Source organism: Bubalus bubalis, chromosome 8 (genome assembly GCF_019923935.1).
Source record: "Bubalus bubalis isolate 160015118507 breed Murrah chromosome 8, NDDB_SH_1, whole genome shotgun sequence".
Lineage (NCBI taxonomy): Eukaryota > Metazoa > Chordata > Mammalia > Artiodactyla > Bovidae > Bubalus > Bubalus bubalis.
This window is the reverse complement of record NC_059164.1, coordinates 27,452,658-28,606,090: the sequence shown is the minus strand read 5'-3', so window position 1 is coordinate 28,606,090 and position 1,153,433 is coordinate 27,452,658. Positions and strand designations below refer to the sequence as shown.

General features: G+C 37.9%; 5 protein-coding genes, 3 long non-coding RNA genes and 1 pseudogene across 23 annotated transcripts; 7 read left to right on the top strand and 2 right to left on the bottom strand.

The window, feature by feature from the left end:
* The first annotated feature begins 8,827 nt into the window (after positions 1-8,827).
* Positions 8,828-10,099, top strand: LOC102413865 (annotated as a pseudogene).
* Positions 10,100-70,289: 60,190 nt separating this feature from the next.
* On the top strand, positions 70,290-157,319 carry MACC1 (MET transcriptional regulator MACC1). Of its 7 annotated transcripts, none has more exons than XM_044946522.2 (7): positions 70,303-70,437; positions 91,398-91,556; positions 114,653-114,804; positions 131,626-131,748; positions 133,230-135,265; positions 139,000-139,188; positions 147,783-147,893. In XM_044946522.2, exons 2-7 carry the CDS (start codon positions 91,495-91,497, stop codon positions 147,795-147,797), a joined length of 2,577 nt encoding a protein of 858 aa, XP_044802457.2. In that variant the 5' UTR covers positions 70,303-70,437; positions 91,398-91,494; the 3' UTR covers positions 147,798-147,893. The 7 variants fall into 7 exon arrangements, with proteins under 7 accessions (XP_025146727.2, XP_025146731.2, XP_044802454.2 ...); XM_044946520.2 differs by lacking the exon at positions 147,783-147,893 and adding an exon at positions 143,986-144,041; XM_044946518.2 differs by lacking the exon at positions 147,783-147,893 and adding an exon at positions 156,867-157,319 and having other exon boundaries at positions 70,304-70,437.
* A 45,860-nt stretch (positions 157,320-203,179) lies between these two features.
* On the top strand, positions 203,180-514,241 carry TMEM196 (transmembrane protein 196). Of its 7 annotated transcripts, XM_044946514.2 has the most exons (9): positions 203,259-203,308; positions 217,858-218,329; positions 261,011-261,173; positions 272,039-272,152; positions 385,001-385,094; positions 503,543-503,599; positions 507,493-507,747; positions 509,167-509,240; positions 511,886-514,241. In XM_044946514.2, the coding sequence occupies exons 4-9, from the start codon at positions 272,133-272,135 to the stop codon at positions 511,890-511,892; spliced, it is 507 nt and encodes a 168-aa protein (XP_044802449.2). In that variant the 5' UTR covers positions 203,259-203,308; positions 217,858-218,329; positions 261,011-261,173; positions 272,039-272,132; the 3' UTR covers positions 511,893-514,241. The 7 variants fall into 7 exon arrangements, with proteins under 7 accessions (XP_044802448.2, XP_044802450.2, XP_044802449.2 ...); XM_044946513.2 differs by lacking the exon at positions 217,858-218,329 and having other exon boundaries at positions 203,180-203,308; XM_044946515.2 differs by lacking the exons at positions 217,858-218,329; positions 261,011-261,173 and having other exon boundaries at positions 203,187-203,308.
* On the bottom strand, positions 507,741-1,076,014 carry LOC123334672. 4 transcript variants are annotated; one of them, XR_006641308.1, is made up of 10 exons: positions 1,075,871-1,076,014; positions 1,065,898-1,066,049; positions 1,063,614-1,063,709; positions 1,042,448-1,042,595; positions 987,175-987,332; positions 980,336-980,441; positions 681,505-681,613; positions 626,528-626,659; positions 618,810-618,869; positions 507,741-507,868 (listed from the first exon to the last, which is right to left on the bottom strand). It is a non-coding gene; the product is annotated as an uncharacterized LOC123334672 (long non-coding RNA). The 4 variants fall into 4 exon arrangements; XR_006641306.1 differs by lacking the exon at positions 507,741-507,868 and adding an exon at positions 612,689-613,513; XR_006641309.1 differs by lacking the exons at positions 507,741-507,868; positions 1,065,898-1,066,049 and adding an exon at positions 612,689-613,513.
* LOC102413654 lies at positions 514,856-520,588 on the top strand. Its single transcript, XR_006552701.2, has 4 exons — positions 514,856-515,763; positions 516,569-516,770; positions 517,370-517,501; positions 517,779-520,588. It is a non-coding gene; the product is annotated as an uncharacterized LOC102413654 (long non-coding RNA).
* POLR1F (RNA polymerase I subunit F) lies at positions 526,602-539,293 on the top strand. Its single transcript, XM_006071619.4, is given in 5 exon segments — positions 526,602-526,890; positions 532,801-532,942; positions 535,212-535,420; positions 536,875-537,262; positions 537,264-539,293. Coding segments are annotated over 5 exon segments (1,122 nt in total). The 5' UTR covers positions 526,602-526,648; the 3' UTR covers positions 537,405-539,293.
* Positions 1,076,015-1,095,425: 19,411 nt separating the features above from the next.
* FERD3L (Fer3 like bHLH transcription factor) lies at positions 1,095,426-1,098,090 on the top strand. The gene has a single exon (XM_044947206.2). The coding sequence runs from the start codon at positions 1,095,769-1,095,771 to the stop codon at positions 1,096,261-1,096,263; it is 495 nt and encodes a 164-aa protein (XP_044803141.1). The 5' UTR covers positions 1,095,426-1,095,768; the 3' UTR covers positions 1,096,264-1,098,090.
* Positions 1,098,091-1,122,974: 24,884 nt separating this feature from the next.
* Positions 1,122,975-1,128,434, bottom strand: LOC123334671. Its single transcript, XR_006552699.1, has 2 exons — positions 1,128,308-1,128,434; positions 1,122,975-1,123,876 (listed from the first exon to the last, which is right to left on the bottom strand). It is a non-coding gene; the product is annotated as an uncharacterized LOC123334671 (long non-coding RNA).
* A 1,017-nt stretch (positions 1,128,435-1,129,451) lies between these two features.
* Positions 1,129,452-1,131,439, top strand: TWIST1 (twist family bHLH transcription factor 1). Its single transcript, XM_006066171.3, has 2 exons — positions 1,129,452-1,130,232; positions 1,130,760-1,131,439. Exon 1 carries the CDS (start codon positions 1,129,585-1,129,587, stop codon positions 1,130,188-1,130,190), a length of 606 nt encoding a protein of 201 aa, XP_006066233.2. The 5' UTR covers positions 1,129,452-1,129,584; the 3' UTR covers positions 1,130,191-1,130,232; positions 1,130,760-1,131,439.
* The last annotated feature ends 21,994 nt before the right edge of the window (positions 1,131,440-1,153,433 follow it).

Genomic DNA, 1,153,433 nt, shown 5'->3' with positions numbered 1-1,153,433 from the left:
ACAGTATGCTCCTATGTTTATTTGTTTCTATGTCTGTCAAGAGTAGTAGTTGTCTAATGGGGGCAATTTTGCCCCTCTGATATAATCAGCGATATCTGGAGACTATTTTCATTATTATATCTGAGAGGGTATTACTGGCAGAGTTCAAGGGTATTGTGATTGTCCTAAAATACACAGACTAGCTCCCCACCCTGATACACACACAGCAAAGAATTTCCTGACCCAATATGTTAATAGTGACAAGACTGAGAAAACTTCAACTGGAGAGATAAATATTTGAAGAGAAATGTAAAGGTTTATATGTGTATTTTTACATAATTATGTTTATTTAGAGGACTCTTTGAGTTGTTAGAAGACAATGGCCTTTAAAATGTTTTAGAATTCTCTGAACAGGTTATTTTGACCCATAACACACATAATTTTATTTCTAATTCAGAGAACAATATTGCCTTGTTATCCCTGATACTGAACTGTGTTATATGTCCCAAATATCTTGACTTAGTGTTGTCGACTATGCTCATTAAAAACAAAAAGAAAGCCAAAAAACTTCAAGCATGTACAAGAAACCTGTCATGAATTGGTCTTTACCTTAGTCTATATGGTATTATTTGACCTATATTGTGTTGAGAATGAGGCAAAATAGCCAGCAGTAAATAAACAAGTCTTTTCTACACAGTCATTTACTGCTTTTAAACGGTTTGAGGCTATCTCCATTCCCTTAGTTGGCTACAGCAGACCACATTTCACAATTCAAAAGACCAAGTCATCATCAAACTGCAGTGCCCTCTGGCCTGTTAAATTTCTAGTAATGTAAATTTCCTTAAATCAGGTTTAGTTCTCAATTTGCAGTGTGAGTCATCAACAACCATAAACAACTCTGGAGGAAGAGTTATTGAGAATGAAAAAAAGAACTAAGAAGTATGGAAAAGGTATATATGAGTATAAATTGATGCATATGCAGTAGTCAAAATTTTATATTTTCCTCTATAAATATGGCAATTTCACATAGTTAGACCTAAATTAGTTTTGGTACTTGAACATATAAGGCACAGTGGCTCTGCAATTAACTTGTTAGTTGTTCAGATTGTGGTTCTACATCTTATTGCTTCTGAACTTGAGACTATTGTATAAGCTGTTTAAATATCAGTGCCCAGAGCCTTCAGTTTGCACATTTATTGAATAAGAATATTTTATTTGTCTTTACAGCAGCAGGGAACTTACCTATTTTTTCATAGTTCCATTCCCATTCATTAGACAATGTTGACCAGAGTGGTTGTGGTCAATATATTTTGAACATTTGTTGAATGAATGAATGCATGAAAAATAATAGCATTTATCTCATGGAATTGTTATGAAGCTTCAATGAGATTATGTATGTTAAAGTCCTCAGTATATTTAGTAAATGTTAAATGTTAGCTGTGATTATTATTAATTCAAACAAACAAACAAAAAGACTCCAGATACATTTCAGAAGTTTATTTATTATTTTTCATGTATTTTCATCTTCACTTTGAAAATACATTTTTTGATTCATTTTCATTAGTTTAAACTTCTCTCTGATCTTGGTGAATTTGTGTGTCAGAATCTCATACCACACTTTGAGAAATGTGGCCCTAATTCTATTGTGCATATCAGTTCAGTTCAGTTCAGTCGCTCAGTCGTGTCCGACTCTTTGTGACTCCATGACTCGCAGCACGCCAGGCCTCCCTGTCCATCACCAACTCCCAGAGTTTACTCAAACTCATGTCCATCGAGTCGGTGATGCCATACAGCCATCTTATCCTCTGTTGTCCCCTTCTCCTCCTGCCCCCAATCCCTCCCAGCATCAGAGTCTTTTCTAATGAGTCAGCTCTTTGCATGAGGTGGCCAAAGCATATAGCACTGTGTAAATTGTTTAGTAAATGAATAAATAAATAAATTCACTTCCCCTTTTCTCTTTAGTATTTCTACTCTAGACTGTGGGAGATTAAATTTTCTTCAAAAATATCTGTAACTAGGCAGGTTTCCATTGCAAATAGACACAGTTCCAAGAAACCATCTAGTATCTTAAGGTTTTAGCCACATTCTCTCTTACATAGAGTCCCATGGTTCCTTGGCCACAATGGCCACATCAATCTTCTTGAACCATGTTTATCTTGGGCAGTATCACATCTCTCTGTGCATAATGTAAGGGTGATGATGGCATTGCAGTATTCACTGATTCATAACTTGTTTAAAACTGGTATTCCCTGTGGTAGACTAGGGAGTATTTTTCAAGCTTTTGAGAAAACAAAGCAGTTGGGGCTTCCCCAGTGGCTCAGATGGTAAAGAATTGGCCTGCAATGCAGGAGACCTGGGTTCAATCCCTGGGTTGGGAAGATCCTCTGGAAGAGGGTATGGCAACCCACTCAAGTATTCTTGCCTGAATAATCCCCATGGACAAAGAAGCCTGGTGGGCTACAGTCCATGGGGATGCAAAGAGTAGGACATGACTGAGCAACTAAGCACAGCACATTAATGAATCAACTCTCAAAATTTTAACTCACCTTTATGATTGCTTTATCTTGTTTCACTGAAGTTGTTTTTAATACAAAATTCCATATCCTGCAGCCCCCCCTGGACCATTTAAAAGAGTGGTTAGTATTCAGAGTTGTCTAGTTTCATAATTATTTGTAGAATTTAAAATAATTCACTTGCTAAGCTCAACCCAATGGAAATTGTAGGTATAGGAATCAGTAGGTATAGGAAGGGGGTCCAAGTATCTATATATAGACGGCATGTTGCTGTTGTTCAGTTGCCAAGTTGTGTCTGACTCTTTGCGACCCCATGGACTTCAGCACGCATCAGGCTTCTCTGTCTTTCATTATCTCCTGGAGTTTGCTCAAATTCATGTCCATTGAGTCAATTGTCTCATCCTCTGTCGCCCACTTCTCCTGCCCTCAATCTGGATGGTATAACATCTTTGTTTTAATCTTTTCCTAGAACAGGTCTTCATTAAACTTAAGCTGAATACTAATTACCTGTGGAACTTATTAACGACATTGATACCCAGGCCCTATCCTCACTGAGCCTAATGAAGTATTTCCAAGATAAAGCAGCCAAATCTGCATTTTAAGTAAGTGTCCTGGTCAACTTGTGTTCCACATTCTCTTAGCACATTTTAAGAAATGTGGTCCTAAATTTTTGCACATGTAGCACTTTGCAGATTGTTGGATGAATGAGTGGATACATGCACTTGTTAAAACTGTTGTGAGACTTAAAAGGGGTATTGTAGATAGTGTGCTAATTAAATACACTAAATGTTCATTGTTAGCTCTCATTATGATTTATATGTAAAAGCATAGATCCAGATGCTTGGAACCTTTTTTCTTTCTCCATGTTTATCATTATTATTCTCATCAGTTTTACCCTTCAAGTCTAGTAAGTCAAAATCAACCAAATAATTACATAAATTATTATTTGACTCATTATGACAATGCAATAAGTTAAACATTTAAGATACTATAGTAATGAATAAAGGAGCAGGGCTAAATGAATCTCTAAGGATTTGTGGAGGTTTTCTAGAGAAAAAAAAGTATTTTTTGAACTGGAACTTGATATGATAAATAGGAATAAGCAAGGTGAAAAAGTAAAGGAAGAGTCTGAAGTGGCAGGAACACTACAGGCAAAATCCATTTCTTAGTAGAATTGCTTGGAGATGGACAAGAGAGGATGAAGACCACAAGGAGACTGTTGCATTAATCCATGTAAGGGATGATGGGGACCTGGGCTAGGAGGCAGCAGTATTGTGGGTATAATGTGGAGAGATTAATAAACCATATGGTTTTCAGTGATGTATTAGCTGAGGGCAGTGGATGAGGAAATAAAGGTGTTGGGTTTATTTCTACATTTCTGGCATAAACCGATGAGTACTGGTTCTTAACAGCATATAATCACCTGGAAGCTTTAAAAAAAAAAAAAAGCCCATACCTGGATCCCACTTCTAGATATTCTGTATTTGGGTGGGGCTCAGGCATAGATGGTCACTAATAGGAGCTACTTGTTTTCTGATAGTGCAGTATTTGCTAGATTAAAAACTGGAACACACTGAGGAAAGTACAAAAGTTGTCCTTTACTGAATCAGATAACATTTTCTTTACTTAGTTCTCAAGAAAATTATATTTTTCCATATGTTGAATATGGGTGGCCATTCCCTTCTCCAGGGATATATATATATGTATATACACACACCATAAATATATTAATATATTTGAAAAATATCCTTTAGAAAAGAAAAATTTTTATTTAGTTAATAGGCACATAGGCCAGTTATGTTTATTGCCCCTCAGCTCCAAATTCGCCCTTTTTTTTCCTTCTACTCTGTGATAAAGGTGGGCCTGGTTGAACACTGCAGTACAGAGTGTTGAGGGGACAACAGAGGAGAGAGTGGCCTTCTTCCAGGTTCAGTTCAGTTCAGTTCAGTCGCTCAGTCGTGTCCGACTCTTTGAGACACCATGAATCGCAGCACACCAGGCCTCCCTGTCCATCACCAACTCCCAGAGTTCACTCAGACTCATGTCCATTGAGTCAGTGATGCCATCCAGCCATCTCATCCTCTGTCGTCCCCTTCTCCTCCTGCCCCCCCATCCCTCCCAGCATCAGAGTCTTTTCCAATGAGTCAACTCTTCGCATGAGGTGGCCAAAGTACTGGAGTTTCAGCTTTAGCATCATTCCTTCCGAAGAAATCCCAGGGCTGATCTCCTTCAGAATGGACTGGTTGGATCTCCTTGCAGTCCAAGGGACTCTCAAGAGTCTTCTCCAACACCACAGCTCAAAAGCATCAATTCTTCCATGCTCAGCTTTCTTCATGGTCCAACTCTCACATCCATACATGATCACTGGAAAAACCATAGCCTTGACTAGATGGATCTTTGTTGGCAAAGTAACGTCTCTGCTTTTCAATATGCTATCTAGGTTGGTCATAACTTTTCTTCCAAGGATACGCGTCTTTTAATTTCATGGCTGCAGTCACCATCTGCAGTGATTTTGGAGCCCAGAAAAATAAAGTCTGACACTGTTTCCACTGTTTCCCCATCTATTTCCCATGAAGCGATGGGACAAGATGCCATGATCTTAGTTTTCTGAATGTTGAGTTTTAAGCCAACTTTTCCACTCTCCTCTTTTACCTTCATCAAGAGGCTTTTGAGTTCCTCTTGACTTTCTGCCATAAGGGTGGTGTCATCTGCATATCTGAGGTTATTGATATTTCTCCTGGCAATCTTGATTTCAGCTTGTGTTTCTTCCAGTCCAGTGTTTCTCATGATGTACTCTGCATATAAGTTAAATAAGCAGGGTGACGATATACAGCCTTGACGTACTCCTTTTCCTATTTGGAACCAGGTGTACTCATTTAGTCGAACTCCTGAAGAGTGAATTGGCTTTTTTCAGTGGTGTTCTAGCATCAAACAGCAAGTGGCACCTCTTCAACCTCCCTCCACACCAACCCCATCTTGGGTGGTTTCCAGCAGTAAGTTCGATAGCACTCCTAGGGGCAGCTAGCAAGTGCTATGGATTCGCCAGCTTGTTTCCCAATGAATCATCAGTAACCCTTTCTCACAGCCCTGCTACTTCCAGGTGACTTTCTATGAGTCCAGATAGAACCCAAACTGGCTTTCCAGTGAGTCAGTAATAACCTAAACTTGTAGCTTCTCAGCTACCCTCTTTGGGTTGGAATAACCCAGCCAACTTTTCCAACAGCCAGTGGTATTCAACAGTACCCTCTGTAGTGAGATCTGAGTCCTGGCTTTGGGGAAGGATTCTTTCCCTCCAAGTTTGTACTTTCCTTGAGTACTCTCCCTCGGTAGCACTTGAGTATCCCTTAGAGTCCACATACCCACCCCCTGACCTTTAATCAATTCCCTATTACTTCAGTCTTCTGTTGCTATTTCTTTATACTAAATTTTCCATCTTTCAAATACTGTGTAGTTTCTGTCTTCTGATTGGGAAGTAACTAATACTCTAGAGAACTAAGAAAAAACATTTTATCTGGTAGGCAAATTCAGTTTTTGCAAGTACAAAGAGTCCAGGAATTGAATAGACTTTTGGAAAAGACTTAAAATGAAATTACTGAATCATTTTCTACTTCTGAGTATGATCCCTTTGGTACATGAGAGTACTTCTGGGAATTATTGTGAATAATAACAGTGGGGCAGAGAAAGCGTTCATAATTCTCTCAGTACCTAGAAATAGCAAGGACACACATGGAAGTTTTCTAGCTTTGGTCTTTTGTGTTGAAAATCTTGTTTGAGTTCTGCTTTATCTCTTAGTTCTTCACATATTGGCCAGAGTTCTTTGTATCATTCCATGAGAATATTATGACATCTTTCCTTCTCTCCTGGTCCATCTCTGTGTAGGAAAGAGACTAATCTGTAGTTGGGAGAGACTGTTTTCCAAAACTCCATCTCCATGCACTCCCGCCCAAAAGCAAAGTCAGTGGTGAGGAGCCTTGTTAGATGAAGACTAAGGTTTTCTTTATTCCCCTTCTCTTCTTTTCTATTGTGAGCTGCCTTCTTTCAAGTCCTTCACTTTATTCCCTATAGTCTGTCTAGTTAGGTACATCTTTCAAAACCTGTTATTCAAAGGATATCTGTCAAACTTTCTCCTGTTTATTTGTCAAACTGTCAGGTATTTCTTTTATCTGTAGTATCTACTCTAGATTATCTGCATTTAAATCTTCAGGTTAAGATTTCTTTGAATGTGGTCAGTATACAGTGTATTGGATTGGCAAAAAATTCCTTTGGGTTTTTCCGTAACGTTGTACAGAAAAAAAACCTGAATGAACTTTTTGGCCAACCCAATATAAAAAAGTAGATTCCTGGATCCTATTCTAGAATTACTGAATCAGAATCCTGAGAGAGCCAGGACTCAGAATAATGGATTTCTAATAATGTTTCTTCCAACCTAAAATGCTAGCCTCATTAATAATAGTTTACAGTGTTGCCCCCAATAGATATTTGCATATCAGTGTGGTGCTTCTAGCTGTGAAAGCCATTTTCCATTGATTCTAGTACAGATTAGAACAGAGTACAAACCTGGACATTATGTTATTAGGGACCTCGGAGCCTTTGCATGAAGGTTGACTACAGACTCCTTTAGTGCTGGAGGCTAAAGTCCCTAGGCTCAAAGGGTTGTGAAGGGTGGGGTTCACACTGAGCTGCTGAAAGCAATTTTGGGGTTGTTTATTTCCATTCCAGGCAGCACAAATGTCTATAGAGCAGTGGAAAAATGATGGAAGTTGTTGCTACTGAGGAGATCCAGAAGCCATAAGGCCACAATGTTGATGGGCTTTCTATGGAAACAGAGAGTGTCCAGGATAGATAGGATGTGGAAATGAATAGAGAATTCAGACACAGGGGTAAATGCATTTAGTTATGTCTGCGTGGGGAAGTGGGTGTGGGACACAAGATGGACAGATACTTAGTGTTCCTCTAACTCCCACAACTCCCAGAAATGTCACAGTAATTGAATAATGCTTTATCAAAAACAAATTATTTGGAAATGTCCAGTAACTTCTGTACAAGTATTGTCCTGTGGAGTCAAGTGGTTGCCAAATATAGCAGCGCATCACAATCATCTCAAGTGCTAACTTAAAAATGTGGATTATTGGATCTCGCTCCACTTTTTTCTTAATTTATTTATTTTTAATTGAAGGATAGTTACAATATTGTGTTGGTTTCTGCCAAAAATCAACTTGGATCAGCCATAGATATACATATGTCTCCTCCCTCTTGTGCCTCCCTCCCACCTCCCACCCCATCCCAGCCCTCTAGGTTGTCATAGCACCCGGGGCTTCTCATTATGGTGGCTTCTTCTGTTGCAAAGCCTGGGCTCTGGGGCACATGTGCTTCAATAGTTGCAGCCAATGAACTCAGTAGTTGCGACTCCCAGGCTCTAGAGCACAGGCTCGATAGTTGTGGCCCACAGGCTTAGTTGCTCCTTGGCATGTGGGATCTTCCCGATGGCAAGATTGACATTGACAGGTGAATTCTTTACCACTGAGCCACCAGGGAAGCCTGGAATATTTATTTTTATAAGCTCTCCGAATGATGATTATTCAGTTAGCTAGAAATGTAATGAATAAATGAATGAGTTCAAGGAAATGGGTTAACTTGGCTATTTGCAATCCTGGACTATTTAGCAACCTAAAATTATCCTTTATCTACCCATACATTGGACAATTCATTTGCTGCTCTGATTAAAGGAATAATTCCCAATAAATCATTGAAATTCTTTAATTATTAGTCATTTCCTCTTTCTTTAGAGGTTTTTAATCCCTCATTCATTGAACCAATCCATATTGAAGACTTTTTCTTCAAGTTTCTCTGTCACCTCATACCAATACTTTGCAGAGGAATGAAAGTGAGAGATGTTGGAAAAGTGCATTTGTTTTGACTAGTACTGTACAAGTAGCTGCTGAAATCTTTTTATCTTTCTTTTGAAATGGATTCTGTCTCTAGAAAGTTTGTCTCATTCTGCCTTGCTTTTCATTCCCCCTGTGCTACAACTATTTCATAAAAGTGGCACTAAATTAAAAGGATTCCCCCTTGTGGCAAGTCATTCAACTATTACTCAGTTCTTATCATCTCAGTGTAATTTTAACTGTTAGTAAGTATTGGTGAGAGTCTTAGTCTGCCATTTACTGGTTATTTGACCTTGGCCAACAAACTTAACCTGTCTGATTTAACATTATCATCATAAGAACAAAATGTTTTCCAACTTCCCTGTTAATGTACAGGCTTATTTTGTGCAATCCAAAAACACTTTGTAAACTGTGAAATAAAGTAAATATTAGTTGATGAGATTGAGAATAATGGTTAGCAATTTTCAGCAGAAATCTCTGCTTTTGGCGGAAGTGAGTTCTATTGCTGTTTTTCCTTCTTTCTGCCCCATGTATCTTTTTTTTTTTTTTTCCAAACTCAAACTAGAAGTTCTTTGATGGCTTCCCTGGTGACTCAGACAGTAAAGAATCTGACTGTAAGGCAGGAGACATGGGTCTATCCCTGGGTTGGGGAGATCCCCTGGAAAAGGGCATGGCGACCCACTCCAGTATTCTTGCCTGGAGAATCTCCGGGGATGAAGGAGCCTGGTGGGCTGCAGTCTATGGGGTCAAAAAGAGTTGGACATGACTGAGCAACTAAGCACAGCACATTAATGAATCAACTCTCAAAACTTTACACTCACCTTTACTATTGACTTACCTTGTTTCACTGAAGTTGTTTTTAATAGAAAATTTCATATCCTGCAGCCACCCCTGGACCATCTAAAAGAGTGGTTAGTATTCAGAGGTGTCTAGTTTCACAGGATTCAACTGAGTGACTAAGCACAGCACAGCACAGAAGTTCTTCAAAGTTTTATGCCATACAATGTCATGATAGAGTTAGGCATGTTATTTAGATTATGTAAATTCTCACTCTCTTTCCTAAGTTATATATAAAAGTCATAGGCACTCTTTCCAGTTGGTAATGACAAGAATGATGGAACTTGAGTAATTAAACTTCACAAAACACCTAAATATTATCCTCCTGAAGATGTTCCTGGAAAGCTATTGGGCCACAGCTAACAAAAATCTCTTCAGTCACCATGTTAGAATTCTGAGTTAGCATCACTCTTAGGACCATTTTGACCATCCTTACAGCAATGAGAGTGATTTTCCTGAAGAAACTGGATAGTGACCTGCTGCTTGTGACTGGACCTCTGATCTTAAATCTAGTTTCTCTGCAAAGAACACACCAGAACTTTGTCATCAGCACCTCCATCAGTGGTGTGAAAAGCCCAAAGCATCTCACTCATGCTTACTTCAAAGAAGAAGAAACTTCTTAAGCTCAGGCACCAGGAAGACAAGATCCTCACAGAGAAGGAGAAGTAAGAGTTTACCGAGCAGCTCCAGGCTAATCAGAAGGCCATGGACTCAAAAATTCTGCCAAAAACCAAAGGTGTTTCTCAGCTGCAGGGCTATCTCTGCTCTGCATTTTGTCTCCCAAATGGAGTTTATTCTCACAAATTGGTGTTCTAAATTTCTTACATAAACCTAATAAAATAACTGATACATAAAAAAAAACAAAACCACTGGAATATAGTATCCAGCAGATTCATTCATTTTTTTTCTTTAATGGAATAAGAAAGAAGTCTCAGAAAAGGAAGTTAGGTGGAATGCCTTTGTGACTCAAGAGCTTAATAGTTTAAGGGAACATGTGAGAAATCTTTCAATCAACAGGACTTTCCATGGTTGCCACTCGTGGAAAAGATGCTTCATCCTGTTTCTCTAAACAGATGCCCTGCTGCCCCCTCTGTATCATCAGTCCCAGGCACTTTGAGTTCATAGAAGCTTTCCTTATAGATGTTCTCATCATTCCATGGAAATAGGCATGACTGTGTGGGAGAAGATCATAAGTGATGTAAAATGTGAATAAGCAGCAGCATCTTTATTGTTGGGTGTATCTTCTGTGTTTAGCAATTCTTCATTTTGCATGAAAACTCAGAAAATATTCATGTAGAAGTTCACTGTGCTGACACACTTCTTCAGTCGAAATAAACAAGGGAAGAAAAGCAAGAGGACCTTATAATATAAAATCAGTTTTTGGTTTTATTTTAATCCAAAATAAACCTGAAGGAATGCTAATGAATACCCATCCTTGGATTCCTTCATTCAGTAAATATTAAATGAATTGTTTCCTGTATATTCTTCCATTTATCCATCTACCTGTCTTCTGAAGTAATTCATAACTTATTTTGTAGTCTGTTACTTTAGGTATTATTCTTACTTATATGTACAATAAATTTGTACAATAAGTTTCCTCCAAATATAGCAGCTTATAAAAATAGGCATTTTTTATCTTCATTTCAGGGTTCTAGATGCAGCTTAGTAGGGGATCTCTGGTTCAGAGTCTCTCACAAGATTATAATCCAATGTTGCCTGGGGCTGCAGTCATCCCAAGGTTCTCTAGGAGTAGGATTGGCAGCTCCCAAGCTCACTCATGGTTCATATAGCTGTTGGCTGTTTGGCTGGAGCTAACACTTTCTTGTCACATGGGCCTCTCCATAAGTCAGTCCACAACATGGCAGATGACTTTGCTCAAAATGAGCAAGTATGTTAGTCGCTCAGTCATGTCCGACTCTCTGCTACTCTGTGGACTGTAGCCCCTCAGGTCTCCTCTGTTCATGGAATTCTCCAGGGAAGACTACTGGAGTGGGTTGCCATTTCCTACTCCAGGAAAAGCAAGCAAGGGAGAGAGCAAGAGAAAAAGAGAAAGACAGAAGCCACAGTCTTCTGTAACTTGTTTTTGGAAAAAAAAAAAAAAAACCGTGTCATTTTTACTTTATTCTATTTGTATGAAGTGATACTAGGTCCAGCCCAGGTTCGAGAGAAGAGGATTATACACGGGAATGAATAGCAGAGGTAGGGATCACTGGGAACCACCACAGTGCTGTCCCAAGGATACACAATGTGGTTCCTTGCTTTTGAGGCATTTGCCAGCTGTAGACAGTAAACATATTTACAAAAGAGTAACTTACAAGGCAGTAAGTAGATCACAGAGTTAGTGGATAGTAGAGATGTTCATAGGAGGAAATCTGTTTGAGGGAACAGTCAGGGAAGTTATGGTATAACAGGCTTCATGTTTTTGGCCTGGTTGTATGGATAGACATTGGCTGTGTCCACAGAGAAAAGATCCTTGAAGTTTCAGAATAAGCAGTTGCAAAAGTTGGAAGAATCTTTTGGATTTAAAGTGACTTAAAATGGCTAAAAGTGATATGCAATCAATAACTGTATTCTCTTTAGGATAAAGTTTAAACACCTTACTGGTTTGTGTGTGTGTGTGTGTGTGTGTGTGTATATATATATATATATATATATATATATATATATATATTCGTGTGTGTGTGTGTGTGTGCATGAATAGATAGATAATCTCCATGGCTCTTCGGCTGCTGCTAAGTCGCTTCAGTCGTGTCCGACTCTGTGCGACCCCATAGACGGCAGCCCACCAGGCTCCTCTGTCCCTGGGATTCTCCAGGCAAGAACACTGGAGTGGGTTGCCATTTCCTTCTCCAAAGCATGAAAGTGAAAAGTGAAAGTGAAGTCGCTCAGTTGTGCCTGACTCTTAGCGACCCCATGGACTGGAGCCCACCAGGCTCCTCCATCCATGGGATTTTCCAGGCAAAAGTACTGGAGTGGGGTGCCAGGCTCTTCCACTAGTACCCCTGAATATGTGTCTTAGGATCTGATCACACACTGTGTCAAGTGAACCCTGGTTTCTTCACTTATATGCAGTTCTAGAGAGTATTCTCTTTAGGCTGTCTTATTCTCTATAATTTGCTTTGCTAACATCTACTTATCACCCATATCAATAAGCACTATTTTCTAAAATCTTTTCAGCTGAAGAATAAGAGGAAGCCATGTCCTAACTCTCTCAGCAAGACTTGCCTTTCTTCCCTCTGGGGGATATTCCACCTCCATCTCACCTTATCAAGACATGTTGTTTTGTACTTGCTCATCTCCCTTTTTACAAGGTAGCTCTTCCAGGATAAGAACTATGCTTTAATTTCTATTTGTGACTTATGTAGTGCCTACTGTTTAATAGGAACTCTTTTTGTCACCAAAAGAAGGATCATAATCCAATAATGATATAAACCAATTGGAATAGAGGGGCTGGCTAGGGAGACATGATATTGTTGAAAATAACCATTGACAGAAATAGTAAAGTCAGGTAAGAGACTCTCCCTCTCTCTCTCCCTGTATCCTTCTTTTTTCCCTCTCTTCCTTCCCCTCCCTCCCTCACTTTCTCTCTCTTTTCTTGGTGGTAACTTAGATGTGCCCTTGACTGAGACAAGTGGTTTTTTGCTCATATACTATAAGGTAAAAGAGAGATGGTACGGTTTAATGGAGCATTTGCCAAAATGTATTTTATCAATATAAACTAATACTTACTAAACTAACAAACAAAAGATGCTACAGGAAATGATGTTGAGTTAAATAAACAAAATTTTTGTTACTGTTTTTAATTACAGGATTTTGCAAAACCTGTAATGTATTCATTGTTTATCTCTGGAGGCACATTTGGTATGGGAGATTGCTCAAATTTATACACTAAGAAACTGTTTTCACAAAAGTATCTCTTGGAGCCCACTAAGGAACCGTTTTGTAGAAAGTAAATCTTCGAAAATTCTGGTTTATTGTATTTTACCCTGAACAGAGACCTAAATCCTACAGTCCTGTGTGTTTTACTTGCTTCTGGTATGACATGCAGCAGCTAACCAAGCTTTACTCTACCTCCAGCCTGTAAATGAAAATAAAACCTGACCTTCACCAGCCTCTGAGGGAATATTGTAAAATTGAATAAAATATATACAGCAAAATTTGAAAAGCAGATGTTATCCTTGCTCTCTATTGGATCTTCAATAGTAACATGCCACAGAGCAACGTTTCCTAGTGCTAGTTTTTAAATCACTTGAAAAAATTTAAAAAATCAGATTCTAAATTTTACTAAAACTCCTGAAGTGCATTTAAAAGGAACTTTAGAGAAGTAAGAGACAGAGGTGTATACTTGCACGTAGCTACGAGAGGAAAGGACCAGGGGAGAGAAGTACCACCTTTTTTTGTCGTTGTTGTTAGTTCTTGCTGTTTCTTTCAAAGACTGTGTGAGGACTGAAGAGAGGGGTCACCTTGAGTAAATTTATTCTACTGAAAGGAGAGTGCTTCTCTTCAGAACCTATTCAAGTCCTGCTGAGATACTTTCTCTAAAGAGACTACTTTTTAAATATAAGTTGTCTATTCACTGATGAACTGACTGAAGTATCCATGGGCTTGAATAGGAGTCAACCAGTGCTAAATCTCAGATAACAAGAACCAAAAACTGAATTTAAAGTATAAGCTTAGAGGTGAAAGTGTAATTTGTATTGGTACTATGTTTGGCAGTGTTGGAACTTGTTTCTAATTCCTCAGCCCCCACAGGAAGACTGTGGAGCAATTTCATGAACTTGCTTTAGTCCTACTTTGAGGGATTTGTCGACTGCCAGAATTGAGTCCAGTTACCTCTGCTGCTGATTGTGGTCCCCATTTCTTAATCTCTAAATATGAAATTTTACTCCCTTTGCAGAGTTGTTGTGAGAACTAAATGAGAAAATATAGATTCAACCAAAGGCACTTAGCATCCATTCAATACATGATAGCCTTGAGTTTTCCTTTATTCACAGTGTTCATCAGATAACACGTTTCAGGCCTAATCTTGGGGCAGCTCTGAAATCTATTATAACTGCCCTTTGACAATAGAAAAATGGAATTCTTACAGGTTTTCCCAGTGATTTATGTATCAACTCTTTGTTGATTAGTTCTTTTATATTTTATATAAAGACTTAAGATTATTACTTCATATACTTATTATTCAAGCATGAGTTTTATTTTCATTTTATTCTACTATGTGTAACAGGAAAACTCTTCTGTGTTTAATACATATGTGCTATATGTTAATTAGTTGTTATGATTATTGTCCAGTTAAGGTATTAGTAAACTGTGCCCTTGTAATAGACAAGGTCATATACTTTAGATGAGATAGTGTCTCTGATAGGAGTTTCTATAACTTCAGCGAATTATTCACTGAGAGGGAGCATCTGTGGATGTTGGAGTTTGATTCTTTATCCTTGCCTTGAAGGCCAAGTGTGTCCAGCAATTATGTTTATATGGTGGTAAATATATAGCATAGAGAGGTAAATGGGGAGATGGAAGTATTATAGAGATACTAATTTTGAGGTGTCAAATCAGTGTGCTTTAATTTTCAGTCATTTCCAGTTCCTAGGAATCCAGTTCTCCAAATCACTGAGTCAATAGCATGTCTGGCTTTATGGGGGAAAGCATAGCCCTGTTAAAACCAGGGATATATTGGCATAGAATTTTTAAATGGGAATTTTTTTATAGTCTGAAAGTAAGGACTATTGATTGTTGAGAATGGCTGATTCGCTTGAGAAGGAAATGATTTTTTCAGAACCTTCCAAAGCAGACATTCAGCTTGGAAAGGATCAGGCAATTTATATGATGGAACTACAGACTAGGAGAAAAAAGTTGCAATGCAAGGAAATGTTTTTGACACATAGGAAGAGGAAAACTCATGTGGACATTGAGAGATGGAGCCTGGGAATGAGATGAAGAGAAGAATCAAAGATCGGGCCCTAGTATTCTGATTCTCCCCTTTTAAGGGTGAATCCTTAAGGAGAAGGTGTTAGCAACAACCAAGTGAGTTTGAGGATGCCAGAGACCAGAGGACCTGATGTCCTGCTTTTCTGGGCATAGCCTAGGACAATGGAAAATTTTGCAAAGAAGTCCCATGCATGTGAAATGCCAGGAGTGTTTACATAGCAATAATTGAGGAAGTATCAGATAGGGTGGGCCTGAGTGAAGGTTCGCTTTGAAGTGGTGTGGAGAAAGCAAATAAAAAGCCCTAGGTCCCCAAGACCATCTATAAGTGCTATATTTTCTAGCAATCAGCAGGAAGATGACTGTAGCCATAATAAACCAGAGACTATAGGATTTCTTTGTAACGGGAGGCTATGGCCAAGTCCATGTACATTTGCAGTGGTAACAGAATGCACTCTAAAGACCAAGCTGGACAGCACAACTCAGAAGTATACTCGGTGGCCACATGGTTACAATATTATAGAAGCAGCGACAACCAGAGGGCAACTCAGAGACCAAGCAGGATGTGATATATCACCTGGAGGTTTGGATGTTCCACCTCCATTTGTGCAGACATGTCAGCTTCATTCTGCAACCAGATAATATATTTGGAAGGAGAATGGAAAGAATTTAAACCATGAGAGAATCTTAAATACAAGATAAAAATATATATTCTGACTTCTGTGGTGAGGGATGTCTAGAATAGATAGAACGCATAATGCTTACAAAACTAATATGCATTTTTGATATTTGAATGTACATTTATTAAATTCATATCTGTCCAGTATACAACAGAGCTGTGAAGCTGGATAAGATCTTTTAGGATAGAATTCATTTATCTGGGAATAAAAATCTTAAAATATGGAAAGTTAACTAAAAATGATTAGGATAGTTTGTAACTGATTTATTTTGTTTCCTCTTTGAAAGTTTAAAATTATCCTCTGTGTGTCAGGGTAGCTGAGGCCTGAGTTTTTCAAAGGAGATTAGTGTCTTTGTATAGGCTGCATATGAGCTTGTGGGAATCTTAGTGAGAAAATTCTGATGCCAACATGATAGTCTGTGGAAACACTTTAAGAACTTCATTTGTAGAATCTCCTATAGCTCATATCTGCTCAGTCTTGAAGGAATTTTCATATTGCTTATTCATGGAGGCCTTTTCCTTATCATCTTCATGGCAATGGTGAACTCTTCTCTAATCAACCTTCTCTAGCCATAGTCTGCTGAGTGGTTATAGAGGAAAAGCCAAGGGTGATTGTAAGTGTAATGCGTGGATGGTCACAGGACTGAATTTAGGAGGAGCCAGTAATTGAGTTCTAGTTAGACACGGAGGGTCTGGAACATAACATGCTTAGGTAGGTAGGAAAGGTGAAGTCCAGAAAGCTGTTATTAGACTTGAAGAAGTAGCCAAGCGTGAGGGAAGCCTATTCTTTAGTATGTCCAACTCCAGGTACGAGGTTTTGGTTTTGACTTAATTTAAGCAAAAGCCTGGGGGAGGCAGTAAACCCCAATTTGCTTCTTTCTCAGCTCTAGAAATAGAGTGAGTAAGGATGGGCCTGCAAGAAAAAAAAAAAAAAAAAACCAGAAATACGGCATAAATAAGGGTGTACCAAGATCATGACATCCAGTCCCATCACTTCATGGCAAATAGATGGGGAAACAATGGAAACAGTGACAGACTTTATTTTCTTGGGCTCCAAAATCACTGCAGATGGTGACTGCAGCCATGAAATTAAAAGACACTTGCTCCTTGTAAGAAAAGCTCTGACAAACCTAGACAGCATATTAAAAAGCAGCGACTTTACTTTGCCCACAAAGGTCTGTGTAGTCAAAGCTATGGTTTTTCCAGTAGTCATGTATGGATTTGAAAGTTGGACCACAAAGAAGGCTGAGTCCTGAAAAATTGATGCTTTTGAACTGTGGTGTTGGAGAAGACTCTTGAGAGTCCCTTAGACTTCAAGAAGATCAAATCAGTCAGTCCTAAAGGAAATCATCCCTGAATATTCGTTGGCACAACTGATGGTGAAGCTCCAGTAGTTTGGCCACCTGATGGGAAGAGCTGACTCATTAGGAAAAACCCTGATGCTGGGAAAGATTGAAGGCAGGAGAAGGGGATGACAGAGGACGAGATAGTTGGATGGCATCACTGACTCAATGGAAATGAGTTTGAGCAAGCTCTGGGAGATGGTGAAGGACAGGGAAGCTTGGGATGCTGCATGCAGTCCATGGGGTCACAAAGAGTTGGAAACGACTGAGTGCAACTGAACAAATGGACCCTGTGGCATGGTGAATGGTTTCTGGTTTTTTTCTCAAACAGCGCATGTCATGAATGGTAAGATAGACCTCTTTACCTTTCAGGACCAATGTAATCCACTGGGGAGATAAATCTGTATGATACCCTTAGATACCCTGGTTGTTGACTGGTTCTTGCCTTATATTTATTCCCAATACTGATTAATAGGGTTCCACTTGTTTGCTGTGCCTGAAGACTCTCATTGATAACTATCCATGCCAGCTGTCTTGTGCCAGGCTTTTATTTCGTTCTTACTGTAACTCTCCCCAGTACCTTTAGCCTAGCCCTCAAAGTGGTTTGTTCTGGGTATTGATAGTGGTGATGGTGTGCTTTCAAAGTCGTAGTGGTTACAACATTCACACACGATTTTTACATTAGAGAAATGGAAAACAAAACCACTATATAAATTTGTTAGTTGCATATGTAATGTTAACATACATCAATAATAGTAAGCTTTTTAAATAGTATTCTGTAATAGTTGATAAAAAGCTAAGTATTCAAGAGGTATATATAGTAGGGTCACTGAGTAAGTCAATGATTGAATAGTGATTAGTTCAAACTCTTAACTTTTCAGAGTTTTAAGGCATCTCTTTATATTTCTCTGAATGACACTTTTCTTAAAAAATAAGTCTCTCTTGGCTACGTCTAATCCTCTTCCCTAATTGTGAAAGAAAACCAAACAGGAAGTTACTACTTCTCTTTGTGCCAACTCTCTCAGACCACACAGAAGCAAAAGCTAGATGATTTGGCAGCGCTATCAGACCTGAGCAAAGTTTGGCAATAGTATGAGTGAAAGGGAAGTTGATTGTGGTGTCACCAGGCCACAGTGGAGTGGTTGCAGGCAGGGCTAGCAGACTGCCTACACCCTGGGTGGGAGCAGCTCGGCCGGGAATTTGACCCATCAAGGGAAGAGAGAACATGTTGGTCCACTCGATGTCAGGATAAAATGGAAGTTGGCACTGTAGGGAGTTATTGAAACCACAAAGATTGCTTGTGGATGAGGAAGAAGCAGTGTAGGCAGAATGCTTGTGATCTAGTCTAGGTTGCTTTAAATACTTAATACTACTACTTTCTAGGATTAAGGCCATGTAAGGTAATGCTATCTGAATATTTTGTTGGGATCAAGTCCTAACTTAGAAAAAACACCAAAACAGTAAAAAAAAAAAAAACAGAATTAGATGCAAAGATACTTTCTTGAGTAAGTTTGTTTATATTATGGTTAACTTTGGAGAAATTAGATTTATCTATTAAAAATTACTTTAAAGCACTTTCATATGCTGGGTGAGATAGATTCTATAATGGCATAGCATTATTGTTATGGTCATTAGAAGTAAGCTCAATATAAAGTAAAAAATGTATAACGCTACATATTCTGTGAAATAGGAATAATAATAATAGTTAACTTTCATTGAACACTCACTCTGATCCAGGCACAGTGTGTGGTGCTTTAAGTTTATATTCTTTTTAAAGTTCAAAACAAAGTCTGAGCAAGGTGCTGTTTGTATTGTGACTTGCAAAGGAGAAACTTGAGGCATAGGGAAGCTATGGGTGTTCTTTGGAAGGAATGATGCTAAAGCTGAAACTCCAGTACTATGGCCACCTCATGTGAAGAGTTGACTCATTGGAAAAGACCCTGATGCTGGGAGGGATTGGGGGCAGGAGGAGAAGGGGACGCCAGAGGATGCGATGGCTGGATGGCATCACTGGCTCGATGGACATGAGTCTTGAGTGAACTCCGGGAGTTGGTGATGGACAGGGAGGCCTGGCATGCTCGATTCATGGGGTCTCAAAGAGTCAGACACGACTGAGCGACTGAACTGAACTGAACTGAATATTTCATTGTATATATGTACAACAACTTCTTTATCCATTCATCTGTCAATGGGCATCTAAGTCTCTTCCATGTCTGAGCAACTGTAAATAGTGCTGCAGTGAACATTATGGTACATGTGTCTTTTTCAATTCTAGTTTCTTTGGGGTATATGATCATTAGTGGGATTGTTGGATCATATGGTAGTTTTATTCCTAGTTTTTTTAAGAAATCTCTATACTGTTCTCCATAGTGGCTGTATCAATTTACATTCCCACCAATAATGCAAGAGGGTTCCCTTTTCTTCACCCCTCTCCAACATTTATTGTTCATAGATTTTTTGATAATGGCCATTCATTGTGGTTTTGATTTGCGTTTCCCTAATAATAAGCACTGTTGAGTATCTTTTCATGTTTCTTAGCCATCTGTATATCTTTGGAGAAATGTCTGTTTAGGTCTTCTGCCTGCTTTTTGACTGGGTTGTTTGCTTTTCTGATATTGAGCTGCATGAGCTGCTTGTATTTTTGGAGATTCTATTGTCAATCATTTTAAGATTCTATTGTCAATCATTTTAACTAGGATTCTCAGTTGCTAGTCTAGTCCTCTTCAAAACTGTTGCCCGAATGCAAATTAGAACAACAATGTAAATCACTGCATACTTGCTGAAATGACTAAAATTTAAAAAGACTGACATATGATGCAACTGAAACTCTTATATGCCACTGGTATAGTATAGAAGGGTACAAACTATTTGGAGAACAGTTTGAGTGTTGCATACACTTATGTAACCCTATAATTCCTTTCTTAGGTATTTACCAAGAGAAATGAAAATGTACCTATATACAATGTTAATATCAACTTTATTTATAGTATTCAAAAACTGAAAATAATCCAAATGTCTATTAACTTGTGAATGGATAGACCATTTGTGATAATACATACAATGGAATATTAATCAGCAATAAAAAGGAATAGACTATTGATATTTGCAACTATATGAGTAAGTCTTAAAAATGTTATAATGAGAAAAGACAGACAAAAAATTGCACATAGTGTATGATTTCACATATGTGAAGTTCTAGAATAGGCAGAACTAATCCAAAGTGATATAAAGTGGTTAACTAGGACTAAGAAAGTAGGATTAACTTAATAGGGATACCAGCAAAATTTTGAATAATAAAAATGTTCTTTATCTTCATTGTGGTGGTGGTTACACAGATTTATAGATTTGCCAAAACGCATTGGACAGTACACTTAAATTGAGTGTATCATATTTTATATAAGTTATCTCAGAATAAAACTGATTTTAAAATATCTTAAGTCTCTATTGCCTAGGGATTGTGAGACTTTATTTCTTTGAACTTCCTGCCCATTCCATCATGTTTATGTGAGTATGTACATATGTATAGTATTAATTTATTTATGAGATTGTGTACCAACTTGCTTATAGACTAGATCACAAAATTGAATTTTATGTGTTTTTCTGTTTTTTTCTTGTATTTGTCTGTTTAGTCTTCTTTTGCTGACTGAATCAATTATAACACTTTTTATTAATTTGATTATGTAAAAATCTATATACACCCTGCCATAATTTTCAAAATACAGTGCATAGTGCCAAATATTCAGGCCTAAGTAAAATGAAAATTTCAATTAACTAATAATATTTATTAATTTTCTATTAACCGAAAAAGCCTCTTAAATTAGCACCTCACATATGTGAAACAATGGAAAAGAAGTCTTTAATGGTGACTTTAAAGTGATAACTCCTAAATTATCATCTAATCATCTCACACAGATTGATTTGTAGTTTTCTCAAGTTTTCCTTACAATTGAAAGTCAGCATGCTATCTTAGGGAGAATTTAAATGTTGAGGTCAGGTGCATGGCTTGAATTTGAATCCGAGTTTCACTCCTTACCTGCTGGGTGACAATGGGCAACTAACTGCATAGGTTTTTTGATCATCAATCTACATATCTGGAAAAATAGAAATAATCTTATGGGATCATGACAGATAGGAAAACTGTATGGCATGTAATGGATGCTAATATCTAATATGCCTGATTGCTATTACTTATAGTATTAAATGTAGTATAATAAAAAGAATACTAGTTTAAAAGTTGGAATTTGAGGTTTAATTCCCTGTACTTAATTCACCAGCTTGGTGATTGAGACAATCTTCTAGACAATGCTCCAGAAGATTGACCATTTTGTAAAATGGTTATAATAGCAACTACATTGGTTTATTATGATGTTCAAATGAAACTTTATAAATTGAAGTATACCTGGTACAGAATAAGACCCGATAAATGTTATTTGTTTTGAAATCCAACTTTTATTGAAATTCTCCCATAAAATGAGTAATAACTCTACTAAATAAATATTAATGGTAGTATTCCATTCACGAGGTGTATCTAAAGATAGGTATTGCATAACCTTAGCTTAAGAGAAAAGAAAGACTGAGATCATTGACAAAACCTTTTTCATTTTATCCAGATCTTTGACATTTTAAAGATACAGCTAAACAAATGGCCAGGTAATGCAGAAGGTACTTTATGATCCTGTTTTTCAATTGCTTGTTTCTGTTTTTTATTAGATTTCTATGAAAGTCTAGAAGGTGGGAAACAGAAGGCAATGCAACCAAGAATAATACAATACTGATTTTTTTTTGATAGTGCAACAGTTTCATCATGCCTTGTTATTAAGCAGAGGAATTAAGCAGATGTCCAAATAGACTTGAAGCTCCAGGGAGTCCAGCTCTGTAAAATTATTCATGATACAAATTAAAATGAGATTTTTTATGATGAAAATAATGTTATGAATTATTCTTCTACTGAGAGTGTCTATTTCCAATTGGATATTCAAAATAAGAGATAATAAATAACATATAAACACATATCCTACTTAAATCTTTTTTGAAAACAAGAAAGTAAACCTCTTAAGAAAATAAAGCATAATAATTAAGCCATATATTCTTTAAAATATGAGCATAGAAATACTCACACATCGTCTTGTGAAAGTGTTGATAACAGCATATCTTCCAAATTTTGAATTAGAAAATCATGTATAGATGTGTCATGGCACCAAAAAGATCCAACAAGCGATCTACTTTTCTACATAAACTCTACCTGTCTACCTGTAGGTATAAATACTCCGATATTAGAATCAGTATATTGTTGGATGTCAAGATGTGTTGCCACTGTCATTATTTTTAGTTAAATAGATATGTTCATGTGAGACCTTTTAATTCCCAAGACCTTGTTTTTCATGTTTAATTATGGAATTATTTTGCATAATTTTAAAATCTTGCCTGAAAAATTGAATTTATTTCATATAAAATGATAGAAATATAACTACTGGTATTTAAAATAATATAGTTTGACTCATTCAAATGTAGCTTAAATAAGAAATTAAACCTCACATATAGTTATTTTCTAAATAAGTTACAAAAATAATAGCTTCTCTCTTCATGCTTGTTACTATCATCTCTCATTCTTTTTGCACTGTCAAAAAGAACAAACCTGAGCATTATATAGAGGGCATTTTCTACTTTGTTTATGTACAAGTTCCATAATAAAACAGTTGTAATGAGCTTGTAAGACATAAACAGAAATAAATTCATCAGAATAAAGTAACTGAATAATGACAAAAGAACACTAGCTAAATAAGAATTATCTATGAGGAGCAGATTTATAAATGCCTTATGGAGAAAACCCTTTGTTTTATAAATCTATGTTGATTTCTGCAGGTTTTAGAACTACTTCTCACATAAATATCCTTTGGGCTATAATGCAACTTTTGAAAGAAGTTACTTGCCTGGGATTGCATGGTTTTAATACGCTAAAGATTTTTATTGAAACAAAAACATTCTGACTTTGTATTTACTGATCTTTTTTCTGTGCTGTATAAAATCAAAAGCACACAGAACTGAGATTACTTAACCAAAGGATTATTCAGCTTTTGAAATAATTTTGAAAATTCATGTTTTTCAAGTAATTTGGGTGGGGGATTGGGTTCAGATTTGCTGTCTAGCCAGCAGTTTATTGCTTATACTCATAAATATTCATATTTAACAAATCTACAATTTCATATATTTATGCCTTAAATGAGAATGCTTCATCTTTGAGTCACTGTTAATAACTGAAAAATGGAGCTATATCAATAATACCATTTCATTTTAATGGTAAATTTTTATGAACTAAAATCACCCAATTATTTTCTAGGTTAAAAAAAGGAACTTTTAATAGTATTTGAAAAAAAAAAAACCCTCAATGAATTGTCTGTGAATAATTCAAATACAATTTAATTTCCCTGATTACTGATTAATTCCACAAAAATTTAGAATATAGGCATAGCAGACAGTCATTACATTTCTGCCTACCTGGTATACATATCCCTTTCTTTTGGCATAACAACATTTTGACTTTATTTTGGGGAGTCACATGTCCCTACTTTTAGTCTAAGCTCTAGGTGTTATTAGGAATGAAGAGCTGTTTCTCATTTGGGGCTTGCTAAGGATGAATGAAGCACAAGCTGGAATCAAGATTGCCAGGAGAAATATCAATAACCTCAAATATTCAGATGACACCACCCTTATGGCAAAAAGCAAAGAGGAAGCTTCTTGGTGCAGGTGAAAGAGGAGAATGAAAAAGCTGGCTTAAAACTCAGATTCAAAAAACTAAGATCATGGCATCTGGTCCTATCACTTCATGACAAATAGATGGGGAAACAATGGAAACAGTGACAGATTATTTTCTTGGGCTCCAAAATCACTGATGATGGTGACTGCTGCCATGAAATTAAAAGACGCTTGCTGCTTGGAAGAAAACTCTGACAAACCTAGACAGCATATTAAAAAGCAAAGACATTACTTTGCCCACAAATGTCCATATAGTCAAAGATATGGTTTTTCCAGTAGTCACGTATGGATATGAGAGTTGGACCATAAAGAAAGCTGAACGCCAAAGAATTGATGCTTTTGAACTGTAGTGTTGGAGAAGACTCTTGAGAGTCCCTTAGACTGCAAGAAGATCAAACCAGTCAATCCTAAAGGAAATCAGCTCCAAATATTCATTGGAACAACTGATGCTGAAGCTCCAGTAGTTTGACCGCCTGATACTAAGAGCTGACTCATTAAGACAGACCTTGATGCTGGGAAAGATTGAAGGCAGGAGGGGAAGGGGATGACAAAGAACAAGATGGTTGGATGGCATCACCAACTCAATGGACATGAGTTTGAGCAAGCTCTGGGAAATGATGAAGGACAGGGAAGCCTGGTATGCTGCTTCATGAGGTCACAAAGAGTCGAACACAACTAAGTGACTGAGAAACAACAAAGTGGAGGAAACCTAGCCTGTAGCAAGTGGGTCCATCTTGCTACCAGATGGAGAGAGCTTGATGAAATCAACACAGAGAAAAGGGAAGCTAAGAAATGGAGTGATGTAGGTTCTTAACAGCATTTCTTTACACCGATTGTAGCCAGCTTTACTTCTGCACTTTAGTGAAGTGAGCCAATTTTTTGATTGACTGATTGCATAAGCCTCTCTGATTTGAGTTTCTGTTACTTGTAACTGAAAATGCACTAATCAATACACTATATAGATAGATGATCATAACTTCAGTCCTTCAACATGAGTGTACAAAGTTAACAACCCTGAAAAATTCATGAAAGTATATGTTGAACCTTGAGCATAAAAGGCCTTAAATATTTATCTTTTCTATGTAAATAGAACCATGCATGGGATTCTTCATGCAAGAATACTGGAGTGTGTTGCCATATCCTTCTATGTGATGCAAGTGACTCATTCATTCAACTATGCCCTGTGCTGTGCCTAGTCACCTGGTCATGTCTGACTTTTTGCAACCCCATGGACTGTAGCCCACCAGGCTCCTCTGTCCATGGGGATTCTTCAGGCAAGAAAACTGGAGTTGGTTGTCATGCCCTTCTCCAGGGGATCTTCCCAACCCAGGGATCAAACTGAGGTCTCCCACATTGCAGGCGGATTCGTTACCATCTGAGCCACCATGGAAGCCCATTCAACTATACCTTCTGGTAAACCAGAAATATGGATAACTATCCTAGTATGCCAGTTCAGTGTTACACAAAGAAAAATAGGATTTCCTTTGAGAATAGCAGGTAAACATTGTTCAGTCACTAAGTCGTGTCTGAGACTGCAACCTCATGGACTGTGGCATACCAGGCATGCAGGTAAAATGTAGAATGTTCAATTTATATGAATTAAGGATCAATCAAGCCAAATGAATGTTGTTTACATTTAAAAGTATATGCCATTTTTTTTTCTGAAAGTAGGTGGCTTACTATTTGTATCAAATAGCACAAAAGCATTATGTTCCCCTAAAGAGAACAAAACATTTTTTAGAACATTTTAAAATATCTGCTTTAAGATATGCTGTATTCTCGCCTGGAGAATCCATGAACAGAGGAGCCTGGCGGGCTGCAGTCCATAGGGTCGCAAAGAGTCGGACACGACTGAAGCGATTTAGCACAGCACAGCACATACCTATAGAAAATTGCTGCTCCTTTAAAAGTAGTAGCCTACATGTTCTATTTCTAAGCATCTCCTCCCTTGCCTTCCACTCTCTCAATCACAAATATTTGATAGTTCACTCTATGCCAGACACTATGCCAAGTATAGGGGATGCAGGAGTAAAGACTGACATGAGTCTTCTTCTTATAGATACTTCTAAATTTTATTATAAAGTTAATATAAAAAAGTAGAAAGGTGTTTTAAAGTCTACCAAAATTATAGATGCTTCTATTTTCTAGGCAAGATCACATTGTATTTATACTCCAGACAATCAGGTAGAAACTGCACCATTTATGTGCTTAGTCACTCAGTCGTGTCCAACTCTTTGCGACTCCATAGACTGAAGTCTGCCAGGTTCCTCTGTCCATGGGGATTCTCCATGCAAGAATACTGAAGTGGGTTTCCATGACCTCCTCAAGAAATTATCCTTAGGAAGCGTCTTTTTAAAAAATAAGATAGGGGTTTCATTTATGCTTTACCCCCATCAGTCAGTACCAGGTAGCACCTCTGTCACAGGCACTGCTCCTGCCCTTGGCCTGAGAAGTTCCTCTCCAAATGTCTGAAAAGCCCTGGACCCTGAGAGCTGGAATGGCTCACCTGGACATGAGGATTGATGGCAGGGTTCCCCATGGTGCCCTGAAAGCATTAGCAGGCAAGCTTACTAAGAAAGGAAAGGCAACCTGACCTCTTTTATTACTTTTCTTGGGGAAGACATGGTCTGGTGACCAAAAAAATGTCACAGCCTACTTCATGAATTTTGGACACTGATAAACAAGTCTTTCCCTATCTATTAAAGTAACATAAAGGACAAACAAGCCAGAATGACTGCCAGGCAGAACAAAACTAGCTTTCATAAAGAATTTGTGGTATGCTATGTTCTCCTTCCTCATTGGCAATGTAGGCTATTTCTAGGAAAGTTCATGGTTTTGACATTAGGAACACTATGTAGCAGTCATGGTGGTCAATCTCATTAGTTTTCTTTGATAGAAAAAGTACTTTTTATGTGGTGTTGTCAGGTGGTTAGGTCCTTTTAAATGATTTTCTCAAGGATTTCCTTAACAACTTCATGCTTGCTGACCCATGACCCGTAAATTGTGACTCTAATCTCTTGAGTGAATCTATGCTAATTAACCCTCATCTAATCCTCATCTAAGGTTTGCTTATTGATTGGTCTGTTTACTTTGGGACTTCTCAGAGTATTAAATATGATAATAAAAATAATGAGTATTCAACAGGAATAGTATGTAGCATCTCCAAAATTATTTGATCACTGACTGATTTTTCCTTCTCATAGAATTTCTTAATATTAGTGTTCTAGAGAATAATTTGGAGAAGCCAATGGCACCCGACTCCAGTACTCTTGCCTGGAAAATCCCATGGACGGAGGAGTCTGGTAGGCTGCCGTCCATGGGGCCACTAGGAGTCGGACACGACTGAGCGACTTTCCTTTCACTTTTCACTTTCATGCATTGGAGAAGAAAATGGCAACCCACTCCAATACTCTTGCCTGGAGAATCCCAGGGACGGGGGAGCCTGGTGGGCTTCCATCTATGGGGTCGCATAGAGTCGGACACGACTGAAACGACTTAGCAGTAGCAGCTTAGCAGAGAATAATTATCAAAAAGTTAGTTGCTCGTTTAGAAATAAGCATTTTCTTTGTTAATATCAGCTAATTGTTTCTACTTCAAATAATGTCAGGAGTATTGCCATCAGATCAGATCAGTCGCTCAGTTGTGTCCGACTCTTTGCGACCCCATGAATCGCAGCACACCAGGCCTCCTTGTCCATAGTTAATGTGAAAATTGACAGACTTTGTATGAAGGCAATGACTGTATGTCATTTTTCTTTTTGTTCCCAGCTTTGCTGAAATATACTATATATCATGTTGACATATAACATTGCATAAATGTGATGATTTAGTGTGTGTGTATATTACAAAATGATCACTGCAGTGAGTTTTGTTAACATCTTCATTGTCTCACATAATTACCATTTTGTGTGTGTGTTGTGAAAACATTTAAGATGTACTCTCTTAGCATCTTTCAAGTGTATAATACATTATTAACTATAGTTAACTTCTAAAGGAAATCAGTCCTGGATGTTCTTTGGAAGGACCGATGCTAAAGCTGAAACTCCAATACTTTGGCCTCCTCATGTGAAAAGTTAACTCATTGGAAAAGACTCTGACGCTGGGAGGGATTGGGGGCAGATGGAGAAGGGGACAACAGAGGATGAGATGGCTGGATGGCATCACTGACTCGATGGACATGAGTTTAGGTGAATTCCGGGAGTTGGTGATGGACAGGGAGGCCTGGCGTGCTGCAATTCATGGGGTCACAAAAAGTTGGACACGACTGATTGACTGAATTGAACTGAACTAAAGGTCCTTAAAACTTACATCTTGTAACTGGAAGTTTGTATACTTTGGTCAACAACTCCCTTCCTCCAACTTCTAGCCCCAGCAACCACCATACTTTCTGTTCCTGTGAGTCTAACTTTATTTTAGACTCCACATATAAGTGAGATTCTTCAGTATTTGTATTTGTATCTTAATTCTTTCATGTAGCATAATGCCCTCATGGGCATCCATGTTGTCCCAAAAGGCAGAAATTTCTTCTGAATACTATTTCTTCCTCATTGAATATTATTCCATGTGTGTATAATAATACATACATTATTCTATATATTTATCACATTTTTCTTTGCATGTATATACCAAATAATATTCCATTGTATCTATATACCACACGAACATGAACAATGCTGCCAAGAACATGAGGCTGCAAATACTTTCTCAGGAAAGTGATTTTATTTTTTACATATATATATGTGTGTATATATATATTCAGAAGAGGGATAGCTGGATAATATGATAGTTCTAATTTTTAATTTTTTGAGGAATCTCCATACTGTTTTATTTAGGAGCTGTATTATTTTACATTTCTACCAATAGTGCACAAGGCTTCCCTTCTCTTCACATCCTCATCAACACTTGCATACTTGTCATTTTCTTAATCGCCATTCTAATAGATGTGAAATGATATCTCATTATGGTATTGCTTTGCATTCTGTTGATGATTAGTGATGTTGAAAACTTTTCATGTACTTATAAGTCATTTATTGTCAAGATTATTTAGGCCCTTTGATCATTTTTTTAAGTCATATTATTTGGAGTTTGTTGCTATTGAATTGTATGAATTTATTATCTATTTTGTATATTAACCGCCTATCAGATATAGGATTTACAAATATTGTCTCCCATTCCATAGATGGTCTTTTCATTGTATCTCACTTTGTTGATTGGTTCTTTGGCTATGCAGAAGCGTTTTAAGATGATGTCCTCTCACTTACTCATTTTCACTTTTGTTGGTTGCAGTTTTGATGTCATATCCAAAAAAATTCATTAGAAGGTCCAAAGTCAAGGCTTTCTTCTCCCGCGTTTTTTTTCCCCTGGGAATTTTAAGGTTTTAGGTCTTATATTCGGAGAAGGCATTGGCACCCCACTCTAGTACTCTTGCCTGTTAAATCCCATGGATAGAGGAGCCTGGTGGGCTGCAGTCCGTGGGGTCGCTCAGAGTCAGACAAGACTGAACGACTTCACTTTCACTTTTCACTTTCCTGCATTGGAGAAGGAAATGGCAACCCACTCCAGTGTTCTTGCCTGGAGAATCCCAGGGAAGGGGGAGCCTGGTGCGCTGTCTATGGGGTTGCACAGAGTCGGACACGACTGAAGTGACTTAGCAGCAGCAGCAGCAGCAGGTCTTATATTTAATACTTTAATCAATTTTGAGTTAATTTTTGTGAGTCTTGTAAGATAGGGGTCCAGTCCATTATTTTCTATGTGGATATCCAGTTTCCCCAGCATCATTTTTTGAAGAGATTGTCTTTTCCACATTGAACATTTCTGGCAACTTTGTAAAATATTAGTTTACCATATATATATGGATTCATTTTTGGGCTCTCAGTTGTGCTCCATTGGCCTATGGATGAAACAGATGAAAAAATTTCATCTTTTTCTAGTACTATATGTTTTATTACTTTAACTTTGTAGTATAGTTTGAAATCAAGAAGTTGGATGCCTCTAGCTTTGTTATTCTTTCTCAAGATTGTTTTGGCTCTTAGGATCTTTTGTGATTCCATATAAACATAAGACTTTTTTTTTTTTTCTATTTCTGTAAAAAAAAATGCCTTTGGCATTTTGATGGAAATTGCATTGAATGAATAGATTGCTTTGGGTAGTGGTGGTGGTGGTGGTTTAGTTGCTAAATCATGTCCAACTCTTGCGATCCCATGGATTGTAATCTGGCAGGCTTCTCTGTCTATGGGATTCTCTAGGGAAGAATACTGGAGTGGGCTGCCATTTCCTTCTCCAGGGGATCTTCCCGACCCAGGAATCGAGCCCGGATCTCCTGCATTGCAGGCACATGATTCACCAACTGAGCTATGAGGGCAGCCTTTGGGTAGTATGGATATTTTAACAATATTAATTTCTTCCAATCCATGAACATGGATCTTTTCCATTTATTTATGTCTTCTTCAGTTCTATCATCTATGTGTTATAGTTTTCAATGTACAGATCTTTCATCTCCTTGGTTAATTTTATTCCTAAGTATTTTGTTGTTTCTGATGCTATTGTAAATAAGATTGTTTTCTTTATCTCTTTTTAAGATAGTTCATTGTTAATGTATAGACACATAACTATTTTTTTATGTTGATTTTCTATCCTATAACATTATTAAATTCATTTGAGTTGAGAATTTTGACACATATTTCTTTGGGCATATTGGTCTGCAGGTTTCTTTTATCTTATCTGGATTTCTTATCTTATCTTTCTTATCTGACTTTGGTATTAAGGTAAGGCTGGCTTCAAAATGAATTGGGAAGTGTTCCCTCCTCTTCAGTATTTTAGAAGAGTTTGAGAAAGTTGGAGTTAACTACACTTTAAATCGGAGAAGGCAATGGCATCCCACTCCAGTACTCTTGCCTGGAAAGTCCCATGGATGGAGGAGCCTGGTGGGCTGCAGGCCATGGGGTCGCTGGGAGTTGGACACGACTGAGTGACTTCACTTTCACTTTTCACTTTCATGCATTGGAGAGGGAAATGGCAACCCACTCCAGTATTCTTGCCTGGAGAATCCCAGGGACGGCGGAGCCTGGTGGGCTGCCATCTATGGGGTCGCACAAGAGTCGGACACGACTGAAGTGACGCAGCAGCAGCAGCAGCAGCAGCAGCAGCAGCAGCCTTTAAATATTTGACAAAATTCATCATGGAAACCATTTGTTTTTATTAATGGTATCCTATAATTCTCTCTTTCTTTTTTTTTTTTCCTTTTTACTCTTCTGACTAGATGATTTTAAATGACTCATCTTCCTGCTCACTAATTCTTTTTCTATTTGGTTGACTCTCTTGTTGAAACTCGCTATTGAATTCTTCAGGGCAGTCATTGTATTCCTCAATTCTAGTGTGTGTGTGTGTGTGTGTGTGTGTGTTTAATGATTTCTGTTTTGTTGTTGGCTCATTTGGTTAATGCAATATTTTCCTAATTTCATTTAGTTGTCTGTGCTTCCTTATAGTTCTTTGAAATTTTGAATTCTTTGTCAGATTGTTCATAGATCTCCATTTATCTAAGATCAGTCATTAGAATTTTATTTATATCCTATGATATTTATGTTTCCTTGATTATTTAATCCTATGACCTTGTGTTGGTATCTGGGCATTGAGGAAGTAGGCACCTCTTCTAGTTTTTATGTATTGGTTTAGAGAGAGAAGTCCTTTAATGAGTCAACCCATCCAGAGGTTCTAGTGCTTTCTGTGAGCAGACTTGCTTCTGGAGTCTTTGGGCAGGTAGGTGTGAGCCTGGTTTAGCAGCTGGGCAGATCTGGTGCTCAGGTCTGTGGCTCCTGTCCTAGGTCCTGGGTCCATAGGGGCAGGCCTGGATCCTATGTCTTCAGAGGCTGATTAGGTTTAGGGGCTGACTAGAGGTGGTCCTAGGCCGGTGACTGCAGGGCCTGCCCCAGTCTGGAGCCTGGGCCCATGGGAGTTGACCTATAGCTTGAGGTCTCAGGGGCTATCATGAAGGCTTGGGCTATGGAAACCTCTCTGGTGCTTGGGTGGCCGGAGATCCTAGGACTGTAGGAGTTGCCCTGGCACTGGAGTGGGTTGAGGACCTGAGTCTTTGGAGCCAATCTGGTGCTATGAGAGCATGCTTGGCACTGGGTGGGTTAGGAGTCAAGGACTATTGTATCATAGCTGGCCTAGCATTGGGGTTGGCAAGGAATCTGGACTTGAGGGAACCTTCCTGGGGTTGGAGAAGTCATCCTGGCACTGGTGCAGCTGAGTGTTGTGGTCTGTGCTCATTTCATTCTTTCTCCCCTACAGAAGAATATCTCTCTCTGCACTGGGCCTAAGAGAGGGATAATAGGGAAAAGGTGAAACTGTCTTTCCTACTTGCTTCAATTCATCTTACATCTGTGCTTTGTCCAAGTATTGTAATTCCTTCACTGAAATCCTTATCTCTTCTGGAGATATTTTCAACCTTGGATAGTTTGTTCACATTGATGTTTCTGTGAGGTGACCAGCACTGGAAAGTCCTGTATCACCATCTTACTGACATCATTCCATTCATGAACTTTCTAAAATACTCTACTCTAAGATGGCTTCCAACTTTGACCAATAGAACCTGAGCAGAAAGAGTTTGGAAGTGTGTATTATCAAAATCAGAAGTGGTGGAAGAGGGCAGGAGTTCCTTAGAGGGCATCCAGAGAGTCTTTAAGTTTGTTTGTTAAGGAACACTTTTCCTTGGGCTGTTTCTGAATATCAAATTCACTTTTAAAGATAAAGATTTAGTTATCACTTCTAGCCAAGATTGAATAAGAGAATCCAGATTATCATCTCACCTACCTGAAGTTTATTCCTTCAGATACTATTGCACCTGCATTCTCCCTCTTCACCCCCTTTTCCTAGGTGGTTTCTTTTTTTGTGGTTAAATACTACTTTTTCTTGAAGCACAAGAACAGCCTTAGCAACCTCCACCCTGAGGAATTTCACATAATTGCTCTTTCTCGTTCTGCCTGACTACCTCACTGGAATGGTAGTAGGTAAGAAGAGGTCAAGAGGCTTCCCAGGTGGCTCTAGTAGTAAAGAACCTGCCTGCAAATACAGAAGACTTATCCGGGTTTGATCTCTGTGTTGGGAAGCTCCCCTGGAGGAGGGCATGGCAACCCACTCTAGTATTTTTGCCTGTAGGATCCCATGGATAGTGAAGCCTGACAAGCTACAACCATTGGGATCAAAAAGAGCTGGACACAACTGAAGCAACTTAGCACACACATGCAAGAAGAGGTCAAAGCTGGGGTGACCTAGAGTTTCTTAAATATAATAGATTTAAATAACCATTTACAAAGAGGAGAAATAAATGAATGAGTAGTACTGAGGTAATATTTTTACTCTTGCTTCCAACTCTTTTTGGCTCTTACGTAGAGGATTGTCCAGCTGATATTCCATGTGTTCACTTGTTCAACTGTAAGCAGGTCCTCAGGAGTTCTAGGCAGTCTTTCAATTTCTGGCTTTGCATATATTATTTCTTCCTTACCAAATATTCCTTACCTCACTTTTCACTGACCTATCTCCTGTCTTCCCTCCAGATATAAGCTCAGATATCATTTCATCCAGGAAATCTTAACAGTTTAAGTTTGGGGAAGATGCTACTTCTATGTGCTTCCCCTAATACATTCTGCTTACATTTAGTGTAGCCCTTAAGATTCTCTGTTGCAGATGCCTCCTTTTCCTGATTCTCCTATTAAACTTTAAGCTGTTTTAGGTGTGTTATAACTTGTTTTCTCTTTTATAACCAGAGCATAGCATAGTGCCTGGAAGCTTCTCAGTGGAGCTCGGGTGATTAGTCCAAAGTTATGTAGCTAATGAGTAGCAGATTTAGGATTCAAATCCAGCTCTCTATCTGCCTATGGGGCATTTGTTTTGTGCTGTTCTGAAAACCACTACTTCTCCCTCCCACCTAAACACACATCTATTAAAAGACTAGAGTCTTTAAAGTATTGCGTGATACAGACTGACAATCTTTGTTAGGGAAAAATCCACAGCTAAAGTAAATTATTCTAAAACCCTCCACTGAAGTGTGACAAAAATTGGCACCACATGTGATGTTTCTACTGCAGGGTGCTTTAGCCAAAGAATGGGCCCTGATGTGTTTCCATGTGGTGGAACAATAATGATACCTATGATCCAGCCATGTGGAATGAATATGTCATGGGTAAATTGCACAAAAATGTCCTCCCCCAATCAAACAATGTTATTCCATAAAATATATTTAAAATATAGTGACTTGTTCATTTATGTTAACAGGAGTGAACTGTACTTCTGGTGTTTTTAATAATGAAAAGAATTACGTTTTTAATCTTTTCACTTAAGTGTATTTCACTAAATTGTCATTACCTGTTATAGTTTGTAATATATTTGTGCTACAAGACAGTTTGTCTTTCAGTATCAACTGCTATGAATTATGCAAAAGTCTCTAAGTATTTTTGTCTTAATCATTTTGATGTTAGCCTTTCAGATTGTGATAGCATTAAAGACTGCTGAAGCTGAAAGAAGAAAAACAATTTTGACAATAATTTCTACAGCTGTACAGTGTATTTTATACCCTCATTAGAGACATAGTTTTTTTTGTAATTCAGATGGCACAGGCTAAACACATAATCTGTTCATTGTAATTGTTCAGCCCTTATAATGGATTTGATGTCTAAAGACCGTAATTGCCAAGTATCTACGTAGAGTGGAGTCAGTCACATGATATTATAAAAAGCAATTGAGTTAAAATTTTTTAATTAGGAGATAGCCTCAAAAATACATATTTTTGAGATCTCCTGAAAGATCAGGTGATCTGGGACCAGATGTTTATGCAGCATCACACCTTGGAGTGATGTCACTGCTGCCTGTCCCCTTTTAGGCACTTGTGTCTCTACTCCCTTACACACACATTTCCCCTCTTCTATATTATCTCCTTGGCCCTCTTGGCATTGATTTCTTGATATCTGGATGAAGAATTCCTGTCTATATAAATAATGATAGTTTTGTCAACCAATCAAGTAGATCCAAATAAATTTTACTTTCAAGATTAATAGTTATTGAGTTATTTAATTTTTTTTTAAGTGTTGGGGAGTTAAAAAAAATAGGATGACATCATGATAGGATTAAGTGAATTTTTGGCCAATATTATTTTGTATATGACAATTTAGTTCAGTAAGAATTTATTGAGCATCTATGTAGTCCTGAGGATATAGCCATCTTCCTTTAAGAAACTTATATACCTTTTCTGCCCATATCAATCACCTCTTAACAAACCAGTAATAGGACTGTGACTTTGGAGTAGGATATACTGTCACCTTTTACATAAAACAGAAGTAGAAGAATTCAATAATTTAAAAGCTTTATATTTAGAACTGTGTTTAGTTTATGAATAGCGTTGACTTCATCAAAATTAAAAGAAATCTAAATAATTAAATGATATTCTTCATTAAAAAACTCTGTTTTATAAGTAAGCATATTTTTTTTTCTTGGAAAAAAAGAGCCCTTGAAAAGTAGGATTCACTTGTTCTCTTACTGAGCATGGTTATAGAAAGTAGGCCATTGCTTTTCTCACCAAATTAACTAAATATGTTAGCCCTTGAACTTTACAAAAGGTTTGTTAATGCTAGAATGGACATGGTGTTCTTCATCTACTTCATAGTTGAGAAAGAGCTGTTTACATGTTCTTTGGCCTGCTTTATTGCCTTCAGAATGCTTCAGTGTTTCTTTTGCTTTCAAGACAGAGGAGCACAGAGATTTCCCTATTCTTGGCACTGACTCTTGCTTATGGTCATTATGTGGCATTTGACTTTGGAAAATCTTATTACTTTTATCTAACTTTTTACAATAATGACAACATAGTAAAATAAATCCAGAATAAATAGGCAAAATTATAAATCATTTATCAAAGATGAAGTCTTATCAAATTTTTTTTTACTCCAGAATTTCTTCTTAATCTGCTTTGAATATCAGTTCTTACAACCAATACCTATTCTCTATAAGATAGTGCTGGTCTCATAAGTAGCAATTTTACACTTACTGTTATTTCTCTACAGCCATGTTGACTTTCTTGATGCCTCTAACAAACTCTGCACACAGAAATTAGATTTTTACTCATGAAGTAATTAACCCTAGCATGGAACCCAGTACTTTCTTTCTGTTCAGTGAATTCTTAACTTTCTTAACAGTAGCACAACTTCTGCTCTCACCATACCACCAGTAGATCTGCTTTAGTTTTTAAGGAGATGCACATTGACAAATGCAGTAGATTCTCCTCAGACCTTTGGTTTTTGTTTTTGTTTTTTTTTTTCTGCTTGATCTTGATCTTGCTTGTTGACCCTCTCTTTGAAACTTCTGTTACCTTCATTGACACTATAATCTCCTAGTTTCTCCTTCCCTTCTTAGTTTGTTTCACAGAATTTTGTTTCTCTATCTATCCCTATATAAAATAAATCACATTTTATTTTTGGACCTTTCATGTATTCACCTCTTCCCTGAGTGATTTACTATGTGCTTATAGCAAAAGACATATTTCTATGCCACTATTTCTCAAAGCTATGTCTTCAGTGTGGATTTTTGTTTCTTGCCCCACACTTTTCTGCCCAACCCTTGAATATACATATTTATTTATGTAGACTACATAAATTTAACTTGCAGTTTTGCACTTATGCCTGATCATCCTCTTTTATTTCTTATCCTGGTAGAAAATACCATTATATATACACAATCCCAAACTAAAACTTGAGACTAATCCTGATCTGCTTCTTCTCAATCTTGAGTTCAGTCTTTACTCTAGGGAGATGAAAAATAGTTTTAGAGACCACTAACTTTCTGTTCCAGGGTCCTGCTTTCTGTCACACCTGCTGCCATCTTGGAATAGGCTTTCCAGATCTTTTACTTTGGCAATGTAATTATTCTTAGGATCTGACCCCATACTTCTTTCACTTCCACTGTCATTGACCCTGTCATTGACCTTCTTAAAATGCAACACTGTCTCATTGCTCTCAAAACAAAAACAGGAAATACCTTTCACAGACTCATTGCCTGTAACAGAGGTTTTGAGACTTTTTTTTTACATAAATGAAACTCAACTGGAAGACTAAACAGACAAATAAGCTGGGAAGCTTTTATTTCCCTTTAAAAATTCTGTAATTTGAAAACCACTGGCCTACAATATAAAATCAAAATTCTTCCATATGGCAAACAAGGCCCTCCTTATTTTACTTCCTTATTTTCTTACCTCCTTATTTTACTTTACTTTTACTCCTTATTTTACTTCCCTACTCCACCATCTATCTCATCCCATTTCAACCTGCTCTCCACCACATTAATCTCCCTGCCTTTCCCTAAACTGGCCACTTTTGTTTAGGGCCTTTCTACTGTTCCACATCATCTACTGATTGCCTGAATGTTCTTCCTTACACTGTATGACTTAAAACATCTGGCTCATCTTTGAGACCCAATTAAACTGTCCTCTCAGAGGACTATCTCAATGCTCCCCTTTCCTGACTACACAGTGTTCCCCAAACAACATTTCTTATTCCTGCTTTTGAACACCATAGTATTTTTATATGCATATATTTGTGTATGTTATAAATATACTTTTACTTTATACATACTTTTATTCAGTTTGTTTATGAGTTAATTTCTTCTATTATGTTGTGAACTTCTTAAAAGTCATTGCCATACTCATCTTTGTATTCCCAGTCTCTAGGAGAATGCTTTGATAAAGTTTAACATCTGGTACCTTTGACAATAATTTTAGGTAGTATTCCTTTATCTAGATATATTATTTATAATATCTACTTTTCTTCCTCAAAAAAACAAATGCAGCTATCTACTTTTGCATAGTTCTTCCGTATTCTACTATAGTTTCTTTAGTTATTCTATCAATAAGTACAAATCCACCTTCATAGATTCTTATTTTAAAATTTGGAAGTGTTCTTTTTTTTTTTGATCATCTATTCATTTGTTAATTTATCCAACAAACATTTATTGAGAACCTATACTGCACTGGGCTTGGAGAAGTAGAAGCGAGGAGAGAGAGAGAAGCAGGGATGTTCATCAGTGTTATGGCTTTGCTGTCCATGGTTATAACTTTCAAACTTATCACATTATGGGTCCTTTAGAAAAAAATTAAATTTGGTGTTTAATGCATTAATCCTTAGGCTGGACTGGATCATGAGATTCAAGAAAGGGAGAATAAAGTTCTGACAATTCTTCTTTTATTTCATTTAAATTGAAGTATAGTTTATTTATAATAGTATATTATTTTCAGGAGTACAGCATAGTGATTTAGTATTTTTACAGATTATACATTATTATAAGATAATGGCTATAATTCCCTGTAGTGTACAATATATCTTTGTTGCTTATCTATTTTATGCATAATAATTTGTATCGCTTAATACTAAGCCTGGAATTTGTCCCTCCCTCCCTTCCCTCTCCCCATTGGCAACATCTAGTTTATTTTCTATGTCTATAAATCTGTTTCTGTTTTGCATATTACATTCATTTGTATTTATTTTTAGATTCATCATATAACTGATATCATAGTATTTGTCTTTCTCTATTTGACTTACCTCACTAAGCATGATATTCTCTAGGTCTATCCACATGTTTTATTTATTTTTCCTGTCTGATTGCTATGGCTAAAACTTCTAATACTATGTTAAATAGAAGTGGTGAGAGTGGGCATCCTTTTCTTTGTTCTAGAATTTAGAACGGTGTCAGCTTTTTACTCTCGAGAATGATGCTAGCTGTAGGTTTGTCATTTGTTCCTTCTACACCTAATTTGATCAGAATTTTTATCATGAATGGAAATTGAATTTTGTCAGTTGCTTTTTCTATAGCTATTGAGGTGATCATGTCATTTTTATCCTTCTTTTTGTTAATATGGTGTATCATATTGATTGATTTGTGAATATTGAACCAATCTTGTGTTTCTGGAATAAGTCCAACTTGATCATGGTCTATGATTCTTTTTATATACTGTTGAGTTTGATTTGCTAATATTTTTGTTGAAGATTTTTGCATCTATTATTCATCATAGATATTGATGTATAATTTTCTTTCTTCGTAGTGTCTTTGCTTGGTTTTGTTTATTAGGGTAATGATGGCCTTATAGAATGAATCTGGGAGTGTTCCATCCTCTTCAGTTTTTTTTGGAATAGTTTGAGAAAGATACATTTTAGTTCTTCCTTAATTGTTTGGTAGAATTCCCCTGGAAAGTCTTAAAGTCCTGGACTTGTTTGATGGGAGTTGTTTTTTTTTAATTACAAATTCAATTTCACTACTAGTGATTGTTCTGTTCAAATTTTTTTTGTTTCTTCTTGATTCAGTTTTAGTAAGTTATATTTTTCTGGAAACTTCTCTATTTCTTCTAGGTTGTCCAATTCATTTTCATATAGCTATTCATAGTATTCTCTTAGAATTTTTTGTATTTTTTTGGTACTGATTGTTTTTTTCCTCTTTCATTTCTTATTTTGTTTATTTGAGTCTTCTCTCTTTTTTCTTCATGAGCCTGGCTAAGGTTTATTAATATTTTTGTCTTTTCAAAAAAACAGCTCTTGGTATCATTGATTTTTTTTGTTGTTGATTTTTCTTTGTGTCTGTATTTTATTTATTTCCCCTCTGATTTTTACTATTTCCTCTCTGATTTTTACTATTTCCTTTCTTCTGCCAACTTTGTGCTTTTTTTGTTCTTTAAATCCTTTAGGTGGTAGGTTAGGTTGCTTATTAGGTTGCTTGAAATTTTTCTTGTTTCTTGAGGAAGGCCCATATTTCTATAAACTTCCCTTTTAAAACTGCTTTTGGTACATTCTGTAGATTTTGGAGTATTCCCATTTTTACTTGTCTCAAGATGTTTGCTGATTTCCTCTTAGATTTCATTGACCATTGGTTTTTCAGTAGCATGTTTAGTACCTATGTATTTTTCTTTCTATAGTTGATTTCCTATACATATCAATTAAGCTTAAGTGGCCTGTTGTGTCATTTAAGCCCACATTGGCTTATTGATTTTCTGTCTTTCTTAACTGAATTTCTGGGTTCAAACTTGTGTCAAGGTAGTTGTAGGGGACCCAACAGCTTCTAGGACAGACCACTCTCCATCCCTCTGCATGCATTCTGCAGGACCAGAATCCAGGCTTTTTCCCCTTTCTACCTTACTCAGCAGTCCTCCAGCCACACAAAGGGAATTCCTTCTATCGATTCCAGGACTGGGACATCCAGTTTGTGGCTTAACCCCTTCCCTCCTCAAGGTGGGTGTTCAATCATATAATCTCGATCTCCTCTGAGTCCCCTCCCAGGGCGCAAGTCCTGACCCTACTGCTTTCCTTCCCTTCCTACTCAACTATGTGTGTATCTTTCTTACCACCTCACTTTAGTTGTATAGGAGTCCTTCTGCCAGCTTCCAGTTAATTTTCAGTGAGAATTGTTCCACATGTAGATGCATTTTTGATGTGTTGGTGGAGAGAGATGAGCTCTGCATCCTCTTACTCTGCCATACTGATTTTTGTCCTGCTTTTACCTTTTAATGTGTCTACGCTGTTGAAGTCCATACCACTTCAGAAGACTATACTCACATGATGCAAAACTAAAGCCAGAGTTCACCTTATGTTTAAAAATTCTATTATGTCTTCCTTATATTAAGGTAACTGTGAGGGTTCCTTGAGATTTAAGTATTTTGTATATGTTAGTTATGTATATAAACAAAATCATTATTTTTTGGTGGGGTCATTGATGTGGCTGAATGTCATTAAACTAGGAATTAAAAAGTGATCATTGTTGTTATCTCCATAAAAATTGCTGAGTTGATTATTTTTTAAACCCTCTGATTAAAATCATTCATGGGTGCCAAACTCAAGCTATTTATTGCTTGTAAAGTTCAACTTTTTATTCAATAATCATGGAAAACACTTGACTTCCCTTGGACCGCTCTTTATTTTCAGAAAAGGAAAAAGGGAAACTAATATTTATTGAATGTCAATTATGTACTAGGATGGTGCCAGATATTTTGCCTTTAATCCTCCCAGCAAACCTTGGAGCAAGAGGTATTACTTCTACTTTTGCTAATGTGTAAAATGGATCTCAAGGGAAGTGAGATACTCTGTCCCAGATTCCTCACTAGAAATTGGCAGAGTCTAATTTAGGATTCAACACTCCAGTGTTCATCCATATTCTTGTTTTTTGGAATGCTGCCTCAGACTCAACTACTCAAGGCCAGCAATGAATATATATTAACCAAGAAAATGGGCTGAAATATATCATTTCAAGATGATATCACTTCAGGCCTGACCTTCGTGTTGTGATTTGTCTCATTGGCACACTCTATCTGTATATAACTGTGATTCACTTTCCACTATCTCTAGTTCTTTTTGAATTCTTTCCTAAGGCTGTAAAGCTTGTTAGAATTGTTTTCATAAGGTAAAGTATAAGAACTATAGGTCTAAAAATTAGAAGTCACAATTTAAAAATTACTTAGCCATAAAGAGGAACATTTGAGTCAGTTCTAGTGAGGTGGAGCCAGTCTGTTGTTCCATGTCCATATCTAACTGTTGCTTCCTGACCTGCAAACAGATTTCTCAGGAGGCAGGTCAGGTGGTCTGGTATTCGCTTCTCTTTCAGAATTTTCCACAGTTTGTTGTGATCCACACAGTCAAAGGCTTTGGCATAGTCAATAAAGCAGAAGTAGATGTTTTTCTGGAACTCTCTTGCTTTTTCAATCATCCAACGGATGTTGGCAATTTGATCTCTGGCTCCTCAGCCTTTTCTAAATCCAGCTTGGACATCTGAAAGTTCACAGTTCACATATTGCTAAAGCCTGGCTTGGAGAATTTTGAGCATTACTTTGCTAGTGTGTGAGATGAGTACAATTGTATGGTAGTTTGAGCTTTCTTTGGCATTGCCTTTCTTTGGGATTGAAGTGAAAACCGACCTTTTCCAGTCCTGTGGCCACTGCTGAGTTTTCCAGATTTGCTGGCATATTTAGTGCAGCACTTTCACAGCATCATCTTTTAGGATTTGAAATAGCTCAACTGGAATTCTATCGCCTCCACTAGCTTTGTTCATAGTGATACTTCCTAAGGCCTACTTGACTTCACATTCCAGGATGTCTGCCTCTAGGTGAGTGATCATACCATCTTGGTTATCTGGGTCATGAAGATTTTTTTGTATAGTTCTGCATATTCTTGCCACCTCTTCTTAATATCTTCTGCTTCTGTTAGGTCCATACCATTTCTGTCCTTTATTGTGCCCATCTTTGCATAAAATGTTCCCTTGGTATCTCTAATTTTCTTGAGGAGATCTCTAGTCCTTCCCATTCTATTATTTTCCTTTATTTCTTTGCACTGATCACTGAGGAAGGCTTTCTTATCTCTCCTTGCTCTTCTTTGGAACTCTGCATTCAAATGGGTATATCTTCCCTTTTCTCCTTTGCCTTTTGCTTCTCTTCTTTTCACAGCTATTTGTAAGGCCCCCTCAGACAACAGTTTTGTCTTTTTGCATTTCTTTTTCTTGCAGATCGTCTTGATCCTTGCCTCTTGTACAATGTCGTGAATCTCTGTCCATAGTTATTCAGGCACTCTGTCTATCACATCTAATCCCTGAATCTATTTTTCACTTCCACTGTATAATCATAAGGTATTTTATTTAGATCATACCTGAATGGTCTAGTGGTTTTCCTTACTTTCTTCAATTTAAGCAATTTGGCAATAAGGAGTTCATGATAGAGCTTCTCCATCTTTGGCTGCAAAGAATATAATCAATCTGATTTTGGTATTGACTGTCTGCTCTTGTCCATGTGTAGAGTCTTCTCTTGTGTTGTAGAAGAGGGTGTTTGCTATGACCAGCTGCTATCAAGATTTCTGGGAAAAATATCAGTAACTTCAGATATGCATATGACACCACCCTTATGGCAGAAAGTGAAGAAGAACTAAAGAGCCTCTTGATGAAAGTGAAAGAAGAGAGTGAAAAAGTTGACTTAACACTCAACATTCAGAAAACAAAGATCATGGCATCCAGTCCCATCACTTCATGGCAAACAGATGGGGAAGCAATAGAAACAGTGACAGACTTTATTTTGGGGGGCTCCCAAATAACTGCAGATGGTGACTGCAGCCAAGAATTTTAAAGATGCTAGCTCCTTGGAAGAAAAGTTATGACCAACCTAGACAGGATATTAAAAAGCAGAGACATTACTTTACTGACAAAGGTCCATCTAGTCAAAGCTATGGTTTTTCCAGTAGTCATGTATGGATATGATAGTTGGACTATAAAGAAAGCTGAGCACCAAAGAATTTATGCTTTTGACCTGTGGTGTTGGAGAAGACCCTTGAGTCCCTTGAACTGCAAGGAGATCCAACCTGTCCATCCTAAAGGAAAGTCAGTCCTGAATATTCATTGGAAAGACTGATGCTGAAACTGAAACTCCAATACTTTGGCCACCTGATGCGAAGAACTGACTCATTGGAAAAGACCCTGATCCTGGGAAAGATTGAAGACAGGAGGAGAAGGGGACGACAGAGGATGAGATGGTTTTATGGCATCACTGACTCAATGGACATGAGTTTGAGTAAACTCTGGGAGTTGGCGATGGATGGGGATGCCCGTCCTGCTGCAGTCCTTGGGGTCGCAAAGAGTCAGACATGACTGAGCAACTGAATTGAATTGAACTCATTGAGGTGGATGAACCTAGAGCCTATTATACAGAGTGAAGTAAGTCAAAAGAGGAAGATAAATATTGTATACTAACATATATATGGTATCTAGAAAGATGGTACTGATGAATTTATTTGCAAGGCAGCAATGGAGAAACAGACATAGAGAACAGATTTATGGACCTGAGGAGAGGGGAGGAGAGGGTAAGATATATGGAGAGAGTAACATGGGACCTTACATTACCATATTTAAAATAGATAGCCAATGGGAATTTGCTGTATGTCTCAGGGAACTCATACAGGGGCTCTGTATCAACCTAGAGGGGTGGGATGGGGAGAAAGATGGGAGGTAGGTTCAAGAGGGAGGGGACATACTGTACATCTGTGTCTGATTCATGTTGATGTTTGACAGAAAACAACAAAATTCTGTAAAGCAATTATCCTTCAATTAAAAAATAAATCAGATTAGATCAGATCAGTCGCTCAGTCGTGTTCGACTCTTTTCGACCCCATGAATTGCAGCACGCCAGGGCTCCCTGTCCATCACCAACTCCCGGAGTTCACTCAGACTCACATCCATCGAGTCAGTGACGCCATCCAGCCATCTCATCCTCTGTCGTCCCCTTCTCCTCCTGCCCCCAATCCCTCCCAGCATCAGGGTCTTTTCCAATGAGTCAACTCTTCGCATGAGGTGGCCAAAGTACTGGAGTTTCAGCTTTAGCATCATTCCTTCCAAAGAAATCCCAGGGCTGATCTCCTTCAGAATGGACTGGTTGGATCTCCTTGCGGTCCAAGGGATTCTCAAGAGTCTCCTCCAACACCAAAGTTCAAAAGCATCAATTCTTCGGCGCTCAGCCTTCTTCACAGTCCAACTCTCACATCCATACATGACCACAGGAAAAACCATAGTCTTGACTAGACGAAACTTTGTTGGCAAAGTAATGTCTTTGCTTTTGAATATGCTATCTAGGTTGGTCATAACTTTCCTTCCAAGGAGTAAGCGTCTCTTAATTTCATGGCTGCAGTCACCATCTGTGATTTTGGAGCCCAGAAAAAGAAAGTCTGACACTGTTTCCACTGTTTCCCCATCTATTTCCCATGAAGTGGTGGGACCGGATGCCATGATCTTCGTTTTCTGAATGTTGAGCTTTAAGTCAACTTTTTCACTCTCCACTTTCACTTTCATCAAGAGGCTTTTGAGTTCCTCTTCACTTTCTGCCATAAGGGTGGTGTCATCTGCATATCTGAGGTTATTGATATTTCTCCAGGCAATCTTGATTCCAGCTTGTGTTTCTTCCAGTCCAGCGTTTCTCATGATGTACTCTGCATATAAGTTAAATAAACAGGGTGACAATATACAGCCTTGACGAACAAACTTGTGTTCTTGTTATTGTATAGAAGGGAGTATAGAATAAATAATCCCTTTTTCTGCCTTAATTGACCCTGATGTAAATTTATTCTCCTGATTTTTTGTTCTTTTAAATTATTTTATGTTTTGTGGTTACTACAGCTTTCAGAAGTCTCAAATTCTTTGGTGCTGAAAAAATACACTGTAATTCAGTTTATATATATTGGAAAGAGATTTACTGTCTAAATGAGAGATTGCTATAAGGGAAGTCAGTTCTAGAGCAGAATATAGAATATGTTAAGGTTTGGAAATAATATCAGTTCTAGTATTTTTTAATTGAATTGGGAACTTTATATTATAATTTTATTTTAAAGACTAAAATACATTGTATTTGGCATTTCAACAGTGGAATACTGAATAAAAATTGTAAAAACTGTGTTTCTTACTCTGACTTCCTTTATATCTCCCTGGATCATATAAAATTACCTCAGTACTCCTCCTGTTCTCTCTCCTAGTCACCAGTAACTTCCTTAATGTAAAGACTTGTCTAAAACACTGACTGTCTCCCCTACTATCCATTGCCTTCCCATGCTGCCATAATCCAACTCCTCAATATAAACTATTTGAGTCTGTTAATAGGCATTAACAAGATATACTTGTTGGTGAATTGAACCAAGCACAGCAGAGAAGAGGTTTCCCTTATCATCTATGTCATTTGGCAAATATGAAAGCCTGAATTCTCACATTTGGTGGCAGAAACAAGTCTAAAAATCTAGATTTCCAGGCTAATATTTATACCACACACCACTGTTGCTTATACTGAGTTCAACCAGTGATTTGTCTAGAGTCTGTGGTATATATATAAACATACTGCTTCAATATTTTACAGATTTTAAGAGATATTAATTCTGTCCACAAATATTAATTGAGCAATTACTATGTGCTGGAGATATAGCTATGAATGAAATAGACAAATCCCATGCCTTCTCAGGACTGAAATTCTAGTGAGGGAGATAGGCAATAAATAAACTGATAGATCTATTACACAATAATAGATATTCAAATCAGGGTACAAAGATGGAGTATTTTGGATATAACTTCATGAATGCATTGTGAGGCTGCATTATTTTTTCAAGTGAAGATGGAACCGAGACATTTGCAGGGGGGATATTAACAGAAAGTATGCTTTTATCCATCTTGGCTTTGGACTTCATTATATCACACATTCATGAAAATATACACATACGCCCAAACTGTGCATTAGTAAGATTCCTACAACAATGACTTTTCTGACAAATTGTTTAAATGCTACTTTATATTCAGATTTATTTCTTTGTATTGTGTTGTCATTGTCTATTACTCCACTTTATTTCAATGAAATTGTCATCTAACAGTGTTAACACATTTATAAATGAGATGTAAAATTTGGAAGAACAAAAGAGAGAGTAAAAATACAATAGAATGACTCACAAAACAGAAAACACACTGGGTTGTCCTCAGTACTTCTATGAAAAAGTTTTTCCCGTTCCTGGAAAATTCCAGTGTATTGTTGCAAAGAAAGACCTTAGACTCTATGTTATCCTATTTTATAAGGGAAGAGTAATGATGGTATTTATAGCTCTTGAATGGTCATGAGGCAAGTGGCAAATTTGTTTCCCCTCTCTACTTTTTGCAAATTTATCTGAGAGGTTTCCTCTATAGTTGAAAAACAGGTATCAGGTTGATAAAGATAATAGCTAATATCCAGCTCAAATCTTACCCTTACTATATTCCAGGCACTAGAAAGTATTAGTCACTAATAACTTCCTGGTACAGTATATATACAAAGCTCCTCCATCCATGGAATTTTCTAGGCAAGAGTACTGGAGTGGGTTGTCATTTCCTTCTCCAGGGGATCTTCCTGACCTGGGGATCAAGCCCGGGTCTCCTGCATAGCGGACAGACACTTTACCGTCTGAGCCACCAGGGAATCCCTATATATACAAAGCACTTTACATGAATTATTTCATTATTGAAAAGAAACACCCAATTAATTAAACATTATTAAGTTCATGTTATGGGTAGGAGTCCACAGAGGTTGAACATCTTCCTCAAGGTCACACATGTTGTTAGAGTCAGACAGGGACCCCAGCAATTTGACTTACATCCTCAACTCTTAAACACAAGGCTTCTCTGTGAGTCTTTTTCTCTGATAAATAAACACATGGATCAGGTTCTAAGTGAAAAGTGGAAAAAAGATGAACTACATGGCCTGAGGCACAATATGTCTGAGGTAGCCATTGGTCACAATCAGAAGGAAAGTAATCCAGTGTGGTGAAAGATCATGGTTTTTCTAAGTATCTGTCTACTCTTCCTGAGGGTGATCCCCATAAGCACAACAGGGAAGTTGTTGAACATAATAGTGCATGTTGATACAAACAGAAACCTTGGAGAAAATTAGATAATTTTTTCACTGTAGGAGTTTTTTAGCCAAGTACTCTTGGTGAGGCATTTGTAAGGTGTGTTTGGAAAGACCAGGGAAAAGCCTTGCAAATATCAACCAAAATCAAAAGGGTACTTGTGGTTGGTGGCTACACAGGCTGAATAGCATGACTTTCTGGTCCCTGCTTCTTCTTCTGTCTCCTATGGTTGCTAAGAGTGAAATTATTCACATTTGCAGACACTTCTCTGAGCACCAGTGTTCACTTAACTAGTATTTGTGGAGCACGTATTCTATGTCAAGTATGGAGCTATGAAGTTGAGATTTGTGGAAACTAAAGAGAGACTCCCTGCTTTAAAAGATCATATGGATTGTTCCTTCTTTTTTCCTATAATCATTTAATCATATTATGAGAATAAACTGTATGCAGTATAATGCTTGGTTCTGACTTAAAACCCAAAACAAGGAAGAATTTATACCTGAGCTTAAGCATTAGGCATTCTAAAAAAAGAGACAGAAGATAATCAAGTAAACAAATACAGACAAATTATGTTTACTGCTATGAAGGGATTAAACAGGGTGTTGTGAGAAAGAATGAACGAATGTCCCACTTTGTGGAAGGGAGATTAAGAAAACCTCTGCAAAGAGGTGACATAAATTGGAAGGGAAATTTGAGGTGGAGACAATCATGGAAAAAGTCAGTCAGAAAGAAGTCCAGACAAAGGAAATGAAAGACTTAATATGGGAAGTGGGAGAAATTGGAGGAGGGGGATTTAGTGACTTAATATAGATTTTTTAAAAAAACTTGTTCCTTGCAGAGCCAAGCAAACCATTTTTTCAGAGACTGATTCTTCTGATTTCTGTTATACTTTCCTGTTTCCAAGACAGTGAGATGAGCATTAAATGGACTAAAGAGCCATGAGGAGGCCAGAGGAAAAATTCTACTCAAATTTTAGCAGGTCTTCAAGATACTAAGGGACAAATTATATTTCCAGAGAATTAATAACTCTCCATGGAATGATATTTCAAGGTAAAACCTTAGGATATAAATTCTATACTTGTGAAAATATGTTCTTTTTTTTTTTCCGACAGTAAATTGAGACAATGACGATGATAGATTTATTATAAAAAAGCATTTTAAAACATGAATTAAAAGGCTTTATTGAAACTATTTGTCATGACAGTACCCCACTTGATGTTTAGTCATTGCTGAGGTCAGTATCTATGGAAAAAATGACAATATTTGTTTAAGGTCAAAAGCTGAAGAAATACAATTTCACTAATGATTACTTCCTTATTTTAATGAGGTACTTTTTAGTATTGTCACCCCAAGGTACTGACACCTCATTACTTGGCAAATTTATATGTTTCTCAGATCTCTGAATTATAGAAAGAATACATTATGAAGCCCTAATTCACTCAGTTTCATTATGTATATGACTGATTAAAAATGAAGTCAGGAAGGAACCACTAACAATGTGACTGAAACTCTGTGGTCAGCGGCTAGTTTGTCAAAAGAATCCAACACGTACACACAGCGAACACACACATGCCCACATGCGCATGCAGACGCTCTCACACACAAAAGCCATGTTTCTATAGAACACAGGCATAGGAAGAGCAAGAAGGTAGCAGACTCGACCTTCCTGCTTCATTCTTACACTAGATGAGCTTCTGCTCAGAATGTTCTTCAAGTATTCTTCAAAGATCATTGGATTGTCCCAGGTTACTGCACAATAACCTGCTGAGCCTTTCTGCTGAGAAATGGCCTAATATAGGGGGCCAAAGAGGAGCACTTCCTGGGACTCTCTAGTTTTCATCTTTACTTTTTTCCCACACCTTTGACTTCATTCTTTTCCTGACACCTAATTCTCTGTATTTTTGCTTCTCAAGGTGAAGTCCACAAACCTGCAGCATCACCTGGGAGCTTGTTTGAAATGCAGAATTTCAAACCTTACCCCCAGACCTGTTGAATCAGAACCTGCATTTTTAACAGCAAGCCTTATATATACATTTAAAGTTTGAAGCTCTCTTCTGCATTCAAACATGCACAGGTTTTCCCTGTCTGGAAAAGCTATCAGCAGATCTTTGTTATATTTTTCATTTCTGTCATGGCCAGACTTCTATGTGCTGCTTCATGTATTGCGATTCCTTCTTGCTTTCCACTCCATAACTCCCTAGAACCTGGCTTCATGTTGATCTGTAGTATACATGTAAGAATCATTGCTCCTCACCATCCTTTCACCTTATCTCATGGAGCATCCTCCACTTCTCCCTCCTCAGACTGTAGGGTTCACCACCCCTCCTGCAGGGTGCAGCATGTAACCAGATTAAGTTAAATAGTCAACCACATTCCTCCTGGCTACGGTGATTTTTGTCCACAATGAGTGGATGGGGAGGAAGGCTTCTTAATTTTATTTCTGTAGGGTTCCAAGCTGACAAGATACAAATTCTGGAGTTCCTCCTGCAACCCATCCTGCCTTTAGACTCAGGTAGAAATGTCCTCTGCTCTCAACACCTTGTTCTGGTCCTCTTCCATCCAGGCTTCATCCTACTGGCCATAGAATCTCCAAGGCCATAGGGATGGACCAGGTAAAACCCATGACACTCCCTTATCCAGGAACCAAGGACTCTGGAATTCAATGTCCAGTTGACTCCTGATCCTGCTTCTAAGTCTTATGCAAAAAGGAAAGTTTCATGCATTCTTGAGCTGTCTCATGAATTGCATTTTGCTGCTGCTGGTATTTGTACTTGGTGTGAAGGATGAACAAGAGAATATTTATTTGAAGGGTGTGGACAAAGCTTGCTCCTATAGGCTGTGTGTTCATACAAGTGGGTGAGAATCCCCTGGTGGTGCTCTGTGGAGCTGGGGATGAAAAGAGAAGCAGCCACTAACAGTCTGTTACCTGCCTCCTGTGTTGAGGCTGCTTTGACTGCTATCTCCTTGCCAAGCAGATGGAGGTGCTCTCTCCTCATACTCTCCTTTCCTTACTTGAATTTCTACTATAATAATGCTGTTATGGTATTGAGATTCACTTAACAGCAGAGACATGTTTTATCACCTTTTTCTTGCATCTCTTACACACTAAATGAATATCTAAATGGATGAAGGAAACTTTCTTTTGAAAATCTCTCATCTCTTCAAATCCCCATGCCACTCATTTCTAATTCTTTTCAAAAACTCTGAGTTCCTTTTTTTTTTTTTTTCTTAGTGGGCTTTTCTTTCTCTTTTTACTTCCCATCAAATCTTTAGGATTTTCTAGGGATGAAGACTCACAGCCTTCTAGTTCAGAGATCCCTTGAATTTTCTGAAATTCAACAACCATTTCTCTGTTGATTTAAAATTTTTTTATTTTCAATAAGATGCTAATGTTTTCTTAAAAATTATTTATTCAGATTCATATTCATTTAGTTGACATTCAGTTCCATGTCATTAAGATTTTGAATATTATTGAGAGAGGAAAAATACTGAGATAGCATACATAAAAATCAAAGTATATTTTCAAGGAATCCTTGATATTTACATGTATGACAAATTGTCAGATAGCTTTGAGTCAGACATGCTAAGCGCCTTACAGTTAGTCATTTAACCTTCACAAAGGTCTTATAAAGTAGGGAATTTTATTACCTCCATTTTACAGATGGGTCAGACAAGGCTTAGAGAGATTGTGCATTTGCTCTCAGCTACCATCAGAGATGAAGTCTGGATTCCAAATCACACATATCTGATTCAACATTCAACCAGTAGGCTGGAAGGACATATAGGACACATAAACCACACATGTGGCTTAAACATTAAGAATTTTATGAAAATTCTGTGCCTCCTCAATAGATCATTCTGTGGCTGTCTTTCAAGGAAAGCCAGGAATGCAATAGGTTTTTAATTTATGCAGTCATTTAGTGACTGGGATTTGTTTCTAGCCTTTTACTATCTTGTTCTGTCTCACAAACAAGCAACTCTCTCTCTCTCTCTCTCTCTCTATATATATATATATATATATATATATATATATTTTTTTTTTCCCCTGACTATATCCACAACACTTTGTGCTTCTTACATACACCAAAACATTTATACTATTGGAAAGGGCAAGACTAGGACTCAGTCACGTGGCATATTTTTTACTATATAATTTAAGGGGTAGAAATTGGAATTAACTTAGTCTCCTCAGAGAGGTACATTGTATAAATCAAACAAAGCTATCATCAGGTTTCAGATACACCACATGGCTTCTTCTCGACAGTGTTTTTGAGATTAAAGATGCTACCCCTAAAATGTGACAGCCAGCAGATTCCTTGGCTGAGTAAATACTTAGAGAGAAGCATAATATGTTCCTCCCCTGAAGATAGGTTAGGGGCTTAGATGAGGCCATCACAGAGGCTTCCCTGTGAGGAGAAAGGCAGTCAGGCAATACTTGATCACTACAGAAATTGTGAGACAAACCAATCCACGAGTACAGTACATTCCACCCTCCATCTCAGGAAGAGGTAAACAGCCAATTTTGACTTCAACAGCAAGTCAGCCCACAGATATTGCAACAGTTTTGATTTCTGAAGTAGTTTTCATCAGTTGTTTGTCCCCTCTTAAGCTGAGAGTGGAGAATAGTTGAACCCTGTAGTGGTGAGCTCTTGTGACTGCAAATGCCACAACACATAGGCACCGCCTTGGATCTGAGGGTGACTGTGAAGCCCTGCATTGTTGCAGGTATTACGAAGGAGGTTGCTGGGGGGTAATTGTGCATTTTTGAAATAAACAATGATGCAAGCTATGCTCATCTTCCACTTTAGTTCAGCCTTTCTTATTCAGAACAGACTTGCACACTGATTAGCGGATATTTGGGGAAGCCATGTAGCACATTTAGGAAAGCTCAGACTCTGGAGTTAGGCTACCTAGGACAGAATCTTGAGTCTATAACTTACGAGTCGTGTGACCTTGGGTGAGAAATTCACTGGCTCAGTTTCTTCACCTATAAAATGAATGTAAGAAATACCTGTCTTATAGGATATTGGGAGGATCAAAATAGTAGATTTGTATGAAGAAGGTGAAGGGCTTCCTGTTGTACTTAGCACTTAGTGGTATTCAATACATGTAACTGCCTTGCAGTTGTACTCCCAAGTGAGATGTAAGAAAGCTGGCTTTGCCTCAGGTTACATTTGATAACGATGAAGATGATGGCCAAGCTATGCCCCATATACGAAACACATTACACATTAACCATGCTATGCACCAGGGAGAATTACACTGGACCCAGTTTTTGTGTCCCCACCACTTAACTTTGCTTGGCATCATCTGTCTTTTTATGGCTTACATCTTTACTAGAGTCATCAAAGCCATTATAGGCATCACCTCATTTCTGACCAACATGAGTTATTGCTGCCCTCTTGAGATGACACAAGACCTGGACTGAAGGGAACTATTATAGCTCATCTCCAGTACCTACATCCAGGGTTACTGGTCCTACAGAGGCACAGCCTTGTCTGGTGGCTGCCCAAAGGACTGGATAACACATTTTGGAGCTATGGGAGTTAATTCCCTGTGGGGTGACACTTGACTAGTCAAAGAGGGAAAGGAAGAATAAATGGATAAGCTACTTACCTTTCTTTTCTAGATAGCCTGATCTGAGATACTGTGATTCCAAGTGGTCAGTTCAGCAGCAATCATCTAACATTTGCTTCACTCTTTTCTTATGTCACTTCACTTTCTTTTCCACTCTTGCTTTCCTGGGATTATATTCTCCAATAAAATGTTAGTAGGTAAGCATTGCCTTAGGTACTGTTTTATAGGGATCTAGGGACTAAAAGCAAGAAAACCATTTTTCCATTGTAAGCTGATAAATTAGCTTAATAAACATAAATATTTTAACAGCAACTTTAAACCAATGTAGTAATGCTTTTTATTGCCATGGAAACACAGAAGATCCAGGAGCATATTCCTTAAAAAAAGGAAGGAAATGTCAGGCAGGCTTTCCTGAGGAGATTTTTTTTGAAGGACAAATAGAGTTTTTGAAGGATATTTAAAGATGGCTAAGAAGGGGATATATGTATAGCTATGGCTGATTCATGTTGAACTTTGACAGAAAACAACAAAATTCTGTAAAGCAATTATCCTTCAATTAAAAAATAAATAAAAAAATAAAGATGGGTAAGGAAGGCAGAAAGAACAAATTAAGAGAAAGCAAAGTTATATGGACAAATGCAAACTTGTGTGCAAAGAATAAAGGGTCCCATGTGACTGGAGTGGAGAGTGCATGGAGGGGGTAGTATAGATGAGACGGAAGTATGTGCTGATTCAGATTGTGAAGGGCCCTGGATGCTATGCTAAGAAGGAACTTTGGCATTATACCAAGGATGAAGGGAGCTTCCAAAGGTTTTGAGTAGGGAAGTGGTATAATCAGATCGTAGGATGTTGGAGGCAGGTAGCTGGCTAGGCGAGTAATTGCAGCAGTCCACATGTGGCCATAAGAACCTAATCTGAGAAAGAGAGGGACTGGAAAACAAAGGCTTCCCTGGTGGCTCAGACAGTAAAGAATCCATCTGCAATGTGGGAGACCAGGGTTTGATCCCTAGGTTGGGAAGATCCCCTAGAGGAGGGCATGGCAACTTTCTCCAGTATTTTGCTTGGATAATTCCATGGATAGAGGAGCCTGGCAGGCTATATAGTCCATGAGGTTGCAAAGAGTTGGACACAACTGAGCAACTAAGCACTGGAAAATGAAGGACAAATGCTAGATTTATTTTTGGGGAAGAAATCAAGGGGATTTGAAAAACTTTGCGTGTAGAGTGAGAAAAAAAGGTGTTATTGTTGATGCTTGGGTGGTAGCCACACAGCAGAATGAGTAATAATAGCATTTACCAAAACAGAAGACAGAAAGGAGGGCACATTTTTGAGGAAAAAGTTAATCTTTAAATAATGTTTCTACATTTCCCAATAAACATCTAGGCAAAGTCCCTAGGAGTAGTTGGGAATACAAATCTAGACCTAAAATATATTTTTACTCTACAGATAAAGTTGACTGCTGACATTCTCAGAGATATTGTAAAAGTCGGTCAGGAGTGAGACCAATAGGTAAATCAATATTAGGAGCATGAATATAAAAGGAAGTTGTATGGTGTCACCACAAATTATTCTCCTAAAGCTATTAAACTGGCCAAAAACATTCTTTTGAGTTATGTGGTTTACCTTTTGGAAATACAGGCAAATGTACCCAAATGAGTCCCAGAGCTTTTCTCATATTTTCAAACTTTTACTTTCAGCTACTCATCGGTGAATATGAAAGGGACTTTTCTCTGTTTAATTTCTTCTTTGGAATCCTAAAGCATTTCCCTAAAATGTTTCAATCCTCAAATACTTTTTTCCCTTTTATGAAATAGTTACTTTCAACCACTTACACAAAACATTATTTTAAAATATGCAATATTATGGTTTCCAGAGTGTTGAAACATTGGTGATTCCAGAAAAAAGATTTTCTGAAATGTCATCTTGGTAAAGTGAAAATAACACTGAATAAACAGCTCAGAGACCCAGGGTCCATTCTGGTTCATCCACTAAGATTTATTTAAATCCTTTGATTCTCACTTTGTTGCAGTGCCTGATACATTGTTGTGTGTTGTATGAATAATGTTGTATGAATTTTCAAAATAAAACTAGTCTTGAACTTGAAAATTTCTAAATAACTCTTCAATGGTAAGAATGTCTTTTTAGACTTTACCCTCATGTCTTTCTAATAACTTTCATTAAAATCTTGTTCAGCAGGCCTTTCCTAAATAATTAGTGAACTGTTATTCTCTGCAAAGATAAATAGACTAGGAACAAATCTATCTTATAAATTTAGATAGCATCTGTTTTATAGGTATAGAAAATAGAAGCAGATAATTTTCTTACACTAGCACCAAAATTCACTATTAGGTATCTCTACGAAAGTAATGCTCTACATGTTAATGGACGTTCCGAATACTTTCAATGTGCCCAGTAACTAATGTAAATAATAGCCCTCTGATCTTGGTCTCAAACATATTTGGTATTTGTCTTTCTTACATATACTGATTGATATTCTTTAAATCATGCCCATGTTAAATGTCTCTTGATTACACATGGACTTTAAATACAGATTTCATCTTTAAAAATGTAAAATTTCTGGTGCCTAGTCCATTATTGAGAAATTCATTACTGTATTTCAAATGCAAAGTATGACCTTTAGGTGAGAAGAAACCTATTTATTGAACAGCATTTAAAATTGCACCAGAGGAACCTAAGTAACTAAAGAGCAATAGTATTTGTCCAAATTGAGACAAAGGTTTTGCTGCTTATTGACAGCATTAGTACTTAGGATCAGTTCAGTTCAGTTCAGTCGCTCAGTCGTGTCCGACCCTTTGCGACCCCATGAATCGCAGCACGCCAGGCCTCCCTGTCCATCACCAACTCCTGGAGTACACTCAAACTCACGTCCATCGACTCAGTGATGCCATCCAGCCATCTCATCCTCGGTTGTCCACTTCTCGTCCTACCCCCAATCCCTCCCAGCATCAGAGTCTTTTCCAATGAGTCAACTCTTCGCATGAGGTGGCCAAAGTACTGGAGTTTCAGCTTTAGCATCATTCCTTCCAAAGAAATCCCAGGGCTGATCTCCTTCAGAATGGACTGGTTGGATCTCCTTGCAGTGCAAGGGACTCTCAAGAGTCTTCTGCAACACCACCTTGTAAAAGCATCGATTCTTCAGCACTCAGCTTTCTTCACAGTCCAAGTCTCACATCCATATCACCACTGGAAAAACCATAGCCTTGACTAGATGGACCTTTGTTGGCAAAGTAATGTCTCTGCTTTTGAATATGCTATCTAGGTTGGTCATAACTTTCCTTCCAAGGAGTAAGCGTCTTTTAATTTCATTGCTGCAGTCACCATCTGTAGTGATTTTGAAGCCCCCCAAAATAAAATCTGGCACTGTTTCCACTGTTTCCCCATCTATTTGCCATGAAGTGATGGGACCAGATGCCATGATCTTAGTTTTCTGAATGTTGAGCTTTAAGCCAACTTTTTCACTCTCCTCTTTCACTCTCATCAAGAGGCTTTTTAGCTCCTCTTCACTTTCTGCCATAAGAGTGGTGTCATCTGCATATCTGAGGTTATGGATATTTCTCCTGGCAATCCTGATTCCAGCTTGTGCTTCTTCCAGCCCACCGTTTCTCATGATGTGCTCTGCATATAAGTTAAATAAGCAGGGTGACAATATACAGCCTTGACGTACTCCTTTTCCTATTTGGAACCAGTCTGTTGTTCCATGTCTAGTTCTAACTGTTGCTTCCTGACCTGCATATAGGTTTCTCAGGAGGCAGGTCAGGTGGTCTGGTATTCCCATCTCTTGAAGAATTTTCCACAGTTTATTGTGATCCACACAGCCAAAGTCTTTGGCATAGTCAATAAAGCAGAAATAGATGTTTTTCTGGAACTCTCTTGCTTTTTCCATGATCCAGCGGATGTTGGCAATTTGATCTCTGGTTCCTCTGCCTTTTCTAAAACCAGCTTGAACATCTGGAAGTTCACGGTTCACGTATTGTTGAAGCCTGGCTTGGAGAATTTTGAGCATTACTTTACTAGCATGTGAGATGACTGCAATTGTGTGGTAGTTTAAGCATTCTCTGGCATTGCCTTTCTTTGGGATTGGAATGAAAACTGACTTTTTCCAGTCCTGTGGCCACTGCTGAGTTTTCTAAATTTGCTGGCATATTGAGTGCAGCACTTTCACAGCATCATCTTTCAGGATTTGGAATAGCTCAACTGGAATTCCATCATCTCCACTAGCTTAGTTTGTAGTGATGCTTTCTAAGGCCCACTTGACTTCACATTCCAGGATGTCTGGCTCTAGGTCAGTGATCACACCATCATGATTATCTGGGTCATGAAGATCTTTTTTATACAGTTCTCTGTGTATTCCTGCCACCTCTTCTTAATATCTTCTGCTTCTGTTAGGTCCATACCATTTCTGTCCTTTATTGTGCCCATCTTTGCATGAAATGTTCCCTTGGTATCTCTAATTTTCTTGAAGAGATCTCTAGTCTTTCCCATTCTGTTGTTTTCCTCGATTTCTTTGCATTGATTGCTGAGGAAGGCTTTCTTCTCCTTGCTATTCTTTGGAACTCTGCATTCAGATGCTTATATCTTTCCTTTTCTCCTTTGCTTTTCACTTCTCTTCTCCTCACAGCTATTTGTAAGGCCTCCCCAGACAGCCATTTTTCTTTTTTGCATTTCTTTTCCATGGGGATGGTCTTGATCCCTGTCTCCTGTACAATGTCACGAAACTCCGTCCATAGTTCATCAGGCACTCTGTCTATCAGATCTAGTCCCTTAAATCTATTTCTCACTTCCACTGTATAATCATAAGGGATTTGATTTAGGTCATACCTGAATGGTCTAATGGTTTTCCCTACTTTCTTCAATTTCAGTCTGAATTTGGCAATAAGGAGTTCATGATCTGAGCCACAGTCAGCTCCTGGTCTTGTTTTTGTTGACTGTATATAACTTCTCCATCTTTGGCTGCAAAGAATATAATCAATCTCATTTCGGTGTTGACCATCTGGTGATGTCCATGAATAGAGTCTTCTTTTGTGTTGTTGGAAGAGAGATAGCTTCTTCTTAAGATCTTACTTAGGATAGCTATCTAAAATTGTCGGTGTGGAGTCTAAGGTGACACATTGCCTTAATCACTTGATGGGGCCAATTTAATTTCCCAGAATTTAATGAAGTCTGTAGACCTGTACTTATTTAATATGGCATCCAGAACTTTAAACTCTAGCTTTGGAAATTTATGAATTTCTTCTGAAATGAAAATAGGGGAAATCACTGTAACAATGTTCCAGTTAATTGTTCTTTTTTATCAATGCCATCTGGACATGTAGGTAGTCTCTACCCTAAGTATCATGTTAGGAGAATGTCCATAAGATTTAACTGGGAAAAGATGAGCAACTGTGCTTCTTTTGTAATGAGGTTATCACTAATAATCTCATAAACAAGTACATTATGGCAAAATCCTCATCACACTTAAAAAAATATTTCTTTGTAAGTTTCCCTAGTGATAAAGACCTAACTCACTCTTTCTTTTTTGGAGCAACTTTAAACAAACATGCAAATTTTGTTTCCCCTAAAATCAAAAAGGAATATGAAATTCATACATTCAAACTATGTTTAGCAAGCCTCTTCTATAACCCAGACAACATGCTAGCAGCTGGGAAATAAAAGTGAAGAAACAAAAACATAGGCCTTGGCCTCATGGAGCTTATCTGAACAATGAACAGGAATTATTTACAAAAATTATCATGGAATATAAAATTTTCTATAGATTCTCAAATGAAGGCTTTCCTTTGAGTAGGCCAGATCTAAAACAGAAAGAGAGAGGAGAGTATTCCAGTTGGAAGAAATGTGGAAGACTCTGATGGAAGAAATCTTGGAAAATCTAGAAATTAGAAGAAATCTCCTCCAGAACAGGACTAATCATTAAGAGTAATATATTATTAAAGTGGGCAGATAAGAAGGGACACAAGAGAGCATGGAGGGCCTTCCTGGCCAAATGGGGATTTCAGCTTTACGCTGAGAGGAAGGGAAAGCTATTTAATTTGAAGGCTGGAGCATTGTATTTACATTCTGGAAAAACCATTCTGTTTTCTTTCATTTTTAATAAAAAAGAATTGGCTGAAGAACATCAAACATGGATTTAAAAAAAAAAGAGGCCACTTAAGCTGCTGTTGTATTTGAGGCAAGGGAAGTGGGTTGTTCGGAGGAGAGTCATGACAGTGAACTGGGAAAGAGGGATATGGGATGAATTATATTTAGAAGATATGCCTGGCAAGGGCTAGTGATGAATTAGATATGGAATGGATGAAGTAGGTGATTTGGGGAGGTTGGCCTTCAAAATTGGACTGCTCATGGTGCCACTTCCTGAGGTGGGAAATACAGGCAAGGAAACCATTTAGGGACAAGTTCATGATTTTTTTTTTTTTTAATTGAATTGCATGGGTAGAAGGACTTCTCTTGTGGATCAGGTGTCAAGAATCTGCCAGCAATGCAGGTGACTCGGCTTTGATCCCTGGTTGGGGAAGATACTCTGGAGGAGGGCAGAAAACCACTCCAGTTTTCTTGCTTGGAGAATCCCATGGACAGAGGAGCCTGGCAGGGTGTAGTCCATAGGGTCATACAGGGTCAGACATGACTGAAGCGACAAAGCAGTAGCAGCAGCAGCAGCAGCATGAGTAGAAATGAAGAAGAGGGAAGAGCTTGAGAGCTAGTTATCTGGGTTCAGCACTCAGAGAGTCCTGATATAAATTTAATACCATTAATGTATAGCAGATAGTGTAAAGAGTGGCAAAGATGAGATTGCCTGGGGAAAGAGATGAACTGCTAGGACAAACAGTAGAGGGGAATGAGTCAGCAAAGACTCATTTGCTTTGAAAAAGAGCAGCTAGAGACAGGAAAAGCATCAAAAGAGTCTCACAGATGCCAAGGGAGAGTAAGTACCAAGAAGGGATCAGGAATCTCACAGTAGGAATTGTGTCCAACTCATCAGAATTTTCCAGCTCTCTGTCTACAGGCACATCGTAGATGGCTCTCCTTCCTGGCTTGTGGTGGGTGGGTGTAGCCATGCGTTAGTTCTGGCTAAAGAGTTATAAGCAAACAGAATGTGTGTTGATTCTGGGCATAGTCTATAATTGCCTGTATGAAGTTCACCAGAGGTCTCCCTCTACCAGGATAACAAGCAGTGTCCAAATTAGAGGCTGCTCTGGAGGTCCAAGTTCCTGAGTGATTGAGTTGAACAAAGGCCTCCAGCTAACCCTCAATGGACCTACAGAGTGAGCAAGAAAGAGACCTTTGTTATGGTGAACCTAAGGGATTGGAGTTGTTTTTTACTTTAGTATCATATAGACCCTTCTGAATGACATGAGTGTTAAAATCTTCTGAAAGATCAAGAAAATTAAAGAGTTGAAAAAATTCCATTGGATTTAGGAAAGTGATCATAAGGGGAGTTTAATGGAAGTAGAAGTCAGAAAGAGTTGAGGCCTGAGAAGATAAGCAAACTGAAAGCAAGCTTATATAGAGAGATGGTTGACAACATCAGTGATGAGGAGGAAAGGTTATCATGGGTGCTTGAGAGAGGTGTAAAAGTTTGTTGTTTTTATAAAATGAGAAACATGTGGATAGAAAGAATTCTGACGGGAAATGAGGTAGAATATGAAAGAAAATATAAATGAAAATAAGAGATGATTGATACTGAGTTTCTTGAAAAGGTAGGAGGGAAATGTCTTAACTGCTAACAGAGGCAAATTTTGAGTAAGTAATTCTTGGTTCTTTACAAAAAGAATCACTTATTGGAACAAAATTGAATGAATGAATGACTAGATAAATAAATATTCTGTAATGAGTAAAGAATAAACAAAGATGAAACCTTTATATTTTCCTCTTTTTTTTTTTTTTTTTTGGTCCGGATGTTATATATCAGAAGAGACAGTTCTTACCTCACCACTTTAGAATGAGACCTGTGTATGTTTAGAACCAGTCCTGAGCAAAACTGTAAGTAATTAACTTTTAATTTAGGCCACTCTTTGATGTTGCAAGAAATACAATGAAGAGGGTGTGTTGAAAGGAGAGAGAATAAAATTAAGAAGCACAGGAAGTCACTATGACACTTAAACAATCAGGAGGAACTCAAATATTGTTTAAGATGTAACTTAGTACACATCCACTAGAATGTAGGGTTTGTGAAAGCATGGATTTATTTTTATTTTCTTCTCTCAGTAGACCTTATCAGTATCACCAGGTCTTAGACTAGTCCATGGTGCATAGTAAGCACTCAGGAAGTATTTGTTGAATGTGAGAATGACTAACAGCTTGCCTTGCCCTTATAAATGTCTAATACTTCCGAACTCTGATTCTGCCACTCCTGCCTTTATCTTACTCTGCTTCTTTCTCTGTTTCTACTGTCACTGCCAATCACCAACACTCCACCCTGCTCCTCTCTTACTCCCACGGTTTCTATATATTACTCAAGCTTTTGACTAGTTTGTGGTTTCTATTTTCCGTCTTGTCAAGGTATTTATCTTAGTTTTGCAATACTCCAGAGACTAACTCTATTTGAAGTTTTTCATTTTCATGCCATAAGAGAGATGGTATGATTGTTTAGTTAGTTATTTACTGCTCTCTCTCTCTCTCATATATATATAGATAGATAGATAGATAGGGCATAGCTCTCATTTCAGAAGACCTCATAAGACCACTATATAAGTCTGTAGCTTTCAAATTTGTCCACATCAAGGAAAGTATTTTCCATTTGACCCAACACTCTCACAAACACATTGTTAACATAGTTAACACACACACACATACACACAGAAATATACTTCATGAAACAGAACTGATCCTTTTTCGTTCAATATACTCTGTTACATTGTCGTTTAGTCTAGTATATTTTATTTTATTCATTCCATTCCATTCATTCTGTTCTGTTCCATCTCCATTTATTCTATTTCACTTAAAAATGTTATGAATTGATTCATGGCCCACAAACAGGTCAAACATACAGTATGAAAAATCTTAGTCTAAGTTGCATATGGCCAACTTTGGTTTAGATATCAGTTTTTAACCTGGTCATCTGGGATCAACCATTTGTGGTTAGCCAGGGCAGCCAGTGGAGTCATATGTTGCAAGCAATGAAAGATTATATCTTTGGCTAGGTTCTTTCATGAGAAGGAAGAGGTTCAGTTCAGTTCAATCGCTCAGTCATGTCAGACTCTTTGCAACCCCATGAACCGTAACATGCCAGGACTCCCTGTCCGTCACCACCTCCCAGAGTTCACCCAAACTCATGTCCATTGAGTTGGTGATGCCATCCAACCATCTCATCCTCCGTGGTCCCCTTCTCCTCCTGCCCTCAATCTTTCCCAGTATCAGGGTCTTTTCAAATGAGTCAGTTCTTCTCATCAGGTGGCCAAAGTACTGGAGTTTCAGCTTCAATCTAAGTCCTTCCAGTGAACACCCAGGACTGATCTACTTTAGGATGGACTGGTTGGACCTCCTTGCAGTCCAAGGGACTCTCGAGAGTCTTCTCCAACACCACAGTTCAAAAGCATCAATCTTTGGTGCTCAGCTTTCTTCACAGTCCAACTCTCACATCCATACATCACCAATGGAAAAACCATAGCCTTGACTAGACGGACCTTTGTTGAAAAAGTAATGTCGGAGTAAGTGTCTTTTAATTTCATAGCTGCAAGTCACCATCTGCAGTGATTTTGCAGTGATTTTGGAGCCCCCCAAAATAAAGCCAGCTGCTGTTTCCACTGTTTTCCCATCTATTTGCCATGAAGTGATGGGACCGGATGCCATGATCTTCGTTTTCTGAATGTTGAGCTTTTAGCCAACTTTTTCACTCTCCTCTTTCACTTTCATCAAGAAGCTCTTTAGTTCTTCTTCACTTTCTGCCATAAGGGTGGTATCATCTGCATATCTGAGATTATTGATATTCCCCCCAGCAATCTTGATTCCAGCTTGTGCTTCTTCCAGCCCAGTTTTTCTCATGATGTACTTTGCAGAAGAGGTAGTCCCCTTTTTTTTTTTTTAATGTGGATGTGAGAAGTACTTAATATGGTCTCTATGATAGAGGCCATCTCCCATTCTAGTGCAGCCCTATCCTTTCCTCACTCTGCCCATTTCTTAAACTAACCCCTACTAAAATGTTGGTTGATAGAGTCTTGCAATGAGAACCCCTCTTAAGATGCATTGTAATTTTAGTATGGTCGTATTTAGTTAATGTAATTTAATCACTCTTGAGAGCACACCATTTTTAAAACAGAATCCTGGGTCACTCGTTATGAAATAAAGGGTGACAGTGCAGAAGCAGGTGATATTTGGGGGAACCAGGGCTTTTTATCAATGCTACGGAATTTTCTGAGATGTTAACATGATGCAACATGCAGAATAATGGCCTCTTCAAGATGTTCACACCCTAATCCCTGGAATCTGTGAATATGTTACCTGACATGGTAAAGAGGGCTTTGCAAATGTGGTTAAGGGCCTTTTCACTGAGATATGGGTAGGTTAACCTGTGGGTTGTGGAGGGAGGGAGTTAGGGGCAAGATGTGATGACAGGATCAGAAAGATGTGACTTCAGAGGATTCCATCTATTATTGCTGACCTTCAAGATAAGGAAGGGATCTGAACTAAGGAAGGGGATGGCCTCTAAAGTTGAAAAATGCAAGAAAATGGACTCTCCCCAGAGCATCCCAAAAGGCATATGCTTCTGCTAACACCTTGATTTTAGCCCAATGCGACCCATGTCAGCCTCCTGACTTTCAGAACTGTATAATAATAATTTTTTGTTGTTTAAACCACTATATTTGTGGGTACATTGTTACAGCAGCAATGAAAAACAAATGCATTCAGAATGAATTTGCCAGCACCAGGAGAATGTGTAGAAATAAAAGCAGAACCTCATCTAGATTCTGACATCCCAAACATGTTGTTTAAGGGTAGTGGATAGGTGACATAAGGCACTCCTTTTCTTCTATGCAAGAGAACATCGAGCTTTCAGACTTTGTAAGAAACCTGTCTCTATGAAGTTTATTCTCTTAATCCCCAAGGTAGAGAATAGAACTTGCTGTGCTTGAAAATTTGTCAAGAATATGCAAACTAAGAGACAGGATAAGAAATATACTGCTACTTTCTTTAGAGATTCAAATTGACAGAAAAATTACTTCTGAAAAATCCCAGTAATGGTGCCCACAGCACATAGCAGTATGTGAATGGAAGAGAAAGAAGAAAGAAAGTGAAATTGCTCAGTCGTGTCCGACTCTTTGAGATGCCATGGACTGTAGCCTATCAGGGTTCTCCATCCACGGGATTTTCCAGGCAAGAATACTGGAGTGGGTTGCCATTTCCTTCTCCAGTGTTAACATTAAAAAATGTTTTGTGTCTTCTTGTGCAAAAGTGTTTAAATATTCAAGAAACACACACACACATACAGACATGTGTGCACGCTCAGTTGCATCAACTCTTTGTCACCCCATGGACCATAGCCCACCAGGCTCCTCTGTCCATGGAATTCTCCAGGCAAGAATACTGGAGAGGGTTGCTATTCCCTTCTCCAGGGAATCTTCCTGACCCAGGGATCGAACTCATGTCTCCTGCATTGGCAGATGAATTCTTTACCACTGTGCCACCTGGGAACCCCATATATAGATATAGGTATATAGATAGATATAGATAGAAAAACATGTTATGTAAACTATATTAGCAGATGAATTAGGAATATTTGCCATTCCCTTTTTTCTTGACTTACAGATTGTGAACTTTATGGAGTACAATTAAAAGTTGATATTTTTTTCTCAAATAACTTGCAATATGGTATATCAGGGACTCAGAATAAACTCTTATTTCCCCTGAAAGTGAGTGAGGTAATCTGTATGCTTGTACACACACACACACACACACACACACACATACACATAAAGACATCTGTTAATAGAGTGCAAAAAAATCACTATTTTAATCAAGGGACACAAAATTCAACACTTTTCTAGGACTTAATGACAAATATATACTTTGGAAAATTTCTGGAAAATCAAAAGTTCCAGGGAAATTGATGTAAAGACAGCTAAAGGTTTTTCCAGAGTGATCTTGGTATGACGATGGCAGTTATACCAATAAAAATACAGAGGAGTCAACAAATGGACTATTATTTAGGTTACTGTTACGAGGCAAGTAATCCATAGACGTTCCAGCAAAAACTTCACAGGGGATTCTCTGTTGTTGATTAGTAGCAAAAGGGCAGCATGGAAACATCTTTTGATCATGTGAAGAGTTGGCATATAGTCCATTATGTGCTATCCTGAAAGCAACAAGTGAAAGAAAACAGCAGTGAGTTTCTAAACTACAGCTTGGCAGGGGTCAATTTATGAATGATTCATCTTATGCTTGAGTAAAGAGCCAGAAAGATGTAATGAAGGAAACTATGAAATTGTAAGAACAACTTGGCTCACTTTCTTAATCTAGAGAAATTAGGATTGATGTGACCTAAATTAACTTTGGCCCTAACATTTAAGGGCTTCCCTGGTGGCTCAATCGGTAGAGTCTGCCTGCAATGCGGGAGAACTGTGTTTGATCCCTGAGTTGGGAAGATCCCCTGGAGAAGGAAATGGCAACCCACTCCAGTATTCTTGCCTGGAGAATTCCAGGACAGAGGAGTCTGGTGGGCTACAGTCAATGGGGTCACAAAGAGTCAGACATGACTGGCTGACTGACCTACTTAACATTTTTCTATGATTTGAGATACTCACTGAAATTAACTGGTAAATGGCACAGTATTAACTGTTTTGGGAAAGTTGTAGTATGATCATGACTCAGGGACAAAGTGATCCAGAAAACAGATGTCATAGGCAGCCCACTGGTGTAAGAGTCAATGGCATCCCGCAACAGGACAGATAAAAAACTCCAGGGGGATCTTTCTTATAAGCTTGCAAAAGTGGCCTTTCCCTTTCCAAGACAGCCTCACATGGGGAAGAATCTGATCATGGGGGGGGGGGGGGGGGATGGGGAGGGATATGGCTTTTGCCTATCGCTCTTTCTAGTATATTTGTTCCAAACATAGGGATGAAACATGAGTGATATTTAATATAGGTCATTAAGGGATACCAAGAAAATCCCCTTTTAATTATTAAGTAACACCGTGGACATATTCAAACCACTTTTTGTGTTTGATTTCCCCCTATGGGTGCCAGGCGTCCCTAGCTCTGCTTCCTACCAGATACAGAGAGGCAGTAAGGTCTAAATTCTCTATCAGATGTGGTATTAGGAGAAAAAAGCTACCTCTGCATTAATGAGCAATCGACAGCTTCCATGTGGTCAGAAAATTTTTAAGTTTAAAAAACTTTAAGCAAGCCTTCCTCATTTTACAGATCAGTTCAGTTAGGTCAACGAATATCTACCATTTCCAGATACTGTGGAGCTTTTGGATATTTAGGGATTGAATAAGACCCAGTCATGATCAGATAGAGTCTTAATAAAGTTGGGTAGGCAGAGGTAATATCTGTTATGGTGAGGTAAGAACTACATTAAATGTATGTATCAGTCAATGTTCTTAGTTCCAAACAATAGAAATTTAATTTGGCTGATGGAAATTGAAGAAGGATGCATCAAATTCTAGTCCCACAATTGCTGAAGGCTAGAGAATCAGGCACATGGCTTGTGAAGACAAAGCAACAGCCACGGTTACGTTACTGAATAAGTTAGGTTTTTTCTGCTAAGCCCTAGAGACCAGTTTGCAGAATCATTACTGAGAGTTCTAGGTTCTACACTCCATGGCTCTGACAGACGCATCCAAGACAGAACATTGTTTGCACAGCTGCCTCTGTTCACCTCAAGAGTGGATTCTCCTCTGTCTCTGCTTCTTTGTGTCTCCAGTTCCTAATTCCAGGTGCCAGATAACTGTGTCTGATTAGCCACTCTAAGTGCTTTCCCTAATCTACCAGGCTAGCTGGGACAGTGAGCCCCTGGCATTTTGGCTTCCATGTTGTTGTCACCATTAAAGTATGGATGGAGTGTAGCAGATTTTAAACTCACAGTTTAATACATCACTGTCTCTTTTAGCTTAAATAATATTTTGGATAACTCCTTTTTTGCTCTCAGCCTGTCAGTTTCTCCTCCTCTGTCTTCAGTTTTCTTTAAGATGGTCCCTAAGTGTGTATAGGAAGACAGACATAACATTATGTTATGGGGAAAGAAGGGGATCTGAAGCCATGTCATATTGTCCGGGTCCTGGCTAGTCACCTGCTATAGAGGAGTTTGCTTTGACTCTAGTGCTTGACCAACAGGTCTTTCTGAAGTGTTGTGCAAGCATGACATCCATTATATGATCCTTACCATTTTTATTTGGTCACAAAGCATAATATATCCTCTTTGTCCTAACCCCCTAGTATCTGCATGTCCACTTGCCCACTTGGCACCTTCATGTTCCCACAATGAAGAATATGGTGTTAGTCCCTGAACAGCTCTCCTAGCTGGGCAAAGAATACAATGGTGTCAGCTGTGTGATTGAACATGGAGGCCCTGCACCTGATACATTTCACTTTTCAGTACCTAGGGTGCATGTGTGTGCATGCCCAGTCTCTTCAGTTGTGTCCAACTCTCTGGAACCCCATAGGCTGTGGCATGCCCAGGCTGCTGTGTCCATGGGATTCTCCAGGCAAGAATATCGGAGTGGGTTGCCATGCCCTTCTCTGGGGGATCATCCCAACCCAGGGGTTGAAACTGTGTCTCCTGCATCTCCTGCATTGCAGGCAATTCTTTATCTACTGAGCCACTGTTTCAACTGAAGCCCTCTTAGAGTTCCACTCACCCTCTGGCTTTCTTCTTTCCACACACTGGGCTAGAAAGGCCTGGCTTTCTATACTTTTATACTATCTGTCAGGAAATAACAGATATCCATATTCTACTTAATTTGTAGGTGCAACAAATCTTGTGGCTGCAAGTGATCACGATTTCAGGGTAGAAATGAAAACAACTTGGTTTAACATTAACAAAATATCAACTCAGCCAGACATTTGTGTAAATCAGTACAAGAAATATATAAGGGGTTAAGAATGGGGTAAAGGGGTCAGAAAAGACATTCTTAAGGAAGCAACTCTGAACTGTGTTGGGGATGAACTCCCTGCCCACTTTTAGATAGCTTGTATGCACACAGGCAGGATGAGGGGCTAGAAGTCCTTAAGATATATTAGAGGACAGTTGGGAAGACTCTCCTGACCAGCAGTCACCTTCACTAGCCTGCCTTTGTGTCTGATGATGCACAGATATCTCACTGTGTGTCAGCAGAATCTAGAAGGTTCACTTCCTCCACAGTGGCTGACAGCTAGACTACATAGCAGACTGTGTGAAGACTGGGAGAATTCTATAGAAGTAGACATGTAAGGAACTAACAACTACTGGAACAATTCCCTTCTTGGGTGGGAGAGATCAGTGATTAAGAATTATTTAAAGAAGTCTGAAGGGCAGAGTTTTCACTTCAGAACCATGAGATTAGATTGTAGGGGAAGGGAACCACAAACACTGGAGCTGATCAAAAATTGTAGATGGTGGCAGGGCCATGTCTCCAATCAAGATGCAGTTATGGGAATGAGGGCCAGTCTTTGGGAAGCTGTTAGCAAGCCAAGTGCACAGCATGGAGCAGAACTGGTGAAACAATTAGTTCTGATCCAGTAAAGTGTTCATTTCAGGTACTGACAGGGGTTAAATTGATAGACTTAGTACCGTACCATACCATTCTGCAAATAGAGGGCGTGGAAGCTGCACCAGACTAGAGCACAGGAGCATTCTGAGATCAGTATTCCTCCTGGGTATTTAAAGGGTTCTTTAAATGCAAATATTTCCTGGGAGAGATAAAGATAGTATTATCCAGATTGGAGTAAATATCTCAGTTATTTCATTCATTGGTTGTTTTTTCAGAAACATTTACATGTAAATCATTGAGTTAGTGAGTGGGAATAAAATCAGATCTTACCTTCACATTGGAAGATAAGACCACATATATATACACACCCCAATGAAATAAGGTATAAAGCCTGTTATGAGAGGGCTAGATAATATATGAAGTTTGTTAGGAGAGAGAAGATAATTTAGATTAGACAGACTGGCAAGGGCTTCTTAGAAAAGAATGTTTTGTTTCACTGAGCTTTGAAAGAAAGGAAGGATCTGAACATTTAAAGTTGGGAAAATAGTATTTCAGAGAGAAGAAACAGCATGGAGAACAAAATCTGTAGGGTTTAGGGAAACAGAAAACTGTTTGTTTTGGAAATAATATAAATGACATAAGGGCAAGTTAGGTTCTGGTCAGGAGATTGGGAGATCTGTGGCAAAGGAAATAGAATGACTCAGTTTAAATTGTGGAATGACCCAAGGGGAAACTTCAAAAGAGTTCTGGGTGGATCAAGTAGATTTGACCACATGAAACCCATTTCCTTAGTGGGGAGGCAGGGAGAGAGAAAGTGCAGAAAATGGAAAAAAAAATTATTTTGTCACCATTCTGCCATCTGCTTACTGTAGCTGAATCCTTCCATTAGGTTTTTGGGTTCAGACCAGGACTTGTCTATAACCATTTTATGGTTTGTTTCTAATGAGAAAGGAAAGGCTAGAGACAGATGTTGTATGAATAAAAGGAGAAAATACATTTTTTAGGTTTTGTTTGTTTCTAACACGTTCCCAGTGTTGCAAAAAGTGAAACAATTATTGCACCTTTACTTTTACCCAAGTTTTAAAATTTCTATTTTTCCTTCCAATTTTCTTATTTTTGTTTCGAGCAATCAGAGGTAATGTTGGAATGCACAGAAGGAAAACACAAAATCAGAGAATGGAAAGGAAAATGATAGAAAATATCAGCAAGTTTCATCTTGTTCACATTTTAAAATTACATTTAAAGTAATCCAGGGCATTCAGAAATTGAAGGGTAAAATGTTTCTATTATACCCTTTAGCACCTGTGAGTGACAATCACAATGCTGATGCAGGATTAACTAGAGGCTTTCAGGATTTATCTGGGAAGTTCTCATTCATCTGTTGCACAAGGTAATGAGGCATCTCTGCCCTGAATCACTGAAAGAGAATCTGGTGTGGCAGGTTGCACAGCTGAATGAGGATTTGTTTGCATAAAGTCTTTTTCGTTCGAACAGTGAGGGCACCTTCTTGTTGGCAAACATCAAACCTTTTTTTGTTTCCTTTTATAGATATAATTTCATATTTACAAATTGTTCTTAAATATACCCACCCAATACATACATGTTTACTTTTTGCTTTGCTTTTCCACCTTCCCAGAGCAAAGCTGCACCCTCTTCTCCCAGTTTCAGGTGAGAAATTTGAATTGTGGGTATTGTAGTTCTTCTCCCTGTTAGGGTTTCGGGTTGAGCAGCCTGGAGTCATACCACAAGGACTCCTAGTCCCAGGTGGCTCAGTAAGTGATAGTTCAGGCGCCACATACAGAGCAAGGCACGTTTGTAAGGAGTCCTTGGTTTTGGGTAGAAAGACTTCCATTCACTCTACCAAATAATGTTCCTGAACTGAAGAGACTGGGGTTCATTTCTGCAATTGTAAGTGCTGCTTTTAAAAATTAATTCTTTTCACTATTGATATATGGTGCTAATAGGAAATTGTGTCATTTCCAGAACAATTGAATAAAGTAAATATTTCTTCCTTCCCAAGGCCTCCTTGGGAAAGAAAAAGAGAAGGTAATTGACACTCTGTGGGTTTGTGGGACATGGTTTAGAATAAATTTTAACACATAAAATAAATACCTGAGACATGGCATAGGATGAAATAATTTATGAAAAGAACAATAAGACATGCTACATTCAAAGTCAGGTATAAACAACAACAACAACAATAGAATCCCACTTTGACTGACTTCAAACATGTGGATGGTTGAAATCCTTTGAAACTTTAAAATATTTCAAAAGGCAACAGCTGTGTTGAAAAGACTGTGGATGTTAAAGTCAGATAAAGTTAGATTCAGTGGCCCTACTTCTTATTAGATATGTAAACTTTGGCACAATATTTCACCTTGTGGAGCCCCCATTTCCACACTTGTAAGGTGGGTATAAAACCTACTTCACTGGATTAATAGTATAAATGAATGTTGTGCATTATGCTGAATAGATGCCTAGACAATAGCTACTGGAGGGTGGACTTTCTTCATAATGAAGTTTCAATTCAGCTTCAAAAACAGATTAAAGGGATAATTTATTGTAGGATTCCACTTATATGAGGTATTAAGTGTAGTCAAATTCATGGAAACAGAAAGTAGAATTGTGGTTGCCAGGGGTTAGGGAAATAGGAAATATTTAGTAGGTAACGAGTTTCAGTTTTGCAATTTGAAAATGTTCTAAAGATTGATTGCACAATAATGTAAATATACTTAACAGTACCGTGCTCTACACTTACAAATGGTTAGGATGGTAAGTTTTACATCATGTGTTTTTACCACAATTAAAAAAAACCAGATCAAGGAGTGCGTAGTTAGAATTCTGGTGCCTCTTATTTATGAAAGTATCTCTGACTCCTTAAAACATGTCTAAATCCATTTTCAGTGGGTCTAATTTTAGGGTTGATATTGGATCACCTGTGTTAAAATAATAATTAGCAGAGAGGATAATGCAATTTTGCTGTATTCTTAAAGTCATCACTATTTTTGTGGAGATCCTTTTATATCCTCCATAACTTAATTATGTGATTAATTCGTAATAGTGAGATTTCATCATTACTGTACAGAATATAAGAATTGTGAAGTCATAGTTTGGTTACAACTTGCTTAAAAACTTTAGAAACAGCTTAAATGTTTTATTTATTTTGGTGTTCTCACCTTCCCTGAAGCTAATTTATAAACAGATAATTTTATGTGTCTGTCTTAGAGATAATAAAGACTATTAAGACAGGATGGTGTTTAGCTAATACATTTTAAGACAGGATGGTGTTTAACAGATCCTGTCTTAAAATGTATTAGCTAATTTGGAGGACAGAAGGCAATTTGAAATTAAATTGATTTTAAATTTAATAACATACGATGAAAGTATGTCATTGTTGAATTTTTGGAAAATCTCTTGAAAGACTACACCAATGCCTAGCTGTCTATTAAAGCTATGTGTCTTCTATGGTATTTGGTGATAACTGAGAAGGCAATGGCAACCCACTCCAGTACTCTTGCCTGGAAAATCCCATGGGTGGAGGAGCCTGGTAGGCTGCAGTCCATGGGGTTGCTACCAGTCGGACAGGACTGAGCGACTTCACTTTCACCTTTCACTTTCCTGCATTGGAGAAGGAAATGGCAACCCACTCCAGTGTTCTTGCCTGGAGAATCCCAGGGATGGGGGAGCCTGGTGGGCTGCCGTCTATGGGGTCGCACAGAGTCAGACACGACTGAAGCGACTTAGCAGCAGCAGAAGGTGATAGTAACTGGTATTTGTGACAAGTGTGTAAAGTTTTGCATGGGATATATCATTTAAATGTAAACTCTCTCAGGAACTATGTCAGGAAGTCCAGGGTAGGATTAAAGTGAAAACAGAGGAGAAGGAAAGCTGCAGAATCAGTTGATAAATATAGTATACTATCTAAAAGGGCATTACTTTTGCTGTTGAATGTCATCTATAGTCTACTCTCTCTAGGACATGCCATTTATTCACTTAACAATTACTTCTAACAGTCCTACAATGTCCTCCCACTGGGCTGGGCTTTGGGGTTAGAGTGACTGAGGCATAGCCCTTGAGGGGATCATATTCTACTACAGGAGGTATGTACTTATAAATAGCTAAAGGCAGAAAGTGCTAATTCATGTCACTCAAGTCATTCCTGGCCTCACTGTTGGTTCATTCCTACTGCTTAGAGTATATAGTGCTCAGGATCATGAGATTAAAGAAGTTTCCATAAGTCTTTGCTTGAACTGTAATAATTAGAGGACAAAAAAAAAATAAATTTGAAAACTTGAATGTGAGTTGTTCAAAAACAAAGTGGAATGACTTCCCTGAACATGGAAGAAATACGTACTCAGAATCTCAGAGGAAGGGGAGTTCATAGTGTCTGGAATAAATAACAGGTGCTGGGAATGAAAATGGAAGAGGGGGATGGGAATTCAATAGCAAAACAACAATAATAATAATTTATAATAATAATAAATGATAACAGTCAAAATGCTTTTGAGTTTTTAAGCTTGGGCCTGAGAGAATAACAGTAATACTGAAGCAAAAGAGAGGGGAGCTAGTTCTTTTGGGGGAAATGTGCTTAAGGAAATTTGAAATCGGAGCTAAGCTGACCTTTCAGTGGAAAGGGAAACTGCGTTGTTAATCATGTGGAATTGGAATTCTGGAGAGCCATCAGAACTGGCCAGAGAAATAGAGACAGCAAGCAAGCACCTCTTTCAGTAAGATGAAGCAGTTCTGTTCTTCCTCATGCCTCACTCATAGAGGCTTGCTGAAGAAAAAGAATCTCCAGGTATCTAGGGATGGAGAGGGGAAAGAAGACTAGACTGACTGCTTCCACAACTTTATTTTGTCTTAGGGTTTCTCTCTTGATTACTATAGTCACTACCTTGCTCAGTGATGACACTTCTTTGTAGGAGCCTTCCTGGGAAAAAACAGAAACATCATCTCTAGCCAGGAGACTGACCACTAGGTTTACTTTCCAGGAATGGTAGAGGGGAGTTTTTGTGTCTTCTGTTTCCATTGGAAAGAGCACTTAATTTGAAAGTTTTCCTAAAAAATACAGTACATAGTAGATTTCCATTTAAAGATAGACAGATATCATAAAGTCTTGCACACTCACCTTCCAGTCTAGCAAAAAAAAAAAAATTTAGAAATTAAAAAAAATCAAGTGCTCTACCTGGTTCTGTTTCTCCCTTTGCTCCCTCAGCAGTCACTGCTTTTCGGTCTTTGTAGATTTTCTTTCTGTTGTATGCTTTTATTCTTTTGTCTACCTTTATTTTTATATTTTACTATTTCTACTGCCATTGAACATATCCATAAATATTATATAAGCTTGTTTTAAAGTTGAAAGATTTTATATAAACCCTAGAGTATACAGTGTTCAACTGCAACTTGCTCTGTTCTTTTAACCTCGTACTTTTGAGGATAATCCGTATTGATTTTTGTACTACAACTTATTAGTTTTCATAGCAGCATGGTATTTTGCTGTCATAAGTAGAATTATAAATAATCTTATACATGCCAGTTGTATACAAATGTAAGATTTATTTTAGTGAATATTTCATAGATTTGCTGAACCATAGTCATGCATATCTTCAAATTTATGAGATACTGATGAATTGCCTTCTAAAATATTTATCCCATATTTTGTTCATACACAGTGAAGGAGAATTCCTGTTTCTCCCTAATCTCAAGACATTTATTTATCTTAAATGCTCTAAATAAATAATCTCTCCAGATGTAACTGAAAACCAGATACTTTTGGCATCTTGGAGACTCAGATATGTTTGTAGCATTGTAATCTCTAAAATATAGTGCAAAATTTGATCTTAAATCAACTCCCTTGTTTCTCAACCTATGGTGTGAGAGAGCAACTGAATTTTCTATTTAGTAGACATTGTTATTGCTCAGTCACTAAATCGTGCCCCACTCTCTGTTATTCCATGCACAGCGGGCTTCCCTGGCCTTCACTATCTCCCACAATTTGCTCAAATTCATGTCCATTGAATCAGTGATGCTATCTAACCATCTTTTCCTCTGCCACCCGCTTCTCCTTGTGCCTTCAATCTTTACCAGCATCAGGGTCTTTTCCAGTGAGTCAGTTCTTTGAAACAGGTTGGCAAAGTATTGAAGTTTCAGCTTCAGCATCAGTCCTTCCAATGAATATTCAGGGTTGAGTTCCTTTAGGATTGACTGGTTTGATCTCCTTGCTGTCCAAGGGACTCTCAAGAGTCTTCTCCAGCACCACAATTTGAAAGCATCAATTCTTTGGTGCTCAGCCTTTTTATGGTCCAACTCTCACATCTGTATATGACTATTGGACCTTTGTTGGTCAAGTGATATATCTGCTTTTTAACACTCTGTCTAGGTTTGTCATAACTTTCCTTCCAAGGAGTAAGTCTTAATTTCATGGCTGCAGTCATTGTTCACAGTGATTTTCGAGCCCAAGAAAATTAAATCTGCCACTGTTTCCACTTTTCCCCCAACTATTTGCAATGAAGATGGGACCAGATGCCATCATCTTCATTTTTTGAATGTTGAGTTTTAAGCCAGCCTTTTCACTTTTGTATTAATAATAATAATGATACCATGTACCAAATACTGTCTTAAGTCCTTTAAGTGAAATATATGACTTAATTAATTTGAGGGTTAAGATAATGATGTTCTGCCATTTTAGAGATAAAGAAACTGATTCACAGAAATACCATGTCAATAGTAAGAGGTGGTGAAATTTGTATCTACTCAGACTATTCCAGCTAAGACAAGTGATAAAAGGTATATGGGAGCAGACTGGAAAAAGAGACATCAAAGTAGCATAGTCCTAAACTTCCAAAAGTTTAAAATCTAGCCACTATTTAATAAGATAAAAAGAGCATAATGAAGTGATGAGAAGTGTCAAATAAGTCTATATTTTTATGGAGAGAATTTAATTTTGCCTAGGAAACCTGGAAATGATTCTCATAAATGATCAAACTTTACTGAGCCTTGGAAATTAGAGAAAGGAAGTTAAAGAGGCAAAAACAAAGGGAGTAGCTACTTATAAAATATAAGGAAATAGAAAGTACAAAATATATTTGGTAAAGTTAATTTATCCAGCCATTGACTCAACAAATAATTTCTGAACATCTGTTGTGTGTGAGGCACTGACCTAAACTGTGGGACATAGCAGTGAACAAAAAAGACCCCGTCTCTCTCCATAGGTAAGTGTGGTTGGTGATGTAGTATTTGGGGAATTGGGGGCAAAAGATGAAGGAAATAAGATTGGAAAGATAGATTGCTTATAATTATGAAGCATTTTCAAATATCAGCCTAAGAATTGTGCACTTTATTCTGAAGGCAGTGAGGAATCAGTGTGAGTCACTGTGGGGTGAGTGACATTATTCAATTATTTATTCAGTAAACATGAATTCAGCGGGCTTCCCAGGTGGCTCTAGTGGTAAAGCCCCGCCTGCCAATGCAGGAGACATAAGGGACAGGGTTCAATCCCTGGGTCAGGAAGATCCCCTGGAGGAGGGCATGGCAACCACTCCAGTATTTTTGCCTGAAGAATCCCATGGACAGAGGAGCCTGGCAGGTGACATAGCATCATGTATGTCTGTAGCATCATACAGAGTTGGACATGACTGAAGCGACTGAGCGCACAAACATTAATTCAACCTGAGCTTTACTTAGTCCTGGAGATGCGAAGATTGAGGGAGTCATAAGCATGTGTATACAGTTGATAATGCTATGTAAGAAATAAGATGGGAGTTGCAAAGCATAGGAAAGCCTAACAGAGGCTGGAATGTGTGGTGAGAAGAGGGGGACCATGGTAGGAGATCCTAGAAAGTAGCCAGTTTTGACCTAATGAAAATTTATCAGAGTAAAACTTTCGGTGTGTTTCCCTTCCAATTTTTCAATGTTCAAAAGAAAATAAATTTTATTAACTGACATATCATTTCATATATCAAACTTTTTAATTTTCTGAAACTTTCTCCTCAATACCTATACAGAAATATAATTCTCAATCCTCAAACTAGAGTGCTAGGAGAAGCCTCTTTATCCTTTGCTACTTGAAAAATAGCAAGTCTCAAGCAAAGTAAACAATCTCTGCTTACTAAACCATTCTCTTTTTGGATGGTTTTAATAAACTGAAAATTCAATAAAAACATTACTTGTTTTTGAATATCAATAATTGAACATTGTTTTCTAGTTATAAAGGTTAATTCCTCAGTATTTACATGTAAATTGCAAACATACAGTATGGAAGTATTTTTATGTTCTGCCTGTAATCCAGCCTATTTTTCTGTATTATCATGTGCAAAAAAAAAAAAAGTATGTTATAGCTCACCTATTTATGGAAAAATATAGACTCATTTATTCAGTCCATGGTGTTTCATTCAAGTTTCTAAATCTTATTTATAAATGACTTGGTCAGTTATTTGGAAAGGGCATTTCACTTGGGTATAGACACAACTGTGTCAGAATGTCAGGGCTGAAAAAAGATGTTGGAGACTTTGTGCCAAATAGAAAAACTTAAAAAAATTAAGCAATGAATAGAGGCCTTACTGTGTATGTAAATATATTTACAAAGATATTAAAGAAAAAATGTAAAGTAATTCTTGCCACAATAAGAAAATGCAAATAATATGTTAGCATATAGAACGTGAAATAAGCTGAAACTCTAGGTTTCAGATTTCTCGTCTGCGAATTCTCTCCTCATAAGTACGACATGGCAGCTTTCGGTTTTTTCCAACTCTTTCCAGTAAGAAATATTGTAAACATATGGAATGTCTAGTGCCTTTCCTTTTTTTACTTAATATATCTCAGTGATTGACCCATATCATTGCATATGAGAAAACCACATTATTTTTTTACCACAATGGCTATGGATATGCCAAAGATTTTTATTGGTCTCATATTGTTGATTTTTATGTAATTTCTAGATTTTGGCTACAATTAACAGAGCAAGAGTGGTCAAGGAGGTTAAATTGGAAAATTTGGCCAAGATTCTAAGATAACTGTTTTCTGACTAAAATCCCAAGTTGGGAATATTTTCACAAGTATTGACTCCTCACCCACTTCCAGGTTATAAGGAAAAATAAAGGGAGAATAAAACACTGAGAGGATTTTATAAGAATGATTTTTGAAGAGCTAACCCAGTGTGGAGAGGTAGAAGTGAGGGATGGTCTTTTTTATCTCGAACTTAGAGGAAGTGGCTTTGCTATATACTCCTGGAAAGCTTAATGTGTTTTCCTCTAGGAAAGCAGAGCTGAGGGGGACATCACTAACAGAAGAATTAGATGCATTGCTCAGTTCACAGGTGATACAGTCATAAGCTTCTGAGGATTCCCCAAAGCTCACTCTTGTACATGTGCACACACTCACCCCCATACAGTGTCAGTAATAAACACTGCAGAGCCAAAGCCAACTTTCAATCACACTAATAGAGTAAAAATGTTCTGTTTATTTCTCCTTTTTCTTCCTTATTCTCCAGTTTTGGAGGCTTCAGTAACAGGAGCTTGCAAGTTGGGTGACAGAGGAATTGAGGTAGAAAAAGAGAAGGTGTGCACAGCATTCCTTTTCCAGAAGCCTGTAGACTTGTAGGGCACGAGAGCAGGGAGATCGGTCTTACACCAAAATGTTGGTATGCTGATGGAAATATTGGATGGGGCATTCTAATTCATGAATCAAAACTGTATTTTGCAACTTTAAATAACCACAGAATTTTCTTTAAATCTCAGAGTAACCAAAAGATACATGGGGCCAACTGGGGAATTTTCATCAGTGGTATTGGGAAAAACTTCCCCCAGTGAATACATTTTTAAAAGGCAAGTGGTGGGCAAAAATACAATTGCATTCTGATTCATCTCACAAATTGTTTCAAATGGTTACATGTGTATCTTTGCCTATATGTAAGGGAAACTCTCATTCTTAAACAAAGACAATATATCTATGAATTTCCAGAACAGAGTAATTACCTTGCAGTGAGAATAACTGAAATTAAAACTACTGTAGACAGAGTATAGAGAGTATTTCTAGAAGACTCTTGAGAGTCCCTTGGGCTGCAAGGAGATACAACCAGTCCATCCTAAAGGAGATCAGTCCTGGGTGTTCATTGGAAGGACTGATGTTGAAGCTGAAACTCCAGTACTTTGATCACCTCATGAGAAGAGTTGACTCATTGGAAAAGACTCTGATGCTGGGAGGGATTGGGGGCAGGAGGAGAAGGGGACGACAGAGGATGAGATGGCTGGATGGCATCACTGACCCGATGGACATGGGTTTGGGTGAACTCGGGGAGTTGGTGATGGACAGGGAGGCCTGGTGTGCTGTGGTTTGTGGGGTCACGGAGAGTCGGACACGACTGAGCGACTGAAATGAACTGAACTGAATTCACTATGGTAATGTCTTTTAAAATTTAAATTAATTAAACTAATTAAAATTTAGGTTAATTAAAATTAGTAAAAATGAAAAATTCAGTTTCTCATTTGCATTAGCCTTATTTCAAATGTTCAGTAGCTACAAGTAACTATTGATTATGTGATTTGACAAAGCAGATATAGAATATTCCCCAAATCACAGAATTTTTGTTCCCTATCACAGACATTAAACCGTTTAATTCTCACGAAACATAGGGGGAAAATTATAGTTATTGTTCCCACTTAATAAATATGAAAATCTAGAATCAAAGAGGTTTAGAATCTTGAATTTCTTTTGATTCCAGGTGCCCTGATCTTTCCTCTAAACCACACTGGTTGACCCTCAAGGCAAGAAGATAAAAAAAAAAAATCAGTTTCACTCTACTTTCAGAATGCTATGGGGGATGTCCTAAAATCTAGAAATCCCTAAGGGAAGGAAGATATGCTCATCTCAGTGTTACTGGATTGGTGGGGAACAAGTCTTATTTCTAGTTTCTCAGTCAGTTAAGTTCAGTTCAGTCGCTCAATCGTGCCAGACTCTTTGCAAACCCATGGACTGCAGCACATCAGGCTTCCCCTGTCCATCACCAGCTCCTGGAGTTTACTCAAACTTGTGTCCATTGAGTCAGTGATGTCATCCAACCACCTCATCCTCTGTTATCCCTTTCTCCTCCTGCCTCAATCTTTCCCAGCATCAGGATCTTTTCCAATGAGTCAGTTCTTTGCATCAGGTGGCCAAAGTATTGGAGTTTCAGCTTTAGCATCAGTCCTTCCAATGAATATTCAGGACTGATTTCCTTTAGGATGGACTGGTTGGATCTCCTTGCAGTCCAAGGGACTCTCAAGAGTCTTCTCCAACACCACAGTTCAAAAGCATCAAGTCTTCTGTGCTCAGTTTTCTTCACAGTCCAACTCTCACATCCATACATGACTACTGGAAAAACCATAGCCTTGACTAGATGGACCATTGTTGGTACAGTAATGTCTCTGCTTTTTTAATATGCTGTCTAGGTTGGTCATAGCTTTCCTTCCAAGGAGCAAGTGTCCTTTAATTTCATGACTTCGGTCACCATCTGCAGTGATTTTGGAGGCCCATAAAATAAAGTCGCTTACTGTTTCCATTGTTTTCCCCATCTCTTTGCCATGAAGTGAAGGGGCCAGATGCCATGATCTTTGTTTTCTAAATGTTGAGTTTTAAGCCAACTTTTTCACTCTCCTCTTTCACTTTCATCAAGAGGCTTTTTAGTTCTTTACTTTTTCCCATAAGGGTGGTATCATCTGCATATCTGAGGTTATTGATATTTCTCCTGGAAATCTTGATTCCAGCTTGTGCTTCCTCCAGTTCAGCATTTCTCATGATGTACTCTGCATATAAGTTAAATAAGCAGGGTAACAATATACAGCCTTGACATACGCCCTTCTTGATTTAGAATCAGTCTGTTCTATGTTCAGTTGTAACTGTTGCTTCCTGACCTGCAAACAGATTTCTCAGGAGCCACGTCAGGCAGTCTGGTATCCTGATTACTTTAAGAATTTTCCAGTTTATTGTGATCCACACAGTCAAAGGCTTTGGCATAGTCAATAAAGCAGAAGTAGATGTTTTTATGGACCTCTCTTGCTTTTTCAATGATCCAACAGATGTTGGGAATTTGATCTCTGGTTCCTCTGCCTTTTCTAAATCCAGATTGAACATCTTGAAGTTCACAGTTCATGTACTGTTGTAGACTGGCTTGGAGAATTTTGAGCATTACTTTGCTAGTGTGTGAGATGAGTACAATTGTGTGGTAGTTTTAGGATTCTTTGGCATTGCCTTTCTTAGGGATTGGAATGAAAACTGGCCTTTTCCAGTCCTGTGGCCACTGCTGAGTTTTCCAAATTCGCTGGCATTTCTAGTTTCTAATACAGCCTGTTTTACAATCTATAAAATTTATTCCTATAGATGTAGATTCAACTAAAAGAGTGTTTTAATGAATGGGGGACATTTTAGTAGCAATGTTGTTGGGTTAGCCATTCAGTCGTGTTCTACTCCTTGTGACCCCATGGACTGTAGTCCACCAGGCTCTTCTGTCCATGGGATTCTCCAGGCAAGAATACTGGAGTGGGCTGCCATTTCCTTCTCCATTAGCAGCAATAGTGAAATACTAAATAACCACACTTAACTAAAATTTCGCCTTCACTTTTGTATGGTTCTCTGAGAAACTACTCAGTGACTTGGTTATGCATAGATTGTTTTAAGACCAGGTTTACTTTCCATTGTTTTTACAAAATAAATATACAAAATTCATAATAAAACTGTTGCTTCACACTAAACATCTAATGGTGTGAACATGTAATTGTTTTATTGGAGAAAATATGAACCCAGATGGCTCAGCCTTGAGTCCATTTCATAAACACTTCATGATACAATGGGGCTCACTCTTGTATCTCCTGATCCCAGCTATTCCTTTCATCCCTCTCTGTTGTTACTGCTACAGACTGTGTACCCCTTCCTCTGGGTCTCACCTGTTGTGTCCAGCTCTTTGCAGTCCCATGGACTATACAGTCCATGGAATTTTTCAGGCCAGAATACTGGAGTGGGTAGTCTTTCCCTTCTCCAGGGAATCTTCCCAACCCAGGGATTGAACCCAGGTCTCCTGTATTGCAGGCAGATTCTTTACCAGCTGAGTCACAAGGGAAGCCCTACCAGCACCAGTTAAGGTCATCTTTATATTTGACTCTTAAATTCAGATGATATAGTGTCACTTCTTTCCTTTAAAATATATGCCTTTAAATAAAGAAACATAAAAACAGAAATTTATCCTGCCAAATAATACCCAGTTATTTGAAGACTTTAAAAAAGAAAGATGTACAACTATCTGGGTTGGTTTAGGGTGACACTTTCCTGGGTACTGAGTAATATGAAAAACACTCAGCATGGCTATGGCACAGACGCTGACTTATCAGAACGGATGCTGGTCAGCATATAGTACCCGGTGTTCTCACTGAGTATCCACTCTGCCTAGAAGCATGGATAGTCATGAAAATATTGCCTGGCTTTTATAAGCTTCTAATATTAGATAACACTCATGTTTCCAGTCTTGGGTGGCATGGGATATCTTGGGAGCCTAACTATGAGGATATTTCTCTTGATTCAAGCAAAGAGTAAATGAGGTTCTGACGGTTGAGAGCATTGCTTGGCTCCCCTTTTATCTAATTACATTGCTTGATCTCTCATGCCTTGAGTTGAGTTTGGCTGTTTACTGAAGTTGAAATTCCCTGTTCTTAAACTATGCTCTCTTGCTTGTTGAGGTTTTACAGCAATTTACTTTCTCTCTTAGGATTTGTTGTTATGATCAGTAAGTTGGTTGAGAATGTTGATACCAGAAGTCGCTCAGAGACCTGTTTTCTTTCGTGGGTGTCATGATTTTCTTCCATTTTTATTCTTATCATTTTGAAATATAACTTAGTAATGGTTGTTTCTGAGACATTTTTATGTTTAATTGTAGCTCTCTGTTTCTAGTAATCTTTTAATGAGCATGTGTATGTGTGAGTATGCATATAGAATGATATAGCCACTTGTTTTTCTTTATTCTCTATCTTGCTAATAATTGTAGAATAATATGGGTTTCCAAGGTGGTGCAAGTGGTAAAGAATCTCCCTGCCAATGCAGGAGGTGCAAGAGATGCAGGTTTGATTGCTGGTGAAGGAAGGTCCTCTGGAGTAGGAAGTGGCAACCCACTCCAGTATTATGGCCTGGAAAATTCCATGAAGCGATGAGCCTGGTGGGCTACAGTTCCTGGGATCCCAAAGAATCAGACATGACTGAGCACACATGCATATGGTTTGCTCGGGCTTCCCTAGTGGCGTCCCCAGTGGTAAAGAATTCACATGTGATGCTGGAGATATGGTTTCAATCCCTGAGTCAGCAAGATCCCCTAAAGAAGAAAATGGCAACCCACTCCAGTTTTCTTGCCTGGGAAATTCCATGGACAGAGGAACTTGGCAGGAGTTGCAAAGGAGTTGGACATGACTTAGGGACTAAACCACACCAGCAATAGTTAAATCACAGTTGCTTTAAAACTGTTCAGAAGACCTTTTTCTTTTATGAAAATACGTTTAATTCACAAATTTCGTATTGATTAATTTTATAGAACATTAATTTTATTCATTTTAAAGTCTAAGCATTTCAATATAAACAAAATTATTTTGAAATAAAATCTATTTTTTATTAAAACCAGGTGATAAGAATTGCAAGTGGATTCCTATCCCCTCATTCTAATTCTTATTTTAGAGCATGGTTCTATGTGGTTATTTCTTCATGTTTATGCAATGATCTTCACGTTGCTGGAGGGTGTTGTGGGGAGGATAGTGCTAGAGCACAGGTCAAGAGGGTGCCAGAGTGTCCATTGTGCTGGGCAAGGCAGGCCAAGCCCTTTACCTGTAACTTCAGTGGTATGTCCTGGGTTGAGCTGCTGCCACATTCTCTGCCATATACTCTCAAGTCCCTTATATGTGTAAATCCCCTTTGCCCTGTAGCTTTGCCTGGGATGGTGCTTTTTTTTTTTTTTTCCTAATGTGCCTAAGCAGGAGAAAGTCAAATCTACCAACTCTTTATCTGTGGACCACATTTCCACCTTTGTAACTAACGCTTTTCTCTTCTAATTCCAGCTTCTTTGTGCGTGTATTGTATAAATCACATAATCTGTCTGTGTCTCAATTTCTTATCTGCAAAAGGAGCTCGTACTCTGGCTACTTTTTCTGCTAAGATAGTCCTGAGGATTAATGAACTGACTTTCAAAAGCACAAGTGTCTGAGATGATAGGCCCTCCATAAATTCAAATTACAATTATTACTATCCTCCCTTTTACTGCCAGGAGAACAGTAACTCAAATGGGATCTAGTTATTTATAAAGGGCTTTGCATTTTAAAAAGTATTTTGTAATCTTTAATAACTTAGAACAGCCTCTCCCTGCACAGTCTCAGCATCATGCTTCTATTGAAAAAAGGATTCATATAAATCTTTTTCATGAACTCGTTCATTGTTTTGCTGATTCAGATTATTATTTTTAAATCCTATTTTGTCTTATCCTTGAAGGATTTGTTCTATGTCAAGGCTTCTTGGGGGGTATGGGATTTATTCTTCTAATTGAATTATTTGGATAATATAAATATAATTTTACTTATAAATTGGTAACCTTTATAAAAATATTGCTTCATTAGAATGGAAATGAAGAGATTAAAATTGAGGCTGAGATCTGTATTGAGAACTCCAGAATGGAGGCTTGGACCAGGGTCAGACTTCAGGAGCTTATCAAATCATGATTGAATTATCAAAGGGTGGAGCCTGGACAGAATGTTCACTTGTCCAAATAAGCCTTCAATGTTTACCTTGGGCAGTTGATTTCCTTTCATCCCCTCCACCCACTAGGAGACAAGCATCCATTAAATTGATTCCTTGGCTATACAGCTTTCTTCATTGTTTACACTCTGAAACTGTCTGGATACACTTGGCTCTTTATCCCTCTCGATCTCCCATGTTGCCTTTGGATCCAATGCTTGATTCTGGTTCAGAAAAGTCCCTGGGGCTTTACCCAAGCACTGGTTTAATTAGTGCCAGGTTTTTTCCATCACTCATGAAAGGGGATCAGGCATTGCTTTGATCTAATATCTTTTTGGCAACAGTTTGCTTCTCTTCCCACCACTTTTCTTCATGCCCCAGGTATCCTGTGTTCTCCAGGACATCCAGAGGTATGTAGTCTTCATGAGGTTTCTTTGCTAATACCCAGACTTCAGAACTTCCTCTTCTTTCTTTCTCTACCTGGATGAGTCAGTCTAGTAACTGGAAGGCAGTCTGCCTCATGACTTTGGTGTTTCAGGGTTTCATCACTAGAGAGTGCTATTTTCTTCTTATGATCCTTGAAATCGTTTATGTTGAAATGGTTTTTATTAAATATTTCTATAAATGAAATCACATATATATTCTAGTGGACAAAAGAAGCCTATATATTTTAAGGATGAAAACAAAGAATAAATGGTAGCTTTGGAAGCATTTCTCCTAGAAACCAAAATGTTAAGTCTACTATTAGCTGATCAAAATTTGTTTTAAACTTTTCTGTTTCATCTGAAGTTGAGTGTGAAGAATAATGATTTAAACTTCATTTTTCAAATATGGCTTTTTAAAACTTTACAAGATAAAGTTTGTCTGAAATCTTTGTACATCATACAATTACATTCTACTTTCTTAATTTTTGTCTGGAGGCATTTGTGAAATAAACCATGCTCTCAAGTTTTTTCAGTCCTCAGTTTATTGATAGTGGGAACACAAGGACATGTACAGATTTACTGGCAGACAAAAGAATTTGATATATATTATGTGAAAAATCAGAGTCAGCTCAACATTTTGAAATGTCCAAGAAAGAAAAATAAGTTGTCATTAAGATTCCACAGAATCTTTATCTTAGCTCTGTTTATTTAATACACAAAAAAATGCAGAGCCACATGATTTTTACTCAAGAAGGTCAAAAAATTTGCATCTGTTAGTTTCACTTAGGAAATAGGCAAGGCGCAGAACCAATTGAAAGCAAACCTGAAAAGAAGAGATTGCCTGTCTTCCCCCGGAAAGGCCTAGGAGGAGCAAAAAAGAAAATAACGATTGCTGTCTTGTTAAGAAAACCTTAGACTCTCTTTAATTTTTAACAAAATTAAAAAGTATTCAATCCTTTTCAAATACCACAATTTTAATGCAAAGCTCATATTGGGTTTAAACTTTCTGTTGTGATAAACATAAACATCTGGCATTCACAGAACCTGAGAACTGATGTGGACCTTATCACCACCTCTGTAAGTGTTTTTAAATAAACAACAACAGTTTCCATATTTATAAGAAACGACACCTGAATTTGATTGGTACTTTTAAGATAGATATCATGGGAACTAGAAGTTCTGTGGAGTGATTTCAGAGCTCCCACTGCAGTGAAAGTGGTGGCTAGCAAGGTGAGGGTTGTGGGCTATTATCCCCTTACCTGTCAACCACATGAGTTTTTCTTTTATTACTTTCCAAAACTTATTTCTTTAAGTTTTGCACAATATTCCATTTTCAGGAATTGTTCCTCTATGCATGAGAGAATTATGTTTGAAAACATTCAGTTATTGCTAAGGTACTTTCATTTCTCAAGACATGTTTTCTATATATGTATACCAACATACATTGTTATATATTTATACACTACCTTTCCCCAATGTGACTTAAAGTACCAAATCACAAAATATACATACATAATAAAATTGAAAACCATGAACAATGAAAGTTAAGCTTCATAAAATAATGGCAAGGTATAGTAGGTTGGGTGAAGAATTATATTAAACAAAAATATCAGGGCTATGAGAATCTATTTTAATGTACAAAATCTCAGTCTAATCTTCCCTAGCTAAGGTAAAACCCAAAGCATGAGGCAATACTAATCTGTTTTTTTTTAAAAAAAACTTTATTTTTAATTGGAAGATAATTGTTTTATAATGTTGTGTTGGTTTCTGCCATATATCAACATAAATCAGCCATAGGTATACATATGTCCCCTCCCTCCCACTTCCACCCCATCTCACCCCTCTAGGTGTCACAGAGCACCAGGCTGAGCTTTCTGTGTTACACAGAACTTCCCATTAGCTATCTGTTTTACATATGGTAATGTATATATTTCACTGCAGCTCTCTCGATTCATCCCACCCTCTCTTTCCCCTACTGGGTCCATAAGTCTGTTCTTTATGTCTAAATCTCTATTTCTGCCCTGCAAATAGGTTGATCAGTACCACTTTTCTAGATTCCATATATATGCATTAATATACAATATTTGTTTTTCTCTTTCTGATTTCACTCTGTATAACAGGCCCTAGATTCATGAGGTAGATGAAACTAGTCTTTTAATAAGAGAAAAGATTAAAATTCAGAGGAAGAAATTTTTTCTATCCCCCACATTGGAGAATAATTTGTCATACATGACTTTATATGAAACATAATGGGCAAGTTTCCTAATTACAGTTTTACAGAAATATAGGGAAATTACATGTATGGTCGTATCTTATCTTTACCAGGAGTAAAAACCAAGGAAGTAGTGCTAAGCTGTCACTCTGTAAAGACCATTTTGATAACAGGCTAGAATAATATGCTTTACTTTTAAAGCTGCCCACTTATTGGAATTGATTTAGGGGTAAGACTAGAATTGGGGTGCTGTGAATGGTTCATATACCCTCTTCTAAGATTGGCATGGCTTTTAATAGAATCTATGGGATGGACAATTTTAATTTCACATTGTGAGAACATGTCTAAAAGGCAGATTTCTTTTGTTGTTTGTGAATACAGCAAAATGATGTTTTGTGTGGAAATAAAATTCCTGACATGGTCTTGTTTTCTTAAGTTTTCTGTTGGACCTCAGCCAGCAGAACCCAGAGGTTGAGCTGGCTTTCAGCCAGCACCTGAGTGACTTAGGTGTGAGCTTTTAAGGGTACAGTAAAAGGAATGAGGCCTACTAACAGGCTCTTTATTCCTCTGCGATGGGACCAGATTAAAATGCTTCCCCTTGTGTTTATCTCTGCTGCTGCTGCTGCTAAGTCGCTTCAGTCGTGTCCAACTCTGTGCGACCCCATAGACAGCAGCCCACCAGGCTCCCCCGTCCCTGGGATTCTCCAGGCAAGAACGCTGCAGTGGGTTGCCATTTCCTTCTCCAATGCATGAAAATGAAAAGTGAAAGTGAAGTTGCTCAGTCGTGTCCGACTCTTGGCGACCCCATGGACTGCAGCCCACCAGGCTCCTCCATCCATGGGATTTTCCAGGCAAGAGTACTGGAGTGGATCTCTAAGGAAAACTAAAAAGAAAGAACATAGAAGGGGGCATCACTTGATTGTACTATTTTCTAAGTTTGGAGAAGAGAAAAAAAGTTGGGTTCCTTGCCTCTGCCACCATTGTCAGAACCTGGCTTCCTTTTCAGTTCTATCACTAAAAATTTTATCATCTAAAATTCTATGATCTAAGGTTATGATATAAAAGAAAAATAAAACCCCTCAGAGCACCATGACTTCCTAATTTCCCTGGTTTTAAAATGGATTCCATGTCATTTGTGAACAGTCAGATGATGGTGACAGGAGATGAGATCTTGATGGTCACATCATGAAGATCCTCTCATTTTACAGATGGAGACATGAGACTCTCAGCAAGCAATGAGTCACTGCAGGTCACATAACCAGCTGGTCACAAACCCAGAACTAGCCTCCAGGTCTCACTCTTTCTATTCTACCACTCCACAGTGTCCAAAGAAATGATTATGTTACAATAGTCAATGTTTTATTTAAATATATCTACTTGAAACTGTGTGTGTGAGTATGTATTTGTTTGTGCAGACACATCCCTATTGTGTAAAGATGGTAGATACAGGGATGGAGAACAGTGTTGGCCTTTTGATTTCTGGCGCCTGATGGTTTTACTTTGCTGTTCATGAGACAAAAAGGGAATAGAAAGAAGTCAAACTTCCCCAAGAGTCTGAGTTTACCTTCTTAATGACACGTTTATTTTTCCACGTCACATTTTGCAAAGAAGTGAGAAGTGGGCCTCCGCAACCTGGCCTGCTTTCCCTAGTTTTTGACATTACAGTAACTTCCTTAGTTTAGCTGCATCTTTTACAAGATAGCTCATAAAACCTCAGAAGCTGGTTTCTTAGAGCACTTGCATCAGTGACTGTAATGGGATGCGACTTAGAAGAGAAATGGCAATAAAAAAAATTGAAGACAAAGTTGCACCTTATAGCCATCACCTTGATGTAACTGTTTTTTTCACTTCTCCAAATTTCTTCTCAGTTTTTATCTGTAATATGTACATTTTTATACTTTCAATCATAGTTTATATAAACTTTCAAGATTAGCCTTTTCACTTAGATATACTATGTCTCATGTTAGAGGTTCTGCAACTATTTTGCTAAAAGAGGACATTATGCTCTAAGTTCATAGCTTATAATATATTTAATTATTCATCTATTGAAGAACATTTGGCTCATTTTCAGTTTATTTTTTTATTACATATAATGCTATGATAGAGAATTTTATAATCATAGCTATCCCTCTTACTTTTAAATTACTTTCTTAGGGAAAATAAAAATTATTTAGAAGGATTAAAATAATTATTTTAATTCCCCAAGGTGGGCTTCCTAGGTGGTGCTAGTGGTAAAGAATCCTCCTGCCAATGCAGGAGACACAAGAGATGCGGGTTCAAATCCCTGGGTTGGGATGATCCCCTGGAGGAGGGCATGGCAACCCACTCCAGTATTCTTGCCTGGAGGATTCCATGGACAGAGAAGCCTGGTGGACTACAGTCCACAAGGTTGCAAAGAGTAGGATATGACTGAAGCAACTCACCATGCACACACAGGTACATTCCCCAAGGACAGACTTTTGTGAGGCATGAAATTTATATAACTTGGGGGAAAGGGGATCTTTGAGAAAAAGAGTATAAAACTACAAATATAAATTGTTAGGATTCCTCTCAGTGCCATGAAGGCTCATCACAGTGAGGAGCCATAAGCTCAACTTGTAACAGCCTCAAATTGTCAAAGTGGGAAATGCTCAAATACTGTAATAATTGCAATTTCATCAGTAAGATATGAAATACTTCATCTCTGAAACCTCATGAGTACTGTGACTTAATTACTTTAGTACTATAATAACCTGGCTACATTTAACATGGATAATTTGCTTTAGTGTACTTGTTTTACTTACTAGAAAGATCTTGTTTCATTGCCTCTTGCTACATAGCAAACTAGCCCAAACCTTGGCCTTCATAATATGGATTATGGCTCTAAGGTTGCAGGTGGACTGGTCTAGAGGGCTCATGATGGCTTCATATTCTCACCTGGTATTTTGCAAATGTGACCAGAAGATGGGACTCAACTGGGCTTGTTGACCAGAGTACCTGTATGTAGCTATCCAGCATGATGGCCTCGGAGCAGTCAGACTTATGACGTGGCAGCTGACTTCACTCAGAGCAAGTTTTCAAAGAGAATTGGACAGAGCCTCCAAGACTTCTATGATGGAGATTTGGAAATCTCAAAACATTGCTTTTTCCACACTCTAAGTCAAGCAAATCTCTAAGGCCCATTTGGATTCAAGTGGAATTTCAGTGAGACGATTATACAGTTGAACTGGAAATCATTTTTAATCTACCACAGGGTAACACATTTTTATTCCTTGTGTACTTCTTATATAAATTACCTGTTAAATAACATCTTATATTGTCAACATAATTATGAAGGTTTAAATAGAATGTTAAATGACTTTATGATAGTAAGGAAAGAGAAATTTTGTAACCTGCATAAATCTATTAAATGTGCCTTTAATAGAGTTGAAAAGTCAGAATTACTTCAATAGCCAACTTAAATAAGGTCACTAGTTTATGGTTATATGTTACATATTGTATATATTATATCCTTGTCTTCCATTTCTTTCTTTCATATTTATTTATTTTATTCCTTTAGTAAGATGATAAAGATGGCAACTTTAGGTATAGTCATGTCAAATAAATGGGGCTTCCTAAGTGGCTCAGTGCTAAAGAATCCGCCTGCTAAGCAGGAGACATGGGTTCGATCCCTGGGTCAGGAAGATCCTTTAGAGAAAGAAATGGAAACCCACTCCAGTATTCTTGCCCGGGAAGTTCTATGGACAGCGAGCCTGGCAGACTAAAGTCCATGGGGTCACAAAGAGACAGATACAGTTTGCAAGTACACAGCAGCAGCAGCATGTTAAATAAATACTATAGGAAAATTAGCATAGAAGAAAGGACATGTGAGCCCTTTGCCTGTTTGCCCTTAGCCTCCATTTCTGTTCTTCTCTGCTCCTCTGTGTATTGTAGGTTTGTGATACCCCACAGATTGCCTTTCGGTTTTTATTGCCAGCAAGATTCTAGTTAGGTCTTGCCAATGGGAGGTCCTGCCAAGAGACTGAGAAATGAAGGAGGGGGAAAGTGACTCACTTCCTGATTTCAGCTTCTGGGCCTCCATCTGCAGCAGCAAAAAGTTATGAACTCTAAGCATCCTCTGACCATTTCAATAACATGGTACAGAATTCTTCCCTAATTCACACACCTGCCTTTTGGTGTACTCCTTGGCTATACCAGCACCAGAACCTGCAGTAGAGATCTTCAGTAACCTTGGCTCCAGTTGAGTACTATCTCCTCAGCAGTTGAGCACCAGTTATACAAGGCCCAGTTATATTTCCAGCCACCCAGCTCTCTCCAGCACCTTATTCGTGGTCCAAGTATTGACACGGGACCCCTACTTGGTGTTTCTAGGGTCTCTTGAAGGACCACAAAAATGCACTAACAAGTGGGCAACTGGATTCTACAATCTCATCCTCCCTTTTGTTTCCTTGGTCTGGGAATAATAGCTCCTTCCTTCAGGTGTCAATATCTAGGTTAGTTCACATTCTGAATTTTTACTCTTTCAGACTTCTATGCTTGGAAGATCTCATATGATTTATTATTATTTTTTTACTGGACCCTGAGTGATACAGTAGGAGCTGTATTACTGCTAGTCATTGGCAGATGTGGATAAAGTATCTACTAAGGGAGAATATTCAGATCAGAGCAGCTGGAGCAAGAGAAAGGTGAGCAAGCCATCCATAAAATATTGGTGCTTTGTTACCTGAGTTTTTAATGCCACCCTTGTTTATGGGCTTTGTGTCACAGTACCAGTTGTGTTTTGCCGGAAAATACTGTCTTTTCACAAAACAGAAAGCAAACATTATTGGGGGTAGTACTCATTTTTCTTGTCATTGTCAGATTGAATTTTGTAACAGCATAAGTCACAGGAATAGGTGCAGTGATTATTCTGTCATTGACAGTTCGTAGGAAGCCTCTCAAAAATGAAAGAGTGGGTTATTATAGGGAAAAAAAAAAAAGCTTGCATTGAAAACCTTTCAGTTTTTATTGGTTTGACAAAAACTAACAGATTTTGGCTTTGTTGCTGTTTTGAAGCCATGAACTGTTCCAGATTTTTCATGTTTAGAATTATCTGTGCAGGCTGTGGGAATGGAAAAAGGCACTGCCAATTCCTTTTTGAAAAAAAGAGGGATGTTTATTTATTATGCCTTGACTCTTAAATTCATTTGTCAGTTCTGAAAATTTTGTATTGAGAAAAAATTTTCTTTAATATCAAGATGCAGTAACAATTTATTAGTTAATGTATGGCCTTAATTATTATACAAATATTAAATAATAAAGTAGTAGAATCAAAATGTTTCAAATAAAGAAAGCCAAGCAGAAAACTGCTCACAATTAAGCATTTAATTTAGCACGAATATAAGTATCTTTTATATTCAGAAGACAAAAATGATACTGTATACTGGACAAACATATAAAATAGTCCTGATTTATTTATTAACATCTTCAGTTCAGTTCAGTTGCTCAGTCATGTCCGACTCTTTGCAGTGCCATGAATCACAGCATGCCAGGCCTCCCTGTCCATCACCAACTCCCAGAGTTCACTCAAACTCAGGTCCATCGAGTCAGTGATGCCATCCAGCCATCTCATCCTCTGTTGTCCCCTTTTCCTCCAGTCCCTCCCAGCATCAGAGTCTTTTCCAGTGAGTCAACTCTTCGCATGAGGTGGCCAAAGTACTGGAGTTTCAGCTTTAGCATCATTCCTTCCAAAGAAATCCCAGGCCTGATCTCCTTCAGAATGGACTGGTTGGATCTCCTTGCAGTCCAAGGGACTCTCAAGAGTCTTCTCCAACACCACAGTTCAAAAGCATCGATTCTTTGGCGCTCAGCTTTCTTCACAGTCCAACTCTCACTTCCATACATGACTACTGGAATAACCATAGCCTTGACTAGATGGACCTTTGTTGGCAAAGTAATGTCTCTGCTTTTCAATATACCTTAAGCCTGGTATTATGGTTGTTATACAGTGGAAGTGACAAATAGATTCAAAGGATTAGATCTGATAGAGTGCCTGAAGAACTATGGATGGAGATTCATGATGTTATACAGGAGGCAGTGATCAAGACAATTCCCAAGAAAAAGACATGCAGAAAGCAAAATGGTTGTCTGACGAGGCCTTACAAATAGCTGTGGAAAGAAGGGAAGCTAAAGGCAAAGGAGAAAATGAAAGATGCACCCATTTGAATGCCAAGTTCCAAAGAATAGCAAGGAGAGATAAGAAAGCCTTCTTCAGTGATCAGAGCAAAGAGATAGAGGAAAACAATAGAATGGGAAAGACTAGAGATCTCTTCAAGAAAATTAGAGATACCAAGGGAACATTTCATGCAAAGATGAGCACAATAAATGACAGAAATGGTAAGGACCTAACAGAAGCAGAAGATATTAAGATGAAGTGTCAAGAATACACAGAAGAACTATACAAAAAAAGATCTTCATGACCCAGATAACTACAATGGTGTGATCACTCACTTTGAGCCAGACATCCTGGAATGTGAAGTCAAGTGGGCCTTAGGAAGCATCACTACAAACAAAGTTAGTGGAGGTGATGGAATTCCAGTTGAGCTATTTCAAATCCTAAAAGATGATGCTGTTAAAGTGCTGCACTCACTATGCCAGCAAATCTGGAATACTCAGCAGTGGCCACAGTACTGGAAAAGATCAGTTTTCATTCCAATCCCTAAGAAAGGCAATGCCAAAGAATGCTCTAACTACTGCACAATTGTACTCATCTCTAGCAAACTGTACTCTAGCAAACTAATGCTCAAAATTCTCTAACCAGGCTTCAACAGTATGTGAACCATGAACTTCCAGGTGTTCAAACTGGATTTGTAAAAGGCAGAGGAACCAGAGATCAAATTGCCAACTTCTGCTGGATCATCAAAAAAGCAAGAGGATTCCATAAAAACATCTACTTTTGCTTTATTGACTATGCCAAAGCCTTTGACTGTGTGGATCACACAAACTGGAAAATTCTTAAAGAGATGGGAATACCAAACCATCTAACCTGCCTCTTGAGAAATCTGTATGCAGGTAAAGAAGCAACAGTTAGAACTGGACATGGAACAACAGACTGGTTCTAAATCAGGAAAGGAGTACATCAAGGCTATATATTGTCACTCTGCTTATTTAACTTCTGTGCAAAGTACATCATGAGAAACACTGGGCTGGAGGAAGCACAAGCTGGAATCAAGAATGCCAGGAGAAATATCAATAACCTCGGACATGCAGATGACACCACTGTTATGGCAGAAAGTGAAGAAGAACTAAAGAGCCTCTTGATGAAAGTTGGCTTAAAACTCAACATTTAGAAAATGAAGATCATGGCATCCAGTCCCTTCACTATATGGCAAAGAGATGGGGAAACAATGGAAACAGTGAGCAACTTTATTTTTGGGGGCTCCAAAATCAGGGCAGTTGGGCTCTAAAATCACTGCAGATGCAGATGATCATCACTGCAGATGGCGACCAAAGTTATGAAATTAAAGGACGCTTGCTCCTTGGAAGAAAAGCTATGACCAACCTAGATAGCATATTAAAAAGCAGAGACATTACTTTACCAACAAATGTCCATCTAGTCAAAGCTATGGTTTTTCCAGTAGTTATGTATGGATGTGAGAGTCGGACTGTAAAGAAAGCTGAGCGCCAAAGAATTTATGCTTTTGACCTGTGGTGTTGGAGAAGACTCTTGAAAGTCCCTTGGACTGCAAGGAGATCCAACCTGTCCATCCTAAAGGAAATCAGTCCTGAATAGTTATTGGAAGGACTGATGCTAAAGCTGAGACTCCAGTACTTTGGCCACCTGATGTGAAGATCCAACTCATAGGAAAAAACCCTGATGCTGGGAAAGATTGAAGGCAGGAGGAGAATGGGACAACAGAGGATGAGATGGTTGGATGGCATCACTGACGCAATGGACATGAGTTTAAGTAAGCTCTGGGAGTTGGTAATGGACAGGGAGGCCTGGTGTGCTGCAGCCCATGGGGTTGTAAAGAGTCGGACACAACTGACTGAACTGAACTGATGGTTATCAAATGCCAAAATGGATAATTATCTTTCTATCTTTACAGCATGATGCATTTATAGTTATTTTGTATCATAGATATCCTTCTTTTAGGATTAAGTTACTTTGGAATACAAAAGTCAAGCTAAGTTTATTTATTATAGCCAGTGGGGCTTATTTAGAATATCATTTCATGTGACTATCTTTGTGCGCATGGAGAACAAATACTTCAAATTGATAAACAGTCTAGACCAAGATTACCTATTCATATCTTCACAGAAGGAGGACTTTTAGGATAGCTGTAAAGGCTAAAGAGAATACAGATGTTTACTAGTTACCAACTATATAAATATGTAGATAATCCCATGGATGGAGGAGCCTGGTAGGCTGCAGTCCATGGGGTTGCTAAGAGTTGGACACGACTAAGCGACTTCCCTTTCACTTTTCACTTTCATGCATTGGAGAAGGAAATGGCAACCCACTCTAGTGTTCTTGCCCGGAGAGTCCCAGGGACAGGGGAGCCTGGTGGGCTGCCATCTCTGGGGTTGCACAGAGTTGGACACAACTGAAGTGACTTACAGTAGCAGTAGCAATTAGGAGAGTGAAGATATTTGTGATTGTCTGGTCTACTCATTTACAATGAGACATGTTAATTCTCACATGTAGCATAGATAATAATAGATTATAAGGTAGGTTAGAAAATGGAGTCTCATATACTTTCCTGAATCTTTCTCTCATTCTCCCTTTTTTGTTCATCTTTCTGTTTGTTTGCGTCTGACTCTTTGTCTCTGTCTCTGTCTCTCTCACCTTGTCATATTAGTTGGCAGCCTTTCTCACTTTGGTCTAGAACCAGTAGATAGTGGAACTTATGCCATTTCTTGGTTAGTCTTCCCAGAGCTTTCGCACTATGGTGGGCATTTCTTTCAAGAAAACCATTCATGTAAACTACCTATATGCCACATTTGCAAACCACCTAGACAACCTTCACAAAATTCCATCAATTTGTTACATGTAATTTTTGGTCTGTTAATCCAGCTCTTTTTAGAAAAAAGCTGGTTTTAGAAAAGGCAGAGGAACCAGAAACCAAATTGCCAACATCCACTGGATCATTGAAAAAGCAAGAGAGTTCCAGAAAAACATCTATTTCTGCTTTATTGACTATGACAAAGCCTTTGACTATGTGGATCACAATAAACTGTGGAAAAATTCTGAAAGAGATGGGAATACCAGACCACCTGACTTGCCTCTTGAGAAACCTATATGCAGGTCAGGAAGCAAGTTAGAACTGGACATGGAACAACAGACTGGTTCCAAATAGGAAAAGGAGTACGTCAAGGCTGTATATTGTCACCCTGTTTATTTAACTTCTATGCAGAGTACATCATGAGAAACGCTGGGCTGGAAGAAGCACAAGCTGGAATCAAGAATGCCAGGAGAAATATCCATAACCTCAGATATGCAGATGACACCACCTTTATGGCAGAAGGTGAAGAGGAACTAAAAAGCCTCTTGTTGAAGGTGAAAGAGGAGAGTGAAAATGTTGGCTTAAAACTCAACATTCAGAAAATGAAGATCATGGCATCTGGTCCCATTACTTCATGGGAAATAGATGGGGAAACAGTGGAAACAGTGTCAGACTTTATTTTTCTGGGCTCCAAAATCACTGCAGATGGTGGCTGCAGCCATGAAATTAAAAGACGCTTACTCCTCGGAAGGAAAGTTATGACCAACCTAGATAGCATATTGAAAAGCAGAGATATTACTTTGCCAACAAAGGTCCATCTAGTCAAGGCTATGGTTTTTCCAGTGGTCATATGGATGTGAGAGTTGGACTGTGAAGAAAGCTGAGCGCCAAAGAATTGATGCTTTTGAACTTTGGTGTTGGAGAAGACTCTTGAGAGTCCCTTGGACTACAAGGAGATCCAACCAGTCCATTCTGAAGGAGATCAGCCCTGGGATTTCTTTGGAGGGAATGATGCTAAAGCTGAAACTCCAGTACTTTGGCCACCTCATGCGAAGAGTTGACTCATTGGAAAAGACTCTGATGCTGGGAGGGATTGGGGGCAGGAGGAGAAGGAGACGACAGAGGATGAGATAGCTGGATGGCATCACTGACTCGATGGACGTGAGTCTGAGTGAACTCCGGGAGTTGGTGACGGACAGGGAGGCCTGGTGTGCTGCGATTCATGGGGTCGCAAATAGTCGGACACGACTGAGTGACTGAACTGAGCTGAACTGAATCCAGCTCTTTACTTTCTCAGCTCTCAATTAGAAGTTCATTCTTTCATTTTGCTGCATATTTTACTGAGTACCTCCTATACACTAGAAACTTATCTAGATCCTAGGGATACAACAGTGAACAAAATAGACAAATAAATAAGTCTTTAGTCTGTGGTGCTTATATTCTAGTGTAGGGAATATAGGACATAAAATAAAGTAGTCTTATGTATTGCATGTTAGAGGTTATAGGTGGCATGGAGAAAAAGAAGATAGACAAATGCAATGAAGGATGTGTTTTGAATTAATAATTTTAGTCAAGGGGCCAAAGAAAGTGTCATTTATGAGGTGATATTTTGGTAAGTATATAAAGATGCTGATGAAGTCACCACAGATATCTGGGGAAGGAGATTTTTAGGCAGAGAAATCAACAAACACAAAGGCCATGAGGCAGGAATGTGCCTATTGTGTTTGAAGCACAGTAAGGCCAGTGTGAATGGAGTCACTTGATGAAGGAGAGGGTATAGAAGATGACCTCAGACTGGGTGTAGGGTCAGGTGTTTTGGACTAAGTTCCTACAGATCATATGATGTTGTCTTTTACTTGGTTGAGAAAGGAAGCCATTGCAAGGTTTTGAATAAATGAATGATATGATCTGCGTGACCTGACTGTTCAAGGAGGAGAGAGTAATAAGCTACATTGCATGATGTTGATGGATTAAAGACATTGAATGAGAATTTACCATGGAAATTGGCAACAGGAACTCATAGGTGACCTTGACAAGAGCATTTCTGATGGAGTGGACAGTAGGTAAAAATGATGGAAGGGCACTGAGAATAAGAAAAAAATAATTATGGATGAACAGAGAAGGTATTTTTGTGTGTCTGTTTTTGCTATAAAGGGAAGATGGGAAATGGGTGGAACCTAGAGGGAAAGTAAGGTCAAGATGGTTTGGTTGACTTTTTAAAAAGATGTCCAAAGTATCAGCATGTTTTTATGCATATAGGAAAGATGCAACAGAAGGGAATACACTTGTGATGCTGGAAAGAGAAAGAGAGTTTTTGATGCATTTCTTTGAATAGATTACTAGGTATGGAACCTGCATATCTGTAGAGCTAGGGATACTTGGCTGGCAGTACCAACAGTTCATCCTCAGTAATGGCAAAGAAACCCAAGCACATGATCCAAATATAGGTAGTTCAAAAGATGTGTTGGTAAGAACAGGTGGAAGTTCTCTCTAAACGCTTTTTTTTTATCCTCAGTAAAATACGAAGGAAAATTATCAGTTAAAAATGAAAACCAAGGAGGGTGTTAGAGATTCAACAAGAAAGGAGAGGGGCATGTATGTGCCCGGGATTTTAAGTAAGATTGCCTGGCAACTTTAGGAACTACCCACCTGGCGTTAGTCTGTGTGCTTTTCTTCATCTACGAGCACTTTCTGGATTATGGTTAATAGGTTCAGTGTTGGGTTTAACCAAGGTATGGTTCCAATAGTTAGTATTGATAGAACTTGTAGAAACATTTGGAGAGTTAAGGAGGAAGGCAGGAAGGTGGTTGTAGTGACCATTCTTGTCATTTAAACTGTGAATAGAGGAAGAACTATTTGAAGAGGAAACAGGTGAGAGGCAGTGAAACAGTGATACAATCAGTAGGTTGCTGGTTCAATAGGGTAAAGAAATCAAGGAATTGCCACAAAATATTAATTCATATTAGAGTTCATATCAATTTTAAGAATTTTTCTTTGTTCCCATGTGGTTTATCCTTCATCTTGTTTTTCCTTTAAACATATCCATCTTTAGACATTCAGTTCAGTTCAGTCACTCAGTCGTGTCCGACTCTGCGACCCCATGAATTGCAGCATGCCAGGCCTCCCTGTCCATCACCAACCCCCAGAGTTCACTCAAACTCAAGTCCATCGAGTCAATGATGCCATCCAGCCATCTCATCCTCTGTCATCCCCTTCTCCTCCTGCCCCCAATCCTTCCCAGCATCAGAGTCTTTTCCAATGAGTCAACTCTTCACATCAGGTGACCAAAGTATTGGAGTTTCAGCTTTAGCATCAGTCCTTACAATGAACACCCAGGACTGATCTCCTTTAGAATGAACTGGTTGGATCTCCTTGCAATCCAAGAGACTCTCAAGAGTCTTCTCCAACAACACCATTCAAAAGCATCAATTCTTCGGCACTCAGCCTTCTTCACAGTCCAACTCTCACATCCATACATGACCGCTGGAAAAACCATAGCCTTGATTAGATGGACCTTTGTTGGCAAAGTAATATCTCTGCTTTTGAATATGCTATCTAGGTTGGTCATAACTTTCCTTCCAAGGAGTAAGCACCTTTTAATTTCATGGCTGCAGTCACCATCTGCAGTGATTTTGTAGACATTAGGTATGATTTAATTACTACTGTCCTCTCTATGTGAAATAATATTTTCATAATAAAATAATATACACTCATTGAAATTTAAAAAATATAGAAAAGGAAAATGAAAATCACTGAAAGAGTCTTACCACTTAAACAAATGTACTGGTAGTATTATTGTGTATGTCAGGTTTTCAATATCTCTGTCCTGTTTCTCTTCATGACGTTTCATGATTTTCTACCATGTTTAAGTTTTTTCATTTCAACATAGTCTTATAAAAATACTTACTGCTAATCCTAAAGGAGATAAGTCCTGAGTGTTCATTGGTAGGACTGATGTTGAAGGTGAAACTCCAATACTTTGGCCACCTGATGCGAAGAGCTGACTCATTTGAAAAGACCCTGATGCTGGGAAGGATTGAGGGGAAGAGGAGAAGGGGACAACAGAGGATGAGATGGTCGGATGGCATTACCGACTCAATGGACATGGATTTGGGTAGACTGGGAGTTGGTGATGGACAGGGAAGCCTGGCGTGCTGTGGTTCATGGGGTCACAAAGAGCCAGACACAACTGAGTGGCTGAACTGAACTGAACTGATTCCTATATAAACAATGAAAAATAGGAAAGAGAAATTAAGGAATCAATCCCATTCACCATTGCAACAAAAAGAATAAAATATCCAGGAATAAATCTACATAAGCAGACAAAAAAAACTGGACACAGAAAATTATAAGACACTGATGAAAGAAATCAAAGATAACATAAACAGATGGAGAGATATTCCATGATCCTGGTAGAAAGAATCAATATTGTGAAAAGGATTATGCTACCAGATGCAATCTACAGATTCAGTGCCATCTCTAGCAAATTACCAATGGCATTTTTCACATAACTAGAACAAAATGTTTCACAGTTCATATGGAAACACAAAAGACCCTGAATAGCTAAAGCAGTCTTGAGAAAGAATGGGGCTGGAGGAATCAACCTTCCTGACTTGAGAGTATACTACAAAGCTATAGTCATCAAGGCAGTATGGCACTGACACAAAAACAGAAATATAGACCAATGGAATAAGATAGAGAGCCCAGAGGTAACGCATGCAACTATGAGTACCTTATTTTTTGACAAAGGAGGCAAGAATATACAATGGGACAAAGACAGCCTCTTCAATAAATGGTACTGGAAAAACTGGACAGCTGCATGGAAAAGAATGGAATTAGAACTCTTCCTAATGCCACACACAAAGAAATGAAGAGATATTCCAAGTCAAAATGGATTAAAGACCTAAATGTAAGACCAGAAACTATAAAACTCTTAGAGGAAAACATAGGCAGAACACTCGATGATGTAAATCAAAGTGAGGTCTTCTATGACCCACCTCCTAGAGTAAAGGAAATATGGGGAGGAAGGAGGGAGGAGGGTTCAGGATGGGGAACACATGTATACCTGTGGCAGATTCATTTCGCTATATGGCAAAACCAATACAGTATTGTAAAGTTAAAAAATAAAATTAAATTAAAAAAAATAAACAGTTGGGGCCTATTTAAATTTAAAATCTTTTGCACAGCAAAGAAAACTACAAACAAGGTGAAAGAACAACCCTCAGAATGGGAGAAAATAATAGCAAAAGAAACAACTAACAAAGAATTAGTTTCCAAAATATGCAAGCAGCTCATACAACTCAATTCCAGAAAAACAAACAACCCAATCAAAAAGTGGGAAAAAAGACCTAAAAAGTCATTTCTCCAAAGAAGACATACAGATGGTTAAGAAACACATGAAAAGATGCTCAACACCTCTCATTGTTAGAGAAATCTAAACCAAAACTACAATGAGATACCACCTCACACCAGTCAGAATAGCCATCATGAAAAAGTCTACAAACAATAAATGCTGGAGAGGGTGTGGAAAAAAGGGAGCCCTCTTGCATTGCTGGTGGGAATGTACATTGATGCGGCTACTATGGAAGACAGAATGGAGATTCTTTGAAAAGCTAGGAATAAAACCACCATATGACCTCCAAGGCATATACTCAGAGGAAATCAAAATTGAAAAAGACACATTTATCCCAATATTCATTGCAGCGCTATTTACGATAGCTAGAACGTGGAAGCAACCTAGATGTCTATAGACAGCTGTGATACATAAATACAATGGAATACTATTCAGCTATAAAAAGGAACACGTTTGAGTCAGTTCTATTGAGGTAGATGAACCTAGAGCCCATTATACAGATTGAAGTAAGACAGAAAGAGAAATGTAAATAGTGTATACTGATGCATATATATTAAATCTAAAAGATGGTACTGATGAAATAATTTTCAGGGCAGCAATGGAGAACAGACATAGAGAACTGACTTATGGACATGGTGGGAGGGGAAGAAGGAGATGGTGAGATGTATGAGGAGAGTAACATGGAAATTTACAATACCATATGTAAAATAGAAAGCCAACAGGAATTTGCTGTATGAATCAGGGAACTCAGGGGCTCTGTGACAATCTAGAAGAGTGGGATGTGGAGGGATATGGAAGGGAGGTTCAGGAGGGAGGGGACATGGGGGTATCTATGGCTGATTCTTGTTGATTTATGACAGAAAACAACAAAATTCTGTAAAGCAATTATTCTTAAAAAAATTAAAAAGTACATCTCTGACCTTTCATTTCAGCTCCCTCCAGTGCAGGCCTACCTGTCTGCCCCCAACTCCTCTCCATTTCAGTGCGTCCAAGCATAACTTATTAAGCAGAAAAAAAAACAAACAAAACCTTCATGCTGTTACATACTTCCACCAAGATTACCTTTAATGACTGTATAATGTTTTAATGAATCCATTGTAATCCATTTTTTTCTACATTATGGGATATTTATTATAATTTACTTTGGCATTAAAATTGTGTGGTGATGAATGTTTTTATGAATGATTTTAAAATTATTGTTTAGATCTCCTAAGGAATTTTATATGTTCATTCTTCCTTTTTTTAAATGAAATTATTCAAATGCCTCAAACCAGTCCTTAGACATTTTTATTTTCTTCAAGTGAATCCTCTCAAAATTTCCAGATAGTATTTTAAAACCTTTTCCAGTGAATTTAAATAGAACAGATCATTCTTTCATTTTCAGTATTTTAGGTTCCTTTTATTTATTTTATTATCTTACCCACTTTTCAATATGATACTACATTTTTATGGTGCTCCATCCTGACTACAGCTGTAAATTCACATGTCCTGTTGTTTTTCTGATTAAGATAATGATTTATTCTAACTTCTAGTTACTTAGTTTGGCATTAAATATTTTATACTTATGGACCAGTTTTTATGTTGAAAGTTTCCAGATCCATTTAGAATGTTGATAAATGCTTCTTCTCATTTATATGGTAAAACTCAAAAACATCCCAGTTAGTAGGTCCCTTTGAGTTTATAAGAATCAAAGATGCCTTTAGATTACAAGGGGTCCTGGAGAGGCAACATGAGGATGTTAGGAAGAAAAACAACATGAGAAACCAACGAGCAGGGCATTACTGACCTGGAATACGATTACGGATGTAACCAGTGCTCTGGCCATGCAGTGGCAGTTGTAGTTGGTCCTTCAGGGGAGCTACTAAAGGCCTTCTACTTTAGGATTTTCAGGGACATTACCTACAGATTACTCTGGTTTTACTCTATGACAGTGTGGACCCCAGAGCAATATTTTTGCACTTTGGCTCTTGACTCTTTTACTTCTTTGCTATATGACATTAGGTAAGTAAACTAATCTCTACATACCTCAGTTTCCCTCACTGCAAAATGGAGATAATAATACTTACGATAATGCATACTTACGATGCAGATTCGGAGAAGGCAATGGCACCCCACTCCGATACTCTTGCCTGGAACATCCCATGGACAGAGGAGCCTGGTGGGCTGCAGTCCATGGGGTCACTAAGAGTTGGACAGGACTGAGTGACTTCACTTTCACTTCACTATGCAGGTTAGAGGAGATAACAGATGTAAAGTCCTTAGAACACTACCTAGCACAGAGTATACCTAGTAATCTTTAGCTGTTATTAGTTTCTGCAAGTTTAAGTTAACCTATATTAGACAAACTCTTCCTTCTGTCAGATTTCCCTTATTTCCAGTCTCTCTATTTTCTATTATTTTATTCACAAGTATTTTTAAATATTAATAGTAATATTTACTGTATTCTCTGTTTTTACCCTTTTCCTTTTGTAACTAAGCAGATTAGGTATTCTTTAAAAATTTTCTTCATAGATTATAATCTACTTAAAAGAATGTTTCTATTTTCTTCCATATATATTCTAAGTGCCATCTCATTTTTAGCTTGGACATCCAACCTTATCCAAATAAACTTCCTTATATTCTTGTCTTTCTTCCATGATTACATGTCATTTTCAGTCAATTTGTCTCTTTGGTTAAGTTGGAATGTTCATTTTGGTTATTGTTTGAATATCAGAATATATATTTTAGAATAATACATGTTTTTATATAGTCTTATGAAAGCTTGCAATAGATATTGTAAGATATATATTGTAATAATGATAATATAATAATGTAAAATAGATATTACAGTCTTATAAGAACTTACAATAGATATTATAGATAGATAGTGGTGGAATTTTAAAGAGCAATTTGTCAGTCTCTTATTAATTCTTAAAAGAGCAAATTTTAAACCTCTGTACAAATAACAATTTGTTAGTAACTCAAGTTCAGCTTTTTACTTCTTCAGACTGAGACTCCTCCTCCATAGTCTCACCAGGAGGCTAAAGAGACTCATGATATATGTTTAGAAACTTGGAATAGGGAATAAAAGGAATATTGAAAATTTTATCAAACCAATAAAAGAAAGAAAAATAAGTAAAAATACAATATGAAGTGGTAGAAATAAGTAAAAATCATGACACTTGATGACTTTTAAATGATTATAAAATGATAGAATTCAACTATTTAAAGACAGATTAATAATCAATGTGAGTTCTTAAAAATCCAGCTGTTAGCTGTTTATGGTAGCATACCTAATAACCAATCAAAAGTGTTGAAATAAAGAGAAAACGATGTCACACAAATACTGAATTTCCTTGAGTTTCATGCACCATTCCATTTTAAAACACACCCAAATAAAAATTTAGGTAAAAAACATTCATAGTGATAAAGAGAAATGCTAGAGAAAAATAAAGAGAAAATCCATTAAAGAAACATAACTACTGCTTCCCTGGTGACATAGCGGTAAACAATCTGCCTGTGATAAAAGAGTCATGGGTTCATTTCCTGGGTGTTGGGAAGATCCCTGGAGAAGGAAATGGCAACCCACTCCAGTACTCTTGCCTGGAGAATCCCATGGAGGGAGGAGCCTGTAGGCTACAGTCCATGGGGTCACAAAGAGTTGGACACGACTGAGCGACTTCACTTTCACTTTCCAGCAGAAATTTATAAATCAAACAGGTATAAAATAACTGTAAGGATAGAGTAAGCTTGAACAATGTAGCTTAATAATTTCATCTAATAAGTAAAACTGGATAGAACAATTTCATGCATAATGTTAGTAATTTGTCCTTTAATTTCAAATATTGTTTGTGTATTTCCAAATTTTAAAATGAAAAAAAATTGAAATGTATTATATATCACACAAAACCCTGAACTTCTTTCCTACAAATCTAACAGAAAACTATTAAAACATATGTGCATGAAATACTATGTAGTTAATATAGATGTATAAAAAAATATTGCTTAGTTCCAGTAGCTTAAAAATTCATAACCCCTTTATTTATACTATCTTTATTTTGCAGTGACTGCTTATGATTCTGATGTTCTACTGGTTGAATTTGAAATGAAACTTTGCTGTTGTTGTTCAGTCACTAACTCATGTCCAATTCTTTCCAACCCCGTGGACTGCAGCATGCCAATCTTTCCTGTCCTTCATTATGTCCTGAAATTTGCTCAAATTCGTGTCCATTGAAACAGTGATTCTATCTAATGATCTCATGCTCTGCTTCTCCCTTCCCCTCTTGCCCTCAATCTTTCCCAGCGTCAGGGTCTTTTCCAATGAGTCAGCTCTTCACATCAGGTGGCCAAAGTATTGGAGCTTCAGCATCAACATGAGTCCTTCCAATGAATATTCAGGGTTGATTTCCTTCAGGATTGATCAGTTTGATCTCCATGCTATCCAGGAGACTCTCAAGAGTGTTCTCCAGCTCCACAGTTTGAAAGCATCAATTCTTCAGCACTCAGCCTTCTTTATGGTCCAACTCTCACATCTGTACATGACTACTTGAAAAACCATAGCTTTGACTATGGGTTTTTGTTGGCAGAGTGATGTCTCTGCTTTTTAATATGCTGTCTAGGTTGGTCATAACTTTCCTTCCAAGGAGCAAGATTTTTAATTTCATGGCTGCAGTCACTGTCTGCAGTGATTTTGGAGCCTGAGAAAATAAAGTCCGTCACTGCTTCCACTTTTTCTCCTTCTATTTGCCATCCAGTGATGGGACCAGATTCCATGATTTTAGTTTCTTTAATGTTGAGTTTTAAGCCAAATTTTTTACTCTCCTCTTTCATCTTCATCAAGAGACTCTATAATTCCTCTTCACTTTCTGCCATTAGAGTGGTATCATCTGCATATCTGAGGTTAATGATATTTCTCCCGGCAATCTTGATTCCAGTTGTGATTCATCCAGCCCACATTTCACATGATGTACTCTGCATAGAAGTTAAATAAACAGGATGGCAATAGCCTTGTTGTACTCCTTTTCCCATTTTGAACCTGTCTGTTGTTCCATGTCTGGTTCTAACTATTGCTTCTTGACCCATATACAGGTTTCTCAGGATACAGGGAAGGTGGTCTGGTACTCCTATCTCTTTAAGAATTTTCCACAGTTTGATGTGATCCACACAGTCAAAGGCTTGCTTAGGCAATGAAGCAGAAATAGATGCTTTTCTGGAATTCTCTTGATTTTTCTATGATCTGACGAATGTTGGCAATTAGATCTCTGGTTCCTCTTGCTTTTCTAAATCCAACTTGTACATCTGGAAGTTCTAGTTTATGTGCTGCCAAAGCCTAGCTTGAAGAATTTTGAGCATATACTTAATAGCATGTAAAATAAGCACAATTGTATGGTAGTTTGAGCATTCTTTGTCATTGCCCTTCTTTGAAATTGGAATGAAAATCGACCTTTTCCAGTCCTGTGGCCACTTCTTAATTTTCCAAATTTGCTGGCATATTCAGTGCAGCACTTTAACAGCATCATCTTTTAGGATTTTAAATAGCTCACCTGGAATTCCATCACCTCCACTAGATTTGTTTGTAATTATGCTTCCTAAGGCCCACTTGAATTTGCACTCTAGGATGTATGAATCTAGGTGAGTGGTCACACATTCATAGTTATCTGGGTAATTAAGAACTTTTTCGTATAGTGGAAAATTCTGAAAGAGATGGGAATACCAGACCACCTGATCTGCCTCTTGAGAAATTTGTATGCAGGTCAGGAAGCAACAGTTAGAACTGGACATGAAACAACAGACTGGTTCCAAATAGGAAAAGGAGTACGTCAAGGCTGTATATTGTCACCCTGTTTATTTAACTTATATGCAGAGTACATCATGAGAAACGCTGGACTGGAAGAAACACAAGCTGGAATCAAGATTGCCAGGAGAAATTATCAATAACCTCAGATATGCAGATGACACCACCCTTATGGCAGAAAGTGAAGAGGAACTCAAAAGCCTCTTGATGAAAGTGAAAGAGGAGAGTGAAAAAGTTGGCTTAAAGCTCAACATTCAGAAAACGAAGATCATGGCATCTGGTCCCATCACTTCATGGCAAATAGATGGGGAAACAGTGTCAGACTTTATTTTTCTGGGCTCCAAAATCATTGCAGATGGTGACTGCAGCCATGAAATTAAAAGACGCTTACTCCTTGGAAGGAAAGTTATGACCAACCTAGATAGCATATTCAAAAGCAGAGACATTACTTTGCCAACAAAGGTCCGTCTAGTCAAGGCTATGGTTTTTCCTGTGGTCATGTATGGATGTGAGAGTTGGACTGTGAAGAAGGCTGAGTGCCGAAGAATTGATGCTTTTGAACTTTGGTGTTGGAGAAGACTCTTGCGAGTCCCTTGGACTGCAAGGAGATCCAACCAGTCCATTCTGAAGGAGATCAGGCCTGGGATTTCTTTGGAAGGAATGATGCTAAAGCTGAAACTCCAGTACTTTGGCCACCTCATGCGAAGAGTTGACTCATTGGAAAAGACTCTGATGCTGGGAGGGATTGGGGTCAGGAGGAGAAGGGGATGACAGAGGATGAGATAGCTGGATGGCATCACTGACTCGATGGACGTGAGTCTGAGTGAACTCCGGGAGTTGGTAATGGACAGGGAGGCCTGGTGTGCTGTGATTCATGGTGTCGCAAAGAGTCGGACATGACTGAGCGACTGATCTGATCTGATCTGATCTATGTATTCTGGCCACCTTTTCTTAATCTTTTCTGCTTCTGTTAGATCCTTTCCATTTCTGTCCTTTATCAAGCCCATCCTTATAGTAAATATTCCCTTGATCTCTCTGGTTTTCTTGAAGAGATCTCTAGTGTTTCCCATGCAATTGTTTTCACTATTTCTTTGCATTGTTCATTTAAGAAGGGCTTCTTATCTATCTCGCCTTCCCGTTCTCTGGAACTCTGTGTTCAGTTGGGTATATCTTACCCTTTCTCCCTTGCCTTTCACTTCTCTTTTTTCCTCAGCTATTTGTAAAGACTCCTCAGGTAACTATATTGCCTTCTTGCATTTCTTTTTCTTGGGGATGATTTTGGTCACTGCCTCCTGTAAGCACAAATTTGACTTAGGTCATACCTTAATGGCCTAGTGGTTTTCCCTAGTTTCTTCAATTTGGCCGTAAGCAATTTGACTTAGGTCATACCTTAATGGCCTAGTGGTTTTCCCTAGTTTCTTCAATTTGAGCATGAATTTGGAATAAAGAACTGATGATCTGAGCCACAATTGGCTCCAGGTCTTGTTTTTGCTGACTGTATAGAGCTTCTCCATCTTTGGCTGCAAAGAATACAATCAGTCTTATTTTGGTATTGACTTTGGTGATATCCCAACAACAAGAGTTGTCTCTTGTGTTGTTGCAAATGGGTGTTTGCTGTGACCAATGCATTCTCTTGACAAACTTTGTTAGCCTTTGCTCTGCTTCATTTTGTACTCCAAAGGCAAACTTGCCTATTACTCCAGGTGTCTCTTGACTTCTTACTTTTCTATTCCATTTCCCTGTGATGAAAAGTAGACTTTTTTTCGGTTTTAGTTCTCGAAGGTCTTGTCATAGAACTGGTCAACTTCAGCTTCTTCAGCATTAGTGGTTGGGCCATAGACTTGGATTACTGTGATGCTGAGTGGTTTGCCTTGGAAGCAAACCAAAATCATTCTGTCATTTTTGAGATTGCACCCAAGTACTGCATTTTAGACTCTTTTATTGACTTGGAGGCCAGCTCCATTTCTTCTAAGGAATTATTGCCCACAGCTGTAGATATGATGATCATCTAATTATATTCACTCTTTTCTGTCCATTTTAGTTTACTGATTCCTAAGATGTCAATGTTCACGCTTGCCATCTCCTTGACCACATCCAATTTACTTTGATTCATAGACCTAACATTCCAGATTCCTATTCAATATTGTTCTTTCCAGCGTCAAACTTTACTTTCACTATCAGACACATCCACAACTGGCCGTCATTTTCACTTTGGCCCAGCTTCTTCATTCTTTCTGGAGCTGTTTCTCCAGTCTTCCCTTGTAGCATATTAGGCACCTTCTAACCAGTGGGGGCTCATCTTCTGGTGTCATATCTTTTTGCCTTTTCATATTTTTATGGGGTTCTTGTGGCACAAATACTGGAGTGGTTTACCATTCTCTCCTCTAGTAGACCACGTTTTTGAGAACTCTTCATGATGACCTGTCCATCTTGGTTTGCCCCGCATGGCATGGCTCATAGCTTTATTGAGTTATGCAAACCCCTTTGCCACAACAAGTCTGTGGTCCATGAAGGGTACCATGTTTTGTCAGAGCTCTTCACTATGTCCCATCCATCTTGAATAGCTCTGCAAGGCATGTCTTACAGCTTCATTGAGTCATGAAAGCCCCTTTGCCACAACATGGCTTTGATCCATGAAACCTTAGGTTTTTAGCTAAAAATATTCCTTTGAATTTAGGGGAAATAAATATTTTTTTTTTTTTTTCCTAGAGAGACTGCCAATAGGTCCTAATGAGAGGTTCACATGTTATGTAAAATTTGTGTATTAAAAGCTGGAAAGCTTTTACTGGGAAATGTTAACTAGGGAGATGCTCTTTGGGGACATATCTATATGTATGTTTGTATGTATGTGGTAAGCTAGAAAATGCTACCCTGAATATAAGAAAACTCTTTTGGCCTAAACATAATCAAGGTTTATGCTAAAAACAGGCTTTTATATTACTTTAGTATCCAAAAGTGTCTCCATATAGATCTTATAGTACTAAGAGAAAGAAAAGAGGAATACATAAACCCCAACAAAGCATGATAAGGGAGAGAGTATTTGTCCTTAAAGCCTAAAGTAGCACTGGTCTTAGAAATGATCCCTGGGCTATACCAGCAAGAGCCATGCCACTTACAGGGAAGAGAGAATCCTACATGTTTCCTTTATCACCTTGAAATCCCATGTCTCTTATAATGTCCCAATAAGTGTTTTGCCCCAGGTTTGACTTGTAGAAATGGGCATCTTGAGCTGCCTATATTTTATGATGTATATTTTATACTTGTCCAAAACAAAATGAAACAAATATATTCAACATATGTAGTCTCATATATATGAGAATATTCTAATATTCAACAATATATTCTCATCACCTTTAATTATGATTCAGTGGCTCTCAATGTTTGTTGTGCATCAGAATCTTCTGGGACATTTTTATAAAAAATAGTGATACCTGGGTTCTACTCCAGGCTCTTGTAACAGCTTCTGAGACATCAGTGTTTTTTTTTTTTGTTTATTTGTTTTTAAGTTCCATGGTTGATGATGCAGAAGAATGGCTGCAAATCTCGATTTTACATTAAACTAGTTAGGGCAGTCAGTCAGGGGGCTGGAAGCAAGACCGTCACAAAGCTCCCAAGCAGCAGTCCAGGAAGACTCCGACCTGGCACCAGGTGGCGCTGTGGGCACAAATCGGAGCCTCCTTCCGGTTTCCTCAGCTGAACACATGGAATCCACCAACTCTCAGAGCAGTGAGGGTCTCAGTAGAGGGAAATGCAGCCCTCTACCTTGAGAATTCCACCTGCTTTGAAAGAAAGGGGAGAGGCGGAGGAAGGGAAAGGAAGAGTTCCTTCTGGAAATGTTCAAATTTCTTTTGGGGGAAGTGAGAGAGTTCAATTTTTCAGTCTGATTTAATGAAGTAAAAAGGACAGTGATGGATAAGTCTATTCATCCCATTCTGGATGGTTTCCTTTGTATTTAATTTGCTATTTCTATTAGAATTTAACACATGAAAATAGAACCAACAAAGTCTAATTTATACATTAAAATTTGCCATTCCTGATGGCTCAGTTATGGGTATGTTTACTTTTTTCCTCATGATGATTTTAAATATTTAAAAATATTTACAGATAGAAAGAATGTATATTGACTATTTCACAGCCTCTATGTGGGACCATGTGTTTGTCTAATATAGTGTAATTACTCTAATATAGTATAATTACTGGAGAAGGAAATGGCAACTCACTCTAATATTCTTGCCTGGAGAATCCCATGAACAGAGGAGCCTGGCAGGCTACGGTCCATGGGGTCACAAAAGTTAGACATGTGGCACCCCACTCTAGTACTCTTGCCTGGAAAATCCCATGAATGGAGGAACCTGGTAGGCTGCAGTCCGTGGGGTTGCTAAGAGTTGGACACGACTGAGCGACTTCACTTTCACTTTTTCACTTTCATGCATTGGAGAAGGAAATAGCAACCCACTCCAGTGGTCTTGCCTGGAGAATCCCAGGGGCAGGAGAGCCTGGTGGGCTGACGTCTATGGGGTCACACAGAGTCGGACACGACTAAAGTGACTTAGCAGCAGCAGCAGCAGCAACTAAACAGCATATTGTAATTACAGTGACAACCATCCTGGTTTCCCTGGACTGAGGGGTTTTAGTTTCAAAACACGACAGTCCTGGGCAAACCCTCATAAATAGTTTGTCTCCCTACTTGTAACCCATATCTTCATTTGGGCAGCTGTGTTTTCCTGTTATTCATGCCTTTGAGTAGGACTCACCATCTCTTATTAGTGATCCACTATAAGCCTTTTTTACATCAGTGTTCATGCTGTTATCATTTAATAGCAGCTGAACATTTGTACTGTCTTTCTGTCAAGAAGGTAGACTTTAGATATGTAAATTATTTACACCAGCATTTTAAGTTCAAACCTAGGAAGACTGAGTATACACAAAATATTTGTCAGAGGGTGTTTTCTTTCCTGGCAAAGAATTTGGGGAATCTTATAATTAATTCAATTCAGTAACAATGGGGCAAGTATTGGCTAAAAAGCATTAGATTTTGTTGCAAAAGGACTGAGAAAAACTAGTTAGAAAAAAATACAGTAATTTTTCAGTTACCCTTCTTAGAGAGGTAAAAAGATCATAGTTGAATAATCAATCATGTTAAAAGAGCAATTAAACTTCCAAAGTACTTTTTCTGGTTCCTCTTTTCCAATATTTCTTAAGTATCTTTGTCAGTAGCTACTCATTACTTATGCTAAGACCAACAGAATTGATGTGATTTTTTCACAGATATGAGAAAAATAAAACAAATAAGAGCTATCATTTTCAGCAGTGATTGGTATTAATTCAGGATTTATGGTATTCAGTTTAATCTTTACAATAACTTTTCTACCAAAAAATCTGCAGCCTTATTGATATATAATTCACATACCACTAAAACAACTTTAAAAATATTTTTATACTTTGTTGTCAAGAAAGTGATGCTCAGTGAATTCATTTGTAAGCTTTGTTTTTTTTTTAATTTTATTTTATTTTTTAACTTTACAATATAGTATTGGTTTTGCCATATATCAAAATGAATCTGCCACAGGTATACATGTGTTCCCCATCCTGAACCCTCCTCCCTCCTCCCTCCCCATACCCTCCCTCTGGGTCGTCCCAGTGCACCAGCCCCAAGCATCCAGTATCGTGCATTGAACCTGGACTGGCGACTTGTTTCATATATGATATTATACATGTTTCAATGCCATTCTCCCAAATCATCCCACCCTCTCCCTCTCCCACCAAGTCCAAAAGACTGTTCTGTACATCAGTGTTTCTTTTGCAGTCTCGTATACTAGGGTTATTGTTACCATCTTTCTAAATTCCATATATATACGTTAGTATACTGTATTGGTGTTTTTCTTTCTGGCTTACTTCACTTTATATAATAGGCTCCAGTTTCATCCACCTCATTAGAACTGATTCAAATGTATTCTTTTTAATGGCTGAGTAATACTCCATTTTGTGTACATTTGTAAGCTTTGTTTTGAAGTTGTATCTGTCTAATTTCAAGGTCTGCATTCTTTCTCTTGCACCCCAGTTCCTCTGTCGTCATGAGCCTGCCACTGTTTTTGACAGGAGTGATGCAAATACCTGTTAAAATGTTCTACAAAGAATGATGGATAGGAGATAGGGTCCCAAAAGACAACTGACCAGCAATTATTTATTTTCCCTTAGGGGCTGAGGTCAGGGTCTCAAACCATCTGAATAATAGGAGAAGCTTCTGGAATAGGGCTAGTTGAAGAAATTATTTCTATATGCACAGGAATAATAGGAAGGAGGGATCAGAGGAAAAGAAAGAGAATCAACTGGTCCTGCCACTTTTTATACAGTACTTTGACTATTAAAGCAGCACTTCAATGTGGGCTCATTAATAACAATAACAACAACAATACTTATTATTAGTCTTCATTTTTTACAGATGATAAACAGAGTCACAGGATGTTTAGTAACTTTCCTTAGTTTATACCCAGGGGTCCAAAACAAGAGAATTCTAACTTCAAAGCCTCAATTCTTTGTATTTTGCAGAAATGCATTTACACATAAAAACAGAAACAAACACTGCTGATAGGGGAAAACTCCTGAGATCTCATAATGTCAGGTACTCTATAAAGTGGTAGAGTTTTACAGGGTGTAAAACTTAAAAGAAAACTAATACAGTGTTAGTCTCAGGGTCCTGAAAAGGCCTGTGCAAGTCAAAGACCTACAGGTTCAGCTCCCTTAATCACAATAAATTCTACTCTAGCTCCACCCTTTCAGAATCAGTACTTGACCTCTGTACCTTTTGAAAAATACAAGCTGAGAGACTTCTCTTGCACTGAACAATGCAAAAAAGTATTGCTTAAGGTCACTATTTAGACAGTCAAAATCATATCCAGGAGCTCATGCTACAGTTAAACTTGTTCAGTGACCTACCAGCTCTCTGAAAGTGTCACCTTAATTTATTCACTTGTTTTGTTTTCTTTTTTTTTTTTAACTGAAGAACGATATATACTTACTTAAGTGCATTGTATTGTTTGAGTATTTGTAAGCAGTCTTCAATTTTTTTGAAATCAAGAAAAATTGTGTGTGTGCATAAGGAAGATGTATTTCTTAAAGTTAAACTTGAGAGACATATTACTAGAAATATTATATGGCATAATATAATTAATAATTATATTAAATATTATATTAACAGACTTTTGATAACAGCTTCATTAACTGTTTTCCACAGTAAAAGTACTAACTTTGTTCTATGACTCAGAAGGTTAGTATCCGTGTTTCTATGTGGGAGCATTAACACAGCTATGATCTCAGGAAGATTTCAGCCCATGTCCTAACTGTAATATGCAGAGGTAGAGTGATCTGTTCAGGTCTGCGATTTAGCCACTCCTCTAAATTGCACAAGTGGGAGTGAATCCCATCTTTAGCTTAGCCGATTGTTTGGATCAAGAGATAATGCTTCTCTGGATCCTCATCAAGAACTGGAGCATATAAATCTGTGTGGGTTGAAATGTGTAAACAGAAACTCAGTTGAGAGAAACTAAGTAGAGTGGGCTTTACTGGACCTGATGATCTGTGCTGCCCTTTTGTAACCTAACATTCTTCTATTAGGATGGGGAAATAAATAGCTGCTTAGCGGGAACCCCTGCTCTCTATCCAATTTGACAGAATTGCCCTGGGAGAGATGCCATCAGCACATGTTAAGAGAGAATTCCATGACGGAGACTCACACTGTTCAACATACACTGAAGGGTGGGCCAAAGATGTCCTTCCTAGCAGTTACAAGCTCCCCAACACTCCCAGTGGTGTTGATGCTTCTGGTAAGTGGTTTGTTTGTATCAAATGCTCACTGTGTAGCTGTAACTAGGAATGTTTTCCTTATTGTGGTCTCTTTGAGAAAGTGGAGAGACAAATTTTTGGTCTATTGCTAATAATATACTGGAACTTACAGCATGATGTTGGTAAAATTATTTATTTTTATTTTCCTACCAACTCTCTGCAAGTATCATCCTAATTTATTTGCTTATATGTTTTATTTTTTACTAAAGAACAACACACACTTCCTTGTTGGGTAACTGCATTGTGCTATTTGAGTGTTTGTAAGCATTTTCAAATTCTTTTTTAAACCAAAGTGTGTGTATGCATACACACACCAAGAAAAACATACAACACTCTTAAAATGAACATACTGAAAGGACTTCAAATTAATAAAACAAATGTTTACTGATTATCAATTATGTGCTTAGGTCAATATTAAATACTGATGATTTATAATGAATATTTATAAGAAGTATATAATACTCTGAAACACTTCCCTCTCCATGGATTAGCCTCTGAACTTTTGAAAGGTTTCTTACCATTTTTAAAGTGTTGATTACATAGTTCTGCTCTCTGAAGTGAAAGACAGGACGTTGCAAGAATGAGATAAAGTCAGGATGAGTAGAACTAACTTTGCCAAGGAAGTGATCTTCTCTTGCTTTAGCCAAATGTCCTACCTAAAAAGTCCTTGTTTGGTAGGAGGTACAGTGTGTGAGGCTGGAGACCACTTTATTTTATTCTCATTGAATTAAACTTTTTATTACTTTTGGTTGAAAGTATTAAAATCTAAGCCATTGTTACTTTTGACATCATATAGCATCAGAATTTTAAAAGATCTCATGTGTTGTTCTTATAGAACTCATGGAAATGGCTAGAACTATTCTCATACTCTCCTTCTCACAGAGTTCAGATCAGGAGGTGAGAGTTTGATTCTTACACCTACCAGTGATGATCCTGGTATCCTAGGCAACTCATTTAACCTCTCTTCAGCTAAGTTTTACCATCTGCAAAATGAACATTCTTTGTCTAAAATAATGCTTTTCTCTTTTCTTCATGGTCACTTGTAACTGCAGTCACTTGAATTAGTTCTGAAGGCTAAAAATTGCCAACTGCATGAGCCAAGACCACTCCATAATTTGCAATGCCCAGTGCAAAATGAAAATATGGAACCCCTTGTTTAAACATAGTACTTCAAGATGGCAACAGCAGAGTATTAGACCAAGCATGAGACCCTGCTGAGAATGGGACCCTGGTTCGTACATTCTTCTTGTGGGTCCTGCTAACTTGTGACAATCTTTTGGGATCAAGATTGTGACTTGATGATACTCTCCAGCAACAAGCCTGGGCATAGCCTCTCATCTTACTTCCTTGTTCTGACCAATGGATAGGAAGCATAGTGTAGGGTTCAAAAGCTTGTTCTCTGGAATCATTTATCCCTAAGTTCAAACAATGGCTTTGCTGTTTAGTACCTACGTAATTTTGGGCTAATAAACTCTCAAAGCTCAATTTCCTTATCTTTAGAACCAACTTTCTAGAGTTGTAGCAAGTTATAAATGAGAAAATTCATGCATGGCACTGAGGACGATAATAATAATAGCTCTTATTATGAATTGTTGTTGTTTGGTCTCTAAGTCATGTCTGACTCTTGTGATGCCATGGACTATATATAACCCACCAGGCTCCTCTATCCGTGATACTTTCCAGGCAAGGATATTGGAATGGGTTACTATTTCCTTTTCCACTTATTATGGATACATTTTATTATTTTTCAGGTCTGAAGTATTCCTTTTGTGTATTTGTTTAGAGTCCTTTACACTTTCCGTTTCAGACCACACTTCCTAGGAAGGTTTCTTGGCTACATCATGAAGCTGAACATAAAACAATTTCCATTCTACTGTTTATCTGTCTCTGATTTATACTTGCTAATATGATGTTATCCTGAATAATTATTGTGATTTACCAAAACTTCAGCTCTGCCAGTGATGGAAGGGTGGTAAGATAAAAAGGACATGATGGAAATCTTGACATGGTTATATTAACAATATGATGTATTGATAGAATGTTTTGAGTCACAACAATTGGAGGCATCATAGAAATGATTGTCTGTTACTAATACTGCCTAATGCACCAGGGTTCCTGCTGCCCTCCCTGGAGAAGAGCGTAAAGCTATTTTTCTTAGGAAAAGTGACTGCTGATATTTTCCCTGTCAGGTCTTTTAAATCTTTGATCATGATTACCAGAAAGAAAATGCAGTGCAGTTGCTCAGTCGTGTCCGACTCTTTGCAACCCTATGGACTATAGCCTACCAGGCTCCTCTGTCCATGGAATTTTCCAGGCAAGAGTACTGGAGCGGGTTGCCATTTCCTTCTCTAGGGGATCTTCCCTACCCAGGGATCGAACCCGGGTCTCCCGCATTGTAGGCAGACGCTTTACCATCTGAGCCACCAGAGGTAACATTCAAAACCATTAGTCCAAAAACAGTAAACTATTAGTCATGGTTTAATGACTAATGGTAAGGATATATGCAATACCAATCAAAAGATTGCCAGTATACAATCAGAAGGTGCCCTGGGGTTAATATCCAGTAAGGCCATACACATGATGAAAACATCCAGTGAAATCACAGCAGGTAAGCATCATCACAGTTATTTCTTTTGCTTATAGTTCTTTTGTGTTCCCTTGAGACTTTTTATACCAGTTGCATTTTCAGGAAAATGCAAAGTTATTTAGGTAGGTTTGGGCTTTTGGGAATGAAGTCCACTAATCCAATAATTGCTCTTCTGACATTTTAGCATGTACTGTCACCTATAAGAGTCATAGCCTAGATGGAAGTATTTTTAATATCACATAGGTCAAGAATTAAATGCAGTACAGATCATAGAAATATAAAGGAGATCTGAGATATTCAAGGGCAAGTTGGAAAATACTTTGAACCTACTTGGTGGCTAAAAATAGCAATCTTCTCTGTATAATGACTAGCATAAACATAATGACTTCAAATGAATGCATTTTAAAGGAGTAATTCTTTTAAATGGTACTGCTTCCCAGGTTACTCTTGGAAACACTGCCCCCTTCTGAAAAAAATCTGCAATCTTTTACTAAGTTATACAGTTGGTAAATTTTCTCAGTCACTTAAGGCCTAATTGAAGCAGTAAAATAAATGAAGATCAAAACTTTACTCATTGGTTCTTTAAGAAAAAAATAAAAGTAGATCATGTAGAGTCAGAATAGTTGTATTGTAAAAGCATACTGGCAAGAGCATGTCCCCAGTTAAGTTAGTAAGGTACTAGATTGCTCTTTTCCTACTTACTCATTCCAAAAAAGATTGACTCATGCTTCTTTAGATGAAGTTTAAGATTTCCCGTTTCCAACAGCAATTACAACTGAGTATAAAGTTTAACTAGAAGAAAACACAAGGAAATAAATGATAAATGTGCCTAGTGCTGTTTGCACCTGTGTAAACACGCACTGCCCTCTGCATGCCGGCACCATGTTCCTTCCAGTCAAGAGCTTTTCCCTTATACTGCCTGTCCCTACATTTATAGGAAAAGAATTCCAGATTTAGGAGAAAGTCCAGTGAGGTGTGTGTGCATGTGTGTGTGTGTGTGTGTGTGTGTGTGTGTGTGTTTATACAGAAAAAAAATTACAAAAAGAAAGATCTGTTGAGGGGTAGTGGGAACAGCCAGAAGATAGGAGAAATCTATTGGGAAAGAAATCAGCAGGGTGGTTTTTAGATTCTTAAAATGTGTCCTCCGCTACCCCAGAACCACTGCATCCTATCACTTGGCCACTTCCTTAGAAAAGCAAATTCTCAAGTGCAACCCCAGCCCTTGTGTTAATAGATTAGAAGGGTTGATGGGGTGGCTCCAGCAAACTGTTTTGTTTGGTGTTTGTTCAAGCCTTCCATGTCATTCTAGTAGGGTTGCATTTTACAACTACTGGCTTAAATGACAGTGAAGATCTTCTTAGGTGACTGGAGAAGAGGACTACTCCACAAAGAATTCCAGGACAACCACCTGGTCCCTTTGTGAGGAGTTATGATCCTACAGGAGCATAATGTCATAGGCATCGTTCCTGGTTCTTACATGGTTGAGATATTCTCACTGTATTACATTGGGTTATAATTATGTTTTACATCAAGGGTTATATGCTGCTAAATAATCCTTGGTATAAATTATTCCTTTTTTTTTTCTGTAAGAAATTAAAGAGTTTAGGTAGATTTCTGTCTAAACTGGTTTTCCATTTAAAATGTACTTTATCTTTTTGAAAAATACTTTTTATATTTAAGTATTTTCCCCCATTTTAATTTGCTTAATTTTACTGAAGGATGTGAACTTAGTTTTCCTGTTTTAAAGTTTTGGCTACACTATTTCAAAGTGTTCTAAGGATTTTAGTATTGGGCATTACATTTGGCAAAATCAACCAGAGAATTTTGAGAATCTGCCAGGAAACGAGGTTCAGTATAAAATGCACATATAATTTGCTTTTCACCGAAACTTTCTATGTGGCTTCACCTGTTAGAGAAAAAAAACTGCTATTGCACCATATTTTAATGAGATTATTTTTGCATTTGCTTATACACCACTTTTGGAAAATATGACTGCTTTTTCCTTTTCTTTCTCCACCTTCCTTTTCTTTGGCCGTGCCACACAGTATGTGGGGTCTTAGCTGCCCAGTCAGGGATTGGACCTGCTTCCCCTCCATTGGGAGCATGGAGAGAGTCTTAACCAGTGGATTGGCAGGGAAGGTCCTCCTTTTTCTTTTCTTTTCCTTCCTCCCCTATTCTTTCTCCCCTTTAATTTTTTTTCTTTTATATCAGAAAAGGCTTTTTATTTCTTAAAAAAAGTTTTTGAAATGAAATGTCAAGAACTTGAAAGTAATGTATGGCAAAAAAGACAAGTGAGAGGTGAAGGAGGTGTGGTTAACAGATGGACAACAGGAAGCAAGGTTAAGCAACAGTGGAAACTGGAACTGGAAGGTAGGATAGTCTCAGAATAGAATGTTGGGAACCTTGAGTCTGAGAAGGGGTATGGCAGCTTGCATTATGGAGTGTATGGGATAGCTGCAATGTGCATGAGTAATTATGACTGGTCAGCCACTCACCAGCTATTCGATCTTGTAGGTTACTTATGTCCCATGGCTAAGATTCGTTTTTGGACTCTATGAAATCTGATTTAATATACCTATTTTTCAATATTGTCATAAGTTTCAGAGAAAACATATGTAAAGATAGCTGAAGCTCAGCAATGCCAGTCTACAGTTAGTACATACGGATACCTTTACTTGTAATTTGTCTGTTTTCATAGTTGCATGGTACTCCATTGTATTATAACACCACAGTTTATTAATTTATATAGCAAAGGATATTTTGATTGATTCTAGTTTTTTGATAAATATATAAAGAACATTCTTATATATTTCTTCTAATGCACATATGCAAGGTTTACTAGAAACAAATAACTGGAATTAAAATTGCTGGGTACCACCATCCCAGGTGGCGCTAGTGGTAAAGAATGCACCTGCAATCCATGAGGCCCGGGTGGGAAAGATCCCTGAAGTAGAAAATGGCACCCCATTTTTGTCTGGGAAATCCCATGGGCAGAGGAGCCTGGCAGGTTACAGTCTATAGGGCCACAGAGAGTCAGACACGATTGAGCGTGCATACACACACACACACACACACACACACACACACACACATATACCGTAAGCATCTTTCCTAGATAATACTAGATTGCTTTCTAAGTGGTTGTGCTTATTGACACGTCTACTAGGAGTGTATAAAAATTCGCTGTGCTCCTCATCTTTTCCAATAATTAGTGTGGCCAGATTTTAAAATTTTTCCAAATTTCATGGTTGATAATTGTATCTCATGTGGCATCATTTAGCATTTCCCTGATTACTGATAAATTGAGCATATTTTAATATATTTGTTTGATATTAACAAGAGGTGGCAAGAATACACAGAAGAACTATACAAAAAAGATCATAATGACCCAGATAACCATGATGGTGTGATCATTCACTTAGAGCCAGACATCCTGGAGTGTGAAGTCAAGTGGGCCTTAGGAACAATCACCATGAATAAAGCTAGACAAGGTGATGGAATTCCATCCGAGCTGTTTCAAGTCCTAAAAGATGATGCTGTTAAATCGCTGCACTGAATATGCCAGAAAGTTTGGAAAACTCACAAGTGGCCACAGGACTGGAAAAGGTCAGTTCTTATTTCAATCCCAAAGAAAGACAATGCCAAAGAATGTTCAAACTACAGCACGATTGCACTTATCTCACACACTAGCAAAATAATGCTCAAAATTCTACAAGCTAGGCTTCACCAGTACTTGAACTGAGAATTTCCAGATATTCAACCTAGATTTAGAAAAGGTAGAAGAACCAGAGATCAAATTGCCAACATCCATTGGGTCATAGAAAAAGCAATAAAATTCCAGAAAAAAACATCTGCTTCATTGACTGTGTTAAAGCCTTTGACTCTGTGGATCACAACAAACTGTGGAAATTTCTTCAAGAGATGGGAATACCAGACCACCTTATCTGCCTCCTGAGAAACCTGCATGCAGGTCAAGAAGCAACAATTAGAGAACAAGGTGGTAGAGGAATAGGTGGATGTGGAATATATCTCTCTCCACAGATACAAATAGGAATACACCTTCAGACATAGAAGTGCATGGAGAACACCAGGTGAGAGGGGACAGGAGTACCTGACCAGTGGAAAAGAATATATAGAATCACGCAAAACTTGGTAGGATGAAGGAACTAGGGGGAAAACAGGAGTGTTCGTAGGACTGGACCTGCCCTCGGTGGGCGGGGGAACTGAAGCAGGAGTCCGATCCCCATGTCGGGGCAATTGTCTGAGTCAGAGGAGAAATTTAAGGCTGAGAGTGAAACAGCTGATCTGTGGCAGCCTAAATGGAATGAGAATCAGACAGTCCTTGCTGCAGCCATATGTACCCTGGACAGGAATGCTGGTCGAAGGCACAGTGGCTGGGAGCTGGAGTTTAGGGATTGTGGGGCAATCCCAGGGTGAGGGCTGCTGTTAACTCCAGAGAGATGGATTGAGGGGATAAGAGGGAGGAGATCATGGTGGGAAATGCCTGTGGAGGAAATCCAGGCAGCCATGGAAGCAAGGCGATGCTGCTGAGTCACGTGTAGCAGGTAGAAACATCACCATAGCCTTTCTCTCTCCACATGCCAGCACTGGCAGCTGAACAATAGAGAGGCTGGCCCATCAAACACCTGACGCACTGAACTACAGAGTAGGACCCCACCCAGAGTGCTCCTTAAAGTGACTGATGCGCCAATCTACAGAGTAGACCCCAGTCAGGGGGGCCCCTCTATGTGCCTGAATGGGCGGAGCTATGGAGAAAGACTGACCAAAGAGGCCTTCTGATTGCCAGCTACAAGAGGCTCAAAAAGACCCTGATGGGGCCATAACTCCTGCGGTGGAGGCAGTCCATGTCCCTGCACACTTGGCTCCACCAGGGTCCCTGCAAGCCAAGCAGCTGCTCCACCTTCACACTCAGCTCTCACTGGGGCAGAGCTGCCCCAGGCAAAAAAATTCTTGAGTCTATGCACTCAGGGTCACTTCGGTTGTGTCCGACTCTTTGCGACCCTGTGGATTGTGGCCTGCCAGGCTTCTGTTTCAGAAAGGGGGTTCTCCAGGCATGAATACTAAAGGGTATTGACCAATACTGGTTGCCATACTCTTCTAGAGCATTATTTTTCCTGCTGCCCTCGCTGCCAGCCCCTTTGAGTACCTGGTGCTGACAGAACCCCTGGGAACCAAGCAGCTGCACCACCTCCGCACCTGTCCCTCACAGAGCCAAACCCAGGTCCTTCAGGGGACCCTCAGGAGCTAAACCCCAGTGGACGACCCACATGCAGAGGTGGAAATAAAACCACAATTGAAACCCAGGGGCAGTGTGGCTAAGGAAGAATACCCCAAACCTTCAAAACAGCTGTACAAGCTGCGGATTAAATCCACATGATCAACTAGGCAGACTTTGTGTCTATGGAATATATAAAAGGCCATTGAGAGCTCCCACAAAAGAAAATGCAATAGCTCTGATAGCTGTGGACATTGAAGGCAAGACAGACAGGAACAGGACCGGATTAGAATCTGAGCTGCCCCCACAGCAGGTCCAGAGCTCAGCACAGTGTTGGAAGGCATCCTAGGAAGGTGAGGTGGACTGTGACTCCCAGCGAGGGAAGGGACTCTGACAGCAGAGACTCAAGAAAAACATTTACTATTCTTATTTTTTGAGTTGTTCTGTAGATTCTTCTCGATATTTTTTCTTTTCTGTTCTTTTTTTTTTTTCCTTTTTCCCCCCTCTCTGTTGTAGTTGTCGATTTTATTGGCACTAAGAAATCCAATTAAGCTTTTGAGTTGTTTTTTTTTTTAAGTCACATTTTTATTGTTATAAACCTTTGCCTGTACATTGGGCTTTTGCAGCTGCGGAGGTTTCCTTTTTTATTTTCTCTTTTTTAAATTTTAATTTTTAAACCTATTTTTTTTTTCTGCATTCCTTTGTTTGCTTTTCCTACTGTTCTTTTCCTCTTGCAGTTAATCTTTAACATATATAAATCTTCTTTATCTACCTCCTTTTAACTTTGCATATTTACTCTTTCCTTTCCTTCTCTCCTTTCCTCTCAACAGATTGGTTAGTTTTATTTTGATTGCTTTATTCCACAATTGGCACTTTGCTTTAGTTTTGTCTTCCAGTTTGTGCTTTAGTTTCGTTCTGGTAGATATAATTCTTGGTTTCCTTTGTTCACTGGGTCAATCTATTTGTACTTTATTCTTGTTGGACTGTTTTGAGTTTGCTTATGGGTGTATATTTATATGTGTATATTCAGTTACATTTTTTATTGTTGTTATAAACCTCTGCCTCTTCATTGGGTTTTTGCAGGTCTGTGGAGTTTTACTTTTTTCTTTATTCTTCTGATTTTTCTTTTTTTCTCTTTTTCATAATTTTAATTTTTAATTTTTTTAAACCTATTATATTTTTCTACAATTTATTCCTTTATTTTCCTTTCCTACTGTTCTTTTCCCCTTGCAGTTAATCTTTAATGTATACAAATCTACCTCTATTTAATTTTGCATATCTATTCTTTCTTTTCTTTCTTTCCTTTTCTCTCAACATATTTTTTAGCTTTGTTTTCATTTCTTTATTTCCCACTAAGCACCTTGCTTTAGTTTTGTTTTCCAATCTGTGCTTTAGTTAGTTTTGTTCTTAACTGGTAAATATAATTTCTTATTTCCTTTGTTCTCTGCATCAATCTACTGTATTTTATTTTTATTGGTCTCTTTTGACTTTGCTCATGGGTGTATATGTATATCCCATTATTTTAATTATTATTTGCCTGATTTTGTAACTGCCATTTATCTGGAGTTCATCATTGGTTTCTTGTTTTTGGATATTTGTTTTAATCTCACTTAATGCCATAACAAACCACTTGTGGAATCTTTGTTCCTGAGCAAATATCAAGCCCTGAGCCTTTGGAGTGGGAGCACTGACTCCAAGACCCTAGACTACCAGAGAATTAACCCTGGGGAGTATCAAATAGTGAGAACTCACACAAAGGAAATCACTTGAATACAAGACCTGGCATCACCCAACCACCAGTAGCAGCCTGTGTAGGACACCTCATCTGAACAACACACAAAACAAAAATACAAACCCAATCATCAACAGACAGGAGTACCACCTCACTCAGGCTTGCCCATCAGAGGAAAAACAAACAAACAATCAGACAAAATCTCAGCACAAATTTCACCCTTTACAAAGCTTACACAAACCACTGGAGCAACCATAGGAGGGCAGAAACCAAAAGGAAGAAAGAATTCAACCTTCTTCAAGGAAAGAATTCAATTTTCTTTGAAGCCTAGGAAAAGGAGACCTCAAACACAATAACTTAAAAAAAATAAATAATGAAAGTTAAAAAATAAAATAAAATTAAAAAAAAAGAAAAGGCGGACAAATACTGCACAAATGAAGGAACAAACTAGAAACACAGACGTCTAAATAAATGAAGAGGAAATAGGGAAACTATCTGAAAAACAATTCAGAATAATGATAGTAAAGATGATCAAACACCTTGAAAACAAAATGGAGAAAATGCAAGAATCAATTAAGAAAGAATTAGAAGAATTAAAGAATAAACACACAGAGACAAATGGCACAATTACTGAAATGAAAAATACTCTAGCAGGAATCAATAACAGACTGTCTGAAGCAGAAGAACAAATCAGTGAGGTGGAAGATAAAATGGTGGAAATAACTTCTGAAGAGCTGAATAAAGTAAAAAGAATGAAAAGAACTGAGGAACATCTCAGAGACCTCTGGGACAATATCAAACACACCAACATTCAAATTATAGGTGTCCCAAAAGAAGAAGAGAAAAAGGGTATGAGAAAAATTTTAAGAGATTATAGTTAAAATGTCCACAACATGGAAAAAAAAAAAAAGTCCATCAAGTCCAAGAGGCACAAAGAGTCCCATACAGGATAAACCCAAGGAGAAACATACCAAGACAAATACTAATTAAGCTAACAAAGACTAAACACAAAGAAAGAATATGAAAGCAGCAAGGGAAAAGCAACAAGTAACGCATAAAGGAAACCCCATATGCTTAACAGCTGATCTTTCAGCAGAAACTCCGCAGGCCAGAAGGAAATGGCAGGATATATTTAAAGTATTGAAAGGGAAAAATCTACCTGGCAAGGAAAAATGTACTTGGCAAGAATCTCATTCAAATTTGATGGAGAAATAAAAAGTTTTTCAGACAAGCAAAAGTTAAGAGAATTCAGTACCACCAAACCAATGGTGTACCAATACATTCTATCTTCAGGACATTCTATCCAAGTACAGAAGAATACACCTTCTTTTCAAGTGCACGTGGAACATTCTCCAGGATAGACCACTTCTTGGGTCACAAATCAAACCTCAGGAAATTTAAGAAAATTGAAATCGTATCAAGCATCTTCTCAGACCATAATGCTATGGGACTAGATATCAATTACAAGAAAAAAACTGTAAGAAACACAAACACCTGGAGATTAAACAACACATTTCTAAATAATCCAACAGGTTACTGAAGAAATCAAAAGAGAAATCAAAAAAATTCTAGAAACAAATGACAATGAAAAAACAACAACTCAAAACCTATGGGATGTAGCAAAAGCACATCTAAGAGGGAAGTTTATAACAATACAATACTGCCTCAAGGATAAAGAAAAACATCAAATAGACAACCTACCTTTAAACCTGAAACAACTGGAAAAAGAAGAACAGAAAGAAAAAAAATTAATAGAAGGAAAGAAATCATAAAGATCCAAGGAGAAATAAATGAAAAAGAAATGAAAGAAACAAAAGTAAAGATTAATAAAACTAAAAGCTGGTTATTTGAGAAGATAAACAAAATTGCCAAAACTTTAGCCAGACTCATCAAGAAAAAAAGAGAGAAGAATCAAATCAACAACAATAGAAATGAAAAAGCAGAGGTTACAAAAAACAATGCAAAAATACAAAGGCTTATAAGAGACCATTATGAACAACTACATGGCAATAAAATAGACAAAGTGTAAGAAATGGACAGATTCTTAGAGAAGTTCAATCTTCCAAGACTGAACCAGGAAGAAATAGAAATTATGAACAACCCTATTACAAGCACTGAAATTGAAGCTATGATCAAAAATCTCCCCAAAACAAAAGCCCAGGATCAGATGGCTTCACAGGAGAGTTCTGCCAAACATTTAGAGAAGAGCTAATGCCTATCCTTCTAAAACTCTTTCAAAAAATTGCAGAGGAAGGAACACTTCCAAGCCATCACCTTGATACCAAAACCAGACAAAAACAACACACAAAAAAGAAAACTACAGGCCAATATCATTGATGAACATAGATGCAAAAATCCTCAACAAAATTTTAGCAAACAGAATTCAGCAACACATCAAAAAGCTTGTACACCATGATCAAGTTGGGTTTATTCCAGGAATGCAAGGATTCTTCAATATATGCAAATCAATCAATGTGACACACCATATTAACAAGTTGGCAGATAAAAACATATGATAATCTCAATAGATGCAGAAAGTCTTTGATAAAATTCAGCACCCATTTATGATTAAAACTCTTCAAAAAGTGGGCATAGAAGGAACCTACCTCAACATAGTGAAGACCATATATGATAGTTCAGTTCAGTCGCTCAGTCGTGTTTGACTCTTTGCGACCCCATGAATTGTAGCACTGCAGGCCTCCCTGTCCATCACCAACTCCCAGAGTTCACTCAAACTCACGTCCATCAAGTCAGTGATGCCATCCAGCCATCTCATCCTCTGTCGTTCCCGTCTCCTCCTGCCCCCAGTCCCTCCCAGCATAGTCAACTCTTCACATGAGGTGGCCAAAGTACTGGAGTTTCAGCAAACATTATTCTCAATGGTGAAAAACTGAAAGCATTCCCCTTAAGATCAGGAATAAGACAAGGGTGTCCACTTTTGCCACTATTATTCAACATAGTTTCTGGAATTCCTAGCTACAGCAAACAGTGATGACAAATAAATAAAAGGAATCCATATCAGAAAAGAAGAAATAAAGCTCTTACTGTTTGCAAATGACATGATACTGTGCATAGAAAACCCTAAAGATAGTATCAGAGAATTACTAGAGCTAACCAGTGAATTTGGCAAAGTTGCAGGATACAAAATCAATACATAGAAATCACTTGCAATTCTGTATGCTAACAATGAATAATCAGAAAGAGAAATCAATGAATTAATCCCATTCACCATTGCAACAAAAATAATTAAATATCTAGGAATAAACCTACCTGAGGAGACAAAAGAACTGGATGCAGAAAAGTATAAGTCACTATTGAAAGAAATCAAAGACGACATAAACAGATGGAGAGATATTCCATGTCCCTGGGTAGAAAGAATCAATATTGTGAAAATGACTATACTACCAAACACAATCTACAGATTCAATGCGATCCTTATCAAGTTGCCATTGGCCTTTTTCACAGAACTAGAACAAAAAATTTCACAATTCATATGGAAATACAAAAGACCCTGAATCACCAAAGCAATCTTGAGAAAGAATGGACCTGGAGGAATCAACCTTCCTGACTTCAGATTATACTACAAAGCTACAGTCATCAAAACAGTATGGCACTGGCCAAAAACAGAAATATACACCAATGGACAAGATAGAAAGCCCAAAAATAAACCCATGCACCTATGGGTACCTTATTTTTGACAAAGGAGGCAAGAATATACAATGGGGCAAAGACAGCCTCTTCAATAAATGGTGCTGGGAAAACTGAACAGCTACCTGTAAAAGAATGAAATTAGAACACTTCCTAACACCATACACAAAGATAAACTCAGAATGGATTAAAGACTTAAATGTAAAACCAAAAACTATAAAACTCTTAGAGGAAAACATAGGCAGAACATTGGTGACATAAATCAAAGCAAGATCCTCTATGACCCACTTCCTAGAGTAATGGAAATAAAAACAAAAGTAAACAAGTGGGACGTGATTTAACTTAAAACCTTTTGGACAGAAAATAAACTCTAAGCAAGGAGAAAAGACAGGCCTGAGAATGGGAGAAAATAATAGAAAATGAAACAACTGACAAAGGATTAATATCTAAAATATACAAGCAGCTCATACAACTCATACCAGAAAAACAAACAACCCAATCAAAAAGTGGGATAAAGACCCAAACAGGCATTTCTCCAAAGAAGACATCCAAATGGCTAACAAACACATGAAAAGATGCTCAACATCGCTCGTTGTTAGAGAAATGCAAATCAAAATTACAGTGAGATATCACTTCACTCCAGTCAGAATGTCCGTGATCAAAAAGTCTACAAACAATAAATCTGGAGAAGGTATGGAGAAATGGGAACACTCTTGCACTGTTTGTGGAAATGTTAATTGATATAGCCGCTATGGAGGACGGTATAGAGATTCCTTAAAAAACTATCAATAAAACCACCATATGACCCAGCAATCCCACTCCTAGGCATTTACCCTGAGGAAAGAAAAATTGAAAAAGACACATGTATCCTATTGTTCATTGCAGCATTATTTACAATAGCTAGAATATGGACGCAACCTAGATGTCCATCGACAGATGAATGGCTAAAGAAGTTGTGGTCATACATACAATGGAATATTACTCAGCCATAAAATGGAATGCATTTGAATCAGTTTTAATGAGGTGGATGAACCTAGAACCTATTATACAGAGTGAAGTAAGTCAGAAAGAGAAATACCATATTCTAACGCATATATATGGAATCTAGAAAAATGGTACTGAAGAATTTATTTACAGGACAACAGTGGAGAAACATACATAGAGAATAGACTTATGGACATGGGAAGTGGGGAGGAGAGGATGAGATGTATGGAAAGAGTAACTTGGAAACTTACATTACCATATGTAAAATAGATAGCCAACTGGAATTTGCTATATGGCTCAGGAAACTCAAACAGGGACTCTGTGTCGACAAAGAGTGGTGGGATGGGGAGGGAGATGGGAGGGAGGTTCAAAAGGAAGAGGATATATGTATACCTATGGCTGATTCATGTTGAGGTTTCACAGAAAACAGCAAAATTCTGTAAAGAAATTATCCTTCAATGAAAAATAAATAAATAAAAAAGTAGTGACAGTTAGAACTGGACATGAAACAACAGACTGGTTCCAAAATGGGGAAGAAGTATGTCAAGGCTGTATACTGTCACTCTGCTCATTTAACTTATATGCAGAGTACATCATGCAAAATGCTGGACTGGATGAATTGCAAGCTGGAATCAAGATTTTTGGGAAAAATATCAGTAACCTCATATATGCAAATGACACCATCCTTAAGTCAGAAAGCGAAGAGGAACTAAAGAGCCTCTTGATGATGGTGAAAGGAGACAGTAAAAAAGCTGGCTTAAAACTCAGTATTTAATAAACTAAGATCATGGCATCTTGTCCCATCACTTCATGGCAAATTAGATGGGAAACATGGAAACACTGACAAACTTTATTTTATTGGGCTCCAAAATCACTGCAGGTGGTAACTGCAGCCATGAAATTAAAAGACGCTTGGTCCTTGGAAGAAAAGCTGTGACCAACCTAGACAGCATATTAAAAAGCAGAGACATTACTTTGCCAGCAAAGGCCCATCTAGTCAAAGCTATGGTTTTTCCAGTAGTCATGTATGGATGTGAGAGTTGGACCATAAAGAAAGCTGAGTGCCGAAGAATTGATGCTTTTGAACTGTGGTGTTGGAGAAGACTCCTGAGAGTCCCTTGGGCAGCAAGGAGATCAAACCAGTCAATCCTGAAGGAAATCAATTCAGAATATTCTTCGGAAGGACTGATGCTGAAGCTGAAGCTCCAGTACTTTGGCTACCTGATGTGAAGAACTGACTCATTAGAAAAGACCCTGATGCTGGAAAAGATTGAAGGCATGAAGAAAAGGAAACGACAGAGGATGAGATGGTTGGATGGCAGCACTGACTCAGTGAACATAAGTTTGAGCAAGCTGCGGGAGATGGTGATGAACAAGGAAGCCAGATGTGCTAAACTCCATGGGGTTGCAAAGAGTCAGACATAACTTAGCAACTGAACAACATTCTCCTCTTGCCTTCAATCTTAATATATTTAGGGATTGATTATTTATGCTTTTTGTGAGAAATCCTTATTCAGATATTGTTTCAATTTTTTTTTTGTAATGTCTTATTTTGCTGATTGATTTGTAGAAGTCTTCAATATATGTTGGAATCCAATCCTTTTTTCGTCTTCAGTCATATATAATGAAAATATCATCTCCCAGTTTTTGGCTTGTTTGTACTTTTTGTGAACAATGTCCTTTGATATATAGGATAGCTCATTCTTTTTTTTTATGGTTTGCTTTGTGTTTGTGCTTTGCTTAAAAATTGTTTCTAAACGGCATCAAGATAAATCCTTAGACTCTACTTTTAAAATTTTGCTTTTCAGTCTTTAAATCTCTTAGAATAAATTTTTGCATATGATCAATGTAATTTTTTTTCAGCATGAACCATCAATTGTACCATCACTGTTTATTGAATTATCTATTTCCACACTGCTCTGTCTGCCTATCTCTATCATATATAAATATTAAGTTCTTGTTTAAGGGTGATACTACTTCTGGGGATATTGTGTATCCTTAGTATATTTCTGTTCCAATCCACATTGTCTTACTTAGCACTTATGTCTAATAAATTATGATATCTGGTATCACACATCACTTCTATCATGTCCTTCTTGAATAGTCCTTTGCTTTTCTTCATAATTTTCAAAACAGCCTAAGTTACAAACATGTATGTAATATGTGATTTTTCTTGAACTGCATTGAATTTATAGGAAGATTTGGAGAGACCATCTAGTTTAATGATTTTTTTAGTTTTTCAGTCATCAAACAAGAAATGCTTATTTAGTGGAGTTTCAACTTACTATTCTTTTTGTTATCCTTGGGTTTTTCATTATTACATTTTTTTATAGTATAGTATCCCTAATGCATTTCTAGGTTTGTTTGTTGCTATTAATCCAGGATCTGAGTGTTTTTCAATGGAGTATTAATATCTGTATCAGGATATCTAGTCAAGCATCCTACCAGAAGCATAGGATCTATGCAGAGTATTTTTATATGTAGTTTTCTATTTAAATCTGTGGATTTCTTTGAGTTTGGTTTCTATGCCAACCTGTTTATATTATCTTATAAGAAATATACATACATATATATATATAACAAATATATATGCCTATATATTGTTTACTTTGTAGGTGGAATAATGTTAACCAATGAAAAAGCCCATTTTTGGTCAGGAGGAATTTCACGAAGTATGTCTGAAGGAAATCTGTTTGACATGGAAGCCCAAAAATCCTCAAAAAATTGTGATATTACAGGTACAGGAATTTATAATTATTGAAAATTTTTTTATCCATCACAACTAATTATTGGGGGACTACTGCTGAAAAGTGTTACAATTAAGAGAATTGTAAAATCACAACTTTATCATTGAGATACTTACACTATCATTAAAAAGATGAGAAAAATAAAATAGTCAAAATAAAACAGGTAATGATAAGTATTATAAGGAGACAAAGTTCTTTATTAAATGAGCAGTATATGCAGTAAATACAGTGAATTTTGAGGTTAAAGAGACATCTGTAGGTTGCAGTGGGCCAACAAATCCAGTATGAAAGAATTGAATAGATTCTCAGAGGAAATGTATTTTTTAAGAGAGTTTGAAGGTCCTGGATTTGAAGAAAAGTGTAAAAATAAAAGAAATGCAGCAATTGTTTTTCAAAATGTATCTTAGCATTTTTAATATATGACACTTAAAACTAATTTCAATCAATACATAGTTCTATATATAACAAACAAAAATGTCTGAAAGCTTACTTGAACTCATTTTTTCTATTTTAGCTTTCATTTTATCTAAAGCAGCCACAATTTTACAAAGTCCACAGAATCATTATCAATATTTATTGAAAAAGTGATCAAATATAATTTGCTCTAAACATAAATATTCAGTATTTTTGAGACATATAGAAATTCATTATAGTTGATATATAAGTATTTGAATGTGTTGCTGATTCTTAAAATACGCACTTTCCAAAGTAACAGTGTATTTCCCTTTTGTGGTGGTAATAAGCCTGTTCTTTGCCATTTTAAACTTTAAAAAGCTCAATGAATTCCTTCAAGTAGTAAATCTAATGGTGGCCTAGTTTTTCAGTGCTTATTTTCATGAAATGTTCACTTTTAATGAAAAAAAATTCAACCTGTTAAAATTTATCAATATGAAATTTTCAGAAAATATTCTAAGGAATCCATGCTTGTCTAGTTTGTTATTTTTTTTTAACATTTTAGCTGTTTATAGATATATTTGTTATTTTTCACATATTGAATATTATCAGGAAAGAAAATGTTAAATAAATAATCTAGATGTAATGAGACCAACCACTGTATATTTAGAAAAATCTGGATAATAGAATAAATTATTCTGTTTATTAGAGGTATTCATTTATGAAAATGACATATTAAACAAGGCATAAATGTATGTAGTCTGGGTCATTTTCATGAATATGTGTTAAATGATTATTATTGAAATTTCTAAATATTTTTGTTTATAAATCATAGTGTCATAAAATAAAATAATGTTACATATAGTCAAAATAACCTGGTCGAACTATTTCTCTTTCCTCTCAACATAAAAATTTGACCGAAATTAACATTGATTTTGTAGTACTTAGACTGGAGATCAAAGACAAATAAAAATTCTTTCAATTTTTAAGCTTTAGTAAAAATTAATCTTGGTTGTATCTCAGAATGCCATTTCATCTTTGTTTTGCTTTATTTTGGTTTAAATAACATGAATGTCCAGATCCAGGTTTGCCTCTTGATTGGCCAGAGGATTTCACACTTCATGGCAATAATGCTTCCAGTGCTACAAATCCATTCTGGAATGAACTGTCTGCATCAAACCCATTTTTGGATGATATAACTCAGCTAAGAAATAACCAGAAGAGAGAGAATATTTCTATCTTGAAGGAAGATCCTCTTCTTTTTTTTAGAGAAATAGAAACTGGAAACTCTTTTGATTCCTCTGGTGATGAACTCGATGTGCATCGGTTGCTTAGGCAGTCTTCCTCAAGGAAATCTGGAAGATCTAAAAGTGTTTCAGAACTTTTGGACATTTTGGATGACACAGCACATGCCCATCAGAATGTACATAACTTTGACCAGATCTTAGAACAAGACTTAGAATGGCTTCAAAATGATCGAGAGGCTTATAAAATGGCTTGGTTAAGTCACCGCCACCTTGCCCGTTCCTGCCTGGATTTGAGTACAATTAATCAGAGTCCTGGATGGGCCCAAACACAAGTTGCAGAGACTACAGTACTTTGCAAATTAAACCACCAAGGAGGGTCAGTACAATTACCTGAATCAGATATCACTGTTCATGTGCCCCAGGGCCATGTAGCTGTGGGAGAATTCCAAGAAGTATCTCTAAGGGCTTTTCTAGATCCTCCACAAAAGCTTAACCATGATCTTTCATGCACCATAAGCCCACTGTTGGAAATCATGTTAGGTAACCTTAACACAATGGAAGCCATTTTGCTGGAGATGAAAATTGGGGCTGAAGTGAAAAGGGATCCTTTCAGCCAAGTCATGGCAGAAATAGTGTGTTTACACAGTCTGGATAAAGAAGGCCCTTTCAAAGTATTAAACAACTGCTACATTTATAAAGACACCATCCAGGTCAAGCTAGTAGACTTAAGTCAAGTGATGTATCTAGTGGTTGCCGCACAAACTAAAGGTACTCAATCACCAGCTGCCACCATTTGGGATTATATCCACAAAACAATTTCAGTTGGAATTTATGGACCCAAATATATCCACCCCAGTTTCACTGCTGTTTTCACAGTTTGTGGACATAGTTATATGCCAGGAAAGCTTACTATCTCTGATATTAAAAAAGGTGGGAAACCCAACACATCTCCAGTTGTGTTTCAGCTCTGGGGGAAGCATTCCTTCTTACTTGAAAAGCCACAAGATTTAAATATATCTGTCTTATCATGTGATCCTGATTTTGAAGTAAAAGCAGAAAGAAAAAGGAAAGAAGTTAAGCAAAAGCACTTGCAATCAGGTGAAGTAGTTCATCAACAATTTTTCTTCTCTTTAGTTGACTCCAGAGAAATGCACTTGTTTGTTTTCTGTGTTAAGGTGGAGCCTCGCAGTGGTAGGCCAATTACACAGTTCTTTATAACTTCACCTGATCCAGCTCCGAACCTAAAAAGTCTGTCAAATCTGCCAAGTGATTTGCAGAAGAAGAAGGAAATCAAATCTTCTCCTCTATTACCAACTGTGCATGTTAAATATCCTACATTTCAAGACAAAAAATTGAACTTTACCAGCTATGGAATAACCCAGAAGACAGTGATAAGACAAAATAAGATTGAATACTTACTTGAATATTTCAAAGGGGACACAGTAGCTCTTCTTGGAGAAGGTAAAGTAAAAGCCATTGGACAGTCCAAAGTGAAAGAATGGTATGTGGGAGTCCTGAGAGGTAAGATTGGACTTTTACATTGCAAAAACATCAGGGTGATTGCAAAGGAACAAGTAATGTCTATGTCAGATAATGTCTTCACAACCCAGAATCTTCTTGAACAAATTACCCTGCCTCTTAAAAAACTGACTTACATCTACTCAGTTGTCTTGACCTTGGTGTCAGAAAAAGTGTATGATTGGAAAATTTTAGCTTATGTCCTAGGCTATTCACATCTGGCACTAGAAGACTTTGATCAACTACAAGCAGACAAAGAATCAGAAAAAGTTGCTTATGTTGTAAAGAAGTTAAAGGAAGATTGCCATGCAGATAGAAATGCCAGGAAGTTTCTTTATGAACTTACTGTGGTGAGTATTGCTTGATCACAGGAATTTACTTACCGTAGAGAAATTTATTAACTTGGCAATATTTATAAGTAAACATATGAGAGTAGTTTCTCAAGTTAATTGAAGTCACTTCAGAGCTTTGCATACAAGATCAGATAACTAGTTTCTTAGATTTGACATTCAATTGTGATTTTCCCAGAAACTAGGCCCCCAAGGATCATCCTTTAATGGAAGATTAAAGATTCTGTTTGTGCTAAAACATAACAATTAAGAGATCGCTTTTTTTCTCTCTCAAATATTTAGATAGCTCTTAAAATATCAGAGGAGTTCCAATTACATGAAAGTAAATAAGACAAAACTGAAACAAAACTACTTAACTTGGGCATTGTTGTAGACTCACTTTTTAGTGTTTTAAGACATATCACCGATATCCTTAACTTTAGCAATTTAACATTTGTCTTATGTATGTGGTGCATCACAATCCAAAAGTGATATTGCTAATTCTCTTCTTAATCTTTATGTTTTAATAGTACTCTAAGAATCATGTTTTTTTCAACATAGCATTCACCCCAATGTAAGGCTCAGCAGAGAACTATAAAAAACATGAAGAACTGTTTTGCCTTGCATTTGGATATTCAGTAATTTATTAAAAAAAATCAAGAGCATATTTCTAAAAATGGCTAAAATGTGACTGTATAAATAATAATAATGATATATACCACTTTCCTAAGGATCTCTATATATTTGGCACTGTGCCCAGCACTGTATACATACTCTTTCATTTGGCCATTTTAACCACTATACAGGATAAGTCTAGTTAGTATCTCCATCTTCAAATAGAGGAAACAGTCTTGGGAGGTTGGGCAACTTGCCCAAGATCTGCCATTTGGTTAGTATCAGAGATGGGATTTGAAATCTTTTTGGTTCCAAAGCCACACATAAAACCACTATATTTCCCTGAAATAAAGTTTTTAACAATGTACATATATATATATATATATATATAAAGATATTTAAGTATGTGTATTGGTGTGTAGTAAGTATCATTATAACTGCAAAACTGGTGGCCTATAAGAGATGAATGGTTCATGTAAGGTGAGGCAGATTCATGTAGAGGAGTCAAGTTTTAATCAAAGTGCAAAATGGGAGAAAAAATTTTTGGCAAGGGGTTTATTCTGTGATGTTAACAATAGCTAACATGATATAGTGTGTATATATATATATATATATACACACTATATATGTATATAGTGTATATATATATATATGTATATAGTGTATATATATATATAGTATATATATATACTATATACATATGTATATAGTATATATATATGTGGGCTTATGGGCTTCCTGGGTAGTTCAAATGGTAAAGAATCTGCCCGCAGTGTGGGAGCTCTGGGTTCAATCCCGGGGTCAGGAAGATCCCCTGGACAAGGGAATGGCAACCCACTCCAGTATTCTTGCCTGGAAAATTCCATGGACAGAGGAGTCTGGTGGGCTATAGTTCATGGGGTTGCAAAAAGTCAGGTAATGATTGAGCGACTAACTAACACACACACAGATACTCTTCAATTGTTTTTATGATTCTACAGTGATACTGAGAACGGTGAATTTTTAAAACCTAATATCCAATTAAATAGGTGGTTTTATGATGGTGTGATGCATTCTCACTTAATCCGGGGTATTTACAGTCATTGGCTGATCTACCTGGTTGAAGCTGCACATGCATTTTGCAATAGCTCATGACCTCGCATAGCTTGTGTTCAGCATGGACCCATGAAAATTTGAACTGAAAATTGCTTTCTTGTTTCTCTTTGTGGCAGAAAAGTTTATATTGACCAAATGGTCTTAAAGTTTAAGCTGGGTTACACTTACTCTATGTTAGTGTATGATAGTTGAGTCACTTTGGTGACTAACTAGGCAGTGCTGGTGGAGAGCTCATTTAAGGGAGTAGTTCCTACAATTTCATGTTGTGCCTCAGTGGAGGCTTCAAAATTTCTGAAAGGAAAGAGCTAAGGCCTAGTTATCTAACCAGAAGATGATGAAGCGTATGGTATAGATGCTACTTCTTGAAAATTTATTTGTATAGTGAAAAGTGAAAGTGAAAGTCATTCAGTTGCTTCCGACTCTGCAACCCCATGGACTATACAGTCAATGGAATTAGGAGTACCTTTTTCTTGGATTGTATACTTGAGATTCCAGCTTGGAGTAGCTGGAAATGAACTTATAAAGATTGTGGGTTACAATTTCCTTAATCATATCTAGACATTAAGACTGTCTTTATATATTTTGGAATTTGACACTCTAAGAACTTCAGCATCTAATTCAACTTTCATAATGATTTTAGGGGGTTACATGGGGTAGTATTACTATCGTATCCATTTTAAAAGTCATTAAATAGAGACATTTTGTGATTTATCTAAATTCCTATTCTTTGTGGAGTTGGATTTTAAACTTAGGTTTTATAACTTTTAAGTGCAAATTTATTTTCCTTAAAACAAGGAACTGGGATAAGCTAAACCCACTCCACAGTTTACTAAAAGCACCCTCAGGGGCCTGCTGTCTCAGCACTGCTTCTCCCTGAGGTCACAACTCCTCTCCATAAATTTATGGATAAATATAGTCCACGTATAGAGATCATGGGTAGGTCTCCTAATGCATCCATAAGAATGAACATTCCTTGGACTTGAATAGTTGCTTCACTCAGTCATTCATTTGTACTTTTTGTTTCATAATGAAACAATAAGTAAAAAGCTTTTAAGTGCCATTAAATGATGAGGGACTACTGAACATTTTTATTTGAACAGAAAAGAAAGATAGATAAATCTCATCTTGTACTTTAGAAATATATTCAAGACAAAAGAGAAACTCGTAGACTTGTTTGAAACGTGGCGACTGACAAAGCTCAATGCTTAATTAAGGAAGAAAAAAAGAGTCTGAAGGTTTTCTCTTTTGTATTGTTGAAACCTAAGTGTTTTATATTTGATACCTTGTGATTTAAATTTAGCATTAACTACATTGATGGTACGGAGAAGGCAATGGCAACCCACTCCAGTACTCTTGCCTGGAAAATCCCAGGGATGGGGGAGCCTGGTGGGCTGCCGTCTATGGGGTTGCACAGAGTCGGACACGACTGAAGCAACTTAGCAGCAGCAGCACATTGATGGTAAAGGAAGAGAGTTAAATTTTTAAATTATTAATAGCAATAGCTTTGTTGAAGGTTGTCTAAGTTTCTCATTTTTATGCAATACATATAATTCTGGGGAGTTTTAAATCATATTTTGATTAAAAAATTAAATAGTATTTACCAACAGCTGTGTGCTCACTCTAGAAATCCTATAGCCAGTCCTCTGGAAGGAAAGTAATTACTGTTTGTATAGTGAATAATCATGGGTTAATAAATTATTAACTGCTAAAACCTCAGGGTATCTTTGGAAGTGGCTAATTCAACTTCCTCCTTTGGTAATTAAGGATATTAAGAGACATACTAGTTGAGTGGTTTACTTAAGGCCCTAAATTAGTTACCAAATTAGCCCTGAAACTCCCCTTAATTCTGATCTAGTTTGTATCCTCTGTACTTTGCTTGTTGGATTTGCTTAAAAGTAAATCAACTCTTTGAATTTTAGAAAACTCAAATATATGTGTGGTGAAAAAAAGGATGCCAGTTTCCACAATATGTAATAACAAACTTAATTTCTAGATAAAAGTTCAAATTATTTGCTTTAAATTATGACATGTAGTTGTTGCTGCAGGCTCTGCTGAAGATTGATTGCCAAGGATTAGTAGTGCATCTTGTTCAAGAGGCTGCAATTCTGACTTCAGCTGTCAAGCTTGGGAAAGACTGGAGGGAACTAGCTGAAAAGTTAGTGCGACTCACAAAGCAACAAATGGAGGCATATGAAATTCCACACCAAGGAAAATCTGGAAATGTGGCTGTAGAGGTAAGATTTCTGTTCATCTAAGTAGTAAAAAACTGCAGACAAAGTAAATCAAATGCAGTCAAGAATCCACTGCATATACTAACTAATTGAGGGAGTGTCCTAAAGGATCCACTCACTGAAATCACTGAATCTATAACCATTGATGTTATCTGAAATATACTCATGTCACTCTTTAATGGTATTAAGAACCTTTAAGATATATTGATGTTTCTCCTACTGGATTGCATATGGCCTTTTATCAAATAAATTGACCAAATGAGATAGGCAGTTGTTATGAAGGGCTATAAGAACTTGAGGCAGAGAAAAGATAAACTTTGAAGGAAAGAGTTGGGACCCAGTCAGGACAAGAAAAAGAGACACAATAGTAAGTGTTTATCAGCTTCAAAAATAGAATCAGTCATTGGTGGTAAATAATGTTTGGTGACAAAAAAACATTTAAGAGAGTAAATGGTGTGAGGTCATTGGTAACAATAGCTAGAGATATCTGTGTGCGTTATCTATCTCCTTCACAATTTTGCATACAGTAACTACAGACATCAAATATAGAATGACAGATGTCAACTTAAAATATAGTCACAAACTAAAAGTTGAGAGTTATGTTTTATTTGGAAATTTTGCGAAGTTAAGCCTAGGAGGCAGCATCTTGAGCAGCCCTGAAAGAACTGCTCTGAGGAAGTGGGGGGAAGAGTCAGGTCATATAGAAGTTTGCAACAATGGGCAGGTAGTCTGAACATCAAAAGTATTTGGTAAATTACAGAAAACCAGATATCTCAAGTTAAGGAATGTAGCACTTTTCTGTGTATGGGAAAATACAAGAGTCTGGGCTTACTGAAATCATTCCTTTAATATGCATCTCAGCCATCTGGGCCCAGCATCCTGCATTTTTCACACCCTGAATTCCTCCATGCTCACTGTAGGGAGTGACTGTGGCCCAATGGGCCAGAGAGCTCAGGTACTCTTCCTGGGTACCCTTAGGACTCAGAAATTCACATTTGAAGGACTGGAATCCCTGATGACTGTGATCCTTGTTTGCTGGTATGGCAGGAAATATTCCATTTCTCACAGCATGTAAAACAAAGCAAATACGTAAAATTCAAAATTTTTATTAATATTAAAACAAAGTATACTATTCAGTGTAAGTTATATAAATATTTTCTCTATTTACCATAAAGACATATGAGTCATTTTTTTATTGACTAAATCAAATCCCTTACGATTATACAGTAGAAGTGACAGATTAAAGGGATTAGAGCTGATAGAAAGAGTGCCTGAAGAACTATGGAAGAAGTTCGTAACACTGTACAGGAGGCTGAGATCAAAACCATCCCCAAGAAAAAGAAATGCAAAAAGGCAAAATGGTTGTCTAAGGAGCTGAGAAAAAAAAGAGAAGCAAAAGGCAAGGAGCAAAGTAAATATCCATCTGAATGCACAGTTTCAAAGAACAGCAAGGAGAGACAAGAGAGCCTTCCTAAGTGATCGATACGAAGAAATAGAGGACAACAACAGAATGGGAAAGACTAGAAATTTGAAATACCAAGGGAACAAAACATTTAGAAATACAAAAAAAATTAGAAATACCAAGGGAACATTTCATGCAAAGATGGGCACAATAAAAGACAGAAACAGTATGAAACTAACAGAAGCAGAAAATATTAAGAGGTGGCAAGAATACACAGAAGAACTATACAGAAAAGATCTTAATGACCCAGATAACCATGATGGTATAATAACTGACCTAGTGCCAGACCACCTGGAGTGTGAGGTCAAGTGGATCATAGGAAGCATCACTATGAACAAAGCTAGTGGAGGTGATGGAATTCCAGCTGAGCTATTTCAAATCCTAGAAAATAATGCTGTTAAATTGCTGCAGTCAATATGCCAGCAAATTTAGAAAACTCACAAGTGGCCACAGGACTGGAAAAGGTCAGCTTTCATTGCAATCCCAAAGAAAGGCAATGCCAAAGAATGCTCAAACTACTGTACAATTCTACTCATCTCATATGCTGGCAAAGTAATGCTCAAAATTCTCCTATCTAGTCTTCAACAGTACATGAACCTAGAACTTTCAGATGTTCAAACTGGATTTAGAAAAGGCAGAGGAGCCAGAGATCACATCCTTTGGGTCACAGAAAAAGCAAGACAATTCCAGAAAAACATCAACTTCTGCTTCATTGACTCCATTAAAGCCTTTGTGTGGGTCACAACAGACTGTGGAAAATTCTTAAAGAGATGGGAATACCAGACCACCTGACCTGCCTCCTGGGAAATCTGTATGCAAGTCAAGAAGCAACAATTAGAACTGGACATGGAACAATGGACTGGTTCCAAATTGGGAAAGAAGTACATCAAGGCTATATATTATCACCCTACTTATTTAACAGGGTGCAGAGTGCATCATGTAAAATGCCAGGCTGGATGAAGCACAAGCTGGAATCAAGATTGCTGGGAGAAATACCAAAAAAGCTCAGATATGCACATGAAGCCACCCTTATGTCAGAAAGCCAAGAAGAACTAAAGAGCCTCTTGATGAAGGTTAAAGAGGAGAGTGAAAAAGCTACCTGAAAACTCAATATTCAAAAAATGAAGGTCATGGCATCCAATCCCATCACTTCATGGCAAATATATGGGGAAACAATGGAAATACTGACAGACTTTATTTTCTTGGGTTCCAAAGTCACTTCAGATGGTGACTGCAGCCATGAAATTAAAGACACTTGCTCCTTGGAGAAAGGCTATGAGAAACCTAGACAGTGTATCAAAAAGCAGAGACATTACTTTGCCAATAAAGGTCCATCTAGTCAAAGCTATGGTTTCTCCAGTAATCATGTATGGATGTGAGGTTTGGACCATAGAGAAAGCTGAGCACTGAAGAATTGATGCTTTTGAACTGTGGTATTGGAGAAGACTCTTGAGAGTCCCCTGGACACAAGAAGATCAAACCAGTCAATCCTAAAGGAAATTAGTCCTGAATATTCATTGGAAGGACTGATGCTGAAGATAAAGCTCCAATACTTTGGCCACCTGATGCGAACTGACTTATTGGAAAAGACCTTGATGCTGGGCAAGATTGAAGGCAGGAAGAGAAGGGGACGATGGATGATGAATGCTTGGATGGCATTACCGCCTCAAAGGACATGAGTTTGAGAAGCTCCGGGAGTTGGTGATGGACTAGGAAGCCTGACATGCTCCAGTTCGTGGGGTCGCAAATGAGTGACTGAACTGAACTGAAATAAAAATATTCCAGTGATGAGTACATATAAAATGGCCTGTATCTCTGTTTCACATGAGTGCAAACATTTTCAAGATATTTCAGTTAAGGAAAAATTATCTCTCTAGTTAGATAATGACTTGATAGGAAGCAAAATCTATATTTTCTGCTTCCTTTTTGAGCATAGAACTGGGTGTTAATTTCTTGAGAAAATTTTCTTACTGTAAGTAACTGTGTCAACTGTGTGTGCAGTGTGTGTCTGCAGACTGGAGCCCGGCAGCCTACAGTCCATGGGGTCTCAAAGAGTCGGATACAACTGAGCACAAACACACACTCACACACCTATTGGAGTAGCCAAAATCCAGAACACTGACCGCACCAGATGCTACTGAGAATATGAGTAACAGGAACCCTCATTCATTGCTCGTGGAAATACACAGTCACTTTGGAGTATCTTGGCTGTTTCCGGCAAATGAAATGTACTCTTGGTATATGATCCATCAGTCCTGCTCCTTGGTATTTACTCAAAGGCATTGAAAACTTTCGTCCACACAAAAACCTGTACATGAATGTTTACAGCTTCTGTATTCATAATTAGTAAAACCTGGAAGTAACCAAGATGTCCTTCAGTAGGTGAATGTGAATGGATAAGTACACTGTGGTATAATAGAATATTACATGACAATGAAGTTTTATTCAGCACATAAAAAATGACTTATCAAACCATGAAAAGACATGGAAGATCCTTCAAATAACATTACTAAAGAAAAGAACCCAATCTGAAAAGGCTATATACTGTACGATTCCAAATATATGATGTTCTGGAAAAGTCAAAACTATGGAGACAAATCAATGGTTGCCAGAGTTTGGAAGAGAGGAATAAATAGGCAGAATACAAAGGATTTTTACGACAGTGAAAAAACTCAATATGATACCATAGTGATGAATACATATCATTTTATATTTGTCCAGACCAATTGAATGTACAAAGCTAGGTGTTAACCCTACACTATGGACTTTGAGTGATTATGATGTATCAGTGTAGATTCATCAGTTGTATCCAATATACCACTATGGTGAAGGATGTTGATAGTGGGGAAGGCTATGCCTGTGTGGAGGCAGGAGATAAATGGGAAATCTTTGTATCTTCCTCTCAATTTTGCTGTGAACCTAAAACAGTTGTTAAAAAAAATTTTTTTTTCCAAAAAAAATTGTCCAGTTGAAATCAGGGCTTGTTTTTTTTTCTCATTAAGCTCTCTTTTTAAAAAGATTTTACTTAAGAGTTGTTTATCAAAAAATTTTGTTAAATATCCAACTTCTCTCAAATTGTGGTTGTTTTCAGTTTGTCTTCCCCGCAAATCTTCATAGAGGCCAGCTAACAGCCTACTTTTCCTTTATTTACTTTAGCACAGCCCAAATCACGAATGACTAAGTCTGTGCCTGAGGCTGATAAATACTCAGAAGCAGAAAGGAAAACCTCTGTGTGTCTTTCTAGGCCCTATTGTTTAATTTATTGCGATAAGCACTAACAATCTTCACTTTGGTGCTTGCCGTGCTAAGTCGCTTCAGTCCTGTCTGACTTTTTGCAGCTCTATGGATTGTAGCCCGCCAGGCTCCTCTATTCATGGGATTCTCCAGGCAAGAATACTGGAGTGGGTTGCCACGCCCTCCTCCAAGGGATCTTCCCGACCCAGCGATCTAACCCACGTCTCCTGCGGCTCCTGCATTGCATATGTCTTCTTTACCGCTGAGCTTTACCCGGGAAGCCCCCATCACTTTGGTGCATATGGTTAAATGTTTAGAAACTAATTCATAGTATATTGGCTTGAAGTTATTCCAAATAATCTATAAAAATCTTTACCTTTTAGACTACGTACTGTAAAGGGTAAATGTATGCTGGTTTCCAGGTCTCTGAAAAAAAGAAAAAAACCTGTACAATATTTTTTTCTTAAGGAGAAGATGATTCTTCAATAAGATTAATTTACAGGTTAAGCAGTTGATTTCAAAACATACTTTTATTCTGGATAGGGTGTGCAGAGGGAGGGAATTGAAATTGGGGCAAGGAGATAACAAGTTCTTGTGGTTCCCATGCTTTTTATTTCCTTTATCTCACTTCCTCAGTGGACACACATTTAGAAAATTTCCTCCTATGTGTGCCAGTGCCTACAATCAGCTTCTTTTCACTCACTTTCCTTGCTGTTCAACTTCTCCCTTTTTCCTTTGTTCTATTTTTATTTTATCTAACAGTTATCTGGCACTTACTCTGTGCCAGTCGCTATTCCAGTAACAGTTCAAAAATTAACTTACTTAATCCTTTCAACAAAAAACTTGTGGGGTGGATACTAATGTTATCTAAGCTGTAGGGAGGCTAAGTAACTTTCTCAAATGTGCATAGCTAGAAACTCACAGGACCAAGTTTGGAGCACAGACCTTTGACTTTGGAGTCCTGATACTTTAACCCCTACACATTGACCACCAATTCAAATACAGTATAGTGGCTGAGTGGCAGAGCTGGGAGTTACGGTTGGGATGGGGAATTTAAAAAGCTCATTTCATTTTTTTTCAAGCCATGTCATGATTCTATCAAAATTTGCCTCAACGCCTCAGCCAATTTAAGAATGGATTATCAAAAGAGTGTCACATTTTTCTTTTGGCCACTTTTTATTCTTTTATAAGATGAAAAAAGCTTCTCTCTGGAGATTTCTAAGAATGACAATTTTAAATTAACCATCTCCCCAAGTAAAATTTTAAGGAAACTTATTCAATTTTTCTAATGATGTCACAATTCCTACATAAAAAGCAAAATTACACAACCTAGAATATGATTATAAGCAAAACGTGTTTTTCAGAGTATTTATTTTGAGAAAAATGTATATGTACACTATACAAAGAAAAATTTCCTGTGAATGTTAGTAAAATTTTTTTCTGAGCCTATTTTTTTTAAAAAATAGGTAGCAATAAAATATTTAAAAAATAAGTCTATATTAAAAAGCAGTTGTATGTTACAAGTAGAATGCTGGGGATTTCGGGATCAAGATATTCACCAGCCTAAACTAGGTATTCTTTATTTAACCTTCTGGAGATTATTACCATTTATGACAGAAGTGATTTCCTTAGCAACTGTCTCACATTGGTCCCCTGCCTAACAATAAAGGCTGTGCTCTTTCCATCCTATTCAGTGTGAACATTTATTCACCAAGGACACTAAAGTTTCACTTCCCCTTTTAAACTACCTTCTGGCCGTGCCCACTGGGCTCCACCTCCACCTCAACAGGCACCAGTAAACCTGCTGAGGCTGATCTCTCATCTGATTTACCAAAACGGGCCATCCTCCCATAGAAAAGTCCAGTGGAGTCAACATTCCTAATGGTAATATTTTTTCATCTCAGAAACCATCCACCTATAGAGAGTTGTAACAGGCAATATTTATATGTTCTGCCATCTGCACTTAATCAGTGAGAAGATAATTCTGTCTTATCTTCTAGTTACAATCTTTTCCCTCCTCATTCTCCAACTAGCTGCTGTAGTGTTCAGAGCACTTTATTCTAAGTCTAGCTTTAATATGGTAAAGTAGGAATCCTTAAACAGGTAATTTTATTATTATTTTTATAGCTGAATGAAACTTCTATATGGAGTTATTCTTACTTTTTTAGACTCTCACCTCTGTATCCTTATTCAGTATTTAAATCATCCATACAATTAACATGTTTTCTGTGATTATCAGTTTTCAACATTGGAACATAGGACCTACAGCAAACACAGAATGAAAGATATGATTTTTTTCTCTCTGAAGTCACATTTCATTTGGCATGGGAATTGGGATAGACTGTTAATATTTGCATTGTTATATTTCAAAGACATATATGATTAGATGCTAAAATAAGCAAATATAAATAATAATGAGAATAATAGTTGTTGCATGTTTACTGCATGTCATCTAAACATTATGAGCATTTTCTTTACAATGTCTCCTTTACTTCAACAAACTTTTCAAGGCAGACATTAAACCGTTTTCTTTTTGCAGATATGAAAACTGAGTGAATACATTTGTGTCAGCTCTCCAGAATTACGTGGCAGATCAGTGACAGGACTAGGATTTAAATCTAGCTTTGTTTTACACACAGTTCTATTCACTGTGCTCTACTGATGATAACTTTTTTCAGAGTTAACTAAATAAAGGAAAATCAAACAATCAGGAGCTTTCAGAGGGCATATCTTAGTCCTGAAGGATAGGTAACATGTTAATAACTGGTGAGGACTAGAAGGAGATTTCAGGGCTCTGGATACAGTGACTTCTAGAGACCACTGAGGAGAATATGAGTGTTTGAGGAGAGAGGTCATTTTCATAATTATGAGGAGATATGGCTGGACATATATATTTTGGAGAGTCTTGAATGACTGCCCAAGCATTGGTTAAAGTTCCTTGTCTGGATTTCTGTTCCAGCTCTACCAGCTATTAGGCTAAGACCTTGGACACATTACTTGACTGTATTTAGGAATCATTTTTTCTTGTAAAATGAAGCAAATAATACTCTCCTATTCTTCAGATGTTTGAAGGATTGAAATATGTGAAATATTTGTGACAATGCTTTGCACATTGTAATAGCTAAATACATGTTATTTATTATTTTGTCTAAGAGGAATAGGTGAATTTGACAACTGTGTGACAATGTGTGATTTTTAAAAAGGGAATGAAGTATACTAATTTTTAAGTAATATAGCCAAGAGTAACCATAGAAAGAATGTAGATAAGGGAAAAATCCACAGTGATTGTAAACCTTCTTTTCAGAGAGACTGGCAAATGGTAATGCCTGGAAAAAATGAGGGAAAAAAAAAAACCTGGCTGATCAGATTTTTCTTACTGGCTTAACAGCATTTAATTTTCTTTGGAAAATATCTCTTTTAAAAAGTAAAAGGAACATCCTTGTACTCTTCTGGTTTTCTGGTTCATACTGCAACGTATGGACTCTGCTTATAGGATGTGGTATTGCCTGGTTTTGTATCTGGGCCTGGCTCAGGTCTAGCCTTGGTGCTTATGTCTATGGTTTGCTGCTGTTTTACAGTAAGAAATATATTAATAGTTTCTTTAAAAAGAGAAAATATTATATGAAATTTATCTACCAGTGGTAAAGTGAATAGAATAATTTCTCAGATCTTCATTGTTTGTACTAGAGATCTGGCACAGTGACATAACATTTAGACTATCATGGTTTATTTTGTAGAGTACTATAATGCTTGGTGCTATAATCTGTAATTCTAAAAATATACACTCCTTCTTTTTTGAGATGATAGAATAAAGAAAAAAGACACCACAATGTAATGTATTCCTGTGTATTCCTATGATATTTGGTTTAATTCTGCATTATATATCTAATTGGGTTCCCAGGTGGCTCAGTGGTAAAGAACCCACCTGCCAATGCAGGAGACGCAGATTTGACCCATGGGACAAGAAGATCCCTTGGTATAAGAGATGGAAACTCACTCCAGTATTCCTGCCTGGGAAATTCCACAGACAGATGAGCCTGGAGGGCTATAGTCCCTGGGGTCACAAAGAGTTGGATACAACTGAGTGACTAAACAACAACAATGATGTATCTGATTACCACACTAAAAATCAAATAGAAGTCATAGTCATATTAGGTTAAATATTACAAAGATGTTTTTAAATGTATTTATAAACACTAATATTTGTATTAGAATTTAGATTTTTCTCTATCAAGTTTTATTATTAACGATCACAAAAAAATTCAGAAAACCAAAGCCTAGCTGATTATAAGAGTTAATTTAGTATTTATTAAAAATCTAATACTGAAATAAATTTGTGGTAATACTTTAGTGAAATGGCCTCATATTTATAGCCAGGTGACCTGGACTCGTTTCCTACCTAGGTTTTCCTACCTCGGTTTTCCTAAGACTATTTTGATGTAGTAGCAAGGAATGGGTCTTCTGTCTTCTTCTGGCTCATGCATAATCCCTGAAGTTTGAAGAGGTTATTTCTAGAGCAATCACAGCTGTCTCTGCCCAAAGAGACTTTTCCAAGAGAATCTTAGGTCAAATTTTAACCAAGTCCAAGTGCTGTCTCCTTTCTAAGGAAATAGGGACCCCTGATATGTTAGTCTCCCTTCCTTTCTGAAGATAATGGCAACCTCCTCTTTAGTAATATTTATGTACTTACCAACTACAGGTAATGGAAGGACCACCTGGATATTGTAAATGATGCACTGAAGATAGAATGCATATAATAATCACTAATGAGGCAAATTTGCCTTGATATGTCAGATAATTGTGCTTAAAATGAAACATTGCTTCTATAGTTTCATGAGGAAAGTAGGTGGATGATTAATTCTTTAATGTGGCAAAATGTAATTATCTCAAGGTAGTTAAAACCACTTGCATTCTTTATACTATTCATATTTTATGAGCTAAAATAAGATGAAGAATGCTTTGCTCCATTTGAATTGCTTTTGTTCATGTTGCATTTCATTATCTAGTGCATTATCCAATTCGTCTGATTAGCTTTTAGGAACAAGCACTCTAAATTTGGAAAACTATCCTGTTTCATTTCTTTTCTCATCACACACCACTTTTTCACTGCTCCTTTACCTTTTTATTTGTCTTCTAGTATCTGAAAGATAAATCAAAGACATATTCCTACTATAAAAATTCTGAGGATTTGGAAACTGCTCAGACTTCATAGGTTAAACGTTTTACTGATGCTGCTGCCCTTTATACAAAGAGATCATAGCACAGAGATGAGAAATTAACAACTCTCAGCTTTCATCAGCCTCATGCTTCCTATTCAAAGATGAACCCATAAACACCATGAAGTTAACATGAAAAGTCTAAGAGTAAAGAGATGAGAATGATGTCAAATATTTATGATATTCTGTGTCAAATATTTATGATAAAGATGAGAAGGCTGATGGAAATTGTTTTGTCGTTAGGAAAAAATTCAACAAAAACAAACCTTCAAGAGCATGTTGTCCTTTTGATTAGTCAGAGCATTAGTGCAGAGTTCCTGAATATCTTTCCTTAAATCATAGCATTGAGCAAGAGAGGAAGAACTATTTTTAATCCACTGAATAGATATAAGATAACATAAACCTGGAAGAGTTCTTGGCAGTCCACAACTCATTTACAATTTTTTTTTTTAGATTTAACTTAGATCATCCTAGAAAGAAAATTGTTTATTCTACTCATTTTATTCATTCAAACTTTTCCAGAGAAAATAATTTTGTTTTCTCTTTAATTTATTATAAAGTTTAGAATCCTTTGTTGTCTTACTGTATATGTATATTTGGATATAATTTCATAAAGTCCATCATTTCAGTTCAGTTCAGTCGCTCAGTTGTGTCTGACTCTTTGCAACCCCATGGACTACAGCACGCCAGGCTTTCCTGTCCATCACCAACTCCCGGAGCTTGCTCAAACTCATGTCCATCGAGTTGGTGATGGACATAAAGGCCATAGTTAATTAATGTATGCAAGTTATGTTTTTTGTCTTTGCCTGTGATAACATATATTCACTTGCTAAGAAAACTAGAATGATTTTAGACAATCAAAAGTGCTGAAAAAAGAAAAATGTAAGTATTTAAGAATTTGAGCCCTATTGTCATATATCTATACCATATAGGACAACAAACAACTGATTAGACTATTGCATTGATGAAAGCTGGACTTCTATCATGCTTTGTTAAGGCAAATCTTAATATAGGAAAAGTTATATTTACTGTGCTTGGCAGAGGTTTGCTTTTTGAGGGAAAATATAGATCCCCAAATTTAATATTTCTCATCAGTGTATCAAGTACATAACTACAACATATGCTTTTGATCTAATCCCTTCTCAATTATTCTTGATACTTGCCCCCTTAATTACCTGCCCCAACTCCATAATTATTTTAATGTTTGTCTGTGTTTATGTCTTTTCTGCCTAAAGAAAGTTGACTTTTGTCCTTGAGTTTGTTACATTTGCTGCCTCTTTAATCCTCAGCAGCCCTAAATTCTCCATCTGCCTAAGTTAGGATTCAAACCAAATTCTCCTTTCAGTTATATAATATCACTTTTTACAGATTATTTTCCTTTGAAACATAGTTTTATCTTCCACTACTTCTACTTCTAGTGTTGTCTCTCTTTCTTTAACTTCCAAATTCCAGATGCGACCCATTTGTTCTTTGGCTTCCAGTTCCTTGGCACCTACTTATACCTGCAGTCTGCCTTTCACTGCTCTCCTGAAACTGCCTCCTCCAAGGTTACCAAAGTCCTATTAATTGCCAAAATCCTGAATTTCCTCCATTTTCTTTCATGTTTCCACATCACTTGATGTTCCAAGTAGCAGAAGTAACAGAAAAGAGACATCTTCAGTGAGAGAGTGCCATGCTGGTAGAAGTTTTACAAGTTTGTCCAGGGAGGAAAAGCCCTAATTTATAGCTTTTACCACTTTCCTTGGTGTAAATTCTTCCAACATGGATGACTTTATAACCTTCCAATGTGTCACTGAACATGGAATTGGGAGACTGCATGAACATAAATTTGTGTGAGCAAACCACTGAATGTCCTTTGGGGGATACTATCAGTCCTTAACTTTTGCAGCATGAAGCAATCTGTTTCATTTTTCTATTACTCTAACACCAGCTTTTCTACACCCTTTTATTGCTTCTGTTTCTTAATTGTGGTACCTAATTGTAGACTTCATTATGGGTTAAACTTTTTACACTTTTATTTTCCACCTTGGCGTTTTCCTCTACTCTCACGCTCTTCACCATCACTTTAGCATGAGTTATGCTAAACCCTTGCCTGCTCCCTAGAGGTCATCTCTCTATTTCAGTTTCTTATTGGGGATAACAGATAGCCCCTGCTTTACTTCAAACTCAGTAAGGCTAAAACCCTACTGCTTATCTTTTCGTCACCAAAGAGTACAATCATATCCTATTGAAAAGTATTAAATGAATCCTATATGCCAGACACTTCATGAGGTGTTTTGGACACAGACATAGAGAGTATTATCAGTTTTATAGAATAAAAATTCAAAGCTCTGATAATTTGATAAGTTTACTGTAACTATCCCATGTCTGCCATACGGTGCTAAGTTGCTTTAGTCATGTCCTACTCTTTGAGACCCTATGGACTGTAGCCCATCACGCTCCTCTCTGCATGGGATTCTCCAGGCAAGAATACTCCAAAAGAAAAAGGAAATTGGATATGAACCCAGGATTCTGAAATCAATGCTCATCTTTTTATTACAGCATAGTGCTTCTCAGTTGATGGAACTGCCACTTTTTTGTCTTACACTGAATTACAATATGCAAGTAGTTTTGAATTTTTCTTAATTATTATTTACTACCAAATCTTGTCTATTTATACATTGGGCCAGTGTTTCCACAAGAATCGATCTCCCTTCCATGCTATAAAGCTTCTAAAAACAAGAGCTCTGCTATATTCATTTTATTCCTTCTTGTAATAAAATTCCTTATAGCAGTTGCTCAATAATTTTGATTTAAAAAGTGAAATAAGTAACAACAATGTATTTCAAACATGTTCATTGAATGTGTACCACAGTGGTATTTCTGTGTCATCTGTACTGAGAACCACCAATGATATTATATATAGCAGAACAAATTTTCCACTGAAGGAATACCCAGGTTTAGTTTGCAGCAAATAGGATCAAAAATGGGATGCAAAATGTGCTCATGTTTTAATACAAATCATGGTTTACCATGTGTTTATAGTCCAAAACCACTATACCTATTTCTAGGTAGCTTATAGTTTAGACTCCAGGGGATTTCTAATGAGTGTAGGGGCAATATGCCTCCTTGTATTTCTGACAAATACAGGAGACTCCTGGGAAGTCATTTCCCACTTCAGAGGTCCTAATTAGGGTCTGGGACTCAGCAATCTATCCACATTCCGCTGAATTGCAAAAACTGGCATACTGTTATGCTACCAGTACAAATTACCAAACTTGAAGGGATTATATGGCCCTCTGCCTTTGGCACCCCACTCCAGTACTCTTGCCTGGAAAATCCCATGGATGGAGGAGTCTGGTGGGCTGCAGTCCATGGGGTCGTGAAGAGTCGGACAGGACTGAGCGACTTCACTTTCACTTTTCACTTTCATGCATTGGAGAAGGAAATGGCAACCCACTCCAGTGTTCTTGCCTGGAGAATCCCAGGGACAGGGGAGCCTGTTGGGCTGCCGTCTATGGGGTCACACAGAGTTGGACACGACTGAAGCAACTTAGCAGCAGCAGCAGCCTTAGTAAGTGGGTAGATATACCATTGGACTTCTGAATCTGTAGTTTCTAATTCCCATATCACCTTGGTGTATTACCTGCTTCTGACAGCACCAAGGGGCTGCTTTGTGACTGAGTATGCCTCAGGCCTTTTCTATACATAGCAATCTGCTGTACTGTGACAAGATACTTGACACAGAGCTTTTCTACCCAAGAAAGTTAGTGCAGGTATATACTTTGAATCTGCATCGTAGTGCACAACCTGAAAATTACCCATTTGCTGTCCTTAACAGGCATCTGTTCTCTGTGATACTGTGTCATTATCTTGGTACCAAAGTGCTCTCAGTTGCTGTTTATCATATCATCAAATACATCTTTTTATCAGACTCAGTCACTGGGGGGGCTTAAAATAAAGTCTTAGATGTCTTTAGCTATAAACATTAGCATTTTAAACAGTATATTAAAAGTTGAAAAATAATGTGCCAGTTAGTTGAACATCAGGGAATTTTAAATGAATTCAACATAGATTACAAATTTAAAGCTTTTACAGAGGTTTAGGATATAGATTTAGATATGGATTTAGAAAAGGCAGAGGAACCAGAGATCAAATTGCCAACAAGTGCTGGATCATTGAAAAAGCAAGAGTTCCAGAAAAACATCTATTTCTGCTTTATTGACTGCCGAAGCCTTTGACTGTGTGCATCACAACAAACTGTGGAAAATTATTAAAGAGATGGGAATTCCAGACCACCTGACCTGCCTCTTGAGAAATTAGTATGTAGGTCAGGAAGCAACAGTTAGAACTGGACATGGAACAGCAGACTGGCTCCAAATAGGAAAAGGAGTACGTCAAGGCTGTATATTGTCATCCTGCTTATTTAACTTATATGCAGAGTACATCATGAGAAACGCTGGGCTGGAAGAAGCACAAGCTGGAATCAAGATTGCCAGGAGAAGTACCAATACCTCAGATATACAGATGAACCACCCTTATGGCAGAAAGTGAAGAGGAACTAAAGAGCCTCTTGTTGGAAGTGAAAGAGGAGAGTGAAAAAGTTGGCTTAAAATTCAACATTCAGAAAACTAAGATCATGGCATCTGGTCCCATCACTTCATGGCAAATAGATGGGGAAACAATGGAAACAGAGACTTTAATGGAGGCTCCAAAATCACTGCAGATGGTGACTGCAGCCATGAAATTAAAAGATGCTTGCTCCTTGGAAGAAAAGCTATGATCAACCTAGACAGCATATTAAAAAGCAGAGACATTACTTGACCAACAAAGGTCTATCTAGTCAAAGCTATAGTTTTTCCAATAGTCATGTATGGATGTGAGAGTTGGACTGTAAAGAAAGTTGAGTGCTGAAGAATTGATGCTTTTGACCTGTGGTGTTGGAGAAGACTCCTGAGAGTCCCTTGGGCAGCAAGGAGATCCAACCTGTCCATCCTAAAGGAAATCAGTCCTGAATATTCATTGGAAGGACTGATACTAAAGCTGAAATTCCAATACTTTGGTCACCTGTTACAAAGAACTGACTCATTTGAAAAGACCCTGATGCTGGGAAAGATTGAAGGCAGGAGGAGAAGGGGACAACAGAGGATGAGATGGCTGGATGACATCACCAATGTGACGGACATGAGTTTGAATAAGCTCCGGGAGTTGGTGATGGACAGGGAGGCCTGGCGTGCTGCAGTCCATGGGGTCACGAAGAGTCGGACACAACTGAGCGACTGAACAGAACTGAACTGAGATATACCCTCTACATAATAAACTCTTCAGTTAGTGTTTCTGTGCATCTTAGCAGTGATAGGTAAGACTGAATCTGACAGTAAGGCTCTGTTACTGTGCCTCAACTCATCTTGCATGGCAGAGTATTAGTGGAACCTACACTTTGGGAAGTTTGGTTTCAGAGTGAGTGTTCAGGAAAGTAGATGAGAGAACACCTCATTCACAGTTTACCAGTGATGGAAGATACAGTTCTTTATAAATCAGCTTGGTGAGGATAAATCTTATATACAGAAATATGGTGTGATTTCTGTTGCTGCATCAAGACCACATCAGTATGGTTTAACTGATAATTATCTTCCATTCAGTATCCTGAAGAATCAAGCTTTGCCTGGAGAGGTGAAAATACAGGTGTTCATGGCTTCCCAGGAATGCCAGTTGAATAAATAACATCAAATTATACTTTGGTCTTGTTGCCTACTCTCTTTATTAATATATAGATTGAAATGAAACATAGCAGAACTCCTTATTTAGGTCTTTCATTCTGTTAGCTTCAGTGTAGAGTATATGGGGATATCAGTGGAGGGTGATAATTAGATCTCAAGGCCCTGCTTCACGTGATATTACTATTAATGGAGGCTCTATTTTAAAGGGGCAGCTCTGCATAATATGTCACTCACAGTCTGTGTTCCTGCACTTTGCAAGTGATAAAATCACAAATGAATTAGTTTAGCGAACCCAAGAAAGTAGCAAGTAACAAAGTTTATATTCCAAATATTCCGATTACAAGTACAGGGTTCATTTTGTTATTATCCTAGAAAAAATGCATTTTAACCTTGGCTATGTGTCTGTGTGTGTGTTTTCTGCAGTTTGTCTTATTTGGTCAGCCTTTGTCTCTATTCTCTCTGAGGCTTGTTGCCTTGGTTACCATTACATACACCCTCTTTTGTGAGGTTCCTCTTTGACGTACGTTTATTTCTATGGAAACAATGAAGTCATTGGTATGGGTAGGTGCTTTAGAGAAAGCACAATGAAGTATTGAACATCTATCCTTCTTTTGGTTATTAAAATGTATCATTAAATTATTTTTTAATTAGAGAAGTATATTTCTGTGTTCCTTTTGACTTGATCATGAAGCTACATTTTTACTTATTTATAGACTTGCTCATGACAAATAGATGGGAAAACAATGGAAACAGTGAGAGAATTTATTTTGGGGGGGCTCCAAAATCACTGAAGATGGTGATTGCAGCCATGAAATTAAAAGATGCTTGCTCCTTGGAAGAAAAGCTATGATCAACCTAGACAGCCTATTAAAAAGCAGAGACATTATTTTGCCAACAAAGGTACGTCTACTCAAAACTATGGTTTCTCCAGTAGTCATGTATGGATGTAAGAGTTGGACTATAAAGAAAACTGAGTGCTGAAGAATTGATGCTTTTGAACTGTGGTGTTGGAGAATACTCTTGAGAGTCCATTGGACTGCAAGGAGATCCAACCAGTCTATCCTAAAGGAAATCAGTCCTGAATATTCATTGGAAGAACTGAGGCTGAAGCTGAAGCACCAATACTTTGGCCACCTGATGTGAAGAACTGACTCATTGGAAAAGACCCTGATGCTGGGAGAGTTTGAGGGCAGGAGGAGAAGGGGATGACAGAGGATGAGATGGTTGGATGGTGTTGCCGACTCTATGGACATGAGTTTGAATAAGCTCTGGGAGTTGGTGATGGACAGGGAGGCCTGACGTGCTGCAGTCCATGGGGTCACTACGAGTTGGACATGACTGAGTGACTGAACTGAACTGAGACTTGCTCAAATACAATGACTTAAAGCATTAGATATACTGTTTAACTCCTCTTATTATATGTGGTGTAAAGATCACCACAGATACATATAACAATAAAAGAGTTATGACTTACACCTTAGAAATGTGTCAGAGAGTGAAAAGTTTATCTCAGTAACATCTGTTATAATAAAAAAATTGCACAAGGAATTCACATGAAGAAAATGATCAGTATTTAGATGAATTTAGAAAAAAAAGGCCCTATTTATGGTCACTGTTTTTTAAAATCTATAGTTTTAGAAACAAAGGGATATAACAGAGGAGTGATAGTTAAAACATATTTTCTGTGATATTGGGCTTGCCAGGTGGTACTAGTGGTAAGGAACCCATCTGCCAGTGCAGGAGACACAGTAGACAGGGGTTTGATCTATGGGTTGGGAAAATCCCCTGGATGAAGAAATGGCAGCCCACTCCAATATTCTTGCCTGGAAAATTCCAGGGACAGAGTAGCCTTGCAGGCTATAGTCCATGGGGTCACAAAGAGTTGGACCTGACTGTGCGACTGAGCATCATCTATGACATTAAATAAGTGTGTGTAAATATGCATATATATATATACACATATAATTAGTATTCTGTTTTCAAATTTTAAGAGCCTTTTTAACCTTTTTTAAAGCATCTATTTTCCTCTCTGACTTATTTACAAACTAGTCTAATTTTTTTTCTTTATAGATGATGTGGAAACCTGCCTATGATTTTCTTTATACTTGGAGTGCTCACTATGGAAACAGCTACAGAGATGTGTTACAAGACCTACAATCAGCTTTGGACAGAATGAAAAACCCTGTGACCAAACAGTGGCGAGACTTAACTGGAACTTTAATACTAGTGAATTCTTTAGAGGTTTTGAGAGCAACTGCATTCTCCACTTCTGAGGAAGTATAGAAATAAAGGATACGTTTTTGAGAGGAAGGAGTAGAGGGAGAAAGGGGTGTATGTGTGAGAGAGAGAGAGAGAGAGGAAAAGAATCTCAGAAAAGTATTGCTTTTAAGAAAAAAAAAAGTTTTTCCTGGTGAAAACATAGCCTAGCACAAAATCCAAGGATGGGTTTTATAATCAAATATGTATTTTTGTGTCTCCCTTTCACATGCAAACAGTAAGCTGCTTTATTGTTGAGAATGGAAAGAAAAAACTCTTTCTCCCTTTCAAAGTTACTTTTAATTTCTTTTAGTTAAAACAAATGACTGCCAGCATAATTACATCACACAGAAACCCAGATAATCCAGAGTCACTCAATATAAATGCTGGAATTTTGCCAGCAGACAGGTAGAGGGAGAGGAGAAGGAAGCAATGCTCTGTGGCCAGGCACCAGACTACATATTTTCTCTACCTGATCTCTTTTATTTCCAGTGGCATTTGCTAGGATTATTCCCATTTTTCTTGTGACGAAACTAAGGACTAGAGAGGACAGTCAGGGCTATACAGCCAGTGTGAAGCAGGTTTTCTGTTTGCAAAATCTGGCTCTGTTTTTTTTAAGAAAACATAGCACATGGGAGTATAGTTTAAAAAAAAACAAAATGCATATTAAAACTTATAGGTAATTATTTCCTTTTAATTAAGCTCTCTGCTCTATTCTACCATCTCATGAAGGTGCCAGAAGGAAGATACGGCTGGAAATCTGTTGTCTGCATCCACCAACTGGAATTTTTACCACCTTCCTCCATCTTGAGGTCTAGCTAATCCTTCAACTTTTTCTTCAGGATCATAATGCAGAGTAATTTTTTTAACTCTCAAAGATTTTTTAAAAACAAGGACTATTTTTTAAAAGCCTGATTTATCGCTGCTGAATGCAGCCATCTTATCAACCAGAAACACTGATACCTGTGTGTGTGTGTGCATGCTCAGGTGTTTATGTAATCATGTGTATGTGTGTGTATTTCAGAATGTTTTATAAATCTTTTGGAATACAAAGATTGTATAGAAATTTAGGCAAGTATAAATGCTAACTGTTAGAGAGTTGATAAGGGATGGTCTGTGCTTACTCCTGTGTCCAGTCCTTTGGCTGCCTGCCTCTGTTTATGCGCTCTAGACAGTCACTCATTTATTGTCATTCAGTTGACAGAGTGTGTGTACCCACTTTGTGGCAGATGCGTAGATGTTTGAGGTTAATAATGGGAGAAAAACAGCATGATCCCCCTGACTTCAGTACTGCTGAAGTGATAGAGGCAATAATAAAGAATTATACAATTAAATTTAAAATGGCATCTACAATACCAGCTGCAGAGGGAAGGCTGGAATGCCAAGAGATATAGATTTGGGTGGGGGAATCATGCGGATCAGGGAGATCACATAAGTTTTCCCTGGTAAAGAAATGATGAGCCTCTTCTTGTCTGGAGAGGGTGGAGGGGGCAGTTCCTCAATGCACTGAAACCCTGAAGCAGGAAGAGAGCTCAGGAGATGCAGGTATCAAAGGTGAAGGGCTGGGAAGGGTGAAGGAAAGAAAGAGAAGTCTTCAAAGGTAATGTGGATGAGCTGAATAAGGATTTTATTTAGGGATCCTGAATAAAACATGTCCATTTGGCTAAAAAGTAAAAGCAGAATCATTTTAGAGCTTTTAATACACCTACCCTGAGGTATTTGGTATGCTGGCAAAGGTAATTTGAATTAGGATTTAAGATCTTTAAGGCTTTTAATATTTGTATTTGATGATAAGTGAATACAGCCTGCCCAAGGAGTTATGTACACACATTCAAGGACAGAATTTATTTCAGTTGAAAATGAATTCAGGGAGAAGGGAGAAAAAAGAAACAATCTGTAAGTTCGGAACACAATCATTTTTAGTGGTGATTTTGCTTTTGCTTTCTTTAGAACATTCTTGGAATCTTATTAGCATGTCAGCAAACCAGAGAATTTCGGGAAAGGATAATAAGGAATTAATAACTGGGTTTTTCCAGGCTCTAAGATCTGAGACAACAGAGATCTTGTGAGTTGATTAGGGCAGTAAGATTAAATAAATCACTCAGGTTTATCACATCAGAGTGTTGTGATTGTGGTTTGGAAGTTTAAGAAGAGTTTTAAAAATGAACAGCACTATCTCTGTAATTTAAGGATGAAACAACAGTTTAAATATTAATATACACAAAGATATCTTCCAATCTCATAACAAATCCTTTCAGAGGAATTTTAAACCCATGTCCAAACATTCTGTTCTTTTAAATATATTCTAACATTTTTATAAATCATTTCCACTTTTCTGAATTTTATATTTTTCTTCCTATAATGGATTTTCATAATCAGAAAAGATTAGCTCAGTACTCACAAATTGCCTTTAACATTTGGCAGCAAATCAAGAGAATTAATAAGGCAGTTAAATCCCATCCTTGACATCATTAAGAGCATCAAAAGCCATTAATGTAAAACTTCTTCAAGCATTTGGAAACTGGAAAAAGCATAGCTGATTCTTTCAGTTCCTCAGGCTTTTCGCCTAATGATGAATTAGGATGAGATTCTTGTTCAGTGCTCAGCTTACAATGTAGTAATTTTTCTATGTAAGCCACAGATCCTCTACTTCCTTCTGTTAAAGCCTTAGTATGAAAGTCAATTAAGGAGGCGCAAGTAATGGTGTGTCATTAACTCTTCATGCCAGTCATGAGTACAGCGCACTTTCATGTTCTGTAACGTAGAAAATACCACATGAAGTTTTGAAACTGGGGATAACTAGGTCTCTGGAAGGAGCAGAATGCACTACGTTAATGGATGGTGTTTGTCTAAGAAATGTTGCTACTGCTAAATAACTGAATATGTTATATGTAAATACAAGGAAGAAAATGCATTCAAAATCATACAATACTATACATAATTGGAAGTTTCAAAATGAATTTTCATACTGTGCTTTTGTAAATTTTATTTCCTATAATTTTTTCATGTCTAAGGAATATTTTAGGCACTATAAAGTAAAAGGAGATAATAAAAATTATTTCTCTAAAGGCTTTTCTAGTTAAAATAGATTTTTTTCTTTTTATATTTACAAACTTCTTCCCCTTACTTCTGTATGAAGTTTCCTTCACGTGCTGCTGTATAATTTAGTGAATTTCAGAGTTATAAAGAGCTGGGGTTAACCCAAAGACTTTCTTCAGAATAACATAATTGTTGAAAGTTGGTTTCTTGCATGCTTATTTTCTAGACCACAACATGAAATAAAAAGTGACTATGGATACACTACAGTATTTCAGTATTTCACTAACTGTTGTAGAAATCTGTGGCTTTTGCGTACATATTTTACCTTTTCTTTTTAGCAGACCACCTGACCAGCCTCTTGAGAAACCTGTATGCAGGTCAGAAAGCAACATTTAGAACTGGACATGGAACAACAGACTGGTTCCAAATAGGAAAAGGAGTATGTCAAGCTGTATATTGTCACCCTGCTTATTTAACTTATATGCAGAGTACATCATGAGAAACGCTGGACTGGAAGAAGCACAAGCTGGAATCAAGATTGCTAGGAGAAATATCAGTAACCTCAGATATGCAGATGACACCACCCTTATGGCAGAAAGTGAAGAGGAACTCAAAAGCCTCTTGATGAAAGTGAAAGAGGAGAGTGAAAAAGTTGGCTTCAAGCTCAACATTCAGAAAACTAAGATCATTGCATCTGGTCCCATCAGTTCCTGGCAAATAGATGGGGAAACCGTGTCAGACTTTATTTTTCTGGACTCCACAACGACTGCAGATGGTGATTGGAGCCATGAAATCAAAGATGCTTACTCCTTGGAAGGAAAGTTATGACCAACCTAGATAGCATATTCAAAAGCAGAAACATTACTTTGCCAACAAAGGTCCGTCTAGTCAAGGGTATGGTTTTTCCAGTGGTCATGTATGGATATGAGAGTTGGACTGTGAAGAAAGCTGAGTGCCGAAGAATTGATGCTTTTGAACTGTGGTGCTGGAGAAGACTCAAGAGTCCCTTGGACTGCAAGGAGATCCAACCAGTCCATTCTAAAGGAGATCAGTCCTGGGTGTTCTTTGGAAGGAATGATGCTAAAGCTGAAACTCCAGTATTTTGGCCACCTCATGCTAAGAGTTGACTCATTGGATAAGACTCTGCTGCTGGGAGGGATTGGGGGCAGGAGGAGAACAGGACGACAGAGGATGAGATGGCTGGATGGCATCACTGACTCGATGGATGTGAGTTTGAGTGAACTCCGGGAGTTGGTGATGAACAGGGAGGCCTGGCGTGCTGTAATTCATGGGGTCGCAAAGAGTTGGGCACGACTGAGTGACTGAACAGAACTGAATTGAACTGAGGCCTATGTAGGCCAGAAAGCTTTAAATCTAATAGCTTTGCAATTCTGAATAATAGTGTCAGTTCACACATGAAGGGGAGCTTCCCTATTGGCTCAGATGCTAAAGAACCTGCCTGCAATGCAGAAGACTCAGGTTCTATCCCTGGGTTGGGAGTTGTCCTGGAGACGGGTATGGCAACCCACTCCAGAATTCTTGCCTGGAGAATTCCATGGACAGAGGAGCCTGGCAGGCCACAGTCCATAGGGTCATAAAGAGTCAGACATGACTGAGCAACTAACACACACACAGACACACATACATGAGGGAGTGATGGAGAGATTAGTACTGGGTGATAATTAGCAATGGCAAAGGAGAAAATTCCAGTGCTGTTGTAGTGGTGAGTACAACATGAAAGGCTTCTTCTATAAGATACTAGTCCAGGGATTGCAGCTGTGGCTTCTAATTTTTTTCCTGTCACTTCCTAAGAGACTTTTCACCTGTCATTCAGCCTCCCCAGGCTTCGGTTTTCTCATCTGTAAAATGAGGGGCTCGAACTGGGTAGTCTCTAAACTCCTCTTAGGCTTAAATATTTATGAATGTATAATGAATGGGATATTTTATGGGTTTTATAGATTTATTTGCTATGAGGGAAAAATATAAATTAAAACTTATAGTCTGATTATCAATTATCTACATTAACATAAAGTCCTGCATATGTGAGGCATAGCACACATAAGCTCACTAAGCTTTGTACAGATACTATCACACTTATTACTCACATAGCCTATGGTTTCAGGTTACACAATATGCACTATTTTGAATAGTTGAAAACCATAAACTATTCAGAACAAACTAGACTAGAGGTATAAAGAAGGTCACCAATGGTTTTGCTTGGAGCTACTGAAAGCACACTGTCAAACGTGCTCCCTTCCCATTGTAAAGGCCTTAGATCAAGCAACCTCTATGCAGAGGTTCTTCAGCTTTAGCAACTGCAGAATCACCTGGAGGGCTTGTTGGAACATAGACTTCCGGGCTCCACCCCACAATTCTGATTCAGCGGGTCTAGGGTGCTGCCTGAAAATCTGCATTTCTGGTAAGTTCTCAGGTGATAGAGATGCTGCTGCTCCAAGGACTCTCCTTTGAGAACCACAGTGTTACCCATCCTTAATCTATAAGAATAAAGGAGTCTTTATAAAACCAGAAAACCTTACTTCTGGGTAACAAATTTTTATGTCACTCGATCAAAAAATAGTTTTTGAATTAAAAAAACCAAATCAGATTATATAACGGCTCCATTTATATATATATAAAGCGAACTGTTTAATGAACTCATAAAAGCTTCAAAATGAATTTTATTAGAAAACTAATTAAAGATCTCTGCATCTCATCTAAAATGTAATCACATTTGAATAAAAAGATTAATAATTTGAGAAATTGATTGTGTGTTAAGGTGATTTTGCAAAATATATGCACTTGTTTCTATAAAACATCTTGGGAGAAAGACTTGTTTTTACTGGCCCATCACTTGTTAAATGTCTTGCTGAATTAATTTTTCCCCATTTGGGAAAAAATAAACGTTTCCAACTGATGTGATCAATACACCCATTTCCATGCCCCACTTTCTTTGTAGAATTACAAAGTGATCACAAACATTGTTGATAAGGTAGATAGATATTCTCTTTCCAAAGAGGAGTTTCACATTTAAAGGGATGGTGACTCTGACAATAGGTGATGAGCCGAGCAACCTCACTTTGACATTAATATATCATATTTCATCCTTTGCTAAAAGTTTCTTTTTAATTACTTTTTTTTTTATTTGTTCTTAGCTTACTCCTTGGAAGGAAAGTAATATCCAACCTAGATAGCATATTCAACAGCAGAGACATAAGTTTGCCAACAAAGGTCCGTTTAGTCAAGGCTATGGTTTTTCCTGTGGTCATGTATGGATGTGAGAGTTGGACTGTGAAGAAGGCTGAGTGCCGAAGAATTGATGCTTTTGAACTGTGGTGTTGGAGAAGACTCTTGAGAGCCCCTTGGACTGAAAGGAGATCCAACCAGTCCATTCTGAAGGAGATCGGCCCTGGGATTTCTTTGGAAGGAATGATGCTAAAGCTGAAACTCCAGTACTTTGGCCACCTCACGCGAAGAGTTGACTCATTGGAAAAGACCCTGATGCTGGGAGGGATTGGGGGCAAGAGGAAAAGGGGACGACAGAGGATGAGATAGCTGGATGGCATCACCGACTCCATGGATGTGAGTTTGAGTGAACTCCTGGAGTTGGTGATAGACAGGGAGGCCTGGCGTGCTGCGATTCATGGGATTGTAAAGAGTCGGACACGACTGAGCTACTGAACTGAACTGAACTGAACTGAGTGACATTTGAGACTCTCTTTTGGGGCTTGGAAGCAGATTTTAAGAGTTCCTCATATGTAAGTTGACATTTACACCCTTGGAATATGCTGAGATATTTAACATATTTATATAAATATGATTATATTTAAGATGAAAGTCAAACTTAGCCATGATGATATTACTGGTTTTACTTCAGCTGATTCTGCAAAAGTCAGTCATTTAAACAGAATTTGTGATTGACAAGTTTGGTATGATATTGACCTTACACTTATTAGGTTAAATGGCACAATAAAATTATAAACTCTTTTTTTTTTTTTTGTATATTAGAAAAATTCATTCAACAGGAGGAAAATATACTCTTTTATTCCAGAAAATGTGTATTCAGTGCTCACTCAGTCCCCTTTATATCATGGTGGAAAGCAAGGAAATTGTGAAGGGGAGATAGGAAACAGTTTGATTATGGTCTCATAAAGGAGACTATTCAGGAGCAATGGAAACTTCTTTCTGCTGGTCTTTTTAAAAATGGAAAATACATTTCATTGATTCTCTTTATCTGATCAGTAATAAGGTACAAATTAACTATTGCTTGGTTTCCTCTGAATGGATTTAATGCTACTTAAAACTGTTCCTTGAAACTATTAAGAAACTTCACTAGAGCAAATACAGTGCCTCTATGTTAAGATTGTCATTTAGCAGTCTTTCAGGAGCTGGTGTCAGGAAACCTATTGAACAGGTTTAAGCACAAAGGATTTATTGTCTCTCACAATTGAAAACCCCAGGGGTAGTTTCAGGCATTCCAGGATTCTGGGCTCGAAGGGTGTGATCAAATTGACTGTTTTTCTCCCTTCTCTGACTTTGATTATCTTAGTTTCATCCTTGGTCTCCCAGCAGCCCAGCACCTCTGGGCTGTCCCTTCCTGGGACCTGATGACTGCGGCAGCCCCAGTCTCACATTTCTCCACGTTCTAGCTTCAGGCTGTGGTGACTTTGTAATGTGTCATCTGGGCTAAACTAAATGATGCTTCCCCGAGTTCTGCTGACTGACTGTTTCCCGTTAGGGTTAGTAACAAGAGTCATCTGTGGACGATTTGGAAGGTCACTGTGGAGCAGTAGCCACTGTGATTCTTGGAAGGTGAATGTATGTAAATCTCCATGGCAGCTCCTGACTCAGCTTATTGGTGAGGGGCAAGTGATTGGCTTGCCATTCTGCAGCCAGAGCCCCACTTGTCCTGCAGATTATCCACAGCAGCAAGATTGCAGGCTTGGAGTCAGAGAGGGACCAACAACCGTGCCAGTAACAGACAAACGAGATTCTAGCTGTCCCTCAGTCAAGTATTTATCTTTTCTTTCCCTCAGCCTGACCTTAAACTTCCAGCTCAGTGCCATAGGCAGAAGAAAGAGCCAGGCCAAGACTCTAACCAGCTCTCACATATGCGGCAAATCAAATCACTGCAATAAATCCTTATTGTATATCAATGCTGATAGTTCTGCTTTCCTTAGTGAACTTTGATAGGTAGGGCAATATTAAGTATTTCCTGATAACCCCAGTAGAATAGTCCTGATGAGATCAGTTTTTTGGTTTTGTGCTCATCGTTCAGCCAATCACTAAGGGCTGTAACCAGGGAACCTTTGGTCAGACCTGGGTCTTTTGCTCCTTCCTTCACTCCCACCACCACCCTATTCAAACCACTGGATTTGGGAGTTTTGGGTCAACAGATAGAATTGAGTTTAGTTCCTGGAATGGGGAGGAGGTGGATGCTGGGGATGTCAACAGCTATTTTCCATTAAAAATGTGATGTTATATAACCTCAGCACTATTTCCTATACCAGGAAAAACTTTCCCTTGAGTGTAATTCAAGACTCTAGTCATCTGAGTCCTTCTCACGAGACTGGGCAATGGGCCCGCTTCTATAAACTTCTGCACTAAATCAAATGCTAAGTAAGTGAAACCTCACAGCAATCGGCCCTTCACATACCACTTTATAAAATACGGATGACATGGCCGAGCCATCTAAAACCCCATCAAGATTCTGAGTTCACCTGACCCAGGAGGTCCAGGGGCAGTTCTCCTATTACTCCTAATTGTTCTCTTTTAAGCAGTATCTGTAACTTAGTCAATGCACCTCAACTGCTGCCAGAAAGAAGCTGACTGGGAGAGAGAGATAGAGGAGGAATTCCCAGAATGACTGACTGAGAAAATTGTAGTTCAGATTGAGTGGCAGGCATCACTTGCCTGTGGGAAAAAAAAAAAAAAAAAGATGGCAAAATCCTTTGGACAGTCTCTAAAAATTATGAAAGCAAGTCCAAGGTCAGGAGTATTTCTATCTTTCTCAGCCATCTGACTTTTCATTGGAGACCTTTATCTCTACTTCTGAATCAGTAATAACCTCTAAATGCTGCCCAAGGGAAATGTAGAACAGCAGTGTGAACAAAGTAAATCAGATGATTCTAAGACAGCAGTGAAAAATCCAAAATGATACAAAAGGGATACATGGGCAAGGGTGGTGTATTTCTTTGCTTGTTTTGTATACAGAGCAACGTTATAAAGCTACAACTCACAATTCATCTGGTCCATTTTTAAGAGCCTATAAACATTTTCTGTCTTAATACAAGTTTCTGTTTCATATGTGTTTAATATATGTTCACTAATAGTCATCAATTACCCTGAGCGGAGAAATGCTCTTCAGGAGGGAATATCATATTGTTATGTTTTTTAGGGTGAAGTTAAATGCTGTGGATTGTGGAGAAATAAGACATTAGTGATCAAGGTTATTCAGGAGAAGATGAGAGAGCTCTTGATGTTACATTCCTAAAGCTATTTTCAAGAGGCTTCACTGATAGGTTGGAAGAAAAAGAATCTAAAGTCCTACTTTCATATTCTTAGAGAATGTTTCTATTTATTTCCGTTTGGACTGCTGAGAAGTTTCCTATATGCCTAGGGATAACAGTCCAAGTTCTAATGTGAGAGCTGCAAACCCCTGTAAGTAATTAATCCAATGCCCTGGGTTCTTGCCTTGAGCAAGGTCCTAAATCTTTTTTTAATGAGAGCTCATTTTGACCACTTAGTATGTTCTGTATTTATCTACTAGAAAATTTTATTAGTTTGCTAGTACTCCCATAACAAAGTACCATAAAATGGGTGGCTTAAATGACAAAAATTTATTTTCTCCCAGTTCTAGAGGCTAGAAATCCAAGATCAACTCTTTGGCAGGATTGGTTCCTGTGCGGGCTGTGAGGGAAGGATGTATTCGAGCCTGTCTCCTGTCTTGTGTAGATGGTTGTCTTCTCTGTGTCTTTACATGGTTTTGTCTTGGTGCGTGTGTCTGTGTCCTAATAGCTTCCAGTTTTGGAGTAAGGCTGATCCTAGTAACTTCATTTTATCTTAGTTACTCTTTAAAGTACCCTGTCACCTAATCCAATCACATTCTTAAGCCCTGGGGGGTTAGGAGTTCAACATATGAATTTGGAGGGGACACTATTCAGCCTATAACAAAAATGATTTTTTTTAATTTAGTGAAATCAGCTACTTTGTTTGAATGCATTTTATATAATCCTGCAATGAGTCTTATAAAAATTTTGCATCCTTGCTTCTCTATCATAGGCAAATCAAAGATGCCTGAGAAATGATGGATGATCCAGAGCCACAGAATGAACAGATTGTAGTGAGGTGGCACTCCTAGACAGCTGGACCTTTTCACTACATTGTCCTTTTATTTCAAGCAAGAGGTAGCATCAAATTCTGCTTGTTAGAGCTAAAGAAAAATATCGGTGTAGATAAACATACTCATAGATGATTTCCCTTGGCTCTTCTTTCTTGTTATTTTAGGATCTGAGTGCTGCAAATAAATCACCTTTCTACAGGTGGGGAACATGAAGACAGTCTAAGAACAGTGTTGTGGGTAAGGATTATGACATGATTCTGGACTTTTTGGTGTGAACACAGATATGCCTGGGAAAGCAAATATATTTTATTGAGCAAAATAAAATAATTGGAGGCTTAGATCACCCAGAAAGCAAAATGAGCAAATCTGGGAAATTTGTCCTGACAAGTGTGGTGGGTGGGGAGGGAAGAAGAGGTATGCTGGACTCCCAAGGGAGTTGAGTACATCGTCCTGGGCAGAGATTTGAGAGAAATGGCAGAAAAATCTCTAGCTGGGAACAGCATTTGAGAGTGAAGGGTGAAAAATCTTCCCCACCATTGTTTCTCACAGGCCTTTCAGGGACTTTAGGGTAAACAAGCCTGGAACTGAGGGGTTTCCTGAGACTTGGAATTTTCTTTGCTGAAACCAGGAAAGTCCCAGGCATACTGAAAGAGTTGGTCACTCTAGGTATAAAACGCTGAAAGATACTGCTGAAAATAAGAGTGGCAACTGGGAAGGATAACACTTTCAATCATTATCAGGCATTTTGTACCGTAGGTCAAATAATCACAATACTTAAAGCTGTGTTAGAAAAAGACATGGGATATTTTTATAGATTAAGGGAGACATGGAAAGTACCAAGAATGTGTCACTGACTGGGAGACAGATTGTCTTGAGAAATGGGCAAAACTGAAAGTAAGTTCAAGGTGCAGAAGTTGACAGGGAGAGAGAATGAATGCAAACTTTGCTAACTACAGTTGTGGCTGAGGACCAGAACTGAGAAAACTCTTGCCACTCGGATGTGGATAATCTTGGAATGATACCTGTAAGTGTGTTACTTAATTATCAGTTTCTCTGACCACAAAGCACTGAATAATTAACTCAGTTCAGTCAAAAAATAAATACAGTGGAAAAAAAAAGTGCAAATTTACTGAGCAGTATATGGGAAGGATATTTTTCAAAGTGGTTATTTTTGTTTATAAAACCAGTATTAAGCATAACCAATTGCACATTCAATTAATTCATTGAACTATAGTCACTAAGTCATCTTTGACTCTTTTGCAACCCCATGGACTGTAGCCAGCCAGGCTCCTCTGTGCATGGGATTTCCCAGGCGAGAATACTGGAGTGGATTGACATTTCCTTCTCCAGGGGATCTTCCCAACCTAGGGATCAAAGTCTTGTCTCCTATATTGGCAGGAGAATTCTTTACCACTGAGCCACCTGGGAAGCCACATAGTTGATTTACAATATTATGTTGGTTTCAGGTGTGTTGCATAGTGATTCCATATTTCTAAATATTATAATCCATTTAAAGTTATTACAAAACAATGGCTATAATCCATGGGGAATTGTGGCTATAAGCAACAATATATCCTTGTTGCTTACCTATTTCATACATAGTAGCTTGTATCTCTTAATCCCATACCCCTGTCTTGCCTGTCCCAGTTTCTCTCTCCCCGTTGGTATCCACTCTTTTGTTCTTTGTATCTGTGAGTCTGTTTCTGTTTTGGTATATGCATTCATCTGTTTTATTTCTTAGATTCCACATTAAGGGATGACATACAGTATTGCCTTTCTCTGTCTGACATATCTCACTAATCATAATACTCTAAAGGTCCATCCATGCAGAATTTCATCCTTTTAGGGCTGAGTAATATTCCATAATATACAAATACCCCATCTTCTTTATCCGTTTGTCTGTTGACATACACTTGGATTGTTTCCATATCATGGCTATTGTTAATTAATGCTGCTGTGAACATTGGAGTGCATGTGTCTTTCTGAATTAGTGTTTTCGTTTTCGGCCGTGTGCACAACAGTGGAATTACTGGATTATAAGGTAGCACTATTTTTAATCTTTTGAGGAACCTTCATACTGTTTTCCATACTGTCTGTGCCAATGAACATTTCCATCAACAGTATACAAGGGTTCCCTTTCTTTACTCTCATGAACTTTTTATATTTGTAGACACTTTGATGATAGCCATTCTGAAAGGTGTGAGTTGATATGGTTATTTTGATTTACATTTCTCTAATAATTAGTGATGTTGAGCTTATTTTCATGGATGTTGGATTTACAACACTTTATTGCATGTTTTCTGGTTGTTTTTGTAGTTCTCTGTAAGTTTTCTTCATTCCTTCCCTTGTGGTTTGATGATTTTCTTTAGTAGTATGCTTGTGTTCATTTCTTTTTAGTTTTTGTGCATCTATTGTAGCTTTTTGAGTAGTGGTTACCATGAAATTCACCTATGTTGCCCTCTAATTATATCTACTTGTTTTATACTGGTAGTCATTTAAGTTCAAACATATTCTAAAAGATCTACATTGTTTACTCTGCTTCCCAATGTTTTGTCTTTGACTTCATATTGTACATCTTCATGTTTATCCCTTAACTGTTTGTTATAATCACAGTTACTTTTACAACTTTTTGTGTTTTCATTTTCATACTAGCTTATATAAGTGGTTGATGCTCAGTGGTTACTCTATACTCGCCATTCCTAGTGGGATTTTCCCTTTCTTATAGATTCTTACTTCTTTTCTACTTAGAAAAGATTTTTTAACATTTCTTTTAGGGTAGGTTTAGTTTGATGAACTCTTAGTTTTGGCTTGCCTGAGAAATTCTTTCCTTCTATTCTAAATATTAGTCTTGCTGTGCAGATTATTCTAGGTAGCAGGTTTTTCCCTCTCAGCACTTTGACTATATCATATCACTCCCTTCTGGTTCACAAATCTTCTACAGAAAAATCAGCTGATATACTTATGGGGGTTCCCTTTTTTATGAAACTTTGTTTTTCTCTTAATGCCTTTAGAATTTACTGTTGAACTTTTGCTATTTTAATTATGATATATATTGGTAAGGGTCTGTGTAGTTCATTTTATTTGCGACCCTCTATGCTTCCTAACCTAAATACCTGTTCCCTTCTTCAGGTTTGGGAACTTTGAACTCATAATTTCACCAAATACATTTTCGATCACCAAGTTTCTGTCTTCTTCTGGGATCCCTATAATGCAAATATTGCTTTGCTTGATATTATTCCCAAAATCTCTTAAACAGTTTTCATTTTTATTTCCTCTTTGTGCTGTTCTGATTGGTGGTTTCCATTATTCTAACTTTCAGATCACTTGTGCAGGTCCTCTGTATCATTTACTCTGTTGTTCATTCCTGCTGGTGTGTTTTACATTTTAGTTACTGAATGCTCCATTTCTGATTGGGTCTTCTTTTGTATTTTCTAATTCCTTATTAAATTCTTATTTTGTTCATTTATTCTTTTCCCTAATTCAGTTAGCATTCTTATTATTAGATGTGGTTTGAATTATTTATCTGTTAAATTTTTATTACTGTTTTATTATTTCTTTTTGTTTCAGTGCTTTTCTGTTTCAATTGAGACAGTCCCTCTGCCTTTTCATTACTTGACTTTCTCTGTCTCTATGAATTTAGGTAAAACAGTTACTCATTTGTAGACGTAAAGGGGTGTCCTTATCTCAGAATGTCCTTATAGAGACTGCTTGTGCCAAGTACCTTTGGCTGAAGAGCTATATATGATGTGAATGCATGTCAGTCTTCCCTCAGGTTATGCCTGTACCATCACTTTGATAGGCAGTGGGGTTGGAGCTGGTGTGGCTAGATCCAGAGCTGAGTTTGAGGCAGGGTTTCTCCTCTGCTCAGTGTCTGTTTAACCATATTTTGTGGAACTCTTTCCACAGAGGAGAGCAGTGCTGAAGCCTGAGGGGCCAATGCAGGCACTCTCGTGGGCTACGGTGTATCAGTCAGAGGGCTCCAAGCTGCCTGCACTGTGCCATCTCTGTAGGCACCAGCAGTTGTTGCCCTCACCTGCTTTACATTCAGCCTTATGTCTGAGTCTTCTTTATCCTCACAGCTGGTCACGCCCTCCAGTCTCCACTGTCCCCGCCCTGTTGTGGCGCCTTGCCACATTGCAGGCGGGGCCCACAGGGTCTCTTGGTATTTATGAGGGGGCAGATTGTGGTGGACCGGCCACAAGCAGTATTCCAGATTGCTTCTGAAGCACTGCCTAAGTCTGTGCCAATGATTACAACCCCCATTCCACCTAGATGCCGCTCAAGGTCCAAGTTGCCTCTGTATCCCACAGCCGGGCTCTTTCTCTTGTGTTGGCACCCCAGGTACAGTGTAGAGCTGCTCCATTAGTAAATGGGGATGGAGCTTTCATTCTGCTCAGGCTCAGGCATGTGGCGGGGCACTCACTGGAAACCAAGTAGCCACTGGAGCTGTCTTCAGTCTGCCCTCTCCAACCTGCCTCAGGCACAAGCCGGCATGCACACGTGCTCCTCACCAGCAGAGTCCAGGCTTCTGATAGCCCTCCTGTTAGTCCCAGCCAACCAACAAAGGTGGCTCATCCTCCCTGGTTTGGACCCAGGACTGGAGGACCCGATAAGTGGCTCAAAACACTCCCTCCTGAGGGAGCACCTCTGCCCATGTAATCCTTTTCTCCTGAGTCCCCTCCTAGTCCCAGCCTGATCAATGTGCTTCGCTTCCTACCTCCTGATTCTATGTGTATCTTTCTTACAGTCTTGGTTGTACAGAAGTCTTTCTACTCTCTTTAGTTAGTTTCCAGTGATGATTATCTCTCATGTAGATGCATTTTTGATGTGTTCATAGGGACAGTTGATTTCCACGTCTTCCTACTCTGCCATCTTGACTGATCTCTTTTGTACATTAAATTTAAAACATGAAGAGGGTTTGGAAAGCTTTGGTGTCTAATTTTGTGATATTTGTGAAAGGTTTCTAGGAAATGCTTTTAAAATTAATTAGAACATGACTGACTTCATGTGGGTGCAGTTATCAACCAAACTATCAATTAGCAGTCAAGGAGCACTAATTTGCATTAAGTCATGCACCCTATGTATGAGAAATGATCCAAATAAATTTAAATGGGGATTTACTGTTTTGATTGTGACAGTCTTGTCAGTGTGGTCTCCTCTGCTTATTTTTCTTTCTCTTCCTCTTCATCTTTATCTTTCTCCTCCTCCTTCTCCTCCTCCTCCTCTTTTCCCTCCTATTTGTTTTCTCTCATTGTCAAAAAGAATAGAAGCTGACCTATTATTCTTACAACAATACATGAAGTATCTACTTCTATGAAAACAATGTCCCTCGCGTGTCTATCATGTCTAAAGCACTATGCAGGGCATGGGATACAAATAAGGAAAATCTTTCCATCCTGACATTTTCTATCTAGTGGAGCACTAGACATGCAAATAGATAATTATAGATATTATAACAGAAAAGAATTGGTCATCAGTTGAATGTTTACTACCATCATGCATTTACACAACATACTAACGTGAAAAGTAGTGAGGCCAGTTGCCCTCCTTACTTCTCCTGTGGTTTGTGGCATAACAACAGACATACTTGTGTTAACCATAAGTTGTTCTATTTATCTAGATTCAAAGCTCATTTGGCAGCTAATTTCAACTGTTGTACATAGTGAGAGCAGTTGAACTCGAAGACTTTTCTTCTCTCCAGACTACCGACCACTTAAATACCATTTTTCTATGTGCTAGGAATCAGAATAAGTACAATCGACCAGCTTTCCTGCCTTCTCAGTCCCATTTGTATATTGATAGTGTCTGTATTATTTAGAAGCAAAAAACACCTTCAAATGGAAAGTTTCTAAAATCTTACAAAAGGTTCCTTATTAAATATTACAGTGACAACACATTAATGCACTCCTTGATTCCTTGAGGGCAAAGGGCACTTGGAACACAACATTTAAAGCTCTGAGTAAATTCAGGAATCTATCAGTAAGTCCTGACTCAACAGAATTAACTCAAGTTTACGGGCAGGGCTCTTATATTAATAAGGGAGATTGTATTTCCAAAACATTCCAGTGTTTAAAAATGTCTTAGAAAAACTACAACCCTGACTAAACAGTGCTCAAGTAGAAATAATTCTGCAACTGAGTACTTCATACAGGAAAAGACCTTGAGAGAGGCCCAGTTATAATTAACTGTGAAGGTGTAACTTTGACAATTTTATCTCTCTTTAGAAGAAAAATAAACATTTCAATGATTGGGATATAAAAAAAACAATGGTTTCCAGGACATTAGATAAAGTATTTGGAAAGAATCTCTGGAGCAAGGAGGGTCAATGTAATGTGTCTCCCCAAAACTCTCTAACAAATAAAATTGTAGACTATAAAAGCACATTTTTGAACTGATTATCTAAAATTGTACATTATATAGGATTATAGTATAGGACAGCCCATTCAAATTATCTATATACTATAGCAGTTTTCAATGATACTCTGTAGTGTAATAAATTTTTTATGTTTTTAATAGGCTACTTATATAAACAATGGCAACCCACTTCAGTATTCTTGCCTGGAAAATCCCATGGACGGAGGAGCCTGATAGGCTACAGTCCATGGGGTCGCAGAGTCGGACACGACTGAGCAACTTCACTTTCACTGTTTCTTGACTATATAAACAATTTTATTTTCCATATAAACACATACTTTTATTGTCTGTAGCACTTTATGAAAAAAGTCTAATCAAGTACCTACTTCGAAGTCTTCTTATTGTCATTGTGTTTTCCTTTGGGTAATAATAATAGATTGAAATTTCTCTCTTTATGCTTCTTGTCTAGTGCTGGATCAATGCCATGATTTCCAAGATGGTTGGATAAGTTCACTGGTAAAGCAATTTGTGTTTATATCAGTTACATTCATGTTGTGCAGAATTATTAGACTCCCTTGACCCAGAAAATATATCATAACTCACTGGAAATGCAAATCAGAAAACTTAAAATTGATTATCAGATTTTATTTCAATAATGTAAGTATTGTTTCCATACTCAATAGCTCATTATCCAGAAAGACAGGTCATTCCTGAAGAATAACGTGTTTTGAGGAGTTTTCTCAGACTAAAAACATGAATAATGCAATAAACAAGTGCAAAGTAATTCATCATCAAAGGGAGGATGTTTGCAAGAGAGCTCTTGAGGCAAGTGGGAGACTTGTTAGGAGGTTTTGTTGACTGGCAAGGTTTCAAGGGAAAGGAAGAGAAAGGGGTTCTACTGGCATCTTCTGCCAGGGCTAAAACTTAGAACTGTGCCAAGGGAAGGTAAAGAGCCTTTGTAAGCACAGGAGATGAAGGCAGGTGGGGACAGGCGTAGTATGGAGAGGCACAGGCAATGAATGAGCCCAAAGCCTATGGGCTGAGCAACACTGGGATCTGAGAGCACTCTGAATTTTCTACACTTCTTGGTGGTTCTCCCTTATCCTAGAGTTCTTATGATGTTTTACAGCTTGATTCTCTGCATATTGTTACATCTCCACTCCCGTTTTATGATGTTAATTTCTCATCTTTATTTTAGAAGCATACCACCTGCATTAAAGATTACAAAATACATAATTTAAGATATACAATAGCTCTTTCCTTATGAGGATCTGATATTTAAATATGTTTTTTATCAATTTGTAATCATATCTTATGCTTGCCCTTCTCATAGTCCTGAACACCTAAGGATGTAATTTATATACCTAAAGAAAATGCTTTCTTTGGTTAGATAGCATCACCGACTCAATGGACTTAAAATTTGAGCAAACTCCTGGAGACAGTGGAGGACTGTCTGACAGAGGACCTCTGACAGAGGAGCCTGATATTCTGCAGTGCTTGGTGTCGCAAAGAGTCGGACACAACTTAGTGACTAAACAACAACCATGCTTTCTAACTAAAAGCTAAAATAAAAATGTAATGTTGAATGAGAAAAGAAAGCAAAAAAGGATTCATAAAGTATGTAGGCCTTCATATATAATGCATTCTAAATATGTAAAATTATTATACATTATTTATGATTACATGCATACATATATAATAAAAGTATAAAGGACATGCATGGGGAAATGCGTGGCTATTTTAGAGGACTGATCACATTTAGAGAGGAAGAAACAGATGAATAGTGGGGCACTGGCTGTTTCTATCACATTTTAATTTTTTCTAAATGGAGCTTTGAACCATATGTAGCAACATATTACAATGTGCTTAATCTAGTTATTTTTGCATATGGATGCTTGCCTGAGCAGTATATTCTGTACTTTATGTTAGAAATACTTGATAAGTAAAAATACATTTAAAATTAAAACAAAGAAAAGCTTAAACCCCTATTTTTCTGTTAGGAAAAATCCTAACAGAATTCCTCATCAAGCAGATCTTGATTAAAATGCTTCATTAAGCAGAATCTCAAATCACTTACCACTCTCAGTTACCCTCTCTACTTTGAAAAATGTGCTTTCATTTTACATAAAATGATAAGGATGCTACCTTTAAAACAATTGGTTTTTGTGTCTTACTGTTTTATAAAGGATAACTCATAAGGCATGAACTGAGTATACCAGGAACTGAGAAACTTTGAGAACATTATAGATCTCCTGGAAAACATTAAAATTGCATACAAAAGTACATAGCATATGATTTTCTTTCCATACAGGGAAGTATGTTGTAGTGAAAGAAGTCTGAGCTTAGGATCAGAATACAGGTTCTACCTCAGTCCTACTATTTAATAATAGTTTAACCATAAGCAAGACAGTTACCTTCTCCAGGTCTTTGTCTCTTCATCTGAAAAACTGAAGACTTGAAATTCTTTCTAGCTCTGGGTCCTGTCGACAGGAGGCGGAGTTGGGGAATGTTAAGAAAGTAGGTTCTGAGGTCAAACGAGGGCAGACTCTTATCCCTTCCTTATAGGCTATTGTGAGGACTGGATAAAATAATACAAGCATGGCCCTTCAAACAGTGCTTTGCCAGAGTGAGAAGCCTCAGCTTTTCTTTTTTATTACGGTGATAAAATGCTGTGATGCAATTTGCCCAGAACCACAGTAGCCTTGTGAAATCTTAGGATAATAAATGCTTTATTTTATTTATTTATTTTTTAAATTTTATTTTATTTTTAAACTTTACATAATTGTATTAGTTTAGTTTAAAACAAATAAAGTACTTTCACTCTATTTCATTGCATTCCAGGTTTGAAAAGACCTTGGCTTTTTGTCCTGGCCCTTGAGGAGTTAAGAATGCACCTGAGATATTAAAACAAAGTACATGAGATAATAACTAATTCATATAAGGCTCTGTTTGATGAAGAGCTAGGTGGTGAGGTTCATAACCAATCCAGTAGATGGGGGATGAGACACAGCAGCCTTGGAGCCTGAGCTGGAACCAAATGATTCAATGAACAACATGGGAATTTAGCTAGGTCTCAGTGTTCACTGTTATCTCTCCCAGCCATTGTCAGTGCTAGTTAACAGATTGGAATAGCAAAGTCCTGAGTGCTTTCATCACCGACAAGGAACGCTCTGGGTTCTGGGAAGAATCTGGCTTAATTTATTTACAACTTGGGGCGTGGATGGATAACTTCTTTCCTAAGCAAGAAGTCTATGTGCCAAAATTTACATTCTTGCACTCAAAAGTATGAATTCCATTCTGTTCTAAAGCTCAAATACTCTTTCCAAACATGCTATTTACTTTTTAATCCTCTCTGCCAGGAATCTTTCTGCCTGCTCATGATTGATCTCCCACTCAGTTTCTTAGGTTGAACCAGAAGAACCATTTAGCCCTCATGAAAGGAGGAAGTAAGCCTGGCACAGAGGCTTACTGCCCACCATTGTTGTCTAGAATGGTCAATGGCGTGCCCTCTAGGAGGAAGGCGACATCTCTTGGAGAGCTAAGCCATTAGGTCCTTATAGGAAGGGGACCTTGGAGGACTTTATCCAGGGTCCTTCCAGCTGGCTGTGTGATGTGGTGAACTGCAGTAAGAAAGGTTCACAGACAGGTAAATGAGTCAGCCTCTGCCTCCTACAAATTGCTGAGTTTATTTTGGCAAATTACTTAAAATTCCCTGAGACTATTTTCTTATATGTAAAATAGTGGGGAAAAAAGATCTACCTTAGTGAATTATTGTAAGCAATAAGATAATTTATGCAAAGTACTTAGCCAAATAGTCAAATAAGTGTCATCTCTGTGTGTGGCACAAAGAATTATAAATATACATATTCCCATCACCTTGGCCTTTCTTCTCTTTTGATAAAGGAAACAACATCATTTCAAAATAGTGATATTTAATATTTTACTATTATTCTCTAGAAAATATAAACAGGAAATTCATATCTCAGATAATTGAAATAAAAATTCAAGATTTTAGCTGGTTGAGAGGCCTGCTCTGAGCAGAACAAAGTCACACACAGTTCTTTGATGCAACCCAGCCAATTTAAAGACATATGGTGTTGGTTTCTTTAGCCCACACGTATTAACATTTTGCTTGTATGAGCAAACTCCCCTTTGCTAACGCTTTTGAACATATCCTTCCAACATCTAAGTTTTTGTTTTGTTTTATAGTTACTCATATTTGTCATGTTTTTTGGTATAAAAGGATTTTGAATGAGGAGGGTTTTCATTGAGTCAAGTCAGGTAATTTCTGAAATCTGATTTAGAATCCAAACTGAGTGTTTCCTTTTTAGTCCCATGTCAATAATTTTATTCACTTCAGCTGGCTCACTAATATACAAAACTAATCAAATCTTTGAGACTCTTCCATCCTCTCTTTTGTACAGCCTTTTACAAGGAAGAACAAATGAATAGCACTCTTCTTGACTGAAAGGAACTACACAGAACTGATAACTGACTTCTGTATTAACATCATGGTTCACTCTGTGTTCTTAGTGTGGCATTGGTCTTAGAAGAGTAATGGCTAGAGAGTGGCCCAGGCATCTCCTAGCCTTCCATTAGTGACAGCATTTCTGGAACTCAAATATTTTCTTTGTTATCTTTGGCCTAAAAAATGCAAAAGATATCCAGACCCCTTCCTGAAATCACTCTGATGAAACCATATATGGCTAAGGAGAGAAAGGATATAATTGTGTACTCTCTAAGGTTATCAGATGGGCTTCCCTGGTAGCTCAGCTGGTAAAGAATCCACCTGCAATGCAGGAGACCCTAGTTTGATTCGTGGGTCAGGAAGGTCCCCTGGAAAAGGGATAGTCTACCCACTCCAGTATTCTTGGGCTTGCCTGGTGGCTCAGACAGTGAAGAATCTTCCTGCAATGTGGGAAACCTGGGTTTGAACCCTGGGTTGGGAAGATCCCCTGGAGGAGGGCATGGCAACCCACTCCAGTATTCTTGCCTAGAGAATCCACATGGACAGAGGAGCCTGGCAGGCTACAGTCCATAGGGTCACAGAGATGTAGACACAACTGAGTGACTAAGCACACACACTCAAGGTTATCAGCTAACAGTAATGAAATGGATTCCACAAAGTATTTTCAACTTTATCAATGCCTTCTTTTTTTTTTTTTATCTTAGTGATAGAAGTAAGGAAAGTTTATCAAGCAGTAACTGTCTGCCAGGCATTTCTACTAAGTGAAGTGCCTTAATGTGCATAGTACCTACCAATAAGGTGTAGGTGATATTAATGTCCTTTACTAAAGAGGACACTGAAACAGAGAAGTGAATACCTTGTGGTCACACAGCTTGTAAAGTTAAATGGTAGGCCTTGGAATCGTACTCAAGTCTTTGGATTCTTATTCAAGCAGAGGCACATCTGGAGAGCATTCTTTAAAAAGGCTGAAATTTGTTTAAGCATGTTGTTGCTTCCAGATGTCATTTGGATTGTGTGAACATGATAGTTTTGAAAAGGCGACTCCCCACCCAGATTCAGGCTCCATTTTGAAAGCCTTGCCTCAACTACAGCTACTTCAGTGTTTCTCATATACAATGAGGTTCCCAGCTCTCTTTCAACATAAGATTGTTGTAGGGATTAGTAGGAAAGACACAGATGATATTACATTATTGATTGAAGACCTATTTTAAGATTATTTTCTGGGCTTACTATAAATTCTCTAGTCATGTACTTGATATGTTTACTATGGTAATGCTCAATTAATTGTTTTAATATTCATTATTTTAGGAATAGAAATAGTAAGTTTCCACAAAGAATATGTATTTCACTCTCTTCCAATGTATATATTTCATCATATAGATAAGTGAAAGTGAAAGTCACTCAGTCGTCCGGCTCTTTGCGACCCCATGGGCTATACAGTCCATGGAATTCTCCAGGCCAGGATACTGGAGTGGGTAGCCTTTTTCTTCACCAGGGGATCTTCCCAACCCAGGTCTCCTGCATTGCAGGCAGCTTCTTTAGCAACTGAACTTGAGGGAAGCCCCCTCATATAGATAAAAGGTAGACAAATGGTGTTATGAGGGGAAATGCTAAAAAAAGAACTAAAGAAGCTTACACCATAGCAATGTGTTATATGTAAGCAGGTCACAATGGAGAGATCAAAAAGTATGAATCAGAAATATTTAGAAGAAACTTACTTTTTCCACCTAGTAGGTAATAAGCAGTGAAATAAAAGAGGCTTTCCAGTAATAGGTAGGAAGGAAATGAGTAGTGATATCATATTAATGCTAAAAGAGAAAGTGATCCTTCATTACTGAGAACATTTTCTTCTCGTGACATAATGCAAGATATTCTGTGGATCCTTTTTCAACTGAAATGTGCATTAATGAAAACAAATGTCCTTTTACTCAAATCTCATATGGGAAGTATGACAGGGCATGGACTATTCTTCTGAACCACCAGTTTAATTATCATTCAATCAGTTTAATTATCATTCATTCTTACAAATGCATTGATTCCGATTTACAAGAGCACCTAGAAAGTCACTATTTTCCTGATTTTCTTGACTTTATAGCCTTAAAGGCATTTAAAGATTTTAGAATATATTAATAGCTTAAGTAAACCAGAACTGCTATCATATACAGATACCAACCCCTATTTTTTGTTGTCAATCACAAAGTCATGTCCAACTCTTTGCAACCAACCCCTATGCCACTCTTTAAATACAAAAATCATGAATAGGTATAGCTGAGGATAGAACTTAATTTAATGTCATATAGATACTTATTTTTCATTTGAAAAGATATTGTTAAAATTCAATACAATTAAGAAAGAAACATATGGTCATTGATTTGGAATCATCTACTAAGATCTTTCACCACAGAAACAACTTAATTTTTTATGTCAGGACTTCCAAATATAGTAATATCATACTTATCTAGAATTGTAATTCTACAATTCCAAGTTTAATCTGATTAGACAGTAAAATCTTATTCTTTATAAACCATTCCATTCATGGTTTTTAAATATCTTATCACATTCCTTCTAAAATATTTTATAACATTTCCTGCCAGTGTGTACTAAGTAAACTCTAAACATAATTTAACTACTCTGAATGATGTAGGTTGTTCTGTATTCTAACTTTTTGTAAAAGTTTTAAAATTCTTCTGTTCTCTTCCTTTTCTGTTGCCCAGCTTTTCATACTTCAGCTCTTGCTGATAACCAGGGCTTATCTGTCAGCTTACTTCTTTTTTCAAAGTTGCTATTTCTAATCTGTTATAACCATAGAAACCAGATAATAGTTCTTGTCTGAACTTAGAGTTAACAGGCTCTAAGTTCAGTCTCTCTTTGGTCTTGTTAACATTGATTTTAGCTTATTTGGGGACCTATTATATTTCATCCCATAGTCTAGTCAGTATTCTGGATGGTTGACATTTCCAGACCTGAAACCTCTGATTCAGTTAGGAAAGTGAAGAGGTGGAGGGTGGGGCATCCAGGCAGCCCAAACAACATGGTTAGAGGCAAGAATGGATGTTGGAAGTATAGTGTGTTGTGAAAACTGAATTTAGGAAGGCTGCAGCCTCTACTGTAAGACAAAGAGAATGGATGTGGGATGTGGCAATAAGGAACAAGGAATGGAGCAATAAGGAGAGGTAAAATGCCAAAGGTTCATATATTTCACACTAAGGAGCTGTAACTTGAACACTGAAGTGTAAGATGCCCTTTAAGTGTTTTAGAGAAGGCAGCATCATGATCAGATTTGTATTTTAGAAAGATTACTTTCATGTCACTATGAAAATATTGGTATAAATGGCTAGGGAAATCACATTTTTATTAGGTGTTAAATTAGCTTGCAGCATTTGAGTCAGTAGCTGGAATAATGGAAGAGGGTTGTGTTGAACCCTTCTTTATGACTTCTCATATTCATACCTAAAATATAATAAAAACTGTGAAAACCTGAGTTAAAACTCAAATGTGGCAATGATGGTTTACCTCCTTTAAGGAATACAAAGAAAAGAATCACTCCCAGTGTATACGGCTTCTTTGGAAAGTTCCAGAGTACTCTGGTGTTTTTTGGCAAGTGGCATATAACAGTAAAACCTGGAGAAAGGTCTAGAATGCCCTCTGTTATATAAAGCATTCTAATTGAAAAAGAATCCCCAAGATGCAGAAAAGTTAAGCTGAAATATCATGAAATGCCAATTATAAATTATTAAATTTTTTCATCATCCTTATCATTATTAGTATACATATGTAGCAAGCATTATCTTACATTTTAAGTGATAAAAGAGGCATTAAGAAAGTGGCTTGCTTAAGCAGTGGATGGCAAAGATAAATATACAAAAAGAGTCTTCATTTGAAGCTATGTAAGGATTTGGTCATAAGAGTGAGTTTTATCCTTTGTGCTGGTCAAAGATGGTAACCCCTATGTATACCAAATTGCCTGCACTAAGAAGCTGAGAATGGAACTCAGAGAAATTTTCTACTGTGTTGTCATGAGCATGGTAACAATAACAATAACCATATGGTAATGGGTGGTGGAAAAAAGAATGATGATTATCTGTTTTCACTCCGTGGTAGCTGTGTCCCTTCATTCTCAGATATGGAAAATTCCTTTAAAAACTGTAGGAGGACCTAAATATATGAAATTGTTTCCAATCCACTTTTTATTTAAGGAGCTAGGAGAAATAACTGAATTTCATCCCTTAATTTTGCTGATTAGGAAACTGAAGCTTAAAAGATATAAAAGGCCACTTAGTTGAGCAGTTGCGAAGCATCCTTCTTTTACATACTTCAGAATTCAGTACATGTATCTCATGTGTTTAATGTCCCTAAAATAACTCATCCTTTGGGGCTCAGTCCTTAAATCAATAGGAATAGTGAGGGGCAATAAGATAGAAATGATTTAACACCACTGAAATCTGCTCCTACATTGATTGTTTCCTTGAATCTACTTGGCAGCTATATGGACATCCTGAGGTAAGTCTATATCACTTCTCTGCAGAAGGGCAGGGAATGTGGAAATCTGCTAATCAGCAGAGGAATGAAAGGCATAGATAAAATACCCAGGACCTACGGGTCTGCGTGTCATATCTTTTTGCTTATGTGTTTCTTTAGCTGACTTCAGAATTTTGCTAGGCAAATGCTGTATGTTTGATCACTCAATGGCAAGAGTGTCTTGTGGCAATGTTCTAGGCTTAGATTTTTGTGAGCTTGGATTATACTTTGACACAGAAATACTTACTTTTGCTATTTGGATAGGTTTTTATTAGTCTGCTCATTTACAATCTAATATGAGAGTCTTGATTTATTATTAAGCTATTAAACTTTTAGTTTATTATTAAACTATTCTAGTATAATAGAATCAGCTTGCTTTATTTCAAAAGCTTATAGTGGTCTCTTTGCCTACCTAGGAAAAATCCTGAGAAAATACTCAGATAATCAAAAAGTATGACTAAAAATTATATGAATCTAAAAATTGTGTGAGTAATTGTGTCTAGAATTCTGCTGGAAATGACTCATAGAGATAATGTGTGGTCATCTATTGTATGCATCTGAGAGCAGTTTTGATAGAAAATGTCCTCTTATTCAGGATGTAGTGTGCTTCATATTATAAGCTGTAAAATACAAATGTTATACATATTGTGAGTATGAAAGCTTGATAGATATTCTTAGGAGCATAGTTTCATAAAATGCATGAATGGTGTGTATTGAATCAGCCTGTCTAGATGAGACATGAAAAGCTGAATCAGCTTCATTCTAAACCATTAACATCTGTGACCTTGGAACAAATCAATAGAATCTTTTCAGCTTGTCTTTGGGAGATGGTGTTAATTCAACTTCTAATTCAAGACAATTAATATCTATGGATCTCTCACGATGTTCCAGGCCCAAGAGATACAAAAAAATAAATAAATAAAAATAGTAAACTTTCTTGTCCTCCCAGAGCCCACCATCTAGTTTGGAGACAGGTTTGTACACATTGAACCAAAATACTGATGTGGGTTATGATCATCATATAAGAAAAGCATTAAAAGACAGTAGATGATGCCTGAGGGTTGAAAAAAAAAAAAAAAACAAACTGAGGAAGGGGGAAGATTCGCAGAGGACTTGATGTTTAAGACAGATATTTAAGGAAAAGTGCCTTTTCCCTTAATTTTTACAAAATGCTAAAAAATCCTGTGGAGTCACACAGCTTTTCTTCCTGGCTCATCAGGAATTTCCAGTTTTCTAGTATGTGAACTACTTCTACTGCTATAGAATTGATGAACTAAATTGACTTTTAAAAATATAATCATCCTGTCTTGTATTTATTTGTAAAGACTAGAGTTAGGAGGAAATAGGAAATATGGATCAGAAAAGACTCTTATTATCATTCACTGGGAAACTAGAAGAGAATTGGCACTTTGGTCTCTACAAAGAAAACACTGTTTTCCCTGGATATTTTCATTATCAAACCAAAACAATCACAACAGAGAGCAAGTATCTCATTTAGGTTTCTTAACGATTATATATTTGTATATAATTCATGTGTAGAAGGGATATTTAACTAATTGTTTGGTTTCAGATGTCAGATTAGGACCAATGATTTGTTTCCTGGTTTTGGCTTCATAAAGGCAAAATTCTAACAGTAAGAGTGGCTCCAAATTCAAATGGAGTGCCTTGTAAAATAAAGAGCTATCAGTTTTCATATGGAAGGAAGATGACCACCCTTCCAAATAAACTTAGGCTCAGAGGTTATGGGCAGACATAAACATTTCCTCAAGAAAAAATATTCAGTTCAGTTCAGTTGCTCAGTCGTGTCTGACTCTTTGTGACCCCATGAAATGCAGCATGCCAGGCCTCCCTGTCCATCACCAACTCCCAGAATTCACTCAAACTCAGGTCCATTGAGTTGGTGAGTCAACCCAAAACCAGTAAGTCAAGGCTGTATATTGATACCGCCCTTATGGCAGAAAGTGAAGAGGAACTAAAAAGCCTTTTGATGAAAATGAGAGGAGAGTGAAAAAGTTGGCTTAAAGCTCAATGTTCAGAAAACTAAGATCATGGCATCTGGTCCCATCAGTTCATGGGAAATAGATGGGAAACAGTGGAAACAGTGTCAGACTTTATTTTTGGGGGGTCCAAAATCACTGCATGGTGATTGCAGCCATGAAATTAAAAGACACTTACTCCTTGAAAGGAAAGTTATGACCAACCTAGATAGCATATTCAAAAGCGGAGACATTACTTTGCCAACAAAGGTCCGTCTAGTCAAGGCTATGGTTTTTCCAGTGGTCATGTATGGATGTGAGAGTTGGATTGTGAAGAAAAGCTGAGTGCCGAAGAATTGATGCTTTTGAACTGTGGTGTTGGAGAAGACTCTTGAGAGTCCCTTGGACTGCAAGGAGATCCAACAAGTCCATTCTAAAGGAGATCAGTCCTGGGTGTTCTTTGGAAGGACTGATGCTAAAGCTGAAACTCCAATACTTTGGCCACCTCATGTGAAGAGTTGACTCATTGGAAAAGACTCTGATGTTGGGAGGGACTGGGGGCAAGAGGAGAAGGGGACAACAGAGGATGAGGTGGCTGGATGGCATCACCGACTCGATGGATCTGAGTTTGGTTCCATTTCACTGAGTAAGATGAAGATGACTGGCTCAAACATTAAAATGATTGGCTAAGAGAGGAAAATGAGCTAAAAATACCATTTTTCTTTTGTCTGAACCATTTAGAAATATTTTGTATCCACAGAATATAAAATTAAATATATATATATTTATATATAAATAAATAATATAAAAAGAAAGGTTGAAAAAATGTGACAAAATTGTTTCCCCTTGAGGAGGGAGGAGGGTTCAGGATGGGGAACACATGTATACCTGTGGCGGATTGATTTTGATATTTGGCAAAACTAATACAATTATGTAAAGTTTAAAAATAAAATAAAGTTAAAAAAAAAAGAATCATCTGAACAAATACAAACTATTCTATCATGCAGTGGATAAAATGAGATGTGTAGATGTATATGCAGATGTTTTTGACAAATATTTACAAGATGTATTTAAAATGTGCATTAAAAACTTCAGTGGTAGGTGTAGATTAACCTTTTTAGTGCTTTATTTATAATTTTGCCTGACACCACAAGACTAACAGTTGTTCAACTTAGAGACAGCAAAGAAGCAGAACTCAAATTTTAACCAGATTGTTCTGGACATCATTTTTTCAAGCCAATGAAACTTCAGTGCTGAGTTGGATTTTTCTATTAATAGGGATTGATTTGATATTAACTGAGATTGAGTGACTTCAACGTTTGTTCCTATCAGCCAGAAGGAAAAGAGGACTTGTATTACTTCTAAAACATTCTTTCCTGGTCAAGGGTTGACAAAAGGGCTTGTCACATTTGGAATATTATCTCCTGCTGTGTCTGTTGCCCCTGGAGATCTGACTGCTTGTACGTCCACACAGGGCACTGACAGCTGTTGCCTCTTAATTTCTCCGAGCTCCAGTGATAACAGGTTCCTGCTGAGGGCCGCCAGCACCGCTGTCCTAAGCTTTCACTCTTTCCACTTGCCGTCTCTCTTCATAGGGAAATATGTCTTCATCTTGACATGACTTTAGGCAGTAGTCATTTTCATCTTTTTATCTTCCCTACTGAAGATTGGAATTGACTTTAGCGTGGAGTTGTTTTCTATTTCTTGTTTAGTGTTGTTCCCTACACATAGCTGTCACCTAATGAATAGGTGTGTTCTCAAAAGGCATGAGGCAAAGTTTGGTAGGAAATTGATGAGAACATTGTTTTTTTCAAGCTCACCTCATTTCTTTTTTTTTTTTTTTTTTTTTTTGTGGATTACTGTACAGGTCAGAGGATGTCATAGAGATAATACATCTTGTTTTAATGAATTGTCATGTCATATCCTTAAGTATAATAAAAGAAACATGAGCTCAGTGATGGTATAGTTAGGTAGATTTGTAGCTCACTGAACCATTAGATTCTCAGGCTCTTGATCACTGGCTCAGTGGAAGACTATTTTGTGAGAGCTCATGCTGGAACACCATTCTGGAACCTCTCTATCGAAGTTACACAAATCAAAACAGCATTCTAGATGCTTGTTTGTATCATCATTTAAAAGCATACAGTATATACTATTAAAATAGAAAATTCTTTTATATCTTTTTGAGAAATAAAATAGATAATTTTATGAGATATTGTTTTTCTAAGTCAGTGTGATATCTCTTTTCTTTCCTGGGTCACATGATGGTCAACCTATTTCACAGACACTAGTGGGAAAATAATTGAAGATATGAGGATAAGAGTGAAACTATTGATTCAATGTTTATTAATTTGGGACATCACAATAGCTAAATGTCAACCCAGGTTCAACTTAGGGTTCTTGGTATATAGAGGAGTGGCTAGTGAAAGAGGAAACCAGTAAGAAAGAACAAATATATGCTTCCCTTTCCATGTGACCCTTCTCGTTCATTGTCTCATTTTGTAAGATAATTAAGTCAAAGTGTAATATACGAAACTGGTGGAGGTGGAGGTTGAGTTGCTAAGTCGTGTCCAATTTCTACAACTGCATGGACTGTAGCCTGCCAGACTCCTCTGTCTATGGAATTTCCAGGCAAGAATACTCGCATGAGTTGCTATTTCCTTCTCCAAGGGATCTTCCTTACCCAAGGACCGAAACCACATCTGCATTTCAGGTGGTCTCCTGCATTGCAAGCAAATTCTTTACCACTGAGCCACCAGGAAAGCCCATATAGGAAACTTACTTATGGTAATACACATTAGAAAATAATTATCTCTGAGGATGGTGATAACTGGAAAAGCAGATGACATAGTCTTATGGGGTGTTGAAAATATACTGTACCTTGGAATGGGTGGTGAGTACATGCATTTACATATATTAATAATAGATAAAAATTGAGTAGTTTGTGTACTGAACTGTATTTAGTTAATTCCTCATTTTTAAAAAACAGAAGAATACAATGATTAAAGGCCTTAGGCAGTGATAAGCAAATAAGCAGTCATTAAACTAGTTTGAGTAGATTGGATAGAATTATATAGTAGGTAAGTAGAAGGAAGAGTTGAGAATATTCTTTCATGCTGCAGTCTTAGAATCCTAAATGCCATGATGAGGAAACCAAACTTTATTCCTTATAGCTGAGGTAATTTTGATGGATTTAATTCTTGAATACTTAATCTTAACCTCATTTGGATAAACTGATGACTATGTATTTGGCTGGGATCCTCTGGAAAGCAGACTGTTATTACTACAGAAGGACACCCCCCAGTGGGCATGATTCCTGAGTAGAGGGTCAGAATCACTGACTTCTATCTCACCTGAGGCAAGAATGGGTCAAGAGTTTCCTCCAAGAGATTTCTTGATCTTCTGTGGCTGGTTTAATAATGAGCAAGTCTGGAGAATTAAAGGCCTAGAGGAGAAAATAAAAGGGAATGGAAAGAGGTGCCTCCTGGGCAAATTCCTTGGCAGACGAACATGGCAGAGGCAGTCCAGGGCTCTCTGGGAGTAATGGCCATTCTGCATAAGACGGCTTTTTCTCCTCATCTTCTCAGAACATAGGGACTTGTTTTTCTGAGATTGGTCAGCACCTAGTAGGCCTTTACTAAAGTTGTTTGAATGAATGAAGATTAAATAATCCCCTCGAAAATGATACAATTTTTGCAAAACAATTACTTGTTGTTTTCTTTACTGGCAAGATTCTTTTAAAAAATTGTGATGATCTAAGTTAATATATTGTATTTCCTCGCAAAAATATGTTTTCAGTGCCAGATGTAGCAAGAATTTAATAACAGATTTTATTGGTGGGGGATTATGCGTGTAATAAATACTGCACTAAGTAGTCATAAACTGCTTCCCAATTTCAGAAGTATTGAAAATAAAAATAAGACAATGAACATGTGTAAGTTCCCATCCTCCACCCTTTTTTGAAGACCTGTATCACACATTCAAGACACACTCATCTTTTTTTCTTTAAAAAAGAAAAAATCTTCCACGACTTTCAAGGTCAGCTGTAGATGTCTGTATTACTGCAGACTCCATGGGACTATCCAGTAGATCAATATCTGAGGGGGGAAAGGTCACCACACACTTGCTTCCCACAATTTACAGGAAATTGAATGTTCCAGATCTTACACCTTAAGAAAAAAACCAAAAAAACAAACAAACAAAAAAAACTACAATTGGGAAAGAAAGAAAAACTTGGGTTGGAAGTCCCCTCCTCTAAGATTTTATTCTTGGCAAGAAAATTCTATGATTATTTTTTGCATGAAAATTGAGTATTTCTGCACATGCACTTCCAGTAAAACCGTCCAAAACAAAAACAATCAGTCTTGACTTTTCCTTACTTATCCTTATGTAGTTTTCCCACTGGGTAAGGGTAAGTTTACCCTTCTGTGTTTATTACTGGAGTCACTATTCATTCCCTTAATTTCTTCAGGGCCTTGGCTCAAAAAACTGGGAGTTAATAATTATATTTAGTAGTAATGATAAGCATAAATTTATGTTATGTATAGCTGTGTGCTTAGTTGCTCAGTCCTGTCTGACTTTTTGTGACCCCATGGACTGTAGCCTGCCAGGCTCCTCTGTCCAAGGGGATTCTCCAGGCAAGAAAACTGGAGTGGGTTACCATGCCCTCCTCCAGGAAATCTTCCCAACCCAGGGATCAAACCCAGGTCTTCCACAGTGCAGGTGGATTCTATACCAGCTAAGCCCCCAGGGAAGACCTACGTATAGTTACAATATATAAATGTAAACCTGCTTTGAAATTTTTAAAATACCTTCATACACTTATTTAATGTGGGTAGGGTTCCAAATAGGAAAAGGAGTACGTCAAGGCTGTATATTGTCACCCTGCTTATTTAACTTCTATGCAGAGTACATCATGAGAAATGCTGGGCTGGAAGAAGCACAAGCTGGAATCAAGATTGCCGGGAGAAATATCAATAACCTCAGATATGCAGATGACACCACCCTTATGGCAGAAAGTGAAGAGGAACTCAAAAGCCTCTTGATGAAAGTGAAAGAGGAGAGTGAAAAAGTTGGCTTCAAGCTCAACATTCAGAAAACGAAGATCATGGCATCCGGTCCCATCACTTCATGGGAAATAGATGGGGAAACGGTGGAAACAGTGTCAGACTTTATTTTTCTGGGCTCCAAAATCACTACAGATGGTGACTGCAGCCATGAAATTAAAAGACGCTTACTCCTTGGAAGGAAAGTTATGACCAACCTAGATAGCATATTCAAAAGCAGAGACATCACTTTGCCAACAAAGGTTCGTCTAGTCAAGGCTATGGTTTTCCCTGTGGTCATGTATGGATGTGAGAGTTGGACTGTGAAGAAGGCTGAGTGCCGAAGAATTGATGCTTTTGAACTGTGGTGTTGGACAAGACTCTTGAGAGTCCCTTGGACTGCAAGGAGATCCAACCAGTCCATTCTAAAGGAGATCAGCCCTGGGATTTCTTTGGAAGCAATGATGCTGAAGCTGAAACTCCAGTACTTTGGCCACCTTATGCGAAGAGTTGACTCATTGGAAAAGACTCTGATGCTGGGAGGGATTGGGGGCAGGAGGAAAAGGGGACGACAGAGGATGAGATGGCTGGATGGCATCACCGACTCGATGGACGTGAGTCTGAGTGAACTCTGGGAGTTGGTGATGGACAGGGAGGCCTGGCATGCTGCAATTCATGGGGTCGCAAAGAGTCAGACACGACTGAGTGACTGAACTGAACTGAACTGAAGGCAGTTATTGGGCTTCCCTGGTGGCTCAGATGATAAAGAATCCTCCTGCAATGCAGGGGACCTGGGTTTGATCCCTGGGTCAGGAAGATCCTCTGGAGAAGGAAATGGCAACCCACTCCAGTATTCTTGTTTGGAGAATTCCATGGACAGGGGAGCCTAGAGGGCTATAGTCTATGAAGTCGCAAAGAATCAGACACAACTCAGTAACTAACACACACACAGGGCAGCTATTATTAATTCTCTAAAGGTGAATAAATGGCAATAAATAAGCAACTTGCCCCAAATCACACAGCTATTAGATGGCAGCTAAGGAACTAGAACTGACGGTATGGAAAAGCTTTGTTCAGTGAACATGGGAAAACGTTCCTACTCTTTCTTATTTCCTCAGCTAGTACTTTCTTTGTGGTTGATTATTTAAAGGAACTATCTAATTAAAACAAGTGAATTTTACTACCCCTGTTAATGTTAAAGGAGATCACCATGTCTAATAGATCACCTGTTCAGTACTTTTCCTCCTAATCATCTCTTGAATTAAACCACTTTTCTTTATTTACAGGACACAGTCCTAACACATGCTGTCACCTCTCTGCTAAGATGTCTCCAGTAGTTATCTAACAACCCCCTATTTCCACACTCCCCTCACCTCTGATGCTCCTATCTTCTTTTCTATGTGCACCCCCATAGAAACTACTGCATTATGTCTCTGCTTTTTAAAATAAAGATCCCTTATCTCTCTCACCCTGTCCATGGTTTTACCCATTCAGATCTTTCTGGAATAATTTTCCCCCTATTTTCTCTCCTGCTTCTCAAGTCCAGTCTCACAGGCCTCTTTCAGACAAACCAGCTCCTTCCCAACCCACATGCTATTACCTCTGCCTGGAGATTTCTCTCTCTCCCTCTGTCACCTAGTTAACCCTTACTCTCCCTTCAATTTTTAGTTCAAACACCACTTCATAAAAACCCCTCACTTCCCTGACATGTCATTTTCCTCTTTATAACAGTATTCACTTTCCCCCTGGGGTGCTACCAGAGGGTACTACCAAAGTAAACCTACCACTGTGGTGGGTTTACTTTGATTGTTTGATCAGGTGCTGCAAAGGAAAAGGTTAACAATGGGTCTGTGACACATTCTACCTTGGAAACACCTAAGATAATTTTTTTCTTTAACCCCAACCACAGTTTCTTACAAATATTAACTGATGCAATTTACTGGCTCCTGAATACTAAGCTGCGGCTGCTGCTAAGTTGCTTCAGTTGAGTCTGACTCTGTGCGACCCCACAGATGGCAGCCCACAAGGCTCCTCTGTTCCTGGGATTCTCCAGGCAAGAATACTGGAATGGATTGCCATTTCCTTCTCCCAATACTAAGCTAGGAAAGCTTATAACAAAACGTACCTGATCTGTCTGGCCTAAGTGTGTCTGTAATGTATGGGTTTATGAACAGCAGCTGTGCTGATGAATGCAAGTTAATCACATGGCTAGAACTGGACTGTGAGATGATGAGATGTATAAACTGTGAGACTACAAACACTAAGAAGCTTCCCTTTGGTTAATTCAAGCCAAGCAAAGTAAACACCCTTTACTCCAAAACTCATCATAGTGTACAAAACAGGAGGCTACATCTGATGGGTTTAGGCCTGCTAGATATGCTGTACCATATTTTGTTGATATTCCTTTCTAATAATTTGTGAAGTTTGTTGACTAACAACTCTGCCTTTTATTCCTACATAAGGGAAATATTTGTATTTCCTCCTTGTTGTCTCATGAGCTCCATGAAAGCAGAAAGATAGTTGTGTGTGTATTTTTGGAAGATATTGTTTTATCTGACAGCTAATTCCTATTTTCTGGCCCAGTAGTTAGCACATAGTATGTGCATGATAAACATTTCTGTTGCACAGATCATTAGAGATCATCATATCCAATTCTTTACTGCCTGCACTCATGAGAAAACATCCAGCTTCCCACACAGTGAGGTCCAGATCACATGGTTAATACTGGCCAGTAGATGTTGAGAGGAAGTAACATACATAACTTCAGGTAGAGGCAGGTAGTTCAGATATAAATTGCCCACACTATTTCCCCTCTAGCAAATTTGCTGAAAACTTGTGTTGAGATGGTTTTATGAAAAGATGGCAGAGCTTCTGTCATTCCTGGGTTCCTAACTAGCGTGTAGAGAATAGCCATTCCTCCTGCCTGTGTTGGATATATACCATAAGCCAGCAGTACTAACTGATTTTGTGAAGCTCCTGAGATTTTGAGGTTAATTTGTTACCTGTATGTAATGTAGCCTATGCTGTCTAAGGCATGAATGAGCAGTTGGCAGGCAAGACCAGGTCTAAAACCACTCTAGAGTACATTGCCTTCTTATTCTTTTCCCTTGAGTCTTCCATTGTCTCCCTTTCTTCTGAAAATACAAACTAGTAAATGAGAAACAAGAGAAGGGACCTGCGGAAATAATAGATTCGTCTTAAACTAGTCTTTCAGGTTAACTATTTAGTAACAATATGTTACTTCTCTATGCCATGTCAGTTAAGTATTAGAGTATTACAGAATACAAGTGTTAACTTGTACCTCCTGTATTCTTGGTCTGTATCCTCACAGGGAATTCAACCACAAATTTTATTACGGGTCTCAAAAATTTGGGTATGCCTAAGATTTATCTTAATAATTCAGTAAAAGTACCAAATTGAAGCTGTCTATCCAAGAATCCATTGGATTTATGTGAGTCCAAGGGATTTGCATTTTAAATAGCCCACCCCAGCTGTTCTGATTTATACAGTTCTCAAGCCTCACTGGTAAAAACTACTATAAATAGTAGTTGTAAAGGTCTAATAACATGGGAACTTTTTCATTTATGTCAGTGGTTCTCAAACCTGGCTATATATCAGAACCACATGGGAACTTTGAAAACGGTATCAAGGCACAGGCCATACCACAGACTAATCAAGTCTGATGGTGTATATAAATGAATCTATATCCTGCAAACTATGGCTAATTATTGCTTAGCAGGTCTCCTTCTTACTGTGGCAGAACACAATCAAAGTACAAGAGCATCAACAAGACTGCAACCCTGGTTGCACTTTAGAATCGCTGGAAGGCTTTAGAAAGAAGCTGGAGAGTCCTGACTCCAGGCTCTATCCCAGATGAATTAAATCAGAATATCTGAGTGTGGAGCAAGGAATTGGTATTTTTTTTTAGCTCCCCAGATGTTTCTAATAAATACCTAGTATTGCCATCTAATCTATAGACTACTGGGGGGAAAAAGGAATGAAATCTAAAAACCCTATGCCCAGTCAGTTCTGTTTCCTTTTTACAGAACTATTTACAGATATACATGTTTTTTTACCTAATCTCAGGTAAAGACAAACTATCTACCCAAAGAATAGATAAATGAGTACAGTCAAGATGGAGAAAGACAAAAGAGGACAGGAAGAGTGGTAAGCAAGGAGTCATGCAATATCTGGTTACATCTGAATGGGTGTTGTTCGATACAGTCATTGAAAGTCTGCTAGTTTACAACAGGAGACCTTTATAAAGTTTCTTGAAATAGAAGAGACAAATTGGGTGGAGAGATTCTAATGACAATGACGCTCAGTCGCTCAATCTTGTCCTACTCTTTGCGGCCCCACGGACTGTAGCCCAAGGCTCCCCTGTCCATGACATTTCCCAGGCAAGAATACTGGAGTGGGTTGCTATTTCCTTCTCCAGGGGATCTTCCCAACCTAGGGATCACCCACATCTGTTCCATCTCCTGCATTGGCCGGTGGGTTCTTTACCATTAGCACCACCTGGGATAATAATCATTTGAAATTGAAAGTCTCAGGTTTCTTCAGTAGAATTTAAAAGTTGGGTTAGAGTCATGATGAGGAAAGACAAGTAAAAGAATTCCAAAAGTTTCCCTATGGATCAAAGCAAAAAAAAAAGGGGGGGGGGGGGAAGGGGAGGAAGGGCAGGAAAAGAAAAAGAATATTCTAAAATTTTCATCCTTTATGGATGGAATATCACATGGGAATAGAGACTTTTGATGAAGGAAATAGTTGTTATATTGGTTTCATATATACTGATCAGATCAGATAAGATCAGTCGCTCAGTCATGTCCGACTCTTTGCGACCCCATGAATCGCAGAACGCCAGGCCTCCCTGTCCATCACCAACTCCAGAAGTTCACTCAGACTCATGTCCATCGAGTCAGTGATGCCATCCAGCCATCTCATCCTCTGTCGTCCCCTTCTCGTCTTGCCCCCAATCCCTCCCAGCATCAGAGTCTTTTCCAATGAGTCAACTCTTCGCATAAGGTGGCCAAAGTACTGGAGTTTCAGCTTTAGCATCATTCCTTCCAAAGAAATCCCAGGGCTGATCTCCTTTAGAATGGACTGGTTGGATCTCCTTGCAGTCCAAGGGACTCTCAAGAGTCTTCTCCAACACCACAGTTCAAAAGCATCAATTCTTCGGTACTCAGCCTTCTTCACAGTTCAACTCTCACATCCATACATGACCACAGGAAAAACCATAGCCTTGACTAGACGAACCTTTGTTGGCAAAGTAATGTCTCTGCTTTTGAATATGCTATCTAGGTTGGTCATAACTTTCCTTCCAAGGAGTAAGCGTCTTTTAATTTCATGGCTGCAGTCACCATCTGTAGTGATTTTGGAGCCCAGAAAAATAAAGTCTGACCCTGTTTCCACCGTTTCCCCATCTATTTCCCATGAAGTGATGGGACCGGATGCCATGATCTTCGTTTTCTGAATGTTGAGCTTGAAGCCAACTTTTTCACTCTCCTCTTTCACTTTCATTAAGAGGCTTTTTAGTTCCTCTTCACTTTCTGCCATAAGGGTGGTGTCATCTGCATATCTGAGGTTTTTGATATTTCTCCTGGCAATCTTGATTCCAGCTTGTGTTTCTTCCAGCCCAGCGTTTCTCATGTAGTCTGCATAGAAGTTAAATAAGCAGGAGGGTGACAATATACAGCCTTCATGTACTCCTTCTCCTATTTGGAACCAGTCTGTTGTTCCATGTCCAGTTCTAACTGTTGCTTCCTGACCTGCATACAAATTTCTCAAGAGGCAGATCAGTGGTCTGGTATTCCCATCTCTTTCAGAATTTTCCACAGTTTATTGTGATCCACACAGTCAAAGGCTTTGGCATAGTCAATAAAGCAGAAATAGATGCTTTTCTGGAACTCTCTAGCTTTTTCCATGATCCAGTGGATGTTGGCAATTTGATCTCTGGTTCCTCTGCCTTTTCTAAAACCAGCTTGAACATCAGGAAGTTCACGGTTCACATATTGCTGAAGCCTGGCTCAGAGAATTTTGAGCATTACTTTACTAGTGTATGAGATGAGTGCAGTTGTGTGGTAGTTTAAGCATTCTTTAGCATTGCCTTTCTTTGGGATTGGAATAAAAACTGACCTTTTCCAGTCCTGTGGCCACTGCTGAGTTTTCCAAATTTGCTGGCATATTGAGGGCAGCACTTTCACAGCATCATCTTTCAGGATTTGGAATAGCTCAACTGGAATTCCATCACCTCCACTAGCTTTGTTCGTAGTGATGCTTTCTAAGGCCCACTTGACTTCACATTCCAGGATGTCTGGCTCTAGGTCAGTGATCACACCATCGTAATTATCTGGGTTGTGAAGATCTTTTTTGTACAGTTCTTCTGTGTATTCTTGCCATTTCTTCTCAATATCTTCTGCTTCTGTTAGGTCCATACCATTTCTGCCCTTTATCGAGCCCATCTTTGCATGAAATGTTCCTTTGGTATCTCTAATTTTCTTGAAGAGATCTTTAGTCTTTCCCATTCTGTTGTTTTCCTCTATTTCTTTGCATTGATCGCTGAGGAAGGCTTTCTTATCTCTTTTGCTATTCTTTGGAACTCTGCATTCAGATGTTTATATCTTTCCTTTTCTCCTTTGCTTTTCGCTTCTCTTCTTTTCACAGCTATTTGTAAGGCCTCCCCAGACAGGCATTTTGCTTTTTTGCATTTCTTTTCCATGGGGATGGTCTTGATCCCTGTCTCCTGTACAATGTCACGAACCTCATTCCATAGTTCATCAGGCACTCTATCAGATCTAGGCCCTTAAATCTATTTCTCACTTCCACTGTATAATCATAAGGGATTTGATTTAGGTCATACCTGAATGGTCTAGTGGTGTTCCCTACTTTCTTCAATTTAAGTCTGAATTTGGCAATAAGGAGTTCATGATCCGAGCCACAGTCAGCTCCCGGTCTTGTTTTTGCTGACTGTATAGAGCTTCTCCATCTTTGGCTGCAAAGAATATAATCAATCTGATTTCGGTGTTGACCATCTGGTGATGTCCATGTGTAGAGTCTTCTCTTGTGTTGTTGGAAGAGGGTGTTTGCTATGACCAGTGCATTTTCTTGGCAAAACTCTATTAGTCTTTGCCCTGCTTCATTCCGTATTCCAAGGCCAAATTTGCCTGTTACTCCAGGTGTATCTTGACTTCCTACTTTTGCATTCCAGTCCCCTATAATGAAAAGGACATCTTTTTTGGGTGTTAGTTCTAAAAGGTCTTGTAGGTCTTCATAGAACCGTTCAACTTCAGCTTCTTCAGCATTACTGGCTGGGGCATAGACTTGGATTACTGTGATATTGAATGGTTTGCCTTGGAAACGAACAGAGATTATTCTGTCGTTTTTGAGATTGCATCCAAGTACTGCATTTCGGACTCTTTTGTTGACCATGATGGCCACTCCATTTCTTCTGAGGGATCCTGCCCACAGTAGTAGATATAATGGTCATCTGAGTTAAATTCACCCATTCCAGTCCATTTCAGTTCGCTGATTCCTAGAATGTCGACACTGACTCTTGCCATCTGATAGGATATCTTAAAATAAGTATCCACAATGCAAAGGTAATCATGAATGGCATGGAAAAATAATATATGACCTGTAACATTGGAAATGAATAGCACTTCATCCAGAAGAGCAAAACCTAAGTACCAGGTTTTAATAAAGTGTACCAGCAGTCCCATTATTTCCTTTCCTGCCTCTTACTGTAGATGATGCCTCTAAGTGTGCACTCTCGTCTTATGTAGTGGGACACATCCCCTGTCTCTTTAGTGATATATCTCCAGAAATTTCCCTTAATCTCCCATATTATCACTGTTTCACTGTCTACTGGATCATTGACATCAGCAACCAAACACACTATCATTTTTTTCTTGTATTTAAAAATCTTCGTTTCACTTCTCCTGTGAGTTGCAGTCCTGTTTATATACTCTGAAATTCTTTCTCTTCTAAACTGTCTTTAACAATCAAATTTTCTGCACCCCACCAGAGCACCAGGATTTTTGGTCAGATTTCTATATCTAAAGTCAACGTTCAATTCTTGGTCCACATTTTACTCAGTCTTTCAGCCACAATTAACACAGGTAATCCCCCTCTTCACTGATAATATTTCCTCACTTGTCTTCTAGAATACGATGTAGTTTTCCTCCTCTCTTACTTTCCTCCTCTTTCCCTACTCTTTAACAGTCTCATTGCTGGTTTCTTATCTTTTCCTCAACAACTTTATCCTGAATTACCCCAGGTTCAATTCTTCCACCTCTTCTCCAGCTACATGCAAAGTCTTGGTAATCTCATCCTACTCATCAGTACTGATTCCCACATTTCTACCTCTGGCCAACTCTAGACTTGATGTCCAATTGCCCACTTAATATTTCCATTTGGATGTGTAATACACATCACAAATCAGTATGTACAAAACTAGTGATATTCTTGACTGAGCGACTGAATTGAACTGACTGAGTGATATTCTTGCCTCTATGTCTAGCCTTCCCCATCAGATTTCATATCAATTCATTCTTTCAGTTGCTCTTTACAAACAACCCATTCGACCTTATTTCTTTTTTTCTCTTCCCCTTGTTCAGTTTTCTCAATGACATTGCCTCCTTACAGATCCCCAAATTTGTCATTCATGTTTTCTTAGGGTCTTCTGCCTGGCCAGTTCCTCTACCAGGACCCCTCTTCCCTCAGATATCTACAAGGCTATCTCCATTTTTTAGCTTTGAGACTTTGCTCAAATTACCGACTTTTAATTGAGGCTATGCCAAAGCTTTTGACTGTGTGGATCACAATAAACTGTGGAAAATTCTGAAAAAGATGGAAATACCAGACCACTGACCTGCCTCTTGAGAAACCTATATGCAGGTCAGGAAGCAACAGTTAGAACTGGACATGGAACAACAGACTGGTTCCAAATAGGATAAGGAGTACATCAAGGCTGTATATGGTCACCCTGCTTATTTAACTTCTATGCAGAGTACATCATGAGAAACGCTGGGCTGGAAGAAGCACAAGCTGGAATCAAGACTGCCGGGAGAAATATCAAAAACCTCAGATATGCAGATGACACCACCCTTATGGCAGAAAGTGAAGAGGAACTCAAAAGCCTCTTGATGAAAGTGAAAGAGGAGAGTGAAAAAGTTGGCTTCAAGCTCAACATTCAGAAAACGAAGATCATGGCATCCGGTCCCATCACTTCATGGGAAATAGATGGGGAAACAGTGGAAACAATGTCAGACTTTATTTTTCTGGGCTCCAAAATCACTGCAGATGGTGATTGCAGCCAAGAAATTAAAAGACACTCCTTGGAAGGAAAGTTATGACCAGCCTAGATAGTATATTGAAAAACAGAGAGATTACTTTGCCAACAAAGGTTCATCTAGTCAAGGCTATGGTTTTTCCAGTGGTCATGTATGGATGTGAGAGTTGGACTGTGAAGAAGGCTGAGTGCCGAAGAATTGATGCTTTTGAACTGTGGTGTTGGAGAAGACTCTTGAGAGTCCCTTGGACTGCAAGGAGATCCAACCAGTCCATCCTAAAGGAGATCAGTCCTGGGTGTTCATTGGAAGGACTGATGCTAAAGCTGAAACTCCAGTACTTTAGCCACCTCGTGCAAAGAGTTGACTCATTGGAAAAGACCCTGATGCTGGGAGGGATTGGGGGCAGGAGGAGAAGGGGACGACAGAGGATGAGATGGCTGGATGGCATCACCAACTCAATGGACATGAGTTTGAGTGAACTCCAGGAGTCAGTGATGGACAGGGAGGCCTGGTGTCCTATGATTGATGGGGTCACAAAGTGTCGGACACAGCTGAGCAATGGAACTGAACTGAACTGACCCTGAAGACCCTATTTAAAAATGATTTCCACCCTCACATTACAACTTTCCGAATCTCCCTTACCCTAAACTATTTTCACAGTAACTTATCACCATGTAAAATACCACTATTGTTGTCGTTCAGTTGCTAAGTCGTGCCCAATTCTTCATGACCTCATGGGCTGTAGCACCCCAGGCTTCCCTGTCCTCCACTATCGCATGGAATTTGCTCAAACTCATGTCCATTGAGTCAGTGATGCCATCTAACCATCTCATCCTCTATCGCCCCCTTCTCTTCCTGCCCTCAGTCTTTCCCAGCATCAGGGTCTTTTCCAATGAGTTGGCTCTTCTCATTAGGTGGCCAAAGTATCGGAGCTTCAGCTTCAGCATCAGTCCTTCCAATGAATATTCAGGGTTGACTTCCTTTTGGATTGACTGGATTGATCTCCTTGTAGTCCAAGGGAGTCTCAAGAGTCTTCTCCAGCACCACAATTCAAAAGCATCAATTCTTTCGTGCTCAGCCTTATTTATGGTCCAACTTTCACATGCATACATGACTACTGGAAAAACCATAGCTTTGACTATATGGCCTTTGTATATAAAATATTATGTAACTTATAATTATTTTGTTGTTACTATGTTCCCCCTCTTATCAGAATTTGCATGTCTTTAGGCCATGGATCTTTATTTGGTTTCACCAATCTGTTTATCTTAATAGCTTAGAGCAATGCCTAGTACTAATAAAAGTCAATGAATATTCATTAAATAAATTAAATATATTTGTATCTAAGTACCATGAAGAAATATGATTCATAGGATATAATCAGAATTCATTTTTATTTTAATCTAAATATTTTCTTAAAATTAAATCAAGGAAGTCCATCCTCTTTCCCTGTGTGAAAACTCATACCTATCCATAAGATCACTTTAAGGCAGACATTTATAGGAAAGTCTTGATAATGACTATCTAATCCATATTGGAATGTGTTCTTTTGGGATCTAATTAGTAATTTTCTAATATAAATTCTGCTCATGCTTTTGGTACCAGGATGTCATTTTTTAATGAATGCACCTGAAATCCAGAAAGAGAAACCCATGGACCATCCCACTGACTACCTCAGACCTAAGGCTTTGTTGGATCAATGTGCACATGCTCGTCACTTCAGTCATGCCTGACTCCCTGTGACCCATGGACTGTACCCTGCCAGGCTCCTCTGTCCATGGGATTCTCCAGGCAAGAATACTGGAGTGGGTTGCCATGCCCTCCTCCAGGGGAGCTTCCCAACCTGGGGATCAAACCTGTGTCTCTTATGTCTCCTGCACTGGCAGGCGGGGCTTTTTACCCAATGAGCCACCTAGGAAGCCCCAGGAGACCCCTCCAAGTAAGCTTGGTGCTCAGGAAGAAAAAATTGAAGATAAAAGAACATATTTAATGATTGTGTGAAATAATAACCATTGTGCTATGCGTAGTTGCTCAGTCGTGTGCAACTCTTTGTGACCCCATGGACTGTAGGCCGCCAGGTTCCTCTATCCATGCAGATTCTTCAGGCAAGAATACTGGATTGGGTTGCCATGCCCTCCTCCAGGGAATTGTCCCAACCCAGGAATCGAACTAGGGTCTTCTGCATTGCAGGTGGATTGTTTACTAGCTGAGCTACCAGGGAAGCCAATAATTACCATTATTTCTCTCTAAATTCACACCTTGGATTTGTGTCAGGAACAATTCAACAATAAATATTTAAGCCTAGAAATAAAAGACTCTTTTGTGGAAAGCAAAACCTGCTTTGTAAGAGTGAATGGTCATTGGCTTGTCTGCTGAGATATGAGGTGTCAGCCAGACAGACAAGTGACAGAGGGTGAATATTCTGTGCCTTCTCCCCATCTTCACCACCCCTTCTCACCACCCCTCCGGCTCTCCAGACACCCAGCTTTGCAATTTAACTTCAAAAGATACTCTGTAGTGGAGCTAGGTGGCTAGGGTCGGGGCTTAGGCTGCCCACTGACCTGTTCTCCAGGAGCCGGTACTTCTGGGCAATAGCCGAAGAGAGAGCCAATCCTGGGCTCACAGCAGCTCAAAGGAAGTTCAATTTGTTATAAACACTTCCCTCAGCAGGAGTGAACTGTAGGACAGAGCTTGCATTTGTTTCTGGGTGCTTCTTGCTTGCTAGCTTCCTTTATTTCCCACTAGCTTGCTGTTCTGCCTGATTTGTCCAGGGTTGCAACACCAAAGGAGATGGTGAAGAGGAGGAGAGAAGAAAGTTCTTACTTGACAGATGCTGTCAAATCATAGCTGTATGCTTTCTCAGCTTATGGATGTGTGAATCTGGTTCTTTCTAGGGCACTCTCATGGGTTCTTCAGGGGTTCCTCTATGGGTTCCTCAGACCACAACTTATTTTTCAAGGGAGAGGCAGTCTTTCTAGCCTCCAGTTTTATATTGGTTTTCTAGATTCCAGGAAAACTGCCATTTTAAGCTGTACTCTCTGACAGAAGCTGAAATATCTCCAAGTCTACCGTCTCCTTGGTAAGTCTCACATGTACCCCGTGCCCTATTTAGCGCTGGAGGGAATTCCATGTCTTCTCGGAAGCAGGCATATTTGCTGCCCCAGGCTACTTTTAGTTTTCTTTGAGGTGAATCACACACCAGTTCCTGCATTGCCTAACTTCAGAGAACACGTTGTGCTCCCCAAAGGACACTGTTTTAGCCTCTCTTGAAAGACCCAAGGTTATGAAATGGTCTTCTGTCATCTCATCCTTTCTTTTGGGGAAAGATATTTCTTCAGAAACCTTCTACCAATTTTCACACACCTCATTTTTTTTTTAAAATAATCTCTTTGAGATGAATTTTTAGGGTCATATTACTAGTTCTTATCATTTTGAAATTTCCTCAGATCTGTCCTGAATCTTAAAAGTTTATATCCGTTGTATTACGGTATCCCCCAGGAAACTTTAACATCTTTTAATATATATATATATATATATATATATATATAGAGAGAGAGAGAGAGAGAGAGACACATATATATATATGTATAATTTCCTTTTTATATACATGTATTTGTAAACAGTTGATGAAATCTGATATAAACTTGCTAGGTAGTTTACACGGGTTACTATGAATCCGGTGAGGGTAGGGGAATGATGTAGGGAAAGGAATGAGAAAAGTCAGAGATGGAAGGACATTCAAGAAAATGTTGAATGAATAACATATTTTCCTAAAATCTCCCAGCATCTTATATTATTGCCTTTTAAAAATACTTTTGTGTGTATTAGTATATGTGCATTTTTATGATCAGGTCACCCAAGGTGGCCATTCTCTTGCTCTCTGTACATTTCCTGTCCGGCCCAGTGCCTACTTCACTTACACTCTAATCACCTGACTGACTTTCCCACATACTTGCCTCAGCCCCAGCTAATGATTGTTCTAACCTTTAGACAGAACATCTCCAGATCAGATCAGATCAGTCATCTCCACCTGGTAGCAAATTAAAGAGGCAGTGAGGGGCGGGCCCCTCCGCTAGTTTCCCTGGTAACCAAGGAGCCAACCAGATACCAATTTCCCCTATAACTGGTAACCTCCCCCCTCCTCTGGGGAGTGAAATCTGCCGCTATTTCCTTGCTTTCCTCTGCACACGTTCGGATGTAGCTCCAGAACCTTGCTTCAGACAAGTAAATTTCCCCATCCATATAACACTGATGTCTCTGTTCCTCACTCCAGTCTCTCTTCAGTCTTGCGGCTAGGCGAGTATGGGGCTTACTGGATTGCGGGATGCAGCCCGACAGTACTCATGTATTTTTGAGAGAAAGAGGTCTTAAGTGAAAATTAGGTTCAGAGGGCTAATTGTGATTCTGTCTAGTTAAAAGAAAAATAAATCTCCAAATGTATAATACACAGTAATGTTTTGGTAAGAAGATGTGGAAGAAGTCATAGAAGTTGGACAGATACTAATATTGATTTCAGGAAAATGGAATAGGAAATATTTCAGAGGGAGATTTTATCTTTTGTGATATCTTTATATTTTTTCTTTTTCTATAAGTAACATGTAACCACATGAATAGCCTTAAAGGAAATCAGTGTAGTACCGCTAAAAGTTCTGGGAGAGTAGTAATGGAAATCTCCTCTTACCTATCTTCTCCTTACAAGTAGCTAGAAAGGTATCTGCTAAGTAGGAAGACAGAAAAGGATGGATTGATCTCTGGATGTGAGAAAGTGGGGTAATCTGAAAGAACAACAGTGAGATACAAAATTGATTATGAAAGGGGAGAAGACTAAGGTCAAAGTGAACAGAATGAACCTTAAAAAGTTCTCAACTTACTAATGTCTTTTGTTCATTAGTATCCAATAACTTTGGACTAAGAATTTTGAACATAATGAAAAGCAAAACATTGTAGATTACCTCAAAATGGGGGATTTATGGGGGTAGGTACAGGAGGTATAAGGTCATAAAGTGTTGAAAGTTTGGCTGATTTAGTTGGTCATCAGGTTGCAGGCTGAATAAGGAAACATGAAAAGCATTAAAGATAATCTAGGAAAATAGGCAAGGAGCATGCGTGCATGCTCAGTTGTGTCTGACTCTGCAACCCTATGAGCAGTAGCCCCCCAGGCTCTTCTGTCCCTGGAATTTTCCAGGTGAAGAATACTGGAGTAGGAGGCCATTTCCTACTCTAGGGGATCTTTCTGGCCAGGAACGGAACTGGTGTCTCCTGTGTCTCCTGCATTGATAGATTATATCTGCTTTCAATTGAGAATTTAGCAATTGCCAGAGTAAAACCATGGTAAATCTTTGGTCACGTGTCCAGTTTTGCAACTTCTTTATTTTGAAATAAGCCCCTTATTTTGAGGCTTTGTTATGTGGGAATCCATACTGGTCAGTCAAGGCATTCTGGAAGCTTCCCATATTGATGTTGTTATAGCCACTAGAAGCCAGGAAGGAAAAATTATATCCAGAACAGGTGTCAGCTTCAATATGGACAGATTGCTGCCCCTTCTGGGGCTAGCATGTTTTGGTAATACTTTATTCCTAGTGTCAACATAAGAATTTTTCACAGACTTCAGGATTCCCTTTATTATTTTAATACACAGTAACTAAGTAATCAAAGGAACTTCCATGCCTCATCAGTTCCAGGGTTGGTCTCACGTTAGAGACCGACCAGTGTGTCACTGAATGCGTTCATCATAGAGGAACTTGACAGTTGCCAAATTTTATTCCGTAAAAGCTAGTTCATGTTTATTTTTGTGACTACATTGCCATGACCTCACCAGAGACATCAAGTGAGGGAAAACATAATTGCTTAATTAACTGCAGCTGCTAAAGTTGAGTCACCTGCAATTTCTGTATAAGATAAAAATATACCCCTTTACTATATGATAAAAGTTTATGGAAATTCATTCAATGTTTATTCAGTAAAATTTTAGTCAGTGTTCATTGTATGCCAGTAAATACAAGCTTGTATGTGGGGACACAACAGGGAATCAGATATGACCCCTGCTCCCTGGGAGTAGATAATCCACTTACGAAGGAAGAGAGTTCATATTTATGTCTAGGTGATGGTTTGCAGTATGGATGGTTTTGTTTCTTTAGTGGATATAGTGTATGTATAATCTAGGGTGCAGGTGAAGACTACCATTGGGCTTAATGAATAACTCATTAGGCTGATGGTCTTCCAAACTTTGATTTTTGTATTCAAAATAGCCTATGTCTCTCAAAGAGTCTTCAAAAGATTAATATGTCATTTCATGTCAGCAGTAAAAGAGATATAAAAATCAGAAAGAGGATGTGAAAAGTCTGTTGGATGTCAGACTGCCTGGTCTGATCTGATTTTCTTTTTTGTTTGTTTGGTTTTTTTGCTGCACTTTCTGGGAAGGTTTCCTATTTTATCTTCCAACTATTTACCTTCTACTGAACTTTTCATTTTTACAATTTTTTTTAATTCCTAGAAATCAAGTGTTATCTTGCCATCAGTTCAGTTCAGTCGCTCAGTCGTGTCCGACTCTTTGCAACCCCATGAATTGCAGCACACCAGGCCTCGCTGTCCATCACCAACTCCCAGAGTTGACTCAGACTCAGGTCCATGGAGTTGGTGATGCCATCCAGCCATCTCATCCTCTGTCGTCCCCTTCTCCTCCTGCCCCCAATCCCTCCCAGCATCAGAATCTTTTCCAATGAGTCAACTCTTGAGGTGGCCAAAGTACTGGAGTTTCAGCTTTAGCATATCTCTGCATAAATGAATGACACCAGTATTTTCTTGTCCCAGCATTCTCTGTTTCTTCCAGTTTTTGTCCCATTTTTGATTGTTTATATCACCATACTCGACTTTAAAGACATCTTTTCTCTTAAAGGTCAGTCAGGACTTGGCGTTGTGAACATAGATAAGAGTAGAAGACAAAAAATTGGAATTCCTGTGTTACGTGAGTTAATCTCTAAGTTTATGAGTTGATTGTTTCTGAGGAACATCTTGGACCAACATCTTGGGACAGTGTGATAGTTCAGGGGATATGTCTGTCTCCAGTGTTTGGAATGCTATTGGTCACTTAATCCTGCTGTTTTGGAAATGTATTCTCCAAGATCCATCTGGGCCTCCCAGTACAGAGACTCTTTTTCCCTTGGGTGAGAGACTAAACCTCTAGGCTTCTGCTGGAGATGGTGATCAATTCCCCTGAGGTGTGGTATGAGAGAGGGACCCAACTTCTCAGTGTTTACCATAGTCCCTTAAGTCATTACCCACTTTCATACTTAGTGCTTCTGTCATTGTGCTTCTTGAAATACAAATTGTGTTGGTTCTTCATTTTTCACTACTGCCAAATTGAATTTTGGCCTTCTTGGATGTACTGAGCCAGTTATTCCTGTGAATTAGGGGGAAGTGTTTCCTCCATAAGGACACAGATCCTCTGGGTGAACATAGAGTGAAGAGGTGGGTTTTTATATCCCACTGGCCCTCATCTCTTCAGAAATCTGTATGCAGGTTAGGAAGCAACAATTAGAACTGGACATGGAACAACAGACTTGTTCCAAATACGAAAAGGAGTACGTCAAGGCTATGTATTGTCTGCCCATTTAACTTATATACAGAGTGTATCATGAGAAAGGCTGGGCTGGATGAAGCACAAGCTGGAATCAGGATGCCAGGAGAAATATCAATAACCTCAGATATGCAGAAGACACCATGCTTATGGCAGAAAGTGAAGAACTAAAGTGCCTCTTGATGAAATTGAAAGAGGAGAGTGAAAAAGTTGGCTTAAAGCTCGACATTCAGAAATCGAAGATCATGGCATCCGGTCCCAACACTTCATGGCAAATACATGGGGAAACATTAGCAGACTTTATTTTTGGGGGGCTCCAAAATCAGTGCAGATGGTGACTGCAGCCATGAAATTAAAAGACGCTTACTCCTTGGAAGGAAAGCTATGACCAACCTAAACAGCATATTAAAATGCAGAGACATAACTTTGCCGACAAAGGTCTGTCTAGTCAAGGCTATGGTTTTTCCAGTGGTCATGTATGGATGTGAGAGTTGGACTGTGAAGAAGGCTGAGTGCCAAAGAATTGATGCTTTTGAACTGTGGTGTTGGAGAAGATTCCTTTTTTTTTTTTTTTTTTTAAACTTTACATAATTGTATGGAGAAGATTCTTGAGCGTTCCTTGGACTGCAAGGAGATCAGTCCTTAGTGCTCAATGGAAGGACTGATGTTGAAGCTGAAACTCCAATCCTTTGGCCACCTGATGTGAAGAGCTGACTCATTTGAGAAGACCCTGATGCTGGGAAAGATTGAAGGCAGGAGGAGAAGGGGATGACAGAGGATGAGATGGTTGGATGGCATCACTGACTTGATGGACATGAGTTTGAATAAACTCCAGGAGTTGGTGATGGACAGGGAGGCCCGGCATGCTGCAGTCCATGGAGTCACAAAGAGTCGGACACTACTGAGCGACTGAACTAAACTGGCCCTCATCTCGGTGACTCAGATGGTTAAGAATCTGCTTGCAATGCAGGAGACCCAGGTTCAATCCCTGGGTCAGGAAGATCCCCTGGAGAAGGGAATGGCAACCCACTCCAGTACTCTTGCCTGGAAAATCCTATGGACAGAAGAGGCTGGCAGGCTACAGTCCATAGGATTTCTAAATCAGACAGGACTGAGCAACTACCACTTTCTGGCCCTCGTTTCAGCCTCCGTCATACACAGTGGCCATTGTCAGCACAGACCCATTTGCTGTTCTTACCTCATCCTTGTGAATTTTTATTTTTAACACTTTGCTTTGCAAAAACTTAAATGAGTGGTTGTTTCCTGGAGGAAGATAAATTACATGTATCTATTTGATCTATCATCATAACCCAGAAACAGTATTTAGAAATTTTAAGTCAGATAAATATTCTGGAGTCATTGTCTCAATAGATCTGTTCAGAGATGTGTATTCCACCTCTGTGGCTAAATAGAATTTTCTGGTCAGAACTCTTGAGACAGATCATGTAGCTACTGCGCTCAGAATATTTCTGCATAAGCAATCCTGAAGAACATGCTATTTGCAAAGCAAATCCAAAACCACATACTTTGCTTGAATTGGATAATATTAAAGCTTAGATGTCAGCTAGGATAAGCTTGATATTTAAAACTAATTAAGAAGTTGTGCAAATTGCACATAAATATATTACTCAGCATATCCTGCATGGCTCAGTAATTGCAGAGCTTTTTTCATCTCACTCAGTGACCTCCCATTCAAGGGTGAAAACAGAGATTTCTTTCTTTTCAATGATGGAAGCCAGGAGCTATTTACTCTTAAGCTAAGAGTTTCCACCCTCCAGCTCTTCTAATGGGCTAGAAATTAGTACAGTTACAAGGGACTCTGAACTTTCTTTTTCTTTGCCACAGATGTAGGTAGGAATGCATAACATGGGTCATCTTTATCAGAATTGAGGAATGTATTTTTAGACAAAGACTTGTATAAGACACAGTTCTCTCAAATTCTCTCTCTCATTCTCGGTCTCTCCCTCCCTCCTTCTCTATTTTTTATTTCTTTTTATCAGGTTAGAGAATGCTTCAGTGGCCACTTTCTCTGCCCACAACCGATAATGGACCCTGTTCTTAGCAGAGAAATATCTTCAGCCAAATAAAATTTGCTCAAATATTATTTAGATTTTTTATTTTATTTTTTAACTCTACAATATTGTATTGGTTTTGCCATATATCAACATGAATCTGCCACAGGTATACACGTGTTCCTCCTTAAAGCCTTTTGCAGTTTCTTATCACCTGTTCATTAAGGTTGGTATTCAGTAGCTTCACTTACAAAGCTTTCAGAATTTGCCTTCACTATAGCTTTACCACTTAGCATATATTTCCACCAAGGTGGATGACTTGGTATTTCTCTAAAAAATGTACACTTCCTTGATTTCATAGATTAATACTTACCAACCTCTCCATCTGGATTTTCTTTCTTCTCCTTCCCCATAGGCACCTGTTAAATTTTATCCATTGATTAAGTCCCAGATCAAAAGTCATTTCTTCAGCTAAACTGGTCTTTTGACTTTGCAAACTTTACAACATTAAATTTGATTTTATGTGAAATATTTTTATACAGTTTTTCTTACTCAATTTCAGTCACTTTAGGCAAATTCTTTTTTAAAAATAATTCTCTCCAAACAAATAGTAGCTACTTAGCTACTGAGTAATTCTTTCCTAAGTGAGTGACATACTGAGTCTTTGAGATTTTGTTTTGGCAGTTACATTTGTACTAGATTCTGTCTGGACAGAGAGAAGACATTTGTTTTATAAGGGATGTTTTGTTGCTTTTGTAACTTGGTGGTTTAAGTGGACTTGTACTTTACTTCTTCATGATGAGTATGATATATATTATTGTGAGTTGATTGGATTTCCTTTGTGCCTCAGTGTCAGGCAAATTTTTGTGAATGTTCCACAAGTTTTTGAAACAATGTGTATTATTTCTCTTTGCTGGAAATAAGAATTTATATAAGAAATAATTTTTTGGAGAATTATATGCCAGGTACTGTTTGGGGCACTGGGAAGTATAATGTCATACACTCGTGGACTTTGTTCTAGTTTAGGGATTGGCAAACCAACAAATAAACATATGATACTATGTCACATCATGTTAAATGCTAAAAGCAATTATAAAGAAGTGTTATGAAAAGTGGTTAAGTCTTTTATAAAGAGATTATTGAGAATAAATCCAAATACAATGAGAGAGCAGGCCATGCTATGATGTGGGTGAATATCATTCCAGGCAGAGAGAACCACCATAGTGATGGCCCTGAGGATGAGATTAAGCTTGGACTACATGGCTAAAGTGATTAATCAAGAGGGAAATTAGGAGGAGGAGACAGAGATAAAGGTGCAAGGTCATGTAGCACCTTGTATGCTGTGGAAAAGAATCTGAACTTTACTTTGAATGAGATGGAAGGCTATCAGATAGTTTGAGCAGGTATGCAGTATTATTAATAGGGGTGAGGCACTGGGAAATCAGTTGGAAGGTGATTTCAATCCTTTAGATGAATTCCTGGGTTAGGTGGAGGGCCCTGCATGTGGTCAGAAGTGTTCAGATTCAGGAGACATTTAGAAGTTACAGATAAGCAGACTTATTCTGATGATTGAAATATGGATATGTTGTAAATAGAGGACTGAAGCATGACTCAGGGGTTTGGGGCATAAACATCTTAGGAAATTATGCTACTATTTAATAAGCTAGAGAAAACTGGGGAAAGAGCCAGTTGCTGATGAAAATCCTGCTGTCAAATCTTTCTTTTTAATGACTGGTTTTAATTTTTTTAAATTTGTCTTTGATACACTAAGCTTAACAGTGATGGGCATAGATATAGATAGCTTTTATTTACCCTGTTCAAATTATCCTGTCTATTCTAGGAAAACTTTTTTTTCCAATTCTGGAACATTCTTTTGAAAGACAGCTATTCTTGCTATTTTCTCTTCTTAAAATTTCTGCTGCATATATAGATTTTTCTCTTCCTATTCTCCATGCTCTTAAACAACTTGGATCTTTGAATCAATTTTTTGATTTTCAACTACTTTATTGTTCAATTTATATATTTAACAGTTAGTACTTAAGCTGCAGTACTAATACCTTGGCCTTATGAAGTATCTAAAACAAGAGAAATTCAAAACACATATAAAATCTGACTAGAAACTCTTAAGTCATTGCTAGAGGGGAAAAAAAATGGATGAACCTAGAAACAGAATTTAAACATCTTAACTAAAACATGCTTCATTTTTTACTTCTAATAAATAGTAGTACCTTTTGAAAATACTTTTGATTTCTATGAACTGCTTCAGAAGTATCAAATCCATAAAATATTTTATAGGCATTCTAGTCCTAAGATCCAGGTAGATACTGTTTTTCTTATACATGTCCTTCTTTTCATATTTCAAAGCAAGAGTTTTATAGGGCAAATCTTGGGTGACAGTTTTAGCTACATATATATTTTAATTGGTTTAATATTTGACTTAATATCCTGAGATACAATAGTAATCAAATATTACCTTCCAATATCATAATTACTGTTTACCTTGCAAAATCATAAACAGTGCATTTTCTAGGCACTGACACAGATTCTCTCAACACACCAGTGATTTATTGGAGAATCCTCACTTTTCAGTCAAAGTTCTGCAGTTAGATAATTTTCCAAAGCTACCCAGCTGATCAGCAAAGACTGGAATAACCTGATTTATCTGACTCCAAAACCTAAGTTACTGCTGCTATAGTACATCTTACAAAAGACTCTTGGTGAGAGTACTTTTATTTCAGTATGGCTTAGTCTCTGAATTCAGATTATTCTGCTTCTATAAGTTTTTTCAACCTGAATAAAATATAGATGAAATCCTGATTAATATTTAATACAAATGCACAGGGAAGAGTGGGTGCTTACTGCCTTCTACCTGTGTGTTGCCAGGGTAATCTAACTCTGCCTTTTGTCTTGTGCTGCCTTCATGGAGGAGAAAGTTTCTCTGTCCCTGGAGGCCATTACTGGAGTGTACATTATGTATTGTATAAAACAATAGTAAATCCACTCTTTAAAAAATTGCATTTTACTTTGTTTTTTGTTATATAAGTTTGAGGTGTTCAGCATTATGGTTTGATTTCTGTATATACTTCAGAGGGATTATCATAAGTTTAGTTCCCGTCTGTTTCCATAAGTCTAGTTCCCATCTATTACTATATGGATGGCCTCTTCCTCCCATTTTGCCCACCCCCCTGAATACCTTCCCTGTGCTAATCACTAATCTAGTGTCTGTATTTTGAGTTTTTTTTTTTAAGATTCCATATATGAGAAAAATGGTACAGAATTTATCTTTCTGAGTCTGACTTATTTCACTTAGCATAATACCCCAAAGGGTATTTACCCTAAAGGGTAAAGCCATCCCTTTAAGGAGCAACATTTGACAGTACTTGATGAATGTTATTCATTTTTCCAATACATTGTTTCATTGAGTTAATATTTACCATTCAGCATCTCAGAGCTATACACAGAGACTCTGAAAGCTGTACATTCAAGCAAGTTTGGCAAAACAAAAAAAAATTTTTCAGCTGTTCTAACTTACCCTGCTCTTAAATTTTGTTTTGTACCTTTCCCTCTCACCCTCTTAAAGGTGTTCAGTTCAGTTCAGTCACATCCGACTCTTTGTGACCCCATGAATTTCAGCATGCCAGTCCTCCCTGTCCATTAGCAACTCCAGTAGCCTACTCAAACTCATGTCCATCGTGTCATATTAGATTAAAATAATTGGATCACAAATTTCTATGTATCTCTCTCTAATTGTATATTTAATTTGCAATGTCTGAAACCAAAATATTCCTTACAGTTTTATTTCTTTATAACCCTTTAAGTGAAGTCGCTCAGTCGTGTTCGACTCTTTGAGACCCTGTGGACTGTAGCCCACCAGGCTCCTCCGTCCGTGGGATTCTCCAGGCAAGAATACTGGAGTGGGTTGCCGTTTCCGTCTCCAGGGGATCTTCCCGACTCAGGGATTGAACCCAGGTCTCCTGCATTGCAGGCAGACGCTTTAACCTCTGAGCCACCATAACCCTTTAACCAACATTTTAAATTTATTTTCATTAGCTACTACTAGATTATATATTCAGGGGTATAATCTGGACAAAGTTGAACTTAGTGGGTTTTTTTTCCTAAATATGGAAGTCACATATTTGAAACCTAATAAAAGTATTACTTTACTTAAAGGAGGAGAGAGAGACAGCCATTTTTCTATAGTTAAAAATAATATAAGTAATTAAGCCAGTACAAAATATTTTTTTTGTTTGTGGCACTAAAACAATAAAATTTAAAAACTTTAAAAACATGTGTTTCTCTAAAAACATGTGTTTCTCTTCTCTCCAGGACTATGGAGATTTTCTTTCCCATTAATATATTATTTTCCTTCCTTTTAGTGATACCTTTAATCGTCTCTATACTCTAAGCCCTACCTGACACTGCTTTCTAATCCTGCTTTTTTTGTACATGATCTTTGGACTCGGTTAGCATTTTAAGTGCATGGGTTTGTGCGAGATAGTCTAGGTTGGCTACTGGCAATAGTTCACAAACTTTGGATATGTAAACACTACTGGTCTTTCTGGACAAAGTTAGTTGAAATATACTACCATGTCCAAGGAACTCCTGTGTTTATGTTTTCTCCTTGGTGACCGAGGCCTATACATCTCTCAGTAAGTTTTGAGAACTATTTTATTGAAAAAATATTTTATTCTGCAGGCAGTAAGTACTCAAAAAATACTCAGCCTAGTAACTAAAAAAGTCTCAGAAATACCTCACTAGTTTTTCAGGAAAGCAAAACCATGTCTTGATTTAAATTGCTATGGAAGCAATCAATAGAATTTTGCTCCCCAGCAAGAAATTAGATGTGTTAAAATTCAAGCAATACTGTAACTGACTAACCTGTTCATTGGAGAAAAAGTTTACATGAATGTGTCTCTATTATTACCCACAAATTTACTTACTTTTATGCTGCTTCCAAAGCACAAAGGAATTAGGGTTTGTTTTTGTTATATATTTTATGAGTTTCTAGACTTATTTAAGAAAACAGGTTTATTTGACAAAGTAAGTTTTTTTTTTTTTTTAATTATTCAGAACCATTCTTGATCCAGATTTATTTTGAAGAGTAGGAAATGAGGCATTTTGATTCCATGGTATCATTTCTAAGAGTCTGAGATTTTATAGAAGGGCATATCCTTTCCCATTATTATTATTTTAAAGTAAGATAGTCTAAGGATTTTTGAAGATTCCATTCTGTAAAATCAGTGCTTATCTGATTATATTAGTTAGCAAGGAACAGAAATCATTTAAGAATCAGTCCATCTAAGGAAGAAGACAAGGGAGATTTTTGATCAGTATTTTGGTTTCTAAAAGATAATGCTACCAGAAAAATGGTACTTTGTAGAGCAAATTTGAATATTGTGGTGATAGAATTTAAAAGTTTCTTCAGAATCAATAATTTGCTATCCTATTTAATACAAGTTTTCTTAAGAGTTTCATTAGAGCTGGTCCATCTTCGAGAAACTGATAATCTCAAGATATATGGTCAAATTCCTATTTCTTACACTGCAGAGCAGGAGTTATAACTTGGTTATTCCATCAAGAAAACACAGCCTGTGAAGATGACCTGTGTGAGATGACAAGCCTGCTGCTGCAAATGACATCTGTTTTCTCTCTCCAGCTATGCAAACAGCAGATAACAAGTGAATTAAATCATCCCAAATAATTTCCCCACACTGCATGTGAGGAAAAGTGATTACAAATGGAAGATAATCAGTCCATTAGTTATTCAGAACTATTTTTATTCTTTTCATTGGCAGGTCTCAACTGTTTGTTGTAGTTCTGTTAAGAATTAGAAAAAAGCATTAATATGAGACCCATGTCTTGATTACAGTAGCTACAATGTAACATTTTCAGGAGAATCTAGATCCTTGAGGGGAGATTAAGGTTTAAAAAAAGAACCCACAAATCTTGTGTTTTTAAAAATGTTAAGTATTCAAATCTGTAATAAGTTATGGTTCAGGCAAGAAAATAATTAAACTTGATAGCAAAATGCATGTAGGACTTAATTTATAACTTCAGTGTGGGTCAGTGACATCTAACAATTTTACCCAAACAGATTGGTGGACCTCATCTCCAGAACTTCAGAAAGTTGGGTTGGGGCCTGAGCATTTGCATTTCTAGAGGATCCTGGAACCACACTTTAAGAGTTGCTATATGAAACAGTGTGATATTATTAGTGTTTTTCTTTTAAGATTATTTATTATGCTATTGAAAGAGGGATTTACTTTGGCATCTCTATAATAAACACTTCTGAATAGCATCCAAGGGGAAATTCCTTTTATGAGTTTTTTCCCTTTTGTAGTGAACAGCATTATATTTTTAAAAATCTTAACCTAAGATGGTTCTTTAGTTATAACATATGTTACATATTATAACTAACAGCAAATTTATGGGGAGATGAGATTTTTGGCAAAATCAGTTATTTGGAATAAATCAAGAGGTGCACAACAAATGATTAATCAGCCTCTGAGGAATGTGGAAAATTGGCAAAACATAATAATTCCCATTGTCTGATTTACAAGTCTAACCTGAAGGGAAGGAGCAGTGCTGAGTTCCATTGTAACAAGTGGCAAGGCATGTTAAGAGAGTGAAGTAAAAGTTCAGAGAACTACAGAGAAATTTGGAATCCGGGAGGTTAAAAATGGTGAGAGAACCAGTGATTGTAAGAAGAAATCTGGTTAAAGAAGGAGATTAAAAAAAACATAGCATTGGGCTACAGAACTGAATAAGCAGTTCAATACATCTCGCCAGTCCTTGAAAGAAGCCCTGAGTCAACACCAAAAGCCCAGAGAAAATGAATGCCGCTGTGTCCTGTCGGTTATTTAATGAAAAGGCATGCTAATATTCCCTAAAATAATTGATTATAGTGCACATCATGATGGTTGACTGTGACAGGTACAGAGAATTTGAAATATCTGGCATACTGTTCACAATATAGGGAAATATGCAGCATACTTTAGATGTTTCCATTCTATTTCAATAAAAACTAGTTTAGAACTCCCAGGTGTTGTATTAAATTGCATGTGTATAAGTAAATAAATGTTGACATATATATTAGACAAATATCTTCTAACCCAGAAACATGGAGAAGGTTTATATAATTTCCCAAAATCATGGAGCTAGGAGTAGTAATTAAAGTGAAGTTAGAATAATACGTTTGTTCACAACTTGGTACCAGTCATTTGAAGTATTTCACAGATATATTTTATGAATATTCATTATGTATTTTTCAGTTAATAATTATAATTAATATATGGAGTAGATAATGTTATTCCTATGTTATAGATGAGAACTCTGGGATACATCGAGGCTAAGTAATTGCCCGAGGTCACACAGCTACTCAGTGGCAGAACTATGCTCAAAGATCAGTGTCTTCTGCTCCAGGGATTAAGATCTCAAAAACTATGCTTTACTGTCTCAGTAGTTAGTTTATCCCCTTTCTGGGATTTTAATTTATGTGGATCACAGAGATCAATCAAGACACATATCATACAAAAATAATGGTAGATAGAGGTCAATCTGTGACAATTCAGCTTGGCAGGCAAAAACTTTCTCAATGTTGTGAAAAACCATGAGGCCAAGTCTGGACTAATAGAAACTAGCCCATGGTCAATTAGTGACATCTGCCAGAGATATGAGAGAGAAAAAGGATTGGAGTGTCGTGAATTGCTGTTCCTATAGTAGAAAAGAAGGAAAGTTGCAAACTGTATAGATCATGGTGAATTAAATGAGTAGCATTTTTTTCTAATTGAAAAGTTTTCCCAAATTAAAATTGTTTTGAGTTCCATGGCAGCAAGGCAGGGGTGGTGGAAGGTTTATTTTATTACATGATACGTAATCTACTTTATTGAATAGAAGAGTAGCCTGTGCAAATTTGTACTTTGGTCAGTAAAATGTTAATTTAAACATGCTTCTGAGAAGTGGCCACATAGAAGTAGCTTTCTAATCTTCCAACCTGAGATTCTAGGTCATATTGTTAAACTGAGCAGAGCCTTTATGGTCTGTGCACATAAGCTAGTGTGCATGTATGGTAAGTCACTTCAGTTGTGTCCAACTGCTTGTGACCCTATGGACTGTACCCTGCCAGCCTCCTCTGTCCATGGGGTTCTCCAGGCAAGAATACTGGAGTGGGTTTGTCATGCCCTCCTCCGGGGGGATCTTCCTGACTCAGACTTTCTAACTTTGATTTGCCTATGCTAATTACTTGCATTATAGGTGGGCATATGTCAGGCCTTTGATTAAGGCCCAGTACTCCTCCTTGGTAATGATTCTTTGACTCTCTTAGCTATGCTTTCAGGGCTGCATCCTTTGAGTTCTTCCTTTTCTGTAAGCAATGGTGCATGTTTGTGCTTAACTAGGGTAGCTCACTCTTACTTAACAAGATTGGGTTCTCCAAGACGTGTTTTAATTTCGAACTCTGACCCTTTTAGTTGCGCCCACAGTACTTCTAGTGATGTCATTTTTTGTAGACATTGTGAGTTTCTTATGAATCTCATTGAGGATAAATCCATAAGAAAAAATGTTCTCTGAGATAAGCCTCTCTACCTTACGTGAGAAACAAGGTATCGTGGGACAGCATCCTTAGGGTTTTTAGAAGTTGTTCTGAGTCGTTGAGAAGGTCTGTAAGGCACCCTAGTTATTCCTGAAGTCTCCACAGGGAGTCTTACAGTCACACATTAGGTAAGAGCTTCCCCCTGAAGCCAGGTTTTACTGGCAGTACTCTTGCTTTATTCCTTGCTCTGAGGCCATTTCTTTGAGTCTTTTGCTGTCTGGAGAGAAAGTTATTTATTTATGAACACAGCACGTATTGAATACTTTATATTTTTCTCTAAATTATGATAGAAAGTTAGATGATTGTGATTGATTTCCCTAAAACTGGATCCAGATTCAAAGGTGAAGTAACTTATGGTTAAGGCTGATCAGGTGCGGGCACCACTGGGCCATAGGAAAGTAGAAGAAAGAAACCTGGTACCTGCCGTGTCAAACAATGGTACATAAATAAAAACAGAAGGTTTGCTTACTCCAGCTCTTGAAAAATGAAATTTGTGAAGTCTTTGCACTTAGTAGAACATCTAGAGTTTAGAAATGTAAAACTGAAGAGATAGCATTAAAATTACATGGAAAAATATTTTTTACTTACTTCCCAGGAACATCGGGACTAAAACTAATGATTATGAAGTGCTTTGAAAACATAACTGCATTGTATACCATCAGCCTTGGGGCTAACCTCTAGTAGGGTTCACAGCAAATCAATTAGTCCTGGATCGTCCTGGCAGCACTGACAAGTATCATTAGTGCTGGAAGCCATAGACAGCCACCGAGGACCTGCCCGTGATTACTTCCTGAAAGTCTTAGTTTTCAGTCTGTGGAGTGGAGCTGCCCTGACTGCACATTATAACACAAGTAATTATTCATCAAAACTTGTCTTGCGGCAAGCAATTTATTCCTCTCACCACAGATGTCCCCAGTTCTGACCCAGAGCAGCATGACTGTGGGCTAAAAATAGCAGCTACACAGTGCAGCAGGCAGCCATGGTTAGGCTGCGTTTAAATGGTTCTTATGCCCTTGGATTCAGAGCACTTTCCTTGCATGGATTTACCCTAGGAGAAATCCTGAAAGGTAAAGATTATCTTATCTCCTCTTGTGCTTTAGTCCTTGTAGTTATAAAGCACGTTTCTTTTGGCAGATAAACTCTGCTTTGCCTGGCAATTCATCCTTTCTCTCTGTTTTACACACTTACCATTTTTTGTTTGCTTCTTTTGATGTAGTTGGAATTGGGAAATGGGAATATCAGTTCCGCACCTGTCACTCTACTCTCTGATCACACCACATGCTCAAAAAACATATTCATTAACAGCTATTATGTGTAAGTATGTGCTAGGCACTGTGGAGGATAAGCATACAACTCTTATTCTCCTACCCATCAGCTTTAGGAAAATCAAATCATTAAAGTAACAAGCAGAGAAGCATTTAATTCTCATCCAAGGATTTGCTGATAAAACTTTTAATGTTCCTGAGCTCCTCACCCTGTTTGATTTAACTATTTTCTAATGTGTCAGTTGGGCTTCCCTATGGCTCAATGGTAAAGAATCTGCCTGCCAATGTAGGAGATGCGGGTTTGACCCCTGGGTCAGGAAGTTCCCCTAGAGAAGGAAATGGCAACCCACTCCAGTATTCTTGCCTGGAAAATCCCATTGATATAGGATCCTGGTGGACTAAAGTACATGGGGTTGCAAAAGAGTACGACTTGGCGAGTAACCAACAAGAAGGAATGTGAAGATCTATGAAAGAATCCTCATTTATGGATGCCATCAACACCCAAGTGAAATCCTGTTAAAAACATCTTGTACCATCTTCTGCTGTCGTATCTTTGTCCTGTTGATACAGAGAGCTGACTCAAAATCCCCCACACAATTCCTCTGAAATGCCTGGATTTCCTCATTCTAAAAGGACTGCTGGCATTGCAGAGTTTCTAAGATGCTTAGACTAATTAAGCTCAACTCTAATCCTCAAAAAGGAGAATGATGGACAAATGTGGTCTCTAACCCCAAGGAATTCGTAATCTTGTCATGTATATTGGATATGGTTATAAATAATAGCATTTCATGTAATTATTTTGATTTTTAGAGGTTTAAGACTAGACACTTAAGTCATTCAGTCTCCTTAATGAGTGTATGTGATAGTAATTGTTCTTTTTCCCCCTAGCTTTATTGTGATATAATTGACACGTTTAGTTCAGTTCAGTTGCTCAGTCGTGTCTGACCCTTTGTGACCCCATGGACTGCAGCACGCCAGGCCTCCCTGTCCATCACCAACTCCCGGAGTTTACTTAAACTCATGTCCGTTGAGTCGGTGATGCCATCCAACCATCCCATCCTCTGTTGTCTCCTTCTCCTCTCACCTTCAATCTTTCCCAGCATCAGCATATTTTCAAATGAGTCAGTTCTTCGCTTCAGGTGGCCAAAGTATTGGAGTTTCAGCTTCAACACCAGTCCTTCCAGTGATATTCAGGACTGATTTCCTTTAGGATGGACATGTAAAATCATGCAAGTTTAAGGCATACAATGTAATTTGATACATATATTGAGAAATGATTGCCACAGTAAGATTAATTAAGACAGTCTTCGCGTATTATTCATTTAATTGTTTTTATTTTTATGGCAAGAACATTTACATCTCATATAATTCTATTGCCAAATTTTTGGTGGGTTGATGAAAAATGAAATGGACCCTATGTTCCAGTCAAGACTTATAATGGAACATGACCTGTACCTCTGGTCCTGGCTTAGGCCACTTTTCTTAATATTAATCATTAACACTCTTGAACATTTTCTACGTAGCAGGCACTGTTTTACATATGTTTAGTCATTTTTTAAACCCACAACAACCATATTTTTATCATCTCCTTTTGAAAGACACCCTTGGTGAGCGTGGGTAGTCCCTGAAATCAGGAGAAGCTTCTCAATTTCCAGTAATGCTGTGTTTTGAAATGGATGTTAGTGGCACACATGTGTTCACTTTCTTAAATTAGTTTAGCTGACAGAAATGATGTGTATACTTTCAGCATTCAGGTTCACACAGAAAAAGCAGCCGAGGCAGAATTCAAACCCAGATGTTCTAATTTGACAACACACATTTTAGCTATAGTAGTAAACAACCACAGTTGGTTTTTCATTTCTAGAACTGCAGTGTATATTCATTGAAATACTAGTGTTTTAGAATACTGTCTGAAAAAGGAAGCTCTGTGAATATCTAAGTTTGAGAAATACTGCATATTCCTGTATGGAATTCACGGCACATTTTAACGTGGTAAAAGTTTATATATAAATATTGCATGGAAGAAAAGTTTACCTTTGTATAGCACAACTTTCCTAATCATTTTTTGCCTATGAAACACCTTTCATCACATAGTGCTTTGTTTGTTTTTTAATATAAATGTATTTATTTTAATTGGAGGCTAGTTACTTTTCAATATTGTATTGGTTTTGCCATACATCTATACACACAGTGCTTTAATATACTGCTGAAAAAGACTTTTGAAAAACAAAGCTGTAATTAATTCACTTTGAGAATTAATATCTTGAGATAAGGAATTAAAAATATGATGTCTGTGAAAAAGACTCAGTGATAAAATGAGAAAGATTTTTATACTTCACGAATTTGAGAGATGGTTTATTGGAAGGACTGATGCTGAGGCTGAAACTCCAATACTTTGGCCACCTGATGCGAAGAGCTGACTCATTGGAAAAGACCCTGATGCTGGGAAAGATCGAAGGCGAGAGGAGAAGGGGACAACAGAGGATGAGATAGTTGGATGGTCACCGACTCAATGGACATGAGTTTGGGTGAACTCCGGAAGTTGGTGATGGACAGGGAAGCCTGGCATGCTGCAGTCCATGGGGTTGCAAAGAGGCAGACATGACTGAGCAACTGAACTGAATTTGAGAGAAGTTTCTGTGTTACGTTTCAGTAAAGCATGATTTAAATATTAGCTGACTGGGCTCTTTAGTTCTCCCTCTGTTCCCATCTGTAATTCATCTTGCATTTTTTCGAGTTTGCTTGGTTTGTTTCAGGTTTATCCTGTCTACATGGAGAAGGCAGAACTTTATATATTTACTTTATTGTAAAATGCTTAAGGAAGAAAAACATACATTTAGGAAAGTGTACATATCATGTGTGTCAGCTAAATGAATTTCAGAAAGTGAACACGTGAGTGCCATCAGCATCCAGATCAAAACACAAGAGCATCACTGGGAGCCCAGAAGTCTCTCCGACTCCCGGTGACTGCCCACACTCACGAAGGGTAACTGCTACCCCGTCTTCTGTCTACACAGGTTGGGTTTTTGTTTACAGCTTTATTAAGGTAAAATTGACATTATTAAAGTGTACATATTTAAATGATTTTTATGAATGCTAGCATATGTATCACACACAAGATAGTGAATGTATGCACCATCCTCTTAGTTTTCCTTCTGACCTTTGTAATTCCCCATCCTCCAGCCACCACAGGTCTGCTTTCTGTCACTTTGGATGAGTTTGCATCTTCTAGAATTTTATATAAATGGAATGATGCATGTGTATCCTATTTATCCCAAGACAAAGGGGATCTTGTTTATTTCTCTCAGAATAACTATTTTCAGATTCTCTCATTTTGTGCATTAGTAGTTCCTTTTTATTGTCCAGTATTTTGTTGAAAGGATATATGGCAATTTGCTGATCTAGTCACCTGTTGGTGGCCATTTAGATTATTTCTGGGGCATTACAAATAAGGTTTCTCTGTATGTTTGTGTACAAGTATTTATGCTTAGGTTTTCATATCCTCTCGTGAATACCTAAGAGGGATATGGCCAGGTCAAATGGTGAGCATATGTTTACATTGTTCAGAAACTGCCAAACTGTTTTCAAAAGTGAACATACTAGTATGTATTCCCACCAGTAGTATATAGAGTTCCAGTGTTCCATATCCTAACTGACACTTGATATGGATAATTTGTAGTTTCAGCCGTTCTAGTGAGTGTGTAGTGATAGTGCATTGAGGTTTCAATTTGTGTTTTCTTAACAGCCTCCTTTCATGTACTTATATGCCATCTGTACATCTTCTTTAGTGAAACGTTCATTCCAATGTTCTTTCCTTTTTTTAATTGGGTTGTTCATAGTCTTATTGTTGATACTGGAAAATTCTCAATTTTGCATACAAGCTCTTAGTTGGAGATCAGCTTTGGTAATGTTTTCTTCCAATGTGTGACTTGCCCTTTCATTCCTGTAACAATATCTTTTGAAGAGCAAATGCTTTTACTTTCTCTTAGTTACTGTTAGGGTCTATGATAAAATTGATAATTCTTTGTTTATTGTAAGTCAGAGTCAGGTTTTTCTGTTTTGTTTTTTTTTGGTATGAAGCTATCCAATTGCACCACCATTATTTGTTGAAAAGACTTTGCCCCCATTAAATTGCCTTGGTCTCTTTGTCAAAGCCTAATGGGGAAACAGTGGAAACAGTGTCAGACTTTATTTTTGGGGGCTCCAAAATCACTGCAGATGGTGATTTCAGCCATGAAATTAAAAGACGCTTACTCCTTGGAAGGAAAGTTATGACCAACTGAGATAGCATATTCAAAAGCAGAGACATTACTTTGCCAACAAAGGTCCATCTAGTCAAGGCTATGGTTTTTCCAGTGGTCATGTACAGATGTGAGAGTTAGACTGTGAAGACGGCTGAGCACCGAAGAATTGATGCTTTTGAACTGTGGTGTTGGAGAAGACTCTTAAGAGTCCCCTGGACTGCAAGGAGATCAGTCCTGGGTGTTATCTGGAAGGACTGATGCTGAGGCTGAAACTCTAATACTTTGGCCACCTCATGTGAAGAGTTGACTAATTGGAAAAGACTCTGATGCTGGGAGGGATTGGGGGCAGGAGGAGAAGGGGACAACAGAGGATGAGATGGCTGGATGGCATCACCGACTCGATGGATGTGAGTTTGAGTGAACTCCATGAGATGGTGATGGACAGGGAGGCCTGGAGTGCTGCGATTCATGGGGTTGCAAAGAGTCGGACACGACTGAGCGACTGAACTGAACTGTAGTTTAATTTTCATTTTTTTGAGAAACTTTCCACAGAGGTTGCACTGTTTTACATTTTCACCGACAGTATATAAGGGTTCCATTTTCTCCATGTCCTTGCCAACATTTGGTATTTATGTCCTTTTCAGTGATAGCTGCTCTGACAGATGTGAGGTGAAATAAAATTGTAGTTTTAATTTGTATTTCTCTGATAAACAATATTAAGCATCTTTTCATGTACCTGCTGGCCTTCTATATGTTTTTTTTGGGAGGAAAATATCTACTCAGGTCTTCTGCCCATTTTCAATCAGATTTTTTTTTTTTTGATATTGAGGTCTTTGAGCTGTTTATATATTTTGGATATTAACTTGTTATCAGTTGTATCACTTGCAAATATTTTCTCCCCATTTAGTAGGTTGTCTTTTCATTTTGTTGATGGTTTCCTTTGCTCTGTTTTTAAGTTTAACTAGGCCCCATTTGTTTATTTTTGCTTTTGTTTTCTTTGCTTTAGTAGACAGATCCAGAAAACCATTGCTATGGTCTATGTCAAGGGGTATTTTGCCTGTGATTTTTGGTCTTACATTTAGGTCTTTAATTCATTTTGAGTTTATTTTTGTATATGGTATTAGAGAATGTTCTAATTTCCTTCTTTTAAATGTTTTTGTTCAGTTTTGTCAGCAGCACTTATTAAAAAGACTCTTTCTCCATTGTATATTCTTGCTTTCTTTGAATAGATTAATTTACCACATAAGTGTGGCTTCCTTTTGGGTTTTTTTATTCCATTTCATTGATCTATATATCTGCTCTTATGCCATACTATTTTGATTACTGTGACTTTGTACTATAGCATGAAATATAGAAGCTTGATACCACCTATTTTCTCATTCTTTCCTAAGATGGTTTTGGGTATTCAGGGTCTTTTGTGTTTCAGTACAAGTCTTAGTTTTATTTATTCTAGATCTGTGAAAAAGTAGGCCTCATAGGATGACTTCAGAAAGGTTCCCTCCTTTGCAATTTTTTGGAGTAGTTTGGGAAGATAGGTATTGACTCTTCTGTAAATGTTTGTTGTTAGTAGAAATCCATGTGATGTCTGCCATTGGTATTTTTATGGGATTGCACTGGATCTATAGATTGCCTCAGGCAGTATGGGTGTTGCTGCATTCTGTGGACATGGTATATCTTTCATCTGTTCATGTCATTTTAAATTCAGTTCTTCAGTGTCTTACAGTTTTTGCAGTTGTTTTCCTGCTTCGATTGATTCTCAAGTATTTTATTCTCTTTTGATGAGATTGTGAATAAGATTGCTTCCTTAATTTCTTTCTCATAGTTTGTTATTGTATAGAAACAAGAGATTTCTGTATGAAAGTTTTGTATCTCAAAATTTTACTGAATTCACTGAGTTCCAATAGTTTTAGTGGCATTTAAAATTTTCTATGTATCGCACCATGTCATCTGCAAACAGCCACAGATTTAGGTCTTCCAATTGGATTACAAAGTTGGATTCTTGTAACTTCTTTTCCTTGTCTGATTGCTCTGAGTAGAATTTCCAGTGTTGTTGAGAGGCTCAGTTGTGTCCAACTCTTTGACACCCCATGGACTGCAGCATGCCAAACTTCTCTGTCCTTCACCTTCTTCCAGGGTTTGCTCAAACTCATGTCCATGAAGTCAGTGATGTCATCCAACTATATCATCCTCTGTTGCCCCCTTCTCCTCCTGCCCTCAATCTTTCCTGGCATCAGGGTCTTGGCCAATGAGTCAGTTCTTTGCTTCAGGTGGCGAAGTACTGAAACTTCAGCTTGTCCTGCTAATGAATATTCAGGATAGATTTCCTTTAGAATCGACTGGTTTGACATCCTTGCAGTCTGAGGTCTCTCAAGAGTCTTCTCCAACACAACAGTTTGAAAGCATCAGATCTTTGGCACTCAGCCTTGTTTATGGCCCAACTGTCACATCCATACATGATTACTGGAAAAACCATAACTTTGACTATATAGTCCTTTGTCAGCAAAATTATGTCTCTGCTTTTTAATATGCTGTCTAGTTTTCTCAAAGCTTTTCTTCCAAGGAGAAAGCATCTTTTAATTTCATGACTGCATTCACCATCCACAGTGATTTTGGAGCCCAAGAAAATAAAGTCTCTCAGTGTTTCCATTTTTTCCCAGTTTATTTGCCATGAAGTAATGGGACTGGATGCCATGATCTTCATTTTTTGAATGTTGAGTTTTAAGCCAGCTTTTCATTCTCTTCTTTCACCTTCATCAAGAGGCTTTTTAGTTCCTCTTTGCTTTCTGCTGTAAGGGTGATGTCATCAGCATATCTGAGGTTATTGATATTTCTTCCGGCAATTTTGATTCCAGCTTGAGTTTCATCCAGCCCATCATTTCACATGATGTACTCAACGTATCAATTAAATAAGCAGGGTGACAATATACATCCTTGATATACTCCTTTCCCAATTTGAAAGTTCATTGTTCCATGTCCAGTTCTAACTGTTGCTTTCTGACCTGCATATAGGTTTCTCAGGAGGCAGGTAAGGTGGTCTCTTATTCCCATCTCTTGAAGAATTTTCCACAGTTTGTTGCAATCCACACAGTCAAAGTCTTCAGCGTAGTCAATGAAGCAGAGTAGATATTTTTCTGGAATTATCCTGCTTTTTCTATGATCCAGTGAATGTTGGCAATTTGATCTCTGGTACCTCTACCTTTTCTTAATCCAGCTTGAACATCTGGAAGTTCTGGGTTCATGCACTGTTGAAGCCTAGCTTGAAGTATTTTGAGCATTACCTTGCTAGCGTGTAAAATGCATGCAACTCTGCAATAGTTTGAACATTCTTTGGCATTGCCTTTCTTTGGGATTGGAATGAAAATTGACCTTTTCCAGTCCTGTGGCCACTGTTGACTTTTCCAAATTTTCTGGCATGTTGAGTGTGGCACTTTAACAGCAGCATCTTTTAGGATTTGAAATAGCTCAGCAGGCATCCCATTACCTCCACCAACTTTGTTTGTAGTAATGCTTCCTTAGGCCCACTTGGCTTTCACATTCCAGGATGTCTGGCTCTAGGTCAGTGAGCACACCATTATGGTTATCTGGGTCATTAAGACCTTTTTTGTACTGTTCTTCTGTGTATTCTTGTCACCTCTTCTTAATATCTTCTGCTTCTGTTAGGTCCATACCGTTTCTGTCCTTTATTGTGCCCATCTTTGCATGAAATGTTTCCTTGGTTATCTCTAATTTTCTTGAAGAGACCTCTAGTCTTTCCCATCCTATTGTTTTCCTCTGTTTCTTTGTGTTATTCACTTAAGATTAATTTCTTATCTCTCCTTGCTATTCTTTAGAACTCTGCATTCAGTTGGGTATATCTTTCCTTTTTGCCTTTGCCGTTCACTTTTCTTCTTTTCTCAGCTATTTGTAAGGCCTCCTCAGATAATCATGTTGCCTTTTTGCATTTCTTTTTCTTGGGGATGGTCTTGATCACCACCTCCTATACAATGTTAGGAACCTCTGTCCATAGTTCTTCAGGCACTCTATCAGCTCTAATCCCTTGAATCTATTTTTCACTCTATCAGACTAAATCTGATAGAGTGCCTGCAGAACAAATAGATTGAAGAGATAAGAATTTCCAATACTATGTTTAATAAAAAGTGGCAAAGAGTGGACATCCTTGTCTTTTTCTTTGTATTTCAGCTTTTCATTGTTGAGTATGAAACTGTGGGGACTATCATATAAGGCCTTTATTATGTTGATATATGTTCCCTCTATACCCACTTCCTTGACATGTTTATCATAAGTGGATACTGAATTCTTTGAAAAGCTTTTTCTGCATCTATTGAGATGATCATATGATTTTATTCTTTAATTTGTTAATGTGATGTTTCACATTGATTTGTGGATATTGAAAAATCTTTGCATCCTTGGGATAAATGCCACTTGATTGTGATGTGTGAGCCTTTAAATATATTGTTGTTTTGATTGGCTACTATTTTGTTGAGGATTTTTGCATCTATCTGCATCAGTAATACTGACCTGTAGTTTTCTGTTTTTGTGATATCTTTGGTTTTAGTATCAGGGTGATGCTGGCCTCGTAGGATGATTTCAGAAGCCTTCCCTCCTCTGTAGCTTTTGAGAAGCTACAGTTTTGAGAAGATAGATGTTAACTCTTATGTAAATGTTTGCTAAAATTCATGTGCTATCTGGTCCTGGATTTCTGCTTGCTGAAAATTTTTAAATTACTGATTCTGTTTTGTTACTGATAATTGATCTGTTCATATTTACTAATTCTGTCTGGTTCAGTCTTCAGTTCAGTTGAGTTGCTCAATTGTGTCTGACTCTTTGTGACCACATGAACTGCAGCATGCCAGTCTGTCCATCTCCAACTCCCGGAGTTTACTCAAACTCATGTCCATTGAGTTGGTGATGCCATCCAATCATCTTATCCTCTATCATCCCCTTCTCCTCCTGCCTTCAGTCTTTCTCAGCATCAGGGTCTTTTCCAATGAGTCAGTTCTTCCCATCAGGTGGCCAAAGGATTGGAGTTTCAGCTTCAGCAGCAGTCTTTCCAATGAATATCCAAGACTGATTTCCTTTAGGATGGACTGGTTGGATCTCCTTGCTGTCGAAGGGACTCCCAAGAGTTTTCTCCAACACCACAATTCAAAAGCCTCAGTTCTTAGGCACTCAGCTTTCTTTATAGTCCAACTCTCACATCAATACATGACTACTGGAAAAACCAAAGCTTTGACTGGACAGACCTTTGTTGGCAAAGTAATGTCTCTGCGTTTTAATATGCTATCTAGGTTGGTCAAAACTTTTCTTCCAAGGAGCAAGCATCTTTTAATTTCATGGCTGTAGTCACCATCTGCAGTGACTTTGAAGCCCAAAATTAATCTGTCACTGTTTCCATTGTTTCCCCATGTATTTGCCATGAAGTGATGGGACCGGATGCCATGAGTTTTCTGAATGTTGAGTTTTAAGCCAGCTTTTTCACTCTCCTCTTTCACTTTTATCAAGAGGCTCTTTAGTTCCTTTTTGCTTTCTGCCATAAGGGTGCTGTCATCTGCATATCTGAGGTTATTGATATTTTTCCCGGCAATCTTGATTCCAGCTTGTGCTTCCTCCAGCCCAGCGTTTCTCATGATGTACTCTGCATAGAAGTTAAATAAGCGGGGTGACAATGTATAGCCTTGACGTACTCCTTTTGCTATTTGGAACCAATCTGTTGCCCAGTTCTAACTGTTGCTTCCTGACCTACATACTGATTTCTCAAGAGGCAGGTCAAGTGGTCTGGTATTCCCATCTCTTTAAAAATTTTCCACAGTTGGTTGTGGTCTACACAGTAAAAGGCTTTGGCATACTCAATAAGGTAGAAGTAGATGTTTTTCTGGGACTCTTGCTTTCTCGATGATCCAACAGATGTTGGCAATTTGATCTCTGGTCCCTCTGCCTTTTCTAAATCATGCTTGGAACATCTGGAAGTTCATGGTTCACTTACTGTTGTAGCCTTGGGAAACTGCAAATTTTTAGGAATGTGTTTATTTCTTAAAGGCTGTCCTTTTATTGTTGTACAACTAGTAATTTCTTATTATCCTTTGAATTTTTGTGATGTCAGTTTTAACTTCTTTTTCATTCCTGATTTTACTGATTTAGGACCTCTCTTTTTTGACAGTCCTGGTGAAACGTGTATGAATTTGGTATCTTTTCAAAGAATGAGCTCTTAATTTCAGTACTTTTTTTCTTTTTTTCCATTTTTTTTCAGTCTGTATTTCACTCATTTCTGCTCTGATCTTTATGGTTTCTTTCCAAGTGCTGTTTTCTTCTTTTTCTAGTTCATTTAGGTATAAGTTTAGGTTGTTTATTTGAGGTTTTTCTTGTTTTCTGAGTTAAGCTTTTGTCACTATAAACTTTCCTCTTAAAACTGCTTGTATTGCATCCTACAGATTTTGGATTGCTATGTTTTCATGTCATTTTTCTCCAAATATTTTATTTCCGCTTTGACTTCTTCAGTTATCTACTGGTTGTATGATAGCATATTGCTTCGCCTCCTTTCGTTTGTGTCTTTACAGTTTTGTCTTTATTTCTAGTCTCATATCTTTGTGGTTGAAAAAGATGCTTGATGGGATGTAATTCTTAAGATAACTTAGACTTGTTTTGTAACATAATATGATCTGTTCTGGAGAATGTTACATATACAGTTGAAAAAAATGTATATTCTGCTGTTTGTAGGTGGAATGTTTTTTAGGTATTAAGTTCATTTGGTTTAATGTGTCCTTTAAGGCCAAGACACATTCTTATTTAATGTGTCCTTTAAGGCCAGGACACATTTCTTATTGATTTTCTGCCTGGATATTCTCTCCATGGATATATATATAGGGTGTTAAAGTCCCCTAATATTACTATGTTTTTGTCCATTTCTCCCTTTATTTCTCTTCATATTTTCTTCCTTAATTTAGGTGCTCCTAAGTTGGGTGCATATATATTTATAATTATTGTATCTTGTTAATTGTTCCCTTTATCATTATGTAATGCTCTTGTTTGTCTATTGTTACAGTCTTTGTTTTAAAGTCTGTTTTATCTAGTATAAGTATTGCTACCCGAGCTTTCTTTTCCTTACCATTTACATCAAATACATTTTTCCATCCTCTCACTTTCCATCTTTGTGTGTCTTTAGGTCTGACATGAGTCTTTTATAGGCAGCATATGTATGGGTGTTTTTTTTTGTTTTAATTCATTCACCTACTCTGTGTCTTCTGACTGGAGCATTTGGTCCATTTACATTTAACATAATTATTAATAGATGTATACTTACTAACATTTGGTTGCTTTGGGGTTGTTTTTGTTGTTCTTTATGTTCCTCTCTTCTTTTGATCCCTTTCCTTGATTTGATAACTATTGTCAATGTTATGCTTGAATTTCTTTCTCTTGTGTGTGTGTGCTCCTACTAAAGATTTTTGATTTGTGGTTACCATAGGTTTATATGTAGACTTTAAGGTAATGATCATAAAGAATCTCAAAGAACTTGGAAGAATGAATGGGAAGTTAGTTATTATTATATTTGGGGGGGGTGTGTGTTGTGTGTTGCTGCATGAGCTGTCTCTAGTTGTGGAGAGCAGGGCCTACCCTCTAGTTGTGTGCACAGGCTTCTCATTGCTGTGGCTTCTCTTTTTGCAGAACACAGGCTTCAGGGCACACAGCCTTCAGCAGTTGTCATGCACAGGCTTAGTTGTTCCACAACATGTGGGATCTTACTGGACAAAGGATCGAACCCGTGTCTCCTGCATCAGCAGGCAGATTTTTCACCAGTGAGCCACCAGGATAGCCTGAGAAGTTAGTTTTTAACAAACTGTTAAAGTCTCTATTGGTAGATTGATTCACTTGGTTCTTTGGGTTTTAACTTGTTGCTTCATATGGAACCTGCTTCTCTGTTGCTTCATTTTGCCTCAGTCACTGTATTTATTTCTGTGTATTTGGTAGATTGGTTATATTTCCTGATCTTGCAGAAGTGACCTTATGTTGGAAATGTCCTATGGGGTCCTGCAAGTGCACTCTTGTCAGGTAACCAGAGCTAAATGCTTTAGAACAGATGCCCTCTCTGTGGATTGTGTGGGTCCTTCTGTTGTGGCAGGCTGACTACTGTAAGTGTGCTTTTAGGCTTGGCTAGCTCCCAGCCCAGTTGGTTGCCAGGCCTTCCTTATGTGGAGCCTACTGATGGGTGGGACTCTGCCCTGGCACAGCTGGCTTTAAGGTTACAGAAGTTCCAGTCCTGGTACTGGCCTACAGGTGGGTGGGGCTGGGTCATGAGGCAACTGCCTCCAGATCTGTGGTTGGGTCCAAGTGCTAGTGTTAGCCCAGAGGCTGATGGTACCAAGTGAGTGGGTAGCACTAGGGCCCAGGGGATCACAAGGATAATGCCTACCGCCTGGAGGTAAAGCCAGGTCCCAGGACTAGTACCATTCCAACAGTGGGCAGGTCATGTCTGATAGCTAGCTAGCTGATGGGCCCCCAGAAGTCCTGGGGCTAGGCCTACTCACTGGTAGGTGGGGCTTAGTCCTAAGCCCTCTGATAGGTGGAGCTTGGTCAGGTGGCTGGGTGCTTAGGGGTTCCTATGGCAGCTGGCCTGCTGGTGGGTGGGACCTTGTCCTGCCCAGCTAACTGCCTAGCCTGGGGCATCCCAGGACAGGAGCCAACCAACTAGGGCCTGAGGCTGTGTCCTGACAACAGTGAACTAGAAGGAGGATTCTGAAATAGCGCTTCCCAGCACCATGCCCTGCTGCCAGCATCTGTGTCCCAGGGTGGGTTTCATTTGTCTCTTACCTCTCTGAGAAGCTCTCCAGGTCCATCAACTGAGTCTGACTTTGCTGTTGTTGTTCAATCACCAAGTCTGTGTGTGATTTTGCGACCCTGTGGACTGAAGCACATCAGGATTCTCTATCCTCTACTATCTCCTAAATTTGAGTGTGCTCATATTCATGTTCATTGAGTTGGTGACACTATCCAACAAATCTTACCCTCTGCCCCCCGCTTCTCTTCTTGCCTTCATTCTTTCCGAGCATCAGGGTCTTTTCCAGTGAGTCGGTTCTTTGCATCAGGTGGCCAAAGTATTGGAGCTTCAGCAACGGTCCTTCCAATGAATATTCAGGGTTGATTTATTTTACCTTATGCTTCTCATTATATTAAAAAAAAAAGCCTTTGAGAAGACCAAACCTCTTTTTAAAAAAACTTAATAATATTTTAAATAGTTCTTTGGGTAAAAACAACTTTTTCTGTAGAATCCAACACTCTTCTTATCCCGCCTGTACTTACTGACACTGTGCCAAATTAGATTGCAGCTACATGAAAATAAACATCCAGATAAAAAATGAAATATTTAGGTAATTGTGACATTTTCTCCAAATCTCCAGATGTTTGGTTTTCTGTAAGGAAACTGTCACATCACTGACTTTTCCTCATTACATCTGGATGTTCAGCTATCACAGACATAGTCTTTTGTTCATTTATGTGAAATATTCATTTCTTGTCATGATTCTTTAAAATAGGGTTGATGTCAAAATGATAGCAATGAAACAAATTATATATCTTCTATGTATCACTGAAGCCACATATGAAATAGTCTGACAATAAACATTTAAAGAGATTTACTCTAAGTATATACTTAGTATGCTTTTGTCCTTTTATAGCTGTGTAAGATATGAACATCATTAACTTATGCATTAATTTATGCTTCATTGGCAATTAAAAGCCATGATGCAACTGTTAAAATATTTTAGCATTTATTCCCTTGGTAGCTCCTATGGACAGTATTCTTTGACTTGAAAAAGAATATACAATACCATGAATTCTAGCTTAGATGTCCAAAGATAAAATGTTCCCCAAGGATCAGGGTAAAAAATAGTGAAGGGTTTAGTGGTCTGGATGAAGGGCAATAGTAACTCTTGGGGGCAGTCTGAAAGTGAGCTAAATTCTCAAAGTCTATACCAAAAAAAGATATTTTTGGAAAGATAGTAAGAAACTAAGAGAATATGCCTGAGAACTGAATTTTGTTCAAGTACTATTCAGTTTTAATGATATAATTTTTGTCTAACTTCTCTCTGTTGTGGATAGGAGACTGAGGTCTAGTTTATAATAGTATGGAGCAGCCTACATGGCATGGCTTTTAGTTTTCATAGATTGGTTAGTTTTCTGACTGAAAACCACAATCACAGAAAACTAACCAATCTGATCACACAGATCACAGCCTTGTCTAACTCAATGAAACTATGAGCCATGCTGTGTAGGGCCACCCAAGACAGACAGGTCATGATGGAGAGTTCTGACAAAATGTGGTCCCCTGGAGAAGGGAATGGCAAACCACTTCAGTATTCCTGCCTTGAGAACCCCATGAAAAGTATGAAAAGGCAAAAAGATAGGACACTGAAAGATGAACTCCTCAGGTAGGTAGGTGCCCAATGTGCTACTGGAGATCAGTGAGAAATAAGTCCAGAAAGAATGAAGAGACAGAGCTGAAGCAAAACTAACACCCAGTTTTGTGACTGGTGATAGAAGCAAGGTCAGATGCTGTAAAGAGCAATATTACATAGGAACCTGGAATGTTAGGTCCGTGAATTAAGGCAAATTGGAAGTGATCAAACAGGAGATGGCAAGAGTGAACATCAACATTTTAGAAATCAGTGAACTAAGATGGACTGGAATGGGTGAATTTAACTAAGATGACCATTATATTTACTACTATGGGCAAGAATCCCTTAGAAGAAATGGAGTAGCCATCATAGTCAACAAGAGAGTCTGAAATGCAGTACTTGGATGCAGTCTCAAAAACCACAGAATGATCTTTGTTCGTTTCCAAGGCAAACCATTCAATATCATGGTAATCCAAGTCTGTGCCCTGACAAGTAATGCTGAAGAAGCTGAAGTTGAACAGTTCTATGAAGACATAGAAGATCTTCTAGAACTAACACCCTAAAAAGATGTCCTTTTCATTATAGGGGACTGGAATGCCAAAGTAGGAAGTCAAGAAACACCTGGAGTAACAGGCAAAATTGGCCTTGGAGTACAGAATGAAGCAGGGCAAAGGCTAATAGAGTTCTGCCAAGAGAATCCACTGGTCATAGCAAACACCCTCTTCCAACAACACAAGAGAAGACTCTACACATAGACATCACCAGATGGTCAACACCGAAATCAGATTAATTATATTCTTTGCAGCCTAAGATGGAGAAGCTTTATACAGTCAGCAAAAATAAGACCAAGAGCTAACTGTGGCTAAGATCATGAACTCCTTATTGCAAAATTCAGACTTAAATTGAAGAAAGTAGAGAAAACCACTTGGAGAAGGCAATGGCACCCCACTCCAGTACTCTTGCCTGGAAACTCCCATGGACGGAGGAGCCTGGTAGGCTGCAGTCTATGGGGTCACTAAGGGTTGAACATGACTGAGCGACTTCACTTTTCATTTTCATGCATTGGAGAAGGAAATGGCAACCCACTTCAGTGTTCTTGCCTGGAAACTCACATGGACAGAGGAGCCTGGTAGGCTGCAGTCCATGGGGTCACTAAGGGTTGGACACGACTGAGCAACTTCACTTTTCACTTTCATGAATTGGAGAAGGAAATGGCAACCCATTTCAGTGTTGTTGCCTGGAAACTCACATGGACGGAGGAGCCTGGTAGGCTACAGTCCATTGGGTCTCACAGAGTTGGACACGTCTGAAGTGACATAGCAGCAGCAGCAGCAGCAGCAGAGAAAACCACTAGACCATTCAGGTATGATCTAAATCAAATCCCTAATGATTATACAGTAGAAGTGTGAAATAGATTTAAGGGACTAGATCTGATAGTGCCTGAAGATCTATGGTCGGAGGTTTGTGACATCGTACAGGAGACAGGGATCAAGACCATATCCAAGCAAAAGAAATGCAAAAAAGCAAAATGGCTGCCTGAGGAGGCCTTACAAATAGCTGCAAAAAGAAGAGAAGCAAAAAGCAAGGAGAAAAGGAAAGATATACCCATGTGAATCCAAAGTTCCAAAAAAGAGTAAGGAGAGATAAGAAAGCCTTCCTCAGTGATCAATGCAAAGAAATAGAGGAATACAATAGAATGGGAAAGACTAGAGATCTCTTCAAGAAAATTAGAGATACCAAGGGAGCATTCCATGCAAATATGGGCTCAATAAAGGACAGAAATGGTATGGATCTAACAGAAGCAGAGGATGTTAAGAAGAGGTGGCAAGAATACACAGAAGAACTGTACAAAACAGAGCTTCACAAACCAGATAATCATGATGGTGTGATCACTGACCTAGAGCCAGACATCCTGGAATGTGAAGTCAAGTGGGCCTTAGGGAGCGTCACTACGAACAAAGCTAGTGGAGGTGACGGAATTCCAGTGGAGCTATTTCAAATCCTGAAAGATGATGCTGTGAAAGTGCTGCACTCAATATGCCAGCAAATTTGGGAGGCTCAGCAGTGGCCACAGGACTGGAAAAGGTCAGTTTTCATTCCAATCCCAAAGAAAGGCAATGCCAAAGAATGCTCAAACTACTGCACAATTGCACTCATCTCACATGCTAGTTGGAAAATCCCATGGATGGAGGAGCCGGGTAGGCTGCAGTCCATGGGTTCGCTAAGAGTTGGACACAGCTGAGCGACTTCCCTTTCATTTTTCACTTTCATGCATTGGAGAAGAAAATGGCAACCCACTCCAGTGTTCTTGCCTGGAGAATCCCAGGGATGGGGAAGCCTGGTGGGCTGCTGTCTATGGGGTCGCACAGAGTCAGACACAACTGAAGTGACTTAGCAGCAGCAGCAGCACATGCTAGTAAAATAATGCTCAAAATTCTCCAAGCCAGGCTTCAACAATACATGAACTTTGAACTTCCAGATGTTCAAGCTGGTTTTAGAAAAGGCAGAGGAACCAGAGATCAAATTGCAAACATTAGTTGGATCATCGAAAAAGCAAGGGAATTCCAGAAAACATCTATTTCTGCTTTATTGACTATGCCAAGGCCTTTGATTGTGTAGATCACAATAAACTGTGGAAAATTCTGAAAGAGATGGGAATATCAGACCACCTGACCTGTCGCCTGAGAAATCTGTATTCGGGTCAGGAAGCAACAATTAAAACTGGACATGGAATAACAGACTGGTTCCAAAGAGGAAAAGGAGTACGTCAAGGCTGTATATTGTCACCCTGCTTATTTAACTTATATGTAGAATGCATCATGTGAAATGCCAGGCTTGATGAAGCACAAGCTGGAATCAAGATTGCCAGGAGAAGTACCAATACCTCTGATACACAGATGACGCCACCCTTATGGCAGAAAGAGAAGAAGAACTAAAGAGTCTCTTGATGAAAGTGAAAGAGGAGAATGAAAAAGTTGGCTTAAAACTCAACATTCAGAAAATGAAGATCATGGCATCTGGTCCCATCACTTCATGGGAAATAGATGGGGAAACAGTGGAAACAGTGGCAGACTATTTTGGGGGGCTCCAGAATCAAAGCAGATGATGACCTCAGCCATGAAAGACACTTGCTCCTTGGAAGAAAAGCTATAACCAACCTAGACAGCATATTAAAAAGCAGAGACATTACTTTACCAAGAGAAGTCCATCTAGTCAAAGCTTTGGTTTTTCCAGTAGTCATGTGTGGATGTGAGAGTTGGATTATAAAGAGTGCTGAGCGCTGAAGAATTTATACTTTTTAGCTGTGGTGTTGGAGAAATCACTTGAGAGTCCCTTGGACTGCAAAGAGATCCAACCAGTCCATCCTAAAGGAAATCAGTCCTGAATATTCATTAGAAGGCCTGCTGCTAAAGCTGAAACTCCAATACTTTGGCCATCTGGTGTGAAGAACTAACCCATTTGAAAACATCCTGAGGCTGGGAAAGATTGAAGGTGGGAGGAGAAGGGGACAACAGAGAAGGAGATGGTTGGATGGCATCACTGACGCGATGGACGTGAGTTTGAGTACGCTTCGGGAGTTGGAGATGGACAGGGAGGCCTGGTGTGCTGCAGTCCATGGGGTCGCAAAGAGTCAGACACGACTGACCAACTGAACTGACTGAAGACCTAGAAGGGGAAATGAAGAGTTCTGCCTTGGCCATGTTTGCTTGAATGCTTATTAGGTACCCCAGGGCAAACATGGAGTTAGCAGAGTTCAGGGGAGGAGTGAAGCTGGGATTTCTTTGGGAAGCATCAGCATTGAGGCCTGGATGAGGTCATAGAGGGAGTGAGTACAGGGACAGTACGTGTCCCTGGCATATTGCAGAACTATGAGGTTTAGAAGAGAAGCTTAAGGAAGGAGGTCTGTTTTGTTTTTCACTCTAGCAAAATGCACCAACATTGTGTATTGCTTAACTTTTTTGTCCCCTCCCCTCCCTTAACCAGTTATTTCATATGAATTAGAACTTCTTATTGCATACTTTGCTTGTTTTTTGAGTGATTATTTACTTCTGGCCCTGTAATTGTGAAATGGGATTCAGAGAAATAGATTTTAAGCCATTATGTTCTCCAGTACATAAAGAATTTACTGGTGAAAATGGACAGGACAATAGTCTTCCTGTGACCAGCCTGTTTTATTCCCTGCGGCTGAATGACATCAAGGTAATTACTTTACAATTAATGGGAAATTATATAATCAAAATCTACTTAGGGAGATAATATAAGTAAAGGACCTTACGTGACATCTTTTTATGAAATGAAGATTTCCCATGAGAAGGAAGAGTGAAGTAGCAGAGTGAAAATAAATGTTAATAGCTGGAACCAGTGGAAATATTTTCTGTTTAGGAAAATACCTGGATAAGTTACATGGAGTGGAATATAAGACTATAAGAAGGGAGTGAGGAGGAAGCCCAGGAAATAAGAGAGATTTAAGCCCCACTGCACAGACCCAAGGGACAGAAATGCAGAGACCCAGGGGATAGAAGGTTATGAAAAAAGAGTGTTGTGAATTTGCCCAAGAATTTTAGTAGCAGTCATGTCTAATGATTAGGGTTAAATTACTTTTGCTGTAGCAATTGAAACAGCTTTTAATTTAAACTCCATGCCTTCATCAATGTGTGCTATACACACAGTGCCTTCTGTCAGGGCTTTGGCATGTTATGTCTCAGTGAATGTGTTCATGAATTTTTTTTGAAGTACAAGACAAGGTAAAATGTTTGAGGTTTTTAACTTCTAGACATATGATACCAAATTCAAAACTTATCATGGAGAACAAGATTCAGTGAGGTTATAAGGCGAGCCAGAAATGGCTACAAGGTGTAAATCTCTCCCTCCACCTTGTTGTATTTGGAAATCAGCAGCATACTGGTGAGGATTTAACTAAGTATAAATTGTGAATTGAAGGTTTGAACCAATCCAAAATAATCCTAACAAGCAGAGTATATTATAGTAGTTATTTTGTATTTTCTAAATTGTGCTCTGTTGACTCAGTTTTGAGGCTCTGGCTGAGAGGCAGGTCAGTTCCGCTTTCTGGGCAGCCAGTTAAGCCCACACCTTAGCCACTTCCTCTATCTGCCTGTTAAACTCCAGGTTACTAAGCACACTTCCTAATGCTCCATGGCCAAGTTCCAGACAACCAGAGATGGTCACTATGCACCAAGGCCTGCAAAATTATTCATATTAGCCAGTCTACAGGGAGCCCTGGAAACCTAGGCATTCCAGCTCACCTGCTGCCTCTGTAAGCTGCCTCTGTAGCTCCCGTGTGCTGTTTCCTTTCCCTGCAGTCCTTTCTTTGGCCCTGTCTTTCTTCTGGAGCTGTATAAACAGTTCTGCCTTTTATCTACCCATGCGTCAGCGTGTTCAGTCTTACCACCAAGAATCTTTAAAGCTTAGGAAATTCAAAGGAACATCAACTTTATATCTGGAGTTTACTTCAACATTTAAAAAAAATATATATTCTCTACTAAATGGAAGACATCGATTTGGTGAACCTAAAACTGGCTATGAAAGAATCATGTCAAGGGATTCGTTAGACATCTAGACTGGTGTTCCATCCTCAACCAGCTGAACCAGAAATCTCCAGAAGGTCTAAAGTGGGAAACTATTTTTAGTTTTCTGGGTGATTGCAGTGCACATACTTACTTGTATAGGAATTATAGATGTGGAAGACACTTACCTTCAATGAGTTAAATTCTGAATTAAAATCCCAGACTTGCTTTCACTATCATGTTACATGTAGCAAGTTATTTAACCTTTTTTGAGATACAGAGTTCTTGTCTGTAAAATGAGAATAATAACTTGATGAATTACTGTGATGATTAAATGAGAAGTGGCCTAAAACTATCCAGCAGAATGCCCAGAACTTGAAATACAGTAGCTATTAGTAGCGTTATTTAGAGAGCACAAACACTAGAAAAACAATGTGTAACAAGGGCCAGGAAAAGCAGGTATTTATAAATTTTGCAAATAAAAGATAGACATGATCACAAAATCCGTCAACACTTAAAGATTAATAAGGTTCAGATATATTCAACAGCTTTTCCCTACAAAAAGGTAGGTATTAATTCAGTATGTCATCCTATAAGTTTTCTTCATGAATATGGTGCCTCTCTGATGTAAATATTTATCTGTAAGTGTTCATCATAGATCCGCCAGGATGATTTATTTCTGTTGCTTCATCGGCAGTTTTGACTGTCCTCTGTCTGCTGGAATGCTTTTCTTCGCCTGTCTTAACTAGATGGTTGTGATGTATCCACAGCAACCCTTTCTCTCACACGCTCTCACAAGTTTCCTCTTCTTTGAAGCATTTTCATCTTTTAAAAAGCACATCACATAATCAAGGTCTGCCAAACCTCAAAGATGAAGTAATTACTAAGCAAGTTTTAGATAAAACTTCTACACTTGGGGCCCATTGGAGCAATTGGTAATGAAGATGTTTCCAAATATGTGCATATTGGGATGATCTAGTATCTGTCTGGGCTAGTATGGATGACACTAAGTTTTCTATACTCTCTCATTTGACTATACATGGTCAAAGATGGATTCTGTTTTCCTTTAGATTTTTTTTTAATACTGACACCCAACCTGTCTTGATACCCTATTAAGCACGGTACCCTTTTAGCCTTGAAAACATACCAATGCTATAATATGTTGCTTAAAGTTGCCTACATTGCTCTTAAACCACAGTTACTGCCAGTACTCCCTTACTTGCCCTTCCCTATTGCAAAAAGAAATGGAAAGAAAAGGTACACATTTAAGACCTTTTTTAAGACTGTTGCTCTTGCTTCATTACTCAATGGCTAGACGTTCATGGGCAAGTTATGAGCTTCTCCAAGTCCATTTATTCATTTACAGGATGAGAGATGGTAATACTTGCCACATAGGAATGTTTTGACAATTACATCAAATAATAGATATACATAAAAACTAATTTGGGAACTTCCAGGCATAATACACGTTCATTACTTTTTTAGTTGAAGTGAGTGCAGTTAGTATGGGGCTTCCCAGGTGGCACTCGTGGTAAAGAACCCACCTGCCATTGCAGGACTCATAAGAAACTCACACTTGATCCCTGGGTGGGGAGGATCCCCTGGAGGATGACATAGCCACCCACTCCAGTACTCTTGCCTGGAGAATCCTCTGTACAGAGGAGCCTGGCAGGCTACAGTCCATAGGGTTGCAAAGAGTTGGACGTGACTGAGGCAACTTAGCACGCACGCATGCACACAGGTAGAATAAGACTCAGGGTACTTGGCTAGAATAGCCTTCCTGGTATCGTCCATCACTTCCATTCAGACACATACTCACCCCGTGTTCTCATCTTCTGCCGCACTAGGATCCTTACAGGTCATTGTCATTTATTCACTCTACAGAAATGGGAATTATCCTAGGATTATACTCGCATATCCTGCTAGTCTTCAGGGAAATCCGATGAAGGGCTGGGTTCTTTGCACACCCAGCCGTCAGAGGTGCTGTGAAGTTGGAAAGAGCTGTTTTCTGTCACTGTACTTGGATTCCTTTCAGCCCAGTGGGGGCAGTCCAACCTTAAATTGAGAGACCTCCATTCTAATTTCAGCCCCACCATGGGCAAAGCAATGTTAGTCATGTTATTTAAATTCCCCTGTTCTCAGTTCCAGCAGATTGCAAGTAATCTCATCCTACTGGCCTGCCTCACAGAGACTCTATGAGAAAATTTTCTCAGGGATATAGACTGCTGTGAAATTGAGAGACAGGCATGTTTCTGTCTTGTGAGCTCAGCTACTGCAGTTTAAGGCTCAAGACTGTTTGAACCTCAGAGCATAATGTCAGTATTTAGAAAACAATTGTCTGTTTCCTCACAAGGACACTATCCTGTGATCTTTTTATTATGCTAGTAAAAATGGAAATTAAAAAAAAATTTTTTAATAGAAATTAAATTTAAATTTATTTATTTTAATTGGAGGCTAATTACTTTACAATATTGTATTGGTTTTACCATACATCAAAAAAAAAAAAAAAAAAATAGAAATTAAGTATCCAGCATTTGTAAATGTTTTATTTTTCTACCTTTTTCTCGAGAAGGATCTGTTAATATTTTGAAAGTCTCATCTAAAGAAGCTTATCAGCTCATGGAACTTTTTCTTAAGACAGGTTTAGTGGCTCAAACCTAAGTAAAATGCTGACATGCCTACATTGCTGATGCAAATACCTTTCTCTTCAGGCAAGTTATCTCATGTGTTTGCCTCTATTACTAAGGTATAAAAACTTGGAGGGAGTAAGTAGAACAGCATCATTACTTCACCATCAATTGAAATGGCAAATGCATTTCTATTCAGTGAAAGAAGCAAAGACAGTCAGTTTAAATGTCCATTCAAACACAAACATTTATGGAACCCTTCTTTAGTGCCAGAAATGCAAAAATGATTAAGATATGGTTTCTGTCCTGTATCAGAAATATATATAAATATAAATCCTTAACAATCAAAATAATATCAGCAAAGTATTTTGTGTCCCTGGAATCTGAACTGATGTCCTTAACGAAGAAGTATCTTTTAAGAAATTAATTGGGTTCCTGTCTTTAGTGTTATTTGAATAAAAATTAGAAGGAGAAAAGGAAGACGGTGCAAATGGCCCATTTTTGTGAATCTCTGACATATCTCTGATCATAGAAACTAACTAAAGAGGCTTCAGTTTTTGCACCAGAAGCATAAGCAAACACTCTTAACAATTTTGTTAATGTGGTACAGGTTCCTATTTTATGGGCATTAATTCCCATTCAGTGTATAAATATCACACATAGACACAGTGAATCAATACATTTCTGAAAAACTGTTTCTCCAAAAACAGTAAAAGGAATAAGGTCACCAGATATGTAGGATCAAATATGCAAAAAGGAAAATGTATTTATCAAGATGAAGAACAAAGGCTTGTTTTTCAAGAAGATAGTACTGTCTCCTGCTTCGTTGTGAAGGGTTTCTAAAGTGGATATGATTTCAGTTAGGCATTTAAATGATGAATGGAGAACAGTAAACCAGTACTCTGGGTAAAGTGTGGCACCTTGGTATAATCACTTATTTTGGATTCTTCTCCGTCTTGTTTGAGATAGCAATAAAGAATTAAAGTATGAGGAAACTCACAAGGACAAACAGCAAAGGAAATGATAACATTTTGTGAAATGGAAAACTCAAAAACACAGAGCTGAAAGCTGCAGACAGAGGAGTCCATTGGAGGCAAGAAGATTCATTCTGTACAACTGCAGTAAGGCCTTGCAATTAGAGGCTTTAGATAGCTCAGAAATTAGGGACAAAAGATAGGCCTGAGAGCAGAAAGATCGATGGATATGGTGAGATTTGTTGAACATATTAAGATGCTCTTGAGGGTAAAAGAGCACCTTATTAACTATTAAACCATGATAAGTGACATACATTAGGACTATCCTGGGCAAAAACACATTAACTCTACATTGAGGTAACTGTTCAAGTCTGGCTGTCTCTTTTAAAATAGACTTATACTCCTTTTCAGATTGATTTGTAGGTGTTTTTACATACAGTGTTTTTGATACCAACCCTTGTTAGATGAGTATTGTGTATCTTCTCCCATTTTTTGACTTACCATCTAATTCTTAGGGTATTTTTTAAAGATTAGATTTTTTGGCTTTTTTTTTTTTTAAAGGAATAGAAATCTCAATTTCAATATTATATTTATTTTCCCTTTTATATTAACACTTTTTGTGCCCTCTAAATTGTCCTCTAAATAAGATCATGGAGATGCTAATTTTTATTCTCTCTGAAGCTATAAAGATTAACTTCCATATTTAAGTCTTTAATCTGCCTGGAATTGATTTTGGCATGATGTGAGTAAGGGGTCAAACTATAAATAATTTTTTAATATTCATATCTCAACATTATTTTTCAAAACACCTGTGTTTTCAGTTATTCTCATAAGTAAATTGCCCATGTATGAACAGTAACTTATACACTTGTTTATAGCCTTTTTAAATTAAACTTTATTTTAATAATTTAATTTTTTCCTAAGTCTTTATATGCAACAATAACATGAATTTATTTTTAAATAGTTTTTTAAAATTATTCAATTACTTTCTTCTCACTTAATTCTTCTATTAAAATACTTAAAGTTACACAAAAATCCCTGTTGGAATTTTGATAGGGGATGAATCTATAAACCAACTTAAGAGAGCTACCATTTTTACAATGTGTTTTTCAACCCATCAATCTATGAATTTTCTGTTTATTTAGATTTACTTTAGTTTCTTTTAATGTTTTATAAATTTTGCCATATAGATCTTACGTATTTTCTTAAAACATTTTTTGATACTATTGTAAATGTTCTATTTTCAAATTTTCACTTTATAAGTGTTTGTTGCTGGTGGATATTTGTATATTTGTTTTTATTTTTGAATCCAGCAATTTTGTAAAATTTTTCATTTTAATCATATAACTATAAATTCTTTTGGATTTTCTTGTTCATAGTAATGTAACCCACATATAATGGAAGTTTTATTTCATTTCCAGTTCTTACATTTTTCATTGCTTTTTTGATTTACTGCTTCCTCTGTGTAGCAGCTCCAGTCTAGTACTGCATAGGAGAGAGTGGGCATTCTTATCTTGATCCCTGTTTTGAAGGGAAGGCCTTCAGTGTTTCAACATCAAGTGTGAGTGTTGCTCTAATTTATATTGTAAATATCCTTTATCAGATAAAGGAAATCTTTATTTCCCTCTAGTTTCTCAGTGTAGTGAACATGAAAACAAATGTCATCAAAACTTTTTCAACATTTAGAAAGACAACTCTATGATTTTTTTCCCTGTAACTTATTTTTGTGGCCAAACACATTCAATTATTTTCTAATGCCAATCTAAAATTTTTAATGTTAAATTTACCTTTCCCTAGTGTAAACAGAATATCATCATGACATCCTTTCTACATTTACTACATTCTTGGTTTATGAATTTTATCAGCCATAAAAAAAAAAGAATGAAATATTGCCATTTGCAGCAACATCGATGGACCTAGAGGATATACTTACTGAAGTAAGTCAGATAGAGAAAGAAATATTGTATCACTTATATGTGGAATCTTAAACAGTACAAATGAATGTATACAGAACAGAAAGAATCTAACAGATGCAGAAAACAAATTTATGGTTACCAAAGAGGGAAAGGAAGTGGGGATGGACAAATTAGGAATGTGGGATTAACAGATAGAAACTACTATATATAAAATATATAAGCAACAAAGATCTACTTATAGCACAGGGAACTATATTCAATATCTTAAAACAACCTATCCTGAAAACTATACATATATAAACTGAATCACTTTGCTATACACCTGAAACTAACACAATATTGTAAATCAACTATATTTCAAAAAAAGGTGATGTTTGCCTCTAATTTTTCTCACTTTTTAAAATATCAGGGTTATGCTCACCTCATGAAATGAATTAGAATGTGCTATTTATTTATTTTTTCTTTTCTAGAAGGATTTAGTAGGACTGGAATTATTTCTTCTGTGAACTGTTTACTAGAACTTTTCCATGAAGCCACATCTGTTCCTGGAGGTTTCTTTGTGGGAAGATGCTAAACCACTAATACTTTTTCTTTTATGGTAGTGGAAATATTCAGATTTACTATTTCTCATTTTTTCCTAGAAATTTGAAAAATATAAATATTTTTACTAGTAACCTCTTTATCTAATATTTACCCCATCCTGATATTGGCTGTTTGTGGTTTTCTTTTTTCCTTGACTTACTCTTACTTCAGATTTGCCAGTTTTATTTGCCTTCTCACAAGACCAAATTCTGACTTTGTTGCTTCTCAATATTCCTGATTTTTTTTTTCCACTTATTTCATTAATTTCTGCTGTTACTGTGTTTCCCTGCCTTGTAGTTTCTGCTGCCATTTGGGCTTATTCTACTAACATCTTTTAATGAATGTTTAGTTTTTCAATGTCAGTCTTTATTATTTTTTAAAAAACATGCATTTAAAACTATGACTTTTTCTCTTAAGTATTACTTTAATCTTTAACAATTTTCTTACACTGTATGATATTTGCATTGGTATTCAAGTCATGATACTCTGTCTTCTAGTTTCCGTTACAGTATTTTTCTGTGTCCAATGGATTACTCAGAAGTGTAATTTTAAATATCCAATTTAATTTTCATATCTTCAAAATATACTTAGCTTAATTCTATATGGTAAGAGAATGTGTTCTGTATAATTTAAATACTTATAAAATTTGAGACTTAGCTATACATTGTTTTTGTTCAGTACCATGAATGTTTACTTCCTGTGCGCACAATGTAGACCACTTTTCTGCTCTTAATTGCTTCTTGCAGTTGAGAACTTTTATCTGGGATCAATTCCTTTCTACCTATAGTGTATCATTTAGAATTTTTATTAGTAAAGACTGCTGGTCAGTGCTGTGATGTTTTTAATCTAAAATGTCTGAATTTTGCCATATTCTTGAAAGATACTTTAGTTGGGTATAGAATTCAAGGCTGAGTGTTATTTTCTTTTAACCTATTGAAGAGTGGTGGTGTTCAGTCGCTAAGTTGTGTCCAACTCTTTGTGATCCCATGGACTGCAGCATACCAGGCTTCCCTGTTCTCCGCTATCTCCCAGAGTTTGCCCAAGTTCATGTCCATTGAGTCAGAGATGCTATCTAACCATTGAAGATATAATAATTTAATTAATTATGGCTTTCATTATGCTTATAAGAGATCAGGTACAGTGTTACTTTGAGGATAACATGTTCTGTTTCTAATCGTCTTTAATATTTTCTGTTTCCCTTGGTGTGCTGTTTCATGTGTAACATTTGTGTCTGTGGTTCTCCTCTGCATCTGTTACCCATTCTTATCCCTTTCCTCCTGCTCTTTTGATTCATTATGTGTCATTCTTCTTTTGTACCTATCAGTTCATAAGTCCCTTTTCTTTTGTGTTTAAACTGCTGCTAAATATGTCCATTACTCTTTTTACTTTGGGTATTGTATATTTATCCTAGAAAATCTGTGATTGTTCTTGGATTCTCCAAAGTCACTTTTTATAATCTTTTCTTCCCTGAAGATATTTTCAAGTCAACTATGTTCACATTTAGTGATATAAACACTTTCCTTTATATTATTAAATGTGGTAAATGTAGTTTTTAAATATATGCTTATAACTGTAAAATATGACATCATGTGGATCTGATTTTTTTTGCCTTTTTTTTTTTTTTTAGCTGGTGGACGTGTAAGAAGGTTAGGGTATATTAACAAGTGATGGAATAACTAGTCTTATATCAAAGTTCTACATAAGTAGATGATTTATGGGAACTTGACTATGCTCTGGTAAACAACCTTGAAACCTCAGTCAGTTAACACAACAATGTGTATTTCTCATTTACGTAGTCTTCTATTTAAGTGACTTTTCTGGGTAGTTGCCTTCCACCTCATCTGGGAACCAATGAGTTTTTTTTTTTTTTTTTTTAATACCAAAGAGAAGTTTTCAGATATGATTAGTTAAGAGGGTCTTGATACATGAAGATTTTTCTAGATTGTTTGGATGTCTCAATATGATCACAGATTCTTACAAGTGAAAGAGTGAAGCAGGAGAATCAGATCAGAAGGAGACTTGAAGATGCTATGCCTCTGGTTTTGAAATGAAAGGGGCCACCAGCCAAAGAATCTAGGAAGCTTCTAGAAGCTGAAGTAGGCAAGTAAAAGAATTGTTCCCTAGAGCCCTCAGAAGGAATATAGCCCTGTTGAAACTTGATTTTAGCCTTGGAAAATCATTTTGGACTTGTGAGCTAGAAAAATTATAAATTTGTGTTGTTTTATGCCACTAATTTGTAGTAATTGTTAAATTAGCATGAGAAAACAGTATTAGTATATTGACATACCATTAAAGTGTGTCTCTGGTAAATAGAATAGATTTAGATTTTGTTAAGCTGTGGTTTTAATCCAGTCTAATAATTTTTGTCTTTTAGTTGGATTCTTTATTCCATTTTTATTTATTATTATCCTTGATATAATTGGTTTTAAATAAACCACTTTTATATTTGTGCTTTAATCATCCAATCTATTACTTGCTCCCCTTATTTCTGCTTACCTGCCGCCGCCTTATTAATTAAGCATGATGTGTTATTTTATTGTATTTCCTTGATTACCTTTTTACTCATAAATATTGTCTTATCCTTTTACTGGTTATCCTAGATGTTATAATATGCATCTACAATTTACTGCATTGAACCTTTTTTTTTTTTAACTTAAGTTTGTTTGTTTTTAATTGAAGGAATTGGCCATAGGATGCATATGTACCCTCCTTCACAAAACCTCCTCCCGCCTCCCACCCTTCTAGGTTACCACAGAGCACTGGATTGAGCTCCCTGTGTCATACAGCAAACTAGTTAGTGCTTTTAGGGCACATTCGCAGATCCTAGAAGTTACCTAGAAGTAGGGATACTCTGTGTATCCCTGCTGCTGCTACTGCTGCTAAGTTGCTTCAGTCGTGTCCGACTCTGTATGACCCCATAGACGCCAGCCCACTAGGCTCCTCTGTCCCTGGGATTCTCCAGGCAAGAATACTGGAGTGGGTTGCCATTTCCTTCTCCAATGCATGAAAGTGAAAAGTGAAAGTGAAGTTGCTCAGTCGTGCCCGACTCTTAGCGACCCCATGGCCTGCAGCCCTACTTCGCCTTTTTTTTGCAATTTTTGTCCACATATTTTCTTTCTACATATCTTATAAATTCCACAGGTACTATTATTATTACTACTATTATCATTGGTATTTTAAACAGTCAGTTATTCCTATTTGCCTATATTTTATCCTTTCTGGCTCTCTTCATTCTTTCTTATGGTTCTCTACTTCTATGTAGGAGCATTTTCCTTCAGTGAAAAGACTTTTTTTTGGTGTTTCTCCATGGTATATATGTGCTGGGAAAGAATTCTCTAGCCTTTCGTTAGTCTGAAAATTCCTCTGTTTTCCTGTGGAAGGCAAAACAAAAGCAGTAGCTTATTTACTTCAGAAAAATAAAAAAAAAAAAAAAATGGAATCATTGTCCAGCATGTGACTCGCCTGTGAACATCATCTGCAGAGTTACAATAATATTACAACCGAGTGTTGAGTTTTTTCTAGTTTGCCTATTTGGTGAATACTGATAATGGAAGTGTATTTTCTGTAGTAGAGACAAAGATATTCCATTGTAGACAGTCAATAAATAGTACTTAAAACTGGAAAATTAAAGCATGGTACCCACTCCAGTACTCTTGCCTGGAAAATCCCATGGATGGAGGAGCCGGGAAGGCTGGAGTCCATGGGGTCGCTGAGGGTCAGACACGACTGAGCGACTTCCCTTTCACTTTTCACTTTCATGCATTGGAGAAGGAAATGGCAACCCTCTCCAGTGTTCTTGCCTGGAGAATCCCAGGGACAGCGGAGCCTGGTGGGCTGCCGTCTATGGGGTTGCACAGAGTCGGACACGACTGAAGCGACTTAGCAGCAGCAGCAGCATATGGGCATGAATTTCAAAATCATAAGATATCCCAAAAAAGCAGGTAACACATTTGAATATTGCTGCCTCTGCAGAGAAGGATTTCCTTCTCTGGTAAGGAAAGAAGAAGAAGTTGGGAGGCAGAACTGCTATTTTTCAATATAAACCCATTGGACTATTTAAATTTCTAAATTACATTCATGTGGTATTCGATAAAAATAAAGTAAAAGGTAAATTTTCTTAAGACTCACTTTTAGGTAAGATGTAAAACTTCTGAAAAAAGTATATTGAACAGATTTGTAATAGTACAAAAACTTTCAGAGTAAAATGAGACAGTGTATTCAAAAAAGGGAGCTATGGAAGTATCATTTCAGGCATTTTGGGAACAAGCTTTGTAGAAAGTAAGATCTTATTCACAGTACATGTTTTAATGGGAGATTATCCTCTGTGCTTATTGTCAGGGCTAACATGGTAAAGTGGTACGTGTGTAATCTCTGTTTCAAAAGTGCCACTAAAGTAGGAATGTCATAAAGGTGAATAATTAGGAGACAAGACGACTTGAAGGGACACTCACTGTAATGTATGAACCAAATGATGGAAAATGAGTAGATGTAGGATAGAGCATCAGGAGCTACTCTAATGCACAAAAGGAGTCAATTTGGATTTTTTTTTTAAGAAAAAGTAGTAGGGGCACATAAGTAGAGAAGGCACACTTCTATGTAGAATACACTTCTACCTGTGATGAAGTAGTAGGTTCATGGATGAAGAGGGGAAAAGGTTTGTCTTTTTCAGGTTTTTGGTATCAGTGCTGTATCTGATTAAATATACAAATGTCATATTTAATGTCAAATGACATTTTTAATTAAAAAAATGTCAAAATAAAACTAAGCCTCTTCATGTGGACACCTTTCTGGGCACAAATTGTGTCAGTCCCAACCGAATAAACTTTTGGATCCATTGTTAATTTATATTTATCCATAAGCCCTGTTGAAAATGAAATGACATCACACATGAAAATTCTTAAGGGATAGTTAAGAACAATACATAAAGAAGATATTAAAATAAGTTTGCAAGTGCACAAGACAGAGACAGTTTGTTAGCCAGGTTATTAACTATATATGCCCTCTAGATGTTATTTGAGCATTAAAAGATCTGTTCCTGTATGAAATTGGGGATAAAATAGTTGGTCACATATTTTGAGAAGCAATTTCTCTAAGCCTTGGTTTCTCATCTGTAGAAATAATGACAAATGATTTTAGGATTTTAAGAAGTTTTAAAAGCACTTTTATCTGTAACAAATGTATCACACTAGTGTAAGAGGTTAGTAATAGAAGGAACAGGCTATGGAATTTATGGAAAGTCTCTATACTACTCAATTTTTCTGAAATGTAAACTATTTTACAAGATACAATCTTTTTTAGGAAGCATATATATGGCATTGAAAAGAAATGTTTATCAAAAGAATGATTAAATAAGAACAAATGTAAAATCCCTAATAGAATGCCAGGCACATAGAATAAACTCAATAAATGTTACTTCCTTTTCTTTTGTCCTTAAGGTTTCAGGAAATTGATCTGCCATCTGCACATTAATCTCCATGCTTATTCATCCTTCCTTCTTATTCTTGTCTATTTTTTACCATTTGATTCACATTAATTCAGCCCAACACACATCTTTTTTGGGTTTCCTCATTTTGGACACCTTCAAATAGTGATTTCTCTAACATGGCAGCTAGATCCACTTTCAAGTCTCTATTTGCCAAAGTCTTTTAATAAAACACCCAGGGAAACCCAGTTTTTCATCGAGTCCCTTTAATATTTACCCTCATGTTTCACTAAGGTACTGAAAAACAATGAATTATTAAAAAATATTCTGAAGAGCCTATTCAACCCAGATTTTTACTCATTTACCTGAGTGTTTGTCATAATGCTAAAAGTTACACAAATAAAATTTCTGTTCAGAATAAAAAGGCAACGTTTTACAGTATCATGAATGATGATAATATGCATGTCCTAAGTAATGATATGCATGTCCTAAGCAATCATTTGTGCAGGAACAATTGTTGTACCGGAACTTGACAAGAGGGCCCTAAGTAGTTCAAAGATTGGGACTTGCTTTATTCCCGGGCCCCTTATCAGTCTTACAGTCTTCTGCTTGTAAGACGCCTTGCAGCAGCTCTGCCCTCTCCAGTTTAAGTTTTCTTGAATACTTAAAACGTCTCCTAATACTGTCTTCATCCGTGTCTGTTTGCAACATTCCTTTCCTTACTTAGGATTTACCAAACTGCTTTCTCTTGAACCACTGCATTCACCTCCCTTGCATGTATTGGTTTGATGCTTTAGAATCCTCCACTGCGGCTGGAGTTTACTTATTAGCGATTCCACTCTTGGGAGCGGCTAGGACCTCTCACCAGCTCTGTCTCCTCCAACTCCCATGGAAGTCGAAGCTCTTCAGGATTTTTCTTTATTACCTAAGTTTTTTTTTTTTTTTTTTTTTAATTCTCACAGTTAATGTAAGATTGATATTCAGTTCAGTTCAGTAGCTCAGTTGTGTCCGACTCTTTGATATTAGCCTTTTAGAAATTTGGGGCCACAAAAAGAACGTGTTGAACAGACATTAAATCACTTTCTCTCATAGTTGTTTTCCCCCTATATTGCTTTAGGAATCAAACTGCCTGAGCTTAGAGGTTAAGAGGCTTTTTAATCTTAGACAAATGGATATATGTAGTTTTGAATTATAAAGAGTAAAATAAATCACTCTTTCCTAAATTTTCTCACCTTATGAGCTATGGGGAAAATGTTTTTGAAAAGCTTAAAAGAAAAATGTTAAAACTGGAATGCATCTTATGCTCATTAGGGAAGCAGAATTAAGTCAAATCTAAGTAGAAGCCGTTGACTGCTTTTAAAAGTAGTTAGATTTAGGATGATATAGCACAAGCTCTTAACCTGCCTCAGGGAAGAAAAAAGATCTACATGAGGAAATGACATGAGTTGTCATATACTACTACTATGGTGTCCTTTATTCATCAACACTGCCAATATAGCACTCAAGACACTCCTCTACAATTTTAAAATTAGGAAGCTATTATTTACATAAAATTTTAAAAGATTTGATATATTTTAACATAGAACAAGAGTACCTGACATTGTATTCTAAAAACTTTATGTGCTTGAATAGCATGTGAGTAATATAAGTGTTTATGCATGGATAATATTTTAATATATACATGAATTAACATATGTACATATGGTGCATTGATATCATAACTCATAAAACATGACTATCAACCTTAATATTTCCCATGTAAGAAAATAGTAATTAAGGAAAAATAAGTGAAATTTCCAGTGTAGCCCTCCTAATAAAATATGGAGCATAAGATTAAACACAGCTCTTTGAGTTGGGTACTATCTGAGGATGTTTGCAGGTGTTCTTTCCACTCATCAGCCTCACTCCCCTCACCCCAAGTCTCAAAAATTGAGAAATTCCGAAATTTTCTCTTGATACCTTCTTCATTCCCATCTGTTTGCAACATTCCTTCCCTTACATAGCATTTACCAAACTACTTTCTCTTGAACCATTGCATTTATACCTCCCTTCCATGTATTTGATGCTTTAGAATCCTTCACTGGGGTTGGAACTTACTTATCAGTGATTCCACTCTTGGGATTTTTGCATCAATTATTGGCCACTGGTATTCTCTCCTCTCACATCTGGATATATAGCTCCTGTTGGTTCTGTTTCTCTGGAGAATCCTGATTCACATGCTTGTTAAGCTACAATAGATGTCTGATACAGGTTCACAGTTTAGGGATATGAAGTATGAGTGTTTCTCTAAGGTATCTGTTCCCTTCACTCTCCTGAGTGTAATTCATAGGGAGAATGAATTGCACACACTGTCCTCTATTATTTTGAATCTTGCTTTAGAACACAGCTGATCTGTTCTTTGTCATATGTATATATGTGTGTGTATATATATCATATATATATATATGTAAAATATATATCAGCTTCCAGAGTGTTGGGAAGAGGTCATAGGGAGCTATATTGACAGTCCCCTCTGAATAATAATGATAATTTTATGTTTTTCAAAATCTTTTGTATGCATTATCTTCACTTATTCTCTTTATATTATAGTGAAACATGTATAACTATTTCCATTGAGATATAGAAAGATTGTGTGACCTGCTAAAGGTAATCCAGGCAGATTGAATGGCAGATTGTGTGTTACAAGAGAACACAAAAAACATTTATATTTCAATTTAGGAGACTTGAGTTTCTAATCTTTTCATTATAATTCAGTGTTAGTTCTTAAACAAGTGATTTTCACATGGATCCTCAGTTTACTTACTTTCAGTTCAGTTCAGTTGCTCAGTCAAGTCTGACTCTTCACGACCCCATGAATCGCAGCACACCAGGCCTCCCTGTCCATCACCAACTCCTGGAGTTCACTCAAACTCACACCATCCAGTCGGTGATGCCATCCAGCCATGTCATCCTCTGTCGTCCCCTTCTCCTCCTGCCCCCAATCCCTCCCAGCATCAGAGTCTTTTCCAGTGAGTCAACTCTTCGCATGAGGTGGCCAAAGTACTGGAGTTTCAGCTTTAGCATCATTCCTTCCAAAAAAATCCCAGGGCTGATCTCCTTCATAATGGACTGGTTGGATCTCCTTGCAGTCCATGGGACTCTCAAGAATCTTCTCCAACACCACAGTTCAAAAGAATCAATTCTTCGGCGCTCAGCCTTCTTCACAGTTCAACTCTCACATCCATACATGACCACAGGAAAAACCATAGCCTTGACTAGACGGACCATTGTTGGCAAAGTAATGTCTGCTTTTGAATATGCTATCTAGGTTGGTCATAACTTTCCTTCCAAGGAGTAAGTGTCTTTTAAATTCATGGCTGCAGTCACCATCTGCAGTGATTTTGGATCCCCAAAAAATAAAGTCTGACACTGTTTCCACTGTTTCCCCATCTATTTCCCATGAAGTGATGGGACCGGATGCCATTATCTTCGTTTTCTGAATGTTGAGCTTTAAGCCAACTTTTTCACTCTCCACTTTCATTTTCATCAAGAGGCTTTTTAGTTCCTCTTCACTTTCTGCCATAAGGTGGTGTCATCTGCATATCTGAGGTTATTGATATTTCTCCTGGCAATCTTAATTCCAGCTTGTGCTTCTTCCAGTCCAGCGTTTCTCATGATGTACTCTGCATATAAGTTAAATAAGCAGGGTGACAATATACAGCCTTGACGTACTCCTTTTCCTATTTGGAACCAGTCTGTTGTCCCATGTCCAGTTCTAACTGTTGCTTCCTGACCTGCATACAGATTTCTCAAGAGGCATGTCAGGTGGTCTGGTATTCCCATCTCTTTTAGAATTTTCCACAGTTTATAGTGACCCACACAGTCAAAGGCTTTGGCATAGTCAGTAAAGCAGAAATAGATGTTTTTCTGGAACTCTCTTGCTTTTTCCATGATCCAGCAGATGGTGGCAATTTGATCTCTGGTTCCTCTGCCTTTTCTAAAACCAGCTTGGACATCTGGAAGTTCACGGTTCATGTATTGCTCAAGCCTGGCTTGGAGAATTTTGAGCATTACTTTACTAGAGTGTGAGATGAGTGCAATTGTGTGGTAGTTTGAGCATTCTTTGGCATTGCCTTTCTTTGGGATTGGAATGAAAACTGACCTTTTCCAGTCCTGTGGCCACTGCTGAGGTTTCCAAATTTGCTGGCATATTGATTGAAGCACTTTCACAGCATCATCTTTCAGGATTTGAAATAGCTCAACTGGAATTCCGTCACCTCCACTAGCTTTGTTCGTAGTGATGCTTTCTAAGGCCCACTTGACTTCACATTCCAGGATGTCTGGCTCTAGATGAGTGATCACACCATCGTGATTATCTGGGTTGTGAAGATCTGTTTTGTACAGTTCTTCTGTGTATTCTTGCCACCTCCTTTTAATATCTCTGCTTCTGTTAGGTCCATACCATTTCTGTCCTTTATTGAGCCCATCTTTGCATGAAATGTCCCCTTGGTATCTCTGATTTTCTTAAAGAAATCTCTAGTCTTTCTCATTCTGTTGTTTTCCTCTATTTCTTTGCATTGATCGCTGAGGAAGGCTTTCATATCTCTCCTTGCTATTCTTTGGAACTCTGCATTCAGATGCTTATATCTTTCCTTTTCTCCTTTGCTTTTTGTTTCTCTTCTTTTCACAGCTATTTGTAAGAAGCAAAAAAAGCCTGTGCACAACCTGTTACTATGAGAATCAAATGATAAAACAACTTTCTGTAGAAAGACTTATAGATTCTAAAACATTGCACACAATGAATTAGATGGGCTGCTCATTTTTTAGTCTAGCGTTTTAATGGTTAATTTAGAAATGAAAGCTTCTTGAAATCAAATGCACATTATTTCTCATGAGTTTCCCTTTACTTCAAACATTTGGTCAGAACTGTATCAAAATGTCAAAATAAGAATAATGGTCTAAGCATCCCGTTATTTCGACCCACCAGAGCCACACAATAGGAAAACCGAGAAGAAAACACTACAGACGAGCTATGCAGCACCATTAAAAATGATCAGTGAGTTCAGAAACCGTCTGTCCAGGAAGGAGCTCTTCTGAATATGAACCACAATTTCTCAACAAAGGAGGAAGAGATGAGTCCTAGTGTTTTTCAGTGCTTTATCATTGTCAGATACCCTGCAAATGTGTCACATGCTTTGCTTCATTTCATCTTTGCAGAAACCTCTTGAAGTGATATGTAATCCTCATTTTATCATAAAGACACTGAAACCCAAAAATGTTAAGCAAAGGATTCCTTAGAGTACATATCAGGCAGGCAGAATTTAATCTCTGGTTTGTGCCCTAACTCAAAAAGCAAAACAAATTACCAGGCTCCCTGATATTTTTCAACATATTCCTTTGTTTGCAAAAGAGTTATTTTTAATAACCATGGTTTTGCTGTCCTTTGCCTAATGAACATCCCTGCTATATTTTAAGGCAATCAGCTCTTAGATGATAGAAGGAATGGAAATTTTAGTACAGTTGGTAAGATAACCTCATGATGATTTGTAGCTTCGGCTCTACGATTCCAAAAATAGAGCTCAGTGAAGCAACAGTCTTTGGCTGACACAGCAGAGAGTAAAAGTCATTCCAGCTCACGGCATCTAGCTGGATCTCCCATTTGTTTAGAGCGGCTTGTGAATCTCCGTGTTCCCTTAACAAGAGGGGGACACTGTGGTCCGTTTAGCAGAGACATTGCCTTTTAGTTAAAATGCCTGTAGACTTCTAAAGCCAAGGAAGGTATTTGGGAAAGCATTTTCCTCTCTGGAAAAATAAAGTCTCTCCCAAGGCAAATATCCAGTAGAAGTGACATTTTCAACATCTGCACCTCAGTAGGATGATCTCTGTTGACTGCATTTTCTGTCTGAAAGAGTTTGATATAATGCAGGCAATGGATTTGTTTAGCTGTTTTCTCGAAAAGTGCTTATCTTTTGAGTTTGGGTTCTAAAGAAATAATTGAATAGGCAAGTGAATGCACCAGACTTCAGCAGCGTCAGATTGATTTGCAGAGGAAATAAACTGAAGTCATTAGCTGTTGAGACAGCACAGCTGAAGAGGGCAGGAAGGGTAGCATCTTGTGTCTCTATTTACCTCCCTTTCATGCTTTCTCCTTAAACATGGGCTCAAGTGTTGAATAGAAATAGCAAAAGATAATAATGTTTCATATTCAGTTACTTCACTGGTGTTTTATAGCTGAAAATAGCAATGAATCATGGTGGTTTCAAGGAAGTGAATATCTGTCCAGTGGGAGGAAGATTTGGTTTGAGTTCTACCCATTGAGTGGGTAGTGTTTTCCTTAACATCTGCAAAGGAACTTCCAGTCTCAATGTATTACACACAAATCTGATTAAAAGACTTCCACAAAATTTCTAGCCTCAGGAACTTTCAGTCTTTGGTAAAGGACAAGAGATAGGGTAATGTGACTCCTATATAAAGATCTATTTTTAAGTTTTCAAATGCTTCAAAAGATGCTCTGTCTCTGGGGGATAGGGATGTGCTACAGACTCTGCAACTGTTGGTGCCATTCTCATTACACAGTCTAACCAAATGGGATTTCAAGAGCAGCTTCCCAAAGTATCATTATAAGGACGTTTAGGTCTAACCAGATGCATCAAGATGTCAGATTCTCATGGCCTTTGCATTAATTCAAATAAAGTAAGCCCTTCTCTGAGGTTTTGAAATGTTCAGTTTCTTTTTTACTAAAATACTGACTCTTGGAGTGGAAAGCGATTGAAGTAACGTTATGTCTTATTTACATTATTGTGCAAAAGGAATAAGTAAAATGAAAAATTTCATTTGAAAGTATTTTGTGGTTTGATAAATAAAAGCAATGTATTGGTAAAAACAGCAAGAAAAAGAATATTGTGTCTTAGGAATTAAGAAATTTATCAAACTATTCAGCTACAAATACCTTTTGTATGTTTTGTTATATGTCAGACTCTGTGCTAGGCTCCAGGCAAGCCCAAGAAGTACATACCCTTTCTGTTGCTAAGGCACTTCTAGTTTAATGGTATTTCCCCTGAGAACTAGAAGAACTGCTGTACAATAGGGTCTTGGCCATTTCTCCTCATCCACAGTCAAGAATCCATACTTCAATGATGTCCTAAGTCTGGTAATACCAGGTACATGCATTAAGATGACTTTTTAGTGATCTCCTGTGAAAATGGCCTTATCTAAAATTATGATTTAGTAGAAGCAATCAAATACATAATCATACATTAAAATTTTAGCAAATACATATAACAAATGTCAGGTGATGAGACAGATTGAGTTGGAAATTTCAGTTAGAGAAGAAAGCAGGGAAAGGGCCACTGTCAACCTGATAGGCAGCCAGGCTGGATAGGGTAGACGTGTGCTTATCTGATTAAATTAGGACAATATCCTGAAATCTCTGGAATTTGCAGAATAGTTTTGAGTTTTGAAGGAGAAGAAACGTTGTGAGTTTGGAGTAGGAATCAAAGCCTTTATATACCCCCCATTATAATCTGAGTGAAAACTAGTAAATAGATCTTAGCGTAGGCAGAAAACTGTTGCTATTAAAGGTGTATTAGAAGTATCTATCTCTTTCCCACTAACAACCTGTTAGTTAGGGCATATAAACAGCAATTTTAGTTATGTTCGCAGAAAACACTGATAATCAGTCATGATACTCTTGCTTCTGAATCTTAGAGTCCTGGCAATGTGTATCTGGTACCATCTAGGAAGTCAGGGAAGGTCTCACTGTTGTGACAACTTTTAGCTGAGAAATGGGCGTGGTGAGAGTATATCCCAGGCATTTCAAGTGACTCTGCCCTGTTTCTGAGGTTCTCAGGTGCAAGGATGTTCCAATATGAAAGGGTCAGGAAATCGTCTTTGAATTTCAGTTTTCATTAATTGGAGTGTAGAGTTTCTTAGCACATGTTTCTCTACTGACATTTTGCTAATAAGATTTGTAAAAGAAAGGAAAGAGCTAAATTTCCTAGATATGTAGTAGCAATTAAATGTTAGTTGTGACACCTTCCCAAATTAATTGCTTCATAAAAATTCATTTTAAGAAATATATGTTCTCATGAGGATTCTCAGGGCTCTTTCCACAACTGAAGTTGGTAGTAGTGTCTATTTTTACTGGAGTTTTAAAAAGTCACAATTTAAACAGTGTGTGACCACCATTGTATCCTCAATTAAACTTGCTGAGAACTTTTAAAGACATATTTTCACTTGAAAATCTTAAGTTTAAAGCTAGGATGTTAGAGACAGAAACCATGTCAAGAAACCATTTAATGTATTTTGTACTTACTCACTTATGTTTCCTTCAGTAAAAAGGAAGGAAACATTTACCACTAAAGCCCACATTTGTTTGTAGCCATTGGATTGAAAGTCACCAGTTTAATGAACACTAAAAAATAATTTCACAGTGTATAAATTTTATAGTATTAAACATTGCAACTACATTTCCTTAAATGTAAATATTTAAGTATAATGTTTACTGTAAATTAGTAGGCTTATTTTTTAAAAAGGTCAACAGATAACAAGATGACAAGTTTGATTAAACGTTTAACTGACTTTGTAGGTGTATTTGCCAAGATTTTAATTTAACCTCTTATCTACCTATTTAACATGTGGCAGTTCATTTTCTTTCTGCAAAAATGAGATGGTAGCACTCATCTCAGGGTATTGTTGTAGAAGTTCTATTATTAACAAAATGCATAGTCCAAAGGTCACAATAAAAAGTCACGTGATTAAATAGTATTTGTTCATTATTGCCTCCAACTTTGGGAAGCAAATTATCACCTTAATAAGAAACTCACATAGAATCCTTTCCTACCCAAGTCTGCAATCTTTTTTTTTTTTTTTTTTGCATTTAAAAAACTTTTTTTTTTTTTTTATTTTACTGGAGGGTAGCTGCTTTTCAGTGTTGTGTTTCTGCTGTATAGCAAAGTGAACCTGGGGTGTGTGTGTGTGTGTGTGTGCACATGTGTGTGTGTGTGTATGTATACTGTTTTTTTAGTTTCTTTCCCATTTAGGTCACCACAGAGCACAGAGTAGAGTTCTCTGCCCTATGCTGTACAGAAGGCTCTATACATAGTAATGTATATATGTCAATCCCAATTTCCCAACTTATCCCATCCCACCCTCCCACTATGGTATCAAAAAGCTCATTCTCTACATCTGGGTCTCTATTTCTGCTTTTCAAAAAGTGCATCTGTACCATTATTCTAGATTTCCACATATGAGTGATATATGACATTAGTTTTTCTCTTTCTGACTTAATACAGGGTAATTCACCCTGTATGAGAGTCTCTATGTCTATCCACATCTCTGCAAATGGTGCTATGGCTGAGAAATAGTCCATTATATATATGTACCGCATTTCTTTATCCTTTCCTCCGTTGACAGACATTTAGGTTGCTTCCCTGTCCTGGCTATTGTAAGTAGCCTTACAATGAACATTGGGGGGTATGTATCTTTCTGAATTATGGTTTTCCCCAGGAGTGGCATTGCTGGGTCATCTGGTAGTTCTATTTTTAGTTTTTCATACAGTTCAACTAACCCACTCAACACTGCATGAACAAATATCATATATTAAGAAAATTTCCCTACAGCCTTTCTATTTTTTCCAAGCCATTTTTGCATTTTTCTCACCTCTTTGACAAAACTAGTTCTCCAGTTTTTCTTTTCTCTTCTTTTTTCTTATCTTTTCTTCTAATAACCAACAGAGCTCTTCTAATTCTCCTGACTCACAAGGAAAAGAAAAGTGCCCTCTTTGTTCCCTATAGCAATGTTTAGCTCTCCACCATTTCTTTACAGCATCCCCCTGTATGAAATTGACAAGATTTCTTCATCTGAACTTCCTTTATTTTATATTGTGAAAGTCAGAGGCCTTCCCTATACTCATTCATGTTTCTATCTTAATGTTTCCATTTACTGTCATTCTGCCTTCTGATTTCAGTAGCTATATGGTAATCAGTTAATACATGCATGCTGAGTCACTAAGTCATGTCTAACTCTTTGTGACCCCGCATGGACTAGCCCACCAGACTCCTCTGTGGGATTTTCCAGGCAAGAATACTAGAGTGGGTTGCCATGCCCTCCTCCTCCAGGGGATCTTCCCGACCCAGGGACTGAACCTGCCTCTTTTGCATTGGCAGGCAGGTTCTTAAGCACTGAGCCGCTTGAAAAGCCCTGGTTAATACATATGTGCCTTACAAATAACCAAATCTTCTTGTAGTTTGTTTACTTCTGAGCAATATTAGAAAATTTTCAGAACCATCCAGTAGCAGAGATGGACTGTCTTTTCACAGCCATTTCATATTCTTGAGCATGCAGGTGGATGATATTTTACAACTCCCCTTACCGTATGGCCACATCGCTGAGTTTTGGTCAATGCAAAGTGAATGATGTATCCCATGTAGAGGCCTAGATCTAGAAACCTCCTATGTTATCCTGCATACTTTTACCCATTCACCCAATTGAATGCTGATAAACGCACTGAAATTAGAAGCTAAGAAGGGAGAACTATGAAACAAAAGTTGCCTGGAATCCTGAATAACTACTGGGAGGGAAGGTACTTACTATATACACTAGTCCGGGATTTGGATTTTAATGTGAGTGAGCAAGAAACTTCTATTATGCTTGTGCTCTTGTACATTTGGGGGATTGTTGATTACAGTAGCTGGCACTACCTTAACTAGTACATGTGTAAGTTGTTTATATGCTGAATATATATTATTCAAAATTAAGTAAAAATGGACTGATGTTTAGGGGCATTTTATTCATTTTTTAATTGATTCCTCCTTTGTTGACTTTTGTAGCTTTGTTTTGGAAATCAGTGACTCACTCACTCCTTGGGAGGACGAGGTAGATGGAAAAATTCAAGAGGAAAGAACAGTATATGCAACAAATGGAGAATTGACTGTTCAAAAAAAAATCACAAAGTCTGCAGTGGAAGAAGCTTACAGGGGATAAAGTTGAAAGGTTAGTTTATGGCAAGATCATGAAGAGTCTTTTGTATTAGGCAAAAAATCAGTAATGTGACCATCAGACAGAGTCAAGGAAAACATCTCAATTGTGTCCCCAAGTACTTTGTGCCCACCTCGATTACTACATCGCTCATGTTATGCATCGTGATTTTGTATGTCAAAAGTTGTTTTCTGAGGCTTAGTTGTAAGATGTCAGTGGTTCTAAATGGACCACAGAATGAACTCAGAATCTTCATTTAAGTTGCTCTGGTTTCTGTTTCAGCCTGCTTCACAGCTGTTATCCTAGTACTGGGTTTCTTAACTTCCTTGGCACTGCTGACACTTTGAGCTGGAAGATTGATTGTTTCAGGGGCAGTCCTGTGCACTGTAGGAGGTTTAGCAGTATCTCTGGCCTCTATCCACTAGATGACATTAGCACCCTCCCCACTGCCCCACTCGTTACAGCAAATGATCTCCAGACATTGTCAGATATCCCCTGGGAGATAGAATCACCCTCAGATCATCTATCCTAGATGTCCCCATTATCATATTTGGGGTAATTCTTACCATTTTTGTTTTGTAGGGCATCTTTTTTATGGATCTTTTGTTCTTAGAAGGCCCCGTTTCCCTCTTTATTATTTCATCTCTCAACTTCCCTGATGGCTCTGACAGTAAAGCTTCTGCCTGCAACGCAGGAGACCTGGGTTCGATCCCTGGGTCAGGAAGATCCCCTGGAGAAGGAAATGGCAACCCACTCCAGTACTCTTGCCTGGAAAATCCCATGGACTGAGGAGCCTGGACAGTCCACGGGGTTGCAAAGAGTCGGACACTTCACTTTCATTTTTCTTAATTGATAATATCCTCTAGCATCTTTCTGAGATAAAATACATGGGTGGCTAGTAAAATTACTGCAAATTTGCATGTCTTTAACTTTGATTATGCTACTTCATTTAATAGGTTAACTAGATATTCAATTATTAGTTGAAAATTTTCTGAGAATTTTGAAGGCATTCCTCCACTGTGTCCTAGCTTCCAGCATTTCTATTGAGAAATCTAATGTCATTTTGATTCCTGAGTGTAGGTTCTTTTTACTTCTCTTGGGAAGGTTCTAGATGTTTCTCTCTGTCCCCATGGGTTCTGAAATTTCACAGTGATATGCTTTTGTGTAGGTCTTATGTAACCTTTGTGCTGAACACTTGACCCCTCTCAATGTGGAAATTTATATGCTTCAACTTGGAAAAAAGTTTAAACATCTTCTCTGATAATTTTCTCTTCATCTCATTTCATTTTTCTTTCTGGAATTCTAAATGTTCAGTATTTTAGGTCCTGGAATTATATTCTAGTCATTTCTATTCTTTTTTTTCCCCTGCTTTCTGAGAGATTTCTTCAAGTTTATCTCTAACCTTTCTATTGGACTTTCATTTTTTACTGTCCTAATTTTACTTTCCAACACTTCAGTGTTTTCTATGCATGACATTTTAAAAAATTACCTCATGCTCTCATTTTATGAGTACAATAACCCTAACCTATCTGAAGATCTAAGTGCAAGTTTAGAAAAGTCTTCTCCTCTTTGCTGAGATCCTTTTGCTACTTTTGTTTACTTCTGTCTTTATTTTTATATTAAAGCTTTCTTCAAATATCTGGTTTTACATGAATTTCCTTTCAGTTTAATAAATAGGTATTAATAATTGATTGAAGCTATGTATGGGTGGGTATGTGTGTCTTATTCCCTGGTAGAATTCACTGTGTGGTACTTAGTTAGGTTTTTTTGGAAAATGCACATTTGTCAGTATTGGCTGTTCTATTCTTATGTTTCTTCAGAGGATATTCATTCATCCTCCTACCTGGGATGTATCAGCCTGTGAATGAGCATTTTTAGGGCCAGTTGGGAAAAGGTGGCTGCGTTACAATGATAATTAGTGAATACCCTAATTTCCATGTAGTGTCATCTCTTTAGCAATGTTCTGTATCCCTGAGTCACCACATTAGAACAAGGGGGATGATCTGACTGCAAATGTTTGGGAAGTGATCTGAGGAATCTGATTTCTCCCATGGGTGCATGCTACATCGCTTCAGTTGCGTCCGACTCTTTGGGATCCTGTGGACTGTAGCCCACCAGGCTCCTCTGTCCATGGGATTCTCCAGGCAAGAACATTGGAGTGGGTCACTGTGCCCTCCTCCAAGAGATCTTCTAAACCCAGGGACTGAACCCTCATCTCTTGTCTCCTGCTTTGGCAGGCAGGTTCTTTACCACTAGCACCACCTAAGGAGCCAGTGATTTCTCCCATGGATCACCAATTCTCTTGATTTCCACCCTTCCAAATACCCCCCACCTCCATTGCCAAGGCACCTGGCTGATGATTCCAATTCCTGTTTCTTGCTGTGCTTTTGTAAAAAGATATCTTATTTCTATTGCTTTCCTAACTGACAATGCAGTTTTCATCTTTGACACTAACCTGTTTACCATGCACAGCAGGCTGGATAGTGACCCCATAAGATATCCAAGAACTAATAATCCATGAAACGTGGGAATATAACTTTAGGTGGCAAAAGGGGGCATTGCAGATGTGATTAAGTTAAAGATCTTGAAATGGGGGGATTATTCTGAATTATACAAGTGGCCCCTATCTGTAAATCACAGTGTTCTTGTGAGAGAGAAGCTGAGAGACTTGACCACAGAAGAAGAAAATGGTGATGTGACAATGGAAATGGAGAGAGATTTGAAGATACTTTGCTACTAGCTTTGAAGATACTTTGCTACTAGCTTTGAAGATGTGGAGATGGGCCATGAGCCAAAGAGTGCAAGGGATGTAGCTCTGGATCTGGAAAAGTACAGGGAGAAGAGATTCTACCATGGAGCCTCTCAAGGGGGTGTGGCCCTGCCAGCCCCTTGGTTTAGGCTAGTCAAACCATTTTGGATTTCTGATCTTCAGAATTTTAAGAGAAGGAGAAGGGGACGACAGAGGATGAGATGGCTGGATGGCATCACTGAGTCAATGGACATGAGTTTGGGTAAACTCTGGGAGTTGGTGATGGACAGGGAGGCCTGGCATGCTGTGGTTCATGGCATTGCAAAGAGTCAGACATGACTGAGCGACTGAACTGAACTGAGTGTGTGTTGTTTAGGATCACCAAGTTCCTTGTAGTTGTTCAAAGCAGTCATAGGAAACAAACAAACATACAAGCCGTCCACCTGCTTCCTAGTTTCCAAGCTGTGTTGTCGTCACTTCCTTCTCATTGTCTTTATCCTGTGCACTGTGTCCTTGAGTCTTTCTTATCCTCTTTGTGGAAGTTTGGGTGAGAGGCATGCTTAATACCTTTTTAATCCTCTGTGCATTTTTCTCTAAGTTTTCTTTGTTTTCTTTAGAGGTGTCCGATGAATACCTTGCATTTAATTGGAAATGATTGGATAATAAATGTATATTTTTGTTTGCCTTTGGTGGGTTTTGAGTTTTTGGTGAACTTTGGCTGTTTATGTACCAAGTTTGTTGGCATTCAGCATTTGTAATGAGGGAGGTAAATATAATTAAATAGAAAAACTACCAGAACTAAGACAGGGATACTGTAACATTCAATAACATTAATGTTGTTTTGGAACTATTTTAGGCAAGAAACATAAAATAACTGGTGTAAATATTAGAAAAAAATTATCTCTATACACTGATGTTTTGCCCATATACCTAGACTATTTAAGATTCCATTCTTGTAGATAATAACAAAATACTATAATTATAAAGAAAATATCTCTGTAAAATCAGACGGACCATAGACTGACAATGTTGAATGATCAGATATATAGACTATATAATAAATTAAGTATACTCAATGAAGTTGATGGAATCAAAGTGGGTATTTAAAAAGTAATAAGAGAAAAAGTATCAAAATGAACTAACTGATCTTAAAAAAAAAAAAATCAAGTCTACGAGAAAGGAATATAGGATTGAAACTAGAAACATATATAATATTATTCCTTAGGTATAAGTGAAGAAAAAATTAGTGAACTAATATCTGATACCTGTAATCACACAGTCAGATAAAACTGAAAATTTAAAAGAGAAGTTAATGACAGGTTTGATTAAAAACCTCTATCTCTAATAGTATTCTAAATGGAAAGAATAAGGAGAAAAAAAGAGAAGCCATTGGAGAAGAGAAAAATGCTGAGGCTTTATAGAATTTATGAAAGACAAAAGCGCTCATATTTAGACTGTCCAGTGAATCCCTAAGAATGAAAAGACAAGCCAGAGAAAAACAAATCAGGGAGATGTAAACCTCAGTTAAGATAAGATACTATTACACCTACCAAATTGTTTAAAAAAAAAATGTAAAAGCCGGAACATACCAAGTGTCGGTAAGACAGGAGTAATGAGAGCACTCATAAGCCGCTGGCCGACTCTAAGTTGGAATGACTATTCCAGAAAGCAGTTGGGCAGTAGCAGTAAAAACTAAAACCATATGGGCACTTAAATCCTACTTTTGGAATTTAACCTACAGAAATGAAAGCACCAATATGCAATGGTCATATACAATGTCACTTCACCTTTTCTTATAGAGGTAAAGTTGTAGGAAGAAAAGAAGGGAGGGAAGAAGGAAATGTTGTGATGACAAAAACATCATTTATAATATTGTCCCATTTATGTTGATTCATATGAATGCATGAAGGGATTCATGAAAAGACAATCACAGTGTATTAATGGCCATTATCTCAGGGGATTAGACTTCATGTATGTTTTACTTTATTCTTTTATGTATTATTGAAAGTTTGTCAACATGCATTGCCAAACATATAATAAGAATAAAAAAGCTATTTTTCCTTGTGGAAAAAATAAGGGAAAAACCAAAAATGGTGAATATTTTATCAGGCCTAATGTTATTACATTTTTGCTGTGTCGATGTGAAGCAAGTTTAATCTTTCAACTCTTTAAGCAATCTTTGATTAATATACAGTCATCAATTACCTTTCAAGGTCAGAAAAGAACAGAGACAAAAAGTAGTTGAACATACCTAGTGAGGACTTTACTTATTTGGCAAAGAGAAAGCTACTTCACAACAAAGGTTACACATTCCTTGGCGTCCACAAAGCCATTCATTCATCATTTCAAATTTAAATTCTATTACAGTGTTATTCCCATAAGGGCAGGTTTTTCATTTGTCTTGTTCTCAGACTTTTGCCTGGTATCCAACACAGTGGCTGCCTCACCTCAGAAATACAATCAATATTTACTAAAGGAGTGAATATATTTACACACCCATATATGGCATAATTTTGTGCTTTTGTTATTATTCTGTTATTTAATATTCATTCTAAATTCCTCCCACAAGTTCAGTTCAGTTCAGTCGCTCAGTCATGTCCGACTGTTTGCAACCCCATGAATAGCAGCACGCGAGGCTTCCCTGTCCATCACCAGCTCCCGGAGTTCACTCAGACTCACGTCCATCGAGTCAGTGATGCCATCCAGCCATCTCATCCTCTGGTGTCACCTTCTCCTCCTGCCCCCAATCCCTCCCAGCATCAGAGTCTTTTCCAATGAGTCAGCTCGTCGCATGAGGCGGCCAAAGTACTGGAGTTTCAGCCTTAGCATCAGTCCTTCCAAAGAACACCCAGGGCTGATCTCCTTCAGAATGGACTGCTTGGATCTCCTTGCAGTCCAAGGGACTCTCAAGAGTCTTCTCCAACACCACAGTTCAAAAGCATCAATTCTTTGGCGCTCAGCTTTCTTCACAGTCCAACTCTCACATCCGTACATGACCACAGGAAAAACCATAGCCTTGACTAGACGGACCTTTGTTGGCAAAGTAACTTCTCTGCTTTTGAATATGCTATCTAGGTTGGTCATAACTTTCCTTCCAAGGAGTAAGCATCTTTTAATTTCATGGCTGCAGTCACCCTCTGCAGTGATTTTGGAGCCCCCCAAAATAGTCTGACACTGTTTCCACTGTTTCCCCATCTATTTCCCATGAAGTGATAGGACCAGATGCCATGATCTTCGTTTTCTGAATGTTGAGCTTTAAGCCAACTTTTTCACTCTCCTCTTTCACTTTCATCAAGAGGCTTTTGAGTTCCTCTTCACTTTCTGCCATAAGGGTGGTGTCATCTGCATATCTGACATTATAAAAAATACCTCCCACAAGTATTTTTTAGTAATTATTGGTATAATGTTCAGAGAATCTAAAAATATTAGTAATAAGAACAAATACTAATTTAACATTTGTGTCAGTTCTGTTCTAAAGGCTTTATGTATATTCACTCATTTAATCCTGGAAGCCAATATTATCCCCATTTTACTGATGGTAATGCTGAAGCACATAATTTGCCTAAGGATCTGTAACTACCGAGTTGCAGGTTCAGAGTTTGAGTCCAGGTCTAAATCCAGAGTCAAGCTTTTCCTACAGGCGTGTACCTTACCTCTGACAATATAGAAATGCCAGCAGTTGTAGATCAGCTCATTCATAACTGATGCACCTTGATTTATTTTCTCTGCTAAGATTTGTTTCATTTCTCCTTAGGTAGCAACAGAGCTGTGCAGTGCATGGGAGTGGTTGATTTGGCAGGGTATAGAACTGATGTGAACAATATGCCATGCAAACCAGATGAGTAAAGATATTTAACAAGAAAAACACCAAATGATGCCATGAATCTAGGGAAAATAGGGGCAAAGGCCAGAACGGATGACCAGAGGCACATGTGAAAGTGATTGTGAGGACAAGGCTTGGCCATGGTCAGGAGGAGCAGGCAAACTTGTAGGCCCATGTACACGTAAATGCAAACCAGAATAGCAAGCAAAATACAGGCAATAGGTGTATGGTACCAGCAGCAGCAAAGAGACTGAGGCAGAACAAAGGTTTTCTGAGGTACAACCTACTGTACCCATTTAGCCCAAGGTAAGAATTGGCTTTGGAGGGCAAGCAGTTCTGAGAGAAGATGTTATTGTCAACAACACTTGGATGGACTGCAGAATTGAGGAAACAAGCAAAGCATGTTTTTCTGTAGACTTAATTTTTGTTGTTTTATTTTTAAAATTTTTACTGAGTAACGTGTTCACTGAGGGCGTCTCTTGTGGCTCAGCTGGTAAAGAATCCGCCTGTAATGCGGGAGACCTAGGTTAGATCCCTGGGTTGGGAAGATCCCCTGGAGAAGGGAACAGGTACCCACGCCAGTATTCTAGCCTTGAGAATTCCATGGACTGTATTGTCCATGGGGTTGCAAAGAGTCAGACACGGCTGAGTGACTTCCACTTTCACTTGTATGTGTTCACTAATAAGCAAAAAAGAGAGAAGAGATATCACAAAACCACCAAAGATATTACAGTTAAAAAGCAGCATGAAATCTTGTGCTGTGAAGACTTTTCAGACACACAAAAGCAGAAAGATGAGTGTGATGCAGTGTCATAAACCCATCCTTCACCTTCAGCATGCCACTGTTCTTGTTCTTCTGACCCCTCCCACATTTTACAGACGTGCATGTGTGCGCACGCGCGCGCGAACACACACACACACACACACACACACACACGGAAACAGAAAAGAACATCGCACCACTCAGAAACATCATAGATATCCTCCTCTTAATACTATAATCATCAATAAATTGCCTTCTTAATAAAAAAAATGAATGATTATTTCTTTCCGGCTTGATAGCACTGTAGTCTTGATAGATCATCCATAGTATGTGGTGTTCAGTTGCGTCTGACTCTTTGTGGCCCCATGGACTGTAGCCTTTCACACACCTCTGTCCATGTAATTTTCCAGGCAATCTTCCTGACCTGAGGATTGAATCCCAGTCTCCTGCTTTGCAGGCAGATTCTTTACTGTCTGAGCCACCAGGGAAACCAACCACATTTATTTATGCTTGGTTCACTCCCAGTTTTAAAAATAAAAATGCTGCCCTGATATATACATAAATATATATACACAGGAGGCTTCCCTGGTGACTCAGTGGTGAAGAATCTGCCTGCCAAGCAGGAGATAGGTTCAGACCTTGGGTCAGGAAGATCCCCTGAAAGGAAATGGCAGCCCACTCCAGTATTCTTGCCTGGGAAATCCCATGGACAGAGGAGCCTGGTGGGCTACAGTTTACGGGGTGGCAAAGAGTTGGACACAATGTAGTGACAAATATAGTGTGTATGTATATATATATATATATATATCTTCTCCATATATATATATATATATGATATACATGCACATAATATAGCACTTACCTTTTCTGCTTATATATATATATATATATATATATATGTTTATATATATGGGATATTTGTATACTATTCCAATTTGGTCCTTAGAATAAACTGTTAGACGTGAAATTTCTGGGAAAAAGAGTAAGTCTATTTTAAATGTTTTTATATTTATTTTATATTTATTATCAAATAACACTCCAGAAATTTTCTGCTCTTTCAGAGTAGCCTTACTAAGACTGTATGCATATGCCTATATTTCATTTGCCTCAGTAATACTGAGTAGTAGAAATTCTTTGTAGTTTTTTCAAGTTGATCACTTTGAGATATCATTGTGAAGATGTATAATTATTTGAATATTACAAATATTATATATTTTAGTGTTTATAGGACAAGTCACCAAAAGTAAAAGACTGATTTCATAAACTACACATTTCTTTTTTTCATATATTGATTTTAACCTTATATGTGTATTTTTCTAGATGTACTTCACAGAGGGAAAAAAATCTGCATTCCCAAAATATTTAATAGTTTGTTTAATTTTCTGAGAAGGCATAGATTGCTTTAAAGGAGATTGCTAGTAAATTAGATTAATCATCTTTAGCATTCAATTCCAAAATCATTGAGGTTTATATCCATTAAATATGAATTTGTCCTCAAATTCATTTTCTTGCTCTTTATTGTTATCACTGCATGATTGGTTATTTTCCATTTTGGAAGATTTAGTATTTGAGTAGGTCAGATGATGGTTTGATAGCTTACAAAACTTTAAAAGCCAGACACTGGAGCACTAAGTAAATTACATCTACATATAACCTCTTCCAAAAAATATAACTATATGATAGTAAAGTGAAGTATGTAAAATATCCTTTGGTCTAATGGCTATTTTTATTTTTCCAAAGATAATTTATCTATAACTATTAATATTTCAAAAAGCTTTGCTATCAATGTCAACTGGTTGAGGAGGATTCAGCAAGCTCAAATTTTTTTTTCTGAATAATAAAAATGCCCAGAATAGAACTAGCAACGAAAGTCAATAGAGAGGGAGTGACGGAAAGAGGGAAGCTAGGCAAATTGTTTTATATTTTGCATAACTGAAGAGCCAGATGGCTTAACTGGATTTTTATTTTCAGAACCACCCACTGCAGGATTTTAAGTAAGTTCTCAAGTCAAACACAGTACTGCGAAATAGAGTTTTAACAATGTCTAGACCAGAGCCCACAACCTTATCTAGGCATTACCAGATTCCTATCCTTGTGATGCAGCCAGACCTGTCTTTTACTGGTCTAGAAACAATTTTACACTAATTTTCTACCTCTTCTGGGCAGAGATGCAAAAAAGGAATAGGTATGGTACTGCTTAGGAAATGTTCAAGATTCTACTTTAGGGTTTTCTAATCTAATATCAACTTGACAGTAATATTTAATGTCTTACCCAGTTGTCACTTTTACTCCATTTTGAAGTATCTTGTAATGACCACCTTGCTATTCAAAGAAAAGCAAGAAAATTGATCCAGCATATCAAATACACACTGGTGATATATTTCACTATTTAATTTTAGGGAATATTTGCTCTAATGCTGTTTTTAATCATCAATAACCTGAATTAAAGCATATAAATTTAGTAAAACAGATTGTCTAAAAGTTTATTTTATTGCTGTTATCTTTTAAAATTCTTTACTAGACACTCCAAAGAATTCAATTATCTATTTTCTAGTTTTAAAAAATTGTGCTATTTCTCTTTTTCATTTTTTACATCCCATTTATCTCTATCTTTCGTGAAGTCGCTCAGTTGTGTCCAACTCTTTGTGACCCCGTGGACTGTAGCCCACCAGGCTCCTCCATCCATGGAATTTTCTAGGCAAGAGTACTGGAGTGGGTTGCCATTTCCTTCTCCAATCTCGATCTTTACCGTTTTTAAATTCTGGCAAATAACCAAAAGTTAAATATGCCAAATTCCTCAAGAAAAGCTGTACTTTGCTATTTCCTGACCAGTAAGAAACTTTTTGGACCATGAGTCTAGCCAGAAGAAACAAATGTCTGTTGAAAATGATCTGGTCCAATTTTGTAGGTCCAGTCTGGAGATGGATTCTGAGCTGCAGGTTAATATCCAAACTTTCTGTGTTAGAATGAAAGCAAATCTATTAGGGCTTGATCATCATCAGTTAAGGCCAAAGAGCTAACTGGTGAAATATACGCCTAGTTTCATTCCAGCTGGCTAACACTGAATGTTTTTTATTAAGGATGAGTCACTTTTCTAAAGAATTCTGCAGTAAACCAGTTTTATGTCAGAACATCGTGAAGGACTGACTTTGGCATCTGCTCTTTTGGGCTTTTATTTCTTCTCATATCTCCTTTAAGAAATCTAGCTTGGATTTATCCAACTAGCTTTCTCTGTTTCAATTTCCTTTTATAACTCATTGGCTGCTTGAGTCCCTCGCTCAGTTGGGAGTGTCAGACAGCACTACCCTGCTCTGGTCTCCCCATTTGGGTACCTTCCAGTGTAACCAAACTCCCCTGGAATACAACAACTACAAAAGCATTGAACATGTCAGGCTTGGAATACTTTTGCTGAGTCAGTTTAAAATTGGATTGAATGAAACACAGCTGCCCTTAACAAAGCATCCTCTGTTCTGTTACACTTAGGGATGAGAATAATGCACAAACACAGGGGCTCAGACTAACTATGTGTATCATTTTATGTACAGGAAGAAGAAACCCTGGAGCCTGAGATACTGTTGTGCCTAAATGATAAAAGGATTAGCTTTTGGCTTTTGAGTATCAGCCCCTGCACTGCATTGCATGATCCTGTTGAACAGAAGGTAAATGTGATGGTTTCATCTCTAGATAATTCAGCCCTGAATTACTTTAAGCAAGTTTTTTAGTTCTAAATATTCAGAAAAATATTACAAACATCAATTTGGCTATATCTATCTTTTAAGAGGAGCAATAGTGAAAAATCAAGCAGGATAACCATAGGTACAAACTTACTGGTTAAGAAATTAGACTGTATAGTAACAGAATTGAATTTTTGCACCATTTCCACCACGTACTAGCTATGTTACTTGGGCCAAATCGCTTAACGTCTCTTAATTTCAGTTTATTGACAAAGTGAGTATAACAATAAAACTTAATTGTGAGTATTAAAGTAATCCATATGAAGCTTCCATATGCGCATCTTATGTGCTATGTAAGGGATCACTATTTTAGTAGAGTTGGAATGAATCACAATGACCTTATCTTGCTCCTCCATCTTGGCCTCCACATGCCATCCCTGGTTTCATTAGATACACATGAATTGTCAAGAGTGTATTGTAGTTTTGTATGTTTGAATTGTAGTTTTGTATGTCTCTTAACTTTCATTCTAATTCAGTGTTGTTGAGAATAATTTAAACTTCTATGTAACATCGTGGAGTGCTATCAAATACTTCCTCACTTTTTTCTCCCCCCCTCCCTGCCACTTTGGAGCTTGCCAGTGTTTGGTGACCATGTTCTTTGAATCTTTTTCTTTTTTTCAGAATGTGTTTTCTCCTGTGGGATCAATCTCATACTCACTGTTTCATGCATTGCTTTCTCTTTTTCCTGTCATCATTGTCTATTCTTATTCTCTTGATGAAAATTTCCTTCCTCCTCCTCAGAATCATAAACATTAATCCTTTTCAATATAATTCTGTGCACTATATATATTTAAATTTTTTCATTTTCTGCAATAAATGTTAAACATTTCTTAATTCTCTTCATTTGCCCCTTGACTCTGGCTATTGGCTAGAAAAAAATTTCTTATTCTCAAAAGGAAAAAGACAGCATTATCTCACTAACTATAGACTAATGACTTTATCTCAGCAATATTCTAGAGTGCATTTTAAACAAATAGTTTCTGAGCATCTGAGGGAAAAAAAGATCATGAAAAATGAACATATATTCATTTAGAACAAGTCATAGTGGGTATAGTTTATTTCTTTGCTTGATAGAATCACTAAACAAATGGTCAGTAAATGTATTAAGCATGACATACCTAGGCTTCAACAAGAGATTTAGAACGATTTTTTAAAAGTGTTCTTTAAAAAACTTTATTTTTTAGAACAGTTTAGGTTTAAAATAAAATTGAGAGGAAAATACAGGATTTCTCATTTACTCCTTCCTATCTATAGACATGAATATCCTCCCCTTCATCAATATCACTCACCAGAATGGTACTTTTTTTTTTCACCAATGATGATCCTACATTGACAAATCGTGATCACGTAATGCATAGTTCACTTTTAAGTTCACTGTTGGTGTCCTATTCAATATATTCTATGGGTTTGGGCAAATGTCCAATAACATATATCCATAATCATGCAAAGTATTTTCACTGCCCTAAAAATTCTCTGTGTTCTGATTATTCATCTCCACTGTGTCCCTCCACCTCTCCCAATTCCCCACTTCCAAACACTAATCTTTTTAAAATTGCCACAATTTTGACTTTTCCAGAACCATATATATTTGGAAACATACAGTATGTAGCCCTTTAAGATTGGCCTCTTTCACTTAGGAATATGTGTTCATGTTTCTTTCATGTCATTTCATAGCTTGATAGGTCATTCCTTTTTAGTACTAAATAATATTGCAGTATTTAGATGTACCAGAGTTTATTCATCCATTCAGTTACTAAAGGATTTGGTTGCTTCTAAGTTTAAACATTTATCAGTAAAGCATTTATGAACATCTGTGTGCAGATTTTTGTGTGGACTGAAGTTTTCAGTTTTCAGTATGAGTAAATTGTACCAGAGTATGATTGTGGAATCATATGGTAAGAATATGCCTACTTTTGTAAGAAAGTTACAAGTGTCCTCTGAAATGGCTGTACCACTTTGCATTCCCACCAGCATTATATGAGAGAGTTTCCAAAACTCCTTATCAGCATTTGGTATTGTCAGGATGTGGATTTTGGCCATTCTAGTAGGAATATAGTGTTATCTCATTGTTTTAGTTTCCACTTCTCTGGTGACTCATGGAACACTTTTTTTATATGCTTATTTACCATTAGTGTATCTTTTTTGGTGAGGAATTTGTTAAGGTCATTGGTTCATTTTTTAAGTGGGTTATTCTCATATTGTTGAATTTTAAGATTTCTTTATATATCTTGGATAAGTCTTTTAAATAGGTATATCTTTTGCATATATATTCTCCTAATCTGTGGCTTATCTTCTCATTTTCTTGATATTCTTTCACAGAGCAAAAGTTTTAATGAAATTCAAATTATCAGTTATTTCTTTCATAGGTTGTATCTTTGATATTTTATCTATAAAGGCAACACCATAGCCAAGGTCATGTAGTTTTTCTACTGTGTTTTCTAGGAGTTTACTATTTTGCATTTTATAGTTAGGTCTATGATCCATTTGAGTTAATTTTTGTGAAGATTATAATGTCTGTGTCTAGATTTCTTTTTTTGCAAGTGAATTTCCAGTTATTCTGGTACTATTTGTTCAAGAGATTTTCTTTGCTCCATTGTGTTGCCTTAGTTATTTATGTCAGGGACCAGTTGATTATATTTATGTGGGTCTATTTTGGGGCACTGTATTCTGTTTCATTGATTTGTCTGTTTTTTCATCAATACCACACTGTTTTGGATACTGTAGTTTTTTTTTTTATTTTTTTAGTAAGTCTTGAAATCAGGTGGTATCAGTCCTCCAATTTTGTTCTTCTCCTTCAGTGCTGTTGGCTAATCTGACCTCTCCATCTAAACTTTAGAATCAGTTTGTAGATATTAAAAAGTAATTCAGATTATTTATAGATCATTGGAATATCCAACCAGAGGATTAAGTAAAGTTGACATCTGTAAAATAACTGGAAACAAGTTCATGAAATCCTTTCTGAACCTTCAGTGGATTTTGCAAGGTTACAAAATATACCATCAATACACAAAAGTCAACTGTTTCTATACATCAGAAATGGAAAAAAAAAAAAAAAAGAAATATAGTCAGAGGCCAATCAATAAACCTGTACATCTGTGCTCAACTAATTTTTGACAAGTGCTAAGATCATTAATAGTTAAAGAAGTTTCTTAAACATGTGATCCAGGGACAACAGTATATCCACATACAAAAAAATGAAGTTATCCTTAACCTCACACCAGGTGGCTCAGAGGGTAAAGCGTCTGCCTGCAGGAGACCTGGGTTAGATCCCTGGGTCAGGAAGATCCCCTGAAGAAGGAAATTGCAACCCACTAGAGTATTCTTGCCTGGAAAATCCCATGAACAGAGAAGCATGGTAGACTACAGTCCATGGAATCGCAAAGAGTTGGACACGACTGAGGGACTTCACTTTCATAAGCTAAATATAAGTGATTCAAGTATAAAACTCTTATACAAGAAAACATAGGGATAAATCTTCATGGCCTTGCATCTAGTAATGAATTTTTAGATATAACAACAAAAGCAACAAAAGTGAAAATATATACATATGTATCAATAAACAATAGAATATTATTCAGTTGTAAAAAAAAAAAATGAAGTACTGATACATTGTCTAATGTGGATATACCTAGAAAACATTTTGTTAAATGGAACAGTTAAGACACAAAGGCAACATATTGTTAAATTCCACTTACATGAAATGTCTAGAATAGATAAATCTGTATACACAGTGAGCAGATTGGTAGTTGGCAAGGTCTGGAATCAGCAAAAAGGGTCAAATGGGGAATAATTGCTTAATGTGTTTTATTTTGGAGTGATGAAAATATTTTGAAACTAGAAAGCAGTGATGATTGTATAACATTGTGGATGTATTAAATGGCCACTGAATTGTTTATTTTAAAACTTTTAATTTTATGTAACCTAAATTTCATCTCTATACAAAATTTTAAACTAACAAAATAGAGTTACAGTCATTCTTCAGTATCTTTGAGAGATTTGTTCCAGGAAACACCTTGGATACCAAAATCCAAGGATGTTTAAGTTCATGATATAAAAGAAGGTAGTACTTGAATGGAACCTATGTACATTCTGGGCTTCCCAGTGGCTCAGCAGTAAAGAATCCACCTGCGATGAAATGCTGTTTTCTTTTCTTGTATTTGGTGTTGGGATAATTCTGTCCTCGTAAAATGAGGTAGGAAGAATTTGCTGTGCTTCTACTTTCTAGAAGAGATTTTGTATATTTGGTGTCATTTTGTGTTAAATGTTTGGTAGAATTCATTAGTGAAACTATCTGGATCTTTGATTTCTTTTATCAGAAGAAGAATTATTAATTAATCTTTAAGATACATGCCTATTATTTTTCCTTGTGTGTTTCAGTAGTGTTTTTCAAGGAACTGGTCTATTTTGCCTAAATTTTCAAGTTTTGAACATAGATTAATTGATAGTACTACTTATTATTTGCATTTCCATTGGGTCAGTGATAATGGCTACCTCTTTAATGCATTATTATTCAATTGTATCATCGTTGTTTTTTCTTGGCTATTCTAGCTAAAGTTTTTCCAATGGTATTGGTATTTTCAAAAAACAGTTTTGTATTCATTGCTTTTCTTCATCATTTTCCTGTTTCCATTCTATTGGTTTCTGCTCTAATTTTTAATATTAATTTTCTTCTGCTTTCTTTATTTTTAATCTGCTTTTCTTCTCTAGTTTCTTTTTTTTTTTTTTTAGATTTTAATCCTGCTTTTATTGATTCTTTTTTTTTTTGTATTTTAAATTTTATTTTATTTTTAAACTTTACATAACTGTATTAGATTTGCCAAATATCAAAATGAATCCGCCACAGGTATACATGTGTTCCCCATCCTGAACCCTCTTCCCTCCTCCCTCCCCATTCCATCCCTCTGGGTCGTCCCAGTGCACCAGCCCCAAGCATCCAGTATCGTGCATCGAAGCTGGACTGGCAACTCATTTCATACATGATATTTTACATGTTTCAATGCCATTCTCCCAAATCTTCCCACCCTCTCCCTCTCCCACAGAGTCCATAAGACTGTTCTATACATCAGTGTCTCTTTTGCTGTCTCGTACACAGGGTTATTGTTACCATCTTTCTAAATTCCATATATATGCGTTAGTATACTGTATTGGTGTTTTTCTTTCTGGCTTACTTCACTCTGTATAATAGGCTCCAAAGAAATAAAAGGAATCCAAATTGGAAAAGAAGAAGTAAAGCTCTCACTGTTTGCAGATGACATGATCCTCTACATAGAAAACCCTAAAGAGTCCACCAGAAAATTACTAGAACTAATCATTGACTATAGTAAAGTTGCAGGATATAAAATCAACACACAGAAATCCCTTGCATTCCTATACACTAATAATGAGAAAACAGAAAGAGAAATTAAGGAAACAATTCCATTCACCATTGCAACGGAAAGAATAAAATACTTAGGAATATATCTATCTAGTTTCTTAAGGAAGAGCTTTTTAAAAAAAATTTACTGTGGTATAATTGATTTACAATGTTGTGTTAGTTTCATGTGTACAGAAAAGTGAATCTGTTATACAAATACATATATCTACTCTTTTTAAAGATAATTTTCCCATATAGACCATTCAGTAGAGTTCCCTGCACTTACATAGTAGGTCCTTATTAGTTATCTATTTTATGTATAGTAGTATGTATGTGTGAATCCCAATTTTCCAATTTGCCCAAACCCAGTAACCATAAGTTTATTTTCTACTTCTATAACTCTATTTCACTTTTGTAGATAAGTTCATTTGTAACATTTTTAAAGATTCCACATATAAGTGATGCTGTTAAGTTGCTAAGTTGTGTTCGACACTTTTGTGACCCCATGGACTGCAGCCCACCAGGCTCCTCTGTCCATGGGATTTCCCAGACAAGAATACTGGAGTGGGGTGCTGTTTCCTGCTCCAGGGGATCTTTCCAACCCAGGGATCCAACCCACATCTCCTGCACTGCAGGCAGATTCTTCACCACTGAGCCAATTGTATTTCTCTGTCTGACTTACTTCACTCAGTATGAGGATCTCTAGGTCCATCCGTGTTGCTGCAAATGACATTATTTTGTTCTTTTCTATGGCTAATATAATATTAAAATATTATAATAAAAAGAAATATATATAGTAAGAAAAGAATATAATAATAAGAAATCTGCATGCAGGTCAAGAAGCAACAGTTAGAACCAAACATGGAACAACAGACTGGTTTCAAAACGGGAAAGGAGTACATCAAGGCTGTATATTGTCACCCTTCTTATTTAACTTATGTGCAGAGTACATCATGAGAAATGCCAGGCTGGATGAAGCACAAGCTGGAATCAAGATTGCTAGGAGAAATATCAATAATCTCAGATATACAGATGACAGCACTCTTATGGCAAAAAGCAAAGAAGAACTAAAGAGCCTCTTAATGAAAGTGAAAGAGAAGAGTGAAAATGTTGACTTAAAACAACATTCAGATAACTAAGATCATGGCATCTGGTCCCATCACTTCATGGCAAATAGATGGGGAAACAGTGGAAACAGTGAAAGACTATCTTTTTGGGCTCCAAAATCACTGCAGATGGTGACTGCAGCCATGAAATTAAAAGACGCTTGCTCCTTGGAAGAAAGGCTATGACCAGCCTAGACAGCATATTAAAAAGCATTACTTTGCCAACAAAGGTCTGTCTAATCAAAGCTTTGGTTTTCCCAGTAGTCATGTATGGAAGTGAGAGTTGGACTGTAAAGAAAGTTGAGTGCCAAAGAATTGATGCTTTTGAACTGTGGTGTTGGAGAAGACTCTTGAGAGTCCCTTGGACTGCAAGGAGATCCAACCAGTCCATCCTAAAGTAAATCATTCCTGAATATTCATTGGAAGGACTGATGCTGAAGCTGAAACTCCAATACTTTGGCCACCTTACATGAAGAATTGACTCATTAGAAAAGACCCTGATGCTGAGAAAGATTGAAGGCAGGAGGAGAAGGAGACGACAGTGGATGAGATGGTTGGATAGCATCACTGACTTGATGGACACGAGTTTGAGTAAGCTCTAGGAGTTGGTGATGGACATGGAAGTCTGATGTGCTGCAGTCCATGGGGTCATAAAGAGTCAGACATGACTGAGTCACTGAACTGACTGATGGCTAATATTCCATTGTATATATATATGTACCACATCTTCTTTATGCATTTCTCTGTTGATAGACATTTAGGTTGCTTCCATGTCCTGGCTATTGTGAATAATGCTGCAATGAACATTAGGGTACCTGTATTTCTTTGAATTATGGTTTTCTCCAGATATGTGTGTAGGAGTGGATTCCTGTATCATGATCATATGGTAGCTCTATTTTCAGTTTTTCAATTTTCATTGCCACCAACAGTGTGGGAGGGTTCCCTTTCCTCCATGCCTCTTCAGCATTTATTGTTTGTAGATTTTTTGATGATGGCCACTGTCACACGTGTGAGGTGATACCTTGTTGTAGTTTTAATTTACATTTCTCTAATAATTAGCAATGTTGAGCGTCTTTTCATGGACTGGTTGGCCATCTGTATATCTTTTTTGGAGAAATGTCTATTTAGATTTTCTATCTTTTTTTCGTTGGGTTGTTTGTCTTTCTGATATTGAGCTGCATGAGCTATTTGTATATTTTAGAGATTAAGCCCTAATTGGTTGCCTCATTTGCAAATATTTCCTCCCATTCTGAGGGTTTTCCTTTGTTTTTATTTATGATTACCTTTGTTATTCAAACATTTTTAAGTTTAATTAGGTCCCATTTGTTTATTTCTGTTTTTATTTTGATTTTTTAAAATTTTAGATCTTTATTCTTTTCTTAATCTAAAATTATTAATTTAATTTTAAATTTGTTTAATCTAAATTCATTAATTTGTTAATCTAAAAGAATCTAAATCTATTATTAATCTAAAATTTAGATCTAAATTTTAGATCTTTATTGCTTTACAGTTATACTATTTATTTATTTTTGTTGCTTTGGGGCTTTTCTCTAGTTGTGGCGAGGCAGGGCTACTCTTGCTTGGCACGCGGGCTTCTCATTGCTGGGACTTCCCTTGTTTTAGAGCACGGCCTCTAGGTGTGTGAGCTTCAGTAGTTGAGGCACCTGAGCTCAGTGACTGCAGCTTCGGGCTCTAGAGCAGAGCCTCAGTAGTAGTGGCACACAGGCGGAGATGCTCTGCAGCCTGTGGGATTTTCCTGGACAGGGCATCAAACCCATGTCCCTGCATTGGCAGGCAGATTCTTTACCACTTAGCCACCTGGGAAGCCCTACAGTTACATTTTTAGTGTTATAAATGTCCTTCTAAGCACTACATTCGCTGCATCCTACCATTTTTGATAAGTTCTATTTTGTTTTCATTTAATTAAAAGTAATTTAAAAAGTTCTCCTAAGCCTTCTTCTTTAACTCAGGTGTTGTTTAAACTCCAACACATTTGGGGTTCTTCCAGCTATCTATTATCAATGTCCATTTTATTATTATCTGAGAACAAACTTTGTATTATATCTAGTTTTTCAAATTCGTTAAGATATGTTTTATGGTCCAAAATCTGGTCTGTTTTAGTGTATACTCCATGTTCACTTGAAACAAATGTATATTGTGTTCTTGTTTAATGGTGTATTCCATAAATGTCAATTATATAGAGTTGATTGATAGTGTTGTTCAGATCACCTATATCCTTACTGATTTTCTGCCTGCTTGATATATCAATTACTGACAGAAGGGCTTTGAAGTAACTTTAATCATGGACTTGTCCATTTCTGTTTTCAGATCTCTCAGTTATAGCCCCATGCATTTTCGCACTTACACTCTTAGATGAATACAAAGTTAGGGTTATTGAATCTACTTGAAAAATTGACACCTTTATTACCATCTTGTCTGAAATTAATATGGATACTTCAGCTAGCTTTTGATTAGTGTTTAAAAGTACAGTATTTCTTTATCCATTACTTTATTATTAGCCTATCTGAGTATTTACATTTGAACTGGAAATATTATAGATAATATATAACTGAGCCATGTTTTTGTATTAATCCACTCTGAGAATGTCTTTTCATTGATGTATTTAGATAATTCATATTTAAAGTGATTATTTACTATTTGTTACTTTGTTTCTCCCCCACTTCTTGCTATTTTTACACCTTCCCTTGTTTCAAGTTAAAATTTAATGTGATTCCATCTTTTGTCTTAGTGTATCAGTTATACTTAAAATAATAAGTTCTATCATATACAATATACATTTTTAACTAATCTGTTTTCAAATACTGTACCAGTTCACATGCTATGCATTACCTTATAACAGAGCAGTTCCAATTCCTTCTTCCCACCATTATGATATTGTGTCGTTCATTGAATTTATCTGTGTTCTATAATCACCCAATACTTATTTTTGCTTTTACCAATAGTTATCTTTTAGGTCAATTATGAATGAGATAAATATAACATTTATGTTACCTTTCTTTATTCTTTCTTGTCCTGCCTTTATTTGTGTAGCTCCAGTTTTCTAACCCCTGCTCTTTTTCTTCTGCCTGTACTACTTCTTTTTTTAAATTTATTTGTACTGATTTATTTTTGGCTGCACTAGGGTCATTGCTTTGGGTGAGCAGAGGCTGCTCTTCACCGCAGTGCGTGGGCTTTGCGTGGTGCCCTCACTTGTCGCGGAGCACAGGCTCTATGCGTGCTGAATTCAGTCATTGTGGCTCACAGGCTCGGTAGTGCGGTTCATGGGCCCTAGAGCACGCAGGTTCAAACAATTGTAGCATGGGCTTAGTTGCTCTACAGCATGTGTGATATTCCTGGAGCAGGGATCGAACACGTGTCCCCTGCATTAGCAGGCAGATTCTTATTCACTGCGCCATCAGGGAAGTTCTCTGCATTGCTTCTTTTAATATTTCTTGCAAGGTTGTCCTGTTTGTGATGAATTTCAATTTTGGAGGGGTGTACTTGTGAAGGGTAATTTTACTGATACAGAATTCCTCATCAATGTTTTTCTTGTTCTTCAACATTTAAAATATTTCACTTTACTTTCATTTTGTTTACATAGTCTCTTAGGATAAGTAACTGATATTCTTGTCCATGATCCTCTATAGGTCACAATGTGGCTTTTTTTTCTGTGTTCCCTTTCTCTTTGTTTTCTTAAAATTTGAATCTGATATGCATTTATGTGTTTATTTGGTATTTACCCTACTTGCTGCTTTTTGAGCTCTTAGTTATATAGTTGGACATCTGTGATTAATTTTGGAAAGTTATTGACAGTTATAACTTCAAAGATTTCTTCTCCATCTACAATTTCTTCTCATTCTAATTTTGTTTACTCAAATTACATGCTTGTTAAATCTTTGATATTGTCCTACAGTTCTTGGATTGTCTGTTATGTTTCTATTTTTCTTCATATTCCAATTTAGGAAGTTTTTATTGACTTACCTTCAATTTCACTGAATCTTTTCTCAGCCATGTCATATCTACTGAGAAGTCCATTGAAGGCATTGTTCATTTTTGTTACAGTTTTTTAAAAAAAGCTTAACTTTTCATTCTGATCATTTATTATTGTTTTTTTTTTTACTAAAATTATTAATCTATTCTTTCATGTTGTCTACTTTCTACGTTAAAGCTCTTAATATATTAATCACAGTTAGTTAAAATTCCTTGTCTAATAACTCCAAAGTCTGTGTCATATCTGAGTCTGGTTTTGATGATTGGTTTGTTTCATTGCCCTCTAACATAGCTTGTAATTTTGGATTGGAAGCACTACATTGAATAATAGAAACTGTTAAATCTGCCTAGGTGTTGAGCTGTTTAAATTCTTTCATACCTGTAGATTCCAAAAACTTCATATACCTTCATTGTCCTTGTTTTTTTTCCTCTTGATGTTCAGTTCAGTTCAGTTCAGTCACTCAGTCGTGTCCGACTCTTTGCAACCCCATGAGTCGCAGCATGCCAGGCCTCCCAGTCCATCATCAACTCCTGGAGTTCACTCAGACTCATGTCCAACGAGTCAGTGATGCCATCCAGCCGTTACATCCCTGCCATCCCCTTCTCCTCCTGCCCCTAATCCCTCCCAGCATCAGAGTCTTTTACAATGCGTCAACTCTTCACATGAGGTGGCCAAAGTATTGGAGTTTCAGCTTTAACATCATTCCTTCCAAAGAAATCCCAGGGCTGATCTCCTTCAGAATGGACTGGTTGGATCTCCTTGCAGTCCAAGGGACTCTCAAGAGTCTTCTCCAATAACACAGTTCGAAAGCATCAATTCTTTGGTGCGCAGCCTTCTTCACAGTCCAACTCTCACATCCATACATGACCACTGGAAAAACCATAGCCTTGACTAGATGGACCTTTGTTGGCAAAGTAATGTCTCTGCTTTTCAATATGCTATCTAGGTTGGTCATAACTTTTCTTCCAAGGAGTAAGCGTCTTTTAATTTAGGATTCCCCAAATAGAAAGAGTCTGTCTTGCAGCTCTTTCAGCTGAAATTCACTGTGATTACACTAGATCCATGTTATTTGGTGGTACAGTATGAGTGAAGGGGAGCATTTAATTCTTTCATGATTAAATCACAGTCTTTAGTAGTTGTGTGTCTCATGGATACAACCTTCATGAATGTTTCTCCAGTAGTATAGCTTTTCCTCCCGGCCTCCTATTCCTCTTTCAGCTGCAAAATTTCCAGTTCATTTTCTTGAAGTCCTGACCCCTGTTGATTATATTCTATTTTGTGTTGTGTTCCCAGTAGGTGAGACAAGAAGACTGGAAGGGCTGGAGTGGGGAACAAAAATTCCTTTTTCCAGCTGGAATCAGCTCTGACAAAGTGTTTTTATTTTTTTATGGAGAAGGCAATGGCACCCCACTCCAGTACTCTTGTCTGGAAAATCCCATGGATGGAGGAGCCTGGTGAGCTGCAGTCCATGGGGTCGCTAAGAGTTGGACACGACTGAGCGACTTCACTTTCACTTTTCACTTTCTTTTTTTTTTCTTTGTTACACATTTATTTTAAAACTTACTTCACTCGGTTATTGCTATGAAGGTCAGATTAACTGTAGTCAAGAAATGCATTCTAACAAGATAAAATGGAATTGCACACTGCTATTGCCATGTTTAATTTGTACTTTATACCTTAACATTCAATATGATGGAATGTCATTAAACTGTGAAACTGGCATTAATGAGGTCATGCATTGGAGAAGGAAATGGCAACCCACTCCAGTGTTCTTGCCTGGAGAATCCCAGGGACCGGGGAGCCTTGTGGGCTGCCTTCTATGAGGTTGCACAGAGTTGGACACGACTGAAGCAACTTAGCAGCAGCAGCAGGCATTTTTAATGTAGAAGTTTCTGGGTGAATTTTACAAAAATTAACTTTTTCCTAACCACCTTTCTGTACGAGACCCATGAGGGTATCTTTTCTGTATCATCACCATGACAATCTGGCGGGGTCCTGGAGTCAAATCCTACAAAAATATGTCACCCTTCTAAGACTCAGCCCTAGGAGCTTCTCACTCTCAAGCTAGTCCACACTCAGCTTCCCATGATATATCAAAATCATCATGTTAGAGTTCCTACCAGTTTTTACTACAGTGGTTTCTGCTCCAGGTCTTTATCTCTCCAGATATATTTCTCCTTATTGATTTCAAGGTGGCAGTTTGCCCTGTAAACCCTGTGTTCTGTTGAATCCAAGAAAAGTCATTGATTATTAGTTTGTCCAGCGTTTTCCAAGTATGGGAACATTTTTTATGTCAGACGTAAAACAAGAAGTCCTTAAAACTCATATTTTAAAAAGTTATTATATACAAGTGGTGAAAACATTTGAAAATATGCTAACTATTGAAATACAAGTGAAGACACAAAGACATACTTTTTTATAAAAAAAGAAAAGTCACAAAATATGAATAATGTCATTATAGTATTGAAAAAGATGTGTGTGTGTGTGTGTGTGTGTGTGAATGTGTGTGTGTGTGTGTGTGTGTGTGTGTGCGTGCATGTGTGCTCAGTCATTCAGTAGTGTCTGACTCTTTGCAACCCCATGGACTGTAGCCCACTCTCCTCTGTCTATGGGATTTCTCAGGCAAGATACTGGAGTGGGTTGCCATTTCCTCCTCCAGGGGATCTTCCCAACCCAGGGATTGATCCCATGTCTCTTTCATCTCCTGCATTGTTAGGCAGATTCTTTACCACTATGCTGCCTGGGAAGCCAATGTGTATGAACAAATATCTTTGTGCAAGAAAGTGCTACATTCTGTGTCTCTAAAAGAATAAAACATTGAACCTGAGCAGACTGGTGGGATCAGGTTCACCCTTCATGCCATGTAAGATGAGTAGTCAAGGGTTCACATTAGCTTCCAGAAATAATAACTATCAACTCGATGCTTGGCCAGGATCAGTCAGAAGAAAAAGATTTTCCCAACCATAGCATACCACAACTTTTTACTGTGGTATTTGTTGCAAATGATTATAAAAATACTTTATAGGTGCAAGAGTTCAAATAAAATGCAATTCAGTGATGAATTAGATCAGTCACAGCACAGTTTGTAAACAGTAGGGACCTAATCATCTTTGCTTGAAATCCAAAGAAATATGGGGGGCTTCTGGGAGTCTTCACAAAACAATAGCAGGTCTTTTGTTTGTTTTATATTGATTTGAGTGAATTATTTGTTAATGGCTATAAAAAAAGAGATTTTTGAATCTGAAAAGAGTCATACTTCATAGCCACAAGCATGGATTTTAGCCTCATTACATTGATGTCTTATTCTTGAAAATAGTACTAATTAATGGAGAATAATGCTTATCTCCAGGACTTGAAAATTTTAACTGCAGCATCCTTGAAATATTGGGGAATACCCTTGGAGTCATACTGAATTCAAGAACTAAAATAACACTTGAAGGATTTTTTTAATGTATTTTTAGATATTTGTTCAATGAAAAATCTTGCATACTGAAAGCAGTCCAGAGATCAGGACAAAGAGAAAGTATTGGTTAAGTAACAAGAATGTTTGCTGAGTCTCAGACTGGTCTTATTGGAGAAGGAAATGGCAACCCACTCCAGTGTTCTTGCCTGGAGAATCCCAGGGACGGAGGAGCCTGGTGGGCTGCCGTCTATGGGGTCGCACAGAGTCGGACACGACTGAAGCGACTTAGCAGTAGTAGTAGTAGTAGACTGGTCTTATTTTATTATTCTGATCTTCATGTTGCATAGCTTAACATAGTGAACTAGCTAACTAGTCCAAGTGGGAGACTTTGAGAGAATATTACACAAATCCAGTAAATTCAGTGAAAGCTGTATCACCAAGTAACTAGAATGTTCCCTTTTGTGGGAAAGTAGAGACCAGGTTGTCACCACTGGTTCCCTCTTGTAATTACCTGTATTTGTTTGTGTAACATTTGGCATAGATGACCTCTCCCTTCAGAACTTTTCTTCTTGTGGCTTCACATTCCCCTGAAGTGAAATGAAGTCGCGCAGTCATGTCCGACTCTTTGCGACCCCATGGGCTGTAGCCCACCAGGCTCCTCAGTCCATGGGATTTTCCAGGCATGAATACTGGAGTGGGTTGCCATTTCCTTCTCCAGATGATCTTCCCGACCCAGGGATCGAACCTGGGTCTCCCGCATTGTAGGCAGACGCTTTACCGTCTGAGCTACCAGGGAAGCAGAGCATTCCCCTAGTTCCCTCCAATATCATCAGTTGCTCAGTTTCAGTTTTCTTCCCAGGCTCTTTCCCTGTCCCCATACCATTTTCTGTTCTGGATCTATACACTCTTATCTTACCATGTCCCATACTTTACAGTTCTATATTTGTGCATGCCATCAAAACCTCTACATTCATCTCTGAATTAAAACACACACACACACACACACACACACACCCCAGACTTGTATTTTCGATATGAGCATTGAGTGATTTGTTTTTAAAAAAGTAATTTTTTGTTAATTCTTCCTTCAAGAACTCGATTTCTCAACCCTAACTCTGTTTTCCCTCAGCATTCTACATCTTAGTCTATTGCATCACTTGTGCTAACTTAAGTCTAAAATCTGAGTCATCTTTTATTCCTCTTCTCTTCATCTAATTCTTCAGTTTGTCCTTTTGACTCCATCTCTATATTATGTGAAAAAATCTTTAGTTCTTTCTGTTTACATTATATACTCCTGATATTGTACCAGTTATCATCCTTTCTATCTGGATTATAGCACTAACATTTTAATTGGTCTCCCTGCTTATGTTCTGTCTTTGCAGTAATATACTACCCATAGAACAACCAGAATGATATTTTAAAAATACAAATTGGATCTTGTCAATCCCTTGCTTAAAACTCTTCAATGGCTTATTATTGTACATATTTATTATTACACTTCTTCCTCTGGCTTACAGAGCCTTTTAAATTTGTATCTTCTGCTACTCTTTAAATTTTTATCCTTCCACTCTTCTCCTATAGGCGCACAGCCATTCTCTCTGCCTCTTGAGCTCACAGCCTTGCCTCTGTAGGATGATGAGCTTTATGTGACATCTTCCACATGATGACTCATGGTAGCCTCCCTTTTATCTTAAAATCTCAGTGTAAATGTTATCTCTTCAATGAGACCATCCCTTTCCACCCAAACCAAGGTAATCATTCTGTCTCATAGTATCATGTCACCTGTTACAGTTAGCTGCTTATCTTTTTCTTTATATGATACATAGTGTTAAGAGAGCAGAGAATATGTCTTTTGTTCACTGCTGAGTGTTTAGCATACAGTCTCTGGTTATAGAAGTTGTTCAGTAAATCCTTGCTTGAGAATTCCCTGGAGGTCCAATGGTTAGGACTCAGCACTTTCACTGCTATGGCCTGGGTTCAATACCTGGTCAAGGAACTGCAAGCCACTTGGCATGGCCAAAAGTAAAAAAAAAAAATCCTTAACAAGGCAGATAGGAGCAATATGAATTCATTGAACAATTTGTAAGGGCTGTCAAAATAAGGGAAGCGCACTTGAGAAAGATGGAGAGGTTAGGGTAGAAATTTGAAAATTTTGCTAACTTCTCAGTTTAGCCTAAACCTAGCACATTGTACTGTTAGCATTTCTTTATTATGTACAACGTTCTCTTCTCACTCTAAGCTCTTTCATCCACACCTTCCAATTTAACTCCCACCTCTATCCAAACAACTTACAGTATTATATTCCTAGCCAGCATCTTTCATCTGTTTTCCATGTCTCTATATGCAAATGCTTACTTGGTATTTCTTCTTAAATATCTCAAACTCATTTCAGATCCAACATGTCCCAGATATCCTCATGATCCTTTATTCTCAACTATGATTGTCTTTCTGTATTCCTGTGATTAATACTGCTCTCTATCCCATTATGCAAGACACAATCCAGAAATCTTTGTTGGAACTTTACCCTTTGCTAAAATCCAATCTGTCAAAAATCCTGTTTCTCATCCTAAATATATCCTGATTTTCCATTCCATCTTCACATCTACCTCATCAAAAGTAATAGCCCAGATTAATAGAGCACTTACTATGTACCAGTACTCTTCTAAGAGCTTTTTATTTATTAATCCAATTAATCATCTCAAACACTCTGTGAAGGAGATTCTGTCATTATTTCTATTTTACAGATAAGGATTCTTGGCACAAGGAATATATGTAAGTTGCTTGAAAGGCATAAAGTCAGGTACAAACCTGAGCAGTTTGAAGGTAGAATCCATGTGTTTAAACATGGCACTCTCTGAGTCCAAGAATCCAGTTACCTTCAGCCTTAACATGCAATAATCTTTTATAGGGCTTACCATCATTGGCTCCAGCTCCGATAGCATTGCATTTCCAATCCATAGCCTGATTAAGGTTTTTAAGATATATAGCTCTTCATTTCCCCCATTGTTTGAAACATCCTAATATTTTGCATTGCTTTTGATATAAAAATGAACGTTCTCATTGTTACCTTCAGTGTTTGGTGAAGCTTTCCTTGATCTTCCTGACTAGATCAAACTCCCTGCCATGTGTCGTATTAACTCATGACCCCAGCTGCCTCTGAGCTCCCCTGCACCTGCAGTGGACAGTTTCTGCGCGCACCGATCTTCTCCCACCTCCAGTGTTGCGTCTTTGTTTCTCTGCTCGAGGGCTTGCTTGGATGCCATTGGCAAAACCCTGAAGTTGCCTAGAATTTAATGTTCCTAGAGGCAAACTTCATCCAGTGAAGAACACTAGTTGGTTGATAAGTACCCCATCTACTCCATATATTAGTGGGACATTTCTTTTTTTATTTCTTTTTAATTGGAGAATAATTGCTTTACAATATAGTGTTGGTCTCTGCCCTACATCAACATGAATCAGACATAGGTATCCATATGTCCCCTCCCTCTGAAGCTTCCCTCCCACCGCCCACATCCCACCCCTCTAGGTTGCCACAGAGCCCTGGTTTGAGCTCCCTGCAAGTGGGACACTTCTGATTTGTATTCCACAGAGTCTTTTAACCGTTTAAAGAATTTTTAACAGAAATAAGTTTCAGTTCTCCACAGAGGTGGCTCATTCATGAAAGCCTTCTTCATTCACTCATTTTCCGCCCCTACATCATTTTCTCTACTACCTCACTTGTGCTCCTGGGATTAATTCCCAAATAAACCACCTGCACTGAGTTCTTATCTCAGGGTCAGCTTTTGGAAAAATGTAAAATAAGGCATTCCCTTAGTTTACGCTTTAATATTGTCATGTACCTCTCCTTCATAGCATATTTAGAGTTTGTGCAAATATATAAAAAGAGGCCTGAAATAGTGTTCAATGAATGGTCATGTTTTGGGAGGATGGAATTTTTACTTTCAATGTGGCCTTTTCTTTTATAAGCACTATAATTTTAATAAAATCAATGGCGTGAAAAATAAAATCAGAGCCATAAAAATTAATAAAATGATATATTTTGCTTTTAATATGACTGTAGAATACAAACTTGTAATTTAAATAACCTTATTTTGCATGACATATTTTCACTTTATTTTTCATATACTGATAGAAGGAAATAGCTTCATTTTTTTTTAGTAGTGAGAATATTTAATTACACTTAGTGAGGGTCCCCTCATTGTGAGGTTTTTCCAAAATAGAAATTGAAAAATGTAGGTGGCTAAAGAGATAGTATTTTGTCTTACTTGAATTTTTCTTAAAATAGATTTAATGTCATTTGGTCTCTGTTAAGTAGTCTAAATTTAAAAGCAACTTAATTATCTTGGTGACTATATTTCACAGTTAAGCCATTAGCCTTGCTGCTATAAACAAACATTTTAAAGAGGAAGGAGATAGCTATATTTAGACAAAATGGTATTGAAGTGTGGTCCTCAAACTAATATGAGATTAATGGCTTTTCCTCCTTCTTAACTGAAAGTAGAGTGAAAATAGAAATGGAAAGAGTTTAATCCAGTCAGTATGACCCAACAGAAATTCAGAATACCATTAAGGCTAAATTATTTACCTGAAAATAGGTTTTGTTTGCCACTGATAAGGCCATCACACATAAATCCCTGCTTTTTAAAATCAAATGTTTGAAAAGAATAGGGTCCATGAGAGCTTCAGAGAATATGTATTTATAGATCACAGATTTTTAAAATGACTTTCTAATCAATAGAAAGCAAAAGCTTTCTTTGATTAAGAAAAATGTTTCACTGAGGGCAAGGAAAAGCTTTTTTTAAATTTTGATTCTAAAAGATTAATTCAAAATAACTAACTTAAAGTATTATGGAAATACAGGCCCTAGAAGAGCCTTTGGAGCCAGAAGATATGGGTATAGTAATAAATCAAATGTATTTTTCTTTTATTCAATTTTTAAAGATTAAAAATATTAATGTTTTATGTTAGAAGAGGTTGGGGCAGTGAAGACACTCACAAATTGCCAGGGGCTGTATACAGTTGGAAAATCTTAACCTTCATCTCCTTCTACTTAAAGGTATTTTCCTATAGTGGGGAAATGGAAAAATGCTCAAAAACCTAGACATAAGAATGTCCTCATAGTATGGCTTATACAACCAGTATTTTTATTAAGAAAATCATTCAAGTGTACAATTATAAAGGCATTAACTAATGATACATCTACATACTGAAAGATTTGCTAGCCTTTAGAAATAATAATCATTTATAGAAAGAATGTTCATGATCTATTGATAAGTTAAAAAAGTACATTTGCAAAGTAAAATATAAAGTCATGTTTAACAAGGACACATATCTGCATATTTGAATGTGTATACAAAAGCTGAATGAAATGCAGTAGTTACCCCCTTATCCATGGGGGATGCATTCTAAGATCCCCAGCGGCTGCCTGAAACTGGAGACAGGACAGAACCCTAGCTCTACTGTTTTTTCCTGGACTGATGAGTAGCATATACCATGTAAACACAGGGGACAAAGGGATGATTCATGTTCCAGGCAGGAAGGAGTAGGGTGACGTGAGATTTCATCACATTATTCAGAATGGTGCAACATTTAGAACTTATGAATTTTTTATTTCTGGAATTTTCCATTTACTATTTCAGACTTGGTTGGTCATGTGTAACTAAAACCAAAGAAAGAAAAACAGCAGTTAAGGCGAGACAAATATATACAATATTATAAATCATGATTTAGTATAAGATTGCAGCATTGGTTTTTACTCTATTTTAACTATCTGTATTTTGTAATTTTCCTGCAATGACTATAGCTTCTAAAATAACAGGTAAATATTACAAAAATAAGTCAGAACTCCACTATTTATATTTGAGACATTGGGCAAGACACTTAATTCCCCCTTTTTGAGGGAATTATAGTGAAAACTAACTGAGAAAGCACTTGTGATGCCTTGGCAGAGATGGAGCATTTAATAAAGTTTGATAAATTTGACTTTCAGGGAATCTGACTTCTAGTAATGGCCTGTGTCTCAATTTAGGAATGTGACCTTGAGCAAAGTATTTAACTTCATCAAATTTTATTTAACTTAATGGATAGTATTAAGGAGCTATACTGATATTAAGTCTTCTCTTCCAATCATTTTACTTTGTGGAGAATCTAACGGATTGGATGTAGCAATATTATTTTCAATATATTAAAAGTATATATGTTTGAGATATGTTTATACATCAGGAGGGAAAAGGAAATAAAGGAGTAAGCTTTTGTCAATCTGTAGAAATGTTCATACTAGACTCAACAATACCTACTACTTAAAACTCACATGAATATAATTCAGAGTGTAAAGTATGAGAAAGTTGAGAGGAGCAAGGGAGATGAAGTAAGAAGTTTGTCAGGCTATCCTAGAAAAGAACTGAGTCAAGGCAACTCAAATATTGCAGCTACTTAAAATATGACTATGGTGCTGGCCACTTCTGTGGGTCCAAAGCAGTAACATTAAAGACAGATACTGGGAAATTTAACCTTTATGATCTTTAAAAATAGAAGTCAAGTACAGAATTCCAGGGAGGCCTGGCGTGCTATGTGATTCATGGGGTCGCAACGAGTCGAACACGACTGAGCGTCTGAACTGAACTGAACAGAGTTCCATGGTACTATCCCAAGGGAGAGCCCCAAGGCAGCCACCCCAATTAATCTTTCCAAGGGATGAACCAAGCAGGCTGACAATTAAAAATCTCCCAGTCTTGAGTAACTTAGATATGCCTTCTGTTCCTCGTTCCTGAATTGATTTTAAAAGGAAATAATGGGAAATATACTGGATCATTGGCTTCAAACATCCCCAGCTCTTTGGTAGGAGTTAGATGAATACTGCAAACTATTCAACATAAAGCTATTTAAATGAGACTAGATTGCTGGTGAAGAAGAATGGGTATGACAGGAATATTAATTCTAGGAGTTTCTATGGAAAAGGTCATGACTACTGGTGCTCAAACTATGAACTATGTTTGCATAAACTATGAAAAGGAAGTGATGTAATGAATAAAATGTTCCTAAATTGGCACTCCAGAAATTCGGTTTCTAGCCCTACTTTTTCTATTAACTATGCAATTTTATGTGACTAATATCACCTTCATGAACTTTGGTTTCTGTCTCTAGCTAAACGGACTTCACAATATATCTGTTTCCTATGGCTTCTGTGGCAAATACTACTGGCTTATAATTATAGAGCTTAATTTTCTCATAGTTCTGAAGGCCACAGGTCTGAGAGAAATTTTACCGGGTCACAATTAAGTTAGCAGAGCCACACTGTCTCTGAAGGCTGTAGGGGAGAATCTGTTTCTTGCCTCTTCGAGGTTATGGTGGCTTCTTGCCAGGTCCAGCACTGCTGAGAAAGACCTGAAATGGGGGTGAGCGTGTGATGAACAGACAGACACACATAATTTGGCAACTGGGGAGTCAGGGGGCCCTCCTGCTCTCCATGGCAGGAAGACAAAATGGCTCCTTTCAGCCTGTACTTTTATTGGCAAAAGTCACATGAGATCATTAGGGAATAGCTATACTGGGGAGTTTGATAAGTGCAGGCTCTGGTGTTGATCAGGAATATCTTGTTTTGTTTCCATGGAGACAGACGCAGGGGTAGGCAATGAAGCAAGTGGAGCAGACAGCATGTCCAGCCCCAAAAATGTCCATTCAGCATGCTTACTAGGACAATCACCAGGGTGTAGTTTGCCGCACCCCCGAGTCATGGGGGCAGGTTCTGGTCTCTGCTCCACCAGGCTGCAACAGCTTCTAGCATTCTTTGGATTATGGCTACATGACTCCAGTCTCTGCCTCCATCTTCACAATGACTTCGTGTGTGGGGGCGGGGTATGGATGTGTGTGTTTGTGTGTGTGTGTGTGTGTGTGGCTACATGACTCCAGTCTCTGCCTCCATCTTCACAATGACTTCGTGTGTGTGTGGGGGGGGGGTATGGATGTGTGTGTGTGTGTGTGCACACATGCATGCATGCACACACCTTGTGTGTGGTATGAAATCTTTCTCTGTGATATGAAATCTTACTCTGTCCCTGTTATAAAGACATGTATGAGGTTACAGGTACTTGGAATTAGGACGTGGATATTTTTTCAGGAGGCCATTTTTTGGCCTGCTGTTACCACTTGGTTGACAGGGTCTAATTTATAAGGCAATCACTCTTTAGGAGGAAGTACTTTGTTCTTTAAAAAGTCCATGGAGTCCTAGTGACAGAATGAGAAATTAAACAGAGTTTGTTAGCTCCATCCTACTTCTCTTTTGATCCCAAACTATCTATTTCTGAAAAAAAAAAAGGTACAAATGGTGGTGGTGGTAGGGGGGTAATAGTGGTAAAAATGTAACTTACTTCTTTAGCTATATCACAGAATAGTTTAAAATAGCATTCTAAAACCCAATCTTGCAGAGCTGTACAGAAAGCTCATCAAGTATCTAAGACAAAGTATTTAATTTTTTTTTGATTAGATTTTTTTGGCCGTATTTGCTAGCAGATCTGAAACTCATGAAAGTATAAGAATTAGGAAAGGACCAGAATATGTTTTGACAACAATAGAGAGCTGTCTAGTAGCTGCAAAAATAAAACACACTGCTGCTGCTGCTGCTGCTAAGTCGCTTCAATTGTGTCCGACTCTGCGCGACCCCATAGACGGCAGCCCACCAGGCTCCCCATCCCTGGGATTCTCCAGGCAAGAACACTGGAGTGGGTTGCCATTTCCTTCTCCAATGCATGAAAGTGAAAAGTGAAAGTGAAGTCGCTCAGTCATGTCCGACTCTTAGCGACCCCATGGACTGCAGCCCACCAGGGTCCTCAGTCCATGGGATTTTCCAGGCAAGAGTACTGGAGTGGGGTGCCATCAGTCAAAAATGTAGGTCTTTGTTTCAATTTCAATAAAAGGCAAATCCAACAGATCAATGAAAGTATTATCTTTTTAAAAATGATATATTTATAGGCTATTTTCTCAGAAACGATGACTAGTAAATGAAAACTTTGGTTGCACAGTATAATTTCAAGATTGGTCTCTCTTCAAGGTTAAATGGAGGGATCTAGAACTCCTGAAAGTGATTTCCTATGACGTTTCCAAACATGATTAATGGACAGTGTTGGATTCAATGCAGATTCAATAGAGCTTTCAGCAATGTAATTCAGGTGGAATAAGGATTCTGTGAATCATCCAATTGGGTTCTGAATTTCGGAGCAAAGAAAGTGAGGTCTGAGACTTATCAGCATTTAGTCTCAGACTTTGGAATTTTTAAAGTGACTACTATGAAATATGAAGTGTATTAGCTAAATAGCACACCACCACCACCATCACAAATTTCAAATAATGAACCATTCTTCTGATGATAATTCTGGAGTATGATGAGTGGAGAAAAAACACCTAACATTCCATTCCCTTTCACCCCTAACTACAGGCTCTTTCCAAAGCCTTAAACAATAAATATTCATTTATTCATTCAGTATTTGTAGAATGACAGCTCCACAGTTTGTTAAACACTGGGAATAGTTTGACTTCATCTTTGTCCTTAGAAGTTTTCCTTTTCCTTAGAAACTAATCAAGGTGGACAAAAAAAAAAAAAAAAAAATCTGAGGATTGTAAACAGTTAAGCACAGAGAGACAGGGTTGATTAGATCTGCTGGGAAAAAGTAGTTTATGTCCTAAATAAGATATGATAGGATGTGAATAAGTACGAAGTTTGTAGACGTGGGGTGGCAAGGCAAGAGTACACAACTTCCTTGAATATTGGAGTTAAGGAAGAGATGAAAAGGGAGGGGAGTTCAGTGTTGAGGAATTTTGAAAATTTCACATCAAATGACTGTAAACTACGATGTTGCCTACTGTTGAACATATTGAAAAAGGAAATCGATGTTTAGAGAAATATGGGAATGATTTAAACAGTGCACATGGACAATGGAAACATGAGCAATAAAATCCATGACATGTAAAAGAAAAAAAGGAATACTACACAGTGAGGAACCAACTTGAGAATTGTAATGACATAGTGGAAAATTATAGAATTATCAGAATAGAAAGCATAACAGGACAATAAGGATGGATGAAATAAGTATTATATATTTCTCAGTGCTAGTGGTTGGATCAGAAAAGGCGATGGCACCCCACTCCAGTACTCTTGCCTGGCAAATCCCATGGATGGAGGAGCCTGGTGGGCTGCAGTCCATGGGGTCGCGAAGAGTCGGACACAACTGAGCAACTTCCCTTTCACTTTTCACTTTTCATGAATTGGAGAAGGAAATGGCAGCCCACTCCAGTGTTCTTGCCTGGAGAATCCCAGGGATGGGGGAGCCTGGTGGGCTGCCGTCTATGGGGTCATACAGAGTCGGACACAACTGAAGTGACTTAGCAGCAGAAGCAGCAGTGGTTGGAAAGGTTAGAAACCTAAAGGTCTGCAGTCATTATCAAAATGATTTGGAACCCATTCTGTAAGAGATGGGGTTGAATGGAAAAGAAGTACAAGAAGTGGAGCAATGTCCTGGGAGACCACGTTGAGGTTAAGTAGCTAAGAATTATAATCAAGACAGTAACAAGCGCAGTTGGTCAGAAGGGTGAGGACAAGTGAGAATGCCACGGATTGTATTTGTAAAGGGGAATTGCAGACCTTGGGGTTTTAAGTATAGCTTTTCCATTAGTTTGAGAGACTGAAGATGATGGAACCTTTGTGGCTAAGATAAGCAGATGTTCTTGATGTTTAAATCGTCAGAGGTAACAGAAGCGAGAGTTGAGAGGAAAATGAAGAGCCTGGCACTAAAGTTATTGAAGATGGTGAATAGCTTTCATGGAGGTCTATAGCTGTTTGTGAACATTAGACTAGGGCAGGGAATTCATTCATTTATTAAACAAATATATATTGCCTTCTCTGTTCCTGGCACAATTCAGTAGTGAACAAAAATATACAAAGTCCCTGCTCTTGTATAATATACATTCTAATTGGAGAGACAGAAAATAAAAAAATGAGCAAACAAAATAATACCAGATGATGATAAGGTATGAACAAAATAAAGCAGAATTATTATACTGTGATATATAAGTTTAGGGAAGAACTCAAATAGAGGATAGTGTTTGACATTAGAGGTGAGACCTGATGGAAGAAAGCCAGATTGATATCTGTAGGAAGAGTAGTTCTGACAAGTATGACTAGTATACAGGGTGCTTAGGGGCATAGGCAGAGGCAGAAGTGAGGGAGAAAGCCAAAAGAAAAAAAGAAGTGTATTGGGCTTTATAAGTCAAAATAGTTCTGATTTTATCCTGGGTTAAATGGAAAGGTGTTGTTCAGTCACTCAGTCCTGTCTGACTCTTGGCGGTCCCATCAACTGCAGCATGCCAGGCTTCCTTGTCCTTTACTATCTCCTGGAGTTTGCTCAAATTAATATCCATTGAATCTGTGATACCACCCAACCATCTCATCCTTTGTCATCCCCTCCTCCTCCTGTGTTCAGTCTTTCCCAGCATCAGGGTCTTCACATCAGGTGGCCAAAGAATTGGAGTTTCAGCTTCAGCATCAATCCTTCCAATGAATACTCAGGATTGATTTCCTCTAGGATTCTCTGGTTTGATCTCCTTGCAGTGCATGGGATCCACAAGAGTCTTCTCCAACACCACAGTTCTGAAGCATCAGTTCTTTAGCACTCAGCCTTATGATCCAACTCTCACATCCATACACAACTACTGAAAAATAGCTTTGACTCTATGGCTCTTTGTTGGCAAAGTGATGTCTCTGCTTTTTCATACACTAGCTAAGTTTGTCATAGCTTTTTTTCCAAGGAGCAAATATGTTTTAATTTCATGGTTAGCATCACTGCCTGCAGTTATTTTGTAGCCCAAGAAAATAATGTCTGTCACTGTTTCCATTGTTTCCACATCTGTTTGCTATGAAGTGATGGGACTGGATGCCATGATCTTAATTTTTTGCATGTTTAACTTTAAGCCAGCATTTTCACTCTCCTCTTTCACTTTCACTTAGAGGCTCTTCAGTTCCTCCTTGCTTTCTGCCATTAGGGTGTGGGGTCATCTGCATATCTGAGGTTACTGTTATTTTTCCTGGCAATCTCGATTCCAACTTGAACTTCATCCCAACCCAGCATGTCATATGATATACTCTACATATAAGTTGAATAAGCAGTGTGACAATATACAGCCTTGACGTACTCCTTTCCCAATTTAGAACCAGTCTGTTGTTCCATGTCTGGTTCTAATTGTTGCTTCTTGACCTCATACAGGTTTCTCAGGAGGCAGGAAAGGTGGTCTGGTAGTCCCATCTCTTGAAGAATTTTCCACAGTTTGTTGTGATCCACACAGTCAAAGGCTTCATTGCATAGTCAATTAAGCAGAAGTATGCATTTTTCTGGAATTCTCTTGCTTTTTCTATGATCCAAAGGATGTTGGCAATTTGATCTCTGGTTCCTCTGCTTTTCCTAAAACCAGCTTGAACATCTGGAAGCTCTTGGTTCATATACTGTTGAAGCCTAATTGAGGGATTTTGAGTATTACCTTGCTACATGTGAAATGAGTGCAATTGTGTGGTCGTTTGAGCATTCTTTGGCATTGGAATGAAAACTGACCTTTTCCAGCCCTGTGGCCACTGCTGAGTTTTCTAAATCTGCTGGCATGTTGAGTGAAGCACTTTAACAGCATCATCTTTTAGGATTTGAAATAGCTCAACTGGAATTCTATCACCTCGACTAGCTTTGTTCTTAGTGGGGCTTCCAAAGGGCTGCTTGACTTCACACTCCAGGATGTCTGGCTCTAGGTGAGTGACCACACCATCTTGGTTATCCGGGTCATTAAACTTTTTTTGTATGGTTCTTCTGTGTTTTTTTGCCACCTCTTCTTAATCTCTTCTGCTTCCGTTAGTTCCATACCATTTCTGTCCTTTGTTGTACTCATCTTTGCATGGAATATTCTGTTGGTATCTCTAATTTTCTTGAAGAGATCTCTAGTCTTTCCCATTGTATTGTTTTCCTCTATTGGAAAATTGGCACTGTAATTAATACCCGGTAGTAATGGTAGAGTAAAGCTAGAGGAAATTATTAGGAAAGCAATTTAATACTCATTGGCCAATTTTGGTTGCTTGGGCTAGGGTGGCATGGTGAAGATGATGAGAAGTGGTTGGAAACTGGATATATATTGCTGAAGAATAGAAGGTAGGGGGTGGGGGAGTGTTTGATGCTGACTGTAAGGTTTTTAGCCCAAATAAATTGCTACTGAACTGGAGAATACTGGGCAATGGGCAGGTTAGAGGGTGAAGAAAAATCAGTGGTTCATTTTTGGTCATGTTAAGTATGAGATGTAACTAAGACAGCCTTAAAATTTCCCTCAGCTTGACAAAGCTTTAAAAAGATTTCTTCCCAACTGTAGGCCTCTGTCATCCTTTTTTAAAGAGCATTTATTTTAGAAATATGCAAGAGAAAACTTCCTCTGGCCCTCTGAGATGCAAATCTTTTATAATCCAGAAGTCTTTCTCTAGGATCTGGGAGAAATCTCTTTGAAAGGTAATCATAAAGAAAGCACTCTTATCTCAACTTCTGTGGAAGGGTTGGAGACTGACTACAATAAGCACCAGTTATCAAAACTGATGGCCTAGATGCATTGACCAACCTTGACTCAGTCCTTTCTACTTTCGTTTTTATTTCAATAGAATTGAGTTCAGTCTCTTTCCCCTGTTGTAATAGTCTTGAATGAAGTCTTCCTTATCTAACTGATCTTATCTAATTTTTCTTTTTTTCTTTTTTTTATAATTTTATTTTATTTTTTAACTTTACAATATTGTATTGGTTTTGCCATATATCAACATGATTTTATATATGTTTATTATATCTAAGGGCTTCCCTCATAGCTCAGTTGGTAAATCATCTGCCTGCAATGCAGGAGACCCTGGTTCAATTCCTGGGTCAGGAAGATCCCCTGGAGAAAAAAATGGCAAGCCACTCCAGTATTCTTTCCTGGAGAATCCCATAGACAGAGGAGCCTGGCAGGCTACAGTCCATGGGGTCGCAAGAGTCGGACACGACTTAGCGACTAAACCACCACCACCACCATTATATCTAAATCAAGATAATAATATATGAAGGCATATAAGTCTGGACTTCCATGGAGTAGTTCGGGCCAGAAATATAAATTTAGAAACTTTCAGGGTAGCAGTCATATTTAAATCTGTGAGACAAGGAGAGATCACTTCAGTTAGAGCATGGAGTCTTGCAGTATTCCAGTGTTTAGAGGTATGGGATATGGAAAAGATTCACCAAAGAAAGTGAGAAGGAGCAGCTACTTTGGTACTCCAAAGGTCAAGTACAGAAATTGTTCCAAGTAACAGTGATCAACTGTATCAAATAGTTCTGATTGATCCAATTGGATAACTGATAAATGACCCCTTGATTGTATAATACAGAGTTCTTTTGTGCATTTGGCAAGAGCAGCTTCAATGGAGTGGAAAGTATAAACTCTGAATGAAGTGGGAACAAGAGGGCATAGGAAGAGAGGAGGGAGAAACTGACCTCAGAAGCTCTTTTTGAGAAATGTTGCTTAGAACTAGCAGAGAAATGTGGCACAAACTTTTAAAGGATATAGAATCAATGGAAGATTTTTTTTAAGACTGTATATATTTGTGTACTAATAGAAGTGAACCATTATAGAGAAAAATGATGTGATGATGCAAGAGAGAAAACAGGCCATAGCAAAAGCAGTGACCTTGATTATACTTAAGTGGATGGGTTCCAGTACTGAAGTGAATAGGTTGACCTTACATAGGAAAAAAAAAGGGTAATTTGTTCCTTGACCTTCTGGCAGAGTGTATGAGTATTGATGTTGGTAGGTAGGTGATATGGGCACCTGGAAATCCTCTGATTGCTTCCACTTCCTCAGTGAAGTCAGAAGCACAATCATTAGTTGAAAGTGTGGTAGGGGAGAAGGTGGTGGAAATTTTAGCAGAGAAAATCATTGTTAATGATGAGATTTAGGTATGACCATAGCTGAGGTGGGATGGAAGCAGTATCACTGGATAGTGAGGCCAGGTATTCAGGGTAATAAGTTTGTGGATATTGAAGTTACTAAGACATAGGTGAGGAAGAGTCAAGGAGAGTAGATAGTTGGGAACTAAAACCTCTAGGGAATTATGGCCAGAAATTCAGAGATTTGTAGTCAAATAGAATTGAATTAAAGAGAATTACTGGGTGTTAAACTTGTTGGATAGCATTACATTCATAGCAATGGGGAGTTTTAAGAAGAAGGGAAGGGTCATCCAATGGAAAAACAATAAGTAGGAAATCAGTCCTGAATATTCATTGGAAGGACTGATGTTGAAGCTGAAACTCGAATACTTTGGCTATCTGATGGAAAGAACTGACTCATTTGAAAAGACCCTGGTTCTGGGAAAGATTAAAGGCAGGAGAAGGGGACAACAGAGGATGAGATGGTTGGATGGCATCACCGACTCAATGGACATGACTTTAAGTAAACTCTGGGAGTTGGTGATGGACAGGGAGGCCTGGTGTGGTTCAGTCCATGGAGTCACAAAGAGTCGACCATGACTGAACTGAACTGAACTGAGGAAGGAGACCCTATTGTCAGCAACAATGGTACAAGAAATATTAAAAGATATTGGCAGATATCTCTTCTGATGGGCAATAGATAACTTCAGCAGGGAATTGTTTTGCAGTTCATTATGTGGATTTATTCAGAGCTCTGTGTAATGTTAAAATTTAATCTAGATCTTTGAAAATTAGTGGATATGAGAAACATCTAAGAAGCTTGCTTTAAAATGCAGATAGATACTCAGGTGATCAACTTCGACATCATAAGTGATGCCTTGATCATGTGTACCATAGCTATGTATGATGTGATGAGAATGGCCCTTCTCTTCAGTGGTCTTCCTCCTCCAAATCCATAACCACACTATAATTATGAGAAAAATGTCACACTAACCCCAATTGAGGAACATATTACAAAATACCTAGTTAGTGCTCCTGAAAATCATCAGTTCAGTTCAGTCGCTCTATCGTGTCCGACTTTTTGTGACACCATGAATCGCAGCACGCCAGGCCTCCCTGTCCATCACCAACTCACGGAGTTCCCTCAAACTCACATCCATCAAGTCGGTGATGTCATCCAGCCATCTCATCCTCTGTCGTCCCCTTCTCCTCCTGCCCCCAATCCCTCCAAGCATCAGAGTCTTTTCCAATGAGTCAACTCTTCGCATGAGGTGGCCAAAGTATTGGAGTTTCAGCTTCAGCATCATTCCTTCCAAAGAACACCCAGGGCTGATTTCCTTCAGAATGGACTGGTTGGATCTCCTTGCAGTCCAAGAGACCCTCAAGAGTCTTCTCCAACACCACAGTTCAAAAGCATCAATTCTTCAGCGCTCAGCTTTCTTCACAGTCCAACTCTCACATCCATACGTGACCACTGGAAAACCGTAGCCTTGACTAGACGAACCTTTGTTGGCAAAGTAATGTCTCTGCTTTTGAATATGCTATCTAGGTTGGTCATAACTTTCCTTCCAAGGAGTAAGCGTCTTTTAATTTCATGGCTGCAGTCACCATCTACAGTGATTTTGGAGCCCAGAAAAATAAAGTCTGACACTGTTTCCACTGTTTCCACATCTATTTCCCATGAAGTGATGGGACCAGATGCCATGATCTTCATTTTCTGAATGTTGAGCTTTAAGCCAGCTTTTTCACTCTCCACTTTCACTTTCATCAAGAGGCTCTTTAGGTCTTCTTCACTTTCTGCCATAAGGGTGGTGTCATCTGCATATCTGAGGTCATTGATATTTCTCCCGGCAATCTTGATTCCAGCTTGTGCTTCTTCCAGCCCAGCGTTTCTCATGATGTATTCTGCATGTAAGTTAAATAAGCAGGGTGACAATATACAGCCTTGACGTACTCCTTTTCCTATTTGGAATCAGTCTGTTGTGTTGTTCAAAATCATCAAGGTCATCAAAAATAAGGAAAATTTGAAGAACTGTCACAGCCAAGAGGAGCCAAAAGAGACCTGATGATTAAATACAATATGGTCTCCTGGGTGAAATCCTGAAACTAAATAAATCTCAGTGAAGTATGAGGTTCAGTTAATAATAATAGGTCAATATCAGTTTACTAGTTATGACAAGTGCAGCATTGTAATGTAATATGTTGACAATGGAGAAGATTAGGTATGGGGTATACATCGACTCTGTATTATTCTAGAACTTTCTGTACATCTGTAAGAATTTTGAAATTAAAAGTTTATTTTGATAAAGGCAGATGCTTGGGTAGTGAGACACAATAACACTCATCAACCACAACTTTAGCTTTTCCTAGCCTAGAAATCCATATCAGTGTATCACATACTGTATACTTTTTGCCTCAGCTTCTTTCTCTCAGTACATTTGTGAAATTTATGTTAAGTGTAGCAGTTGATTCTTTTTATTGCCTAGTAGATTTCTATTGTGTGAATGTGCTACAATTTATTTAAAAATTATTCTCTTGATAAAGAATTATTTTTAACAACCACAGAAGTGATCCTAATGTAGGTGGTCCACAGATACCATTTTGAGAGACATTACTGTAAAAGTTGATGCTCTGTCTATTGTGTCTTAGTTAATAAACCTTTCCAAGCATGAAAAGATAACTGAGCATCTGAAAATGTTAATACACCTGTGAAATAAAGTGTCAAGCCTGTCTCACTAGCCAGATAAAGGTGAAAAATTAGCAGCAGTAGTCTCATAATGAAAAAGCAAGATATATTAGAATGTCTACATAGACAACAGAAGGAATTTGCAGTCTGAGAGGTCTCATTTGTCTTTAGTTAGTGGATAGTGTTGATTTCTTTATTGGCCTTCAGAGGCTGATGAGAGCAGAGGATGAATGCAGGCAATGTGTTTCTGATGAGGCAGTAAGATTTGGGTGGTTGGGCCAACACCAATGACAAGGTAACCTTTTGAGTTCTGTAGTACCATGTAATAGACAGAATATGCACTGTATTTACATGAATGATGTGAGAAAGGAAACATCCTGATAAACTTCAGGGAAGGGAAAAAAAGACAAACAGTTGGAAAGAATACACATCTGAATTTAAAAGACAGGAAGAAACAAGAAATTAAGGATGCAGACTTGTTCCTTATGGCTCTCTGAGGTGCAATAATTGAGACTAAGAACACAAATAATATTCTGAATAGGAAAAGAAGGCTGTTGCTGAAACTCTTGGTTAGAATGTATACTATTATGATGGTAAGCTTCTTTTGTTCCCAAAGAGACCCAGATTCAAAAATTAGAAGAAATCTCTTTGTCCTTTTTTTATATCCAGTGGTTGCAGTTTCTTCCTTATGTATATTTTCTCTTTTTCATTTTCATTATCTCTTTTTTTCTCCTCTTTTGTTTGCATGTTTTATCTTGTGTATATCCTTTTAATTTTACATTTTTACTTTGTCAAAAATATTTCTAAAGCTGAGTTTGTATTTAAATGAAAATTATATTTAGCATTTTAAAGTAGATTTAGAAGAATTAGGAAACACAAAAACCTAAGCCATCAAAGAAATAATCTGCATGACTTTAAAAGAACATCAGTCTCCTCCTGTAGAATAGCAGCATGAACATGAAATAAGGATGCTTAGTAATAGACCTCGGTCCCTAGGGACAAACCTAGGTGGCTTTCCCTAAATTTCACAAGGAAGTGAGTTTATGAGAACCAGCCAAGATTAGCCAGCCTTGCTTTCCAGAAGCAAGCATGATCTCATTTGATTAGCTGTTTAGATTGGCTGCAAAATGCCCCCAAGATTATGTGATGGCTTAATGCTTGGCTTGGTTACACAGTAATATTTTGGTTTCTTAATGATTTGTGGCTGTTGCACGTATGGCCTGACTTTGTCTGGCACACTAGATTCACGGATTATTCTTACATAGCTGGAAATAAAAAATCTCTAAATCCTGGAATTTATATAGATAACTGAGGTAATTTTAACTGTTGGGAGAATCAAGAATGATATGCTGAGAAAACCATGTCTAGAGTCAGACTTTTCAATGACTTCTCATTCAGCTCAATGAATTCTTACTTCTTGGGTGTAAAATAGTTTCTTTATGTCTGCAATGCACATCTTTGCTGTGGCGATGCATATCAGGCTTAGGATTTCTTAAATTCTCTGACCATACAATGACTGGAAAGTCGGCCACAAGACTGTGCCTTACTCTGGGATTTTCTATTTTCCTTAGCCTCTGTGCTGCAGTTAGGACATATTTCCTCCTTTCCTACAGCTATCTGGCAGGATTTAGTTAAGAGGCTCTATCTCCTGCTTAAAAATGAAGAGTCAGGAACCAGACTTGGGTTGAGTTCAAATCTCTCTCTGCTATTATCTCTATCTACAAGTACCCTGGGAAAATTATTTAAGTTCACTGTGTCTCATTTGCTCCCTCTTTAGCCAGGAAATTAAAATAATATATACAAATAATGTATAACATTGTTTTGATGATGGAATGAGTTATTACCTGCAAAACACTTGGAATAGTCATAGAGTGTAGGAAGGGCCTACCACATGCTAGTCAGTCATTAGTGTTTTTGATACTTTAATCTTTTTTTTTCTTTCTGTCACTTCAATCTTAGTTGGCAGGAAGCCTTTGGTGACTCTTGTCCTACTCAGAAGGCATCCCGTTAAATAAACGCATGTACACATCTCAAGATTTACATAGAGCTTATTGCAGCATTCGGATCTTGCTCATGATCATGTTTACAAGATTCCTTACTACCGCTCCGTGTGATGAATTGGTATTAGAGCCTCCGTTTCAGAGAATGAGAACTATAGCACCAGAGAGATAAGGCATATTGAGCAAGGTTGCCCAGTTGGTTACAAGAGCTTTTCTCATAGCTAACATTTTTAGACCCCTTGTGGAAAGATTGCAGACTAATTAATGAAGAACGTAATTTGTAAACAATACTCTGAAAGAAAAGAGATCATTTGTTTGAGTGGAGTTCTTATGACCATTTTTTGTAATTCTTTTCTGATACTGCAATGTCATTTGTACAATAAAAATTTTCAAGAAAGAATAGTGCTATTTTCCAATATGTATAATGACAGTAAAGGAGCTCAGTTAATTCTTTCTTTTCCTATGTGTTGTCTGTATGTTAGTCAGCTCAGAGTTGCCATAACAAAATACCATGGACCATGTGGCTTAAACAATATACATTTATTTCCTACGGGTCTGGAGGCTGGGAAGTCCAAGACCAAGTTACAGGCTGATTCGGTTCTTCAGTAAGGGCTCTATTCCTGGCTTGCAGATGGCCACCTTCTTGCTGTGTCCTTACATAGCAAAGTGAGGGAGAAACAGATCGTGCATGCAACAGAGAAGGCTCTGGTGTCTCTTATAAGGGCACTGCTCCCTTTATGAAATTCCCACCCTCATTACATCATGTAAACTTAATTACCTCCCATCCCCAAATACCATTGTATTAGGGGTATCAAATTCAACATATGAATTGGTTGAGGAGGAATATAATTCAATCTATAGGAGTTTGTTTATTGGTGAGAACCTGCAATAATTTGTGGCGGCTTTTTATAAAGCCAAAATATTGGATTTTTAAAGGATCCTATGTTTTTAAGTCCAAAAACACTGTATAAACATGAGCATCAATTCTACTGAGAGATGTTTAATAAAAGCTAAGTTATTGAGACATCTAAAAAGATTCATATTAAAGGGCAGGCACGTAAGATAGACACATTCCTCTTTTACAGTCGTAGTAAAAGTTGGCAGGAGCCTAGATGATATAACTCATGAGTTTCTTAAATTCCCTCTGTCTTTCTGAAAGCCAAATACTAGATTCTGAAATTACCAGCATGAAGATCAAGATTTCTTTGGGTTAATATTAGGCCTTCCTAAAGATGCTTCTATAGTGTGAATATGTTCCCTGGAGAGTAGGAGGTAGTGACTCCTCAGCACAGGAAATTTCTCCTTCATAAGAGAGAATCAGAGGAAGACTTCCCCGGGGGTCCAAAGTTAAGACTGCCCCTTCCAATGCAAGGGGCTGGGTTTGATTCCTGGTCAGGGAGCTGAGTTCCCACAAGCCTCACAGCCAAAAAACCAAAACATAAAACAGAAGCACTTTTGTAACAAAGTCAATAAAGACTTAAAAAATGGTCCACATTAAAAAAAAAAAAAATCTTGAAAGAGAGAGTCATAGAGAATGGAACTAGGCAATGTGATGTAGTATTTTTAAGTTTGGAAATGGAGAAGAGAGGGCTCAGGGCATGACCCTGGGTTGTCCCTTTAGAATCCTGGGGCAGGCCAGGAATAGGATGGACAGAATGAGATCCTTGAGGTGCAGGATGGTGCCTAAAAGATAAAAAGGGCCCCTTATTGGTATTGTTGGTTTATTAATGTTTCACTGGGTGACCACCAGGAAACTATTGTAATATCCAAACTCCACAACTGTTGCTGTTTTTTTTTCAAGTAAGCAAAAAATTGGAAATGTAGAGTTACAGTTCTCTTTGACAGGCAGTTAAGAATGTGACAATCAGATGAGAAAAGGCCTTAAAACTGAGAAGTATACACTTTTCTTGAAGGAAATCTTTGGGTTTATTTTCACTTTAAATGCTGAGAAGCTTAAATGACATTTTATAACAATGAGTGTCTCTCTATAAATCTTGAGTTTCCAATAAAAGATATGGCCTAATTAACTACAACTTAGTTAATTTCCAAATAATAATTCATATTTTAAAGTGGGCTTAACATATGGGAAAATACGAAAAGTGAAATGCTTTATATCTAATTTCATTATTGTAAAGTTGCCTCATAATTAGAATTTCACCAGAAGTTGTGTTGTGGCATTTGCAAACTGGGACCTGAAATAGTAAATAACAGCTGTAAGGATTCTGGTAACTTCCTAAACTCTTAGTAATTAGCCATTCATAAAATTATTTAGAATGTCATTTTTATTATGTCACCAAGTAGTTAATATTTCAACATGGTAGTATCCCAATTAAAAATTTGAGTTTTCCAGTGAGAATCAGAGCAGTAAAAATACCTTTTCGGTTAATAACAGGATTACTCAATATCACAGATTGCGACCAGCTGAAAGTTCCTGTGAAATGGGGTTTCTCAACAAGGGGATTATTGACATTTTGGAGTGGGTCAGTTTTTTGTTATGTGGGCTGTCCTAGGATGGTAAGATTTTTAGCCGCATCTCCAGGCTCTTCCCACTAGATGCCAGCAGCACCATCTTTTCAGCTGTGATAAGAAAAGTCTCCGGAGACTGCCAGCTGTCCCCCAGCCTGGGCCAGAGAGGAGGGAGATGGCCCCTTGTTAAGAAGCACTACTATAAGGGAATAAATACTCCTGGTTTTCACATGGGCGAATGGCTTAGCCTTTGGTGGTTGGCCCAAGAATACACTTAGGTTTTATGGCCCTGAGTCATACTTCAAGTAGTATTAACTCATCTGACTCATTCTGAACCTAGGCTAGAAGAGAACAGTGTGCCCAATTCTCCGGGTTACTGATTTTGATAACTGAGTGATTTGATGCTTCTGTCATTCAGACTGTCTCTGTTGTTTGCTGTATGGCACATTAAGGAAATTATAAATTTTAAATGGCATTTTTTCTAAGCCTCACAAAGAGCTACAGTGACTGTATGTTTCTAACAAATACACAAAGATGTAATTTTTAAAGTGTTTGTGTTCATAGATCTTCTTGGCATTTGGGGCTAGAATCTTTCTGGACCTCTTTAATTGTCAAGCTTTCTTTCTTGATTCATTTTCTCTGTGAAATCAAAAATACACAGACCTTTCTAATTTTACTGAAGATGCATTGCACTGAAGATGGTGTCTCATGGATCTGATGATGAATGTCTGTGTTCCTGTGTCTTTCTCTCTCACACGCACACACACACACATGCACACACACACACACACGCACACACACACAAACACACACACATACACATTTCCTGTGGTGATGGAAAGCAATGGTATATAAAATTTAAAAGAAAAGTCTAAAAAAAAAACAATCTTTAAAGGTTTTTTTTAAATGACAATGGAAAGACAGTATGGAATTTTTTCTATATTAACACTAGTCAGATGTGAGTATACACAAAATGGCCAAATCTAGGAATAAAGTGCTCCCCCAAATAAACTCTGCTAAAAGAACATTACTCTTTAGTATTCACCAGGGTTGTTGTTTTTTTTTTTTTTGGTTTTGTTTTTTTAAATTGCCCAATATAGTAGACTGGGCTTCCCTGGTGGCTCAAAGAGTGAAGCATCTGCCTGCAATGCAGGAGACCTGCATTCGATTCCTAGGTCAGGAAGATCCCCTGGAGAAGGAAATGGCAACCCACTCCAGTACTCTTGCCTGGAAAATCCCATGGACAGAGAAGCCTGGTAAACTACAGTCCATGGGATCACAAAGAGTCAGACACGACTGAGTGACTTTACTTTAATATAGTAGACTAAAACTTTTCACTGTAAAGTTTTAATATGTTGTGTTTTAATGTTAGTAGTAAATGAAGCCTGTACAGGTGGTGTTGATTTTCTTAAAGACAATTATTTTTAAAATATCATCTGTCACCAGTGAAAGAGCGTGTGCGATTCTTTAAGGTCTTTAGTGTAACTACTTGCAGGGCACCATTGGTGGAGGAGTAGAAGGCAAGGCTAGGGAAGGAAAGAGAAGTTGTTTCCCTTTTTAAAAAATTCTTTACTTTGTATTGGGGTACAGCTGATTAACAAACAATATCGTGACAGTTTCAGGTGAACAACACAGGGACTCAGCCATATATATACATGTATCCATTCTCCCTTAAACTCCCCTCCCATCCAGGCTACCACATAACACTGAACAGAGTTCCATGTGCTATACAGTAGGTGTTGGTTATCCACTTAAAATATAGCAATGTGTACATGTCCATCCCAGACTCCCTAACTATCCATTCTCCCCATTTCCCCCACTACTACTACTACTACTGAGTCGCTTCAGTCGTGTCCGACTCTGTGCAACCCCATAGACAGCAGCCCACCAGGCTCCTCTGTCCCTGGGATTCTCCAGGCAAGAACACTGGAGTGGGTTGCCATTTCCTTCTCCGATGCATGAAAGTGAGAAGTGAAAGTGAAGTCGCTCAGTCGTGTCCGACTCTTAGCGACCCCATGGACTGCAGCCTACCAGGGTCCTCCGTCCATGGGATTTTCCAGGCAAGAATACTGGAGTGGGGTGCTGTTGCCTTCTCCATTTCCCCCACTGGGAACCATAAATTCATTCTCTGTTTGTCTGTTTTTGTTTTGCCAGTAAGTTCACTTGTATAATTTATTTTTGGACTCCACATATAAGGAATGTCATAGGATATTTCTTCCCTGATTTACTTCACTCAGTATGGCAATCTCTAGGTCCATCCATGTTGCTGTAAATGACATTATTTAATTCCTTTTGACAGCTGAGTAATATTCCACTGTATGTATGTACCACATCTTCTGAATCCATTCCTCTGTCAGTGGACATTTAGTTTGCTTTCATGTCTTGAGTATTGTAAAGAATGCTGCAGTCAACACTGGGGTGCATGTATCCATTCATATTATTCTCTGGGTATAAACCCAGGAGTGGGATTGCAGAGTCATATGGTAGCTCTGTTTTTAGTTTAGAAACCTCCATACTGTTCTCCATAGTGGCTGTACCAACATATTCCCACCAACTGTGTAGGCAGGTTCCCTTCCCTCCAATCCCCCCCACCTTTTTTTTTTTTTTTTGATAATAGCCATTCTAGCTGGTGTTAGGTGATATCTCATTATAGTTCTGATTTGCATTTCTCTAATAATTAGTGATGTTGAACATCTTTTCCTGTGCCTATTGGCCATTTGTTTGTCTTTTTTGCAGAAATGTTCATTTAGGTCTTTTGCCATTTTTTTAGTGAGTTGTTTGATTTGATGCTTGTAAGTGTCATGAGCTGTTGTAAATTTTGTAAATTTACAACAAAATTTTTGGACACTAATCCCTCATCAGTCACATTGTTTGTGTATATTTTCTCCCAATCTGTGGGTTGTCTTTTTGTTTTGTTTACTGTTCCCCTTGCTGTGCAAAAACTTTTGAGTTTAAGTAGGTCTTATTTGTTTACTTTTGTTTTTATTTCCATTATTCTGGTAGAGAGAGAAAAAATATTTCTGTAATCTGTATCTGAGGGTGTTCTGCCTATGTTTCCCTCTTTGAGTTTTACAGTATCCGGTCTCCTATTTAGGTCTTTAATCCAGTTTGAGCTTATTTTTGTGTTTGGAGTTAAAGAATGATCTAATTTCATTTTTTTAACATGTTGTTCAGTGACTCAGTTATGTCCAATTCTTAGACCCATGGACCGCAGCACACCAAGCTTCCCTGTCCTACACTATCTGCCAGAGTTTGCTCAAATTAATGTCCATTGAATTAATAATGCCATCCAACCATTTCATCCTCTGTCACCCCCTTTTCCTCCTGCCCTCAATATTTCCCAGCATCAAGGTCTTTTCCAATGAGCTGGCTCTTTGCATCAGGTAGTCAAAGTATTTACATATAGCTGTCCAGTTTTCACAGCATCATTTCTTGAAGAGACTGTCTTTCCAACATTGTGTAGTCTTACCTTCTTTGTCACACATTAATTGACCATAGATACATGGGTTTATTTCTGGATTTTCTATCCTGTTGCATTGGTCTATATTTCTATTTTGTGCCAGTACCATACTGTTTTGATGACTATAGCTTTGTAGTATACTCAGAAGCTGCCATCTATGGGGTCACAAAGAGTTGGACACGATTGAAGTGACTTAGCAGCAGCAGCAGAAGTAAGGGAACTTGATTTTTCCATTTGTCTTTCTCAAGATTACTTTGGCTGTTTGGAGTCTTTTGGGCCTCCACACAAATTTTGAGACTTTTTTGTTGTTGTTGCAGTTCTTTGAAAAATGCCAGTGGTAATTTGATGGGGATTGCATTGAATCTATAGATTCCCTTGGGTAGTATAGTCATTTTGACAATATTCATTCTTCCAATCCACGAACATGGTATATCTTTCCATATGCTTATGTCTTCTTTGGTTTCTTTCATCAGCATCTTACAGTTTTCTGAGTACAGATCTTTTGTTTCCTTCAGTTCAGTTCAGTCACTCAGTCGTGTCCGACTCTTTGCAACCCCATGAATTGCAGCACATCAGGCCTCCCTATCCATCACCAGCTCCCGGAGTTCATTCAAACTCACGTCCATCGAGTCAGTGATGCCATCCAGCCATCTCATCCTCTGTCGTCCCCTTCTCCTCCTGCCCCTAATCCCTCCCAGCATCAGAGTCTTTTCCAATGAATCAACTCTTTGCATGAGGTGGCCAAAGTACTGGAGTTTCAGCTTTAGCATCATTCCTTCCAAAGAACACCCAGGACTGATCTCCTTTAGAATGGACTGGTTGGATCTCCTTGGAGTCCAAGGGACTCTTAAGAGTCTTCTCCAACACCACAGTTCAAAAGCATCAATTCTTCAGTGCTCAGCTTTCTTCACAGTCCAACTCTCACATCCATACATGACCACTGGAAAAACCATAGCCTTGACTAGACAGACCTTTGTTGGCAAAGTAATGTCTCTGCTTTTGAATATGCTATGTGGGTTGGACATAACTTTCCTTCCATGGAGTAAGCGTCTTTTAATTTCATGGCTGCAATTACCATCTGCAGTTTGTCTCCTTAAGTAGGTTTATTTCTGAGTATCTTATTCTTGATGCAATGGTAAATGGAATTGTTTCTTGAATTTCTTTTTTGGGTCTTTCATTGGTAGTATAGCAATCAACAGATTTCTGTGTATTAATTTTGTAAACTGCAACTTTACCAAATTCATTGAGTTCTAGTAGTTTTCTGGTAGCATCTTTAGAATCTTCTATGTATAGTGTCATGTCATCTGCAAACAATGACAGTTTAACTTCTTTTCTAATTTGGATTCTCTTTACTTCTTTTTCTTCTCTGATTGCTGTAACTCAGACTCCCAAAACTATGTTGAATAAAAGTGGTGAGAGTGGACATCCTTGTCTTGTTCCTGATCTTTAGAGGGAATGCTTTCAGCTTTTCACCACTGAGTATGATGCTGGTTATAGGTTTGTCATTTATGGCCTTTATTATGTTGAGGTATGATCACTCTGTGCCCAATTTCTGGAGAGTTTATATCATAAACGGGTGCTGAATTTTGTCAGAAGCTTTTTCTGCATCTATTGAGATTATCATATGGTTTTATGCTTCAATTTGTTGATGTGGTCTATCACATTGACTGATTTTCAGATATTGAAAAGTCCTTGCATCCCTAGGATGAATCCCACTTGATCATGATGTATGATCTTTTTAATGTATTGTTGAATTCAGATTGCTAATATTTGGTTGAGGATTTTTGCATCTATATTCATCAGTGATATTGGCCTGAAACAGAATTTTTTGAGAGCCTTCAATGGCATACCTTGTGATGAGGTATTCTTACTGTGCACTGTATCTTTCTAATTTATTTTGGTCATTGCTCATAAAACTGACTGTGCAGTGGTTTTCATGTTAAAATTACCTCCACACACTTCTGAACACTTGATTCTTACTATATCCCTTATTTGTGAGTATAAACTCCCATAGATTAAGTTTCTTATTATAGTTTATTAGTAATATGTAAAGATAGGAATTGAACACAAGTTATCTTGACCACAAATGCCCACTACCCTTGTGTTCTCTCATCATTTATTTTGAAGAACTGTCACCCATTTGGAGCCAGGAAAAGGAGATGTCTCATTTTTTTTCTCAGCATTCCAGTCAGACATCCATGTTTAGGAAGTTTTCTCTGAGGTTTGTCATAGCCAAACTTTTAGCCTTTGTTTAGGAAATAAGATTAATATTGTGCAGCTGAAATTCTAAATTTAATATATTAAAAAGGAAAATAAAAGGCATACAAAAAGAAAATTAATGAGAGGACTATATATTATATTTTAAAGTCCATTAATTAATGTATAGTAATTAGTTACACTAATTAGAACGGTTTATTATCTATGAGTGAAGATCAGTGGAAACAAATAGAAACTCCAGAAACAATTCTAAAGATATCAAAATTTAGTATATGTTAAAGGAAGTACTTCAAATCAAGGTGAAAAGATTAAATTTAATAAGTATTAGGAAAACTGGATATTCATCAAGGAAAAAGGAAAGTGAAGAGCAAGATGGGGAAGGATATTAAGAGGTATAAACTACTGGATTTGAAATAAGATAGAAGGATGTATTATACAACACAGGGAGTATACTTAATATTTTATAATAACTTTAAGTGGAATATAATCTATAAACATATTCAATCACTGTGTTGTACAGCTGAAACTAATATAATATTGTAAATCAATGATTCTTGACTAAAAAATAATAAATAAACCATAAAAATGTTTGAAGAAACCGTAAAAGAATTGCTTTATAATTTTCATTGAGAAAAACCTTCCTGGCATTATAACCCAGATGCCCTAAAAATATATATTTTGACAAATTACCTACCAAACACAAACACACACCATCGCACAAATCATTTATAGAAAAATACACTGTGAAAAAATAAAACCACAGGAAAAACTGGTAAAATATGTTTACAACTAATACTAGAAAAAAAGGCTAATTTCTTGATTAAAAGTAGGAGTTCTTATATTGATAAGAAAAAGACCAACAAACTTAATGGAGAAAAAGACATATTTTATAGAAAATAAAATGGATATAGCTAACACGCATGCAGAAACTTGCCCAACCTCACTTATAAGAGAATTGCAATTTTAAAAATATACTGGAAATACTATTTTACTCTTTGGAAAATATTTTAAAACATGTTTTATCATGAGTTGGTTTTCTTCCAGGATGTGGGAAAATGTGAACTCTCATGGAAATGTAACTTGTTACAACTTCAGTGGAAAGTCATTAGGCAATATCTAAGAAAATCACAAACACATGTGTCCTTTGACCCAGAATTGCACTTCTGAAAAATATAAAGCATATAAACTTTGTGTATGCAAAGTGACTTGGGTACATGGTTATTTATTGTAGTTTTATATGTCAAAGCCAAAATGGGAAATAATCCTATGTGCATCAGGATGGGAATGATTAAATATACTCGGTGTTATCTGCTGCCATAGGAAAGAATAAGAAAGTTTTTATGTACTGACATAAATTCATTTTCATGATTTAGTGATAAAAGTGTGTGTATACACATACATATACACTCGTCTATACATTTATTTGCATACTGTACACACAAAATTACTCTAGAACTATGCGTGGACAAATGATTCATAGTTGTTGCCTCTGTAAAACTGGGTGCTCAGGGACAGGTGTGGTGGGGTGATTTTTTAAAAATATAAACCCTTTAATACCTACGGGATTTTGTGCCATGTGAATGCACTGACTTTTAAAAAGTCAATTCTGAATTTTAAAAAAAATAATTTGAAACTGAGCCTAAGGAGACATGTAAGTTATTCAGAACCCACCATTGTTGAGGTGACTGCACAAGCTCAGTCTACTTGATTCAGTTCAGTTCAGTCACTCAATGGCATCCAACTCTTTGCGACCCCATGGACTGAAGCATGCCAGGCTTCCCTGTCCATCACCAACTCCCGGAGCTTGTTCAAACTCGTGTCCATTGAGTCAGTGACACCATCCAAACATCTCCTCCTCTGTCTACTTGGTGTAAGAGCTTTTTGCTAATCCGTCTAGCCATTATGAGCAATAAAAATCATGAAGTTACATTACTTGACTCTGTTTGATTTAGTGTTGTCTTGAGCTGCTTCTTTTACCACCAGTACCTCAAGTCCTTCTGAATCAATAGTTCTGATTCAAATCCTTCTTGAAAAACTGTAATATCGACTCAATTATTTGTTAGTACCACTATCTGGCTTTTTTGCCAGAGCATTATTGGCTATTGGTCAATCTATATTTTGCGTAACCTTACATCAGTGACTCATTCTCATGCAATCAGCTATGGCCAGGTTGTTAGTTAGTTAATTTCAGTCATATATGGTTGGAATCCTTTAGAGAGTGCTTGCTAAGAATTCCATTTCTCCTGCCAACCATCATCCCATGTGTTTGCTTCCTTTGCAGCAAACCTTCTCAAAAAGCAAAGAAATGAACGAACAAAACAATATCTTGCTCAGTTTCTTTCTCTTTCATTGTTATTAAATTTGTTCTAGTCTCACTGCTTATCACCCAGTCACCTCTGACCTTTGCCAATTGCTAAATTCAAAGAAAACAATCAGTCATTTTATTAGACTTCTCAACTGTCTTCATTGACTATTTGTCAGGCTAGGATTTGGAAATAGGGAAAGAAGAATGTCTATAGAGATTATACTTTATCTGTATTGCTTGAATATTTTAGAATATATGTATACATTACTTGTAAATTTTTTTAACTTTAAAAACAAAATACTTTTTTAAAGTCTTACAATATTAATTTAGAGCATGGCTGCATTCAGGGATTTAATAAAATCCTGATTACTAGTCCCTCATTCTCAGTTTTACTCATGTGTTTTAATTCATTTTTATACTGTCCCTGCTTTATTGCAGTGTAACTGCCATTTACCCCATAATTGTTATCTATTCTCAGAAGATCTGCTTTTCTCAAATAAGAGGTTCAAAAGAGTCCTGGAAATGCTGCTGCTGCTGCTGCTAAGTCGCTTCAGTCGTGTCCGACTCTGTGCGACCCCATAGACAGCCGCCCACCAGGCTCCCCCGTCCCTGGGATTCTCCAGGCAAGAACACTGGAGTGGGTTGCCATTTCCTTCTCCAATGCATGAAAGTGAAAAGTGAAAGTGAAGTTGCTTAGTCGTGTCCGACTCTTAGCGACCCCATGGACTGCAGCCCACCAGGCTCCTCCATCCATGGGATTCTCCAGGCAAAAGTACTGGAGTGGGGTACCATTGCCTTCTCCTCCTGGAAATGAGTCTCATTGAATTATCATTGGGTAGTAACCAAGCAGGAACTAATGACTTTAGTCAGGTGTGTTACTCTGATTGGTCAGGGCAGATCATATGCTTCAGTAATACTATATGAAGTAGGAGAAACAGAGGAACAGTTTTCACTACTGGTCAGTATGCAGGCACTAGAAGAGTGGTAGGATGTTTTAACTGCTACCAAACTTTAACTTATTTAACTTATTTTCCCTTAACTAATTTGAAGACTTACTAATGTGTGTGTTTTTCCAAACTTGTAAAATTCAGCTTAAATCAGTGTAAAAGGCATCCATCTACATTCCTACCAACTATTTGTAAATAAATGTTACACCCTAAAGCTGTCCTCCACCTGTAAGGAACCTATCTATTTTTTCTTATATGATTCTTAAGTGTCTTCTGACAATAAATTGGCAGTGAAATGTCTGATCCCTAAGGCATCATTGGGCCAATGGGAAGAAGTGGAACAACTTATCTACCAGCATTACTCTCTGGATAAAAATGTGAGATATTAATTTGACTGATCTTAAAGAAAAAGTGTTTTAATTTTTAGTTTCAAGTCAGATATGCCTAGATTTTAATCACCATGGATAAGAGAGTGACTTGGGTCATTCCTTGTAATTGGTGGGAGGTATATTGACTATAAATCCCCAGCCTGTCTCACCCCAATAAACTCTACATCTGTTTATCTTAATTGAAATTGGAATAAGTGCAAAGGGATAAATGTGATGAGGAAGATAAACTGCTAGAAGCTGTTAACATTTATTATGATCATCCCTACATATTGGCCAACAGATATTTTTAGAAAAACATAGATTAATGAATACAGGATCAGGCTGCCACAATTTAATGAAACCTATCATTTTTCTTTCCCTGTTGGTTTTATGTCAGTGTGGAGGGATTTGTTTGGCAGATGCATCTATTTATCTCATGGAGCCAGCCAAAGTAATCTCGTGTGCAGCTTTTAGGCAATTTCTGCCGTAAGTCAGGTAAATAAGGTTACCAAAAATTACACCAAAAACACAAATTTATGCTGAGCACCTCTTATGTTGTAGGCCTCTGGGATATAATAGTGGGACAAGAGAAAAACAGTCATGACCACAAGAAGTTGACAGTTTAGGGCTACTGAAGAAATAAAATTAGGGCAGAATGAAGCCAGCTCAGAGGACTCTTCAGTCTTACTTCAGGAAATCATGGAATAAATTCTTAGACAAATTGTCAATTTATATGATACACTTGCCTTTCCATCCTCAACAAGCACTGAGATGATTTTATATGAACAGAATTGCTGGTGATTTCCTAGTTCCAATAAGTGTGTAAGTCAAACTCCTAGGTGCTACAGGAGGTAGAAAAGGAGAAAGGATCCTTAGTCAGAGCCCAGTTAACCCTAGAGTCGGTCAGAAGGGATTCTTTTGCATCTGTACACTTATACACACACACACACACACACCCCGAGATAACTTATTTTAACCTCAGCCTTAGAAAGCCACCGGGTGCTAGTGAAAACAGAATAGAAAAATATTTGCTTCCTGTATAGGAATAAAATCCTTAAGTGACATTGGACTTCAGACTTCATATTGTACTATTGACATCCCCCACAACAAGCAAAGCCTAGATCTCCATTCTGTGGTTGGAAGTTGGAACATGAGGAATTTACAAATGGAATCACTATGTAGATGGAAGGGGTAAGACATACATTGGCAAGAAACAATCCTTCCTTTTATTAGCTCATCTAAAACCTTTTAAAACTGAGACTTAGTGACTGGTAGTCTCCCCAAACAAACCAAAATAAAATTAAATTAAAACTTTGTATAAGGTACTGGGTGATGCACAAACTCCCTGATACTTCTCCAAAAATCCAGTCTGAGAATCCTTGCTCTAGACCTGGGGTGCTCCTCCTTCCTGAAAAGCAGAAGAATAAGGACTGGGGAAAAGAGTAGGTGAGGAAAGTAAATGGGATCAATGTTTAAACTCATATTTGTTTCAAAAATAACATAAGAATGGTGAAAAAACTTTTTCACATTAAAATACTAATTTTTAAAAAATAATCAGTCTGTTGGAATGTAACCAGCATATCATAAAATTCACTCTTTTAATATATACCATTTAGTGTTGGATTTTTTTTAGTGTATTTAGTTGTACAAGCATCACTAGTATTTAAACTATTTCTCTCACCCTCAAAAGAAACTTTGTGCCCCTCAGCAGTCACTCCCTATTTCACCTACCCCTTAATCTCAAAAATAAATATACCTATCTACTTTCTGCCTCTTTATATTCATTCTTCTGTGTATTTTTTGACATTTCATATAATGGAATAAAAGAAGGCATGCTTTTTTGTGCCTGGCTTCTTTCACTTATTATTTTCCAGGTTCATGCATGTTATAGGATATAACAGTACTTCATTCCTTTTAAAGGCAAAATCATACTACAGTTTTTCAGCTGATGGGCATTTGGGTGCTTTGACTTTTGGGTGATTATGAATACTACTACTTTGAACATGCATATAGAAGTTTTTGTGTGAGTGCATGTTTCAGTCCCCGTAGGTGTGCAGTTAGGAGTACGATTACTGGATCATATCATATCTGTATATTTACATTTTGAGAATATCAACCTGGGTCACCTGTGAGTTAGTCTCTATTAATTGTGTCTTACCTTGAGAATGGATCACATTGTCCGCATTCTTTGTGTGCCAAGTACTTTTGAATTACAATCTAAGGTATTTGTCACCCTTGTAAGATAGATGTAGAATACGCACTGTGTGATTTCTATGCTGAAGGGCAACCACATACTGGCATATTGGGTTGAGGTCAAATTTTCATATACTTCTTTGAAGAGTATTATTTTTCAGTCAAGATTTGAATTCAGCAGGTTTTATTTGATTGGACTCAAAGAGCAAAATCTAGCTCTTAAATGGCAGCTCACATCTCATTTCAGATCCCATTCCTTTATCTGGATCCTGTTCTGCGTATGCACAGATCAGGAATTAGCAAGACATTTAGGGAGTGTTTACATTGATTTGAACTTTACCTTTGGCCTTCTTTTTAAAAATTTTTATTGGAGTATAGTTGATTTACAATGTGTTAGTTTCAGGTACAGCAAAGTAAATCAGTTATTTATGTAGTATATAAAACTTTTCTTTTCCCATATAGGTTATTACAGAATATTGAATAGAGAGTGAACATCCTGATCTTAGAGGAAATTCTTCAGTTTTTCCCCCACAGCCAGCTGTGGGTTTGCCATATATGGTCGACATTATGTTGATCTTTTTTTTTTTTTTAAACACAGTGTACTAAGAGTTCTCTCAGATGAAAAACTTTAAAGAGAAGTCATCTTGTCTGGAGTTTATCCTTGTGTCTGGTCTCTATCAAGTTTGTATCTCTCTGCTTAGGGATGTCTCTCTCATTTGTATTTATGTTACTTCTAATGTGTAGACAGAGAAGACTTTTGCAACTGCACTAGGGCTCTAGAGGTTTTCTCTCAAACACTAGAGCACTTGGAATGTCTAATTTTCAAACATGTAAAATTGGAATTAGCTCATTTAATGTAACTAACAAATTCTGAAGTGATTTTTGCATTGTGATTTGTTTTCTAATAGCTTTAGAGCTATAGCTTCTTTCCTTGAAACTTCTATGGTCAGTGTTCCTAGAGGGTCTGATTTGATCAAGCCACTACAAAGCAGATTTTCTCTTGAGTTTACCTTTCTCTAATATATCTAAATGATCTTATTCATTGTCTGTCTTTATTTTTAAGTTTGTTCTTTCTCAGCAATTTCCCACACTTGCAGTACTTCTAGGCATTGATATTATGATTAATCCTAAGAGTACAGCTGTTCTGGATTACTTGTGCCCTGGGGGCCACCACTGTCCTGCGCCCCAGGTTCAACGACTGTCCTTAGACCAACTGGCCTAAGGATGTGCTGACACACCCTGAATCTATACTTATTTGTTCCAATCAGGTTATATATCATTGCAGAGAGAGAAACAAATAAGTAGAAGGATCTGCCAGGGTTCCCTCAAATAAATCTAATCTGCAGTTGGGAGAGGACATCGGTGGTTGGGACTAGAGGTTGGGTGGTGTTATGCCAGGGAAAGGGTGAAGGTGTGCCTATGCAGTGATGGAAAAAGTGTTTATTCTCATTAGGTTGAGATTACAGAGGTGTATAAATTTGTTAATCCACTGAATGTACACTTACAGATGGGTGAATTTTATTGTATGTAAATTATACATTCAAAAAGTGGATTTAAGCAAAGATATCCAGAAATATTACAGGTCTTAAAGAGATTAAACTATGCCAATAAGTAGTTTGAGGATAAAAATCAATGAAGCAACTGTGTCTACCACACAGCTCTAGAACAGTAGAAATTGACTTCTGCTGTAGGGACAGAGGTGTTGCCCAGATACAACTGCAGAGCTGCTGAGACCTCTTAGGGCTGCCTGATGTTTGTTTGCTCTGAGTCTTGATCTCCAGTCCCTTCTGTTCCATGAAGCTCGCCAGACCACCACATCCTTCTAATACTTTCCATTTTAGAGTTTGCCTCTATTATTCTCAACAGAAGCACCCTGATTCTCATAACCGTTTACCTTAAAGAAAACATTATTTAGAACCAACGCTTCAGTAGTTAACAATGAATTGCCAAAGTCCCTCAACTTGCACATTCATGGATACTAGCATTAATTATTTTTTGTAAGAATTTCAGTTCTGTTTTGTGGTGTGGATAAAGAATTATTAAGTACCAATTCAGTTTTGATTTTAGTGTTTAGTGAAGTGTCTGGCAAATGGTAGGTGCTCAGACTCTATGAACAAGCCAAAAATATTCCTGATACAAGGGACATCAATAATCAATTAACAAGGAAGGGACAATTGAAAACATTGGGGAAGAATTCGGGTGAATAACTTAATTTTTGAAAAAAAATAAAAAAGGAAGAATTGTCAAATGAAGCCAAAAAGTAATAAAGCATTTGGACCTTGTGTTTATGACTTGATTTCTTTGTTTAAACTGGGAGAGGCAGTGGCAGTAGTCTTTGAATTCTTTTTCACCACCCCATTTTCTGCTTTCAAAAATTTAAGTGGCATTTCAAAATCTTCAGTCTGTCATCACCATCTTTTGTACCCTGTAGGTGTAAACAAAGCCAGTTTAGGAAGAAAACCATTATCCTCCTGAGGGTTTGCTTTTAACAAATGATAGATATAATTTTTTTTAATCAATGTCTCCTGCTCAGACTCTTGGCTCCAACCTCCACTGCAGCACTGCGGACTCTGCATTCAAACTGCTGAGAAATAAGCTTCTTTGACATTTAGAGGCCTAAGGCTTCTTTTCTCTTTTCAAAAATTATGTAAGTTAGCTACAAGCAGTTTTGTCTGCTCATATGGTTTCAAAGCAGATGGTGAATTCTCACCTCAGCTGGATGGAAAGGCCCTCAAAGCATTTAGCAGTGTTTACCAGTTAAAATTTAACTGTTTGTGCTTGGGAGCCTTTGGGAACATATCAACAATCATGGATATCAAAATCTACTGGACAGTATCAGCTTCAAAACTAAAGCAAACCACTAACTCAGTTCTGTTCCTGATTTAAAGTCACTCTACTTATCCTAGGCAGATGCAATGAAAGCTCATTTAACTGAAATTTATCAACCAGGAGACCCCTGGGACTCCCTTTCCTTGCAATTGTTTTGCACTACCTTTGCAGGCTGTGGTAGTATGATTTCACTCTGATTGTGTTCACCAAGATAATCTCACCTTTGGCTTTCTTATTGCTGATATTCGATTAGAAATTAATTTAGTGTAAGAGTGTAGCTGTATGGACTTGATATCCTTCCACTTACAAGATTTGTATTTTTATCCATGTCCTGACAGCACCATTTCATAACTCTTTGGAGATAGGGACAGATTTTCTGTGCTGCAATGCAATCTAGAGGGTGTGAATATCTCTATAATAAATATATACCTGATGTACACCATACTGTTTGCACAATCAGTGTTCTTAGTGAGCAAAAGAAAAATACATTGTAACTCCACCTCTTCCCTCATTCTTAATTATAACAGGCACTAATCGGGGTGTATTATCAATCTAATCAGTCACCAATAAAGTAAGCAGTGTAATTTCTATTTAAGGTTTTATTTTGGTGTTTTGGTACTTGAAGCGAATCAGGACCACATGGTACCTGCTTTGGTCTGTAATCACATTGGTGATCTGTTGCTTTAAAAAAAAAAAAAAAACAAACAATGAGGACATGAATTCTTCTTGAATGAGAGGATGTTTATGTCTAGAGTTGGCAAAGCCCCATAGTTTGTGTCTTTAGAATGTTTCTAAGAAGTTTATATTTAAAGATTGTCTTCTAAGGACAACAGCAGAGTGGATATGGAAGGATTATGCTGAAAAGTTCAGGAAATGCTATTAGAATGCTGTCTCTACCATGGTAGAACATCTGTGCTATAGGTCTTTCATACAAAGTTGTATAGATGACCTCTTATAAAATGATTTAAAAAAGAAAAGATTTAATACTAAAAATGTATCACTATCAAAAGCAAAGATTAATGAGGAAAATTGTATTCATTCCATAAATGGAAAATTTTCAGTTTTCCTCTCAATCAGCTTATCATTATTTGATACAGCTGCCCATTCTCCTTTCTAACGTGAATTCTTCCTTTGGCCTCTTAGACACCATTATGCTGATTGAACGGTTACTTGTTAGTCTTCTGCACTTGTTTTTCCTTTTCTTCTCAACTTCTACCAATTAAAATATCCAGGATTCAGCCCTCGGGTGTCTCTTTCCTGTCTATACTTACTCCCTTTGTGATCTCTATTAAATATTCAGTTGTGAATTACATATGTGTGTTGACAACATTCAGATTTCTTTTATGAACCTCTTTTATGACCTTCAGGCTTTTTTATTAAGTTACTTACTAAAAACTTCTTATTAGATGTTCAATAAGTATCTCATATTAAATCTTTCCCATAGTGAACTCGTGATCACCACACTTACCTTGAATCTGCTAATCTCTTAGACTCCCTGATCTCAATAAATGTCACATTGCCATTTACTTAGTTATTGAAACAAAGTCTTGAAATCACTCTTGACCTCTTTAATTTTAGAGCGTACGTTCAAATAATCAGTTAATCCTTGTTAGTTCTTTGGTTCCAGTTTTTCTTTGTATTGAATGACTTTCTCATTTCCTTCAGTGTTAACACTCTAACGGACACTACCATTATTTCCTACCCAGTTTACAATGGTCACAGTACTTGCATTCTTGCCCACCAATTCTCCAGACAGCAGCCAGAGGAAATTTTAAATAATGTAAATCTGATCCTGTCATTTCACTTCTCAAACACTAAAAAGTCTTCCAATATTTCTTAGAAAAAAACTCAAATTCACCATGCTTTTAATACACACACACACACACACACACACACACACACACACACACACTGGACATTACCCATAACCAACCTCATTTCTTACAAACCTTCTTCTTTCTTTATCTATGCTAGTCATGTTTCTCCTTGGACTTCAGAAAGTTTCCACCTGAAAGCCTTTGTTTTCTCTATTTCCTTTGTCTAGAATGTATTGCCTCATATATAATCATGGGTCATTCCTCCATTGCCTTGAAGTACTCAAGTATTCTTCTCCTCAGAAGAGTCTGCCTTGAAACTCTATTTGAAATAATCTACCATCCCATCACGTTATCCCTCTCATTCCCTTATATTTCTTAACAATAGTCATTTCCTAGTATATTTTTTGTATATGTACATAGGTACATATTGTAGGTATTATATCATTTATGTATGTATTATTGGATTTCCTTGCTAGAATTTAACATTTTTGAAGGCAAGGACATTATCACCAGTGTGGTTTTAGTTGCTAACTTGTGTCCGAGTCTTTGGGCTTCCCTCATAGCTCAGTTGGTAAAGAATCTGCCTGCAATGCAGGAGACCCTGGTTTGGTTCCTGGGTCAGGAAGATCTCCTGGAGAAGGGAAAGGCTACCCACTCCAGTATTCTTGGGCTTCCCTGGTGGCTCAGCTGGTAAAGAATCTGTCCGCAATATGGGAGACCTGGGTTCGATCCCTGGGTTGGGAAGATCCCCTGGAGAAGGGAAAGGCTACCCACTCCAGTATTCTGGCCTGGAGAATTTCATGGATTGTATAGTCCATGGGGTCTCAGAGTCAGACACGACTGAGTGACCATCTTCTTTTGTGACTCCATGGACTCCCTGCCAGGCTTCTCTGTCCATGGCATTTCCAAGGCAAAAATATAGGAGTGAGTTGCCATTTCTTTCTCTAGGGGATCTTCCTGACCCAGTAATCAAACCTGTTTCTCCTGCATTGGCAGACAGATTCTTTCCTACTGAGCCACCAGAAAAGTCCAAGGATATTATTGTTTCTGTTCATTTGTATCCCCAGTACCAAGAATTGTGCCTGACCTATAGCAGATACTGAATAAGTAATCATTGAATGAATGAAACGCAAAAACATGCAGTTGACACCACTACAGTTATTGTCTACTAGGCAGAGCCTTCAAGTGACCGTGCAGAGGCACTTTTCATGCTGAGGAAAGTGCCCTCTGGCCTTTAGCAGAGTTTTCACATTGTTACCAACTGTTGAATCCACCTACCTGGAAGAGCATTGTCTAATGAAACTTCCTGTGATAATGTAAATGTTTTATTCCACCAATTATAGTAACCACTAGGGACTTCCCTGGTGGCTCAGACTGTAAAGTGTCTGCCTACGATGCGGGAGACCCGGGTTCAATCCCTGGGTTGGGAAGATACCCTGGAGAAGGAAATGGCAACCCACTCCAGTACTCTTGCTTGGAAAATCCCGTGGACGGAGGATCCTGGTAGGCTATGGTCCATGGGGTCGCAAAGAGTCCGACACGACTGAGCCACTTCACTTTCACTTTCACTTTCAGGAGCTTTCCTAGTGGCTCAAGGGTTAAAGAACCCACCTGCCAATGCAGGAGACATGGGTTTGATCCCTGCATTGGGAAGATCCCCTGGAGAAGGAAATGGCAACCCACTCCAGAATTCTTGCCTGGGAAATCTCATGCACAGAGGAGCCTGGTGGCTTATAGTCCATGGACTATATAGCCTGGTAGGCTGTAGTCCATGGAGTCACCAGAGTGGGACACAAGCTAGTGACTAAACACCATCACCAGCAACAAAGCCACTGTTTTCACACTTGAAATATGGCTAGTACAGCTGAAGAAGTGAATTTTTAATTAATTTTAATTTTTCAAGTTTAAATAACCATATTTGACTACTAAATTGGATAGTGCAGGTCTAGATAATAGGAGGCAAGTGATTGCCTGCCTTAAACAACCTTAAGCTAGGTCTTTTTCAGTAGATGTTAAATGAACCCAAATTTTGTGGTTCCATTTTCTTATTCTTTGTGGCCTGTGTGTGTTTAGCTTATACTCTCAATACAAAAGGAGAAAATGGAAAATATCTCTTTTTAAATGTGCTCAGAGCAGAAGGCCAATTCCCCAGCATGAGAAAGATGCTGTTGGCAGAAGGCTTCCTTGCAAATGCGGATTAAGCAAGAAAACACAGGGCACAGTTGCTTTCAGTGGAGCCAGTCAGCAAAGGCATGGGTTTTTGTAGATTCCCACTTAATTATATATTGCTTTCTTCTTCTACAGCCAGTGCTGATTTGAATCTGTGGATATGCCTGCATTTACTGAGCAGCCAGAAAAGGATATACAAAACTGAATATTTATTTAACATCTCCCTTATAATAGTACACGGTTTCCAAAATTTGACACAATATAATTTAAAATATATGACCCTTACAGCTAGGGGCTAATAATTATATCACAAATAGTTCCACTCCATCCCCTGATAAAAAATAAATTAAAAAACAATCTTAAAAACATGTACAATGAATGGAAAAGGAGAAAACCATATCTATATAAATCATTTTCATGTAGAGTGAACACAGGGGAGAGAAAAGACACATGCTTCTCTTTAAGTCCTCTTTTTCCATCCAGCCTCCTACAGCCTGATCTGCCTTCTGAAGAAACAAATCAGAAGCTGTCCCAGAATAATAGAGTTAATTGTCAGATATCCTAACTTTCTCCTTTTAAATCAAGCTGATCTAGCATTTACCAGATGACTACCCTACATTAAGCAGTGTTTCTCAACCTCAGCACTATTGACAACTTGGAATGGATAATTTTTTGTGGTGAAGGGCTGTCCTGTGCATGGTAGGATGTCTAGCAATAGCACTAGACTCTCCCTAACAGATGTGAAGAGCAGCCACCCTCTAACTTCCAGTGTGATTACCAAAAGCATCTCCAGATACTGCCAGATATCCCCACAGGTCAAAATCACCCCCAATGGAGAACCAATGAGGAATAAAGTTAGGACATCAAAGCCTGCTCTTTTCCTGTCTTTACCTGGATCTTGACCTTTTAAGCTTCATCTGTTCTCACCCCATGTTATTCTCTTGGACCTGAAAACGTCTTTTCTTTAATCATTTGACCTTAGACTCAGTTTTGGACTTGCGTACTGATATTGCCTGCCTTAAACAACCTTAACTGATCACCTTTTCCTCAAGATTTAACCAACAGGTACATTTGCAGGACCTGTCCTTAGGGTGGCTTTCCCTGATTTGTGTCTCTAACAGATCTGCTGGAGATACCGAAGGCACACTATATAACCCTCTGGAAGGAAACTGATCTAATTGCTGCTGACCTCAGTTCTAGTTTCAGCTGGTTATTAGCTTGTTGTTTTGATATTACTTTATGTCAATTAATAAATTGAGGCCCACAGAATTTATCTTCAGAAAGGGATTTCCATCAGAATTTCCATTCTAATTGCCTCAAAGGTTTACAAATTCTAGATAAGATAGCCAATATTAAAGTGCTTTGGAAAGATTTTAAAAAAAGAAACTTTCTGCAAATACAACTCAGTGTAATGGTAGCAATGTTCCTTACTCCATGGAAGGTTACAGCAAGGTAAAGGCAGATGAACTGGTGGCTCTCAAACATTCTGCTATAGCAATATACATTTTAAAGTGGACATGAACTTGCTCCCATCTTTTCTCACGTTGTGATAGTTTGCTAAAATTTTATAGAATGGAAGTTGAGGAGTTTCTGTTTTCCTGCTATGGCAGTGCTAAGCTGATCTGGCAAAATTCAACTTACCAACCCAGGTACCAAGGTCAAACAGGATTTGTGGACCACATCAGGGAGAAAGCTCTTTTGGGTGCCCATATAGCTCTCCCAAAGAAGTGTGAGCTCCATACTCAGTGCTGGATTTTAAATGACTGCAAACCCCTCTCTCTTGTCTTCTTAACTCCCTCAGCCTCTAAACATGGAGGGATGCTCCTATTTCTTATCCTGATTATGGGATATAAAATGATAAATGCTTAGTAAAGCATTGTGGGGCTTATTCCAACACATGGTTGTGCGATGGCTTCCTAAGTGGACATAATGTATTTCCCTCTCGAGGGAGTCGCCACATCCTCACCCCCAGCCTTTATAGCTGTTCCACTAGACCCCTGTGCGTGATGTGTGTGTGTGTGTGTGTGTGCTTCCACATCTACTTATATATTGGCACACTCAGAACTGAGATTCGTTTAGGCATTTGGGAACTGCAGAAACCAGATCAAGCCTTCCTAGAACACATTGGTGATTTTATTTAAAAAAAGAAAGAGGAAAAGCTGACTTCTGTTTTCATGTGAATGATGTTTGAGAAGTGCCTCCTAGAACAACTGCGATATAAAGTGGAATTAGACTTCTCCACTCAAGAGACTGAAGCGACACCACGAGCAAAGCAGGAAAAGTAAACTCTACAAATCATGTCTGAGCTTGCCAAGAGGCTAAGCCTTTATTTTAGGATTGTCACCCACCTTCTTTTACCCAGTTTGGTAATGAAATATCTGCATAGTATTCAGATGAGTCATCTTTAGGAATGTGATCATTGAAGTCAAACAAGCAAGGGGAAATAGGTCAAAAGATAGTGCATATAGTTAAAAATAGCCACCGCAGAAAATGTGTTTGTATTTGGCATCATGCCTTTTCACATTCACTTTAATTGGCCATTTGGCTCACTCTACAAAGCAGACAGATTTTCACACCTCTGGGACATGGGGGTTATGGTCCTCTGCTGGCTGCTCCAAACCACACAAATTGGAGACTAAGGTAATTATTTCTGCAATTTATGCTGAAATTGTTTTCCTTTCATATCAATAGTCTATGTCCAATGTGAAAAAAAACAATCACCCCTTCTCTGACAATCACTATTTGCAGAGCAACTCTTCTCTGTTAAGATCCCACTCTCTAGATCCCTTCCCCATGGTGTCAGATGATGCTACATGTCTAACCTGCTATTATATGCTGGCTGAGCTAACACAGCTGGATTCTCAGTCAACTATGAAGTTTAAATTGGTAACTTCAAAATCTGTTCTGTAAATTCCAGCAATAGCTGATTGGCTAGAATTTCAATATTTTTTGAAAACTGAAGTATAGTTGATTTACCTTGCCCTGTTAATTACTGCTGTACATACAGCAACGTGTGTCAGTATATATATATATATGTGTGTGTGTGTGTGTGTGTGTGTGTGTATATATATATAGCATCCTTTTTAATATTTTCTCCATTATGGTTTACCGCAGGATACTGAAAAGAGTTCCCTGTGCTATACAGTAGGACCTTGTGGTTTAACTATTCCATATATAAAAGGTTACGTCTGCTAACCGCAACCTCCCACTCCATCCCTCTGCCAAACCCTCCCCCTTGGCAACCGCTAGTCTATTCTCTGTATCTGTGACTCTGATTCTGCTTTATAGATAGGCTCGTTTCTGTCATGTTTTAGATTCTACATGTAAGTGCTATCATATGGTATTTCTCTCTTTCTTTCTAAGTTATTTCACTTGGTGTTATAATCTCTAGTTGTGTCCATGTTTCTGCAAATGGCATTATTTTGTCCTTTTTTATGGCTGAGTAGTATCCCATTGTATATATGCACCACATCTTCTTTATCCATTCCTCTGTCCATGGATGTTTAGGTTGTTTCCATGTCTTGGCTATTGTGAATAGTACTGTTTTGAACTTAGGGGGTGCATGTGTCTTTTTGAATTATAGTTTTGTCTGGATATATGCCCAGAAGTTGGATTGCTGGTCCATATGGTAATTCTGTTTTTAGTTCAGAATTTCAGTATCAATGCCCAAGTTAAGTCTCAGTGATTTACCTTATAAAATGTAAAAGCCATAACATCAACTCTTTTTCTTTCAAAAGAATGTTCCTGTATATTTTTGGTCCCTCTTGTGTATTCCAAAATTTATTATAAGTATAGAGCCACAAACTTTGCCAATGGCTTGGGAAACTCTGTAACTGTGTACTTATGACTAGACAAGTTCATAATGTGACCATACTGTTTTTTAATTTTATATTAGAGTTTATATATAATTTTATAAAATAATTTTATATAAGAGTTTTGAACTCAGGAAATAAAGGATTTTATTTTGCTGTTGCAGAGTCATAAAGCAGCATATGCTTAAGTAATATGCAGAGAACAGAACTGTTTGAGGGAAATTATCTATGATAACCAGTGAATAGAGCTTATGGACTAGGAATTTGGGGGCTTTATAAAAATTATTTCAGAGAACATTCTGGCATCTGTCCAAAAGGACATGGCTGTTCTAAGGGTAGCTGTCGGGTGTCAGTTTTTTAAATTACTAAACTCTCCCTCGGCATTCCTTCTCTACTTCTCAGGAGATAACATTAGGCCATAGCCCTATATCTTTGAAAACACATTTCATAGCATCTCAATCTGTGAGTTGTGGTCATCTCCTAACTAGCTACTGAGTATTACTGGATCTCATGGAATGAGGTAGTGGGACCCAGTCACCAGTAATCACCAACGGGTTTTGAAAAGGAAAAACTCCAAACTTGGGAATGATCTGAGGAGGACCATTGTAAAACTAGGAGTGGAATAACAAAATAAAAAAAAAACAAGCCATCTGTTGGTCTGTTGGGCTTCTTATTTGGAAACAGGAACTACCTTGAGAATTTATACTCTAATAAAAATTAAAAAAAAAATAGAACTTGCATTTTTAAGGTACAAAGATAATGTATGAGTATAAATGATATTCTATTCCTCATACTTAAAATAGATAATTTGTTTACAAGGCATTTCTGAATTTCTGTGCCACTAGAGATCCTGAAAATGGGTGACTTTTCTGGTTATGTCCACTTTTCTTAGTTATTTCACACATTTTCTTATGCTTAAATTGATCTGGTTGTTCATGGTTGTCCTAAAACCAATTTTGACCTATTTTTCATTGTAGTGGCCTATTTTTCCAGCATTTAATAAAATTACAGTTGATTCATATGGTAAGAAAAACTTAAATAAATGAAGGAAATATGAAATATAGAGGATGCTACACTTTCAAGTAGAACGTGATATGGCTAATTTTTCAGAGAAGCATTTGCAGAGTTTGCATAAATAATTGCAACCTTTTATGAGTTTTGAGTCATAAACTAACTGTATAAAAGCACTTTTCTCAGGAGAATCCACTAACCATTAGTGGTTTGGGAGGGAATGCTTAGTCAGAAATGCTGCTTTAAGACTGACTATACCATATTGGCTTGGAGTATAACTAATAATGACTAAGAATATGACTTGTTTGGACACTGCTTAGGCTGCAGGATTGAGAGCAAGGATAGTGAATTGCACTTTGTGAGGAAAACCAAGATATTCAAGAGATAAAGCATAGGTTGGAATCAAATAAGCAACTAAAAATAATAGTATTGACATCATTAATAATACTAAATAGCTAATATTACTGGCTGGACTGCCCTGGTGGTTCAGTAGTAAAGAACCCATCTGCCAATGCAAGAAACATGGTTTCAATCTTTGAGCTGGAAAGATCCCCTGGAGGAGGAAATGGCTACCCGCTCCAGTATTCTTGCCTGAGAAATCCCATGGACAGAGAAGCCTGGTGGACTACAGTCCCCAGGGCTGCACATGAAGAGTCAAACACAACTTAGTGACTAAAACCCAAAAACAACATTATTGACTACATTGTTTGTGCTAGGCACTGTGCTAAGTTATCGAATTATCACCACACATTCTACAAATTAGTTCCTTTTTCACTATCCAAACTTTATACAGAAAAGAACTAAGCTGTAGCATGTACTTAGGTTTGAACTTCTAGGGTTTAAGTTCTTATGTGCTGTGCTGTGGTCAGTCACGTCTGACTCTTTGTGACCCCATGGACTGTAGCCTGCCAGTGTCCTCTGTCCATGAGATTCTCCAGGCAAGAATATTACAGTGGCTTGCCATGTCCTCCTCCAGGGGATTTTCCCAACCCAGGGAGCCCACGTCTCCTAATTGCAGATGAATTCTTAACTGCTGAGTCACGGAGAAACCCTGTAAGTTCCTATAAGGGATCCAAATGTGTGTGTGTGCGTGCTTAGTTGCTCGTTTGTGTTTGACTCTTTACAACCTCATAGACTGTAGCCCGCCAGGCTCCTCTGTCCATGGGATTCTCCAGGCAAGAATACTGGCACAGGTGGCCATGCCCTCCTCCAAGGGATCTTCTGGAGGCATCTAATAGGCAATCTGAAATAAGAGATAGAACCTCAGGAGAAAACATCAGGTTTGAAGATACAGTAACGGGAGTTATTAAATTATAAATTATCATTTAGGTCACAGAAGTATCTGATAGACAGTTTTATGCCACTGGATAATAAAAGAAAATAGGATGGGAAATTATCTTTGGATTTGATTATTGGTAATTATAATAAAAACTGTAAGAGTGGAAGGAACACAAGCCATATTGCACTGAACTAAAAATGAAGTATATACTCTTCAACTAAAAAAGGAGAGATGTGTACCAACTAAAAAAGGAGAGAAATAAAATGATTACTCTTTGTTTTTAATAAAATATGACTCTGGAAAAAGAGATTTCAAATAGATACTTTGATACTATTTTTCATGTGCCATCAAATCAATTTTTGTTAACCAAAGGCCTTCAATAACTTGTAAAAGTAGTAGAAATACAGAATTAAGGAATTATTATTTAAAATTGAGCTGATTCTTGCATCTGTCTCATGTTAGTTTAGGAAATTCTTATCACTGAACAACCCCATGATGAAATAAATTATTAGCAGACTCTGAATTCTTTATACCTAGATCCTAACCAAAACAGTTATGAATTCCCCTAATCAGATTATTACAAGGAGTAGTGACAGATGGAAATTTGAAGAACTATGTTTATTCGATAGAGATCATCACTTGAAAATCTCATTATTTATGAGAAGTTACCCCTTTATTTATTTGCCTTGTTGAGTTTTATGACAGTCTCAATTTTAGTCATTTTGATATTCAAGTACTAAACAATGCTGTAATCATATTAGAAAATGATAATTCTTTCTCTAAGGTCTAATAGACAATGGCAGAGAAAAAAACAAACAGCAATTCAAAACCCAGTAGGAAATTTTATATATCCTACAGAATAAAAGGATAGACTTATAAAATTATATTTTGCTCATCACTGGCAGTATAAAGATAAAAACTGCATGAACGTGTTCTGCGGCTCTCTTATTTGGTAATGGGCACTCTCGTGTGTTTAGTACAGTCAGTTCTTTCATGGTTCTCTGGTAAATGAAAGTAACACAAATTACCACTGAAAGTTTATAACAAGGAAGAGTAAGACCTAATGAATGGAGTAGCAAAATAATAATGAAACAATATTAGATTTAGGAACCCAAGATTATTCTTTGGATATTAAAATCTCTTGGTCCTAGAACTTTTCTTAAGAAAATTTTACAAAATTGATCAAAAACCCCATAAAAATAGTTCCCATCATCCAATCCATAAGTATGTTTTGCCCATCTAAATAATACTGAAATAGGCTTTTTTTCCCCCAGAATCTTTTGATCTTTGTATAGCCACTGCTTTCATAATCAAACCACTTGGAACTAACAAAGCTGAAAGTTGTTTCTACCATTAGCCTTCATCTTTTTAAAAAGCTTTTTCATTCTTATCTAGCAATGACAAATTATTTGATGCTCTGTGTACAGAGCCTATCAGAGATGTTAGCTGTTGCAGAATGTAATATGTCAGCCAGTTTGAGTTTGATAGACTCTCTAGAAATGAACAGGCCAGAGGTGAATGGCAGTTTTTACTTTCCCTTCAGTGTCAAGCCACACTTTCAATCAGTTTTGTTTTTCAATCACCACTGACAGATTTCTACTTCCCACCTTAGTTTTTAGTACTAATAAAAACCCCAGACCCAACTCTATCGAATGAAGTCTTCTTTCCTGATCACCTAAAGTCATAACTTTCCTCCTAGAAATGCCAAGGGCAATTAAAACTCTTTTTACCCTTCCTCAAAAGTTTATGATACATCATTCACTTAGTCAACACATATTTATCAGTTTTCTTCTCAATATGGAACCTGTAGTAGTGAATCAAGCAGAAAGCCCCCTGCTGTCACATTGCTTGTAGTCTAGTGGAGAAGGCAGTCAAAAAGCAACTTATTGAAGAAAAGGGTGATGGTAAAAGGAAAAGTGCAGGGTTCTGCTGATTGCCTCATCAGGAGGTTCCCAGGTGGTCTGTGGGATCAGAAACACCTCCCGGAAGAAATGAAGGTTTCAGGTAGAATCTGAAATGAAAGGAGTCAGCTAGGAGGAGGAAGGCAGAGGGCTAAGGAGAACAACCCAGGTAGAAGAAATAGCATGTAAAAATACCCAAGGTTGAACATCCCCCCCCCACAAATATATGGACCTCTCTTCTCAACTAAACTGAGGTTTTGTGGGCAAGAGGGCGAGAGCCATTTTATACTTTGAGTGTCCTACACATTTTGGAATAATACCTGACAATTAATAAACCTAATGGTTGTTTACTAACTGATGCAGAGTCAGACGGGACTTAGCTCCTGAATGACAGCAACAAACTGATGCAGAATAAGAGCATACAGAATTACAAAGGTGTGACAGCCACGACTCTATTTAAAACTACACTACAAAGCTACAGCAATCCAAGTAATATGTACTGGCCCAAAGTAGACACACAGATCAATGGAACAGAATAGAGAGGCCAGACAGGAATCTACCCTCATATGATCAATTAATCTGTAACAAAAGAGGCAAGAATAGACAACGGGGAAAAAATAACCTCTTCAATAAATGGTGCTGGAAAAACTGGACAGGTATAGCAAGAGAATCAAACCAGGCTGCTTTCTCATACCATTTACAAAAATAAACTCAAAATGGATTAAAGACTTAAATGTAACAGATGAAGCCATTGCACTTCTAGAAAAAAACATAAGTGGTACCCTCTTTGACATCTGTCTTAGCAATATTTTTTGAATATGTCTCCTCAGGCAAGGAAAAAAAAAAAAAAAAAACAGGACTACATCAAACTAAAAAGCTTTTCCACCGTGAAGGAAGCTATCCGTAAATGAAAAGGCCATGAACTGAATGGGAGAAGATATTTGCAAATAATATACAGAATAATACCTGTTAATATCCAAAATATACAAAGAACTCATACAACTGAACATCAACAAAACTGACAACCATATTTTAAAAAATGGGCAACCAGAAGACATGAATAGACATTTTCCCAAAGAAGACCTACAAATGGCCGACAGATACATAAAAGATACTCAACATCACCAATCATTGGAGAAACATAAATCAAACCCACAATGCAATTATCACCTCTCACTTAGCAGAATGGCTATTATCAAACAGAAAACAAGAAATGTTGTCAAGGATGTAGAGCAAAGGGAGCTCTTATTCACTGTTAGTACTGCCACTATAAACACAGTATGAAAATTCCCCAAAAAACTAAAAATAGAACTACCACATGATCCAACAATTCCACTCATGGATATTTATCTAAAGGAAATGAAAACACCAATTAAAAATTATATGAACCCTTAGGTTTACTGTAGCATTGATTACAATAGTCAATATATGGAAGCAACCTAAATGCTCATCATAGAAGAATGGATAAAGAAGCTAAGTACTCATCATGGATGAATGGATATATATACACACACGCACACACACTAATACTGATACATACTAATAGCATATATATGTATTCATTTCACACAGTTGAATATTACTCAGCCATAAAAAAGAATGAATTTGTGCCATTTGGGAAAACATGGATGGAATAGAGGATATCATGCTAAGTGAAATAATTCAGACAGGGAGCGATACATACTATATGATTTCACTTATAGGTAGAATTTTAAAAACAAATGAACAAATAGGATCATAAATATAGAGGAAAAGTGGGTAGTTGCCAGAGGGGAGGGGAATCAAGGGAGGAGAGAGATAGATGAGGGAGATTAAGAGGTACAAACTTCCAGTTACAAAGTAAGAGTCATTGGTATGAAATGTATAATGTGGGGAATATAGTCAATTATGTAATATTTTTGTATGGTGACATGGTAACTAGAATTATTGTGATCATTTCAAAATGTACAGAACTACTGAATCACAATGTGGTATAACAGAGACTAACATAGGATTGCAGGTTAGTTTACTTCAAAACCAACCATACAAACTCATAGAAAAAAAGATCAGATTGTTGTTAACAGAGGCTGGGGATGAAAGGAGAGGGAACTGGATGAAGGCTGTCAAGAGACACAAACTTTCAGTTCTAACCATAAATCAGCACTAGTGATACAATGTATAACATTATCAGATAACCAACACTGCTGTATGTTACATGTTAAAGTTAACCGAGTAAATCCTAAGTACTTAACTCTTCACAAAGGAAGTACGTTTTTCCTATTCTTTAATTTTATATTTATATAAGATGATGTGTGCTCACTAAACTTATTGTGATAATCATCTCAGGATTATGTAAGTCATATCACTACGCAGTACACCTTAATCAGTGCTGTATGTCAATTACATCTCAATAAAACTGGAAAGAAAAATCAGTTTTCAGATTGACTTAAATGTGTCAACATTAGAGTCAGTGCTTATTATGGGAGCAGAGAAAAGAGGATTATGAGAAGGAAGAATATTACTGTGTAAAAAAAAAATGTAAGATTTAAGGTTTGAACCTTTTGGCCCAACCAAACTCTTATCTCTGGAATTATTGACATCTATGCTCATGCTAGTTTGGGCAAAAGAATGGAGGGGAAGTGACAAAAGAGGTTCATATGACCTGGCAGTCAGGTACCCAGCTAGTAAAAACTAGGGGAGATTATATGTGTTTGTTTATATAAACATTTAACATAATATTTTAGCTGTTGTCACTAAGTAGATATACAAATCAAATTAACAGAAAAATAACAAACTGCCTTTATCTCTTCAAGTTCATGGTAGAATTACATTCATATTTCTAAAAGAGTCCATGGAATGCTGAAAAATAGTACCATAGAGAAAAATATCAATCAAACTGATAGTAAGCAAAAACCAGTATTTAACAGGGATAGTTGGACACACATGCTCACAAGTAGATCTATCTTGAGCTATAGTATATGTGCTTAGTTGCTTCAGTCGTTTCTGACTCTTTGCAACGTATGGACTGTAGCCTGCCAGGCTCCTCTGTCCATGGGATTCTCCAGGCAAGAATACTGGAGTGAGTTGCTGCACCCTCCTCCAAGGGATTTTCCTGACCCAGAAATTAAACCCATATCTCTGGCACCTCCTGCATTGCAAGCAGGTTATTTACCACTGAGCCACCTGCGGAGCCTGTAGGAGAGCATTTAATGTACTAAACATAGCTTCCACAAATTGTTTTTGGCATTTCAGTATAGACTCCATGACAGAAGCCTTTTGTGAATGTAGCTGCTCATAAGGGACCAACTTGTTGGCACTGCTTAGCAACAAGTCTCCTCAAATACCTTCTGCTGACAATACCATCTGGCCCAGGATATGTTGCCAGCAAGACCTGTTAATCAGTGTTCCTCAGTTCTCTCTCTCCTATTTATATATATATGGGATATATATATATCAGAAGTAGGTTTTTGTTAGATTATTTCATATTTTCAGTACTAAATAAACCTTGGGTTTTTCTATATTTGACTGTGTGTTATTGTTCAATGCCCTCTGCATTTTAAAAACAGATATGCCTCTGAAAAATATTTAGCTGTTGTTGTTCAGTCACTTAGTAGGTATCCAACTCTTTGCACCCCCATAGACTGCAGCACACCAAGATTCCCTGCCCTTCACTGTCTCCCTGAGTTTGCTCAAACTCATGTCCATTGAGGTAGTGATGCCATCCAGTCATCTCATGCTCTGTCACCCCCTTCTCTCCTGCCCTTAATCTTTCCCAGCATCAGGGTCTCTTCCAATGAGTCGGCTTCTCATATCAATTGGCCAAAATATTGGAGCCCCAGCTTTAATCAGTCCTTCCAATGAATATTTAGGACTGATTTCCTTTCGGATTGACTGGTTTGATTTCCTTGCTGTCCCAGGGACCCTCAGAAGTCTTCTCCAGCACCACAGTTCCAAAGCATCAATTCTTCGGCGCTCAGCCTTCTTTACGGTCCAACTCCCACATCCTTATACAACTACTCGAAAAACCTTAGCTTTGACTATATGGACCTTTCTTGCAAAGTGATGTCTATGCTTTTTAATATGCTGTGTAGGTTTGCCGTAGCTTTTCTTCCAAAGAGCAAGTGTCATTTAATTTCACGGCTGAATCACCATCCTCACTGATTCTAGAACCCAAGAAAATAAAGTCTGGCACTGTTTCCTTTTTTTCCCCATCTATTTGCCATGAAGTGATGGGACCAGAGGCCATGATCTTAGTTTTTTGAATGTTGAGTTTTAAGCCAGTTTTTTCACTCTCCTCTTCCACTTTCATCAAGAGTCTCTTTTTATTTCCTGTTTACTTTATGCCATTAGAGTGGTGTCATGTCATTAGGGTGGTATCATTTGCAAATCAGAGGCTATTGATATTTCTTCCAACAATCTTGATTCCAGCTTGTGATTCATCCAGCCCGGCCTTAACTCCATGAAAAACAGGGGTCACTGAATTAGCATAGTCATGGACATACTCTTAATAAAACTAGAAGTAAATATTAATAAAATGTTTAATACTTATCATCGATTTCCTTAGTTAATATATTCTCTTACTGAGCACTATCTGTAAGCTAGGAGCCAAATTTAATCTTTCTAAAACTCTATTATATACTCATTATTAAACATATTTTATGAATAATAAACAAGATCTAACAGAAATTGTGAAACTTAATTTCTCAAGGACAGTAAGATAAAAGATTAGGACTAAATCCATGGCCTTTTTGATTGCTTTTGGCTTATTTGGTAGTTTTTCTGACATTTTAAGATTAGAACAAATTCTTTTATTTGGCCTTTAAAAATTAAAATACATTTGAAGTAATATGTATTCCTTCAAAGAAAATTTTGGAATACCATTGGCTTTGGCAGAATATTGTATTAGTAAGGGCATGCTAATGGCTATAACAATCCCCCCAATCATAATGGTTTAAAAATAAAGTTTTATTTCTTGTTTATATTGCAGTTAATGTTTTTTAGTGGTAGATGCTTAGCTCCACATAGACATTCAGCTAACCAGGCTTTTTTCATCTAGAAGCTCCACTCATGTCTTCCTTGGGCCTGAAAGACTATTTGGAACACAGTAAACAATTATAAATTGAAGAATATACATACCTTTCAAAAATCTTTGTGTTCGAGACAGCAAAAGAGACACTGATGTATAGATCAGTCTTATGGACTCTGTGGGAGAGGGAGAGGGTGGGGAGATTTGGGAGAATGGCATTGAAACATGTATAATATAATGTATGAAATGAGTCGCCAGTCCAGGTTCAATGCACAATACTGGATGCTTGGGGCTGGTGCACTGGGACGACCCAGAGGGAGGGTATGGGGAGGGAGGAGGGAAGAGGGTTCAGGATGGGGAACACAGGTATACCTGTGGCAGACTCATTTCGATATTTAGCAAAACTAATACAATATTGTAAAGTTTAAAAATAAAATAAAATTTAAAAAAAATATATTTTTTATTGAACAGTTGGTATACAATGCTGTATTAGTCTCTGGTGTAATGCAAAATGATTCAGTTATATATATGTATATTATATAAGTACAATATAGATATTCCCTTGTGGCTTCTTTTGCATTATAGGTTATTAATTATAAGATATTGAATACAATTCTTTGTGCTATAGAAGGTCCTTGAGGTTTACCTGTTTTATATATAGTACTTTATTTCTGCTAATCCCAAAGTTCTAATTTATCTCTCCTCCACCTCTCACTGTTTCCCCTTTGGTAACCCCAAAATTTTCACACATACAACACAAATTCAGTCTATTCTAGGGGATAGAGAAAATGTCAACAGTAGTAAAGAACTGATATCAGATAAAGCATTTTCTCTATTATAATGATTTAAGCTAGATTTTGAAATCTCAGAGGGGTGGGAAACATATAGTTGGAAATTAATAAAGAAGTTATAAGTAACCTGTGGTCAAAAATTAAATAATATTGAAATTTTGTATTATTCTGAATTGAGAGTTAATGCAAATAACATATGCCAAAATTGTAAATACAAAAAATCATTTCTTCCATGAAATATATAATTGTAAATATTTTTAGTAAGAACATTTAATTATTCTTGAATGTTCAGTATCTAACTATCTATTTAAGGTAGCTCAGTATCTACCTTAAAGTTTTTTTTTTTAAATATAAACCTAAGAAAAATAGAAAAAACTAATAAGTTCAGTGAGTTATTACAGAAATTCAAGGTTTTCTTAACATTGAAATAATTAAGATAAAATATTAATAGACTAAAGAGAAAAAGTATATGATTGTCTTGATAATGATGAAAAAAATATTTGCTGTCATTCAACATTAGTAAATGCCTTTAAAAACTTTATAAAACTTATTTGCAAAAACTCTGCAATAAACATCAAAGTAAATTACAAGTAATTTTCTTTAAGGGACAATTTAAGATACTATTTATCATTATTTATTTCAACTTAATTATTTCAGAGTTGTTCACTTTGTTGTGAACAACAAACTAACCACATGCAGAGAAATACAATTGGATCCTTAACTCACAAAAACATTAATATAATTACTTTAAAGAACTAAATGTGAAGAGTAAAATTCTTAAAATTTTAGACAAAATATATGATGATCTCAAATGTAAAGACTATCTTAAGATGCAAAAATCTGGAAATTATGCTGAACTTTATTAAATTATAGATATTCAATATTTTTTGAATAAGGAACATGAAAACTGTGGTTCTTAAAAACAGAAAATGTAATTTGGAGTTTAAACTAATATAAACAAAAAAGATTGATAAATTTGACTACAATAAAATAAATTTTGTTTCTTAGTATCTACCATATAGAGAATTAAAAACAAACTATAAACTGGGAGCAAATATTTGTTACACATATACAAACAAAGTTGGCAAAAATCCAGAATGTATACAGAATTGCTACAAATCATTGACGTGCAATAGAAAATTGAGCAAAGACTTGAAAGTGATGGAAAGGGAAACCCAGTGGTCAGTATACGTATGAGATGTTGCTCAACCTCATTAATCATCACGAGATTGCATGTTTAAGCAAAATGAGTTGTTTACACACACTGCTGCTGCTGCTGCTAAGTCACTTCAGTAGTGTCCGACTCTGTGCGACCCCATAGATGGCAGCCCACCAGGCTCCCCCGTCCCTGGGATTCTCCAGGCAAGAACACTGGAGTGGGTTGCCATTTCCTTCTCCAGTGCATGAAAGTGAAAAGTGAAAGTGAAGTCGCTCAGTCGTGTCCAACCCTCAGCGACACCATGGACTGCAGCCTACCAGGCTCCTCCGTCCATGGGATTTTCCAGGCAAGAGTACTGGAGTGGGATGCCATTGCCTTCTCCGTACGCACACTACATTGATTTTAAAATTGTGTGTCTATATGGAGGGTTGGTCACAATATGATAGGAGTTCCCATATATTGGCTAGTAGAAGACTAAATCAATGTAACCACCCTAATTATCACTACTAGATAAATACTAGTATGTTGATACAACAAAATACTACGTAATGGTGAAATAAAGTTCATGCCTCAGAATGGACGAAACTAAAAAAACTAGTATTGTGCCAAAGAAGTATTAAGTCTCAGTGGAATGATAAAGTCCAATTCCATTTATAGAAAACTAATGAACAATCAAAATAAAACAATATATTGCTTAAGGAAAGCTACATCAATAGTGAAACTATGCATTGTTTTCAAAAAAGCAAGGGAAAGTTTAATAAAACTTGTGGAAAGTCACTGGTTGGTAGAGGGAAAAGAAGAGGCATATGATGAAGGAAGAACCCAAGAGGACTTCTCAGCTTATAGGAATGTTCTGTTTCTTCACTCAGCTGGTGGATACATAGATGTCTGTTTTTATTATTTTAGTTTTTACGTGATTTATATATTCTTCAGGCCATATTTAATTGAAAAAGCAAAAATTAACTTCAAAGACTTTGACATACTAGTAAAATGCCTATCATTTTGAAGATCCCAAGAAGGCCTAAGTAATCGCATCACTGACCCATAAACATTTCAGCATGCAAGGAGATGTGTGTCATAAGTTGCTTCGGTCGTGTCCAACTCTTTGCAACCCCATGGACTGTAGCCTGCCAGGCTCCTCTGCCTATGGGATTCTCCAGGCAAGACTACTGGAGTGGGTTGCCATGCTCTCCTTCAGGAGATCTTCCTGACCCAGGGATTGAACCTGCGTCTCTTATGTCTTGACATTGGCAAGTGTGTTCTTTTATCACTAGTGCCATCTGGGACACCCCATAAACATTTCATCATGCAAGGAGGTAATACACATTTAAAAGATCTTAACTCTGAAGCCTCTTGAAAATAAGAACTAAGAAGCAATACTATTACTGCATCAGAAATTATGAAGTATCTTAGACCCTGCACAGATTCACTGAATAGAAGATGCAGACACAATGTATAGTGTCCAGTCACTCAGTTCCTACTGATCTTAGGAGCCCCTGACTTTCTCCTCCATATGTTTTCTTCTTTATTTCCATTGGTTGATTCAAGTAGGGTCTTTGTTTTAGTGAACTAAGTGCGCAAGCTGATGGCTCTGGCTGTGGTTGCCATGGCAGTCATGTATTTTGAACTGAGGACTAGTGAAATGTCAGTACACCAAACTAACTATACACCCACTCTTCCTCCCATGGGACTATTGAGGTAGCCAACTCCGACTTCTCAGGATTCCCAGTCCTGAGAAGTCACCAGGAGCAAAGGAAAAACAGCAGAACCGAAAGTCAGTAGTCTTGGTCTTGGTTAAAGAATTGCTCATGACTTGCTTTAAGAAGCTATTCGTCTTCTCTGGGCTTCAGATTTCTTATCAGCATTTTTTTTTTTATTAAGTGTCCATTGGCTTAAATGATCTCTTTTCATGCCTCTAGGGATTCTGAAATAGTTTTTTTGAAGTCTTAGCCAATATTATATGGCCTATCGGGGCATATGGCAGGATTTAAAGTCATTTGGATTTCTTCGAAGTGATTCTAATCCAAAAATGTTCAGGCATCTTGCTTAGTATAAAGTGTTAAAGCCACAGCTGGATTTGGACCAAATCCCTCCTCATGTGTTTTATCCCATTTGAAAATTCAAAACCAGGTTTGTTTTGCTTTTTAATTGCTGTCCCCTTCTGGGAAAGGACAGACTTTGAGAGAGAATAAGACCGGCTGTTCTACTGCTGTGTGACTAATCCTAACACTATTTGCTGTTACTGAGTAAATCTTTCTGTTCCAGAGAAGAATATCTGAGGAAGGACAATAAAAATTGCTCATTGTAGCCTTACCTTTTATAGTTTACACATGCCCCCAAGATGTATTCAAATTCAAAGATTAAAATTATGCTCTCTTGGCAGAAGACACAGCAATGTCTGCATGATTTTTATTCTCTTGAGAGAAAAAGGTTTTTTGGAGCAAAATTAGAAGATAATTGTAACAAAAGACATTTTTAAAAGGTAAACAATTATATCCCCAGACTGGAATAGATCCCTTACTTTAAAATGAAACCAAAAGTTTTGTTAGTAGGTTTTTTCCCTGTTGAAGACCATATCATTGAGTCAGAAGTTTGTCAAATTTCCATCAAGCCATTGTTTTTTTTTTTGAGGGAGATTCAGAAAAACAAGGATTGGGGAAAACCAGCTGACAGTCATTAACTACAAGCCTGCATTTTTGTAAGCCTCTGCAACCCTAAATTACAGAACAAAGTAGAGGTCATATAATGTGTCAGTATCAATTTCCACTTTGTCCCTGACCTGCTTTCCCAAAACATAGTTGGCTTACATAAGCATTCTGTGATTTGCTATCAGACTCATGTAAGTTTGGAATAAAAGCCAAATCTAATTATTGAGAGTCTGAAAATAAATCATCTGTTACCCAAATTTTCCTCATGCCATTCATTATGGCAGAGGCTGCATTTCCTAGCCAATAACCAATGATCTGTACCTCTTGTCACCCTCAGATAATAATTGCCCAGTTTCTACAATACAATAATGTTCAGAGCAAAAGGGGATCAATACTCCTTGTATCTTTAAAATTGCTCCTTTTCTTTCAGAAAAGAAAATGACTAACTTTTTTTATACATGTAATATGCAAAGAAGTCAAAATATTAGGGGTATAATTAATTAAGTTAGAACAGGTTGCAGGATTTAGAAGAAAAGTCCAAAGACAGAAAATCTAATGGTGATAAGATCAGATCTTAAATTCAAATTAGTGGGATGTCTTAAGACAGTAGAAAAGACTTCACATTTTTCCCTGTTGTAGAAAATTTTACATAGAATTTATTTTACTAAACATGCTTAAAGCATGAAGAGTCATGTATTATATATGCCTTAATATAAAATACATTATATATATTATTTCAAAAATATGCCTCCTGGGTTAAACACGCTGCTGCTGCTAAATCACTTCAGTCATGTCCGACTCAGTGCAACCCCATAGACGGCAGCCCATGAGGCTCCCCAGTCCCTGGGATTCTCCAGGCAAGACCACTGGAGTGAGTTGCCATTTCCTTCTCCAATGAGTTAAACATACTTAACTCACTGTGAAGTCTTGCCCTTTCTCTGCATTTAGTTTGAACAGCAAAGTTCCCATTTGGACAGTTGGATTAATGCTAATTTTGTTGTCACAGAGTTCACTTAATAAGACTTGTTTTTTTAGTCTTAAAACCCTCTCCTCCATACCTTTTTTTTTTTTTTTTTCCAATATTGAATCCTTCTTCCTGAAGGATGACCTCACAACTGCATGTGTTCAATGTTCCTGTAAACTAACCTTTTAAAGATAATTTTCAGAAGCAGTAGAAGACATACCTTGATTATGAAAGCATAGACAATGTAGCTACAGACCCGGCTGACTTTTTACCTACGTGGACCACGAAAGATAAAGCAGTGGTCCAAATATGGAAAAAAGTCTGTGATTAATAAACAGCTATTGCTCAGAGTCCCAGTCCTGCCCTGTTTCCTCTCCTGGATCCCCATGGACCACCACATGACCCAGAAACAAAGCAAAAGACAGTGCCCAGCACAGGGTCCAGAACTCCACTGCAGCACTGTGGTCATTTCTGTCCTTAAGGAGCATGAAATCCCAGTTGGTAAATATTTTGAAATAGCTTTTAGCTATAGACAGTTAAATGACGATGATGATTGTGGTGTAGTCAGGCACTTGAAATATATACAGTGAAAGCATCAAGTATGTACTTAAAAGCCTCTGAATTTCAAACAACTTAGAATGACCCATGATCATCTCTTTAGAAAGGTTTTAGGTGAATTCAGAAATGAATTCACTGATTATGAACATTTCAAAAATGAAGATGCATTAGAGAGGCTTGAAAGTTGGTTTATGAATGCAAAGGGTAGATAATTGATATTTTAATTGATGAATTAATAAATTAATGTTTCTAATCCCTTATCCCAAATCTTTAATATGAGAAATATTTTGGAATTCGGACTTTAGAAAGTTTATATACTTTATGTGCCACCTGCATCAGGGTCTGGGGATACACTCTATAGTCTAATAATCAGTGTTTATGGAAATAAATTTATGGCTAGTCATAGCAAATGAGTTATAAAAATCTTAGTTCTCATGTCCTTATGAAATTTGGATATACAGAAGAGGAATTATAGTCATATGTTATTTTATATAATTAATATGGGGCTTCCCAGGTGGCATTAGTGGTAAGTGAAAGTCACTCAGTCATGTCTAACTCTTTGCAACCCCATGGATTATATAATCCATGGGATTCTCCAGGCCAGAATACTGGAGTGGGTAGCCTTTCCCTTCTCCAGGGGATCTTCCCAACCCAGGGTTCGAACCCAGGTCTCCCACATTGCAGGTGGATTCTTAATCAGCTGAGCTACCAGGGAAGCCCTGCTAGTGGTAAAGAACTTGCCTATATTTGCAGAAGACATAAAGAGACCTGGGCTCAATCCCTGGGTCAGGAAGATCCCCTGGAGAAGGGCATGGCAACCCACTCTAGTATTCTTTCCTAGAGAATCCCATGGACAGAGGAGCCTGGCGGGCTATAGTCCATGAGGTTGCAAAGAGTCAGACACGACTGAAGCAACTTAGTATAATATGAGTTTTAAAATATGTATATATCAGTGTATGAACTGATTACCTATTACAAATAAACATTTGAGTATTTGAATTTCTAATGATTCTTACATATATTGTGGCTGGTATTATTTTGCTAAGGTGTTTTTGTTAGGAAACTTTACGTTTTTGTATATACTTCTTGGATATATCATTGAAATAACTTTTATTTTGTATTTCCATGTGCAAACAGTGTTAGAAACTGAGGAAATTGACATGAATAAGAAACACTGATGTGTTTTAAACTACTGAACCATAGAGCCAGCATGATGCCATATGATAAGACGTTAAGAACAAATTCTTTGTCTATACTTGTGCATATATTTCATTCACATGGTAAGAACACAAATGTGTAATGATTTAAGTACAAGAAATATGAGCAGAGTACTGGGAGGACTTCAGAAATAGTAATTACTCTACTTTGGAGGAGGTAATACTTGAACTGTATGTTAGAAAATAGAGTAGAAAAAAAAAAAGAAAATTGAGTAGGAACTCTCTTAAGTAAGGAATGACATTCTAGGAAGGGAAATAGCATGTGTAAAAGCATGATCAGCTGTACTTCACTGAGAAAAAAACAAATAGGCTGCTAGATATTTCTACAGAAAAAAAAAAGTTCTTCTGCAGTCAGCAAAGAATTGCACTCCAGGGCTGCAACTAGAGCAAGTCATATACAAGTCTTCATAAACAAGGGAAGAAGTCTGTTACAGAGTGGGAAGAGGAAATGGGGGTGGGGTATGGATAGTAAACAGTCCTTGGCTTTTCATTGGCTGAGTTGTTGCCAGAAAAGGAGTCTTTCTTGTTCCTGTTGGACTCTGGTATCATCGCAGAGCATGAGAGCTCCCCCTTCTGGTTTCCCAATCCTATTTAATTAAGGTTTCTGTTTAATAATTTTTTACCTGTGACTGGAATACCTGGGAAATCAGGGCCAGAGGAGTTGAAAGGACAAAGGACAACATTTTTTTAGAACCTCAGACCTTATTCATCTTACAAATAAAAGTCTGTGAACTTTTACCAATCTCTTACTATTTCTCCTACCCTCCAGCACCTGGCAATTGCTTTTCTCCTCTGTTTGTATGAGTTTTATTGTCTTTGTTGTTTTGTTTTTTAGATTTAATGAGTAAGTGATACCATGTATTTGTCCTTCTCTGTCTGGTTTATGTCACTTAGCATAATGCCTTAAGTTTCATCTGGGTTGTTTCAAAGGGCAGAATTTCCTTCTTTGTAACTACTGAATAATACCCCAATGTGTGTGTATGTATGGCTATGGATATGGATATATATACGTGTGTATAAACATACATACGTGTATACATGCATACATAGGGTATCCCTGGTGGCTCAGCAGTAAACAATCTGCCTGCCATGCAGGGCATGCCGGTTAGATCCCTAGGTTGGGAAGATCCTACAGAGAAGGAAATGACAACCCACTCCTGTTTTCTTGACTAGGAAATCCCAGGGACAGAGGAACCTGGCAAGCTATAGTCCATGGGTTCGCAAACAGTTCAACATGACTTAACAACTAAATAACAAAAATAACAACATACACATACATATGCACATTTATCTGCTGATAGACACTAAGGTTGTTTCCACATCTTCAGTTCAGTCCCTCAGTCGTGTTTGACTCTTTGCGACCCCATGGACTTCAGCATGCCAGGCCTCCCTGTCCATCACCAATTCCCAGAGCTTGCTCAAGCTTGTGTCCATTGAGTCAGTGATGCCATCCAACCATTTCATCCTCTATCATCCCCTTCTTCTCCTGCCTTCAATCTTTCTCAGGGTCGTTCCCAATGACTCAGCCCTTCCCATCAGGTAGTCGAAGTATTGAGCTTCAGCTCAAAATCAGTCCTTCCAGTGAATGTTCAGGACTGATTTCCTTTAGGATGCACTGGTTGGATCTCCTTGCAGTCCAAGGGACTCTCAAGAGTCTTCTCCAACACCACAGTTAAAAGCATCAATTCTTTGGTGCTCAGCCTCCCTTATAGTCCAACTCTCACATCCATACATGACTACTGGAAAAACCATAGTTAACTAGATGGACCTTTGTTGGCAAGGTAACATCTCTGCTTTTTAATATGCTGTCTAGGTTGGTCATAGCTTTTCTTCCAAGAAGCAAGTGTCTTTTAATTTCATAGATGCAGTTAACATCTGCAGTGATTTTGGAGCCTGAAAAAATAGTCTGTCACTGTTTTCATTGTTTCCACATCTATTTGCCATGAAGTGATAGGCACCGATGTCATGATCTTAGTTTTTTGAATGTGAGTTTTAAGCCAACATTCTTTAAGCTCTCTTCTTTCACTCTCATCAAGAAGCTTTTTAGTTGCTCTTCACTTTTTGCCATGATGGTGTCATCTGCATATATGATGTTATTGATATTTTTCTTGGCAATCTTGATTCCAGCTTGTGCTTCATCCAGTCCATCATTTCTCATGATGTACTCTGCATATAAGTTAAATAAGTAGGGTGTCAATATACAGCCTTGATGTACTCCTTTCCCAATTTGGAACCAGTCTGTTGTTCCATGTCCAGTTCGTGATGTTAAATGCTTTTTAATATACCTGTTGATCATTTGTTCATCTTCTTTAGAAAAATGCTTACTCATTTCCTCTTCCTATTATTTAATCAGATAGTCTGGTTTTGTTTTTGTTTGTTTTATTTTTTACTTTTTGCTATTTAGTTGTATGAATTCTTTATGCATCTTGTATATTATCCCTTATCAGACATATAATTGGGAAATATTTTCTCCCATTCCATAGGTTGCTTTTTCATTTTCTGTTCTGAAGTAGCTTATTTTTGCTTTAGTTGCCTTTGCTTTTGGCATCATAACAAAAAAAAACAAAGAAAAATCATTACCAAGACCAATGTCAGGGAGCTTTTTCCCTATTTTTTTCTAGGAGTTGTAAGGTTTCAGGTCCTACATTCGAGTCTTTAATCCACTTTGAAGTAAATTTTCTGTATGTTGTAAGATAGGGGTCTAGTTTCTTTGCATGTGGCTGTCCAATTTCCCCAGAACCATTTATTGAAGAGACTGTCCTTTCCTTATTGTATATACTTGTCTTCTTTGTCACAAAGTGACATTTGAATCCCTTGGTTTTTACACTTTTCCCTTTAAGATCTCCACATACATAGGTTGAGGAAGTAGTGACTTAACTTTCAACATATGCTTTTGCCATGATGTATGTATTTCACAGAAATAATTAATAGTATAGCAAATAAAACCAGTACAGTTTTATTTTATTTTTATCAACTGAAAGTTTTATGAGCTATATATGAATGATTTCTCCAGATAACTCTCCCAGTGTTTTACACCCTATTTTAGTCTGCCATATGTATATATGTTTTTTAGTCCCTGTTTTATATATATATACACACACACACATATATATATGTATATATACATATATATGTATACACATATATATATAGTTCAGGTTTGTCAAGCAATTCCTAATTGCTTTTGTCACATATGTTAACTCAGTCAGTTCCTAATTGCCTAAAAGGTTTCAATGATGGAAAAACACATTTTTAAAGGCAAAACATTATGGGTAGTCAGACCATTTATAGTTCCTAGTTTATACTTGGCAAAAGCAAAAAGAAAAATCACACACACATGCAACCCAAACAACTTTTGCAGCGCATTTAAATGAAAATAACAAAATTGCAGTTTGGCTCACTTCTAGAAATTTAAATACATTATTATTTAAATGCATATATTCCATAAACTACCCCCAAATCACTTAGAACTATCTTCATAGATTTTTTCTGGGTTCTATATAATGTGAATACTAAACAAGAGGTTATTCCTAGAAATTCACCTAGACATGAAACACCATATAAGATTATTGTCAACAGCAATTATAGTTGTTGCTGTGTTCTCTGTACTGCCTAACTCTGGTATTGGTGTTAATTTCATTGTGGGTTATGAAGCCAGAATAGTTACTGAAGCTAAGTTTTAGGAAATCAGAACCCAAAAATTCTAGCAAAAATGACCAGTGCCATGAGCAAAAGGGAAACAGATATCCTGCGTTTCTCTTTTAAATGTTTATCTTCTTTTTTGACTGTTCTGGCTCTTCACTGCTGCTTGGGCTTTTCTCCAGTAGTGGCAAGTGGGCACTGCTCTCTAGCTGCTGTGCATGGGCTTCTGATTGTGGCTTCTCACGTTGCAGAGCAAGGGCTGTAGGGAAACACAGGCTTCAGTAGCTGTGGCTCCTAGACTCCAGAGCACAGTCTTAGTACTTGTGGTGCACAGGCTTAGTTGCTCCATGACATGTGGGATCTTCCCAGATCAGAGACCAAACCGGTGTCTCCTGCATTGGCAGATGGATTCTTTACCTCTGGGCAACCACGGAAACCTATACTGCTTTTCTTAATGTACCCTCAGTGGAGGAGATAATGTGTTAAAGAGCCTGATAGCTAAACACTTATTTATATTTGTGAAAAAAATAAATGCTTTCACAGTATTTACTTTTTCCTCTAGTTCAAAGATAATATTACAGAAAGAAACATGAGATTGATATCTGAAATATTGCAAGTCACAAAACTGTAGTCCTTTATGCTTTTTATAAAAATATATAATTGAAGACAGTTTTTCAGTAACCATGGACTTGTTAATAACTAGAAAAAGAGAATGAGGTTATTCAAGATTTTCATATAGCACAAAAATATCTAGTTTTTTTTTTTTTTAAAGAGCCAACTTCAGTAAAGAAATTATAAGGGAGAATATGGTGGGTGGATTAGTATAAATAATTATATTAACCAGATCCTTAAAGATGATAATAAGGAAGCCTTGACTAAAATATTAGTATCCAAGATTATGTATTCACATTACATAACATCTTTTTTAGAGTTCGTTGACATGAAAAATCTGTTCTTGTAACTTACATAGAACATTGAGTAAAATAGCCATTGGCCAGGAACCAGAAAATAGCTCTGTGGTGGTCATCTCCAATATTACATCTATAAAATATGTGTGTCTAAGGAAATCCTATTGTTAAGCAGATGTATAAAGCAAACACCTAGGCATATATGTGCTTTGTTTGTTTGTTTCATCAAATACAACACTTCTGCTTAACTTTAGCTTAATGGGACAAACTATTGCCCAATTCCCTATGAAACTTCTGCCAGACCACTTTCTAGAGCTCAGTTCCAAATTACCAAAATATAGAACCACTGAGAGTTTCCATGGTAAACTTTGTATATTCCCATTTGAATATGCCATGGCTCCAGACCCTTAATCATCTATCAGCTGATTCAGAAGACCCAGAGCTTCTAGAGAGTCCCATTGCCTTGGACCAGCGGTACTAGATAAAGATATGCAAAAGGCAGGTTTTTCAGCAGTAGTTGAAGACATGGCCTTGCTAAAATGGTATGTCAGTACACTCATAGGACCCCTATATATAATTGAAAATTTTCCCTATTTCCTTCTTATGGTTATTTTAAGTCCAAGAGTGTCGGTTTTAAGTTTGTTAGAATAGTCAGCAAACCCTACATTTGGTTTAACAGAATTATATGGATTCAGTGCAGAAGTAAAAAGAGTATGGCCCACTGGACACATTACTTTTCTTGTCCTAGAACAATAATGAAGGAGGAACCCTCTCTCTTTTCTTCCCACTTCTTGTGATTTTTTTTAGAGCCTTTATCCATTAACCTAAAAGGCCAAAGTCTTTAACAGTAGGTTCATTCTCCTTTTCGTAAAACCCATTTCCCCAAAACAATATGAATTTCTTATGCCAAGAAGTGCATATGCATGAGTGAAAATATTAGTTCTTCTTCCTAGATTTCAAGAATTTCTGTTTCATTGGTCTTTGAGGGCTTATGTCTCTGCATTTGGGGTGAAATTATAGGACCAGCCAAGAATGATGATGCCCTGTAGTTTTTAACATGCAGACATTCCACTGACAACCAGGACAGGTCAGAACTCAAGGGGCACTAAGACAGGAAGCAAAAAAGATGAAAATTTTGGACTGAGCCATCTATAAATATGTCCTTATTCTATCCAGCTAATTTCTTAACCAATACGTGGACAAGAAGAATGAAATATTTGCATCAGAGCACTTCTAAATGTCCACTGTATTGTTCTTGTACGTAAGTGTTATCTTTATAGCATGGTAAGCTATGCAGTTCTAAATCTACTGGACTTAAAGGAACAAGCGGAATAAATGAATCTTCTTGCTATTTTACAAAATTCCAAGTTGTGGAAACTTTCAGATATTATTATTGATAGTCTTACTTTGTTTTGCTTTCTGCTTTTGTCATTGTTTTCCAGTTGAGTGTGTCTCAGATTTACTAATGATACCAAAGTTCTAGTATCCAGAATGGGCAGCTAGGCAAACATTTACTTCTAAATAGCTCCTCATTATAGACACAGGAGCTGAAGGAACAAACTTTAATTTGGAGATTGCAGGGAGCAGTGAGGAAGCAAGGAGATACAAGAGTTTCCTAGGAGAACAATTCCCTCCTTTACCACAGAATAAAAATAATCAATTTGTATGTCCCAATTTTAATACTCTTAGCTAACTAAATAGAATACTTATTTCTCCTTATGAGAAACATAAAAAGTACATAAAAACAAATGAACAAATCCAACTTTAGACTTACAGAATATACTTTTAGTCAGGACTCTGGTTGCAGTTGGCAGAAAGTTAGCTCAAACTAAATAGAAATAGAAAAATATATTGCTTCTTGCAACCAAGCTTCAGGAATTGCTGGCTACAGCTAATCTCAAAGTCTGTCAGTACCAGGGCCTAGAGTCCAGAAGGATTCTCTCTGCAGCCTTTAATTTCTGATTCTCTTTGTGGGTTGCTTTTGTTTTCTTCAATTTTTCTCACATTGTTGAAATAGCCACCAACAACTCCAGATTCATTTATTCTCCACAGAGAATGACTACTCACTTTATTTCCAAGCTAAAAAATGCTTAGGAAAGAATCTGACTAGGCTAACTTCAAACAGGTACCCATACTTGGATCAATCAATGGTGACCATAGCAGCAGGGTCTGAAAATGGGACCACACACTCTTGAACCATCTTGTTAGCATAAACATTTCTCAGAAGAAGGAGGGTGGGAAAGTGATAATATCCACTACAGGTTATCATGTTCTGTATTGGATAATGTCCCATGCATATCAAAAATTTTTTTAAAGATGAGTTAGAACAAACCTAATAAACCAAGTATTAGAAACTTGGGGAAATTCTGTCTGTCCAGATGTAAATATCTGTGCACATATCAGTGATTGTGTGAGAGAGACAGATGAATGATAGGAATAAGGTGAAAGAGAAGAAAAGGGGAGGGTAGAGGAGAGATCAGGTAGATCAGGTTAACAATGGCATTGGAGAAAGCCCATATTTAGCACAGCCTAGTAATATAAATATTGAGGAATCGTATGTAAGCTGTGCTTACTGAGAGATAAATCATTAAGCAGAATGGAGTTCAAGCATATTCCTCTAGCATAAGGAGTATAGGTTTCAGTTCATCTCTTGCAGAAGTAAGGCATAGTCCAAAAATGAAAATATTTTAACACGAATCCATTCATATGTAGGTGTTTGTGTTTGACTTTTTCAGATAGAAGTGCAAAATGACAGATCATGGTTTACAGGGTACTGTAGCCTATACTTTTGGAATTATTTTGTAGTTTTATAAGAGAAATTGATTCTAAATCTTGCTATCTTGATTTTTAAAATAGTACTTTTCTAAACATAGTGTTGCTACTTCTTTATAGCCCTACTCAAACACAAAGAGTCAAAATACAGTTTCCTGCCAATTTAATCATTGACTAATTGGCCTCAGCATGTAAAACATTGTGGGTTTTTTCCTGTGTATAATTACTACACTGGAAGTTTATAAACTTCCTGGATAAAAAGAACAAACATGATATTCTGCTTTATTTTCGTTGCTATTGTCAAGTCTGGAATGAGAAATTTGAGACCTGTGAGCGTATTGATAGCAATTGAAATGATGGGAGTAGATGAAATATCAAGGGAGATTTTGTAGATTGAAAAGAAGGGAGCAAAAAAAAAAAACACCAGAAACATGGAAGGTTAACCCAATGAAGGTGCTTTCTTCAGAGACTAAGAAGGGGCAGCCAGAGAGGTGGAAGGGAATCCCTAAAAGAGATGTATCAGGGAAACACAGTGAAGGAATTTCTTGTAGTCAGATGTGGTGAATTGTAAACAATGCTGAAGAGAAAGCTAATGAGAGCTAAACTGTGTCTACTGCAATTAACAACTGAGAGTTACATGGTGTGATATCTTGGGAGAGAAGGACAGTGGCGGTAGATGAGTGAGGGGAGGTAGGATTGCAGCTCAATTTCAGAGGACTGAGCAAAGTGAAACAGTGAATATGAATTCTGTTGTCTTTAGTATCTTGGCATGAACAGAAGGGAAATAAGAGAGCAGACTCTGGAAGGGAGTATAAGCATGAGGGATGTTCATCTTATAACATGGGGGAGGATGGGAGAACAAAGAGGATGATAACAATCGTGAGGACGCTGAGGCAGTAGGGCGAAGGCATAGAGGACAGGAGGAGGACCTAAGCTGAAGTGGGGAATGGGGGTCTTCTTTCACAGAGGAGGAGGGAAAGAGAGCAAGAATGAGGGCAGATGCATAAATTTGTGAGAATTTGAAAAGAAGTTGCTGCTGCTGTTGCTGCTGCTAAGTTGCTTCAGTAATGTCTGACTCTGCGCGACCCCATAGACGGCAGCCCACCAGGCTCCGCTGTCCCTGGGATTCTCCAGGCAAGAATACTGGAGTGGGTTGCCATTTCCTTCTCCAATGCATGAAAGTGATAAGTGAAAGTGAAGTCGCTCAGTCGTGTCCGAATCTCAGCGACCTCTTGGACTGCAACCTACCAGGCTCCTCCATCCATGGGATTTTCCAGGCAAGAGTACTGGAGTGGGGTGCCATTGCCTTCTCCTTGAAAAGAAGTTAAGTAAGGTCAAACAAGCATTTCAAATTTGGGGAAAGAACAATAAGATCACCCGATTAATGAAAGCAGAAAGGAACTGATAACTAAATTGAAGTTACATATGTTTCGTACACGTTACAGACAATAAAAGAATCTGTTTATCTGCCTTCCTGTATGTCTGTCTGTTGATCTACTATTTGCCCCGAGTGCCCAACTGACATTGTTTGAGAATGGAAGATTGAAAATATTACTTATGATTGAAGTGTACCCATACCTCATAGACACTAACTTTGAAATGGAAATGAGTAACATTAACAAATGAAAGAAGAAAGAAGAAATTGAAGGCATAGTTAATGTTGAAAAGCTGTAAGACAGGTAGTAAATATTAGCCCCTAAGGTATAAAAGTTATGACCAACCTAGATAGCATATTGGAAAGCAGAGACATTACTTTGCCAGCAAAGGTCCGTCTAGTCAAGGCTATGGTTTTTCCAGTGGTCATGTATGGATGTGAGAGTTGGACTGTGAAGAAAGCTGAGCACCAGCAGATTGATGCCTTTGAACTGTGGTGTTGGAGAAGACTCTTGAGAGTCCCTTGGACTGCAAGGAAATCCAACCAGTCTATTCTGAAGGAGATCAGCCCTGGGATTTCTTTGGAGGGAATGATGCTGAAGCTGAAACTCCAGTACTTTGGCCACCTCATGCGAAGAGTTGACTCATTGGAAAAGACTCTGATGCTGGGAGGGATTGGGGGCAAGAGGAGAAGGGGACGACAGAGGATGAGATGGCTGGATGGCATCACTGACTCAATGGACGTGAGCCTGAGTGAACTCCGGGAGCTGGTGATGGACAGGGAGGCCTGGCATGCTGCGATTCATGGGGTTGCAGAGTTGGACACGACTGAGTGACTGAACTGAACTGAAGGTATAAAACGTTGGAAATTACTCAGTTCATAATGATATCAAGGTTGAAGATGTTGATGTTATGAGAGTGGATAAAATTCCATACAGGTAAAAATATTTGTAATCCAGGAGGTTAAGAAGCTTTGAGGCTAAGGTTTTAGGTGGGTCAAGTGCTTGAGCACTGAAATTGCCCAAAACCACCTACGGAAGAATGGAAAGGTAGAACATAAGGCAGATATCAAAGTCCGCAGGGATTAGAGAGCATGGGAAGTCCATAAATGGCAATGGTAAGAAAGAGTAGAGACAGAGGTATTGTTTAGGGGATCAGTCTCTCAAAGAGGAAGGGCTTTGCATGAGGGAGAAAGATTACTGAGCTGGAAGTGCTAACAAAAAGGGTGGGAGGCAGAAGACAATACATCTGGGCTCTGTAGGAAATGAGTTGGCTCTGATAGGGCTTTAGGGTAGAGGAAGAGCTAGGTTTGAACAAAGCAAGGAGATGGATGGAGTAAAAAGGCCATGAATAAAATTTTTATTTTTGTTTGTACATTGTTTTGCCAATATTTATAATGGTATGAGGATATCTGAGGAGTAGAGGTTGGAAGGGAAATCAGCAAACACATACGTTCTCACTAATTCTCTTTTGGTGGGAGTGGGGTTTTACCCATTGCCATTTTGTTTAAAATCTTTGTAATCTTTCCCTATTTGGTAGTATCTCAACATTTTGGGGGGGTCTTATTTTATTAATAAAATATTGTATTAGGATTCTTCAATCATGTATTTTATTATATAAAACTCTTAAATAGATGTTTGCTCCTTAATATCAAAACTAGCTTATTCACCTTTACATCCCGGACAGCACTTAACAGAGTTCCCTGAATTGCAATAGGTACTCAATAATTCCTTAATAATTTTAGTTGAAAGTACACATATACAAATAATTTTAGAATATATACAGAGTCAGTTATTAACAAGTATCTGTCCCTAGTTAAACTTGAAAGTTTTGCACAGCAAAGGAAACCATTAACAAAATGAAAAGACTAATTACTAGTGGGAGAAAATATTTGCAAATGATAAAATGGATAATACTCAACATACACAAAAAGCTCATACAACTCAATGTCAAAAAACAAACAACTTGATTAACTTGATTAACTTGATTAAGTTATTTGTTTTTTGACATTGAGTTGTATGAGCTTTTTGTGTATGTTGAGTATTAATTAAAAAATGAGCAGAAGGACTGAATGGACATTTTTCCAAAGTGGAAATGTGTGGGGGCAAGAAGCGTGTGAAAAGATGCTTAATGCCACTAATCATCAGGGAAATGCAAATCAACACCACAGTGATACTACCTCTTACTCATCAGAATATCTATCATTAAAAGAACACAAACAAAAAATGTTGACACTGATGTGGAGAAAACGGAATCTTTGTATACTGTTGGTGGGAATGTAAATCGATACAGCCATTGTGGAAAACAGTTTCTCAAAAAACTAAAAATAGAACTAACATATGACTCAGCAGTTCCAATTCTGGGTATATTTCTGAAAAAAGAGAAATACTAATTTGAAAAAATACACGCACCCCAGTATTCATAGCAGCATTGTTTACTATTGCCAAAGTACTGAAGCAACCTAAGTGTCCATGAACAGAAATGGATAAAGAAGATGTGACACACACACACACACACATATATATATATATAAAATGTATATCATATCTATATATATGTATGAAAATGAAAGTGAACTCGCTTAGTCATGGCCGAGTCTCTGCGACCCCATGGACTGTAGCCTACTAGGCTCCTTGGTCCATGGGATTTTCCAGGCAAGAGTACTGGAGTAGGTTGCCATTTCCTTCTCCAGGGGAGCTTCCCAACCCAGAGATTGAACCCAGGGCTCCTGCATCTTGGAAGGTATTATGCTAAGTGAAATGAGTCAAAGACAAATACTGTGTGATACACTTTTATGTGGAATCTAAAAAATACAACAAACTAGTGAACATAAGAAAAAAGAAGCAGAATCATAGATGCAGAGAACAAACTAGTGGTTACCAGTGGGGAGAGAGAAGGAGGGGGCAATTTAGGTATAGGGGCTTCAGAAGTACAGAATTTCATGTATAAAATAAGCTACAAGGATATATTGTACAACACAGGGACTATAGCCAATCCTGTGTATCAACTATGAACGAATATGCTCTTTTAAAACTGTGAATCACTGCATTCTATATCAACTATGATGGTTTAGTTGCTAAGTCATGTCCAACTCTTGCAACCCCATGGACTATATTCCTCCAGACTCTTCTGTCCATGGGATTTTCCAGGCAAGAATACTGGAGTGGGTTGCCTTTTCCTTCTTCAGTGGATCTTCCCAACACAGGGATTGAACAAACCTGCATCCCCTGCATTGGCAGGCAGATTCTTTACTGCTGAGCCACAGGGAAGCCCAATGCAGGATTCGGTTTGGTAGAATTTTGTTGAGGATTTTTACATCTATATTCACCAGTGATAGTGGCCTGCAGTTTTCTTTCTTTTTTGTGTGTGTGATATCTATCTGGTTTTGGTATCAGGGTGATGGTGGCCTTATAGAATGAGTTTTGGAGTGTTCCTGCTTCTGCAATTTTTTGGAAGAGTTTGAGCAGAACAGGTATTAACTCTTCTCTAAGCATTTGCTAGAATTTGCCTGTGAAGCTATCTGGCCCTGGTCTTTTGTTTGTTGGAGGATTTCTTTTTTAAAATATTTATTTATTTGGCTGCATTGGATCTTAGTTGTGGCATGTACATTTCGAGAGCCTTCATTGCAGAGCACGGAGTCTCCAGTTCTGATGCACAAGCTCAGTAGTTGAAGTATGCGGGCTTAGTTGCTCTCAAGCATATGCGATCTTGGTTACCTGACCAGGGATCGAACCTGTGTCCTCTGCATTGCAAGGTGCAGTGTCCTTTAGGATAAAGGACACCTTTATCTTAACCACTGGACCACCAGGGAAGTCCCTGTTGGAAGACTTTTGAACACAGTTTCAATTTCAATGCTTGTGATTGTTCTGTTCATATTTTCTGTTTCTTCCTGGTTCAGTCTTGGAAGGTTTTACTTTTCTAAGACTTTGTCCATTCCTTCCAGATTGTCCATTTTATTGGCATACAGTTGCTTGTTGTGGTCCCTTATGATCCTTTGTATTTCTGTAGTGTCAGTTGTAACTTTTCCTTTTTCATGTCTAATTTTATTAATTTGAGTCTTCTCCCTTTTTTTCTTAATGACTCTGACAAAGGGTATATCTATTTTTTTATTTTCTCAAAGAACTAGCTTTTAGTTTTATTGATCTTTGCTATTGTTTTCTTCATTTCTTTTTCAATTATTTCTGCTTTAATCTTTATTATTTCTTTCCTTATACTAACTCTGAGGGGTTTTGGTTCTTCTCTTTTTAATTTCTTTAGGTATAAGGTTAGGTTGTTTATTTGGGATGTTTATTGTTTCTTGAGGTAGGATTTTATCATCATAAATTTTCCTCTTAGAACTGCTTTTGCTGCATCCCATAGGTTTTGGGTTGTAATGTTTTTGTTATTTGTTTCTAGGTATTTTTAAAAATTTCTTCTTTGATTTTTTTCAGTGATCCCTTGATTATTTAGAAGTGTATTGTTTAGCCTTCTTGTGTTTGTGTTTTTTATAGGTTTTTTTTTCCTTCTGTAATTGATATCTAGTCTCATAGCATTGTGGTCAGAAAAGATGCTTGATAAGATTTCAATTTTCTTAAATTTACCAAGGCTTGAAAATTTAAAAAAAGAAGAAAACAATATGAAAATAGAATAGAAATAGTTATCCTTAAATAGTCTTCCTTAGAAATAGTCATCTCTATTTAGAATGGAAATCTGGCCATGCAGAACAGCCACTACTTTTCCCAAACTTTTATAACTTTTCCCTACTTTTATAACCATGTGATTAAGTTTTGGCCAAAACAAATCAAGCAAAAGTCTTCTTGTGAAAATTCTAGGAAGTGCCCTTAAAAGGAGAGGGTATGCCCTTCTCTGTCCCTTCCTCCTGCTTGGAAGGGATGAGTGTGATGACTACCACTCGAGCAGGCTTTAGGGATCACAAGGTAATGTATATAAACTGTGTGAGAACCCAGTAGAAAGAGTAACACTTTGTGGAACTGCCACTCTACTCCTTCTGTGTACCTCAGGAATTTTCTTATGTTCAGTTCAGTTCAGTTGGTCAGTCATGTCCGACTCTTCGCCACCCCATGGACCCCAGCATGCCAGGCCTCCCTGTCCATCATCACCAACTCCCAGAGTTTACTCAAACTCATCTCCATTGACTCGGTGATGCCATCCAACCATTTCATCCTCTGTCATCCCCTTCTTCTCCTGCCTTCAATCTTTCCCAGCATCAGGGTCTTTTCAAAGAGTCAGCTCTTCACATCAGGTGGCCAAAGTATTGGAGTTCCAGCTTCAACGTCATTCCTCCAATGTGTCAGCTTCAACATCAGTCCAACACTCAGAACTGATCTCCTTTAGGATGGACTGGTTGGATCTCCTTGCAGTCCAAGGGACTCTCAATAGTCTTCTCCAACACTACAGTTCAGAAGCATCAATTCTTTGGCACTCAACTTTCTTTATAGTCCAACTCTCACATCCATACATGACTACAGGAAAACCCATAGCCTTGACTAGACGGACCTTTGTTGGCAAAGTAATGTCTTTGCTTTTTAATATGCTGTCTAGGTTGGTCATAACTTTCCTTCCAAGGAGTATGCGTCTTTTAATTTCATGGCTGGAGTCACCATCTGCAGTGATTTTGGAGCCCCCCAAAATAAAGTCTGCCACTATTCCCACATCATGTTGCTGCTGCTGCTGCTAAGTCGCTTCAGTCGTGTCCGACTCTGTGCGACCCCATAGATGGCAGCCCGCCAGGCTCAGCCATCCCTGGGATTCTCCAGGCGAGAACACCGGAGTGGGTTGCCATTTCCTTCTCCAATGCATGAAAGTGAAAGGTGAAAGTGAAGTCGCTCAGTCGTGTCTGACTCTTAGCGACCCCATGGATTGCAGCCTACCAGGCTCCTCTGTCCATGGGATTTTCCAAGCAAGAGTACTGGAGTGGGGTGCCATTGCCTTATCCACCACATCATGTTACTTGTAGCCAAATATCATCCTGATTGACGTTATGGATATCTTTTGGTTTATCTAGCTTAAGTGTAGTTTTATATAAAAATCAATTTTCAGGCTAATCTGTATAAATTTTCATCAAGATTGAACACAGTGTATGACTTTGTTTCTTTTTGCAACATCTTTGAAGAGTTACTTCCCTGTTGCTGATGTGGAAAACTACTGCAATGTAACTTACTCCTTTTAGAGTTTTCATTCTTAATGTGTTGCTGTTCAGTCGCCCAGTCATGTCAGACTCTGTGTGACCTCATGGACTACTACACACCAGACCTCCTGTCTCTCACCTTCTCCTGGAGTTTGCCCAAGTTCATGTACATTGCATCATCACTGATGCCATCTAGCCATCTCATCCTCTGACACCCTCTTCTCCTGCTCTCAATCTTTCCCAGCACCAGGGACTTTTCCGATGAATTAGCTGTTCACATCAGGTGACCAAAGTACTGGAGCTTCAGCATCAGTTCTTCCAATGAGTATTCAGGGTTGATTTCCTTTAAGATTGACTGATTTGATCTTGTTTCTGTCCAAGAGACTCTCAAAAGTCTTCTCTAGCACCACAGTTTGAAGGCATAAATTCTTCAGGACTCTGCCCTCTTCACGGTCCAGCTTTCACAACTGTACACGACCATTCTTATGTTTGAGACAAAAGTTAAAATTATGGAATCCACTGCAGAGTCCTTTCAAATTTAAGCTCTGGGAAGCTAATTAGAAAAGGAAAAAACAATAGAAATGAAGGTTTTTTCTAAAAAAAAATAAATTTCTCTTGAGTATTCCACCTCTCATGTTCAAACTTACTCCTTAACATTGAATTTGCTCCCTTTTAGATATTTACCTTGATTTTACAAAACCTTCACATAGATCTGTTTAACATTTATACAACTTTTAATATTCTTAAACACAGTAGACAAGGGAATTCATCAATTCTCTTGATATACCTATGAAGTAGGCAAATACTTTCCTCTTCATTTCAAAAGGTCTGGAGAGGTCAGACAACTTCCTTAAAGGGACTGGGTAGAGTCAGGGCTGGTCCTTGGCTGTCATGATAATCTATTAAAACAGCAGTCTTTTTGGTATTTCTCGTGATTCAGAATCAGGAATCAAACAGGCACTACGGGCATGCTAAGTCTTTGTTCCACATGATGTCTACTGGGGCCCTAAAACCTAAAGTGACTTTTTAGCTCACATATCTGGTGCTTCTGCTAGAATGGTTCAAGTGCTTTAGAGCTGACTGGAGCATTTCAGCTGGGGTTATTTGCCTAGGGCCTCAGTTCTTGGTGTCAGCTAAGTGAACTTCTATGTAATCTCATCAGGGTGGCTGGAGTTCTTATATGATGGCTTGGCACCACAAACCACAAAAGCAGAAGCTGCAGGTACCGTCAAGGCTTGGGCCTGAAACTGGCAATTATCACTTCTACCATGCTCTTTTAGTTTGCAAGCTGCAGGTGCAGCCCAGATGAAAGGGACGAGGGCTCTACGAGTGTGTGGATTGGAGGAGATGTTTCGTCAGGAGCCATTGCTGTGTTTGCTGGGTAAAATACAAGATACTTAATTAACTTTGAATTTCAGATGACAGAAATTGTTTTAGTGTAAGTATGTCTCATGCAAAACACACAAAACACGTGTGTTTTGCCTATTCTGAAATATTATCCATTGTTCATCTGAAAGTAAAATTTAACTGTGTATGCTGAATTTTTGTTGGCTAAATCTCCTAATCCTAGAATCTACCAAAGTAATAACAGATCATCAGTGAATATAGATTGATATCTCTGTAAACTTTCTAGGGGCACATGTGTAATGTGTAGTTTAATGAGACCATTTGCCAGCCCTACCTGTATCTCCTAGTTCATGCAGTGTGTACAGGTACTTAGCTCCAATTCTGAATTTGATTAAAGTGATCATGGTAGTCAGATGAATTAATCAATGAAATGGGACTAAGCTACTGGGAAGAAAGGTGTTGCATTCATAAAAACATAAACTAGAAAGATAATATCAGTTTCATACTTCTGTTCTTCTGAAAATTGTTTTTAGGCCCACCAAGTATTTTTCTTGTGCTTTCTGTGTAGGTATTAGGTAGCATTGTAAGGCAATGATATTTTTTGTTGTTGCTCTTCCATTCAAAGTGAGAGAGATTATGCAAAAGCAGTAAGAAGATAACTGCAGGAGGCTTGCAGTTCTTATTAAAGAATCCCTTAAAATTTTTGTATTATAATTTAGTGCTTTATGGAGCTCCTCAGAAAGAGCTTCTAATCCAAAAAGTTTGTTTTTTATTATGCTTCTGATAAATCCTGAGTTAGAAATCTTGGTTTCAAAGATTTTCAGAAGAGACTAACTGATCTGCCAGTCATGTGATCTAACCAACACTGTTTAAATCCCCAGGAGTCATTAGAAATCTTCCCAGCTCTGTCAGGAGCCTCTTCTCCATGTAAAGTCACATGGGTAGATGCCTTGAAAATTATGCGGGAGACTGTATACAATTTTCTGGCACTTGTGTAAATTTCAGCAGTTATTTGGCATTTTTAAATTTAAAATATAATTGCCTCTCACTGGGTTAATATTTATTTATCTAATATTTACCAATCACCTACCACACTTGACTTAGTTTTATAATCACATTTTCAAAAGAAAGACACAGTATTACATAAAAAGAATAAAGAAGTAGCTTCAGCAAGTCTAAAATATTTTCTAGGACAAAACTGTCCTTTCTAAATCTCTGTTCTTACCACATCTCCCATCCTTCCTGTTGTAAGTTGATACGTCTAGCTAGGCTTGATATTTAAGAATACTTAAGACTGGTTATTGAGCCTATCCATGGGAATGACCCACTATGTGCTGTATAGCCTCCCTAATAAACATGGAACCTCTCCATCAGGATTTGGGAGTAAGAACATAGTGCTGTATAGTATTTGATTCTGAAGGAATTCTTTGTGAATCTTTCTCAGCTTGCTAAAGACATGCTCTCCCAAAGATATTAATGAAAACAATTTAAGTGCAATGATACAAGAGGTTATAGAACTTTTGATAGCAATAGGTTCTGAAAGATTTTTTCTAATGAGAAAAATGTCACTTGAAGAAATTCAGGGACTTGTGCAAAATCATGACAACACTGAGACCAGAAGGCAAGGCTTCTTCAACCAAATGTTCTTCGAATTAAAGCAAATTCCACTATTGCTACAACAGTGTCTCCTAACTGAAATCAGTACTCCTAAAAGTTCTTTTAATGTCTACACATTTTGTGCCTTTGTGGAAAATGTCTGAGAAACACTCTGAAACCCTTGTGTTCATAACTTTCCTTTCCTTGAAGGTACTCTGTCAAAAAGCTGAAGTTTCAAGTTTATGTGTTTAGTTGAAATTTATAACCAAGCATGAGCATTCATGGGATTTCATTGTAAATGTGTGTTAATTTTTATTTAAACAAGGTCCTATTGATGATCATTTAGACTTTTCTCTTGCTATTAAATAAATTGTTTAACATATGTAGAAATGTATCAGTAGATATTTCTGAGAAAGACAGCTTAGTCTAAATTAAGAATTAATTTAACCTGTCTTGTGTGATATTTTTACTATTTAAGCAATTAATAACAAGATATTATGATTATTATTAATATCAAGTTTTTCTACTTAAGATATGAGATAATCAGTTGTCTTCATTTCGTTCTCCATGGATAGATAACTAATATTTAAAAACATTTCTCATTTGAATTACCGTCTCCATTTGGTACTAATTATTCAACTGGTAAGCCAGCTTTGCATGGAGGTAGAACTGTGAATTTTCATAGCTCATGAAATATGGAAAATGGGCCACCAGTGACAGTACAAAGACACAGTTTCAGAACTTATTTTGGATAGAAACTCATTTAGTTCTCAGCTCAAATTAAGTGACTTTTATGTGACATAGCAGTTAAAATCAGTTTGAGAGCTTCCTGGAATACCATTTAGAGCAAGTATGCAGACATCTTCTAATTTAAAACCTGGAACACTGACAAGCTCCGGAAGATTGGGTCTCATAGGCATTGAAACTATGGAAACATGCACAGTAATGGTTGATCTGTTTCTCATTTTCTAGATTCTTAATGATTTATCCATGAATATGATCCAGCTATATGCTTATTGACTATTGCTAAGTTGACTCTGTTACTTAGTTGACTCTATTGCTTAGTTGAATCTATTGGTTAAAATAAAGCTTTGGATTAACTGGGGATTTCAGTTAGCTGTTCTATCCATAGGTAGTGCATTGGTAAGTAATCCACCTGCCAATGCAAGAGATGTGAGTTTGATCCCTGGATAAAGAAAATCCCCCGGAGGAGGAAATGGTGACCCACTCCAGTATTCTTGCCTGGGAAATCCCATGGACAGAGGAGCCTGTCTGCTCCTGTAGTTCTGGTGGGCTACAATCCATAGGGTTGCAAAGAGTCAGACATGTCTGAGTACATTGGCACATTCTATCCTTACTTCTTTAATTAAAAATCTAATTTGTCTTGATTATAGCCACATTTGCTAAGCATTTTACAAAATGAAGAAAATAGAGGACAAATCAGCATATGTTGGCACATTTTATAAACTTAGAGTTATTTAACCACAAGATAATTTTTTTGAAAAACTAGATTTCAGCAATAATTACTTCAAGGAATTAATTTATCCATTTAATATGAATGTATTTTTAAAAGTAGCAAAACTAATACAGTTATGTAAAGTTTAAAAATAAAATAAAATCTAAAAAAAAAGATATTGAATATAGTATATTGAATAAACTGTATAGCTATACATTAAAAAATAAATAAATAAATAAATAATAAAAGTAATGACCTTATTTCTTAATGTGGTTTTCAAATGTATGCCTTTTGTTTGACTAAAGGAAAGAAAATATCATTAGGTATAATTTTGACCTAATTCCCAGTTCAAATAGCATTCTCCAAAGCCCTGTTTTATTTATCAAGAGTATTTCATTGAACACAAACCTGAAGAGATGCTTATGTAAAAAGTTTCTGTGGTGAAATGCATTTGCGAACTGCCACCTAACGCACTAAAATCAAGGAAATTATCAGTATAAACTAGATTTGAACTCAACAATTTCCCAGGTAATGCTTATGCAGCTGGTACTTTGAGGACCATTGTTGGCAAGCTTCCCTCTCAGAAAGGTACTAGACTTCTAGAAGCTCCATACGAATGCATACCAGTTAAGTAGGGAAGTTGAGCAGTCCTGGTCAAGTGTGGAGGTGGTTGGTCAGAAACAGAGGCTGCTGGCCCCCTGTGCCGTACAGTTGCTCTCTACAGAATCAGGCCTCATTATTTCTAACATGCTGGAGGAAGATCTGGTCTTCATCCATAAATCCTGAGTGCCGAAATAGGACTGGAAGCAAGATTTCCATTATGCATGGCCATAGCTTCAAGGCTTCCATGCCAGTCTCTCATAAACCAGGGAGGGGGGCAAGTTGTTTTCCAATAATAAATTCTGAGGTGGAAAAATTGGGTTAGAGGCCAGATTTTCTTCATTCTGTCATCTGTTGGCTGCCAGATCCTACCATGTCTCATAGCCATAGGCTTTAGTCTCTTGCTTAATTCTACTAAATGACGCACTTCAAGATAGCTCAATACTTAGACATAGGAGTGTGCACACCACAAACATTAAAGGGATGAATGTGATCCAGTTATACATAAAATAGGAAGAATATTATGGGGCATATGATGAAAAGTTAAAGGCAAGTTCAAATCCACAGTTTTATTCCTTCACTATGAAATTAAAATTGCAAAGAAATTAATTTGATGGAGTTGCTCCCAGGGCAATCAGCAACCAGCTGACCCTGTAATCTGAGAAACATGTGATAATTCAGCTCATAAGTTAGATACTGTTTTTCCAAAGGCAGGTGTCTCCTCCATAGATCAAGCATTAAATACATGATTTCACTTATTGTTGGCATTTAAGATATTATTCAAATAGAATATAGAATTTTCTATGCAATTGAAATTGTTGATCATTCAAGCAGATGTGTTTCACATAACCAGTATGTCCTATAGAATATGAATTAACCAGAAAGATTGAACAATTGTCTTTCTGCACGTAGGCTATGTAATGTAATTTTCTGAGGCTTTTGGTGTCACTGTTGCCCTGTCTTGCCAATATTTTATGCTAATCACCCTTCAGTGTTCTTGACAGCAGTATTACCATTATAATCTCAGAGAGTATCTATTGAAATGGTATAAACTGGTCAAAGAGTAGAGCATAGTGCCCATCCCTTGGGTCAGGAGAGTGGTATCAGAGGTAAGGGTTGATTTGATTGATTCATTGTGAGTAGGACTCTCAGACAGTTGACTTTTGTATTAATATTTATAGAACTATTTACAAATACCCATTTTACCATTATGATTTTTTTCTTCCTGATTTTTATGTACTTTCTTTTTCTTGATTTACTAACAGTGTCTAAAACTTCAAATACAATATTGCATAGTTATTGCAGAAGTTGACATTACTGCCTTTTCCTTGATCCTAGTGTGGGAGAGGGTGAATAATTTAGTCCTTCCTGAGTAAGTTTAATATTAGCTTTGGCTTTTTGTTAGAGACATTTTTTTAGAATGAGAAATCTCTCTGCTATTCTTAATTTATGATGTGTTGCTTAACATTTTTATGCATCCATTAAATTTATAATATGGGATTTTTCCCTTTTCCTGTGAATTTTGTGAATTAAATTTTTGATTTTCAAATGGTAAGCCAACCTTGCAGTCCTGGAAAAAACACAACTTGGGTTTATCATCCCTTTCATGTATTGTTAAACTTGATATGGTAATATTTTGTCAAGTATATCAGATCAGATCACATCACATCAGTCGCTCAGTCGTGTCCGACTCTTTGAGACCCCAAGAATCGCAGCACACTAGGCCTTTCTGTCCATCACCAACTCCCGGAGTTCACTCAGGCTCACATCCATCGAGTCAGTGATGCCATCCAGCCATCTCATCCTCTGTCGTCCCCTTCTCCTCCTGCCCCCAATCCCTCCCAGCATCAGAGTCTTTTCCAATGAGTCAACTCTTCACATGAGGTGGCCAAAGTACTGGAGTTCCAGCTTTAGCATCATTCCTTCCAAAGAAATTCCAGGTATGATCTCCTTCAGAATGGACTGGTTGGATCTCCTTGCAGTCCAAGGGACTCTCAAGAGTCTTCTCCAACACCACAGTTCAAAGGCATCAATTCTTCGGTGCTCAGCCTTCTTCACAGTCCAACTCTCACATCCATACATGACCACAGGAAAAACCATAGCCTTGACTAGACGAAGCTTTGTTGGCAAAGTAATGTCTCTGCTTTTGAATATGCTATCTAGGTTGGTCATAACTTTCCTTCCAAGGAGTAAGCGTCTTTTAATTTCATGGCTGCAGTCACCATCTGTAGTGATTTTGGAGCCCAGAAAGATAAAGTCTGACACTGTTCCCACTGTTTCCCCATCTATTTCCCATGAAGTGGTGGGACAAGATGCCATGATCTTCGTTTTCTGAATGTTGAGCTTGAAGCCAACTTTTTCACTCTCTCCTTTCACTTTCATCAAGAGGCTTTTTAGTTCCTCTTCACTTTCTGCCATAAGGGTGGTGTCATCTGCATATCTGAGGTTATTGATATTTCTCCCAACAGTCTTGATTCCAGCTTGTGTTTCTTCCAGTCCAGCGTTTCTCATGATGTACTCTGCATATAAGTTAAATAAACAGGGTGACAATATACAGCCTTGACGGACTCCTTTTCCTATTTGGAACCAGTCTGTTGTTCCATGTCCAGTTCTAATTGTTGCTTCCTGACCTGCATACAAATTTCTCAAGAGGCAGATCAGGTGAGGTAAATATTGTATTTGTTTGTATTAATGAGGGGTATCTTTTCATATTTTTTAATGCTTTTTTGTGGTTTTATTGAAGTAAACTTTACATATGGTGATGTCCATAGATTTAGGCAAAATTAAATGAATTTTTATATATGATTATACCTGTGTAGCCCACACTCCAATAAAGAAATAGAACATTTCTATAACTCTATAAAATTTACTTATGCCTCCTATTACCCAATTCCTACTCCCTATAGATTACCCTGTTGTAATCAATTTCTGTTAAGCTAAAGGCATTCCACCTCTTGATCTCCTTATAGATAATACAGCATTCTTCTATGTCTGGCTTCTTTTGCCCAACACGTAGTTTTTGATATTTATCTATGTTGTTGCTTACATAAGTAGTTCATTCATTTTTATTACTGAGTAGTATTTTATTGAATGAATATTTTTAAGTCTTTTATCCTGATGGGCATTTGTATTGTTTCCAGTTAGGCACTATTATAAATAAAGGAGATAAACATTTTAATGTAACTCTTCCATGAATAAATTGTTTCCTTTATTGGAGTAAGTACCTAGGAGAGAATTTCTGAATCACAAAATTGGTATATGTTTAATTTCATAAAAAAATACCAAGTGGGACTAATATAAATGAAGGCCACAGAAATTAAAAGATTCTAATGAAAGTTATCCCATCACCTGATAAAGGTGTATTAAAGAGGAAGGGTTGGAAAATATAGCCCATGGACTAAACCTAGTATTCTACCTACTTTTCTGTGGCCTGTACCTACTTTTGTGTGGCCTATAAATGAAGAATTAAAATATAAAATGTAAAAGGACTATTAGCTCTTTGGCAATAATAGTTGTTTAGTTTTGCTTCTTAGGACCCCAAAACATAAACATTTAACATTTTGCTCTTAGAGAAAAAATTTTCTGACCAGTGGGCATAGCTGCAGTAGTAACACAAATGACTATTTTTTAAAAATTCTAAGAATGATACTTTAGATTGTCCAAAGTAAAGAATATAATTTTGAATCAAAGAAAAAAAATTGCATCTTAGATATATTGATCCAGAAATAATAAATGAAAAATTGTATCCAAAGATAAACTAGATGGTCTACCATCACTAACAATACCAGAATTATTAACCATTAAGAAAAATTAAACACAGAAAATGATAAAGACATAACAGTGATTAAAAAGAGGAGGGTGATACAGAAAGACCACACCCAACTAGAAATGCTGTCTCCAGAGCCACGCTGGCCAAAAGCTAAATCAATAAATGGGAATTTAGACCAATTATAAGGGTGATCAAGTGGAGGAGAAAGAAGATGAGCACTCCTCAGAATAATCAGGATTTTAAGATGAGAAACCACCCGAGTTATATGAATAGTCACCAAGTTAAAGTCATGACAGGGACAACTGCAGCCCTACTGTGCTGATCATTTGTATATAAACACACTAATCACCTTTTTAAAATTCCCAAATGTGTAGATTCAATAGATAAAAGATGTCCAGTAATCATAGGTGAATTTAGTCATTGGGAAGAACCTCATGAACCAAGCAGAGCAGGGTTGGAAGTATCTGTAATAAAAAGGAGCATATAATATCTTTACTAGATTGAACTGAGATTATCAATAACTCAGTAATAGTTCATAACTCATATTGATAAAATGTTAGTAATTTTAACAAGGTACTTACTGTAATATACTTTGTTATTCAGTCACTAAGTTGTGTCCAACTCTTAGTGACCCCATGGACTGCAGCACACCAGGCTTCCCTGTCTTTCACTATCTCCTAGAGTTTGCTCAGATTCATGTCCACTGAGTGATACTATCTAGCCTTCTCATTTTCTGCTGTTCTCTTCTCCTTTTGCCTTCAATCTACCAGCATCAGGGTTTTTTCCAATGAACTGATTCTTCCCATCAAGTGGCCAAAGTATTGGAGCTTCAAGCTTAGCATCTGCCCTTTCAGTGAATATTCAGGGTTGATTTCCTTTAGGATTGACTAGTTTGATCTCCTTGCAGTCCAAGGGACTCTCAAGAGTCTTCTCCAGGACCACAGTTCAAAAGCATCAATTTTTGGGTGCTCAACCTTCTTTATGGTCCAACTCTCACATCCATACATGATACCGGGAAAACCATAGCTTTGACTATATAGACTTTTGTTGGAAATGGATGTCTCTGTTTTTTAATATGCTATTTAAGTTTGATCATAGCTTTTCTTCCAAGGAGCAAGCCTCTTTTAATTTCATGGGTGAAGTCACCATCCATAGTGATTCTGGAGCCCAAGAAAATAAAATCTGTCATTGTTGCCACTCCTCCCCCCCATCTATTTGCTATGAAGTGTTGAGACCAGATGCCATTATCTTGGTTTTTTTAATGTTGAATTTTAAGGCACCTTTTTCACTCTCCTCTTTTATCCTCCTCAAGAGGCTCTTTAGTTTCCCTTCACTTTCTGCTATTAGAGTGGCATCATCTGCATATCTGAGGTTTTTGATACTTCTCCTGATGATCTAGATTCTAGCTTGTGATTCGTCCAGTCCAGCATTTTGCATGATGTACTCTGCATGGAGGTTAAATAAGCAGGGTGACAATATATAATCTTGACATATTCCTTTCCCAGTTTTGAACCAATCTGCTGTTCTACATTCAATTCTAATTTCTTGCTTCTTGACCTGCATACAGGTTTCTCAGGAGACAGGTAAGGTGATCTGGTATTCTTATCTCTTTAAGAATTTTCCAGTTTGTTGTGATCCACACAGTCAAAGGCTTTAAGCATAGTCAATGAAGCAGAAGTGGATGTTTTTCTGGAATTCCCTTGCTTTCTCTATGATTCAAGGCAATTTGATCTCTGGCTCCTCTGCCTTTTCTAAAATGTCTTAATGAACTGGATAACTATGGTGGTGTGCTCACTGAGCTAGAGCCAGACATCCTGAAGTGTGAAGTCTATGGGCTTTAGGAAGCATTACTATGAACAAAGCCAGCAGAGGTGATGGAATTCCAGCTGATCTATTTAAAATCCTAAAAGATAATGCTCTTAAAGTGCTGCACTTAATATGTGAGAAAATTTGGAAAACTCAGCAGTGACCACAGGGACTGGAAAGGGTCAGTTTGCATTCCAATTCCAAAAAAAGGATATTGCCAAAGAATTTTCAAACTCCTGTCCAGTTGTACTCATTTGACATGCTAGTAAGGTTATGTTCAAAATCCTTTAAGCTAGGCTTCAGCAGTATGTGAACTGCTGCTTCCATAGAACGTATTCCATGTAATTTTCCATAACTTCTGTATAATTTTCATGATCATGAGAAACATTGTGGGGAATGGTCATTAGCAGGGGAAAAAGTACAATAGGCAGAAATCTCAATACATTTCTTAAGAATAATATGATTGCTCAAGAAAGGAAAAATATCCTCATCTGTTAAGCAGAAAACAATGGAAATGACTTTTCTAAAAGGTTAAAGGAACTTGAAGTTGTGTCATCTGTTGTTATACAAATAACTTCTTACTTGGGGATCCTTATATAGGTTAATAAGAAAATCTCAACATTTTAAATGCATAAAAAAGGATGCACGAATATTACAGAGAGTCAAACATATGTTACAATTTCTCTGTACCTCTGATCCCTGCACTGAAGTATAATGACTTTAAATTAAAGAATGTAACCTTAAGTAAGAATGGATCCTGGTCTTCATAGCTGTGACTGTTAGGATTCAGGCTTGAACTATATTGTCCATTTGGTTTTTTGAAGCAAAAAAAATGGATGCACTTAATAGTCTGATACTCTCTATTAGGAAAAGTTGGCACACGCCATTTATAAATAGCCACTGAGTTCTTAACTGACTCTACCTCTTGTTAATTTTAGAACTCAAGTGCCAGCCATACAAATACCAATATAACAGGATCTAAGATATCTACTCAGGAGCTAAGAGAACTACTCAGGTTTTTCACCTTTTGCAGCTGTTGTTTTCCACTAGGCTTCTTGGAGTTTTCCTTGTGATTCAAAGGTCAAGCGAGGATTTGAGGAAAGTGTATATCCTGGGTTGGAAACTCATTCTCTCTGGTGCCTTCCTTCTTAGGATTTCCCCCTTCGATTTATAGCTCATGTGTTCTCTGACAACTCAACCTAATGAAATAGCAGGTTTCTGCTTGAATAATTCTTCCCCTGTGCCATATGAAGTGGGAAGTGCCTTTGGGGAAAAGGCAAATAAATATGAATCTGACCCAGTGGCCATTTATTCTTTAAAAAGTTGAAATATTCCATGATGCTCCCTGCCTTTGGACATTCTAAAGTGCCTTCAACTTGGTTTATATATTATTTTATAATAATTATTTGTAGGAGAGTTAGCCTTATATAAGCTATTTATCTTTATCACATTCCGAACTCATTTTTTCTCCAATGGCATCTCTCCATAGCCTTCCAGCATTGAAAGTTCCTTTGGATTTGAATCCAGATAAATTTTTGTTCACTATCATGGTTAGCTTCATCTTTTTGCTGTGATTTCAAAAAGATTTTCTCTTTATACTCAAGTAAACTGACTCGGTATCTCTTGGCACGTATTGCCACATACCAGTTCATTCATTCTGCCAATATTTATCACCTGTTAGTGCCAGCTCTTAAAAAGATTGTCAGGGATACAGCAGTGAAGAAAACAATAAATTTTTATTAATATTATAATAGGAGACCTATTTTATAGTTAGAAGAGAGAAAACGAAACAAAAAAGTTTAAATGATCTTAGAAATAATAAGGTTCAAGGGTTATAAGCGCTATGAGGGAAAACAAAGTGGAGAAGGATATTTTAGACTATGTTTTAGTGGTTTTTTTTTTTTACTTTCTTTCTTACTATCACTATCACTTTATAAATATACCATAACTGATAATAATTCAAAGTAGCATACCAGTTCCCTCCTTATGTTTATCTAGAAGAATCATAATTTATCAGTGGCATTAAATATATCACTCGCTTCTGTGGTGTTGGAGTTTTTCTGAAGGTTTTTTTTAAGTAATATAATATCCTTCCACAAAAATTATCCCATGACTTTTAGGAAAGTTGACATTTCATATTTTATATTCTTCAGTCTATGCATGAATATTCATCAGTTTTTCTTCAAGAAAATCCCCATGCTTGAATCTACATTTTTTTTACTGTGCTAAAAAAAAAGTCAGCCTTTTTAGAAAAACAAATAAGGTGGTTTTGTTCACTTACAGTGAAACAAAGTGGAATTTAAAACCAAGTAGAAACAACTCCTTCCAGAGTTACCAGGACCCACTGATGCATGAACTATATTGGTCAGATAGCACACTGAAAGAATGCCATGAAGAAATTTTCCTTGGCTTTGGAATAGACTAAATGTTTACACATGTGTATATATATGCATGCATGTGTGATATTAGCACATTTCCCAACAATTTGGCTTTCTTTTTGCTTTATGTTAAAAGTTAGTACTGATATATACATGAAACATCAGAGAATCAAAATTAATTATACATAGTGACAAGGAAGATTATCTTATTCTTAGTGATGAACAATATATTAATTGCTGTAGTTTTCATGTTTTAGTCTTAAATTAGCCTCTCCTTCTATCTGCCTCATATAATCTCTGTTCAACAATTCTTCATTTTAAAATTGAAATCAAGTATTGTATCTGGGACTCCTGTGTAAGGTGCTGATTGCTCCCTTGCTAATTCTTCATCTACCTATCCTTCTCTTGCATTTTCCCTGCCTCCTCCTCCTTTTGCCTTTTCTATCTCTGGACAAGGAAAAGTCAAAGTTCTGTCACCTTTTACTGACTCTCAGGCTGCGTCCACATTATACTAGAAACAGCTCAGTCAATTTAGCCAAACATCTGGTCAATTCAGTCACACCATGAGTTTAAAAGATGTCTGTTCTAAATCTATTGATTGGTTACATAAGATGAAGTAGTAAAAGTGATAACACGGAATAGATATAAACTGTCTGACTCAGTCTGAGCTTGAGCCATTTAGGAGCACAGACTGTTAGCCCAGGCTTAAGCCAGTTAGGAGCACAGATCTGTTAGACCAATGAGCCCAGTTCCAGGCTCTCGTTCATTGTCCTGTTTCAGCGTTTCCTGATTTTCCTCTACCACAATGCCCCGAAGCTGAGGGGGACTCTGCAACGCTATTCTTTTCTTTTATTTGTCTCTGTTTCAAAAAGTGATGGGTGAAGATAAGAATGCAGGGTCTTCTGAACTTCAGAATCACAGTATTATGGAACAATGAGGCAGGAGCAGAAGCTGGTGTTTAGCCTATCCATTTCCAAAGTTTGGTCAGTGAATTTCTAGCGTTTTCCTGGAGTTGTCTCAGAGGCTAATAGGTTTGTGTGTGTGTTCAAGGTGGGTGGGAGTAGGAGGTGGGAAGTGTGACTTAAAGGATGCTTAATAGTCTGTACTTTCTACCTCTCCTGGGGACACAAAGGCCCACTCCCATACACATAGAGAAACATAGACCCATTTCATGCACTGGTTCTGGTTTTATCAGTTTTATCTAGCATAGTTCCATAAGGGATTATTTTTTAGAACATTTCTTCTAAGAAAATATTTTAGTCCCAGTGATTTAGTTCAGATCTGTCATTTTACAGACAGAGATAGTCACAGGGCTGAGACTGTCCCAGGGTAATGCTACTATTTAAAGTTCATTCTATACCTTCCAACACTGAAGAAAAGCTTGCTCATTCAGTAATTGAACTGAATCATAAGAACTTTCTGGGGCACAGATCTCTATATAAATAGGAAAACTAAAGAAAAGACAAAATTGTTCATTTAAGTAATGTGCTCACTGGAGAGGCAGAAATTGCTCTTGTTACCTGTTCAGCTTCCATCACATACTCACTTCATTAGGTCTAAATACTCACTCATTCATTCCTTACACAAAGTTGATCATGTATATACCATGCATCTAATGTTGAAGTCATGAATATGAGAGAAAAAATAATATAATCTCTACCTTTATAAAGCTTACATTTTACTGATAAACTGATACCTAAAATTATCTGTATATGTACTTGAAGGCATACATGTTTTTAATTTGAGCAATAATAAAAAATAGCTACTATTTTTTGAAAGTTAGATTTTGTATCAAGCTATATTAGATGTATAAGATATACATACTTATTATTCTATAAGATAGTTAATATTTCCATTTTACAGGCGCTTAGAGGGTCGTGTGCATGTGTGTTCTTCTGCAGTTGTGTCCGACTCTCGCTGACCACATGGGCTATAGCCTGACGGGTTTCTCTGTCCATGGGATTTCCCAGTCAAGAATACTGGAGTGTTACAATGCCCTCCTCCAGGGGATTTACCTGACCTAAGGATCGAACCCGTGTCTCTTATGCCTGCTGCATTGGCAAGTGGGTTCTTTACCACTAGCACCACTTGGGAAACCCCACTAAATACCATATCTAAGACTTTACAACTAACTGAATGCTTAATCTTGGAGTGAAATTCAGATTGGTCCATTTCTAAACTCTTAGCTAGGTGTAAGGGACTTTCTGTCTGTAAGAATCACTAATAAAAGTTTTATAAGGAGAACATTTTGGTTTTGAATTGACACATTGGGGAAGGTAAGGGAAAAGCATAAATGGATGTAGTGTTATGTCTAGGTTTGAACATTTAAAAAGGCAATAGGATATGTAAATCTATAATGAACCAATGAGGCAACCCTGGAATTTCAGCTTCTGGAAATTAAACACTAATGGTACAACTTTGCTCCACAAATGTATTAAATCCTCTTGAAGTGCTCCACACATTTGCAAACTGTAGCTAAATCATGGCTCTTTGAACATATTAACCCTTTTATTTTCTTTTGCTGTCAGTTCTTGGGGTTCAGTATTAACAGGAAACAATTACAGATGATTAGTTAAGCCTCTATCTCCAGGCACCTAAAATAACTCCTATGTCTATAAAGGGAATGACTCTATAAGCAACTAGAAAGAAAAAAATAATTTCAAGGACTGATGAGAAGATTTTCTAGATTCCTTTTTTTTTTAAACCATGATTTGAAAACAGCTTAATCTAATATTAAGATGACATTAATCTAGCCTCTAAATTTTGCTTTTGTAAGTGTACGAGTCCATGTTTCATATAGCCTTAATATGTTTACTATGATAATTGGTACAATTTATGTCTTATACATTTTTGTTCATATGAAATAACATTTTTTATTATCGGCAGTATGATATTTAAATAGATCTCAATTATACAGTTGATAATGTTTATTTTATCAAATTAATATGTTATTGACTATAGACAAATTCTCATTTTATATATTCCTTTAAAACAGGCACTGCTGGTTCAGCTATAATTCTGTATCTCTTAGCATTTTATATTATCCTTAAAAATATTTTGAGTGTATTTAGACATGAATTTTTAATCATGTATCACTCTTATGCCCAAATGAAGAGAAAAATATAAGCAAAACAATTTGCTTCACTTTTCACTTTCATGCATTGGAGAAGGCAATGGCAACCCACTCCAGTGTTCTTGCCTGGAGAATCCCAGGGACGGGGGAGCCTGGTGGGCTGCCGTCTATGGGGTCACACAGAGTCGGGCACGACTGAAGTGACTTAGCAGCAGCAGCAGAGTCTTGTTTTTGGCTGTTACCTCCAAGCACACAAAACTGTGTGGAAGCATGAGTGCCATGCCTTCAGATCATGCCCGCAGGGCACATGGGAAGCACACAGAATAAAATAGGACCTTAGCATGAGTATCACAGTTCACAATGGAGACATGCAGAAAAAGCTTTTCCCCCCAACTCCCAAAGCAGGTACACTTGGCCCTTCATATTCACAGGTTACACATCCATAGATTCAACCAACCATGAAACCAGAAAGTTCCAAAAAGCAAAATTACAAATTTCTGTGTGCTGGCAACTATTTATGTAGCATTTTCGTTGCATTTTGTATCATAAGTAACCTAGAGATGATTTTTGCAGCTAGATGAAAAGTCATAAATGGTTTACTAGAGGCATTGGTTAATTCTATTATGCATCTAATAAAGTTCTAAATTGTGGGCCTTAGAGTATGTATCTCAAACCAAATATGTGCATTTGAAAAAATGAAGGATTTTGTTCAAACCAAATTCTGATTTGGTAGGTCTGGGATGAGGACTGAGAATCTGCATTTCTGATAAGTTCTCTGGTGTCCCCCAAACTGCTGGTCTGCAAGCTATACTATATATAAGGAGCAAGGCTTTAACTAGAACATCCTCTTCCCCTTACTGGATTTGAAACCTCTAGTCTTCTCTACATGTTTAACTCTTCTGGTCAAGTTTTCTGTTTTGTTATGAACTGAATTGTGTCCCCTCCAAAAGAGATGTTGCTGACCTAGCTGTCAGTAGCTGTGAGTGTGACAGTATAGGGAAATAGGGTCCTTACAGATGTAATCAAGTTAAGATGAGGTCATTAGGATGCACCTCAATCGACACAACTGGTGCCCTTATGAGAAGAGGGGAATTTGAACATAAAAACTCAAAGGGAGAACACCACGTGAAAACTGAGGTAGAGATTAGAGTCACGCATCTACAAAACATGGAGTGCCAAGGATCACTGGATGTCCCTAGAAGCTGAGAGAGAGGCATGGGGCAAAGTCTCAGGGCTCTAAGATGGAACCAACCCAACTGACACCATTGTTTTGGACTTCTAGCTTTCAGAACTGTGTGACAAATTTCTGTGGTTTTAAGCCTGAAATACTTTGTTGCAAAAGACCTAGGAAATGAATATACTTTTGTATGCTGTAATGTCATATTGCTATGATATTTAGCATAAAACTTACCCATGAGAGAATGGAAGAAGACAGATGAATATTTTTTTTCCTTTTCTTTGTAAATAGTAAAGGGATTTAAAATGATTCATATCTTATCACCCACACAATTTTTTTTTAAATCAGTGAATCATTGATTACCTAGAATGTCAAGAATGTTTCACTTCATCATGAAAGTTGAGCATGAGAAGTCTTTATGGGGATTTTTTTTCTGACATAACAATTTACTTTGTTTTCTACCCAACTACGCCCTTTGCACTGATAATAGCAGAATGACCTAAAACTGCCCCATGGGCTACAAAACTGCTGATATACTTATGCTTTTAAGAAATCAGGCCTTAATTTTTCTGATTCACAAATTATAAAGATATTGAGTATATTTTTTCCCCTTTTTGGTAGTGAATCAAACAGACATCAGTTCACTGAAACTCTCTATTCTTGTTCTATTCCTGCTGTTTCCTGGTGCTTTCACACAGGTATAGCTGTGTAGGCAAAGAAGGATGAAATAATTTTTCTTCTCTCAGTTGCATGGAAAACAACTATTGTCCTTTTCTCTATAGAAAGGGGGACATTTGGTGGAATTAAATAAGAAATCCAAGGTAATATAGCATTGAGAACATTTTTCCCTTTAATATCCAAATAACCATCCTGGAGGGAACATGATAACACATTTTCATAATTTAAATACAAGTGATTAATTGCAACAATGAAAGCGATATTTGTTCTTATTGTTTTGGAAAAATGCCTATCATTAAATACTTTCTCTAATTGAACACATAAGCACTGGTAAAAGACATCATTTTATTTCAAGCGGCACTTTGCAGCTAGGGAAAAAAAAAGAGGAAAAATAATAAACAGTGCCTGTGGGAATAGATTATGCCAAGGAAGAACAAGAAACTAAATTCAACTTAATTTATGGATGTTGGGTTCTTTATATTGATCTTTGGTGAATATATTTAACTCAAAGCATTTTGCCCTGGATTTTCCTATAATAATGAATGGTGGCATAAGCATGGCACCTGAATCGGTTTAGCTTGTGAGCTAGATGCTGCACAGCACCCGTTCAGGATGGAGGCTCTCTTCCTTTCAGGCCCTGGGAATCTTGGTTGCTTGGGGCTGTCAACCGAGTCCTTCTGTTGATGTTGATGCATCCAAGGCCACACCTGCGCTCGGGAGGGTTGGAGAGGCAGCCTCTAACCAGTGACTGGTCGATGTAGGGCATCAAGGCCCAAACTCTCTGCCTCAAAGTGAGACAACCCTGAATCCCTAGCTCCCTGTGGGGATGGTCCAAGACCTTGATTGTAATTGGATCACAGTTCACCATGCATCCTGTGTTCTTCACTCACTAAATGATGTTGATCCTAGGAATGCTTCCAGCAAAAATCTCAGAATCTCAGTGTGTTTTTCAGGTAACCAAGTTTCAACCGCTTATAAATTAAAGCAACATGATATAAATAGTCAAGGATACTGAGTAGTGATAGTGAGGACTGGTACTGGTAGTGATACTAAATACTGATAGTGAAGGACTCTGATACTTGATCTAATATGTATGTTAGATAAAATAATGATCTCCCCAAAGATGTCTATGTGCTGATCCCTGAAACATGTGAATATGCCGCCTTCCATGTCAAAGGGACTTTGGAGATGTGATTATCATTAGGATCTCCAAATAGGTAAATTATACTGGATTATCCACACAAGTCCGATATAATGTCAAGGGGCTTTAAAGTGGAGAAAGGAGGCAGAAAAAATCAGAGAAAGATATGTGACAAGGGAAACAAAGTCAGAATGATAAATAGAGAAGGTCTCAAACCACTGCTGCTGGCTTTTAAGACAGAGAAAGGGAGCCACAAGCCAAGGAATGCAGGGCAGCCTCTAGAAACTGAGAAGTCAGAGCCTCCAGCCTCCAGAAAGAAATGCACCTGACACTTTGGTTTTAGGTATTCTATCCCAAAGAACTGTAAAGTAATATCTTTGTGTTGTTTTAAGCCATGAAGTCTGTGGTCTTTTGTTAGAACAGCAATAGCAAATGCCACAGTATATTTCCTATGCATGTTCAGTTGTGTAAACTATAAAATTAGCATCATTATTTCATGGTCACTAACACTGGGTAAAACGGCCTGCCTGGGGAACTGAAATGCTCTGTGTCCATTCTTCCCTGTCTGCCCATTTGGTGATCACACTTTATTCTCAACCCTGAATGTTTACACTGTGATTTATAGCCAGCAGGATCATATATGGCTTTGTCTTGACAATGAACCACAAATTCAAAACACAGTGGTGTTCGAATGAGAGTGTTATAGTCTTTGCAGTTTTTTGGACCTGGGTTCAAATCCCAGCACCATAATTTACTGGCTTAGTGGCCATAGTCAGCTATCCAGCTTCTCTGAGCCACCTTTCCTCATTTAGAAAATTTTAGTTTTGTGTGTGTGTGTGTGTGTGTGTGTGTGTGTGTGTGTATTATGGAGTTGTTATGAGTATTTAATTACATGTTCTTACACATTGGTGCAGAACAGGAACTTAATAAGCATTAATTATTTATGGTATTACAACATGGTTCAATGATTCATTCATTCAAGAAATATTTCTTGAGTTCTTACTGTGTGCTAAGATTTGTTTTCCCAAATTGCTGAATGATCACATAAAGATAGAATTGAAATTTGTCTTCAGCATTTAAGAAGCTCAGGTAACAGGTACAATACCTGTTACTGTATCCACAACTAACATGTCTTTAACATTTAATAAATGAATTAATTCATTAAGAAATGGCTTGGACAATTTTTATTCAGTGTGAACTGACCGTGTTACCCAGTGGATTATGAAAATACCTTGGACCGGCCCCAAATATGTAAAACACACAGAGCAACTAAAGAATATAGCATTTTCCCAAGAGTGCTTGGGGAAAACATGTGATTGTAGTAGACTTCATTGAAAATGCAGGAGAAAACTCTAGAACATTTGAGGTTATGACCTAATATGTATTTTTACCCTTAGGTTATTTGACTAGAGCAGCATATGCACATTCAGTGTTTCATTAAAAGGCACATTCCTGCTCAGAGACATAACAGATATATTTGCAGTAAAAGAATTTTATTTATTTTCATATTACAAAGTCTGCCAGAACCACATGGAAAAAGACCAAAGGATTTATTACCTTTAAAAGCCATTCATCTAGTTTTGAAAGATTTTCTCAAAATACCAGTTGAAATGATGTTGTTACTTTCAGTTCTTACTGAAGTGCCTATAATTAAAGTCATCAAAGAAACAATTATCAAAATATAAGACAAAGAAGAGTATAATTATATAAGTTCAATAAATTATATGCAGAGCAATGCCTTTTATTAATGCAGATTATTAAAAAAAGGAATTTGGAGAAACTATTTTGTGAAATGTAAAAGGAGTCATTATAGGAGTGAATTTAGGTTTAGTGTTTGATTATAAGTAACCTTCAAACATTCTTTTTTTTTTTTTTAACAAAGAAAGGACCCAGCAAAATCAAACGTGTAAGGGTAAAGAAATAGTAGAAAATATTTTCCTTAGTTGGCTTGTGTTACGATAGTTAAACTCTCTGTTCTCAGTGGAGAATACTGCCATTAATAGATGCAAACAGAGTTAACATAATTCTTTAGGTATTTCAGCAGATTCCAAAACCAATTCCACAGTATTATACTGTGAAGGCCAATGTAAATTATTTATAAAATTACAAAGAGAAGTGACACAGCCTTCAAAATATGCTAGCGAGACTTCTCATTTTATAGAAAAGGAAGTTGAAGTCTGAAGTGATGTACTACAATCCAAATGATGAGTCATCCCAAATTAGAAGACCCAGTGTTTAGTTCCGGGCCCTTGTTTTTGATTGCTAACGTGTTGTCTAAATTCATCACCACCTTACTTAACAGGCTTTGTTCAAAATGCCTTCTGACTATTTTCCAATATCCAGTCCACATTCAAGTGAGATTTGCTTCTAAAGTTTCCTGGGAATGTGCCTCAAGATTTTGAAAGTAATTCTAAATAAAAGTAACAAAATGTTTCCAAGGCAAGTCAGCACTGTCTAGAGCAACACTATCCAATAAAAATATTTTCTAATAGATACATTGAAAAAGTAAAAAGAAACAGATGAATAAATTTTAGTAATCATGTGTGTAACTTAATATATCAAACATAATTATTTCAACATGTAATAAATGGTAAAAAATTAACAATATTTTATAGTCTTGTATTCATACTCAGTCTTTGAAATCAGTGTGGATTTTACATTTATAGCATGTATCCATTTAGACTAGACTTATTTCTAGTGCTCAGTAGATAATTGTGCCATGTGGCTCCCACATTGGACAACATGGATCTAGCGTGGTAACCATTTAAATTCTGCATTAAAATTAAACTGCTGCTGCTGCTGCTAAGTCGCTTCAGTCGCGTCGGACTCTGTGTGACCCCATATACGGTAGCCCACTAGGCTCTCCCATCCCTAGGATTCTCCAGACAAAAACACTGTACTTTAGTCTAATTATAAGCATGAATAACTTTGAATAAATAAAACAACTGGCAATTTTTATTCCCTAAATATTAGAAATCTCTCTATATTTATATTCTGGATTTCATATTGCATGTATATTGAATTTCTTGTGTTTCTTCTCTTCTGCTTTTGTCTCTTTCTTCTTTTCTGCCATGTCTGGGAGGATTCCTCTAATTTCCCTTTTAGTTCATTGGCTTAATTTTCCATAGTATCTAATAAATTCTTCAAGATATCTATTGCATATTTAAATTTGATAATTTTTTTTTTATTTTTTTTTTTACTGAGGCACTGTTTCTTAAGCTCAGATGATTCTCTGATAGATTTATAGGGTAAATTAACACTTCAATCTCCCTGATATTATAAAATGTTCATTATTAGTTTTCCCTTCTTTGGACTTATTTCATTTGATTACTTAGAATACATTTCCCTTCTTTAGTACTGTGTAATCTTGACTGCAGCCATGAAATTAAAAGACGCTTACTCCTTGGAAGGAAAGTTATGACCAACCTAGATAGCATATTCAAAAGCAGAGACATTACTTTGCCAACTAAGGTTCGTCTAGTCAAGGCTATGGTTTTTCCTGTGGTCATGTATGGATGTGAGAGTTGGACTGTGAAGAAGGCTGAGCGCCGAAGAATTGATGCTTTTGAACTGTGGTGTTGGAGAAGACTCTTGAGAGTCCCTTGGACTGCAAGGAGATCCAACCAGTCCATTCTGAAGGAGATCAGCCCTGGGATTTCTTTGGAAGGAATGATGCTAAAGCTGAAACTCCAGTACTTTGGCCACCTCATGCAAAGAGTTGACTCATTGGAAAAGACTCTGATGCTGGGAGGGATTGAGGGCAGGAGGAGAAGGGGACGATAGAGGATGAGATGGCTGGATGGCATCACTGACTTGATGGACATGAGTCTGAGTGAACTCCGGCAGTTGGTGATGGACAGGGAGGCCTGGCCTGCTGCGATTCATGGGGTCACAAAGAGTTGGACACGACTGAGCGACTGATCTGATCTGATCTGAATCTTTGTATAATAAATATTTAATTGGTAATTTGTTTCACAGTGCTGTAGCAAAAATATGGAGTACATGTGTGGAGGTCATCAGAGTGGCAACATATCTCTGGCATGAACAATATGTAAATATCCCATTTTCTCAAGTGCTGAACATCTTTAGAGTAAAACATCATATTAGAACTCTACATAGTGCAAGGTCTTTGTTATAAAGAAGACTGTAGTCAAACCCAATGAAAACTAGGCTGATTCTGCTGTCAGATGTGTACATTCTTGTCAGTGTGCCTAAGGACAGAAAATAACATCCCCAACTTTGAAAAAGTATGTTGTATGTTTTGTATCTTCATATTAATAAATGTGGTATATTTGGTTGAAATTTTTATTTTAACAGACCAGCTGGTAAACCAGATAACCAGATACTGTGCAGCAAACACTTAACTGTGATCTCTGAAAGTCACCGATTGATGAACAGCCAACTGGATCAGGTCAGTTTAAAATGATTGGTTTGGTCTTTTTGCCCACTGCTTTCTGAATCCTTATGAAGGAAAGTCTGCAATTTTGTTACCGTCATGTAAGTACCTATTAGATGTTATGTGGTTTTCTGTTAAGAATGCTGTTGCTGCTGCTAAGTCGCTTCAGTCGTGTCCGACCCTGTGCGACCCCATAGACGGCAGCCCACCAGGCTCCCCCGTCCCTGGGATTCTCCAGGCAAGAACACTGGAGTGGGTTGCCATTTCCTTCTCCAATGCATGAAAGTGGAAAGTGAAAGTGAAGTCACTCAGTCGTGTCCGACTTAGGGACCCCATGGACTGCAGCCTACCAGGCCCTCCATCCATGGGATTTTCCAGGCAAGAGTACTGGAGTGGGGTGCCATTGGGAAAAAATAAAGTTTCTCTTTTCTTTAGTTTTATTTGGTGGTTTATATTACTTGTGTGGTGTGGAGAGGAAGTATCTAGTTAGGACTAGATACTAACTAACTAGATGCAAAGTCTAAAGGGCAGGCTGAGGAGTCTCAGTCTCTGATTGGCTTGCCTGACTTTGCTGGAGGTGTGCCTGAGGCCGATGGCTATTCCTCTTCCAGGACTGGTTGAATCACCACAGCTTAGATATGGTCACAATTGTCTGTCTCCACCACATCCTGCAATAGATGCTCACCGTTTCTGCTTTAGCTGTTTTCTCCTACCTGTCGTGGGGTCCTCTCCATGTAGCAGTGACTACCGGGTGTTCCACAACATTATGAACCAGACACAGACAAGTAAACTCTAAGGGTTTTCATTGACCAAATGGTAAATTTCCATTCCATGAGGGAAGGGCAAGAAAAGATTTTTAAAGCCTTGATATTACAAAGTACTTCCCGGTGTCATTTCAGTGGTGATTCTTCCTATCATATTGTGATCCAACAAGATTCCATTAAATAAGGTCAAAGGTGTATAAATGTCCTATTATCTGGTTCCACTGCAGTCTCCATCCTTGGACCACAAGTACAACATAATATTTGAGATGACCTTGGATTACGTTGATCCTATAGATCCCAGGGGATGTGTTCCTGCAGAAAGTCATAAATGAAACGTCTGTAACTCCATTCCTGCTACCTTCAGAGATGTAACTGAGATGGCAGAAATACTCTAAAATGTTTACTAGCTTCCAATAAGCAAAAGTCATTAAACAAATGTTTACCCATTTACAGAAAATATTCATCTTAAAAACATGTTGGCAAATTAGATCAGTCCTTTGCAAAAAAAAAAAAAAAAAAAAAAGGCCCAAAGGATTTAAATTTTGTACTTGAATTTACATGTTTGCTAATTCATACCAATTATATTTTAAGTGTAAGCATCCTATAATCAATACTTTATCTTCATTATTTTAGCCTTCAAAGTTTTAACTAATAGTCTTCTACATTTTCAAATATAATAGTTATTCTTTTATTTTGTATTTATATAATAAATGTAAAGGAATTTAGAAAGGAGGAAAGTTTAGTGTTAAATGGAATTAAAATCCTAAGTTGAAAAACATGCTAAAGAGCACTCACAATTCTTGACTTTTTCATCAGCTCCAATTTCAAATATTGGTTGTATGATAACTTTACTCTTCCTTTTCTCTGCCTTGAGAGAAAGGCTGGAAATATTTTAATATAATGAAGTCTTGTATTCTCTCTTTCATTTGATTCTCAGAAAATGCACAGTCTCATTGTATGCCCAACACGCAGAATTCTTTCAAGGTGTTGGTGTTTTTCTTCAGGCATGCATTTAATAATATGAAAACTGCTTGATTACTAAAAGACTGAACTCAGAAAAGAAACTGATTTCATCTTCTCAGATCTGTGGTTTCATTTGTAAAATGCTGAAAATATATATTCCCTATGCATGAAAAATAGCCTGACACATAATCTTTTATTTCCTCAACACAGAGTTTCCTGTTTTGAATCTGTGGATTCTAATAGGATCAAATTGTTTCCCCTTGTGACGATCTTTTAAATGAGGATGCTGTGTAATTGGAGAAGTAATTGATTCAAAACAAATGGGAGTCTCCGAAAATATGTTAAAAAGAATTCCTGAAACGATTTACCTAAATGACTCCAAGATTATACTTTATATTCTAAATGAAGATAAAAACAAAACATGATGCTATTTTTTGCTCAGAAGATTTTAAAGCGTTGTATGTGAGGCCCAGTGAAAGAAGAGCTGGTTGAAAGCTGTTTGTGAGGATTGCAGCAACAGAAGCATAAGTGTAGAGTTCAGGTAGAATGAACAGGGATGTCAAAAAAAGGTTTCTGTCGGGAGGAAAATTCTCAACCCTGATAGTTCTCACTTTCAATTATAGTACAGATCAAGTATCAAGAAAAGGCTGCAATGAAATTCAAGTGCTATACTCAGCTGACAGCTATTCTTGTGCTGCTTTCTCTTGTAGCAAATTAGTCCTTCCAGGAGCTGCTGTTGTGTAGCAAGTCTTCCATTTATGCATGTTGATTTTCCCTCTTTGCAGTGTGTTATTATATGTGACCAACTAATTTTTTCCTTGAATCTGTTTTGTATGACAAAGTAGGATTCTGGACATTCAAAATTAAATGCCTCACTGTTTGTTATATTTCCTGTAACTTCAGAACAAGCTTGAAATATGAGAAATATAGGTAAGACTATCTGAAGGATGATGAATCTTAATAGATCATCATCTATTAAGATGCAGAAATAGCTCAGCAAATACCATTAATACTCCACTCTACTAAACCAAAGGAAAAGCCATTAAGATAAAGCTCAGCAGAAGGTGAATATTTTCCCTTCAAGTATGTAATTATTCTATAACCGTAGGTATTTAAACTATATGCTATTATTTCATTTACAGTTATATATGCCAGTGTACTAAAACTCAGTGATAAAAGAAATTAATTTTTTTAATTAAAAGATTTATTTTCTCTTTGGCCGCGTGGGGTCTTCATTGCTGCAGTCGGCTTTCTCTAGTTGCAGTGGGCTGGGGCTGCTCTTTGTTGCAGTATGCTGGCTTCTTATTGCAGTCGCTTCTCTTAATTGCAGAGCATGGGCTCTAGAGTGTGTGGGTTTCAGTAGTTGTGGTGCATGGGCTTAGTTGCTCTACAGCCTGTGAAATCTTCCCGGACCAGGAATTGAACCCATGCCCACTCCATTGGCAGGCAGATTCTTAAACCACTGGGTCACAAGGGAAGTCCCACGGTATTTTATTGAAATGTTTCTTATCTCTAATTTTCGGGCAAGGGGACAAAAGTAAAAGAAACAAATTAATCCAAGAATTCTTTTTTTAAATATAGGCATTTGTAAGTGTAGTGAAACTTTACATTTGCCCTTCAACAACACATGAGACTGACTACATAAAATTATAGCACGATGACACTAAGTCCTTGATTAGTTAATAAAAGTTAACTATGCTTAATATTTATTCTTTGTTACTATGACAATAAAGCAATAAAATAGCTGATAGATAGAGATCCAACCAGTCCATCCTAAAGGAGATCAGTCCTGGGTGTTCATTGGAAGGATTGATGTTAAAGCTGAAACTCCAGTACTTTGGCCACCTCATGCAAAGAGCTGACTCATTAGAAAAGACCCTGATGCTGGGAAAGATTGAGGACAGGAGGAGAAGAGGACGACAGAGGATGAGATGATTCAATGGCATCGCCGACTCAATGGACATGAGTTTGGGTAAACTCTGGGAGTTGGTGATGGACAGGGAGGCCTGGCGTGCTGCAGTTCATGGGGTCGCAAAGAGTCAGACACGACTGAGTGACTGAACTGAACTGAATTTTAGTCAGAAGGTTTGAAATCAAAGGGTAGCACAGAATTTATCAACAAAATTAAACTAAGCATGCTACTCAGTTGAGGTTTAAAATGGTACTGGACACTGAGACTTATTTTATTATCTTTTAAGGTTATTTTCATTGAGTTACATGAAGTTAACTATGTATTTCAGAATATGAATTTTTTTCAGCCAAAATTATGTAAAGGGTAAACACATGGGCTCATAACTGATGAGTATAATAAAATATTTTTCTCTTGACCTTTTCTATTTTATCTAGTTTCACCATCTATTTGAGGAAAAGCTCCTAAAAAGCCATTTAATAAATAATAGAGTATCCCTTTCCAAAATGCACAGTCCTAAGGATTTAGAATGTGGTACTGAGGATTAGAAAGAATCTACTTAGGAGGGAAATTATACAGCAATTAAAGCACTCAACCACTACAAATTCTATGTAGGGTTTTAAAAAGGGATTCTATTTAATTCCTTAAATACTGCAGTATTAAAACTTGGAGTATGATGTTACCAAAGAGATTATATTATTAAAAAGACTGGTAAAACCCAGTTACCAGTATGAGAGAATGACACTAACGTTTTAAAGGATAACCAGATTATTCAATATTATTAAAGTCAATAGTAAACAGAATAGAAAGTAAGCAAAGGAAATGCATTTATCTTGTACAACTGGAAAAATATCTTTATAGTTTGAATTCCCAAGTTATGGAATTTACACACATATAAACACATATCCTTTTTATTAACTCATTCACAGAGACCAGTTCAATATATTTGAAAATTAACACTAGTTATACTGTCAGTAACTCAGCTCTATAAATTTTAATCCTAGCATAATGAGGAATCATTACTAGGGAAAAATAATATTTTAAAATAAATTTCTTGCATTTTCAATGTTTAATAAGCCTTTAGATGGAATTTGGATTCTTCAGTTATTTAGCTTATTCAGATAAACCAAAACATCTTTAAAAGACTATAAATTATTTAAGTCTAAGAGCCAACCTAAACAAATTTTGACCTTTCATATCTGAAACTTACTGTTCTCGATGCTGTTCAGTTGCTAAGTCATCTCTGACTCTTTACAACCCCATAAACTGCTGCAGGCCAGGTTTCCTTGTCCTTCACTACTTCCCAGAGTTTGCTCAAACTCATGTCCATTGATTTGGTGATGCCATCCAACCATCTCATCCTCTGTAATCCCCTTCTTTCCCTGCCTTCAATCTTTCCCAGCATCAGGGTGTTTTCCAGGGAGTCAGCTCTTCACATCAGGCGGCCGAAGTATTGGAGCTTCAGCATCAGTCCTTCCAATGAATATTCAGGGTTGATTTCCTTTAGGATTGAGTGGTTGGATATCTCCTTGCTGTCTGAGGGACTCTCAAGAGTCTTCTCTAGCACCACAACTCAAACGTCAATTCTTTGGCACTCAGCTTTGATTGGTCCAAATCTCACATCCATACATGACTACTGGAAAAACCATAGCTTTGACTATATGGATCCCTGTTGACAAAGTAATGTCTCTGCTTTTTAATGCACTGTCTAGGTTTGTCATAGGTTTTCTTCCAAAGAGCAAGTGTCTTTTCATTTTGTGGATGCAGTTTCTGTCTACAGTGATTTTTGAGAACCAAAAAATAAAATCTGCCATTATTTCCACTTTTCCTCATTTATTTGCACCAAGTGATGGGACTGGATGCCATGATCTTCATATTTTTTCTTTAATGTTGAATTTTAAACCAGCTATTTTACTCTTTTCTTTCACTCTCATCAAGAGATTCTTTAGTTCCTCTTCAGTTTCTGCGGTTAGAGTGATATCATCTACGTATCTGATAACTTTCCTGGCAATACTGATTCCAATTGGTGCTTCATCCAGCCTGGCATTTCGCATGATGTACTCTGCATATAAGTTAAATAAGTAGGATGACAATATATACCCTTGACGTACTCCTTTCTCAATTTTGAACCAGTCTGTTGTTCCATGTCCAGTGCTAACTGTAGCTTCTTGACCTGCACACAGGTTTCTCAGGAGGCAGGTAAGGTGGTCTGGTATTCCCATCTGTTTCACAATTTTCCACACTTTATTGTGATCCACACAGCATAGTCATTAGCATAATCAATGAAGAAGACATAGATGTTTTTCTGGAATTCTCTTGCTTTCTGTATGACCCAGTGGGTTTTAGAAATTTGATCTCTGGTTCCTCTGCCTTTTCTAGTTCCAGCTTGTACATTTGGAAGTTTTCAGTTCATGTACTGTTGAACGCTAGCTGAAGGATTTTGAGCATTACCTTGAGCATGTGAAATGAAGTGAAGTGAAGTGAAAGTCATTCAGTCGTGTCCGACTCTTTGCGACCGCATAGACTCTACAGTCCATGGAATTCTCCAGGCTAGAATACTGGAGTGGGTAGCCTTTCCCTTCTCCAGGGGATCTTCCCAACCCAGGGATTGGGCCCAGGTCTCTGGTATTGCAGGCGAATTCTTTACCAGCTGAGCCATGAGGGAAGCCCTGAGCATGTGAAGTGAGTGCGATTGTAAGATAGTTTGACCATTCTGTGGCTTTGCTTTTCTTTGGGATTGGAATGATAACTTACCTTTTCCAATTCTGTGCCACTGCTGTGTGTGCTGTGTTTAGTTGCTCAGTTGTGTCCAACTCTTTGCAGAGCCCATGGACTCCAGCCTACCAGGCTCCTCTGCCCTTGGGGATTCTCCATGCAAGAAAACTGGAGTGGGTTGCCATGCCCTCCTCCAGGGAACCTTCCCAACCCAGGGATCGAACCCAGATCTCCTGCATTGCAGGAGGATTTTTTTTTTTTTTTTACCATCTGAGCCTCCAGGGAAGCCCAAGTTTTCTAAATTTGCTGCCATATTGAGAACAACACTTTAGTAGCAGCATCTTTTATGATTTAAAATACATGAGCTAGAATTCCATCACTTCCACTAACTTTGATCATAGTAATGCTTCCCAAGATCCACTTGACTTCACACTCCAAGATGTCTGATTCTACGTGAGTGACCTCCTCATCATGGTTATCTGCATCATTAAGACCTTTTTTGCACAGTTGTTCTATGTATTCTTGCCATGTCTTCTTAATCTCTTCTGCTCCTAAGGTCCTTGCCATTTCTGTCATTTATAGTGCCCATCTTTGTATGATATGTTCCCTGGGTATCTCCAATTTCCTTGAGGAAATCTCTAGTCTCCCATTTTATTGTTTTCTTCTGTTTCTTTGCATTGTTCACTTAAGATGGTTTTCTTATCTCTCCGTGCTATTCTTTGGAACAGCATCATTGTCAACAAAAGGGTCCTGAAATGCAATACTTAGATGCAGTCTCAAAAATGACAGAATGATCTCTGTTCATTTTCAAGGCAAACCATTCAATATCATGGTAATCTAAGTCTATGCCTTGACCAGTAATGCTGAAGCAGCTGAAATTGAACAGTTCTATGAAGACCTACAAGCCTTCTAGAACTAACACCCAAAAAAGATGTCCTTTTCATTATAGGGGACTGGAATGCAAAAGTACAAAGTCAAAAAACAGCGGGAGTAACAGGCAGTTTAGCCTTGGAGTACAGAATGAAGCAGGGCAAAAGTTAACAGAGTTTTGCCAAGAGAACACACTGGTCATAGCAGACACCCTCTTCCAACAACACAAGAGAAGACTCTACACATGGGCATCAGCAGATGCCCAACACCGAAGTCAGATGGATTATATTCTTTGCAGCCAAAGATGGAGAACCTCTATACAGTCAGCAAAACAAGACCAGGAGCTGACTGTGGCTCAGATCACGAACTCCTTATTGCCAAATTCAGACTTAAATTGAAGAAAGTAGGGAAAACCACTAGACCATTCAGGTATGACCTAAATCAAATCCCTTATGATTATACAGTGGAAGTGAGAAATAGATTTGAGGGACTAGATCTGATAGACAGAGTGCCTGATGAACTATGGGCAGAGGTTCGTGACATTGTACAGGAGGCATAGAGCAAGAACATCCCCAAGAAAAGAAATACAAAAGAGCAAAATGGTTGTCTGAGGAGGCCTTACAAATAGCTGTGAAAAAAAAGAGAAGTGAAAAGCAAAGGAGAAAAGCAAAGATATACCTATTTGCATGCAGAGTTCCAAAGAGCAGCAAGGAGAGATAAGAAAGCCTTCCTCAGTGATCAGTGCAAAGAAATAGAGGAAAACAGTAGAATGGGAAAGACTAGAGATCTCTTCAAGAAAATTAGAGATACCAAGGGAATATTTCATGCAAAGGTGGGTTCATTAAGGGGCAGAAATGGTATGCACCTAACAGAAGCAAAATATGTTAAGAAGAAGTGGCAAGAATACACAGAAGAACTGTACAAAAAAGATCTTCATGACCCAGATAATCATGATGGTGTGATCACTCACCTAGAGCCAGACATCCTGGAATGTGAAGTCAACTGGGCCTAAGGAAGTATCATTATGAACAAAGCTAGTGGAGATGGTGGAATTCCAGTTGAGCTATTTCAAATCCCCAAAGATGGTGCTGTGAAAGTGCTGCACTCAATATGCCAGCAAATTTGGAAAACTCAGCAGTGGCCACAGGACTGGAAAAGGTCAGTTTTCATTCCAATCCCACAGAAAGGCAATGCCAAAGAATTCTTAAACTACCACACAGTTGCACTCATCTCACACATTAGTAAACTAATGCTCAAAATTCTCCAAGCCAGGCTTCAGTAATATGTGAACTGTGAACTTCCAGATGTTCAAGCTGGTTTTAGAAAAGGCAGAGGAACCAGAGATCAAATTGCCAAAATCCACTGGATCATCGAAAAAGCAAGAGTTCCAGAAAAACATCTATTTCTGCTTTATTGGCGATGCCAAAGCCTTTGACTGTGTGGATTACAATAAACTGTGGAAAATTCTGAAAGAGATGGGAATACCAGACCACCTGACCTGCCTCTTGAGAAACCTATATGCAGGTCAGGAAGCAACAGTTAGAACTGGATGTGGAACGACAGACTGGTTCCAAATAGGAAAAGGAGTACGTCAAGGCTGTATATTGTCACCCTGCTTATTTAACTGATATGCAGAGTACATCATGAGAAATGCTGGGCTGGAAGAAGCACAAGCTGGAATCAAGATTGCTGGGAGAAATATCAGTAACCTCAGATATGCAGATAACACAACCCTTATGGCAGAAAGTGAAGAAGAACTAAAGGGCCTCTTGTTGAAAGTGAAAGAGGAGAGTGAAAAAGTTGGCTTAAAGCTCAACATTCAGAAAACAAAGATCATGGCATCCGGTCCCATCACTTCATGGCAAATACATGGAGAAACAATGAAAACAGTGTCAGACTTTATTTTTCTGGGCTCCAAAATCACTGCAGATGGTGACTGCAGTCATGAAATGAAAAAACTTTTACTCCTGGAAGGAAACTTATGACCAACCTGGACAGCATATTAAAAAGCAGAGATATTACTTTGCCAACAAAGGTCCATCTAGTCAAAGCTATGGTTTTTCCATTAGTCATGTATGGATGTGAGAGTTGGATTATAAAGAAAGCTGAGTGCAAAGAATTGATGCTTTTGACCTGTGGTGTTAAAGAACACTCTTGAGAGTCCCTTGGACTGCAAGGAGATCCAACCAGTCCATCCTAAAGGAGATCAGTCCTGAGTGTTCATTGGAGGGACTGATGTTGAAGCTGAAACTCCAATACTGTGCCTACCTGATGCAAAGAGCTGACTCATTTGAAAAGACCCTGATGCTGGGAAAGATTGGGGGCAGGAGGAGAAGGAGACGACAGAGGATGAGATGGTAGATGGCATTACCAACTGAATGGAGATGAGTTTGAGCAACTTCTGGCAGTTGGTGATGGATAGGGAGGCCTGGCAGGCTGTGGTCCATGGGATCGCGAAGAGTTGGACACGACTGAGCGACTGAACTGAACTGACCTGCATTCAAATGGGTATATCTTCCCATTTCTCTTATGCCTTTCATGTCTTTTCTTTTCCCAGATATTTGTAAGGTGTCTTCAGATAAGCACTCTGCCTTCATGTATTTCTTTTTCTTAGGTATGCTTTTGGTCCTCTCCTCCTGTACAGTGTTATGAAGCTCTGTCCATAATGTTTCAGACACTCTATCTGCCAGATCTAATAATCCCTTGAATCTATTTATCACCTCCAGTGTAAAATCATAAGGGATTTGACATAGGTCATACCTGGATGGTCTGGTGTTTTCCCCTACTTTCTTCTACTTAAGCCTGAATTTTGTAATAAGGGGTTCATGTTCTGAGCTGCAGTCAGCTCCAGGTCTTGGTTTTGCTACTGTACAGAGATTCTCCATTTTCAGCTACAAAGAATATAATCAGTCTGATTTTGGTATTGACCATCTGGTGATCTCCATGTGTAGAGTCGTCTCTTGTATTGTTGGAAGATGGCGTTTGTTATGACCAGTGTGTTGTCTTGGCACAACTGTTAGCCTTTGCCCTGCTTCATCTTGTACTCCAAGGCCACACTTGTGTGTTACTCCAGGTGTCTCTTGACTTCCTACTTTAGCATTCCAATCCCCTATGTTGAAAAGGACATTTTGGGGCAGATTTAGTTCTAGAAGTTCTTGTAGATCTTCATAGAACCATTCAACTTCAGCTTCTTCAGCATTAGTAGTTGGGGCATAGACTTGGATTACTGTGATGCTGTATGGTTTGCCTTGAATATGAACTGAGATCAGTCTGTTGTTTTTGAGATTGTACCCAAGTACTGATTTTTGGATTTGTTATATCAGACTTATTTATAGAAAATAAGCAACGTAATTGAAAATTAGGACATTATAAAGAGAACAAAACTGTATTTAGTCTATTGAAGCAGCTTATCAAAAAAATTAACATGCAAAGCATTTTTATTATAAAATTTTCAAATAATATAAAGCTTAATGTTCCATTAAGGAGCAGACTCAATTAAACCTGTTTATAATTTTATATCTTATAGTTTCCACTGGAAAATCATCTCTATAATTATAGGCTTGTTCTTTCATTAGATGTAAATATACAATATGTATTCATGTATCTTCAATATGCAACTTGGGAAAAAAGAGTGCTTTGGCTCTTTGAAATAGTACAGATTTTTTTTTTTAATCAGAAATTCCAACATCTGAGAGGGATTTAAGTCTGCTTTGTTGTTACATGCCATAGATTTGGAAAAGTTTCTGACAAGAGTGTAGATATCAAAGAACCAGGCTACTAATTTTCATTTCTATACTGACAGATATAAAGATAAAAGTTGAGTCACATTTGTCAAGTAACATAGATCCTCTTTTGATTTTCCTTTTCTTCAGTCCATGAGCTTGGTAATAGGTGCTGTAAAAATACATATTGACATTTTTTAAAGGGTACAAGGACTATCAATCTTATTAATCTTGAGGAATAACACAATCTATAAAGGGGATCAGGGGCATCCTATTTCAACCAAGCTCATGGTGATGATACCTTTGTAAGAGCACAAGACATTACTGACCTCAGCCTGGTGAGTATTTGAGAATATTCTATATATTCCTTACGACACCTCAATTCAATTAAAAAAAAAAACAACAACACTGCTCTAGGGAGGTATAGCAATATGCCAGAATGTGGCTTTTTTACCCAGTTCCATAATTGCAGTTTATTTCTGTCTTTGACTTCAGTACTATTGATGAGGCTAGGAGTGCTTGGCTTATCTTCCATATTTTCTACTGTCAGATGATTCTCAAGTCATTATAGCTCTCTCTGCTGCTGCTAAGTCGCTTCAGTCGTGTCCGACTCTGTGTGACCCCATAGACGGCAGCCCACCAGGCTCCCCCGTCCCTGGGATTCTCCAGGCAAGGACACTGGAGTGGGTTGCCATTTCCTTCTCCAATGCATGAAAGTGAAAAGTGAAAGTGAAGTCACTCAGTCGTGTCAGACTCTTCGTGACCCCATGGACCACAGCCTACCAGGCTCCTCCATCTATGGGATTCTCCAGGCAAGAGTACTGGAGTGGGTTGCCATTGCCTTCTCCATAGCTATCTCTACTTTTCCTTTTAAATTGAATTGATTTTCCATTGGATATTTGTACACCTGACCAATATTAATCGTCTATTCCTTAATACCAACAGTATGCCATGTTCAGTATATCCGAAAGTAAATGCATTAACTCTTCCTCTCCCCAACGGTATCCCACACCTGATATTCTTTCACTATAATTTTTCTTATTGATTACAAGGTATTTGTAAAGAAAATAAGTGTCCTTCTAACCCCTATTTCTCCTCCTTGTTTGGTCACTGAACACTAAAAACAGTCAGAGTGGCAAAGTGTTCAGACAAAGTACACTTCCCAGCCATCCTTGAAGCTGGGTGTGGCCATGTACCAAGTTCTGGCCAAAGAGATAAATGTGGACATTGTTAGGTGAGTGTTCTATGGGCCTCTTAAAAGGGAGTAGAAAAGCTGTGCTGTGCTCATGTGGGGTCTTTCACTTTCTGCTCCTTGCTTAATATATGGAAATTGTACTTGAGCTCCAGCATCCGTGTTGGACAATGCAAATTGTAATGAAGAAGCAAAACAGACCGTGGAGTGGCAGGTGGAAGGAGCCTGGGTCTCTGTGAGCACTGCACAGCTATCGTCTAGGCCGAGAGTGCTTCCTTCACACTTGGCCCAAGGCAGAGAGAAATAAATTGTTACTTACTTTAACCACAGTTATTTCTGGTATCTGTTACTAGCAGGAGAAAGTAATTCCTTGTTAACACAGTACACAGAGTTCCCAAGAATTTTTCTAGAATTTGTCTCCTTTGTAATCCACTCCAACAGCCAATTAATCACCGAGCCCTGTCAGTTTAATTTCTTAAATTTATTTCAAATTTTCTGCTTTTTCTACATCCCCACTTTTATTACTTTACTTCAAACACTTGTCATCCGACACCACAGCATTGCAGCGGACTCCAGCTCATCTTCTTTCAGCCTCACTTCCCTAGGGTGTATCATCCCAACTGCTGCCAGAAATGATGATCTGATCATAGTCCTCTCTGCTCCCCTTCAGGTTCACATACCTTCAGTGACTAATTTCCAACCAGGTAATTTTTTTAGTGTGCCAAAAAAGCATGAGTCTTGAGTATTGGCTTTGTCTCTATTCTTACACTCTAGAAATACTGAAACATTGCTAGTTCCCTGAATACTCACCTCTTCAATTCCTTGTCAATGCTGCTTATTCTCTAAATAGCTTTTGTCAGGCTGTTGGTTACAAAACTCTTATTCATCAATTTAAAACATGTTTAAGATTCTCTTTGAAGATTTCATGCCTCCCTGACTTGTTAAACATAGTCTTCACTCTGTAAAATTATACACAATTCTGCATATTGTTGCATATCACATTATACCATTATTATTTTTAGATGCCTGTTTCATTTACAAGACTTATGCACAATCTAAGGAAAGATGGGGTGGATTGCTCATTTTCATACTTGGTCCCTCCCATTTCTGTCTTGGTGCCTGGGGAATAGTTGTACTAGCCACCCAGGAAGTATTTGAGGAATTTGAATTGTATTGTGGCTCCTTTATAGGATATTGTTAGTTGACAGACCTTCAGGAGTTGGTGGCTTAGTGGGTCATCCTAATAGAAGCCAAAATCATTCAGGATTATTAGCCACATTAAATGACCATTGGGATTATCTCGTGCTAAACTACTGTTATGGTTGGCTACTCAAAGAAAGCAAGGATCTTTGAAAGTTAGAAGTAAAACAGATAGTGGTGTAATGATATCAAGACTGTTTTGCTACTGTGAATGACAGCCAGCAACTTTGCAAGGAAATAGAACAGGTTAACTATGGATTAATATTTTACTAAAATTCTTATCTATCAAGCTTCATTGAAGAGAATTTATCATTAAGTCTTGTTTTCATAGGTTTATTTCGTCTTCATATCATTTGGTTGTGGTTATATTATCATTGAGATCCACCATTTCTTTTTTTTGAAATTAAACAAATTTAGCTACTCTTAATATACTTAAATGTCTCACATGTTTAGAAAATACTTAAAATAAGCTTTACTGTTCTGAAATAGTTGCAGTTCCCTTATCAGACACATTTTTAAAAATTACTTTAAGAGAAATAAGTTTATTAGATAAAATCTTTGGCATTCAATCTTCAGAATTTATTGGTTAGTAGGAAGGCAATGATTTTCTAATAAAGCTGTACTTATTAGAATTAGATATTTGATTTCCCCTATTCTGATCTATGATAATCACTATCACAGTGGCCCAATTTTGAGAGCAACCCATTATTTCCACGACACTATTGATGTCCTCTCTGTATGGTAAATCAGGAAATCAAAAAATTTAATTTGGAATCTTACTCAACAAATAACCTTGCTGACTGATCTACTCATTACACTGCTCTTGCATAAATACTGTTGTGACTGAAATCTGATGTAATTAAAGATAAATCAAACATTATTTCTTAGACCCTCAAAGACTCCAGGCTATATACTTTTTATTGTAAATAAAATATATTTTTTCAAAATCTGCAGAGATACATATTTTATATTTGTGGTAGAATATTTTTTCCCTCTGTGCTTCAATATTAAATTTAATAGCACAAAAATTACTGGTAGAGAAAAAAATTAGTCTTAGCCCCAGAAGAAAATGAAATTTAAGCAAATAGGTAGGAGGATTATTTAATATGTTATAATATTTGAACCTGCTTTGTAACCATATGTCACAGTAGTTTTCCTGGCTGAATTTTCAGTGACTTTCCCAGGGTCGTAGAGCAAGTAAGTGTTGGAAGTGGGATTCACTTCAAGGTGAGCTAGTCCTGCTGCTGCTGCTAAGTTGCTTTAGTCGTGTCCGACTCTGTGCGACCCCATAGGTGGCAGCCCACCAGACTCCCCCGTCCCTGGGATTCTCCAGGCAAGAACACTGGAGTGGGTTGCCATTTCCTTCTCCAGTGCATGAAAGTGAAAAGTGAAAGTGAAGTCACTCAGTCGTGTCCGACTCTTAGCGACCCCATGGACTGCAGCCTACCAGGCTCCTCCACCCATGGGATTTTCCCAGCAAGAGTACTGGAGTGGGTGCCATTGCCTTCTCCAGAGCTAGTCCTGGAGTCTCCACATTAACTATTTTTTGCTGTAATGGTGCCAGTGGACATTACATTGATATTTAACAAAGCATGTTCAATTCAAAATGATTCAAAAGAATTTACTGAGCCCCTACTATGATCTAGGCCCAAGATGCCTAAATCTTTGGTGGTAGTGGTTTGGTTGCTAAGTCGTGTCCGACTCTTGTGACCCCATGGACTGTAGCCTGCCAGGCTCCTCTGTCCACGGAATCCTCCAGGCAAGAATACTGGACTGAGTTGCTGTTTCCTAACTCTGTAGAGCTCATATTTAAATAGGGAGAAACAACAGACAGTTAACTTAATAAATAGGTAATCTACTCTTTTAGAAGACTGTAAGCACATATGGAAGAAAAATAGAAAACAAAATGGAAAAGCAGATGTAAGGGAGACATTTTAATATTTGGGAATGGATTATTATTTATTTGTTTCTTAGTTGTTAACCCATATCCTTTTTTTTTTAATTTTATTTTATTTTTAAACTTTACAAAATTGTATTAGTTTTGCCAAATATCAAAATGAATCCGCCACAGGTATACATGTGTTCCCCATCCTGAACCCTCCTCCCTACTCCCTCCCCATACCATCCCTCTGGGTCGTCCCAGTTTTGAATGTATTCCCTGATGGCTCAGCAGGTAAAGAATCCACCAGCAATATAGGAGACACAGGTGATGCAGGTTTGATTTCTAGGCCGGGAAGATCCCCTGGAGTAGGAAATGACCACCCACTCCATTCTTGCCTGCAAAATTCCATGAACAGAGGAGCCTAGGCTACAGTCCATGGGGTCACAAAGAGTCAGGCATGACTAAGTGACCAAGCACAGCAGCACAGTAACCTCTCTGAGTAACAACTTTATCAAGCGGGCAACAGTACTTATGTACAGTCTATATAGATAACATAAAATGAAGTCTTACAGTCTTCACTCATTTCCAGAGTTACTCATGTTAGCATCTTTTCTCCAACCCCATTCAGTGCGGTTATGCCATATATTGTATCTAATTAGATTTTTAAAATCACAGCCTGCATTCCATCCCGTAATCTGATTTCCTAAGCCATTTTTATTTAAAACAAAATTTTTACACCAAGGTACACTTTTGTGCTAAAAAGTTCTATAAGTTTTGACAAATGGATAATGTCATGTAGACATCACTACAGTATCATACAATATAAATTTCCCCCACAGCTATGGGCAGGCCTCCTGCTGGAATTTGGAATGCAGTCAGCAGGACCCAACCACATCCCTTTAAAGCAAGGGCTCTTCTTCTGTCTTAAGCCTGATAGCTTTCAGAGTGCAACTATACCATTGCTTTTTCTAGTTTCAGGTCTTTGGACTCAGACTTGACCTAAACTTTAATTTTCTTTAGCTTACCCACTGTAGATCTTGGGATATATCAGCTTTCATAACTGTTTGAACCAATTCTACCTTCTGTTGTATATTATTCTGAATATATATATACACACAGACACACACACACATATCTCCTATTAATATACTACATTTATCTGGAGAACCCTAACTGCTAATACAATAGCTGTTTATTTTTGGATTTATATTGTATGGATGTACCCATTTGTTTATCCATTCATTTATTTTAAAAAAATCTTGGTTGCTTCTAGCTTTTGGCCATTATGAATAAAGCTGCTGTAAACATTCATGTTTAGCTTTTCATGTGGACAGAAGTTTTCAACTCATTTGAGTAAATACCCAGGAGCACAATTGCTGGATTGCATGCTAAGACTTTGTTTAATTTCCTAAGAGGCTTTCTTCTGAAGAGGCTATCTAGTTTTTCATTCCCACAAGCAATGGATCAGCTCTCTGCATCCTCACGGCATTTGGTATCATTTGCTTAAATTTAACCATTCCAGTACTTGTGTGATTGTGTCTTATTGTTGTTTTGACTTTAGCTCAGTTCAGTCACTCAGTCGTTTCTGACTCTTTGTGACCTGATGGACCGCAGCATGCCAGGCCTCCCTGTCCATCATCAACTGCCGGACTTTACCTAAACTCATGTCCATTGAGTCGATGATGCCATCCAACCATCCTCTGTCAGTCCCTTCTCCTCCTGCCTTCAATCTTTTCCATCATCAGGGTCTTCTCAAATGAGTCAGATCTTCGCATCAGGTGCCCAAAGTATTGGAGTTTCAGCTTTAGCATCAGTCCTTCCAATGAACACCCAGGATTGATCTCCTTTAGGATGGACTGGTTGGATCTCCTTGCAATCCAAGGGACTCTCAAGAGTCTTCTCCAACACCACAGTTCAAAAGCATCGATTCTTCAGCGCTCAGCTTTCTTCACAGTCCAACTCTCACATCCATACATGACCACTGGAAAAACCATAGCCTTGACCAGATGGACCATTGTTGGCAAAGTAATGTCTCTGCTTTTTAATCTGCTGTCTAGGTTGGTCATAACTTTCCTTCCCAGGAGTGAGCGTCATTTAATTTCCTGGCTGCAATCACCATCTGCAGTGATTTTGTAGCCCCCAAAAATAAAGTCTGACACTATTTCCACTGTTTCCCCATCTATTTCCCAGGAAGTGATGGGACCAGATGCCATGATCTTCGTTTTCTGAACGTTGAGCTTGAAGCCAACTTTTTCACTCTCCTCTTTCACTTTCGGATTCATTTTGATATTTGGCAAAACTAATACAGTTATGTAAAGTTTAAAAATAAAATAAAATTAAAAAAAAAAGAGGCTTTTTAGTTCCTCTTCACTTTCTGTCATAAGGGTGGTGTCATCTGCATATCTGAGGCTATTGATATTTCTCCTGGCAATCTTGATTCCACCTTGTGCTTCTTCCAGCCCAGCATTTCTCATGATGTACTCTGGATATAAGTTAAATAAGCAGGGTGACAATATACAGCCTTGACGTACTCCTTTACCTATTTGGAACCAGTCTGTTGTTCCATGTCCAGTTCTAACTACTGTTTCCTGACCTGCATACATATTTCTCTAGAGGCAGACAAGGTAGTCTGGTATTCCCATCTCTTTCAGAATTTTCCACAGTTTATTGTGATCTACACAGTCAAAGGCTTTGGCATAATCAATATAGCAGAAATAGATGTTTTTCTGGAACTCGCTTGCTTTTTTGATGATCCAGCAGATGTTGGCAATTTGATCTCTGATTCCTCTGCCTTTTCTAAAACCTTGAACATCTGAAAGTTCACAGTTCACATATTACTGAAGCCTGGCTTGGAGAATTTTGAGCTTTACTTTACTAACGTGTGAGATGAGTGCAATTGTGTGGTAGTTTGAGCATTGCCTTTCTTTGGGATTGGAATGAAAACTGACCTTTTCCAGTCCTGTCGCCACTGCTGAGTTTTCCAAATTTGCTGGCATATTGAATGCAGCACTTTCACAGCACCATATTTTAGGATTTTAAATAGCTCAACTGGAATTCCATCACCCCCACTAGCTTTGTTCGTAGTGATGCTTCCTAAGGCCCACTTGACTTAATATTCCAGGATGTCTGGCTCTAGGTGAGTGATCACACCATCGTGATTATCTGGGTCATGAAGATCTTTTTTGTACCGTTCTTCTGTGTATTCTTGCCACCTCTTCTTAATATCTTCTGCTTCTGTGAGGTCTATACCATTTCTGTCCTTTATTGGGCCCATCTTTGCATGAACTATTCCCTTGGTATTTCTAATTTTCTTGAAGAGGTCTCTAGTCTTTCCCATTCTATTGTTTTCCTCTATTTCTTTGCACTGATAACTGAGGAAGGCTTTCTTATCTCTCCTTGCAAATACAAATTATATTGAGTATTTTTTTTTATATACCTATTTGGAATCTTTCCATCTTCTTTGGTGGGATCTTTTCCTTGTTTCCTTATTGCTGAATCTTAGTTTTTGGTATATTTTGAATACATATAACATGTAAAAATATGTCATGTAACACATTCAGTTTTCTGTCTTTGGGTGTTTTCACAACATATTTTTAAAAGGTTAACTTCCCAGTTTCCAGGATTGTAATCGTTTGGAGCAGCCAAGAAGAAACAGTACTGAGGTGTCAATGGACTTGTTGACAATAACTTTATGGGAATAATTTTTTCCAAGGATGAGAGTTCTGGTCCAAGGCCCAAATAATGCAGCTGCTTATCCCCTGGTGGTTTGTTCAACATTTCTACAATGTTATTATCCCCAGTGTACATAGGGAACAGTAATTCCGTGTCAAGCAAAGTCAGGCATCACAGTAGGGGAAGGACGTGATCTATTGGTCCTACAGGAGGAGAAAAGGCCTTTTCTGCTGATTCAGAATCATGGTCTGTTTAGGTGACTGATGATACATAGAGAAGCCATTTAGATATTGTAAGAGTGAAAACTGTGACCGTGGGTCAGAAATGCATCATCTTAAATACTTTAGTGGGGAAATCATACCGCCTCAGAGTCTCACTTTAAGCCTCAAATAAATTTTAATCTTTTCCTATTCTCAAGAAATAACTGAGATGTGAATTCTTTAGGGAGCCTCACACAAATTCACAGAGGAAAATCATTAGAGACATAATAGTCTCAGGCTGTACGGTTATGTGTTATCACTTAGGGATGAAGCTTAGACCTCTTACCATACGAGACAGAGGCAGTCATTCTTCCTCCTCAACTCCCTTCAAGCTTTTACATTCAGATGATCAGAAACAAGGTGAAATGCAAAGTGTCTTTGCTCACTATTCAGCCTTATCCTGTGATTTCCATATTCACACTGCCCCATCTGAGAAAGTAAGAACTTTGCTACTTGGAGTTAGGGAACCTGCCAAATAGCTAGAAACGAGGTAGTTCATATTCATTCCATATTTCTGGCCTTTTCCCTATGAAGTGCAAGCCAAATCCATGATGCTAGCCACCGCCATTATTTAGAAACAGACGTACAACTAAAGCCTCATGGACATAGTAACACCTTCATCTGTGGTTTATATTTCTCTTTTTGAGGGGTGGCATAGGGGAGAGGCTCTCTGCTTTATTAAAACAGCTATAAAAGAACTTCATTCATTAATTAGATGCTTTCTGTCATATCATCTCATTATTAAGCTCACCAGGACAAAAATAATGCATGAGAAATTACTGCCTTAACCAGAAACTGATGCAAGGAACATAGTATTATGAACTACGTCTTTTTTTTTTTCTTTCTTTCTTTCTTTATTTTTTAAATTTTATTTTATTTTTAAACTTTACAATATTGTATTAGTTTTGTCAAATATTGAAATCTTTTAAAAAATGGAAAATCAATCCATATAAACAATTAGAATGCCAGAGACTAAATTTACAACCTAGAATCCTCAGCAATATGCCCCAAAATGCTAGCCATATCTTGATGAGCTACACGTGATTCCATAGTCAGCATGCTCATGGTATGAGTTTTCCCCAAGTGCCCACACCCAGTCATTCAAGGGTGGAAGCTTGAATTCTTAGGCAATTTTTTTTTTTTCCTGAGATATGGCTGCTGTTCCATGAAGATTTCAATTTATCTTGCCCACCCTATGAACACCATTTACAAGCTCTTCTTAAATTAGATATTTAACAACGTCTCCTTAGCGCAGCAGAACTGTTGTGCTGAACAGAAAGAAGAGAATGCAGATGTGTGGAACTCAGAAACTAATTTTCAGACTTGCCAATCAGGACTCCAGCTCCCATAAGAGTAGTGACTGTCTCCACACCTGATGTCATTAAACATCATATCGTGGCCTGTGCCAAAATAGAACCTGAGCTGACCTTGGACGTTCATGCTTTTGCAAGCACCTGGGATAACATTGCTGCAAAAGTAAATTTTGTTCTCTAAGTTTATACCACTATCTTTACACATAAGGAGTAAATGAACACTGCCTGTTGCCACCACTTAACTGATAAGACTTCTAATTCAGTTAGAGGAGGTGTTTTCTACCATTCTCTTTACTAAATAAAGTCTTTAATAAAATAAAAATTAAATAATCATCTTATGTATTTGATCACAGTAGACGTGAAAAGTTCTAACTAAACAGCACTTCCAAGGAGTTGGGCAGTAATATTGTTCTTGATGCGTATTTTAAGTTTCCTGACAGCACTTGCCTGGAGAAAAAAAAAAGAATGTATGTATAAATTAGTGTTTACTTTCCAGTTTCCCTCCTATATTCTCTGTATGACAGTGTTTCCAATCAGGAAAAAATATTACTTCCTTCAGGGAAGTATCAGAATCTTGAAGGGAAGTAAGTATAGCCTGTTTGATAAAGTACATTCAAATTAAACTATTATAAATTTGGAAAAAATAATTCTTGCTCTTTTAAGTGAAACAGATAGTAATATTCAACAAAACAAGCCCTATGCCCTTCACAGGGAATACATCAAAATCTCATGGGAGAAAAACATGATATTTTTTATATTATAATAATAATGTACAACCAAGGCTTAAAAGAGTTTAAAGTAATTTTACTGCAAAGTGTGACTGTTTTTAAATAGCACTCGCTTTTGATATTTGGCAAAACTAATACAATTATGTAAAGTTTAAAAATAAAATAAAATTTAAAAAAATAGACATATCACATTTTACATATTTTCAAGGGCTTTCAAAGTTTTCAAAGGACTATGACCTAAATGTTACCATTTCAGTGTTGCTCAAAACATTTGGAAACTTTTTTCTGGAAAAGTCTAGTGCAAGATAATAAAATTCATCCCTTTGTTTCATAGCCATATATACCTATAGTCCATTTTTGTTAAACTTTGCAGTCATTGATATGTCCCCACAGCATTCTCTGTTTACCAAATCATCTTTTTTTTTAATATAGTAGTTTATTAAGAGCTTGATTAGCCTATGAAATGCAAACCACTGTGCCCTAACCTGAGAAATTCCTATTCATCTTCCCTGGTGGCTCAGATGGTAAAGAATCTGCCTGCAACGCAGGAGACCTGTGTTTGATCCCTTGGTTAGGAAGATCCCCTGGAGAAGGGAATGGCAACCCACTCCAGTATTCTTGCCTGGAGAATTCCATGGACAGGGGAGCCTGGTGGGCTACAGTCTAAGGTGTTGCAGTGAGTTGGATGTGACTGAGTGACTATCACTAACCTGAGAAATTCCCATTCATCAAGGTATTTTAGATGATTCTCAGGTAATTTATGGGAAACTTTGGTAATTATTCCATTAATGGGTAGAAATCTGCTTCCATTAAGGAAAGCTAGATGGTTATGCCAAAGGCTCTGAAGACTTTTCCGAAGAAATTCCCAAATGGTTTTGAGCACTGACACCATTCCAATAAGTGCATATGGTCCCTCTTGTTAACAACCTTCAAAGGCAACATTTGCCTGAATCTATGAATTGGAGAAGGCAATGGTACCCCACTCCAGTACTCTGCCTGGAAAATCCCATGGATGGAGGAGCCTGGTAGGCTGCAGTCCATGGGGTTGCTAGGAGTCAGACACGACTGAGTGACTGCATTTTCACTTTTCACTTTCATGCATTGGAGAAGGAAGTGGCAACCCACTCCAATGTTCTTGCCTGGAGAATCCCAGGGACGGGGGAGCCTGGTGGGTTGCCATCTATGGGGTCACACAGAGTTGGACATGACTGAAGCAACTTAGCAGCAGCAGCAGCATGAATGGTTAAAAGTTTATCTTTCTAAAAAAATCCACAGTGTAGCCATTTATGTTATAGACTGTGGTATGCTACTTCTTGCTAGTGTGCTAGTTGCCTCTTTCTTCTTTGCCAGAAAACTTCTAGACCTAGCTGGTAATCCCACATCAACTGCTGTTCTCTATGATTTTTGCTACCTGCCCTCTGCCTGGCCTTCTTCTTTAGCTGCACAGATGGATTACCTCTACCCCAGCTTCCCCTATCCCTGCCTTCTTATTTGGAGTTTCCAGAACTATGAACAATGACCACTGTCCATTGACTAATAAGCAGGGAAGCAACTAGATAGTAGCTACTGAGTATACACCATCTTCCTCAGTATACCATGTTGACTGGAGGTGAAAAAAGAGAAAGTAGCTCTAATGATTTTTATAAGTTAAGCACTTGCATTAGATGTAGAATAACTTTGACAATAAGGATCATAAAACCCTGATTGTTTAATAGCTTTCTCCAGAAGTCTCTAGGGTAAAACATGAAATTTTGCTGGATGTCATGGAGAGAAGTTAAGAGTTCGGTTTTCTTATTTCCTTTTACCAACTGAGAATGATTCAGTTTTTTATCAATAAAAGTGAAACATCTTTGGATTCCTTAGAGTGAGAGTTAGCATCAGGGAAAGAGAGGAAATGAGGAATGTGGTTGCTTAACTCCAAAGCTTTATCAGACATCCCCACTGATCTTCAAGATTAAAAACAGTATAGTGCGTGCTCCAAGATATACACAGTGCTGCATTCAACTTGGAAAAAGTTTATACTTTCTAATGTACGTTTTTAGGGCATGTCATTTGTCATTTATTATTTGAATTATAGCATCACTGAATTCAACAAAGTCATAATCTGAAATTGATTTTTAAACCCATCCCTCTAAAGAATATTGTTGATTACCTCTAAAAATATCTGTGCATTTTGTTTACACAGAAAATTTATTTATTTCTAGATGTGTTTTATAATACCAACTTTTGTATATTAGAGGACTTCCCTTGTGACTCAGATGGTAAAGAATCTGCCTGCGATGCAGGAGACCCAGGTTCAATCCCTGAGTTGGGAAGATCTGGAGAAGGGAATGGCTAGAGAATTCCAGGGACAGAGGAGTCCATGGGGTTGCAAAGAGTCAGACACGACTGAGTAACTTGACTTTCACTTTGTATTTTAAAAAGTCAATAGCCTATTTTTTCCCTTAGTTTAAAAATAAGGTTTTTATATTTCATAGAGTTTTACAGCTAACAATACATCTTGATACATTTCTAGCATCTATGATGCTAATTAATATATTCCTGATAACAGTTTTGATACTAATATTTATAGTGTTATAGGGCCACCTTCAGAGCATTCACTCTTAATTAGGAATCTAAGACTCTAAAAATCACTCTTAATTAGGAATTTAACACTCTAAAAACCAGGTTTCGATTAAAGTAAATTAGAGCACACTGTTTATTCTGAAGTATTTTAAAATAAATCAATATATAAATAACAATCCTAAGAACATCAATTAATTAAATATAAATTGTAGAACAAGAGCTATTTGATATTTTAAAATTTAAGTGTCACGAGGCATCTTCAGATTATTATCAGGTAATTAACTGAATATTATTATTTAGATTTTGATGTATGATTATCAGTTTTAGTTCAGTTATAAGGAGTTTATTCTACTTCAAGAGGATAAATGGACAAAAATGTTTATAAAATTGAAATTATAAAACTTCGCTGAAAATAAAGTGGTATCTCTAGTTGGAACATAATAGTTACATAATGGTATTGATAATAAAAGCAATAATGATAATTTACCATTATTATAATCACCTATTGTTTTTATTAGTGGTAGAATTTAACAAATAAGATGCCAAATATAATGCATATCTTGCAGATCATATTTTATTTAACTTCTCAATGCTTATCTCCACTCCATCCTTCTTAAAGTATAGTTTATCTTGCTTTATAGAATCCTGCATCATCCTGCTTTTCTTTTCCTTGAATTTCTGGTTACTACTACTCAGTATTCACTATAGCCACTGCTTCCTCTGTCAATTCATCACATATTGGCTGTTCTATCCAAAGTAACTGTGGATAGTGACTGCAGCCATGAAATTAAAAGATACTTGCTCCTTGGAAGGAAAGCTATGGCAAATCAAGACAGTACATTAAAAAGCAAAGACATTTTCTTACCCATAAAGGTCCCTATAGTCAAAGCTATGGTTCTTCTAGTAGTCATGTAGGGGAGTGAGAGATGGACCATAAAGAAGGCTGAGTGGCAAAGAATTGATGGTTTTGAATTGTGGTGTTGGAGAAGACTCTTGAGAGTCCCTTGGACAGCAAGGAGATCAAACTAGTCAATCCTAAAGGAAATTAACCCTTGAATATTCATTGAAGGACTGATATTAAAGCTCCAATACTTTGGCCACCTGATGCAAAGAGTTGACTCATTGGAAAAGACCCCAATGCTGGGAAAGACTGAAGGCAAAAGGAGAAGGGGGCAGCAGAGGATGAGATTGTTAGATAGTATGACTGACTCAGTGGACATGGATGTGAGCAAACTCTTGAAGATAGTGGAGGACAGTGGGAAACATGGCATGCTGCAGTCCATGGTGTCGCAAAGAGTCCAACATGACATAGCAACTGAACAACAATGATTCTGTGGGTTCTTTCTGTCTGGGGTCCTCTTCTCTCATTGGCTGTTTTATCCATTTCTTAAGTCTTCAGCTGTTATCTATATGACTCCCAAATCAAAATTCCTACCCAAAATGTAAGTCTGACTACCCAACTGTCCATCCATCAACTTACTTGAGTGGTCCATAACAACTTCCGTGTTCCAAACCAGCCAATCCTGTACTCCATTTTATAGGGATCAAGACACTGACAAAGGCATTATATTTATTTCCTCTCTTTCACCTCACACATCAATAATTTCCAAAATATATCAATTCCAACATCTAGACATAAGTATCTTTTCCCTCTTTCCGTTCTCAAGGATACCTTCCTAGTCCTAAGAAGCCAGTATTTCTCCACAGTGTTTCCACAGTATCCTCCTGAATAAGCTCCCTGCATCCAATATAATCTCTCAAAATTATATTAATTCTGTATTTCTGAAAGCTCTCTAAATAGGAATCTCATCCTTTCACTCTTCTTCTTGAGCCACTTTAACTACCTCTACATAGAGTCCTGAGGTCTAAGGGCCTCCATGATCTCAACTCAGCTTAATTCTCTGGCTTTGTTTACTTCCTAGTTCATTGTTTATGTAAATTTTTCCATATTTTTTGAGATATAATTGACATAAAAATTGTGTAAGGATGTGTACAACATGATTTGCTATATAGCAAAATTATTACACAGGCTTCTCTGTTAGATCAGCTGGTAAAGAATCCACCTGCAATGCAGGAGATCCCGGTTCAATCCCTGGGTTGGGAAGATCCCCTGGAGAAGGTAAAGGCTACCCATTCAAGTATTCTGGCCTAGAGAATTCCAGTCCATGGGGTCACAAAGTCCATGGGGACATGACTGAGTGACTTTCACTTCATTTTCACTGAAATTATTACACAATAAGGTCACTTAACACATTTATCTCCTCAGATAATGACATTTTGCATTTATGGTGAGAATACTTAGGATCTACTCTTTTAGCAACGTCCAGGTATATAATGGGGCTTCCCTGGTGGCCCAGTGGTAAAGAATCTGCCTGCCAATGCAGGAGACACAGGTTTGATCCATGGATGTGGAAGATCCCCTGGAAAAGGGAATGGCCACCCACTCCAGTATTCATGCCTGGGAAATCCCCTGGACAGAGGAGCCTAGCAGGCTGCAGTCCATAGAGTCACAAATGAGTCAGACATGTCTTAGTGACTAACACAACAACAAGTATATAATACACTGTTAATAACTCTAGTCCCCATGCTAAACACTAGATCCCCAGAACTTATTCATCTTATTCAGTTTGTGCCCTTGGATCAACATCTCTCCATTTCCTCCATCTGAGTCCCAGTAATCATTCTTCTACTATCTATTTCTCTGAGTTTGACCGCCACCCCCCCACCTCCTTTTTTTAAAGGTTCCATACATAACTGAGAATTTGTCTTTCTCTGACTTATTTCACTTAGGAAAAAAAAAATGCCTTCAGGGTCCATCCATGGCTTGATTGCTCATTTATTTTTAGTGCTGAATAACATTCCATTGTCTCTATGTTCTACAGTTTATGAATCATTCAGTTGCTGGAGGACATCTTGGCTGGCTTCCAAGTTTGGGCAATTATGAATAAAGCTGCTGTAGACAGTCATACACAAGCTTTTCTGTGGACATAAACTTTTGTCTCCTTTGGGTAAATATCAAAGAGCACAATTGCTGGGTCATATGTATGGCAAAAATATGCATAGCTGTGTAAGCACCTGCCAGAGTGCCTTCCTAAGTGGCTGTACCATTTTGCATTCCTACCAGCAACGAATGAGATTCCATATTGGTCTACATTCTAGCCAGCATTTGGTACGTTGGTGTTCTGGATTTTGACCATTATAATAGGTGTGGAGTGGAATGGCTCATGTTAAGTATCAATTTAGAGTTTATAAAACTTGCCTCTTCTCATTTGATAATAATGAGTGGGTTATACACTAAATGTATGCTGCTGCTGCTGCTAAGTCACTTCAGTCGTGTCCGACTCGATGGGACCCCATGGATGGCAGCCCACCAGGCTCCCCCGTCCCTGGGATTCTCCAGGCAAGAACACTGGAATGGGTTGCCATTTCCTTCTCCAATGCATGAAAGTGAAAAGCGAAAGTGAAGTTGCTGAGTCGTGTCTGACTCTTAGTCACCCCATGGACTGCAGCCCTCCAGGCTCCTCCGTCCATGGGATTTTCCAGGCAAGAGTACTGGAGTGGGGTGCCATTGCCTTCTCCGACACTAAATGTATAAATAGAAACAAATGTAATTCTGTTTTAAATAAGACTTCAGATTACTAAATAAATCAAAATGCCCTATGTATTGAACATAGAGTATGTGTTACTATGAATACTTTATATTTTTCTTTGGAACTTTTTATATCATATTGGGGTACACCGATTAACAATGTCATGATAGTTTCAGGTGAACAGTGCAGGGACTCAACCATACATATACATGTATCCATTCTTTCCCAAACTACCCTCCCATGCAGGCAATCATGTAAGAGTAAGCAGAGTTCCATGTGCTATACAATAGGTCCGTGTTGGTTATCCATTTTAAATATATCTGTGCTCAGTTCAGTACCTCAGTCATCTCTGACTCATTGCAACCCCATGGACTGAAGCAATCCAGGCTTCCCTGTCCATCACCAAATCCTGGAGCTTGCTCAGTCTCATGTCCATCAAGTCAGTGATGCCATCCAACCATCTCATCCTCTGTCATCCCCTTCTCCTCCCAACTTCAGTCTTTCCCAGCATCAGGGTCTTTTCTAAAGAGTCAGTTCTTTGCATCAGATGGCCAAAGTATTGGAGATTCAGCTTCAGCATCAGTCCTTCCAATGAATATTCATGACTGATTTCCTTTAGGATTGACTGGTTTGATATCCTTGCAGTCCTGGGACTCTCAAGAGTCTTCTCTAACACCACAGTTCAAAAGCATCAATTCTTCACCTATCAGCCTTCTTTATGTTTCAACGCTCACATCCATACATGACTACTGGAAAAAACATAGCTTTGACTAGATGGACATTTGTTGGCAAAGTAATGTCTCTGCTTCTTAATATGCTATCTTGGTCTGTCATCTGTCATAGTTTTTCTAAAGAACAAGCATTTTTTAATTTAATGGCTGCAGTCACCATCTGAAGTGATTTTGGAGCCCCCCAAAATAAAATCTGTCACTGTTTCCATTGTTTCCGCATCTATTTAACATGAAACAATGGGACCATATGCCATGATCTTAGTTTTCTGAATGTTGAGCTTTAAGCCAGCTATTTCACTCTCCTGTTTCACTTTCATCAAGAGGTTCTTTAGTTCCTTTTCACTTTCTGCCATAAGGATGGTGTTATCTGCATATCTGAGGTTACTGATGTTTCCCCCAGCAATCTTGATCCAGCTTGGGCTTCATCCAGCTTGGCATTTCACATGATCTACTCTGCATTTAAGTTTCCCTGGTAGCTCAGATGGTAAAGCGTCTGCCTGCAGTGCGGGAGACCTGGGTGCAATCCCTGTGTTGGGAAGATCCCTGGAGAAGGAAATGGCAACCCATTCCAGTACTCTTGCCTGGAAAATTCCATGGGCTAAGGAGCCTGGTAGCAAGAATACTGAAGTGGTTTGCCATTCCCTTCTCCAGTGGACCACATTTTGTTGGAACTCTCCACCATGACCCATCCATCTTGGGTAGTCTTACACAGGCATGGCTCATAGTTTCATTGACAGGGCTGGGATCCATGTGATCAGTTTGGTTAGTTTTCTGTGATTATGATGTTCATTCTGTCTGCCCTCTCACATATAAGGATAAGAAGCTTGTGGAAGATTCCTGATAGGAGGCACTGGCTGTGGGGAATCTGGGTCTTGTTCTCATGGGTGGTGCTGTGCTCCCTCCCTGTTTTTTGGCCTGTGGACAAACTATGGTAGTTCTAATGGTAGTTATGGCCACCTCCTTCAAAAGCACTTATGCCAGCACTGTTCTATTCAGTGCCCCTGACCCCGTGGCAGGCCACTGTTGACTCACGACACTGCCAGAGACTCCTTGACACTCACAGGCAAGTCTGGCTCAGTCTCTTGTGGGGTCACTGCTCCTTTCTCCTCGGTCCTGGTGTGTACCAGGTTTTGTTTGCACCTCCAAGAGTCAGTTTCCCCAGTCCTGTTGGAAGTTCTGTAATCAAATCCCACTGGCCTCCAAAGTCAAATTCCTTGGGGGTTCTCAATGGCTTTGCCCAATCCCCACGTTGGGAAATCTATTGTGGGTCCTAGAACTTTCTTAACAGTGTGAGAATTTCTTTGGTGTAATTGTTCAATGTGTGGGTCGTCTGCTCTGTGGCTCTATGGTGGGGCTAATGGTGACCTCCTCTACAAGGACTTAATGGCACATGCTGTATGTTCCAAGTCTGCTGCAGCCAGAGCCCCTGTCCCCGTGGCAGGCCACTGGCTGACTGGTGCCTCTGTGGGAGACACTCAAATACTCAAAGGCAGGTCTGGCTCAGTTTCTGTGGGGTTTCCGGGTGGGTATGGGGTTTGATTCTAAATGAGATTTCACCCCTCCTTCCATCTTGTTGGGATTTCTTCTTTGCGCTTGGACATGGGATATCTTTTTTTGGTGTGATCCAACATTCTCCTGTCAATGGTTGTTCAGCAGCGAGTTGCAATTTTGGAGTTCTCGCAGGAGAAGACGAGCGCATGTCCTTTTACTCCACCATATCAGTGTAGGACTTTATTTTTATATTTTGGATGGAAACATCAGATATAAAAGTGTGATTTGATTGCATTAGAGGGATAATGAACCACTACTCCACTAGAAACACATAGGACTGTATTTTAAAATACATCTATAACATTCAAACATTGGGTTTTTTTATCAGACAATACTGAAAATGTGGGGAAAAGAAAAATACAGGAAATATTAACACATTTTGAAAGAAAAAATTTTAAAGAAAACTTAGAATTTTCAAAATTGTAAGTTATTTCTTATAATACTGAGAAAGTTCTTACTCCCAATATTACAAAAGCAAAACCAAATTTCAGCCAGTGTAATCAAGGACTTGAAAATCCCTCAATATCGTATAACTTAAGTGATAGCTGAAGAGTCAATATGCCTCTTTAAGATTCTATAAGCTTAAAAATTGCATACACTCTCCAAAAAGACAGAGTCAGCATTTGTTGCATGTCCTAAGAGTGACATGGAGAAGGCAATGGCACCCCACTCCAGTACTCTTGCTTGGAAAATCCCATGGACGGAGGAGCCTGGTGGGCTGCAGTCCATGGGGTCGCTAGGAGTCGGACACGACTGCGTGACTTCACTTTCACTTTTCACTTTCATGCATTGGAGAAGGAAATGGCAACCCACTCCAGTGTTCTTGCCTGGGGAATCCCAGCGACGGGGGAGCCTGGTGGGCTGCCGTCTATGGGGTCGCATAGAGTCGGACACGACTGAAGCGACTTAGCAGCAGCAGCAAGAGTGACAGGTAACCTCAAAGTCCTAGAAATAAAGTTCAAATGGTAATGGATACAACTATAAAATGAAACCTAGATAAATTATTTCTTCCATCTTTTAAAAAAGTTTCTATTTGCTCTCTTGCATCCAGGCACTGTGGTAAGCATTGAAGGAGTGCAAAAGTGAACCAGCTACAACCCTTCCCGTCTAGGTGCTAATAATGTCTCACAGAGAAGCTAAAAAGTACTAAAATGTAATCTAATAAGGGATGTGGCAAATGTCATCAGAGGGATAAAGGGAAAGTATTAGATTAATTTAGAGCAGGGAGGATTACTTCTGCTTGCAGGAAGTCTTTGTAGATCAGAACTCCTGAGCAAGACCTTTAAGTATGGGTTATGAAAAAGTTATATTAGAGGAAAGAAACAACTTGAGCAAAGGAAAAGGAATAAAAGTGGGCAAGTGTGGATGTAGAGAGAAAAGAGCAAACACTTCAGTTAATTTAGAGCATGGAATGATTGAAATGCAATAGTAGATGATATTTGGAAATATGTATTGGGTCCAGTCTTTAGAGTACCTTGAGTAGCATTGTAAGTCTAGTTCTGTAATTCAGGAACAGTGACTAAAATATGAATCATATAAGAAATTTGATTGAGAGCTACCCTAAAGAATGGGCTTCCCAGATGGCTCAGCAGTTAAGAATCTGCCTACAGTGCAGGAGACCTGGGTTCTATCCTGGGTCAGGAAGATCCTCTGAAGTAGGAAATGGCAACCTACTCCAGTATTCTTGCCTGGAGAATCCCATGGACAGAGGAGCCTGACGGACTACAGTCCATGGGGTAGCAGAGTTGGACACAACTGAGCGTGCACTCAACTACCCTAAAGAGTACATCAGTATATGGTCCAGTTCTCTTTTAAATATGTAGCAGTCCTCTTCAGAGGAGTGTCAAAGATGAATGCTTCTCAAGCCAGCATTAGCAAGGGTAAGGAATATTTGCACAATCCTTTATTCTCATTTCCTATTAATCCTGCAGTGCATGAGACCCCGGTTCAATTCATGGGTCAGAAAGATCCGCTAGAGAAGAGATAGGCTACCCACTCCAGCATTCTTGGGCTTCCCTTGTGGCTCAGGTGGTAAAGAATCCACCTGCAATGACTTGGGTCCAATCCCTGGATTGGGAAGATCCCCTGGAGAAGGGAAAGGCTACCCTCTCCAGTATTGTGGCCTGGAGAATTCCATGGACTGTATAGTCCATGCGGTTGCAAAGAGTTGAACACGACTGAGTGACTTTCACTTCACTCACTTCCTATTTATCTTAGTTTACTAAAAGAAGAATGTATCACCTTCAATTATTTGACATTTCTTCTCTTGTAGGAGGAATTTGTTTACATGCTCATGCCAAATATCTGCTATCAAAAAAGTAATTTCAACTATTAATAATATTACAAAAAGCATGATTCATTGTCTGTAATATCCCAGACACAATTACTAGCCTATTATCATATATCATTTCATTTATTTCTTATAACAAGTCTACTACAAGCATGGTATTATTGTAATAATTTTACACATAATGAAACCAAGGATCTGAGGGATGAAATCAGTGTTTCTCTGTCTTAAAACTAACATGTTAAGAAAGATAAGATTTGAACACAGGGTACTCTGACTCCAAAATAAGTATAGTCTATCCACTCTGACAGTGATTGAAAATGCAGTAAATTCAACCTCCGGTTTTTCTTTCATAAAATTTTATTAGTCTGGAGTGCATCATCCAATCAGTTGTCATTTTTCCATTATAGAGATCTTAGACAAAATTTCTTTCATCTCTACATGTAACATGGATCTTCTATGAAGATCCATTGCTCCAGACTCAGTACCTTGTATGATATTCCTGAGTTCTAGAAGAAATGTTCAAAATACATACTGATATGGCATGGCAACAGTCAGAACAGACCACTGAACAATCAGGCTCAGCCATAAACTAACATAATGGCAGCTCAGATATTCCACTAGAATTTATAAACAGTCCTGCCATCCAAATTCCCAATTGAGTGTATACAATTATACTGAATTGTCATAACAAATTTTGAATCTTGAAAGATGCATTCACTGAGTACTGGAGAGACTTTGGAGAGACCTATACTTCATGCTCTCTGCTTAGAGCTACAAGTCCTCAGGTAATCCCTCAGCTCTCATAGTTGCCTCCTGTGAAAGCAGAGATCACAACACCTGCTCTTTGGGTGTTTATAAGGATGAAATTAATGTAAGTCTGCTGCTGCTGCTAAGTTGCTTCAGTCGTGTCCGACTCTATGCGACCCCATAGACGGCAGCCCACCAGGCTCCACCGCCCCTGGGATTCTCCAGGCAAGAACACTGGAGTGGGTTGCCATTTCCTTCTCCAATGCATGAAAGTGAAAAGTGAAAGGGAAGTTGCTCAGTCGTGTCCGACTCTTCGAGACCCCATGGACTGCAGCCTACTAGGCTCCTCTGTCCATGGATTCTCCAGGCAAGAGTACTGGAGTGGGTTGCCATTGCCTTCTCTCAATGTATGCCTAGGGACTCACAACTGCTGGCACAGAGGCACAGTCCTGGATGCTGTTCTTTATTCCTTATGGTCCCTGTGTTGGTTCTCTTCTCCCTGTTTCTCCAGGCTCTACTTCTTCAATGGACTGATCTAGAGAGATAGTCCAAAGTGGGGAAACTTTGTTTCAAAATAAACAGATGAGCAATATATTTTCTCTATAATTCTTTTTTATTAACCTTATTCTAAATTCTATTTTTTTTTTTACTCTCAAATTTGTGATCGTGGCTGATTTTCATCATGCTTATGTGTGTAAAATTTTGAGAAAAAAATGGGTTAAAATTTCTTTAGACAATGGTTCAGGATACTATGTCCTATAAAATTTAGCTTGCAGAGGAATTCGCTTGACGGACCTTTTCTTGTAATTCCCAATCCTTAAACAATCGTTCCCCAAGGATCTGTTTTTAGCCATTTTTGCTTGCCTAATGATTTTTATGAGGCTCAAACCAGGCAAACATAAAAATTGTGCAGTACTCTATTCTGCCTTTCATTGTAGTTTGTCATATATGTGTCTTTTCCCCTCCAGATTATAAGTAAAGGAACCTTGTATCATCTCAGGAGAGTGTCTGTGACCTACTCCATGATGAAGAAATATGTACTGAATTAAAATAGTGAGATGGAATGAATTCTGAAGCGGAAAAAAAAATGACCAGATATGATAAATAATCTCCCTTGAGATATACATACACAAATTTTCCACTTCAAGCATTTAAAAGTAAATATAAGTTATTAATAGTCCATTCTGCTGTAATTTGAAGCATCCATGAATGGGGTGATTCACGGGTTTAATATTTCATGGAGCAAAAGTCAAGGAAAGTGAGCTGAAATATGCCTTGAATCACCACCTGGTTTCAGAAAGAGTGAAATATTCCCTTTCAGTATTCCAACACTTCCCTAACTGGGTTATTTTTAATGGGCCTTCTCCCCTGTGGTAGAAAGGCATCATAGTCATCAAGCAGCTGAGAGCAAGGCATGACCTCTGTAGATCCCACAATAACAGCCTTCTAGACACATGGCTTCCCAGACAACGGAAAAAATCTGCTTTGTTTGTGGTCGCAACAGGGTAGCACAATTATTATTTGCCCAAGCATAAGGCTCATGTCTGGCTGCAGGGAAGAATAACTAATGAGATAAAAGAATTACTTCTCCATTCTTTGCACCTGACAGGATATATTATTCTTGTGTTTTAAAACATGAGATATCAGTAAGGACAAAGAGTTGAAATAATGCTGAAGGAAAAAAAAATAATGTGTGTTCCATTTCGGATCACTGCTGATTTGTAAACTCTTCTGTAACCTGCTTATTGCTTTCTGGACTGTTACAAAAATAGTATGTTCAGTGCACTTTCCCTCCTAAGGATACTGGAGGAGCTTAGTGAGAGTGAAGGGAATAGAATGAGTGATGAAATGTTTACCATGCAAACTTCAGCTCAACAAATAATGTGATATTTCTTCTCTTCTCTAATTCACATTTTATGAGAGCCATTTTTAAATGTGTGCCTCCTTTATTGGCTTTGCCTATGTTCATGGGAGTTTGCCACAAACAGAAAACATCTGCATTGCTTTTTCTAAAATGAACTTGCTCATTCATTTCATAGAGTATTTCTGATTCATCCATATCTGCTCCCTTGATATGTAGTAACGCTACTTTGATTAGATATTCGTCCACTACTCTTTCTTCACTACACTTAGAAACTTTACTTGTAATTGCTTATTAAGGAGATAATATGCTCATCTGTGCTTCCTCCAAAGAGAAATAGCTTAAGTAAAATTTGTTTTAAAAAACATGCATAGTGAAATGTGTCAGACATGGCAAGACACATACTGTATGATCTCACATGTGGAATCTTAAATAAACTCGTAGATATAGAAAACAGGTTAGTGGTTGCCAGAGGCAGAGGCCTTGGAAAGGGGGTGGGCAAAATGAGTGAAGATGGTCAAAATATATAAACTTCCAGTTATAAGATAAACAAGTCCTGGGGTTGTATGTACAGCACGGCAATTGTAGTTAACAACTGCTATTGCTGTTCGGTTACTTAGTCATGTCCTACTCTTTCTGATCACATGGACTGTAGCATACCAGGCTTCTCTGTCTTCCACTGTCTCCCAGAGTTTGCTCAAATTCATGACCATTGAGTCGGTAATGCTATCAAACCATCTCATCCTCTGGTCCCTGCTTCTCCTTTCACTTTCAGTCTTTCCGAGCACCAGGTCTTTTCCAATGAGTCAGCTCTTCGCATCAGGTGGCCAGAGTATTAGAGCTTTGGCTTCAGCATCAGTCTTTCAAATGAATATTCAGGGTTGATTTCCTTTAGGGCTGACTAAAGGAAATCTCCTTGCAGTCCAAGGGACTCTCAAGAGTCTTCTTCACATTCACAATTCAAAAACATCAATTCTTTGGCGCTCAGCCTTCTTTATGATCCAACTCTCACATCCATACATGACTACTGGAAAAACCATAGCTTTAACAAAATGGACCTTTGTTGGCAAAGTCATTTCTCTACTTTTTAATATGCTGATTATAAAGCATATTAAACTTTGGAAGGTTTGTCATAGGTTTCCTTTCAAGGAGCAAGGGTCTTTTAAATTCATGGCTGCAGTCACCAACCACAGTGATTTTGGAGCCCAAGAAAAGAAAATCCATCACCGCTTTCACTTTCCCCACTTCTATTTGCCATGAAGTGGTGGGACGAAATGCCATCATCACAGTTTTTTTTAAGCCAGCTTTTTCACTCTCCTCTTTCACCTTCATCAAGAGGCTCTTTAGTTCTATTTTGTTTTCTGCCATTAGAGTGATACTTGTGTATCTGGAGTTGTTATTTCCCCCAGCAATCCTGATCCCAGTTTGTGATTCATCCAGCCCAGGATTTCACTTGATGTGCTCTGCATAGAAGTTAAATAAGCAGGGTGACAGTATACAGCCTTGTCACACTCCTTTCCCAATTTTGAACCTATCCATTGTTCCATATCTGGTTCTAACTGTTGCTTCTTGACCGGCATACAGGCTTCTCAGAAGACAGGTAAGGTGGTCTGGTATTCCCAGCTCGTGAAGAATTTTCCACAGTTTGTTGTGATCCACACAGTCAAAGATTTTAGTGTAGTCAATGAAGCAGATGTTCTTCTGGAATTCCCTTGCTTTTTCCTTTATCCCATGAAAGCTGGCAATTTGATCTTTGGTTCCTCTGCCTTTTCAAAACCCTGCTTGGACATCTGGAGATTCTTGGTTCATGTACTGTTGAAGCCTTGCTTGAAGTATTTTGAGCATAACCATGCCAGGAAGAGAGTTGTAACATTCTTTGGCATTGCCCTTCTTTGGGCTTGGGATAAAAATTGACGTCTTCCAGTCCTGTGGCCACTGCTGAGTTTTCCAAACTTGCTGGCATATTGAGTGCAGCACTTTAAAGCATCATCTTTTAGGATTTGAGATAACTCAGTTGGAATTCCATCACTTCCACTAGGTTTGTTTATAGCAAAACTTCCTAAGGCCCACTTGACTTCACATTCCAGGATGTCTAGCACAGTGAGTGACCATGCCATCATGGTTATCCAAGTCATTAAGAACTTTCTTGTATAGTTCTTCTGTGTATTCTTGCCACCTCTTCTTAATCTCTTCAGCTTTTATTAAGTCCTTACTGTTTCTGTCCTTTATTGTACCCATCCTTGCATGAAATGTTCTCTTAATATCACCAGAAGAGATCTCTAGTCTTTCCCATTCTGTTGTCTTCCTCTGTTGTTTGCATTGTTCATTTAAGAAGGACTTATCTCTCCTTGCTAGTCTCTAGAACTTTGCATTCAGTTGGATTTATCTTTCCCTTTCTCCCTTCTTTTGCTTGTCTTCTTTCCTCAGCTATTTGTAAAGCCTCCTCAGATGTCCACTTTGCCTACTTTTGTTTCTTTTCCTTTGGGATGGTTTTGGTCACTGCCTGCTGTACAGTGTTATGAACCTCCGTCCATAGTTCTTCAGGCACTCTGTCTACGAGGTCTAATCCCTTGAATCTGTCACCTCCACTGTATAATCATAAGGGATTTGATTTAGGTCCTTCCTGAATGACCTAGTGGTTTTTCCTACTTTCTTCAATTTAATTTGCTCAGAGAGCAAATCTTAAAGGTTCTTTAAGAAAAATTAATATGTAACAATGTATAATGAGAATATTATGTATTATATACCTACATGCAAGGAGATCCAACCAGTCCATTCTGAAGGAGATCAGCCCTGGGATTTCTTTGGAAGGACTGACGCTAAAGCTGAAACTCCAGTACTTTGGCCACCTCATGCGAAGAGTTGACTCATTGGAAAAGACTCTGATGCTGGGAGGGATTGGGGGCAGGAGGAGAAGGGGACGACAGAGGATGAGATGGCTGGATGGCATCACTGACTCGATGGAGGTGAGTCTGAGTGAACTCCGGGTGTTGGTGATGGACAGGGAGGCCTGGCATGCTCCAATTCATGGGGTCTCAAAGAGTCGGACATGACTGAGTGACTGAACTGAACTGAACTGATACTTACATGTAATATGTTTATAACTTTTAATATATAATGCTTAGCATGGTGCCTGGCTGATAATCATTACTCACAGAATGATAGTGATGATGATGGGAATCATAATTGAACACATAATCAGTAACAGTAATTATTTAATAACAACAAAAGTTAGGCAGTATAGAACCTTTTGGCAACCTGTTGGGTAGTATCTTTCACAGATGAATATTTGTACAAGCTATCCCTCATTAATCCCATTCCAGAAGACGTGTGTATGTGTGTATATGGGTGTATCTCTGAAATGGGTACATATTTCAGCAAATGGCATATACTAAAATGTTCATAATAGCCCAAACTTAGAAATTCCCAAGTACCCATCAAGAGTGGAGTGGATAAATAAACTGTGATGTATTTATAATTTATGGAATAGCATATAACAATTAAATAATGATATAGAACTACATGTAAGTGTATGGATGAATTTCATGAATATAATGTTGTTAAAGAAGTCAAATATAAAAGAGTATAATATATGATTCTGCTGATGTGAGGTACAACAGTAGGCAAAAATGTGTGTTGTTAGAAGTCAGGGTTCTGGTTACTTTGAATTGTTACTAGAAATGGACATGGAGGAGCTCTGAGGCTCCTGGTCTGGGTGTTCAATCGACAAAACCCTATTGGTCTGTACATTTAAGTGCACTTTTCTATTTGTATATCACACTACAAAAAATGTTAAAAATATAAAAGATACTATGAAGTCATATAAAGGTCATTGCATATATGGAAGCTTTCAGTATCTAGCTATAAAAACCCGAGCTACTTGACTTCTGAAAGGGAATATACCCATTTACAGTATATTACAGGGTTATTATAAAGAGTAAATGAAATATATGAAAGTATCACAAAAAAGTATCAGTATTAACCATGGCTACCTTTGTAATAGGCTTCAGACTGCTGAACTGTCAGTATGAGTGATGTGGTGGCAAAATGAGTAGTATATTGCTCATTTTCAATTACTTCCTATAGTCTTTATCCAGACAATGATTATCTCAGGCTCAGTCATCAAGAAAGTTCTGTTTTTATGAGTTTGTGTCACTTGGCATGACTGCCAAGTGGTCATAAAATGAAATAAAATAAAATATGCTTTCTCATGGTGTCAAAGAATGCCAGTACTATTTTGGGCACTGTGTCATGGTGAGAGGATTATTATCACTTTCAACATGACTGTGTTAAGATTGCACCTGAAAACTATTTTTTTTCTTTTTTGTACCTCAGGAGCCTCCAGAAGTAGAGCAAGTGGTAGGAAGCCTAGGAAATATGAAGTTCCATGTCTGTAAGAAAAAGAAAAAAAAGAAAGATGATGAATTAAAATGCATATAGTTTTGCTTTTTCAGTGAGAATGAACAGAGTAGCTTATAAATATGGGAAAGGTATAAATTCCAAAAGATAAAGTAAAATAAGGATAAGGGCTTCCCTTGTAGCTCAGTTGGTAGAGAATCTGCCTGCAATGCAGATCTGCGTTCAATACCTGGGTCAGGAAGATCCCCTGGAGAAGGAAATGGCAACCCAGTCCAGTATTCTTGCCTGGAGAATCCCATGGACAGAGGAACCTGGCAGGCTACAGTCCATGGGGTCGCAAGAGTCAAACACCACTTAGCAACTAAACCACCACCAAGATAAGGATAAATGATTAAAATCAAGTGTAAAAAGTTCTATGAGTGCATGCTAAGTCACTTTAGTCATGTCTGATTCTTTGCAACCCTATGGACTGTAGCCTACCAGGCTCCTCTGTCCATGGGATTCTCCAGGCAAGAATACTAGACTGGGTTGCCATTCCCTCCTCCAGGGGATCTTCCTGACCCAGGCATTGAACCTGAGTCTCTCATGTCTTCTGCATCGGCAGGTGGGTTCTTTATTACTAATGCCACCTGGGAAGCCCCCTGCCTTTGAGAAGTAGGATATAATTTTTTTAAAGAACAATTTAGGTTTAACATCAGAAAGAAAAGTCTCCATAGAGCAACAGCAATTCAGGTGAACATACATTTAAGAGAGAAATGTGAGCCCCATTTCTCAAGACAGTGCCAACAGAAGCAGCCTAAGCAGACAAGGGATGTTATGGGGAGTAACTTCCTGACAAGAACTTAGTTTGATCTCTCATAGTTTTTTTTTTTTTTCTTATCAAATTATTATTTATGAAAATATTTATAGAGTGTAGATCATTTTTAAAATTTTTAAACAATTATATTGGAGTATAGTTGATTTAAAATGTTATGTTAATTTCTGCTGGGCAGCGAAGTAAATCAGTTATACATGCACATATATCCATTCTTATTTCCTGTATATGTCTTTACAGAGTATTAAGACAAGTTCCCTGTCCTATACATTAGTTGTCTATTTTATATACAGTAGTATGTATATGTCAATCCCAATCTCCCAATTTGCACCCCCCAACCCCATCCCCCGGTAACCATAAGTTTGGGTCTGGCATCTGAAATTGGTCTAATTTAAACATATACTAAGAGATGCCTGAGTTTGGATATATTTATTTTGCCTTTAATTTGTCTTGTTTCCAGTTATTTGTCTCTGAGTGGGAAGATAAGAAAGATAAAATATCTGTATTATGGAATATGTTAATGTATCTCTGTTGTGGCATTAAAACTAATGATTTTTTTTTTAAGTTTGGGGAGGGGTGGGAAAGCATAGGTCTTTCTGTTCTGTTCTCAGCTCATAAAACAGTGCGTTGTAGGAAGGCAGTAAATATTTTTTGGATAAATGATGATAAGATTGAACATAGAAGGTAATACGTATACCTAAATTAGGTTCAGTATTTAAATAGAAAATGGACAAATTATTAGGCCATGCCAAATCCAATTTTCCACACCATATTGAACCCTAGATTCTATTAGGGTATTTAAGTGCCATTGAATAAGTTCAGTCCTTATATATTTGGAAATCAATTATTTAGTCTTTTCTTTTTCCTTAAATCTCTTTAAGGTCAAAGAGTAGTACAGGATTACATTTCCTATTTAGAAATAAAAAGATAACAAGAATTTCTGATTCTACTAAGCTCTACCTACCAAACCTTTTTTGTGAATAGTATTGTTTACATAAATGTATAAACAAAACCATTCTAGGTAAAATAGACAAGTTACTATTTTTGCTGGGATACCTCATGAAGGAAACCTGTTTTGCCAGGATTTTTCTAAATCTCCTTCTGTAAGCAAATGCTTATAATGCATTTGCATTATAGATATATAATGCAAAGTATCATGGTAACACTCTAAGCCCAATTAATACCTTATGGGACAATTAAATTCTCATAAAAGAAGCATTAGTTTACTCTTTTACTGCCTTCTGATTTATAAATAGGTATGATCATTCTCCTCAAAACTTATATATAAGAAATATCACAATGTGTTTTAATTCATAAACTCTGACTTACATCACTATTTCCAGAGTTTCTAATAACACTCATTATGATGGAGGGCTAAGGAGAGATTTTTGTTTTTTTCCAAAAATTGTTGTATAAGAGTTTAGAGACCATACACAATTCAGAAAATTGAAAAATCATTTTGTCCCTCATTCATCATCATCCACCCTCACAAGGTCGTTATCCAAATCAACCCTTCCCAACCAAGGGTTTCATAAAAGTTATGTCCAAAGCCCTAAATATTAATATTTCATTGTATGTAATGATTTAACTTTTTGTTTGCTCCAAGAATAGGACTACCTATAATTCATACCTGGGAGGACTGACAAAAAATTCATGTCCTGTTAAGCATAACTTTCTTGTTGAGCCTTGGCTGAGAGAAAAGTGATCTGAATCCATGTGGTCTATTTTAAGCCTATTCCTTGACTATTTACAGCATCCAGTCCTCTCTCAGCCACTGGGACTTTTCAACATTTCCAAGGCCTCTGTACCAGCCATCGTATATAACAGTTCCATCAGATCTATCTCTTTCCACCTCTCAGGCCCGTTAGTGAGCATAAGGCCCAGGTTTCATAACTCAGAAATCACTCCTCCTTTATTCTTCACCCTGGCAAATCCAGTCTTCCCCAGTCTTTTTTCAACCCTTTCATGGGTTCTCCAGTTCTCCCTGCTATCAAAACAAAGCCTCTTGGCTCTGTTGGAGCAAAGGGAGTCTTAAGATCAATTGGCTCTTTTGAGAGAAGAAATAGACGTTGCCTCTTATTCTTTCTTGAAGTACCTAAGGAGCAATAGGGCAAGATTATTTCTCAGTTACTCTGAATAGACATGAATATCTGAACTGGCTTCATGCTCCTAACTATTCCTTCCAGTATTCTTAAGTTTCAAGACCTTCTTCAAGTCATGGCACATAGAGAAAATTATGGAAGATGTATGGCCCATTGGAGGAAAACGAGAGAATTTGGGGCCATCTCTATAGGATTTATTTTAAAACTCATTGCATTTCATTTATATGGCTTCAGTTCAGTTCAGTCACTGAGTCGTGTCCAACTCTTTGCAACCCTGTGGAATTCTTATTATATGGCTTAATTATGATTAAAAACCATTTAAAGTGTTAGAGAAAATATTACACTTTGAATTTATGTAAAATTTCTAGATATCTGACAAAAATTTTATGGAAAATAATATTGTACCATTTTTTTCCCCATGACATGTATACATAATCCCTGATCAAAATTTTGCTGAAATTCAATTTCTTGACAAGCAACTTTATTTGGATCAGTTCAGTTCAGCTGCCCAGTTGTGTCCAACTCTTCTGTGCGACCCCATGGACCACAGTATGCCAGGCCTTCCTGTCTATCACCAACTCCCGGGCTTTACTCAAACTCATGTCCATTGAGTTGGTGATGCCATCCAACCATCTCATCCTCTGTCGTTCCCTTCTCCTCCTGCCTTCAATCTTTCCCAGCATCAGAGTCTTTTCAAATGAGTCAGCTCTTCACATCAAGTGGCCAAAGAATTGGAGTTTCAGCTTCAACATCAGTCCTTCCAATGAACACTCAGGACTGATATCCTTTAGGATGGACTGGTTGGATCTGCTTGCAGTCCAGGGGATTCTCACGAGTCTTCTCCAAGACCACAGTTCAAAAGCATCAATTCTTCAGCACTCAGCTTTCTTTATAGCCCAACTCTCTCATCCATACATGACTACTGGAAAAACCATAGGCTTGACGAGACGGACCTTTGTTGGCAAAGTAATGTCTGCTTTTGAATATGCTGTCTAGGTTGGTCATAACTTTCCTTCCAAGGAGTAAGCGTCTTTTAATTTCATGGCTGCAGTAACCATCTGCAGTTAGTAATAATTTTATGTTTTATTTTTATGTGCTTCTAATTTTTATTGAAGTATAGTTGATTTAAAATATTATATTAGTTTTAGGTGTACAATGTAGTGATTTGTATTTTTACAGATTATAGTCCATATAAAGTTATCATAAAATATTGGCTATATTCCCTATACTATATATCTTATATATTGAAAATATATATGCATCCCAATGTTTATAGCAGCATTATTTATAATAGTCAATATATGGAAGCAACCTAAGTGTTCATCAGTAGATGAATGAATAAAGAAGATGTGGTATGTATGTATTTGTGTGTATATACACACGCACACACACACAATGCAATATTACACCCCCCCCCAGAAAAGAATGAAATTTTGCCATTTGTAACAGGGATAGGACTAAGAGTGTATTATGCTTAGTGAAATAAGTCAGACAGAGAAAAATAAATACTGTTTGTTCTAATTTATTTGTAAAATCCAAAAAGTGAAACAAATGAATATAACAAAATAGAATCAGATTCACAGACATAGAAAACATACTAGCAGTTATCAGATTGGAGAGGGGTGGCAGGAAGAAAAGTAGGAGAGGGAATTAGGAAGCATAAACTACTAGATATAAAACAAAAGAGATAATTTTAAATCATTACTATGAATAATCATAAATGAAACATTTGTAATGTAAAAATTCTGCATTAATTTCTATAATTTGCAAGTGTACTTTTGAAATTTCTTACAATAATGTGACTGCTTCTCAAATGCAAGTAGTTTTTTTATATCAAGTATTTCCTAATAATTATCTGTAATTGTAAAACTGCTTTCAACTGGCTCTCATGGCACTAATAGGGCACAAGTGCCACCAAAGGAATTTTCCAGCAAACATGAACACACTATGACCTAAAACTGCACCCTTCAAAGCTTCCATTGGCCACCGTTCCTTTTCCCTGACTGTCACCTTGTAGTATTTCATTGATCCTTAGGTACCTAGAGTAAGGGTTCCGAGGGAATATGCTTGCACCTGGCCAATTAAATAGATGTCCAAAAGCCAGAGCTCCTCCTTGGCAACGCTCACTATCGCATGCCATACCAGCAAGTACTGGACTTACTGAATATTCTGCTGCTGCAGCAACTGCAGATTCACTCCCCAGTGAGAAGTATCCAGCAGTGAGTAGGGAAGGTGATGAGCGAACAAAGGAAGGATTTCTACCCAACACCCCACCCTAACAAGCACTCTGAAGACTGAGAATTCAGATATTTCCTGGCACATATGTAATACATTTACCATGCAGCAAAGTGGTGAAATACCAGTACCAACCTTTGCCTTAGGCAGTTTTACAAGAGTCACTCTTCCTGTCTCCTCTTTTATTCCTTGGCCTGGCTTCAGTTTCTCAGACCAGCACTATAAAATAAGATTGCAGCTGAATGTTCTACTTAAAAAAAAAAAAATTCAGATTTCTTCTTTATATTATATTGTCAAAATGTATTTCTCACCACCTCCAACACTACCTTTCTAGTTCAAGGTTTTATTTACAATTTTAGTAGATTCCAGTTGCTTCCATCTCTACCCCATCCCTCAGTGGATTGTATCTAGTCAGCAGATTAGGAAGCTGATTTTATTACAATATAAATCATATTATGTCACTTCTTTTCTCAAGAATGCTCAATCTATCCACTTAGAATGAAATGCAAAATATTACACAGCCAGGCAGGTTTAAATAATCTAGTCCCTGGCTATCTCTTCAACTTCGTTTCCAGCCACTTTCCCCCTTACTCACTAGGTGTTAGCTGTTCGAATGCTTAATGCTCCTTTCTCCCCTTTGTCTACTATACTTTTTCTCCAGTTCTTCCTTGAGTTCACGTGCTCACTTTATATCTCTGATCATGTGTGGTCTTGTGAAGACTATAAACTACCCATTTATCATTTCATTCCCATAACTTGACTTAATTTATCTGAAATTAAATTTATTTTTCACTATCTGAAATTATATAATTATGTGTTGATTTGGTTGGTTAAATCCCACACAGAATGTAAACTGTTTTAGGGTAGATGTTTCTGTATTATTTATGGGATACCCTCAGTGGCTAAAATAGTGCCTGGTACATGGTAAGCACTCCATAAATATCAGCTATTGTTCATCTTTAACTATTAACTCATGGGTCAGTAAGTACTACTCTGTCCTTTTGCTCAGAAAATGTTTCCGGAATCTGAGCCCATACATAGTACCCCAAGTCAAGATCTGATGTGGGTGTGGGTGATGGTAAACTAATTAGAAAAATTCAGAATAAAAATTAATCAAACTTTGAAAAATAATGTGTAATATATTTCTAATTCAAGGCCCTCAAAATAAAGTTTGACCTACTTCTTTAAACTTTCTTTTGTTATAGACAATGCCAATGTGACTATCTCACCAATCAGTAAAACTCAAATGTTTAGTTACTGTTGGCTATGTACAGTGTTCTGAACTAAGAACTAATCCTATGTTAGCAAGGAAATGTAAAGGCTACTTTTATTCCTCAAGATTTTCTTAATGAAGATACAGGAAATAAAATATTAATTTTATTCAGGTCTAAATGGCCTGAAAAATGAACAGAACTTTCAGTGTTTCCTTGTTTACTCCAATAATTGGCATCTTTGCTGAGAAAAGAAAGTGTTGATGGAGCAGAAAGAGTTTCCTTTGCAATCTCAGAAACTTTATGCTTATTCAACCCCTGCAGCTGTAATCTACTACAGTTAAAGTCTATCACTGGAGGAATAAACTCTTCCGTATTATTGGATTTTCCTTTTTCCCTTATAATCCCTTAAGGGTTGAGGAATACATTTTGTCAAGCTTTAAAATTTCTGATTAAAAAAGAAAAAAGATCTTTTTAAAATTTGTAATTCATTCCCCTGGCTTCTTAAGCTGGGAATTTTTAACATGACTTCAGTTTCCAAGCACTGTCATTATTAACTTAAATTTCTAAGTGAAAGTTTCACAAATGATGTCCTCTGGAGGTTTTGAGATTCACATGCATTTTCTTACCCATGTTAAGTGACCACAGGTTCCTGTGCTTTTTAGTTCCTATTTCTTATTTGTATAGCTTTCCTGATTAAAAATTAATGCAAGTTTTTGTTCCCAAACTGAAAAGTACAGAAAGCATAAAGGAGAAAAGCATAACATCTAAAACATGAGAGTACTAATAAAACTAATAAAAAAAGCAGAGACATTACTTTTCCAACAAAGGTCCATATAGTCAAAGCTGTGGTTTTTCCAATAGTCATGTATGGATGTGAGAGTTGGACTATAAAGTAAGCTGAGCACCAACGAATTGATGCTTTTGAACTGTGGTGTTGGAGAAGACTCTTGAGAGTCCCTTGGTTTGCAAGGAGATCCAATGAGTCCATCCTAAAGGAAATCAGTCTTGAATATTCATTGGGAGGACTGATGCTGAAGCTGAAACTGCAGTACTTTGGCCACCTGATGCAAAGAGCTGACTCATTTGAAAAGACCCTGATGCTGGGAAAGATTGAAGGCAGGAGGAGAAGGGGACAAGAGAGGATGAGATGGTTGGATGGCATCACCGACTCAATGGACATGAGTTTAAGTAAACTCCAGGAGTTGGTGATGGACAGGGAGGCCTGGCCTGCTGCAGTCCATGGGGTCGCAAAGTGTTGGACATGACTGAGCAACTGAACTGAACTAATAAAATTATTGTGTAATTCCTTATAGTGTTCTTTATATTCATATTTTTAAAGAAAATTAGGTTTGTTTACTTATATGATTTTAAAGTATACTTCAAATCATATTAATAGCTATTTAATAGATAATATATGATTTTAATATATGATCTTAACCACTATGAATTATTCTCTTATAATTTTATGATTATTTCATTATTAGTTTTTAATTGAAAGATTAAGCTAATTTTATCTTTTTTCTATAATAATACTGTTGTTAACATTCTTATATGTAAACCTTTTAGATCATCAGTGAGTTTTTTTATTAGAGTAAAAATGCAAATTTTATCACTGAGGTAAAGTTTATAAGCATTTCCAATACTCAATATGTATTATTAAATGTCTTTTCAAAATATTGTGTCCATTTATATCTCCATAGTATTTATGAGACTAACCATTTAACTTTACCCCAGTAACATTAATTACTACTTTGAAGGAAATTTTTGCCAGTCTAATAGGAGAATTAATGACCACTTGCACATTTTGTTTACTATTGAGTCTGAACATTTGTAAAGATGTTAACTAGCCATTTGCGGTATTTCATTTTAGTGTGAAAAGTGCCTGTTCATACACTGTGATCCTCTTAATCAGGTTGTTTTCTTTTCTATTTGAAACGGGTATTTATATGTGAAGATGAAGACTTTATCATAAATGTTTCACTTTTTTTCCCAAGTAATTATTTTATTTTATCCTAAATGAATCAGTGAAGGAAGCAAGGAGAGGCAGCAGTCACCATGACGATCAGATTTTTTTTTTTATAACTAACTATAAGTAGGTGAAGAAGTTGAAGTAGATAGTCTCGGAAAAATAACATTTTATCTCAGTTCTTCATCAGTTCTTTAAATTATCACATATTTGTTAAGCAGGTATTTATTATTTGTTCAGTATGTTTACAAGTTAGTATCAACTCAAAATATAGCAAACAAACATTGATATAGTAAAATATATACCCAAATCGCCAGAATACATAAGATGAGGCACTGGTCAGATACTCTAGTTGTAAGATAGCTGACCGGGACAGGATTCTCTTAAAACCAACATTGTGATTATAACTATAAATTCCTCATTTGGGAGAAAATAAAAAGATTAAAAACTATTAAGTCTTGTGTCTGCCCAGGAACTACTCAGATAGGCATGTATTTTGAGGGAAATGCAAAAAGCTAAAAGAAGGATCATATACATGATGATAAATCGGGTGACAGAAATCTGGAAATACAGAAGCAGAAGCAAGAGACACAAATGAGCAGAGCCTTGTTAAAAATGCCAAAGACAATAAAAGTTACATCTTTAGGAATGTTCAGAACAAGAGAAATGAGGCTAGAATAGGCCCATTGCTTGGGGATATGACATACATAGTACTGGAAAGAATAGCTAATGCATGGGATGACAGAGGATTCAAAATGATCTCTACAGGAAAGAACAAAGGGCCAGAGCTAACAAGATGAAATTAGATAGTGATAAACAAATCAACCTGTCCTTAGGTTAAAAAAATCAACTGTACAAGTGTAAGATTAGGGAAACAGGAGAGTCTACAGGAAAAATATTCTGGGATTTTCATTGATTGAAAATTAAGTATGAATTGGTCATGTAGAATTCAGCCAGAAAGTGGCCACAATCATTGTAGGGCACATTTACAAAAATACAGAATCACAGAGATAATTATCCTCCAGTACTTAGCCCTTATAACACACCTGTGTTTTTTCTTTTCTTTTCTTTTCTTTTTTAACATAGATATAAGTGTTTTTACTCTAGAGAAACAGGGACAAGTTAAGACTCACTAGTATAGGTAGAGAACGGACTTGTAGACACAGTGGGGGAAGAAGGCAGCGATGCATCGAGAGAGTAGCATTGCCATATATATTATACACTGCCATGTTCAAAATAAGATAGCTAGTGGGACGCCGCTGTATAGCATAGGGAGCTCAGCACAGTGCTCTGCGATGACCCACATGGGTGGGATAGATGGAGGAGGAGGGAGGCTCAAAGGGGAGGGGATATATGAATACTGAGAGCTAATTCATGTTGCTGTAAAGCAGACACTCACACCATTATAAAGCAAGTATCCTACAAATAAAATCAATTTAATAAAGGACTCAGTATCAATGATCTGGAGCACTTTCTATGATCTTTAAGGAACTTAGAAATTTCTCCTGTAAATGTTGAACAAATTTTCACAAGGCATGAAAATTGTAAACTATTTGAATACCTGTGATAACAAAAATAGGTTTTACATGTTCTCTGTTTTCCAAAAGATAGAACTGAGTGCCATGGATAGAATTCACAAAAATATAAATTAAAAAAAAAATACTTAGACTTTTTAATGCAGTGTGTTCCTAGTCACCAGAAGAATTAAGAAGAGGTCAGAAAGGTGGTAAAAAAGGATTTAAATATAGGATGTAATCTAACAAGAGGGATTCTTATGACCCTATCAAATCTATCATTCTGTGCTAGCCTATTTAAAAAAATAATAATTTTATTTTTTTTTTTATTTTTGGCTGTGTTGGGTTTTCATTGCTGCACAGGCTTGTCTCTAGTTACAGTGAACTGGGGCTACCCTCCAGTTGCGGTGTGCAGGCTTCTCAGTGCTGCTGGCTTATGTTATTACGGAGCACAGGCTTGAGGGCTCGCAGGCTTCAGTAGCTGCAGCACGTGTGCTCAGGTGTAGTTCCCAGTGTCTCGAGTACAGGCTCAATAGTTGTGGCCCATTGGCTTAGTCGCTCGGTGGCATGTGCAATCTTCCTGGACCAAGGAGTCTCCTGCATTGGCAGGTGGATTCTGTACCACTGAACCACCAGGAAAGCCCTAGCCTACTTTTTGTATTTGTTAATGTAACCTAATAGCTTGCTCTCATCAGTTTGTCTCTGAAATAATTATGTAAATAGTTGCTCAGTTAATGAATGCATAACAAAATGATTATTAGATATCTGAACACTCAGAAGTTGTTTAAGAGTAACAGAAATCAGAAATAAGTGTGAAAACTGTTTCTGGCAGCAAAATTTGTGGAGAACTGCATTTCATTGAACTTCAATAGTGAAGCAGCTGGTTCTTTATATGGTAGAACAAATCTCAGCAGATATTATTATCCCTGGTGTATTGATTAGGACAGTCAAGTGATAGTTTTGTTTATTTCTTCTACGTATTTGCTGAGTTTTTCCTCAAATTGTTCTATCAACTGGGTATTTAAAATCTCCAAATGTGGTAGAATTTTCCATTTATTTTTTAAATTCCATCAGTTTGTCTTACATGATTTGGCAGTCTCTTGGGAGTTTTTACTTTTATGATTGTTATAACTTTGTATTAGTCTATTGCTCTGTAAAAACAAAACAATGCCAAAACTCAATGGCTTGAAACAACCTTATTATCTCACAGTTCTGGAAATTAGAAATGTGCACGTATCTTAGGTGGTTCCTCTCTTGTAGCCATGGTATTGGCTAGGTATGCAGTCATCTCAAGACTTAGATGGTCAAGGATCAGCTTCCAGGATCAGTCACTTTGTTGGCAGGGTTCATTACCTCCTCCTGTTGTTGGACTGAAAGTGTTAATTCCTCATTGACCATTGCTCTGAGGCTGCCCTCAATTCCTTGTCTTGTGGGCCTCCCAATGTATCAGTATGCTTTCTTAAAAATATATAATCAGAGAAGGCAATAGAGATTATCATCAGGTGGTAGTCAGAGACTTTTATAACCTAGTCACAGAGGTGACATTCCATCATTTTATCAAATTCTATTCGTTAGAAGTAAGTCACTAGGTCTAGGGAAGGGGAGTATACATTCAAGGGAATGGCGTATACAAGCATTGGAATACTAGTAGGCAGAAATCGATGGCACCCCACTCCAGTTCTCTTGCCTGGAAAATCCCATGGACAGAGGAGCCTGGTAGGCTGCAGTCCATGGGGTCGCTAGAGTCGGACACGACTGAGCGACTTCGCTTTCACTTTTCACTTTCATGCATTGGAGAAGGAAATGGCAACCCACTCCAGTGTTCTTGCCTGGAGAATCCCAGGGACTGGGGAGCCTAGTGGGCTGCCGTCTATGGGGTCACACAGAGTCGGACACGACTGAAGCGACTTAGCAGCAGCAGCAGGCAGAAATCATTGTGAGACATTGTGAGAAGCTAACTACCACAGTCCATTTGTTAATGTAACTCTATTCTTTTATTATGTCTATTCCTGATTCTGATACATATGACTTTTTTCTCGTATTGCTTTTAAGAAATGCTCTTTATCTTTGGATTTCAGCTATTTGACTTTGCCTTGTTGTGCTTTGTTGTTAATGTTTTTACGTTTTCTCTGCATATTGATTTAGCATCTCAAATATGTGATTTTCTACCTCTCATAACTTTGTAAAATTTTAGCCATTGCATTTTGAAAGACTTTTCTGTTCAATCCTCTTACCCCTTCTTCTTCTAGTCCAGTTTTGCCTGTTTTTGACCATTTGCTATCATTTAGCAAGGTCCTGCACCACCATTTATTTTTAAAAGTTTCTATTATTTATGAAAACGAAAGTTGCTCAGTTGTGTCTGACACTCCACGACTCCATGAACTGTAGCCTGTCAGCCTCCTCTGTCGATGGAATTCTCCAGGCAAGAATATGGAGTGGGTAGCCATTCCCTTTTCCAGGGGATCTTCCCAACCCAGGTCTCCCACATTGCAGGCAGATTCTTTACTGGCTGAGTTACCAGGCAAGTCTTACTTACTGTAATGTATTATTTATATAATTATCATTATTTGCTCTAAGTATTATATTATTTACTATAATTACTACTATAACTATTGTATTAAATACTGTAATTATTAATCACTATAATTACCATAATTATTACTACATTATTTACTAAAATTATTAATATTTATTTATCCTTATTCAAACTAACTTACTCTTCTCTGTCATGTCCATTGAGCTTAGTCCTTCCAGTTTTATTTCAAATATTGTAGTTTTTACTTCTAGAATTTCCTTATTTAAATTTATATTACCTTTGCTAAGATTTCCCATTTCTCTACTGAAATATTCATTGGTTGAAAATGTTTTCTTTTAGTTCATTGCAGATAATTGTAAGTACTGTCTTAAAATCCTTATCTGTTAGTTTCAACATCTGCTTTATTTTCTGGTCTGACTTGTTTTTTCCTCTCTCTGTTGAGAGAAGGAAATTTATTTGAGGGTCCTTCATATTTTGGATAATGTTTTTTATCATATATAGGATAAGAATATTAATTTGTAAAGATTCTAGATTCTGTGATTTTTCTTCTGTAAACATTATATCCTTTGTTTCAACTGTTAATTTTTATGGCTGTGCTGGAACTGCAGATTCTGTTTCTTGCATGGCAGCTCTGTTTTCAGTACATATTTCTTACTCTATTTGAGACTAAAACTGAGAAAAAATACTGTTCATGGATACTCTTCTATGTTGCATTATGATGCTCAGCATTTGTTTGTGTAGGTCTGAGTTTCCTTCTAATATATTTTAATTCTGTTAGAAGAATATTTCTTTTAATACGTCTTAAAGTGAAGATCTCATGTCTTCACTGAGTAAATTTACTAAGCAAATTGTCTCAGTTTTTGTTGGTCTGACAATTTGTTTCTCTTTCGCTTTTTATGGTATTTTTGCTGGGAATATAATTCTAGATTAATAGATTTTTTTATTGTTTTTAAGTTTCAGTACTTTAAATTATCATTCACTTGTCATCTGGATTGAATAACTTTAGATGAGAAGTCTGGCATCCTTGCCTCTTTTTCTCTATATATAGTGCATCCTTTTTCCTCTGGCTGCTTTTAATTTTTAATTCTTACCACTATTTTCCAGAAATTTGATTGTGGTATGCCTTGTTGTGTTTATTCTATTTACAGTTTATTGAGCCTCTTGGATATATGCATTTGTAGTTTTCATCAAATCTAGAAAATAATTGGTCATTTTTACTTAAATTTATTTTTTACATACCTATTTGTCTACAACTTATATTATGTCCATATAACACTTTTTGAATTTTTCTGCAGGTCACTGAATCTGTTAATTTTTTTCAGTCTTTTTTTCTTCTGTGATTTAGTTTGTGTTGTGATTTTCTCTGTAATTTTAATTTCTATTGTTATGGCTTAATGTTCACTAACTTTCTTCTTCAGTGTCTAACCTAATAATTTCAGATGTACTATCTTTCATTTTACATATATAGTTTTTTCATCTATAGAAATTATATTTTGTTCTTTGTTACAAATTCAATTTATATCTTTATTACATTAATTTTTTTCTCTTCACCTTTGAACATATTTCTAATATTTACAATAGAAATATTTACATGTTAATAAATTCCATTATCTCTGAAATCCTAGTTAGGGATCACATATTCCTGGTTTTTAATATTTCAGATATTAATTGGATAGTAGAGACTGTGAGCATTACATTGTTGAGAGATAGGTTTTGTCATTTTCTTTAAGATGTGCTAGAGTTTGTTACTTATAAAACAGACTGATACTTTAAAAGCTCGTTTTAAAGCATTTTTAGGTCTGAAATAGAGTTGCCTTTACTACAGGCATAGTTTAGCTCCACTTCGTATATGTGCTCTTCCTGTTATCTCCACCAAAGGCTGAGTATTCAACAAGCACTCTCACTGGCTATTATGAAAGTGAAAATTTTCCCAGGATCATGTAAGCTTCAGATTTCAGTTCACTGGAAATGAAATTTCATTTCTAACCTTGTACATTGCACTCCATGATTTTGTGGCTTAGATTTAACAAAGACACAAGGAAACCATAAGGAGATTTATGGATCTCTTTATGAAAGATCCTCTTCTCTAGTACTCTGTCCTGAAAATACTGGCGACCTCAGCCTCCAAGAACTCTGCTGTTTGTCCCATGAATTCTGTTAAGATTACTGTGTTGTTGGATTCTGATTGTTAGAATTTTGTTAAGGATTTTTACAGACACAGAGGGGTGGTACAGGGAGGGAGGAGGGAGGAGGGTTCAGGATGGGGAACACATGTATACCTGTGATGGATTCATGTTGATAGATGGCAAAACCAATACAATATTGTAAAGTTAAAAAAAAAAGATAACTGTGCTCTGCTTTATACTCTTCTTGTGAAACAGCTTGTTAGATGCCTGTAGTCAAAAAGACCACAAGAGAAAACCTTGCTCGTCTTCTCACAGGGATTACACTTCTGCACTGTCTCTCGTGCACTGTTTATTTAAATCTATGTGGTAGGAGAGTAAATCCAGGACCAATTACTCCATACAGGTTAGGAGTATAAATACTCACACTCTTTATTAAAAAGTAGATATCAGTATAAAATACACAATTGAGGTTTTATACATGCTTTAAAGTCATTAATAATCAAAAGATATTTCAGACATAAATGGAAAATTGTGATAAATACAATGCCAAGTACTATAATTTCTCTAATTTTCATAAACACTGATGTTACTAGTAGATATTACCACTAGAAGACAAAAGGCAGAAGATAAATTTAGGTTTAATTACCTCTTCTTCTTGAGATTTAAATAAGGAAAAAAATCCTCAACATTTTTTCCCCTTGCACAGCAGAATTACTCTATAAAATCCAAACTAAGTTTTAGGTACCATTATTTTTAGCCACACTGACTAGAGTATTGAAATATTAAATAGACTTGTAGCACTTTAAGAACTGCTAAATGGTTTGTAATAATTTTGTGATTTTTTTTTTTCTTAATCGTCTGTACTGCTTTGGTCATTCAGTACAGGTCTAAGATCACAGTAGTACAAACTATAGTTTTTAGATCTTTAATCTTTAGATCAAAGATCTTGTAACTTTTGTGACTTTAGATCACAAAACTAAAAAATTTATAATAGCTTGAACACTTTAACCCAATTTTCAAAATTAATCAGTTTAAATTTTGACCTTTTCATTTACTAACCTTGTATTAAGACTAAACTGATTATTTCAGCAACTTACTTGACCATATTAAGACAGGTGGAATTTATTTCCCAGCTCCTGGATTTTCCTTTATCCATGTACTAAAATTTCTATATATGGCACAGGGAATATAGTCAATAATATTATAATAACTTTGTATGGTGAAAGATGATTACTAGACTTGTGGTAGTCAATTCATAATGTAGATAAATGTCAAGTCACTATGTAGTCTGCCTGAATCTAATATAATGTTGTATGTTAACTATAATTTAATAAAACAATTCTATAAATCTAACTTATTTATAAACCTAGACAGCTTATTAAAAAACAGAGACATTACTTTGCCAACAAAGGTCCATCTAGTCAAAGGTATTGTTTTTCCAGTAGACATGTATGGATGCGAGTTGGACTATAAAGAAAGCTGAGCACTAAATAATTGATGCTTTTGAGCTGTGGTGTTGGAGAAAACACTTGAGAGTCCCTTTGACAGCAAGGATATCCAACCAGTCCACCCTAGAGGAAATCAGTCCTGAATATTCATTGCAAGGACTGATGCTGAAACTGAAACTCCAATTCTTTGGCCACCTGATGCAAAGAACTGACTCATTGGAAAAGACCCTGATGCTGGGAAAGATTGAAGGCATGAGGAGAAGGGGATGACAGAGAACGACATGGCTGGATGGCATCACCGACTCAAAGGACATGAGTCTGAGTGAACTCTGGGAGTTGGTGATGGACAGGGAGGCCTGGAGTACTGCAGTCCATGGGGTCACAAAGAGTCGGACACCACTGAGCAACTGAACGGACAGATAAATCTAATTTGGGTAAATGGGTATGTGAAGATCTCAGAACACTTAAATACTTTTTGGCAGAGCTTAGGTCCTTAAAGAAAGCAATTATGGAGGATTTTTTCTGATTAGCTAGTAAATTTAATAAGAATTATTTTGAGTTGCCCTACAAATTCATATTCATGTGTCCTATATGAGCCAGCAGGGGGCAAACTTGAGAGTTTTTGCACTATTGTTCCTATTGAGGAAGTATAAGTATTGAATGAACTATATATGTATCTATACTATACTATATATGTAGACTTCTCTGGTGGATCAGACGGTAAAGCATCTGCTTACAATGCAGGAGACCCGAGTTCAATCCCTGGATTGAGAAGATCTGGAGAAGGAAATAGCAACCCACTCCAGTATTCTTGTCTGGAAAATCCCATGGATGGAGCATCCTGGTAGGCTACAGTCCCTGGGGTCCCAAAGAGTCGGACAAGACTTCACTTGAGCGACTTCACTTTCACTTTCTTTCATATGTGTATCAATGGATCTTATGAATAGCTTTTTTGGTGTACCATAGCATAAGAAAAATTAAAACCTCTAATTGTAGAGCCACTGGTGTTAGGATACCAATGTATTTTTTGTCTGTTTGTTTTTCTCTAGATTTATTGTTTTTCCTATAATTCTTTCCCTAATAAATAATTTTGAGAGAGAATGCCTACTGAACCTATTTTTTTGCTATGATGATTTCCACAAATAAGAGCAAAATGTAATGATCCTGCATTTACTTGGAGGCGGTGATCTTTCCAACATTTAAAAGGGCATGCAAAATATATTTTGTCTCCCAGAATAAGTAATATAAGATTTTTTTAAAGTTCTAATAACATTGATCTTCATGTTTTTAAATATAAAGCAGTAATTTGTGGTGATGATTGTTTTTATTTTATTTCTATAAATATTTCCATTTTGGGGTGGCTTTTTGTTAGTCATATATAAATGAGGATGGATTTAATTTATTTCTTTTTTTTATTGGAATATAGTTGATTTACAGTTGTGTCAGGTATACAGCAAAGAGAATCAGCTATACACATATCCACTCTTTTTTAGATTGTTTCCTCATATTGGCCATTACAGAGTACTGAGTTGAGTTCCCTGTGATATACAGTAGATCCTTATTAGTTATATTATATAGAGTAGTATGTATATGTCAATCCTAATCTTCCAGTTTATCCCTCTCCCCTCTTACCTACTGATAAGCATGTTTGTTTTCTATATCTGTGACTCTACTTCTGTTTTGTAGATAAGTTCATTTGTACCCCTTTTTTTAAAAAAGATTCTAAATAGAAAGCCCAGAGATAAATCCACGCACATGTGGACACCTTATCTTTGACAAAGGAGGCAAGAATATACAATGGATTAAAGACAATCTCTTTAACAAGTGGTGCTGGGAACTCTGGTCAACCACTTGTAAAAGAATGAAACTAGAACACTTTCTAACACCATACACAAAAATAAACTCAAAATGGATTAAAGATCTAAACGTAAGACCAGAAACTATAAAACTCCTAGAGGAGAACATAGGCAAAACACTCTCCGACATACATCACAGCAGGATCCTCTATGACCCACCTCCCAGAATATTGGAAATAAAAGCAAAAATAAACAAATGGGTCCTAATTAAACTTAAAAGTTTCTACACAACAAAGGAAACTATAAGCAAGGTGAAAAGACAGCCTTTAGAATGGGAGAAAATAATAGCAAATGAAGCAACAGACAAACAACTAATCTCAAAAATGTACAAGCAACTCCTACAGCTCAATTCCAGAAAAATAAATGACCCAATCAAAAAATGGGCCAAAGAACTAAATAGACATTTCTCCAAAGAAGACATACAGATGGCTAACAAACACATGAAAAGATGCTCAACATCACTCATTATCAGAGAAATGCAAATCAAAACCACTATGAGGTACCGTTTCACGCCAGTCAGAATGGCTGCGATCCAAAAGTCTACAAGCAATAAATGCTGGAGAGGGTGTGGAGAAAAGGGAACCCTATTACACTGTTGGTGGGAAGGCAAACTAGTACAGCCACTATGGAGAACAGTGTGGAGATTCCTTAAAAAACTGAAAATAGAACTGCCTTATGATCCAGCAATCCCACTGCTGGGCATACACACTGAGGAAACCAGAATTGAAAGAGACACGTGTACCCCAATGTTCATCGCAGCACTGTTTATAATAGCCAGGACATGGAAGCAACCTAGATGTCCATCAGCAGATGAATGGATAAGAAAGCTGTGGTACATATACACAATGAAGTATTACTCAGCCATTAAAAAGAATACATTTGAATCAGTTCTAATGAGGTGGATGAAACTGGAACCTATTATACAGAGTGAAGTAAGCCGGAAAGAAAAACACCAATACAGTATACTAACGCACATATATGGAATTTAGAAAGATGGTAACAATAACCCTGTGTACGAGACAGCAAAAGAGACACTGATGTATGGAACAGTCTTTTGGACTCTGTGGGAGAGGGAGAGGGTAGGATGATTTGGGAGAATGGCATTGAAATATGTATAATATCATATATGAAACGAGTCACCAGTCCAGGTTGGATACACTATACTGGATGCTTGGGGCTGGTGCACTGGGACGACCCAGAGGGATGGTATGGGGAGGGAGGAGGGAGGAGGGTTCAGGATGGGGAACACATGTATACCTGTGGCAGATTCATTTTGATATATGGCAAAACCAATACAATATTTTAAAGTTAAATAAAATAAAATTTAAAAAAAAAGAAGGGGAAAAAAAATTCTTTCAAAATTACCAAAAAAAAAAAAAAAAGATTCTATATATAAGTGATATTATATATGTATATTTGACTTTCAAAAAATGAAAATTGGTTATATTCAAACATATGATTAGGCTTTGGGGTTATAAGAAAACACATTTCTACCTATTACATTCAAAGATGAAAATTCAATCATAATACATTACATCCCTTCCTTTCTCTCTGGGAAATTCATCCATTGTTAACACTACCTCTAAGAATTAATTTCCCTTCCTGTGAGTTACACTTCTTTTTATATGGTTGCATTAACCAATCTATTTTAGCAATGACTATAAATTTCTCTTTTTGTTGGGGAAGAAGGAAAAAAGGAAAGCAATGGCTAAAGATACACAAAAAGTAAGAGAACCTAGATGTTCCATTATTTCTACATATGAATTGGATCATTAAATGACTTTTATAAGATTTAAATAAAATAAACTATTCTTCACTAAAATAAAAAACTATATGAATGATTGTTAGTGGGCTGTTTTAAGAAATGGAAAGTAAATTCACCAATTATTGAAAATAAATGCTTGAGTTCTTTTCCAAATACCACAATAACTGAAGACTCTTTAAGACTTATTAAGTTTCTAATACTATATAATTCTTCCTTCCTTGCTTTTTTTAAGGGAAGAAGATTCCAGTGTTTAAAAAATATGAAATATAAATATATCATAAGGAAAGTAAATTATACTATACAGTTGAATGTAACCAATGAAACAAGTTCTGAAATTTAAGAAATGTAGAACTGGCACTTATTTTATAGATTGTATATCACTCAACTTTAGTGTTCTCAGCACTGGGGTTTAAAAAAAAAAAAAGAAGAAAAAACTTCTAATCAGAAGTAACTACTGTTCTAGTCTACATGCATTCAGAGATTCCCTGATCTTGTGCAGTGTGTTCTAAGTCCTCTTTTCTTCTGTTTTCCTTCACTCCATTTCCAAGTTCCCCAGAAACCAGTTTTTGAGAAAGATGACCCACAAACACTTATCACCCCCACTCCCCACTCTTTGCATCTTCCTGATGGAACACCTTGGGATTTTTGAAATCAAATCAGGGACGTGAAACAGCCCAGACTCAGTGATTCCCAGACTTCCATGTGCATCGGATTACAACCCCAAAATACCTGAACCATGGCTGGCCCTTGCTCTAAGGATTCTGATGAGTGCAAACTGTCAAAGTGTGCAATGAGGTAGGTTTTTTTTTTTTTTTTTTTTTTAAGAAAACCAATGTTGTTTCTATTTAGTACTTAAATGTACACATCTCTTGAATTTGAGTGAGAACGCCTGGTCCCGGGCATGTGGTCTAGTGATGCAACCCAGAACGTGCTCAGGGAGAGCTAGGGTCTGCCAGCTGAGGAGGAACCACAGCCACTTCCCTGGTGAAGTGTGGCCCCAGTCAACTGCATCTTCCCCACGTTCAACAGGGAGGATGACAGGTCATGGCAGCTCTTTAAAACATGCTGGAGAGTAACTCTTCTTGAGAGGGTAGTTCCTCTGTGAAGGTCCTTTGGAGTCCTGTTGAATTTCGGAGTCTGTACCTTCTCCATCCCCTGTGCTCTCTCTGCCATTCTTCACTCATTGCGCTCCCACATCACCCCGTGTACACGAAAAAGAAAGTTTCACACAGAATGAGCCCCGTGTTGACGCAGGCATCACCTCCCTTCCCATCTGGACAGAAGCCCAGGAGGGAGCAAACAAGGGTGGAGGTGGTGGGGGTTGGTGGGAAAGTGCGAAGGAAGGTATCGCTTGGATCTCTGTGGTAAGGGTCCCCAAGTGGGGCCGAGCAAGGGTCATTCAAGAGCATTGGTCCTGCACCCACAAATACATCAAGCTTTTCCCTCCTCCATCAGCCTCTTAAATCCCAATGAGGTCACTGCAATGAGAGAGAATCAGATCCAGAGAGGGGGAGAGGAAGAGGACGACGACGAGGAAGAACAAACCCAGACAGAAAAAGGCCATCAGACAAGGTCGCTTTTTCTGGCGACACAGCAACTGTGAGGAGCGTGGTGCTGAATATCATCCGCCCGCTCAGCCTGGGGACCGAGGGACTCGTAGAAGCACTTCGTGTTACCACGAAAACAAAGGAAAGGAGACCGAGCGAGAGGGTGAGAGATGCTCTGAGCGGTCCCGCTTAGGATCTGGGGAAGCAAAGCTCGTGTACTTGCGGGGAAAGAAAAGGGAGCCTGAAAGGGTCCCGGAAGCAGAGGAGAGAACGGGATTTCCCTGCGGAGACTTGGGACGCGGCAGAACTCTGGACAGCGCCTGGACTCCGGAGCAGAGCTCCCAGCTCCCTGGCTCCCCCAGGCTTCTGGCTCCTTATTGAAAGCCCTTTCTACCAGTGTGCTCTCCTCTCCTGGACTCCGACCACCGACTGGGAAAATCCTTCTATGATCCCTGTCTGAACGTGCCAGGGGTGGAGCAACTCTGCTTCTGACCCAGTCAGGGAAGAAGGTCTCCGGTTCTGGAAATCCAGTCCTTGTGGATAATGCTTCTCTGGTGAAGAAAGAAAAGTTTTGGGGTCTGGTAGCGGGCAGAGGGGATAAAGAGGAGAGTGGAAGGAAGAAGGTGGATGGTCGGCTTCCCTCTCTGACCTGGAAGGAATGATGACCGAAGAAGGATGTGCACCAGCGGCCAGATTATTGGGAGCCTCCTGGTGCTCTCCGTGCTGGAGATAGGGCTGGGGGCGTCCAGCGTGGCAGTGGGGGCGGTCAGCTTCAGCCTGGCCCTCCGAGAGCACAAGCCGCAGCTTGGAGACTCGTCCCCGGTATGGAGCGGGGTGTGTGTACGTTGAGCCATTTCACTCTCTCTTTACCTCTTTACGGTGATGGTCAGTGTGCGCGCGTTAGTCACTCCCTCCCTGGGGTTGAAAATCATGAATCTCCTCTGGCTTGCATGTAGGTTCATGTCGCAGGCTATGCCTCTGTATGTTGTCCTTTAATTATTAGTATTTTTTTTTCCCTTACGTTGACTTGATTCCAAATTAAATGGCTTTGTTTAAAGTTGGGGAGGGCAGTTTCCACTGGCTGAATCTGCAAAAGGTTGCCCAGTGGGGCTGATTGGGGTGGCGGGGGTGGGGGTCACACCTGTCAAGGGCAGGCTCAGCCTCCATACTTTTACAAGGAAAATCAAAATGAAAGTGTTACATCATTTTCTTACACCAGCAACAAGCAAGGGTAGAGTTATGCATTTATTTCTCGGTAACAGTGCCCAAAGTACACTAAAGACAACACAGATGTCACAAAGAGAAATATGATGTGAGTATGAAAGGAGGATTTCATCCCAGAAGACACTGCTCTTAATTTTCCCTTTTTAAAACTCTTTCCTAAGTTCTAGGGAATAAGGTAAACAACAAATGATATGTAGCAACATTCTAACTCAAGAATAACTCAGCTTAAAGAGTACCTAATGCTCAGAGAAAATGTCATAATTTTCATTAGATCAGAGGGCAGACCCAGTGAGCTTCTAGTTTATTTACTGTGGGTGAATCTCCAGGAAAACCTTAGAGACCCATTCCTTCCACCCAGGATCAATAAAATAACTCAGCACTATTCCTAATGTGAACCTACTTGTGAAAATCAGTTTTTCTTCTCCTTTAAGTTATATAGCTCTTCTATCCATATCCTTCTGGATCTTTAGCTTGATTCTATTTTCTAAGATAATTTAATAAGATGTTATTCTGTCACTGAGAATTAGTATAATTAACAATCATGGCTTAGTTATTTGTGCTTTAGGTGTCTGAGGAAAAAAATGATAATTTATGAGTTCAAGAGTAATTCTGAAGCAATTTATTTTTAAGTGAAGTTCTAGCATTCTTAAAACTGGCATAATTATGCTTTAGAAAATTAGTTTTTATCATTTAACTTTTCTAAGTGAGAATGTTTTTAAATTGCAGAAATTAAAAGAAAAATGGTATTCATTTCTAACATTGGATTCTTCTAAGTATCCTTGTTCTAAATTCAGTAAGTCCCAGCAACCATAAATAATTGCCTTTTGCTGTATTATTTTAAATATAAGTATGAAAGACTAAAAGGCAAATCTTAAAGCTAGTTATTTTACATCTTATATGTAGTAGTGATTATTTTGAGAGTTGTAGTTAGCATTATTATGATTAAACATAAATAAACTTGAAAACTTCTACCAGACAGCTTTCAAAATGAAATGTAATGTCAACATTTAAATCAAGCGAAAGAAAATGTGATCTTTTGGTGGCTTATGAGGAAGAACGCTTAAATACTCTTCAAATTAATTTCCCTCTGAAGTTCAGAAAATTGAATAAGTGAATGTAGGTTGTCTCAAAATAGCATTGAAGTATCCAGTTTACCTTCATGAATAAAAAGGTGGTTGCATTTGCTTGGTGTCATGTAAGAAAAATTATTTTAAAATGTTTTTTTTCTCTCTTTCTCAGCTATTTACTAATTATCTAGGTGAGTTGACGTGTATGTACAAAAAAAATGAAAATTTTGAAGCAGCTCAGTGAAAAGCAAAATAATAAAAGCACAGTCATTATTATAAATAATTATGTCCTTTTTAAACATTTTGCTTTTAAGAGTAACCAAATTCACCTATGATTCTGAAATAATAGGTTCAAATTCTGTTTTCTGATTCAGTAAAAAATAAATCCATGTGATTGAATGAACCAATTTGAAATTTGAGTGCCAAAAGAGTTGATAACTTTTATAAACTCAATAAATCAAATTGGCAAAGAAACAAATGTCTAAATTTGACCATTGTTTACCAAATTATAGTCTTGCTAACTTGATTCTTAAGATAATTTTTCAGAGGTCATTTGTAATACATTTTGGATTATCACAATTCTGGCAATGATGAATTCATGTAACCAATATTTATAGAGGGCTTACCACATGCAAAGCATTTTACTATTTAACACAAAGACTATTAAGATGAATCAGAATGCCGAGCTGTGGAAGTAAGATGGATAGATATGTCACTTCCTTTACCAGTGATGAGAAATTAGAGTTTAACTTCAGGGAGTCACAGATACAGGGGAGAGAAGAAATATCCTTGGGACAAGTATTATTTTTCTCTTGATCTTTAAAGTTTATTGAAACTTAGAAGGAATGTATCATAGTATGAAATCTGGAGTCTGCCTGGGAGTAGATTCCAGGTCAGCCTTTAGCCATTTACTATCTGGTTGACTAGCCAAAGTTTCCTCATACTCTGTCAAGTAGGGTTGTTAGATGGCACAAATATAATCATGTTCTTAGTAAAATGTATGCTATGTAGTACACACTGAATAAATGCACATGGCTAGTATTGGGTGCACAGAATGGCAGTGAATGCCTGAGAAAGAAAACCTTCTAGGCAGCAAGGCTGAAAACAAAAAAAAAGGCAGGTTGGGTTGTGTTTCAGGAATAATAAGTTCTTATGTTTTTCTGAGGCTTAGGTGTGTGAGGGAGAGATAAGGATGGAAAGAATGGTAGGGACCAGACCATGAGAGGCTGTGTGCCAGTCTCAGATTATTTCCTCATAGTTTTAATAAAATAATAATAATAACAATTCTTAATTTCCAAAGAGACCCCAGGAATATGCAGCAGAACACTAGACTGATAACTACTCATCTCTTTGGTATTATAAATTAAAAATCTTATGTTATTTATAAACACTAGATGGGATTGTATAATAATTAACTTTTCAGGTCATAATCCATAATCAGAGTGTATTTCGATTGGTGCCATGAAGTTTTTTTCAATACATAAATATCATTATTACCAGATTTTGCTTTAAATTTTAGAAGCCAATGGAAATAAAAACTACTATGGAGGGATTGCTCATTATATATGGACCTCAACATCATAAGCTTTTTATCTAGGTCAAATGCACTAAGAATTTAGGCAACTATTTTGATTATTTGGACTTAAATTATTGTTGGACATTTTTGGATTATTGGAAAAATTACTGGACCAAAATTTTAAGTGGCTTAAAAATAAAACAGTATGAAGAAAAAGGGCTTAAAATCCATAAGATGGATGTTTATACAGGTTATTGCCAGTCACTATTTCATAGTAAGGTAAATGGTTGTTATGGGACCTGGGACCAGTCTAAAAGATGTGGGCAATTAGAAGGAAAAAAAAAATTTAACTATAATTTCATAGCAAAAGAAAGCTATAAGTGCCTTATAGGATTTTGGCCTCTTCTTGACACTTTGTTGTAGTTTATATAGATACCTCATTGAAAACATGAAATAATACTACTAGGTAACAATAAATGAACCGTTGAGTAAACTGCTTTGGAGAAGACATAGGCATATGAAATATAATCGATGTGTAAGATACATTGGCAGAGAGTTAGACAGGACTGTGTCTCCAAGCGGCTGTAGGATCGTCATTTTTCTCAGTCTCTAGCATGTCATCTATAATGTGAATGGATTGTATTCAGTGGTACACAGATCCAAGGAAATTTTATTTTGTTACTCTAAATTGGCACTTTGAAATCTAAAGATTCAAATGGTGGTGTCCAGAAAAACATCTGATAGAGTTTTATTTTATACATACCATGGTAAATTCCATCCATCTATATCTGATATTCATTCTATAGATGTATTAAAAGAACTTTCCTTAAGCTCCTTTACCCCACATGTAAAATAATCTTTTAAAATATTCACAATTTTCTTAACAAAATCATAAAGTTTGAGTGATTTTTATTGATTCTGGAGCATTCTTAATTTGTATACCATAACTTTATCTGCTTCAAAAATCTGATATTTTAATGAAATTTATAGCCTACTCAAGTCACATACTTAGTATGTGGATTTCTGATTGTGGATTCCTGATTCACCATGGCAACAACTCAGCCAACTGTGAGATTGTGTTGAAATTCACCTACTGTACATCCTAATCCATACCAGAGCAAAAGAAATGAAGTGCTGTATATAAATGATACTTGCTCCAAAATGTTATTTCTAATATTTAAGTCTATTCAGTTCATTTAAGGAAAAATAAGACAAAGTGAAAGAAATCCCTCAAACAGTTACTTCAAATTTACAAATTTGAAGCTAGTATGTCTCCAGCTAGATAATGCATCATTTTTTCCAAAGTTAAAATATATAACATAAAGGACTCATATTATTTATCATGAGATTAAAACAGTGCCCTATCCTCAGAAAAAAACACAACTGTACATTTATATCCAATTTTTAAATGAATTTTAATTATGTAAGTAATTTATAATTCCTGTTGCAAAGGGTTAAAAAAAAATCAAAACTGAAGTTCTCTTCCCTACCACATCATCAAAATTAGCCAACATTATAAATTTAGTGTATAACCTCACAGATATTTCTCCATACATACCTATTATTGTTTGAACATATAGACTAATTTTTATATCAAGTTTCTGGATATAATAAAGCCCCTTCATGGCTATCTAGAGCCCAGGTAAAGAATATTTTCTTTATCTGAGTCATACTCTTATTCTCAAGTGCTACTTGTTATTTACTGGAATCAGGGCAGTTAAATAAGTGGCAATTAGATAAGTTTAGTTCAGTTCAGTCGCTCAGTCGTGTCCAACTCTTTGTGACCCCATGAATCGCAGCACACCAGGCCTCCCTGTCCATCACCAACTCCCGGAGTTCACTCAGACTCACGTCCATCGAGTCAGTGATGCCATCCAGCCATCTCATCCTCTGTCGTCCCCGTCTCCTCCTGCCCCCAATCCCTCCCAGCATCAGAGTCTTTTCCAATGAGTCAACTCTTCGCATGAGGTGGCCAAAGTACTGGAGTTTCAGCTTTAGCATCATTCCTTCCAAAGAAATCCCAGGGCTGATCTCCTTTAGAATGGACTGGTTTGCTCTCCTTGCATTTCAAGGGACTCTCAAGAGTCTTAATAGTTGGAATATGTAGTTATTATTCAAGGAACCATACTCCGTCCAAAAAAGAAGTAAAATGCCTATTTCTGGTGTTGATTGATAATGACATGATGGGAGGAAATCAGTGAATTTTGTCATTATCTGACAGTAGTTTTTTTGTTTGTTTGTTTTAGTCAATATTTCACCCATATGTAAGTGACATGCATTGAAATTTCTATCCAGAACACATGACAAATTCCGTTTCAGGATTTTGGCATTTATTCAAGGGTAAAAGTGGTCTTGAAGAATTTGCCATAGACATATTAGGGAAAAAATGATTATAATGGCATCAATCACCTATTTGTTGACAGTGTGCTTCATGCAAACATCATCTAGACAAAGTCATATCTTTAATTTGGATGTTTTTGCATAAAATGTTCAAATTAGATCTCTATATTGACTTAATTGTTAGCCAGGTCATACATTATGTGCTTTGAATATAGCTAAGCAATTTAACCTTCCTGAATAGTCACTCAGCCCTCAGATCATACTTAATTATATTAGTAGATGGGAGAAATAACCCAGCCATCCAAACTGAAATGCCTGTCTTTAAAATTCAGTAAAAACTAGAATAGATTCACACACACCAAAGGGGGAAAACTCCGACAATTCTCTGTTCAAACGATGCTGGGTCATTCATTTATGAAGTGAAGAAAAATTCAACCTACTGTACTATATATATTTATATATAATTCTGTTCATTCAAATGGCATTTCTATACCTAAATAACCAATCCCAGAGTTCTTCAAAATATTTAACTTTATTTTCCTAATGTAATTTCATCAAATTACATACAAGGTGGTTACACTGAAGATGCTTCCCGGGTGGCTCAGTGGTAAAGAATCTGTCTGCCAAGGCAGGAGACACAGGAGAGGTGTGTTAAATCCCTGAATTGGGAAGATTCCCTGGAGAAGGAAATGGCAATCCACTCCAGTATTCTTGCCTGGGAAATTCCATGGACAGAGGAACCTGGCGAGCTATAGTCCATAGGGTTGCAAAGAGTTGGATATGACTGAGCACAGAGCACCACTCTGCAGATAGATTTCCATGTTGAAGTACATGGACAATGGAAGAATAATTAGGTAATAGTATAGAAAGACTCATTGAGCATCTTTCTAGCAGAAAAAGAGAAAGAAGAAAAAAAGTTATGCTATTACTTTGCTCTGTGATGTATAAAGCCTTGCAATCCTTCTCATGAATGCAGATCTAATCTATATGTATACTGTACTCATAGTAAATGGTAGATGGGATTCATACATCTCACTCTATATTACTGTGGCTCTGGATAACTTATGCTTCTTCACCAAGTCAGGGAGAGAAATAACAGTACCTATTATATGGGTTACTGTGAAGTTGTTGTGAAGCTAAGGCAATGCTTATAAAGCTGTCAGTACTGAGCCTGGCCAGAAGTAAGTGCACAGTGAACATTAGCTGCTCCTTCTACTGCCCTTTTCAGCTCCATGACAACCAGGACCTATAACCTGCTAGTGATACACTGGTTCTCAACATGTCTCCAACATCCTTAACCAGCTCTGGTTTGACTCATCATTTTTGCTTTTGTTTTTCTTTCCATGTATTGTTGGTTGGTTGGTTTAGTCACTAAGTTGTGTCTGACTCTTGTGACCCCATGGACTGTAGCCCTCTAGGCTCCTCTTGTCCACAGGACTTTCCAGGCAAGAATACTGGAGTAGGTTGCCATTTCCTTCTCCAGGGGGTCTTCCTGTCTCAGGGATTGAACCTGGGTCTCCTACATAACAGGCAGATTCTTTACCAACTGAGCTACAGACCCCGCATATTCATGAATAGCATCTAGTTAGTTTTTGACTTACATTATATACATTATACATTAGCAACTACAAAAATATACCAAAATATATTTGGAAAAGTCATGTAGATATTCAGCTTAAAACTGAATGGGGGAACTGCTGCCATTGTAAGACACTTGTCTCTGTCTGTTTTTCTGTTGGAGGTGGAGAGGGTAGTGGAAGCTCTATGATAAAAATATTTGATAATCAGATAAATTAGACAGTTATCTAAATTAGGCATGTCAAACAGGGAGGATATGATAACTACTTTTGTACCATGAAGTCCTCAAAACACATATGTAAAACAATATAAGTTATTGTTATAAAGTCAGAATAAAAGTGCAAATTAACACTTCTGACAAAGATGCTCAGTAACTTGGAAATTTGTATGGTTTTGCCTGAACTACCCAAATAGCTTTTAAAGCATAACTAACTCTCATGTTAATTAGTGACCATGATTTTTAGCAGTAATGCAACTCAAGAAGCAATAGAAACTTCCATGAGTTCATGATCTGTTATTAAATACTGGGAAAAAATAAGGCAGAAATAAAATCAGTGGTTAAGCATATTACCGTGGAGGACAGGGTGCCTTGAGCTACTTGTCCTGCATAGTTAACTATGGTCCATATGCTTTCATATACATTTTATTTCTAATATTTACAACTTCATGAAAAATGTTTTGTTTTGTAAAATTTATGTAGGAAAAAGAACTTAACTAGGGTGGTACACCATTATTTAATCAGCTGAGTTAGTATTTAAAGCCAGGACAGTCTTATTTCATAATCAATAGAGAAAATTTCTTTGTGTGAAACATAGGAAATTTTCATGAAATGAAAAAGTCATTCACTGAGGCCTGACCTCAATATTTGCTCCCAACTCTCAATCTGTGAGCCAGGCAGGATGGCATAAAGGCCAAGTCCTGATCACTGTTTGTTTTCCAGAAGAGACTGATAAAGCCACCTGATCAACTGTGCAAGCTCCCATGTTCTCAAAACAGTGTGAGATACTAGATTAAATTGTTCCTACCCATAAATCTTAAGCTTTAGCCTTGAAAAATAAAGCTAAATAATGCATCTCAAATAATCATTAAATATTATAAGCCCAATCAGGAAGACACAAACTGACATATTTGTTTAAATACATTCAAAGTGAGAGGTATCAATAATCAAGGATATCCATCCTCGTGGAGGAAGAACTTTACCCAGGCCTTGTAGATCAGGCAGACTTACAGTGGGCAGAGGGAAGAAGATGATGTGCTAAGCAAAGTTATTAACATGTGTCAAATCATGGAAGGGACAGCAAAATGGAGAGTTTGGCGGGAGCGGGTGGGGGGTGGGGGGGGCAGGGAAGGGGCGGGGATTGAGGAGACCAAACTTGTTAGAGCAAAGATATGTTCAAACAAAAACTGGTAAGTGAAGCTCTACCTCACCTGAATAGGATGTGGCCAGCTTCAAAAGGGTCCTGAAAGAATCGCAAGACTAGTCGGCTCTTAAATCCCAGCTAAACTTTTTAAGTTCTGCTTTTTAGAATTTGATGGGCTTGAGGCCAATGTATTGCTGCTCAATTTCAAGGCGAAACACCAGCCCTTGGTTCCCAGATGTGTACGTGGGATCAAAAGAAAGACTTGAGAGAAATCTTGAGATGTGTGTGTGTGTGTGTGTTAGTCACTCAGTTGTGTCTGACTCTTTGCAACCCCATGGACTGTTGCTCACCAGGCTCCTCTGTCCATGGAATTTTCCAGGTAAGAATACTGGAGTAGATTGCCATTTCCTTCTCTAGGGAATCTTCCAGACCCAGGGATTGAATCCACATCTCTTATCTACCTGCATTGGCAGGCTGGTTCTTTACCACTAGCTTCACCTGGAAAGCCCCTTTGAGACTCGAGGGAAGTGAAAATCTTACATCACAAACCGAACTCCAACTTCAAATGGCTTTCCTATTGTTGATGGTAGATTTGTAAGATCATAAGTTCCTTATGCTCAATTATTCTTACAGCTGCCTGACGTACAAGAGTTCATTTGTATAATTGGTAGTATTCAGTTCAGTTCAGTTCAGTTCAGTCACTCAGTCATGCCCGACTCTTTGCGACCCCATGAATTGCAGCACACCAGGCCTCCCTGTCCATCACCAACTCCCGGAGTTCACCCAAACTCATGTCCATCGAGTCAGTGATGCCATCCAGCCATCTCATCTTCTGTCGTCCCCTCCTCCTCTTGCCCCCAATCCCTCCCAGCATCAGTCTTTTCCAATGAGTCAGCTCTTCGCATGAGGTGGCCAAAGTACTGGAGTTTCAGCTTTAGCATCAGTCCTTCCAAAGAACACCCAGGGCTGATCTTCTTTAGAATGGACTGGTTGGATCTCCTTGCAGTCCAAGGGACTCTCAAGAGTCTTCTCCAACACATTGGTAGTATTGGCATGATACAAATAAATGAAAACAGGTTTTGGAAGTATTGAGACTTGGGGTCAAATTCTAGCTCTAGCAGTTTCTAGTTGTTTAAGTTTGAATGAGTTAAATTATCTCACTGAGCAGTCAGCTAACTCATCCATAAAATAGCAATCCTACTAACTATTTCATGGAGTTTTCTAAAAATTAAATGTAGTATTTATATAAAGGGCTTGATAAATGTTAGGTATTCAGTAACTGTGACTGTCCCACAATAATAACCACATGCTTTTGCTATATTTCTGCAAAATTCATTTTCTGTATGTGGCTTCTGTTGTGTATTACAGACATTCTGTTTTTACATATTCCTAAAGGGGAGGTTTATTGTAAGACTGTTGATGAAATTGACCTTGGAGTCAAAACTAAGTAACATTTAGGTCATATATCTGGTCTTAGAAAACATGTACTTGTCATACCTAGTTTTAGGCATAGTAACAGTTGTGATTTAGTGTGCTTATTCCGGGATCACAGGAATATTATCTAGGTCAATATTGGGATAAAGAGGTGTGTTTTTGTTTGTTCTACCAAATACAGATGTGTTATTGATTTTCTCATTATTTTTGCTGGGTTATTGGAATTTTTAGTTCTTTCATGACTTTTTTCTGCCAGTTAATTTCCTACATGGATAACTCTGAAGAATTAAAATAATTAATGATAATAATGATGACATAATAATGGCAGTAGCAGTTTATATTTACAGTATTCTATGTTGCCTAAGAATTCCACCTGCTTTTGTTATCCACTTATATTAGCAGGTGAGTTTCTTCACCTAAGGTATAAGAACCTAAAGGATTTAGGATTTAGTGACTTAAGATCAGAAAGTGAAATCAGTTACAGGAGCAAGGTAGAAACCTAAATCACTTGAAGAAAGAATGTGTGTGTGTGTGTGTGTGTGTGTGTGTGTGTGTGTGCACGTGCGCATCCATGCAGGTGCTCATACTTGTGCAGTGGAGATGAAAAAATAAGTAAGTCCTAGAAGGAAGTTGATAACTGTTGCTGATATACAATATAAGCTACATTCAGGCTTCTGTTGCCCTGATTTGGGGGCAGTTCAAAATGTTGTGAGCCCTCTGTCAGCTGCCTCTTATTTCCATAACTGGCTGGCTTTCGAAAACTGCCAGGCACATTGGATGGATATTTGTGCATGGTGTTGACAATTCTTAGGAAGATCATAACTTCTACTCTTTATTCCTCTGGAGTCCCTGTACCTAAGATTTAGTTGGACAATTGCCACTTAAATATACTGCAGATTCAGAGTTCTTCTTGATGAAGATTTACAAGTTTAGTTAACATTTTCCTTGCTACTAGGGAGCAGAAATGGCTCAAACATAAAAAAGCCTTATTTACTTAGCACACTCAAAATATTCAACAGATTATTTTTTGAAAATAAAAACTATCACAAAGCATAATTGTAACAGAATACAGTGCATGATTCGTTAAATCCCAGAGGGATTGCATCACAGGAACTGAGTGGGGGAGTGAAGGGCTGAATGGCATTCTGAGAATCCAGGCTGATTCTTAAAAAGAATTCCACACTGAAGGATCTGGGTCCCAGGCCATTGGAAAGTTCCTGAGAGTTTTGGACTTTGGTTCATTTAGAAGAGCCTGACCTGCCAGTCAGTGACATGCTATGTTTAATGCTTTCTTCTGAAATTCAGTTTTGTGTGTTGTTGGTTTCATTCAGTTACTTTACAGTCTCTGCAAAGGTGTCTTTCACTGCTTGTTATGCATCTGCATTTGCCACTGTCGGGGTATTCTTTCCATTTCTCCCTTGAGTGCTTTGGTTTAATTTCTTTATTTGCTATAGTTACCTCTTATTCCATGCTGTCTGTTAAGCTACCAAGACGGCCTGTGCTAATGGAGGACTGGTTGCTCATCACATCAACATATCTCTTGTACATTTTATCCTCTAGGTATTTCCTATAAAGTTGATTGTAATTGTGAGAGCTCATGGTTCTACTGAAAAAAATATGTACATTTACCCTTTCTCAGTTAAACTTTACTTTTTTTTTTTTAGGTTTCAAATTTTCCTGGAGTGGAAGAAACATACTATAGGGATCAATATATCTAAAATGCCTTGCTTTATTTCAGTGTTCTGTTTTGGGATGGAAAATAAGAAATTAGATCTAGCTTAAGGGGAAAAAAGAACACTGCATAATTAGTAGGGTTTTCCATTGACTAAGAAAAAAAAAGAACTATGAACAGGAAAGTATAAAAGTGATTTATTTTTAAAATGAACACTTTGCTAAAAATGCAAAAGAACTGGGAAAGGGGAAAGAGAGGCCATTGATGAGATCTATAAATCTAATAAAGGCTGAAAAAGTCCAGGAAACCAAATTGTCAGATAGCACAGTCAGGTCCTAGGACCCCCAGGGGTTAGGCTTATGAAAATGGGGCCAAATCGATGTTGAGGTAAATGACAGATTGCTGCATGGTCTACACTGGGTTAGGATGAGTCAAGAATAGGAATGAGCTGTGAAAAATCGGGAGAGTCGAGTTCCTGTTCCTGTTCTCATAAGCCAGATGCTTATTTTCCTCAGTTCGCTTCCCTATTAGATTTAGTTAATAACTATTGATTCCACAGTTACAACATTTTACACTCTGAATTAGGTTCTGAGAACTTAGCAGTTAATGAAACTATAACGGTCCCTGATCTTCTGAAGCTTAATTTTAAAAGGAATATGAGGATGGAGACAGTGGGATGAATGGAGAAAGTAGCATGAAAACATATACACTTCCCTATATAAAATAGATAGCCAATGGGAATTTACTGTATGACTCAGGGAACTCAAACTGGGGCTCTGTAACAACCTGGAGAGGTGGAAAAGGGTGGGAGGTAGGAGGAAGGTTCAAGATGGAGAGGACATACGTATACCAATAGCTGATTCATGTTGATGTATGGAAGAAACCAGCACAGTCTCGTAAAGCAATTATCCTTCAATTACAAATAATTTAAAAAAAAATAAAAAGGAATATAGAAAATGAACAAATAATGCACAAATTAACAATTAAAGTTTGTACCTGGTAAATAGGAGAAATATAGGCTTATGCAGACTATAACAGTTACCAATAATGGGAGAATCAGAAAATGCATCTCTAACATTTCTGAAGGAAGATGAGGTATTTCCCAGATGAAGAGGGAAAAAAGCATTGTCCCAACCAGGGGGAACATCTTGTGTAAAGACTCTGAGATAGAAAATGTTTCATATGCTTGAGCAACTGAAAGAAGGCCAGGTGACTGGAGGATGACCAGCAGGCAGGAGGAGATAGAAAGCGCTGGGTGAGGTGAAGAAACAAACGGGGTAAAAATCAGTTAAGGCTTTATAGACATGATACAATGGTTTTACTTTCTCCTAATTATAATAGGAGCCACCAAAAGATTTTAAGTGGGACAATGACAAGATTATATCTGCATTTAAAGAAGCTCATTTGGGGCTGCAGTTTAAAATGTATTTTGGAGTCAGACAAGTTCTTGTCACAAATTAAGTCACAGGTCTATTTAGGAGGCTACTGATCGGAGAAGGCAATGGCACCCTAATCCAGTACTCTTGCCTGGAAAATCCCATGGATGGAGGAGCCTGGTAGGCTGCAGTCCATGGGGTCGCTAAGAGTCGGACACGACTGAGCGACTTCACTTTCACTTTTCACTTTCATGCATTGGAGAAGGAAATGGCAACCCACTCCAGTGTTCTTGCCTGGAGAATCCCAGGGACGGGAGAGCCTGGTGGGCTGACGTCTGTGGGGTCACACAGAGTCGGACATGACTGAAGTGACTTAGCAGCAGCAGCAGGGCTGTATGATACAGTGGTTACATGGATGAGAGTTAAGGAATAAATAAAAACAGAAGAACAGATACTTGAGATACAGAGTTAACAAGGTTTTGTTTCATGAGATCCCACTGTAAAACATTAAGAATGAGTTTCAGATTTCAGAACTGAGCATCTAAGAGGATCCTATTTACTCTTTGAAACTAGAGGATTAGAGGAGGAAACCTGTGTGTGTGTGCGCACGTGTGTGTGTGTGTGTGTGTGTCTGTGTGTGTGTATTTAGGGAGCAACTGGTATAGCATGGGAAGAGATCAAGGATTTATTTGTGATCTGTTATGTTGGAGGGGCCTGTGAGTTATCTAAATGGAGATGCGAGGGGCTATTATATGGGTCTAGAGATCAATGCTGGAAATCTAAAAATGTATTAAATGCATTTAAAGGTATTTAAAGCCACATGACTTGTTGAAACATCCAAAACAATGCCTTTAATCACTATTATATTCAGAAGCTGGACATTCAGAATTAACCATAATACTCAGGAGTAGAAAAAAGAGACTGAGAAGATGTGATGAGAAAAAATAAGTTGAAGTCCAGGAAAGTATGGTATCAGAGAAGCCCAAAGGAGAGGGGTTCCTTGTAGGATGAGGACTGAAATGTGGAAGTCATTACTTATTTTAGCAAGAGTTGATGAAGTAAAAACAGAGGGTTTAGAAGCCAGTCTGGAGTCCGAGAGAGAAAAGGAAGTAAGAATATGGAAACAGTTAAGTGTAGAAGCTTGGCAGTAAAGGGAAAATGGAGTAGAGAGATACATCAATCAATGGAAAAAGATTTGGAGTCAAGGAGGTTTTCATTTTTTAAGGAAGATTTTGGAACACTTTGGCAAGCTGATGTGAATAATAGAGTAGAATGAGAGAGATATAAAGGGAGAGAAAAAAGACTGAGTAAATGAAGGGTGATGGAACTAAGAGCTAAAATGGAGGCTTTGTGTTGGTAAGTTTTATCTTTGTTTCTTGTAATAAGGCAAGATAATATGAGTGAAGATGCAGAGTTTGTCACACCTAATGGCAAATGGAGAAAGGATTCTCTGATGGCTTCTGTGTTTTCTAATTTGAGACCTGTCAATAGCTAAAGGTAAAGAATATACAAAAGTCTGGTTGACTCTGAGAACATGATTAAAATGCCTTTCTCTTGGTTGAGAATTATAATTAAGTCACAATATGAACAGAAAAGGGACATAAAAATAATTTATCCCAGACTTAGGATTTTACAGGTAATTAAATTGAAGCCCACAGAGTTAGCCCTGGTGGCTAACTGTAGAACCAGGACAAGAGTCAGGTCACCTAATTCTTGGTCTAACGCTATTTCCACAGACACCGCAAGACATTAAGTATCCTTAAAATAAGTGTTCAGCCAAAAGGATAATAAAGTTATCTGGCTACTGCCCCAAACTGAACAGGAATGATCTCAAATCATTGGCACTGCTAACTATCATGGAGATGTAATAATTACTTTAACAGATTTCAGGAGTTCCCTCCCAGTTTGGAGTTCCAAGGAAACAACTTTCCATAGAAATTGTAATGTGTTCTCCCTGGTGCTTTTCCAAAGTAACTGGGAAATTAATCAAAGTTAATTTTTAGAAGTTACTAGCATTTCCAAACCCACAAAAGCTAGTGATCAATTTAGGTAAGTAAGCAGAGTGCCTTTAAGAAGACTTTAAAAACAAAATCCAAAGCTCATTTGCTCATTTTTCAAGCTTTACACATTTGAAGAGCTTGGAAAGGGAAAGCCAAAGTCCTATAGTTCTAATATTTTCTGTCTGATGCTTTTCTTTTTAATTCAAACATCTAGAAATCGAAATTAAGATTTAGTACACAGTTTGCCTGAAGCAGCTAGAAACAATATGTGTGAGTGCACACACACATATAATGTCTTGATCTAACACTGTTGTAAGAATTGTCAAAGTATTTTGTAATGATAAATTCATTTAAAGGGGCACACACACACATAAAAAGGGGCTCTTTTTTGTAAATATATCCTTGGCCGTGAATATAGTACAGTGTACTTACTAGTGATAGGATGAGCTATGTTTTCTAGTGTGACATTAAGAAATTAAAATATTATGAAATATTAGCGATTTTTGCCACCTTTATACCCCCATTACTAGTAGTTGAAGAAAAAGATTTTCTCAAAGGAACAGTTCTTTTGAAGAAAGAGGTGTAACTTTAACTGGTAATTTTTTGCTGATGTCTTTTCAGCTCTAGCCAAAGGGGTATCTTCGACCTCTCAGACTTTCAAAATAGTGTCTTAGAGGGCTACTTAGGAGTTATGAAATATTAAGTTGAAATTATCTATTGCATTGAAGATTCGAGTTTGGCAGACATCATGCAATGGGTTACCAGGAAAAGTGGCCCAATAGAGAGCAAATAGTCTCCAGAGCTCTCACATATGGAAATGAACTAATTTAGGAAATCATTGTATCTCCTGGGTGATATTTGGGGTGGGGCAGGGTTGGGGGGGGGGGCTTGTTTTTCTTTTACTTGGGACCATAGCAAGAATTAGGTGTTCTCTAGATTTAGAGAGTAGCTACTAGCCACATGTTGCTACTGAGAACTTTAAATGTAACTAGTCTGACTTTAGATATATTAATAAGTATAAAGTACACACTGGATTTCAAGGACTGAATATGAAAGAACATGAAGTATCTCAAGTTTCTTAGAAGTTTGATTTCATGGAGAAATAATAGCATGAATATACTGAGTCAAATCATTAAAATTTTCACCTTTTTAATGTGACTATTGTGCTCAGTCATGTCTGACTCTTTGTGACCCCGTGGAATGTAGCCCACCAGGCGTCTCTGTCCTTGGAATTCTCCAGGCAAGAATACAGGAGTGGGTTGCAATTTCCTACTCCAGGGAATGTTACTATTAGAAAATGCAATTATGTATCGACCCACATCTGTGGCTTACATTAGATTTCTATTAGCTCTCATCTAGATACATTTTTCTCATTACAAAAAAAAAAGGTCATTAGCTGGTCAAGAGAAGAGTCATGCTTTGTCTGCCTAAAACATGAACTATAGATGAGGAAAGTCTTTAAGATAATTTGAGTTATTAGTGAATTGGGAAGGCTGAGTTGTAGTTGTCTGGTACAGATACTAGAAACAGCTAAGTGTTATAGCATAGCATTTTCCAAAATGGACACTTAAATTGCCTGGTCCTATGACACATGCCTTTTGGCCTCGGGTTTTTAAATGGTGAAATCAAAGACTCTGTGTGACTTTCTGTTAAAGGGATTTTAAATATGTTTTTGGAGAGGAGAGGATTTTCCCACTTCCTTTAATAACCCGAAATCCATTTCTTCATTTATCTATTCATCAACAAATATTCAGTGAATTTTTTGTATGTGTGAGGTCCTGTTTTAGTGCTAAAGTTTTAAAGATTAAAACATAACATTTGAACTCAAGAAGGAGTTCAAGAACTTTTAGAATGACCGATATATAGTGAATAATTACCATAAAATGTGATCAGTGCATCAGTGTGTTATAACAGACATGAATATAATATTTTTGTTAGATCCTAGCTAGGAGTACATAGATGGGTTGAAAGGCTTCACAAATAATAGATCTTTATATTTAAAAAAATAATTTTCCGAATGGAGGAAATATTTATTGGCACTTTCCACGTGCCACAGTCAAGACTAAGCGCTATCATGTGGGTTGTCTCTTAATTCCACATGTTCTTAATTCATGTTATATTAGTCTCCTCATTCTTATAGAAGGAGTGGAGAATGTCTTTTTATTATAAATGGTATTTTCAGTGTCAGAGAGCTGTGCTATGTGTCGTGGTACGTGCTGGAGAAACAGCTGGTACATACGGTCAACACTGGAGAAGTGTCTGCTTAAAATGAGTGGAGGAAAAACAAGGTTGCTGAGATTACTGATCACAGAATGTCAGAGCAGGGAGAACAGCACAAAGCCCATCCAATTAAACACTTTCCTTTTAAAGATGAAGCCCAGAGAATTCAGTTGACTCACCTAATATAATTAAATGACAAAGGAAGACTGAATGAGAGCCTAGGGCTTCTGTTCTGAAGTGCACACCTTCCCCCACCCCACCCCCCATAGTGGATGGCCACAGCTTCCCTGCAGGCTCAGTGATAAAGAACCCTCATGCAATGCAGGAGACCTGGGTTTGATCTCTGGGTCAGGAAGATCCCCTGGAGAAGAGAATGGCTACTCATTCTAGTGTTCTTGCCTGGAGAATTCCGTGGAGAGAGGATTCTGGCGGGCTACAGTCCATGGGGTCACAAAGAGTAGGACAACAACTGAGCGACTAACACTTTCACAGCTTGTTAAACCCATGACTACAGAAAACAGTTCTCTCAGGAGCAAGCTTTGATAACAATGCATCATTTACTGCTCATTGTTCACTGCAATTTTTCAGCTTGTTTGTACACAATTCCTTTCTGTATTATACTGTTTAGAGTCGCAGTTACAATATTTTGATAATTTTTCACTAATTTCTCCAATTTTGAAATCCTGATGCTTTTCTCTCCTCTTTCCTTGCTTTCCTGAATACTTGTTCCTTTAACAGAACAGAAGTGGTCTTACTGAGATAGTTGTGCTAATACTAATATAGGGCTTTAAGATATACACAGGACCCTAGAGCTTCCCAGGAAATCAGCTTGACACATAATTACTGGTCTTACTTTAAATGAAGTGCTTTGCTGAGAATCTGAAGATAGATAATTATCTGGACTCTGGATTCAGGGACTTTATAGCTGGTGGGAAAATGCATGTAAATATTAATAATAACAGATATTGAACACATATTCATCTAAGTGCATTACCCCTATTATATTATCTAATATTTATAGCAATTCTATGAAGTATATTCTCTTATGTATCTAATTAAAGGGGAAACTGTGGCAAATTATTTAAATAACTTTCTCAAAGTCTCACTGCTGGAAAAGGATGGCGCCATGATGCAAACCCAGCCAATTTGATTCTAAAGCAGTTATTCTTAATCTCTAAACTAACTGACTCCTACTAACCCAAATAAATACAGAATGCAGAGTATGAATATTCTGTGAATGCAAAAGTGAACTGGGAGACAGATGACCTCAAGGAGGATGTGTTTTGGTGGCCAAGTCTGGGAAAAAATAAAGTAGGGAGAGCTTGATGGGAGGTGAGGAAAGAAAAGCATTTCAGGTTGGTGGAGACATGATCTGTGGAGAGCTTGAAAGTGGTAGAGGATGTTGGTTTCAGAGCCCAGAATGTTCAGAAAGAAGAGGGTCTGAAGAGGTTGGCTTGAGCTGTTAGAAACCTCAGTATTATACTATAGGATGTGAACTTACAGTTTTAAAGAAATGGACAGGTACTAAAAACGTTTTAAAAGTTTTGAGGAAGGAAGCAACAGGAACCAATGTATTTTAGGAATAATCACCTTAGAAGCAGTTTTAAGAATTAAAGCCTGGAGATTATGACAATCTTTTGTGTTAAAATTTGGAATCAAAATGAAGATAACACCAGTAGGAATGGAAATTAAAAGGGCGTATGTGAGCTTTATGGACTTAAATGATAACAAAACTTGGTGGGAAGCAGGTTATAAAAAAATGAGGGTGGAAGAGATTGGAAATTAAGGCTTCTTTTCTGCCTGAGTTGAAGAGAATGAGAGAGTTTCCCTGAGGTCTGGAAAACAATAATGGAGGCATGTGTGGAAGGCAAGAAAACAAAATTAAGTTTAGACAAGTTGTGCTTTGTTAAGTCGTTTATTCATGAAATACGCATGCATCAGTTTACAATAGACTTTGTGTTATGTCCTAGAAATACAGTAAAGAACAAGAAGATAAGGTCCCTGCCTTCAGGACACTTACAGTCTACAGTAGGGAGACAGACAGTAAACAAATAACTATAGAAATAGGTATTTAATTACAGTGCTAGAAAGGAAGGATGCCATCAGACCTTCATGGGAGCTGAATCCAGAAAATTCAGGAATCCTTCCATGAAGTAGTAATTTAGGCAGTCATATTTAGGTAATATTTAAATCAGGAATAGTCTTGAGCCAGTCTGAGAAGAATGGCCTGATTTCAGGCTAAGGAAACAGCATATTTCAAGCCATTTCCTCGAGTGGGAAGGGATCTGTTGAATTCGAAGAAGTTAAGAGAAAGTGAAAGTGGAGAGTGAAAAAGTTGGCTTAAAGCTCAACATTCAGAAAACGAAGATCATGGCATCCAGTCCCATCACTTCATGGGAAATAGATGGGGAAACAGTGGAAACAGTGTCAGACTTTATTTTTCTGGGCTCCAAAATCACTACAGATGGTGACTGCAGCCATGAAATTAAAAGACGCTTACTCCTTGGAAGGAAAGTTATGACCAACCTAGATAGCATATTCAAAAGCAGAGACATTACTTTGCCAACAAAGGTTTGTCTAGTCAAGGCTATAGTTTTTCCAGTGGTCATGTATGGATGTGAGAGTTGGACTGTGAAGAAAGCTGAGCACCGAAGAATTGATGCTTTTGAACTGTGGTGTTGGAGAAGACTCTTGAGAGTCCCTTGGACTGCAAGGAGATCCAACCAGTCCATTCTGAAGGAGATCAGCCCTGGGATTTCTTTGGAAGGAATGATGCTAAAGCTGAAACTCCAGTACTTTGGCCACCTCATGCGAAGAGTTGACTCATTGGAAAAGACTCTGATGCTGGGAGGGATTGGGAGCAGGAGGAGAAGGGGACGACAGAGGATGAGATGGCTGGATAGCATCACTGACTTGATGGACGTGAGTCTGAGTGAACTCCGGGAGTTGGTGATGGACAGGGAGGCCTGGCGTGCTGCGATTCATGGGGTCACAAAGAGTCGGACACGACTGAGCGACTGATCTCATCTGATCTGATCTGAAGAGAGATATCAGTGAAGGTTGATGCTGTAGAAGAAGGCAGATCATAAAACACTTTGTAAACTATATAAAGATTTTTTTTCTTAAAAAGGCAATGTGATAGCATTAAATGATATGAAATGTGAAAGAAACAAGTTCAGACAAGAGTGGATTTATGAAGGCAAGGTGAAATAGACAATTTATAAGTTTTTGCTGTAATACTGACGAGAGATGATAGTGGTTTGACAGAGAGTAGAAGTATATTCTGGAGACAAAATAAAAAAAACTGCGTGGCTCACTGACTCGTGGTTCATGACGATAGGAAGGAGGTGTCAATAAAGCCTTCCCAGATGTCAAGAATGAGAACTGAGTGCATGGCTGTGCTATTTCCAGAAGTGAGAAATATTGGAAGAGAAAAATCTTTTCAGGGTGAAGACTACAGTGCCTTCAGGAGAATACGCTCACAGCCTCACAGTGTTTTCAGGGGAAGATGATTAGGATATTCTGAGTGTAAAGCATTTTCGTGAGACACCTTAGCACCTCATTCTTCTAGTTGTCATCATTCTTAGTTTCCACACTGTGGCCCCCAGCAGTTCTCAGGTCATATCATCGTCAGACGTAGGCCAGTAGAAAAGATGGTCTGCTTCCTGGCTGATGAAACAAAATGTCTAAACTTCATTCTCTTTTTCTCAGTTGACCTTACTTGTATCTTGTGGTCACATCTGAAGCAATCACTGTGACAAGAGGACAGAACCTGCTAATTTATTAAACGTGGATCACAGGTCTGTGGGGGATGAGATGCACATACCTAACAGTGAGGGATGGATGGTTTTCTAGCAGAAAAATGAAGTGTAATTGCCGGAAGGTGGATAAATACATTCTGAAGAGCAAAATAGCAACTTTCTACCACCACACATAATAAGTAATGCCATGCTGCTGCTGCTAAGTCACTCCAGTCGTGTCCGACTCTGTGCGACCCCATAGACGGCAGCCCACCAGGCTCCCCTGTCCCTGGGATTCTCCAGGCAAGAACACTGGAGTGGGTTGCCATTTCCTTTTCCAATGCATGAAAGTGAAAAGTGAAAGTGAAGTCGCTCAGTCGTGTCTGACTCCCAGCGACCCCATGGACTGCAGCCCACCAGGCTCCTCCGTCCATGGGATTTTCCAGGCAAGAGTACTGGAGTGGGGTGCCATTGCCTTCTCCAAGCAATGCCATAGTAGCGAAGAAAGATAAAAATGTATAGTTTGGAATTCAGAGAGGACATCATGAGCAAGATGGTGGGAACTCTTATTTCTGAGCTCAGATATAGATGTGTACTTGATATACAGTTGAGAGACATTGTTGGCAGAGAAGTAATGGTTCTTCTACGCAGAGCACAGAGTGAGATGAAAACTGAAACTTTGGGAATAGCATCTGATACATGAGGGGGAAAAAGAGTCCAACTATAGAGACTGAGGAGAGATGGATAGAAAAGTAAGAGGACAGCTGGTGAATTCGATGTCATGGAACCCAGTGAGGAGAGACCATTTTAAAAATAAAGGAATGACCAGTTAAGTGGCACTGATAATCTTTGAATGGGCAATTTTAGTGAAGTGTGGGAGTAAAAACTATATGTAGTACTTTATTTATACAACAAATAATTACTAAGAACTTACTGATTGTTGGGCTTCCCCACTGGCTCAGTGGTAAAGAATCCACCTGCAATGCAGGAGATACAGTTTCTATCCCTGTCTCAGGAAAATCCCCTCAAGGAGGACATGGCGATCCACTCCAGTATTTTTGCCTGGAGAATCCCATGGACAGAGGGGTCTTTCAGGCTGTGGTCTATGGGGTCTTAAAAAGAGTCAGACATGGCTGAAGTGACTGAGCACACACTGATTGTTAAGTACTATGGTCAAGGACCTTGCTCTTCCATTCCAAAAATTTAGTGTGTGTGTAATGTAAACCAGGTTTCTGGTGGGAGTAAGGTACTTTGTTGTCGTTCAGTTGTAACCCCATGGACTGCAGCATGCTAGGCTTCCCTGGCCTTCCCTATATCCCAGAGTTTGCTCAAACTCATGTCCATTGAGTTGATGATTTCATCCAACCATCTTATCCTCTGCCGCCCCCTTCTCCTCCTTCCTTCAATCTTTCCTAGCATCAGGGTCTTTTCTAGTAAGGTGCTGGTGGTAGTTATAAACCAGAAGAAAAAAGAGTCTCTTCCTTAAAGAGCTTACTGTCTAGTGATATAGATAACAAACATATAATACAAGAGAAATATAATAAGGACCATAAAAAGAGACACATAAAGTAACTGTGAGAATTCAGGGGGAAAGAAGATGGAATCACAACTGCTGTGATTAGAGATGGACCCTGGAGAATAGGTAAGAATGAGAAAAATTTTGTTAGCAGAGAAGTAAAGACAGGCAAAAACAATAAACTGAAAGTTTCCAGGGATTATTAACTCTACTGTGGTTGTTAGGATATCAGTAGGAGATCAGCTCACAAATTAGGTTGGAACTATCCATCTGGGGCCTCATGACAGGCAAGAATTTTGTGGAGCCACTGTAAGGAAAAAAAAAAAAGTGTGAGGTACTAAAAATTGCGCTTAGAAAGAACTTCAGATGACATTGGAGAAACAGAAGGCAAAGGGACTCTCCAGAAAGCTCATAGATAATCCAGGGGAGGATGGTGAGGACTTGAACAAAATCAGAGGTTCATTGTGGATGTAGAATTAATAGCACATGGTCATTGATTTGATAAAAGTGATATGGAAAGGAGGAAAAATCAGAAGTGCCTCTGAGTTTTAAAGAATAGTATTAAGAGTGATAGAAATAGTAAAGTGATGAATGAAAGCAGACTGAAGACTCATTTTGTGAGTATCTCTGCTGAATCTCTTTGATGTCCATGTATTTGGTTGTGAGCGAACTGAATTGCACAGTGATTGCAAGCTGAGTGAAAAACAGATGAAGCTTTCATGATGACCAACATCATACGTTATTCTCTGGTCTCTTGGAACATGAGCCCATTTTACACATGACATTTTATTTCAAAACATCATGTTCAGAAGGGAGTATTGTTGGCAACACTTAGAATACTGCCCTTGCATCAAATAGAAATTAGTACTTCAGATAATTACTTACTAGAATGTAGTCCACTGACAAACTCTGAAGTCTTGTTCATTGCAGCTCAGCATATCAGGACTAGAACTCTGAGAGAATAATAGTGCCCTGAGCACACAGGTTCCTTACTACTAGCGACACCTTTGTTGTTGTTCAGCCACTCAGTCCTGCCTGACTCTGTGACCCCATGGACTGCAACACTCCAGGCTTTCCCATCCTTCACCATCTCCAGGAGTTTGCTTAAATTCATGTCCATTGAGTCAGTGATGCCATGCAACCATCTTGTCCTCTGTCATCGCCTTCTCCTCCCGCCTTCGATCTTTCCCAGCATCACGGTCTTTTCTAATGAGTCGACACTTCACATCAGGTGGCCAAAGTATTAGAGCTTCAGCTTCTGCATCAGTCTTTCCAATGAATATTCAGGATTGATCTCCTTTAGGATTGACTGGTTTGATCTCCTTGCAGCTCAAGGGACTCTCAAGAATCTTCTCTAACAAAACAGTTCAAAAGCATCAATTCTTCGGTGCTCAGTTTTCTTTATGGCCCAACTCTCACATCCATACATGACTACTGGAAAAGCTGTAGCTTTGACTAGATGGACCTTTGTTGGCAAAATAATGCCTCTGCTTTTCAATATGCTGTCTAGGTTTGTCAGGGAGAAGGCAATGGCACCCCACTCCAGTACTCTTGCCTGGAAAATCCCATGGACGGAGGAGCCTGGTAGGCTCCAGTCCATGGGGTCGCTAAGAGTCGGGCATGACTGAGTGACTTCACTTTCACTTTTCACTTTCATGCATTGGAGAAGGAAATGACAACCCACTCCAGTATTCTTGCCTGGAGAATCCCAGGGACAGAGGAGCCTAGTGGGCTGCCATCTATGGGGTCGCACAGAGTCGGACACGACTGAAGCGACTTAGCAGCACAAGCAGGTTTGTCAGAGCTTTCCTTCCAAGAGCAGCCTTTAATTTCATGCTTGCAGTCATAATCTGCAGTGATTTCGAAGCCCAAGAAAATAAAGTCTGTCACTGTTTCCATTGTTTTCCCATCTATTTGCCATGAAGTAATGGGACTGGATGTCATGATCTTCATTTTTTGAATATTGAGTTTTCAGCCAGCTTTTTCACTCTTCTCTTTTACCTTCATCAAGAGGTTGTAGTTCCTCTTCCGTTTCTGCCATAAAGCTGATGATATTTGCATATTGGAAGCTATTGATATTTCTCCTGGCCATCTTGATTCCAGCTTGTACTTCATACAGCCTGGCACATTGCATGGTGTACTCTGCATGTAAGTCAAATAAGCAGGGTGAGAATTTACAGCCTTGATGTACTCCTTTCCCAATTTGGAACCAGTCTGTTGTTCCATGTCCAGTTTTTTTTTTTATTTTATTTTTTGATGTTAATCATTTTTTATTTTTATTTTTTTATTTATTTTTTAAACTTTTTTTTTAAACTTTACAAAATTGTATTAGTTTTGCCAAATATCAAAATGAATCCGCCACAGGTATACATATCCCCATCCTGAACCCTCCTCCCTCCTCCCTCCCCATACCATCCCTCTGGGTCGTCCCAGTGCACCAGCCCCAAGTATCCAGTATCGTGCATCAAACCTAGACTGGCAACTCGTTTCATACATGATATTTTACATGTTTCAATGCCGTTCTCCCAAATCTTCCCACCCTCTCCCTCTCCCACAGAGTCCATAAGAATGTCCAGTTCTAACTGTTGATCTGCATATAGGTTTCTTAGGAGGCCAAAGTAGTATGGTATTCCCATCTCTCTAAGAGTTTTCCAAAGTGTGATGTGATCCACACTGTCAAAGGCTTTTGTGTAGTCAATGAAGCAGAAGTAGATGTTTTTTCTGGAATTCTCTTCCTTTTTCCTATGATCCAGTGGATGTTGGCAATTTGATATCTGGTTCCTCTGCCTTTTCTAAATCCAGCTTGAACATCTGGAAGTTCTCCATTCATGTGCTGTTGAAGCCTGGCTTGGAGAATAGTGAGTATTACTTTGCTAACTTGTGAAAGGCATGCCCCTGTGCAGTAGTTTGAGCATTCTTTGGCATTGCCTTTCTTTGGGATTGGAATGAAAACTGACCTTTTCCACTCCTGTGGCCACTGCGCAGTTTTCCACGTTTGCTGGCGTATTGAGTGCAGCATTTTCACATCATCGTCTTTTAAGATTTAAAATAGTTCAACTGGAATTCCATCACCTCCACTAGCTTTGTTGGTAGAGATGCTTCCTAAGGCCCACTTGACTTTGCACTCAAAGATATCTGGCTCTAGGTGAGTGATCACACCATCGTGATTATCTGAGTCATTAGGATCTTTTTTGTACAGTTCTTCTGTGTATCCTTGCCACCTCTTCTCAATATCTTCTGCTTCTGTTAGGTCCGTACCATTTCTGTCCTTTACTGTGCCCATCCTTGCATGAAATGCTCCCTTGGTATCTCTAATTTTCTTGAAGAGATCTCTAGTCTTTCCCATTCTGTTGTTTTCCTCTATTTCTTTGCATTGTGCACTGAGGAAGGCTTTCTTATCTCTCTACGCTCTTCTTTGGAACTCTGCATTCAAATGGGTTTATCTTTCCCTTTTTCCTTTGCCTTTCACTTCTCTTTTTTTCTCAGCTATTTGTAAAGCCTCCTCAGACAACCATTTTGCCTTTTAGCATTTCTTTTTCTTAAGGATGGTTTTGATCACCATCACCTGTACAGTGTTACAAACCTCCATCCATAGTTCTTCAGGCAATCTATCACATCTGATTCCTTGAAGCTATTTGCCACTTCCACTGTATAATCATAAGGGATTTGATTTAGGTCATACCTGAATGACCTAGTGGTTTTCCCTACTTTCCTCAGTTTAAGTCTGAATTTTGCGATAAGGAGTTGACGTTCTGAGCCATAGTCAGTTTCCTGTCTTGTTTTCGCTGACTGTATAGACCTTCTCCATCTTTGGCTGCAAAGAATATAATCAATCTGATTTCGGTGTTGACCATCTGGTGACGTCCATGTGTAGAGTTGTCTCTTGTGTTGTTGGAAAATGGTGTTTGCTATGACCAGTGTGTTCTCTTGGCAAAACTCTTATTAGCCTTTGCCCTGCTTCATGTTTTACTCCAAGGCCAAACCTGCCTGTTACTCCAGGTAGTTCTTGACTTGCTATTTTTGCATTCCAGTCCCCTATGATGAAAGAACATCTTTCTTTGCTCTTAGTTCTAGAAGGTCTTGTAGGTCTTCATAGAACCATTCAACTTCAGCTTCTTTGACATTAGTGGTTGGGGCATAGACTTGGATTACTGTGATATTGAATGGAAACAAACAGAGATCATTCTGGAAACAAACAGAGATCATTCTGTTGTTTTTGAGATTGCACCCATTTACTGCATTTCAGATGCTTTTGTTGACTACAAGGGTTACTCCATTTCTTGTGGGGATTTTTGCCCACAATAGTAGATATAATTGTCATCTGAATTAAATTCGCCCATTCTACTCCATTTTAGTTCACTGCTCCCTAAAATGTCAATGTTCACCCTTGCCAACTCCTGTTTGACCACTTCCAATTTACCTTGATTCATGCACCTAACATTCCAGGTTCCTATGCAATATTGTTCTTTACAGCAGTGGACTTTACTTCCGTCACCAGACACATCCACAACTGGGTGTTGTTTTTACTTTGACTCGGCTTCTTCATTCCTTCTGTAGCTGTTTCTCTACTCTTATTCAGTAGCATATTGGGCATCTACCAACCTCGGGAGTTCATATTTCCGTGTCATATCTTTTTGCCTTTTCATACTGTTCTTGGCATTCTCAAGGCAAGAATACTAAAGTGGTTTGCCATTCCCTTCTTCAGCGGACAATGTTTTGTCAGAACTTTTCACCATGTCCCATCCATCTTGGGGGGCCCTATGCAGCGTGGCTCACAGTTTCATTGAGCTAGACAAGACTGTGATCCATGTGATCAGTTTGGTTAGTTTCCTGTGATTGTGGTTTTCATTCTTTCTTCCCTCTGATGGATGAGGAGAAGAGGCTTGTGGAAGCTTCCTGATGGGAGGGACTGACTTAGGGGAAAACAGGGTCTTCTTGCTCTGGTGGGCATGGCCATGCTCAATAAATCTTTAATCCAAATTTCTGTTGATGGGTGGGACTGTGTTTCCTCCCTGTACTTTGGCCTCAGGCCAAACTATGATAGGGGTAACGGTGGTAATGGCAGCCTCCTTAAAAAGTACTTCTGCCAACATGTACCACCTGGGAAGCCCTAATAATGATGAGAGACACCAGTGATCTGAAAATCTGCTAGAAAGAAATCCTCTCCTGGATGAAATAAGATCTGCCAATTTATTGATTGTTTTTAAGGCAGTTCCATTGCTATCAGAGAAGGAACATTCTGTAGAGAGTTTTCAGAACATTCAGGAGAGAGTGACCAGGAGCAGGGCTGAGGAGCCAGGGCTTGTTTGCCCCTAGAGAAAACAGAGTTAATGGTGTCTTTGTCTTAAAATGTGGATAGTGGGAAGATACCACAGAGATAAAGCCTCAGGCTTACTGAAAGAAAGACCTCTCTGACAATTTGAGTCACTTAATGATGAAAAAGGCTGACTCTTGATGGAGCAGATTGATCCAAAACCGTAAACACTTTTGTCAAGCAAGGGATGCAGATACTAGAATGATGTTGGTTGGGCATGTTATGTCCGTATGATTCACTAACATCCTAGGTTTCAGAGCAACAGATTGAGTTTAGACCCAGTAAATAGGAGGACTGTTTGTGAGCATTGTTTACTTGGAAGCAGAAAGATAAACAAGAGAAGATCTGGAGGAGTTGTTCAGGAACACAAGGCTAACAAAACGCCGTGACCTCCTTTTTCATGGGAAACAGAGCTCTCCAGGACACTGAGTACTGTTCTGGATTATCACCAAGGGTTTATATATATATATATATATATATATATAAATATAAAACAGGAAAATGGTGTTTTCCTATAAGGGTTATATATATATTTTTTTGCATGTAAAACCCACCCAAGTTGTAACTGGGAATTTAAATTTATGCCCTTCAGGATTTTGTGACCTAATTCAAATATATCATTCAGTTGGTGGGGACTTAAAGTAAAGGAGGGAAATGTTTTGATTAGTTCCTTCCATAACCAGTCCATCCTAAAGGAAATCAGTCCTGAATATTCATTGCAAGGACTGATGCTGAAGCTGAAGCTCCAATACTTTGGCCACCTGATGCAAAGAACTGACTTATTTGAAAAGACCCTGATGCTGGGAAAGATTGAAGGCAGGAGAAGAAGGGGACAACAGAGGATGAGATGATTGGATGGCATCACCGACTAGATAGACATGAGTTTGAGTAAACTCTGGGAGTTGGTGATGGACAGGGAGGCCCGGCATGCTGCAGTCCATGGGGTCACAAGAGTCAGACACGACTGAGCAACTGAACTGTATTACACTTTATCAGTAGATCTTTCTCTGTCTTTAAGAAGCTCTCCCATCTTATTTTCCATCTTTTTCCTATTCATTAATTCCTCTAAATGCTAAAGTATTATATTATTTTGTATGACTTTACTGTACAGAGGGGCTTCCCATGTGGTGCAGTTGTAAAGAATCTGCCAGCCAATGCAAGAGATGCAGGAGACACAGGTTTGATTTCTGGGTCAGGAAGATGTCCTGGAGAAGGAAATGGCAACCCATTCCAGTATCCTTGCCTGGGAAATCCCATGGACAGAGGAGCCTGGCAGGCTACAGTCCAGAGCATTGCAGAGTTGGACACGACTGAGCACACACACACTGTAGAGAATCAGGAAAATGCAGAAGAGGAAAACTAACATTGAAATCACCAAAGAGTCCACCACTCAGAGATTGGTGGTAGTGGTTCAGTCTCTAAGTCTTATCCGAGTCTTGCAACCCCATGGACAGAGGAACCTGGCAGGCTAAAGTCCATGGGATTCTCCAGGCAAGAATACTGGAGTGGGTTGCCATTTCCTTCTCCAGGGTATCTTCCCAACCCCAGAATTGAATCCGGGTATCCTGCATTGTAGGCGGATTCTTTACCAACTAAGCGACAAGGGAAGCCCACTCAGATTATTCACGTTTTATATTGTGACATATTGCCTTACCTTTGTATGAAAATAATAATTTTTGCAATATAAACAATGTGCATAAATTTTTTGCTTTCTACTATTTGTTAATCTTAAAATAATGCTATAACCATTTCATCATGACCTAACCTATTCAAAGTAAACACAGTTTTAAAGACTAAAGTTTAGTTCTTTGGTCCAGTGTTCTGCTTCCAGATGGTTTTATACATTTGCTTAAGACTAATATTATCTATACCTTCTAAAATATATTTGCCTTTAGTTCAGTTTAGTTCAGTCCCTTAGTCGTGTCCGACTCTTTGTGACCCCATGGACTGCAGCATGCCGGGCCTCCCTGTCCATCACCAACTCCCAGAGTTTACTCAAACTCATGTCCATTGAGTCGGTGATGCCATCCAACCAGCTCATCCTCAGTTGTCCCCTTCTCCCACCTTCAATCTTTCCCAGCATCCGGGTCTTTTCAAATGAGTCAGTTTTTCACATCAGTTGGCCAAAGGATTGGCGTTTCAGCTTCAGCATCAGTCCTTGCAATGAATATTCAGGACTGATTTCCTTTAGGATGGACTGGTTGGATCTCCTTGCAGTCCAAGGGACTCTCAAGTGTTTTCTCCAACAACACAGTTCAAAAGCATCAATTCTTCAGCACTCAGCTTTCTTTATAGTCCACCCCTCACATCCATACATGACCACTGGAAAAACCATAGACTTGACTAGACGGACATCTGTTGGCAAAGTAATGTCTCTGCTTTTTAATATACTGTCTACGTTGGTCATAACTTTTCCTCCAAGGAGTAAGCGTCTTTTTATTTCGTGGCTGCAATCACCATCTGCAGTGATTTTGGAGCCCCCCAAAAATAAAATCCATCACTGTTTCAACTGTTTCCCCATCTATTTGCCATGAAGTGATGGGACCAGATGCCATGATCTTAGTTTTTTGAATGTTGAGTGTTAAGCCAACTTTTTCACTCTCCTCTTTCACTTTCATCAACAGGCTCTTTAGTTCTTCTTCACTTTCTGCCATAAGGGTGGTATCATCTGCATATCTTAGGTTATTGATATTTCTCCTGGCAATCTTGATTCCAGCTTGTGCTTCATCCAGCCCAGCATTTCTCATGATACACTCTGCATATAAGTTAAATAAGCAGAATTACAATATACAGCTTTGATGTACTCCTTTCCTGATTTGGAACCAGTTTGTTGTTCCGTTTCCAGTTCCAGCTGTTACTTACTGACCTGTAAACAGATTTTGCAGGAGGCAGGTCAGGTGGTCTGGTATTCCTCATCTCTTTCAGAATTTTCCACAGTTGGTTGTGATCCACACAATCAAAGGCTTTGGAATAGTCAATGAAGCAGAAATAGATGTTTTTCTGGAACTCTCTTGCTTTCTCAATTATCCAATGGATGTTGGCAATTTGATCTCTGGTTCCTCTGCCTTTTCTAAATCCAGCTTGAACATCTGCAAGTTCACAGTTCAAGTACTGTTGAAGCCTTCTTTGGAGATCTTAGTAGACCATTCCAACTTTCTATCTGACTTCAAAATGTCTTCTTTAACTAATAAACTGATATCTTCTTGTCTCTACATCAGAGAATTAAGCATCCTTAGAATTTTGACTTTCCTTTTTAATCTTGAAAATTAAAAGTCTTTCATAACTGCTTCTTTCCTTAGACATGCTAGTACTGTTACCAGAGTCAGCATGAGACAGTGGAGAGTGTGCATGACATAGAGGCTGCCAGTTCTGTATTTGAATCCTGATCTGGCAATGTGGGAGACCTGGGTTCAATCCTAGGTCAGAAAGATCCTCTGGAGGAGGGAAAGGCAACCCACTCCAGTATTCTTGCCTGGAGAATTCCATGGTCAGAGGAGCATGGTGGGCTGCAGTTCAGGGGGTCACAAAGAGTCAGACACAACTGAGTGACTAAGCACAGCACATACGTTTTATACATTTCTGCCATGTGTTAACTTTATATACCATCCAAACATACCTTGGAAAAGATCACATATTTTTCTAAACTTCAGGTTCTTCGTATGTAAAATAGACTGGTTTTGTGAACTGAAACATGTTTAATATTTCTTTATTACTTTAAACCAATGTGAATAAGTTAATAAGTCAATGTTTGTATTAATAAGTTTCCTTCCACTTATGTTTGATAAAACCTCCTATCTATTCTTACCTAGCTCTGTCATCGTCCTGTTTTGGTGAGCTACACAATAAGTACCTTGAAAACTATAAGGCTGAACAGAGGAAACTTCTCTATGTAGTAATTATGTAAATATAGTCTTTATTCTAAAGGGAAATCAAAGGACTTTTAGGAAGGCAGAAGGACATCCAAATAATGTCCAAGATATCATTATAATTATCATAAAGCTACATGAGAGAATAACTGATAGAAATAAATTCATTCCATGAGAAGATTAATTAATTGAAGGGAGAAAGTTTAAAAAAAAAAAAAAAAGTCACTCCTAGCTAAAGACCAGTATTTCTGTTGTAAATTGAAAAACAATCCTGTAAATTAATTGGTAGCTGCTGCCACCAAGTGGTAGGAAAATATTTCTTCAAAGATAAGGATTCAATAGCCTTTAGGGGGAAAAGCTTCCTTATCACAATTTAGTAATTAACCGTGGACCTGAATTTATTTCATCCCTTCCTATTGCATAATAACCACCCAGAACCTGATCTTCATTAGAAGCTCATCTGTCTTTGATTTATATTACCACACTACCAAAGTATCTTTCTGTTCAAAGAGAAATGGCTTATTTTGATGTCTGTCCCAGGAGCTTTCTCCAATACAGAAAGAAAAAAGAAATATAAATACAATGAACACGGAGAGAGTTGGGATAAAAATCATGATGGGAAAATCCTAATGTAGTTCAGAAAGATGGATGCTTGAACTTTGCCACTTACCAGATATATGATGTGAAAAAAATTGGTCATAGGATCTGTTTTCTTAATTGACTATGAGGATTCAATTACATGATATATATGTAAAATGTTTAGCCTAGAGCCTGATATCCTCCAGTGCTCAATAAATGATAACCAGTTCCTTTTATTACTATGACTGTTATACTACATTATAATTGTATGACTATATACGACATTTATGGGCTTCCCTGGCAGTTCAGATGGTAAAGAATTTTCCTGCAATGCAGGAGTCCTGACTTTGACCCCTTGGTTGGGAAGATCCCCTGGAGAAGGGAATGGCAACCCACTCCAGTTATTGTTGCCTGGAAAATTCCATGGACAGAAAAGCCTGGGGGGCTACTCTCCATGGGATCCCAAAGAGTCGGACACAACCGAGCAACTAACACTACACTACACTACATTGTTCAGATCAGTTGCTCAGTCGTGTCCGACTCTTTGTGAGCCCATGAATCGCAGCACGCCAGGCCTCCCTGTCCATCATCAGCTCCTGGAGTTCACTCAGACTCACGTCCATCGAGTCAGTGATGCCATCCAGCCATCTCATCCTCTGTCGTCCCCTTCTCCTCCTGCCCCCAATCCCTCCCAGCATCAGAGTCTTCTCCAATGAGTCAACTCTTCGCATGAGGTGGCCAAAGTACTGGAGTTTCAGCTTTAGCATCATTCCTTCCAAAGAACACCCAGAACTGGTCTCCTTTAGGATGGACTGGTTGGATCTCCTTGAAGTCCAAGGGACTCTCAAGAGTCTTCACCAACACCACAGTTCAAAAGCATCAATTCTTCGGCGCTCAGCCTTCTTCACAGTCCAACTCTCACATCCATACATGACCACAGGAAAAACCATAGCCTTGACTAGACGGACCTTTGTTGGCAATGTAATGTCTCTGCTTTTGAATATGCTATCTAGGTTGGTCATAACTTTCCTTCCAAGGAGTAAGCGTCTTTTAATTTCATGGCTGCAGTCACCATCTGCAGTGATTCTGGAGCCCAAAAAAATAAAGTCTGACACTGTTTCCCCATCTATTTGCCATGAAGTGATGGGACCGGATGCCATGATCTTCATTTTCTGAATGTTGAGCTTTAAGCCAACTTTTTCACTCTCATCTTTCACTTTCATCAAGAGGCTTTTTAGTTCCTCTTCACTTTCTTCCATAAGGGTGGTGTCATCTGCATATCTGAGGTTATTGATATTTCTCCCGGCAATCTTGATTCCAGCTTGTGCTTCTTCCAGCCCAGCATTTCTCATGATGTACTCTGCATATAAGTACATTGTAGTATAGTATTATCCTATACTATCTCCTTTCCCTAATCCTAAATAAATATTTATTGTCATGACAATTAGTAATAATATAATTCAACCCAGCCCTAAAAAGTTTTCGGTTAAGAAGATAAAGGATTTCCCAGATGGTACTAGTAGTAAAGAACTCATCTGCCAATGCAGGAGACATAAGGGATGTGGGTTCTATCCCTGGGTCAGTTTGGAAGATCCCCTGGAGAAGGAAATGACAACCCACTCCAGTATTCTTAGCTGGAAAATCCCATGGACAGAGGTGCCTGGTGGGCTACACTCCATGGGATTGCAAAGAGTCGGACTTAACTGACTAACACTTTCAAAGAGAACAAGGGTGAAAATACAGTAATGAAGAAATATTCATTCAGTCTAGATCTGGTGGTTTGTCCTTCCTGCTGAGGTTCTATTACATTTTTGGGTAGATATTAATGGATTGGAGGTTTTATTAATTTTTAAGAAAGTGGCCTGAGATACAAAATCCCTATTTGATGCCAATTATAATTTTATACACTAGAAACCGTAGTCATCTATTATTAAGCTTAAATAAAATGGTAAAAATAGCATGGCTGTTTTTCCAGTTACAAATGGTTGTCTGGCATTCTATATTCAGTAACCTCAAATAATCAGTCAGTTTATACATTTATACATTGTCTTCAGTAAGTTATGGTTATGACAATAAATGGGTCAAGGCACTGAGGAGCCTAAAATGTCTTCTCTTTCCTTAAAGAAAGACAGCATGGTGTCACATGCTTGTCACTGAACTCCAATTCTTTGAAAGTTGATCATCTAGTCATGCAGTATATTTCTCTCCCCTAAAATGTCACTATATTTCTTAGAATCCTGCTTCAAACCCTTGTTAAATCTGTACCCACTAGTTCTCTGCAACCCAAGAGGTGGTCATACAGTCACTCCACCAGACATTTCTAGAGGGACCTCATTAATGTTATGAGGAAGCCTAAGCTTACTCTGTGGACAGGTCTGTTCGTTAGAAAATATTTCCTGGTAATGCATGGAAATCTCCATCCATATAACTCATATCCATTATTCTTGGCTCTAGAATTGAAATCTAAAAATAATAGGCAACACTTTAGGCTATGGTTATCTCCCAGAGAGGCTAAAGATCAGAATTTTGAATAGTACTAGCTTCACCGTATAAATATGCATATCCTACAGTAAGAAGGTACCTGTTCTGTGTAACTTACCTTTCAACAACCATGCAATGTCATGGATGAGGATTTTAATGGTCTCAGCAGTTTAAAAGAAATAAAAATTAAGATCCTCTGAGTTATCTGATTTTTAAAAACTCTGACTAGAATCAAATGAAATGCAAAAGAGTCATCATTTTTATTAAATCAATTCACAGAGTATTCCAAAGAATGATTTCAATTGGGAGCAGATGACCACAGAAGTGGCCTCTGGCCCTTTGTCTCCTAAGACTGGATTTGCTTTTGGAATCACCAGTATGGGGTCTTTCAAACAGGATGTGGGATGGAACCCAGCCTACATATTAAATGAGTTATGTACAAACAAGGGGGCCGTTTCCATGCATCTTATCATTTCTTTCCTAATTTTGCTTTTCTATCCCTTTGTTTTCTTTTTTTTAATCAAGTTCCTTTGAAAACATCAGCTTATTTTAGTTGTGTTGAGGGGATAAAATACAAAGGAATTTGTTTTATGCTAGGGTTTGTTTGCAACTGGGCTGGAGATACAGCTGAAAACTTCAAGCTAAGAATGATAGTGCCTTTGAGGGAAAGAGAAGAAATTTCAAGAAGGGTAAAGCTAAAGTGGTAGTCATATTTGTATAGCTGTCCTCCCTATCATGGAGCTTTCTCTTTAAAAACTTTCCCCTGGGAACATTTTATGACTTGTCTATGAAAAAGAATCTTTTTTTGACAAGGTGTTTCTAATATACTCGAAGCAAATGTGAAATGGGGTGGAGTGTACAAGAACAGATGATTTGGGTACCCCAATTTTCGGTTTTCATTGAACTTCTGCCACTGACTTCCTGTATAATTTTTGTTTTTTTGGCATCTTATTCCTCTATCCACAAAATGGAAATATTAAGGAGTTTTTTTCAGCCTTCCCAGAAATACTGGGAGAGAGAACCCAAATAGTAAGTGTTGCAAACTTTTGAAAAAGTAAACTGTGGAAATTTGAGGATTTATACCAACAGAATACTTAAGAAACTGTTTCCATTTGGGGTTCTCTAACAGGAATCAAAATAAAGAGACTGGATGATGAGGGTAAAGGTTCATCTGCTTGGAAACTGTCTTCCAGTAAGGCTCGGTCTTTGAGCTGAAGGCTATTGATGGGCAGTGCGGCATTTAGTATCTTCTCCAAAGCCTATAACCCATTTTTTTTTAGTGCTCCAAAATTATTTCTTTTGCCACATTATTATTTCTTCCTGTAATCTTTGTGGGGTTTTCAGTAAAAGCATACCTTAACTCCAGGAAATAGCAAATCTATCAGGCTTAACTTTTCTGCTACTTGAAGAGCCATTACCTGGTTGTCTGGCTGTATTGAGAGTTTAGGTTATATTTTTACTCACAGTGGTATCATAATACCACAAAGACATGTAAGTGTCCCTGCCACTGCTGGCATAATAAACTTGCTGAGTAATAAAGAAATGAATCAGTGGATGACTTGAATTAAAATAATTCAAAATTATTTTATAATGGTCTTCTTTATCCAGAAAAAGCTGAAAGCCATCCCATTTATAGCATAAATCAATGAAGCTCAGAAACCACAATTCAGAACCATTCTGAAACCATTCAGAAACTCGGCATCTTCCCTGGGTTTTCTATTATCTTAAGTTAATAAATCTTCTCTATCATATTACATTTCAATTACAATGATTCCTTCCAAATTGTGGTCTTCAAAAACCTCACTCTCCAGATTCATTTCCCAGAATCCCTGAACAACCTGATTCGTGTTCTTACGTGATCTTGTACTTAAAGTTTTTTAGGCAATTAAAAATGTATAATTTTATCAATTTTATAAGTTTCCTAATGACCTCTTTTGAGAATCGCTGTACAATTGATGTACAAGTCTCCCTATTTACCTTGTCAAGGTTTTAGGGCTCTCTGGGAATCAAAATGAACCAGGTATAGGAAAGATGTAATGCATGATTGCCATCAGTTAAAACCTGTTTGAAGTTAACTAAATAGGTGTGTGGAGAGAAGGGACACTTCACCTTCTGAACTTATTAAAAGCAACTTATTGATAGTGCTCTGCAACTCATTGGTTACCCATAGTTTATGGAAACACCTTATTCTAGTTCACTCTTTCCAGGCTTGCAAAGTTCATAGTCCTTTTATGTATACTGAAACATTCTGGCACAAATATATTGAGGAAGAAAATTGTATTTTCCTACTTGATCCAAAATATTCATTATGAGAACTGTGTCAAACAGAATGCCTGGCTAAGTAATATAAACTATAATACTGAACAGCAGAGTGGAATAGCATTCTCTGTGTTTATTGCACAAGATTAATCAACTGCTCCAGACTCTCTCAAAAGAGAGGGGGAAACAGACAAAGAGGTGAACAGAGAAAGTTGGGCAAGAAAACTTCCCTTTTGTTAATGCCCTGTAGAGAAGCAATTCCCTCACTTCTTTGAGGCTCTTTGTGGAATACTGATAGCCCCACCTTCACTTCAGTCTAAGTGTTCTAATCACTAGAAATGATTCATCTTTAAGGGCAACACAACGGGGGAAAAAGCTTAACAGCCCTTACAAGCCCAAATATACCACCATTTCTTGATGGGAAAAATGAATCTTGCAAAGATAAACCACTTCAAGCTTTTCATGCAAAGGCATAAAGTATCTACAGTAGGCTCTAGAGAAAGCAACATCACCTTCCTCTCCCAATGGCTGATGATACGCATGGACAAGACACTCTTACCTCTGCTAGAATTCTTCTGTCAACTGGCCTAACACTTGGGAATGGAGAGATAAGTGTTCTCTCTGAGGGTTTAAACTCTTCAGGAAAGAGAAGCAGCTTGCTCTACCTTATATGCCTAGGGACTCTTCAGAGTCTGCTATTAGACATCCATTCCTGCTCCCTCCAGGGCTGTTACTCCTGTGCTAGGTTCCACAGCTGGCCAGTTCCTGGTCGGATCTGCTCATCTAAGCCAAACTAGAGAGTTAAATCATTCCTTTGATTTTACAGCTAAGGTTCTCAAATTATAGGAAGGGTTAACAGTTACCTGGGAATTTATCCAAGATATGGATTTTTTAAATCTTATACCACCAAAATTTTATTCAAGAGGGGCTCATGACTGCATTTATAAGAAGTATATCCATGTCATTATGATAAAAATGGTTTATGGTTCTCTTTCTTGGGAAAATTCTTACCAGTGCTTTGTAACTCAGGTCATTTGGGCTAAAGGGTGTCCAGTTGTTAAGACAGCCAAAAGCATATTCTCAAAGACTGTCCTTGGAGAAGAAAAAGGATGTGGTGTGAGCAGCTTTATATAGTGCCTAAATCCTAAGAGCGTTCGGGAAATCTTGTTACTTCAAGCTGCTGCTGCTGCTAAGTCGCTTCAGGCGTGTCCGACTCTATGCGACCCCATAGACGGCAGTGTACCAGGCTCCCCTGTCACTGGGATTCTCCAGGCAAGAACACTGGAGTAGGTTGCCATTTCCTTCTCCAATGCATGAAAGTGAAAAGTGAAAGTGAAGTCGCTCAGTCATGTCCGACCCTCAGCAACCCCATGGACTGCAGCCTTCCAGGCTCCTCCATCCATGGGATTTTCCAGGCAAGAGTACTGGAGTGGGGTGCCATTGCCTTCTAGATAGATACATTTTCAGATGGGACTTTTATGTGAAACATATGTCCTAAACTGGGGAGTGCTCTCTTACTTTGAGTGAGATCTTAACAAAGAATTTTAAGTAGAGTACATAAAGTCAAGATTGCTTTAAATATGATAAGCCCTAAGGGTTTGATGTATTGTATTGTATTCTATTTTTCCCCAAAAGAAACACAAAAAGATAGTCTTGATAATTACATACCTTTAGTCATAGGCATTTCACGACAGCCTATTGCTTATAATTGGAAAGTGAGATACTCTTTAAACTTTAGAATCTCTGCTTTCAGACATGCTTGGCTTGCCTGGTATAGTATCTGATGGCTTAACCACAGAATAACAGAGCAATTGACCTGATGATGGTTTAAAAAATTGTATTCTTATTATTTGATGTTCTGAAGCTTTCTGTGATGTCCTTTGATTGTTTTTCATTATTTGATCTTGACTGACTGAAAAGTGTCTGGACTTCTTGTAGGAACAAATTTCTGAATGGGATTGAGATAGAGTACATTAAGATTAAAGGATAGTTAAAAGGGAGATTGAAATAGCTCAACTGGAATTCCATCACCTCCACTAGCTTTGTTCATGGTGATGCTTTCTAAGGCCCACTTGACTTCACATTCCAGGATGTCCGCCTCTAGGTGAGTGATCACACCAACGTGATTATCTGGGTTGTGAAGATCTTTTTTGTAGTTTCTCTGTGTATTCTTGCCACCTCTTCTTAATATCTTCTGCTTCTGTGAAAGTGCTGCACTCAATATGCCAGCAAATTTGGAAAATTCAGCAGTGGCCACAGGACTGGAAAAGGTCAGTTTTCATTCCAATCCCAAAGAAAGGCAATGCCAAAGAATGCTCAAACCACTGCACAATTGCACTCATCTCACATGCTAGTAAAGTAATGCTAAAATTCTCCAAGCCAGGCTTCAGCAATACGTGAACCGTGAACTTCCAGATGTTCAAGCCGGTTTTAGAAAAGGCAGAGGCACCAGAGATCAAATTGCCAACATCCACTGGATCATGGAAAAAGCAAGAGAGTTCCAGAAAAACATTTATTTTTGCTTTATTGACTATGCCAAAGCCTTTGACTGTGTGGATCACAATAAACTGTGAAAAATTCTTCAAGAGATGGGAATACCAGACCACCTGACGTGCCTCTTGAGAAACCTACATGCAGGTCAGGAAGCAACAGTTAGAAGTGGACATGGGACAACAGACTGGTTCCAAATAGGAAAAGGAGTACGTCAAGGCTGTATATTGTCACCCTGTTTATTTAACTTATATGCAGGGTACATCATGAGAAATGCTGGACTGGAAGAAGCACAAGCTGGAATCAAGATTGCCGGGAGAAATATCAATAACCTCAGATATGCAGATGAAACCACCCTTATGGCAGAAAGTGAAGAGGAACTAAAAAGACTCTTGATGAAAGTGAAAGAGGAGAGTGAAAAAGTTGGCTTCAAGCTCAACATTCAGAAAACTAAGATCATGGCATCTGGTCCCATCACTTCCTGGGAAATAGATGGGGAAACAGTGGAAAAAGTGTCAGACTTTATTTTTTGGGGCTCCAAAATCACTGCAGATGGTGATTGCAGCCATGAAATTAAAAGACGCTTACTCCTTGGAAGAAAAGTTATGACCAACCTAGATAGCATATTCAAAAGCAGAGACATTACTTTGCCAACAAAGGTCCGTCTAGTCAAGGCTCTGGTTTTTCCAGTGGTCAGGTATAGATGTGAGAGTTGGACTGTGAAGAAAGCTGAGCACCGAAGAATTGATGCTTTTGAACTGTGGTGTTGGAGAAGACTCTTGAGAGTCCCTTGGACTGCAAGGAGATCCAACCAGTCCATCCTAAAGGAGATCAGTCCTGGGTGTTCATTGGAAGGACTTATGCTGAGACTGAAACTCCAATACTTTGGCCACCTCATGCAAAGAGTTGACTCATTGGAAAAGACCCTGATGCTGGGAGGGATTGAAGGCAGGAGGAGAAGGGGACAACAGAGGATTAAATGGCTGGATGGCATCACCAACTCGATGGTCGTGAGTCTGAGTGACCTCCGGGAGTTGGTGATGGACAGGGAGGCCTGACGTGCTGTGATTCATGGGGTCGCAAAGAGTTGGACACGACTGAGCGACTGAACTGAACTGAAAGGTGAGATTATACCATCATCACCTAGAATAGTGTACTATTGATTAGACCAGCGGATATGGATAATAGCACTGAGACACTGTTCAAGTTCTAAATTCACCAAAGGGGAAAAAACTATTCTGGGTCTATACCAAACCCAAGCTTGGTGTTCTGAGAGAAAATGAATCAACAGCTAGGATATACAGTCATTGGTAACTTTCCTAAATCTATTTTCTCTTACAGAACCAAAAGTACAAATTCATGTAATGTTGTACATAAATTATCGTGCAATTAAAACTTAATCAAACATTTTTAAAGAGCACAATGTTTTTTAATTCCAGAAGCACCTTATCATCTTTAAAAAGAATCTTCTGGTAATTATCACTCAGTTCCAGGGTATTTTCTTTTTTAGTTTTTTATTTTTAGTTTTGTAGACATCTCCAGACCCTCTGAGGCTTGAGAAGGAAATTTTTGAAACCCACAAAGCTAAGTTGTGACATTTAAAAGGTCCACATCTCTAAATTATTTTTTAGAGGATTAACCTAATCTGATCAAACATGAATGTTTTCAGATAAATTTAATTGGAATTTATTCAGTAAAAAACTAATTGCACCTAGGTATACATCTTGCAGTTGTTGATGTTGTTCTGTTTCTCAGTTGTGTCTGACTCTTTGTGACCCCATGGACTGCAGCACGCCAGGCATCCCTGTCTTTCACCTTCTCCTGGAGCTTCTTCAAATTCATGTCCATTGAGTTGGTGATGCCGTCCAACCATCTCATCCACTGTCATCCCCTTCTCCTCCTACCTTCAATCTTTCCCAGCATCAGGGTCTTTTCTAATTAGTCAGTTCTTCACATCAGATGGCCAAAGTACTGGAGTTTCAGCTTCAGCATCAGTCCTTCCAATGAATATTCAGGACTGATTTCCTTTAGGATGGACTGGTTTAATCTCCTTGCAGTCGAAGGGACTCCCAAGAGTCTTCTCCAATGCCATAGTTCAAAAGCATCAATTTTTCAGTGCTCAGTTTTCTTTATGGTCCAACTTCCACATCTATACATGATTACTGGAAAACCATAACTTTGACTAGACAGATGATTGTCAGCAGAGTAATGTCTGTGTTTATGTACACTGTCTAGGTTTGTCATAGCTTTTCTTCCAAGGAGCAAGCATATTTTAATTTCATGGCTGCAGTAGCCATCTGCAGTGATTTTGCAGCCCAAGAAAATAAAGTTTATCACTATTTCCATTTTATCCCCATCTATATGCCATGAAGTGATGGGACCAGATGCCACAGTGTACGTATTTTGAATGATAAGTTTTAAACCAGCTTTTTCACTCTCCTCTTTCACCTTCATCAAGAGGTCTTAGTTCCTCTTCACTTTCTGCCATAAGGCTGGTGTCATCTGCATATCTGAGGTTATTGATATTTCCCCCAGCAATCTTGATTTCAGCTTGTGCTTCATCCAGCCCGGCATTTTGCATGATGTACTCTGCACATAAGTTAAATAACCAGGGTGACAATATACAGCTTGGCATACTCCTTTTCCCATTTGGAACCAGTCTGTTGTTCCATGTCCAGTTCTTACTGTCGCTTCTTGACCTGCATACAGATTTATCAGTAGGTAGGTAAGGTAATCTGGTATTCCCATCTCTGTAAGAATTTTCCACAGTTTGTTGTGATCCACACAGTCAAAGACTTTTGTGTAGTCAGTGAAACAGAAGTAGATGTTTTTCTGGAATTCTCTTGCTTTTTCAGTGATCCAAAGGACGTTGGCAATTTAATCTCTGGTTCCTCTGCCTTTTCTAAATCCAGCAACATCTAGAAATTCTCAGTTCATGTACTGTTGAAGCATGGCCTGGAGATATGCATGTGAAATGAGTGCAACTGTGTGGTAGTTTGAACGTTTTTTGGCATTGCCCTTCTTGTGGACTGGAATGAAAACTGAGCTTTTCCAGTCTTGTGGCCACTGCCCAGTTTTCCACACTTGCTGGCATATTGAGTGGAACACTTTAACAGCATCAGTTTTTAGGATTTAAAATAGCTCAACTAGAATTCTATCACCTCCACTAGCTTTGTTCATAGTGATTCTTCATAAGGCCCACTTGACTTCACACTCCGAGATGTCAGGGTCTTGGTGAGTAATCACACCATCATGGTTATCTGGGTCATTAAGATCTTTTTTGTATAGTTCTTCTGTGTACTCTTGCCACCTCTTCTTAGTATCTTCTGCTTCTATTAGGTCCATACCGTTTCTGACCTTTACTGTGCCCATCCTTGCATGAAATGTTCCCTTGGTATCTCTAATTTTCTTGAAGAGATCTCTAGTCTCTCCCATTCTATTATTTTCCTATATTTTTATGCATTGTTCACTTAGGAAGGCTTTCTTATCTCTCCTAGCTCTTCTTTGGAACTCTGTATTCAAATGGGTATATCTTTCCTTTTCTCCTTTGCCTTTAGTTTCTCTCCTTTTCTCAGCAATTTTAAGGCCTCTCAGACAACCATTTTGCCTTTTTGCATTTATTTTTCCTAGAGATGGTTTTGATCACTGCCTCTTGTACAGTGTCAAGAACCTCCATCCATAGTTTTCACATACTCTGTCTCAGATCTAATCCCTTGAGTCTATTTTTCACTTCCACTATATAATCATAAGGGATTTGATTAAGGTCATATGAAAAGGCCTAATGGTTTTCCCTATGTTCTTCACTTTAAGTCTGAATTTTGCAATAAGGAGTTCATGATCTGAGCCACAGTCAGCTCCTGGTCTTGTTTTTGCTGACTGTATAGAGTTTCTCCATCTTCAGCTGCAAATATAATTAATCTGATTTCAGTATTGACCATCTGGTGATGTCCATGTGTAGAGCAGTCTCTTGTGTTATCAGAAGAGGGTGTTTGCTATGACCAGTGCGTACTATTAGCAAAACTCTGTTAACCTTTGCCCTGCTTCATTTTGTACACTGAAACCAAACTTGCCTGTTACTCCAGATATCTTTTGATTTGCTACTTTTGCACTCCACTCCCCTGTGATAAAAAGGACATCCTTTTTTGGTGTTAGTTCTAGAAGGTCTTATAGGGTCCTCATAGAACCATTCAAATTCTTAGGCATTAGTGGTTGGGGTATTGACTTGGATTACTGTGATACCGAATGGTTAGCCTTGGAAATGAACCGAGATCATTGTCATTTTTGAGATTGCACCCACGTAATGCTCAAAATTCTCCAAGCCAGGCTTCAGCAATACATGAACAATGAACTTCCTGATGTTCAAGCTGGTTTTAGAAAAGGCAGAGGAACCAGATATCAAGTTGCCAACATCCGCTGGATCATCAAAAAAGCAAGAGAGTTCCAGAAAAACATCTATTTCTGCTTTATTGACTATGCCAAAGCCTTTGACTATGTGGATCACAATATACTGTGGAAAATTCTGAAAGAGATGGGAATACCAAACCACCTGACCTGCCTTTTGAGAAATCTGTATGCAGGTCAGGAAGCAACAGTTAGAACTGGACATGGAACAACAGACTGGTTCCAAATAGGAAAAGGAGTATGTCGAGGCTGTATATTATCACCCTGCTTATTTAACTTACATGCAGAGTACATAATGAGAAACACTGAACTGGAAGAAACACAAGCTGGAATCAAGATTGCCGGGAGAAATATCAATAACCTCAGATATGCAGATGATACTACCCTTATGGCTGAAAGTGAAGAGGAACTGAAAAGCCTCTTGATGAAGGTGAAAGTAGAGAGTGAAAAAGTTGGCTTAAAGCTCAACGTTCAGAAAACGAAGATCATGGCATCTTCGGTCCCATCACTTCATGAGAAATAGATGGGGAAACAGTGTCAGACTTTATTTTTTTGGGCTCCAAAATCACTGCAGATGGTGACTTCAGCCATGAAATTAAAAGACACTTACTCCTTGGAAGGAAAGTTATGACCAACCTAGATAGTATATTCAAAAGCAAGAGACATTACTTTGCCAACAAAGGTCCGTCTAGTCAAGGCTATGGTTTTTCCTGTGGTCATGTATGGATGTGAGAGTTGGACTGTGAAGAAAGCTGAGCGCCAAAGAATTGATGCTTTTGAACTGTGGTGTTGGAGAAGACTCTTGAGAGTCCCTTGGCCTGCAAGGAGATCCAACCAGTCCATTCTGAAGGAGATCAGCCCTGGGATTTCTTTGGAAGGAATGATGCTAAAGCTGAAACTCCAGTACTTTGGCCACCTCATGCAAAGCGTTGACTCATTGGAAAAGACTCTGATGCTGGGAGGGATTGGGGGCAGGAGGAGAAGGGGACGACAGAGGATGAGATGGCTGGATGGCATCACTGACTCGATGGACGTGAGTCTGAGTGAACTCCAGGAGTTGGTGAAGGACAGGGAGGCCTGGCGTGCTGCAATTCATGGGGTCGCGAAGAGTCGGACACGACTGAGCAACTGAACTGAACTGAACTGCACTGCATTTTGGACTCTTTTCTTGACTATGCTAGCTAATCCATTTTTCCCAAGGGAGTCTTACCCACAGTAGTAGATATATAGATCATCTGAATTAAATTCGCCCATTCCAGTCCATTTTAGTTCACTGATTCCTAAAATGTGATGCTGACTCTTGCCATCTCCTGTTTGATGACTGCCTGTTTATCCTGATTCATGGACATAACGTTCTAAGTTCCTATGCAGTATTGCTCTTTACAGCATCAGACTTTACTTTCACCACCAGATATGTCCACAACTGGGTGTTGTTTCCACTTTGGTTCAGCCTCTTCATTCCTTCTGGAGTTATTTCTCTGCTTTTGTCTAGTAGCATATCGGACACCTATCGACATGGGGAGTTCATCTTTCAGTTTCATATCTTTTTGCCTTTTCATACTTTTTATAGGGTTCTACATCTTGGCATTGGCTAAATTTTTGCCCCTCCTCAGCATACTGTAAATATATTCATGCATCCATACTAATTCATTCATTCAGTTTGAAATTCCATTATGTCATCTAGAAACTTTATTTCAATAGCACAGCTTTTTCTGAGGAGCTGGCAAAGTCAAATATAAAAATAGATGATCCTGGGTTAAAAAGATCCCCTGGAGGAGGGGATGGCAACCCATTCTAGTATTTTTTTGCTTCCCTGGTGGCTCAGCTGGTAAAGAATCTGCCTGCATTGTGGAAGACCTGGGTTCAATCTCTGGGTTGGGAAGATCCCCTGGAGAAGGGAAAGGCTACCCACTCCAGTATTGTGGCCTGGAGGATTCCATGGACTGTAGAGTCCATTGGGTTGCAAAGAGTTGGGTACAACTGAGCGACTTTCACTCACTCACCCTGAGTACCCATAATGGCAAATGAAATAATACATCCAATTCCATTTGTGTAGTAATATGAGGCTCAAAGCTGTTTTTTTGCTCTGTTATTTCTTTTCTTCATTGACTTGCCCATTACAGAGCAAAATTCCCTTTTTCAATCCACTATTTTTCTAGAGGATTAAGAGATATCAAAATGCTTTTCAAAATACAAATCTAATTTCAGCTACTATTATGATTAAGTAGAACTACAAAACCTTTTCCTAAATAAAGATGAGATGTGGTGGTCATTGAAGGTGAAGCTGCATTTACTTTAATACGCAGTGGTTTGATTCATCATATTTAACTGAGAATAAAACCACATCCAGCCTTCAATCACAATTCTCCATGAGAGGTTTCATTTATTTCAAAAGGACTGAACTCAATCCTTATAAACTGCTCTGTGGCATTTCTGGATCTGTGCCTGAAAGCTCTGACTGTAGCAGGTTCCAAACTCAATTCAACATGCAAAAGCAGACAAGATGATGGCCTTAGTGTTGTGACTGAAGAGATTTTAGCACAGCTCCTTGACTTCAGAATATGTGCTGCCATCCTCCTTTCCAATATACATTCTGAAAACACATAGACTGGGGAGTTTTGTTAGTTTTTTTTTTTAATACTCATAAGGAGCCTGAACTTTGAGTCATTCCCACTGAATTTAATCAGTTCTCTACTAAGAGTTGAGATTGCTCCTCCTGTATTATTACTAACACTGCTAGAATAAATAATTTGACGCATAGATCGTTTTGCACACTTGCAGCTATAACAGTTGGATAAATTCTTAAATGCAGGTTTTGGGGCAAATTATATATATATAATTTGCATGTATATATATGTGTCGGAGAAGGCAATGGCACCCCACTCCAGTACTCTTGCCTGGAAAATCCCATGGATGGAGGAGCCTGGAAGGCTGCAGTCCATGGGGTCGCTGAGGGTCGGGCACGACTGAGCGACTTCACTTTCACTTTTCACTTTCCTGCATTGGAGAAGGAAATGCAGCCCACTCCAGTGTTCTTGCCTGGAGAATCCCAGGGACGGGGGAGCCTGGTGGGCTGCTGTCTATGGGGTCGCACAGAGTCAGACATGACTGAAGTGACTTAGGGGCATATATGTGTGTGTGTGTATGTGTATATACTACATGCAAGTGTTTGTGTGTATATGTGTGTGTTTGTGTGTATTATATTGGAGAAGGGCATGTCAACGCACTCCAGTATACTTGCCTAGAGAACCCTATGGACAGAAGACCCTGGCAGACAACAGTCCATAGGGTTCGCATAGAGTCGGACATGATGGAAGCAACTTAACGTGCCCTAATGCAAGTGTATTATATGCATGTCTATATGTGTACATGTATATATGTGTGTTTAGTCGCTCAGTCATGCCTGATTCTTTGTGATTCCATGGACTACAACCCGCCAGGCTCCTCTGTCGATGGGGATTCTCCAGGCAAGAATACTGGAGTGGGTTGCCATGCCCTCCTCCAGGGGAATCTTCCCAACCCAGGGATCAAATCCAGGTCTCCCACATTGCAGGTGGATTCTTTACCATCTGAGCCATCACGGAGGCCCAAGAGTACTGGAGTGGGTAGCCTATCCCTTCTGCATGGGATCTTCCCAACCCAGGAATTGAACCAGGGGTCTCCTGATGGATTTTTTACCAGCTGCACTACCAGGGAAGCCCTGGTATATATGTATGTGTGTGTGTGTGACTATGTGAATACACATATAAGTAATTTTAATAATCTTTGCTAAATTCCTCTTAGTGGAGGCTATCTTTCCACAAGCAATATATGACAATCTGGTTCCCCATATCCTTGCCATAGTTATCAAGTTTTAGGATTCCTGCCAATCTGATAGATTAAAAAAATGTATCTGATTTCATTTGAAATTACATTTGTCTCACTATCGATGAAGTTGAGCATTTTCAAGTTTAGCAGTCATTTGTATTTCAGGGAAGTATCTGTTCATATCCTTTGCCTATTTTTCTGTCAGATTGCTAGCCTTTTCCTTGTTGATTTCCAGGAGTTCATTTTATTTTGGGGAGATTAGTCTTTTGTTTATAAATTGCAAATATTTCCCCCAGTTTGTCATTTTGAGCTTGTTCATGACAATTTTCTGCCATGCAGCAATTTTTTTGCTTATTTTCTTGCTTTAATTTTTGAACAAATCAGTCTTTCATTTCATGGGCTTTAATCATAATTAAAAGATCTTTGTAACTTCAAAATAATAAAATAATTATACTTCTACTTTTTTATGATTTTGTTTTAAATTTAAGTACATTAGGCTGTTAGTTTAATTTAAGTACATTAGGCGTGCTGCAGTCCATGGGGTCGCAAAGAGTCGAACATGACTGAGTGACGGAACTGAACTGACATTAGACAATTACCCTGTTATGTGGTATAAAGTATATATCTAGTTTCATTTATTTTTCCAGATGGATACGCAGATGTCTGTTTTTCATAAATGTTTAGAGATACCATTTTATTACATAGTATATTTCATATACATTGTCTCTTAGCTTTATAATTCTACTGTTCAATTTTTCTACTCATGTGTCAGTGTCATTCTATTATTGAGGCTTTATAATATGTTTTGATATTTGATGCTAACATGTGCCCTCATTTCTCATCTTTGCCAGAGTTTTACTTACAAAATTTAGGTATTTATTCTTTTACATTAATTTTAACATGTTTCCAATGAAAAATTGATATTGTTGTTGTTTTATTGAATTATGTTAAATTTACAAATTATATTGTGAAGTATCAGCATAATTTTTAGGTTAAAACTTTTTATCCAAGATCATGTATTTTTCCATTTATAAAAATATTCTATTGTTTATTAATGTTCTTAGGGTTTTTAAAGTTGCTCAGTCAAGTCCAACTCTTCGCAACCCCATGGGCTGTAGCCTACCAGGTTCCTCTGTCCATGGGATTTTCCAGGCAATAGTCCTGGAGTGGATTGCCATTTCTTCCTCCAGTTATCAGTTAACACTTGATTATAAATGTATTTTTAAGAATTTTACTGTTTCTTATTGAAAATGGGATTTCTTCCCTTACAGATTCCAGTAGGATGTTATTTGTATACATGAAATAATATGTATATAGTTTCAATATATTGATTTGTGCCCTACTACTTTACTAAATCATCTTATTTTTTGTAATGTTAGTTAATTCTCTTGAAAATTTCATGTGTTAATCATACTGTCTGCAAACAATGATAGTTTTATCTTCTTTTTTCCAATTGGCCCCATGAGTATTTATTCTACTCATTGTTCATATTCCAATATTACTTTATTGTGTAGCTCAGATTGTCCCAGCTTTAATCATTGGGTGCTCTTTCAGTTGGCTTACGCATCCCTCTGACAAACCCCAATTAATGTGGGTTTTTGTTTGTTTTTTGAGCACTTCCATACTTTCTGACACAATAGTATGCTCCTGGCTCATATCATATTTTCCCTGTCGCATTCTAAGGACAGACATATCTCCAAGGATTTATGATTCCTTTTACTGGAGAACAGTTTTAGAAACCAAGAGCTGAGTGACTGCGTTTCTTGCTACTAGTATCATTGCATCTAGGCCCTCTCAGTTGACAGAGCAAGAAAGCTAATACTAATGTGTATATGCACAGACCTATAAATAGTTCTTTTATGCAACTATATTTATAGATATTAAGCTAAATATCTACAACTCTAATCCATTACCATATAGATCATTCTAGGCTGTTCCCCGTGGTTATAAGTAAACTCTCACTCCAATACTAAGAAACCTACTTCCCACCATCCCTCATCCATTTAATCCACTGTTGCATTTTAGTAGGATCAGAATTATTAACCAGTAACCTTATAGGAAGTCACTTTGTCAAACAGATCATGATGCTTACATACAGTTTATTTTGCCTTTAGGTTATAGACTCCATTCATTTCCAAAGTTACTCATGTTAGTATCTTTTCCCTCACTTCCTTCAGTGAAACTATTTCATAAATGTGTTACATAGTAGATCGCTTTGTCATATTCTGCATTCCATCTTGTGATTTCATGAGCCTCTAAGTGATTTTTTGATTGCATACATTAAGGTTTATTCTTTTATGCTATGAAGTGCTATGTGTTTTGACAAATATGTAGTGTCTTGTAACCATAATCACAATGTAATAAAGAATAGTTTCATTGCCTTAAAAATATCCCCTAGTCACTGATTCAACTTCCTCTACCTTCTCCCAGACCCTGGAAACTACTGAACTTTTCAGTATCTCTTTTGTTTACTTTTTTAAGAATTTAATATAATTGGAATCATACAGTATGCAGTCTTTTTAGATTGGGTTTTTTCATTTAGCAATATACATTTAAATTTCATACATATCTTTGAGTATGTTGATACCTCATTTGTTTTTATCACTGAATAGTACTGCATTGCATGGATGTATCTGGCTTATCCATTCACCTATTGAAGGACATCTTGAGTGCTTCCAGTTTTTGTCATTGATGAACAACTGCTATAAAGCTGCAAATTAGATGAGTAAATACCTAAAAGTACAATTGCTGGATCACATGTAAAGACTATGTTTAGCTTTGTAAGAGCTGCCATTAGATCTTTCAAAGTAGCTGTATCATTTTCCACACCTATTAAGCAATGAATGAAAATTTCTATTTTTCCACACTACCAGCAACTAGTATTTCCAGTTCTGTTTCTGTTTGTTTGTTTAGCTATTCTAATAGCTGCATAGTGGTATTTCATTGTTGTTTAAATTCATGATTTTTTAATGACAAATGACACTGAATATCTTTCATACATGCCATCCTTAGATCTTCTTTGGACAGATGTCTGTTCAGATATTTTGCCCAAGTGTTAATTCAGTTGCTTGTTTGTTTTTATTGTTGACCATATTTTTATTTCAACATATTTCCTCCCAATATTTTTTACAATGATCATTAAAAATGATCATTAGATCATTTTTAGAATGATCATTAGATCATCTAGAATGATCATTCTAATGATCATCATTAGAATCTGACAAAATTAGTCAGATTCTTCCAGATAATAGTGTTATCAGGCCCAATTCTAGATCTAGGTAACTAAAACAAAACACAGAAAATTTAGGGAAGATTAGGAGTCTAAGAGAAAAATCTTTTAGCAATGATGAAAGGTGCTGAGTAGAATAAGCTTAAAAATTATGAAATAATGTCTCTGTTTCTAAGAGCCACTAGAGACCAAACAGCTCTGACACTCTGAACTTATGTTACAAATGAGGACTTTGCCTTTCTCCCTTGAAGAGCATTTTTTTTTTTTGGCCTCATATTTGTTGCTATTTCACTGAGAGTGATTAAGAAGAATATCAGTGCTTCACTGAAGAGCTCTAAGATGAGTAGGCCTACCAGCAAAGCACAGGTGCGCACCTCACATGCAGTTCCAGACCATGAAAGCACTTTAGAGTCATCTGGGAAGATTTGAAATACTGATGCCCGAGTCCCAGCCCAGAGATTCTGATTCTTACTTAGTCAAGGTAGCAGGAATTGTAAAAGTTAATATGCAGCCAGGTTTGGGAGTCACTGCTTTCAGACAGGCTTTCCAACCTGATAAACTTTCTTCATTCAACACATAATTGGCACTGGACTCACTAAAGAAATGGGGAACACGTGTACACCCGTGGCAGATTCATGTTGATGTATGGCAAAACCAGTACAATATTGTAAAGTAATTAGCCTCCAATTAAATAAATTTATATTTAAAAAAAATAGAGAAACACTATCTAATTGGCAAATGGTTAAAACTACTCACCTTTCAAAATAAATTATTATTAAAAAAAAAAAAAGAAATGGGATGATCCCAAAGGAAAGAAGCCCATGACAGAGAGGACATCCTTAGGAGTCTAGCCAGGTGTCATATAAGAAAGTCAAAATCATATTGGCACAGTATCAAGAAGAATATGAACTACTGTGGCATACTAGCATTTTGTGAGCTAAACTACAAAATAATCCTTTTAGAAACTTCAGTTATTATTCTTTAGCAGATGATTGAAGTAGAGTGAAAATATTCAAGAACTGGAGGTAACAAATCATCAAGTTTTTAATCCAGATACAGGGAGAAATATACCCTTTTTATTAGAGATAGATTTCTTTGAATTCATTTATCAACATTTTTGTGTGTTCTGTTTTTCTGCATGTTTTAAAGAACCGAATTTTGATGAAACTGTATAAATCATTGACTGTTACCAAACCATTAAGTTCAATTTATGGTTCATCGCATTATCTTGAAGCTGGAAAAAAGTACCATTTCTATTTTTGAATGTATCTTCCTTAATGGCTAGTGAATTTCAGTGAAAATTAATTCACTTGACGTGGTTAAATGTTACGTGAGAAACATTTTAACAAACTGTCTTAAAATATGATTGGCCCACTGTCTTTCATAATCCCATCTGCCCAGCACTTGCTTCTTCTCCTAGCCAGCCGATACAACCACTGCTTGATGTGCTTCCATGGCAACTATGGTTCCCAAATTTTCTATTACATAATTTAAATAGAAATTCTACAGTAGCCTTGTTAACTCGTAGTCCTTTATCAAAATAATATTTCTTGGACACAAAGAAATAGTAATAAGGAAGTTATTAACTAATATCTAGATCAAGGCTGAGAGAGAGAGAGAAAATCAGTAAGGAAAGAGGTTTTCATTCATTTTAGTAAAGTTTTGACATATCTCTTCTTTACCTAGCAGAGTGTTTCCCTCTATTTTCCCTATTACTAGAGAAATTGAACACATTCACACATGCTCTGATTGCTTACATTACTGAAATTACTTACATCAACTTATTTTATTGTTTTACTATCACTTTATTTCCTTACCTTTTTGAAACTTCCCTGACATCTGTTGGTTCAATTTTTATTGTTGTTGCTGTATTTTTTCTGTTTATTTTTATTTTCTAGTCTTTGATATTTTAATGCACACATTTAAATGTCTACTTTTTCATTAATATCTGGCACATTAGCTCCTCTATTATTCTGCTAAATGATACAAGAATCTTAGAATATTTACGTACATCTTTTTTATGTCCAACCTGCCATCTCTCATGCCAGCATCATCTGGCATATTCATTCTAAAGAAATATTAATTTTTCTAATCAATCAGTTTAGTCACTCAGTCATATCCAACTCTTTGCGACCCCATGGACTGCAACATACCAGGCTTCCCTGTCCATCACCAACTCCTGGAGTTTACTCAAACTCATATCCATTGAGTCGGTGATGCCATCTAACCATCTTATCCTGTCATCCACTTCTCCTCCTGCCCTCAACCTTTCCCAGCATCAGGGTCTTTTTCAATGAATCAGTTCTTTGCATCAGATGGCCAAAGTATTGGAGGTTCAGCTTCAGCATCAGTCCTTCCAATGAATATTCAGGACTGATTTCCTTTAGGATGGACTGGTTGGATCTCCTTGCAGTCCAAGGGACTCTCAAGAGTCTTTAACACCACAGTTCAAAAGCATCAATTCTTTGGTGCTCAGCTTTCTTTATGGTCCAATTCTCACATCCATATATGACTACTGGAAAAACCATAGCTTGACTAGACTGACCTTTGTTGGCAAAGTAATGTCTCTGCTTTTTAATATGCTGTCTAGGTTGGTCATAGTTTTTCTTCCAAGGAGCAAGCGTCTTTTAATTTCATGCCTGCAATCACCATCTGCAGTGATTTTGGAGCCCAGAAAAAAGAAGTTTCTCACTGCTTCCATTTCTAATCAATAGTTTCTATTTTTAAAATTTACTGTTTTGCTTGATTTTGTGCTCTTGCTCTGTATTTCTCTCTTAACTCATGTCTTTCTCTGTTTGTTTTCCCTAAGAACAGCTTCTAGTTCTTTCAAAGTGTCTAATTCTTTTGAGACTGTCAGATGAAATAATGCTTTGGAGCCTATATTAGTTTCCTCTTGCTGCTAGAATAAATTACCATAAACTTAGTGACTTAAAATAACAGAACTTTATTATCTCACAATGCTGGAGGGTAGAAGTCTAAAATGGGCCTACAGGGCTACACGGCTTCTACAAGTTCCAGGAGAGAATCCCATTTCCTTACCCTTTCCATCACAGAGTCCATCCACATCCTTTGCCTCGTGGCTCTCTTCCATCACCTTCAGAGGCAGCGGTGTAGCCTCGTCAAGTATCTGTGTCTCTGCATCTTCAGATAATTTTCTTTTGACCTTCTTGTGTTCCTCTTAAGGGACCTTGGGATTATATTTAACACCTACTTGAATAATCCACCATAATCCCCTCATCTTTAGATTTTTTGTTTAATCGCATCTGCACAAGGCTTTTGTGCCTATATGGAAACATTATGGATGGTGGGGATTAGGATGTATGTATTGTGGTGGCCATTATTCAGCCTAATAGTTCTTTTGCCCTAATGAACACATCTTTTTTTGTAATCTCTTTTGTAAATGAGATATCGGCTGAATGTTCAGCACAATTTCAAAAGATACTCTTTCAAAATCTTGTATTTTATCTTAATATCTCCTTTTAGGAAGTTACTGTGAAAAGTGGAGCCATTCTGATGAGGGACTGATTTCACTGTTACAATGATTGTCTTTGGTGCATGTTTTCAGATTCCATTAATGGAGGGGTGTGGTCACCTGAACTTCTCCATGTCAGTGCCTCACCCTCAGCTTTCCATCGTTTGTGCTCACTTATGGAAAAGTTCTCAGTCTGCAGTTTTTTCACTTTTTCTTACTGTTAAACCAGTATTTCTTTGGCATTTCTACATCCTAAGCAATAGCAGAGGCTCCATGGACCTTCATTAAGAAAATCACTCAAAATATAGAATGCTATTGCATAACAGCTCCATTTCATCCTACAATGATTCACAGCCTTAGTTACCTACTGAATTTAATCTTCATTGAAATCAAACAAATTTCACTTGGAGGACAACAAGTTTTATTACATAGTTGCCCTTGATGTCCTGCCATTAGATTGCTTCATTTACATAACTTCCTAGTCAGAGCAAAGCAAATAATTCTCCCTGGATTTAAATAGCCTAACTTCTCAGAAATCAAATTATATATTCTCATGTAAAATTATATGTCTAATTCAGGATGTAGATATAGATATAAATATCTAACCATCAGTTTTACTTTTTTAAAAAACTAATCTGTTTTTCACTTGTTTCATAATTTCTACAATATAGGTCAATGTTTTGCATCCTGGATAAAGTTATGTGGACTAAACATAGTACCTTAAAATATTATAACAGACTCTTTATATAGTAAGGTACACTTAATTTTAGACTGTGGTACAATCAACTAACCTTATAATTATTTTTATTACAATAAAAATTAACAAATGGCAAGGGTAAAGAGTGCAATTATAGATGGTGAGGTGTCATTGAATGTTCCTGGTCAGATCTTCTGGTATAATGTAGTCTGCACTAACACTGAAAAGTCCTTTTGAAAAGCATTCCCTTTACAACACAGGACTTCCCTGGTGGCTCAGATGCAAAGAATCCATCTGCAATGCAGGAGACCCGGGTTAGGTCCTGGATCAAGAAGATCCCCTGTAGAAGGGAGTGACTACTTACTCCAGTATTCTTGCCTGGAGAATTCCATGGACAGAGAAGCCTTGTGGGCTACAGTCCATGGGGTCGCAAAGAGTCGGACATGACTGAGCGACTCATTTTCACTTCCCATTACATTATTAGAAATAAGTTAACTTAGACACTTAATCCAGCCTTTGATTTTATGTGCGATTTGTAACCTTGATGTGTGGCCCTGAGTAAATGACTTAACATGTCTGGACCTCTCATTTCCTATGTGCAGACTGCAAGGGCTCAATTAAGTCATCTTTTAAGATCCTTTCTGGTGCTATGACTTGGGATAAAGCTAGCCAATAAAAGAAAGATTATTCACTGCTTTTTGTGCTTCTTCTACTCTTTTCTGTACCCTGTGATGGCTAAACCTAAGCCAGGGTCCCTTAAACCCGCCTCAGAATTGCATGATCTATTTTCCTTCCCATTACATGGGTCTATTTTTTCTCAGGTTACAGTTTCCTCTAAGGAGGGTGGATTTTGGATTCTCTACCAGCAGTATTTATGCTGAAGGCCTGCATGAGAGTGGAGAAATGTTGTTGGGTTCCCCTCCTTCTCTATCTTCTCCCTCCCAAATTTGACCTTCCGTTTCTTAGAGGTACACCAGGAAGAAGCAATTTTATTGCCACTTAAATTGTCCCAACCAAGTGAATGGAGAGTTAGGTTGAGCTCTGTTTAGGGTCCTGAGGTCCCCTTGGGCTTTGCTGTGGATAAATCATGGCAATGTTTATAGATTTCAAAAAGATCAAAGGAACACAAAACTGCAGTGCTTTCAAATTATTTCAAGAATGAGTTCTCCTTGATGCACTTTCAGGGTAATAATGGGTTAGTCAGGGGAGCAGACGTAAGACATCTGAAGCTCTGATTTGAAGCTTGGAAGCACTGAGAGGAACAGAATTGGTCCAAACTGGAATGACTTGGGCATAACCTTTAAAGGTCAGAGATGAGATCAGTAAGAAAGAGTCCATGTGAGGACAAGATCATCAAGACCTAGAACATAGAGGAGGTTAGAAATTGTTACTCAGAAGTTGCTTTATAAGGCTTCTGAAAATTCTGCAAGTATGCAATGTTTATAAAGTTGTGAGTTTCTTTCGGTTCATGGTTTAATGGAATTAAAATTATTTTATTAGATTTATTTATATAGTATGATGACCCTTTGCCTATTATATGCTTTCTGAATATAATCCCAGTTTATTCTGTGCCTTTGAGAGCAAAGGCACAAAATAAACTGTCTTTTACAATCAAAATTATAATATTACATATTAGTATTTGTATTTTCTATTTCAGTCTGTGACTTTGCTGCTGTGTTTAGTTATATACCAAATTCTTATATATCCTTGTGTTCCCTGATCTAACTATCTTGCTGCATCTTTGCCTGCTTTATAATCATTTGTTCTCTTACATGGAAATTTCTCTGCAAAGGTAAATTTTTCTTACCGATTATTTTTCATCAAATTTTGTTGGCGTTTCCCTCAAACATATTACATATTTCATATAATCCTTATTTTGATGTGTATATTTTAAAATATGTTCAGAGTTTAACTCAGTTAAAACCACTCATATTAGTAGTTCCAACTTGAAATAATAACATTAAAAAAAAATCAAATGAAGACAGGTGTAACCATATTCAGTGTTTCCTTTGCTGATCTGAAAGCCCTTATTATGTATTAATGAATGTATTGTTTTACTTCTATGGTTTACTTCCAGCAAAGGTATGCACAAATTGCCCTAAACATTTGTCTACAAACTAAACAGTTTACCACTTTCTGATAACCCAAATGTATACTAGTGTGTCACTAGTAGGCTGTTTGATGCAGTTGCTTTTGCAAAGCAATTATGTCATCAATGTGCTTATTTACAAGAAATTACATCCCACTGACAGATTCATCCCCTGTGTTCTTCTGACACATCCACAAGGACAGTATTTCTGTTAGAATGAGGAGGCAGCTATTTTACCCGACATAGTTTAAGATGTACAAAGAAGATTTCTATAGAAAAATATCTCCTGTCTGGGGCCTTGTCCTTTTATGTGTGATGCATTCCCTTCCTATAGCAGAGCCCACTGATTTCTTATAACTTAGTGTGAATGAATGTCCCATCTCACTTTTTCCCTGAGAAAACAGAAAGGGATAAGAAGACAGTGAAAGCAGACAGGAGGAGCAAAACTCTAAACTCATCTACGTCATCATTTTGCCTGGCGGTAAAGCAGATTCAAGTTTTTCTTAAATTCCACAATCACCTATATCAACTTTGCACAAAACTTCCCATTAGAGTTTGCGCTTTTATCCATTACTCTTCTAGAATGAGGTATTTTTCTTTTCAGCTTTTGATGGGAATGTAAAATTTTCAGCTTCCTTGAAACAAGTGAATGAGTGAACTATAAGCTGAAAACTAGAAGTCCTCTTTATCTTTGGATGTGAAATAATTGTTCTTCTTTTCCTTTTCAGTTTCTTCTTTGTGGCATATGTGGAATATTGTGCGCCAAAAAAAAATCTGGACTTGTCGTAAGTTTTTGCCATGTTTGTATTGTGCACTGAACTGTTTGAAATGTAAGAACTCAAAAAGGGAAATAAGGACTAGCCAACTTTCATATCCTGAGTGTTGCTCATCTAGGATAAAAAGAAGACTGACAAATAAATTCTGACTTTTTTTCTTTTCTAAGAAAACCATTAAGATTATTACAGACTGTGACAAAAGAAAAAGAAAAGCTTTGATGTACTCTTTAAATACATGAATCTGCAACCTTTAATGACTGCTGTGGATGGAAGTCTCCACTTTTCATTTATAGACTTCCAGACACAGGAATCCTTCATCGAGCTAAAAAAGACAGAGCTTGAATTCATGGGAAATTTAACTGTTTAGATATGGACGTGAGCCTAAAGATTGCTGGCTTTGACTGTGAAGTTCATTGTGCAAAGCAGCAAAACAGCTGTGTTGTTATAGTTGCAGTTAATTCCCAAAGATTTTTTAAATTTAGTTTTATCTTCTGACTATGGATGCGAATGTCAGAATTCTCAGAAGCTTTATGGCACTGTCTTGCGTCTTGGGGGGTGCTCCCAGTTCACTCCGATGTAGACTAGAGAAGGATTCCAGCATGCTGAAGTATGGATTCCCCCTGTCTTTCATGACATTTTTTTGAGAATTAGAAAGTAGAAAAAAATCATGTTTATTTTATTGAGGACTATAGGAAATAACATAGGCTTTTATAAGTTGGCAAAATTAATATTGTACATGGACCCTAGAAAGTGGTCTTTGAGACTAAAAAAAGGAGAAGGCCAGGGAAGGGGGACTATGCAATCGTTTATTTAACTCCTTTTTCTAATCATAGTTCTCTTAGTGAGGGTACCTATTGTAACAGGAAGGATGAAGCCCCCATTGCTTCAGAAATGTGAGGTGTGATTTTTAAAAATTATCTTAAGGAAATGTTTAGATAGACATTTTTTGGAGGCTTGTAATTTGCATTTGTGATTCCCCCATCACTCTTTCCCATGGTTTTCTTACTTTCTACACTTTTTCTCTATCAAGTCTCTCCATGGCTATATACTAACAATTTCTTGGAACATGGATAAAAGAAAATGAAAGAAAGAAAGGAAGGAGAGAAGGAACACAAGAAAGAAGGAAAGAAAGGGTTGGGGAAGGGAAGCCCTTTACAGTGGTGGGGGGCGGCGCGGGGGAGAGACATGTAGGTCAGCCTGGCCTGTTCTGACAAAGCACCATGGATTGGGAGGCTCACAAAGAACAAATATTCATTTCTCACAGTTCTGGAGGCTGGAAGTCTCAGATAAAGGTGCCAGCACAGTTGGGTTCTAATAAGACTCTCTTCTGGGCTACAAATTTCTGGCTGTGTTCTCCTGGAATAGAGCTCTCTAGAATCTCTTAGAAAAACATGGACCTGGTTCCTGAAGCTCCACTGTCTTGACCTAATTATCTCCCAAAGGTCCTGCCTTCAAATACTGTTTAATACTAGGGATTGGGCTTCAGCATAGTAAATTCTGAAGGGACACAAGCACTCAATTCATAGAAGAAGAAAAAGGAAGTTGTTTTATTTTGTTTGTTTGTTTTTTGAAAAACGGGTGTTTGGTTTTTTTTTTTTTTTAAAAACAGATCTTCTGTTTTTCTAATTCTCATATAAGTTATAAAAAAAATTATAAGATCTCAGTTTTTTAGAAACTACCATCGACTTTATCTTCCTGTACCATCTGGGGTTTCCATAGAAGACATTAACTGTCAAAGATTCTCTACCCTTTAATCAAATTATGTGAGAATTTCTCCACTCCACATATCTCTAGTCTGGTAAGATTGAAAGTAGTATATGGTTAAAAACTTGGTACAGATTTTAACATTTTAATTCTTGAGTAAGAATGTTTTATCTGTACTTGTTAATGAAGTGTCATGTCCTTAAGGAAATTAATGGCAATAACATAGGAGAGAGAGTGTTTTCCTGTAATAATCCTTTAAGTTTGTTGTTTATTTATTAATTAACAGTAATTATTAAAAGGCTAGAATGTAATATCTTTCCATATTTTCTGAGAATGAGTAAACACCAAAATATATTCCCAGGAAACAGCATGCCATTTGAATATACTTTAAAAGGAAATAGAACTGATTGATTCTATTTGAAATTGGGAGCTCAGTTTCCCACTGGGGATGATTCATTTATTTGGTAATTGACGTTTAGTGTTATATGTAATCAATTATTAAAAGATTATACTCATCCATCACTAGGTTTTCAGTTTTGGTGATAAGTACTGTAAGACTGACACAATCAGAAATGCTGAATTAAGTTAGAGAAACAAAACAAGCTAGTCGTTCTTTCTGCCCATCATACTGTCACACATCCACGGTCTTACCCTTTGCTGGGAACTCCATGCACGTAGCCTAGATGATAAGTTGTCAAGGCAGCCTTGTCTGAAACCCCCAATGGGGCTGAATTCCCCTCCTCCCTGCTCCAAGGGCAGCCTTTCATCCTTCTTTCTTAATATTTGTCACACCACGTGGTAATGCCGGCTCTTCTCTTAGACTGGAAGGCAGTGTACTCCAGAGGAACAACTGTGAGCTGTTCTTTCTTGTAATGACAGGTGCTGCATCACTCATGGCCTATAATAGACGCTAGGTGCTCAGTAAGTGCTTGCTAAATTCAACTAACTATCGACAGCAAATAATGTCTAATGATCTAAAATTAAATACTAAAGTTACATAGCTGTTTGCCCTGTGGGTTTATGCCAGAGGAGATGTCCAGGAATGTTTTCTGAGGAAGTAAGAGTTAGTCTTCCATTTAAGGAGCCAAGCAAGAAGCAAAATAGTTTCCAGGAAATGAAAATACCACTGAGGCAGGAATGAACAAGCTCTATCGAGGGACCAGGGAGGTGACCGGAATAGAGACTGTATTCCAGAGAAAGATGGAAATGAGGTTGGTTGTTAAATTAGCATCACACTGAAAAGTATCATGAAAGCCCATAGGAGAATTGAACCCAGATAAAAATTACATAATAAAGCCATTAAAGCTATTAAAATATTCAATTGAATTTATTAAATATGCACAGAACATTTACCACACAGAAGGCATTGTGCTTGGTTCTGCCAGGGATCCTGCGATATTTAAGTTGAATAAAATCCCCCAAGCTCTATTAATAGAGACCCAGAGCAAACCAAGAGTAGGATCAAAAGCGAAGCCACATCCTGCGTTTCTCCATAGCAATCCACCAAACAGTATTCTGTTATATCTACTGGGTGGTGTCAGAGTAACAAGATTTGAAAAATAAAGAGCCAGTTCAGAGTTGGGGGGGGTCCCTAATTTGCCTCTTGAGAAAACAGATACTAAACCAATCAAATTCTTATAAATGAAAAAAAAGAGTTAACTAAATTCCCTAAGCTCACACAGTTAGAGGAGTACAAAGTTTTGAAGCTAAGTGGAACTAATAACAATTCAGTGAGAAGATGTTTGGGTTTTGAGTCTGAAAATCTGGATTTTCAGTCGCTGAACTACAGTGTTAACTGCTTACCATTCGTTTTCCAAATGTACAGTACCTCTCAGAGGATTAGTGAGTAGGTTAATTGAGATTCTACCTATTCACATTCCTGGCATAGCGGCACACTATAGATATCAAATACTATTTAAATCTGAATCTACTATCGGATAAATTTTACTTCAGAATTTTCATAAGCTGTATCCCTGGCCTTTATATAGTCAGCTATGAATGCCTGAGACACTGCAGTGCAGGCCCTCTCCACTGAGTCAGAGTGCAGAGAAGCCGGGCAAAAAGATGGCCTCTGTGCTCCAAGAAGCACCGAGAGCACCTTCTCTCTATCGTAGCTCAGCCATCCCTGATGTGCAGTGTGTGCTCATCAGCTTCACCTCCTCCACTTTAAACCCCCTGGCCCCTCTTTTTCTCACCAGATGATCCTCTTTTCCGCCTGCTGCATCTGCGGGCTCATTGGGGGCATCCTGAATTTTCAGTTCCTCCGAGCAGTGACGAAGAAGACCTCTTCCCTCTACCCCCTGCATCTCGCCTCCATGTCTCTCGCGTGCATTGGGATCGGAGGCTGCACCCTCTCTTCGTGGCTTACTTGTCGACTAGCCAGCTATGAACAGAGGAGGATGTTCTCAGAAAGGGAGCATTCTCTGCATCACTCTCATGAAATGGCTGAGAAAGTGAGTTTTGTACTTTTTCCTCTCACTGCTAGCACGTGATGAAGACTGCAGTCACATCTAGGTGATCGACTTGCAGCTTTAGATGAGAACTTGAGGTATTGGATTTTGTAAAAGTTTGGCCCTGTTGGATTAAGAATAGGAGTTTATTATTTTTTCCCTGTAATTCTGGGTACACCTGTTTTCAACATAATTTTGTAGCCTCTAGGTAAAAACAAGCTCCTAAAATAGAACTCATAAAGTATTGAATGTCTTATAAATATGGATTTTTATGTATTATACTGAGGAAAAACATAAATTAAAAAAACACTCTGAATAATCCCAGATTTAGAAATCCAATGAGTTTTCCTTTCTAACTCACCCCTTGTGCCTGTAAGTAGATGCATTTGATTATGTAAATTAGGTTTGCAAGCATAAAGGGATCTTGTAATAAGGCAACAAAAAGCCCTGCCTATCAGTGCACATATTATAACACACATAAAGCTTCATTTAATTCTCATCTAAATTTCATGCATATTTGGGTAGCTTTGCCTGTATATGAACATTTAAATAACTGTTTCATAACTGTTGTGTCCCCTGCATAACTGTTTCATAAAACTCATTCAAACAAGGAGTTATAATTATCGCATCAAAGGACAAATGATACAGTGAGCTGTCTATGTTTCTTCTGAGGCTTTCCAGGGGGCTCAGTGGTAAAGAACCCACCTGCCAATGCAGGAGACACAGGTTTGATCCCTGGGTCAGGGAGATCCCCTGGAGTAGGAAATGACAACCCACTCCAGTATTCTTGCCTGGGAAATCCCATGGAAGTCCATGAGGTCACAGAGAGTCCGACACGACTGAGTATGCACACACACTATATTTCCTCAACATTTTGCCCATACTTCTTAATTCAGTTCCTGCCTACAGATCTGTTAAGGAAAGGATAGAACAACTATAAGATATACTCACCAAGCTAATGGCCACATCATATTTTACTTGATATCATGGAAATAAAACTGCATAACAACAGAATAGAAGGAAGAGTAGCAAGAGTTACAAGTAGTATACAACTGCTTGTATACTACTACTGCTTGTATGCCACTCCCTATACAATTATAGTGTGATTTTAGAGAAAAAAAATACTCTGTAGTTTATGTGTTTCCCTTTCATATACAATCTGTACACTCGAATAAGGAGGATAGATGCTCTTGAATTGTGCCAAGAAGGCAGTTTTCAACAGATCTACATGTGCCCATCAAAAAGAGTTAATAGTACAAATAGCGGGACTGGTAATTTAAAGCAATGGATTGTTAAAAAGAGGTTATCATTATATATTTGGATAATGGCTCTTTTGTGTGTCTATTTTTATACTAGTGTGATTTAGGTCTTTGTATGTATGTTTGTGCAATATTTATTGTATGATTGTTATATTTACATTAGAGATTGAGGGCTATTGAAATAACCGACTTGCCCAGCTGCCCGGTGGTGCCCCCGACACCAGAGTTACCTACAAGGTACGCTGACTTCTAGGGAGTTACCATGTTGTAATGTCACTGCAGAAAGCACTGCCTCTTCAAGGAAGCCATGATGCCAGCAGATCAGCCTGAACTGATGCTGTGATATTGCTCCTCAAAGTGTTGCTTCTGTGAGAGCTACTTTGAGGACCTGTAGAGTCTTGCAACGTGCAAGTTGGCTGAGTATTTAAAATATTCAGCCTGCCTGTAAGCATCCAAACACATTTCTGCTTGGATGATCCATGACTTCTTTATTCTCTGCCATGTCATGACTGACTCCGTAACATCGTTCACAGACTAGAGTTTTGCTTTTAATAATAGATGTGTCTGATAAAGGCAAACTTTGTATCACTCTCATGCCAAAGCTGCATGGGTAGATAACCTAAGTTTGACACTAACACAGTTAACCTTATTGTAGAAGCTTTCTTCCTGTGAACTTACTTGATATGAGATAGTTCATATTTATTTCATATATTTCAGATTTCTTAAAATAGTTACCATTCTTGCTTTGATTAAATACTATAATAAGAAATATAAGAAGTTACACAGATAATGTGGCCCAACTGCAGAAAGTATATCCATCTGCCAACAGTCATTTAATCTTGCCAGATTTAAAATAATCTTTTGCCAAATTGGACATGCCTATTTGCAAATAAACTGAAGATACTCGTCCATTTAAAAACCAATTTTAACTGTTTTTCCTATCAGTGATTTCACTGTGTCCATATTAGGGTGAATTTAGTCAAGAAAATTCTTTCTGTAAGATTTTTAAAAACTGATTTTTTTTCTTAATCCTGCAATAAAAGATTATACCTTAGATTAAGTTTTTACTATTTTTAAGACACTTTTTGAATGCAAACCTATTTTAGGAGAGGAAAAGGCATCTAAGAATCCTACTTCTATAAATTCCTTAGAAAATGGTTTTTGTCCTACTAGAAGGAAGAGCTACAGGTAGATGAGTAGATTTTGTTAAAGACCATTTTGGAGAGACAGTTCCATTTTTCTTGCCACCAATAGTGAGTTCTAAAATGAACTTCAGATCAGGTATCTCATCAATAAACTTAACCTCATCCCAGTAACCCCAGTGTTTTTGTAGACCTACTTCTGTGAGCATATCTCTAGCAAAAGCCAGCCTCTCAGTGAGACCGAACCACCGCCAGACATAAAGGCAGACTGTGGGCACCAAAAGAACTTCACTTTCTGTCAGAGACTTAACCCTAAACTGGTTTTTAGGCTTCACAATTCCTCAGCACTTAATCAGGGTACATATAATGGATACCCACTCATAAGATGACCCCTATGGCCTGTAAGGGGCCAGGCACTTTGCATGGGAATGGGTTTGATGTGAGAAGAGGAAGGGTCTTCTTTGTATATTGTCTTCTTTCTCAGAATTTTTTTGGATGACACGCTATCTCCTGTTCTAAAAGACACCAAAGTTTTCAAAAGCATAGTTCCAAAACCAAACCAATTCCTACCTTCCAGTCCCTCCCTGACTCTCCTAAGCAACTTCCAGAACCACTGAAGACAAGAAGTAAACATCTTTATTTTACTTTGTCTCTCCTGTACTGAATTTTCAAAAAGGAGTAAAAATAAGGCATAGATATCTTTTCATTTTTGAAATAAAGATTTGGAAGAATTTCTCAAGTTAAAAAAGCAAACACATTACTTTCTTTTTTCTTTTTTTATTTCACCCAGACACAGACATTAGACATACCTGATAGGCTTGAGATCATTGAGAAAACCTCTTTCCATTGGAGTCTTTGTTACAACACTTTTGCAAATAGGCTTGTTTAAGCGTGGAATGATGTTTTCATCTATTTTTAGATAGTTCTGCCTAAATACTATTTATAATATGATCCACTAACCATTATAAGTGTGAATGGGCCTCACATCTCCTTATTACCTTTCACTGTATAGGGAAGAGTTTAATGTTCAACAAAACATATGAATTCAAAGCATCTGAATTTTTCTTAACATATTTTCTAAAATTACAAATGAAACTTGAGTAAGTTCATCCTTTTTACTAAAATTTCTGTTGCCTTCTCATGTAGCTTTCCTTTTCAACTATTGAGTAATCTCTTAAAAAACATGTTAAGAGCTTTACAGTTTGTTTTTTTAGTGTGTGAGTGACAATGCCAGGAAAGCAGTGTGTCCTGCTGTGAATTATTAGGGTTGCTCAGTTACAGACAGGCAGTCCCTTTGTTGCCTTTTTCAGTTCTTCAGAAAAGGCCACAGAGTTTTCTACACTGTAAAGGTAACCCCTAGCATCTGTTGGCATTTTGTTGATAGGCTCAACAGACAAACCTATACCTCGGAAAATCTTGGGTATTTAAGCATCTTTTTTCTAGGCGAGGTCTTTCCAAAACAGAGATGAGGAATGATAGGGGAGACTGAGGGGACTGGGGAGAGATTAAACTCTTGTTGTGGGTAGAAGACTTTGGTCTAAGAGACTGTCACTTGAGCATTTTCGTGGGTTCCAAGATGGCTTGAGATTTCATTTTCTCAAAATCAGCAATATTAATCCTCGTCCTCCCCCAAACTCAGCAAGTTTTTCAATGGCTTGAAATTTCTGTTTTGTAAACCAATTAACCAAATTAATGTCTTATTCTGAAAGTGAATTTTAATTAATTTTATTTTCCTAACAGGAAATGACAGACAACATGAGCAACGGAGGACCACAGCTGATATTTAATGGAAGAATATAATCAATATTTTAAAGAACTGAACATTTTTCATGAGGCAAAGAAAAACCAAAGGACTAGGAGATAAGTTAAAATAGTTCTTGAATTTGCTGTTATCTCTCCTGAGTACTCGCTGAAATTCTTCTTCAATTTTGCCTCACTTTATTTCTTCAGCTTTTTTTTTTTTTTATTACTGGTGAAAAACTTTCCAGAAATATTCTAATACAGTAATTTCAATCAACTTTCCAGACCATTCTATAAAAGACTTTGCAGGAAAGAAAAAATAGATAAAATAGAAAGATTCATATTCTACACAAACACTATTTGACTAGCATGAATGTTAGATTTGTAATGACATATTTCATATAAGTAATTAAAAAGTGCAAATATCAAGAAATAACAATAACTTACCAATGTCTTTGTTCTGAAAGACGATGGCTTCAAAGAATGCCACAATTTAAAACCTCAGCAATGCCTTGTTGTAAAAACATTGTAATTATTTTCAATTTGTGAATGAACTATGTTTCATAATTTTCTTGTAAATTAACAAAACACAAAACATAAAAAGAGGGTTTTTTTTAGAGAGAGAGAGAGAATATTAATCTGTATGATATTTTTGCACAAAAGAACAAAGAGTTATAAATGAATATCACTTAAGGAAAAGAAGTAACTTTTGATTATACTGTGCAGATTGACATGCATGTTTGTGAATGAGCCTAAGAATAAAGTATGTTTGTGTGTATGTGTATATTTGTAAATATAGAAAATATTATATAGCTCATATTTATAACATTCATGGATGTAAATATGTAGTAGAAAAGAAACTGTGATGCTGTGGGAGTATTATCAAGATTCTATTCCCATAGAAATGGGAAAGTGGTTTTTCAAGACTTTTCTCTGCCCACAGAGTCACATTTAATTTCTACTAAATTTTCTTAGTTTTATTTCTTTTATTATGTCTGTTATGTGTAAATATCACTGTGGCTGAAATTTATGGGGTGGAGTGGTCTGAATAGTATCAAGACAAACTGCTTAATTATTTGGCAATCTATTATTTTGGTATTTATGTAAGAACAATTAATACTGATTTATAAACATAATTTAATTCAGATACTTCCATGTTTATAAATATAGATAGAATTACTTGCAATTACGACACTTATATTTCAAATACATTATAGCCCAATTAAAGTTATATAAAAGGACAGATGATGTACGCCCAAAAGATGAAGTTACAGTTAGCTTTGTTAGAATTTAATTTAGGATTTTTGTTTTGTTTTACAATTCACATGGAGAAATACAGACAGATCATTCTCAAGAATGCCTATACCCAAAGACCCTGAAAGAGAGCTCTGTAGAAGGAAGCGAAAAAATAGGCTTATGTTTAAATAGCTAGATTCAGTCCTTCACTTCCATAAAGGAATGTTAAAATATTAACCTATGATACTATATATCGGAGAAAAAACAGCATGGTCTTTGAAAATATTTATGAGAATATAACTTGTGGCAATTCATTTCTGTTTATTTGATGCCATAATTATGAATGATTTTTAAACACTGAAAATCTGAATTATATAATACAGGTATTTTGTGTATATACGGTTCTGCTGCATTTATGCAAGGATGTAGTTTCATACTGAAAGAATAACTACCAACTCTCATTTTAGGTGGCATTTCTTTGTAGACATGTTTGCACAACACAGAGTTATAATATGTCAGTAAGATGTTTTAATGCCTTTTGAAATAATAAAGAAATCACCCATAAAGGACAAAAGCAGGCACATGACTGCTTTGACATAGAGTTAAGAAGAGATGCCATCGTCACAGTTATCCAAGTAATCTATAATGTATTTAACCAAGTATAGATAGATCTTTGATTATTTTAATATCTAGCCCAGCATTTTCAGGACTCAGTTATTTAGAATCATTTATTTGGGATGTGCAGTGATTCTTTTTGAGGTAAGTAGGGGAAGTTAGGAAGATATTTGTCAAGTATTTGAAAACTAAATTTTCAAAAAACTTTGAACTAGAATATTTTAAGTGACTACATTACAGTTTTAGTATGAGCCTACCCTTGGGAAAAAGTAATGTGATACTAAATTAGAAAAAAAAAATGTGACACTAATATGGTGGTGTGCCATGGAGACTAGATACTAAAAGGTCCAGTAATTATAAGCATAAAAGAAGTGAACTCTGTTTAAAATTTTTCAACATATGTGTGTGTCTCTACACATACATATATACAGTTGTTTAGAAGTGGAACATGGTATGATAACTCTATTGATTTGTCTGTGTAATAAATGGTGTGTTTTGAAACTTACATATGGTGTGAACATTCTTTCCATCACAATACAAGAAATAGTCCCTTCTCCCTATAGCTAGATGAATGAATGTACATTTCTCAGACTGGCAGGGGACAGGATGCTGTGAATGAGGCAGAGTGTCCCAGCTAGAGGACATGAAATTAAGAAATGGTATTTAGTTTTTCCTAGTTGACATAATTTGGAAAGATTAAAGTATGTTCAAATATAAACAGGAAGTGGTTGAGGATACAGAACAAAATGAGCATGATAAAAGAACCTTGAGGAGGCAGGAGGAAATAAGATACAGATCATAGGAGATAGAATTAACTATAGATAGCACTGAGATTGCAGATCTCACAAATGAATCCTTCAGCTGAAATATTCAGAGAATTGGCTGACCTATTTGGATTTGTCACATTGGTTCCTACTGGCATTTGGGGTGGACAGTAATTCATTATCGGAGAAGGCAATGGCACCCCACTCCAGTGTTCTTGCCTGGACAATCCCATGGACGGAGGAGCCTGGTGGGCTGCGGTCCAAGGGGTTGCTAAGAGTCAGACACGACTGAGTGACTTCACTTTCACTTTTCACTTTCATGCATTGGAGAAGGCAATGGCACCCCACTCCAGTACTCTTGCCTGGAGAGTCCCATGGATGGAAGAGCCTGGTGGGCTGCAGTCCATGGGGTCGCACAGAGTCAGACACGACTGAGGCGACTTAGCAGCAGCAGCAGCAGTACTTCATGGTGCAGACTGTACTATACATTTCAAGCCAGGAGGACACTTCAGTTGTAACAATAAAAAATATCCTAACAAATTTACACCTCTTTAAATTAGGGAAGTGAAAGTGAAGTCGCTCAGTCGTGTCCGACTCTTTGTGACCCAATGGTCTGTAGCCTACCAGGCTCCTCAGTCCATGGGATTTTGCAGGCAAGAATACTGGAGTGGGTTGCCATTGCCTTCTCCAGGGGGTCTTTCCAACCCAGGGATCGAACCTGGGTCTCCTGCATTGCAGGCAGATGCCTTACCCTCTGAGCCACCAGGGAAGCCCCAAATTAGGGAAGTATTACCCCCTAATTTAGAACCACTGAGGAACACCATGAATATGATCTCAAGCAGCCAATGTTAGTGCTACCCACAAGTGTAGACTTGAATTGCTCAGGGTCATAAATGCACTGTTCTAAGGTCTGCTGTATTATCTGATACAGTAACTACAATCCTATCCACATGAGTATTTAAATTTAAATATAAATTAGTTAAAACAAAATCAAATATTCATTTTCTCAGTTGAGCTAGTCACGGTCCCAGTGCTGAACAGCTACATACAGACTACAGTGTAAGTCAAACACATAGTGAAGTTGAGAAGTTGTGGTAGAGATGTAATGTTTTAAAAAAATCTGTTCGTGCAATGATGCCACTAAATCAGTCAATATTTTATATTTGACAGATAAAATATTGTGTAACTCCTGTTCTTGAAGAAATTGACTCAGCTCCTCACCATGCGTCACTGACAAATTCTGCATTTCTTGGGCTTGAGAAGGTGAGAACAATAAGTTGCTATCCACTGTTTTCACTGACTTCGCTGGAAAGCAGCATGATTAGAACTGCATTTTCAAACATTATTTAGCGAACACATTTCAGAAACTTAGAGAGAGCATCTTAAGTACCATTTGGTTAGAACACAGTTTCCAAATACAGTTTCAGAACTTGGCATCACTTCACTCTTTTTCTCCCTTAAATCATTTTTCTGGAAACATATGTAATATTTCTTACTCAAAGTATCTGACAGCCAAGAAATTCAGTTATTCCAAGTCCATAAATCACAGGTTGTCAGTTACTCATAGCAGAGGAAACTAATTCAGAAATTGCTGGAAATGTGGATGCCTAGTAAAGTATTTTTTAAAACTCTTTTTTGCCAGGAAAATTATCTACTGAATACATAATCTCTTATTAGGGATGTATTTCCCAAGAAATATATTGTGAAAAGTCAAGTTCTAGATTTAAAAAAATGTGTTGCACTATTTTAATAGTTTAGAATTATCTGCATCAACTAATTATAGGTAGGTCACATTCATTTAATTAGGAATCTTTAAAACTAGGAACATTTTTCACTTTCCTTTTCATGAGCCGAAGACTTAGTGATTTCAAAGGTTTTCCTACCTTAACATCCAAAGACTTTGCTTCTGTTGCCACACAAGGTGCTGCAAATCCTGCCCCCCGAAGCCAAAATGTATTGTGTTACTAAAAATTGCTAGAGAGACTCTGGGAGCTTCACAGAAAAACCCCAAATCTTGTCAAATTTGCATTGTCTCTTGTTGATTATTTTATTCTTATTAATCCATCAGGATATTGGTCCCCACCTACTCACTAAGACAGAGGACCTCAATCGTCCTTCAACAACATCTGGAGCTGGGGCTGGAAGAAATCCCTTGGGGCCTCCAAGCTTACTGCCCAGGAAAGAAGAGCCACAGTTTCCTCTGTGGGTGGCTGGATCAGCCAACGCTGTCCCTCACTCTGTCCGTAATGGTCAGTCAGCCAAGGAAAGAGGTAACACTGAATCTTATTCCCTTCAATGGACTTGAAGTGCTCCAGGCTGCTAGAGGTCCACTGCCCCCATCACCATCCCCAACGTTTTTTATGATTGGGACATGTCTTTTTTCTGTCCTAAGTATATTTATACTTTCACATAAATATCTGAGAAAAATAGAAAAGAATGAAAGAAAGGCGCTGTGTCCTTTATAGTACAACAAATTGCAGGAAAGTTTTCAAGTCCTAATAGGCAATGTTAGCATATTGCTGTCTGTGAGTAAAACCTGCGGTGCTGCAGCATTTCTGAAGTGCTATTATACTGTCCATTGTCTATAAATGTGAATGTTCCTCTATCGTACTAGCAGCATTTATTCTATTTAAAATAAGGAAAAGGTAGGAAGACATCAATATTTCACCTGAAAGGTGAGGTCATATCTGGCTATACCCATGAATCTTAGTCATTCAACCAAATCATGCAACTTATATACACTTAGGTCTAAAATCCAAACCACAAGTCCACCCCATATGAACCACTCCCCTTGACTTGTTCTGCTGCTTCGATCCAAGTATCTGCTCTGTGGTGCTGTGGTGATTTCAGTTTCTGGCTCCTGCACTAGGCCTCGAGACTTTATCTCTCTGGTTGTCAAGCTTTGACTTCACTCTCAGCAAACCGGACTTCAACAAACTAGGTTCCTGGCAAACAAGCATGTGCTCAAACTGAAAACAGGAATTCAGAGGAAGGATCTCAGGTAAATAAAGGGAAAGCTTGAAGTTCTCTATACCTTGAGTGTAAAAAGGTTGAAAAATCTAGGTGGTCATCGGAGACAGGCAGGGAGCTAGCTGTAAGTGAGAAACCAAGGAGAGATCATTTCTGCTCTGCCCCACCATCCCCAAGCTTCATAAGGGGATTGGACCAGTAGTCTATAAAGAAAACTAATTTGAAAATGAACAGAAGTCTGCGTTTATATGTTATTTAAAAGTCTGCTTGTATCTGTTCATTTCTTGTACTTTCTTTTTCTTTTTCAGTCTCTAGTTTGGCCTACTCATCTGCACCAAAAAATATCAAAGAAGTTTTATTCAAGCAGAGCTAACACTATCAGCAAGTATCATTCTAAAGCCAATATGGTGCATGACAATAGGAATCACAAGTAATGTCAAGGCAAAGTGAGACACAGGAGGAGAGAGTTGCTTTCAGGATAAGTCCTTTATCCTCCTCACCTGAAAATACCCATTTCAGTGTGAATTTTGGAGTTCCAGAGTTTTATTTTACTGACAAATGTGGCTTTTATGTACTGTATTCCCTTGTAAATTCTGCACACTGTTGCATTTTTCCACAAGTGGCAAAGTCCACTTTGTCACTGGATAAAGATAAATTCACTACTTCAATAATCTGCAAAGAGCACAAAAGTATCAAGAGCATCTTGTAGTCATAAGAGGAAGTGGAGAATATGATCCGTTAGTATGCATTTTGTGTAATGACTTGAGAGTATATTCTACATTAAAATGCACTGTGTTTAAATTTCATTTTATCTACATTCCACTCTCAAACTTCCACACCATGTTCTTTGGAATATATTTAATGTCTAAGATCTGCAAGTTCTCACCTACACAAACTCTGCAGCCAGCAAGTGGTTTATTAAACTACAGCTTTGAGGTACCACTCACAAAACAGAAAGGGAAACTGTTTTCTTTATGTTCTGCAGGGAACTAAGACAGATGGAAGTAGATAATTTCCATGGACACCCTTGCAGTCATCATGATTAATTTTATTGGCCAGATTCCTCAGATTTGAAAGCCTTGAAAGAGGGGTGTTGAAACTGTCATGGTAACATCTAATTAAGAAGGAAATAGAGCCTTAAGAGAAGTACTGACTCTCCTTTTCATCAAAGAATAGTAAGTTATATAAAGAAGGCACCAAATCCTCGGTAGGTAACCCAGCCTTTCTGATACCTTTGTAACCTCTTCCCAATGGTCACCAGCGCACACAGCTACACATGTACACCCACATGCACAAATGCATGCCCTGAATTAATTATTTAAGCCAATCCTTTTCAACTAGAATGTTTCATCTAGCCTTCCTGGTAATGACTGATAGATACCTAGATAGATACTTGCAACCTCAGGTAGGTGAAGCTAAAAGATTTATATGATTTTATCATTTTATCCAAGTCCATATTTTAAAGTTCACATTTAAACAAATACACACATACATATTACACATATGTATACAGAGAGGAAATTCTAACACACATGTCCCTAGATAATAGTCAGAATATCTGAACTATGGCCAGGAGATTAAGCATAAAGATCAGGATGTTTCAGCACTATTATATCTGTTACCACAAAAGTCAGACACAAATAATTACATTTTCTAGAGAGTGAAAATACAATGAATACTTATGATCTTTGCTCTTTTTATTACCCTCATAAGCACCTAATATGATTTACAAATAGTCTATTTATTAAAACTATAAATATGTCTGTATTTATATATTACAGATGAGAAAAAAGTTGTCTCTGTACTGAAGGAGTTGAGTAAATGCTGATTCTTCATGGAAACTGGTAGTTTATGTATTCTTTGAGAAATTTTGAATTAATAAAAATTCAAATAGTAAGAGAATTGAAACATAGTAATAGTAGTGCTTAGGATAAAATTATCACACCAATAAGCAATTTTGTATATCTTCTCTTTTTTTAAAAAAAAAAATGTGCCTGGGTATATTTGTTGTTAATTTAAAATGACCCTTATCTCAGGGACAAAATTGCAGGAAAATTTGGCTTTGCCTTAGAGAAAATAGAACATACACATGTATTGATGCAAATAAGAATAATACATGTTTTGTAGAAAATTATTTTCCTTCATGAAGATTGTTCTCTACTCCTGCCTTGACTTAGTTTGTATTTGTTTGATTAGGTTGTAATGCAAAATGTACCATAATGTTATCCCTCTCAGGATAACGCAAAGGGGAACATAAACTGCAATTCTTTTGGTATAAGAAATGCTTGGAAATTAAGTCATGGCTTCTAACCTTCTGAGTCATGTTCTTTATTTGACAGACTATACTGTGTTTGAGCACTAAATAATAAGAAAGAAATCATCAACTACATCGTTGATTATTACTGTATTTACATCAGTTATACCTGAACAAAAGTCATAAATTCAGAGCCTCTCTTCTGTATTTCAAGCTGCTTTAGAGGCTTTGCTTCTCATACTTCAGCAGGTATTTGATCACCTGGGCTTCATTCCAGAATTGTGATTTTACTCAGGCCTGCGTGTGGCCTAAGAACCTGCACATCTACCAGGAGATGGAGCTGTTGCTGGGCAAGGGACCTGACTTTGAGGGCCACCAATAAAATGTAACCTCATTAAAACAGTCAGGTCTTACCTTTTAGGCAGATGTATTTGAGTCATTGCATTTCTATGTATTTCAGTAATAGCTATAGCTTGCAAAATATAAAATCTATTATATTCAATAAAAAGTAATAAAATGTGCTTTCTTTTCCTTCACTGCAAGCACAGTGCACATTTGTCAGTTCAACAATCTAAGAAGCCAGTAGGAAGGGCTTTCAGAGTCAAAACTTGACCTTACATCCTTTATTGAAGGATTACACGTAAAAACCAGCTGTCAATAAACAGTTGCGTTGTTTTTTGCCATTCCTACAATACTCTGGGCTAAAACAAAACTTTATAAATTTAAAGCTCATGATTGCCACCTGCTGACACATTTTTGAATTACAAGTAGTCTGCATGGTTGGTATATATTGTGTTCAGATTTGGGGGTTTTGTATCTTCCTTTCCAAAACCCATTAGGTAAATTTTATATCTGACTTTATACATGTATTTTCCCTAAGTAATGTATTTCACAATTTATTGAACAACTAAAATAAAACTGTTTAACAAATTGAACACTTTATTTCAAACAGCTAGTCTGTACTGAAACTATTTTAATTTTTCCTATTAACAAAGTGAAATTATAAATTTGTCATCTCAGTATACATAGTTCATATCTAGAGTGAATTTTATCAATAGATTTTTTATTTTAAGAGGATATATTTAAATCTTTAATTGCTTTACCCTGAATCAAATGTTTATGTAATTAGATTGCTTACAATGGCAATATATTGAAGAGGAGCTGAAATTAATCATGCTAACACCTATATATATATATATTATAAATATAATATACATATATATATTCCTAGCAGTGGAGCCAAGGCATTTTCCAGTTTTTAGTCATAATCTTTTCCAAATTTTCCTCTTTAGTGCTGGGCTTTGCATTGCTATTCATTCAAAAAGATCATAAGCTTCTGCTCCCATGTTCAACTTTACAATCTTAATGAAACTGAATCAAGCATATTAAACTGAAGTGTCAGTCAAGGACTCGAGAAAGAATCACTTAGTATAACACGTTTTGTGCTTAGTACTGCACTGTCATCTCCTTTAACCCGCACAACTTTCCGTGCCTTTACAGTACAAAACTTTGGCAACCTCATGCGAAGAGTTGACTCATTGGAAAAGACTCTGATGCTGGGAGGGATTGGGGACAGGAGGAGAAGGGGACGACAGAGGATGAGATGGCTGGATGGCATCACTGACTCGATGGACGTGAGTTTGAGTGAAGTCCGGGAGTTGGTGATGGACAGGGAGGCCTGGTGTGCTGCGATTCATGGGGTCGCAAAGAGTCGGACATGACTGAGTGACTGAACCGAACCGAACAGTACAAATTATGAAGCTGAAATTTATAAAAGCTAGACAAGTTGTCAAAGGTCTCAGAGTGAAGACTGATATCTAAAACAGCCCGACTGTGGCATCTGGCTCCTGCAAGCCAGGCCATTTTGCCTGAATTAGTTTCTGCCAGACTACCAGTCCCAATACTTTGGCCAAGGCCAGTGCTCCTTTGACATCTTCCCAGGTCTGTTAAAATGATAGTGTTTACCACTTTGATGGTTTTAGGAAGAGGATAAGTAAAATAAGCAACCCATTTTACTGACTCACAATTTCTTCCTTTATCAGCATTGGTCATGTGTCTATGAAAAGTGAGGATTTTTAGTAATTCAAAGCATGAGTTGTGAAATAAGTCATGCCTCAGTTAGAGTCCTTAACTGATTAACATCTCTGTCTCCTTAGTCAAGTGAATCATTCACTAAAGAAATACATTCTAAGCAGTCAGTCTGACTTCCTTTAAAAAAGAAAGAAAGAAACATGACTTTTAGCACCCAGGCTTTTCACCTTGTACTATATTAAATCATCTAAAAATAAAGGGTTTCTTGTAATAACCAAAGAATGCTCAAACTACCACACAATTGCACTCATCTCACACACTAGTAAAGTAATGCTCAAAATTCTCCAAGCCAGGCTTCAGCAATACGTGAACCGTGAACTTCCTGATGTTCAAGCTGGTTTTAGAAAAGGCAGAGGAACCAGAGATCAAATTGCCAACAACCACTGGACCACGGAAAAAGGAAGAGAGTTCCAAAAAAACATCTACTTCTGCTTTATTGACTATGCCAAAGCCTATGACTGTGTGGATCACAATAAACTGTGGGAAATTCTGAAAAAGATGAGAATACTAGGCCACCTGACCTGCCTCTTGAGAAACCTGTATGCAGCAGGAAGCAACAGTTAGAACTGGACATGGAACAACAGACTGGTTCCAAATAGGAAAAGGAGTATGTCAAGGCTGTGTAATGTCACCCTGCTTATTTAACTTATATGCAGAGTACATCATGAGAAATGCTGGGCTGGAAGAAGCACAAGCTGGAATCAAGATTGCTGGGAGAAATATCAATAACCTCAGATATGCAGATGACACCACCCTTATGGCAGAAAGTGAAGAGGAACTAAAAAGCCTCTTGATGAAAGTGAAAGAGGAGAGTGAAAAAGTTGGCTTAAAGCTCAACATTCAGAAAACTAAGATCATGGCATCCAGTCCCATCACTTCCTGGGAAATAGATGGGTAAACAGTGGAAATAGTGTCAGACTTTATTTTGGGAGGCTCCAAAATCACTGCAGATGGTGATTGCAGCCAGGAAATTAAAAGATGCTTACTCCTTAGAAGGAAAGTTATGACCAACCTAGATAGCATATTCAAAAGCAGAGATATTACTTTGCCAACAAAGGTCCGTCTAGTCAAGGCTATGGTTTTTCCAGTGGTCATGTATGGATGTGAGAGTTAGACTGTGAAGAAAGCTGAGCACCGAAGAATTGATGCTTTTGAACTGTGGTGTTGGAGAAGACTCTTGAGAGTCTGTTGGACTGCAAGGAGATCCAACCAGTCCATCCTAGGAGATCAGTCCTGGGTGTTCATTGGAAGGACTGATGCTGAGGCTGAAACTCTAATACTTTGGCCACCTCATGCAAAGAGTTGACTCATTGGAAAAGACCCTGATGCTGGGAAGGATTGGGGCAGGAGGAGAAGGGGACGACAGAAAATGAGATGGCTGGATGGCATCACTGACACGATGGACGTGAGTCTGAGTGAACTCCGGGAGATGGTGATGGACAGGGAGGCCTGGCGTGCTGTGATTCATGGGGTCGCAAAGAGTCGGACACCACTGAGCGACTGAACTGAACTGAACTGTAATGACCAAAATCTTCAACAGTAGGGGGGATCTCATGGTACTTGTTTTTTTTTCTTCCCTGGGGTGGTGGGTAGAACAGGTTAATTTGGGAAAGTCACTCCATGATGATCAACATTTACATGCAGGTTGAATTACTCTTTTATCCTTTGAAATCATGACACATGTGGATAGTGGCTAACAGTCAAAGCATATTTAAGAGACTACAAACTAAAAAAGTTTTCAAAGTCAAACAAGAAAATTGCCTTTAAACATCCAAAGAGTTACAAAATTACTTCATATTTTACATTTGTGTAAAATCATTACTGGAGTAGTTGATTTCAGGTAAGTTTTGTTTTGACATAATTGTTCTGATAGCCAACTGGTTTTTTTTTTTTTTTTTTTTTTTTGGTTTGGTTTTTTTTTGGTGGTTGTTGTTTCACTAAATTGTGTTTGGAAAAATTGTTTTTATTCATGTTTTATCATCTGCAGACAATCTAGATACATCTTCATTTCAAAGAGAGTTTTTGACCAAATTGCTCTGGAATGCCCCCTAGGCATCAGGGGATTTTAAGGTTCTGCCAGGTTGAGAATACTGGACTACAGAGTCTAACACAGGGAGGCTACAGGGCTTTGCAGCAAAATCAAGGTAAAGGCAAGGTAATCATTTGCAAACGTAACGTATTTACCTTTGGGCTTTGGGAGCAGTTTTATCCCATTCTCATCTCATGCTAAATTTGGAGTCAGTTAAAAAGTACTAAAGAAAATGCTTTTTATTTACCTTATTTAAACCTTCTATAATGTCTATAGTACACTGATTTTACAAGTGGAAACTGGTATAGAGAGATTAGACATTTTCACAGTACCTAGGGCACATGGGAGGGTGTTATACCACTAATTGATATACATTTCTCTTGGCACTTAGGATCTAGGCATAAACATGTATTAGATGCATATTTCATCACTTAGACTGTAAGCTCTTCATCACCTGTTATTTTATTCATTCTTTTATGCATTTATACATTCATTCATGCATCATGTCGACAAGAAATTAATAGTCAATCTAAGGAAGAAATGGAAAATTGTTTTCAGGCCAATTTGAGGTTTATAAACCTGGGAGACACCTTTCAGAAAGCTCTGAGTGTTGGGGCCAGTGTGAGAGAAGCAGGAGAGACTCCAAACTTGCTAGTGAAAACCAGGTCTCCTGGAGGCTTCCTTCCCTGCAGATGGCAATCGGAGATTGTAGTTGAGGTCAGGCTGGCCCTGTTAGATTCACCATGGAGACATCCCCCTTTGATATATAATCATTGTTCCCCCCTCTTTAACCTTAATTGTTTGTTCTCCTAGCACCTACTTGTTGTAAAACTCAGTCATATACAACAAAGAGGTTGCTAACAAGTAACCAGTCACGTGGGCAGGGTGGGGGTGTATAAAACTGGGCCCCTCAGAAACATCAGGGTCCTTGCTGGGAACTGATTCCCCTTGGACTCACTGGCGTAATAAACTGTACTCCACTGTGTTTTGCGACTCTGGATTCCACAACATGAGGAGTGGTCTCCCTGTTGAGGGCAAAGCACAATTATATACTATACGTTTTTGAGACAAAGGGTTATACATCAAATGATGCATTGACAGTTTATACACTCCAGATATGCGCTTTCAAAGTGAGTAGGGAGTCATCGTGGCCCCTTACAGGATTGCGGTGGAAGGTTATCTCCTAAGGAGGTCTGGTTACTGTGCAGGCACAATACACACTAAAGAGGAGGGGGGACCAGCAGAGAAAATCCTTACGTTTAAATTTTTCTTGTCTTGCCAATAAAGTATGAATTTTCTTTCTTTCTTTTTTTTTTTTTTTGAGTCATAACGGGGCTGCAGTGGTGAACTAGACTGATATCAGGGTCCCAATCTTGGTGAGCTGGGGTCTGTGGAAGGCACAGGAGGAAGACCAGGCAATTAACATAAAACAAGAGCTTGAAGGTGGTAATTTACAAAGATGGAGAGCTACCTTATCTTTAGGTGGGGAAGAGAAATAGGGTGGTAGTTAACTATGCAGGGGGGTGGGGGTGGAGTAGGGTGGGGTGTTGCTGTTTCCCTGGTGGCTCAGGTAAAGAAATCTCCTGCCAATGCTGGCGACTCCAGTTGGATCCCTGGGTTGGGAAGTTGGGAAGATTCTCTGGAGAAGGGAATGGCAACCCACTCCAGTATTCTTTGCCTGGGAAATCCCATGGAGAGAGGAGCCTGAAGGGCTACAGTCCATGTGGTTAGCAACACAACAACAACAAAAAAACTATGCAGAGGAAATGAAGGTAAAATCTAAGCTGAAATTTCCCATATGAGAGAAGCTACCCTATTCTCAGATAGGAGCAGCATCAGACTGAAGGGCAGGAGAGGAAGGCGGGGGTGGGGGCGGGGGGTGGGGAATGAGAGAGGTAGTGGGGAGGGGCCGAGGTGGGTTGAAAGTGGGTCACTGAACATGGGTGTGGCTAGCTGAGTGTGTAAAGAGAAGAGTGGGTAATGAAAATGCTGGGTGCAAATCATAAAATGCCTTGGTAATTTAATAGCCAGATTAAGGAGTTTGGGATATCCTCTGGAAAACGAGGCGCCTGTGTGGGGCTTTAAATAAGGCAAGTCATGGACATATTTGTGTTTCAGAGATCTGGTTGCACTTCTTGGCCATGAAAGTAAGCTTCCACACGCAACTCTGTAGTTTTGGAAGCACGGACTGAGAGAAATGTCCGAATAGAGGGACGTTTCAGCTTTGGGTCCCACAGGTGTTCGGGCTGAGGATGACGAGGGGTATGTATTATTTCCCGAATTTGTGATTACAGAATGAGGAGAGAAACTGATCTGGAGAGAGAGAGAGGGTTCGTTTTCAGAAGGGTTGCATTTGAGACATCTGGACTGTTTTTTAGGATTGGATTTTCTTTAAGAAATACATTCCATAAATATTTTTAAATTTATAATTGTACAGTCTAACCTTGTAAATCTACCAAACCACCTCACTACTGGATATGATCAAAGTATGAACCCCTATTAAATCTACATTCTAAATCTATTGAGGGCGTTAGCTAAAACATAGGCTTGTGCTCCCTGAAGAGATGAGGTGATGGTTGGCTTTAGAGAATGCTCAATCCTTAACCACAGGTTCCTAGCTTCACAGTGGTTCAAGTTGGGGGGAAACGGTTGCCCCCTGCTGGTAAAAACTGAATACTGCAGCCCCAGGAGAGGCAACTTCCTAGGGGCGTGGTAGCTGGTGGATGACGTAAAAGGCGGCGTCCGGAGATAGGCGGTTATTGACTGCGTCATTAGTGCGCGCCGTGGGAAACCTAGCTAGCCGCATGGCTGCGGGTTGCTCAGTGGCTCCGAGGCCGAAGGCGGCCTCAGAAGGGCCGGCCGGCGTCTTGCCTTGCCTAGAATTGCCTACCTACGCGGCTGCTTGTGCGCTTGTGAATAGCCGCTACTCCTGCCTGGTGGCGGGGCCGCACCGAAGACACATCGCTCTGTCGCCGCGCTATCTTAACAAGAAACGCACCGGTATTCGAGAACAGCTCAATGCAGAGCTCCTGCGCTATTCCGAGAGGTACTGGTCTCTTACATTTTTTGTTACCAGAGCGGACATAATGTTAACGTTAATAATCTTAACGTTGCCTGCTGCTCCTTTGGGGCACGGGATGGGGCAGCAGGGGGACGTTTAGTGGCAACAGAACGAGGTCGCAGCAGCTACCCCGAGTAGCCCCGGGGCATTCTGGAGTCGCAGTCCACCTCGGGAAAGGTTTTGTTTTGATCCTGGTTCTTTCCCAGTGTTTTTTTCTCTTGGACCTGGGGTCAGGGATGAAGAAATACTATTAACCTTGTTTCCTTTTTAAGAATAGGAAAGCCTGTTGCTTTTGAAGTTGAAAACAAAACCTAGTGCATTTAAAGTAAGATATTGGAAAATGACTTGGGCAAAGTTTCTCAAGGGATCCTGAATCCTACATAGGTTAAGGATTTAGAATTTACAGCTTCCTCCAAGCACGGGCACACACTTTCACTTGTGGGTCTATTTTGAATACTGGAGAATTGGGGAATAAAACCAAAGAAATAAGACCCTTATTTCAGGAGCTATACGCGCTAGTAAAAGAGATGTAGGCCAGATAAATCCAATGAAATGTTAAAATCTGACTAATCTAAGTTATAGTCAAGAGTGGTGAATTGGATCTTAGGACCTTTGAGAACAACTTGATAGGAGGAGGGTACTTCTGAGATAGTAGCATTTTGGGCAAAAAGAGTGGCATAAACAAATGGATACTGGTTGTGAAATAAAATACTTTGACCAGATAATTGTGGGCGCTTTATAACTAAAGTTTATATATCAGGAGAAAAACATTGGATACAGCTGAAAAGCTGGGCAGTTAGGGGTGGAATGGATCAGAGATGGGGTGGGGGATAATTCAGAGGATGTATTTTGTTCTTTCTTTCCTGCCTTTGCCAGGTGTTTTGGGTTTTTTGCTTGTTTTTCTGTTTGCTTAAGCCAGAAACCGGGTTACCACTTCATCCTCTGCTGCTGCTTGCTGCTGCTAAGTCGCTTCAGTCCTGTCCGACTCTGTGCGATCCCATAGACAGCAGCTCACTAGGCTCCTCTGTCCCTGGGATTCTCCAGGCAAGAATACTGGAGTGGGTTGCCATTTCCTTCTCCAAGGCATGAAAGTGAAAAGTGAAAGTGAAGTTGCTTAGTCATGCCTGACTCTTAGGGACCCCATGGACAGCAGCCTACCAGGCTCCTCCGTCCATGGGATTTTCCAGGCAAGAGTACTGGAGTGGGTTGCCATTGCCTTCTCCGACTTCATCCTCTAGGTAGCCTTCAATTCAGAAAAGACTTGACACACTCTTGAGACAGTGGTATCTCTGGGATATAATCAGATTTGTAGTTTAAGAAACCACTTGATAGAGTTAGGTGGTGGTTTAAGGAGAGTGAGACAGTAAGCATGGAGAACATGTTTATAGTTAAGAGACTGTTATAAAGTGTAGAGAAAATTGATGAGAGAGTTTGTATTTGGGAGACTTAAGGATATGTAAGGTAGTCATAAAATCTGGAAACATAAACAAATCTTTGATCTGTAACCAATTAATGGCTCCACTTGACAGGCTAGGGAAATAGGAGCCATTACCCCCAGAGAGATGAAGAGCTGATTGGATAATGATAATTTCTGTAACAGAATTTGCATAGTGTGACCCTGTGGCCTCAATTGCACTCTGAACAGATCTGAACTCCCCACCTGACCCCATTATATTTGATGTGTGCTGAAAACTCCAGTTTATTCTGTGCAAAAGGGATACCATAGATTAATAATGAGGGACAAAACATTTGAACATATCAATAATTGTAATACTGATCAACCATTTATCGTATATAGTTTGTTTCCAGACTTTGGGGCCATCCTGTACCATCAAAGAGGACCTGCTTCTCCGTTTAAGAAATGAGGAAAGGAAAGAGTTGAGAATGGCTCTTACATTAGTCATCTCAGCAGCGCCCTATTTTGACAGATTGTCCACCTTTTTTTCCCCAGTGACAATTTTTTAAAAGATGATCGCATTTCAGTTTTGAAAAATCTGCTTAGAGAAAGTAGTTTTCTAAAAATCACATTAAAATTTCTATCTTTGAGAGGTCATTAATGACAGCTCTTGAGTTATTTGAAAATGGCAAATATGTTCCCTCCCAGTAGTTCCAGTTTATTAATTCAAAATGTCTCAAAGAACAAATGAACTACCAGTTTCCATGAAGAGTCAGTGTCTACTCAACTTTTCAGTATAGGTGGTAGTTTAGTTGCTAAGTCGTGTCCCACTCTTGTGACCCCATGGACTGTAGCCTGCCAGGTTCCTCTGTCCATGGGATCCTCCAGGCAAGAATACTGGAGAGGGTTACCATTTCCTTCTCCATCTTCAGTACAGAGGCAACCTTTATTCTCATGTATAATATATAAAAGTCTTAAGCGTGCATGCAATCTACTGAGCCCTTAAACTTGATATGATTGTTCTCTCAATACCTCAAGTGAGGCTACCACTCTGCCTGGAAACATACTTAGGATGGTTTCAGAAAAGCAAAAGAGGAAAAGATATAATGTTGAGGTATCTGTCTCTCTGATGATTTTTACTATATTTTATGCAATGAGTTGTTTCCCAAAAACCCCAAGCTGTACATAGCAGTTCTGAACCCTGCAGAACTCCATTCGCTCTCTTGAAACATACTTTACTGTACTGAAATTAAACTTAAAGATAATATTGGATTGACCACAAGATTCATTTAAAAACCCAAACGAACCTTCTGGTGAACCCAGTAATGATCTACCAACACAATAGGGGGGGAAAAATTCATTTAGAACTCTAATACAATAAAATGTATTTCAGCAACGTTCAAGCATGGCTACCCGGAAAGAATAAAGTAGTTAGATGCCTCCTGAAGCTGCATCTTGAATCATTGTGAAGGTATTAGTTGCAAATATAGAGTGATGCCGGGGTTTTGAGTTGACAACTCACATCACATACAGTGTCTATGGTGGTAAAATGCTCTTCTGAAATCATGTAATTCTCAGTAAAGTGCCACACAAAACAATCTACTCTTGAATTTATATATTAGTTATATTTCTGAAAATTTTAATTGATACTGAACCCATGCAAAGATCATTTTATGTTCATATGTACACACATTAAGTTAGGTGCTATAATCCACTATTTATAAATATTTATAAAATGAGGCTTGTCCGCTCATTTAAATCATGCAGATCTGGGGACAGTTTTCATCGTGTAGGGCTCTTTTTCCCTGGCAGGACGTCTCCCATCCCTGGCTTTCATGGGTGTGACAGCTATGATTTGCCCACAAACTCCCAAATGCCACCAACGGGACGGCAGTCCCCCCATTGGAAACTGACTTGGGGAAACAAAGTTGATTTGGGGAAACAGAGTCTTGTTTTTGTTTTTTAACTGATATGGCAGTTATTTTTAACCCCTCCTTGCTCTCTGTTTTCTGGGCCTCTAATATTGTCTTAGTGATGGTATAGTTCTGTTTAGGAAAGCTACATGCAGAAATTAGTCATTCAAAGAAAGGCTTTCTGGAGTAAATCTCAGTGTTTATGGATTTCCTAATTGGGTAATTAAGTTGCATTCTAGTGACTCCTGGCTGTTTTAAAACAACTGCTCCTAGGTATAAATTCTTTCTTTTATTCTGTGTGAACCATTCTAGAAGTTTGAGTTCACCAAAAATGTTCTCTGCTCTCAAAAACCTAAGAGTCCTGTCTAGAATCCAAACATATAAGCAAAGATAAATAAGAACAGTGATAAGCTTTCTCAGGCTTCCCAGGTGGCTCTAGTGGTAAAGAACCCACCTGCCAATGCAGTAGACAGAGATGCAAGTTTCACCCCTGGGTCAGGACAAATGCCCTGGAGGAGTGTATGGCAACCCCCTCCAGTATTCTTGCCTGGAGAATCTCATGGACAGACTGTTGTAGGCCTGGTAGGCTACTGTCCATGGGGTCGCAGAGTCCAACATGACTGAAGTGACTTAGCATGCATGCATTCCTCAGAGTCCTGTAGGAGTAGAGGCAGCTTGGCTTCAGCTTTGCCTGGGGAGTCAGGGAAGCTTGCTGAAACAGTTAATGGCTGTGGCGGTGAAGCCACCAGCTCAGCCTCCTTCAGTTCAGATCAGTCGCTCAGTCGTGTCTGACTCTTTGCAACCCCATGAATCGCAGCACACCGGGCCTCCCTGTCCATCACCAACTCCTGGAGTTCACTCAAACTCACGTCCATCGAGTCAGTGATGCCATCCAGCCATCTCATCCTCTGTCGTCCCCTTCTCCTCCTGCCCCCAATCCCTCCCAGCATCAGGGTCTTTTCCAATGAGTCAACTCTTTGCATGAGGTGGCCAAAGTACTGGAGTTTCAGCTTTATCATCAGTCCTTCCAAAGAACACCCAGGACTGATCTCCTTTAGAATGGACTGGTTGGATCTCCTTGCAGTCCAAGGGACTCTCAAGAGTCTTCTCCAACACCACAGTTCAAAAGCATCAATTCTTCGGCACTCAGCTTTCTTCACAGTCCAACTCGCACATCCATACATGACCAGTGGAAAAACCATAGCCTTGACTAGACGGACCTTTGTTGGCAAAGTAATGTCTCTGCTTTTGAATATGCTATCTAGGTTAGTCATAACTTTCCTTCCAAGGAGTAAGTGTCTTTTAATTTCATGGCTGTAGTCACCATCTGCAGTGATTTTGGAGCCCCCAAAAATAAAGTCTGACACTGTTTCCCCATCTATTTCCCATGAAGTGATGGGACCAGATGCCGTGATCTTTGTTTTCTGAATGTTGAGCTTTAAGCCAGCTTTTTCACTCTCCACTTTCACCTTCATCAAGAGGCTTTTTAAAGTTCCTCTTCACTTTCTGCCATAAGGGTGGTATCATCTGCATATCTGAGGTTATTGATATTTCTCCCAGCAATCTTGATTCCAGCTTGTGCTTCTTCCAGCCCAGCATTTCTCATGATGTCCTCTGCATAGAAGTTAAATAAACAGGGTGACAATATACAGCCTTGATGTACTCCTTTTCCTATTTGGAACCAGTCTGTCGTTCTGTGTCCAGTTCTAACTGTTGCTTCCTGACCTGTATACAGGTTTCTCAAGAGGCAGGTCAGGTGGTCTGGTATTCCCATCGCCTTCAGAATTTCCCACAGTTTATTGTGATCCACAGTCAAAGGCTTTGGCATAGTCTCCTTAACTAGTTATAATTTGTTAATAACTTGGAAATGAAATTTGGAAATAGTTGTTGTTCAGTCCCCGCTTCGTGTCAGACTCCCTGCGAGCCCGTGGACTGCAGCACATCAGGCCTCCCTGTCTTTGGAAATAGTAGTTGCCCCCTAATCCTGACTGTCAAGCTACAGATTACAGTGTCAGAGTCAGTTCTCAAAAGCTAATATGGTTGTATTTCTTACTTCCTTACACTAGCCACAGTTGCAGTTCGGTGATTTTTCTCCCTCAAGTTATTGACCTTAATATTCAGGGCTTCACTTGAACTCTAACACTTCTCCTGCTACCTGCCATCTAGTACAGATATTCAGTGATGGTGGGTAATACCAAAATTGCCTTGATTCAGTAATAGTCACAGAACAACATTTTTCTTACTAAGTCTCATTTTTTACCTCTCATTCTAGCATAACTAGAATTCAAATGGATAGCAAATAGGGAAGAAGGATCAACTTATTGCTCTTGTATAATGGACATTTTGTTTCTGGATATTTACCTTGAATAATTATTTTTAAGTTAGCCATTATTTTGGAACCCTTGGGTGAAACTGAACCACTAAAGTTGTTACAGGCTAATCATATATTATTGTATATGTATATATTTTCACCATGGGTGTGATTATATTAGGAGATGTATACTTTCTGGACTCGGAATCCGTATAATGGCCTAGTTGGAAAAGAGGATAAATAACATTTTCCTTTCCTTTGTTGTTTTTTTATAGCCTTTTAGGTGTACCCATTGCTTATGATAACATCAAAGTAGTGGGTGAATTAGGAGATATTTATGATGATCAAGGACACATTCATCTTAACATTGAAGCAGATTTTGTTATTTTCTGCCCTGAACCAGGGCAAAAACTTATGGTATGTATCTTTTTTCCTATTGTTCTTTGTACAATTATTAAATTATGTAATTTGGAAAAATTTAAGAGACTGTACACTTTGGGATTTTACAAGGATTGTTTTTCAGGTAACTAAAACTCATTTTTAAAGAAAATTTTTCAGTTTAGGTTTTTAATTTTTATGGAAGTATAGTTGATTTGCATTGTTCTGTTTCAAGTGGAAAGTGATTCAGTTTAGATACGTGTGTATATATATTTTTCAAATTCTTTTCTGTTATAGATTATTACAAGATACTGAATATAGCTCCCTTTACTACACAGTAGATCCTTATTGTTATTCTGTTAATCGTAACCTCCTAATTTTTCCCCTCTCCCCTTCCCCTTTGGTAACCATAAGTTTGTCCTTGTGAATCTATTTCTGTTTTATAAATAAGCTTATTTGTATCGTGTTTTTAAATTCCACATGTAAGTGATATCATATGTTTATCCGTTCTTCTCTGTCTCACTTAACCTCACGTAGTATGATAATCTGTAGGTCCAGGCATGTGGCTGTCAATGGCATTTCATGGCTGAGTGATATTTCAGCATGTATCATACATCTTTATCCATTCGTCTGTGGATGGACACTTCAGTTGCTTCCATGTCTTGGTTATTATGCTACTGTGAACATTGGAATCATGTATCTTTTTCAAGTAGAGTTTTGTCTTTTCTAGATAGATGCCCAGGAGTGGAACTGCTGGATCATGTGGGACTCTGTTTTTAATTTTTTAAGGAACCTCCATACTGTTCTCCATAGTGCTTGCACCAGTTTATATTCCCAGCGACAGGGTAGGAGGGTTCCCTTTTCTCCATGTCCTCTCCAGCATTTGTTGTTTGTGGACTTCTTGGTGAGGGCTGTTCTGATATCTGTGCAGTGACAATCGCATTGGCGTCTGTGCATTTTTCTAGTAATAAGCCATGTTGAAGGTCTTTTCGTGGGCCTTTTGACATCTGTATGTCTATATATGTGCAACACTGTTTTAGGTTACTGGTCTTTTCATTTCAAAAGCATTGCTGCTATCTTGTATTGGTACTTTTCTCTAATTTATCATATTATACTCTCATACTTACTGCTTTCTAGATCCCACCAAAGAAACTTGGCTCCCTCTTGGTTGTGAAGATATTATTCTATACGATTCTAAAATTTTGATAGTTTTTCCTTTCCTCATTGAGTATTGAACTGATAAACTTTGTCTTTTACAGCAGTTTTAGAGAAAAATTGAATGAAAAGTATAGTGTTCTCATACGCATCTCACTTTACCCACCCCCCAAAAATCACACATAATGTTTCTCTTATTATTGATAAGATGTGGTGCATTTTAATTGTTGAGCCAATATTGATACATTAAGTAAAGTCTGTGGTTTATAGTAGAGTTCACTGCTTCTGTTGTACCTTCTATGGGTTTTGACAAAGGTATAATGACATGAATCCAACATTATAGTATCCCTATGGAATAATTGGTCACTGCTCTAAAAATCCTGTGTGTTCTGCCTATTTGTTGCTCCCTCTCTCCCCTGGAAACCATGGCAACTACTACTTTTTCTTTAATTGTCTCCATAGTTTTGCCTTTTCCAGAATATCACGTATGGAATCACAGAGTGTGTAACTTTTCCAGATTGGTTTCTTTCACTTGGCACTATATGTTTAAGTTCCCTCCATGTCTTTTTCTTGATAGCTTATTTTTGTTGCAGAATAATAGTCCCTTGTATAGATGCAACAGTTTGTACCGACCACCTGGAAGGTACCATTCTGGACTCCAGTCTCCTTATGTTGACAGACAGGTTTTACTCTGTCACATGTGGAAGGAGGTGCTGATATTAAACCACACTGTGTATATATATGTTATTTATAGTTCTATAATTCAAAAGGTGAGTTTTAAAAAAGCTTCAGGTTTTCATTCATCTAGTTTATATTTGTTGATTCTTAAGGGAATAGGAAACTTGGAAATTTTAATTTTAACCTTAAAATCATATAGAATGTATTGTTATTTTACCTTTAAAGCTGCTAATAACATTATGATTTAGTTAAAATAGCCATGTTCAAGGTGAGCTTTCTAAAAAATTCTCGTGTTCCTAAATTGATATATTAGTGTAACATGCAGTAAGCTTTAAATGAAGATCAGCTTTTTTGCTATTACATCATACCATTATTTTGGTATTTTCTCTTTGAAGATCAGTTTAAAGAGTGTAAGGTTTGTTTCATCTTTTTGGCGCTCTTCTTGATGTAACACTCATTTTTTCCCTCTTCTCAGGGTACAGTTAATAAAGTGTCCTCGAGCCACATTGGCTGCTTGGTCCATAGGTGCTTCAATGCCTCCATCCCTAAACCTGAGCAGATGCCAGCTGACCAGTGGCAGACCCTGCAGATAAACGTGGGTGATGAACTAGAATTTGAAGTATTTCGTTTAGACTCAGATGCTGCTGGAGTATTCTGCATTCGGGGAAAACTAAGTATCGCTAGGTCAGTTCCTAAGCACATTATTACTCTTTTGATTCTTAATCATTTCTACTTAATTCTGAATTTAGGAAACATAAGTACCTCTTTTAAAAGTTAATTTATTAGACTGTTTGTACTTCCAAACCACAGAGTCAATGTAAATACGAATCTTAAGTATTATGACAGTGCATTGAATATTCTAAAGCTTTGCATCTCAGTGGTCTACATCATAATAATTCAGTTTTGCAAAGTATTGTCATGTTGTATGTATGTTGCTAATCAAAGTTAATCCTTGAACTTGGGACTACTAGAAGCTTAATTTTATTAACTATTAGTGTTTTGTTTTTACACAGTTGAAACAAAAATTATTTGATTATTGTCATTATACCAGGTAGATCATTTAATTTCTGTATTTTTCTTGTTTGGAATTCTTTTAGGAAATACTCTGATCCTGACCCTGGTTTTATGGCAGGGCCTGGTTGAGGGGTCATACTTCCTCTGTTATCAAGGCAGACTCTAGAAAAAGTTGCTAAGAAATGAGAATATGGGTTAAAGTTTTAGAGCAGCTGTCCAACAGAACTTTCTGTAATGATAGAGGTGTGCTGTATGCGTGCAGAATAGTAGCCTCGCTCTTGAGGAAATGTGTGACTAGTATGTCACTGAAGAAGTGGGTTTTTAACGTTACCTTATTGAAATTACTTAAATTTAAATAGTTCTATGTGGCTATTGCTAAATCAAGGGACAGCAGTTCTATAGAGAGCTACTTCACTGATCTTTGTTTTTATTTACTTATATAAAATACTCAGAGCTTTGCAGCATCATACTGCGTCGTGCATGCTCACTCAGTCGTGTCGACTCTTTGCAACCCCACAGACTTGGCCCATGAAACTCCTCTGTCCGTGGGGTTCTCCAGGCAAGAATCCTGGAGTGGGCTGCCAGGCCCTCCTCCAGGGGAGCTTCCCGACCTGGGGATCAAACCTAGGTCCCTTACGGCCTTCTGCGTTGGCAGGCAGAGACTTTACAACTGGTGCCGCCTGGGAAGCTAATACTGCTTCAGCATAGTGTCAGAAAAACGATGGAACAAGGATTGGGAGAGTAGATGGGGAACTCCAACATTTTGATAAATACCAGAAGTATGTTTTCTTCCTATCAGATGTTACTGGTTTGGCTAATAAAGCTGAATGGTGATGTTTAGGGTTCAGCATTTTCTGAACCATATTAAAATTCAGAAACCCTGTTTTGACAAAACTTTTATGTCATTTTTAATGTGTGAAACAGTCTGGGAAAAATACTCAGGAAACAAACAATGTAACATTTCTAAGACTGTCTGTCAGTGTTCTGGAGGTAATCTGTCCCAGTCATGTTATTTTATACTGCTGTCATAATTTAGAAAGACCTTACCATGTTGGAATATTCTTGATCTTACTTTGTTCTTTTATTTTTGCTTAATGGCCTATAAATTTTTTTAATTCTTACAGTTTACAAACCAAGTGCTCTGCAGTTCCTGAGGAAGCACCAGAAACTGGCGCTGATGAACCTGTCGAAAAACCTCCAAAGAAGAAAAAGAAAAAGAAGAAAGACCGAGAGGCCTGTGACGTGGAAGGCGGTACCACAGAGCTGGCAGAATTTGCAGAAGTTACCATGAAGGACGAGACAGACCTGCACGTTAGTAACAGTGTGAATGGCCTCTGGGAGGAAGAGCCAAAGAAGAAGAAGAAGAAGAAGAAAAAGCACCAGGAACATCAGGACCAAGAGCCTGTTTTCCAAGGCAGTGACTCCAGTGGTTATCAAAGTGACCATACAAAGAAGAAAAAGAAAAGAAAGAGTGAGGAGGCTGAGTTTACACCACTTGCGGAACGCGCACCTAAAAAGAAAAGGGAGAAGTAATTTTCTTTTGTGCGTTTTAAACATGATTTGGTTTTTTAAAGATTTATACACAGTAGATGACGAAAGTTTAAGAAATGTTTTGTATTGCAGTATTTTGCATAACGGGGAATGTTTTGATTAGTTGAGTTTTTGGTACTAAAATTAATGTGGAAAATACCAGTATTATTAAAGTGCTACTTACTGTATACAGAATAGAAAGGTAAGAACTGCCTTTATTCTTCCAGTGGATACGTTCTAAATAAAATGGTTTCCATAGGCCTGAGACTAACAAAAGGACTTCTGTAATACAGTGACAATGTATATCATACAGAACTAGTTTTGAGCTTGGGGGGTGGTGGTTACAGGTTTTAAATTTAGGCATAATGTTACACGCCATGCCATTAGGCTGTGTTTAAAATTTAAGTCATTTACCCGTTTAGGTTTTTTGTTTGTTTTAATTGTGGCCACTGCAGTAGTTTTGTTGTTTACCTTGGGATGGTTTGTCAGAGGTATTTCTCAAGTTTTCAGAGCTCTTTAGAAACTGCGCTCTTTAGAACCTAGCCCTCCCTGTGGATCATGAGTTAGGAAACAGTGCTGACTGTTCTTTCCTCCTCTGCATGTGTGGTGTTTTCTTTTCTCTCTCAGTCTCAACCATTCTGCTGCTGTTGTGTGTTGGAGGAAGAGTCTGATGAAGACAGGATAAAGGTGATTCTGACTAGTGGGGAATTTCCCTATTTTTAGTAACTGAGTTAAGCTACTAGAAACTATTATGAAAACAGTTATACACTGCTTTCCCTGAGAAAATGTGGAATATGTCTTAACCATTGGAAAACTCTGAAGAATGAACTGACCAGCGAGTTCGGCCTGATAATCAATGCAAGGTTGTGTTCGTTCATTCAACAAAATTCAGTGTATTTGTGTTACACGTAGTAGACCGTCACTCATAATGGCAAACAAGGCAGAAATGGTTCCCTCCCTCATGGAGCGCCATTGGAGAAACAGGTGAGCACATATGATGCAAGTAAGAAGGACAGAGAATGGCTAATCCTGGAAAGTTCTAAAAAGGAAAGGAAGGTTCTCTTTCCCCACTGCCGTGATGTATGGCAGCCCGTCAGTTGCCATTTATCTCGTGTCAGATGCAGTACTGCCCTTACTGTTCACTGTCTGCACCGACAGAAGATGGAATGGGAGAGTCGTTCACGCTGTGTGTCTGTAAACAGGTGTGCCAGCCAGTGGGAAGGGGTGAGCCGGTGTCCTCCTTACCATTAAGGTCATGTGGGTATTTAGTCCTCACAAGGAAGCTAGTCCAAATTGAGATGAGGTGTCAGTATAAAATACACATCAGACTTTGAAGATGTACAAAGACAGAATGCAAAATACCTCAGTTTTGTATATTGATGAGATTATACTATTTTGGTATAGTGGAGTAGATACTAAATTGGCTTTTTTGTTTTTTTTTTTTTTTTTTGCCTTTTAATTTAAAAATTGTATCTGAGGCTTGTATTATCTTTGTTTTGTAGTGCACTGGTTTGAAGGATGAGTTGAAAAAGATTTAAAACAATCCAATCATGTTCTCAGGGTTTAATGTAGTGCCATACCTAGAAAATGTTTTTTGAATGCTTCCTTAAAATTTTTAAATTTGAATACATAATTATAATGTCTGACTTAATATTAAAAGTTAACGTTTAAAATTCCTGATGGTAATGGCCAAGCAAGCTGTTAAATTAATGCTATTCATACCAAAAAAATACATCCTGGCTTACCAAAATAAATTCCCACATATTTTTACATTTGTTAAGAAAAAAGTATGCTGAACTTGAAACTGCATTTACCCATGGTTTCTCACAGTGAGAGCAGCAGAACTGGTCATTTGCCTCCAACAGCGACAGTGACAGACTGTACCTGATGCAGAAGCCGCTGATTATGGTCTCACCCGTATATCCTTCAAAACATTTCTTACGTGCTACACCAATCTAGGTTTTTCCTTTTCTGTCTTGGAATTTGCTCATTAAAACCCTCTAGCCTAACCTACACCTCTTACCCTTGCTTCAGTTCCTTATAATCACTGGAAATAGAAGTTTGAAATGTATTTAGGGCTATGCTTCCCACAACCCCAGTCACACCCGCCATCATACAAACACTTCATACAACTCAATATGAAAAAAAGCCAAACAACATAATCAAAATATGGGCAGAAGACCTAATAGACATTTCTCCAAACAAGGCATACAGGTGAAGCACAAATCAAAGTGACAGTGAGGTGGCACTTCATAGAGGTCATCGTTAAGAAGTCTAGAAATGAGAAATGCTGAGAAAGTGTGGAGAAAAGAGAAAACCCCTGCCCTGTTAGTTAGGATTTAAACTGGTGCAGCTGCTGTGGAGAACAGGATGGAGATTCCTGAAAAAACCGAAACTACCGTATGACCCAGGAATCCCGCTACTGGGCAGATACCCAGAGAAAACCATAAATCAAAAAGGCAACATGTTCACTGCAGTATTATACACAATACCCAAGATAGGGAGGCGTCCTAGATGTCCATCCACATCTGTGAATGGATAAAGGAGCTGCTACACCTATATACAAGGGAGTGTTACTGAGTGATCGATAGATAAGGTTGAAATAATACCATTTGCAGCAACAGGGAATGAACCACTGACAACTAAGTGAACGAAGGCAGAGAAAGACAGACTGCACTGTATCACTGATAGGTGGGATCAGCAATTGAAATGCAGGGACTCACAAAAGAACAGACTTACTTCAGAAACCCACTGAGTGTTACAGAAGGGACGACACCAGGGGAGGAAATACGTCAGGAGGTTGGCCTTAACGTATACACACCTACATATATAAAACTAGGTCACCAGCAAGGAGCTCCTGTACGGTACAGGGAACCCTACTCAGCAACACACTGTAATAACCTGTATGGCCAAAGCATCAGGATCAGAGTGGATATGTACCTCTATATATTCCTAAATCAAGATGTTGTGCCCCTCCAACAAACATAGTACATCAACTGTACTCCAACACGAAATACACATAAATTTGACAGCTGGAGGAAATGCCTACCGTAGTCCCCTCAGGCCTCAGTGACCCGGGATGGTGACGCATTGCCGGAGTTTGAACAGCCTTGCCGGCCAAGGCTGGACCCTCCTGGGGCTGAGGGAGCGGAGGGTGATGACAAAGAAATGAGGCCCCTAAGGTCCTCTAGTGTTCGTCCGTTCTAGAAGAAACAACCCTCTCCAGATGAGGGCCGGTTATCCATGACTAAAACAATCCTAGCACACAGAGACATGGGAGACCAATTGTGCTGAATAGCTTGGAAAAGTCATCTGATAGCCATGCCTCCTGGTGCTGGGGTTCTTACCTCCAGCATCTTAGAGTCACCCATTCGTAGATAGCAGCACTCCAGGCAGAGCACATGTGGAAGGCTTGGGATCTGCCTTGGGTGAGGAAGTGAAGAATGATGAAGTAATGAGACACAAGCCCTGGGTGCGTGTCCTGACATTCCACACCCATTTACAGTGCAGAACAGGACTTGCCCTTAGCTTTGCTGCACCAGGCAGCAGAGTGGGGCGTATAGAAATGCTGCCGCCTTGTGGCCATTTTGTGTGACAACTCAAACTAGGGCTTTGCACTCAGAAGGCCCTGAAAAGTGAAGTGAAGTCGCTCAGTCGTGTTGGACTCTTTGCGACCCTGTGGACTGTAGCCCACCAGGCTCATCCGTCCATGGGATTCTCCAGGCAGGAATACTGGAGCGAATTGCCATTTTGATTGAACCCAGGTCTCCCGCATTGCGGGCAGATGCTTTAACCTCTGAGCCACCAGGGCTTTGCACTCAGAAGGCCCTAGGAGCTATAAATGACTCTTGTCCTTAAGAAACAGTCTTGGGATGGGTAATTGAGTAAGAATCAGAAAACGGACAGCCTTTCAAGAAGCCAATTGCAGCAGGTAAATTTACTCACAACATTTTAACAAAAAAGGTACAAAGATCCTCTTGTCACACATTATTAGAGGAAGGGAAAGGAAGCCTACAAGGAGATATATCCCCCTCTACCCATCAGATGGTCATCAAAAAGTCTACAAACAGTCAGTGCTGCAGAGGGCCTGCAGAGAAGGGAATCCTATGCCAGACTGGGAATGGAAATTGCCAACAGCTATATGGAATTGAGCATTGAGGTCCCCTAAAAACCTGAAGATTTAGATATTGTGTGATCCAGAAATCTTACTCTTGGCCATACATCCGTATCAAACTATAGTTGGAAAAGACATCCACCCCAACCTACACTACAGTACAGTTTTCAAGAACCAAGACAGGGAAGCAATCAAAATGTCCATGGAGAGATGAAAAAGAAGATACGGTACATATATTCAAAGGAATGTTACTCAGCCATCCAAAAAAAAGAATGCCATTTGCAGCAACACAGAAGGACCTAGCCATGATGATACTAGGGGAAGTAAGTCAGAGAGGAAAAGAAATATCATATGGAATCACTGTTAGGTGGAATCTAAAATGTGACACAAAGGAACTCATTTCCAAAGCAACAGGATCTCAGGCTGTAAAAAGCCACCGTGTGTTACAAAAGAGGTCACATCAGGAGGAAGGGGTCGACGAGGACCCTGAGATTAACATATGAACCTAGAGCATCAAAAAGTACTTAGTATATAGCACCAGGAACCCTATTCAACATCGCATAAAACCTTATAGGGGCAAAGCTCCTAACACAGACTGGATATTCACCTATGTATACCTGAATCAAGTTGCTGGACACTTGTAACAAACTGAACACTGGATATCAACTATATCCCAATAGAAAACAAACGTTAATTGTCAAATAAGTGAAAATAACAGCTATATTCCCCTCTGCCCTCTGTGATCCAGGCTCCTGTTGCAAACCCAGACACAGTCCCACCAGCGCACAGCTATGTTCCACGTCCATTTATAACCCAGGAGCACAGCTTGCACTCAGCTTTGTTGCCCTAAGAACCAGAGTAGGGCACACAGAAATGCTGCCGCCTTGTGGCCATTTTGTGTAACAACAACCGTAAAACGGTCTGAGAAGAACATGCTCACAAGATGCGAGGGCCTGTAAATGACTCCTGCCCTCAAGAAGTAGCCTTGGAGTGGGTAATCGAATAAGAATTCAAAAAGGGACAAGTATACTTTATACACACTCTTTAAAGACAATCATACCTACGAAGATCCTGGTATCAAACATTAGAGAATGGAAAATGAAATCTATGAGAGGTATCACCTCCACCCATCATAATGGCCATCATCAAAAAGTCTACAGTCAATGCTGCAGAGGGCCTGCAGAAAAGGGAATCCTCCTACGCTGATGCTGGGAATGGAAATTGCTGACAGCCAACTGGACTTGAGTATGGAGGTTCCTTAAAAACTTGAAGATGTAGATCTGTGATCTGAAACGCCACACTTGGGCGTGCATCCGGATTAAACTGTAGTTGGGAAAGACACACGCAGACCAGCCTTCACTGCAGCATTGTTTCCAAGAGCCAAAATATGGAAAAAAACCAGAATATTCATTGAGAGATGAAAAAGGTATGGTACACATATTGAAGGGAATGTTACTCAGCCATCAAAAAGTAGGAAATAATGCCATTTACAGCAACATAGAAGGGACTAACCATGATTATATTAGGGAAAGTAAGTCAGACAGAGGAAGACAAATATATGAGATCACTGATAAGTTGATTCTAAAAAGTGACACAAAGGAACTCATTTCTTTTTCTTTTTTTTTTAATTTTATTTTATTTTTAGACTTTACATAACTCTATTAGTTTTGCCAAATATCATAATGAATCCGCCACAGGTATACATGTGTTCCCCATCCCGAACCCCCCTCCCTCCTCCCTCCCCATTCCATCCCTCTGGGTCATCCCAGTGCACCAGCCCCAAGCATCCAGTATCGTGCATCGAACCTGGACTGGCAACTCGTTTCATACATGATATTTTACATGTTTCAATGCCATTCTCCCAAATCTTCCCACCCTCTCCCTCTCTCACAGAGTCCATAAGACTGTTCTATACATCAGTGTCTCTTTTGCTGTCTCGTACACAGGGTTATTGTTACCATCTTTCTAAATTCCATATATATGCGTTAGTATACTGTATTGGTGTTTTTCTTTCTGGCTTACTTCACTCTGTATAATAGGCTCCAGTTTCATCCACCTCATTAGAACTGATTCAAATGTATTCTTTTTAATGGCTGAATAATACTCCATTGTGTATATGTACCATAGCTTTCTTATCCATTCATCTGCTGATGGACATCTAGGTTGCTTCCATGTCCTGGCTATTATAAACAGTGCTGCGATGAACATTGGGGTACATGTGTCTCTTTCCCTTCTGGTTTCCTCAGTGTGTATGCCCAGCAGTGGGATTGCTGGATCATAAGGCAGTTCTATTTCCAGTTTTTTAAGGAATCTCCACACTGTTCTCCATAGTGGCTGTACTAGTTTGCATTCCCACCAACAGTGTAAGAGGGTTCCCTTTTCTCCACACCCTCTCCAGCATTTATTACTTGTAGACTTTTTGGATCGCAGCCATTCTGACTGGTGTGAAATGGTACCTCATAGTGGTTTTGATTTGCATTTCTCTGATAATGAGTGATGTTGAGCATCTTTTCATGTGTTTGTGAGCCATCTGTATGTCTTCTTTGGAGAAATGTCTGTTTAGTTCTTTGGCCCATTTTTTGATTGGGTCATTTATTTTTCTGGAGTTGAGCTGTAGGAGTTGCTTGTATATTCTCGAGATTAGTTGTTTGTCAGTTGCTTCATTTGCTATTATCTTCTCCCATTCCGAAGGCTGTCTTTTCACCTTGCTAATAGTTTCCTTTGATGTGCAGAAGCTTTTAAGGTTAATTAGGTCCCATTTGTTTATTTTTGCTTTTATTTCCAATATTCTGGGAGGTGGGTCATAGAGGATCCTGCTGTGATGTATGTCAGAGAGTGTTTTGCCTATGTTCTCCTCTAGGAGTTTTATAGTTTCTGGTCTTACGTTTAGATCTTTAATCCATTTTGAGTTTATTTTTGTGTATGGTGTTAGAAAGGAACTCATTTCTATAACAGACACAGAATCTCAGACTTTGAAAAGGCACCTGGTTTTACAAAAGGGGTCACACTGTAAAGAAGGATTAAATCAGGACACTGGGATTAACATGGGCATCCCTGGTGGGCAGACAGTAAAGAACCCAACTGCAGTGCAGGAGACCCGGGTTCAGTCCCTGGGGAAGATCCCCTGGAGGAGGAAATGGCAACCCACTCCAGTATTCTTGCCTGGTGAATCCCATGGACATAGCAGCCTCGTGGGCTATCTTCCTTGGAGTTGCAAAAAATGGGACACAACTGAGTAACTGACACTTTCACACGCTTTTTCCAAGATTGACATAAGCACACTTATCTAGTATATGTGCTGCTGAAGTGAGCACTATGCAGTCTTGAATATACGAACCTATAGCATCAACAAGGACCTCGTGTATAGCACAGGGAAGCCTACTCAACACTCTGTAAAACCCTATAGCTGCAAAGCTCCCACAAAAGACTGGATATTCACCTAAATATGCCTGAAACAAGTTCCTGGACCCCTGCAACAAACTCAACATTGGAAATCAACTATACATCAACAGAAAATAAACATTAATTTTCCAAATAAAATGAAATAACTGCTATATTCCCCTTTGCACTTGGTGACCTGGGCTACTGTCACAAATCCTGAGCCTAAGCAGCCTTGGAGCCCACAGCTGGATTGTCCTGAGTCTGAGGGAATTGAGAAGGATGTGCCAGCAGATGGGCCCCCACAGGACCTGAAGTGTTTGTCCCCTCTGGATCAAATCACATTCTCTAGACCCTGGCCATTCCCGCACAGCTACAGCAAGTCTAGTGCACACAAGGAGGATGGACACTATGGACTGGAAGACATTTGAAGAGTCATGGGATCCTGCAGGTCTCCCAGTGCTGTGGCGCTTACCTCCAGCCTCCTGCCTTAGATTCAACCCACTTGCAGATGACAGCACCCAAGGGAGGGCTGATTTGGAGGACTTGGGATTTGTTTGGGGTGGGGAAGTGAAGAATGATGAAGGAATAATGAGACACAAGCCCTGGGTGTCTGTTCTGGCAGATTCCATACCCATTTACAATCCAGGCACAGGACTTGCACTCAGCTTTGTTGCCCCAAGAATCAGAGTGGGGCATACAGAAATGCTACTGCCTTATGGTCATTCTGTGTAACAACAACTCTTAAACCAGGGTTCAGAGGAACTTTGGGCTTCCGTGATAGCTCAGGGAATCAAGAATCCACCTGCAATGCAGGAGACCCGGGTTCGATTCCTGGGTCGGAGAAGGGAAAGATTGCCCACTCCAGTATTCTTGGGCTTCCCTTGTGGCTCAGCTGGTAAATAATCCTGCAATGTGGGAGACCTGGGTTTGAGCCCTGGGTTGGGAAGATCCCCTGGAGAAGGGAAAGGCTACCCACTCTAGTATTCTGGCCTGGAGAATTCCATGGACTGTATAGTTCATGGGGTCACAAAGAGTTGAACACAGCTGAGAGGACTGGAAAAGGTCAGTTTTCATTCCAATCCCAAAGAAAGGCAATGCCTAAGATTGCTCAAACTACTGCACAATTGCACTCATCTCACACGCTAGTAAAGTAATGTTCGAAATTCGCCAAGCCAGGCTTCAGTAATACGTGAACCATGAAATTCCAGATGTTCAAGCTGGTTTCAGAAAAGGCAGAGGAACCAGAGATCAAATTGCCAACATTTGCTGGATCATCAAAAAAAAGCAAGAGAGTTCCAGAAAAACATCTATTTCTGTTTTATTGACTATGCCAAAGGCTTTGACTGTGTGGATCACAATAAACTGGAAAATTCTGAAGGAGTTGGGAATACCAGACCACCTGACCTGCCTCTTGAGAAACCTGTATGCAGGTCAGGAAGCAACAATTAGAACTGGACATGGAACAACAGACTGGTTCCAAATAGGAAAAGGAGTACGTCAAGGCTGTATATTGTCATTCTGCTTATTTAACTTATATGCAGAGTACATCATGAGAAATGCTGGGCTGGGGGAAGCACAAGCTGGAATCAAGATTGCCGGGAGAAATATCAATAACCTCAGATATGCAGATGACACCACCCTTATGGCAGAAAGTGAAGAACTAAAGAATCTTTTGATGTAAGTGAAAGAGGAGAGTGAAAAAGTTGACTTAAAGCTCAACATTCAGAAAACTAAGCTCATGGCATCCAGTCCCATCACTTCATGGGAAATACATGGGGAAAGAGCGGCTGATTTTGGGCTCCAAAATCACTGCAGATGGTGACTGCAGCCATGAAATTAAAAGACTTTTACTCCTTGGAAGTTATGACCAACCTAGACAGCATATTAAAAAGCAGAGACATTATTTTGTCAACAAAGTCTGTTTAGTCAAGGCTATGGTTTTTCCAGTAGTTATGTATGGATGTGAGAGTTGGACTATAAAGAAAGCTGAGAGCCAAAGAATTGATGCTTTTGAACTGTGGTTTTGGAGAAGACTCTTGAGAGTCCCTTGGACTGCAAGGAGATCCAACCAGTCCATTCTAAAGGAAATCAGTCCCAATATTCATTGGAAGGACTGATGCTAAAGCTGAAACTCCAATCCTTTGGCCACCTGATGTGAAGAGCTGACTCATTTGAAAAGACCCTAATGCTGGGAAAGATTGAGGGCAGGAGAAGGGGATGACAGAGGATGAGATGGCTGGATGGCATCACTGACTCAATGGGCATGAGTTTGGGTAAACACCTGGAGTTGGTGATGGACAGAGAGGCCTGGTCTGTTGCGGTCCATGGGCTCACAAAGAGTCGGACACGACTGAGGGACTTAACTGAGTGACTTTCACTTTCAGAGGAACTTTACACACACAAGGCCCTAGGGAATGTAAACCACTCCTGCCCTCAAGGAATGGGGTGAGTAATCGAAAAAAAAAATTGAAAACAGGCAGGCCTATCAGAAGCCATTTCAGCAGGTACATTTTACACACACTCTAAAAACAAATAGTGCAGATACACATTTCCTCAATTGCACATTATTAGAGAAGGGAAAATTAAATCTATAATGAGATATATCCCCTTCCACCCACCACAGTGATCATCATCAAAAAGTCTAAACAGTCAATGCTGGAGAGGGCCTGCAGAAAAGGGAAGCCTCCTCTGCCAGTGCTGGGGATGGAAATCGCTACAGACCCTGAGGAGCACAGAATGGAGGTTCCTTAAAATCCTGAAGATGCAGATATCCTGTGACCCAGCAATCCCACACCAGGGCTACATCCAGATCAAACTGTAGTTGGAGAAGGCACATGAACCCCAACCTTCACTGCAGCATTATTTTAAAGTCAAACTTGGAGGCAGCCAGAAAGTTCTTGGAGAGATGAAAGGGAAAAGTAGCTGTGGTGCACATAAGCAAAGGAATGTTCCTCAGCCACCGAACAGAAGGGAACAATGCCATTTGCAGCAACAAAGACGGACCTAGCCATGATCATAGCAGGTGAATTAAGTCAGACAGAGGAGGACGAATATCATATAATATCACTGATAGGTGGAATCTAAAAAGTGCCAGAAAGGAACTCATTTCCAAAGAAGAAACAGAGTCACAGACTTTGAAATGTCACTTAGGCCTACAGAAGGGGTCACATCAAGAGAAGTTAGATCAGGAAGCTGGGATTAACATACACATTCTTTAATACATAAAGCTAGAGCATCATTAAGCACAGGGAACCCTACTCAACACTCTGTAAATGCTTATAGGGGCAAAGCTCTCAAAAAGACTGGATATTCATCTATATATACCTGAATCAAGTTGCTGAATACCTGCAACAAATTCAGCATTGAAATTCAACTATATACCAATAGAAAATAAACATTAATTTTCCAAGTAAAATGAAATAACTGCTATATTCCCTATGCCCTTGGTGACTGGGGCTCCTGTTGCAAACCTGGAGACTGAGCAGCCTTGGGGACCACGGCTGGATTGTCTGAGGGATGAGGAGCTGAGAAGGACGTGCCAGCAGATGATCCCCACTGGACCTGAAGTGTCTGTCCCCCCTGGATCAAACCACAGTCTCGAGAGCCTGGCTGCCCCTGCACAGCTACTGCAAGCGTCGTGCACATGAGGAGGGGGTTCCCTTTTGGCTGGAAGATCTTGAAAAGTCCTGGGATCCTGCAGGCCTCCTGATGCTGGGGTGCTTACTTCCCATCTCCTTCCTTAGAGTCACCTACCTGCAGATGACCAAGGCACGACTGATTTGGAGGGCTGCCTGGGATTTGTCTGGGGTGGAGAAGTGAAGAAAGATGGGGAAGAAATATTGAGACAAGTCTACAGGTGTCTGTTCTGGCACATTCCAGGCCCATTTACAACCCAAGGAAACGACTTCCACTCAGCTTTTTGCCCTCAAAACCAGAGTGGGACATACAGAAATGCTGCTGTCTCATGGCCGTTCGTGTTACAACAGCTGTAAAACTGGTGTTCAGGGGAGCTTCAAACTCACAAGGCCCATCAGTCTGTAAATGACTCCTGCCTTCAAGAAATAATCTTGAAGTGGGTAATTTAATATGAATTTGAAATCAGGCAAGCTTTCCAGTCATCAGTTTCAGCAGGTACATTGTGTACACATTCTTTAAAATACAAAAAAACACATATACAAAGAGCCTCATATCACATGTTATTAGAGAAATGGAAATGAAATTTACAGCGTATCACCCTCACACATCATGATGGCCATCATCAAATGGTCAACAAACAGTCAATGAAATTCAGAAAAGGGAATCCTCCCCCAACAGTAGAGAATAGAAGTTACTGAAGACACTGCGGAGCACAGCATGGAGGTTCCTTAAAACCATGAAGATGCAGATATCCTGTGACCCAGCAGTCCCACACTAGGGTTACACCCAAATTAGACTATTGTTGGAGAAGACACAGGTACACAAACATGTACCACAGTTTCCAAGAGCCAAGACATGGAAGAAACCAGAATGTCCAGGGAAAGCTGAGAGGAAAAAGTAGACGAGGTACACCTTTTGAAGGGAATATTGAAGGGAATGTTACTCAGTCATCAAAAAGCAGCAAATGATTCCATTTGCAGGAACATAGAGGGACCTAGCCATGATTGTATTAGGTGAAGTAAGTCAGACAGAAGAAGACAAATACATAATATCAGTGATAAGTAGAATATAAAAAGTAACACAGATTTTAGGTGAAAAATAAAAGGGACACAAAGGAACTCATTTCCAGAACGGTAAGAGACTCACAGATTTAGAAGAGCCACTTAGTGTTACAGAAGGGGTAACATCAGCAGAAATGGTTAACTCAGGATGTTGCAGTTTACATATACATTCTTCAGTACCGAAAACTAGAGCATCAAAATGGACCTTCTGTATAGCATAGAAAACCTACTAAACACTCTGTAAAACCCTATAGAGGTAAAGCTCCCATAAAGACTGGATATTCATCTACACATGCCTGAATCAAGTAGCTGGACACCTGTAACAAACTCAACATTGGAAGTCTGCTCTACACTAATAGAAAACGAACATTAATTTTCCAAATGAAATAACTGCTATATTCCCTTCTGTGCTCAGTGACTGGGACTCCTCTTGCAAACTGGAGCCTTGGGCCCCACAGCTGGATTGTCATGGGGATGAGGGAGCTAAGAAGATGTGCCAGCAGGCGGGCCCCCACGGGACCTGGAGTGTTTGTCCCCTGTGGACCAACCGTATTCTCGACACCCTGGCCATCCCTGCAGAGCTACAGCAAGCCTGGTGCTCACAAGGAGGGGTTCCCTTTGGGCTGGAGGACCTGTGAAAAGCCATCATATCTGCATGTCTCCCAGTGCTGGGTGCTTACCTCTAGACCTGATTTTTAGAGTTGCCCATCTGACAAAACGTCCACGGGAGAAGGGAATGACAAACCACTTCAGTATTCCTGCCTCAAAAACCCCATGCACAGTATTAAAAGGCAAAAAGATATGACACTGAAAGATGACCCCCCCTCAGGTCAGTGTGTCCAAATGCTACTGGGGAAGAGCAGAGAAATAGCTCTAGAGCCAAAATGAAAATGAAGCCCAGTTGTGGATGTATCTGGTGGTAAAAGTAAAATCTGATGTTATAAATGACAATACTGCATAGGAACCTGGAATGTTAGGTCCATGAATCAAGGTAAATTGGAAGTGGTCAAGCAAGAGATGGCAAAAGGGAACATTGACATTTTAGGAATCAGTGAACTTAAATGTATGGCAGTGGATGAATTTAATTCAGATGACCATCATATCTACTACTGTGGGCAAGAATCCCTTAGAAGACATGGAGTAGCCCTCATAGTCAACAAAAGACTCTAAAATGCAGTGGTGGTTTACTCTCTAAGTCATGTCCAACTCTTGCAACCCCATGGACTGTAGCCTGCCAGGCACCTCTGTCCAAGGGATTCTCCAGGCAAGAATACTGGAGTGGGTTGCCATGCAGTACTTGTGTGGAATCTCAAAAGGAACAGAATGATCTCTATTGGTTTCCAAGGCAAATCATTCAATATCCCAGTAATCCAAATCAATGCCCCAACCATGAATGCTGAAGAAGCTTAAGTTGAATGACTCCATGAAGACCTACAAGACCTTCTAGAACTAACACCAAAAAAAGATGTCCTCTTCATCATTTTGGATTGGATGCAAAAGTAGGAAGTCAAGAAATACCTGGAGTAATAGGCAAGTTTGGCCTTGGAGTACAAAATGAAGCAGGGCAAAGGCTAGCAAAGTGTTGCCAAGAGTAGGCAATGGTCATAGCAGTCAAACCCTATTCCAGCAACACAAGAGATAACTCTACACATGGACATCACCAGATGGTCAATTCCAAAATCCTATTGATTATATTCTTTGCAGCCAAAGATGGAGAAGCTCTCAGTTCAGTTCAGTCACTCAGTCATGTCCACTCTTTGCGACCCCATGAATCACAGCACGCCAGGCCTCCCTGTCCATCACCAACTCCCGGAGTTCACTCAAACTCATGTCCATCAAGTCAGTGATGCCGTCCAGCCATCTCATCCTCTGTCATCCCCTTCTCCTCCTGCCCCCAATCCCTCCCAGCATCAGTCTTTTCCAATGAGTCAACTCTTTGCATGAGGTGGCCAAAGTACTGGAGTTTCAGCTTTAACACCAGTCCTTCCAATGAACACCCAGGACTGATATCCTTTAGGATGGACTATCTGGATCTCCTTGCATTCCAAGAGACTCTCAAGAGTCTTCTCCAACACCACAGTTCAAAAGCATCAATTCTTCAGTGCTCAGCTTTCTTCACAGTCCAACTCTCACATCCATACATGACCACAGGAAAAACCATAGCCTTGACTAGACGGACCTTTGTTGGCAAAGTAATGTCTCTGCTTTTGAATATGCTATCTAGGTTGGTCATAACTTTCCTTCCCAGGAGTAAGTGTCTTTTAATTTCATGGCTGCAGTCACCATCTGCAGTGACTTTGGAGCCCCCCAAAATAAAGTCTGACACTGTTTCCACTGGTTCTCCATCGATTTCCCATGAAGTGATGGTACTAGATGCCATGATCTTAGTTTTCTGAATGTTGAGCTTTAAGCCAACTTTTTCACTCTCCTCTTTCACTTTCATCAAGAGGCTTTTTAGTCTCACACGCTAGTAAAGTAATGCTCAAAATTCTCCAAGCCAGGCTTCAGCAATAAGTGAATTGTGAACTTCTAGATGTTCTAGCTGGTTTTAGAAAAGGCCAAGGAACCAGAGATCAAATTGCCAACATCTGCTGGATCATGGAAAAAGGAAGAGAGTTCCAGGAAAACATCTATTTCTGCTTTATTGACTATGCCAAAGCCTTTGACTGTGTGTGACACAAGAAACTGTCGAAAATTCTGAAAGAGATGGGAATACCAGACCACCTGACCTGCCTCTTGAGAAACCTGTATGCAGGTCAGGAAGCAACAGTTAGAACTGGACATGGAACAACAGACTGGTTCCAAAGAGGAAAAGGAGTACATCAAGGCTGTATATTGTCACCCTGCTTCTTTAACTTCTATGCAGAGTACATCATGAGAAATGCTAGGCTGGAAGAAGCACAAGCTGGAATCAAGATTGCCAGGAGAAATATCAATAACCTCAGATATGCAGATGACACAACCTTTATGGCAGAAAGTGAAGAGGAACTAAAAAGCCTCTTGATGAAAGTGAAAGAAGAGAGTGAAAAAGCTCTATACAGTCACAAAAACAAGACTTGGAGCTGACTGTGGCTCAAACATGATCTTCTTATTGCAAATTTCAGGCTTAAATTGAAGAAAATAGGGAAAACCATAAGACCATTCAGATATGACCTAAATCAAATCCCTTATGATTATATAGTGGAGGTGATGAGGAGATTCAAGGGATTAGATCTGGTAGACAGAGTGCCTGAAGAACTATGGACAGACATTCATAACATTGTACAGGAGGTGGTGACCAAAACCATCCTCAAGAAAAATAAATGCAAGGCAAAGTGGTTGTCTGAGGAGGGCCTTACAAATAGTTGAGAAAAGAGAAGTGAAAGGCAAAAGGAGAAAGGGAAAGATATACCCAACAAATGCAGAGTTTCTGAGAATAGCAAGGAGAGAGAAGAAAGCCTTCTTAAGTGAACAATGCAGAGAAATAGAGGAAAACAATAGAATTGGAAAGACTAGAGATCTCTTCAAGAAAATTAGAGATACAAAGTGAACATTTTATATAAAGATGCGCACAATAAAGGATAAACAGGGTTCAAGAACCCAACAGAAGCAGAAGGGACTAAGAAGAGGTGGCCACAAGAATACACAGAAGAGCTGTACGAAAAAGGTCTTCATGACCCAGATAACCACGATGGTGCGGTCACTCACCTAGAGCCAGACATCCTGGAGTGTGAAGTCAACTGGGCCTTAGGAAACATCACTATGAATAAAGCTAGTGCAGGTAATGGAATTCCAGCTGATCTATTTAAAATCCTAAAAGATGATGCTGTTAAAGTAATACCCTCAATATGCCAGCAAATTTGGAAAACTCAGTAGTGGCACAAGACTGGAAAAGGTAAGTTTTCATTACAATCCCAAAGAAAGGCAATGTCAAAAAATGTTGAAACTACTGTACAATTGCACTCATTTCACATGCCAACAAGGTAATGTTCAAAATATTTCAGGTTAGCCTCAAGACTGAACCCAGAACTTGCAAATATATAAGCTAAGCTGGACTTAGAAAAGGCAGAGGAACCAGAGATCAAAGTGCCATAGAAAAAGCATAGAGAATGCCAAAAATATATCTCTTTCTGCTTCATTGACTACGCTAAAGCCGCTGTTTGGATCATAACAAACTATGGAAAATTCTTAAAGATATTGGAATACCAGACCACCTTACTTGTCTCCTGAGAAACCTGAATGCAGGATAAGAAGCAACAGTTAGAACCGGACATAGAACAATGGACTGGTTCAAAATTTGGAAAGTAGGATATCAAGGTTGTATATTGTCACTCTGCTAATTTAACTTAAATGCAGAGAACATCATGCAAAATGCCAGGCTGGATGACTCACCAGCTATAATCAAGATTGCTGGGAGAAATATCAATAACCTCGGATATACAGCTGATGCAACTCTAATGGCAGGAAGCAAAGAGCCTCTTTATGAGGGTGAAAGAGGAGAGTGAAATAGCTGGCCTAAAACTCAACATTCAAAAAACTAAGATCATTGCACCCGTCCATCACTTTGTGGCAAATAGAAGGGAAAAAGTGGAAGCAGTGACAGATTTTACTTTCCTTTGCTCAAAAATCACTATAGTGACTGCAGTCATCAAGTTAAAAGATACTTGTTCCTTGGAAGGAAAGCTATGGCAAACCTAGGTGGCATATTAAAAAGCAGAGACATCACATTGCAGACAAAGGTCCATATAGTCAAATCTATGGTTTTTCCAGTAGTCATGCACAGTTGTGAGATTTGGACCATAAAGAAGGCTGAGTGCTGAAGAACTGGTGCTTTTGAACTGTGGTGCTGGAGAAGACTCTTGAGAGTCCCTTGGACTGCAAGGAAATCAAACCAGTCAATCCCCAAATAAATCAATCATGGATATTCACTGGAAGGACTGATGCTGAAGCTGAAGGTCCAATAGTTTGGCCACCTGATGTGAAGAGCTGACTCACTGGAAAAGACCCTGATGCTGGAAAGACTGAGGGCAGGAGGAGAAGCAGGTAACAGGATAAGACGGTTGGATGGCAACACTGACTCAATGGACATAAGCCTGAGCAAACTCAGGGAGAGAAATGAAGGACAGGGGCGCCTGGTGTGCTGTGGTTCATTAGGTCACATTGAGTTGGATATGACTTAGAGACTGAACTACACTTGCAGATGAGAGCACCCTCGTTAGGGCAGATATGGAGGGCTTGGGGTTTTTTCCGGTGGGAAAGGGAAGAATGATGGGGAAGAAGTATTGAGACACAAGTCCATAGGCCTATTCTGGCACATACCATGCCCATTTACAACCCAGGAACAGGAACTGCACCTAGCTTTGTTGCCCAAAGAACCAGAGTGGGGCATACAGAAATGCTGCTGCTTTTTGGCTGTTTCATGTAACAACAACTGTAAAACAGGCTCAGAAGAAATTAACACTCACAAGGCCGGGTTGGGGGTGGGGTGGGGGGCTGTAAATAACCTCTGCCCCCAGGAAATAAATAGCCTTGGGCTGGGGAATAGAATAAGAAACTGAAAACAGACAGACTTCCACAAAACCATTTCAGAAGGTACCTTATACTCACACTCTTTAAAAACAAGAACCTTCTTACAAAGATACTCTTATCGTACATTTTATAGAATGGAAAATGAAATCTACAAGATATAGCATCCTCTACCCATCACAGTGGTCATAATCAAAAAGTATAGAAACAGTCAATGCTACAGAGAAGGAAATCGTCCCGTGCAGGTGCTGGTCAAGGAATTGCTAACAGCCAGCTGGAGTTGAGCATGGAGACTCCTTTAAAACCTGAAGATGCATTGCCCTGTGATCCAGAAATCCCACTCATGGGCACACATCCAGATCAAACAATAGTGGAAAAGACATATGCACCCCAACCTTCACTGAAGCACTGTTTCTAAGAGCCAAGATATGGAAACAACCAGAATGTCCCTGGAGAGATGAAAGGAAAACGAGGCACACATATTGAAGGGAATGTTACTCAGCCATCAAAAAGCATAAAATGATGTCATTTGCAGCAAGATAAAAAGATCTAGCCATGATCATACTAAGGGAAGTAAGTCAGACAGAATAAGAGAAATATAGGATCACCAATAACTTGAATCCAGGTAGTGACACAAGGGAACTCATTTACAAAACAAAACAATCTCAGACAATGAAAAGCCACTTTGTATTACAAAAGAGGTCGTATCAGGAGGAAGGCTTCAATGAGAACACTGGGATTAACATGTGCACTGTTCAGTATAAACCTACACCATCAACAAGGACCTAGTGTAGAGCACAGGGAATGCTACTCAACACTCTGTAAAATCTTACAGGGGCAAAGCTCCCGATAAAGATTGGATATTCATCTATATATCCCTGAACCAAGTTGCTGGATCCCGGCAACAAACTCAACATTGGAAATCAACTATATGCAACTAGAAAATAAACATTAATTTTTCAAATAAAGTGAAAGAACTGCTATATCACCCTCTGCTCTCAGTGACCCAAGCTCCTTTTGCAAACTGGAGCCTGAGCAGTCTTAAAGCCCATGGCTGAAATCTCCTGGGATGAGTGATCTGCAAAGGAGGTGCCAGCAGATAGTCCCCCACTGGACCTGAAGTGTTTGTCCCCTCTGGTTGAAACCACATTCTCGAGAACCTGGCTGTCCCCGTCTAGCTACTGCAGGTCTAGTGCACACAGGAGGGTGGACACTATGGGCTGGAAGGTCTTTGAATAGGCATGGGCTTGTGCATCTCCCGGTGCTGGGTACTTACCTTCACCCTCCTTCCTTAGAGTCACCCCACTTGTAGATAACAGCATCCCAGGAAGGACTGATTTGGAGGCCTTGGATTTGTTTGAGATGGGGAAGTGAAGAATGATGAAGAGATAATGAAGCACAAGCCCCAGGAGTCTGTTCTGGCACATTCCACGACCATTTACAACTCAAGAACAGGACTTGCACTCAGCTTTGTTGCCCCAAGAGCCAGCGGGGCACACAGAAATGCTGCCGCCTTGTGGCCATTTTGTGTAACAACTCTAAAACTAGGGCTCAGAGGTTGAACTTTACACTCGCAAGGCCCTAGGGATTGTTAATGACTCCTGCCCTTAAGAAACAATTTTGGGGTGAAAATCGAATAAGAATATGAAAACAAGCAGGCCTTCAGAGAGCCATTTCATCAGGTACATTTTACACACACTCTTTAAAAACAAATAATGCACATACAAAATTCTTCATATTGCACATTATTAGAGAAAGGAAAATGAAATCTACAATGAGACATATGCCCTTCCACCCATCACAGTGGCCATCACCAAAAGGTCTGCAAACAGTCAATGATGGAGGGGGCCTTCAGAAAAGGGAATCCTCTCCCAACAGTACTGGGAATAGAAGTTACTACAAACACTGTGAGCACAGCATGGAGGTTCTTTAAAACCCCGAAGACGCAGATATCCTATGACCCAGGATTCCCACACTAGGGCTACATCCAGATCAGACTATTGTTGGAGAAGACACATGTACCCAGACCTTCTGTAGCACAGTTTTCAAGATCCAAGACTTGGAAGCAACCAGAATGTTTTGGAGAGTTGAAAGGAAAAAGTAGATGTGGTGCACATATGCAATGGAAGGTTAGTCAGCCATCAAAACCATGAAATAATGCCATTTGTAGCAACATAGAAAGACCTAGCCATGATCATAGTAGGTGAATTAAGTCAGATAGAGGAAGATAAATTTATAGTATCCCTGATAGGTGGAATCTAAAATGTGCCAGGAAGTAACTTATTTCCAAAAAGCAAACAGATTCACGTTCCATGTCCAGTTACAGCCCAGGAACAGGACTTGCACTCCGCCGTGGTTCCCCAAGAAACAGTGAGGCACAAAGAAATGCTGCCGCCTTGTGGCCATGTTATGTAACAACTATAAAACTAGGAGGGTTCAGGGAAGCGAAAACTCTCAAGGCATGTGGACTGTAAAATCTCCTGCCCTCAGGAAACGTCCTGGGGGAGGGGGCAGTAATTGCAAAATAATTGGAAAAGGTCAGGCTTTCAACAAGACAGTTTTGGCAGGTACATTTTACTCACACTCTTGAAAAACAAAAACTGCACATACATGTTTCCTCATATGGTACCTTATTACAGACAGGAAAATGAAATCTACAAGATATATTCCCTTCTACCCCCCACAGTGATCATCATCAAAAAGTCTACAAATAGTCGATGCTGGAGAGGGCCTGCAGAAAAGGGAAGCCTCCTCTGCCAGTGCTGGGGATGGAAATTGCTACAGACACTGAGGAGCACAGAATGGAGGTTCCTTAAAATCCTGAAGATGCAAATATCCTGTGACCCAGCAATCCCACACTAGGGCTACAACCGGATCAAACTGTAATTGGAGAAGGCATGTGAACCCCAGCCTTCACTGCAGCACTATTTTAAAGCCAAACTTGGAGGCAGCCAGAAAGTTCTTGGAGAGATGAAAGGGAAAAGTAGCTGTGGTGCACATAAGCAAAGGAATGTTCCTCAGCCACCGAACAGAAGGGAACAATGCCATTTGCAGCAACAAAGACGGACCTAGCCATGATCATAGCAGGTGAATTAAGTCAGACAGAAGAGGACAAATGCCGTATAGTATCACTGATAGGTGGAATCTAAAGAGTGCCAGAAAGGAACTCATTTCCAAAAAGGAAATAGATTCACAGACTTTGAAATGTCACTTAGGGCTACAGAAGGGGTCACATCATGAGGAAGAGTTAGATCAGGAAGCTGAGATTAACATGTACACTCTTTATCAGAAACCTAGAGCATCAACAAGGACCTATTATATAGCAGAGGGAACCTGACTCAACACGATGCTGCTCAGTTGCTTAGTCGTGTCCAACTCTCTGTGACCCCATGGACTGTAGCGCACCAGGACCCTCTGTTCATGGCATTTTCCAGGCAAGAATACTGGAGTGGGTTGACATTTTCTACTCCAGGGGATCTTCCTGACCCAGGGATTGAGCCCACATCTCCTGTGTCTCCTGCATTGCCAGGCGGATTCTTTTCCACTGAGCCACTGAGGAAGCTGTGTTGTAAAATGCAATGTAAAATGCTATAGGGGCAAAGCCCCCAATAAAGAATGGATATTCATCTATATATACTGGAATCAAGTTGCTGGACACCTTGAATTCGGCCTTTAACATCAACCATACTCGAAAAGAAAATAAAAAAATAATTTGACAAATAAAATGAAATAACTGCTGTATTCACCTCAGACCTCGGTCACCCGGGCTGCTGTCACAAACCTGGAGCCTGAGCAGCCTTGGAGCCCAAGGCTAGATCATCCTGCATCTGAGGGAGCTGAGAAGGAAGTGCCAGCAAATGAGCCCCCTTTGGCCCTGAAGTGTGTCCCCTCGGGATCAAACCTCATTCTCCAGATCTGGGCTGGCCCTACACAGCTATAGGAAGCCTACTGAACACAAAGGAGGGTGTTCCCTTGGGCTAAAAGACCTTAAAAAGGCATTGAATCTGCACATCTCCTATTGTTGGGGTTCATACCACCAGCTTCCTTCCCAGAGTCAGCCCACTTGCAGATGTCAGCACCCTAGCAGGGCAGTTTTGGAGGGCTTGGGATTTGTCTGGGATGGGGAAGTGAAGAATGATCAGGAAGAAGTATTGAAATACAAACCAATGGGTGTCTGTTCTGGCACAACCCATGCCCATTTACAACTCGGGAACAGGACTTGCACTCAGCTTCCTTGCCCAGAAACCAGTGTGTGGCATGCAGAAATGCTGCCGCCTTGCGGCTGCTTCTTGTACCAAGTGTAAAATCAGAGTGCACGGGTATACGTATAAAGTTCCCAGGGCCTTCAGTGTGGTAAATGACTCTTGCCATCTAGAAACAGCCTGGGGTGAGTAATCAAATAAGAATTTGAAACTGGGCAGGCTTTTAAGAAGCCAATTTCAGCAGGTAAATTTTACTCACACTGTTTAAAAAGAAAAAAATGCACATACAAAAAATGCTCATATTGCACATTATTAGTAAAAGAAAATGAAAACTATGAGGTGTATCACCTTCCATCCACCAGAATGGCCATCATCAAAAAGTCTACAGGCAGTGCTGGAGAGGGCCTGCAAAAGAGGAACCCTTCTCCTGCAGTGCGGGGGATGCAGATAGCTAACAGTCACTGTGGAGCACAGCATGGAGGTTTCTTAAAAACCTAAAGATGCAGATATGCCATGATCCAGCATTCCCACACTGGAGTGTACATCCAGATCAAACAGTAGTTGGAAAAGATACATGCACCCAGCTTTCTTTGCAGCTCTGTTTCCAGGAGCCAAGACACAGAAGCAACCAAAATGTCCCTGGAGTTATGAAAGGAAAAGGAGGATGTGGTACACATATTCAAGGGATTGTTACTCAGCCATCCAAAAGTATGAAATTATGCCATTTTCAGCAGCAAAGAAGGACCTAGCCATGATGATAGTATGTGACATAATTCAGACAGAGGAATCAAATATCATATAATATCAGTAATAGGTGAAAGTTTAAAAAGTGATATACAAGGACTTATTTCCAAGACAGATACAGACTAAGAAAAGTCACTTAGTATTATGGAAGGGGTCACATTGGGAAGAAGGGTTCAATAAGGACCTTGGGATTAACAGCTGGTGCTAATGGTAAAGAACCTGCCTGCCAGTGCAGGAGATGTAAGAGATGCAGGTTAAATTCTGGGTGGGGAAGATGCTCTGGAGGAAGGCATGATGACCCACTCTAGTATTCTTGTCTAGAGAATCCCACTGACAGAGAGCCTGGTGGGCTACAGTCCAAAGAGTTGCACAGAGCTAGGCAGGACTGAAGCAATTTAGCATGCAGCATGCACGGGATTAACACATGCAGTCTTCAATATATGAACCTAGATCAGCAACAAGGACCTACCATCTAGCACAGGGAATCGTAGTCAACACCCTGTAAAACACTATGGGGGCAAAGCCCCCAGTAAAGACTTGATATTATCTATATATACCTGAATCAAATTGTTAGACACCTATGACAAACTCAACATTGGAAATCAAGTATTCTCCAATAGAATTAAACATTAATTTGCCAATTAAATTTAAATAACTGTTATATTCCCTTCAAACATCGGTGACCCGGGCTCCTGTCACATCTCTGGAGCCTGAGGAACCTTGGGGCCTAAGTCTGGATTGTCCTGGGTTTGAGGGAGTTGAGAAGATTGTACAACAAGTGAGACACCACTATTGTTGTGTTCAGTCACTCAGTTGTGTCTGACTGTTTGCGACCCCGTGGACTGCAGCACACCAGGCTTCCCTGTCCTTTGCCATCTCTCGGAGCTTGCTCAAACTCATGTCCATTGAGTCGGTGATGCCATCCAACCATCTCACACTCTGTCATTCCCTTATTCTCCTGCCTTCAATCTTTTCCAGCATCAGGGTCTTTCCTAACGAGTCAGCTCTTCACATCAGGTGGCCAAAGTATTGGAGCTTCAGCATCAGTACTTCCAATGATTATTCAGGGTTGATTTCCAAGGGACTCTAAAGAGTCTTCTCCAACACCACAGTTTGAAAGCATCAATTCTTCGGTGCTCAGCCTTCTTTATGGTCCAACTCTCACATCCGTACATGACTGCTGGAAAAACCATAGCTTTGACTATACGGACCTTTGTTGGGAAAGGAACATCTCTGCTTTTTAATATGCTGTCTAGGTTTGTCATAGATTTCCTTCCAAGGAGCATATCTTTCAATTTCATGGCTGCAGTCACCATCTGCAGTGATTTTGGAGCCCAAGAAAATTAAGTCTGTCAATGTTTCCATTATTTCCCCATATATTTGCCATGAAATAATGGGACCAGATGACATGATCTTAGTTTTTTGAATGTTGAATTTTAAGCCAGCTTTTTCCACTTTCCTCTTTTACATTCATCAAGAGACTCTTTAAGTTCCCCTTTGCTTTTCTGCCATAAGGGTGGTGTCATCTGCATATCTGAGGTTATTTATATTTCTCCTGGCATTCTCCAGCTTCTGCTTCATCCAATCTGGCATTTTTCAAGATGTACTCTGCATATAAGTTAAATAAGCAGGCTGACAATAAACAGCCTTGAAGTACTCCTTTCCCAATTTTGAACCAGTCTGTTGACCCCCTGCTGAACTGTAGTGTTTTTCCCCTCGGGATGAAACCACAACCTCCAAACCCACTTCAACTGTCCAGGTCTATACCAACCCTCTTGCAATCAAATAATGCAGGACCTTTGGGATGGAAGAGGTGAAAAGTCACTTGGTCTTCACCTGTCCAGGTGATGTTCCTAGCTCCAGCCTGTTTCCTGAGAGTCCTGCACATGTGAAAGACAGCACCCTCAGCATTGCAGATTTGCAGGGCTTGGGTTTTGTTGTGTGGGGAGATTGCTTTGGGGTGGTTATAGTAAAGGGGAGGAAGGCATGGTACACAAGCCCTTGGATGTTATGCCTATTCCACTCTCACTGACAATCTAGGAACCAGTCTTTCAGGAAGGCTGTGGTGCTGGAATAAGAGTTGGAATTGAAGTCTGCTCCCTGTGGTCATTTCCCATAACAACAATTTTAAAACCTGTGCTTATGGAAACAATGCTGACGAGGCCTGAGGGGCTGTAAATGACACCTGCCTTTAAGAAAAGCCCTGGGGTAGGTAATTGGATAGAACCTGGAAACAGGGTAGGCTTTCAAGAAGCCAATTTCAACAGGTACATTTTACTCAGATTGTTTGGGGAAAATGCACATACAAAATTCCTCACCATAACACATTATTAAATGAATGCAAATCAAAACTAAATGAGGGATCACCTCCCACCACTCGGAGTGAGCATCATCAGAAAGGCTACAAATAGTCAATGGTGGAGAGGGTCTGGAGAAAAGGGAACCCTCCTATGCCGCTTGGGGGAATATAAATGGGTAACAGCCACTGTGGAGGTACCTCAACCTAAAAACACAGATACCATATGACCCAGAAATCCTACTCCTGAATGTGCATCTGGAGAAAGCTGTAAGTGACACCTGCACCCCAACATTCTTGGCTGCACTATTCACAATAGCCAAGATATTGAAGCAAGCTAAGTGTCCCTTGACAGATGAATGGATAATGAAGTGGTATACATATATATAGAATAGAATACTACTCAGCAAAAAAAATAATGAGATAATGCCATCTGCAGCAACATGGAGGGACTTAGAGATTATCAAGATAAGTGAATTAAGTCAGAAAGAAGAAAATATCAGATGATATAATTTACATGTGGAAGTATGATAGAAATGAATCTGCCTGCAATGCAGGAAACCCAGGTTCAATCCCTGGGTCAGGAAGATCCCCTGGAGAAGGAAATGGCAACCCGCTTCAGTATTCCTGCCTGGGAAATCTCATGGACATAGGAACTCGAAGTCCCTGCAATCCCACTCTTACATATATATATATATATACCCAAGAAAAGTGAAAACATATGTCCATACAAAAATGTACATGAATGCTAACAGGAGCACCATTCACAATAGCCAAAAAGTGGAAGCCAACCAGATGTCTATCAAATGATGAGTTGTGTATGCATACAATGAAATATTTGTAAATCATAAATGTCCACATTTATTACAAGATCTTTAGAAATTGCAATAAGATCATCCTGATTTTTTTTTTTTGCTCTATGTTTTCTGATACACTGCCTGTCATGCTTCATACAGTAAAATATTGTTCAGCCATTAACAGGAATGATGTACTGACTCAGGCTACAACATGGATGAACCTCAAAACATTATACTAAGTGGAAGAAGCCAGACACAAAAAGCTGTATGTTGTATGATCCCAGTTACGCAAAATCTTCCCAGTAGGCAAAGCCACAGAGACAGAAAGCAGCCTAGTGGTTGCCAGAATGTGGAAGAGGAAGCAACCGCCGCTGACAGCTAATGAGTGCAAAATTTCTTTTTGGGGTAATGGAAATGTTCTAGACAACATCATGGTTACACAATGTATGAACATACAAAAATACCCACTTATTTGTATTATTTTAAACGATGATTTTAGTTATAGGAATTTTATCTCTAAAATTTTTTAAATAAAAATAACAGACACTAAAAAAATGCTCAAATATTTGATCTAAACTGTTTTCTCTCTCAAACATTTGACTTGGCAGCAGTAAATGATCTCATGGTATTGTTTTTCCTGTATTTTCAAATAAATACTTTGTATACTGGATCATCTTAAAACCCACGTGCTTTTTCTCAGACATTAGACTGATAAACTTGTTCCCATTTATATTAATTTTGTAACTTGCCTTGAACTTATTTGAAAATTTTTATAATGCAAAAATTTAGTATAAGAGACAATAATTAAGAATAGAAGCAAAATCAGCAAATATAAATTTGCAACCAGGATTTCAATAGTAAATAAACTGCAGTCTCAATAGCTGTAGGTAATTATTAGATATGCTCTGGTACTTATTAACTCAAGGAGAAACCAGGACAAATGAAATATTTTACCAATTCTTGCCTTAGCAAGCAACTGGGAATACAAGGTAATGCATCCATTAAAAAGGACCATAAATTAGAATTTAAAATTAGAATGTATTAGTAAATAAAATTACCTATATATTTATGAGATCATGAACAAAAAAGGAAAGAAATCTAAACACAATGTCTTTAGGACACTAAAGGAAATTCCTGTTAATCCTCTATCCCACCATATTTTGTTATAGTCCAGTGTCTTTCAAATTTGGTTGCTTGCAGGCCAGATCACCAAGGAAGATTCTTACATCAAAAAGCATATTTTGGGTGAGTATGTATGTGCAAGGAACCCTGAAAAAATACTAATCACCCAAAATAAATGATTATATAAAAATATTTCAATACCTCATATTCTAAGATATTCATAGCCACTTTATTCATTACATTCAAATTTTTAAATTAATTTATTTATTGAAGGATACTTGCTTTACAGAATTTTGCTGTTTTCTGTCAAACCTCAATATGAATCAGCCATAGGTATACATATATCTCCTTCCTTTTGAAACTCCCTCCCATCTCCATCCCTATCCTACCCCTTCTAGGTTGATACAGAGCCCCTGTTTGAGTTTCCTAAGCCATACAGCAAATTCCCATTGGCTATCTATTTTACATATGGTAATGTAAGTTCCCATGTTACTCTTTTGACACATCTCACCCTTTCCTCCCCTCTACCCATGTCCATAAGTCTATTCTCTATGTTTGCTTCTCCACTGTTGCCCTGTAAATAAATTCTTCAGTCCCATTTTTCTAGATTCCATACATATGCATTTGAATACAGTATTTATCTTTCTCTTTCCGACTCACTTCACTCTGTATAATAGGTTCTAGGTTCATGCACCTCATTAGAACTGACTCAAATGAGTTTCTTTTTATGGCTGAGTAATATTTATTGTGTATATGTACCACGACTTCTTTATCCATTCATCTGTCAATGGACATCTAGTTTGCTTCCATGTTCTGCTGCTGCTTCTGCTATGTCACTTCAGTCGTGTCCAACTCTGTGCAACCCCAGAGATGACAGCCCACCAGGCTCCCCCGTCCCTGGGATTCTCTAGGCAAGAACACTGGAGTGGGTTGCCATTTCCTTCTCCATTCCATGTTCTAGCTATTGTAAATAGTGCTGCAGTGAACAATGGGATACATGTGTCTCTTTCAGTTTTGGTTTCCTCAGGGTGTATGACTAGGAGTGGGATTGTTGGGTCATAAGGTGGCTTTATTCCTAGTTTTTTAAGGAATCTCCATACCGTCTTCCATACTGGCTGTATCAATTTACATTCCCACCAACAGTGCAAGAGTGTTCCCTTTTCCTCACACCATCTCCAGCATTTATTGTTTGTAGACTTTTTGATGAGGGCCGTTCTGATTGGTGTGAGGTGATAACTCATTGTAGTTTTGATCTGCATTTCTCTAATAATGAGTGATGTTGAGCATCTTTTCGTGTGTTTGTTAGCCAGCTGTATGTCTTCTTTGGAAAAATGTCTGTTTAGGTCTTTTTCCCACTTTTTGATTGGGTTGTTTATTTTTCTGATATTGAGGTATGAGCTACTTGTATATTTTGGAAATTAATCCTTTATCAGAAGTTTCATTTGCTATTATTTTCTCCCATTCTAAGGGTTATCTTTTCACCTTGCTTATAGATTCCTTTGCTGTTCAAAAGCTTTAAAGTTTAATCAGATCCCACTTGTTTACTTTTGTTTTTTATTTATATTACTCTAGGAGGTGGATCATAGAGGATTTTGCTTTGGTTTATGTCATGAGTGTTCTGCCTAAGAGTTTTATAGTTTCTGGTCTTACATTTAGGTCTTTAATCCATTTTGAGTTTATCTTTGTGTATGGCATTTGGAAGTGTTCTAATTTCATTCCTTTACATGCAGCTGTCCAGTTTTCCCAGCACCATTAATTGAAGAGGCTGTCTTTGCCCCATTGTATATTATTGCATCCTTTGTCAAAAATAAGGTACCCATAGGTGCGTGGGTTTATTTCTGGGCTTTCTATCTTGTTCCATTGGTCTATATTTCTGCTTTTGTGCCAGCACCATACTGTTTTGATGACTGTAGCTTTGTAGTATAATCTGAAGTCAGGAAGGTTGATTCCTCCAGCTCCATTCTTCTTTCTCAAGACTGCTTTGGCTATTGGGGGTATTTTGTGTTTACATCTGAATTGTGAAATTTTTTATTCTAGTTCTGTGAAAAATGCCATTGGTAATTTAATAGGGATCACATTGAATCTGTAGATTGCATTTGGTAATATAGTTATTTTCACAATATTGATTCTTCCTACCCAGGAACATGGAATATCTCTCCAAAGATGACATGTTTATGTCATCTTTGATTTCTTTCATAAGTGTGTTATAATTTTCTGTGTACAGTTCTTTTCTCTCCTTAGGTAAGTTTATTCCTATTTATTTTGTTGTTGTTGTTGTTGCAATGGTGAATGGGATTGATTCCTTAATTTCTCTTTCTGATTTTTCATTGTTAGTATTTGAAATACAAGTGATTTCTTTGTTTTGATTTTGTATCATGCAACTTTGCTAAATTCACTGATTAGCTCTAGTAATTTTCTGATACTATCTTTAGGGTTTTCTAAGTACAGTATCATGTCATCCGCAAACAGTGAGTGCTTTTCTCCTTCTTTTCTGATCTGGATGCATTTTATTTCTTTTTCTTCTTTTTGGTTTCTGCCCTTCTAAGTTTGGCAAAGTGGTTTGTGTGAGCTTCCTATAGGGTGAGATTTGTGCTGAGCATGTTTGTTTGTTTTTCCTCTGATGGGCAAGTCTGAGTGAGGTGGTAATCCTGTCTGCTGATGATTGGGTTTGTATTTTTGTTTTATTTGTTGTTTACATGGTGCTACACAGGGTGCTACTGGTGGTTGACTGAAGTCAGGTCTTGTATTCAAGTGGTTTCCTTTGTATGATTTCTCACTATTTGATACTCCCTAGGGTTAGTTCTCTGGTAGTCTAGGGTCTTGGAGCCAGCGCTCCCACTCTAAAGGCTCAGGGCTTGATCTCTGGTCAGGAACGAAGATTCCTCAAGTAGTTTGTTATGTTTTAAGTGAGATTAAAACAAACATCCACAAACAAAAAAAACAAAGATGAACCCCAAATGGCAGTTACAAAATCAGGCAAATAATAATTAAAATAATGGAATATACACATATACATATATACACATGTGAAAAGTGAAAGTTGCTCAGTCATGTCTGACTCTTTGTGACCCCATGGTCTATACAGTCCATGGAGTTCTCCAGGCCAGAATACTGGCTTGGGTAGCCTTTCCTTTCTCCAGGGGATCTTCCCAACCCAGGGATTGAACCCAGGTCTTCCACATTGCAGGCAGATTCTTTACCAGCTGAGACACCAGGCAAACCCATGAAAACTGGGTTGGGTAGTCTATCCCTTCTCCAGGGGAATCTTCCTGACCCAGGAATCATACCATGATCTCCTACATTACATGTGGATTCTTTACCATGTGAGCTGCCAGGGAAGCCCAAAACATGACAGTGAAAGTCACTCAGTCCTGTCTGACTTTTTGCGATCCCATGGACTATACAGTCCATGGAATTCTCCAGGCCAGAATACTGGTTTGGGTAGTTTTTTCCCTTCTCCAGCAGATCTTCCCAACCCAGGAACCGGGGACTCCTGCATTGCAGGTGGATTCTTTACCAATTGAGCTATCAGGGAACTCCCATGAGCAAAGTGAAAACAGTCAAACAAAAACAAAATACCATAGATTGACCTAGCAAACAAAGGAAATCAAAGATAATATTTACCAGTTAATAACAAAACTAACTTAAGCACAAACTGGAAAACAAAACTAAACCAAGGTGCCAAGTGGGGAATAAAGCAATGAAAAGAAAACTAACAAATACTTTGAGAGGAAAGGAAAGAAAGAAAAGAAAGAAAGAATAGATATGCAAAGTTAAACAGAGGTAGATGAAGAAGATTTATATACATTAAAGATTAACTGCAAGGGGAAAATCAAACAAAGGAATAAATTTAGAAAAAATATAATAAGTTAAAAAAATTAAAATTATAAAAAAGAGAAAAGAAGCAAAACAGAAGAAGAAAGAAAATAGGAAAAACAGGAAAACACAGAACTGCAGAAGCCCAATGTAGAGGCAGAGGTTTATAACAACAATAGAAAGTGTGACTGAACATACATGTATACATGTACACCCATAAGCAAAATCAAAACAGTCCAGCAAAAATAAAGTATAATATGTTGACCTGGTGAACAAAGGAAACCAAAAATTATATCTACCTGAACAAAACTAATTAAAGCACAAACTGGAGAAAAACTAAAGCAAGGTGCCAATTGGGGAATAAAGCAATGAAAATAAAACTAACAAATATGTTGAGAGGAAAGGAGAGGAAGAAAAGAAAGAATAGGTACACAAAGTTAAATGGAGGTAGATAAAAAAGATTTATATACATTAAAATTAACTGCAAGGGGAAAAGAACAGTAGGAAAAGCAAACAAAGGAATAAATGGGAAAAAAAACAGGTTTAAAAATTAAAATTAAAAAAAAGAGAGAAAAGCACACACACACACACACACACACACACACACACACACAAAGAGGAAACTGCCAAAGAATCACAAAAGCCAAATGTAGAGGCAGAGGTTTATGACAACAACAAAAAAATGTGACTGAGGAAAAAAAAAAAGTTTAAACGCTTAACTGGATTTCTTAGTGCCCATAAAATCGACAACCACAACAGAGGGGAGCGGGTTAGGGGGAAAAAAGGAAAAAACAAAAGAATCTACAGAATAAGTCAAAACGTAAGAGTAACAAATGTTTTTCTTGAGTCTCTGCTGTCAGAGTCCTTTCCCTTGCTGGGAGTCACAGTCCACCTCACCTCCCTAGGATGCCTCCAACACTGTGCTGATCTCTGGACCTGCTGTGGGGGCAGCTCAGATTCTAATCTGGTCCTACTCCTATGTGTCTTGCCTCCAGGGTCCACAGCTATCAGAGCTTGTGCGTTTTCTTTTGTGGGAGCTCTCAATGGCCTTTTATATATTCCATTGACACAGAGTCTGCTTAGTTGATCATGTGGATTTAATCTTTAGCTTGCACAGTCAGTGGGAAGATTTTGGATCTTCTTCCTTAGACACACTGCCCTGGGTTTCAATTGTGGTTTTATTTCCACCTCTACATGTCAGTTGTCCACTAGGGTTTAACTCCTGAGGCTTCCCTGAGGGCTTGGGTTTGGCCCTGTGAGGCCCAGGTGTGGAGGTGGTGCAGCTGCTTGGGTCTCAGGGATTCTGGCAGCACCAGGTACTCAGAGGGGCTGACAGCGAGGGCAGCAGGAAATATAGTGCTCTAGAAGCGCATGGCAACCAGTATTAGCCAGTTCACTCTAGTAGTCTTGCCTGGAGAAGCCCCTCTCTGAAAGAGAAGCCTGGCAGGCCACAGTCCACAGGGTCGCAAAGAGTTGGACACAACGAAAGCAACCGTGTGCGCATAGACGCAAGAATTTTTTGCTTGTGGCAGCTCTGCCTCAGTGAGGGTTGAGCGTGAAGGTGGCGCAGCTGCTTGGCTTGCAGGGACTCTGGTGGAGCCAAGTGTGCAGGGACATGCACTGCCTCTGCTGCAGGAGTTATGGCCCTATCAGAGTCTTTTATTGAGCCTCTTGTAGCTGGCGATCAGAAGGCCTCTTTGGCCAGTCTTTCTCTGTAGCTCTGCCCGATGAGGCACTTAGAGGGCCCCCTTGCCTGGGGTCCTTCTCTGTTGTTCGGTGCATCAGGCACATAGAGGGGCCCCCCTGGCTGGGGTCCTACTCTGTAGAGTGGCATGTCAGGCACTTAAAGGGGCACCCTGGGCGGGGTCCTGTTCGGTAGTTCAGTGCGTCAGGTGTTTGATGGGCCAGCCTCTCTATTGTTCAGCTGCTGATACTGGCAAGTGGGGGCAGAGAGGCTATGGTGATGGCTCCACCCCCTACCCATGACTCAGCAGTATCGCCTTGCTTCCATGGCTACCTGGCTTTCCTCCACAGGCATTTCCCTCCAAGATGGCCTCCCTCACATCCCCTCAATCCATCTTGCTGCAGTCAACAGCAGCCCTCGCTCTGGGATTGCTCCATAATTCCTAAACTCCAGCTCCCTGCTGCTGTGCCTTCTAGGAGACCAGCGTTGCTGTCTGGGGTATGAATAGCTGCTGAAAGGACTGTCTGATTCTCATTCCATTTAGGCTGCCACGGGTCAGCTGTTTCACTCTTAGCCTTAAATATTTCTCCTTTGACTCAGACAATTGCCCTGCTGTGGTTATCGGACTCCTGCTTCAGTTCCCTCACCCAGTGAGGGCAGGTCCAGTCCTACTAACACTCATTTTCCCCCCTAGATCCTTTGTCCTACTGAGTTTTGCGTGGTTCCATGTATTCTTTTCCACTCATCAGGTCCTCCTGTCCACTCTCAGTTGGCATTCTGCATGCACTTCTGTGTCTGACGGTGTATTCCTGATGTATCCATGGAGAGAGATGTACTCCACATCTACCTACTCTTCCACCATCTTGTTCTTTTATTTATTAGTTTTAAGTAAACTCTGCATATTAAATGACAGTGATTTAACCTCACGAGAGTTGAATAAGGCAAATTTGACCTTGAATCTTCCCTATTCTTATCAATTTGTTACTTTGAACAATTTTACTTACTTCTCTAGGGTGTGGTCCCTTTGCCTATAAGATGAGAACACTGAATTGGGATCTAGATGATCTAAATGCTCCTTTCAGTGATAAAATCCTGAATGCCATTGGTAATGCTGTTGATCATAGTTTATTACCTACTTGAAATCTCATTAACTTACTTGCATCCATTCAGGATTATGAAGAGTCTGAGATGCTAACTGATATGCAAGCTAGCCAGTTAGTCTTCTACAGTTTCATGGATGTTGGCATAAGACATCAGACTCCCAGATCAGAAACACAGGAATTTTGTCACGATAAAAAACATGATATTACATATGTAATGGATCAACAAGGTCCTCCTGTATAGCAGAGAGAACTATATTCAGTATCCTATGATAAAGCATAGCAGAAAATAAAATATATAAAGAATACATATTATATGTATACACACACACACATATATATATATATATATATAAAACTGAATCACTTTGCTGTTTAGCAGAAATTAACACAACATTGTAAATTAACTATACTTGATTTAGACAGTTAAAAAAAGAAACATGAGCTTCTGGTTTGTGTGAGTTTCCCTTGCACCCTACGGCTACTGGGGATAGTGGGGAGGGCCCCAGATAATGCAGAGTATGAAGAAAGCTTGTGTCACAGCTAAGAACCCACATGTTTAGTGACCCTAATCATTTATAATGGCTGCAACCAAATCTGCCCAACTTTTGCCACTGTGGGAGACCGTATCTTAATTATATTTGACAATAAACAAATGACCTCTGCTGTTGAGGGAGATGCTTTCTTATTTTCTGATGCTTTAGCTATTTAAACATCCTCAAAAGGCTAGTTGGGAGTAAAAGCTGTGAGTGCCACTTTTCAGAAAACATGTAGAAATGCAAGAGACTTGTGGAAAATTGTCTTCTATATCAGCTCATCCCAAAAGATAAGATCAATTAATATCTTCTATATTTATATGTATACTATGTATCACCACAGACTTATACAATTTATGTAAATATACTCAGAGGATCCGCTATTTCAACTTTAATATGAAATTATTCATGGTGCATTTTATTTAATAGTCTCATCTTTACAAAACATTAAGCTGCTTACTGTTAATATAATTTCTCTTATTTTAAAATTAATACATGGTCCAATGCTCAGATCTTGCTGGATTACACACACATTTATACGTATATGCACTCAAACATACTAGTGCACATTTGCTATCTTTTCTAACATCCTCTTTAGAAACCACCTCTCCACATGGATTCGTGCAGGGGTGGGACATCACGGGACCCAGTACTGGGACCCCGTCTGACCCCATCCCGTGAATCCCATGAATCATGGGCTCTGAAATAAGGAAGCGGATTACACAGGTAGCAAGGGAAGCTTTCGGAGAACTAATTTTGATCCCATAGTAGAGAAGACTGTGTTCTTATCTCTGGAATTGTTCAACCTCCACGGGAATACACCTCACAGACCTCTACACCAGGGAGCTTCCTCAGCTACGTGCCCTCTGCCTCACTGTGAAGTCCAAATCCATCACATGTGCCTCAAAGCCATGCTCTCCACAGCTGCTGTCAGCCAGTGACGGCTTATGACATGAACGGCAAGGCAATCTCATTCTTGCTTTTCCAGGAACCAACTTTGACTGGGAGACAACCTGGCGGCCCTTCCCTGGACTTTCCTTAGTTCACACAGCAATGCGTTAATAGAACCCTACTGCCTAACCATCTGTCCTCTCTCTCCTTTTGGCTTAGTTACATTGTGGTCTGACAGCTTACCCAGTCTTCCCCTGTTCCTTCCTCCGTTTCTCTCTGGCATTTTCCCTACCAAAATCCTTGCACATGCAAAGAAACAGGAAAACAATAGAATGGGTAAGATGAGAGATCTCTTCAAGAAAATTGGAAACACCAAGGGGATATTTCATGCAAGGATGAGCACAATAAAGGACAGAAATGGTAAGGACCTAACAGAAGCAGAAAAGATTAAGAGGTGGCAAGAATACACAGAACTATACAAGAAAGGGTTTAATGAATGGGACAATCATGATGATGTGATCACTCACCTAGAGCCAGACATCCTGGAGTGTGAAGTCAAGTGGGCCTCAGGAAGCATTACTACAAACAAAGTTAGTGGAGGTGATGGAATTCCAGCTGAGCTATCTAAAAATCTAAAAAGATGATGCTGTTAAAGTGTTGCACTTAAAATGCCAGCAAATTTGGAGAACTCAGCGTGGCCACAGGACTGGAAAAGGTCAGTTTTCATTCTAATTCCAAAGAAAGGCAATACCAAAGAAAGTTCAAACTAGCACACAATTGTACTCGTCTCACATGCTAGCAAGGTAATGCTCAAAATCTTTAAAGCTAGGCTTTAGCAGTATATGAATTGAGAATTTCCAGATGTACAAGCTGGATTTAGAAAAGGCAGAGAAACCAGAAATCAAATTGCCAACATCTGCTGAGGGGAATTTTAAAAAAAATAGAGAAAGCAAAGGAATTAAAAAAAAATCTACTTCTGCTTCATTGACTATACTAAAACCTGTGGCTGTGTGGATCACTACAAACTGTGGAATATTCTTAGAGACATGGAAATAGCAAAGCACCTTATCTGCCTCCTGGAAACCTGTATGAACAATGGACTGGTTCCAAATTGGGAAAGGAGTATGTCAAGGCTGTATATTGTCACCTTGCTTATTTAACTTATATGCAGAGTACATCATGGGAAATGCTGGGCTGGATGAAGCACTAGCTGGAATCAAGACTGTCGTAAGAAATATCAACACCCTCAAATACGCAGGTGATACTAACCCAAATGGCAGAAAGCAAAGAGGAACTAAAGAGCCTCTTAAGGAAAGTGAGAGAGGAGAGTGAAAAATCTGGCTTAAAGCTCAACATTCAAAAAATGAAGATCATAGCATCTGGTCCTATTACTTCATGGCAAATAGATGAAGAAACAATGGAAACAGTGACGACTTTAATTTCTTGGACTCCAAAAGCACTGCTGCCATGAAATTAAAAGACACTTGATTGTTGGATGGAAAACTATGACAAACCTAGAGAGCATATTAAAAAACAGAGACATCATTTTGCCAACAAAGGTCCATATACTCAAGGCTATTGTTTTTGCAGTAGTCATGTACAGATGTGAGAGCTGGATCATAAAGAAGGCTGAGCACCAAAGAATTGATGCTTTCAAACTGGTGCTGGAGAAGACTCTTGAGAGTCCCTTGAACAGCATGGACATTAAACCAGTCAATCCTAAAGAAAATCAACCCCGAGAAAGACTGATGCCAAAGCGCCAATATTTTGGCCACTTGATGCGAAGAGCTGATTCATTGGAAAAGACCCTGATGCTGGGAAAGATTGAAGGCAGGAAGAGAAGGTGACAACAGAGAATGGGATGGTTGGATGGCGTCACTGACTCAATGGACATAACTTTGAGCAAACTCCGGGAGATGGTGAAGGACAAGGAAGCCTGGAGTGCTGGGGTCCATCAATTTCCAAAGAGTCAGACACGACTGAATGACTGAACAACAACAGGTGTCTTTTTCTTGGAAGACTTGACTAACATAGATAGCTGTTAGTAGGATCTAAAGGGTACAGTGACTATTTTGATTGCCGTGTGGAATCAGGGTACTGAGAATTAGGAAAACACAGAGTCAGTGAGATGGAGAGAACTGATAAAGTTCTTTGAAGTCCTACAACCAGTCAATCTGAAGCCAGAACTATCTTCTTGGACTTGTATTCTATAAAGCAAAAGGTCCTTCCCTCTCCTATCTCTCCCTCTCCTTTTCCATGAGAGCAGGAACATCACCTATCTCCTTCCAGGAGATCAAGAACAAGGTTGTTTCAGACTGCCTCTGAATTCTGAGCACTAGTATTTTGCTCGGAGAAGGCAACGGCAAGCCACTCCAGTACTCTTGCCTAGAAAATCCCATGGATGGAGGAGCCTGGTAGGCTGCAGTCCATGGGGTCGCTACGAGTGGGACACGACTGAACGACTTCACTTTCACTTTTCACTTTCACACAATGGAGAAGGCAATGGCAACCCACTCCAGTGTTCTTGCCTGGAGAATCCCAGGGACGGCAGAGCCTGGTGGGCTGCCGTCTGTGGGGTCGCACAGAGTCGGACACGACTGAAGCGACTTAGCAGCAGCAGCAGCAGCAGCAGCAGTATTTTGCTGGTCACTAGGTAGGCACCCAATACATATCCGCTGACTGAATGAAGAAATTACACTCTAATTCCTCTCTTTGTAATCTCTAACCACTTTAAGGCTAGATTATTATGGAAGTACAGAGGACAGCAATGGAGCCAAGTACACTTTAGTTCAGGAGATCCATGAGCAGAATCTTTGTTCTATTCTCCTTTGAATGCAGAAAAGAGTCCGAGTAATCCACTCTCAGAAGAGAAGAGCACTTATTAAGTCTACTTTAATATTATATATTTCAGGCTTTACTCTCCAGAGCTATATGCCCATAACAACAATTTTTTTGTTTTGCTTTTTTCTCCCCCTAGAGCAATATTGTCTTGTCTCATTAAATTAGCGTTTTCCACCTTGACAGGCTCTGTTGCAGCCAACAAGGATTTCACAAACAATACACTGACTTCTCTACCCATAATCCCATATTATAATTTATAATTATTTTTTCCAAGCAAATGAAACCTTCTAGAATTTACATAAGCTTTTAAAAAAGTGAGCATGAAAGAGAGCTGCTATAAAAATTCAGTGGTGCCACTGAAATTCCAGGATAAGAATGATGCTAGATTTCAAAAAAGTTTAGATGGAGTTATTGGAAGGTACCAAGAGTTTCCTCTTGATTGCTCATAGGCATTCCTTACATTTTGCAGTCCCACTCATATGGAGAGTGATTCCTTGAGTCTCAGTCCTAACAGCAAATTCCTAGAAGAATCTGGCTCAATTTTGGGATGATGCCCACTCCTGGTAGACTGACACAGCTTCCCAGCTCCCAGACTTATGAGAGTTTACAGGGATTTATGAGGACTTTATTGTCACCCTGCTTATTTATGTTGTCACCCTGCTTATTTAACTTATATGCAGAGTACATCATGAGAAACGCTGGGCTGGATGAAGCACAAGCTGGAATCAAAATTGCCAGGAGAAATATCAATAACCTCAGATATGCAGATGACACCACCCTTATGGCAGAGAGTGAAGAGGAACTAAAGAACCTCTTGATGAAAGTGAAAGAGGAGAGTGAAAAAGTTGGCTTAAAACTCAACATTCAGAAAACTAAGATCATGGCATCTGGTCCCATCACTTCATGGCAAATAAATGGGAAAACCATGGAAACAGTGACAGACTTTATTTTGGGGGGCTCCAAAATCACTGCAGATGGTGACTGCAGCCATTAAATTAAAAGACACTTGCTCCTTGGAAGAAAAGTTATGACCAACCTAGACAGAATATTCAAAAGTAGAGACATTACTTTACCAACAAAGGTCCATCTAGTCAAAGCTATCGTTTTTCCAGTAGTCATGTATGGATGTGAGAGTTGGACTATAAAGAAAGCTGAGTGCCTAAGAATTGATGCTTTTGAACTGTGGTGTTGGAGAAGACTCTTGAGAGTCCCTTGGGCTGCAAGATCAAACTAGTCTATCCTAAAGGAGATCAGTCCTGGGTGTTCATTGGAAGGACTGATGCTGAAGCTGAAACTCCAATACTTTGGCCACCTGATGCAAAGAACTGACTCACTGGAAAAGACCCTGATGGTGGGAAAGATTGAAGGCAGGAGGAGAAGGGTATGACAGAGGATGAGATGGTTGGATGACATCACTTACTCAATGGACATGAGTTTGAGTAGGCTCCGGGAATTGGTGATGGACAGGGAGGCCTGGCGTGCTGCAGTCCATGGGGTCACAAAGAATCGCACATAACTGAGCAACTGAACTGAACTGAACTGAACTGAACTGATGTGGGCTTTAAAGAACAAACTCTCCCGAAAAGGTTGGTCATTGTTATCTGGCAGATACTCCCAAGGGTGACTTCCACAGCTGGTATCCAAAAAGCATTTTCATCTTAATAAGCATTTTGAAATGGTGAGATTTTCTTTCTGTTTTTTCTTTTCCTATAAAGTTCTTAACTGAGCTGCATCTTCTGTTCAGTGAAAAAGACATGAGAAGGAAGGGGCAACATTATAGAGCCATGAAGAATCATTCTAATCATACATTATTAGCATGTGAGTCAATCAGAAAATTGCAGGTTCAGGCTATTGCTAACTGAATCAGTCAAGCTGGGAACCAACAGCTTGGAGAAGATGTATGTCCTGTTATAACCCGGAGGTAATATGCCTATGTCATCACAAGGGGCCATAGTGGTGGGAGGATTAAGAGAGGTATTTATAAATGTATTAAGCTATAGTAGTGAAGTTTGTATTTTACTGTATGAAATACATGGCTCATCCATTTCATACTTTCAAAAACAATAATTTTTTTTTAAATGGGAAAGAAGCCATTTTTAAAATCACTCATTAGAGTCAGCTCTGGGGCGGAACAACTTATTCGTCTTCCCATTCAACTGTCTGAATCCGCCTTCATTGCCCCGGAGGCTGCGGTCTGTGATGTTGGCACAGTGCTCATTGCTCTGTGCAAGGAAAACAAATGAAAACATAAAGAGGGCTGCCAAAGTGCCTTTGTGGGCGTATCAGCAGATTCAAGAAAAGCCAAATGTTGAATATTCTGTGTATTTAATCAATCCACATGTGACAAGGAGAGAAACCGTATGTGCACACAGCCTAGATTTAAGTTCCTTTGTTAACTGTCTCTACATTTGAGTTTGATTCATTTCAAAACATGGAAAACCTGTACTGCCAACACATTTAAAAGGCAAATGCTAAAAACTTCTTATTGGTCGCCAAAATGTCCAAAGAACACTTCAGAGGCAAACTTGGAGTAGACGTAACTAAAGCTAAAAAAAAAAAAAAAAGGAAAAAATAAAGAGAGAAAAAAGTAAAGATTTTGACCAACTTTCTTTTGGACACTTTTTTGTAATGGAGCAAGAAAAGTTTTTAAAATGTATTTTCTGTGTATGTATTGCATTCTCAATCCATTCCACTGGCTATAAGAACATCACTTATGATTTAAAGAGAAGAAAGAAGATGGGAGTAATAAATAAGACTCCTCCACCTACATTTTAAAGTAGACTTTGAATGTTTTCCAAAAAGAGTTTGTTGACCAAGAGAGCTCAAATCATTGAAGTGACTGCTCTAATCTTCCATAAAGATCAGTATAGTTCTACAAATCACCAGAGAAGAGTTTCTATCAATTTCTCTTAGAAGCATATTTATAATCCTAGTAAAACTGAAGAATTTTATACTTATCCTGTAAACATGTATTTTTAAACTAATAAATCCATTTTCTGTTAATTGCAGCCTACTTATCCTATTTGATACCATAAGAGGTTATACATCAAGGTCTACACTTAGTAGTCTCTGGGGGCCCCAAGTTATTTGATGAGGCTGAATTTGAATATACTCTCGCCTTAAAAGGCCATTTGCTTTGTTATATTCAGATCACTTTTTTTTCTCTCTGAGCCATTCATTCATACAGCTAGTAGTTAGTGTATGCTACTATGTGACAGACACTGACTTAGGCACTGGAATTATATCAAAGAACAAAACAGACAAAATTACCTGTTAGTAATTACCTGTTAGTGGAGGAGGGCATTTCTAACGTATCCTCCATTGACAGGTAAATAGGGATTATGTCAGATGATGAGAAATATTATGGAGAAAAATAAAGCAGAAGCCATGTCAGTGTGGTGAGAGTTACAATGACAATTTAAAATAGCACATTGAATATAGGGCTCCTTAGAAGGTGAAATGAGAGCAACTATCAATGGAGATGGACTCTGGAGGCAGAGAATTTCAGTTAGGGCATAGCCAAACAAGAGCCCCAAGATGGGGTGAGTGTCCTGAGTTGCAGATTTCTGAAAGATTTCCAAACCACAGATGCCTGAGTGGCTATCCCAGAGTGAACAAGGTAGAGAATGAGATATAATGAGTGCGGAGAAAGATAATTTTTCACTTTAAGTCTTTGTACTTTTGACATCATTTAAATGTGGCCAACAGTCTAAATAAGCTACTTTGAAGGAATTAATGGTGTTTGCCAAATAATTATTCTAACATTCATTACATCAAAGGTAACTGAAAAAGGTAATTGTAAAAACATATGTATTTAAAATGTTGTTAGATGAAATATACCTTATATGGTATATGGTATGCTGCTGCTGCTGCTAAGTCGCTTCAGTCGTGTCTGACTCTGTGCGACCCCATAGATGGCATCCCACCAGGCTCCCCCATCCCTGGGATTCTCCAGGCAAGAATACTGGAGTGGGTTGCCATTTCCTTCTCCAATGCATGAAAGTGAAAAGTGAAAGTGAAGTCACTCAGTCGTGTCCAACTCTCAGTGATTCCATGGACTGCAGCCCACCAGGCTCCTCCGTCCATGGGATTGTCCAGGTATATGGTATACAAGATTTCAAATTGTAAAACTAAGAAAATCTATACTCATGGGTTTTTAATTTGTTTATCATAATTAGATCAAACAGAATTACTCCTGTTTCACAGATGATGTACTAGCTTCCAGGTGTCAGTTTGGCTATATTATCTTTCACTAAGTTTAAATAATTGATTCAGGTATGCTTTCCTCATATGTATGGATATATAAAATATCTAAAAAATACATAAAATACATAGTCTGATAGGGAGTATTGCAATGTCACCATATGACTTAATAGCCTAAAGAAGTGAGTACGTAATTTAATATTCTTATCATAAGTAAGTGTTACGAGAAATGCAGTTTAGGGAAAGGTAGAAATTAAGTTGCTCTCTTCCATGTATCCCATCTTTAACCCCAGCAAGTCTGGCCCATAGCCCCAGTAAAGGCAGCCTTTGTATCATATATCTGCAGTTCTGTAGCCTTGTTAATTTCATTAACAATTGATGGACAGTGATCCAAGCTGAAATAATCATGTTCTTTTTTTGAAGAAATGTGGACAGAGACTGGATCAGCATAGCACACAGAGATTGGGGCCATAAATTCTTAGAAGAATAGAGATAATGTCAGGAAAAGAACCAGTCGATTCTGGTGCAAGCTAAAATAACTGACCAGAAAAATTAGAACCTTGCAAAGAGAGCTGGGTTTCTGTGAGAAGAAGATAGATAGTATGTCCCCAGAAAGATAGAGTTTAACAGACTGGCTGCCAGCCAAATTTCTATTTCATGTAAGGCCTGGCTGTACTTCCTGCTGTTGGCTTTCCATGAGAGTATTCTCTTTATGATAAACATCCTTTTAATTTGAAATCTTTTGAGGGGGTTCTGTTTCTTGCAACCAAAGAGCCTTTACTATTGTTAGGGTCTGGTTACTGTAAGGACTGAATGTAAATTAACTAAGTAGGCTTGTTGCATTGTCTGACCAGGCCTTTAAAATACTAAGTATGATAGTGAGACAGGCTGGGGACTTGAGACTCTTTGCTGCAGTGCTTGCACCTGGACAAATGTCTCCTCAAGCAACAAATATAAAGAAAGTATAAGAGACTAAAAATTACTGTGTGCATGTGCAGTTGGAGCAAATTATGGATACAATATAAAAAATCCAAAAAACAAAACCCTTTAAAAAACAAATCCAACTGTTACTTCTGAAGAACTGGGAGCAAAGACAGGGTATTGGAAACAAAAGCAGTGTACTGGCACAAGCCCCTTATACCCAACACCATCAAAGGATGGGCAGACCACTTAAGCCACCCCTCCAGTCCAGCCCCTGGACCCCCTCTTTCCTATAATGAACCAGCTTGCCCCCTCTTGGGGAACAAGCAAGGGAACTTGTTACTTGTTTTTGCTCCCCCCAGCTGCATCAGGGACCCCAATAAAGCCTTGCCTGAATGTCTCATCTGGTCTCATCAATTTTTATTGATCAAAGAAGGTCAAGAACCCTGATTGACAACAATAGAAACATACTCAGATTTCTTATAGATATCCATAACAGAAATGAGTAAGGCATCTTCTTCAGTTGAATAAAATTTAGTGACTACCTTGCTATGTCTAGACACTGCAAAGCTACACTTGTGAGTGTGTAATACAGTCACTATTTAGGGGAAATATCTAGACTTGTAACTACCCTCATCTGGATGCGAATGGGTTACATTTCTTCAGTAATTTGAAAATACAACAACTTTGCTTCAAACTACCTCCTTTTCCCCCTTTCTTCCCCATTGTATGATAACAGAGAGACCAAAGTATGGGGAGAACAATGATGAGAGAAAAAGTTTGTACTACATTTTTAAACCTTTAAAAGCAGTGTATTAAAAGCTTAATATTTGCAGCTTTAAGTACAAACAGGACTACAAATGTGATTAATAGGTAGCATCTACATTGTACCTTTGCTTATAGAGTACTTTTGAACTAAAGAAATCTGAAAAGGAAAGGTCCATGTTCTGATTTGTGTGACTGTAATTCAAACTTTGTTCACTATGATGGCCAAATAATGCAGATCAGTTAACATTCATTTATGGTGGTAACCCATTTTCTTTTTTTTTTGGTATGGAAAGCTGATCTTGCCACCTTTCTCACAAAATGGGCAAGATGTGTACAGTAAATTCAAAAGTCATAATATCATTTTTATAAAACATTTAATAAATTTCTTAAAGGACTGTAGAAACTCTTCACCTGATAGCAGGATATAGGATAGTCTTTTAGAGAACAAAGCCAAAAAAAACATAAAACATGTATATGGGACAGGGAGTGGAAATTAACAATATTCTTATTCATCAATCAGTCAGTCAACCAATCGACTATTAGTAAATAATATTGCAGAAATACAATATGTTTTCTGAAGCGAAGGATAAATGAGTTACTTTGTAAGATAAAACAATGTTTACAATAATAGTTACTCTCACTTTTTATTACCTGTGACATTATTAAAATTCTGTTCTCAATTTTTGCTGCTCAGGTTGCAAATCTATGATATGGTGAATGTGGGAGGGGAAGATTTTTTTGGCAACTGCAGTGCTCTCGGGATCTGCAGGGGATTAGTTCCAGGAGGATGGATTCTGGGGATGAATGTACAGCTGGATGGATCCACAGATAGTTGACCCTGGGAATGCAGAACCTAAGGAGCCACGTGCCATACTGCATATCTCTATAGATTTTTTTCTGTTATAACTTATGTCCAACTTTAAAAGAAATATGAAAAGGATCTTAAATCCCAACAAACTAAAGTCTGGGACCAGATGGCTTCATAGGTGAATTCCACTAAACATATAGAGAAAACTTAATATCTATCCTTCTGGAATTATTCCAAAAAAACTGCAGAGGAAGGAACATTTCTGAATGCATCCTATGAAGCCACCATCACCCTGATACCAAAACCAGACAAAGATATCACAGGAAAAGAAAAGTACAGGCTAATATCAGTGATGAACATAGAGCAAAAATCCTTAGCAAAATACTAACAAACCAAATCCATCAATACATTAAAAGGATTCCACAAGCTTCCCAGTGCAGCAAGAATTAAAAAAAAAAAAAGATCACACTCTGGTCAAGTAGGATTTATCTCAGAGATGCAAGGAGTTTTTAAGATCCACTAATCTGTAATATACTACATTAACAAGTTTAAGGGTAAAAACTGTATGATCATGTCAATAAAACCAGAAACAACTTTTGACAAAATCCTACATCTCTTTATGGTAAAAACTCTCCAGAAAGCGGGTATAGAGGGAATATACCTCGACATAATAAAGGCCATATGTGACAACCCCACAGCTAACATCATTCTTGGTAGTGAAAGCTGAAAGCATTTTCTGTGAGATCAGGAACAAGACAAGGATGTCCACTCTTGCAACTTCTATTCAACATAGTTTTGGAAGTCTTAGCCATAGCAATCAGAAAGAAAAAAGGAAAAGAAATGGAAATTGGAAAGGAAGAAGCAAAACTGTCATTGTTTGCAGATGACATGATACCATAAATAGAAAATCCTAAAAATGCAACCAGAAAACTATTAGTGTTCATCAACCAATATAGAAAAGTTTCAGGATTCAAAATCAATATACAGAAATTGACTGCATTTATACACACTAACAACAAAAGATCAGAGAGATTAAGGAAACAATCCCATTAACCATCTAACCATCATGTCATAAAGTAGCCAGGAACAAATCTGCCTCAAGAGGCAAAAGACTTATATTCTGAAAACTATAAGACACTGATGAAAGAAACTGAGGATGACACAAACAGATGGAAAGATATACCATGTTCTTGGATTGGAAGAATCAGTATTGTTAAAATGACAACATCACCCACAGCAACAAATAGCTCACACAACTCAATATCAAAAACACAACCAACCCAATAAAAAAATGGGCAGAAGACCTAAACAGACATTTCTACCAAGAAGACATACAGATGGGCACCTGGCCCATGAAAAGTGGCTCAGCACTGCTAGTTATTTAAGAAATGCACATCAAAATTACAATGAGGTATCACCTTACAGCAGTCAGAATGACTATCATCAAAAATCTACAAATAGTAAATGCTGGAGAGGGTGTGGAGGTAAGGGAACCCTTCTACACTGTTACTGGAAATGTAAATTGGGGTAGCCACTTTGGAGAGCAGTATTGAGGTTTCTTAAAAATTAAACACAATCACCATATGACCCAACAATACCACTTCTGGGCATATATCTGGCCAAGATGAAAAGTGTACCTCAAAGATACATGCATCCCAGTGTTCATAGTGTCACCATTTACAACAGCCAGGCCATGGAAGCACCTTAAATATCCATCGGCAGAGGGATACATAGAGAAGATGTGGGACATATACACAGTGGAATATTACTCAGCCATAAAAAAGAATGAAATGACTCCACTTGTACTCACATGGATGAACCTAGAGATTATCATACCAAGTAAAGTCAGAGACAGAAAGACAAATATATAATATTACCTATATGTGGAATCTAAAAAAAAATGATAGAAATGAATTTATTTACCAAACAGAGATAGACTCACAGATGCAAAAAATAAATTTAGTTACCAAAGGGGAAAGTGGGAGAGGGATAAATTAGGAATTGGGGATTAACAGTTACACACTACTACATACAAAACAGATAAAGACTATACTGTATACCACACTTACGTATATTCAGTATCTTGTAATAACCTATAATGGAAATGAATCTGAGAAAGATTCTTTATATAAGTGTGTGTGTGTATATATACACACAAACACTCACACATATTTACATGTATATAAATACATCACTTTGCTGTGTACCTAAAAGACTGTAAATCAACTATATTGCAATAAAAAAAAAATGATACCCCAGGATGAGATCCAAAAAAAGCCTTACATATTATGATATGCACATATATATCATATATTTGGACACAGCTAACAAACTGAAGGTTATTTTGAGAAGAATAGAAGTAATTACAGATGATACAGATTTATGCAAAATTATGATAATTTAATAACTTAAAAATAGCAATTAATTACACTTAAGTGGATGACAAAATAGTCACTAAAATAACAAAAACATGAAAAATTAAGGCAGAAGTAAATTGATTACAATAGTATAAATTTGGACAAAAAGCTTATATGAAATATTAGGTAAAAATACAATGATAAATTTAACTAGACTGATAATCCTTTTAGGAGAAGTGATTTTATTTATATGAAGCCTATTGCATTTTTATCACTTTAAAGATCTGAAATAAACTTAATAAACACCATATAATTTTTCTTGAGTAATCAGAAAAAAAAAATCCTAATAGCTCAGGTTTTCTGTGAATAGAATGAGGCCAAGGAAAGAGAATTATATATTGAGCCCTCTCAACAATATCAGTAAGAGAAGATGAGAGAATATTGAGATCTTTAGCTTCTCATATTTGTACTTGAGAGAATGCATCCCATTATTTTTGTTTTAATTTGTAGAGAATTTAAGTAAACACTCTGTAGAACTCCCAGAAAGCAATCATAACATCTTTCTCATTTTTCCTGTCTATTAACTCCTCTTTCATCATATCCTTTCACTGTTACTCTCTCTTGTCATGTCAACTTCCTCACCTCTCCCCATATTTTCCTTCATTTTTCCTCACTTGATCTTTGTATATTTGGAAATAAATATTCCCATTGCTGATGATCCCTTCAAATTCCCTCCAGTTACTAAACCTACAATATAATTATGTTTTCATATTACCCTTCCCAATTAATTTATTCCTTCTCATAAATGTGCCAAAATTATGAGAAACTTAAATAATCAAAAGAATCTTAAAAATCAGTAAACATTTGGATGTTTACTGGTTCCACATATGAGGAGCTTGGAAGTCACCATTCTATGCTAACAATAATTAAAAAGCTGAAGACACTGAAAAATCCACCACTTTTCTTGGATTGATAAGGGAAGGTAGGACATCAGGCAAACTGTTGACCTCAAGACTGGAGAGGCAGACAATGGAATACAGGGCTTCCTAGAGCTTAAACTCACAAATGGAAACTACTGGTGAGAGGAAGGGAACCAGTAGAAAATCGTCAACTGTAATTGAGAAGTTACTGGAGGCTTAGTGTATACAAGTCTGAAATTTAAAAGCTCCAGGGGGACCCAGTCATGGGGAGGTGCCCACAAAACTGTAAGACTTACCTTCAGGAGCTTGACCATGTTCCCACAGGAAGTACTGGAGAAAAACTCCCTCACACTTCTGACAGGGAGGCAAACAGGAGCCATTTTGAAACAGGCCAGAGCACCTTTGTTCTTCTGAACAAGGCCTGACCTCAGGGGAAACTAAATCACCAGACTCTAACCTGCTGGAGTACAGTCAGAACCCAACTGATCAGGAAGGAAAATAACCAACAGTAGTCCACTATAAGCTTCCATGTAAGAAAAGCGAAATACCCAAGTCCAGCCCACTCCAGTCATCTTGTTCCACATAGGGGGAGGGGAATAAGGAGGGTGGGAGGGAGGGAGGGGGAGATTTAGAGAAACTTGTAAGGTTCACAGAGGCACAGATTCACCAGAACTGAGACTGAACCAGACACAGCAGGGAGGTAAGGATTATTGAACTTGGATTTTAAACAACTATAGGTCTATGCTAAGAGTTTTGATGGTAAGGCAGATAGCATGCAAGAACTGATGGGCAATGTGAGCAGAGAAATAGAAATCCAAAGGAAGAACAACAACAAAAAAATTGCTGGAGATCAAGAACACTGTAACAAAAGGAAGAATGCCTTTTGAGGGGCTTATTAGATCATGCATGGATGAAAAAAGGATCTCTGAACTTGAGGTTCTCACAGGAGAAACTTCCAAAACTGAAAATCAAAGAGAAAAAGACTGAACAAAACAAAAAAATATCTCAGGACTGTGGGACAGTTACAAAAGGTGTACCATACACATAATGGGAATACCAGAAGAAGAAGAAGAAGAAAAAAAACAGAACTATTAGAAACAATAGTGACTGAGAATTTGCCCAGATTAATACCAGATACCGTCACAGATCCAGGAGAGTCAGAGAACACAAAGCAGGGCAAATGCCAAAAAACACCTATGCCCATCACTGTGAAATTACAGAACGTCAAAGACAAAGAAAACATCCTGAAACAATCCAGAGGGAAAAACACCTTACCTATGGGGGAACAAATAGAAGAATTACATTCAATTTCTCCTAAGAAACCATACAAGTGAGAAGAGAGTGGAGTTATATATGTGAAGTGTTGAGAGAAAAATACCACCAGTCTAGAATTTTTTACCCTGTTGAATTATCTTTCAGAAGTAAAGGAGACATAATGACTTTCTCAGACAAAAATTGGTAAAATTTATTGTCAGGAGACTTGCCTTACAAAAATGCAAAAAGTTCTTCAGAAAAAAGGAAAATAATATATATCAGACACTAAGATATACATAAATAAAAGAAGAGCACTGAAGAAGGAATAAGTGAAAGTAAAATGAAACTATTATTTTACTTATTCTTATTTGATCTAACAGATTGTTCAAAACAATAATAGCCACAATGTATCTGATTAGGTATTATTATCATATATTATGTATGTACATTTTTATATATTATATTTACAAGCATATATATATATGTATGTTTAAGTACTATACACAATATATAATACATAAGCATGCCTAATCAAATACATTATTGTTATTATTTTATTGTTTTTATGTGTGTGTGTGTGTATATATATATATATATATATATATATATGGAGAAGGCAATGGCACCCCACTCCAGTACTCTTGCCTGGAAAATCCCACGGACGGAGGAGCCTGGTAGGCTGCAGTCCATGGGGTCGCTAAGAGTCGGACACGACTGAGCGACTTCACTTTCACTTTTCTCTTTCATGCACTGGAGAAGGAAATGGCAACCCACTCCAGTGTTCTTGCCTGGAGAATCCCAGGGACAACGGAGCCTGGTGGGCTGCCGTCTATGGAGTCGCACAGAGTCGGACACAACTGAAGCTACTTAGCATAGCATAGCATAGCATATATATATATATATATATATATATATATATATATATACACATACATACATATATACACACACACACTTATATATGCTTATATACAAATAAAATGAAAATAATGATACAAGAGATAGGAAGTAGAACTTATAGAATTATTTTGTTATTATAAGGTACACACTTATCCATGTGCCTGTCTAGTGTTATTTGAAAGTGGATTTCAATTAGTTTTAAGTGTATATTGCAAATTCTAATGTTAGTCACTCAGTAGTGTCCAACTCTTTGTGACTCCATAGACTGTAACCTGCCAGGCTCCTCTGTCCTTGGGGTTCTCCAGGCTAGACTGCTGTAGTGGGTTGCCAGACCTTTCTCCAGCGGATCTTCCTGACTCAGGGATTGAACCTGGGTCTCTGGCATTGCAGGCAGATTCTTTACCATCTGAGCCACAAGGGAAGCAAATTCTAGAGTGGCCACTAAAAGTAAAAAGAGAAGTTTATCCAATATCTAATACAGAAGCAAAAATGAAATCATAAAAAGCTCAGTTACAAGCACAAAAAGCATAAAAAGAGTAGAAGACAAAGACAGGAACAAAGCAAGGGCAACAAAGAGGAAACAGTAACAAATATATACCATGCTAACGCTAACCAAAAAAAAAAAAGCAGAAGTAGTTAAATTAATTTCACACAGAGCTGACTTCAAAGCAAGCAAAGTTATCAGAAATAAAGTAGGGGATTACATTAGGAGCCTGGTGGGCTGCTGTCTATGGGGTCGCACAGAGTCGAACACGATTGAAGCAACTTAGCAGCAGCAGCAGCACATTATGATGAAGGGGTCAATCCTCCAACAAGATAAAACTTAAGAGTGTGTAACAACATAGCATCAAAGTACATGAGGCAAAAGCTAATACGACTCCAAAGAGAAATAAATAAACTCATTATCATAGTTGGAAACTTAAACATGCCTCCATTTGAAATGGACAAAAAAGGACATAGTTGAACTCAACAATGCCGTTAGTCAACTGGATATAATGGGCATCCATAGACAATTTCATCCAACAACAGCAAAATACCCATTTTTCTTAGGCTCACATAGCATATTCACCAAGATCAACCACATTCTGGCCCATAAAATACATGTTAACAAATTTAAAAGAACACAAATCATTCAGTGTCTGCTCTCAGATCACAATGGAATTAAAGTAGAAATCGCTAACAGAAAAGATAACTGGAGAATCCCCAAACATGCAGAGATTAAACAACACCCTTCTAAGTAACACATGGCTCAAAGGAGAAATATCAAGAGCAATTTAAAAGTATTTTGAACTAAATGAAACACAACGTATCAAAATTCGTGGGATACAGTAAAACGTGTTCCTTAAGGGAAATTTATAGCATGGAATGAATAAACTAGAAAAGATTTCTTATCAAACTAAACATGCTCTTGCAATATGGTATATCAATCATGCTCCATGGTACTTATTATCCAAAGAAGCTGAAAATTATCCACACAAAACCTGCACATGGACATTTACAGTAGTTTTGTTCATAATTGTCAAAATATGGAAGAAATGATGATGTCTTTATTATTCAGTGCTAAAAAGAAATAAATTATCAAACCATGAAAAGACACAAAGGAACCTTAAATGCATATTACTAAGCTAAAGAATTCAACATGAAAAGGCTACATTTTTTTGTGTGATTTCAACTATATGACATTTTGAAAAAAGAAAAACTATGGAGATAGTAATAAGATCAGTGGTTGACAGGGTTTCAGATGGGAGCAGAAATTTTTAGAGCAGTGAAAATACTTTGCATGATACTATGATGATGGGTCATAAAAAGGAGCATATCACTTTGCCAACAAAGGTCCATGCACTCAAAGCTATGGATTTTCCATTAGTCATATACAGATGTGAGAGTTGGACCATAAAGAAGGCTGAGCACTGAAAAAATGATGCTTTTGAACTGTGGTACAGCAGAAGACTCTTGAGAGTCCCATGGACAGCAAGGAGATCCAACCAGTCCATCCTAAAGGAAATCAGTCCTGAATATTCATTGGAAGGACTGATGTTGAAGCTGAAGTTTTAATACTTTGGCCACGTGGTGCAAAGAGCCAACTCACTGGAAAAGACCCTGATGCTGGGAAAGACTGAGGGCAGGAGGAGAAGGGGGCGACAGAGGATGGGATGGTTGGATGGCACCACAAACTGAATGGACAAGAGTTTGAGCAAACTCTGGGAGACAGTGAAGGACAGGTAAGCCTAGTGTGCTACAGTGCATGGGGTCGCAAAGAGTCAGACACAACTGAGTGACTGAACAACAATGACAACATGATAATGGATACATATTATACATTTATCCACAACCATAGAATGTACAATATCAAAAGTGAACTCTAAGGTAAGCTATGGACTTTGGGTGATGCTGTATTAATGTATGTTCATTAGTTTTAACAAATGTACCATTTTAGTAGATGATGTAGATAATGGGGTGTGTGTGCCGGGTGGGGAATATATGGGAAATCTCTGTAACTTCCCCTCAATTTTGCTGTGGACCTTAAACCTCACTAGGAAAATAAGATCCTTTAAAAATTAATACTTATAAAGGAAGAAGGTCACTAAACATAAGTGATAATGTATTTTGATGAGAGCTCTCTACCTTCCTCTGCTGTTCTCACTTGGAGAATTGAAAAACAACTCCAGTTCTTCATTTTTGATATTATTTTGTTTGGATTAGGCTCTCCACCTAAAATTCATAGCTGAATTAACTTATCATTGCTTTATTTATTAATGTCTCAGATGAGATTGGCGCTGAGATTGGCATCAGATCAGATCAGTCACTCAGTCATGTCCGACTCTTTGTGACCCCATGAATCGCAACACTCCAGGCCTCTCTGTCCATCACCAACTCCTGGAGTTCACTCAGACTCACGTCCATCGAGTCGGTGATGCCATCCAGCCATCTCATCCTCTGTCGTCCCATTCTCCTCCTGCCCCCAATCCCTCCCAGCATCAGAGTCTTTTCCAATTAGTCAACTCTTCGCATGAGGTGGCCAAAGTACTGGAGTTTCAGCTTCAGCATCATTGCTTCCAAAGAAATCCCAGGGTTGATCTCCTTCAGAATGGACTGGTTGGATCTCCTTGCAGTCCAAGAGACTCTCAAGAGTCTTCTCCAACACCACAGTTCAAAAGCATCAATTCTTCGGCACTCAGCCTTCTTCACAGTCCAACTCTCAAATCCATACATGACCACAGGAAAAACCATAGTCTTGACTAGACGAACCTTTGTTGGCAAAGTAATGTCTCTGCTTTTGAATATGCTATCTAGGTTGGCATGGCTGTAGACTATTAATGTTTCATTACTGAGTCCTTAATACATGTGGAAGTGTAATGTAATTATTTTTAATGTAAATAATTTTGCTGAGAAATTATCACTTCTACTTTGTCTGTTTTACTTACAATTATTAGGAAAAAACCTAGCTCTTGATGAACATTCTAGATCTTCAGAAGTATATCTTAACCAAAGTGCTGCCACATAAAAAATAATTTTATTTAAAAAATTTTAGAGGTGGTTCTTGCCCCTGTCTAGATTGAATAAGCAATATTCACCTTGTCTGAAAGGAGGGCATAGCAACCCACTCCAGTATTTTTGCCTGGAGAATCCCATGGACAGGGGAGCCTGGCGGACTACAATCTATGAGGTCGCAAAGAGTCAGATATGACTGAGTGACTAAGCACACGCACAGCACCTTGTCTCAACTGCATAACCACCTGAGGACTATGGAGAGTAATAGCAGCTGGTAGGTTGAGGAAGGAGAGCAGAAAGTACTGTCTTAAAATACCAATAAAATTTTTTTAAAAAAGAAAATAATGTATCATGAAACTGGTAGTGAATTTCCCATTTCTTTCCCCCTGATTTCAACTGATCTTCAGTGAAACCAAAAACTGTGCACTAGATACTGATGGAAGGAAAATTTCTGTTTCCAGTCCATCCAAAGTGTAGGAAAGAGGGACCTTGTGAGATAGTAGAGTAAATCATTTTTTAAAAAAATTCCCTTTGTGGTACCAGTGGTAGCAAGAACATCAGTGGCTGGCTGAGGGCCTAAAACTCAAAGGGAGAGGGATTTTTTTTTCCCCTCTGATCAGAGGAACCATGGTCTCAACAGCATGAGGAGAATGCCCATTGCTTTATTTTCTTTGTATATCCTCTCACCATCTGGCTCTGCAGACAGACACACTTTCAGGAACGCATGGCAGAGTAGGGAAACTAAAGCCATAGCTTTCTACAAAGATGACTTGTAAGAGGGAAGGAGGCTCTGAAAGTCAGAAACAATTGGGATAATACAGAGAGAAAGGAGCTTAAGAAAGCAAAGCCCTAATATTTTATATTAGCTTTATCATTTACCCCCAAACTACTAATGTGTGGATCCAGCACTAACCAGCATACAACAGGCTTCAATAACTGAACATGGTCTCAGACAACCACCCAGGTCTCATATTGACTATTGGGTAGCGCTTTGGCATTGAACTGACATTGAAATTACAGCCCATAGAAGGCATGTAGAAACTTTCTGTTCGAACCTAACAAATGCTACCAAACATTTAAAGAAGAAATAACTTTACGTTACACAGTTTCTTCCAGAAAATAGAGGAGGCAACACATTCCAATTCATCTTATGAAGCTAACTTTAAGACTAAAATTAGAGAAGGTTCAAGGAAATGAAACTATGAATCAATACTTCTCATGAACATAGACAAAATCCTCAACCAAATACAAACACATTGACTCAAGCAATATATAGGAAGTCTGAGTCCTTGACTAAGTGGGGTTGATACCAGAAATTCTAGGTGATTTCAGTATTCAAAAAGTAAAGTGTAATTGATCACCAGTTCAGTTCAGTCACTCAGTCATGTCCGACTACTTGCAACCCCATGGACTGCAGCATGCCAGGCTTCCCTGTCCATCGCCAACTCCTGGAGCATACTCAAACTCAATGTCTATTGAGTCGGTGATGCCATCCAACCATCTCATCCTCTGTCATCCCCTTCTCCTCCTGCCTTCAATCTTTCCCAGCATCAGGGTCTTTTCCGATGAGTCAGTTCTTTGCATCAGGCGGCCAAAGTATTGGAGTTTCAGCTTCAGCATCAGTCCTTCCAATGAATATTCAGGATGGGTTTCTTTTAGGATGGACTGGTTGGATCTCTTTGCAGTCCAAGGGACTCGCAAGAGTCTTCACCAACACCACAGTTCAAAAGCATCAATTCTTCAGCACTCAACTTCCTTTATAGTCCAACTCTCACATTCATACATGACTACTGGAAAAACCATAACTTTGACTAGATGGACTTTTGTTGGCAAACTAATGTCTCTGTTTTTGAATATGCTGTTTAGGTTGGTCATAGCTTTTATTCCAAGGAGCAAGCATCTTTTAATTTCATGGCTGATGTCACCATCTACAGTGATTTTGGAGCCCCCCCCAAAAAGTCTGTCACTGTTTCCATTGTTTCCCCATGTATTTACCATGAAGTGATGGGACCAGGTGCCATGATCCTAGTTTTCTGAATGTTGATCTTTAAGCCAACTTTTTCACTCTCCTCTTTCACCTTCATCAAGAGGCTCTTTAGTTCTTTGCTTTCTGCCATAAGGATGGTGTCATCTGCATATCTGAGATTACTGATATTTCTCCTGGCAATTTTGATTCCAGCTTGTGCTTCATCCAGCTCGACATTTCGCATAGTATACCCTGCATATAAGTTATATAAGCAGGGTGCCAAAATACAGCTTTGACATACTCCTTTCCCAATTTGGAACCAATATGTTGTTCCATGTCCAGTTCTAACTATTGCTTCTTGACCTGCATACAGATTTCTCAAGAGGCAGGTCAGGTGGTCTGGTATTCCCATCTCTTTCAGAATTTTCCACAGTTGGTTGTGATACCCCCAAAGGCTTTGGCATAGTCAATATAGCAAAAGTAGATGTATTTCTGGAACTCTCTTGCTTTTTTGACGATCCAGCAGATGTTGGCATTTTATCTTTGGTTCCTCTGCCTTTTCTAAATCCAGCTTGAACATTTAGAAGTTTATGGTTCATGTAGTGTTGAACCTGGCTTGGAGAATTTTGAGCATTACTTTACTAGCGTGTGAGATGAGTGCAATTGTGTGGTACTTTGAACATTCTTTGGTTTGGTTTAGTTTGGACATACAAACAAAGTGACTCTAGCAATATATAGGAAGTATGAGTCCATGATCAAGTGGGGTTGATACCAGGAATGCAAGGTGATTTCAGTATTCAAAAAATAAAGTGTAATTCATCATACTAAGAAAAGACACAGTATCTTATTAACTGATATAGAAAAATCATTTGACAAAATTAAAACTCCATTCAGGATTTAAACGGAGAAGGCAATGGCAACCCACTGCAGTACTCTTGCCTGGAAAATCCCATGGACGGAGGAGCCTGGTAGGCTTCAGTCCATGGGGTCGTGAAGAGTATGACACGACTGAGCGACTTCACTTTCACTTTTCACTTTCATGCATTGGAGAAGGAAATGGCAACCCACTCCAATGTTCTTGCCTGGAGAATCCCAGGGATGGAGGAGCCTGGTGGGCTGCTGTCTATGGGGTTGCAAAGAGTCGGATACGACTGAGGCAACTTAGCAGCAGCAGCAGCAGCATGATTTAAAAAACAATCTCAGCACACTAGGAAAAGGAAGTCTCCTTTTCCTGATAAACGGAATCTACAAAATACCCATAGTGAACATCTCATATAACCATGAAAGGCAGTATGCTTTTCTGCAAAGCTTGGGAATAAAGATTCACTGTGAACACTCCTAGTGAATATAGTACTGGAAGTCCAGGTTGCAATAACAATGGAGGAGCAGAAATAAACCCACATTGTTCTTCCTATCATTAATGTTATGGTATAGTTATCACAATTAATGAACCAATATCAATAATTATTATCAACTAAAGTCCACACTTTCTTCAGATTTTCTTAGGTTTTATATAACATCCTTTTTCTCTTCCAGGATTCCCTTCAGGATAGTGATCATGGCCCCTTATGCTCATTTCGACTTGTTGACAATTTTTCAAATCTTCCTTATTTCTGATGACCTTGACAATTTTGAGGAGTACTGGTTAGAGAGTTTATGGGATATCCCTCAGCTGGGATTTTTTCATATTGGCCCATTGCAATGGTTTTTTTTGAGGATGACTAAAAAGTAAAGTGCCATTCTCATCATCATATCAATAGTACATATCGTCAACATGACATCACTATTGAACTATGATTACTTCACTGTAATTTCAATTTGTCATCAACTGCATATAATTTGCATTTTTTCTCCCAGTTTGTGGCTTATGTTTTCATTGTCTTAATTATTTTTCACAGAGCAGAAAGTTTTAGCTTTAATACAATTCAGTTTTTTTTTCTCTGCTGATCATGCTTTTGGTAATACATCTGAAATCTCATCACCAAACTAGAGCTCAAAGATTTTCTTCTGTGTTTTTTCCTATAGATTTTATACTTTTGTGTTTTACCTTTCTGTCAATGATCTATTTTGAGTTAATTTTGTGTAAGGTATAAAGTCTACATCTAGGTATGTATTTTTTGCTTATGGACATCCAATGATTTTTCATCACCACTTATTTAAAAAAGAGATATCTTTTTTCCCCTTTTGGATTGCTTTGTATATTTTCCAAAAACCAGTTGACTCTATGAGTGTGCATCTACTTTCAGGCACTTCAGCATTATGCTTGGGGGCTATTTTAAAGGGTGAAATTACTGAAAAATAGGCACAAATGAAAATATGTGGCACTTTATAGACTGAGAAAAGGACAGTTTTTTTTTTTTTTGTTGTTTTTTTTTAAAAGGACAGTTTTTATAGTATGAGAGCTGACATCAAAAACCAGAGCATTGCTGTGTTTGACCTCAGCTGGGAATGTGTATGTCAGGCAATTCACATTTTTCACCATTTTGAATGTCTGTAAGTGACATAAGAAGATGGTATGTATTGATTTGGGAGTTACAAATTAAGTTTACGTGAATAGACAAATGTACAAATAATGAGGATTTTAAAAATCACATATCCAGACTTATATCCCAGACTTATATCCCAGATATAGAAGAAACTCTAAACTCAATAATAAAAAATCAAAATTTTGATTAAAAAGGAGTGGAGGAAAAAGTTTTGAAGAGCTATTTCATCAGAGGAGATACAGGAATGGCAAATAAGCACATGAAAAGATACTCGACATTATATTAGCACTAGAGAAATGACAATTAAAAGCACAATGAGCTACCAGAACACATCTATTAGAACAGCTAAAACAAATGCTATAAAATAAATAGATGATACCAAATGCTTCAAAGAATGTAGAAGTAAATATCTCATACATTGCAGGTGGAAATGAAAAATATGCAGCTACTCTGGAAAACTGGTTGTCAGTTTCCTATAAACTTAAAAATGTACTTGCAGTATAACTCAGTAATCCTATTCCTAGTTATTTATCTTAGATATATTGAAATGTAAATAGCTTGCTCCTTGGAAGGAAAGCTATGACAAACCTCAGTTCAGTTGCTCAGTCGTGTCCGACTCTTTGCAACCCCATGAATTGTAGCACGCCAGGCCTCCCTGTGACCAACTCCAAGAGTTCACTCAAACTCATGTCCATCGAGTCGGTGATGCCATCCAGCCATCTCATCCTCTGTTGTCCCCTTCTCCTCCTGCCCCCAATCCCTCCCAGCATCAGAGTCTTTTCCAATAAGTCAACTCTTCGCATAAGGTGGCCAAAGTACTGGAGATTTAGCTTTAGCATCAGTCCTTCCAAAGAACACTCAGGGCTGATCTCCTTTAGAATGGACTGGTTGGATCTCCTTGCAGTCCAAGGGACTCTCAAGAGTCTTCTCCAACACCACAGTTCAAAAGCATCAATTCTTCAGCACTCAGTTTTCTTCACAGTCCAACTCTCACATCCATACATGACCACTGGAAAAACCATAGCCTTGACTAGATGAAACTTTGTTGGCAAAGTAATGTCTCTGCTTTTCAATATGTTACCTAGATGGTTGGTCATAAATTTCCTTCCAAGGAGTAAGCATCTTTTAATTTCACGGCTGCAATCACCATCTGCAGTGATTTTGGAGCCCCCAAAAATAAAGTCTGACACTGTTTCCACTGTTTCCCCATCTATTTCCCATGAAGTGATAGGACCAGATGCCATGATCTTCATTTTCTGAATGTTGAGCTTTAAGCCAACTTTTTCACTCTCCTCTTTCACTTTCATCAAGAGGCTTTTGAGTTCCTCTTCCCTTTCTGCCATAAGGGTGGTGTCATCTGCATATCTGAGGTTATTGATATTTCTCCTGGCAATCTTGATTCCAGCTTGTGCTTCTTCCAGCCCAGCGTTTCTCATGATGTATTCTGCATAGAAGTTAAATAAGCAGGGTAACAATATATACCCTTGACGTACTCCTTTTCCTATTTGGATCCAGTCTGTTGTTCCATGTCCAGTTTTAACTATTGCTTCTTGACCTGCATATAGGTTTTTCAAGAGGCAGGTCAGGTGGTCTCATATTCCCATGTCTTTCAGAATTTTTGACAGTTTCTTGTGATCCACACAGTCAAAGCCTTTGGCATAGTCAATAAAGCAGAAATAGATGTTTTTCTGGAACTCTCTTGCTTTTTCCATGATCCAGCAGATGTTGGCAATTTGATCTCTGGTTCCTCTGCCTTTTCTAAATCCTGCTTGAACATCTGGAAGTTCACGTTTCATGTATTGTCGAAGCCTGGCTTGGAGAATTTTGAGCATTACTTTACTAGCGTGTGAGATGAGTGCAATTGTGTGGTAGTTTGAGCATTCTTTGGCATTGCCTTTCTTTGGGATTGGAATGAAAACTGACCTTTTCCAGTCCTGTGGATAAACCTAGACAGCATATTAAAAAGCAGAGACATCACTTGCTAACAAAGGTTTGTATAGTCAAAGCTATGGTTTTTTCAGTAGTCATGTATAGATGTTAGGGTTGGACCACAAAAAAGGCTGAGCACTGAATAACTGATGCTTTCATTCTGTGCTACTGGATAAGACTCTTGAGAATCCCTTGGACAGCAAGGAGATCAGACCAAGACCTAAAGGAAATCAATCATGAATGTTGATTGGAAGTACTGATGCTGAAGCTCGAATACTTTAGCTGCTGCTGCTGCTGCTAAGTCGCTTCAGTCGTGTCCGACTCTGTGCGATCACAGGGACGGCAGCCCACCAGGCTCCCCCATCCCTGGGATTCTCCAGGCAAGAACACTGGAGTGGGTTGCCATTTCCTTCTCCAATACTTTAGCTACCTGCTGCAAAGAGCCAATTTATTAGAAAAGCTCTAATGATGGGAGAGACTGAAGGCAAAAGGAGGAGAGGGCAGCAGAGGATGAGATGGTTAGATAGCATCATCAACTCAATGAAAATGAATTTGCGCAAAACTCTGTAGATGGTACAGGACAGAAGAGCCTAATGTGCTGTAGTTAATGGGGTTGCAAAGAGTGAGATAAGACTTAACGACTGAAAAACCACAAACTCGTATGTTTATGACAGCCTTTACTAAAACCACCTGAAACTGAATAGTCCAAATGTTCCTCAATCAATAAATCAATCAAACCAAATGCAGTACATTCATACAATGGAATGCTACTCAGGCATAAAAAGAAATGCGTCATTAGAATGTGCAACAATATGGATGAATGTCCAAGGCACTGTTTTCAGTAAAAGAAGGCAATCTCAACAGTTACATACCATATTTGACTTTATATGACTTTCTGGAAAAGGTAAAACTATAGAGACAAAGATAAGATCAGAGGTGGCCAGGGCTGAGTCATGAGGGGACAGTTTGACTACAAATAGACAACATGAAAAAATTTAGGAGACTTCCCTGGTGGTGCAGTGGATAGGAATCTGCCTGCCAATGCAGGGGACACAGGTTTAATCACTGGTTCAGGAAGATTCACATGCTGTGGAGCAACTAAGCCTGTGTACCACAGCTACTAAGCCTGAACTCTAGAGCCTGTGGGCCGCAACTACTGAAGCCCATGCACCCCAGAGCCACAGACCATAACTATTGAGCCTGCTGTGCTGCAACAATTGAAGACTGCGCACCTAGAGCCTGTGCTCCACAAGAGAAGCCCCTGCAGTGAGAAACCCGCACACTGCAGCAGAGTAGCCTCGACTCATTACAGCTAGAGGAAGCCTGCACAGAAACAAAGACCCAGTGCAATCAGAAAAAAAAAAAAAAATTAAACATTAAAAAATATTTTTAAAAAAAGAAAAATTGAGGAGAGAGGGTACTTAATTTGAAAATATTAAGGTCCTAAAATTCTATGGTTGGAAATATTACAATGCAGTATATCATTCTCATAAGTTTTATTCTCTTCCTTTCTGCATGCACTGTTTTAAATTAGAAAATTACATACAGTATTTTAACACAACCAAATTCTTTATCAGTGAAAGAATTAAAGAATACATTGCTTGTGTTTGTGTATAAAATATATAAAATATGGTAACTTCTCGCAATTCCTGTGACTCTTCTGCACCACCGTGTGCTCAAAGAAATGTGGTTAAAATCTATTGCCTAATTCTATGGGTCCAACCCCTGTAATCACTTAAATAAAGTAATTTAGTATTCTTGGCTGGAGAATCCCACAGATAGAGGAGCCTGGCAGGCTGTAGTCCATGGGGTCCGCACAGAGTTGGACATGACTGAATAGATTTAGCAAAGTATAACATTGTATTAAATTTATCTAGATTTAGGAGAATTTTCACTTGAGTTAAATTTTTTAAAACATATTTTCAAAACAATTTATTTCTTTCCTGATGTTTAATTTGAACTCTTACAAAAAGATACTTACATTCTCTTTCATTTTGACTTTTAAAGGCTGATTTTTATGTTATTAATTCAAGTGACTTGTTGGTTATTGGCATTTTACTAGGAAAACGAATGATTTTATATTCTATACAAACACATTGCTAATTAATAGAGGGCTTAGGACACCAGCTCTTTGAGGAAGAACCAAGAAGACCCCAAAATTGCTGATTTCTTTGTTTATAAGAGGATTCTATTTGGAAAAACACCTTTAAGGCAGAGATGGCACATAAATTCAGGTAGCTTTTTACAAACTGTTTAGGACATCTCCAAGAACATCCCCAAAGCATATTTCTTTCAGTTTTCTTACAAGTAACTGCTTCGGGGAAATCAAGGAATCATGATGCTATCCCCAGAGGATATTTTCTTTATTCTATTATAGTTTTTATAGGTTTGACAATTTCAATAAATATGTTGTTAGCCTCTTCCTTTGGTTTTCATCATGATACTTAAATACATGTTCCATACATGATATAGGACACAGATACACCTGTAGCTGATTCATATCAATGTATGGCAAAAACCACCACAGTGTCGTAAACTAATTAGCCTCCAATTAAAATAAATAAACTAAAAAAAAAAAAAAAGATCTTACTTTTTAATAAAAGGCTAATTTTTTCTGACCAAAAGGTGAAATTTATCTTTGGATTCTTGAATTGTTAACTTACACATGCATTCATGTTAGACTCATATCATCATGTATGTATGAATACAGCCCAAGTTTTGAAAACCTCTTTGACAAGAGCAATATATTCATAATCGTTTACATAAGTTTAATTCTGTTTCTCACTTGTTTGTAAAAGAAAAAGTTAGCCCTTCTCACATAACTTGTGAAACTTTGCTTCTTAAAAGAACACTTTTCCCTTGCCATACAAACAGAAAGGTTATTCCAGGCAGTGTAAGGGCTTGAACCCTGGCAGACTTAGGTCCAAATATTTGGTTCAATTACTTAACTCTGAATGTCTGTTTCCTCATCTTTCCAGTGGGGATAATAAGATTTGTCTTGCAGGGATGTTACAGGAAAAAAACTTGGCCCACTGGTTGGCAATGGCTTGTCCACAATTAACAGTGACTATGAGAAACATCAATGACTTCTGTTGCCGATATTTGTTTTTTTCTTTTCCCCAAAAGAGAACTTGGCCCTCTTAATAGATGTTGTTTGGTCTATTATAAAAGAAAAATTTGTTCTCGCAATATGTATTTACATATTTTAGAGATTTTCTTCCTTAAAAATCAAAACAAAAAAAATTGCCATATTGAAAAATATACCCTTAAAAATCTCAATATAAAATACTTTTGCTACTAAACTTCAAAAGGATAAGATTTTAAATTAAAAACTGTATTGGCTTTAAAATTTTCATGCTAATCTTTTTTTACAGAGTTCTTTAAACACTGGGTTTCTTTTCAACATAAACTATGCTTTTGTTATCAAGTATGCTTTCCCTTATTGTATAACCATAATTTATAAAATCATATATATAATAAACATATAGAATATATATAGGTATTGATTTTTGTTTTTAGTTTTGAATTTTCTGTGATTCTTAAAACTCTTGGCCTTGCTTTGCCATTAGAGAACACTAACTCTGCACTTCAATTCTAAATTTAAATGTAAATATTTTTATCAATATATGCATATTAAAATTAGCCAATAATATCACATAGTGTGTTTTATTCTTCTCTAAGGTCTGTTTTCTCAAAATTAACTGGAAATTTGCTTTTGAGTCATCACTTTTGGAGAAATCACTAATAAAAAACCCTATATCTTCTGGTATTTTCTCAAAGAGAAAAAAGTAAAAAAAAAAAAAAAAAAGGCTTATTTCAGAGTCAATAAATTTATAATCATTTATTTGTTGTAGAAAAATTGTCTCTGCATTTTTCATATTCTACCACAGGGTGGAGTATCGCTTTAAATATGGGACCTGTTTTTTACTGCCATGCATTCCTAACTAAATTCATTCTGTTATGTAGATAAACTATGAAGTAGGGTTTTAGTGAATGGTAAAATTGGGGTTCTAAAATTTAAACACTATCCAACTCCTTTGAATTGCTACTCAGGTATAATGAAGAAAATATTAATATTCAGTGGTCCCCAACAGAAGAAAGCAAAAAAGTCTATTCCAATCCTGTGGAGATTTTATGACACAAGGTCTTGAAATGGTATTTAATTTTCATGTAATTGTGTATGCTTTTCCTTCAAAGGTAGCAGTCATGGCATAGTCTACTGTTTCGACGAATGATTTATATGTTGTATATAAGTATTGTATGGGCTTCCCTGGTGGCTCAGATGGTAAAGAAACTGCCTACAATGTGGGAGACCTGGGTTCAATCCCTGAGTCAGGAAGATCCCCTGGAGAAGGGAATGGCAACCTACCCCAGTATTCTTGCCTAGAGAATTCCATGGATAGAGGAGCTGGGCAAACTATAGTCCATGGGGTTGCAAAGAGTCTGACACAACTGAGCCACTAACACTTCACTTCATATATGAATTAATTGTGATAATGTAAATGCAAAAAGGCAAAATGGCTGTCTGAGGAGGCCTTACAAAGAGCTGAGAAAAGAAGAGAAGCAAAAGGGAAAGGAGACAAGGAAAGATATAACCATTTGAATGCAGAGTTCCAAAAATATCAAGGAGTGATAAGAAAGTTGTCCTAAGTGAACAATGCAAAGAAACAGAGGGAAACAATAGAATGGGAAAGACTAGAGATCACTTCAAGAAAATTAAAGATACCAAGAGAACATTTCATGCAAAGATGGGCACAGTAAGGGACAGAAATGATATGGATCTAACAGAAGCAAAAGATATTAAGAAGAGGTGGCAAGAATACATAGAACTATACAAAAAAGATCTTATTGACCCAGGTAAACCCAATGGTATGATCACTCAACTACAGCCATACATCTTGCAGTATGAAGTCAAGTGGGCCTTAATAAGCATCACTATGAACTAAGCTAGTCGAGGTGATGGAATTCCAGATGATCTATTTCAATTCCTAAAAGATGATGCTGTTAAAGTGTTGCACTCAATATGCCAGCAAATGTGGAAAACTCAGCAGTGGCCACAGGACTGGAAAAGGTCAGTTTTCATTCCAGTCCCAAAGAAAGGCAATGCCAAAGAATGTTCAAACTATTGCACAATTTCACTCATTTCACATGCTAGCAAAGTAATGCTCAAAAGTCTCCAAGATAGGCTTCAACAATATGTGAAACAAGAAATTCCAGATGTTGAAGATGGATGTAGAAAAGGCAGAGGAACCAGAGATCAAATTGCCAACACATATTGGATCATAGAAAAAGCAAGCGGATGCCAGAAAAATACCTACTTCTGCTTCACTGACCATGCTAAAGCCTTTGAATGGATCACAACAAACTGTGGGAAATTCTTAAAGAGATAGGAGTATCAGACTACCTTACTTGCCTCCTGAGAAAACTGTATGCAGGTCAAGAAGCAACAGTTAGAACTGGACATGGAACAATGTACTGGGTCCAAATTGGGAAAGCAGTATGTCAAGACTATGTTGTCATCCTGCTTATTTAACTTATCTGCAGAGTACATCATGAGAAATGCCAGGCTGGAAGAAGCACAAGCTGGAATCAAGATGGCCAGGAGAAATATTAATCTCATATATGCAGATGATACCACCCTTATGGCAGAAAGCAATAAGGAACTGAAAGAGCCTCTTTAAGAAGGTGAAAGAAAAGAGTGAAAAAGCTGGCTTAAAACTCAACATTCAAAAAACTAAGATCATGACATCCAGTCCCATCACTTTATGGCAAATAGATGGGGAAACAAAGGAAACAGTGACAGAGTTTATTTTCTTGGGCTCCTAAGTCACTGCAGATGGTGACAGCATCCATGAAATTAAGATGCTTGCTTTTTGGAAGAAAGGCTATGACAAACCTAGACAGCATATTAAAAAGCAGAGACATTACTTCCCCAAAAAAGGCCCATATGGTCAAAGCTATGGTTTTTTCAGTAGTCATGTATGGATATGAAAGCTGGACCATAAAGAAAGCTGAGCACCAAAGAACTGATGGCTTTTGAACTATGGTGTTGGAGAAGACTCTTGAGAGTCCCTTGGACTACAAGGAGATCAACCAGTCATTTCTAAAGGAAATCCACCCTGAATATTCATTGGAGGATTGATGCTGAAACTGAAGCTCCAGTACTTTGGACACGTGGTTTGAAAAGCCAACTCATTAGAAAAGTACCTGATGCTGGGCAAGATCGAAGGCAGGAGAAGAAAGCGATCAAAGAGGATGAGATGGTTGGATGGCATCACTGACTCAATGGACGTGAATTTGAGCATGATCTGGGAGATGGTGAAGGACAGTGAAGCCTGGTGTGCTGTAGTCTATGGGGTTGGAAAGAGTTGAACACGACTGGGTGACTGCATAACAACAACATGGTTTGTGTTCAAAATACTGAATTAGGTTGTACTAATTTGAAAATATGGCTGTCCAACTAAATTGCTTTAGAATCGTTATGCTGGAGCTGTGACTTTCTAAAACAAACTTAATTTACTGACATCAAGTAATTCCTACCTGAAGTACAAAGTAGTCTCCTTTCAACAACTCAATGCTGCTTTTAACTCAGAGGAAGTACAGAAAATGAATCTGAAAGCTGAGGCCCCTTGGGCAATCTTGATGGATTTGACAGTGATAAAACTACTACATCTCTATGAAATCTCTCTGCCTGATCTCCCTTATTTTTTACTCAATAATAATAACAGGAGCTCTGATTAGGCAGCAACACAGATATAATACAAACACAAATGACACATGTAAGAAAATGAGGAAAGCATGCTTAAATAATATCCAGTGGCTCACGTCTCACATCAGGAGACCACTTGAAATGATGAGTGTAAATACTTCAGAACCCCATTCAGACATATCTATGTTTTTGAAATATTTCAAATTTTGAACATTAGATATAAAAAAGAAAAAAGACATTTTTTAGCTCCCCACTTCATCTACAGTATGTATACTGTGTGTGTGTGTGTTTATTTGCTTAGTCATGTCTGACTCTTTGCAACCCCATGGGCTGTACCCTGCCAGGTTCCTCTGTCCATGGGGATTCTCCAGGCAAGAATACTAGAGTGGGTTGCCATGTCCTCCTCCAGGGGATCTTCCCAACCCAGGGATTGACTCCAGGTCGCCCACATTACTGGTGGATTCTTTATCATCTGAGCCACTAGGGAAGCCCTCAGTATGTATATGGATCCAGATTAAACAGTAATGGTAGACAAAAGCAAATTTGGGAAGAGAAAGATGACATTGAATGCAATTCTTTCATAACTGGAGTTAATTTTTCTTTTTATGACTGCAGAGTGGTAAGAAACTAAAGAATTTTATGTTTAGTCCAACAGATTTTTTTTTTATAGTGGTGTAATTTATGTAACATAAATTACATTTAATTTAAATTTAGTGGCATTTAATGTTTTCAGTGTTGTTCAACTACCATCTCTCTCAGTTTCAAAAATTCTATCACCACAGAGCACCCTGTACCTATTAAGTAATCATTTCTCATTGTCTTCTCCCGCTGTCCTGAGAAAATCGATGACTTGCTTTCTATGCATATGAGTTTGCCTATTTTATGCATATTTCATATACAAGGCATCATATCGTATGTGACCTTTTGTGTCTGGCTTCTTTTACTTAGTATAATGCTTTGAAGGTTCATGCCTGTTGCACCATATATCAGAATGTCTTTCTTTTTATGGCTGGATAATATTTCATCTGTTTATATAAATAAACAATATGGTAACCAAAATGTTACAAAATAAAATGTTACCACATTTTATTTGGTAACATTTTATTTATTCTTTCATCCACTGACGCACGCTTGAATTGTTTCCACCTTTTGGGTACTGCAAACAATGGAATGGAATGGAATGTATGCAATAGAAACTGGCATACAAAAATCTGAGCCCCTGTTTTCAATTCTTTTAGGTATATTCCAAGTGAAATTACTGGGTCCTATGTAATGCTATATTTAGCCTTTTGAGGAACTGCCAAAATGTTCTGTGCAGCATTTTTCATTTCCCTACAGAATGAAACTGGACTCTCAATCTGACACCAGACATGCAGGAAAAGACTCAAACTTGGTTAAGGACTTAAATTTAAACCCTAAAACCATAAAACTCCTTGGAAAAAAAATAGGGAAAATCCTTTTGACATTTTTGTTTGTTTGTTTCTCATTGTTTTTTATGCAGATGCATGCTTTATCTTCTCTGGAATGAATATGTTAAGAGTGGAATTTCTGGATCATAGGGAAGATATGTGACTAACAATTTTTTTTTAACCAAGATGATCTTGGCAATAATTTCTTAGATATGAGAATAAATGTATAAGAAACAAAAACAAAAAAATAAAAGTTGGGCTACATAAAACTAAAAACCTCTTCACAGCAAAGGCAACAAAGAAGAAAATGACAATGAAATTTATGAAATGGGAGAAAAAATTGCAAATCTTATCTGGTGAGGCAAATATTCAAAATATATTAAAAATTCATACAAGTCAACAGCAAAAAAAGAAAAAAATTAAAAATGGACAAATGACATGAACAGACATTCTTCCAAAGAATATATACAAATGGTCAACATATATATGAAAAGGTGCTCAACCTCAATAATCAACAGGGAAACATAAATCAAAACCACAGTGTGGCACTACTTCAAATCAATTTCATTTCTTTGCAAATGGACATTCAGTTTTCCCTACGCTTTATCATTCAGACAGAAACCTAATAAGGAACCTCAAACTTGAATAACAATATAGATCAAATGGATACAATAGACACATATAGAACATGCCACCCATCCACAGCAGAATACACATTCTTCTCAAGTGCCCACAGAACATTCTCCAGGATAGATCATATATTAGGCCACAAAGCAACTCAACAAGTTTCAGAAGACTGAAATCATACCAAGCATATTTTCTGATCACAATGATATAAAACTGGAAATCAAATAGGAAAATTTAAAAAATCACAAATATGTGGAAATAAAGCACATTAGTGAACAACCAGTAGGTCAAAAAAGATATGAAAAAGGAAATCAGAAAGTATCTTGAGATAAACAAAAATAAAAATATAATATACCAAACCATATGGGATGCAGCCAAAGCTGAAAATCCAACGTTTTAAGCAAATTTATAGCAATAAATGCCTATGTAAAAGAAAAAGAAAGTTCTCAACAACCCAATTTTACACTTCAAGGAATTAGAAAAAGAACAAACTAAACTCAAGATTAGCAGAAGGGAGGACATAATAGAGATTAGAGCTGATATATTAATAAATGAACTAGAGACAACAAAGGAAAATATCAATGAAACTCGTGTTGTTTTCTTCTTTTTTTTTTTGAAAAGATAAACATAATTGACACACCTATAGCTCACTAAACAAGAAAAAAGAGAGTAGTCAAAGTTATGAATGAAAAGGCAATATTACAGTTGATACCAATACAAAGGTATCACAAGAAGTTACTAAGAGTAACAGTACTTCAACAAATTTGATAACCTGGGAAAAAGAGATAAATTCCTATAAACATATAATCAACCAAGACTGAATGATGAAGAAACAGAAAATCTGAATAGATCGATTATTACTAAGAGATATAGGCAGTAATCAAAAAGTCTCCTAACAAAGACAATTTCATAACCATATGGCTTTACTGGTAAATTATACCAAACATTTAAAGTAAAATTTATACTAGTTTTTCTTGAATTATTCCAAAAATATCAAAGAGGACAGAGGGAATACTTCCAAACTCACTTTAGAGAGTAGCATTTCTCTAATACCAAAGCAGACAAGGACATTATGAGAAAAGGAAACTGTAGGTGAAATTCTCGGTGAACACAGATGCAACAACACTTAACAAAATACTAGCAAACAAAATTCAACATTAAAAGGACCATACATACAATCAAGTAAGATTTATTTGAAGGCTTAGAGGATGGTTCAGTATAAATCAAATCAATAAATGTGATACACAACATTAATAAGGTAAAGGAGAAAAAACGTATGATCAATTAAATAGGTACAGAAAAATTCTGACAAAATTCAACATCCTTTGATAATAAAAACTCTCAACAAACTGGGAATAGAAGAAATTTACCATAAATTATGCCACATATGGCATAATAAAGGCCATCTGTGACAAGTCCACAGTTAACATCATACTTAATGGTTACATGCTGAAAGCTTTTCCTTCCTTCAAGAGCAAGACAAAGGTGCCCACTTTCACCACTTTTATTCTAGTTAGCACTGAAAGGTCTTGCTAGAGCACTTAAGCAAGAAAAATAAAAAGCATCCAAATCATAAAGGAAAGTAAAGCTGTCTGTGTTTGCAGATGACATGATATTGTACATAGAAAATTCTAAAGACGTCATCAAAAGCTTCTAGACCAAATAAATTCATGTATGTTGCAGGATACAAAATCAAACTCAGTTTCATTTCTATATACTAGCAGTGAATTATCTGAAAAGGAAATTAAGAAAATAATCCAATTTACAAAAGCATCAACAATAATAAAACACTTGGAAATAAATTTAACTGAGGAGGTAAAAGTTCTGTAGCTAAAAACTGATGAAAGAATTTGAAGAATATACAGATAAATGGAAAGATATCCCATGTCCCCACCTCATTCAAGGCACAGCTGAGCTTCAGAAAGATCATAGCAGTCAATCTATGCTCAGCCTGTAGACTATTTTCTGTTTATGCCAACCATTAGGTCTTGTGTTCACTTATATTTCTGTATATAAACTACAACTATTTTAAGAAGATGATGACTAATTTCTGGAATTAAGGATATAAATGCACCAAGGTACTGATTTTCATGTTATACTCCACACCCTTTGTTTCTGAAAACTATATCTAACAGGTACCCAATATTTGATGGCTTCATTGATTTTCTTCTGAACAGTTTTCATTAAATTTTCCTGTAAAAAGTGGTAGGATTTATGTCAATGTTCCAACTACAGGTGGCACTGACTGACTTAATTTGTCAGTTCTGTTCTTGCTTATTCTTTTGTAACTTGAAAGTAAACAGAATACTACACATCATGAATAATGTTGAAGGAAAAACCTGAAGAATAATTCCTTTGAGGGAGCAGTTGAATGTGGGAAATCATTTTCTCTTTTTATTCACTATGCTCCTAGGAGTCTAGCCAGGACCGCATCTGCTTTTTTTTTTTTTTTTTATTAACATGTATATTTTTTAGTCTAGCATGGTGATGGGAGCATGCAGATATTTGATAAATGCTATATAATGATAGTTTTGGCTATCATTATTATAGCAATTATGAAGCCTACTCAAAAATGATTTGATGCTGTGACTTCATGGTAAGACATGTTTTGCCTCTAGATTTTTCTTTAAATAGAAGCCTTGAATGAACTAAATTTGTTTTCAACATTCAGAAAATCATAGGAAAGACTCATAGAGGCCATCTAGCCCATTACATTGTATTACACTGGAAGAATCTGAAAAACAGGGAAGTTTGACTTGTCTAATATAAAAAGTATAGTTAGTTCCAGATCTAGGGGACAAATAAACAGGTCTTCTGATCTTACAGCATTACTCCTACTATACAAAACAAGAAGTTACTTTTGCCATTGTGAAATGGTAATTTATAGCTCTTATTCAAAATTGTGCTTCAGAGCTATACTTTGGAATTCACAATGGCAGACAAAGAATACTTAACTTACTGTATTCCTTCCAAACTTGGAGATATTGATAGAGTTGGTGGACCCATTCCATTTTATCAACCATTTATTGAAAAGCAACAAAATCCAGAGCTGAGAGAATATAACCTAATTATGTCTAGTTGGATAGCCAATTTCAACCTCAGCTGCAAAGAAAACTTGCATAATTTAAATGAACAGAACTTCAGTGTATGTGTTAGTATTAGCTTTGGGGAATTAAAAAAAAAATTAGAGACTTATCTCCCTGGCGAGATGGTCTGTGTTGAGAGCAAATTTCCTTATTAATGATCCAGGTATGGATTTCTGTAGGGCTTCAGAGAAAAGATGGGGGTTTCATAATATACAATATCATATGTATTCTGACACTTATGATGTTCATTGACTGAGGCACATTGATGTAGTATAAGATGAAAATGCTATATATCCCAAAGTAGGCTTGATGCAAAATGCAGATACCACAGCAAACCTCAAAAGACATTTGTTCATTTGGTTAATTTTTTGATCAAATGTTTTATTTTGTAATTCTGGAAGTCGACCAATTTTCTGTTCTCTCACTACATTTCAGTACTGAATAAATACAGTGCTGGAGTTGGCCCACTGAAAATGACCTGCTATCACTCATGCAGGCAAAGCCATGGATTCTGGGATCCTGACTTTATTTGGTCCTCCTTCTGGATTGTGGTAGGGAAAATAAACGTACCCAGTGACTTATATGTTTCTTCAGGTGACTTTCACCTTGGCTGACTTGATTTGTTCTGAAGGGACCACAGAGAGACTTTCTTCTGCTTCCCAGCAGAGGTCAAGCTATTTTCATGTTCTCTTCCTCATTTTCCTTCCTTCTGGGATTGATCCTGTTCTTTCAGGCTTTTTATTATTGTCACCTCTTTTTTTTTTTTTTTTAATCCATCTTCACTTTGTGATTAACTGGAAGCTTCTTTTAAGTATGTCCATTTAATTATTTTATAAAAGAATAACTTATGTAGATTATTCTTGAGGCCCCTGGTCCTGGTCAAGCTGACCACCTGCTATTGTCCAAAAGTATGAGACATCTCCTACTTCTCACACTACATTGTTATTGCCATTTTGCTGTTTCATGCATTCCACCACCACTTCATAAGCCAGTTTATAGCAATCACTGGATTCTACTTTTCTATTGCCTTTGTCAAGCACAGAGCCTAATATATAGTAAGTATGAAACACATGACAGATGAATAAATTGGATGGGCTCTTAGAAGAAAAATCAGCTTGCTTGACCACTAATTTCAGTTATGTGGCATATATCAAAGAAACACAGGTTTAAAATCAGAAAAAAATGAGTTGTGGCCCAGGCAAGAATCTTAACTTGCTCTTATTTCAGTTTACTCCTCTGTAAAATAAAAGTGTACTAAATAATTAAAAGACGCTTACTCCTTGGAAGAAAAGTTATGACCAATCTAGATAGCATATTGAAAAGCAGAGACATTACTTTGCCAACAAAGGTCCGTCTAGTCAAGGCTATGGTTTTTCCAGTGGTCATGTATGGATGTGAGAGTTGAACTGTGAAGAAAGCTGAGTGCCGAAGAATTGATGCTTTGGAACTGTGGTGTTGGAGAAGACTCTTGAGAGTCCCTTGGACTGCAAGGAGATCCAACCAGTCCATTCTGAAGGAGATCAGCCCTGGGATTTCTTTGGAAGGAATGATGCTGAAGCTGAAACTCCAGTACTTTGGCGACCTCATGCGAAGAGTTGACTCATTGCAAAAGACTCTGATGCTGGGAGGGATTGGGGGCAGGAGGAGAAGGGGACGACAGAGGATGAGATGGCTGGATGGCATCACTGACTCGATGGACGTGAGTCTGAGTGAACTCTGGGAGTTGGTGATGGACAGGGAGTCCTGGCATGCTGCGATTCATGGGGTCGCAAAGAGTCGGACACGACGGAGCGACTGAACTGAACTGAAATAATTTCTAATGTCAAAAGAATTCTTAGAGGTGGATTACTTTTGTTTGTCATCATAAAAGAAATGAAGTGGTGTAGCAGTTTCTAATCAGTTAAACTATTATGTATTGAGTCTTTAATACATATTTGTCACAGTGTACAGGGAGGCCTGGCAAACTATGGTTCATGGGGTCACAAAGAGTCGGACATGACCAAGCACCTGAACTGAACTGACAATGTTCAAAGCACTTAAAAACAATTCAGAGCCAACTTGACACATTAACGCTAAAATTTAAAAAAATGCTGCAACCATGACAAAACCTGTTGGCAGAGACCACAGGTTTATATGTCAATGTGTATATGAAAAAGAAGCACCAACTCAGGATGGTTTGGAGGACTAGTGCCTTAAGAAAGGGATTTAACAATTTAAGGGATGAGGACCAGCAAAGGGTAATAGAATATTAGAACTGAAGGGGTTCTTGGAGTCACCTATCTCTTTTGATTTAGAATAAATTCAATTGATGTTTCACAAACTGTAGCCACATCAAAGCATCTGTAGAGTCTTGCTTGGAATTCAGGACTCTTAATCTGGAATTCTTTGGACCACAACATCTAATCTCCTATATAAAAGACTGATCTCCTGTATTAAAGCCAGTAGTGACAAAGCACACACAAAACCCAAGGTAGAAAGAAAAGGGTGGTGGAGGCAAAGTTCTGAGGAGCAGATGTAGATACAAAACTTTAGCTAAATATTCAGGACAAAATTCAGACATATATTTCAAATGCTACATGAAGTAAACACCTGCTTTTATTGTGTCCTTTCTAGCATCACTTTCTTTGACAACAAAACTCCAATTTTCCTCAGTGAATTCTGTCTTCCGGACTCTTAGCTGTTCTAGCTTAAATGGAGTAACCTTGTTGCTAGTATGTATATTTCTAAGTTTATTGCCCTAGAGTTTTACAAATTTCAAAGAGGATAAAAGAGTTTTTTCCTATTTTAACGTTGGACACTCTCAGATCTGACCTATTGAAGATTATCATTCATTTTATAGTTGCATATTTATGTTGCTTTTCAGCTAAATATTTATTGAAGCCTTTTTTCTACCTCTGACCTTGTGAATCTTTGCCTTACCTGCTAAGATCATCTTTACTGTATTTAAATCTCATCTGCAACTCTCTTGAATGCACAGTGTCCATCCCAGGCTTCCGCTACATCCTTATGGCCTACACTCCATGGTAACAGTATGATTTTTCCATCAGTGTTTCCATACAGTGATAACTGTATGGTCTTCCTCATTGCCAAGTGTGGTTCTTGAATACCAATTCTCTATTTTAGGGAAGAACGCTGGCTCTGCAGACAGACACCGGAATTTGACTGTTGGGTGCACCGCATGTTAGCTACATGACCTGGGAAACTACTGAACACCTATAAGCATAATTTTCTTCATCTTCAAAATATATGATAATTTATATCTACCTCATATGACTATTGTCGGTAAAGACTAGTATAGCCACCTTATGTAGTTAGCAGAGTTCGTGGCACTTGGTAAACACTACAAATATTAGACACTATTGTTATCACTATTATTCTTATTCCAAAATTGTCACTCTGAGTACTCTTTTCAATATATTTGTTCCATTTTTAAGTCATTAAATTTAATAATTTAGCATAACTCTTAACCATGTTAGATAGATAGACAGGTAGATAGACTGATGTCAGTGTGTCTATTTATACCACTAGATTTTATCATCAGGGTAAGAACTGAGAGCTTCTACATCTTATTATCTCTAGTTCTGATAGCATATGACCTGGTACTCAGAAAGGAGAAAGAGAAGGCGATAAGGAAGAGACACCAAGAAATCATCTCATACATACACATATGTATATGCATATATATTTTTCCTCACATAATCAAAATGTCCAGGAAGTGTCCAAATTCCTTACTTCATTAAACTACAATGTGTCCAATACTTCTTTTGTTCCATTTTGTGCCTTTTTAAAAATTGTGTCAAAACAGAGATACTGCTTAGTTATATACTTTGTGTGAACACATTTTATTCGTTGAACATAAAATTATTAACCACCAACTGTGGGGTAGGCTATATGCTAGACCCTGAACATGTGAATATAGATAAAATAAGACCTCTGCTTCCCTAAAGATTACAGGTTAATGAAGCACAATGACTACTAGGTAGATAAATTGTGATATAACAAGATAAGCATGTGACTCAATAGGATTATAAGTTAGCATGAACGCAGAGGATGAGGTGACTAATCACTATGTAAAATTGAAGGGTTGTCCTAACATTAGCCCTTGGCTCTTTTACCCAGAATAGGATGCTTTTATTTTAAACACTTTGTAAAAATTAATAGTAATTTCAATGCCTCACATCTAAGCCTTTGATGACCACTCAGGAGCACTCTTCCTGCCTTCCCTGTATAGGTGTCCATATTTTCTTTTCTAACTCAGTTCTTTAACTTTTGCCTCTATAATTTTTCTCCTCCCAAAAGCAGATGGTTAAGGACGTAACCAGCAGTGAAGGCAGGAGTAGGGGCATCATAAACTACTGGGGTACAAGCAAAGATATCAGACATTACTCTTTCAGTGTAATGACAGAGACTCAACTCAAACTTGATTAGGCAAGAAAGGTGATGGACTATCCCTCACGACCAAACTGCAATGGTAAGGATTGTGCCACTCACTGGAGACTACTGCAGGAGGATTCTATCACCATCTCTCAGGTCTATATTTCCATGTTCATCTCATTCTTTCAGACAGATTTCCTCCACCGTGTTGAAACAATGGCTACAGCTAGCTTTTGGGCTCTTCTATTTGTTTTCACTTGACAACCTCTTCAGAAAGACTTTGATTAGCCAGGTGAACCTAGGAACCATGAAATGTGATCAGAAGAGTAGCGTCTAAGATGATTGTGGCTCTTGTTTAAACATACAGTGGGGGGAGAGGAAGAAAGAACATATTTGAGATGAAGGGGAATGAGTGGTGTGGGCAAACAGAAGTAGTCATACAGGCATGCTGCTTTCCAGTAAATGTCTATGGAGTTCCTGCAATGTGCCCAGCACTGCACTGGTGCCACAGTCTAGGAGAATTATCCAAATAATCTACACATAAGCCCTCCCAAAGGAGGACAGGAGCAGTTGCCCTATTCCAGGTGAGTTCCACTCTCAGGCAGCTCTCTGAACCTGACCACAACTAGCCTTGTCAGCCAGGGATCACTTGGGGAAATTAAGCCTACTATATCCATCCCCCAAATAGTCTCCAAATTTCACTTAGAAATTGGGGCGGGAAGACCAGAGAATTGCCATGGAAAATCAAGGGCACTGAAGCTAAGCTAGGGAAGTTTGTGAAGACGTCTGCCATCTGCAGCAATGATGTGGGTGACTCTCCCGTGCTCGCTTGAGATGCTGCTGGGATTCTCATGCCTGCCTACAGGTCTGGTTGCCACCACATCAGAAAATAATGACCTTGACTTCTCTTCTGCTGTCCAAACCTCATGTAACTTTCTCTCAAAGGGAAATTCTATCCAGGATGAAATAGGAAAGGGGAGTTTGGGGGATGCAATTTCCCAGACCTTAGGAGGGTGTGGGTGTAATGCTGAGTTGATAGCAGACAATCCACTTCAGCATCCTTACCCTGTTTCACATGCAGGCATGTTGGCTAACATTTATTGATGTCCACTGCACCCGGCAATGTGCTCCATATTTCACATGTGTTTTCTCACCGAAGGCCTTAAACAATCCCAGTGGCAGTGTGAGATGGAGGCAGTAGGAGGGAGAGAGTTTTAATTCTATATTTTATAAGAAAACTAGAGCCAAGAGAAGGAACTGACCAATGGTCCTACAGCTGAAGTAACAGTGGAGCTAGGGTTCAAATCCTAATCTCTGACAAGAAAATCCGATTTCTGAAGTGGACACAATACTGACCCTCTAATCTATTCTTTCTTTGATATAAGTGCTGGTTATGGCTAAGGGAGCCAAAGCTAGTTTATTTTCTCATGCAGTTTCACTGCAGATACCACTTCTAATCTAAATGACTCTTGTAAAAGGGCCACTTGGGGAAATATGTTTAGGAGATGCATAAAGCCCAGTCTACAAGATAGATGGATCCCCCATCAAATGTCAGTAATTGTGAGAGAAGCTAAAAAGACTATGTACACCATGCATGGATGGGAATACTTCCTCAAAATTATTCAAGACAAAAAGAAGTAGTTTAAAATGGCTTATTGATAGGACTAATCCTTTTTAAAATGGGGAAGAGTAATCCTGCTGGGAAATTTTAAGAAAAATTTATGCCCTTGTGGATTGTAACATAGTATGAATGCATGCTGACATGAAGAAAGGTGCTATTGCAATGGAAATAAAGGCAGTTATAATGGAATGTGAGACAAAGAGACCTTGTGAGAAAAAAGTTACTAGTGGTTAATCAGAACAACTTTTGAAAGGTAGAGAGAGAGGAAAAAAAAAAAAAGAGAGAGAACAAGAGAGCATGTAAGAGAGGTTGACTGTGTAGAAAAGATTTAAATAAAATATTCTTGTCCTCAGAAAGAAACAATCTGTGGAGCAACAGTGTTCAAAGAAACCTTCGCTCCTACTCCAGTCCTTCTGCAAGACTGCACAGCCCCTACACACAATCTCTTGGCCAATTTCATTCTGAGTACTTTGATATTGGGAGAGGGGTCTCTTGTATAGTAGAAACAATCTTTTTGATTAGTGGAAAGATGTGCTCTAAAATAAATAAATATATAGAAAATTTGCTCTGTAAATGTACTTCTGACACACATATAATAAAATTCACAAATTTCCCAAACCACACTAATGACACAGAAAGTTGAGAACCAAATACTAGGTCACTATGACAGCTTCCCTGCTGGCTCAGACAGTATAGAATCCACCTGCAATGCAGAAGACCCAGGTTCAATTCCTGGGTTGGGAAGATTCCCTGGAGAAGGGAATGGCTACCCACTCCAGTATTCTTGCCTGGAGAATCCCATGGACAGAGGAGCCTAGAGGGCTGTAGTCTATGGGGTCTCAAAGAATTGAATATGACTGAGAGACTAACACAAAACGTTAGCCACTCCATCAAGACTCAGAAATCCCATAGATGTCATCACAATATGGTCAGCAGCCTTACCTTCCTTTGTCCACAGAGAAAAATGTAGATGTATTTCAGTCCATGTAAAGATAAGAAAAACTGTCCAAGTTGTGCTATTGGGAGTTAATGTGCTAGAATTCTGATTTCCCAGCTTGTATGAGGAGGACATTACAAGGCTGTCCCCATTTGGTATCTGTGATGATTTAAACACCTGATTTTTAAAATTGCAGTAAAACTATCCTCTAGGTGTAAGAAACAGTTTTAATTAATAATAAATCTTCCATATTAGTAGGATGGATTCAAGAAATGAAAGGAGATTTTTTAAAAAAATCCATGAGGCACAAGCAACAGATTGTCTAGGAAGAAATTATATTTTTAAGCCTTTTGACTGGTACTTGTATATACTACCATAAACGTCATCAAATGTGAGGTAATTAAACACAGTAATTTGCTAATTCCAAAGACGTTTCGTGTCAAATTTTGAGAGGAAGTAAGAATAACATCACTTGTGAAAAGCAAATAGGCTACCTGTAGCTACCTGAAACTACTCAGAGTTTTCAATGCATATGAACTCCTGATATTTCTAGATCTCTCCAGAGTCTTTAAGCTTCTTCCTACTCAGCTGGTAAAAAAAAAAAAAAAGCTGGTAAAAGGCTTCACCATGCCAACCTGTCATCATTCTATCATCCCTGACCACTGAAACTCAAAAGAAAAGCTCCTGCTAAGTGACCTGGAAGGAAACACAAAATTGTAAGATTATGAGTAAACAAGCCCCCTGACCAGTAGGCAGGCAGCTTGGATTCACTGGGAAACTCAATGTACCCTCAAGGGTCTCTGCTATCTCCTTTTAGGGTGACTGATGCATTGTAGCTGGGAAAACACAAAATATACATAAGTGGAAGGAATCCGGTGGTGTGGAGATTTGGTAAAGCCAGTCTTAATTTCTGGAAGTCTGTATGAACAATCAAGCCAAATCAAAATCCAATAATGTTGGGTGGAGTGAACCCAGTCTCTGGATATTTGGCTGTACAAACTCAAAAGCCCCAAAACTTACAGCCAAGTGTGGTGTGATTGGCAGCTCACAGAGCTGTCTGGGATGGAAACAGCAGGCATGTGGATCAGAAGTAGTAGAACAGGCATGAGATGAGTAGAATAGAAATGTGTAAATCCCTGGAGAAAGAGTGTAGAGAGAGGGAAATGATATTTTGGCATTCAAGAAAGTTTCTGGGTTTAGCATATCAAATCGAATAAAAGATAATGTGCACTTGGCAATAGAAATAAAACTTAATGACTCATTAGGTGAGAGAAATCTGATTCCTCTGAAAGAAATTCTGTCTCAGGTTGCAGAGTTAAGTAGTTGTGCATGTCAAGAAGAAACTTATGTAATTATAAATCAGAATGGGGATGAACCTGAATAGCAGCAAAAGGGTAAACAGGCGCAATGATTAAATGGCTTCAGAATAGTTACTGTAATAGTACTCAGGCAAGGGTCATAAATTGCTAAAATGTGAACATATTTTCAAACTTGTGCTATATGGCCCTCCTGAGTTGATCTCTATTTTATCCAAGGTGGTGTTTTCAACCTGTTTTCTGATAGCCATGTCTCACTGCGTGTGCTTTTGTTGTTCTTCCTGTCTTGACACCACCTGCTGTACAGACATCACCATTAAAGCGTTTTCATAGTGGGGAAAATGTTCTCACCAGTAAATCATGCAGCGTCAATTCCAAAATGAAGAGAGAAACACACACAAACATACATCCTCATTCCTAAGTTCAGACTTTAACCTTGAACCTTTGACACGTGATGACAAAGAATATAAATATGTAGGAGAGTCCAGTGGAACCAGCAGCACCTGATTATCACCTTCTAGACACCTCTGTTTACTCGGCAAACTGAAACATGTGGTCTACATACCTATACTGAAACAACTTTGAAATGAGGAAGTTACAATGAAGTAAGGCTTTACATGGAACAAACTTGGGTCTAGAACATGAGTCCATGACATATAATGAACAAAGAAGGGAGGGAAAAAGAGAGAAAGGAAAGGGAGAAGGAAAGGGAAAAAGGGAGAAAGTGAGGGAAGGAGTGAAAGAAGAAGGGAGGGGAAAGAAAGAAGAGGGGAGAACGGAATGAAAGATGGAGAGAGGGTGGGGAAGAGGAATATGGAGGAGCCTGGTGGGCTGCAGTCCATGGGGTCACTGGGGGTCGGACACGACTGAGCGACTTCACTTTCACTTTTCACTTTCATGCATTGGAGAAGGAAATGGCAACCCACTCCAGTGTTCTTGCCTGGAGAATCCCAGGGACGGGGAAGCCTGGTGGCCTGCTGTCTATGGGGTCGCACAGAGTCGGACATGACTGAAGCAACTTAGCAGCAGCAAATAACTGTAAAATATATTACTTAGAGAATCCAATATATTATGATTCAGATGATTATGAGTAGAATAACAGGCTGATAATAATAAAGATTCCCAAGGTATATATATACTTCATAAAGTGGGAAAATGAGAAAGATGAACTCTGAGAAATGATAATGAAAGTAAAGGAAGACAATCTGTTCATAATGAGGTACCACAGGAAGCTTCGGTGGCAGCAATGTTCTCGTCACATTGTGGACACATAAAACCACTTTGAAAATGATTTTATATATATGCACACATGCCAAATAAGGGATAGACGTGTTTGAAAATTTCATACATGGACTTACCTGATGGTCCAATGGCTAAGACTCCGTACTCCCAATGCAGGGGACCCAAGGTCCGATCCCTGGTCAGGGAACTAAATCCCACGTGCCCCGACTAGGAGTTCACATGCCCCAACTAGGAGTTCACATACCACAACTAAAGATCTTACATATCACAGCAAAGATCAAACATCCTGCACGCTGCAACTAAGACCCAGCACAGCAAAATAAGTAAATAAAATACAAAAGAAAATTTTCATTTAAAAAGTAAAAATTCCAAATGAATTATTTTGAAGTTAACTGTTCAATTGTATGCTTGTTTCTCATCATATGAGGAAGATGATAGTCAAAGCCAAAAAGAAAAAAAACCCAATAGGCTTACTTACAATTAGGTGCAATTCTCTGATGGCTGATAAGCTCTTGTTTCTTCTCCACTTCACAATATGCTAGATTGGGAAGCAATTAATAGAGAGCATTGTTATTACTATAATAAAGATGACCTTATATTTTCTGTTTTAAAAGAAATTTTAGTTCTTAATTTTCAAGATAATGCTACTTGGGCATTTTTTTACAATGTACCAGTGTGTAGCAAACTTACTCTTAGAAACACTATCACTGGTAAAGAACTCTTAAAAAATCAAGAGATACAAAGACCAAATTCCCTTATAAAAACGTGCAGAGAACATGAGTGGACAATTTACAGGTAGGATATGCAAATGACCCTTATACTTATGAAAAGATGTTCATATTAAAATTTTGTCCACCAATTCCAACTTCTGGGATTTAACCTAAAGATACATTCCTCAAAATGCAAAAACATATGCTGTAGGTTATTCTCTGCAGCATTATTTGTAAAATCAAAATAGTGGAAATGACTTAAATGCCCACACACAGAACAGCAGCTGAATAAACTAAGGTACTTTCACACAATGGAGGACTAGTGAACGATAAAGAGTGGGTATCTCTATTAACCGATTTGAGGGATTTCAATGATACATGCATTTGATGAAAAAGAGCAAGGGACAGAAGTTTTCTATTAAATTCTACCTTTTGTGTAAGGAAAAAAGGCCATCTGTACATATGTGTATTTCTTTATTTTGATCTATCTATTCTATAGACTAAATGTGCCCCTCCGCCCCAAATTCATGTCCAACCCTAACCCCTAATGTGATGATATTCGGTGCTAGACATGTCACACAGAATATATACATACCTATAAAATAGCAGATAGTGAAGCTAACAACACATGTATCAACTATTCCTCACCAATTTTAAACTTTTTCAATATCGATGTTGATCTCTAGGCATTCGCCCTCTCCCATAATTCTGAAATGTTTACTACAACTTCTCTGTGTTCATTTACAAAAAATTCATTTCCTCATTAGTTTTTTCTTCTCTTACTCCCTCTCTAAATGCCTACAGCTTTATTCACCAGAACTATTTCTGACTGCTCATTGTAAACTTTGTTCACTATGGAATTATTTCAAACCCAAATCCTTTAAATAGGTTAAAGATTCCCTTTAAATTTTTAGACACAGATTATCTGCTGTGTGTAGTTACAACATGTGTTACTTGGGAATTCCCATCTGTACCTTGTGTGAAACTGGCACCATGCCACAGTTATTTTCTTGTTGTTTTCTTACAAGAAAATAAAAACGGTAGAAGAGAATTAACACCAAGAATAGCAATCATATTTCCATACATATCAATGTGAGTGTATTCTTTCTCAATATCCTATCTAGAATTTTTTTCTTTCTATTTATTTATCTAGAGCCCAGCTCCCTAGACAGCTTCATTGGAAACTCGTCTACTATGTGGCTAGAAAGAGCTGCAAAGGGATCAGCTTGTTTCACAATCATACCAAAACTGCAATATAGAATATAAACCAAGAGACAGTTTTGAACAGTATGGATCTCAGGTCTGTTTACATAGGAGACATTTATTTGAGGAGACCTAATATTATCCATAAACAGACATATTCATCCATATAAACATAATCAAATAATGCTGTTGATTATCCTCATGGAAAAGACCAGAGGGCTTACTATGATTCCTTCAAACTTTCCAATTCCAATCGACTCTGAAACAGTCAGGTCTCCTTACAGATCCTGGAGGTTGATATGAAATTATATGAGCAAGTAAGTATTCAGTTATGTATTTTCCAATTTTAGGATTGTTAGTATTCTTCCTTTGTTATGAACTTGCTGTTTTGTCCCCCTTCAAGATTCACATGTTGGAGTGCTAACCACCAGTGTAATGATATTTAGAGATCCAGTCTTCGGGAGGTAAATGGGGTTGGACGAGATCATGAGGGTGGAAACCAACGATGGGATTAGTGACCTCACGAGAAGAGGAATATACTGACAGCTTTCCCACTCTGTCTCTCTCAAGGGGGTGTGTGTGTGTGTGTATGTGTGTGTGTGTGTGCACGCGCGCATGTGTGATGTCAGGGCAGTGAGAAGGCAGTCTGAGAATCATGAAGATCTTCTTTACCAGAAAATGACGATGTTGGCACCCTTATCTTGGACTTGGGCCTGAAGCTTGTCTTCTCATGCTTTCAACAGGGTCTTTTGCAGAAGAAATATTTTTAATTTTGATGAAGTCCAATTTATCAGTGTTTCCTTTTATGAACTGTGCTTTTGTGTATCAATTCTAAGAATTCATTGTCAAACTCTGTAACTTTGGGTTTGTCTCTTTTTTTTTTTTTCGGCTTTGTTTTTCCTGCCATATTTTGCAACTCTATTGTCCAGTGCATACATATTTAAGATTGCTATGTCTTTGTGGATCGGAATGTCTCTGTTTCTGGTAATATTTTCTGCTCTGAAGTATACTGATACTAGTACAGTCCTGCCTTTCTTTCATTAATGTTTCCATGATATATCTTTTTCCATCTTTTTATCTTCTATCTGCTTATCTCATTATATTTGAAGTGGTTTTATTGTTATCAGCATATAGTTGGGTCATATTTTTTAATCCAATATGTCAATCTCCATTGTTTAACTGATATATTTAGACTGTTTATATTTTGTTTATTACTGATAGGACATGGCTTTAGCTTGCCATTTTGTTTTTGTTTGCTTCTTCTGTTCTTTTGTTTCTCTGTTTTCTTCCCAAGTCCTCCTGTGGGTTACTTGAATACATTTTAGAATTCAATTTGGATATACCTATAGTATTTTGAGTACGCCTGTTCGTACACATTTCCTGGTGGCTGTGTGTGTGTGTAAAATCACATAGCTTATTGATTCCCTCATTTTACCAGCTCAAATGAAGTATAAAAACATTAGTTTTTATACTAAAAACTAGTTACTTTACTTTCCATTACCCTCATCCACTTATAATTCTCTTATTTTCTCTCTATATATTTAGAATAGCTTTAAAATGTTTGCTTTAATCATCAAATATAATTTTGAAAACTCAAAAGCTATTGTATTTACTCATATTTTTTCTTATTATGTTCTTCCTTCCTGATATACTAAGGTTCTTACTTATTTTGTTTCCTTTCTGTTTACAGAATTCCTTTAGCCATTCTTTTGGAGTAGGTCTCCTTGGACAAATTCTGTTAGTTTTCCTTCCTCTTTTTTCCCCTTCATTCCTGAAAGACATACTTACTAGCTGTAGTGTTGATCTGACAACTCTTTTTCCTATAGCACCCAAAAATACTATGCTGCTTCCTTTTTCATGTCTGCACAGATTCTGATAAGAAACCTGTCACTCTAATTACTTTTTCTCCTATACATGAGAGATTGTATCTCTATGATGGCTTTCAACATTGTCTTTAACTTTCAGTAGTTTAATTTTGATGTGCTTTGTCATTGATTTCTTTGGGACTTATTCAGTGTCCTAAATCTGTAGGCTTCTATATATTGCCAAATTTAGGAAGTTTTCAGCCATTATTCCTTTGAGTATTTTTTTAAGCCAACATGTCCTTCTTTCTCTCCTTCTAGGACTCCAATGACTAGAATATTAGTTCTTTTGTTATAATTTCCTTGGTTCCTAAAGCTCTGCTCATTTAGGTTTAGTTTATTTAATCTCAGAATGAGTAATTTCAAATGTAGCTATTCTTTTCTTTGCCTCCTCTGTTCTGCCATTGAGCCCACCCACTGGCCTTTCATTTTGGTTATTGTATTTTTCAGTTCTAAAATTACTGTTTGTTTCTTCTTTATATCATCTATTTCTTTGCTGAGACTCTCCAATTTTTTATTTGCTTCAAGTATGTTTTTAGTTGCTCACTAGAGTAATTTTTATGATGATTCTTTTAAGATTTTTGTCAGGTAATTCTAACACCTAAGTCATATTGGTAATTGTCTCTTTTCACTCAGTAGGGGATTTTCAGTAAGCTGTATAAGTGATTTTTCTGTTGCAATCAGGACATTTTTATTTTATGACCTGAGACTCTGGATATTACTTAAACCTTCTGCTTTAGCTAGCTTTCTCTGAAACTGCTCTGGCAGGGGAAGGGGGAGAACTGCATTATTGTTAGATGGTGGTAGAAGCCTAAATTCCCCACTTATCCTCCACTGACATACGAAAGAAAGCTCCTCATTACTGCTGAGGGTGGAGTGCTTAGCTGTTTTGAAAGTCTTGACTGTTCCCTAGGGATCCTCTGATACCAGCCTAGGGAGTAGAAGGGATGCTTTACTACTTCTGGTGGGAGTGGAAATCCAGTCTCCCTACTTGGTCTCCATTGACCCAGAGGCTTAGAATGAGGTTTATTATTGGCCAGCAGGGATGAAAGTGCCAGTGCTCTACTTGGCTTTCCCTAACATCACCAAGTAGGGGTGCTGGGGTGCTTCATCACAACAGCATGAAGGCAAATTCTAGGCTCCTCACTCAGCTTTTATGGCTTGAAGTTTAGGGTGACACTAGAGAGTTTTATGTGAGATTTGGCTTGAATAAAGAGATTATTATCTAAATGTTTTCTGTCTTGGATTACAGAATTTTAATGTTTAAAGGAACTTTAAAAATTATATAGTCCAATCCTCTAATTTATATATGAGGCCCAGAGAAATAAAATGTTACTGTCTACAATCATAATTTCTCATTAGCATGAGATACTGGGTTAAAACATAAGTCCTTGGGCTCCTACTTCAAGGTATTTCCCCCTTTACTAGGCACTTTGTACAGCCACATTTAATTCAGGTGATAAAAGAATACCACAGTAAAAATTTAAAAATCATTTTTTACTTTAGACATCTATTTATTTGTAAATTTAATGCTCCAAATATAAATGTTTCACTATATCAATGTAAATATATTACAGCAAAGTCCTGGAGTTTCTGGAGCTGTAATTTCAATTAAAAAATTGGTATATTTACATGATCTAATGGTATAGCATATAAGTTAAATAAGCAGGGTGAATATATACAGCCTTGACAAACTCCTTTTCCTATTTGGAACCAGTCTGTTGTTCCACGTCCAGTTCTAACTGTTGCTTCCTGATCCGCATATAGGTTTCTCAAGAGGCAGGTCAGGTGGTCTGGTATTCCCATCTCTTTCAGAATTTTCCACAGTTTATTGTGATCCACACAGTCAAAGGCTTTGGCATAGTCAGTAAAGCAGAAATAGATGTTTTCCTGGAACTCTCTTGCTTTTTTGATGATCCAGCGGATGTTGGCAATTTGATCTCTGGTTCCTCTGCCTTTCCTAAAACCAGCTTGAAAATCTGAAAGTTCACGGTTCACGTATTGCTGAAGCCTGGCTTGGAGAATTTTGAGCATTGCTTTACTAGCATGTGAGATGAGTGCAATTGTGCTTATTTAACTTATATGCAGAGTACATCATGAGAAACACTGGGCTGGAAGAAGCACAAGCTGGAATCAAGATTGCCAGGAGAAATATCAATAACCTCAGATATGCAGATGACACCACCCTTATGGCAGAGAGTGAAGAGGAACTAAAAAGCCTCTTGATGAAAGTTAAAGAGGAGAGTGAAAAAGTTGGCTTAAAGCTCAACATTCAGAAAACGAAGATCATGGCATCTGGTCCCATCACTTCATGGGAAATAGATGGAGAAACAGTGGAAACAGTGTCAGACTTTATTTTTGGGGGCTCCAAAATTACTGCAGATGGTGACTGCAGCCATGAAATTAAAAGACGCTTACTCCTTGGAAGGAAAGTTATGACCAACCTAGATAGCATATTCAAAAGCAGAGAGAGATATTACTTTGCCAACAAAGGTCCGTCTAGTCAAGGCTATGGTTTTTCCAGTGGTCATGTATGGATGTAAGAGTTGGACTGTGAAGAAAGCTGAGCACCAAAGAATTGATGCTTTTGAACTGTGGTGTTGGAGAAGACTCTTGAGAGTCCCTTGGTCTGCAAGGAGAACCAGTCCATTCTAAAGGAGATCAGTCCGGGTGTTCATTGGAAGGACTGATGCTAAAGCTGAAACTCCAGTACTTTGGCCACCTCATGCGAAGAGTTGACTCATTGGAAAAGACTCTGATGCTGGGAAGGATTGGGGGCAGGAGGAGAAGGGGACGACAGAGGATGAAATGGCTGAATGGCATCACCGACTCCATGGACATGAATTTGAGTGAACTCTGGGAGTTGGTGACGGACAGGGAGGCCTGGCGTGCTGCGATTCATGGGGTCACAAGGAGTCGGACACGACTGAGCAACTGAACTGAACTGAATGGCATAGCTCTCCTTTCTCCTACAGATTTTTCTAATACTTGTCTTGTGTTTGCTCCTAAAATACTTCATGTTTGGAATAAGAGGAAGACGATTGAGGTAATATCCATAAGACCAGGATAATAGAATTGGTAACTATCCAACATTATCCAAAATGGAGACAAAGACTAAGTCTACCAAATTCCAAAACACTTTTTTTGCAGGAGGATCTCTCGGTTAAAAGTGTCTCTTTGGTTCATGTCTACTTTTCAGTGTTGGAGATTAGAGAGAATGTGAATATATCTTATTATGTGTAATAAATGAGAATCTGTCTGTGCTGTCAAGAGTGACTCCCTGACAGCCAACTGAAAGCTTGAGATTAAAACCCTAACATTTAGCTACAGAAAAGACATTTACAACACAAACATTTTCGTGTTTAACTATATACTTTTATTTCTTAAAAGTACTGAGTTGTCTATATTAATGACCCAAATTGGGTGCATGATACAAAGGGTTGGGGGAGTAGAATCAGTAGGTTACAGCACTGTGTTCAAGACAACAGAGTACACTGGGTGTGCAATAGTACAAAGATATAAAATGTTACAGGAATATAGTATGAAAGTAGGAGTGTTCTATAGAAGCTTATGAATTATAACAATTAGAGTGATACATTCACTGTGAGAATAGTATTACCTAATATTTCTGAATATGTGCAATAATTTGATCTTCTAATTATTTAAGGCTCACTTTTCATTTTAACATGAACGTCTTCATTTTAACCTTTTAACATAATACTTATTGAATATATAATCACATAATAATTTGTTGTGATAATAAAATTTATTAAGCATCTGCTATGAACCGGGCCAAGTACTAAAAATTGTTAAAACCTAAAAATGTATATGTTTGTAGTCTTGTGACATTGCATATATTTGCAAATGTACAAAATTATAATCAAGATTGTGTGGTATGGGTTGTAAGAGCAATAAATATCATTCTAGTATAGAAGATGAATGGTAACTGACTTCTTTTGAACTTCTAAATTCAATCTCAGGCAACATGTTAAAATACTCCACAGTTAGAAAAAGCCCAGGAATCTTGTTTCTAAATTTAAAGTCTACTATAGATGGGGGAGATGATTTCCTTAAATTTGCTCTTAAGAAATACAGGCACATAGCCTACAAAAAAAAAACAAAAAACAAAAAAACACTACTTAATGTTAATCTACTTTGATAAAGATTTATATTCCTCTATGAAACCAGATGGTAAAGATTATATATTTTGATATAAAATGGGTAAATATGCCAGGATGGAAAGAAAGGATTATGGAGAGAACTTTGATCTATGGAGGTGCTAGAAACAATTAAAGATATGAAAGAAGTAAGTATCACCAGTCCCAGATGGAGTTCCTGTGAATTCGACTAAGTGTTCCAAGACTATTTGACAATTCCTCTAGCAGATGGTTTTAATCTTGGGTTGAGAGCCCAGGAATTACCTGGATGCATGAAAAAGGCTACTTTGGACGTGATGGCAGGAAAGGAATCAGGATCCTGACTCTGGCTCTTCATTTTAATTGGTCTTCCTGACATCAGTTTCTGTCAGCCAACAAGCACTCTGGTGATTATCTCTGTAGGATGCATAAGAAAGAATGTGGGTCAAAGGGGTCATCTGTAGACTGTGGTAAGAAGGAAATCAAACATGAGTACACATCCCCTAAAGGTACCCAACAGTGAAGTTTTACATTAGAATAGGCAAATTAAAAGAAATATAGATTAGCTTCTTTTAATAAAAATAGACTTGGAGGTAGCATGTCATCCTTCTAAATGACAGAACAGTGGACATCTCTCATCCTGACCTGGCCCACATATTCTAGACATCTTAGAATTTAATTTGAGAGACTACTGGGAAATTATTATCAGAAAAAAAAATCTTGGCATAACCCCCCAAAGAGAGTTGTCTATTACTGCAGCCTGGAGTTTAGATGCAGTGTACAAGTTCAAGAAAAAAGGAGCTTTTAGATTTAAGGATGTTTAAGCAGGCAACAAGCAGCAAATAGTCACATACTTCTTTACTACTGGTTAATTTGAAAAGAAATATACTTCCAAAGATATAAGAAATTATCAGTAGACTTTTTCATTCACACAACGCAAGTTTTTTTTGCTAGCATCTTCCAAATCTCATTAGGCAAGTCAAATATATTCTCGGCAGAATGAAAATGTGTAAAAATCCAAAAAGGATTTTTTCCATGGGTACATGGAAATTTCACAAGGCAAGTGTGAAATTTAAGTGGCAAATTTCAGAATTGTTAAAATTGCTTTCCTTTACGTTTACAGGGAAGAGTAGAGTCACTAAAATCAATTATAAAATCAGAATTATTCACCAAAAAAACCCCCCTCTCTCTGCTCTCCCCCTCTTTCTCCAGGCTCTCTCACTCTTTCCTTCTCATTCTCTTTTTTATTCCAGACACTTCCATTTAGAGTCCTAGAGAAAGAAATACTTTAGAGAGGAATTCCATGCTTTTTTTGGAGGAAAAATTCCCCAAGAGTTCAATAATGCTCTATAGAAACAGTTAGTGGTGGGAGGCCTTCCCTGCTAAATTTAAAACAATATTATCAGGCATGCCCATTAAAACCCTTGTGGGATTGGGTGTGGTGGTGGAAGCAACCTCAGGTCGCTACAAAATACGGAGAAAATGTTCAAAGCATATCTGTAAATGAAAAAATGAACCTGGGCCTCTTTTGCTCTCATTTTAATAGAAATGACAATTCATTCTTATATCTGTTCTGTTGTTGATATAATCTTAAAGTTTTGGCAACATATCTCAGCAAAACTGACCACATCCCCACCTTCTATTTCATGAAAGATGGGGACATGCTGATTGCTTATCTGGATATGTTTCTGAGGAGACAGAGAGAGGGTTCATGAACCTCAGCATTATTATAGTTCTCAAGGCAGAATTGTTCCAAGAACAAGTTTGGATAGAGGGAAAGAACAGTGATTTTCCATTTTAGAGCCTTATTCTCTAAGACTCCTTATGACTGACCACCCAGAATAATAAAGTACTGTTACAGTATAAATGATGGCATTCAAATATTTATGAATCAGTATTATTTAATAAGGGGTCTAAGTAAAATAATTTTATATTAAAGAGAAAAATTATTGCATTTCCATAATTATAAGCCATAATTGTTTTCACATTTTAACATTTCTGCAGTTAGTATGCATTTTTTATAATTGACATTCACCTTTATAGCGAGTTTTTTTGAAAAGGTTTTAGTGAATCAATGATGCTTTTTCATGTTATCCTAGGTTTGGAAAAGTATATTATTTGCTACAAAATAACATTGTTTAACTTTCAATGGATTTTTATTATTGTTTCTCCTATCTATAATGAAAAAGACCAAGTGACAATCAAATGATTGGAAGACTCTCAACACACACACACAAGAAATATGTCATCTTCTCCAAACATCAAAGACAACTGCCACCCAACACTTCAGATTATGAAAGTAGGCCATTAGCCAGTGTGTTAGTCTGTTTGGGCTGTTATAACAGAATACCATGGACTAAGTGACTCATAAACAAACAGAAAAATTATTTCTTATACTTCTGGAGGCTGGAAACTATGAGATCAAAGCACTGGCAGATTTGGTGTCTGGTGAGGGCCAGCTTCCTGGTTTACAGACATTTGCCTTCTCTCTGTATCCTCACATAGTGAAAGAGGACTACAGAGCTCTCTGAGGTTTCTTTTTTAAGGGCCCTAATCCCATTGATGGGGGCTCTGCCCTCATGATCTGATCACCTCCCCGAGGCTCCACTGCCAACTACCATCACATTGTGTGTGCTCAGTTGTGTCCAATGGATTTGATCCCTGTTTTGAGAAGATCCCCTGGAGTAGGAAATGGCTACCTGCTCCAGTATCCTTGCCTGGAAAATTCCATGGACAGAGGAGCCTGGTGGGCTATATAGTCCATAGGGTCACATTAGGTATCTGAATTTAACATGTGGATTTTGGAGGGATGAAAATATTCAGTCCACAGCTGTCATTGAGAAGCCAAATTACTGCTTGGAACCACACATAGTCTGTCTAAGGAGCTGATTATCTTCAAATTATGCTGTTATTCCATCCCAATGTTTCCCTCTTACCCTGCTATAAAGATGGTTGCAGAGAATATTTAAGATAGTATAAGATGGCCCTTACATAGCCAACTAGATCGCTTCACCATTGAAGCATCATTAAGACCAGAAAGGATAGGTGGGAAGAAGGAGGGTATGGGATTCATATATTACTTTTTATAGACTGAAGTTCATCATTATGCCTGTGAAATTTCAGCCTTTATGATTTCCTCTCTGAGGGGCTCATATACAAAAAGTGAGTCAGTACTATGCAGCTGCTTAAAGCTGATTTATCCTCCTGTCTGGAATTTTTCCTCTAATCCATGTAATCCCACCACTGTCATGTTGGAGTAACCAAATCTGTACTTAACAGATACATAATTTTCCATGTGACCTGACATTTGTCAGGTACAGAACCTAATTTGGACTAAGTGTAACAAATATTTTTTGATTAAAGTCTTATTTTGGATTTTGATATGCATGGTAGAAAATGGACAAATAAAGCATTCTCATTTCTAAACAGTGTGAGTTGAGATCCTGGACTCTTGGACAAAAGTTCTACAGGGTAAGGCATTGGTTGAGGAGAAGACATTTCTAAACAGTGTGAGTTGAGATCCTGGACTCTTGGACAAAAGTTCTACAGGGTAAGGCATTGGTTGGGAGAAGACATTTCATCTCCCAAGCATCCTTGGAAAATGATTCATAAAGTCACTCTTCACTCTAGAAAACCTAGGCAGTATTTGTTGCTATTCAAAAGGAACTGCAGTTTCTGAAAGCACTGAACTTCTTTTACTTACTGAATTCTTTTTCTTTTCTTGAGATCTATTACACTGTCCTTATGAATTGGGGAAGTCTCAAAAAGTTGAACTGACATTTGATTATGGGGGTGAATTTAGGTCAGACTTTATGACGGCACTAAATGTCTCAAGGAAGTATGGAATAAACTACCCTTCGAGAATTTTAGAGTAGGGACGAGCCTATCATTTAAACTATTGCAAGCAGAGAAGGAGAAACCTCATAAAAACAATTACTTGAAAATAGCTGAACTGCAGCCTCAACTATCTTAAATATATGTAGAGATCAAGAAGTATTGCAAGTAAATAGTTTCTCAAGGATACCAGCACTCTCCCTCTCACATGTAGGTTTTGGAATCAATTGTGCATAGAGACCACTCCGCCTGAAAGATTCTTACTTGGGAGTGGGGAAGAAAGTTGTGGGAGAGAATAGCTTGGGAGAACAGAAAAGACGCTTTCAGTTGGTTGTTCCTTTCAAAAGTTCTGTGTCTATTTCTTTACTGAAATTATGTACATGTAAGTATAATACACCCCCACACAAGCACACACAAATAGAAACCTCAAATAAAAGACTTGTCATGAGTCTATTTGCCATAGACTCATCGTAATCTTTATACATCTTGAAACTGAAAGTGGTAGTCACTCAGTCGTGTCCTACTCTTTGCGACCCATGGACTGTAGCCCACAAGGCTCTTCTGTCCATGGAATTCTCCAGGCAAGAATACTGGAGTGGGTTGTCATTTCCTTCTCCAGGGGATCTTCCTGACTCAGGGAACCCAGGTCTCCCATGTTGCGGGCAGATTCTTTACTGTCTGAGCCACCAGAGGAGACCCTTTTAATATTTACCTCTTTTCCCTGTGTGTTTTAAGCTCAGATTCAGATATAGTGCAGGTCTCTGAGCTTTTCCATAGGGATGCAGTTCCTCTATCAGCTAAGCCTGAGGCACTTGACAATGACATCCTCCTGACTAAATGTTGGTACTCTCATTCCCCTCAATTTGACTACAGATATTTAGTTAGGTAATAACCAGCTCCCAAACATGTACTTAAGCTAGCTATTTGACATCTACAAAGATAAAATCTTGAAAAATATAAACAGCTTTTTAGAACCTGGCCTGGTCTCAAATGAGGAAAGTGTACCTGGATCTCAATGCAATTTCTAGCATCTAACAGAAGAGACATATCAGTCCAGCCATGTTTAAATTATCTTGTCAGACGTTCACACAGACAGTGGAAACTTTTCAACATTGTACCTCATAAAATTGTAACCAGGCTGATAAATCTGTTTATTTTCCTCCAAGTGTGCCCTGGTTTTCATAACATAGACACTTTGTAAGTGTGTTAATGAATGGCAGCACCCCCATCTGAATCTCAGTCTTCATGCCTTCTCTGCCAAGAAATTTGTTTTGTGAATTTTCAACTTTTGTTTTTCTACCTCTGAAAGCTAACCATGAGATTTGGCTTGAAGGCAGTTTTGGCAATTTTTTTTTCAAATACACTTACTCTGATAGTTGAAAATGACTTCAAGGAATGATTAATACCTTGTGGGGGTTGACGACATAAATCTGCTCCAGTGTGCTTGATGCAAGTTCTCTTGGAAGGAATGTTACAGCTATATTGCTGTGGAAACCTGGTGACACTGAGCAGACTACACCAGATATAAAATCTTCAAAAAGCCTAACTACTTAACCTGGACTTGAATTTATGTTTACTCGACTTGCTACTAACAAAAAGCAGTGAACTCTTTTTCCTAGAAGTTGCATAATGTGTTGCAATACTACCAAGGAGAAAATCCCTCTGCTATGAGTTTCAAATGTGCCAATGAAAGGAGGATGAGTGACTTTCTGATGATTTTTATTACTTGGGTCCCTTAAGCAAGCTTTTGTCTTCTATACGAGGGAAGGGTGGTAAAGTGAGGGCAAGGGGTGATGGGTAAAGCAGGAATCAAAAAAACCTGTTCTTAAGTGTGTGTCTATCTATATAGGATACTGAAACAAAATGGTATGTTCTGGCCAAAATGTTTGTGGGGGAAATCTTTAACATGGTTGAAAGAATGATTTTATGGTAGCCTCAGATCCATAAATCAACCAATAAAAAGTCAATTCAGTGCTCCCACCTAACAGACTAAATAAATTATGAGTTAGGAAACATTTATGATTATGCTGAAACTTGTTTATCATGGTAGTTAAGGAATGTGACCTCTAGAGCCAAGTCACAGGGTCAAAGCCCTGAGTGACTATGGTCATGTTAACCTCTTTGCATGTTAGTTTCCTCAACTGTAAACTGATAGTATTTTACTTTTATAGATTTATAATGAAGATTAAATGACTTAATCTTTATAAATAAGATGTGGAAGAGTAACAAGAAAATGCTCAATAATACTTATTTTAGATTTATATGAGTGGTTTTATCAATAGCAAATATGAACTGAGTAAATATACTCATGGCATATTTTGTGGTAAGTATTGAATTTATGCAGCTGATTTCATACTTGACTGTTCAAAGAACAATCTCACTATTCTATTATGGTATATACACAGATGTGGTTAAACTTTTAGCCAATGAGTTGCAAGAGAGCCCTAACAGGGTGGGTATTAGTAATTTTGTGATGCAAGAGATTTTAGTTGTAATCCAATCTGATTTTCCAGAGTAGGAAGCCAAGGTCCATAGAAATTAAGTGTCTTTCCCAAGGAAATAAATTACTGGCAGAGCTAAGCCTTTAATTCAGGTCTCTAATTTATGTACATTTAGAAAACTAAAATAGTTCAAAAACTTATTGACAGTGTTTTTCAGTCATTGTTATAAAGATAACTTAGATACTAATTAGTATGGGAAAATTATATAATTAAACCTTCTGATTCCTATCAAAGACTTACCATTAACTATGACTGATATTATTTAGCAATCACAATGGAATTAACATTTGCATACTTATTTAAAATAGAAAAAACCGGCATATTCATACTGTAAATACTACTAGTGTAAGCTATAATATACAGTATGTGAAGTGAAGTGATAGTCATGTCGACTCTTTGCAACCCCATGGACTGACTATACAGTCCATGGTATTCTCCAGGTCAGAATACTGGAGTGGGTAGTCATTCTCTTTTCCAAATATACAGTATAGACAGGATATAAAACTAGAACTCTGTATATTGAAAAAGAGAAAAAAATATTTTCATTTTCATCATGCTGATGATATGTTTTCTCATTTACTGCTTATAGTGATCTTGCAAGTAGTTGTTACTGAACTTATTATATGAGTAAGTAAATTGAGGATCAAGGTTATTCAGGTGATTTTGTCCAGGATTGCATGATTAGTAAGTGGCCCAAATGAACTCAAAGCCAGGTGTCTGACACCAAACCCCACAGTATTTCCAATATACTGGATGAGTTTATTCTATATCTAATTATTCATTCTCTGCTTTCCCTTCTGAAAGTATAAAAGCATCTTGGAGAAGATTTCCTTGAATGGTTCAAAGTTTTTCTGAACAGTAAGGGAAATTCAACTCAATGATTTTCTTAAGCAAAGGCTTCAAAATCTCAGCTACTCAAGGACTGAATAGTAGCAGTTTGAGGCTCCACAGGATGGGCATGACCTGCAGATTAGAAATACATTCTCCATAGGTGCATGGATTTATCTCCAGACTTTCTATTTTGTTCCATTGATCTATATTTCTGTCTTTTTGCCAGTACCATACTGTCTCGATGACTGTAACTTTGTAGTATAGCCTGAAGTCAGGCAGGTTGATTCCTCCAGTTCCATTCTTCTTTCTCCAGATTGCTTTGGCTATTTGAGGTTTTTTGTATTTCCATACCAATTGTGAAGTTATTTCTTCAAGTTCTCTGAAAAATACTGTTGGTAGCTTGATAGGGACTGCATTGAATCTATAGATTCCTTTGGGTAGTATATTCATTTTCACTATATTGATTCTTCCAATCCACGAACATGGTATTTCTCCATCTACCTATGCCCTCTTTGATTTCTTTTGTCAGTGTTTTATAGTTTTCTATATATAGGTCTTTTGTTTCTTTAGGTAGATATATTCCTAAGTATTTTATTCTTTTCAATGAGATGGTGAATGGAAAGCCCAGAGATAAATCCACGCACCTATGGACACCTTATCATTGACAAAGGAGGCAAGAATATATAATGGAGAAAAGACAATCTCTTTAACAAGTGGTGATGGGAAAACTAGTCCACCACTTGTAAAAGAATGAAACTAGAACACTTTATAACACCATACACAAAAATAAATTCAAAATGGATTAAAGATCTAAATGCAAGACCAGAAACTATAAAAATCCTACAGGAAAACATAGGCAAAACACTGTCTGACATAAATCACAGCAGGATCCTCTATGACCCACCTCCCAGAGTAATGGAAATAAAAGCAAAAATAAACAAATGGGACCTGATTAAACTTAAAAGCTTTTGCACAATGAAGGAAACTATAAACAAGGTGAAAAGACAGCCTTCAGAATGGGAGAAAATAATAGCAAATGAAGCAACTGACAAACAACTAATCTCAAAAATACACAAGCAACTCCTGTAGCTCAATTCCAGAAAAATAAAGTACCCAATCAAAAAATGGGCCAAAGAACTAAATAGACATTTCTCCAAAGAAGACATACAGATGGCTAACAAACACATGGAAAGATGCTCAACATCGCTTATTATCAGAGAAACACAAATCAAAACCACAATGAGGTACCATTTTAGCCAGTCAGAATAGCTGCTATCCAAAAGTCTACAAACAATAAATGCTGGAGAGGGTATGGAGAAAAGGGAACCCTCTTACACTGTTTGGTGGGAATGCAAACTAGTACAGCCACTATGGAGAACAGTGTGGAGATTCCTTAAAAAACTGGAAATAGAACTGCCATATGACCCAACAATACCACTGCTGGGCAGGCACACCAAGGAAACCAGAATTGAAAGAGACACGTGTACCCCAATGTTCATTGCAGCACTGTTTATAATAGCCAGGACATGGAAGCAACCTAGATGTCCATCAGCAGATGAATGGATAAGAAAGCTGTGGTACATATACACAATGGAGTATTACTCAGCCATAAAAAAGAATACATTTGACTCAGTTCTAATGAGGTGGATGAAACTGGAGCCTATTATACAGAGTGAAGTAAGCCAAAAAGAAAAACATCAATCCAGTATACTAACGCATATATTTGGAATTTAGAAAGATAGTAATGATAACCCTGTATGCAAGACAGCAAAAGAGACACTGATGTATAGAACAGTCTTTTGGACTCTGTAGGAGAGGAAGAGGGTGGGATGATTTGGGAGAATGACATTGAAACATATATATATTATCATATGTGAAATGGATCACCAGTCCAGATTTGATGCATGAGACAGGGTGCTCAGGGCTGGTGCACTAGGATGACCTAGAGGGATGGGATGGGAGGGAGGTGGGAGGGGGGTTCACATGTACACCCATGGCGGATTCATGTCAATGTATGGCCAAACCACTACAATATTGTAAAGTAATTAGCCTCCAATTAAATAAATTTATTAAAAAATAAATATTAAAAAAAAACATTCTCAACTCCCAGCTCAGACTTAATGAGTTGGAATCTGCACTGTAATAATCACCGAGGTGTGTTATAGGCATATTGAACTTTGAAAGCACCATTCTTAATCACTATACATTTAAATGTTGCTCAAATACCCATAAGTAATGTTAATAATGGTGGCTGCAGAACTGGTGTTTTACAAACTAAGTAGCATTTATTTCTTAACTCAAAGCTTAATTTGAGTTTATTTATCCCCTATTATAAATATAAATATTTGTATTTATTTATAGGGGTAGCAACCTACTACTATAAATAAATAGTAGCAATAGGAGTATATTTATTTTAGAAGTAGCAACCCACTCTATAAATATAAATATTTATAATATTTATGCCGTTTAGAATTTATTTCCTTTCATTTTACCTCAAACTCTGCACAGAAATTAAAAAGTGTCAGTTAAGGAAGCCAGAAGACTTCATATATCTTTGAAAACAATTAAAGGAATTATTAGATCATTGGTGCCTTTACAAGTATTTCAAAACATCTTCCAGAGAACTGAGAAGACAGGAATAATGGAGCATTGAATCACCATCAATCACTTTAATTGCTAACATTTACACAATTGTCAGGAAATTTCATACATATCATTGTCTTAATGTTTCAGATAGTGCAGAAGAATGTTAATATAATTGAATAATCCAGAAACTGAGTTATATGATAGACTTTAAAAGCAATGTATTTCAGTTAGGAAAATTTCTTTTTAAAATTGCTGCTTGCATTAAGTACTTCCCATGTCATATAGTTTGTTGCAATATTTCTATGAGATAAACTTATTTTCCTTATATTTCAATAGAAAAATGAAGATCAAAGAGGTTGATAAAATAGTAGCCTGAATACCTATTACAATGTTTTAATTGAATAGATGAATCCACCTCCAATGCAGGAGACTTCCTGAAATGAACGAGACCTAGGTTTGATCCCTGGGTTGGGACGATCCCCTAGGGAAGAAAATGGCAACCTACTCCAGTACTCTTGCCTGGGAAATCCCACAGACAGAGGAGCCTGGTGGACTGCCTACAGTCCACAGGGTTGCAAAGAATCGGACATGACTGAGTGACCAAACCACCACCAATGAAACAGATCTGGCTATTTGCAAGCTGATGCTCTTTTCTATTTCAATGAATTTAGTTCAGAGGAGTTTTTATAAATCACTTGCTTGCAAGATTTTTTATTTTTTACACTCAATGTATTTTAAGCCTTCGATATTACCCATTAGAAACTAATAATTTTAACTATTGTTCTAATCACTTAGTTCACAATCTGATAATGCATTTAAGTATTGTATATCCAGCTGACTAAATATACTGGAGAAAGGCAGTATTACACTACAAGTATATGCTGCTAAGTCACTTCAGTCGTGTCCGACTCTGTGCGACCCCATAGACAGCAGGCCACCAGGCTCTTCTGTCCCTGGGATTCTCCAGGCAAGAATACTGGAGTGGGTTGCCATTTCCTTCTGTAACGCATCCATGCGTGCTAAGTCACTTCAGTCATGTCCGACTCTATGCGACCCTAATGACAGCAGCCCGCCGGGCTCCTCTGGCCCCGGGATTCTCTACGCAAGAATACCGGAGTGGGTTGCCATTTCCTTCTCCAGCATACCATATTTTTGATAAGTACTCTTCTAAACTATTTTCTGTGATAAACTTGTATTTCCTTTCTGTTTTAGGTGTTACCAGTTAGTGACTTTCATTTATGTATCTGTTGATCTAAAATAAATAGACTGCCAGATATTGCCTCAGCAAAGATGAGTTTATCAGATACAAGCAGAGGTTTGCAATATGAGGTCTTGCAACTGTCATGAGTCACATGAAAGTCACCTAAAGGCAAGAGAAAGAAAATATACATATGGAAGGGAAAAGGAAGTTGGCAGTCCTACAGTAAAGAAAGAGTCCTTGGCTTTTCACTGGTTGAGTCCTTACCAAGAAACAGAGGTCTCTTCTTCCTACTGGCTCAGTTATTATGGCAAGGCACGAGAGCCCCCTTTGCAGTCTCTCAACTCTACTTAAATGAAGTTTCTGTTTATTAATTTTTTACAAATTTTCCTTTTTACATTTTGTGTAATTTCCTCTAGGAACTTATCTGGATTAAAAGAAAATGAAAATAGAGTGACAGTTCCCCAAATCACTCAGTTCAGTTCAGCTGCTCAGTCATGTCCAACTATTTGTGACCCCATGGACTGCAGCATGCCAGGCTTCCCTGTCCATCGTCAACTCCTGGAGCCTACTCAAACTCATGTCCATTGAGTCAGTGATGCCATCCAACCATCTCATTCTCTGCCATCCCCTTCTCTTCCTGCCTTCAATCTTTCCCAACATTAGGGTCTTTTCCAATGAGTCAGTTCTTCGCATCAGGTGGAAAAAGTATTGGCACTTCAGCTAAATCATCACTCCTTGCAATGAATACTCAGGATTGGTTTCCTTTAGGATTGACTGGTTTGATTTCCTTGCTATCCAAGGAACTCTCAAGAGTCCAATACCACAGTTCAAAAGCGTCAGTTTTTCGGCTCTCAGCTTTCTTTACAGTCCAACTCTCACGTGCATTCATGACTACTGGAAAAACCATAGCTTTGACTATATGGACCTTTCTTGGCAAAGGAATGTTTCTACTTTTTAATATGCTGTCTAGGTTGGTCATAGATTTTCTTCCAAGGAGCAAGTGTCTTAATTTCATGGCTGCATTCACCATCTGCGGTGACTTTGGAGCCCAAGAAAATAAAGTCTGCCACTGTTTCCATGGGTTCCCCATCTATTTGCCATGAACTGATGGGACTGGATGCCATGATCTTAGTTACTTGATGTTGAGTTTTAAGCCAATTTTTTCACTCTCCTCTTTCACCTTCATCAAGAGGCTCTTTAGTTCCTCCTCTCTTTCTGCCATAGCGTGGTGTCATCTGTATATCTGAGGTTATTGATATTTCTTCCAGGACTCTTGATTCCAGCTTGTGCTTCATCCAGCCCAGCATTTTGCATGATGTACTCTGCATGTAAATTAAATAGGCAGGGTGACAATATATAGCCTTGACGTACTCCTTTCCCAATTTGGAACCAGTCTGTTGTTCCATTCCTGGTTCTAACTGTTTTTTCTTGACCTGCATATAGATTTCTCAGGAGGCAGGTAAGGTGGCCTAGTATTCCCATCTCTTTCAGAATTTTTCACAGTTTCTTATGATCTTCACAGTTAAAGGCTTTAGCATAGTCAATGAAGCAGAAGTAGATGTTTTTCTGGAATTCTCTTGCTTTTTCTGTGATCCAATGGATGATGTCAATTAGATCTCTGGTACCTCTGCCTTTTCTAAATCCAGCTTGACCATTTGGAAGTTCATGGTTCATGTACTGTTGAGGCCTAGCTTGGAGAATTTTGAGCATACTTTGCAAGCATGTAAAATGAGTGCCTTGTTTGGCACTTGGAACATTCTTTGGCACTGCCTTTCTTCGATTGGAAGGAAAACTGATCTTTTCCAGTCCTGTGGCCACTGCTGAATTTCTGAATTTGCTTGTATATTGATTGCAGCACTTTCACAGCATCATCATTTAGGATTTGTAATAGCTCAGCTGGAATTCCATCACCTCCACTAGCTTTGTTCATGGTGTTGCTTCCTAAGGCCCACTTGACTTCTCACTCCAGGATGTCTGGCACTAGGTGAGTGATCACCCCATCCTGGTACTAGGTCATTAACATCTTCTTTGTATAGTTCTTCTGTGTATTCTTGCTACCTCTTAATACCTTCTGCTTCTGTTAGGTCCATACCCATTTCTGTCCTTTATCGAGCCCATCTTTGCATGAAATGTTCCCTTGATATCTCTAATTTTCTTGAAGAGATCTCTAGTCTTTCCCATTCTATTATTTTCCTCTATTTCTTTATGTTGATATCTGAGGAAGGCTTTCTTATCTCTCCTTGCTATTCTTTGGAACTCTGCATTCAGATGGATATATCTTTCCTTTTTTCCTTTGCCTTTCACGTCTCTTCTTTTCTCAGCTATTTTAAGGCCTCCTCAGAAAACCATTTTCCTATTTTTAATTTCTTTTTCTTGGGGATTGTTTGGATAACCGCCTCCTGTATTATGTTACAAACCTCTGTCCATAGTTCTTCAGGCACTCTGTCTATCAGATCTAATCTCTTGAATCTATTTGCCACTTTTTCTGTATAATCATAAGGAATTTGATTTAGGTCATACCTGGATGGCCTAGTGGTTTTCCCTACTTTTTGTATGAATTTTGCAATAAGGAGTTTATGATATGAGCCACAGTAAGCTCCCGGTCTTGTTTTTCCCAACTGTATAGAACTTCTCCATCTTCAGCTACAAAGAATATAATCAATCTAATTTTGGTACTGACCATCTATGATGTCCATGTGTATAGTTGTCTCTTGATTTGTCGGAAGAGGAGTGTTTGCCATGACCAGTGCATTCCTCTGTTAGCCTTTGCCCTGCTTCATTTTGTACTCCAGTGCTAAACTTGCCAGTTACTCTAGGTATCTCTTGACAGATCACTCAGGTCATCTCCTATGTCACTCTATAATATACAGAGAATAAATGTTACTGGAACCAAACTTACACTGTTGACTATGGCACAGTCATTTTCTGTTCAAACTGGGCATAAACTACCAGTGCTGGTAGGAGTCCCATAGGACTTATGGAGGCAGATTATGTTTCTCTAGTCTATGATTCTAAAGGGCTCATGCTGGTATCGTACAGAATTAATGGGAAAATGCAAGGGAAGCAAACCCGTCATGAATTTTTCATAAGAATATTGAGCAATGAGTTATTACATGTGTTGTATTTAATATGTGGAATGAAAATAAAATAATAGTGGTTGGTAACTACAATATATCCATTTATACTTACCTTGGTTGGGATTTTTTATGAATGAATATTTTAAAAGTCCTTGGTAAGATATAATTTGGGTAACAAGTGGGAAATAATAAAAACATACACTTTTTAAAATAACATTTCTTTTCCTCTATCATTGGCAAGTTTCCTACATATGCAAAAGGGAAAATGGAATACTGTCCAGGCTTTCAGAGAGAAGTTCCTAAATAATTATGGCTGTATTTTACCATAGTATAGCACTTTCAATAAACTATGAGAAAATTTATTAGATTATGCAAATATGACAATCTGTGACACAGGGAGTTCAAACCTGGTGTTCTGTGACATCCTAGAGGGGTGTGATGTGGTAGAAGGTGAGAGAGGTTCAATAGGGAAGGGACATAAGTATACCTATGGCTGATTCGTGTTGATGTATGGCAGAAACTAACACAATACTGTAAAGCAAGTATCCTCCAATTAACAATAAATAAATTTTAAAAACTGATTCAAAGTGTGATATGAAACAAATTTAAGAAGGGTGGAATGAATAAAATTACTTATGGAGAGATTGGAGAATAACAAGGAAATGTAAGAAGAAGAGGGAATATTCCAGTCTTCAGGAGAAGCCCTCTTTGAATGACATTTAAGCTGACACCTGAAGGCTGAGAAGGAGTCTTCAACTAAGAACAGGGTTTGGGGTATTGGGTAGAAAGATGAGAGAGTATACAAAGAAAAGACAAGGGTCCTAGTTCTGAGTCTTGAGGATCTCTGACACTTGAAGTCTGGTTCAACAAATAAGTAGAAAAGTAATGAGAACAAAGAGTGGTATGAGGAAAATCTGGAGACTTGCTGACAAAGAAAATAAGATTGTAAGCTCCCGCCATGAGATCATTTAAGAGAAGCACAAATTAATAGTGGGAGACAGGAATGAAGAATCCAGAGAAAGATGATTGGCAAGTGTTAAATGAGAAGGCAGAGACACAATGGGGAGGTAACACTTTTGTGATAAAAAGAAGCACATTTGGTGGGCACGAGAATTGGAGAAAGTAGTAAAGGGAGAAGACAACATTGACTGGAAGAGAATAGGGAAATAAGAGGGTTTATGAGTTACTTTTGAGTTTATTTTCCAAATTTATTCTTCTTCAGAACAAAATCGATTGCTTTGATTACTTTCGGGTCTTCTGAGATTCCATAGGAATTTTCAGTTCAGTTCAGTTACTCAGTCGTGTTCGACTCTTTGTGACCCCAGGTCACACCAGGTCTCCCTGTCCATCTCCAACTCCCGGAGTTTACACAAACTCATGTCCATTGAGTTGGTGATGCCATCCAACCATCTCATCCTCTGTCATCCCCTTCTCCTCCTGCCTTCAATCTTTCCCAGCAACAGGGCCTTTTCAAATGAGTCAGCTCTTTGCATCAGGTGGCCAAAGTATTGGAGTTTAAGCTTCAACATCAGTCCTTCCAATGAACACCCAGGACTGATCTCCTTTAGGATGGACTGATTGGATCTCCTTACAGTCCAAAGGACTCTCAAGAGTCTTCTCCAAAACCACAGTTCAAAAGCATCCATTCTTCAGTGCTCAGCTTTCTTTATAGTCCAACTCTCACATCCATACATGACCACTGGAAAAACCATAGCCTTGACTAGATGGACCTTTGTTGGCAAAGTAATGTCTCTGCTTTTTGATATGTTGTCTATGTTGGCCATAACTTTCCTTCTAAGGAGCAAGCGTCTTTTAATTTCATGGCTGCAGTCACCAAGAGGTTCTGTAATGATGGGCTATAAGAGGGAAGTGAGAAGGAACCAAAATGTCAATAACACCCTCATTCAATAATCATTAAAGCAGATGAGCCTGATATCAAAGATAAGCATGGACAGATGTGCACACAAATAAGCCTATTTATTAAGTTTCCGGTAATAACCATCTACATTGGTAAGCCTAGATGCTATTATGGAATGCAACTATAAAAAGAAATATACTTGCAAAATCCAAGCTGATCCTATTTATTCTTTGTGATGAGTAGGCTTAATAGGAATTTTCTACAGAAATAAACTGTCATCAAGCATAAATAGAACATACGTTTTGAATTGGTTCTTTGCTCCAATTATCAGGCCTTTCATTCTCATATGCAGACTTAATTTAGTGATTAATTGGAATGTGGGAGGACAGCTTATGTTGCCTTGGCAGCTTTGTAGGATTTACATGCTACTTCTAGACAGCTATATCAAATGTGGATTTAATCAGAACTCCTTATCCTTTGCTTCCAAGAAAATTCTATAGGAAATTGGGTTTTCCCAGTTCCTGGACTGGTTTGACAGAAGGAATTAGGCTCTTTATTTTTATGGCTTCAAAATTTCATTATATAAGGCCTTTTGCTAAGTCAGCTGCCTAAGTGACATAGCTAAATCTAATGAATTATATTCATCTTCCTCAAGACTAGATAGTAGGAATGAAGGGTAAGTTTGGATATCAGTACATTCCCATAATCATTAAACTGAACCAGAAGCAGATTGTAAAGACCAAGATACTAGTTTACTTCTCTCCTAGAATATTTAGTGCTTATTTATTAAACCAAGGGAAGGATTACCATCGTATATTTGGTAAAATTCTATGGACTAGATTAGTTTGTGTCAAATTTCTCAACATCTTATCTGGTTCCAAGTCTGTCATGCAAAAAGTATCACTGAGTATAAATGTGATAAGAAACGCATTTTACTTAAATATGTTTGCTTCATATAGAGGTATTAGACTGGCTCTTTATTTTGGAAGCAGTCAACTAACACCATTCTTGGGCATCAAGTGTATTTAAGGCAGGGGGATACTTGGGTTTGTCTGATGTTTCCTCATAATTAAATTCAGGTTGTGGACTTTCAATAATATCTGTGGGTATACATCAAGCAATCAGGCAAAACTCTGTTAGCCTTTGGCCTGCTTTGCTTTGTACTTCAAGGCCAAATCTTCCTGTTACTCCAGGTGTCTCTTGACTTCCTACTTTTGCATTCCAGTCCCCTATAATGAAAAGGACATTTGTGTGTGTGTGTGTGTGTGTGTGTGTGTACTCTAGAAGGTCTTTTAGATCTTCATAGAACTATTTAACTTCAGCTTCTTCAGCACTACTGGTTGGGGCATAGACTTGGATTACTGTGATACTGAATGGTTTGCCTTGGTTATGAAGAGATCATTCTGTTGTTTTTGAGACTGCATCCAAGTACTGCTTCAATCTCTTCTGTTGAATATGATGGCTACTCCATTTCTTCTAAGGGATTCTTGCCCACAGTAGTAGATATAATGGTCATCTGAGTTAAATTCACCCATTCATTCACCCATGACCAGAAGATGGTGGAGTAGAAGGACGTGAGCTCATCTTCTCCTGTGAGAACTCCAAAATTACAACTCAGGGCTGAACAAACATCTACAGGAAAATGTTGGATCACAGCAAAAATATATTCCACGTCCAGGGGCAAAGGAGAAGCCCCAGCAAGATGGTAGGAAGGGCAAATCACATTTAGAATCAAACTCCATACCTGCCAGAGATGCTCAGAGGGCTCAAACAAACCTTGTGCACACAAGGACCCAGAGATCTCATAGAGACTGAGCAAGAATAGTATTTGAATGTCTCCTGTGGAAGTATGGGTCAGCAGTGGCTTGCCACAGGGGCAGGGGTTCTGGGTGCAGTAGACCTGGGTATGGCATAAGCCCTCTTGGAGAAGGTCACTATTAGCCCCACCATAGAGCTGCCAGAACTTACACAGGACTGGGGAAACAGAGTCTTGGAGAACACAAACAAATCCTTGTGGGCACCTGGACCCAGAAGAAAGGAGCAGTGACCCCAGAAGAGACTGACCCATACTTGCCCGTGAATGTCTAGGAGTCTCTGGCAGAGGTGCCCTGCTGCAGGGTCGGGGGCACTGAGTGCAGCAGTGTGTGCATGGAACCTTCTGAAAGAGCTTGCCATTGTCTTCATTACCTCTACCATAGTTTGGCCTCAGGTCAAACAACAGGGAGGAAACAGAGCCCACCCATCAACAGAAAATTGGATTAAAGATTTACTGAACATGGCCCCACCCAGCAGAACAAGACCCAGTTTCCCCTTCAGTCTCTCCCATCAGGAAGCTTCCATAAGCCTCTTATCCTTATCCATCAGAGGACAGACAGAATGAAAACCACAATCATAGAAAACTGACCAAACTGATCACATGGACCACAGCCTTGTCTAACTCAATGAAACTATGAATCATGCCCTGTAGGGCCACTCAAGATGGATGGGTCATGGTAGAGTGTTCTGACAAAATGTGGTCCACTGGGGAAGGGAATGGCCACTTCAGTATTCTTAGCTTGAGAACCCCATGAACAGTATGAAAAGGCAAAAATATGGACACTGAAAGATGAACTCCCCAGGTCAGTAGGTGCCCAATATGCTACTGGAGATCAGTGGAGAACTAACTCCAGAAAGAATGAAGAGATGGAGCCAAAGCAAAAACAACACTCAGTTGTGGATGTGACTGGTGATGGAAGTAAAGTCCGATGCTGTAAAGAGCAATATTGCATAGGAACCTGGAATGTTAGGTCCATGAATCAAGGCAAATTGGAAGTGATCAAACAGGAGATGGCAAGAGTGAACATTGACATTTTAGGAATCAGTGAACTAAAATGGACTGGAATGGGTGAATTTAACTCAGATGACCATTATATCTACTACTGTGAGCAAGAATCCCTTAGAAGAAATTGAATAGCCATCATAGTCAACAAAAAGTCTTAAAAATCAACAATTTAAACAACTAATCCATTTAAAAGTTGGCAAAATACCAGACACTTTAGCAAAAAAAAAAAAAAAAGACACATGTAAGTCTATGAAAACATTCCTTGTCATGTCATTAAAAACCTGTAAATTTCAATGAGAGTGAGATACTAGTATATATCTGTTCAGTTCAGTTTAGTTCAGGTGCTCAGTCGTGTCCGACTCTTTGCAACCCCATGAATCACAGCACTCCAGGCCTCCCTGTCCATCACCAACTCCCGGAGTTCACTCAAACTCACATCCATTGAGTTGGTGATGCCATCCAGCCATCTCATCCTCTGTCGTCCCCTTTTCTTCCTGCCTCCAATCCCTCCCAGCATCAGAGTCTTTTCCAATGAGTCAACTCTTCGCATGAGGTGGCCAAAGTACTGGAGTTTCAGCTTTAGCATCATTCCTTCCAAAGAACACCCAGGGCTGATCTCCTTTAGAATGGACTGGTTGGATCTCCTTGCAGTCCAAGGGACTCTCAAGAGTCTTCTCCGACACCACAGTTCAAAAGCATCAATTCTTCAGTGCTCAGCTTTCTTATATCTGTTGGAATGGCTAAAATCCAAAACACTTATAACTCCAAATGCTAGTGAGGATGCTGAGCAACAGGATACTCATTCACTGCTGGTGGGAATGTGTCATGGTACAACTACTTTGAAAGACAGTTCGGCAGTTTCTTACAAAGCTAAACATAGTCTTGCCATATGATCAACAACTGTGTTCTGAGGTATCTAGACAGTTGAATTGAAAACGTTTATCCACACAAACACTTGTACATGAATGTTTATAACAGTTTTCTTCATTGTGACCCAAAACTGAAAGCAACCAAGATATTCTACAACCAATGAAACAGACTGCAGTGCATTCACAAATGGAATATTACTTATCAATAAAAAGAAATAATCTATCAAACTCTGAAAAGATATATAGGAATTTCAACGGTATACTGCTGAATGAAAGAAGACAGTCTAAACATGTTACATGCTATATGATTTTAATTAAATCACATTTTGGAAAAGTCAAAGTGACATAGACTGTTTTTACTGTCTTTTAAAAAAAGTTTTACATATCTTTTTAAATAAGTGGGAATCAGTAGTCCACAGGGAGAGAGGATAGGGATAGACAGGTAGAACACGAGTGAGTTTCGGGGGGGTTAAATTGGCCTATATAAAACTCTAATGACAAATATGTTATTATGCAGTTTTCAAACTCCATAGCCAAACTGTAACCCATTTACAACACAAAGAGAGATCTTAATGTAAACTATGGACTTCAGCTAATAATAGCATATCAGTATTTGCTATTAATTATAACCAATGGAGTACACTAATGCAAGATGTCAGTGATGGGAAACTGTGGGGGGAGGGGGAGCGTTGTGAGGAATTGGGGTTGGGTGTATGGAATTCTTTGTACTCTCTATTCAATTTTTCTGTAAATCTGAAACAGCACTTAAAAATGAAGTCTGTTTATTGTTTATAAAGCCTAATAACATTCAGAATAATAAAATAGGATCTAATAACTACCACATATTTTTTATAATGCCAACTTGTAAGCAAAATTGCAAGACATGTAAATAAGGGCATGGTATGACTCATACTGGAGAAAATATTAAAAGTCATTTTAATTGACTTCGAGTGGGCATAATACTGAATTTAGTAGAGAAAATAACTTCAAAGAAAGGAATTATAAAAATGTTCATAGAATCTAAAAATATATTCAAAATATTAAAAGAATATAGGTTATCAATGAGTGAACAACATGGAAAATCTTAAGAAATGGAAATATAAAAAATAAGATAATGGAAAATTTAGTGCTGAAAAGTACAATAAATTAATGGAAAATTTACTCAATGAGCTCAAGAAGAAGATTTTAAATAAGAGAAGGAAGAATTAGTAAATCTGAATGTAGACTATAGAAAATTATCATAAGCAATAGTATAGAAAAAGGTTTAGAAAATGAGCAATGCTTCAGAGATCTGTGGGACAAAGCAGTCTTTCTAAAACATGTGTAATTGGTATTCCAAAAAGAGAGTTTGGGAGAGAAAGGAGAATAAAAATTAGTTGGAAAAAGTAATGGCCCCCAAATTAACAAATCTGGTAAAAAAAAAAAATACTAACAGATCCAAGAAGTTCAACAAATCCCAAGTACGATAACAGGAAAAAAAATACACCTAGACATATTATAGTGAAACAAACAATGGAGGTCAGAAGATAGTGACATTACAGGTGTTCAAGGGAAAAAAAAGTCAATAAAAAATGCTTCACAAAAAATACCAAAGCGATCCCTTCAAATTGAAAGAAAGTTACATCAAATGGTAACTCTAAACACAGAAAGAAGTGGAAAGTCAACTAAATGATAAATGCATGAATAAGCAAAAGACTGTATGTGGGGATGTATGTGTATATTTTTCCTTTTTGTCCCTTAAAAAATAATAATTGAAAGCAAAATTATCACTTAATTGTTGAGTTTTTAAGATATACACATGAAATATATAGTACAATAATAACACAGAAGGAGTAGGGAAGAAATTAAATTGTATAGAGACAAAGATGCTATTTTGTATCAGCTATGGGTCAGTAGTAACTGAATAAGATTGTGGAATTTTGTTAAGTTAAAGATGAATATTATAACACCTCTAACAAACAAAAATACATACATACACAAACACACACTTACACATGAACACATACCTCCTCAAAGCAACACAGTAGTTAGAGCTAAAATGGCAACCTATAAATGTTTTTGTTTTTGTTTTTTTAGACCATAAAAGAAAGCAGTAGAGTATGAACAGACAAAAAAACAAGAAAAGGGAAGCAAAGAGAATAACATAACATTTTTGACAAAAACTCAATCTTACTGATATTTCCATTAAATATAAATGGGATGGTCTTTTCCCACATTTTGATCGGGTTGTTTGTTTTTCTGGCATTGAGTTTTATGAGTTGCTTGTATATTTTGGAAATTAATCCTTTGTCAGTTGTTTCATTTATTCTTTTCTCCCATTCTGAGGGTTGTCTTTTCATCTTGCTTAGAGTTTCCTTTGCTGTGCACAAGCTTTTAAGTTTAATCAGGTCTCACTTGTTTACTTTTGTTTTTATTTCCATTACCCTAGGAGGTGGGTCATAGAGGATCTTGCTTTGATTTATATCACTGAGTTTTCTGCTTGTGTTTTCCTCTAAGAATTTTATAGTTTCTGGTCTTACATTTAGGTCTTTAATCCATTTTGAGTTTATCTTTGTGTATGGTGTCAAGAAGTATTCTACTTCCATTCTTTTCTAAGTAGCTGTCCAGTTTTCTCAGTACCATTCATTGAAGAGGCTGTCTTTGCCCCGTTGTATATTCTTGCCTCCTTTGTCAAAAAGAAGGCACCCATAGGTACATGGGTTTATTTCTGTGCTTTCTATCTGTTCCATTGGTCTATATTTCTGTTTTTGTGTCAGTACCATACTGTCTTGACTGTAGATGTCTTGATGACTTGAAGACCTAAACAGACATTTCTCCAAAGAAGACATACAGATGGTTAACAGACACATAAAAAGATGCTCAACATCGCTCATTATTAGAGAAATGCATATCAAAACTACAATGAGATATCACCTCGTACCAGTCAGAATGGCCATCATCAAAAGGTCTGCTGCTCCTGTCACTTCAGTCATGTCCGACTCTGTGCGACCCCATAGACGGCAGCCCACCAGGCTCCCCCGTCCCTGGGATTCTCCAGGCAAGAACACTGGAGAGGGTTGCCATTTCCTTCTCCAATGCATGAAAGTGAAAAGTGAAAGTGAAGTCACTCAGTCGTTTCCAACTCTTAGTGACTCTATGGACCGCAGCCTACCAGGCTCCTCCATCCATGGGATTTTCCAGGCAAGAGTACTGGAGTGGGGTGCCATTGCCTTCTCCAACAATAAATGCTGGAGAGGGTGTGGAGAAAAGGGAACACTCTTGCACTGTTTTGGGGAATGTAAATTGATACAGCCACTATGGAAGACAGTATGGAGATTCCTTTAAAAACTAGGAATAAAACCATCATATGGCCCAGCAATCCCACTCCCAGGCATATACCCTAAGGAAACCAAAACTGAAAAAGACATGTATCCCAATGTTCACTGCAGCACTATTTACACATGGAAGAAACCTAGATGTCCATCAACAGATGAATGGATAAAGAAGTTGTGGTACATATACACAATGCTCTATTACTCAGCCATAAAAAGGAACAACTTTGAGTCAGTTCTAATGAGGTGGATGAACCTAGAACCTATTATACAGAGTGAAGTAAGTCAGAAAGAGAAAGATAAACATCACATTCTAACGCACATATATGGAATCTAGAAAAATGGTACTGAAGAATTTACTTACAGGGCTGCAATGCAGAAACATAGAGACTAGACCTATGGATATGGGGAGAGGGGAAGAGAGGGTGAGATGTATGGAAAGAGTAACATGGAAACTTACATTACCATATGTGAAACAGGAATTTGCTATCAGATCAGATCAGTCGCTCAGTCATGTCCGACTCTTTGTGACCCCATGAATCGCAGCACGCCAGGCCTCCCTGTCCATCACCAACTCCCGGAGTTCACTGAGACTCGTCCATCGAGTCAGTGATGCCATCCAGCCATCTCATCCTCTGTCGTCCCCTTCTCCTCCTGCCCCCAATCCCTCCCAGCATCAGAGTCTTTTCCAATGAGTCAACTCTTCGCATAAGGTGGCCAAAGTATTGGAGTTTCAGCTTTAGCATCATTCCTTCCAAAGAAATCCCAGGGCTGATGTCCTTCAGAATGGACTGGTTGGATCTCAAGGGACTCTCAAGAGTCTTCTCCAACACCACAGTTCAAAAGCCTCAATTCTTCAGCACTCAGCCTTCTTTACAGTCCAACTCTCACATCTATACATGACCACAGGAAAAACCATAGCCTTGACTAGATGAACTTTTGTTGGCAAAGTAATGTCTCTGCTTTTTAATATGCTATCTAGCATGGTCATTTGCTACATGGCTCAGGCAACTCAAACAGGGGCTCTGTATCAACACCGAGGGGTGGGATGCAGAGGGAGATGGGAGGGAGGTTCAAAAGGAAGAGGATATATATATACCTATGGCTGATTCATGTTGAGGTTTGACAGAAAACAACAAAATTCTGTAAAGTAATTATCCTTCAATTAAAAAATATGTAAATGGAATAAATATTTCCAAGAAAAGTAGAGTTTTAGACTACCAAAAAAAACAGCATGCAACTATATATGTTCTACAAGATATGCTCTTGAAGTTCAAAGTGACAAATTGATAGGAAAATTATGGGAAATATGATTTCAAGCAAATGACCATAGCTTAGCTAGAGTGTCTGTATCACTATTAGACTAAAGGGGTTTTAAGGTTTAACTAATATGAAGGAATATTATTAGAAACAATGAGGGACATTTTATACTTATTAAGTGTCAATATAGCTAGAAAGTATAACAATTAAAAATATGTATGTGTTGGAACTTCCCTGGTAGTCCAGTGGCTAACCCTTCATGTTCCCAATGTAGGGCATGCCAGTTCAATCTCTAGTCAAGGAACTAGCTCTCACATGCCATGATATGAGTTCTCATGCTCAAGTGAGAATTCTCATGCTGCAACTGAGAGTTGTCATGCCACAGTTAAAGATCCCACATGCCACAAAGATTCCACATGCTACAACTAAAGATCCCACATGCTACAACTAAGTCCCAGTGAAGCCTAAATAAATAAATAAATTAATATATTTTATTTTTAAAATTCTTTTATTTATTTTATTTTTTAACTTTACAATATTGTATTGGTTTTGCCATATATCAACATGAATCTGCCACAGGTATACACGTGTTCCCCATCCTGAACCCTTCTCCCTCCTAAAAACACATATGTGTCTAACAATAGAGGCCCAAAATGCCTGAAGCATTTCGAAAGAAGTACACAATTAAATTGAAAGAATAAGTAAACAATTGACAATTATAGTTGGAGAGATCAATACTTCTAACAGCCCTATATAGAACACTTTGAAACAATACCAGAATACTCATTCTTTTCATGTGCATATATACCAAAAATATACTCTGGATAATTTCAATCTTTTAAAATTTATTGTTTTACTTTGTGGTCTAACATATTATCTATCACAATGAATATTTATTTACAGATGTATATGCAGTTGATGCAAACTATCAATTTGGTTCTTTCAGTTATGAAAGAATGGACATTACTAAATATCCTACAAAAATTAAATGGATTTAAAGGAGCTGTTATAAGCAAATTCAACTGAACAAATTTGACAACTTATATGAAATGGGAAAAAATTCTAAAACACACAGACACACATAAACCAACTTATTCAAATAGAAATAGAACACAGGAAAGCTCTATGACAATAAGAAGCTGAATTAGTCATTATAAATATTCTCACAAAGGAAAGTCAAAGCCCAGAACACTTAAATGTAGAATCCTATCAAACATAAAAAAGAACATCATTTCTATACAAAGTGCCAAGGTAATTCAATAAAAATCCTTTCTGAGTAAAGGTGATAGAATAATTGGATCCCCATATGCAGATAAATAGTCATTTACCATTAGCTGGCATCACACACAAAGATTAACTTGAAAGGGATCATAGATCTAAGATAAAAGCTTAAACAAACAATTTCCAGGAGAAAACCTTTTTTAATTTGATTAGACAAATATTTCTCAGGAGCCGCCCCCCCCCAAAATGCAATTAATAAAACAAAAAATGATAAATTGGAATTAATCAAAATAAATTTTCTGGTCTTCAAAAGACACTGAAGAAAATGAAAATACAAGTCCCATATTGGGATAAAATATTTAAAAACACATACCTGATGACAGACTTTTATCAGGATATATAAAGAAATCATATAACTAAATAAGAAACTAAAAATCCATTCAAATGTTGGGAAAATATTTTATAGATACTTGCCCAAAGAAGGTGCTAATACATGAAAAAGTGCTGAGCACCATGAGCTATTAGGAAATACAAACCATTTCCAAGATGAGATATTTCTATATATCTATCCAAATGGCTTTGTTTTTTTAAAGCCTGACAAACCAAGTATTGGTAAGGATATGGAGCTCCTGGGATTCTTATAAATTGTTGATGAAAATTCAAAAATTTACAGCAACTATGCAAAACAACTCAATTTTGTATAAAATATACCTATCCTATGATCAAGCAATCCAACTTTTCAGTATACTCTTCCAAATTAGAACCTATCTTTACACAAAAACTTGCATTTAAATGTTTACAGGAGCATTACTCAAAATAATGACATAAGCCAAATGTTGATGAATGAGTAAAAAATACATCCGTGCAATGAGATGTTATTCAATGATAGAAACAAACAAATGAGAAAAGCCATGGCAAATATAAAATTGTAATTCTAGGTGAAAAAAAAACTAGATACAGCAGACATTAATGACTGTGCTTACATAATACGTCTAGAAAAGGTAAAGCTATAGGGACAGAAATTAGATTAACTGTTGCCTGGCACCGGAGTCAGAACAGGGATTAATTGCAATCTCTCACGAGAGTATGTTTTTGGGGTGATGGTGTGTGTGTATATATATATATATATATATATATATATATATATGTACATGCACATATCAGAATATGAAAAAGTAGAAATCAATTCAAGAAAATCAGAAATACCAAGGGAACATGTCATGCAAAGATAGGCACAATAAAAGACAGAAATGGTATGGACCTAATAGAAGCCAAAGATATTAAGAAGAAGAGGCAAGAATACAAAGAGGAACTATTCAGAAAAGGTCTAAATGACCTGGATGACCACGATGGTGTGATCACTCACTTAGAGCCAGACATCCTCGAGTGTGAAGTCAAGTGGGCCTTAGGAAGTATTGCTATGAACAAAGCTAGTAGAGGTGATGGAATTCCAACTGAGCTATTGTAAATCCTAAAAGGTGATGCTGTGAAAGTGCTGAACTCAGTATGCCAGCAAATTTGGAAAACAGCAATGGCCACAGGACTGGAAAAGGTCAGTTTTCATTCAATCCCAAAGAAGGGCAATGCCAAAGAATGCTCAAACTACTGCACAGTTGTGCTCATTTCACATGCTAGCAAGATTATGTTCAAAATCTTTCAAGTTAGGCTTCAACAGTATGTGAACTGAGAAATTCCAGATGTACAAGTTGGATTTAGAAAAGGCAGAGGGACAAGAGATCAAATTGCCAACATCCGTTGAATCATAGAAAAAGCAAGGGAGTTTCAGAAAAAATGTCTATTTCTGTGTCACTGACTATGCTAATGCCCTTAACTGTGTGGATCACAAAAAAACTGTGGAAAATTTCTTAAGAGATGAGTACCAGACCACCTTACATGTCTCCTGAGAAACCTGTATGCAGGTCAAAAAGCAACAGTTTAAACCAGACACAGAACAAGAGACTGGTTCAAAATTGGGAAAGGAGTACATCAAGGCTGTATATTGTCACCTTGCTTATTTAACTTATATGCAGAGTACATCATATGAAATGCTGGGCTGGATGAAGCACAAGCTAGAATCAAGAATGTCACAAGAAATATCAACCTCAGATATGCAGATGATGCTACCCTATGGCAGAAAGTGAGGAGAAACTAAAGAGCCTCTTGATAAAAGTGAAAGAGGAAAGTGAAAAAGTTGGCTTAAAACTCAACATTCAAAAAACGAAGATCATGGCATCCAGTCCTGTCACTTCATGGCAAATAGATGGGGAAACCATGGAAACAGTGACAGACTTTATTTTCTTGGGCTCCAAAACCAATGTGGAGAGTGACTGCAGCCATGAAATTAAAAAACACTTGCTCCTTGGAAGAAAGGAGCTGTCTATGACAAACCTAGACAGCATATTAAAAAGCAGAGATACTAATTTGCCAACAAAGGTCCATATAGTCAAATCTATGGTTTTTCCAGCAAAGAATATGAGAGTTGACCATAAAGAAGGCTGGGTGGCTGAAGTATTGATGCTTTCAAACTATGATGCTGGAAAAGACTCTTGAGAGTCTCTTGGACAGCAAGGGGATCAAATCAATCAATCCTAGAGGAAACCAACCCTGAATATTCATTGAAAGAATTGGTGCTGAACCTGAAGGAATCTCCAATACTTTGGCCACCTGATGCAAACAGCCAACTCATTGGAGAAGACCCTGCTGCTGGAAAAAAATTGAGGGCAGGAGAAGAAGGGAGCAACAGAGGATGGATGGCATCACTGACTCAATGGACATGAATTTGAGCGAACTGAGAGATAATGAAGGATAGGGAACCCTGGTGTGTTGCAGTCCATGTGCTCACAAAGATTCAGACATGACTGAATGACTAAACAATCTGTATTTATATTTATATATAAATATATATAAATTTATATATATCTTAGATTAGGAAATGGCAACCCACTTCGGTATTCTTGCCTGGAAAATTCTATGGAGCCTGGCTGGTTATAAGAGTCAGAGAGTCAGACATGATGAGTGACTGAGCATATATATATATATATATCTACATACATACTTAAGTGTGCATGCATGTATGTTTAAGACACACAGACAAGAGAGACAGAAACAGAGAGAGAGAGAGAGAGAGAGATTTATATTAAGAACTTGGTCCTTAAAATAGTGAGGTTGGCAAGTCTGAAACCTACAATGCAAGTTAGCAGACTGATGACCCAGGGAAGAACAGAAGTTGCAGCACAAGTCTGAATGCAGTCTGGAGGTAGAATTCATTCTTCCTTAGAAAGCCTCAGCTATTTTGTTTAAGGCCTTCACCTGATTTGATGAGTCCCATCCCTGGTGGCTCAGATGGTAAAGTGTCTGCCTGCAATGTGGGAGACCAGGGTTCGATCCCTGGGTCGGGAAGATATGACAACCCACTCCAGTATTCTTGCCTGGAAAATCTCATGGATGGAGCCTGGTAGGCTACAGTCAATGGGGGTCTCAAAGAGTTGGACACGACTGAGTGACTTCACTTCATATACAATATGGAGGAAAATGTGCTTTCACTGAAAGTTTACTGACTTACACGTTAATCACATTGAACAAAACACCTCCTCAGTAACATCAAGACTGGCATTTGACCAAATCTCTGGCACCCTCAGCTAGTTGAGTTGACATAAAATTAGCCAACACAGTATACCACATGTATACATACTACCACATGTATACATATCTCTCTATTTCTCTCCCTCTCTCTCAAAATTAACCTTATTAAAATTGTAAGTTCCTTGAACCCACCCACTTTTTTATTTCCATAATCATCTCATTGCATTTCCCAAGCTGATGCCTTTATCTTTTTCTATGATTAACAAGTTACTTTCCGAATCTGGGTCACTTTCATTTTACATTTTTTTCTCCTCCCATTGTATGGCTAATGGTGAATAAAACTGAATTCTAATAAAAATACACTGTTCTCTAGCAAACTGTAAAGAATCTTTTATCTCTTGTCAGTAAAACTAATTTATTTTTTCTACATCAGCTATTATATATTCATAAACCAACCCCCCATATTAACCATTCCCTAAACCTTCTTTAAAATGTAGGATTTACTGTCTTCTCTTGCTCAAGTCAGCAAATATATGCCAATTAATGCTCAGAATTATATTGACCCTTACATTCATGTTCTTATATTACCAGTCCTCAACTTCTAATTCTAGCCACATATTTCACTATAATTAAAATATGAGTCTTCATAAAATCTGGATCATCAGCTGTTCTTCAAATAATGCTTTTATCCTATATTCACATATTTATTAGACACTTTCCAAATAAATGAACAAGTGAATGCATTCATTCCTGAATCCATTCTTACTTCTCACCCTTTTAAAATCCAACCCAACCTTTAAGGACCAGTTCAAATGTTTTAGATTTTTATGTCTGACCTGATAAGATTGCTCTGATCTCAAGGAAAGCTCCATTTTTGTTGGCCTGGCTATACATTTTGTATCACTACTTTGGTATATACTATCTTCTACTTTACGTAAAACTTTTTACATAGACTTCTACTAGAAAGTAACCTTCTCATTCTGTTCACATAAGAATTGCAAAAACAACTGTATTACTTCAAATTCCATTAGTATATTGTTTTACACAGTATTATTAAGAAACAACTGGTAGATGGAGGAATAGATGGGTGGAAAGATGGAAGGATAAATAAATGGGAAATGAATTATATCAGTAGATTTGTGACACTATTCCATGAATGGTCTCTAGCTGGACAATTCTTGTATTCTGCAAAATACTCTAAAACATTTCAAAAAATAAAGTGTTATCTTTAGGCTCATGTTGTTATATTGCATGAGAGCAAATCAGAATTTAAAATACACACAACCATAATGAAAAATAAACTTATTTTAAACAACCAATGAAAAGGAATAGAGTTTTTGGAAAAAAGAGCAAAAAATAATTGATTTAGGTGGTTTGTGTGGTCATTCATTCAGCTGTGTCCAACTCTGTAACCCCATGGACTGTAGCCTACCAGGCTCCTTTGTCCATGGATTTTTCCAGGCAAGAATACTAGAGTGGGTTGCCATTTCCTTCTCCAGGGGATCTTCCTGACCCAGGGATCAAATTCACATCTCTTGCACTGGCAGGTAGGTTCTTTACCACTAGCACCTTACCATTCTTTAAATAATATTTAAAAGGAAAATGGGAAAAACAGTAGCTTTTTATAATGATTCTACTGACTTGGCCCTCCAAATGAAAACAAATGCTACAATAATGACCAAAAAAAGTCTAGCATAACAAAATTCTAAATATAAAGAAAACTGACCTTTAAAACAAAACTGTTAAAGTAAGAGGAAAGTTAAAGAACTTTAACTAGTATCAAATACCTTTTGTAGACTATGACAAATGTGTTTTCAAGAGATGATTCGCCAACATAAGACTACTAGCAGAAATTAATAACTAGCACCTAATGTTCTGGAAAAAAAAATCCACAGGATTGCATTGAAGACAAGTAAGTAAAAGGGTTTTGTATTTATTATGTCAGCAAATCTGAGAAGACCCAACAGTGGCCACAGCACTGGAAAAGAGCAATCCTCATTCCAATTCCCAAGAAGGGTAGTACCAATGAATATGCTAACTATCAGACAATTGCACTCATCTCCCATGCTAAAGTGCTTAAAAGCTTGTATGCTAGGCTTCAGCATTACGTGAACCAAGAACTTCCAGATGTCTAAGCTGAGTTTAGAAAAGGAAGAGGAACCAGAGATCAAATTGCCAACATTCGTTGGATTATAGAGAAAGCAAAGGAATTTTAGAAAAACATCTACCTCTGTTCCATCGATTACGCTAAAGTCTTTGACTCTATGGATCATGACAAACGGTGGAAAGCTCTTAAAGAGATGGGAATACCAGGCCATCTTACCTGTCTCCTGAAAAACCCATACGTGGGTCAAGACGCAGAGTTTTAGAACCCTGTATAGAACAACTGATTGGTTCAAGATGGAGAAAGAAGTATGACAGGAGTGTCTGCTGTCACCCTGATTTTTTTAACCTATACGATGAGCACATCATGAGAAATGCTGAGCTGGGTGAGTTACAATCTGGAATAAGGATACACAGGAGAAACATCAATAACCTCAGATATGTGAATGTTGCCACTCTAATGGCAGAAAGTGGAGAGGAACTAAAGAGCCTCTTGATGAGGGTGAAGGAGTAGAGTGAAAGAGCCAGCTTAAGACTAAATATTAAAAACAAACAAACAAACTAAGATCATGGCATCCAGCCCCATTATTGCAGGGCAAATAGAATGGGAAAAACATGGAGGTAGTGACAGATTTCCTCTTCTTGGGCTCCAAAATCACTTCAGACAGTGACTGCAGCCATGAAATCAGAAGACAATTGCTTCCTGGCAGGAAAGCAATTACAAACCTAGACAGTGTGTTTAAAAGCAGAGACATTACTGTGCCAACAAAGGTCTATATAGTCAAGGCTATGGTCTTCCCAGTGGTCACACACAGTTGTGAGAGCTGGACCATCAAGAAGGCAGAACACCAAAGAATTGATGTCTTTGAACTGTGGTGCTAGAGAAGGCTCCAGAAAGTCCCTCGGACAGCAAGAAGATCAAATCAGTCAGTCTTAAGGGATCAACCCTGAATATTCTCTGGAAGGACTGATGCTGAAGCGGAAGCTCCAGTACTTTGGTCATCTGATGCAAACAGATGACTCATCAGAAAAGTCCCTGATGCTGGGAAAGATTGAGGGCAGAAGGAGAAGAGGGCATCAGAGGATGAGATGGCTGGATGGCATCACTGAAGCAGTGAACATGAACTTGGACAAACTCCAGGAGATGGTGAGGGCCAGGGGGGCCTGGTGTGCTGCAGTCCATGTTGGACATGCCTGGATGACTGAACAACAAAAATTAAAAGGGATTTACTATTTATAATTTCTTCCCCAACATCCCCCACCCTGACCACCACCCAAAAATAGTAGTGGAACATAATTTTTTTAAAACTTATTTTTTTCTTTCAAGTTGAATTTTAAATGCATATAAAACTCTGTATCATGTTTCTTGAGAATTGTGTGCAATTCTTCTAATAATATATTCCCAAGTGAGATACTACTATCACTTTTATTTTTGTATTTTCAATCAGGTAATAAATAAGTTGACAACACTGAACAGCACATTTTTCTCTCTTTTTCTTTTTTTTTCCAGGTCCTGAAATTATAGTCCAGGTACAGTTCTAGTTCCCAGCTGCTCCTTCACTATTTGGGATCTCTGCTTTTCCGAAATAACTAGTCTTTTGTGCCAGGATGCAGAATTATTCCAAACAGTAAATTTGACTCTCCTCTTTCAGCCAGGGATGATTTCTTAAGGTTGTGATTCAGTCAGATGATATTTTGTTGAATCAGCCAAGTTAGACATAACAGGGAGGATTAGAGTAATACATCTTCAATTATGATTTTAAAAGCTATCAAGTTATTTGTCTTTGAAAAATAATCTGTAACCAACCTAATAGAAGCTTTTGTTTTAACTACAAACACAGTTTACAGAAATGAGTAATGAAGATTAAAAAATGGCCACAGATTTTTTAATTGTTGACTAGTGTTTGATTTTGATGTTTAAATCCCAAGCTATGGCTAATTCTAGGACTGAGTCAGAGAATATACAAACAAGATAATGTCAGGTGATCTTGGACTGCCAGAGATCTTTCAGTGTAAGAAAACAATGAAGGCTAAACAATGTTGGTGGAGGGTGAGAAGGTATGTCAAAGAGACATAAGAATCAACTCAATGAACTCCCAATTGTCAAAGCTGATACGACTTAAGCAACAAAATAACATTGCATTGGTGATAAATATCTGTGAGTGTATAGTAATAAAAATAAGTAATTGAATAAATAAATGAGAGAGATTAGACAAATATCTTGTAGAGAAAAATGCCAAATTCTTTATGTAGATACTCCCACTCAAAGAAATGTTGGTTGTATGTAGCCTTCTTTCCAAAGAGTACAGTGTGAGAAGGTGGAAAGAGAAGTAACTTCACAATGAGGAAATGTGACGCACGCTGCTCAATCTAGTTAGTATATGTTAGGTTTATCTATGTAGGCTTCCTCCCCCAAATCCGTAATGCCTGTATAATCATAAAAGAGACATCAGATAAATAAATCCAGTCTAGAAAATATCTTCTATAGTCTGGAAAAATATTTTCTATAGTCTAGAAAATATCATTCCACTGCTCCTCAAAATCATTACAGCCTTAAAAAGCAAGGAAAGTCTGAGAAGCAGTTAGAGCCAAGAGGAGTCTAAGGAGACAAGAAAACTAAACATAATGTGGTATTCTGGATGGTATCCTGAACCAGAAAAAATACACTGGCTTAAATCTAAGAAAACCTGAATGAAGAAAGGACTTCAATTAGTAATCATGCAACAATATTGTTTCATTAGTTGAGACAAATATATCTCACTAATGTAAGACATTAACAATAGGGGAAACTGGGTGTATATAAACTACTATCTTTGCAACTTTTCTATAAATCTAAAAGTATAATTTTTAAAAAATCTATTTAAAAAGCGCTAGCTGTCATATCTAATTTTGAATACGTCCTGAGTGGATGGTTATATCCTGTAGCATAGTCATCAAATATAATACATTGTGAAAGGGGATTCCACATACTTTTCAGATGCAACAGCTTTAACCACATGCTGAATAAGCATAGTGATGGCACAGATACCTCCAAAAGGTTGCTAACACCACAAAACATTTCCTCAAGAAACAGGCAGCTTGGTGGTTCACAGGTCAGTAGCGACTTCAGATTTTAGGAGAATACAGGTGGCTATTAATTTAGTAATAAAAGTAAATCTTCCAGAAATCTTAACCTTAAACAATCTTTTGATCATCTTTAGACCAGCACCATTGCCACCTCAGTAAATGGCCCACTTAGTCATTTGCCCACTCCTTTGTCTTTCACAGGCTTGAATACAAATCCAGTCACCAATTCTATTAGCATGTCAGGATCAGCATCAGCGTTTCAACATTTATTTGTACCATCAAAGGCTCAAATTGGAAGAACTGCAGGTTCCATATGAAACTAATATCCCCTTCAAGGAGCTGCTGGAAAGATCTGATCCAATTATAACAGAAGTCAAATTCCCAGGCTTTTCACAGTAGCTAGACTGTCCTTCAAGTCAGAAGCCAAATACAACCCTCTTGCCTTGGCAACACCATCACTTGGACTGTCTGTCTCTCACTTTGGGACGGCATGGACTATTGAACTGCCTGAAGAGCTGGGGACTAAACTCATGAAGCAGTTTTAGTAGCACTTATGGGTATTGGGACTGCAAAAAAGATTCTATACTTAAAAACTGAAAAGCAGTGTACTTTAACCCTGAACAATTCATATTCCAGCTGCTTTCTGTAATATAGAGTAAGTCATGCAAAAACAAAAAGACAGTCTACATATTCAACATTATTATTCTGAATGCAATAGGGCAATGAAAAATGATTACTCACTACAGACCAACTGATCATTTGCAATGATTCTCAATGGTGGGAGTAACAAGAAAATGCCTTTTTGGGAAACAAATTGTGTGTTACTCAAAAAAAAATACATATTTGACAGATCTATTGTTTTCAAAGAATAAGAATTTCAAATTCCACAAAACAAGAATTTCAAATTTTGTCCAGATAGGGTGAGAAAGAACTATGTATTAAAATAATTGAGAAACAGTGTTGAAAGATTCAGATATTGAGTTTAGACAGATGATTTCCAGTTTCAGTTTCTCCTCTGACTACAGGAAACTTTACTTTGTAGAAATACAGCCTGTACCCTTTGGGTTCTCCTCTGTGATCAAAGATAATCGAGACTTTTCTGACTTAGGGTATAAATTATATGCCTCACTCTGCTTCCTTTTAGAGTACATGTACTATATTACACCTATGAGATGTTTTCTTAGCTTAATTTGAGAGAAACAGGAGGAAATAATTAGAGAATTGAGTTTCCGTTCATAGTAGCAGAACTCAAGAGTCACCTGGATCTCAGGAATTCTGGAAAGTGATTGACTCAGATATGTAGGGCATCATTCTGTCCTTTGAAAAATAATTATTTTTCATAATTAGAAGCCATAGAGACAAAGTAAAGGAATCCAGCACCCTGACTGATAATAGGAGGAATCTTGGTGTGTGTATTATTTTTGTGCCAAATCCTTACTGGTCAAATCACACTGGTCAGAAAAAGTGGGATTTTTGAAGTTATAATGTCCCAGCAAGTACACTTAGGTTAATATATTCCTGCCATGTTTAATTTTGACCAAGACATATTTTTCTTATTCCCTTTCTCCACTCATCTTCCATTTTCTACCAATAACTTAAGGAAAAAAATGAATCTAGTTTCCCTGCAGACTCTCTACAGCAGCCCTCTTCCCTAACCTAAATTAAAGAAAGGAAGGAGAGATGGAGAAAATATAGATGAGGAGAGATGGAGTTTCCTTTGACAAACGTGCTCTAACTCTAGGCTTCCAGTGCAGCAGAAAAAGGCTGGGTCATGAATCAAAAGCCTTGAAGACTTATTCCAGGATGCCACCAGCATTCTGGAATTTATAATTTTTAGGAATGCCTTCAGTTTGAAAACTCTATTATTCAATCTCTTTTTATTTTACTACTTTTCTAATTCTTCATTTTCTATTGAGGATCTGAAATACGGTTACTTTAAGAGAACATCTCTGATTTACATTAGTTCCAGGCCACTAAGTTAATTTACTGATATTATTCTTCAGATTTAGAAATAATTACAGAAAAGGCTTTTTTTTCCCATGGATACAGTATTCACTCAGTTTCTCATCAATTCAGAAAGCGTCCTTTGTCTACTATATATAAGCCACTATAGAATATAAAAATTAATAAAATCCAGTCTCAATTCTTAAGTAGTTCTGACTTTGATGACGGAGTCTTGGAAAAGAAAAAAAAAAAAAAGAAACATGTAAAGAAAACCATTGTGATAAGCAGTGGTACGTTATTAAAGTTAAATGTCCTGCTCTCAAGAGGTCAAAAGGACAATTTCAAGCTACGAGTGTGATATCACTGAATATGGAACTGGGAAGAGATGTACATAAATGGCTCCAGCACACCTGTAAATCAGAGAAGCGATATACATAATACTACATGTCCACAGTATAAGCAGTCAGAAGACAGACATCTGATTCTTTGTGGTAGGTCAGGGAAAGACTGCAGAACAAGAATCCTGGAGTTGAGACTTAAAGGACAAATAGGTATCAGTCAACAGGGCAAATTAGAGAAAAGTGTTTTAGGCAGAGGAAACAGTATGTGCAAAGTAAGGTGTGACTTCTAGAAAAGAGGATGGATTTTCTTAAGAGGCTATATATGGTAGGCTTTGAGAGTCCAGAGGAAAAAAACTGAGGATGTTATGTAGAGTCATACAACTATAAAATTCAGCCATTTAGACTATAACAAATAGCTTGTGGACTGTAAAAAACTAGACAACTGACTCAATTTGGCCCATGGGCCCTAGTTTGCTGAAACTAGAAAAAGGTAGAGACTGCAAGCAAATTATTCTAAAGTCTCCTTTCTACAAGAGTGGATATGTTTTTCCCATTCTCATAAAATACATAAGAGAGCCAGAAGTCCACCTAACAGATTTCTGGAAATAGCATTTTGTTTAGCTTGATCCCACACTCCTTGATCCAGCAGAACTAAGGAGTATTGGTGAGAAACATCAGGGGCATACAATTGTCAGTCATTTTATAACCAAAATACGCATCACTGTATATGGGGTACTGTGATACTCTTACTTAGGGAGGAAAATGGAGATCAGGAATTATTTAAATGGTGCTATACTGATGTGCTTAAACAATCACCCTTATGTAAAGTGAGGAATACAGCAAAACTCAGGTTCTTTAATATGGCTCGTTTAGTTTCAAAAGTTAAACGCTTGGTACAATGTGAAGCAAAGACATCCAATGGCATTAATCTTTCCTGAATAAAGTCTTAAAGGATAAATATTTACTTGATATTTGGCAAAACTAATACAGTTATGTAAAGTTTAAAAATAAAATAAAATTAAAAAAAAAATACAAGTTACACTCTCAAAGTACCCAACTGCCTCCCCTTATAAGTAAAGAGAGGCATATGATGTCAGAAAGTAAAGTATTCAGAATTAGATGGATGCATGTCAAAAGGGACAGGAGTTAAGCCAAAAAAGTTCCTAATGGTCAAAAATAGAACAATTTGAATTAAAAAAAAAATTACTGGATTATAACCACAGCATAAGGCAAAAATCCATAAATTTATAATAATTGGATAAATACACAAATGAAAGAGAAGAGACAGTTCTTCATTACAGAAGGATAGTTAAAATAAATGTAGAGGAGATGAAGCAGAGTAATCACTAATGGAACACCACTGCAAGCAAAATCTACCAATGGATGCTAAAATTAGTGGGTAAAATTCTCAAAGTATCTCTTCCAAGATGTTATAAATTACAAAGACAAAACCTGGAAGACACCCACTTAATCAAGTGATCACGGTTGTATTACCAGTAGTAAAACATGTCAACATCTTGTGCCCCTTCATATGGGACACTTAGATTACATCACTTCTTTGCTGTACTTGCCAAAACGCACAACCTCAATCTAATCATGAGCAAAAATGTCAAACAAAAGCAATCTGAGGGACATTCTACCTGACCAGTATTCTTCACATATGCCAAGGTCATAAGAGACAAGGAAAGACTGATGAACTAACAGGCTCAGGAAATATGATAACTAAATGCAAAGTGGTATTTTTGGACTGGATTCCAGAAGAGAAGGATATTAGTTGTTTTTTTTTTAATTGGTCTATAATGTCTATAGTTTAATTTATGTACATTATTAGTATTAATGTCTAGATAAGATTCCCCTATTACCACTAGGGGAATCTGGGTGAAAGGTACACTAACCTCTCTATACTATCTTTCAAACTTTTCTGAAGTCTAAAATAATTTCAAAATAAAAAAGTTAAAAGAGAGAGAGACAGATGGTGAATTAACATTTTTCATTGCTGATATACTTCCTGCTGACTTCTATTTGGGTTTTTCCCATTGATTTTCAGAAAGATCACAACTTAATTATACAGGAGGATACAATGGAATTGAAATTTCTGATCATTAAAAACCCATTAGTTAACCTGTTTTAAGGCAGAGATTAGAGCATCTCACATGCATAGTGTATTTCTAGGTCAGAGCTAATTTTATAAGATCCCAAGAATTCTCCAATAGAGAGAAATGATTATCCTCATTTAACATTCAGTGATATTGAGCCATTAAAATGGAAACCCCTTGAGGAAAGAAGTTTTTGTTTTCTTTGTATACTGCCATATCTTTGACCTCTAATATATTTCATGGCATAGTTATAAAATCAATAAATATTTTGAAATAAACAAATGAAACTTAAAGAGATTAAGCAACTTCTTCACATAGCTGGAGAATGGAAAGCCATATTTTTACCCTAGAAACACCTGATTCTGAGAATAAACTCTTACCCACTGTACGAGACAACACAGGTCTTAAGATCTTAGAAGTCAGAATAGTTGCAATCCAGTTCTGTGTTCACTATTCACTTGTATCAATCAATCCATAAAAAATATAAGAATCAGGAAATCCAAGGAGTTTATTAGTCTGACTGCAGCATCACTTGTTTTTTACTCATTTGCTCAAGCAATTAAAAAGTGGAGATATTTAGAAAGAACCCAGCAATTTCTCCACAAACCAGCACTGTGCAGCAGGCTGCTACAAGAATACATTCTAAGAAATGGCAAACAACGCAGTATCCAAAGCAGCATGGCTTCTACTTTAAACAGTAGCAGGACATTGCTGATGGTTTTGGCTAAATTTGATTCACCTTCCCTGGAGCAGTTTTAGGGAATTTTCTCCAAGTATTTGGCTGAGTTTATTGGAATTTGTCTCAAAGGTTAAACTTGAATAATATTTTCATTTCTTCACCACAGAACGTGACAATTAATTTAAATCACATCTCATATTTTAGCATTGAAGCACCTTTGGGACTAGACTTTTTATTTCTGTGTTACTTTGGCAAAACTTCTGCTGCAAACTGAGGGCCTGGGTAATGCAGTGGAAAGAGCTCTGGACTGAAACTCAGAATAAAGAGTTCTATGGCTCGTTCCATTGCTAACTAGCTATAGTACCTCCAGCAAGTGATTCAGACATATCTGAAACTCAGTTTCTGCATCTCTAAAATGGGAACAAGGATTTCTTGGGTTTTTTACACAAGATTGTCTTTAAAAAATGATATAATATTTGGATATGTAAACCACTATGCCCATTTTTTTAATTGAGAATTCAGAAAAAACAGCATATATGTAAAAGGAAGTAAATGCAAATTCTTTTCTAAAGTATCTTCTCTAGTTTTAACTTGTGAATGATTTGCTTGCTATAGTTTTTCTTTTTTTTTCCCATTGAACTATTAAAAGTTTTTCTTTCTGCACTAGATTTTTATCATCAGTATCTATAATTTTTGGGAAATTTATATAATCCCTTGGCCCATGAATTGTTCCTAAATTATTACTACTTAGGAACAGCAGGACAATGTCTCTAATTAGAACCTGTTTTATTAAAGGATATAGTCTTTTAAGATTGCATAAAAGGTTATATCTTTTTAAAAAAGGCATCTGATTAAAGATTAATCTCTATATAATGATTAGGCTATTTTAAGCATCTTCCAAATTAATTGAAGAGTAACAATGCAAACTGATTACCAGTATGCATTAACTACAACCAAAGAGAGAGAGAGGAAGAACAAAAACAAAAGCAAAATTCTTATTATTCAAACTAGTCATTCATCTGAGTTGATTAGTTAATTCAACTTTTGAAACATATTCCATTGGTGAGTATCATGAAGATAAGTGCAAATCAGATGTCTCAGGTTCAAATTCCAACACAGCATAGGCAGTATGAACGATAAAGCAAATGTAAATAAAGTAAACTGGGTCAAGGAGACTGGGAATCCTTGCTGCCTCTGAGGAATGCACTCAAACTGAGCCTTTGATCCTTCAAAACAAGTTGAGCACTGGACTGTCAGTGAAGTCTTAAATCTTAAGTCAGTTAACAACTAATTTGGAATTTTATAATACTGTATGTGCCAAAGAAAGGGTCCACGGTGTTACTGGTTTGGGACCTCTGTTTTTTTTTTTTTTTTTTTTGGTTTCTACTGATCCATTGCCTCAAATTATGAATCCATTATATAGAGAGAGTCATTTTAGACTTTACAGCTATTTAAGGTTATTAGAAAGTCATTTCAGGAACCTTAAAAAGCCATAATATTGGAATCCAACATCACTAGCATGAGAAAAGGATTCTCTGCTTCACAAAAAGACTCACCTTTGTAAAATAAATACACAGAGGGCTGTTCTGCCACATTTAAAATAAACTGAACCTATGAAATGCAACAATAACATATAAACGTTTCAGCTTGCACACCCTGCATACCTCTATTTCACCATACTTACAGACTCTTAGATTTTAATTATACAACACCGAAACAACAAATTAAAGATAAGTGAATAAGCCTCACACTGATAAATTGATATGACGTTCCTCTATCTATTACCAAAGTTCCTCAACTCTCATTTACTCAAATAATTAGCTTTGACTGAAAATAAAAACTGAACAGCTGTGTCTTCTGACTTAGGAGTGTCTGGCGCACCTTGGCAGTATCTGTCCATCCACTAGATAGAAATTTAATGGCATTTTCCAAGTCAAGTGACTGCCACTTCCCAATTCTCATTTCCCACCTCGTTACTGCAAGAGTTACCAAGACTTGCAGTGTTGAAGGTATGGTGCTTCTTCCAAACTTTTCCTTTTTAATCTTTATCCATCCCTACCTTCCCATCATTCCAAGGACTCCACTATTACAATTTTTCTCTCATCAGCTCCCCTTCCACTAACCAACCTCCCCTACCTCCCTCCCCCTGCTCCCACCAAATACTTTCGTTATCCAAGCTTTCTGAGAAATGAAAAGTGAAAAGTAGTTCCTCCTTTCAAAACCAGTTGGAAATTCATGCCTTAATATTTGTCTGGAGCTTTGCTTTTATTTTCCAAATGATCTGGGTTTGGCAAAACCCTTTCAGTTAAGTAATAGACAGCAGCATAGCATTCCAAAAGACAGATGGAAAACTCAGGCAATCTAGGCTTTCATGAAGACTAAACATTGGACCCTTACTGTCCAGTCCAAAAAACCCTCCCCCAGATGGAGAACTGGATCACTTTTTAAATAACTGGTAGCGTAGAATACACATTGCTGTTGCTTAAGTTGGTATTTTATTTTATCCTCTCTCCCTTTACATATGGGCTTCTCTGGTGGCTCAGATGGTAAAGAATGTGCCTGTAATGCAAGAGACTGGGGTTCTATCCCTGGGAAGATTCCCTGGAGAAGGGAATGGCTATCCACTCTGGTATTTTTGCCTGGAGAATTCATGGACAGAGGAGCCTGGTGGGCTATAGTCCATGGGGTCATAGTTAGAGAGTCGGACAGGACTGAGAAACTAACACTTTATCACCTTTTATATATAGATGACCAGCAGGAATCTACAGTTATATCTCAGCTCTTAGAGTAGGACTCCAACTCAGAGTAAAAATCTCAAACATTTTTTTTAACCTTGTGGGTAGATGTCATTATTATCCTCATTTTACAGAGAAAACAATTGAGCCACAGCGTGGCTAACTAACTTGAAGACGATCCCATGATTTAAATTTTGCATCTGCTTTCAGAGTCCCTTAATTAACCCCTGTACTAAATGCCTTTCCACTTCTCATATTTTTCAAACAAAATTCCCAGTTCTGAGAATGTGTTTCTACTTTGAATTTGAAACAAGCTATGAGCATTGGTCTGAGACTGGATTCCTTGATTGTTTTGCAGTACATACTATTTCTCCAGTTCTGTTCTTAACATGGAGAGTCAGATTTTTTATTTTCAATACAGTGACCACCTAAGTCGTTAATTCTTTCACAGGCATGTACTTAAGAGCTAAGCTCTTATTAAAAGATCCTTTGTTTTTAAATAATAGTGGACGTGAAAATTCAGATAGAAGTTACCAGAACTCTTCATAAATAAAAGCAAAAAAGTAGACTCCAAGGGAAAAAAGGAGCCTCAGTTAACAAACCCCCCAGGTCACATCACTGTGCTCTTTAAACTTACTGTGTCAACCTCAGTCATTCTCTCCAGCCTGAGGCCAGGGCAGCTCCTGGGGTTGCTGGGACCTGTCTCATTATTCCTGGGGGCTCTCTGTCTCTGCTACAGTGGGGCTCATGATCTAACAGGAATCATGCACCCTCAGTGGGGGTGGGTTTCATGGCCCTGAATTATCAGAGGAAGTCTTCCAGGGTGCTTCCTATCCCCTGGAAGCCTGGTTTCCTGCTCTATTTCCAGTAACATTCAGGATTTGGAACCTGAACGACATTCAAGCCTATTAGGGCTTCCCAACCAGTCACCACAACTAATGATAACATTAAATTTTAGGAGGAGGCTGCATCTCTTGCTCTTCTTGATTGAGACTTCATCACCTCACATCTTTCTCATATTGCTCAGCAAAAAGCAGATCCCTGTGAAACATTCAAAGATATACCTCTGAAATATTAAAAAGGGCCTGAACATTTCTCTGTCCCTTGCAGGCCACTTCTTTCATCCTTGGAGTGACAATTCAGGAAAAAAAATAAAGCAAAAAAGAAGAATTTCTGGAAAATAAGGTCCATCTTGATGTGGAAAACATAAATTACATACTATCAAAAGCAACTATTAAAAGTTTCGTGAATGAAGAAAAGTAGGTATCAGTATCTACAGACGCTGATGACCTTACAGCATTCACAGCAGACTGCTCATGAAACTAACCAAAGACAGACACCTTGCTTGTCCTTATCGAGAGGCTCTTCCCTACGTCCTTAGCCATAAAGAAGGGTATACTGTGGTCTCAGATACATATGTTCTACGTTTCACTACATGCCTTTCTGGTGAATAGCTCCAACAAGTCCAGTTTATAATACTGTCCTGAATAGTACAGAGCATTACCCACCATCTCTAGCCCACAGATCTCCCTCTGCAGAACAACAAGAAGAAATGACTGCTTTGAGCTGTTCTCTTCTAGTGGGGGGTGAAACTTCCCCGAGATTCCTGCTCTATCAGTGCCAAACTAAAGGTACTCAGACAAATAACCCAGCAAGCATTTGCCCTTGGCCTCCTCTGAATTGACATGGCTCCTGGGCCAAGATGAGATCAAAGGTACAGGTTCAGGCATGGAATCTGTGGTGGCCTCTGCTGCTGCTGCTGCTAAGTTGCTTCAGTCGTGTCCGACTCTGTGCGACCCCATAGACGGCAGCCCACCAGGCTCCCCCATCTCTGGGATTCTCCAGGCAAGAACACTGGAGTGGGTTGCCATTTCCTTCTCCAATGCATGAAAGTGAAAAGTGAAAGGGAAGTCGCTCAGTTGTGTCTGACTCTTCGTGACCCCATGGACTGCAGCCCACCAGGCTCCTCCATCCATGAGATTTTCCAGGCAAGAGTACTGGAGTGGGGTGCCATTGCCTTCTCCGGTGGTGCGTCTCCCACCTTCAAATGTGGTCATTCATTCTTCTCTTTGCAAACACTGAACTACTTCTTCCAAAGCCCATTCCTATTCTTTTTCAGGAGCTGCTCTGCTCACCCCCACCTTTCTGCCTATGCCAGTGAAACACATCAAGGACCCCTGATAACCTGACTGGGTTCCCAGGACCCTGAGCTCTTCGTATTTACCTCCATAGCTGTGACCTTTGTCTCTCTCACCAGAATCTTACTTCCAGTAGCAATAGTCAATGTCCAAAGACTCTTTTCCAGATATATAATCCATATACAATGGAGAGACATTCATTTGAGAGACAACAGAATGACACAGTTTCATACTCTTAACAATTCCTTCTCATCTCTCCTTTCCTCAGTGGCATATCATTATATTCTAGGCTTGCTGTAATGGAAAAAAAAAAAAAAATCTACTATCTACTATACCAGGTAGATGGCCCTCACCTTTTTCTGCTTTGTCCCTGGGGTCATTACTGGGGCCTATAAATGGAGGCAGAGAGGGTGTGGTGGACATAAGATGCAAACTTCCAGTGCATACAGTATTTTGAAAAAGAAAGGTTTTTGTCACATTTGTTTAGTTACAAATTCTAATTATATAATAAAACTTTGTCTAATCAATTCCTTTTAGGAATATTTGGCTTTTACATATTACTATTATGAAAATGGCACTTCTAACACATTTAAGAGATTATAGTCACTTCTTCCTCTTAAGTCACATAAATACCCTCCATAAGTGTCTTTACCTGATGAGTTCGTTGATTTAGAAATTCTTTCCTCACTCATTATCAGAGAAATGCAAATCAAAACCACTATGAGGTACCATTTCACGCCAGTCAGAATGGCTGTGATCCAAAAGTCTACAAGCAATAAATGCTGGAGAAGGTGTGGAGAAAAGGGAACCTTCCTACACTGTTGGTGGGACTGTAAACTAGTACAGCCACTATGGAGAACAGTGTGGAGATTCCTTAAAAAACTGGAAATAGAACTGCCTTATGACCCAGCAATCCCACTGCTGGGCATACACACTGAGGAAACCAGAAGGGAAAGAGACACGTGTACCCCAATGTTCATCACAGCACTGTTTATAATAGCCAGGACATGGAAGCAACCTAGATGTCCATCAGCAGATGAATGGATAAGAAAGCGGTGGTACATATACACAATGGAGTATTACTCAGCCATTAAAAAGAATACATTTGAATCAGTTCTAATGAGGTGGCTGAAACTGGAGCCTATTATACAGAGTGAAGTAAGCCAGAAAGAAAAACACCGATACAGTATACTAACACATATATATGGAATTTAGAAAGATGGTAACAATAACCCTGTGTACGAGACAGCCAAAGAGACACTGATGTATAGAACAGTCTTTTGGACTCTGTGGGAGAGGGAGAGGGTGGGATGATTTGGGAGAATGGCATTGAAATATGTATAATATCATATATGAAACGAGTCGCCAGTCCAGGTTCGATGTACAATACTGGATGCTTGGGTCTGGTGCACTGGGATGACCCAGAGGGATGGTATGGGGAGGGAGGAGGGGAGGAGGGTTCAAAAGGGGGAACACATGTATACCTGTGGCGGATTCATTTTGATATATGGCAAAACGAATACAATATTGTAAAGTTAAAAAATAAAATTAAATTAAAAAAAAAAAAGAAATTCTTTCCTTATAAAATACCTAGGCAAATCCTTGTTGAAAGTATCAAAAACTCTCAGTCTATAGGATTCAACTGTACTCCTAAACCTTATTTCATCTCTGAGTACTGTGCCTTATACAACTGTACAGTTTGATGATCTCCTTGATATCAGCCTGTGACATTTTCAGAAACAATAAGTCTTATTCCATTTTTACTACTTTAAGGAGATACAATCCAATTGTTCTTTGTGTCCTCCTTATGATGTAGAGAAATCTTAAAAAGTTCTATCAAGAGAACGTTTACTGACTATTTCCAATTCAAATGGAAATAGCTTTCACTTTTGATCTTGTAGAAAAACCTAGGCAAGTGATGAAGTACAATACTTTCTTTGTGTTGGACGAGGCTGCCTGACTGTTACAGAATATGTTTGAGCGTTTGAGCTAAGAGGCCAGAAGAGGCTTTCCAGCCACATGTTTAAAAGAACAGGCAGCAAAAAATGGCTTAAGTCAATTATAACCCTTCTTTCAGAACCATCTTGTGGGACGAATACTACTATTATCCAGATACTTCTATCTAACAGTCAGCCAACTCTCCTCTTAACTGGCTGTGTTTTTGAAATCTACTTACTCTTGAGACTGACCATAAAATCAACACACTGACAAAGCAACAGTTTTAAATTCCAAACATGCACAAAACCCAGAACCATAATTACCTCCACTCTAAGCCCAGTGGGAAAGTGAAGCATGTGGCTACTATGTTTTATTCAGTACAGGGGACCCTGTCAGTACTTCACAGATGCCAAATAAATCCTCAAAATAATAATCCTCAGATTTGAAGGCCTGTGTCCACCTGGGCAGAAATCAAGACAAGGAGAAATCTGTTCCCAAATGGAGTGCACATCCTAGATCTGTTGTCCACTTTGTGATAAGTGTTTCCATTTCTGCCAGGGGCCACTCAGAGAGGAACATAAAACCACTACCCTGTGTGAGCATGGTGCTCCAAAGAGTTTCTGGGTCATGCAAGCTGCAGGCGTGGGGAACTGACTCTGAGTATAAACTGAGAGCTGACGTAAGTCACAACTGGTTAGGTGATTGAAACCTTGCAGATCCAAAGTCCAAAACTAAGGAGGCTAATGAACAAACACCAGTCCCAGATTGCCCACAACAATTTCAGAAAGAAGAAATGCTTGAAACTCTGGGTCAAATAGAAAAACTGAATTTTAAATATGTCATCATACTAGAGCCATTACCTTGAAAGTTCTGAAAACAAGTTATGAGTTGTTGAGAGTAAAAATACTGCTGACTTTATACAGCAGTAATCTGGCTCTCTTTATATGGGTGGACATCAAGAATCATAACAAGCCAGTGAGTTTATAATGGAATAATAACAGTTAAGTAACTACTCACACAAATGTATGTCATAATTTTTTAAAGTATTTCAACAAATAAATATCAATTTCCTACCATGCACTAAGCAATATGCTAAAGGCATTGTGTATACTCAAGTGAACAAAAAGAAAAATGTGGACTTTATCTTCATGAGCTTCAAGTGTCATGAGGAAGACACACATTATCAAACAAGATGCTAGGTTATTATTCAGTAGGATAATTTAACAAATGACTCCTCCAGGTCCTATAGAGACAATGTGTTGAAAAGTTGTCTTCTGGGCCCAATGTGCTTTCCTTGGAGTACCTTAAAGAAAAGTGGAACAAGCGTCTTTGGTACCCGGTTGCCTCTGCCATGAGAAAGCCCTGTTTAGGCATGTGGTGACTTGGGTCATGGAAGCAGTGGCCAAGTCTCCTTCAGTTCAGTTCAGTTCAGTCGCTCAGTCGTGTCCGACTCTTTGCAACCCCATGAATTGCAGCACACCAGGCCTCCCTGTCCATCACCAACTCCCGGAGTTCACTCAAACTCACGTCCATCGAGTCGGTGATGCCATCCAGCCATCTCATCTTCTGTCGTCCCCTTCTCCTCCTGCCCCCAATCCCTCCCAGCATCAGAGTCTTTTCCAGTGAGTCAACTCTTCACATGAGGTGGCCAAAGTACTGGAGTTTCAGCTTTAGCATCATTCCTTCCAAAGAACACCCAGGACTGATCTCCTTTAGAATGGACTGGTTGGATCTCCAAGGGACTCTCAAGAATCTTCTCCAACACCACAGTTCAAAAGCATCAATTCTTCAGTGCTCAGCTTTCTTCACAGTCTAACTCTCACATCCATACATGACTACTGGAAAAACCATAGCCTTGATTAGATGGACCTTTATTGGCAAAGTAATGTCTCTGCTTTTGAATATGCTATCTGGTTGGTCATAACCCTCCTTCCAAAGATAAGTGTCTTTTAATTTCCTGGCTGCAATCAGCATCTGCAGTGATTTTGGAGCCCAAAAAAATAAAGTCTGACACTGTTTTCACTGTTTCCCCATCTATTTCCCATGAAGTAATGGGACCAGATGCCATGATCTTCATTTTCTGAATGTTGAGCTTTAAGCCAACTTTTTCACTCTCCTCTTTCACTTTCATCAAGAGGCTTTTTAGTTCCTCTTCATTTTCTGCCATAAGGGTGGTATCATCTGCATATCTGAGGTGATTGATATTTCTCCCGGCAATCTTGATTCCAGCTTGTGATTCTTCCAGCCCAGTGTTTCTCATGATGTACTCTGCATATCAACCTCTTAAATGAAAAGACAGCACCTAGTGGAACTCTGCTGATAGAAATTCCCAAGGTGAGAAACACATGGCAAGTCCTCTGTGGTTCTGGTGGCCCAACTACACATATGTGGCCCCCAGAGCAGGCTTTGATTGCAAAATAAGAGGCTGAATCTTGGTTTTAGGAACTCTACCTGTACCACAGGATCAAAGGTACAGAAATAGGCTCTCAACTGTTTCCTAGCAGCCTGCCCAGATAATATGTTAACGAGCTGAGCATTGAGCTTCCAATTAGGAAATACTTCCAGAAGCACAGTTTCAAATGGAGTCACTGTGATAGGTGCAATTATTAGGGATCTCAGATGAGAGACTGGAAGTTTGACTACCTCTGAGTCACAGGCTACTAAAAAATGATGATATTCAAATTTTTTTGATCATGCTGCACATAAAAAGGAAAAGATGCATTCTTTCTCACCACAATGCAATGGACACAATTTTTTTCACAAGCTATCCATTTTAAAATGATGGAACAATGAAAAACAATTAAAAAGTAATGGCTCTTATTTTAAACTGAATACTGAAATTTCAATCTATTATCTTTATAACTACAGTTGCCATAAATAAATGCAGCCTTTTGGTGTGTCAATGTATATTCATGTTTGTATGTGTGTGCCAAGATGTATGCATGTGTGTGTGCATCAGGGGATTGAAAGTTGTTATACAGTGAGAAAAATTCTAGGGTAACTGCTCCCAACATTAGACAACTGGAATAAGAATGTGCTACATAATAAACTAAGTGTTGCCATTTTCTACAATCACTCACAGAGGTTTTTGATTCACTGCAGTTTCTGTATTACTGAGAAAAATGGCAGTTAATTACCTCTAACACCTATGCAGGAACAGCTGGGGGAAAGAAAAGGACCATGAAATTAGCACTCTGTGACTGAGTTAAATATACCATTTAGCTCAACAGAATCAACTATCATAAGTCAAACTTGGGTTATAAAGAATTAATTTCTTTTTTATGCCAAAACGCCTTTGTTTTGATCCATAAATCCCTTAATGCACCCTGACTTTTATTGATTCTGTTCCTAAAAAGGGTCCACTGCCAAAAGCTGAACTGCAAGTAGGTCTTTCCAACAGTTTTATGAATAAACCAGAACACACAATAACCACTTACTTCTATGATTATAGAAATGGTTTTACATTGTATTCTAGTAACTTGATGGAAGAGTGTGCTTATTTTTTAACCCCCCTCTCATAGGGGAACATTCAGTTTTTGAGAAGTTAAAAAAATATTTCAAAAGGGTAGTGTACAGAAAAAATGATCTTTGGTTGAAAATAATTGTGTTGTGTATTAAATCTTAAACAACTGTGAAGTACCAAAACAGAACGTAGGTTATAAATTACTTAATACAGCTTCCTACATTTATAGGAAACCCTGCTATAGAATCAGCAACTTTATTGCCAAGCTATGCAGTCACGTGGTTCTCCATTTACTCATTCCACAGATATTTATGGAGCACATGCCATGTACATGACAACATGATAGGTGCTGGGGATGCAGAGCTGCGATAAAGACTGACATGAATGATGTGCCTGCATAAATTTTAAATTTCCTTCCAGAGACTACTTCCACTCACTGTCATCATCTGAGTTTTCCAGTAAACTGGTTAAAATTGGAAAATAAGGCATGCACGTGTATATGTACTAAGTCACTTCAGTTGTGTCCGACTCTGTGTGACCCTGTGGACTGTAGCCTGCCAGGCTCCTCTGTCCATGGGATTCTCCAGGCAAGAATACTGGAGTGGGTTGTCATGCCCTGATCCGGGGGTTATTCTCAACCCAGGGATCAAACCCCTGTCTGTCATGTCTCCTTCATGGGCAGGCAGGTTCTTTACCACTAGCGACATCTGGAAGCCAGGCACATCCATCCCTAAATGCAGGAAGGCACAGCAAACATCTAGAATTATTTCTGTTATCCTCTATGTGTAACAAAATGACAGATTGTGCTTCTCTGGTAGCTCAGATGGTAAAAAAATAAAATCTGCCTGTAGTGCAGGAGACCAGTATTCAATCCGTGGGTTGGGAAGATCCCCTGGAAAAGGAAATGGCAATCCACTCCAGTATTCTTGCCTGGAAAATCCTATGGACAGAGGAGCCTGGCGGGCTATAGTTCACAGGGTCAGAAGAGGAGGACGCAACTTAGTGACGAAACCACCATAAGAAGCTTAAACTGAGTATATTTTATTAAAGAACCACTGAAATAACATAATATTTGAAAACATTTTAATCAAGCCATTCCTGCGTGTGTGTATGGAAAACTTTAGTAAACTTACCAAGTTCTGCAACCGTCATCACGATTCTGGTTAGAACAGTTCCATCGCCCTATTCAGATCCCTGTGGCATTACAGTTAACTCCTATCCCTGCCCACAGCCCCAGGCAACTACTAACCCACTTTCTGCCTTTCTGACTTTTCTAGACATTTTGTATAAATGGAATAGTACAATATGTGGTCCTTTTGTGTCTGGTCAACCCAGTCTTTTAAAAACATAGCTATTTTAAGTACTCACTAAATTAGATTATTTAACAATTCACTTATGTGGCTTATAACTTTGGGAACTCTCATTAGGCATAATTGGAAGGCTTAAGACTTCAAGTTTACATGTTAAGTAACAAAATGGTCTAAGAAGATCTTTTGTTTGGATGACCAATTCATAGAAACTAGAGATAAACACAGTTGTTGCTGTGTATATTTATTTATAAAGAGATTTAGTGTCTCAGCAATTTGCTTAGTGATGACCAGGGAGTTATATATTTTACAACCAAATCCACTGTTGAATGTAGTCCCAGAATCTCATTAGATGACATGTTTGAATATTATTTGAGAAGGAAAATCTGAAAATTTTGATTCATCTTTCATGAAATTTAGCACATGTTTTAGATATCATTATGTTAATGATGCTAATGTTTTATGTTAATAATATAATATACATTTATATCATTATACATTATTATATCATTATACATTATATCATATAGAGATAGAGATATAATTATGTTAATGATGTTAATGCTCATGGATATATTTCATTCCAATTCAATATAGCTTTATCGAGCACCTATCACATGTTAAGCACAATATTTTGTGCTAGAGATACAGATGAATAAGATGGTCAGAGAAAAAATCAAAGTGAATATGTAAAAAGATGCAATTGCATATGGTTTTTAATTAGTTCCTTTATTTTGCTATTTTTTTTTTTTTGAGTACACACTAATGAAAGCAAGTGTGTACTCAAAAAAAGAAAAAAAAGACCTTGGTGGTAGGGGGGGCTCCTAAATCACTGCATATGGTGACTGCAGCCATGAAATTAAAAGACGCTTACTCCTTGGAAGAAAAGTTATGACAAACCTAGATAGCATATTAAAAAGCAGAGACACTACTTTGCCAACAAAGGTCTGTCTCTAGTCAAAGCTATGGTTTTTCCAGTAGTCATGTATGGATGTGAGAGTTGGACTATAAAGAAAGCTGAGCACCAAAGAATTGATGCTTTTGAACTGTGGTTCAAAGACTCTTGAGAAGACTCTTGAGAGTCCCTTGGACAGCAAGGAGATCCAACCAGTCCATCCTAAAGGAGATCAGTCTTGAATATTCATTGGAAGGACTAATGCTGAAGGTGAAACACCAATCTTTTGGCCAACTGATGCGAAGAACTGACTCATTTGAAAAGACCCTGACTGGGAAAGATCGAAGGTGGGAGGAGAAGGGGATATCAGAGGATGAGATGGTTGGATAGCATCACCGACTAAATGGACATGAGTTTGAGCAAGCTCCAGGAGATGGTGAAGGACACGGAAGCCTGGTGTGCTGTAGTCTATGGGGTCACAAAGAGTAGGACATGACTGAGCAACTGAAATGAACTGAACTGAACTGAAAAGCACTGGATAAGGCAAATCAGCATAAATAAGGAATTAAGAGCCATTAAGATAAGAATTCTAAATTTAAAAGACGAGAAAACAGAAAGAGAAATTAAGGAAACAATTCCATTCACCATTGCAATGGAAAGAATAAAATACTTAGGAATATATCTACCTAAAGAAACTAAAGACCTATATATAGAAAACTATAAAACACTGGTGAAAGAAATCAAAGAGGACACTAATAGATGGAGAAATATACCATGTTCATGGATTGGAAGAATCAATATAGTGAAAATGAGTATACTACCCAAAGCAATTTATAGATTCAACGCAATCCCTATCAAGCTACCAATGGTATTCTTCACAGAGCTAGAACAAATAATTTCACAATTTGTATGGAAATACAAAAAACCTCGAATAGCCAAGGCTATCTTGAGAAAGAAGAATGGAACTGGAGGAATCAACCTACCTGACTTCAGGCTCTATTACAAAGCCACAGTTATCAAGACAGTATGGTACTGGCACAAAGACAGAAATATAGATCAATGGAACAAAATAGAAAGCCCAGAGATAAATCCACGCACATATGGACACCTTATCTTTGACAAAGGAGGCAAGAATATACAATGGATTAAAGACAATCTCTTTAACAAGTGGTGCTGGGAAAACTGGTCAACCACTTGTAAAAGAATGAAACTAGAACACTTTCTACCACCATACACAAAAATAAACTCAAAATGGATTAAAGGTCTAAAAGTAAGACCAGAAACTCTAAAACTCCTAGAGGAGAACATAGGCAAAACACTCTCTGACATACATCACAGCAGGATCCTCTATGACCCACCTCCCAGAATATTGGAAATAAAAGCAAAAATAAACAAATGGGACCTCCCAGAATATTGGAAATAAAAGCAAAAATAAACAAATGGGACCTAATTAAACTTAAAAGCTTCTGCACATCAAAGGAAACTATTAGCAAGGTGAAAAGACAGCCTTCAGAATGGGAGAAGATAATAGCAAATTAAGCAACTGACAAACAACTAATCTCAAAAATATACAAGCAACTCCTACAGCTCAACTCCAGAAAAAAAAATGACCCAATCAAAAAATGGGCCAAAGAACTAAATAGACACTTCTCCAAAGAAGACATACAGATGGCTAACAAACACATGAAAAGATGCTCAACATCACTCATTATCAGAGAAATGCAAATCAAAACCACTATGAGGTACCATTTCACGCCAGTCAGAATGGCTGCAATCCAAAAGTCTACAAGCAATAAATGCTGGAGAGGGTGTGGAGAAAAGGAAACCCTCTTACACTGTTGGTGGGAATGCAAACTAGTACAGCCACTATGGAGAACAGTGTGGAGATTCCTTAAAAAACTGGAAATAGAACTGCCTTATGATCCAGCAATCCCACTGCTGGGCATACACACTGAGGAAACCAGAAGGGAAAGAGACACGTGTACCCCAATGTTCATCACAGCACTTTTTATAATAGCCAGGACATGGAAGCAACCTAGATGTCCATCAGCAGATGAATGGATAAGAAAGCTGTAGTACATATACACAATGAAGTATTACTCAGCCATTAAAAAGAATACATTTGAATCAGTTCTAATGAGGTGGATGAAACTGGAACCTATTATACAGAGTGAAGTAAGCCAGAAAGAAAAACACCAATACAGTATATTAACGCATATATATGGAATTTAGAAAGATGATAACAATAACCCTGTGTACGAGACAGCAGAAGAGACACTGATGTATTGATCAGTCTTATGGACTCTGTGGGAGAGGGAGAGGGTGGGGAGATTTGGGAGAATGGCATTGAAACATATATAATATCATGTATGAAACGAGTCGCCAGTCCAGGTTCGATGCATGATACTGGATGCTTGGGGCTGGTGCACTGGGACGACCCAGAGGGAGGGTATGGGGAGGGAGGAGGGAGGAGGGTTCAGGATGGGGAACATAGGTATACCTGTGGCAGATTCATTTTGATATTTGGCAAAACTAATACAATATTGTAAAGTTTAAAAATAAAATAAAATTAAAAAAAAAAGTAGAGAACAAAACAGACTCCACGCACTTCACACTGTAAGACATGTACAGAGATTTTTTTTTTCAGTACAATTACTGCTTTTAAGTTAGTTAGGAGATACATTAAATTTGTGAGTTGCACAAATTAATGATTCTAAACATATCCATAGCAGTGACTATAGCTAATCAAACGAAAAGGGAATTACAAACATCATGCTGCTGCTGCTGCTTCAGTCGTGTCCGACTCTGTGCAACCCCAGACATAGCAGCCCACCAGGCTCTCCCGTCCCTGGGATTCTCCAGGCAAGAACATTGGAGTGGGTTGCCATTTCCTTCTCCAATGCATGAAAGTGAAAAGTGAAAGTGAAGTCGCTCAGTCGTGTCCGACTCTTAGCAACCCCATGGACTGCAGCCCACCAGGCTCCTTCGTCTATGGGATTTTCCCGGCAAGAGTACTGGAGTGGGGTGCCATTATCTTCTCCACAAACATCATAGTATCATATAATTGTGCCCAAATAACCAGAAAAGTAGTTTATGGCAAAAACTATAGGCATGGATAGGCAAAAACTCTACTACACTACTCAAGAGAGACAGCTTTTGTAATAGGCTGGACTGAGGCTCTCAGTCTTTTTCTTTAAAAACTCAAAAAAGCCTCCAGGCCCAATTCAGTTCTTATATAACTTCTAATTCAGAGGCATAGTCCCTAGGTTCTCCATGTGAGAGGGTGTCCTTAGCACTAGTTGCCACTGGCCACTGGTAAAGCCAAGCTAGGTTAGGGCTGACCACTTACTGTGCTTCCCCAGTTCTTATGGATCTTCATATCTTGCCTCTAAACCCTCAAATTCAAGTAGTTCTCATCTAAGCTGAGAAACTAAAAACCTATTCTGGTTTATCTAGAAGGTTTATCTGGCCTTTATTTAGAAGGTCAGATTCACTCTGTGTCAATATAAATTTGTTCACAGATACATATACCCTCCTGTTTGGGGGAGAGTTCTCTTTGTAGCAGACTATTTCAGGTGATATTGCTTCATAAAGAAATGGAGTACCTTGCAACTTTGAAGAACCAGGTCAGATGAATCTTCACATTGGTCAGATCATTCATCTTTCCCTTGAATGTGGGATGGAAAAATGTAGGTCAAGCCTCCTCACTCTCATCTAGAGAAACGGTAAGAAAAAATATTAGAGAGCCCATAAGGAGAAGAATAAAAATGTGATTCAATCATATATTCAATTGTTCATTTATGTAGTCATGCATGGACGCATGCAACAAATATTCAACTGAATGTGGATTCCATAAATAAAGTCAAGTTAAATCCTTTATTCCCCAGGAATGGCTGAATTCCTTAAGTTGTTCCTCCAAATAGTGACATGATGCAGCTGAGGATGTACAGAGCACATCCCAGGCCTCTCTTGGAACTGCAGGTATCTGGTAACCTTAAATGTAGAAATAACACTACACCAAAACTCGTCAAGAAACAAAAGCTTATCTGGATAATAGAGACATTGAAAGTTCCATTTCTCAAGTCTAACCTTAAACGGTAAGTGCTAAGTTGAAAGATTTGTGATATCACCCTGAGTGGGGGGAACCCTCATCAGTAGTTCTTCACAGCTTGCCTAAGTTAGGCTAACTTGTGTGTGCTTAGTCTCTCAGTTGTGCCTGACTCTTTGCAACCCCATGGACTATGGCCTACCAGGCTCCTCTGTTCTTGGCATTTTTCAGGCAAGAATACTGGAGCGGGTTGCCATTTCCTTCTCCATTAGGCTGACTGACCCATCATTTTAAAGAGACTTTCCATAAGCTTTAATCCATATATAATATGCTTTACGGAAAAGTATTTTTTGCAAAATATTTTCTAGCCTCCATCTCAAAGATGTGGAAATAGACAATTAAGTCAGTCTATAAAATCTTCTGCAGTTATTTACAACTCATTCATGACATATTAGCCATTGCTGAAGTGCAGGTAGGCTTTGCCTCATTTTTCTTTAATATTTTCTCATTCTTTCACAATAATTCAGAAATAAATACATACTTATGGAATGTTAGAAAGTTGGGCAGAGGTCATTTCCCAAAGAGTTATTTGTGTGGCATCTTTGTTTACTAATCTATAAATAGAGGATTAAAAATCACCATGTTTTTCAATATTCCGTTCAGTTCAGTTGCTCAGTCATGTCCAACTCATTGTGACCCCATGGACTGAAGCACGCCAGGCTTATAAAGATAATATTAACATAGCCATATTACTAAAAAGTTTGAAAAGCAGAAAAGGAAAAATATTCCTAAAATATTGCCCCCAAATTGCAGCTACCATTGTTCTGGAGTATTATTCTCCATCTATTTATCTGCATATTTCTAAGTATCTGTAGTGTGCACAAAATTTTTATCCTGTTTTTATTTTTTGTTCCCTAATGTTAATGTTAGCTCATAAGCTTTTTTCCACATTGGTATATGATATTTATAATCATCATTTTAATTGTTGATTAATATGCAGCTAGCTGATGTGTTATAACTTAACCATTTGATTTTCAGACACTTTCGTGTTATCAAATTTTTGCAATTATAAATAATGCTTTTCTAACCATCTCAGTTATTTCTCTTTGATAGATAACTACAGATAGGATTGCCAAATATTAGAAATGGGTGTATATATTATGAAATTGGCTTCTGAAAAATCATGTCTCTTTTTAACACCATAAACAGTATGTGAAAGTGTGAACTTTACAGATGTTGATTATCATTTATATATTTTTGAAATAAACAGGTATAAAATGGTTATTCAAAGATATCATTATTTGTATTTCTCTAACAACTAGATGATATTTTTCCTAATTTTTTCATTATTATTTTTCCCATTTTATGAATAGGCTAAAACCTTTTCCTTGTTTGTCAACATGATGAAATATAATTGACTATTTTTAAAATTTCAGCTAAGTTATTTGATGGTTGTTATGTTGTGTGACAATAATTAAGACTTTCTGAATTAGACTTCAAAATAATTAGTCTTCTTTTGTTTTATACCACGGCATGATCTTTGAAGGACTCTTTCTTTTGAGGTTCATAAAAGATATCATTTAAGAAAAAAGGCATTTGTTAAAAATCCCAGAGTGATGGCCATGTAATATATATTGTGGTCCTCTACAAGTGAACTGGACTAGCAGCAGAAAACCCATTGAGCTCAGCCCACCACAATACTCATGTATCTAGAAGATGAAATGTGTCCAGATGGACTAAATTTACATTCAAATAATTAACCAACACTTGCCTTTCCATCTGCACCTCAGCTGGGTAAAGGTTTAGTTAGAAATACAACACTGATTATATTAACATAAATGATAACCCAGGGCTATCTCAACCACAGAGTAAACTGAGTTCCCTAACCATCTCTCACAGAAATTCATGTCACAAAAGGAATTACTAAATTTCAATAGCATGCTATCACTTCTGATCAAATACTGAAGGGTAGCATAACTCCTTTCACATGTTTTATTTTGTCCAGCATTCTATTTGAAAAATGTGCATAATCCGTTACAAGCTAAGCAACCAGGCTATTAGATTTTGGCTGAAAGGAACTGTAGCCAATATATAGTCCTGTGAATTCAGAGAGGCCTCTTTTCCAAACCTGAAATGCTAAACACATCTAAAAAAGTATCCAGTCTAAATGAGCAGTTGGTAAAGCAATCAGCCTTTCACATTGGAACAAGCAACAAACATGTGCAACAAGCCTAGCATTTCTCCTCTGATTTATAGCCATCTTGGAAAGGAGCTTAACAAGATGGCATAGAGCTTCAAGGGCAGTTGCAGTCAATTTATTGTCTGAGTTGTTAAAGATGTTAATTAGATTAGGAATTTGCTGAGGCCCTTTTATTCTGTGCAGAAAGAAGAGTGTTTCTCATGTTTCTCTTTGAAACTTAGTTTTGTGGCATAAAAATCCAGGAAAGAAGAAATCCTACACTCAAGGAAATTGTAGGGTCCCATTGAATTCCATAATATTGTAAAAATTCCAATAATAACAGTTTCAAAAGAGCCAAGAAAGTACCAGACCTGTTTTTAAAAATAATATACTCCAATGATGCGTGCATTGTTTGATGTATAGAAGACAAGAAGTGAACAGATCAAGGATGGTATATCTAGGAAGTCTGGGCTCAAGGAATAAAAATCATATTGCATAGCAAATCCAAGTATTCAGTGAGACAAAGAAAAGAATTTCTGGAAAAACAGCATGCAGGGCTTTTTATTCCAGAGCAATAAACATCACTCTATACGTCATTTTAATGCCCTAGACAAATGTTTTAATACTGAGCTCTTGCAAAGGCAGTGAAGAGGTTATTAGATACTTTGCTTTTGACACAATTCCTCTGCAACAGTCCATTCCAGAAATATGTTTTGTCTTAAATTAAACAAAAGAAAACATGAAACAGTCCAATAAATTACTTTCTATCCTCAAAAAAATGACATATGTAGAAAACTCTCTAAGAAATGTAACTAGGAAGGTTGAAAAAGAAGAGTGCTAGGTTTAGGTAAAAAGTGAAATATCAGGATAATCATTAGCAGAGTTCAGTAAAGATTAATTTATAAAAGCTGTCGCAATCCTTAGTTCAAGGCAATTTTCATAAAGTTATTTTACGTAAAGTGTGAAACAAATATCAGATCAGATCAGATCAGATCAGTCGCTCAGTCATGTCCGACTCTTTGCGACCCCATGAATCACAGCACGCCAGGTCTCCCTGTCCATCACCAACTCCCGGAGTTCACTGAGACTCACGTCCATAGAGTCAGTGAGGCCATCCAGCCATCTCATCCTCTGTCGTCCCCTTCTCCTCCTGCCCCCAATCCCTCCCAGCATCAGAGTCTTTTCCAATGAGTCAACTCTTCACATGAGGTGGCCAAAGTACTGGAGTTTCAGCTTTAGCATCATTCCTTCCAAAGAAATCCCAGGGCTGATCTCCTTAGAATGGACTGGTTGGATCTCCTTACAGTCCAAGGGACTCTTAAGAGTCTTCTCCAACACCACAGTTCAAAACAAATATACATATATAAATTTCACAATAGCACTTAAAAAACAAACACATAAGGCAATAACAAAGTTAAATATTTTAAGCATGTAAAATCTAGGCAAGCTCATTCTTTGGAAAAGAGCTTGTTATAAGCTCCAAGGAACCTAACAAGGTTGGCTGGCTATTTACTCAAAAGTAACAGTGCTTCGAACAAAATACTTTAATTCTAACTATGCTGCTGCTGCTGCTAAGTCGCTTCAGTCATGTCCGACTCTGTGCGACCCCATGGACTGCAGCCCACCAGGCTTCTCCGTCCATGGGATTCTCCAGGCAAGAACACTGGAGTGGGTTGCCATTTCCTTCTCCAATGCATGAAAGTGGAAAGTGAAAGTGAAGTTGCTCAGTTGTGTCTGACTCTTAGCAACCCCATGGACTGCAGCCTACCAGGCTCCTCTATCCATGGGATTTTCTGGGCAACAGTACTGGAGTGGGGTGCCATTGCCTTCTCTAATTCTAACTATAATTGTAACTATTTTTGAGGAGAGTATTTAGATTTAGCAAACAAGCTTTTTGGCCAGTCCATGAGATACATTTTGGTCATTACCATAAGTCCCAGAAATCCCACTCCTGGACATATACTCAGAGAAAAATCATAATTCAAAAAAGATACATGTACCCCAATGTTCACTGTAGGACTATTTACAATAGCCAGGACATGTAAGCAGGCTCAAAGTCCATCAACAGAGGCATGGATAAAGATAATGTGGGACACATATAACAATGGAATATTACTCAGCCATCAAAAGAAACAAAATTGAGCCATTTGTATAAATGTGGATGGACCTAGAAGCTGTCATACAGGGTGAAGTAGGTCAGAAAAACAAACATTGTATATTAATGCATACATGTGGAATCTACAAAATGGTAGAGATGAACTTATTTGCAAAGCAGAAACAGAGACACAGACATAGAGAACAAATGTATGGACATTGAGGCAGGGGAAGTGGGGGAAGAGGGAGAGGATAAACTGGGAAATTGGGATTCACATATATACACTACTATGTATAAAACAGATAACCAGTGAGAACCTATTGTATAGCACAGGGAACTCTACTCAGTGTTCTGTGGTTCCCTAAATGGGAATAAAATCCAAAACAGAGGGCATATATGTGTTAATATAGCTGCTTCACCTTGCTGTACAGAAGAAACTAACACCACATTGTAAAGCAACTATACTTCAGTTAAAAAAAAATTTTTTTAAGTTTAGAGTGCACCACTTGTACTGTATATCTTGGATTTTCCATCCTCCACTCCTACTTTTGCTACCTCCCTGGCAGATCATGGAAAGCAGCTAGGGTAAAGCTGAGAATCAAGTAGCTTTCAAAGTGGTCCTGAGCGTGGAAGATCCTAAAGCTGATTTAAACTATGGATCTCAAGTATTTAGAATTAATTTAAATAGCTCCAAAATGGCACATAGGGAGAGGATTACTTCTTAATGAAGTGAAAATGTTTTTTCCAGTAATTACATTATAGGGATGGTGTCAATGACTGAATGAATGTTGAAGCTCATGTTGACACACTAAACTCCAAGATGATTCTATTTGAATAGGGCTTCTAAGGAAGCAGAATTAAATGAGATATTAGGGTGGGGCCTTGATCCTATAGCATTAGTGTCTTTATAAGAGGCAACAGCAGATCCCTGTGTGTGCATGTGTGTGTACATACATACATACTTAACATGCACACACACACCTCCACCCCCAACCAAGGAAAAGCCAGTGAGGACACAGAAAAAAAAAAAGCCCTCTTCAAGGGAGGAAGAGAGTTCTCACCAAAATTGAATTTGCTGGCACATTGATCGTGTACTTCCAGTGTTCAGAACTATAAGAAAATAAATTTCTATTGTTTAAGCCACTCAATCTGTGGCACTTTGCTATAGAAGCCCTAGTAGATAAATACAGATGGTGTGTATGCAGAGCACTGCCACAATGAAGTTAAGGATTTTTCTCTATTTTCTTTAAAGATTGTGACACTTGTTTCAGGGAAATTTCTAGTGAAAATAATAATTTTTATATGTCTAGTTGTTACCTGGCACATTGGTATACCTCAGAACAGCTACAATTTTAGATCTAAATTTATGCTATTAGTCCCTCTTGTCAGAGAAGGCAATGGCGCCCGACTCGGGTACACTTGCCTGGAAAATCCCATGGACAGAGCAGCCTGGTAGGCTGCGGTCCATGGGGTTGTGAAGAGTCAGACACGACTGGGCGACTTCACTTTCACTTTTCACTTTCATGCATTGGAGAAGGAAATGGCAACCCACTCCAGTGTTTTGCCTGGAGAATCCCAGGGACAAGGGAGCTTGGTAGGCTGCCGTCTATGGGGTCGCACAGAGTCGAACACGACTGAAGCAATTTAGCAGCACCAGTCCCTCTTGTCATTATTTCTCTTTGTTTGTGGCATTCCTTTCTGCTTTTTTATTCCCAAGATTTTTCACCTCTAGGACTAAGTAAATCTGTAAGTTTTTCAGATTTGCCTTAAGTTACTGCAACCATGAAATTAAAAGACGCTTACTCCTTGGAAGAAAAGTTATGACCAACCTAGATAGCATATTGAAAAGCAGAGACATTACTTTTCCAACAAAGGTCTGTCTAGTCAAGGCTATGGTTTTTCCTGTGGTCATATATGGATGTGAGAGTTGGACTGTGAAGAAAGCTGAGTGCCGAAGAATTGATGCTTTTGAACTGTGGTGTTGGAGAAGACTCTTGAGAGTCCCTTGGACTGTAAGGAGATCCAACCAGTCCATACTAAAGGAGATCAGCCCTGGGTGTTCTTTGGAAGGAATGATGCTAAAGCTGAAACTCCAGTACTTTGGCCATCTCATGCGAAGAGTTGACTCATTGGAAAAGACTCTGATGCTGGGAGGGACTGGGGGCAGGAGGAAAAGGGGACAACAGCGGATGAGATGGCTGGATGGCATCACCGACTCGATGGACGTGAGTTTGAGTGAACTCCGGGAGATGGTGATGGACAGGGACCTGGCGTGCTGCAATCCATGGGGTCACAAAGAGTCAGACACGACTGAGTGACTGAACTGAACTGAAGGTGTTCAGGATGCAGCAGAAACAAAATTAGGTCAGAGTCTACATTTTAAAATATATTAAAAATCCAGCAAATTTAGATACATCTGTTCTGAATATGAGTTGTGCATTTATAAGAAAGCTTGTCAGCAAGAGGATGGGCTGTTAGACAAAGTGAAGTAAGTCAGAAAGAGAAAAACAAATGTCGTATACTAACACGTATATGTGGAAACTATAACACAGAGGCCAGACATGTGGACATGGGCTGGGGGTCAGAGGTGGGATGAACTGAGAGAGTGGCACTGACAGATACACACTACCATATGTAAGACAGAAAACTAGTAGAAAGCTGCTGTGTAACACAGGGAACACAGTTCAGTACTTAGTGAGGACCCAGAGGAGTGGGATGGGGGGAGTAGGAGAGAGACTCAAGAAGCAGGGGACATATGTATATTTAGAGCTGATTCAGGTTGTTGTACAGCAGAAATGAACACAACATGGTAAAGCAGTTATCCTCCAATTAAAAATAAATTTAAAAAAGAATATAACTACAGAGGATGAGATGGTTGGATGCCATCACCGACTCAATAGACATGAGTTTGAGTAAACTCTGGGAGTTGGTGATGGACAGGGAGGCCTGGTGTGCTGCAGTCCATGGGGTTGCAAAGAGTCAGACACGACTGAGCGACTGAAGTGAACTGAATAATAATGTGATCCTAACCTACATGAGAAAAGAATCTAATAATGATTGCATGCTTATGTATAACTGAATAACTTTGCTGTATACCTGAAACTAACACATTATAAATCAACTATACATCAATAAAATTAAAATTTTACAAAAAGTAGATGGCTGGTAGAAAGATGTGATCGTGCTTATTATTCTTTATAGATTTCTTGATGGAAGAAGAAAACTTGTATATTTGGGAAGGTCTAATTATGATTTAAAAAGACTGAATTATAAATATATCTGTACTGCTTATTATAATTATGCACCATTGTACATTGTTTGGGTTGTAATGCCTTCAGTATTTCTCATTTACCCCAACTGGGTTTTATGTTCCCCAAGGAAACCAGAAATTTATGGTTCTCAGTTTCAGCCAAATATTTTATTTTGCTCAGCTCTTCTTTTTCTTGTCTTAGCTAATTTCCTTTCTATTCTCCTCTAGAACTATGTCATTATTTCTCTTATCTTCTCAAACCCTCTTTTCATGTTTGCCTACCTTAACTCTCAGCAGACATCTTGTCATTTGCTTCATAAAAAACCTTAGAGGCTATGGGGCAATACTTCATAAACTTTCTGTTTCTGTTCTTCACTATAAAGATAAGTGAAATTAAAAAGTAGTAGACAAAATTAAATAAAATTTGGAAGCATTCATAATCACACAATACTTCAGAATAAGTCTCAATAAAGAAGGCAAATTCTGGAAAGACTGCCAAAAGGAGAACAAATTACATAAAGAAATATTGGGTTGGTCAAAAAATTTGTTCAAAAAATCCAGGTTACAAATATGGATGATTTTGAAAAACAATGCAAATAGGTTAGAAACAACAGTCCACTGTATGGGGAAAGAGAGCATTCCAGATCAGAAAAAGATCTAATTTGGGAGCCCTAGAGATGGCAAAACTGTTCAAGGAAAACCAGTGTACTAAGTTCGAGAGCATGTGTGCACACACACACACTGTAAAAATGTTAAATTTCAAGGTTAAAAATTACTGCTAGCATCCAAAAGGGAGAAAAGAGTCACTCTCAAAGAAGCAAAACCAAACCAGTCTTACATTTCTGCTTTGTGACAATAAAAATTCCATAAAGCAATGAAAAAATATCTTTAAAGATTTGACAGTGGAGAGGATTATAACCCAATGATTTTATTGTATTATAACAACATCCTCAGATTTACAAGGTTTTGGGGAGATGCATTAATGTAGTCCTTTTTCTTTCTAAAGCTTTCTATGTGGTCAGATGACTCAATCAAGAACAGAATCCAAGAACTGGGGAGTGACAGTAGAATGGATTGACAGTGAAGCTTAAAATAAGCTAAGTATTAGAAATAAAATGAAAGGGAGAAAATACACACTTTCTGAATACCAACTTGTGCCAGAAACTTTCCTTTTTAAAAAAACAAAAAGCCCACAGAGCTTTTATCTGGTTGCTTAAGCTAATCCTATTAATATAAGCTTGACCTAGTAGTTACATCCTGGAGAAGGCAATGGCACCCCACTCCAGTACTCTTGCCTGGAAAATCCCATAGACAGAGGAGCCTGGTGGGCTGCAGTCCATGGGGTCGCTAAGAGTCAGACACGACTGAGTGACTTCACTTTCACTTTTCACTTTCATGCATGGGAGAAGGAAATGGCAACCCACTCCAGTGTTCTTGCCTGGAGAATCCCAGGGACGGGGGAGCCTGGTGGGCTGCCGTCTACGGGGTCGCACAGTCGGACACGACTGAAGCGACTTAGCAGCAGCAGCAGCAGCAGCAGCAGTATTTACATCCAGATTTTTAGTTTCCAGAAGGCACATAGGAAATGAAATAATTATTTGTGAAAGAGAATTTGATCTGATTTCTAAATAACTGTCATCATACCACCAAAATAGAATGCAAGGAGAAAACAAATACTGACAGTAGAGAGTTAGTAGCCATATTGCAAACTGGATTTGCAATTCCAGTTTAGATAAATGAAAAAAAGCAAAAAGCAAAAAGAAATGTAAGTCCCCAAACACTTAAATTGTTTGCTCACAAAACAGAGTTAAAATTACTGCTTCTTTTATAACTGAGGGTTCTATATGTTTGCATATAATGCTTGTATTATCATTGATAGAGTCAAAATTACAGTAAATTTCTGACAGTTCAATGTAAAAGAAATAAAACAAGCAGTTCATGGCAATCTATATAGAAAATCTATATAGGAAATCTTTATAGCAATCAATATAGAAAAATATAGCACAAGAAAATAAAAAGGAAGACATTAAACATATGGCAGTCTAAATGGCATATTCGTGACTGTATTCACTGTAGACTAGTAACCTTACTTTACTTGATACTTCATTCAGAAGTATGCTCTGCTATCTGTTCGGTTGCTTTCTCTCAGCCTTCTTTACCAACCTTTCTTTTTATACCCAACTGTTAAATGCTGGAAAACCTAAAGCCTTGGTCCAAGGTCTTTTTATCATTTTTACCCTCTCTTCTTAAAAAAGGTTATTAGTTACACCTTACTAGCTCTGTCAATGACCTCTGCTTTTATATCTCATCACACAAACCTGCCAATTGAAACTTTCCAGGCCCTTCAAACTCAATGTGACACAGACCACACCTTCTATTGACACTTCTTCAAATCTAGATTCTCTTCCAATGCTCCTAATCTCATAAAGTCATTACTGTATACTAGTTGCTTAAATAATAACTTGGAAGTGATCCTGGACTTCTACTTTTTCTCCAACCCACTCCCAGCACCCCCTCAATTCCACCTACTCTGGTCCATTATACTTCCTTTAAATCAAGGAGTATCTATTCCACTCCAAATAGCCAAAACTATTTCTAGTTCAGGTCATGATCATCAGTTATCCAAGTTAGTCTAGAACCTTCCTAGCTGGTCTCCCTTTGCCTACTCTTATATCTCTCCAAACCATTTTCAATTAAATGGAATTTTTAAAAATGCCTATGTCAGCAAACCATCTTTTGGTTTAGAATTCTTTCTATGTCTTTTCAATAGAATCACTGATGCCTATGTCCTTGTCTAATTATTAATAGTGCCTCTTCTCATTCTAGAAAGTATCCCAGTTTATACCACTTCCACAAGGGCACCCCTTACCAGCTTCTCTGCCTTCCTCTCAAGACTCATCTTGGGCTACTCCCTGTCTTGCCATCTATACCCCAGCTATGATTAACTGCCTTTTGCATTTTCTCCCCCATCCATCCTTTCCCCCTTCCTGCCTCATCTTTTAACAATTAAAAACCAAAAACATAAAAATTTGCCTCATTTTTCACTAGGTGACTCTTACTCACCCTCTTTATTTTAGAAAAAAATGTCACGTGTTTGAATTTTCCTGTTACCCTTGCTGAATCAGAGTCCCTGCAATGCCTTTCACAACATTTATTACCTCCCCATCATAACATTTATAAGTTTTCTGTGATTGGTTCCTGCCTATATTCCTCAGTGACTATGAAAGACATCAGGGCTGAGTCATTTTGTTCATCATATTATCCCCAGTTCTCAAACAGTCACCAACAGTTAATAAACATTTCTAAAAGTCATAAAGATGTAAGTACATCCTTGAAAAGTCATAAAAGAATTAAAACAATACCAGTCATAACAACCTAGATCACCTTTCAAAGTTCTTTCTAGTTCATAAATGATTTTCTTTTCTCATTAGTTTTGAATGTTTCAGGTTAAAAGTTGCATCTAAATCCTGTGAAGAAAAAGAGTATTTCTTTAAAGAGTGATATAGCCTATGCTTTGCATACACCCAAAATGTTGTTTCTCTCATATACATTTTACTCCAAGAGTTATATGTCTTCGAAAGTAAATCTACTTTTGTAATAGAACACTAAATCTTGAAAGGCTTGAAAAGAAACCTTCCTACTTTCCTTCTCAGCAAACACAGCTGCCTGATGTTAACCACTAGGGCTGCTCTACTTTTCTCATTTCGTCCTTTTTCCCCTCAAGCAGCTTTCAGAGTTCTTCCAATGACTTCCTCTCACCCCTTCTCCTTTCACACCCTCCCATCCCACACTCTGTTTCTGCTAACAATTGCTGCTAACAATCACATCTCTTTGTAGAGATGTGAGCACTTATCCTAAGGACTCATCCAGTACATGGGTTGGGAGGCTAACTGTGGCCACCTAGTAGACATAAAGCACTTTCCTCCTCTCTGTCTCAATTCCATCTCTCCTTTTGTTAATATTTCAGGGTGATATTCCACCCTTCTGCTTCTGCATCTGTGGCTGGGGTGTTAATTGATGAGATAATTCTTGGATCAAATCCAAGAACGGCTTTAAAAAATTTAATGTATGTGGGTAACAAATAATGATCTCACACTGTGTATGACCCAGAGTACTCAAATGTGTCATGTTACTGAATTACCCTTAGGTAACCATTCCTGTGTCTGGGTGGCCACGGGTAGTGTAGGAAGGCAAAAGATGCCTCTGAGTATGTGGTAGGTAGAGGGAGACAAGGGAAGAAAGAGAGGTGGTCTGCAGCATTGCACCCAACACATTTATAATTGTAACTGACTATCACTTACATAACTTAATATCTCTGTGTGGAAGCTTTTTAATATTTTTATATGTATACATTTTACTGCTTCTCAAACTACTAGAATTTCTACTAAAATTCTAACTTAGGTTTACTACCTGTGTGGCTTTTAAAACAAAAAGGATTGTAACGTTTCCAGTGTTTTCCTGCAATGTTCATTTAGAAAGGAATTTCATTTATAATTCATTATTACTTTGAATGGAGTGCATGTATAAGATGAACTCTTCAGGGGAAAACACTGATACTGAAAAGTAGTTAATGTGATTGAAAGGCTTCTATAAAAATAATTGAAGATTTCTCCACTTGGCAAATGGTTCTACAGGTCCAAGGGATTAGGGGAGATTTGAAGAAAGAATGAAAAGTATAATTTTTTAGATTAAAACTGTATATAGAATTCTCAAAATGTAGAGCCTTAAAATTTTATTGACATGATACTGGAAATCACCGAGTCCAATATTTGCATTTGAATATACTCTTGAACATAAAAATAAATGTGCAAGTCTACCCAGGAAACATTTATGCCTACTACAGAGCTGGAACCCAAACTGAGGAATCTTGATGCTTGTGTAATATACTTTAATTATTCATTAATATAACAATCTAGTATTGAATGTTGACTCTGCAAAATATGAGCATAATAATGAGGAATGGGACACAGTGGCTGTCTGAAAAAGCTTTCTTCCCATGATAACGAAGTTCCAATAGGGTGTATGTAATAATAGTCATATAACTGAAGGAGGAGAGGGGAGATTCTGCTAAGTCACTTCAGTCGTGTTCAACTCTCTGCGACCCCATAGACGGCAGCCCACCAGGCTCCCCCGTCCCTGGGATTCTCCAGGCAAGAACACTGGAGTGGGTTGCCATTTCCTTCTCCAATGCATGAAAGTGAAAAGTGAAAGTGAAGTCGCTCAGTCCTGACTCTTTGCGACCCCATGGACTGCAGCCTACCAGGCTCCTCCATCCATGGGATTTTCCAGGCAAGAGTACTGGAGTGGGATGCCATTGCCTTCTCTGAGAGAGGAGATTACAATACAATAAAACTAGTCTGGGTGTCCAGGGAAGGTTTTATACTGAAGGAGACACATATTTGAGCAAAAACTTTAAAAAGTATAAATAGCACATAGCTTTCACACAAACAATTTCTGTTGTTTACAGTGGGTTTAAGAGAGTGATGAATGGCAGACTGGAGAAAGGAAAAGATAAACAAGGATCTTGCATGGCAAGACAAGGGGCTAGGCCTTTATTTTGTACCAATTTAGAGTCATCAATAGAGATATTTTTGAGCAGAAGAGGAAGACAGAGCAGTTGGGTGAGTTATTATCAAACCATTTTTGTTGGACAAGTTGTTAATTCATTTTATTTTGCTTTGATTTCCAGTTGGCCACAGATCCATGTGTGGTCATCCTGGATATCACTAGTGCTCAGTTTATGCCACAAGACAATCACCAGAAGAGTTAATGACATTCTAAGTGGTCCACAACCTAGTCAATGAGACAAATTCAATCATTACGTGCTTGGAATTCAAAACATGTCAAAATGCTATAATAGCCAAACATATTCACCTTAACACCCAACACCTGCAACTTATCTCCCCCTCCTGCTACGCACCATCTTACAGATGCAGATCTTTTATTTCACCCAAATGACTCATACAAGGCATTAAAAAGCATATGGCAGGCTTTGCAGTATGTTTGGGGAGACAGAATAGTTTTACATCCTGGCAAAGCAAATAGCTTCAGATTGACTATTGGGGGATTAAGAGGTACAAACTACTATGTTAAAATAAATAAGCTACAAGGATATATTATACAGCATTGGCAATATAGTCAGTATTTTATAATAGCTATATATAGATGCAGTATAACCTTTAAAATTGTGAATTAATATGCTATTCACCTGAAATAAATATAATATTGTACATCAATTGTACCTCAATAAAATATATATATATATATATGTGTGCATGTATCTAAATTAACAAATCAAAAGAATATAAAGTTTAAAAGATAATAGCTTCTAAATGCTTAACCTCAATTTCTATAGTACTTTTCTCATTACAGTCCCTCAGCCATTTGAATAACACTCAGTTAGGGAGACTTTTGCAATGGTCTGGTCTAATGATTACAAAGGCCTGAACTAGGATAATGAGGATATAGATGATAAAGAGACTGGAGAAAGATTTGGAAAAAAAGATGAAATGGGGAGGACTTAGGAAAAGAGAAAGAAGCTGAGACTAAACATAAAAGCAAAACTATACTGCCACTTTTCTGGAACTAAATACATAAATGCATAGATATGCATGAGGTCAATTAACCAACTTCAGATTTTACATAAAATATGTTTAATCAGCATCATCTCAGTTCTTGACTTTGTGAAACAATCTTATGCTCACATATAGGTCTGAACTGAAGACACTTTTGATAGAAATGCTTGCTGATGCCTTTTAAGAGAGTGAAACTTCATATATCACAACCAAGGATGCATTCATCTAATACTTCATGGCTCTAGAAAGATTTCTCTATAGGTGTAAAAATCTAAGAAGTGATGGTTTCTTTTCTTTGCACAAAAATTCAAACAGTTTTAGAAGAATATTGCTCTATGAAGAAGTCAAGTTATCACTCAAATAGATGGAGAAGAGGAAATAAACCATGCTACTATAGCTAAAAGTTTAGTCCCACAGACAGATGATGATTCTGATTAAAAAGATATATGATTCAGAACATATGGGCAGAAAATTTGAATTTCCTGGATATATTGTTTCCTGAGAATAGGAAAACTGCAAACTTTGTAGGAGAAAAATGCTTAAGTGTTTTCTAATAAGGTATTTCTTAAAATCAGAAAGAAAGTAAATACTCTTTTCCAGACATATCACCTGAGACTTGAAAGGCAGGTATTTTAGATTTGAGCATGCTGGGAAAAAGAAAGACCAGCCAAAGTGTCAGGAAGATCCCTTGCAGATATCCACAGATTGCCACTAGAGTCTGAGCTAGAATCGGAGGGTAGGAAACAAAACAAAACCTGTTTTCTGTTCTGTCCCAAGTACTTAAAACAATGCAATACATCTTAGTTGTCTGAAGGGTCAATTTAGCGAAGTCCAGAATCTTGATTTTATCAGCACATCTATATGTGCCTCTTGGGATTGTACTCAACTTCAACAACTTAAGATAGAGCTGTATCAAGGAAAATGATCGTATACTAATTTAAAAGAAAAACCATCACATGAACAAGAAAAATCAAAATTAATGGAAGTTTCCTCAATATACATGGAATCGAAACAAAAGAAATGGTGGCTCAGATCATAAAGAATCTGCTTGCAATGCAGGAGACCCAAGTTTGACCCCTGGGTTGGGAAGATCTCCTGGAAAAGGGAATAGCAACCCACTTCAGTATTCTTGCCTGAAGAATCCCATGGATAGAGGATATCTGGCAGGCTACAGTCCATGGGATCACAAAGAGTCGGACACCACTAAGGGACTAACAGTTTCACTTTCAGAGTAAAGTTTTAGTGAACCTGATAAGACAGGCTACTGTACCCACCCCATAACAGGACAGAATACTAGCTACTGTCTACAGTCTCCTCCTTTCTGCACATGTGTTGACTTCGTAAAGTTCATTTGCAAAGATTCACTTCTCCCCTGGACTTTCTGGCTTTAAGATCTAACATTTGCCTGTATGCATTGCTTTTTAATTAGTAGCTGAAAAAAATATACTGCATTGCTCCCTCCTTCAATGAACTTCTTCTTTCTTTAGATAAGTTTATATATTAAGTTATGTAACAGCAAAGTTTTGAAGGCAACAAATTGCTCTATTTCTAAATTGATTTTGCATATAATATTCCAATCAGTTATATGGTGGTTTTAAATTTTAACTCTCAAAACCAATCCCAATTACTCCCAACACCAAGGTTTGGGAGACTACTTCACTAGCAAAAGGAATTTGTTATTTCTGTGTGTGTGTACAAACACACACATATACATTCATATTTTAGTCAGTTCTTGGGCACCCATACAATATAGGTATTGCAGAGACTAGTATGTAAAATCCCGAACAGTTGACGTAACAGAGGTATTTGATAGCTAGACGGAGTAAAACACTTCTGAACAATGGAGGAACATTTCTAAAAGTAAGTATTCCACATACAACTTGTCCTTATCAAGATGGTCCCCTTTACTACCCTCAGAACTGCTGTTCAGTGCAGAGTTCAGAGAGGAAAGGCTTTTGCACAGCATGCACTTGAGAGCATCATAGTTCTTGCATGCATGAGCAGTGGAAAGTAATACCAACAGAGAAAGCAATGGAATTACAAAGACTTTATTTGACACATGCTTTACCTTGACTGTATAAAAAGCAACTGGTTGCTCTGTAGTTAATAAAAAGTAAATAAAATGATGATGTCAATGAAGACTGACGTGTAAAACATAATCACTGAATTGTGTAAAATGAAAATAAGAAAAAGAAGATCTAAGGAAGCAGGGTAGAACAATTTCTTTTGGCACAACCAAACTAAGGGATTTAACAAGGGAGAAAGATGATTGAATACACTGCATTCTTTGTAAAACTGTATTTATATTTATTGTAATAAACTTTATAAGGTTTATTCCACAGTATAAACTAAAAACTGTAATACTTCTCAAAATATTCAGAAATTCTATTCATAAAGTGACGTTGCTCAGTTGTGTCCGACTCTTTGAGATGCCATGGACTGTATAGCCTACCAGGCTCCTCCATCCATGGGATTTTCCAGGCAATAGTACTGGAGTGGGGTGCCATTTCCTTCTCCAGGGGATCTTCCCGACCCAGGGATCGAACCCAGGTCTCCCGCATTGTAGACAGACACTTTACCGTTTGAGCCACCAGAGAAGTCCAGAAAGGCCTATTCATAAAGAGATTAAGACAAAAAAGTTTGGCTATTTCAAGAATTCAAAATACCAGATAAAATGATGAGATAAGGATTGCATAACTGTGTGGCTGTTTCCTCTAATATCTAGTCCTTTATTCAGGCAGTATATGGTTATACAGAGTATACCACCCAAAAGTCCTCACTATATTTTTAATCATACTTCATTTGTAGACACGACTGAGCAACTTCACTTTTCACTTTCATGCCTTGGAGAAGGAAATGGCAGCCCACTCCAGTGTTCTTGCCTGGAGAACCCCAGGGACGGGGGAGCCTGGTGGGCTGCTGTCTATGAGGTCACACAGAGTCGGACATGACTGAAGCAACTCAGTGGCAGCAGCATTTTTAGACAAAAGTTTAGAATCTTCTGAAGTGTTGCTGATTTATAAAAATAGGCTATTGAATTAATTTTTTGATTAAAATATGTAGAAGCTATTGTAATAGAGTTTTAAAAATTGAAAATGCATAATGAAAAGCTATGCAGCAGCTATATTACTGCCTTTGAAGATGAAGGAAAGATTCAAACCAAGGAATGAAGGCAGCTTCTACAATCTGGAAAAGGCAAAAGACAGGTTCTCTTCTAGAGCATCGTGAAGGAAAGAGTCCCTCCAGTGAATCTCATTTTAGACTTCTGACCTCCAAACTGTAAGATAATAAACTCATGTTGTTTCAAGCCACAAATTTTGTGATGATTTGTCACAGCAATTATATAAAACTAATATAAACTGTAACTTTATTTGCAAATAATTTTAACAGTTTGACTTTTACAATACTTAATGTACTTTTCTTCTGTGACACATTTTTTAAATTATGTAATTCAACATATCACTGTTAACCTTTATATTCATGAGTTTTCAGTGCTAGTTAGGAAAGTTTCCTCCCTACCCAAAATATAGGGGAATTAACCCATGATTTTATTTTCTAGTTACTTGTGTGGTTCTATTTCTTAAATTTGAATTTCTGATCCATGTCAAATTTACCATAACATATGACATACGGACGGTGAAGGCAATGGCACCCCACTCCAGTACTCTTGCTGGAAAATCCCATGGACAGAGGAGCCTGGAGGGCTACAGTCCATGGGGTCTCTAAGAGTCAGACACGACTGAGCAGCTTCACTTTCACTTTTCACTTTCATGCACTGGAGAAAGAAATGGCAACCCACTCCAGTGTTCTTGCCTGGAGAATCCCAGGGATGGGGGAGCCTGGTGGGCTGCCATCTGTGTGGTTGCACAGAGTCAGACATGACTGAAGTGACTTAGCATCTGCAGCATGGCATACAGAATAAATCCAATTTGCCTTTCTAGTCCAGCAACACTTATTTCAAGCTTTTTTTTCTTTTTTCTGGTTATTTGTATCGCTACCTATAGCATATTCTAAATTTATATATGTAAATCTAACAGGATACTATCATTTCTTCAGATAAAAGATGGAACAAACAAATGGAAAGATATTTATGCTGAATTAGAAGAATTAATACTGTTAAAATGTGCATACTACTTAAAGTGATTTAAGATTCAATTCAATCCCTATAAAAAATTCCAGTGGCACTTTTCATAGAAAAAAATTCTAAAGTGTAGGGAAATATAAAAGATCTCAAACAGCCAAAGCAACTTTGAGAAAGAAGAACAAAGCTGAAAAGAATCACACTTCCTGATTGCAAACTATCTTACAAACCTATAGTAGTCAAATGATATGGTATTGTGATAAAAGAAGACACACAGATCAATGCAACATAATAGAGAGTCCAGAATTAAATCCATGCATATACTGTCAACAAGAGCACTAAGAATACACAACAGGAAAAAATCAAGAGCACTAAGAATACACAGCAGGAAAAAACCTTTTCAATACGTGGTATTGGGAAATCTGGACATTCACATGCAAAAAAAACTTTAATTGGACCCTTATCATATGCTACTTTTTCAAATGGTCTTAGTATGGATTAGAGTCCTAGAAGAATACACAAAACTCTCCTTGACACTGGCCTTGACAATGATTTTTTAGATATGACACCAAAGGTAAAGGCAACAAAAACAATAATAAACAAATGGGACTACATCAAACTAAAAATAATAAAGGAAATAATCAATGAAAACACAACCTATGAAATGGGGGAAAATATTTGCAAACCATGTATCTGATCAAGGATTAATGTCCAAAATATGTGAGGAACACATATAACTCAACAGCAAAAAAGGAAGGAAGGAAAAAAGGAGAGAAGGGAGGGAGACAAGGGAAGGGAAAGGGAGGAAAGGGGAGGTAAGAGAGAAAAATAAGCCCTATTAAAAATAGCCTTGTTGAAGAGTAGGCAAAGGATCTGAAAAGACATTTTTCCAAAGAAGACATACAAATGGCCCACAGGTGTACGAAAAAGTGCTCAGTGCCACTAATTATTAGAGAAATGTACATCAAAATCACATGAGATATCTCTTTGCACCTCTTAGGATGGCTGTTATCAAAAGGCAAGAAATACAAGTGTTGGTGAGAATGTCAAAAAAAGGGAACCCTTGTATACTATTGGTGGAAATGTAAATTGGTACAACCACTGTGGGAAATAGTACAAAAGTCCCACCCAAATTATTATTTTATTTTTTTATTTTATTTTTAAACTTTACATAATCCGCCACAGGTATAGATGTGTTAGCAAATGATACAGGAATCCTACTTCAGGGTATAAATCCAAAGGAAACAATATCACTATCTTAAAGCAATATCTGCACTCCTATGTTCATGCATCATTATTGACAATAGTCAAGCATTGAAAACTCCTTGCTGCTTTATACAACTCAATTTCAAAACCTAGATAAATTAGCATTTTTCAGAAATAGAAGTAGTAGAGAATATATTTTAAAAATCTGTCCACGTAAAAAACCAGTCATGTGGTTTCACAAGAGAATTTAATAAAACATTAAAAGATCAAATAATCTAATTCTACTAAACAATTTAACAGTACAAGAAATATTTTCAAATGAATTTCATGAAGCAAGTATTATATCATCAAAACCTGAAAATGAAAAAAGAAATCTATGCCAATATCACTTATGCATCAGATCAGTTCAGTAGCTCAGTCGTGTCCGACTCCTTGCGACCCCATAAATCGCAGCACGCCAGGCCTCCCTGTCCATCACCAACTCCCGGAGTTCACTTAGACTCACATCCATCGAGTCAGTGAGGCCATCCAGCCATCTCATCCTCTGTCGTCCCCTTCTCCTCCTGCCCCCAATCCCTCCCAGCATCAGAGTCTTTTCCAGTGAGTCAACTCTTCACATGAGGTGGACAAAGTACTGGAGTTTCAGCTTCAGCATCATTCCCTCCAAAGAAATCCCAGGGCTGATCTCCTTCAGAATGGACTGGTTGGATCTCCTTGCAGTCCAAGGGACTCTCAAGAGTCTTCTCCAACACCACAGTTCAAAAGCATCAATTCTTCGGCGCTCAGCCTTCTTCACAGTCCAACTCTCACATCCATACATGAACACAGGAAAAACCATAGCCTTGACTAGACGAACCTTTGATGGCAAAGTAATGTCTCTTGCTTTTGAATATGCTATCTAGGTTGGTCATAACTTTCCTTCCAAGGAGTAAGCGTCTTTTAATTTCATGGCTGAAGTCACCATCTGCAGTGATTTTGGAGCCCAGAAAAATAAAGTCTGACACTGTTTCCACTGTTTCCTCATCTATTTCCCATGAAGTGGTGGGACCGGATGCCATGATCTTCGTCACTTATGCATATCAATGCAGAAAATCTTAAATGTTAATCTACAGAGTCTAACAGCACATCAAAAGATAGTATATCTGATGTATGGCAAAATACATCACTTGGAAAAATGTTAAGTGTTTATTTTGAGGTCAAAATAAAAACTAATTTCATACTATTTAAAAAAATTGCAAAGCAATTATCTTTCAATTAAAAATCAATTAAAATGTTTTTAAAAATCTCCCACTATAATTGTGGATTTTTATATTTGTATTTCTTTTTTCAAATTTTACTTTGTCTTGATGTTACATTATGTGACTAAAATTAATACTTGCTATATCTTCATGACTAAAAAAAAAGAGACAGGATATCACAGCCAAATAGGATTTTCAAGTTCAAAAGTGGCTCAGTAGGAAAAGCATTAAAAAAATAATATGATAATCTCTATGTATGAAGAAATTAATATAGTTCTTTATTCATTCATCTGTTGATGGACATTTTTGACATATCTGAAAAACATTAATTTATCTAGATTTCAACCTGAGCTGTACAAAGCAATCTCTTAAGACGTGTTCAGTTCAGTTTAGTCACTCAGTCGTGTCCAACTCTTTGCGACCCCATGAATCGCAGCATGCCAGGCCTCCCTGTCCAACACCAACTCCCGGAGTTCACTAAAACTCATGTCCATCGAGTCAGTGATGCCATCCAGCCATCTCATCCTCTGTCGTCCCCTTCTCCTCCTGCCCCCAATCCCTCCCAGCATCAGAGTCTTTTCCAATGAGTCAACTCTTTGCATGAGGTGGCCAAAGTACTGGAGTTTCAGCTTTAGCATCAGTCCTTCCAAAGAACACCCCGGACTGATATCCTTTAGAATGGACTGGTTGGATCTCCTTGCAGTCTAAGGGACTCTCAAGAGTCTTCTCCAACACCACCGTTCAAAAGCATCAATTCTTCGGCGCTCAGCTTTCTTCACAGTCCAACTCTCACATCTATACATGACTGCTGGAAAAACCATAGCCTTGACTACACGGACCTTTGTTGGCAAAGTAATGTCTCTTGCTTTTGAATATGCTATCTAGGTTGGTCATAACTTTCCTTGCAAGGAGTAAGCATCTTTTAATTTCATGGCTGCAATCACCATCTGCAGTGATTTTGGAGCCCCCCAAAATAAAGTCTGACACTGTTTCCACTGTTTCCCCATCTATTTCCCATGAAGTGATGGGACTGGATGCCATGATCTTCGTTTTCTGAATGTTGAGCTTTAAGCCAACTTTTTCACTCTCCACTTTCACTTTCATCAAGAGGCTTTTGAGTTCCTCTTCACTTTCTGCCATAAGGGTGGTGTCATCTGCATATCTGAGGTTATTGATATTTCTCCCAGCAATCTTGATTCCCTTGTGCTTCTTCCAGCCCAGCGTTTCTCATGATGTAGTCTGCATAGAAGTTAAATAAGCAGGGTGACAATATACAGCCTTGACGTACTCCTTTTCCTATTTGGAACCAGTCTGTTGTTCCATGTCCAGTTCTAACTGTTGCTTCCTGACCTGCATATAGGTTTCTGAAGAGGCAGGTCAGGTGGTCTGGTATTCCCATCTCTTTCAGAATTTTCCACAGTTTATTGTGATCCACACAGTCAAAAGCTTTGGCATAGTCAATACAGCAGAAATAGATGTTTTCCTGGAACTCTCTTGCTTTTTCAATGATCCAGCAGATGTGGCAATTTGATCTCTGGTGTTTAAATTAAATCTTTTGATGATTATGTCTCCTGTGTAATTGCTAATTTTGTGTTTTGGTTTTTCATCTTTTTGCTTCTCTTTGGTTTTGTCAATGGTTTTTCTATTTCGTTATTTTTCTGCTTCTATTGGCTTTTCACTTTCTAATTTGTACATTTTTGTTTTAACCTTTGTTAAATAAGTACTTGTACTTTTCTCTGATTTGTTTAGTCATTGTTTTTCTAGATTTTTAAGTGAGGATTTAATTTATTCACTTTCATAATTTTTATTGATACAATTATCTCAAGTAGTAACATTTTCACTGATTGTTTTAGCTGTATCCTCCAAATTCTAATGCCCAATTTTTATCAGCTTTTTTATTTTGACTTTGAAACAGCTCTTTAGGATTGCATAGTGTGTTTTTTTTTATATATAAGTGGAGAAATTTTTTTATATCTTATTAATTTCTAGATTTATTGTTGTTTACCGAAATAAAAACATACAACATAAGTGCTGTAAGTTTGTTTTATTAGAGGGACTTGCTGAGGGCTGTAGCCCAGAAGACAGCCTCTCAGATAGCTCTGAGAAACTGCTTTGGAGAGGTAGGGGAAAGAAGCCAGCATTGTTTTGATTTCAGCTGGGGATATAAACACTCAAGTGTACATCTCAGTAAAAGATTACTGCTAGCCATGAGGATCAGATATCCCAGTTAAAGTTAATTATCTTAGTGTTTTTCTATGTATGGGAAGATGCAAGAATCTAAGTTCACTACAATTCTTCCTAAAGTATAACTATCCAAGGGCCTATTTTCCCAAAGCACAGAGTGCCTCATTCTGTCATTTGCCCTGAATTCCTTTCAGGGTGTACTGTAGGTCAGAGAGTGCAGCAGCCAATGACACTCTTTGTAGAACTGGATGGCAAGTGATATTCCTTATTTTACATAGTTCTACAGTCAGAAAATGCTCTTTGTTTTATTTCTACTTTTTCAAATTTGTGAGAATAAGATGTATTCTCATTAATGGGTTTAGTATGTGTATTTATCAGAATCATCATACTGACTTTGGGATTTAGGTCTTCAATAACTTTTCTGCACTCCATCTACCTTTGAAGGAGTGACATGTTAAAATCCTCCTTTGTTAATGTATCTTTCTCTCCAAATATCATCTGTTGTTTTTGCTTTAAAAAGATTGTTAGGTTATTGTTTTATATATGTGTATCTCTCTCTCTCTCTCTCACACACACACACACACACACATATATGTTAGGTATATAAGTATACCTATATACTTCCTCTTCATTTTGAATTGTGGCCAAGCACTAAAAATTGTCCTTTGCATCTTTTAATTATATTTCTCATCTAGACAATCAGTTATTAATTTCATGAGCTCTACTTTACTTCATTTAAACTTGCCTAGTGTGTTATTTTCCTCTCAGTTTCCTTCTAATTGCTTTTTATATGTGTCTCTCACATAAGCATAGTATTAAATGCTGATTTTTGGACAGTATAAAACCTCTTGTCTCTTAATAGATTTGCTAATCTGCCTATATTTATCGACGTGATTGACATTCTGGACTACATGCTGTCATATTCTATGTCATATTTGAATGTACATGTCTTGATACACACAGTTGTTTATCATGTAGTCTATTTTAGTTACTTCTGTTTCTTCTCTTTTTCTTACTTCCTCTTATCCTCCTTTCTCTTTCCCCTTCTTTTCCTTCTCCTTCCCTTCTTCCTCTTCTTCTTTCTAATACCCTCCTCCACAAAGCAGAAGAGAGAACTCCTCATGAGTTCAGGACTCAAAATAGGATTTCTAATTAAAAAAAGTCAACAATTCTGTACTGTAATAGAGCATATCTATAGGCGGTGCATAGACCACCAGACACGGCTGCTCTTATCATGGTCACTGAAATCTTGTTATTGAGTAAGCCTGTGTCCCTTGGTGTTGCACTAGTCTTAGATCTGGTCAATTAAAGGACTGCTTATTTAATTCCCTGAACATATTCCTGCAGTATCACGAAGGCACCACTCTGGAATTCAGGAAGCATGATTGATCTGTAGCTCACCTCTCCAGGCTCCTTAAAACATTTCAAATTACCAGTCCTTTGTACTCCCAACTGCCTGTTTCAGCCTGAGGAAGCGCAATGTGCAGGGAAGTAGTTAGAACGACTTTTACAAAGGAGTCGGGTGCTATTGCTGAGAGGGAAGGGAGGTGAACATTAAAGCAACAAAACCCAAACAGTGATTTGTTACCATTTCAAAATGCTGCTGGATTTGCCATCACTGGGGCAGTGCAGTTTCATAGGCAAACACAAGCTTCTTTAAGAACAATCTTTGTGTCTGAACAGAAAACATTTTGTCTTTTCAGGCAGGAAACCTAAGGCAAGGCTTACCCAGAGATATATTTTCCATCATGTGGCCAGGACAATAAACACGGGGCTTTTGATCTGGGTGGCAACAGTGACAGAGCCAGAGTTCTAAAGGAGAAAAATGGGAAACAAAGCTGCCAGAGGTGAGTGCGTGTCCTCAGGTTATTTTTTCACGTCTAGAGTTCACCAAGCAAAGCCAGAGAGATTTCAAATAAACATGTCCAAAGGAGTCATAAAAATCCTAACCAGTGTGATAGTTTAAATCCCAACGTCAAAACACAGAAATGCATGGCCTATATCACATGAAACTTCTTTGGCCCCAGGTTTATAAATTAAACTTCTTTCAAACTCTTATTTTTACAAGCATAAATTTATAAATACCCTTCCTCCCTACTACCATCTTCCTATTATAAATAACAGCAAAATTGTCCTCTGGTTCTGCAGGTGAAATAATTTTATAATTAAAATGGAGATGAAAAGTGTGCTAAAAGTGAACCTTTTAAATTTTCATTAGGACACAACTGCATGCCGCTGTCATTGTATAGTGTTCTTTTTATTTTAAACTGTTATCCTAGAAACCACTGAAATTCATTATTTTACACGTTCCTCCATTTACAAATCAAAATGCCAAAGAGAAGCTCAGTTTATTTCAGCTCTGTTGGAAGAGATTGCTGTTATTAGGAAATGTGAGTGGGCTGAAGTGGGACTCCCTGTGGAGTTACTTGGCAGAGTGGAGTTCCTGGCTCAACCTGATATTAAAAGTGAGTCATCAGTTTACCCACACAGCAGGGTCTTCACTTTGTACTTTTCAGTCTGAGCAACTCAGCAGCGGGTCCAGGATTCAAAGTTAATTCCCATAATTAATAATCAAATGAAAGAAACTCATCGCATTTATTTTGAGAATAATTAAATTATTCATAAATTCCTTACTTACTGACTGACAAATAATAACACAAATAAAATCTCTATCAAGAAATTCAGTTTGTATATTCAGTGTGATTTATGTATTCTAAAGGCCAAAGGCATCTCTGTCCACATAAAAGTGATATTTTTCCCCCCGTACGTCCATTAAGAGACATTTGAAGGGCAAAAGTTTCAGGCACCTCTATCCTGTGTTTTAGAAGAAAAAAATTTTTAGAAGAAAAATTCAGTAATTGCTGTGTACTCATAAAAAGATACAAAATTAGAGCTATTATAATATTCTAGCTTTAATAAAAGAATGCAAAAATGATTTAAGATTAATTCTTCATCGTAAGAACTAATAGATAAATGCAATTTAATTTTTCTCTCATTTCATGTACTAAGAAATGCAAGGTTTTATTCTTAATCTAAACTCAGTAAATTTCTAGTATATTTTTCAAGGCAGCCTCATGTTATTGGTGAAAGGACATGAATATATTCTGCTCTTAAGTAGAGAGTATCTGTTCAAGATGAAATGAGGTACATTATTTAATAACTAATAGTGACAATTCTGTTAGAGGTTGGTGCAACGTAAGTGGCTGCTAGAATAAGCAAGATTGAACACTTAAAGTTCTGTTCTTACATCATGTATACCTACAACCCTCACATCCATTCATCTATATATTTAATACCTGTTTTCTTAGAATTAGAAAAATCCTTCTTAAATGAGACCTCATCTACATCTCCAGCCTTAGCTCTCACTATCTGTATGATGAACTCCAGCTACAGAAAGAATTTAATCCTAAACAAGCATTCTCATATTTTGCTTCTTTGCATACACTGATTCACCTTCAGAAATACTTTCTCCCTCTTTTCTAATTGTTACACTGAAAATATCCTCTTTACAAATCTTAAGTATCCACTAATTTGTTATTGTAGTCTTTTCTATGCCATAAACATTTACTGAGCATGGCCCTGCCCATCAGAACAAGACCCAGTTTCCCCCACAGTCTCTCCCATCAGGAAGCTTCCATAGCCTCTTAACCTTATTCATCAGAGGGCCGACAGAATGGAAACCACAATCATAGAAAACTAACCAAACTGATCACATGGCTCACAGCCTTGTCTTATTCAATGAAACAATGAGCCATGCCCTGTAGGGCCACCCAAGATGGATGTGTCATGGTGGAGAGTTCTGATAAAACATGGTCTGTTGGAGAAGGGAATGGCAAACCACTTCAGTATTCTTGCCTTCTGAACCCCATGAACTGTATGAAAAGGCAAACAGATATGACACTGAAAGATGCATCCCCAGGTTGGTAGGTGCCCATGTTGCTACCAGAGAAGAGTGGAGAAATAACTCCAGAAAGAATGAAGAGACAGAGCCAAAATGAAAACAAGCCCAGTTGTGGATGTGACTGGTGATGGAAGTAAAGTCCAATACTGTAAAGAACAATATGGCGTAGGAACCTGGAATGTTAGGTGGGTGAATCAAGGATAATTGGAAGTGGTCAAATAGGAGATGCCAAGAGTGAACATCAATATGTTAGGAATCAGTGAACTAAAAACGACTGTATAGAGCTTCTGTATACAGTCCATTTTAATTTAACTTAGATGACCATTATATCTACTACTGTGGGCAATAATCCCTTAGAAGAAATGGAGTAACCCTCACAATCAACAAAAGAGTCTGAAATGCAGTACTTGGATGCGATCTCAAAAATGAGAGAATGATCTCTGTTCATTTCCAAGGCAAACCATTCAATATCACGGTGATCCAAGTCTATGCCCCAACCACTAATGCTGAAGAAGCTGAAGTTGAATGGCTCTATGATGACCTACAAGACATTCTAGAACTAACACCAAAAAAAGACATCATTTTCATCACAGGGGACTGGAATGCAAAAGTAGGAAATCAAGAGTTACCTGAAGTAATTGGCAAGTTTGCCTTTGGGACTACAAAATGAAGCAGAGCAAAGACTGCCAAGAGAACACACTGGTCATAGGACACACCCTCTCCCAGAAAACAAGATATGACTCTACACATGGACATCACCAAATGGTCAATACTGAAATCAGATTGATTATATTCTTTGCAGCTAAAGATGGAGAAGCTCTATACAGTCAGCAAAAAAAAAGACTGGGAGCTGACTGTGGCTCAGATCATGAACTCCTTATTGACAAATTCAGACTTCAACTGAAGACAGTAGGGAAAACCTCTAGACCATTCAGATGTGACCTAAATTAAATCCCTTATGATTGTAGAGTGGACATGACAAATAGATTCAAGGGATTATATCTGATAGAGTACCTGAAGAACTATGGACGGAGCTTCATGAAACTGTACAGGAGGCAGGGATCAAGACCATCCCCAAGAAAAGAAATGCAGAAAGGCAAAATGGTTGTCTGAGGAGGTTTTATAAATACCTGAGAAAAGAAGAGAAGCTAAAGGTAAAGGAAAAAAGGAAAGATATACCCATATAGAATGGGAAAGACTATGGATCTCTTTTAGAAAATTGGAGATATTAAGTGAACATTTCATGCAAAGATGGGCACAATTAAGGACAGGAATGGTATGGACCTAACAGTAGCAGAAGATATTAAGAAGAGGTGGCAAAAATACACAGAACTATGCAAAAAAGATCTTCATGACCCAGAAAACCACAATGGTGTTATCACTTACCTAGAGCCAGACATCCTAGAGTGCAAAGTCAAGTGGGCCTTAGGAAGCATCACTATGAAGAAAGCTAGTGGAGCTGATGGAATTCCAGTTGAGCTATTTCAATTCCTAAAAGATGATGCTGTGAAAGTGCTGCACTTAATATGCCAGCAAATTTAGAAAACTCATCAGTGATCACAGCACTGGAAAACGTCAATTTTCATTCCAATCCCAAAGAAAGGCAATGCTAAGGAACATTCAAACTACTGCACAATTGTGCTCATCTCACACACTAGCAAAGTAATGCTCAAAATTCTCCAAGCCAGGCTTCAGCAATACATGAACCGTGAACTTCCAGATGTTCAAGATGGTTTTAGAAAAGGCAGAGGAACCAGAGATCAAATTGCCAACATCTTCTGGATCATTCAAAAAGCAAGAGAATTCCAGAAAAACATCTATTTCTGCTTTATTGACTACACCAAAGTCTTTAACAGGGTGGATCACAACAAACTGTGGAAAATTTTTAGACAGATAAGAATACCAGACCACCTTACCTGCCTCCTGAGAAATCTGCATTCAGGTCAGGAAGCAACAGTTAGAACTGGACATGGAACAACAGACTGGTTCCAAAAAGGAAAAGGAGTACATCAGGCTGTATATTGTCACCCTGCTTATTTAACTTACATACACAGTACATCATGCCAAATGCTGGGCTGGATGAAGCACAAGCTGGAATCAAGATTGCAGGAAGAAATATCAGTAACTTCAGATATACAAATGACACCACCCTTATGGTAGTGAAGAGGAACTGAAGCACCTCTTGATGAAAGTGAAAGAGGAGAGTGAAAAAGCTGGTTTAAAACTAAACATTCAGAAGACTCAGATCATGGCATCTGGTCCCATCACTTCATGGCAAATAGGTGGGAAAACAATGGAAATAGTGACAGACTTTATTTTTGGGAGGGCTCTAAAATCACTGCAGATGGTGACTGCAGCCATGATATTAAAAGAAGCTTGCTCCTTGGAATAAAAGCTATGACCTACCTAGATAGCATATTCAAAAGCAGAGATATTACTTTGCCGACAAAGTAATATTTAGTCAAAGGTATGGTTTTTCCAGCAGTCGTGTATGTATGTGAGAGTTGTACTATAAAGAAAGTATATAGTTGTACTATAAAGAGCACCAAAGAATTGATGCTTTTGAACTGCGGTGTTGGAGAAGACTCTTGTGAGTCCCTTGGACTGCAAGGAGATCGAACCAGTCAATCCTAAAGGAAATCAGTCCTAAATATTCATTGGAAGGACTGATGTTGAAGCTGAAACTCCAATATGTTGGCCACCTGACGTGAAGAACTGACTCATTGGAAAAAGACCCTGATGCTGGGAAAGATTGAAGGCTGAAGAGAAGGGGACATCAGAGGCTGAAATGGCTGGATGGCATCACCTACTCAATGGACATGAGTTTGAGTAAGCTCAAGGAGTTGGTGATGGAAAGGAAGCCTGGCATGCTGCAGTCTATGGGGTTGCAAAGGTCAGACATGACTGAGCAACTGAACTGAACTGAACTGATTATATTACTTTTATTAAAGTATTACATCATCTTTACACTTAATGCAAAGAATAAACAATATGAGGGAAAATATTTTCTCATTAACATCCACAATAAAAATGGTCTGATTCGTTCTGCAGACCTGGGTGTAATTGTACAAGAGGGAGCATTTAATGGCTGAAGTGGATCAAGGTGTCATTTAATTCTGACCCACAGAATAGAATATCATCCATATTTGGCAACTAGACTAACTCTATGGGAGCTCTGATAGATAGAACCATTTTTGTGGTTATATAAAAGTCCCAGGCCATCCCCTATCCCCAGCTCATCTGAATATTTAGTATTTTAACTAGACTTCTATAGAATCCTTTTACTGAATTGGACAGATTTTCAATTTATTTATTTAAATTATCCTGGTAGACAATCATACATGCATAATATAATTTTATACATTTTTCAATACTTTCCTATCTTTTTTTTTATACATTGCATTACTTATAAACTGTAGGATACTTTTAAAACTAGGGGAAATATTAGATAGCCTAAGCTTTCAGCACTTTAAAACATCTGTAAATTTATATTTTTCTAGAAGCAATTCATTTTATTGTTATTATTAATTTTATTGCATGTTACTTTCAGATGTTTTTAAAAATCTCTCTACATATTTTTAATGAATATAGATTGAATCTAGATTTACTTAATTTTCTATCTTTTCTCCCATTTTTTTTTTTGCTTCATAGCCTAGTCTCTCTAAACAATGAATCATTTTAATGTATTTTGATTTACAGTTAATTAATTTTCTCCTTGATCTTTATTAAATTCTTCTTCCAATTGCTCTAGTTTGTCTTGCTGTTTCCATTCTATCTTAAGTTAAATGTTTGTTTTTTTTAATTTAGAGAAAATTATTTGTGTTTTAGATTTTAACTCTGATGAGAACGTTTCAGTAGTTCCTGGTGGAGATATACTGTGTTCTAAATGTCTTGATTTCCAAAATGTGACTCAACTGATTAATGATTTGTCCACAAAATTATAGAGAATAATATTCTCTTTGGTTTGTTTTTTGTTTTCACTTTTTTACATTTTCAAGTGACCGAGAAGTGTCTACTTGTCATGCATAGTTTCATTTTTACTTTATTTAATTTTATTAATCTGATAAAGAAGTCTATAACAATCTCTGTATATTTTGATGTATCGTCTATGGCCTGAAATAAAATCAGACATAAAAAGATTCTCTATTACTGGGAAAAAGGTAGGCATTGTATATAATGTATAACATACAGATGAATTTATAATACAAAATATATACACATATGTATATGTGTACATGTACATATGAAATATTATTTATTGTATTATACTGCCTGTATATTATATTACAACAGAAACACATACACTGTTGTCCATCAGTATCCATAGTGGATTGGTCCCAGCACCTGCCGTGGATACCAAAATCCATGGATGCTCAAATCCCATAGTGTACCCTTCAAATGCACAGTTCAGCATGCAAGGATTAAGGAACCCCCAGAAACTTCAATTTGCACTGGCTGTATCTGCAAATTCAGAAATCTGTGAATACAGAGAGCCAGTTGTATGCTTGCAAAAAAAAAAAAAAAACTGGTATATGAGTGAACTGGTGCAGTTCAAACCTGCATTGTCCAAGGGTCAACTGTGTGCTACAGTTAGGAGCAATACTCATTGCCACTTTTGGTTAAAAACAAGTGCTCTGGATTTAAACTGCCTGACTTTTGATCTCCATCCTGATTTTTACCAGTAGCATTACCTTGGATAAAATACATGATCTTAGTAAGCCTCAGTTATTGCTAGAGTTATCTGAGTAACAAGTAGATTAAATTATATAAAGGATTTCACTTACTGCCTGATACATAGAGCTTCCCAGGTGGCACTAGTGGTAAAGAACCCACCTGTCAATGCAAGAGACATAAGAGACATGGTGATCAATCCCAGGGTCTGGAAGATACCCTGGAGGAGGGCATGACGACCTCTCCAGGATTCTTGCCTGGAGAATCCCATGGACAGAGGAGCCTGGCAGGTTACTCTGAGTCCATGGGGTCACAAAAAGTCAGACACGACTGAGCAACTAACCACAAACACACACCCCTGATATATAAAAGGTCAGTACTTTGGCCACCTGATGTGGAGAGTCAACTCATTAGAAAAGACCCTGATGCTGGGAAAGATTGAAGGCAGGAGGAGAAGGGGACAACAGAGGATAAGATGGTTGGATGGCATCACCGACTCTATGGACATGAATTTGAGCAAGCTCTGGGAGATGGTGAAGGACACAGAAGCCTACCAATCTGCAGTCCATGGGGTCAAAAAGAGTCACACACATCTGTACAACTGACCTGTCCAAGTTGAAGAAAGATGAGTTTTAATTGTCCCAAGGTGACATCAAGCATGCATTTTAAATTGTATTTAAAAGCACATTAAACCTGAGAAGCTAAAGGATTTAAATTCTGATATATTGAGGCCAATTATATTGCTCAAGTTTCAGAATATTTTCCCTTGAACAAATATATATGATATTCTAAAAATACACTAGGTGTAGAAAATGCCTAAAAATTGCTGAATATTAATACATAGCTACCTAGGGTTCAATTGGCAAGTTAATATCTAGAATTTTATATAACTTGAAACTCTTTGCTTCAATAACGAAAGGAATTAGAAAACACATTCTGAATATTTTGACTTTTAGTTTTTACATCTTACATAGACATTTAACCAGCATCAAAAAGTAAGAATTTTTATTATTTTTTTTTTCTAGTTTAATTAAGCCACACCAGAACCTATGGGCAAAAAGTCAGATTTCTGATTGAATTTCTAGTCCCATGTGACAGTGTGTTTCAGGAAACAACACAGTACTCTGTAGAGCTCCTGGCATGACTTCAGTAAAGGTCAAAGAAGTTAAGTGTTCCAGCAGTGAGCCCAACATTTAGTAGCCTTCAAAGGACTTTACTAGGGTTTATCCTGTATATTACAACACAGACTATCAAAGGCATTCCTTGAAAATGTTCTGCAGTGAATTCTGACTACCTTTCCATGCTAGTCAATGCTAAACATTAGATTACTATACCCTATAAAATAAAAATGGATAAATCCATAAATGCTAGAAAAATAACTCTCTTACTCTGCAGCTACACAACTTTAATCCAAAAAAAAAAAAACAAGAACCTTATTTATTTCATTATTTTATCTTTTTGAATTTATCTTAATTTATTGAACTACAGTAGACTTACAGATAAATGCACTTATCACAAGTATATGACAACACATTTTTAATAAACTGTACACACCCATATAACATTTTTAGGAGCCCAAAGTTCTTATATGCTCTCTTCCTGTTTGGACTTACTGCTCAAAGAATATCCACTATATACAATTCTATCTAGACCAAATAGTTTTGCTTTATAATGTTTTTAATTTTACATAAATAGAATCATATGCTTTGGGGTCTTTGTGCCTCATTTGTTGCCTCACTTGTGCCTCACTCTTATTTGTGAGATTCAGCATATTTTCCACGTGGGTGCACGCTCAGTCACTCAGTTGTTCCAACTCTTTGCAAGTCTATAGACTGTATACCCCACCAGGCTTCTCTGTCCATGGGATTTCCCAGACAAAAATACTGTAGTGGGTTGCCATTTCCTCCTCCAGGGGAATCTTTCTGACCCAAGAACTGAATATGTGTCTCCTGAATATGTGTATCCAGGCAGATATCTTAATAGGATGCTAATCCATTTGCTTTACTTTTTTAAAACTTAGATTTCCAGAACTATTTTCAAATGGCTCCTATAGGGATGAAGAATGGACTAATGGTCCAAACTTCACAATTTAATATTGCTTCTGTTTCTACAAGAGGACCCATTTTCTTGAAGTAGGGTTCAGCCACAAATTAACCTGGTTCAGGATGATTGTTATCAACAGTTTTAAGTTTCTGTATTTTCTTTATAAGGAGCTACTCTAGTGGTCCAGTGGTTAAGACTCCACACTTCCATTGCTGGGAGTGCAGGTTTGATCCCTAGTTGGGGAACCAAGATCCCATATACTGTGAGGTTTGGTCCAAAAAGAATGGTGGGTTATTTTCCTATAAATAAATATTTGTCAGAGCTTTCTGGGATGTGACACCAATTTATCTAATATTTGGCCAAGACAGAACTGGCTTCTGATAACAAGGGAGACTGAGGCATTAAACTGGTTAGCCCTAAGCTAAGAAAATATGATGATGTCTCTCATAAGGCATCCTACATAGTCTTAAGAAATCAAAGATGATACAAAGAGATGAAAAGATGTACTATTTCTTGGTCTGACATGTACTATTTCTTGACAATCAATATTGTCAAAATGACTATATTACCCAAGGAAATTACAGATTCAATGCAATGCCTATCAAATTGCCAATGGCATTTTTCACAGAACTAGAACAAAAACATTTTTAAAGACCCCAAATAGCCAAAGAAATCCTGAGGAAGGAAAAAGGAAATGGAGGAATCAGGCTAGACCACACTACAAATCAACAGTAGTCAAAACAGTATGGCACTGGCACAAAAAAAGATACACAGATCAATGGAAAAGGATAGAAAGACCAGAAATAAATCCATGCACCTATGGTCAACTAATGTATGACAAATGAGGCAAGAATATACAATGGAGAAAAGACAGATCTTCAATAACTGGTGCTAGGAAAACTAGACAGCTGCATGTAAAAGAATGAAATTAGAATAGTCTCTAAGAACATATACAAAAATAAACTCAAAATGGGTCAAATACTTAAATGTAGGCCTGGACACTATAAAACTCTTAGAGGAAAACCAAGCCAGAACACTCTTTGACATAAACCTCAGCCACATCTTTTTAGATACACCTCTCAGACTAACAAAAATAAAAACAAATGTAAACAAATGGGACCTGCTGCTGCTACTGCTAAGTTGCTTCTTAAAAGCCTTTGCACAGCTAAGGAACCCATAAATGAAATGAAAAGACAACTCAGAATGGGAAAAAATATTTGCAAACAAAGTGACTGATAACGGCTAATCTCCAAAATATACAAACAAAACATGCAGCTTCATGTCAAAAAAAAAGAAAGAAAGAAAGAAAATAACCCAACAAAAAAATGGGCAGAAGATCTAAATGGACATTTCTCCAAAGAAGACATACAAATGGCTAAAAACACAGGAAAAGATGCTTAACATCACCAATCATCAGAAAAATATAAATCAAAACTACAGTGAGGTATCATCTTACACAGGACAGAATCAGTTCGGTTCAGTTCAGTCACTCAGTTGTGTCCAACTCTCCACGACCCCATTAATTGCAGCACACCAGACCTCCCTGTCCCTCACCAACTCCCAGAGTTTACTCAAACTCATGTCCATTGAGTCGGTGATGCCATTCAGCCATCTCATCTTCTGTCGTCCCCTTCTCCTCCTGCCCCCAATCCCTCCCAGCATCAGAGTCTTTTCCAATGAGTCAACTCTTCGCATGAGGTGGCCAAAGTATTGGAGTTTGAGCTTTAGCATCAGTCCTTCCAATGAACACCCAGGACTGATCTCCTTTAGAATGGACTGGTTCGATCTCCTTGCAGTCCAAGGGACTCTCAAAGAGTCTTCTCCAACACCACCGTTCAAAAGCATCAGTTCTTCGGCACTCAGCTTTCTTTACAGTCCAACTCTCACATCCATACATGACCACAAGAAAAACCATAGCCTTGACTAGACGGACCTTCATTGGCAAAGTAATGTCTCTGCTTTTGAATATACTATCTAGGTTGGTCATAACTTTCCTTCCAAGGAGTAAGCATCTTTTAATACCATGGCTGCAATCACCATCTGCAGTGATTTTGAAGCCCAAGAAAATAAAGTCTGACACTGTTTCCACTGTTTCCCCATCTATTTCCCATGAAGTGATGGGACCGGATGCCATGATCTTCGTTTTCTGAATGTTGAGCTTTAACCCAACTTTTTCACGCTCCTCTTTCACTTTCATCAAGAGGCTTTTTCGTTCCTCTTCACTTTTTGCCATAAGAGTGGTGTCATCTGCATATCTGAGGTTATTGATATTTCTCCCAGCAATCTTGATTCCCTTGTGCTTCTTCCAGTCCAGCGTTTCTCATGATGGACTCTGCATATAAGTTAAATAAGCAGGGTGACAATATACAGTCTTGACATACTCCTTTTCCTATTTGGAACCAGTCTGTTGTTCCATGTCCAGTTCTAACTGTTGCTTCCTGACCTGCATATAGGTTTCTCAAGAGGCAGGTCAGGTGGTCTGGTATTCCCATCTCTTTCAGAATTTTCCATAGCTCAGAATGGCCACCATCAAAAAGTCTACAAACAATAAATGTTGGAAAGGGTGTGGAGAAAAGGAAACATTTCTACACTGTTGCTGGAAACGTAAATTGGTACAACCATTATGGAGAACAAAGTGGAGGTTCATTAAAAAGCTAAGAATAAAACTATGATATGATCCTGAAATCCCACTGCTGGGTGTATATCCAGAGAAAACCATAATTAGAAAAGATACATGCACCCCAATGTTCACTGCAGCACTATTTACAATAGCCAAAATATGGAAGCAACCTAAATGTCCATCAATAGTGGAATGGATAAAGAACATGCAGTACATATATAAAATGGAATATTAGTCTTTAAAAAGAACAAAATAATGCCATCTGCAGCAACATGGATGGACTCAGAGATTATCATCTTAAAGTATATCAAAGAAAAATAATCATATGATATCAGTCATATGTGGAATCTAATTTTTTAAAAATGATATAAAGAAGCCTATTTACAGAACTAAAGAAGATTCTCAGTTTTCAAACAAACTTAGGGTTACCAAAGAGGAAACATGGAGAGGAGGGATAAATTAGGACCTTGGGATAACATACACACACTGTTGCTGCTGCTAAGTCGCTTCAGTCGTGTCCGACTCTGTGAGACCCCATAGACGGCAGCCCACCAGGCTCCCCCGTCCCTGGGATTCTCCAGGCAAGAACACTGGAGTGGGTTGTCATTTCCTTCTCCAATGCATGAAAGTGAAAAGTGAAAGTGAAGTTGTTCAGTCGTGTCCGACTCTTCGCGACCCCATGGCCCACAGCCTACCAGGCTCCTCCATCCATGAGATTTTCCAGGCAAGAGTACTGGAGTGGGTTGCCATTGCCTTCTCCAATACACACACTACAACATGTAAAATAGATAACCAACAAGGACCCACTGTGTAGCACATGGAACTCTATTCAATATTCTGTAATAACATATGGGAAAAGAGTCTGAAAAAGAGTGAATGTATGTATATGTAAACTGAACCACTATGTTGTACACCTGAAACTAATATAATATTGTAAATCAACTATACTCTAATAACATTACCAAAAAAAAAAGGATCATAGCCTTAAGTAAGTTAGATTTTGTTGCAATTAATTTTAAATTATTTATTGTGATCCCTAAATTCAATCCCTTAAAATGTGCTGGGGAGTGGCCTAATTGTATACCCTGCTTTCTGGTTTCTATTTCCATTCCAGTGCTCCCATTTCAAAGTAGCTACTTAGAGCTCTGTCTCTATTCTCAACACCACACCTACATTTCTCATATCCATACATATATTTCAGCTACTTTCTACCTGTTCTAATTATGAAAGAAAACATGTACAACTCTTATCCTACCAGTTTCTTTTACTATGCCCTAAAACCTTGTCTCCCTAACCACTAGCAATCCCACACACCCTCATTTATAAAATTAAATATCACCCCTGTGTCACCTCCTCTATGAATCAAAGGAGAATATTTGGAATTTTTCACTTTAGGCAAAATGGTTTGGTTTCTGTGTTAGAATTGAAAAATTTCACACTTGGCCTAATTTTACATATCAGCAGACCCTGATGCTAACTAACAATGATAACAATAATATTATTCCTAATGATAAATTAGCTTTGGATTGAGTTTGCAAAATTTCCTGAAAATAGCTATGGGAATAAGCAATTTGAATTTAATGATAGCTCTGTGGTCATGCTGTGGTGGAATTTGTTCAAGCTTATTTTTTGGAACTATCTAGACACACAGGTAAAAAATAAATCATATGAAAAAATACATTCTTGTATTATCAAAAATATTGATCAATAAAGTAAAAAATAAATTCAATTTTAAACAGGAAAAAGTAATTTTCAAACATTTTAAGTCTAGTTTTTTCTTGCCACAGGCCAATATTTTAATATTCTTTTAATTGCTTACAAGTTTCAAAGATACAACTGATATTCAGCTTCCTTTGTTATGTACGTTCTTAATACACTCAATCAATAATAAACTGAAAGTCAAAATTCTAATTCATTTAAATTATTGTCATATTAAAAAAATTATTATGTCAGACTGGGCTATTTGAAGTGTAAGACAGAATTTTAAATTGAAGGTCTTCTGTGTTAAGTATACTATTATTTTTAAGTGATTTCATAGTCAAATTAGAACAGATGACATTTATTTTGAGAAGCTGACAATTCCAAATCAGCTAAGTGAAAAACAAATATTCTCATCTATTTGAGAATAACTAGAAGATTCTGAATGATGGTGAATTTAGTCATGTCCTACTCTTGTGACCCATGGACCATAGCACACAGGATTCTCTGTCCATGGGATTTTCCAGGCAAGAATACTGGAGTGGTTTGCCATTTCCTGCTTCAGGGGATCTTCCCAACCCAGAGGGATTGAACCCGCGTCTCGGAGAAGGCAATGGCACCCTACTCCAGACTCTTGCCTGGAAAATCCCATGGACGGAGGAGCTGGGTAGGCTGCAGTCCATGGGATTGTGAAGAGTCAGACACGACTGAGCGACTTCACTTTCACTTTTCACTTACATGCATTGGAGAAGGAAATGGCAACCCACTTCAGTGTTCTTGCCTGGAGAATCCCAGGGACAAGGGAGCTTGGAGGGCTGCCGTCTATGGGGTCGCACAGAGTCAGACACAACTGAAGCAACTTAGCAGCAGCAGCAGCAGCTTCTGGACTGCAGGCAGATTTTTGACCGACTGAGCTACCAGGGAAACTTCTGAATATTTCTGGTGTTTTCTGATCTAAACATACTCTTACCCCTAAAAGAAAGCTGTGTGAGCTTAGGTGTGATTTGCTATTGTTTTGAATCAGGAATGTGCGGCTTCCAAAATCCCTAAGTGAAAGTGAAAAGTGAGTGTCTGTCACTCAGTAGTGTCCAACTCTTTGCGACCCCATGGAATATATCCCATTAGGCTCCTCTGTCTATGGAATTCTCCAGGCAAGAATGCTGTAGTGGGTAGCTATTCCATTCTCCAGGGGATCTTCCCAACCCAGGGATAGAACCCAGGCTTCCTGCCTTGCAGGCAGATTCTTTACCAGCTGAGTCACCAGGGAAGCCATTTTTTTTTTCAATCTATAGATATTGATGCATGATGCACACTGACTGGTATGCACCCTAGTATGTACGGTCAGCACCCAACATACTGGATTCAATAGCACAGGATCAGAAGGAAGCACCATATTCCTTGCTCTTCATCTTAAAGTTGATGAGAATTTAGAATACCTCTCGAATTCTAGCTACATTATTATGCTAAGTTCCTTCAGTCATGTCCGACTCTGTGCGACCCCATAGATGGAAGCCCATGAAGCTCCCCCGTCCCTGGGATTCTCCAGGCAAGAACAACTGGAGTGGGTTGTCATACTATAATACATTATTATAGTATACACTTATTATCAAAGTAAAGGGTGAATGATGGCTTAAAACTCAGAATATTCTAATGAAACCACAAACAACTAGCTGTGTGAGAGTACACAGATAATGTCCAACTGATCTTTGGAATCTAAAGTATCCATGAAATGTTGGACATCATGCTAAGAAGTGCTATATTGCCATTATAGAGACACTAAAGCAGAAATAGAAATCTTTGCTCTGGGAGGTGGGAAGGGGAAATGTATATCATCTCAAAACCCACTCTATTTCAAGGAACGCCATAATCATACCCACATGCAAGGTACATGCATGCAAAATAAAAATGCTAAAGCACGAAAGGGCTCTGGGTGAAGAAGTCCCAAGTGCTAGGTGGTCCAGCAGAATAGCTGAGAACCTGGAGATTCTGGGTGCTCTTTGAATTCTCTTTCAGAACAATTAAAAGTTTAAGTATCTTTCCCCTCACTCTCTCCAAAGGGAAAAAAAAAAAAAAGTTTTACTACCAAGGTTCCAATTGCTATCAGATGCTAGTAATTGTTATGATAAATGTATTACAAGATAAATCCTTTCATTCATTTTAAAAACTTTAAAAATTAAATGTTTATCCATCATAATTTTTATTCATATCATTATATCACATTTTATCATAATTTTAGCTTATTCTATATGCCATGCCACTCAAATTGACCGTTTTAGCCCTGCTTTCTCTATGCTGTTCTTAGATGACCTGCTGGCAGAGGTAATGAGGGGAAACCCATTAGCTGCCTGTGTAGAAGATGGCTGCTGCTTTGTTTGTATTAGGTTGGTGCAAAAATAATTGTGGTTTTGCATTTGTTGAATTTTGATGTTTGATATTGGAATACTTAATTAAATGTGGTTATGTTATACCTTATTTTAATGTGTATTTCTCACTTTATGTTTTTTCGCTAATGCATTATTACTTGCTGCTTATTTGATATTTATTTTAGACTATAGAAATGATGTTAGATAAAAAGCAAATTTGAGCGATTTTTAAATTAGAGTTCAAAACGGGTCATGGAGCAGCAGAGACAACTTGCAACATCAACAACACACTTGGCTCATGAACTGTTAAAGAACATACACTGCAGTGGTGATTCACAAAGTTTTACAAAGGAACCCTGAAGATGAGGAGCATAGTGGCCAGTCATCAGAGGTTGACAACAGCCAACTGAGATGATCATTGAAGCTGGTCCTCTTACAACTATATGAGAAGTTGTTGAAGAACTCAACATCAACAATTTTATAGTTGTTCGGAATTTGAAGCAAATTGGAAAGGTAAAAAAGCTTGATAAGTGGGTGCCTCATGAGTTGACTGCAAATCAAAAAAATCATTATTTTGAAGTGTCTTCTCTTATTATAGGCAAGAAAAAGGAATCATTTCTTGATTGGATTGTGACATGTGACAAAAATATAGATTTTTATCCAACAATCAGAGATGACCAGCTCAGTGGTTGCACCAAGAAGCAGCTCCAAAGCACTTTCCAAAGTCAAACTTGTACCAGAAAAGCTTATGGTCACTATTTGGTGGTCTACTATTTGGTCTACTATTTGGTCACTATTTGATCTACTACAGCTTTCTGAATCCTGCCAAAACCATTACATCTGAGAAGCATGTTCAGCAAATCAATGAGATGCACTGAAAACTGTAAAGCCTGCAGACGGAATTGGTCAACAGAAAGAACCCAGTTTTTCTCCAGGACAAGGCCCGACTGCACATCACACAACCAATGCTTCAAAAGTTTAAAAAAAAAAACTGAGCTATGAAGTTTTGCCTCATCTGCCATATTCACCTGACCTCTCACAAACCAACTACCACGTCCAGCATCTCAATAACTTTTGCAGGAAAAAAGCTTCCACAACCAGCAGGAGACAGAAAATGCTTTCCAAGAGTTCAGCGAATCCCGAGGCATGGACTTTTATGAAGAAACAAACTTATTTATCGTTGGTAAACCTGTGTTGACTGTAATGGTTCATATTTTGATTAATGAAGATGTTTTTACACCTAGGTATAATGATTTAAAATTCAGAGTCCAAAACTGCAATTACTTTTGTACCAACCTAGTAAATACCTACCCTCACCTGACTGACTTCTTGACAGGGAAATATTAAAACCCACTGTTTTGATGCAGTTAAAATACATTTTGAAATAAGTTTGACTTGGAATGTTTATATGCTTCAGTTTTCTTTTAACACTCAAGGCGGGCATATAAGAAGCATAAATATATCTGCGCAGTTATATGAGGGAACAAAGCGTAACTTCTGGTAAAACAGCGGCAAAAGTAGGTTCAAAATAGAAGCATGATGTCTACATAAGATGAAGTCACACAAATATAAACTTCACACTCTACTGCAAATTTTATGGTTAATTTTGATATGATTTGTGGTTAAAGCACAACAATTCTCAGATCTTGGCTTCCCTCTCATATGTTTATAAAGAGAAGCATTACCTTAAATACTATAACAGATTTCCAATTAGTTATTCTGAAAGATCATTCCTACTACCGCTGGCTATACTCATTATTTGTCTTTTTCAGAAATACTTTCCTGTCAATAATACATAAAAAATAATATAAAAGGCAAAGAAAATAACCCAGTCCAATATGATGGAAGTTTAATAGCCCTGTGAAGTCCTGTCAATGATATTAGAATACAGTTTTACTGCTAGGTAAACATAAACCCACATTTAAGACAAGTTTTTCTGGTTAGCAGGATGTGTGTTATTTAAGCTGGTGGCTAGAGGGAGCCCTTTTTTCTCAGAAGTAATTATTTAAAGGAGAAATTGAACTCTACACTTAAAAACATTGAACTGACTTTTTAAAACATAACAGCAACATTACTGAAGTACAATGGATAGCTGGCATTTGACTTCAAATGTGTGTTCCTGTTTTTGTTTTCCTTTTGCATAAGAAGAATGGATAAAGGGAAATCACGCCAAGTTTAATGTTGGGCGAGGAGCCAAGTTCTGATGCAGCCAATAGCTCAGATTTATTGTTTAGAAGTTGCTAGTCAGTTTATGTGAGCCTGAAGACCTGGCTATGAAGAGCACATAGTTTCATTCTGCAGAAAGGGGGAAGTGGAAGGAGATGAGCCATTCCATTTAGAAGGACAAGGAATCTCCTTGCATGGCTGGATAATATATGTATTTTTAGAGAGACTCGCCAGGCAAATCCTGCCTCTGGCTGGAGAGGCAGCACCTCGGAGTGGGGCACCTGCCACCCCCTCCCTTCCTGGCTTTCCCTCCAGGGCTGTGTGGGAAAGTCCAAGGCACATGTGAAAGAGAAACAGTTACAAAAAGGGATGAGGAGGGAAAAAAGCTTATCCTCTAACCAATTAGTTTGCTTACTTTTGCCTTTTCTGTCTCAGACCACCGGGTGCCTGGAATTAATATATGGACGGCCAAATCCACTTCAACTCAGCCACAGTTTTGGCAAACTGAGCTTCTGCTGTGTGGTTTGGTGTGTCTTTGGCCTCCTCCGTCTGCTGGTCAGGTAGTTAGTTCTCTCTAACCATGAAATTTGTGGGCTAGATTCCTAAGACTTCTCCTTACTCTTTCCATAGCATAGAAATTGGAGCATTAATATTTATTTAAAAATCAGAATCCTGAGTGTTGGGGGGAAAAATTCATGGAGCTTATGATGCCCTACCTCTGAATATATATGCTTGGGAGGCTGGTTTCTTGGGACCTTTGCCAGAGGACAGTTTGACTTAATTATAAAAAGCCATTGGTGTCATCGAGCCCATCCCTGGTATGAACTTTTAACTGTGAGTCTAGAGGCCCTGACCACACACTAGGCCTTCTATAAACCTGAGGCAGGCTGCAAGGGTGTGGTCTGTACTTTGCAGACTCCAGTGTCCGGGTTAGAAAAACAGGCAGCAGCTTTCTTAGAACGTTACAGTCATTTTAAAATTTACTCTTGCCTAACGTGAAAGGCAAATATTTTATTATTTTTTTATGCTGCACATTTCAAACATTAACCAAGACACTAACATGTAGAAAAGGTACACTTTATTTGTAGCAAAAGGAAAGTAAGTTTAATCTCAGCTTCTAATTTTTATTCAGGGATCTCAAAGTACTGCCAGTAGTAACCTAATGAAGCATCTCACTGGTTTTCATGATGTGGCTCTTGGATAACTGGAACCCATGAAGGTGTTCCAGGTGGTCTGGGACAAGCCCAGAATGCAAGTTATACACACTCAACAATGTATTTTTATAAATGTATTTTCCACTGCAGATCTGAGTCTGTGCTGGAGAGCATGAAAACGAATGTTTAAAAAAACTCTAACCACAATAATGATTACAGAGCCAAGCAAAAACACCACAAAATGGTACTGGGAGCTCTGGGATGTCAAAGAAAGTAATACGCTTGAGTAGGTGGTCCACAGGGCCTTATGCCCTGCCTAAGTGGTCTGTGGAAACTGGTGCAGAGTGGCACAACCACTAAAATCTCTCTAAAGTCTCTTGCAGGTGACTGTTTCTCTCAGAGAAAGAGCCACATTTTTTCCAGCATGGGGAGTTTTTCTATACTTTTACTACATGCTTTTATGATAGATTAAGAATTCTGTGCACAGGATACTCAAAATTTATCTCAAAAGTCTTCTAAACTTAGAATGCAGAAGTGAAATGTTTTGAATGAGGGGATCCACAGATATAGACTATTATATTGATGTAGACTTCAATATAATTTGCAACCCTATATTTATCATGTACATAGTCATATTAATTTTGAAAATAATTTTGAAAGGTATCTTGGTGCACCATGGTAGTGTTCAACATACAGTAGCTATTGTTTTTTAGTAGATATTTTTGGAGGATTGGCGTTCTAGCAGATCAAAGGCAAGTTTGTATCACATATTCCATATTTGGATAGATGGCACCCCACTCCAGTACTCTTGCCTGGAAAATCCCATGGATGGAGGAGCCTGGCAGGCTGCAGTCCATGGGGTCACTAAGAGTCGGACACGACTGAGCAACTTCACTTTCACTTTTCACTTTTCACTTTCATGCATTGGAGAAGGAAATGGCAACCCACTCCAGTGTTCTTGCCTGGAGAATCCCAGGGATGGGAGCCTGGTGGGCTGCCGTCTATGGGGTCGCACAGAGTCAGACACGACTGAAGCGACTTAGCAGCAGCAGCAGCAGCAGAGTTGGGGAGAGGAGGGGTAGAGAAACATGTGTGGGATACCTACTATTTTATAAACACAATGTTAGTAGCTTTAGAAGAATTATCTCATTCATATCTCTTAATATTCTTTAGAACAGGTATTATTATTTTCATCAAATAGATTTAGAAACAGAAGCTCAGAGAGTTTCTGACAGATCATTCTCAGAGAATGATCTGTCAAAAGTCACACATCTGTAGAGGTACAGGGCAAACCTGGAACCCTACCATAATGTAATCAAAGGTATTTCCATTATATCTTTTTCTGGGTCTCTTGTCCCCTGCAATTCTTGCTAACTGTGCCAAGAATGCAATGCTCTGGCCACTCTATGTGAGTAACATCTCAGGGTTGTGTGATGCAATTGAGAGATTAAACCTTGAAAGATGAAGTAGTGTCTCTCCATTAAACAAAAGCAGTCTTTCCTACTGCTTCCTATGAAAGTGGATTCCTAGAACTTAGAATTTCTCATCGAAATTAAAATTCACTGCATATGAGCATCCATCTAGACCATATACTACTGTCCTCAAGGGATCTGGGGGAAGAGCACCTGCGGGAGGAAGAACTGTGTTGCCAATGAGATTCTACTCCTGGGGCTTCCCTGGCAGTCCAGGGGTTAGGATTCCACACATTCAATACAAGGGTTGAGGGTTCAATCCCTGGTTGGGGAAATAAAGATTCCATATGCCTGTGATACTGACAAAAGGAAAAAAACAAAAAACAAAAAAACAGAGAAAGAAAGAGATTCTACTTCTAATCCCATAGTCACACAGACTGTGACTATGATGAGATACCATACTGAATATATTACCTTACACACACACAGAGGAATTTGGTGAGATAATTAAGGTTACTAAATAGTTGACTTTAGGAAGATTATACTGAATTATCAGTGTGAGCACAATGTATTCCTATCAGTCCTTACAAGCAGAGGCAGAAGAGGTGATCATAAAGATACAACAAAGAGAAAATCAAAGAGATTCAGAGAGAAATATCTGCTGTGCCATTATTCAGCTTAAAAATGGGGGGATCCCACAAGCCAATGAATACAAGTGACCTTGGGAAACTGAGAGAAACCCTGGGGAACTACCAGCAAAGAAACAGGGGTCTCAGTCCTAGAATCCCATGGATTTGAATTGAATTCTGACATCAAGCACCTAAATGTGCCTGTGATCAGACTCTCCCTCCCCCATAACTTCCACAGACATCTTGACTCTGGTCTTGTGAGACCTTATGCAGACTACCTGCCAATAAGGCTGAATTTTGCCCTACACAACTATGAGGCAATGTGTGAGTATTGTTTTAAGCTGCTGAGTTTGTGGTGATTTAAATAAAAGCCAAGACTCATCAGTGTTTAGAATTAGTAGATATTACTGATAATGCCCCTGTTGAGCTGAGAGGCTACAAGGCATAATGAAGAGTATCAGAGTGAAGAAGACCTGGGTTCCAATCAGTCCTCCAACACTTAATAGTTGTGTGATCTTAGAGGATTTAACTGATCTTTCTGAGCTTCTTTTTTTTTTTAATTAACTGATATTATAAATTAACTATGAACACTAAATAAAACTATAAATACACAATGTTTGCCCAGTATCTGACAGATTGTAAGGTATCCCCTCCATCACTTCTTGTACCTTTTCCATATCCCTCCAAGATGATAGTTTAGGGGCCAAGGCATAAAGAATCAGTTAACTTTCTGAACTAAAAGTAAGAGATCCCTCAAGAAAATAACTTGTTTCTCAAATGGATGATCCAGTGTTTACATTAACAATTTTCCAGAGAAAATGCACACACACATACACTCGCAAGCACATTGCTCCAATAGCCAATCTGATAAAACCACAAAGAAAGACTGCTAGTCTATTCTTAGCTAATTTTCACGGGAAGACTTTTTAATGCCACAGTTGCACGGATGATTTTCAGGTATTCTTGTTCTTCTCACTCTCTTTATATCCTTTCAGTGTTCTGCTCACCTCCTCTTGTTGCCCACGAGAAGTCACAGCAGGCAGAGGCAGCCTTTCCTTTTGCTCTTTTCAGAACTTCTGTGTTAACTGCAAATATTCCCTCAGAGTTGCCAGACAAAACCCACGACTGCTATTTGCAGTAGCTTTGGGCTCATTGAGGCCTAAGCGAAATCACTGAGGAGACATCGAGAGTAAGCATTCATTAGACGACACAGAGCACGTCCCAGGTGGCTCAGTGGTAAAGAATCTGCCTGCTGATACCGGAGACACAGGAAATGTGGGTTCGATCCCTGGATCAGAAAGATCCTCTGACAAAGGGAATGGCAACCAGTCCAGTGTTCTTGCCTGGAGAATCCCATAGACAGAGCAGCCTGGTGGGCTACAGTCCATGGGGTCACAGAGTGGGACCAAACACAGACAAACACACACACAGGACATTGACCAGATAATGTCTGGCTTTGTCACACCTTCAGTCAACAAAAATTTATACAATAAGAAAGAAGCTTAGAGTCGAGCTGACAGTATCCATTTTACAGCTGAGGAAACCATAATGCACCAAGACTAAGGATACAGCATTAGCGGCCACAATGAGACCGGAATCAAGTTTTCTAGGTTTCCTAAGCTGTGGTGTTTTCATTCTATCCCATCTCTAAACATATGGACAGACAGTGGCTCTCAGTTTTTATAAATGCTACAGGCAGAGGCATGGGGGATACAGAAATTCTTCAGTGCGCTATGCTCCTATTCTTTTATATATGCCTCTGTTCCTTACCTATCTAAAAGAGTAGTTACAACAAATACAAATATATTCATGGCAACCATCTCTCAAGGTTTCTTTTCTATGCTAGAATCCTGGAATAACTTGCCTAGCAAGTGGTTGTGGGGAAAACAAAGGAAAGAAAGGGACAAAACAAACTTGAAAACTGAGGTCCTTAACAGGTCACAGTTCATAGAACATTGCCCAGAGGCCATCTTGCTTTCCTTTTGTGCCTCAACTAAGTAAGAAAACATTCAAGATTTTTCTTTAAAAAAAAAAGCTGACAAGATTTTGCTCCAATTGCCCAACCATCCCTAGTGGCAAAGAAACTCTTTAAGAATGTCTTATTTGAAATACCCAGGCACATGAACAGTACATAACTGAACTTGAATTATTTGGTGTAACTAAATGTGTCATGAAAGGGGTAAAAAAAAAAATATTAGAAATTCTGTTGGTGGAGAACCTTTCTGAATGTTGAAATAGCCCAAGATGCAATGCATATTTCTCACATCATTAACTTACACAAAAATATGCCATTGTCAACTTTCAAATTAAATTACTTTTCAAATTAAATAGGCTGGATGACTCTAAAAAATGTTTGGTTTGACCCACCCCATGAAACAGTCAGGTTTGCCTCTGAAGTTGTAAATATAAATCACGCTTGATTTTGTAATCTGCACTGACTGAAACATTTTTGTATAAATGGAGAACAAGTAGTAAAAAACATAATAAAAGAAAATAAAAATGAAGAAACCCAAAGCACGGAAAGCTGGTTCCTGCAGTAGTTTCGCAACTTTGGGAAATTAAGACCTATCAACATCCTTTATTCATTTCTTCTACAAAGTTCTCAACATCTTCATTGGCCTTACCTACATCTGTAACTCATATTATTTTAAATTCATATTAATATGTATGTTCCCTGAATATTTCAGAGACTAAAAGACTAATAAAATAAAATAACAACCAAAAAACACCTCCAATCTGCTCAATATCACTTCCCAGGCAAACTCAGACATATGGATAGTCAAGGGAAAAACAATAAAGTCTCAATTTTTAAAACATTTGCCAACTTTCTTGTAACCTCAATGAAAGATTACCCTTCTCAGTGTTCTTGGTAAAACACTACCGTTTTAAGATGCTAATGTTTTTGATTATTCTAACTCAAATCCACATTTTTTAACCAAACTTTTCTGGACATCAGTGGAATTTTAAACTATATAAAATTTTCCCATATGATCCATAATCAATTGTTTTCTAAAGCTAGGCTACTTTTATGTCTTACACTTTCCCTCATAGGACATAATTTCCTATATTTCTGCCACCTTTGTTTCTGTCCTTTAGAACACTTTATTGACATTGATATGTAACTGAGTTTGTCGGTTAAAGAAAAAGGACTCCAAAGTTCTCACATTTGACACTTTTTAAAAAGTTACGGGAGGGTAGGGGAGCTACACCCTATGCCTCAACATATTGTATCTGTTGCTGGTTGGAGATGACTATGATGTGGTTGTTGATAAAAGAAAAATGCCCACACACATTTTGATGTTTTCTGAGGCAGTAGATAAGCTTATCAGAAATATTTCATCAGAGTTAATTCAACAAATGATTATTGCTCTGTTGAATAATAGGGTGAATGAATTAATAAACAGTAGGGAATATATTCTTTCATGACAGTAATGAAAAATTGATTCATAACTTTCTTCAAACTACATATTGAGAGCCCTACTCTATGTCTGATGATGGAAGAATATATATTACTGTCTTTTCTTTAATTTTCACTAACTTTCTCCTTATTCCATTTTCATAATTTTATATAAATGAAGAATAAATAATTTAATTACATTGAATTCCATAATTATGTTGGCACTTATTGCCTAATTTTGATTACTCACATACATACAAGTCCCTTATTTTTCTATCATTTCTTATTATAAATCATTATCCAATGTTATTTCATATCATTAGCAAAGGACAGGATAATTACAGAAAAGAAAATAACATTTATTTTCTGGTTAATAGGAACCAGATATTTGGTACTTTAGTATATAAATTTTTATTTATTTTTTATTTTGAGGGAAATTGCTTTACAATGTTGTGTTGGTTTCTGCCATACAACAACATGAATCTGTCATAATTGATTTGAGCCTCTCTCTTGAGCCTCCCTTCTCTCCCCACATCCACCCCTCTAGGCCATCACAGAAGAAGTGATAAAGGATTCAAGCACAGATTTATCTGACTATGGATTAAGTAATTTTTAAATAAGTAATTCTTAATGGCTTAAGTGAAAGGTATGGCAAAACCAATACAATATTGTAAAGTTAAAAAAAAAGTAGAAATTGAAAACTTTTGAAAAAAAGTATAGAAAATAAAGCTAAAATTAAGTTTTTTTTTTTTTTAAAAAGAAAGTATGAAGTAAAATTTCATAGTCAACATGCTCCATCAGTTTATCAAAAACAATATCAGAAACAATTTGATAGAAATGTGACAAATATAACTTAAGAATTAAAGCACATATCTCAATTTCCCTTTGGTCTATTTTATCATTTTTAATATACAGAAAACAACACTTAGGAAAGCCAAATAACACCCCTCTCCCTGACATACACCCACAAAGTTGGGTGTACAGGAGAAGTGATAGAGTGGGCAGAATTGGAAGAGCCAATGTCCTGGAGAGAAGGGAACTTCCAAGAGATGAACAGACTTTCTACTTTCTTTTGTCCTTGGAGGATCTACTGACCCATGGTGCTTGGAAAGATTACAAATTCTAGAAGAGAATCACTACTAAAATAAAGAGGAAAGCATCAGGTTTTGGGAATCCTACAAGCTGAGAGAAAAAAAATATATTTTGTGTCTCTCAAGGCAGTCAGGACCTGGGGGATCAAGATCAGAGAGAGAAAAAGAGTCAAATTATGAGCAGAACAGTCAATGGGAAGACTTCCCCTTAATAGTCTAATAATTAGTCAAACTCCTCGGCTTCCCGGATGAAAGGCTAATAATTACTCAAACTCCTCAGCTACCCAGATGAAAGGCTGAGAAGACTAACAGAAATTTTAAAATTCAGAATGAAGTTTCAAGCAACCCCATAATGCTGGAGAGACTCACGTTGAGGTTTGACAGAAAACAGCAAAAATTTGTAAAGCAATTATCCGTCAATAAAAAATACATTAATTAAAAGCCTAAAACAAACAAGCAAACAAACAGGAGGTCAATACCCAATAATAAAGTTGACCACTGGACATCCTAAACTCTTAGTTAGGATGCCTAACTGGTGGGGGCTGGAAGAGAAGCAGATCACACCTTACAAAATCTACAAATAAACTCCATTATAACTGGTTAAAAGAGAAAATACTGAACTTTCTTTGAAGACAGGAATACTGATCCTCACCTTTTATAATATTTCATACAAAATCAGTTCAGTTCAGTCACTCAGTCATGTCTGACTCTTTGCAACTCCATGGACTGCAGCACACCAGGCCTCCCTGTCCATCACCAACTCCTGGAGTTTACCCAAACTCATGTTCATGGAGTCGGTGATGCCATACAACCATCCTATCCTCCGACATCCCCTTGGCCTCATGCCTTCAATCTCTCCCAGCATCAGGGTCTTTTCAAATGAGTCAGCTCTTCACATCAGGTGGCCAAATATTGGAATTTCAGCTTCAAGATCAGTCCTTCCAATGAACACCCAGGACTGATCTCCTTTAGGATGGACTGGTGGGATCTCCTTGCAGTCCAAGGGACTCTCAAGAGTCTTCTCCAACACCACAAAACAAAAGCATCAATTCTTCAGTTTTCAGCTTTCCTTATAGCCCAACTCTCAAATCCATACATGACTATTGGAAAAACCATAGCCTTGACTAGACAAACCTTTGTTAGCAAAGTAATGTCTCTTCTTTTTAATATGCTGTCTAGGTTGGTCATAACTTTCCTTCCAAGGAGTAAGCATCTTTTAATTTCATGGCTGCAGTCATACAAAATATGTGACATTTAATTGATAACTACCAATGAATAAGAGCTACCCCACGTCCAAGGTCAGGTGTCGGTGGAGATGAGCTACCCCACATCCAACTTCAGGGGCGGTGTCCAAGGGGAGCTACCTCATGTCCAAGGTAAGGAGCAGTGGCTGCGCTCTGCTGGAACAGCTGTGAAGAGATACCCCACGTCCAAGGTAAGAGAAACCCAAGTAAGATGGTAGGCACTGAGAGAGGGCATCAGAGAGCAGATAGACTGAAACCACAATCACAGACAACTAGCCAATCTGATCACACAGACCACAGCTTGTCTAACTCAATGAAACTAAGCCATGCCATGTGGGGCAACCCAAGACAGAAGGGTCATGGTAGAGAGGCCTAACAGAATGTGGTCCACTGGAGAAGGGAATGGCAAATCACTTCAGTATTCTTGCCTTGAGAACCCCATGAACAGTATGAAAAGGCAAAAAGATAGGACACTGAAAGATGAACTTCCCAGGTCGGTAGGTACCCAATAAGCTACTGGAGATCGGTGGAGAAATAACTCCAGAAAGAATGAAGGGATGGAAACAAAGCAAAAACAGCACCCAGTTGTGGATGTGACTGGTGATAGAAGCAAGGTCTGATGCAGTAAAGAGCAATATTGCATAGGAACCTGGAATGTTAGGTCCATGAATCAAGGCAAATCGGAAGTGGTCAAACAGGAGATGGCAAGAGTGAACGTCGACATTCTAGGTATCAGCGAACTAAGATGGACTGGAATGGGTGAATTTAACTCAGATGACCATTATATCTACTACTGTGGGCAGGAATCCCTTAGAAGAAATGGAGTAGCCATCATAGTTAACAAGAGTCCAAAATGCAGTGCTTGGATGCAATCTCAAAAACGACAGAATGATCTCTATTTGTTTCCAAAGCAAAGCATTAAATATCACAGTAATCCAAGTCTATGCCCCAACAGTAATGCTGAAGAAGCTGAAGTTGAACAGTTCTATGAAGACCTACAAGACTTTTTATAACTAACACTCCAAAAAGATGCTCTTTTCATTACAGGGTTCAGTTCAGTTCAGTTCAGTCACTCAGTCGTGTCTGACTCTTTGCGACCCCGTGAATTGTAGCACGCCAGGCCTCCCTGTCCATCACCAACTCCCGGAGTTCACCCAGACTCACGTCCATCGAGTCATACTGGAATGCAAAAGTAGGAAGTCAAGAAACACCTGGAGTAACAGGCAAATTTGGCCTTGGAATACGGAATGAAGCAGGGCAAAGACTGATAGAGTTTTGCCAAGAGAACACACTGGTCATAGCAAACACCCTCTTCCAACAACACAAGAGAAGACTCTATGCATGGACATCACCAGATGGTCAACACCAAAATCAGATTGATTATATTCTTTGCAGCCAAAGATGGAGAAGCTCTATACAGTCAGCAAAAACAAGACCAGGAGCTGACTGTGGCTCAGATCATGAACTCCTTATTGTCAAATTCAGACTTAAATTGAAGAAAGTGGGGGAAACCACTAGACCATTTAGGTATAACCTAAATCAAATCCCTTATGATTATACAGTGGAAGTGAGAAATAGATTAAATCTGATAGACAGAGTGCCTGATGAACTATGGATGGAGGTTCGTGACATTCTACAGGAGACAGGGATCAAGACCATCCCCAAGAAAAAGAAATCCAAAAAGCAAAATGGCTGTCTGAGGAGGGCTTACAAATAGCTGTGAAAAGAAGAGAAGTGAAAAGCAAAGGAGAAAAGGAAAGATATACCCATTTGAATCCAGAATTCCAAAGAAGAGTAAGGAGAGATAAGAAAGCCTTCCTTAGTGATCAATGCAAAGAAATAGAGGAATACAATAGAATGGGAAAGACTAGAGATCTCTTCAAGAAAATTAGTGATACCAAGGGAACATTTCATGCAAAGATAGGCTCAATAAAGGTCAGAAATGGTATGGACCTAACAGAAGCAGATGATATTAAGAGGTGGAAAGAATACACAGAAGAACTGTACAAAAAAGTTCTTCACAACCCAGATAATCACAGTGGTGTGATCACTCATCTAGAGCCAGAAATCCTGGAATGGGCCTTAGGAAGTGGACCTTAGGAAGCATCACTATCAACAAAACTAGTGGAGGTGATGGAATTCCAGTTGAGCTATTTCAAATCCTCAAAGATGATGCTGTGAAAGTGTTGCACTCAATTTGCCAGCAAATTTGGAAAACTCAGCAGTGGCCACAACACTGGAAAAGGTCAGTTTTCATTCCAATCCCATAGAAAGGCAATGCCTAAGATTGCTCAAACTACTGCACAATTGCACTCATCTCACACAAAGTGATGTGAGCAAAGTAATGTGAGCTGGCAAAGTAATGCTCAAAATTCTCCAAGCCCAGCTTCAACAGTATTAAAACCAAGAACTTTGAGATGTTCAAGCTGGATTTTAAAAAGACACAGGAACCAGAGATCAAATTTCCAACATCCGCTGGATCATAGAAAAAGCAAGAGAGTTCCATAAAAACATCCATTTCTGCTATTGACTATGCCAAAGCCTTTAACTGTGTGGATCACAACAAACTGTGTAAAATTTTTAAACAGAGAGAATACCAGACCACTTTACCTGCCTTCTGAGAAATCTGTGTGCAGGTCAAGAAGCAATAGTTAGAACTGGACATGGAACAACAGACAGGTTCCTAATTAAAAACGAGTACATCAAGGCTGTATATTGTCACCCTGCTTATTTAACTTATATGCAGAGTATATCATGAGAAACGCTGGGCTGGAAGAAGCACAAGCTGGAGTCAAGATTTCCGGGAGAAATATCAATAACCTCAGTTATGCGGATGATACCACCCTTATGGCAGAAAGTAAAGAACTAAAGAGCCTCTTGATGAAAGTGAAAGAGGAGAGTGAAAAAGTTAGCTTAAATCTCAACGTTCAGAATACTAAGATATGGCATCTGGTCCCATCACTTCACGGAAAATAGATGGGAAAACAGTGGAAATAGTGTCAGATTTTATTTTTTGGGGCTCCAAAATCACTGCAGATGGTGATTGCAGCCATGAAATTAAAAGACGCTTACTGCTTGGAAGGAAAGTTATGACCAACCTACATAGCATATTCAAAAGCAGAGACATTACTTTGTCAACAAAGTTCCATCTAGTCAAGACTACGGTTTTTCCAGTAGTCATGTATGGATGTGAGAGTTGGACTATAAAGAAAGCTGAGTGATGAAGAATTGATGCTTTTGAACTGTTGCTGGGAAGACTCTTGAGAATCCCTTGGACTGCAACAAGATCCAACCAGTCCATCCTGAAGGAGATCAGTCCTGGGTGTTCATTGGAAGGACTGATGATGAAGCTGAAACTCCAATACTTTGGCCAGCTCCTGCAAAGAGCTGACTCATTTGAAAAGACCCTGCTGCTGGGAAAGATTGAGGGTGGGAGGAGAAGGGGACGAGAGAGGATGAGATGGTTAGATGGCATCATTGTCTCAATGGACATGAGTCTGAGTGAACTCTGGGAACTGGTGACGGACAGGTAGGCCTTGCATGCTGCGGTTCATGGGGTCGCAAAGAGTCGACACAACTGAATGACTGAACTGAACTAAAGACAACAAATATACAAATCCCTAAATCATTGGAGTTATGAGATTTAGACCTTGACATAAAATAGATAATAACAAGATAAATGTCTCTAGATAATGAGACTACATAGAAAATAAAATAAATGAGAATTATAGAACTGAAAATTGTAATATTGATATTCAGTAGTAAATATATTTCCCAGTTGGCACCAGTGGTAAAGACTTTGCCTGCCAATGCAGGAGATCTAAGCGATGAGGGTTCTATCCCTGGGTCGGGAAGATCCCCTAGAGAAGGAAATGGCAACCCACACCAGTAGTATTGCCTGGGGAATCCCATGGACAGAAGAGTCTGGTGGGCTATGGTCCATAGTGTCTCAAAGAGGTGGACATGACTGAAGTGACTTAGCATAAATGCACACACCAAATATATAAATTTCACAGCTCAATGCAAACTGCAAAAGAGGTACCAGTGGAAAATATCCAGTCTGAAGTGAGGAGAGGGAAGAAACTGGACGATGGAAAAAGCTCATAAGAAATTACGTGACTCATAAAATAACTAATACACGTGTGATTTGTTACTCTTTGGAAAAATGGGATAAAAAGTAGGGAAAAAAATGGCTGAATGTTTTTCTAATCAGAAATACAACAAGCCAGTTGTATTAGTACCTAATTCAGTAGGTACTAGAAAAACCAAGCAAGATACATACGAAGACTAGAGCACCTAGATACACTGCATTACTACTTGTTTTGATGAAAAACAAATTTTTAAAGAGAAAATCTTGAAGGCAGTCATTCAAAGAAAGACTCATTACTTGCAGAGGAGCAACAATTAGATTTGTAGCCAAACACTTCACAGATACGGTGAAGGCCAAAAGTTAATGGAATCGCATGTTAAAAATGGAGGAGGGAATTCATTTTCATTACGGAATAATATTTCCAGTGATAACACCCTTGAAAATGAAGAATACATTTCCAAAAAGTGAGAAAATTTTCTAATTAGAAGAACTACAGTACAAGAAATACTAAAGGCAGAAGGAAATGAAACTAGATAACACATAAAGGAATAAAGAGCAATTAAAGTAAACATGTGGGCAAAACAACAATAAAGTCTTGTGTTGTGGGGATTGTGTATGCATGTGTGTAAATACATGACTGACAAAAGATAAGTAGGGATGTACTGAATTAAAGACTAAGGCACTAGAATTGTCAGGAGCATTATAAAAGTACCAACTGTATTACATCATAATAAATCAAGGGTTTCATTTTATTTATCATGACTAAAGAGTAGAAAAAGAAAGTATACCTGGTAAGTTAATAGAATTTAAAAACAAATAGTAAGAAACTAGATATAAACTCAAATATATCTGGTTTTATAATAATTTATAATTTAAGACATGTCTTAAATTATTTTTCTTCAAAAAAAGATTCTTAGCTTTAAAGACAAAAACTATATGCTACTTAAAGATATTCACTTTGAATATAGGAATAGAAAAAGTTTAAATGTAAAGTTTAAAATGTCTTTAAAAATACAGGCAGATACTAACGGAAATAAATCTGGTGCCATATGCTATCATCAGTCATGTAGACCTTAATTTATGTAGTTCTATTAAATGTAATGCAATCATATATATTATCTATATATAAAAGAAATACATATATTTTTATATAAAAGAATTTACATATTATATATGAAAGATCTATAAACATTAAAGTGGATATATACTAATAAAAATAATAATTGTAAAGACACATGTATCTTAAAAACTCCAAAATGTATAAATCCAAAAATGATAAAACTAAAAGGAGACATTAACAAACCCACAATTTAAGCAGAAAAATGTGCCCTACTATGTAACTGAACAGCATGATTAATAATCTTAGCCTGATTGACATACATAAAACAATATGTTAATATATTTTAAATATTTTTAAAACAAACATATGATGTTATCACATACTGAACTTCTAGCAGGTGTCAACAAAGAACTGAAATAATTCAACGTATTTAGAGTCAAACTAAAACAAATAATTAAAAAAATTAATTATTGCCAAAACGTTTGGAAATTAAAGACTATATTTTCTAATTTAAATTGGAATGAAGGAAAAAACCTTTGGAAAAAGTATGTAAACCAAAATGTACAGCTTAATAAAAAAAGTATTTCTCAAAATGAACACACATGTAACTAGCACCTAAATCAAGCAAAAGAATATTACTAGAAGCTTCATTGTGCCTTAGGAATACACGTTAGTAATTCAAGGGTAAAAAAGAAATTATCATGGATATTAGATGAAATATTGAACTAAATGATAAACATGATCTATAAAAATTTGTGGGATGCACCTAAAGCTAAACTTAGGGAAAATTTAATCTGCATTAGATAGATAGATATTTTGTAGGAGAAGAAGGCTGGTATCTACTCTGCCATCCTTCTGTCTTTAAGTTAAAATAATGAAGTTCATGGAAAATACACTTTATCACAACTGATACAAGAGGAAATAAAAAACCTGAAGAATACTATCAGATCAGATCAGATCAGTCTCTCAGTCGTGTCCGACTCTTTGTGACCCCATGAATCGCAGCACGCCAGGCCTCCCTGTCCATCACCAACTCCTGGAGTTCACTCACACTCACGTCCATCGAGTCAGTGATGCCATCTAGCCATCTCATCCTCTGTCGTCCCCTTCTCTTGCCCCCAATCCCTCCCAGCATCAGAGTCTTTTCCAATGAGTCAACTCTTCGCATGAGGTGGCCAAAGTACTGGAGTTTCAGCTTTAGCATCATTCCTTCCAAAGAAATCCCAGGGCTGATCTTCAGAATGGACTGGTTGGATCTCCTTGCAGTCCAAGGGATTCTCAAGAGTCTTCTCCAACACCACAGTTCAAAAGCATCAATTCTTCGGTGCTCAGCTTTCTTCACAGTTCAACTCTCACATCCATACATGACCGCAGGAAAAACCATAGCCTTGACTAGACGGACCTTTGTTCGCAAAGTAATGTCTCTGCTTTTGAATATGCTATCTAGGTTGGTCATAACTTTCCTTCCAAGGAGTAAGCGTCTTTTAATACCATGGCTGCAGTCACCATCTGCAGTGATTTTGGAGCCCCCAAAAATAAAGTCTGACACTGTTTCCACTGTTTCCCCATCTATTTCCCATGAAGTGATGGGACCAGATGCCATGAGCTTCGTTTTCTGAATGTTGAGCTTTAAGCCAACTTTTTCACTCTCCACTTTCACCTTCATCAAGAGGCTTTTTAGTTCCTCTTCACTTTCTGCCATAAAGGTGGTGTCATCTGCATATCTGAGGTTATTGATATTTCTCCTGGCAATCTTGATTCCAGCTTGTGTTTCTTCCAGCCCAGCATTTCTCATGATGTACTCTACATATAAGTTAAATAAACAGGGTGACAATATACAGCCTTGACATACTCCTTTTCCTATTTGGAACCAGTCTGTTGTTCCATGTCCAGTTCTAACTGTTGCTTCCTGACCTGCATACAAATTTCTCAAGAGGCAGATCAGGTGGTCTGGTATTCCCATCTCTTTCAGAATTTTCCACAGTTTACTGTGATCCACACAGTCAAAGGCTTTGGCATAGTCAATAAAGCAGAAATAGATGTTTTTCTGGAACTCTCTTGCTTTTTCCATGATCCAGCGGATTGCTGAAGAATACTATACACATATTAAAAATTAAATTTGTAATGTGAAACTTTTCCTTAAAACAATGACCTTTGGTGATATTAATGGCCAAGTTCTTTCCTGAATACCACTGATAAGTCACAAATAAATATTAGTAAAGAGATCCCAGTAAATATAAAAACAGAATTAGAAATCATGATAAAGTAAGGTTTGGTTCAGGGCTTCCCTGGTGGGTCAGATGGTAAAGAATCTGCCTGCAAAGCAGGAGACCAGGGATCGATTCCTTGATTGGGAAGATCCTTTGGAGAAGGAAATGGCTATGCACTCCAGTACTCTTGCCTGGAGAATTTCATTGACAGAATTCCATGGAGTCACCAAGAGTCAGATACAACTGAGCAACTAACACTTTCACTTTCAAGGTTTAGTCCATGAATGCAAAGTTTCTTTAACATATGAAAAATTATCAACAAAATCAACCAGCTTAACTAAAAAGCAGAAAAAATGATCATTTTATTAGTTGTAAAATAAGCATTTGATAAAATTAATACTCTATCAGGATAAAAATCATAGCAAGCAATGAATTAAAAGAAAAATTTTAACTGTGATTGAATATTTACCAAAAGCCTATAGCAAATATTATGTTTAATGATCAAATATTAAATTTTCCCCTATGAATTTAGGCATAATGCTTTTACTAAACCCTGGGAGTGAAAGTGAAATTTGCTCAGTTGTGTCCGACTCTTTGTGAACCCATGGAAACACAGTCCATGGAATTCTCCAGGCCAGAATATTTGAGTGGGCAGCCATTCCCTTTTCCAGGGGATCTTCCCAACCCAGGGATTGAACCCAGGCCTCCTGCATTGCAGGCAGATTCGTTACCAGCTGAGCCACCAGAAAAACCCCAAACCCTGTATTCAGCACAATTAAAAATATTAAAATGTTCAAAAAAAGAGAAAAACTGCAATTATTCATGTTTAATACATTTTTAAATATAGAAAATCCAGAAGAAAATAGACTGATAGTATTTGTAAAGTAAATTTAGCAAATCACCAGTGAAGGGATCAATACAAAAAATCCATTGTATTCTTCCATACCAGCAATACACAATTAGGAAAGAAACTTGAAAATAATACCATTCTGTTTCTAGTTCTGAACAAAACAGAGTAGATATAATTCACTGTATTTCATCCTACTTATTATACCTATAAGTCTATGGTAAAATACAAGAGACAAAATCAGAGAATTGGAAAGGTGATGAAGAAGGTAAACTCTCTTGTGGCCTCAGGACCTAAAATTGAGTTTCCTATTTTGTTTGTTAGTTGCAATTTATTGGTTTGTTACTTTTTTCCTTCTACATATCCCAGTCTAGGTGATAAAAAAGCTTCGGCACCCAAGATATATCAATGGGCACAACGAAAATAAAAAAATATTTCACACACGCATACACAAGCAGGTTATGCATAAAGTTCTAGCTACAGGCCTGGGAGAGGAGCAGCACTGGATGACAAAAAAAAAAAAAAATTTTTTTTTTTTTTTGCTTTATTTTCTTTCCACATTGTATGTGGGATCCTAGTTCCCCAACAGCTCTACTCTAGCTAAAGTGAGCAGAGCTCTGACTTCCACCCCACCTTACAGTGAAGAGGTAGGTCTGCTCCAGGGTTGGTGAGATATTTGTAGATTTTGTCTGTAAGCACAGACTCACTACTATCCCCAGAAGGCAGTAAGGAGAGGTTCCTTGTCAGCCAGTGTGCATCCATAAAGGAGTACAGGCAGACAATGACTATCATAACACACTCCATTAAGGATACCACTCCCCTCCGAGCCAGGATAATCTGTAGAGATTATTTGTGTGAACACAGCTCAGATTACCATCCTGAGTTGGTAATAAACTCAAAGAGGAACCTCAGTCACATAAAATACCATGCAAAATGTCCAGGATACAATAAAAATAACTTGTCATACCAAAACCATCAATAAGGAAGAACGATCAACAGACACCAAGATTGAGATGGCACAGATACCTGAATCATCTGAGATTTTAAACAGCTGTCATAAAAATAATTTAGTATTTATGAACACTCTTGAAACACATGAAAAAGTAGAAACTGTCACAAAGGAAAGTAAATTTATAAAGAACAAGCAAATGAAAATTTAAGAACTAAAAGTATACTATAACCACAAAGTTTTCAAAAACTTACATGGAAGGAAAAATAAACTTGAAGATATATCAATAATTTTTTTTTCAATCTGAACAACAGAGAGACAATAGATTTTTAAATAAATGAATAAAACCTCAAGGATGTGCAGTACAATGGAAAAAAAAAAATCTATATGTAACAGAATCCCAAAAGTAAAGTGTTCAGTTCAGTTCAGTTGCTCAGGCGTGTCTGACTCTTTGTGATCCCATGAACCACAGCACACCAGGCCTCCCTTTCCATCACCAATTTCCGGAGTTTACCCAAACTCATGTCCATTGAGTCGGTGATGCCATCCAACCATTTCATCCTCTGTCGTCCCCTTCTCCCCCCACCCTCAATCTTTACCAGCATCAGGGTCTTTTCAAATGAGTCAGCTATTCACATCAGGTGGCCAAATATTAGAATTTCAGCTTCAACATCAGTCCTTCCAATGAACACCCAGAACTGATCTCCTTTAAGATGGACTGGTTGGATCTCCTTGCAGTCCAAGGGATTCTCAAGAGTCTTCTCCAACACCACAGTTCAAAAGCATCAATTCTTTTGTGCCCGCCTTTCTTTATAGTCCAATTCTCATATCCATACATGACTACTCGAAAAACCATAGCCTTGACTAGATGGACCTTTGTTGGCAAAGTAATGTCTCTGCTTTTTAATATGCTGTCTAAGTTGGTCATAACTTTCCTTCCAAGGAGTAAGCATCTTTTAATTTCATGGCTGGAGTCACCATCTGCAGTGATTTTGGAGCCCCCCAAAATAAAGTCTGACACTGTTTCCACTGTTTCCCCATCTATTTTCCATGAAGTGATGGGACCAGATGCCATGATCTTCGTTTTCTGAATGTTGAGCTTTAAGCCAACTTTTTCACTCTCCTCTTTCACCTTCATCAAGAGGCTTTTAGTTCCTCTTCACTTTCTGCCATAAGGGTGGTGTCATCTGCATATCTGAGGTTATTGATATTTCTCCTGGCAATCTTGATTCCAGCTTGTGTTTCTTCCAGCCCAGCGTTTCTCATGATGTACTCTGCATAGAAGTTAAATAAACAGGGTGACAATATACAGCCTTGATGTACTCCTTTTCCTATTTAGAACCAGTCTGTTGTTCCATGTCCTGTTCTAACTGTTGCTTCCTGACCTGCATATAGGTTTCTCAAGAGGCAGGTCAGGTGATCTGGTATTCCCATCTCTTTCAGAATTTTCCACAGTTTATTGTGATCCACACAGTCAAAGGCTTTGGCATAATCAATAAAGCAGAAATAGATGTTTTTCTGGAACTCTATTGCTTTTTCAATGATCCAGCTGATGTTGGCAATTTGGTCTCTGGTTCCTCTGCCTTTTCTAAAACCAGCTTGAACATCTGGAAGTTCACGGTTCACATATTGCTGTTATCTTTACATCCCCACAAACTTATCAATCAACTTCCAATAGTAATTTCAAAGTTTCAGAATTTAAGTATTGACAAGTCAGTATCTTAGGTTATGAAGAGGAGGAATAAAAATATTATGTGCTAAATGGGGCTTCCCAGGTGGCTCAGCAGTAAAAAGACTCCAGTGCAGGAGACACAGGAGATGCAGGTTCAATCCCTGGGTTGGGAAAATCCCCTGAAGGAGGAAATGGCAACCCAATACAGTGTTCTTGCCTGAAAAAAACCCATGGACAGAGGAACGTAGAGGGCTACAGTTAATGGGGTGGCAAAGAGTTGGTCACAACTGAGTGACTGAGCATGCTCATACACTCAGTGAGAAAAAGTTAAAAAAATTTTCTACTTCAATCATAAACATTTTTCAAGAAAAATATCAAGGAAAATACTACTATAACCTGAGTTAAATAATATTAACCCATAGATCTAGTTAAGTTAGTTTTGTCACTTAATATTGATTATTAAAATCACCTTTTGGAAAAACTCTAGTATCACTCAATTTTGTACCAAAACATTTGAAGTTAAAGTTTGATTCTTTTTTACTTTATGACAAGCCATTTGCTGACGATATTAATTCTCAGGCTCATCAATATTTTTTGATGATCAAACAAGAAATGAATTTGACATCTTTCTGCAAATGATATCTGTCATTACTATTTTAAAATTAATTTTTAAAACTTCAATATATTTTAGAAATATTTCAGGTAGAAATTTTCTTCAAAATAAATTCAGTGTTTTTTAAGAAAAGAAGAGAGCATTACAATTTTCAGAACATATACTAGAGCCAAAATTGCTTGGGGTGAAGCCAGCAAGGGTTGTTTTCTCTGGTTGGAATTGGGATGTAACTGAAATTCCCCTTAATATTTTTCTATATTAACATTAAAAGGCACTCCAATGTTAGCCTTAAAGGTTTAGATTCAATTTTCACTTAGATCATTGAAATAGTATTTTTAATTTTTTTGCCAATACTATTAACAATGACATCAACATTTTTTCTCAACCTTATATATATATATGTATACATATATATATACATAATTCAGAAAATTCAAGAGTACTACATAAACTATAAGAAAAAAATAGCACCCTTCTCTCCCATTGTGTATTAACTTATCCTGCTTTCACCTTTTTAGCTAGCATTTATTTTTATATTTCTAAATCATATAATACTGCTATGTATTTTTTCATTTTAGCTATAACCTGACTTCCTGGTATGGAAAACTGAATGTGGCACATTTTTTCTCCAGACAGGCGTGACTGAGGAAATGAGCACGTGCACGTTGTCGTGTTCTGTGTTTTGAGAGGCAATGTGCTGTAATGGTCATCACATGGGTCTGGAGCCACTGAGCCCTGCATGGGACTCATGGCCCTGCCATTTATAAGCCACATAACTTTGATCAAATTACTCTTTAAGCCTTTCACACTTCCATTTGATTATGTGTAAAAAATGTTAGTCACTCAGTTGTGTCTGACTTTTTGCAACTCTGTCGACTGTATCCCAGTAGGCTCCTCTGTCAATGGGTTTCTCTAAGCAAGAATACTGGAGTGGGCACTATTCCCTTATCCAGAAGATCTTCCCAATCCAGGTATCGAATCCAGGTCTCCTGCATTGCAGGCAGTTTCTTTATCATCTGGGCCACTAGGGAATCCCAATTTTCTTGAATATGATATCACAATTTGTAATCTAATTCAAGTTCATCAAGAAATCCAAGAGTTTGGCTATTGTGTGGTTCCCTCTACAGCATTATCACATGACTAGAGGAGCTATCCCACGCTGAAGGTCAGGAAGGGCGGTAGTGAGGAGATACCCCTCGCCCAAGGTAAGGAGCAATGGCTGCACTTTGCTGGAGCAGCCATGAAGAGATACCCCACGCCCAAAGTAAGAGAAACCCAAGTAAGACGGTAGGTGTTGCAAGAGGGCATCAGAGGGCAAACACACTGAAACCATACTCACAGAAAACTAGTCAATCTAATCACACTAGGACCACAGCCTTGTCTAACTCAATGAAACTAAGCCATGCCTGTGGGGCAACCCAAGACGGGCGGGTCATGGTGGAGAGATCTGACAGAATGTGGTCCACTGGAGAAGGGAATGGCAAACCACTTCAGTATTCTTGCCTTGAGAACCCCATGAACAGTATGAAAAGGCAAAATGATAAGATATTGAAGAGAAACTTCCCAGGTCAGTAGGTGCCCAATATGCTACTGGAGATCAGTGGAGCAATAACTCCAGAAAGAATGAAGGGATGGAGCCAAAGCAAAAACAATACCCAGCTGTGGATGTGACTGGTGATAGAAGCAAGGTCCAATGCTATAAAGAGCAATACTGCATAGGAACCTGGAATGTCAGGTCCATGAATCAAGGCAAATTGGAAGTGGTCAAACAGGAGATGGCAAGAGTGAATGTCGACATTCTAGGAATCAGCGAATGGAAATGGACTGGAATGGGTGAATTTAACTAAGATGACCATTATATCTACTATTGCGGGCAGGAATCCCTCAGAAGAAATGGAGTGGCCATCATGGTCAACAAAAGAGTCCAAAATGCAGTACTTGGATGCAGTCTCAAAAATGACAGAATGATCTCTTTGTTCGTTTCCAAGGCAAACCATTCAATATCACAGTAATCCAAGTCTATGCCTCAAAAAGTAACACTGAAGAAGCTGAAGTTGAATGGTTCTATGAAGACCTACAAGACCTTTTAGAACTAACACCCAAAAAAGATGTCCTTTTCATTATAGGGGACTGGAATGCAAAAGTAGGAAGTCAAGAAACACCTGGAGTAACAGGCAAATTTGGCCTTGGAATATTGAATGAAATAGGGCAAAGGCTAATAGAGTTTTGCCAAGAAAATGCACTGGTCATAACAAACACCCTCTTCCAAAAACACAAGACTATATACATGGACATCACCAGATGGTCAACCCCAAAATCAGATTGATTATATTCTTTGCAGCCAAAGATGGAGAAGCTCTATACAGTCAGCAAAAACAAGACCAGGAGCTGACTGTGGCTCAGACCATGAACTCCTTATTGACAAATTCAGACTGAAATTGAAGAAAGTAGGGAAAACCACTAGACCATTCAGGTATGACCTCAATCAAATCCCTTATGATTATACAGTGGAAGTGAGAAATAGATTTAAGGGCCTAGATCTGATAGATAGAGTGCCTGATGAACTGTGGAATAAGGTTCGTGACTTTGTACAGGTGACAGGGATCAAGACCATTCCCATAGAAAAGAAATGCAAAAAAGAAAAATGGCTGTCTGGGGAGGGCTTACAAATAGCTGTGAAAAGAAGAGAAGTGAAAAGCAAAGGAGAAAAAGAAAGATATAAACATCTGAATGCAGAGTTCCAAAGAATAGCAAGAAGAGATAAGAAAGCCTTCCTCAGCAATCAATGCAAAGAAATAGAGGAAAACAACAGAATGGGAAAGACTAGGGATCTCTTCAAGAAAATCAGAGATACCAAAGGAACATTTCATGCAAAGATGGGCTCAATAAAGGACAGAAATGGTATGGACCTAACAGAAGCAGAAGATATTAAGAAGAGGTGGCAAGAATACACAGAAGAACTGTACAAAAAAAATCTTCACAACCCAGATAATCACGATGGTGTGATCACTCACCTAGAGGCAGACATCCTGGAATGTGAAGTCAAGTGGGCCTTAGGAAGCATCACTACGAACAAAGCTAGTGGAGGTGATGGAATTCCAGTTGAGCTGTTCCAAATCCTGAAAGATGATGCTGTGAAAGTGCTGCACTCAAGATGCCAGCAAATTTGGAAAACTCAGCAGTGGCCACAGGACTGGAAAAGGTCAGTTTTCATTCCAATCCCAAAGAAAGGCAATGCCAAAGAATGCTCAAACTACCGCACAATTGCTCTCACCTCACACGCTAGTAAAGTAATGCTCAAAATTCTCCAAGCCAGGCTACAGCAGTATGTGAACCGTGAACTTCCTGATGTTCAAGCTGGTTTTAGAAAAGGCAGAGGAACCAGAGATCAAATTGCCAACATCTGCTGGATCATGGAAAAAGCAAGAGAGTTCCAGAAAAGCATCTATTTCTGCTTTATTGCCTATCCCAAAGCCTTTGACTGTGTGGATCACAATAAACTGTGGAAAATCCTGAAAGAGATGGGAATATCAGACCACCTGATCTGCCTCTTGAGAAATTTGTATGCAGGTCAGGAAGCAACAGTTAGAACTGGACATGGAACAACAGACTGGTTCCAAATAGGAAAAGGAGTATGTCAAGGCTGTATATTGTCACCATGTTTATTTAACTTATATGCAGAGTACGTCATGAGAAACGCTGGACTGGAAGAAACACAAGCTGGAATCAAGATTGCCGGGAGAAATATCAATAACCTCAGATATGCAGATGACACCACCCTTATGGCAGAAAGTGAAGAGGAACTCAAAAGCCTCTTGATGAAAGTGGAGAGTGAAAAAGTTGGCTTAAGGGTCAACATTCAGAAAACAAAGATCATGGCATCCGGTCCCATCACTTCATGAGAAATAGATGGGGAAACAGTGGAAACAGTGTCAGACTTTAATTCGGGGGGCTCCAAAATCACTGCAGATGGTGACTGCAGCCATGAAATTAAAAGACGCTTACTCCTTGGAAGGAAAGTTATGACTAACCTAGATAGCATATTCAAAAGCAGAGACATTACTTTGCGAACAAAGGTTTGTCTAGTCAAGGCTATGGTTTTTCCTGTGGTCATGTATGGATGTGAGTTGGACTGTGAAGAAGGCTGAGCACTGAAGAATTGATGCTTTTGAACTGCGGTGTTGGAGAAGACTCTTGAGAGTCCCTTGGACTGCAAGGAGATCCAACCAGTCCATTCTGAAGGAGATCAGCCCTGGGATTTCTTTGGAAGGAATGATGCTAAAGCTGAAACTCCAGTACTTTGGCCACCTCATGCGAAGAGTTGACTCATTGGAAAAGACTCTGATGCTGGGAGGGATTGGGGACAAGAGGAGAAGGGGACGACAGAGGATGAGATGGCTAGATGGCATCACTGACTCGATGGACATGATCTCAGTGAACTCCGGGAGTTGGTGATGGACCTGGAGGCCTGGCGTGCTGTGATTCATGGGGTCGCAAAGAGTCGGACACAACTGAGCAACTGATCTGATCTGATCTGATCTGTTTCTTTCAGCTTCCTTTCATACAGATGTTGAGATCTGAGGCTTTAGGTACATCATCTCCACCTGCTTTTATGTGAGGGTTTTGGAGTTTGTAGGGAAACCTTGTCACCTTGTTTTGTCATACATGTACATAGATTTGGGGGTTTGTAATTTAGTGGTTCTGTTTTTATGGGGAGTTAGAAAGATACAAAATCTCTTCTGCCACCTCCACCACCATGCCATCTACCCATTATCCCTAGGTATATATCCTAACTGAAATAATGACATCTGTTCCTACTTAATAAATATACAAAAATTAACAAAGAGGATCACAAAAATAAATCTGTTACTGGGGGAAATGAAACACTGAAATTAGGCTTTACATAATAAAAATTGATCTTTTCACAATGAAGATTTACATACTCATTACAGCAGTGTACAATATTTTTCATCATAATTCTTCTTTAGCTATTTATTTCATGATGATTCACATAATCCTCACATATGGACAGAATTTATCTTCTGTCCAATTGTAAGTTCACGTAGGGCAGTGGTTTGTAAAGTGCTTTTCACTATCTTAATTGACCTGTGACACTAAACAAAAGTGGTGCTAATGGTGATGAGTAAATGTTTGTTGACTGAATAAATGAATGAACATGCAGATTCATTAACATTGCTTTCTTCTGATAATAAATCTTACATATCAATGGGCAAATTATCTATAAATCTTAGTGTTATCTTGTGTAACAGTCCAAAAGCACTTCATTTAAATATTTGTTTTATTCCTATTCTCTCTGAGGGAAGAGATTCCTAAACAGCTGGGTAGGTATTATGTTACAGATAAGAACTGAGAGGACAGAACTTGGAGTACTCTCTTTTCTTCCTGGAGGTACTTACAAAATAAGACTGAGTCTGGAAATAGATCGTGGAAGGGGGCTCCGTTCCAGTTTCTCCTGTGTCAGATCATTAAACTGTGGCTTTATTATTCTAAGTGAAACCTCACCTTATCAAATGCATACATAACACCATATGTATCTAAAATATTATCCCTATTGACTGAGATGAATTAAATTTGTATTGTTTTAGATTAATCACTTCCACCTGATTAACAGAAAGGTCACTGCTTGTGACACCATCAATTGAAAAAAAACAAAAAAAAACAACTGATCAGCCTATTGTTTTGTCATAGTCATTTTGCAGATAAAAAATAAATAAAGGAAGCACCTGGGCTTCTACAGAAAGAAAGAAGATGCTTGGAGTAAGAGGAATATAGTATCTAAATGAATTCATATATCATGAAGGAAGAATTTCAAGGAAAACACTATTTATAGCTCATATTTTGATTAAACTTCTTCTGGTGAGATTATTAATGCCCCCAAGCCAGACAGAGAATACACCAGAAAAAAAATTTTTACAGGGGTCAGATAACAGAAAAATGCAATAAAAAGTCCACTGCATTTGAGTAGAGTGCTCATTAATTGAGAGGTGGCTTGATATAGATCTGTACAACCTGTGATTTTCACTTGCACTTCATTATAGAAGTCAACATCTCCCTGAATGTTCCAGTGCTGCATAAAAAATATTAATTTTAATTCTCAAATGGCATTACTTACAATTTGTTTTATCATGCTTACTCTCTATATATCTAATTCTATCATCCCTAAGTCCAACATAAACCTAGATAGTAGTAGGAGGTTGAGTTTCCTGTGTATTTTCCCTTGATTTTTATCATTGTAATTAACAGATCTCCTATACCTATGTAGCACAAAGCTGATGGGTTGTGAAATTTAAAAAGACATATTATTTATAGCTTTAAAAATATTTATCATTCTACACATAAAGATCATGTTTATTTGCCCTACTTTTGACCACTAAAAGAAAATATATTTTAAAGGACAATACTCATTTTTTAAAATCTTGATTAAAGTTTAGAATTTACAACACAACTATAATATTCTCTATTTTAAAGTAAGTTACTAAACTGAATAATTTATGCTTGTAAAATATTACACAAATGAGATGATCCATGGCTAATCATTTTTTTTTTAACAAAATATTAAAATGTTTCTTTAGGGGGCAGTACTAAAATGGTGTAGGAATAAAAGAGGGAGACCACTTTCTCTCCCACAAATTCATCAAAAGAACATTTCAACACTGAGCAAACTCCACAAAACAACTTCTGAACGCTGGCAGAGGACACCAGGCACCCAGAAAGGCAGCCCATTGTCTTTGAAAGGAAGTAGGACAAAACATAGAAGATAAAAAAAGAGACAAAAGAGTTAGGTCTGGAGATCCGTCCCTGGGAGGGAGTCATAAAAGATGAGATGTTTCCAAACACCAGGAAACCCTCTCACCGGCGGGTCTGTGGGGAGTTTTGGAATCTCAGAGGGCAACATAACTGGGAGGATAAATAAATAAATGAAACCCATAAATTACGTGCCTAACAGCAATTCCCAGTGGAGAAGTAGCCCAGATGCTCGCATCCGCCACCAGCAAGCAGGGACTGAACAGGGAGGCATGGGCCACATTGCTTAGGGTAAGGACCCGGACTGAATGCCCTGAGGGCAATCTGAGATAGCTAACCTGAGATAGCAACCCAAACTGTGGGATAGCCAGAGAGAGAGAGTGAAAAAAGAGAGAGAGAGAGAACTTTCCTGGGAAAAGCCCTAACCAATACAATATTGTAAAGTAATTAGCCTCGAATTAAAATAAATAAATTTTTTTGAAAAAAGAAAAGCCCTAACCTAAGGCACTGTCGGGCCTGCTCACAGAACAAAGGACTGAGCGAATACCAGAGAGCTAGCTGGTAGCAGGTCGGCCCATCTGCTGCAGGAGGCAGGGAGGCAGGCGGGTGGCAGCCAGAGCTGGAAAGGGGCAAACACAACCCCAGAGACGGCATCCTCCACCAAACTGCAAGCAGGTTCGCAGGTGCCAACCAAGCCTTCCTAGGATCCTGGACGGATGACACCCGCTGGGAGGGTTGCAGCCAGAGATCAGCTCCCCAGAAGAGACACACGGCACACCTGAAGGCACACCCGGGAAACTGAGTGGCTGGGAAGGGAGAGGTGATAAGATGAGCCACACCTAAGGAGAGTGAGCTCACCAAGCACATGGTCGCCTGAGCTGCTCGGACCTAGGAAGGGCACAAAACTCAGGCCCAACCGAGTCTGCGCCTTTGTGGAGTACCCAAGAACCTGAACCTGAGCGGCTTAGACCTGGTAAGTGCACACAACCCAGGGCCCACTTTAGACAGTTCCCCTGCAGAGCAATCGGGAGCCTGAGCAGTGTAGACTGGGAAAGCACACACACCATGAGCCGGAGCAAACCCAGTGTGCCCCAGACACTGCGAGCACTCCCCACACACGCCAGTGATATTTGTTTGCAGTGTGCCTCCCTCCCCACAGCACGACTGAACAAGTGAGCCTAAATAAGTGACCACTTTCGCCCCCTTGTGTCAGGGCAGAAATTAGACACTGAAGAGACTTGCAAATAGAAGAAGCCAAAATAAACAGAGGGAACCGCCTTGGAAGTGACAGGTGCAACAGATTAAAACCCTGTAGTTAGCACTGACTACATTGGAAGGGGCCTACATATCTTGAGAAATATAAGCTGAAACGAGGAACTATCTGAAACTGAACTGACCCCACACTGCCCACAACAGCTCCAGAGAAATTCCTAAAATATTTTTACTATTATCATTTAAATTTTTTAAATTTTAAGTCCTATATTACTCCTTTAATTTTCATTTTTATAACCTACTATTACTTTGCAAAAAAAGACCCTATTTTTAAAGCAAATTTCATATTTTTTATCTTTGTGATTTTGTTTTGTTTCTTTCTTTTTAATATTGTATTTTTGAGAGTCTAACCTCTGCTCTAGATTTTTAATCTTTGCTGTTTGGTATTTGCTATCAATTTTGTACTTTTAAGAATCCAATCTTCAGTACCTATTTTTACTTAGGAGTGTGATTACTGGCTTGATTGCCCTCTCCCACTTTTGACTCTCCTTTTTCTCCCCTGCTGATGCTGCTGCTAAATCGCTTCAGTTGTGTCCGACTCTGTGCGACCCCAGAGATGGCAGCCCACCAGGCTCCACCATCCCTGGGATTCTCCAGGCAAGAACACTGGAGTGGATTGCCATTTCCTTCTCCTTTTCTCCCCTAGGTCACCTCTATTTCCTCCCTCACCCATCTCTTCTCTACCCAGCTCTGTGAATCTATTTGGGTATTCTGGGCTGTGGAAAACACTTAGGGAACTGCTTTCTGGCTAGATCTGTCTCTTTCCTTTTGACCCCCCTCTTCTCCTCCTGATCACCTCTATCTCATTCTTCCCTCTTTTCTCTATGTAACTCTGTGAACCTCTCTGGGTGTTCCAGGCTGTGGAGAGCACATAGGGATTTGATTACTGGCTAGACTGCTCTCTCGCCTTTTGATTCCCCTCTTCTCCTCCTGGTCACCACTGTCTCCCTCCCTCTTCTCTTCTCCATGTAACTCAGCGAAACTTTTTGGGTGTCCCTCATTGTGGAGAATCTTTTCTCCATTAACCTAGATGTTTTATCATCAGTTCTGTATGGATGGAGAAGTATTGAGGCTACTGTAAGAATAAGACTGAAAATCAGAAGCAGGAGGCTTAAGTCCAAAACCTGAGAACACCAGAGAACTCCTGACTCCAGGGAACATTAATTGATAAGAGCTTATCCAAAAGCCTCCATACCTACCCTGAAACCAAGCTCCACCCAAGATTCAAGAAGTTCCAGAGCAAGACATACCATGCAAATTCTCCAGCAACACAGGAACATAGCCCTGAGCTTTAATATACAGGCTGCCCAAAATCACACCAAACCCATAGACATCTCAAAACTCACTACCAGACGCTTCATTGCATGCCAGAGAGAAGAGATCCAGCTGCACCACCAGAACCCACCAGAACACCAACACAAGCTTCCCTAGCCAGGAAACCTTGACAAGCTACTCGTCCAACCCCACCCAAGGGAGGAACCTCCACAATAAAGAGGAACCACAAACTGCCAGAATACAGAAAGGCCACGCCAAACACAGCAATCTAAACAAGACGAAAAGGCAGAGAAATACTCAGCAGGTAAAGGAACATGATAAATGCCCACCAAACCAAACAAAAGAAGAGGAGATAAGGAGTCGACCCGAAAAAGATTCAAAATAATGATAGTAAAAATGATCCAAATCTTGAAAACAAAATGGAGTTACAGATAAATAGCCTAGAGACAAGGATTGAGAAGATGCAAGAAATGTTTAACAAGGACCTAGAAGAAATAAAAAGGAGTCAATCAATAATGAATAATGCAATAAATGAGATAAACACTCTGGAGGGAACCAACAGTAGAATAACTGGGGAAGAAGATAGGATAAGTGAGGTAGAAGACAGAATGGTGGAAATAAAAGAAGCAGAGAGGAAAAAAGAAAAAATAATTAAAAGAAATGAGGACAACCTCAGAGACCTCTGGGACAATGTCAAATGCCCCAACATTCAAATCATAGGAGTCCCAGAAGAAGACAAAAAGAAAGACCATGAGAAAATACTTGAGACATAATAGTTGAAAACTTCCCTAAAATGGGGAAGGAAATAGTCACCCAAGTCCAAGAAACCCAAAGAGTCCCAAACAGGATAAACCCAAGGTGAAACACCCCAAGACACATATTAATCAAATTATTAAAGATCAAACACAAAGAACAAATATTAAAAGCAGAAAGAGGAAAACAACAAATAACACACAAGGGGATTCCCATAAGGATAACAGCTGATCTTTAAATAGAAACTGTTCAGACCAAAAAGGATTGGCAGGACATACTTAAAGTGATGGAAGAGAAAAATGTACAACCCAGATTACTCTACCCAGCAAGGATCGCATTCAAATATGAAGGAGAAATCAAAAGCTTTACAAACAAGCAAAAGCTGAGAGAATTCAGCACCACCAAATCAGCTCTTCAACAAATGCTAAAAGATCTTCTCTAGACAGGAAACACAGAAAAGGTGTATAAACTTGAACCAAAACAAAGTAAATGGCAACAGGATCATACTTATCAATAATTACCTTAAATGTAAATGGGTTGAATGCCCCAACCAAAAGACAAAGACTGACTGAATGGATACAAAAACAAGATCCCTATATATGCTGTCTACAAGAGATCCACCTCAAGACAAGGGACACATACAGACTGCAAGTGAAGGGCTGGAAAAAAGATATTTCATGCAAATGGAGACCAAAAGAAAGCAGAAGTAGCAATACTCATATCAGATAAAATAGACTTTGAAATAAAGACCATGATAAGATACAAAGAAGGATACTACATAGTGATCAAAAGATCACTCCAAGAAGAAGATATAACAATTATAAATATATACCCACCCAACATAGGAGCACTGCAATATGTAAGACAAATGCTAACAAGTATGAAAAGGGAAATTAACAATAACACAATAATAGTGGGAGACTTTAATACCCCACTCACACCTATGGATAGATCAACTAAACAGAAAATTAGCAAGAAAACACAAACTTTAAATGACATAATGGACCAGTTAGACCTATTGATATCTATAGGACATTTCACCCCAAAACAATGAATTTCACCCTTTTCTCAAGTGCACACAGAACCTTCTCCAGGAGAGGTCACCCAATCCTGGGCTATAAATCTAGCCTTGGTAAATTCAAAAAAACTGAAATCATTCCAAGCATATTTTCTGATCACAATGCAGTAAGATTAGATCTCAATTACAGGAAAAAAAAAAAACTATTAAAAATTACAACATATGGAGGCTGAACAACACACTACTGAATAACCAACAATTCACAGAAGAAATCAAAAAACAAATCAAAATATGCATAGAAGAGATTGTAAATGCAAACACAACAACACCAAACTTATGGGACACTGTAAAAGCAGTGCTAAGAGGAAGGTTCATAGCAATACAGGCTTACCTCAAGAAACAAGAAAAAAGTCAAATAAAGAACCTAACTCTACACCTAAAACAACTAGAAAAGGAAGATATGAAGAACCCTAGGGCTAGTAGAAGGAAAGAAATTATAAAAATTAGAGCAGAAATAAATGCAAAAGAAACAAAAGAGACCATAGCAAAAATCAACAAAGCTAAAAGCTGGTTCTTTGAGAAGATAAATAAACTTGACAAAGAATTAGCCAGACTCATCAAGAAACTAAGGGAGAAGAATCAAATCAACAAAATTAGAAATGAAAATGGAGAAATCACAACACAGAAATACAAAGGATCATAAGAGACTACTATCAGCAACTATATGCCAATAAAATGGAAAACTTGGAAGAAATGGACAAATTCTTAGAAAAGTGTAACTTTCCAAAACTGAATCAGGAAGAAATAGAACATCTTAACAGACCCATCACGAGCACAGAAATTGAAACCGTAATCAGAAATCTTCCAGCAAACAAAGGCCCAGGACCAGAGGGCTTCACAGCTGAATTCTACCAAAAATTTATAGAAGAGCTAACACCTATTCTACTCAAACTCTTCCAGAAAATTGCAAGTAAACTTCCAAACTCATTCTATGAGGCCACCATCACCCTAATATCCCCTGGAGAAGGAAATGGCAACCCACTCCAGTATTCTTGCCTGGGAAATCCCATGGATGGAGGAGCCTAGTAGGCTACAGTCCACAGAGTCGCAGAGTCGGACATGACTGAGCGATGAATTCAATACCAAAACCAGACAAAGATGCCAGAAAAAAAGAAAACTACAGGCCAATATCACTGATGAACATAGATGCAAAACTCTTTAACAAAATCCTAGCAAACAGAATCCAGCAACATATTAAAAAGATCATACATCATAACCAAGTGGGCTTTATCCCAGGGATGCAAGGATTGTTCAATATCCACAAATCAATCAATGTAATACACCACATTAACAAATTGAAAAATAAAAACCATATGATTACCTCAATAGATGCAGAGAAAGCCTTTGACAAAATTCAACATCCATTTATAATAAAAACTCTCCAGAAAGCAGGAATAGAAGGAACATACCTCAACATAATAAAAGCTATATATGACAAACCCACGGCAAACATTATCCTCAATGGTGAAAAATTGAAAGCATTTTCCCTAAAGTCAGGAGTAAGACAAGGGTGCCCACTCTCACCACTACTATTCAACATAGTTTTTAAAGTTTTAGCCACAGCAATCAGAGAAGAAAAAAAAAAAAAAAAAAGGAATCCAGATTGGAAAAGAAGAAGTAAAACTCTCACTGTTTGCAGATGACATGATCCACTACATAGAAAACCCTAAAGACTCCACCAGAAAATTACTAGAGCTAATCAATGAATACAGTAAGTTGCAGGATATAAAACTAACACACAGAAATCCCTTGCATTCCTATACACTAACAATGAGAAAACAGAAAGAGAAATTAAGGAAATACTCCCATTCACCATTGCAATGAAAATAATAAAATACTTAGGAATAAATCTACCTAAAGAAACAAAAGACCTATATATAGAAAACTATAAAACACTGGTGAAAGAAATCAAAGAGGACACAAATAGATGGATAAATATATCATGTTCATGGATCAGAAGAATCAATATAGTGAAAATGAGTATACTACCCAAAGCAATCTATAGATTCAATGCAATCAATATCAAGCTCTCAATGGTATTTTTCACAGAACTAGAACAAATAATATCACAATTTGTATGGAAATTCAAAAAACCTCAAATGGCCAAAGTAATCTTGAGAAAGAAGAATGGACCTGGAGGAATCAACCTGCCTGACTTCAGGCTCTACTACAAAGCTGCAATCATCAAGAGAGTTTGGTACTGGCACAAAGAAAGAAATATAGATCAATGGAACAAAATAGAAAGCCCAGAGATAAATCCACACACCTATGGACACCTTATCTTTGACAAAGGAGTCAAGAATTTTTATATTTGGCAAAACTAATACAATTATGTAAAGTTTAAAAATAAAATAAAATTAAAAAAAAAAGAATATACAATGGACAAAAGACAATCTCTTTAACAAGTGGTGCTGGGAAAACTGGTCAACCACTTGTAAAATAATGAAACTAGAACACTTTCTAACACCATACACAAAAATAAATGCAAAGTGGATTAAAGATCTAAATGTAATACCAGAAACTATAAAACTACTAGGCAAAAACATAGGCAAAACACTCTGATATAAATCACAGCAGGATCCTCTATGACATGCCTCCCAGAGTAATGGAAATGAAAGCAAAAATAAACAAATAGGACCTAATTAAACTTAAAAGCTTCTGCACAACAAAGGAAATTATAACCAACATGAAAAGAAAGCCTTCAGAATGGGAGAAAATAATAGCAAACGAAGCAACTGACAAAGAATTAATCTCAAAAATATACAAGCAACTCCTGCAGCTCAATTCCAGAAAAATAAATGACCCAATCAAAAAATGGGCCAAAGAACTAAATAGACATTTCTCCAAAGAAGACATACAGATGGCTAACAAACACTTGAAAAGATGCTCAACATCACTCATTATCAGAGAAATGCAAATCAAAACCACAATGAGGTACTATTTCACGCCAGTCAGAATGGCTGCTATCCAAAAGTTCACAAACAATAAATGCTGGAGAGGGTCTGAAGAAAAGGGAACTCTCTTACACTGTTGGTGGAAATGCAAACTAGTACAGCCGCTATGGAGAACAGTGTGGAGATTCCTTAAAAAACTGGAAATAGAGCTGCCATATGACCCAGCAATCCCATTGCTGGGCATACACACTGAAGAAACCAGAATTGCAAGAGACACGTGTACCCCAATGTTCATTGCAGCACTGTTTGTAATAGCCAGGACATGGATGCAACCTAGATGTCCATCCGCAGAGGAATGGATAAGAAAGCTGTGGTACATATACACAATGGAATATTACTCAACCATTAAAAAGAATACATTTGAATCAGTTCTTAATGAGGTGGATGAAGCTGGAGCCTATTATATAGAGTGAAGTAAGCCAGAAAGAAAAACAACAGTACAGTATACTAATGCATATATATGGAATTTAGAAAGATGGTATACCTTTCTAAATTCCATATATATGCAACCCTATATGGGAGGCAGCAAAAGAGACACAGAGTTATAGAATAGTCTTTTGGACTCGGTGGGAGAAGGTGAGGGTGCGATGATTTGAGAGAATAGCACTGAAACATGTATATTAACATACGTGAAACACATCGCCAGTCCAGGTCAATGCATGAGACAAGGTGCTCAGGGCTAGTGCACTGGGATGACCTTGAGGGATGGAATGGGGAGGAAGATGGGAAGGGGGTTCAGGATGGGGAACACATGTACACCCATGGCTGATTCATGTCAATGTATGGCATAACCCAGTACAATATTGTAAAGTAATTATCCTCCAATTAAAATAAATAAATTAAAAAAAATAAAATGTTTCTTTAACTCATTTCCATTTTGGAAATGACAGTACTATTTTTATATGTCAGAATGAAAAAATATATCTTTCTTGATAAAGATTAAAAGAGTTCACATCATTTTTCTTTCATCTGTCTTTAAATTGCTTTTAATTTTTTTCTTTCAGAAAAGAAAAAAAAAAACCTACCCAATTATTCTCCTAAAGTTCAAATAGTACAAAAAATATAAATAAACATTACAATTAAACTATTCTTGCTCTCAGAATTTCCTGGTATTAGTTCAGTTCAGTTGCTCAATCATGTCCGACTATTTGCAACCCCATGAATCGCAGCGCGCCAGGCCTCCCTGTTCATCACCAACTCTCAGAGTTCACTCAAACTCATGTCCATCGAGTCGGTGATGTCTTCCAGCCATCTCATGCTCTGTCGTCCTCTTCTCCTCCTGCCCCCAATCTTTCCCAGCATCTGAGTCTTCCAATGAGTCAACTCTTTGCATCAGGTGGCCAAAGTATTGGAGTTTCAGCTTTAGCATCAGTCCTTCCAATGAACACCCGGGACTGATCTCCTTTAGGATGGATTGGTTGGATCTCCTTGCAGTCCAAGGGATTCTCAAGAGTCTTCTCCAACACCACAGTTCAAAAGCATCAATTCTTCTGTGCTCAGCTTTCTTCACAGTCTAACTCTCATATCCATACATGACCACTGGAAAAACCATAGCCTTGACTAGACGGACCTTTGTTGGCAAAGTAATGTCTCTTGCTTTTGAATATGCTATCTAGGTTGGTCATAACTTTCCTTGCAAGGAGTAAGCATCTTTTAATTTCATGGCTGGAGTCACCATCTGCAGTGATTTTGGAGCCCAAAAAAATAAAGTCTGACACTGTTGCCACTGTTTCTCCATCTATTTCCACAATTAATACTTTTGTAGATACCCTTAAATACTATAAACACAAGCAAACATATTTATGACATTTCCCTACAAATGGGACTCTACTATATACATAAATCTATAACTTGATAATCTACTTACCTCTATTTTGAGGATATCATTTTTGGAGTGACCTTATTTTTTATTTCAACAGCAGGCATACCTTAAACTCTAACTGAAGCTAAATTTAAGCTACTGAATAAATTTACATCAAAAGAACATAGTACTGAGGGTAATATGCAAGCAACTTAAAGTTTTATTTGATCTTTTTCATATTGGAAAATTGTGATTGGCCTTGGAATCATGATGTTAAATCAGATCACTCTGAATTATCATACACACTATCCCCAAACTCTCTTCTCCAAATCTAAATCAATGTACTTTTTGTTATATCGCATTCTTTCTTGAAAAATTTCCTGTCGTTCTTCAGATAATATTATTTATCACTAAAATCTGAGACCCAGTTAATGGTTTAGTACATTCAGAAATGGAGCTCACCAGAACATAGCAGATGGTATAATTGATGAAAGAAGACCCAAGGAAGAACATTTTCAACTTTTGGAGTTGTGGAATAACATTTGAGATCCTATTATCGTATTCTTCACACATAAAAGGAGGTAAAAGAAAATCAGATTAGTACATTTACGCTGTAGTCAATGGACCAATTGGTGTTCTTAAGTACTCTTCACTTCTATTGTGTGAAGAAATTGCTAATGGCTGAAAATCTGACAACTACTTAACAACTGGCATAATGGAAATGCTGGGATTCTGAACAGCAATGGAAGAAAAAAACTGTGAAAAGTTTCATGGCCTGAAACTTATCATTCTCATTTGAGAATATACTCTATTGTTAATTTTTTTTTAACATACTAACCTTATAATATCCGTTTTTCCAACACTTGTTTTCATGTCATTCAGCTAAAAGAAAAGTCACCAGGTTAAATTGAAAAATCAAGGGAAAACGTATTTTCTCATCATATAGATGTCCTCAGAGTGCCTGATTTCATTTGGAGTATTTTTAGTGTATGTAATAATGTACTCTGGACCATTGTTTTAAATGATAGAACATTCCAGAAATCCCCTGGTAGAGATCATGTTATTAACCAATTGGCGTAATGTATACAAGAGACATGGGATTATTTGTATAAAAACTTACAGTGAAAGAATTTATGGCAGTAATATAAACCCATGAATGTCCTGTTCTGCCGGGGGGAATTCTCTGCAGTAGCTAGATGACTGATGATGTGGCAGAGTGCGATAACAAGTACAGCTGCTTCTATAAAAATGAAATCATAACAAGCTAAAGAATAAATCCTCCATAAGAAATCTCTTAAAGTGACAATCTAGTTTACTTGTTTTCCTCTAATGGGATTCTATCATCTTCTTTTTCCACTCAATGTACAAATCAAGTTTACAGTATTTCTGGCCTTGTGTCTTCAAATGCTGTAAACAAGGTAATTTTACAAATGTGATATCTTAAAGTAAAACATTTTACAAGGTAATAATATAAACTAAAGACAGTTGTACCAAATATGGGGATCTGTGTTGACTACATGCAAGGAAACCATTTTCAGATACAATTAGAAAAATGTATCATTAATGATGGGAGGGTCCATGTTTCTTGAGTTTACCCATCAAGTATGATGATTCCACATTTCTTTGGGAGATCACAGGATATGACATGTTTTGAACTTTTAAATATATGGGTAAAAATTTTCTTCATGAACTGAACATCCTATGAACAGAAAACTGGGGAATGTTTACACATATAGGTGAGAATTCTAACTTTTGCTGATATACCTAAGTATTCTTTCTTCATAGACAAAGATCTTAAGTATGCCCTAGAAATGTGAGTTCTAGCATCTGAGTGCCCACAACTAACAATGCAAAACTCATCTCTTCAAGTATACTCAACTTCAGGTTGATTTACAGGTTAATTCTGAAGGAGACCTAAACAAATTTTTTTTTATAACTGTCAAAATATGCTTGGTTAGAGTGAGAAAGTATTAACTATTAATTTTATCTGACCACTTGGCTAAGGCAGATGAGAATTAAAATGTTACTGTTAACTTTATCTGACAACAATTATGATGCAATAACTAGTGAGACTGGGACAAAGCAGTACGATTTGCCTAAGGCAAGAGAAGAAATAGTACGGGTTCTGGCAGCAGAGGCTGGAGTATTCAGTAGTGGTGCCAACTTCCACATAGAGGGTAGGAGTGATCTTTGAAACCTTTATCAGCAACAGATGCTTCAGTGGAATTAATACAAGAATGACTGTATCCATTAATTTATAAAGTTAAAAAATTTTCCATCACTTGCATATACTGTATTACTATAATTACTTTATATTGCACAAAACTTACTCCTTAATTTTCAAAGATGTTATAGAAAACAAATCACTATATGCTAATCATAACCTTTAATTTTAGAGCATTTCTCAGCATCCTCACTAAATCAAAATGCTATCCTATTCAAAATAATTGGGTTTTACTATGCCAAATATTAGTTTCACACCTTCATGTATGTGAGGATTTTGTTAAAACCTAGTGTCTATGTAATAAGTAGCATAACAATATATTCTAGTTTGTCAAGGTCCTTTTTAATTGTTATCCTGACATACGTATTAAGTGTATCTTTTTCACTCATAAATATCTTTGAATAATTAAATCATAGGTTCCTGATATGAATGCATACTTGGATATTTGTGGTTCCTTCATATTTACCTGGCTTCTCATTTCAGAATTTAAGCCACTTACTTTTAAGGCAGAAGTCTTTGTTATATACTGAAAACTCTGAGACCAAGAGTCCTTTAAGCCACAATACCATGTATTAGTAAGTTCACATCAATTAAGACAGGATTGCTGCTTTAGTAAAAAAAAATCTAGTTAAAACTATAATGTTATTTTTGAAAGAGGTGTCAGAAAACTTAGATCCAGATGTACAAACTGCCAAGTTATAAAATACATACACAAACACAATCATGAGAATAGGATAACAGCTTTGTCTAACTCAATGAAATTACAAGCAATGTCATGTAGGGCCACCTGAGATGGGTGGGTCATGGTGGAGAGTTCTGACTAAACATGGCCCACTGGAGAAGGGAATGGGAAGCCATGTCAGCATTCTTGCCTGGAGAACCCCATGAACAGTATGAAAAGGCAAAAGGATATGACTCTGAGAGATGAACTCCCCAGGTCAGTAGGTGCCCATTATACTACTGGAGAAGAGCAGAGAAGTAGCTCCAGAAGGATTGAAGAGGCTGAGCCAAAGAGGAAACAATGCCCAGTTGTGGACGTGTCTGGTGATGAAAGTAAAGTCTGATATTGTAAAGAACAATACTGCACAGGAGCCTGGAATGTTAGGTCCATGAATCAGGGTAAATTGGAAGGGGTCAAACAGGAGATGGCAAGAGTGAACATTGACATTTCAGGAATCAGTGAACTATAATAGAATGGAATGAGTGATTTTAATTCAGATGACCTATATATCTACTATTGTGGGCATGAATCCCTTAGAAGAAATGGAGTAGGCATCATAGTCAAAAAAGGAGTCTGAAAGGCAGTACTTGGGTGCAATCTCAAAAACAACAGAATGATCTTGGTTCATTTCCAATGCAAACCATTCAATATAACAATAATTCCAGTCTATGCCCCAATCAATAATGCTGAAGAATATGAAATTGAATGGTTCTATGAAGACCTACAAGATCTTCTTGAAATAACACCCAAACAAAATGTCCTTTTTATCACAGGGGACTGGAATGCAAAAGTAAGAAGTCAAGAGATACCCAGAACAACAGGCAAGTTTGGCCTTGGAGTACAAAATGAAGCAGGGCAAAAGCTAACAGAGTTTTGAAAAGAGAACACACCGGTCATTGCAAACACCATATTCCAATAACACAAGAGACAACTCTACACATGGACATAACCAGATGGCCAACACCAAAATCAGACTGATTATATTCTTTGCAGCCAAAGATGAAGAAGCTCTATACAGTCAGCAAAAACAAGACTGGGAGCTGACTGTGGCTCATATCATAAGCTCCTTATTTCAACTTTCAGATTGAAATTGAAGAAAGTAGGGAAAACCATGAGGCCAATGTTGTACGACCTAAATCAAATCCCTTATAATTATACAGTAGAAGTCACAAATAGATTCAAGGGATTAGATCTGATAGAGACTGCCTGAAGAACTATGGACAGAGGTTCATAATTCTGTATGGGAGGTAGTGATCAAAACCATTCCCAAGAAAAAGAAATGCAAAAAGGCAAAATCGTTTTCTGAGGAGGCCTTACAGGTCACTGAGAAAATAAGAGAAGCAAAGAAAAGGAGAAAAGGAAAGATATACCCATCTGAGTGCAGAGTCACAAAGAAGACCAAGGAGAGATAAGAAAGCCTTCCTAAATGAACAATGCAAAGAGGAAAAGGATAATATGGGAAAGACTAGAGATCTCTTCAAGAGAATTAGAGATACCAAGGGAACACTTCATGCAAAGTAGGGCACAAAAAAGGACAAAAACAGTATGGACCTAACAGAAGCAGAAGATATTAAGAAGAGATGGCAATAATAAATAGAAGAACTATACAAAAATATCTTAATGACCTGGATAACCATGATGCTGTGATCATTCACCTAGAGCCAGACATCCTGGAGTGTGAAGTCAAGTGCACCTTAGAAAACATCACTACAAACAAAGCTAGTGGAGGTGATGGAATTCCAGGTGAGCTATTTCAAATCCTAATAGATGATGCTGTTACAGTGCTACACTCAATATGCCAGCAAATGTGGAAACCTCAGCAGTGGACACAGAGCTGGAAAAGGTCAGTTTTTTATTCCAATCTCCAAAAAGAGGCAATACCAAACAATGTTCAAACTACTGCACAATTGCACTCATTTCACATGATAGCAAGGAAATGCTCAAAATCCTTCAAGTTAGGCTTCAACAGTCTAACTTGAGACTTCAACTGAGAACTTCCAGATGTACAAGCTGGGTTTAGAAAAGACAGAGGAACCAAAGACTAAATTGCCAGCATATGTTCGATCATAGTAACAGTAAGAGAATTTCAGAAAAGCATCTACTTCTGTTTCATTGATTATGCTAAATGCCAATTGTGTGGTTGTGTGGATCACAACAAACTAGAAAATTCTTCAAGGGGAATACCAGATGGGTATTACCAGGTGGGGATTACCAGGTGGGAATACCAGACCACCTTACCTGCCTCCTGATAAATCTGTATGCAGCAAACAACAGTCAGAACTGGACGTGGAATAATGAACTGGTTCAAAATTTAGAAAGGAGTACATCAAGGCTATATATTGTCACCATGCTTATTTAACTTAGATGTAGTGGACATCATGCAAAATGCCGGGCTGGATGAAGAACAAGCTGGAATCAGGATTGCAGGGAGAAATATCAATAATCTCAGATATGCACTTGACACCACCCTTATGGAAGAAAGCAAAGAAGAACTAAAGATTCTCTTCATGTAGGTGAAATAGAAGAGTGAAAAATCTGGCTTAAAACTCAACATTCAAAAAACTCAGATCATGGCATCTGGTCCCATCACTTCATGGCAAATAGGTGGGGAAAAAAGGGAAACAGTGACAGACTTTATTTTCCTGGGCTCCAAAATCACTGTGGACACTGACTGCAGTCATGAAATTAAAACATGCTTGCTCCTTGGAAGAAAAGCTATGACCAACCTAGACAGCATATTCAAAAGCAGAGACATTACTTTGCTGATAGAGGTCCATATAATCAAAGCTATGGTGTTTCCAGTAGTCATTACAGATGTGAGAGTCAGACCATAAAAAAGGCTGAGCGCCAAAGAATTGATGCTTTTGAATTGTGGTATTTGAGAAGACTCTTGAGAGCCCCTTGGACTGCAGCAAGATCAAAGAAGTCAATCCTAAAGGAAATCAACCCCAAATATTCATTGGAAGGACTGATGCTGAAGCTGTAATACTTTGGCCACCTGATGCAAAGAGCTGACTTATTATTAAAGACTCTGATGCTGGGGAAAATTGCAGGCAGAAGAAGGGGATGATAGAGGATGAGATGGTTGGATGACATCACCAACTCAATGGACATGAGTTTGAGCAAACTCTGGGAGATTGTGAAGGATAGGGAAGCCTGGCATACTGCATGCAGCCCCTGCAGTTGCAAAAAGTTGGACACAATTTACCGACTGAACAACGGCCATGAAACTCCAACAAGGTTAATTTAGGTAAAAAGAGATTTCTAAGGAAGTGTTTCATTGAGATGAGTTATACGGATTCAAAATCTTAGACCAATCAACATTAGAAAATCATCAGTTTCCATATTACTTGTAAGACAAGAGAATCAGGATGTTTAAGCATTAGTCAAATATGTTTGTGCTACACTGCCCATGAACAGAAAATGCTAAATGTGATGACTGAATGAATAAATTTGCTGGGGAGGGGGGTGGGGGGTATAACCTTTTTATTCTATGTCTCCACTGGACACTTTTAGTTCTTCCTAGCTGTGAAAAGAAGAGAAGCAAAAAGCAAAGGAGAAAAGAAAAGATATAAGCATCTGAATGCAGAGTTCCAAAGAATAACAAGAAGAGAAAACAAAGCCTTCTTCAGCAATCAATGCAAAGAAATAGAGGAAAACAACAGAATGGGAAAGACTAGGGATCTCTTCAAGAAAATCAGAGATACCAAAGGAACATTTCATGCAAAGATGGGCTTGATAAAGGACAGAAATGGTATGGACCTAACAGAAGCAGAAGATATTAAGAAGAGATGGCAAGAATACACAGAAGAACTGTACAAAAAAGATCTTCACAACCCAGATAATCACGATGGTGTGATCACTGACCTAGAGCCAGACATCCTGGAATGTGAAGTCCAGTGGGCCTTAGAAAGCATCACTATGAACAAAGCTAGTGGAGGTGATGGAATTCCAGTTGAGCTATTCCAAATCCTAAAAGATGATGCTGTGAAAGTGCTGCACTCAATATGCCAGCAAATTTGGGAAACTCAGCAGTGGCCACAGGACTGGAAAAGGTCAGTTTTCATTCCAATCCCAAAGAAAGGCAATGCCAAAGAATGCTCAAACTACCACACAATTGCTCTCATCTCACATGCTAGTAAAGTAATGCTGAAAATTCTTCAAGCCAGGCTTCAGCAATATGTGAACCGTGAACTTCCTGATGTTCAAGCTGGTTTTAGAAAAGGCAGGGGAACCAGAGATCAAATGGCCAACATCCGCTGGATCATGGAAAAAGCAAGAGAGTTTCAGAGATCTATTTCTGCTTTATTGACTATGCCAAAGCCTTTGACTGTGTGGATCACAATAAACTGTGGAAAATCCTGAAAGAGATGGGAATATCAGACCACCTGATCTGCCTCTTGAGAAATTTGTATGCAGGTCAGGAAGCAACAAAAGCTCAACATTCTCAACAGACTGAGCAACTGAACTGAACTGAAAGACTAGTTACAAGCAAAGCTTGACAATGGAAGACAATACCTTATTAAGGTAAGTGTAACATCAGCAGAAATATAAGTAGCCTTCATGTATATCTTCTTGCCTGGAGAACCCTATGGACAGAGGAGCCTATGAGCCTACAGTCCACGGATTCGCTGAGTCAGACTGACGGAGCTACTAACAAACTATTTAACTTTTAACTATGTTTGTATTTATATGATATTTGACCCTAATCCATTAATTTATATCATTTATTTCCACATATACCTCCTGCCTTTTGTGACTCATTCTCAAGAATTCTGTCAAGTATAATCATTTTAAGACTAATATACAGTTTAGTACAAAGGGAAAAATTTAATTCACATTATAACAAAAAATAAAGAACTAATGCACTTTTGATAGTAATTTTTTTCTGTTCAGATCAGATCAGATCAGTCGCTCAGTCATGTCCGACTCTTTGCGACCCCATGAATCGCAGCACGCCAGGCCTCCCTGTCCATCACCAACTCCTGGAGTTCACTCAGACTCACGTCCATCGAGTCAGTGATACCATCCAGCCATCTCATCCTCTGTCGTCCCCTTCTCCTCCTGCCCCTAATCTCTCCCAGCATCAGAGTCTTTTCCAATGAGTCAACTCTTCGCATGAGGTGGCCAAAGTACTGGAGTTTCAGCTTTAGCATCATTCCTTCCAAAGAAATCCCAGGGCTGATCTCCTTCAGAATGGACTGGTTGGATCTCCTTGCAGTCCAAGAGACTCTCAAGAGTCTTCTCCAACACAACAGTTCAAAAGCATCAAATCTTCAGCGCTCAGCCTTCCTCACAGTCCAACTCTCACATCCATACATGACCACAGGAAAAACCATAGACTTGACTAGATGGACCTTTGTTGGCAAAGTAATGTCTCTGCTTTTGAATATACTATCTAGGTTGGTCATAACTTTCCTTCCAAGGAGTAAGCGTCTTTTAATTTCATGGCTGGAGTCACCATCTGCAGTGATTTTGGAGCCCCCAAAAATAAAGTCTGACACTGTTTCCACTCTTTCCCCATCTATTTCCCATGAAGTGATGGGACCGGATGCCATGATCTTCGTTTTCTGAATGTCGAGCTTTAAGCCAACTTTTTCACTCTCCACTTTCACTTTCATCAAGAGGCTTTTGAGTTCCTCTTCCCTTTCTGCCATAAGGGTGGTGTCATCTGCATATCTGAGGTTATTGATATTTCTCCCGGCAATCTTGATTCCAGCTTGTGCTTCTTCCAGTCCAGCATTTCTAAGAATCAGCATGAGGTGGCCAAAGTATTGGAGTTTCAGCTTTAGCATCAGTCCTTCCAGTGAACACCCAGGACTGAACAGTATATAGTACCAAAAGTTTTACTAGTGGCTGCCAAGGGCTGCATGCAAAACAGTCAAAGATAAGTTGAGCCTTTTGGCGTGAAAGTGATGGTTAATACAGAAATGTGTCTCCATAAATGGTAACATTCTTTGCATTTACCCAGCTCCTTTTCTTCAAGTAATCAGAGCATTTAACCTCTGCCTCCAGTTTTCTGATATCTGTCATGTATTTTGAGTGTTTTTTACACAATTTAGAGTAATGTCCCACATTTACTGTTTGTCAGACATCAACAGGAGCAACCAGCCTCCGGGTCTAGGGAGCTGCCAGGTAAGGCACATAAATTGGTAAGTAGATTCAGGCTTTTTTCATTTAGAGACTTCACTCTTGGAGCTAGGATCAAATAAGAAATGATAATATAAACATGGATGCATGGGGACAGTAAGAATGAGAGGCCTCCAGAAAATGGATCCCTAAAAAAGAGATACAGGCTGATCATAAAATCCAGGTCACGCTAGTGTGAGCACCAGTGTCCTTATCTACTTTCCTGGAAATTCTTCTTTGTCCCCAACTCCAAACAGAATTTTTCTTATAATGTTTCACATGTGTGTATCAAGACTGTATGAATAGTTTCAAGAAACAAAATTCATACTGCAGCCAAATTCCCTAGAAACCATGAACCTATAAAGAGCAACTGTTTGCAGCCAAAAGAAAATCCACCTCATTTCAAAATTAACTATTGTTCAGTTGTCCATTTTCTCATTGTGCCACAGAGTAAATACTTCATGAAATGGAAACTATAGATTTTTTTTTCCCACTTAATACTTAAGAAGACCAATCAAAACCTGGTGAGGGAATAGAAATGACTTGAGACATATTTTTTAAAAGATGCTTTGGAAGACCACAAAGAGCTAATTAAAAAAAAAAAAAAAAGGCAGTTAATAAGGCCTCCTGAAACCTCTGAGTAGAAGGCAATGAGTTCTTGCAAACTCATCACCTGAGATTTTTAAAAAAGGCCAAAGTAATTCACCAGGAGCACACTAATAAGGCATGGTAAGATGAGGAGAAAACAGGCATTTCAGTCTCCAAGGCTGCTTTCCAACAGAGCTGTACTCTCTCCTGAGAGGACAGGAAAAAGCACCTGATGCTTGTTTTTCCAAACAGCTTTATTACACTTTTATGTACTTTTCTTCATAACTGGAACTAAACATATTTTCTACCAAGGACAATTCTGCTTAATATTAACCTTTGGGACATATATTTTTCAACTTTAGGGATAAAGTTAATACAATGTTAAAAATTTTGTGCTAAAGGGTCACAGAAATATAAAAGCTGGAGTGAATACCCACCCAGCCAAACTGAATATAAGAAGTTGTTGCTTGCCTTCTCTTGGAACAAGAAGTACACTACTGACATGACCCAAAGTTCTCCTATTTTATTTGAATTTCTCTAGGTAATTCTGTATTTGATCCATGTTCACAATACAGATAGAAGGACTGGGAAAACAGGGCTTATTAACAGTAGGCCTATAAAAAGTGAAATTGCTTTTTTTTTTATTATTGTAGACTACATTTTCAACAATTCTGTTGAAAATATTGATTCTCTTCGTATAACAGTAGACATCTTTTAAAATTACTTTATATTCTTATGCTAATATAATTGCTTACATTCTGTTTTTAAGACACAAAACTATAAACAATTGAAATTTAAAATAGAATAATAAAACGGAACCTTAAATCTAAGGAATGTCTGAAATACCATTGGTGCTAGCCAAAGCTTATAAAACAGCAGAAAGGCTTCAGCAGACTGATCTGCAAACAGAGCAATGATTGAAAAGTTATGTGCACTTATCTTCTTTTATCTACCTCATGGGTCATAGCACAGGGTCCAGTGGGACAAATATGGCCTGCCTGCCTCATACATCTTTAAATGAAGTATTATTGGAACACAGTCACATTCAGTTGGTTACATATTGTCCATGCCTGCATTCATCCTTGTAATAGAGTGTTGAAGAGTTACAACATAGCGCACTGGTGCACAAAGTTGAACAATTTTGCTATCTGATCCTTTAAAGGAAAAGTGTGTCAACCCCAGCTCTAAAGCAACTGTTCTCGACAAGACAAACCCCAGATCAGCCCCCTGACCATCCAATGATCAACTCCTCACTCCAGTCATGGATGCCATAAATGCCCAGGTCCAGAGAATCTCATAAAATGGCTCAGAATGAAACTAGGAGCCCCTGTGGAGAATTCTTGCCATTACCATTAAGAACTTGGTACTGATGTGGGAGAAAGAATAGACACAAGCAAACTAGAGAAAGATATTTAAAAAAAAGAGAGAGAAAGATATAAAGAGCAGATGAGAGGATAAACAATGGAAGAGTGTGTGTGTCTGTGTGTGTATGTATTTGTGTGCATCTTGGCATTACAAAATAGATATGATCAAAAGCAATGAGACAATCCCAAAAGGGATATTTCAAAATTTTTCTTATTTTCACTGAAGTGTCATTTACATCAGTAAAGTACATGAATCTCAACTACTTTACTAGGTTTTTAATGATATATTGTTTTATTTTTGTCATTACTTTAGAGATTAACATACATCTCCAAATTATTTTTTTCATTTGTACTTTTTCCAAAGTAAAATAAGGAACTTATATTTCAATGCCTTCCTTTTGTGCTATTATTATCATGTATTTTAATTTCACATATATTTATACCTCAGAAAATATTATTATTTTTGTTTTAAACCAAAAGAGAAAAATCTATTTCTATGTACTCAAGTATTTAAGATGTTCAGAGAGCTTTACTGCCTTTTGCATTACTAAACTTCCATCAGGAAATGGTCCATTTCGTCGCTACAAATAATGCTAGTCATTGTCATAATACTCATCTTATCTATCAGACCCCAACATTCAATGATTTCCCCCTTCCTACCTAATAAGGACCAGATGCCTTAGCATGACATTCACAGTGCTATAATTCCTAGTTTATCAACTTGCCTTCCAACTCTTTCTTATGTGAGCTCATAGAAATAAAATTATCCTGATCATAAAAATATATGTACCTGATAGGTTGACGAAGAAGGACTCATGACATGGAACCAAAAAGCATTTTTATTTTTGTTTCCGTTAATCTTTGAAATTTTCTTCCATGGTGGTCACCTTGGAAGAAAACCTAGGTAAGTCCTATCATCCTACAGTCGCTTTCACACATCCCTAGAGCATAAATTAAATAATGTGACTATCAGGATAATATGCTAATCCACAGTCAATCTCAAGGCAAAGCTACAACTTCTTTGCCTCCTCCAGTTATGACCTGCTAGCTAGCTGTATGCAGCATAAGAGTGGCATGAAGAATATTTAAAGCAGACCTCTTCTCTCACTGGACACTCTTATGGGTTCTACAAAGACTTCTGTTACTGGTTGACCTCATCTGCAAGATTCTTGACCATTTTATTTATGACTGCCCTTAACCCCCTCAAAACTCAATCTCCACCTTCAGCTTTCCCTCTAGGTGACCCTATTGGACAAACTCTAAGATAGATTTTAATTATGCTCTGTGTCTGGTCCTTAGGAAGCACTTGGACATCCTTCACCTATACAAACTCTGAAAACACAATTACAACAGAGTAAGCACATTCCTCACACTGCCATCAGGTGACTGGGTGGCCTTCTTTGCCTTCGATTTTCTTGGCAGACATCAGCAAGTGATGTAATTCACTTCAGGAGACCAAGGAAGCTCTCTTGAGTATTCTACTAACAATCCTCACATTGTCTTGACCTGAAGGGAAAATTACCTTCCTTCCACTGTACAAATCTAGAGAATAGCATTCAAACAGTTATATTTAAAGTCTTTGCACCAACCTCCCTACTCTTCATTTGTCTTCATGTGTTTAAGATTCTTAGAGTATGTAACAATTTTGGATTAAGTTTTTGTAACCTGTCTTTGAATCAGACTGGACTGTATCTAGTGCCTAATTTAAAACTTCAGACTTAATATCTCGTTATACACATTTGGCACTTGCTCATTACCAATGCTCTTTCCAACCCTATCCTTTCTCAATCTGCATTGTATTCATACTTCTATGCTGCAATTTCAGTTCTGACGGCAGAAACAACATTTAGTAAAGAATTCCAAAGTGGAAAACACCTGAAGTTTACAAATTTCTAATTGCTAAAGAATGTATTTAACTACTTTTCTAGAAGCACCACAGCATGGGAGCAATTTCCATTCCAAAATGTAAATGGTGTAAATTAGATGGAGGCAATCTCTGTTTGAATAAATTTTAGAATATTCATTTCTAGCTATGTCCAAATATATTTAACACTTTTTTGCTAGTGTAAACTCTTAAGATAGATTTAGAAATTTGTGTATCTTATTTTTCTTTCTCTGAAGAAAATATGAATCAGGCAATCTTCATTAGGTTGCAGTTTAAATAAAGTGTACAAGCAATTGTTTCTCTTTTTAGGTCTATCTGCATATTTTATATTGATATGTTTTCAATGTAGTGTAAATAGGGGGGAAAGTGTTTAGAGACAGAATGAATTGGATTAGAGTCTCAGTTCTCTATTGAACAACTTTGTGTCCCTAGGTAAACTATTTAACCTCCTTGATTCTCAGTCGCCTTGTTATAAAATAGTAATCAGCAAAACTCATCTCACAGTCAGTTAGTGGTTAAATGACTATTGTTGTTTAGTCACTAAGTTATATCTTACTCCTTTGTAACTCCAGGGACTCTCTGTCCATGCAAAAATACTGGAGTGGGTTACCATTTCCTACTCCAGGGAATTTCCCCACCCAAGAGATGGAACCTGTGTCTTCTGCATTGACAGGTGGATTCTTTACCACTGAGCCACCAGGAAAGCCTGATTAAATGATCAGCCTGTGTAAAATGCTTTACAGGATCACTAGCAAAAGAAAGTGCTAAAAGTTACTTCACTCCTGTTCTTTTTTTTTTTTTTAATAATCTCTCCTGATTTTAAACATGCTACAGTAATTTTTACTTCATGGCAAATAGATGGGAAAACAAAGAAAACAGTGACAGGCTTTATTCTCTTGGGCTCCAAAATCACTGCAGATGGTGACTGCAGCTATGAAATTAATAGATGCTTGCTCCTTGGAAGAAAAGCTAGACAACCTAGACAACATATTAGACAACCTAGACAACATATTAAAAAGTAGAGACATTACTTTGTTGACAAAAGTCCATATAGTCAAAGCTATGTTTTTTTTTCCAGGAGTCATGTGTGGATATGAGAGTTGGACCATAAAGAAAGCTGAGCACTGAAGAATTGATGCTTTTGAACTGTGGTGTTGGAGAAGACTTTTGAGGGTCCCTTGGACTGAAAGGAGATCAAACCAGTTCATCCTAAAGGAAATCAGTCCTGAATATTCATTTGGAACGACTGATGCTGAAGCTGCAACTCCAATAATTTGGCCACCTGATGCAAAGAAATGACTCACTGGAAGAGACCCTGATCCTGGGAAAGATTGAAAGCAGGAGGAGAAGGGGATGACAGAGGATGAGATGGTTGGATGGCATCACTGAAGCGATGGACATGAGTTTGAGCAAGCTCTGGGAGTTGGTGATGGACAGGGAAGCCTGGTATGCTCCATTCCACAGGGTTGCAAAGAGTCAGACATGACTGAGCGACTGAACTAAACTGACAGTAATTTTACATATGACTTTTAAATCATTTGGGAGAAAGTAATTTGGGAATAGGTGACATTTCATTTAAATGCTTCTTCATTTTCCCTTGCCTAGACCATCTTATGGCATACTGTTAACTATCTTAGTTTTCTCACCATCCACTGGGCACTTCCTATTTGTTAGGAGGCATTAGTTTCCTTTTCATTTCTCATCTCTGTACCTGATTTTTAAACTCATATGGAACACAAATTTAATCTCACATTTGCTTTTTCTATTCCCTAATGTTCCATACAGCTCATTTTGAAAGAATAAACTTGTTGATTTTTTTAATTTATTGTCTCTTCTGGTGGATATTTAGGACTTTCATGTGTGGTAAGGCAATGTTTTAGTGTCCCTAGACATCAGTGAAGAGATGATGCTTGCTCTAGAAATTGTGAGAATTCTGACAACCACATAGTGATATAAATGGTAAGCAATTTGTGTGGTTATTTAAGATTAACTGTAAAAGATGATCTTTATTGATTTGGAAAGAGAAAAGGAATCTACATGGACTTAAAATAGGAGGACTAGAATTCAAAATCAAACTCATAAGGTTAGCCTGTGTATAAGATCAGTTAAAGGCAGGTAAAACTTGAATAGATAACCATTAACATGGACAAACTATAGCCTGGGGCCAAATCTGGTAACACGTTTTTATAAATAAGCTTTCATGGGAACATTGTCATGACCATTTATTTATGTAATGTCTATGGCTGCTTTTGTTCTACAAGGGCATAGGTACAGAGAGGTCATAGGACTTACAAAGTCTGTAATATTTATTGTATGTTCCTTCACAGAAAATGTTTGCTGGTCTCCATTCTAACATACTTCGAGATTTATAGGGGTACATTGTTGAGACTGATCTTCAATATACAAGTGATAGTGATCTGGGATTCTCTAATTTTACTTTTTTGAGCAACATGCGCACACACAGGAGAATGTATTATCCTTGATTATTAATCACATTCTATTTCCTGATTCTATTGAGTATAAGGCTCACATTATAAAAAATTTTTCTTTTAAATACCTTTAATCTATTCCTTTTCATTATTATCATCATCATGATACAAGCTAAATAATGAACATAAGTTCAATATAACTCTAGATAAATGAGGTTTGGTTAATATGGTATAACATATTAATTAATGGTTAGATGCCACCCTAGATGAAAATACTTTGTGGTATTCTATAGCAGTTTATACTCTTTTCAACATTTTATCAGAGATGTGAATGTAAACAAAAGCATGTTTATCCAAGTATGACACAAAACTGTGGAGTTACTGTATTGAATGACAGAAACCGTATTCCAAGGCATTGCAAAAAGTTGGAAATATGGGCCAAAGCAAACAAAGTGATATTTAACAGGGCTAAATATAAAGTTCTGTATTTGGATTTAAAAAATCAAAACACAATTGTACAAATACAGGATGGAGACCACATGGCTAAACAGCAATAAAAGGTGAACGTTTTAGGATTATAGCTAACTGCAAGCTTAATTATAAACCAGCCCTTTGATGTGGATCTTAAAAATGTTCATATAATCTTAGTATGTGCTTTAACATAATTATGTATTCTGTCCAGATGAAGAGGGTTAATTGTGCTGCATACTGAATACTGCATAAGCCATATGGAATGATACGTTCAATTTAGGGAGTCATTCTGTAATAGGGACCTTGACAAATGCAATAGCTGTTTGACATTTTTTCCCCCACCATAGACATCAGATACCTGCTTGCTCAGACCTTTGAAGCTATGATGCCTGCATAAAGCTAAGCTCTAATCAGAAGCACCTGCGGTGGAGTTTGGCTTGGGAGCCAGAAATGTAAAGCAGCAGGGAATACCTAGAATACATTCTAGCAGGGATAAAATCAGGGTCTGTGGATCCAATTTCTTGAGGCATCACCATTAAGTTATGCACTAGATATTGTCAGCAGCAAAAAAGTCATGGTATCTGTGAAGTTATGTCTTTCCCAGATCAGTTCTTTGTGTGATTTCAAGGCTTGTTCCTGGCCATATACCTCACAGGCATTATGAGGGATGGTGATCCAGATTCCTTGTTCGGGCTGTCTCAATTCTAAATTCCCCTATGCTCTATTTTATGGCAGTTACTCTACAGACTGACAAATGTGTAGGGCTATTCACAGAAGAGTCATAGGGCCAGGGACAAAGCAGCATTAATGGAAGGAGAATAGGAAGGGAAGTGGGTGGAATCTGTGCTGTGTTGTGCTTAGTTGCTCAGTCATGTCTGACTCTTTGTGACCCCATGGACTATAGCCCGCCAGGGTCCTCTGTCCATGGAATTCTCCAGACAAGAGTACTGCAGTGGGTTTCCATGCCCTCCTCCAGGGGTATCTTCTGACCCAAGGATCGAACCCATGTCTCCTCTGTCTCCTGCATTGTAGGCAGATTCTTTACCACTGAGCCACCTGGGAAGCTCTAAATGCTTAATATTGAGTCCTTATTTTATAAAGAGAAATTCAGGTTTTTTATTACCTTGCTAATAAAAATCTCTGAGAGACAAAAGAAAAAAAAACTTTGTGGCACATGCCATAAAAATGACAGCACAATTGGAAATTAAAAAAATATATCTATGTAGTGTAGAAGAAGCAGCAGTTATGTGATCTGTCACCTGCAATGTGATACACCTGATGAAACTGCCTATAGGGTACAAGTGAGAAAGTGGCAAAGAGTTCAGTTTTTAATTTTTTCCATTTTACTTAGGCACATTCTATATGTTTTATTTATTAATTATGGCCTATAACCTGCAGTTCTATGCTTAGTACTCTTTCCATTTGTAGTTACTGATTTCTGAGTGCCAAAGTGGTCTTGATGTTGTCATGAAGTATAGCATAGTATAAGTCACAGCATAACAAGTATACAACTACTATTAGTTCTAATGCTCAACTTTATATTTTTGCCACTGACATTTTTTTATTTGCTTGCCCAAAGCAGATGGAAAAATTAATAAGCTTTGGATAAAGTAAGTTTATCTTTTGAAAATTTATGTTCCCTGTACTCCAAAAACTATAAGACACTGATGAAAGTAACTGAAGATGACACAGATGGAAAGATATACCATGTTCTTATATTAGAAGAATCATTATTGTTAAAATGAACACACTACACAAGGAAATCTACAGATTCAATGCAATCCCTATCAAAATACCCATGGAATTTTTCATAAAACTAGAACAAATAACTTTAAATTTTGTATGGGAACACAAAAGATCCTGAATAGCCAAAACAATCTAGAGGAAGAACAGAGCTGGAGGAATCACATTTCCTGAGTTCATACTATAATAAAAAGCTACAGCAATGATACTAGCACAAAAACAGACACACAGATCAGTAGAACAGGATCGAGGGCCCAGAAATAAGCAGGTGCACTTGTGGTTAATTCCTCTATGACAAAGGAGTCAAGAATATACAATGGAGAAAAGACAGTCTCTTCAATAAGTGGTGCTGGGAAAACTAGACAGTTGCATGCAAAAGAATGAAATTAGTACATTCTCTAACACTATATACAAAAAGAAATTCAAAATGACTAAAAACATGAATGTAAAACCAGATTCAATAGAATTCCTTGAGGAAAACATAGGCAGAACATTCTGATATAAATTGAAGCAATATTTTTTTTGACCTGTCTACTGCAGCAAATAAAATAAAAGCAAAAATAAACAAATGGGACCTGATTAAACTTAAAAGCTTTTTGTACAGCAAAGGAAACCACAAACTAAACTAAAAGACAACCCTCAGAATGGGACAAAATATTTGTCTCTAAAATATACAAACAGCTCCTGCAGCTCAATATAAAAAAACAAACAAGAATCAAAAGGTTAAAAAATTAAAAGACATTTGCTCCTTGGAAGAAAAACTATGACCAGCCTAGACAGCATATTAAAAAGCAGAGACATTACTTTGTCAACAAAAGTCTGTCTAGTCACAGCTATGGTTTTTCCAGTAGTCATGTATAGATGTGAGAGTTGAACCATAATGAAAGCTGAGTGCTGAAGAATTGATGCTTTTGAACTGTGGTGTTGGAGAAGACTCTTGAGAGTCCCTTAGACTGCAAGGAGATCCAACCAGTCAATCCTAAAGGATATCAATCCTGAATATTCATTGGAAGGACTGATGCTGAAGATGAAGCTCCAATATTTTGGCCACCTGAGGCAAAGGGCTGACTAGAAAATAACCTGATCCTGGGAAAGATTGAAGGCAGGAGGAGAAGGGGACGACAGAGGATGAGATGGTTGGATCACATCACCAGCTTGATGGACATGAGTTTCAGCAAGCTCTGGGAGCTGGTGATGGAGAGTGAAGCCTGGCATGCTGAATTCCAAGGGGTCTCAAAGAGTTGGACATGACTGAGCAACTGAACTGATCTAAACTTAATCAAAAAATGGGTGGAGGACCTAAAGAGACACTTATCCAACTAAGACACATAGATGGTCAACAAACATATGAAAAGATGATCAACATTACTAATCATCAGGGAAATGCAAACCAAAACCACAGTGAACTATCACCTCACACCCATCAGAATAGCTATCACTGAACTGAACTGAAAAAAAAAAAAAACAAAGCTGTAATCAACAAATGCTAGAGAGGGTATGGGGAAAAGGGAACACTCTCACACTGTTGGTGGGAATGTAAATTGATAAGTCACTATGGACAACAGTATGGAGGTTCTTTAAAAGCTAAAAATAGAACTATTATATGACCCAGCAATCCCACTACTGGGCATATACCCATATAAAGCAATAATTCAAAAAGACACATGCACGCCAGTGTTCACTGCAATACTATTTACAATATCCAGGACACAGAAGCAACCTAAATGTCCATCAACAGTGGAATGGATAAAAAAAGATGGGATACATATACACAATGTAACATTACTCAGCCAGAAAAAAAGGGAACAAAATTGGTCATTTGCAGAAATAGGGATGGACCTAGAGACTGTCATATAGAGGGAAATAAATCAGAAAGAGAAAAACAAAGTTTATTTTATTTAATGCATGTATGTGGCATCTAGAAAAAATGGCATAGATGATCACATTTGCTAAGCAGAAATAGAGACACAGATGTAGAGAACAAACATATGGGTGCCAAGGGGAAAGAGAGGGTTGTGAAGAATTGGGAGATTGGGATTGACATATATACATTATTGATACCATGTATAAAATAGATAATAAATGAGATCACACTGTTTAACACAGGGAATTCTACTCATTGCTCTGTGGTGATGTAAATGGGAAAGAAATCCAAAAATGAGGGGATATATGTATAGTAGAGCTGATTCACTTTGCTGGACAGCAGAAACTAACACAACATGGTAAAGCAACTGTACTCCAACAAAAATTAATTTAAAAATAAGCAGGAAAAAACAGCCTATTGAATAGGAGAAATAATTTGTAAATGATCTGACTAATAAGAGGATAATACCCATCAAAAAAAAAAAAACCAAAAACACAATAGTCTAATTAAAAATGAGCAGAAGTGAATAAACATCCTTCCAAAGAGGAAATGCAGATGGCCAACAGGCACATGAAAAGATGCTCAACAGTACTAATCAGCAGAGAAATACAAACCAAAACCACTATGAGATATCATCTCACACACATCAGAATGGTTATCATCAAAAAGACCACAAATAACAAATGTTGGCAAGGATGTGGAGGAAAGAGAATCCTTGTACACCATTGGTGGGAATATAAATTGGTACAGCTATTATGGATGACAGTATGGAGGCTTCCCAAAAAACTATAAATAAAACTACTATTTGCTAAGTTGCTAAGTCACTTCAGTCGTGTCCGACTCTGTGCAACCCCATAGACAGCAGCCTACTAGGCTCCTCTGTCCCTGGGATTCTCCAGGCAAGAACGCTGGAGTGGGTTGCTATTTCCCTCTCCAGTGCACGAAAGTGAAAAGTGAAAGGGAAGTTGCTCAGTCATGCCCGACTCTCAGCGACCCCATGGACTGCAGCCTACCAGGCTCCTCTGTCCATGGGATTTTCCAGGCAAAAGTACTGGAGTGGGGTGCCACTGCCTTCTCCGAAAACTACTATATGACCAAGTAATCCCACCCCTGAGCATATACCCAAAAAAGATGAAAACACTAATTCAAAAGCATATATGCACCCCAATGTTCACAGAAGTATTATTTAGAGTTGCTAAGATATGGAAACAACTTAAGTGTCCATCAACAGATGATAGGACACACACACACACTGAAATACTACTCAGCCATAAAAAGAACAAAATTCTATCAATTACAGCAACACGGGTGGACTTGGAGAGCACTGTACTAAGGGAAGTATTTTAGACAGAAAAAGACAAAAACAGTGATATCACTTGTATGTGTAGAATCTAAAAAATACAACAAAGTAGTTTATAATGAACAAAAGGCAGTCTCGCAGATTTAGAGAACAAATTAGTGGTTACCAGTGTGGGGAAGAGGCAGTGTAGGAGTGGGGTAGTGGGAGGTACAAACTGCTGGATATAAAATAGACTCAGAGATATACTGTACAACACAGGGAATACAACCAATGTTCTATAATAACTAAATGAAAAAAGTAACCTTTAAAAATTGTATAAAAATTTTAAAATAAATAAAATTTATTTTCCCATTCTACTACCTCATCTCTGAACCCCACTCTACTCCACTGTCATCCCATTTAGAAAATCACTTCCCTACTTTGTGCAATTTCTGTGCTAATATTCAACCTGGCATTGTGAAGAAGACATTTTTTATATAAACATATATAAACATAACTTCATAAAGCTTATCTCGTAAAGAAAGACTCAAAAGTCAAACATTTTTGGAAATAGTAAGGGTGTGAGAAAAGAACAAAAACCTTGCAGCCTATCAGCAACTTAATGCTAACTCAACCATAAGTGTTTCTTTCTAGGATTGGCACCAACATACACAATCTTTTTCAAACAATTCCTATGAAAAGAATTACTGAGAAGAGATGAAAAAGTTCACTTAACTTTTAAGTATGCAATGTGTTTCTTAGATAACTTCAACATAATGGAATTGCTTCTATTTTTTTTAATGGGCAATAATATTTCTAAAATAAGATTAATATGTGTGTATATAAATATATTATCCATACAAATTACTTTTTAAAAAAAAAACTGAATCTCTTCAGAAAACAGAATCAGGTGAGAACTCAAACTATATTTATTAATAGAAAAATAGTATTTTAGGGATATCATTGCTTTTTCATAGATGTAGTTTATTAGTTCTCCATAAGTTCACACATTAAACAGTGGAATTAAACATAAAAGACAGCATTTTTTAAAAGATATCACTATTTTCTAAATTAATTTGTATATATAATATGATACTAATATTCTAATTAGGGGCTTCCCTGATATCTCAGTTGGTAAAGAATTTTCCTGCAATGCAGGATACCCTGGAATTGTTCATTAATTTTAACAAATATTCCACATAGTGAAAAATTTTAATAATAGGATAAACTGTTTTAATATAACTGTTATTGTCAAGTTAATCTGAAAAAAATGTTAAGAGTCAGGGAAGCATTTAAAAAAATGAAAGAGTCTAGCTCAAGAAGTATTTAAAATAAAATATAAAATAATTATTTACATAAAAAGAAGTTAAAAATCTTATGAATTTAAAGGAATATTCAATTGTATTTATAATTATATGAACTTAATCAAATCCCTTACGATTATACAGAGGAAGTGAGAAATAGAATTAAGGGACTATATCTGCCACTATATAAGCCACTATAGACAGAGTAGCTGATGAAATATGGATGGAGGTTCGTGACACTGTACAGGAGAAAGGGATCAAGACCATTGTCAAGAAAAATAAATGCAAAAAAGTGAAAAACTGTCTGAGGAGGGCTTACAAATAGCTGAGAAAAGAAGAGAAGATAAAAACAAAGAAGCAAAGGGAAGATATACCCATTTGAATTCAGACTTCCAAAGAAGAGTAAGGAGAGGTAAGAAAGTCATCCTCAGTGATCAGTGCAAAGAAATAGAGGAAAACAATAGAAGGGGAAAGACTAGAGTTCTCTTCAAGAAAATTAGAGATACCAAGGGAACATTTCATGCAAGATCAGATCAGATCAGTCGCTCAGTCATGTCCGACTCTTTGCGACCCCATGAATTGCAGCACACCTGGCCTCCCTGTCCATCACCAACTCCCGGAGTTCACCCAGACTCACGTCCATTGAGTCATTGATGCCATCCAGCCATCTCATCCTCTGCCGTCCCCTTCTCTTGCCTCCAATCCCTCCCAGCATCAGAGTCTTTTCCAATGAGTCAACTCTTTGCATGAGGTGGCCAAAGTACTGGAGTTTCAGCTTTAGCATCATTCCTTCCAAAGAAATCCCAGGGCTGATCTTCAGAATGGATTGGTTGGATCTCCTTGCAGTCCAAGGGACTCTCAAGAGTCTTCTCCAACACCACACTTCAAAAGCATCAATTCTTCAGCGCTCAGCCTTCTTCACAGTCCAACTCTCACATCCATACATGACCACAGGAAAAACCATAGCCTTGACTAGACGAACCTTTGTTCGCAAAGTAATGTCTCTGCTTTTGAATATGCTATCTAGGTTGGTCATAACTTTCCTTCCAAGGAGTAAGTGTCTTTTAATTTCATGGCTGCAGTCACCATCTGCAGTGATTTTGGAGCCCCCAAAAATAATGTCTGACACTGTTTCCACTGTTTCCCCATCTATTTCCCATGAAGTGATGGGACCGGATGCCATGATCTTTGTTTTCTGAATGTTGACCCTTAAGCCAACTTTTTCACTCTCCACTTTCATCAAGAGGCTTTTGAGTTCCTCTTCACTTTCTGCCATAAGGGTGGTGTCATCTGCATATCTGAGGTTATTGATATTTCTCCCAGCAATCTTGATTCCAGCTTGTGCTTCTTCCAGTCCAGCGTTTCTCATGATGTACTCTGCATATAGGTTAAATAAACAGGGTGACAATATACAGCCTTGACGTACTCCTTTTCCTATTTGGAACCAGTCTGTTGTTCCATGTCCAGTTCTAACTGTTGCTTTCTGACCTGCATACAAATTTCTCAAGAGGCAGATCAGGTGGTCTGGTATTCCCATCTCTTTCAGAATTTTGCACAGTTTATTGTGATCCACACAGTCAAAGGCTTTGGCATAGTCAATAAAGCAGAAATAGATGTTTTTCTGGAACTCTCTTTCTTTTTCGATGACCCAACGGATGTTGGCAATTTGATCTCTGGTTCCTCTGCCTTTTCTAAAACCATCTTGAACATCAGGAAGTTCATGGTTCACATATTGCTGAAGCCTGGCTTGGAGAATTTTGAGCATTACTTTACTAGCATGTGAGATGAGCGCAATTGTGTGGTAGTTTGAGCATTCTTTGGCATTGCCTTTCTTTGGGATTGGAATGAAAACTGACCTTTTCCAGTCCTGTGGCCACTGCTGAGTTTTCCAAATTTGCTGGCATATTGACTGCAGCACTTTCACAGGACAGAAATGGTATGGACCTAACAGAAGAAGGAGATATTATGAAGAGGTGGCAAGAATACACAGAAGAACTATACAAAAAAGATCTTCATAACCCAGATGATCACGATGGTGTGATCACTCACCTAGAGCCAGACATCCTGGAATGTGAAGTCAAGTGGGCCTTAGAAAGCATCACTACGAACAAAGCTAGTGGAGGTGATGTTTCCAGTTGAGCTATTTCAAATCCTAAAAGATGATGCTGTGAAAGTACTGCACTCAATATGCCAGCAAATTTGGAAAACTCAGTTGTGCTTATTTAATTTATATGCAGAACATCATGAGAAATGCTGGGCTGGATGAAGCACAATCTGGAATCAAGATTGCCGGGAGAAATATCCATAACCTCAGATATACAGGTGACACTACTCTTATGGCAGAAAGTGAAGAGGTACTAAAAAGCCTCTTGATGAAAGTGCAAGAAGAGAGTGAAAAAGTTGGCTTAAAGCTCAACATTCAGAAAACTAAGATCATGATATCCAGTCCAATCACTTCATGCCAAATAGATGGGGAAACAGTGGAAACAGTGTCAGACTTTATTTTGCGGGAGTGCAAAATCACTGCAGATCATGACTGCAGCCATGAAATTAAAAGACGCTTACTCCTTGGAAGGAAAGTTATGACCAACCTAGATAGCATATTCAAAAGTAGATACATTACTTTGCCAAAAAAGGTCTGTCTAGTCGAGGCTATGGTTTTTCCAGTAGACATGTATGGATGTGAGAGTTGGACTATAAAGAAAGCTGAGCACCGAAGAATTGATGCTTTTGAACTGTGTTGTTGGAGAAGACTCTTGAGAGTCCCTTGGACTGCAAGGAGATCCAACCAGTCTATCCTAATGGAGATCAGTCCTGAGTGTTCACTGGAAGGACTGATGTTGAAGTTGAAACTCCAGTTCTTCAGCCACCTGATGAGAAGGGCTGACTCATTGGAACAGAGCCTGATGCTGGAAAAGATTGAAGGCAGGAAGAGAAGGGGGCTACAGAGGATGAGATGGTTGTATGGCATCCTTGACTCAATGGACATGAGTTTGAGAGTTGGTGATGGACAGGGAGGCCTGGTTTGCTGCAGTCCATGGGGTCGCAAAGACTCGGACATGACTGAGTGACTAAACTGAACTTATACAAATATTATTTTTAAACACAAATTTGAAATGAAATTAGATACCATTTTTCACCTACTGGATTGATAAAATGGATGTAGGAAAATTGATTTCTTAACTCTGGAGAGTAAATTTGGTAATGCGTGCGTGCTCAGTCACTTTAGTCAATTCCGACTCTTTGCAACCATATGGACTGTAGCCTGCAAGGCACCTCTGTCCACAGGATTCTTGGGGCAAGAATACTGGAGTGAGTAGCCATTTCCTCCTCCAGGGGATCTTCCTGATCCCTGGATTGAATCCTCGTCTCCTGCAGCTCCTGCACGGTAGGAGGATTCTTTACTGCTGAGCCACTGGGGAAGCCCAATTGGCAATACATATTTAAATTTAAAATATACATGTCCTTGGATGTAACAGTTACACTGTCTGAAATCTATGCTGTACATACACTTATAGAAAAATGCCAAGAATTTATACAAAAATTATTATGGAAACTGTTTATAATGGGGAAGAAAAGACAATGATAAGAACAAACACTTAAATAATCCTCAATGTTGGACAAATGTTATCCATTTCTAATAACGTGATGAGACATCCTGTATGTGCAGATAGAGGACATCTCCAAGTTATATTTTCAATAAAATCAGTGCTAAATTATATACATAAAAGAGGTATAGATATCCACATATATAGATGTACCTATGAACATGCACATGTGCTCAAGCTAGTGAGCAGACAATAATGTTCTGCAAGGAAACAGAAGAACATTTCAACCATGGGAAGTAGGATTATAGATCTAAGAGAAATATATTTACATTTTGCAACTTTTTACAGTGAATGTGCATATATTTACCTGTGTATATATTACATTTTTTATTAGCAGTATTAGGTTTACAGAGAAATTGAACAGGAAGTTCAGAGTTCTCAAATCCTACTACCTATACCCACCCTGCCCCAAGTCCCTCCTATTATTAAAATTTTGCTTAAATGTGGTACATGTATTAAAATTGACAAACCACTATTGATCCATTATCATAAAGCCCATAGTTTGCAATAGGGTTCACTTTTCACATTGTACAGTTCTATGGATTTGACAAATGCATAATATTGTATAGCCACCATTATAGTCTTATACAGAATTGTTTAAATTAAAACAACTACTGATATTTTTACTGTCTATATAGTTTGGCTTTTCCAAAATGTTTCGTGCAGTTAGAATCATACAGCATATATTAATAGCCTTTTTCAGGTTGACTTCCTTCACTTAGTAATACGTATTTAAGTTTCCTTCCTGCCTTTGGTGGCTTGATAGCCCATTCATTTTTATCGCTGAGAATTACTCTATCATAGGATGTCTGTTTGTTTATTCATTCATCTTTTGAAGACATTTTGTTTGCTTTGGCAGCAATTAAGCATAAAGCTGATAAAATGAATCGTGTGCAATTTTTTATGCGGTCATGAGTTTTCATCTCATATGGCTGTATTGTACAGTATGCCTATGTTTAGCTTTATAAGAAATTGCCAGGCTGTCTTCCAAAATGGCTCTATAATTTCACATGAGCAACAAATCAGAACTCCTGTTGTTCCACATTCTTGCCAGAAGTTGATGTTGAATGTGTTTTGGATTTCATCCATTCTAAAAAACATGTACTGATATCTCATTGTTGTTTTATATGCAATTCCTTAACGATATATGATGTTGAACATCTTTTCATATGCTTATTTACCATTTCTTGTAATACGGGTGACAGTGATGACTTCCAAGCCTTTTATGTATTGGACCAGAAATCGGAATTCCATATATTTTATTCACTAATTAAAGGCTGTGGGTATATAATATTCACAAAGTTAAAGAAGATTGCTCTCTCCCATCTCTTTCTTGCCTTGCCTTCCTTTTTCCCCCTCGCCTTTCTAAAAATTCAGTTCTAAAACCCTTAGTGGAACAGTACAAGTCAGGCTCAAAACGACATCCTCATGGAGGGGTGGTCTGATGTGAGGTGTCGTCAGAGTGGGATGAGAGTATGTGTTCCAGTTCCAGGACACTTGAAATGGCAAAAAGGCTAGTATGGGAAGTCAGCTTGATAGGATGATCAAAGTCCACATCAGCAATATTGGAATACATAGAAAGCATGAGCCAATGTTAGTTTATACCAAGACCCCAGTATCCATATTTCTGACAATGATGCATCACCTGAATCTAATCATGAGGTCACATGAGAAAGACTCAAACTGAGGAACATTCTACAAAATAGCTTCTAGCCTCCAAAAGTATCAAGGTCATGAAAATCAAGGAAAGACTCGAACTATTTGAGACTGAACAAGTTTAGAGACAAAACGCCTAAATGCAACTTACAGTGCTGACCTGAATCCTTTCCTATAAAAGACATTATTGGATAAACTGGTAAAACCCAGTGGAGTCTGTGGATGAATTCACAGTAACACAATGATGTTAGTTTTTTGTTTTTTTGTTTTTTTTTTTTTTTTTTGGTGGTTGTGGTTATGTAGGGGTCAGATCTTATATTTAGTAAAGAACCAAGTGCTTGAGTGTAGATCGTGTTGACAGCTTACTCTCAAAAGCAGGGGAGGAAAAAACCAGTATTTTGCATTGGGTTTGTAAGGTTTATCTGCTTATTTCAAAATTTAAAAAAAAGATAATTCCAGCAAGGGATGAAAAATACAAAATTAACTGCTTATGACATCTAAATGAACTCTTTCTTCACAACTTAAACCTAAAATCTTGCATCTATTTTATTGGTTTCAGTGAGCTTGTTTTTTTTTTTTTTTTTTTTTTTTTCACTTTTTTAAATTTATTTTTTAATTGGAGGATAATTGCTTTACAGAATTTTGTTGTTTTCTGTCATACCTCAACATGAATCAGCCATAGGTATACACATATCCCCGCCCTTTTGAATCTCTCTCCCATCCCCCTCCCCATCCCACCTCTCTAGGTTGATACAGAGTCCCTGTTTGAGTTTCCTGAAACATACAGCAAATCCCATTGGCTATTTATTTTACATATGGTAATGTAAGTTTCCACATTACTCTCTCCAAACATCTAACCCTCTCCTCTCCTCTCCCCATGTCCATAAGTCTATTCTCTATGTCTCTTTCTCCAGTGCTGTCGGAGAAGGCAATGGCACCCGACTCCAGTACTCTTGCCTGGAAAATCCCATGGACGGAGAAGCCTCGTAGGCTGCAATCCATGGGATCGCTAGGAGTCAGACACGACTGAGCTATTTCACTTTCATGCATTGGAGAAGGAAATGGCAACCCACTCCAGTATTCTTGCCTGGAGAATCCTAGGGACGGGGGAGCCTGGTGGGCTGCCGTCTATGGGGTCGCACAGAGTCGGACACGACTGAAGTGACTTAGTAGTAGTAGTAGTAGCCCTGTGAATAAATTCTTCCATACCATTCTTCTAGATTCCATATATATGCGCTGCTGCTGCTGCTAAGTCACTTCAGTCGTGTCTGACTCTGCGCAACCCCATAGACGGCAGCCCACCAGGCTCCCCCGTCCCTGGGATTCTCCAGGCAAGAATACTGGAGTGGGTTGCCATTTCCTTCTCCAATGCATGATACAATATTTATCTTTCTCTTTCTGACTTACTTCACTCTACATAACAGGCTCTAGGTTCATCCACCTCATTCAGTTCAATTCAGACACTCAGTCATATCCGACTCTGCGATCCCATGGACTGCAGCACACAAGGCCTCCCTGTCTATCACCAACTCCCGGAGTTTACCCAAACTCATGTCCATTGAGTCGGTGAAGCCATACAACCATCTCATCCTCTGTTGTCCCCTTCTCCTCCTGCCATTAATTTTTCCCAGCAACAGGGTCTTTTCAAATGAGTCAGCTCTTCAAATCAGGTGGCCAAAGTATTGGAATTTCAGATTCAACATCAGTCCTTCCAATGAAAACTCAGGACTGATCTCCTTTAGGATAGACTGGTTAGATCTCCTTGCAGTCCAAGGGACTCTCAAGGGTCTTCTCCAACACCACAGTTCAAAAGCATCAATTCTTCTGCATTCAGCTTTCTTCATAGTCCAACTCTCACATCCATACATGACTACTGGAAAAACCAAAGCTTTGACTAGATAGACTTATGTCAGCAAGGTAATGTCTCTGCTTTTTAATATGCTCTCTAGGCTGGTCACAGCTTTCCTCCCAAGAAGCAAGCGTCTTTTAATTTCATGGCTGCAGTCACCATCTGCAGTGATTTTGGAGCCAAAAAAATAAAGTCAGCGACTGTTGGCCCATCTATATGCCATGAAGTGATGGGACTAGATGGCATGATCTTATTTTCTGAATGTTGAACTTTAAGCCAACTTTTTCAGTCTCCTCTTTCACCTTCATCAAGAGGCTCTTTAGTTCCTCTTCATTTTCTGCCATTAGTTTAGTGTCATCTGCATATCTGAGGTTATGGATATTTCTCCCAGCTATCTTGATTCCAGCTTCAGCTTCATCCAACCTGGCATTTTGCATGATGTACTCTGCATATAAATTAAATAAGCATGGCGACAATATACAGCCTTGACGTACTCCTCTTCTTATTTGGAACCAGTCTGTTGTTCCATGTCCAGTTCTAACTGTTGCTTCCTGATCTGCATACAGATTTTTCAAGAGGCAGGTCAGGTGGTCTGCTATTCCTATCTCTCAGAAATTTCCACAGTTTGTGGTGATCCATACAGTCAAAGGCTTTGGCATAGTCAATAAAATAGAAGTAGACGTTTTTCTAGAATTCTCTTGCTTTTTCTATGATCCAACATATATTGGCAATTTGATCTCTGGTTCCTCTGCAACCTCTCTGGTTGAACATATGGAAGTTCACAGTTCATGTACTGTTGAAGCCTGGCTTGGAAAATTTTGAACATTACTTTACTAGTGTGTGAGATGAGTGCAATTGTGTGGTAGTTTGAGCATTCTTTGGCATTGCCTTTCTTTGGGATTGGAATGAAAACTGACTTTTTCCAGTCCTGTGGCCACTGCTGAGTTTCCAAATTTGCTGGCATATTGAGTGCAGCACTTTCTCAGCATCATCTTTGAGGAGTAGAAATAGCTCAACTGGAATTCTATCACTTCTACTAGCTTTGTTCATAGTGATGCTTCCTAAGGCCCACTTGGCTTCACATTCCAGGATGTCTGGCTCTAGGTGAGTGATCACACCATCATGATCATCTGGGTCATGAAGATCTTTTTTTATAGTTCTGTGTATTTTGGCCACATCTTCTTAATATCGTCTGCTTTTGTTAGGTCCATATCATTTCCATCCTTTATTGAGCCCGTCTTTGCATGAAATATTTCCTTGGTATCTCTAATTTTCTTGAAGAGATCTCTAGTCTTTCCCCTTCTATCCTCAGGCTTCTATAAGAAAGCCTGAGGAAGGCTTTCTTATCTCTCCTTATTCTTCTTTGGAACTCTTCATTCAAATGGGTGTATCTTTCCTTTGCTCCTTTGTTTTTCACTTCTCTTCTTTTCTCAGCTATTTGTAAGGCCTTCTCAGACAGCTATTTTGCTTTTTTGCATTTCTTTTTCTTGGGGACAATCTTGATCCCTGTCTCCTGTATAATGTCACGAACCTCCATCCATAGTTCATCAGGTACTCTATCAGATCTAGTTCAGTTCTAGATCAGATCTAGTCCCTTAAATCTATTCCTCATTTCCATTATATGATCGTAAGGTATTTAATTTAGATCATACCTGAATGGTCTAGTGGTTTTCCCTACTTTCTTCAATTTAAGTCTGAATTTGGCAATAAAGAGTTCATGATCTGAGCCACAGTCAGCTCCTGGCCTTGTTTTTGCAGACTGTATAGAACTTCTCCATCTTTGGATGCAAAGAATACAATCAATCTGATTTTGGTGTTGGCCATCTGGTGATTTCCATGTGTATAGTCTTCTCATGTGTTGTTGGAAGAGGGTGTTTGCTATGACCAGTGCGTTCTCTTGGCAAAACTCTATTAGCCTTTGCCCTGCTTCATTCCGTAGTCCAAGGCCAAATTTGCCTCTTACTCCAGGTGTTTCTTGACTTCCTACTTTTGCATTCCAGTCCCCTATAGTGAAAAGGACATCAATTTTTGGGTGTTAATTCTAAAAGTCTTGTAGGTCTTCATACTACTGTTCAACTTCAGCTTCTTCAGCATTACTAGTTGGGGCATAGACTTGGATTACCTTGATATTGAATGGTTTGCCTTAGAAACCATTCAACAGAGATCATTCTGTCATTTTTGAGATTGCATCCAAGTACTGCATTTCGGATTCTCTTGTTGAGTATGATGGCTACTCCATTTCTTCTAAGGGATTCTTGCCCACAGTAGTAGATATAATGGTCATCTGAGTTAAATTCTCCCATTCCAGTCCATTTTAGTTCGCTGATTCCTAAAATGTTGACATTCACTCTTGCCATCTCCTGGCATTTGACCACTTCCAATTTGCCTTGATTCATGGACCTAACATTCCGGGTTCCTTGCAATATTGCTCTTTACGGAATTGGACCTTGCTTCTGTCACCAGTCACATCCACAACTGGGTTTTGTTTTTGCTTTGGTCCCATCGCTTCATTATTTCTGGATCAGTTCTCCACTGATCTGTACAGTAACTGATATTACAGATCAGTTCTCCACTGATCTGTACAGTAGCATATTGGGCACCTATCAACCTGGGGAGTTCATCTTTTAGATGTCCTGTCTTTTTGCCTTTTCATACTGTTCATGGGGTTCTCAAGGCAAGAATATTGAAGTGGTTTGCACCACATTTTGTCAGAGCTCTCCACCATGACCTGTCCGTCTTGGGTGGCCCTACATGGCTTGGCTTAGTTTCACTGAGTTAGACCAGGCTGTGGTCCATGTGATTAGATTGGTTAGTTTTCTGTGGTTGTAGTTTCAGTCTGTCTGCCCTCTGATGCCCTCTCTCAGTGCCCACCATCTTACTGGGGTTTCTCTTACCTTGAACATGGGGTATCTCTTCACAGCTGCTCTAGCAGAGTGCGGCCACTGCTCCTTATCTTGGACATGGGGCATCTCCTCATGGCCACCATTTCTGACCTTGGACGTCAGGTATCTCCTCTCGGCCACTTGTGGCTCCAGTGGCCACACACAGCCGCTGCTCGCCATTCCAGCACCACACAGCCTCGTTAGAACTGATTCAAATGTGTTCTTTTTTATGGCTGAGTAATATTCCATTGTTTAAATGTATCACAACTTCTTTATCTATTCATCTCTTGATGGACATCTAGGTTTCTTCCATGTTTTAGCTATTGTAAATCGTGTGCAATGAACAATGGGATACATGTGTCTTTTTCAATTTCAGTTCCCTCAGGGTATATACCTAGGAGTGGGATTGCTGGGTCATACGGTGTTTTTATTCCTAGTTTTTTAATGAATCTCCATACTGAGTGACCTTGTTTTAATTCTTTCTTCACTTTCCTTAGAGATATGGACTCTAAGTAGATATATGCAATTTAAGACCACTGAAGACATGATGAATGAGTTATGGTTTATCATATATTTGTGGTTTAGAATTCCTTATCTATAGCTAGGTATGTAATAACATAGTAACATAATATATATTAAATATATTCTTGCAACTATAGCAAGAGTAAGAAAAATAACCAAGTTATTCTAATTAGAAAAAACATACTTTAAAACAAAACCAACTTTTTCTTTTATGTGTTAGCATTATTGTCTAATGCTTATCAGAGGTCATATTTCAGAACGCTTGTATAATGATAGGCTACCCTTTAGATATATTTTAAAAAGCAGAGAGCAAACTTGGCCTTCCAGGTCTAGAAAATCTGTTTCTTAACCAATCAAATCTTATCAAAATGTGACCAGCCAGCCTGCATACTTACAGTATAGTATTCAAGACATTTATCTTGAATAAATGTAACTCTCAAATTAATATTTTTAAAATAAAATATGTACATTTTAAAATTTATCATATGTATTACCACTTCTCCTTACTATTAACAAGGATCTGAACAATAGAATGGGAAAGACTAGAAATCTCTTCAAGAAAATTAGAGATTGAAGGGAACATTTCATGCAAAGAAGGGAAGAATTAAGGACAGAAATGGTATGGAACTAACAGAAGCAGAAGATATTAGGAAGAGGTGGTAAGAATACACAGAAGAACTATACAAAAAAGATCTTCATGACCCAGATAACCACGATGGTGCGATAACTCACCTAGAGCCAGACATCCTGGAGTGTGAAGTCAAGTGGGCCTTAGGAATCATCACTAAGATCAAACCTAGGGAGGAGCTAAGATGGCAGAGGAATAGGATGGGGAGAACACTTTCTCCCCAACAAATTCATCAAAAGAACATTTAAACGCTGAGTAAATACCACAAAACAACTTCTGAATGCCGGCAGAGGACATCAGGCACCCAGAAAAGCAACCCATGTCTTCGAAAGAAGGTAGGAAAAAATATAAAAGACAAAAAAAGAGACAAAAGAGGGAGGGATGGAGCTCCATCCCAGGAAGGGTGTCTTAAAAAGAGAGAAGTTTCCAAACACCAGGAAACCTACCTCCTCACTGCTGAATCTGTGCTGAGCCTTGGAAGCACAGAGGGCAACATAACAGGGAGGAAAAATAAATAAACAATTAAAACCTGCAGATTGCGAGCCCTACGGTAACTCCCGCAGCAGAGAAGCAGCGCAGATGCCTGCACGTGCCACTAGCAAGCGGGGCTGGGCAGGGAGGCGTGGCGCGGGCTGCATCGCTTAGAGTAAGGATCTGGCCTGAATACCCCAAGTGCTATCTGAGTGAAATAATTTGGGCTAGCAAACCAGGCTGTGGGCTATCTACCATGCGGAAAGCCAGCCCTAACCTAAGACACCTCCAGGCCCGCACACGGAACAAAGGACTGAACAGTGATAGCTGGCTGCAGACCATCCCCCTCTGGTGACAGGCAGCCAGAGCCAGAAGGGGGCAATCGCAGCCCCAGAGAGACAGTATCTACAAAACTGTAAGCAGGCTTCTTTGCTAACTAAAACTTCTTGGGGGTCTGGACATTCAACATCCACCTGAGAAGGTGTGCCGGTTGTACACCTGTATAACCGTGCAGCAGGGAGGCGATAAGTCACAGCAACTGCGCTCGCCAAACACCTCATGACCTGAGCTGCTCGGACCTGGGAAGGCCACAAAACGCAGGCCCAACTGAGTCTGCACCTCTGAGGACTACCCAAGTGCCTGAACCTGAGCGGCTTAGACCTGAGAGGTGCAAGCAGCCCAGGGCCGGCCACAGATGGTTCCTGGCAGAGCAACCTAGAGCTTGAGCTGTGTGGGCAGGGAGGCTACACGTGCTGTGAGCGGGGGCAGACCCAGTGTGGCTGAGGCACTGCGAGTACATGCTAATGTTATTTGTTTGCAGCATCCCTCCCTCCCCACAGCGCGACTGAACAAGTGAGCCTAAAAAAAAAAAAAGTGTCCACCACTGTCCCTTTGTGTCAGGACAGAAATCAGACACTGAAGAGACCAGCAAACAGAAGAAGCTATAACAGAGGGAACCGCCTTGGAAGCTACAGGCAATAGATTAAAACCCTGTGGTTAGTACCGACTACATAGGAAGGGGCCTATAGACCTTGAGAAATATAAGTCGGACCAAGGAACTAGCCGAAAATAAACTGACCCCACAATACCCACAACAAAACCAGAGAAAGTCCTAGATATATTTTTACTATTTTTACAATCATTCTTTCTTTTTTTTTAATTAAAAAAAAATTTTTAAGTCCTCTATTACTCCTTTAATTTTCACTTTTATAACCTACTATTACTTTGCAAAAAAAAAAGACCCTATTTTTTTTAAAAAAAGCAAACTTTATATATATATTTTTTATAATTTTTGTGACCTTATTTTTTTTTCTTCTTTTCTTTAACATTGTATTCTTGAAATTCCAAACTCTACTCTAGATTTTTAATTTTAGCTTTTTGTATTTGTTATCAATTTTGTACCTATATTTTTTTATAATTTTTGTGACTTTTTTCTCTCTCTCTCTCTTTCTTTCTCTTCTTCTTTTATATAACATTGTATATCTGAAATTCCAAACTCTGCTATAGATTTTTAATTTATGCTTTTTGGTATTTGATATCAATTTTGTACCTATATTTTCTTTATAATTTTTGTGACTTTATTTTTGTTTGTTTGTTTGTTTGTTTTCTCTCTTTCTTTTTCTTCTTCTTTTAACATTGTATTTTTGAAATTCCAAACTCTAGATTTTTAACTTTCGTTTTTTGGTATTTGTTATCAATTTTGTACCTATATTTTCTTTATAATTTTTGTGACTTTGTGGGGTTTTTTTTTTCTTTTTCTCTCTTTCTTTTCCTTATTCTTTTCTTTAACATTGTATTTCTGAAATTCCAAACTCTACTCTAGATTTTTAATTTTTGCTTTTAGGTATTTGTTACCAATTTTGTACCTTTAAGAACCCAATCTTCAGTACCCATTTTTTACTAGGGACCGATTTTAATGGCTTGACTGCTCTCTCCCCCTTTGGGCTCTCCTTTTTCTCCACCAGGTCGCCTGTGTCTCCTCCCTAACCCTTCTCTACTCTACCCAACTCTGAGAATTTCTGTATGTTCCAGATGGTGGAGAACACTTAGGGAACTGATTACTAGCTGGATCTGTCTCCCTCCTTTTCATTCCCCTCTTTTATCCTCCTGGCCACCTCTGTCTCCTTCCTCCTCCTTCTCTTCTCTGTATAACTCCATGAACATCTCTGAGCGGTCCAGTTGTGGAGTGCACATAAGGAAGTAATTACTGGCTAGCCTGCTCTCTCCTCTATTGATTCCACCTCATCTCATTCGGGTCACCTCTAACTCCCTCCTCCCTCTTCTCTTCTCCATGTAACACTGTGAACCTCTCTGGGTAACCCTCACAGTGGAGAAACTTTTCATCTTTAACGTAGATGTTTTATCAATGGTGCTGTATAGAAGGAGAAGTTTTGAAACTACTGTAAAAATAAGACCAATAACTGGAAGCAGGAGGCTTAAGTCCAAACCCTGACCCCAGGGAACTCCTGACTCTGGGAACATTAATTGACAGGAGCTCATCAAATGCCTCCATACCTACACTGAAACCAAGCACCACACAAGGGCCAACAAGTTCCAGGGCAAGACAACCAAGCAAATTCTCCAGCAACACAGGAACACAGCCCTGAGCTCCAAGATACAGGCTGCCCAAAGTCACCCCCAAACCATAGACATCTCAAAACTCATTACTGGACACTTCATTGCACTCCAGAGAGAAGAAATACAGCTCCACCCACCAGAACACCGACACAAGCTTCCCTAACCAAGAAACCTTGACAAGCCACCTGTACAAACCCACACACAGCAAGGAAACGCCACAATAAAGAGAACTCCACAAACTGCCAGAATACAGAAAGGACACCCCAAACTCAGCAATTTAGACAAGATGAAGAGACAGAGGAATACCCAGCAGGTAAAGGAACAGGATAAATGCCCACCAAACCAAACAAAAGAGGAAGAGATAGGGAATCTACCTGATAAAGAATTCCGAATAATGTTAGTGAAATTGATCCAAAATCTTAAAATCAAAATGGAATCACAGATAAATAGCCTGGAGACAAGGATTGAGAAGATGCAAGAAAGGTTTAACAAGGATCTAGAAGAAATAAAAAAGAGTCAATATATAATGAATAATGCAATAAATGAGATCAAAAACACTCTGAAGGCAACAAATAGTAGAATAACAGAGGCAGAAGATAGGATTAGTGAATTAGAAGATGGAATGGTAGAAATAAATGAATCACAGAGGAAAAAAGAAAAACGAATTAAAAGAAATGAGGACAATCTCAGAGACCTCCAGGACAATATTAAATGCTACAACATTCAAATCATAGGGGTCCCAGAAGATGAAGACAAAAAGAAAGACCATGAGAAAATACTTGAGGAGATAATTGTTGAAAACTTCCCTAAAATGGGGAAGGAAATAATCACTCAAGTCCAAGAAACCCAGAGAGTCCCAAACAGGATAAACCCAAGGCGAAACACCCCAAGACACATATTAATAAAATTAACAAAGGTCAGACACAAAGAACAAATATTAAAAGCAGCAAGGGAAAAACAACAAATAACACACAAGGGAATTCCCATAAGGATAACAGCTGATCTTTCAATAGAAACTCTTCAAGCCAGGAGGGAATGGCAAGACATACTTAAAGTGATGAAAGAAAATAACCTGCAGCCCAGATTATTGTACCCAGCAAGGATCTCATTCAAGTATGAAGGAGAAATCAAAAGCTTTTCAGACAAGCAAAAGATGAGAGAATTCAGCACCACCAAACCAGCTCTCCAACAAATACTAAAGGATATTCTCTAGACAGGAAACACAAAAACGGTGTATAAATTCGAACCCAAAACAATAAAGTAAATGGCAACAGGATCATACTTATCAATAATTAACCTTAAACGTAAATGGGTTGAATGCCCCAACCAAAAGACAAAGACTGGCTGAATGGATACAAAAACAAGACCCCTACATATGTTGTCTACAAGAGACCCACCTCAAAACAGGGGACACATACAGACTGAAAGTGAAGGGCTGAAAAAAGATTTTCCATGCAAACAGGGACCAAAAGAAAGCAGGAGTAGCAATACTCATATCAGATAAAATAGACTTTAAAACAAAGGCTGTGAAAAGAGACAAAGAAGGTCACTACATAATGATCAAAGGATCAATCCAAGAAGAAGATATAACAATTATAAATATATATGCACCCAACATGGGAGCACCGCAATATGTAAGACAAATGCTAACAAGTATGAAAGGAGAAATTAACAATAACACAATAATAGTGGGAGACTTTAATACCCTACTCACACCTATGGATAGATCAACTAAACAGAAAATTAACAAGGAAACACAAACTTTAAACGATACAATAGACAGTTAGACCTAATTGATATCTATAGGACATTTCATCCCAAAACAATGAATTTCACCTTTTTCTCAAGTGCACATGGAATCTTCTCCAGGATAGATCACATCCTGGGCCATAAATCTAGCCTTGGTAAATTCAAAAAAATTGAAATCATTTCAAATATCTTTTCTGATCATAATGCAGTAAGATTAGATCTCAATTACAGGAGAAAAACTATTAAAAATTCCAACATATGGAGGCTGAACAACACGCTGCTGAATTAACCAACAAATCACAGAAGAAATCAAAATTTGCATAGAAACAAATGAAAATGAAAACACAACAACCCAAAACCTGTGGGACACTGTAAAAGCAGTCCTAAGGGGAAAGTTCATAGCAATACAGGCATACCTCAAGAAACAAGAAAAAAGTCAAATAAATAACCTAACTCTACACCTAAAGCAACTAAAAAAGGAAGAAATGAAGAACCCCAGGGTTAGTAGAAGGAAATAAATCTTTAAAATTAGGGCAGAAATAAATGCAAAAGAAACAAGAGACCATAGCAAAAATCAACAAAGCCAAAAGCTAGTTCTTTGAAAGGATAAATAAAATTGACAAACCATTAGCCAGACTCATCAAAAAACAAAGGAAGAAAAATCAAATAAATAAAATTAGAAATGAAAATGGAGAGATCACAACAGACAACACAGAAATACAAAGGATCATAAGAGACTACTATCAACAATTATATGCCAATAAAATGGACAATGTGGAAGAAATGGACAAATTCTTAGAAAAGTACAACTTTCCAAAACTGAACCAGGAAGAAATAGAAAATCTTAACAGACCCATCACAAGCACGGAAATTGAAACTGTAATCAAAAATCTTCCGGCAAACAAAAGCCCAGGTCCAGACAGCTTCACAACTGAATTCTACCAAAAATGTAGAGAAGAGCTAACACCTATCCTACTCAAACTCTTCCAGAAAATTGCAGAGGAAGGTAAACTTCCAAACTCATTCTATGAGGCCACCATCACCCTAATACCAAAACCTGACAAAGATCCCACAAAAAAAGAAAACTACAGGCCAATATCACTGATGAACATAGATGCAAAACTCCTTAACAAAATTCTAGCAATCAGAATCCAACAACACATTAAAAAGATCATACACCATGACCAAGTGGGCTTTATCCCAGGGATGCAAGGATTCTTCAATATCCGCAAATCAATCAATGTAATACACCACATTAACAAATTGAAAAATAAAAGCCATATGATTATCTCAATAGATGCAGAGAAAGCCTTTGGCAAAATTCAACATCCATTTATGATCAAAACTCTCCAGAAAGCAGGAATAGAAGGAACATACCTCAACATAATAAACGCTATATATGACAAACCCACAGCAAACATTATCCTCAATGGTGAAAAATTGAAAGCATTTCCTCTAAAGTCAGGAACAAGACAAGGGTGCCCACTTTCACCATTACTATTCAACATAGTTTTGGAAGTTTTGGCCACAGCAATCAGAGCAGAAAAAGAAATAAAAGGAATCCAAATTGGAAAAGAAGAAGTAAAACTCACTGTTTGCAGATGACATGATCCTCTACATAGAAAACCCTAAAGACTCCACCAGAAATTTACTAGAACTAATCAATGACTATAGTAAAGTTGCAGGATATAAAATCAACACCCAGAAATCCCTTGCATTCCTATACACTAATAATGAGAAAACAGAAAGAGAAATTAAGGAAACAATTCCGTTCACCATTGCAACGAAAAGAATAAAATACTTAGGAATATATCTACCTAAAGAAACTAAAGATCTATATATAGAAAACTATAAAACACTGGTGAAATAAATCAAAGAGAACACTAATAGATGGAGAAATATACCATGTCCATGGATCGGAAGAATCAATATAGTGAAAATGAGTATACTACCCAAAGCAATTTATAGATTCAATGCAATCCCTATCAAGCTACCAATGGTATTCTTCACAGAGCTAGAACACATAATTTCACAATTTGTATGGAAATACAAAAGACCTCAAATAGCCAAAGCGATCTTGAGAAAGAAGAATGGAACTGGAGGAATCAACCTGCCTGACTTCAGGCTCTACTACAAAGCCACTGTCATCAAGACAGTATGGTACTGGCACAAAGACAGAAATATAGATCAATGGAACAAAATAGAAAGCCCAGAGATAAATCGATGCACATATGGACACCTTATCTTTGACAAAGGAGGCAAGAATATACAATGGACTAAAGACAATCTCTTTAACAAGTGGTGCTGGGAAAACTGGTCAACCACTTGTAAAAGAATGAAACTAGAGCACTTTCTAACACCATGCTGCTGCTGCTGCTAAGTCACTTCAGTCGTGTCCGACTCTGTGCGACCCCATAGACGGCAGCCCACCAGGCTCTGCCATCCCTTGGGTTTTCCAGGCAAGAACACTGGAGTGGGTTGCCATTTCCTTCTCCAATGCATGAAAGTGAAAAGTCAAAGTGAAGTCGCTCAGTTGGTTCTGACTCTTAGAGACCCCATGGACTGCAGCCTACTAGGCTCCTCCATCCATGGGATTTTCCAGGCAAGAGTACTGGAGTGGGGTGCCATTGCCTTCTAACACCATACACAAAAATAAACTCAAAATGGATTAAAGACCAGAAACTATAAAACTCCTAGAGGAGAACATAGGCAAAACACTCTCTGACATACATCACAGCAGGATCCTCTATGACCCACCTCCCAGAATATTGGAAATAAAAGCAAAAATAAACAAATGGGTCCTATTTAAATTTAAAAGCTTCTGCACAACAAAGGAAAGGTGAATAAGCAAGGTGAAAAGACAGTCTTCAGAATGGAAGAAAATAATAGCAAATGAAGCAACTGACAAACAACTAATCTCAAAAATATACAAGCAACTCCTACAGCTCAATTACAGAAAAATAAATGACCCAATCAAAAAATGGGCCAAAGAACTAAAGAGACATTTCTCCAAAGAAGACATACAGATGGCTAACAAACACATGAAAAGATGCTCAACATCACTCATTATCAGAGAAATGCAAATCAAAACCACTATGAGGTACCATCTCACGCCAGTCAGAATGGCTATGATCCAAAAGTCTACAAGTAATAAATGTTGGAGAGGGTGTGGAGAAAAGGGAACCCTCTTACACTGTTGGTGGGAATGCAAACTAGTATAGCCACTATGGTGAACAGTGTGGAGATTCCTTAAAAAACTGGAAATAGAACTGCCTTATGATCCAGCAATCCCACTGCTGGGCATACACACTGAGGAAACCAGAAGGGAAAGAGACACGTGTACCCCAATGTTCATCGCAGCACTGTTTATAATAGCCAGGACATGGAAGCAACCTAGATGTCCATCAGCAGACAAATGGATAAGAAAGCTGTAGTACATATACACAATGGAGTATTACTCAGCCATTAAAAAGAATACATTTGAATCAGTTCTAATGAGGTGGATGAAACTGGAGCCTATTATACAGAGTGAAGTAAGCCAGAAAGAAAAACACCAATACAGTATACTAACGCATATATATGGAATTTAGAAAGATGGTAACAATAACCCTGTATATGAGACAGCAAAAGAGACACTGATGTATAGAACAGTCTTTTGGACTCTGTGGGAGAGGGAGAGGGTGGGATGATTTGGGAGAATGGCATTGAAATATGTATAATATCATATATGAAATGAGTTGCCAGTCCAGGTTCGATGCACAATACTGGATGCTTGGGGCTGGTGCACTTGGACGACCCAGAGGGATGGTATGGGGAGGGAGGATGGAGGAGGGTTCAGATGGGGAACACATGTATACCTGTGGCTGATTCATTTCGATATATGGCAAAACAATTACAATATTGTAAAGTTAAAAATAAAATATAATTTAAAAATAATAATAAAATAAAACACTAAACTCTTTAAAAAAAAAAAAGAACAAAACTAGTGCAGGTGATGAAATTCCAGTTGATCTATTTCAAATCCTCAAAGATGATGCTGTGAAAGTGCTGCACTCAATATGCCAGCAAATTTGGAAACTCAGCAGTGGCCACAGGACTGGAAAAGGTCAGTTTTCATTCCAATCCCAAAGAAAGGCAATGCCAAAGAATGATCAAACCACTGCACAACTGCACTCATCTCACACAGTAGCTAAGTAATGTTCAACAATATCAACTGTTGAAGCTAAGCTAGGCTTCAACAGTATGTGAACCACAAACTTCCAGATGTTCAAGCTGGATTTATAAGACAGAGGAACCAGACATCAAATTGCCAACATCCATTGGATCATCGGAAAAGCATGAGTTCCAGAAAAACATCTAATTCTGCTTTATTGACTACACCAATGCCTTTGATTGTGTGGATCACAACAAACTATGGAAAATTCTTAAAGAGATGGGAATACCAGACGACCTGACCTGCCTCCTGAGAAATCTGTACGCAGGTCAAGAAGAAACAGAATGATTCCAAATTTGGAAAGGAGTTCATCAAGGCTGTATATTGTTACTCTGCTTATTTAATTTATATGCAGAGTACATCTTGTGAAATGCCAGGCTGGATGATGCACAAGCCAGAATCAAGATTATCAGGAGAAATATCAATAACTTCAGATATGCAGATGACACCACCCTTATGGCAGAAAGTGAGAAAGAACTAAAGAGCCTCTTGATGAAGGTGAAAGAGGAGAGTTAAAAAGTTGACTTAAAGCTCAGCATTCAGAAAACTAAGATCATGGCATCCGGTCCCATCAACTCTTGGCAAATAGATGGGAAACATTAGAAACAGTGACAGACTTTATTTTGGGGGGCTCCAAAATCACTGCAGATGGTGACGGCAGCCATGAAATTAAAAGATGCTTGCTCATTGGAAGAAAAGCTATGACAACCTAGACAGCATATTAAAAAGCAGAGACATTACTTTGCCAACAAAGGTCCATCTAGTCAAAGTTTGGTTTTTCCAGTAGTCATGTATGGATGTGCGAGTTGCACTAAAAAGAAAGCTGAGCACCAAAGAATTGATGCTTTAGAACTTTGGTGTCAGAGAAGACTTTTGAGAGTCCCTTGGACTGCAAGAAGATGCAACCAGCCACCGCCACCGCCAAGTCGCTTCAGTCGTGTCCGACTCTGTGCGACCCCACGGACTGCAGCCTACCAGGCTTCTCTGTCCATGGGATTCTCCAGGCAAGAACACTGGAGTGGGTTGCCATTTCCTTCTCCAATGCATGAAAGTGAAAGTGGAAAGATGCAACCAGTCAATCCTAAAGCAAATCAGTTGTGAATATTCATTGGAAGGACTGATGTTGAATCTGAAACTCCAATACTTTGACCACCTTAGAAGAACTGACTCATATGAAAAGACCCTAATGCTGGAAAAGATTGAGGGCAGGAGGAGAAGGAGACAACAGAGGATGAGATGGTTGGATGGCATCACCAACTTGATGGAGATGAGTTTGAGCAAGCTCCGGGAGTTGGTGATGGACTGGGAAGACTTGCGTGCTGCAGTCCATGGGGTGGCAAATAATTGGACAGGACTGAGTGACTGAGCTGAACTGAGACCCCCTTTAGAAGTGTAAAAACCGAGGGCCAGATACACTTAGTGAATAGAAGATGGCCTGTAAATTATTCTAAATAACTAGCATTGTTGTGTAGTACAATTGTTATAGGTCCAAATGGTAGCACACATTCATGCATACATATATTCATTTTTTACTCATTTTGTCAACACATCTTTTTTCAGCACATAATTTAGGTACTCAACTATCATATACTATTGTTTCTTTATTTGTTTGAATTTTCCTGACCCAGCTTTGAGGCACTGGCTAGAGATCAGTCATCTTGATCACTCATCTTGAACAGCTGATTGAGTCCAAACTCCAACCACTTTCATTGTTGGGTTGTTATAGTCCCAGCTGCCCAAGGGCCAAACACCAGGCTATCTGGGCAGAGCCCTTTTGTCCCAGAGCCACACAAACTCTTCAAATTAGCCAGTGCACAGGGACTGTGGGAAATCTGGCTAACCCCTACCCCACTCTCCACACAAAAGCTGCCTCTGCTGCTCCAACTTGCTGGTAACCTGTCCCAGGTGAAGCAGCCTAGAGCTCTGACCCTGACTGGCAGTCTTCTCACCAGTGGTGCTGATGGTAACAAAGGGTTCTTCATTCCACCTATCCAACTGTCACTCTGTTGTATTGTCTCCTGCATCAAGAGAGTCTTTAGATCTGATAAGTCATGGAGATGTGATTCTGTGCAAGATCCAGTCCCAAATCTAAGTGACCTTTCATACTTATTGGGAAGACAGACACATAAGCTACCTCCATAACACAGGAGATTTTTCCATCCTAAGACATGACAGAACCATTGTTAGAAGTTAGCAGATGACTTGGAGAAGGCAATGGCACCCCACTCCAGTACTCTTGCCTGGAAAATCCCATGGACAGAGGAGCCTGGTGGGCTGCAGTCCATGGGGTCGCTAAGAGTCGGACACAACAGAGCGACTTCACTTTACTTCTCACTTTCATGCATTGGAGAAGGAAATGGCAACCCACTCCAGTGTTCTTGCCTGGAGAATCCCAGGGACGGGGGAGCCTGATGGGCTACTGTCTATGGGGTCGCACAGAGTCAGACACGACTGAAGCGACTCAGCAGCAGCAGCAGCAGCAGATGACTGATATGAAAGGCAGGGGGAAAATATTCCAGGAAGAGTTTTAAAACATTGAAAAGACTGGGAGATAAATGAAAGCGTCATATAATACTAGAGCATAAGGTGGGTAAATGTAAGAGGTAGGAAGGAGAGGGTTGTGAGGGATGCATTAATTGAACAGGGGTAGACCCAATGCTCGGAGAAGGCAATGGCACCCCACTCCAGTACTCTTGCCTGGAAAATCCCATGGACGGAGAAGCCTGGTGGGCTGAAGTCCATGGGGTCGCGAAGAGTCAGACACGACTAAGCGACTTCAGTTTCACTTTTCCTTTCATGCATTGGAGGAGGAAATGGCAACCCACTCCAGTGTTCTTGCCTGGAGAATCCCAGGGACGGGGGAGCCTGGTGGGGTGCTGTCTATGGAGTCACACAGAGTCAGACACGACTGAAGCAACTTAGCAGCAGCAGCACCAGCAGACTCAATGCTGCGTTTAAAACCAAGGTAAAGGATTTGGACCTCATCTTGAGGCCAATGGAGAGGTATTAGGCAGAGAGCTGGCCATGATCAGAATAGTATTTTAGATAATTTTGATTTTGGAATAAAAAAATGAATCCGGAATTTTAAGGCAGAGTGCAAACTGTACACAAGGGATGCTAGTCAGAACACCAATCATCTGGCTACAGGAGATGGTGGCATGACTCACAGGAAAGGAAGTAGGATAAGGAAGGATATGAGGGTGTTGGGTGGCATCACTGTCTTGATGGACATGAGTTTGAGCAAGCTCCAGGAGTGGTGATGGATAGGGAAGCCTGGTGTGCTGCAGTTCATGGGGCTGCAAAGAGTCAGACGTGGTTGAGCAACTGAACTGAACTGAAAGAAAGGTATGGCAAATGAGCGTAGGCTTCACAATACACAGACACACAATTTGTTTCCTGATTCAAGGTTTTTAAGGACTTTTTAAAACTTCTAACATGGTTTTAATATACCCTGTTATCTTTTACCAGGTATTGGCTCCAGTTTAGAGTTTTATAAAAATCATCTTATTGAAACTCTTCAGCCTAAACAAAACCTTAATCAAAAACATAGTTCCTTCTGACTTTTCCAAAGCTAATTTATACAGTAGTAAAAAATGCTGTCTTAAATTAGCTTTAATCTTCATTTATATCATATCATTTAAAATTGAGTTAACTTGTTAAATATAATTGATTACAGATCAAGCTTTCCAGCGAATAAATATATCCTCAAAATAAATGAACACAGGGAAAATCAAAGCCCTTGATACAGGCAAATCCTGAACAGTCTACTAGAACAGAAGAAAGAAAAGTTTTTTCTTATCTTATATGTTTTATCTATTATTTGGTTACATCTTTATTTGTGCTCAAGTGGCCAAAAATGACTGCATTCCACCTCCAACAATCGGTAGGTAAGTATGCAAATCAAGGATCAAGAGCTTAGCCAAATAATGTGTTTTTTCCTAAACCTTGGAAATTTACTGGTTACAATTTAAATTTTAGCAGCATATTTTGCTAATTTCGTTTAAGTAAACATTAGGTTAAGAAATTATGCCAGGGCAAGACACACTACTGGGAATATGACACAACTTTTATAGGCCAAGAGTTTCTTTTTGATAAAGTTGAACTTCATCCTGATTTCTTCATCCATTTCTAACAAACCACATTCCCAAATATTACATAGAAAGGAGCAATCATACCGTTCCTCACTATCTCCTGTCATTCTGAGGTCCTCAGATGGCCTTAGAGATAATACTATACATAATCCATCAGATACAACCTATTTGAGCAATTGCAGGCCAGGTCATTAATCAGAATGCAGAATCCATAAATAGAATTGTCTTAATCTGATCCAGTATCCCTTGAGAAATTCAAGATATAAAGTAAGTCACACATAATTACAAAAATCATATTGCATTTTGGGAGGAAGGTAAAGTCCTCTCAGTGATAAAACTACATGTTAAAAGAAAAAATCCAGTGCAAGTTTAGCAGGGAAAGTGTACTTGGTCATCGCAAAACCTGCCATCTACCTATGTTTCCATATAAGATATCAACAAGCAGCCTAGGACTATTGTTTGATTTGTCTAATTTACTGCCTCAAACTCCAAAAAATCAAAGAACTAGAATAATAGAAGAAAACCATCTTTAAAGTTAGCTATAATACTTTAAGCACGCACCTTCCATACAGTGAACATAGAATTTATGCTTAAAAGAGTACTTGACCTGCATTTCTAGGCCTGAATCAGAAACATAGTTTTATATGGGTACATTTAACTGGGTACAGTTTACACAATTTCACTCAATAAAAACATCTTGTGGAATTGTAGTACAGTAGCACATTCAGTTGGAGAAGGCGATGGCACCCCACTCCAGTACTCTTGCCTGGAAAATCCTATGGACGGAGGAGCCTGGAAGGCTGCAGTCCATGGGGTCGCGAAGAGTCAGACACAACTGAGCGACTTCACTTTCACTTTTCACTTTCATGCTTTGGAGAAGGAAATGGCAACCCACTCCAGTTTCTTGCCTGGAGAATCTCAGGGACGGGGGAGCCTGGTGGACTGCCGTCTATGGGGTCACACAGAGTTGGACACGACTGACGCGACTTAGCAGCAGCAGCAGCAGCACATTCAGTATACTGACATGGATATGATCTACCGATCTTGTTAGAGACATATTTTTAACGAACTTGTGAACATACTCCAAACTGCACTAAATATCTCACTCTGTCCTCATATTGTTCCCCACACTGTTCTCCATGATTATGTGTTTGATTCCTGAGTGAGTTATTTGCCATGTTCTAAGATGAAGAATTAAAGAGAGATATCAGGTACTTGGGTGAGGGGGTGGTTGGAGGCAAGAACTTGAACATGTAGCGCAGGGGATCCCGCAAGACACCCAGTTCAAGATGCTTGGCAGCTATTTGGCTTGACAGCACTGCAACTCTATTCCCAACACTGTCATGCCTAGCTGGAAAGCAAGTATTATAATTAGGTCAAAGAAACCAAGAAAAACTTGGCCACCTTTAGAAAAAAAAGCACCATCAACAACAGTTAGTGTATCTCCTAGAGTATGTTCCTCTAGGAAAACTACTTCTTCCATTCCTTAGGGCTTCTATTTACATCTCTCCTTGGCCTCTACAGTGAAATGTCAAGAATACAAAGAATTATTTGATTTTGTCTGAGGGTAGAGTTGATTTTAAAGATGCTAACAAATTCAAGTGATGGCAGAGTCTAGTTTCTATAATATAAAATTTCAAACAGCCAGTTTCTGTTCTTCCATCCCTTTGATGGGGCCCAAACTAAACATCTCCACATTCATGACAAAAGACCTCTGTAGAGTACCTTATTATGCATCATTTAAAAAGAGCAGAAGAACACAAATCCAGGAATCCTTTGGAATTTCAGACTGTATAAATAGCCCTTCGGTGAATGACAGCTTAAGCTGTGCTATGCAAAAAGCATGGCAGAGACAATAAATTATGTGAACTGAGTTGGTTTTTCCATATTATTCTAACCCTTGAGCATCACAGGGACAATTTCCCTTTGCTATATTTCTATGCTAAAGTCCAAGGGTAATATTTAGAGTGATTTCCCACGAGCTCTTGTGATGATCTGCATTATTAAAAACGATTATTTCCAACCAGCGGCCATATCTGCCAGCAGCTAGGCAGGCAGGAAGCATTGGGTGAGCTCCTGGCTCCAGAAACACTGCTGTAGATCCCCGGACTAAGTGCCAGAGACTTTTTTCACCTGACTGGAGGGTTTGGAAATAGTTTTTCTTTGTGTCTGCAATCCATTTTAACAAAATAGTTTCTGTGTTTAGTTAAAACTAGGATAACGCAGAAGATGAGGCCTTTGAGAATGGCTGTTTCATCAGCTAAGGATACCTGGCAAATTTAAGCAACGTAGGATTTTTCTCCTTCTTGATTATTTCTCTGGCTAAAATAATATAACTGGTGACACAACTGAAGGTAGACTCTTAGCTTAGTTGTGGCATAATGACATGCAACTGAGATTTATACAGATATTAGGGAAATTAATGTAGTTGTCTAAATATCAGTTAATATCAATCAGTGCCTACATCTCTGTTGTGCCTCTAACACTCTTATACACTTTGTACTTGAAGACTTTCCAAAACACTTCTTACCTGAACCTGGTGCTTGTACTCTGAGTATAGCCGGTAGAAAACCTCCAAAGTTGAGAGAAGTGCAGGGGAATTTTCCTCCAGAAAACCATAGCCTCTAAATAATAATAACACCCTGATGCCAACTGCCCCTTTCCATTTTCTGGCCATTGTTCATCTTGACCTGAAACACAATTCCCTTCACTCTTTTTAATAAGGAATCCAAGCACATTTAGTATATTATTTTTGAATTTTTATGGGACTGTGGCTTGGGTTGGGCAGGTAACATCCCACAGTGTGCTGGCATTTCACTTAAAAAAAAAAAAAAAAAAGATGTTTCCCTTCACCAAGTCCTTCCTTCCTGCTGCCAACAGCTCTAAGCGTTCCTCCCACACAGTCTTCAGAACCATTTTCTTTTTCTCCTACTCTTTGAATGTTACCTCCTTCCTTTCACCAATCCTGCATACCAGTCTCAATCTAGCTTCTCTCCCACCATAGAGTTTTTCAAAGGTCTTCTCAGCAAAGCTCAGCTTTCCCTATGAAGAAATTCTTCCATCAGCTGTTCAGAAAACTCAGTTTCCTTCATATCATTAGATTAATGACAACAATAATGATCTCAGAAGAAAAGTAAGGAGGAGAGAGCATGTCTTCTATTCTATATCAGAGATCTTCAAAGCAGAAAGAAATCCCACAAACATAGAGAGGGTAACATACTATGGAATGGGCAAAGAGGCACGCATCAGGACCAACCGAAGTCAAAAAGTCACTGACGCCACGAACTGGAGAGCAGACCTGGCCCTCACGGAGAGCGGCTTTTTTGAGGACCTACGCAGGAAGTATCTTTAAGTTTTCCAATTGCCAACGTTTCAGAATGTACACATTGCTCCCTAAGTTACTACCTCTTCACTCCACACTGATATAGTCATCCCAATAAGGATTTAGACAGTTTTGGTTCTTCTAGAAAACCCCCTTCTTGTTCAGAAAGTAAATATTTGGCATCTTTAGGAAAAGCAAATTCCATGTCGACTAAATAGTGCCTAGGCTTATCTGAGAAAAATCTTTAATTAGAGACCAAACTATGTAAGGCTACACACACACACAGACATAAATATACATATATATATAATATTGTATATAATATGTATTATAGTTGTAAACTATTATTCTAAGTATTTCGATGTATAGTATGATCACAATATTTTTCTCCTTCCATCTTTTTCATTATCTCCCTCCTTCTGAATCACTGCCCTCCCTTCCATGTACATCATAAATAACATTAATTTCTATTATTTATGTCAATCAGTATTAATTTTTGAGAATTTCATCTCCAAGTTCTAAATATTTATGATTCACCCAGAAACTACTAATAAAGTTCATAACTGATTCATCTCTCACATTTCTCATCCCCAGTAGGGCTAAAAAGTGCCATTCAGAGAGAATGATGCCTGCTAAAAGCATGGTTATGTCAGAGCATGTGAAACGATAGTGGATATGGGCTACTGGGGCCCTTGGCATTTTCCTTCAAGATGTACATGGAGGGTGGGATGGAAGTGAAGAGGCACAGACATTAAACTTTTTGGATGTGGATAGTAAAGGAGAAGAAAGTGCATTAGGCTTGTTTTGCTTAATTACTGCAGGGAGCAAAAGAGGAAAGGAAAGAATGAGAGAAAGTTGGGGAGCCATCAAAGGATGGTTGTTTAAAAGTTCCTCCCTTCTCTTTCTGTGTCTACCAACCAGTGGAAAACTGCCAGCTCTGCCTTCAATTTAACTCTACTACACTGCCAATAGCGTGTAAGTTCTGTTTCGAGAAAGCTCTCTGTGCAGAGCCACTATTATTTCAGAGAAACAAAGAGGTGAAGGATAGAGTAGCTAAACGGAGTCAAACAAGAAGAAATGGATGGCAAGAAACAAATAAGTGGCTGAGTAATACTCCATTGTGTATATGTACCACAGCTTTCTTATCCATTCATCTGCTGATGGACATCTAGGTTGCTTCCATGTCCTGGCTATTATAAACAGTGCTGCGATGAACATTGGGGTACATGTGTCTCTTTCCCTTCTGGATGAAATTGGAGCCTATTATACAGAGTGAAGTAAGCCAGAAAGAAAAACACCAATACAGTATACTAACGCATATATATGGAATTTAGAAAGATGATAACAATAACCCTGTGTACGAGACAGCAAAAGAGACACTGATGTACAGAACAGTCTTATGGACTCTGTGGGAGAGGGAGAGCGTGGGAAGATTTGGGAGAATGGCATTGAAACATGTAAAATATCATGTATGAAACGAGTTGCCAGTCCAGGTTCAATGCACGATACTGGATGCTTGGGGCTGGTGCACTGGGACGACCCAGAGGGATGGTGTGGGGAGGGAGGAGGGAGGAGGTTTCAGGATGGGGAACACATGTATACCTGTGGAGGATTCATTTTGATATTTGGCAAAACTAATACAATTATGTAAAGTTTAAAAATAAAATAAAATTAAAAAAAAAATAAGTGAAGAACTACATACCGAATTTCAAAAGCAGTAGGTTTAATTGGGCATGCAATGAACAGTTTGGGAAATTTGAATGCAAATGTCCATAGAATTTTGGAGTTATAAGTTATATCAGAGATAGCAAAATACAACCACTCCCTTTTACTCTTACATAAAGAAACTAGAGTCCACAGAGATGGAAAGATTTGTCCAGAGTCATACATGTAATAACGGTGATTAGTTTGGAACTTAAACCCAGGTCACCTGAAAGAATGGTGGACTTTTGGGAAGAGCTTAGTGCCAGATACAAATACTGTCATATGCTACAGTCAAAGTCATAGGTAATTGTGTACCAGGCATTTATCAGTCAACTGACAGTATTATTAGGATCACTAATTACTCAAAAACTATCCTTAGATTTTCAATAAAAATAATACAGTAAGGTATCAGTCACTTTACTTTGACTCATTTTCATCTGTTTCATATTTTCAAAGAAAAGTAAAGGACTCCAAAACCATACAAGTCAGTATTCTGATCTCTAAATGATAGATATTAATGATTTTAAAAAATTAAATAGTTTCAATCTCTGACATCTTCCTGATTTTATTGTTTCTTTTAAAATCTCAAGTTCCAGCAAACTGACGTGCCACTTTTTGTTTTTAATTCTAAGTATTAATAGGTGAGAGACCCTGGGCAAATTACTCCCCTTCTTGTGAATATCAGATGAGGTATTTTACACAGAAATGTTTAGCCTGCCATCTGGTATATAATCATCAATGTGTTAGCTCTTTAGTTAGTAGTAAGTATTTTTTTAAATGAAAAGAATAAAAGGAGAAATATCACCTATTTCAGAGAAAATGTAGGATTTGCTTATAAGCATCAGTTCACTGTGAGTAACAGCTGGTCTCTTTACAGGCCTTTAGGATACAGATTACATAAAATATATATATAGGAAGAGGAAAAGGGTAAAACTTTCAAAGTTCACCAGTTGTAGCCTACAGCATTTCACTCAAGCTCATTAGGAAGTTTACATTTATAATGTAATCTCTTTGAAATAGATTTGATTTTTTTAGTAAGTATCTTGTAAATTAGAACTTTCCCAGGGGGCTAACCTAATACAAGTTGTTCCAGAGGTGAAATTCCTTCTGATCAAATATCTGAGAGCAGAAGAATAATGGTTCACTGAGATTGTAGCATACTGGTTTATGTAATTAGGAGTGAATATCGGAATACCAGGGGTAGCATTAGCAATTAATAAGACCCTTGCCTTCGGAACTGCATTTAGTAAAAGAAATACATTTAACCTACATAAAAGGACTGTGCAAATTAGCAGTACAGTGTCTCAGCACAGCTGTTGGAAAGTATTTCCATATGGCTTTATAGTACACTTTTATTTTACCTTGGAGATTAAAAAGGCTTTTTTTAAAAATACTATTTCCTAAAGGTTCTGTGCTACACAAAAAAGTACCAGTACCTCCATACATTTGGGGGAAATTGGCTCATGTATGAAGGTTAAGTTTACACGCTTACCTTTTCCTACTACCTCACCTAGTCAAGATGCCTATGAATAAAGTCATACTTCCATCAAGCTAAGTAATTCAGAAGTAAATTAAATTCTTCCAAACAATGCATGCAGGGACACTAGCTGTGTAACGGACCCATGCAGGAATGAAAGAAAAAAGCCAATACAGAGTTTTTCCTTCGTTCAGCTTGGTATGAAAGAAAGGCCCTGAGGATAGTATGAGGAGTTAATGCAACAGTGACAAGCACATTGCCTGGCACCAGGGTGACACCCAATCCATGATGGATAAGTCAATCAATACGTTTTATAACGTCATTAGCGTTGTATGAGTTTGCTATTATCTGTAAGGGATTTCTCCGTCCACAAGACCAGATTCTATTCAGAAAAGACTGATGAGGAAAATGCTAGATAGTGTCTCAGAAGAATCCTGCCACTAAAGGGAGTTGAACAGAATTGAAGTCAGTAAGGTAAATGCACAATGAGGTGGTTATTTTTCTAAGCAACTTGTGGAGTGGAAAACTTGTTTTCCACGTGAAAAGACAGTTTGCTAAGTAATAGGAAAAAAAGTCAATTAAAGGTGACCCCCCCCCCTTTTTTTTAAGACATACAGGTATGGTGGCTCAGACAGTAGAGTCTGCCTGCAATGTGGGACACCCAGGTTCAATCCCTGGGTCAGGAAGATCCCCTGGAGAAGGGAATGGTAACCCACTCCAGTATTCTTGCCTGGAAAATCCCATGGATGGAGGAGCCTGGCAGGTTACAGTCCAAGGGGTTGAAAAGAGTCAGACACACCACGACACATACACAGATACAAACTGCTAAAATGGGAAAAAGTCCTTTTTATTGTGTAAGATGAGTCCTCCAATCTTTTTCTTTAAAAAGACTAGCTAGTAAATATCTTTCGTTTTTAGGACCACATTTGGCCTGTCACTGCTGCTGCTCTAGGTTATCCTCCTCCTTGGCTATCATCACCTGTTCCTCCTCCTCCTCTTCTTCCCTTTTCTCTTTCTCTTTTTCTCCTTTTCCTTCTTTTTACAGCCCTTTAAAAATTCAAAAACCATTCTTTGTTCATGGTCTGCACAAACACACACCGTGGGCCAGTTTTGATCTAAGCCATAGTCGGCTGGCCTCTGGTGTATAGGTTCATTGCTGGTGTTCTCTTTCTTTGCACAAATCACATCCATGATGGATTGAGTGAAATTTCCCAGTTCTGTTTCTTTTTTTTTTTTTTCCCAGCTCTGAACTTCACCTTTAAATAAATCATCTAAAATGCAAAGCGGTATAAATGCAGAATTTGTAAATATTTTTATGATTTGTTTTTTCTGATTGTTACAGCTTCCTCACTCACACCTTATATTTTAGTATCTCATTAGAGCTACTCAACTTGTACAGTCTTTCCAAAGCCTCCAGTCTTCCTAGATGTCTGTTACTTTTGAAATTCATATTTCAAAGATTTACCCAATGTTCACTAAAATTATAATAATAACCAAAGCAGGAATAAACAAGTTAGAAACAAACATAATGTCTATTGGAAAACACCAAATTCAATTGGTAGAAGTAGTGTGGTTGCACACTAGCCTTCTAGCTATAAGCCTTCAGCATACCCTCCTCATTGCTAAGCATGTTTTAGGAAGGGAATCAAAGTGTTGGTAACTTTGTGATTCAGTTTAAATGTAGGGCCATATAGAAAGCTTTCATGGAGTCTCCCTCCCCACCTTCTCCTTTCCCCACTGTGTCCACAAGTCCATTTGCTACACCTGTGTTTCCATTCCTTCCCTACAAATAAGTACATCAGTACCATTTTTCTAGATTCCATATGTATGCATTAATACATGATATTTGTTTTTCTCTTTTTGACTTACTTCACTCTGTATAACAGACTCTAGGTTCATCTATGTCACTACCACTGGCTCAAATTTTCTTTTTTATGACTAATATTCCATCATATATATGTATCCCACATCTTCTTTATCTGTTCATCTGTCAATGGACATCTAGGTTGCTTCTGTGTCATGGCTTTTATAAATAGTGCTGAAATGAACATTGGAGTACATGTGTCTTTTAGAACTGTTGTACAGCAGAATCCAATACAACATTGTAAAGCAATTTTATTCCAATTAAAAAGTAATTAAAAAAAAAAAAGCTTTGTGGAAATGCTTGGGCACTGTGCCCAAAACTTAATGTATGTCAAATGGTCCACAGTAGAATAAGAATATCTGACATATATTGAACACTTAATTCAAACCTAGTACTTTTACATGTATTATCTTATTTAATCCTTGTTATAATACTATGATGTAAGTACAAGTACTAACATACTATTTCGAATATTTAGTAAATATATGACCTTAGCCAAATTGCTTAGTTTCCTTATCACTTCACTGAGTAAAAGCATTTACATAATACAACTTCTGTATATTCTTTTGGCAAATAAGTATTAAGTTATATCTACTATCTGGTAGGCACTGAGGATATAGCAGTGTTTAAACCATTCTCAAAGTGTGGTCACTCACTCGATGGCATCAGCAACACCAGGACCATGTCAGAAATGCAAATTTGGGGGCCCCATTCCAGGTTTATCCAATAAGAAACTGTAGAGTTCGCCCTTGGCAACCTATGTTTTATCAACCCCTCAGATGACTGTGCGGAGAAGGCAATGGCACCCCACTCCAGTACTCTTGCCTGGAAAATCCCATGGGCGGAGGAGCCTGGTAGGCTACAGTCCATGGGGTCACAAAGAGTCGGACACAACTGAGCGACTTCACTTTCACTTTTCACTTTCATGCATTGGAGAAGGAAATGGCAACCCACTCCAGTGTTCTTGCCTGGAGAATCCCAGGGACGGTGGGGCCTGGTGGGCTGCTGTCTATGGGGTGGCACAGAGTCAGACACGATTGAAGCGACTTAACTGCAGCAGCAGCAGCAGCAGCAGACTGTGATGTGTGCTAAAGCTTAAGAATCACTGGTTTAGAATGTAAGGTCCTATACTTATGGAACTTACATCATAGTATACTGTTGTGAGCATTCCCACTGCTACTAGAAGTAACAGTATTATAACAATGTAGTAGGACAATACTGGAGAACTGCTTTCATAAGACATAAATAACTTCTATCTGTACTTACATTATGAATATGGCATAATCATAAGAAGATGACTCTGAAGGCAAATTTAAAAAAAAATAGTTTTACAAATTTCAGAGAAGAAAAAGTCATTAAAGGGTAGGACAGGTAACATAAATGATCCCTCTAAGACTGCCCTTGAGAGGAGATTGTATGCTCTGCATACTAGGACTTCCCTAGTGGCTCAGACAGTAAAGCATCTGCCTACAATGTGGGAGACCTGAGTTCTACTCCTGGGTAGGGAAGATCCCCTGGAGAAGGAAATGGCAACCCACTCCAGTACTTTTGCTTGGGAAATCCCATGGACGGAGGAGCTTGGTAGGCTACAGTCCACAGGGTTGCAAAGAGTCAGACACAACTGAGCCACTTCACTTCACTTCAAGACTACCCTTGAGAGGAGGTTGTGTGCTCTGCATACCTAACTAGCTGCACCCAACCATGTAGAAAGACAAACCCAGCAGTGGCAGATTTTACAATTCTGTCAAGAGAAGCTAGAAATCTGGAGTTTTCTATAAAACATTCTGGCTTTTAAGTATTTAAACCTAATTCAGATTGTGGATTCAACCAAAGAGGTCTGCAGCCACATTTGGCTGTAGGATTGTTCACTTGCAGCTTCTGATTTTACTCATTCCTCTGCATTTTGCACGCACACAAGTGAGAGCCAAGAAGAGCTCAGCAAGGTATGTAAGTTCGCAATTCAACAAGGAATAGGAACTACCGTTTCTGACTCTTTTTTCACCATCCCAGAGCTTGGTTTAGTTTTCTTCTTATTCTAAAACACTTTTATCTAAATTGTTAGATTGACAAAGAGGAGGGGCAGAGATGAAAGTTATATATGAAATGAGAAATTGCTGCTTACAGTAGGATTTAATAAACACTTATTGAATTTAAATCCCAGAATGCATTAGAGGCTTTCAAAACTCTATTTCAAATCTTCAGGTTCACAGAGAAGTGTAATGGTTTGGGTTTTTTGTTTGTCTTTTCTTTTAATACACCAACTTGATCTGATTTTTTTAAAGGAGTTTCAGTTTTGCAGAAAAAAATTCAGATGGTTTCCTATTGTCTCTGAATATTTTCACCCATCTTTATTCCTTTTCTTTGCCCCTGCCTGATCAGATCTTAAATTATAAGACTGCAGGAATTTTGATTTGTAAATGTTATGCTTGCCTGCAAACAAGAGGAGGCCACTTCATTTGCACAAAAGATTTGAAAGCCCAGCAGATCTGCACAAGGCCAGATCCCATATGAGGCACCTCACATTGCACCCAATATGGCATTTCCAGGCCCCAAGTGAAGTTAAAGTTAGCCATACTATACACCATCATTCAAACTTGTTTAGATTTTTTCTTTTGATTCATGCCTTTGCTGCATTTTGTACATCCTCCTGACCATTCTTAGCAGCTGTAACAACACTTGTGGTATTACCAGTAATTTGCAACTTATCAAACATGATTGAACCTTGTTCTTTTGTGTAAACGAAACAGAACTCTTTGGTTGGCTTTCTTTATACTTTGGACATAGTGTAAAGGAAACGGAGACTGTATTTGCATGCCAGACAATGAAACATAACTCACAGTGTATACATGCCTTTGACATTGTAATTACTAGCTGTTGTTTAGATTCCATGTATGGTCACTGGCTTTGGCTATGTTGAAATCAGCTGTATCAACATTTAATCAAAGTCTTATAGATTTTGGTTGTATATTTTTCTAATGTCAAAATAGAAATGCTGAGACTAAAAAATAGGTTGGAAGGGATAGAAATGTGTGTGCAATACATTGCAAAAATAATGAACATTCACAGCATAATAAATGAAGTCCATTCTGGATTTGTCAGTAATGAAATCAAACATCAGATGGAGCCCATTTAGAATTAGGATTACTTTTCTAGCATTTCAGCAACTTCTAATTAATTGTACTTCAGTTTAGATTCAAAATAACCCCTATGCAACATATTCTGTTGAAGTATTTTCTGATGTAAGGTGAAACATTAAAAAGAAAATAATTGTCAAATTTCTTTCCTGAAAAATATGTAATATATAAATCTTGGAAATCATATACATAATAAACACCCAACACCATATCTTTTAGCACTATATAATATGGTGATATTCAACAACATGACCAGTACCATCTTGTTTCTGAAGAGTGAGACAAATTTCTATAGATTTATACACGGGGTTGCTAAAGTTTCACGTACAAGATTTTTTTTTCTTTTTGGTGACAGTAGTGGCTGTGGGGGAGGATGGGAACAATGATTTGTGGTGCCCAATCCAGGCCTTTTGCTCTATGCCTTTGAAGGAAACTTTCAGAATAACAGTTCTCTCTACTCTCTACTTGTGTCCCTCCTTGATTAAGTATACCCATAAAATTTAAGGCTATAGAACCATATGCCCAAAACGAAATATGAACATGTCAGTTGTTTCATACACTATATGATGCTATGTTCAGCAATATCTTTCATATTTACAGAATCTAAGGACTCTTTAATAAGGTATAAGACAATTGTGGTATAAATGTAATGCATGTGGGATCTTTCTTTATTCATTCAACAATTATCATGTACCTGTGATGAGCAAAGAACTGGCGTAGTCACTATAGGACTTATAAAGACGACTAAGCATGAGTTCTACCTTCCATGAATTTTTAATCCCACAACAAATAGCAATTATACAACAAAGAAAGCAAATCATACTGGAATATAAATCATGTGGAAGTTCAAAGGGGAGACCAATCACTTCCAGCCACAATGATCAAGGACATCTTCATGGAGAGTGATACTGAGGAACAGAGTTGAAACATACAGTATTAAAGAGACTAACACTCATATTCCCTCCAGAAGTTGGGCTTCAAATTTGAAGTTCAAGAGATGGAGTCCATGAGTCCAGATGTAAGATCTAAAACTAGAAACATTATTTAAGACTAGATGAACATATGGGAAATTAGAAGATGAAACAAAAGATGGTGAAAATGAGAGGTTGTTGCAATGATTTTAGACAGAAAGTAACAAAAACAGGCAGGGCAGTTGATGTGTGAATAAAGAATGGATCTGGAAGAGAGCAGTACAAGTAACAAAAGAAGCTAGGAAAATTAAGATGATTAAAATTTCAAACTTGAATGACTTAAGGATTATAAAGAAGCAAATTGTTAGGAAAGATTAACAAGTTTGGATGGAGGCATGTAAACATAATTTTTTTTTAACTGGTCGTCATGATCAACTAGAATTTAGGAAAAAGAATAGAGCCACAGACACAGATTCACAAAGTGGCTGCCCATTGGTTAAGGACATTACCAAAGAGTTACTGGGATTCAAGGAGAAAATCTTGATTAAAAGGTGAATGGTCCAAGACCTTTTATCATTGAATCAGCCAGACCCAGAGAAAGAAATGAGACTATTACTTAGAAGTCATGAGAAGAGATTTTCAAGAGAAGCTTGCTTCAGTAGTAAAATTTTTAGAGAATATAGGAAGAATGTGGACTAAAATTGAATTTGATGGTTAAGGAATTACTGAAAAATCTTTGTAAGGTTGCTTATAAATTTTCTTCTTGAATTCCTAGACAGAAATCAATGGAAGAATAGCTATAGAAAAACAGAAATAGTAAATATATGATTATAGATATTTTAAAGATAATTATATAGTGGAAACACAAGGAAGAAGATTTTCCCATTCCCATTAACATGCCTAAAATACCCACTTTGAGAATCAATAATTATAAACTAAAATCTGGGTTTTGCAGAACTATACAATAGTCTCCAATAATGAATAGGCCAATGCTTCTAAAAGAGATTATAAAATACAAAGTGCAATTAAAATATATTACTTACTACTACTATTACCATCCACACAGTAAACTGACCCATAAAGCAGCTTTTTCACTTAGCCTGTTTTCTAATCTCAAAATCAGGTAAATGGATTTTAAAAGTAACCCTTAAGACTCTGGTTAAAAATCAGCAGATTAAACTCATAGATGAGTCAAATACACTTTAATTGTAAAAACATTAAAATAGGTCATAAAGAATTTGTATAAAACTGGAAATGTTGATTTTTTTTAATTGACATAAGCAAGTTAGTCCTTAGGTTGAAAAGAGGGATTCTTTAGAGAGACAAATGGTATAGAGGAACATATGTTGGAATAAAGCCAGGGCAGAAGAAAAACAAGCAACCAAGGGGCACTATCAGAAATCCCACATTTGGAGAAAGAGTTTCTTCTTCTGATAAAATGTGACAGGAAAGCATGCTGGCACAGGGAATTTGGAAATGGATATTGAAGTCTTATAATTATATGTGTGTACAAAAAGGTGGGATTGGGGTTTAATATAAATACAATTCTATGTAAATGCAAGGAATGTATATCACAGCAACTCAAAAAAGTCAGATCCCTTGGTAACATTTAAAAATATTAAATATCACAATTCTATATTAAGTATAAAGTATAGCCAGCTTTTGTACTTTGAAATACATATGAATAATGTTAATCATATGATACTTAGCCAAAAACCACTATCTGGGGCTACTGTGGACTGGTTTTTGTGCTGGCAAAGTTCCTCAAAGCAAGGGAGCAATTTAACAAAAAGTTTGACTTATTATTCAGTCTTAACTTTTAGATTGACTTTTTCTTGACCAAGTTTACCAGTGGTCTCTAAATATAGATACAAATCCAAATGTAGTAAATATAAACATAAAATACATTAATATATTAATCTACCTAACAAGATGCTAAATACCTACATTTTTTACAAACAAATTTACAACTGCTCCATGGAATTTGAATGGAACTTCATCTGTCAATAGGTAGAGATTAAAGAGTCAGTATATAAGGCAAAATGGAATGGATAGACACCCTCTTTGGGAGAGGATCTGAAACATGACTTCTTAACTTTCAAGGATATTTAAAAACTTACTACTCTGTTTTTTGAAAATGGAAAATGATTTTTCAAATCTACAATGCTCCCCTTGTAATAGCTAACCTCTTTCTAAAGAGGACTTCTTTATAGGATAAAAGCGTCTCTTTTTTTTTTTGTTGGTTTTAATCAGAACACATGGGGTGTTTTGAGATAATGACAGGAGTTTCTCTTGTTAAGGGAATTCAAAGGCAGACACAGAGCCGCACTGGTGACTGTTACTCAAAGACAGAAGAAGACATTTTGTGGGGAAAGCACTGTAACAGCCCTTGAAGTATTTTTGAATGATGGCAAAAGTCAGCACTCTGTCTTTTTATCTAGGAGAGAAAAGAAGGGAAAAAAGAAGAAGAAGAAGAGTGACAAGTGACAAGTAACATCACCCAGACCACCCTTTGAGGAGAGATAACACTGAGTTGAAATTGTTTTTGCCAGAGAAATTCCTGACATCTAGAAGTAAGGGGTTTTGGGTCTGTAACTATACCCTCACAGGGGGGGGAAATAAAAGTTTACTTATTCTGAAAATCATAAATTCAACACATAGTATTGATACTTACTATATGCCAGGCAAGCTCAGGAATATGACAATAAACCAAATACAGAAATCCCTAAGCTCATTTCAATTACGTTTTAATTGAAGGACAGAGACAATAACCAAAATAACTAGATAGAAAGTTTGAGTGTCAAAAATATAATGAAGAACACCACGTCAAAAAAAAAAAAAAAAAAAAGAACAGGGAAATAAGTCTTAATAGAAAGAGAGTATCTGAGGGAAATGAAGGGAGTCAAGTAAATACGTGGGACAGAGTCTTGGCAAACTGGACTAAAAGTACAAATGTTCCATGACATGAATGTGATTGGCAGGTTCATGACAAAGTAAAGTGGCCAAGGCTATTGAGTGAGCAAAAATGAGAGAAGTAGGGGACAAAGGCATAGATATGGTGTGTAGTTACTTATGATCCATTAGAAACATACTGGCTTTTACTCTAAGCAAGAGGGGAAGTTACTGAAATATGTATAAATTACCACGATATTCTGTTAGAATCACTGGCTGCTGCAGTGAAAAATAGCAAAGGGTGAAAAGAACAGGGACACCCATTATGAGACTATTACAATAATCCAGGTGAGAGATGATGGTGAGTTGGACAAGGATGGTGGCTGTAGAAATGAAGAAATATGGTTGGATTCCAGATGTATTTTATAGCAAGTGTTGACAATATGCTTTTATGGATTAGATGGGGGGTGTGAAAGAAGAATAGGGAATGATTCCAAGCTTTCTGGTCTGAGCAACTGTAAAAAGATGAAATTACCATTCACTGAGATGAATAAAATGGAAGTATATGATTTGGGGTGAGGGAGAAAGTCAGCAATTTAGTTGTATGCACATGAAGTTTGAGACACCTACTGTATATCAAAATGGAAACAGTACAGGAACAGTTGGACTTAAGACTCCAGAGTTCACAGGAGAGGGGTGCAGATTCAAATCTTGAAGCCATCGTAATGTACATGGTATTAGAAACCATGATACATTAAGGGGTTGAGTGTAGACAAAGAAAGGAAGAGGATCCATGTTTAGAGGCCAAGTAGATGAGAAGGAAAAAGTAAAAGGGAGTGGGAGAAAATGGCTGGAGTACCGGAAGACAGACAAGAGTGTGGCTCTTAGATACCAAGGGATGAATATGTTACAAAAGAAGGGAGTGTTCATCTGCGTAAATGGCCACTGACAAGTTCAGTACAGATAAAGGTCATAGGAATTTGTATTGGGGAGGTCACTGGTGGCCTTCATTAGAGCAATTTCAGGGGAAGGGTGGGGATGAAAGCACAGTTATGGCAGGCTCAATAGAGGATGGAAGGAGAATTCTGGAGAAAAAAGTAGACAGGTCTTTCAAGGACATTAGCAGTCAAGGGTGGAGAAGGCAATGGCACCCCACTCCAGTACTCTAGCCTGGAAAATCCCATGGATGGAGGAGCCTGTTAGGCTGCAGTCCACGGGGTCGCTAAGAGTCGGGCACGACTGAGCGACTTCACTTTCACTTTTCACTTTCATGCATTGGAGAAGGAAATGGCAACCCACTCCAGTGTTCTTGCCTGGAGAATCCCAGGGACGGCAGAGCCTGGTGGGCTGCCGTCTATGGGGTCACACAGAGTTGGACACGACTGAAGTGACTTAGCAGCAGCAGCAGTCAAGGGAAGGAAAGAAATGTGTGCACATGGAGGGGCGAGTAGAGTCAAGAAAGTTCCATTGTTTTATCTGAAGATGAAAGACATGAGAACATGTTTGTATACTGACGGGGAAAATCTAGGGCAGTGGCCAAATTTTATGATGTATGAGTGAGAAAGAGGTGCTGCCCTGATGTTCTGAAGTCGATGACAGAAGTAGGAATACAGGGCTCAACTGAAGAGTTTGGCCTTTGTCAAGAGCATAAACAATTCATCTGGTGACACAAGAACAAACAGCGTACTATGGCCGACACAAGCTAGGATACGATGTATGACAGAAGAAATGGATGTCCTCTTCCACCAGACCTTATTGTCTTAGTAGAAAGAAAGTGGTCCTCAGCTAAGACTGGAATGGGAGAGAAGGTGTTGGAAGTTTAAGCAGAGAGGAAAGGGCATGGGTGCAAATGCAAATAGTTAGGGAAATAATTACTGTGATTGACTGAGGATTGGATTAGGTTTAGTGATCAAAAAATTATTGTGTGACTATCTTTTGCCTTACTTCCCACCATACTCAGCTGTTTGGATGCATTCAAACAATTGACAGCGGAGAAGGCAATGGCACCCCACTCCAGTACTCTTGCCTGGAAAATCCCATGGGCGGAGGAGCCTGGTAGGCTACAGTCCATGGGGTCACAAAGAGTTGGACACAACTGAGCGACTTCACTTTCACTTTTCACTTTCATGCATTGGAGAAGGAAATGGCAACCCACTCCAGTGTTCTTGCCTGGAGAATCCCAGGGACGGCAGAGCCTGGTGGGCTGCCGTCTATGGGGTCACACAGAGTCGGACACGACTGAAGTGACTTAGCAGCAGCAGCAGTCAAGGGAAGGAAAGAAATGTGTGCACATGGAGGGGCGAGTAGAGTCAAGAAAGTTCCATTGTTTTATCTGAAGATGAAAGACATGAGAACATGTTTGTATACTGACGGGGAAAATCTAGGGCAGTGGCCAAATTTTATGATGTATGAGTGAGAAAGAGGTGCTGCCCTGATGTTCTGAAGTCGATGACAGAAGTAGGAATACAGGGCTCAACTGAAGAGTTTGGCCTTTGTCAAGAGCATAAACAATTCATCTGGTGACACAAGAACAAACAGCGTACTATGGCCGACACAAGCTAGGATACAATGTATGACAGAAGAAATGGATGTCCTCTTCCACCAGACCTTATTGTCTTAGTAGAAAGAAAGTGGTCCTCAGCTAAGACTGGAATGGGAGAGAAGGTGTTGGAAGTTTAAGCAGAGAGGAAAGGGCATGGGTGCAAATGCAAATAGTTAGGGAAATAATTACTGTGATTGACTGAGGATTGGATTAGGTTTAGTGATCAAAAAATTATTGTGTGACTATCTTTTGCCTTACTTCCCACCATACTCAGCTGTTTGGATGCATTCAAACAATTGACAGCGGAGAAGGCAATGGCACCCCACTCCAGTACTCTTGCCTGGAAAATCCCATGGGCGGAGGAGCCTGGTAGGCTACAGTCCATGGGGTCACAAAGAGTTGGACACAACTGAGCGACTTCACTTTCACTTTTCACTTTCATGCATTGGAGAAGGAAATGGCAACCCACTCCAGTGTTCTTGCCTGGAGAATCCCAGGGACGGGGGAGCCTGGTGGGTTGCCATCTATGGGGTCGCACAGAGTCGGACACGACTGAAGCAACTTAGCAGCAGCAGCAGCAGCAGCAGCAAACAATTGACAGAGAGTTAAACTTAACTTTAAATGTTCAAGGGACTTAAAATATTTACTGTACTTTTATTTTCAGTTGCACCATCATTTGAAAGTGGCAAGGAGATCCAACCAGTCCATTCTAAAGGAGATCAGCCCTGGGTGTTTTTTGGAAGGAATGACGCTAAAACTGAAACTCCAGTATTTTGGCCACCTCATGAGAAGAGTTGACTCATTGGAAAAGACTCTGATGCTGGGAGGGATTGGGGGCAGGAGGAGAAGGGGACGACAGAGGATGAGATGGCTGGATGGCATCACCGACTCGATGAACGTGAGTTTGAGTGAACTCCGGGAGTTGGTGATGGACAGGGAAGCCTGGTGTGTTACGATTCATGGGGTCGCAAGGAGTCAGACACGACTGAGCGACTGAACTGAACTGAACTGATATATATGAAATGTTCTTAATGAACATTAATTTCATCTTGATAAAATGTACTTGGTGAGTTATTGCAGTTCTGTAAGTTTTTTACACTATAGTTGGATTTGCCTAAGTAAACTGATTTAAATTGTTTCATAATGTAGTCTTAATTTCATAATGTCTTAAAACCAGAGCTGGCAACTTTTTTTCTGTAATGGGCTAGATAATAATATTTTAGGCTTTGTAGGCCATGTGGCCTTTGTCATAATTAACAAGCCATAAGGTTACTGTAACAGTTACTCAACTCTGCTGTTGAGTAAAGTCTAAAGCTGCTATGGACAACATGCACATGAATGGGTGTGGCTATGTTTTAATAAAGCTTTATTTACCAAAAAGGTGGCAGGCAAAGAATCACAGCTCTGAGGTTGCCAACCTCTCTTTTAAACTATTGTAATATAGCTCACTTAAATCTTCTATGAAAGCAGTTGAGATGTATTCAATAGCTATTAATAAAATATTTACATAAGATTTGTGAAAGCATCTTCAAGTGTGTCCAGCATAAACTAACCTATTTATAACATTCCTTTTCAATGGAACATGTGGTTCGAATCCTTAATACTCAAGAATAGGCCACATTTAAATAGCATCATCACCAGCTGGGAATTTCTTAGAATCATGGGTTCACCTCTGACCTACTGAACCAGAGTCTGTGTTTCAGAAAGAGCCTTATGTGTTTTATATACACATTAAAGTTTGAGAAGCACTAGTTCAGAAGCTAATACTAGGATTTTCCATGTGTGAAATCAAGTAACTTATAACAAATATCATAGGGATAACAAACCCCAAAATAACACGAGGCAGAAGGGAGGGAGAAGGAAAATCATTTCCCTATCAAATGTCCATAAAATGATGAAGGGATGAATAAAATTGGAATATCCATACAATGGAATATTATTCAGCCAATAGATGAACATTGAAAACATTATCCCTAGTGAAAGAAGCCAGTCACAAAAGGCCACATATTTTAGATTCTACTTATATGAAATGTTCAGAATAGAGACAGCAAGTAGACTAATGGCTTCCAGAGGGGAGAAAGGGGAGTGACTGCTAGTGGGTAAAGGGTTTCTCTATTGGATGATGAGCATGTTCTGGAATTAGACAGTGGTAAAGTTTGCACAACTCTGTGAATATTAAAAAGCACTGAATTGTACACTTTATATGGTAGGTGTTATAGTATGTGAACTATATTTCAAATTTTAAAAGCCAAAATAATTGGAAAACAAAGGCAATGATTTTAAAAAGTGATGCAAGTTACTTATCAGAACAGTTTTGTGGCAATGGGGTTTAAAGAGTTCAAGGGTTTTGGTAAGAAGAGATGATGATATATTGCAGTTCCTACTAAATTGAATAAAATAAGTGTAATTAGAATGACTTTTTATTTAAACGTCAGGTGGGTTAGACTGAAGGGATGAAAAACTTTAGAGAAATTGTTTTTCTAGTTTACCTAGGGTAATCTACTTTGAGTTACATTGGCAGGAAGGTTAGCTGTCTACTAAGTGATAGAGAGAGAGAGAGGGAATGAGAGAGGGCAGGAAGAATGAAGGGAGGGGAGGGATTTGGGCAGAGGGGATTTTTTTTGTGGTAGTTACACTGGATGTAACTTGAGTATCTTCCTATGTTAACTAACACCCTAGTTAGTTACCACCAACTCCATAACACCACATAACACCACACCCCGAAACCACAGACCGCCTTCAGGTTTTCCCTCCCTGTCATCCTAATAGTCTTAGGCCCAACCACATAATGTGAACTGGAAGATCTGGATTGTTTGTCTGCGTTCCAAAAGGAATCCCAACTGTTGGGAGTGTTTCGCATAGTTGGGAGTCAGTAATAACACAAACAGGGCGATGATGGAGTGAGTCACATTAGGGAAAACACAGGCTCAAGCTGAATCTAGGTTACAACTTGCAGATGTGCTCTAAAACCCACTCACAGGCAGAATCTCCATTTATTTACAGCCTTTTATCTGTAACTTAACACCCATTCACTTGTAGTCACAATTTAAAAAGCCCATGGGTTTTCCAAGTTGCAAACTGATTCTCAGATAATGCTGAAAATTTAGGTAGCAAAGTGCTATAAGCAGAATATTAATACATTAGATACTAATTTCCATGAGGTGTGATTTTCAGGATTATTTTCTCCCTTAAATCAATAACATCAAACAGATATATTTATGAGCAAATATTATTTCTTCTTTTCCTGCACCTACAGTGAAACTTATCAGCAGTATAAACTACAATAACTTCACAGATAAAACCTAAGATCTCACAGAATTTCATTTTTTATTAATTCAAAAGTGGATTAACTTTTTATTACAGTGAACATAAGATGAGCAATAGTGATATAGAAATAAAATAGAAAATATGCTAGGGAAAATTTGATAAAGCATCTTTTCATCATAATGGGTTTATCATTGGGTAGTCCTATAGCTTTAGAAGGAAAGATGAATTATGTCTCTATACATCCATCCTAAGGACTCCTTAAACCAGAGAAGCAGAGAGTGATGCTATCATCTCCATGGAAGAGAGGAAGAGCAGGTACTAAAGCTTAGAACATGAATCTATGCAGGATGGCAAATCAATTTCACCATTTGTGCCAGCTTAAGAGCTTAATTGCGGCTGCCTGGAGTCCAGAATCAAGGAAGACTCTGAGGCCACATCCAAGTTCTCTAATCCATTAGTTATATCTATGATGGGCTTCAGAAGTGGAGAAAATGTCAGATTCCTATATGGTGTGGATTGCTCTGGTTATAATTTCAGTTTGTAAAACAATCCCTCTCTATCTTAGTTAGCCCTTGAGAAATTATCTTCTAGAAAGTCATACTCCTGGTGAGAACACAGCTTTCAACTGAAAACCGTTTTGTAAGAGAGAGAAATTTCAAGAAACCTAGCAATCATCAAAATGAAAATCTCTTCATCAAACACATGTTTTTTAAAAACTACACATCTGAGAGGTGGGAGCCATCCTGGGAGAAAACCTTCCAGGGAAATGATATGCTTAGTTCATTTATGCATGGTAATGCCTCAGAATGCAAGTCCTTAGAAAAATAATCAGCCATATTGTCCATCTTTATTTACATGTACTCTCTTCTCTTTTCATTCATCTTTTAAGATCCCTAAAATCAAAGTTTTTCTTAATGTTTTTGCTGCTCAGCCATTTTCTCATAAAATTGCCCATTTCTGTTAAGGATTTTTGTCATCTCTCCCAGCAAATCACAGTGTTTTTGACATGGAAAAATTATCAATCAAAACTTATGTTTTGGAATACATAATATATAGGCATACATTCTTGGTTGTCTACATAGTGTTATATAGCTGTGGTCACTAACTAACTTAAAATATACATATTTTTGTTTTACTTGTGCAGCATTTGCAATTTTAGTCATTAAATGAGCTTTGCAGGTGTGCAAATACCCTGTTAATCCTGGTATTTTCTGAAAGACTGCTAGCCACATCAACCAATACTTTGGAAGATTGGCAAAATGGAGATGCTTTTTCAAAGCCCAACAATAAATTAGTAAGATGAGTTATATAACAAGTGGAACTTTGTTGAGTTAAAAACTAAGACCACCTGAAGTTTTATTTTTTTAAGCCATCAAGGATTGGATTTTTAAATGCAAAACCAGATATGATCATTCTTGTCTGCCCTTTGCTTTTCTTTTCATGTAAACACTATTTTCTTGATATGGGGAGGTGGGGAGGAAGAGTTTCTAACCTGTATTTCTCATTACAAAAAATAACATTGAGTGCTCTGGTGAGATTTAGTCAGGCATATTTGTCTTAAGACCATCCCCATGGAAAAGAAATGCAAAAAAGCAAACTGGCTGTCTGAGGGGGCCTTACAAATAGCTGTGAAAAGAAGAGAAGTGAAAAGCAAAGGAGAAAAGGAAAGATACAAGCATCTGAATGCAGATTTCAAAAGAATAGCAAGGAGAGATAAGAAAGCCTGCCTCAGCAATCAATGCAAAGAAATAGAGGAAAACAACAAAATGGGAAAGACTAGAGATCTCTTCAAGAAAATTAGAGATACCAAGGGAACATTTCATGCAAAGATGGGCTCAATAAAGGTCAGAAATGGTATGGACCTAACAGAAGCAGAAGATATTAAGAAGAGGTGGCAAGAATACACAGAAGAACTGTAGAAAAAAGAGCTTCATGACCCAGATCATCAGGATGGTGTGCTCACTCACCTAGAGCCAGACATTCTGGAATGTGAAGTCAAGTGGGCCTTAGAAAGCATCACTACGAATAAAGCTACTGCAGGTGACGGAATTCCAGTTGAGCTATTTCAAATCCTGAAAGATGATGCTGTGAAAGTGCTGTACTCAATATGCCAGCAAATTAGGACAACTCAACAGTGGCCACAGGACTGGAAAAGGTCAGTTTTCATTCCAATCCCAAAGAAAGGCAATGCCAAAGAATGCTTAAACTACTGCACAATTGCACTCATCTCACACGCTAGTAAAGTAATGCTCAAAAGTCTCCAAGCCAGGCTTCAGCAGTATGTGAACTGTGAATTTCCAGATGTTCAAGCTGGTTTTAGAAAGGCAGAGGAACCAGAGATGAAATTGCCAACATCTGCTGGATCATCAAAAAAGCAAGAGAGTTCCAGAAATACATCTATTTCTGCTTTATTGACTTATGCCAAAGCCTTTGACTGTGTGGATCACAATAAACTGTGGAAAATTCTGACAGAGATGGGAATACCAGACCACCTGACCTCCCTCTTGAGAAATCTGTATGCAGGTCAGGAAGCAACAGTTAGAACTGGACATGGAACAAAAGACTGGTTCCAAATAGGAAAAGGAGTACATCAAGGCTGTATATTGTCACCCTGTTTACTTAACTTATATGCAGAGTCCATCATGAGAAACACTGGGCTGGAAGAAGCACAAGCTGGAATCAAGATTGCCGGGAGAAATATAAATAACCTCAGATATGCAGATGACACCACCCTTATGGCAGAAAGTGAAGAGGAACTACAAAGCCTCCTGATGAAAGTGAAAGTGGAGAGTGAAAAAGTTGGCTTAAAGCTCAACATTCAGAAAATGAAGATCATGGCATCCGGTCCCATCACTTCATGGAAAATAGATGGGGAAACAATGGAAACAGTGTCAGACTTTATTTTTTTGGGCTCCAAAATCACTGCAGATGGTGACTGCAGCCATGAAATTAAAAGACGCTTACTCCTTGGAAGGAAAGTTATGACAAACCTAGATAGCATATTGAAAAGCAAAGATATTTCTTTGCCAACAAAGGTCCGTCTAGTCAAGGCTATAGTTTTCCAGTGGTCATGTGTGGATGTGAGAGTTTAACTGTGAAGAAAGCTGAGCACTGAAGAATTGATGCTTTTGAACTGTGGTGTTGCAGAAGACTCTTGAGAGTGCCTTGGACTGCAAGGAGATCCAACCAGTCCATACTAGAGGAGATCAGTCATGGGTGTTCACTGGAAGGACTGATGCTGAAGCTGAAACTCCAATACTTTGGGCACCTCATGAGAAGAGTTGACTGACTGGAAAAGACCCTGATGCTGGGAGGGATTGGGGGCAGGAGAAGGGGACAACAGAGAATGAGATGGCTGGATGGCATCACTGACTCGATGCACATGAGTTCGAGTGAACTCTGGGAGTTGGTGATGGACACGGAGGCCTGGAGTGCTGTGATTCATGTGGTCACAAAGAGTGGGACACAACTTAGGGACGGGACTGAACTGAACTGATTTCTCTTAAGGGGCACTTGTGTGCAGGAGACAGAAACCATCATTACATCTACATACTGATGTGCAGTGTTCAGGAAATGTCAAGGAAACTTTGTAGATGATAAGCATAACTAGTCAAAAACTCTCCTACCATCTCAGAGTGTTTTAAAGAGACTTTCCACATATGTTTCAGGTGATAGAGAGCTTTTACAGTAATTTTTCTCTATACCATTCCTACAAGAGAAAAGTAATTTGATACCTAATTCCCATTATAGAGTCAGCCTGAGCTGTGAACTTCCAAAATATGTCAGTAACAGAAGTCAGGCTTTACATTACTTTGTAGTAGCTAAGCATACAGGTTATATTTTGGACCCAAATTTTCTAAATTATATAGGGAAATAATTCACTGGGGTCTACATAGAGGCCTCATATTTGGATGTCATGAAAATGACTTGAAAGAATAGCCAAGTTCTTGAGTATTATTGCCACTGCAATGGTGCCAAGACTTCAATTGTTTTAAAATGATCCCATACATATTAGTTCTTATGAATTTACAATAACTGTCTAACTACGAATTTAGTAACCCTTTGTATAAACATTTCTCAAAAGAGAGTATGAACTTAGCACTAAGAAGCATATAGGCATCTTAAACATCCTTTGATGGTCAGCCTAAGAGAATAGTGTTTATTTTTTTGCTACATGTGAAAGTTCATTCTCAGTATCAAGTTTATTTTGTCCACTAACTTTGTTAACCTTTCCAATTTCTTCAGTATTTGGTGTCCTTTCACAAAGAGCTGTTAGAACAGTTGCATCAGGGTTAAAGGTCCAAGACATTAGTGTGCTAACCTGAAGCATATATGTTATTCCTTGAGTTCACAATGCGTTTTTGATTACTTTTTAAAAATAAAAAATGCCAACAGAAGGATACAGCAATATATGAGACATTTATGAAACCTCTATCTACCATATTTTTGATAAAACACTTAAAATATTTCAGTTTGTAAATTCACTAAGAAGGCCAGGAAAATGCTGTGTTTCATTAAAAGAATCCTTTTTGATGATTTAATTTTAAGTAAAAGAGCTAAACTTGTGATAAAACTCAGAAATTTGAACTTTTTCAACAAATAGGATATTATTTCTGATCTTTAAAAATAATATTTATGTAACAACATGGTTAATGAGTGCAACAATATCCATTTTTATTGAAATCATATTGTCATAATAAATAACTGAGAGATATTTTCCTGTAAAGATTTAGTGCTAATCCCTTAGTTGAAATTCATTTTACTCAAGAGACATTCAACCCATCACCTAGAAACAGTATTTGCAGACTTCACCAGGGTAACAGCCCTAATCCTTAAGGTAATCACTATCCTCTCCAGTTCTTTCTCCTTTTAAGTCCTCACTGGTCTTTTAGAGAAACAGAAAGTAGAAGACAGCTGTTATTTTCTTCCATGGGACAGTCTACCCTGTTCAGGCAAGTAATATCATTTTCTGCTTGCCCTCATCTACAACAAGTACACAGGGTCATTGTCTTCGTACTGATTTTCTCTCAGAGTGTAAAGAATGGCAATGTCAGCAGACAGGCAAATCAACAACTACAAGAACCTGAGAAGAAGTAAATTCTATTTGTTTTTTTTTTAATTTTTGTATTTAACACCCATGGAGGAGGAGAGAGAGAAGATGAAGAGGAGAAGGAGTAGGAGAAGGAGAAAGAAGAGGGAAAAGGCCATGTTTCTATGTCAGAATCCAAATCCCAAGTCAGTCTGAATATCTTCTTTTAAGTCTGTTTATATTAACAACATTTCAAAGTGTACCAGGATTGGCAATAAGATTAAAAACAACAACCAAACACCAAACAAAACACCCACCACTTCACTGTTGCTTTCTTTCAATTCCAGCATTTTACAATAGGTGAGGTCAAAGATGTATTAGGACATAAAGAATGGACTAGATTCTTTCATACACTATAGCAAATATCAGGGCTACTTACAGATTGTGTGTGTTTACTGTGCCAAGGAAACACTCGTCGAATTAATGAAGGGGATTTCACAATTTTGTAGCAGAAGTGAGATCTTTAGAACTCTGAAACTATTTGATTCCACATTCATATGTGGCTGAAGGAGTTGAAATCATTGATAGGCATAACTAATATTACACAATTGACTAAAATCATAATGCTTGCAACTTGATAATGAAAGTTAGATTTTCTCCAAATAATTAGACATCTGTCATCAAAAAGATGTCTAGATAATATAAAGGTAAAATTTTGATTCTGAATCTCAAATTTGTGTTAGGTTCTGGAAGTTATTTGAATTGCCATTATTAACAACATAAACTTAGTCCATATAAATATAGAAAAAAAATCTCTACCACCAGGAAACTTGTTTCCAAACTACTTCTGTATGATACTATAAGAATTCATCTACATTTCAGATTTATCATATGCTTCCAAATGTTGCTTTCTCCTATGGCTTTCATTTTAATTTACCCATGGTTTTAAGCTGCTGCTGCTGCTAAGTCGCTTCAGTTGTTTCCGACTCTGTGCAACCCCACAGATGGCAGCCCACCAGGCTCCCCCGTCCCTGGGATTCTCCAGGCAAGAACATTGGAGTGGGTTGCCATTTCCTTCTCCAATGCATGAAAGTGAAAAGTGAAAGTGAAGTCGCTCAGTTGTGTCCGACTCTAGCGACCCCATGGACTGTAGCCCACCAGGCTCCTCCGTCCATGGGATTTTCCAGGCAAGAGTACTGGAGTGGGGTGCCATTGCCTTCTCCGTGGTTCTAAGCTAGAAACATGCAAATCCCTGACCCTTTCCTCTTCCAGTTAATCACTAACTTCTTTCAACTCTACCTTTTAAAATTTCCTTTGTCTGTGCATCCCCACTGCTATTGCTTTAGTTCAAATCTTGATGGAACACTAGATTACCCAGGTATAGTAAAATCTGTTCTTAGGGTGCCAATAAAAAAATATAAAATATGAGGAGAGCTTAGGTTCAACAGATTTGTCCAGATTTTAAAAATTAGAATCTCTGGAAGGAGGTTATAATAATGACGTTTACATTTTAAATGTTCTTTTAGTTTCAACATTTGCATATGCTTTCTATATTAGTTTGAACTGCATAAAGGGCTCCCACAGAAACTTCAATGCTTAAATCTTTCAAAAATTCTGATGAAGACTTCATCTGTCCTTCTTACTATCACCAATGCAACTTTTCCAGAAACTTACCAATTCTGTCATTCTGCTGCTTAATTAATTTTATCGAGATCTTAATCTTAGATTATAAGGGGTCCTTACCACCCATATAGAAAGGTTCACAGTCACTGGCTTCATGATAAAGGCCCTCAATATTACATAGCCGGAGCTGTCTTTTAGTCTCATCTTCATACATTGACCCTTTATCCTTTATCAAACCAAACTACAAGTTCTTTAAGCAGAGGGATAAAGTGATTATATTTTATTTCTCTGGAAACTTCCAGTAGAATCTCACATGTAACTCTTCTCCTTAAAGGCAACCATAAAAAAATAACTGTATGGTATTTACTATTGATTAAATTTACATAATTTTTCTTTGGACAGTACTGAAGCCACTTTTGGGTCTTCTCATTTGACATTTCATACTTAGGTTCCCCAATCCCACCTTTAGGTTCAGTTCAGTTCAGTCGCTCAGTCGTGTCCAACTCTTTGCGACCCCATGAATTGCAGCACGCCAGGCCTCCCTGTCCATCACCAACTCCTGGAGTTCATTCAAACTGATGTCCATTGAGTCGGTGATGCCATCCAGCCTTCTCATCCTCTGTCGTCCCCTTCTCCTCCTGCCCCCAATTCCTCCCAGCATCAGAGTCTAAAGATTACATTTTAACTCAGATACTTTGTTATTCTAAAGGCAAGGTGTGGCTTCTTCAGCCTGTCCTTTGGACATTCCTTTTATTATGCAAGTGAATAAGAAAATTATAAAAATCTACTTATTGACTCACAAGTCAGTTCACCATAAGAGAATCAGCAAAAATATCACCACAACTTCTATGTACCACACCCATTAAGAAGAAACGTCAGGCACCAGCATACTATTAAGTAGCCTCAGAGATCCCTACCCACTGTTTTAATGCTGAGTTCCACAATAAGGTCATGTGAATCAAGACTTCAGATGCCCACAGAGTGTGGTTCTCTCTTGAAGGAAAAGGAACTTTCATTCTCTTGAGTTACTGAGGGCCACATGCACAAACCTTAGGAACAAAGACAGACCAAGATCCATGGGTGCTCAAGACTAATAATTGGGCATCTCTTGAAACCTATATTCTTCAAAGTTTGGCTGGCTTCCTATTTGGAAAAGAGGTTGAGAACTCAGTAAGAAAAAGACAGAAAAAGGAGTACTCATGCAGATTCTCTTTCTTTTGTCATGAAAAATCAACACAAAACCAAACCCAAAACATAGAAACTCATTTTATGTATCAATTTGTCTGGGGAACAGATATTTGGTCAATACCTGGTGTGTTGTTTTTAAATCAGATTAACATTTAAATTGTAGACATTAAAGCAGACTGCTCTCCCTAATGTGATTAAGCTTCATCTAATCAGTCAAAAGTCATATTAGTACAAAATGGCTGACTTTCCCCCTCTACTCCCACCTACCTTGAGTAAAAGAGAATTCTTCTGCCTGTTGCCCTTCAAACTAGAACCCTGGCTTTTTTTCCCGCCTTCATACTTGAATTGAAACACTGGTTCTTCCTAGGGTTGGAACCCACCAGCCTTCAGAACAAAACTACACCAGCAGCTCTTCTGGGTTTTCAGCTTGCCTACTCACTTTGCACATCTTAGAACTTGTCAGCCTACATAGTCATAAATCATATCTAACCTATATCTATCATCTATCTCTTTGTCTCTACCTATCTCTATCTCACACACATGTATACACACTTCCTACTTATTCTGTTTTTCTGGAGAACCCTAACACAAGACCTAATCTATAAACTTCACTCAGCAGAACATGAATCCTGTAACTCCTAACCTCAATTCAGAAGTGATTTAGCATATATCTCTCGTTACTGGGGATAACTGAACCTATGTTCCCAATTCTTCACAGCCTTCTATGTTAGAATTATATATCACACCTTCAGCCCTGAGACTCTCCAATTTCTGCCATTAGACATATAGGATATTTCCTCAAACCATAGACTTGGTACATGACTTGCTTTAGTCAACAAGATACAGAAAGAAGTGACAATGTGAAATTTCCAGGCCAGGACCCCAGAGAAGATCACATGTTTCCTCTTGCTTTCTGGGAAGCAGTGATCATGGCCCTGGCTGTTGATGTCCCTTTCATCTGGGTCCCAAAAGGCATGCATGTTGTGCAGAAGTGAATCCTCAACTTAGAGCCAACCCAGCTGAAGGCCCTCTTATATAGGCTGAACCTCAACTGGAAGACCTCTGAATATAGGAATTGATGCTTGCTGCTTCTAGCCAATAAGGTGTGGGTGGTTTATTATACACCATTTGCAATACCTGCTAATTATACTTAAGCCTTCCCAGGGCTTGAGGCCTCATTCCAAGGGTTGGAGTGCTTTTTAAAATGGCTCTTTCAACAACATACATACAATACTTCATGAAATACAAGTTTAAAAATCATTCTAGATTTCTAATACAGTTTACAGACTGTAGCAATATCCTGGTACTTCTGGTAGAATGATGTCTTGAGCAACAATCTGGACAACCTAACCTTAATTGTGACTATGATTAGAAGATAGGCAGCAACTTTCTCCATGGTAGGACAAGACATCCAAGATTCCCACCAAAACTGACTTTATTTTCCCTACTGACCCAGAAAACTCCATGAAGTTGCCACAACAGTATCTCTTGACTGCAATTAACTTTCTTTTACAAAAGGAGAAGAGGAAGGACAATTATCTGAAGATCTTAAACAAAAACCGAGTTAAATTTCAAGTATTTTTTAAAGTCTCCAGCATTTGAATGAAAGTGAAGCAAGCATTTATAAGTTGCAAGTATTAAGCAGAGAAATGAATTATTGTGAGGGGAAATGACCATAAAATGTACAACCAGTATTTATCAAACACCTACATATTTTATATAGTATTTAGTCTGTTTTTTGTCTTATTGCTTAATCTCTTCCTTCCCCACTCTCAGACTATGTGGTCCTGGCAACTCCTAACTTCAAGGCCTAGGCATGAGCTTAGCCCTAAGTCAGACAGAGTACTCCTGGACATGGCAACAATGACTGGCTGATGGATTGACTATCTGAGGCTAATAAATCCCTGCAGCAAAATGTTATGGATTGGGTGAAGCTGAAGCTACTGGAGAACTAGACCTGATCCTTCTCTCAAGACTTAAAAACAGAGAGAATATAGCTCTAGAGCTGCTGTTCATTCAACTTGACATTAACACAATGGAAGCAGAGCCAGATTCCTGACTCAAATGATTTGAATTTTACCTTAAGCAATTTCAGGCAGGTTGGTTACATGGTCCAGTTTTGGCTAAATGAATCTTTTACTCACAAATTAAAGAGTTCCAGATGATATATTGGATATTTAGCTTCTGCTCCCAAAATGGTTACTGTATTGAATCAAAATTATTGTAATAACTTAAAAGTTGATTTGCACTGCTGACTGTAAAGGTGATTAACTGGTTTTTGACTAAGTGGTACATGCAATACTCTTATTCAATCAACAAACATTTTATTGAGCATTTACAATATTCCAATAACTGTGATAGGGATCCAGGATATGGCAGTGAATAAAACAGAAAGAAAAGCCCTTCTCTCATGAGGCTTTTATATTAATAGGGGACACCAGGTGATAGAGTATATTAGAAAGTTAAATACAGCTGTAGAAAAAAACAATGAAGGAAACCAGGGAGACCAAAAGGTGAGAGTAGAGATTGGGAAGATTAATGCTACTTTTTGAATACTCAGAGAAAATGTCACTGCAAGGGTAACATCTGGGCAGAGAATTGAAAAAGGTGAAGAAGTAAGCCATGCAGACATGAGGAAAGGAATTCTAGCTATAGGGAACAGCAAATGCAAAAGAGGTTTCAAGTCTAAAATAAGTTAGTCATGCTTGAAGAATAACAAAGAAGCCAGTATAGCTGGAGTAGAATGAATGCAGGGCAGGCAAGAAAAACAGGAGACAGGATCATAAAATTAATAGGGTGCAGTCCATGTTGGGTCTTGTTGGCTATATTAAGGATAACATCAAATCAGTGTGTTTAGATCTAATATATTTTTTTCATTTTAAAGGTTAAAAGAATATCCAGGAGTATATTTTGGAAACGAATGAATTGTTCATATACTCTTTGTCAAAATAAACATCTCATGCTTTTGAACAACTGAATCAATAAAATGATTAGTGGCATCAATAATTGGTGGAAAATATACTTTAAAATGTCCCTCTTTCCCAATTAGTATACTATAATTACCTAGGATTGTAATCCTCTTGCTGGTGGACTTTGGAATTTTGAAAATAAGTTAAATATATTTTGGCTAAAGTAAACAATCTGTTGTGATGTATGTTAAAGTGACTGCTGAGCTAATTAAGTTACATGTCCTATTGTAGAGCTGAGACAGCTTGATGCAAGTAAGAAGGGAGAAGCAAGATCATAATTTTATATTGATATTTATTGCTTAATATCTTCAAAGTGTGCAGTCAAAATTCTATTAATAGAATTCTTGACCCCCATGAAAACTTTTGGCTTGAAAATGGAAAAGTCCAATGTTCACCTTTCCTTCACAGAAAATAACATCAAATCAACAAGGACAAAATCAAAGGCAAACAAAATATTTACTGAAACTCAGAGACATCTGCAATTATGAATCACAAGTAAGTGCAAAAGCAGTGAATAGTGCAGAATAAGAAGTGCAGAAAGATTACTAATGGCTGTAGATCTCAGAAAAGGCTGGCAGAATGTACTGCTGCCTAGAGAGGAGAGGCAATCTGAGTCACATGGCCATAAGCTCTTGATTGGAAAAGCAGTAATGGAACACATGGGCTAATGGCTGCAGGGTCCCTGGACCTGGTTTGGTTTTAAGAAACAGAGCAGGCAAGATTCAATTTAGCAATCCCGCTGATGTGTAAGCATGGATCAGTCTATCAGTAAACAGCTAGAGGGAGTGAACTCTCCATTGTGAGCAACCCAACAACTGCCAGGCTCTACTAACTGGGGTGAAGAAAAGACTCAAAAAGCTCTTCAAAAAACTGAGTTATATCAAAATTTATGCAAGTCTGCAGCATGAGCATGACCCATCCATCATGTTAAACACCTGTAAATTGCTAATCCAGTGACAGAGGGACTCTCAGAATTTTGAACAATTAAGAGAAACAAGTACAGGATATACTCTATGCATATTCCTGGCTGCAGAGAATTGTTTCACCATTAACTTAGGAGTTTTATCTTCTGTGCTGTATGGATCGAGAAGTCCTAAGGCTACTGTAAGAGAAAGACCGAAAGCCAGAGGCAGGAGGCTTAACTCCAAAACTTTAGAAGATCAGAGAACCCCTATCTCTAGAAAACATTAATAGATAAGATCTAACCCCAAAGTCTCCATACCTACACTGAAACCAAGCTCCACCCAAGAGCCAACAAGTTCCAGTAAAAGACACACCATGCTAACTCTCCAACAAAACAGGAACACCACTCTGAGCATTAAAAGCTGAACTGCCCAAAGCCATGACAAACCTATAGACACCCCAAAGCTCACTACTGGACACTTCATTGCATTCCAGAGAGAAGAGATCTAGCTCCACCCAGCAGAACACAGAGACAAGCTCCTCCAACCAGGAGACCTTGACAAGCCACTACCCCAATCCCACTCACAGGGAGCAGATTCCACAATTAAGAGGAACCACAAACTTCCAGCCTGCAGAAAGGGTTGGAAACACAGCAATATAAGCAAAATGAAAAGGCAGAGAAATATTTAGCAGGCAAAGGGACATGATAAAAAAACCCACCAAACCAAACAAAAGAGGAGGGGATAGGGAGTCTACCTGGAAAAGAATTCAGAATAATGATAGTAAAGATGATTCCAAATCTTGAAAACAAAATGGAGTTACAGATAAATAGACTAGAGACAAGGATTGAGAAGATGCAAGAAATACTTAACAAGGACCTAGAAGAAATAAAGAAGAGTCAATCAATAATGAACAATGCAATAACAGAATAAAAACACTCTGGAAGGAACTGACAGTAGAATAACTGATACAGAAGAGCAGATAAGTGAGGTGGAAGATAGAATGGTGGAAATAAAAGAAGCAGAGGGGGAAAAAGAATTAAAAGAAATGAGAACAACCTCAGAGACCTCTGAAAAAATGTTAAATGTCCCAAAATTTGAATCATAGGTGTCCCAGAAAAAGAAGACAAAAAGAAAGGACATAAGAAAAGACTTGAGGAGATGATAGTTGAAAACTTTCCTAAAATGGGGAAGGAAATAGCCACCCAAGTTCAAGAAACCAAGGGAGTCCCAAACAGAATAAACCTAAGGCACGTATTAATCAAACTAATAAAGATCAAACACAAACAGCAAATATTAAAATCAGCAAGGGAAAATCAACAGATAACACACAAGGGGATCTCCATAAGGATAACAGCTGATCTTTCAATAGAAACTCTTCAGACCAGAAGGGAATGACAGGACATACTTAAAAGTGATGAAAGAGAAAAACCTACAACAAAGATTACTCTACCCAGCAAAGACCTCATTCAGTTATGAGGAGTAATCAAAAGCTTTACAGACAAAGCAAAAGCTGAGAGAAATCAGCACCACCAAACCAGCTCTTCAACAAATGCTAAAGGATCTTTTCTAGACAGGAAACACAGAAAAGGTTTATAAAAATGAACCCAAAACAACAAAGTAAATGGTAATGGGATCACATGTATCAATAATTACTTTAAATATAAATGGGTTAAATGCTCCAACCAAAAGACTAAGACTGGACAAATGGATACAAAAACAAGACCCCTGTATAAGCTGTATACAAGAGACTCACCCTAAACCTAGGTACACATAGAGACTGAAAATGGAGGGCTGGAAAAAGATATTTCATGCAAATCGAGACCAGAAGAAAGCAGGAGTAGCAATACTCATATCAGATAAAATAGACTTTGAAATAAAGACCATGATAAGAGACAAAGAAGGACACTACATAATGATCAAAAGATCACTCCAAGAAGATACAGCAATTATAAATATATATGCACCTTAGGAGCACCTCAATATGTAAGTCAAATGCTAACAAGTATGAAAGGGGAAATTAACAGTAACACAATAATAGTGGGGGACTTTAATATCCCACTCACACCTATGGATAGATCAACCAAATGGAAAATTACCAAGGAAACACAGCTTTAAATGATACAATGGACCTAACTGCTATCTATAGGGCATTTCGCCCATAAATAATGGATTTCACCTTTTTCTCAAGTGCACACGGAATATTCTCCAGGATAGACCACATCCTGAGCCATAAATCTATCCTTGTTAAATTTTTAAAAAACCTGAAATGATTTCAAGCATCTTTTCTGATCACAATGCAGTAAGATTAGATGTCAATCAACTACAGGGGGAAAAAAATCTATTAAAAATACAAACATGTGGAGGCTAAACAATATGCTTCTGAATAACCAACAGATCATGGAAGAAAAAAAGGAAATCAAAATACACATAGAAAGAAATGAAAATGGAAACATGACAACCCAAAACCTGGGATTCAATAAAAGCAGTGCTAAGAGGGAGATTCAAAGCAATACAAGCCTACTTGAAGATACAAGAGAAACATCAAATAAACAACCTAACTATACACCTAAGGCAACTAGAAAAAGAAGAAAAGAATAAACCCAAAGTTAGGAGAAGGAAAGAAATCATAAATATTAGAGCAGAAATAAGTGAAAAAGAAAGGAGGGAGACTAGAGCAAAAATCAACAAAACAAAAAGCTGGTTCTTAGAGAAGATAGATAGAAAAACCAGAGCCAGACATATCAAGAAAAAAAGGGAGAAGAATCAAATCAATAAAATTACAAATTAAAATGGAGAAGTCACAACAGTCAACAAAGAAATACAAAGGATTATAGGAAACTTCTATCACCAACTATATGCCATTAAAATGGACAACTTGGAAGAAATGGACAAATTCTTAGAAAAGTATAACCTTCCCAAACTGAACCAGGAAGAAATAGAACATCTTAACAGACCCACCACAAGCACAGAAATCAAAACTGTAATAAAAAATCTTCCAACAAACAAAACCCCAGGACCAGATGGCTTCACAGCTGAATTCTACCAAAAATTTAGAAAAGCACTAACACCTATCCTGCTCAAAATCTTCCAGAAAATTGCAGAGGAAGGTAAACTCCCAAACTCATTCTATGAGGCCACCATCACCCTAATACCAAAACCAAAGATGACACACACACACAAAACAAACTACACAGGTTCGATGCACGATACTGGATGCTTGGGGCTGGTGCACTGGGATGACCCAGAGGGATGGAATGGGGAGGGAAGAGGGAGGAGGATTCAGGATGGGGAACACATGTATACCTGTGGCGGATTCATTTTGATATTTGGCAAAACTAATACAATTATGTAAAGTTTAAAAAATAAAATTAAATTAAAAAAAAGTCATAAAAAATTAAAAAAAAAAAACTACAGGCCAATATAACTGATGAACATAGATGCAAAAATCCTCACCAAAATTCTAGCAAACAGAATCCAACAGCATATTAAAAAGATCATACATCATGACCAAGTGGATTTTATCCCAGGGATGCAAGGATTCTTCGATATTTGCAAATCAATGTGTGATACACCATATTAACAAATAGAAAAATAAAAACCATATGATTATCTCAATAGATGCAGAGAAAGCCTTTGACAAAATTCAGCATCCATTTATGATTAAAAAAACTCTCCAGAAAACAGGCATAGAAGGAACATAGCTCAACATAGTAAAAGCTATATACCATAAACCCACAGCAAACATTATCCTCAATGGTGAAAAATTGAAAGCATTTTCTCTAAAGTCAGGAACAAGACAAGGATGTCCACTCTCACCACTACTATTCAACATAGTTTTGGAATCAGAGCACAGCACAGCAATCAGAGAAGTAAAATAGATAAAAGGAATCCAGATTGGAAAAGAAGTAAAACTCTCACTGTCTGCAGATGACATGATCCTCTACATAGAAAACCTTAAAGACACCACCAGAAAATTACTAGAGCTAATCAATGAGTATAGTACAGTTTCAGGATATAATATTAATACACAGAAATCCCTTGCATTCCTGTACACTAACCATGAGAAAACAGAAAGAGCAGTTAAGGAAACAATCCCATTCACCATTCCCATGAAAAGAATAAAATATTTAGGAATAAATTTACCTAAAGAAACGCAAGACCTATAAACTATAAAACACTGATGAAAGAAATGAAAGATGAAACAAATAAATGGAGAAATATACCATGTTCATGGATTGGAAGAATCAATATAATGAAAATGAGTATACTACCGAAAGCAATCTATACATTCAATGCAATCCCTAGCAAGCTACCAATAGTATTTTTCACAGAACTAGAACAAATAATATCACAATTTGTATGGAAACACAAAAAAAGCTCAAATAGCCAAAGAAATCTTGAGAAAGAAGAATGGAACTGGAAGAATTAGCCTGCCTGACTTCAGACTATACTACAAAGCTACAGTCATCAAGACAGTATAGTATTGGCACAGACAGACATAGAGATCAATGGAACAAAATAGAAAGCCCAGTGATAAATCTATGCACCTATGGATACCTTATTTTGACAAAGGAGGCAAAAATATACAATGGAGAAAAGACAATTTCTAACATGGTGGGAAAACTGGTCAACCACATGTAAAAAAATGAAACTAGAACACTTTCTAACACCATACACAAAAATACACTCAAAATGGATTTAAGATCTAAACATAAGACAAGAGACTATAAAACTCCTAGAGGAAAACATAGGCAGAACACTCTGACATAAATCACAGCAAGATCCTCTGTGACCCACCTCCCGGAGTAGTGGAAATAAGAACAAAAATAAACAAATGGGACCTAATTAAACTTAAAACCTTTTCCACAACAAAGGAAACTATAAGTAAGGTGAAAAGGTAGCCTTCAGAATGGGAGAAAATAATACCAAATGAAAGAGCTGACAAAGAATTAATCTCAAAAATACACAAGCAGCTCATGCAACTCAAAACCAGAAAAATAAACAACCCAATCAAAAAGTGGGCCAAAGAACTAAACAGACATTTCTCCAAAGAAGACATATAGATGGCTAACAAACACATGAAAAGATGCTCATCACTCATTACAGAGAAATGCAAATCAAAACCACAATGAGGTACTATCTCACACTGGTCAGGTGGCTGCCATCCAAATGCTAGAGAGGTGTGGAGAAAAGAGAACTGTCTTATACTGTTGGTGGGAATAAAACTTGTACAGCCACTATGGAGAACAGTGTGGAGATTCTTAAAAAACTGGAAACAGAACTGCCATATGACCCAGCAATCCCACTGCTGGGCATACACACCAAGGAAACCAAAATTGAAAGAGACACATGTACTCAAATGTTCATTGCAGCACTGTTTACAATTAGTCAGGACATGGAAGCAGCCTAGATCTCCATCAGCAGAGGAACGGATAAGGAAGTTGTGGTACATATACACAATGGCATATTACTCAGTTATACAAAAGAATGCATTTGAGTCAGTTCTAATGAGGTGGATAAAACTGGAGCCTATTATACAGAGTGAAGTAAGCCAGGAAGAGAAACACCAACACAGTATATTAACACATACATATAGAATTTAGAAAGGTGGTAACTATGATCCTATACGTGAAACAGCAAAAGAGACACAAATGTAAAGAACAGACTTTTGGACTATGTGGGGAAAGTGAGGGTGGGATTATTTGAGAGAAGAGCATTGAAACAAGTATATACATAAAATAGGTAACCAGTGAAAATTAGATGCATGAAGCAGGGCACTCAAAATTGGTATTCTGGGACAACCCAGAAGGCTAAGGTGGGAAGAGGGTGGGAGAGAGGTTCAGGACTGGGGGACACATGTGCACCCATGGCTGATACATGTCAGTGTATGACAAAAACCACCACAGTATTGTAAAGTAATTAGCCTCCAATTAAAATAAATAAATTACTTATAAGAAAAAGGAAAGAAAGAAAAATTAACAGGCTTGATTTAAAGAAACATATAAACATTGTACCCCACAAAAGAAAAACTATGCTATTTTTTCTTTCAAGGAATATTTATTTAGAAGAACTAATTATATGTTAGATGAAAGCAATGCTTAATAAATTTGAAAGATTTAAGGAAAAAAAAGTACAGGATCTACATACATTCCTGAGGAAAAAAATGAGAAAAGGAAAAGTAAAAAAAACAGCAATCAAACAACATTCACCAGAAATCAGAGGAAATATTGCACAAATACTACACTATATGTTTACAAACTTTCAATGAGGTTATTGGCTTTATAGAGGAAAATAGAGATAAGAATTCAGGAGGAACAGGTCTAGATAAAAGAAGATGAAACCTGAGCTAGAAGAGTTTAGGAAAGAATTGGAAGAATTTAAAAATCAAAGAAAATGAACATGATACTATGCAAATTAGTACTAATAATGCTAAAGACACAGTAAAGAATGCAGAATACCAGAATCTGAAAAAAAAAAAATAGCAAAAGATACTAAAAAGTCTAAAAGTTTGAAAGAAAATGATAGATATTGAATGTAAGCAAAAGATATCCAACATACACATTACTGGCATTCCTATATTAAATTTTGATATGGAAATGGCATAAATATGTTTAAAATAATTTAAACCAGGTATAAAAAAATGATTTGAATTTGCAGATTATACCAGCAAACTGTGTCCCAGAAAAACCAATGCAAACTTGATCACATCAAGAAACAAAACTACTGGATCTAAAAGGTAAATAAACACATCACTGGACGCTTTAGCAAAGAATATGAAGTCACATTAAAAGAGAAAAATCGTCAAGAGGGCCTTATGAATTTCCAAACATTTAACCAATAACTCAAGATATTGAAGCAATGCCTGAAAGAATCCTTCAAGAAAGAAGCTAGAATCCAACAAATGCCTACCAATCCCAAAAAACCCAACTATAAAGCCACCTAACAAATATTTCTGAATACGAAGGATCTTCAACTATTAAACCAAATAACCCTTTCTCTAAAACTTACCAGAGGCTTGTTTAACCAATAAAAGATTGAATTAATAAAAAAGACAGCAAAAACCTTGGTATCAATGAAAGAGTAATAAAAATAAGTCTAAGGATTTCAAAAAGAAAGAATATATTTGAAAACAAAAAGGAGTAGAATAAATAAATTCAATTGCTGCCTCCCTGGGAAAAATGATAATAATATCAATAATAACAGTAATAGTAACTAACACTGTACTTAAAAACACATTTCTTGTCAACTTAAGCAATCATATACAGTAAGTAGCATATTACTCCTTTTTAGCAATGGGGAAACTGAGGAACACTGAAGCTAAGGAAATTTCTCCAAGGTCTCAGAGATTGAACAATGCTTTTAACCATTGGTTTTGCTTTGTTTCTGAGGTAATTAACATACAGCATTATATTAGTTTCAGGTGTACAACATAGTGCTTCAAAGTTTGTGCATATTCTGAAATGACCACAATAATCTTACTTAACACCCGTTACCATATATAAATACAGATTTTTTTTTCTTGTGATGAGGATTTTTAAGATTTACTCTCTTAGAACTTTCAAATATGCAATGCAGTATTATTAACTAGAGATGCCATGCTATACATTACATTGTATATGTGGTGGTGGTGGTGGTTTAGTTGCTAAGTCATGTCTGACTCTTGAGACTCCATGGTCTGTAGCCTGCTAGCATCCTCTGTCAATGGGATTCTCCAGGTAAGAATACTGGAGTGTGTTGCCATTTCCTTCTGTTGGGTATATGTACTACATGAACCTATTCATACCACTTCACCAACAATATTTTCGCTGGATTAATACTTTTTTAAAGGGGCCATGAGAAAGGAAGGACAGAAAACACACTTTTACGAGCTAAGAAATTCTGAGGAACCAACAAAGTATAGTTAAAGGAGAAATAAAAGTATTCTAAAAGTGCTTTGCTCACCCAAGTTTATACAAAAATTCTGGAGAATTTGAATGAGGAAGTCACATTTTTAGGGATGGATAATTTATTTAAGTTTGCTCCAAAAAGAAAAGAAGCTGTGAGTGGGCTAATTTTGTTATTAAAAGCAATAGGAAAACTTGTCAAGCAGCTACCTCCAAAGATGTCATCCAAGCCAAGACTATTCACAGTCAAACTCAACTGAACAATTATGGAAAAGAAAATTCCAGTGACATATGTAATTTCACAAAGCACAGAAGGAAAAAAAAAAAAAAAAAAACCTTCTAGTTATTTTAAATTAACTGGAACTGACAGAGTAGAAAGATAAAACAAAATCACAATCTCACTTATAAATACAGCTATAAAAATTTAATAACATATTTTAGAAAAAAATACAATGCGATATTAAAAGAATATTACACAATGTCAAAGATGTTTATATTAGGAAATCGCCTAATCAGTTAACTTTAATTTATCCTGGATAATCTTCATGACTTGATTGAATCTATTCAGAGGCCAAAAAAAGCAGGGCTGAGATTTCTCTGAGAGAAAAAAGAAATTCCACCTGTGGAAAACAGCTTCTGACTGTGCCTGTGGAGTTCCATTCTTTTTATAATACTCCTTTCCTGACTACTGACAGGCAGTAGTCCCGGCACATACCAGTGAGTTTGAGTCTGCCCATTACATTCCCCTGACTGGTTGCCATAGAAATTCTGGGCTTGTTTAGCTGGAATCCACAATCACATAAGAAAATGCCATGTGACAAATCTCTCTATATACGTATGTTGTATGGATTTTATATATATATATATATATATATATATATGTGTGTGTGTGTGTGTGTGTGTGTGTATATATACACACACACACAAGTATATATAAATATATACAGGGGAGATTTGAGATAGATTATCTTTCTGCCACTATCAGTTTTGCCACTTTGGTTGAACCCTGGCTGACACAGGAGGATGACTGTGCTTGATGACAGACCTGGGAGGGAAATATTTTTGCAATCTTTAGAATTGGAAAAAATGTGAATATATTACTAGTATATTCCAACAAATAACCAAGTAAATTTAGAAAATGTGCCCTAAACACAAAGTATTAGAACTTATTCATCAATGAATAGAAAGTAGGCCGTTTAAAAAAGACTTACAAATTACTATTTTGCTATTTTATATCAAAATTCTATATCTCAAGACCTTGTTATTTGTTTGCGTACACATGTTTTTATTCCCAATTCTATCCCAAGTGTCCATCATTTTAAAACTATTTGTGTTGGAAATCTGTCATCTCTCTTGGCACGTAAAATTAGCATTGGCTTACCCTAGCACTCTACCCTTCCCTACCAGCATGAATCCGCCCTTCATCTTTCAACTTGTCTTGCTCTCCCTAAGCCCACCCCTCTGCCGACAGCAGTACAGAATGGTAGAGAGCCCTGTCTTTAGCGTGGGGACATCTGGGTTCCAATGTAACCATAACACTTAATGATTCAATGATCAATATTTAGTTAAACTATTCTGAGTTTCAGGATCATCTTCCATGTAACGGCACTAGTAATAGCCGCTCTGTCCACACCAAGTGACATCAATAAACATGGAAGCTTTTGCAAACCTTAGAATGCTAAGTAAATACAAATTATTGTTCTTACTATTGTTAGTTATTTTACATCTGAGTCTATTTCTACTTGAACTTAGCTTGTAAATAAAAATAAAGAGAAAGAAAAGAAAGCATCTTCAGTTACCTGATGAGTGTATGATCTGTGCAGGCTGCTTTCCATATGTAACTTCATTTAAGGCAGCAGCCCTGGAGGGTAGATTAACTCTATCAGAGTGCCAGAACTAGTCAGGAGAGAATATGAATTCTAAAAATACAACTGTCTGACTTTAAAGTTGGTATTCCAAAGGAATGACTACACAAAAACTTTCTCTTGCTTATTTATATGCTACAAACCTAAACACATATTAAAAAGTACCAAAATCCTTACATCCAAAGTACTATAAGATTAAAATTAGTTAAAACAAATTTACACATCAGAACAACTCAATTAATGTTTTTGGGTTTTTTTTTTTAACTGAACCAGGAAGAAATATAAAATTTTAACAGACCCATCACAAGCATGGAAATCAAAACTGTAATCTGAAATCTTCCAACAAACAAAGCCCAGGACCAGGTGGCTTCACAGCTGAATTCTACCAAGAATTTAGAAAAGAGCTAACACCTATCCTACTCAAACTCTTTCAGAAAATTGCAGAGGAAGGTAAGCCTCCAAACTCATTCTATGAGGCCACTATCACCCTAATACCAAAACCTGACAAAGATGCCACCAAAAAAGAAAACTACAGGCCAATATCATTGATGAACATAGATGTAAAAATACTTAACAAAATTCTAACAAGCAGAATCCAACAACATATTAAAAAGGTCATACATTATAACCAAGTGGGCTTTATCCCAAGGATGCAATGATTCTTCAATATTCACAAATCAATCAATGGGATACCCACATTAACAAATTGAAGGAACATACCTCAACATAATAAAAGCCATATATGATAAACCCACAGCAAACATTATCCTCAATGGTGAAAAATTGAAAGCATTTCCCCTGAAGTCAGGAACATGACAAGTGTGCCCACTCTCACCATTATTATTCAACATAGTTTCAGAAGTTTCAGCCACAGCAATCAGAGAAGAAAAAGAAATAAAAGGAATCCAGACTGGAAAGAAGTAAAACTCTCACTGTTTGCAGATGACATGATCCTCTACATAGAAAAACCTAAAGACTCCTCACCAGAAAATTACTAGAGCTAATCAATGAATATAGTAAAGTTGCAGGCTATAAAATTAATACCCAGAAATCCCTTGCATTCCTATACACTAAAAATGAGAAAACAGAAAGAGAAATTAAGGAAACAATCCCACTCACTATTGCAATGAAAAGAATAAAATACTTAGGAATAAATCTACCTAAGGAAACAAAAGACCTATATATAGAAAACTATAAAACATTGATGAAAGAAATCAAAGAGGACAAGTAGATGGAGAAATATACCATGTTCATGGATCAGAGAATCAATACAGTGAAAATGAGTATACTACCCAAAGCAATCTATAGACTCAGTGCAATCCCTAGCAAGCTACCAATGGTATTTTTCAGAGAACTAGAACAAATAATTTCACAATTTGTATGGAAATACAAAAAAACTCAAATAGCCAAAGCAATCTTGAGAAAGAAGAATGGAACTGGAGGAATCAACCTGCCTGACTTCAGACTATGCTACAAAGCTACAGCCATCAAGACAGTACGGTACTGGCACAAAGAGAGAATATAGATCAATGGAACAAAATAGAAAGCCCAGAGATAAATCCATGCACCTATGGACACCTTATCTTTGACAAAGGAGGCAAGAATATACAATGGAGAAAAGACAATCTCTTTACCAAATGGTTCTGGGAAAATTGGTCAACCACAATAAAGGAATGAAACTAGAACACTTTCTAACACCATACACAAAAATAAACTCCAAATGGATTAAAGATCTAAATGTAAGACCAGAAACTATAAAACTCCTAGAGGAAAACATAGGCAAAACACTCCCTGACATAAATCACAGCAGGATCCTCTATGACCCACCTCCCAGACTAATGGAAATAAAAGCAAAAATAAATGGGATGTAATTAAACTTAAAAGCTTTTGCACAACAAAGCAAACTATAAGCAAGGCGAAAAGACAGCCTTCAGAATGGGAGAAAATAATAGCAAATGAAGCAACTGACAAAGAATTAATCTCAAAAATATACAAGCAGCTCCTGCAGCTCAATTCCAGAAAAATAAATGACCCAATCAAAAAACGGGCCAAAACTAAACAGACATTTCTCCAAAGAAGACATACAGATGGCTAACAAACATGTGAAAAGATGCTCAACATCACTCATTATCAGAGAAATGCAAATCAAAACCACAATGAGGTACCATCTCATGCCAGTCAGAATGGCTGCTATCAAAAAGTCTACAAGCAATAAATGCTGGAGAGGGTGCAGAGAAAAGGGATCCCTCTTACACTGTTGGTGGGAATGAAAACTTGTACAGCCACTATGGAGAACAGTGTGGAGATTCCTTAAAACACTGGAAATAGAACTGCCATATGATTCAGCAATCCCACCGCTGGGCATACACACCGAGGAAACCAGAATTGAAGGAGACATGTGTATGCCAATGTTCATCACACCACTGTTGCCAATAGCCAGGACATGCAAGCAACCTAGATGCCCATTGGTAGAGGAATGGATAAGAAAGCTGTGGTACATATACACAATGGAGTATTACTCCTATTAAAAAGAATGCATTTGAGTCAGTTCTAATGAGGTGGGTGAAACTGGAGCCTCTTATACAGAGTGAAGTAAGCCAGAAAGAAAAACACCAATACAGTATACTAATGCATATATACGGAATTTAGAAAGACGGTAACAATGACCCTATATTGGAGGCAGCAAAAGAGATGCAGAGGTATAGAATAGTCATTTGGACTCTGTAGGAGAAGGTGAGGGTGGGATGATTTGAGAGAATAGCATTTAAACATGTATATTATCATATGTGAAACAGATCGCCAGTCCAGGTTCAATGCATGAGACAGGGTGCTCAGGGCTGGTGCACTGGGATGACCCTGAGGGATGGGCTGGGGAGGAAGGTGGGAGGGGGGGTTCAGGATGGGGAACACATGTACACCCATGGCTGATTCATGTCAATGTACGGCAAAAACCACTACAGTATTGTAAAGTAATTAGCCTCCAATTTAAATAAATAAATTTATTTAAATAAATAAAATTTTGTTGTTCTTGTTTTACATATTCAACTACAAAAAAAATTTTCTTTTTAATTTTTACAGTCTTGTATTTTTGGTTCTATTTGATATTTCTTATCAAACTGGTATCCTGAGATTGCAATAAACCTTCTATGGTCAAACAGACAGAAACACTAAACACTTTATTCAAAATGATTCTTCTCACAGCTTTGAGTATTTTCTCAGCAACAAGGTTACTTTAAAAACTCCATGTTAAAAATCCTTCACATTTACTATAGATTCATTCTAATTTGACAAAAATGGAATAATATAAGGCAGGCATCATTTTTTTTTTCTGAGTGTGACATGATGCTACAGATGTTTAGTTTTACTGAATGTCCATTTCCTCTGGATAACCTTATTATAAAGTGAAAATATCTATTCATTGAAAAACTACTTTTGAATCTATATATTAATCTATTATTGTGATTCTTATAATTGGGTTTATATTTTAGATTCAGACTAAACTAAGTAATTTGAGTCCCAGGAGAAGGCAATGGCACCCCACTCCAGTACTCTTGCTTGGAAAATCCCATGGAACGGAGGAGCCTGGTGGGCTGCAGTCCATGGGGTCGCTAAGAGTCGGACACAACTGAGCGACTTCACTTTCACTTTTCACTGTCATGCCTTGGAGAAGGAAATGGCAACCCACTCCAGTGTTCTTGCCTGGAGAATCCCAGGGACGGGGGAGCCTGGTGGGCTGCCGTCTATGGGGTCGCACAGAGTCAGACACAACTGAAGCAACTTAGCAGCAGCAGCTGTGCTAAGTGGCGTCAGCCATGTCCAACTCTTTGAGACCCTAACGACTGCAGCTCGCCAGGCTCCTCTGTCCATGGGATTCTCCAGACAAGAATACTGAAGTGGACTGCCATGTCCTCCTCCAGGGGGTCTCTCTGACCTAGGGATCAAACCCTTATCTCTTACATCTCCAGCACTGGCAGGTGGGTTCTTTACCACTTGGGTCACCTGGGAAGCCCATTTGAGTGCTGACTATGTGCCATATGATCTTCTATTATTTCATCAATCTTCATTACAATCTTTTGTCATAATGCTTTTTCTTGGTAAGTAAACAGGCACAGAGTCACAGAGAATAACTAAAGCTGAATCTACCTCTCTGACTGGACCAGAACTTTTCAATATAATTAGAATGATCTGCTTCTTCTTAACACCTTCAATCTGGGAGACTAGTTCCTTTCCAAGGCAAACCATTCAAAAATCACAGTAATCCCAGTCTATGCCTCAATACTAATGCCAAAGCAGCTGAAGCTGAATGGTTCTATGAAGACCTATAAGACCTTCTGGAACTAACATCCCCAAAAGATGTCCTTTACATCATAAGGGACTGGAATGCAAAAGCAGGAAGTCAAGAGATACCTGGAGTAATAGGCAAGCTTAGCCTTGGAGTACAAAATGAAGCAAGGCAAAGGCTAACAGTGTTCTGCCAAGAGAACACGCTTATCAGAGCAAACACCGTCTTTCAGCAACACAAGAGATGACTCTACACATGGACATTGCCAGATGGTCAATACTGAAATCAGACTGATTATATCCTTTGCAGCCGAAGATTGAGAAGCTCTATACTGTCAGCAAAATCAGACCTGGAGCTGACTGTAGCTCAGATCATGAATTTCTCATTGCAAAAGTCAGACTTAAATTGAAGAAAGTAGGGGAAAACCACTAGGCCATTCAGGTATGACCTAAATCAAATCCCATGAGACTATACAGTGGAAGTGACAAATAGATTCAAGGGATTAGATCTGATACACAGAGTGCCTGAAGAAATATGGACAGAAGCTCATATCATAATATAGGAGGAGGTGATCAAGACTATCCTCAAGAAAAGGAAACGAAAAAAGGCAAAATGGTTGTCAGAGGAGGCCTTACAAATAGCTGAGAAGAGAAATGAAAGGCAAAGGAGAAAAGGTAAAATATATCCAACTGAATGCAGAGTTCCAAAGAGCAAGGAGAGATAAGAAAGGCTTCCTAAGTGATCAGTGCAAAGAAATAGAGGAAAACAATAGAATGGGAAGGACCAGAGATCCTTCAAGAAAATTAGAGATACTAATGTAGCATTTCATGCAAAGAAGGGCACAATAAAGGACAGAAATGTTATGGACCTAACAGAAGCAGAAGATATTAAGAAGAGGTGGCAAGAATACACAGAAGAACTGTACAAAAAAGAGCTTCATGACCCAGATAATCGTGATGGTGTGATCACTGACCTAGAGCCAGACATCCTGGAATGTGAAATCAAGTGGGCCTTAGGAGGTATCACTACAAACAAAACTAGTGGAGGTGATGGAATTCCAGCTGAGCTATTTCAAATCCTAAAAGATGATGCTGTGAAAGTGCTGCACTCAATATGCCAACAAATTTGGAAAACTCAGCAGTGGCCACAGGACTGGAAAAGGTCAGTTTTCATTCCAATCCCAAAGAAAGGCAATGCCAAAGAATGCTCAAACTACCACACAATTGCACTCATTTCACATGCTAGCAAAGTAATGCTGAAAATTCTTCAAGTTAGGTTTCAACGGTACGTGAACTGAGAACTTCCAGATGTTCAATCTGGATTTAGAAAAGGCAGAGCCACCAGAGATCAAATTACCAAAATCCGTTGACTCATTGAAAAAGCAAGAGAGTTCCAGAAAAACATCTACTTCTGCTTCACTGACTATGCTTAAGCCTTTGACTGTGTGGATCACAACAAACTGTGCAAAATTCTTCAAGAGATGGGAATACCAGACCACCTTACCTGCCTCCTGAGAAATCTGTATGCAGATCAAGAAGCAACAGATAGAACCAGACACAGAACAATGGACTGGTTCAAAATTGGGAAAGGAGTACATCAAGGCTCTATTTTATCACCCTGCTTATTTAACTTATATGCAGAGTGCATCATGTGAAATGCTGGGCTGGATGAAGCACAAGCTGGAATCAAGATTGCCAGGAGAAATATCAATAACTCAGATATGCAGATGATACCACCCTTATGGCAGTAGGTGAACAGGAACTAAAGGCCTCTTAATTAAGGTGAAAGACAAGAATGAAAGAGCTGGTTTAAAACTCAACATTCCAAAAACTTAGATCATGGCATCCAGTCCCATTACTTCATGACAAATAGATGGGAAAACAATAGAAACAGGGACAGACTATTTTCTTGGGCTCCAAAATCACTGAAGATGGTGACTGCAGCCCTGAAATTAACACTTTCTCCTTGGAAGAAAAGCTATGACCAAGCTAGACAGCATATTAAAAAGCAGAGACATTACTTTACCAACAAAGGTCCATCTAGTCAAAGCTATGGTTTTTCTAGAAGTCATATATGGATGATGTTGGACCATAAAGAAGGTTGAGCACTGAAGAAGTGATGCTTCTGAACTGTGGTGTTGGAGAAGACTCTTGAGAGTCTCTCAGACTGCAAGGAGATCCAACCAGTCCATCCTAAAGGAGATAAATCCTCAATATTCATGGAAGGACTGATGCTGAAGCTCATGCTCCAATACTTGCCCACTTGAGGTGAAGAGCTGACTCAGTAGAAAAGACTCTGATGCTGGGTAATACTGAAGGCAGGAGGAGACGGGGATGACAGAGGAGGAGATGGTTGGATGTCATCACTGTCTCAATGGACATGAGTTTGAGCAAGCTCCAGAAAATGGTGAAGGACAGTGAAGCCTGGCTTGCTGTGGCCCACGGAGTCACAAAGAGTCAGACCTTACTAAGCTACTGAACAACAACAGCCTGCCTCTAGTTTCTTAATCAGTTGTCCTACAAATAAGAGACAACAGAGACCTGTTTAAGTGACTTTTTTTTTTTTCTAATACTTCCCTTCTCTAAACCTTATGACTGTTCCCAATTTATTCTCAATTCTTTGAAGCAGAAAGCTAACAGTTATTTGATTACTTGATTACTATTTGACACTACTTATTTTTCAAATCATATCACTCAGAATTCTGTCCCCTAAAAATACCAAGCCTCCTTACCTGTTTCCTACCATTCCTTCAGAAATCTGTTTCAAGTTCAAATCTTCCCTAAAGCTATTCCAGATAAGACAAATGCCCCCTCCCATGTATGTGTATTCACTCCCTCATGTGCACACATAAATACCTATAACTGATCATGTATGTGTATTGTGGGCTTTTTTAATTGACGGTGGAGTTGCATTTATTGTACTTCAATCCTTTGTAAATGCACGTGAACTATTGTAAACTAGAAGGCCTTTGTAAATTTCAGTTGCCATCCTCTTTATTTTCTTCTGATTATAAGCACCTTGAGGGCAGTGTTGCCATTTTTGGTTCACCACCTGGCTTGTTATGGTTCTTCTAATATGGCAGGTGTTCAATAAATCCCATTGAATGAGGATCTGTGGTTGACTGATTAACTTCTTGGCAAGTGAAACATATTTAATATTCCCCTTGAGTTCACAAATGGTTTATGCACTTCACAAAGGACCATACTCAGAACCATTCTGGCCTTACAAGTATATGATCAACAACTTTTAAGTACTACAAAACTAAGGGGCCCTAAAATGAAGACTGTCTCCTATCCACATGGAGTGTTTTCATTTATATTACCCTGTTATTGCACACATATCAGACAGAAATATGGTTTACACACTGGAACCTCCAACCTCCAACCAAGCAGTCTCGCACTGGTCTTTGTGTGCTCTGTGTTCTTTGCGAATCATGGATTAGAACTGCAGCCTTTCTGACCTGCAATAAAACTCACACGTTTCCTTAAACATATGCTACTATACAATGAATTTCATTGAAGGAGAAAGTGAACGTGAATTCTACCTGACTGATTCTTTTCAGCTTTGGGGGGCTATGGTTAGTAAGATCAAATAATGCCAGTCATGTCAGCTAGTGCCAGGAACTTCAGGTCTCCATAAATTCTGATCCTGGAAACTGCATGACTGAATTAGAAAGAATATTTTTCCCTGTCAAGACTTCAGACTTATTTTAAACTTTGGGCCCTTCTACTCAACTTTCTGTGACTTCTCAGACAAAGCAAAAGCAAAAGTCATATTTAAAGAGAGGAAGTGGCATAACATAAATGGCTGGAAATAAAGCTCACTACTGGAAAATGCCCTTTAATAGTTTCCACTAGAATATCACACTGTGATTTCTTTTTTTTTTTCCTTTTTTATAAGACCAGGTTTTGGAAAATAAGTATCATCTATAAACACACGAACGTATGATAAGGGCTGATCTGCATAGACTAATTCTTATTAAGATTACTATACGGGAGAATTCTAAAATCAGCTTCTGTAGATACACTTCTATCATGTTCAAAGTTTTTTAAGAAAAAGGATCTTATTTATCTATCACCAAAAAATACTGCTACAGAGATCAATTTTCTTACCATACAGCAGAGGTATATACATGCAAATATTATTAATCCTGTTTGCCTTTTTCTACACAAAAACCCAGAGAAGGTAGTATCTCAGTTTTAAAATATACATATTTTATATACACTTTCATCCATTTCCTCAAGGAAGTATTTCTGCAAGTTATCTATCAAGCAATGTTCATCTGCTTGTATCCTAAATACCTTCAAATCACTTCTAATTTTCTTGACTTAATGATAGTAGACAGTGATGAGGGAAAATAATTTTTTCCCATTATTAATTATGGTATTGATTTTAATGCCTTTAAAAATCATTTTAAAAATCAATCTACTTCAGCTTTTATGAACAGTTTTAAGTTTACAGAAAAATTGTGCAGAAAGTACACCGAGTTCCTATATATTATTCCCTTCCCCAGGTTCTCCCATTATTGACATCTTGCTTTGGTGTGGCACATTTCCAATATACTTTTAAAATATGTTTTGGGTAAAGTAAATATTAAGGATTAGGCTACACTTAATAGATACTGAAAGCACATTATTTTTAAAAGAAATTTTTACCTTTATATTAAAAGTACACAAAAGAGACATATATACAGTTGTGACTATTTTTCTACAAAAGATATAAATAGAACATACATAATCCTTCCCATTTTCATGATGTTTTATAAAATTCTAAGTCTGCTCTGAAGCTTTCTTTTAAAAATACATGCACACAACAGTTTATTTTCTGAGGCCACATGGGCCTTTTACTTCATAATGTGCTAATTGCTCTGACTCTGGCCCAAGCTCTTTGCTGGGCTGCTTGACTCGCTCTGCCTGCTACATCTGTGTTTACATGTATAGCGGGATCACTCAGAGCCCTGCTGCAGATCCTTTCAGCTTCCTTAAAGACTAGGCCTCAAGGAATCTAACCTAAGTCCAAGTCACCCAGATCAGTTACTCTAAAAACCTTACCCTGCGTGGATCTCCCTTCCACTGACATTTTGATGCAAAATCACAGGCAACCTATCCCCTCAACAGGCTAGTTCAGTTCAGTTCAGTTCGGTCGCTCAGTCGTGTCTGACTCTTTGCGACCCCATGAATTGCAGCACACCAGGTCTCCCTGTCCATCACCAACTCCCGGAGTTCACCCAAACTCATGTCCATCGAGTCAGTGATGCCATCCAGCCACCTCATCCTCATCCTCCCCTTCTCCTCCTGCCCCCAATCCCTCCCAGCATCAGAGTCTTTTCCAATGAGTCAACTCTTCACATGAGGTGGCCAAAGTACTGGAGTTTCAGCTTTAGCATCAGTCCTTCCAAAGAACACCCAGGACTGACCTCCTTTAGAATGGACTGGTTTCATCTCCTTGCAGTCCAAGGGACTCTCAAGAGTCTTCAATGCTAAGTTGCTTCAGTCGTGTCCGACTCTGTGCGACCCCATAGATGGCAGCCCACTAGGCTCCTCTGTCCCTGGGATTCTCCAGGCAAGAATACTGGAGTGGGTTGCCATTTCCTTCTCCAATGCATAGAAGTGAAAAGTGAAAGTGAAGTCACTTGAGTCGTGCCCGACTCTTAGCGACCCCATGGGCTGGAGCCTACCAGGCTCCTCCGTCCGTGAGATTTTCCAGGCAAGAGTATTGGAGTGGGGTGCCATTGCCTTCTCCAAGAGTCTTCAATACCACAGTTCAAAAGCATCAATTCTTCAGCACTCAGCTTTCTTCATAGTCCAACTCTCACATCCATACATGACCACTGGAAAAACCATAGCCTTAACTAGACGGATCTTTGTTGGCAAAGTAATGTCTCTGCTTTTGAATATACTATCTAGGTTGGTCATAACTTTCCTTCCAAAGAGTAAGCGTCTTTTAATTTCATGGCTGCAGTCACCATCTGCAGTGATTTTGGAGCCCCCCAAAATAAATTCTGACACTGTTTCCACTGTTTCCCCATCTATTTCCCATGAAGTGATGGGACCAGATGCCATGATCTTCATTTTCTGAATGTTGAGCTTTAAGCCAACTTTTTCACTCTCCTCTTTCACTTTCATCAAGAGGCTTTTTAGTTCCTCTTCACTTTCTGCCATAGGTGTGAATTCAAAAGTCTGTTGATAAATTACTGTACAAGACCTTCACTATTAATTTTTATCTGGAGACAGTAAAATAGTAAAGAGTGCTTAACTTTGTTCCAAAAACACATTCTGCTATAGTATATAACTCTCTGCAGTGCCAGATTGGAATTAATCTTGCTCAGTTGATTACTGAATGCCGCCCCAAATTACTCAGCTGGAGTTAAACACAGATAGTCTTCCTATTTAAAAGCAGAAAACCCAAATTCACATACCAGTGTGTAATGTCAGCAACACAGGTCTGAGACAGAGGAAAGGACAAAATGGTAAAGATTACGAGTCTGATCCACAAACAAAATTAGATTAAAAGGAGTTGGTTGGAGAAGGAAATGGCAACCCACTCCAGTATTCTTGCCTGGAAAATCCCATGGACAGAGAAGCCTGGTGGGCTACAGTTCATGAGGTCACAAAGAGTTGGACATGACTTAGCAACTAAACAAGAAAGTGGACTTGTAAGTTTTTGTTATATGAGTACTGCTGCTGCTACTAAGTCACTTCAGTCGTGTCCGACTCTGTGCGACCCCATAGACGGCAGCTCACCAGGCTCCCCCGTCCCTGGGATTCTCCAGGCAAGAACACTGGAGTGGGTTGCCATTTCCTTCTCCAATGCATGAAAGTGAAAAGTGAAAGTGAAGTCGCTCAGTCGTGTCCGACCCTCAGCAACCCCATGGACTGCAGCTTTCCAGGATCCTCCATCCATGGGATTTTCCAGGCAAGAGTACTGGAGTGGGGTGCCATTGCCTTCTCCGATATGAGTACTGTTAGAAGCTAAATAATTAAAAGCCTTATTTGTGATTAAAAAAAAAAATAGTAGTTGGTGTCTTATACCTATTCAAATAAATCAAAGACATCACTTTTTCCAATATGGAATTCTTTAAAGTAAGAACTTATTTGTCAAAATACATTTAAAGGTAACACTTTCAATTCAAAGAGCTAACTAAAGCATATATAGATTCATAAAATACATTTCACATGACATAGGAAAGTCACATTTAAGAAATGATATACATGTATGTTACATTTTTAATCTTTATTAGTTTTTATAAAACTCATCAGGCTTCAGAATTGTTTTTGTTAAGTTTATCAGTTTGTTTCCTGCCTGTTCCTATATAGCAGTGAGATGAAATACATCTTTGGTAATTGACTTTTGTTTGGGAATCACTTCATTGACTGTTGTTTGCTGTCATTGCCAGTGATTCAATATCTGTATCATATACATTCTCTTCAACATGTTGCTCAACAAACTTACCTAACCTATAGAATATCTAGAATTAAAGAAACATTATTAGTAGTCTTGAAAGTCACTTACTGCTCATTACCAAATATTTCCACTAAAATTCAGTGTCATATGGTGGAAACAGCTTACATTATGTCTAGGTGGTAAAATTCCATTCTGTTGAATATTGGTGCCATTTTTGTCAATGGTTTATGCCAATATTAGGGTATCAGAAAGCCCATTTACCTTTAGGACAGCCCAGTGAGGGCTGATCCAAGGCAAGAAGAAAATCTCTCTTTGTTGTGTGTCATGGTGGTACCACATTTATTCTGACCAAAAGACTGGGCCTAGCCTGTGCACTTTACAACCCACTGCTCCTCTTACCTGCTCTGCCGAGCATCTGGCTTCTTGGTAGGGCCACTGCCATCATAGGATCTGACACCATCCAGCTCTCTGAGCAGTCCCCGACAACCTGTCTACTCCTGGCTTTTCTAAAGCTGCAGAGCTGTTTTCTCTCACATTAGTTTTCTCTCACCCTTCCTTTCACTAGGATCCCACCTATTCTAGCCTTAACTCCAGGCTTCTGATAAGTGACTCAACTAAAAGTATTTATTTTGTATCTGAAAGTGCAATAAGTATTAGGAAACCAAGAATCATTATATGTTGATTTTCAGTCAAAGAATGCTTCTTTTAGAGTGAAAAAGAATGATAACAGAGGACAAGTAATAAATGCTTCAAATCATATGAGAATTTACAAGTATCTGAGAAGTTTTTTGTTTTGCTTTTATTCAAAGGAAATCCCAAATCCTGCACATTTCACAAGCAGCTTAGGATGACAATAAAATGAAATAATTACTTTAATCTGCTTTTCTTGAAAACGTCGATAGATATATGATATATGTGCAAAGTTTAAAAACCCTTGGTTAACTCATGCATCTCATTTTGATAGTTTTTCTTTTGAGTTCAAATTTAACCTACTTGCAATGCAGGAGACCCAGGTTAGATCCTTGGGTCAGGAAGATGCCCTGGAGAAGGAAATGGCAACCCACTCCAGTATTCTTGCCTGGGAAATCCCATGTACAAGAGGAGCCTGGCGGGCTACAGTTCATGGGGTCACAAATGGTTGGACATGACTGAGTGACTAACACTGTTTCTTTAATCTACTTGAACAAATTAACTAAATTTACAGTTTTGTTTTTGTTGTAAAGTGTTAAGATTCAAATTCTCTTGCCCCAAATAATAATCATTTTATAAAAGCTCAGTAGAATTCTAAAGAGAAAGAAAAGCATCAAAGGCAAAATTTACAGATATTAGGTACAAGAAGGACTCTGAACAAATTTATATTGATCTGTTGGTGAACTAGGTAATTTTTTTTGCAAATTCTGTCATCTGTTGAAATAGGGTCATGTTGATACTTCCAAAATAAAATCACTTAAAAGAGTGAAGTTTATTTGTGGGATGAAGCTGTATTTTAACCTCAACTCTTTTTTCTTGCTTACTAAAATAACCTCTGATTCTTACTAATGTTTGAGACAGATGAAAATTTTCTCTGACCGTAAATAAATATTTAACACATGAAGGAATAAAATTAAACTGTTCAATGGAACAATGCACAAATGAAGTATTCAATTAACTTTCTCCTTAATTTTCCCATCCAAAGCTCCTTTACTGAGTAAATTCCTCTGGCCATAAAACTCACTGAATCTACCATACAACAGATAAGTTACAAGGATCCCAAATAATTAATTTAGAAGGTTGTTATATTGCTATTAATATTTTGAAAAATTGTGTTCAGTCACTTCTAACTCTTTGAGACCCTATGAACTGCAGCTCGGCAGCCCTTGGGATTTTTCTTCACAGGAATACTGGAGTGGGTTGCCATTTCCTCCTCCAGTGATCTTCCTTACCCAGGTATCAAACTTGTGCCTCTCACATCTACTGAATTGCAGGTGGTTTCTTTATTGCTGAGCCACTGGGAAGGCCGTTTTGAAGAATTACTCATTGCTAAAGTCATTAATTTGTTTCAGTCAATAAGGAGACAATAAGAGTAATTAAAGATAATCTTTAGTCATACAGCTGATTTTATACTTGTTTTCTCCATTTTACATTAACTAATTTACTTCCCTCTTAGTTTTATACCATGACCACATTATTCACCTGTTCTTAGCTTTGGTAAAAGTTAATAAAATATTTTTTCCTAAAAGCAATACATGTGTTTGGTAGAATATAAATAGTAAAATGGATAAAGGTATTTTTACCCTCAAGATATTTCCTTACTCTTATTTTTCTTATATATGAAGGGGGAAAAGGTATATCTACACTAGTTTTAAATTTTTTCCTGTACCCTGAAGATCTTCCAGCTGTCTTGAAAGAAGGAAACTTTGGCTTTTGACTCTTTTTCCTGTCTTATGGATAACAGCCCGGCTGCTTTCATAAACAGTGGCCAGCTGTTCGGCTTTTAATACTACTTAACAATCTCCTACTTTTCACAGGGGAAACATCTTGATTGAATTCTTTTCTCCTGCCTAAGAAACTCATTGAGAATTTTGACTATAAAAACTTCTTAAACCAAGATACTCAAAAACTACTCAGCTGCTGGTCTGAACCTAGAAGTGGCCTGTAAGTTTCAACCACCTCCTTATATGTATTAAGCAGATTGTTCTGAGATCTTTCCAAACTTTTAGAATAAGAAACTATTACAGTAACAGAACAGCTGAAGGACAAGCATTTGCTGGCACTTACAAGAACTAGCCAAACCACATAAAATTATCACATGCAATTAGCAATGTCATCTATGTAGAAAGGTTATGGGAACAGCCAGTGCTTCAAGTCTTCACTATCTGTTCCACCAAGAACAGAAGTACAATTGAACAGGGGGGAAAACTTATTGTCAAGAAAAGTCTGCCTCAAAGAATGATTAGAACACAAGGGATACAACGCCCTAAGTTGATCCATCCCATAGGAATTGAGATGCTTTATTTGTTTAAATGAGGACTTACTGTAAAGTTTGAAAGATAGAAAAGAATGGAAAAAAGGAATAAATAAAAATACAAATAAATTTGTTAAAGCAGATAAATATAACTTAATTTTTTCATTAGTTGTTGCAAATTGAAGAATATAAATTATGTTCAAATAAAATATTTATTTTTGTGCAACAACTATCAGGAAAAGAAAATATCACTATTGTAATAGAACACACACGATGAGGGTAAACATTCTATAAGGATTTATTATTCTTATCAAAGGGTGTTTATGGATATAGAAATGGACATAAACATTGATCTAGAGATAGTTCCGTCTTGGTGGTAATTTAGTTGCTAAGTCATGACAGACTCTTGCAACCGCATGGACTATAACCCACCAGGCCCCTCTGTCCATGAGATTTCTCAGGCAAGAATACTGGAGTGGGTTGCAATTTCCTTCTCCAGGGGATCTTCCTGACTCAGGGATCGAACGTGGATCTTCTGTGTTACAGGCAGATTCTTTACTCCTGAGCCACTGGGGAAGCCCATACACTATCATAGCTAGTGATTACATTGGGACAGAAGGGGAAATGAGGTCAGAGGGGAAAACTGAAAAATATTTTTCACATGGTATTTCAAATATTTAATGAATAAAATTCCCAAAAGAAAAACTGTTTAAATTTTATTCCCTCAATATGATGAATTACTCTTCAATGAAATACATAGAAGTTAAAAAAAAAAAAACAAAACTTTCTAACAGGTAAAGGTGTTATGTGAAGTCTAATGTAATTCAGTCTGTGTCTTGTGATGCTATGGGTATATTTTCTTTACTAAAGCAATGCCTATAAGTTAGCAATTCCATAGGGAGCTTTGAACTAAGGAACTTTAGCAAATGGAAGGATAAGTATCAGAAGGTTTCCTGCAAAGTAATTTAAAATGTCAACAGAGTGAGAAGTTTAAGCATCCTGGAGTGTTTTGAAATAAGATTTTGGGCACTTTTTCTGAAAATTTATAACTGGGTCAATTGGATCGACCAATTGATTGGTTTAAAACAGTCTGATTTTTAAAAATTTATAATTCAGGTGTCCTATCATTTGTTAAGGGCTTCCCAGGTAGCTCAGCTGGTAAAGAATCCACCTGCAATGCAGGAGACCTCAGTTAGATTTCTGGGTCAGGAAGATCCTCTGGAGAAGGGATAGGCTACCCACTCCAGTATACTTGGGCTTCCTTCCTGGCTCAGCTGGTAAAGAATCCACCTGCAAATGCAGGAGACCTGGGTTCTCTTCCTAGGTTGGGAAGATCCTCTGGAGAAGGGAAAGGCTACTCACTCCAGTATTCTGGCCCAGAGAATTCCATGGACTATATAGGCCATTGGGTCACAAAGAGTTGGACACAGCTGAGTGAAAAGACAGAATGCAAACACTACTTTTACAAAAAACACTTCTTGTCTCTTATTTAAATTGCCGTTAAAACTTAGAATGTACAACTTCCAGCAACTATGGATCTGTCATTAATGTATCCTCTCACAAAGAAAAAGCTGAAATATCAAGAGTAATTCAAAACTTTTGAAAAATACTATTTTATGTTTACATAAGAGTTATCCACTTATGAAATACTTTGACAGCCATCATATTATTTGATTCTCTCATCAGCTCTGTGAAATTGAGAAGTAAATATCATTTTTCCCATTTCCCAGATGAAGAAGCTGAGGCTCCAAATGATTTCATGTCTTGTCTTAGAACAATATGCTAATTAAACTGAGACTTGAGTACCAACCAGTCTCATCTAACCTTAATAATCCTTCATTCCTACATTATCTGCCAAAATGGCTACGTAATGAGAGACGAAGGGTGACCAATTATTAAAAATACTGCTTTTAAATTAATGGACTGCTTTTGTTTTCTAAAATTAAAACTTTTCTTTTGGTACAAAGAAACAAGATAATTACCAGGCTCCTCTGTCCATAGGATTTTCCAGGCAAGAGTACTGGAGTAGAGTGCCATTGCCTTCTCCAATTTAAGAATAGAACATGTAAAATATTTTTCTTCATTAATTTGATTATTTTCCAATTCAAGGATTTTAATGGAATGGCTGTTGGGAATGATAGTAAATAACTTTCTCTCTCTCTCTCACCACACACACACACACACACACACACACACACACACATATATTCATGTCAAACGTATGAGTAAGGTGATAGCCGTTGCAGTTTAGAATAGCTGTTTCTTTTCTGGTTAATTAATATGATTTTAAATATTTCATATGGGAGAATTTTTTGGAAAAAAAAATGAAGTGAACGTAAGATTGACTGGAATTTACAAGCTCATTTAAAGAAAAGTCTCAACTATTTTTTCTTACAAATGTAATACCTCCCCAGATGGCAGTCTTTGTAGTTCGTGGCACTGATTCAAAAGGCATATTAAATGCCACTCTCCTAGTTGCATCAAGCATTTACAGGCCTCCTCTCAGAATGGGTTCAATAGTAATTAGAATAACACCCTTCAGTCAGGTGAAATTACACTTGAACAGTTTGAGGATTTTGTGTGTGTGTCTGTGTGTCTTCCTTTGGGTAAATAAGTCCTTTCTCAAAAAAAAAAAAAGAGAGAGAGAGAGAAAAGGAAAAGAATGGAGAGACCTAGAAAGAAAGGAGACAGTTGCGTGTCGGGGTGGGGGGAGAAATGTAGGTGGGTGTTCTCGGGTAGGGGGAGATTAAGAGAGAGAGATTCAAAATAATACTCCAAAGCAAGAGTCCCATAAACTATGTTGAAATGTGAGTATTTCTTTCATTCCCTACCAGACATTGATAGACAAACAGGTTAAGGGAAAAAAAAAAAAAAGCAAAGGGGGAAAAATACCATTTACTCACTGTAGCAGCAGGAAATCAAGGAAAGAAAATAAACAGGGTTTGAATTGTGGACCTTTAACCTGCTAGTCAGACAGTTTCATTCTGTATGTATTTGTGTGCTGGTAAATGGCGAAGGGGAGGTAAAGGGACGGGGCCTTGTGGGATTCCTGGGACTCCCACAGCTACCAGCCCAGCTGTACAAACATGCACAAGCTTTGTTAAGGTACAGTGGGCAGAGGCTGAAACTGCTGAGCTATCTGACCTATAAATCCCTCGCAAAAGCTCCACTTGAGGGGAAGCCAGAAGTTATGTGTAAATGTTTCACCCAGCCAGGAGCTAGCAGTGGTCATTTCCGCCTCCTCTCTTTCTCTCAATGGGTACTCTGACTGGCTGCATTTAAAGTAGTATGTTTAGATACATAAATGACCACATCTTAAATTCTACTTTCCTCTAGGCAAAACAAGAAAGGGAGTAATGACTCAGAAGCTCTCTGTTCTTGACTTTACAGCTTGAGGCACAGGTTCCAAAATTATGAGCAATCCACTTAGGCAGAGCAATGGAAATTTCTGTTATTGTTCTTTTCTTTAAGTTTCCTTTTCAAACACAATGTAAGTGCATCACTTTAAAAGTACCATGAATCTACATAGATATTTTTAATTGACACAGGCTGGAGGGATTTGAGATATTCTCTTCAATATGACACCAATTACACGGCTCCCGTTTTTCATTTTGCACTTAGTCTCATTCACAACAGACAATCTTAGCATGGCATATTATATCTTGAGTGTAAACAATGCTGAGGTTCTAAATTACTAACCCCAAGGAGAACCTTCCTGAGATTTTTTTTCTCTTGTCTAAACATTTCTGAACTCTAGGTGACCTCCTTTTATGAAGCTTCCACACGGCATCAAAACACCTTAAATGTACGCACTCAGTAAGGTATATAGACTATTAAAAACACTGTAGAAAATGACATAAAACAATAACAAGTGAAGCAAGCTAAATTTAAGTAGAAATAGCTTTTAGAAATATTCATAAGCTAGAGAAGTCTGTTGAAAATACCTGGAAGCCTTTTTGTATTTTTCTGTCTCTCTAGGATTTCAGAAAGCCCAATCAATGCTAAAAACAAAACAAACAAAAGAACACACACACACACCAACACAGAGGTGTTTACTCTGTGTATATGCTGCTCTGAGTTGAATAAGTTTGGTTGCATTTGAATAGTATTAAATATTCAGAGTTACTAAGAAAAAGTGGCATTTTTCTGAAATGTCATTCTGTGATAGAGATTTTCTTCACTAACTTCTTACATTACACTAAGCAAGAGACTAATGCTGTGGATAGCAAGATGTACATCATGGCTCTTGCAATTTTACCAGAGTATGCACTCAGGTAAAGAAGACAAAACCAGTATGCACTCAAAAGTAACACATATGACAAAAAGTAACACATATGACAAAAAACACACATGTAACACATATGATTTACTTACTTTACATCAGAAAAGTAAAAATGCCTAACAATGGAAATTCAGAGGGGACAGAAAGTACTTACAGACAGGGGAAGTCCATAAAAAGTATGCCTTGAACCTTGTCATCTTTCTGAAAATGTCATATGAAAGAGAGTGAATAATTAACAGCATATTAAAATAAAATGGATAAATAATGAGAACCCACTGTATAGCACAGGGAACTCCACTCAACACTCTGAAATGACCAATATGGGAAAAGAACCTAAAAAAGAGCAGATACATGTATATGTAACTGATGTGCTCTATGTGTATATGTAACTGATTTGCTCAGATATGTGTATATGTAACTGATTTGCTCTACAGCAGAAACTACTACAACACTGTAAATTAATTGAATACTCCAATAAAAGTTAATTAAATCTCTTCCCAAAAGATAATAAAGCAAATAGGGATAACTTGTGACAAAAGAGATAAAGACTAAATAGAGTGAGTAACATCCCGCTACCTGGCTCGTTCAGGAGGCAGGATCAGCTTCTCTGACATAGATTCAGTTTTACATGACCTCTAGAAACACAGAAAAGTCTAGTATTGTCAGTGCTGTACATGAGCTTTCTGTAATTACATTGATACAAAATAATGCAATATATCTTGCCATCATTTCTTTCTAGTTAGTTGTACAGGTCAATTATCTGTGTTGTCTGCTGCTGCTGCTGCTGCTGCTAAGTCGCTTCAGTCCGACTCTGTGCGATCCCATAGATGGCAGCCCACCAGGCTCTGCCGTCCCTGGGATTCTCCAGGCAAGAACACTGGAGTGGGTTGCCATTTCCTTCTCCAATGCATGAGAGTGAAAAGTGAAAGTGAAGTCGCTCAGTCGTATCAGACTCTTAATGCTAGTAATCGCTATTTGTGGTGGTTGTAGCTTGATTGGTTTATCTATTGTCTCTTGCCTTGTCTCTATGAAAAAAGAAGAGCACAGACGATTATACTGGCCAGGACTCAGGGTAAATCCAGCAGAAAAGTAACAGCACAGTCACCAAGGATAAAGCTCTGACCAATATGACATTTATCCCAAACTTCAACTAAACACATGATAGTATGTCACCTCACTGTCATTCATTTGCTTTTCTACACTTAAAAATTTGCTGCTTCAAACCACAGGTATGAAATATAGAATTTTATCTAACTTAAACCACTTTGAAGATTTCCATAAAGAAAAAAGAGTACTAATACTCTTAGCTAACCACATAAAAAGGTAAAAACCAAATTTAAAACTGTAAATAGAACAGATATATCACAACTAACCCTGGTCTTCAATGGAACAATTACTGACCTGAGATTTCAGATACTAAGTCGCTCCAGTGAATCACTCTGTGACCTACACAAGTTACCGAACTGTGCTTTGCTTTTTCATCTGTAAAACTAGAAAAGCATTGATTTTACTCCCAACCTCATGTGGATGTGAAAATATTTTAAAATAAATTGCAAGATTATTATTAACACAATGCCTTGTAAAACTGCAATTGAGGAGTTTCCCTCGTGGTCCAGTGGCTAAGATTCCACATTTCTAATTCGGGAGGCCCATGTTCAATGCTAAGTCAGGAAACTAGATCCCACATGCCACAAAGAAGATCCTGCATACCGCAACTAAGATTCAGCACAGCCAAATAAATATTTTTTTAAATCACAATTGATTACTAAAATAATAACATAATAATTGAATACATTCAAAATAGTCATCCACCCATGCACAAATGTGATTAAGAAACTTTTAATTTACATAAAGTTTATTATTTAGATTCATTAAATATGCCAAACACCAAAGACAAATTATTGTTATTATTTCAAAATTGATATACTATTGTTATTGTACTTCTCCTTCCTCTTTTTGTGTCCAACTCTTTGTGACCTCATGAACTGTAGCCAACTAGGCTCCTCTGGAATTTTCCAGGCAAGAAGACTGGAGTGGGTTGCTGTTTCCTGCCTCAGGGGATCTTCCCTACCCAAGGGTTGAAGCCATGTCTCTTGCGTCTCCTGTTGGCAGACAGATTCCTTACCACTGCACCACCTGGGAAGCCCATTAAATTTGATAACATTTATTATTTAGATTCGTTAAATATGCCAAAGGCAAAGTATTATTTTTTATTATTTAAAAATTGATATGATATTGTACTTCTCCTTCCTCTTTTTATTGCAAAGTTTTTGTCAGACACTGCCACATAAGAATATGTAAGAATTCTGATTTAGCGGCTTTAACTTTTTTAATTTGCTCATTTTTCTCAACTAAGACAAGTGCAAATTTCAACTGAATAAGCTTTGTTACTCTCACCCTCTTCCTGAAATACAAACAAGGTAAGTGATATCATTTTAATTTTTTAATATTAGAAAATACAGCTTTTGAAGTGTGGTGTTGGAGAAGACTCTTGAGAGTCCCTTGGACTGCAAGGAGATCCAACCAGTCCATTCTGAAGGAGATCAGCCCTGGGATTTCTTTGGAGGGAATGATGCTGAAGCTGAAACTCCAGTACTTTGGCTACCTCATGCGAAGAGTTGACTCAGTGGAAAGACTCTGATGCTGGGAGGGATTGGGGGCGGGAGGAGAAGGGGACGACAGAGGATGAGATGGCTGGATGGCATCACTGACTCGATGGACGTGGGTCTGGGTGAACTCCGGGAGATGGTGATGGACAGGGAGGTCGCATGGGACATGGGGTCGCAGAGAGTCAGACACGACTGAATGACTGAACTGAACTGAACTGATTTAATTAGAATAACTGACAAGATACACCATATCCTCATAATATCAGTATCAACATTTTCAGTGCAACATAATTTACAGGGACAGTAGTTTTTAAAATCCCTAACAGAATATTCATCTTAAGAAAGCATTTTATTCTAAAGTCTTCCAAAAGATTTAAGAGGAAGAAACACTCCAAAAGACATTCTATGATGTCACCATCATCCTAATACCAAAATCAACACTATCAAGAAAGAAAATTACAAGCCAGTATCTTTGACAAATATAAATGCAAACAAGTATTCTCAACAAAATATCAGTAAACCAAGTCCAACAACACATAAAAAAGATCACACACCATGATGAAATTGGATTCATGAAAGACAAAGATGGCTCAACATCTGGGAGTATAGGATTAGCAGATGCAAATATACATATACAAATACAATGGATAAACATAAAGGTCCTTCCTATAGCACAGGCAGAACACCACACTTCTGGCAGAAAGTAAAGAACTGAAGAGCCTCTTGATGAAAGTGAAAGAGGAGAGTGAAAAAGTTGGCTTAAAAGTCAATTCAGAAAACAAAGATCATGGCATCTGGTCCTATCACTTCATGGCAAATAGACGGGGAAACAATGGAAAGAGTGACAGACTTTTTTTGGGAGGCTCAAAAATCACTGCAGATGGTGACTGCAGCCATTAAATTACAAGATGCTTGCTCCTTGAAAGAAAAGCTATGACCAACCTAGACAGCATATTAAAAAGCAGGGACATTACTTTACCAACAAAGGTCTGTCTAGTCGAGGCTATGGTTTTTCCAGTGGTCATGTATGGATGTGAGAGTTGAACTATGAAGAAAGCTGAGCGCTGAAGAATTGATGCCTTTGATGTGGTGTTGGAGAAGACCCCTGAGAGTCCCTTGAACTGCATGGAGATCCAACCGGTGCATCCTAAAGGAAATCAGTCCTGAATATTCATTGGAAGAACTAATGCTGAACCTGAAGCTACAATACTTTGGCCACCTGATGCAAAGAACTGACTCATTTGAAAAGACCCTGAGGCTGGGAAAGATTGAAGGTGGGAGGAGAAGGGGATGACAGAGGATGAGATGGTTGGATGGCATCACTGACTCAATGGACATGAGTGAATAAACTCTGGGAGTTGGTGATGGACAGACAAGTCTGGCATGCTGCAGTCCATGAGGTCGCAAAGAGTTGGACACGACTAAGGGACTGGACTGAACTGATAACACAGGCAAATATATTCAATATTCTATGATAAACCACAATGAAAAGCAATATTAAAAATGTCTATATACGTATAGCTGAGTTACTTTTCTGTACAGCAGAAATTAATCCCTACTTTGTATATCAACTGTACTTCAATAAATTCTTAAAGCATTTTAAAATAAGTATATTTTAGATGTTATGAAATATTTTATACAAATTTGTTGGAATATTCCTAGTTTAGATACTAACATAATAATTCTATTAATTTCACAACATAAAATTAATTATTAAATGCAATTATCTCATCTTCTCACCATTACATGTATTTACTTTGGGCCGTAAACTTACACACACACACATCTGTGTATATATATAAATTTGTGTGTATATATTCAAATGGCAGGTAAATATTTATTTCCTAAGTAACAGTTTGAGAAGAAGGGATCTGGTATTACTTGAACAACTATGTGCCATGAATTTGCAACAGTAGAGACTTCACGTATCACTAAACTGTCATGGGAATCATGCAGAGTAGATATATCTGTTCCCTGTTCAATCTCCAAACTTGTGGGTTTGATCCCTGGATCAGGAAGATCCTCTGGAGAAGAAAATGGAAACCCACTCCAGTATTCATGTCTGGAAAATCCTACGGACAGAGGAGTCTGGCGGACTACAGTCCATGGGGTTACAAGAGTCGGACATGACTTAGCAACTAAACCACAACCACACTCTAAATATGTCTCTCTGGGGTCCTGCTTTAGACTAGTTCAGCTTTATTTGTTTGTATGGCCATGCAAGATTTCATTTGAACAGAGTTTCTTGGCTAATGAGTTAGAAAGCTACTATCTTATACTACAGAATCTCCCGGGCACCTGGGATTGGTCTTTTCTAATCCTGTGTATTGGGCTTCGCTGTGGCTCAGTGGTAAAGAACCCACCAGCCAACACAGGAGACATAAGAGATGAGGGTTCAATCCTGGATCAGGAAGATCCCCTGGAGAAGGAAATGGCAACCAATGCCAATATTGTTGCCTGGGAAATCCCACGGATAGAGGAGTATGGCAAGCTACAGCCCAGGAGGTTTCAAAAGAGTTGGACATGACTTATTGACCAAACAACTGATCCTGTGTATTTGTGATTGAAAAAATAGGAAATCACCAAATTCTTACCAACCAACCTACTCTTTCCAGAGGGAAGCAAAATTTTGCGGAAATTATGATTTCCTTGTTTTGGAAATTTTAACTTTGTTGTATGATCCACTTAAAACTTTATGGTAGACAATGCAGACCCTAAATCTGTACTTTCATAAACAATATCCACAGTGTGAAAATGGGAAGACAGAATAAAACACTTGTATGTAAAAATTCATTTGGCTTATTCCCCAAGACCTGTAACACCAGAGTAATCATGAGAAAACCATCAGATAAACCCAAATTGAGGGCTACCAAATATCTGACCAGGATGCCTCAAAGATGATGAGGTCATCCAAACACAGGGAAAGTTTGAGAAACTGTCACAGCCAAGAGAAGCCTAAGGAATTATGACTACTAAATGCAAGGTGATATCCTGAGTGGGACACTAAAACAGAAGAACACTGGGTGCAAATCCAGGAAATCTCAGTCGAGTATAGATTTCAGCTAATAATAATATATCAATATTGATTCCGTGATTGTGTTAACTATATTCTATACTAATGTAAGATATTAATAACAGGTGAAATTATGGGGAGATATGTTACCTAACAGAAGCAGAAGATATTAAGAGGAGGTGGCAAGAATATACAGAATAACTATACAAAAAAGATCTTCATGACCCAGATAACCATGATGGTGTGATCACTCACCAAGAGCCAGACATCCTGGAATGCAAAGTCAAGTTGGCCTTAGGAAGCTTTACTACAACGAAGCTAGTGCAGGTGATGGAATTCCAGCTGAGCTATTTCAAATCCTAAAAGATGATGCTGTGAAAGTGCTGCACTCAATATGCCAGCAAATCTGGAAAACTCTGCAGTGGCCACAGGACTGGAAAAGGTCAGTTTTCATTCCAATCGCAAAGAAAGACAATGCCAAAGAATGTTCAAACTACTGCACAATTGTACTCATCTCACATGCTAGCAAAGTAATGCTCAAAATTATCCAAGCCAGGCTTCAACAGTACATGAAGCATGAACATCCTGATGTTCAAGATGGATTTAGAAAAGGCAGAGGAACCAGAGATCAAATTGCCAACATCCTCTGGATCATGGAAAAAGCAAGAGTTCCAGAAGACATCTACTTCTGCATAATTGACTACACCAAAGCCTTTGACTATGTGAATTACAACAAACTGTGGAAAATGCTTAAAGAGACAGGAATACCAGACCACCTGACCTGCCTGAGAAATCTGTATGCAGGTCAAAGAGCAACAGTTAGAATTGGACATGAAACAACACATTGGTTCCAAATAGGGAAAGGAGTATGTCAAGGCTGTGTATTGTCACCTTGTTATTTAACTTATATGGAGAGTACATCATGCAAAATACCAGGCTGGATGAAGCACAAGCTGGAATGGAGATTGCCAGGAGAAATATCAATAGCCTCAGATATGAAGATGACACCACCCTTATGGCAGAAAGTGAAGAAGAACTAAAGAGCCTATTGATGAAAGTGAAAGAGTGAAAAAGTTGCTTAAAACTCAACATTCAGAAAACTAAGATCATGGCATCTGGTCCCATCACTTCATGGCAAATAGATGGGGAAACAATGGAAAGGAACAGTGACAGACTTTATTTTCTTGGGCTCCAAAATCTCTGGTGACTGCAGCCATTAAATTAAAAGATGCTTGCTCCTTGGAATAAAAGCTATGACCAACCTGCTGCTGCTGCTGCTGCTGCTGCTAAGTCGCTTCAGTCATGTCCAACTCTGTGTGACTCCATAGACGGCAGCCCACCAGGCTCCCCCGTCCCTGGGATTCTCCAGGCAAGAACACTGGAGTGGGTCGCCATTTCCTTCTCCAGTGCTTGAGAGTGAAAAGTGAAAGTGAAGTCGCTCAGTTGTGTCCGACTCTTAGCGACTCCATGGACTGCGACCCACCAGGGTCCTCCGTCCATGGGATTTTCCAGGCAAGAGTACTGGAGTGGGGTGCCATTGCCTTCTCCATGACCAACCTAGACAGCATATTAAAAAGCAGAGATATTACTTTGCCAACAAAGCTCTGTCTAGTCAAAGCTATGGTTTTTCCAGTAGTCATGTATGGATGTGAGATATGGACTATAAAGAAAGCTGAGTGCTGAAGAATTAATGTTTTTGAACTGTGGTGTTGGAGAAGACTGTTGAAAGTCCCTTGGACAGCAAGGAGATCCAACCGATCCATCCTAAAGGAAATCAGTCCTGAATATTCATTGGAATGACTGATGCTGAAGTTGAAGCTCCAATACTTTGGCTACCTGATGCGAAGAGCTGACTCATTTGAAAAGACCCTGATTCTGGGAAAGATTGAAGGTGGGAAGAGAAGGGGACAACAGAGGATGAAATGGTTGGATGGTATTACCAATGCAACGGACATGAGTTAGAGTAGAGTCCGGGGGTTGGTGATGGACAGGGAAGCCTGGTGTGCTGCAGTCCATGGGGTCACAGAGAGTCGGAAACGACTAAGCGACTGAACTGAACTGATGTGGCAATTCTCTGTACTATCTTTTTAACTTTTCTATAAAACTTTTCTAGAATAAAAATTTAATTTCTAAAATGTAAATATGCATTTAGTAAAAGGCACACTTTAAAAATGTGATTAATCAGGAATCTGCAGTAACCACATGAAATTCTTATAAAAGAGAAGGAAAAGTATATCTGCTTAAAAGAAATCAATTGTAAATTACATTTTAGTTCAGAGTAATTTGCTAATTCTTCACTGTACCTGTGTTACCATAAGTGTAAAGATTCCAAATTTATTTTAATTTTTAATGATTCTAACAATGAAGTGAGTAAATTATCTACATTTCATTAAAACACATTTTGGTATTGAGAAGCACCAACTTACTTTCTCAAAATTGGTATTTCTATATATAAAAGTAATGAAACAAGAACCGGAAAATAATAGCCCTAGGTTTAGAGGTACTAAGAAACAACTATTATAAACATATATTTTAAAAATTATGCTTTTGAAAGTGGCATCAGAAAATGATTTTTTTTAATTTGAAGTATAGAGACATTATTTTCTTATCACATGTCCATGGAATACTCAAATTGGTCAGTCCAAAAAAATGACATGTTTCAAATGGACTATCTCACATCTGATGCAGGGGGTGGGGTGGGTAATATCTTAGTATTCATAAAGTACTCCTGGTGAAGGAAGCTCTTATTTTCTAGGACCCCAGGGAAGGATAAATCTATCTAGTAGCCAAAATGAAATTACTTAGTAAACTAACTTTGGAGTGAAACTGATTTTATATGATTGAACAAACTCAAAACTGGAAGGATACAACAGATCTCTTGGGTCACCCTCTGGACATTAGATAAATCATTGCTAAAACATTGAGGGCCAAAAAAAAAATTCTGTTCTTTTCTCAGTATTTCCAACATTGACAATTCACCCCTTTTGGAGGAGTTATCAACCTCAAAGGGTTGTCTCCTTATATCTTCCCAATATCTCTTACTTTCTAATCTATGTCTGCTAGAGTAATTCTCCATTAACAGAGAGCAAAGTGATAACTGTTCTTTCTCCAAAATAAGAAAGTAAAAAAGCTATTTTTAAGACTCAGTACATATTGATGCTTTTGAACTGTGGTGTTGGAGAAGACTTTTGAGAGTCCCTTGGACTGAAAGGAGATCCAACCAGTCCATCCTAAAGGAAATCAGTCCTGAATATTCATTGGAAGGACTGATGCTGAAGCTGAAACTCCAATACTTTGGCCACCTCATGTGAAGAGTTGACTCATTGGAAAAGACCCTCATACTGGGAGGGATTGGAGGCAGGAGGAGAAGGGGACGACAGAGGATGAGATGACTGGATGGCATTGCCAACTTGATGGACATGAGTTTGAGTCAACTCCAGGAGTTGGTGATGGACAGTGAGGCCTGGTGTGCTGTGACTCATGGGGTAGCAAAGACTCGGACGCGACTAAGTGACTGAACTGAACTGTTCATATACAGTAAATGTTAATATTGCATTACTAACAGCATAGATTAAACCATGTAAAGGTACCATAGAACAACACTAATGTAATATAACTAACTTTTATGGCAACAGATATCTCATTACCATTGCAGCAACATAATTGACAGAGTTCTTCCTGTGTTTGATTCATGCACTGCCTCATCTTCAGGAATTAGCAATTTGTAAAGGTAATCATGAACCCTGGCCTGATATTTTAAAGCCTACAAGCAACAGGGTTATGAATCCCTCATCACAACAGGCACAGTTTTTGAATGGCTTGTGTCACCTCTTCATTGTTAATAAGTAAAATAGTTAGCAATGGCATGTGAAGCAAAAAAGGTATCTCAAATCCAGCTTCCGTTTAAAGAAGGGGGAAAATGTAGATTCACAGACAAAGTGGTTGGTGTGTGTTTGGGGGTAAAGTACCGAAAAAGGAGTAGCATGAACTTTGAATGACAGAAACGAACATTTTTAAAAAGGAACTAACATCTTTCTTAGAAAAAATATAATTAGAAAACTGGAAAATGGCATAATGGGAAGACTTGAATTACTATCCTTTAATCAAGAGGAAAAAGCATACTTCCTTTCTTTGACCTCAAGAAAACAGTCTTTATTTTTGTCTGCCTGGGTCCTTAAACTATCCCTAGCTACTGTCCTAAACTCAGTTATGCACACCTCTGTGGGGGAAGACTTCATTCTTTCAAATAAAAAAGGAAACATCTCAACTGCTAGAAATGATGAGCATGCTTTAGAAACGTGCTGTAGAACAGCAGATAATAAACTGTTCAAGTTCAAAAATATATTAACATTGTTCAGGATCATGTTTCATGTAAGAGATGATGTTTTTCTTGGGGAATTTTAGCTGTTCTCAACCATTCGCACAGTTTGAAGTGCTTTCTGAGAGTCGTCCAGCCAACTCAGCTCGTCTCCTTCCCACTTTGATGTTTCACTATGAAGAGACTCCAGGAGTTGCCCAAACAAAAAGATGACACATTCAAATGATGTGTGTGTGTGTTTTTATGGTAGACTCATAAAATGATGCTGGAAGTAGAATAAAACATATATATGCTTACATTTCTATATTCCTTTTCATGTGTATTTGTGCTTAAGAACATAGTTATGTCTGGCTTTGTCCCGTTGGCAGACACCATTATTTGCACACCCACCAGGCACTCTCAATGCCTTCTGAGTTGCTGGACTGATCCAATATTTTGCAGGTATTTACTCTGCTGTAAGTTTAAAGAAGGTCACCCTGCTTCCAGGAATGAATAAAAATTAGTCTTTTCCAGTAATCATGGTTGTGGTAATAAGTTTAAGGGTTAGCATTAGACGCAAGTCAGACCAATTAGACATAAGCAAAATTAAAGAGTTTCTGGGAAAACTTTTCCTTTTTAGAAAACAATTTAATTCTCCAAGATACTTGGATAGTATCCAAGATACTTTGGATAGTATCTGGTGGTATGTTGGAACTAACAAATGCTATTTTATGATTGTGATTCTCTCCTTCCAACACCCCATGCAATGACATCACACTGGAGCTTGGAATTACCTATAGTTGGCAAATTTACAACATGGAAATCATCAAATGCTGCAAATTAGTATGTTACTTGTTTGTCCAGAGAGTGGGTCATTAAAGATTGACCAGAACACCACCAATAGTGTTCTAGGAAGATATGATGTTTGGCTCTAGCGACATTATCTTGTCACCATAAGCACAGAGACCCTTGACACATAGAGACAGTGAAAATAATGGAGCTGAGAGTGTGCTTATGATGCAAAACACCTGGGTTCTTTATACCATTCTTCAGCTACTGAACCAATCCTGGAAGCACTTTGCTTTCACACTTCTAATAGCTAGTAGGCCCTCATAGTTTAAGTCACTACTACTGGACATCGTTACTTTACCTGAAGCTAAAAATAACATTTACAGTCCCTGGTGGTTCAGACAGTGAAGAACCTGACTTCTATGCAGGAGACTCAGGTCCAATCCCTGGGTCAGGAAGATCCCCTAGAGAAGGGAATGGCTACCGACTAGAGTATTCTTGCCTGGAGAATTCTATGGACAGAGGAGCTTGGTGGGCTGTAGTCCACGGGTCGCAAAGAGTCAGACATGAGTGAGTGACTAACACTTACTTTCAAATTAGAAATAGGATAGACTCAATTTCTCTACTAGAGAAATTCTGAAATTTATATATATATATATACACACACACACACACACACACACACACACTGTGTGTAATGAATAAAATATTTATTTTTACCAACGGAACTGCTAAATCACTTCAGTCGTGTCCGACTCTGTGCGACCCCATAGACGGCAGCCCACCAGGCTCCCCCGTCCCTGGGATTCTCCAGGCAAGAACACTGGAGTGGGATGCCATTTCCTTCTCCAATGCATGAAAGTGAAAAGTGAAAGTGAAGTCGCTCAGTCGTGTCCAACCCTCAGTCTCCGACCCCATGGACTGCAGCCCACCAGGCTCCTCCATCCGTGGGATTTTCCAGGCAAGAGTACTGGAGTGGGGTGCCATTGCCTTCTCCGTACCAACGGAAAGGAGAATATATATTGACAGCATTTTCATTTTATCTGAAGCTTTAAATTTAAAGGGGTAGAATTTAGTGAGAATGAAATAAAGCTGTACCCACTATTTCCCTTCCAACTTAGGAATATGATTACCAATATTTTCCTTAATAACATGATTAAGGACATATCTAGTGTTTGTAAAACTAGACGTTCTGAAGGAAATAGAAGAGCCACAGCCAGAGCGGCAGGCTGAGCACAACTAACCACTGCAGTAATATTATAATAATCTTTCTCACCATGTAAGGACTACCAGGACACAATCAGATCCAATTCACACTAGAATTTAAGTGATGGGATTTCCATGAAGCTGGGATTTTGCCTTGAATACGTCATATTACGTCCTCCAATTCCTTGGGCAGTGAGATGAGGACAGTGTGAAATGAGTTTTCTGGTTTCATCTGAAACCAATTACCATGAGTGGACTCAAACTGCTCAGTCTGCAGCTGAGCGGCCGCATCCCACGTGCAGCTGGGGATCAGGTGGTAAGGGCCGTCAAGACTGCTCCCTATCAATTGATTCCAGGCCAGGCTGTGATTTCCTTTCACCTCTCAAGCATCACTTTGCCATTGCTCCAAAACTGTTCCAAATGGCAAGAATTTGCAAATATAATTAAGAGAGGGAAGGGAAAGACTGGGAGAGAAAAGAACTTGGAAAAATCAGGAAAAAAAAAAAGAACTTGGCATAGGATTGTAAAGAATTTAGTTTTCTGGTGAATTCTCATTTATCTGGACTCCATTTTACAATGAATGAATTATTCCTCTTCCCACTGCCAAAACAACCCTTCCTTTAGAAGCAGAACTCAATAGGCATTTAAATAAATTCTCTAAGAGCAGTAATAGTTGGTTTCTTAATTATAAATTTGGGCTTCTAATTTTTCTCCCTTGCTCTGGTCACTTTTTAGTCTAAAATAAGTTTCCTTAGTCTCGTAAATACAGAATCTGCTTCTACAATACTTGTTGCTTTCATCTCACAAGTATGAATGAAATGCACAAGTTCTGAGTTTTGTTAAAGGTCATCATCAGGCAATATTTTTTTAGGGACAGTACACTTTAGCATACATTGCAAGAAATAATATTTAAGAAAGACAAAACAAAAATGTTAATTTGCTAGTATATTTAGCAAGGAACAGGATGGTGAGTAACCTAACAAATGACTGTCATTTTCCAGTGTTTCCCAAATGTTGCTGTACATGGAAATTACCTGGGGATCTTGACAAACTACTGAGCCTGGTTTCACCTGTATACATTCAGATTTAATCGGGGATGCTGAGGTTAAATATAATTAACCCAAAATAAACTGGAAAAATAAAGCTAAACAAAGAAATTAATGAAATAGAAGACAACCAACCACTGCCCCACGCAAATTACTTGGAATCCCAAATCTGTTTGAGAATGTCATCTTAAAGCCCAAACCAAAGCTGTTAAAGAAATAGAGGTATGGTAAAGACTTTAAAAAAAAAAAAAATAATAAAAGATTCCTGCAAAATAAACACAACTTTGCCAATAAATCTGAAAATTTAGCTATAAAAGTGAGTAAGTTTCCTGGAAAGAACGTAAATTACAAAAACAGACTCAAAAATATAAAATACTTCAATGCCGAGATCTTGGTTTCTTTTTTTTTTTTCTTTTCAGTAAAAGAGACATAAATGGTTTAATGGAGGGGGGAGCTTACACGTCTGAAGCCGGGTTCTGGAGTGACACCCCACTGTGTGCAAGAGCTAGCAGGCAGGACATGGCGGCAGTCTTTGTTCCAGCAGGGAAGAGAGGATTAACATTTATAGGGGAATCAGTCAGCTCATCAAGTGGGCTCATCAGTAACCAGGGAAATCAGTAGAGGGCTGCGCCCCCACTGCTCCTGTGATAAGAACAGTCACCAGCTGGGGCCTGGGGCAACTACACAGGCAGGTTAGTAGTGTGAGTAGAGTGTAGGAGAAGCAGGCGCCAGGTGGGCAGGGGATGTACAGAGAGCAAAAGAACAGTCATCTTCAGTGGCCTGAAGAGATGCTCCATTCCTACATACCCTGTATAACCCTTACAATTTTGGTCCACCCATCTTCTGAGACATCCCTAGGGTCAGATACCACGAATACGATACAGACAGCAAAGCCAGAGTATCAAGAGTAAGGCACCCAGTATGCTCAGAACAATCATTTGCCAGGGTATGGGCAAATTTTGGAGTCAAAATTTTAGTTTACTGAATCAGTGAAAAGGGAGTCAACAGCAGCACAGCCCTGTCCAGTTACAAGGAAGGGAAGGCCACTCCTGTTTTTCACAAACCCAGAGCCACCCCCATGGGGAGGGGTGGGACCTGGCTGTAAAAGAAGCATCCTGGTGGCCTAGCCAGCAGTCAGCATTTCCAGTACAGATCTGTCTCCCCACGTTATACTAGGTGCCATTAGAGGTGGATCCATCAGGTCTTTCCAAACAAAAAACAATTAATTCCATTAAGTGGACTTCTGTGTCCAGGAGCCAGCCTACTCCATTTCACACATCATGGTCCAAGGTCGGGGGCACTCATAGGCAGTCAGTTGTTCACTGCTGCTCAGTCCTTGAACAAATCTGAAATCTTGCTTTCTAACTACCATTTCTGCCAAATAAGAATCAGGGTTTCTTAGAGTGCTGTTTTCAGGACTGTGTTGCTGCTGCTGCTGCTGCTGCTGCTAAGTCGCTTCAGTCGTGTCCGACCCTGTGCGACCCCATAGACGGCAGCCCACCAGGCTCCCCCATCCCTGGGATTCTCCAGGCAAGAACACTGGAGTGGGTTGCCATTTCCTTCTCCAATGCATGAAAGGGAAAAGTGAAAGTGAAGTCGCTCAGTCCTGTCGACTGTAGCGACCCCGTGGACTGCAGCCTACCAGGCTCCTCCATCCATGGGATTTTCCAGGCAAAAGTACTGGAGTGGGGTGCCATTGCCTTCTCTGAGGACTGTGTTAGGAAAGAATAAATCTATAACATCTTACCAGAGAGTAAAGCGCTCAAAGATGATGAGGACATGTCAAAAGGAAATACAATTTAGCTTAAAGAGTCTCCTACTCACCAAATCTGAGATAATTTGTTTCACTCAGAGACTAAAACTAGCACAGGACAACACTAGAGAACAATATTAAACTAATCTTATTTATAACAATGGTTGGTAAAAAAACAGTGCATAAATTATCAGATTTCAGCAGTATTAAAAGTATATCTCAGTGAACATCTTTCTGTCCCTACTCCTCCATTCCTAAAGTTTATTCTTAATGCAGCAGAGTAAGCCTTTTAAAATATAATGTCACTTTTTTCCTCCTCAAAATACTCCAAAGGCACCCATGTCACTGAATAAAAAACAAAACTTTTTCAATGGCCTATAAGACCTTCATGATCTGCTCCCTTCCCCTTTACCCTTTACTTCTCTTATATTTTCTCCTACTTCTTTTCCCTCTCACTCAACCACTCACTGCACACACCTAGCTATTTCTTGAATGTTTCAGGCCTTTGCTCTGTTAAGAGTCTGGTAAATTTTGATACATTTTCTGCTACTGAGCCATCTTTAACTTTTTAAGATAAATCTTATTTTGTAGACATTAAAAATTGTTCTCTCACATTATACATCCCTGATTTAATTCTATCAGTATGCCTGCCCTAGTGTTTTACTTTTATTGATGTATCTCTGTCCCTTAACATATTGTAACCTCACCATTACATCCACAGCAAAAATACAGTGTCTGGCAACTAATAAGGGTCCCTAATTATTTGTGGATTTTATTATCCTCATTACTGTAAAAGATTTTGCTTTCATATGACAGGAGCCCAAAGATCTACAGAAATAATAGGATATGAACATACAATCAAATAGAGATTAATGATACTAGGAATTAAGAGCTGAAGGGCAGAACTGAAATCTGCACTGGAAAAAGCAAAAATCTGCCAAAATAAGTGGCAAACATTTAACTGGTGAAATGCAGAACAAATTAAAAATTCCTCCAGAAAGCAAGAAGAAAGAAAAAGACCTGGTAATATTCAGAGGTGGATGGTGGAGACTGGATACCAGACCTTAGAATCATAGATATAGGTATTTTTATTAGAAAAACTGAAGTTAACTATATATATAGTTAATTTCAGTTATATATATATATATATATATATAAATCACTTTAAACAATTTAAGAAAATATTTTTGTATTGAAAATAAACAATACTTTGGTACACAGATGGATAAATTTTGCCATCTTCCAAACATATAGAGAAATTTATACATAGACATGGCCTAACAATTTTTTTTTTTAATATCAAGTATAATAGGGTAGTCTACAAGTATTCTGGGACAGGTGAAACAGACAGAGAAAGGAAAAATGCCACAATGATTCCAACTTCTCCATTACAATTTATAATAATAATTATAATATATATAAATATATAATAATAGTACATTATTAAATTCCAGAAGTCAACACAGGCAGAATACATCTAAAATGTATGTTAACATATTAGTATCTTTTAATCAGATGGAAAATCTGGCTAGAAAGGAGATACTTTTTTTTGCATATCTCTGCTTTCACACAATTGTTTGTGTTGATGCTATTTCTAACTCTACCCAAATTATTATTTTCTGGCCTTACCTTCAAGTACTCTAAAACAAATGGAGTGGGGTAGACAGGAGGGGAAGAGCATACTGTCATAATCATTCCTGTGCTATGTTATTTTTAAATTGTCTTCAATCTCAAGAATTGAGAATTTGTGTTTACATAAGTTAATGAAGCGGAGAAGGCAGTGGCACCCCACTCCAGCACTCTTGCCTGGAGAATCCCATAGACGGAGGACCCTGGTGGGCCGCAGTCCATGGGGTCGCTAAGAGTCAGACAAGACTCAGCGACTTCACTTTCACTTTTCACTTTCATACATTGGAGAAGGAAATGGCAACCCACTCCAGCATTCTTGCCTGGAGAATCCCATGGACAGGGGAGCCTGGTGGATTGCCGTCTATGGGGTCGCACAGAGTTGGACACGACTGAAGTGACTTAGCAGCAGCAGCAGCAAGTTAATGAAGAGTCATAAACTCAAGCAGAAAGCTACACTCTCTTGGGTCTGCTGCTGCTGCTGCTGCTAAGTCGCTTCAGTCGTGTCTGACCCTGTGCTCCCCCGTCCCTGGGATTCTCCAGGCAAGAACACTGGAGTCGGTTGCCATTTCCTTCTCCAATGTATGAAAGTGAAAAGTGAAAGTGAAGTCACTCAGTCGTGTCCAACACCTAGCGACCCCATGGACTGCAGCCCACCAGGCTCCTCCGTCCATGGGATTCTCCAGGCAAGAGTACTGGAGTTGGGTGCCATTGCCTTCTCCATATCTTGGGTCTAAGGAACCTGAAAAGAAGTTTGGGATGATAAGAATGGCTAGAATTAGAGAGAAAACCTCTTTCAAAGCAAAAAAGCCACAAATAAAGCAATATAAAAATATTCCCTTAAACTTTCTTCAAATCCTTGATAGACTTTTGAGTTGTGCAAAATTTGGAGGCAAGACCCCATGGAGCCAGAGAAGAACAACAGCTTGAAATTTGAGAAAAATAGCAGAAACTTTAGCTTCCATTCTTTGCAGGGGAAACAAGAGTTTGAGTTCAAAGCTTATGAGTTAGAAAGTTGTGGTAAACATCACAGGCTATTGAAACTCAAGAACAGCCATGCCACAGGAGTAAATAGAGTACATCCTAGTATTGAAGGGAAAACTAAAACAGACGTGCACTAATGAAACCCATAACCAAGCTCATGGACATTAAAAGTAATCCATGAGTAATTAAAATCCTACTAGAACAAACTTCCAGAGAAGGCAATGGCACCCCACTCCAGTGCTCTTGCCTGGAAAATCCCATAGATGGAAGAGCCTGGTGGGCTGCAGTCCATGGGATCGCTGAGGGTCAGACACGACTGAGCGACTTCACTTTCCCTTTTCACTTTCAGGCATTGGAGAAGGAAATGGCAACCCACTCCAGCGTTCCTGCCTGGAGAATCCCAGAGACGGGGGAGCCTGGTGGGCTGCCATCTATGGGGTCGCACAGAATCGGACACGACTGAAGTGACTTCGCAGAAGCAGCAGAACAAACTTCAACACTATTCAGAGGAAGACAACAGAATCAAGTCTCTATAATGAATATGCCAAAATGTCTAATATGCAGTCAAAACATATGAGTGGAGAAACAAGAAAATGTGACTCACGTCAAAGAAAAAAAGTCAGTTGAAAGAGACGAACAAATGATTCTGACTTTAGAACTGGTAAAACCAAAAAAAGCTATACAGTAACAATTATAAACATGTTAAAGACTATAAATCAGAGAGGACAACTGGTGAATAGGTAGTCAATTTCAGGAGAGATTTTTAAACTCTAAATATGAAAATTGTATAATTAAAAGGACAATATTTGAAGATAAATTCAATGATGGAATTTATAGCAGATTGGTCCCAAGAGGAGCGGTGAACCTGAAGAAGGGTCAGTGGAGATCATCCAAACATAAACGAAAGAGGGTAAGTAATCAGCAGTGAAATACGGGACAGAATCACCTCTCAGGCACATCACAATCAAATTGTTGAGGCCCAATGGCAAAGACAAAATATTTAAGCACGGAGAAAACAGACATAAATGCTGCATATACTGTAGAAAGACATCAAAAAAAAAAAAAAAAAAAGGCTAGCTTTACAAAAAAACAACAGGAGTCAGAATAAAAAGGAGGTACAAAAGGGCAAGGAGAGGGGAGAACAAGATGGCAGAGGAGTAGGTGGACATAGAGTACATCTCTTTCCACTGATACATCAGGAATACACAATCAGACACAGAAGTGCATGCCGAACACCAGCTGAGAGTGGACAGGAGTACCTGACCAGTGGAAAAGAGTATATCAGATCAGATCAGATCAGTCGCTCAGTCGTGTCCAACTCTTTGTGACCCCATGAATCCCAGCACGCCAGGCCTCCCTGTCCATCACCAAATCCCAGAGTTCACTCAGACTCACGTCCATCGAGGCAGTGATGCCATCCATCCATCTCATCCTCTGTCATCCCCTTCTCCTCCTGCCCCCAATCCCTCCCAGCATCAGAGTCTTTTCCAATGAGTCATCTCTTCGCATGAGGTGGCCAAAGTACTGGAGTTTCAGCTTTAGCATCATTCCTTCCAAAGAAATCCCAGGGCTGATCTCCTTCAGAATGGACTGGTTGGATCTCCTTGCAGTCCAAGGGACTCTCAAGAGTCTTCTCCAACACCACAGTTCAAAAGCATCAATTCTTCGGCGTTCAGCCTTCTTCACAGTCCAACTCTCACATCCATACATGACCACAGGAAAAAACCATAGCCTTGACTAGACAAACCTTTGTTGGCAAAGTAATGTTTCTGCTTTTAAATATGTTATCTAGGTTGGTCATAACTTTCCTTCCAAGGAGTAAGCGTCTTTTAATTTCATGGCTGCAGTCACCATTTGTAGTGATTTTGGAGCCCCCAAAAAATAAAGTCTGACACGGTTTCCACTGTTTCCCCATCTATTTCCCAGGAAGTGATGGGACCGGATGCCATGATCTTCATTTTCTGAATGTTGAGCTTTAAGCCAACTTTTTCACTCTCCACTTTCACTTTCATCAAGAGGCTTTTGAGTTCCTCTTCACTTTCTGCCATAAGGGCAGTGTCATCTGCATATCTGAGGTTATTGATATTTCTCCCAGCAATCTTGAGTCCAGCTTGTGTTTCTTCCAGTCCAGTGTTTCTCATGATGTACTCTGCATATAAGTTAAATAAACAGGGTGACAATATACAGCCTTGACAAACTCCTTTTCCTATTTGGAACCAGTCTGTTGTTCCATGCCCAGTTCTAACCATTGCTTCCTGACCTGCATACAAATTTCTCAAGAGGCAGATCAGGTGGTCTGGTATTCCCATCTCTTTCAGAATTTTCCACAGTTTATTGTGATCCACACAGTCAAAGGCTTTGGCATAGTCAATAAAGCAGAAATAGATGCTTTTCTGGAACTCTCTTGCTTTTTCCATGATCCAGTGGATGAAACTTGGTAGGATAAAGGAACTAGGGAGAAAAGCAGGAGAGTTAGTAGGACTGGACCTGCCTTTGGCCTGTGGGAGAACTGAAGCAAGGGTCCAATCCCCAGATCAGGGCAATTGTCTGAGTCAAAGGGTAAACATTTAAGGCTGAAAGTGAAACAGTTGACCTGTGGCAGCCTAAATAGAATGAGAATCAGACAATCCATGCTGCAGCCATACATACTCTGGACAGGGACGCTGGTATGAAGGTGCAGCAGCTGGGAGCTGGAGTTTAGGGATTGTGGAGCAATCCCAGAGCAAAGGCTGCTATTGACTATGGAGAAACGATTTGAGGGGATGTAAGGGAGGAGATTGTGGTGGGAAATACCTGTGGAAGAAAGCTGGGCAGCCATGGAAGCAAGGCCATACGGCTGAGTCACACATAGGAGGTGGAACCATCACCATAGCCTCTCTCTCCCCACACACGCCAGCATCTGCAGCTTACCAGTAGAGAGGCTGGCCCATCAAATGCCTGACACACTGAACTACAGAGTAGGACCCCATCCAGGGTGCCCCTTTAAGTGCCCGACATGCCAATCTACAGAGTAGGACCCCATCCAGGTGGGTCCCCTCTATGTGCCTGATGTGCTGAATAACAGAGAAGGACCCCAGGCAAGGGGGCCCTCTAAGTCCTGAAAGGGCAGAGCTACAGAGAAAGACTGGCTAAAGAGGCCTTCTGATCACGAGCTATAAGAGGCTTGAAAAAAGACTCTGATAGGGCCAAAACTCCTGCAGTGGAGTCAGTCCGTGTCCCTGCACACTTGGTGCTGCCAGAGTCTCCACAAGCCAAGCAGCTATGCCACCTTCATGCTCAACCCTCACTGGGGCAGAGCTGCCACAGGCCAAAAAGTCTCGTGTCTATGCACACAGTGTCATTTCAGTTGTGTCTCAACTCTTTGCAACCCTGTAGACTGTGGCCTGCCAGGGTTCTCTGCCAGGGTGGGGTTCTCCAGGCAAGAATACTGGAGCATATCGGCCAATACTGGTTCCATACCCATCAAGAACACTATATTTCCTGCTGCCCTAGCTGCCAACTCTCCTGAGTACCTGGTGCTGCCAGAATCCCTGCAACCCAAGCAGCTGCACCACCTCCACACCTGGCCCTCACAGGGGCAAACCCAAGTCCTCCAGGGCAACCTGGGGAGCAAACCCCAGTGGACGACCCACAGACAAAGGTGGAAATAAAATCACAATTGTAACCCAGGGGCAGTGTGACTAAGGAATAAGACACAAAACCTTCCCACCAGCTATACAAGCTGCAGGTTAAATCTACACAATCAACTAGGCAGACTCTGTCTATGGAATATATAATAAAATGAGAGATCCCACAAAAGAAAATGCACTAGCTCTGATAGCCGTGGACACTGGAGGCAAGAACACACAGGAGTAGGACTAGATTAGAATTTGAGCAGTCCTCACAGCAGGTCCAGAGATCAGCACAGTGTTGGAGGGCACTGTAGAGAGGTGAGGTGGACTATGACTCCAAGTGAGGGAAGGACTCTGACAGCAGTGACTCAAGAAAAACTTTTATTATTCTTGTTTTGACTTGTTCTATAGATTCTTTTGGATTTTTTTTTTTCCTTTTTTCCCCCTCTTTTGTAGTTTTTGGTTTTATTGGCACTATGAGATCTACTTATGGAGAAGGCAATGGCAACCCACTCCAGTACTCTTGCCTGGAAAATCCCATGGATGGAGGAGCCTGGTGGGCTGCAGTCCATGGGGTCACTAAGAGTCGGACACGACTGAACGACTTCACTTTCACTTTTCACTTTCATGCACTGGAGAAGGAAATGGCAACCCACTCCAGTGTTCTTGCCTGGAGAATCCTAGGGACGGGGGAGCCTGGTGGGCTACGGTCTATGGGGTCACACAGAGTCAGACACAACTGAAGTGACTTAGCAGCATGAGATCTAATTAAGCTTTTGAGCTTTTTTTTCACCTCAGTCACATTTTCTATAGTTGTTATAAACTGCTGCCTCTACGTTGGGCTTTTGCAGTTAAGTGGAGTTTTCCTTTTTTTTTTTCTTTTTTCTCTTTTTTTAATTTTAATTTTTAATATTTTAAACCTATTATTTTTCTACATTTATTCCTTTGTTTGCTTTGCTTACTGTGTAGTAAATCTTTGATGTATATAAATCTATATCTACCTCTATTTAACTTTGCATTCTATTCTTTCTTTTTTTCTTTCTTTCCTCTCCTCCCAACATATTTTTTAGTTTTACTTTCATTGTGCTTTATTCCGCAATTGGCATCTTGCTGTAGTTTTTTTCTCCAGTTTATGCTGTAGATTTGTTCTTAACTGGTAGATATAATTTTTGGTTTCCTTGGTTCACCGGGTCAATCTATTGTACTTTCTTTTTGTTAGACTGTTTTAATTTTGCTTATGGGTGTATATGTATATGTGTATTTTCAATCACACTTTTTATTGTTGTTATAAACCTCTGCCTCTACGTTGGGCTTTTGCAGTTCTGTGTTTTTCTTCTATCTTTCTTCTTCCTTTTATTTATTTTCTCTTTTTTATATTTTTAATTTTTAAAACCTATTATAATTTTTCTACATTTATTTCTTTGTTGGCCTTTCCTATGCTTCTTTTCCCCTTGCAGTTAATCTTTATTGTATATAAATCTTCATCTACCTCTATTTAACTTTGCATATACAGTCTTTCTTTTCTTTCTTTCCTTTCCTCTCAACATATTTGTTTGTTTTGTTTTTATTGCTTTATTCCCCACATAGCACCTGCCTTAGTTTTGTTTTCCAGTTTCTGTTTTAGATAGTTTTGCTCTTAACCAGTAAATACAATTTTTGATTTCCTTTGCTCATCGGGTCAATCTACTGTACTTTATTTTTGTTGGATTGTTTTGACTTTGCTTATGGGTATATATGTATATGTGTATATTCCATTATTTTAATTATTATGTCCCCATTTTTCTAACTGCCATTTTTCTGGGGTTCCTCTTTGGTTTCTCATTTTTGGGTATTTGATTTAATCTCACTCAATGCCATAGCAAACCACTTGTTGAATCTTTGTTCCTGACCAGAAATCAAGCCCTGAGCCTGGAGTGGGAACAATGACTCCAAGACCCTAGACTACCAGAGAGCTAACCCTAGGGAGTATCAGATAGTGAGAACTCACACAAAAGAAATCATATGAGTACAAGATCTGACATTACCCAACCACCAGTGGCACCCTGTGCAGGATGCCTCATCTAACAACAAACAAAACAAAAGTACAAACCCAGTCATCAGCAGGCAGGATTACCATCTCACTCAGGCTTGCTCAATAGAGGAAAAACAAACAAACAAACAAAAAAAACTCAGCACAAATCTCACCCAATAGGAACCTCACACAAACCACTGGACCAAGCTTAGGAGGGTGGAAACCAAAGGAAGAAAGAATTCAACCTTGAAGCCTGGGAAACAGAGATCTCAAGCAAAATAAGTTAAAAAAAAATAATAAAAAGGCAGAGAAATACTACACAAATGAAGGAATAAACTAGAAACACAAAGGTCCAAATAAATGAAGAGGAGATACGCAAACTACCTGAAAAATAATTCAGAATAATGATAGTATAGATGATCAAAAACCTTGAATACAAAATGGAGAACATGGAACAATCAATTAACAAAGACCTAGAAGAATTAAAGAATAAACATACACAGATAAACAAAACAATTGCTGAAATTAAAAATACTCTAGAAGGAATTAATAGCAGAATATTTGAAGCAGAAGAATGAATCAATGAACTGGAAGATAAAATGGTGGAAATAACTTCTGAGGAGCAGAATTAAGTAAAAAGGATAAAGAGAACTGAGGATAGTATTAGAGACCTCTAGGACAATATCAAACACACCAACATTTGATTTATAGGGGTCCCAGAAAAAGCAAAAAAGAAAGCGTATTGTTGAAGAGATTATAGTAGAACATTTCCCCAACATGGAAAAGGAAATAGTCAATCAAGTCCAAGAGGCACAAAGAGTCCCATACAAGATAAACACAAGGAGAAAAATGCCAAGACACATACTAATCAAACTAACAAAGACTAAACACAAAGAAAGAATATTAAAAGCAGCAAGGGAAAAGCAACAAATAACATACAAGGGATAATCCCTTTTAGCAGAAACTCTGCAGGCCAGAAGGGAATGGCAGGATATATTTAAAGTACTGAAAGGGAAAAATCTACTACCAAGATTTCTGTACCCAGCAAGGATCTCATTGAAAATTGATTGAGAAATCAAAAGCTTTTCAGACAAGTAAAAGTTAAGAGAATTCAGTAACACCAAACCAGCTTTACAACACGTTAAAGGGACTTATATAGTCAAGAAATACAATAGAAGAAAAAAGATCTACAAAGTCAACCCCAAACAATTAAGAAAATGGCAATAGGAACATATATATCAATAATTACTTTAAATGTAAATGGATTAAATGCTCCAACCAAAAGACACAGACTGGCTATATGGATACAAAAACAAGACCTATATATATGCAGTCTACAAGAAACATACTTCAGACCTAAATACACATATAGACTGAAAATGAGAGGAAAAATATAGTCCATGCAAATGGGAAGCAAAAGAAAGCTGGAGTAGTAATCCTCATGTCAGACAAAATAGACCTTAAAATAAAGAAGATTACAAGAGATAAGGAAGGACAATACATAATGATCAAGGGATCAATACAAGAGGAAAACATAACAATTGTAAATATCTATGCACCCAACATCGGAGAAGGCAATGGCACCCCACTCCAGTACTTTTGCCTAGAAAATTCCATGGACGGAGGAGCCTGGTAGGCTGCAGTCCATGGGGTCGCTAGAGTCAGACACGACTGAGAGACTTCACTTTACTTTTCACTTTCATGCATTGGAGAAGGAAATGGCAACCCACTCCAATGTTCTTGCCTGGAGAATCCCAGGGACGGGGAAGCCTGGTGGGCTACTGTCTATGGGGTCACACAGAGTCGGACACAACTGAAGTGACTTAGCAGCATGCACCCAACATAGGAGCACCTCAATGCATAAGACAAGCACTAACAGACAAAAAAGGAGAAACTGACAGTAATGCAATAACATAGGATACTTTTTATCACCCCACTCACACCAATGGACAGATCATCAAAACAGAAAATTAATAAGGAAACACAAGTCTTAAATGATGCATTAGATGAGATGGATCTCATTGATATCTTTGGGACATTCCATCCAAATGCACCTTCTTCTCAAGTGCACATGGAACATTCTCCAGGATAGAGCACATCTTGGGTCACAAATCAAACCTCAGTAAGTTAAAGAAAATTGAAATTGTATCAAGCATTATCTCTGACCACAATGCTAAGAGAATAGATATCAGTTACAAGAGAAAAATCAGAGACATTACTTTGCCAACAAAGGTCCATCTAGTCAAGGCTATGGTTTTTCCAGTAGTCATGTATGGATGTGAGAGTTAGACTATAAAAAAGCTGAGCACAGAAGAATTGATGCTTTTGAACTGTGGTGTTTGAAAAGACTCTTGAAACTCCCTTGGACTGCAAAGAGATCTAACCAGTCAATCCTCAAGGAAATCATTCCTGAATATTCATTCGATGGACTGATGTTGAAGCTGAAACTCCAATAATTTGGCCATCTGATGCAAAGAACTGACTCATTTGAAAAGACCCTGATGCTGGGAAAAATTGAAGGTGGGAGGAGAAGGGGACGACAGAGGATGAGATGGTTGGATGGCATCACCAACTCAATGGACATGCATTTGAATAAACTCCGGGAGTTGGTGATGGACAGGGAAGCCTGGCTTGCTGCAGTCCATGGGGTCACAAAGAGTCAGACACGACTGAGCGACTGAACTGAACAAGAAAAAACTGTAAGAGATGTAAACACATGGAGGTTAAACAGCACATTTCTAAATAACCAACAGGTTACTGAAAAAAATCAAAAGGGAAATAAAAATTTCTAGAAACAAATAATGAAAACACTACAACTCAAAACCTATGTGATGCAGCAAAAGCAGTTCTAAGAGGGGCGTTTATAGCAATACAATCCTAACTCCAGAAACCAGAAAAACATCGAATAGTCAACCTAAATTTACACGTAAAACAACTGGAAAAAGAAGAGCAAAACCCTCCAAAATTAGTAGAAGGAAAGAAATCATAAAGATCTGAGCAGAAATAAAACAAAATGAAAGAAACAATAGTAAAAATTAATAAAACTAAAAGCTGGTTATTTGAGAAGATAAACAAAATTGACAAACCTTTAGACAGACTCATCAAGAAAATAACAGAGAAGAATCAAATCAACAAAATTAGAAATGAAAAAGGAGAGGTTACAGCAGATAAAGCAGAAACACAAAGGATTATAAGAGACTATTATGAACAACTATATAGTGATAAAAATGGATAATCTGGAAGAAATGGACAGATTCTCACAAAAGTTCAATCTTCTAAGACTGAACCAGGAAGAAATAGAAATTATGAACAACCCAATTACAAGCACTGAAATTGAAGCTGTGACCAAAAATCTCCCCAAAAACAAAATCCTGGGACCAGATGGCTTCACAGGAGAATTCTATCAAATATTTCGAGACGAGCTAATGCCTATCCTTCTAAAACTCTTTCAAAAAGTTGCAGAGAAGGAACACTTCCAAACTCACTCTATGAGACCACCATCACTCTGATACCAAAACTAGACAAAAACAACACAAAAAAGAAAAGTACAGGCTAATATCACTGATGAACATAGATGCAAAAATCTTCAACAAAATTTTAGCAAACAGAATTCAACAACACATCCAAAAGCTCTACACCATGGTCAAGTTCAGTTTATTCCAGGGATGTAAGGATTCTTCAATATATGCAAATCAATCAATGTGATAAGCCATATTAACAAATGGAAAGATAAAAGCCGTATGATAATCTCAATAGATGCAGAAAAAGCCTTTGACAAAATTCAGTACCCATTTATGATTAAAACTCTTAAAAAAATGGGCATAGAAGGATACCTACCTCAACAGTGAAGGCCATATATGATAAGCCTATGGCAAACATTATTCTCTATGGTGAAAAACTGAAAGTGTTCCCCCTAAGATCAGGAACAAGATAAGTGTGTCCACTTTCACCACTATTCTTCAACATATTTCCAGAAGTCCTAGCTTCAGCAATCAAGGAAGAAAAAGAAATAAAAGAAATCCAGATCGGAAAAGAAGAAGTAAAGCTCTCACTCTTTGCAGATGACATGATACTGTATACGTAGAATACCCTAAAGATAGTATCAGAAAATGACTAGAGCTAATCAGTGAATTTAGCAAAGTTGCAGGATACAAAATCAATACACAGAAATCACTTGAATTTCTACATACTAACAATCAAAAATAAGAAAGAGAAATGAAGGAATCAATCCCATTCACCATTGCAACACAAATTTAAATATCTAGGAATAAACTTACCTAAGGAGACAAACGGAGAAGGCAATGGCACCCCACTCCAGTACTCTTGCCTGGAAAATCCCATGGATGGAGGACCGTGGTAGGCTGCAGTCCATGGGGTCACTAAGAGTTGGACACGACTGAGCAACTTCACTTTCACTTTTCACTTTCATACATTGGAGAAGGAAATGTCAACCCACTCCAGTGTTCTTGCCTTGAGAATCCCAGGGACGGGCGAGCCTGGTGGGCTGCCGTCTATGGGGTCGCACAGAGTCGGACACGACTGAAGCGACTTAGCAGCAGCAGCAAGGAGACAAAAGAATTGTACATAGAAAATTATAACAACTTATGAAAGAAATCAAAGATGACATAAACAGATGGAGAGATATTCCATGTTCCTGGGTAGGAAGAATCAATATTGTGAAAATAACTTAAGTACCAAACACAATCTACAGATTCAATGTGATCCCTATCAAATTACTAATGGCATTTTTCACAGAACTAGAACAAAAAATTTCATATGGAAACACAAGAGACCCCAAATAGCCTCTCACTGGTCAGAATGACCCTCATCAAAAAGTCTACAAACAATAAATGCTGGAGAGAGTGTGGAGTAAAGGGGACGCTCTTGCACTGTTGGTGGGAATGTAAATTGATACAGCCACTATGGAAGATGGTATGGAGATTCCTTAAAAAACTAGGAATAAAATCACCATATGACCCAGGAATCCCACTCCTAGTCATATACGCTGAGGAAACCAAAACTGAACGAGACACATGTATCCCATTTTTCACTGCAGCACTATTTACAATAGCTAGAACATGGAAGCAACCTAAACATCCATCGACAGATGAATGGATACAGAAGTTGTGGTACATATACACAATGGAATAGTACTCAGCCATAAAAAGTAATGCATTTGAGTCAGGCCCAAAGAGGTGAACCTAGAACCTATTATACAGAGTGAAGTAAGTAAGAAAGAGAAAGATAAATATCCTAGTCTAACACATACGTACAGAATTTAGAAAAATGGCACTGAAGAATTTATTTACAAGGCAGCAATGGAGAAAGAGATATAAAGAATAGACTTATGGACATGGGGAGAGGGGAGGAGAGGGTGAGATATACGGAAAGAATAACAAAAATAGATAGCCAATGGGAATTTGCTGTATGGCTCAGGAAACTCAAACAGGGTCTCTGTATCAACATAGAGGGGTGGGATGGGGAGGGAGATGGGAAGGAGGTTCAAAAGGGAGGAGATATATGTATAACTATGGCTGATTTATGTTGAGGTTTGACAGAAAACAATAAAATTCTGTAAAGAAATTATCCTTCAATAAAAAAATAAATTAAAAAAAAAGTGCAAGGAGAAATTTGGGTTGGAGGGGGCAGGTGGAGAATCCTGCTATCTTGGAATTCTGTATTAAAGAAAAAAGCATATGTCAGAAAATAAAAGCTAAATACCTAAATACAGTAGTTCCTGATGAGATATACAGATAGACTAAGGAGAGGCAAAAAGCAAATTTCTGGAGATTTGGGAATGCTCTGTATTTGGATTGGGTCACATGAATGTATTAACTTATATGTGTCCAACTCAACAAATTGGACAATTTAGATATGTACATTTCCATAAATATAAACTTACCTTTTTTTTTAATAAGGGAAATACAATGACATTTTCCATCATACAAAAGGCAAGAGAATTTCTGCCTAAAGATCAAGATAATATGATCTTGCAATATATACAATATATAACAATATGTTATATATGATAACAGATAAAAATTAGAATCTGTAGAAATAAGGAGCAGTGAACTCGAACAGCCAAGTGAGGTCAATCAAACCTAAACCAGAATAAGGGTAGTGCTCTGAAAATGGTAACTATGCTCATTGATACAAAAGACTATTTTTCATTTTTCTTGGATTCTTTAAATGCAAATTCCTTTGTTAAAACAAACATAATCCCTACCTCATACATATATTAGTATGAAGTAGACTATAAAAATTAAGAATGTATTTTGTATCTACTGAAACAATAATTAAAGAACAATATAAAGAGGAATTGCTAAAAAGACAATAGAAGAGGTAATATAGAAAACAAAAATTATACGACAAACCCAAAGAAAACAAAGGTAGAAACAAAAAGGAAAAAAAAAAAATAATGTGGAGCAACTACAATTCATACACTACTGGTTTGAATAGAGATAGAAAAGTATGCAATAACTCTGGAAAATAATTTGGTAATTTCTAAGATTAAGGTGAATGTACATTTACCATGCTGCTGCTAAGTCACTTCAGTCATGTCCGACTCTGTGTGACCCCAGAGACGGCAGCTCACCAGGCTCCACCGTCCCTGAGATTCTCCAGGCAAGAACACTGGAGTGGGTTGCCATTTCCTTCTCCAGTGCATGAAAGTGAAAAGTGAAAGTGAAGTTGCTCAGTCTTATCTGACCCTCAGCGACCCCATGGACTGCAGCCTTCCAGGCTCCTCCATCCATGGGATTTTCCAGGCAGGAGTACTGGAGTGAGGTGCCATTGCCTTCTCCACATTTACCATAAAACACAGCAATTAATCTATCACAAAACACATGTTTAGGTATTTGCCCAAGAAAAATGAAAACATGTCCATAAAAAAGCTTGTACAAGAATGTTCACAGCAATTTTAATCATAATATAGAAGAACTGGAAATGACCCAAATATCTATTACTAGGAAACTGGATAATCCAATTAATGCATTCTTAAAATTGTGTACTATTAAGCAATAAAAGGGGCTTCCCTGGTGGCTGAATAGTAAAGAAACCATCTGCCAATGCAGGTGATGCAGGTTTGATCCCTGGGTCTGGAAGATCCCCTGGAGGAGGAAATGGCAACCCATTCCAGTATTCTTGCCTAGGAAATTCCATGGACAGTGGAGCCTGGCAGGCTACAGTCCATGAGGTCACAAAGATTTGGGCACAACTTAGTGACTAAACAATAACCAAAGCAATAAAAATGTCACACTGCTGATATACACAATGATGTAGATGACTATCAATTACCTTTGTTGATCCAAAGTAGCCAGTCACAAAATAATACACAAGGTATGATTCCATATATACGAATTTTGGGGTCAGTAGACAACATGAACTATAGTGATAGAAATCAGATTACAGGTTGCCAACAGGGAAGTGAGACGGATAGCAAAGGGGACTCAAGATAATTTACTGATGTGATGAAAATTTCTTACATCTTAATTGGTCACACAGATGTATTCATTTATAAAAGTTCTTCAAATTTTCATTTAAAGTCTGCCCACTTATTTTGTTAGAAAATACTCAACAAAAAAAGAAACAAAAGTACTGTACCTCATTATTTTATTTTACTTTTTCTATTTAAACCTTTCCTGTTATTTATATTCTCACTATCTATAATTATTTCATCATGACCCTCCCTTAAAGATTTTTAATCATTTGATGTGAAAGTCACTCAGTCATGTCTGACTCTGCAACCCCATGAACTATACAGTCCATGGAATTCTCCAGGCCAAAATACCAAAGTAGGTAGCCTTTCCCTTCTCCAGGGGATCTTCACAACCCAGGGATCAAACCTAGGTCTCCCTCATTGCAGGCAGAGTCTTTACTAGCTGAGCCACCAAGGAAGCCCCATTTGATTCCACTTTGCAAATAATGCACACTTTCACTCCCAGAAATTTCTTTTCAGAAAGGGTCTTGATAAATATTTGTATATAGTATTCACATTTAACATAGACCAAAACTTTTTTAACATTTTCAGTCTTTAATTTGGATAATTTTTAGTGAATATTTTTTCACTGAAATGTTAGATATCTTAATATATACCTGATTCAAACAAAACTTTAGGGCAGAGAGGGGTAAATCTAGATTTATTTTGATAAAATTAACAGTAATTTTTAACAGTTCTACAATATATGTGTATCATTCAATGATCTGAAAGTAACAAAAACCAACTCTGGTTTATTTAAGCAGAAAAGGAATGCACTGAAGAAATCATGTGTTAGCCCCCAGAATAACTATTTAAGTTCCAGTCTTCAAAGAAGCAGACACTGAGACACAATAAAAAGTACAGAAATTATTTCATTAGGGGAAACACACCTTGAAAGAAAACTGGGAAGGATCTGGGTCGGTTTGGAGAGCCATCAGACACTGAAGCAATCTGATGTCTGGTGAAGGAAAGAAGTGATGCCAGATTGGATGGAAGCTTCTAGGTATAGTCTAACTAAAGATCATCATAGTCACCAGTCACCCAACAGAGCACCTGTATTAGAATTCTTGTTGATTTCAATTATTGGCTTGGTGCAGTTCGTGCAAAGCATACTTGGTGATGGATTTCAGACTATAGAAGCTGGACCCTTAGTTGATTAAGGCTTCTATAGCTGGGCTTCCCTGGCAGCTCACATGGTAAAGAATCTGCCTGCAATTCAGGAGACCAGAGTTCAAACCTTGGGTCGGGAAGATCCCCTGGAGAAGGGAATGGCAACTCACTCCAATTTTCTTGCCTGGAAAATTCCATGGACAGAGGATCCTGGCAGGCTACAGTCCATGGGGTCGTAAAGAGTCAGATACAACTGAACAACCAACACTTACTTCCTTAGGGTATAGTTGGTAGAGGTATATGAGACACATTCTTCTGGTCACCACAGGTAACAAGAGAAGTACAGAACAAGTCTCAGGGCTATGCAACCAAGAACAACTCTGGAAGTCATACTGCAGAACTGTCCAGTGAAAACACAACTGATTCACCTCTGAGTACTGGAGAAAGCAACTTACATTGCTACTGAAAATACCAAATTCAGGATGCCACCATTAGCAAAATAGTCACTGCCGCTTCTAAGAAGTGAATATTCATGCAACCTCCAACACAGGAGATTCTGTAGTCCTTGCATCACTAACACTGGATTCAAAGCTTGGGACTGGTGAATCTCACTGGTGAAAACAAATCACTAGTCTGTTTCCTACCTACGAAGGAAACTGGAAAGCAAGTGTCAGACATGTTCTACTTCTAAAACTGGGAGGGGGGTGTTACCTCTGACCAATACTCAAAGGTAAAAATATTTGAAAGGTATTGCAGGACAGCCAAAAGAATGACAGATTTCTACAACAATATGTCATTAAAAAAGATGGAAATATTTTTTCCAAAAGTGTTCACTATACATATATCATTCAAAACTCTTTTCTTGATGTAAAATCTAAACTACCTACTATATTCATCATTCATTAGGTCAAGGTATTTATTGATGCCTAAATATTTTTTAAAAAGAAAAATTGTTGGGAAGAATGAACACGCAGCTTATGACTAAGAAGAATTAGAAGGCAACACATTTGTCAAACATCTGGAATTTTCATTGAAAACTTTTCTGACATGAATACTTTGACTATATCTGTAACCCTAATAACGCCAAAAGAAAATTCCCAGGTGCCAAATATTTCCCAACTTTGCTGATGTGTTTTAAAGACTCTACAGGTTAGTTGTTATACCCTATAGCTTTAAGGCCTTAATTTTAAAAGCTGTATGTAATTTTGCTCAAGGGCGATTTCCACAGCCTATTTGATTAAGTGCAACTTAAAAATTTCAGGCAATATATTTGAATGCACTGATTGAACCAACCACAAAGAGTATACTTGCAAAACGGAACATAATTTTTTACCCTTGAATCTTAAAATTTCCTTCTCATTCAACTCTGTATATTTATTTTTATTTTTCACTTTTGGCTTTATAATACATTAATGGTGTTAAATTTCATAAAAATTCTCAACTAACCTATACTATAAATGGCTTTTCAAACATAACTATTATATATATACAATGAAGATAGAGATTACAGGAGAATGAATTTTCTGTAAATACAACAGAAGCATTTCATATCCATAATAAATTAACTAGATAAATGTAGAATAATTGATAGAACTACATTTTGGAATTCTGAGTGTAAAGAAAGTCTCACAAACACTAACAAATGCAAACACTATAAATACTTTCACAAAATCAGCTACATTTGATTTTTTCTGAAAGTAAGAAATACAACTACAAGAATGTCGTTAAAATTTAAATTAATGTATTTTAACTTTCTAGCTTTGGATAATTATATGTATCATACTATAAGTTAAATAAATTTAATGTATAATATCAATCTCATTCTTATTTACTATCTTCACATTCAACACTTTTTAGTAACGACATGAGAATGTATCTGGTAAGGCTCAGTTTGACATATATAGTGTTACTTCCTCCTCTTCAGTTGTAGTCATAATAAGCTATGTTTAAAATATTTTAAGTCAAAATGAAGTTCATTGTAACCATCAGACATACAGTTTTTCATCAGAAAACAAAAATATTCACTTTTTTATTTTGAACTACATAGTCTTATATGATCATCAAATCCTCCAGTCCACTCTCTGCATTTGATTTTTACCATCATTATGAGTTTCAGAGAGAGTTAATTTGAAATCTTGGGCTTCCCTCGTGGTTCAGCAGTAAAGAATCCACATGCAATGCAGGAGACGTGGTTTTGATACTTAGGTTAGGAAGATCCCCTGGAGAAGAAAATGGCAATGCATGTGAGTATTCCTGCCTGGCAAATCCCATGGACAGAGGAGCCTGGTAGGCTACAATCCTTGGGGTTAAAAAAAGAGTTGGACATTACTTCATGATTAAATAACAGCAACTATAATTTGGACTCTCAGTTCAGTTCAGGTCAGTTGCTCAGTCATGTATGACTGAGCCACCCCAAGGACTGGAGCATGCCAGACTTCCCTGTCTATCACCAACTCCCAAAGCTTGCTCTAACTCCTGTCTATCAAGTCAGTGATGCCATCCAAACCATCTAATCCTGTCACCCCTTCTCCTCCTGCCTTCAATCTTTCCCAGCATCAGGGTCTTTTCAAATGAGTCAGTTCTTCGCATCCATTGGCCAAAGTATTGGAGTTTCAGATTCAGCATCAGTTCTTTCAAGGAAAATTCAGGACTGATATCCTTTAGGATGGACTGGTTGGATCTCCTTGCTGTCCAAAGGACTCTCAAAAGTCTTCTCCCAACACTACAGTTCAAAAGCATCAATTCTTCAGTGCTCAGCTTTCTTTATAGTCCAACTCTCACATCCATACATGACTACTGGAAAAACCATAGCTTTGACTAGATGGACCTCTGTCAGCAAAGTAATGTCTCTGCTTTTTAATATGCTGTCTATTGGTCAAAGCCTTTGTTCCAAGGAGCAAGCATCTTTCAATTTTATGGCTGCAGTCACCATCTGCACTGATTCTGGAGCCCAAGAAAGCAAAGTCTCTCACTGTTTCCATTGCTCCCCATCTATTTGCTATGACGTGATGGGACCAGATGCCATGATATTAATTTTTTGAATGTTGAGTTTTAAGCCAACTTTTTCACTCTCCTCTTTCTCTTTCATCAAGAGGCTCCTTAGTTCCTCTTCACTTTCTGCCATAAGTTTGGTGTCATCTGCATATTAGAGGTTATCGATATTTCTCCCGGAAATCTTGATTCCAGCTTCAGCTTCATCCAACCTGGCATTTTGCATGATGTACTCTGCATATAAGTTAAATTAGCATGGTGACAATATACAGCCTTGACATACTCCTTTCCCAATTGGGAACCAGTCCATTGTTCCATGTCTGGTTCAAACTGTTGCTTCATGACCTGCATGCAGATTTCTCAGGAGGCAGGTAAGGTGGTCTGGTATTCTCATTTCTTGAAGAATTTTCCACAGTTTGTTGTGATCCACACAATCAAAGGCTTTGGCATAGTCAATAAAACAGAATTAGATGTTTTTCGGGAATTATCTTGATTTTTTGATGATCCAGTGGATATTGGCAATTTGATCTCTGGTGCCTCTGCCTTTTCTAAATCCAGCTTGAATATCTGCAAGTTCTGGGTTCACATACTGTTGAAGCTTCACTTGGAGAATTTTGAGCATTACTTTACTAGCGTGTAAAATGAGTGCAATTGTGTGGTAGTTTGACTGCTCTTTGGCATTGCCTTTCTTTGGGACTGGAATGAAAACAGACTTTTTTTTCCAGTCCTGTGGCCACTGCTGAGTTTACCAAATTTGCTGGCATATTGAGTACAACACTTTCACAGCATCATCTTTTAGGATTTGAAATAGCTCAGCTGGAATTCCATCACCTTTACTAGCTTTGTTCGTAAAGATGCTTACTAAGGTCCACTTGACTTCACACTCCAGGATGTCTGGCTCTAGTTGAGTGAGCACACCATCATGGTTATCTGGGTCATGAAGATCTTTTTTGTACAGTTCTTCTGTGTATTCTTGCCACCTCTTCTTACTCTCTTCTGCTTCTGTTAGGTCCATGCCATTTCTGTCCTTCACTGTGCCCATCTTTGCATAAAATGTTCCCTTGGTATCTCTAATTTTCTTGAAGAGATCTCTAGTCTTTCCCATTATATTGTGTTCATTTCTTTGCACTTATCTCTGAGAAAGTCTTTCCTGTCTCTCCTTGCTACTCTTTGGAACTCTGCATTCAGATGGGTATATCTTTCCTTTTCTGCTTTGACTTTATGTTTTCTTCTTTTCTCAGCTATTTGTAAGGCTTCCTCAGACAACCATTTTGCCTTTTTCATTTCTTTTTTGGGGATAGCCTTGACCTCTGCTTCCTATACAGTGTCAAGAACTTCTGTCCATAGTTCTTCAGGCACTCTGTCTATCAGATCTAATCCCTTGAATCTGTTTGTCACTTCCACTGTATAACTGTAAAGAATTTGATTTAGGTCATACATGAATGGTCTAGTGGTTTTCCCTACTTTCTTCAATTTAAGTCTGAATTTGGCAATAAGGAAGTCATGATCTGAGCCACAGTCAGCTCCTGGTCTTATTTTTGCTAACTGTGTAAAGCTTCCCCATCTTTGGCTGCAAGGAATATAATCAATCTGATTTCGGTATTGACCATCTGGTGATGTCCATGTGTAGAGTCGTCTCTTGTGTTGCTGGAAGCAGGTGTTATCTATGACCAGTGCATTCTCTTGGCAAAACTGTGTTAGCCTTTTCCCTGCTTCATTTTGTATGCCAAGGCAAAACTTGACTGTAACTCCAGGTATCTCTTGACTTCCTACTTTTGCATTCCAGTCCCCTATTATGAAAAGGACACCTTTTTTATTTTTTTTTGGTGTTAGTTCTAGAATGTCTTGTAGGTCTTCAAAGAACCTTTCAACTTCAGCTTCTCTGGCATTAGTTGGGGCATAGATTTGGATTACTGTGATATTGATTGGTTTCCCTTGAACAGAAATCATTCTGTTGTTTTTGAGATTGCACCCAAGAACTGCATTTCGACTCTTTTGTTGACTATGAGGGCTATTCCATTTCTTCTAAGGGATTCTTGCCCACGGTAGTAGATGTAATGGTCATCTGAATTAAATTTGCCTATTCCAGTCCATTTTAGTTCACTGATTCCTAACATGTCGATGTTCACTCTTGCCATCTTCTTGTTTGACCACTTCCAATTTACCTTGATTCGTGGACCTAACATTCCAGGTTCCTAGGTAAATTATTCTTTACAGCATCAGGCTTTACTTCCATCACCAGTCACATCCACAACTGGATGATATTTTTGCTTTGGCTCCATCTCTTCATTCTTTATGGAGTTATTTTTCCAGAAATTTCTTCTTCAGTAGCATATGGGGCACCTACTTACCTGGGAAGCTCACCTTTCAGTGTCATATCTTTTTGCCTTTTCATACTGTTCATGCATTCTCAAGGCAACAATACAGAAGTGGTTTGCTATTCCCTTCTCCAGTGGACCACATTTTGTCAGAATTCTCCACTATGACCCATCTATCTTGGGTGGCCCTACATGGCATGGATAACAGTTTCATTGAATTAGACAAGTCTGTGGTCCATGTGATCAGTTTGATTAGTTTTCTGTGATTGTGGTTTTCATTCTGTCTGTCCTCTGATAGATAAGGATAAGAGGCTTATGGAAGCTTTCTGATGGATGTAAAGCCTGGTGCTGTAAAGAACAATATTACCTAGGAATCTGGACTGACTAAGGGGGAAACTGGGTCTTGTTCTGATGGGCAGAGCTATACTCAGTAAATCCTTAATCCAATTTTCTGTTGATGGGTGGGGTTGTGTTCCCTCTCTGTTGTTTGACCTGAGACCAAACTATGGTAAGGGTAATGAAGATAATGGGGACCTCCTTCAAAAGGACTTCTGTGTGCATTGTTGTGAATTTATTTGTAAGAAATGAACTAGACAGTTTACAGATGTTGTCCTAATCATACTACTCTTTAGTTGTGGGTGTTAGCTAAGATTCCATATATTTTTGACTACGATGTCATTGTTCTCATTGTAACATATTGTTTTTTTTAATCATAATAATTTGATGGTCATTTTGTAGTTTTTCAACACTTTACACAGAATTTATATTAACACAGACAAAAAAGTCCAAATAAATTCTTATAAGTCTCTAGATTATCAAAGCAGTGACTTTTTAATCTACTGCATTATTCATTTATCACTGTGCATATATTTTAGTTATCTAACAGATTATGTAGTAGAGTGTGGCATACATGAGTAAAATTCTGTGTTGAATAAACATACAGTAGCATCTCATATAGACATGATTTGGAGCAAACTGTGGCACACTCTTACTTGCCTACTCCCCTCTTCCTTCCTTGAATCCTAGAAACTTGATTACATTGTGAACAGTAATATCCAGCCCCTGGCAGTTGTGAATAATCCAAACCAGTCATAATATCCCTGCTCCTTATTGCCAGACACTTGACTTGCCCACTTTCATTACAGCTCTAAGTGGTAATATATATAATTCAGTTCTAGCCAGTAAGGCATAAGGAAAAGTCTGATATGGATGTTTCTTAGAAGCCTCTAATTTTCCTGATAAAAGTAATAGATATAGCTGCAGACATTTGCCTCTCCCTCTCTATACTTTAAATACAGCATGATTCCTAGATCTGGAGGAGCCATTTTGCCATAATAAGGGAAAGACAATAAGAGTGGCAGAGATATCTATCCCAATGAGATTGTGTCTATGACCAACAGTGTCATATCCAAATTCCAATAATGCCACCATCATGTCCTCAGCTACATATGCAAAACTCAGATTAAGACTAAATTATTTGACTAGGTGACACTGGAGTTAATTCACTATTCAGTGACTATTCTGGGGAAAAGCATGGTCTTAGGTTCTGCTCAGGATTCCATGATAGGAACTTCTAGTGTTTTCAACAATGTCTGGATATCCTATCCTTCTAGGCAAATGAAAAGTCATTGAGCTGTGAAGGGACTGACTTCTGGAATGAGGCATTCAATTACCAAGCATAACCTATGAACCAACATCAGAACTGCTATTTCCAGATTTAAATGCTACATGAAAAAATATGAGCATAAACTCTCCTTTGTGTAAATAAGTATAAGTCAGGATTACTGTTATTTTTATCTGAATGCATTTCTAATTGTTGTACATGCAGTTGTAAATGCTGTTGTACATAAAATGAAAATACTATCATCATTAGGAAGGTTTACTGTTATAATGCTCCCATCCACTAATAGATGTTCAATACATAATCATTTGATTGACTCTTAAAAATTACTCTGATTTACAGAAAGCATCACAACTGATAAAGTATCTCTAATCACTATAAAGTAACTGCATTTCTGCTTTTCCTATATCATACAGACAATCCTTATGGAATTATTATTGTGTTTGAGTTTACTGATCATTGTATTTGCCATAAAAACTATTCTGAAGTTGTAGAACAGGCCATACTACCAAGAAATCACTGACATTTTTTATTTTGAATGCCAAATATTGAACTTGGCCTTTAAACTTTTTTGGTTTTTCAAGTAAGACTATAAGCACTGAGACTGTAGCAATTGAGAGGTCCACTATTCAATAAAGCTTCTCTTCCTAAGACCTCCTTAATGCCCAAACGTGCCCTGGGCAGAAGCCATGGGCCCTCTGATTGACACATGAATCCTGTGATCCCACGTGGTATCTCCTTATTTGAGGCTCTCTTTTCACAGGTAGGCTGCCCTCAGAAACCTCTAACCATAAGAAATCCAAGAAATGTATCCATTAGGCTGTAACTCAGTTCACCTAAGGTAGAGTACCCACTCCACTGACTAAATCTAAGCAGATTAAGTCCCTAAAGAGCATCCTCCTGACCACCTTCTTAGACACCTGTGGGTGAAGCTACAGTGTCCAGCTTAGGCGATTTCCTTCATTTTCTAAATTCATTTCTACCTATGAATCTACCTCCACTTTGATTTACTCTAAACTCTGCAGTCATAGTACAGCCCCATGCAATCTGAGCTCATGGAAACAAGCTGAAATAAATGCCTAGCATATCTTTTTCTTGGATTGGGAAGAAGCATAGGATTTTCTAAGATTAGCTGAAAATGTACATTCCAAAAGGCAAACAGATTAGTTTTCCTGACTGGGCTCTTATGAAAGTGCCATGTGACACAGTGGAGGGGGGAAAAAATCTATAATAAATGATGAGTTGAACAACTCAAAAAAAAAAAAAACACCTAGATTAAGAGTATGGTGTGTTTTTAAGACAAATATATTGTATTAATCTGTGCTACTATCACACATAAGAAGCACTTAATAAACACTTTTGGGTATAGAAATTTCAAAAACTTAACAACCAAATAATAATATCCTATAAAATTTTACTTGTTTATATATATATATTAGCTTTAATGTGATCAATACTAAAAGTTCTGAACCCTTACTAAGTATTTGTTCATTTTAGTACTTATATAGAATGTAGAGTACTGTCAAACAATTCTTAAAACTGTCCAAGTAGAAAATATTTTTTTAAAGGGGCATGAAGAAATTTTTGGAGAAGGTGAATATAGCTGATTGCAGTAACTGTTTCAACATTATATATTTGGTTAATATTTGAAACAGTTAATATAATATTTGCAGTTTTTGTATAGCAAATATATCTCAATAATGCCATCAAAAGAAGAAACATTTTTTTTAATTCCAACAAAGTTTTATGTCAATATACACAAAACCACTCGCTACTAGAACAGTAACTTTAGTTTCCCTGAAAATTCTTTCCCAGGCTATGAAAATCTGAATTTCTAGGAGAGTATTTTTTAAAGCCAAAGTTGACAGAAATTTAATTTGTGGCATACTAAATATAACTATTTTCTATTCCTCTTAGAAAAGTCAAAGGGTGATGCGGCCATATGGGTTACAAATACATCAACAGACTAAATCTATTCCTGGAGCTCATTTATCATTATAACACCCCCTTGACATGGGAGGGTGACAAGGATTATTGTTCTTATTTTAAATCAGATTGAAAAGCCCTGACTGAACTTGGTTTGCGGGTGAGAAAGAAACTGAACTAGGCCCATGGCTTTACTTGAATGCAGATCTCTTAACACTGAGCTAAGCGTTCATTGCTACTAGACCTAGTACTCTGTGGATTAAATGTGAGGCCCATTTTCATTTGAAAAATTCTAAACAATTGGCTTTCATAAAAGACAATCATGTTCTTTTAAATTTATTGTGAAAATTTTCAAAAAATCAGCTAAGAAATATATAATAAAACCATATAATTAAAGCTGCAACTTAATAGTAAATATTGTGCCATATTTGCTTCATAATTCAATCTAACCTATTCATATTTTTTCTTTTGCTTACATATTTTATAGTAAGTTACATTCATATTGAGTTTATCTTTCAATAATAAAGTATATTATCTTTAGAAATTAAGATATTTTCTATACAACCAGGATATTTTATCAGATGCAGTAAAATTATAATAATTCTCTAGTACGTATTTAAATTTCCCTAAGTGTAGCAGAGATATGTTTTACAGCTAGTTTATTCAAACTAGGATCAGCCAAGGATATATATTTCACAAGGTTGTTTTCTCTCAAAAATTTCTTTTAATGTGCTATAGGTTCCTTTCCTCTAGCTCTGCTGTTTCTAAAGACATCAGCTTCTTTAAGAGAATGAGAAAGTATTCCTATATATGGTCTTATTTTGGGGATTCTTTTGATTGGTTGCTCCTTCTGTTATTTGACCTGTTCTTCCATACCTTGTATTCACTGTAAACTGGTCCAGGGAAATGACAGATTAAACATTTTTGGCAAATATACTTATTTAGTGACACTGGAAAGTCCCCAATTATAATGGAAAAATAGTAGAATAAATGTAAGGTTTTAATTTGTTTTTACAGGGATAATATAATCATTCCGGATTTTATGGCAACTAATGGTCTCAAATACTCAGGACTTTGGAAGATTTTCTTATTCATTAGGTGACAATCTGGACCAACCTCTAGGTATTTAAAAGCTTTCAGAGGCTGGGATACGGAATAAACTTTGCAAAAGTTCTGATGTCAAGAGGTTTCCATCTCAGTTAATAAAATTAAAAGGATCAAAAAGAGGTTTTGAGAAATCTAAAAAACCAGACTTGGAAAACATGCTTCTCACTCTGGATGACGCATACACTCAATGGAAGTTTCATGACTAAGAGACAGAGTCTGGCAAAAAAAAAAAAAAAAAAAAATCTGCTTAGTTTGGATATCATATGGGCTTATTCTCCTTGGTGCAGCTACATGTATTCAAGGCAATAGGAAAGTAACCTCGGGGTCCTCTCCTTCTTCAAATTATGCATCTGTTCCCAAAATTATGGTTGCCATGACTCAATTGTTAGAAAATCTTTATTTAGTTGATTTGGAGGCATATAGGGGAATAGTTTCTCCACTTTCAGTTCTTTGATTCTAAACAAAATGGATAAAAAGGAAGACTAGAATAATTTTATTCTCATGATGGACAATAGAAGAAATTATCAACAAGCAAAACAGTACAGAAGCGGGGAAGAGGTATTGCTATTCCTCTAAGCACTACGTGATATTTTTGCATTTTTTATTCTTACTGTTTAATTCACATTGTACTTTGCTACCACGCTAATATACAATTAATAAAATACTTGTAAACCCAAGAACTCATCCTTGAGAAATGACAAGTCTTTTGAGCATTTTATTTCCTCCAGACCACACAAGACTACATTTTAATCATGCTCTTCATATGCTCTTTTAAATCATCTTCACCAGCATATTTTTAAAGCTAACACTGATGCAGTTTATTTATTGTTGTTTCCAATTACTCCCTCAAGGTATTAACAAAATGATGACATCTGCTTTAAGAACTTGCTTCATTATTTTTTTTTTCAAAAGTAAAGGTGGACTTATAGAAAATTACTGGGAACTTAGGTTTAATTCTTGTTTGAATTTCAGTTCTATAGACAAACTATACATACATCTGCAACACAGAGAAGAGTTGAGGAATTTTACTACCTGTCTCCAAAATTCTTTCTCATTCTACCAGGACCTCCTGCTTTCATCATTTTTATTTTGATGCAGAGTCACAGAAGAGGAATCTGCCAATGTAAGGGTAAAAAGTGCTTTTTCTTTGCTAGTTACACCAGACCGAGCCTAACGAGTAATTTGTGTTATCCTAATGACAACTGGATGTTACACTACATTTTATCTGTCTGTGCAGAGAGGTATGTTAAATTCTTAAAGGAAAATGGACCAATACTTACTAAAAATTAGCAACATAGATACAAACATAATTATTCATTTGTACTTAACTTTTGTCATGAAAAATATAACATTAAGAAGATAGTTTATTTGAGGGTGCTTGTATGAGCTATTGGAGAAGGTAATGGCACCCCACTCCAGTACTCATGCCTGGAAAATCCCATGGATGGAGGAGCCTGGTAGGCTACAGTCCATGGGGTCGCTAGGAGTTGGACACGACTGCTACGTAAATTCTGTAGACAAATTATACAAATTAAAATAGGTATTTTAACTAAGCACACATATTCCTGTTTGTCATTCATTTTTAAAACTTTTTTTTGTTTTTTTAGCACCTAGCACTATGCCAGGTTCATGTTAAAGATTCTCTAACTTTAGTGTTTTTATGGAAACTTGCTAAGGAAGGAAATTTCCAGCCACATCCTTGAAGACTCTTTCAAGAAGCCCTGGGGTGAGTCCAAACATCTGCATTTCAAACAAACACTTCACTTGTTTCTGGCACATGCGGTCAGTGGCACACACTGCAGAGAAGCACAGTCTACACATATGCAAGGATGTTAGATGCAAAATATAAAAAATAAAAAGAAATGTACACCAGGTAAGTAGTCGACACATAAGACACTATGGGACAATGCCATGTTAATGGTAAAAAGTGTGATAGTATTTCAAGAATATTCCAATTGTATATTATGTCCAATTCTGTTACATAATATGATACTATTCAATAAAATGATGAATTAAAAATACTGTGATACACAAATATATAAAGGCCTTCAATGCTTTATACAAATATATTTAATATTTCCATACTGCCTCTAAAAGTGTGATTGTCTAACTCAAATCTGAAGATATTAAATTATATCATGTTTAAGCTTATATAGAAGTACTGCAAGATTCTACTTATTTTCCATCAGGTCCTCCTCAGCTAAGTACTTCATCACACTTGGAATTTCAACTAGTACTCTGAGAAATATACATTTTATTCACTGGACCTAAGGGATTTAACCTCTATTTTTGTCAAAAATAATTGAAATACTATTATCCCAATCTGTAGCTTTTTCCTGTTTGTAACTGTTTATTCCTTTTGTATCAGCGAGCCTGGATATAAAGAATACTACTTAGGGGCATGAATCAAAAAACATTTATTTAGCTTATAATGCTGTGGGTTGGTCTGAGATGCATATGCTGTTCTCCAGGGGCTGACTCAAATATCTGACCAGCCAGCTGCTGGCTAGAGATTAGATAAGCCAGAGACCTGGGGAGCAGTATCTTGTCAGATAGAGTGAAGGAGTCAATTAGGATTCATGTGGTCTGTGCTAACTGGAACATACAGAAAAGAGTATTTTGAGAAAGTAGTTCAGCATAGCCAGGCTGACACTTTATATAGTACCACAATGCAACAAAGCTACTCAACAATTATTAGTGTGCACAGTACAGCAATTAAAAATTTGGGGCCCTAGCTTGAAACAGTTATAAGTCCCAAGTGTTAAATGCCTAAAAACGTTGTATAGAACAGGTGTAGCCCCTTAACTGAGCTTCTTGATTCTGGCATAGGTTGATGTTCTTTCCTATTAGGGTCTGCACTTATAAAAATTAATGCCAGCAGCATCTTCTTACAATTTAGTAAAAAAAAAACAATAGTCTATGGGTAAATGAGTGGACAGATGAGTTAGAAATATGGATAGAACTAGAACTGAAAGAGAATGAGACGTGGGGGGGGGGCCAAGATAAACATGAAACATAATACTTATTCTCTAGATGTGTTTTAATATTTATCCTTAAAATAAGCATTAAGAAATCACACATGTGTTGTTCCTTATGCAATTAAAATTTAAATCTTTATGTATTTTCTCCCTTTTATTTACTCTAAGATGACCCATATTGTATATTACAATAACTGACTTACTTCTACAACCACAGTTCTTTGAACAGTGCCTGATCCATATTAATAACAATGATTCATGAACAAATTAATTTCTTTTTTGGAAGCTTTTTTAGAGCAAAAATGAAATTGCTATATAGGGGAAATATGTGCAAGCAATAACATTTGCAAAGAAAAAAAATTAAAAGATTTTTGGATTCTCTACCACAAGAATTAACTTGGTTCTCATCTATACTACTTTTCTTTGCTGAACTATTTTATTTCCCAGTAATTGTCATTTGGCCATTGGTAGAAATGACTATGACTGGACAGAGTCTTTTTATTTCTGCCTGTGTTTGAAAGGATTTCTGTTTCAGCCAACATAATAATAAGAAGAAAGTATCAAGAGATTCATAAAATTTAAGTTCTCTAATTTTGAAACATATCAAGCAAATTACGTACTACAACAAAAGTACTATGACCTGCCTTATTACAAAAGGTGTTTCAGAAGTGGGAATCTGGCAGATCTACCCCTATATTGCTTTCAGGCATTCTTCAAATGTCATCATGTGACATGTCAACTGGATGACCAAAAAATTAGCTTCAAACTTCATAGGTCCTGGGAGCAATCAGAAACTAGCCCAGGCCTCAACAGAATTGTTCCATTTAGCATTCTGAAGATAGAATTTTTAGCAAAGGCTAAAGGAAAATGCTTTGAAGATGGACTTCAAAACTCTTCACTCCTTTCCTCTGATTAAAATATAACTTGACTTCACAAAAATTCCATTACCTAACCCTGATACTGATGCAAGCACATATCATGAGTAGCTTTTTACTATAAAAATCAAGAAAGACCATGCTGGTAATAGGGTATTATTTCTCCAAAACAAAAACTGCATACACTCCTACACTTGCACAAGAAAAAAAAAAAAAATGTGAGCATGTGATTCAATGGCATCTTACAAGTAGATGGTGGCCACACACTAGTTGAGAGAAGTCACAGGTTAATAGCATTTATTGAACAGTCATAAGGTGAGAATTATTCCACATATCTTGGGACATTATGGTGAAAATGAAGTCTAGAAATCAAATGAAGGAGGAAGAATAAACTTATTCAAAATGCATGCAAAAAAAGAACTGGACATATAACACATTCAGGCCCCTTTTCCTAAGAATTACTAGAATAATTGCATAAACAGAATGAAGAGAAAGAGGTCAGAAAAGTTTATCAAAGATTCATAATGAAGTTTGAATGAAGAAAGGAGTCTAAATGAAATAACTGAGAGCAGTGCTACGAGACAGAAGGGGAGAAACAGGACTATTTTGTTACTACAAGGTATTATACTTGTACCGGTGTTAATTAGTATAGAGTTATTTGAAAGCAGACTTGAATTAGTTGTAAAGGTGTATTGCAACTCTAGAACAATGACTGAAAAAAGCAAAAAAGGAACTATAAGTGATGTATTAAGAAAAGAGATAAAATGGAATCATAAAAAATGTTTATATGAACTATAAAAGGCAGAAAATATGTGGAAAACAAAAATAGGAACAAAGAACAAGGGGCAAATATAGAAAATAGTAACAAATATGGTAGATATTAATCAATTGTATCAATAATTACCTTAAACATCAATGATCTAAATATGCCATTTAAAAGATAGACTGTCAGCATGGACCAAAAAACAAGACCCAAACCTATATTATCTACAAGAAGTTCACCTGACATATGAAAACAAATATATATTAAAACTAAAGGGCTGGAGAAAGATATACTACAGTAGCATTAAGCTAAGAAAGTAAGAGTACCTATATTAATTACAAAGCAAGGAAAGTTATCAGGGGTAAAGAAGAGATCAGTAATTGAACACCTAACAATTTTTAATGTGTATGTACTTAAGAACAGAGCATCAAACTACATGAGGCAAAACCTGATAGAACTGCAAGCAGAAACACATGAATATATTAATATAGTGAAGACCTTAATACCTCTGTATCAGAAACAGACAGATAGAGCAGGCATAAAATCAAAAAGGACATAGTTGACCTCAATAATACCATCAATCTACAGGTTATAATTGGCATCTACAAACTACTTCATCCAACAACAGCAGAAAATACATTCTTCTCAAGATCACAAGATAGATCACAGATTGAACCATAAAACCCACCTTAAAATTTTAAAGTAGAAATCATACAATGCCTTCTCTCATACCACAATTGAGTTAAACTAGAAATCAATAAGAAAAAGACAACCAGAAAATCTCTGAATAGTTGATGATTAAACAACTTACCTGTGATTGTAGCCATTAAATTAAAAGACGCTTACTCCTGGGAAGGAAAGTTATGACCAACCTAGATAACATTATAAAGCAGAGATATTACTTTGCCAACAAAGGTCCATCTAGTGAAGGCTATGGTTTTTCCAGTAGTCATGTATGGATGTGAGAGTTGGACTGTGAAGAAAGCTAAGCGCCGAAGAATTGATGCTTTTAAACTGTGGTGTTGGAGAAGACGCTTGAGAGTCCCATGGACAAAACAAGGAGATCCAACCAGTCTATTCTAAAGGAGATCAGTCCTGGGTGTTCTTTGGAAGGAATGATGCTAAAGCTGAAACTCCAGTACTTTGGCCACCTCATGCGAAGAGTTGACTCATTGGAAAAGACTCTGATGCTGGGAGGGATTGGGGAAAGGAGGAGAAGGGGACGACAAAGGATGAGATGGCTGGATGGCATCGCTGACTCGATGGACATGCGTTTGGGTGAACTCTGGGAGATGGTGATGGACAGGGAGGCCTGGCGTGCTGCGATTCATGAGGTCGCAAAGAGTTGGACACGACTGAGTGACTGAACGGTACTGAGCTGAAACAACTTACCTCTAAAGAACACCTGAGTCAAAAAAGAAATCTCAAGAGAAATATTTTAAAATATTTTGAACTAAGTGAAAAAAAATAAAACATCAAAATTTGTGTAATACATCACAGGCAGTGGTTAGCAGGAGATCTATAGCATTGAATGCACAACCTAGAGGGGTGAGATGGGGTGGGAGGTAGAGGGAGGTTCAAGAAGGAGGGGAGTATGTATACCTATGGTTGATTCATGATGATATATGACAGAAGCTAACACAATATTGTAAACCAAATATCCTCCAATTGAGAAAAAAGAAAAGAAGAATCTAAAATCAGCAATCTAAGCCACTATCTCAGGAAATTAGAAAAGTCAATGCAAATTAAATTCAAAATAAGCAAAAGAAGTAAATAATAAAAATTAGAGTAGAAACCAATGAAACTAGGACAGGAAACCATTAGAGAAAAATCAATAAACTGAAAATTTGGCTCTTTGAAAAGATTCATAAAATCAATAAGCCTTTAGTCAAGTTAATGAAGCAAAAAAAAAAAAAAGACACAAATTATGAATACAGAAATGACAGAAGGGACTTTATTACAGATCCCACAGGCAATAAAAGGGTAATAAAATAATATTATGAACAACTTCATGCCTCCAAATGTGATAACATAGATGAAACAGATCAATTCTTTGAAAAACACAATATACCAAAACTCACCTAAGAAAAAGACAATCCAAATAGAACTATATCTATTAAAGAGGTGAGTGAGTGAAGTCGCTCAGTCGTGTCCAACTCTTTGCGACCCATGGACTGTAGCCTACCAGAAAATTCCACAGAATTTTCCAGGCAAGAGTACTGGAGTGGATTGCCATTTCCTTCTCCAGGGGATCTTCCTGACCCAGGGATCAAAGCCGGGTCTCCTGCATTGTAGACACATGCTTTATTGTCTGAGCCACCAGGGAAGTTAATAAGTAATAATCATCCAAAACAGAAAGCACAAGGCTCCAGTGAGTACACTGGTCAATGCTACCAAATATTTAAGGGAGAAAGTATACAAATTCTCTACAACCTCTTCAAGAAGATAGACTTAAAGGGAATACTTCCTAACTCATTCTATGAGGCCAGTATTACACTGATACAAAAAAAAAAAAAAAAAAAAAGACACTACAGGAAAACTACAGATCAATATTTCTTATTAATATAGATGCAGAAGTCTCTACGTATTAGTAAATCAAATCCAACCTTATATAGAAAGAATTATAAACCACAATTAAATGGGATTTATCTCAGATATGCCAGTTTGGTTGAACATTCAAAATCAATTGAGTTCAACATTAAGAAAACTAAGATCATGGCATCTGGTCCCATCACTTCATGGGAAATAAATGGGGAAACAGTGGAAACAGTGTCAGACTTTATTTTGAGGGGCTCCAAAATCACTGCAGATGGTGATTGCAGCCATGAAATTAAAAGATGCTTACTCCTTGGAAGGAAAGTTATGACCAACCTAGATAGCATATTAAAAAGCAGAGATATTACTTTGCCAACAAAGGTCCATCTAGTCAAGGCTACGGTTTTTCCTGTGGTCATGTATGGATGTGAGAGTTGGACTGTGAAGAAAGCTGATCACTGAAGAATTGATACTTTTGAACTGTGGTGTTGGAGAAGACTCTTGAGAGTCCCTTGGACTGCAAGGAGATCCAACCAGTCCATCCTAAAGGAGACCAGTCCTGGGTGTTCATTGGAAGGACTGATGCTAAAGCTGAAACTCCAGTACTTTGGCCACCTCATACGAAGAGTTGACTCATTGGAAAAGACTCTGATGCTGGGAGGGATTGGGGGCAGGAGGAGAAGGGGACGACAGAGTCTGAGATGACTGGATGGCATCACTGACTCGATGCACATGAGTTTGGGTGAACTCCGGGAGTTGGTGATGGACAAGGAGGCCTGGCGTGCTGCGATTCATGGGGTCGCAAAGAGTCGGGCACGACTGAGTGACTGAATTGAACTGAACATATTGATAGACTAAAAAAAGAAATTTCACACGATCATATCAATAGATGCCAAAAAAGCATTTTACAAAATCAAACACCTATTCATGGTAAAAGCTCTCAGCAAACAAATAAGGGTTAACTCCCTGGACTTAAAACCAAGGTACAAAAACCCTGCAGCTAAAATCGTGAGAATCTCAAAACTTTTCTGCTAAGCTCAGGAACAAAGAAATGATGTTCCCGCTCAACACTGCTTTTCAAAATTGTACTGGAAGTCTTATATAATATATTAACCAAGAAAAGGAAATTAAAGTATACAGACTGGGAAGAAAGAAATAAAACTGTCTTTGTTCACAGAAGACATGATCATTGAGGTAGAAATCTGAAAGGCTCTACACAAAATCTCCTGAAACTAATAAGCAATAATTGCATGACTGCAAGATACAAGGTTAATACACAAGCAAATACGATATATGACAAAATAGTAATATATGAACTAAATGTACAGATGACCTCCCCAAGGAAAGGAGAAGAGAAAAAGTTAATAGAGAACTCCAGTACTGCTGGTTAGTAAACATAGTAATGGGAGAAAGAAAGATAGTACAGGAAAATCAAAACTCTTTTCAATATTTTCATCTCAAATAATTAATGTAAAAAGGCCACATTCTCCATTGCCCTCATGAGTTTTTCTTTCTAGTTGAACTGAGGAATTCCTAAGACTTTATGTAATGACACAGATCAATGAAACTGCTATATATTTTGGTGGTCACTAGCCTGATTAAGTGGAGAAGGAAATGGCAACCCACTCCGGTGTTCTTGCCTGGAGAATCCCAGGGATGCGGGAGCCTGGTGGGCTACCGTCTATGGGGTCACACAGAGTTGGACACGACTGAAGTGACGCAGCAGCAGCAGCAGCCTGATTAAGAAAAATTTCCTCTTTATTTTCAGATCTAGGCATAATGATTAATTTTGTACATGGACTCTATAATATATTTAGGTTCAAATATCTTATTGTTATGAAAATATGCATTGAAATAGAAGAATCTTTTCCCTCATTTTGGGAAACCCACTTTTGCCATGGTTCCTTCAAGATTTAGTTAAATGGTCAAGTCCTCCAAGGAACTTCCCAAACCAACAATGGCCAATCATTTCTTTAAAAATTTTTCAAGGTCTGGTGAACCTTTTGTACTATGTCACTCAGCATTTGTATCAGATAGTAAGGAAGAGCATGGTCTTTGGGGACAAAGGCTTCAATTTGAATCCTGGCTCTGTTTGACCCAAGTAGGATAGCTTGGGGAAAGAATTTATACTCTTCAAGCTTCAGTTTTGTCATCCAAAACAATGAGGATAAAATATGTCTTCCTGTAGGTTTGTTATTATAATTAGATTAGATATTTATGCAGTCTTTATCCCAATATCTAGGATATATAGTAAACATTTAATATGCCAGGTGTATGATTATTTAAGTCACATTGATATTTCCGATATCATCAATTCAATCTCAATGTGATTTATATCTGCTACTTACTAACAATAATAGCTATTGAGTATTGACCACTTTACATGAAATGTCTCATTAAAATAAGCAACAGTCCTATGATGTAGTTATTACAACCCCAGTTAATAGATGAGAAAATCAAGTTGTGAAGGGGTTGAGGAACTTGCTTAAGGTCACAAGCTATTAAACAGAAACTGGATTAAATTCTAAAGCATGTATAACAAACTACAAAACATAACATAAAGAGCAGAACCTAAGCTTAGTTGTGCTTAGTTGAAACAGACAGCAATAAATCCTCAGTGGGGGAAAAAGTGTGGATCAACAATGTATGAGTATTACTGTTGAAGAAAAAAATGATGTGTGGCAAAGAAGAAAGCTCTCAAAACTGGCCAATAGAATAGAATCAGAGTCCAGATGTGCAGTTCCTCTTATCTCATCAACATGAGTGGCCTCAAGCAAGGCCAATAGCCCTCCTTGATCTCAGCAGTAAGAAGAGCAGTAGAACAGTACTGTCATAATGGAGTGAAATACTATCAAACAGGGAATAGTATAAAAACAGTATTGTGTGCATGTATTTCATACAGACAATAGTGAATGTCAACCGAAGCATTGTGAAACAAATGCAAGTTAAAGCATAAGTAATTAAAGGACATACTATTTATGGCAATGCTATTTAACAAAACTTTGCTTTGTGTAAAATGTGAGAGAATAATATTAACAAAGTATGCTGGAAATAAAATTATGGAGAATGAAAATCTAAGGGGGTGCCAGGAGGATCCTGATCTCATAGAAGGCCATGGGCATTTCCCATTTGCCTGTGCATTGAGAAGTCTAAAATGTGAAGATAATATTATTTGGAGTGCAAGAGCTGAGATGCAGGGAACTTGAAAAGTGATGAGGGGACCCAAAGGAATTACAGAAATGAAAAATTTGTATGAGGATTTTCCTCTTTATCTATTTTGCTAAACTTGTTCATAAAATTTATGTGTTAGTTAAGAGTCTCCTTAAACTTCAGTGGATATTTGAATAATAAAGGAGACAATGCAAAAGGAACACTAGAAATATAAACAGGCCTTAGTAAAATGTACATGTTCCTGCTTTCTTAAGATAATGACACTCCATCTACTTAATTGTTTGATTAGGAACATCCTTCTGAAAAGATTAGGAAATTGCTGTATCAAATATAATTTTGACTTGTGTCCTAACCTAAGCAAAAAGAAAAATAATGAGGGGGTGGAAAAGGAAATAGAAAGCCAATTATATGCTGATTTGCTAATGTTATTTTTCAGATTAAATGCCACTTCAAATTACAAAACCTCTGATACTTGAAGCTGTCAGTTTTCTAAGAACTTACTTGAGAAGTCTTGTCTTAGTAAAGAGAATGTTGAAACACAGGGCCCCTCAGGGGGCCAACCAAACTCTGACAGAGGTTTAACAGTGCTTGAAATTATATCCCCAAACCTTAGAAAGCCTGCTGATTCAGTGGGAAAAGACATAAGCTGAGCAAGTTATAAATAAACTCTTTTATCAGAGGCGATGGTGTCATGGTGACTTCAAAGACCAAGCCACGGATAGTAAGTTCTCTGATGTTTTGAAGACAGTAAGAACTTTATTATATTGGTCAGGCCATTCTTGGACTTAAGTTGAAACTTGATATATTTCCCTCCTATATGAACAATTTTGAATGAATTTCTAATCAATCAAGTTCACTAATATGTATTGTTAAATTTTAAAGTAACAAGATAGCATATATTTTATGGTATATTATTACCCTTTCTGTTTCACAAGACTCAATATAGAGTGCCATTGTGCATGGTGTTCCCCACAGTAAAAATCTCTTTTGGATAGCAAAGTAAATTCTTGAAGAGGCACAGAACAGATTACCTCTAGACCGACCTGAACTTCTTGAAATAATTCAGTGTACCTTTCTTTGTCCCATAATAACCATGAAGGAAATAAGACAAAAGAGGAAATCTTGCTGCTGAGGCTTAGAGAATTTAATTCCAGATCAGGTCACTTTAGAGTCTAAGAAGAGAATAATGAAGATAAATGTAATATAGTAATGGTCAACAATTAGTTGGAGGAGGAGATGGCAACCCACTCCAGTATTCTTGCCTGGAGAATCCCAGGGACAAAGGGGCCTTTTGGGCTGCTGTCTATGGGGTCGCACAGAGTCAGACACAACCGAAGCGACTTAGCAGCAGCAGCAGCAACAAATATATTAATTTCCAAGGTAAATATGGACAGTTATCCTGTGGTCAATATAGAAAGACTTTAACATGTTAGCTTCAAAATAATATTTAAAGAACTTTTGGGAAAACATTAAAAGTATAATTTAAAAGTCACTTATATGACAATTTGAAGTCTAGCTACCTCAAAACAAAGTAAGAAAAGTAAAGAATTACGTAGAAAGTATGTCACACCATGCTGAAAATGTTAGCACATAAAGAGATTAATCAGATTTGACCAATGGTCCTTGTGTATAAACTTAGAGACACTATGAATGTGATGCCAACAACCATTTAAGATATTAGACTTGAGGCTTTTACATCTATGAATATGTATTAGAGAAAAATTAAGACTACCTTTAATTCTGACATGATGTGGCTGTAGCAATCAGCTACAGTTAAAAGATCTGTGCAGCATCTGCTGGTGACTCTTTCACCAACTAGAGTTACATGAACACTTCCGTGTGGTGTGTGCATGGATGTACATATGCTGTAAAGGAAACTTCATCAGAAAGCTATCCCCAATGGAGGCCAAAAATGAAGAATATTGTCATTGGCAAAGGAAAGGAAATAAATTGAAGCTTTGCCAGTATCTGAGGAAACAGGTGGAAGGAGCTTTACTGCGAAAGATTCAAAACTTCTGGTATTAGGATCATTTATACAAGACAAAGGGGAAAATAAATAAAATGAAAAGTTGCAACTGTGTCTTATACTAATTTAAGTTTGCACAGTGGTTCCTAAAGTACTGGGGACATACTCATGGTTGCCTACTCTTACACAAGATTCTGAGGGCAGCATACTGTCTGCTAAGTCATGAATCACACATCATAGCATCTCACAAAAAGACAAAATGGACGTAATATTAACACACAGAAAGCATGCAACTTTTAAAATTAATATTTGTCATTTTTTTAGCAAAATAAAAGAGCTGTGTAAGTCATTTCTTTGCTCTCTAATTTTTTTTGGTGGCGGCGGGGGGGGTGGCACTTTGCTATGAAGTTGGTTTTCTTTTCGTAGACTATCAATATGGCCTGCTGGAGTTTCTAAGCAGAAGATGCATAATATAAATAAATAAAATAATGGCAACTGTGATGTTATATGAAGGAAAGTAAACAAGTGATTAAGATTTCTTTAGAAAATTAACAGAACTTAGTTAATAAACATCCTCCTAAAAAAAGCGACAACTTGGGCTGAGACCTTAACATAAAGAAGGTGAGAGGGGAAGCAGTACAATACAAAAAAGAGGGCAAATTCCAAGAAGCAACAAGGCATTTACAGACCACCCCAGGAGCATTTGGGCTTCCCTGGTGGCTCAGTGGTAAAGAATCCACCTGCCAATGCAGGACATGTGGGTTCAATCTCTGGAGAAGGAAGATACCCTGGAGAAGGAAATGACAACCCACTCAGTATTCTTGCCTGGTAAATCCCATGGACAGAGGAACCTGGTGGGCTAGAGTCCATGGGGTCACTAAGAGTAGGACATGACTCAGTGACTAAACCACCACCACTAGGAGCATTTACAAAGAGCTGAAGGCAGAAGGACTGTAAAAGTCCTATTTGGCTGGAGTGACGTGAGCTTGAATGAGAGCAGCAGGAGAGCTACACAGGACCCAATTACCCAGTTTTGCAACATATGGTGAAAAGTTAGAACTCTATTCTAGGTGCCAAGGAAAGCCAACGGAGGATTTTACAGAGAGAATGGCATGATCGACTTTACATTTTAAAAATACTTTAATGCTCTACTGAAACCTGATAAAGAGGAAGTGAAAGAGCTGCAAAACAAACTTGTGAATTGGGAGTCATCCAGGGGAGAGAAGTGCTTCTTATCTTTTATCCATGTTAGACTATCCTGCACAGAAGGGCCAATTCAATCTTTCTAAGAATGGAAATTTCCCTGTGCTTAGCTTTTTTTTGGATTAAGTAGATCATTAGACTCAGAGCTCTCAAGGTGGCAACCACATTTGTTAAAATGCTAATTTCTCAAGACATTCTCTTAGTTCTGGCAACTGAACTTCTCACCATTCCTTAAGATACTCCTTGACTTTAGCTGTCTCCACAATTCTAATGAATTGCTACTAGTATCTTAGAATTCCTTTCTTCATCTCTGTCTCTCAGGGGTTTAGTATACTATATAACCCAGGGGAAAAAAAAAAATCCCTCCTGCATTCAGTTTTTCTAATCTTCTAAACCCGAAGTTTCTTCTTTCTCTGCATTTCTATTCCACATTGATTTTTGAGACCATTAAGGTGTACATCATAAATAGACATGTCTTACTCTGAATTTTTTATATAAATGTCATTTTGCTTACTAACATGATGCTATGGGAAAACACACATGCTCTGGGGCCAGAAAGACTCTGGGCCTATATTCTGGGTCTGCAATTCATGAACCATGTGGCCTGTAGTAGCTTATTTAATTACATTGTTTTTATCATCTATAAATAAAGTACAACGATCCATTGTTTCTTGAAATTCTACAAACTAAAAGCTGCCATAAACTTTAAAAATACTATGTAAAATGACACAAGGCAGGTGATTGACTCAAATTATTTATTCTTCCCTTTTGAGATTTCAGATTGTATCATAAACATTTGTTTCCTTGTAGCATTTATTCCATTGCAGGCACATTCTAAACACCAGTTAAATACTATATGGTAAATAATGTGTCCATTTAATGATTCTTACCTATTGCTTCAAACAATTTTGAGCACATATTATTCACAAATTTTATAATGAATCTGATAACCTACTAACTTAAACAGTTTATTATTAGAACAGAAGACCATTTCTACCAAGGAAAACTTATTAGTGTAATCAGGGAAGGGGTACTAAGCTTGGTATCGATAGGTTAATATAGTCAACATCAGAGGCCACCTCAACTGGGAGGAGACAGGAAGCTGGATTATTGCCCCAAGTCCTTAAAAAATGATCTAGTCTTACTCCTTTATAAAATGAATAAAATAAGGCATGAAAGAATTTCATTCCCAAGTGAAAAATTTAAGGTTCTAATTATTCTGTATCCCAATCCAGTGTTCTTTTAGTAACACCATGAAATAAGAGGGAAAGCAAAAATAAGAAATATCCTGTTTGACAATATGTTATGTGAAAAATTTTAAGGAAAATGCCAGATTCTCAGATTTAACTGTCTCAGTCAAAGTTATGGTTTCTCCAGTAGTTATGTTCAGATGTGAGAATTGGACCATAAAGAAGGCTGAGCACTGAAGAATCAATGCTTTTTGAATTGTGGTGCTTGAGAAGACTCCTGAGAATCCCTTGGACTGCAAGGAGATCAAACCAGTCAATCCTAAAGGAAATGTACCCTGAATACTCATTAGAAGGACTGATGCTGAAGCTGAATATTTTGGCCACCTGATGTGAAGAGCTGGCTCATAAGAAAAGACTCCAATGCTGGGAAAGATTGAGGGAAGGAGGAGGAGGGGACAGCAGAGGATGAGATGGATGGATGGTATCACTGACTGAACTGACATGAGTTTGAGCAAACTCCAGGAGATATTGAAGGACAGGGAAGCCTGGCAGGCTGCAGTCCATGGGGACACAAACAGTTGGACACAAGTGACTGAACAACAACAGCAAAAGATATTATATTTAAAACTGCTTTTATTCCCAACTATAGCTATAAAGATGATATGTCATAAATCCACATATATTTATATAAAATAGAGGCAAAAGCTATGGAAAAAATAGAAATGCATTGCTGTAATTAAGGAAGTTATGACCTAAAAAATCCAAGATTAATTCATACTTCTGGATAAATTTCTTCGTCCACTTCCTCCTATCTTCTAAAATCTGAAAGCAACTGTGTTTGTGCCACTGTAGCAAAAGTGTCCATGCTTTATGTCCCTTACAATCTCTCAAACTTGAAATAAATTGGGATCAAAAATGTCAGTAAGTTGATTCATAACTAATATTTCATTGGACCATGGTACTATTCCTGGCAAAAATCAGTAAGCGATCAAATGGAAATATTCCAGAAGACTTATTTGAGAAAAATACTTATTGCCATTGAAATTATTCCCTGTGATTATGTTGCAAAGTCAAGATTTTCATTCATCTGTCTCTAAAGATATCATTTTTGATACATTCATGTTTTTGTTGAGCTCTCAATTTTCTCCTTACTGGGAGCCTCTATATTCCATCTGTGATAGGAGCCCTATCAGCCTTTCTTCTTTGCAACTCAGGTTGCTGAAGGCCTCTTAATATGATCAATTATCCCAGCTGTCACTTTCTGAACAATACTATTTTTTGTGGCAGTTGTCAACTCCATTTAAAGCAACCAAAGACAAAAAAAAAAAAATCCCTAGAAAAATCTAAGCTGTCGCTCAAAGACAACTCCACCACACTTCTGACAGACTACAGAGAAATTTGATAATTTTGAATTGGTTAATAAAATGGATAAATTTTAATACCATCATAAGCAATATGAACTCAGGTGATACAGCAGTCCTCTCTTATTGACAGTTCCACTGTCTGTGGTTTACTTGCAGCCAACTGCACTTTGAAGGTATTAAATGGAAAATTCCAGAAATAAACAATTTATAAGTTTTAAATTGTATGCTGTTCTGAGTAGTGTGATGAAATCTCATGCCATCCTGCTCTGAAATCTCAGGCCAGACAGCTCTATAAATCTTGGTCAAGGTACGAACTTATCATACATTTTCATAGTCTTCATAGGAGGAAAAGCTTTCAAACTGTCCTAAATGGATCTAAACCTCCTAGAGTTTAGGCTAAAATATACCACCTTTCACAATCAAATTAAATAGAATCACAAGCATTCAAATTGTTCCTTTTTTAAAATTTCTCTGCAATACAATCAATGCTGATGAAAGCATCTATTTAACTGGCTCAAAAATGAACCTAGAGCCAAGAGTGAAGTCAGAGAAAAACAAATATTGTATATTAATGCATATATGTGGAATCTAGAAAAATGGTACTGATGAATCTATTTGCAGGGCAGGACTAGAGACACAGACACAGAGAACAGACTTGTGGACACAGCTGGGGAAGGAGAGGGCGGGACAAACTGATAGAGAAGCATTGAGACATACACACCACCATATGTTAAACAGACAGCAAGCGAGAAGTCGCTCTGAAACGAAGGCAGCTCAACCTGGTGTTCTTCCACAATGTGGAGGGGTGAGATGGGGTGGGGTATGAGAAGGAAGTTCAAGAGGGAAGGGACATGTACATTTGTGGCTAATTCACTTTGATGTACAACAGAAACCAACACAACATTGTAAAGCAACTATCCTCCAATTAAAAGTAAATTTTAAAAACACCACAGGATATGTGCCAGCTAACAACTGTTAGATAAATCTGAGAGAAAACAATGTAAATTTGGTTGCTCGTTATTTATTTATTTTAGCTCTCTATATATTTTGGATGGACTTCCCCGGTCGCTCAATGGTAAAGGATATGCCTGCCACTGCAGGGGACACAGGAGATGTGGGTTTGACTCCAGGGTTAGGACTCCTGGAGAAGGGTATGCCAACTGACTTCATTATTTTTGCCCGGAAAATCTCACGGACAGAGAAGCTTGGTGGGTTACAGTCTGAGGGGGTCACAAAGAGTCAAACGTGACTGAGCAACTGAGCATGCACGCATATATTTTGGGTGACAGTTCTTTATCAGATGTGTCTTTTGAAACTATTTTCTCCAGACTGTGGCTTGTCTTCCCGGTCTCTTGACATTGCCTTTCACAGAGGGGAAGTTGTTAATGTTAATGTAGTCCAGTTTATCAATTACTTCTTTCATGAATCTTGCTATTGGCATTGTATCTAAATAGTCATTGTCTTACCCAAGATTATCTAGGTTTTCTCCTACATTATCTTCTGGGAGTTTTATAGCTTTTCATTTAACATTTTGGTCTGTGGTCCATTTTGAGTGTATTTTGAAGGGTATCAGGTTTAGTAGGTAGTTTGTGATGATCGTCCCATGACTGTCATTCATAAACCAGTGAGTCCTTAAGAATATGAACTGACTTCCCCAAGGATTTGCTGTGACTTTTGCAGGTTCATTTTCTTTTTTTTTTACATTGGATATCCAGTTGTTTTAGCATCATTTGTTGAAGAGACCTATCCTTACTCCATTATGTTGTTTTTGTTCCCTTATCAAAAATTAGTTGTGTATCTTAATAGGGGTCTATTTCTGGGCTATTACTGATATCAATCTATTTGTCTATTCTTTTGCCAATACTACACCTTCTTGATTACATTTTTACAGTAAGCTTATAATAAGTCTTGAAGTTAGGCAATGCCATTTTCCAACTTCATTCTTCTCTTTCAATATTATGTTGGCTATTCTGGGTCTTTTGTCTTTTCATATAAACTTGAGAATTGTTTGTTGAAATCCATGAAATAACTTGGTGAGAGTTTGATTAAGATTGCACTGAACCTATAGATTGTTGAGAAGAACTAACATCTTCATAATATTGAATCTTCCTATCCATGATTACAGAATACCTCTCCAATTATTTAGTTCTTTTTGATTTCATTTAATTCACTTTTATTTTCTAAGTTTTCTTTAAAATTATTTATGCTGTGTCCATTTATAGGATTAATGGTTTAGTCATTCAATTATCCATTAGTTCTGTTAGAGAAACAGATAGTGCCTATTGAAATGTCAGAATGTAGTTTATTCATCATTATTTTTCTAAAAAATTAAGTAAAAGAGATACTCATGAATGTATTTCTGCTTTAGTCTTCTTTGATAATAAAATACATATTTCTTAACTATGTAGAACTCAGGATTTATATACAGATACACATAAGGATCAATAGAAAAAGAATGAAATGCTTGGTTTTAATTTTTCAGAAATAAATACAAAGTTAAATTTATATTAAGTAGGAAAAAAAAAGTCTTCCACTCTGGTGTTCCAGTGCTGGGTATAATACTCCAGGCTCTTCATTTAGGAAAGAAAATCAATGAAGTCTTTCTAATATCATTATCTGTAAAACAAGCTCAAGTTTTACTGTATCTTCAACACTAATTGGGCTCTGTCACTGCAATTGTTAGATAATCAAGGTAAAAATTAGAATTTCAGGTAACTGGCATAAATTTAACACTTTTGGAATACCAACTCTAGTTGCCAGCTTGCAATGACCATCCTATAGTTGTCATTCATACACCAGTGAGTCTCTTACGAATATGAAACTACTTCCCCAAGGATTTGCTGTGACTTTTGCAAATTCACAATCACAGGAACTTCTAGAACATAGAGCAGTCACATTCTATAACAAATGTCAACAGCTCCTCACCATAGGGTACATTGATAACAGAAGATTTCAACCACCCCACACCTATTAGGATGGCTACAATGAAGGAAACAAAACAAACAGAAAGTAACAAATGTTGATGAGAATGTTGAGAAATTTTCAATGGCTGGTGGGAGTATTAAATGGTTCAGCCACTGTGAAAAACAATATGGTAATTCCTCAAAAGATTAAACACAGAATATCTTGGTATAGCAATTCTGGCTACATATCCAAAAGAACTGAAAGCAGGGTCTCAGAGAGACCCAGGTTCATAGCAGCATTACAACAGCCAACAGGTGGAAACAACTCAAGGATACATAAGTGGAAGAATGCATAAGCAAAATGTGGTACATGTATGCGAAGGAAAATTATTCAGACTTAAAAAGGAAGGATATTCTGACACAAGCTACAACACAAAGGAATCTTGAGGACATCATGCTGAAACACCCAGTAACAGAAGAGACAAATAATGTATAATTCCACTAATATAAGGTACCTAGAGTAGTAAAATTCATAAAGACAGAAAGTATGGTGGCTGTCAGGGGCTGGGTTGGGATGGAGGAGAATAGAGAGTTCTTGTTTAGTAGATATAGAGTTTTAGTTTTGCGAAATGAAAAGACCTCTGGAGATGAGTGCTGGCAATGGCTATACAACATTGTAAATGTACTTAATACCTCTGAATTGTACACTTAGAAATGGTTAAGATAGTAAATCCTGTATTGTATTTTACCAATCAAAAATAAAAGTAAACTAAAAAAGAAACTTCCTAATTTAGGACTATTTCATGTACCATACATCACTCTCCAGTGATGGGAATATAAAATAATTGGTAGATGATTCTATATTTTAAGGTTGCTGATAATAGTGATCATTATTTGAGTGATTTCTACGTTCAGCACTTAAAAGATCATGTCCTTTGGTTCTCATTTCAGAAGAAGTGAGGACTATTAGTTCCCAAAGTTTACAGGTAGAGAAACTAAATTATAGAGTACTGAGGTGCCTACCCCAAATCCTACAGTTCAGCGGTTGAAAATGATTTTGCACTCAAGTCTATTTGTCTCTCCAATACATAAGCAAATTATGATTACTTAAGCAATCATTTTCCCCAAGTATAAAATGATACATGTAATTATTTAACAAAACATTGTAATAAACTTTGCATGAAAGGCTTTGTATATTTAGTTATTAACAAGTATAGTAAAAGCTTGCTCACTATTATGCCTGACACTGACAAATGGACATTTGAAAGTGTAAGCACTGTTAATCTAGTACTGGGACCAGCAATCTGGCAGCTTGAGCAACTGATGTTTCTGCTTCTTGCTGACACCGTAGTTTTGGACATAGAGTCAAACTTTTCACTAGTAATATTGTATAACTTTCTCTTTTCACTCACAGTGTAGTATATTGGAAAGTGGTTTGCAATGAGGCTTGGTTTTAATTTTAACAGGTGACCCTGCTATGTGACTTGGGAAATATTACTTCTTTAAGTCTAGTTTTCTTAGTATACACAGAGAATTGTGCATCATTTAGAGAGCAGATTCACAACTCTATTTCAATGAAAAAACATGAGTTGACAATGCAGCTATTTATCTTGAGTTCTAAGGATCAACATTACAGATTGATCTAAATTAGTATTCAATATTTTCTAAAACTAACTTTAAGATGTAAGGTTATAAGTCATATAAGCATGTATAACTGAACAATTATTGCTCTCCAAAATAAAAATAACTAAATAGAATTTGTGAGAAAACATGTTAACCATATTGTTTGTCAAGAGAAGTTTTACATTCTACGTGTATTTATTTCTATCTTTCGGAATATCACCAGGAAAGACAAAGAATCCACAACCACAGTGTTTACTTTCTTTCGTGTCCTCTTGCACATTGCATTAACCCTCCCCACTCCATCATTCTATCATCATCTTGACAGTTTCCAAGCTATATTTCATCCTTTCCTTTTCATCACCATCCTTATTTTGTACATTCCTTCAAGAAGCAAAAACAACTCTCTCCTCTCAATCACAAATAATTTAAGAAATCCCTAGACATATACCTGTTACTTAAGTCAAGCATCTTAATTTGACTTAAAAAAATATATAATCAAAAAATTAGCCTTAAAATATCCACTCTTTAAAACCATTGTATATAATTTGTTATCAAATTTAACATGTTAATTTTATATTAACATCTATTTACACAAATTCAAAAGTTCATTTTGAGGGGAAATTTTAAATGTGAATATACCCAGTGCCAACTGAGGACACACTTTGGTGACTCCTATCCAGAAAAAGTTACTAACTTGTGGAGTTAGCGATTGTAACATATTATTTGTCCCATTCTGCATAAAAAGGGACCCATGGCATTCTTATTCTTGTGATCTTCCTTCCTACAAAAGAATGAGGTTGGCAGAAATTATCTTTCTTCAAGATAAGAAATGTTGGACCTATGGCTTCAACTACTCTACAAATCCTTTTCCTAGGTTTCCTATAACGAAATTCTCCGAACCACATGCATACAGGTAGATGTCAGAGAATTAATTACATAAAGCAAAATAGGAAGAAACCTTTGGAAAGTGTTTGACAAAATTTTCTATTACAGATTGGAAATATTTGTATATCAAAAATCTATTGAACTAAGTATTGACTGCAAGTATAAGACTTGAACAAAGTGAACTCTAATATTTTGTCATCTTTAAAGAGTTAGCTAAGCATATCAGTGAAAGTGCCAGAATCTTATAAGGATGTTCTTTGATCTCTGTATAAAAGAGCAGAGATAAAAATATAAAAAATGACTATGATGTCATCTATGTGAGAGATCAGAAAAAAGAAAACTCCAGCCACTTAGAAACTGGAACACTGGTCTTTAAGAAGTGCTACGCTATTAAGTTTCCTTCATTTCATTGTACATTTTCACTTGTAAGACTTCATAAAAGATATGTGTGAATAATCCACAGGTATATTCAATAAATACAAAAACCTTAATAAAAAGAAATAAAGACATCTATCTTGTAATAGCCTGCAGATTGTCTCCAATTAGGCAAATCCTCTCATTACAATTCTATTCTTTATAATCTGTTACACAGTAACTTATAAATTGTTATCAAAACAGGTCTCCTTATGGATTTATCTAGAACAGTGGTTCTTATCCTCTTTTGGAAACATAATACTTCATATTTTAACTTTCCTCTAGGACCTTAATTGTCAGCAATTTTTCACTAAATCAACTGCAAATGATATTAGAAAAAAATTTATATAGGAATTTCAGGCAGATTAAGCATTTTAATCAGTTATTCACTTCTCCTTTCAATGACAACATAACTAGGGGATGTGGCTTCCAAATGTTTTGGTCTTATGTCCTCAGTGTGAAGCTACTTCATGTTGAGAAAAACCAAACACACAAGCACCTAACACATTAAGGTGCGGAAATGTTTTTTAAGAAACTATTTCACAACCTGTTTGCTCTAAATCTCACATCAAACTGACAATATTAAACAATGGTTACAAAACAGAAATTGTTTCTCATACTTCCCCATTTGCAAACCTTTTCCACACATTAAAGTCTTTGTTACTTAGTATCATTGATTTTTTTCCCTCCATCCACCTTGGCAGTGACCCCATAAGCAATCCGAAGATCCATGATTAGTGTTTTTCTAATTGATACTCAGTTTCACAATTAGGCTTAGAAAATCATGAATAAAAAAGTTATAGTTCTCTACAAACTCCAAGTGATATTTAACACAGAATCCTGTGGAAAAAAGTATTTGTTTTCTTGTTATATAAATAACTTCAGAACTAAAAATGCAATGTATTACATAAACAAAGATGGCTTGGCTTAAGAGCAATTATTTTCTAAGAACACATTGCATCTTGTATAAATTCTTTGATGGCCACCAGTCTGTCAGTCTTGGGTGGGTTGCATTCCACTGCTGATGTATTTAAGTTTTTTATTTAATTCAAATATGACCATTAGGGATGTTGGTTTTTCAATGTTTTAGTCTTGGAGGCCCAACAAATCTGCAGCCAATGAAAACTCATTCTGTTAGTTTCATGCCCAAAATATATCATCATGTAACTTTAAAAGATCATACTTTTTATTGCAATATCAGATGGGCTACGTTTGTTACCTCCCAGCAGATTAACCTCCAAGGCTGTACCAATTCATTAAACATGCACATCAGTCACCAGACTGCAGTATAATTTATTGCAATTAAGCACTTCTGTGTTGGGGAACCAAAATAAGATTGTCCATTATCAGTGCTGTTAATGGTTTTCTGAACAGTTGCCAGTTCATTCACCCCACCCACCCTTCAATAATAAAATAATTTTGACAAAGGACCCATGTTTCAACATTTTTAATAAAAACAAAATAGAAAAACCATCAGTAACTGAGCAGTAAAGTTTCCTTTCTCTTTCTTCTTTGCCAAAACTAACAGAAAGGAAAATGTCAGTCTGGCTTCTTGCCAAAAAAAGAGGAAATTGAATGGTCTCAGTTTTGATTCTTTGACTAGTAGCTTTGTATACATAGAATGCTTGGCTCTTGGTCTCATTTTGACAGAACTGAAACAGATAAGAGGTTTTGAGGACTACATTCTGCAATTTATAGACCTTGATTCTGTTTAAGATCTTTCAATACCACATAACAAATCAATGTGATTTAGAAAATAACGTTGTTTCTGCCATTGACATAAGCCATATGTGAACTGCTAAGCTACTACACAAGCCACAGCCATAAATTTTGGTCACTTGCAGGAGATTCCTTATTATTTGGAGGCTCAAAATAACTCAAACCATTATCATCTTGAGTGATGTCTCCCTAAACTGCTGCCTGGTAATGGGCTGAAAGGTCTCTCACACTACAGGCAGATAGAGCTATTCTTAAATAAATTTCCCAGGTAATTCATTTAAAATAATAGGACAGTAGCCTCTTTTAAATATAACAGATTTTGATATATCCAACCATTAAACGTCCCTTTCACAGACACTATGAATGTAATCTACACAAGTCATATATCTGACATAGACAAGGTTTGATCCAGATAGCAGAGTGATTAATCACACACACAAAATTAACAACTAAAGTAAGTGTGGCAATTTGTCTTTCTGCAGAAAACAAAATGTGCTCATGCTATTCTATTAAACTTTGGATGTCTCACTAAGAAGGAAGGGGAATGCTCATTATTTCTGTTGGAAACAGCTGGATTAGCATATGTGGGAAAAAGGATAGCTGAAATGGTAAATTTGTCCACTGGATGGAAAATTTTCTATTTTTTAGCCTCTTTTTACAGTGTATACAATGTATAGGAGAGAGATTGTTTACTCAGTATGAACCTAATCTCAGATAAAAAAAATCTAAATCATTAAGACCCTCTTCAGTTCAGTTCAGTTCAGTCACTCAGTTGTGTCCGACTCTTTGCGAACCCATGAATCACAGCACGCCAGGCCTCCCTGTCCATCACCAACTCCCAGAGTTCACTGAGACTCATGTCTATCGAGTCAGTGATGCCATCCAGCCATCTCATCCTCTGTCATCCCCTTCTCCTCCTGCCCCCAATCCCTCCCAGCATCAGAGTTTTTTCCAATGAGTCAACTCTTTGCACCTCTTCAGACTTAATTAATTGTTTTGTTTCAAGTATACATATACATTTAGAAAAAAAAAATATTCAGAATCAGTAAGTATTTTTAACATCAAAATCACTATTAAGTTTCCCTTGTAATTGTGGAGGGAAGCACTTATCTGACAAACAAAATGAGATTAGATTATGTTAAGAACAAGTTTCCAAAGACTACGCAGAAGCTATTACTCAAAAAGTCGTCTTTAATGGAATTCTAGTTTCTACATTTTTTTCTTTTCTCTTAAATGTTCATTTTTATCCAAAGCTAGTCTCTTATTTTATATTTACAAAGCACCATTCAACTCCTTAGCCAATTTCTGAAATCACTTCAAATCCTCCTTCAAAATAATTACATGAGATATACTTAATCACTTTAGAGAACTTTAATCCACCCATATTCTAGAAAGTTGGTTTCAAAATGTATATCCAGTTAACCCTAAATATTCATATAATATTCACTAAAGCTAAGAACAACCATATTATTGCTATCGTTAACAATACTAATTATTAAGCTAAACAAATTAATTATTTTTTAAAACATTTTCATTCTTCAAAGTTAAATATTTTGAGATAATTGGCTATTTTAAAAGATCCGCTTTATTAAAAAATGATACCATATGAAAACTACAAGAAAGCCTTGGATTTTTGGTGTGAAAAGTAAATACTTTTAAAAGTTAACCATTCGAAATACAAAATATTTATTAAACTAGGATTTGAAATCAACATCTATCTTGTTATCTAAAATATTATTTTTCAAATTTAAGAAGTGCACACAAACACAACTCAAAAATATCAGTTGCTGAAGTTTGAAAATAAGAAAAAAATAAATATTTTTCATTTTATAAACATACCATAAAAGACATATATGCAGATGACACCACTCTTATGGAAGAAAGCAAAGAACTAAAGAGCCTCTTGATGAAAGTGAAAGAGGAGAATAAAAAGTTGGCTTAAAACTCAACATTCAGAAAACTAAGATCATGGCATCCGGTCCCATCACTTCATGGCAAATAGATGGGGAAACAGTGGAAACAATGACAGACATTATTTTTTTTTTTTTTTTTTTTGGACTCCAAAATCACTGCAGATGGTGACTGCAGCCATCAGATTAAAAGATGCTTGCTCCTTGGAAGAAAAGTTATGACCAACCTGCTGCTGCTGCTGCTGCTAAGTCGCTTCAGTTGTGTCCGACTCTGTGCGACCCTATAGATAGCAGCACACCAGGTTCCTCTGTCCACAGGATTCTCAAGGCAAGAATACTGGAGTGGATTGTCATTTCTTTCTCCACATGACCAACCTAGACAGCATATTAAAAAACAGAGACATTACTTTGCCAACAAAGGTCTGTCTCGTCAAGGCTATGGTTTTTCCAGTAGTCATGTATGGATGTGAGAGTTGGACTATAAAGAAAGCTGAGCGCTGAAGAATTGATGCTTTTGAACTGTGGTGTTGGAGAAGACTCTTGAGAGTCCCTTGGACTGCAAGGAGATTCAATTAGTCCATCCTCAATGAAGTCAGTCCTGAATATTCATTGGAAGGACTGATGCTAAAGCTGAAACTCCAATACTTTGGCCACATGATGCAAAGAATTGACTCATTTGAAAAGACCCTGATGCTGAGAAAGATTGAAGGTGAGAGGAGAAGGGGACGACAGAGGATGAGATGGTTGGATGGCATCACTGATTCAATGGGCATGAGTTTGAGTAAACTCCAGGAGTTGGTGATGGACAGGGAAACTTGGTGTGCTGCAGTCCACTGGGTCACAAACTGTTCTATATCTACAGATGGCCCACTGAGTTGAAGGAACTTTCTGCTGTCATTTATCAAAACAGGCCATTTTCACTTTCTTTGTTCGAGGTTGTGGGATGTGTCAGACATGACTGAGCAACTGAACTGAACTGACTGAAAAAACATATAACATATTATATATGTGTAATATATATAACATATTATATGCCATTAATAATTATAACATATTTATATATATTTTAACATATTATAATTATAACATATTATATATATATGTATATTTTAAACTTGTATATGATACTTTGGGCTTCCCTGGTGACTCAGATGGTAAAGAATCTGCTTGCAATATGGGAATCCCAAGTTTAATCCCTGGGTTGGGAAGATCCCCTGGAGAAGGGAATGGCTACCCACTCCAGTATTCTTGCCTGGAGAATTCCATGGACAGAAGAGCCTGGTGGGCTACAGTCTATGGAGTTGCAAAGACATGACTAGTTGTCTGAGAAGTTGTCAGATATGACAGGACTAAGGGAGAAATAAAATCTAAGATACAGATCCCAGGACAAAGAATTTACAACATCATTAAGAAAATAAAAGAAATATTCATTAAGGCCCCTGTCCAGTGGGAAACGGTTTTGGTTTGTTATGGATTACCTTTGTTATGGACTGAGTTTGAAAGAAAATAATTTGACTGTCCAAGGTGGAGCAGTTTCCTGGAGTGAAATGTATAGAGTAAAAGCAGGAGGGATGAAGGTTCGCCTCATAGGTGAAAGGGAGAGAAGCCAGACAGAGTAGTCAGTAAGGTGAAAACTGGGTCAAGTCACCGATAAAGAAAAGCTGAAATGAAACCTCAGTGTGAAGCCATCACTTCCTAATTAGAAGTATGCTTGGCTGGGATGTAGGGAATGAACTGGCAGAGAAAGGCTAACACTAATTTTGGTGGATGTGTTGTAATAAGTAGTAGTCCTAAGGAGTTTAGAAAGTCACTATGCATTAGAATTATATAAATATATAATGTAACCAATTAAAGATGTGGAAGTGGTACATGATTACTGAGATTAATATTATCATCTTATTTTCAAATGAATGGTCCAATGTTAATGTTATGTTTGGAAATCAAGGAAGAAAGTGGATACCATGCTTTGTTCATTTCTACTCTGGAGAAAATATAAAGGATGCTGAAGTTATGCTTCTTACATAGCACTGAATAGCGTGTAATCAGAAAATAACCCCCCAAAACTAAGATCCCTTTAATATATAGATGACAGCTTAACGACTATTACCTAAAGGATAGGTAGTGATTACCTAAAGGTTAGATATGTGTGTGTGTGTGTGTGTGTGTGTGTGTGTGTGTAGCAAAGGATTGTTTTAAATAAGATACTACTACTGATTGAGAGATTACACTAACATAAGGCAAACACTCCTGATTAGGCCTGCACAATATTCATCTTTACCCTTTTATGCCTCTGGAAACAGAGCTGGGTTCCCTAAACTCTGATTGTCTGACCTTACCAGACAAGCCTAAGAGTAATATACTATAAATTCCAAGAGAATAGGATTTGCAAGACCTGCTTGAGAGTTGGGGTAAGGAGCTGGCATGTTGGAATGGCTTCTAGAATGTGAACTTTGCTGGATGATATGTCTGCAAGTTGGCCGACAGATGGAAAGAGGACTTTCCAGAGGAACAGAACCATGCAGAGAAAATTAAATAGATGCTTCCTTCTTTTCTGTCCTTCCTTCCTTTTTTCCTTTCTCCCTCCCTCCCTCCTTTCCACTATACCGGGTACATATAACTTTCAAGAAATTGTCAGGAAAGGACTTGAAGCTGCTGGCATTGAAACACCCTGTTCCTCCCCTGAGGAGAAACTGAATTGACTAACATTTTCACCATGATCAAATGAGGAAACCCAACTAATACCAAAGTCACTGTGATTTTACCTTTTCACTGTCTTTTAACATATCCCCAACACAAGTTAGACAAGGTAGACAGACGTTCTGTTTCCACCAACCTGTAACTAACCTGAGATTTTAGCATTCCCTTGTCTTAAGGCTGCCTCTCAGAGGTTCAGGCCAAGGACACCAGGGTGGATCTGTGGACTTCACAACATCTATGAACTCATTCAAACACTGTAGCACCAATGAGATCTCAAAAACTGAACGGTGCAGAACTTAATTTATATGCCTCAGAGGGATTAAGAATAGAGTTCAGTCTGCCAGGATTCAGGACTCTGGTTCCGTACAGTCTAGGTACTAAAGACCTGGGGCTGAACTGTCTCCCCAGCTATAATTATGGAAGTCGTGTATGGCAGAAAAATGCTATAATTAAAGTCACAAAATGTTTTTTATCGTAATTTTCTTTTATTGGTGTATAACTTTGTGAAAAAATATGCTCTGGTTTGTCTGAAATTTTCTTCTCTGGCATTATACATTTCTTTAAAAAGACTTGTATAAATAGTGGGTCAAGTCCTTTGGAACTAAGATGGTATGAAAAAAATTACAAAATAATTAGAAGAGTGAATGCTTTTATTTTGAAATTGAACTTTGTCTTACCAAAATGTCTCACGTCGTCCAGTGATAATATTTCCTGTTCTTAGGTAAGTTCCCTTGAAAAGTTTACCACAATGTTTTCTTGTTGTTAGACTATAATAACTAAAAAGTGGTGTTTAAGAATTTTAAAAAAGAATGTAGAGGAGAACAACAGACTGTTAACGTGAACACTTTCCTCCAAATAAGCATTCTGTCTTGCATTCCATAAATTCTGTATCTGCATGCTTTTTTTCTCCAATTTAACTGTAATTCCATGATGCTAAGGTTGGTGTGAAAAGTGTCCTCTTTGTACCTATGACACCTGGAACAATACCCTACATCTGATAGGTCCTTGAACAAATATTATTGATCCCCTCTATCCAGGAAGATGTCTAACTTCCCTGAAAATTCTTATTATTTGTAAGTTAACTGCAATTTTCATAAGCTAAATAATATTCATGGATCTGAAAATATAAACTTAAATAACTTAAAGCACATGGGAAATATGACACTGGGATTTTTGTTGTCAATCTTGTTTGCAGAAATCAAGCAAATAAAATCACCTAATTAATTAAAAGGAAAAATTATAATGTTTCAATAACTATAAATAACTGTCAGTCATTTGTATTAATAGAAGGAAACGGAAGGATGAACGATCCAAGCTGACAGATTCTCCCAGGACAGCTTGCCCTCTGAATCAAGTGATTTTGTTTTTATACTGACATTTGACTAAGATGGAATCTGCTCCTCTGGGGATCCCCTGCAAGGCAAATAATAACATCCTACTGGAACAGCACTACACAGGAGGCTCGATAAAGTTGTTGAGTTTCTTCAACCCTTTTCCGTCTTCATATCCCACCCCACGCTGGGCGTATATCATTGTGGGACATGTTTTGTAAAATTTTCTTTCACTTCTCCCCAAAGTACTGCAAGTAGTTGTTTTCAATTTTAAAAGGAAAACAAAAAACTTTAAAAAGTTAAAGGTGGAAATGACAACAAGAATGCCAAACACAAGATACATGTAGTTAATGATTTTTCCTTGAGAAGTCACATAGTGCATCTAGCGGCTAGCTGTGAGTGTAACGCAGATATTTATCCCAGATAAGAGAGATGAGTGTGTGGCCTAGACTTGGATGTTCACTAGAGTGAAAGTGTTTTTACCCTAGACTCTATTATGGAAAGAGCATTTTATGATCCTACAAATTAAAAAGAAAATCTTAACAGTTTTACTTATTATTAGTGGAGCTAATAATCACAGAAGTTGTAATTTAAAATATTTTTCTCAATTAAACTGTGCTCCAGGAGCTTTCTGGCAGACTCTGAAATATAACAAAGAAGCTTTGTTCATCTTAATGTGCTCAGAAAAATAGAAATTTAATCCCATAGAAATGTGATTACATTTTAAATTTGACATTTCAACCTGTACTATTTAGAGCAATAAGGGTATGTGCTCAGTCACTTCAGTCGTGTACAACTCCGTGACCCCATGGACTATAGCTGGCCAGGTTCCTCTGCCCATGGGGATTCTTCAGGCAAGAATACTGGAGTGGGTTGTCATTTGCTCCTCCAGAGGATCTTCACGACACAGGGATCAAACCCACATCTCTTGCAACTTCTGCATTGGCAGGTTGGTTCTTTACCACTAGCGCCACCCATATGTCATGGTCTAAATATGAAATCAGAATGAATCAATAAAGTAGAGGGTACAAATATCAAGAAAGCAAAATGACATGTCTGTTTTGTTATCCTCTCCTTCTCAGTGTCCAGAACAATGTCTAATGTGCAGAGTAGCTCTCTAAAAAATATTTATGAAATGAATGAATACTCTACAACCACATCAACAGGCTTTTCATTCAGAAAAAGGAATAAGTTGAAGGGAATTAAAAATCAAGATACTCTCCCAATATTAAATTCTTCTACCAGTCACTGAAGTCAACCTCTGAAATTCTGAACTATCTGTGTGTGTCGAGGGAGGCTGGGGGGGGGGGGCGGGGTGCAACGTGTGTGCACACGAATTAATGATGTCAGTCAGGTTGATTGTGACCCAGTTACAACTTCTGACCCTTAGGAGCAAAGAATACATGTTATTCCACTATTGGATATATTTTTCTCCTCACTACATACAAACACACACTGTAATACTGATGATCTTATAAAATAAACAAGCAAACAAAAAAATTCTCTAGATCTTAAATGGTCCCCACAGAAAACTTTCCATTTCTCTGTTTCCTTTCCAGCAAAGCTCCTCAAAATACCTCCTCCTTACTCTCTCCAGTTTCTCACCTTTCATTTTTCATTCACTGGACTCGTCAGCAGCATTGGACATGATGATCACCCCTACTCCCCACTTTTTGAAACCCTTTTCTCCAAGGGCTCACAGCCCTCCTACCTCAACGGCTACTCCTTCTCAGTCTCATATGCTGTGTCCTCCTCATTGGAGGTGACTGTCTAACATCAAAGCAAAAATGCTGAGTTGAACAAACAACTCCTTTCTATTTTACTCACAAACACTTACCACAGTGCCTTTTTGCTCATTCTTGAACAGGCCAAGTTCATTCTAGACTCAGAACCTTGTATCTGCTATCCTATCAGCTTAGAACACTATTCTTATAAGTAGCCCTCACCCCCTGTGTATCTCTACTTAAATATCACTATCATGGAGAGATCTTTTCTCATCATTATTTTATGGAGCCTTTTTCTTCATATTCACTGCTAAACCATGACCCTGCTTTATTTTCTTCATAATATTTGCTGAAAATAACATGTCATATATTTATTTATCAATTTGTATACTGTCTCTCTCCCAGACTAGAATGTAATAACTATGAAGTTAGAATTCTGTTTTGTTCACTCTCACTCTTTCGGTGCCTGGCCTATTATAAGGCTCAATAAATATTTGTTGATTGAATTAATGAAGTACTAGCACCATATTCCAGATGTGTATCATTTTGGTTTCCTACTATCCTACATTTAATTAAATATTCAACAAAAATGTTTTGATATCTACCACCTACCATGGGAATGGTGTGTGTGTGTGTGTGTGTGTGTGCGTGCATGCACACATGATGTGGTGGGGACTAGGGAGGGTGTATCCCAACACTGGAGAAGAAAATGGCAACCTGCTCCAGGATTCTTGCCTAGGAAATCCCATGGACAGAGGAGCTTGGCAGGCTATAGTTCATGGGGTCACAAAAGAATCAGACACGACTTTGCAACTAAACAACAATGCCAACATTATACTCCTCAAAGAACTTAGAGTTTGTATATACATAAAAGTTAATAATAACATAAAGCAGCATATGGAAAATGTAAGAAACATCTCTTTGTTCATTCATTCAACAAATATTTATTAAGCATCTCCAAAGAGCCTGCACTAAGAAAGGCAACAAAAAGCAGAAACAAACAAAAGAGGAAAAAGATAAACCATCAGGGATACATGGCAGTATTCCAGATATAATTAAGACTTATAAGTGGCAGGTTGAATGTGACTAAATAGTGCTAATATTAGGCAAGATAAGAAAGATACTTGGTGCATTAAAAAAAATAGTAAGAATTAAAAATGTAATGAGTAACATTTCTAAGCAAAAGAACCTGAAAAACTTCAGGCAGTAAAATATCCCATGTAAAGAAGCGCTTGCCTCAGTCACTCCCTAGAGAAGAAAGATATTTTTGTTCTGAATACATAGCATGTAGCAAAGACACAGACTCCAGAAAATTTATTTCAGGCATAAGGGAGAAACAGCCAAATACCAAGAAAAATATGTTCCAGACTATGATGATCAGATCAAATCATATTTTTATGCAATGCTATGTGGGAGCATCCTGCATGGCTTCTTATTCTAAATTTTTTTCAGACATAACGAGCCAAGTTTTCATATGTAATTATTGCCCTGTTTTGAATCTGTAATGGTAGATATTACAGAATTGTCAAAAGAGGTTAACTTCAAATTTTGGCCATTTACATTCTTAGGCATTTTAAGAATCGCTCTCTGGGAATATTTGACATTAAGTTTGAAAAGTGTTTCACTGTGAGAAAAGTGTTAGATAGCTTACAAAACCACATGGTTTATTATTTGTGAGTGTAATAGAAATGCTGGGTTCAATATCTATTTTTCATGAGGAATATCTGTTTGCTTGTTTGATTAAATACTAAATTAAAAGGTTCCCAGCATGGTTACCATATGGCTCTGGGATAATACATACTGTTTAACTGCATATGAAGATTTTAGATCAATATTAGTGTTTAAAAATAAATGTGTAGACAATTATTAAGACAATGGACTGGTTCAAAATACACTAAAACATTCAGAGGAAAAAATGTAAGGAAACAGTGAGTCCGTTTTTAAAGTCCTTGCACAGATAAAATGTCATGGTAGCAAGCTCCGAGAAATTGTTCAGTTTGGGCTTTGGTTCTTCCTAATTCATGTGAGCACTGATGTAGCCTCATCAGCTTGCTACAATCTTTTTACAATCTCTGAATAAATTCTCCTATTCATTAACTACAAAAATGAAGAAGAACAGTTCTCCACAGTGGGAAAGGATCAGGAAGGGCTGGTCCTTAGCAGACACAAGGAGTGGGCTGAGAAGCAGAACACCTATAAATTCACATTTTATTAGCCTGGTTCACATCCTGCTCGACTCCTCTCTCACCCCACAAGAGAAAATTCCTGTTTACACGTACAATCTCCTTGGGACCATGGAGGAGCATGAACTGTGCTGTATGAAAAAACAGTCATATGTGGGCAAAGTAAGCTTAATAAGACCTGTGAGAGCTGTACATCTCCCAATCTAAATTCCTCTTAAGAGATCAACCATTGCAGTCCAATGAACTCAAACAGGAAACTCCTGCAAGCATCAGTACCTTTAAAAAGTTCTACAGTTAATAAACCAATAAAACTGACAGTTGAGTATAATTGACATTCTTAACAATGAAGATAGACTACCACGACTGAATGAAGGTGGCTCTGTATTCTTAGTATAGCTGTATCGTTTAAAATAGATATTGTTTTATACCTATTTTGTTATATAAGGAAACATTTCTATTCTTGATTCTGTTCTATAGAAGACCGAGATTAAATGACTTTTCAAAGTCCCCTAATGGACAAAATATATAATGCCAAAAGAAGCCCAAGTGTTGAAATACTCTGTCTAGTCTGTCACCTGGGATAAAGGTTCTTTAACTGAAATACAAAAATATGAGGATCTTAAAGATGAAGTTGGAAATCAAATAAGATACTACAAACATGCCATGCAACTCCATATTTAGTGGCTTAACTTCTTGTTTTAGGTGAATTGTTTTGTTTGAACCACTCTACTGAGACATGAGAAGCTTTGAGAACAGCAGACTAGGGGGGCAGGGAGCTGGACTCTAAACATGGTTCAAAAGGGGTTTTTCTGGAGCCTGTTTTGATGAGCTTTAAAGAAAAGTTTAGGCAGCCTTTTACCTTACAGAGTTAGTAATAAATTTGGTTTGAGTTTAAGGCAAAGAGCTTATTTTACTTTTCTAAATCTCTCACAGCTCTTATTATTATATTTATTTCATTAATGAATATATAACCTGTCTTGCTCCCAAAAGTACTTTCGGTTGCTTATAAAAATCTGCATGATAAAATAAAACTCTAAATCTTTGATTTCTTTGAAATCAAGTAATAGAGAAAATGTGGCTTATATATTGCAAAGAAACTGGAGACTAAGAACTCAGAAATAAATGTGTACATTTCTACAAAAGGATTAAAGGTGGGCCATAAATATAGTTCTGAGTACTCTATCAGACAAACTGAAGTGAGATTTTAGTTAGTTATAAAATAATTCTGCATAAGATAAAAATATACCCACTGTTTCAGAGAAACACACATTTTCCTACAGTGAAGTCTGCATAAAATTCTTACACAGCAAAAATTTCCCCACAGTTCCTCAGAGAGGGGATACTGAGGAGCTTTGGGGATGTCATCTTAAGTCATATCCCTATAACACATGGAGAGCTCCACAGAGCTGTTCCTTTCTGCGGTTGTCCCACCATGTTCAACAGGGAATTCATGCCAAAACACAATTTAGTAAGTGCAGTTTGAAAGGATAGCCAGAACCACACCATCTATGCACATAGCTTTCTGATTGGCTAACTTTATCCAGGAATAAATTTCCATGCTATTTAGCAGACTAAATACCCTAGGATGTATATCCTTCAGTCAATATTTTTAAATATTATTTCTCAGAAACCAAGTTTTGATAACAGTCAGGTCATCAAGGTTATCCTTCGTAACATCCAGGAGTGTAGGGATTGCATATGGCTAATCCTGACTGACAGCTTGTCCAATCCATTTCCAAACCTGCTTCTATTGGAAACCTATGAGATTCGAGTCTGAATTGTCTCCCACTCCAACTCCACCAAAAACCATACCAAGGCAACATCTTTAGTTTAGATAGTGACAAGATTACTTTAAAAACAGTTCTGATTATACTAAAAACACATACATTGTATAATGCAGCCCACATAACCTTAGAGTTTAAGCTCTTCAGAAGTGGGGATCTTTATCCATTTTCTTTACTGCTATTTTCCCAACGAAATAGTGTCTGGCATATAGTTGATATTTAACAAAAAATTGGTAATAATTGGCTAGAAGAGTGATAAGGAATAAAGCTTTTAAGAATCATTGGTGATTAAAAATTGAACTTATATTATTAACAATGCAAATATGTATATGTAATAAATGGTAGTATGCAACATTTTTAGTGTCTACAAATAATGTTTTCTGAACATGTGAACTCAAGAATGTCTTATACTAACTTAGATGTCTCCCAGGAACCCATGATCCATTGGTTGGGCAGTACTGAATAAAAGTTTTGTTTTTATTATTTTGGCCTTGAAATTTGTCTCAAAGGATATCTGAAAATACCTACCAAGTTGCTGAGAAAAATGGTGTGATTAAGTACATGGGATATGTACTCTGCTGTGCTACATTTCACTCATGGATCTACTGTGTTCTAGCTGGATGACCTTAGGAAATATACTTTACTTCTCTGAAGTTTTTGAAAAAAGCATAATTACATCTGTACATCTAAGTGTTGTGAGGACAAATGAAATAATATATGTAAAGAGTTTCACACATACTAAGAGCTGTATAAAGTGCTCCCTTTTTTATAAGAGATTCTAGGTGGATAACAAAACTTGTCATAAGACCAATTTTGGTTCTTTACAAGAAATCCATTTCATTGACATCTTTTTCTGTGTCCTGTATCAAGAGGACTGACAGACAGAGCATTTGGAAACATTACCTGACCTGCCAGATATTCAATAGGGAATAGGGATATTCAAAATGCAATAGGGAATTTTCTACTAACCCAAATTCTTGCCGTGGCATTAAGCTTCAGGTTCTGAATAAATGTAATATCTGCATTTCTCAAATGGTGCTCATGAAGCTCATTGTATAAGCAATGCCCTGAAGTGGGAAGTGGAAAGCAAAGGAGAAATCATTTTTTTTAAAAAGGGCTAATATCCTTCTACAGTTGTCACATTGCTCCATAATATTAAATATTTAGTACTTGGTGGCCTTCATCCGTATCAGACTACATGAACAAATAGCAGGCTTGATAGTTTCCTGGTGAACCACTGACAATCAACATGATACTAATAAATGAGCATTGTTTCAATATTTTTTTACTTAATATTTTGTTTGCTGCTGCTAAATCGCTTCAGTCATGTCCGACTCTGTGCGACCCCATAGACAGCAGCCCACCAGGCTCCGCTGTCCCTGGGATTCTCCAGGCAAGAACACTGGAGTGGGTTGCCATTTCCTTCTCCAATGCATGAAAGTGAAAAGTGAAAGTGAAGTCGCTCAGTCGTGTCTGACTCTTTGAGACCTCATGAACTGCAGCCTACCAGATTCCTCCTCCATCCATGAGATTTTCCAGGCAAGAGTACTGGAGTGGGTTGCCATTGCATTCTCCATATTTTGTTTAGGGTTATCCAAAAGAAAAGCTAAATAATCAATGACCCTTTAGTGTGTCTGTAACAAGGATTATGGGGATCTCTTTCATCTTTTCTCTTTTTTGCAACACAGACAATAGTGTCTTTATTGCAGTTATTACTGACATTAATGCAAATATTTCTGACAAGTGGAAAATCTCCTTGTAATTAAATTTCTGTTGTACTTTAATGTTTGTTCCTTAGAAAGTCCCTGTTAACAGATTTCAAGCTGTGATAATAATATTTTCTTCGTATGTTATCAAAAGTTGTAATCTGTTTTCTTTCCTGGAAGTCATTCAAAATAGCAATAATGGAAAAGCATTTTTTTTTTTTCAACATTAGGGTGAATTGTTCTTGAATGTCAACTTACAGTTTCAGTAAAATGAAGAACTGAAAAGAATAAATTTATTTGGGAATTAAAGTCTCAGCAAATGTTACAGTCTAGAAAGTATTGACTTTGCAGAGGTGAATAGGGACACAGGGAGAGAAGTACATTGAAGAAACGGAATTTACAGGCGCTTTTAGAGCTGTAGCCTTTGTTAATTAAGTTGTAATGTTTGAATATGATACAAAGAGATTCTGAAAATAATCTCTCATTGAGCTCAACTTCTCTTTTGGCTTTTGACTAATTTACTTAAACAGAAATGGCCTATCTTAGCTTAAATTTGCAGTAACTAATAGATTTGGGAAAATGAAATTTCAGTTTCCCCAGATAATTACTTCTAAGCAAAGTATGATACCAAATTTCTTCACAAATAACACTAAGTTCAAACAGACAGAAGTCTGTTTTAAATCCTTATATTTGGTGTTCTCACACATCTATTTTGAGCTTTTTATTACTTTTGATTTTTTTTAAAAAGGGAGACTCTCAAACAAAACCACCTTTTTTTAACAAATGAAAAAAAAAAAAAAAAAAAAAAAAACTGCCCCAGAGAATTAAATAACTTAATTAAAGTATTAGGCTAGTTTGCTGCTGCCCTAGAACAACTTAATTAAGGTTGTTGATTCCCATCTAATAGTCTTTACTCCAGACTACTCCTCAGTAGAGAACTCATGGTAGAACATTTTTATTCATAGATGTTTTACAGCTATGTGAATGGCGAATCCACATTTCCCCGATGGAAATCTTTTTTAAGTTTTAGCAATTCTTTCTTCTACTACATCTGCAGAACTAAATCATGGCCCCTGCAGAGATAAGCTATCAACTCACTGTGGACATTAGGAAAATGTATCTCTAGAACATTTGATGAAAGGAGGATTTATAGTTTATCACAAGCCACTTACATGCACAAGTGGTAGGATAGTTGAGAGACTTCTGGTTTTCATTAATAGATAAAGTTATAAAACTTGCTCCCATTTCAAAGATGAATTACTTATTTGTAAATCCTTAAACAAATAAAAATAACTATTAAAAAGACTCAGAGGTTCAACAGACTTCAAATGGACTTGTTTAGGTTATTAGTACTTTAGGCAACAGATGGTCCCTTTCAGTGAAGACAGAAAATGAGTATCATGGGAGTTCCTGATAAAGGTAAAGGTGAAACAAGAATCAGCAGTCTTTACCACAAATATTTGATAAATTTTAATTTTGCCCCCACAATTATTAATAATAAATTTATCAAAGAAATCACTATTTACTCACCACTAACATTTCCCTCTGCTCACATTTCACTCTCATTTTAGGGAGTTAGCGATTCTCTTTTAAACACAACAATTTAAAATCCCAATCTGTTATTGCCATCAGAGAAAGACAGTCCTTTCCTAAGACAGACTTCAGTGTGCCCCAACCAGTTAATTCCAATCAAAAATCCCAACTCCTATATTATCACTCCGAATGATGATCTAAGCCCAAAGATTTGTCTCTGGTACCATATACTTTCCTCCCCAGGGTTCTCAAGGAATCATTCCCAGGGCAAGGAAACCATATTCAGCAGTATTCTGCAACCCCTAGTCTTGAAAATTCACTTCCACTAAAATCCTTTCTCTCTTATCCATCCTACACCCACACCCCCCACATCACTCCCCCCTCCCCACACACACACACATTGGTGGTTCGTCTTTAGCAAATTTGGAAAAGATGAAGAACAACTGATTTTCAGTGACTTCCAATGGCACAGAATTAATGTCTCTGACAGAATTAACCAAGAAAGTTGTAGGCCATCAACACTACAGCTTCATGCCAGATACAAGAAAATTATTTGCTTCCTGAGTGGTTTGTCATATAAGAATGTGGAACTAAAGATTTTAATTACAGTCATATCACTTAATATGTAAATTCAGGATAGTTACTTAAGGTTTTGTACCTCATTTTTCTCATCAGTAAAATGGGGATAAAAATAGTTCCTACCTTTATAGTTATTACATGAGCAACTATTCAATGATACATTTATTTACTGTTTAGCACAGTGCTTAGTAAGTAGCATTTCCCTTAGCTCCCTTTCATTTTTTAAAAAAATTCAAACAATTGAAAATGCTGAATTTCGAACACATTCACAAATCAGACTCAAGAAAAGAAAAGATATGTGGCTCTCTAAATCACTCTATTTAGAATACATTTTCATAATGTGGTAGAAGTTACAAGCAGTGTTATTAGAAATATATGTTTATGACATTAAATCCACAGTTACCTGTACAAAATTATTACATAATGTATTCAAAAATATATAATGTAACTAAAGAGTAAGTAAATAGAAAGGTATAGAGAAAAAACTAACATATGAAAAGAAAGCCTTAAATTTTGTAAACATTTCAGAAGTGGGTTAAATATTTGGCTCTGAGTTTTCTAGCAGCCAATATAAAGAGGGTAATGTTATTATTACATAAACCACAGTGTTTACACAATAGAAACAATAGATATTGAGGATAGCAAAAGTGATTTAAACACTAGTGATTACTATAACCATAATAATGCATTGAATCTTAATGGCAAACTGTAAAACTATCTAAGGATAGCAACAAATAATACAAAAGGAATTTACCCAGGGATGAATTAGACCATATTTAGGGAAAGAAAAGACAGTAAATTATTGAATTTGATAAAGCAACTCATAATATTTCTCAGTATTATTAACTAATAAATATTTAAATCTAATACTAAAGTGGTTATATAGTATTGTAGTATTTTGATAAGTACAGTATTTTTTAAATAAAGTATCAGATACTTTTATAAGTACCTTCATTTCTCATAATTAATGTCTAATATTTAACTCATTTATATGCATTCAATCAGAAAATCAAAGGATTCTAACATTTTTGCAAATCATGTTTTTAGTCTGAGCATACCATATTATGTCATATGCTTCAGAAAGCACCTTCTAAAACAGCAACTTCTGAGAAGCAAATTATTTAGGGATATCCTTGGGGAAAATCTACTCTTAAATGCTCTCTGTCTCTATATGTTTTTCTCTCTGTCTCTCTTATTTTAGTTTTCAAGTTAAACTGAGCCCTAAAACCTGAGTTGACTCTGTTGATGCATAAATTTTGAAGATTTATGCTGAAGATTTCTAAAGCCTTTAGGAATGCTATGGCTTTATAGTATCAAACAATATAATGATTATAACAACATGACTATTTAGCATTAAACATATCTCTTAATATAATATTTTACATAAAAAGAACTAAGCTAAAAACGTAAGTTATGGATATACTGTCGGTTTCTATCATAGATAAGCTGATCAATAAAACAACCTGTAAATACTTTTCGCTGTGGCTGAGGCAGAGAAATAAGAAGTAAAAATAATTTTCCACATCATTTTAAATCTAAACTCACAGACAAATTGTCAGTATACATGAGTTACTTCAACTAAATTCTCTGTTACTTTAAGTAGAACATAACATTGTAGATGTTTACTAAGAATTCATCTTTTCATCATGTAGCTCCTTCTTTAATGCTTGTTTAAGTTTGGACCAATCAGGATAACTTAAGGACATCTCAAAATAGAGATACTGTTCCTTGATCTTTTACTGCCCAAACTCTCCTTTTATTTACTTATTTTGAGTGAAGGGTTTGGAGAAAAGGACTAATCATCCCTAATGAATTTGGTGCTGGTGAAAAATGCCAGATGGGCAGTCACAGAAACTACAGTTCTTTTATTCACAGGCTAAAACAGAACATTTCCCCCTGTACTTTGCTTTCAGATGCAACCTGGAGTACAAAGCTATCTTGCATTCCCAGACCTGTCCAATCTCTTCTTCCTTAATCAGCATTTTCACATTTCATCAAGTATCATTTCTGATAGAAATATCCCAGCTACATGGAAATCACCATTTCTCATTATTCATTTCTCAGACAGCTTTGCAAAAATAGAGGCTTCACATCAGCAATGCCTTTTGACAAACAGGTTATATAGTGCTGAAGGAAAATTAACTTTGGCAAAACAAAATAATATATGTGATGATCTTCTTTGTTCTTTCAGTCATCTAATTAATGACAGATTTATACAAAACAATAGATGGTTTTACAGGTATTCAGCCAAACTATCCACCTTAGAGCATTCTTGATTTAAAAAAAAGATAGAAAATTCATATTGGCTCATGATGGTGTTCCTAATTATTATGCCAAGGAAAATGTTCAATTAGGATGAAATAGCAAGGCAATGCCACAATTAATTTTCTATAATTGTTATTTCTCTAGAATAATTAACATTTTAATTGTGTCTACAAATTGCTGGCCGCAAAATTCTGAAATACAGATTTAAAAATGCTAAGATCCCAAGGATTTACATAATTTGCTTGCAGTCACCCAGATAATAAACAAAAAGAATCATAATAACCACTGAGTTTGTATGAATATAAAGTCTGATGCTGTTGTTGCTGCTAAATCACTTCAGTTGTGTCCAACTCTGTGCAACCCCATAGACGGCAGCCCACCAGGCTCCCCCATCCTTGGGATTTTCCAGGCAAGAACACTGGAGTGGGTTGCCATTTCCTTCTCCAATGCATGGAAGTGAAAAATGAAAGTGTACCCCTTACTATTTCTCCACTGTCAAAGCTACATCTCCAGACCAGAACTGTAGTCTCAGGTGTCCAACTGTCTCCGAAATATTTTCAACTTCTATCAGTATATCCAAAATTGAATTTTAATATTTACTCACTAACCAGTTCACATTCTGCTATTTGTGCCACTGTTACGAATTCTTTTTGGGGTCACACTTAATTTTTGCATCATTTACATCCCCAGTGTTCGAGTATTCAATTTTCCTTTTTTTCTTCAAAATTTATTTTGGTTCTTAGCAATAATGATAACTTTAAATATATATAGATGTGTGTGTGTGTGTATATATATATATATACACATACATAAACACTACACACACACACTATTACAAGAAAAAATTTTAATTATATACCTCTTTTAATACCATTAATGTCCACATCCAAATACCCATCAAGACTGGAAGGTCATGCTTAAAACTGAAAATTATTGTATTTGAGTAGAACAGTTAAAAGTGATAGTTCTTTTTTCATAATAATCTTTAACATGATTTCATCCCAAAAATATGGAAAAGAAAAATGGTGTCACAAAAAGGTGTCCGTATTTTTTCCTTCTATTGCCACTAACCTTAGGGCACTAAGTCTTCAAGCTCTTGTCATTCAAGTTTGCCACATACTGTGTTCCCTCCCCAAGTCATTCTGCAAAACTTCATGCAATTGATCTTCTTCAAACAAACCATTTAAGAATAGCTCCTATCTGGAACACTCCAGTAAGTTGTTCCAAGTCTAAAACACTAGAGGGAAATTAAAGACTCTCCATAACCTTGGCTTAATTTCTATATCCAGTATCACTTCTCTAAAATGAGCACTTCACTACTGCTAGCCATCACACATTCGTACTTCCATTCTTTATGTCTGAAAAGCAGTTGCCACCTTTCGTTACATAATACATTTTGCTGAGCATTTAGTTAACATGCCAATTCCTTTATAAATCCTTCTCAAGCCCTACTTTCTGCTTCCTTCATGTCTTGGGAATCAAGTATCTACTATATATTTAAACACTTGTTTATTTAATGCTGTGTTATTTAAATTGTTGCTTTATTATCTATTTTTGAGGGGTTTTTTTTTTTTTTTCTGTATTTGTTTTCTTGAGACCAAGAGTTGGGTCTTATCACTCTTCTCTTGAGTGTTCAGAGCATACAGTAACAGTATACAGTAAGAGCATACAGTAAGCAGAAAAAGATTAGTAAACTCTAGCTGATTTATTGATTGGGATTAATGCTAACTTCTACAGCAGACATTTATTTCAAAACACAAAAAAGGCGACTTTTTTAAGACCGTGTGAATTTAGTCTGAACTCAAATATTAGCATATTAGAAAATTTAAAAGACACTCAGGAATGAATAAAGAGCAATTTCTTAAGCTTGGTAAATTAGGTTTTGGATTTGTGAACATATACAGTAATTTCTTATCCAGACAACTTCTATGGTTAAAAGGAATTATACTTATATTTTAAATTCTTCATTCTTAATAAAATAAAACCTCAGTAATTTAGCTGGTGTTTGGATGGTGCTTAAACTGAACCCCAAACCCTATCTTTAAAATGTATGATTCTGGAATCAGACTCTTAGAAAACTTATGTTACCATTTAAAGTAACTGTTAAAGATATTCACTGCATAACAAACACAGGTCCTGTTCTTATATATTTAATTCTACTGAAGTTATTACAAACTACTGACATTACAAATTTAAAAACTTATTACCAAATATTAGCACCCTATGTGTGTGTGTGTGTGTATTAAAGGTTTGCAAAACTTTAAGAAAAAGAAATGTGAAAACAGAAAAGCATGAAAAATGAACAAGACCAACTCTGCTGCTGCTAAGTCACTTCAGTTGTGTCCGACTCTGTGCGACCCCATAGACGGCAGCCCAACTATAACCTTTGACAAATGTTATTCAAAGTAACAAAGCTTTATAACTCATTACCTGACTTTCTATTCCAGACTATAAATATTTTAATGGAATAATATATAAAACAATGATACAAATACCTGGCATTTATCCAAGCAAATAGTTCAAATCTATTTCTACTGTTAATAGGTATGTACCAGATCTACTGTCAATAGCTATGGACAAGTTCATTAACATCACTGAATTTCCAGTTTCTTCATCTGAAAAATAGGAATAATAATTATCTGTAATTACGATGAGAATTAAATGTGACAATGCACATGAACTGGAATAGTGAATCAATGTACATGAATCATTAATATTCTTATTGTCTTTACCTGATCAATGAGATTCTGGAATAACCAGTGACTGAAAACTGAGGCTGAATTTTAACTTCTCAGTCTTCCTTTTCAGATATTTTTATACGCTTCCCTGACTTTATTTGTTCAGCTCTGCATACTTACCTAGACCCTAGATGAAGCATGAACATTATTTCTTGGTGGTCAGAACACAGCCTCTTTTTCCAGGTTACCCTTCATCTAAGTCAACCTCCTTGCTCCCTAGCATGGCTTTCTCATCTGCTATGAACTTACCAGCCTTTAGTTTCTTCAGTCCTAAGAGCTTAACTCTCCTGTTTCTCAAACTCTATTTGTTTGTTTGTATTTGTTTTCTCTCCAGTGAGATAAGGCATCTCCCTGTATCTTCCTTTGGATTCCTTAGAACCAGAACCCAACTTGACCTTTATCCATATAATTCTTTCAGTTCAGTTCAGTCGCTCAGTCGTGTCCGACTCTTTGCAACCCCATGAATCGCAGCACACCAGGCCTCCCTGTCCATCACCAACTCCCGGAGTACACCCAGACTCACGTCCATCAAGTCAGTGATGCCATCCAGCCATCTCATCCTCTGTCATCCCCTTCTCCTCCTGCCCCCAATCCCTCCCAGCATCAGAGTCTTTTCCAATGAGTCAACTCTTCGCATGAGGTGGCCAAAGTACTGGAGTTTCAGCTTTAGCATTATTCCTTCCAAAGAAATCCCAGGGCTGATATCCTTCAGAATGGACTGGTTGGATCTCCTTGCAGTCCAAGGGATTCTCAAGTCTCTTCTCCAACAACACAGTTCAAAAGCATCAATCCTTCAGTGCTCAGCCTTCTTCACAGTCCAACTCTCACATCCATACATGACCACTGGAAAAACCATAGCCTTGACTAGACAAACCTTTGTTGGCAAAGTAACGTCTCTGCTTTTGAATATGCTATCTAGGTTGGTCATAACTTTCCTTCCAAGGAGTAAGTGTCTTTTAATTTCATGGCTGCAGTCACCATCTACAGTGATTTTGAAGCCCAAAAAAATAAAGTCTGACACGGTTTCCACTGTTTCCCCATCTATTTCCCATGAAGTGATGGGAACAAATGCCATGATCTTCGTTTTCTGAATGTTGAGCTTTAAGCCAACTTTTTCACACTCCACTTTCACTTTCATCAAGAGGCTTTTGAGTTCCTCTTCCCTTTTTGCCATAAGGGTGGTGTCATCTGCATATCTGAGGTTACTGATATTTCTCCCCGCAATCTTGATTCCAGCTTGTGTTTCTTCCAGTCCAGCCTTTCTCATGATGTACTCTGCATATAAGCTAAATAAGCAGGGTGACAATATACAGCCTTGACATACTCCTTTTCCTATTTGGAAACAGTCTGTTGGTCCATGTGCAGTTCTAACTGTTGCTTCCTGACCTACATACAGGTTTCTCAAGAGGCAGGTCAGGTGGTATTCCCATCTGGTATTCCCATCTCTTACAGAATTTTCCACGGTTTATTGTGATCCACACAGTCAAAGGCTTTGGCATAGGCAATAAAGCAGAAATAGATGTTTTTCTGGAACTCTCTTGCTTTTTGTATGATCCAGCGGATGTTGGCAATTTGATCTCTGGTTCCTCTGCCTTTTCTAAAACCAGCTGGAACATCAGAAAGTTCACGGTTCACGTATTGCTGAAGCCTAGCTTGGAGAATTTTGAGCATTACTTTACTAGTGTGTGAGATGAGTGCAATTGTGTGGTAGTTTGAGCATTCTTTGGCATTGCCTTTCTTTGGGATTGGAAAGAAAACTGACCTTTTCCAGTCCTGTGGCCACTGCTGAGTTTTCCAAATTTGCTGGCATATTGAGTGCAGCACTTTCACAGCATCATCTTTCAGGATTTGAAATAGCTCTACTGGAATTCCATCACCTCCACTAGCTTTGTTCGTAGTGATGCTTTCTAAGGCCCACTTGACTTCACATTCCAGGATGTCTGGCTCTAGGTCAGTGATCACACCATCGTGATTATCTGGGTCGTGAATACCAGGTTTTATGATCTGCACTGCAATTTACCACTTTCAAGTGACCAGTTCAATGGAATTTAGAGTTCATTTTCTCCCTTATCTACCGTGGCATAGCTGCAGGGATTAACAGGCAAAATCAGAGTGACCAGATTCCGGAGGTATCCAGGAGGTTTAACGCATTATTTATGTCTTAAGAGGTACAAACATTCTGATCTCTGTCTACTTGAAAAAAACAGTCACTTCAGTGGAAGAAATATCACCTTAACAACTAGAAGTAGATAAAAGACGCTAGAACACATCAGAGTGGACATCAGATTCACCTAAGGAGATTTTATAAAATGCTTCTGCTTGATCCTAGCCCAAACAGGTAAATAAGAATGAGTTGGGACCCAGTGTCCTGAAGAGCGCATGACCATGCGCATCTGCTCGCGGAGGCATTCGTGCATTCTTACTGACGTGGCCACCTGACTGGCTTCCATCTAAGCAGAGTAAGGTTTCAGGACCTCAGTTAACAAACTTAAAAGTTCCTGGGCAATACCATTATATATGCCTGTTTTCTGTGCTATGAAGAAAACTTCTTGGCAATGACTTTGCCACATGCTAGGCCAATAGATAATATAACACTCTGCACTTTTGAATAACTTTATTTCAAGACAAAGTGACTCAAGAAAATGCATTTTGGAAGATTAATCCATGTTTTGTTCGTTGTGAAAATAAAACCTTATCTGAGAATTGCTGTGAAAATTTTGTGGGTTCCTCTGATCATTTTGAAACTTCAGTAAAGTAGAAAACAACACCACTTATTTACCAGAGTGATAAAACAGCCAAGCTTCACGTGTAGTCTCTATATAGTTTTTATTTAAACAACCTAATGGTTTCTTTAAGTTGCAATTTAAGGAACTGATATCAATTCATGTTACTTGAGCTATGTTTACATTAAGATTTCGTTTCCTTTCTTAAGTACTTTAAACATAGTAGGTTCAATGATGCTCAGTACAACCAGACACTCAATAAATGCTTTTTGATGATAATGATGAAGTTATTTTAACGTGGGTGTTCTTTCTCTTTACTTACATTCAATATCTTACTGAAATTCAGACCATAGGTTGTCTTACTGATTTTTTCCCTTAAAATTACATAATGTGGGTGGTATTGGAGTCTTTTTCTTCTTGGCTTCGTTTTAAGTTTTTTTTTTTTTTTTCTTTTTTTAAACCAAAAAAAAGACTGCATTTTCTAAAACCAAGCTGAGGTCTTCTATCAGTAAGACAGGTAACATAGAGAAACCACCGTGCTGTTTTATGTTCTATGCCTTGTTTTTCTTTGCCTCACTCCCCTAATCTTCCTAAATAGTTGCAAATCGTTGCTCTTCTGGTTGAGACAGTGTTCCCACAGGTAGTGCTATGAAGTGGGGGGTTTGGGATCAGAGGTCAATGAGCTTGCTTTCATGTATATAGCTCTACTGTAACCCAATGCATCCCTTTCCCCTGAGCAAAGCATTTGTCTTCTCAGCATGAACTGTCTACATGCAGAGCGGGGTAGGACCTTGCAGACTGACTGAGGATTGACCTTCAAAGAGTTAAAACTCACAATAGGGGTTTAATTGTAATACAGCTGATGACAAAAGAAATGTTGAACCACTGCTCCCACCTCATTATACTTTGAAAAATCTGGAAAGACTAATTGTCTTCATTTCCCAAAAGTAGATCTCAAATGTCTTACTTGACTACAGACTGCAGGCAAGAACGAGCCATGCAAAGCTATTTGGTGCAGTGGCTTCCCCATAAAACAAAGAATAGCCCAAAACACTACACAGACCCTTTCCAATCAAAGAGACTGAGCTTTAAACGTTAACTTTACTGCCTGATTCTGAAGTTTTCATTTTCCTTGCCAGACAGGTTCAAAAAGAATGTCTGTTTTCATTTCATCAAGCTTAATCCATACATAACATCCTTTCCCACTATTTACTAGACTACAGCTATCAAATGAAGATATGATGTCTGTGTTTGGGTTAGTTACTTTAAATTCTAATGACCATGATGTAATCACTGTAATCAAGAAAAGCTTGTCTGTCTTTAGATTTAGGTCCTTTGCCATTGGCCTGGCACACTTTCCAGTCTTTTCATTAAGCTAACCACAATTCTGCCAAATTTGTAGTTATCAGTGAGTTTGCTTTACACAGCCTTGGGGTGCCAAATTCAAGTTTATTCCACTGGTTTTGTTGCAGTGTTTGTCACTGTCTAGCAAAACAGTTTACAAATATTTGGATAAGAAAACTTTATCAGCAATACATTTTTTACTATACTGATATGTTTGTATATTTGAGTCCTTTTTCCCAAATTATGCAGGTTTTGTGTTTTTTTTTTTTACATTTATATCTAAAGTGGAGAGTCTCCTCTGCCCAAGTAAATGTTTAGAGCAACTTGGAAGTTTAGAAAGAATTAAGTTTTTTTAAAAAAGATGAAAACTGTACATGAAGATGTAAATTTTTTAAAATATTAATGTCTTTGTGTTTTGTAAACTAAAAGTTTTCATAAATAAAATGGAAATCATACACAGTTTCCTTGTTTGAGTTAAGTTTAGCTCTTGTAAAAAAAATGCCACTATATTCCTTTTCTAGGTACCAACTTTTAAGAATCTTCCTTTTTAACTATTCACTAAAAAGTAGCCACAAGATCCTCTTTCCCCCCGCCCCCAAGGAAAAATACTTTCTAATGAGTCTGGAAATCAAGAAGTATTAAATAAATAATTTTTACAAAAATTACCATTCCAGTTGACAGAATTTTGCTACCAAACTCACTTAAAGCCCACTTCATCACAGTTAGCCTGGATAGCATTCAAATTTACCTACTCTCCTGACATGTCCCTAAACCTATGAAATTCCTGTGAATCTGGTTGTCCCTATGTTTACTTTGCATATATAGGATAATTTTTTCAGTCTTTTAGGTTGCAAGGTGAGCAGACCAAATGGGAAAGGAGAGGATGATTTAGTTGCTAAGCAACAGACTGTTAAGGATCAGGCATATCTTAATTAAGCTCTGATAAGCTTACATACAGTAGTGTCTTGGGAAAGAGAGAAAGGAAACATTCATGAACTTCATGTGCCTTTTTTTCCATTTCTTTTAAACTGACGGGGATGATCTATTAAGACAGGAACATGAATCATTTTTGCTTCCCAGTGTGTCAATATTGGAGGAAGACTCTAAACCTTCAACTTCCTGGTAATGCCTTTATTCCTTTGCCTCAGCAATGGCAGAAGTGTAGATCGATGGTCTTAATTAACCCCAACAAGATAGCATCCAATAAGATTAATTAATTAACATATTAATTATTCATTTAAATGGCTGAAATAAATGGATTGTCATGTTTTAGTACAATAATCTTTTGGTAGATGCTATTTCGTTTGCACCAATTAAAGAAATTCACTGAGACCAATAAAAAAGAGCAGAGTTATTCCCATTTATTTAAATAAATTATCTTAATATCTTGTTACATATAATTAAATTTTACATTTTAATTAAATAGTAATTTAAAAGCCTGGTGTGATTATCATCAATAAAGAGAACTAATTTCAGAATGATGTCAATGACTTAGTTCCAGGAATTTAAAGGAACAATAATTTTCTTAGGCAGGAATGGTGGAAAATGAAATAAAATATAACCAAAAATGACAGATACAATAGGGCATTCAGGTTAATAGGTGCAATGCATGTCTATTATAAAAAGTTGTTGTTGAAGCCATGCCTGTTAACCTTTAACCCTAGAGCTTTATTCAGCAGTTAACTTGCTTACCAGCAGGATATCTTTGTGATTTCTTTAACTAGCTCTAAGCATAGAGAAGTAAGTCCTGACAGAGTGACAGGAAAGAAGGAAACAATTCCTCCTGTTTCCTAAAAGAATATATTTCTCACATTTCTTTCAGGAGAATTTTGATACACTAAGATATAAATCATGATTTCAACTTTAATAAGTGATAAGAAAACTGTATCTATTTAACATCATCAAGTTTTAAAATGCAAAATTTTTGAAGAACCATGGACCAAGAAATTCAGAGAATGATGAAATTTACATGCATGCTGTTAATCTTTATTAATGTCTAACAAATGTTCATTATGTATTTTTGTGTGTGTTTACATGCCTGAAACTGAGGTGGAAGTGGCTTTAGTTCTTTGTTTCCAATTTAAATGAATGATTTTTTAATTGAGATTTTAATGACACCCTTGAAATAAATGGAGTTACTTTCCCATGACACAAAACTAGGATCCTAATTCTGTATCTTGAAGAGATACAGATGATGTGGGAAACACAGATTTCCATGGTACCACTGGTTATACTGCTACATCATATCTTTTATATCATCCTGCTGCTAAGTCACTTCAGTCATGTCTGACTCTGTGTGACCCCATGGACGGCAGCCCACCAGGCTCCCCCGTCCCTGGGATTCTCCAGGCAAGAACACTGGAGTGGGTTGCCATTGCCTTCTCCGCATACACACACTGCTGCTGCTACTGCTAAGTTGCTTCAGTCGTGTCCAACTCTGTGCGACCCCACAGACAGCAGCCCACCAGGCTCCCCCATCCCTGGGATTCTCCAGGCAAGAGCACTGGAGTGGGTTGCCATTTCCTTCTCCAATGCATGAAAGTGAAAAGTGAAAGTGAAGTCGCTCAGTCGTGTCCGACCCTCAGCGACCCCATGGACTGCAGCCTACCAGGCTCCTCTGTCCATGGGATTTTCCAGGCAGGAGTACTGGAGTGGGGTGCCATTGCCTTCTCCAAAATACTGGGTTAAACAAAGTTATATCATTCTAGTGATCTGTTATTTAATGCTCCATATATTTAACTTAACTTTTATGTGTTATACTCTCAAAGACCTTTGTAAAGTCCCTATGGGACTGTATTCCAGCAGCATGTAACACAAGGCCCCATACATAGTAGCATCTTAAGGTAACATCTGTGGACTTGGTTTGACTTAACTCTTACTGAGAAGGGGCAATTAGGCTAAAAAGAAACAGGGTGTGTGTGTGTGTGTGTGTGTGTGTGCCCTGGCAACAGGGAGAGGTGGGGTTCAAACACCACAAGGAATGGAATGGAGAAAGGCAAACGCAAGTGAAGAATTAGCCGCTGTGCTTGAAGAAGAGGTGACTGATAAGGAGATAATGAAAGGTGAGGCAGAATACAGGCTCAGGGACCACTGAAGTGAGGCTCAGGTACAGCATGAAAGCATGCATTTACCCTTTGTATGCAGCCGCACAAGACCAATGTGAAAGAGCGCCAGGGAGCAAAAGGTCATGAGTGAAGCTCACCTAGTGGGGACAGTGGGAGAGCAGAGGCAGAATGGAGCACATGGTCCCTGAAATGGGCACCTCACACTCAGCTCTAGCAATGAGTGAAGTTTAGGAATCCAGGCCCTGTGCTGGCAGACTGCCAAATCTTTTCAATAACAGCCAGAAACCTATTATTTTCTGACATACTCTAATTTTAATTACAACATTAAAAAAATCATATAGGTCCAATAAAATATATATATAAGTTTCACTGATAACCTAGAAATCAACAGTCTGTGACTTCTAATATTTGAAAAGAGGAGTTATGGAAAGTTTTATTATTTTGTTTTTTAAAAGCACAAAAAGTGACATTTTTACTGCTGCTTTCCTATATAGTAAAAGACGTGAGATGACATCACATGACACTCTTGGGAATTCAGAAGTGGTGATGCTGCTCAATGGACATCTAGCAATTTTAGCAATTTGTACAGAGCACTACTCATACTATCGGTGGGTCAGTGATCCTTGAATATTGCTGAGCAAATGGAGTTGCTTTATTCAGCCGATTCTCTTCTTAAACTTCTACCTAGTAGGTGGCTGGGAAGGAGGGAAGAGATGAGACTCTGGCTTTTTATCCAGTTTAACACTCAGTTTGATGCACACATGTAAACAGTTTCTAGGAAGTAAAGTAGTTCCTATCTCATATGACTCTTGGGCACCACACCTCCCAGCCCCCATGCCAACCCTCTCCATAAAGTGACTTCCTTACACACAATGGCTGTATCTACTTGTTTCTGGCCCTTGCCCCACTATCTTCAGCCTGAGTTTTTGTCTTTGGAAAAACTTTAGCCAAAGAATAAGTTTAATCAAAGAAGTGAGAAAATGCAGAAACAAAGGAAAACAATCCAACAAGACTAAATAATAACAGTCATTCATCAGAGTCAAGGACCTTTAGTTCCTTTTCAAGGGCTATAGATAATATTCTGAGCCATATCCTGTGAGCTGTCCTGTAAATACTGAAACCTCCACCTGGTGGAGGAAGTTAACTACGTGATGACCAGACTACCGCCATGACATAAGCTGCCACAGTTCCAAGAATTTGCATCAAAGAATGGAAACAAAAGACCCTGGAACTGAAGACTTACTGTACCTAAAACAATCAAGATGACATTGATCAGATCATCACCTGACCAATGTCAAGATGGCTGTCAGAGCTGACTGTGCTGATTCTACATGAAATTCCCTCCCTCTATCTATAAAAGCTCTTGCCCAGTGTATGTCATTGGGAGGGAGGTTGGCAGAGAGTCAGCCTTTGGATGTGAGAGTTGGACTGTGAAGAAAGCTGAGAGCCAAAGAACTGATGCTTTTGAACTGTGGTGTTGGAGAAGACTCTTGAGAGTCCCTTGGACTGCAAGGAGGTCCAACCAGTCCATCCTAAAGGAGATCAGTCCTGGGTGTTCACTGGAAGGACTGATGCTAAAGCTGAAACTCCAATACTTTGGCCACCTCATGCGAAGGGTTGACTCTTTGGAAAAGACCTTGATGCTGGGAGAGATTGGGGGCAGGAGGAGAAGGGGACGACAGAGGATGAGATGGCAGGATGGCATCACCGACTCGATGGACATAAGTCTGAGTAAACTCTGGGAGTTGGTGATGGACAGGAAGGCCTGGCATGCTGCAGTTCATGAGGTCACAAAGAGTTGGACATGACTGAGTGACTGAACTGAACTGCCCTCTCCGCCCCAGTTGCCAGCATCCAAAATAAAGCAAACTTTCCTTTCCAACTACCTTGCATCTTTAGTGGCTTTTGAGTGGCAAACAGTCAGACCCCCACTTTGGGTTACAATGTGAACTAAAAAAATCTGGACAATCCTTTATCTTCCCTCAAACTCAGCTCTCAAGCCTATTATCTTCTTGCAAAAATGTAGCTAAATAATGACTAAGCCTCTCTTTCTCTTTAGAAATGTGTTGAAACTGCATACCACCCTCCACCTCAAGCCCAATGTCCAGAGACAGAGAAATGCTCAAACGTAATATGCATAAAAGTCACGCATCCATAAATACAAAAGGGAAAACCATATTAGAACATTTAAAATATGATCTGTGTTAGCTAACTTTTGTGGAGAAGAATAGAAATCAAAATTAAATGAAGCCACATTATCTTCATCCTAAAACCCTTCATACTAAAACCCTTTTGCAAATCCCAAATCTCCAGTTTAATTTCAAAGCAATATTTAGACACTCAAGGCTTATACTCTGCAAGTCTGATATAAATAAGCCATGAACTTTTTCTGATACCAGGAACGTGGATTCTGAAGTTTTTAGACATATTGAACAATTTATCTTTTCACTCTAATTTCTACTCTCTGAATCTAGAAGGCCCTCAAAACACAAAATGATTTAATACAAATGATGTAATGCTGTGTATATATTTGGGCTTTTCTGTGCCAAAGTTCCATTCAAAAAAAAAAAAAAGGAAGAAGAAAGAAAAAGAAATTACTCTCAGAAGACACTGCACCCGATGTAAGCTATTTATATCCCACCATCCCTCCATTGTTCAAAATGAAACCTCCTCTTAAAAGCTTGTCAACAAATGTTTCAGTATGGCGCAGTAAAGAATCCTTGTTTTTAATGTGTCACAGTTAATAACAATGCTTGAATTTATTGCCTTCATAAAAAAACAAATATTCTTTGATTATGTAAACCAAATAAAAGTTTGAACCCCAGTGTTTTCTGTTGTCTCAGGAATATACCAGCAAACCAAGATTATATGTTGAAGGATTTGAAGTTAATGTACTTCATTCAAGTCCATTCAAGTATAGATTTTGATTAGGTGGAAAATTAGTGTATAATCTGTACTAATTTAAGGATGTACATCTGCACAGTGGTATGTAAAATCAGTTTTACTTTTAAAGGAGGAAAGGAAACAGAATTTCAATACTCATTCCCCCAAACTTAACAAACTGCTGTTGAAATGAAAACTGTGATGTTATGAAGAACTGTAACTATTGAATGAACATAAAAATAGAAAATAGCAATGTTTAAGACATTTGCTGTTCTTATTTTGGAAGATGACTACACAAAGCCAACCTAAAGAGGGGGATAAGATTTCACATTTTATTGGCGTTCGGGGAAACGTTATACCCTGTCTCTGGAAAATCAGAAAGGGAAGTGGTTATAAGGAATCCACATAATAATGTATGGGAAAGCCAACTAGAATTTACAAGGGAGGGGACTCCGCTGGTGAATCGAAGAGCTGCCAAGTCACATGTTGCACAATTTATTAATCGTGAGCTGCTTCACCAGCCAGCAGTTTCTCCATTTTCTCCTCATTTATGACTCTATTCCCACTAAGCCACTAAATTATTTTTGGTGCAAAATATGTGTTATGAGTAAAAACACAACACAGGACCAAATGAGAAGAAAGTAAACATTTGGCAGCTTTCAAAAGCAGGTGGAATGGGTCCAGACTGTACATTGTCTACATTTTGAGACTCAGATTTGGCCAGGGAGTATTATTTTGTTAAATGCTACAAAAGCCCCAGTTTGGTCTTCAAGGAACATGGACTCAGCACCATTTGAAGTCCAATTACTGGGGATCCACTGGCACTAAGAAATGGTAGGTGCCCTTGATCCTGCTCCAAGTAAAGGAAGTTTATAGTAGTCACTGACAGGATGCTTTTAAGAGAGCTCTTAAAAGACTTCACTCACTTTGAAAAAGGCTAAATGTTGCATGTTATACCTGTGCATGAAATTTCTAATTTAAAAAATATATAAAGTTACCTATATAATCTCCATGTTTGAGGAAAAAATATCTTTCTTTGTGGCCAATATTTTAAGATATTTCATCTCTTAAATGCAGGAGAGTCTATCAGTTCAGTCACTCAGTCGTGTTCAACTCTTTGCCACACCATGGACTGCAGCACACCAGGCCTCCCCGTCCGTCACCAACTCCTAGAGCCTGCTCAAACTCATGTCTATCAAGTTGGTGATGAAAGTCTATAAACCTGGATAATGGAAGAGGCTTGGCTTGGGGCATCTCACCTGCATATTAAGATGCTGCTGACTATGGTAATTTGGGCTAGGATGATGGTGGTGAGGAAAATTCTAATAACTTATCTATATGTGCTCCTCTAAATAAAATGCAATAGATCACAGAAACATTATCTTCCTTCCAAGAGATATCAAATACCTTCTGCCCCATGACAGGCTTGCAGGACACTGTGCTCTTTAGCCTTAATGAAGAGAGCTATGGAAAGAGATGTCCACCTATCCCTATACTCAGCAGAAACAGTATTTTTAAACAGTTTGAGCTTTCACTATCTGCCTAAGTGAAAACATAATATAGACAGCTCACGCAGGCAAAAACAAATGCAGACACAAAGTAATCTACACCTTCACGGCTGTGTGGAAAATTTCACTACATCTCCTCTGTTGCATTTCTTAGCAGTACTTGCAGATATTATTCAGATCCCTCTAGTTTCCTCTTCACATCCCTTCATTTCCAGAAGAGGAACCTCACTTGTTTACTAGAGTGTCTGAGCCAACCAAACACACTACCTCAAATACCTTCTACAACCCTCCTTACCTTTATCCATCTTCTTCCCTCACTGCTACCTACCATGCCAACTTACCATAGCAAACATCTGCATCTCTGCTTTACTTTGCATCCCTTCCTCCATCTGAAGGAGTCCTGAACCATCATCACTTCTATTTTACCTCATCATTATCTCTACTCCTGCTGAGCAATGGCCTATACACAAATGCCATCAAGTCATCCTCATATACAACACCTCTATAGCCACTCACTAATCTCTTGAGTTTTTAAGATGCATGGAATTTTAGACTTCAAGAACATTAGAGTAAGAAACTTAAAAATGTTTGTTCTGATTAAATCATGTTACAGTTCAGTTCAGTTCAGTTGCTCAGTTGTGTTCGACTCTTTGCGACCCCATGAATCGCAGCACACCAGGCCTCCCTGTCCATCACCAACTCCCAGAGTTCACCCAGACTCACGTCCATCAAATCAGTGAGGCCATCCAGCCATCTCATCCTCTGTCATCCCCTTCTCCTCCTGCCCCCAATCCCTCCCAGCATCAGAGTCTTTTCCAATGAGTCAGCTCTTTGCATGAGGTGGCCAAAGTACTGGAGTTTCAGCTTCAGCATCAGTCCTTCCAAAGAAATCCCAGGGCTGATCTCCTTCAGAATGGACTGGCTGGATATCCTTGCAGTCCAAGGGACTCTCAAGAGTCTTCTCCAACACCACAGTTCAAAAGCATCAATTCTTGGGCACTCAGCCTTCTTCACAGTCCAATTCTCACATCCATACATGACCACAGGAAAAACCATAGCCTTGACTAGAAGAATCTTTGTTGGCAAAGTAATGTCTCTGCTTTTGAATATGCTGTCTAGGTTGGTCATAACTTTCCTTCCAAGGAGTAAGCATCTTTTAATTTCATGGCTGAAATCACCATCTGCAGTGATTTTGGAGCCCCAAAAAACAAAGTCTGACACTGTTTCCACTATTTCCCCATCTATTTCCCATGAAGTGATGGGACCAGATGCCATGATCTTCATTTTCTGAATGTTGAGCTTTAAGCCAACTTTTTCACTCTCCACTTTCACTTTCATCAAGAGGCTTTTGAGTTCCTCTTCACTTTCTGCCATAAGGGTGGTGTCATCTGCATATCTGAGGTTATTGATATTTCTCCCAGCAATCTTGATTCCAGCTTGTGCTTCTTCCAGCCCAGCGTTTCTCATGATGTACTCTGCATTTAAGTTAAATAAGCAGGGTGACAATATACAACCTTGACATACTCCTTTTCCTATTTGGAACCAGTCTGTTGTTCCATGTCCAGTTCTAACTGTAGCTTCCTGACCTGCATACAGGTTTCTCAAGAGGCAGGTCAGGTGGTCTGGTATTCCCATATCTTTCAGAATTCTCCACAGTTTATTGTGATCCACACAGTCAAAGGCTTTGGCATAGGCAATAAAGCAGAAATAGATGTTTTTCTGGAACTCTCTTGCTTTTTCCATGATCCAGCAGATGTTGGCAATTTGATCTCTGGTTCCTCTGCCTTTTCTAAAACCAGCTTGAACATCAGGAAGTTCACAATACCCATATTGCTGAAGCCTGGCTTGGAGAATTTTGAGCATGACTTTACTAGCATGTGAGATGAGTGCAATTGTGCGGTAGTTTGAGCATTCTTTGGCATTGCCTTTCTTTGGGATTAGAATGAAAACTGACCTTTTCCAGTCCCGTGGCCACTGCTGAGTTTTCCAAATTTGCTGGCATATTGAGTACAGCACTTTCACAGCATCATCTTTCAGGACTTGGAATAGCTCAACTGGAATTCTATCACCTCCACTAGCTTTGTTCGTAGTGATGCTTTCTAAGGCCCACTTGACTTCACATTCCAGGATGTCTGGCTCTAGGTCAGTGATCACATCATCGTGATTATCTGGGTCATGCAGATCTTTTTTGTACAGTTCTTCTGTGTATTCTTGCCATCTCTTCTTAATATCTTCTGCTTCTGTTAGGTCCATACCATTTCTGTCCTTTATTGAGCCCACCTTTGCATGAAATGTTCCCTTGTTATCTCTAATTTTCTTGAGGAGATCTCTAGTCTTTCCCATTCTGTTGTTTTCCTCTATTTCTTTGCACTGATCGCTGAAGAAGGCTCTCTTATCTCTTCTTGCTGTTCTTTGGAACTCTGCATTCAGATGCTTGTATCTTTCCTTTTCTCCTTTGCTTTTCATTTCTCTTCTTTTCACAGCTATTTGTAAGGCCTCCTCAGACAGTCATTTTGCTTTTTTGCATTTCTTTTTCATGGGGATGGTCTTGATCCCTGTCTCCTGTACAATGTCACGAACCTCATTCCATAGTTCATCAGGCAATCTATCCATCAGATCTAGGCCCTTAAATCTATTTCTCACTTCCACTGTATAGTCATAAGGGATTTGATTAAGGTCATACCTGAATGGTCTAGTGGTGTTCCCTACTTTCTTCAATTTAAGTCTGAATTTGGCAATAAGGAGTTCATGGTCTGAGCCACAGTCAGCTCCTGGTCTTGTTTTTGCTGACTATATAGAGCTTCTCCATCTTTGGCTGCAAAGAATATAATCAATCTGATTTCAATGTTGACCATCTGGTGATGTCCATGTGTAGAGTCTTCTCTTGTGTTGTTGGAAGAGGGTGTTTGTTATGACCAGTGCATTTTCTTGGCAAAACTCTATCAGTCTTTGCCCTGCTTCATGCCGTATTCCAAGGCCAAATTTGCCTGTTACTCCACGTGTTTCTTAACTTCCTACTTTTGCATTCCAGTCCCCTATAATGAAAAGGACATCTTTTTTGGGTGTTGGCTCTAAAAGGTCTTGTAGCTCTTCATACAGCCATTCAACTTCAGCTTCTTCAGCGTTACTGGTTGGGGCATAGACTTGGATTACTGTGATATTGAATGGTTTGCCTTGGAAACGAACAGAGATCATTCGTCGTTTTTGAGATTGCATCCAAGTACTGCATTTCAGACTCTTTTGTTGACCATGATGGCTACTCCATTTCTTCTGAGAGATTCCTGCCCACAGTAGTAGATATAATGGTCATCTGAGTTAAATTCCCCCATTCCAGTCCATTTGAGTTTGCTGATTCCTAGAATGTCAACATTCACTCTTGCCATCTCTTGTTTGACCAGTTCCAATTTGCCTTGATTCATGGACTTGACATTCCAGGTTCCTATGCAATATTGCTCTTTACAGCATCGGACTTTGCTTCTATCACCAGTCACATCCACAGCTGGGTATTCTTTTTGCTTTGGCTCCATCCCTTCATTCTTTCTGGAGTTATTTCTGGAGTGTTACAAGTAAAGGAAAAATCTCATGTCCTTTTTAGTGCTTCCTCTACGCTCAATACCCATTCATTCAAAGGTAACAAATGACTCATAATTTTTTTTTCTTAGCCTTTATATTTTCTGGCTTTGCATTTTGGGGTAACTGCTCCCTCTCAGAAAAACTGTTTCCTGCCAATTACCTACTGCCATAAATTGATTCCAACACAGAGTCATTTAGGAACATTGCAGATACACACAGCCTTCCCATCAAGGACTTAACCCAAACTTTTAGAAATATTCTTAACTCCCTTTTTCTTTGATTTTTATCTTAAAAACCATATGAAATAACACCTGTCCTCTCCCTTTTTTCTGTTGCCCCTTCATGGCTTTCACTTTCCCTTCATGAACTATTACACCAGGCTCCAAAAGAGGATCCTCACAGTCATTTTCTATCCTCCCCAGAGAAATTCTGATAAGGTCAGTTCACCCTTAAAACCATTCTTACGGTTAGGGCTCCAATCTCTAAACAAACTACAATGCCTAGCATTCAAAGCTGTTTGGAATCTGGTCCCAATCTTTATTTCAAGTTTCATCATTCACTAGTCTTTTTGAAACACTAAACTGCAGTCAAAATGAGGATCTGGATGCTCTCTAAACACATTCCATGCTTCCTGCCTGTATATTATGCCACTATTTGTTATGTTATGTTTCTTATACTTCCCTTCTTCACCAACATCTGCTGCTGCTGCTGCTAAGTCTCTTCAGTCGTGTCCGACTCCGTGCAACCCCATAGACGGCAGCCCACCAGGCTCCCCCCGGCCCTGGGATTCTCCAGGCAAGAACACTGGAGTGGGTTGCCATTTCCTTCTCCAATGCGTGAAAGTGAAAAGTGAAAGTGAAGTCACTCAGTCGTGTCTGACTCTAGCGACCCCATGGACTGCAGCCTACCAGGCTCCTCCGTCCATGGGATTTTCCAGGCAAGAGTACTGGAGTGGGGTGCCATTGCCTTCTACTCACCAACATCTAAGTCAGCTGAAAGACTCATGATCAAAGTGAACCTCAAGGAACATCTCATTCATGCAGCCTGTTCTAATCAATCAAACAGAATAGAGACTTCTCTATTCACTGTGTATTCTTCAGTGTCACCTAGGATACTGTCTCATTTTAGAGTCTTCGATCCTTATATCATTCCTTCCCTGAGAGTAAATTTTTTGAGGCTTAGAAATCTTTGATTTTGTTTCTTCCATAGTGCCTTTTTTTTTCTTAAATAGGAATTCAGCTATAGGTTTCAGTTCAGTTCAGTCGCTCAGTCATGTCCGGCTCTTTGCGACCCCATGAATCGCAGCACACCAGGCCTCCCTGTCTATCACCAACTCCCAGAGTTCACTCAGACTCACGTCCATCAAGTCAGTGAGGCCATCCAGCCATCTCATCCTCTGTCATCCCCTTCTCCTCCCGCCCCCAATCCCTCCCAGCATCAGAGTCTTTTCCAATGAGTCAACTCTTTGCATCAGGTGGCCAAAGTACTGGAGTTTCAGCTTTAGCATTATACCTTCCAAAGAAATCCCAGGGCTGATCTCCTTCAGAATGGACTGGTTGGATCTCCTTGCAGTCCAAGGGACTCTCAAGAGTCTTCTCCAACACCACAGTTCAAAAGCATCAATTCTTCGGCGCTCAGCTTTCTTCACAGTCCAACTCTCACATCCATACATGACTACTGGAAAACCCATAGCCTTGACTAGATGGACTTTTGTTGGCAAAGTAATGTCTCTGCTTTTGAATATGCTATCTAGGTTGGTCATAACTTTCCTTCCAAGGAGTAAGTGTCTTTTAATTTCATGGCTGCAATCACCATCTGCAGTGATTTTGGAGCCCAAAAAAATAAAGTCTGACACTGTTTCCACTGTTTCCCCATCTATTTCCCATGAAGTGATTAGGTATTGCTTCCCTGGTGGCTCAGAGGTTAAAGCATCTGCCTGCAATGCGGGAGACCTGGGTTCAATCCCTGGGTCGGGAAGATCCCCTGGAGAAGGAAATGGCAACCCACTCCAGCACTCTTGCTTGGAGAATCCCATGGGCGGAGGAGCCTGGTGGGCTACAGTCCACGGGGTCGCAAAGAGTCAGACATGACTGAGTGACTTCACTTATAGGTTCTAGAAAACTGAACAGGTTTTAGACTAAACTCTCCTTCCACACCCCAACCCAGTCCCCCACTAAACTTTCTCTATACAAAAATTCTCTAGACTGGGCTAAGGGTCCCACTAGTGATTTTGTAATCCAGTCCCAAAAGCTGCAAGTCTTAAATTTCTCACTTTTTGGTGCAATTTCCACCAGTCATTTACATTGGTAAACAGTCTCATTAATGTTCTCTTCAAAATTCCATATTAATCTCTCCCTTTTTGCCATCAGCTTGCCTCTGTCTTAGATCAACTCCTCCACATTTCTTACCTGGACCACTGCCATAGCCTGGAAACTAAGTCTGACTTATTTGTAATCCATCCTCCACGTTGCTACCAGGATAATTTCTCTAATGGCAAAAATGATCACTTACTTCCTTTTTAAATCTTCCTGGACTCCCTAACCTAAAGAGGAGTGTCCAATTCTTTGTACAGTTTGCAGTCTTTCACAGTCTGGCTTCTGCCTTCCTTTCCATACTCATTTTATGCTACCGGTTTACCTACATCATGCAAACATAGAAAAAGCTTGGTATGCCATTCGCCTTTGCTTAAGTAAATCCTGTTCATGCTTCAAGGCTCAACTCAATCCTCCTGCTAGTACATGTCATAAAGCATTGGGTGTCCTTCCTCTGTCAAATTGAGAGTAATTACGAGTTTGTCTATATTTACCAAAGAATGAGAAACCCACCAAACTGAAATATTGCTAGATTTTGGTTCATATTCATAGATTATAATGAACTATAATAACACACTCCAACATAAATCACAGCAGGATCCTCTATGACCCACCTCCCAGTATATTGGAAATAAAAGTAAAAATAAACAAATGGGACCTAATTAAAATTAAAAGCTTTGGCACAACAAAGGAAACTATAAGCAAGGTGAAAAGACAACCTTCAGAATGGGAGAAAATAATAGCAAATGAAGCAACTGACAAAGAAGTAATCTCAAAAATATACAAACAACTCCTGCAGCTCAATTACAGAAAAATAAATGACCCAATCAAAAAATGGGCCAAAGAACTAAATAGACATTTCACCAAAGAAGACATACAGATGGCTAACAAACACATGAAAAGATGCTCAACATCATTCATTATTAAAGAAACACAAATCAAAACCACAATGAGGTACCATTTCACACCAGTCAGAATGGCTGCTATCCAAAAGTCTACAAGCAATAAATGCTGGAGAGGGTGTGGAGAAAAGGGAACCCTCTTACATTGTTAGTATAGCCACTATGGAGAACAGTGTGGAGATTCCTTAAAAAACTGGAAATAGAACTGCCATATGACCCAGCAATCCCACTGCTGGGCATACACACTGAGGAAACCAGAATTGAAAGAGGCACATGTACACCATTGTTCATCGCAGCACTGTTTATAATAGCCAGGACATGGAAGCAACCTAGATGCCCATCAGCAGATGAATGGATAAGAAAGCTGTGGTACATATACACAATGGAATATTACTCAGCCATTAAAAAGAATACATTTGAATCAGTTCTAATGAGGTGAATGAAACTGGAGCCTATTATACAGAGTGAAGTAAGCCAGAAAGAAAAACACCAATACAGTATACTAACACATAAATATGGAATTTAGAAAGATGGTAACAATAACCCTGTATGTGAGACAGCAAAAGAGACACAGATGTATAGAACAGTCTTTTGGACTCTGTGGCAGAGGGCGAGGGTGGGATGATTTGGGAGAATGGCATTGAAACATGTAAATATCATATGTGAAATGGATTGCCAGTCCAGGTTCGATGCATGATACAGGGTGCTTGGGGCTGGTGCACTGGGATGACCCAGAGGGATGGAAAGGGGAGGGAGGTGGGAGGGGGGTTCAGGATGGAGAACACGTGTACACCCATGGCGGATTCATGTCAATGTATGGCAAAACCAATACAATATTGTAAAGTAATTAGCCTCCAAAAAATTAATTAATTAATTAATTTTAAAACATAATTGTAGAATTAAAAATACCTGAATTTGTTACAAGCATACAATAAATTAACTGTGATTTACATCAAACCACATGGTACTTACAATATCCCTTTTAAAAATTCAAAGACAAATAAAGCAAAATAATATATTATCTAGGCTTTCACATTTAAAGGTAAAAAATAAATAGGGTACCTGAAACACTGTTTAAAGATAGCTGTCAATTCTGGTGGAAGGACCAGGAGAGATGGAATAGAGGAGAAACACAGAAGTAGATACAGCATACTGTTAAGCTACTTCTTTGGTTGAGTAGTAAGTTCACTGGTGCTCGTTTCATGTTGATTAATTATATTTTTTAAAATGTGGCCATTCGTGGATCAAAAGTAACAGAGTGTCATGAACCAAGCATTGTAATTAATCTAATTTTAATGGAGTGTTTAGGTCACACTGGACCTGAGATTTATTTGGTTACTAATTAACAACAACAAAAAAATCTACAATTGTTATTATTTAGATCTTCATGATCATACTTTTATAAAAAGAGATAGGCAGCTGTACCTTTCCACTATATTCTTTTTCATTTATAATGCCATGGGAAAATATAAAAATATGACATAACATGGAGACCACTACAAATGTGAACAGTTCAGTTCAGTTCAGTCACTCAGTCGTGTCCGACTCTGCAACCCCATGAATCGCAGCACGCCAGGCCTCCCTGTCTATCACCAACTCCCAGAGTTCACCCAAACTCACGTCCATCGAGTCAGTGATGCCATCCAGCCATCTCATCCTCTGTCGTCCCCTTCTCCTCCTGCCCCCCCATCCCTCCCAGCATCAGAGTCTTTTCCAATGAGTCAACTCTTCGCATGAGGTGGCCAAAGTACTGGAGTTTCAGCTTTAGCATCAGTCCTTCCAACACCCAGGGCTGAACTCCTTTAGAATGGACTGGTTGGATCTCCTTGCAGTCCAAGGGACTCTCAAGAGTCTTCTCCAACACCACAGTTCAAAAGCATCAATTCTTCAGCTCTCAGCTTTCTTCACAGTCCAACTCTCACATCCATACATGACCACTGGAAAAACCATAATTTTTAAACTATAATTATAGATGCTTTTTTTAAAAAAATAAATACTAATTGCAGCAATAGTAATTAGATTTTTAAGTAGATTTTTAAAGCTTTATTATTCAGTAATTCATAAAGGGGGCAGTATATAATTTTATTTAAAATGGAATAATAACTTTAGTCCATTTTATAGTGATTTTGCAAATACTGCTTAATATCATGACAATCAAAATTTAAGTACTTACTCCTTATTTGTATTTAGAATTTTATAGTAAAGATTTATAGACCTTCTGAGACGCACTTCTCACATCAGTTAACTATATGGATCAAACAGAAGAAACAAAAACAATTCAAATGACAGTAGCATAACATATACATATTTTTGAATACAGAAATGTGGAAAAAAGTATAAATAAAACTCATTATAGTTTTATACAGAGCAATATTACCATTGAGTAATATGCATGTGGAATATGTTTTAAGCTGTGTCTAGTACAGTAAAGATTCAGCTCAGCATTGTTTTATGATAAGTAAAGAAAATGAAGGATACGGTGACAAAGTAGAAAGGTTAAGACTAAGGTAGGGTTAAAGTGCTAATTCTTTTTACTTTCATTTTACTAGTACTCAACACACATCTCATAATTACCATACAGTTTTCATAGGTGACATGTTGGAGTGGAAATCCATACTTACTAGATGAAAAACTTCTGTATACAATATTACAAAAACTACTTATATATAACATTACTCTTCAAAGTGGCAGGTGTAGTCTAAGTCATCTAATTAATCAAAACTTCACAGAAGGAAAAGAAAAATAAAAAGAGGAAAGAAAGGAATGATAGTTTTGATATAAGGATAAGCCTATGAGATTTCAGTGATTTATCATGATATAAAGGCAGTAAGCAAAGAGAAAAATGAGAGCTTTAGCAGAAAGTACACAATATAAACTTCAAAGAAACTTGCCATAACGTATGTTATCCTAGTTATAAAGAAAAAAGAAAAGAAAATATCCATCCATTTAAATGTAAAACAAATGGTCACTTAGATGGCATAAGTAACCTTTGTCCAGGCAGGAGGGTCAAACCTTAGAAAAGAAAGAAGATAACAATTCCTTCATTAGGACATAAGGAAAAGTAGATTTCATGGTTATATTTTCTAATGTTAAAAATCTGGGCTTCACTATTCTAAATTCTCTGAATTCTCAGTTCTGAAGAGTGAACAAGCCAAATCTATACACATTCTTATGATTTACAGTCATATATTTGTTTCTATTCCCAACCACAATGTATCACTATTTTAAAAAACACAAGGAGATAAGAAAAGATAGCTGTATTTCCCCTAATATCTTGATGGGTTTATGATTATGATGCAATTTATAAAGAATTAAATACTACTTTTAAAGAGACATTCACTTCAAAATTTTTGTTATTTATTGTTTTTCTATATCTTGACTGAGGTGGTGATTACAAGATAGTGAATATTTTTTAAAGGTCATCAAATTTGTATTTTCATTTCCAGATATGGTGAAATAACATGTTTGTCCATTTGCCTTTAACACTCAATAATACAGGCATAGTTTTCAGACTTGGACCAAATGTAGCATAATTTAATGATTATTGAGAAGACAAAATAAATAAGCACAGGAACCCAAATAGAGCCTGTCAACCTCTCTAAACTGATAACAAAGAATTTAAAATTTGAGGTAGCCAAAGCATCTATAATTCATAGGGCAGAGTACCAGAGGGACACGATCTACATAAAGAGAGAGATCAGGAAATCCACAAAGCATTTCCCTTGAGTCGTTGCCTGTACAGTGAGTAATGGTGGACACAGGGAAACTATCTAAAGCTAGGAACAGAAGCACATGACAGACAGAAGCAGCAAAATCGTAGGAACACCGTAGGGCCAACTCTAATTGATGTTCTCATTAGCCAGAGTCGAGATACCTCCACAACATGTGGAATAACAAGTAGAGTACTGGAAAAGGAATAACCTCAAAAATGAGGCCAAACTCACTACAGATTAAAGACTGCTCTGGTCCTGCCTAACAAAGCTTAAGCTCAATCTTGAGGAATATAAAATTGCTTCAAGTAACTTAAATGAATGCCATAACCCAACTCAAACATATTTAAAGAAATATAAAATCAAACAAAACCAGGCTCCAACATAAAAATATCATAAATTTAATGACTAGCATCCAATAAAAAAATTCTAAGCATGGTGATAAGCTGAAAAACATGATCAATAATTAGGAGAAAACCAATTGATAGTGGTACCTCGAGAAATTACAGAAATGATGGAATTAGCTGATAAGTATGCTAAAACAGCTATTACCAATATCTTTCATATATTTAAGAAATTATGGTAGAGGAAAGCATGAGCCTGATAAGGAAAGATATGGATAATATAAAAATACAATGTCTCAGAAAAAAAAAATACACTGGATGGCATTAAGATTAAATACTATGGGAGAAAATGATAGTAAACTTGGAATTATAGCAAATTATAGCAAAAATATTAGAATCTATCAAAATGCATTTTATCTTATTTACTCCTTTTGGTGGGGAGGGATAAATTAGGAATTGGGGATTAATAGATACACACTATTATACATTGTGGAGAAGGCAATGGCACCCTACTCCAGTACTCTTGCCTGGAAAATCCCATGGACGGAGGAGCCTGGTGGGTTACAGTCCATGGGGTCACGAAGAGTCAGACACAACTGAGCGACTTCACTTTCACTTTTCACTTTCATGCATTGGAGAAGGAAATGGCAACCCACTCCAGTGTTCTTGCCTGGAGAATCCCAGGGATGGTGGAGCCTGGTGGGCTGTCTATGGGTTTGCACAGAGTCAGACATGACTGACGCGACTTAGCAGCAGCATTATACATTGGCTACCCAGGTCGGTCAGCGGTAAAGAATCCACCTGCCAAGCAAGAGATGTGGGTTTTGTCCTTGAGGTAGGGCAGATCCCCTGCAGAAAGAAATGGCAACCCACTCCAGTACTCTTTCCTGGAAAATCACATGGAAAGAGGAGCTTTGTGGGCTAAGTTTATAGGGTAACAAAAGAGTCAAACATGATTTAGCAACTAAACAACAATACTACTATACATAAAACAGATAAACAACAAGGACTGACTATCATACAGTGGACTATACTCAGTTTCTTGTAATAACCTCTAATAGAAAAGACTCTCCACACTGTTGAAAAACCAAATATAACATTGTAAACAGCCCCAACCTTAGATCATGAAGTCCTATTAATATAATACTCTGGTACATATCTAATGAAGAAATACATATATTAAATGGACCTGGCAGTTCAGACCCATGTTGTTCAAGGATCAGCTGTATTTTGACAATTTCAGCATTAGCGATGTGATACAATGGGCTTGTATAACTCAAGTTAAGTCAATTTCCAAACGTGTCCATCAAGAAAGCATTTTTGAAAAGTGGTCAACCAACATGCTAAATCAAGAATGCCCAGTCTAAACACCTCAAACTTTCAGTATACTATCAGAATGAGCTGAACTTGAGAGGTGGCTACACAGCCTTTCTAAAATTTCTGTCTTTGATCAATAATCAATCTTTTGCTAATTAGGTTACTGGATATATAAAATAGGTTTTTATTGGTGAAACTAGCAACATATCTTGTTAATTTGAGTGATAAAATGAATACTCACTGCTAAAATTAAAGGTAATTAAGATGAAAGTTTAAAAAAAAAAAAGATGTATGGAGACCCTAAAATAATTTAGAACTTTGAGTAGCAAAATATCAACATTGCCTAGAAGTTTATCAGAAATGTAAAATCTCAGGCTCCACTCCAGGCATGCCATAACAGTATCTGCATTTTAACAAAATCCTCAGATGATTCACATGCTCTCCTTTAAAATATTTTCCCACCTTTTATGAGCAAGTTAAAAAGAATTTGAGCAAGGCCCGTAATTTATACCTTAAAGGAATATTGTCTTAGGTTTAATTCTATGGGGCCTGTCCAATCATAACTTGTGACTCTGTTGGCCAAAAGAATAGCACAATGCTGCTCCAAAATTCTGCATGTGTTTTAAGTAAATCTTTCATTCAAAATGACAAACAGAGTATATAACAGGGCAAAAAGTTTTCATTATACATCCAGGGAAGTCTTTATGTCTACTGTCCCAGTATAATTACTAATAATGCTCCATTTCACTTTCAAAGGTGATAAATTATAAGGTCAGTCTAAGAATAAGTCATATAACTTTTTTACTTTTGTGCTTGCTTGCTAATAATAAGGGCTTCCCAGGTGGTGCTAGTGTTAAAGAATCCATCTGTCAATGCAAGAGACAAGAGATGAGGGTCTGATACCTGGGTCAGGAAGATGCTCTGGAGGAGGGCATGGCAACCCACTCCAGTATTCTTGCCTGAAGAATCCTATGGACAGAGGAGCCCGGTGGCCTATAGTACATAGAATTACAAAGAGTTGGACACGACTGAAGCAACTTAGCACACACAGATGCTAAACTCCCACACTGATAGTTTTTACAAGGATAAAAGATGGTGAACTTTACCTTTTGGAAACCTCTAACATCTTTGATATCTCAAAGTCACCATATTATTCTGTCATCTTGATATGTCTCCTATCTAAAAGACTTATGAAACATGGTGAAAACACTATTCGTGAACTGAGAGATACAGGAGAAATCAAATGACTTGCCAATGTACAGTTTGCTACCCATTACTCCTCAAGTCAATTTCTCTATAAAAGGTTTTGTAATTTGGAAAATAGGATAGAGGATTACTCCAGTTCTAAACTGAAAATATTGTTGATGTGTAAGTAAATCAATATTAAATTTTAAAATGCTTTGATCCAAAACCTTAGTACAAAAAAACTCAGTCCAAAAAAAAAAAAAAACCCACTTAGTCTTTATCCACTCATATCCATGCAAGTATTAAATCAACCACCAGAATCATATATATTTTAGCCAATATTAAATCTTAGTGTTTTAAATCCCACTGCAAAACACAATGAAAGTTAAAATGAGGGAAATTTAGTGCTCTCTCAGTGCCAAAAATTGCACCATATCATCTAAATCAAAATGCATTTGTAACAATGCAACTCAAGGCCATCATTCAGTTCTAAGTTACTGTTTTCTGAAAGTAAATAAAATGGTTTGGAGCTCTCATTTAAATAGATTCTAGATTTGTGGTACAGTTTTGGCAATATTGAGTTTTCTTGGTACATCAATGTTACCATAATGGTTACAGAAGTCATGAACATAGCATTTGTGGTAACCAGTTTACAATTGAGAATCGAAAGATGCATTTTCAGGATCATAAATAAAGCTAAATACCCTCTTATTCAAAGGAAGGAATATCCAAAACCTGACCAATTGTACAAGGATCCCAATTAACTAAGACATTTCTTACTAGCATGCACGCCAGTATGTGATTACCCTACAATTGTGGAAGCAGGTCACTGTGGAATTACTATCTGCCTTAGGAAATGCCCTTTAAGTCACAGTGAGTTTCAATGATTCTTACTTTAAACGTGGCAAATCCACTTGAACATTAAGAAATACCCATAAATTTACTTATAAGACAGGTTTACCAAGAACACAATGCTAAATTGATTAAACTATTGAATTGATTGACCACAGAAGTTTCTAAAACATATTCTCATTTCTGAGACATTAAGTAATAATAGTTTTCTTTTTTTTTTTTTTTGCAAAAGGTGAGGTTGAGGCTGGCCTGGACAGCGTAGCCCAGGGAGGCTGGACCCCTCCATTCTTTTTTTTTTTTTTTTAACTTTACAATATTATATTGGTTTTGCCATACATTGACATGAATCCGTCACGGGTGTACATGAATAATAGTTTTCAATTCTTTTATTGTCCATATTCCTTTCTTCCTACATTTTGGTATGACTTCTGAGTTGCTTAGATGGGTTATTTTTGTGGTGTTTCATGGCCAAAAGTTTCTTCACCTTCCCAGGAATTAAAGCACAGTTTAAGAGTTTAAAAATGAATTTAATTCAATTCTCACCATTCCCATCATAATGGCCATATCAACCAAGTGGAAGAGTAAGTTGCTAGGAGTTCCTTCCAAATCCCAAATCTGTGAGTGCAAATTTGGTTCTTTCAGTTTAGCTAAATGAAACTAATGGATATCAATAATCTATATGTGGTATCCACAATAAATTAATACACTGTGAAGTGCACTAAATCAGGAGGTAGGAGACATCATAGGACTCTCATCTCTATTTACCTGTTCTTGTTTTATTCTTAACCTGTGAGAGCCCAGGATCTGAGTATGTCCATATGCTAATTTAGCCACTTGGTCATGGTGACCTTGGGCAAGGTACTCACCATTCCTTCTGCCACGAATTGCACATCAGTCATATTGACATAACTTGCAATAGTTGTGTTTGAATGCTAGGCATGTTCATTCATTCAAAGAGTTTTAAAACAATGTCTGGAACAGAAATCATTGTATAAATACTTTAAGTGTTTGTTTTACAAAGATTTTAAGACAAGTGCTTTTATAACAAATTCCAGACCAAGTTTCCCCTTCTCCTTACAATCTCACTTGAAGAGATTTATAATTTCTAGGGTCTTTAGACTTCTAAGAATGTGTCAGTTCAGTTCAGTCACTCAGTCATGTACGACTCTTTGTGACCCCATGGACTGCAGCATGCCAGGCTTCCCTGTCCATCACCAACTCTTGGAGCCTGCTCAAAGTCACATCCATTGAGTTGATGATGCCATCCAACCATCTCATACTCTGTCGTCCCCTTCTCCTCCTGCCTTCAATCTAAGAATGTGTACATTAATTCATTTTGATATTTGGCAAAACTAATACAGTTATGTAAAGTTTAAAAAATAAAATAAAATTAAAAAAAATAAAAATAAAAATATCCGAATAACTAAGCAGTCATCTTCAAACCTTATATCTTAATATTGCCCTCTCAAGCAATCAAAAGGTACTCTTACCTAGACTTGTATTTTTCACACTGGACATGTATGTAGAAGGAAATACCAAGGGAATATATGAAACCACAAAATGGCTGTCACACATCTATTAAAAGTATACTCTTAGAGGGGACATAAAGAACCAAATAACTAAATGATCTGAACAAAAGGAGCTATGAAGTAGAAAGTAGAAGTCACTACATGTTAAAATATTATAGAGATACTTCTGTAAAATAACTGGAGAATCTCTGTTCACAAGGACAAGAAGTGGGTCTTTTTAAACATTTATGTCTCTATGATTTGTGTGAATAAACTTAGATCACATATTTTACCCCACAACAGATTTTCCAACCTAGGGATCCGGCAAAGGGACTGAGAACCCACAGGGAATTTGACTTTGAAGACTAGTGGGATATGAATACAGAAGTTTCACAGAACTGAGGAAACAAGAACTCTTTGAGGGCACAAACAAAATCTTGTGTGCACCAGGACCCAGGAGAAAGGAGCAGTGATCCCACAGAGACTAAACCAGACTTGCTTATGACTGTTCAAGAGTCTCCAGCCAAGGCGTGGGTCAACAATGCCTTGCCACGGGGTCAGGGACACTGACTGAAGCAGTACCGGGAGGCACCACATGCTGGCCTAAGTCCCCTTGGAGGAGGTTGCCATTACCTCATAGTTTGGCCTCAGGCCAAACTACAGGGAGGGAACACAGCCCCACCCATCAGCAGAAAATCTAACTAAAGATTTACTGAGCATGGCCTTGCCCACCAGAGCAAGTCCCAGTTTTCCCCACAGCAAATTCCTCCCATCAGAAAGCTTCCACAAGCCTCTTATCCTCATTCGTCAGAGAGCAGACAGAATGAAAACCACACTCACAGAAAACTAACCAAACTGATCACATGGATCACAGCCTTGTCTAACTCAATGAAACTATGAGCCATGCCATGTTGGTGCACCCAAGACAGACGGGACAAAGTTGAGATTTCTGACAAAATGTGGTCCACTGGAGAAGGGAATGGCAAACCACTTAGACATTCTTGTCTTCAGAATCCCATGAACAGTTTGAAAAGGCAAAAAGATATGATACTGAAAGATGAACTCCTCAAGTTGGTAGGGGCCAAATATGCTACTGGAGAAAAGCAGAGAAAATGCTCCAGAAGGAATAAAGAGGCTGAGTCAAAGTGGAAACAATGCCCAGCTGGGGATGTGTCTGGTACTGAAAGAAAAGTCTGATGTTGTAAAGACCAATACTGCACAGAAATCTGGAATGTTAGGTCCATGTAACAAGGTAAATTGCAAGTGGTCCAAAGGAGATGGCAAGAGTGAACATCAATATTTTAGGAATTGGTGGAGGTTCATAACATTTTACAGGAAGCAGTGACAAGACGATCACCAAGAAAAACAAATGCAAAATGGCAAAATGGTTGTCTGAGGAGGCCTTAAAAATAACTAAGAAAAGAAAAGAAAAGAAGCTTAAAGCAAAGGAGAAAGAGGAAAGATATACCCATTTGAGAGCAGAGTCCCAGTGAATAGCAAGAGGAGATAAGAAACCCTGCTTCAGTGATCAATGCAAAGAAATAGAGGAAAACAATAGAATGAGAAAGATTAGAGATGTCTTCAAAAAAATTAGAGATACCAAAGGAACATTTCATGCAAAGAAGGGCACAATAAAGGACAGAAATGATATGGACCTAACAGAAGCAGAAGATATGAGGAAGAGGTGGCAAGAATATATAGAAGAACTATACAAAAAAGATCTTCATGATACAGACAATGACGAGGGTGTGATCACTCACCTAGAGCCTCCTGGAATGTGAAGCCAAGTGGGCCTTAGGAAGCATAATTACAAACAAAGCTAGTGGAGGTGATGGAATTCCAGTTGAATTATTCAAATTCTAAAAGATGATGCTGTGAAACTGCTGCACTCAATATGCCAGCAAATTTGGAAAACTCAGCAGTGGCCACAGAACTGGAAAAGGTCAGTTTTCATTCCAGTCCCAAAGAAAGGCAATGCCAAAGAATGCTCAAACTACCACACAATTGCACTCATCTCACACACTAGCAAAGTAATGCTTAAAATTCTCCAAGTCAGGCTTCAACAGTACGTGAACCATGAACTTCCAGATGTTCAAGGTGGATTTAGAAAAAGCAGACGAACCAGAGATCAAATTGCCAACAACCTTTGGATCATCGAAAAAGCAAGAGAGTTTCAGAAAAACATCTATTTCTGCTTTATTGACTATGCCAAAGCCTTTGACTGTGTGGATCACAATAAACTGTGGAAAATTCTGAAAGAGATTGGAATACCAGACCACCTGACCTGTCTCCTGAGAAATCTGTCTGCAGGTCAAGAAGCAACAGTTAGAACTGGACATGGAACAACAGGCTGGTTCCAAATAGGGAAAGGAGTATGTCAAGGCTGTATACTGTCACCCTGCTTATTTAACTTATATCCAGAGTACATCATGAGAAATGCCAGGCTGGATGAAACACAAGCTGGAATCAAGATTTCTAGGAGAAATATCAATAACCTCAGAAATGCAGATGACACCACCCTTATGGCAGAAAGCAAAGAGGAACTAAGGAGCCTCTTGATGAAAGTGAAATAGGAGAGTGAAAAAGTTGGCTTAAAACTCAACATTCAGAAAATTAAGATCATGGCATCTGTTCCCATCATTTCATGACAAATAGATGGGGAAACAATGGAAACAGTGAGAGACTTTATTTGGGGAGGTGGGGGGGGGCTCCAAAATCACTGCAGCTGGTGACTGCAGCCATGAAATTAAAAGACACTTGCTCCTTAGGAGAAAAGCTATGACCAACCTGGACAGCATATTCAAAAACAGAGACATTACTTTGCCAACAAAGGTCCATCTAGTCAAAGCTATGGTTTTTCCAGTAGTCATGTATGGATGTGAGAGTTGGACTATAAGGAAAGCTGAGCACTGAAGAACTGATGCTTTTGAACTGTGGTATCGGAGAAGACTCTTGAGAGTCCCTTGGACTGCAAAGAGATCCAACGAGTCCATCCTCAAGGAAATCAGTCCTGGATATTCACTGGAAGGACTGATGCTGAAGCTGAAACTCCAATACTTTGGCCACCTGATGTGAAGAACTGATTCATCTGAAAAGACCCTGATGCTGGGAAAGATTGAAGGCAGGAGGAGAAAGGGATGATAGAGGGTAAGATGGTTGGATGGCATCACCAACTCTATAGACATGAGTTTGAGTAAGCTCCAGGAACTGGAGATAGATAGGGAAGCCTGGCATGCTGCAGTCCACATAGTTGTAAATTATCAGACTTGATTGAGCAACTGCACTAAAATGGACCAGAATGGGTGAATTTAATTCTGGTAATCATTATGTCTGATACTGTGTGCAAGAATCCCTTAGAAGAATTGGAGTTGGCCTCATAGTCAACAAGAGTCCAAAATGCAGTAGTTGGATGTGATCTCAAAAATGACAGAATGATCTCTGTTCATTTCCAAGGCAAACCATTCAACATCACAGTAATCCAAGTCTATGCCCCAACCACTAATGCTGAAAAGGCTGAAGTTGAATGATTCTAGGAATACCTACAAGACCTTTTAGAACACCAAAAAAAAAAAAAAAAAAAGATGTTCTTTTCATCATATGGGACCTGAATGCAAAAGTAGAAAGTCAAGAGATACCTGGAAAACAGGCAAGGAGTATAAAATGAAGCAGGACAAAGGCTAACAGGGTTTGTCAAGAAAACACACTTGTCATAGCAAACACCCTCTTACAGCAACACAAGAGACAGCTCTACACATGGACATCAACCGATGGTCAATACTGAAATCAGATTGATTATATTCTTTGCAGCCAAAGATGGAGAAGCTCCATGCTGTTGCTGCTGCTGCTGCTGCTAAGTCGCTTCAGTCGTGTCCGACTTTGTGACCCCATAGACGGCAGCTCACCAGGCTCCCCCGTCCCTGAGATTCTCCAGGCAAGAACACTGGAATGGGTTGCCATTTCCTTCTCTCAATGCATGAAAGTGAAAAGTGGAGAAGCTCCATAGTGTTAGCAAAACAAGACCTAAAGCTTACTGCAACTCAGATCATGAACTCATTGACAATTCAGAATTAAACTGAAGAAAGTATGAAAAACCACTAGAGCATTCAGGTATGACCTAAATCATATCCCTTGTGTTTATACAGTAGAATAGACAAATAGATTCAAGGGATCAGACCAGATAGACAGAGTGCCTCAAGAACTATGGATGGAGGTTTGAAACACTGTACAGGAAGCAGTGATCAAAACCACCCCCAAGAAAGAGAAATGCATAAGGTAAAACGGTTGTCAAAGGAGGCCTTACAAATAGCTGAGAAAGGAAGGGAAGTGAAAGGCAAAGGAGAAAAGTGAAGATATACCCATCTGAATGCAGAGTTCCAAAGAATAGCAAAGAGAGATAACAAAGCCTTTCTAGGTGAATGATGCAAAGTAATAGAGGAAAACAACAGAATGGGAAAGACTATAGAGCTCTGCAAGAAAATTAGAGATACCAAGGGAAAATTTCATGCAAAGATGGGCACAATAAAGGACAGAATCGATATGGATCTAGCAGAAGCATAGGAGATTAAGAAGACGTGGCAGGAATACACAGAAGAACTATGCAAAAACGGTCTTAATGACCCACATAACCACAATGGTGTGATCACTCACCTACAGCCAGACATCCTGGAGTGTGAAGTCAAGTGGGCCTTAGGAAGCGTCAGTACGAACAAAGCTAGAGGAAGTGATGGAATTCCAGCTGAGCCATTTCAAATCCTAAAAAATGATGCTGTTGAGTGATGCACTCAATCAATATGCCAACAAATTTGGAAAACTCAGCAGTGGCCACAGGACAGGAAGAGGTCAGTTTTCATTCCAATCCCAAAGAAAGGCAATGCCAAAGAATGTTCAAACTACTGCACAATTGCATTCATTTCACATGCTAGCAAGGTAATGCTCAAAATCCTTCAAAATAGGCTTCAACAGTAGGTGAACTGAGAACTTCCAGATGCACAAGCTAGATTTCAAAAAGACAGAGGAACCAGAGATCAAATTGCCAACATCTCTTGGATCATAGAAAAAGAAAGAAAATTCCAGAAAAACATCTACTTCTGCTTCTCTGACTATGCAAAAGCCTTTAACTGTGTGGATCACGACAAACTATAGAAAATTCTTAAAGAGATGGGAATAGAAGACCACTTTACCTTTCTCCTGAGAAACCTGTATGCAGGTCAAGAAGCAACAGTTAGAACCAGACATGGAACAACAGCCTGGTTCCAAATTGGGAAAGGAGTACGTCTAGGCTGTATATTGTCACCCTGCCTATTAAACTTACATGCAGAGTACATCATGCAAAATGCTGGGCTGGATGAAGCATAATCTGGCATCAAGACTGCTGGGAGAAATCTCAATAACCTCAAATATGCAGATGTCATCACCCTATGGCAGAAAGTGAGGAGGAACTAAAGAGCCTCTTGTTGAAGGTGAAAGAGGAGAGTGAAAAAGCTGGCTTAGAACTCAACATTCAAAAAACTAAGATAATGGCATCCAGTCCCATCATTTCATGACAAATAGATGGGAAAGCAATGGAAACAGTGACAGACTTTATTTTCTTGGGCTCTAAAATCACTGTGGATGATGACCGCAACCATCAAAGTAAAAGATGCTTACCTCTTGGATGAAAAGCTATGAGAAACCTAGAGAGCATATTTAAAAGCAGAGACATTACTTTGCTGTAAAAGGTCCATATAGTCAGTTACTGTTTTCCCTGAATCATGTACCGATGTGAGATTTGGACCATAAAGAAGACTAAGTGCTGAAGAATTGATGCTTTTTGAATTGTGGTACAGGAGAAGACTTTTGAGAGCCTTGGGCTGCAAGGAGAGCAAACCAGTTAATCCTAAAGGGAATTAACCCTGAATATTCACTGGAAGGACTGATGCTAAAGCTGAAGCTCCTCCAATGCTTTGGCCTCCAGATGCAAAGAGCTGACTCATTAGAAAAAACCCTGATGCTGGGGAAGACTGAAGGCAAGAGAAGAAGGGGATGACAAAGGATGAGATGGTTGGATGGATGGCATCACCAACTCAATGGACATGAGTTTGAGCAAGCTCCAAGAGATGGTGAAGGACAGGGAAGTCTGGGTGTGCTACAGTCCATGGGGTTACAAAAGTCGGACACAACTGAGAGACTGAACAACAATAATGGATTCTACCACTGACCTGGCTGTTGACTTGTTTTCAGTCAACTCTGTCACTGAAGGCTGAGAAATTCCAGCTATCATTCTTGACAATCTGCTTCTTCATTTGACAGGTTCTTCTTTAAGGTTGCCATTAGATAGCTAGGGCTTCCCTAGTAGCTCAGCTGGTAAAGAATTGACCTGAAATGCAGGAGACTTGGATTTGATTCCTGGGTTGGGAAAATCCCCTGGAGAAGGGAACGGCTATCCACTCCAGCATTCTTGCCTGGAGAATTCAATGGACAGAGGAGCCTGGCAGGCTACAGTCCACGGGGTTGCAAAAAGTCAGACATGACTGAGCAACTTTCACTTAGATAGCTAAGACATACAAATTTATTATGACTAAAGACTTAATCACATAAGTTCTTATAAAGCTGTATGAAAGTTGTATATATGAGTGAAAAAATTACTAATAAAACTATGTACATCTGTATTTGCAGGGTGGTTCAATGTAAAACACTGTTTTTGTCACCACACTGAAAGCAAAAGTACCTTTAAAAAACCTGAAACAAAAAATCATCCATAGAATTCATCTCACTTACATAGTTGTCTGGCAGTGTAAACATCTGAACACAGATGAGCTTTTCTCACACTATAACACATACGAATATTGTATGCAATATAATTATATTAAAACAAACACATAGTAGGCCGTTTAAAAAGAAATCCTAGTTTCCTGAACTATGGAATTATAAATTATTGAATTATAAATCAAACCTAGAGTGCTAAACAGAAGAGAGAGCTCAAGGGAGTTTCAACACATGTGGAGTTTCTAAGGTCTGAGGCTTGGAATCCTGCTGCTTACATGGATACAGGAGATGAGAAACACGGCAGGGAGAGCATCTTTAATGGAGCCTGAAAATGTACTTTCTCCTTGAAAAGAAAACACAATCACTGAGCCATATCTAGGGAGGGATTTTAAAAACTAAAATAAAATAAAAAGCAGAGAAATAAAAATTCCAGGAAGGAATCAAGTAATTGCAAAAGGATAGCAAATAACAGGGACAAATACTAAACCACTTCAAGAGCCAAGGTTCTGCAACATCAGAACAGTACCATGTAACTCAAGAAGAACACTAAAGTCCAGTTAACTTGTTATTTTCTACAAGGTTATCAAGACACAGAGCAGACAAATGATAAATAACACAGAGCATGAGAATCAGTCGCATGATTTTAACAATAAAAGTCAAAACACACACACACACACACACACACATATATATACATACACTTACTTACACTTGTATACATGCATTTGAGCCAGAGTTACTTTGTTCAGATCAACCTTACAAACTCAGAACAGATATGTCTCTGATTCGCCTACGTGTGCTGTGTGTGCTGTGGCTCAGTTGTGTCTAACTCTTTTCAACCCCATGGACTATGCCCACCAGGCTCCTCTGGCCATGGGATTTTCCAGGCAAGGATACTGGAGTGGGTTGCCATTTCCTCCTCCAGGAAATCTTCCTAACCCAGGCATCAAACCTGGGTTTCCTGTATTGCAGGCTGATTCTTTACCACTGAGTCACCAGAAAAGCCCATGATTTGCCTATGCTACACGCTAAGTCACTTCAGTCGTATCCAACTCTGCAACCCTATGGACTACAGCCTGGCAGGCTCCTCTGTCTATAGGATTTTTCAGGCAAGAATACTGGAATGGATGGCCATATGTATTCATAAATGTTTGCTGAATGAGAAAATAAATATTCGCTATAATTTTTAAAAATAAGTAAATATAAGGGGGAATTAATATACTTGATAAAAAAAAAAGGAAAAATAAGATTAAGGAAAGCGGAGTTAAGGCATTCTTGGGTTATTTTATTGTTCCAGAGAAGAGTCAAAAAGGAAATTAAACTTAGGCTTCTTAATTCAAATACAAATGTTTAACTCTCATATCACTAGAGAAAAATTCAAGGCAAGAAGACATGACAAGAGGGGCAGGCAAATAGAAACTGCAAAATAAAATGGTTGAATCTATTCCAAGTATATTCAGTCAGTTCAGTTCAGTTGCTCAGTTGTGTCTGACTCTTTGCGACTCCATGAATCACAGCACGCCAGGCCTCCCTGTCCATCACCAACTCCCGGAGTTCACTCAGACTCACGTCCATCGAGTCAGTGATGCCATCCAGCCATCTCATCCTCTGTCATCCCCTTCTCCTCCTGCCCCCAATCCCTCCCAGCATCAGAGTCTTTTCCAATGAGTCAACTCTTCGCATGAGGTGGCCAAAGTACTGGAGTTTCAGCTTTAGCATCATTCCTTCCAAAGAAATCCCAGGGCTGAACTCCTTTAGAATGGACTGGCTGGATATCCTTGCAGTCCAAGGGACTCTCAAGAGTCTTCTCCAACACCACAGTTCAAAAGCATCAATTCTTCGGCACTCAGCCTTCTTTACAGTCCAATTCTCACATCCATACATGACCACAGAAAAAACCATAGCCTTGATTAGATGAACGTTTGTTGGCAAAGTAATGTCTCTGCTTTTGAATATGCTGTCTAGGTTGGTCATAACTTTCCTTCCAAGGAGTAAGCGTCTTAATTTCATGACTGCAGTCACCATCTGCAGTGATTTTGGAGCCCAAGAAAATAAAGTCTGACACTGTTTCCACTCTTTCCCCATCTATTTCTCAGGAAGTGATGGGACCGGATGCCATGATCTTCATTTTCTGAATGTTGAGCTTTATGCCAACTTTTTCACTCTCCACTTTCACTTTCATCAAGAGGCTTTTGAGTTCCTCTTCACTTTCTGCCATAAGGGTGGTGTTATCTGCATATTTGAGGTTATTGATATTTCTCCTGGAAATCTTGATTCCAGCTTGTGCTTCTTCCAGTCCAGCGTTTCTCATGATGTACTCTGCATATAAGTTAAATAAGCAGGGTGACAATATTCAGCCTTGACGGACTCCTTTTCCTATTTGGAACCAGTCTGTTAAAAAATCAATCATACATATTGAAATTACATAATTTCAGCCTAGGTTTTAAAAAATCCACACATATTATTTGACAAGAGTATTCCAAAAATGAATAGGAAACATCATAATTAAACTAGGGTGAGGAAATTAAAGAGAAACTATAAGAAATAGAAAAGAGAAAACTAATGTTTTACTTTGCATACAAAATGATTTTCTGAATAAATAATGCAAAGCTATCTATAGAAAAGGGCAAAGGTAACCATGAAAGGCAAAAATAACCAAGAAAATTTTAAAGAAGAAGTAAAATAAGAGTGACTTGCCCTACCAAGTATCAAATTTCATTGTGAGGCAAAAGTAAAATCTAAAGTATGGTAATAATTGATGTTTTATACAAATAAGTCTGAGTAGGGAATGCAGAAAAATACACATATATCCCTTAGAACTTGGTATATTAAGAGGTAGCATCATAAGTCAGGAGGGAAAGGACAGGACAGAAAATAAGTGGCTAAAGAAATTAACTAGCTATAGGGGAAAAAGGGGATTCCTACTGCATATCATCCATAAAGTAAATTTCAAATGATCTAAATACAAATCTAAATATGAAAAACACAACGTTAAAGATTTTTAAAGAAACTATAAGAACACATTTATTATGTTAGTATGCAAAGCATTTCTTTAATGCCACACAAACTGAGATTCATATAGAAATATTTTGAAAATTACAATGTCTAATATATAGCAGGTACTTTCTCCATACTGCTATAGAAGCAGGTGTTATTGTTATTCCCATTGTACAGTGAGACCCAGAGAGGCTGAGTTGCCCAAGATCTTAAGACTTATATTTAACAAGGACTTGATCCAAAGCCCAAGTATTTGAAATCATTTTATTTTGTCCATTTGATTTCATAAAATGAAGACCTTCAGGATACCACAAACTTAATTTAAACAAGCCAGGAAGTGAGAAAAGATTGTCAACCTCAACCTACAAATGGTTATTATTGAAAAACACTAAAAATCAATTAAAAAAAAAAAAACCTCCTGTGAAGGTAATGAGATACAGTAAAAATAATCAAAGATATGCAAATTAGAACTATAATGATACACCCATTTGCATCCACTGGATTGGCAAAAGTTTTAAAGTAATAAAACTAAGCATGTGTGAAGAAGTAAAGAAAAGACACTTTTAGAAATCCATTTTCAATGTGTGAGTGGTAAAATAATGATTTTACCACTTCTCTGAAATAACCTATATGTCTAAATTATTCTATACTTCAGTAGGTTTTTTGTTTTGGGGGTTTTTTTAGGTTTTTATTTTATTTTGGAGTATAGTTAACAATGTTGTGTTAGTTTCAGGAATATAGCAAAGTGAATTCAGTTATAAATATACATGAATCTATTCTTTTCCTATTTAGGTTGTTATATAATATTGCGCAAAGTTCTCTGTGCTATATAGGAGGTCCTTGTTGGTTATTCATTTTAAATATAATAGTGTGTACATATCAATCCTTAACTCCCAATTTAGTTTTAAAAAGAAAGACCAGAAAGAAAAAGAGAAAACAGTAAGCCAACGCATGCATGCATGCTCAGTCACAACTGACTCTTTGCAACCTAATGGACTGCAGCCCACCAGGCTCCTCCGTGCATGGAATTCTCCAGACAAAAATACTGGAATGGGTTTCCATTTCCTTCTCCAGGGGATCTTCCCAACCCAGGGATAGAACCTGCATCTCCTGAGTCTCCTGCATTGGCAGGCAGATTCTTAACCACCTACCACCTGGGAAACTCCAAAGCTGCTGCTGCTGCTGCTAAGTTTAGTCGTGTCCAACTCTCTACGACCCCATAGACGGCAGCCCACCAGGCTCCTCTGTCCACGGAATTCTCCAGGCAAGAGTACTGGAGTGGGGTCCCATTTCCTTCTTCGGTGGGAAGCTCCAATAAGAGGTAATAAAATTGAAGCAACCCTTTTGAAGTAATGCGGCATGTAGTAACAGTAAAGATGTCGCTTTTTACAGCCTTAAGAAATTTAGGATATTTCTTACACAAGGAGACATATACAAGGATTTTTGTTAGATCACTAATAATAAAAAATTTTTGGAAGTAAAGTCTATCAACACAAGGAAAGAGTAAAAATTTGGTTTACCACACAGTGGAATGCTATATACATGACAGTTGAAAAGAATGTGTAGTCAACATAATTTCATCCAGAGCACATAATGTGGAGTAAAAAGACTGTAGGAAAATGAGTATGATATATCTGCATTAGTCTATACACAAAATATACTCTATATTTGTAAAGACTCATAGCTTTATGATAAAAAAAATATAAAAACTAAAAATACGGTCAGGAGAAAGACAAGCAGCTTCAGGATGGTCACTATATGTGGGAAGACAGGGCAAGAAGATGAGTAACTGACTAACACTTTCACACTTTTTTCAATTTTACACTTAAATAAATAAATAAAAGCTTTGAGGCATTCTTTTGAATATTTGCAAAAAAAAAAAAAAGAAATGGGTCTAGGTGAAATAAAAGGGGGGCCTCTACCTTATCTCTGATGCTTTGTCCTTTAAGCACAAATGGTCTGAAGCAAATATGACCCACAATGTTAGTAGGCATTTAAGATATGTCTTATAGTGGAATGATGGTTTTTATCATTCTCTGAAATATCTGAAGCTTAGTTTTCAAAAAAGAGGTGCAAAGGAGAAGAGAAAATAGTAAGCTCCAGTAAGAGGGCTGTATTAAATGATTTTTAAAAGTTATAAGAAAGACATTTAAACCACCTATGAAGTTAGAAAAGGAGAATGAATAAATGGCATGTCCTTCAGGTAACTCTCTACAAATATAATTTTTATTTTTCTTGAAAGAGATCTTTTGATTAATATCAGACATCAGGTATCCTATAGTTTTATTTTCTGACAAAGAAGTATCAGACCAGATCAGATCAGATCAGTTGCTCAGTCTTGTCCGATTCTTTATGACCCCATGAATCACAGCACGCCAGGCCTCCCTGTCCATCACCAACTCCCGGAGTTCACCCAGACTAACGTCCATCAAGTCAGTGATGCCATCCAGCCATCTCATCCTCTGTCATCCCCTTCTCCTCCTGCCCCCAATCCCCCCCAGCATCAGAGTCTTTTCCAATGAGCCAACTCTTCGCATGAGGTGGCCAAAGTACTGGAGTTTCAGCTTTAGCATCATTCCTTCTAAAGAAATCCCAGGGCTGATCTCCTTCAGAATGGACTGGTTGGATCTCCTTGCAGTCCAAGGGACTCTCAGGAGTCTTCTCCAACACAACAGTTCAAAAGCATCAATTCTTCGGCGCTCAGCCTTCTTCACAGTCCAACTCTCACATCCATACATGACCACAGGAAAAACCATAGCCTTGACTAGATGAACCTTTGTTGGCAAAGTAATGTCTCTGCTTTTGAATATGCTATCTAGGTTGGTCATAACTTTCCTTCCAAGGAGTGAGCGTCTTTTAATTTCATGGCTGCAGTCACCTGTAGTGACCACTACAGTCATCTGTAGTGACTTTGGGGCCCCCCAAAATAAAGTCTGACACTGTTTCCACTGTTTCCCCATCTATTTCCCATGAAGTGGTGGGACCAGATGCCATGATCTTCGTTCTCTGAATGTTAAGCTTTAAGCCAACTTTTTCACTCTCCTCTTTCACCTTTATCAAGAGGCTTTTGAGTTCCTCTTCACTTTCTGCCATAAAAGTGGTGTCACCTGCATATCTGAGGTTATTGATATTTCTCCCAGCAATCTTGATTCTAGCTTGTGTTTCTTCCAGTCCCGCATTTCTCATGATGTACTCTGCATATAAGTTAAATAAACAGGGTGACAATATACAGCCTTGACGTACTCCTTTTCCTATTTGGAACTAGTCTGTTGTTCCATGTCCAGTTCTAACTGTTGCTTCCTGATCTGCATACAAATTTCTCAAGAGGCAGATCAGGTGGTCTGGTATTCCCATCTCTTTCAGAATTCTCTACAGTTTATTGTGATCCACACAGTCAAAGGCTTTGGCATAGTCAATAAAGCAGAAATAGATGTATTTCTGGAACTCTCTTGCTTTTTCCATGATCCAGCGGATGTTGGCAATTTGATCTCTGGTTCCTCTGCCTTTTCTAAAACCAGCTTGAACATCAAGAAGTTCACGGTTCACATATTGCTGAAGCCTGGCTTGGAGAATTTTGAGCATGACTTTACTAGTGTGTGAGATGAGTACAATTGTGCGGTAGTTTGAGCATTCTTTGGCATTGCCTTTCTTTGGGATTGGAATGAAAACTGACCTTTTCCAGTCCTGTGGTCACTGCTAAGATCAGATTGATTATATTCTTTGCAGCCAAAGATGGAGAAGCTCTATACAGTCAGCAAAAACAAGACCAGGAGCTGACTGTGGCTCAGACCATGAACTCCTTATTGCCAAATTCAGACTTAAATTGAAGAAAGTAGGGAAAACCACTAGACCATTCAGATATGACCTAAATCAAATCCCTTATGATTATACAGTGGAAGTGAGAAATAGATTTAAGGGACTAGATCTGATAGATAGAGTGCCTGATGAACTATGGATGGAGGTTCATGACATTGTACAGGAGACAGGGATCAAGATCATTCCCATGGAAAAGAAATGCAAAAAAGCAAAATGGCTGTTGGGGAGGCCTTACAAATAGCTGTGAAAAGAAGAGAAACGAAAAGCAAAGGAGAAAAGGAAAGATATAAACATCTGAATGCAGAGTTACAAAGAATAGCAAGAAGAGATAAGAATGCCTTCTTTAGCGATCAATGCAAAGAAATAGAGGAAAACAACAGAATGGGAAAGACTAGGGATCTCTTCAAGAAAATCAGAGATACCAAAGGAACATTTCATGCAAAGATGAGCTCAATAAAGGACAGAAATGGTATGGACCTAACAGAAGCAGAAGATGTTAAGAAGAGATGGCAAGAATACACAGAAGAACTGTACAAAAAAGATCTTCATGACCCAGATAATCACGATGGTGTGATCACCGACCTAGAGCCAGACATCCTGGAATGTGAAGTCAAGTGGGCCTTAGAAAGCATCACTACGAACAAAGCTAGTGGAGGTGATGGAATTCCAGTTGAGCTATTCCAAATCTTGAAAGATGATGCTGTGAAAGTGCTGCACTCAATATGCCAGCAAATTTGGAAAACTCAGCAGTGGCCACAAAGAAGTATAGAATCTGCCAGTTAAAGGGAGATTCCTATGCTTTAAGAGAGAGCATGTTGAGATTCTCTCATAAAATAAAGACTAAAAGGTACATAGCCTTCCATCCTCATCAAAGACAACACTCTCAGAAATAATCTAAAGTTAATTTTAAGCCATGCAACAATGGAAAATAAAGCATTCAATGTTTTAACTGACAGAATATAGGTAATTAACTTTAGCCTATAATTCCATAAAAATTGATGTTATCAAACTATCATTGTAGCCATTCTTTCAAATGAACAATCTGAAGAAAATCTGATCAAAGAAATTTGAAAGTAATAATTATTTTAAAATATTTTTTTAAATATGGGAACAGAATTAGTATTTTATTCTAGAATATCTACCTTTAAACAAGTTTAAGTTCTCAGATACTCCTTCACACAAATTAACTGTAAAAATGCATTCTCAGATTTTAAAATATCTAGTGAGCCTATTGGATAGCAGCCAATTAACTTTTTAAGGATATATACTAAATATGATGGGGCTTCCGAGGTGGCCCAAGTGGTAAAGAATCCCCCTGCCAATTCAGGAGATGTAAGAGATGCAGGTTCAACCCCTGGATTGAGAAGAGAATTCCATGCACAGAAGAGCCTGGCAGTCTACAGTCCATGGGGTCGACTGAGCAACTGAGCATCATCATCATCATCACTAAGTATAATGGTCTGTGTTTACATTTTGGAAAAGTTGATCTTAGGATATACTTAAGATAATTTATTTTTTAAGTTACTCCAGGTTCATGTTAATAAACCTTGCTGTCAACGTATATTAGGAAAATTACCTCTTGACCTCTAAAATGTAGACAATGAAGAGAGGAGGAAAACTTGTATTCAGTTCAGCTATAAGCTGGAGCAAGTCATTTGGGTAAAAGAGAAGTGGAACTACAACACAGACATATTTAACCCACTGGAAAATATTGCTTTGTTCATCAAAGGTCTCTTCCAACCTATACTATCCATCATTGCAGCACTATGGTGCAGGCTCTTTTAAGAATCACTAACCATTGTTCTGTAAAACTCAGAAAGTCTAGCCTAGTGTTAATCAAAGTATTCCAGGACCACAAGCACCAGAAATATCTAGAGAGCTTTTCAAAAATACTGATTCTTCAGCATAACACCAAATCTACTGAATAAGAGTCTTTATAGAACTTGGGCTGCAGTCCATGGGGTTGCATGAGTGAACACAACTTAGCAACTAAACCACCATTATTCTTTGTGCTATTATGTCACATATTTCACTTCCACATGTTATAATTTTTTAAATATATTATTATTAGTGTTCCTTTGTCAGTTATATTTTAAAGACTTTCTAAAATATGTAGCCAAAATCTTTCATGTGTGTGTGTGCTCAGCATGTCAGACTCTTTTGCAACCCCATGAACAGGAGTCCATCAGGCTTCTCTGTCCATGGAGTTTCCCAGGCAACAATACTGGAGTTGGTTGTCATTTCTGCCTCTAGGGGATAGTCCTGAGCCCAAAGAATGGGAGGAAGTAAATGGAAGTATATATTTTTTAAGGTTCTTTCAATATATGTGAAGTGTTATAATTATTTAATGATAGACTTTGATAAGTTAAATGTATATGAAGTAATCATTAAAGCAACCAATAAAGAAACAAAATAGTTTACATAATAAGCACAGGGTGATGATAAAATAGAATCACGTGTAAAAAATTTATATTTATATATACTTATATATATTTTTATATTTAAATATTAAAATCTTTTATATTTAGACACATTTATCATTCCAGTGATTTTTCAGTCCAACATGATACAAATTTCAATTTGTTATCACTTTTTGTCTGAAGAACTGCCTTAAACATCTCTTATAGTACAGGCCTGATGGCAATGAGTTCCCTTTGTTTTTATTTATCTGAACGAGTTTTTGTTTTTTTCTTAATTTCTGGAAGATATTTTGCAGCATATACAATTCGAAGATGATAAATTTTTCTTCATTCAATGCCTTGCCATGTTGTTCTACTGTCCCCTCACTTGCATCTTTCATAACAATATTTGTTCCATGTGTATAAAAGCCTTTTTTTTCTGTCTATTCAAAAACTTGTCTCTATCACTGTTTTTTAGATATTTGTTTATGATTTGATGTGATTTTCTTCATATATTTTCTTCTTGGAGTTCACTGAACTTTTTGAATCTCTGGTTTTACAGTATTCAAGAAATTTGGGGAAAATTTGGCCATTATTTATTCTATTACCATTTATGTTCTCCTATCAATTCCTCTGGGTCTTTAATAACAAATGTGTTAGAACAATTCAATATTGTCCCACAAGTCAATTCTGCACTTTTTTTTTTCCAGTTTTTTTTCTTGTATTTTATTTTGTATATTTTCCATTGCTATATATTCCATTTGAAAGAACTTTTTTTGCAATATTGTCCCACAAGTCAATTCTGCACTTTTTTTTCCAGTTTTTTTCTTGTATTTTATTTTGTATATTTTCCATTGCTACATACTCCATTTGAAAGAACTTATTTTCCATTGCTATATATTCCATTTGAAAGAACTTTTTTTTGAACCAGATATTCATTAAAGTATTTGAGAGTATTTATTATTTCAAATATATTCTTCACCTCTAGAGAATTCATTTTGTTTTTTTTTAATACCTCTGTTTTTCACTTCTTAATGTTCATTTTTCCTTTACCTTCTTGACTATATGGAATATATAATAGCTGTTTTTACATCCTTTTCAGTAATTTCTGTCATCAGCATCATTTCTGGGTCGATTTCTATTGATAACCTCTTCTAATTCTTATGAATCATATTTCCCAGGTTATTTATAAACGAGTAATATTTTACTGGGTTTAAGGAATTATGGATTTTATTTGTAGGGATTTTGTTGTATTTCTTTAAATATTGAGTAGCTTTATTTGGGGATGCAAGTAACTTTGATTCTAACTTTGGAGGTTTGCTTTTAATCTTTTTTTAAGAGCAAGTACAGAAAAGTCTTTGAGTACAATTCTATTCTATCATTAAGGCAATACATTTCTGAGAATTCTACTCAATATTCTATGTATTAGATGTTTCCAGTTTGGCGGGTGCCAACCTGGATTATTCCCAGCCTCAAGTGAGCTCCAGAAATTGCTTTACCTACTTTTGGAAAATTCTTAAAGAGATGGGAATACCAGACCACCTGACCTGTCTCCTGAGAATTCTATATGCAGGTCAAGAAGCAGCAGGTAGAACTGGACGTGGAACAACAGACTGGTTCCAAATCAGGAAAGGAGTACATCAAGGCTGTATATTGTCACCCTGCTTATTTAACTTATATGCAGAGTACATCATGCAAAATGCTGGGCTGGACAAAGCACAAGCTGGAATCAAGACTGTCAGGAGAAACATCAATAACCTCAGGTACAAATATCACAGCACCCTTATGGCAGAAAGCAAAGAACTAAGTGCCTCTTGATGAAAGTGAAAGAGGAGAGTGAAAAAGCTGACTTTAAAACTCAACATTCAGAAAACTAAGATCATGGCATCTGGTCCCATCACTTCATGGCAAATAGATGAGGAAACAATGGAAATAGTGATAGACTTTATTTGGGGAGGCTCCAAAATCACTGCAGATGGTGACTGCAGCCATGAAATTAAAAGATGCTTGCTCCTTGGAAGAAAAGCTATGACCAACCTAGACAGCATATTCAAAAGAAGAGACATTACTTTGCCAACAAAATTCTGTCTTAGTCAAAGCTACGGTTTTTCCAGTAGTCATGTATGGATGTGAGAGTTGGACTATAAGGAAAGCTGAGCACTGAAGAACTGATGCTTTTGAACTGTGGTTGTTGGAGAAGACTCTTGAGAGTCCCCTGGACTGCAAGAAGATCCAACCAGTCTATCCTCAAGGAAATCAGTCCTGAACATTCATTGGAAGTACTGATACTGGAGCTGAAGCTCCAATACTTTGGCCACCTGATGCAAAAAATCACTGGAAAAAACCCTGACGCTGAGAAAGGTTGAAGGCAGGAGGAGAAGGGAACGTCAGAGGATGAGATGGTTGGATGGCATCACCAACCCTATGGACATAAGTTTGAGTAAACCCCGGGATTTGGTGATGGACAGGGAAGCCTGGCATGCTGCAGTCCATTGGGTCGCAAACAGTCAGATGCGACTGAGTGATTGAACTGACTGAACTCTTTCCTATCAGTTCATTTCTTAGTTTCATGTACTTCCCTTACATGTATACGCAGGGCAGTACTCAGCCAGAGCCTCAAAGGGATCCCATGCAGATATCTGGAGTCTGTGTCCATGCTGTATACTCATATCTCACATCTGGTATTTTGCCCTCAAATCCTAGGTGACTTGGTCTCCTCAAACTCTGTCTTCTCAACTTCACAAGGCCTCAGCATTGTTGAGGTTTCTCTTCACTACACCACCTCTTGGAAACTCTAGGCCATGAGCTAGAGCAGCTGTAGGAATCATATACTTGTTTTCCTTCCCCCACAAATCGATGTTCTGTGTTACCTTTTGGCCATTGCCTGAAAACTGATGTTTCACAAGTATCTTGTATGATTTTCAGTTGTTTAATGTGAGAGAATAAATCTGGTCCCATTATGCCATCATAGAAGAAAAATAAGTCTACTGTGTTATTTTTTCTATGTAAGTTATCAAATGTTTATAAAAAGTTTAACGTTAAATTTTAATCCTTTTATGTTTTAAGTTCTTTCAATATACAATGAATTTTCAAATAAAACTTGGTAGAAAAATAAGTGTATTTTGTAGCTTGTTGTCATTGTATATTTTCATGTCTTAATATGTAATGAAATTGTTAAACAAAATTATCTCATTTGGAATCAAGTGTTCTTCATTCATAGTTTTCATTTTCAACCAAAATTGAGTCTTTAAAATTCCAAAGATATTTTCAGTAATTTTATTTTCATAAAAAGCAAGAAAAATGGGACATCATGCAGATTTTTACAAAGAACTCCTCTATGTAGCATTACATTTTAAACATTCCATATCTACTAGAAACTCTTCAAAGGTCTCATATTATTTCATTAATTACAGTATATGCAATGGCTCTATGTTGTATCCCTCTGTTTTTGGTTCTTCACGAATAAGAAATAAAATAATTCCCCATTCATCTCAGAGCCTAAGAGAAGGATAAGCTAAATACCATCAAATGCAAGGCATAGCTTAAAAGGAGCTTTTTGTGAAGACAGGTTTATTTTCAAATATAACTACACATCGGCTTGGGACTTCTCTGTCAATCAGTGAGACTAAAGAGACAGCAATACAATTTCCAGTTTCTTTCAACAGAATATAAAATAAAACCTACTTGTGGTGTCCTATTCAAAACATGATCATCTAATTCATACTTGCTTATTTCACCGTTTTTTGTTTTCATTTTGGGTGTGTTTTTTTTTTTTTTTTTAAGCAAGCATGAAAGATTTTCTTTGTCCAGAAAACTGGAATGAATCCACTGAGTCAACCAAAAAATTGAAAAAAAGAATTGAACTGAGGCAGACCCAAGATAATTGATCCCTGGATTTTAAATCCCCACAGCTCAATCTAGGTCAGCTAAGCCTTAATCTTTCATTTACAGAGTAAGTGCTTTTGAAACACATGTACTAAGAAAAGATTCTCTGGCAAAGAATGGCGTGTTCAGTGGTTGAGTAATATGCTATAATGACATTTTGATTGTGTGCTACACAAAACTATTATGTCATTATGAAAACACAAGGTAACATTTGTCAAATCTAAGAGAAGGAGAAATTTCAAAGTTGCACCTATAATTACTGTAGTGTGAATTTTAAAATACTTTCATTTTTTTCTCCCAGAACCAGATTTTAAAAGTGGACGTGTGTCTCTTCCAAGGTTTTGGATTAAATTAGAGGGCACAAACTTTTTTTTTTTTTTCTTGTTCAAAAGAAAGAAAAGGGAACAACTTCTCAATTAGGACAGAATTCAGATATAGACTACTGACAATGGCTCCAAAACTGTTATTTGCTACTTCCAGTGATTATCAAATCCTGTGATATGGGTCTTAACTAAAATTACAGGAGGCTCATGGCATTTGGGTAACTGACATTTCCAACTTAAACTATTAGTAAGAAATTTTTTTAAATTTCTAAAATTCTATGATATTAAAGATTATTTTCCTGAGTTAAAAATTTGAATCATGTGGATTCAGAGGCTGGTGTGGTACAGACTTGCTGTCCATCCAAAGTATCGATACCTTACTATAATGCACTGACTTAAAAGTTCTGTTTGTCTCCTTTCCCAATGTTTTAAATAAGTCCTGTGATGTGAAAAAAAAACCATTGCGGCAGAAAATCCCAAAGAATGCCAAGAGCTAATCTTGTTGATAGAAATGAAAAGAAAATGGAGCAGTTTTTAAAAGCAACAGTTCCTTAGCCAGAAAATAAAGATTAAAGATAAATGAGAGTACATAAATAAAATATGATGGTTGTATAAATGAGTTCACCATACATTCTGTGCAAAAAGAAGAAAGTCTAATTAAGGAAACTACTTTAGCAATTACTTCTAGTATAAAAAGTTATAATTAAATGAGATAAAGCTATAAAAGAAAACTCATGATGTGAGGCTACGTATGTTGTTGTTTAATTAGTAAGTCATGTTCGACTCTTTTGCAACCCCATGGACTGCAGCCCACCAGGCTCCTCTGTCAATGGGATTTCCCAGGCAAGAATACTGGAGTGGGTTGCTATTTCCCTCTCCAAGGGATCTTCCCAACCCAGGATCAAACCCAAGTCTCCTGCATTGGCAGGCAGATTCTTTACCACTGAGTCACCAGGAAGATTACATATAGGCCACACATAATTCTAAATGGAAATGTAATTGAGGAAAAAGCCAGAAGCCCATATAAGCACCATATAAAATAGCAGGTGCCACAGGCACTTATATAGTTCAGACATAAAGAGCTGGAGCCTGTTCAATACAGTTAAGATTAGCTTGATGCAGAAATAAAATGTCTTTGCTTACATGAATCTATCCAGTGCTTAATCCCTGAACCATCAACATCCAGAGTTACAATTCTAACTATGCATACTCAGGTATAACCACGGTTAATGTTTCCTCAGAAGTGATGCAGTGTGGGGGTCTACTGTATTGAGATTTATTATAAAAGCATTTATAAATGACGTTAGCACTTTATTTATAGAATCTCTATGCATCTGAGTAGGATTCTTATATTTTTCCGCTTTATACTGCTGAAAATATATTTTCATTACTTTTTTATATTATGGAGGCAATTATATATATATATATTAATGATACTTTCAGATTTTTATTCACTAAAGATGACAGGTTAAGTTCTGTGGAAATAGCTAAGTTTTATGGCACACTTTTCCTAAAGTTTAAAAATAATTTTTAAATAAGATTTTAATATTTACAGCTATACATACATTAAGTATTCAAGTCCTAAACTTTATATGGAGAGTAAGAAAAATTAATGTATATCAAGATTTCATTTTTATGATTAAAAAACAGTTTTGAAGAAATACAGCAAAATAATCAAAATAAAGACAATACCATTCAAATGTGATCAGTTTTACAGAAAGTTGAGGGAGATATGCTACCTCTGTCTCAACACCAGGGTACATTAACACCTAGACAGCTATCAGGGTAATGTCAAATAATAGCTTGTTGATGAGCATCAGTTGTGCAACACATGTAGCCCAGATGTCAACTGGCACCCACTTACGTCTTAAGATCGCAACTAGATTATTTGAGCACTCACTCATTCCATGTCCTGTAGATGAGTAATACCTTCCCAAACCTCTGGTCTAGCTGAGCAGCTGTTTCCACTGAATGAACTCAGTTTGGGATTATGTGAACATTCTGAGTGGTCTGTCCCTGTCTACACTTCCTCAACCCAGATGGGATACTCAGAACATTCTGTAATTTCTAGCAAATCAAAACAAGAACTACTCATTAAAAACATGAACTGTATACTTTACTGAAGACAGTGAAGCAGTTGCCTCAGAGGAGGTTAAAGTTCATACTACAAGCATGTGTGCGCATGCTCAGTTGTGTCTGACTCTTTGCAACCCAATGGACTGTGGCCCACCAGGCTCCTCTGCCCATGGAATTCTCCAGGCAAGAATACTGGAGTGAGTTGCCATTTCCTTCTCCCTGGGATTTTCCCCACCCAGGGGTCAAACCCCTATCTCCTGCAACTCCTGCATTGGCAGGTGGATTCTTTAGCACTGAGCCACCTGGGCAGTTCCATTATAATCATGTAAACAACTTCAAATAGAAAATTAGATACAACTATTTTTTAAATGATCTAAGAAAGCATTCTGTCAAATGTTTCTCTCTTTTCTAAAACCATGTGAGATCTTGAAATTTAGAAATGTGGAAATGATTCAGCTGAATGATACTTATGTGGGCTGTGGTTTCAATCAGATAGTAACAGAAATTGCCCACAGGTGGGGCCTAGCCATACATCCATGTGTCTTTATAAAGTTTTAAGAGTTTCTCCACACGGTCTGTGCATATAGGCTAGTTTAGACCTCCTCACGGCATGGCAGCCTCTGGGAAATGGAGATGCTTACACAGTAGCTAAGGGTTTCACTGCAAGTGTTTTAGGCTACACCTTTCAGGACTAGCCTCAGAAGTCACCGAGTGTTGCTTCAGTATAGTCACAAGTCTAAGCAGGTTCAATATGAAAGGATACAGACACACCTCACAAAATCACAATGTAAAGCTAAAATATTGAATGGGAGATGTTGTGGCCATCTTTGGAAAATATGATCTGCCACATATGTTTATTTACCTTATATTTTTACCCCATTTTTCTAGCTTATAACATTAGAAAGTAACATATATAAATTCATTAACTTCACATTTTATTACTATTTTAATATAGTTCTTTAGTCACTAATGGAAATGTATAAAGATCCATAATCAAACAGAAATGTGTGTATTCTACAAAATTAATAGCATCATCAACATTTCTACCAGATAAGATTCATACAGCTGCTAGAGCTTTAGTTAAAGACATGTCAATGACACTGAAGGTATAGAATCTAGAACCAAATCTCCTGGAAGATGATGAGCTGAGTTCCATTGTGAGCAGAGTTCCACTGTGAGCACTATGTCCTGAGAAAGATATTTAAACCTTCTGGGCCTTATGGTTTGATCATCTATTAACTGTCTTTTTAAAATCTTACAAGGTTATAATGTTTTATTTTTCTTTGTATGGTAGGTAACATTCTCTTTTATGGATGAGTCAATAAAAATCAAGGAGATAAAGTATACATCCAAAGTCTAAAATCAGTGTCAAAGTTAAGAACAAACCTCAGCTCCAAGTTCACTATTCTCAACCATATAAACTAGTTTATCAATACAACACAATACCTATAGGTGAATGTAATATTTTATCTAGAATACAATTAGAGTGGCTACAAAACTGAATGCAAATTTCCATCTGTTTTATTAATAAAGTCACTGATTACTGCATTTCAACCATACAGAAGATACTATCAATCCAAGGCCTGTCTTTCTTACCTGAGTTCGCCAAGATTCCTGTCTGAACACCATAGGGCTTCTCTAGAAAGTTACATCTGTCTCTGGTTTACACAGGATATGCCAAACTAGACTGCACAGTTTGCACTATTATAATTTTGGCACACTCCTATAGGTTTTCTCCTTGCACATTTACTCTGTTCCCATCACCCTGAAAATAAATGCATGTATAGTTACAGTCTACTAACTGCACAGATATTATGTTAATATATTTGGATGATAATATGCTAACAGGGACCTGCCTAAATTATTATTGGCATTGCTGATGTTTTAAATTATTTATTTTAATTGGAGACTAGTTACTTTACAATATTATGGTGGGTTTTGCCATACATCATCATGAATCAGCCATGGGTGCACATGTGTCCCCCCATCCTGAACCCTCCTCCCACCTCCTTTCCCACCTATTCCCTCTGGATTACCCCAGGGTACCAGCTTTTGAGTGTCCTGCTTTATGCATCAAACTTGCACTGGTTATCTATTTTACATATGGTAATATACATGTTTCAATGCTATTCTCTCAAATCATTCACCCTCACCTGCTCCCACATAGTCCAAAAGTCTGTTCTTTATGTGTGTGTCTCTTTTGCTACCTTGCATATAGGATTGTCATTACTGTCTTTCTAAGTTATATGTATAAGCATTATATACTATATTGGTGTTTCTCTTTCTGAGGAACTTCACTCTATATCAGTTTGGTTCAGGCACTCAGTCATGTCCAACTCTTTGCAACCCCATGGACTGCAACACGCCAGGCTTCTCTGTCCGTCACCAACTCATAGAACTAGCTCAAACTCATGTCCATCAAGTTGGTGATGCCATCCAACCATCTCATCCTTTGTTGTCCCCTGCTCCTCCTGCTTTCAATCTTTCCCACCATTGGGGTCTTTTTCAATGAATTAGTTCTTCACATCAGGTAGCCAAAGTATTGGAGCTTTGTATAATAGGCTCCAAATTCATCCACCTCATTAGAACTGACTCAAATGCATTCTTTTTAATGCTGAGTAATATTCTATTGAGTATATGTACCACAACTTCTTTATCCGTTTGTCTACTGATGGACATCTAGGTTGCTTTCATATTCTAGCTATTGTAAACAGTGCTGCAATGAACACTGGGGTACATATGTCTCTTTCAATTCTGGTTTCCTTGGTGTGCATGCCCTGCAGTGGGATTGCTGGGTCATATGGCAGTTCTATTTCCAGTTTTTTAAGGAATCTCCATACTGTTCTCCATAGTGGATTTACCAGTTTGCATTCCCACAAACAGTGTAAGAGGGTTCCCTTTACTCCACACCTTCTCCAGCACTTATTGTTTGTAGACTTTTTAATGGTGGCCATTCTGACCAGCATGATACCTCACTGTGGTTTTGATTTGCATTTCTCTAATAATGAGTGATGTGAGCATATCTTCATGTGTTTATTAGCCATCTGTATGGCTTTGGAGAAATGTCTGCTTAGTTCTTTGGCCCACTTTTTTATTCAGTTGTTCGTTTTTCTCATATTGAGCTGCATGAGCTGCTTGTATATTTTGGCCATTAATTATTTGTCAGTTGTTTCATTTGCTATTATTTTCTCCCATTCTGAAGGCTGCCTTGATCCTTTACATATAAAACTCTAAAGATACCACCAGAAAATTACTAATCAATGAATATAGAAAATTTGCAGGATATAAAATTAATATACAGAAATACCTTGCATCCCTAGACATTAACAATGAAAAAATAGAGAAATTAAAGAAACAATCATATTCACCATTGTAATGAAAAACATAAAGTACTTAGCAATAAATTTACCTAAAGAAACAAAAGACCTATCTATAGAAAACTATAAAACACTGATGAAAGAAATCAAAGATGACACAAATAGATGGAGAAATATACCATGTTCATGGATTAGAAGAATCAATATAATGAAAACGAGTATATTGCCCAAAATAATCTATAGGATTCAACACAATCCCTATCAAGCTACCAATGGTATTTTTCACAGAACTGTAACAAATAATTTCATAATATGTATGGAAACACAAAAAACCTTGAATAGCCAAGGCAATCTGGAGAAAGAAGAAAGGAACAGGAGGAATCAACCTACCTGACTTCAGACTATACTAAAAAGCTACAGTCTGCAAAATTGTATGATACTGGCAAAAAGAAATACAGATCAGTGGAACAAAATAGAAAGTCCAGAGATAAATCCACACACCTATGGACACCTTATCTTTAACAAAGGAGGCAAAAATACACAATGGAGAAAAGATAATCTCTTTAACAAGTGGTGCTAGGAAACTGGTCAACCACGTGTAAAAGAATGAAACTAGAACACTTTCTAACACCATACACAAAATAAACTCAAAATGGATTAAAGATCTAAATATAAGACCAGAAACTATACAACATTTAGAAGAAAACATAGGCAGAACACTCTCTGACATAAATCACAGCAGGATCCTCTATGACCCACCTCCCAGAGCAATGGAAATAAAAAGAAAAATAAATATATGTGACCTAATTAAACTTATAAAAGCTTTTGCACAATGAAGGAAACTATAAGCAGTGTTGATTTTTTTTAAAATTCAAGTTGCAATATCTTGTAATGTAAAATTGTGCTCAAATGCCCAAAAGGCAACAAAGTTTGCACAGAGTAGTAATGTTTGCATATGTTAGCCATTCTGAATAAGAATAAAGAGGGAAATCCTCTGGTAAGTGATTTAACAACTGCATACTACTTTATTTCTTCTCTTCTAAAAAGAGAACCTTGGAGATTCTATAGGTGACACAGATCTGTCACCTATGCACTTTACCCTGAGGGAAGAACTATCTGTATGTAATATCACGGCTTCTTCTTGCAATCACAAAAGTCTATTTGATGCAATCAAAAAATTCTCAGTTGTATAGAGAATTTTCTAGGAGGAAAAACATCCACCACTTTCAAAAGCATCAAGAAACTTGAACAGGCCATTAACCATGAGGGAGGTTACAAAAAGAATTAATTATTTTCACAAAATCTCCAAAGACAGAAAGTTTTACTAGGAACCACTTATAACAGCAAAAAAAAAGAAAAAGAAAGAAAGAAAATTTATTTTGTTATAAAACTCTTGAGTTTTCTCAGTATATAACCACATTTTCAAATAATACATTGGAAATAATCATTACAAAAATGGTTACTGAGATCTGACTGGTCTGTTTTTGCATGCTAGTTTCATGATTCATGAGATGTGTGACCTTGGTCAAGTAATCTGATCTCTCTAAGCTGCAGTTCTTCTTCATCAGCAACATTAGAACAACAATAATAGGGGATTAAGTAAGGTAATTCACACAAATCTCCAATAGCACCCAACACATGGTGTCAGCGGAGATCAGTTTTTATTCTTGCTCATAAGCACAGTCAATAACATAATCTCTGCTTTATTGGAACTTCTAACCAATTCTATAAGACATAAAGTGGAAATAAAGGGTATAATTGGAAGGAAAAAGATTAAATGACTATTATTATTGACAAGTTTATAATTTATGTAACTCAAATTCTAAAAGAACTTCTAATTTCTTCAAATTACCATAGATTAGAAAGGTGGTGAGGTATACGATAAAAGAACAAAAATAGTAGCTTTCTTTAAGAATTTAGAATAGTTATCATAAAACAATTTCATTCCCATGGGAAATAATATTTTCCTGGAAAAATGAATGGAAGAATGAAGGTATAACAAATTTGAAAAGAAGAGGAAAGGGAAATTAATCCTTTAAGAATCTTATTATAAGAAACAAAAATGGTTATAAGAATCGACAAAGAAATAAATATATTAGGAAATCTTAGTCCAGAAACACACATTGCATATGTATGAGCTTAATGTATGACAAAGCAAACACTATAGATCAATAATGAAGGCACAGAGCATCAATATTTATTATTAGAAAAGCTATTTGGGAAACAATCAAGTTAGGCCTTTATCTCTATAATGACCACTTGCCTATTATTTGTCTCTCCAGCTCAAAATATTTCCCCTTTATAATTATCCTCCCCCTGATTCTTTGATATGGAACCTGATCCACAGATTTTCTAGGATGGGCTCCTAGAATCCAGAGTTCATTCAGTGTGACCTTGTTTCAGGGAACACGAAGCATCATACCCAAATGAGAAAAACAGGGTCACTTTCCTGGGAACTGGGTTGAGAGTGAAAGCCAGATTTAGCCTTTTTCTGGATGGTTGGATGGTTCCCACTGGGACAAAGAAGAAGGGAAAACAAATGAGAAGGATGAGAAAATTTACTGAGAGCAAAGGCAAGAGAAGAAAAACAGAGACACAGAATCTCAGTGGCATGCCCACCCTGGTCCTCTGTCTCTCCTTGAAAAGTGGTGGCACCCTGAGCATGGGAAGGAAACAGCCTGCATTTTAAGAGTGCCAGAATTCTGTGACTAGCATTCAGAAGATTCCTAAACAAAATTACTTTATCTACCAAAATAAATTCCCAAAAAGTACATGCTAAATTTTAAAATGAGGTAAAATGCAACCATTAAAAAATTCTTCTTGCCATAAGAGTGTTGTAGTGAAAACATTTTATTACATAAATAAATACTTCTTCACATCACAGAAAAAAAAAATTCTTCTTGAGAAGGTAAAGAACATCCTAAAAGTAAAAACTCTATGATAGAAAAAAAAAAAAAAACTACATACTTAGCAACCCTCATATGCAGGGTTGGTACAATTCATACAAAAATAACAAACAGGGAAAACATCCACACAAACATACAAAAGATTTATTTGTATTTTTAATGCAAAAAAAAAAAAGGCTCTAAAAATGGAGAAATCTGTTAACATCCCAAAATACAATAAAAGCAGGCAAATAACAGAACAGACAAATCTGCGAAGAAACACAAAAGGCCATTAAACACATAAAAAGCAGTGTAAAAATGTAAATAAATGTTTTCAAATTTAAAATAGAGTACTTGTGCCAATATTGCTACACAGAAATAAGTACTAAATGGCTGGTAGTACTGTCAGAAATCAATTTTGCAACACACAAAGACCTTCACCTGCCGTCATACCTTTTAGAGCTTGTGTGCTAAATCAGCACTTCTGCTTACAAGTGCAGAAACCCAACTCAGAATGTTGTAATGAAGAAAGGAATGCATTGGCTCACAGAGACAAAAATTCCAGCAGTGTGCATGTTGGATCCCAGTGCTCTAACTCGTGCTAATGCATCCCTCTCTCTCCTTGTCAGGTCTGCTTTCAACTGTGATGGCTTTTCATTCATTGGCCCTCTGGCAGGCTCTCTCTCAAGGTGTACTTTAGATTTCTTTTTTTCTTTTTATTTTATCTTAATTTTTATTGGAATATAATCGCTTTACAATTTTGTGTTAGTTTCTGCTGTACAGTGAAGTGAATCAGTCATAAATTTACATATATCCCCTCCCTCTTGGACCTCCCTCCCACCCAACACTAGATTTCTGCTCTACCAACATTACAAGCCAGCAGAATGACTAATCAGGACCTACCATATAGCACAAGGAATTCTTCTCAGTACTCTGTAATAATCTATATGGGAAAATAATCTAACAATCTAATAATCTTTGTGGATATATGTAAAAGTGATACAATTTGCTATATAACAGAAATGAACACAACGTTGTAAATCAACTATACCCTAATAAACATTTATGAAGAGGACCTCAATTTCTCAGTGGCTTTCTTGCAAAGCCTCAGGATAATGCCTCACTTTATCCCATTGGCATGGCTTGGGTCATACCTGCTCCTCTCTGAAGCAATCACTACAGTCAGGGAATAGGTTTGGCCTCCTGGGACAGAAGCAAAGTGTAGGGTTCATCATGCCTGAATGAGAGCTCGAATCACAGGAGTGGAGTTTGGGTTAGAAGTTAACAAGAAAAAAATTCAGGTGCTATTTCCAGAAGGGATGTTGTACACATAAAGATAACAGGTGTACATCACACCACTAGACCCAGTAATTTAAATTCTAGGAATCTGGTCTAAAAAAAGCAATTAGAAGGAAAGAAAAGATTATGGTAGATATTTAAAATTGTATTTCTTATAGCACAGAAATGAAAACAGTAGTAGGAAAATGACTAAATAAACTATTGTATAAATTTATTATAATAAAACTAGATACTGTTACATATATATTTATATGAATAAAATATGACTATGGGAGAAAACACAATAGTATGTGAAAAAATAGTATAAATTATCTATTTATATATATATATATATTTATGTATATATGTAAGTATAACCCAGTTTTTTACATATTTTTTCCTGGAAAATAAACTGAAAAATAATAGACCACAAAGATCACCTAATGTGGTGAACTTTGGGGAGCTTTCTGTGGGCACATATATTATTTTTTAATCAGGTAAATACTCTATTTAAAAGTTATAAAAAGCAGAAATCTGGTAGATGATTACTGCAGTGCTCAATGCCTATGATGCCCAGGCAGCCTGAAGTCAGGAAACACCTCCACGCTAGCTGCTGCCTTTATTTCATAAACTTAAACATCACTTGAACACTCTGAACTTCAGCATGCTGCTGCTGCTAAGTCGTTTCAGTCGTGTCCGACTCTGTGCGACCCCATAGATGGCAGCCCACCAGGCTCCCCCGTCCCTGGGATTCTCCAGGCAAGAATACTGGAGTGGGTTGCCATTTCCTTCTCCAATGCACGAAAGTGAAAAGTGAAAGTGAAGTCACTCAGTCGTGTCCAACTCTTAGCGACCCCATTGACTGCAGCCCACCAGGCTCCTCCGCCCATGGGATTTTCCAGGCAATAGTACTGTAGTGGGTTGCCATTGCCTTCTCTGCATATACATCATATACATCTTCAGCATATACATCAACAAAATGGGAATAATAATGTCTGCTCTGTACACCTCACATGATTATTCTAAAAATCAACAGCATCAGTAAAAAGACTGTTTAAATTATAAAGTGTTATGAAAGCTGACATCTTGAAATTAGTATGCCAAAGCAATCCTTTGTACCCTCCCCCCCAATATATTAAAGACAAACAAGAGTAACATAACAACATCTCACTAATCCCTGTTTCCTGTTTTCCTTTGAACTTCACTTTTTAAGTTTATAAATGGAGGTAATAATACCTATTTGTTTCATCTCATGTGAATCTTAGGTAAATCTTGTTGATATTAGGTGACACTGAATACCTAGTAGTGCCAGGCATGTAGAAGGCACTTAGCAAATGTAAATTATCGGCTCACTTTTTGCTTGTACCCTACTTTTTCTCTCATCTGTAAAATATGCATGGTAAAAATGTGCAGGGTTGGAGAGAAGTAGGTAGCTGATATTCAAAAATCCTTCCCCCTCTTCAGTTTGGACTTTTCAATGAAAGCCCAATCTCTTTCACAGAGCTGCTGCTGCTGCTGCTAAGTCACTTCAGTTGTGTCTGACTCTGTGTGACCCCATAGACGGCAGCCCACCAGGCAGGGTACTGAATTATGCAGTTGCTGTTGTTGTTTAGTCACTACGTTACGTCCAACTCTTTGCAACCATATGGACTGTAGCCCACCAGGCTCCGCTGTCCATGGGATTTCTGAGCCAAGAATATTGGAGTGGGTAACCATTTCCTTCTCCAGGGTATCTTCTCAACCCAGGGATCAAACCTGTGTCTCCTGCATTGCAGGGGGATTCTTTACCACTGAACCATCTAGAAAGCCCAAATTATGCACTGCAAACAGCCAAATCAGTAGCCTCACAGATTCCAAGGTATCTCCATGTGGGGCCTGCTGGGCAGGCATGAGAACAGTGCTGCTCCAGCTGTGCGCTCAGAAGGTATTCTTACATAAAATACAATTGCAATTTTAGAGCCTCCAACATACTTTTGCCTAACTTCCTCCTCTAAGAAAATTGGGGAACTTAAACATCCATAGGTTTCCTGTGGAGTCATATGCTAACTCTCTTCCATCATGCCCAACTCTTTGCAACCCTGTGGACTGTAGTCCACCAGGCTCCTCTGTCCATGGGACTTCCCAGGCAAGAATACTGGAGTGGGTTGCCATTTCCTTCTGCAGGGGATCTTCCTGATCCAGGGATCAAATCTGTATCTCCTGCATTGCAGGTGGATTCTTTACATTAGCATCACCTGGGAAACCATAGTGAGGGTGTAAGTATCTGCTGCACTCCTCCAGCTTGCCCACCATACAAGTTTAACTCAAAAAAGAATGACTCAAGGAATGATAAAGGAAACTATTTGAGAAAGGCATAGGACCATCTAAATTTAAGAACTGTAACTTTCCCTCTTCTCTCATAGAATTCAGCCCAGCTCTACAGCCCTGTCCACCACCTGAACTCTGCCCCTCCCTTCTCCTGCAGGCCCCAGGGAAGTGTGTAGAGAATGCAAGTTCACCAATACCCACACTTCCCTTGCTTTGGCCTTGACCCTGTGGCAATTCTTCAAGACTCAAGACAAGAGCCTGATTCTTTACCCAAATTATTAGAGCTTGCCTAAAATCTGGGACAGCTGAGAATGTAGCCTGTCCCCACAGGGTAGGAATGTATTAACCACCCTATAAAAGTTATTTTTAAAGTTTTATTTAAGGAACAGCAGCTGGAGAATAAAGAAAAGAAAGGCAAAACACAATTCTTTTATACCCACACTGCAGTCCCCCTCTCATCAATCTCCCAAGGTTTGCTATAGGAACTGCATCCATGTAAATGCTTTAAGGCTGACCTACAAAGCTGGAAACTGAAGAATACAGGGAATAAAACAAACAGGAAATACAAAACAACCTGGTTTGATCAGACCCTTCTAGTTGCCTTGCTTAGTATTAGGGAAGTTTGACAACAGACTTGGAATTCATTCATTGGATTTGGAGGGAATTGCTAAAAAAAATTAAAGAAACATTAAAATACCACCACATATAATGAGCTCACTGCCATTTGGAACTTGTTTTCAATCAACACACTGTAAATGTTAGCAACAGAAGGTTTTCTAACAGTCCCTATCCTTGGGATGGGAGAGTAATCAGAAAAGAAATTCAGCAAACTACAAAACCATGACATAAATTTTAATGCAGTCTACATTTCATTAATCTCTATGTTATGATGAAAATTAGTTCTGCTTTTCATTGTTATTTTAGTAATACTGTATTTGAAACATATGATTGCTATATTTGTTGTTTTTAAAAAAGCAATGCACTCCCCACTTGGGGGGTGTGTGTGTGCTTAGTCATTCAGTTTTGTCTGATTCTTTGCAACCCTTTGGACTGTAGCCCACCAGGCTGTTCATGGGTATTTCAGGCAAGAATACTGGAGTGGGTTGCCATTTCCTCTTCCAAGGGATCTTCCTGACCCAGGGATTGAACTTCCATCTCCTGTACTAAAAGCATAATCTTTTTTTTTTTTGCATTCCAGTTAATATATTTGTTCCTTTTTTTGCAAATGGTATGCATTAACAATTCTTTTTTTTTTTAATAATGAGTGATTTTTTGGGGGTTTTTTTATTTTATTTTATTTTTAAACTTTACAATATTGTATTGGTTTTGCCAAATATCAAAATGAATCCACCACAGGTACACATGTGTTCCCCATCCTGAACCCTCCTCCCTCCTCCCTCCCCATACCATCCCTCTGGGTTGTCCTAGTGCACCAGCCCCAAGCATCCAGTATCGTGCATCGAACCTGGACTGGCGACTCATTTCATATATGATATTATACGTATTTCAATGCCATTCTCCCAAATCATCCCACCCTCTCCCTCTCCCACAGAGTCCAAAAGACTGTTCTATACATCAGTGTCTCTTTTGCTGTCTCATATACAGGGTTATTGTTGCCATCTTTCTAAATTCCATATATATGCATTAGTATACTGTATTGGTGTTTTTCTTTCTGGCTTACTTCACTCTGTATAATAGGCTCCAGTTTCATCCACCTCATTAGAACTGATTCAAATGCATTCTTTTTAATGGCTGAGTAATACTCCATTGTGTATAAAAGCAGATTCTTCACCTGCTGAGCCATCCAGGAAGTCCATTGGAATTCACCTCAATTCAAAAAGATTTATTGAGAGCACTACTATGTGTGAAAGACAGATTCTACCTCAAATAACTTATGCTATTGTAGGAAGAAAATATACATGTGCATGCACAAAACCGAATACATGAGATAGAATGTGCTATGAGCCTGGGAAAGGGGAAAACATCACATCCACTCAAGAGGTTTCAGGAACAGTCTACCAGAGATCACCTTGAGCAATGACAGAATGGAGGGAACAGCATAAGGGAGCATGTGGGAAAGCAGTATGCATGGACAGAAAACAGTTAGGTATCCCTCAGAAGCATGAGAAAGTGAGCAAAGATTTCGGAGGAAAAGAGGCTCCAAACCTGGATCTATACTTTCTAGTTGTTTGACCTTTGGCAAGTTGCACAACTTCTCTAAGTTGCTCTTTCGTTCTGTTTATTTTTTATTTTTTAAATTTTTTAAACTATTTTAATGATGTATTAATTTCTACCATACAGCAGAATGATTCAGTTATACATATATATATACACACACATACATTCTTTTTCATATTCTTTTTTCATTATAGTTTCTTTTTTTTTTAGCTTTCTGAATATTGAGTTTTTTTGTTTTTGTTTTTTTTAATATAAATTTATTTATTTTAATTGGAGGCTAATTACTTAACAATATTGTATTGGTTTTGCCATACATCAACATGAATCCGCCATGGGTGTACACGTGTTTCCCATCCTGAACCCCCTTCCCACCTCCCTCCAGGTCATCCCAGTGCACCAGCCCCAAGCTTCCTGTATCCTGCATTGAACCTGGATTGGTGATTCGTTTCTTATATGATTTTATACATTAATGCCATTCTCCCAAATCATCCCCCCCTCCCTCTCCCACAGAGTCCAAAAGACTGTTCTATACATCTGTGTCTCTTTTGCTGTCTCGCATACAGGGTTGCCATTACCATCTTTCTAAATTCCATATATATGTGTTAGTATACTGTATTGGTGTTTTTCTTTCTGGCCTACTTCACTCTGTATAATAGGCTCCAGTTTCATCCACCTCATTAGAACACTAATAAGTGTGCAATGAAAGTGTGACTGTGCATGTGAAGGACCTGTCATGGTGACTAGCAGCATATAGTGAATGCTCAAAAACTGTTTAAAACAAAAGAGAAACAAAGAGAGGGAAGAATGAAAGGAAAGTTGAGAGGGGTGTTAGTTGGAAGTTTTGAGAGGCTTGGCATAGATATCTATTTTGGAGCCATTTGCATGTAAGCCTAAGACATGAAGACAAACATCACAAACTAAATGTGCAAAGGACACAACTTCAGGGACACATTTTTTGAGTCAGAAGAGGAAAAAGTATATGAGGTCACATGTTACAATGGAATAAAGATAGGGCATGGATTTAGAGCTGGGTTCCACCAAAGTGTGTGTGATTTTGCAAAACATTTCTAGGACTTGAATGGACAAATATCTTCTTCACAGAATTATTCTGGAGGATAAAGGGATAAGCTATATAAAATCACATAACGCCATGGCTTGTACATAGGTAACCATCAAAAACTATCAGGCCCCTCCTCTTCTGCTTGTCTCCCTTGGAGAGAGGAAAAAGAGTAATGAATGTAAAGAAGGGAAATAACCCGATATAAGTAATGACAGAGCTATAACAGACCAGAGGAGGACAGGGAATAAGAAAGAAATTCTGTGAGAGTTGTTGTATAGAGTTATCATTTATCTTTAAGACTCAGTTTCAACAGAGGGTTTGGTGGGAAAAATCAGATTATAAATTGAAAATTCTGAATGAGTAGTGCATTCCTAGAGCAACTATTAGTGATTTACCATTTACCTGATGTCTTGGCATGAAGCAAAGAATTAATAAATAATAGTAATATTCATAGATTTCACTTAAAACAAAAAACAAAAAAACAAAAGACAATAGGCCACAAATGGAATCTCTTGTGCTAAGTCCATGCCACCAGCCCAAGGCTTAATACCTAGCCTAATCACTGTTACAACCTCCCTCAGGAATGTAGCTTTAACCAAGCAGTTTGGAATTTGTTGGTCAGCACCAATGAGCTAATCTGCCACATAGGCACTTTCCATCCCCCAAAGGAAGATGTGGTCATCTGCTCTCTGTCTACAAAAGCCTTCCATCTGTACAATTCTTTGGAGCTCCCTTCTATTGGCTAGATGGGATACTGTCCAATTCATAAATCGTTTTAATAATCCAAGGAGATCTTCAAATTTTCTCAGCTGACCTTTTGTTATTCAAAAGTGTTAAGGTTAAGTGAGTTTTATTTAAGTTATTTAGGTTATTTGGGAATGGAAAACATGAGACCAAAAAGAAAACAGAAGGAAGGAAGAGATTAAAGATAAAGGCAAAAGAAAGGGCATGTATTGGTAGAGATAAATTGAATCTAGAACATGGATAAACATTAGTCTTCATAAAGAGTTATAACTCCTTTTGATTCAAAGGTCCTTGTGGCTGGGAGAGAGATAAATTTCTTGAGAGAAGAAAATAATGACTGAGAGAGGTCATTCCAGAAAGCATCCATCTTCTGAACAGGGTTCCATAAGTGATGCCTGTTAGTGAGAGTGTTGCCAATAGCTGAGGGTTCCCAATTACTAGTGAGATATCTGAAAAGAAAGCTGATCATGTGATCAACAAAGCACATGGAGACAAAACAAAGGTGATGGATCAGGAGAATTTTAAGTATGTGGGATAAAGCCTTGAAAGATCCATGACTATAACAGAGAAGAGCAAACCTAACTCTATATTGAATCTATTCCTTTAGTTCAAACCTCTGTGCTCTGTATATGTAGACTGACAAGTCAATGGGTCTAGGAGGCAAAAGATTCCACAAGAATATTACTAAAAGAAAGGTTGATGAGTTCTAATCCAATGACAAAAAATTATTCCCCTCTTGATCTGTTTCATCTTGTCATGTAACAAGGTGATGATGTAGCCACAAAAATACCAAGCAAAACCTGCCTAAGATTTGGACATTACCAGGCACAACAAAATTCCAGTATTTCAATCAGTAGGAGGCCTCTTTTCATGTCTCTTTAGAGTTCAGTGATACCTCTCTCTTTATGTCTTAACACAAGTCTAACTTATTTTTTCAAATTCTCTTTCCCTCATTCCTCTACTTTTGGCTCCAGTTTTACTGATAACCCCTATGTCTTGTATATATTTTCTCCCTCTATTCATGTGACAAGTGTTTATAAAGCTGCCAATATGTGCCAGAAATTGGTAAAGGCACAAATATAAACAGAGCATATTTAATCATTGTTGTCATGGACTTGACATTCTAATGAGGGAAGGCGAAAAATTAACCAGTAAATAAATTCATACTAAGTTAATGTAGTGGGTCAAAAAAATAAAAAGATATGTCCAGGTCCTAAATCCCAATATCTATGAATGTAAGGTATTTGAAAAAAGGGTCTGCAGATAAGAATTTCAAGATGAGGTCACCATGGATTGTAGGGGAAGATTTTAATCCAGTGATGGGTATCTTTATAAGACGGGATGATACAGAGACACAGGAAGAAGACCATGTGAAAAGGGAGGTAGAGACTGGAGTTACATAGCCCAAAACTAAGCAACACCAGTAGCCTGGAGGGAAGTTGGGTGAAGCTAGCCACCAAAAGCTAGGAGAGAGAAAACAGCTCCTCCCATGGGGCCTCCGGAGCAAGTGAACTAATTCTGACAATACCTTGATTTTGGCCTCATGGCTTCCAGACTTGTGAAAAAAAATAATTTTCGGTGGTTTCTAGGTATCAGGTTTGTGGTAATTTGTTATGGCAGCCCTAGAAAACTAATATAGTCAAGATGCTGAGAAGTACTATTGAAGGAAGTTAAAGGCTGTGTTCAGTTCAGTACAGTCACTCAGTCGTGTCTAACTCTTTGTGAACCCATGAATCACAGCACGCCAGGGCTCCCTGTCCATCACCATCTCCTGGAGTTCACTCAAACTCACGTCCATCAAGGCAGTGATGCCATCCAACCATCTCATCCTCTGTCATCCCCTTTTCCTCCTGCCCCCAATCCCTCCCAGCATCAGAGTCTTTTCCAACGAGTCAACTCTTCGCATGAGGTGGCCAAAGTATTGGAGTTTCAGCTTTAGCATCATTCCCTCCAAAGAAATCCCAGGGCTGATCTCCTTCAGAATGGATTGGTTGGATCTCCTTGCAGTCCAAGGGATTCTCAAGAGTCTTCTCCAACACCACAGTTCAAAAGCATCGATTCTTCGGTGCTCAGCTTTCTTCACAGTCCAACTCTCACATCCATACATGACCACTGGATAAACCATAGCCTTGACTAGACGAACCTTTGGTGGCAAAGTAATATCTCTGCTTTTCAATATGTTATCTAGGTTGGTCACAGCTGTTCTTCCAAGGAGTAAGCGTCGTTTAATTTCATGCCTTCAGTTACCATCTGCAGTGATTTTGGAACCCCAAAAAATAAAGTCTGACAATGTTTCCACAGTTTCCCCATCTATTTCCCATTAAGTGATGGGACCAGATGCCATGATCCTCGTTTTCTGAATGTTGAGCTTTAAGCCAACTTTTTCACTCTTCTCTTTCACTTTCATCAAGAGGCTTTTTAGTTCCTCTTCACTTTATGCCAGAAGGGTGGTGTCATCTGCATATCTGAGGTTATTGATATTTCTCCCAGCAATATTGATTCCAGCTTGTGCTTCTTCCAGCCCAGTGTTTCCCATGATGTACTCTGCATATAAGTTAAATAAGCAGGGTGACAATATACAGCCTTGACGTACTCCTTTTCCTATTTGGAACCAGTCTGCTGTTCCACGTCCAGTTCTAACTGTTGCTTCCTGACCTGCATATAGGTTTCTCAAGAGGCAGGTCAAGTGGTCTGGTATTCCCATCTCTTTCAGAATTCTCTACAGTTTATTGTGATCCACACAGTCAAAGGCTTTGGCATAGTCAATAAATCAGAAATAGATGTTTTTCTGGAAGTCTCTTGCTTTTTCCATGATCCAGCAGATGTTGGCAATTTGATCTCTGGTTCCTCTGCCTTTTCTAAAACCAGCTTGAACATCTGGAAGTTCACAGTTCACATATTGCTGAAGCCTGGCTTGGAGAATTTTGAGCATGACTTTACTAGCGTGTGAGATGAGTGCAATTGTGCGGTAGTTTGAGCATTCTTTGGCATTGCCTTTCTTTGGGATTGGGAAGAAAACTGACCTTTTCCAGTCCTGTGGCCACTGCTGAGTTGTCCAAATTTGCTGGCATATTGAGTGCAGCACTTTCACAGCATCATCTTTCAGGATTTGGAATAGCTCAACTGGAATTCCATCACCTCTACTAGCTTTGCTCGTAGTGATGCTTTCTAAGGCCCACTTGACTTCACATTCCAGGATGTCTGGCTCTAGGTCAGTGATCACACCATCGTGATTATCTTCGTCATGAAGATCTTTTTTGTACAATTCTTCCGTGTATTCTTGCCATCTCTTCTTAATATCGTCTGCTTCTTTTAGGTCCATACATTTCTGTCATTTATCGAGCCCATCTTTGCATGAAATGTTCCCTTAGTATCTCTAATTTTCTTGAAGAGATCTCTAGTTTTCCCATTCTGTTTTTTCCCTCTATTTCTTTGCATTGATCACTGAGGAAGGCTTTCTTATGCATTCTTGCTATTCTTTGGAACTCTGCATTTAGATGCTTATATCTTTCCTTTTCTCCTTTGCTTTTCGCTTCTCTTCTTTTCACAGCTATTTGTAAGGCCTCCTCAGACAGCCATTTTGCTTTTTTGCATTTCTTTCCCATGGGGATGGTCATGTTCCCTGTCTCCTGTACAATGTCACGAACCTCCATCCATAGTTCATCAGGCACTCTATCTATCAGATCTAGTCCCTTAAATCTATTTCTCACTTCCACTGTATAATCATAAGGGATTTGATTTAGGTCAAAGACTGTGTTAAAAAATGACAAATTTAGATATGTGAGTGAGTTTATGGTATTTGGTCAATTTCCGAAAGAAGTAGAAATACATGTAGAAATCTAGGTGAAGACATTGTCAAATACAGAGAACAAGGGTACAGAACATGGCTATGCACTAAAGGAGCATCAGAGACAGTGTGGGCAGGTGGATGTGAGTGAGGAAAGACAGAGGGAAGCAGGTCAGGAACACAGCCTGAGGCTGCTTCACAGGGTCCCTTGTAGGTAAATGTCATACATAGTGAAGTGTACGTTTTTGGAAGCTTAAGAGGTGATGTGTTACGACTTAGGTGCTACGTAGTGAATACTCTAGTTTGAAAAGAGGTAAACATGGTAGTAGGGAAAACAGTTAAAAGGCTGTTATTGATACAGTCACCCAATGAGAATAATGGTGCCTTCAGCACAGTGACAGGACCCGGACAGAAGCAGGGGAAGTGATGAGAAGGGCCAGCACTAAGATGCATTTATTTTATTCAGTACTACTAAGACATACTTGACAAAGTTATAATATAAAGTGTACAACATGATGGTTTGACAAACACACTGTGAATGGATTCCATGATTGAGTTAGTTACCTCATCATCACCTCACATATTTACCTAAATATTTACCTATTTACCTATTCATTTAAATTCTACACTGTTAGCAAATTTCAATTATACAATATAGCACTGTCAGCTACAATCACCATGCTCTCTACATCAGACCCTAAGATCTCCTCACTTTATAACCGAGTTTGTATACTTTTTGTATACTCTTACCAGTCTCTCTCTAGTCCTCCCAACTCTTGGCGGCACAATTCTACTCGCTATTTTGAGGTCCTCAATTTTTTTTTTTTTTAGGTTTCACATAAAAATGACACCATGGGTATTTGGTCTTTCTCTGTCTGTCTTATTTCACTTAGCATAACGCCCTCCAGATTCATCTGATTGTTTTTTAAATTCCCATCTCTCTTCATTTTTGCATACTACATTTTGCATTTTCTGCGTACTACAAAAAAATGGCTCTTGACAGGCATATATATTTGCTAGGTCAAATTTAACATTTATTCCAAGTTCTTTCATCTCCCTTGTCACCTTCCACAGGTTTTATATAAATATCGCAGACTTCTAAATACCTGGAACTGGAGAAGCTTTATACTGCAGCATGTAGACAATGATGTGACAGTAAGATGGTTAGATCAATGAGTGACTTGCTCTCTGTCCACCTTCTGTCCAAATTTAAAGCTTGCCTTGTGTGTGCTTAGTCACTCAGTCATGTTTGACTCTTTACAACCCCAGGGACTGCAGCCCACCAGGCTCCTCTGTCTGTGAGGATTCTCCAGGCAAGATTACTGGAGTGGATTGCCATTCCCTCCTCCAGGGGATCTTCCCCAACCAAGGATCAAGCCCAGGTCTCCTGCATTGCAGGAGAATTCTTTAAGTCTGAGCCACCAGGGAAGCCCAGAATTTGCCTTATCTCATCTTTAATGCATCTATCACAAGGTCTCTTCAGGTCCTGGTTTCCATCAGATACTTCTGAATCCTTCTTGGCAAGCTAAAAATATTTTGCTGTTCTCCTTGTGTATTAGTTTACTAGGGTTGTCATAACAAAGTACCACAAACTGGGTGGCTTGAACAATAGAAATTGATTGTCTCACAGTTCTGAAGACTAGAAGTACAAGACCAAGTTGTCAGCAGGGTTGGTGCCTTCTGAAAGCTGTGAGAAAGAATCTGTTCCATACATCTTCTCTAGCTGCTGGTGGTTTGTTGGCAATTTTTGGTGTTCTTTGGCTTATACACACCACTCTGATCTCTGTCTTGCTGTTCATATTGCATTCTCCCTGTGTGTGTGTTTGTTGCCAAATTTCCTCTTCATATAAAGGTTAGGGCCCACCCTTTTTAACTTGTTCCCATAATGACTGTTTTGAAAGTAAGCAAGTTGTCTTGCTTGAGTAGGAAGGTCAGATAGTTGGGGATTAGGACTTCAACATATGAATCTGGGGAGGACCGTGCACAATTCAACTCATACTACTTTGTCATATTATACACAGGAAATCGGGAGGTCATGCCATGACCACATAACTAGAAATCTACCCATAACCATATTTACACTCCCACCTCATGCTGGGATGTGAGGCTTACTACAGGGGTTGGTTACTCTCTAGCTTCACCCCAGAAGTTCTCACTGCTTTCAAATCTCCAAATGTTTCTGGAGTTTATGTCTCACAATAGCAATCAATCAGGAAGCAGGTCCCCTACTCATACACACACACTGCATTAAATCCTTTTGCTTTCTGGGTCAGGAATTTTCACATACTCAGAGGAGGGAAAAAAATGACTATTAACAACAATGCCCAGTCTTCTATTCATAGCATAAATTGGAAAAACTGATGTTTTCAGGACTAAGCACTGATAACTTAAAAGTTTTAACTTCTAAAACTGAAAAATCTTTGTTTTCATTTCTGACATTATTATCTCTCTCTGGTGGTAATGAATAACTAATTCAAATAGAGGCAAAGCTCTGAAACCAAAACTACCAGGAATGAAACTCATATCAGTTAACATATGAAAATATCACCTGACTAGATCAACATTCCCCAGAATGTGTTTCTCAAACACTTGTTTCTCAGAGTCAGTATCAGGTTATCAGAAATTGAAGGGAAAAAAAAAGAAGAAAGAAAAAAATAAATATTTTATCATCAAATAGATTATGGAAATGCTGAATTAAAAAAAACACAGATATCTAGTATCATGGAAATGTAGATACAAAAGGGACTTGAGGTCTAGATTAATTCCATTTTTCATAGATGAAGAATATAGTCCCACAGGAGAAAAACAAGTAATCCAAGACTGTACAGCTACTAATACAACTCAATATTTTGACACTCAATAAAAATTTTTCTCTCTCTCTACTAAATTATCTATTTTACACAAGGATGGGGGGAGAGAAAAAGAACAAGAGAGAAAAGATGTAGTAGAAAAATAACAACTCAACTAACATCTTTGGGCACCTACTGTATACTGGTATTATCATACAGTAGTAGCAAAGCAAAAAATGTGATCATTGAATTTTAGAAACTCAACAAGTAGACAATGGATAATCCTATGTCCTATTTGGGGGACATCAGTAATTTCTGCACCTTAAAAGAAGACAGCTATGTTATAGGATAGAAATCATTTTCCATTCTCTACCCAATATCTACTATGATGAATTGAAACTCAAGCAAACTAAATAAACTCTATAATGTGAAGAAAGCACATAATTCTGGTCAGTAGAAATTATGCCTGATTTACCTATTAATGAGTTTATAAGAATTTTTAGAAAAGAAAGCACATAATTCTGGTCAGTGGAAATTATATCTCATTAACCTATTAATGAATTTTTAAGAATTTTTAGAAAAGATGCCAATCCAAAGGACATTTATAAGAAACTTCTTTGTCACATATAGAGTATTATTTAAAAAAAAAAAAAAAGGAAAAAAGAAAGAGGGGGAGGAAAGATCTGAATAAATAGACATTTCTTTGGATAAACGCACAGAAGTGATTTTTCGGGCAACTTACAATTTCAATTTTGAGGCAACCATACACTTTCAGAGCTGGGTGGCATCTTAGGCATCAACTAGTTCACCCAGCTCTTTTATTGAGGATAAAGAGGCGAGAGGAATTAAACTACTTATACATGTTTATAACTTTACTGAGAAAGTGAGAGTAAGTAGTAAGTAGTGAGAGTAAAACTCCAAGTCTGAAGATAAAACTCTATAGTAAGAAATAAAACAAAACGGCAGGAAGACAAGAAACAAACTCAAGGAATGATTCAGTGATATTGTAAGTAGAGCAAATAGCCACAAAAGTATTTCAATGTGATCACATTAGTGCATTTAAGATCAGTAACCCAAGTTATTACTAAAAAGTGTTTGATTCTAAATTACTGTTTGTGACATGAAGTAAAACCTAGTAGACATTATAGTCTCTTCTTTACAGCAGTTACCATTGCAGTATAAAGGCCTATTAAAGCCAAATGACAAGACTGATGGAAACCAATTATTATTCTTACATAATCTTTTATGTAACCCATATGAAACATCTTTACATACGTATTATTTTATGAAATTCAAAGCAACTGAAAAAAGATAAAACCATCCCCAAAATTACAGATGAAAAATAGAAAAATCAAGAAAGGAAAAAACTGAAAACAAGTACAATGTAAGATTATTTTTTCATTTGTATAATGGAATTACATGCACTGACCTGTTTAAACGGTGACATGATGAAAACAGAGAAACTCTTTGCAATTTGATTAGCATAACTATGAGATAATGTTCTCTGTTCAGCAACTTGCAATATATGAGGTCAATTATCATAAGATGCCATCAGTCTGATGATGCTCAGACTGACTCAGTAGATTGTTTAGTGGAAAAGGGAGTTAAAATGACATGATATTTAATGACATGGTTATTAAAAGTGTGGACACATAAATATTTACCACTATGTCATGTCACAATGCTTTTACCACAAAGATGTAGTCCATGAGTAGTAAGAAAAAGCCCATGCTCCTATATAAGATTCCAAAAATTCTATCACACATAATTCCAAGATCTAGAACACATGGATCTCTGAAAAAATAATAAAAGGAAAATACTCTAAAAACCTTGTTTCCCTCATATAAACCTTGTATCCCTACTTAATGAAGGGGCCATGTTCTGAAATGGTAGGCCAATCAAGACAGGGTCAATTTGAAGGCAACTTCTGCCATCAGGAAATAAGGAGGAATAACTTACTCTCTATGCCAAGGTCTGCTTGGGAACATATCTAGATATGGTAATAACAGTCATCATTTCCAGTAACAATAATCTTTAAATTTGCACCACTCTGGTAAACTAATGGTATAGATAGATTGTGGACACCATTTCTTTGCAATTGATTGAAAAACAGTGAGAGATTTTAACTTGAAAAAAACCATCTCCTCAGCCAAAATGGGATGAAAATTTCATTGATGATATTTTAACTGAATGGGAGAGAATGAATATTTAAGAGAAATGAATATGGATAAGAGATATTACTGGCACAAAATCTCACCTTTGGCTCTAAAGCCACCAGCATAAAGTTAAAGAATTTAGGACTTCATCTTTCAGTTTGAGTGCTCTATTTTATGTCTTAAAGACTTTTATAATTGAATTTACTTTTACTCTCATCTCAAATGTTATTTTAAAAACTGCTGAAATTAAAAATAGTGGAAAGCTGATGGAAACTCTCCATGGATAAAACATGGAGATTTATTAAGCTGCTTTACTCCTGGCAACTGTTTTCGTGGTGCAGTGGTGGTAGCATTCTTTAAATGCCACAACATTCCACTTGTGCTGAACACTGGCACTTTTTTTTTTTTACAAATAACTGAGACCTCTGATGGTTAATGCACGTGAATTTCCCCCCTCATGCCTGGTAGATGCAGACTATCAGGAGAAACTGAATAAAGTGATAGGGTCTCACAATGAACATTCAGATTTACACATAGATTATCCATATTTAAACAAGTTCCAGGGATGGCTCTTGCACACATTTGTGAGTGGGAAGCAAAACTTAATATGTCTAAAATCCCTGATTCATTATCCCTTGACATGTAGCAAATCTCAGTTATCATTAATTGAGTCATCACCTATGGAATTACATTTCCCTAATTATGAAGACTCTTCTTAGGTGATTGAAAATTTAAGACTTTATGAACAAATAATTCATCAAATTAACATGCTGACAGGCAAACAGAAGTACTTGCAGGTAACAGAAGGATTTAGCAACCTTACCTTAAATTTTGACACCTTCTTATACTCACACACTTAACTAACCTTACACATTTTTGTCCTTGTTCTTCATGTTTGCTCTAGTATCATTTTTAAAGTATCCTAAACTCTAGGTTAATTATTTGCTCCTGAAAAGCCATCCTTCAGGGCATTTGCTCCTGAAAAGCCATCCTTCGGGGCATTGCCCCAGACTTTAGTTTTAATTTATGAACTGGTTAGAAAGAAGTATTTATTGCTCACTATTCATGTTTCCCTAAGGTGAGATTTCCCCCTGAACACTTGTGATTGACAAGATGTGAACAAGAAACTGACCTTGCATAGTTTAGCTTACTAATTTTTCTTTCTTTTGACTGCCTACAGTGAGTATGCACTCTGCTTTGCTCTTCCACACAAGGAACTGCCCTGAGGTATACACATGTACTCTGTGCTCAGTCGTGTCCGACTCTCTGCAACCCCATGGACTGTAGCCCACCAGGCTCCTCTGTCCATGGGACTTCCCAGGCAAGAATACTGGAGTGGGTTCCCATTTCTTTCTCCAGGGGATCTTCCTAACCCAGGGATTGAACCCATGTCTCCTGTACCTCCTACTCTGCAGTTAGATTCTTTTACCACTGCACCAACTGGCTCTTCCAAGTCATATATCTTATAAGAACTTCCACATGGGAACATCTGTGACTGTTTAAAGCTGTCCATAAAATCTAAATATATATTTCTCCAAAGAAGACATACAAATGACCAAGAGGCCCATGAAAAGATGCTCAACATCACTAATTATTAAAGAAATGGAAATCAAAACTAAATGAGGTATATCTCACACTGATCAGAATGGCCAACACCAGAAGTCTAAAAAATGAATGTTGGAGAGGGTGTGAAGTAAAGGGAACCCTCCTACCCACCCACTGCCCCCACAATAATGGGAATGTCATACTTTGGCCACCTCATGCAAAGAGTTGACTCACTGGAAAAGACTCTGATGCTGTTAGGGATCAGGGGCAGGAGGAGAAGGGGATGACAGAGGATGAGATGGCTGGATGGCATCACTGACTCGATGGACGTGAGTCTGAGTGAACTCTGGGAGTTGGTGATGGACAGGGAGGCCTGGTGTGCTGCGATTCATGGGGGTTGCAAAGAGTCGGACACGACTGAGTGACTGAACTGAACTGAACTGAATCTGGTACAGCTACAGTGGAGAACAGCATGGAGGTTCCTTAAAAATCGAGAAACAAAGGTTCCATATGATATGGCAATCTGTATGATTCCATAAGAAGATTCCATATGATCTGACAAATCCTAAGAGATGATGGTGTTAAAGTGCTGCACTCAATATGTCAGCAATATGGAAAACTCAGCAGTAGCCACAGGACTAGAAAAGGTCAACTTTCATTCCAATCCCAAAGAAAGGCAATGCCAAAGAATGTTCAAACTGCCACACAACTGCACTCATTTCACACACTAACAAAATAATGCCCCAAATTCTCCAAGCTAGGCTTCAACAGTACATGAACTGAGAACTTCCAGATGTTCAAGCAGAATTTAGAAAAGGCAAAGGAACCAGAGATCAAATTGCCAAAATATGCTGGATCATACAAAAAGCAAGATAATTCCAGAAAAAAAACATCTAATTCTGCTTCATTGACTACGCTAAAGCCTTTGACTGTGTGGATCACAACAAACTGTGGGAAATTCTTCAAGAGATAGGAATACCAGAGCACCTAACCTGCTTCCTGAGAAACCTGTATGCAGGTCAAGAAGCAACAGTTAGAACTGGACATGGAACAACAGACTGGTTCCAAATTGGGGAAGGAGTATGTCAAGGGTGTATATTGTTACCCTACTTATTTAATTTATATGCAGAGCACATCATGTGAAATGCCAGGTTGGGTGAAGCACAAGGCAGAATCAAGACTACCAGGAGAAATATCAATAACCTCAGATATGCAGAAGACACCACTCTTATGGCGGAAAGTGAAGAGGAACTAAAAAGCCTCCTGATGAAGGTGAAAGTGAAAGTGAAGTCGTTCAGTCGCGTTCGACTCTTTGTGACCCCGTGGACTGTAGCCCACCAGGCTCCTCCATCCATGGGATTCTCCAGGCAAGAATACTGGAGTGGGTTGCCATGATGAAGGTGAAAGAGAGAGTGAAAAAGTTGGCTTAAAACTCAACATTCAGAAAACTAAAATCATGGCATCAGGTCCCATCACTTCATGGCAAATAGATGGGGAAACAATGGAAACAGTGACAGACTATTTTCTTGGGCTCCAAAATCACTGCAGATGGTGACTGCAGCCATGAAATTAAAAGATGCTTGCTCCTTGGAAGAAAAGCTATGACCAACCTAGACAGCATATTAAAAAGCAGACACATTACTTTGCCGACAAAGGTCCATATAGTCAAAGCTACGGTTTTTCCAGTAGTCATGTATGGATGTGAGAGTTGGACCAGAAGGAAGGCTGAGTGCTGAACAATTGATATTTTTGAACTGTGGTGTTAGAGAAGACTCTTGAGAGTCCCTTGGACGGCAATGAGATCAAACCAGTCAGTTTCCTTTGATTTTCTTTTTCCTAAAGGAAACCAAACCTGAATATTCATTGTAAGGACTGATGCTATAGCTGAAACTCCAAGGCTTTGGCCACCTGATGCAAAGAGTCAAGTTTTTACAAAGATCCTGATGCTGGGAAATAATAAAAGCAGGAGGAGAAGGGAAAGACAGAAGACAAGATTATTGGATGGCATCACCGACTCAATGGACATGAGTTTGAGCAAGCTCTGGAAGATGGTGAAGGACAGGGATGCCTGGCGTGCTGCACTCCATGGGGCGGCAAAGAATCGGACACAACTGAGTGACTGAACAACAAAAACAAAATACAAAGTATTTTCTGAAAAATCTGGGCACACTAGTTCCTTAAAATTTTGTGCATTTTTAAGGAATCTTTATTAAAATCTGAACTAAATGTTGTGACTAAAGATTAATGCACAGAATTGAGGCCAGAAGTCTGCTAAAACGAGCAGACTGATTCCCAGAATGGGAAACCAGTCAGATGACAGCTGTTTAATGTTACTTTAATAATATTTATTCAGTGATTTCAAAAATATAAAACATTTTATATATCTACAAAAACATTGCAATAAAAAGAATGTAAATTTGATTTCTTGATCAATAGAATCATAATTGAATTACATTCAGTTAATCTGCTATGTTGATACTAGTTTGGGGGGCTTCCCTTTTGGTAAAATGGAGATTCTATTTCTTGGTCGTCCATGTAATTATGACATTAAGTTGCTCCTAGAGCCTGTGACTGCATTCAGAACCTGTGCCAAGCAGGCCTGATACAGTTCCCACTATAAAAGGGATAGATTACATTTTGCCAGGTATATCCTGCATCCTGGAATAAAGAACTATACCATTAGGTCTTGGAGGCAGCAAGGATCATACAAATATTTGAACAGTTCTGAGATCATCTAGGGACTGTGATCTTCTTAGAAAACACTTCAGTTGTTTTGACTCAATTAAGTCCAATCAAATTTATCTTTGGAATACTTGGAGTTAATGGCAGGATGAAGGAAGGCAGGCTCTGAAAACAACTCCTCCAATGGAATACCATGTACAGGACACAGAGAATTCTCCATTCCACCATCCAGTCCCCATCACAGGGTGTATTCACTGCAGCATTCAAATAGAATACTCTAAAGTGTGATGAAGCCTGGCGCTGGACAAAACCAGCTCTGTACACTCTGAAATATATGTCATGGTTCTGTTTGCTGTGCCTATGCTACATTGCTAGTTTTCCTTCAAGTTAGAAACTGAAGTAAAATTACAAACTATAGCTCATGCAAAGACATACTGTCACCATGTTCAACTGTGTTTTTCAAACCCTTCTGCGACAATTCTTTTCCTGCTACACTCTGCCTCTCTCCCAGACTTCTACTTCTCTGAACTAAAGAGTTGGAGAGCATGGATGAGGTGTGTGATGGCCCTCACACCTTTACACATCACTAGTGCAGGGACCTAGAAGTGCCAAAAGTGTCACTCAGATATCTGACGAGAAAAGCTGGAAAGTTATACAGGGACATAAGAAGCTGGAAGAAGAGATTATATAGATGTTGAACTCAGAGTTTTACTCTCAACTCCAAAAGACAGACTGATGGAAAAGGCAAGGAAGCACTGGCCTTAAGCCCAGAGCTGAGCTAAGTTAAAGGGTCCATCAGTGACCTTAAACACACATCTAAAATCATGCGGGCTTGGGAATGGGAAAACAGAAAAGCTCTTCACCAGGGCTTTATCTTTCCACAAACTGCTAGCAGCAGTTTCAGTTTCTCTTCCTGTCAGCTGCAAATTTCAGGTACATGTAATCGTTAGACAATTTCTTTCAAGGAGTCTATCAAAGAAATAACAAATTACTTTATATGTCACTTTTGGAAAGAGAATAAATGTATGCAATTACCCAACATCAGTTGTAAAAATTAAAAATAACCCAATAAGTTGGAAATGCTAGAAATAAAATTCTTCTATGAAGTTTTATGCCTGTCATGCTTAAAATTACACATTAATCCAATCTGCAGAGTTGGTACTCTGATAAAAATAAACAGAGCTCATATTTTGATAGGAACTAAATTCCCCCATCTGCCAGAAAGCAACTACCATTTAAGCTCCTCTTTCACTGAAATGTGTCTATTTCAGGTCTTGTAACTACGAATGTGCTTGAATCATAAAATAAAAAAGCTTAAAATTTCGTGCAAGAGGACCTTCCCTTAACATTAAAAATACTTCGCAATGTGATCCTCTCCTTAGTTGAAAATCAAACTTTGGTTTACATCAAATGTACTATGAATAATGACACCGCTGTACAGTAAGCTTGGAAATAGGTCAGAACAGAAGTGGGGGGAGTGGGTGGAAGGGTGCCCTAACTCCATCCCTTCAATTTTGTTTCCCAAGTCAAGCTTCGTTAGTCTCACAGTCCAGGCACCAAAACCACAGAAGGCATCCTTTCCTTCTCGACTCCTAATCTTTATTCTTTTTATTTTCATCCAGATGCAGTAAAAGTAACTAAAATTCATTTGGTGATTGTTTCATGCAAATCATTCATGTTAAATACCAATCATCTAATTTGATTCTCACAAGAACCCGATGAGGTAGGTGCAATATCTACACTTTAAAGATAAGCAAATTAATAGAGCCAGGTTTCTAGCAGCAGGATCCACAACAGCCAAAAGGTATAAACAACCAGAGGCCACTGGCAGATGAAACAGATAAACAAAATGTGGTAGACACATACAACAGAGTATTATTCAGCTTAAAAAGAAAGAAATTCTGACATGTTGTAAATGTGTATATTATGGGAAGTGAAGTAAGACACAAAAGGTAAATGCTGTACCATTCCACTTATATATGAAGTGCCTAGAAAAGTCAAGTTCAAATAGAAAGTGGAGGCAGAGTGGTTGTTTAAAGGGCACAAAGTTTTAGTTCTGGAGACTGGTTGCACTACAATATGAAGGTACTTAACATTACTAAACTATACACTTAAAATGGTTATGATAGTCAATTTCATGTGATGTTTATTTTACCACAAGTTTTAAAACATTTTAAAAAGATAAAACTGACACCCAGAGAGGTTAAATAACTGATCAGACTTTACTTAGAAGTGTTGTGTTTCTGCAAGTGCCATACTAAGATAATTTTAGTATTTTTAAAAATAAATTTTTAAGAAATATAAAGGAAATATGTTTGAACAAAGAACTATTCCTGTAGGATATGCCTTACCATTAACATACCAAAGCCATAATCTGGGCATTTATCCTAATGTCAGACATTATCTTTCTCCTTGTCCAAAATCCAGTCAGTTACTAATTCTTACTGACTCAGCCAATAAAATATCCCTTATTTCTAGCTCTTCCTTCCTTATAATGATGGCCACTGCTTTACTCAAGGCGACCATCACAGGGACTCTGCAATCACTCCCTGCCTTACCTCCTTGTATCCAAAAAGTCCATTCATTCTGGACTGATCATCAGTCCCTTGGCTGACATTCTTCAAAACCAAAGCCTTCAAATAAAGCATAAAGTTCTTCATATGACATACAACGTCCTGCCCAGCATTGCTTTCTTCTCCTCTCCGATTTCACACTATTTCTGCTCCATAAGCTCCAGACATAACCAACACTTTGAAGTCCCTACCATGCCAGGTCACTAAAATGCTGCTAGAAATGATGTCCCCTTCCCCTGTAATTCCTTCCTTCCCTTCTCACTGAAAAACATTCCCACTCATCCATGAAGAATTCTTTCACAAATATCTAGCCTGGGAAGCCATTCTTGATACCTAGGGCTGCAAAGGACTTCATCAACATGACTTATTAGTATTTAAAGTGGTCAAAATTTCTTTAACAATTGCCATCTTCCGGCACTGTGACTGCGTTATAGAAATATTCAATCAACGTCTGATTGTATGAATGAATAAATGATTAATGAATCAGTAAATTAGAACTTGTTAAGCGTGAGTCCCAGCAAACAGCAGACAAGAGAATCATATCTTACTACGTGAAGATGGGACCCTAATCATGTAGGCTGGTCTGCACTGCAGTGGAAAGTGGATGAGTTTGAAAACTGCGTCTATGCATCCATCCCATTAAGGAGACTGGAGACTTGCTAGACAGCACTGAAGAATTATTTAGACAAAAACGTTAAAGAAACAGATTCTAAGAGATACTTAATTCAGTCAGTCTCAAGCATTAGTCATAGAGAAAGCAATAGCTTAACACAGACCAGGAAAAGACAAACACTTCTATACTATACTGTTGCAGCCGCTCTACATATTTGAGACTCTTTACACAGAGGCTACACTTAGATTCTTTCTAACAGGATGAACTGGCACTCCATTTTTCAAGAAATAATTAAAAAATGCTGAGTCCTTGAAAATTCTGAGAACCATTATCAGTCTCAAAAAGATGCACAGCTTCCTGCTGAAAAACACAAGGTCAGGGTAATGAAGAACCGTGGTGGCTAAACAGATGTTTCTAGACCATGTACATGAGATGTGAATAAAAGTCAATCTTTGGTTAATGAAGTCCACCAACTACTACCAATTGCTGCTGATGCCTAACATCGGAGGATTTAGCACAAAAGAAATGGGAGATGCACTTCTAATGACTTTGATGTCCTTGTTGAAAAAAACCCAAGCACTTGAGGGCATAAGTGGCATCTTCTTATCTTCCAGCTGAAGATCATGAATTTAGATAGAAAATAATAATGAGGTTAAGAAGTGGGCTGGCGTCAGATCATAGAGCAAAGAATTCTGACAGATTTGGAATTTACCCAATAAGCAATTAGGAACCACTGAAGTTCTTTGCAGAGGGAAGTAAGTTTGCATTCTAACTCATAAGTTAGATTCATGTAAATTGAATTTATGGAATCAATTAAGTGTGACATAAATGCCTCTAGAATCTACTAAAACTATAACACTTTATAAGACTTGAAGACAGAGTACTAAATCTTAAGTGGCAATAACCCTACTAAGCTTTATTGGGCCTTGGAATCATGGCTAAATATTCTTCAGTCTCCTATACATAACCTCTTTATTTTTTAATCTGAAATCCTAAGGGTGCTTTTGAACAGTGTACATCAAATTAATAGTCTTGCATGAGTGTGAGAATGGTGCCCACCCCGCCATCTATAGAGCTACATATAAACCTCCAATACAATGGTCCTACTAATAAAGGATTTAAAAAAAAAAAAAGCAGCGATAATAATAGTGTAATGACACATATACACACATGTCTATCTTTCCTGAATTATACTAAAAAAAGGATATAGTTTCTCAGATTTGGAGAGTATATTCTGTGTAATGTCAAATAAAGGTTTATACCTATATAATAAATGTACTTAAAGACACATTTGTACCTTAGGAGGTCCTCAGAGAGGTACCAAGTTATAACAAAAGATATTCCTGTGTCTGCCAACTGGAAAGGACATACAGTATTTTTAAAGACACTCTGGACATAAATATGAGTTTATATTTAAAACTGAAAGTCTCAACAGTAACCATTCTTAATTATAAGTGTGATATTTAATCAAACTCCTTTTTTGAAGTTCTACATAATCTGCTCCAACACTGTGAGAGCAGGATTATTTTTAACACTGTTCTGTGATTCTCCAAAGCAACACCAGTGAGATTAAAATGTATTCACACACTGTTTTCAAAAGGGATGCTCATTATGGGAGCCCTAGATTCTTCTATGATTCAGACCATTGCCCATTGAAGCCAAAGAAACAGAAGACCCAGACTGTGATATTAAATGAACTGTTTGACAGAAGACGTATTACTGGCCCAACTCTTATCATAATACCTCCTCAAACACATATAGCACTTGCTATAGCCCAGATACTATTATCGTGTGTGTGTGTGTGTGTAGAGAGACATAGACAGACATAAATTCATTTCATCTCCACTTACAGGAAACATTCCTTATAACATCCTGTAAAATAGGTACTCATTACTCACGTTTTACAGAAAAGGAAACAGAGACACAGAGACATTAGATAACAGAGCCAACACTGCACAAGGAGGAAATGGCAAGATTGATATTTAATTGTGCGAAGGCTAGCTCCAGAGCCCATTCTCAATCACCAAGCTTCCAGACTATTTCTGTAAAGTTTAGATTTCAATTTAACCCTCTTCTGTGCTTGTGTAGCACCTTATACATGCCTCTGTCTTGGTGCTTCTCAAATTATGCTAAAATAATATTTTATTATATAGTACTTATTGCTGTATAATATTTTATTTAGAGATAAATATTTTATTTATAGATTAACATACATAGTAATATGTTATTATTAATATGTATGAATATATACTATCATTATTATTAAGAGATATTTTATTTATAGATTAACATACATGGTAATATGTTATTATTAATACATATGAATATATTATATTATATTATTACATTCTTTATGGGACCCTACCTTGGGCAGGAAGGAAAATTATTCTGTATCTCTGTGATCCATGTTCCTAACACAGTGAATCAATACATGGTAAACACAGTACACATGTGCTGATGAAAACCTACCAAGCACCAGGGCTGCTCACCATTCTTGCCTAAGCCTGTCTGCTCAAATGGCATTTTTACTGTCTTTTTGATAACTGACTTTCACCTTCAACTTCTGAACCTTGATCCCCACCCCAAACTCTTCAGATCACTACCCTTGGAACAAAGGTAGTAAAATATAAAATCTTCCCACTCCAAAAACAATGATAATAATAGCCACAATAAAGACAGGAGTTAGTACTTACTGAGCATCAGCTAAGATTGCAGGCTTTGTTACCCTGGCTATCATAGCGGCTGGGCTCTATGCAAGATAGGAAGAATTTTGCACCAAGATTGCTCTGCACAAACCATGCAACTGTTCAAAGAACACTTTAAAACTGAATACTCATTCAGAAAAAAAAAAAAAGAAATCAAGAAACATCTGAGGAAAACTGTGTTATTTGCTCTGTGAAGAAATTTACAACTTTTTTTTTGTTTTAATCAAGCCACAAGTTTTTCTTCTGCATCATAGAATTCCAGCTATAGCCACAGAATTCATTAAATCACATGCAAAAGTCTACTGCTTTGAATTTTAGCTAACATTTCAACCTGCCTTAAGAATTCAATTAGAGACTCTAACAATGAGTCACAATTTATCTCAGTATAATGACTTCTGGCTCTTATATAAAAAATTTAAAACTATCAAAGAATGAGAGCAAGAGCTTTCTTCTTCACAATTAATATTTACTAAGTCTCCAGGGCTGAAATTACCTCAGCCTTTTTCTTCAAGTCTACAATCACAGCTGCAGTTTTTTTCCATTACTATAGCAACCACAGGAATGCAGGCATTGTGTTTCCTTCTCTGTCCCAAACATATAAAAGGGGCCAAAGTAGCAACAACCACCAGGAGACAGCTAAATACCCTCAAAATGGTCATAATTAAGAATTTACATTTATGGGAATATTTTGAAAGCACATCTGACTTCAGAGTGCTTAGATCATTCAACTATGACAAAATACATATTCATTCAAGTTTATTGAATCAGGATTCATTAGTTTCATTTACAGAGACTCTCCACAAAGAAATCCTAAATTTACCAGTTTCGTCTTTTTGTCTAAACAAATGACAGAAAAAAGAATCTCCCCCAATAAGGTTATAGAGAACTTTGCAAATTACATAAAAAGTGTCTTATTTATACACAAAAGGGAGCTAGAAACGGACCAAAATGTAACAAGTTTATGGTTTGATCCCCAATTATGTTGTTTATACTTCAAAATCATAGTAACAGTAAGGACATTCCTTCATGCCTACAGTTGTATCTTTAATCTAAGTTCATTATAAAGTAACACAAGCACAGTATTTAAAAAAAGAACTCAGTGGAACTTTCAAACATCTGACTCCTATTCTGTATATCTATGGTTAGGTGGGGGCTTCCCACCTAACCATTGCGCTAGTGGTAAAAAACATGCTGCCAATGCAGGAGATACAAGAGATGTGGGTTCAAGCCCTGGGTGGACAAGATCCCTAGAGGAGAGCATGGCAACCTACTCCCGTATTCTTGCCTGGAGAATCCCATGGACAGAGAAGCCTGGCTACAGTCCATAGGGTCACAGACAGTAGGATACAACTGAAGCGACTTAGCATAGCACAGCACATTGTTATGTAACTTTAGAAGTCCTCAACCCAATTTTGCTGTAATACAATAAATTTTAAGGGTAAAGATTTGTGGCATAAATAACAGCATTCTTCATTGTAAATACAGTGACTGAGGCTTTAGACTATATTTAAATCACTTAGGCTTTAGACTGGGCTTCCCTGGTGGCTCAGATGGTAAAGAATCTGCCTGCAAAACCTGGGTTTCATCCCTGAGTAAGGAAGATCCCCTGGAGAAGGGAATGGCTACCCACTCAAGTATTCTTGCCTGGAAATTTCCATGAAACAGAGGAGCCTGGAGGGCTACAATTCATGGAGTTGCAGAGTTGGACACATCTGAGCAACTAACACTTTCACTTTAGGCTTTAGACATAGACCCTCTACAGGGTTTATTGCTATGTATATATATTTGGGGAAAGGTAGCAGGAAAAAAGATTTGAAATATCTTCCTCCATCATCTATTCCGACTTCTTTTTTCAGAATAAAGAACTGACATAAAGATAAAATGATGACAGACAGAGAGATACCCCTCCAAGTTCTCACAAAGAAACGGTTTCTATCATTCAGTATTTTTTCTTTTATTTTACAAGGAAGATATCTATCTTAATAATTTTCTGAAGAAACACATATTAAGCACTTGAACTAGACCTGCCAGATTATGTAGAGCTCTTTATGGGAGGGGGGTGGACTCCTACACCATCATGTATAATCTACTGAGATAAGTGCTATATAGATGCATTTACAAAGCATAAAAGAAATACACAGGATGGGCCCTACTTTTCCTGGAGCAGCTTCACAGAGGTAGAATCATTTTCTGTTGAGTGCTGAACACATTGTGTTCATGAGATGAAGGCACAATTTTAGGCACAGGGAACCATGTGCTGGAAGATGAAAGCAGAAAGTGGGCATGAGACCACTTTGCAAACAGCTTTGGATGATATCCCTGAGTCTAGACTTTCTCTGTGGGCAACAGGAGAATTAGCTCTAAGAAAGTCAATGGCAATGGAAGAAGAATAACTTGGAAGAGAGATTGCAGTGAGGAGAGACTGTAAAACAAGAAAAATGTTCCAGAGAACTAAAGAAGAAGTTAAACAGAGACATTATAGTGAAATAGGGACTGATTAGAAAGAGATTTAGAAGGGAGACTCCACATAACTTAACAACCTTGCATACATCTGCTTCTAAGTCGCTTCAGTCATGTCCGACTCTGTGTGACCTCATAGACGGCAGCCCACCAGGCTCCCCCGTCCCTGGGATTCTCCAGGCAAGAACACTGGAGTGGGTTGCCATTTCCTTCTCCAACGCATGAAAGTGAAAGTGAAAGTGAAGTCGCTCAGTCGTGTCTGACTCTTAGCGACCCCATGGACTGCAGCCTCCCAGGCTCCTCCGTCCATGGGATTTTCCAGGCAAGAGTACTGGAGTGGGGTGCCATTGCCTTCTCCTGCATACATCTAGAAGTCAGTAAAACAGACTAGCTGAAGATACTATGATAATTTCTTCTTTATTGAAAAATAACTGATGTATAACATTTTATTAGATTCAAGTTTACAACATAATTATTAGGTATTTTTTATATAAAGGCATATCTCAGAGACACTGAAGGTTCGATTCCCTACCACTACACTAAGGCAAAAGTGTGAAAGTGTTAGTTTCTTAGTCATGTCCCACTCTCTGAGACCCTATGGATGGTAGCCTGCCAGGTTCCTCTGCCTATGGAATTCTCCAGGCAAGAATACTGGAGTAGGTAGAGATTCCCTTCTCCAGATCTTCCCCCACCCAGGGATTGAACTCGGGTCTCCTACATTGCAGGCAGATTCTTTACAGCCTGAGCTATACTAAAGCAAAAATCACAGTAAAGTGAATCACAAGAATTTTTTTGTTTCCCAGTGCATATAAAAGTTATGTTTGTAGCCTGTTACATGTGTAGTAGCATTGTATCCCCACAAATAGTTTAATTAAAAATACTTCATTGGTTAAAAAAAAAAAATGCTAACCATCATCTGAGCCTTCAGAGTGTCACACACTTTTTTGCTGGTGGAGGGTCTTATTGATGGTATCTGACTCATCAGAATGGCGGCTGCTGAAGACCAGGGTGGCTGTGGTTATTTTTTAAAACAATGAAATTTGCCACACTGAGAGACTCTTTCTTCACGAATGATTTCTCTGTAGCACGCAACTCTGTTTGATAGCATTTTACCCACAGAACTTCCTTCAAAAGTGGAGTTAATCTTCTCAAACCCTGCCACTGCTTTATCAACTAAGTTTAAGCAATATTCTAAGTCCTTTGCTGTCATTTCAAAACTTTTCATAACAACTTCATCAGGAGTAGATTCCATCTCAAGAAATCATAGTCTTTGCTCAGCCACAAGAAGCAGCTCATCTGTTAAAGTTCTGAATCATGAGACTGCAACAATTCAGTCACATCTTCAGGCTCCATTTCTAATTCCAGTGCTTAGGCTATTTCCACTACATCTACAGTTACTTTTTCCACTGAAGTCTTAAACCTCTTAAAGTCATCCATGAGGGTTAGAATGAACTTCCTCCAAATTCCTATTAATGTTTATATTCAACTCTTTCCATGAATCATGAATATCCTCAATGGCATCTAGAATGCAAATCCTTTCCAGGATTTACTTGCAATTCATTTGTTCACTATGGCAACAATAGTCTTACAAAATGTGTTTCTTAAATATTAAGACTTGAGAGCCAAAACGTACTCCTTGACCCATGGGCTGCAGGATGGATACTGTGGTGGGAGACATGAAAACAACATTAATCTATTGTACAACTTTGTCAGAACTCTTGGACAACCAGGAACATTGTCAGTGAATAGTAATATTTTGAAAGGATTTTTTTCTGTAAGCTGTAGGCGGGCTTAACATATTTAGTAAGCCATTTTGTAAACAGATGTACTAAAGTCCAAGTTTTAGCTTTCCTTTTATAGAACACAGACAGAGTAGATTTAGCATGATTCTTATGGGCCCTGGGATTTTCAGAATGGTAAATGAGCACTGGCTTCAACTTAAAGTCACCAGCTGCAGTAACATCTAACAGGAGAGTCAGACTGTCCTTTGAAGCCTTGAAGCCAGGCACTGACCTCTCTCTAGCCATGCAAGCCACAGCATTTTGTTCCCATGCAAGGCTGTTTCATCTCCATTGAAATTCTTTTGTTTAGTGCAGCCACCTTTACCAGTTATTTGAGCGAGATCTTCTAGATAACTTGCTGCAGCTTCTACATTTGCACTTGCTAATTCCCTTGAAATTTTTATGTTATAAAGATGGCTTCTTTCCTTAAATCTCAAGAACCAAACTTTTCTTCTGCAGCTTCCAACTTTTCTTCTGCAGCTTCCTTAGCCTTAATATAGTTGAAAAGCATTAGGGCCTTGCTCTGGATTAGGCTTTGGCTTAAGGGAATGTCGTGGCTGGTTTCATTTTCTATCCAGAGCACTAAAACTTTCTCTATATCAGCAATAAGGCTGTTTCACTTTCTTAACATTTGTGTGTTCACTGGAGTAGCGCTTCTAGTTTCCTCCAAGAACTTTCCCATTGCATTCATAACCTAGCTAATAGGTGCAAGAGGCCTAACTTTCAGCTTGTCTTGGCTTTTGATAGGCCTTTGTCACTAAGCTTAATCATTCCTAGCTTCTGATTTTAAAGCAAGACACATGCTGCTCTTCCCTCCACGTGAATGTTTAAAGGCCACTGTAGGTCTATTAACTGGTGTAATTTCAATACTGATGCTTCTGAGGCAGTAGAAAGGCCCAAGGCAGGCAAAGAGATGGGGGAAGAGCTGGCTGGTGAAGCAGATAGGACACACTCAGCATCCGTTGATTAAATCTTACATGGGTATGGTTCATAGTGCCCCAAAACAATTCTCAACACAACAGTGACATCACAGATCACCATAGCAAATATGATACTAATGAAAAAATTTGAAATATGGTGATAATTTCTAATATGTAACACAAAGACTCAACACAAATGTTGCTGGAAAATGATGCCAACAGACATGTTTGACACAGGGCACCACAACTTTCAATATACAAAATATATATAGTATCTGTCGAGTGCAGTAAGGTGAAGTACATAGAACAACGTTTGTTTATGTTGCAAAATCAATGCCACAGTAGGTCTCCACACATAACTGCATTCATTTCTGGTGAGGGAACTTTTAAGATATACTCTCTTAGCAACTCTCAAGTACACAATACAGTATTTTAGTAACTATAGTCGCCAGGCTGTACAGCACATCCCCAGGGCTTATTTATTTATAACTAGACATTTGTACCCTTGGCCATCTTCACCAATAACTTCCAACTGGAGAAACATAAAGGGCAAAAACAGTGAATATTATATAAACTTCTAGCTTTGTCCACAAAATTAAATGTCAGCTTCTCTTCTTTGAAATTGCCCCTCTCTATACTCTAATTTTGTCACCCAGCTTACCATAATTATAATTATAAAGTAAGTTTAATAACCTTCTCTAAATGATATTTAATGAAAATGGTATCAAAATAGTCCATGTAAAAATACCATGAAAAATAAGATAATTGGTCTTCTGGTTTCTTAAATAAATCAAGAATTTAAAATGTAACTATTTTTCCTTACCTTTGACCTCCATATCTTCTCAGAGAGAAAATAATACTTTTCTTTAAAAAGAAAGTCATATTTGTTGGATTGCTATAACTATTAAGAGTAGCTTTTTCACACTGATATATGTAAGGGGGGTCTATCTTATTTCTTTTAAAAAATTTACTTTAATACGTCAATATTTAAGAAATGATTATAGCTTTAGAACATGTTACATAATTATGTAGCTACTAGAGAAGCTTCCACTTTGCTAGCAGAATGCTGCTGCTGCTGCTAAGTCGCTTCAGCAGTATCCGACTCTGTGCGACCCCAGAGAATGCAGCCCACCAGGCTCCCCCGTCCCTGGGATTCTCCAGGCAAGAACACTGGAGTGGGTTGCCATTTCCTTCTCCAATGCATGAAAGTGAAAAGTGAAAGTGAAGTCTCTCAGTCATGTCCGACTCGTAGTGACCCCATGGACTGCAGCCTACCAGGCCCCTCCGTCCATGGGATTTTCCAGGCAAGAGTACTGGAGTGGGGTGCCATTGCCTTCTCCGTGCTAGCAGAATAAGACAAGACAACACTGTAACCATATTACCTCAGTGCCATTACACATGAGAAAGAAAAGGGCATATTAGAAAGTGTATGTTACATTCTATTTCTTACCTTTTTTCACTCAGTATGCGTTTTTATGATTTATGTTGCTGTATGTCATTAAATCCCCTTGCTTCTATTGCTGGAATGTAATAGGTTGCATCACTCACATTTCTTACATAGCTTGCTTGTATTAGACATCTAGGCTTCCTTCATCTCCCTGGAACCACAAATAATACTGTAAGAAATATAATAGATTTAATATTTCTAAGTGCTGTGAGACTTCTTTCTGGAATGTCTGTTTGGGTCTACACTTAGACTAGCAATGCACAAAAAATTATGTGCTCCCACACTTTTGCAATACTTGGTAGTAATCTTTTGCTTAATCTTTGCCATTCTGATTGGAGTAAAGTGAATGATGATATTGATGCAATAATTAGCATCTCTTGCATTACCAGTAAGTTGGAGCATTTCTTCACACACTTGAAAGACATTCATAGTTTCCCTTATGTGAATTGCTCAGTCATACTACTCATTTTGCTATTTTGCTTTACATACTCATTATATAAAGTTACAAATGCACATAAATTTTACATGGATACCTAAGAATTTTAAGTATTTGACTATGTATGTATGTACATACCACAACACAAGAAATGACTGTAAACATGGACATCACCAGATAGTCAATACTGAAATCAGATTGATTATATTCTTTGCAGCCAAAGATGGAGATGCTACATACAGTCAGTAAAAAACAAGACTGGGAGATGACTGTGGCTCAGATCATGAACTTCTTATTGCAAAATTCAGATTTAAATTGAAGAAAGTAGGGAAAAAAACCACTAGGCCATTGAGGTATGACCTAAATCAAATCCCTTATGACTATACACTGGAAGTGACAGATTCAAGGGATTAGATCTGATAGAGTGCCTGAAGAACTATGAACAAAGGATTGTAATATTGTACAGGAGGCAGTGATCAAAATCATCCCCAAGAAAAAGAAATGCAAAAAGACAAAATGGTTGTCTGAGAAGGCCTTACAAATAGCTGAGAAGAGAAGAGACGTGAAAGGCAAGAGAGAAAAGGAAAGATATACCCATCTGAACGCAGGGTTCCAGAGAATAGCAAGGAGAGATAAGAAAGTCTTCCTAAGTGATCAATGCAAAGAAAGAGAGAAAAACAATAGAATGGAAAAGACTATAGATACCAAGGGAACGTTTGATGCAAAAAGAAAGTGGAGTCGCTCAGTCGTGTCCAACTCTTTGCGACCCCATGGACTGCAGCCTACCAGGCTCCTCTGTCCATGGGATTTTCCAGGCACTAGTACTGGAGTGGGTTGCCATTTCCTTCTCCAGGGGATCTTTCTGACCCAGGAATCGAACCCGGGTCTCCCACATTGTAGACAGACACTTTACCATCTGAGCCACCAGGGAATGTATGCAAAAATGGGCACAATAAAGGAGAGAAACAGCATGGGCCTAACAAAAGAGGAAGATATTCAGAAGAGGTGGCAAGAATACATGAAGAGCTATACAAAAAAGATCTTAATGTCCCAGATAACCATGATGGTATGATCACTCACCTAGAGCCAGACATCCTGGAGTGTGAAGTGAAGTGGGCCTTAGGAAGTATCACTATGAAAAAAGCTAGTGGAGATGATGGAATTCCAGCTGAGCTATTTCAAATTCTAAAAGATGCTGCTGCTAAAGTGCTGCACTCAATATGCCAGCAAATGTGGAAAACTCAGCAGTGGCCACAGGCCTGGAAAAGGTCAGTTTTCATTCCAATCCCAAAGAAGGGCAATGCCAAAGAATGTCCAAACTACCACACCATTGCATTCATTTCACATGCTACCAAGGTGACACTCAAAAGCCTCCAAGCTAGGCTTCAGCAGTACATGAACCAAGAACTTCCAAATGTACAAGCTGGATTTAGAAAAGGCAGAGGAACTAGAGATTAAATTGCCAACATCTGTTGGAGCATAGAGAAAGCAAGGGAATTCCAGAAAAGCATCTACTTCTGCTTCATTGACTACGCTAAAGCCTTTGCGTGGATCACAACAAGCTAGAAAATTCTTCAAGAGGTGATGGGGATACCAGACCACCTGACCTGCCTCCTGAAAAATTTGTACACAGGGCAAGAAGCAACAAGTTAGAATTGGACGTGGAACAATGGACTGGTTCAAAATTGGGAAAGGAGAATGTCAAGGCTGTATATTGTCACCGTGCTTATTTAAATATATGCAGAGTACATCATGTGAAATGCTGGGCTGGACGAAGCACAGCTGGAATCAAGATTGCTGGGAGAAATATCAGTAACCACAGATATGCAGTAGAAACCACCCTTACAGCAGAAAGTGAAGAGGAACTAGAGTCTCTTGATGAAGTTGAAAGAAGAGAGTAAAAAAGCTGGCTTAACACTCAGTATTCAAAAACAAAGATCATGGCATCAGGTCCCATCACGTCATGGCAAATAGATGGGGAAACAATGGAAACAGTGACAGACTTTATTTTCTTGGGCTCCAAAATCACTGCAGATAGTGACTGCAGCCATGAAATTAAAAGATGCTTGCTCCTTGGAAGAAAAGCTGTGACAAACCCAGACAGTGTATTAAAAAGCAGAGACATCACTTTGTCAACAAAATTCCATATAGTCAAAGCTATGGTTTTTCCAGTAGTCATGTATGGATGTGAGAGTTGGACCAGAAGGAAGGCTGAGTACCAAAGATCGATGTTTTGAAACTGTGTTGTTGGAGAAGACTCTTGAGAGTCCCTTGGACTGCAAGGAGATCAAACCAGTCAGTTTCCTTCGATTTTCTTTTTCCTAAAGGAAATCAACCCTGAATACTCATTGGAAGGACTGATGCTGTAGCTGAAGCTCCAATACTTTGGCCACCTGATGCAAAGAGCCAACTCTTGGGAAAAGACCCCGATGCTAGGAAATATTGAAGGCAGAAGGAGAAGGGGATGACAGAGGATGAGATGGTTGGATGGCATCACTGACTCAATGGACATAAGTTTGAGCATTCTTAGGAGATGGTGAAGGACAGAGAAGCCTTCACCAGGGCTTCACCAGCACACCACCAGGTGTGCTGTGGTCCCTAGGGTCACAAAGAGTCGGACATGACTGACTGACTGACTGAACAACATCAACAACAATGTATGTATGTATACAAAGTACCTGCCTGCAAATAGGTTTATAAAAGTATTTTTTCTTTCTGATTTAACCTAACAATTGTGAAACATTATGTACGGGAAACTATTTTTAAATATTCATAACGCCTGGGAATTGACCAGAAGTGAAAAATTCAATTGAAAGAAGAGTCCACATGAATAATGATCAGTAATCTCCAAAATTTCCACAATAAGAGAATAGTAAAGCAATTTCAAGTAGAGGAATATGGTGGAAAATACTGTTGTCGATGAAATTATAGCTACAAAGGTTGTAGAATAATTCATTCCAGAAACATTTATTGAGTGCTTACAGAGTACCAAGGACCCCATTAGGTGCAAGAAACGTAGACATTACATTCCAGGCTCCACACAAAGAGCCGATCATCTAGTTTGGAAAAAACATATGCAAACAATTATAACAGATTACCTACATAGTGTATAGATATGCTTACAAGCAATGTGTTGTGAGAGCTCAAATAACAGGAAAGCTCTGCCAGGTGAAAGGGAAATGCTTTGAAGAGGAGTCTAATGTTAAGCTGTGTTGTACGGGATAAGCATTTGCCAAATACCCTAGTGGGGGAGGGAAACTGCCTTTTAGGAAGACAAGGAAAGCATACGCAAAGGTACTGAGGTGTGAAAAGGCTCTGGCCATTTGGGAAATTCCTCATTGTTCTTTATTACTGTACTCCTGGATATGTGTCCAAGTCTTGCTAGAGTGAGTTTGGAGACATACACAAGAAGCATGTGATGAAAGTTTTTTATGCCCTTCTTTGGAGGTCTCCAGATTCTGGATAAACAACTACCAAAGACTTATAAGCACACTTACTAATATCAGGCATCTGCCTGGGAGGGTGGGGATATGGGCAAGATAGACAAGCCTCAATTGACGGGTGTGAAGTGAAGAACTGACAATCCTGCCTGAGGTCTTCAATGGGTTAGGCTAGATGCAGTGTGGGATAAAGAGCAGGAATTGAGGTGCATAGAGGCTTGTTATGCTGCTATTGCAATAACACAGACCTGAACTAAAGCAGAAAGTATTTATGGTATCCTCATGAGAAGTAAAACACAGATACAAAGTTATAATAACAAACAATCATCTTTTGAAGAGTACTTTGCAATACAAAACTTTCAACAGCTGGTCTAATGAACTCTTGGTAGTCTTTGAAAATAATATCATTGCTTCAGTTTTGTAGATGGATACAGACTATCATGCCAAAGGATAACAGCCAGGGAATGGAAGAATACTATCACCATTCACTTGATCTGACAGTCATTCATTTATTCACATTTAATAATTAATTTAAATGACATCATTCTATGAGCTAGGGGTAAAAATCCAACAAAATAAAGCCTTCTTCCTGCAAGAGCTTGCAATCTAGAAGGAGAGACTAATAAGCAAATAACCAATTATGATGCAGTGTAACTGGTATTCTAATAAAGGCCAAGCCAGACCTCTCTGTCCACTCATAAGTGTACGAAGACAAAGTCAAACTAGAAAAGAAAACCCATGGAATGAAGGGTGGCAGGACTGAAATTTATGTGTTTTCTTAAAAGTCAGTTAATGTTATCATGGCACTTTTATAATTTAAAAGACTAAAGACAGATAAAGAAAATAGAATAAGGGTCAAACACAGAGCAAACATGACTTCATGGCAGCCATTTCCATTATTTCTCTTAGCAGAATGATTAGAAACAACATATGTGTTAATTTATAGGCAAATGTTTGAAAGTAGTGAGATAGCTAAATAGAATTTCCCCCAATTTAAAGAGCTAAGAGTTTAATAATCAATACCAACAAACAGAATGAAGAGGTGAAGCACAGAAAAACATTAAGAGCTAAGGGAACTGGATCCCATAGCACTGCTTGCCTGAAATGATAAACATGTCAAATTAGACTTAATTACCAATGATGCTTTCAGTTTTGCCAGCTGCATTATAATTCAAATCACTCCTCCACTCCTTTGCCAAAACGTGTTTGAGAATTTGTAGTTATATATGAGAACGCCATGTAAAAAAGTATCAATTCGAGATGGAGTTAAAAATAAAATCCACAAATTCAATTGCATGAGCAAAAAAATGTTCAAGTAAATTAAGAAGGGTGTTTGCCTACTAAAGATAAAAAGAAAGTTTAGGGAACTGGAGGTAGAGGTGGTTTGGGAAGATTGTTTGGAAATCAAACCATGATTTTACTATTCATCTAACTATGTAGCTTTTGTCTTAGTATAATATATGTTGATTACAAGGCTCATCAGACGGAAATTTCAGGGATCTTGTCTTTTGATGAAGTTTTGATGGATTTTAGAAAGGGCACTAGATTGGGAACTGGACTATTCTGATCTACCTCTTGACAGCTTTGTAACCTTCAGCGAGACACTTAATCATACAACTTCAAATTCCTCAAGAAATTTCACATGAAGTTTTTGTGATGTTTAAGTGAGATAGCATGTACCAGAATTTGCAAAATAATAAAATGACACATAAATATCAGTTATTTATGACTCTATGTATAACCTTAATGGGCATGATAAACTCTAACCAAAAGCAAAATGAAGTTTTTTTAAAAAAATTCTTAACTATAAGTCTTTACCTGCTTTTATTACCTTGTCACCTCATAATATTCATTTTGACTTTTTTTTAAGGGCATGATAATTGATGGGGTCCACTAGAACACAATCCAGAACTTTGTAAAACAAGGGGAAAAATAACATTCTTTCAAATACTATGGAGGGTGGGGTCAGGAATAAAGAAAACATTTTCCGAGTATCCTGACACTCAAAATCCTTATCTATCAACTTTCCTCTGTCCCTTCTTGGTGTAGCTTAGTAATATTCTTCTTTAGGGAGAAGGAATAAAGGTTAAGTGCCTGGCACAAAGCTCAGGTTTAGTAGCAGATCTAGCTACTAGTTTAGATCTTAGATTGTCAGATTCTGAATTCGGACCTGTATTAGCTCTGTCGCTAACAAACCCTTTAGGCTGCCAACTGACTCAAATAAAACCTTCGTATCAGCCTGTCTGTGCCATTGTTCCTTTATCTGCTGTACCTACTTGAAATATGACCTTCTTTTATAATGAATAAAGCAGACACAGATTCTTTCCACTACCATTTTGTTACTTTGAGAGATACTTTCCACACCTAAAAAGCCTCAAAGAGAAAACATTCTCCAAAGAAAAATGACTAATAACTTCTAATCATTACACAAAAGAAAAAAAAATAGGTAGAAAATTTTTATCATTATGTAGTACAACTGGCAAGTTGAAGTTTTGGCAAAGGAAACACTAATTGCTTCCTGAGGTCTTGTAGGACAAACTTATTGTAGGGTAAAATAAGTTTTTTTCTGGCTACTACCCCAGGAGTTACATTGTAGCCTGGAACAGAGTAAAAAGACCAATAACAGTGATAACACCTGATAATCACAAGGCACTTCCTGGGTATCATACACTGTTTTACGCATTGGGTTGGCCATAAAGTTCATTAGGGTTTTCATAACAACTTATAGAAAAACCTGAATGAACTTTTTGGCCAACCCAAATACTTTATATATTAACTTACTGTCCCCATATATTCCCAAAACTATCTCCAGGGTACAAAAACGTAACCAATACTTATACCACTGTTACCCTTTGCTGCTGTTGCTGCTGCTAAGAAGCTTCAGTTGTGTCCGACTCTGTGCGACCCCATAGACAGCAGCCCACCAGGCTCCCCCAAACTGGAGTGGGTTGCCAGTTCCTTCTCCAATACATGAAAGTGATGGGTGAAAGTGAAGTCGCTCAGTCAGGCCCAAATGTTAGTGATCCCATGGACTGCAGCCCACCAGGCTCCTCCATCCATGGGATTTTCCAGGCATGAGTACTGGAGTGGGGTGCCATCACCTTCTCCTGTTACCCTTTCAGTTCAGTTCAGTTCAGTTCAGTCACTCAGTTGTGTCAAACTCTTTGTGACCTCATGAATCGCAGCACGCCAGGCCTCCCTGTCCATCACCAACTCCCAGAGTTCACTCAGACTCACGTCCATCGAGGCAGTGATGCCATCCAGCCATCTCATCCTCTGTTATCCACTTCTCCTCCTACCCCCAGTCCCTCCCAGCATCAGACTCTTTTCCAATGAGTCAACTCTTCGCATGAGGTGGCCAAAGTACTGGAGTTTCAGCTTCAGCATCATTCCTTCCAAAGAAATCCCAGGGCTGATCTCCTTCAGAATGGACTGGTTGGATCTCCTTGCAGTCCAAGGGACTCTCAAGAGTCTTCTCCAACACCACAGTTCAAAAGCATCAATTCTTTGGAGCTCAGCCTTCTTCACAGTCCAACTCTCACATCTATACATGATCACAGGAGAAACCATAGCCTTGACTAGACGGACCTTTGTTGGCAAAGTAATGTCTCTGCTTTTGAATATGCTATCTAGGTTGGTCATAACTTTCCTTCCAAGGAGTAAGCATCTTTTAATTTCATGGCTGCAGTCACCATCTGCAGTGATTTTGGAGCCCAGAAAAATAAAGTCTTACACTGTTTCCACTGTTTCCCCATCTATTTCCCATGAAGTGATGGGACTGGATGCCATGATCTTCGTTTTCTGAATGTTGAGCTTTAAGCCAACTTTTTCACTCTCCACTTTCACTTTCACCAAGAGGCTTTTTAGTTCCTCTTCACAACAATAATCTTTAGGAAACTCTGAGCAGTTTGTAATATACAGCTTCCTGGCAGATACACAAAGTTTCAACCTCCTAGCAAAACCATCACCTAGAAAGAAAGTGAAACAATTTTAATCTCTCCTGCTGAAGCCTGGTTGATTTGGTAAGGAGAGGTAGGAAACATTCCAGGAGACAAAAACTTGCAAGGAGCATCAGAAAGAAAATTGTCATCCAGGTAATATACAAGTATAAGAACCTAACTTTTATCTGCCTAATTGGAGGGAGGTCAATAAAATTCCATTTTCCCCTAGTGCAGAAGACCTTTTGTAGCAAGCTTAAGTTTTTGCTAAGTGTGAGCAAAATAATTCACACTTAAAAAAAAAAAAAACCTGCTTCCCCCAAATTACACATATCTGTGCCATAGAAAATAGGAAGAGAAATAACTGGAGCCAGTAGAAATACCGCACAACAGCTCGATGCTTCACAGATGGCATCTGAGCAACTGCAGACATAAACAAAGCTCTCTGAAATGAGGATATGGGCTCGGGTTCAAGGAAGTGATCAGTAGGATACAGGTCTGTAAATTGTGTGGGCCAGCACAGACATGGGAAGTGAAGACCCAAGCCAGGCTGGTGACTGGAGGCGGGTGTGGGACCATGTGCTCCAAATATTCCAGTGAGTGAGGAGGTAACACCAGATTGTTTGGCTGTTTTGTTTGAATTCATTTCATCTTAAATGAGTCTTTTTGTTCAATTTACAAAGTCGACTTTCATGTGTCGCCCCTGTGTCTTGTTAGGGAGAAGAGTTCCCCAATTTGTTGTAACCAACCAAAATTGGGGCTGCTATCTTGATAGGCCCGCACGGATGGGGCGGAGCAGGCAGCAGCCCTTTTCACAAAAATGATTTCCTTGAACCAGCACAGCCTGCTTGTTTATATCCTGAACACACAGCATGATGAGAGAACAGGAAGGATCACCTATACTGACCCCACAACCTTTTACTGAGAAGCAGAGATTACCGCACAAAAAAAATGCACAGTCACTTGACCTAATTCTGAAGCAGTTTTATTTTTTAAAGTCCTTATAAACTAAATGTGAAATAGCACCTGACCTCAACAGAACTTTAACTCAATGCTTTTTTAATCTACAACACTGTGTTGAATCTAAAAATAAAAGGATAGAGGCACAGTTTGTCTTTTAACTAGATAAATACTGCTGATAAGAGAGTAAAAGAATTCCAAAATAATAGTAAGTAATTATTAAACGCTGCATCAGAGCATAAAGCCCCCAGGTACTTAATCCCATTAAATATCTACTTTATAACACTAAATGCAGGTGAAGCACATTACCGTTGCTGGATAAAATGAGATGAAATGTTAAGCTCTTCAGAGAATATAAAATAGTGGAGCCAGATTTTCTTATTTATAACTCAATGTGACTATTTCTATAGAATAAGAATCTGGCTTAAGTTGTGTAATCATTTAAAAGTTCCCAAAGTCTCCTTCCTGGCTCTCTTCTCACGTCTCAAATGTCAAAAACACATTTTCTGACACAGTCAAGATGCATGCCAGCTCCCTGTCAATGAGAAGTTAGAATGAGAACTTTGACACAATGACCATCAACAACTCTCCTTGAACTGCCACTGTTTGGAACCTGCTTCTCTCTCTGGTGATGAAACATCTTCTTGGTCCAGTGCCTCTACTCTCATTTCCACATTATTTTCAAGCAACAGTTTCTTTTTGGGACTTTTCAAGATTCCAAACACCCCATCCTATCATTCTCTGCTGCTGCTGCTGCTAAGTCGCATCAGTCGTGTCCGACTCTGTGCGACCCCATGGACGGCAGCCCACCAGGCTCCCCTGTCCCTGGGACTCTCCAGGCAAAAACACTGGAGCGGGTTGCCATTTCCTTCTCCAATGCATGAAAGTGAAAAGTGAAAGTGAAGTCACTCAGTCATGTCGGACTCTGAGCGACCCCATGGACCGCAGCCCACCAGGCTCCTCCGTCCATGGGATTTTCCAGGCAAGAGTACTGGAGTGGGGTGCCATTGCCTTCTCCATTTTCTCTGCTTAAGTCTGAATAAATGAAACACTGTCTCCCACACTGAAGACACTAAACATATTTCTTGAATGAATAAATGAATGCAATCCCTCATACTATAATTCCTTTGTGGGAATTTACAACACCCAAGAGCTAATCAAGGACCCAGAGAAGTCCTGTTGTAAAAGAAACCTGTTTACTTTCTCTTTTAACCTAGGATTTTTTTTTAAGTTTTCAGAAAATTTGTAGATTTGTCACCAGTTAGTATAAATCCCCACTTAAAATGACAAAAGAAACCATTGTGTTTTTTTTGTTGTTGTTGTTCCTTTGCTAATGTTATACACAATATTGTTCTGAAAAATAATTCAGAAAAGCTTACAAAAACACATATTCTCCAACATGAATAGCTGTTCAAAGGTGAAGCTGAGAGATCAAAATTCTAAGTGCCAAGGACTCATCTCATGCTTATAAAAAGATGTAGCATGTCCTAGTCATTTGTGATTTCTAAAAGTGCTACTCTATCTTTTATTTTTTTTTAATACCAGTTTTGGAAATCCTAGTGGAACAGCATCTCACTCTATAAAACAGAATCAGGGCTTAAACTTGGCCAGAAGCATGAAGCAGAATTCTAGACATGGAAGAAGTAAATACATAAAATTAGTTGCTCAGTCGTGTCTGACTTTTTGTGACCCCATGGACCACAGCCCGTCAGGAGCCTCTGTCCATGAAATTTTCCAGGCAAGAATACCAGAGTGGGTTGCCATTTTCTTCTCCAGAGGATCTTCCCGACTCAGGGATTGAACCCAGGTCTCCAGCATTCCAGGCAGACTCTACCATCTGAGCCACCAGGGAAGCCCAAAGGGTAATAATGACAAATACCAATTATGAAGTCCATACAGCTTACAAAACATCTCCTATATATTACCTCAAATTGTCCTCCAGAAGTCCTCTGCAAGATAGAAGAAAACTGACATTCGTTCATCTGATGAGCACCTATATTCTAGATGGAGTGCTTGCATCTGTACATCCATGATATCATGTACTTGCTTAACTACTGACAAGTCCATATGATATTTTAATTAAAAGTATAATCATTGGAGGTTTGGAGAACAATGGTGACCATTTCCGAATCTCCTCCTCACTCTTCCAAAACAATAAAATCAACAAGAATAAGAATTACCCACACACAAGATCTATGGCTTCAGTATTAGATAGACAAGACTCCAAGCAAATTATCCATAAACAGAATAAATAAAAAAGCATTCTAACAGAGCTCCCACCACTCGTCCACTCCTGCTAGCAGCCTGTGGATACAAAGAGCAATGGAGGAGAAACTGAAAAGGCTCTCTGAAAAAACAGAGGAGATATAGGTGAAATACAAGCAAAATAGTCCCACAAAAAGAAAGTAAAACAATAAATGCAAAAGTGAGGTAAGCAGGTCTGAACTTGGTAGTTCGTAGCTCTGGCAATGGGAAAGGTGGTTGGAAATGAGGGAGACCAGAAGAGGTGAAACTGTGATGCAGTAACATTTCTGATATTCTTTAGGTAGAAGATAAGGATGATACTAAAGGATGGAGACTTTGGGCTTGTTGAACTGAATTACATAGTTTGCACCATGAGGCCATCCAAATGCGGATGTAGTTTTACCTCTGGCCCCAGTCTGGAGATACAGAACATTCTGACCCTGGGCCCTTTTCAATCACCAGAGGTGTTAAGCGGAGAACATTAATACCCTGGTTAGAAAGCTGACAGTACTGAACAAGCTGAGCAAAGTCAATGATGAGTAATATTCTGCAGGGTTTACTGAGGGAAGGGAAAAAACTTCCACACTAATGGTATTAATCAACATTTAAGAGCTTAGAGCAATTCCAGTAGTATAAAGAATCTTCTGCAGATGGAAACAGCATCATTGAAACAAACAAACAAAAATACGACCAGGCACACAGAGCATAAGATAAGCAAGTTGGGAACACACAGAAAAAGTTCATAAATACCTGTGAAAGACCCAAATTAAACAATTACTTTATCCATACTTTTTCTTACATTCATTTTCACCAGTTACTGAATGAAATTACACGTTTCCTCTGTAAGTTTGTACATAGTAATATTTAGGTTAACTGAATAGAAATCTGTATCATTTACATTATAATGACAAATCATCATTCTGAACAATTAAGCACATCAACTTCATAAGTTCTGGATTAGAGAACACTTCCAAGTATTTATGTTCAGATGTCTGGGGCTGTGTGACTTCTACCTTATTACTATAATTATATTTTGGAGCCCAAGGTCAGCAAAATCAGTTAAGTTACATCCTTTAAAAATATAACTTAGCCACATTTATTTGGTTCCATGTGATACATGTGATGCCTTGATTTGTTAAGAATTTTAACTGAAATGGAGAGCAGCTAGTTTTGCATAAAAATGAGTAATAACAGTGAACACATTCATTTCCAGGTATTTGTTATGTATCCAATTACAGACATCTATATGAGGTCCATAAGATAAAGATATTCCTTTGTTTTCATCCAATAAAGTTTCATGCCAGGGAATGAATGAAGGGTTTATTTCTAGGAGACTGTTTTTGCCATTGAAAGCTCTGTCTTCTTCAGGCATTTGCTGAATGATGCATTAGCAGGAGCTACAAGGATCACATTGTTTCACACCAAATAGCCTCTACACTTTGATTCATATATCACACATGTTCTGTTTCTTACATTTCTGTTTTCACACCCACTACCTAAGTGCAAAGGGATTTGAAGACAAGTACCACAGTTTTCTAACTTTCAGCTGCTTTAGTTGTATTGATGGAGGAAGTTAGGGAACATGTAGAAAATAGAATCAAAATTAAGGAGATCATATTTCTGTTTTATGCCCTGTGATATAACAAAGTTCACTAAGTAACAATTACTCAAAACATTCATTTTAGATCATTTAGCTTCACTGAAAATCCCTTAAATTGGCAAGTAAAATTTTAAAAGATTATTTATTATAGAGAAAGAAAGCCAGTGGTGTGAATTCAAATAATGTGAGGAGGCTATCAATAATAACAGATGGTTGTTATATAAGAGAAATTGACATGTAACTCTCCTTATCTTCTGTGAAATTCAGAACAAGAAACCGAGTTTAAATGGCTTCAGGAAAGTTTGCTTCTTATAGATACTGAGAATGGTCACATACTATTCGCAATGGTGTTTCAAAATATACATTCTATTAATGAGTCCTGGAATTTTGGGTACTCACACTGCATGGCAATTCCAGTATTCTTAAAAATTAATAAAACAGATATCCTTAGGGAGTCCTGTCTGATACTATTAACGCACATTTTATAAACTGATTTAAGTAAGTTCCTAATCCACCAAATAGGTTAGTGAACAGATGTTCAACTCTCTGACTAAGGTTGTATTCTAAAATAATAGAATACATTTTACAATGGAAGGGACCCTAATGAAAGCATTTAACTAAGCCTTTACATTTTACAGAGGAGGAAAGTAAGGCCAGAAAATATAAGACTTTTTCAAAGACCACACAGCAATAATATCCAAATCTATATGGCTCAGGAATCCTTATTTCTAAGTCAATGATTTTGCCACTTTATCTGAAACTCTACACATGGATTATATGGACATGTTAGTCCATATAGATCTGCTAGTCCTCAGATCTACCTGTAAGGCAAGTTTCCTAACCTCCAGAATGCTTGGAACAAGACTTAAGTACTTGCTCTCCCACCACTGCACATAGTTTCTACATAACTTCTTAATGACCACTCTGCAGCATGTTGAGCAAAGCAATAAAAGCAGTACTGTATCAAAGTTAGCAAAATAAGAATGAGGAGAAGCAAACAAAAAAATCAAGTGTATGAAGAAAGAAGTGAGACAGTGATTGTTGCTGACCAGAGAGCACCATGCCTAACACACAGGAAACACTTAATATTTTAAATAAATTAAGAGAGCTATAGAAGTATCCATAAGGATAAATGTGGGTCCTTGTCATCCTCCTTCTATCCTTCTATCCTATTTTACATTTCTTCCTCAGGGACAGTTTGTCATCCACTGAACATTTATTTGCCTACCATGGAGATGTTCTTTTCTCCAGAAGGTTCTGTTTCCATTTCCCCTCCTTAGAAGAAATACTCATGGAAAATAGCTTAGCACTATTATTACTATTTAACTGCATTCTACTTTTCAACTTTATCAAAGGCCTAAAGAACCTATTAGAAGCACTGTCTGGTAGACCCTAAGACTGTTAAGCTGTCTAATGAAAAATAATGTCTTGAAGTCATACTTACTGTAATGTATAAAAACATTTACACACACACATATTCAGTTAAGCAAAGTAGGAGGAGAATAATTATAATATTGTTTAGCACATAATGCCACTTAACATATTTAAGGACATATTAACATAAAACAAAAATTCTAATTTTTCCAAGCAAGAATTTAATTAAAATAGAAATTTGGTCCTCAAAAGTCACTGGCAGTGTACACTAGGGATTTTGAAGGCTGGAACATATATCCTGTAAAGAAAATGAAAATAGACACAGAAACTCTTCATTTTGTCCAAGATTAAAGTCAAAACCCCACTGTTATGATTCATGAAGTCCTTATAGCTTTTTCTAGAATTTACTGGTATAGATACCCCTGGTGCTCTCTTCAAGTAATCACTGAGCACTAAGCCACCTGAAAAAGGAGGAAGACAATCACTCTTAAAACGTAAATGAGCTGGTTGTAAGTGGAAGCCAACTGAGAGCTCCAAAAGAGGGACATCAGTGAGGCTTCGTCAAGAAGGTAACTCCATCAGTGTGCACATGCCTAAGGTAATCGGATTCAAATCAGCTACACTGACGGCACCTTTCTTCAGCCTCCGGTATATTATTAAAATGAAATTTTGAAATTGACTTTTAACGCTGTTCAGAAAAACAGAGCACAGTGCAGTGTTCTTTGGCACTTCCTCCCCACAAACACGCACAGGGTTCAGCCTCTGCATTTGCCCAACACCAAGAGACAAACCTAGACATCAGCAACTACCTATAAAGAAAGAGTCTTCAACGTTAGGTCTTCTGGGATAACCTGTGTCATCAGAGAGAATTAATATACCAATATCTCTGTTTTCTCCTGTGAAAAGTGACTGAAGGATCTAAGCAAACCTTAAGTCATCTAGCCTCTTTAGATTTATTCATTTTAATTAAAGAGAGATTTATTGGCTTCTGAGTCATTTGTATTAATACATATATATATTTATGTTTAATCAAAAAGGCACATAGGTACAAAAAATTCATTCCTGTCACTTGAAATACCTAAAACCATTTGGTTAGAGCCATAAATTTATTTTATATGGGTCTCTATTCAAAATTAGTATTTGATGAAGAATTATAAAGAGACATATCTAGTCTGAAAGGTAACTCTGTGCCATGGTCTTTCCATATTTCATCTGTCACCATCATTTTTTTCTTGTCATAAAATACTTTTATTGCTTTGAAAAAATGGTTCAGTTCTCATTGGAAAAAAAAAAATAGTCCAACCTAAAATAGAGATTCGCTATATTAGAAGCTTGTGTAATTCATTTGGTCCATGTAATTTCCAACATATCCACAAACCAGCTGAACATCTGACAAACAGAATTACATTACCTAGGTTCTTTATCAAGGGGCTCCTAGTTGATTTTTTTTTTGCCTTTCTTTTAATTGGAGGATAACTGCTTTACAATATTGTGTTGGCTTCTGTCATATAATAACATGAACAGCTATATATACAGATATGTCCCCTCCCTCTTGAACCTTTCCACCCCCACCTCATGTTCCCAAACCATGTCACAAATAATCTGTTGTATAACAAGATACATAAAATCTTGCTAAATCCTAACTTTAAATCAAATATTTGCATTTGGCACACACGTCCTTGTAAATGAATGTTCAGTTCTAAGGAACATAATATAAATAGAATTCAGATACCTGAGGACATATGCTTATGAGGGAATCTGTGTAAATTCAGAGGACTTACAGCAATGCCTTAGAAACCACCTTAATGCAATCATTGGGATTAATATCATTTTGCTTCAGTAGCATACATGAGATTTTTAAAAAATCAGGCAGTGGAGAACAATGACTCGTTTAAAAGCTGTGTTCCAATGGCCCTCAGTTGTGTGGGAGCCAAGCCTGAAGACAGCTGACAAAATGAGAGCTGACAGAATCAAGAAAATGCAGTCTTATTTCCCTCCCTCTAGAATCTAGAATCTTATCTGGTTCCACATCCTCCAGTTTTGGTGTTTTTTTTTTTTTTTTCCTAGAAAAAGGACTCCACAGACAGTCTCTAAATGCAGGCAGAAAATTGTGACATTATCATATGATTTAATTAGATTTTCCCTTGATTTGAAGATACCTCACATAAACTCCATAATACTAAATATTTATATGTATATGCTCTTGAATTTTCTACTGCACTTGTTAGTATCAAGAAAATAACTCTTCGTTTTCATATTCACATGTAAGAAGTTAGCTTCAGCTACACAGACCTCACAGTCCCTCACAGCGGCAGACAGAGCTGAGGCACAAGCTGCACCTTTTAGAAAGAACAAGTACGTTCCAAATCCAAGATCTCAAAAGTCTTGCTTTAAAATACGTAATTACAAATTTACTTACATTGATCTTTTTCTCTACCTGCTTGGTCTGCTTCAGCGCATGACCTCAACAGAGAGGAAAACTAACTTTTTAATAAAACAATCTGGATTCCAGCAGATATATAAGAAACTAGTGAGGGGGTGTGACCTAAAGGCAATAGTGTGATATTTTGCCATTGATGAGCTCTCGCAAGCCACATCCAGTTCCATATGCCTACTTCTTCTTTACCCACTGTTATCACTTTAATGTTTTTAGGGAAATTGTATGGCATGGCTCCAAACACAGGTCAGTAGCCACCACCTCTATTGGGTCCTTTAACCCCTCTATCTTGCTTTCTAATCATTCTCTACCTACTCCCTCTTTATAAGAGTTCATTTATCTTTAAAATGAACATAGACAAAGAATTACTCAAGAAAGCACGTGAAAAGTGATGCTGATGTAATGTTGGCTACTATTGCAATTTTGAATGTGCCGTTATGGTTTCCTTTATTTTAGACATTTAACACACAAAGAAATTGTAAGTGTGGGAGGATGCAAGGGGGAAAAATGAACCCCAAAATAAGATATAGAGCAATTTACGCAAGACTGCATGCTAAAGTAAACAGAGTAACCAGATTCTGATGGAACACGTATCTAAATATGAAGTGCAAATAAAATAAACTGGGAGGATCAACACATGTTGGGAATAGTATAAAATGCAGCTTGAACTAATAAGGGTTTGGATCTATTTAGTTATGCCAAATTGAAATGTATCTACAAAGTGAACTCTGGTTTTCTAAAACTGTGGTTTAGATGCACTGAATGTTTAAGCAGATCTCACACTTTAATCACTTTAAATCATGCTTTTGTGGCTTAAGAGTACTGATGCTCTTGTGCATGTGCACGAAACATTGCAGCCAGGAGTTATATGTGTGTGTGTGTGTGTGTATATATATATATATATATATATATATATATACATTTACATTTTAAATCATTTTATAATTGGGGGGAATAAATTTTCTGTTATATTTTCCTATAATTTTCTACCATTTTTGTCATTAGTTTCTCTATCTAAATCATTCAAACTTCAGTGCCTTTGGTTTGTACAATTCATTGCCAATAAGGCATAGAAGCAAACCTGATTATTAGACCAAAGGTGTAGTCTGAAATCACCAAAATACTGTTTATAATATAATGTATCATCCTAAAAGTGATCCAGTTTGCTTTTATGCACCTCACAACCTGTACCACGCTCATCCTTCTGGAGGCAAGTGTTTGGGGCAGAAATTCCTTGTAACACACAGGTTATTTCCCATAACAATCACTTGTATTTTTGTTAAGAACATTAACATTTGTTTTACAGAACTTTTCTTTTACCAGCTCAATTTCAAGCTGAATATTTCTCTTTTAGAAGATGCTAAATTTCCTCAGAGAGACCCAGTGGTCACATAGGAGACTGTTCCTGCAGCCAGAATGATGTGTGGTGTGATTCTCTAACATGCCACGTCACTGCAACTCCACAAGCAACCAGCACTCACTGTTGTCCCTAGAAAACCACAGGTTTTGGAAGCACTGCCTTTGTGTCTGTGCCAGAATGAGTTCCTGTTGTTGGTTCCTGCCACAGATACTCATTCATGAGCCTTAACTTCACTCCTTGAACCTAAACTTCCTTGTAATGTGATGACTGTAAAGCAGAAAATTAAGAGTCTCCAAATGAAGGTTGGCTTGAGCTTACACACAAACATTTCTCCAGTTATCAGAGCTTGCTATTCACACTGGATAGCTTCACTTACCCCTAACATTTCACAAGCATTTGCTGAAAGGTTGATAAATTGAAAAGATAGCATCTTCTTCTCTGCGTACGCCTTCACCAGCCTCCCCAAAATTGCCATGCTATATTATATAATACTTCCTTAGCCAGATTCCAAGAATTCTATAGGCTGTAATCTAATCCTAGGAAAACCAGAGGATATTAAATGATCTAAACTGTCTTAGGCAGAAATCTCTGATTTGGCTGCTCTTTGAAGTTTGTATCTGAAACTTTTTGATGTCTTAATATTGTTTTAGAAATTAGGGGGGGAGTTGACTTTGTAAATCATTTTAGGATTGCAAAAATGACATTATGATGATGAATGGCACAAGGCTTTAAAAAAAGTTTCTCTGAATATTAAATTAATCACAAACCAAGGCTGTCTAACATTAGCTCCTGATAACTCCGAGATCCTGTAGCATTCCAGATGCTCTATGAAACAGAAATATTCTGTCTTTATTATGAGCACCTTTCCACATCTGCAATTCCGTTATACAATAAAGTCTTGTTCTTTTGTTGCAAGATTGCCCTGGTTCATTTTTTTATTATTAATTTAAACCATGTGGGTAAAGGGTAATCCAGTAAGCCATAGGATTTCAGATCAGAGCTTTCATACAATCACATGTAACATCAAACATCTGGATATTTAGATGAATAGGGATGGGGGTAAGTTAACAAGACCTAAAGCACTATCTGAGTGAATAGTTTTTAATTGTATATCATATTATTCACTTTGAATATAATACTTTCTTAACATACCTTCTTTAAACAATGGCCAGGTAAGAATAGAAATAAAAATTCATAACCCAACTGTATCAGTCATATGTTAAGGCATAATAACCAAATAGTTTTTAGTAAAACAGACCTTAAAGTTATTGCTATAAATTGCTTGAGTAACCTAAAATCACTTTTATTATGTATAAAAACAAGCTTAACAATCCATTTAAAGAGAACATGATCTAAAAGTTTTCCAGAAGCACTAAGTCACAATGTTGTCTATTTAACATAAAACCTGTCCAGTAACATTTTACCTCTAAGGCATACTGCTCAATTATACTCAACAATTAATATTAGCTTTCCTCTGTTTTTCTTTTTTTGCCAGTCCCTACCCTTTTCTAACCCTACTCATTAAACTTTGGGGGGGAATGGTCATAATTGTATACAGTTGGGAAAAAAATCTGTTGGCTTGTCTCAAATTTTTACATTTTTCCAAGGTACCTAAAACTTGCAAACAATAAATAAGGGAAATGCTTAAGAAGCTTGCCAATAAACGATGCTCTCTTGAGTTTTAGAAATCTGTTTAAAGCGGAAAATATACCCAGAAATTTAAGCAAAACTGATCAGTCTTACTAAATATATTAGATTAATATTATTTAGTGCTAAACTGATATTCAGAAGAGTAAAAGATTTTATTCAATACCAAGAGGGGAGACATAATGGGTCCATCCAAAAATTGTTGGAAGTTGACCCCTCAAATCATAATGTGTCCACTCCAGTCCAAATCAATTTATTTCTCAGGCAGATACCACAGCAGCTAGTCTTGAAGTTTTGCCTGAGTGGATGTTATTTGCATTCTGCAATCCAGATGCTGTGTATTTTACTGCAGATGCCAGGTGTGGACATTCAAAAGTAAAAACATAAAGATCAAAGAAACAAAGGCTGATCCTATTGAAATATTTAGCCACAAGTTATTCACATGACTAGAGACTTTTTGTTTCATGAGGTGTTTACATCCTTTGTGGTTAAAGCTATTTATTACCTTTGAAAACAGTTCACCTTCCTTTTTGGAATACTACAGAGTGTGACATGGCCTTAATGTGTGTTAAGGGAACATCCATGTTTTGCAATGGGAATCAATACCACAATTACTGCAAAAATAAATTCAGTCATTTGAAAATATACAAACAGGCTGGGTTAAAATTTCTCATATTCTGACAACATACACATAGTCCCCAAAAGAGAAAGGAATAAAAATTTGTCTCACAAAATAAAAACTTTACTATAGAGTCCCACAGAGAAATGCTGAACATGCTCTGGAGGGTGATGAAAGAATTTCTGGGAAATACACTCTTTAACATTTTAAGAATTAAATCATTTTCAGGTTCATCAAATTTATCTGCAACTGCAAACACATTTGTCTCCTTTTCTTTTGGGTCTTTTTTGACCAACAGATCACTGCAATAATAAGTTTCAAGCTTTGTCCATCCTTACTATTCAGAAACTATTCATTATTTCCTGTTTCTTATCCTAATTATCATAGATATTTATAAATTATTTTAGTAAAGAGAGGGCACACATGATCCCATTGAACATTTGATTTTCACACAATTGCCATAACATCCCACAAGCCTGAGAAACAATTTGGAGATCAAGTATTCCGATTGTCTAATGCTGCATATCAATCAGCTCAAAAATGTAATGGCCTAAAATACTTTTTTATTTGACACTATTTGTGGCTTCCCAGATGGCACTAGTGGTAAAAAAGAGACAAGGGATCAATCCCTGAATGAGGAAGATCCCTTGGAGGAGGGCATGGCAACCCATTCCAGTGTTCTTGCCTGGAGAATCCCATAGACAGAGGAGCCCGGTGGGCTACAGTGCATAGGGTCACGCAGAGTCAGACAAAACTGAGCGACTGAACACACATACATATACATAAATAAACACACACACACACACACACACACACTGGATTACGGTCAGAGCATCTGAAGACTTCTTCACCCATGTTTCTGATGCCTGTGTTAATGCAGCTGGAACAAATATTCACTGTGCTCTCCATGTGGTCACCTAGGCTTCTAAGTAAGGCTCACAACACAATTAGTCTTCTTTTTACATGGAAGCTGGCTGCCCTCACAATGAACATTCCAAGAAATTATCATTGGAAACAGCCAGTTACTTAAAAGCTAGGCTTGGAAACAGACACAAGATCACACTGTCATATTCCATTAATCAAAGAAGTCACAGAGGTGGGGAAAAGATCTTACCTCTCAATAGGAGAAAAGTCAAATAACCTGTGAGCTCCTGGCTGGAAATAAATCCTTAATCTTGAACTTTTTTTTTTTTAATTACTTTCCAAATTTCTAAAAGAAGAAAAGTAAAAAAGCAGTGAAATTCAATATGCTTAATCATGTTCATGGGCTTTCCTGTGGCTCAGCCAGTAAAGAATCTGCCTGCAATGCAGGAGACCTGGGTTCAATCCCTGGGTTGGGAAGATCCCCTGGAGAAGGGAAAGGCTACCCACTCCAGTATTCTGGCCTGGAGAATTCCACGGACTGTGTAGTCTATGGGGTAGCAAAAAGTCGGACACAACTGAGTGACTTTCACTCACTCACCCACCCAATCATGTTCATAGGAATAAATTTATTTTCCATTAGAAATTCAAATTTTAATTGAATTTAATTAGAGTACATAATGTTGACTAGTGTTCATTTTTTTATGGTAGCCTCTAGTATGAAAATCTGATGGTGGTTATTTATGGATCATGAATTCAACTCAGTCCAGATGAAGTGGCAAAGATATCTAGATCAAGCCCAGGTCTCCCACACTGCAGGTGGATTCTTTACCAGCTGAGCCACCAAGGAAGCCCAAGAATACTGAAGTGGGTAACCTCTTCCTTCTCCAGTAGATCTTCCCAACCAAGGAATCAAACCAGGATCTCCTGCATTGCAGGCAGATTCTTTACAAACTGAGCTACCAGGGAAGACCCTAGAGTACATAATGGTGACCAGTGGTCCTTATTTATGTTAGCCGCTAGTATGAAAATCTGATGGATGGTTTTATTTATGGATCATAACTTCATCTTGGTCCAGATGAGTTGGCAATGATACCAAGGTTCAAGACTATGTCTTGAACATAGTCAAGAAAATGTCAGTCTTTCCACAGTACTTAAAATTATTCTTTAAAGTAATATTCTGTGATAGCAAGAAAAAAATGCTCCTTTCAAATGACTTTATAATGACAGCAACAATTTTCATATACTTCCATGGGAGAATTTTTCTTTCCATAAGTATTTTTTAATGACTGTTTAAACAATACTCAATATTCACACAGAATTTAGACCACACTATAATGGTTTGATTCACTTCATTAATAAGTCTGTGGGAAAATCAGTGGCCCCTTAATTTGGGATTAAAAGGTTTCTTCCTCTGGCCTTTAATTTAAATTCCCAGAGAGAAACATAGGATATGAGTCTTTAAAGTTACATACGTGAATGAAGACTATCTCAAATGTAGCATTAACAGTGCTGTTTTATGCTGAATAAAATCTATGTCCCAGTCCATAAGGGTAATAGTATGAGGAATGTTTGCGATAAATAGGAGATCTGTTAGCTCACCACTGGGAAAGAGGATAAAGTGCGTAAATGCATACGATAAACTACCGCGTGGCAACAGGAAAATTCTGAACAGATATAAAAAGAGTAACATTGATCTTTTTAAAAATGCTCAATAGAAAAAAAAAAAAACAAGAAACTAAATTAGATTTATATAACAATATAACTTATGTAAACAAACAAACCACACAACAATATAGTTTTTACAAGAATAATTACAAACAAAAGGATACACCTCAAACATGCTCTAAGGCTGCCCATAAAGGTGAAGACACGTGAGGGAATTGCAGATAAAATGGAATAATTTTCATAAATAAACAGAGAAACTTTGCACAGACCAATGTCAATGATTTGTCATAAACTGACTGGTTATGTTTGACTTGGCTCTCTTCATGAAATAAAATGTAATCCAATTACTGTCAATTATAAACTTAAACACAACTAGATTTTACAGATTTCACTCTAGAGATTGATATAGACAACTAGCTATTGATTAAATGTCATGTTGGGCAAATAAAACTATTAGATCATTGTACATAAAACTAGCTGTGTTAGAGTAATTGTTTCTAATAGGGAATCAAAAGCACCTGCTAGTCTTCCATGATTTATTCACCTCTCTAGCTCAAGTTAATGGATGCTTTAAAACATATTTTAAATGTAGACCTAAGTCCAAATGACCACTTGAAATCATATTATATGATTATATGAAATCAATAAGAAATCATATTAACTTAGAAAAGATGGTGGGTAGGAAGCACAAGAAATCTGTCTCCTTATCTAGGCAACAATTGCACCAGTAGAATCTGTCTGACATAACTATTCTGAAACTCCAGAGTCTAGTGAAGGTTTGTAACTCCTAGGAGAAGGGCTGGAGGGTAAATTGTAGTTAATTTGGATTGGTTTCAGCTCTTAGCATAATAGCAGCTACCCACACTTACCCAATCCTACTCCTGAGCTCCATAGCCGACAGCCATGCAGACTTTCCAGAAGCAGCTTGGACACAGTTCGCAGGAACCACAGTGGGTAAAAAAGGACCTTTTCCTGCAAATATTGGGGATCTGTGCTCTGATCACTGATTACTGCTTCTAATCTAAGAGATGCAAAGAGGTGGGTGGTCATTTTTGCAGTGTTTCTGCCCATTATTGCATACCCCGGACCTACAAAACTCTTAGAAGAAAACACAAGGCAAGCTTCATGGCATTGGATTAGGCAATGATTTTTTGGATTTGACACCAAAGGCACAGAGAGCAAAAGAGAAAATGGACCAACTGGACTTCGTGAAAATTTTAAAATAGTGCACTTCAAAAGAAACTATCAGCAGCTTAAAAATGAAATTCACAGAATAGGATAAAATATTTGAAAATTACATATCTGATAATTTATTAACACCCAGAGTATATACAGAGAACTCCTAAAACTCAAAGCACAAACAAAAAAGTCAATTTGAAAATAGACAAAGGAGTTCAACAGACATGTCACTAAAGATATACAAATGGTGAATAAGCACATTTAAGATACTGAACATCACTAATCATTAGGAAAATACAAATCAAAACTACAATGAGATATCACCTCATATGTGTTAGGATGGCTACTATCATAAATACTGAAGATAACAAGTATTGTTAAGGATGTCAAAAAATTGGAATCCCTATACACAGCTGGTGGGAATAGAAAATAGAATAGCTGCATAAAACCATATGGTGGTTCTTCAAAAAACAAAAATTGAATTACCCTTTGATTCAGCAATTCCACTTCTGTGCATGTACTCAAAAGAATTGAAAGCAAGAAATTGAGGAGATAGCCATACATGCATGTTCATAGCAGCATTATGCACAATAGCTTAAACATGGAAACAACCCAAGTATTCATTGGTAGGCCAATGAGTAAATAAAATGTGGTATATACATACAATGGAATATTATTCAGCCTTCCTATATGGGAAGAAAATTATTATATATGCTAAAATATGGGTGGACCTTGAGAACATCAAGTGAAGTGAAATGAACCAGTCACAAAAGACAAATGCTATACAGTTCCACTTACATGAAGTACTTTGAGTAGTCAAAATCATAGAGACACAAAGTACAATAGTAGTTACCATGAGCTTGTTGGTGGAATGGAATAAAGGATTATTGTTTAACAGGTATAGAGCTTTAGTTCTGCAAGATGCAAAGACTTCTGGAGGTATTGGTGATGGGTGCACAGAAATGGGAACATACCACGAGACTGTATATTTTAAGTGGTTAAGATGGTAATTTTTATGTTATGTGCATTGCATCACAATAAAAAAAATTGAGGAAAGAAAGGGGGAAAGGGGAAAGAAAAGCTCATGGAAGTCCCAGATCTATTACAATTCTAAAATACAGCTAATAGCATATTTCCAATGCCTTGATAAAAGTGAGACCAGTTGACTGAGAGTGATTTTCCATGACCATTGGCTCTGCCTTCTGGCTTGTGTTTAGAGCTGAAGAACTTTCTGTCTGATTCAAGTCTACGGAAGGCTGAAGATCCAGAGAACTCTTTTCATTACAAGATGACTCTGTTTCTTAAATTCAAGTTAGTACAGTATCTTTAAACGTCTAGTGGGTTTCTTGCTTATCAAATTATAATCCATATCACACTGTATATGAATGAATTAGAGTTGAATTACCAAGGAAAGGAAAACCTTATTCATGATCTAACTAGACAAGTATGAGAGTATTTGAAAACTGAAACTGAATAATTCAATCACTAACAATGCTTTTATACAGTTTTCTAAATGCAGAAAATTTTAAATCGTTTTGACAGTATTATGTAAATTGGCTGCATATCTATAAGAAAATTTGAAGAACATTTTGTTGATAGTGATAAACTTAGAGATAATTTTCAATTTTGTAATACTCTTTTGAATTCAATATTGAAAATACTGAGTTAACACAATTAGTGAACTTAGACATGGGTTTGAAACCCATGTGTGTTCATATCAACTTCTCTAAAACAGATGAGTTTCACAAATGTGAATGTTAAAGGAAAATGATTTGGGGTTCTCAAGCTTTTTTGAAAACATAAGTATATCTGGAACAATTTGGTTATATGAATTCTTTTTCAACTGTAGATTTTATGAAAGTTAGATATGGATCAAATTCATTCCATGAAAATTTAGTACCCAAATTGAGATGTCCTGTAAGTGCAAAATATACATTAGATTTTGAATACTTAGCACTAAATATAAAAGTTCATTAATTTTTATATTAACTGTTAAAATGGTAATATTTTGATATATCACATTCAATACATTAAACTAATTTCACCTTTCTTTATATATGTGGCTAGGTGTCATTTATCAGCTTAATGCTTCTGAGCTCCAAATTCACTCTCAGTACTTGCTCTGTGATACTGGACTGGACCTTTAGAGCATTTTGTCTTTCCTGTCCACATACTTTTAAGTTGAGGGTGTTGGACACTGCAGGAAACTCTGCGTCTTGATTCTGACTGCTGAGATTTTGGTTTTCATCTTGCTCTCGCTGAACAGTAAGGGGCTACAGGAGACCCAGGCTCCATCCCTGGGTTGGCAACATCCTCTGGAGAAGGAAATGGCAACCCACTCCAGTATTCTTGCCTGGAGAACTCATGGACAGAAGAGCCTGGAGGGCTAAAGTCCATGAACAGTCATCAGCAATGTGGATGTTTGAGGACATCTGGTGGCACTCTGTTCTAGCCAGATATTCAGAGCACAGTCCCTGAACAAACTCACAGCCCCACCCCCGGCCTAGCAATCTTCCCTTCAGATTGTGCGTGCGTGGGTGCTAAGTCACTTCAGCCGTATCTGACTCTTTGAGACCCTATGGACTCAGTCCACCAGGCTTCTCTGTTCTTGGGATTCTCCAGGTAAGAAGACTGGAGTGAGTTGTCCCTGCTCTCCTCCAGGGGATCTTCCCCATCCAGGTATGAACCCAGGTCTCCTGCATTGCAGGCGGATTCTTGACCGCTGAACCATGGGTGGAAGCCCCTCCTTTCGGAGAGAGGCAGTGCATGTTTCCGGTCTCACAACCGTAAGACCGCCTCAACCCTTTCTGAGTATCTGCCTACCAACCGTGGCTCCATCACACTTCCAAGGATTGTTTCTTGCTGCTCAGGAACACTGGACCATCTCTGACCCAGGCAACCCAGGAAACTTGGGGCCATCCAGTGGGCTGAAACCACACAGCTCCAGAGGAATCTGAAACTCACTCTTGGAATAGGGCCCCCCTTCCAAGGTTATCCTTCCTGAGTACTCTCACTCAGCTCTGCTGCTGCTGCTGCTGCTAAGTCGCTTCAGTCATGTCTGACTCTGTGCGACTCCATAGAGGGCAGCCCACCAGGCTCCCCCATCCCTGGGATTCTCCAGGCAAGAACACTGGAGTGGGTTGCCATTTCCTTCTCCAGTGCATGAAAGTGAAAAGATACCTTTTAAAGTTCTCTTTATACCTTCATATTTACTCTCATTTCTTAGCTTGACAATTATTTATATTAAACTTTCCCTGCTTAAATCATCATGTGATTTTTATCTCCTGTTTGGACTCAAACTGTTATAGGTATAAATATGGCTTGCATTACATTGATTTTATATACTCTAGAGCATACAACTAGCAAAGACAAGGAGAGAGCAAGTAGTATAAAAATCCTGAAAACAATTATTAAAATTTAAATAAAATTAAGAATTGAAAGCAATTTCAAGTTCAAGAGACAGATGAAGTACTTAAACTTGAAATTCCGGATGGTAATGAAATATGACTTACTTATTAAGATCCAAAATTTTTGTTGGAAAATTCTGAGAAGTCTTACTAGATTGATTATAGTATTTATTCCACTTAAAGGTGATTTAATTTCTACATCTCAACTAAAGAGAAGAATGAAGATAAAGAGGTAGATATGTCACCCCCCAAAAAAGAATTGAGAGTAAAACTGACAAGTTAGTCTTTATACAAAACAAATATGCTTGAAAAGGTCAATGTAATACTGAAAATTATACCAATTTTTACAAGTAAGCAGTTATGCTCAAATATGAATACTTGGAGGGGAAAATGGTTTATTTGTTTACTCCTTGCAAACTGCTAGTCAAGGATTCAAGTAGCATAAATGAGCACAAGTTAAACCAAAATAAAACCATATTTTAACCTTATAATGTGAATTTAGGTAAGCAACCTAAACCTTCAGATAAAAAAATGCACTGCTTAGAAATCTATTATACTCCTTAGAAAAAGGACTAATCATTATAGCCTATCAAGAATGGCCCCCACCAAATAATTAAAAGTTAGAAAGAATCTCATTTTTTAAATTTAATTTTTATTTTATATTGGAGTATAGCTGATTGACTGGAGAAGGCAATGGCACCCCACTCCAGTACTCTTGCCTGGAAAATCCCGTGGACGGAGGAGCCTGGTGGGCTGCAGTCCATGGGGTCTCGAGGAGTCAGACACAACTGAGCGACATCACTTTCACTTTTCACTTTCCTGCATTGGAGAAGGAAATGGCAACCCACTCCAGTGTTCTTGCCTGGAGAATCCCAGGGACAGGGGAGCCTGGTGGGCTGCCGTCTATGGAGTCGCACAGAGTCGGACACGACTGAAGCGACTTAGCAGCAGCAGCAGCATAGCTGATTGACAATGCTGCATTAGCTTTAGGTGTACAGCTAAATGGTTCAGTTATACATATACTCATTCCTTTCCAGATCCTTTTCCCACAGAGGTTAGTACAGAATACTGAGTAGAGTTCCCTGTGCTATGTAGTAGTTTGTTTCTGCTGTACAGAAAAGTGAATCAGATACACACACATCCCTTCTTTTTGGACTTCCTCCCCATTTTGGTCACCACAGAGCACTGGCTAGAGTTAATTGTGCTATACAGCAGGTTCTCATTAATTATCTAGTTTAAACGTAGTATCAATAGTACAAATGTGTCAATCCCAATCTCTCAATTGTTCCCAACCTCCCCTTTCCACTGGTATCCATACTTTCATTCTCTACCAAGAGCACCTCATTATTGTTAAGACAACATCTAACACTGCCTAAATGAATAATGTCATAATAACATTGATCTCATGTTTTATGAGAAACAATGATATCACTGTCAAAAAATACTAATTAATCTTCTCCTATGTGTCTAAAAATGCAATTACTTTGATTTTTCAACATCAATAATAATGATCTCCTTAACATGCAAATAGGTTAAAGACCATCATACTAATCAAAAACAATACTCATTGACTAGAAAAGGAAAGGACTTTCACAGAAATGTCAATTCCAACAAACTCCAACTATAATTTCAGTCACGTAAGGACCAGGATATTAAACCATCAAAAAATAATCCATGAGAAAACTGCTGATTCCATGCTTTGGGGACTGAATATAGCCTGAAAAAATACATTTCAGAAAGTTTATTTAGTATTATGTAACTACTTCGGTTATGTGGTTTTCATATTTTTTAGTCTATTTACTAAAACCACTGTTCCTACACTTCATTGCTCACCACATAGAGATGCTTTCCAAGCTTTAAAAATAATAGAATCAACATTAAATTTCGTCACAGTGCAGGATAAGAATTGCATTAGGTTATATACTGAAGATAAATGTAACCAAGACATTTTTAAAGGCATGCTCAGTATGTGTGATCCACTAAAACAAGGATTTAAAAGTATGATAGGAAGACCTTTTCCAGAGTTACTAAATTTTTAATAGAATTTGTAATATTTTCTGTATTATGCAAATAATTTCTGACTACATTTAGCACTTCAGCCCATATAATTTTAATTAAGCTTAGCATTTTGATTATAAAAACCATACCTATCTATTGATTTCTATCCTAGCCTGTTTAAGCATTTAATAGATTAATGGCAATAAAAAGATTAGTAGTCAAATTAACATTTTCATGACTATCATTATTTATCAGTAAAGGCAGGATGATAAGAGTGATATACATTTCCCCTTCCATTTATAGAAAACATTCTTAGGAAATTAAGCTCTGTAATGAAGAAAATATATGTGCTATAATTTCAGATTTGGTTTTAGCCACTTGTTCAAAAAACTGTATTATAGAAATGACTATCAATTTTCCCTCTAAACTGTCTAAATTATCATTATTGTTTTCAAAGCCAAAAAGCTATAACACGTCAATGAAATGAATACTCAGGTTCAATGAAATGAATACTCTGGTTCAATGAAATTACCACCATAGAGTTAAAATTCATAAAAGACAATTCAGTAACTGTATAGTTCAATACATTCTTCAGCACACTGTGTGTGGATGTGTGTGCATGTGCATATCTGTGTGAGAGACGACTGAAGCTAGAAGCCATTAAGAAATAATGTACCAATACACTGAGGAAACCATAACTGAAAAAGACAGTGTACCCCAATGTTCATTGCAGCACTATTTACAATAGCTAGGACATGGAAGAGACCTGTCCATCGACAGATGAATCGATAAGGAAGTTTTGGTACATATAAGTAATGGAATATTAAAAGTGAAAGTGAAATGAAAGTGTTTATTGCTCAGTCATGACTGACTCTTTGCGACCCCATGGACTGTGGCCTGCCAGGCTCCTCTGTCCATGGAATCCTCCAGGCAAGAATGCTGGAATGGGTAGATATTTCCTTCTCCATTTCTTTCTGACCCAGGGATTGAACCCAGGACTCCTACATTGCAGGCAGATTCTTTACCATTTGAGCCACCAGGGAAGCCCAATGGAATATTACTCAGCTATAAAGAGAAATGCATTTGAGTCAGTTCTAATGAGATGGATGAACCTAGAGCAGAGGGAAGTAAGTCAGAAAAAGAAAGACAAACATTTATATTAAGGTATATATATATATGTATATATATATATATATGGAATCTAGAAAGATAGTATAGATGATCCTACTTGCAGGGCAGCAAAGGAGATACAGACATAAAGAACAAATTTGTAGACACCGTTGGGGGAAGGAGAGGGTGGAATGATTTGACAGAAAAGCACTGAAACATATATATTACCATATGGAAAATAGATAACCAGTGGGAGTTTGCTGTATGACAGGGAACCCAAAGCCAGTGCTCTGTGACAGCCTAGAGGGGGTGGAGTGGGGAGAGAGGTGGGAGGAGGGTTCAGGACGGATGAGACATATGTATACCTAGGGCCAATTCATGATGATGTATGGTGGAAACCATCATAATATTGTAAAGTAATTATCCTTTAATTAAAAAAAAAAAAGAATAGGGAAAAAAAAGAAATGATGCACCATATCTCAAAACCTCAGGAAGTGATTTAGGAGATCACTTATACACAAACTTAGAACACAGTTCTCAGCGTTGACCATATCCTGACAACATAAGGGTGCTAAGAAAACACTCAACATCAGCTGCAGTAATCAGACCTATACACATCAGATTTCCATCACTTGCCACAATATGAATTTCCACAATATAGATAAGATGGATGGAAAAGATTTTTCTTTTCAATAAAAGTGATACTTTAATCACTATCTTTCAAAGCTCAGGGAGCAATCTTTGGTGAAATATGTTTAAAAATCTATTCCATTTTTTAGTATAAAATTTATCCAACTTCAATATCACCATGTTTTTATTTTTATAATTTATATAAAACAAAGTTTCACAGGCTAATAGAGTAACACATCTTTCATCTTTGATTCTATGGAATCTAACTTTGTTTAAACCACATACTATAAGGTTAGAAAGAAAGGAAAATCAAAGTAAACGTTCACTATTTAGGCAACATCACTCTCCTAATTAATAAGTCTCTACTGTAATTGCACACTAGAGTCACTTGGGGAATTCAACTTAAATGCTGATTTAGTTTTTCTGTACTATTATACCACTATCAAGAATTTTCCAATTAACAGATAATTCTAATACACAGCCAGACTTAAACCATGAATCAAAATATTTAGCATATACAGTATCCTGGATAGGGTACCCTCAGTCTACTACCCTCAGATATTCTGATTCCATAATTCTAAGAATGGTCTAAGAATCTACCTTTTAGCCAAGAGGTCATTCTGAGATAGGTGTTCTACAGGTCAAATGAGAATGGTTGTCCTAAATTTAAGACCAAGCTTTGCATTTTTTCCTATCTCTGTTTATCAAGGCTTGTCTAAAGTACGCCATCCCCTCACTCCAATACCAGAGGGGTAAAACAAGAGAGTCAGGAAGGAGAGGGAGATCAGAGAGCTGTTGACATGTGAGGACTCCAGCACTCTCTTAACTTTCATATAAGCTAATAAAGAGAAATAAGAAAAGAAGATACCCAGATGAGCAGAAGATCCACCTGTGCAAGTTTTACCCACTGGGACAATAATCCAATAAAATGTCCTAGAACCGCTGCACCAGATATTACTTCTCATAGGGTATGAAATAAGAGGAGGACTAAAGAGAGGCCCTGTGTACTTCTAAAGGCCAGTGTAATTACTGTATCTGAAAAAATAAACTCAGTTGATTTCTTCAGAACTGTAATAGCAAGCCATGAACTTTAGTTCTTCATAACTTTAAATTAAAATCCTAAAGGTAACATATTTTAGGATGTAAAATGTAAAACTTTATCCCACAATGATTACAACATTCATCAAAATCAACCTGTTCTCCTTAGAAAACTGTGAAATGAAACATTCCAGGCCAATATTTTACTGAGATAATACAAGTAAACCACTGCTTTAGTCAGATATTAACCATAACCACATCTTATTGGACAAAGGAGTGACTCCCTCTGGGTATTCATGATAAGAAGTAAAACTGTCTTTGTCTGGCCCGAGACATACTAAAAGAAATGTTTGGTCTGAAATAGATCCCTGTGGGTAGAACAGACAGCAGAGGTAATACTACAGCCACTCCACCCGACTCAGACCCTGTCAGTGCCTGTTGCTCCCAGCACCATGGACCCCCAGCTGAGGACATGGAGAGCTTTGGGGTTCCTGGTCACGACCGGCTGACAACCTCAAGTCCCACCATGCGCTCCCGCTGCCCACCCCACCCAGCATGTGCATATGGTAGCCCTCAAAATGTTGCCAATTGCATGCCCCACCAGCAGGCCCCACTAATGGAAGGCCTAGGCCTTCCAGTTCAGTTCAGTCCAGTCCTCAGTCATGTCCAACTCTCTGCAACCCCATGGACTGCAGCACGCCAGGCCTCCCTGTCCATCACCCACTCCCCGAGTTTACCCACACTCATGTCTATTGAGTCAGTGGTACCATCCAACCATCTCATCCTCTGTTATCCCCTTCTCCTTCTGCCTTCAATTTTTCCCAGCATCAGGCTCTTTTCAAATGAGTCAGCTCTTCGCATCAGGTGGCCAAAGTATTGGAGTTTCAGCTTCAACATCAGTCCTTCCAATGAACACTCAGGACTGATCTCCTTTAGGACAGATTGGTTGGATTTCCTTGCAGTCCAAGGGATTCTCAAGAGGCTTCTCCAACACCACAATTCAAAAGCATCAATTCTTTGGGGCTCAGCAGATGGTGACTGCAGCCATGAAATCAAAAGACGCTTGCTCCTTGGAAGAAAAGTTATGACCAACCTAGCCAGCACAGTAAAAGCAGAGACATTTCTTTGCCAACAAAGGTCCATCTAGTCAAAGCTATGGTTTTTCCAGTAGTCATGTATGGATGTGAGAGTTGGACTATAAGGAAAGGCCTTCCCAGCCTGCCTCAATCCCAGCACTACCAACCCCAAAGCCACTCTGGAGACTGAGGCCAAAACCAAGGGGCAAACCGGTGGGGCTGACCCAGTCAGCCACTCAGCGCCCAGAGCAAGCCAGGTGACAAGGGAGGTCCCAGAGGGCCCTATTTGGAAACTCCTTAATCCCCAAGAAGGCCACTGGAGACCTGTCCGGGTCAACCAACAGCCAGTCAGGTGGACCGGCATTCTACCCGACTCCCGCCCGTACCTGCAGCCACTTGCCTACCTGTACTGCAGGAGCCCAGCATCCGGGCGGACTAAGAGCCCTTCACGCGGGAGCATGGGTGTGTGGGAGAGACCGCTGCTCTTATCAAGGGCTAGATGAGCTCCAGGAAGAGAGCATGCGCAGTGCGGCCAAACCGGCAGCCGGTCCGCAAGCAGCTGTGGCCTGTATCTCCAAGTGGCCCCTTTTTAAGCTTAATATTATAGCAACAGTTAGGATAGAGCCATGGCTTTTTGAAGAGGAGATTATTATGAGATCTGAGGGTCAATGAATAAACTATGGCAAGAAGATGAAAACAAAATAAGCAAGAGAAAAGGCCCAGTGTGGAACTCTGAAAAAGGCTAAACCCAGAGGCCCACTCTATTACCATATTGTTTGTGTTTGGGATGTTTATACTTAGATGAGAGAAAGCAAATTGACAATGGCTAACAATGGTGGTATTGCATTGCTTTAAATGAGGTTTACTATATTAATTCCGAGGCAGCACTGAACCAGCTCACAGTTTCTCTGTGAGCTGTTTCCCCCAAACACAGTTTTTGATTTCCATAGCATGCCAGCTCCAAATCTGATATCCAAACAAGATCAGAGTCACCAGATTCTGAGCTAGTGTTGCGAGCCTGCGTGTTAAGTCGCTTCAGTCGTATCCGACTCTTTGCGACCCTATGGACTCTGGCCCACCAGGCTCCTCTTTGCATGGGATTCTCCAGGCAAGAATGGAGTGGATTGCCATCCCTTCCTCTAGGGGCTTTTCCCAATCCAGAGACAGACTTGTGTCTCTTGCGGCTCCTGCATTGCAGGCGAATTCTTGACTGCTGAGTCGCGAAAGAAGCCGGTGAGCTCGTGTTCAGTTCAGTTCAGTCGCTCAGTCGTGTCCGACTCTTTGCTACCCTATGAATCGCAGCACGCCAGGCCTCCCTGTCCATCACCAACTCCCGGAGTTCACTCAGATTCACGTCCATCGAGTCGGTGATGCCATCCAGCCATCTCATCCTCTGTCCTCGCCTACTCCTGCCCCCAATCCCTCCCAGCATCAGAGTCTTTTCCAATGAGTCAGCTCTTCGCATGAGGTGGCCAAAGTAATAGAGTTTCAGTTTTAGCATCATTCCTTCCAAAGAGCACCCAGGGCTGATCTCCTTTAGAATGGACTGGTTGGATCTCAAACAAATCCTACAAGCCTTGTTTTAACTATAAAATGCAGATAAATTCACAGTAAGTTTAATTTAATAATAAATTCAGAACAATAAAGACAAACTTAAAAGACTATTTGACTATTTCTTCTCTAGAATCTTAAAACTGTTAGTATGCAATCACTTCTGCTATCTTCAATGTGTCTACCATATTGTAACTATACCTTGTAATGAACTGAAAGAAATTTCTCATGTTCTCCCTAGTGAATTTTGACTGAAGATAATGGTTCTGGAGACAGTGGTCCCAAGAGCCACCTCAAAGGAGAATCTGAATAACATCATATCCACAGAACATAATCATAACTCCAGGTAGGTATTACAGATACTACATTTTGAAACCTGCAGAGATAAAGAAATAAAACGAGACAATACTTTTATGAGAAAAAATGTAGAGAGACTTGAGAATAGTTCTCTTGAGGTAGCGGTTGGTGGGTGTGGCAACTTACTTTTAAAGATCCTCTAAGTTAATGCATGTGGGTGAGCCAGCATGGGTCTAAAAGAGGGAAACAGGATAGTCTCAAATTTTGACCGGAAAAGTACGTGATATCCTGAGGAAATGTGTTAAAAGAAGTCTAAGAAGAAAAGAGCAAAAATGTGTAACAAACAACTTTCCCAGATAAAATGTCTGATATAATTGCCACTTGGATGGGATGAGGGGAAACTTGTTTAGAAAATTAGAATTTCGTCGTGGCATGGACCAACGCTTGTGAGAGTGCTCTGGAGGGTCATCATCTTTCAGGACCCACAGACATAATGACAGTAATGGCTTCCACCAAGATGATGGTTTTCTCCATTCATGATACTAACCAATATGGAGATTCCATAATCCTCAAATGATAGCCATAAGAAGCCACAAAGAGGTTAAAGACAGTGGTAGGATAACCAGAAAACTCTGCCCAAGGATGGTTGGTGAGTCAAGAAGCAGGAAAATGATTAGGGAGCCTTTCACTTCAAAGTTGTTGGTTCGCATACAGCCGGCATTTTTAAGCTTAACTAAATCACTTAAATTTAGAAGAGATAATATAGGACAGAAATAAATCTAAATGATACCCTTTGTGTCTTTACTTTAAGAAATTTATTTAATGAAAATATCTAGTGAGCTCAATACACTGATATTCATTCAAGAAAAAAGTGATAAAAAGCTTTCAAACAAAATGTAAATAAAATGAAAGGTGTATATTTCATAGAAAGACTCTGAAAATTGTTGAGGAAATATTAAGTTGGACTCTGCAAGGTGCTGATATCAGAAATATTACAACATGAGTTAATGGGAAGTACTGTAAGTTTATCGGAGAAGGCAATGGCACCCCACTCCAGCACTCTTGCCAGGAAAACCCCATGGATGGAGGAGCCTGGTGGGCCGAAGTCTATGGGGTTGCTAAGAGTCGGACAAGACTCAGCAGCTTCACTTTCACTTTTCACTTTCATGCATTGGAGAAGGAAATGGCAACCCACTCCAGTACTCTTGCCTGGAGAATCCCAGGGACAGGGGAGCCTGGTGGGCTGCCGTCTATGGGGTCGCACAGAGTCGGACACGACTGAAGTGACTTAGCAGCAGCAGCAGCAACTGTAAGTTGATAATCAAACCCTTGGGCTCTGACCTGTGTTTGATGTTGATGTAAGCATTCACACATTTGTGATCTCAATAATTTTTAAGACAGTTGGAAAATGGAAAAATGAGAGAATCTTCTGCATAAGGTCGTGGTATTAAATGAAATAATACATGCATAGCACTTCACACAGAGTATGCAATAAATGTATTATTTGTTATGTATTTATTTGGCTGTATTACATCTTAGTTGCAGCACACAAGCTCTTCCATCTTCATCATGGCATGCAGGATCTTTAGTTGCAAAATTCTGAATCTTCAGTTGTGTCACGTGAACTCTTCGCTACAGCATGTGGGATCTAGTTCTCTGAACAGGAATAGAACGCAGGCCCCTGCATTGAAAGTGCTGAGTTTTAGCCACTGGGCTACCAGGGAAGTCTCAACATTTTATTATTGTTGTCTTGAAGAAGTTCACAGTCTAAAGAGAAGAGAGATAATTATCATGTGTAATTCAGATTACAGCTTTCAAAATCCTACTTATTTAATGCCTACAACTTGAAAGATACTAATCAAGGCACTGGGGAATTCAGCTGAGAATCAAAAAAAGATAAAATCCTGTCCTCATGGAATAAGTTGGTTTGGACCCTTCAGGAACAGATGCCGAGGCCCAACTGAGAATGAAAGAGGTTAATGTGTGTGTATGTGCAGGTGTAAGAAGTGTGGTGTAATGCCTGTGAAATCAAAGGACAGAGGAGGCAGAACTGTCAAGAAAGCTTTCAGACTGTGTATATGACACTGGTGAAAGGAGAGAGGTGAGGAAGCAGAACTGGGAGAGAGAACACTAGACTGTGACACGCGTGTGACGCTGTCTCGGTCAATACAGTGGGAGTTGCAGCGCAAAGGGAGATGGCGAACTGCACTCCTCAGAGCCGAATATGTTCCGTCTAGAAGGGTGCATCTCCATGGATACCACATTTCACTCTGGGCCACATGGATTCACCTCTCCCTACATGTGTTGGGTGGTGGCTCCTCGAGTGCCAGTTTTTCTTTTCTGTTTTAAATAGTTATTCGGTTGTGCTGGGTCTCAGTTACAGCATGTGAACTCTTAATTGCTTATATCCCGAACTAGATTGTATGGGATCTAGTTCCCTGACCAGCAATTGAACCCTTGATGTGAGCATTGGACCCCTGCATTGGATGCATAGAGTCTTACCCACTGGATCACCAGGGAAGTCCCTAGTTGATCTTTTTTTGAGCATAAATTTGGAAGAGAGAGATTAGTAGAGCCAAAGATAATTCCATCACCGCAGTTCTTATGGTTGCAACTGGTACTCTTTTTCTTACTTTACTACTCTCCATTATCAATTCTCCCATCCTCAGCTATCATCTCTGCTAGCCTTGGAGGTTTATCTAGTGACATAACCCAAACTCTCTTTTCAGGAGTCTGAGTCTGATAATCTCATCCTCCTCACTCAAAATTATAAGGGGTTGCCAAGAGGTAACAAAGGCTGTCGCCTTGATTCCATATATTTTCCTCCTGCTCTTCAAAGGACAGTGACTCCTCTTCCTATCTGTTGATCCTTGAGCACTCCAAAGGTCCACATGGCACCAAAGGTTGCAGTTCAGTAAGACCTTTGCTGTCTTTGAAGTGCAACAACTCCAAGTATTGAGTGCTAATTTTGGTTTCCAAATTCTTCTGCTCTCCCACTGATGGAGATAAGAAGCTCTTGCCTTCATATTCCATTTTATGTCATGTGTAACCTGCTTGAATTTTTTATTATTCTTTTTTCACTGCAACATCTTTGCAACTTATTAATAGCCAGTCAATTTCATTGTCCTTCAATGTGTTTCATATTTATCAAAAGTATGCATCATTATCCTACCCAGGGTAATTCCGTCCACTAGAATATCCTTCCTATTCTCCACCAGTGAGTTTTAGCACCACTTTTTACAGGAACTGTGTCTCACATACTACTTGGGATGGCAAGCGATCCACTCCTCAGATTCCAATTCCACTTACCAGGTATTCAGGGCACTCTTAGCAACTGCCAGTTTAGATCCTCTAGAAAGGTGATACTGAAATTGAGTTCGAAGTGCAAGAGAGTGGTGGTTGTTGTTGTTGGGTTTTGGAGGAAGAAGGTGGTAACTCCTGTAAAATATAAAGGGGGGAAATCAAAATGGTTCTGAGAAAAGCTTAAGACCATAATACTGATCTGTGCATGTGGGTGTGCTAAGTCACTTCGGTTGTGTCTGACTCTGTGTGAGCCCCATGGACTATACCCTGCCAGGCTTCTCTGTCCATGGGATTCTCCAGACAAGAGTACTGGAGTGGGTTGCCATGCCCTTCTCCAGGGGATCTTCCCAACCCAGGGATCAAACCTGTGTCTCTACATCTCTTGCATTGGCAGGTGGGTTCTTTACCGTGAGTGCTGCCTGGGAAGCCCACTGATCTGACATCTATGAAAAACAGAAGAGGAATGAGAAGAACTTCAAACTATGGTGTAGAGCTGACAAAAGCTCAGCAAACACAATAGGGAGTTCTGGGACAAATAATTGTCTATTGAAGAAGTCCCTCATTGGGCAGAAATGGCCAAGCCCTAGTACTCTTTATATGCTGAGACAGGGCAGAAAGAGTATGGCCTCAGCTTGAATGCTACAGTGGATCCCTAAGGCATTGTTTTTGTATAATGTTGGCTAATTGCAACCCCTACTGTTGAAAGAGAAATCTAAGCAGTTCATTTCTATGGTTACCACTTGGAGTTCATAGTCTAATAAGGGAAACTGAAAATAAAACAAGTAACAAAGAAGATATATACTGTGTCAGATACTTTGTGTACAATGGAGACAGGTAAAGCAAGGTGAGAAGGTTAGGGAGTACAACACGGTGGAGGCGGGGGTGGTACTAGTTTATATAGGGTGGTCAGGGAGCGCTTCTAGATAAGCTGGCATTACCCAGTGACCTGAAGGAAGAGATGGGGTGAGCTATGCAGATGTCTGAGACAAGAGTATTGCAGTCAGAGGCAACAGAAATGCAAAGGCACTGAGGCAGATTGTGTGCCTGGATGTTTGAGGAGCAGCAAAGAGACTGGTATAGTTAACAGTGTGAGGGAAGGGGGAAATAACAAAAGATGGGTTCTTACAGGTGCTGGGGTGAGACAATAGTATATCATGTAAAATAATGCCTTTTAAGACACAGTGATGACTTTTACCCTGAGAGAGATAGAAATTTACTCAGTGTCTCCATTTGACTGGCTGATAAATACATTAAATTTAAGATATTCAAAGCTCATCTCCTGATCTTCACCCTCCCCCAGATCTGCTTTTCCTGGATTCTTTTTCATTTCAGTTATCACAGCACTTTTAGTTGCTCTGGCTAAAATCTTGGGTTCACCCTGACTCTTCTTTCCTTCATATTCCACATACAGTCCATCAGCAAATCTTGTTGAATTTTATTCAAAATATATCCTGAATATAGCTACTGCACATTACAGCGAACACTACTAACCTGGGCAATTACAAAAATCTCTAATCAGGTCTCCCTGTTTCTTTCCTGTTCCCTGTAGAATTTATCCTCAACAAATTATCCAAAGGGCTTTTCTTTTAAACAGTAAGGAAATCTTGAAAGGCTCTATCAGATACCCATCTTACTCAAAGTAGAAACCAAGGTCTTTAAATAGTTAAAAAGGTCCTACATGATACAACCCTTCCTCATACTACCACACCTCATCACCTCATCTCCTACTTTTCTTCCTTCTCTTGATTCTGTCTAGTGGCCTCTGGGATGTTCCTCCAATACCCTCGGCACCCTTCTACCTTACTGTCTGAAATGTCAGTTCTCTCACTTGATATGCACTTAAGTACCTCCCTAGTACCTTCAAGTATTTATTCAAATATCACCTTCCAGCCAGACGTTTACATGATAACCATATTTAAAAGAGATTTTCAGCACTCCTGATCCCACTTGTACTAAGCAGTTTGTTCCATAGTACTTACCACCTTCAACACAGCAAAGAAAATCTTCTGTGCTTCCTATCTTGTTCACTGCTGTATTCCAGATCCTTATATCAGCACCACAAGGATCAGGCACATCGCAGGCTTTCAACAAATTTTTTCTGGAAAACATTATATATAAATTTAGTGTACAGTAAGGTTTAGTACACAGTAAATTGCCAGGTTATAATTTGTATGTACTGATTCAATTAGTACATTTGTATATATTAATATATTTAATTTCATTTTCTTAGTAAGTATGAGTGTCTTTGAATATATCACATTGAACCAACTTAAATTGCCCACATTTTTAGGTAGGTTAAAAATTGTTTGACTTTTGTCAGTTACATATGTTTCAACTTAATACTAATATTTCCTTGTATGATAAATGAATAGTAGAGTGGAAAAAACTGAAAAAGTATTAAATTGCAAAGCTATCCATATAGTGTTAATCTCCAAATTACAGAACTTATAGACTTAAGGATGAGTGTCAAACTCCTAACATTTCTTACAAAGGAAAGTCACTATTAAAAATAATGTGTAAAAATACAGCAAAGGAAATGGGGGAAAAAGGAAATTATTTGGGGGTAGTATTTTATAACATCCTGAGGGATATTTTTGCCTTCACACCTCTCTAATTTTCCACATGCTTTTCAAAAAGAAGTGAAGAAGTTGGAGAGGGTTCAAACAACAACCAATGTAAGAACTAATATAATCAAAAATCTGGAAAATAGATTTATTCCAATGACTAACTGAAATGGAATTGCTTCCTATGAAATGGAACAACCTGAGGGAAAAATAATAACTGATTTTAAGTAGTCTTTATATATATTTTAAAAATAGAGATGTCTATCATTTAATAAAGCATACTACTATAATAAAGAGATCTGAGATACACTGAAAGTGTATTTTTTTCTCACCTATCAATCCATATTTGAGAGGTTTAGCTCGACTTCACTGAATCTTTGAAGTCCCAGTTTCCTGTTGCTTTGCCATCCTCTAGGGCAGGAGTCAGCAAACTACAGCCTGAGAATCAAATTCTGCCTGGCACCTACTTTTGTAAATAAAATTCTACCGGACCTCAGCTACCCCCATTCATTTACATGTTATCTATGGTTGTTTTCACCCTATAATGGTAGAGTTGAGTAGTATGACAGAGATGAATAAAGCCTAAAATATGTACTATCTGGCCTTCTAGAGAAAAAGTTTCCCAACCTCTGTCATAGGGTGATATTCTTGTCTGTATGGCCAACACTAGTTCATGATCAAAGCACCCCATTCCAGGCTGTGGGAAGAAGGCAAAGGGCCAAGTAGTAAGCAAAGGTTTCAAGAGACCAACTTGAACTTGGGCACATCACTTCTCATGTATCCTGTTGGCATAAATTTAGTGGAGCTCAGCTGAAATATATATGGATGGGTCTTTCACTAAAAGGAAAAAGGTTACATAGATACTGGAGAACAATGAGTAGTTTCTGCCACAGCAATCTATGGCAAAAAGAGGGTTTGTAGGTAGAAATAAGGATGGAGAGAATAAGCCTCTTAAAACAACTGCACTCTTCACTGAATGAATGAATTTTTACACTGAGAAGCAATTCACAAAGTAGAAGCCAGCTCTGTCCAGGAAATTTGCCTCCTCCTTACTTATTGCTGGTTAAATGTAATTCTCCCAGCGCCTAGTAATACTAATATTTTAAAGAGCAGATCATCAGCAGAGCATTTGTTTTCAGTGCCTAGAGATAAGCTCTTAGTCACTGTGATGGTGACTTTAATGTGGTAAGGATGCTTCCCTTTAAGCCTATTCTGGTTACCCTATAGCACCTCAGTATAATTTCCAACCCAGTAGCTACAGAATCCATTGTTTCGGAGTTTTTTTACTCAGCACACATATGCACACATAGCAAGGTATGTGCTCAAAAATGTTCAGTTCAGTTCAGTTCAGTTGCTCAGTCGTGTCCAACTCTTTGCAACCCCATGAATCTCAGAACGCCAGGCCTCCCTGTCCATCACCAACTCCCGGAGTTCACCCAGACTCACGTCCATTGAGTCAGTGATGCCATCCAGCCATCTCATCCTCTGTCGTCCCCTTCTCCTTCTGCCCCCAATCCCTCCCAGCATCAGAGTCTTTTCCAATGAGTCAACTCTTCACATGAAGTGGCCAAAATAATAGAGTTTCAGCTTTAGCATCATTCCTTCCAAAGAAATCCCAGGGCTGATCTCCTTCGGAATGGACTGGTTGGATCTCCTTGCAGTCCAAGGGACTCTCAACAGTCTTATCCAACACCACAGTTCAAAGGCATCAATTCTTTGGCACTCAGCTTTCTTCACAGTCCAACTCTCACATCCATACATGACCACTGGAAAACCCATAGCCTTGACTAGACAGACCTTTGTTGGCAAAGTAATGTCTCTGCTTTTCAATATGCTATCTAGGTTGGTCATAACTTTTCTTCCAAGGAGTAAGCGTCTTTTAATTTCATGGCTGCAGTCACCAACTTCAGTGATTTGGGAGCCCAAAAAAATAAAGTCTGACACTGTTTCCACTGTTTCCCCATCTGTTTCCCATGAAGTGATGGGACCAGATGCCATGATCTTAGTTTGCAGAACGTTGAGCTTTAAGCCAACTTTTTCACTCTCCACCTTCACTTTCATCAAGAGGCTTTTTAGTTCCTCTTCACTTTCTGCCATAAGGGTGGTGTCATCTGCATATCTGAGGTTATTGATATTTCTCCAGGCAATCTTGATTCCAGTTTGTGTTTCTTCCAGTCCATCATTTCTCATGATGGACTCTGCATAGAAGTTAAATAAGCAGGGTGACAATATACAGCCTTGACGTACCCCTTTTCCTATTTGGAACCAGTCTGTTGTTCCACATCCACTTCTAACTGTTGCTTCCTGACCTGCATATAGGTTTCTCAAGAGGCAGATCAGGTGGTCTGGTATTCCCATCTCTTTCAGAATTTTCCACAGTTTATTGTGATCCACACAGGCTTTGGCCTTTGAGTCACTTATATTTCTGAATGCCTTATCATAGCAAGTCTCCATATTACGAGCCTCAGGAAATTTGGAAATAGACTAATTAATTAGAATGAGGATCAGCAAATTGAGGTCCAAGGGATAAAACCAGCCCACTACCAAATATTGTACATAAAGTTTTCATGTTAGATCCATGAATCAAGGCAAACTGGAAGTGGTCAAGCAGGAATGGCAAGAGTGAGCATCAACATTCTGGGATTCAGCGAACTAAATCAGACTGGAATGGGTGAATTTAACTCAGATGACCATTTAATCTACTACAGAGGGCAGGAATCCCTTAGAAGAAATGGAGTAGCCATCATAGTCAACAAAACAGTCCAAAAGGCAGTACTTGGATGCAATCTCAAAAACGACAGAATGATCTTTATTCGTTTCCAAGGCAAACCATTCAATAACATGGTAATCCAAGTATATGCCCTGACCAGTAACGCTTAAGAAGCTGAAGTTGAATGGTTCTATGAAGACCTACAAGAACTTTTAGAACTAATAGCCCCAAAAGATGTCCTTTTTACTATAGAGGACTGGAATGCAAAAGTAGGAAGTCAGATAACACCTGGAATAACAGGCATTGGCCTTGGAGTACAGAATGAAGCAGGGCAAAGGCTAATAGAGTTTTGCCAAGAGAACGCACTGGTCATAGCAAACACCCTCTTCCAACAACACAAGAGAAGACTCTACATATGGACATCACCAGATGGCCAATACTGAAATCAGATTGATTATATTCTTTGCAGCCAAAGATGGAGAAGCTCTATTCAGTCAGCAAAAACAAGACTGGGAGCAGACTGTGGCTCAGATCATAAACTCCTTATTGCCAAATTCAAACTTAAATTGAAGAAAGTGGGGGAAACCACTAAACCATTCAGGTATGACCTAAATCAAATCCCTTATGATTATACAGTGGAAGTGAGAAATAGATTTAAGGGACTAGATCTGATAGACAGAGTGCCTGATGAACTATGGACAAAGGTTTGTGACATTATACAGGAGACAGGGATCAAGACCATCCCCAGGAAAAAGAAATGTAGAAAAGCAAAATGGCTGTCTGAGGAGGCCTTACAAATAGCTGTGAAAAGAAGAGAAGTGAAAAGCAAAGGAGAAAAGGGAAGATATATCCACTTGAATGCAGAGTTCCAAAGAATAGCAAGGAGAGATAAGAAAGCCTTCCTCAGATATCAGTGCAAAGAAATAGAGGAAAATGATAGAATAGGAAAGACTAGAGATCACTTCAAGAAAATTAGAGATACCAAGGGAACATTTCTTGCACAGATGGGCTCAATAAGAGACAGAAATGGTATAGACCTGACAGAAGCAGAAGATATTAAGAAGAAGTGGCAGGAATACACAGAAGAACTGTACAGAAAAGATCTTCATGACCATTAATCATGATGGTGTGATCACTCACCTAGAGCCAGACATCCTGGAATGTGAAGTCAAGTGGGTCTTAGGAAGCATCACTACAAACAAAGCTAGTGGAGGTGATGGAATTTCAGTTGAGCTATTTCAAATTCTGAAAGATGATGCTGTGAAAGTGCTGCACTCAATATGTCAGCAAATAAGGAAAACTCAGCAGTGGCCACAGGACTGGAAAAGGTCAGTTTTCATTCCAATCCCAAAGAAAGGCAATGCCAAAGAATGCTCAAACTACCACACAATTGCACTCATCTCACACGCTAGTAAAGTAATGCTTAAAATTCTCCAAGCCAGGCTTGAGCAATACATAAACCATGAACTTCCAGATGTTCAAGCTGGTTTTAGAAAAGTCAGAGAAACCAGAGATCAAATTGCCAACATCCGCTGGATCATGGAAAAAGCAAGAGAGTTCCAGAAAAATATCTATTTCTGCTTTATTGACTATGCCAAAGCCTTTGACTGTGTGGATCACAATAAACTGGAAAATTCTGAAAGAGATGGGAATACCAGACCACCTGACCTGCCTCTTGAGAAACCTATATGCAGGTCAGGAAGCAACAGTTAGAAGTGGACGTGGAACAACAGACTGGTTCCAAATAGGAAAAGGAGTACGTCAAGGCTGTATATTGTCACCCTGTTTATTTAACTTCTATGCAGAGTCCATCATGAGAAACGCTGGGCTAGAAGAAGCACAAACTGGAATCAAGATTGCCTGGAGAAATATCAATAACCTCAGATATGCAGATGACACCACCCTTATGGCAGAAAGTGAAGAACTAAAGAGCCTCTTGATGAAAGTGAAAGAGGAGAGTGAAAAAGTTGGCTTAAAGCTCACCATTCAGAAAACGAAGATCATGGCATCCGATCCCATCACGTCATGGCAAATAGATGGGGAAATAGTGGAAACAGTGGCAGACTTTATTTTTTTGGGCTCCCAAATCACTGCAGATGGTGACTGCAGCCATGAAATTAAAAGACGCTTACTCCTTGGAAGGAAAGTTATGACCAACCTAGACAACATATTAAAAAGCAGAGTCATTATTTTGCCAACAAATGTCAGTCTAGTCAAGGTTATGGTTTTTCCTGTAGTCATGTATGGATGTGAGAGTTGGACTATAAAGAAAGCTATGCACTGAAGAATTGATGCTTTTGAACTCTGGTGTTGGAGAGGATTCTTGAGAGTCCCTTGGACTGCAAGGAGATCCAACCAATCCATCCTACAGGAGATCAGTTCTGGGTGTTCATTGGAAGGACTGATCTTGAAGCTGAAACTCCAATTCTTTGGCCACCTGATGCGAAGAGTTGACTCATTGGAAAAGACCCTGATGCTGGGAGGGATTAGGAGCAGGAGGAAAAGGGGATGACTGAGGATGAGATGGTTGGAGGGCATCACCAACTCAATGGACATGAGTTTGGGTAGGCTCCGGGAGTTGGTGATCCATAAGGAGGCCTGGCGTGCTACAGCTCACGGGGTTGCAAAGAGTTGGATACAACTGAGTGACTGAACTGAAAGTTTTAGAGAACATGGTTATTTATATTCATTTATATATTGTCTAAAAGGCAAAGTTGACTAGTTTAACGCAGACTGTGTGACCTATGAAAATCCTAAATTATTTGTTATCTTTCCATAAATGAGAAAGTTTGCCAATTCCTAAACTACAGCATTCTGAGTATCCTTACATTCATTTGAACTCAGGATTTTAATTAGAATAGCAAGATGTTCATTTTAGCGTAAGCAAGACTTTCTTATCTCTAAATATGTCCAAGCCATAGAACTGATTTTCTTTTACATTTCTTGAATTTTTTCCTTGAACTTTCCTCAGAAGATAGAAAAGGTACTCACTTTATTTGGAAATATTTTCACATAAAGAATAAGTTTGATGTGGAAAGGGTAGACTTTTCCACAATGTTGCTATATTAATTAGATATCCAGTTGGAAACCAAATAAATCTTGGCCCCCACCTCTGTTACTCTCAACATACAAAAATCACTTCTAGGTTGATAAGTGTTCTAAATGTGAGATGATGAAAACAAAAAAGAATGTTTTCTTCATTTGGAATATGTTAAGATTTCTTAAACATGACATAAAGAGTACTATGAAGGAAAAAAATGATAATTTATTGGACTATATTAAAGCTAGAAACTCCTGACCAAAATCCAAACTGTGGTAATACCAACTGCTGGTGAGGATATGGAGAATGGGAACTTTCATTCATTGGTGATGGAAAGGCAAAGTGATACAGTCACTCTAGAAGACAATTTAGTGGTTACTTATAAAGCTAAATATACTTTTAGCATACAGTGCAACAGTCATGCTCCTTGGTATTTATCCAAAGAAGCTGAAAGAAGTTTTAGCTCTACACAAAACCTGCACATGAATATTTATTACAGCTCTATTCACAATTGCCAACACTTGGAAGCAGCCAAAATGTCCTTCAGTAGGTGAATGGATAAATAAATATCTAAGCAAGGAAATATTATTCAGTGCTAAAAAGAAATGAGCTATAAAGCCATGAAAACAAATGGAGGAAACTTAAACACATATTCCCAAGTGAAAGAAGCCAATCTGAAACCGTTACACACTGTATGATTCCATCTATATAACATTTTGAAAGGACAAAACTGGAGTCAATGAAGAGATCAGTGATCGCTTCAGGTTAAATATGCAGAACATAGAGAAGCTCTCAGATCAGATCAGTCGCTTAGTCGTGACTGACTCTTTGCGACCCCATGAATCGCAGCACGCCAGGCCTCCCTGTCCATCACCAACTCCCGGAGTTCACTCAGACTCACGTCCATCGAGTCGGTGATGCCATCCAGCCATCTCATCCTCTGTCGTCCCCTTCTCCTCCTGCCCCCAATCCCTCCCAGCATCAGAGTCTTTTCCAATGAGTCAACTCTTCACATGAGGTGGCCAAAGTACTGGAGTTTCAGCTTTAGCATCATTCCTTCCAAAGAAATCCCAGGGCTGTGAAAATACTCTGTATTATAATGATGGATATAGATCATTACACACTTATCCAAACCCATAAAATGTACACCAAGAGTGAATCCCAAAATAGAACTGTGGACTTTGGTAATAATGTCAGTATAGGTTCATCAGTTGTAACAAAAGTACCACCCTTGTGGGAGATATTGATAATGAGGAAGGCTATTCATTTGTAGGAGCAGGATGTATTGTATTTGTACCTTTTCTTCAATTTTGCTATAATCCTTAAGTGCTCTAAAAAAATTTGTCTTAACAAAAACAAAACATATTTTCATCAAAAGACAATCATTAAGCAAGCAAAAAAGAAAGCCACAGAGTTGGGAAAAGATACTTGTAATACATATATATGACATAGGACCCATAACTGAATAGATATACAATAAATTATATAAATTATATATGTATGTATAATTTACATACATAATTATACATAAATTATAAAAATTAGCAAAACCAGTTAAAGTGGGCACTTTACTAAGGAGCAGTACCCAACTAGCCAATGCAAAATGGTTTTCAATTTCATGTGTCATCAAGGAAATGCAAATCAAACCCACAATGTGACATGCAGGTACATCTTCAGTAGCTTGAAAATGCCAACTGTTGACAAGGATGTGACGGAATTGAAATTCTAATACATTACTGATGACAGTATAAATTGTTACAACCATTTTGGGAAACAATTCATCATTAACTACTAATGCTGAACATACACACAACCTATTCTTCTTTGGTGTCTGAAGAAGTGAAAGTTGCTCAGTCGTGTCTGACTCTTTGTGACCCCATGGACTATGCAGTCCATGGAATTCTCCAGGCCAGAATACTGGAGTGGGTAGCCTTTCCCTTCTCCAGGAGATCTTCCAAACCCAAGGGTTGAATCCAGGTCTCCCACATTGCAGGCAGATTCTTTACCGGCTGAGCCACAAGGGAAGCCCAAGAAGTGGACTTCCCACTGGAATGGGTAGCCTATCCCTTCTCCAGTGAATCTTCCCAACCCAGGAATCAAACTAGGGTCTCCTGCATTGCAGGTGGATTCTTTACCAACTGAGCTATCAGGGATACCAAACAGGAAGGCATAAATATTCTCATCAAAGTTATGTACAAAAATATCCATAGCACAGCTGTTTGTAACAGGTACAAACTAGAAATTACCAAAATGTTTACAGACAGTAGAAGATATATGCACACAACAGATTACTATTCAGCAACAAGAATAATGTACATGAATCTCATTTTAAAATGTTGAGTGAAAGATACAAAAGAGTACATATGGTTTATTTTTATATACTGCTCAAAAATTGGCAACATTAATCTTAGAAGTCAAGAATAATACTTTGGAGCATGTTCTGTGACTGCATATGGTTAGGACATAGTAGGAGTGGTTGAAATAGTGTCAAGTCACATACTTCCTGTTTTTACCTAATCTCTAATTTCAGTGATGCATTCTATTGATAGTTCTCAATTTGGGCAGTGGTTTCATGAGTATGCTTACTTTATGAAAATTCATTAAGCTGTACATATACAGCTTGTGAATTTTTAAGTATATGTATTAAATTTCAAAAAAAGTTTACCTAAGAGGGAAAATTAAATAGATGCATATACATTCTTCTAACTCTAAAATCAACAAAGGCCATAAACCATGCATAATTTGAATGGAGTCAGAAGAAAATGCAGGCCCCTTCTCTAGGTCAGCTAAGGGAGTGTTTGTTAGACTTTCCTCCCTTCAATCATGACAAACATCTGCCTTTGTTCTATTTTATCATTTCCCCTAAAATTGCTTAATGAATCTGTAATAATAAGAGAAGGGGCATGAAAAAGGGAAGAAAAGGAAGAGTTTTAATAAATTTGGGAGAGTTAAGTTTTTTGCTTTACTCCCTGGATACTTTTTAATCTACTTTTCTTTCCTTAACACCCTTAATCCCACACTCCAGCACCCTTAGCAATTATTGCTCAAGTTATTCTTGGTCATTTGTTTTTCCTGCTTTGATTCTAAATACAATGTAAGAGTACAGCTCTTCTTCATCTTGTGATGGGGTTACATCTAGATAATATCCAGATATTGAAGATCAAATTATAGGTTAGGTTCACTATACCTAACCTATTGAAAGTAATAGCTTAGCCTAGCCTGCTTTAAATGTGCTCAGAGTTGAGCAAAATCATCCAACACAAAACTCACTTTATAATAAAGTGTTGAATATGTTGTGTAATTTATTGAATTCTGTACTGAAAGTGAAAAACAGAGTATGGGTACACAGTGGTTTTAAATGAGTGGATTGTATACCCTCATCATAGTACAGATGATTGGGAGCCATAGCTTGCATCCACTGCCCAGCATTACAAAAGCCATGTCTTACTGCATCTCACTAGCCAGAGAAAAGATCAAAATTCAAAATCTGAAGTATAGTTCCTACTGAATGTATATTGCTTTTGCACCATAGTAGTCAAAAACTCATTTAAGTCGAACCATAGTAAATCAGGGACTATCTGTATACACAAAATGTTTAATGATGGCCAATAGGGGTAAAGTAGGTAAAAAACTAAGCAAAACTGACTGTCATTTCATAACCATTTCCTGAAATGATCTTGAGCAGAATTTGTTGAGGGCTTATCAAACTCTTTTCAAAAGCCTCCATGTAGATCACTGAATAATTTATAAGCTATCTATAGGCCTAGAACCCAAAGAAATCAAGTTTGAATTGAACTTCCTTTAAGCCTCAGTTGGGGTTTTTAAAAATGTTTCTCTCTTAACTTTCAAATCTGGAGATGAAAATAATGTTTCTTTCCAACGAGATGATCTGTTTTAAACCACATAGTACTCTACAAATTTACTACATTTACTGTTTATTTGTTGTGGAACCAGATAGCCACAAAACCATTTTTTAAAGTGGATGTTTCAAAATAAGCAGAGAAAGTGATTTCACTTATTACTGTTCTATAATTAATTTCATTTACAAACAAAAAAGAGTTAATAATGATAACTTAGATTTTAACATTTTCCTCTATGTCACCATGATTAGAACCTTGTAAGATAAACAAATTATTGTGGACAGAGAAATGTTTATATTGGGATTTTATGATAAAATTGAGAATGTAGTTTTAAATTATTGTTACAGGTATACATAGTAAGACATTTTAATAAATTCAGTAGTATCTTAATAGTTCAACCAATACTGTGCATTGATTCCTTTCATTTTTCTACACATTTTTTGTGATGTGATGGTTGAAATATTCATTCCCTTGGATAAAATCAAAGAATTTTAGTCTGTCTACAGCCATACCATCCTGAATGCTTCCAATCTTATCTGATTTTGGAAGAATTTTAGTCTAAGGAAAGTGACTTTTAGAGTCTCAGGATAGTTTCTGACATTCATTTTAGTAAATTTAAATTTCTATCATGTTTCCCTTCATTAAATGTCCCAATGTATGTTTGATGTAGAACTAGATTCTCACTAGATGAGATATTCATTCCACTCATGCATGCATTTAAAAGGGAAAGAATAAGTCATGCGAAACATTCAGTAGCTAAAAATAAACTATAAAATTTATCCAAATGCTTAATAATGCATTAAGTTAAACAGGAGTTAGAAGGCATGTTACTGCTTGTCAAAACAAAAATTAATCCTCTGGTTTACTTATTCTTTAGCCACGGTTGAAATTCCAATTCTTTTTTATTTTTCAGTCTTTGAGAGAAGTTTGAAGTGAAGTTGCTCAGTCGTGTCCAACTCTTTGCGACCCCATGGACTATAGCCTATCAGGCTCCTCCGTCTATGGGATCTTCCAGGCAAGAGTACTGGAGTGGGTTGCCATTTCCTTCTCCAGGGGATCTTCCCTACCCAGGGATTGAACCCTGGTCTCCCGCATTGTGGGCGGATGCTTTATCCTCTAAGCCACCATTTTTAGTAAAAGCCAAATAGGTACTCTCAGTCAGAGATATTCTCATTACATCTTTCAGGGACATTAATTTTTATTCTTTTCTACTTGAGTTATCACAATGTAAATTGGAGAGTGAAAAGTAAACACAGCAAGGGAAAAGAAAACTAATTAAGGGACAAAAGAGCAAAGGAGAGAACCCAGACACAAATTTTTTTTTAATAAGAAAAATAATAGAAAGCCAAAAGAAGACTCCAAGATTATATTGCTTTAATAGGATCTGGGAGTACTCACAGAATGGCAGACTAGGAAAAGAAAAAATATTGTGCTTACCTGTTATAAGCAGGCAGTTTCTGGGAGCTGTCCAATGTACTAACTTAAGCGTCCCAGTCACTGCTTACCTCAATAGGAATTGATGTCTTCGTATTTCTCCCTTGAACCAAGGCATCTCTGCACTCATCTTTTTAAGCTTTCTTTTAATACATCTTCAAAATGATTTTCTTAGGTGTTGTTTTGCTGCACCCTGTCTCGTAAAAATCTTTACATTGAATAATTAAATATAGCTATCAGCAAAAAAGAAAACTGAACTCTTCTATGTTAAAAAAAAACCAAACAAACATATATACATGAGATATATTTGAAATCAGTAAAATTTTATTTTCGTTACACCAAATCTATAATCTTTATTCACCTCAAAAAAACAAACAAACCCTCTTACAATGCAGTATAGTTTCTAGGCTTAAATCTTGTAGGGTGGTAATGAGGAAATGTAACCAGATAGAAGTGTAAAGATTATTCTTTGTTCAAGGATACCAATCAGCAATTTAAAATTTGAAAGAATTCTCCGCGGAGGGTGAGCTGATCGACCAATTAGTTTATCAAAAGGTGAATCGCAATTTTGAAAGGAGACTGAAGTTGTTTTGTTTGGAGGGAGGGTTTGCTTTCCTCCCACACAGGGATTATACAGTGAAGCACGCTGGGAGAAACACTCTGAGCTGCTCTTTTTCATGTTATTGCCATCATCACTTTTTGCCCTCTAAGTAAAATCCTTTACGTGGGTGGGGGATAAAGGTTAGGAAAGGAAAGTCAAGTATCTCAATTGTTAGATTGATTATAGCGAAACAGATTTTAGAAGCTAGGGTTCGTAAAGCGGCAGGAGAGCTGTTTACCTTGCAGTGGAAAGAGAAAGAGGATTCCAAGAGCGACTCTGGGGAATGCCCCCTCTCCCCTCCTACGATGCTTACTTAAGCTAATGGAAGATCTTGCCTTTCAGTAGCCGCTGCACTGGGATACCAGACAAACAGCTCCCCTCGACCCCTGGCAGACAGGGCCCCTCTTCTGGACATCATTAAAAGCACATGCACTTCTTTCACACCCATTGGCAGCAGAGGGTGGCAAGATTCGGAACTCCCAGCCTGAAGCCAAGGAGAAGCCAGAGCGGTGGAAAACATCCTTGCTTTGAAAACCCAAAGCTAAATTAAAGAACTACATGAGACAAGGAGCTTGAAGAATATTAGTTGGCTGCGGGAGTGTGGAGACACACAAAAAGCACAGCAGGTAAGAGCTGAAGGTTGTTGCCAAGAAGGAACTGTCCCAGGTGGCAGGGCGGAAAGGATCGCAGAATCGGAGGCCTATTCCTTTGAGTCTTCCGGCGTTCTCAAGCTTGTCTTCTTCCATCAGTTTCGAGAGGAGGGACGTTGTCAGAGCCTTCCCTATCGGTGCACCTAATCCTGTTATCAGCTTGGTTATACATATTAATGTCCCTGACCCTTCGGTGATGGTGACCCATCAGATTCAGGGCTGTTAGGAAGGCCGTCACCAGGCTTGCCCCTCCCTTCCAGAAACCTATGAGACGCAGGGCCAAGCAGACTCGATGGCAGCCTTTCCCGAGAGCTGCGTGGACGCCACCGTCCTGGACTTCGTCGCAGACCTATCCCTAGCCTCCCCGGGGCACCCTCTCCTCTGCGACTTGACACCTAGGGTCCCCTATGGGAACCACCAGGACCTTGTGCTCCGAGACGGAAGACCCAGGAGTCTGGCGCGTTTTGAGGAAGAGGATCCAGAAGAAGAGGAGGGGGAAGGAGAAGATGGGGAAAACGAGGAGGAAGAGGAGCACGGGAGAGGCGCCTCCCTGCTGGGCCGCCCCAAGAGGAAAAGAGTGATCACCTACGCCCAGCGCCAAGCAGCCAACATCCGCGAGAGGAAGCGAATGTTCAACCTCAACGAGGCCTTCGATCAGCTGCGGAGGAAGGTGCCCACTTTTGCTTACGAGAAGAGGCTCTCCCGGATCGAGACTCTGCGCCTGGCCATTGTCTACATCTCCTTCATGACCGAGCTCTTGGAGAGCTTGGAGAAGGAAAGCGACTGAGCCAGGGTCGGGTGGAAGTGTCTGCCCACTCCTTGCCTGGGCGCGCACGGGTTTGGGGTGTTTGAAGACCCAGCAGTGGGTGCGACGGAAAGGCCAGGAGGGGCCCTCCCAAACAGAACGACTGGCCTTCGCAGGAGCTTGGTTCTGGATTATAACATGTCCACAGTCCTCGAGAGGCGTGGAAGCCGTAGATTTAATATATATGCGGTCGCTGTCGATGGAGTATGGGGCAGGAGCCGGCGAGGCGAGTGAGGACGAGCTAAAACCGAGTTGGGGCAGTCGAGGCCCACGTCCACGAGCAGCGTCTGTCGGGCGGGTGGGAAGCTAACCCTCCCCGCAGTCGGGAGACTTTGGGAGCGTCTGTGCAGTCCTAGCTTTTAACTTTTCTTTCTTTCTTTCTTCTTTAATATAACTATAAGGAGATATTCCTTTTTTTTTTTTTTTTTGCCTCTAGAATCGGCGCTGAGCCATCCCAGGCAGGCGCTCCGCTCCGGCCCGTGCTCGTGGGGTGCGGGAAGGGGAGAGGGGCGGAGAGGGTGGTCCTAGTCCGGTGAGGAGTGAGGGTTACTGGGTCTTCTGAGAGGCCCAGGGCGCTCCGGCTCTCTCGTGCGGTCCTCTTAGTCTTGTCGAGAGGCAGAAAGAAGGAAATGAGAAACCAGGAGACATTATTCCCCTCCCCTCGCCTCCTCTCCCTCCCCTTACCTTCCCCTCCGCTTAGGCTCTAAACAGCAACCCTGGTGTGGCCCCTCCCGGAGTAGGATGCTTGAACCGGGAGGGAACTGGGGACAGCTCCAGCTTACGCGCTGGGGGTGCAGCTGGGCTTACAAGGCGTCTCGGGCCCCCGGAGCCTTTACCACCTACAGTTGTTTCCCCTGGTCGCCTACGGGGGAAAAGGGCCGGGTCTTCCCAGGGGCAGCCCCACCAGAGCGCGCACTTTCAAATTTTTAGCTATAGGTAGGGAAAGATAGTTTTCATTCTAGTTGCATCTAGGGATAAGGGAGAGAAAACGTCAGAGGAGGAAATTCATTCTTCCACTTTGCCAAAAAGTGTGCGGTGGACATGAGTTTGAAGCAAGATCGTGCTCAGGGGCTCCCTCCAGTTTGGACGGTCTGCCATTTCACAGTTCTTTTGTGCTAAGGAAGAATTTCTGCCAACAACTGAAATGGGGTTCTTAAGATAGCAGTAGGTAAGTGAGGAGAGGAATCAGAATGAGTAATCCCCATCTACTGTAAAGTGAATAAATCCTATTGTTCCAACACTATATTTTGCTCTCACCTCGCAAATCCTTGGGCGGATGTGCACAGACACACACAGGTCTCCCTATTAGCCTTTTAGAAACGTGTTTCATTTTATTAAGAAGTAATATATACTCATCCTAAAAAGTTTAGAAAATTAAAATTTAAGAATAAATTTAAATCACTTCATGTTACCACATAACGTTTTAATCTATTTCTTTTAGTCTTTTTTATACAGATATAAATTCAATGTGTTAAACAAATCTGGGATACTTTTGGAATTTGTCCACTCAGCATTATAGAATGAGCACTCTTTCCTTGACCTTAAGTATTACTCAAACGTAATTTTGATCACTGTATTCTATTATTATATCCATGTATCACAACTTCACTCCAGTACTTTACAAGTGGATGCCTATTTTCTCTTTTAAAAAATAAATGATGATGCAAGAGCACTCTTATAAATATTTTCTGTGCCTATGATAATTTCCTGACACTAAGTGACTAGAAGTGAAATTTCTGCACCAAGGGAACATTTAACTTTGTAGCTAAAGGCCAGATTGCCTTCCAAGCAGATCTGCCAGTTCACATATCCTCCCATCAGCATTATAGGGATTTGCTTGTCCTGAAAATTAAAAGTTTTCCTAGTTCTTCTCTCTATGGGAACTGAATTAGTTTTGAAATGACCACTTTCCCAAAGATGACTTCTTTTTTTGAATATTGTTTCTTCCTCTACCATAAGAATATTAGGATAAATACGTAAAGGAAAAAACGTAACCAACTAAACCAAACAACAACAAAACCAGGGAGTGTTTTTTTTTTTCCCCTCTAGCACTTTCAATAAAATAAACTGAAATTTGGACAGTGACCCCTATATTAGTTTTATAAAATAAAATTACTCATTTTCTCTTTTTCTAGATAACTTTTTGGCTAGTAAAACTAGCATACCTGTATTTTTAAAGATAAATTTAAAATTGCTCAATTCAGTATGTCAAAAGTAAATGTATCTCAACTCATCACCAAACTGTCCTCAGCTTCCCAACTTCTTATGTAGTGCTAGTGGCTGCATCAAGCCCTCATTTATCCAGTTATTTATTTATTCAATTTACAAAGTGTGTTGACATTTTACATATAGGGTGAATGTGTTCAAAATCGAAAGGGCTTACAGAAGTTCTGTTCCTTCTCCCGCCTAAAGTTCTCCTGACAACTAAACATCATTTTTTAAAAAAAATCTGCAAGTGATAAGCAAATTTTTCTAAAAACAGTCAACTTTAGGAATCATTAATATTTTGTTGAAAGAACAGATTTTGAAAATAAGAAATTAAAAAAAGAAAATTTGTAGACAGAGTTCTTCAAAATCCTCAGGTCCTGTAGCATAAATACAACCATCTATCATCCTTAGTACTCTCCCTAATATTCTGAACCATTCTGTTATATTCTTAGTAATCTCATGATATCCTACAGTGAATATTTCCTCTGAATAGTAAATAACAGCCAAAGAAACTCTAAATACAAAAGGTTTTTCCAATTATTAGAATTGTTCAACAATTATTAAAACTTTTAAGCTTATAAATGCTTTAAGTTTTTTCTATGTCTAGAAGCTATTCTAAAATGTAAAGTGTCTTAAGGCTTCTTCTTAATCGTTGTAGTCATAGAATAATATGAAGCCAAATAAGGATCAGAAATACAGAGAAATAGATTGACTTAGTCTTTGTATCAAATCATCCATAGAGATAAGACCAAATTGTCTGCATTTCAAACATTAATCCAGGTACCTCCATGTCTCGCCATTCAATTTTTCTAAGCAACGTGATAGTTTTAGCTTTCCCATGTTAGATCCATAAATCTAGTGTGCTTTTAATGAAAGTATTTTTGTTTTTTTAGTAATTAGCACATCCTGTGTTAAAATTGTCTTATTCTTTATTCTCTTATAAACCAACATTGATAGAAATATCAGTCAATATTGGTTTTTCAATACCTTCCAACAGTTAAAAAAAATGCTAAATATATCAAGTACTTCTGGAAAATTGTAATAATCGGTGTTTTAAATCTTAAAGTTATTTGGGCATTTGAAATATAAATACTAGTTTAGACATTGCTTGGAGGCGATTTATTTACACACTCTTTACTGACTGAAAACTGCCTTTTGGTCTCAAACTAAGTTCCCCATCACTATCAGGTTACTATTAGAATTCAGACATGTAAACCAAGAAAAGATCTAAATGAAATCATATTTGAAAGACATAATCAGGCTCTCCAGCGAAAGTAAAAATAATCAAAAGCCTTTTCCATCTACAGGCAGTCATTCAGGCCTATCATCTTTTACAGTTGCCCAATATGAAAACAGATTTTGACAAAATTAGCATCTGGTTCATTTTCATGAACCAGATATTATGCTAGTATGTGTAATTCCTGCAGGAACATACAATTAAGACCCTAGGATTTTCGTGTTTATTATTGCATTTGTCAGTATTTCCATTATAAAAACACTATTGTGGAATGTTTATAACAACTACCAAAATTCTGAAATGAAACTTGATAAAGCACAGTTCCATGTAATTTTTTATAATTTTAAATCTTCAAGGAAGATTTCAAAGTTAATGAAGACATTTAAGTACACTTCATGTGTGAGTTTCTCAAATGTACCTGCAACTTTACAAGAGATTCTACTTAATACAAAATGTAAATTATTTTTATTTTGCTTCTCTGGTGGCCCAGTGGTAAAGAAACCATTTGCAATGCAGAAGTCACAGGTTTGACCCACTCCAGTGTCCTTGCCTGGGAAATCTCATGGATAGAGGAGCCTGGCAAGCCCTAATCTATGGGGTCGAAAGAGTCGAACATGACTTAGTGACGAAACCACCACCATTTTTATTTTTATATATTTTTATCAAAAATAGCTGGCAGGTTTTGCTTTGAACATTCTCTGCACCTCTCCTCTACTGTTAGCTTGCCAGCAACTATGTCTATACCCATGGAGTAGACATCCCTGTGCAGTTGGTGATACTTTGCTTTTCAGCCCTGACTATAGAATCCCAACCCGATCACGTAGCATTGCTTTCTATTTTGTTTGTGATACATATTGGCATATCTTAACACAGATTTAACTTTTAATAATTAAATTCCAGTCAACAGAGGCAAGTTAAAAAATAGTTGGCAGATTAATACTGAATTTTTAAGTACTAAATCTACTTCTTATTGGGTATTACTTGATTAACTTACAGTTTAAATGTGTTAGAAAAGTGTTGGTATGTATCTGTGCCTTGGCCCAAGTTCAGTCACAGGCTCCTGAACTTTGGCAACATTTTGGGAGAAGTTAGGCCCAGTTTCTGGTCAGTACCCTCTCTTCCTGTGAATGCTGGACTAAAAAAGGTTACAAAACAAGAGTCAGCAGTTCTGACCATTTTGTTTTGACTTTGGGGTTTCTTTGAATCCAGTGCTCAAAACCAAACCTGGCGAAGGAGGAGAAGGAAAGAAAAGAAGCAATGCAAACTGACAGGGATAAAATACCAGAAAGACGGAAAAACTTCTTCAAGTCTCCATAAACCAAAGCCTATAAATTTCCACAACTTTCTCTATGATACCAAATTTCAGTTCTGTGCCTAAAACACATTCCATAAAGAAATGTAAGTAAATGCAAAGAACATTATGCATGTATTTTTAAAATATTCTTTGTGGCTAATATTTCATAGAATTCCACTCAGTTTTACAGAAGGCAAAAAACATTTGACATTCAGTGAAGTCAAGAGTTTGACAAATAATGCTGTGAATTATCACAATAAAATGTTACAATTATCATAATAAAATGATTACTTAGTGCATTATTGTATTCAAAGCACTCTTCACATACTTTCTCTCATTTGATCCTCTGACTGGCTTTAAACAAGATCTAGAGTCTCTCAATTAAATTGTCATCAGTTTACCATCTTAAAAATTCATTCACTCATTGAAATCAGCATGATACTGAGATTCCTATAAAGCATCAATGGTCACATATAAGCAACACATTTCTTTGAAAGATATTGCCTTCAAGATCAAAAGCACCTTAACACACTCTGTGGATGATAAATTATACAAAAGGCTGGTGCAGTCTGGCTCCCTCAAAGGCCAAATTTTACAGCCCTCTATCTGGGGCTCTGTGAAAGAGATTTCCACCTGCAACCAGCAAATGTAGATGACCTCAAAGCAGCTGTTATGGACAACTTTTTATGATTTCCAGTCTTCAAAAGTGAGGAAAACATCTATGAGAATATGGAAATAGAACAAACAGTTGGTGAACAATAGAAGACAATAATGTCATACAAATATATCTGAATTAAGGAATATAATTACACAGTTATTTTACTGCAGATAATTCTGTCGCTTCTTCAAAATTTCACAAGCTGTATTTACTACTGATCAGATCTAAAACTGGTTGACTATCTTCAGTCCTAGAGTTTAGTTAAGTGTTTGTTACATTTAATCCCATAGTTTAGTGAAATGTTGGAGAAACTGGAAATGGTCTAAAGGAGAACAAGAGAATAATTGGATTCTTAGATCTGGATGAAGTAATAATGTCTATAATAACTAGTAATGTCTATCATTACTATATTGCTTACTTATATGACAGCACATGTTGATTACTATTAAAGTTTTCATAATAATTTTAGGCTATCGACACTATTATAACTCTCTTAGGGATGAAGACACTTTGGAATAAAGAAGTCAAATAACTTGCCCAATCAGCTAACAATGAGTACTGCCAAGATTTACATTCAGTCAAGGATTTCAGAGGCTGAACTCTCAAGGTGTGAGTTTATTTGTGAATATGATAATTTTATTTACGTAGAAATAATATGGCAAAAAGGCTTCCCAGGTAGCACTAGGTGCCACTTCCTAGGTGGTAGTAAAGAACCTGCCTGCCAATGCAGGAGACATCAGAGACATGGGTTCAATCCCTAGGTTGAAAAGATCCCCTGGAGGAGGGCATGGCAACTCACTCCACTATTCTTGCCTGGAGAATCCCATGGACAGAGGAGACTTATGGGCTACAGTACATAGGGTCGCAAACAGTAGGACACGACTAAGAAAACTTAGCATGCATGCAATGTGGTAAAAATCAGAAACTATTCTTCATTGTTACTGATAATCAGAAATGTAGGCATGAGCACATCATGGACATACTTATGCACAGGGATTTAGTCTCTACAATGGAATGGGGAAGGTGGACTACTGGTGGAAATTTTGGAAGAGGTCCTGAACTAATCTTCTATGGATATTTTAAAGCTACAACTTTCCTCAGGTGGCTTTAGTGCAGTATTGCCAAAAATGGAGAATATAAACTCTTTTGATGAACATAATGGTTATAAACACAAGCTTTGGAATGTGACAGAGCTGGGTTTGAATCACAACCTAGCATAATGCTGCAAAAGCTAGTACAACTTAACTTTGTTGAACCTCAGTTTCTTCATGTTTAAAGTAAAGATTAATAACAATCATCTCACAGGGCTCTTATGAGAGTTGATTGAAATATGTATGCAGAGTAAATGGTGCAGAGTGAGCACTCAGTAGGTGGTAACTACTATTAAAATGCATGTCATCATCACTATAATTATTATACCATATTATATATTATTATATCCCTTCCAATTCTATGGCAATGAAAACACAATGACTAAGGCATCAACTTCACCACTCATGGTTTAACATGAAAGCATAAAATACATAAAGAGCAGGACTCATTGTGTAATGCTTTAAAATAAGCTGAAAAAATGAAATAATTTTTTAATCCTCCCAAATTTCTTATTCCTAGAATATTTGAATGTCAGCATTTAGCCCTAGTCTACACATTTTCCAAGAGGAGCAGTATATCCCAAATATACCCCCAAAACTCCCAAAGTAATCTACTACTGTAATAGAACATATATTTTTTAAAAGAGTAGGTAAGTGACTTTAGGGCTTCCCAGGTGGCACTACTGGTAAAGAACCCGCCTGCCAATGCAAGAGACAACGTAATAGCTGTGAGTTCTATCTCTGCGTTGGGAAAACCCCCTGAAGAAGGGTAAAGCAACCCACTCCAGTATTCTTGCCTGGAGAATCCCATGGACAGAGGAGCCTGGCCGACCACAGTCCATAGAGTGGCAAAGAGTAGGACATGACTGAACAACTTAGCAAGCAAGTGACTTTAAATTTGAAAATTAAAAAAAAAATGATCTGCATTTATTGACAAGAGTTCTATTTTATCAGCATCCCAGACATTATAGTAAATATTGCTCTTCAAATCAGTGTGAATTTATTCAAATTAGCCGATTCCTGGTGGACTAGTTCTGTGTCTTAACTGCAGTGGTGGTTACATTAGTACACACATGCGATAGAATGACATAGAACCATAGCAGCTCACACCAGTGTCAGCTTCCTGGTTTTGATATTCTACTGTAGTTATATAAGATCTAACTAATGGAGGAAAGTGAGCGAAGGGTACACAGAACCTCTGTGCCATCTTTGTAATGGCCTGTGAATCTATAAGTATGTATTTCAAATAAAAAAGTGAAAAAAAATTGACATTATTTTCATATATAAAGCACCTTATAAATGCAAATTATCAATAATTTAAGGAGACATTCACATTCACTTCATTCACATCATGTTCTACAATTTTTCTTCAAGTGTTTCATAAAGTGAAACCAAGTCTGTGCATGGTACTCTGTGGGTCCTGGAATAAAAATCAGTACTGTATTCCTAAAGGACATCATCAAGAACTGAGTACATAGTTGATTCTATGTCCTTGGTCCATGTTGACATTCTTGGCCAAAGAACATTCTCAAGTATGGATTTATAGTAATGAGGAGCTTCACATTTTAATTGTGCTACTTACTAAATTAGATAATTCAGTTAGAATTTCTTACTTTGATCTGTAAAGTGGAAATAAGTAACACAGAGTCATTAAAAGTGTCATATAACAGATCCTGTAAAGTGCTTAGTAAAATGCCTCATGTACAACAGATATTTAGCCCATATTGTAATTGTTCTTTATGTCCTTTCAATGTTGAATGTGTATGCAGAGCAAAATGACAATTTAGCCTTTTAGAAGGACCCATGAGAACACGTATAAAAGCAGTATTAAATAGTTGTCCAACTCATTGTAAAAGACCCTGATTCTGGGAAAGATTGAGGGCAGGAGGAGAAGAGGGTGACAGAGGAGATGGTTGGATGGCATCCCAGACTCAATGGACATGAGTTTGAGCAAACTCCAGGAGATAGTGAAGGACAGGGAATCCTGGTGGGTTGCAGTCTTTGGGGTAGCAAAGAGTAGGACACAACTGAGTCACAGAACAACAACCTCTCCATGTGAATCAGAGTCTTTTAAGTAGTGTGGCAATTTTGTGCCCAATTTAAATTGTTGCCCTAAAAATAAAGTGTTTTTGTTTAGTTTTGTTTTAAAAACATAACAATTTAAGGATAAGGCTGCTGGTTCATGATATATGTAATCATAATCTTTAGTCTGCCAGGAAGATCACTGTAAAACTTACATTCCTAAAATAGTTTCTAAAATTTGTATAAAAAGCTTTTATGTGAAAAAGCAATAGCTCAGTCGGTAAATCCTCTGGTAATTTATTTTTGAGCAAATTCATCTCGAAAGCTGCTGTATTGGTGAAAGTAATTGAGAAGTAGGACTGTCTCAAGTATTAAGCATTTATACGTGCCTGATGTTGGCTGATGTGAAATCTGAAATCCTGAGACTTGCTCAGGGTAGCCAACCAGAATGAGATGGCATGGCCATGCTTTGTGTTAGGTTTTCTGAGGGACATAGGACTCCTTGCACACCCAGGATGTTAAATGGCTACCACCTGCCACAGAAAGGAATTTGGAAGAAAAAAGATCCCTCTTTGGAGCAGTGAAGGGGAACATCAGGTTCCAAAGTGCATCCCTGGACCTCCTGTGTTATTTCTGCCATTTAAAGTCTTTGAAAATGCTGTGCCTGGACTTCTCCTTTTTATTCACATAGGTTCCCTTTCACTCTGACACTAGTAGATTTATTTTAAAAACTCTGAAAATTTTTGTATTCTTTGACCTAGATTTATTTGTAATTTAAACATCAGTTTCTGAAAAGATAAAGTTGGCCTTAACTTACACTATATTTTGTCAACATTTAAAAATAATAACTCTTTAATATCTATTTTATATGAAAAATGTTCCTCCTTGCATACAAAGTTAACACAATAATTATTAAATATCTTGTTTCTTTTAAAAGCTTTGATTCAACTTCAAAAGCCTTATTTGGGGGGCCTCCTGAACTTTACCAAAATTTTTCCAACTTGGGAAACATACCCAGTTTCAAATAATCTCACCATGGGGTCATATTTTTGACCTAAAAATGTGGTGACTATAGTTTACAAGCATTTGACAAGTAGTGGTTTTGTTAATTGTAGACCTTATTGAACATGCCATACCATTTCTTTCATCACTATTCATTTGTCTAATCTCACTGAAGCCCATTAAAATTAAAGCAGATGAGCTCATTTAAAAAATATATATATTGGGTGCCACTTTCTTTCAAGATGACACAACCACAAATTAAACTTTAGTGGACTATATTTCATTAAATTCAATAGACTGTACTACTAAAGTTAACATGAAACAGGCTGAAAAATGACCAGAACTCAAAGCATAACATAAGAAAACACAACAAAAATCTTCCAAAATTACATCCACATGAAAATATATAGCGTACCTCGTGGACCTTACCCTGGACACCTCACAATTTCTTCTTCAGTACCTATAACTCCTCCTTCCATTGTTTGACTCACATGCATAAAAACATGCATACATGAAAATTATTTTTATCAGAATACCTTCATATGTATTTTAGAATGGATGGTACACATGTAAAATTTTTTTACTCTTAGCTCAAATCTCTAAAAAGTTTTTGTTTTCCTCTGTACTTCCATCGTTTAACTTTTTTTTAGATTAATTAGCATCTTTCTTGAATACTTCATGTGTTATAACATTAATGATTGTTTAATGTTTCCATCACTTATCACTAAAACATGTATTTAAATGAGTATCAGTATCTTTGCATATATTGAAAACAAGCCCAGGAATTACTCCAGATTTTGACAGAGCATTGGCCCCCACATAAGACTATCAGGCCTGAATATAATTACTAAGACCAGCTGCCAGCCAATTGTAGGAAACGAAGTGTCTGGAATTGCCATTCAGGAAACCTACAGACCATTCATTGATTAGATGAGGGTCATTGACTCAATGAGAAAAACAGAATTTTCCCTGGAAGCAGAGCCACTTCCTCTTGGAGTGATTCAAGAGTATCTGAAGTTCAGGCAATTTACCATATCAAGAAAGGAGTTAAGAACGATTCAAGAACGCTCTCTGAACCTTGGCACTAGTTAAGAAGATCTAAGCCATATTTTACAATATTAGGCTGTTTTGTGGATTCTTATGACTTGCTTACAGAAATTTCATTAGGAAGGAATCAGAAACTATGTTCAAATGGGCTTCCCTTGTGGCTCAGCTGGTAAAGAATCCACCTGCAATGCAGGAGACATGGGTTCGATCCCTGGGTTGGGAAGATCCCCTGGAGAAGGGAAGGCTACCCACTCCAGTATTCTGGCCTGGAGAATTCCATGGACTGTATAGTCCATGGGGGTCACAAAGAGTCGGACATGACTGAGCAACTTTCACTCACTATGTACAAAGACTAGACTACAAAATATGCATCTCAACATTGTTTTTAGTATCAGAATACAGAAACTAGCCTAGATGTCTAAAAATGTGAGTACTTAAATTATTGCAGTGATTGAAAGGATGATATACAAAATAGTTTGTGCTCTGGAAAGAGGATTAAAATTCTGGAATGAATTTTTTAAAAGTACTTTATAAAGAAAGTAATACTTGAGACATGATTTTTATATGGAAATGTGTGTAAATATATGTGTGTGTATGCATGCTTTTATATATATAAGTATGCTGCTGCTGCTAAGTTGCTTCAGTCGTATCTGACCCTGTGCAACCCCATAGACAGCAGCCAACCAGGCTCTGCCGTCCCTGGGATTCTGCAGGCAAGAACACTGGAGTGGGTTTCCATTTCCTACTCCAGGGGATCTCCCTAACCCAGGGATCAAACCCATATCTCTTGGGTTTCCTGTCTTGGCAGGTGGATTCTTTACCACGAGCACCACCTGGTAATCCCATAGAAAGATTATGGGATCTTTCTAATCCTATAGAATGTTATCACCACAAAGAAATGAAAGAGAAAAATAACAAAATTATTTTTAATTAAAAATAGCCACACAACAATAAAATTTGTGAAGTCTACTTTTAGTTGAAGGACAGAATGCTGTTACTTACATGAGAATTCTTGCCTTTCTAAACTTAAAACATTTAAACTAGGTACCTGACATTCTTAGGAGTAAAATTCTGTAATAGTTTTCTTTAGATACTAGAGAGCAAAGTATCAGCAGCATATTAGGGTCCCTTTCTCATGTCCTTCCAGTTATTGCTCTTCTCTTCCTGCAAGGAAACCAGATCTTGATCTCAAACAACTTCAATTTGCTTCCCCATTTTTGTATTATTTTATGTAAATAAAATCACTGGGTCTTGAGAAATGATTGATTTTCATTTACAAATATTTTTTCAATAAAACAAATATTCCCAAAGGCTCCTCAAAAGAGAAGTTGAAATTAATTAAATACAAAGTTAAAGTATGAACTTTAATTTCATTGACACTGAAATGGAAAATTCAGTCAAAATATTGAGGTATTCCTTCTTAAACATGGTTGAGTTCTATCGTAATTACATGTGCACACATACACACATCCAATTAAAATAGCTATAATAATCTATGCTAATTCTAAGACATTATTGATTAGTCAGGAATACACTTCAAATATCTAAGGAAATTGCTGACTTTTAAACAATTAGTATCATAGCTTTGGAGGCTTCCCTGGTGGCTCAGCAGTAAAGAATCTGCCTGCAAGGCAGGAGATGTTGGTTCCATCCCTGGGTTGGAAAGATCCCCTGGAGGAGGGCATAGCAACCCACTTCAGTATTCTTGCCTGGAGAATCCCATGGACAGAGGAGCCTGGCAGACTACAGTCCATAGGGTTGCAAAGAGTCAGACACGACTGAAGCAGATGAGCATGCATGCATGCACATCACAGCTTTGCTTCAGTGTAGCCCATGGGAATGCAATGTGTGTTTATTTGTGTGCATGAATGTGCATGTGCTCATGTGTGTAAAATGTACATGGAGATTGTGTAACACTTAATATTTATTTTTAAAAGGGTACATTATAACCTGATAAATGTGATCCATAAAAGCTTTATATTATCATATTTGCATGTTCATATACATATTCATTTTCACACTTTTTATACTAATGGTTTGAAAACTATCATATAACTAAAGAAAAAAACTACACTTCCAACATAATTTCAAAATATTTAAAACCTGCACTGCTTTTAATAACTTTTATTGTTTTTAACATGTGACATTTTATCCCCATTAGCAATAACAGATGTATAATGCATTAAAAAGGAAAATCCTGCACATGTGTTGAAACAGAGGACTTTAGTGAAAGGAAAGCATGTGCTTTGATTTATATTAGTCAAAATTTAGATACTGTATTTGGTGCTATTTCAGGAAATGAAAAGGTGAGGAAACAGTTATATACCAGTAAACCAGAGAAAAAGTCTCCATAGAAACCAAAACAGTTTTGGTGGGAGCTACTTAAGCTAATTAATACCTAGAATATGACCTTATTAGCCTCTAGAGAGCCAACTCGTACAAAATAAAACCCGGTCCATTGATTCATGCATGTTACATAGCATTTATTGATACAATTCTTCTTCTCATTTAACTGTCAAAAATTAAGCAGTCATCAAGACTGAAAATTTGGGTGAATTTTAAAGAGAAAAGACCACCCAAAATGACCCTGTTTACTTACTCTTTCCCATCTCTATTATCTTCACCACTAGTCAAAAGGAACACACAGAGAAAATTAAAAATGAGTGATAAATCCAATTTGATTTGTTTGGCTGCTTTTGTTTTTTTGGTTTTTTTGCCTCAGCTTTCATGAACACCTTCTTTTCTGTGTCCTGCTCAACTAAATTATTGAGCCCACTCCCACTCCACTGCAGCCAGCGCTAAGTGAGGAACCACAAGGCCAACCAAGGCAGGAGTTAGTTAACCAAACAACTACTAAGCACCAGCTGGTCACATTAGCTATGTCATCCAGCCCTTACAAAATGCTACAATGAATATCTATATATATACTTTACAAATTAGGAAACAGGTTCAGATTAGTTAAAATATCTTGTCCAAGCTTAAATTTAACAATGTAGCCAAATATGGACACTTTAACTCCTTCTGTAGAGTTAAAGGGTGACAAATGTTGCCATAATGTAGCTCCATGCAATTAGTTGGAGACTTGCATATGTTCTTTGCAAAGACAGCCCAACATTGTTTAGGTGTTCATCTCAGTGAGGCACTTTTTAAAGCATAAACCAAAGGACTCCTATAAGAGTTTCTGTTAGTTCCTATGGTTTTGATTTATACCATCTTTAAAACAATATACTTGTTGCTACTGGGATGATTTCTATTTCATGCCATCTGGATATGTTCTGATACTGTCATTTTCTATATTATTACTTTATGTTCATAGTATGTGAAAGAAATAATTCCTTGCATCTAAACTGGGCTATTTTCTAAATTATTCAGAAATACATGTCTCTGTGTGTGTGTGTGTGTGTATGTGTGTGTGTGAGAGAGAGAGAGAGACATACATTATAGCTTCCTACTGCCAGATGCTATAATAAAAAGGATACCACCTCAAGAAACCATGTAATCTTTGGTATTTCTATCAGGCAATGAATTTCATTAGAGTCTCTGTTTTATAATTAATCATAATTTATTCTGTCAGCTAAAGACCCTATATGATATTTATCATATTTATGATGCCTGAATCAGCTAAATTAAAGTGGGGAGGTGAGAAAAACATACAACTATTAGATATATCTATCCTGTTTTTTGGCCAAGTCCATCCTACTAGTCAAATGGGATATAACTATACTTGGGCTACTGGTTAATTGTACTTTCAGGGTTTTGTTTTGTTTTGTTTCTTTTTACTCACTTTATTTTCCTGCTCTTTAACAAAATTAAAATTAAATTGAGATGAACTTCTAAATGTGAAATGTTAACATTAAAACGGAGAAAAATTTGTTTCTAAAGATGTTTATTTTATTATCTCAAAAAAAAAAAAAAAAAACACCACACCACAACTTCTGGACCCAACTGGTTGGAGCAATGCTAGTAGAGGAAATAATACAGTTATAATGTCACAGCCAAAGAACCCAAAACAATGTCAAAAGCAGCACTGAGATGAGACATGCTATGAGTCTTAGCTTCAAAAGGAAAAATGTAGACAAACTTCAAGGAAATATCTTTTACGAGAAAAGAGTGCTACTCAGACTAACCTTAGCTATGAATCTGAAGGCGGCTGGAAACTTTTCATGGAGGCTTACCATAAATTTAGTACCAAATGGATCAAGTGACAAAAGTGAATACAATTCTCAGATTTATGGCATTTAATTCAGAAATAAAGGTCCTCTTGAAATAATATTCCAACCATTGGGAGAATTTCCAAGTCAGAGATATGATTTATAACATTTTCTTCATCAGCTTAAAGTATAATGCTATTATTATGTCTCTGATTTTGTGGATGTTCTTTAGAGTACTTCAGTCTTTCATAAATCTAATGTTTTTCCTTCATACTCTGATTTTCTAAGATTTAGTTGTAGCTGCCTTTTAATGCTCGTGCATCATTAGCAATTGACTTTCAATGTACTAGTTGCTCATTTATCATTCACGTCACAGGATAAGTGGCTTTATATAACAAAGTCATCAGCATAATAATTATTACAGATCTCTCCTGCTTCCTTTCCCCTCTCTTTCTCTCCTCAGTCTTTTTTTCCCATTAATGCTGTCACTGTCTGTTGGATTAATTGATTATATTTTATACAGTATCATATAAAAGTAAAAGTTTCTTTTTAAGATCCTTTTTTAAAATGCATGCAAATTATATGTTTTCTATAGAAATTACAGAGAAAGAAAACAAGAAGATATATTTTATTACAGTTTAGTGACGTTTTGGGGCCACTTAAATATCTCCTTAGGGAAAGAGGGGTTGACAAAATGATCAAGATGGTGAACAATTTCCTGACTCCCTTTCCCAAGTCAAATGTTCATGATTATTCTTATGTGTAGCCCTAAACAGAACAAGCATATAGATGTCATAGTGAGGAGAGAGTGAAAAGTAGTGATAATGTAAGCTCAGTTTACATTTAAATTGAGCTGGATCAGATTGAGTTTTCTTTCTCCAATCAGCATCCAGTTCTCATGCTAACTTTCATTACCAATTCAACAAAAATCTATCAAATATTTATTGGATGCTTACCATGGACTTGGCTCTGTTCTCAACACAATTTTCTAGTTTAAGATATCCTGCCTATGAAGAGTTCATAGTAGAAATGAGGGACATGCACTTTAGCAAACTGTGCATCCCATTCTGGATCAGATATGCGGAGGCATTAGAAATAGTAGCTATTGGGATGAATTAGAAGAAATATAGTTAATATATTGTAAGTTCCATGTTATTCTGTACATAACTGGTCTTAAGTTGAGGCCGCTGGAAAAAAAACAGTGTTGGCATAATGTGTGAAATAGCCCTTTACCTAGCATGCAGACTATGACTGCGTCTAAATCTAAAGGAAGAAATTCTAAGCTCAGAGCCAGGTTGAACCTAAAGATCATGACTGTTTGGGTCACTGCTTGATAAAGGACCTAGTTATCTAACAATATCCACTCTCCCATCCTTTCTTTAACAGTAGTACCCAGGAAGCCATGACTACACTTCACAGTTCCACTTGCAGTTAGTTATGGCTATGTGACTAAGATCTAGGAATGAAACATTAGTAGAAGTTACAAATAATTTCGAGATGTGGCCATTAAAAGAGGAATATGTCTTCCCCTTGCTTTTCTCCTTTTCCATTGACTGGAATGCACAATGGAAACAAGACCTGGACTAACTCTTTGGTCCAAGAAATGAAAGGTCACATTTTGAGGGTAGTAAAGTAACAAGTTAAATCTCCAATTTGGCTGAGGTACTGAGCCACACCTGTAACATCTATCCAAAATCTTTATAAAACAAACTGCCTTATTTAATCTACTGTATTTTTGATTACTTGATTATAGTGCCATATCCCATTTAATATATCTCCTCCTCCCAGCTGCACTGGGACAGTTCCTGATACATAATAAGGTCTTATTAATATTGTGGACTACCACGAAGGGACAGAATGACCTTAGATTGCACAGAAGGTATTTAAACCTAAAGCCAGAGTAGATAGGCAGAGGCCAAACTGAAATTGTTCTGAACATATTAGTTTGACAGGAGGGAGGAAGTGCTGCCAACTATGCCTTTTCCCCATTCCAGTTTAACACATACCTCAATTTTGCATACTCTAGCCTCATCTCACAAGGTACAATTCTAATATTTCAGAAGGCGTGTGTGCTTAGTCGCTCAGTCGTGTCCCAACTATTTGCAACCCCATGGGAGCCCACCTGGCTCCTCTGTCTATGGGATTTCCCAGGCAAGAATACTGGAGTGGTTTGCCATTTCCTTTTCCAGGGGATCTGCCCAACCGAGGGGTCGAACTCACTGTGTCTCCTGCATTGGCAGCCAGATTCTTTACCACTGAGTCACCTGGGAAGCCCTTCAGGAGATAAACCAGTCTAACTATACAAAATAAAAGAGAACATGAAATGTGATAAAATAAAAATCAGCTGTATATATTATAAAACAGAACTCAAAGTTATTTTCATTCTATGACAGTGTAAACAATCTAAATTTGAATGCAATAATAGTTTTCAAAAAACCATTCAAATGTATCTAATCTAAATTCAAAATTTTTAATTATAAGAAATTTAGCATATTTTTAGTTCATCTGCTGCTATGACTTTCTCTTTGACAATATAGGGCTAATAGTGCCAAAGTGCAAAAGTTATCATTTTTAATTGCTATTCCCTTGCCTCCTACTGGGAGTAAAAAAGCTTTCAGATTAAGTGAAAATCTTTCACTTAAGATTTGTTTGGCTCAATGGTTTTCTTGTGAAAATATTACTTCACTGGTAAGCTGTATTACCACATTTTAGTACCAAATTTCAGGGAGCACAATCTCAAAATCATTTCTCAATAACTTTCAATATATTGGCTAAAAAAGACAATATTTACTGAAGATAGCCAGAAGTATATGTAGTATTTAAGGTCCCCCAAATTAGTAAAAGGTTTAAACCATGCAATCAGAAAGATATCATTAGCCTTTGCAAAAATTACTTTTAGTAAATCACTTTTGCCACCATAACATCATAAAACCTATTTGAAATGCTATTTGTTTTTTAAAAAGAAACCAATACAATATTGTAAAGTAATTAACCTTCAATTAAAATAAATAAATTTATATTAAAAAAAAAACAGCTCCATGAAATTTGTTGAGTTTAATATACAGATGTCATCAAGGATATTGTCCTTTATGATACCCAATACTTTCTTCTCCAGGGAATTTAAGTGGAAAAAACACCTTTCGGGTCACAGTACCAGGAATAGTTGGACTTCTGGACTCTGTGTGTGTGTGTGTTTCCTCATGGACCCTGTAGACCTACAATTGTTTGTGATACCTGGTCACACTGTATACTAGTCTTAGAGCCAACTGTCTAGTCCACCATTAAAAATACCATAGAACAGAGAGATAGCTAGCTTCCTTGAGTCCCGGGCCTCTTAAATATAAGCTATAAATGCTCAAAAAAAAAATAGGATATGAAATATACATTCTGCTAACTTAACTAAGTTTTCCTTTATATATCTTGTTTTCTTTTTTTTTTTTCCTTTGATTCATTTATCTTGTTTTTAACATATTTCATCTTGCTGGTTTTTTTAAATATGTCATTTACCTCAAATATTTTTCTGGAATTAAGTGTATATTTATAAGTACATAATATGTTTATAAGAAGTTCTCCTTTAAGAGATTTTTGTTAAGTTTTGCACTTACTCTTGTTGTCTTTTTTATAACAATTGATTATGTTCAAATTGCTGGGTTTCCTTATATCACTGTTCACCACAGTTCTGTGTCATTCTCAGTAAGCTGAGTATACTTGACTTTTGGTTGTTGTTAAGAAGACAAAATGCTATTTTCTGAGTGCTTCCACACATGTTTTTGTGTGTAAATGTGACTTTGACAAAGTATGAACTTCTTGGACTACAATATACTTTTGGCATGTGTTCTTATGGAGAAGACCTAAGTAGTCCAATTTTTACTCCTATATAAGTAATCTATGTTCTCTACCCGGATGCCTACAGGATGGTTTCTGTATCTTCAATATTTAAAATTTGTCTAAACTCTGGGAGTTGGTGATGGACAGGGAGGCCTGGAGTGCTGCGGTTCATGGGGTCGCAAAGAGTCGGGCACGACTGAGCGACTGAACTGAACTAAAGAACATTTTGGGGTATGAACCCATTTTCATTCACTTTGCCTGGAATATGGTTTGCCATTCCAGTCTATGAATTTCGTTAATTTGTTTTCCTACTCTAGAGAATTATTTTCTTTACATCTTTTATTATTTTTTAAATATCTATTTATTTATTTGACTGTGCTGGGTCTTAGTTGTGGCATGCAAACTCTTAGTGGAGGCATCTGGGATCTAGTTCCCTGACCAGGGATCAAACCCAGGCCCCCTGCATTAGGAGTGCAGAGTCTTAGCCACTGTACCACCAGAGAAATCCCTATGTCTTTTATTATTGATTATTACTTCTTCTCAATTTGTCATAGCACCTGCTTAGGAGAATAAATTATGTCTAATTTCACAAATATTATACCCTTCCCATCAATCTCTATACCCCTTCTCTGATTTATTTGTTTTCTCCAGCACAGTGATCACCATCTCCCCCGTGCCCCCACTTTGCTTTCAGTCTTCACCTCTTCCTTGCAAACACAGTTTCATAGTGATCTCCTTCAGTTACATACTTTAAAAGGCTACCTGCATGCTGATACATTTGTCTCCATCACAAACCTCTCTCAAAATCTGCTGACTCACATTGTCCAAATGCCTGCCCAGTAGTTCCACTTGAATTTCTAACAGACATCTCAAATTCAACATGTCTGAAATTGAACTCTATATCTCCCTGGAAATGTGCTCCACCACAGCCTTCTCCATCTCAGTGATTGCCTACTCTCCCTTCCTTTTGCTCAAATAAAAAGCCTTAGAATCATTCTTGATTTCTCTCTCACACACCTCATATCTTTAGTGAATCCTGCTAGCTCTACCTTCTAAATATACCTATAATGTGACCACTTCTATTTTCCAACTTTAATCTCCACAGCTACCACCCCAGGTTAGGTCACAGTCATCTCTCACTAGATTTTTATAATAGCCTCTTTACTAGTCTCTCTTCCCCCAAAGAGAAGTCTATATGCCATTGGCCTTGCCAAATTACTGGGTCAGCACTAATTTTGCTACATAGAGATGTTGTCAAGTGAATAGTTTTGAGTTCTGACACATATGGTGGAGTCACATTTTCATATCATAACCAGAATGGATCACTCCTGAAATGGTTGTGCCATCCTATAAAATCAAGAAAAGGACAGGGTTGACAATTCAGTCGTCAGAGAACTAACAACCCTTCCTATTCTAACTATCACAGCCTCAGATTGGGTACTTTCCTTAGTACTTCCTCCCATGTACACATACCTCTGGCTCTTTGAAATTATATAGCTGTAAGGCATTCATTCCTTCTCTTTCAGCTCAGGGTCAACTGCTTCAGTTTCTTCAAGAAAACAAAATGGAGAATTTACAGATAATTTTTGCTTTATTATAGTTTTTTTTTTCCCCTACAAACCAATATTTGTACATGTCTTACTGGTGCTCCTTTACAAAATAAAACGTTGTCCTAACTATTAGCCGCAGCATTTGGGTGAGCAGGACCAGATATGTTTTTTGAATAATTTTAGAATCAAGTTAGTAGTGATATTTGATTGAATATTTGTAGGAGGAAACAGTCTCCAAATTAATATTTTTAAAGTGTTTTTAATCTCTTGATTTTTAAGTAATACATATTACTCCATTTCACTGTCATTCAAGTATATTCACGAAAATGTACAGTTAGTATAACACTGAGGATTGATAAATTTCCACAGGACTGAAAAAGGTCAATTTTCATTCCAATCCCAAAGGAAGGCAATGCCAAAGGATGTTCAAACTACTGCACAATTGCACTCATCTCACACACTAGGAAAGTAATGATCAAAATTCTCCAAGCGAAGCTTCAACAGTATGTGAACCGAGAACTTCCAGAGGTTTAAGCTGGATTTAGAAAAGGCAGAGGAACCAGAGATCAAATTGTCAGCATCCATTTCTTGTTGGATCAGAGAAAAAGCAAGAAAGTTCCAGAAAAACATCTACTTCTGCTTTGTTGACTACACTAAAGCCTTTAACTATGTGGGTCACAGCAAACTGTGGAAAATTCTTCAAGAGATGGGAATACCAGACCATCTTACTTGCCTCCTGAGAAATCTGTATGCAGGTCAAAAAGCAACAGTTAGAACCAGACATGGAACAATATACTGATTCCAAATTGGGAATGGAGTACGTCAAGACTGTATATTGTCACCTTGCTTATTTAACCTAGATGCAGAGTACATCATGCAAAATGCCAGACTGGATGAAGCACAAGCTGGAATCAAGACTGCTGGGAAAAATATCAATAACCTCAGATATGCAGATGTCACCACCCTAATGGCAGAAAGTGAAGAGGAACGAAAAAGCCTCTTGATGAAAATGAAAGAGGAGAGTGAAAACACTGGCTTAAAACTCAAAATTCAAGAAACTAAAATCATGGCATCTTGTCCCAGCACTTCATGGCAAATAGATGGGGAAACAATAGAAACAGTGACAGACTTTATTTTCTTGGGATCCAAAATCACTACAGATGGTGACTGCAGTCATGCAATTAAAAGACACTTGCTCCTTGGAAGAACAGCTATGACCAACCTAGACAGCATATTAAAAGTCAGACATTACTTTACTGACAAAGGACCATATAGTCAAAGCTATGGTTTTTCCAGTGGTCATGTATAGATGTGAGAATTGGACTCTAAAGAAAGCTGAGCACTGAAGAATTGATGCTTTGAACTGTGGTGTTGGAGAAGGCTCTTGAGAGTCCCTTGGACAGCGAAGAGATCAAAGCAGTCCATCCTAAAGGAAATCAGTCCTTAATATTCACTGCAAGGACTGATACTGAAGCTGAAGCTCCAGTACTTTGGCCACCTAATGGGAAGAATTAACTCATTGGAAAAGACCCTGATGCTGGAAAGATTGAAGGCAGGAGGAGAAGAGGACGACCGAGGTTGAGTTGGTTCAATGGCATCACCAACTTGATGGACACGAGTTTGAGCAAGATTCAGGAGTTGGTGATGGACAGGGAAACCTGGCATGCTGCAGTCTGTGGGGCTTTAAAGAGCCTGACACGACTGAGCAACTGAACTGAACTGAGGTAAGTTGAGCAAGATTTGATCTACGATAGTACTTGTACTTTTTATATATTTTTAAAAGAATATCAATAAAACATTTATGAAGTACCTATCTTGTACACTAAGGAGGCCATGAGGAATATGAGGAAAGTTTGGCTTCTTATGGCGATTAGACCACTTGGGAAGAAAATACTAAATACAAATAAAACAGACTTCAGAATGAGTCTTCTGACTCGTGTGTGATGATACCTCATTGTAGTTTTGATTTGCATTTCTCTAATAATGGGCAATGTTGAGCATCTTTTTATGTGTTTGTTAGCCATCTGTATTTCTTCTTTGGACAAATTATCTATTTAGATATTCTGCCCACTTTTTGATTGTGTTGTCTGTTTTTCTGGTATTGAGCTGAATGAGCTGTGTGTATAATTTGGAGATTAACCCTACATTTGCTATTATTTTCTTCCATTTATAGGATGGTCTTTTCACCTTACACTTTCCTTCATTATGCAAAAGCTTTTAAGTTTAATTAGGTCGCATTTGTTTTGTTCTTATTTCCATTACTCTAGGAGGTGGATCATAGAGAATCTTGCTGTGATTTATGTCAAAGAATGTTCTGCCTATGTTTTCCTCTAAGTTTTATAGTTTCTAGTCTCACGTGTAGATCTTCAATGCATTTTGAGTTGATTTCTTGTGCATGGTGTTAATAATCATATCAAATACATATCGAGTGCAAGGCACCACTTAAAATGGTTAGGACTTATGGCTTTATCATTACAGTAACCTAGTGATATGCATCTCCCTTGCACAAGAAATACAGAGGAATAAGTAATACATCTAAGGTACATAGGTATTGAGAAGTTGAGTCATATTGGAGCCTAGGCTGACTGGCTCCAGAATCTGGGCCATCATTCAATCTCCTGGTCTTTTTGGCCACTCTATCTTTTCAGAAAAGGAAGAAGTGCTCTGGACTTCTAAAAGTTCATTTAGCCCTAGGAGTCTATGATTTTTATTGAAGTTATTATTTTTTTTAGAAACCATTTCTCTGCTTCTGCAGCTGTATTAAGAGTTTTATAATAAATTTAAGTAAAATCAAGTAATTTAATCTAGGAAAATTACCTAGATTTCTATTTTTATTCTACTTTCATTCTATGAAATTACTCCATTTATTTTTATTGACATGATCCTCTGCCATACCTATTAACTCACAGAAATAACAAAAGCTAAACGGAATGATTTAGCTTTTGTCATTGTGATTCAGCTTCTGTCATTGATGTATTCACATGATAAATCCAGTAGTCATTCTGTTTTACTGAAGTGAAAAGAAAGTGAAGTCGCTCAGTCAGTGTCCAACTCTTTGCAACCCCATAAGAGGCTCCTCCGTCCATGGAATTTTCCAGGCAAGAATACTGGAGTGGGTTGCCATTTCCGTCTCCAGGGGATCTTCCCCACCCAGGGATCAAACCTGGATCTCCCACATTGCAAGCAGAGCAGATGCTTTTACCATCTGAGCCACCAGAGAAGTTTTACTGAAGCTTGTGATGAAATTCTCTCTCACTCTCCCATTTAAATTTTGAACAAAATACTGTAAAATATTTTAATGAATTTATGTAAAAATCTCAATATTATGAAAATAAATTTTCATATAAGAATCAATATAATGACTATAAATGTTATATAAGTCTAGAAGTACAGTTTATTTTTCCTAATAATTATATCAGACTATAGTCTATTTTGAAAAGTTATTCACTTAAAAAATAAATTAAATCAAATTCATTTGCTCCTCAGATGGTCCAAGCTTGCTGATATGCTTCAGTGTAAACATCGTTGTCTTTCTCTTCAGTGCATTTTAAAACATTGTTTTTAATATTTATTTATTTAATTTTTGACTGAAGTGGGTCTGAATTATGGGATCTTTTGTTTTGATGCAAGGAGTTCTCTCTAGGTGCCCCAGGGCATGTAGGATCTTATTTCCCCTACCAGGGATGGAACTTGTCCCCTATATTATTGGAAGGCAGACTCCCAGCCATTGGACCACTAGGGAAGACCTTTTTTAGTGTGTTATTGACAATTGCTTCTCCTTAGACCCATACACTAGTCTGTGAAATTAACATTGTCATTAAGGCTGCTGCTAACCATCACTAGATATTTTTGTTTTCTCAGTCATTACATACATTTCCTATTGCCTGGAAATGTTTCTACTCTTGAATATAACCATATTTAAATGAACTGATTATCTGTAATTAAAACAAATAGATCATGGATTACTGTTTGCTCTTAATAGATATTTGACAGTGAAGTGGAAGAGTTCAAGGCTCTGAGACCTTTAATAGACACAAGTCCTTGACAGAAAAGGAGGTGATGAGTCAAGGCCGTTAGGCTCTGGTTTCCCACTATCTCACTGTACTCTAGTTAGTTAGATGGAGTAGAATCCAAGAGACAGAGGTGGATAGCTTCAGTCACACTGAATAACAGACATGGAATGCTAGGGCAAGTCCATGGTGTCGGGCCAAGGCCCACACTTGGAAAAATCGCAAAAGCTTTAGCACCACAACTTTCCTTTTTTCACAATTTTCTCTCGTTTCATTCTGTCCTGTCCAGTATGTCCAATGTCCTTCTGCTACCCTGAACCTCACCCTTCTTGAGAAAAACATCATACAATATAATTCACTCGAAAGTGTTAGTGATCTAATAAGTTACCTCACTCTGGGGACTTTGCCAATTAAAAGAGGAGCCTGGAGAGGACAATGCCAGGCCCCGATTTAATGAGTTACCAGTGATAGATTTAAAGCATGACTATGGGAAACAGAAGGTAGTTTTTGGAGGGTGCTCCTTCTGGCCCCCTACAAACCACTTCACTGCCTATTTTACTCATTTTTGGCACAAAAATTTAGGCCCACAGTTGGCCACAAGTGGTTTCCAGAACTAGAAGGAAATTCCTTCTCATCACTTAGGAAAATGCTTTCAGGTTCCAGATACTGTTGAATCTTAGAGTTATAAGCAGTCACAGAGAAAACTTTCTCATCTATGATACTGACTAGTCAGACTAATTTCTAATATCCTTTACATATTTTTCAACTTATCTATCCAATTACTTCATTTTACAGATGAGGAAACCGATGCCTCCAAATCTCCCTAAATCCAGTCATTTTCTCTCAATATCCCGTCCACATCCCCCCAGGTACTACAATGGTGTAAGTTCTCATAATAAAATCATGTATTTATATTAGGTACATTCTGGGTTGATGCAGGGACTTCCTAAATCTAATAACATGACTGTTTATTTCCTTCCCTGCATTGTCTACAGACTGATATTTAAAATATACATTTGATCATATCCTCTCGCTGCTTAACATTCTTCAGTTTTCCGGGTGGCATTTAGAATAAAACCCAAATTCCTTAGCATGGCACACAATGTTTCTGTGATCTCAACTTTGTATCATTTCTGACTGCTTCCACAGGTATCCTCAGTTCAGTTCAGTTCAGTCGCTCAGTCATGTCCGACTCTTTGCGACCCCATGAATCACAGCACGCCAGGCCTCCCTGTCCATCACCAACTCCCGGAGTTCACCCAGACTCACGTCCGTCGAGTCAGTGATGCCATCCAGCCATCTCATCCTCTGTCGTCCCCTTCTCCTCCTGCCCCCAATCCCTCCCAGCATCAGAGTCTTTTCCAATGAGTCAACTCTTTGCATGAGATGGCCAAAGTACTGAAGTTTCAGCTTTAGCATCATTCCTTCCAAAGAAATCCCAGGGCTGATCTCCTTCAGAATGGACTGGTTGGATCTCCTTGCAGTCCAAGGGACTCTCAAGAGTCTTCTCCAACACCACAGTTCAAAAGCATTATTCGGCACTCAGCCTTCTTCACAGTCTAACTCTCACATCCATACATGACCACAGGAAAAACCATAGCCTTGACTAGACGGACCTTTGTTGGCAAAGTAATGTCTCTGTTTTTCAATATGCTATCTAGGTTGGTCATAACTTTCCTTCCAAGGAGTAAGCGTCTTTTAACTTCATGGCTGCAGTCACCATCTGCAGTGATTTTGGAGCCCAGAAAAATAAAGTCTGACACTGTTTCCACTGTTTCCCCATCTATTTGCCATGAAGTGATGGGATCGGATGCCATGATCTTCGTTTTCTGAATGGTGAGCTTTAAGCCAACTTTTTCACTCTCCTCTTTCACTTTCATCAAGAGGCTTTTTAGTTCCTCTTCACTTTCTGCCATAAGGGTGGTGTCATCTGCATATCTGAGGTTATTGATATTTCTCCCAGCAATCTTGACTCCAGCTTGTGTTTCTTCCAGCCCAGCGTTTCTCATGATGTACTCTGCATATAAGTTAAATAAGCAGGGTGACAATATACAGCCTTGACGTACTCCTTTTCCTATTTGGAACCAGTCTGTTGTTCCATGTTACCTCCAACCATACACAACTCTTCCCATGTCCCTGAAAGGGCCATGCATGCCCATGCCTACACGCTTTGCCCAAGCCACTGTGTTTTTCCTCCTACCCATTCTACTCCCTTGGTTCACCCCTAGTCATCCTTCAAGACTAAGCTAAAATAAAGTGCATTTCAGGAAAAGTGTAATATATGCTTACTGTATTATTTATGAATACCCAATTCTGCTAAGAAGAATAACAGAAACAAGGAGAACTGATAATATTAAGTATGGAAATAAGTAACCCAAGAGACTTCTTAGACATCACTAAAGTATGTAGGAAGGGACAGAAAAACTATTTAAGTATTAGATTGTCATGAAGCTTTCAGGTCTTAAATAGGCTCCATTGGGTGATGTCCAATATTTACCCCCGTTTTATTTCTCATTAGACTGTGAACATGTTTGATGTCAAGGAATAAAATTTTCTTATTCAGAACACCTAAAATAGAGCCTCTGATGCATTTTGGTTAAATTATGAAAGAATCAATAAATGTGTTACAATTAATTAGGGTAGTTGAAACCAGAATTCAAGTGTCCCAAATGGATTATTAGGCAGAACCAGAACCTTACAATTTCTCAGTCTTGAGTAGTGGTGAGTGAAAATAAGACTTCACCACTTAGAGCTCTGTCTTTCCCTAAGCTATCTGAGGTGGAGAGGGCAAAGGCATTGATCCTGGATAACCACAGGGAAAAACACCCAGTTTGATATTCGTTGTGGGAGCTCAAATGGAAAAATAACTAAAGAGCTAGGAACCTTAGCAAGCATGCAAGATTTCTGAAATCCTGTCAAGGTTCATAGCATTTTTCAAGGAGTAACAGCTCCAGTATTCCCCCAAACACCTTCCTGCTACCATCTTGAGATCCATGATCACAAGCTGTTACTATCTTTATTGTCCTTCTAAACAGATGAGCATTCACCTATTAGATGAACATCAACTTTAATTAAAAGTTTCATGACCTCCACCCTATTTCTTACTTTTTGTCCTTACTGGGTTGAAAACGACAGAGATTTTTAAAACAAAATGCCTATACAAAGGGACAGGCAACCACCTGCAACAGTCTCTTTGAGCAGAAACCAAGGCAAAGAATCCCAGGGCTCTTCTATTTCCCAGGAAGGGCACTAGTTTCTTTCTTTCTCTTGTCTTGTGAGCCCCTATATGCTGCTCCTCGTTCTCTCGTTTTTGCTATCATTCTTATCCACATGGTCCAGTGCCTCTTTCACCTCTCTCACACTCTGCTCTGTTTCTCTTGATCTCCTTATTTTCACTCTGTTCCTTCTCTCTTGTATTTCCTTCTTCTTTTTCCAGGTCTTTTGGTCCATTCCTCAGTCCTTCCACTGGGGTCTCAGAGAATGTGATTGGGAATTATCTACCAAAAGACACAAATGAAAAGCAAAAGCACTGAGAAAAAGCAGGGATTTATCCACCTGGTTGTCATGGCACTTCACCAGATACAAAATTCAACCAGAAAAATATCAGAACATAATTTATTTTAATTTACCTTAACTTTAGCAAGTAATCAAATACTCTGAAAACTTTTCTTGATTAAAAAGTAGTAAGAAAGAGTAAGGTAATTTTAAATTAAATCAAACATTATATAGCATAATTCTGTGCAAGTGTTATAAGTCAATACATTTAAGATATACTGTTTTGCCATACCTTGGAAAAATAATTTTCAGTCCTAAGCTACATGTATATTAAAATATAACTGACAAACCATAAAACAATTTCCATTAATTTTTCTTGTAAAGACATCCCAAGTGCCCAGGCAGAAAATTCAAACTTTCAAAGGCATTGTGGAATAGCAATATATTTTAAAAATTGTTTTGCACTGTCAAACATGGCTGTAAAACTTTATAAAGTAGAATTTCAGGTCACTGAGAATTTTGTACAAAATTTGCTAATATAAAAATTTTACCTTTGAACAAAATTGCTTTATAAAAAATTTTGCTGTAGTATTTTCCCTTAGAATGATAGGGTTATAGTGTATTTTCTTAAATGTATGCTTTTCTTGTATGCTCTCCAATAAAGAAAAAAGATAAAATCTTCCTCCAAAATCTAAAAGCTGAATGCCAACTCATTTTTATGCTTTTAAAAATTAATAAAAGTAACATAAATCAAATAGGCATTCCACAAATGACATTCTTTGATGTGTAATATTTTTAGTATTTTGATAGCTTTCCTCTTCTGTAACTTTCTTTTTCAACAAAGTTCTCTGGGAAATTGTGTCCTCTTGTGGTCACTGGCAAAAACAACATGTTTTTGCAGGAAGAATTAATCCAAACAATGGAAATAGGATTTAAGGCTTCAGGAAAAGCCACTTGTGAAAAAAGGAAATCTCTTGAAGTGAAGAGAGAGATGAAAGTTGTGAGTAATCAGAAAGGGAACTTTAGCAGGAAAAACACAGAATGTAAATCATTCAACTTATATTTAAATTATTTGATCATCAGATGATTAAAAAGAAGAGATAAAAATGATTACTATGTAGGAAAATTGTGGCCATGATAAAAGCCGCTATGGATAACTGTTATTTCTTACATTATTTCTTCAGTCATTCCAGCAACTCGGAAATAAGTGAGAGCATATTTCAACCAGTTTAAGTAAACTTTCTAGTATGCAAACCCCATAAGGTGATAAAAGGGAAGAGGGGAGACTCCTCAAGATTCTATACTTTTCCACACCGATTCTTCTCTCCCTACAAGTCTGTGTATTATGTCTCCTAATCTCATCCTAATTTTCAGTGCAGAATGTCAGATATTTTAAAGATTAATATTTATTGAAAATTTTATTTGCTCATTTGAGGCACTGTTGGCAACTCAATTAATTTCTTGTGCTTTATACTTTTCCATTTTATTTCTGAATTGGAAGCTTCAAATTTCATAATTTTTATCCTATTCGTAAAGAAGATCGAGAAAGACAGAGGTAGAATCAGTTAGATTCATGAATTAAACTATCGTTAAAGGAGAAAGAGAATGACCTCTTTAGGGGAAGGTAAAACATCCTGAAAACTACCAGTGTCACTGAAAAAGAATTTGCTTTCACACAATTATTCAGGTCACTTGTGCGGACACAGACCCTTTTATTCCACTTAAAATTCCCTCACTTAAATAGTGAAGTAGGCAATCCCAATCCCTCAAAACAAGATGAAATCTAATGTGTACATTCCCATCTGAGATGTACTCAAGGGCAGCCTTTCCAATCTGCGCCCCCTTCTGTGTGAATGTTTCTGTGCTTCATTCATGCAATCCAGAGAAATTATTTCACAGAACTCTTAAGCCAACAAACAGGTGGTAGGTCATCCAAAACCTGAGGGGAAAGAGTAGGACCATACTCAAGTGCTCACCTTTTGTGCAAGTCCCAACTCCAAACTGTACCAGCTTGCTAATGTTATAGTGTATGTATGTTTCTTTTCCTTCTCTGAAAGTATTTATAAACGTTGCTAGGAGAATGCCAGTGCAGATTCAAACTTTAAGAATATAGATACATACTTTTTGCATATGCTGAGTATGAGATTCGTAACTCTATTACTTCTAACAGTATTCTTTTTTTCACATTTTAACACAGTACACATTCCTCAGGAAGGACTGTGAACATGCCAAGTTTGCAGTTTGAAAACAAAGCTCGTTTTGAATTATCCAATTGCAAAAGAAAAACTTTTTTGTTTTCAGTTAATTTTTTAGGGCATTTATTTTAGAAGTAGATTAAATGATTTAATTCCAATGCATTCAGAATTCCCAAAGAAGGTAGTCTTCCACTGACATCCTTTAAGTCAGACTGAGTTCAGCCCCAAAGGGAAATTCCTAAGACCCTTTTTAAAGAGCCTGAAATTGGGATTTTAGAACCACAAAAGTTTTCATATGGTAAACCAAATATTGTGGAAGTCATCATTATTGTTGCATATACAAAATATCCAGAATTATATTCAACTCTTAAGGACATAAAAAGAGAGTTTGCCTTTATTCTTGCCCCATCAAGTGTCGATAAGAAATTTGTTACATAAATGTTAAGTAGAATACAGATGGGACAATGGGCCAGGAAAGATTCTAGTTTGCAAAGTAGGAGCATCAAGCCTCAGACATTTTGAGAGGTAACTCATTAGTCAAGCTACAACCTTCTGTTTAAAAACTAAGTTTTAAACACTCAAGAACTTTTATCCTCATTTTTCATTCCTTTGAAGAGTAGGAGAGAATGTTTTGTTTTGTTTTTTCCCCCAGAACTAAAGTCATTCAATGTGACTTGGTCAAGAAGACTCCATGCCTGGGATAGTTCTGGTTTAGTTCATTCATGTTAAACCCTATTTTAAGCATTCTGGCATCCATAGCATGGCCTCACTCCTGGGGATCCCTGTAGGCAGTGGCTAGGAGCTCTTTATCTCCTGAAGTTGAGTGCCCAGAGAAGGGCTGGGCTCATTTTAAACGGAACTAGTCTTAGAGATTGATGATTTTGCAAGTCGGGCCAGCTAATGCTGTGCTGTTGTGGACTTGGTTTCTCCTTCGGCCTCTCTGCCCCTATTTTCATCCCAGTACCCACCCCACCCTGCCAACTCCCCTTGGGCAGGTAAGGTTTCCTTTACCTTGCCCACACTTTCCTGTCTTGCTTACCCATAGCCACAAAGGAAAGAGTCCAATTATTTGATCTCTTTATTTTCGAGTATTCAGCTGAAAGGGGGAGAAAATAACATTTGAGATTGATCTTAAAACAACCACCACCACCCACAGACACAGGTAACGTTCAAATAAGAACTGCGGAATACTCAGAGATCAAAAGTTAAGAAAACAATTTCTGCCTATTCTCTAACTGCTCCAAGAAATCATATCCTGTAGGCAGAAGATGCACTCACATAAGTGACTTATCTGAATGTGCTTTGTTTTAAGAAGACTCGGCTGTAAACTATTAAGTGGAGGTCAAGTAGAATCTGATTTTCAGACAGGCATTCATTTTAAAATATGCCAGCGACCCGAGAAGCAGGCATGTTGGCACGCTTTGGTCATTGTCTATGAATATTTGTAAAAAATAGTGATAGACGAACCCTACAGGTCGCCTCCTTCTTCCTCCGCGGAATGGATCCTTCTTGTCCTCACTTCCCTATAAGGCTGAACCCTTCAACCGGCCCCGGCGCTCCAGATCCCAGGGTTTCTGGGACCGGACTGCAGCCGCGAGCCTCAGCGGGGCACAGCCACGTGGCCTGCCCGCGCCTCGCCTGGACTCCCGCCTGCTCCTCCGGACACTGTGGGCCGAGACCCTCCGTCTGGCACAGAAAAGGAAGCTTCTGAGTTAATTTGCTGCTTAGAGTCCAGACGATGGAGAGGGTGAGCAGACCTCGGCCTGCGCAGGGTACCAGAACACAGGGCACGCAACTTCCGCACCCCCAAATGTGCCCCGAAAACCAACTACTGCTTTTGACTTCTGGTTTGCTTTGCAACTTAAAGAATGAACATAGAACGGTTATTCTCTCCCGACTCGTAAAAAAAAAAAAAGCCTAGCATTGCAAAAATGGGCTTCTCTTTCACAGCAGCATCCTTTCCTTTCCAGCTCACCAACTTTTGTTGCTTCCGACTTGCCAGAATCTACATTAACACCTTTTTCTGGGCCTCTTCATTGTGACTTATTAAATAGAAACGCTTAAAATGTAAAAGTGTCCAAATAGTTGCGGCGCGTTTGTGGCACGCGGAACAGAATTGCTTACTGAATCTCCTAGGAGTGGAGAGTGAGGGTGGGGAAGGGGGCCCTCGCAGCCCTCAGCCTCGCGTGTCCAGGCAATGTTGAGTCCCCATCTCACTCTCTCAGAGCCGACATTTACCGTCATAACGAAGGGCCTTATCTGGGAAGGGGATGAGGCTGAAGTGGCCACAGGCACTCCACCTTGGGCTAGCAGCACAGGCAACCAGGGCCGCGGCGAAGACACTGCGCTGCCCTGCTGCCTTCTCCAAGAACAGGACTGCCTTCTTCGGGGGAATGAACTTCTGCATTTTTCTAGCACCTTCGGAGGTGTAGTCCTTTGGGTGTTGGGAAACGTCAGATTGGGTCACTGTGGAGGGAAAAGAAAGGCCCAGCTGCTTCTCGAGGAAGGATGAGAGAACAGGCCGAGGAGCAGATCTACAGTCCCTGGCGCGGCCACGTCTTCAGAAACGCCCACGACCTCAGGACCAGCCACGGTGGTTTGGCCCTTGGGACTCCAGGGTCTCCTCTACCTGACCATCGGGTGGGCTCCGCCGTCGCAGGTATTCTTGCCAGTACCCCAGCCCCAGCAATCCCACACCGCGCCACGGACCTAAAGGGTACTCGGGCGAGCTGAGACTTCCACCCACTGTGTAGAAGCTGGTGTCGCCGCTGCTGTCACAGCCGCTCCAGGAGGGACCGACAAGGCGGCGGGTACGGTCCCCTCCGGTCGCTTCCCCGGGCTGCGCTCGGGTGCGGGGTGCGGCCCGCGCGCTCCGACGCGGAAGGAAATCGCCCCGCGCCCGCGGGCGGAGGGCGGCGGGGAAGAAAGGGGGAGGGCAGCAAGGAGGCGGGCAGAGGGGCCGGCCGCCTGGGCCAGGTCGTTTTTGAATGGTTTGGGAGAACGAATTGTTAGACCCCAAGGAAGGGGGGTGGGGACGGAGAAAGGGGGGCTGGAAAGCGGAAACTTTCCTATAAAACTTCGAAAAGTCCCTCCTCCCCACGTCAGGCCAATGACACTGCTGCCCCCAAACTTTCCGCTTGCACGGGAGGTATAAGAGCCTCCAAGTCTGCAGCTTTCGCCCAGCTCCCAGACACCTCGCGGGCTCGCCGACACCGGCTTCGTTTCCAGGAGGCCGAGCGGGGTGTGCGTGCGGCCGTTGGGCGCCTTCTTTTTGGACCTCGGGGCCATCCACACCGTCCCCTCCCCCTCCCGCCTCCCTCCCCGCCTCCCCCCGCGCGCCCTCCCCGCGGAGATCCTCCCTGTCCCTCCTCCCGCTCCCTCCTCCGCGGGCCGCACCGCCCGGGCCGGCGCCGCGCGCGGGGGAAGCTGGCGGGTTGAGGCGCCCCGCTCTCCTCCTCTTCCCCGGGCCGCCCTTCTGCCCCGGGCCCGCGAGGCCGCACGTCGCCGCCCAAGAGATGATGCAGGACGTGTCCAGCTCGCCAGTCTCGCCGGCCGACGACAGCCTGAGCAACAGCGAGGAGGAGCCGGACCGGCAGCAGCCCCCGAGCGGCAAGCGCGGGGGGCGCAAGCGGCGCAGCAGCCGGCGCAGCGCGGGGGGCGGCGCGGGGCCCGGCGGGGCCGCGGGCGGGGGCGTCGGAGGCGGCGAGGAGCCTGGCAGCCCGGCCCAAGGCAAGCGTGGCAAGAAGTCTGCGGGCTGCGGCGGCGGCGGCGGCGCGGGCGGCGGCGGCAGCAGCAGCGGCGGCGGGAGTCCGCAGTCCTACGAGGAGCTGCAGACGCAGCGGGTCATGGCCAATGTGCGGGAGCGCCAGCGCACGCAGTCACTGAACGAGGCGTTCGCCGCCCTGCGGAAGATCATCCCCACGCTGCCCTCTGACAAGCTGAGCAAGATCCAGACCCTCAAGTTGGCGGCCAGGTACATCGACTTCCTCTACCAGGTCCTACAGAGCGACGAGCTGGACTCCAAGATGGCAAGCTGCAGCTATGTGGCCCACGAGCGGCTCAGCTACGCCTTCTCGGTCTGGAGGATGGAGGGGGCCTGGTCCATGTCCGCGTCTCACTAGCAGGCGGAGCTCCCCACCCCCTCGGCAGGGCCGGAGACCTAGGTAAGGACCCGGCGCCTCTGCGCCCCTTCGCCGCTCAGGTGGCAGGCAGATTGAAGGCTGGGGTGCGGCTCCCGGTCCACCTGGCCTTCCTCCCCGTCTCCCACTCCCCTCTTCGCTTTCACACCCAACCTGGCACCGCCACCTCATCCCCCCGCGCGTTCCTGGAAGGGAGCTCAGTCCCCGCTAGGGAGAGGAGGATGCGCCCTGGTGAGGGGTGTGCGTGTGCGTGAGTGTGCGTGACAGGAGAGAAGACTAAAAAAGATTCGAGGGTCACGGGTAAGGACAGCCTTGCCAGCGCCTCTCTTTCTTTTGCCCTTAAGTTTTCGTTCTCCTTAAAACAAATGTTTCCAAATTCCACCTCCTCCTTCTTTCCGCCCACCCACTTCCTCTTGCCCTTGGGCTGAAATCCTTCCAGGTTGTTCAGCGCAATTTCTCCGTGGTGGTGATAAGAACAGTGCTCACTAGTTTTACAAAACAGCCACAGAGACCTAAACAATAACCAACTTTCCCCCTCTGGGTTTTTGCAGATGTCATTGTTTCCAGAGAAGGAGAAAATGGACAGTCTAGAGACTCTGGAGCTGGATAACTAAAAATAAATATATATGCCAAACATTTTCTTGGAAATTAGAAGAGCAGAACCCAAATTCAAAGAAACAGGGCGTGGGGCGCACTTTTAAAAGAGAAAGCGAGACAGGCCCGTGGACAGTGATTCCCAGACGGGCAGCGGCACCATCCTCACACCTCTACATTCTGATAGAAGTTTGAACAGTTGTTTGTGTTCCTCCTCTTTTTTTTGTTTTTGTTTTTTTGACGAAGAATGTTTTTATTTTTATTTTTTCATGCATGCATTCTCAAGAGGTCGTGCCAATCAGCCACTGAAAGGAAAGGCATCATTATGGACTTTCTCCATTTTAAAATGGTAACGGTCAGAGGGATTTTAAGAACACCTTTAGAAATAAAAATATTGGGATCAAACTGACTCACAAAATCACAGTCAGTTAATTCCTTTTTTCATTCTTCCTCTGAGGGAAAAAAAACTTAAAATAACAAAAAACAACATTCTATTTATTTATTGATGACCCATGGTAAAATGCAAATAGATCCGGTGTCTAAATGCATTCATATTTTTATGATTGTTTTGTAAATATCTTTGTACATTATTTTTCTGCAATAAATAAATATGATTGAAAATTGTAAGAACCTTAAAGTTTGGTCTATATTTTTAAAGGATTAAGTTGGCAGTAAATACCTGCTTGTTTAACTCTGGAGACACCCAGGAGGGTGAGAGGGCATTAATATAAATAAAGCAGTGAAAAAAACTTAGTTATTGACAGGTAGGGGCATGTTATGTAGAAAGACAGCTTTATCATTATTCCCATTTGGTGTTCAGTGAACTTAGCATCTCTCCTTCATCTCTTATCAGGTCCTGAGACAGCAAAAACTTAATAGTTATTCACCTCTCTTGCTTATATTTTGAGAATGCAGTTGTAAAACAGTTAAGCAAATAAGCAGTATAAGTCAGCAGTGTTTTCTCTTGTTGCTGTCTGTTTTTGTCATACTCTTCACACTTTATGAGGATTTTTAAGTAATAGGTTTATTTCAGTGAAAGTATACATAAAGTGTTATCAAAATTACCTATCTATAGATGTGTATATACATATGTAAATGACTACAAATGTATAGAAAATAAAGTTTAATTCCACATAAAAGAGAATTCCACTTATAATTTGCTTAACTTTCTCTCACAAAAAAGAATGACATTTAATGTTGTTTGCTAAAACAAAAAGTCAAAGTTAATATTTTCTCATATTGATATCCATTTGGAAAGCAAGCTCCTTATAAGCTGCTCCATACAGCTACACAGAAAACAATTAAAGAAACTGACTTTTCAGTATCTTCATTAATTATTGGAACAGTTACAATTTTAAATGCTATAACTGTTCATTTTCTAGTCAGTTCACTAGCAAATATATTTTGTAAAATTTATCCATAGAATTTTTCCCTGATTACTTACATGTATACAAAATCTGAATCAGTTAAGTAAAAGAGTTAACATGGACAAATGGTACTTGACTTTTTATTTCATTCTAGTTATTTCTGGGCCAGAAAAATACTAGCTTTTATAATGAATACCATTAGAAATAGTGAGTTTGCATCACTAAGTTCTTAAGTTATATCCGGCTTATTGCCTTCAAGTATAATTAGGGATGTATTCAAACTGGAAAATAATTTTGCTGCCTAATTCAAATAATGACTATGGCAAATAAATGTATGACTCGAAACAGTGTTTGCTCAGCTCTGGTTGAGGTTATTATATTACCTGAAGGTTTCCCCTCTTTTTCACACATCATCATAGAATGCTGACATAACAATATTGTAAATTTATTATTTTAAGTATTTTAGACCATGTTTTGCAATAAGGAGCCTGTAGAATTTACTTATACCAAAAGATTAGTGAAAGCTTCAGGAAATGCTTTTTTAGATTTTTATAGTTCTTTACAAAATAACAGGGCAGAAACTGATTATTTGTGGAGTGTATGTGTGTGTGTATGTGTGTGTAGAACAGAGGATGCCCTAGAAAATGAGGGAGGGCATCTAGAAGGTGATTTTCTCTTTTGTGTCATTGAACCACCTCCATTTTCTAAATTGTTCATGGAGGAATCTTGTTACTAGCTTGGTCTGACTATTTGATATTTCAGATTTCTTGACGTACATCAGAATGGAGCTGACCATCCACCGAGAAGGTAATTCCGATCTTATCTCTGATGATGTAGAAACTAAAAGTTTCAAAAAAGGTAGCCTTCCATTTGCCTTTTTTTTTTTTTTTTCTTGTGTGTGTGTGTGAGAGAGAGAGAGTTCTCGACTTGGGAGAAAAGCAAATGTCACATTTATGTTGAGTAATACTAAATACTAAACTGAAGCTAATATTTTTCTTGAGATTTTCAGATGAATGAAAGAAATGTGGTGAATAGTTTTGCTTTGAGTGAGAAGGATTCACAGTGGAAAATATTAACTATTAAGAGTCCAGTTTTCAGCTTGCCAGACTATTTCTGTATACCCAACTTTCCCCACCCCTTACACACCACAATGCCAATTCTGCTTCAGAACAGAAATGAAGCACCTGTGTTTCTATCCATGTTTCCTATTTTCATCTCATTTCATTTTTATTACCTATTCTTATTTAAAGGGCATTTAGGATGAATTACCTGTTTCAGAAGTGAGAATTTAATGTGGTATCTGGACCCAGGAGTCTTTACCCTTTAGCCAGGATGTATTCAGTGAAGGGAAAGTATTGTATTAGATTGCCTTGGATGAATTCTAAATAACTGACTAAGAACGTTTCCTCTGCTGTGCTCATGATCTTTTAATCATGGTTTTAATTTCGTTGGATTGATAGGGTTCAATCATAAGAAAGCAGTACATTTGTGTTCCCATTACACACATTTCCCCTCTTTATTACACACACATTACACACACTTGCTAACAAACACATGCACAAATGATAATTCATGCACAGTTGCAGGTACCCTCCCCAAAGTGGAACATTTTAATAAATGTTAAAGAGCAGAAACTCTCACAACCTGTGTACTTTTCCCCCACACTCAGCAAGGACACAAGCCTCTTGCTCCTTCGGTCCTCAGGCTCATATTCATAATGGAGCTTTTTAAGGGACATTTGGCCTCTTGCAAAAAAGTCGAGCATTTTGCACATTCCACGGTTTGGCAAACTCAGAACTGGTTATTTTCTCTAGACCGGTATCAAGTTCTTCTCAGGCATATGATTTCACTTGAAGTCCTGCCCAGGAATCCTTCAAAGTGAGCGTTTGTCCCACTCTCATGATGTCAGGCGGTTTTCCCTGCATCTGTAATTTGAAGAAAAACAAACAAACCTGCGGGGAACAAACGCCACGGAAACCCAAACAGAACTCCGTGGGGAGCGGGAGTCTCACCTGCGGCTAGCGCGGGCGGGGGCGGGCCCGGACTCCCCGGCGTGGGTGGCGGGCGGGCCGCACCGTGGGGAGGGTGACAGTGTCCGACGCCTCCGGGGACCGCGTGGACAGCCCCTGGCCCCGCGTCGGGCCGCTGCGCACGGAGGAGGCGGCTCCAAGTGTCAGCGGTAGCAAGGGGAGCAGCAGCAAGAGATTCAGGCAAAGGCCCAACTTCGTATTTCCAGAGACAGGGCCGCATCAGCCACAAACAGGGGTCGGGAGAGGGGTTCCCCGGGGGCCACTTTTCCAGATTTTTCTCCTGGTTTGCCGTAAAGCGTGCCCCGCCCCCAGCACCGGCAAAGGTGGAAGGAAAGTGTACCGGCAAAGCGGAAAGAGAAATAGGTTTCCTCATAATTTCTGAAAGCCGATCACCCCACTGATTCGCAGACACCTAGCAACCGAAGCCCTCGAAAACGCAAACGGGATTATTAATAATCCTTGCTTACTGAACAGCAAAAGATGGACCCAGTAAACAGGCCATCGGATACATTTTCCATTTGCTTTTGTCCCAAGGCCCCAGAACGTGAGCCCTCCTAATATTTTCTTAGCAAATCAAAGCACGTGTCCTTTGAAGAAGGTGTGTAATTGGAGTTTAAGGCATGTATGGAATTCCCAGATGTCTATAAAGTAAGAAGGAGCATGTGGCAGGTCACTGGAAGGTGGGGCAGGTTAAACTCACTGGCAGGAAAGTTCTCCTTTTCTATTCTCCTTTATGAGGGCCGCGGAGATAAGCCTTTGGGAAAGGATGGGACTGGTCATAATAAATATCCAGCTTCTCGTATCAGAGTCACAGTAACCATGGTAAAAAGCACATGGTCAGAAAACCTCAAAGAAAACACTCAATTATAGCCGGGATTTCGTGGGCGCCCTGCAATGAGATCGTTTGGGGTTTGCTGCAGCTAGGGCCTCGATCCCCCTGCAGCCTTTCTTGTTTACGTGGACTATTTTCTTTTCCTTCTATTTCCGCCCCCCCCTCCCCCCCCGTTTGTGGATGTGTCTTCGTGCTTATGCGGGCCATTTAGGCTGAAGCCAGAGGAACAAAATTCCAGATTAGGAAAAGAAGAAAGCAATTCTAAAAGCATTCATCCAGAAGGCAGCCTTTGGAGGGGGGCGGCGGGGGGGGGGGGGGGGGAGCTTGGGAGCAAATGAAATGAGGTTTCTGAGAGAGCAAATGCTCAATGCAAAGGCAGTCATCAAAATTAGCTGCTCCTTATCCCTCACTGCGCTGAGGTATATGGATGTGTATGAGGCGGTCGAATTTAGGCGCGAGTTTGCTGCTGCTTAAGCACGTTTCTTTGCTTTTTGTTTTGTTTTTGGTCTAATGCCGGAATCCGAGAAAATATGACTTTTCTCCTTGGGTTCAAGATGGTGCCGTCACTTACCTGGACAGTGGGACCAGAGGCGGGAGACGTAAGGAACCGGTTTCTGCGGAAGAAACTGGCCTTGGCAAAGGTTGGCGCTAGGAAGGGGGCGAAGTTGGGTCACCTGTGGCTGGGGGGCAGGGGTGTCCCAGCGAAACTAGCTAAAACAAAACGCGCCACAGACCCCACCACTGAGGCAGGCGGAGAGGGGAAAGGGACGCGCCTGGGGTGAGGCGAGCGTGACAAGTGAAAAGTTAAGCAGGTACCTGAAGGAAGTTTATCTTGCCCAGATGTTAGGGCTTTTATGAAATGTCACGTGAAGAGAACAGATGTACAACTTGCAAATGGGGCCACGCCTGTAAATATAAGGGAAGCAAATGCTTGGAAGGAAAACCCAGGCATAAATCATCAACCTCCTCCGCTAGTTATCTATTCTCTCCTTTAAATATTTGCTTCCGGAAAGAGAAGACACATCCTAAGTGCGTCTTCCAGAAGGGGTCACAGTCCAATCCTCTGGCCAGCGCCACCCTACCCCATGCCTTCCTCATCCCCCCCAACCCCTCCATCTAGGTGGCTTGGGTGTGGGTGGTTTGGGTGGAGGGCGCATTTCTTCCCTGCCCGTGTTTTCTTTCTTCACATTCCCCATCCCCCACGTTAGTCTCTTAGCCTCTCAAAGACGTTTGATCCTGAGAAACATATCGAATCTCGGTTTGGAAAAGCTGAAACTAATCAATTGCCTTTTTGAAGGGGTAGAGAGTGATAAGAAGAGCGAAGGAATGCCAGGCCTGACAGACCCGAAACCTTCAAGATGCTTGAATGAGCTGAAAGACATGCGGGTTATCCCTCCCTCCTGGGGAGGATCCAGAGCGCTGGGGATCCCAGCCGCCCATGGGGTAGGGACTTTACCAAGTTAAATCATTGGTTTGGTTGAAAGGTTTGTTTTTTCTTTTTTTAATGACTTGTACAGATAGGACTCCCCCACCCCCACCCCCACATGTAAGAAGGAAGTTCGCTTTATAAACAAAATTAAAATGAATTAGCAGTTGCCCAGTTGTGGAACAGTCTAATTCCTTTCTCTGTATTTAAGAGAGAGGTTCATGGGGGTATTGTGAATGTTACCTACCATGTGGCACAGGCTTGGGTCTCTGTCCATATTAAGGTTTTAAATATTTGTCTACAATAACTCTAAGGTTGTATGTTAAATGAACTGTGCTGTGACTCTTCCTTTAAATGCAACACTATTCCCAAGTCTTTGTTAAACTGACATTGCACCTGGCTTACAGTTATTTTTTAGCCACCAGTTCAGCTTTCTTCTTTAAACAGAACTTCAAAGTTGGAGTATTTTTTCCACAATATTAAATGAAAATTTACTGTCAGATTTTTTCTGAGTCCTTTCTGGATTTCCAAAGGTGTGATCAGAATTGAAATATATTCGAAGTGATCACATTAGCTTTAAGGGTTAATAATTTTCTGTGTTTTTTGTTTGTTTGTTTGTTTGTTTTTATGCACAAGACCAGATGAACAGACATATCTCTTTTCTCCATAGCATGAAATCTAAACACCCATCTAGCCATCCCTGGAGGAACCTAACCTTGCTTTGTCACCTTTGGGTACAGAACATATCTGGTGATGACCCGGAAGGGCGTTGGACTAAAATCTCAGATCCTCCCCCTCTGCATTTGCCCAGCCTTGATGAATGTTGGGTTGGACCCTGACTCGCTGACTCTGCTATGTAAAGCTCTCCTCTGAGGCTTCCAGACCTCCATTTCTAAACATAGTACTGGACAAAACAGTCCACATTTCTTTTCCTCTTTTGTTCCTGAAACTTTACACCAAAGAACTGTTAGCATTGTTGAACACCAACATGCAGTGAACGAACACAGAACTTCTCAGTGCTGCAACTTTAGCAATGACAATGAATCCTTCCCAGAGGTCTGCTGATGCACCCCTAAATTCTGGGGTTCCATTCCCAGGGCAGAAACCTACCTTCCAGATCAGCATTCTTTAAAATGTTCTTATGAAGCCCCTGTTTCACCGCATGGAAGAAGGACATTCAGTTAGCCTCTTGTTAAGGTTGCCTTTGGCCTCATTCCTCCCTGACTCCTCTTGCTACCCCCTATCAACACACACCTTTTAAAACTTCTGACTCGTAAATGTATAAAATAGACCTGCGGCAGAGAATCCTTCTTCCTCTTCCTTTTCTCCAGGCCCCGACCGAGTGAAATTTAAAACACATCTCATAGATCAGTTTTCCTTCTCTGAAGTTAGGCATAGTCCACGACCCGGATTTTCAAATGGCCCAGGCTGGAGTCTGCAATATTTAATCCAGTCAGCTATTAAATGTCCTCCAGCTAAATCAAGAGTATAAGGATCCTTACAGGGATAATGATACCAGGAGCAGTCGGAGTAAGCGGGCTGGGAAGGGGAGAAGACTCCAGGGATTCTTTGATTTGGAAAATCCTGTTTTGGGAACTTCTGTCAGAGTAATAACAAAGCAAAGAAACACGAAAGAAGCAACCCTCTGTCCCAGGATATGGTTTTAATGAAATACTACTACCACACACACAATCTACTATTAATAACCGCTTCTAAGACTCCGCTTTTCCTTTACCTATTAGGGACCAGGAGGCTCCGTAACGTGATCCCCTCTCCCCCTTCTCCCACCGCCTCCTTTCCTCCCCAATTAAGCCAAAGTGGTTGTTCTACTGAGTCCAGGCCCGGAGACAACCGTGGGCTTACACTGCCCTCTGCATCCCGGTTTCTGGTCCCTTCTCTTGGCAGAACCGGGTCCCGGGACTGGACTGCGGGGGTTTTGCCCACGCCCTTCCGAAGGCGGGCTCCTCCGCCCCCAGCACTTGGGGAGCGAGTTCCCCAGGTCCCTGACTGGAAGCCTTCTTAGGACCCCCATACTTGTGGTACCAAGGAGATAGTGTGCCCCAAATATGCCTGTTTTGGCTCCCAGCTGACCTTGCCCGGAGCTTTTTTTGTTGTTGACTTAAAACACCCGGAGGGACTGCAACTAACAGAGCAAATGGGGCTGGGGTAAGGCAGGGGAGAGAAGGGGCAGGGGGTGGGGAATCGCCAGAGAAAAAGCCACAGTATTTGGGAAAGGGGGGCGGGGGCGGCAAACTTTTAGACAGCGAGAAGGCATTTTTAGCAGCCGCGTCTGTCATCTGTAAGTAGTGGACAGATGAAACCGAACCTGATCAAAGTGGTCCGTTCGTAAATCACGCGAAGGAAATGGATTGTGAGGGGTAAAAGACACGTGTCGAATAATCTCAGCCCCGGAGTCCGCTCGCAGCCAGCGAGGTTCACGATGCCCCATCTCGCGGTATCCGCGCGCCCAGAGCATCTCCCAGCAGGGAATGTATGTGGGGGGAGGTCTCTCCTGCACGGTCCTCCCCGCACCCCCCACCCCCACCCCCAGTTTCCGCCCTACACGCCTGCCGGGCCATCCATGCTCCATCCAGACTAGAGATTTCATTACACTCGGTTGACTCTGGATTGACCAAGGAAGTCGTGGGGAAGTTAGGGTCTTTTCATTTCCGAGGCGGGAAAATTGCTGTTTCAGAATCGAAGACATCTCCCTTCCTGGTCCCCTCTTAGTGTTTTCGTGCCTCTGACGATCCCCCTTTAGAGATCTCGGAAATTTGCTGTTACTGTACAAATGTAACGCAGCTATCCTGGGAGTTCAGCGAGAGCAGAAATTGGGCGCGTGTGATTTCTGCTCGTTTTGTTACGTTTCGGACTACTAGGTTTGCAGCCCTAGTGTTATGTAAGGAGAGGTTGCAGTCCTCTGAACTAGCACCAAGTGGATTTTCTTTCTCTGCCTCCCACATCCCAAACCCCGGACTCTCTCGCACCTGCTTCTGCTGGTTGAAAAAACAAGCGAAAACGAATGTCCAGTCCCGGGTGCTAAACGCTCCCGCCAGCTGTTCGGAGGACTCCAGAAACGCGCATTGGGCGAGTTTAGAAGCGCTGTGGTTGGCTGCCTCCAAGAAAGCAGTTGACGATGTTAAAAGATAGACTTTGTGAATTTTGTGCAGGGGATTTACAGCGACAAATGCCCTCTTACCCCGTCTTTTCCCCCTCAGTTTTAGCATCCTCCAGATAAGCAGGATTTTGCTTATAATAGGTGTTTATGGTTCCAGGAATTGCACTTTGATCTAGGATTTTGGGGGCGGAGTGTCTAAGGGGTCTCTAGACGCTTGTCTGATTTGAATGCTTTTCAGGATGATTTATGGCAAAAGGCTCCTTTCTGACGCTTCCAGATGCCAAAGCTCTTACCTTCCAGACAGGGGTGAGCGAAATCTGCTTCCAATAGCCGCGCGGATGGAAGCCCGCGCGCCTACCGCGCCCGGCTGCCGGTCACCCTAAACCGACTGTGTGCACCAGCCTTCTCCCGGACCCGCAGATAACCTTTCCCCGCCTTCCAACTAAGGAGGAGGGAGGGATCTTCTTTTTTATGATGACAAACCTACGGAGGGAAACCAAGTCACCCCTCCTGTAAAGTTAGTCTCTTGCAGTTAACTCTGTTTTTTGCAATTAACCACCTGCTACTGCCCCGTTGGTGGTTTGGTGTTAATGCGATTTGACCCCACATGTGAAGCGGGGCGGGAATAAGCCCTCCGTTGGGACCCCTGGTGGTTTCACCCTCCGGCCTCAGCCTTCTGGCCGCGGCTGAGAGAATCGCTCTCCTGGTTCCTGCGGGGCGGAGGCCCGGGCGGCGCTCAGAAGCTGCCGGGGCGTCGCGGGGTAGGAGGCGATGTCTTCTCGAAAGCTCCCTGCAGTCTCTGGGCCGCGAGGCGAGGCCAGGAAAAATAACCCTCCCGACTCAATTACTGTGAGTTCCACCGGGAAGCTGAAAAGTTGAAATGTGCACCGCTGCGGGGGTGGGAGGGGGTGGGCAGGGGGCAGCTCAGACCCGGCGAACGCTAGCGCGAGTTTAGGGGACCACGAGGCCCGCAGCACTGAGAACGCGAGAAACACATCTGTCAACCTGAAGCCAAAGGTGGGACCGACCCACCGTAGCCGCCAGCGGACGCTTTTTCCACGAGGGAGGTTTTCCAGCTATTCCTTCTCCTTTCGAATTGTAACCGACTGGGAACTGGGAGGAAAAACTTTGTTTTCTTTCTTCTTTCCCAAGGTGAAGGCAAATTAAGGAGGGAATTAGCCATTAGCCAGGGAGGTTTGAAAACCAGCGGTGAGGAGGGGTCGAGGCCAGGGCATCGCTGGCAAATGTCTGCTTACAGATGAAGGTTTTGCCCCGAGTGATATTCTGGTTATTTGCTTAGAATCCCACAAGGCTGGGAATCTATTTGGGGAACCGTGTCTGACCATTTCAGTCTTTTTTTTTTTTTTTTTTTGGATGAACCTTCATCTCTAGCCTTCCGTATCCTTTCGATCTTAGTAGCTTGAAGGTCAGCGGTTTGTTTTCCCAATGAAACATCAAGCTGATTTCCTGGGTGAAAGAGAATGGATTCACTTGAGGGCCTTTTTGAAAACCTTATTTCCCAATGTATAAGCAGTCTTCGTTGTTCATAACGTTACAAAACAAGGAACTAGATCAGAGTTGATTGGTTTATGTAGAACGGATCCTGATTTGATAAGCTTCATCACATGACACGCCTCTTCTCTCTCCAAGGGCAGCTTGAGAGGTTTTGAAAGTTGTTGCCTTTTTCCTAGAGTTCCCATCCCTACATCAAAAGACTTAGGTCACCTCTTGTCTTTTTTTGTATGTATATATCCAAGAGCATAAAAATATTAAATAAAAAAACTTTCCCAACTTCAAACCTATCAAATGTTTAACAGCTGAAGGATATTCATCTTTAGGAGGCAGGCCAAAATGTCAATAAAAATTTAATTATTTCTGAAACATATGGGAGCACTTACAAGACCTAAAATGTGATACGAAGTATTGATATTGAGAGGAAACCAAACAATATACTTTCATATTTGCTGGTCAAGACCTTATACCCCCTGCCTAAAGTTCCACAAGCCACAGAAATTTTATTTTTTCCTGACAGAGTTTCTAAAACTAGCATGAAAGACAGGTTGGTGGTCAAAGGGGTCATCTGTATTCTGTGTAAGGAGAAATTAGTGTTGAACTGTGTGTTTGGCATTTATGTTCTGTAGAAGACTGTCTGTGATGTAACCATAGCAAATGTTATTTCAGTGGTGGAGGGGGAGAAGTGTACACTGATGTGGCCATTTTTAATAAGTAACACAAATTGTCTTCTGAAATGTTTCATCCAAATACTCTTTTCAACCTATAATTCTGCTGTGTCGAGAGATGGCCCTTTTCACTAGAAGGTGGGCACAGGTGGTGGTATTTCTGTAGTTAGCTGTGATGAGCAACATTCATGTGTGACTTGGAATGATCTCTTTTTCCACTTAATGAGCAGCAGCTTCTTTTCCACTCACAGCTTGCACAGGACTTCTGAGTTCTAGGAAATGACATCAGACTTTTACTGCTGAATTGCAGGTTAATCTCCTGGTGGGCTAAGTCCTTTGATAAATCCTGATAGTGGTAGTTGGTTTGATGTTTGTCATTATTTCCAATTTTCCCTGTGACTCACTTCACAATGCCTTCAAGAGTTGCTGGACATTGCTTATCTGCTTCCTGAGTCAAGAGGTTCTCATTGTCAATTTTAGCTGGATGCTGATTTATGTATCTCCCTTGATTGGTTACCAGTAGGCTCTCTCTCATAGCTACGAAGTCTCCCTTTCTCTCAAGGTTTAGATTCATTGAATTCAGCCATTTAATTTACGGCAAAGGATTTTGAATTCCACAGTGTTTAGGATATTTGCCCAAGACTAATTTGGCCTAGTTCAGTGCTTTTTTTTCTTTACTTGGAGGCACGATTTTAGGATTTTCACAGGTTAGTAGACTCCAGAATTGGCCTGAATACTAGAACTACCCATTTTCTTCCAACTGAGCAACTGTTCCCCAAGGCTCATTAACATTCTCTTTTACTACAAAGTTTTGCATAAACAAAATAGATAAGACTACAACTGCCTCTTAATAAGTGAGGCTGTACACTGCCCTGCATAGACATAACACCTTCTAAACTGTAAAGGCCAGAATCCTATTTTACTGTTTTATCTTTTCGTTTCCTAAGAGTGAAAATGAGTATGTCTTTATACTAAAAATTCCAATAGTAATATTATGAACATGTGCACCTTTAAGAGGACTTTTTATTTTATTTTGATTTTTACAATTACTGATACAAAGCCTTGTTTGTGGAAAAATGCCCTGAGACCATTATTTTTACTGTTTATAAGGATACTTACCACTAAGAATACTCTTATGAATTTAAAACTGATGGAAAAAGAAAGATAATTTAACTAGCATGTGCAGAAACTATTGGTGGGGTAGACAAACCAGGAGTAGAGTTTACCCCATGGAGGGATTATGGAATGAGGCAGAACCAAAGGAGAGTGATCATAAGTGAGTTTTCCTATTCTTTACAAAGGATCCCAGAGGCATTTTGAATTTGTGATCTATTCTTGTCTGACATGCTTTCCTAGTAGGTTTTTGTTTTCCAGAGTTACTGATGCAAATAACAACTTGAAATCAGACTGAAAAATAACAACCAGGGTAAAGAGTGTGTGAACTTATTCAAATGTATAACCACAAGTGACTCTCATTTACTCCTGTGAAATATCTACTCAGTTGTCTAATTGTACAGGTAGAGTTACATATCATGTAGATTTGCAGAAGCAATTTCAAAATGTTCACTCTTCCCAAAACATTTTTCCCCAAATGACAGACCGTGTGGGTGGCCACTATGACACTGCCTTGAATTAAACAGAGGCATGATTATTCAGTCAACAAACATTTCTGGAGGGTCTCTCTAAGGTCCGAAGGCTATGTGGAAGTGACTGCATCATGTCCATCATAACAAAGTCACCTCTAATCACAGAAGGCTGGTCTCATCTGTGGGGTATTTGCTGCATGTGCACAGTGGCCCTTACAGAAGTTGTTTCACCCCAATTTTCTCTCCTATTTTAGAATAGTACAGAAAATTACAACTCCCTAACTGTGGAAGAATATGAGTGGAGAGGTTAGCATTCTAAGAATGGAAACCTAACAACAGAGGGTACAAGTGAGTCCAAGAACACCTTTTATTGCCTTCGCTATTTTTATTTCTTTTGAATGCACATTTATCAGTTTGTAGCAAAATCCTATAGCTTTTAGAGCTTCCCTGGTAGCTAAGTCAGTAAAGAATCTGCCTGCGATGCAGGAGACCCGGATTCAATCCCGAGGTTGGGAAGATCCCCTGGAGAAGGAAATGGCTTTCTTGCCTGGAGAATCCCATGGACAAAGGAGCCTGGCAGGCTACAGTCCATGGGGTCGCAAGAGTCAGACATGACTTAGCGACTAAGCCACCACCACCTATAGATTAATAGTTGCTCGTTAGACTTTAAGCTTCATGCAGACAAATGCCTATCCAGCTCACTACTGTAATCCCAGCACCTTGTTTAGCACCTGTCGCATGGCATTTTTGTTGATTCGAACTGACATCACCATTATGTCAATACTAAGAGGGAAACTGAGGTAGACAGGCAAAATTCAAATCTAAAAGAAAAAAATGACAATATGACTGTCCCATATTGTTATAGCAGAGGAATTCACATACTTGTCTCTCAGGTTTATGTTTAGAATGAAAACCCAAGTAAGCACAAAATAAGACATTTGTTGAAACACTGATAGTCAGACATTTAACTCAGGTGTTTTAGAATGTCTTTTTTGTATGGAGCCCACAGATGCCATTTGCCTATATGATTTGTGTGAATGAGTACATGGCATCTGGTTTGCCTGGAAAATCAGTCAGAGCTGCGCTGATTTCAGATTCCGTTACCCCATGGACCTAATGCCTTTGTTCAACAGTGAACATCCCTCACAACTATATGTAGCAGTCTTAGCACCCCAAAAGCAATCATTGTCAAATTTAATAAGGAATCTGGTTGGCTTGTTATCAGTGTGTTTTCATGTCTGTGAAACTGATTCCACTTGATTTCTCTGAAAGATTCCCAACTCCGACTCTCCACATGTGCTTCTTAACCAAACTGGGGCAGTCTACCCAGAAGGGTATCTTCTCCTGCTCCTGCCAACTGGGGTTCCATTTCCCCATATTCCTGTGCCCTGTTGCCTCCTAAAACTGCATAATCACTGATAACTAAATAATACATGTCAATCAGTATCTCCTGAAAAACTGAAACTCCAGGTTACCTACTGATTGCATATATGCAATATATGCACACATATTCCAAACCCAAGAGGGACAGTTTAGAGACTGAAGTATAATTGGCTGTGAATTGAAAAGAGGCATTCTAAAAATATTCACATTTGCTACGATGAGTATGAATGAAGAAAGCTGCTTCTCCACCCCCATTTTTCTCCTGCCTTCCCCACTTCACTCCAGGGATGTGGTGAATTTGTATAATTTAAGGCAGGTGGTCCACATAGTAGGCTGACCACAGAGGATGAGAGAGTGTGCATTTGATACCCTGACTGCTGCTCTTTAATAGACTTTAAATATACTTTGACTATTATTTGGCTTTTGGCTATTACATTTATTTTCACTTTCTTTCAAAGGCTTCTCTCTTTCATTTCGTCATTTTCCACATACTGAAATGTAACCCAGGTCCAATGGCACCAAATAGAGGATTTATCTATACTGTCATCAAACTAAATGCAAAGGAAATATCAAAGGGGAGCAAAGGGCACCACTATATTTTGGCTCTTGAATGCTAATAGAAAAATGCAAGCATTTTTCTCTGCCTCGGTAATAACAATACTTTATTTTTATATAAAGCCTTTCATCTGAGAATCTCAAAGGCCTTCGAGATGTCATTTGGGTCTGGCATTCTTCAATTGCCTGCCCTTTGTCTCTTTCAGTAAGGAAACATTCCCATTGGATGTAGTTTCGTATCTGAGCTTGCACTTAGGTATGCATATTCAGAGGTCCAAGGGCACTGAGTGTTTCTTGGATAGATCAAACAAATGACCAGTTATGACATTCTCAAAACAGCCCTGAGAGGAAGATGGGTGGCAAAGGCGATTATCTAATTTGCAGGTGGAGCAATTGTGACACAGCAGGTTATGTGACCTACGCGAGGGCACACAGTGGAGTCTTTGTTACTGCTGGAAACAGTAGTAACATCTACCAGACCAATAGCATGGCTGTGTTTCTTCGACATCCCACCTATCTGCTCCTTCTCCTTTCAGAATAAACATCTCTAAGAAATGGCACCCTTCTGCTTATTAGAAAAGACTCCAATGCAAGAGAGGAGAATAGAATAGCAGCTTTGGAAATGTTGAAGACAAAGAAGTGTGTAGGCCTGTCTTCCCCAGAAAGGTCATTCAATTTATAGTCAAATTAGTGAGTAAAAAAAATGAAAGAAAAGAGGAATATCCCTCACACATAGAAGGTGGAAGCGTGATCTTTAAGTTCCGTTCCTTTTAAGTAACAGAGCATATGTTGATCTCAGCCACGAAGTATAGGTATAATGTTTTATGTATTATAAACAAATATATATATCTATATAAAAGAATGAATATACATAGATATATATTTTTAAACTAAGCCATGTGTACATTTTAAAACTTAAAAGCATTTTTCATTTATATCTTATTTATAACTAATTTTCTTTTCTTTCCTGAATTTTCCTTTGGCCTCATTATCTCCAAACATAGTCATTTGTCTCAACATCATAGTTATTAGTCTGAAAAGTCCTGAAGTCTGGCTTATTACTCTTTGGCATCGCTGTATGATTTACTGTTAACTCAGTGTTTGACAATTCTAACTGTGACATTCTACTTAACATTAATGTTTTAATATCCTCTTGGGATACCATATCATAATTTAATTTTAATTTAAAAACTCATTGTCAGGTTTGGGGCAGGGAATCCAGCTCCGCTTTTGCAAGTAAAGAAACTTCTGTTTTATTCCAGTAAGGAGAGCTAATGGAAGGAATAAGTATATATTTTAAGAGAGGACTTCATAATAAATGAGACTGTACTTTTCATCTGAGAATAATTATACATTTGAAACAAAACATTTAATAAACTATATATTTATTAAACAAAAAATTGTTTTTTTTCTTTATTTAATAGTCAATTTGAGTTTCTAAAATGAAATCTATTTTTCATAGTAAAGGATTGTCACAAAAAAGCCAGAGTGAAGTTCTAGAGCAATTCTAGTATCCAATATTCTATAACCTGTCATTAGTCCAGCTTACTGGTAGTTAGTTATATATATTAAAAAAATCGTGGGTCTGTGTCTTCCTATCTTTCTAAGCTGAGAAATTCTCAGATCTAAATATGTAATTTAAAAAGTTTGATAAAAGCTGTTCCGTATATGACATTGATTTTACCATATCAGGGGTAAAAATCTCTAAGTGATATGCCCATTTTCTTTATCTGTACATACCATCTAGGTTCTCAGCTTAGTTTTGATCTGCACCAGAAGAAATATGCATAAACAATCAGGAGCAATGATGGAAAAAAAAGTAACAAACTTGATTATCTTACTTGGCCTGAGTTTGAGAGTCTATGAACTGCATTTTGTCATTATTGATCTCTCTCTTCCACACAGTCTCTATTGCTTAGTGCTCTCTCTATGCTGCTGCTGCTCCAAATCTGAGAAAGAAGGTGAAGGTTTAGTAATATGAAATAATGCAAGATGCTTAAAATTTTCCTGCTTTATCATATAATCTAAGCATGATTTTTGCTCTCCTCTCTCTTATATAGGGTGATGAAATACTTAGCGCTGTCCTTTTCATTGGCGTATGTATCTTTGTTTTGAGATTATGAGAGCTTCTTGCATTATTAATTTTGCCCCAAATAAAAGTTCCACTTGTTAAATTAGTTTCGAATATAAAGGGAAAAAAGAACAAGTCTAAATCTAAGCTCCACCAGTTATTAGCTGTGCTGTTTTGCCAATTAAGTGAATTTTCTTGAGTGTGTGATTCTCTAAAATTTGGGAGCATTATCACAAGCATTATCATTCTGTCATTCTATGATCTATTATAATATCTCTAATGAGGCTTCAATAAAATACAATTTTAAATTACCATTGTCAATTAGGTTGTCAAGAGATTTCCTGTCAGATGCCAAATTTTAAATCCTATAAGATCAAGTAAAATATATTTTCTAAAACTATAACTTAAAAATTGTGAAGTGAAACATTATTTTAAAATCCTAAAACTCTTTCTGAAGTTCAAACAACTATAATTAAAAAGAAAAATAATAATGAGCTCTGGAAGCAAATATAAAAGCAGTGATAAATGAGTAACAAATCATTGCTTTAAAAAGATATTTGCCACTAGTTTTACTTTGCTATTTTCTTGTTTCAAAAAGTATTTGTTATAAATCCTTTAAATTGAGAAGATTGAGTCTATCTTAAATCATAAGATATCTTTACTAGTCAATATTAATCATATTCCACAGCTCATAGCTACGCTATATGCCTGTGAAGGACAATGAGTGTGTGTGTTTACCTAACAATTAGCATTCTTATTGGTAATGAAAATGATAGATACAGGAATGTATATTGGTTTCAAGGCTTCTATAACATACTAATTCATAATTCTTTATCAAAATTTCCTTTTTCACATATGACATCAAAGTAAGAGTTTAAAACTTGAAACTTTTCTTAGGATTCATGCTCTGAAGTATTTCTGTTTCTTGTTTTGTTTTGTGGTCATGAACCACAGAGAAATTTGTCTTTTTTTACGTACACTGGAAATAATTTACTGCTTTTAGAAATATTAAACCACAAAAAAACCCAATGCTAAAGAAACATTATGAGTGTGCTGGAACCCAGAAGGAGCCAGGGAATGGAGAGTTAATGCAGAAGCTCTGATCTGGCTCTGTGTCCAAGGGGCTCCAGGACCTGCCTCTGAAGAGTGGCAGGTAGTACCCAGTCCATATATGTGTAACAATTTACAAAGAAAATATTGGCAAGATGATATTGTAGAGGGCGCACATGGTTAGTACAATTCTGAGACACTAATCCCATTTCCTTAAATATGAAATAAGAGTCTTTGTAAACATCAGTTCTTGTCTAATCTTAATACATAGACAAAAGTCACAAATTGTAAAATGACAGTATAGATTCCAGTCTGTGGTATAGATTCATTCAACCATATGAACTTGACAAAAATGACATTCTCAGTTTCTAGAAGCAATATTCACTTGCTTATGGTGTATGGGGCAGTAATACTTTGAAGCCCATCTGTCTTTCTGATCTCACTTCAGAGGCCAGAGATTCAGGATATTCATACCGACTAGTCTCAGGGAAAAAAATGTCTCCTTTATGTACATAACACAGAAGGCAAAAGTTCAGTGATTGTACTGGATATATTTTTATAGTTTTTTCTAACATTATCTCATAATAATCATCTAAAAACTGAAATTCATAAATCAGTCAAGAGAGGAAATTTCTATTGATGAAACATTTCATCTGCTTTGTTATTCTATTGTATTACATTTAATTAAATTGCATAACACTTTTCCTCAAATGCTTGTTTCCATTATAAAACTTATTTTTTAATGAAGAAAGCATTTTGAATTTTTAATAAGGGTGGTTTCAATAAAGTGGTTTATTAAATGCAAAATTTATTATTACAATTAACCTTAATTTAGAGCAAAATGTCTTACTGGATTAAGTACAATGCTGCAAATTTTTAAAATCTATAAATATAGAAAGACAGGAAGTTCTTGAATTATAGATATACCCTTGATGGCATTATTCAAGTACATAGTCATATAATAGTAATAGTACACTTTTAAAAGTATTTCTTTGAACTGGAGTTTTGTCAAAAGAATTAAACAATGATAATAATTACTATATTTGTTCATATATAGCTGTGTTATTTGCTTTCTTTGAATGAAAAAGGTAGTAAAAACCAAATGTTATCAGTTATTGTAAGCAAGCCCATTTGGAATCAGAAAAACAAAGATGAATTTACATAAATTAGAAATCATAGAATACTTCCAGTTTTACTAAAGAAGAGAATTTTGGGTTTTTGATATAAAAATTCCCTCCCAAATAGAATTTTTATTTTAGAGAGCAACCTGTTTTAAAAGCAGATTGACTATAAGAGTGAGATATAATCAGTGATATGTTTAAGAAATATCCATTTCTTAATGTACAATTCAATTTACTGAAAATGTAATTTGGTTTTCTTTCCTAGTAATTTCAGAGAATGCTGGTAAAATTGCAAATATTTATTGAGAAATATTTAATAGCCTATAAAACCAGGAATTAAATGATTTTTACACTTGGGAAAGAATTGTTGCATCCTAAAAATATGTTGATTAAATCTTTATATATTTGTTTAGATCTAAAATCTTATTTTCTATATTTGAATATAGAAATCTTTAAAGCATTGTTGAATTAAGATTATGCAATAAAGCATTTCCAGATTCAGGAGCATAATTATAATTTTTCATATTACATATTCCAGATCTTAGACTTCATTGGGTTGCAGTTCATATGTAAATAAATGAAGTTATTCAAACTATTTAAACTTTTTAAACATAATTTCCCTCATAAACATAGGAAACACATCACCAGGGAGAAAAATGAGTACATGAACATATCTGAAAATTAAACTTTGTAGGCTTAAAAAAAAAATCACAGCTTTACAAATGAGAGGCATTTTGCTTTTCTATTCTAGATTTAAAGGAGGACATTTGACACGTTTACATGGCAAACTCAGTCAATGTTTGGAAATGCTTTGTAGTGGCCAAAAGCTGTGCATTTCCTTCTGTTGACCTGATTTTTTTTTTCCAATAAAGTTAATTAATAGAAGATGCATCAAACAGGATTATTGCAGATGTGCACATATTGCAATGCTAATTGCTCTTATTTTTTACAATCCAGTCCTGCACATGCTTTAATTTATATTTGCCTGACTTAGCTTTTTAGTGAATTAGAGGCACTCTGCCACACACTGGATAGCAATGTGCTTGCATCACTCGATTATCTCAGATGCATTATTGTCTAGAATCTATGCTCCTAATTTCCTTACCACCCACACCCATCTCTTTCCTCTGTTTGGAAGGCTGATTTGTGTTAAGAAGGGACCACCAAGCTATTAACTCTAGGACATAACTAGCATTGTTCATAGAGAGTAGAGCTTATGATCGTATCACATTTTAACTCTTCCACCAGCATTATCCTTGTTTCCCCAATGCTTTCAAGAGGCAATAACTCGAAATGCCTCGCATGGAAATGATAAACTGCCTGTTGTGCCTTTTCTTTGAAGGAGTTCTCCTGCAGAGTATCATATTTAAATAAATTGCCATTGAGTTTAGCAAGCAGCACAATCATGCCCATTGAGGTGGAGTCTTTTGATCATATTTTGTAATGCAATCAAGGATCACATGAGGATTCTGGCACAGGCCAGACTTGCTATGTGCTAAATAGGCAACGGGAGAAAGAAAGCATTAATTGCCCTGAATCCCCCTGACATAACAAAGCACACCTGTGTCCCAGATACCACAGACCCCAAGGCAACGCTTACATCTATATCCACAGTAATTCTTTCCACTCGATTGATCAGTAGTTTCAAACTATCTGATTTTTTAAAAATTTCCAATACATTCACATTGTCCAAGAAGGTCAAACGTGTGTGCATAAGCATGGCTCTTCTGTACTTTAACATAGTTGAATGCAGTAGATGGGGAACAGGATACCTGAATTGTGAGTACTCTTGTTGAGTCAGTTGACATTTCTACCGTTAGTCTTCCCCTCTCTCACACCCTCTCAGAAATCGGCAAGACCTGGACAGTAACTTACTGAAACAGTTGTCTTGAGGCTGATATGAGATTATGGTTAAGAAAAACTTAGATATATAAAGCACTTTACACACGTGCCGTTCTGAGAACTGCATGGATGTGTGCGGCACAGGCTGTGTATGAACGGCGTTTCATTCTCATTACTTCTTTTCAAGCATTTTGACAGGATTAATCTTTTTGGCAAAAAGGACTTGCAGATCTTTTATCTGCCAAAGAATACGGGGTCACTAGCAGGGAATGGCTAACTGACAGATGCATTGAGGAAACTTGGGGATACCATTGAACTTTGGTCTGTGGATTTACCAAGAGGCAGAGGACGTTGGAAATGGGCTTGTAAGGAATTTTCTGGTCTACTGGTCCAGCATTCTGAACTTTCTGTTAAACTCCGAGGTATCAATGAAAAAGAACTAGCCAATACCATCCCTAGTCGTTTCCTGCTGACAGATATTGTTTAGTAACCAGGTACCCTCCCTGCCTCTTTTTGTTTGTTTTTGTGAATAGTACAGAAGAGAGAAATGAGAATTAATCATTACTGCACATAGATTCCCCCCCCCCCCCCAGTTTCCACTAGGATAGTTTTTACAGTTCAGATTTATCTCTTCCTCCCCAAAACAGAATGTAATTTTTATATTGCATTCCAGTAAGACCTCAAAAATCATAAATGTCATTTTTTTTTCCTGAATGATTTTCCTCTTTTATAAAGAAGAAATGTAGAGGATACCTTACCTTTATACCAAATGGGGGAAAAAGGGGAGTAATTGGAGCAGGAAACCACATGATTTGTCCTAGAGGGTGGATGACTGAGACTTTTCATAAATTTTAAGCAACATTTATAATTCTATATCCTTATTATGAGCTAAAGTCAAATGGCCTGAAAAGTAAATGACTGAGAAGGCAAATGGACTCACTGGCTTCATATTATTTCAAAGCTTATATTACTTACCTAAGGCTTCCAAAACAAGGACCACAGAGTGGGATTAACAACAAAAATTTATCTTCTCACAACCCCAGAGGATAGAAGTACAAGATCCGGTTGGGGTAGAGTTGGTTTCTTTTGAGGAATTGCCCCTTGCCATGTCAATGGCCATCCTCTCCCTGTGTCTTCACATAGGCTCTCTTCTGGGTGTTTCTATGTCCTCATCTCCTCTTCTGATTTATTTACTTATTTATATTTGAGGTAGAATTGGCATTAACATTATATTTGTTTCAAGCACACACACAATGTTTGTATATTTGCACACACAGCAAATGATCACCATGCCCTGTATAGTTAACATCCTTCAGCTTACATAGTTAAAAGTAATTTTTCTTGTGATGATGACTTTTCAAGATAAATTTGTAGCAACTTTCAAATATGGCATACAGTTTCATAAACAATAGTCACCATCCTGATGACATTTATTTTATAACTGGAACTTTATACCTTTTGACCCCCTTCACTGATTTCTCCCACCTGCCATCTCCCCATCTCTGGCAACCACCAGTCTGGTATTTGTATTTATCAACTTGGTTTTAGGGATGAGTTTCTTTTAAATAATTCCATGCACAAATGGAACACATATTTTATTTCTCTCTCTGATTTACTTCACTTAGTATAATGGCTTTGGAGTTTATCCATGTTGTTGCAAATAGCAAGATTCCATTCTTCTTTACGGCTGAATAATTTTCTAGTATATATCTACTTACATACCAACCTGGCACTCTGTACTTATACAGATCATATTTACTTTATTCATTCATCCATCAGTGGACACTTAGGTTATTTCTAGTCTTCCCTTCTTATAAGGACACTGGTTATATTAGATTAAGGTCCACCCTAATGACTTCATTTAACTTGTAAATATTCAGTATACAAATGGCATCACATACTAAGGTACTAGGGGTTAGGACTTCAACATGTAAATTTTTGGAGGATACAAATCAGCCCATCACAGAGCCCCCCTTTTTTTGAAGGCTATTGAAAAATTCTGCCTCAGATACCTTGAAGAAGAAATATCTTCCATTAACTCCAACCCACATTGCAGAATACTTAAAATGT

Excerpts from the sequence above, each read along its gene's own strand:
- MACC1 (XM_044946518.2), top strand. The coding sequence starts at position 91,495 with ATGTGGATAAAGTATCTACTAAGGGAGAATATTCAGATCAGAGCAGCT. Across the intron at positions 114,805-131,625 it reads CAGTGGTGTTGATGCTTCTG|GTGGAATAATGTTAACCAAT; the intron begins GTAAGTGGTTTG and ends TTTACTTTGTAG. Across the intron at positions 135,266-138,999 it reads TTCTTTATGAACTTACTGTG|GCTCTGCTGAAGATTGATTG; the intron begins GTGAGTATTGCT and ends TTGTTGCTGCAG.
- TMEM196 (XM_006071615.4), top strand. The coding sequence starts at position 445,762 with ATGTGCACCAGCGGCCAGATTATTGGGAGCCTCCTGGTGCTCTCCGTG. Across the intron at positions 503,600-507,492 it reads AAAAAAAATCTGGACTTGTC|ATGATCCTCTTTTCCGCCTG; the intron begins GTAAGTTTTTGC and ends TTTTCTCACCAG. Across the intron at positions 507,748-509,166 it reads CTCATGAAATGGCTGAGAAA|AGATTGAGGGCTATTGAAAT; the intron begins GTGAGTTTTGTA and ends TATTTACATTAG.
- FERD3L (XM_044947206.2), top strand. The coding sequence starts at position 1,095,769 with ATGGCAGCCTTTCCCGAGAGCTGCGTGGACGCCACCGTCCTGGACTTC.
- TWIST1 (XM_006066171.3), top strand. The coding sequence starts at position 1,129,585 with ATGATGCAGGACGTGTCCAGCTCGCCAGTCTCGCCGGCCGACGACAGC.